This window comes from Chrysemys picta, chromosome 7 (assembly GCF_011386835.1).
Source record: "Chrysemys picta bellii isolate R12L10 chromosome 7, ASM1138683v2, whole genome shotgun sequence".
NCBI classification, from domain to species: domain Eukaryota; kingdom Metazoa; phylum Chordata; order Testudines; family Emydidae; genus Chrysemys; species Chrysemys picta.
The window spans coordinates 66,762,641-67,829,124 of NC_088797.1; the positions used below are offsets into that span (position 1 = coordinate 66,762,641).

General features: G+C 41.8%; 4 protein-coding genes and 3 long non-coding RNA genes across 41 annotated transcripts; 4 read left to right on the forward strand and 3 right to left on the reverse strand.

Annotated features, from left to right (window-relative positions):
* Positions 1–44,514: 44,514 nt before the first annotated feature.
* On the reverse strand, positions 44,515–918,095 carry KCNMA1 (potassium calcium-activated channel subfamily M alpha 1). Of its 35 annotated transcripts, none has more exons than XM_065551701.1 (32): positions 917,383–918,095; positions 687,922–688,086; positions 459,885–459,946; positions 343,832–343,925; positions 340,523–340,634; positions 294,503–294,578; positions 287,364–287,439; positions 283,325–283,495; positions 281,571–281,662; positions 253,277–253,387; positions 247,867–247,972; positions 246,338–246,420; positions 243,857–243,926; positions 241,127–241,282; positions 222,915–223,024; positions 211,664–211,732; positions 199,767–199,778; positions 190,917–191,003; positions 184,088–184,164; positions 173,543–173,716; positions 145,895–145,988; positions 130,061–130,184; positions 125,317–125,541; positions 121,943–122,135; positions 81,851–81,964; positions 81,086–81,169; positions 78,564–78,694; positions 66,646–66,840; positions 63,074–63,192; positions 60,627–60,851; positions 58,623–58,651; positions 44,515–50,781 (listed from the first exon to the last, which is right to left on the reverse strand). In XM_065551701.1, the coding sequence occupies exons 1-32, from the start codon at positions 917,695–917,697 to the stop codon at positions 50,630–50,632; spliced, it is 3,903 nt and encodes a 1,300-aa protein (XP_065407773.1). In that variant the 5' UTR covers positions 917,698–918,095; the 3' UTR covers positions 44,515–50,629. The 35 variants fall into 35 exon arrangements, with proteins under 35 accessions (XP_065407773.1, XP_065407771.1, XP_065407772.1 ...); XM_065551699.1 differs by having other exon boundaries at positions 44,515–50,784; XM_065551700.1 differs by lacking the exon at positions 281,571–281,662 and adding an exon at positions 281,386–281,477 and having other exon boundaries at positions 44,515–50,784; positions 917,383–917,697.
* Positions 165,519–203,155, forward strand: LOC112059881 (uncharacterized). Its single transcript, XR_002889137.3, has 2 exons — positions 165,519–167,183; positions 202,663–203,155. It is a non-coding gene; the product is annotated as an uncharacterized LOC112059881 (long non-coding RNA).
* Positions 776,095–779,089, reverse strand: LOC135972713 (nascent polypeptide-associated complex subunit alpha, muscle-specific form-like). Its single transcript, XM_065551736.1, has 2 exons — positions 776,903–779,089; positions 776,095–776,229 (listed from the first exon to the last, which is right to left on the reverse strand). Exon 1 carries the CDS (start codon positions 779,081–779,083, stop codon positions 777,137–777,139), a length of 1,947 nt encoding a protein of 648 aa, XP_065407808.1. The 5' UTR covers positions 779,084–779,089; the 3' UTR covers positions 776,095–776,229; positions 776,903–777,136.
* Positions 918,096–918,415: 320 nt separating the features above from the next.
* Positions 918,416–920,010, forward strand: LOC101950561 (uncharacterized). The gene is made up of 2 exons (XR_002889688.3): positions 918,416–918,557; positions 919,047–920,010. It is a non-coding gene; the product is annotated as an uncharacterized LOC101950561 (long non-coding RNA).
* A 15,569-nt stretch (positions 920,011–935,579) lies between these two features.
* LOC135972929 (uncharacterized) lies at positions 935,580–966,742 on the reverse strand. The gene is made up of 3 exons (XR_010589548.1): positions 966,464–966,742; positions 965,853–965,947; positions 935,580–936,731 (listed from the first exon to the last, which is right to left on the reverse strand). It is a non-coding gene; the product is annotated as an uncharacterized LOC135972929 (long non-coding RNA).
* Positions 966,743–1,019,435: 52,693 nt separating this feature from the next.
* LOC135972715 (general transcription factor II-I repeat domain-containing protein 2A-like) lies at positions 1,019,436–1,021,755 on the forward strand. Its single transcript, XM_065551737.1, has one exon. It carries the CDS (start codon positions 1,019,699–1,019,701, stop codon positions 1,021,505–1,021,507), a length of 1,809 nt encoding a protein of 602 aa, XP_065407809.1. The 5' UTR covers positions 1,019,436–1,019,698; the 3' UTR covers positions 1,021,508–1,021,755.
* Positions 1,021,756–1,021,766: 11 nt separating this feature from the next.
* LOC135972716 (general transcription factor II-I repeat domain-containing protein 2A-like) lies at positions 1,021,767–1,024,073 on the forward strand. The gene has a single exon (XM_065551738.1). The coding sequence runs from the start codon at positions 1,022,002–1,022,004 to the stop codon at positions 1,023,808–1,023,810; it is 1,809 nt and encodes a 602-aa protein (XP_065407810.1). The 5' UTR covers positions 1,021,767–1,022,001; the 3' UTR covers positions 1,023,811–1,024,073.
* Positions 1,024,074–1,066,484: the final 42,411 nt, after the last annotated feature.

Sequence of the window (1,066,484 nt, forward strand, 5' to 3'; positions counted from 1 at the left end):
AAAATCTATTTCTTTGTAGTTAAATTTATTTTAATGTTTTATCTAATCCAGTGCAGTGTCTGGGTAACTCCACTTGGGGTAACAAGTTGTGTGCATATTATTCCCTGAAAGGAATAACAGACTCAGGATATGTGTACTATCCAGGAGAGGGCAGGCCAGTGCAGTACATACATTTCTGGGGGAAACTCTGGAACTGGGAGTGTGCTGGGGTCACTCTGTGATAATTTTTAAGGTTGGTACAAGCCAAGGTGTGGCTGGCTGGCTGTAGCGCACACACACATATAGTTGGGAGTGACTTACATGCTGGAGGCTGTTTGTGACCAGCCCAGGTTGGAGACAACAGTAGCAAGGCTGTGTAAAAGGCACCTCAGGTTATGTGGCAGAGGTGATACAGATACTCATTAGTCTGGATTGTACCCTGGTATGTCACGCCCACACAGATCTAGGCTTCTTCAGATATCATGAAGTTTGACCTGTGTAACTTTTAGGTTCTTGGGTCACCATCAAGTTATTTCTAACTGGTTTAAATCTACATTTTGTTTGTCCTCTCCTCTAATTCTTAATTGACATATAGGAGACAATAGGGCACTCTGCAAAGGAAAGGGGGCAGTTATTCTTATCTGACACCCTGGCAGGGGTGGTTCTTAGCTAGATTTAAAAAGATGGAAAACTCCTCCGTGAGTAAATCGTCCAAGTCTTTGGTTTGAGAAACTAACAACAGTTGGAAAATTCCTTGGAATTGTGTATTTTTGCCTTAGTTTAATTAATGCTTTCCAGACAAGATATCTCGCCTTGGGTTGGGCCTATTGACTCACATTACCTTTAACTCCTAGCGGAAGCTAAGGTTTGGAATATGAAGAGGGTGATTGCCTTCAGACAGTTAAATGGGCAGAGGTAGACAGAAGTTGTTAAAATATATCTTAAGGCATTGTTTAATATCTACGCATCTCACATCTCCAAATAAAGAGATGCCGGTCTTTAAAGACTATTACTTATTGCAATGTCCTGGAGTGTGTTATAAATACCCACCAATAGTAATTGTAATTTTAATAATTCTTAGTACAAGAAAATATTGAATTGCATTACCCAGAATACTTAACAGGGTATGTCTGTGTTTTGGAGAGGGAGAAATAAAGCATGGAGGATTGTTAATGGCAAACCTCAAGTTTTCCTTAAAAAACCCAAATCTTATGTGTGTATAATATGACACTTAGGTTTTACTTTCCTGCCACCACTTCTGAATACATAAAACATGATTATTGATCTTTGCCACCAAGCATTTGTGTTTAAATTTAGAAAAAATCTCTTCTGAAATCCCATGGGAGGGTTCAAGCAACATATTAATAAGGATAGTAATCAGAGTTTTTGACCAACTCTTTAATCATTAAGTAAGATTGGTTTTGTTATGATACTAAAATTTAAATGCACATAATTTAACAGGTGCCAATGCTGCACCAGTTGTAATGTGAGAAAAATTTGATTATTGAAATAATTCTATCTGCTGTTTTCTGTTCTTGCTGGAAAGCAAATGTATACAGCTATGGAGTTAAGGGGGAACAGCATACAGGTCATTTACAGTAGTTCTATTGCTAACAATTAATGCATAAATAAGGATTTCCTCATCAGCCATGGAAAGTGAATGTCACTTGGTCACATTTCTGATATGATAAATTTTGAGCTGTTGAGGCCAGTAATATGCTTGGTTAGCAAATGTGAAGAGTCCAAAATAATCCTAAAATGTCTAACATAACCATCAGCTAATACTTCCTTAAACATAACTTTATATTTTACCTAATGTCTAGCAATAGCAAATCAGTCTTTAGCTAGATTAAAACAAAGCCAGTTTCTGGACCTCCAAGTCTGAGTTTCACTTATGCATCTAGACAGCATGGAGGCTGCCTTGCCGGAAACTGACATAAAGGACAAATAGACCCAGTTATTATCTGTGACACAGTGGGAGCCCCGACCATATTCTATAATGATGGCTCAGAGCAGTAAAACAGAGAAGCTGAAAGGAACTGGTACAAAAATGAAGCCCTGAGGACCACCTCATAGACTGGTGGGAGGAATAGCTGTGTGGTTTCCTAAAGTAGTAAACTGAGACTGCTGAGAAAGTGAAAATGCTGACAGAAACATTCAAGTCTTTAGACATTATAGTAAATGTGTGTGGTCTGCAGTGTGGTATTAAAGGCTGCTAAGGTATCAGTCATAATCAGTCTATGAAATCCTGTTAGGGATAATTAATAGCTCATTGCCATGGGCATAGGGCTGAGGTTGTTGGTAATGGGACTTGGAACCTTTTGCTAATAGGTTGCAACTCTGAATCCAGCCCATGTTGGTACTGACCAACAGCTCTTATGTGGTGGTGAAGTGTCCACACCGCAGAAGCTATCACCACAACTGACACTACCAATCTCACATTTACTAGTCCAAGAACATAACAGGCATGGAAAATGAACTGTCCTCTCCTCTTCCCCTCATAGTGATCCCTTCCTAAGTCAAGGTTGAGGCATATTAGGAGGGCAGAATGGGTAGTTTGCACTGCCACAGCATAGGTCCTATTTATTCTGAGTTTTTTCTCCACAGACCTCAAAATGCTTTACAAAGGAAGGTAAGTCTCATTATTCCCATTTTACAGATGGGAAAACCAATACGTGAAGTGGGAAATGGTGATAATTGTAAATCCTGATGAAGGCAGTCCCCGTAATTGTGGCCTGGCTGAAAAACAGACTGGCATTTATCATGGGGTGTATATTATAGTATACTGAGCTCAATGCTGGGTCAAAGGACATTTTCCAGGATCTCACTTTAAAATCGTCAATTGAACACTAGCTAATTTCTAGACAATACATCAACAGTCTCTTTGTTAATAATAATAATACAAAATACTTTGCATAGACACAGCACCTTTCATCTGAGAATCTCAAAGTGCTTTACAAAGGCTATTTTACAGATGGAGAGACAGGCACAAAGAAGTTATGTGGCATGCCCAAAGTAACACAGTGATTCAGTCATAGAGTCAGAAATCGAACCCAGGTGTCCTAGCTCTGTCCCCTTCCATATGCACTTTAGTGAAAGAGTAAACTGAAATTAACACATTTTTATTTAGCTCATCTTGATTTCTTTCATCTGGCTGCATCATCAACAGGAGCCAGCAAACAGAGCTGTAAACAGGGGAGTTTGAGTGGGAGTTCTGTTGGAGGAGAAGGTATTTGTAGATATTTGTATTTCGAGAGGACTTGCAGCCAGAGAGAACAGTGAATAGACCGGAGAATCACATCATCACCAGGAAAAGGCAGCTCTACGTGATTGGGGACTCCTCACTGAGAAGAATAGACAGGCCTGTAACCAGAGCTGATCCAGAGAACAAAAGGGTGTGCTGTCTGCCAGGTGCTAAGATACGGGATGTGGACCTGAGGCTGACGAGGATCCTAATGGGAGCGGGAAAGAATCCACTGATTGTCCTTCATGTGGGAACAAATGCTATGGCTAGATTCTTGCTGGAACGTGTCAAGGGAGACTATGCCAGACTGGAGAAGACGCTTGAGAAAATCGAGGCTCCGGTGATCTTCAGTGGGATTCTGCCTGTTCCTAGAGAAGGGCAACAAAGGTGTGACAAGATTATGGCTCAGGCAGTGGTGCTATAAGGAGGGCTTTGGGATGGATGGCCACTGGGAGGCATTCATGGACAGAGGACTGTTCTCTCGGGATGGACTTCACCTGAGTAGGGAGGGAAATAGCCTTCTAGGACGGAGGCTGGCACAACTGATTGAAAGCTTTAAACTAGGAATTTGGGGGAGATGGTTGGGAGATGTCCAGGTAATCTCCATACCGGATTTTAACACTGAGAGGGAAGAAAACGAAGTAAGAAAGGATACAGCCGTGGGTAGGAGAACGGACATAAGGAGGAAGGTTAGTGTAGATAACAGTCTAATAGGTGATACTGACAGTAGAATGTCTGTGCCTAATCGGTTAAAAAGTATGTGAGCGAAACCAAACAGCAAAAATTAAGATGTTTGTACACTATTGTTAGGAGCCTAGGTAGCAAAATGGAGGAACTAGAGCTATTGATGCAGGAAGTGAAACCAGATATTATAGCGATAATGGAAACATGGTGGAATAGTAGTCATGACTGGTGTACAGGTACTGAAGGGTATGTGCTGTCTAGAAAAGACAGAAATAAAGGCAAAGGTGGTGTAGCAGCATCGTATATCGATGAGGTAGACTAAAGGAATAAGAAGTGATGGAATGGATAAAACAGAGTCTGGGCAAAAATCACTTTGGGGAAGAAAGCTACTAGAGCCTCCACTGGGATAGTGCTTGGGGTGTGCTATAGACCGCCGGGATCCGATTTGGATATGGATAGAGACCTCTTTAATGTTTTTAATGAAGTAAATACTAATGGGAATTGTGTGATCATGGGAGATTTTAACTTCCCAGATATAGACTGGAGGACAAGTGCTAGTAATAATAGGGCTCAGATTTTCCTGGATGCGATAGCTGATGGATTCCTTCACCAAGTAGTTGTTGAACCAACAAGAGGGGATGCCATTTTAGATTTGGTTTTGGTGAGTAGTGAGGGCCTCATAGAAGAAATGGTTGTAGGGGACAACCTTGGTTCGAGCGATCATCAGCTAATTCAGTTCAAACTAAATGGAAGGATAAACAAAAATAGATCTGTGACTAGGGTTTTTGATTTCAAAAGGGCTAACTTTAAAAAATTAAGAAAATTAGTTAGGGAAGTGGATTGGACTGAAGAACTTGTGGATCTAAAGGCGGCGGAAGCCTGGATTTACTTCAAGTCAAGGTTGCAGAAACTATCAGAAGCCTGCATCCCAAGAAAGGGGAAAAAACTCATAGGCAGGAGTTGTAGACCAAGCTGGATGAGCAAGCATCTCAGAAAGGTGATTAAGAAAAAGCAGAAAGCCATGTAGAGTTGGACCTTGCAAAGGGAATTAAAACCAATAGTAAAAGGTTCTATAGCCATATAAATAAGAAGAAAACAAAGAAAAAAGAAGTGGGACCGCTAAACACTGAGGATGGAGTGGAGGTTAAGGATAATTTAGGCATGGCCCAATATCTAAACAAATACTGTGCCTCAGTCTTTAATGAGAGCTTAGGGATAATGGTAGGATGACAAATGGGAATGAGGATATGGAGGTAGATATTACCACATCCGAGGTAGAAGCCAAACTCAAATAGCTTAATGGGACTAAATCGGAGGGCCCAGATAATCTTCATCCAAGAATATTAAAGGAACTGGCACATGAAATTGCAAGCCCATTAGCAAGAATTTGTAGTGAATCTGTAAAATCAGGGGTTGTACCGTATGACTGGACAATTGCTAACATAGTTTCTATTTTTAAGAAAGGGGGAAAAAAGTGATCTGGGTAACTACAGCCCTGTTAGTTTGACATCTGTAGTATGCAAGGTCTTGGAAAAAAAATTTGAAGGAGAAAATATTTAAGGGCATTGAGGTCAATGGTAATTGGGACAAAATACAACATGTTTTACAAAAGATAGATCATGCCAAACCAACCTGATCTCCTTCTTTGAGAAGGTAACAGATTTTTTAGACAAAAGAAATGCAGTGGATCTAATTTACCTTGATTTCAGTAAGGCATTTGATACAGTTCCACATGGGGAATTATTAGCTAAATTGGAAAAGATGGGGATCAATATTAAAATTGAAAGGTGGATAAGGAGCTGGTTAAAGGGGAGACTACAACGGGTCATACTGAAAGGTGAACTGTCAGGTTGGAAGGAGGTTACTACTGGAGTTCCTCAGGGATCGGTTTTGGGACTAATCTTATTTAATCTTTTTATTACTGACCTTGGCACAAAAAGTGGGACTGCGCTAATAAAGTTTGCAGATGACATGAAGCTGGGAGGTATTGCCAATACAGAGAGGGACCGGGATATCGTACAGGAAGATTTGGATGAAATTACTCTTTGTAAACTGGAGTCATAGTAATAGGATGAAATTTAATAGTGAAAAGTGCAAGGTCATGCATTTAGGAATTAATAACAAGAAGTTTTGTTATAAACTGGGGGCACATCACTAGGAAGTAACAGAGGAGGAGAAGGACCTCGGAGTATTGGTTGGTCATAGGATGACTATGAGCCGCCAATGTGATATGGCTGTGAAAAAAGCTAATGTGGTCTTGGGATGCATCAGGTGAGGTATTTCCAGTAGAGATAAGGAGGTGTTAGTAGCATTATACAAGGCATTGGTGAGACTTCATCTGGAATACTGTGTGCAGTTCTGGTCTCCCATGTTTAAGAAGAACGAATTAAAACTGGAACAGGTACAGAGAAGACCTACTAGGATGATCTACTACGAGAAATGGAAAACCTGTCTTATGAAAGGAGACTCAAAGAGCTTGGCTTGTTTAGCCTAACCAAAAGAAGATATGATTGCTCTCTATAAATATATCAGAGGGATAAATACCAGGGAGGAAGAGAAATTATTTAAGCTCAGTACCAATGTGGACACAAGAACAAATGGATATAAATTGGCTATCAGGAAGTTTAGACTTGAAATTAGATGAAGGTTTCTAACCACCAGAGGAGTGAAGTTCTGGAATAGCCTTCCAAGGGGAGCAGTGGAGGCAAAAGACATATCTGGCTTCAAGACTAAGCTTGATAAGTTTATGGAGGAGATGGTATGATGGGATAGCCTAATTTTGGCAATTAATTGATCTTTGATTATTAGCAATAAATATGCCCAATGGCCTGTGATGGGACACTAGATAGCAGAGGATCTGAGTTACTACAGAGAATTCTTTCCTGGGTGTCTGGCTGGTGAGTCTTGCCCACATGCTCAGGGTTTAGCTGATCGCCATATTTGGGGTCAGGAAGGAATTTTCCTCCAGGGCAGATTGGCAGAGGCCCTGGGGGTTTTTCGCTTTCCTCTGCAGCTTGGCGCACGGGTCACTTGCTGGAGGATTCTCTGCACCTTGAAGTCTTTAAACCACAAGTTGAGGACTTTCAGTAGCTTAGACATAGGTCAGGAGTGGGTGGGTGAGATTCTGTGGCCTGCATCATGCAGGAGGTCAGACTAGAAGATCATAATAGTCCCATCTGACCTTAAAGTCTATGAGTCTATGAATTGTGGAAGAATAAGTAAAATGCCTCTCCTTGTTGACAAACTGATGATAAATGCACAAAATATTGGGTAACACATTAAAATAGAATGCATAACATAATTTTGAAGCATGATGGTTTCATTTTGGATAGATACCAGAGAAAGGACCATGGCTGAGCTGAGATTTGCCACGGATGTCAAATATAAACAGTACATTTCTCCCTGATCATGAGAATATAAAGTGTGCCTCCCAAATTAATTATGTGCTGATTGCTTCCTCAGGATGTACTGAACTGTGTAGACTGCATAGACTGTCGGTCCTTCATCAGTTAAGACTGAGCCAATCACAACACATCTTCCAATCTTCTCTCGCTCTGGCCATCCTTCGCCGTGCTTGTCCATATCTCCTTGTTAGGATATCATCCCACTTCTTTGGAGGCTGACCGCATGGCCATTTCAGTTCTCGCGGATACCACTCAGATATAGCTGCAGTCCATCTGTTGTCACTGAGTCGGACCACATGTCCCGCCCACCGCATTTTGGTGAGCCTGCTTTCAACAACATCTAGCACTCCAGACTGCTGCCTAATTATTTCATTAGGGATGTGATCGCAGAGCGAAATGCTCAAAAATGTTTGTTCCATTGCCCTCTGTGTGACAGACAGTTGATGTTCTTCAGTCTTCATCAACAACCATGTTTTGCTGCAATATAGCATCGCTGGAAGCATGGTCGAGTTAAAAAGATTTGCATGAGTTATTTTGCTGATCTTTCCTTGGAGGATGTCCCTGATGTCGTTGAATGCGCACCATCCAGCTTTTTTTCTGCGTGACAGTTCGCCTTTCTGATCGTGGCGCATGTTGAACATGATGTTAAAATATGAATGTCAGTGACCCCTTGGACCTTCTATATAGAATGGGCCAGTTTGACTGTTTGAAGTCCATAGCAAAACAAACTTGGACTAGATTCTACCATGTATGTTTCCTTTTGCTTTACTACCAGTTGCAATAATTAAAACTGTCTTTGTCCTTAGATATGCTTATTTAAAAAATCCTTTACCACTAAGAAGGGTAGCCTCAACAAGGCATGCTGATATGAGAATGTCTCTTCCTTTCTCCTCTTTAGTGAACAGACTTCCTAAGTGCCTGATTGAAAAACCCATTGAAAGGCTAAGCAATCCTCTTCAATGAGTCTTTGAAGGCAATGACTTCAGTGATCTGTGGGGCAGGCCCCAACTGTGTGTCACTACAACTGAAGCTAAGAAAAAGAGAATGTTTAGGGTAGTGAATGGAACAGTGCGGGAGGCACAGTCTCCTACTGCAAGTGGGGGTCTCATTAAGGCTATTTCGAGTCTAAATCACATGTCTTTTGTTGGTTTGCCTTGAAAAGCAGCCTCCTTGCCTTAGCTAAGTAAAACCTGTTATAGCAAAACTCAGGTTTAAAGGCATCCCCAAGAGGCAGAACTACAGCCAGAGCTCTTCAAGGTGTTATCCTCTCTACAGGGCTATGCTCAATCAGAGTATACATTCCTCCAGATCCTCCAATGTGTCTTTCTGTGGCACCTGAAAAACCCCTCTCCCACTTTGATGCAACTGTGCCAGATATACAGTGCTATTTAATTCCATTTATTAAACAGATCAAATCACATATAGTGCATTTTTGGTAACAAAATTCTCAGAAGCCCCCTGCCCCCAAATGCATAATGTACAGTTTCTGCAGTGAGACCAGAATTGTAAAAGACACCAAGGATTTTCTCCCCCAAGAGAGGGAGCTGTCATGGGTACATTTTAGAAGAATCTACATTTTAATAAGTCTGGTTGTTTGAAAGCTAAAACTTTCCATTAAAGGTCCTTCAAAATAAACCTTTAATTAAATAAGGTTTCCATTCATAACTTTGTCTTTATTAACTCTTTCCCCCAATGCCTCTATTTCTGGTGCATATGATCTCTTCAACACAACAACAAAATATGCTTAATATTGAAGATCTGATTTAATGCCATTTGGGTTACATGGATATTCAAAAATGAGGTGAAAGAATCATTGTGTAGCTAATTATGGGGGGGTAGGGGAGAAGAAGAAAGAAATGACAATAGCAAAGGTCCAGAAGAACAGCCTGAATTTTGCTATTCCTTAACAATACAGGCCTTCATGTATAATACAATAAAATAAAAATTTAGGTGCTGATCCTGCATGAAATTTCCATTGAAGTCAATAGGGGTTTCATATATAGAACAGCTGCGTGATTAGGCTTTTAATTTGCACATTCTTTCATACCAACTGTATCCCAAAATGCTTCATAGAATTGAATAGCATAGTTACAAAACAGGTTTCCATTTGATTCTGCAATTAATAGGGCATAGACAGGGACTAACAAAGAATTCCTTGGCTCCTGTAGGCTGGGCTATGAGAATGTCAACCGCTGTTTCCAGGGTTGGGGAGAAAAACAAAAAAGGATAGATCCGTGAGTGTTTGTGAACGTATTGAGGAGGAGGAGGCAGGCTGGCGAATAGTCTCTTGAACAATTTCCAGTCCTTGTTGCTGTATTTGTTGTTGCCGGTAGGTGACACTATTGGCACCGGTATAGAAGAGCCAATAAGAATAGGGAAGGGAATAAAGAAAGGGGGGGGCAGCAGGAAGAGGGAAAGGATTTTTTTTTTTTTTTAAGCACAGGTCCATCAAAACCTGGCAGCCTGCAGTGATGGGAAAGATACATAATATGATAAAGCTTGGTTGCCGGCATGTGTGATTGAACAAACCAATGAAGAGATAACATTTGAAAGCTTTACAGCTTGGAAAGCTGTTAGCAAGCTGGTGTCCCCTTCATCATTTTTAATTTTACTTTTACTGCCCTTCATTTGCTTTGACGGGTTGATGTTGCCATGGTGCAGTTGAAATTCTCATAAAAGTGCTGTTACCCTTTCAAGATGGCTATTTTTTCCTAGGGTTTATACCACATTTTATAGTTATGTCAGGAGGTTTACTTGGTTTATGAATTCTCCAAGCTCTAAGATTGCTCTAAAAACTGTGGGTTGTGTTTTGGCTTTTGCCATTTAATTTCTGAGCTTTAACAACCATTACATCAGTATGTTATGTCCTTACATAATTAGAAAACTAATTTTAAATGTATCCTTTTCTTAATAAAATTAAATAAAATATCAGCTCCCCCTTTCCCTCACTACCACTTTCAAAAATAAAAAAGGTACGTTTACTGCATAAAGATGTCTTTTATTTGTGTACTAAAAATAACTTTTAAACAATATAGAAAAAATAAGGTGTGATCTGATATGATTAGCTGTGAAATGTAGAATAGGAGCCTCTGCTGGTGTTAATGGCCATATCTCCATTGGTTTCAGTGGAGCTATGTTGAGTCAGGTCAACTGAGGATTTGGCCCCAAATGCTTATGTGAGGACATACATGAATTAGCCTTTAATACACTCCATAAGAATTCATGTTAAGGATCTGTAAGGTGAAACTTTCATCAACAGATATGTGATGAAGAATTGAAGACTCTATTGAAGGGTATACTTTTTAAAGCAAAAGTATGTGCGTTTGGGTGGGGGGGTGTTGATAAGCCATTAAACAAAGGACACAGTTCTGCCATTTTTACTCACGTTGAATAATTTACTTGACAAGGAATCCTTTTTAGATTAGTGGGAATTTTTGTGGAATAAAGTATTATTCAGCTTGAGTAAGAGAGGCAGAACTGGGGCTATAAAGCATTAAATGCTCAATGGCATTGTGCATGGTAGTAAGCTCTATGCCTGGCTGTGCTTAATTATCATTTTCTGTCTGTCATTTGGAAAAGGAAAAGCTAACTGCGGTTTCATGACAATAACAATGTTAAGACAACTGGCAAAGAAGGAATTTCACAATCAACCCTAATTTCTATTTAACTGTAATCAAAGACGTAAATAAGAGGCTCCAGTTCTGTCACCCCTTTGTGTTGGACTTCCAGTAGGACTTCCCAAGAAATGAATCAATGTGACTAAAGGTGGCAGAAATCAAGCCGGAGATGAGCTTAAAATTCACAGATGCTTGGATCTGGGATTCTGGTTCAGTCATCAATGTAAAATTAAATGAACAAGCAAAATTTAAATGTGAAACAAAACTGAACAAACAGCTAGATTAAGGCCCTGATTCAGCACAGTACTTAAGCATGTGAGCAGTTCCATTGAACTCAACTCCCGTGCTTAAGTACCTTGCTGAATCAAGGCCTCCAAGAGCAACTGTTAGGCATTATTTCTTTACACCTTTGTGAAAAACTATAGAAAAACTCAGCTTTCTATGACTCAGGAGACCTACTGTTTACAATACATAGCTCAAATGAGCACATAGCAACAAAACCCAGATATTACGAATGGTATGTCACATTTTGGTTTTTATTTCCCCTATTTTTGTCTACATTTTACCTCACCATATGTGTCTCTGATTCTCCACTAGCTTGTACCTGGTACAAGTCATTTACATCTGTACAGACCAGAGGGCTGCTTGCTCAGAAAGGACAGCATGACTCTGAAGTGACATGAACACAGATGAGTTTCCAGGGTTTATTATGAGTAGAGCTAGAAAAATGGAAAACATTTTTGTCCATTTTTTTCTTCACAACTTGGAAAATTTTCCCCAGTTCTAGACCTGAGCAGGTCATCCTGATGAGAAGCTGGTATTTAATCCCTTTTGCAACTGTAACGTGTTTGGGGTATGAGGGGAGTTGGTTTTGTTTGTTGGGGTTGGTTTGGTTTGGTTTTTTCTTGGTGAATAAATGTTGCTAGATCAAAGAAAGTGCTATAAAATAGGGGACTTCTTAGTTTAAAGGTTGATTCCATCAGCCTAGGCAGTGTCCCATTTAATTTTACTTTATTTTATTATAATCAAGTGACAGTGTAAATGCCATTGCAATGATGCTCTGTCTTTAAAGTAGTATAATTTCATTTTGGTCTCTTGTTCAATAGTTCCCTTCTTAATTGCCTTTTCATTCAACCAGAAGACATATAGTAGCAACCACTGCACAGTTGAAAAACTATTCATTGTATCAGTCACTGAGCCTCATAACGGAGTACCTTAATAAGAGCAAGTTCTGTACTTTGTGAAGGCTCAAGATGGATTATGTTCAGAGTCCATTATTTGAACAAGGCTATCTGACTTATAGAAAATCTATCTGAAAGAGTGTTGTAGAATTGTATTTTATCTTTAAGAAATGTATTTTATAAAAGTAAGATATTTACTTCTGTTGCAGTAAAGAATTTAAACAGAAAAAATTCTCTCTAATGTTTGTTGAATCATACTAGAATGATGAGGGAGAGCAGAAGTATACATCACACAACCAACGTGAACAATTCAGTGTTGTATTTTATTTCAGGAGGGAAGGCTGAGCACAGAATGCCCAATGGTGTTATAAGGAACACTCATTCACTCTCTTCCTTATGTTTCAAGCCATACATATCACGAAAGAGATAATAGCACCTTTTAAACTTTTTTCCACTACTTACATTTACACTAGCACATTTTCTTTTTTAGACGCTTGCAAAGGGCACCGGTCCTGGATACAAATTGTCTATGTATCCACAGCAAAGCTACAGCACAGGTAGCAGTGGAGCAATTATCCTCAAACTCCACTATCAAGGTGCCCTGTCCACAACTTGGAGGGCTCACCTATCGATGCAAGAAGGTAATGAAATATCCATATATATTCAGCCTTTTCCTGCTCTGTGCTGACTAACAGCAAGCACACCAACTAATGCTAAGGGCTTGTCTCCACTTACCGGGGGATTGACATGCAGTGATTGATCCACTGGGGGTCGATTTAGTGGGTCTAGTGAAGACCTGCTAAATTGACTGTCGATCGCTCTCCCATCGACTCCAGTATTCCACCAGAACAAGAAGGATAAGGTAAGTAAATGGGAGAGTTTCTCCTGTCGACCCAGCACTGCGTACACACCCCAAAAGGTCGACCTAAGCTATGTCGACTCCAGCTACATTATTCACGTAGCTGGAGTTTTGTAAATTAGGTAGATTGAACTCCGTAGTGTAGACCTGCCCTAATTCTGGTGATGGTTATGTCATGTAGACACTTGTGCACTAAGAGCTAGATTGAGACCAACAGCTCATTACAACTAGGACACACAACAGGCATCATCAGAAAATAACAGCTTTTGGACTTTAGTACTCTTCTGGGCTAGATACTAAGTTACAACTGTGAGAGACCCTTTATTGCACTGAAATTTACCCAAGTTATCCCACTCAAATACCTACTTTTGTTTCAAATACTTTATTCAGGCTTGATCATCAACTTTTGTAGATGATTAGGGACATCAGAAGTCCTAAAGGTCTTATGAGATAGCAAATCCCATCTTGTCTTGATATTTTTTGATCCCAGGAGGTATTGCAAGTTCAATCCAAGTAGGATTCAAGGACAATAAGAATTCCTGGATACACAAGTTTTCTTAAAGTATAAATGGGGTTAGATGTCTGTTGTGATTCTTGCTCATGATTAAACTAAGTACCCAGTTTACTCAACTGGTATATTATCCCATATCATATCTGTTGGACCTTGGGTATTTTTTACCTTCCTCTGCTGAAATGAGTTGGGGTATCCTTGGTTAGGATAAGAGACTCATATTCTACACACAAGTAGTTTCTATGCTGTCACAAGGTGAGCATTGGTGGACCTTGATCCTTCCTATCTTCCCATTCTGTGTTCATAGGTAGGAAATAGGATTTTGCATTCTAAATATGCACTCCAGGCTCCAGAGATGGCAACTCTGCCATGCAGCACCTCACAAACTCTCTGCTCCTCGTGAAAAGTCAGCCTAAAAGGCCTGTAATTTATCTAAGTGGGTGAGGTAGACCAAAGCTTAACAACAATACCCATGACTCTCTTAAAATGGTGCCATGGGAAGTAGTAGATTATTTTTAGAGGCACCTGTAGTAATTACTGGAAAATCTGCATAAGAAATGTCAAATGTACAAAGAGGAAGGAAGCTGGGAGAGTAATGCACAGCTGCCTCGGTTAGGAGTGAGAGTGCATGGGGAAACTTCCTCCTCCCATTCCTTCAAATAGGAAAACTAAAACTCATTCCAAACCCCAGCAACAGATGGTGCACTGGTATTATACTTGCAGCCTTATGTTCCCTACCCCTTGACACTTGATAGAGCCCTGTGGGCCTGTAAATAGGATCTGTAAGAGGCTGGGAGAGAAGTTCAGTGTTCCCCTATCAACCCTGCAGGAAACCAGGGAAAGTTGATGCAATCTAAGTCTCTGGGCTTATCTACAATGCCCCAGAGTTCGGACTACGGGGGTGTGAATGGCAGTGCATGCCAAGGTGCTGTGCTGTAACTCCCCCATGTGGATGTGGGCTAAAAGGTTCCTACTTTTGGTTAGTTCCTCTCCAAACAGGACTACATTAATGCAAAGTAGGAACCGTTTAGTTCATGGCCGCAGAATCCATTCAGGGAAGTCACAGTATAACCCTTTTGTGCACCCTGCTATTCCCACCTCTGTAGTCCAAATGGCAGGGCAGTGTAGGCATAGCCTTTTTCCACACAGCAGCTGGGAAGTGTAAATCCCAGTTTGGGTTGAGATAAGCGAGCTAGTTCTGCTCAAGCTAGCACCTAAAAACAGCAGTGTGATCAGCCTAGTCACCCATGTACAATCCTGCCCAATTTCCGGGTCATACTCAGGTGGCTAGCCCAAGCCACTGCCCATGCTGCCATGGCCACGATGCTATTTTTAGCATGGCCAGTTATTAATTTAAATTGCTATATGTTAAGACAAATACATTAAAATTGCCCACAGAGCCTCTCCATGCTGATGGAACTTCTCTTAAGGCCACAATGATAAGCTGGGGCGTCTCTGGTAGTTGACAAGGAACCAGAGGGGCATAGGGTGCTACTCTGTGTGATGCCTTGATATTTTTATTGATATTTTCTCCCTATTAATTTCTCCATTAACTATAAATTAAGCTTTTCTGGGCTTGCAAGATTGGCAGATAGTTTTGATTTCATAAAAACAAACCCAAAGTTTGGTCATTCTTAGATCATGACAGCTCAAATTCTCAGATTTCAGCCTTTCATAGAGTTCTTTCTTATTGTTAACTCAGAATGACTACAGAAAACTGCACTGATCTTTTTCTGGGAAACTCTAAGAGCTGGGTACAACAAGTCCTGTGCATGTGCAGCTCATACTGAAGTCAGGATCGGGCCCTAACACTATAAATTGTCCATATGTGTTGTTTTACCCTACCTATCGTCAACTCTGGGACTAAGCACTATTGGTGATCACTTGGGAGGGCAGTGAGAGGGGGGCTGGACAAGCAATTAACCTCTACAACTTCCAGAGCAACTTCTTATAAAAAAAACATGCAATGCATCTCACAGCCTCATAAGCAGATCCATTCTCATGTTATCATTTCAATAACTGCAGTTAATAATACAGGATTCCTAACCCAAGGTGTTCACAGATCATCAGTCAAAATCTTGATTGGCTTAAAAATCATTACATTTAAAAACAATAATTTTGGGATTATTTTTATTTGCTTCTGGTTTGTAAGCCTTTGGGGTGCCCATCTTCCAGTGTTCCTCTCCACAACTATGTGGACTAGAAACTTACTTATTCTTTTTAATCCTTATGTAATCACCCTGACTCTGGGAGCTGAGGCTTTATGAAAAACAGAATATCACTAGGCTTATGATAAAATTGCAAGAGTTGGCAACATTAGCAAGGGAGTCCGTGTAACTTTGCTGAGAAATATTTTGTTAGTGATTCCTTGCCACATTCAGTCCCACTGAGGGTCATTTGATCAGCAGTGTTCTGTTGTGTGCATCTCATCAGCAAATTCTTCACATCATTTTTATAGTAACATTGATTTCTAGCCCTAATTTGTACTTGAAAATGACCCTGGGGAGACGAGGTGTGCTAAATGATGGGGCCAACAGACAACCACTTGATGAAACTAAATGACAGGATCTCAGCATGTGCTACCAGCCACAATGACAGGTTTCAGAACGGTGCAAGATTCCTTCAAATATATTAATTCTACTAGTCTATTGAAGCCCCAAAATATGTACTGGGAATAATCATTAGGGATTAAAAATAGCAATGGGAAAACATATACCCAACCTGGGTGATAATCCCCCAAAACCTCAGATTTAGGAACACACAAATTGCCATACTGGATCAATCTGGTGGTCCATCTAGTCTGGTATCCTGTCTCTGGCAGTGACAGGTGCCAGATGCTTCAGAAGAAGGTGCAAGAAACTCCCCAGTAGGATGATGTAGGCTCAAACATGTCTCCTTGAATCTCTCACCCTAATCCCTACTAGTTAGAGACCGAATTAAACCCAGAAGCATGAGGAGTTGAATTTATTTTGTTATTAACATAACGGTGGTGACGGGAATTAATTTCCCTCACATGACTGTGCCAGCACACTAGTGCAAGATGTAGGATTTTCATGGGATCATCTATACCGGGGTTCTCAAACTTAATTGCACTGTGACTCCACTCGGACAACAAAAATTACTACACGACTCCAGGAGGGGGGATTGAACCCTGAGCCCAGGCAAGCTTTTGATATGGTCTCCCACAGTATTCTTGCCCGCAAGTTAAAGAAGTATGGGCTGGATGAATGGACTGTAAGGTGGATAGAAAGCTGGCTAGATCATCGAGCTCAACGGGTAGTAATCAATGGCTCCATGTCTAATTGGCAGCCGGTTTCAAGCGGAGTGCCCCAAGGGTCGGTCTTGGGGCCGGTTTTGTTTAATATCTTTATTAATGATCTGGAAGATGGTGTGGACTACACTTTCAGCAAGTTTGCAGATGACACTAAACTAGGAGGCGTGGTAGATAGAGGGTAGGGATCGGATACAGAGGGACCTATACAAATTAGAGGATTGGGCCAAAAAAAACCTGATGAGGTTCAACAAGGACAAGTGCAGAGTCCTGCACTTAGGACGGAAGAATCCCATGCACTGCTACTGACTAGAGACCGAATGGCTAAGTAGCAGTTCTGCAGAAAAGGACCTAGGGGTCACAGTGGACGAGAAGCTGGATATGAGTCAACAGTGTGCTCTTGTTGCCAAGAAGACTAACGGCATTTTGGGCTGTATAAATAGGGACATTGCCAGTAGATCGAGGAACGTGATCGTTCCCCTTTATTCGACATTGGTGAGGCCTCATCTGGAGTACTGTGTCCAGTTTGGGGCCCCACACTACAAGAAGGATGTGGAAAAATTGGAAAGAGTCCAGCGGAGGGCAACAAAAATGATTAGGGGTCTGGAGCACATGACTTATGAGGAGAGGCTGAGGGAACTGGGATTGTTTAGTCTCCAGAAGAGAAGAATGAGGGGGGATTTGATAGCAGCCTTCAACTACCTGAAGGATGGTTCCAAAGAGGATGGAGCTCGGCTGTTCTCAGTGGTGGCAGATGACAGAACAAGGAGCAATGGTCTCAAGTTGCAGTGGGGGAGGTCTAGGTTAGATATTAGGAAACACTATTTCACTAGGAGGGTGGTGAAGCACTGGAATGCATTACCTAGGGAGGTGGTGGAGTCTCCTTCCTTGGAGGTTTTTAAGGCCCGGCTTCACAAAGCCCTGGCTGGGATGATTTAGTTGGGAATTGGTCCTGCTTTGAGCAGGGAGTTGGACTAGATGACCTTCTGAGGTCCCTTCCAACCCTGATATTCTATGATTCTATGATTCTAAGCCCCACCACCTAGCATGAGTCTCATCACCCTGGACAAGGGGGCTGAAGCCGAAGTCAAATGGCTTCATTCCCAGGTATGGTGAGGGCCTGTAACCTGAGCCCTGCCACTCAGGGCTGGAGCCCTTGGGCTTCAGGTTCAGCCCCGGGCGGTGGGGCTTCGGCCTGGGCCCCAGCAAGTCTTATGCCAGCCCTGGCGAGCCCATTAAAATAGGGTTGCAACCTACAGTTTGAGAACTGCTGATCTACACTTTTCCCACAATGCAGACAAATCCTTTATGCACAGGGACTATAATTTTCAATACATTTGTACAGCATTAACACAGGAGACCCCTGACCTGCTATGCATCTCGATGCTTATTCCATGGAAATGTTATATAATATTGACAGGATAGGGTCCATTGCCATTCCAAACCCGTAGCAACCAAATGACATCATGATAAGCACAGAGCAAAGTTTATCCCTAAAATAAGTATTCAGAGACAAGAAACACCACCTCTTGCTGATTCTGCCTTAAAAATGCAACAGGAACATTTCTCAGCACAGTGTACTTGCCTGCCCTAGCTAAGATGATAACTACAGGCATTGAGTCTTCCATTAACTGCTCATGGGAGGACTGCTGAGATGGAGTGGTGGCCTGTTGAAGCCAGCAAGGCATTGCACAAGCACACTAGTCTGGCCGTGTGCTCTCAGCAGAGCTGTCTCTTGGGTATGGCAAATTGGGGCGACTGCCCCGGGTCCTGTGCTCTGGGGGCTCCCGCGTTTCGATAAAATCATGAGGAGGAGGGTAGAGAGGCGAGTAGGGTGAGGAAATGAGCGGCAGGCTGGCAAGCAGGCGGGGGAGGGTGAGGAGGACTTCCCCTACCAGAACCTCCCTCTCCTCCTCCCCCCCAGCACTTCCTGCTCGCTGGTGGGCCCCTCTGATCACTGTCTCACCCTCCCTCTCAGTACCTACTGCCTGCCACGGATCAGATGTTTCGCGGCATCGGGAGGCAGTGGGTGTGTGGGAGGGAGAGAGCAGCGAGGGCTCATGGCACTCGGGGGAGGGTATGAAACAAGGGTGGGAAGAAGCAGGGAAGGGGTGGAGAGGGGGTGGAGCCTGGGTGAAGCCAGGGGGGGAGCATCCCCCAGCAGATTAGAAACCCAGCGCCTATGTCCCGGGCCCCGCACCCACGTAGGGAAGGCCCTGGGTCTCAGTTGCAGGATTGTGACCACAATGATTACAATAATGGCTGGATGCAGGGTTTGCTGACACTTCTGCTTAGTAAGCCAATCAGGATTGTTTCACTGTTTATCTACTGCCTTCCCCATTTGTTTGTCTTAATCACTTCCTGTTGTCTTGTCATATATAGAGATTGTAAATTCTTTCAGGGATTATCTTTCTATTATGTATGTGGAGGCTCGCACAATGATCACCAATCTGGGTGCTATCAGACTAGGAATAATAAATATGAATAGCAAGATGCAAGGTATAGTAAATAATCATACAAATAGCAAGGTACTGTTACTCATTTGTGCAAAATATGTACTTGTCTGGTGCAAGGGAGCAATTAGATATTTGCTAGATTGGCCTGGTTGTGGAAGAGGCTGACTCCAGTGATGAGTATAAGGAATTGGCACAAAATTGTTATTTCTGAATCCTGGAATAGCGACTGAATTTTTTTTTCTGTTTTAACCTCCAAACCTCCCTGTGCTTTGGAGTAACCCCATGAACAGAAACTTGAGTCAGGCTGGAGCTGTCAAGTTCAGATCCAATCTTTTCCAAAGCTGGAGATTGTTTGGATCTTTTTGAGGGGGGGTGGTTTCTGGCCCATCTCCAGAGAAAACATTTTTGGGCTGATATTTTATCACAGGGAAAGCCGGATGTGCTCTGAAGCAGCTCAAGTGTCTGATACAAAGGCAAGTGACATTGTTTGAAAATGATGGCCATGAAATGCAAGGACCTTGCAAATCACTCAGCTGCACAGTCTTGGAATAAGAGCACTGCACAGCTGATGTATGGACAGATGTTGCCATTTAATGTGGTTTCCCAGCAAACCTTTCATAAAATTCATGACTAGAGCTGACCTCTGTTACTGTGTTCTTCTCAGAAAAAAGGCTATAACCCAGCTCTATAAGACTGCACTGAAAAGTGATGTGTGATTTGAAGCAAGGTGAGGGGAATCATGTTCACTTTGCTACAGACACTGGAGGTGAACCCATAGTCAAACAGTTGATTAAATGTCATAGCATATTGGGCAATCTTCTAGGATGACAAGATTTTGCTCTGTTCAGCTTCAAACCAAGAGCCTGATTCAGATATCGTTTACACTAGCGTTATTGCAATGGGGCTACTCCTGACTTACCGCTGTGTAAGTGAAAGCAGAATCAGCCCGTAAGTGCCAGTTGTAGTAGCTACAACCGTTTAGATTGGGGCTTTTCCCCAAGCAGGAAAGGCTGGTGATAACTGAAAGTGCTTATGCAAATGTGACATGCCCCTCTAGGGGGAGCTGGGGAATGCTTCTCAGAAAAGTCTTTGTATTTTGGATGGAAATTGGGGCACTGTTTTACATTTTAACCCCGGTTTAAAATTTGGGTCTGTCCACTTGCCCATGTTCTATATGCTTACACCAGGTGCAGCTGGCTGGATCTGAGAGGTGAAAGGTATGACAGGTGTGCACAGAAGGATGACATCTCAATCACTTCCAGAGACAGAGAGATGGAGATAGAAAGAAGCAGAAATGGGGGGAAAATAAGTATCCACTGGATGTACTGAGATGCTGTGATGATGGAAGGAAGGAATCAGAGTATCTAGACAGATAGATGGCACAAGAAGAAGGGAGGAAAAACACACGGCTCAATGCAGTTTCACTCTTATCTTTGTTTAAAATGTGAACCTGAACCTAACAAAGAAGTCCCCCCTTCATCACCCCCCCATCCCGAATAAGCCTTCAGGACATGGGAACCGCTTTCCTGGTGCAGATGATGGTCATTTGTTATGAATACGGTTTCAGAGTGGTAGCCATGTTAGTCTGTATCAGCAAAAAGAATGAGGAGTACTTGTGGCACCTTAGAGACTAACAAATTTATTGGAGCATAAGCTTTCATGGGCTAAAACCCACTGCATGCATCCGATGAAGTGGGTTTTAGCCCACGAAAGCTTATGCTCAAATAAATTTGTTAGTCTCTAAGGTGCCACAACTACTCCTCGTTCTATTTGTTATGAACTAATTTGCCTAAAAAGAAATAAGGGCAGTTAATAGTGAATCACTCTTTCAGTGTAACCAATTAAGGTAATTCCTACCCCCATCCCCCAAATCTATCCTGGCTAGCTAGGACCTTTATAATGCCTTGCTCCATGTGTGGACTTACCTCCTCTGGGTGACAGTGTGATGTGAACCCAGGCTGAGTGCAGTACGCGGCTCCTAATCACCAGAGTGATCTTGAAACACTCACTTTATCCTGCCACATTGTATTTGCTTCTCCAGGAGTGTGATGTATTAATCTCTAAAGGTTCACATCACAGTTTAAGAGCAATTGCTTCCTTCTTCCTAACACATCACTGTAGGTTTCACATATCATGGGTGTTTGGGAGAGAGAGGCAGCAAGGGGTCATGCTTTCTTTGGAGGGAGGAGTGTGTTTCATTCTGTGGCAGTGATGCTGAATGCTAATGCGAGTCATATATTGAGTAAATAAATCCAGGCATTGAACAATGCACCCTCACTTTTTCAGATTAGGTACCATAACAGTGGTACCTAACGTGCTTGCATCTGCAAGTAAAAGGTAGTCCAATATTATCCCATTTCTAGTCCAAACAAGCTGTAGATGTAAAGTAATAAAGTGCAATAGCTTAAAAAATTTACAGTATAATTAATTTGTTTTATTCTAGTTCTGTCTGGGCTATATAGCCCCCGCCTGCTGTGTTATTTACTTCAGAGCTAGTCTCATTTTGTAGCTATTCCCTTTAGCGTGTAAACTCTAAGGTCAGTCTAAGGACAAGATGTTGCTTCCCAGAGATGAGTTGTGAACAAGTTCAAGTAAGCTGTGTTAGTGCTTCTTTACTTCTGCATTTTTCTGAAAACCTAGTATGGAAAGAAAAATCTACACAGCTCAGGATTTAGGTCCTGAATTCAGATTTCGAGGTTGATGTTATTCAAATGAATGCCACGAGTAAGGCAAAACAGAGTAGTTACTGAGTAAGATAAGGTGATTCAGTGCAGGACTTGGGTAAGATCAGAGTTACAGACTTTTTTCCCCCCTAACCAGTAAAATGCGTAAGGGTAGAACCCAAGTTCTGTATATTGTTCGGTTGTTATTTTTTCCAATAGTAGATTCATTTCATTGTTTCTATTAAAAACATTGTGTCTCTCCCCAGAAGCAATGAATGCTAAGGATTTTGCAGATTAGGCAGTATACCATGCTGGTATCATTTGTACTTGTGGCAGGACATTTAATACAGGTGTTATAGTCATATCTACTGCTCTAAATATTTGCACTGTGAGGGCAACGGATCTTAACCTCCAGCCAACACATTTGATTAATAGAAATGGAAACAGTAGTACTACAAGAATCAGCTACTCATCCGTATTCTTTTTCCAGACAATATAAATGTGCTAGTGCTAAATGCCTTCATTTATATGTGAGTACAATAAAGATTAGTCTTTAATTATTTCTGGCATATGTCCTTTAAATTCAAAGCCTGTAAATCGCAATGGGCAAAGGGTAATCCATCTTAACAGGTTACACCTCCCTGAGGATTTGTTGATTGACATCAAAATTGGTTTTTCCCCCCCTTCTGATTGACAGGATGGCAGGTGTGAAGTGATGGCAGAGTGCTGTAATAATGTGTCAAAAGACCTTAAATCAAGACTAATGTGGCTTCAATGATAAGCTCCCAAAGGTTTGTATGGCAAAAAGGCTCTGAGGAACTGCAGGGCAGATTCATCTTGGTATTGTAATGTCTTTGGAATGTCTAGACTGCTCTTTAGTTAAGGCCTTTAGAAGACTTTGGGGGCAGAGTTGTAAGGAAAAGACATCAGAAGGAGAAAAACATTTCTATTCCGATTACTAGAAAATGAAACTAATGGTCTCTTGTGTCTTCATTTTAATGTTTTTAAGTGACATTTTAATGCAAAAATAACTTTGTTACAGGGTCTGGAGGAGATAACCGAGAACTCCTTTCCAGCAGGAACTGATGGCCAATCATGGTGTATGTAAGTCAGCATCTAATGCTTGCCCAGATACAGGTAAGACCGTCAGATTTTAAAACATGGGAGGTTGGGGGGGGCGGGGTGTGTGGAAGTGTGCTGCAGGGATACAACCTGGTATAAAATATACCTGCTTTGTGGCCCGGCATATATATGAGTTTCATTGACCTGCAGAAGATCTGGAGTTAGACTCAAGAGGATAATGGGTCAGTTGTTTCGTTTGTCTTTAAAATATGGGCTCTATGCAAAACATAAAAGAGGAAAAATATGAACAGCTAGCTTTCAATCGGATGATTACAGAGAGAAACTCTGTAGTCTGTTTAAATTGTGCAGTTGGGGCCTGATTGAAAGCCCACTGAAATCAATAGAACAATTTTCATTGATGTCATTAGGTTTTAGATCAAGTCCTTCTCAACTGAACTAGTTTTGCATTTTTTGTTCTGGTTTGTTATGCTGTCTCTTTGCAGTACTAAGAAGAGAGATTTCACAATTGTTATACAAGTTCAGCTACAGCATTTTGAATTTTAATGAAAAAATAGGTGTCCTGTTGATTATTTCTCTTCTTTAAATGTTGAGAGCCTGTTCTAGTGATAAGTACTGAGTTTATACAAAACCTGCAATTCATTAGTATTGCATTTTGCCATTGTCTGCATCTGTGCTGCTTTTCTATATTAAAAATGCAAAAACTGTCTCTTAAAAATGCAGAATATATATATATACATACACACCTAGCAAACAGGAATTCCAATTTATGGTAGGGACAGCTAGATAGCTCAAGGGGTTGGTATTAGGATGCAAAGACTTTTCTCTGTAGCTCACTGCTTAAAATGTAGCCTGGGGTGGTAGTGATAGAAAATTATTACTGCCTGATAATTTCATGACGGCTGATATGAAATGAGCTGGTCATAATAGTCCAGTTTGTAATTGACAGATATCATGGGATTACAAGAGCCCTCAGTCACCAATGACACCCTAGTTAGCGGTTTCATTAGATATTCTGAGACCTAAATAGAAACAGAGAATGACACATCCTTTCAGCCTTAGAAGAGGTCATGGATGATCCACATTGCATTGGTAGGGCATTTTGGGGAAGTTTACATTGATTTTTATGTTTGCTGTATTTGTCCTCTGGAAAAATAGATACCTGATAACTTTGAGAGGGGATTGAAGTCTACAAGGCTAAGTGCACTTTACTTTAAAAAAAAATTCCACGTGAAAAAAATTAAAAAGTTCCACTTGTTATTTCTTTGAGTGCAGCCCTTGGTTTCAGGCATGACCAGAATGTCCCTTTGCTCCCTAGGCTAATGATGATCGGCTGTAGCACACTGGTGATAGAAATAGTATGTTGGGAGAACAGGGAGAGTGTTCAAGGTTGATTTGCTACATCTCCATTGAGTAGCAAGATGAAAGTCAGAGGGGTTTATTTAATCCTTAGACATGAAATGGGCACTGCAGGATGATGAGTGGGACTGGTGAAAGAGGTTTCAGGAGGGGCCTAGTTTGGTGTGACACCAGTGCAAGCTAGGTTGTACTGCTTCCAAACTAGCACAGGCTTGTAACTCTGGCTTCAGTGCATGTTCATTATAGATCTCTTCCCTACAGGTCTACCTGCCTGCTGCATTACTTTTCACTAATGAAATTTTGTGTATAGTTTGTTGGTTTTCATTTAGCCCATATCAGTAGTCACTGAAATTTGTAGCTGTTTGGTGGCCTGTGACCTTATTATATATGGTAGTCTCAATCCAGTGCCTAGTGGACCTGTGTCAGAACCAGAGCACTCTGACTGGTACTGAGAGTCACAGAACAAGGATTGAATGGTTCAGGAAACCGAACCTGTAAAGTTGATTCTATCCATTCTGTATCGAGGAACATTTATGAGTTAATGTGGGAGGAAGCTTGCCCTTCTGTCATCTGTGCTGGACATATGGATAACTAAAAACAGGAGATATATGGGGCTGAAGAATGAGGAGAGAGAAGACAGAAATAAAAAAGAGCTCAAGGGACAGGGAACAACATAGTGAGCCCTTGTAATGTCCTGGGTTTGTCAAGAGTCATTAGTGGGAGTAAACAGTATTCAAGACAAAACTTCACCTCTAATTCTGTTTACAAAGATTTAATGTGTCTAAAGACTCCAGCCTTCATTAGAGGGCGGCACAACAAGCCAGACTTGCTAGAAACAGTCTGCTAGGTTAGGTAAATAGCTTGGTGATGAGGACTGTAAAGTGTTCTGCCCTTATTCCAAATCTCTCTCTCTGGCAGTGGTTCTCAAACTTTTGTAGTGGTGACCCCTTTCACATAGCAAGCCTCTGAGTGCGAGCCTCCCTCATAAATTAAAAACACTTTTTTATATATTTAACACCATTATAAATGCTGGAGGCAAAGTGGGGTTTGGGGTGGAGGCTGACAGCTCGCAAGCCCCCATGTAATAACCTCATCACCCCCTGAGGGATCCCAACCCCTAGTTTGAGAACCCCTGCTCTATGGCCATGTCTACACTAGCACTTTTGTTGGCATAATTTATGTTGCTCATGGATGTGAAACAAACACCCCCTGGGTGACATAAGTTACACCAACAGAAGCACCTGTGTGAACAGCACATTGAGCAGGTATGGTCTCTTTTTCTCTAGAATTTCTCCAGAAGCGATACTGTAATTTCAAAGGGTATGTCCTGCAGAGACAGGATTTTGGACAGTCAAGGGAAAAGAAAGCATTTAAATCTGTAAAATGAACTTGCCTCTGCTGATTTTCATACACCAAGGTTGTGGCTGAAAAGCTGTCCTGTGAAAGGCAGCATTTGTCAGAGCACGAGGGACTAAAATTTTATTTTTCGTGTACATATTGGTCCTTCTCCTTGTCCAGCTGACGTGAGCGCAAACATTCTTATTAACATAGTTCAAATTAGAGATGGAGAATGATCCAGTAGTTAGGGTGTTAGCCTGGATCTTGGAAGACTTGGATTCAGTTCTTGCTCTGCCATAGACTCCCTGTTTGCCCATAGGCAAATCCTTCAGTTTCTCTCTGCTGCAGTGCCCCACTTGTGAAATCAAGATCATGGCACTTCCCTATTCACAGCGATGTTGTGTGGATAAAGACATTGAAGATTAGGATGTGCTCAGATACTATTGGAGTGGGGACCATATAAGTATCTATAATAGGTTAAGTTTAATAGGAGCAGGAGCAGGGCCTTATTATATACATACACACAGAAAACTTTTATTAACTTTGAAGTTAAAGTAAATACATTTCCTGTCACTACAGTCAGTAAAAATCAAGGAAATCAGCAGATAGGCCAAAATTCTCCTCCACACCATCAGCCCCTCACATGTATTTCCATTCACACATTGTGACACCCAACACAATCGCGATCTCTGCAACAACCTTTTTTTTCTTTTTTTCTTTTTCAAAAATGGATTTTTTTTCACTTTCCTCTTCTTTGTTTTTGTTTTGGCTACATACCAAAATACATATGTGGAATATTTCAAACTAGACAATAAAAACAAATTTCCTATGAAAAATAATTGCCATTTTTTTAGCCAGCTCTGGAAGGAATCAAATAAAAGGTTTGTGGGTCGGGGCCAGATTTGTAAAAATGGTCATTTTAAAATGTTCCCTTTGCAAAAGTTAGTAAATGTTACTAAAAATCAATTATCGTCTGATAATCATAGGATAACTCTTTGATGAATTTAAATTCAGTCATGACGGTGAGAAATACAGGTATTTTAATCCTGTTCTAACAGCATATCTCAACTGAATCCAATTTGTCGAATCACTACATTCTATCTCACTAGCTATTTTCTCACATAAGAGTAGTTCAAAGCCAAGATTTGAGTACAAACAGACAATTCTGTTTTTTAGGATTGTATTTTATAACGCGCTGTCCTCCTGAGGTGACTAACGCAAACCAGCATAGCCAGAGGAGCAGCATGGATAGTTACTATTGCCAGACACACCCCAAATGGTGCTTTTTATAATCACAATGGCTTGTGTTTTTATTAGATGACTCGTATCTGTGGCCTTGTGACATAGGCAAACCTTGATGTAGCCAAAGGAAATTGATGTTTCCTACATCCAGGAGTTAGCCTTACATTAATTAAAGCTTCACACGCTGCTCAATTATCTCTTTTTCCATGTAATTCTCATGGATTTTGTGCTTTCTAAACTCAGGCTTTTTACAAATATGAATAAATCTAAATGTCAAACTCACCCTCCTCTCCTCAGATAACATCTGAATATGAATGTCAGGACCCGTGCAGATGCCTCGTTTCTGTATAAGAGCTTTTTGCCTATCTGGAGGAGTGATTTGACTTCTCTGTATTGCATTAGACCACTGTCATTAACAACAGGGTTGTCATTTTGATGTGATCTATGAGGCAGTAGAAGCTTTGAAGTTGAAAGATAGAACAGACATGGATAAATTGTGCTCTGAGTATGCTGCTATCGCACCATTATTGCTGGCAATTATTTCACCAAGTGACACATCTGATAAAAAGTCATTCGCCTTGCTATGAAAAGAAACCTCTGTTCACTGTAGCACGTGGTAGATCTGTCGATTTTAGAGTCTCACAAAAGCTCATTAGTTTTGGCCAGAGCGTTCTGTACCAGTCTTCGGCTGTTTTGAGTTGGTCTTTCTAGGCATTATTTAGGTTGGTTTTTCTTTCATAGATTTCATAGATTCCAAGGTGAGAAGGGACCATTGGAATCATCTAGTTGCACCTGTATACGTATAGAACTGAGATGGCTCTTTTGCTTTTTGGTGTTTGGCCATTTCACGACTCTCATCTTTTTTTAGTGGTACCTTTTATGTTCTGCTGCCCCTCCCCTGCCATTTCTGGACTGCTTTTAACAATATTTATTTCTTTGTTGGTCTTGAGGTGAGTTTTCCCTAAAGGAGAATTGAAACCTATCTTTTCAGGTATCAGTTGCTGACTAGCCCAAATCATTAATATGATATACTTAAAACGGGTAAGAAAATGCATTTTAAAACACAATGGTTTTGACTATATTTCTCCTAGAAGTAGGCACAGACTAAGGCCCCTGACTACCCTTGTGCATGAATGGAACCTCATTGACTTCAGTGGGGCTGCATATAAGTGTAGGAGCCATCCCATGTAAAGCAGCTTGTGGGATCAGAGCCTAAATCCCCATATTGGTGTGATTTGGACCCATCTCTCATTCCTTCTTTACTTCCCTGTCCTTTCCCTAATTACATAGCAAGGTGTAAGGAAGGCATCCTCCTCCCCAGTTTTAAGTTTGATGTTATCAGTTCATGAAGAAGAAACACAGAACCCTAAACTCAGGGTGTGGCAGATAAAATACCCCCAACCGTTTGCAGTTTTGTGGTTAGCCTCTCTTTTGTGTTGACCTTGTATGTTTTGATTGGTGTTACAGGCACTCAGCACTCTTGTCATGCTCTACCGCCCCACCCCACCCCCCCGGTTTAAATTCTGGCTCTTTAAAATACTTTAATTGAAAGATCCTGAGTAGGGAAAAATTGAATCTGTGCTTTGTGGTTTATGTTGTGTATGCGTATAAAAATGCTGTATACACCAATTTGACCACTAACATTGTTAGAAATGTGTTTTACACAAATTTAATCCACTAACTACAGGATTAATGAATTCTGGGATGTTTAGCCCATGTGCACACTAGAGCCCAAGGACACAATCCTACACTACTAATGTGGATAGGGGTCTGAAGTCGATAGGCAAGGATCCATTTGTGATTGTTCATATCAGCACAAATGATACTGCATCATGTGATATCTCACAAGTAGTGGAGGATTTCAAGGAATTTGGAAGCATGCTGGAGAAGGAGAATGCCCAAGTGATCTTCTCTGTCCCAGAGCCAACAGAAGACAGAATGCAGAACATTCTGGAAGAGAACTGCTGGCTGGCTAAGTGGTGTAGGTTAGAGGGTTTTGATTTTATGTAACATTGGTCCACCTTCTGTGGGGAGAAGGGGCTGTATAGTTTAGATGGCCTCTACCTAAGCAGAAGTAGGGGCCCTTCTCTTCAGGGAAGGGCTGGCTACAATAGTCAGGAGGAGGTTAAACTACACCTCTATCCCAATATAACGCGACCCGATATAACACGAATTCTGATATAAGGTGGTAAAGGGATCAAAGCAAGTTTGATATAATGCGGTTTCAGCTATAATGCGGTAAGATTTTTTGGCTCCTGAGGACAGCGTTATATTGAGGTAGAGGTGTAATAGCAAAAAGGCAGGGTAAAAAGAGGGAAGATTTTCGCACTCAGCACAAAATCAAATTTTGTTGAGAAAATTTAATCAAGGAACCAAAGGACATCAAGAGAAGAAATTATTGAATTGCCTGTACACCAGTACTAGGAGCCTGGGTAACATAATTTTGTCATTTATGAGCATAAATTCCATCTAGTTGATATAACTGAAACCCGGTGGGATGATTCACACAATTATACTGTTAAAGTCAATGGTTATAACTGATTTAGCAAGTTTCAGTAGGCAAAAGGGGAGGGGGAGTCGCACTCTATGTCGAAAATGACTGTTTACGAGTCACTGATAACTCAGAAAAAAATGACCTTGAATCCTTATGGGTCACTGTTCTAACAAATAAAGCACAGGATGGGGTATTAATTGGTGTCCTCTACAGACCACCAAATTACACTAGAGAACAGGATGACCGCCTCCTTACACACCTATATATAAAGTGTGTGAATAAAACCTGCATGATCATGGGGGACTTCCATTCTAGTGGCATATGCTGGAGGTTTCATGCTGCCAGTACTAAAACATCCTTGGAACTACTAAACATTACAGATGACAATTTCCTAACAAAAATTGTTTCAGCCAACCTGCAGAAATACTTTATTAAACCTTGTCCTAACAGAATGAGAGGGATTGATCACAACTAAAAATTAGTGGTAACTTTAGGAACAAGTGATCATGAGTTGATCATATTTAAACTGTGCAATCAGAATGAAACCCAGACCAGTTTTTTATATATATACTTGGTACCTTAATAGGGCCAATTTCACAAGGCTGAAAACAATTATGAGCCAAATAAGCTGTGAGGAAGAATTTAATCGGAAAAATATGAATGATCACTGGGAATCATTTAAGTACACCTTTTTAGATACCCCCAAAAGTCACAATCCCACAACTGAGGGATAAAGGCATTCTTTAAAAAAATGACCTAGTGTAGAGGGGAAATGCAGGCAGCTATAAATAAATAAATAAAACAAATGGAAGAATGGAGAAGTTGATATTACTGAATATAAATCAGAAGCTAAGAATTGTAGAAAATTGATAAGGGAAGCAAAGGGACACAAAGAGAAATCTATGGCTAGCGGAGTTAAGGAAACCAAGAAGGAGTTTTTAAATATATTGGGAACAAAAAGAATCCTTACAATGTTATTGGTCCATTACCAGATGGAAATGGTAAGATTATCAGTAATAACAGAGAACAGGCAGAAGTATTCAATGAATACTTATATGTGGTGGAAAACAGATAATATAGTCTTAACATATTGTGATAACACTTTCTGTTGCACAAGTTTAAGGATATTAACCAGTGACTGCTAACAGTAGACATTTTAAAATCAGCAGGTCCAGATAAATTGCACACAAGAGTTTTAAAAGACCATGCTGAGGAGCTCACTGGACTGTTAACGTAAATTTTCAATAAGTCTTAGAGCACTAGGGAAGTTCTAGAAGACTGGAAGAATGCTAATGTGCCAATTTTTAAAAAGGGTAAACTGGATGACCCGCGTAATTATAGTCCTGTCAGCCAGACATTGATCCTTGGCACGATAATGCAGCAGCTGATGCTGGGCTCAATTCATAAAGGAGGGTAATATAATTAATGCAAATCAACATGGTTTTATGGAAAATAGATCCTGTCAAACTAACTGATACCTTTTTTTTATGAGATTACAAGTTTTGTGGATAAAGGTAATAGTGTTGACATAATATACTTAGACTTTGATAAGGTGTTTGACTTGGTACCGCATGACATTTTGATTTAAAAAAAAACCCTAGAATGATATAAAATTAACTGGCATACATTACATGGATTAAAAACTGGCTAATTGGTAGGTCTCAAAATGTAAATGGCGAATTGTCATTGAGCGGGTTTGTTTCCAGCTGGGGTCCCACAGGGATCAGTTCTTGGCACAATGCTATCTAACATTTTTATAAATGACCTGGAAGAAAACATAATTATTATTGATAAGTTTGCAGATGACACAAAAATAAGAGATGTGGTAAATAATGAATAGGACAGATCACTGTGGATAGCTTGGTAAACAAGGCACGGTCAAACAACATATGATTTGATATGGCTACATGTAAATGTATACATCTAGGAACAAATAATGTAGGCCATAATTACAGGATTGGAGGGTCATGGTGGATTCCTCATCCCTGACAATTTTAAAATCCAGATGGATGTTTTTTCTAAAAGATCTGCTCTGGGAATTATTTTGGGAAAGTTCTATGGCCTATGTTATACAGGAGGTCAAAGTAGATGATCATAATGGTCCCTTCAGACCTGGGAATCTATGAAAGTCCCTGGCACAAGATCAGGCCCTGTACAAGTACAGAGGTATTTGGAGTCATTGAAAGAAAAATGTTTGAAATCAATTTCAGCCTGAACTGTGCTTTATATATCAGAGTCTGTTTTTTGTCTGCAGAAGCCATAGTAGGGAGTATGTTCTGGAGGCTGGTAAGACTGCTGCTTTTATCTGAATGGCAATCTTTGTTTACTAAAAGCTAAGCATTGTGTAAAGGAAATCCAAGTGGCATTCAGTACACAACGAAGGTGACTCCCATGTTCTTAGCATCTTGGGACAGCGCACAGATGTACCTACAAAGGGAAACGGGTCTTATGACTGGTAACCCTATGTAATGAGGTCTACAAACCCCATACTGAGCTTAGGCAGAAGGGGGAGGGGAGCCTCTTCTGTCTGCTAATCATGGAGGCAGGCACTCACAGCTGCATCCAATAGAGGAGACAAGGCATACTATAAAGGAGGGAGTGCAGAGATGGAGTGGCAGAAAGGCTTGGGACAGTAGAGGGATAACACTCCCTGCTCAGGCTGCCTCCCTGAGCACAGCTGAGAGACTGATGCGTGCTTGCAGACTCAAAGATCAGAGTCAAAGAAATGTCCTGACAAGAAGCAAACTAAGGGGGTCCCAGAGAGGGCAGCAGCGACCCTCCGAAGGACCACACCAAGAGTTGGTGATGCCCTGCCTTCTCCTTCTGTGCTCTCCGAAACACGGTTACTCTCATACCAAGTAGCCGAGTATTGTGGCTGGAACTTTAAAGTAATTTCACCATAATATTCAATGACTTTGTCTCATAGGTATTTGAGTTCTTACTGTTGCCTGCAAAGCTTTCCCTCTTTAATCAATGAGTTTAGTAAGCACAGTATGATTTGTATGAGAGAAGTGAATCTTTGAGTGAATCTTCACTCAAATCTGAAAGCAAGCCCAAACCTTTATTGAACCAAATGAAATTAATTGGTGGTTTCAATTCAGTTCCTAATGGGGCAGGCATCCAAAACACTATAATCCTCACTTTATTGGCAGACATGGCAAAAAGGCCACAAATTTAGGTCACTGTTTAGGCGTGATGGTGTGTAAGTCTAAAGACACTTGCCCAGTATCATTTCTTCTCCTGAGAACTTTGTCAACTTAGCACCTTCTAGCCACATTGAATTCATAGGAAAAACAAAAACAAACTGTTGCCAAACATTCTGGCTAAATGTCACTGTGACGGGGCAGCCCTGCCCCGCACTAGCCCCAGTGGCATCAGACCAGTAGCTCTGATGGAGGAAGTCCTGCCCCATTCGTACTGGGCATGCTCCAGATGCTCACTGAGTATAAAAGGAGGGAGCTCAGCTCAGTCGGGGCTGGCGGCCGCAGGGGAAGGACCTAACTGGGAAGCTCCTGCAGAGGACCAGCTGGCGCTCTTGAAGCTGCCAGGAACAGAGGCTTCTACAGGCCGGCACGAACCCCTACTGTGGGAGGAACCAGGGGAGGCGACGGATCCGGAGAACCCTGGGATCCGTGGGAGACCCCAACTCCCAAGCCGGTAGGAAGTGACCCAGGGGAGGTGACAGACTGGTACCTTGACCCCGGTAAGCCTCAGCGTGTTTCAGTAGGACGCCCCCGCTGAGCCAGTAGTAAGGTCCTATGGCTCTGTAATGAGGGCTTGTTCCATGGACTCTGGCCACTGCCCTGCAACCAGGGGCGGTTATATGGCTCTGGCCGCTAGGCCGTGCTGCCCTGCAACCAGGGGCGGTTATATGGACTCTGGCCGCTAGGCCGTGCTGCCCTGCAACCAGGGGCGGTTATATGGACTCTGGCCGCTAGGCCATGTTGCCCTGTGACAAGGGTTTATCCTATGGACTCTGGCCACTAGGCCGTGTACCCTGTAACGAGGGGCGTAAACCCACACAGTCACCATTATGGTTCTTCAGAGATGTCTGTCTTGCATGATTGTGTGTTTCTTATTGTAACACACATCATATAGTAATTCTCAGCTGTCACTGTACAGCACACCAAGATCACTCACAACTTCATAGCAGCAGTGGGTAGAGAATTCGGAATCTTCTGTTCCAAAAATCCAGCATTGTATAACTTGAGATTGAGGAGAATCTCCATTGCTATTAACAGTATAGGGTCTATGAAATCGAAACAGCTAAATCATTATGATCTAATCCAGTGGAGGGCTATGGCATATAAACTAGCCAATTGAGTCCATTCAATTTACAAGCAAGTGCTTTTATGTGATGGTTGCTATCCATAACATCAAAAATCTTTTGCTGTTTATTGTTAGTATTGTTTTGTGTTAGAGTAGCACCTAAAGAGCAAGATGCTTCATACCAGTTCCCCTTTCTATGGAATTCTTTTTTAAAGACTGTCTGAGAAAACTTTGGAAACTTGTAATGAAATCAGATGAACAAAAGTAATTTATAATGAATGTAGATTTTTTTGTTTGTTTTGTTTCTGGTAAGAATATTTTTTACTAGCAGCTTGGGAGAGCAAATCAATGAGTAAAAGGTGATAATGACTTGAATAGGAACTACAACAAGAAAGGACAGTCAATGCTCTTTCATTCAGAGTTCTGCTGCAACCCAGTAGTGGTGGGATTCTTTGTGGGTATAGTAGTTGCTTTTAATTTAAACTGGAAATGTAAAGCTGTGTTATGAAGCCAATCCTGCTGATTTTTGCTGCCAAACACGGTCCAGGCCTTCCACTGCACATGGATAAAATCGTTTCAAGGGAGTCCAACTACAGCAGATTGAATCAGAGGGTTGTGAGGAGCTTCATTGCTTGACAGCGTGCCATAGGAGCCTCTCCATGCATCCCTTGGATAGAGGCCAAGCACAAGAAAGCATCTGCAGACTCTGAAATGATGAAGGAATGTATCCTTGCAGCAATTGATCCAATGTTAGAGGGAGAGATGAATGCTGAAGTGCTCAGTGAATTTAAAAGGATTCCTTTGTCATGCATGTCTGCTGTTCGAAGGACTGAGTTATTGGCATCAGTAGTGGCAGACAAGCTTGTCAGTGAAGTGAAACGTGAGCTGTCATACACTGGCTGTTGATGAATCAGCTGACATGACTGATATTGCCCAAATGTGCATCTCTGTCACATATTCAGTGGCCTCGTGCAGAGCGTTCTATGTGTTACCCCAACTGAGGCAAACCTGAACTGATGATACGCTAGACACAGAGTATTTTTGTGATCTTTGTTTTGGCTTAAAAAAAAGATAGCATCAGACAAAATGGATGGTTCTCCATCCATGATGGTCCCTGAGAATGGATAATGAAGTGTACTTAAAGGAAACGAATCCTTACTTATTGGCATGTCTCACTCAGTCTTAAGTGAAATGTTTCTGTGAGCTGAACTCAGAGCATCATATCCAGCCACTATAAACACTATCATGAAGTTAGTCATTTGTATCAGACTGGCGTAAATTCATTCTTACTAGGGTGTAATGAATTATTATTTATTTCTTTATTTGCAGACTCTGATTTTTTTATTGCTGATTGCTTCTCTTATGGATTTTCTCTTTATTGAACCAGTGTTGCTATTGGTTAGAGCACAAGATTGAGAGATCATGCTTCTTGGTTCTATTCCTGGCTCTGTTATTGACATCCTATTTACCCTTTGTAAAGTCACTTACGTTTCCTGTTTGTAATAGTGTGCCTCTTTAAGGACCTCCAGATATTGTAACTTGAGTTACAACCTTCTGGGAGTTGAGTGCAGAGGTTTAGAAGTGCACAGGCTGCTCACTGCTTTCATTCTCCCAATAAAATTATATTAAACTTGTACTTGTGGGTATGCATTGGCTTACTCTTCCACAAGACATTGTAACTGGTGCCTCATTTATCAGTAACATGGAGGTAATGGAGTACTTCAAAGATGTGTTGCAAGCCTTAATAAATTAAGGGCAAATAATAACCTTAGATATATAGACAACCACCTCCCCTTGCCTTCAGGTGCACTGGTGCATGGTGGTTGAAAAACAGGAGGAAGTTTTTGTAAAAATGTTTACCTCCTTTTTTCCCTTTGATCAAAATTCAAAATGTTAATGAAAATTTTCACCAATGGTTTTAAAAATTTCAATTAGCTCCAGTGCTGCATTTGCCTCTTTTATTTATTTTTATATATAAAGTTCTTTAGGATCCTTGCCTGAAAGGTGCTAGAAAGTTCAAAATGGGGCTGGTGGTGTTTGTTTTTCTTTTAATAAAACTTCCCAAATGTTATGTTGACAAACATAAGCACTTGAGAAGGGAGGAGAAAAGGAAAAAAAAGTTAAAATTTTTTATGTTTGCAGGCATCACAATTCTGTTTAATACCTTTTACTAAAATCTCATTCAGGGCCAAAAATAGTAATAAGCGTAGGTCTTGGCTAGCTAAGGTATTACACAATCTTTAGTTAACACAATGCCTCTTTGAGGTTGGAAAGTACTTATCCCCATTTTACACATGGAGAACTGAGGCACAGAGAGACTGAAGTGGCTTACCCAAAGTCATACAGAAAGTTTGGAGGGATTTGAACTTTGATCTCTGAAATCCTAGGCTAAAACCTTAACCACTGGACCATACTTCCTCTCCCCTCTCATTTAACATAGCAAATAATAATCTTGTGTTAGGTAGGGCATACTTGGATACCTGAACTGGAGAGGTCCAGATAAGGTTTTTAATGTGAATCTTGCATAAATTATGGAAGCACAGATGCAGTTAGATCAGTGATGTGTCAACCTGCGGAAGCCACTTTATCACTGAATATAATCCAGAGCCACAAAATAAAAAAAGTGATATTGTGTCATGTCGTTATTTTATTGCAAATCACATATTGATGCATCATGATAGAGAAAAAAAACAACCACCTAGCAACACAATGTTAGGATGCCTTGTGCTATGATTGTTTTGTATAATCTGTCTCCCCTCCCTTCCCTCATCTCTTTCTTAATTCATGTAAAGAATGGGGAAGGAACCTACTGACTGCTGTTCATTTCTTCAATACTCCCCAGCACAGACTTATATGTGTCAGACAGCATGTGTAACAATTTCTGTGATCAGCACCCTGATGGATTTGCCTAGGAGAAAACAAGTATGTTAGGAGCCTCCATCCAGACCTATTGCCCTCATTAGAGCCACGTGCGAGGTTGCAAAGAACAGCCTGTGGTTCCTAAATTCTCAGAAGATTGCTCTTGAAACACTGAGAACATTTTATATATATGTTTGTGTTTCTCTTACATACTTGGAAGAACCGTGCTGCTTTCAACAGCACGCAGAAGTCTCAGTGTGTTGGCATCCACTTGCACCTGTGGTATAAGATTTAACTCTCTGCTGTGAACACAATGAAGCGATAGGACCTGCTTTTCAAACAAACATCTCGAAAACCGTCTGCCTGATGAGGCACTAACTCACATATATCACCAGTCCTTAAAAACGATTGCGAATGAAAAGGAATTGTCACTCCTCTCCCTGCCTATTGATCATGAAATAACATGCATGGAAATTAGATACAGTATACACACACACAAAAAGGTGCAGTCTTTAAAATTCCTTCAGGCCAGGTACTTGAAACACATGTCATAATTTTGGGTTCACATCACCTGGCATATCGAAGACAGACTGCTTCTTTAAAAAGCAAATAGACTCCAAAGCATTCCAGGGATCCTTCTAGAAGTTATGGTAATTGCACACACCTCATCTAGCACAAACCAATTAATAAAGAAATACAGGTAACATTAAAAGAGCATCCCATGAAGACTTGGACACCTCCTACTATGAGGGATGTCATCCCTCACTGAAGGTTCATTGTATAGCAGCTGCAGAATGTCACTATAAAACCACCCTTTTCTGCCTTTTCATTTCAATAGGGGTTGTGTTTGGTTTATGTCCCAGTTGATTGTTCTCTGACCAGTTTACTGTCATACAAGCAGTAGAGGCAGCATATTTAGTCCCTGCAAGACTCTGTCACCACCCCTTTCTGAATGAGTAGCAGGGGTGTGTCACATTCTTGCTCTAGTTGTGGTGCTATTCTGTATATGGCTTTCCAGGCAAAGTGGGGTGGATCCTTCAGGATGGTTGAGGACTGTCTGACTGCTTTACTATAGATTTATTCACAAAGATATTCTATACACACACACTTACCTCCACTTTGTGTGTGTGTGTGAGAGAGAGAGAGGATCACCATCCCTATCACTCAGCACTTCCATTCACCCCAAAGAAGAGTCAGACCCTCAGTAACCCCCTTCTCACTCAGCAAGGCACTTCACCACTCTCTTTCCCCTCCCATACTTTGTCTGGCTTTGTCTGTTTACATCCAGCGCGTTCAAGCAGAAACAGGCTCATACTGTTTGTGTTTGTACACTGACTAGCACAACAGGGTCCCCATCGTGGTTGGGGCATCTAGGCACTGTTGTAATACATAATAAATACTAATTGGGGTGGGGGTGGGGATAATGCAGGCGTCCTGTCCATTTAGCTATTGACTTTTCTGCTGATTATGCCACCATACTTGGTGATTTATAGATTAAAGCTCATTTCAGACAGGTCACAAAACAGCTATCTGATTGTAATGACTCTTGGTCACTGCTGGCTTGGGCTGGATTCCAACTAGAAATGAAAGATTCAGTAGCGCGCGCGCGCGCACACACACACACACACACACGCCATTCACTGCACATGCAAAATTCACACCAAGGTGAAAAGTTGGTTTTAAAAATCTACATGCTCTACAGGCCCCCTCAATAATATACTTAGATTTGGAAAGATTTTTTTATCAATAAATCTTGGTAGACATCAAGTTTAGCATATCCACACAAACCGATGACGGAAAATTTCCTTTGAGAATCAAAGTTTACAGCTAGGCAAAGTAAGAAAAAGAGTTTGATTTAAGAATATTTACTTGGTATATTTTGACATGTGATGATGACAATTTGTTATTTAACAATTAGAATGCTTTAATTCTTTGAAGCGCAACATCTAGTGTCATTAAATATTTAGCTTCTGAGCCATCCCCCCATAATGTCCCACAACTGTGAAAATTTAAATTGATAGTAAGCTAAAAGACTTAAAATGCATAATTTTGCACATCTGTGAAAATGTAAAGCAATTACAAATAGAAACAAGCTTAAAATAAACAAATATTTTGTTGAAATTATTAAAAAAATCACATTTTGCTAAGCCTAAATTTGCACCATTCCAGCCCCTTTACTATGAATATTAAAATAGAAAAAAAAAAAAAGGTCTGTATATGTATGTTAGCCCTGTGATGTGATGTAGGCTGCTTGTGTGACATGATCAACATATGGGGCAACTACAGTATGTAACTGACACAGTTTAAATGTTGATAAAGCCAGTAGCTGCAAGGCAGTAGTGGGCAACCTGTGGCCGGCGGGCCGCACGTGGCCTGTTAGGGTAATCCGCTGGTGGGCTGCCAGACAGTTTATTTACATTTGCACAGGCCGTGTGTGGCTTGTGGCCCACAGGATGCCCACCGCTGCTGCAAGGCCATGCAAGGGAGATGTAGGTTTCTGTCTTCAAGGCTGCATCATGGCAAATATGAGACTCCACCCCCTGAATTTTCATACTAGCAATAAGCTGAATATGAACAATTCTTTGACAGGAGTTTATCACTTCCTGGGAGGAATGTGAGCAGACATCATTTTTAGGACAAGCGTTGTACAGATCCTATGGAAAGTATGATCTCCAGCCCTTGAGAGTGGAGTTCTTCTTAGTGTATGCACAACATGCCTCAGATGGCATGTGCCCAGGGTTCATCACCAAATTTGGCCCACAAGTTGGATTATGGGCTTTTCCAGCCTCGGTGCTGACGGGGAGTGTGATGTGAACACTGATCCATGACCCATGAGAGTGGAATATAGGGGGTAGTTGTGAATCACAATTCTCAAACACACTGGAAATATAATGTGGTAATTGTTGCATGCAATACATTGGTGTACAGTAGTTTACATTTAAACTGCAGCCATTAACTAACTGAAAGGCTATTTTACCATTACTGTTAAGCCTCATGGATTTGTGACAATTAAGGACGAGACTATTGCAATGCACCATATACATGAATAGTTTATGGAATCTGTTTAACATGTTGTTTGATTTCACTTACCTCTTATCATCAAATCAGGGATGCTCAGGCCTATTTCTAAAGTTTGGGATGGGAAATGATGTGAGATGCAAAATGTAGGTGTGGATCAGAATTTTGCAGCTAGACCCTTTTTTCTATAATGACTTGAATCAAACCCGTGCACCTGAACTTTGGGTTTTTGTCTTCAGAATCCATAACCGCATCACAGTCCTGTTTCATGCCCATCTCCATGTAGAGTGCACAATCTATTTTGTTGCTTCTAATCAACGTTTGTGGGCAAAATATACCATACCATTTCAAACATTTAACATTGGCTTTTTAAATGCTTTACTTTCACTTTTGGCACAAGGAAATTTAATACAAATCCATTTTAAAAAAATCACTAAAAGGAAAAATACTTGGCACATTTATAGTACTCTGTGCTTATGATGTTGTAGCCAACAACCTAACGCCCTCATTCTTCAAAGATTTAGGCACATGCTTGACATTACGCTCATGAGTAGTCAATTGACATCAGTGGAATTCTCATGTGTGTTGCAGATTAGGGTCTTAATTTACTTATTCTACCTGTCAGTATCAGCCCTCTTAAAATACTTCATTCTTTATGTCTCAGCTGTTCATGGAGCAAGTTTTGCCATCTAATCTGCCTATCTGCCATAGACCCCATATGGTCTGCAATTAAATTCAATAGCAAAATTTGTATTTGGTCAGCAAATATTGGAAATGGTAAGTTGAGTAATTATAGTGTGACACACAGGCCATAAAGGTGTGAGCTGTCTGTCAGTCTGTTAAACCACTTGCTGATTAGGAGTAAACAGTTTCAGGCCAGGTTCTGCTTATTTTGAAACTGATGGGAGCTTTGTACCTGTGATTAACATAATCAATTACAGGTACAAAGTGTGGAACCCGGAGCCGTATTTCCCGCAACTGTGCTTTCAGTGACACTTATAAACTTCTCTCTTTGCTTAGTATGAGATTGGCAAAATTGAAAGTTAAATAGAGGCTTTGTTTTTGGACCAAAGTGTTTGAGCATCCTCTGTATAGTACCACTCTCAGCTCTTTCTGTTGTTCATTTTTCTGGATAAGAAACTGTACTAACAGAAGTTGCTTATTTAAAGACAGAGGTGCACTAGCCTCTTTGTACTTTACTAGACTCTGCATGTGTGCCATCAAACATAGATGTCACAGACGCTGGGCTCAGCACAGCACAGGGGAGAGGGAGGACACAGGTGACATTAAGCCACCTTTATGTGCGCCCACTTTGGGGCCATTTGACATCTGATAGAAACTAAAGCAGCCTTAGGACTTTTGTGTTGTTTCTGGCTGTCAGTGGCCACTAAGTGCCATTCTGTTAGCTGGGGATCACCCTTAAAAATGCCCTAGCCACATCCACTTTCTCCCACACACGCGCCCTACTCTAGTATCTTGGCAGGGAGGGTGGGATAAGAGTTACTCCACAATCCTATGCCATTTGAAGATTCTCCTCTGCAGGGGGATCCTTGGGTGGCCCAATCCAATTGCTTTCTAGCTGCTTTCTGCTCCTGGGAGCAGCACAAAGTAGCTCTGGGGGTGGGTTGGGGCGGCCCAGAATCTGACTCAGTATCCCCCATGTGGGCTTTGTAGCTAGTCCACACATTCTTGCCTAGCTCATGCAAAGCCATCTGGTAGTGATGGCTAGTATGACTACTGTTTCAGGTTTCTGAAAACATCAACACAGAATAATAGTCCTAATCCAGCAGTTTTGTGTGGTGGAGCAATAGTGATCCAGGTACATGACTTACCAGTTATTTTATTACCCTCGAAACAAAGGACCAAATTCTGTTGTCATTTACACTGGTATAAATCAGGATTAAATGCATTGGCCTGGAGAGTAAAGACAAGAAGAAATTCAACCAAAGGGAGCAAATGTTTAGCATCTGCTATATGTCCTGTTCTTATCCACAAGACCTGACACCTGGCAGTCTGGAAACACATTCCTGAAATGGCCATCTGCTGAAGATTCTTCATGTTCAGAGGTACGCAGAAGCTTTGTTGCAGGGCAGAGATTAGGAAGGAGAGGGGAGAGGTCTCAAACACAAGACACCATGTGGCTTTTCATAGTATTTCATGAGCCAGGGTATTTTCCTATTTGCAATGGTTTAAAGCTGGGCTAACCTTGGGGTTATGGTGCAAGGAGCTAAAACAAACTAGCCCACTGGTGTGTATCTATCTTAGTATTTATTTCAAGTTGGATGCTCTCTTTCTTTTCTTTCCTTTGGTGTTTATATGTGTGTTAGGTCCAATAATGCATTAAGCACGCCTGATTGGTTAGGACAGCTATTTGAAGCATTCTACAAAATGTGAGTCCTAGCAATTTTAGCTCTCAAACCGGCCAAGACGTGTGTGAGTAAGCTTTATGGACGCGAGTAGTCCCACTGAATTTAACTTACTCAGATGCACAATTTTTTGTTGGATTGAGACTTACATAGGAGTGGAGAATGAGGTAACACTTTTATAACAAAGTGGAGTAAGTATTACCGTACACTTCTGTTTCACGTCCTTAGAGCTTTGTGATTGGGCAACTGTTTAAGGATGGAGAATAGATAGTGTTGCCAGCTCTCATGATATTTGAGGTTTTCTTAAAACTCTAACTTCTGGAGATAAATGAATATATGAGAACCTCAGCTTTCATTAAAAAAAATAGCAAGTTTCTAGCCCCCACTGTTGTGGAGAAAAGCCTGAACATTTGCTCCAAATGTACCCTAAAAGCTTAGCAAGCAGTACCCCCCAAAATATAGTATCTTTTTTTTTTAAAGCTCCTGATTTTTTGAGGCCTGAGTCATGATTTTTGAATAGTTGGGGTTGACAACTTGTCCAAAAGCCTTGAGCCTGCATATGCTTAACTATGTGACTAAAGAAACCCATGTATTTAAGTGTTTGCAGGATCCGGCTTTAATAAGGAAATTTAATTGGTTAGAAAAACTGTGTGTGTGTATGTCGGGAGGGCTACATATTTTTGCATGGCTGATTATGCCAACTTGCTGTAATTTTATATATATATATATATATATATATATATATATTTGCAGGCTTGTTGCATGTTATATCATTATAATATTAATGCTTTGTCAGGGCCTCAAACTCACTCCTTGCAGATGAGCTCCTCAAATCCTAGACCCTGTCCTAGGAAACATAACTGTATAGAAGAAATGAGGCTTTGGAGATGGTTGTAGACAGGAGGTGGGCATGTGAACCTTATATTCTTCATGTGTAGGAAGACAAAGCTTACCTTTTGATGTTTGTGTGTTTCTTATTTAAATATTTGAATATTATATGTAAATGTGTTCATCTAATCACAGAACTGGAAGGGACCTCGAGAGGTCATCTAGTCCAGTCCCCTGCACTCAAGGCAGGACTAAGTATTATCTAGACCATCCCTGACATGTGTTTGACCAACCTGCTCTTAAAAAGAACATTTTTTCTCCTGCCTCCTTGTAACAACTTTTTATGTACTTGATTTTGACCTTCAAAAGTAAATGCTTTTCTTTCTTCCTCCCATCAGTTCTTTAGACTTTTAAAATATTGTTATTAATTGAACATCCCATTTTAAGCCGGTTCTCTCAACATCCTTCCTATGAACCAATGTTCTGCTATTCCTGTGCAAGGCAAATGCTTCCTAAAAGGAAAAGCTTGGTGGGTGGAATCTGATGCCGTGAAAGTGAAGGATTCATTGTCATTGGCTAGAGATAAACTCTATAAATTTCTCCACACATCTTTGCTAATATACTTCAGTTCTTCCCTTCAGCATTCATGCTATTCCAGTCCTGGAAACAGGCTGCCAAATAATGTTGAGGTTTTGTGACATGGACCAACATTCATTAGTAGCTAAAATGAGAGGCCATCTTGATTTGAATGTGGCTCTAGAAGCTAGTGCACTGAACCATTTTGTTGCTCAGACCCTCCAGACCATCCACCTATTCTTTTCTGTAATGACTTATCAATATAGGGTGAAATTCAACACAGTGCTGAGGTCCAATACCAGGTCCTTCAAACCATTTAAGCCCTGCAGTAAATGTTCAGTGCAGATGAGCTTTTGCAGGCCTTTGTCATTGAGGTGAATTTCTTTTGCACTGAGCTGTGTGAATCTTTCTTTAATGAATTGACTGCATTTCAATATCAAACAAGATAATACTGGATTGTTCTTAATTATGCATCTGGGACTGGTATGATGTCCATCCAAGCTGTAACTTCTTATATAGTCACTAAGCTAATTTTTAAAATACCAGGGCCTCACCCTGGAAACTGTGCGTATCTTGAAGCCCATGAGTAGTTCTGTTGACTTCAAAGGGACTATTTACCTTTTTTAAGTCAAGCACCTGTGTAGGTGCTTTCAGGATTGGGGCCACATTTTGATTCCTCTTTTCATAGCTATATAAGGAGATAAGCACACTCCAAAGTGTATCTGACTTTTAACCACTGGGGCAAGGAGAGATTAGACATCCTTCAAATTCATCACCATTTGTGCAAACCTAGCATTCACTTAACTATCAGAACTATTAAAGATGAGAGGAGAGAATGTCTTCTATAGTTAGTTTAGCTAAATTACTCCAGGATATAAATCTCTCAAATATATCGGGATTGGAAGGAAATTTATCTCATAGGCATGGTTTGGGGTGAATTTGTCCATAGGGTTTTCACATCTTCCTCCAAAGTATCTGCTACTGACCATTAGTGGACACAAGGTGCCAGGCTAGTTGGATGACTGGTATGAGCAGTTAGTTCTGTTAGTTCCTAGTTTGGTAGTGCCTTTGTGATTCCCAGGTTAAAGCTGCTATGTAAATTCAGAATAATATTACCTGTCAGGTTGCACTGTTACCGGTAGGTTTGATATATAATGTTGCATAATACTTTGTGAGATATCCATTCCTATGACAAAAACGCAGAGATCACTCCTCGTTTTAGAACACAAATACATAAATTTTAATCTGAGAAAAATACAAAATGAAACCATGTACAAGTTATGTACAAACCCTTTTTACAAGACAATATATTTATCACTGGATATTACATATGACAAAGTCAGGTAGATCATTTCTGAGCACCAGCATTTTTTCTCTCTCACCGATCCTTGGTAAAAAGAAAAATGATGAAGTCGTACTCCTTTTTCTTTCTGAACCGTAAGCCTTAACACCATAGGTAGTTTAAAGGAATTGTTTTCAAGGAATGGTTATAATGGCAAATGCTTTCATACATATTATATATATATATATATATATATGTACTGTATGTGTTTTCTGTGGGGTAGGGGAAGGAGAAAGGCCAACTTTGAATTTCACAAGAATTTAGAATTTTAATTCCACTATTTTTGAGGCAGATATTTTAGATGTTGCCATTGCTAGGCATATGTGTCTCAAACAATATCCAGAGAGAGAGAGAGAGAGAGAAAATTTTAAGTGCTGCTTAAAAGAAATGTAGGACAGGATTCCTTTCAGCTGACATTTTGGTGAGATTCCCTAAACTCATCTTCTAGTTACCAGAAAACTTCCCATTCCCACTTTTCAATCTCAATGAAATAAAAAATGCAGAAATTTCTCCATTTACCCTTATGTGCCTGAGTGCCTACATTCTTTTGTTCATGCGGGCCTCCTCTGAAGCTCATTGAATCAATGGGAGTCTTCTGTCAACTTCAACGGGTTCTGGATTAGACGTATGAATGGGGCAGTATTGTATGGATATTTATCATAACGAGGAACAAAGTAATAAAAGAGGTTTATTCTAATTTTTTGCTAAGTCTGAAGCTGAACATCAATTTTAGTAGTTCAAAAATAGGTTAGGTAGATAGGTATTCATCTTTTTGGTATATACTCTACTAGAGTTTATTTGGACGTATAGACTACTGCAGTTTATAGATTATTCAATAGTTAGTTTTTACTTGGTTTTATGTTCCATATCATTGAATGTCTGTGCAAGAGGTGTGAGTATGCATAATGCTGTTAATAAGAAAAAACTGCAAATGAATATGCCTGCTAAATATCAGAGAACCTGGAAAAGAAGCTTATATATGTTGAACAGAAAAAGACCTAAAAACTGGACTGTAAACACACATTGAAGGAAAAATAAGAGATGAAAAAACTATCCCACTGTACAAAATAAAAGTAGGTGTAAACTTTACTTCTTGTGAAAGCAAAGATTGAGATTGGTCGCGGATCTCTGTGGTCAAAGGCTTTTAAAGCAAATAACCATATGGTATTTCTGCAAAGGTACAGAATTGCTAACTTCTGGATTTTAGTATAATGCCTCTTAACATCTCAAAGCTTAAGTTGTACCATGGGCTTTGTGTTGACAACTCTGCACAGTGGAGAATTTCACTCATACTGAACACACCCGAATTATGCTAATATTGTATTGTATTCACCTTTGTGAACATTATGTTAGTACCTACGACTTGCAGTGGGTCATATTTAAAGTAAAAACATTTGTTTCTGTTGAAGATCTGAAAACGCACAAAATAAATTATAACAGACCCTATAAAAAACCTGGTTAAAGATGTCTTCAGTTTGGCCCAGATCCAACAAAGGACTCGAAGCACGTGCTTAACTTTAAGCAAGTGCATAGTCTCATTTACTTGAATGTGGCCAATACAGTGGAACTATCTACGCACTTAAATGCTTTGCTATATCAGGGCCTTAGTTATCAGGATTTTTATGTATCAGTTGGGCTCCTATCTTAGTACTTGATTTAAAAGCAGCATCAAAATTTTACAGACTGGTGCTGTGGATGAAAGGTAGCAAACTGTGAACCATGAGGAACATGCTCTTTTCCCATACAGCTCCCATAGACTTTGATAAGAGTTTTCTGCCCAAACCAAGGAAAGCTATGTGGGCCACGCAAAGACACTGTAAGAGCCTTTGCACTCTCCCTCCTTCCCTCCCTCCCTTTTATTTGTTTTGCTTTCAGAACATAATTAAAAAAAATAGAAACAAATATGGGGGTAGGGGAATGTGCAGTAATAATTGCTACAACACTGAATACAAGTATATTTCAAAACTCATTGGCTTCTTGATACCGTTGTGAATGTGCTTCCAGTTAAGGCTTTGTACAGTAACTTTGAGACTGGGATATCTATAATGGGGCCGTTGCTAACATAGCTATGGATTGTAGGGCATGCAAAAGGCAGTGAAAACATGCATAATTACTCATTTGTAAATTATTGCTCTTGTTGTGCTGTAATTTATGCATCCGATTATTGCAAAATTTCTAAGGGCACAAATAGAGTTCGCTTGCTTTGTTTTTTCTCTGTGTACTTCAGACCCTTAAAGGACCCAAGTTGTCCTCTGGCAAATTTTTAGAAATGTAATATTTTATCAAAACTTCATTTAAAATATAATATATTTTTCTGTACTTCCTTCCTCATCATTGCACATTACCAAGATGCGTGTGGAGAGGAAAAGATGTCTCCCTTATAAACCAGCATGCCTCATTTATCCAGTCATCTATTTTGTTAAGGGTGAAAAATTCTTGTCACTTGGTGTCACATGCATAAAGCCTGAGTCATGGGGCTTTATTTGGCTAAATATGCTGTCAGTTGGGATAAGCAAAATTCACCCTCACCTTCAACGTGGGCTGGTGCAGTCCGCCTACCCACCTGCAGCTGCTTCTCCAGCCACGGGGCTGGAATAGAGACATCAGCTCCTCCATGCAACTTGTCTGGGTCCTCATTACTGCAGATCATGTGGCCTTCTCCCTGTATCCCTGCTAATGTAGAGATGCAGCTGAGCAGCTGCTCCCCCAGTGCAGGGCCTAAGTAGTTCTGAGAGCTTTTTTGCTAGCCCTCTGCCGCACGGTGATTAACACCTTCAGTGATTCCGATCTATCTCTCTGCCCTTAGCTGTGTGCACTGGGCTCCCATTCAAGACAGCACGAGTTGAGCATGTCCATCTCAAATGAGAATTAGGCCCTGTGACATTCCAGTAGTCACTTTGCTTGAGGGGCCCTGATGACTGACACATACACATGTACACATGCACACATACACAAACTGTATTGCAGCTTCATGGCCTTTTGACAAGTGAAGTATCAGTTTAGTATTTGATATGTCCTGCATCAGGGGGACTACATCTTGTCATGGCAGAGGGATAGATTTAATAGACCTGTCCCAACTCTAATTACTGCACTATGGACCTACAACACTGAATATATGGCAGGATGGGTATAGAGGACAGAGCACATACATTGCCGCCATTTGACCATTGTTTTTAATGGCAAAAGATCTAAAAACTGGAACTTTCCTGTCCTCCATATAACTCACTATACATGGTTCTACTGAATACAGTATTACTAGAGTGAACCTGAGCCACAGCTGTTCTACATGTCTGTCAAAAACTTACCAAATCCAAACCTTTGCCTCAAAAACTCTTTAGGAATCAAAGGAAAGAGTAGGAAATGTTTGTTGTTAATTATTTACAGCCCCCACATCTGTTTGTATAAATGGATGCTATGGCAATTACCTGTATTAATAGATCTGGTTCTTGTGTTGCCCAAGACTTAGTTATAGTGGCAATCACGCTGTTATGGGGTATTAGTTCAACAGCAGACACAGACACACAGGCCTCAGCAATGCTGGTGGGGTTTTTTTTTTATTCTCATGTAAAGTTTTTATTGAAAGGAAGGATGCTAAGAAATGGCACTGTGCACAATAATTTTAAGTACTCTTAAGTTGAATGTTACAGAAATAATTTCCTCTGCCTGCCATAAAACAAGTGACCTATAAAAATCAAATGCATGTGGCTAAGATTGACACAAATTTCAACAATGCTATTGGGATTGAGGCCAACTTTTTACTCTGGTAATAAAATTATTGCAGTTCATGAATGAAAAAGGAGTACTGACTTTAAAGGAAAGGTTTAAAGTGACCCAATGCAAAACCAGAATGCAAATTATAGCCTGCCATTAGCTAAAGTGGTAACAAATCAAAACCACCAGATTCTTCCCTTATTTTGGGTATTGTGAAATGGGTTAAATATGAATAAAAACTGCTCAAGTTATTTTGTTTCTTCGTAGGATAGTGATTATAAATATTTTTAAACAATCCAATTTTACATACATTATATTCACAATTCTTGTTAATTTTTTTTTTAAATAACTAATCTACAAAATGTAACAACAAAGTAGTCACAGTCCAAAAAGTCACTCCAGAATAAAGCCTGTTTAGGTGGCAGTATGGTTATATTTGTACTGCAGCCAGAACAAACATTGAAGCTGAGATAGGTTAGCTTAAATGTTGGATTATATAGTGGACGTTCTTTTCACAGTAAATTCAGCAGCTTTGTACGTTTCTGATTCACTGATATTTTTCTAACGATAATAGTACCACAGTATGTTTTATCTTGGTGTTTTGCAACTCTGCAAAAGTACAAAGCCTAAAGTTAACTTGTGCAATGGGACCCTACCTTTCTTTTCCTGCGGGGCCTTTTTTATCCTCAATAACTCATCCTTTCATCCAGTTGTATCAAATGTTAATTTGAAATTGAGAGAGTTGCTAAATCGCTTAGAACATCAAATGCCTGGGTGAATACATACTGCAGCACAGATATGAAACATCACAATTTTGTCTGATGGCTATAAAGCTTGTTGGACACTTTGTGAAACTGCTGACACAATTGATTTCACTGTAGGCAGCTTTTCAAAGGCTTTTTGTAAGTTATATTAAATACATTCATTACTTTTGTTTTGTTTTGGTTATCACTGTACCTTTATGAGTGGAGTCCCAGCAACTTAAAGAAATAAGCAAACAATAACATTTAAAACATTTTTACAGAAATTAACTGGCAACAACAAGTTGAGACACGAGCCTGAGCTGCAAAGTTTCTACCCTGATCTGAACTCACCTAAAGTGCAGGTGTGCTCAGAGCTGGGCTTTTGATTCTATCTGTTGCTGAAACATGGGCCCTCAGCCAAATTGTGCTATGGACCCAAACTTCGCCACATTTCAAGAAGTGTTTGGCTCAGATAGAGATTGGTTCAGGTACAACTCCAGTAGTTTTAAACAAGAAGTCAGTTAAATACAGTAGATGAGTGGGTTAAGAATATCATGATCTGATGCGCTGTTTAGACACCCTGCATTAAAATACTCAGAAACCTGGCAAAAGAAGAGGATTTTCCAAGGTTGAACTCCTTGAGTCGGCGAGTGCTGATTGATAATATGTAACATGAAGCAAAGCAGAATTGCACATTTTGCAACCTATAAGAAAGTGCCGCTATGAGCATCTTATCTGCATGCCCTTTGTTTTACACTAATGTTCACTACCCTATTGTCATAGAAAGTTACCAATGCATGGTTTTGGTTGTTTTGGACCTTAAATTTACCGGCGCTTAAGATGATTGTTAGGAAGGTCTTCACTGTATATGGTAATAAAACGATGAATAGTTCAGAAAGAATGTTAATTCTACAAAAATATGACTTTCAGCGTTGAAAATAAATATGTTTCAGTTTATTAAGAGCTGGTGTCAATGCTGAACAAAATACATAGTCTCCAGTAAAGAAACATGTTGGTGAACTGTTCTTTTTTTTTCTTCTTTTTTTGATTTATTAAAATACAAGTTGGACCTTGTATTTTTTAATATATTATTTATCTCCCTTGGTGACATTTCCTCATATTTGTGACCATCATTCTCCTCAAAGATGAGAGATAGCAAGAGCAGATTTTTTTTTTTTGTAATTTTTTAGGAGTCTGGCCACATATGCAGCTGTTTTAAGGGAAAAAACCTTGACAATGAAAAAAAAACAAAAAGAAAAATATATTTTCTTTCTAATAAATAAAAATAATTTAAAATGCTAGAGGCTATACATGACTATTTTTGATTATGTTCATTTATAAATGAAATAGTTTCCAAAATACATGGAAGCAATATTAAAGGCAGACAAACAAAGATCTGTCTACTTTATTTTCCCATAACACTCGCCCTTCATAACTTTTCCACCAGTGGGTCGGCATGTAAGAGGAATAAATGTCACATCACCATTCATGAAGTTTGTCAGGCTTTTAAAAAAATAGTTCTGGCCTCCAGTGAGTCAACATTCATCTTCAACTTCTCTGATTGGTGGTATCAAGCTGCTTGTAGATTTATACTGATTGATCTGATTGGCCATGTGAGTGCTCATGGGCTTGATTTGAATGTTTCTGGGATAGGCATTATCCGTCTCATCTGTAAACCATTTCTTTTCTGCTAAAGAGCAAAATGGATAGAGACAGAACAAGGAGGGAAAATGAGAAGTTTAATTAGTGCAGTGCAAAAAGCAGTCGGTAAAGTTCATAGAGGAAAGGCAATCAATAGAGGGTAACATTGAATAACTGCTAGCAGCAGAGTGCGGTAGATTAATACACCTGAAAACACATATTATAAAAGGAGGAGGAGATGTTTGCAGGGTTGGTAGTAAAGGGTTAAAGAAAACTGGCAGTTTGCTGGGTTGTTTGAATGTACGAGATTTTTAAAGTATTCTAAGAAATAAAAAGGATGAAATTAGAAGCTGGGAGCATGATGTGGTTAGTGCTGGAATACTCTACTAAGGTTTGGGAGGTTTGTTTGGTTTACGGAAGTCTGCACAACTGGCTCAGAAATCATACAAGCCCAGGATTTCTTGCACTTCTGCTTCCAGCCCTTACTAGAAATTCAGAGCTGGATGAATCTGAAAAAACATGTTAGTGATGTGGAAAACATTTCAGATCCTTCCTTGGGGTTTGGCACTAGAATACAAAGAGGTTCAAAGTGGGGATTGGGTACCTGGATGTAACAGCCAATGTTTTGATATTGTCAACCTGGCTGCTTGAGTGCTGCTGACCTATCCCATTATATACAGATACAGATGGTTTAGATGACTGGGCCAGGTGCCAGCCCCAATATTACATTAGTCTGAATGGATTGTTGATGGTGGATGGTAGCATGGCAGATGAAGCGGGGAGACCAACAGGCAAAGAATGGGAAGAGAAATGGGGAGGCTTTTCCTTTCTCTATGTTCAGTATCCATTTGCATGAATATAGTAACAATTATAGAGTTTAAATTTGAGGGAGTGGGGGAATATTGGGAGACCAAAAAAGTGCAGTTTGCTGTTTACTTGCATAAGTCTTTGATGTCTCTGCTGTGGTAGATCCACCCCTTGCACTGTTCAGCCGTGAATAAAACTTGTTAAAAGTCCTGTATGAGAAAATCCTAAATATAACTAGACTTTTTCCTTAAATTGTTTATAGAGCAGAGCTGCTAATGTCACTTCTTAGTTACAGGGAAGCTTTTTTTGTGTCATATCTCTCCTCTCCCCACTCTTTTGTTCTCCCCTGAGATAAATGAGGGGTTTGGCTGTAGGGATGGAATTTAGATATGGCATATTTGTGTGGTGTTTATGTATTCTTGTTTCTTATGTTGCTGGTGGGCTTACATGTATGTAGCCCTTTTCTCCCAAATGGGATTTCCCCCAGACTTCACTGCCAGAGTGTACTATACAAACTAACTCTTTGCTCATCATGGAAAGGCAGCCTGGACTGGAACGTGGTGGCTGTTTTAAAAAAAAAAAAAAAAAAAAAAAAAGCACAGGAACACTAAATTGCTCAGGAGAGGAAGCAGAGACGACGCTATTCAAATGGAACAGCAGGAAATAAGGACATTTTCAAACATGGATGCCTAAATTTAGGCACCTAAATAGGTGGGCAGAGTTCCAGAAGTGCCGCTCACCCAATGCATACAGCTTTTGGATACCTATCAATAGACATCCATCCATGTCTGATTTTTTTTTCTAGTGGATTTGATGCTTGTGTATTCTTTTAGAACTTTTAATTAAAACCTTAAATGATTATAAAAGTAGTTATTTATGCCCTGCCATTGAAGGCAAGCCGAGGCTAATATATTGTTTTCTCCTGTCATCTAAGATCCTTTTAAAAAGTCATACTCATTGGAGGTCAGGGTGCTTATTCCCTTCCCTAGTAAAGTTGTCTGAGTCTGAACAATGTTCAATCACCCTCCCCTTACCTATTATAATTAAGCTCCCTTTGATTTGAACAGATTGAACGATAGGAATTCATAATGTTACATCCTGCACAGTGAAGCTAACTGATTAAGTGCTTTAAATTATTCTTCCTGACAGAATGATAAAGTTACAATCTGTTCTGAAATGATCTACAGCTTGCCAGACTCCTACTGCTTCTTTCTACATTCATTTATCTTTTTGTCAAGCAGTATTTTTTTTTAAAAAAAGCTTCAATTCCATAGATCTTTTAAAGTCATCAGAACATTTGAATTATTAATGAGACTTTAAGGGAAAGCCTGATGGGGGCTGGTTTACGAAAGGGTGTAGGGGAAAAAATCTGGGAATGTGTACACATCAAAATAATTTCAGCTCCATTTAAAAAACCATTTAGTTCAAGTGTGACACATGAACCATTATGCATTTGTGGAAACCAATTTTGCGTGATCTACGATTAAACTAACCTTTCAGAGAGGTGTAAAGTGTGATGGTTATCATGTTTTAAAAGCCTTGCAAGATCACCTAAACAATTTCAAACTAACAGTTTTCAAATGGTTTGTGTTTAAAATGATTTTGAGGCAAGTTAAGCACTGTGTACTTTTATCTGATTTTTTTTGCATACCGCTGCACACACTTTGTTTACAAAGAGAACTTCGTGAAAGTTATTTCAATCGCCTGGTGCCAGAAGGAGGAAATGGTGGTGGTGGTGCGAAGGGTGAGGATGAACTGCGTCCCCTCTCCTTCTAGCAGCAGATGAAAAGCTTTTCCATCTACCCAGCTTTCCCTGAAATTTGCAACAGCTACACTAGGTAATTGCTAATATATTAGTCTTCACAGTACAATTCATGTTGACCTTTACAAGTACGGGCACTGTCAATTCCCTTTTGCATTCACTCTGTATATAAAATATAGAAAACTACTTGTACATTCCACATTTTTTTTATTTGTTTATTTTTGAATTTTTTTTTTTTGCTTTTTAATTCCATCACTCCTTAATGCTGAAACTCTGGCCCTTGCATGGTGCTCTCGTTTCAGGTGCTGGGACTCATCAGCTCCTTCTTGGCATCCTCGCTCCTTACCTTTTATGTCTCTACTGCTCTGATCATCTTCCTTCTCCGACCACATTATGGCCGGACTGCCTTGAAACCACCTTCTCTCTCCTTCAGAACCAGGTTCGAGCTCTCCTCAGCCTTATCTTCAGGCCTCTGTGCTATTCTCCTCTCATCTCATCCTACACTCTCTCTCTCAGTGATTATATTCTTTTCTTTGATTTCTCCCAGTCTTGGCTTCACAATCGCTTGTGCTTGGAACAGCCTCCTGCTCTCCCTAAATGACACACCCTGCCTTTCCTTAAATTCATCCATAAAATCCTCTACTTTCAGAAGTCTTCATATATTGAGTTCTCCACCAACGTGGCACTTCTTGGCACTTGAACATTTGTCCATGTGTCACATTTGTCTAAGTGAGAGCCTTGGGTTAGGGAATGATTTTGTAGGTCCTGTTTAAAGTACCCTGTATGCTCTATGAATTCAGGCCAAAACAGCAGTGTGTTGGTCAGGCTGTAATAGAAGACACTGGAATGGCCAACTAATGTCTTGTGGCATGAGACAGATGGGATTTACCTCTGCTATGAAATGCTAGTTGTTTTTTTAAAGGGCTACCAGCACCCATAATGGAAACAGCCACTTATAAAGGGTATATGTAATATGCAGAAAAGGGCAATAAGAAAATAAAGAGTCAGAAATGTGTTGCAAGCCCTCAGTTCAGCAAGGTTGTAACTCTGTCTGTGAGTAGTCCCAGTGAAAGCAAAAGGGCTATTGTCATGTTCCTAAGGACCTTGCTCTATCAAAACAGCTATTTCTAGAGTCTAGTGCTTAAAATACACATTTATTTTACTAATATTGAAATCTAGCTACATAAAACACATTAGCTTCCATTAAACATTTCCCATAGTTGTTGCACAGGGGGGGTCTGAGACCAGTACCCACTTCACGGCTACTCAGAGCAAATGCTGCCTCTTTAAGGGCGAACATTTTATTGTGACAAAAGACCAAAGGTAGCTTTTCTTTTAGTTGTAGCATAGAACTGGTGACAGCCCTTACATTTGGTTCAGATAAAGCACCTAGAAGTTTGATCCAAAGCTATTTGAACCCTTTGGCTCTGCTCAGGTGGGCTGGCAATTTCATAAGACTAGGCTTTCTCATGGTATTTTTCAATTTGTGCCTCTGGCATTGGCCTGAAGAACATTTATAATAGTGTAAGGCTAACAAAAGTGGGGAGGAAGGCTAGGTTAGTAGTTAAAGTACAGGACTTGGGGGATCTGAGTTCAGTTCTCACCATAGACTTCCTGTGTAACCTTGGGCAAGTCAATTAATCTTCTCTGTCTCTCAGTTCCAAATGGGGATGTTCTTTATACCATAAGTGTGTGTTGAGTGTTAAATCTGAGGTGCTCAGATAGAGGGCCATATACACAGCTGTCTAGCTAGATTGAATAACAGTTGCCATATAAAACAACTCACTGGCTCAGGTAGTCCAACGGCCTGTAGTAGTGAGTGTTTCAAAGGGAGGCCTAAAGTTCCCTAATACACATAATAGTGCAGAGTGGATTTCTTCTTGCCCCTAGCGAGTGGTCAGTTTGCTATAGAAACATGAGCAACTATGGCCTTTTTAATTTTGAAGACAAATAATACAATTACTTTCGCAAACCAAAACCACTTTTTGATTTTGGTTACGGATTGGTGTTCAGATTAGGTGTGTTGGCTCGCACCATGCACGTATCCCTCCTTGCTAGAGATTTACTTTTGTTGTAGTTCCTGAGCATCCTTTGGCTGGGACATGGGTTTTATTAAAGACACTGACCACTACACGCACCTGCAAGATGTATGTCTGTATGTATCTGTGTAAAAGGAATTTTCAGTGATGAAAGTTTTCACTAGTGTTTCTGGGAGTCGTAAATCTGTCTAAAAGAATAACACAGCGGCTGAGCATCCTGGCCCATAGCCAGTCTGACAGAATATGTTGTGTGTTCATGTAGTAATCTTACTTCATCAATAAAATCTGTAGCTTGAAGAAGGGGGTGTCAACTGGGGAGCTAGTTAGAAACAGCCCCTGATGCCACCTGCAATAAAATACACTGCAGACGCTGATATTTGGGTGTTGACGCTGTGAAGGGTAGCGTGGTCTGACCCCTTTATGTTCCTTAACAATGCCTGCTGGCCCACTTTTCAGTCTCCAGGGGGGTGTAGAATAGCCCCTTAGCTCACAGCAGTTTCTACAGCTTGGTGGCTGCTTAAGTGGTTCCCCCCCCCATCCAAATACGTTTCAGATAGGTGTGGCTCACTCCTCCCCCACCCCCCTTGTAGTATGGTGGGGAACATGCTACTGCTTTGGCAGCTGGCCAGGGAGGTAGATGTCCCAGAATCCCCAGCACCATAGCCGGCAAAACATGGAATACCTCATAATTCTTATTATTGTGGAGCTGCAAGGGCATTTCCAGTGTTCTAACTTGGGGGCTCTTCCTGTTTCTGTTGCTACAGGCTCTATAAAAAAAATTGCCTGCCATGGAAAAGTGATACTTCCTGGAGACCATCACCAGACCCAGGCCAGGGGAAGCGGACCCTCTACAAAGGTAAGTGCTAGGGAAGTGGGGGTGGGGGTGTCTGGGCATTAGCATTAGGCTTCTTAGGAGTCTTGAGATCTATGGATTCCCCCAAATGAGCCAGTAGGTTTGGGGTTGATGCCATCTGCTTCAAATTGACCCTGAAAAATGTGGTTCAAGTGTGTTACATGAATGGACCCGTGCAGGGTTCACCCACATTTAGTTAGCATATGGTGTCAGGGACTGGCACTCCATCCCCAGAGGCGAGGCGAGGCAAGGAAGATACTGAACAGCCATAGGGAGTCAGTCAGAGCATACACTTGTTGCAAGCTGTGGTTTGGAGCTAATGTATTAAAGCAAAATAGTTTCTCAGCTGATACAGGAAAAAACAGCTAAGAGCATAACAAAAAGGTAACAGTATAGGCAGCCTACTTAAAATTAAATTGTGGTGTTAGACAATCTTGCATGCAATTGCTTCCTAACTAGGAAATACTAGAACTTTCCCCACCTACCCAGGATTGTTAGTTTGGCAGGGGAGTATTTTTTGATGATCAATTTGCAGCTCGGTGAAACTGCTCTCATTATTTGTGAATTTTTTTGACTGGTTCTAATGCAGCTCTCCTTGCAAATATACTACAAGGTTTAAGGGATTCGCTAACGGTTGAATAGATGATACAAACTTGCTGTAAATTTATGCACACACACATATTTTATAAAAAATCATGCGTTTGGGAGCAGATATGTTTTGGGGCTAATCAGCATAATTCCCTCTGGTGTTAATGGCAGCTTTGCCTTTATAGGGAAGGCAAGGTTGGGCCTGCTGATTTCAGGGGGAGTTGAGGCCTGCTCAGCCAGTGTCAGGATCTTGGCCCTTTGTCAGTCAGCCTAATGAATGTACATTGGTACCTAATAATTACTTCTTTATAGCGTGATACAAGTTATTCAGACTCTAGTTGGCAATGAAGAATAGGAAGGAAATTTCAGCTTTTGCAAGGTGGTGGTATAATGGATGGGGCACTTTTGTATTTGATGGGCTTATGTGCCTAACTTGCTGTGGGGGAAAGAGAGAGTACAGCAAAAACTATGGAATTTACAGAAAGCACCTAAACAAGCTCAATATCTGAACCATGGAAAGGCCTGTTACCATAGAAACTTGAGAGTTTCACGTAATTGTTCCTATAGGAATACAACTCCCTCTGGCTTTTCCTTTACAGGAGTATTCTTTAACCAAAGGTTGTCTTATGGCTTTCAAATACAAGACACACAACATTGTAATCTTCTACCTTTTGTACAATTTTTCACCTTTGGGGTGGAGCAGAGTACTTTAAACCAAACATTTTTATGTATATATTCTTGGACAAATTCATTCAATGCTGCTATAACTCAATGTAAATCAATGGAATTATGCTATTTTACACCAATAATTAACGTGGTCCTTATATTTGTAAAAGTAAACAATGAGTTTAGCAGGAGTAGCAGTTAGAAATGGGGGGTGACAACAGTTCTTGTCTTTGGGTAGCTCTGGATCTCTGGGGTGATGGAAAATTTCCATAGTGTCATTGAAAATGTTATAAAATATTTTTGAGGCACGAGAGCCCTAATCTGATTTAAACACTTCGCTATTTGTCATATACAAAAGAAAACAGTCTCTGTTGTCCACTGTAAAAAAAATCCTCATAGTTTCCTATATATGATTCAACCTGCTTGTATATTGACATCAATATAAATGTATTTGGCCCAATCCTCAAGTCCTTTTTCACTCCTCCTGCCTTAGGCAAAATTCCCATGGAGAATTAGTCCTTAGTAATGCCATGGAGAATCTCATATTTAGTGTTTCATTTTCTGCTCTGTTCCCAAAGTGGATAAATTGGTTCTCTAATTGTCTATCGCTTTTCTGTCTAAGACAGAAATGATCATATCTGAAAAATAGTATTTGCATAATTGTGCATGCATAGAAGTCTGCCACAACTGATTCCATATTAACTCCCTATTCAGAGGAAAATGAAATGGTAACAGAAAAGCATGTTAAAGCTGCTAAAAGTGTGTAATTGGTATCAAATAAAACTCAGTCAATGTAAACATAAAAATGTTCATGAACTTGGTTAAAGAGTGTGGGAGAGAAGTGGAATGGAAGTGAGGATTTGGCAAGTTGAAATGATGTCTGCAATAGGTAAACAGTTTTACTGTGCAGGTACATAGATGGTTAGTAGAGGACACGTGCAATTAAAAGGCAAGCAGATGAGAGGATAAAAATAAAATAGGGTTGAGCAACAGCAGCAGCAGCCAGTTTTACTTTTGATTTAGGAAAAAAAGCAAAACAATTAAAAAAATAAACCAATAACTGAATAAAGTTTGTAATTTTTTTTTTAATTCCACAAGTTTTCACAAGGACAACGTTATAGAAGGAAACCCACAGCAGTTGCTAGGTCATGCAGAACCATTAATTGTCATACCTTGGCCCATTCTATTCATCCTTGTTGCACTTTAGAAAGAGAAGTAAGCTATGTAAGTTTTACAATGCTTTTAAACTGTCAAATTTCCTGTTGAGCACTTTAACTGGCACAGCCTTGTAGTTATGACTGTTCTTAGGGCAAAACTTCATAACTATTTTTAAAGAATACCTGAATTTGTCTTCATATGCAAGAATTTTTGGGATGGGGGACAAACATAATTTGAAACACCTGCCCTTGATAGGACTTGCAGCTGCATTTGATTACACACACACGCGCACACACACAATGATTTCTCATTCCAATCATTATTCTTAACGCTGCACCGATGCACTGTGGATAGCCCCAGTTGTACCATACCAGGTTTTGTCAGTAAAAGTGCTTGACTTCATTGTCAATTCACACAGCAAGCAAAGCTCTAAAATTACCATGCTTGGGGAGGGGAGAGGGGAGAAAACAGCACTAACCATAAAAACACCTCTTGCTGTTTGGCACCTACCATGCTCCTCCTCCTCTCCCTGGTTTGCATATGTGTCCTAGAGACACACCTTCTGTGCTGGGCAGCCAATCACAAATGAAGTAGGAGGTATGATTTCATGGCATCCTCTTCCCCACAGCATTTAAAATAGGTTTGAAAAATACATTTTTGTGGCTTTCTATCTTAGGCGTCCTTTCTTTATTGTATTTAATTTTCTGCCACAATTTTAGCGTAGCTAACTGAATAACCGGTAAGCAATCCAAATTCGGGCAAGTGCAGGGAAGGTGAGGTAGCTGCACTGCAAGTATTACAGTACTCCTCCCCTGCATCCAATATTGTGGTTAGGAGCAGCCTAGCACACAGCATCTTTCCTTCTGCTCCCCTCTAGTCCATGAGTAGCCACTACTGGGTTTGGGAATACATATAGGTTAATGTGTGGGACATCCTCCACTACACACCCCTTCACAGCTTCTTATGCTGAAGGCCCACAGAGAAGCTCCTTCTCCCCTGTACTCCTCCAAAAGCATTGCTGGCATGCATCCTTCACAAACCAGAACGCGGTCCAGGATTTCCTCCTAGTAATTAGGACATTTAATGAAGGGTCTATACCAAACTTGACTAAGTTAAAGTCCCCTGAAGACTGATACTTAGGGGATGATACTTAAACATGGAAAAATACTTTCTCTTCTCTGTATATAAGGTGAATTAGTTACCTTTTCAAAGATGTAAAAGTACTGGGAAAGCAGTTTTTAATGACTTACATCCAAGAAACATATGGCTTTTCATCCCAAATGTCAAAAGTGAAAGAAAATGTAGCTACTCGTGTGGCAGTATAAATAGAAAGAATAATAATTCAACATGCTATTAGACACTTTTTTTAAAACTTAGAGTTTTACAACTCCATGCCTGGAAAATTTCAGAGTTAAAGGGAGGAGATGTTCTCTCTAAAAGGACAGTATTTTAAAGAACGTCCTTATACAAGTCTGTGATGTTGTTACTTTGGTATAAAGCAGGTGCTTAATAATCTATACAGATGGTGAAAGCCTTATGCTATTTCAGCTTTGACATGAAACAATCAGTAGTTTCATTTTTTTTTAATGGGTAAGCCTTCTAAGCTTCAAATAAAGGTACTAACCTAACAAAAACCCCAATACAGCAACACTTCTGCATTAAATAACTTTCTTTGTGTAATTCTGACATCAAGTGTTCATACCAAACACCTTCTGATAGGTAGAGTAGTTGCTACGGTGAGTTATTTATGTTTTTGGCATGCTTATGGGTTTAGGTTTTTTCCCCCTTAGCATCATTGGTCCGTCTGCTTTGTTGCTGTTGTGCGTAAGGGTTTTATGGTGGTGAAATAAAAATAATAATTACATGCACACTGTCATAGATATGTAAAATATGTGTACAAAAAAGGAGGGAGAAGAACTCCATAGGGAAACACCAACTGGGAGGAATGGGTGGCAGATGCAAGTTTCACACACAGTAGGGGTGGGTACACATATCAAAGTCTATCTTCTTGCACATACTTCTGTTTTTCCCGGGAGTCCCGAGTCTTGGTGCGGTTCTGTCGGTTTGCTGTCGATGGGATAGAGTGAGCCGATGAGCTCTTTTTGCTGGAGGAGTAGGAAGAATGGGAGGAATGAGAGAGACTGGCCCGGGACTGGCCAGCATTGTGGTCAAATTGCATCAAACAGAAGATCAAGTCTGTGGGCACAAGCTCAAACTCATAGGGTGGATTTGTGATAACATAGCTGGGGAAAAAAAAAGAAAGTGGCTTTAGATTTGCATTAAAATCTCCACTAGCAACATTTATCTGAAATTTTGCACTTCTACCTCCTTAATTGTCATATGTATTCAGCTTGTATAAAGACCTGGGAACCTACTCAGAGATCACCTGTGTCAGGCTGCCACAATCAGTGGAGGCTTCTGAGCCAAATATTCTCCACATGGTCCCCTCACCTTTGAAACTCATTCCACCACCTTGGACACTTTGGTGGGGAAGTCTAGCGTCCTCAAGAAACAGCAGTAATGCACTAGCAAAAACATTTAAAAAATTAAGTGTGGTCCATGGTGGGCTATTTAAGTACTGTCAAGGAGCACTACAGGGAGAAAAAGATGTTCTTTTACAATGAATGTGTATATACAATGTATGAAAAATAAACACTGCAGTAAGGCTAAACATTGTCTCCGTGATCTCGAGGCACATTTATAAATGCAAGAAAAACAACATCTACATTTGCAGATGCAAACAAAAACTGCCAATTAACCTGAAGCCTGACACCGTCAAACAACTCCGTACAAGGCCAGGGTAGCTTACAAACTCTCTCAATGAAATTCTGCATGCATGTGGTGCTCACTGACTTCAGAAGGCAGGCCCCACGCTGTATCCAAGAGCAGAATTATGTTTTTTCTTTTACATCACTGATAATCGTAGACTGACCCTTACTCAGTCCACAACTATTCAGTAAGCATTTTATGTGAGTAAGTCAATGGGAATTTTTTGCTTACGTAAGAAATCATTACAAACTGATCAAGAATGCCACAATTTGGCCCTACCATTTTTTTTTCTCCAAGTGAATTTAGTGCTTATGAGAGATCTGGCTTGGCAGTCTTGGAGACAGGACCGGCTCCAGGCACCAGCCTAGCAAGCAGGTGCCTGGGGCGGCACGTCCGGCTATTCGGCGGCAGAGCCGTCACTCCTTCTCGGAGCGAAGGACCTGCTGCCGTAGAATGAAGTGGCGGTAGAGCTGCCGCCAATTGCGATCGCGGCTTTTTTTTTTTTTTTCTGCTTGGGGCGGCAAAAACACTAGAGCCGGCCCTGCTTGGAGACTGAAGTATATTCCTTATCCACAGAATAGCTAGCAAAGTGACAACCAAAGTTTCACTGCACTGCTCTATCCAAGATGTCCCAAGTCCAAACTTGGAGGAACCACCTCAGAGAGGGTTGCTTATTTGCCATACCCATTCAGTTGTGAGTCTTTCTGCAGCATTTGTGAATGAGCAGATTAGGGCCTGTTACAGTGGGGTTTGTGTGATGTAGTTATTGTCTAGTAAAGTAAAACCCTTTACTCATAGAAGCTTAGCAAACTGATGGCCAAATGATGTAGTGGCCTAAGTGACTATGGTCCTCTTTGATGCATACATTGGCCCAGATCCTGCTCCCACTGAAGCCCATGGAAATGTTGTCTTGACAACTTCTGTACAATCAGAATATGGCATTAAGATGGGGATCTATATGTTTTTCATTGCACAGAAGCCAAGTCTTGATCCATTAACTGAAGGCAATGATGAGAAAATGCACCTAGCCCAAATAGAAAACTGATGGGAAAGTTTTACTGAGGATGTCGGCTATGCAATATGATATTGCTCTGAGAACAGTGCTTCTCACAGTCTGAGCCCCATCACAGAGAAAACTGTGGCTACTATTATCTAAGTACAGAAGAGGTTAAAGTTATGTAATAAAGTAGGTTATAACATCATCAGGACTATATTAATGACACTAACTTACTGCTGATTAAATATAGCAAACAGTAAAGTCCCCCAACCCCCCGAATTGTAAGTAAAATATCTTGGGTTATCATAAATGAGACTAAGTAAGGATACAATTAAACATATGGTGCTGTCTGAGCATTTAAATTACCACGCCATTAGAAGAGCTCAAAAGCGTTTCTCTTTCACCAACAGAAGTTGGACCAATAAAAGATATTACCTCACCCACCTTGTCTGTGTAACCACCAGGGCTACACCGCCACTTCATTTTTGTCAAATAAAACAATATTCTATGGTATGGTTTGAATTGGTTAGAGTTCCACTAAGGGCTTATCACTACCAAAGAATTGGAAGAGATATTTGTGTCACAGTGATTCAGAAAGTGGTTGGGGAACGGAGAAAACTGTTTAAACATCATCTGTGCCCTGTAAAAGGCATTTGGATTGTCCACAGCAGGAAGAATGAAATAAAAGTCTAGACATACCGTTTAGTGCATTGGCTAGGTGTGCTTAGATGTGCATCCCTCAATCGGTAAATTCCAAAACAAAGCATATTGTATGTTTTCAGTGCTTTACAAAACAGATCTCCATAACAACCACCATCCTAGGAGACAAAACAAAGAGGGGGGAGGGGAGAGGGTATTTTCAGTCTGTTTCATGCCTTGGCACAGAATCACAATCTGTTGTTTACCTGTTACAGCTGAGAAACAATTAGTCAAGGAAATCCCTAATCTAAATATTGAATTGCAAAACTGTGTATGTATAGGATGTTATTGTCCAGTGATTTTATCTGATGGGAACTTGTGATCATTGAGTGACTCTGATTTTAACTGGAAGAATAAGATTTGGGGACAGAAAATAGATGTTCTATCATTTGAGAGAAACATGGTCTCAACAAAATGATGATTAAGAATGTGTGACTTTTTTGCTCCGATTTTGAGAGTATGCATGTTGTGAAAGAAAATCAGTATGGAGAGCAAAGTGGTGCTGCTTTAAAACCTTGCAAAAAGCATAATTTGTAGATGATGGAGATGAAGGGGGAAATTTTCCCACAAGTTCTGGTTCAAAATACTGAATTAATTGGCTCTAATAAAATACTCACCCTTTTAAAATTCTGTTAATTTCATAAGTAATCCATTGGATTATCATGAGTTAACAATTAAGCTTCATTTGGGTAGATATAATTCATTGGCTCTTAGACATGATGGGGCAGATTTCAGCTACTGTAAATTGGCTTAGCTCCACTGATGCACTCCAGCTGAAGTGCAAGATCAGTACCATATTGAGAATTGGTATTAATTCTTTCCAGTTTGCGTGTCTACACTTTGAGAGCTATGAGTGAAGGGTGCTAGTTAAGAGCAGTTATATGGAGGCAGAAAAAACAATTGAGCCTCCAAAACCTAACTCAGTGTTTTCCTGGTATCTTGTGATATTAATTGCACTTCTAATACAGATAGAGTGAGTCTAAGTAATTAGTATACTCATTCTACAGATGAGTTCACTTATTGTTTTAGATTCTCCCATATGGAGACAGTGGCAGAGCTTGGAACAGAACTCAGGACTCTTATGAATGAAGACCCCGTTTATAATACTGTACTGTGACTTAGACAATCCAGAATTCTGTTGCATCACATGACACAATATTGGCTGCAGCTAAAATATTCATATAAAAACTATTGCATGGTATGTGTATTTAGTAAAGCTACAGTACAATTATGATGTCAAATTCATTAAATTTTCTCAAATAGCCATGGAATCCCAGTGTCTTGGAACTCTCAGAATATAACAACAACATCTCAATTGCCATACTGCAGAAGACAAAGGGTCTGTCTTGTCCAATAGCCTATCTCTAGTGCTTCCAAGGGAGGTGTATGGTGGACTGTGATAGAATAACTTGACTATATCAGAAATTCCTAATCCATCCATTAGTGTCTGTCTTATGCCAGTTTAAGAGTTTATATCCCTTCTAAAAACTATTTTTTCTCTTATCTAATGTAACCCTCCTGGGGAAGTTAGCTTAATGTAGATTTGGAGCTGCAACAATATTTGTAGTTACTGAGTGAAAGATGTTCTCTAGTATTTGAAAATAAGATATGTTTAGGTTACTTAATTTAATGGCCAACTTTAGCTGAATGCTGCAGCATTTGGTCAAAGGCTTGATCCCCACTTTCAAACATTTGACCATTAAATCATAGAATCATAGGACTGGAAGAGACCTCGAGAGCTCTTCTAGTCCACTTCCCTGCATTCAAGGCAGGAATAAATATTACCTAGATCATCCCTGACAGGTGTTTGTCTAACCTGCTCTTAAAAAATCTCCAATGAAAGAGATTCCACAACCTCCCTAGGCAATTCTTCCTGGTGCTAACTACCCTGACAGGAAGTTTTTCCTAATGTCCAACATAAACTGCCCTTGCTGCAATTTGAGCCTATTACTTCTTGTCATATCCTCACAGGTTAAAAAGAACGATTTTTCTGCCTCCTCCTTGTAACAACCTTTTATGTACTTAAAAACTGTTATCATGTCCCCCCTCAGTCTTCGCTTCTCCAGACTAAAAGAACCTAATGTTTTCAATCTTCCTTTATAGGTCATGTTTTCTAGACCTTTAATCATTTTTGTTGCTATGCTCTGGACCTTCTCCAATTTGTTCACATCTTTCCTTTGCCTAGTAGCTCTAGTTATTTTATTAAATGTTCAAAAAGAATTATTACTTTGACCAAATTAATGAACATTTCAGGCAGCTGGCCAATACAACAGTATGACTATGATCCACACACTAATGGGGCTTATTCACCCAACAATGTGTGGGTCAGTTCAATGGGTCAGTGAAATGTAGTCAGTTCAGAGGTTGAACACAATAGCAGCAACTCCAGAGTTTGTGTAAGGGAAATTACAGAAATAACTTTAATTGTTATTTTATTGGTATCAGGGTACGCTGAAATTAACTACACAAGTATCAATACTTTGGCAGGAAATGCTGTTTTACTTGTCTAAATGTTAATCTGAGTATCCAAATTAAGGATCTGTTCATCCTATCAAGATGATCAAGTTTAAAAATCTTTTTTTCATCCTTCTTTGACTTTTGCAGTAAATGATGGGTGATTGGCTGAGTGTGTGTAATTTTGTAGTCTGTCCATTGATTTAAGATTGCATTTACCAGTTCTGATCATTGAGAATGGAGTACTGTGTTCCATGAAATCACAGAAAATCTGATTAATTTATAATGAAGGTCAACCCTCTAACATCACGAATGGTGAAATGGATGCTTCGGAAAAGCATGAGCAAGCTTTATAAGATATGGCAATTCGGTTTGGTTCAAATAAATGTCTCTATATGTCTAGATGCTTATTGAAACTCAGAACTTTTTACATTTTGGTTACTGGGAGGGGAAAATCAGAAAAAGAGGTTCTCACATGATTTTTTGCATCTATGGATTTCAGATAGGTTGGAAACAACACAATATAAACTTCCTTGCTGTATATTCAAGCTGATGTTTATGGTCTTAGCAAAAACCAGGAAGTTCAGGGGCACACACACAAAAAAAAAATGCTAATAACCCTATCAAATCACCACAAAGATTCAGGTTTAGTTCACCTTTAGAAAGAGGGTTTCGTGTCAGCTCTTATTTTATCCAAACTGTCTCACCCATTCCTTTGCACACTGTGAAGAACTACACGTGTTTTTTTTTTTTTAATGGGACTGGCTCTATGAAGCAATTTTAGTGTCTTTCTGAAAAAAATTTAGCAGAGTAGATTTGGAGGATGCAGCCACTGAAGGGACCTGAGGAACTCCTTACACAAACTATATCTTTTATATTGTCGTTTCTGGCCTATAGAGCCGCTTCTTAATCAGGGTAGGAGCAGTTTGGTACTCAGAGCAGCAATGTACTGCCAGATCTGCCCAAAATTTCAAGTGGACTCCATGGCTTTCAGGGGAGAAATTAAAAAAGAGGAACACCGTGTTCATTGTTATGGAAACGATTTTTAAAAAATTCAGCAGACGATGAAACAGTTACGGAACGGCTGCCTTGATATTACTTTTCTTTTATGATCTTACCCCTAGGTCTGCAAATGGCCCATCATACAAAGCCAACTGAGCAACTCGACACCTGTCCCTGTTTGCAAGTGTCTGGGGTGTGCTGTAGCCTCCTCTCAGTGCATTCTCCTCAGCAATCAGCGCTTCCAGCTCTGGTGTGGCTCCTCCTGTTACCAACGTCCGTATCAGTGTGAGGATATTGTCATTGAAGTATGTCTGCAGAGATAAAAGAAAGCTCTTTAAGCAAACACCATTAAAGTCACAACTGAAGACATCCAAATTACAACTTTTCTGGGTTTCTGCTGTTTAAAGTTCTTGGCTGTCTCTTCAAATAATTTTACATAGAAAATGAAAAGACAGCAGCCTCCAATTACTCTATTTTCTTCTATCCCATTAGGCTCCTACACTAGATCCTGCCTTTTAAACACCAATTCAGGCTGATTTTTATTAAAGAACAAAAATTTGAATGATTTATGTTTCCTATAATTGGTGTTAGTAGTGATGCAATGACTGCTTTCCTTCTCATTGCCTTCATGTCTAATAACAGGCTTTAGGACATGTAATTGTAAAATTCAGACCACATTTAAAGCATACATGGGCTAGATTGCCTTTTTATACTTGTCACCAATTCGTTGGGGAGCTGCCTTTGTGCTGCAAATGTCATTACTTATTACTGTGGCTGGACTCTAGCAGTCTATCCGATGTATTGCACTAAACATCTTATTACGAGACTTGACAGTGTTCAGACATAAGCATGTATCAATTAAACATTTTGAGTTCATTCCAGATAAATGTATGATGAGTTTGGGATCCTGGTGGTCCTTTTAAAAAACTCTAGAGTATAGGGTAAGTGTGGTTTATTAGGGAAGATTTACTCCACACTGACATTTTGCCAGCATCTGTAGCATTGTCTGTCAGGCAAACAATGGGCATTTTAAATATTAATTTAATGCCAGATGAATGATTTTCAAGTTCATTTAAAAGTATACTGGTCTAGTTCAAAGATACTCAGTTAAATATCTACACTATACAATGAGTACTGACAACATGCACTGTTTAAAAACAGAATACACAAAAAATGACCTCCCCCAAAAATCAGCCACTATTACTTCCAATCCTACTGATGTCTAGTGTTTTTAGAAGACTTGCACATAAAGAAGCAGATTAGGAGAAAAAGATTCATATACATATCTTGGGGGCAAAGGACTTGCCTTATTGCCTACTGTGGAAATTAGACCAGATGGCTATTAATACTTAGTCCTCAAATTGTACTTTTCATCCACAGATCTCAGTGCTAACTACAAAGACAGGGAAGCACCGCTATTTACATTTCACTGATGGGGAAACAGACACATAGAGGTGAAGTGACTTGTCTTAGGTCACACAGCAGGTCAGAGAGTAGAGTTAGCTTCCAGACCAGTGCCTTATTCTCATTACCTTCAGCATCTCTCATGGACTCTCATAATCTCAGTTTTATTGTTCAGATTTGACCACCATGAAAAAATTTTCTTCTCAGTAGTGAGTTGTGATTGCTATGAAAGCTTCATGTTCATGACTTCAGGCCCCTGCTGTTGTCTAAATTACAAAAAAAGCCAGTCTAGATAAATACAATTTATCTAGTGGAACAAAATAACCAGAATTGTCCTTTTAGTAATTACATACTCCTAGACAATTATAACTGTGTTTTGCCTACTGTATGCATGTATATACCTGATTGATCAGAATTGCCCCTAAATGTAATATTTGTTTACTAATCTAAGGGGAAGTGGGGCATATACTTAAATGTTTAAAAACTGGAAGCAATGAAGAACACTTTATGATCACTTCCAGAGGGGTAATCGGAAGCAAAGGAGAATATCGGAGGGGGAGAATCCTGAATGATAGGATTACAGTGATAGTATTAGTACATATGATAAATTATGACTTAATTGGTATCAATGAGAATTGGTGGGATAATTAGAGGGTACAGCTTGTTCAGGAAGGACAGTAAGGGAAGAGGTTGCATAATACATTACAAATGCATTCACTTGTTCTGATGGCCAGAAGGAGGTGAGAGGCAGACCAAAGTATGTGTATGGGGAAAACAAGCATGGCATCATGATAAGGGCCTGCGATAGATCACCAGCATAGGAGGTGGATGAGGCATTACTAGGACAAACAACAGAAAATTCCAACACGAGACGGGGTAGTAATGGGGGACTTCTGTTGGAAAAGTAAGATGCCAAAACACAAAATGGCCAGTAAGTTCTTGGAATGTGCTGGGGACTTCTCACTTCAGAAGTAACCAAGTGGGCAGCTTTAGACTTGATTCTGACTAGGAAGAAATCGTTTGCGAATCTGAAAGTTGAAGACAATTTGGGTGAAAGTGACCATAAAATGATTTTAAGGAAAGGAAGGCATTAGAGCAGCAGAATAAGGACAACGGCCTTCAGATTAACTGCTAGCTAAGGTCCCATGGGAAGAAAATGTAAGAGAAAAAGGAGTTGAGGAGACCTGGCAGTTTCTTATTAATGGCAAACGCTCCAGGTGTGAAGGAAGAGACCAACATGTCTCCATCAGGATCTCTATAATGACCTAAAAAGGAATCCTACAAAAAGTGTAAATATGGACAATTTGCTAAGGTTGGTTACAAAAGAATAGCACAAGCATGTAGGGACAAAATCAGAAAGGCTAAAGTACAAAATGAATTACTACTATCAAGGGACATAAAAAGCAATACATTAGGAGAAAGACCAAGAAAAGTGTAGGTCCACTACTTAAGGAGCGCTCATAACTAAAGACTGAGGTGTTTAATGCTTACTTTGCTTCAATCATTACTATAAAGGGTAATGGTGACCTTAATAACAAGGAGGAAGACTCGCAATCCAAAATAGGGAAAGAACAGGTTAACGAACATTTAGACATATTCAAATTGGGAGGGCCTGATGAAATTCACCCTAGAGTACTTATAAAACTTAGCTGAGGTAATCTCGGAACCATTAGCAACTCTTTGAAAGACACGTGAGGTCCTAGAGGACTGGAGAAGGGCAAATATGCACCTATCTTTTTAAAAAGGGACTGGGGGAATTATAGATCAGTCAGCCTAACTTTGATACCTGGAAAGATATTGGAGCAAATTTTCAAACAATCAGTTTGTAAGCACCTAGAGGCAGGGCCGGCTCTAACTTTTTTGCCACCCCAAGCAGCAAAAAAAAGCGCCGCCCTGCTGTAAGACCCCCCCCAGCGCCACCCCGCCCCGCCGAAACACCCCCCCCCCACCAAGTGCTGCGCCACCGAAACCCACCCCGCCGAGCGCCGCCGAACAGCTGCCGCCCCCACCGCGCTGCCAAACACCCCCCGCCCCCTGCTAAGTGCTGCTGATCACCCCCCGCCGAGCGCAGCACTGCCGGTCACCCCCCCGCAGAGCGCTGCGCTGCTGAAACCCCCGCTGAGTGCTGCACCGTCCAACAGCCCCCGCCCCCCTGCCTCGCTGCCGAACACCACCCGCCGAGCGCCGCACAGCTGAATCTCCCCCGCGCGGAGTGACGCCGAACACCCCGCTCCGAGCGCCGCGCTGCCGAACACCCCCGGCCCCTGCGGAGCGCTGCACTGCCGAAACCCCGCCGAGCACCGCCGAACACCCCTGCCCCCGGTGGAGCGGTGCGCCACCGAAACTCCCGCCGAGCGTTGCGCCGCCGAACAGCCCCCGCACCCTCCGCCGCACTGCCGAACACCCCCGCTGAGCGCCGTGCTGCCAAACACCCCCTGGCCCCCGTGGAGCGCAGCGCCGCCGAAACCCCCGCCGAGCGCAGCGCCGCCGAACACCCCCGCCCCCCGCGGAGCGCCGCACTACCAAAACTCCGCCGAACAGCCCCCGCACCTTCCGCCACACTGCCGAACACCCCCCGCCAAGCGCCGCGCTGCCAAACACCTCCCGCCCGCCGTGGAGCACAGCAGCACCGAAACCCCCACCGAGCGCCGCGCCGCCAAACACCTCCGCCCCCGGTGAAGCGCCGCACTGCTGAAGCGCCCTCCGCCCCCATGCGGAGCACCGCCAAACACCCCCCGCGGAGCGCCGCACCGCCGAACAACTCCTGCCCCCTGCGGAGTGCCGCGCCACCAAACACCCCCCGCGGAGCGCCACGCTGCCGAACCCTCCCCCCCACATGGAGCACCGCCAAACACCCCCCGCCGAGCGTCGTGCTGCCGAACCCCTCCCCGCGGAGCGCTGCGCCGCCGAACACCCTCTGCCGAGCGCTGCGCGCCTGGAACCGGCCCTGCCTAGAGGATAATAAGGTTATAAGGCATAGCCAGCATGACTTTGTCAAGAACAAAACATGCCAAACCAACCAATTTTCCATCTTTGACAGGGTTACTGGCCTAGTGAATGCGGGGAAGCAGTAGACATGATAGCTCTTGATTTTATTAAGGCCTTTGCCACCGTCCAACATGACACTCTCATAAGCAAACTAGCAAATGTGGTCTAGATGTAATTTCTATAAGGTGGGTGCAGAACTGGCTCAAAGACCAAAGAGTAGCTACCAAGGGTTTGCCGTCAAATTGAGAGGTGGGGAAGTTGTATTGAGTGGGGTCCTGCAGGGGTCTGTCCTGGATGTGGTACTAGTCAATATTTTCATTAATTACGTGGATAATAACATGGTAATTATACTTATAAAGTTTACAGATGACACCAAGCTGGAAGGAGTTGCAAGCAATTTGGAGGACAGGATTAGAAGTAAAAAATGACCTTGACAAATTGGAGAATTGGTCTGAAATCAACAAGATGATGTACAGTAAAAGACAAGTCCTAAACTTAGGAAGGAAAAATCAAATGCACAATTACAAAATGGGGAATAACTGGCTAGTGGTAGTACTGCTGAAAAGGATCTGGGGGTTCTCATGGATCACAGATTTTCTATGATCCAACAATGTGATACAGCTGCTGAAAAGAGTAATATAGTTCTAAGAGAGTCACATGTAAGACACGGGAGGTATTAGTTCTACTCTACTTGGCACTGGTGAAGCCTTAGCTACAGTACTGTGTCCAGTTCTAGGCACCACATTTTAAGAAAGGGGAGAGGCCAATTGGAGCGCGGCGAGAGGACAGCTACAAGAATGATACCAGGTCTAGAAAGCTGGACTTTTGAGGAAAGGATTAAAAAAAAAACTGGGCATTTTTAATTTTGAGAAAAGAAGACTGGGGGGCGGGGGAGAGGGAGGAATTGATAACATTAGGCTGAGAACACAACATTCACTTCACTAAAGAACTCACGTTAAACTGTAAAGCAATCGCAAAAGAATATATTAAGTATTGCACCTGTCACAAAATCACTAAATGCGTCAAAATAAGAGATAATAGGCCTTATTCTGATCCCAGGAGCAAGCCCATGGGACTCAATGGATTTACAGTGATGTAAAATTGATCCAATTCAGAGGGGAATTAGGCCCCCTGTCAATGGAACAGAATGCTGTCACAGGAGAGCGGTCTCCCACTGCTAGACAAATGTCAAGGCAAAGCTAAGACATTTATTTGGAAAGCAGACAACATTTATCTTGGAACAATAGTTTACTTTGGGTTTCACACCATGACTGAAGTGGATGTTATCATTTAATCTGATAGATGAGTGCAGTTTTTGTTCATGCTGCCGTTGTTGAATAAAAATATTCTAATTTTGAGAATGGACTCCTCCTGTCCTGCCACCAAGCAGAAAACATCCTAGGTGAACAGGAGTCTAGCATGCCTTCTGGATGTTTAGAGATTGTTAACATTGCCTAAGCTTGCATGCTCTCAACTCTCATGAGACGCAGGCCCTCCTTCAAACCTTTCCACTGTGGAGCACGCTTCACCTCATAGAATCAAAATCTAAAGGGTTAAAAAAAAAAATCTGGCCTGGCTGATCTCCATTTCCTTTGAAATAATAATACACTAAAAAGTAATGTGAGTGTGATCTGCTCACTCTGAGGGCGGATATGCCAGCACTTGTATGGGAACAATGTGTTGAATGTTGTTGGAACAGTGCTGTAGCATTCAAAGTAACAGGCTACTTTTCAGTAACAAACGCAAATTCCTTTTGTTCATTGTATAATCATCACTGAAAAACACTTCTGTGCTGCTATTACTAACTTACCCTGCATTGGATGACGTGATAACATTATTATAGCAGTCTGAGAACATGCACTGGATACAGTGCTGAGTAATGAAAAAAGGAAATGCATCATAGACGCTACACCATGGGTAATTGACAAGCAAATGGATATCTGAGCTAGCAGTGCCACCTAGCCCATGCGACTGAATTCTGTTGCAGCTGTTTTTGAGTGTAAGTGTTCTGGGACTGCTTTCCAGTTTGTTCAACCATTTTTAAAGTATAATTACCAAAGCTTATGTTTCGCAGTTAATGCTGTCAAGCCTTTTAAACTAATTGGTCTTTTACAGAAAATTTAACTGAAAATTAACACATCTTTTAATAACATTGCTTTAACTTTAATGACACTTTGCCTTTCGTTTATAACTACTCTAAAATTGTTATTTTCCATGTCATAGCTGCCATTTTTTAATGTTTGCTATTTTGGTAATTTTTTTAAAAGGAAAAAAATATAATAGTTATTTTGCTTCCATTTCAGGCAGATATTTTAACTTGCTTGTTTTTCCTTACATGATGCATTCTGTCAAATGAATAGCATTTGTTTCAAGTGAATGCATATCCAGACATGGGGAATTACAGAGCTAAACTCATTAACCAAATCCTGACCAGGCCCTTGGGAGAGGTCCAAAGCAAAGGTGAAAGAACAATGTTTTATATTGTACTACATTTTAAAAATACCTCCCAGACTATTAAGGGATATTGTGAGTCCTCTGGTTAAGGGGATGTTTTACTACCTGCTAATCCTTCTGAACAGCAGGATACAAAAATAGAAAAGTTTTATGTTTCAAAATGTCCATCTCATAAGTTAAAACATTTCCTTTTCTAAATAAATGAGATTGTAAAGGATCTTGGGGGTTCTACTGCAAAGTTGCCCCTAACTCTTCACCCCTCCCCACCCCCATGTGATCTTTCTGTTTGTATAAGGAAAAAAGGACTGATGTTAATAGAATACATTTTTAAAAAAATTATGGTTCTAACGGAGCCCAATAGATGCCAGGAAATTCAAAGTTAAGTCTCATGATCTGGCTCTGAATAGACGCTTTTGTACTAATGACATTCCCTGAAGCTACACCAATCCCGCTACCAGTGATCTGTACAGAAATGATGCTAAAGCACTGGAAGCGCTGTATGGGAGTATTTTTTGTAGCCTCATTACCAAAATGAATGCCATCCAGAATCAAGATGTCTGGGAATCACTTCACAGCGATAAAAGATGCTTGTTGGGGCAAGTGGCATTTTTACACCCTGCACTTTCTTTTGCCTTCTATAGCTACAGACGATGGCCAAGATTTTCAAAAGTCACTAGTGATTTTGGGTTCTCAACTTGGCACATCTTAGAGGCGGCCTGATTTTCAGATTCCTTTAAGATATCTTAAGTTTCATGATTTTTGAAAATGTTAGCATATATATCTCATCACAAGTGTAAAGCTTTGTTAAATGCACCGTGTCTGAGAGGTTATTTGTAACCTTGGCTTTCTAACCAACTTACATTTTGCTATAAACAAGCATATTGTGAGAACATGCTTTGATTAACAGGGGCAGCCCCACTACAAGAAGAGCAGTATATGTATATAGCTTTCCATGCATTTGTATTTGTTTGTAGATGTTTAAGGAAAATCAAATACTTAGAACGAAATATACGGGGCCACCCAGAGGATTCAGGGGGCCTGGGGCAAAGCAATTTCGGGGCCCCTTCCATAAAAAAAAGTTGCAATACTATAGAATACTATATTCTCGTGGGGGCCTGGGGCAAATTGCCCCACTTGCTCCCCCCCCCCCCCGGGCGGCCCTGGAAATATAATGAAAAACTCTAGCAGAGGCTGATGTCTATTCCAGAGATATAGTAAATGTTAGGCAGCCTTGTTTAAGAATAGCTATTATCATACTTAAAATCTTTATCAGGTGAAATGCTTGTGAGTTTGGGATGGGACCCTGTAGTGGGACAGTTACCCCACTCCAGTGTGGAAGGGGTTAAAAACAGCCCTGGGAAAGGGCTGCCCCGGGCAGCCAATCAGGGCCGGGTTGGGAGTATAAGAAGGCCTAAGGGAGGTGCTGGGTCAGAGTCTCTCTCTAGCTGTGGAGAGAGATGGACCTAACCGCCTAGAGGAGCAAAGGGTACCTTGGACAGAGCAGTGCTGGGGAAGAGACAGGCTGAGCTGAGGCCTGACAGGAATGCCTAGGGAGGTACTGGGGCTGCAGGGAAAGGCAGCAGGTCCAACCCCCTTGCCAATGATGAGTGTCCATTAGAGATTGTAGTCTGGCCCCAGTGAAAGGAGGCTAGGTGATGACTGGCAGAAGCCACTAAGGCAAGGTGGGTATAGAGGGTTGGGGTTCCCCTGGGAGGGGAGACCCAGAGTGTGGGGGTACTGCTGGGGAAGAACCCCAAGGTAAAGGGGCTGGTGTAGTGAAAGTATGACTCATGCTGGTCCCACAATCCTGTAGAATATTTTGGAATCAATGCTTGAATTCCTGCAGTACCAGTAGAGGTCGGGTCACAAAAAGCAAACTGCCAGACAAAGTGGATACTACCGAGCCAGTGGATCAGATGGTGTGGGAAATGACAGGATGCCGTTTTTTTGGGTAGAGAAAAAAAATGTGGAGCATCTCTTCTTCCCATCACCCCAATAGAGGCGTAGGAGAAAAGGAAGGATGGACACCTCACCCATCTGACAGCTAGGCGGAGGAGGGAGAGTTCCTTTTCTACCCTATAGCTTGGACAGTGGAAAGCCTTCCAGGAGTGGAGGAAAGAGTGACCTTGCCCACATCAGCAAAGCAGTAGGAAGTGGAGACAGCATTGGTATGGCAAATGAAGACTGGCAAATAATTCTAATAGAAGAAATACTAATCTAGGGAAAGAAACAGGGATTCACTCTAAATCAGAATTCTCTATTTCTGGCATCACAGTAATTTCCCTGACTTCAGATGGTGGTGACCCATTATATTGTTTAACCACTTAAGAATGAATGAAGTTTGCCAAAGAATCTTTGCAGAAGAAAGAAGACAGAGATCATGAACAGATATGTCATCGGTAGCTAGATATTTAGAGGGGAAAATCGTCCCATTTACTTTGTGAAGAATAAACTGACTGTGCTCAAAGGAAATGTTTCTAAATTGTAATAGTCCATTGTGAGTTATCTAAGCATAAACATAATTATTCTCTCTTATAATTTATCTTTCTAGTGTTTGCACAATAAAGCAATGGCGTCGTGTCTGCAACATTGCTATCTGTTACTCGAGGAATGTCTGTAATAAATAGAAGGATTAGCCTTTCAATAAGTGAAGCAACAAACAGCAGGGGTTGAATTATGAGACAGTCTTTGGATGAGGATGCTTAGACACCTGATTAAATGGCAATTTTGGGAAGGGAGCTACAGAAGAAACGAAATCAGTGAAACCTAAATGGACCCGATGTTTAAATGTTGTCTGAAAATGACTTGGATCTTTTGGCTTCCATTGTCTAGAAAGCTCTCAGTCATATTTTCATTCTAGCCTTTCATTAGCTGCTTTTAATTACAATAGAACTCCTCAGTTTCAGGAATCGTCTTAGTCTGGTAAGGTGAAAAAACTTTCAAAATGCCAGTTTGGGACCTTCATATTTAAGAGATCCAATGTATTACATGGAAACGCTAAACCTTTTACCCATAAAATTTTTATTAGTGATGGTTTAGAGTTAGAGTTTGGTTGGATACTTATCTGGACTTTCTAAATGTGTCAAGTCTGCAAAATTTTGCTGATGACTCACAAGAACAAGGTATCTGTTACTGTTACTTCATGCTCCTTATTGGAATAAAATACCATGAGAATAGATTTCCTCATTACATCTGTCTCAAGCTGCGGCTGGAATGGACAGAAGTGTAGTAGAAAGTTAAAAAACTTTTTTTTTTTTAACTGAACTTTTTTGAACCATCAAAAGTTTGGTTTCACTTTTAGGTGAAGGTTAGAGTTGGCTCTGATTAAAAAAAATATTGGTTTGCCCATCTCTAGTATTATTTGGGGCTTAAGCCAACTGATCTCCAGTGTCATGAAACTAAATTCAGTGGGATGGTCTGAAAGTTTAGGTTCAACTTTACAAAAGACTCTCAACCAGCCCCTAAGTTTGCACAGTCATTTTTACCCACAAAAAAGATTTTATGTGCATAAACAGCATATTGGTCACACAGGTAAATATCAGTTTATGTGCACAACTTGCCTTTCACATGAACAAACTGTCTTTCCCACATGTAAATCAGGAGGCCGTAAGTGAGTTTGATCTGTTTAAATTCTATTTTTAAATCAAGGCTGGAAACTAACTTTTTTCAACAGACCCCGATCAGGATCATGAAAGGCACTATTAAAAAACATAATTTACAAAGTAGTCATATTATAACAGCTGATACTGCAACAAAAGAGTCTTCTGAAACAGCTGTAGTTAGGATAATCAGGAGTAAACAAGGTCTCCAAAGGGATACTCATTTGAACACTTTAAAATCAGAGGTAGAGTATAACAGGCCTGCTTAATGGAGCTTATCATAAACAACATTTCATATTCTCCTCCATTAATTACATCTCTCTTGCATCTTAGTCATCTAGCCCGAGAGGTCTATTTCCATTGAAAAGTATCAATCTGTAAATTGCTAGTGTTAGTTTCCCAGTGTTTCTATAAAAACCCCTAGACTGCTTGCTTTCCATTTGGTCCATTTGCAGAAAGCTGCTCCAACATTAATCTGCTGGCACATAAAGAGTACAACGTTTTTAAATGGAAGTCCTTTAATTGAGTGCCTAAACCAGTTAAAAATGGACCCACTCTAGGTTAAAGTAGAGACTGTATGTATTGAGAGAGTATTCTCTGCCTGTTTTTAAAATAAAATAAAAGAGGAAGACTATTTATTTGCTATGGATGGCCAAAAACTGGTATAGGCAAAATAGCTACTTACTTTGAACTCCACTGAAACTCAAAATAAACCTTATACAAACCTGTTTCAAGGTTTGAAATTGGTTAAAAACAAAACACCCATGTCAATTTCTTATATTTTTGCATTCTTGGTCCCAAATACAAGCAGAAATATTGGAATAACCTGACAACATGCTCTTGTGCAAATTCAGACCCAGAACTGTGAGGTATCCACTCTTTCAAGAAATCCCATTCCCATTGATTTCCAGCCCACTTTTGCAGACCCAAGAGGGTCAGCTGGTTTAATTAAGCTTTGCAGAAGTACCCAAGCTTTTGTCCTCTGATCTGATCTAAACATCCAAACCTTTTGTTTGTTACCTGTCACTATGAACTATCACTTTATGGATGAAGGACTACAAAAATAATTAGAAGCTGTAAAATGTGTAAAACACTGAACTGTCAAGGTAGTTATGTTATGCAAGAAGACAATTTCCATATTTTAGAGATAATGCCCTAAATTTCCAAGGGTGACTAGTGATTTTGAGTGCTTCCATTTTTGGAAGGCCAGTTTGAGACACCCCGCTGCAAGCCACCTGACTTTCAACTCTTTCTGAAAATAGTGTGCATCCAAAATTACCAGTTGCTTTTGAAGACTTAGGCCAAAATACATACCCTATGGTCTGAGAGATTAGTTGCTACAGAGTCTCAGATCGAGATCCTCAAAGGCATTTCAGCGCATAACTCCAACGGACAACAGGAGTTATGCACTTAAATACCTTTGAGGGGAACTGGGGCTCAGTCCACATCCAAAGTCATGATGATGTATGAAGGTCTAAGGGAAGGTATCTTGTTCTTCAGGCTGCATGGTGGCAATGGAGCTGCTACACAGCATCAGTCTCCCATAGTCTGTCTGATGGGGAAGGGGGAGAAAGTTTTGATTTGCTTACAGCGCTCATGAGGGAGTCCAATACACTGACGGCGAATGCGGTTCCACATGCAAATGGCTGTGTAAGATACAATTCTGTGTCTGGGTCGTCGTCATCGTCTTGGTCCAAAAACTGAACGTTTGAATCATTTACTGAAAACAATAATACAAAAATATCATAATATGCTTCTTGGCCCACAGCATGTGACCTTACATACTACACAATCAGAAAGAAAAAGCAACGGCATGTGTCTGGAAACACAGACTTGTGACTTTGACATCACTTAAAATGAAATCAAAGTGGATGTGAAAATATGCACTTAAAAAATCTGTTGATCCTTATTTTGCTTGTATGAAAGGTGAATATCCCTGTGCCGTAAAAACGACCATCTTGGCACCACCTGCTCATTTGCCATGGTGCTGACATACATTTTCCATCCGTACAGGCAAGATACAATGGGTAGGGCTGCGCGGATATGCAGTGAACCGTTAATGTCAAGTCCACTTTGTGATATAAACCTTATCCACAAAAACACTGGTTCAACCCAAAGGCATCTGCTACTGTGATTCTTTTCTGATGGACCCGTGTTAATGCAATTGCAGCTCCAAAGAGGGAAGCTCCCCATTCAGCTTGCATCAAGCTTGTCGCACAAAAGCAATACATTGCAATTCTACTACTATCCTACAGTATGGTTTCAGCCACAGCCTCACCGCCCTAGCCATGAATTCTATTCCATGCAGTGTGAGGAAGTATCCACATCAGGTTGCTTTGCAGAAAAGACCAAACAAGGTAACATTTGACATTTAGATTCTCATTGAGTTCCCAGAGTTCATCTCCACCTCGCCCCCTGCCACTACACACAGCTTGATATAAATCTTATCAAGCAGATGATATTTATTAAGTCTTTTCTTTTCCATTTTAGGACTCCTCAGTCATAAAAGTGCAGACTGATCATTTGTGTCACCAAAGATGCTTTTGAAATTATTAAAAATTAAATGACAAATTACTTTCAATTCCCATCCAGGTCTGAGAAATTATCAGTTTTGCAGCATCTGATAGTGTGGATCTTGAATACTTTTATTGTCTCATAGTTATTGGAAATTCCCTGTATTTATTTTTTAGTAGACAAGGATGCTCCTAAAAAGCCAAATCCTAGTGCCATTGACTTCAATTGGATCACTCTCTATCTAGAAATATGCCTGCCATTCTGAACTATCATCTTGAGACAGTTACTTTTATTTGATCAGACTACCCATTATTCAACAGCTATCGTCTACTAGTATAATATTGCACTGTTCATGCAAGGGCCTCAAAGAGCTCTACAAGTATGAACAATGCCTATAATATAACAGCCCTGTGAAGAAGATAAGCATTATTATCCCCATTTTACAGATGGGTAAATTAAGGCACCAATTGGCTGTGACATAACCAAGGTCAAACTGAGTCAGTAGTAGAGTTGGGAATAGAACATACAATTCCTGATTCCTCATCCCCTGCCATAACCACTAAAAAGTAACATCTCTCAGAGCTATATACAGTCACAGGTTACATTATATGGTGTAGATGAATTTCATCCTGGTAAATAGCTCCATCTACACTATATCTTGCCCAGTGGCTGTCAATTTATTCTTGGGCTCCTAAGCAAAATATTGTTGAAAGCCTGTTGTACCATTTCAAAATTCACTTTTTGAAAAGACTGTGCCTTTGTTTAATTTGCTAGCTGAGGAGAGGAACTATAAACAGCAGTACTCTTTTTCTACTTTTATCTGGCAGACTTGTAAGACTAATACCTGACTTTGACACAGACTTTCTAACAGTACGTAGTGTCAGTTTCCAACTTACACCAAATCTTCTGTGAATTCTACAAGTGCAGTTTAAGCCTGAATATATCTTTATCTTCCTGATGCAAGTTAGCCTGCTATGATTTTTTTGAAAGGTCTCCTGGCTAGGTGGGGGTAGGTTTAAGAGCGCAGCACTGCACCACAGGAAATGCTAATCAAACCCTGCTCTGAGCCCCTTGTGAAATCTCATTTTATTGAGAGAGTGCAGCATAGAAGCTTTGCTGCTTTAGCTTCAGAGCCTGAGAAAAGGTCTACCCACAAAAAAAAAATAGAACAAACAACTTAAGGGAAGGTATGATATCGGGGTTTCTTTTTCAAAATCTTTTATTTCTTTTTTTACTTCCTGTGAGAGCTAAAGCATGTCAGTCAAATTGACAATAGACTGAACTAAAAAGAGGTGTGTGGGGGGGAGGTAGGCCAAAGAAAATGAATTGGTGAGAAGATGCTATGGAAACAGCCGGCAGGTCAGACCAGTGTGATCAAAGGTTTACTGATGCTGCGTGAAAAAGAAATCATTAAGAAAGGCCAGAACAAGACAGTCAATTTCTACTAAAACCACAAATAAAACCCATTCAAAGCAGTGCCATGAGGGTAGCCCCTCTGATACAGCCAGATAAATAAAGAAAAAGCTGATGATGGTAGGAACAACACCACCAACAACAAAAAAAGGACAGTGATGTGAAGGAAAAAGGCACTTCTTACCCAGTTCAGTTATCATTAGTATGTGGGTTCCACTGTTTTTTTCCTGACTGATTGAAACCAAAGGCAGAAGTTTGCCAGGCTTAGCTAATAAGTAAAGTATTTAGGGGTGGGGGAAAGAAAGTACAGAAAGAGAATAAAATAAGGGAGTAAGACAGGTAAGGCTCTAAAAAAAAATAAAACTGAAAAATAAAAAGGACAAAGGACCACAAATCAAGTTTGTATTTGCCATGAAAACTTCTGCACTTCACATCACAACAACTTGACAACATGAATATCCACAGCTAGAGTGGAAATCATACCCAGGTAACCAGTTGCCCCATTCTCAAGGGTAACAAGTGTCATGTCACTATGCAGTGATTATGCAATATTAAACAAGTTTTGGAGCATGAAGGGTTAACTAAGTAGCCTTTTAAATGCAGAAGGGAAGTCTGCTGGCATCTTACACAACTTTTCTTTTTTTTAAAAGAGATTGTCCCAAAGAACCATGCCTGCTTGGTACAATACATTAAGAACAACCTCTTGCCTAATGTAGTGTGTGTTCAAGAACACACAAGGTGAAAACACATAGGGAAGAACTAATTTAGTTATTTATCCAAGTAGAAAGTTTCCCCTAATGTTTCCTCAGCAAGAGTAAATCAAAACAGTTAACTGAAGAGTAAACGTGGTGTCCTTGGCTATGAAATAGGTAACTCTCCTGAGGCCTGTAAAAGGAGATGGAAAAATATATGGGAATGGACATGAAAGGAGTATTTTTGTTTTCCTTACCTAGCTCTGTTATAATAGGTATGTTGGCTCCTGTTGTGATTGAGGGTTGACGTAACAGACCATGGACTGGACTGTTGTCTGGAGATGACCTATCCATTCCTGGTGGCGTAAACCCTAAGGAAGGAATGTCAAACAGTTACAGGATGAACTTCAAGTAGCAAGGCAAACAGAAAAGAATGTAACAAGTCATTTCAGACTGATGCAAATGATGACAACAGATGTTAACATTGCATGAATCTCCTGTGGTAGATTATTGTTCAGAGTGCTACAGGTAGAAATCTGCTATAAACTATTTTACTTAACATTCAGCATTGCTGAAATACAGCCCCTCAAGCCTATCAATATTACAGGCATTTTATGCTATAAGACAGCTGGCAACAATTAAAGCCAACGCACTTCTGCTAAACTTGTGAAACAGCAGTTTTTACATCAAAACATGCTAAAACTTTCGGCACAAATGTGATCCTTGTTTAAAAAACTGGAAACAAAATCCAAAGCCATTAATATTTGAGGGTTTTTTTCTTGCTATCAGTATTTCAAAGAACACTAGTAATAAACATCCTTACTTAAGCCTCACACTGCATTCTAAGGCTTGTTAAATCACCATGTTTGCAGCTTTCAGGAGCTGATGGGTCTGATTCATAAGATTTAGGGGGGAGCTGCAAAGACCTTTGAAGGATTTAGTTACTTTAAGGAGTTTCCAAAAGCATTATGAAGCCCATAGAATTATTAATTTCCATGCTGATCTTGCAGAATCCTCATGGCTTCCATTCAGAGCCACCATGAGTCAGAAAGAGCAGGAAGCACTAGTGTGGAAGGAATGGGGAGCGAGACTGACATATGGCAGGTGGGCAGGAGAGAGGGGAAGGACATCTGGAGATAAACAGGAAGAGGTGCACACACTTGGGGAGAGGATGGCATAGAGAGAAAGTGCGGAAGAGCCACATGGGTGGTGAAGGGATGGTCTGGGGTGGAGCAAGGCCCTCTGTATGCAGCTTGCATGCTCCACCTGAGTCCCTGCAAGTTCTGCAGGAACACCTGTCACTGAACAGTTCGTAAACATAAAAAGGTAATATCCAGGCACATTATTTTGCTAAGCTGGAGTTACAATGTAAGTGCTGAATCTGTCAATGATTTAAGTAAACCAAAAAACTCTCACAAAAAGTTGGCCTGGAAATTAATTGATATGATATATACTTAAGTCTCCCAGCTTCGAAAAAAGTAGGAAAAATAGAAACATGCATTTAACATCACCATTGTTGCAGTTAGGCTCAAGGACTCCATTTCCTCCTGGCTATGGCAGTATTTTTTAAGCAGCTATTTGTCTATCCATGATGCCAAACTATTTTTGCATTATAAATTGTTGAAAAGCCATTAGACTTTGGGCAAATTCTGCCCAGACTAACTTTATGTCTGAGATCCACAGACAGATTTTTGACTTTTTGTCATTACTCGCCTGGACTAGATTTGAATCATCTAGATGCCACCAAGCCCCCGCCTCCCCCCACCCCCCCAGAGTCAAATTTATTCCTGGTGTAACTCCATTGCCTTCTCACAGCATACAAATTGGTCCACTCAGCTAAAGTCATTCATACATTCATCTGCTATTGACTCCAAAATGAGTTGATACCGTATTTCCATCTGCCCTGTCCTCAATTTTGGCAGTATAAATAAGTCATGAGCTATCATAAATTTATAGCACTTCAAAATGCGATGTCAGTCCCTTATGTGGATTTTTACCCCTTTCTTGGAAGTAATAATCACCACTATCAAACGAGCTTTAACTATTTTAAAATATTAAGTGCACTAATTTTGGCCCCTCAATTGTCCTCTCAGTCTAACACCAGTTTGGCACATGGGGAGGATCTCCAGTTCAGCTCTGTGCTCCTGAGTTAGCAGAGCTTGGGAGAGCTGTAGGAATTACTGCACTCACCCTCCTGGGAAGGGGGGATAGAACTCTGTTTTGTTCTGAAGCTACTTTGGCCTTTTGTCTAAGATCAAGTGTGGTGTCAATTTAACACACACTCTGATGCAACAAATATTGCTGAGAGACCATCCTACCCCTGCAGGGAAATGGATTTTCTACCGTAGGCCTTCTCCACTTCTAACTCTTGTGATCCTCCAGGAGACTCCAGCATGAACTGTCCCCTGCCATCTGGAAGAAAGCTCCCAGCAGCACAAGGCCTGTGAGGATGGGCTAAGTAAAAGCAGGGGTGAAAGTGAGCCGGTAGCAGGGCTGGCTCCAGGCACCAGCTTAACAAGCAGGTGCTTGGGGCGGCCAAGGGAGAGGGTCGGCACCTGCGGCAATTCGGGGGCGGCAGGTCCCTCACTCCCGCTAGGAGCGAAGAACCTGCCGCTGAACTGCCGCCGCCAATTGCGGCTTTTTTGTTGTTGTTTTGCTTGGGGCGGCAGAAATGCTGGAGCCGGCCCTGGCCGATAGGTACCGGTAAGAACACGCACCGGCCCATACCCAGAGAGAAAGGGCAGCGACGTTAAAGCGCTGCCATGGCAGTGCTTTAAGGACAGTCCTTTGCCGCGGCAGCACTTTAACGTCGGCGGGGGAGGGGGGTGCAGCAATGTTAAACCGCTGCCATGGCAAAGGGCCCTGCAGCACTTTAATGTCATTGCTCCCCCCTCCCCCACAGCCCCCCGTAGCCTCCGGCGGGCCGGGGTGGGGGTGGGGGAAAAGGAGCAGTTGCCCTGTGGCTCTGTGATTTAAAAGGGCGCAGCAGTGGCGTCCGGAGCCCTGGGCCCTTTACATCAACACGGGAGCCCCGGGCAGCGCGGGCCAGGCAGCCTGAAAGGGCTGGTTGGGGGATGCTGACCCCCAGCCCACCCCCTTCCGCCCAAGGCCCCGCCCCTTACGGGGGCCAGAGCGCCCCCCCCCCGGCCCATACCGGAAAGTGGCCTAACTTCAACCCTGTGTAAAAGGGAGGGAAAACTGTGGCGAGAGGCTCTGAATGGTGATGGGGAGGGGAGGCAAAATCATCTCAATGCCTTCCACAGATTTGAAAGGCACAAATTCCCACGTGGGAATTTAAGCACAGCAATACAATTCCAGTCATCAATGGTGATTCGGATAAAACAGATTTCTTCAAGGCAGGTGGAAGTGATGAGTATGCCACAGTATTTAGTTTTACTCAATGTACTACTTACTCATTGTATTGAAATCAGTTCTACTATGCCACCATGGAAAAAAGCAGATTGCATGCCCAATTGATTTCTGTGTGATAGTCTCTATCATGGCCAAATCCCATGTATGAGTAACAGCCATTCAAGAACTTTTATTGACACAATACCTCACCCACTCCGGGCTACATCACAGATCTATGCTGTGCTCTGACTCATACTGGCCTACCCAGACTTTTCCAAGGAGCCCTCTCAAGATTCAAAAGAGCTGGTAGATTAATTATGGATTGAGAGTCCTGTCTCAGGACTTTGCAAGGGGCAGGAGTGGTATTTCTGGAGACGTGGATGCTGGGATTGGGCTGCTGTCTGTTGTTGACTCCTCTGTTGGTGTTTTGTATACTTTCATGTTCTGCAGTAGGGGGCATGATGTGAGACATCAGCTCTTCAAAACACAAGTGGCGACAGACAATGAGAGAGCGCTGTATGTGCACTGAGGCAGCTGGGTCCACTGGAGAATTACAGCTCAGCGTGACTTGCAGCAAGTCGCCTAACCTCACACTGATTTGAGGGTAGAAAAGGCTAACCTTCTCCCCACAAGCCCTTGAGGCATTGGTGGTGGGCAGTGTTAGCATGAGACACCACTGTTCAGACCATCCTCAAAGGCTTCTTTTCTCTCTTTTCCCTAGAGGCTTTTCTTCCCAGTCCAACACTGTGTCTACTACAATTTTTCAATGAATCAGGCCCTTCAGATTGTATAACTAGTCAGTAGCTTCCTGCCAGCTCAGAGGAAAATGTAAAGACTCAGTGTAACATGCCTCTAAATGCATGACTCCCTCCACTCTCCCTAGAAGGCTATTTGTAGCCACCTCTCTCTAACCCCTCAAATATTTGTCTTCCTAGGATGGTGTTAGGAGATGGAAATAAAGGTGGCATTTCTGTTAGGCACAGACTGTCAGGAGCTCTGTAATTGCACATTGCACACACAGTGCATTCTGTATGAAATGCAGGAAGCATGTTAAAGGGATTTTGTTTTCTCCATGAATGAAAAATAATCCTGAACCTTAATATTTTTTCCTCGACGGTTTTGGAAGATGTGAGAAATATCCACAACTTTATTTCCCTGACAGTGCTTAATTTGAATTGGCTGTTTACACAACTAACAAATCTGGAATATTTTCAGCAAAAGAAAAATCAGAAAATGTAGGGATTTGGGGTCTGTATCTGTCTATCCACCAAATCCTTATCCCAACCTTTAGGACATGTCCTGTTTGCAGCCTGCCTCCCACCCATAACATAAATTTTAGATGCTGTCTATTTTTTTCCACCAAAAAAAAGTGAAGGAAAACTAAACTGTTTTATCAGAACTTTCATTTAAAGGCATGGAAAACTACAAGTGACAGCTGTGCCGATTCAGTGAATGTGATGTTTCTGAATTTCTTCAATTTGACAAGTAAACACCTTAAATCGGTAATGCTATATGCATAATACATGGCCTGTATTTTGACATCCATCATCAAATGCTGACTTGAGAAAATACAGGTTGTACGTCAAGGAATAGCACCCATAAAGCAGGGAGAAAATCAGGTCACAGGGTATTAGGAAAACTATTTTATTACAGAACCAGAAACAAGCTAAGGCACCAGATTTAAGATCCATTTTCGGCTGTGAAAAGATGCAATTTCTTTGGACAGAGCCTTCATTTAGAAATGACCTGCTTTCCTCACAGCCCCTTTTCACTTTCCTTATTGCATTTTCTCCTTCGGTTCTCCAAATCGTGTTCCATTGACATTCATAAACCCACTGAACCAGTGCAGGTGGTTATAGTGATCTTCCTAACTGCAGTGCCATACTTGTTCTACAAACACCACCAGGGGCCTGAGCTACAATTGCAGGATAGGGTGAAATTCACATTGCCCATGAGTACATGAAATCTGTGTGAGACAACGTAATTGCAGATGGAGAAGGATGAAATTCTCTTCCCCACAACTAGGAGGTATGGTGCTATTGTGCAACTAGTTTATGGCAGCTTCTACACCTAACTATGAACCAGCAGTAGCAGTCATCATAGCCTGCCTAGCTTATGCAGGGTTTGTGGCCACTGAATCAACAGTAGATGACCCAGTGGCTGTATTCCAACTACTCCTCAGTCTGCCCACAATCCATCACTACATATTCCTGGAGAGAGATCTTCCAGTGAGCAACTTACAGGAGGGTCCTTCCCCATGGGGCAATAAACATGCCCTTTCTGTTGGATTTATAGACCTGCTTGCAGAAGGTTTGCCAGAATTTGAATTCCACTGACTTCATTGGGTGAACACATGTCCAGGGGCACAATTTGGCCCTTTTAATTTATAACATGCTTTCCATTCAGAAGGATCACATAGTCCCTTACAAATTGATTTTACTAACTCTCCAGTCAAGTAATCATTTAATCCAGAACTGAGGTACAGTCAGTTCTAAGGTGGAATGCTGTAAGTGTTTAACAGCGCATGCTCTAATACATTTGTTAGTCTCTAAGGTGCCACAAGTACTCCTGTTCTTTTAACAGCGCACAGTAACACAACATGGTTTTTAAGATGAATGTTTATTTAACTGCAACTGCAGGTAAGCAGGATTCAGTTTTCCAAACTGAAATTTAACTAGATTGCCAGGGCTAAAGGCTATACTCTTGCTTGTCATTAAAATGCCAGGCATACCTATGGTGCTGATTAAAAAATAATACTCTAGTGAACGGTGCTTGGGATTTATGAGGTAATAGATTAAAGACTGCAGAAACGTAATTTTTTTTAAAAAAAGTTATAACTATTGAGAACTCTGAGAAGTAAAAAACAACAATCATATTTTGAATATAGATAATCAGCATGCAAGTGGTGAGCTTCTAAGCAGTGAATGGACAAGATACCATCAGTGGCGGATTAATAGTTTTGCCGCCCCTAGGCCGGGAAATAATTGCCGCCCCAACTCCACCCTTTCCCCACCCCCATTCCAACCCCCTCCCCAAAGTCCCCGCCCCAACTCTGCCCCCTCCCTTCCCCTATTGGATCCCTTCCCCAAATCCCCGCCTCTTCCCCCAGCGCACGGCGTTCCCCCTCGTCCCCCCTCCCTCCCTGCCCCGCGAAACAGCTGTTTCGCGGCGCAAGCGCTGGGAGGGGAGAGAAACAGGACGGGCTGCCGGCTTGCAGAGGAGGCGGAGGTGAGCTGGAGCAGGGGGGGGCGGGGTGCAGAGGGGAGTTTCCGCCCCTGCAAATTTGCCACTCTAGGCCTAGGCCTTGTCAGCCTAGGCAATAATACGGCGCTGAAGTCTGGAAGTCACTCAGTCAGGCCATCTCTACTTGAAGTGGTAGATACTACAAACACAGAAGTTTTACTTTATGTTTTTACTGTGGGACAGAACAGCGTCACATTTGGCTGTGAAGTTCATAGGCTCCAAGGAAGTCTTTTCACAGTTTACATTTACATAACATTGTCCTTTATGAGTTTCACTTTGAGTTTCAGGTTCAAACACACCAAAATTCAAAGCAAAACCCATCTGAAACTGCCCAAGTTTTGTCTGATTTTGGCTCAAAACCATGCAAAACCACACATAATATCCACCCGGAGCCATAGAGCAGGTCAGGTTTACCACAAGTTTACACAAAACATAAAACCACAGGAAGGGTTTAGATTTGCAGAGCTCCATTTGGAGATCTCTGTATGTTCTCTACTGCTCCCTTCCCCACACATTAATTTAACTAAGATGAGATGCAATCCTCTGATGTCTGCTAGGATAGGATTATTATTCCTGGAAATGGCAAACACGACCAATGTTCCCCCAGATGAAATTTCCACACACTGTGGCACTAAGCACAATTTTACTGAAATTATAATTCTTTTTGGTAAAAAGGAAACCAAGTGAAAGTTCACTTGTTGACTTTCTCATCCAGATTTTTCAATGCTACAGCAATTTTTGAAAGGAGCTGATCACAGTTTTGTCTAGGTCACTGAATTTCTTTGCCCTAGAATGTTTTTTTTTTACTTGATAATTCCTAATACACAATACAGTATGTGCATTGGCATACAAAAATATACTTTGAGAGTCCTAATCAGTGTCTTCTTATTAGTGTCATCTTATTCGGTCTCTAATGTCTAAGATAATAAGCAAACACTTTTGCAATAATAAAACCTGGAAATACAATTGTTTTAATCAGTCTCTGCATTGCATGAAGAGCAAAACGGCAGGAACCCATGAAGTCATAAGGAGGGGAATGATGCTTATATTGCTTGTACCCTTCCATCGCGCAGCTGCATCCCCGCCATGTCTTTTACAAGTACAGCAAATCTCTTATGGAAATCTGCAGACAGACTGGGAGACACATCTTGTGAGGCAAAGTTATTTGTAAAGTGCACTGAATATCTCTAATGTAAGGCACCACAGAAATGCAAATATTTTTATAATGCAGAGGGAGGATTGTAAGATTGCTGGTGCAAGCAGGCCACAAGAAAGATGAAAGACTAGGCCGTTTCCAAACTATAGCACAGTCTGGATCACATCTTAATAGAAAGATTGGCTAGTGGCTATTTCCCCCTCCCATTTGCAATCCCATGATGAGGTAATACCCCACTGCCAACTACAGATCTTGCCTTCATGGAAAAGCACAGTATTTAGGTAGTTGCACAGTCTTAGATGCACTATTGATGTTACACTTTTTGAAGAAAGTTAATTGCACTATTGCCTTTTCATGTAATTCCTTTCCAGTCTGTTCTGTTCCCCTTTCTACTACCCTGTACCTGCTTCTCTAACACTGTGCTCCCTTTCTCCTCCTGGCCTTTTCTCTCTTGTTAGGGTCTGCTTTCTAGTGGATGCATTCCCTGTGGACAGCTCCTATTTCCTCACCACCCATGTGCCAGTGACGCTGGATTGGCACCAGCTGTTTTTACACACACCCAGGTTCTTTTTTGCCATGAAGAACCCCAAGAGCTGTAGAAGTAGCTGGAAACAAGGAGGTCAGCCAGTACCACATGGCCATTCAAACTTTCCTTGGACCAGCAGCAAATGCAGTAATTCAAAATCCTATATATGCCACGTGGTTGTTGATTTAACATCACTGTGAGAAAATTAGAATCCCTCACTTTTTTCCTATATAAATTCTCAACCTTAATGTTGAATCTGTAGTTTTTTCTCTCACTCCCCTTTTAACATATATTGGGTTTCTAGAGATTGGGGTCCATTGCATGTGGGCTGTGAACACTGTTATTTTAGTTTTTACTGGGTTTAAAGTTAGAAGCATTTATTTAAGTGCAGAAATTTGCAGCTATATTGCTTATGGACCAACTCCACCCTGCTTTACTCACATACGTAATTCTGTCACATTAGCTTTGGTGTTGGAAACCAGTGTGCTATGTTAAACTAGTCAAATAAATTAGGCCATATCAGCAGGTTTGCAGAGACAGGTATTCAATAAGAAGTTGTAAAATAGAAAGCTCCCAGTTAAAAATGACCTATAAATACATGTTCAGGAAACATCCTACATTACATTATGTACCAGAGAAAGTAAATGTCTCCTTAGTGAAAAAGAGGGGCAAAGCCAGATGTGATAGCAAGCTAAGATCAATAAAAATATTTTGATAAATAAATGTAACTGCTATTTCACTTATGATTGGCAACTGCTGAAACATAAATTATACAAATTTCCCATAGCTGCTTATGGGAAAATTATGCAGATTAGCATTTGATTAGGCTTATATCATGAGACTCAATTTGGACTTTTAATCTATTAAGCTCCAATAAATGAGGAATCTGAATAGCTCCCCTGAGCAGCAACAGTAATAACCACAGCAGTCATTTTTTGCAACATGTGTTCCAACAATTTCCTTAGCAGATGAAATTAAGAAAACTCCACGTCTCTGAGTACAATTACTTTGTAACTTCTGCAAAAATTTCAGGTGTATGCAATTGGGAAATGGATTCATACAAAGTGCTTAAACAGACATTTTGTGAACATCAACATCTGTCATTTTATGCTAGCAATATTGTTTTCCTATCAATTTGGACTTATTTATGGTTGACTTCTTGGTCTGCATGGGTGAAATAGCAGACTTGGAAATTACTAGAGGCAGAACTAAGCTGGAATCCTAGAGTAAAACCCTATTATGTGCCATATTTGATGGGTCGGAACCAAAATCCCAGATCCAAGCCTGTTCAGATTTTGGGACAGTTTGGATTCAGAGCAAGATAACTTCTAATATGTACTCCAACTATTCTCCATAGGGTTCCTGGCACACTTACTATAATCTATATACAGGGTTCCAAAAATTCTCCAACCTGCAGTTGTATTATAAAACTGCCAGCAAATGTTCCCTACCAAACAGTGCATAGCACCAATATTTCCGTTCTGTCGGAGATTACGCCGAGCGTCTAAATTGTTCTTTGCTTTGTACCTATGTCTCAGCCAAACACTGTGACCAAGTTTTGGTAGACAAGATATGCAAGCACATAGTCAAGTGCCAGTCAAGAATTTTTGGACCATGAGATAAAAGGCCCAGCTTGAAACACCCAAAGATTGTTCCCTAAAGCTAAGTGATTATACAAAAGGACATGGATTTAGTGATGTGCTTTTGTGTAGGAGTATTTGTAAAGGAAGGCACAATGATGCAGTATTTATCCCCTTCACTTTAGCTTTCAGTGTAGTGGTTGGCCTAAAACAAAGATTTTACACAAAGCCAGAATTCCTACAGACCTGCTGTCATAGTTTAGAGAAATACATCCCATGGCCTTTTCCACTCAGATACCGGCTTACATAACACAAAGGCTTCAGAACATCTGTGCTGACTAGGGCATTTAACATTATGTTATTTATGTGAAAACTAATGCTAAGGCTTTCTGAGCTATGTCAATGATACAATCCCAATACTTTAACATAGTGCTAGCACAGAATATTTTCACATAGCCTATGATAAATCAGGTGGATGTACTGCAGACAGGAACGAGGAAGGATGGGGGAATTTATTTGTTGTCCTCTTTAAACTAAAAACGTCTTGCTTAAGAATGTAGGTGTGACTCTAAGAGCCCCTCAATGCCCACTGGAAACAGATCAGCAACTCCTAGTATGCCTAAGAAACTCACTACACTTAACAATGCTGTCATGGTCTTTGCCATGGGTAAAGAACATTGTATAAGGTATCATATGAAAATTCATATCAGTCATCATAATCATTGTGAGATGTCTATATGGGTAACAATTAAAAAGTTGTATGCACATACTAAAAATATGCTCAAACCATGAAACCAGGCAGGGCTGGTAAACAAGTTTGCCCCAGCCAAAGGAATGTTGATTTGCCTGTCTGCTTAGGTCTCAAATGTAATTGGAGCAGGGTAGGCCAAAGACAATGGAAATTACCCTTGCAGCTGAAGTCAACAATAAAAGAAAATTAATAAGAGGATGAGAAAAGGGGAACAAACAGCAAGAATACCTTTGAAGAGTTACTGGACTGTAAGAAGGGGGTGGGGAGAAGACATTGTGGTTATCCAACACTGACGGAACAAAGAGATCAGCAGCACCTTTTGTAACATGAATGGAGGATGTCCAGCCATGTGGGTTGGTGACTTTAGGTGAGAAACTGCCTTAGACAGGGATTGTAACCTGGTAAGTTCTGGTCACTAGAAGCATGTTATAGTTTTGTTTTATTTGTAACCATTTTCTGTTTCTACTATCTTCACTTAGTATCACTTAAATCTCTATTCTGTTTAATAAACTTATTCTTGGTTTTACCATAAGTTCTTCCCAGTGCAATACATTAAAGTGTGAATCCTCAGCTGATCTAATAGGCTGTATGACAGTGTATTCTGTCTCTGTGGAGACAGCGGATTTGGCAATTTCTTTGCATGTCCAGTGACAGGGGCTGTGTACTGCAGAGGAACCCTTTTCAAGAAGGTTCAGGGATTGGACAGCACCTGAAGTTAACCTGCAAGGCTAGTAGAGGTTTTCAGGAGATTCTTAGGGAAGCTAACAGACTGGAGCATTGGGGATCAGAGATTAGCTCCAACAAGTCTCTCTCTCTCGCTAAGGCAGGGGGTAAGTTGACTCATAGCCTTGAACTCCCTGAGGAAGCATTGCAGGAGGCACCACCACATGGAAAATCAGTGCTTTTGTGAAAACTTTAATTTGGTCATGGAAGAGCACCCAACTTACACAATTTGGAATGGATGTAACGAGAGTCAGGGAATATTTTCACAATATCTGACACAAGGTGCATTCCAAAGGCAAATATATTTGCACTTCCAAAGTATTTTTATAACCTCCATGTATAAAAGCTCGCTCTGTCAAAGATAATATAGCAGTATACAGTCAAGAAGTGATCTCCATGAAAAGAAATTATGCCCATCCTCTACTACAGAAGTGCACACTTTTGACTAAATCCTCATATTTGCTCTAACCTTGTCCTGTATTGTTCAGCCCAATATATTATCTCTGTACATTGGATCATATTCCACAGTTCTGGAAAACTCCAGTCTCAATACCAAATATAAAATTGATGTTAGCTACAGTAACTGTTGATTATTACTGACTGCAACATAGAAATAGCACATAAAGCAGGTTTTTTTTAAAGCTTAAAGTCTAAAATGTGACTATGAAGATTCTACAGTTATGCCCTCTGTGGGCAGCTGGGCATATACTAGAGTAGCCTTAAGGGTGATCTAATCTACACTGGCCCTAGAATCAGGGAGTAAGAAGGATACCATCTCCAAGGAGCAGCCAGACCATAAAATAGTATTCACAGATGGCATTATTTGCTGGCTTTAGCATCTGTTTCCCTCATTCAGTGGCTCAAAGCATTCAAGAATCGGGCCCAATGTTTCTAACAGCTTGTGTTGCAAACTCCACACTAGATCTGAAAATCAAGCAGTGTTCTTTCTGCGTCAGACAATCTTAATGAACATCCTACAACCACAGCATAGCTACAATTTTGCTCATGATGTAAAATCAGAAGTGAATTCAGTATTAAAGTAATCCGTAATTATTTATATTATGATAGCCCCCAAAGGCCCAACTGGAATTCTGGCCCTACACTTCTGATAGCAGACAGATTTAGCTTAGATTTACTCCTCCCACTATTGAGATGCTGCAGTTGTGGGACTAATGTCAGGGAGAAAGCCAGGAGGCTCTATCATTTCATACCCAGACTATACCCATATCTCAGTGATGTTTGCCCTAGGATAACACACCAGTTTACCTAGACTACTGTTGGAACTTGTTTATTTTATAAATTCCTGACATCTCAATGTTAAATTGGAAATTTCAAGGTACAGAACATAACCGTAGCCATGACAACAAAATTTCAGCTCTATTTTATAAGGAGATTGGAAAAAAATGCACTACATAAATTCTCTCCTAGGACATTTGTGACATTTGCTTCCCATCAGAGGCATGCCTTTTACATGGACATATTATTTGGAATACGGATCTATGTAGTCTGGTGATGGATCTGCTGTGATGAAGAATAATAGCTATTATTGAGCAAGTGTAATTTCTTGTATTGTACTTTGCAGACGATGGTTTATCATCAATTATTTGGTGCAGTGACGACACTGAACTGCTCTAGTGAAATTGTTCAAGGTCACTCATCCATATATGTATTATCTCTGCAAGTGCTAACAGTTGTCAAAACTCGTTTCTGTCAATATATTGAGATGACATGTTACATCGGGAACTGATATGTCTGCTAAGAACATATCACTTTTGCAAAGTAACTTTTCTGACTATAACCATAACTTTATGATTAAATCTAATTTAGCAGTTAAAACTTTCAACCTTATGCTTGATCACACATGGAGTAAATGATAGCTATGATACACTGGGCCAAATTCTGGTTTCCATTACACATATCAATGGAGTTGCACCAGTGTAAGTGAATGCAAAATTTGCTCAGTTATAACGAGACAAAGAGAAAAGCATAACACTTAAGCCTGTAATAGAATGTCTACTAATAAAGTAAACAGGAGACCTCATATTGCTAAATTCACACTATTTTGGTTTCCATTATGTTAATTTTTCCCATCTTCACTGAACATTAATCACAGAAATTCATGTAGCTCATGAAAACGATAGAGTGACTGAAATTATAAAGAGTCTGGTGGCACCTTAAAGACTAACAGATTTATTTGGGCATAAGCTTTCGTGGGTAAAAACCTCACTTCTTCATAAGCTTTCGTGGGTAAAAACCTCACTTCTTCAGATGCATAGCATCTGAAGAAGTGAGGTTTTTACCCACGAAAGCTTATGCCCAAATAAATCTGTTAGTCTTTAAGGTGCCACCAGACTCCTTGTTGTTTTTGTAGATACAGACTAACACGGCTACCCCCTGATACTTGAAATTATGAAGAGTTTCCTAATATCTTTATGGGTTGGGTTTCTTAGCATCTGTCATACAGTTCAAATGACTTTTTACATTTAAAAAGTGCATGCAAAAATGTCTCCGCATCAGCTCCCCAATTGTTTCACGTATATGGGATCCATTGTCTGGCAATACCGAAAGAAGGAGAGGAGACATTTGACATGGGTTTAATTAGGCCGCATCTTTATTATTAGATATCTGGGACTACCTGGCAGATAAAAGTGTACAGTGCAGGTAACCCCATGTTTATTCTGTAATTATCCAGGGGGCTTTTACCAGCTCCCCCTCTTTTTTCATCCAGGTCTCTCCTGCAAATTTATTGCTGGCACCTTACCATCCACCCCACTCATAGGAGGGTAAAAGTGGGCTATAAGAATGGGGGGTTGGCTCCATGCCGTACCAATCATAGAAGTCCCCAACCACCCCCCATTTGTTCCTTTAGTTCCTTTTAAAAGCCTTTTAAAGTCCTTTTCCATCCATTTATTCAGTCACTGTATACCTTTCCTATGGAGTACCTGCACTGGACATCTGCCACAAGGAGGTGCCAACAATTAGCTTGGCTGCCTCCTCCCTAAACCCAGTCAGGTTCCCAGACATTTTTTACTGCCCCCTTTTATATTGGCCAAAACAAATGAGCTCCAAGCTTTACAGGGAACCCCATTGCCAAATACCGTCCCCCTCTCTCCCTTTCCCCCCCCTCCCCCGCTTAAAAGTGTAGGGCATTCAATAACCAATGTAGTAGAAATCAAACTGGTAAATGACAACAACAAAAAAAGCCATACTATATTCTTAATGTAGTGAAAATTAACTGACAGCAATAAAATATTTGCCAGGGTATCAAGCACAATAACATCATATTGAAAACACTTTCCCAACAAGCAATTTTTGAATTTATTATAAAAGTATCGGCTATCACTTATGCGTCTAAATACTAACATAGAGTTTAAAAATGTACACCAGCATAATCTCTATAAAGCTTTAAACTACACATATTCACATATGTATCTATTATTATTTATAGCACCTAATGTGTTAACTGGAGAGGAAAATGGATAGCTAAATGTGCGTTAGCTTGCTTGTTTTACTTACAGTAATGACAAATGCAAGTGGAGACATTTGTCTTTTAAAGTAGGGATTTCTAATGTTTCTGAATTTCATTGTCCATATTCCCTTTATTTGATACAACTATAAGGATAAAATTTAGAGATGGGCTGGATCTGCAAAATTCCGATCCAAATGGGATTTTCATGTGTTAGGAGAAATTTCAGGAGTGTTTGGATTTGGAATTTTGGAATGGCCTGTTTGAGAAAGAGGGTAAAATATAAAATTTAGAAACCAAAGCTCTGCACTGGGATTTTGGCTCATGCTTAGTCTAGTCATACTGTACTAATATGTAAGTTACTACCATAAATCAAAGGGCAAGGATGGCTGCCATAAAACCCACATTACTCCTGGAAATCTAGGTTGGATGCATGATGGAGGCCATATAAATAAATGCAGACTTATTGTTTTCCTGCGGATTTTTCTGTTTTTCTATCATTTAAGCTTTCATTTCAAAGCCTAATTACTTGTAAAGATAGCTGTAACTTGTAGCCCAGGAATGTAAAAGGTATCATGGAGTTAGTCTGGCTGAATGGAATTGGATTTTTGATAGGGCAAACGTAGAATTATTATCTGGTGCCTGAAGGAATGAGATTTCTCCAGCATCTTGATTATATCTCTAACCATTTGCATTCCCACCCTGGAGTTTCAGAGTTGGCTGGACTGGGCAGGCAAAGACCTTTGGAGTTTTGCCATGGACTTTAGTGGGGTAAGGATTTCACTCTTTGTCTTCACACCATGCATATTGTTGCCACTATACAAATAATTATAAACATATATAAGTGTGTCGGTGTGTATACCATACACAGCTGTAAATAGCTATTTTAATTATGTAAGATGAAGACTTGTGCCCAGAGTGTCAAATTAAATAATTATACATATTTGTGTTCATATATCTATATAGAAAATTACAATTAAGATTACACTAAGATTTTATTTTAACTATTTTTTCACATTTTTCATTTAAACAAACAAACAAACCAAACCAACCATCCTTAGACCACAGCTCACAAATTTCTCTCTCTCACTCTCTTTTTAAGTTTGAGAAAATTCCTCCAGACATTTTTGAATTTTTGGAGGGTGAAAAAATATAAAACAAAATCCAACACTTTTACAGCATATTATTGGCATAACTCAAACACAGCTGAAGAAAAAAGTAAATCCCAAATTTAATCTAGCTAATCATCCATCCCACATGCAAAACATATGTTAAGGCACATATCAGTGCTTTGAGGGCATATTACCTTTCAAGAATTTGGGAGTTTAAAAAAAAAAAAAGAAAAAAAAAAGAAAAGAGAAGTCCTTACATGTTAGAAAGCTGGGGAATTCAGAGTTAAGGCTGCACTTCTCAAACAAGCCAGCCAAACCACCTTAAACTCTATCTTCAGAGATATGTAAGCCTTTATGTTTCCCCCTTTGCAGATAGCGTATTGGGAAATGTGCACCACAAGATAGTTTAAAACATTTGTTTCATACATGGTGTTCATAGCTCCAATACCAAACGTGTTGCTTTGTCACCACATTAACATTTGTTCCATTCCTGTAAGTGCATAATTCTGTGATCTGGGCACATGTGATTTGGAAGCATACTAGCTCTGTGTCTTGTGAAACTTAGGCCTGGTCTATCCTTAAAAGTTAGGCTGACATAGCTACAGTGCTCAGAGGTGTGAAAAATTCACACCCCTCAGCGCCATAGGTATGCTGACCCAATCCCTGGGTGTGAAGACGGACATAAAATGGCACAAACATTCTATGATTAGAATGAAGGCATTCTGGGTTTTGTGTTCATTGATCACATCAAACATGGCCAGATAAGGGAGTGAGAATTTCTGATTTTTGAACTGCTTCACTCTGGGGTAGAGAAAAAGGGTATTTGGGGAGCCTCGTTTGAAAAGTGCAATCTTAACTTTGCTTTTTCTGGGCAAGGCTGCTGTTTTAAACTCTAACGTTTTTGAGTAGTAATAAGCACTCAAATTAATGATCTGTGCCTGCAATTTAATTGCTCCTTAATGGAGTTCTTTGGTGTTGGAATTCCCTTGGGACTAGGGAGTGAAGGAAGCAGGGCCGGCTCCAGGCACCAGCTTAACAAGCAAGTGCTTGGGGCGGCCAAGGGAGAGGGGCGGCACATGTGGCAATTCGGGGGCGGCAGGTCCCTCACTCCCTCTAGGAGCGAAGGCCCTGCCGCTGAACTGCCGCCGCCGATCATGTTTTTTTTTTCCAATTGCCACCGCCGATCGCGATCGCAGCTTTTTTTTTTTTTTCTGCTTGGGGCGGCAGAAACGCTGGAGCCGGCCCTGGAAGGAAGCTTGGCAAGGGATGGACATGGAGCCTTCTTGTCCCTTCTGAAGTGGGTGGGAGGAAAGGCTCGCTAATGCACATCTCTTGCAGACCTATCAACCCCCTGCCTAATTCTGAGAGACTTGTGAGGTGTCTTACAATCTCTCCAATCATTTGGTTTGTAGAAGACCTCCAACCCCCTTGCCCTTGTAGATCTTTAAGTTTGGGTCCCCATGCTAGCCCCAGGATATTGGGAGGGGGTATGTGGGAGAGTGGGGAAGGGGGGTTGAGAAGCAGCTCAGTGCTGCACAGAAGGTGGAGAGAAGCAGTGCTTCCTTGACTTCCAAAGCAGATGAACTTTCTGTGGTAGACACCAGTGAAAGTCCCCTGTGATGAAGCACAGGTGGTGTCTTGGGTGGAGAAGCTTGGCAAATGCTAGACCTTCCCCTTTTCCTTCTCCTGCTGCACCCCGGGTAGCTTCGCAGTGCCTATCCTCTCACGACTCTCAGACAGAGGCCTGTTCCCATGGAAGTTCTCATACCACCCCATCCCTGCTCCAGAAATTTGCTCCCATTATTACTTCCCACACCAGAGACCCAAAGATTTGACAGGGGGTTGCCAAGAGCAGAGGGATGCACCCAGGAGCCAGTTTGGGTTGCAGGAGCAAAAGGCTGAGGGGTATGCACTAGCACTTCTCCTTCTTTTCCCCCAAAGAACCTCATGTGGTTTATCAAGCTCTTTGTTGGATGGTGCTGCAAGGGACATGTTAGCACTTTCCTTCTTCCTGAGAGCCCCTTTTCAAGTCATCAGGGATGAAATCCTGGTCCCCTGAAGTTAATGACAAAACTCCCATTGACTTTAATGTGGCTGGGATTTTACCCCAGGTCTTTGATGGGACAGGCAATAGGAGATGGAGGGCAGCAGAGTAATGTGGAGAGAGCGTCTTGGTAGGGGGCAGGGGAACTGTGGTATCCAGCGGCATCCAGGTAGAGAGGGGAGCACTCAGGAATAGTGCTTCCTTGCCTATTCCACCAAAAAAAACTTCCTGTGGTTTGTCAGAGGGAAGTTATCCTTTTGTGGCTCATAACAGGACGTCAGGAGTAGGGCTGGCCTGAAAATAAGAATTTCATTTCACAAAAAATGTTGAGGTTTCAAAATCTGTTTCCATTCTGCAATGAAATGAAACCAAGAACCTTTTGAAAAAATTCAGAGACAGTGAGCTTGTGCCACCCCAGAATAGCCAATGGCCTAGGGGACAGGGCACTCACCTGGATGGGGGACACCCAGCTTCAGGTTCCTGCTCTGCTTGATTCGGAGTAGGGACCTGGACCTGGGCCTCCTGTCTCCCAGGTGAGTATCCTAACCCGTGGGCTATTGGTTATTCTAGGCCGGTGCCCCCTTTCTTCCACCACCAGAAATTCCATCCTGGACCCAAGACACCCTCCTAACTAAAGTTTTGTTGAAATATATGTTCCCAGGACAAGTTTTGATTTTGATGAAGTGCCATTTTCTGACAAAAACCAACAACTTTTAGCTGAAAAATTTCCAACCAGCTCTAGTCAGCAGCTCTGCATGGACAAGGGACTAGGTGAGAACTAGGCTTGGACGAGAAGTTCAGAAAGGCACCCCTTCCCTTTCCTTCCTGCCGCCACTCTCAGGTCTGTGGGAGAGAACCCCCAGTGAGTCTCAGGAGGTTCATTCCACACATCCCCTGTGTGATCCTGTGGGTGGCAATGCTCTTCTTCCTTGTTCGCATGTCACCTTACAATCAAGTTACATTGTGAGATCTATTTGCACAAAGAAAATGGCTAGAGACATGTTTTTCTTTAATTAAATTTTAGGTTTCCAGCAGACCTTGGTCCTATACTAAGCTCACTAGAGCCTACTTTGCCTACATTTGATAGCACTGTTACAAATTTAAAAATTCATAACCTTTAAAATTAGTCTTTAATCAAACAAATTTAGGTTCTGGGCACAAGAAATAAGTAAGGGGAATCCAGTAAAGTAGTGGCTCTCTCTCTCTCACTCTCATTTTCTGCTACGAAAATACTGAAAAATGAAAACTTCAGAATTGTCTTTAGGACTGTTAAAGCTCAATTTTTAGCAATGGCCTAATTACAAATAATGTCATAATTCTGGAATCTTTGTTCAGATTTTGTGGTAAAATTGTACCTAAGTGATGAAGCTGATGGGATTTTTGTGAAACTCAAAGTGTGTGTGTGTGTGTCCACGTACGCATGTCTGTGCAATGAGGGTGTAAACAGGGGAACAAAATAGGGTTTTAATGGAGTATTGGAGGTTTATCTACTTCCCTACACACATTTAAAAATAGGCAATTTGGTAAATTATAGTCACATATCACAGAAATGTTTGATTTAATTCTTCCTCTAAGAAGCAGATCAGTTTAAATAAAATTTAGTTTAAAGGCTCTGTTGAGAATTGATTTCAAAATGAGGAAAAATTACATATGTCAATTCAACAATGATTTTGACATGGCCAAAGTTACTTCTCACCAGGCCAAAGTTACTCTTTACAGAAGGACCTCTTTTTACTAGGAAACAAAAACAGGAAAACTTCACAAATCTTTGGCCTCTTCCAATGTAGATAGATAGTTTTTTGAATACTTAGCTTATGATTTGAAATAGCAGATGGTTCTAGTATAGGATCATTTTACAATCATTTTCTGAATGGATACAATATTTGTTACAAAGAATATCTGATAAAACCTTAATTACAATGATCAACTTTGATTGATTTCAGTCAATTTTTTTCGCCATGACTTGTTCTTTTTAAAGTGTCCTGGCTACCTTTGCTTGCAGTTTGTGACTTGCCCTAGGCCACAGAGAAAGTCATGGTAAGAGTTGGTAATAGAACCAAGGCGTTCCCGGCTCCCAATATTGTACTCCGAGTGCATTTCTCTTTTGAAAGTTTATTCCTTGATGGCATATATGCCTAAAGTGTTGGATGCAAAATATTAATTAATTAAAGAAAAACTCCATTCCCATCTCAAATGCTTGAGAAAGGCTCCATAGCCAAAATACCAGTGGGTTTTGTCTCTCTTTCATTTCTATATATCTGATTGTCTCTGTTGAAGTTGCTTATTTTCTTTTAGGCGTGTTGATCATCTAGTGGTATTTTTACTTCAACACATTTTCTCTGTGGGCCCTGTAATTCTTCCAAGCCCTATTAGCACAGGCTGCTGCTCAAACATAATAGAGCCAGTCAACCCCTATGGGCGCATCAACCCATGTGAGAAGGGCATGCTGTTGTTGATACTATCTCTGCTACTGTGTGTGGGTAGGGGCTCACCAAAAATAAAATGTAAAGAAAATACATGCTGTTAAGTTTTGTCTGTCAAACACATGTATACTCTCTTGCCTTTCATCACTAACCTCCAGTCATGCTCCCCTGCTGACACCAGAAAACACTGAATTATTTAATGTTACATAAAAAGTTAAAAACAACAAATCAGAACAGCCAAACCTAGAATCAACAAGAAGAATGCCTAAATGAAACAATCCATCTCTACTTTGCACTTGTGTAAAGTCTAAATCAAAGTGTAAGCTCTTCAGAACCAGGTAGTATATCTGTAAAGGTTCAGGTATACCAATGGCACTGTATAAATTACATATAAAAACAATTAGACTAATTCTGGACCAACTGAATTCAAAAGCAAAATTTCCATTAACAGCAATAAATACCAGATTAAGCTGAATAAGAATAATCAGATACCCAGAAATACGAATCAACAGCACACTCCATTCCTCCTACTGCTTTAAAGAATCTGTTTTATAACAGTATAGAAATTGATTTCAGTTTTGGTTTGCAAGAATACTGAGCTCTGGAAAATGCTTGATTCAAAGCACAAAAGAAGTTGATTTGCAAATACAGGTTGAGCTTTGGTTTGAGTTCAGTCTGCATACACAAATCTGCAATGGCTCACTGAATCGTTCTTTCTTATCTATGATTTGTTCATCAAAGTTTTTTTTTTTTAAATGAACATTAGCTATAAACATTTTGAGGTGGCTGCTTACCAATGAAATTCAGATTCAAACCATATTTTGCTGTAAAAATCAGCATGGTCAAATCACATGGCTTTTTCCAATATTGCCATTAGTTCAAATTCTGGTTCTTTCAAGCCAAACCTTGTCTGTGGTTCCTAGTGACATTTGATCATTGTGAACTTGGTTAATTCAAATACGGCCTTTGGAAAAAATTTCCCCTCTTTCAAAGGGTTTGCACTGAACTTATTAAGGTTCAGTGGAAGTTCTACAGCCAAATAGCAGGTATTATGATTCACTCCCAACACTGGATAACAGACCAAAGAATTAAAAGGACTGGATTGAAGTCTTTTGATTGCCTATGGATATTTAATGGATTGGATGGACTGTCCTTGATGTGGCACTAACTAAGTTAGTCTCTCTTCAGCCTTCCAAACTAAAGACAAGTATAACAGTGACACTGTACTTTTCTAAAACAATTTCGCCAATGGATATAAATAACCATTTATTAAACAAACAATATGTGCCAAAGCAAGGAAAGATACCAAAATTATGCTTATGAGGCTCATGAAGTACTGCACATAACTATCTTGTAATATATTATCTATATGTTTCATTTTCTTGAAGTTATCTTCATAATCAAGATATCACTACCATCGTGGGCATTGGAACTATTTTTAATTTTAATTTAAAGAGCAATTAAAGAAAGACAATGGATACACAAGATAATAAAGTAAGAGATTAGCAGCATGCAAATGACATAGGCTTAATGATAATACGGTTCTATTCTCCAAAGGGCCTGTCGAGAGAAACCCTTCCTACATGTGGTTGTTCAGCTAATGTGCCTCAACCTACAATTACAACATTGCTGACACCATTAACCACTGAAACAACATAACTTCATGAAATCCTTGTTGTCTCATTAAAATGTAAGGGGTCAGGTAATTTACCAGCTTTGTATGTCTAGTTTTGTTGTTGGTAATTAGCAAGCATTACCCAGCAAGGACTCCCACTGGGAACTAGAGAAACTTTGTGAAATATTAAAGAGAAACTCTTTATATTTCACTGGAAATTCAAAATATTCACAGGTATGCCCAGAGCATACCTTTGTATTTACAAAGCTGAACAATACTGCCTTTAAAGGGTTTTAATGTGACCAAAAAGATTGGTGATACAGGACTATTTTGGAAAGTTAATTGCCAGTTCAAACAGAAATGCTCCTACATAATTGGATCTAAATAGGTCTCTCCCCCTGAAAATAAGCAGCTTTTACAAATATAGGGACAATGCAAAAACAACAAAAACTACCTAATACAAAACTTCCAGTTTTGGAAACTATTTAAAATTTAAACAACAAAATTGTTTATTCAAAAAAGATATTTATTTTTTGTTGAAACATGGGGAAAGCAAATACACCCTAATGCCAATACTCCCTTTCTTCCTGCTAATTGAAGCCTCATAATCTTCATTTAAAGCAGCCCCGATGACATTTACTGTTAGTTCATATGTTGTCCATGAGCAGAATAGTATCTTACTCTTTAAATGGAACTTTTAGAACATAAAACACATTCCAATAAAAGTGAACAGAAAATTATGAATTCATTAAACTACTTTGGTATCTTGTGCTATATATAATATTTATATTCCAGCTACTCTAAAATATGCTTTAATATCTTTAGGCAACTATAAGGACTTAAATATTTATAAAATGGCTAAAGATAAAGTATAGCCCTCTTATTCCTACATACAGATGATGTAAAGCATGCAATCAAAGACAATAACACTTTCAACCCATTTGTCATCTTAAAGGAGCCTTTCAACTTCAGATCCCTTGTGTGCAATCTACATAAGAGTTGTTGCCTACATAGGCAACTCCAGAGGAGTTTGCTCCTTAAAAACTACCAAGAGTGCTATACTTCACATAAAACAGGGTTTTCTGAAAATGGACACAAAACTATAAATTTGCAGGCAAAACAGCTCCAAGTGGGGCTTCAAAATACTGCTGTATTTATCTCTAGGACATCTGGGAGCAGGAAGCATTTTGATTTAATATTTCATAACACAGAGGCAATTGCTTCCTTGCCTGGTGTATAATTAATGCTCATAAAAAGAGAGGTTTTTATTTTCATTTTTTTATTTCTCAGCATCAGTAATGCGCCTGCGCAAGCATGCAAACACACCTACCCTTGCATAATATGGGGCTTGTTTTGGAGACTTTTAACAAGAAATAATAATAGTAAGTGAGTCACAGTGAATTTATAATGGTCCCAGGACTATTAATCGTGTTTATAGTTTAAGTGTGAAATCACATTTCACGTACTGTATTATTTACCTCCTTTGTCCGGTTTTATCTTCCTATAGACCTAGCAGAAGGAGTCTGAAGCTAGGGGAAGCAATGTGGTGACTGTGAAAGTTAGAAGGCATTTGGGCCAGGATTTAGCTGCATCCCTCAAATACAGGCAATGAAAGGGTGTCAATGTAACATATCCCTCCCTCCTTCCCCCAACATACCAGCAGGATCAAAAACTTCCTGATGTACATTTTCCCCCCCTTTCTCTCCAAGGAAATATTTACAGAAGGCATGAAACAGTTCTCAGGGTACCTGAGTTCAGGCACCAGTATACTAGAGTACAAGCTGCGGGGAAAGTATAAAGAAGGGATAAGGGTCCTAGATGGAAACTTCCCTCCTCCCTGGGGTTCCTTCTAGGGCTGGAGGACAAGGACATCCTGTTTGAAAAAAGAAAATGGCTATAATGCCTATAAAGCATGAAGTTAGCCTGGCTGAATGTATAGCCTCCTTCCATACTTTGTCTGTCTTATCAGTTTAGGCCCCAAATCTTGCAAAGACTTGCACATGTTTAACTTCACACATTTGACTAGTTCCATTGAAATCAATGGGATCACTTGTGTGTAAATTTAAACCCATACTTAAGTCTTGGTAGGACTGGGGCCTTAGTCTGGTAAATGCTTCAGGGCAAAGGATCTCTCTTATTGTGGCCTGGTCTACACTACGAGTTTAGGTCCACTTTAGCAGCATTAAATCGAATTAAGCCTGGACATGTCCACACGACGAAGCCCTTTCTTTTGACTTAAAGGGCCCTTTAAACCTGTTTCTTTACTCCACTTCCGACGAGGGGATTAGCGCTAAAATCGGCCTTTGCGGGTTGGATTTGGGATAGTGTGGACAGAATTCAACATTATTGGCCTCCGGGAGCTATCCCACAGTGCTTCATTGTGACCGCTCTGGACAGCACTCTCAACTCAGATGCACTGACCAGGTAGACAGGAAAAGCCCCGTGAACTTTTGAATTTCATTTCCTGTTTGCCCAGCGTGGAGAGCACAGGTGACCATGCAGAGCTCATCAGCACAGGTAACCATGATGGAATCCCAGGATCGCAAAAGAGCTCCAGCATGGACAGAACAGGAGGTACGGGATCTGCTCACCATATGGGGAGACGAATCAGTGCTAGCTGAACTCCGTAGCAGTAAATGAAATGGCAAAATATTAGAAAAGGTCTCAAAGGCCATGAAGGACATAGGCCTAACAGGGACGCACAGCAGTGCCGCGTGAAAATTAAGGAGCGAAGGCAAGCCTACCACAAAGCCAGAGAGGCAAACGGAAGGTCTGGGGCAGAGCCGCAAACATGCCGCTTCTACGCGGAGCTGCATGCCATTCTAGGGGGTGCAGCCACCACTACCCCAACCGTGTGCTTTAACTCCGTCAATGGAGAAACACGCAACATGGAAGCAGGTTCGGGGTACGTGGAAGATGATGATGATGAAGACAATGAAGATAGCTCACAGCAAGGAAGCGGAGAAACCGGTTTCCCCAACAGCCAGGATATGTTTATCACCCTGGACCTGGAAGCAGTAACCCCCGAACTCACCCAAGGCGTGCTCCCAGACCCTGAGGGCACACAAGGGACCTCTGGTGAGTGTACCTTTGTAAATATTACACATGGTTTAAAAGCAAGCGTGTTTAATGATTAATTTGCCCTGGCAATCGCGGCCAGTACAGCTACTGGAAAAGTCTGTTAACGTGTATGGGGATGGAGCGGAAATCCTCCAGGGACATATCCAGAAAGCTACTTCATGTACTCCCAAAGCCTTTGCAAAAGGTTTCTGGGGAGGGCTACCTTATCCCGTCCGCCATGGTAGGACACTTTACCACGCCAGGCCAGTAGCACGTAGTCTGGAATCATTACATAACGAAGCATGGCAGCGTATGGTCCCGGTGTTTGCTGGCATGCAGACAACATCCATTCCTTATCTCTCTTTGTTATCCTCAGGAGAGTGATATCATTCACGGTCATCTGATTGAAATGGGGTGATTTTATTAAGGGGACATTCAGAGGTGCCCGTTCCTGCTCGGCTGAACAGAAATGTTCCCCAGTGTTAGCCACGCGGTGGAGGGGAGGGGTGAAGTGATCATCCCAGAGAATTGGGTGTGTGTGGGGGGGGGGGGGTTAGTTGGGTTTGTGCTGCATGTTAACCCGGAAACCCCAGCCCCTCCTTTTACATTGCAAACCCATTTTAAATGGCCAACCCAATGGGTCCTTGGTATGGGAAATGAGGGTGCTGCTGTTTGAAACCATTCCCACATGTTATGAAGGTTAAAAAAGCCAAAAGACTGTGGCTTACCATGGGTGCCTGCAAGCCGAATTCTGTTGCCTGGCACTGCGTGAGTGATCTCTCACACCAAACTGGCAGGCCCTCAATATAAGAAAAATGCGACCTTGTAACGAAAGCACATGTGCTGTGTAATGTGAACAGCAAAATTTAACGTGAAAGAGTGTACCCATTGTTCTCTAAAATGTGTCTTTTTTAACCATCTCTCCCTTCTCCTCCACCAGCTGCAAATGTTTCTCCTTCGCAGAGGCTAACGAAGATTAGAAGGAGAAAACGGCGGACTCGGGATGATATGTTCACGGAGCTCCAGATGTCCTCCCATGCTGAAAGAGCACAGCAGAATGCGTGGAGGCAGTCAATGTCAGAGTGCAAAAAAGCACAATATGAATGAGAGGAGAGGTGGCGGGCTGAATCGCGGGCTGAACAGAGCAAGTGGCGGGCTGAAGATGATAGGTGGCGTCAGCTTGCAGACAGAAGGCAAGAGTCGATGCTCCGGCTGCTGGAGCATCAAACTGATATGCTCCAGCGTATGGTTGAGCTGCAGGAAAGGCAGCAGGAGCAGAGACCGCTGCTACAGCCCCTGTGTAACCAACAGCCCTCTTCCCCAAGTCCCATTGCCTCCTCACCCAGACATCCAAGCACACGGTGAGGGGGCCTCCGACCACCCAGTCACTCCACCCCAGATGATTGCCCGAGCATCGGAAGGCTGGCCTTCAATAAGTGTTAAAGTTTTAAAGTTTTAAACCTCGGTGTGTCCTTTTCCTTCCCTCCTCCCCCACCCATCCCGGGCTACCTTGGCAATTATCCCCCTAGTTGTGTGATGAATTAATAAAGAATGCATGAATGAGAAGTAACAATGACTTTATTGCCTCTGCAAGCGGTGCTCGAAGGGGGGAGGGGAGGGTGGGGGTGGTTGGTTTACAGGGAAGTAGAGTGAACCGGGGGGGGGGGGGCGCGGAGGGTTCATAAACGAGAAACAAACAGAAGTTTCACACCATAGCCTGGCCAGTCACAAAACTGTTTTTCAAAGCTTCTCTGATGCGCACTGTGCCCTGCTGTACTCTTCTAACTGCCCTGGTGTCTGGCTGCACGTAATCAGCGGCCAGGCGATTTGCCTCAACCTCCCACCCCGCCATAAATGTCTCCCCCTTACTCTCACAGATATTGTGGAGCGCACAGCAAGCAGCAACAACAATGGGGATATTGGTTTCGCTGAGGTCTATCTGAGTCAGTAAGCTGCGCCAGCACGCTTTTAAACATCCAAATGCACATTCCACCACCATTCGGCACTTGCTCAGCCTATAGTTGAACAGGTCCTGACTACTATCCAGGCTGCCTGTGTATGGCTTCATGAGCCATGGCATTAAGGGGTAGGCTGGGTCCCCAAGGATAACTATAGGCATTTCAACATCCCCAACGGTTATTTTCTGGTCCAGGAAGAAAGTCCCTTCCTTCAGCTTTCGAAACAGATCAGAGTGCCTGAAGATGCGAGCATCATGTACCTTTCCTGGTCATCCCACGTTGATGTTGGTGAAACGTCCCTTGTGATCCACCAGGGCTTGCAGCAGCATTGAAAAGTACCCCTTGCGGTTTATGTACTCGCTGGCTTGGTGCTCTGGTGCCAAGATAGGGATATGGGTTCCGTCTATCGCTGTACCACAGTTTGGGAATCCCATTGCAGCAAAGCCATCCACTATGACCTGCACGTTTCCCAGAGTCACTACCCTTGATATCACCAGGTCTTTGATTGCCCTGGCAATTTGGATCACAGCAGCCCTCACAGTAGATTTGCCCACTCCAAATTGATTCCCGACTGACCAGTAGCTGTCTGGCGTTGCAAGCTTCCACAGGCCTATCTCCACTTGCTTCTCAACTGTGAGGGCTGCTCTCATCCTGGTATTCTGGCACTTCAGGGCAGGGGAAAGCAACTCACAAAGTTCCATGAGAGTGCCCTTACGCATGCGAAAGTTTTGCAGCCACTGGGAATCGTCCCACACCTGCAACACGATGCGGTCCCACCAGTCTGTGCTTGTTTCCCAGGCCCAGAATCGGCGTTCCACACCATGAACCTGCCCCAGTAACACCATGATTTGCACATTGCTGGGGCCCGTACTTTGTGAGAGGTCTATGTCCATGTCAATTTCCTCATCACTCTCGTCGCCGCGCTCCAATCGCCTCATCGGCTGGTCCTGGTTTTGCTTTGGCATGTCCTGGCTCTGCATATACTCCAGAACAATGCGCGTGGTGTTCATAGTGCTCATAATTGTCGCGGTGATCTGAGTGGGCTCCATGATCCCAGTGCTATGGCATCTGGTCTGAAAAAAGACGCGAAACTGACGGAGGAAGGGAGGGGCGACTGACGACATGGCGTACAGGTACAGGGAATTAAAATCAACAAAGATGGCTGTGCATCAGGGAGAAACACAAACAACTGTCACACAGAATGGCCCTCCCAAAGATTGAACTCAAAACCCTGGGTTTAGCAGGCCGTTGATTTCACGGAGGGAGGGGGAAGCAAATGAATACATCTATTTTTTACATGTTAAGCTGGCAGCAGACGGTGCAGCATGACTGATAGCTCTCGGCATCTTCTGGGTGCTTGGCAGAAGATACTGTACTACGATTGCTAGCCATCATCGTCAAGACGGTTCAATAGGACTGCCGGCAGGACTGAGTCTCCAGGAGACAAAGCATGTCTGCCCAGGTGCCTCTGATTGAACTGGAATACAACGATGACGGATATCAATCGTAATACACCATCTACTGCCAAAAGGCAAGGGGCTGCTGCTGTGTAGCAATACAGCCCCATGTCTGCCAGCACCTAGATAGCCGATGAAGGCTACCAGTCATACTGCACCGTCTACTGCCAAAAGGCAATTAGTTGCTGCTGTGTAGCAATGCAGTACCACGTCTGCTGGCACCCAGATGACATATGGTGACGGGGAGCTGAGCTGAGCGGGCTCCATGCTTGCTGTGGTATGTTGTCTGCACAGGTAACCCAGGTAAAAAGGCGCGAAAATCTTGTCTGCCATTGACACACACAACCGACTGTATAAAACCGATATCTATAAAATCGGCTTCTATAAATTCGACCTAATTTCGTAGTGTAGACATATCCTATGTGTGTATTCAATGCCTAGCACAATGGGGCCCTGATCCCAGCTGCAGTCTTTACTATAAATAAATAATATAATAATAGCCAACCAACTCACCATCTAGAATAAGGACGATGCCCAAACTATCTGGGCTTATTTTTACTTTTGTCTTGTAGGCAGTTAATGCTCTGTTGTTTTATTGCTATTTAGAAGCCCTGGAACCTGAATAGTATTATGTGAGCAAAGTGCTGAAGTGGGGTAGGTGCTGAAGAATTTTGAGCACCCCTAACATTTTATTTCATTGAGGATGCCCAGCTCAAGACTTGTGATATGTTTGCCAAAAAGGAACTGCCAATTGACTATTGAAAAAAACCCAACCTCAGCCCAACTTCAGCTGGCCAGTGCGGGATTAATCAGTAAACTCAGCAGGAGATCCCTGTCAGAGTGTTTTGGGATGCCTTAAGGAAAAGGGAAGACAGCAATGGCAGCAAATGTTCCAGGATCAGCCATGAAATATGCAATGCAAGAATGTTCTTAACTAGGCACGAGCCTCGAATTAAAGCTCCTAGAATCATTCATGGGTGATCCTAGCATTTTTGCCAGTAAAGGTATAGGGACGTTCTGGTTTTGGTTATGGATATAATTTATCAAAATGGCCTGAGTGATTTAGGAGCCTAACTCCTATTTTTCAAGAAACTTAAGCACTTATGACTTTCAATAAGACCAAACTCTTAAGTGCTTAAGTCACTTTTGAAAATGGGACGAAGGTTCCTAACTCACTTAGGGCCTTTTGAAAATTGATCCCAAGTATTTCAGTGTTTGGTTATTTTATTCATTTGTTTTTATCTTCCCTCTACCTGGGATAAGTGCACTTTTCTATAATGTGATATAAATCTGAATACATAATAAATAGTTGACATTTTAATGTGAGCTTCAGAAGTGTTCAGCTTTGGCCTAACTGTTCTCCCACTGAAGTCAATGGTACAACTCCTATTGGCTTGAATGGGCACATAGTTGGGCTACAGACGAGTCCTTTTGAATATTTCACTCTTACATTTTAGATGTATTCGTATGTGTGCCATCCAAAAGAGACATTCATTTATACACACCCTTTATCCACATGTCTATAGTTATTAGACTTAGGAAAGGATGATAGATATCTAAACTCTTGGAAATTAAAATAACTTTTCCCAGTAGGAAATCACACACCCTTCTAAGAGTAACCATTTCCCTCACCCTAAAGTAAAGGTCAATTCTAGGTTTAGGATGGATCAGATTTGTAGCCAGTGGTTTACGGTACTTCTGCACAATAAACATCATTGATCTTTTTATATCATGAACTTTCACACTAACTTCATCACGTTTATGACTGCAGAGTCTACTCAACAGACATTATAAGAACCAGCTGCATCCAGCAATCCCTCGCAAAAACTACAGAATTATTTTAAAAACTGGCCAGAAGTGACTTTTTCTCATCTTTGGAATTGAGTAATAAATTGCTTTATTAACATTGAAACCCCGGTATTTAAAAATAGATTCTCAGGGCTGATCAGATGTCATGTTCTCAGGTTTTTTTTTAACCTTTCACCTTTGACTGTATGTGGAAATCACAGAGAGGCTATCTAGAGTTAATCCACATTCTTGCATGCTCTTAAGCACTCGCTCTGCTTCATAGTTGCTCTCTGCAGAGCACCATAGGGTGGATATGTCTGTCTTTGGGGCATGACCGTCAGAGGGGTGAAATATTGGAACGGCCTTCCGAGGGAAACGGTGGGGGCGACGGACCTGTCTGGTTTTAAGATTAAGTTAGATAAGTTTATGGAGGGAATGGTTTAATGGTAAAACATAGTAGTCAAGGAAAACCAAGCAATGGTAGGTAAATAGTATAATGGCTAACAGGGGTCAGGCTGGAGACTCTTGCCTATATGCTCGGGGTCTTACTGATCGCCATATTTGGGGTCGGGAAGGAATTTTCCTCCAGGGCAGATTGGCTGAGCCTCTGGAGGTTTTTCGCCTTCCTCCGCAGCATGGGGCAGGGATCACTAGCAGGAGGGTCTCTGCCGATTGAAGTCACTAAAAACAGGATTGGGGACTTCAACAGCAGAGTCCAGGGAAGGGGTAGGGACGGTTTTATGGCCTGCGGCATGCAGGGGGTCAGACCAGATGATCATAATGGTCCCTTCTGACCTTAAAGTCTATGAGTCTATGCTGGTGAGTGAACATGGCTGGTGGATATGTGAACAATCAAGATCCATAAAATTCAGCTGCTGTATACACTGGCTATTGGTTAAGGGGGAAACTCCATTCCCCGATTAGTTGCACAGGTCCCCCTTGGTTTGTGTAGGGAATGGAATTTGGTTGTTATATACAAAGTTCCCATGGCAAACCTGATATGCTGATTATCAGTGTTATGGGTTCTGAAGGATGTCTTGTGTTTGTTTTATATGTTTGGCTATTCTGTACTTCACAATATTAAACTAAGACACAAGACAAGAAAGTAGCAATATTCAACATGCAGCAAAAAAGCATCTTCTATAAATATTGATGATGCAAATTAATTTCCAACTATTTGTTTTTTGAACTTCTCAGAAACATATCCAACATATTGCAATTCAACATTGCATGCAAGTGTTACATATTCACCATTGCAATGCTTGGAACTGATAGAGAACCTTTACTGACCAAGTATTTTTAGACAATGTTGAAGGGATAAGTAAAGACATTTTCTCACTTCTAATACTGGTAATACTGTAGATGATTTTCATTTAACAATTCTGGGATAAAAAAAGATCAACAATCATTGACGTGTAGTAGAAAAAAGAAAACCCTAATTACTAATGGGATATAACTTAAACCTGATGTTAGTTTTAATGGGAGTTTTCCTGCATACAGGGTGCAAGATTGGGCCCCAAAAGGGGGCAGTAATTTTACAACTACTTTATCTAGTCATTGTGAAACAAATCTAGTGAAATCTAACTCAGTGACTAACAAACAACTCCAAGGTGTATTTCTGTCCTCTCAATCAGATCCTGCTCCTGCTTCCATGGAAATTGATGGTGAAAACACCACTAACTTCAAAAAGAACTAGATCAAAACCTTAAGCTTTTCCAATTCAAAGTTATTTTAACCTGTGTAATCTGCTACATTGTAAAGCACGTGTACATTTTTTGAATATATTTACTTGATTTTGTATGATTCCCCCCCCCATCATTTCCATGATGAATGAGAAACATATTACTCAGGTGGTCCCTCCTCTTTACTTTATTTTTTTCCTTGATTCTTTTTTGTTTGAGGATCCATTACCAGGATTGTAAATGGAGGCCTTACAAAGATCTCTCATGTGGTGAAATACTGTTCCTAGGGAAAATTCTCATAAGTTGAAGTCATTCAGAAAACAGCTGCTATGATTGCTATGCTGAAATACATCTGCACTGCTACAGTTATCTGTCTTGTAATATCCATGGAAGAAATGCTATTGTATAGCCTTCCTTTCAGTACTTTAGACCTGCTTGGAGCCATAAGCTGGCTTTTCTTTATTGTTTAGTAAGCGGTTTTAATGAAATGTGCTGCTCTTATTATATAGGAGTCAAAATAAGACCTAAATCACTAACCAATAAAAGAAAATTATTGGGCCAAGTATCTAAAGTTACTACCCAGAGGCTACTCTAGTACAGCATTTATAAATCTCTAAACAGTTAAGTATAATTGTCTTCCTGGTTTTTGGGAAGGAAGCCAAATAACAGTTTTAGTTACAACTGAAGACAAATATTCTGTGTTCAGCTTGGTTTGTCTGGTGGGTAAAACAACAAGTGAAATTCCCACCACATGAAATTTCAAAAGGAAAATATTGTGAAAGTGAAATGCTGTGTGGGAGCACTCGATAAATATTCCTGGGGGGAGGGAGGAAGAGTGGGGAACAGAGGGAGGAGAAACAAGGGTGACTGGAGTTATTGCAATACATTGCCAGTGCAGTTCCACACTTTAAGAGTCATACACCCTGGAGGTTTGGAAGCAGTATGACTGTTTGGGGTGCATGCACATTCATCATGGATCGAATTTTTCATGGTCCTTTCTACAAAATATTTATCTATAAAATAAAGACACTGAATAAAAGGGGATGGAGTGAGAGTCAGCAGGGATCTGCGAAAGCAATACACATGAGGACCTTCTTTCTCCATCATGGAAGTACCTCTGCACGGCTCCATTTATGGAGCCTAACAAGCAGTCAGCAGGAGGAGTTAGTCAGATAATGACTGGGTCACTGCTGTCCCAAATCAGGCACAGGATGAGTCTGTGTGCTGAGAGAATAATGCTTTCTAAATGTGAACTCACAGCTTTATTCATTTTAGCAATTGAGACATTTTGAAGGGAAGCCATAGAAGCAGCTGCTTCTCTAGTGGGATATACTTTAAGCCCTCCTGGCCTTGGCATTTGGGCTCATTTATAACAGGTTTGCATATAGGTTTTGGACCATCTGGAAAATTTCTGGGCCATTTGGATTAACATGTGGATAACCAGAGATCACTATTCCCTTGGGCTTTTCCTAAAGGACCAGAAACAGCCATGGTGATTTTTTAAAAGGATATTCAAATAGTAGGGGAAGGCATCTTTGACAGTCAGACAATGCAGTGTAGCCTCCTCTGGCATAATGTGAGGCTTAGAGGAAAACTGGCAATGATGTAGACTGGATTAGCTGTAAATCCAATAGCATGTTCAGGATTTAGGATCTGGTGTAGCACAATATTAGCTTTGTGAAATAACCTAGGAAACAAATCTACAAACAGGGCTTGGCGATCACTTATTCTCCTCACTGAGGAAATGGCCATTTAAAATGCTGTACTGGGTACAAGGAAAAGCAAAGGACAATCTTTCAGTTGCTCAAAAGAAGCATGCAATCTGATAAAACCAGATTTAGAGCACTCAATGTCACAGGAAGATAAGTAGGAGGATAAATACGCAGCAGCCCAAAATATCAAAGTGATGGGCCAATATACAGCAGCAGTCAATTGCACTTTCACAGTTGTTACACAGAGAGGAAAGGAGGAAGAAGCAATTAGGGGAGATGATGCCCCAGGAACCTCCTCCATTATCTGACCCTCCTCTTCTCCACCCCAGAGTTCAAAAGACCATCTCTGAGATGGACCAAACCCTTCATGGGAATGATGAATTTTAGTCTGCTTCTAGTTAAGGGGAAGTCCTAGGAAGCTCACAAATATCCTTGGTTCTTGAGGATGGTCCTGCAATAAAAACCAATATACACAAGTGGGCCACATTACCCCAGCATTTGCAGCATGAGAACTGGGCAAAAGAACACTGATATAAGCACACTAGGAACTCAAACCACAGGGGAAGCCCAATGGCATGTGGTCAGACTCTTTAAGGAAGCAGACCAGAACCAGTCAGGCAAATCAGAGCAGTGCTTCATTTGTAATAAAAGAGGTGCTGGAGCTCAAAGAATTAGGTGCTGTGGTTCAAACAATTTTTTTTTACATTCATAATTGATGCAGCAAGCCTAGAGGTGCCATGGCTATGAACTGCCAAGCCTAGAGGTGCTAGGGCTCAGGTTTGGCAAGCCATGGCACAAATTAAGCACTGAATCAGGGGAAGAATGGAATCTTCAATTACCTGAGCAGGCCTTCATCTGCTGAAACCATCGCTTTATAACTCCCCTTTCTCCCCCCAAAAACAAAGATCTAGCTTGAAGACTTTAAATGCTGGAGAACCACCACACTCCTAGATAAGCTGCTATGGAAAAATGACACTAAATAAGTGTGCAAGTATCCATAGGAATAACTTGAACCTTTGCAATACAAATTGTAGCATCCATTAGAATGCCATCGAGCTAAACCAAACAGGTCACATAGAGCTTTATTGGATATATGAGGCTTCAGATAAAATGTATATTAAACATATAATCCCTTCGTAGCTGAAGCCCCATTTATAAAAAGACAGGTCTTATGTGGTCTGCCTTTGGTTTAGTTGAATGCACCTCAGCTTTGAAGAGTGACTGTAATTTTGGCTTAAATGGTAGCTAGTTGAGGAGTTGTCTCACTGTGGGGGAATCCCTGGCTGGCACAGGGCTATCGTAGCTGGCTCTGCAATACCTGTTTCATAGGCTTCTTTGTGGGGGTGCACCCAGAAATTGAGACCACAGGAGAAACAGGCTCCCAGCGCCCCCTGTCCAAACAACCAGAAGCAGTGATTACAGGGAAAGCCTGGCTTTGCCCCTCTAGCCCTGAGTTGAAGGGTGCTCAGTCAATGAGTGGGTATGGTGCATATGCAGTGCTGTCACACGTAGGAGAGGTGAAGGGAATTGAGCATGCACAGTCGCTCTGTGGGGATAGCACATATGCAGTCTGGCAGTGAGGATGGAATCTTCAGTGAGTGTAGCACATGTAGGGACTGTGAGGGGATGCAGCATGCTCAGTGAGGATGGAATCTTTGGATATTTTAGCTGCTAAATGCTAAGAAGTCTACTGAGCGTTTGTAAACTGACATTTCTAAAAGGCTTATAACTTGGTCAAATTTGGGCAGATTTTCACAAGATCCGCACACATCCATGCCCTACCAATTTTTATATTCTTGCTTCAAAACATGAAGGTGCTAGAGCTCAAAGAAAATGTCATCAGCATATTTTTCCCCCTCACCTTGTTCTCAGAAGCAGTTAAATAGTTTTCGCTGAAACTTTCCAAAGCAGTTCAGCCTCAGGCAGACACCTGGCACAGGTGACTCCTGCCCAAATGATTAAAGCTTGGCAAAGTTATAAGCAGCTCAGAACAGGGTCTTTGTAATGAGAAGAGTTGGGCAACCTTACTTATTGATGGTGCTACAAAAGTTAAGCCCAAATATAACTCTGGATCCAAAATACCCAGAAGTTTTGGGAAGTTTGTGCCTGAGTCCAGATCTGAATTTGAGGGCCAACGACCATCACATATATAATATTGAGATTATAGAGTATGTCTTTACATTTATTTACACGTTACATGCACAAACAATTATTAAATATCCTCTGCCCCTTTTTAAGCTGATTTTTTAATCACGCTGTTTAAAGACTTCCTGGTTAAGTTCAAAGCCTGGGAACATTTAACTGTAAGCTTTGTCAATTAAAAAAAAATCGAAAGTCCACTCATGAACATTTATTTTAGTGACAACTGCTGTCAGAAAAAAGATTACTTGCAATGGCAGTGGGTACCTCAGCATTCACACCGCACTAAACTTGAGCAGTATTTGCATACAAATATATCTTAAATAATGTACTGAAGACATGATAGATACACGCATACCACATTCAGTTCTCTTTCTGGGTCACAAAAGCTCCTTCACCCTAGACAGAGCATATTTGCTCCAATAAATCTCTGGGAGGCCAAGAACTTAAAAAGAAAAGGTCGTTGTGTGAAGGGGGAGAGCTAGGGGTCAGAGGTGGTGGGAAAACCTCACATGAACAAACAGGTGGCATTCCTTGCTCATAGAAAAACCTATCAATGAAATTATTGCTATATTGTTTTCTTTTTAGATGGGACAAGCATAAATTATACATCTGCTTTGCATGTGAGATTGCACTTAACATTAACCACAGAATTGTACTGATTACATGGCAACACCCCAGATGCTATTTAAACAACATTACAAAAACTAATAAGTAAATTCCCTGGTCAAAAATTGGGACGCCTAATCCATATGCAGCTATTTCTTCCCTCTTCAATACCGTATCAAAGGTAATCTTTATTTGGGTATGAATTCAAACACCATATATTCAGAACTAGAAAAGCCCAGTTTGGCAACGGTGAGGGGTTGTACAGGCTGATGTGAATTGAAATGTTTTCCTGGATAAATGAGTGTGTTAAATAATACACGAATGTTTAAGCAAAACTAGTGACAACTCACTGTAAATAAAGGCACTTCGTTGCCAACAAGGAGCTGCAAAGTGGTTCTGTTATACTGTTTGCTGACCAGCAGAAGCTGGATCACCTGCTTTATATAATTGTCACCGTAGTTGTGCCTACTCTACATTAAAACTGCATCTCATGACAAAATGTCACATTGGATACAATTCCCTGCAAAGTTTATGCCACCTTTTGATCTAATTGTGTCTGACAACCTAGCCATAGTATTCAAGATCTTTCAAGAAAACCTCCTGTGTTGAAAGCAATGTAACCAATTCAGAAGTTGTAGATACGTAAATGGTGCAACCCACTGAGATGGTAACTGTTTTCCAACCCAGTAGTTTGCTTTTAAAATACCCCCTCTCACCCTTCCTAAAATATGTTGCCAGAGGAATAAGTCATTGGCCAAATTCTGCAGTCAGCATGCATAGAAAAGTCTGCTTCCATGGAAAAGCTTTATAAACCTGCCACGTGTTTAAAATGCACATGGATCTTTGCCTGAAGAATGTGTCCAGGGGCACTGGGAGTGTGTGCTGCAGTGGGAACTCCCCCAAGCCTTTTATAAAAGACAGCATAATCCACTTCTCCTCCACTGAATGGTGCCAAGAAGGGTTAGACTATGACTCCACTCCACCATTTCTGACTCGTGGTCATGGCACTTGTGGCTGAAGTTCTCTTCTGAAAAAGCCAACTTTGTATCCCCTTATTTGGGGCTTTTGTGGTTCCTGCTGGGAGGGAAAATTCCTCTCTACACTGGCAGAGTCTTTCCATGCAAAGAATACAAGGACTGGGATTGTTGCTAACCTCAATGCTGGAACACAATGGGGAGGCTTCTGCTCTTTAGTCATCCTAAATAGGGCTAGCCAAAATGGAGGGGGTCTCTTACTGCAGGGAGGGAGATAGAATTTAAAATAAAAATAAAACAAACCCAAGCATGATTAGAGAAGGATAAGGATGTGAGCTTGCTTAGCTTATGTAATAATATACACATAAGCACAATAAGCATAGCAACATGGAGCTAAGTTGATGTGCATGAAACACAACTATTTAGATTGTGGGTGCAATCAGAAAGGAGGCCTGATTTTAAAAATGGAGCTTCCACATGTTCAAATAATCTATATGAGCCACAAATGAAAAAAAAAACATTCAGTGAGATAGGAAAGCAAGCCTTCCCTGACAGCCCCAGCTGCTGAGAAGTAATGCTACCACTGCAGCGTCAGGCTCAGATGTTGGTAATGATGGATTCAGGGATGAGTTTAAAGGGCTGTAGAATGATAAAAGCTGGTTAACAGTGATATTTGGGGTCCTGGGACCTTTGTTGTCTTCTACTGCCTGCAACCAACTCTTTGGCAGGGCATAGTTCTTTCTTCCATGTCACTGTGCCACTTTTCTACTGTTTTCACTGGGTGGCATGGGTTATTTCTGGACAGCTGGCACTGTGAGTGGCCAGTGAGTTACTGTGATGTTTCTAACTGATTGGAAGTTGATTGTGCTTGCAGTGATGGAAATTCGAAAAGCTATGGCTGTGTGTTAGTTTGATTTCTCCTCTGCAGCTATCCTCAGTTGATTTGCCTCCGGTGAACATTGTTTTTCCTAGTTTGCCTGGTCCCTCTTGCCCAGATTCTTCCCTCTGGATATCCTTTTCCTGTCTTGGTGTCATGTGACGTTATGTGTCTGTGACTGCACCAGACTGATCAGATACTTTCTGTTCCTTTGGATGTTGCCGCTCAGGAGCTACGTGATCCAGGGAACATTTGATGGGAATGCTGACTGATTCATGCACACAGCAAACAAAGGTGTGTGCCAGCTGAGAGCTATGATAAGCTTCCACTGAGTCTACACTTTAAGTCCCAGATTGTGAACCCCCCAGTCTTGCGCACAAGGCTGGGAAGAAATTTCCCCTGCTTGCTCCTGATCAGCACATTGTTGGGGAGGGCCATGTATTATAACCAAACTGTTCCCTTCTGCACCAGCCTATGGAAGGAGGCCAGATCATGGGGGGAAAATGATCTGCTTTATGACCATTAAAAAACAAACAAATACATCAAAACAAACACTGGTCCCCTCCATTACTATTTGCACACCTTCTGGAAGGAACTGCCATACCAGATCACACCCGTGGTCCTGCTAGTCCAATATCCCAGCCAGCAGCAGATGTTTTGGACAAAGGTGTAAGAAACCCCACAGCAGGCAGCCCCACTAGGGAGGTCTTATCCTGATGCCTAATAGTTAGAGATTAGCTTAAACTCTGGAGCATGAAATTTCATCTCCCCCGCTTGTGACCCATATAAATATCCAATCCCTCTGAATCTTGCTAAATTCTTGGCTTCTGTGATATCCTGTGGCAATGAGTTCCACAGTGTAATTACTTTTTCACACAAGGTATATTTGCTAGCCCATGTACAAGGAGTTACAAAGATTTGGTTCTGATTCAGAACTCCTTCCTCCACTGCTGCTGATGACATTTGAGGTGAGCAAGTGGTTCTTGTGCCAGCATTCACAATCCCACCATTTGAGAACATGGTTCTAAATCTATCAATTTACCAATGTGCTTTAGGTTTTCATTCTGTCATTAGGCTCTTGAGGGGCACTCCTACGGGGCCTAATCCCGCATTCCTTGTTCAGGCTTAACTGCATTAACTTCAGTGACAGTTCAGCCCAAGTACAGATTTTGTGCTAAACTGTACAGAGCAGCAAGGAGAGGTCACAAGAGGCCTTCCTTCCAGCCATGCTCTCTATGCACGGATGAGTCTTAATCTCAGTTCTTGTGTACCTCGAGGGTAAGTTTGGTGCTTACAGGATAACTCACTGCATCATTTTAAAAGGTTTAACAGAGGCCACTCTTGCCTGCACTTCTGCAGGGACTAAAGATGGCTGGATCTACACTGAGGGTATTAGATAGGTGTCTTAGGCCTGCTTACCAGCATAGTTGGTGTAAAATGGCCTTGGAGTACTTATGAATCAGGCCCATGGACTTCAGTGAAGACTGTAGGATTTGTTCCATGCCTTTATGGGAGCTGTGCTTGCCAATCCAAGGGCAGAAATCAGTTTTGAGTTCATTCTGGGGGACTTTTTGAGCAAGAAAGCACAGAAAATGTAAAGAAACCTCTGTTTAAATTGTCTTTTTTTTCCTTTTCTTTTTTGCCGTGTGGCATTTGGCTATTTTTTGGCTGCCGTCTGGTGTACACAGCAAACAATCCTGTCAGCCAGCATTTGCCATCATGCCACTTTGCATCCAGAGTGAAGATAAGTCATCTCTGGCCATGTCATGTGTAACAATGCAACTTTATTTGGTGGAACTAGAAAGCACAGAATCGTGTGGATTTAGCAATCAGTGATGAAAGGGAAAAAAAGAAAAAAGGAAAGATCAACACATTTAAAAATTAAAATCTTGGTTCATTCATTCCCCACTGCTCCAGATTTCCTTTGTGATACAGCAGGGAAACTATGTGACTGTCCCTTTAAAAGCCATCATACCAATCAGCAGGTTTAACTGTCAAGCAAGCTGATGTAAGGTTCTTTGAATTACTGAGTGAGGGATATTCTTCCTGCCAGGTCCTGTCCCCTGTAGGCATGGCAGAGAAGTATTATAGGGCAGTCCTTACCTTGGGAATTAGCCTGCAAGACCCCAATGCTGTCATCAAACTGCATAGATTTGATGTTGAGTGACGCCAAGATGCATTCCTTGTCCTGCAGCGAAGCATCATCAATATTATTCTGATTGGCTGACAGGATAACGCACATGTCGCAGAGGTTGATGTTGACAGCCCTTAAATCAGCCCGACTTAATGGTGTACCCTTCGGCATAGTGAAAAAAAAGAGGGTGGGGGGAGAGAGAGAGGGGAAAAAAGAAAAACAAATTAAAGATTGAGAAGGAGCTTTGGGAAATTATTTAACAAGTATCTTCTTTATGCTCTGACATTAAGCTGGTCTAACTATGTGCCAGGGAATAGGAGATGTGTGCTAATCTAAAGGGTAGTTGGTGCTGATGGCAGCATTTTAGGTTCAGTCTCAATACTCAGTCAAGCTATTACTAACAAACAAGAAATAGGAATAATGCCAGCATTCTACATCTCATCTGTGACTTGAAATTGTCTTGATTTAAGTCACTATCATGTGGCAACCTCTGGCTTTCTGAATATAACAAGGGGTGTGTTCTAAATGTCTGTTTATCTAATATCAGGTCATACAGGTCTCGGGCAAAAAAAAATAACAATTTAAACAGGAAAGCTTTGTGTGTCCTACACATTCTAACTGCAATCAAGATGAAGCTATTTTTCTAAAATGTGTACTACCTGGAGCAATACACAAGAAAGGTTAATCCTTTCCAATACATGTTTTTGGTGCTTCTTCCAACAAAACACACTGATATTTAAAGTTATGTGATTAAACCCTTTGAAACAGAAACAGGATGTTAAGTTAATGTGCACAATTCATATAATATTTCCTGGAGCTACAATTACCTATCAGAGAATGCAGTATTTAAAATGAAATGTTGTGGTAGTTAGTGGGTTGTTTTTTTTGTTTTTTGTTTTCATAACTAAGGCAACCAAGATACAACACTTAACCTGCTACATTTTATACATAAGACAATACTTACTCTGAAACTTAAGATATGGACTATTTAAGGCAAAAGGTACTATGTCTAGGTACCAGGGGCAGTACTCAGAGCCCTGTGCAATAAAAAGTGGGTTTATATGTGTGCCAGGCACAGCTCAGTCAGCTTCCACAGATTGGTACCCACAGACCCTAATGCTGATGGAGACACTAAACATTCCCTTTGTCTGAGTTGTGTCCCTGGGTCCCCAGAGCCCAGCCCCAACTTCCTTAAACACTGAGTGACAAGACCCCAACCCTTCACCTCATGGTCATTCATGCAGAACAGTCAGGAAGGATGATATCTGCTGATCTCCATGGAGCATTTTCAAGAAGAAGATTTTGAATGGCACAAAGGGCAGTTAGGAGCCCCAACTTCATTCACAATCAATAAGATTTAGGCACCCAACTCCTGTTTGTGCCCTTGAAAATCTCCCCCCAAATCCCTCACCAACACCCCCCAAAGGGAGGTGGTTCTCCAAGGCAGATCAGCAGCAACCTGCTGCAGATCATAGCCACAGCGTCTTCTAGGAGAAACAAGATGACTGAATTTTAAGCCTGGTGAAAAGCATGGTGCCCTAGTTTGCAGAGCCCAAGTCACAGCCCAGTGCACAACTCCAGGAAGCTTGTAAAGGAAAACTAATTCAATGTTTGTGTCTGTACTAGTTTCAGGCACAAGGCTGACTATCTGAGCTTTCACACAAGAACATGGGCCTACTGCTGCAGTCCTTTATTCATACCACATATCTTCCCTCCCTTCCCACACATACATTGGAAGAACATTATTTACGTTGCAAAGTCAGGCACTCAAAAGTTAGGAAATGCCTGATTTAAAGTTTTCATGCAACGTTAACTCTGCCCAATGTGCGTCCATCCTTCATACTAAATGAGGCAGTGGTCACATAGAAAAAAAAGTAGTGTGTAATCACGTAATTCAAAACCGAATCATAAAGCATATGTACAAGGGAGCCAAATTTCAGTCTTTTGATCTAAGGATCCAAACCTTACAATATCTCCTTATTTTGTTAACAAAAATAACATTTCACATTGGATAGGTCTGTAGTAACAGCTGGATTCTGCTCTCTCACACATCATCAAGAATATTATCATCTAAGTTCTGATTGCTGAATCTTTATTACTGGTAAGAGGCTTGACTTTCAGATGTCAGGCTGAATTTGCAGGGCTGGCAGTTATGGGGAAAAAAATCTTTCACAGGGAAAATTTGATCTTGAAGCCATTTGTGAGGCACTAAATACAGAACTATGCCATGTCGCTGTACAGCAATTGCAGAACAGAAACAAAGATTAACAACAAATCTTAAATTGGAGTAACCGTGAATTGCAGCATATATTGGGCAAAGCTGCCTTTCCATTCAATAAATGCTGTCATCCATACCCACATTAGGCTAAATGTATCACTGGTCTCTGAGAGCTTCTGGGCTTTGCATTTTTGTTAATAAAAAAAAAATTCTAAGAAATGGTAAACTTCTATTCTACTTTTTTATTCTGGTAAGTAAATATTAAAGAATTCCAAAAGCTGAAACAATACAACAGCCAAGCTTGCTTTACTGAACTTTTGTAAAGCATAGAGCATCACTTCGGCTATCAAACCAAAGGCCTGAGTCTCCATTGCTTGTGCTTTGTGAAGTCATTTACACAGTGGGTGTAAAACCATACTGAACTGGAATTAATCATTCACTTACACTGGAGGTAGCATTCTGCACTCACTGCACAAGTGTGAATGATGATATGAGAGAGTGGAGAATCAGGCCCTTTGAATTTTGGACTCAGAGGATGAATCTTGACCCCACTGAAGTCAATGGGTGTTTTACCATTATTATTAAAGGGACCAGGTTTTCACGCACTGTATTTAGTACATGCTTACTACCAAACTGTGAACCCTTTTTAAAAGGAAGGGCTCTTAATGAAAATGCTGTGATCATTCTCTTTTGTACAAGAGAGCTAGCAGGCCAGCATGTATCAAGCCTTTACAGTTATAGATAGACAAATAATAAAAATTGTTTTCAAAGGTTTTCCAGGCATAAATAATGTCATAAGTAAGTACTGTCATTCTGTCAGAAAAATCACAACATCAGAACTGGCTACACGCAGGGCACTAGAGTGAATGTTCAATAGATAACGCAGCTAATACATTTGATAGCAGCTGAAATTCATCCTTGACAAGGGACTGAACAGTGCTGCAAATTTCTTCTAATAAGGTCTCTCAGGGCTCAGTTTTCATAGATATAGTAAAGGGGAAGGGCTAAGTCCTGAGGCCTATAAACAGACAAAAGTAAAAGCCTCTGATCAAAGTCAATACGAATCTGTCCAGTTGGTGTCTAAGTAAAAAAAAAAAAGTATCAATATCGTGGCTTTGGACTTACAGGCAAGATTGAAACCTTGGGGAAGTTATGTAGTGTCTCCCATTCCCTTTTCAGATATTCAAGTGAACCCACAAACACAATGTGCTTGAGTTCATGGTAGTGAAAGTTGCTGGCTCGTAATGGCATCACTAGATTTCTTACTCCAATCAATGCAGACTTAGCATCCCCGAATATGCAAACGACCACATGACCACTTAAAACTGTCATCGCTGCTTCACTCCGTGTCTGGGGGGGAAAAAACAATAAGGGAAGGGGGAGATAAAGCAAAAAGAAGCATAAATCATAAACTGAATTCTAAACCAAGAAAAATGTACTTTCCTGTCAATATCATTCATGCACAGTGAAGCAGGATGACATTAGTAATTCATTATTATATTTATTATTTATCTTGCATGGAGTGTGGTCAGTGCTGTATAGACAGAGGGAGACATGATCCTTGCCACCAGGAGCTTGCAGTTCACAGGCAGAGGCCTGGTCTACACCAGAAAATTAGGTCGGTTTGACTACATTGGTCAAAGATGTGAACAGTGTAAACTATGCCACACCCCTGAGCGGCATAGTTAAGCTGACCTAAGTCCCCATGTAAAAAGTGCTAGGTCGATGGAAGAATTCTTCCCTCAACCTAGCTACTGCCACTCACAGATGTGGATTACCTGTGCCAACGAGAGAACCTCTCCAATGGGCATAAACAGTGCTTACACTGAAGTGCTACAGCTATGCTGCTGTAGCATTTTAAGGATAGACAAGCCCAGACAGTATAATGCAGACATATATGATCAAATTCTGGGCTCAGATATGTTGGTATAAACCTGTAGCACTCTATTGATTGGAGTTACTCTGGATTTAACTGAGGGCTAAATTTCCCCCATCATGCATTTGGTGATTTGATGGTGGATTTATTTCAGAGTTCAGTACACTCTACTGTATGGTGAACTAGTAATTAAAAACTAAGAGAAAAGGCAGACTTGGGGGGATGAGGGAGGTTCTAACCTAATGAGAAGCATGGAAGAATGTATCTTTCTGCCACTCTCATTTTGGTGCGAAGGGACCTGTTCGGGATACTGATGGCTTAACTTTGGTATTCAAATCTGCACTGCTCTAGCACAGCAAATCTTTATGTTCTAGTACGAGGAGTAAAAAGAATAGTTGTGAATTGTAAAATACAACCAGTTAAGAAGCAAACAGTGGTCAACCTGAAAAAGAATAAAGTGATTATATTCAGGATAATGTGTCCACAACTGGAGAATGAGGGTATAAATGGAGGGAATGTGGGAAACAAACCACAACTCAAACACAATAAGGTCTGGAGGCTAAAGGTCTGAGTATCCTCTCTCATTGGTTATACTTACATCACTCTGACTCTGATGACTTTAATGCAGTAACTCCTGATTGACACTGGTGTGAGAGCAGAATCAGATCCCCCTAGATGTGGGGAAACACTTCCAACAACCCTGGTGCAAAAGCATATTGAAAAGGATTCTATTTGTCCACACCCAGAGTTTTTGGTTTGCTTCCAAAGTTTATAGCTGGCATAAGTAAAATATTCCCTGGTCCAAAGTGTTTTTCTTGGACTGTCAGGAGTCGTTCTAAAGCTCCTGTAGCAAAATGAGAATGTCAAAACCCAGAATGCTTTTCCAGCTCACTGCCATTTCAGAGCAGTGTTGGTGGGTCTTAGCTAATGGAATTTTCAGCCTCTTGCACATCCCTTTACCCAGCAATGTAAGGAACCTTAGTGTAAATGAGAATCAGGCCCAAATGTTTTAAGCTGTTCTTGTAGATTTATAGATTTTTGTGTGTGTAAATGTTTTAATACTATAGTCCAGGATCTGAGCCTGTGACTGAGCTGTGCTTGGTGCAGCTCAGGGGAGGACTCAAACATCTCCCCTATGTCCTTGGACAAGCTGCCACCAGCACCATCCTTAGTGTAAATTGGAGTAGCCTCTGTGCTGTTTTAGTTTACATCAGAGGGTTCTTCTGGAAGTCAGAAATAGCCATGGTGCAAGAACTTGACTAATAGTGACTTTACATTGACAAGAGCAACTGAGGGAATGGAAGGAAGAATCTGATGAAGCACATCTAAATGGTATTCAGAATTATCGGCTTATCTCAATGAGAGAGGTTAAATTTGTGCTGTAATCCCAGTCAGTCTTGAAGGCAGCTCACACATTCAGATGACTATTAAGTAAAGTCATTAGCTGATGATGACTTTCATATCTGGATCCAGTCTTGGTGCTGTTGCATTCCACTAATGGATATCATCCTATGTGCATCAAAATTATGATGCCAGTGAGGTGGATATTCAACAAAACTTAGCTATGGGCTGTGAAGAATTGATGAATAAAAACATTTAATGGAGTATAGGTCCATCAATGGTTATTAGCCAAGATGGTCAGGTATGCAACCCATGCTCTGGGTCCCAAAACCTCTGACTGTCAGAAGCTGGGACTGAACGACAAGGGATGGATCACTCAATAAACTGTCCTGGTCTGTTCTGTTCATTCCCTCTGAAGCCTCTGATACTGTCCACTGTCAGAAGATAGGATGGACTAGATAGACCATGAGTCTGACTCAGTATGGTCGTTCTTATGTTCAAAGTAGCACATTTATTGAAGCCAGCAAACAGTAAATTTTTCTTTTTGTTAATACATAGAGTAAATGTTTTCACTAAGCTGTGGCTCCCTGCTGCTAATTCTTTACACAGACTGCATGGAATGCAAATGTAGAATATAGTGCAGAGGTACTCACTATGGAGCAGTTTTGGCCAAAAGGTTTCTCGTCAGTTTAAAAAAAAAACATATTCTGCTTTCAGTTGCTCTGCTACAACTCCATTAATTTTCAGGTAACTGAGAGCAGAATGGGGCTTTCACATTAAAAATATTTAAGGACTCAATCCTGCAAGATGCTGAGCACCTTGGCTTTGATACTGCAAAACATTTAAACATGCACTTAACTTGAAGCATATGAGTAGTCCCATGCATGTGCATAAGTGCTTTGCTGAATCAGGACCTTACAAGACTGAACCCAAACTATGGTTCTTGTCTGAAAGATATGTATGTAAAAATGGTACTTTCCCACTTGACAAACCTAATCCCTAGGTAGGTTCAAAGTCATGTCTGCTTACTTGAGTGACACATGCCTTATACTTCTGTCAGCCCTGCACAGCCAACACAGCTCTGGGGCAGAGAAGTGAATTCTTTTCTGGTTCAGGCATCATCAACACAATTGTTTAAACAACTTCCAATTATAGGACAATCTGCGCAACCCCATCATCTTCAAATTATGCCCTCATTTGCACTTATGCAGTAAGGTTGCACCGACGTACACACAGACATAATTTGTGGACAGTGGACAGGAGTAAGTGAGGGCAGCCTTTTGCTCGCAGGATCTTTATCACTGGTGATGATGCATGGAACAAGAAAGAACTCAGCCAAACTTGTAGATCCCAGGTTGCGTTTACAGAGCAGACTGTTATGGGGGAAAAACCCACATCTATTTACTTGCAAACAGAGAAAAACTGATATGGAGTCAAGAAGAAATAATAAATGAGGAAACCCCACTATGCCATTTGTATAGGAACACTTTTCACAGTAGAAGAACATGTTAAGGTCATCCCTAACTGATCTGTTAAAAATATTTAAAATATTATAGCTGATTTCTGTCTCCCTCTGTTATAAAGCAATATATAGTGATCCCTCTGTGTTATGAAGTAATGGACAATAAGGTTGCCCCTCATGGCCTACTGAATACCCTGGAATGAATATTAATTTAAAATGTTCAGACCAAACTCTGGCTAACAATTTAGTCACTGGAATTGACTAGTTTATTGATTGTTTAAATGCCAATATTGCAGTTCCAAACAATGTCACGGTTATTATAGCAACCCCTGAGGAGCACAGGAAACAACCTTTTATGCCCCGATCGTTAGAATAAACCAGGGCTGTCACCATTATTGGTTACACCATGCAATAGCACAGGGAAAACGAAGACAGCAATCTCAAGGAAAGCTTTATAAACTGCGACAAAGTGAAGATCCACCAGGGAACTCATTTCATATATCATCAGTTTTGTGTTTGAGATCTGAAGTTAGTTACTTGTTACTCTTAGGTATGAGTACATGAACACAAACAGCACAAACTTTCACTGAATGTAACAGATTGTGATAGGCCTTCTAATTATTTTTAATTACTTGAGTCAGTTTGATGGCCCTCCCACTTTAACAAATGAAATGAATACACACTAGACCCAGTACACTATGTTAGATGGGTAGAATAGCAGTACCATTTACTCAGGCTTGTTTGAGTGCTTTAACACGTTGAAAACCAAGCGATAAATTTAAATAGGGGAAAATTCCCATTGACTAATAAGGAATAATGCATTAGCACCTTGTTTCAAAGACATGAATGGTACATGGTGAATGGTCACCATAGCTCTGATCCTACAAAGATCTGAAGCACATGTATAATTTTAAGCTTCTGAGTAGTCCCATTAACCCATATGAAAATGTAGTCTCAGGATTTGCGGCCTATTTTCAGTGAAGTATGTAGGGTTATAGGCTAATATACCCACCAGGGTTTGCCAGAATGATGGCTCAAAATCCATCCATATTGCATTTCTGATTTCAGTACAATGGTTTTTTTAAATGATATAGATAACTATGTTAACCCATTAAACATCTCACATTCTTATTGTCTAAATGGGCTCTCTTTGGATGGAACTTTGTAAGACATTCTTTTAAGGCACCCACCAAAATGACCTTTTCAATGTCCTTTCCTGGACACCAATGAAACATCCCCGTGGAGTCATATTTTTTCACACTGGCATCCATGTTGTCAATCTGCTCATTGCCGGGAATTAACAAGGGGTCATGCCTAGGGAAAAAAAACAACAAGTCACAGATAATGTAAGTGGAAAATATTATGAATTATGGATGGGAAAATATCCCAAGAGCTATATCGAAACAGGGATAAAAGTCAAAAATGAAATTTATTTATGTTTAAACAGATGTTTTCAACACACCTGCCTTAGGGAAAAAAAGCTAATAAAATAAGAAAAAAAGTTTTTAAATGTTGGGTTGGGGCCTGGAAGATTTTCAATAAGCTTTTCAGCTGATTTTAAAATGGTTTGTCACATTCATGTTCATAAATATTCTTTCTTCCCGCTACCATCCCTCCAAAAAATAATATCAAAAGAGTTGCTATTAGCATCTGCAATGAAGTAGAAGGGATCGGAACAGAGCCCCATGCTGACTGACTGGCAGAAGTATGGAAAGCCAATTACTTGCTTTTACCACATACAACTTCTGACGTGATGCTCTTCACAGTAAAAGCTTTAACAGGCTGCACTTTAAATATTTTAGCAATTTGCCCAATCATATTTTGCTTTCCCAAACTGAAGCCCTTTAAAGATTCAGCAGTATGTCATTTTAGAGTAGACTGACTAACAAATGCCCACATCTGGAATACATGATTTTAATACTAAACAACAGTGTCCATTTTCTGTGACAACTGTATCTGTGGCAACCTTCTAAGTGTTTCTGTAGCAGGATTTTAAAACCCTGGGCTTCTCAAAGGAGCCACAAATAAGAGACATTTTAATTAACTGCCCTCCAACAAATATAATTGTGTATGCACTTGCACACACACACACACACACACACACACACACTTCATTAATTTATTTGCTGAAAAAACAATTATTGAGGGAAGAGGGTAAGTGAGCTATCAAGGACCTACAAGATGCTAAATAAGAGAAGTCTTAGTCATAAGCATCATATGGCATCATTAGAATCAGTATAGCCTCTACAAGACACAGGGGGAACTGAACATTAAAAAAAACAGGGGACAGAGTTTTGTCTAACAAAGCCCACATGTTCCCCATGTTTTTGCACAGAACTTTCTGTCATGAAGCTCCAGGAATGAGTTTTCATTTCAGAGGAAGAAATTAGTAATGTGAAAAAAAGACACCTACTCAAAGGCCAGATATTCAAATGTAGTTGTCCAAGTTGTGCCCTTGAAAAAAAAAAAAGGGCCTGCATATTTGTTGCACACACAAAGCCTGCACTGTCATGCCAAAGAAATGAGCTAAATGTGCTCAGAAATATTGGTCCGTGCACATGACTGCATGTTTTGTGCAGGACATGGATGCACACACATTATTATTATTTGGCAGCATCTACATAGGAGACCATATTTGAAAATTTAGCCCGGCTTTTAATTTCTTTGAACCAACAGACTATGGTAAGACTCTGCCTCTAGAATAGTCTATACAGGCAAAATTCTGACAGTGTATAAGCACAGGTTAACTCTCCCTGAATTGCATAGCCAGCATAATGTGATACTATGCTAAACATGCTCACAAATAGGTGCCTGAAGGTGGCTTCTATAAAAGTTACCCACTTTGGCAGCGATCAGTCCAACATAACAGGGATAACACATAATGCTTACAGTGCCTGGTTGTCCTCCCACTGAAGTCCATGGCAATATTCCTATTCATTTCGCAGGCACAAACCCACAGAGAGAGTGAGCAGGACTGGAGAATCTACTCATTTGGTTACCCATTTAAAACAAAGTACTTCCATGCTCTCTCCCAAGGAGGGAAGCAGTTCACCATGTGGCAAACACACATGTAGTTAGTGAACTTCACGTGAAAAAACATTAATCACGTGCATGGTTTTGTACTGTCACTCAGCACCATAATATCTGAGGAGTGCCTTCTATATTAATCAGATTGGCAGCAGGGATGTCCCTACAGATCTTCATGAAGACTGGCTCTGCCCCCTTTGAAGTTATAGAAAGCTCTGCTTAGGGTAGGGTCTCACTTTTGGGATAGGGGAGAGAGGAGGAATGTGGGGTTAGAAAGGGGTGATTGATGCTGTGAGTGCCATTCTTCTTATGGTGTAAAAGCTGTATCAAGTAGGAATGTTGTGCAGAATTTCCTAAAAGTGGTCAGACTGTGGATTCATCTAATCTCTTCTGGAAGTTTGAACCACAGCTTGATCCCCTTAATTGATGGTGCTGTGTCCCCAGCCATCTTGCGTCTCATTCCGGGCTTTGTAATCTGCACTTTGTCCAAGAGGAACACAACAATCCTGAGATTTTGTAGATGGAAATACTAAATATATAGATAGCCGCAGAAGTTGTGTAATTGGTAAGAGGATGGAGTGGGGTGAATACCAGCCCAGGAAGCACCCTGCTTGGCAAAGATATCTGCCATTTGGTTTCACTGTATCCTTTGCAAAGGCAAAGGATTGGGTCTTCAGAAGTACTTTTATGAATTCCAATGATAAGTCATCTCTATTGCAGATGTTTTAACAGTGTCCATAGTGGGAGAGACTTTATCATCGGTTAGGAAATCTCCCAAGCCTTCCTTCACATTCGTTGTGGAATTTTAACAAGTGATTCCCCATGAGCCCTTCATAGCACATCGCTGACATAAAAGCAGAAGTCACTAATCTAATCTTTCCACCACACTTAATATGGTTTCTTTCAAATAATTAGGTACATTAAGGATGTGATGTATAAATTTCCCTTCATACTCATTAAGAAACAATAGTAAAATGGTTGCTAAAAATTACTTCATTTTATTTTCCAATTAATTTTTCTTGTCTGCTTGTATGCTTTCAGGTCTGGGGCTAGATAGCCCTCTTAAGCTTTTATTCAAAATTTGAAGGCCTTGATTCAGTAAACCACTTAAGCAGGTGCCTTCAGTTCAGCGCTTACTTAAGTGCTTTGCTGAGCTCGGGCCTTGCTTCATACAAGAGCAGGGCTGCCCAGAGGATTCAGGGGGCCTGGGGCAAAGCAATTTCGGGGGCCCCTTCCATAAAAAAAAAGTTGCAATACTCTAGTAACATGTATTTGGAAATGTAAAAAATAACCAGTGAAATACATTCAAAAATTAATTTTTAATAATTTGAAAATACACGAAATACATTATTTAAAAACATTAAATGCTTTAATGGTATATATACATTTGCAATTACATAATGGGCTGTCACTGGGTGATGGTGATGGTTGGTGCCAATGGGCTGTCGCTGCCTGGGGGTGACGCTACTGTTGCCCAGGGCTGGGTGAGGAGCCTGGCTCAGAGGGGCTGGGCTCGGAACTGGGGGTCAGGGCTGTGGGGGGGATGGGGTCAGGGGGGTGTCCAGCTCAGAGGGGCTGGGCTCGGAGTTAGGGGTCAGGGCTGTGGGGGGATGGGGTCGGGGGTGTCTGGCTCAGAGGGGCTGGGCTCGGACATGGGGGTCAGGGCTCTGCGGGGGATGGGGTCGGGGGGTGTCCGGCTCAGAGGGGCTGGGTTCAGAGCTAGGGGTCAGGGCTGCGGGAGTGAAGGGGTGCCCGGCACAGAGGGGCTGGGCTCAGAGCTGGGGGTCAGGGCTGTCGGGGGATGGGGTCGGGGGGTGCCCTGCTCAGAGGGGCTGGGCTCGGAGTTGACGGTCAGGGCTGGGATCGGGGGTGCCCGGCTCAGAGGGGCTTACCATGCTGCTTACCCCCGCCACCCCCCTCTCCCAGAGCCTCAGCGAGCCGCGTCCAGGAGCTCCTGCTGTTCGGTCTGCCGGAGCTCGCAGCCCCACCCTCTTACCACGCGGCTCCAAGCGGGAGGACCTCAGACCCTGCCCGAGCCACGCCGCTGCAGCGCTGTCCAGGGCTGCTCCTGGCCGCGGCGTGCTGAGGTGCCGGGGGATATGGGCAGGCAGAGGCAGGGGGAGCCTCCGACATTCTCGTGGGGGCCCCTGCGGGGCCGGGGGCAAATTGCCCCACTTGCCCCCCCCCCCCCCCCCCCCGGGCGGCCCTGTACAAGAGCATTCATGTGAGTTTGTGATAGAAACTTACAACTAGAGCTAAATGAAGTACTCATAATAAACAATTTGAGGAATGTAGCCCCTTTTTCTGTTTTGGATTATCTGCTAACAGACTTGGATTTTTATGGAGTTATTTGTTATTGATAATTGTTTGATTAAAACCTTATGGAAATATATTTCAGCCAATAGGCTGTTGACTTAGAGTAGGTCTTTTGCTATTTGCGGTGTGTAACTGGGCAATTAAGGCATGTGGTTTTGTTTTTGCTCTCTGATTGGGTATTATACCATTTTTTATTGTTTGTATTACTGTAGCACTTAGGGGGTCCTAGCCATGGTGAAGAACCCCTTACTTGTAATCAGATACCGCCCTCCCCCCAACTAAGGAGCTGCTTTTAATATTCAAATTACTCTAAAAGCCATGTGCATAGTGAGATTTGTCTTGAAAACTAGTAATCCACAACAGGGGGAAGTACACCCATTGAGATGAATGGGTCAGTTCACAACTATCGGAGCGATTGTGTCAGGTTGAATTAATCTCCATGGGGTGTTCTGATTCATTTGAGAACAGCCCATGGAGACGAATGAACCACTTAATTCCTTTGCAAATCTTTCATGATGTGGAGGGTTGTGCAGAGCTCCTTCCCCTATCCTAGCCCTGAAATGGAGTACGGAGCCTCGCTCCCAGACTGAGGGTCTGGAGGAGTCAGGAGAAAGGCAAAGCTAGTAGTTGAATGGCAGTGAGGTGTTCCCAGGAAGCCTCTGTGTGCCCCTCCATAGGTGCCACTTAACTACAACCACCTCCTCAAAAAACAAGGGAAATTCGTAACCCCAAAACTTGGTTACTGCAGAGCTGAGGTTGACCTCCAGTTCCTGCTTCCAGAACATCAAATGCACCTTTCTCAAACCTCTTAAAACCAGGATATATAGAGTTAAAGTATATACCAGCATCATCCCGCAACCTTAACTCTCCTCTCTTTGAATGATACCCCAGCCCACCCATGACAGACATTGTAGCATTCTATCCTTCCAGATATGGGAAAGTGCAGGGACCCAGCATGTGGGTACAATAGGAGAATCTGTCAGACTGTGTTCTACAGCAAAAACTACATTTAGAGCATACTTCACCTGGCTATACCTGGCCTGTATTCAACTACTTCACCTACTATGTACAAATCAACCCAGAGCTGCTAGATATTACCACTCTATCGCCCTTGTCCTAAGGATTCTCTCAGGAACATCAGCTGCACTTCCTCTGCTCTCCAGTGCACTATCATGATTGCTACCAGACTGCTACAAATACCCACGTCAAGAACAGACTGTCATACTCCTCTATCTGCACGACTCATATAACTCAGCCCAGCCACAAGGGGTCCATGATTTCTGGGTGCACCTGCACCTCTCCTCATATGGTCATGTGAGCTGTGGTGACCAGCTCCAAGTAATCCTTTCACCAAGTCAATGCCGCTATTCCTAACACAGTGAAGGGCAATTGGAACACATGCAGACAAATGAAAGAATATGATTCTGTGGCCCACAACCTGTTATATAAAATGGCTCATTTTACTTGGTCATTCCTCATGTCTGCTTTATTTTAGGGCTGCCCTGGATGAAACATACCTACAGTATATACCCTGAAGATCTTGCCAGCTCCTGGGGGCAGAGTTAAGGTTGTGGGGTGGGCTGGTGTGCATCTTAACTTGCTCTTTTATGGTTTTCACAGGTTTAAGTAGAAGTACATTCAATATTCTGGGAGGTACAAGGCAGTGCTGGCCAATCTTAACTCTGTGTTAATGAAGCTTTTAGGGAGTGTATAATTCTGTAACTACAAATGCACTTATTTACACCACTATCAGGTACTTTGTTTCTCTATTTAACCTTTTCAACCTCTGATAATGAGAGACCCAATAGGAAAAAAAAGACAGATATAATAAATGGAGAGTAATTGTCTTAAAGTCTAATATTACCATTTATTAACAAATGGCTAACATATGCCAGCCGATACCATTGTACAACTCTCATGGGAATTGCATGTGATCATTGGAGAACAGAAATTGGCAGAAAGTAAAAGTTACCTTAGTAAACTCTAACAACAGTGGCTTCTGATATACCTACTGTTTGGAAATCTGTATCTAACTGTGTATACTGCCATTTTCCAGTCTCTTATAATTTGTCTCTTCGTCCTAAATAAAGCATTACCTGAAGATTTCTATAGTAGTTCAAGAATTGTTTAGAACTCGGGTCGAACTCTGCCCTCGGACATGAGCACATGCATTTAAGGACAGAATAGGGCTCCAACTATTTAGATATATGGACTAATTTTTCTTTGGACCATGACAACTTTATGAAATAGTGTATTAATTAAATACAACTACTATTACTTTGGACGTATACAGCTCCTTTAAGCTGGGGATCTCAACTAATACTAATTAATTAAGACAATTTTACAGACAGACACATACAAGCTGAGATTTTCAAAGCTACCTGTAGGGTTTGAATACCCAATTCCCATTACAATCCACATTACAAAAACATTGCAATTGTTGTTCTTAGCTACTAAGTCAAACATTGAGTGTTCTTGGAGACTTCCATCCTGTCACCCTTAAATCTGACTGTGTCAAGGTAAGCTTGGAGTCACAAAAGAAGATTAGTGTGAAGAACCTTGCATTAGTGTTGTGGCCATTGCACTGTCCAAGCCTGTGAAGTCAGCAGCTTACAAAGGCACTAACAAATTTCCATTAGATGGGGGGGAGGGGATTATCTATCAATTTAAAAGGGTCTGTTTTAAACTGGATGTCCAAAGAATTTGGCCTTTTAATACCAGCAATGACCAAAGAGATTTGGTCAGTCCTGCATTGAGAATACAGGCACCTATAGTACATGTCAGAAAAGCAACCAAGTCAAGTTTCTCATATCTATATTCTCCAGTTTATAAATAGCTTCTCTAGTTCTTATGGCAAAAATTATGTGCACATGACTTAAAATGAAGAATAAACACAATCTTTTCAAGGTTTTGCAGAGCATATAATGCCACTTATCATCAATTAAACTTGGAAATGACACTAAATGCCATGCTACAGCAACAGACCAAAAAAGCCTGCCTTGAAGACAACAGCCTAAAGCAAAACCACAAATCCCTTTTCCAGCAAACCTGCTGCGAGGGAGCCAGCATTATATTTTAAAGTGCACTGCTTTCGTTGTAGACATTTATAACAACTCCAAATATATTCAGTTGGTGTTTTCAACTTTGGAACAAATGTGGAAATGGAATAAAAATAATTTAAAAAAAGAAAAAGAAGGGTGAAAATTGCTGTCTCTTTAATTAACATTAGTATTTCCTTGGATTTTCTCACCTTCACGTCAAACCTCTTGCTATCTGTCATATGCTTCTTTATATCAGGGCCATAGACTCCCATGGATCCATGCTGGATCTCCCACAGCAGCCAAGCAGAGGGAACAAGGGCAATATACAATCTATGGTGGCCATCACAGTGATAAGACTGAAGCTGTGCTATGTAAATCTTTGCCTATGGATGAAGCTCCTTTTTAGTCTCATCTAGAGAACAATCCTACCCATACTGAATCAATGGCAAAACTCCCTCAACAGCAGTAGACCTTTTAGCCTCACTAGGCATGCATAAGTCTGGAAATACACCTTTCCCTGCGTACCCGATGGCCTGTATTTTGGTAAGAAGACATGAATGGCAGAGTCCCCCCTAGAGACTGAAAGGTTTGGAAACCATCTTGTGCCCTTTGCCAGTGGTTTTCAGTTTTCATACATGAATGTACTTTTTTTTTTAAAGGGGGAAGGGAAGGGTTTGTGAAGGATACGATGCCAAGCAAAGATGCACTGCAAAATGTCTCTTGCCTTTCAAATATCTTTTACAACCACCCTAACAAATGGTGGCAATTAACATGCTGTTAGTGTTAGATGTATGCAGCCAGTGCAGGTGCTAATAATTGAAAAAGCATTTAGAGCTTTTACACCCGGGTTGAATATTTCATGATGTGCTGCATGTTTCACTATTTACTCAGTGGGCCTCTGTCACTTCAATCTTCCCTGATTGCTTTGACTGGTGCTATAAAGCTCTACCAAGATAGAGTGACGGCTTGTCACAGGCAAACTCCACTGACTACTGCAGCTCGCTGGGACTAGCTGTGAAGGTTGTCACGCCGCTCTGGTGGAATTCAGCAAATGTTTTGTGACTAATACACCCACCATTTGTCGGCTACCATTAGCCATTCCTTATGACCCTCTGCAGTCTGTGTGGATGGCATTAAGTTGTAATGAGAATTTGTTGCCAATGTGTGTGTTACACTAATGACACTCTTTAGCTGACCTTTAGTTTCACAAGTTAATCAGCAATGGAATTTCTACAGATTTAGTGCACAGCTGAAAGAAGCTTTATAGGGAAAAATGGCACAGTAACAGAAAGAAAACCTACTGGAATATTTTCAATGAATCTTTCTTGTCATACTCAAAATCATTGTCTATAGTCAATGAAATCTATAGTCCCACTCTTCTTGCACTGTCCTCCTGAAACTACTATGGCAAGAACTTAACTAATACAGCCGGTGGTACCCAATGTCTTGTGATCACCATTGGACAAGTAGTTGATCATGTAATATATGTTCTGGCTGAGGTTTACCTCTGAGAACTAGTACGAATTTCCTCCACCTCCATCTAAAATATTGCTAGTATCTCTGTTGCCTAATGTCGCAATATTCTACTTTAAGAAGCCTTTCCAAAGGGTTAATTTATCATGACCACTAAGGGACCTTGTGTAAATGCAAAGTATCTTCTTTTAGGAATCTGCTGAGTAAACATGTTTTCCAATTGGAACATCTTGGGTATGCAAAGAGCTGCTCAAAATATACTCCTCAAATTCCCACACAGAAGAGTTCTGAAATGGTCACTTGTTCTCATTCGTGCATATAAGCAAATCAAAGAAGAGAGCGTGGGGGCCACAAAGTGTGTCCTTAGTTTTTAGCATTTTTCATTTGGATTCTATCAAGCTGCACACCTAGGATTTAAGAATTTATGGGTGGGGGGGGGGGGAATTGGGGATGGTGGAAAGTACCTGACAAAAGCAATCTATCGAAAATAAACCAGCAGCTAAGAAGATAAGGTAGTCTTTTCCACCTAAATGAATTCTACGTTTCACACCTCAAGGTAAAAGTCACAACTTTTAGAGACTTATTTTTCTCTAAGTAATCAGTGAAGGAAAAAATTCTCTTCTGCTCACCTGGTTTAAAGATTTTACTCTTTTCCTTCCAACATTTTTTTGCCTTGACCTTAATGTATTCAGGGTTAGCCTGTACATTATAAAAGAAGTTGCTTGTTTTCTCTGCTGGCAGACTCTTCTAATTCTTCCTGAAAGCCCTTCTCTAAAGTCAGATAAATTTGAGCAAGAAGTCACAAAACTTTGGGTAAAATCTGACACTTTCTTATTATCACGGTTTGTAAACATCACTAGTGTAGGTTCCCCAATTGTAGCAAAAGTTGGAGGTCTAGAATATACTGTTCCCTACCATTTAAACTACTGTCATTTAACTTTGTGAAGAGCAGGGGGGGAGGGATAGCTCAGTGGTTTGAGCCTGCTAAACCCAGGGTTGTGAGTTCAATCCTTGAGGGGGCCACTTAGGGATCTGGGGCAAAAATCAGTACTTGGTCCTGCTAGTGAAGGCCGGGGGCTGGACTCAATGACTTTTCAGGGTCCCTTCCAGCTCTATAAGATAGGTATATCTCCAGGTCTAGACAACATGGAGGTTTTAATGTCAGTGGACAGCCTAAACCTACACTACTACTGTTGCTGCCTCTTAATATAATATCAGAGGGGTAACCATGTTAGTCTGAATCTGTAAAAAGCAACAGAGGGTCCTGAGGCACCTTTAAGACTAACAGAAGTATTGGGAGCATAAGCTTTCGTAGGTAAGAACCTCACTTCTTGCATCTGAAGAAGTGAGGTTCTTACCCACGAAAGCTTATGCTCCCAATACTTCTGTTAGTCTTAAAGGTGCCACTGGACCCTCTGTTGCTTCTTAATATAATGGATTCCTAAATGGTTGCCTGGAGTTGGTTTATGCTGTTAAACAATCTTAGAAATGGCTTGCATATTAGTGCAGTGTCAAGTGATTCTTGTACATACACTATAGTACTTGCAAAGTTTATAAAGTGCTTTGGGATTCTTAAAGATGAAAGGTACTATATAAATGTAAGCCATTATTATGGTTAACACAGTAAGCTTTCACCTCTGCAGACCTGGGATTCATATCTAACTTAAGTCACAAGGTAAAGATGAGTAAACTCATTTCACTAGTTCTTAATTGACAGGTGTCCCCATAAAACCCCACTACTGCTTTATTTGGTACAGACACAAATAACTAAGCATCTCAACTGGAATGGCAGGGATAATGCAGGTCAACACTGAATAGCACTGGTAGAACAGAGTGTGTGTGTAAGAGGTTACGTCTACACAACAAGCTACGGGTGCAAGTCCCCTGCTCACACATACATACTCATGCTAGCTCTCATCGAGCGAGTGCAAGTATAAATAGCACTATAGCCCTGGCAGCAGCAGCAGCGGCACAGCTTAGCCATATTGAGACTGTACTCACCATGAGTGTGTATTCAGCTCGGCTAAGCCATGCTGCCGCTGCCACTACTCATGTTACTATGACTACACTGCTATTTATACTTGCACTAGCTCGATGAGAGCTAGGTATGTGTATGTAAGCAGGGGAATCACACCCTTAGCTTGTTGTGTAGACATAGCTGGGGGGACGGACGCTGAGGAGCGGCGATGGGGATGTTGTACAGCCACTGCCCATGCTATGCCTAGATTAACATACGTCTTATCATTAAAATAGACTGTGGATGTTTTCCTATTTATTTTTATCAGGTAAACAGGCCCACTAGGTTTTTGGAAGCCCGGCAGAAAAGTTGACTTTTTCCATGTCGCTTTGCTGGACCTTGACAGTCTCTGAACAAGTTTACTGTTTGGCTGGGTATTTTTCTGGATCTTGGATCAAGAAAAATCCTCAAGGCTTATGAAATTCTCCTTGGTAACCAAGTGAAAACTCAGCTTCCTGATGCCTCTGATTCTTATGTGATCAGGGACACTAATGATAATGACCCTTTGCTGAGTATGCTACTTGTCTAGAGGCCTGTGTCAAGAATACCACTCAGTTCAGAGTGGACAGGGACAAACTATTTGTTTGCTCTTCAGGCCCCTTGGGCCCTGTCACATGCCATTTGTTCTTACATTAATAGGTAGCTTGACTCAGCTGGGTTGACATTTTCTGCTACTCAGTGCATTCCACTCATGCAGCAGCAGTTATCAAATCATTAAGTGAGGACTTGGACCCTGTCAACAGTTTAAGTGGCTTGTTGGTTTGGGTCCAGGACTTTTCAAAATTTTTACTGGTCACCCTTGAATCCAGAGGGGCTACTTTTCGACCAGCTTGGCTACCACATACAGTGGGTGAGACAGCCTGGTCACATTTAACATGTTATTCACCAGGGACGTGCAACAAAAAAAAGAGACCCTGAGATGATGAGCAAGTGAATTGATGTCTGTTAATGACCTGGGGGCACCAAATGTTTCCACATTTCCTTTCTGCAAACGTCTCATGAAAAGGAAAACCCGATATGCCTTATGTGATTGTTACTCTGCTGTATATTGTTTCTTTCCTTTCCTTTTCCTCCCCTGCACTCTCCCTTTTCATTTTATGAGGCGGCGTCATAGGAGGTCTTACCGGGTCTAGGATAAGTCTTTATAAGAAGTCTGCTCTCTTCCCTTTTAGAGTTTGTTCTTTTGGTGTTTTTGTTTTGTTTTGTTTTACACTGCCAATTTACAGCAGCTTAGGATCTGGCTCAATATGTGTTTTTCATTTTATTGTCTAAATGTTTACCCAGTCTATTAGTGTATATGCCCAGTGTTATGATACAGGTATTCTGTTCTTGATTCGCCAGCACAAACCTCCAGTTTTATATCAATGTGACTCCACTGACTTTCACTGGATGTACACTAGCATAATATTGGCATAATATTCAGTTTCCTGAATCTCGGCATATACATCTAAAGCATTTCTAGTGTCTACAGGACATTTGCAAATTTCATAATTATTTACTTCAGCTAGTAATTTAGTTTGCTTCTTGCATTGTAAAAATAGAGTTTTAGAGCTTTTGTGTTCTCCATCATATTAGGTAATATGGATTTGTATAGTGCTGGGTGAACCTCAAACATCTGAGCTTAGGTTCACTTCAAATTAAGAATTAGTTGAACTGTCCAAAGCTCTCTGCTCATGCACCTGATGGCCATGCTCACAACACATCCCTTCTTATCCTTTGTGTTCCAGTGGAAAGAGCTATCGTGGGTATTTTGCCCACAGCACACAGGGAGGCACAGTGACCTCTTCCTTGCATGAGCTTCCACTGGTTTGCCCTCTGTACAGTAGAAACACATTATTGCTGTAGAATTTTGGACCCTATGTTACCTGTAAGGTTGAGCAGGAAGTGACTCTATAGAGCTATGATTAAATTCTCAGATGGAATTTTATGCATACTCTTCCTACTCCATATGCTCACTCCTTCCAACTGTTCATCCCCAGCACAGCAGGAATGAATCTTATGGACTAGTCTGTTAACTGAAAAAGAGCTGGCTTATGCAATGTAACTGGGTCGTCTAAGTGCCCCCACCCCCATGGACTTAAAGGCATGACTTTCCTGCTGGGGGCCCTGACAGTTGGATGTAACCACTCATAGGACCACAGCCACGGTCTGGTTAAGGCACACTGGAGTTCTACACTGTCCGGGGTGTTAAGAGTCCAAAACAAAAAGGAAAACAGAGAATTAAAAATCTGGGTCAGCTGGGGATTCGTCAGTCAGAGCATGCCCTTCTGCTCCAGGGTTGTCTCCATGTGGCTAGTCCCTTCTTGTCCATCTTCCTGGACCTACTCATCCTATTCACAAAATGGCTCGTCTAGGTAGCAAGCCGTCTTAAGCTCTTGGCTGGAACCAGGCTTCCCTCGCCGAGGAAGCAGCACAACTCTGCTCTCCTTCCTGGTCCGTCTTCGGCTGGGTCTCCTCCTTTTAACTCACTTCTCCATGTGTGACACTGTCTGCAGGTTTAGCCGGGCAGGGGCCCACAGGCTCTCTTCAACCTCCTTATGGCCAGTGTGGGTCCTATCTGCCCTGTCAAAGTACTTTTCATCAAAACTTAGGAGAAAAATATTTTAAAAGTATCAGCTTTGAACATCAATGTGCTTTTACCTAGGAGGAAACTTTGTATACTTCTAATCGATATTAGCCAAAGACTTCGGGGGGACGGGGGAGGAGGGGGTGTCAAGAAATTTCAATTTCAGTCATGAAAGTATTAAAAAAATAGTCAATGGAGCCTAACTTGCAGTGCATAGAGGAGGATTTGACCACTGCACAGCTTGCAAGGAAAATAGATATTTATTCCGATTCATTCCATTTTCTCGGGTTTAAGAACTCTGAGCTACAATTCAGTCTGCCACTATGTTCCTGACATATAAGGCAGAGAGGCTAGGGGGTATGGGAAAGGGGTGAGGGTGGGGGGTATAGGGTGGGTAAGTAAATTCAGCAGCAAGACAGAGGAGAAAGAAAACAGTCTGGATTCAGAGGCTTGGCAAGTTCTCCACTCATTGCTCGACCCACGTTTAGCAATTCTGATGTGCTACTGAGCAGACAGCTCGAGCTTGGGATGACTACTCTCCTCAGTCCCTCTTCGGCAGGCAATGAAAGCAGGCTCCACTTTGAAAATTTCCCCCCATCATGCAAACTGACACAGGCATGCTTTTCAAAAACCCACAGCCAATCTGTTGATCATTACTTATTTACAAAGGCCTTCGGGCAGAAAGTCCTGTAAAAACCATACTTGATAGGGTATACACTAGCTTTTTCTGCTTGTGGAAAAAAAGTACCCCTAAGGCTACCTCAAACCATCACTTTCTATTGCACATAAAATGCACCGTGTAACACTAAAGTATTTAATATATATGGTATAATATATCTACAGGAAAGGCATTTGTGTAGAAGTATGTTACCCTGTATTTGGTAATTTGATGTTTTGCTGAAGGCTATGACTTGAAAAAGCCTGCACCTAGTACAGAGGACCTGTCATCTCAGTACCCAAGAGCCAGTAGAATAAAGAAGTACCCTTAAGCAGCAAAACTTTGACACAGCTTTGAAGCATATGAAAACAGTATAACTCCCCAGAATTATTATTACTCAAGATCAAAGAAATGAGGCATACTTTACATAGCAAACAGGGACAGTGCACTCAGCTACAAATGTTTCAGCTCTCTTTTTTAAAAAAAATGTTTTACTTCCCCAAATTTAGGGGCTGAAGGGGGAAGCTCCCACATTTTTCAAACTTTAAACAGATAAAACTGTTAGTGCCAGATAAGAAGATTACCCAAAGGTGAGTAAATTGAAAATGATGCTAACATGACAACTGGCGTCATAAAAATGAGAAGCTTGGCAGTATGCTCATTTTATTCTTCCTCAGAAACTGTAAACAAGCATGTAAATCAGTGTCACAGAGGCAAGGCTGAGGTACCAGGAAGGCAAAGAACTTTTAACGATACATTTAACAGAAATAGATGGTCAATGGGGGGAAAAAAAAGACACAGCTGGGTGCATTTTCTTCAGTGAATCAATCTCACTTTTGGTCCTGCAGTCTAAAGAATGAAGAAGACTTAAAGAAGTTATGCCCTTGAATATGCCCTAGATTGTAGGAACGATAAACAGAAAAAGGATGCTTATTGAATTGGCTAAGGAAATTCCCACTGCACTGATTGAAGTAGAGAGGGAAAATCATCTGGCTATATCCATAGCCGTTAGAGGAACATGGCTGCTTCCAGTAAGCAGAGAAAGGTGCTAAGTGATGCATGCCTGATCCTGCACCCATTGACTACAACAGGAGAAGGGTAAGGCAGAGAGAGAAGTAGAATAAAAGTGTTATATTGCTTCAATATAGTACAATGTCCCAATTGCAATTCCAATTACAGAGAACCTTTGCTTAAAGAGAAATTTGATGGAAAGAAATGACTTAAATATCTGAGGGTTCCCTTATTGTAAAATACTATATGTCCAACAACAGCGGGGAAATTTCATTAACAACCAAAAGATGTTTTTATCATCCACTTTCAGAGTAGGTACTATTCTTAAAAAAATCCCTGTATTTCATAATTAATATTGCTTTTAGCCTGAGTAAAATTGCATTAGTTTTGAACTTTGCTTTGGCAAGTACATGGATTATTAGACTTTTTTTTTAATCAGTCAAAATCAATTAACAGAAATTTGATTTCAATCGACAGGATAAAAGGAAGGTAATATTCAGGTTCATTTTTGATTGTGATGATACATCTCACATATGGCCTTAAGTACAGAAAACAGTACTCAGAGGGATTCCAACAAAAAGAGAATTGCCTGAGGCAAACTAACCACATGAGTTCCTCTGATTGGTTAGTGCTATCATTAGTGCCACTGCTGTTTAAGAACTACACATGGACAGGACAGGGTGACAGCTAAGACTTTAAAGCCTATGTATTTTTCAAACAGCTTTTCAAACTGTTTTTCATGACAGAATTTTTTTCAGCTCTATCATTAACTGCTGACAAGCTGACAGAATAAATACTTCAGCCTTTCAGAAACCATCTAACAACCTTTTTCTTCAAACCCCCCACCCCTTTTTGAGGAGGGGGAGGTGTAGAGGAAGGAAAGAAGATAAAGATATGAGTTTCTTACAGTCTTACCTCATCAGTTTGGGCGAGGAGTTGGGTGAATTTCTCATGCCTCCATTTCGCTGCTTTTTTTTGGGTGACAGTGTCGACGGATGTTCATCTTCAACTGGAAATAGAGGCAACTCATGAGATTAAGGACCCCTCTAAGCGCTATACGAAATACAAGTGACATAGCAAAGAACACACACTCAACGTCCATTCACGCACTGATACTTCATTACTAACTTTTTAGGCCCAACAGTAAAATAAATTTAAAAAAATCAAATATGTTAGTCAGAGATTGGTTTGGAGGAGGAGGAGCTGGAGAAGGGAAGAAAACCAGGGTTTTGAACACAGAAGTTCAAATTGGTTTCATACTTTTAAAACAAAAAAAAAGTGGGAGGGAACAGCATTTATGTTATTCTCGGAGTTATTTTCAATTAATCTGTGCTACTGAAGAGTAGAATTAGTGCTCTGCTATATACACAGAAAGATAAAGTGCTATTTGAAATACCAACATAATAGCTGCCAGCCTGCTTTTGCTAATGAACCACATACAAATTGGTTCTTGCGTCTCACATGCCAGACAACAGAATCTTCACGAAGAGATGTAAAATATTCAATGCCTTGATGTTTAATGTTTCAGTTAGTCAGGATTGTGAACATTGCCTGCAATTGTGCACAGATCTCCAGCACAACTCAGACCTCATCACTCCACCTTTCTCACAAAGGGGAACTGTTTTAACAGGAATGAGCAGAGTATGGTTGAATGGAAGTGGGGGATAGTACCTGTATAACAGAGGTTGTGTTATAGCAAAGGATCTTTTAATGAGGACAGAGTGCATTTTAAATGAAAGATCATTTTCCAAATGTAAAATCACTTGCGATTACTGTAAAGTGTACATCAGTGGATTACCTATAACATAACACTATTTGCTTTAAACAAGCACAGTTTTCTAATAAGTTGTGTGTTAATATTAACCTTCATCATTACTGTTTAAAGGACAGCTACTGTACTTGATAATTAGCACACATAAGTATTATGTTTGCTATCAAAGGGAATCATCTGTGAATGGTGGTTTCTCAAATTCAGACTAATGCTGTAATATCAAGAATGAAAAATAGTTTCATTTCCATCCTATAGTTAATTGAAAAACAGACTAGAAGACAATGTAACTGAGGCCTAAGTAGCTGTTACCTTAAAGATAAAAAGAAAGAGATTAGTAGTAGCAGCTACATTAAAGGAGCTTAATACACATTAGCAGTGCACAAGCAGCGGCTGGAAAAAAAATCTATTTGCAATGAACTATATAGGAAGAAAAAAAGCAGACCTGGACATATGTCACCTGCTCTAGATTTATCTGAGAATGAATTAAGCAATATCCTCCTGCTACAATCCTCTTCTGACACTATTTTCTTGCAGCCCGCATTCTAGCTTGTCATGTCTGTCTGTTTTCCGGAGTATGTTATGGAACTTCATTTTGCCTTCATCAAGATTACAGGACTGGACACTGGAAAGGCAACATTGCTGTCTTCTTAAATGACCTGGCATTGCCTAACAAATCCTGGATTTTTTTTTAAAAGCCTCAAAGAGTGATACAAAAGGAGTTGTAATTAGAACTGAGCTATGATCAACTTACAACAAATAATTTATTGGACTAATTCAGCCATTTTTTCTGCTTAGAGAACATCCATAAAGAATATGAAATTTCCTCAATATTTGACTATTTCATTTTTTGTTTTAGAAATCCATAGCATAATCGTGAAATTTGTTATATATTTGACATTCAAATTTCTAGCTGTACTGCCTACTTGTGATTTGTTAGATAAATCACATAGTGCAATTACTGTTCTTTGATTGGCTAAGAGTGTAAACATTTCCTCAACGAATACTCAAATGTGCACATTTAAAACCGACTTTCTGGGAGAGTTAGTTGCAATAAAACTTAATCACTTCACTATTCAGTTGTTTGTAAACTCTCCGAATTTTTTTTTTAGCAGTATCTGCCCAGCTCTACTTATAATAAAGTGTGGTTCTTTATTCGTTCCATAACACTCTCTGGCAAGTCATTCTCTGCAAAATGGTGTAATCTTGTTTTAAACTTGTCTGTCAAAAACAGTTATTCACATGCTATTCCACACAGGCAATAATTTGCTTTTAATGCATACACAGGACTCCCTTGTTCTTTATTTGATATAAACAGTCAGTCCAAATCATATGGACTCACCACTTAAGAGATTAAAGGAAATAACCATGCACAATGTTGCTTGCAGAAATCACCTACAAATAATATGTTTCTCTCTGCCAGTAAATAAAAGCTCAAAGTTCATCTAAATTAATGTGCCCCCATGGGGCTAGAAAACGTTTATAAGAAATTCAGTAACATAGTACAAGTGGAGTGCATTTTTATACCTTTTTCACTAGTATAAGGAAGCTCTGTACCCAGTAGGAGCATTTGTAAAGTCTTATTTTGATATAGACTAGCTGTAATGATATTATATACAGAAATATTTCTATTAACAGTGCAAAATGCTATAAAAAAGTATTTTCCCAAGCCTTCGGGTGGTTAAAATGAGTTATGCTTGCTGTTTCAAATGTAAAAGGTAAGTCCAATGAGGATCTTTCATCCTACATGGTCTAGCATTTGCTTTCTCCAGCCTTACCAGATGTTACTATCATACTGGCCAATTGTAAAACTAGGCCTTATTATTATTATTACCTTCCAGAATGACGATGTCCACAGCTGGATTTCCTGACAAAGTATACAGTTTCTTTTAGTGTTGTACCTACAATAAACAAGCTCTTTTCTTCATTAAATGCCCATCATCTTTATGCCGTATTACTGTCTGTGTTCACCTGCAATGTTCTAGGGTTACATGGCTCACAAGTTAATACCTATTAGCAAAGCCCTCGGAGACACCTCATTTCTGTACTAAAGCCATGCCTTGCTCAAGCAAGGGAGCCATTTATTTTCACTGTGGCACTGTGGGGGGGGGGGGGTGAGAGGGAGGGGAGAATTGTCTGAAACTATACAAATGGTGTGTAATGGAGACCATTACCTATGGCTTGGTTCCCAAAAGTGTTGCAATGCTAACTCACAGGTGGATTCTTAGTCACAAGTAGGATATAAGCCATATTTAATTATTAGCTTTAATATATTCTATTAATTTCCTGTATATTTAAAGAAAGTAGATCTAGCAAAACTTTTAGTTAAGCTATAAAATATCATTTTCATTTCATGGTTCCTGTTTCTGCATGAGAGGAATAAAAATTAAAATAAAAGGGAATCTTAAATTTACTCGCTTTCATGAAAGACAACTGTATTTGAGTAACAGGCTGTGATATATAACAACTGAACGCTAATGCTATACATTTGACCTACTGCTTCTGCTAATGAGAATGTGGCCCTATTTTTAATATTTTCAATTTATTTAATGCTGTGGGAGTTGTATTACAATATAGTCATACTATATTAACGCAGACCTTCTTTACCAGCTTTCATGAAAGTATAGACAAGTTCAGGAATTCAACACAGAATTTTATAGAATGTGAACTCAATCCAGCCTTTGAGTTCTCATAAAATTCAAAAACTTGTTTTTGCACATCCCTAAGTATAACACTTAATGTACTGTTGTAACAACCCAGTGCTCGCTTGTCTAATAGGCACAGAATCTAACAGTTTTACAGTTCGGGAAGACTCAGTGCTAGAAAAATGTCAGGCAAGTCTAATGAGGCTTCAGATATTCTGGTTTATGCTGGAGTTTAATTTGAAGTTACACTGATGTTCTAACATGTTTTCTTATTCTTGAGTAAAAAGGATTCATTATTTCAATGACATAACCTCCAGACAATGTTCCGTGAATTGATTTAAGATGTGCTGGTAATTTTAACAGCCTTAATGCAGAGCCGAACATCTGTAACAACATATTACTTGACTTTTATCCTCATTTAGTTTTTAAGCCAAATAAAGGAAATGTCTTCCAGAAACATTGGACAAGTTCATAACTTTTCTTTTATTATTTTGTTACTATTTTTTTAAATACATCAGTCTCTTTCATTGCCTCTGCAAGGTCACTAACAACATAGTTTACGGGTGCTTCCCTTTTGTGGATCCCCAAAATGAGCTGGATTATCTAACAACCTTTCAGCTACCAAATACTTCATGAAATGGAACACCTAGTAAACTCATTGTCTAGAATGTAAGTGTTTGAAAGCAAATAAAACATAAGAAAGATAAAACATCAACCACCCAGAAACATTAGTTACTATCTTGTTTAAGTTATTAATCACCACATCTCAAGAAACCCACATCTGTAAGCACTTAACAGAGCATTAGTAATGTCATTTTCACATTGAAAACACTCAAACTGTAAAACCATGCACAAACCAATCTGTACTGCCTTATGCATCCAACTAAGGGGCTACCTACGGAGATCTTGGTTCAACCCAGGATTTTGAGGGTGATAGCAGTATTTTACAGGCAAACTGAGTGCCCTTTGCAATCTACAGTAGGTAGATTTTCCATGCTCAACAGAGCTCAACAAGTTAAGGTGCAGCAGCGAGGGATTGTTGGGTAGAAAGAGGCTCCCTTTACGGTTATTAACAAGTGGAACAGGTTCCGGGATTCCTTCAGTGGGCTTGGCACCAACGAGTGCATTAGTAGTTGCATTCTTGAACTGAAATGAACATTTTGGATAACTTGATCTAGCTTCATTCTTTACTTCTAAATAATAAGAAAAAATGTAAATTAATGTTTTGTGTATTAAAAAAAGGTTTCAAACCACAGGATAAATCAATTTTAATATTATGTGGAATTATAGCTTTAAAGCTTAAACTATCAGTTTCCGTAGCTGAAGTATAGGTTTATATCTGCAGCCTTATTCACATTTTCAAGAAATGTCTCTCTCTATATATATTTCTATATATATAATCAACCCTTATAAAAGGATTATTCCATATTATCATCATCTTTAAGCAATAATCCTAAAGTAAGTGTGTTTGAAGCCAAGCCTATTTCCCAAAAGTTGATAATGATCTCAAGATTTGTTAGCTTGTCTATGATGTTTATTCCCTTGAACCTGCTGAAAATGTCAGGGAAGATACAGTACTCTGTTGCTATTAAAGTAAAGAAGGAATCAGAAAAGAGGCAAGGTCAAAAGTTTCAAACTTGTGTGCCTACAGTTATGGACTTAAATCTATATTTAAGCACCTAAATAAAAGTGGCCTGATTTTCAGAGGAGCTCAGTACTGGCAAATTTCACCAAGGTCAATGCACAGCACCTCCAAAAATAAGACCTACCAATTTAAGTGCCTGAATGTGGTTTCAGTTTGAAATTGTCAGCCTTAATCTTTCCTTTTCTAAGGAGCGGAAGGTAAACTTAACAAAAACAACACATTAAATAAAACCTTTAATGAATATAACCTTCTGCAGAAGACAGGGTAAAACATGTGTCAGCCTTGCAATAAAATTATGCAGCTATGATCTCCTATTGCTGGTTTTAATCTGATGTAAAAGCAGAGAGACAAGGTGGGGGTGGGGTCATATCTTATATTGGACCAGCTTCTGTTGGAGAGAGACAAGCTTTCAAGCTTGCACAGAGCTTCCTGAAGAAGAGCTCTGTGTAAGCTCAAAAGCGTCTCTCTCTCACCAACAAAAGTTGGTCCAATAAGAGATATGATCCCACCCACTTTGTCTCTCTAATATCCTGGGACCAACACAGCTACGAGAATACTGCATACATCATAGAAAAGTAGGTGAGTAAACCCTTGAGCTGGTAAAGGTCTATGTTGCATTATTACATTGTCATAGGTGACGAAGGTCTGGAGGGAGGAATATATAGACTCATCTTGCAGCACTATTTCCACCTGTTTCTACTGGTTTACAAAATTCTCTAGTAAAAGTGAAGCAGCAGTAACTCAAAGGCAGTTTCAGAGGTCAACATGTTTTTGACCTCTTTGCTCAGTTTACCGTCAGCTGGAAATGGGATACATATGCGGCACTCAGATACCTGCCAATTGTTTCCAAGAAATAAGGACTCTGTCTTGATTCCAAAAAGCTTATCATACATGACCTATGACAGACTGAGTATGCACTGATCATCAAGATTCAACCACAGTGAATTGAATGAAGTACCTATTAGTCCGAGAAGGGTCTCTACATTAACGGCTTGATCCAACTCCCTTTGATGTGGATGAAAATATTTATATCAATGAAAGCTGGATCAGAACCTAACTTGCAGTATTTTTCTACAGTTTGCTACTACTAATAAAATATGGTCAAGTACTAATAGATAAGATTTCAAAGGGATCCTAAATTACTGGAAGGCAATTTGTGACCTCGATTAACTAAAATCACACACAAAACGTTGTGTACCACACTGAATGAATAAATTCTCAGGGAATCATCAGCCTTGCATTGGACAGATTGTTGCTATTTCTCAAACCTTATGCTTCTACTTCTGGAATTTATCCAGTGACAAATTTTCAAATAATAAAAAATATCCACATAGCCTACTTCTCTACACAGGTCCAATGAGCCATGTGCTTATTTGAACACTTTCTGAAATACAACTATCTCATTTCAATTTTTGTTCACAGTCAATAATGGTGAAAATAATCCATAAAAAACTACCATTTTGCATCAAAATACTTGAAGTAAAAAGGAGAGAGGGAAAAATCTACCAATATGCTTCTCAAACCGTTCCAATCAACTCATGTGAGGACCAGCCCAGGTTTTTTTGGGAGACAATTCCAGGGCATAGTAGGCCTTGGGTGCTCAGATACCATGTTACTGGGTAGCATAAATGCCCATATAGATCTTATCATTAGGGATTTATCTTCTGATATTCAGCCTAGATTTTCCTTGGCTCAAATTCACTTTATGACTTCTAGCTCTACCTCGTATACCCTGGTTATCCACTATACCATCAAAATAAATATTACAAACTTAGTAACCGGGGAGAAGTGAAAGAGTTCCCATTTTTAATTTAATTCGTCTAGAAACACAGAAATTACCAGACTAGAAGTCCATCTGGGAGATATTCAGATTTGGTATTTTTAGTCTAGATAGCATGGCAAAATGTACAATCCTGTGGGGCCAAATTTTCAAAAAACAGGGCACCTAACTTACATATTGAAATACATGAACAGACCTAAAGAAGCAATGTTGTGAACAAAGTATATATTTGAGCCTCATGGCTAACTACTGCTGCACACATAATTAAATTTTACATGTGCAATTCCATATTTGCACATTCAAGTACCTCTGTATGTGCATAAAAATACTTCTATGTGCATGAATTAAGCACATATGTTTTAAAATGTGCCCTGCTGTACAATAAAAGCTGAAATCTCTTATTTACATAATTCACTTTTTATCTGGCTAGGGTTTTTGACCTATTGCATGGACGTAATACTGATTTTGATGTGACACACATATGGGGAAAATATCACTATTAATTATATAGAGCTAAGTATGTCATTACAGACCTTCTATGCTTCAGCAGGCTTGGCACCCAACCTACTTGCATTAGGGCCTTTTCTTCTCTGAAATACTGCATAATTTTCAAGCTAACATCATCCAGTGTAGTGTATATGTGATCAGTCTTTATTTTGTGGTTAGCCCCAATGACTCTACCATTTGAATTAAAGAACAACCCCCTTTCACTTACAGCCAAATTAGCTCAAATAGTAGAGGCCTGTGATTTTAGTGCTAAAAGTCAAATGCTCCATCTCTGATGATGACCACCGCATCTGTAGTGTCTGTTACCATTGCTAATTATAAAAACACAGGGCCTTTGCCATGGATCCATAAATCAGTCTTTTGTAGAGAAGATCAATGGATTTTTGAGGATTGCAGACAGACGGGCAGGGGATGAGAGAAAATGGGTAGATAAACCCGGGATATACAGAGTGGTCATCACAAGTCAGTCAACCTTTACCACACTCAGGATTAGACAGTGTGATATTTCCTAATCTAAGCATAAGAAGCTAGCATCTCTAATACATCTGTGTGGTAACTGTAGGCAAATGTCTATTTATGGCAACCACTGTACGTCTCTTGACCAGAAATCCTACTAGCATTATCTTAAGTGGTAATAATGCCTATCAAATGTCAAAGTATCAACTGATTTATACACAGGTTTATTTTCAAGATAGTAACATGCAGCCTCACAAAAGGTCTCAGCCAAGCTGCACCCTGGGAAGAAAATACAAGGTTTTGCCTAAAGACTATATTATCAAATCATATCTGCAGATGTATTTGTTCTATTTCTATACATTATATTTGTTATAATCAAATTAATTTGAACAATAACCAGCAAATACTGAACATTTTTAAAAACAGCCCATGTGCTTAATTCCATGCCCATGGCACTCCCTGTTTTATTCTCAGCTTTAATTTAAATGTAACAAGGCAGACTACCAGTACAGTTCTTTCAAAGAAATGGCTGGATCTGGCTTCAGTGTGATTTGCCTGGCAGGGGCGATAAAGATGTGTTTAAAAGAAGACGACGACGACAAACCAAAACAATACCAAAAATAAAATAAAATAAAATGATCAATTGGAATTGTTAGGCTTTCAATACCATCGCTTCATCAGAATCTAACATAGCATTTTCCCTCACAGCCAGCTGTCAGATACCTTGCAGATACCTCATTTTTGGTTTCATTCTAACCCATACTACATCCTCTTAATCTCTGTAAAGGGTGATACTACATCACTATACAGATAAACCACATCAGCACTTGAAGTACAAGGAGTTTTTAGCAGTCTACCAATCCCTGGTTTGAATAACTAGTTGATTTCCCCCTTTCAACTTTCCTTTTCTCTTAAGCAAGTTCTCCATTTATCACCAAACACAGCAATCACTGTTATTCTGTAATCTGGCATGCTTTATGAACATGCTTTATGTACCTCAAACTCCTGGGGTTGTGGAATACAACAACATGGAGCTCCCTATTGCTGAATGCGAATAATCAATATGTTGATTGAGCTTCTGGGTACCAAAATTCTTTTGGTCTGAGTGACAGTGAACATGACTTTCCTCTTTCAATTGCAAGCCTGTTTATTTTTCTACCTACCACTTTGTGAATCAGGCAACCGAAGATACCCACTGCAATTCCTCCAAACTGTCAGCTATTGCTGTGATTCCACCCAGCACCCCCTGTACAAGACAACAGATTAACCATTAGACTAGATATGTTGAAAATATACAGCTTCAACCTTTCCCCAGCTAGCTCAGAGCAATGTATAGATGATTATTTCAACCGTCAGCTGCCGCATAGACTTAAACCCCTGCACAATAACTCCTGGATTCATCTGCCCCTTGTCAAACTTGCACAGCTTTAGTTTGAGCGTACATAGTGTGGCAGTTTCACTGCGGATCTAGAATAATCCAGACGGCTGCTGTCTCTTTGTTAACAGGAAGCTAAACTGATGAGTTTGTAATGTATTTCTTATCAAAGGTAGTTTCAAAAAAGAAAACGTACCCAATCAGTTTGGGTTGGAGTTTAACATACACTGAAACATGGTTTAATCAGAACATTTGTGTTATTTGTCTGGAAAATAAATCTTATTAAATCCCTTTAAAAATCATTTTATACCAATGAATTATTTATTTTATGAATTTATAATTATGGCTTGATTTTTTTTCAGTAGCATATGCAATGAAATCATTGACTAGAGACTACAAGGCAATGGTGCCTGACTAGATACAAGAATATTAATTTCAGAAAACTGCAGAGCAGTATTTGTTTGGTGTCTCAAATGGTAATTCTGCATGAAAGGAAAGGATTGCAGCCTTGTTGCCTACGTCTTCAAAATTCATGGAGATGCATTTAATTTTTTTTGTTTGTGTAAAGGGAAACAGATATCAGGCATATTGGACAGTGCTGCCAATATAAAAGCAGGTGAGGCTTACTGGCAATCAGTTTCAGTTTGTGCCATGTGCAAGAAGATAAGAAAACATAAAGATCCAAGAATGTCAGGCATGTAAGGGTTCTATATGTTTTACAAATGGCTGGAAATACTGAATGCACTTTGAACCTTTTCATAAGGTATTCTCTATGAAACAACAAGACCCAAGGAGCCAGTCACTTGGGGTTAGTTTTTTTTGGAGGCTTTAATCTTTTGACTAAAAGCATATAAAATTGATTGACCTTCAAATGAATCACTCCAACTTTTTTTTTAAGCAGGCATCTGCTGTTTAAATTTTGTATTAACACTACAGTGGTCTTCCCTCTTCTAATTCTCACAGCACGAAAGTGATTGTATGAGCGCTAGATTTTTTTTTTTTTTTTTTTTACTTGAATGCTCTATATAAGCAGTTAACACAACGTGTGAAATGCTGGTAGGTAGAATCCTGTTATGTATTATAGATGGCTGCTCTGATCTTCTATTAAACCAAGATAAAGTTAAAATATATGGGCTTTTAGGGTAAGGCAGGTACATACTTTGGCACAATGAAGGATATGCTGTAAAGACACTTGGTTTAACCTTAGTCTTTTGATAAAAAGAAGGCCAGGCTGAGATTTTACACTGCATGAAGCCTTTAAGATATTTCTTTAGGGATACAGTAACCCTCTGAGGGAACTGTAGAGCTTTGATTTTTCCTTGCTTTTCCAGTTTAATCCAAGGGCAGCATGTTATCAATGCTTTCCCACAGATACCTGTTGTTATCACTCCTACTCTCTATTACCATAATGTCAGCAAAGCAAAGTGAGGAATTAGGTTAAGGCTGTTCATATTAAAGCCCATGGAAATCACAGAAAATATTTTTATTGAACTTAGTAGGCTTTAGATCTGGAGCATTAAGCTGTTCATATTTCATGCTTCAGGGAGCGAGCTGATGAAACAGGACAGGAAGAAAGCTTTACATACATGCACAGCATTGCACAACTGCTTGGGTGCCTATACAGACTTCGGCTATAGGACAATGCCAGAGGAAGGACGCCAGACTTGATGGGCCCGGTACAGCAAATGGTATGTTCTGACATAGTGATGTACAACATGGCACTGCTGTATGCAGTAACCATCCTCCCTTTCCCCCGACACAGGCACACAGTAAAAACTAAGAGCTAATTTGTGAAATCCATAATCAAATCTTAATTTATAGTCAGGTTTATTTATGGTTCTCCTGAACCTTGTACGTATTATTTTTGGTTCAGATTTTAGTCCTCTCCCATTCATTTAGCTCCATTTTTCAGATACCCCATTCCACATTGCCTTCTCATTTTACTATTAACTCTGTAACTATTTATTCAAGCCATTGAACTGTTATTGGCAAACTGTTGAATGAAAAGTTAAAAAAACCCAGAGGATATTTTCCTCTCTCCATTTAACAGTCCACGTGACTTCTCCACACACCGTGGGTATGTGAAATATCACTGGGGTCTGAAAAAGGAGCTTTTATTCCAAGACTTTTAAGATAGGGATGGGGAAAGAAGAATGATTAGACAAGGGCCAAAGTTCTAGGGATTAGAACAGAACTCCCTCAACACCTACAGGCATTCTGTTCCAGGTCCACCTCTTTTGAGAGGACTAATAAAATGAAGAGAAGTACAGAAGGCACTGCAGCTAGATAATGCTGAAACACAAATTATCCAATCAGATACATTGGGAGTAAGTATCCTCTCAAGTAGATTTTACACACTGGTGTTATATAGGGTCATGTTATCCTGGTACCTTAAATGATAGGAAGGAGCAAAAGTGACAGAGAGAAATCTGCAAGTGGATCGCTCAAAGCCTGACATTGACAGCATCATGGTAAGGGATGCTTTTGATAAGGGATGCTTGATGGTTTAATGGTTACAAGTTGGTGACCGGGAGTTGAGAGATCTGGGATTTTAGTTGCAGCTATACCACTGATTTATTATGAGAACTTGATCAAGTCCCATATGCTCTGATGTTCAGTTGTGCTGAGCACTCACATCACCCATGGAAGTAAGTGGTCCAATAATTTATCTGTATCTCAATTTCCCTATATATAAGATAGTCATATTAATACCCCTCTTTGTGAAGTACCTTGAGATGAAATGCACATGAAAAGAATGTGTGATAAGGATAAGTTGATATTGGTCACTTTCTTTGATGTACTGGATACACTGAGGTTTCTTCTTAATATAAAACAATATAAATATGATTTTTTACTTCTGTGCTTTTCTTCTTAAACATACAGTATCGATAAAGGAAATTGCCATTCCTTTTTGAGTGGTCCTCCAACAGTTCCTTTAAGGTGAAACATATTAAGCCAAAAGCCATGTCTTTTTTGGGTCCCTTCTTAAGAGTAGTATCATAGGGAAAACTGTAGTGTTAAGCTTTTCCACACCCATAGTTCTGGGTTTAGTGCATTGGCACAGATTGTCCTTGTCTTAATATGTTACAAGCCAAAGCATAGCACCCTTTGACCTACTGCCTAAGAGAGGGTTTTGACACCAGTTACAGAGGACATGGAGGAAAAAGTAGCAGCATTAGCAAGAATAGACTACAATTATGTCATTCTGTCAAACTGTACTAGGGATCTGTCCTGTTGTTTTTGTGAACTACACATTAATGGAGGTTGCCCCTGTGTGGCTGAATACACTGCAGAGTGATCAATCATTGTTAAGACCAGTGCAGTTCCTACATGGTCAAAAACCAAACAAAGAGTAGCCTATATTTAAAATGAGTGTCTTAAACCACACCCAAATCAATGCCTGTGGTGTAGCTACATTAAAGTTCAGTGGGAAAAATAGAATATACTTGTATGCCGAGTACTAAACTAAAAATGAGAACAGGGCCCTTGGTGATTGCTTTACTCCTCTAGATTGAGAAATCTTGTGTTTATTGTGTATAGCACATTTGACAGGAAAGAAGGTTATGTAGTGCATAGGAAAGGGATTCTGCAATATTCACATGCTTACTTCTTCATAGCAGAGCCCTATAAATCTAATCTAGACACTGGATGAAATTGTTTCCTTCCTAAGAGCAAAGGGAAGTGTAGATTTCACCCTAGAGAAACCTAATTAGAGTCATTACTTTGTTTTCCGGTGCCAAGTGTCAATTTTTATCTATTTTTTAAAATATACATTTCCAGTAAAATTCCAATCAATATCTTCTGGAATTTATAAACTGAGGAAATAACCTTTTATTTACTCTGATTATTTCAGTCTCATTTAAAGGACGCTTTAACTTGTTTGTGCTGAGGGGGTTTTCTTTAACAAATTTAATGGATATGTCCTATTAAACCATCTTACCATTCTCTTGTCAGTACAAGACCGTTCAATATGGGGAGTTTCAAGAGAACTTAAGGGATTTATGGGTTTGTGCTCCTACCTTCCTTAGGCACTTTAGACAAAGCCCTGAGATATAGGGAAATTTTCATGTCTGTTTTCAAACATCTCTATTTAGAGAACTCTGCCTCGGTTCTTGCCCCAAAGTTTCCCAGTGCCCTAGAGTCTCTGATTTTGCCTTTGTAGTAACATGTTTCCCACCCCAAATTTTTCCTTCCCCTTCTGCAGCTCCTTGTTGCCATATTGAAGGGCAGATAAATGACTATATCTCACAGAGACTCCCATGCTATGGTTCACATCAGCAACAAGGGATAAGGAAAGCTTCTTGACACTTCACTCTGGCTTTCTCACTAGGATCCTGTTCTCATTCAAGTCAATGGAAAAACTCCCTTTACGTGGAATAGGGCAAGATCAAACTCTTTGACTCCAGGGCGCGCTCAGGCTGAGCTGCAACACTTTTGGGATGTAGGACTTAATAATTTTTTTCTTAATCATGTGTGGATAATATGTGTTTTTCATAAACATATATTAGCCAAGTGTAAGCTTCTGTACATGTTTATATAATACATATAGGCTTGTTGTTTTATGTACATATACATATATTGAACATATATTCAACTTGCATGTACTTTTATACAATTGCCAAGTAGCATCTGAAATATTAGAAATTGTTTTTCTCTAAACAAAATGTATTTCTTAAACTATTTTTTTTAAAAACTTACAGGATCTTCGGTCCTTCTCAGTTGCTATTTTATTTGTAAGCTAGCAGCCCCATCTGCTGGCTGTACTGAGTTTCAAGCCCCTCAGTGGTTTTACTCCCCAGCTATCCTAGGATCTATGCATAAATATATAGCAGTATTTCCCAGTTGCTGTTATACATAGAAATGTTATTATCAGAAGACAGATTTCTAGCACATTGGTTGCAGTTTAATAACACTCCATTACCTGAAGTATGACTTTCATAAGCAGTGAATGTTAATTGTTGACAGACCAATTCTAATACGTAAAACACCATAAGTCATTAAGTAAACATCCAAATAAATCAAAGGAATGATTAAGTTGCATCAATAGCTTATTATATATGTTGACTTGATCGGTTACAGAAATAAAGTTAAATACAGTTCACAACATGAAGAAATCAGTAAAATATACCGCTAAGAAAGCGCACTCTCTTTATTAGTGATTCCAGTGATATATTTTACAGACTTCAGTATTATGAAGTTATGTTGTCTTCTAAACAAACACACCTAAAATAGAAGCGTCGTTTAGTAAATTTACTAATATAATGAACACCCAAGATACACATAACTAAGATTAAATCTATAAAATCATAGTAAAAAAATGGCAATCACGAAGTAGAGCTGGAACATAATTCACTGCTATGGAGTATTAGAGAAGTTCTGCATGTCATTTTTAGGTAAACGATGGCAAAAGAGAGGAGGCAAAGTAACACAATAATAATAAGAAATGGATATGTGATAGCTAACTCCGATTATAGCTGCAAAAGCAACTGCACAACGAATTAATGCTAAAACATCTGCCAAAGCAGACAGTAGTTTGGCTACAATTGATTGTTGCGGGGGAGCAAAGGCTTACAATTTCTTAAGAGTGGAAAATAAAGTGTAAGCTAAGAAATCTAGTGGTGATAACTAATGACAACGTTACTTACAATGGTGATTTGATCTCTAACAGAAAAAGTACTCTAAAGGATGGATGTGTGTAGCAGGGATCATATTTTTCTTACAAAAACAAAGCAGAATCAAGATGCCTCTGTGAAATAACAAATTACTGTTATACATTCCCACTGATTAGATCTCTAACAAAAATATTACACTGATAACACTCAAGTACCTACAGAGGGTAGGACCAGACTACTTAGTGTTGTTACATGAAGGAAATGGATGTCATTTCACATATATCTAATGGGAAGCTAACCATAATTTTATAATATGGAGATTACATCTCTATATGGCAAACAGCAAAAAACAATATAATACTGAAACCACTGCCAAAGTACAGTATTAGAATGGATTATTATTTTTTCTTTTGTTATTGCAGTTATGCAAGGAACTCAAACCTGCTTATTCGACTGGCCATGGGCACGAGTGGGACTATCTGGCCAAGTCATGTCTCTTCAAAAGGAGCAGATTCAGGAAGGAAAGTTCATTAAAAATCTGTGTTACATGGAACAGAGTTTGGTTTTATTAATCAAGTTGGGGTGAAAGTTTGGCCAAGAGCATCAGGAATTGAAGGAGACAAGGTGGTAATATGGCCAAGCTGAAAACAAGGCATTGAAAGAGTGGGAGAGGAAAGGGGCGGTGTGTGTGTGTGTGTGTGGAATTGTGGCAGGGCACAGGATTGCCATGGAACTGAATTAGCAGCTCAGGCTGTCTAGACAGATCCTAAGAGAACACTTCAGTTCTCAGTATTACTGCTGCTAGAAAAGGCCCATATGGTCTGTAAGCACTGAGAGTTAGGTATCTGAGTATTCAAACTTAGAAACGCTCATTTGCAGAGCAGGCAGCACGAGATGGGAAAAAGACGACTGACCAAACCAACACAAGAGAAGTCTATTAGGAAACCCTATAAGATCTTTGGCCACTACATAGGTCCTGATCTTGCTCCCGCTGAAGTGAATGGGAATTTTGCTACTTATTTCAGTGGGATCAGGAGGTCAACAGGAAGAAGCAGCTGTTTCCAACACAAAGAAAGGAACTATGCTAGCTTTAATGAGATTTGTGGGTAGGGTTCCTCCCTAAAAGTAATCTATAGCAAGTGCAAATGGCACAGGATGCCAATAGGTTTAGAGTGTTGCTGCCAGATGTTTTGAGAGTGAGATTCCGAAAGCATCCAGAAATCCAGCTCTCAAGGGACACTGTCAGCTGTCAAGAAAGTCATCTTCCAAGAGCATGTTGCTTGGAGTTCTAGCTCTGCAGTATTTATTTGCTCCTGTTAGAGGAGGTGGAAGAGGGCAGATCAAAGAATCGTGTGCTGAAGACAGGTGAAAGCTATTTTATATACTTATAGACTTCATAATTCCTTGTGGGAAGAACCTTAAGGATATCAATATTCTCTGAGGGATATGTGGGACCTTGGAGCGGGCTGCATAAGCCTAAAGGTTCTGCTTATGCATTTCCTCAAGAAGTGCCTAAGACTAGAGATGTATTGACTCAAAACCAGTTGCTGACCTATTTGGGAGGAGGAGAGTGCTTGGTGCAACTGTGGGTGAGTGAACTGCGGTATCAAAAGGAATCAAGCCATCAATCAAAATAAGTTTCAGATCTTGATCTGGTCCTAGAGATGGAAACACTAGAAATCCAGAACCAATGACTGAATATTTAATCTTCACCCCATTGGGAGAGAATGTGCTTGGGATTACAACTGGAAAAGTCATGATAGTACCCCCTAGCAAGACAAATCTGAAGGTGTGATACCACTATAATGAGTGGAATGACTTAATATGCTGTTTATCTACACCACAGGCAGGGATCCGCAACCAAAGCAAAGGCGACAATTTATCGCCATGCTATCCGGGCTACAAATTGGTATGCTTCATCTCTTCAGTGATGGTTCTGCTGGACAGGAAAGCCAAAATACAGGGAGAGAAGAAGAGGGCAGTATGGGGTGGTGATAACTGGAAGCACTCACGGAGTAAAAAGAATTGAGTACCAAAGAAGATACTGTAATAAAGACCGTGTGTGTGTGGAGGGGGGGGAAGTGGGGAGATCTTATGCAAGAATTAAAATGATATCCTCTTAAGGAAAGCAGCAAATTTATGTTTAGCCCAGCTAAGGGATACTAAGGATTGCAGGTGTATTTTAGATCAGGGACAGTAAATCATGGATGCACAGGACTGATAAATACATCAAAAACATGCTGAAGGGGCCAGTGCCAGTTAGTCATAAGAATAACAATATTTCATCATATAAAATGTCACAGTGATAGCAGATAAAGAAATATGGAATCATATAAGACCAAGAAAATCCATTTTAGATCTTGGGCTTGATTCACCTTTGCCCTCCACCTTTTGTGGTCATTTACACCAGTTCAAAGCAGTGTAAGTGGTTTGCCACACAAAGTGCAGGGCAATGGTGAATTGCCAGGAAGGGTATTGTAGAGTAGATGTGATTAGACTAGTCTATTCTATGTAAATTCTTATATTGCGCTTATCAACTTTGTATCTGTCCCCAGGGAGAGAATTTTTTCCCGAATAGCAGAAAACTTGTTGATTCGCTCTCTCTTTACAGTCAAAGTGAGAAGACATTAAGTGCAGGGCCAGACAAAGATAGCAAACAAAGATAGCATTTGATACCAAAGAGGCAATCTTTGGATTTTATAATACAGAAGGAATCACTGTTTTTTTGTTAGCAGATATTAAAGTAAATGTGTACACAGTACATAGATTCCAATGCTATTATACCAGTGTCAATAAAAACAATTAGGGGAGAAATAAATTTACCAATAATGTATAGGTTTGTGTGAGTGAATTTGAATGTTACTTACAGATGTAGCAGTGCATTTATTCTTTGCTAAAATAATCTTAGTTTTAGTAGTCCATGAGGATTTACCAGCTAGGCTGATATTTTACTTGATTTCTAAGTTGTGATTCACATGTCACAGCTACAATCATTATCAAAAGTTTGAGGAAGTCATCTCCTCAAATACATACTATTCAAGGAAGAGGCTAATTATAAAAGGAACTGAAAGAAGAAATAAATGACAAATGCTAATCTGTTCTGTAAATGGTTTGCTAAAAACAGTGCAAGACCAATGATCTCATGGTATATTAACAGGAGATAACACTTGCTTCTGGTTGCCATTGTTTCCTCTAGCAGCATAGCTACCGTAATGCAAAATGCCTCTCCATATTGTACCAACTATGTCAGACGACAAACATCACCACTGGAGTTTAGAGAATAAAGATAATGCCATGCACATTGCAATGCAAATGGTGATACATTTAATGCAAACAAAATCTTTTGGACAAGAACAAACAAAGGAAATTTCATGACAAAGCTCAGAAAAGCTATAAGGTTTTCTAAGATTTCTGGTGGCAGTTCTTTCACAGGAAAGATGTTCTGTATTTCAATTAGAGTTGAAAAAGGGACTAAAAACTACAGCTGATTTTTGAGCTATTTTCTTCAGAGATCTATACTTCTAATTCCAGTGGTGGTATGTGTTTGACACAGTCAGTACAATATAAAGAGGCATTTTGCATTATCAATAATAGATACATTAGCAAATACATGCATGTTTGTTTATTACTCTGATTTAGATGGCTTCCCTCATAGTTCGTTATACTGCACCATCTTCCATTCTGTACTGGATTTTGATCATAACACATTGCACTTCAAGCACAATTTGGAAGACTCAAGGCCAAGAGATGTGTTTTCCTTTACATTTGATTGAAAACATTCTGAATCTATGCAAATAAATTATTAAAATCTTCCCTAAGAGTAGGAAAATACTCAACCAATGACAGCTGCATCATGTGAAAAAGTATTATAATATATTAGGAATGCAGTCATTCTAGATTATGTGTTCAATTGAATTTGGAGACAATTTGAAAGGAGGGCAAGATCACACTATCAAGTGTCTCTGTGACCAGCATAAGGTTTTATGGAATAGTTTTCCACTGATTTTGGTCCAATATTAACCTAAGACCATGTCCAATCACATCACAACAAATTAGTTTCAGACACAAAATGGTAATCAAGTTGGGGGCCTATCCTGAAAGTGGAACTAAGAACTTCCCATCACTGATGTGCTTCTCAATCCTGCAGCTGTTTCTAAAAGCTTCCTCCCAAAGGCACATTTAGAACTAAATTAAATGCAACTTTGACTTAATTAACGTTATAAATGATAATGAATACAGTGTGGATTCATAAGAGACATTTACATTGTGTTGTAAAACTGATAAAAATTTAATAACTCTTTGTTAATAAGTTATGTCTCTTTAGACCCATAAAGCCTAAGGCATTCAACGCTCTAGTCTAGGGTCTAAGCTAGGTTCCTAATGCAGGTGGAACAAGGAGGCAGAAGACTGACTTGACATTTGCTCTAAGCCTGCTCTGGATCAAGCCTCTGCTTGTTCATAAGTACTTTATTTCATATAGTAAAGGTCAGAATTTGGGCTCAAGGCAGGGCTATGACAGAAATGCTCAAGTGGAAACCGAGCTGGCCCTGGCATCTGTCGCTTGAGATAGCTCAGAAGCAGGAGAGACGGAGAGCTAACTGGCTAGCATCTGTCCTACACCAAGGAGGTAACAGGAAGAATCTGCTGCCTGGTGGTAAGAAACTGTCAGGGTGAGTTTCATGACAACCAGCCACACTCAGGAAATAAAAATGCAAACATAATTTCCATGTCACCTTGCATAAGGTCCTCTGCTAAACTCACTCCACAGGATGCAGACAGCATCTTTCCTAGCATGTCCCCATCAAGGCAAGCCCCTCACTAGTCACTTCCCTGTGACCCTGGTAAGAAACACTACCCAATGGAAAGGCCTAAAGGAATTAAAAAAGACTTCTTGGTCTCTTTTCCCCCCTCTCAACTCTTCAAAAAAGATTTGCTGCTAAACTTAGCAGTGCCTGAGTCCTGTGTTGAAGCTACTGTATGTATTTCTTTGCTGCACAGACATCATGAGTCAGGCAGAGCACCCTCACACTAGCCCACTGGTAAACACTGCGCCACAAAACTCATTTGAAAAGGCATCTGTTTCATTATTCATATATTCTGGTCATGTAGAACAACTAGTCAGGTTGTCTTGCTTTTACTATTCTACTGGTTGACAAGGAACAGCTGGGTTGTTGTTTTTTTCTGCTCCTGCATTTCTACAAATCACTATTAATCTATATCCTCATATTATCCTCAAATTAATGGAAAGCCAAATCATTTAGCATTGCTCAGGTTTAAATTAAAATATGCACCTATAAAAAGGATTCATTTTTCATCTTTATGAGAATCCAACACTGATTGTGTACTGGAAGTCAGATATTTGAAAAACATTGTTTCATCTTACTTTTTTGTCTTGTAATTAGTCTAAAATAACAAGTAATATTTAAACTATTGGTAAATATCCTTTATGCTGGATGAGAGCAAGGTGTGGTGAGAGAGCTAAACTCTATGTTGCTAAACTTTAGAGACAGCACACTATATGATTTTAAACATCTAATTCTTTTTTTATCTGAACATATGCACCACGTGCGCACGCGCGCACACACACACACACACTGCACAGAGTGTGCAAGGAACAAAGATCACACTGGTACAAGATTTAGTTCATACAGTATGTATCCAGGATTGGTCCAGTAATGGAAAAAACACTGCTAGACTGAGGGACCGGTGATAATTTTAAGGTCAGCTAACTCATGAACTAGAAATGAATGCTCTAGGCCACACAAATGCTGAGCTTCTTGTACATGTGCATCAACAGACTCGCTCACACGTACTCTTTCACATCCCTCTTTCAAACATGCACACATATGGACAGCAACTATTTGCTCTTAAAAGAGGGACAAAAACTTCAGAGCAGCAGTGTCTTCTCCCTTTTGCACTCTCTCTTATAAACAAATCCACACAATATAGAGTATACAGGGCTGGAATTATTTTCCCTTCTGTTCACTGATACTAAATAATTCTTTACAACCACTGGTTTTGTCTGAAAGCATTCACACTGCTCTGCCAAAACATTCCTAACCTTGAGAAAGCAGACCTTACACAATCACTTCATTCTGAGCACCATCCTGCTTTTACTTCCTACTTTAATTCTGGTAAGACTTTTGTATTGAATATCTCATATTTCCAACATTTCAGAGTATGTAGATTCAAGATTTTAGCTCCAGCTTTTGTTTTCAGTGGCCACTAAAATCTTGTGAATGAAGAGGGACAGAAGATGGCAGACTGATTGATATGATTCTAAAGTCCAAAGCCTCATTATCATCGCAGAGGACCGGCATACCATTCCAAGCACTGGACCAGTGACCAGAAAGAAAATATTTCAACGTCTGCAGGGAGGAAATATACTGAGGCAGTGGTGGAAGGATTACGCAAAAGTAAGTGCAAATGTCTAGCATGTGATAGAGGTGCAGACAACTAGGCTGAGAACTGGTTCAGAGAAATCATTGTTCCAACATTCAGCTCTGGAATGATGGTTAAAACTGTATCAGTCGGGGCAGCTTCAGGCAGTACTGCATGACAGCCTACAAAAATATACAAATGGAGCTAGGGGGAAAATCATCCCACCCCCCAAAAAAACCCTTAAGCATAAAACCAAAGAGTAATTATGGGGTTCTTATTTGTCTGAAATATACATCTCATGGAAACTGGTTTTGTGGTTTGCAAGAACTCCAGGGGCCTGGGACTATTATCAAAAATGCCCTGCCTCCAGCACCTACAAACTCAGGGGCCACAGTGAGGAGCATAGTATAAGAACCTACATAGAACAGAACAGCACTGGGACCTACATAGGTATTTTCCCTTTGTGCCATTTCTTTCCATTGTCTTGATTTGCATACTTAAAAGGGCATTTAGGTGACATCAGCTTTGTTGACAGTAGCTTAGTCTGTGCATAGAGCTAATGAAAATAAATTGGTTTTGTTTATTATCCAGTAGCACTAAAGATTACATTTAAGATGCTGTGTTGTATGGTGCCTTGATTTTTATTGTGCTGGACTTTTTACCATAACTATGTTATTTAAAATTATTCCCTTGGTAAAATTGAATGCTTATTATAACATACGTAAGTATGTTTTAAAATTATTTCTAGGATTTTTGAAGAAGATGCGTACAATCCTGTAGATTTATCTAGGGGAAACATCACACACATTTTGGCCCTCAGTTACACAAGAATAGATCCAGAGTAACTCTATCAATTTCAATAGTAACTGAAGGAAAAATTTGTCCCATTGGAGGAAGGAATAATTTTTTTGGAAATAGCTTTATGTAAGTCAATTTCCTCCCCACAGAGTGGTTCACTGGGTTACTTCACAAATGTTGGATATTCGTGACAAACACTGCATGATTTGTCTTCTCTCTGGGTTTGAATTAATAAGCTTTTTATTGTGTCACTATGCCCTCATTTTAATTGTCCTTTTATATTAGTCTCATTAAAGGAATGTCAGGATAGAACAAGCTAACACTAACATTCTCCAACACAGAGAGGTTGGGTCATTTCATAAAACCGAGTTAGAAAAACATACCCATCTTATCATAATTACTTGCTCAACACCTAACAAGCATATTCTGGGGGATCTAAATCAAATCCATCTTTCCTCCCTCAACAGATCCCATCAATTTTCCCCCTCAACCTCTCCTTTCCCAATACACTGATGGCATATAGTCTGCTTTTTGTGCAATACAGAGAGGAGACAGCATGAGCAGAGAGAGGGTCACTGGGCCAGGTGGAGGGGAAAGGTGTCTATGGGGTAACAATAATAATAATACTAGTATCCCCAACAGCACATGCACCTCTATCTCTTCCGTGGCTGTAGTGAAGCTCACACAGCTGGGGAAGGAGTCTGGAGAACAGCATAGTATCTGGCATATTCCCTTTCAGAGCAGTGTAAGTTACATGAAATCTGGATCATAAGTTATGGCTGCCTTGAGCAGCACTAACTCCTCAGACCATAGCTTTTCCATGCTACAGAGGGGGTATACATTAGTGTCTAGCAAGAGAATCCATTGCCATTATAGAATGAAATAACCATGCTACTACTGATGCATGCTCCATGTCACAGCAAGCATGGGCCAGCATGGCTCCTAGCCCTCCACAAGAGCAGGTATTTCTGTCCTTAGGCTGTTTCATGGATGAAATGGCAGCAGACTAGGAACTGTGGATTTTAGGCATCAAATCCCGCCTTTTAACATAGAAAGCAGAGGATCTGGACCTCCGACAGCAGCCACTCCCACGCAATGATATGTGCACTCATTTAGAAGTCACTGAATCATTAATATTCCAAATAAGAGGAACAAAAAACTATGCCTCCTTCTTACTGCCCAGAGCTTTTAATCTAACTGGTCAGTTAGGAACCCAGGATTTCAAAGTTTAATAAGTTTGGTAAACCTAGGCAAAGCCATGCATCTTCTAACTATAACCCACTGGTCAATACGTGTTATGTGTTCCTCTTTGTGCCTGATCCACAGAAGATGTCAATCTGTTTCAACCCCAGTTATAGAGCCTGGTTCTTTAGTTCAAGCTGCTGAGACCCATGCTTTCCTTTGTAGGTCCCCAATCCAGGATGGTAGCCAAGATTGCTGTGATCACACAAATATTTCTAAACATAGCCAGGTGCATGCTGAAGTGTATTTCCCGAGGAACGGAATTACACAGATATCAACCCACTTCCATTAATGCCCTTCCTTGAGCACCTGCAAGCCTAGATACCATGGAGATGGGCATGGTAAAATAACCTACACAGATTAGAGCACAGTAGTAAACCTTTACTCTTGGACCATCGATTTCTGAGGAATATCAGTCATACTGTGATTTGGAGATAGTGAGATTGTCCTTAGGTTAACCTGTTCCTCTTCCATTTAGGACTTTGTACATAGTAACTAATTCTGTGAACGTCACCCAATAATCTGTTCCATCAAGGAAGTGGTTTCTTCCTTCTGAATTAGTCCAGGTGCCACTCTTCACCTCAGTGTTGCTGCACCTCCAAACCAAGATTTGGAAGCAACACTGAATTGCCGTATAGTGTTTCTACCTACAAAATGCAGCTAGAACACAAAAACAAACAAAAAACTGCTGCTCACCTTATATCTCCCTACATTTGCAAAAAAACACCTCTTTCCTTTTAGATGGTTCCCACCAATGCCAAAAGAGATTTTAGTGTATTTATAGCTAATCAAAATGTGATTTTCATAAACTGAAAGTTCAGTAAAATTCAGTCTAGTAAATAAACAGAGAAATAATCTCTTTCACTTACAGTGCAACATATACTGTAAACTCCACTTCCTCTACAGGGGCATACAATTAGCACACAAAACTCCTATGTACATCAATGAATATGTAACTTGATACAGCCATAAGCTTCTACTTAGCACCAGATTCCTATAAACACGGTTAATTCTCATAACCATTATTCACTGTTTGAAGACACGACAGACAATGGTCTCTGATTTTATTTACCTTGAAAATGGAAAGCCTGCTTTTAAAAATAAAATATAAATAAAATAAAATAAAAATGAAAAACACATTAAGCAATCTTAGAAGCACACCAGCTCAATAGGGGAACCATGACCAAAGCAAGCCCTGTAATAGTATAATGACCTTTAACGAGTGTCTTGGGAAACAATACAGTTCTAGCATAAAAGACAAAGGGCAAAACTCATCATGGCTCCACTGACACTAATTCAAAATGATTTTCTGAACAACTAAAGAATGTAAGAGAGGTAATCTGATCTACCAATCTGACCTCACTTTGATTCCAGGGCCCTGCTGCTGCCATTTCTAATTGTCAAACACTCTAAATTTCACATCTGCTCATATTTAATGAAAAGCCGACTCTCACCACCATTCTTTGAGTTAACTAGCTCTGTCAAGATGGGCATCATCTGACCCCTCTGCACAGCAAAGAAAACATGGTGATTTCTATTGAAGCCCTGCCAGTGGAATTTTGTGTATGAGAGTGTGTGTGTGTGTGTATGTATATATACAAAAGAAAGGCCTATGCTGGTTTGTTAAGGGCTTGAATTGATATTGATTTTTCTTACTTATTATTAACGGTCATAGGTGAGTGGTCTCACATGGGGAAGAATGAGATCTCTTGATTTGATGGAGTGACGACGGGGGGGAAAAGGCCGATGAAACAGAGGATTCTAAAAATCCCTAAAGCTGTCAATATCCCTTAGATTTCAGAATGCAACATGGGTCTAACATGTTTCCAAAAGTGGTGCTGTTGAGGGCAATGATATCATACACAGGATGTTTTTGGTTGAATAGGCAATGAAATCAAAACCAGGGTTTTTCCCCTCTACAGCCTTAAGTGAACTGGAAAGCTACACTAACTCTTCAAATTAGGGTTTCTCTTTGCTTGCCAGATGATACTAATGGTAGAAATGTCACCCATTTGTAGGGGACGTATTCATTTAGTGCTGTCTGTTTGCTGTTAACAGCAATGCAAGGACTCAACCACATAATCTCTTTGCACGAGACTGCATTAATGTAAAAAATATTGTGTGCTGTGTTGCAGAGACTAAGAGATTATATAAGTAAATCTGTCTGCAGTAACTCTCGGTACTGGAAGATTCTTATTCACTGTTCTAAGCACAGGGAAGTTAGTTTTACACAGTAGTGACACAGGGCTCAATAAAGGGTGCAACCTCTTAGTATAGAGCAAAGGAGTTACTAGTGGAAATTGTCACCCATTGGAGATAATGCATTAGAGATGACTAACTGGAAAAAGAAGTGAGGTTTTTTACCCACGAAAGCTTATGCCCAAATAAATCTGTTAGTCTTTAAGGTGCCACCAGGCTCCTTGTTGTTTTTGTGGATACAGACTAACACGGCTACCCCCTGATACTTGGAAAAAGAAAGACACAACAGCTACGCTGCATAGTCCTTATGGCTGTATGTAGAGTACATACAGGTCACATCCCCCCAGCATGCGTATAAATAACAGTGTAGATGGTGAGACATTGCTTGGGTGAGTTGAGTAAAGACATGCCTAAAGCCTTAGGGTACACACCCTACACAGCTCTCTACATGCCCAAGCAACACCTCCCCCATCTATACTGCTATTTGAGCAGTGTAGTGTCCGGCTGCCTCCCTACTGCTCAAGTCTTTCCCCATTGCAGGGAAAGACTCTAGCAGTGGGGAAAGGCTCTGGCAGGGAGGTGGGAGGCGGTGGGGAACGGGGAGACAGAGGGGAAGGGCTCCAGTGGTACCTCACTGCCAGAGCCTTTCCCTGCCACAGGGAGCTGCTGGAGCCTTTCTCTGCTGCATCTCCCCTGCCAGAGCCTTTCATTGACATGTGTAGCTACACGCTGCAATGTGGACACAGCCTCTGTTTCACTGTGGAATGTAGCCCACATATCGCTGCCAGTGGTGCGCAGTATAGACATAGCCTCAGAGCGTTTATACCTACACCACTGGTACACAGAGAGGGTTTGCATCACCAAGAAACCCCACTAGATAAAAATTCAAATGACAAGGCTTTTACGATTATGTGCCAAGAGTCTGTCTCTCTGGATCAATGCATCACAGACCAAAATAGCTGGAGCTAAGGCATTCAGCAGGTGTGACTAAACACTGTATTTATGTTGTATCAAAAAGCTACTGGATGCAACATCCACTAATCCCGTTGTACTCAGCACTTGGTGGAGTTCCTGTGTGCCATGCCATACATCTCAGGTAATTGCTCTTCCTGATCAAAACTATGTCTTTTCTACCAGATACTCTGATTTTGCCCATCCATTTGGATAGGGAGAAAGAAAACAATCCCTGCCTGAGACATAGTTTTGCCTGTTATGGATATTTGAACAGGGTGGCATTTATTGTCAACAATAATCTTCCTCGACTGCATACAAATCACTGAAGGAACAGTTGTGCTCAGGCTCCCAGTAATGTAGTTAACAATCACTTGCATTGCTCCTCCCTCCTTGCTCTATGTCTTCAGAAGAGCATTTGTGGTTTGTTCATGATAGGTGCTAATCACTGTCACCTGCTAGAGGTGCATTTTTAAAGAGTGACACGCTCCTCCTCTATTCAGGGGTACTTTGCGATGGACTACATGACAGGAGCTTGCATCAGGGTAGACTCATTAAAGAGCAGCTTATGATGAAATAGCTCTACACTGGGTACATCCATCTCTACTAAGCCTTCTGGGGTGTCCGTCTTGAATGAGGACTTCTTTCCTTACAGCAAATGAAGGGTTACAAAGAGCAAGGCTAATGGGAAAAAAACAAAAACAACCCTAGCTTCAGCTACAAATTGTATCCTCTATTGGAGACTTCCACTGCCTACTGTATGCCATTCAACCACACTGCTATCATAACTGCCCACTGAATTTATAGGGTTTTTTTTAAAACCAGTTTGTAGTCATAGATTTAGACACAGACTCCCCCCCCCCATTAATAAGGCATTTACTTTACTGTGTAATTAATGACAATTTATACTGTATGCATGAAATAAAAACAAAAACATCACCAAGCTGCACTATTAAGGTCCCACATGCTGCCGCAAAGACGCACTATTTAAGAAGCACATTAAGCAAATTAATGAATAAATTAAATGTTGGTATTAAAAAACCCCAAACCAGATCATATATAAATATAGAGCTATATTAAAACTAATTCTGAAAAAAAGCATCAGCCCAGTAAAACTCACAGAACTACAATGTACGACACAAGACAGGGATGATACCACAGACACCACAGACATGGAACAGCATGTGTTGGTGTTAAAACTTACAGGCACGTAAACTGGTGGAGCAATCATTAACAGAGACAGAAGAAAGTGGGAAGGCTCTCTCAAGGGTGTCCATGTTACTATGTACACTGCCTGACATGCAAGAGCAGTCACGCTCAGAGCGTCCGCAATCAAAACAACATGCCAGTTTCATTCTCTTGTAGATGGACATCTTGGCTATAACCATATGTTGGATGGGAGGAGAGGAAGAGCAGCAGGTTAATGGCAAGGTTATATATATATAACAAGGCAGCTGGAAGGTAACTTAAGGGATTTAATACAGGCCTTAGTTTATGTTTAACAGTCTTGACCCAGGAAAAAAAATGCAATGTGATTATTGATAACAGTTTGGCTGCACATCAAAAGTAGGGAAAAGATCAATTACTCTTTATATTCTCCCTAAGTCTTATAGGGTGACCACAGACATAGGGAAGAATTGCTAATTACAATCAGATTTTTGGATTAAAAAAGAACAAAAGTAAAAACAGAAAATCCTAACAACATTTTTTTCCCCTGGCACAATTAACACTGCTGGGCCAAAAAGAGAGAGAAAAATTTAAAGATGTTAATCAATCATATAATTTGGACCTACATTGCTTGTGGCAAACATCAAAGTTATTAAAAAAAAACAGACAGAGAGCCTCTCAAAAGTGCTAATAATTTCTCAGTATTAAACAGTGCCTGAGAAGTTTCTTTGTTGCATTAAATTACATGTTATTGGAGAGTTACAAGACATCTTCACAAAACTTCCTGAAAGATTTAGTGACTTTACATTATGCCTTCAGGAACTGAAATTGACTCTCGACAGAATACCAAAATTTGTTCACATGAGAGATTCAGCTAATAATGGCAAATATGCTTGACATTAAAGTCAATTCACAAATAAGGCATCACCAAAAGCACACAGAACATTGGTCCATTGGAACATGCTGAACCAATCATTGGCATATTTTCTGCTCCAAGTGGAACTGTGATTGAACATCACAACTGTCTTCAGATGTCAATTCAGAAAGCAAATAAATAAATGCTTACTTAGAAACCAACTCAAAAAGATGTGCTAGCATCAGCAAAATCCATTTGTATCTTTTAAGCAATGGACCCAAAATGGTGATACTATCTTTGATGTGTATTTGCTATAAATGTAACACGTTTAATTTAAAAATTACTCGAAAGTATCATTGCCCAATTTTATCTTATTCACAATTTGAATCTGAAGATGAAAATAAATGCCACTTGAAAATAGTTTCAGATGTTGCACTGAACCATCATTGTTGGTAATGCCTTAGCATGAACTGGCTTAGTTATACCGCCACTTAAACAGAACATTGACAGCCAAAAGCAAAACCTTCAAATATAAAAGTAGCCAAAAAATTAAAGTTTCTTTGGCCTGTAGCTTCCATTAGGAAGTCTTTTTTATGTTACAATGGTGGTGTTATTTAAATTATTTCCCCTCAGTTTTGCCATTTTTGAATGCTACAGTCACCAGGAAAAAGGGATTTATCTCTCTCAAATGGGTCAAGTCCTGTTCTAAGACCTTTGTGACTTGCCATACAGTATATTTGTCAAGCAAGGGTAACGTTATGATTGTGGAAAACAGGCATTGAGGGAGATGAATGAGTGATCTCTTCAGCAGTGACTCCATTCCTCTAAAACGTTAATTGCATTTCTAGTGGCATGTTCTTTTAGCATCTTAGTCAAGTTATCTTGCAGCTGTTCAGAAAGTCATCATGCAGCATCAGGCCCGTTCAGCGCATGGTACATCATTCCTCAGAGATTGGCTTTTAGTATAAAGGGTTCCACTGCAGCTTTTGATGCATACAAATTTAGACAACACAGAAAATTCAAAACAGCATTTGGTTCATCCACGTTTCCCTCTCCTAATTCTCCCCAGCATGTACTTTTAAAACTAAAAGTTGGGGACAACGTAGGGGAGACATTTGCTCATAAACTGATTAGATGTTTCCATTACACCTCTTTTTATTTTATTATTTTGTTTTTCACTCTAACAATATGTGGAGTTCCATAGAAAAAACATAAAGGGTACTTGCCAGAAAGTAATACTAGGTGAGGGAAAAAAAGATTCGTTTTGGGTTTAAAATACAGCTGTTTTGAAGGATTTTTTCTAATCAAATGCTGTAGTGAAACACAGTATCTGAAAATTCTGTAATACTATGTTGTTGGTTAGTAACAGTCCCTGGTTTTCAGTTACTTATAGCCATATTTTGTCAACAGAAAATAATAAACGATGACACATTTATTAAAATAAAAAAAAAAAGCATTGTTAAGGGCAGGGAAGGATGGGAAGGAAAACTTTTTGAACCATTTTAATCAGACTTAAACCAATGATGTGGACAATTTAAATCCTTCTATTCAATAAGGGAAAGTTTGTCAGGTACATCTTAAAACCCACACCTTTCAGGGACTGTTTTTAACTATTATTATTGGTTGTTCTGGAGACCATGCATCATTTTTTGATATTTCACATTGTTAACATGCAAGAAACAGGCTTTAACCTGGCAATAAATGTAACAAAAAAGACTTGCTATAAGGGTTTAAACCAGTATATAAGCAATCACATATTAAAGCAATACATTTTGTAAAGAAAACATGCTGTAACTCTTCATTCCTGTTACACAGTCATTTTACATTCATACCAAATACAATATTGAAATAAATTTAAATTAAAACATGGAATATTAGTAAGGATGATTAGTGAGAAGATCAAAGACAAGACAGAAATGATTAAAGATGGTTCAGCCACACACATACTGTTTCCTGTTAAACTTCCATAAATATTAATAAAAAATGGTAATCAGCAGGGGATAAGGGGCTCTTTTTGTACAGCCTTTTGGGTGGATGCTAAATTCATATGATACCTGTAGCAACTGCATAAAAATCCAATCATTCTCTACCATACCCTTGTAAAAATTATCAGGATGCAGAATGGAACTGTTATTTGCAGTTCTGGTAAAAATAAAAACAGAACATAACAACTTAATTTCCTATTTTAGGTTCTTGAAAAATAAATGGATAGAAGGGAATGGCAGCTCCCTCTTCTTGGCATAACTCCCGCGCCCCCAAAATAAAACAAAACAAAACAAACCCAGAGGGCATTCTTATGTATCTGAATTCAAGCCAGTGAAATTTGGTTTCTGCTAATGAATCAAAATGTAGCTGTTCCACTGACACAAACTATTTGATAAAAGCAGGAAACAAAGGCAAGATTTTTAAGCTATTTGGAAAAAACGTTTCCAAAACTATCAACATTTTAGACTTCAAATCTCAGTTTTCATTTATTTTATAATTTTAAAATTGGCACAAATGTTTTTTGCTGCAGTTTTTAAAACAGACTGACATTCTTCATTTTTACTTTAGAGGAGAAAGCTGAGTGTCTAGCACTCTGGCAACACCTCATTTTCTGATCACAAAGTCCCCCAAGCCCTGTCAAAATGTCTAGAAGAAAGTACCTAGGATTGTCTGAGTGAGGTGTCATTTAAAATTCACAAAGAGTAATGGGGAATATTTCCAGCCACAAAATAAAGCAAGGGAAATTGCCAATTGTTCTTTAAATAAGTTGTCAAATAACAGTTCCTTGTCTAGAGCAAGCAGGACAAAGCACCCCTTCTTCTCTGCTGATTGCTTTTTGTTTGTTTGTATGTTTTATGTTACCATACAGTCATCCTGAACTTATTGCTCCACCCATCACTAACAGTAGTTTTACTCATGGACCTCAATGGTAACAAAAAGTAGATCTATGAGGACACCTAGTGGATCTCTATCAAACAACAGCTGGTTAAGTAGAATGTGGACTGGAGGTCACTTGATTGGCAGTGAGTAAAAAAGCACCCAACTACCATTAAGAATTGAAATAGATATGATGTCATTTCAATTCATCAAGTTCTCATGATCCCAGCAAGTAAAATGACAACAAAGGGGAACTTTACAAATAAATTATGGTATAAAGCAACTAGCAGCATTAAAGGAAGACCATATTTATTTGATTGCCTTTTGGCGACGTTGGTTAACATTATCAGTCTAAAAAATTGAAAGGGCTTCCCACAGCACAATTTCAGTTTTCTTAAAAATACAGCAGCATGTCAAACTGGTGACAATTGATTTTCTCTTAACACAACAGACAAAGCTAGCTCTCCGTCGTTTCACTGTGTTCCAGGGCAATTTCAAGACCACCAAATGCAGCCTGCAAGCTATTTTGCAAGTTTTGCAAATTTCTGTCTTTAAGTGATGTCAGTCATAGGCAATTTGTTAGCTGTTTCCTGAAATTCACAGGGTGTTCTTGTTCTTCAGCCAAAACCGCAGGAGCAGCAGGTGAAGTGAGTGGACAATCTGCACATTCTACTGTATTTCAGTAACTTTAGAAAAAGACTTGCATGTTTTGAATTAATGACATTTTTATAGACCAATTCATTTTTATTTTCATATGTCTTCATGACCCTTTCTTCATTAAATTTCAGGGGACACTCAGCCAATGTGTTCTTAATACTTCCTCCATTCATTTCTAAGGGCGCTGAAACTACTAGAAGAACTAAGGCAAAGTTGCGTATTTATTTAAAAAAAAAATTCTTCTTTGAATCTTCTCTTTCAGCTTAAGGTGAATTATACTCAGAAAAGTGACTATGTAAACATGGATTCTTCAATATCTCTGTGGCTTTGGTCTTCCAAGCCGGACTCAACCTAGCCCTCTTTTTCTTGGAACAATTTTGTGTCTGTGAGTAATTATTCCCCTTATGAATTGTGGGAAGTAATATTAGTAGTTCGATGGCAATCAAACTAATTTGCAATTGCAAAAATGAAGGATCATATTGTACCTTTTGCATCATTAGCTAAATAGTCACCTAAGTTCTGACTGCAGAATCTTTATTAGTGGTGATGATGTACACTACAGAAAGAACACAGATTGAATCCTACATCCTATATGGCATATGCAGAGTGCAAAGAAAGAAAAATAGTCTTATCCTTGTAAAATAAGGACAAATTTGATATGGAAATAACTGAGAAATAATAAACAAATCCCCCATTTTGTCATTTTTACAGTCTCACTCTTCTGATTATAATCTCACTTTTAAACCTATTTATTTTTGTCTTAATAGTCCTGATACTGCTAATTGAGCTCTACTGGACCAAAGATTATTATAGTGGAAACTGTTTTCAAATCCTGATTTACTGAGGATAGGAACTGAAATTAAAAACTAAACAGAGACTGGGGAACCAGGCAGGCCTATCAGATCACTGCCTTTAGCTGACATCAGGGCAAGACCCTGAGGATGCTGGGTTAAGTCCCAGAGTTACTAATGTCAGCAATAAAATCCTCAGAGTACTAAATTTCTGGGTCTTAATCCTGGAAGCAGTGTGCATATAAAAATCACTTATAAATCTATGTCCAAGAACAAGGCGGAAAGTTTTATCTGGCTGAACTGTAAATAGTTAAAATGCAAGTGGTCAATTCTGTCATCACTAATGGTCTCAAATAGGCAGGTTGGTGAACTTGGCTCCTAAGCTAGTTAATGCTTTCAACTGTCTTGTTCAGCACCTTATGTGGAGTGGTAGATTCCCATTCCCTCAATGCACCTCCCAACAATAAATGGTATTACAGCATTTGGATATGCTGATTGGCTAACACTGTGACGTTATTCCCAAAAGTACTGCCTTTCCTGGATTGTTTAGGTCCTTGTGTTCCTATGTGACTGTGTAGCACTTAGCACAAGAACGGCAGAAGCTTTTGCTATCTTAAAACAAATTAACAAGAGTAACATTTGGGGGAATGGTAAAAAAAATGATAACCTCACAGGTTTGGAGTAGCCACGGTTAAAATGAGTGGTTAGTGGGATCCCAGTGGTACCACTGTGGCTCATTATACCCTTGAGCTATCTAATCCTGGTCCCTGAAACTCTTTGGGAACAGTTTAGTCATACTGAGAAGCTCTGAATAATCCTGTAAGTATGGCAGCAGTACCCCACCCCTCCCCAATGTATTTTCTTTGGAGTGCCTGTACATCGAATGAGTGAAAATGTAAACTGTTCTCCACCTCCCAAATGCTGTATTTATTTTAACTACCAGGACCATGTGTGCACTAAGAAATGGTCGATGACTGAGGGCCTCCATAGATACTGTAGAATTAACAATGCTGTGGCTCAGATTCAGACAGAGTGGTCTATAAAGTTCATACTGGGTCTGTAATAAGCTTCAAAGTTATGCTACTGAAAGCATAATTGGGCCATACACATGTATCATTAATTTTACAGCAATGGAAATTTCATAGACTGAGGAAAAATAATTACCACTGTAGAGTCACTTGTCTCCAGTTAAGGATAGGTTTAGGTTTATGCATCAGAAATTGATCACACAATTAATTCATTGCCTGGCTTATTTTTTTTTTTTTTTGGTGCTGGGGGTGGAGGGAAGGGACAGTGGGGAATTGCTGTATGCCCCTTTCTGTCATGAAATGAAGCTGAGCAGCAGAGAATACAAGCCCAAGACCTTGAATACAAGCCCAACAATGAATTCCACTTAACCAGGCAAACAGTGCTATAGTGGTAATTACTCCAGCCTAACTGGCATCCCTAAAAAGAAATGAGAAGTCCAAAGTCATTTAAAGGAAATGCCATTGTCAAGGCTTCATTTTCCATTGGAGATAAAAATAAGATTGGGGAGAAAATGGGGAGGAAAGAGGGAGGTGGAGGAAACTGCTGTATTTTCTTCAACGTCGCCCTGATCCGTGTGAGTGTAAAGGATGAGAAAGGTGGGGGTATGACGTCACTGCTACATGCAACATAAATATTAAAGAAAAGAACCAAACTACTAAACAAAACAAAAAAAAAGTCTCTGCTAGAGAAAGACAGGTTGGACCGCACTCTGGGCTACAGGGAACCCGTTTTTACTCACAATAGATCACTATCAGTGTGCAGTTAAAATATAGTAGGGACCGTGTTCCAAGGCAGCAAGAGAAAAAATAAATCAAAAATTTGTCAATTTTCACAGGTTACAACACATTCCTTTAAAAACATCAAAGTACACACGATCTGTCCCTCCGGGGTTCAACCCCCACCCTTTGCAGCAAGCAAGTGGCTGGAAAAAATGTATAGAGAATTAGACAAGAGTTGTTATACAGAATGAAAGAAACAGAAAGTGTGAATCATCCAGGTTAGAGATTTCATCCCAGCATGGCTGCATTTAATATATACATATATACATTTGGCCCTTTGCTGAAAAGATACAATGAAATTAAATAAGAAATTGAAAACATAAGCTAAATATACCACAAAATTATCAATGGTTTGTGAATAGAATTTCTATATCTCTCTCTGGACAATGTAATGTGAACATTTACAGATTATTCAGGCAGTAAAGAGAGGCGGGAGAAGGACGGATGGCTGAAAACTGTGAAAGGAAAGCATAGTTACTTTAATTATCCCTAGCCTCATGGAGATGCATAGTTCTTACTTGAATTATTAATACTAGGCCTAACAAGTTTGGACAAATGGCTATGTAGGTCAGGCTCACTTATAGACCCTGACAATACCACAGTTAATATTCAGACAATATCTAAAGGGACATGAAACCTCAGATGCATTATTAAAGAACATGGCTTTCAACTGTCCCAGGAAGCTGCATGTAATTAATGCCATAATAATTAAGATTTCCATGTAAAGAAGACATTCTTTCACATTTCATTCACCTGTACATGCTGATAGTTTTATCTTCATCCCTTCATTTCATCTTACATGTCATCTGCAATCCACTGTCTCTAATTTTGATTATGTTGCTCATTAATTAAAAAATATATATCTGAACTGTTCACAATCTCATTGTAAATTAAGTTGACAGCCAAGCCCCACAATTTATAAGGTAATGTTTTGTTGTAATTTCTGCTTTGTTTTAGTTAGATTGTGTTTTTAAGACAAACAATTCAGGCACCATATATGTGGAGATGATGGCTAAGATACTCGAAAGTGACTAGTGATTTTGAGGGCCAAAGTTTGACACCTTCAAGGGACTTGATTTGCAGACACTACTGAGCATCTGCCCTCTAAAAATCAGACCTTTTAAAGGTGTCTCAAAGTTGGGCATCCAAAAATCGATTGACCAAAAATCACCCATTACCTTTGAAAATCTTGGTTTATATCATTCACTGATTGACAGGACTTTAAAAACAAAGGTATTGAATTATTGTTAATAGTTATGAACATGCAGCTGTTTAAGCTGTTATCAGCTGTTCTGACAAGTGTGTGTGTGTGTGTGTGTGTGTGTGTGTGTGTGTGTGTGTGTGTGTGTGTGTGTGTGTGTCTGTCTGTCTGTGTGTGAGAGAGAGAGAAACCAAACCAAGAAAATATTCTGAGTACATATTAGACTTTGCCATCATTGCCTTTTTTCCTCTCCACCTGACTCGGAAGATTACCCCCTTGGTGTTCAGTGCTCAGTGTGGTGGCTCTGACAGGCTCCTTCTTCAGCCTCACTAACTCCATCATTTCATTCCACATCTGTCCAACACCCTTTAATGCATTAGACTGATGTGTGTGACTATGTCGTTTGGAGCATTTCCTAGTGCTACATGCAGAGGCTGTCATTCTAGCCCTGACATGGCCTTACTGCTGTTTTATACTGCATTGGTTGGTCTCTTTCCAAGGAGTTTTCTTCTCCCTGGCTTCCCAAAATTGAACATTTTATTCCGTTTCATGCTTCTGCCCTTTACATTGTAGTTGCTTGTTCATATGTTGCAATATATTTGAGTTAAATGTGGCCCATCTATGTAGGTCTTGAATCCAAACGATACCAAGTCTCTTGGAGAATTTGATAGAAGCCTGTACACATGAGCACAGCATAGTATTACAGATATGAAAGGTGTGGCGGGGGAAAATAAAAATACATAAAGGGTAAGGAGGCAACAACAGCTCCCCTATGTTGGTTATGTTTCCCCTTCCCTAGTGTTTTGGGAAATCTTGGGGGGAAATTAGTGAGTTGCAGGAACCCACGGGTAGTTTTCACTTGCCTGACCAGAACTTACTCAGCAGTCTCACTGACCTTGGAGTTCCAGAGTAACAGTCTCACATGGAGAAGCTGTTCTTGAACAATTTTTTTCAATATGTTAGGCAAATGCATGCGTTCCTTCCACACAGGCATGCATATCTTTGATTTCCACGAACTTTGCATTCACTGTGACTATTGTGGCTACTATTCTCCATTAAAGTCTCAGCTCCTCTATCTCTATTATGCTACCTTAAGGAAACAATGTAGAAACCTTGTTCTCCTTGATTGTGTCTTTTTTTGGGAGAGAAGAGGAAGGCTGTCCTTACGGACTCTAATAGTATTGTTTTTCTCTACAGAGAATTTCATTTTCTGGTATGGTTTGAGTAGAAGTACCCTTTTCCTGGTGTGTGTGAAGGTCCAAGTCTAGCCCTTTCTTCCAAATGCCAAGACTGTAATGAGACAACAGCAATCAGTAGGCCACAGTGTTTTGGGAATCATAAAAGTAGCAGGAGCAGAAGCATGGGCAGACTCTGCTGAGACAGTCCAACCCACTTTTCTTGTGACTCTAAACAGGGTTATGTGGTTTTTAATGGCAGAATATCATCTAAACCATGTAAGTGTACACATGATATCCAAATATCCATTAAGAGAAGGAATCCCCATGCCTACATTTGAAATCTATACTGCAAATATTTCATTGGTCAAATCTACTGTGCGGGCATTTGGTTTGGGTAACCTGACTGCAGAAAGTCCACCAAAATTAAAGAGCCAGATATATTCCTGCATAAATATAAAGAAAAAACAAAAACAGGTCTCCACTCCAATGTTCTGTTCTCCCTGCACTCACAAATCTCCTGCTGACTTCAACCACAGTTCTATTAACCTGGGTAAAGCAGGTGATAAACACTGAAGTCTGCTGAACACCTCTGAAAGCAGAATTTTGTTGTATTTAAAGGGACCAGTCCAGAATTTCTTCTGCGCACAGAACTCCCTTCAACATTTGGACTTCCTCTGCAGAATGACAGCAGGATGGAGCCTATGGGACTCATCATAATATTTTATTTCAGCATTGTTATGTAGCTCAGTGTTGTTCCTTAGCTTACTTTACATGTTACATTATATTATACAAGGACCAAATTCTGCCCTTATGCCTCACGGAAGCCCATTGCAAGTAATGGGTTTTTACAGGCTGCAAGTCAGGGCAGAATTTGGCCCCATGTGGATAAGATTGTTCATCTACTCAGACTCAGAACGTCCTACTGCCCACAAATAAATGCCGTGGGCACAGATTCATCTTGATTTAATTATCTGAACTTTGTTAACTTTGGACACAAATAGGCATTTTAATGAAGCTGCAGGTGTGAGTGAGTGGTGTGAAATTTAATTTTAAAAATATTCACATCAGAATTACAAATGACATTTAACTACATTGCCATGTATTTATTTCCTACCCTTTCTGCACCACTGTGTAAAACACATAAATGCATTTAAAGAGATTCCTTAAGGCTGAGCAGTTCCTGAAGGGGGAGGAGGGAGGAAAAGGGAGGGAGAAGAAATATTACTTACGCCGTTTGCAGCCACATTTTTTTATCCTTTTGGGATCTGTGATGTCATCATGACAGGCCTTGCAGTAAAAATATGCCCTGGAGAGACAGAACGGAAAAACTGACACATTTCTTAATCCACACAAATGAAATTAGTCCCACATTTCCTCCTGCTACATTGCCAAATTAATGAAACATGCCAGCACTAATTTCCTTTAATCTTTGGAAAGGTTTAGACATTTAAAGGAGGAAATATTTGCTGCAAGACCATTAATTTCAAACACAAGACTATGATTCAAGTTAGTGCTTCTTTTAATAAACTTTCATTTGAAAAATAATTAGGAGAAGGGTTGATAAATATGACACAGTGGATCAGATCATTTGCCTTTCATCTTTGAAAGCAGCATCCAATGAGTCTCATCGTCAAGGCACATATGAAATGAGTTCACTGTTCTTGACCTGAAAGTCACGAATTCAGAGCCAGCTAAGGTTTTAAGGCCAAGTTTGCAGTCTAGCCTCCACCGGACCTCCATAGTGGTGATTTCAATGTCATTGTGAGCTAAATTGTGGTCAATAATATCATGCATGCTATTATTTGCACCTGTAAAAATGGAAGACAGTGTCTGAAAATCAGGTTCTTAAAAAGCAGTGAACAAACATAGGGACTACTGTCCTCTTGGTTCAGACTTCTTTTCGTTTGCCATCAGGGTTCAATTAGAGAAGAATCACACTAGTTTTGACTGCATTATAAACCCTTAGCAAAAATCCCTAAGCAAACAAAACTATGTAATTCACAAGATGACCTACCTAACTCTCTGTCTATTTAGGCTTTTACACATTGCCTGTTACTGTGTATCAAAGAGCAGAATGTAGGGTAAGTGAGGAAGGGTAAGTGTGCAATAACACTTTACATATCATTAAAATAAAATTATGTTTTAATAAACATACATCAAACTGCCCACAGGAGATTTCACAAGCCTGTCAAATCAGTATGTCACACACTAGTGCTGTGACACATGTATATTTCATGAAGATCACACAGCTAGCCTCTAACTGAGCCAATCTGGGCTGCTATAATATACACATATTTTTGCTGGCATGACAACTGGGCCATACCACACTTCAGCATCTGCCAAATTTCCCCCATTGCCTGTCTCCTCTGACCCAGACTCCTCTCTACAAATTCAGGAAGATGGAAATGAGGGGTGACTTGAGGTCACACCACACGTCTTGCAGGTAATACTGCTCGTGCACTTGAGGTGGCCTGAAGATTCCAGAAATAGGAGAGGCCATGGGAACAGAACCACCTACAGTCCTTGGGTACTGGAAAGAAAAATAAGCAACAAATACACAGGGACACGTGGATGAATATAGTCTTGGTTCCAGTGTAAATGAAAGGGCTATTAATTCATTTAGACAAAAATATCAAGGGTTTATGAATGTTTCACACTGTGCGGGGATGTTATAGAAAGGGTGAGGGCACAGGGAGCATGGTACTTTCCTGATGTAAGGAAAAACATAATCCATCTTCCAGATCCCAGAAGCACAAGTAAAGAGGGGGTGACTAGGACTATGTGCAGGGGAGACAAGGCCTGCAGAGTTATTTCTAGGTGTTTTCCTGTGCTCCATCGCAGGGCATTATCTAAAGGTGGGTGTTATGATCCTTTCTGTACAAAAGGGGGAATTGGAGCCTAGAGAAATCAAGGGACTTGTCCAAGGTCAAAGAGCCAGTCTGTCACATGTGTCCAAGCTCTCAGGCTTGTGATTTAACTGCCAGGCTACGTGAAGTCAATGGATATTTTCCAGGTTTGACCTATGGCTGGTGTTTTTAATTAGGAATGGGGAACCTGACAATATCTAAAGATGTGGTTTAGATATCAGCCTCAATATTTGGTTACTTCTCTGTAGACCATCCAAACCTCTTGTGTCTACAAAACTGGGCTGGAAAGATGTGCCAGAAAGCCACATCTGCTACTTCCTGCTAATGGCCTGGCTAGAAGTCTATTGAGAACATTTAAATACTTTAGATTGGAACCCCAAGCACAAAGCTGGGGTAAAAATAGAATGAAAGAGAAATGAAACTTTTTTCTTCATTTTGAGTATTGAGTAAAGGTTCAGTGGGCTTTTAAATTTTAATCACAAAAATATTTTGCAGTTATATCAGAGCTACAAGTAGTCCCCTCTCTACTTAAACTTATACATTCTTCTTGCTGTTTGATATCCATGTAGGCCTGGTCTACACTTCAGAGTTAGTGTTCCCACTTCTGGCTCTGAGATGGGCTGTTGCCTGGGCTCCCAGCTCCGAGCCAGGCTGCTGCCCGTGCTCCTGGCTCCCTGCTCTGGGCCAGGCTGCCATCTGGGCTCCCGGCTCCCCACTTAACTTGTAGTGTAGATATGTCTGTAGACACCTTAACCTACCTGTACAGCTGGTGTAATTAGTTTAATGGGAAGGTACATGGATTCAAGCTAGTATAAGAGGGTCTAATTCAAACCATTGTGAATTTAATCCACACAAAACAATTGAAACTAATTTAATTCAAACGTCTGAATTTGGTCCAGGGAGTTTAAGTGACCTGCCAGGAAAGCAGCAGGGTTTAGTGGAGTCAGCATGGCACTAGCCGTCTTGAGTTCTAAACCTGCTATGGGGACTAGCTAAATGATATATTCAAGCCAGTCACTGTCAGAGATAGGATTGGGACTCAAGAGTGGCAGTCTCTACTCGTCTATGGACCATGTGGACTCCAGAGAGGCACCTCTCTCCTGACTATGGGATTTTCCTACTATTTCTGTTGGCCAAAATTTCCTCTCCAGTTTTTGCAGTTCCCCCTTTAGACATTTAATCCAGTTCTAGATCCCACTTCTGAAGCAGGATCCTTTAGCACAGATCCTTCCCCAAATCCCTACGAGTTTAGACAGACGCTGCACAGGTGTGAGGTCCATGCTGCCAGATCCCATTGCTGAAGTAGACATGCCCATGATACTCTCTGGGGGGCATGTTTACACTGCAATCTGAGGTGTGATTGATGTTTGGATAGACATACCTGCACTAGATGCAACATCGATACAGGGGCTATATAAGCATGTCAGGGACCCATGTTGCTAGGCTGCACTGAAGCCCGCGGCACCTATTCTGCTATTTTTAGCTGTGCTAGCATGAGGAAAGCTATCTTAGGTATTTCTACCCATGCTCCAATCACACTGCAGATTGCAGTGCAGGCATACCTTAGGTGCAAGACCAAGAATAAGTGACTCAGATGCTTTTAAAAATGAAATTACCATATTGATAAAAGAATTAAAACAAATAGATTTCCATAATGCATAATAAAATGTAAGTGGATAAAGAATGATAAAAAGACACCACTCATATTGTACCTATGACACATTATTAGCATTCAACCTTTTATATACAGCTATTCTCTTCAATAAATCCTTAACATAAAGGTGTGTAATATGTACCTATTATTTAAAAAAACATAAAAAAATCATTGTTTTAGCAATATACAAAATTACTCTACTACAAATTATGGTGCATAAACAGTGTTAAATATGCATTGCAATATGGTATAGTTCTAACCTAAAAGACTTGCCAGCATCTCTTAGAGCACATAACACATAAACAAAAACATTTAATTTGAGCTACAAGTATATAACATACGTTTTTTTTATTGTATTTAGGTAGAAATCCTGTTTTTTACTCTCCTAGAATCTTTTTTATTGCCATTCAGATCCCATTAAAGCATCCATCACTTGTTTGAAAACAAAGGCAGAGAATTCATGGAGGGGGATTCAGTTTCTCTCAATTTTGGAAGATTTTTTCTGACTCTGATTCATCAAGTTACAAAGGTGAAATTGGCAATTTTCATAAATGGCTACGTTAGCTGAAGCACATCTGATAAAGATCTGCTTTGTACAGAATGGTTAGGGAATATGGGAAGAGAGGCAGCAACCTTGCATACTTCTGGCCGAAGGTTTCTGGAAAAGGCAAGTCAGAGCTTCTGCTTCAACTTGCTGTTGTCATGGATGAAAATTGATATACAAGTGCTCAGTAAATTTACTCTAAATATATCTTCATTATTCAACTTCTATCATTTCAAAAAGGCCATGCCAGGTTTCTCCCAGTGCAGTCTCCATTAACTTTAACGGGGAACTGCATGGCTAAAACACTTTGTAAATACACAGGTTAGTGTCTTGGTGCTACCATGTGAATAGCCTTGTGCACATGGAAAAGGAAAGAGGCACGAGAGAGAACAAGAACTGCCTGCTGGGCTCACAGGTTGCTTGAGAGGCTAGTGCCCACTGTAATAGCTTTCACAAAGGCGGTGCTGGAGATGGGAAAGGGCAGGGCCCAGCTGTATTAGGGGCAGCTGCCTCCTGTGTCTCCCTTTGGGCCACAGATTGCTCATCAGCACCCTGCCTGTGTTTCCACCTCTTCAGGACCCTTTAAGAACTCCTCCAGTTCAAAAAGTTCAAACAATCCCCAAAAGGGGTCTTACTTATTTAGACTTCTAGGAACACACAGGCTGCAGCCCCAGTCCATCGCTCACCCAGCAGGCCAAAATAACACTTAATCTTTGAAAAACAGAACAACTCATACCCGTCTTTATCCCAATGTCAGGTTGGCACAGCCCCTTGCTTCCAAAGGGTCTGTCTATCAGACTCTGCCCTGCATCTTGGGCATGGTGTCTCCCAGGACCCTGTCTAGACAACTTTCTTCCTCTTAATGTCAGGCTCAGTTATTCTCTCAGCCCCCTCCTACTGAAGCTTCCTGCTGTCTTTTAGCCTGGGATTGCTTGATTTCCCTCAGGTGTAATCAGGCTTGGCTTAGCCCAGGCTCTCCAGCCCAAGGGCAGGCCACCATGTTACACCAGCGAGAATGCATGCAGTGCTCTTTTGAGGGGTAACAAGACTGATATCAACATGCTTACCTCAGTCTAAAATTGGTGTAAGGGAGAAGAGGAAACTGTGAGCACCTGTTGGAATCATGTGCCTCTTGCAGGGCTGGGGCTTAAATCGACAGTTTAGCTCTTGGGATATGCAGCACTAGTATAGCACTGAACAAATATTAAGCAATCTGCATGCCATCCCTTTGAGATACCTCAGTATTATTCTGTTCATTTTACAGATAAGGAAGGAGATTCAAAGGCCTAATTCACCGGCACCTGTGCAAATTAGGAGACATTCCATTAGAGGCCAGCTACAAGAGGAGGGAGACCAGAAGAGGTGCCCCTTCTCCCTCTGTGGCTGGCTTGGCTGTTGGGGAATGTTTATTTGGGAAGGAGCAGGTAGGGTCACTTTGCTAGGGGTAGGTAGTATTCCCTGGCTTGCAGAAACTGCTAACTCTGGAGTTGGCAAAGAATGTTCCTTCTTTGGCAGAGTAGGCTTAGTCAAGGGCTGATTTTCACCTCTCTCAGTGCATCACTTCTGCGCCATTTGACACTGATGGAACTCACAGGTATCATTTGGCAGAATAGGGTTTGCAGGCAGCTGGAGGTTGGAATGTTTATAATAATTCTGACATGTTGCAGCTGGCTGGAAGGGGCCCTGTAGTTGAGCAGGTGCTAAGCAGGCCTGATATCTATGAACCAGAATCAGAGCATGTATATCTGCAAGAATCCAGGAATCTGTGGTAAGAGCAGAGGAGGAGGAGGTGGTTAGACCTCTGTACTGTATTCAGATATGGGACCTGCTCTTGTGGATTGATTAACACAATAGGGCTGAAGAGGGGAGGATGGTTCTGGAGACAGCTTCCCACAGTTTGGATGGGCACAGCTGCACCTTGGAAGAAAGTCTTCATGGCCTATAAGATGGAATGGTTATGGAGGGAGAAGGTGGCCAGTTCTGAGATAATAATCTGATTCTTGAACTCAAGTTCAGCATGATTTAAAAAATAAAAATGGCAGCCAACTCTATTTCTTGCAGATTGGAGTGTCTTCTTTTTCATTTTGGAGTAACACATTTGGGAGGGATGACCAGGCAACAAATTACTTTTTTAGCTTTTTAAAAATCTATTTATCTTCAAAATGTTTTAAAAAGTTATTTCTTTATCTTAGAAATTATTTTCTGACATCACTTTATCTTTCTAAAGACTTGATAATCACGAGACACTGGGTGTGCACTGGGGTCTAATAATGACACACTTTGGTGGCTGCTAGGCATGAGACCAAAGTTTTCTTGTATAACTGTAGCTTGAATACTCCAAACCCTAATCTCGCTGATACAGCCAAGTTCTTAGACTGCTAAACAGGTAAAGTAGCCCACATTGGATGGGAAGTACTGCTCTGTTTTAGTTTGATTCATTATTATGTGCCTACACAGTATATAGTTCTGATAAAGAATAGTAACAAGGGCATGTCATACCGCCAATGTAATGCTGAATGAATACTGCTCAGTTTGCCCACAACAATTATTTGTTGAGGTTGCTGAAACTGTCCCTATATAAAAGAATTTCTCTAAACACCTAAACCTTAGGCCAAAACTAGGGACCCCGTTCTCTGCTCAAATAACTCCACTAGGGTCAATTACGTTACAACAGTAGATCATCTGGCCCATATGCAAAGTGGGTTTTTTGAGGTTAACCCCTCCTCCCCCCCAAACTTAATGTTTATCTCTTTGGTTTTTTTTCATAGGTGCTGCAAAATTATTATTTCATTTTATTTCAGTTAAAGTTTTTTCGCCATGGGAAAAAGTCCAACATGAGAAGCATGTACATTTGGTCCAATTCAACCCCCATTGAAGAAATATGAATCCTTCTGCTGACTTCTATGGGAGTTGGGGCGAAGCTCTATATGTAAAGAATAAAATAAGGAAGAGACTGCATTTTTTTAATTAAAAAGATGCAATAAACAAATTACCTTTTCACTTCTTTGGCATCACTTGCAATGAAGAATCCTAAAGTACCTTCTTGAATCTTGACGTGGTTTCCAGGATTGATTAATATACTGCTCAATGAAACACAAACAAACAAAAAGACAAAGCTATGAGTTTATATCACTTTTAATTGAATGCTCCAAAATGCTCTATTTTTGTTTTATTCTAGGGGACCCACTAGTCAGGAAAGGCTATAAGGAAATTTGAAGCCATTTTCTTCTTTGACATTTCCAATCAGATCAACGCTTAAACATCAACAATGGGTATCATTACAGAACTTAAATTTGCAACAACCATGTATCTTCCCTTAAAATCATATCACCATTTCAGCTCTTAAGTCACTACTTTCTTATGTTCTAGCCATCAAATAATTAGCATCTTTTACCAAAACAAAGCAAAAAAAGCATCTCAGAAAAACCACATGTGAAGCGGAGCAGTTTAGCTTTCTTGCGCTATTATTCAGGCTGATGAAAAAGTTCATGATATGGTGAAAAGGGAAGAGATCCCCCAGGGAAACCACCACTTGAAACCAGTACAAAGAGTCATTTGTAAAATTAAACCATTTTAAACATCCTTGTGCCAATTTCTTTTGAAATGAGAAATAATGGGACCCCTATCTGTATATATTATATTATTGTACATAATATAATAAATACACACATACACTCAAGGGGAATGGTACATGACAACCAGTCGCTATTGCTGAGGAAAACATAAAATGAATATAACATTTTAAAAAAAACATTGCTATGCAGCCCCTGGAAGAAAAAAATAATAATCCAGCCACCCTAACAGAGTGACTGCAACTCAGTTTGATGGAGGAAATTGTAAGTTAACATGGTGTGTGTTGATCTCTGCTTATGTGTAAAATATTTGCTGTATTGTCATAAAGGTTTAGCACCAGAGTATTTTTGGTTCAGGCAATATTATAAGGTATCAGGTAGCCATATTTATTCTTCATCTTCTTTTACTTTGAAGTGTAATATAACTAAGCTCTTAACTTGACAAAACACTTAATAAAGCTTGTCAAATGTTTCCCTTTTTTTGTTTTTGTTTTTTGTTTTGGTCAAGTTTAATCTTTGTAAGTTAAAGAGTAATAAGAGTACACATGCAAGACTTACAGTACACAAGGACTAAAAGAAACTATGATGCTTGCAGGCTTATATCAGACACTGACTTTTAGGGAAGATGCCAACATAGCAATAGATAAGATGTATATATGAATGGACATAAGGTGCTAACATTGCAAGTGCATGCAATGCTAAAGATTTGTAGCCTTATTATTTTGGGGAAAATATAGGATCAAATGTTTAGATAGTCTTAGTTACTGATAAATTGTTGAGTTGGATAATGCTGGTAAGTATAGAATGTTTTTGTTAACTAGAGAACATTTTCATATGCTGTATTTTATATACTGAATGTGTATGTACTTGTGCGTGTGCATCTGCACACCTACTTATACACACACACACACACACACACATATATGTACACATTAAAGTCCGATGTGACAAGAATATTAAGCTTGCAAAATCAGCATTTAGAAGTCAGGTGATGTCAGATTTAAGGCTGCCTGTGCAACCTTAATTCAGTCCCTCGTGCATATATTTTATGATACAGTCCTCATTGTCATGATCATATATTATCTGTAGCTCAGGACCTTTCCCTCATGCACTGCATAGGATGGATGATGCTCAGTGAACAAAAAGCTATTCAATAGTTTGTTTTATCTTTATTGCTTGACCTGTGGCCCTGTTCAGGAAACCCTGCTCTAGAGTTATTCATTGGCTCATGGGTTTTTCAGCACTATAGTAGCTGAGTACTTCCTAAACAGCCTGATTTTTCAGAGTACTTAGCATTTTATAGCACTTTGTATGTACAAAGTCTCCCTTGCCTCATTCATGACACAGCTCCTACTTTGGCAACAAACGAGGCTTGGATCCTACAGACAATAGCCTTCATCACTACACAACCCGAATTTGTTCCTAAAATACAGTCCATCCTGTGCAACGAAAGAGGCAAGAGGTCCTGAAAAAAGTATGTAATTAAAGACCGTATCATAATACATGTGCACAAGGGGAATGAATTAAAGATGCACAAGTAACCTTAAATCTGACATTTCCTAACTTTTGAGTGCTTGACTTGGCAACTTCAATGTTCTTTTTATCTTGAGGTCAGAGGGATTAATACAATTTTCTAGGTTTTAAAAAAGCAAACTGAAAAAAACAGAAATTCCATTACATGGAATCATATTGACACCTGCATAGCTGGAGTCTTTAGAACTACCGCACAGCCCTCTGCTACTCAAGCTAACAGAGAAACTGATAGCAACAGTAAGTTGTCATCCACTAGAGGTGGATGAGACACATACTTTGGTAGTGGTTGGGTTTCACAGATATTTGCTAACAGAAAAAATGTTGAGACTCAGGAATCATGGGTTCCATTCCAGATTCTGGAGGGCAGTGTTCCCTTGAGGTCACAGACCTTGCTGCTCCTGTCCCACCCAAACCTGACCCATTCTGCCCACCCTCTCAAGCCTGTCCCTGTCCTATCTTTTCCCCTTCCTCACAGCTCCTTGTCTTAGTTTTGCCCTTAACTCCTCATCCTAGACCCAGTCTCCTCACCTAGCCGGTCCCAGTCTCCAACTCCCACACTCTTCATCTCAGTCACAGTCTCCTTGCCCAGACAGTCCCACTCGTTCTTCCTCCCCCCACAATTTCCAGTTCCAGCCTTCCCACCCGAGGTTCCTTGTCCTAAGCGACTCTCCTCCCTGCGACATCAGGTTCTTGGCCCCTCTGCGTTTGAGTCAGGTTGCTTACTCCTCCAAACTGCCAGGATGCCAGAAGTGGGGGAGGGGAAGGGGGGGACAATAAGAACACAAGAGTGACATTTTGCCTGCTCTCAGTACTGGTACCCAGTGCCAAAGCAGCTGCAGAAGTGAAAAGAAGCAATTCAGGGAAAGTCCTAGACAGCCCTGACAGTCCTGGGATAGAGCATGCTCAGTGCAGATGGAGTAATCTGAGAATTCAGCTGCCAAACGGTAACAAATCTCTACTGACCATATGCAAATGGATTTTTCAAATGTTAATAAATCTGTGTGTTTTTTCAAAGAAAGAGCAAAAGGTATATCCCTGACACATTAGTAATCCCTACGACAAATGTCAAGCTCTTGTTCCAAAGCATGGAGATGCTAGATGAAATGGCTGTAAAAATGTTTTTAATGAGGAAAAGAACATATTTTTCCTTAATCTCATTCTTGGAAATTGATCAGCCTGAGGCAGACACCCACTATGGAAAATTTTCTCCCAAACAGTAAAAATTTAACAAGCTGACAAGCACCTGAAAACAGGGTCTTATAATGGGAAGTGCCAGGCAAACTTAACTTTAGGTGGCATTTCCAGTTTCACCTTTAATATATATGCGTAATATTAACTCACATGAATTGATTTCATATCTGTCAGAAGATCTTGTACTGCACTAGGTCTTAACCACAAAATAAGGATTTGTGACTGTGTATGTGATGGGAATAAAAAGAAATCGATCTTATCAGTGTTATTAACAATAAATAACAGCAGAGGCTCACACAGGTTTGATTTTATTCTCACCCTCTGATGTACAGGCAATACAAGCATCGGCTACTCACAAGCAAATTCTACCCAGTTTGCATGGCTTATAAAAGCAACTTCTGATGGGACAGCTATCTTACAAAAGGCTATCAAAATATAGCTCAGGCTAGTGATGCTAAGTATTGATTCAAGTAGTTATAGGGGTAAAAGATTTTTGAGTGACTTGCAGGGCCGGCTCCAGGCACCAGCTTAACAAGCAGGTGCTTGGGGCGGCCAAAGGAGAGGGGCAGCACCAGCGGCAATTCGGGGACGGCAGGTCCCTCGTTCCCTCTAGGAGCGAAGGACCTGCCGCTAAACTGCCGCCGTCGATTGCAGGTTTTTTTTTTTTTTTTCCAATTGCCGCGATCTTGACTTTTTTTTTTTTTGCTTGGGGCGGCAGAAATGCTGGAGCTAGCCCTGGTGACTTGGAAAAAAAAGAACCTGTGAACTTCACAATAACTTAATTATCATCACAATGACATGTATCTGAATAACAAGCCAACCATAATACCAACTTTTTGAATTACTTTGTTTCTCAACAGAGGAGAAGATGGTGTGGTATAGTAAACTTGGGGCTCTAAAAAAGGAGGACTTCTACCAGAACTTCATCTAGTCTCAACATCTCCTTTATGTATCCCTAGTCTTTTATACACAGTGAATAGCAGTGAATGGAACAAACTATGAAAAGCATTGTATGCCATGCATTGGAACAATGCTATGAAAAATGAACATCTCCTGATTTTTCCAAATATTCACTGATATCACAAAGTCATTTGATCATTTTTTAATCTAATACCAGTCTATGAAATCAGACAAAGAACATCATATAATTTTGAACTTTTAAAGACAGAATCAAATTTCCCTATTTTATTATATTTCTGTTTAGGTTAGCTTCAGCGCTAATGAAGAAGTAGCTAGCTAGAACACTTTTGATATGTAGTTTCTTTGGCAGTCCTCACTTTCAGGAGTATATTCCTCTGGCATAGGGGATCTCAATTTTTTTCACAACATGGACAACATTTCAATACAAAGATTCTCTCATTGGCAACCTGCCCTACCATTCGTAAATGTGTGGGTCATGTGGCAGCTGTTGTTGCATCTTTACATAGAAAACAAATATTAGGAAAGTATTTAATATATTTTTAGCTGCAGTTTAATGCAATTTAGCAGTTGAAAATAGGGAGAAGGAGGCAGTACCATGTGACCAGTCAATTCTCCATGGACCACAAGCAATTTCTCTGTGGCCCTCAGACCATAGTTTGAAAACTTTTGCTCTAGTATAATCTGGGCCACTTGGTAAAGTGGGCTCATTTGAATAACCTACATTTTAATACAGCAAAATGCAAGGTCATACATCTAGCAACAGAGAATGTAGGTCACATTTACAAGATGAGGAAGCATATCCTTGAATGCAGTGACTCTCTAAAGGATTTAGAGTCATGGCAGATAACAAGTGGGCATGAGCTCCCAGTGTGATACAATAGTTAAGAGGGCTAGAACAATCCTTGGATGTACAAGCAGGAGACTATCAAGGAGGGAGATGGATAGGGTAGTGAGAATATTACTGGAATACTGTGTACAGTTCATTCTATTTAGTTTTTCCAAGAGAAGGTTAAGACATGACTTGGTTGTGGTCTATAAGTACCTACATGAGAAAGAGATATCCAACAGTAGCTTCTGGGGTGTTAATTGAACTCTCAAGGTATTGAGAACCACATCGTTTCTGTTCTGGTGTTTTAAATGTACAAACCATCCACTGCCAGTATCTAAGCAGAAACTCACCAGAAAATATCCTAATAGCTCAGAGTCACAGTAATAGACCATGAGCCATGCGTATATTACCTCTCACTTTACATGGATAGAACTGGTTACACAGTGTATCAATACAGTGGTTTGCATAAAATATTAAATACAGTATGTTTGCATGATGTTACTGTTACTTGTATAAATGCCTTCTCTATAGGCATCAAAATCTAGTACTGTTTTTATAACCATCTGTGAGACTTTCTTGGGGTGCTCATCTTTACTACTGTTGCATTGTCTGATGTCTACGCCGGGCACGGGATGGCCTGAATTTCAGTTTACAAATTATCATTGTAAAAAAGTGACCAGCCACTTTTTGGTGAGAATTCTTTCAATTACTTGACTTGGTAGAAAGCTTAATACGAGATAATTTTTTGTTATGCTATTAGAATATATTAAAAAACCCTCGTTCATACATTTGAGAAGAGAAGGAGGAGAAAACTTTTTCCATCTTCCCATACTGTCCAGCTACCTTCAGTCTCACTCATAGAAAAAGTGAACCATAAGATTTATTGTCTGCATTCCTATTGAGTTTTATATATTAGTTTGCAAATAGTTATTGAAAATGAATTTATGAAAAAGAATGTGTCATAGTGCATTAATTTATTGGCCTTTTGCCCAAGTGAAACCTCTGATCAGATCACAAATGAACACAAGTTTGGGTCCCTAGACTGGGCAATGGTTCCATATCACAAAGCTACCTCCAAGTCTCGTATGACTGTCTGATTTGTTCTCAAGACCTCAAACTCGATTACCAGGGATGACACAGGACAGGAATTAGTTTAAGATGCACTGGCAGATGGAAACCAGAATGGAGATAGCAGAGAAGACAGCAGATCAAGGCAAGGCACCTTAACAGGAACCTTGTGTGGAGCCCCAAGACTGGAAGACAAACGGATGACATAGGTCAGAATGGAGGTGTATTGGTAGAGCTTTGTTGGGAAACTCCCACAGTATGAGCCAAACTATGTCTCATTCTACAGTATTATTAGTACGTTATGTTTTACTTTCATTAGGATAAATTTGCAAAAGCACTAAGTGACTTAGGAGCTTTGTAAAACAGGATTTGTTCTTCTAAGTGACTTATGAAAATTTAATCCCTAATTGCTAATATCTAACCTCACCATGTAACATGTAATATGTACACATAAATAAATAGCAGAACACTCATGGAGATCCATGCCAAGAGACCCGTTCTGACCCAGCGATATTCCTCTTCATATTTTTCAGATACGCTCCTACCTGCCATTGATCCTGGTCTAAAAATACGGGTCCATTTTTTAACTCAATGAAGCAAAAATGGCAAACTTTGAACTAAATCAGTGACAAAAGGCCATGACAACTCTGGTTTAAACCTTGTGGTAGATGTACTGTACCATTCCCCAGGCAACTAAAATAGAAACTCTAATATATTCATCAGTCACATATTATAATAGTTATATTATAATACTTATATTAACTGAAACGAGATAATGGGATGTTATTCACTATAGCTATCACACATATAAACACAGCTACCATTTTAAACTGGTTCATGCTGTGCCCAGATGAAATGCACAATATTAGTGCAATGGCCTCTTTAATTGTGCCATGTCATGAAAACAGCTATAAATTATAGATTTAATTTGAACCATTATGGCTTTTCAGAATATATTTTGAAAGCACGTGTGAGGGTTGGTGCACAAACCAGCGTGTGGGATCTGTGTGAATACCAGCTGCACACCGCTTGTAACTCATAGGCATTGCTTCTTTCTTCTGGGCTCTATGACTGACATGAGTACAAATTCCATATAGCTATACATAGAAAATTCTATTATGACACTAAAAAGGATACAAGGCAAAAGACACATTGCAACATTACATGCTATAGTATATGAAAGCTTAGTTACTACAAGCAAACAGAATCACAAAATGTTGCTCCCAGGAATTAAGTTCTTAATAAGAATGACTATTAAGTGTGCCATGCGCGCATAAGGTACTTTACCAGGGATATGCTAGCACTAGTTCAATAATTGCGCTGAAATTAATACACTGTAAAATAGTTTAATTAGTGTTTTTGGTTTAAGATGTGAATCGACTAGGAATACAATGGAAATAAATGAACTCAGCAGCATAATGTACTTTATTCTGGGAGCAAGCAACTGGACTTTGTACCACACTTTTTTACACTGCTCAACATGCCAGAATCAGCATGCCTTCACCACAAGATAAATATACTCAAAAGCAAGAAGCCAAGTAGAGGTGCAACAACTGCAGATCCTTGAAGATGCTGTGTTGCAGTAACTTCTCTGCAGTTGGATCATATCAACAATGCCAAACTGACAGGAAGCCACCTCTCTTTTCACACATCGACTCAAAAAACACAGTAGAGTAAGACTATAAAGAAAATAAACACAACACACAGAACACACACAACAGAACAAATGTGGAAATTAAGGTTGGAGTATGTGATTAAGTAGGAAACTGAAATACATCTCGACAATCAGGAGTCTCCAAAGGACACCACAAAGAGTCAGACTGTGATAAATTGTTAAAAAATAGGGACGTGGTAGGTCCCGCCTTGTTTATTTCATTCAAACCAAAAACAACAAAATGGAATGTAGGCTAGAGATGAGGCCTGTAACGTGGTTATTAAAAGAATATGCAAAACATGCCAACACAAAGAAAAAACAAACGAAGCAAACTCTTTCATTTGAGTTGTTTCAATAAATGAGCTCATGTAATAAAATGAATATGAACATACAGCCTAAACTACCTATAGGTACTTCACTGGAACAGTACAGTAGCTTTAATGAGTACTGTATTATAATTAATCTGAATCAGCAATGCAAAAAAATCAGGCATTTGGTCATTGTTAATGGGAGGCGAAACTACAAGAGCACAAAGTATTGTATTGTGAAACATGTATTTTACAGAAAGACTCTGTGGGAAGAGAGGCTATCAATAAGGTTGTGAATATGGAGTTAAAATGGCAGCACAAAGACTGGTAGACACAGAGGACATGTCACAATACAAAACAAATTAACAAAAAGAGAAAAAAGGACGGTGAACAGCAGACCAAGTTTGATTTCCAAATGTAATAATTGGATACATCAATGGGTACACGATGAAATAAAAGTCTAATGCTTTTATTTAATTTTATAATTCCTGCAAAGAAGTTAGTGCATGAGTCACAAGAACCAATAAAGAAACAAAATGATTCTATTTTCTCTCCTCTTTGAAATTGGGGGCTCATATATAAATATGCATATATATATATATACACACACACATAGACACATGAATATATATATATATGTACATATATAGAGAGAAAGATAGACAAAGGTGTTATCTTCCTGAGTTCTTGGCAAGGAATTAGTCCTGAAGTTAGAAGGAGTGAAGGTAGGGTTGAGGTTGGAAGGAAAGGTAACGAAGAGGGCATACCGCTTTCGGCTTCTGCAAACGACAAGAAAAAAATTGCAAATCAAACACTTTGATAAGAAATCAACTGACACCAAAACAAAAGCAAAAAAACCCTTTATTTAAAATTCTTCAATGACCATAACATTAAAAAAAGGTTTTTCTGCTGAGAATGAGGACAAATAAATGGAAAGACAAAGAGAATATTTAACAGAGGAGTAAAACACAGGGTGCGTGAGGGAAGAATGTTCGTTAGGCCTTCATTCTTGCTTACTCTTGTAGGAAGGAAAAAAAAAGGGGGGGGGGGCAATGGAAAACTCCAAATGGCATTGAGGGATTAGGATAGGGATTGTGTGTGTATCTTTGCAATTTGCATTGATGTGGTTTCTGTATATTCAATAACTTTTTTCTGTCATGATCTCAGACAGATTCTCTACATGCCCCTTTGGACTAATTTTTTTTTACATAGGATATTATGCGTTGCTGCAACTGGTTTAAGAAATAGTATTTCAGAAATAAACTTTGGGGCTGCATCATAGAAACAACAGTAAATCTAAAGAAGTGTTTCTCAAGCATGTTAACACCAACTGTATCCAGGATTATTAGCCCAAGAGTAGAATACATTATTTCAAATACACTAGCAGCTAATTCAGATTCTGATCTGACACTGGAATCAGCTAGAGTGCACCTCTAGGGAATTCCATTTACTTAAGTGAGATTCTGCACAGGTGCAGGGATCTATGTTAGTGGATTCCAAATCAGGATCAAAATTTTAAATTGAGCGACCTCTTAAAAACTGAACCTAACTGTAATATATTATGTTACTTTTAAAATGCCATAAGGTAAAATATAATTATGCATTAGATCTAATATGAGGAATTTGTAATCACCTAAAATATGGTCTATGTAGCTTCATAATATCTGTTTCATAAATTATATTTTACATTCACCGTGTATATGGCTGTATTATTTATAGTTGGATTGGCATAAACTATTGGGTTTCTTTTTTTAATGAAAAGCTTTTGAAAAGATCTACATTTAAAAAAAGAGGATTTAATCATATTCTTCACAAAATAAAATAGATCTTTAAATTTCAGTGTGAAAAATAAGTAACAAAGGTAAAAAAGGATCATGAAATATGTACACAGCAAATGATTGCTTAGGGAAATGGATATTTACACTATGGCTGAAATTGTGGCTCTACTGAAGTCAATGGAAGCTTTGCTATTGATTACAGTGGTGCTGGGATTTCACTATGTATCTCTGTAAAATTGCATACACTAGTATGTCTCATCCTATGATTCTTGCACCGGAAAACTATCACTGACTTTAGAGGGTGCTTTTCTGTGCAACTATAGGAACAGGTATATAATTTGCTTATAAAAACAGATAAATAACATGTATTATTAAAAATAATAATGGAAATCAGGGACAACAAACGTTATCATCTGGTTTGTTGTGCAGGCCCAGTACACAAAGATAGCTTACTCACTTTGTGCAGTGACTGGAGTTCTTCGAGATGTGTGTCCCTGTGGGTGCTCCACTTCTGATGTGCATGCGCTCGTGCGCCTTTAAGCGGAGATTTTTTGGTAGCGGTGCCCGTTTGGCCTGCATATGAGCCCTGCAAATCCTTGAACCTTGTAACGAGGCTATATAAGGCCACATGAGTGAACTGCCCTCATTTCCTTCTCTACCACAAAGTCCCACAGAGGTAGCTTCGAAGCAGAGGGGAAGGAGGATGGGTAGTGGAGCACCTGCAGGGACACAAATCTCGAAAAACTCATCTTACTACACGAGCTGTGTAAATTCTTCTTCTCCTTCAAGTAGCATGCCTGTGAGTGCTCCACTTCAGGTGACTCCCTAGCAGTAATCCCTCAAGGAGGTGGGAGTTTTGGAACAGAGTCCATCGGTGAAGAAGGAATTGTGTGACCTACTGCAGCATCTGATCTTGCATTGTGAACCAAGACATAGTGGGCAGAAAACATGTGCACCAATGACCACGTTGCAGCCTTGCAGATTTCAGCAACTGGAATGTTTTTGTGTGGGCTACCAACATAGACTATGATTTAGTAGAGCACACAGTCACTTGTAGTGGAGGCGGAACCTCAGCAAAACAATAAGAGGCAATAATGCATCCAGAAATCCGTATAGAAAGTCAATGAGTGGAAACAGAGGCTTCCCCTTGACCTATCTGCAATAGAAACAAAGAATCTACGGGTCTTCTTGAATGGCCTGGTTCTGTCGAAGTAAAAGGCTAGTGACCTCTTAACATCTAATGTATAGAAGATAGACTCCTGGGTAGGCCAATGCGGCTTAGGGAAAAAACAAAACAAAAGGTGACTAGTTTGGGGTTAACGTGAAACTCAGCAGAAATCTTAGGTAAAACTTTGGATGGGGTCCTAATGATACCTTCCCCTTGGAGAACACAGTAAATGGAGGGCCTGCAATTAAAGCCCCCATCTCTGCAAACCTTTGAGCAGAAGTAATGGCCACCAAAAAGGCCATCTTCATAGACAGATGTAACAGTGAGCACATAGCCAGTGGCTCAAAGGGTTGTTTCATGAGACAGTTAAGAACCAGGTTGAGATCCCAAAGCAGTGTCAGGGCTCTAACCTGAGGGAAAAGACTCATAAAGCCTTTCAGGAATCTTGCTCTGTTTTGCTGAGTGAATATTAAGAAACCTACTACTGGCACATGGAAAGCTGTTATTGCCGCTAAATGAACTTGAATGGAACCCGTAGAAAGACCTGAAGCTTTCAATTCCAACAGGTAAATCAAGATTGTGGAACAAGATGACTAGATAGGAGAAAGATGGCACCAGATGCACCAAAGATTATATCTTCTCCATTTCTGAAGGCAAGTGTGTCTGGTAAATCTCTTTCTGCTATTTAAAAGTACATTTTGTACTTCCGATGAACAGGTGGCCTCTGGTCTGGAGAACCACTCAGGAACCATGTTTGTAGTTGAAGAATGTTCAGATTGGGAAGAAGTGTCTGACCTGCATCCTGAGACAATAGTCGAGGTTTGATTGAGAGCCACCATGCAGGGCAAGAGGTGAGTTTAATGAGGTAAGAAACCAAACTTGTCTTGGCCAAGTTGGAGCAATCAAAATGATCTTGGCTTGGTCTTGCTTGATCTTGATGAGGACATTTAAAGGCGATGGAGTTGGAAGATATGTATAAAAAAGACCTTTTGTGCATGTAATAAGGAGAATGTCTCTTAGAGATTGGGGATCAAGTCCCCCTCTGAAACAGAATTTCCTGTACTGCATGTTGGCTGCCTTGGCTAAAAGGTCAACCTGTGGACATTCTCAAGCTAGGAATTCTTTTTGAAGACTCAAGAATCCAACTCCCATTTGTAATTTAGGGAGAAATATCTGCTGAGGTTCTCTGCCATGTTGTTTTGTGTACCCAGGAGGTAAGAAGCTGAGATGATTATCTGATTGGCTATGCATCAGTTCCAGCTTTATCACTTCAGTTCAGTGTGGGGGGAGCGCACACCCCACTGATGACTGATATAATACATGCAAGCTACATTGTCTGTCATGATCTTCATGGACTTGTTTTTGAGTAGGGAAAGAAAGTGAAGGCAAGCAGTTCTGATAACTCTTAACTCCAACATATTGATGTGCAAGCATTGTTCCTGTCAGGACCATTTGCATTGGTCTATGTGAGGACCCAAATGTGTTCCCCATCCCAAGAGAGAAGCATCTGATGTTAATATAATAATAGGGGGATTCTGGGTGAACAGGATTCCTGCACAAACCTTGGAAGGATTCTGCCACCAGGTGTGTGACTGAAGGAGCCAGTTGGGTACAGATACTTGTTTGTTCAGACTGTGTTTTTTGGGTATATAAACTGTTCTATGCCTCCCCTGGAGACATCAAGGATGCAACCTGTGTCACAAAAATGCAAGCTGCAACATGTCTCAGCAGTTGCAGATATGTCCTTGCTGGAACTTGAGGGTTCAGCTGCACTCTTTAGATAAGGTCCTTTAGAGCAAGGAACCTGTCGAGAGGGAGAGAAATTCTGCTCATTATCAAATCTAAAAATTCTCCTATAAAGAGAATTTGCTGTGTAAGGTCAAAAACGATTTCTCAAGATTTATCTGCAGGCCTAGACTTTAGAATAGTAAAGTTGTTGTTTCAACTGCCAACCATGCCTCCTGATATCACTTTCCCTTGAGGAGCCAGTTGTCAAGGTAGGGAAAGGCTTATTCCTAGATGATGGACTAGGTTGCTACAACCACCGTGATCTTTGAGAACACCCGTGGGGTGGATGACAGACCAAAGGGTAGGGCCCGATACTGGTAACAATTGTGACTGTGAAATGAAGAAATCTTTTTTGAGAGGGATGAATTGCTATGTGGAAATAGGCATCTTTGAAGTCAAGGGTCAAAAATCAGTCCCCTAATTCCAGGGAGGGAATTATAGCTACTAGGGACACCATCCTGAATTTCAGATGTCTGACACGCTTGTTTAATTGTCTGAGATCTAGTATCAGCCTCCAATCCCTGTTTTTCTTACGTATCAGAAAATATTTTGAATGAACCCTTTTCTCCTGTGTTGAAGTGGAACTGGTTCTATGTCTCCTAGACTTAGGAGCAATGAGATCTCCTGTATCAGTAATTGATCGTAAGAGGGGTCCATGACGAGGGATAGGGAAGGGGAGTGGGAAGTGGGATTAAGGTAAATTGGATACTACCGGTATAACCCAATGTAATGGCCTCCAATACCCATTTGTCCAATGTTATAGCCTCCCATACTCAATGGAATAGAGAGAGGCGATACCCCAGATTGAGTAGGGGGGTTACATAATGCACCTGAGAAATTCTGGTCACTGCATGGTTTAGACTCTTGACCAAACAATCAAAATTGGCATATGGATGATGTTGATGGTTGGGATGAAACAGTCAGTGTAGTTGTAGGCTTCTTCTTTGAAAATATCAATCTCTTAGCTAGTGGTTATGGTGGCCTATGGAAGATGGAAAATCGAACAGGGTGAGATCTTTGTGCTGATTGAGATCTGCTAAATATTCTCTTATTTGCAGGTGTGTATATCCCCAAAGACCTAAAGTGTCGCCCTAAAATCCTTTAGGTATGAAGCGAGTCATCTATGGAGTCTGCAAAAAGCTTGTGGCCATTGAAAGGTAAACCTTCCACTATAGATTGTGCTTCCCACAGGAATCTAGACAACTGAAGCCAGGAAGCTTGTCTCATCACCACTGCTGTGGAAACAGATCCAGCTGTAGGGTCCACTGTATCGAGTGAAGCCTGCAGTGATATTTTTGCAAAGAGCTGACACTCCGTTATGCTCAAACTGTTCTCAATGTTCCTGTGGCAAATGGTCATGTAGTTCAGATAGTCATGTTTTGACCTCAGCACCTGGTGGTTAGCTATCATGAACTAGGAGGTTGCTGATAAGTAGCTTTTACAACCAAAAAGGTCCAGCCATTTTTGGCCCTTATTATAAAAGGTGGCTTTTGGGGTATGTTGCCTGCCCCTTTCATTGACTGTCCACTACCAGAGAATTTGGTACTGGGCAAGAAAATAAAAACTCAGAATCCCTGTTTGGAACGTAGTATTTTTTTTTTTGATCAGCCCAATTGCAGGGGCGGGGGGGCATTGCTGGAGTTTGCCAGATGGTCTTGGCTGGCTCAAAAAGGGCTTCATTAATTGGCAGTGATGCGCGTGCTGGGGTAGAACTGTGCTATATGTCCAGAAGTCTGTGCTGGGAATCCTAGACTTCTTCCAGGGGAATTTGCAGGGTGTCAGCGACCTGTTTTCATCAGGTTCTGGAATTGCCTAAAGTCTTTTGGCTAATGAAGGCAGTTGTGGCATTACTGCCTCATCAGGTGATGACAAGAAATATTTGTGTGTGTGTTTGGGGGCGGGGGGAGGACTCCTTCTCTGCCCTTGCCTCTTGCTCCTTTAAGGTCTCCTTTGGCTCAGAGTGGGGAGGATGGATGGGTAGTATCCAGGAACAAGGGATTCTATGTTCCTGGGAATCATGGTCCCTTGAAATCGCTGGTGGTACATTGCCAAAGGATCCCAGTGTGACACTGGCAAACCAGGTGCCAGCTCTTGTCGAGGCTTTAGGCCCCAGCCAAGGCCTGAAATTCATTGCTGTGAACCATTCTTTTTGCCTGTGTGTCAGTATGGATATTGAACTTATAACAATATGTTTAGTGTTTAGATTTTATGAAACGCTTGTAAATTGCTGCATTCATTAATCTCATTTATAATATCTTTATCACATGCTTTAAGTTTTTGCTTTATAACTGTAAAAAATGGTTGCCCTGAAACCATCAATCTGTCAGATGAGATTGTCTCCTGTTGATTAAGAAGGCCATCAAAACTAAATGGGCCATTGTGGGACATCACAATACAAAGACTTTGTTAATTGCCCCTTCACACCCATGTAGCGGTCCAAATGAAAAAAGGATTATCCCATCAGCTTGGATTCTGGAAGAAGGAAATAAAAATGGTGAACAAGAAAATTTTTCATCTCTTTTGCTTTTTGGACTTTGACAGGGTTGGAGCTATGAAACAGAAACAGAGACCCCCAGAATGAACCTGGGTTAGCCCTAAAAGACATTCAGTGCTGACAGATTGCTACAATTCTGTTACCTTTTCGAACCACAGACTGTAACTCATTCGTGTATATATGTTTGTCTGCTTTAACCTGTATTTCTTTTTCCTAATTAATAAATCGTTAGTTAGTTTACTATAGGATTGGCTACAAGCATGGTCTTTGATGCCAGATCTGAGGTACAAATTGACTTGAGGTAAGTGACTGGTCTCTTGGGAGTGGAAGCCACCTGAATCTTTAGTGATCTTTGGTATATAGCAATCAACTATTACAAAATCTAGCTTGCCTCAGTTGCAAGATAGTCCTCCTGGGCATTTCTGTCTGTTTCTGATTCCATGGTAGGACAATTATAGCGCTTCAGTTCAAATTTGTTACTGGGCTGGGGAAATCTAATTATAGAACATACGGACAGTTTGGGGTATCTGCCGTGTTTTTTGACAGTCTCCCCATGGGTTGGCACTCACGGTCATGAACCACTTCAGACAGTGTGCCACTCAGTGAGGCCAGTGAGGGGAACGAAAAGGCATGGTGGGGGGAGGTATTCAACGTTGATCATCCAAAAATTTGTAGGCAGGGGTCTGATATCCTGCTTTGTTGCATCTGCATCAGGGAATAATGTCTTCTGGAATAAACTGCATCTGACGAAGTGGGTATTCACCCACGAAAGCTTATGCTCCAATACGTCTGTTAGTCTATAAGGTGCCACAGGACTCTTTGTTGCTTTTTACAGATCCAGACTAACACGGCTACCCCTCTGATACTGGAATAAAGTGGAGACCCTTGAACTGAAAGTTCAGAGTCTGAGTCAGAATGCTCCTCCACATATTGTATGAGAGGTGGCAACCCTGCTTCATGGATAGTAGAAGTTAAGGAAGACGTAGGTCTCTCAGAAACATGAGCAGTCAGGGACTCAGCAGACCTCAGTACTGAGAGGTGTCCAGAAGTCACAAGGAGTGGAGACTCAGGCTCATTCGGTACCATGAGGTCTTTCGGGTACCAGAATGTCTGTGATACCAGGAGCACAACAGAACTTGATACAGGCACTGATGATGATCCAGATGCCATTGTCCAAGGCATTGATGTGAGTACCAAGGGGATAGTAGATTCCTCTATTTCTTGGTAATAGTAGTCTTTGGCCTTTATCGCTGTAGTATGGGACTTAGTTGAAGTGCTTCATAGTACCTGAAGTGCTCAGAGCCTCACAAGCAGCCATCTCAGGGCCTCCAGTGACTGAATCTTCTTCAAGGAGGAACTTGCTGTTCTTCTCATCTTATCCCCTCCTTTGTGTTAGAGTGGGAAGCTCTTGGTACCGCCAGCGCAGTTGTTGGTACCTCGCTCATAGAGATTGTCAGAGACCAGGGTTTCTATGCCATCTTCACCTTGGAAGCTCTCAGTGACTGTAATCTCAATGTCGACACGGCACTAATAGCTTGTACAGGTGGGTTTTCTGCATCTGGTCAGAAGCCAGTCTTAAGGTTAGCTCTATTATTAAGAGCCTATACTTTATTTCCCTGTTTTTATGGGAACCTTCCCTTAAAAGAAGTGTAGATCTAGTGCTTGCTGGGAATATGAGTGTCTCTCAAACAACAAATGCACTGGGAGTACCTGTCACTCATGGGGATTACTTCTTGACAAGAGAGGCACCTTTTAAATCCCAGGGAGCCCAGCAGCCCAGACAGAAGAAAATTTGTTAGGGCCCCTCAGTAGGGGAAAAAACAAACAAACAAAAATATGAATATATAATTTTTTTGAAAGAAAAGAGAAAAACAAGTGGGAACAAACATTCCAACATCTACAAGACACTAAATCTACCACTACTAAGAACTATTAATGCTAAGAATAATAATAAAAGAGGAAACAGGTGCACACTAAATTCTGTCTCTGGCTGAAGGAGGTTGAAAAGAAACTGAGTACGGTTTGCCTGCGAAGCCCTCAGTATGGGGCACGAGGGTGTGTAGAGTGTATGCGTCGGCTGAACAAGCACTGCTACCAAAAATTTCTGATCAAATCTCAGGGGTATATGCACACCTGAAGTGGAGCACCCACAGGGACACTATTCAAAGAAGTAATCTTTCACTGGCCCTGAAAAAATTGTTACTGGAGCTTCAAAATGTTTCCGGACTCAGGAACATCATGCTATACTGGTCCTCAAAGCAAGGGCATGTAGTTAAATATTTTTTCCTCTGAACATTTTTGTTGCCATCGAATGTAAACTATGGAGAACTTCTCAAAAGTTTCACAATACAAGGAGGCAAGTTAATTTGTATACCTCCACTGTGGACCCCTTGCCCCAGAAGTGTGTGAAGCTAGGTTCAGTCCCATGGTATAGGCAGCTTCCCTATTCACATTGAAGAGGAACTACCAATTAAGGTCCAGTTAAATGCTGAAGACATTAGAATTGGAGGGAAAAAGGTCTGATATTTTCACCACAATCAACAGCAACAAAAAATATTGGTGAATAATGAATGCAATAAACTGACTCCCCATGCTTAAAATCAGGTTATTCTGATCACTGTCTTGCTTTCTCATCTCTCTGCTTCAATTCAGGCATGACTCTAGGAGCCAATATTCTCAACAAACCTTAAAAAGTGAGAAATGAATGGTTTCTACCATTACATTTCTGGTTAGATTAACATGTTCAAATTCAGCAATGCACTTAAGTCCGTGCTTAACTTTGAAGTCCCATTAAACTCAATGGGACTTTACCAGGTTTTAAAGCATGGGTTTCATTTAATTTATTACATTAATTATTTACTGGTATTTTTAAGCATATGCTTAAGTGCTCTGGTTAACTGGGGCCAAAGCATATGGTAGAAATTCAGGACGGTATCAGAAGTATGTGATACTGAGGTCCAGTATCACATGGACAAGCAGAACTATAAATTAACATCATATGTCACAGGAAAGTGATTATTCCAAGCTTTCTAATGAAATGTAAATATTCCAGCTATGGTGGTTCACAAGATAATTAACCTTAAAACAGTCCCTGGTTCATCAGACCAACAGTACTATTTTGGCACTAGTTTAAAAGAGCAAAAGCTGGCCCTCCAACTAATGGATTTCTCTACTGTTGTATAACAAATACTGTGCTATCACAGTCTCAGAACTGTTAACTCATCTTCATTAGTATTTTATTTTTTCCTAGAAATTCTGTTGTCCTCACTTTCTACCATATTTCTTTACTATGAACTTTTAACTTTTGACATTAAGTAATGAATATATATATGTGGATGCTCTATCACGCTGTGTTACTTTATTTGACTTTTCTGTACCATCATGTGAATAAGGACCAATCCAACTCCCATTGAAGTTGGTGGAAGGCTCCAATTGACCTACATGGGAGATGGATCCTCTCCTAAATTATTGAAGAAAAACTACGATATCAACACTTATATCACAGAATGACAATGGAAGCAATGACAGCAAAGAGCTGAGTATGAATTCTTATTGAGAAGCAGTATAAACCAAGAACTTCATGTAAATAGTTACCAATAATGTATCTATTGTATTGTCCTTTCTATTAATGGATGAAACTGATCAAACATGAAAACAATAAATTGCTCGCTCTACACCTGCTAATGCAGAATGAGGCTATTCATTGGAAGGTATCTATTTTAAGATAAGCCCATGGGAGTTGAAAACATTTCAAAATTCTGACTTAATTTGCAGTGGTATTGGACAAAAAGAAAATCCAGCGTCACATACACCATTTCACATATCATTTGTCAGAGGACTGTAAAAAAAAAGAGGGATGTAAAATCAAACATTCAATGGGAGCTATATTTCAACTATCCACTTAACAAGTGGAAACATTCAGACTGTCTTGGATACCCCAGGACTTTTTTAATAGATTCTTTATAATCACAAAAATGGATACTTAGGGACGATTAAACATTCTTTAAACAAATAATTAAAAAAATATAAAAACATGTCCAAAGTTGTGATACATGGTTTAAGAACTGAACTGGTTGTTCGGGTGAAGGTTAAGGCTGTATCTACACTAAAGACTTTACAGTGGCACAGCTGTACCGATGCAGCTGCGCCACTGTAAGATCTTTTCTGTAGTTACTCTATGCCAACAGGTGAGAGCTTGCCTGTTGACATAATTAAACCGCCCCCAACAATCGGTGGTAACTATGTTGGTGGAAGAAGCTCTCCTGCTGTCATAATGCTGTGCACACTACCACTTATGCTGGTGAAACTTACGTCGCACAAGGGTGTGTTTTTTCACACCCTTGCCCAACATATGCTTTGCCGACAGAAGTGGTAGTGTAGACATGGTCTAACGCTGTATAAACTCAATATCACCTCCATCTTAGGTTTAGGTGACCAGTTACCAAAAAGATAAGATGACAGACTTCTGCGTATGTTAACAGTTTTACTACAGAATCTTGTAATAGATTTGTCTACAGTATGTTGATAACATATTTCAGAAATATTTAACACAGTTTGTAAGTCCACAATTACTTTGCATCATGCCCTTTTAGAGCACACTGGCAACGGACCAGGAGGTTTTGTTACCATCTCAGGTAACAATGAATGTGGTGTGAATGCACAGATGGAGGTGTTGATAAATTAGATAGAATTCTGACAGCGATGCACATTAAGCTGGAACTCTTTTTAGCTCTCATACATAAAACAACTCTTTTTCTGTCTGTAAATTTTTGTTATTAGCTATAAAGATTTTTTCCTTCAATTTTTGGATGGAGAGTGAAATTGGCATATTCAGATTTTCTAACTAAAACAAATCCTTCCCAGCTCAATCATATTATTTATACACTTCTTACACACATATATATGTATCTATATCTATCTATTGTATCTATACTGTCCAAACCTTCCATGTTTATTCTAAAAATAACAGTTTATTCATTTAAAACTGTGATGCAGAGAAATGCATGCAGTACATAATACAGCACATATTATCATGAGATTGTTGCGATCTTTCATTCCTGACCGTCCAGTAAAATACACTACTTTTCTGATTAGAGCAGACTGGCTCCCTCGTGAGGTCAGCCTGGGCAAAAAAAAGGTGGAAGCTATTTGTTTCACTGATACCAAGTGACACTTATTGAAGTAAGTTGTACATAAAACTACCAGCCTTTCTTTCAACAAAGTATTTGACATAATGTTAATTCAGGTGCAGAGGGGGAGAGAGGCAGAGCCTGCCAGTATTATGTGAACTGGTGTAAGGTGATGCCACATTAATTATGCTTTGAAATGCTTTCACATGCACAAAAGAGCTATGTTCATTCAGAAAAAAAAATGAGAAGACCAAATTGTCCATGGTGCATACTGAAAAGCTGTCAAATTTTTTAGTCATTAACGTACCTGCTTTCCCGTTTTTCTGACTTGTATTCTATGGCTATCATTAAGAGCTTTAGCTTCGCAAACACCAGTCTGCAGGAAGAAAAGAAGTCAAAATTCAGTGCTTTTTCATGATTGTTATCATATATCTAGTATTGGTCAAAACATTTCAAAATTCCACATTTTGTGATGAAAAACGGACACATTTTTCATGAGATTTTTTGCTAAAAACCTAAAAAATTTCTCAACTGGCTGTAGATATAGCACTTATCAAGGCCTTTCCATTGTGAAGGTTAACAACAGTCACCCTCATTCATATATCACTCTAGCAAGTTGACAGTACCAGCATCACTTTTATTAACTAGTAAAGGGTACAATACTCAAAACCAAACATGTGCTTGTTTTGTATTGTGGATATCTAGGGCCAAGTTTTCAAATCTGTGTTGGAATTTAGCTATAGGATTCCTGTTGCCAGTACTGCACATTCATTAGACAATGTACTTTCCAGTATTAAAACCCTAAACACAGAAGGATATACTAAAAAGTCAATATTTGCCAATTATTACCTCAGTTATCAAAATTATCTCCTGTTCTAAATGTAGGGGGAAATATGTGGAAAGGCAAATACTGACTTTTTAACAAACACCATTATAATTGTGAAAATTTGTGAAAGCCATTATTTAGCAATACATTCCAGGAAGCACCAGCTTTACACTAGTGTGTCCCCACTGAGTCCAACACCCGATCAACTATCTTCCTAAATGCAGACAATATCAGAATTATAAAATAAAACATACGGAAAACCAACTACAATTCTTAGCTAGAAAGTATTTGCATTCCGTTTTCATCACTCAAATGTAAGTGAATACTAAGTGACATGCCTCCTTATGCTATTAACCTGTGGAATGTGATTCACATCTTTTTCTTGGAGTATTTCTTTTATGGGTTTATACAGTTTGGAGAACTTTACCCTTTACAATTATGTACTTATGACCGTGTACAATGAACGTACTTAGTACACTATTCTTGTACAGTAAACGTGGAAAACATGGACAGTATACTAAGTAAACTAAGTGGACAAGGCACTAAGTACATAATTGTAAAAGAATGGAGTTCTTTAGACTCCCACAAATCAAACCTTCAAGCAGAAAGATGCAACATGAGGGGAGGCTACTAGACACTACGTTACAGAGCCAGATTTACCTGTCCATACTGCTTAAGCTGCATAAAGTGAACCACAAGCAGAGAGAAAATTGCAGTAGAGAATTCTCCTTATATAGGGAGAATTTCTGACCAGCACAAAGCTGGAAGAGGTGGCTTTGCAGCTTCCTATGCTGGAACATCCCATTTCTCCCACTGTAAGTGAAGGGAATGTGTGTGTTGAGGTTGGAGAGGATGCCGGAGAAGCCGTTCAAGAGCAGAGCTGTGCCCAATTCTCCACTGGTGTAAATTAAAACTGTGATCAGACCCCACCCCAGCCCACAAGCTTTAACTTATGCAGGGGCTAGGTGGTTGAGACTCAGAGAGCTACAATTAGCTCCCTGTAAGCTGGAAAGTGGCATAGTGTATTAGCATCAGTATACAATTCGCATTCACAGTACTTAATATTCAAATCAACTTGCATGGCTAAAAGTGTTTTTAAGCTGTAACAATAAATATTTTGTTACATGTACTTGCTTGTGCAATTCAACAACTGCCCAGGCAAATCTTACTGTCTGACCACTTCTGGAAACTTAGCTTGTTGTTATACTAACATAAAGTATGTTGCTGGCTGCAAAATAATGTCAGAAACAGAAAAATGCCATTTGTCACACAAAGGTCTTATACTAGCAATCACCTCAATAAAAGTGCTGTAACAACAAGTTAGATCACGTTCCCTCCCAATAACGATTACGTAGAGGTCCACAAAATTTGACAATGACATTTACAGGAAGCCTTAATCTTTTTTTTTTTTTTTTTTTTTACTGCGAGCATCATCTGTTAACTACAGGAGTTTGAACACAGATGTTCATGAACAAAGGCTCTTAAGAAGCTGAGTCCAACTGTTTCTACCTACCCAGAGGGAAATAAATTGTTCTTGCCATTAAATCAGCCCTCTTGACTGGTAAGGCTAGTAATTGGCATAAATTAGACATGGAAACCTGCTGTACTCTTTGTACATTAAAGTATTGGGATATGTATGGGTATGTGTATATGTACAAATATCTCCTATTTCTAAGGCACTTTTTACCACAGTATCTGAGCAGTGGAACACAAAGATGTAATCTTTGTGAGCTATTCATATACACAGAACACTAACATATACACAAAATGTATTTTATATAACAAGCTATTGGATAGGAAAGGGTTTTTCTTTTGGTATACAGTATCTTTTTTCTTAAAGCCAGCTCTGGCCATTTACATTTTCTCCAAGCTACTTTTGACCAAGAACCAGATGCTACCCTCAGAAAAAATGAGAGCATCTCCCATTTACTTTTATCCAGAAATCCTGTCACAGTTATCAAAAATATGTGCATTGAGATTTATTTTTTATATTTTATTTTCTAATATTAATAAGACATGAATAAATTTCCAATTGATAAATAGATTTACAGTAGTCTCCTAAATTAAATAAAGCATTTAGAAATACTGGAATTATTTTGTATATATATTATTTTTTGTTATTTGAAATTGATTGTACTCTGTGTGGATAATTCCGGATGTTAAAGTAGGTCTAGTGACTGCTGCTTTCCCTTTTATCACGTAACATAGGCATTTCCAAGTACTTTGTGTCCTTTAAGAGTCTGATAAACAGAAATTTCAAATGTTTCTTTCCTGCTGGATAAAGACATTGTCTGAAAATATTGTGAGTTCAGCAAGGCTTGTATAGTGGAGTGGAAATTACCACATTGCATACAGTCCATGAAAAAATACTATGGACAGCTTATTAAATGCAGGGTCAGCAACCCACTACTTTATACTGACAGGGAGTATGGGAGTTTTCTTCTGTCCTCTAAATCAATGAACTGAGATCCAACATTCTGATTAGGGGCTCAAACCTGTACACTGTAGCACATTCTAGCTAGATCTAGCAAAGCACTTAAGCAGGTACTTCAAGCAAGTAAATAGATCTACTGACTTCATGGAACTAATCACATGCTTAAAGGTAAGCACCTGCTTAGGTGATTTATTGGATCACACTAGAGTTTTCAGCACCTTGAAGACAGCTATATGTGAGCACATCCCATATATTTCCAACAAATGCAGAGGGTGGTGGATTTCTAGACGTCTATGCTTCAATATGTGAGAGATACTGTGCAGTATGTCATTAACTATATCGTTTTTATTAATATCAAGACAAATTACATGTCCTCCCTTCCACTTGTGAATGGGAAGGGTCATAAGGAGCAGAATCTCCCTGGGATGGGGCACTCAGTTTCTCATCTATGGCAATTTTTGCAGATGGAGTGAGGCAGGGGCATGGCCAATGAATGACTATGTGGAGCCACTTGTCAAAATCCACAATGCAAGGACAGTACAGGAGACACAAACACTACTGCATCATTGAGGTTAGAGTAATGGCCATGGAGCAGCTCCACTGTTGTTTTGAAGCTTACCTTTTTTTTTGCAGGGGGGATATAAGGGGGAGAAGAGGGTTATTCCATTGCCTCAATAATTTTTAATAATCAATAATACTTCACAATTATACAACCTTGTTCATCACATTATCACAAATTTGTTCAAAACATGCATTACTGAAGTCTAAATGGGAAAAGTGGTTAAACTGAGAATTATAAGAGGCAAAACAGAAATGTCCATATATCCTGACAAGAGGTGAGGGGAAAACAAAAAACCCCAAACAAGGGACATACCATGAGGTGGATCAAGAAATACGTAAGCCTATCTGTATTGACCTGTAGTCATACAAAAGACCTGATTCCCATGCATTTTACACTGGTGTAAATCAGTAGCAGTGCCACTGAAGTCACTGGAGTTACACCAAGGTAAATGAGAGGTGAATCAGTCTACTGGGGAGTTCAACATAATCTATTATACAGACCTTAGTTAATGGGGCATTAGTAGTTCCATGTCAAATTAGAATTTTAACTACAGTCTCAGCTGTGAGAGACACAGAGATGCCATATTTTCAAGGCACGTCTTCTGTCCTAATCCCCTCTGACCAATAAAATGAAACACAATTAGCTTTTATATTTTGCAAGTGATGAATGTCTGACTGAAAAAAAAAATACCCATTGACAGAGTCAGTGCATGGAAAATGTTGTTCATGTTCACAGCCAAAGAATGGAAGTATGCAACTTTTCATTTCCACAGCCTGAATACAATAGATGATTTGGAGATAAATTATTTGAAATTGGTCAAAATATTTTTCTACAAATAAAGTTGAATGGCTTCACACAGCAACATTTTAAATGTAATTTAGCACTTCAGTTAATACTTTCCCTGATGTCTTGGGAGATAATACACAAATTCTCATTCCTTTCATGGCGTTATTGCTAAAACTCACGATAATGCCAAGTAGCTTCATCCCTGCAGGCTCACTGTAGGGACCACCTAGTAGAGGGCACTGTCCCCCACTCTTAAAAAGGTCTTCTGGCTCAGGGACATATGGAACATAACCCAGCTATAATCATGCAAGGGGAGCAGAAAACAGCTATCAGCACGACCGTGTGCAGTGACTGAGAAGGCATGTTTACAAAGGAAGCACTGATGGGTTCCCGAGGGACTGATTTGCAACCAGGGATCAGTTTGCACTCTGGGGATCATAGAGTACCTATCAGGTCCTGTTCTTCACATAACTAGCATCTGGCAGGGGAAACAGTCATTTTCCTGTTAGTTTTAATGATAGGAGCAGGAGGCCCACATTCTCTGGGCCTGATCCAGAACCCAATAAAATCAATGGAAGTTTTTTTGTTGGCTTCAGGGAGGTTTGGATCATACTCCATCCCCATATAAAACTATTTTATATGTGGTGGTAAGCAATGGTGGTAAGTGGTGGTAAGCGATCCACAGAATGTGGCCCCAAGGAGCCAAAGAACTAGCCTCTTTAAATCATGGAGAGTGGAAAGGGTCGCTATTTAAAGATATTAAAGGTAAATGGGGGATTGATCCATGGAGATGAGAAAAGTGGGTGACCTTGGAAGGGACCTTGCACACCCAGATGTAAATCTGAGTCCACTTTCATTAACGCTACACAAATAAGTGTAGAGAATCACATTTTCAAGACAACCCAAATCTGCGGCCATATTCAAGGGGTTCCACAAGTCATCATAAATATATATTTTAACAGTTTCAGTTAAATCAGTGGTGGTTGGCAAGGGCACGAGTAGGTGAGTAGAGACATTTGCAGCCAGCAGTCATGAATCTGAGAAAAGGCTGTCATTTGGTGGGTGGTAAGAATGATGCCTGCACAGTAAGCATATTTGGTGTCTTATCTGTCAGTGCTATTAGTCAGAAAAGGGAATCTAAAAAATGACATTGTAGGGTTTCATATTCATTTTCTCTCCATAATTTCCAGATCAAATATTATCTCAGTTTACAAGTCAAAAGATTATTTTTTCTATCCACCAGCTCTGCAATGAAAATCAAACTGTATTCATTTGGCCTTTTTGCACCATCAGCAACAATGATGTTTCTGAAGTCCAAATTTAGCTGACAGATTTGCTGGTGCATGAGACAGAAAAAAATCCAACACACCTTTCCAGCTACTTATGTAATTTTGTGTGGTTTCACACCCACAAAAATCAGTTAAAATTTGGTAGCTTTGAATGAGTTTCTCTTTTTATGTGGGGCAGGGGGGCGGGTTGAGTTCTTTCAAGCTCATAAGGAAATTAAAAGGGGAGGCAGGATACAAATCCATGAAAATTGAAATTGCAGAAAAATATTTGCATGCACCTTTGTGATGTGAAATCCCTGAATTTCACATAGCTTTAACCACTGTCAGGCAATGATAGTGTAGTATATTATTATCTATAAAAGTTATTATTTATTTTTATTAATAATGTTTATATATTGCAGTAATGCCTGTAGGCCACAACCAGGCTGAGCTCCATTGTGCTAGGCATTATACAAACATATTGTTATGACTGGGTGAAACCTTGTTATGGGTTGAGTTAAAACCCCATTGAGATTGGTAGGTGTGAACTCACCCTTCAATTAACATGACTGTAAATATAAACCCACACCTAAAACAAAAGGTGTGCGTGAATCCACCCAGGAGCTTTTGCTACATGTTCCTTTGAGTTGGTATGGATGGGCAGGGAGAAGGAGATCACAAAGAAATTGACGACAGGTCTACACTACAAACTTGCATTGGCTGTGCTGATGCAGCTGCGCCACTGAAATGTTTCTGGTGAAAATGCCTTAAGCCGATGGGAAAGAACTCTGCTGCTAGCTTAATAACTCCACCTCTGCCAGAGGCGGTAGTTATGTTGGCAGGAGAAGCTCTCCCACCAACATAGCGCTGTCTACTCTGGGGGGATTAAGCTTGGTATAACTACATCACTTAGGGATGTGGATTTTTCACATCCCTGAGCAATGCAGTAATACCAAAGTAAGTGTATAGTGTAGAACTGGCCTGAGGTTGGACACAAACAGACTGAGGGAGAGAGACAGCCTTAAGGAGCAGCTCAAAGCACAGTGGCTGACCCTGGAGAAAGGTTTTGGGTTGGGGTCTGTGCTGAGGCGCCTGCCTCACACTGGGATGGGCTGGCCCATATAAGAAGGGCTACAGAGCAGAACAGCTTCAGTCACTCCCTGGACCTTGAGGAGGGAGACAGATTGGTTGCCTTGCAGGCTGAAGGCAGCAAGCACCCCGGACAGAGCAGTGCTGCAGGCAGAGATCTGGGGAGCCAAAGGCAACTCCTGGCAGGTTGCAGGGATCTGCAGGCAAGGGCAAAGAGGATGCTAGGGCCACGTGGAAGTGACCAGGGAAATCAGAGGAAGCGCCGCAAGCACGGCCATCTACAGGGTCCGTGTGCCTGGACCCAGAGTAGTGGGCAGACCCGGATCCCCACCCCCGCCTCCACTCACCACTGAGGAAGTGGCTGGACTAAGGGACTGCAATACTGTCCCCTGAAAGGGGGGGAGCACAGAGTGCAGCACAGCCAGAGGGCTGTGTCATGAAGAGGATGCCGTGGTCCTGGGAGTGACATGGGTCTCTGGAGCATAAGTGACTGCGGCATGACACGACCAGAAGAGGGTGCACCAGCTAGCAGAGCTGATGCCTGATGTCACAGGGTGCAAGCTGAAAACTATTCTCTCGGTGCTGTAAGAAAAAGCAGTTTCTGGCTTTTTGATTCCTTCTGCGTTCAGAGACACAGGACTTTGTAGATTCCTTGTAAATAAACAAAATCATATCAAAAAAATAATTGGCTATCACCAATTTCTACTTCCTACTGGAACACCCCTGGGAACCAAAATTTTGACTAGGCACTGTGGTTAAAAAGGAGCAACAAATAATAAATGACAGTCCCTGTCCCAAAGAATTTACAATCTTAGCTAACCATTTCCCTGCAAATGTGGTTGGTAAGTTTGAGGCTAAAAATGAAGGGAAATGTGGGGGAATCTAGTCCCTCTCTCATTCATATTTAGGTAAAGTAATAGGTTTCACAAACAGATGTAATATATTCAAAAAGGGGGAGTTCCATATATTGAATATCTGTCTTCCAAGACCTCTACATATTCTCAGATTGATTTATGAGGCTGTTGTTGCACAACTCTTTCTAGCTCCAATTAAAGCAAGTAGGAGTGGAGTAGGTATATTGACTCAGGGTACAGCTGCTGGGAGAAGGCACAGCTTTATGACTCCACCTATTGGGAAGAGTTACGCACTTAGGGTATGTCTACACTGAAAGCTGAGAGCATGCCTCTCAGCCCGGGTAGACAGACTCACGCTACCTTGGCTTGAGTCAGCATATTAAAAATAGCCGTGTGGATGTTGTGGCACTGATGGGGGCTCAGGATAATCCTCCAAGCTCAGATCAAAGGATTTGTGTGGGTCTGAGCTTGAACTGAGCTAGCAAGAGTCTGTCTATTCCAGATGGGAGGCACACTCCCAGCTTCAGTGAAGACATACCCATAGTGACTGTGCTGGTGATACAGGAACAGGCACTATCAAACCGAGGTTGAATAAGCAACAGGTCAGGGACATGGGAGCTGTTTGTACGGTATGTACAGGGGCTGCCATTAACAGCACAGCATTTGGTCAGTGTTTCTTACCCCACAGTATCTGAGACACTGCAGTTAAGATAATTAAGACCCTAAATGTAGAGACATACCACCGTATGTCAGATACCCTGGTGCAGAAAGTACTGGAAAACGCTGACTTTTTAATGGCAATTTCTATGGGCTCCCATCTTGTGAGAGAAGTGAGAACTCACAGGACCCTCATGGCAAACAAGAAGAGAAGATGCATTAAGAAATCTACTGAAGAGCAAAATGTTGGAGAATCCTACAGCTATGAATTTCTGTTTGTTCAAGTCTTGGGATGTCCCTAGATTGAATAAAACTTGTGCAGTAGCATCTGGCCACCATCTTTTAGCAGGTAAAGTCTCCATAATGAGTTATGAATACCCTCCCCTTCTGACTTGGAGGGTCCATTTACAATAGTGGAAAAAGCTGGCGATGCTTCTAAAGTGTTTAATGTCCTATCTCCATAGAAACTACTACTAATTCTGCATCCTTTTGCATCCAGTTGTCTGGACTGAGTGGCAGCCCATTTGTCACAGGGCACCTCTGTCGCTACCTGGTGAACCTTGCTGCCTAGCCACGTTCGATGGTTTTGCAGTCACAAATGCACACTCGGCTGTTTGTCTTTCACCACGGTGTGCATTTATTTCTCTCGGACATAACAATACCATGCAACAGGCTTAGCGCAAAGACAGGCTTCCCTACAGCTCTCGCTCCCCAGCCCAGGCTCACTCTCTGAGCTCCTCTGGAGCTGCCCCTTGCTTCCTGTTTCCTCTCCTTAGAGTCTCCCCCATTACCTTGTTAGCCCTGTGATTGTTACTCAGGTGCTCACAATCCCCACCAGAAAGTGTGGAATTGCCCTCAGCTGGGCCAGCAGCCTTCTTCTTCTCCAGGCTGTAGCAATGCCAGTGATCAGGGTGCTGCTGATAGCACCCTGTCACACCATCCACCAAGCAGTTATGTTTCTGGTTTGCTGAAAATCTACCAGACTAGTAATGAAAACCAAGAGCCCACAAGGGCAGCACATTGCATCCAGTTTCCATGTTTTAAAATGTAATTAGCTGCGTGCTGTTTAAGATCCCTGCATGATGGGAAACATTGCTCTAAATGTCTCTATATTTTGCAGATAGTTGATTGTACTCAGAGTGTCCACCAATTCTTTTTCCTTTTCACAAACCAGTTTTAAGCACATTTTGGTGTCCTATGTGTCATCTGAAATTGAATAGATACTTTTTACTGTAATGAAAATACTTATGTGCCAAGCGCAGTGATATACAACACTACACTCTAATTACCACTATGCTTTAATTAACCTGAATTGAATAGTGTTATCATTATACTGCTGGTATATTTGAGTTATATCTTTTTCTTTAATTTAAACTAGGAAACACAGATAATTAAGCCTCTAGATAATCAAATGCCTGAGTAGAGCTCAAATGTTTTGGGATGTTCCTAAATCTCATTAAATAGCCTTTCTTTATTGATTATTCTACCTCCGCTCTATCGGTGTGTTGAATGAATGATAGCTCTATGCTGAATACATTCTCTGTTACCTTTTTCTAGGAACCATATAGAAACTTGACTGGGTTTGACAAAGGTTTTGCTTGGAGATTTTGTTCCTGTAACTTGGTTCATGGGGACAGTGCATATTAGGCTTCGCTCAATACCATGTAGAATGGTAGCTTTTGTGATTTTCTGTTTAGTGCATTTGACGTAGGGGAAGACATTTTCTGATACAATTTTCAGGGTAAACAAACACTAGCTATTAATAAGCCAGTCACAAGCCCTGGAAACTAAGGGCTGGATTGTGAACCCCTTCCTCACACAAATCCCCATTGACTTGTGGTCTGGATTAGTTTAAATCTACATACGCTCAGAAATTATTTATGACCAAAGCTCCATCACTTGTTTATCATGCTGCTTCTCTCACTCATGGGTTATATTGTAAACTATGGTGATATTACTCTACATGAAAAGAAGCAAGGATGTAAAAAGAATGTCATTCTACCTTAGAGGAGAAGAGCAAGTGACTCCCTGGAAACCTGGCCCCTCCCACTCTCTCCTGGTCTCAACTGAAAGAATGGAGTCATCATGAGATTTAGGTCTGAGAGTCATCATAGTCTACTGGATAAGGCCAGAATGGACTGGGACTCAGATACCCTGAGGATCTGTTGATGCGGATCTCTTACGTAACCTTGGGCCAAGTCACTTCACCTCTCTGTGACTCTATCTCCCCTCCCACCCTGTCTGTCTTGTCTAGTTAGACTGTAAACTCTTGTCTAGTTAGACTGTAAACAGTGCTTAACACAGTGGGACCTCTTGATGTGACTCAAATAGAAAATATCATCATCATCATCATCAATAATAGAAACCTGATGGGCCTAAATTATTCTGCAAGTGTTTGGAGTGGATATGTCTGTCATTGTGGCCTTGTGCACTTTCACTTCTTTCTTACAGAGCACTTCCTGGATAGATAAAAGGTTACTCAGTCCTCAGTAGGAGTAAGGCATAAGACTGTCTTACGGACTATGCATGGCTATTCAGTCAATGCCCCACATGTTCCCCTTTCATTGTCAGATAGATCTGTTTTTGCTGGCAGAAGTTATGTTTGTTCAAAGCATTTTTCAGGCAGTTCTATGATGTGTTAAATGACTCTCTTCCTACAGTATATACAATTCCTTTACAGCCGTTCACATTAATGAATAATTTTTTTGAGATTGGGCAAGAATCAAGAGGGTGACGCTGACAAGCACCATCCAAAGAATGGGAACTATTAGAAGAAACAATTGGACACCAGTTATGAATAAATAATTCCCTTTAAACGGATTGCTGATTCATTTTTTCAAACACACTTGGCATTTAGTCTTTCGTTAATGTTTACTTAGTTCTAAGTCTCTTCTGGAAACAGACATTAAAATGTTTGGAGTACTTCCATACAGTGATTGCTTTAATGTTTATTTTACTGGATCCCATCTGAGGAGGCAATGATATTGGGATTGTAACAGAGTGGAAATGCCTCCTATGGAAACCTTTGATTTCACTTGAGAGCAGGCAAGGAATTTATGACAATTAATATATATCTACTTACTCACAAACTGCAGGGAAAGACAGACCCACAAAGGCACTAGATAGATATTCTGTATACATTTCATTTGAGACTCCTTCTAGATAGTATTTCTGCCACGTATCCTCCTCAATCTAAGAAAAAGAAACACAGATGCAGCATCGTGAATAAAAAATGCTTTCTGCAAAAATATAACCAGTGGATTTCACATGAATCAATTTTTAGTTAGTTGAATTTGGTAGCCCAGGTTTTTTTTTTTTTTTTTTTTTTGACAATTAATACTTGGTTAGCAGGGTTCCATTGAACACCAATAAACAATGCAAAGTAAAAATTAAGTACTGGTCTACTTAGATTTCTTTGGGATTTTGTGCAAATACATTACAATAGTGGCTGAATTAAAGTTGTGGAAAGAGTTAGGCAAAAAAGTTCCTGATTTTGTTTTGTGAAAATTCTGCGAATATGTGGAAATGTTTTATAATTTGACCATGTTTGTGTAAAGTTTCGCTTGTTTTCAGAACATTTTAGTACTTGGCCAGTATTCATCAATCATCACCATAATTTCTAATGCTTTTCTTTCCCCAAACCCCCCCCATCTCGCTGCTGCATCATGAACTGTCTGAACAACTAGATCAATACAAATTTTAAAAAAGTGTGTCCATTGTTTTGGTACTGCAGTGTGAGAGAAACTTTGATACTGCACAAAAGACCTTTGACTCTTGAGAGACAAGGTGGGTGAGGTAATGTCTTTTATTGGACCAACTTCTGTTGGTGAGAGAGACAAGCTTTTGAGCTACAGAGAGCTCTTCTTTAGGTCTGGAAAAAGTACTCAGCTAAATACTAGGTGGAACAAATTTAGCATAAACAATCTATTCCGTCTTATATTTAGCTGTGACATTCTGGTTCCCTGTCCCAGACCTGAAGAAGAACTCTGTGTAGCTTGAAAACTTGTCTCTTTCACCAATAAAAGTTGTTCCAATAAAATATATTACCTCACCCTCCTTGTCTCTCTAATATTCTGGGATCAACATGGCTACAACAACATTGCAAACAACACTTTTACACTTGGACAGTTCAGTAATAAAGATAGGTGCTATGACCTGTGTCCAACAGCAGATTCTCCTAAGGAGCTCTTAAGAAGGTATGCTTTCAGGAATATTTTTAGAATTTTGGGGCCCAAATACAGTTACTCTCTGGTGGTGGTAGAGCATCCCTTCAAACTCTCTATCCCTGCTGAAATCTCAGTAGCAGAACCCACAGTCTGACCCCACATATAACGTTTGTTGGAAATGGCCTGCCATTCAAACTGAGGTTTGCCCACAGAAACTGAGAAGGGGGGCTACAGACACGGTTCCCCAAAGATGCTCCTGCAGCCTTTGGCCAAAAATAGCATGCCTTCAGTGGGAGTTGCAGGGACTCAGTGCCTCTAAAATTCAGGTCCATATGAACCAGAGAGGTGAATCAGATAACTTGGGTCTTTTTTTTTTTGCACCTGGTACGCCACCTCCTCATACCTGTGTATGTAAATCATAGGCACCACTACCAAAACGTCTATTTGCATAGTTTATCACTTTCCATTAAAATATTTAAAAGTTTCAATTACAATAAGACATCCCTTCATATAATTAGTCCTTTGACTATTAGCGAATTGTGTTATCAAAAACAGAGCCTTTCATGATTGCAAGAATTACACACATGACATATCATCAACACAGTAATAATGAACAGTGAGAACATATGCTCCTTGGGGGTGAGATTAATAAGCTGTGACACAAGAGTAACCAAAATAACTTGCCAGCTACACCAGAGTAGGGGAAATGATATATGAAACATTTTTTTTGACATTGCAGCAAGTTACTGTCACTAACCGGAGGATATGCAATTGCACAATACACAAGGAAACAGAAAGTAGCAATTTCATGCCTTTTGAGAAAGGGTGGATTTAAAACTGCTGATCCAACATGCATTTTTACAGATCATGGAAACAGTTCTTTTAAACTGAGCCTGTGCCGCAAGAAAATTCTGGTCATGTTGCAATGAAACATTAATAAGCAAATATGAACACCTAACTCTATTCTTACCGGCATCCCTATTATGATATGCATCACACAGCAGAGACTATGAGAACAGAGAGATTTTCAGATGTAATGGCCAATGGGTACAGAAAAGCTTTGATATGAGATGAAGTAGAAGGCATTTTTGTGAAGCTCTTTGGCTGAGATTTTCAAAGCCACCTAGGGAATTTGGGTGGCAAGTTCTGATTGATTTTAGTAGGACTGGGATATCTAATTCCCTTAGACAGCTTTCAAAATCTCAGTATTGATTCATAAAATGTTATATTTTCTTGGGGTCCGTTACACACATGCTGCAAAGAACAATAACCCTGATTCTTTGCTACACTGAGCTGCTCATGCACAACTGAGAGGGCAGTTGCAGAGAGTTGGTTGTGACTTCCTGGTTCAGGGATGCCCAGCCCCAGTGTAAATTACAATAGGAGGGGTTCTGCTCTAATCTACATTGCTGGCACTAATAGAATAAGCTCCCTTAGCCAACCGAGGATTTGGGTTTGTGGAACTTGGCTCTGCCATGCCTTCTCCTTTCTCCCCCTTCTGCTGGAGATGGGATGGCAGGGGAACATAAATGGCATTTATACCACTTCCATCAGCTATACGTGAGCCAGATTCAATAAGATACCCAACAAGGTAAACAGCTTATCACCGCTGTAAAATATGTGATTGAAGTACTGGCCCACCATATCAAATGGCTTGACTAGAATCCAGCCAACTTGTTTTGAGACTATGTGTAAAGCTTTACACCCTGAAGGTGGTAGAGGATTGTATATTTTTAATGTAAAAAGCACTACAGTATATTTAAGAGTTTGGGGTTTTTTAAGCTGTGGCATACATTTCTGTCTTGAATATATATTCCTTATCATAATATGATTCAAGCAATGAAATTAATGCACATCAAGCGATTCAGGGAAAGATGCCAAAATTAATTTTTCAGCCATTCAGCAATCAATCAAAAGAAGAAAAGCATCCCAAGGCAACAATATATCTCTGCCTGTCATGTCAAACTACCGCTGTTTTAGAAGAGCATTAAAGCAAGAGCTTCTTGAACAAAATGCAGGCCTTTAATGAAGTCTTTCATTGTAGAGTCAAAAAGTCAAACAAGCTGGAGGTAGAAAAGACTTGTATTGAGTCCATCTCCTAGCCAATTTAGGATTGCTATCTACCATACACTGCAAATATTTTTTTTCCAGTCAAGTTTGTAATGTTCCAAGAAATGGGCTTTCCACAACTTTTCTCAGTTTAATACTTGCAATTCAGGATTTTTCCTGGATATTAATCTTAAATGTTACTTTCATGAATACAATTATATTGATCTTACCTATAACTATATGCCATATTATTCTATGCCAAACACTGCTTCTAAAATAAAAGTATAATCAGTAAAGTGTCTGCTAATTATTGATCAAAATTTTCAAACCTAGCTACCTAATGGCTGTAGGTAAACCTATATTTAGATTACATAAAAGTGGCCTGATTTTCAAAAGTCCAAATTTGTTAGGAACTGAAATGAATTCAACAGAAGTTTTCAAATGTACTACATTTACACAACAAAAATTAAAATACTGTCCATTGACACATTTGCTAATTGACCCAAATCAATGTGTAAAGCTTCAGAACATTCAAATTTCTCTTGTACTTGGTTTCAGTGGCCAAAACATTTAGAAAATACCTAATATTATCCAAAGATATTAAGTTATAGCTCTGTGGTCCTTAGTCTTATTCCAATGCCAAACACTGAAATACATAAAAATAACCTTTCAGCCATACAAAAGGGTGGTAGATACATTAAAAACCAATTCAGAAAAGGCTAGATAGTTCAATGGCCAAATAAAGTACAATTAGAGCTTATATGTTACACATAGAGATCCCATCGGTAGTACTTCATTGTGAGGTACTACAGCTGGCAGCCATGCTAAGCTAAGCTAAGCGTGGAGGCAAATGACTTGGGTCGGCCATGTCATACATATGGATAACAGTAGACTGCCTAAGAGTTCTTTAAAAAAGGCAATAGGAAGGTTGGCCATCCCAAACTCCACTACAAGGATTGCACATACAGTCTGCCGGGGTGGACTTGATGACCTGGGAGGATACAGCCCATGACAGGTGAGCTTGGCATCCTGCTACAAAGGGAGCAAAATGTGCAACAGAATATCGTTGTCCTAGTTTGACCGACAGTAGGAAGGAACGTAGACACCAACTTGCCTCAGCATGTTTCCTGAACCCTACATGTGGAAACTGATTTACAGTCATAGTCATATTCAAATACAAGTAACAGTCATTATATAGAGATTCCATGGGCAAGTTTATAAACCCAAGATGGATATGGGCACACTTTATCTCTGATTGATTCTTATTTATCTTCCCTATTTTAATATTCAGTTGTTTTTATTTTGCCTATTTAATAATCATCATACACACAAAACCACCCCCCACACCTGTACTTTTCTTGTTACAGAATGAACACTGCTGATTCTTTGTTTTTAATCTGTCGCATATAAGTATGAAAGAAGTTCTGAAATCAGAGCAACATATTGTGCCAGATCCTCAATTGGTATAAACTGGTATAGCACCATTGACTTCAGTGGAGCTGTGCACATTTGCCCAGTTGAAGATCTGACCCATTCTGTACCAAGAGAAAGGGAAGAAAATATATAGTCAGAGACAGGCTATAGACAAAAAAGTCAGAAATGAATTTCAAACTATTCAGAATTTAGAACAGGATTTCAAATAATCCAAAGTGTAGGAGTATTTCAATTCAGGGTTTTAGTTTTGGCCTGTTACAAATACAGGGGATCATTTGCAAATTCTAGATCTGGGCTTTGATTTTGAACACTCCCCAAGATTGGGTATGTGTAATCTCACAATTGTGCGTCTGTATGTAGATATATTAATAATTGTATACATTCACTAATTCATATGAATGATAATAAAAGAATATTCACCCCGACAAAGTCAGCCAAGATGCTGCAAAAACTCCTTAAATTTCTCCTTTGTCATGATGCTTATAAAAATCTTTACAATGGTTAGGTCACTGGTACCACTGCCCACCACACGGACCAACAGTATCTCAATGTTTCCATGTATTCTCCCATCTATCTCTATGTGTTGTGCATTGTCTTATACTTAGATACTTAGATTGCAAGCTCTTTGGGGCAGGGACTGGCTTTCTGTTCTGTGTTTGTACAGCACCTTGCACAATGAGGTCCTGGTCAATGACAAGCTCATAGACACTAAGGTAATAAAATAATAATAAATACAATCAGATTGAAAAGCAGCAGAAAATGAGCTAAAATCTCTAGAAGGATGAGGTATGGCCTTATTAAAAATTAAGCAAGGAAAGGTGGATGGGCAGTAAGAGAAAGGTCCTATCATGAACCCACCATTGACTGAAACTGAAGACAACTCTGAAAATATAGCAGATGTTTTTAAGAAGTGAGGAAGGCTGGAGAGAAAGAGGATGACTAGGTGACTCCACGTTTTCTGCATTATTTCAGTTAAAGCTTTGTTCACCTGCTGATCTGAGGCATGACAGTGGAATCTCTGAAAGAGGTATATGTGCATGGATTGAACAATACAGTATAAAGCTTCGGGAAGAAGCCATGAATATAGCTTTCCCATTAAAGACTTTAGAATCCCCAAAGATCAGTTTAATATCAAACTTGCTCTTTATACCTAGACGGTATAAAGAACCAAAAGCCGCCCTATTATTATCACAGCTGCTTAGTCCAGTCAGCAGGGCCATTGCTGCATTATTCACTAGCAGCAAGTGGAGCAGGAGGTCCTGATGAAAGCCTTTCAGAGAAGGAATTATACTTGAGCTTTGTGGTTGCAGAGGCATATATTACTGTTGCAAGGTCTTTACAGCTTAAATAAGAGCTGAGTAAGTGCTAATTGCACATCTTAAACACATTCATACCAGGTCCGACACATGGCCTTTATTGAAAGGAGATTTCAAAATAATGCCCAGTTTTGTAAACTGCTTCACAACATACAAGGGTCTCCTGTCTATATGGGCCTTATCCAGAGCTCACCGATGTCAATGGAAATCTTTCCATTGATTTTGACAGGCTTTGGATGAGAACCTAAGTGGGACATAAAGAAGAAAGACATCTCAGTACTCAGGCACAGTAGTTCAAATTAGGGGAATGAAATTAATTTTATTTTTCATTGGATGCTGTTGATATTAAGAATGAATTAAAACCTATGGCTATATTCCAAGCTTTCCTAGATTTTAAAATGTGCTCTACTTTGTACAGTCTTTTGAACAGGACTTATACTGTACTTTGTGTGTGCATAATTTTTATCCTCGGGGCTTAATACTAACTCAGGATTCAGCAATCTCGTTCTCGCATTGAATCCTTCAAAAGGCACTAATGGAACAGAAAGATTACAGACTTTCTAAGAACTTTCCACTGAGATATCAATTAAAACAAATCATTGTTCTCTTGGTGGGCTGCCAGGTAACCAGTGACTTTACTTCAGGAGATGCAAACAAACAATTGCAAAAAAATAATTTGCATGGTGGATATGGTCCAAATCTCATGCTCCCTGAGAAGTAGGCTGCAAGCAATCAAATAAAATTTCTTCCACAAAGATTGTTTTACCATTCCAAAGCCATGTGAGGCTCTAAAAGGGGATTTCCATTGTTTGACATTCCGTCACACACAGAGAGGTCATCTTGCATTTTTCCTAATCCTTTCTCTTTAGTTAGGGTTGGTGAATGATGCTGGACTAGCAGCTCTGGAAACTAGACGTTTTCTGTCTATGCACAAAACAAATACATCCCAGGTGGGGTAATAAGCAATATCATCTGGTTTCCCCAAAGCATCATGCCAATATGCCCCAGGTGTGACGTATTATAGAAGTAAGGTGACCATGCCTTCAAAATCAAAACGGGCTTTTTTATGGCAACCTTTTTTAGGTTTTCAAACTATAAAAATGGCTCGTTTCCTTGATCTGCTCAGCCTGGAGAAAGTCAAAGGAACATTGCATTTTGCCTTTTCTATCTGTGTCCCTCTATCCATTGCTTCCTCCTCTTTATGGTTCTGGTTACCATTTTGAGCTGAGAGAAAGAAGAATAGCCATGTATCCTTCCCTCCCCGAGGGACCAGAGCAGGGGTTTTGCACTGACAGACAGGAGTACTGAGTCATTGGACTCACAATGTAATATTGTTGACTCCAAAGTTTTGACAAAGTTGGGTCTTGAACAATGGTTAGTGTGAAATACACACTCACTAGGTGATGAGAGTGAATCAAGTGTGTATAACTACTAATGTACTAACCATGGTGATTTCCCCATATCCTGCAGACAATCAGCATCTCACTGTGTGAAAGCAGACTATAGTAATTACTTCTGTAATCAAATAAATACACTGAATTTAGCCTAACTATAAGTATTAGTGCATTCCCAGTGATGAAAAGAGCTTTGATTTTAAAATTTTAAAACAGATAAATTAAAATCTTTCAGGTGCAGCCTTCCTGTTATAAAGATAGCATCTTGTTATTGAAAACAATAACCTACCAGCAGATTTTGGATAATTATATCTTCTATCTCTATACTAGGTAGACTACTAAAGTTGAGCCAATGAGAAGAGAATTAATTTCAGAGCAAATGGTTTCAGCAATAAACCTCTGCTTGTTTGCCAAACAATGCATTCCAGCAGAAGGCACAAATCTCTCACTATTAAGTATTTGGGAGTCCAAAAAGCCAAATTGATACTTTATTCTCATATCAAAGACTGAGTCCCAGGTTTTATCTCCTGTTCATAGTTATCTGTGTGTAGTGTTGACAGTTTGAGAAGTTTGGAATTTAGATAATACCTTGTGTCCTTGATAAAAACTCTCAGAGAGAGTCTCTCTGATGTTCTCTATTGATGACAGAATGGGTGATGCACATCGGGCAAAAACTTAGTTCTTTGTGGAGATTGGGTAATTTGCTTCAGTAGCTGAGTACTACAAAAGTTATCATCACCCCATGTTAAAAGCAAGGGAAATGCAGGAGAATTCCTATGATGCTCTAAACTAAAAAGCAGAGCACAAGGGGTACATATTACAGTTGCAGTGAGCATTTCAGAGCAAAGCAGATCTGTTAGATCCCATTATTTATTCTCTTTCCTTCTTGTGTCTATCACTTTCTCTCAAATGCTATTCCCCTTAATTTGTTCATTTATTTTCTGCATCATGGGCCAATTTCAGACCTTGACCATATCTTTTTTGGCGAACTATGAACACTTTCCTCCCCTCCCCCTCAATCTAGGGGTTGGGCCCTTTTTGTTTGTTTTTAAATGAATAAGAAATGCACTGCAAAAACACATGCACACACCTACAAGGACTCAAGCTTCAGAGCATGAGATGATTACTGACTGAGGGTTAGGAAGAAATATCTCATGTTTACGACTGCAAAAGTAGGTGTGTTTTACGGGCTCTAAACTTTCCTTTGAGTCAACTTTTGGGGTTTTTTACCCATGAAAGCTTATGCCCAAATAAATCGGTTAGTCTTTAAGGTGCCACTGGACTCCTCGTTGTTTTTGTGAATACAGTCTAACACGGCTACCCCTCTGATACTTGTATTAGTTAGAAACCTGCAATGGAATATTTACTTATAATTCTTGTGTATCCTATATTCCTGATCAGCTTACCAGGTGAGATTCAGATGCATCTGAAGAAGTGGGTTTTTTTTACCATGAAAGCTTATGCGCAAATAAATCTGTTAGTCTTTAAGGTGCCACCGGACTCCTCATTGTTTTTAACTAATACAGTTACTTTGCATAAAAAGTCAATATTTTCTTAAAGTCACCTCTTGTATACTGTGGGCTTTTGTGTCTTCAGAGACTCTGAATTCTGTAAAACCAGCTTAGTGCATCCTATCCAGCCTTCCTGCCTCCTTTCAGAGAGAGGATTCAGTGTATAGATTGGATTAGGAATGACAATCTTTTGTTGCGATTTTAAAATCACACTCTAGAATTTTATAGCAGGGACAGCATTTTCTATTCAGTTCTCTGGGCCAGACTGGGATTGACACTTGAGAGAGATACAAGAAGCTTCTCCTCCCTTGCATGGCTCATTCAAGGGCTGATCACAATAGTGGTCCTTGTGAGTAGGACCTGTTTGCTTTTTGCACCTTCAGGAAACAAATGACCCAACATTGAGCTAGGAAAGAATAGAGGAGAGTATGTATTATGGCCCCAATCCCCTCTTTGACCAGTCCTCAAGTAAGACTAGTTATCTTGACTGCCAGTGCTGAATGTACATCCCCAGTGCACACTGATCAGGCTCAGAAGAGATGGTATCCTAAGGCAAAATCCATTCTGCTGCTTCTCCAGGAGGGAGGCAGCTTCCCACTCTTCCATAACAAGAGCTTTATGCTGATTGTGTAATCTAGCTCAACGTATTTTTAGAGTCATTTCTAACTAGAACCCCATTCATGTCACCCCTATTCACTGTGTTGCCCTAGGGGGAGAAAAGTGGGTATTTGATTTAGGGGACATTTGTTAATTGATGGAATTAGTTGCTATTGTTATTAACTGCCTGGTTTTAGATTGAGCCAAACAGATGTAGTTTGTTCTTGCATGCATTTTCAGATGAGCTAATTTGGCCTTTCTTAAGTGTTCAGAAAGAAAGATTAGTTAGGAAGCGGGGGGCCAGAGGGAGAGAAGGAAATCAAGCTGTCTTTTAATTTTATGTTTTACTTTTTTGTTGGAGAAACTCAAGAGACCACACCAGCATATTTACTCATTACTCAAGAATCTGATAGCCTAAGAATTAAACAGAACCTTTTCCCCCAACAAGTTGCTAGCTGCTCTGAGATACAAAATGAGAAAAAACTTGGCACATTCAATGGACAAAAGCTTGAATGGTCTAATTTCTTCCTTTCCAATCACACATAAAAACAACTGTTTAACCCCTTGAATGCTGCAGATTGATTTGGCTAGTCACATGCTAAAAGCTATCCTGACCTGAGTCCTCTAGGCACAGTTAAAGGCTCAGCCTCAAAGATCTGTGGGTGCAAATGCTCCTTGGAAGTCAATGGGAGTTGTACACTTCCACAATGTCTAGCAGCAGAGAATCGCTTTTACCCCATAGTGATGACATAGTATTCTCTTCCATAGCATGTCCAGTGTTTATTGGGCACCTAATCATGCAAGTAAGGCCAACATGGTGCAACCAAAAAGGATGGCTCATTAGCATTAACTACAGATGCAACCTGAAGGAGACCTCAAGAGATGGATAAATTAGGAGAAGTCTGGCTTATTACCTTTTAAAGATAGTCTACTGGCACTTGTGACAATGCAATTTATGTAAAAGAGTAATTTACAGCCAAAAGAAAAAGTATCAGTTGGGAAAGAATGTGTTTTTGTTGTGCTGAAGCTACAAATACTCAATCTTTCCATTTCTAACCAGGGCTAACGATGGTATTAAAAGCAACATTAATAGTTACTTAAGAGTGTCAAGGAGGGATTTCATCATTCCTTTTCCCTTTTTGAATGTGTACTTCCTCCTTCACTCATCTATACACTGTCATATCTGGGGATGATGACAGAATGCACTGCATTGCCCTGTTCCAATGGAGAATGAGAGTATCACGGTTTGAAAGAGCCTTCCCCAAATGAAAAGCATTCAGAGGTCACCCTGTCATTTTTATCATTGCAGCTAAGTAAGTATAACACACTTCAGACAGATACTACAAAAATCCTAGAGACACAAAGAGGGTGCACACAATTAACTGTTTCTGATAAAACAGTCGTTAACTAATTTGAACCAACAAGGAATCTCTATAACTCCCCCCAAACAGTGTCCAAACTGCAGATTCGGTGATGCACATTTTCTTCTTTATTATTTGCATTATGGTAGTGCCTACATGCCCCAACTGAGATTGGTGCCCCACTGTGCTGTGCTTTGTAGGTACATACATAAGAAGCAGTCTCTGCCCCAAAGAGATTACAATCTAAATAGAAAAAAATAAGTAAAAGGTGATAAAAAGGAAATACCATCATTTTACAGATGGGGAACTGAGAAGAGAAGAGATTATGTGACTTTCCTACAGTTACAGAGGAAGATGGTTGTATAACCGAGATTTGAACCCAGATCTCCTGAGTTCTAATTAAGTGCCTTAACTACAAGCCCATCTTTCCTCTCCTCTATTACATTACGACTCTGGTTTCCTGGATAATAGTAATACACCTTATCCATCGATTCAATAGCCCATCTGAAGAATAGCTGGAAAGTGACATAGTATGCCCCAAGAGAAGAAATTTAATTTTCCTCTGAATCATTTTTTAAAATAAATGGCAATGTTTCTACCTTCTTCACTATCCATATATAGATACAATCTTGATATCATCAAACATATTTACATAGTGCTGTCACTTACCAGTGATAAATAGTGACAGTGGGATGAAAAAATGATGCAAGTATCACAAGTATGACCATTAATATTGTTAAAAAAGCCACCCAGCCCCACATTGTGGAGTGTAATTATCAGCAGCTCTGCAGTTTCAACTGATCTATCTTGTTCATAGCACTTACTTCTCAATGTAATGAAATAAATAGTTACATCAAAAAGATCAAGTATACCTGAACTTAATGATCCTATCTAATATCTTCAGTGCTGTCAAGGAATAGGAACCAACAGCAGGGAAGAGACTGAGGATGGAGTTGGTTTGATTTGGGATATTGTGTTGTATTTTGCATTTAATCAAAAAATAAGCCTCTCATAAAGATTAAGGAAGCACCAATCTGAAATTCTTTTATAGCTACAGGGCCAGCTATAATGTCAGCTCAGTCCACCATGATGCAGAAAAGAACACACCTCACTAACACTGCTGAGAATCAATTCAACGATTTTGAAGAGGAAAAGATGTCTCTCATCCTTTGTCATACATTTGTCCTGAACACATATTGACAATCAACCCTACTTCACAAGGGGAAAAAAATGATATACCAAGTTGCTAAACATTTTAACTATATTAAACATGGAAAATAAATATGATTGATTCAGATTATTGTAGCTTCAAAATAACTTTTAAATATTTATATTTTGTGCTATTAGAATTAGCAAGTTTGGTCCCTTTGGCCTAATGTATTTGTTCAATATAAATGACCAAATGTGTGGGATTCTGCTGAGATGCATGAACCTCCTATGATCCAAATAGGTACCCAAAAGATAGAACCTGTGTTTACAAACTAGATGACTAGTAAAAACAACCGGGAATGTTTTTACTATGTGCATTTTTTTCTAAAATAAATGCATGGCTTGGATCTGTAAGAGGTGCCCAATGTCTCTCAGAATCAGGCCTTTACCTCCTAGTGAGATTATGTTCTAGAACTGCCTGGATGCTCCAGTCAAGTTTCTCAAGCTCCAATCAATTTGTTCTCTACCGTAAGTCACTTTCCTCCTCAAGAGCACCAGTTAATCAATTCACCTCTATCTTTACCCCATATTGGTAAGTACTAAAAAGGCAGGGCAACATGTTTGAACATCCCACAAAATTTCCTTCAATCTAACAGAGCTGGCTGTGTGATTATAGATTTATTATATATTAAGCATGGATATAATGCTGTTTGTTCATCATCAGGAAAAAGGGCAAAAACTGACTAATACATTGTTTGGCGAAAATAGTTCACATATTTGTAGCTGAGACTGAAACTCATCATATTTAGAATCCTGGAAGTAAACTGCCTAGTACTAAGTATTATACAATAACCACTACTTTTTACTCAATTGCATTTGTCTGTGTTAATCAGAGCTAACAAACATCAATAGCAATATAAATTCCATAGTGAGAGCCAAATACTCCTACTAACGGGATCTTTTTTCTAGAATCAGATGTAAATGCTGGATTTTTTTTACAGAACCAGATGTAAAAATGAAACCTAGGTGTGTTGTATCTAACATCAAATGTGTAAATCAAGGTTAGCTCTAACATTGGACAGGATTAAATGTATGTGCATTTTTCATGGTATACGGAAATTATCTGTACGTGCTTATGTGGAGTCTTATACTACACCAAACAACTACTGAAATACTATGATAACCAGATCTCCCCTCAGTTACTGGCAGTAGTGAGACTTGCCCCCATGCAACTAAGAGGAGAATAGGCCCATAGAATTTATTTTAGTCTTAACCACAAAATTTACAATGCAGGGAGGGCAGTAGCCAGGTTGCGGGGTGGGGAGGAGAGGAGGTAACACATCGAACAAAAATACACTTGTTAATGTAAATTGGTGGTAATGTATTCAAATGATTAACTGGCTTAGTAACTATATACTTTAGGAGAGGACAACATGACCAAAGAGCATGTGTGGCTCTTACTCCCATCTGAGGGCAGTTTCAATGTAGTATATTCATAGTTGACTCTCACACCAATTTTCAAAGGCCTGTCTCAATGAATAGATCCTGAACTGATTTAGGCATGTCAGAACACACATATATGGCACTTAGGGAAATACCTTAGGTTATTTTTTCCCTAAGTACTGTACTGGAAATATTAGGCATAGCATACAAATGTTAACTACCATGAGTTTTGTTCATCATTCCCTCATCCTGAGGGTCTCACAGCAAATAAAATGTTGCAACTCAAGCTGGTTTTTGCTAAAATTTTGTACCTATTTCTAAGGTCCCCTCCCTACAGTATCTGGATAAGTTATATACATTTTGATGTACTTCAGTTCAAGAAAGAGGAACAGATGTCCCCATGCACACAAACTGAAGCCACATCCTTTAGATGAATCCGATCTAAATGGTTTATTTTCCACCATACATGGCCTGCAACATTCCTCAACTCAACAGAAGACTCTCCAAAACAAAGGAATCTTGCATCACACCCTAAAGATGACAAGAGTCTGTCGACCTGTCTCAAATTTTGCCAAGAAATTTCTGATGAAATTACTCCAGCATCATCTCCTCAGCCCCACTCAGCTTGGGTTTATGCCTGGGTATAGTAATTGAGACTGCCCTGGTGGTGTTGACTGATGATCTCCTGGTGATGAATGAAGTTTTAGGGCCAGATCCTCACCCCCACGCCAAGACTGCTTTGTGCTGCTCTGGGGGCAAACAGTAACCTGAAAGCCAACTTGGGGTTTCCTCTGGAGCAGGTACGTGCCTGGGTGGCATAGAGCTGGTTATGCCATCTCTACCACACCCAGTTCAGCCCTGACTAGGCTGGGAGGCATGGCTGGGCATCACCAATGCTAGCTGTTCTAAATTGTTCCTCATGACCAAAATGATGCCCAGTGACTCAAGCATCAGGGAGGTACAAAGATGGTTCATAATTTACAGACTCCTATTGAGATCAGCAGCCAAATTCTATTCTGTAAAACAAATGAATCATGTAGCACAGTGACTTCAATGAGGTTGCATGCTTGTATCCAAGGGCAAAATTTGGCCCTTCCTAATCCCACGCTTTATTTACTTACTTTTATAAATATTTTTACAATGGTAAACAAATGTTTGTTAATCCAAACCATAAACAGTAATTGCTCTAATTGCACTATAGAGCAATATTTCAATCTAGTGCTGAGATCATGTATAAAATAAACAGGCATATCATTTCATTTTTTTATATAACCCAGAGAATTTTCAACAGAAGATAAAGAATGGGCCTATTAAAATGTACCTTACTGTATGGTTTTGATTTGTTTTCTCTTAAATCTTTTTATTGTGCATTTTTTCCTTCTTCCTTTTAAGTATTTACAGAACTATTTCTGTTACAACTGCAGGTTATGCAACATTTTTGAATTGATTTTCCCTTGGTTCAATTTAGTGCCAAGAGCAAACTAAAATATTCCATATGAGATTACAGTTATAAAACTAAAAGGAAAATATTAGATTTAAATATAACATTTTGAGGTTTATAAATTTGTTTTATCTTTAATGCTGGGCAGACAGTTTACACAAATTATTTTGCTGCAGACTAAGGTATAACAAGTTAAATGTGTGTGGGATCACCACCAATTAAGTTCATTTGTCTGTGACTGACCAAACATTTACAACACATTAAATAACTTTCTAATCATGTTAGGAAGAATGGGGAACACACCTCAAACTTTTTTTTTTTTAAATACAGAAGTTTCAGTAAGATTTTTTTGGCAATGTTCTAGTATATGTACAAAACTCCACTAATAATGTTTGCCTAAAGAATTTGTAAAGGTCTGACAGTTCTTAAATTAAATGTTCTAGAAAGAGTGCTACTTTGCAATGGAAGGAAAGGGACTCCCAGTTAGCAGTTTATGAATGTATTTCTTCCTTTCCTATATAGCCCTTCCTGACAATCCATATCAGCACAGTCCTCTTGCAGTTGCAAAGGCTCTGAGTGTTGTATTGGTTCACAATTTCCATCAATTAATGGTTACTGAGATCAAACAAATTTATTTGTGTTGGGGGAGAACGTTATTTCAATTAAAAACAGTCAACATCATCTTGGCATAGACAGAGTGGGGATTTTGATTTTAGTTAACATGCATCAATTCTCATGTGTTTGTTTTGCCCCAGATATTAACAAACTCAGAAATCTGAACTCCCTGATAATATCTACACCCAGTTACCCACATGAATAATCCATTGTTCTTGATTCGTGATGGCAGAAATTGATGTTAACCAATATTAACTGTTTTCTCTCAAAACATTGATAAAACTATATATTTTTGTTTTAATACTAAAACACTGCTGATGCAGTATCTTAATAGCCTGCTGATAAGGGCACAGAAATGTTCTCTTTGCCCGTTGGCCTTCCAGAAACAGAATAACAGAAATTATGATCTATCCACTCATTGTACTATGCACAGCACAATAGTATCTAAGTGCCAGGTACAATAAGAATCAGCAACATTGCTGCCTTGGTATAAACCAAATTAGGCAATCTTCCCATGATTATACTATACAACTAGAAACACCTGGTCAGAATCAGCAAGACTCCATCTGACTCCAATGAAAGTTCAGAATGCTGTAAACCCTCAGTGAAAGTCCTCAGAGCCTTGCAGAATCAGGCCTGTAGGTTGTAGTGGAAATCATAAAGGGTAACCCAGTGTTGATCAGTCAGCCCCATCTCATTACATTGCTGAAAAGGAGTGTACGAATGGAAGAAATACATTATGAAATGAAGGAAATACAGAATGGGTGACTTGAAAAGGGACAAGAGACTGGCAGAACAGGTTGCTGGTGTCCCACTGAGCCTTGAAAGAGACATATGCTGATGGCAAGAGGGACAAATTAATGTCAAGATGCACAATTTTTAATCCTGTTTAACTGAAAGATTGTAACTACAAGATCTAGGTGGTACAGTTTCCTCCCAAGCCATGATTTTTACTTGTTGATGCTGTCCCCAATTTTCTCAGTGAAATCTGTTTAAATTTAAAGTAACCCGCATTGGGGTGGTGGTTACTGAGGATACACGCATGCCCTTCCTGAGAGAGGCTGACTCACCTTCGACCCTGAGGAATGCAGAAACTGAACAGAGGTGCTGGCCTACACGAGGGGTCAAAAGCAAGGGCACAGAAGGGCCCATCCCTAGAAAGGTGCCACAAGGAAGCTGGTATATGCCAGTGTGGGTGCAGAGAAAGCTCAACACCCTTGAGTGTGCCAGATTCTGGTTACAAATATTAGCAGCAGAGCAAGGGACAACACAGTGACCCTCGAGTGAACAGCAGTCCTAAAGAATATAATTAAAGGAAGAGACAACCACCTGCTTTGTGTTTGCTACACTTTCTTTTGGGGATAAAAGAAGGGGGGTGGTTAACTTCAGAGCTGCAGCATGCCAATGAACTAGAGAGAGTTCAGCAAAACTGAGCTTGTGAAGACAAAGGAGTTAAAGTTCATGGTTTGATAAAAGAAGCAAAGGGTCTAACTGCACATGTCAAAGTGAGGAGGCCAAGCTTCCTTTCATATAATTTGGCTTCCATATTGAAAAGCTGAATTCTTCTGACCACATATACTTACCTAAGATGGCTAGAGTCTGCAGCCCCTGAGGATCTATGATGACTTTCTGGGGGCTTCAAAAAAAGTTTCTCACAGCAGCCTCAGAAACCCCAGCTTCTATCTCATGCCAAGAGAATAAATATCAGATGGCACTGCACCGAAGGCTCCCAACCACTGGAACGTGCACCCAAACTGGCTTTCCCACCTGGTACTCCAGGAAACCCCTGCCCACTTTCATGATGGACTTCAGGAGCCATGGCCCACCTCACATTCCATCGTGTCCTGGCCCCTGATCACAAATACAGGATTGGAAACTGGCCAACTTCTATGTCTAGCAAGAATGCCTGAAAACAGAATAAGAGGAAAGGAACACTGACTAAGGCTATGTCTACATTACAGACCTCACTGCAGCTGCGCCACTGTAAGGTCTCCTGTGTAGCCGCTCTATGCCGATGGGAGAGAGCTCTCCCGCCGGCATAATTAAACCACCCCCAATAAGCAGCAGTAGCTATGTCAGCAGGAGAGTGTCTCCCACCGACATAGTGCTGTCCACACTGGAGCTTTTGTCGGTGAAATTTATGTCATGCAGGAGTGTGTTTTTTCACACCCTGACCGACAAAAGTTTTATCAACAAAAGTGCTAGTGTAGACATGGCCTAACTCAGGTGAGGTCTTAGTCTAGTGTCTAGTGAGATGGTACTGTTGCCCCAAAAGGGTGGGAACAACAGCACTACAAGTTTTTGCAAATAAAGCCCTAAGGGGCTCTTTGACTGAGGAGAAATAAATAAAGGAATTATGTTGTAGGAGGTTTCGTCTTAAGTACAAACACATGGTCCATATTTATTCTCACAGTGAGAGGTCCACTAGCCACTTTATGTAAAAGAGCAAAATGATCATTCTTTTTCTCTAGGCGCTTTATTGCCATATGGGATGCATATAAATCATATTTTTGTTTTAACAGCAGAGGCTTTCCTGATAGATAAACATGTGGTTTATCTAAAAAAGGGATTGAAATGGATTGTGCTTTGAACCATCATTTAATGGCCATAGATGTGCCAAATAAAAATAAAAACATAATTTTTTAAGAACCTGGCCCACTGCCCAATTTATAACAGAATTTGTGTGTGTATGTATGTGTGTGTTTCACTAAACTGGTTAATGTGTCCCTATCTGTTTTGAGTTTAAGCTGTGCTCTCTACTCAACCCCATGCCAAATTGAATCCCAGGCTAACACACTCTAATGAGACAAGACATTACCTTTATGAATGACCTCATAGAGAAGAGGTTGGCTAGCATTGTCGAGAGGCCCGGTGCCAGGCAGCTCTGGGCTATGAAACCCAGCTTGAGCTCAGCAAGACAGATTGCGTCATCCCCTTCTTTCCAATTCCAGCTTGGGATATTTAGCAGATGGGCCTAAAGGAAGAAACACAGGTAAAGGACCCCAAATACTTTCCCTGCATCCCGCTAACACAGGAAATAGCCAAGCAAGTGATAGCTAATCTTTTCCTTTAGTGCTGGACTTCCTTTTCCTGTAGAAGGTAAAAATATAATTAGGGCAGTGATACTCAGATGTCAGTGATCAACATTACCAAAAAGAGCTACAGTAGTGTGAATTAATTGTTTCATAAATTATTCTCACAGGAAAATGACTGACCAAGTATTCTACAATTGGTTAATAACAGTAAAATCACATAGTGTTTTAATATCACGTGCTGCAAAAAGCCACGGGAGACACATTAAAGAGCCACTTGCAGCTTCCAAGCCTCAGTCTGAGCATCACTGGACTAGGGGCAGGGCTGGCTCTGGCTATTTTGCTGCCCCAAGCAAAAAAAAACCTGCGGCACGGCCAGAGCGGCAAAGCAGGGTGGGGGGAACCTGCGGCGCGGCCAGAGCGTCAAAGCAGGAAAAAATAAAAAACCTGAGGGGCAGCAAGAGCCAGGGGGACTCCCTGCACTGCAGACGTGCCCTGGCTAGCCGGGGGGGAGAGGGGAGAGAGAGAGAAGGGGGGTGGCCAGGGCTTCAGCGGGGCGCTCGCCACGCAGCCCCGACCGCCACATCGCTTGCCGGGAGGGCTCCGCGCCGCTCCACTCGGCGGGGAGGGAAGGAAGCGGGCTGCCCTGCCGGGCTTGCTACAGACCTGGGCACTGGCTGGGGCAGATGGAGCACGCAGCCCACTCCCAGCAGGGTGCTCCCCTCCTCCGCGCCGCTGCCCCTTACAGGGTGGCTGGATCGGCGAACAAAACAAAAAACAAACCAAAAAAAAGCGGCTGTGCCTCCCTAGGATTGGGTAGAATGCCGCCCTGTAGAATCTGCCACCCCAAGCATGAGCTTGCAAGGCTGGTGCCTGGAGCCGGCCCTGACTAGGGGGTTTAAATCAATATTCCTCCAAACCAAAATATTTCCATTAGAGTTTTTGTATCAGGAACTTCTCCACTTTCACACCTTTCCGTTTAAAATCTCCCAGCATCCCTCAAGATCTTATATTATGGTGACCTTCTGTCAACTGGATGGGAGGCTTTGTAAGGCCCATCAACAAAGCTGAAGTTGTTACATAGTGCTATGAAGTTTCATTGCACCCAGGTCTGTGTATACACCCTCTTACAGCAATCTCAGCTACTCCCTGACAAATAAGAAACACACATAAACCCCAGAAATCAACCACAGGTTTTTTAATCTAGCCCAGCCCTCGAACAGTATGAGATAACCTGTACTTTTTTGGTTTCTCTCACCCCCAGAATCAAATAAGCACAGAGCCTGGTGTAAGGAGTCTCTTTTCTCAGGCTTTTGATTATGGGACTAGTGCACAATGAAATAGTGGACAAAAACGATCAGCCAGGTACCTATATGAGTACTTCCATATATAATTGATTTCATATCAAATTTTCCTTGGAAAAACCGCGAGAAAAACATGTTTTGCCAAACTCAAAGTAATTTAAAGAAACTCAAAATTTTATAGAACATTCTAGAGGTTTTTGTGAAATGCAAAACTCTAGTGGACACTTTCATCCTTCTATCTCTCACACACGTATGCATGCACATGAACACAAACAGAGTCCTCCATGCTTTCCTCCTCCTGATAATCTGATTATCACCATTCATCATTTTTTCTTCATTTCCTCATTAATTTTCATTAGAAATATAAAGAGAAAATATGTTTTTAATACAACATGTTTCTCGTTGAGGGTGTTTAAAATACAGAAATAGCATGATTCTGTTCCACAAAAGAAGGTGGACCAAATTCTGTATGTTAGCTGTCCTCCACTCATGTATGTGCAGGGGACAACCCAGGGAGTAAAAATCACGCTGTGTAAAACCAGGTGGATCCTGAGCAGGCGTAAACTTCTTTAGCTATGGTTATAAAGAGACAAGGTGGGTGATGTAATATCTTTTACTGTACTAACTTCTGCTGGTGAGAGAGACAAGCTTTTGAGCCACACAGAGCTCTTCTTCAGGTCTGGGAAACTTAATCAGTGTCACAAATAAGTACAACATAGAACAGATTGTTTAGCATAGAAGTTAACATATATTTCATGAGACCATTCAAGGTGAAATGAAGGTGCGAACCCCTTTGGAAATCTTAGACATAGTCTGCAGATCCCAGGGTTCCACCAACTGCAGGTTGAAAACCACTGTTCTACAGTAATCCCATACACTCTCCCATCTGTATAGGTAATACAAGCATCATACATGGTTTAGTGAATCAAGTTGGGCCTTATTTCACAGGAGATGTGTGCTTACAAGCCCAACTGAAATCGATGGGAGCTGTGGAAACTCAGCACCCCAGGGTAACAAACATCCTAGGGTTCTGATAAGGTCCCTGGCATATGTAAATACAACAGAATTAACTCTTTAGTGGATTCCATGACAACTCGTATTCACATGTTCCTACTGAGAAAGAAAAATGCTTTCCATTTAGGCAGCTAAAATAAGTGGGGGTGGGAGACTGCGGTAGCTCTGAAGAGCGAGACCCCTTGGTCTTCTCATTACCTTGTTATGATACTGCAGCATCTGAGTGATAATTCTTATCTTCGGATGGTAATTCTTTATGGAAATTACTCTTTAAAAAAAGAAGAAAGAAAGAAAAAATTAACATTTTAACTGGTGGACATCTTGGACATTCTACCATTTTTCCTATAGACCCAGGCTTGTGGGCCTGGTGTTTCTGAGCCTCTGTTTGAGCATCCAAACTGCACTGTAAACCTGGGTTTACAATTTCTGGACCTGGGTCTCACAGCCATGCTAACACTGCACTACACACGGCAGTACATAGACCTTCTGACTCAGACCTGCGGCTTGACCAGCATCCACACTGCAAAATGACAGGGCTTGGACCCATTCCACAGCTGGAATTGGGCTCTAATCTACCCCTCCATCAGGGTTCTAAGAACCTGGGTCCTCAATGTTTGCTGACTCAAGTCAGACTGATCTGTGTGTGTGAAAGGGGGACTTGGGCTCCAACCTGAGTCACAGCCCAGGTTTAGTGTGCAGAGTACACATACCTTCTGAGAGCAACAGCTTATTACAATAGTGTGCTGCCAGAAGTTGCATTGCAAGCATAAGGGGAAAACTTGCATTGTTGACTTATTCCTAATATTAGAGAATAAAGTTGTCCAATAAAGTTGTTTGAATCTCTTTTTGTAGGGAGGAGAATTGAAGAGCAAAGAGAAGAGTGTGATGCTCCCCTCCCCCTATTAATGTCCCATTTCCCACTGTTTAATTAATTCAGTTTTATTGAATCAAATTCATTTATTGTGAGATCACATAAGATAATTCTATTCCCAATAACACTTTTACATTTTATTACATTAAAACATATTGAATCCATTTAAGAACACACTAATCTGCATCTGGAATACTCTTTAATCTATGTATTGCAATTAAAATCAAACTAGGGTTTTTCCCAACACATCCCAAATGTTGTTTTGGAAAATGAAATGAGCATACTTAAACCCTGCTCCTTCCACAGGCATCCCACACTCTAGGCATACTGGGCTTTTTCCAGTAAAGTTTTTTTTTTTTTAATTGTATTCCTGTATCTACCTTCAACTCATAGAATGAAAGCATCTGACAGGCCAAAAAAAGTGGTTTATAACACTGGCCAATTCACTGTATAAGCTAATTTTTAACTGAGCTTTTACATTTTAATTTTAAAAAGGGCAGACTGGTCTCCTTAAAACTAAGGCTGTATGAGCAAAATACAAATAATGGAGGACTCAACCTTATTTTAAACTGACTTTTGTCATTTCCTTACTTCACCCCTACTATATGAGACTAACAATGGCATCTTTTTACCTTAGGTTTTAGAAAAGCCGGTGATATTTGTTAATGGGGCTGGAGAACAGTAACCAGTGACCCTCCTATGTAAATACTGTTTATACCCATAGAATTATAGAATATCAGGGCTGGAAGGGACCTCAGGAGATCATCTAGTCCAACCGGCTGCTCAAAGCAGGACCAATCCCCAGACAGATTTTTGCCCCAGATCCCTAAATGGCCCCCTCAAGGATTGAACGTACAGCCCTGGGTTTAGCAGGCCAATGCTCAATCCACTGAGCTATCCCTCCCCCCTATGGCATAGAGGTACAGGGCATTCTACCTCTGCTGCCTGGGAGAGCCAACACCATTAATATGGTCTTTCAGCTCCATTCTTCTAAAAGATGGGACAAACAAAGAAAAAAAAAAGAGGGGAACTTCAGACTCCCACTGAATATAGGGATTCTTTTTAGAATACAGCAATGAACACAACTACTTGCTCCATAAAACTGGAATCCTGAAGGCGCTCCCTCAACACCCCCCCCCAAAAAAAAAAACCCCTAACAAAAAAGCCCCACCATGTGAAACCAAATCCTGTATGCTATCGTTCCCCTTACTGATCAGAGAGGAATGCACAGGAACTCATACCAAGAAAAATTGGACTTGCCTTGCAAGGACACCAATAAAGATATTTGTTGAAGGAAAGACTGCAAGTAGGAAGAGACAATCTGTATATTGGATTCTGAACTAAAATATGTTTGACCCCAATGCACAGGATAATGTGTTTGGGACACTAAGGTCCCTATGATGCTGGCAACGTGTAGAAAGTACAGGGCACACAAAGGCAGTTTTAATGTGGGCATCCGTTTTATCCTCATTCTCCAGATTAAAATTTGTGAGGCCACATAAGTTGTACTGGCTGCAAAAAGATCTGTAGCTGACCTATGCTGGTTACCTGGGCTAGCACTCCCTCCTTTCATCATTTCACCCTCATGGACACACTATACCCAAGCCAGCCCTTCCATCTTATACTTCTTCCATCTCCACACTATTGAGGCAATCCTGTGCACTCCGCCAGTTTAATTCCCTGTCTCTGGAAGCAATTCTGTGAGAAGTTTTCAACTGTAACAGATGTGGGTATGGTCCACCTAGACACCAGCAATTTGCTAGTCAGAAACGAGAATGACAACCATATTCAAAAACTCTTCAGGTTACCTCATAATATTGGAGGCATCTTCAGCATCTGGGTCAGCGCAGTATTTATTGGCAAGGATTAGGCATGCATCTGCTGACTCTATCTGAGACACCGAAAAAATAAAGCAAACATAAATAGAAACCTTTGTTTCCAACTTCTTCTCACAGCCACCAGCTGCTAAGAAATCAGCTTCTTCCTCCAGGAGCAAGAACAACAGTTTATAGCTTTTGCTGAGTATAAATGTAGATTCTGACTCTTTATGATATCAGTGCCAATACTTACACGGAGCTGATCACTTTAACTTCTCAAAACACTTTCCAAATATTAAACATTACAGTGCTCATTGTAGGTAAGTACTTTAGTTATTACTACTACCGATTACTAATGTTATTTCAGAGATACCAAAAATGAAGCACCAACAGGTTAAATGCCAAAGTTTTAAAACTCCATGTTGCAGGTCAGGCTCCTAAACCCATAGGGACAGGAACTGTCTTTCTGTTATTTGTACAGTGACTATTACAACAGGGCCAGAGCTGCTGTTTGGGTCCTTGGGCAATAACATAATAAAAATACATCTCTACCCCGGTATAACGCGACCCGATATAACACAAATTTGGATATAACACGGTAAAGCAGCGCTCTGGGGGGGCGGGGCTGCGCACTCTGGTGGATCAAAGCAAGTTCAATATAAAGCAGTTTCACCTATAACGCAGTAAGATTTTTTGGCTCCCGAGGACAGTGTTATATTGGGGTAGAGGTGTAATAATAGATAACTGATTTTAGGGGCAAAGTTAATCTACTTGCAAAACTTACAATCATCAATCTTAGTCTAGTTAGCATAAAGCAGCAGATTTAAAATATAACAAAATGACTTTTTTTCAGTACATTTGGGCAAATCCCACACAGTAAAGCAGGGGATGGAAGAGAGAAGATAACAAGACTGAATTTTATAGCCATTACAAGGACATCATTTTATGCTGCTGATTAGAGCTCAGCTCAGTGTATGTTGTGTAAAAATGGACTGAACAGCTTTTGTAGCCAGAACAGGCAAACATCCTAATTTCTGCTCACTAGAACAGCTTAACATTAGGCAAAGATCTTTATGATTTAAGAAGCTTGTTCACGTCCCATTAGAAAGACACGAAATGGGGTAATGCTGCATATAAGTTTGGTATCTTTTACTCTTCTGAGCTTCAGGGTTTGCTTTAAGAGGATAGAATTATTTAGCATGGAGTATGGTACTTTAACCAATACAGCCATCTTATTATAGGTTAGCAAATATCTCAAATTGTATTTACTTTTTCAGGACACCTGACAATAGAAAAATGGTGAAAAAATGTTTTCTAATTGTCCCTATGCAAGCGTGCCAATAATGTTTATAACATCAAGTTCTAAAATGTTAAACATTAATATTAACAACCATAGGACCTCTCCTATTAAAGTCAACTAAAACATCCTCATTAACTTCAGTGGATGTTGGATCGGAGTTAGAAACTGCTTATTTAAGAGAAGACAGATAGTAGAAATAAAGAATCAACAGAATCATTACCTTTACTCTTGCCAGGTCATGCGGATTGAGAACTGAACCCTGATAAAATTCCACCTGAGTGAAGTGTCGTTTAAAAAGAGCTTCCAGCTCAAGGTTAGGGGAGATACTGCATTGGGGGGGAAAACAAACAAGAAATCAATTTGCACAACGTTTCTGTCCCGCTCTTGTATTCATTTTTAAACTGTTTGAAATTCCATTGATATTTTTCTTGTGCGGTGAAAACAGTGGGCCTCACCTACTATTAGCAAAGCTCCATTCTTTTCACTTACATGTGAATGTGGCCTACCAAACGGAGGTAAGACCAGCTTCCCTGAATGTTGCAGCTGTCAGGGTTACAGGGTTAGCTGTTTTCTCTTATCTTGTGCTTTGCTCCTGCTTTTAAGAGTAAATAATACTTTGGTTTGAGAAAGCTGTCCAGTGGCCTGTATTAACCACTGGTCAGAAGCTCCCAAAGGGAAGACTCACAGATGCCTAACCTGGTCAAGCCTGCTGAGTAATCACAGTTGGCATGCAGGGTAATGTAGATCAGGGACCGTCTAAGAGAGGAAGAATTGGAGAACTCCACTAAGGACAGACAAAGGCATGAGGCCTAACATCTGAAGGGAGTGCACTGAGAGAGACCAGAAAAGGGGACAGAGGTGCAGCTACTCATGGAACCGTGACAGCAACTCCCATCAATTCAAACACAGTGAGGTGCTTTACACTCTTTGATGTGTAACTATTCTGTCTCATTGACATAGATGCAGTATCCGTACTGCTTGGCACAGCTTTGATCTAGGAATCATAAATAACAGCACAGAAAAGGTCCATATTGGCAGCTAGCATTATTTATTAACTCTACTGCTCCCAGGTTAATTAAGAAACACAAACAAACCTAGAAAATAGGAACAAAATTGTCCATCAAAGATGTGCTCTTAGCAACATCAATTCATACATACAAGAGCAATACTGAGCCCTAAAATCTCCTCAGCTTCATTAGGAATTTGTCCCTGTCAGCACGTGAATTGAAGACCAAAGGATGCAAAAGCAGCAGCTTATTATTTGAGTGAAAGGAAAATCTGCCTAGTGTATGGGCTGCTCACTCAGACCAGACCACACAGTTATCTACCTGCACTTTGATGTAATTCCAGTCATACAGTCAGACTGTATAATTCATACAGTAGGTTAACAGCCACCAAGAGGACCTGATAATACCTCTAGATCAGTGGTTCCCAGACTGGGGTTCGTGAACCCCTGGGGGTTCGCGAAATATTACAGGGGGTTCTCGGAAAAAAATTCCCTAATAGCAGACAGAGCTGTCCCTAGGGACCCCGGGCAGCACGGGGTCAGCAGCCCGGAGGCCCTGGACTTCCAAGAGCTAAGCAGATCAAAGCAAACATATCTATCACACTGAGGAGATTTAAACTTCAAGACTCCTAATAAGAAATGGAAAGGGAGGTGGATATTTTTTGCTGTTTTTAAAACTAAATAGGCAGCTAGTATTGGTTTTAAAATTATTATGACGAACAAGTTTAAACTTTGTTGTAACGTGCGTTGTTTGCCTGGACTGCTCAAGACCTGAATGCTTGTGTAGGAGGAACTCTTTGAGTTGGCTTCTTAAATACCTTCATGCTGTTTCACATCTGATATTCCTTGATGAAACATAGGAGCCTTGTCTTCTAATGGGTTTATTCAAAGTGATACACGCTATGAAAGTGAGATCTCAAAAGAATGTTGCCATTTTCATAATGTAATAAAAATACTGTAATGATAAATACGAACATAAGAATGGCCCTACTGGGTCAGACCAAGGGTCCATCTAGCCCAGTACCCTGTCTTCCGACAGTGGCCAGTGCCAGGTGCTCCAGAGGGAATGAACAGAACAGGTAATCATCAAGTGATCCATCCCCTGTTGCTCATTCCCAGCTTCTGGCAAACAGAGGCCAGGGACACTTAATAATAAATAGTGTATAATAAGCATGTCATAAAAACAAATTTTATATTTCCAAGATCACTGCTTTTATAATTTATACTCAGGTAAAGGAGAAAATCCCTAGAAATGTTCATTTTTAGGAGGGGATTCGCAAGACCTGACATTTTAGTGAAAGGAGTTCACAGGTTGTTAAAGTTTGGGAACCACTGCTCTAGATTGTATTAACTGTTACTAAGTGCATTCATTATAAGTTTGTCATGTCATTTTTGACCAGCGGTCATTTTCACATAAGCAGGTAGTCAAATGAAAAGTAATCCATTATAAAGATGTGGCCCACATCTACCTAGCTCTCTTAGTAACAAAGCAAGCATTTACTTGCCAGGTAAACAGCGTCAATAAAATTAAAAAAAATGTTTACTTGCAGTTGTGTGTGCTTTTACTGCAAATGCATGCTCAAATGAGTAGTAACTGCTTAGCCACCCATCCTGTGCACGGGCAGTTACCAGAGTTCTATAAACTATTGTTGAAAGTGCATATGCAATTGTGCGTGCAAGTTTGTTACACCTTTTTTTTGTGCTGGAACCTCCAGATTCCCTTTGGAAATTAAGTTCCACTACCCTAATAAAACATGAGCAGTTACCAGGGGATATCAACTGTATCCATTACTCCAATTGAATGGCAATATTATAAAATCAGCCAGGTAGCAACTCTATGCATTTTCAACTTCCTTTATCCAATTATCACAAATGATTCTTAACCTTTTAATCATTATGTTTGACAGGAAGGAAAGTGCATTGCTTGCTGTTAAATACATTAATATCACTCATTCAAAAACAGCTCATGGCACTTAGAAATGCATGCTGCTCCTGATAGGAAAAGACAGTTAACACCATATTTCTCTCAAGCAAATAGCTATTTCTAATAGCCTCTCCCTAAGACATGCCAATTTGATGTTGAATTATGTGTAATGGGATGCTAGTGACAAACAGCAACTACCTTTAAGCAAAATTGCTGATGGGAAGGGCATTCCCAGGCAACTAATGACTGGCTGGAGAAGTTGTGGCCCAGTCAGTCGTTAACTGACAGGAAATGACTTGAACACGATCACTAATGTTACCAGATAACATATATTTTTAAATAATTTAAAGCAATTTGCTGTTTCTATCTGCTTGCAGCATCACTATGTCTGTGCAACAGCATTTTGTTTTTGTAGTACTGCTGTTTTGCTAGCAGTCATAGTCTAATACAGTAAAACCAGAGAGCCCCCATACCTGGGGGTGACTGCACCAATTTCATAGATCTACATGGATTATATCATTCAGTGCTCATCATCTCATTCATTTTTACAATTCAGAGTGCATCTTGGACTTCTCCAAACTGTTCAGCTTCTATGAGCAGCTAAAAGGGTGGTGGAAAACATCAGTGTACATGGAGCACTTCTTGGTACAGGATAATGCCAGTCATTTTTCAAAATTTTAGAATCCAACAATCTTTTAACAAAGTCATTGGAATGGGCTATTTCTGTTAATTTACATAAAACTGGTAAAATATATTCAGCTTCTGCAAGTTTGTAATCTCCTAAAGAGAAGATTAAATGCAGCAGAATCTCTTTCATGATGTTTGTGTTTGGAAAAGCAGCCAGTTATGCACATCTTTGGGTAAGTTTCAGCACATATTTGAAATATGTCGTTAGAATCAGAAAACACAGTTTTACTGTAATTTAGCTTGCAACTGTTAGACAGTTGTGAGATAAAAGTTGGACATGAAGATAGATAATACACATACCTATGAATGGGCATTCCTAACATGTTTTTCCCCATAGACTGCATGATAGAAATTAATCTCCATAAACTACACTTAGAACTACTATCCAGGGCCAAAGAAAACTTCTGCAGTATTTATTAATATGTGTTGAATATTATTTCTTATTTCTGAGTGTCATGCACTCTTTAAAATATACTGATCTATTAACCTAGTGACCTAAAAAAACCTATTGAGTTTTTCTTTAATATAAGGAGCACGAGTCTAAAGTCCAATGGCTTCAAGTACTATTAAGTATGCTAGTAGGTGGGAACAATTGTGGTAACCAATAGGAAAACAAGATTTATTTCTCAACATTCCATTAGTTTTTCAATGTTGGCAAATACGCTGTTCAAATCAGGATAACCAGGGATGATCTGATCTGTCACGGTATTTATTTTTTCAAAAATTCAGATATATGTATTTAATTCATTATCCTTCATTAATTATCATTCCCTAATTATTTAATTTATTTGAAATTTATTTAAACTATTTCTCTTGTACCGCCTATTAGATCAAGGCTTCTCATTCTTTGTACAGCATTTGCTTCCTTAATTTATTAACTGCATGTATAAAATATACTTGGTCAGACCTCCTCTTCTGCAGAAGCATTATTTTGAGAATGGTAGGAAGCTTTATTTTATTTTATTTTTTTTAAGTGTCAAGTTTTAACTAACAAGGCAGGGCCAATCTGTTCCTTTTTTCTTCCGTGCTGACTTGTTTCCACTTGCTGTAGGATGCAGCACAACACAAACACCTATTGAACAATCTAGCAATTGTATACCAGACGAATGCCGGCTTAACTAAAATCAGTTAGGGTCAAATATCACCCTTTGATGCATATGGTTCCAAATTAAGTCAATGTGATGGCACCTGATGGCAGAATTTGGGCCCATTGAGCAGAAAAGAAATGAAAAATGTTGGTGCAACTGCCTGGAGGTTCTTGAGACTTTCTTATAGAAAGATATTGAGCCTGCCCTAAGAAAGACACTGATTTAGATTAATAATGGATACAAATATTTAGAAACTGATTTTTAGGCCTCAGTAATCTAACAAAATATATTGCAATGAACTACCAGATAATGTGCAATCAATGAAGAATAGCATCTGACAGCAAGACTGGGAAGTATTCATGGATTGATACTACACACTTAAAAAAGCTTCATTGGAAGATGAAATAAGGCTTTTTAAACTGTAACAGCAATATGTGGCTTCATAATGCAATCTTGGCCTTTGTGTCATCATGATAAACTGGAGAGATAGTAGTTCACACCTATATACATGTTTGGTTTGTGCTGTACGTTAGGTAAGTATGTTAACATTTCACACAGGGGAAAAGCAAGGCTCAAAGAGATTTTGACTGGTAATGTCAAAAAGAGTTTATGAGAGTCAGGCACCTAAATCCCACTGAAATTCAATAGGAGTAAGACTCCTTAAATCCCGACCTTAGACTTATAAAAAGCTAGTGGAAGCATCACAAATTGACATCCATTAATTGGCCATTAATTTCAAAGGGGACAGGATTTCACCCAACGGGTCAAATATATCTCTGGTCTAACTTCACCGAATAAGTTTGACCCTAACAGTCTCATCATCCCCTGCTCTACCCTCAAAACAACACTGACTCCAAGGAGTCTTTAGGACACATTCAGACCTGTTTGATGAGCAAGAAAGGTTTTGTTTCGAAAGATTACTCACTTATGCAGAAAGACAATTTCCACGTTCACATCATCTCTGTCCTTGTGCAGGAAGTCCTTCAGGAAGTTGGACACACTTTCAAGTGTTATGTGACCACAGACAACTATGTGCCTGTGACAGAAAACTTACAGTTACTTTTGAGGGAAAACTAACAAACAAGCATGCAAACAAAAGGGTAAAATGAGCTGTTGGCTGAAAAGGGAAGCATTCTTCCTGATGCTTCTTTAAAACCTATTCCCTGAAGTCATCGAAGGAAACCATCAATACTAGAAGGTACTTTGACATTGAAAATACATATGGGCTCTCACCTGAAGCTGCAAAAGACTATTACAAGCAAAACCATTTGGCCAAGTGTTTTTAAGCATTTAACAATAAATATTATTATTTATTTATACACTTATATGCTGTATTATCCAGTCCCTTTCAGAGTCATATTTCTCCTTCCACCTCCTCTCCTAAGATTTACTATTTAATTTTTTGTTTATGACATAAAGCTTATCATGTAATAAGACAACAAATCTCCCTGAAATGATTCTACTTATTTTACTGGTTACATCAGTGAAGCCAGTGAGAAGCTTGACATGTTATGGGCCATAAGCAATAAAAAGAGAAATCTTGCATTTTCTACCATAAGTCCTACAGCAGGAGCCTTTTACAATAAGTGAACATTTTTAAATTCTGCAATGCAATGGAACACCCCCACAGAACCAGAGTCCGTACAGAGAGTGCTATCACACTTATGCTCCATGCAATTTCCAGCAGGGTCAAAGGGAAGAACCCAAATATGCAACACAGAAACGGTGTCCACTTCTATATATTGATTTCTTACACGCCGAGTGAAATGTCTAAAGTTGTGTCCTTTCTTTGCTTCCTTGCTTAATGGATTGTTAAGCCACTTATTATAAAGTATTGTCCAAGTACTTGTGTTAGCATGCTCTACAGTGGCTCAGTGTTTCTACCACAACACAGACAAAAGCATGGCTTTCATTAGTCAGATGAGTACATGGGAGGTGCTGGTGTTTACGGTACTTCCATTGCTACTGTTGTTCCTTGCCACATTTCTTGCAGCTGTCAGGGAAAGAGAGGGCAGTAGAAGTGTGGATTCAATTTAATTATTAAGGTAGCAAAGAGTCATTCGGTAATCTGACCTCATTACAGCTGATTGAGTCTATATGCTGATTGCAACAAAGGCACAATTTATTTGTTGGCTGGCATCTGAGCTGCCAGCAGGTGGCCAAAAAGAAGCAAAGTAATTTCAAGGGCTAAATTTAAACTGCCCAAGTCTTACCTATTTCATAATTGTTCTGTGCGCATTCCATTAATGCAGAAACCTCATTGGCTGGAAGCAACAAATAATAGGTAGCAGCAATAATCGCTTATGTAATGTACCATAAGGGACTATTATGGGAGCCTGTCCTTGCTTCATAATTTGGTGCTTGACTAAGTATATGAAAATAATGCAATGAACTCATTGGTGAAAGGATAATGATGCAGAACAAAAAATAAATCAATAATATGCATGATGCAGTTAATAATATCACCATCATGTACTACTACTTTTGCAGTGGTGCAGGTAGTGACTAGGAAAGCAAAGCACAATGAAGTATTATACTAATCCAGCACACCCTAGGGGACTGCTTTACTATTACCACTTTGTTTTTACAAATACTTTAGCATAAGACTTTAGATCTGCATTTAGGAAGACAATTATCTCAAACACTTCTTATCTGGCCTTTCAATGACAACCCACCAAGTCATGAGCGCATGGAGTATTAGAAAATAAACAACAAAAATCACAGACTGGTTTTTTTCTTCAATTTCCAATGGTTTATATACAATTATATTTAGGCTGTACTATGTCTAATTAAGACCTGGTACTACAAATACTTATTTGCCAGGTGCAGTGCTTGCTACCGCGAGTGGCTGCTCTAGCTTCAATAGGATTTCATCACATCATAAACTACATGTTTGGTAGAAATGGATGAAGCACTGGACTCTCAGATGGTGAACTCCTCAAAGCAGGAAACAAAAACTTTCTCCCCTGTTCCATAAGGTACCAAGCACTGTATCAGCATGCAATAAGTAACAAATACAATAAACCAAATATTTGACCCATTTTTGGTGCAAAAAGAGACTTGAGAGCTGCCCTGTGGGGCCTTCACATCCTGGCAGTTTATAGCAGCCTCTGTGCTGGAGCCAGGGCTGGTGTAGAAATTGTCACTGGTTGGGGAGCTGCAAACAACTTCTTGGCTGCAGCATCCTTCAGCTTTGCCCAGTGTTTGCCGGGTGCAGATGAAGGTTCAGCTGACTGGAAGGTCATCTAGTCCAGTCCCCTGAACTCATGGCAGGACTAAGTATCATCTAGACCATCCCTCACAGGTGTTTGTCTAACATGCTCTTAAAAATCTCCAGTGGTGGAGATTCCACAACCTCCCTAGGCAATTTATTACAGTGCTTAACCACCCTGACAATTAGGAAATTTTTCCTAATGTCCCACCTAAACCTCCCTTGCTGCAATTTAAGCCCACTGGTTCTTGTCTTGACTGACACTGCACATTGAGCAGATGTTTTCAGAGAACTATCCATGGTGACACCAAGATCTCTTTATTGAGTGGTAACAGCTTAATTTAGACCCCATCATTTTGTATGTATAGTTGGGATTATGTTTTCTAATGTATATTACTTTGCCCTTATCAACACTGAATTTCATCTGTCATTTTGCTGCCCAGTCTCTTCATTGTTTACCCTTTTTTTCAGATCATTTATGAATATATTGAGCAGCACTGGCTCCAGCACAGAACCTTGGGGGACTCTCATTATTCACCTCTCTCCACTGTGAAAACTAACTAGTTATTCATACCCTTTGTTTCCTAGCTTTTAACCCATTACTGATCCATGAGAGGACCTTCCCTCTTACCCTTATTCCTTACTTTGCTTAATAGCCTTTGGTGACAGACTTTGCCAAGGTTTTCTGAAAGTGGAACTACACTAAATACATTAGATCACCTTTGTCCTCACATTTGTTGACACCCTCAAAGAATTCTAATAGATTGGTGAGGTGTGATTTCCCTTTACAAAAGTCATGTTGATTCTTCCCAAACATATTTTGGTGAAGAGTAGGGCTGGAAGTACTTGGTTTCAATGTTGAGGGTCCTGGGTAATGAATTTCTTGAGCATTCTCTTTAGCATCTCATTACATTTTTCCACTAGACCATCCATCTGTGGATGGTACAGTGATATGCATAATGCTTAGATTTTCAGCAGGCCACAGAACGATCTCATCATGGAATTTGTTCCCTGGTCTGTCAGGATCTCTTTGGGAATCCCTACCCACACAAAGACCTTCAGTAGCTCATTAGTGACAGTCTTGGCATTTCCTGACCGGAGTCATATAGCTTTTGGGTATCAGGTCATGTACAGAATGTACTTGTTATCATGTTGTTTCCGGAGGCACTCTTCTCTAGGGGGCCTATAAAGTTGATTCCTATTCATTCAAAGTGGGTCTCCACCCAGAGAAAGGATATTAATGAAACCAATGGAACACTCTTGGGGGGGGGGCATTAATTGGCATTCGGGGCAGGGTGCACAGAAATTCTTGGCTTGTTTAAGGACCCCTGGCCAAAAGCATCAGGCCAGGATTCTAGAGAGGGTCTTTTTTTTCCCAAGGTGTCCTGAACATGGGATTGGGTGTGTAAAATGCAGGATCTTGCAATGATATACTGGGGCACTAGTAACTGCATCTGTATCTCTTGTGTCTGCCTGTCCTGGTCTATGCAATAGAATAAGTCTGTCTTAATGGCAAAATAAGGGTACTATTCAGCCTTTGGGGGGGTCCACCTTCTCATCGTCTATCGCTGCTACTTGTTTGAAGACCCATCTCAAAGTCTTGTTGTTTTTTTGCTCCACATGGAAATCTGTGAAGTCTGTTAGCTTCTTTGAGTCCAGTTGCTGAGGGGGTGTTTCATGTTGGGCCATGGAAGGCCTTTCCTTGGAATCTTCTGAATTGCCTGGATCAACCATAGAGTCTGTGGTCTCCATTATGTCTATGGAAGGGGGCCACCTCTCTCTGCTCATTCCTTTCAATCCACTTCTCTCTCTCCAGAACTTTTTCCTTCTAGGCTGGGAGGGAAGTAGGTCAGAGTCCTTAAAATAGAACAGGACCCCTAACATTTCTTTTGGAATGTCATCCTCAGACTCCTGTGCTAAGGGAAGCTTCTGTAATAGTTCAAGGAAATAAGTCCAGTCTTGGCCTAAATCACTGGGAAGGAGATCCGGAGACACACATACTTTCATTTCGCCTTTGTTCCCATCAACAGTCAATTTTACTGTCATGCTGGGATACCCAAGAATATCTCCAAGTGTGCATTTAATGGGGATTTCACCCTTTGCCAGCTTACCTACTGTTCCAGTTTCCACTCCCATACAAATGTATGGTCACACCCCAACTCTACAAGGGCCAGTGTTTGTTGGCCATTCACTTCTGATATTGTGAGTTTCCATAGGGCTTTTTTCTGGGCCCTATTCTCTCCTGTCCAGACCTGCCCAAAATTACACTTCATCTAGAGGCAGTCACAAAACCTATGTGCCTGTTCTCCATAGGAGTAAAACTATCAAGTCTATCCCTTGTCTTTCTAGTGACTTTGTCCTCTTTCTGAACTTCTCTGGGCACTTGTTCCTGTGTTGATGTGGGGCAGGGGGCTGGACAGGGCATTTAAAGTCATAGACCCTGCTGTTTCAGGGGAAACTTACCCATGGACCCTGAGAGGAATGCTAGTTACCTATGCTGCCCGACAATCAGCCAACCCTTTGGATTTTCTTGGGTTTACCCAATATGGGCCACCCCCACCTATGGTTACTCAGTTTCTTTCTTCAGTGTGATGGTGTGGGTACTTCTGCAGCAGAGGGCCACTGGATGGTGTGAGCAGCCATATAGTTCTCCACAAGAGGGCCTATGGGTGGCATCTGCTAGGGTTACTGATCACTGACTGCAAACCCAATCTTCCTCCGCCAGTGGAGGAATCTGTACAAACTGCTCCATAACTATGAGTACTGCTACCTAGGATTCCATTTGAGACTCTGGCGTTAACAAACACCAGCAAAAGTCCTTTAGCCTTTGGGCAATCATCTATGGCCATGTTTTTGAGGAGGTGGGGTATGATACTGCTCATGATGGAACTGCTGACGGTAGATTTCTTCACAGTCCAATATGGCAGCCTTCACCTGTTCATAGTCCTAGGCTGCTGTGTCAAGTCCCCAGTATGTTGCCTGGGCTTCCCCAATGAGGAGTGGAGCAAGCCAGATTGCCCACTGGGCTGAGGGCCATGAGAGACTGTGAAAACCTTTTAAAAATTACCAAGAATGACTCCAGGTCATCATCTGGGGAAATGTCACAGTCCCCTGAAGAACAGGACATGCATTCCTTATAGTAGCAACACCATCAGGAGTAGTAGCCAGCACGAGGTACACCATTTGCTGTAACTGTTGTTGGTGCAATGCCATCTGTTCAAACAGTTGTTGCTGCCTATGTTGTTGCTGTGCTTCTGAATCAATCAGCCATTGTAGAAGCTGATTCACCTCCATAATTCTCTTACATATATATCAGCAAAAACAAAAAATGTGAAGGTTGTTGGGGGGAGGGCTTCCCTTTTTTACAGGGACAGTTAAACTCAACTCCACTTCTGGTACCATGCCCTATTGCTTTTGGGGCAGTCACAGACTTTAAGGCCAGAAGGGACCATCATGATCACCTAGTCTGATCTCCTGAACTTCGCAGGCCACAGAACCTCATCCATCTACTCCTGTAATAGACCCGTAACCTCTCACTGAGTCACTGAAGTCTTCAAATCATCTCCCCATCTAGTATCCCTCACCAACCATTGGAGATATTTGCTGCTAGCAGTTGCAGACTGGCTCCATGCCATTGTAGGCAGTCTCTTCACACAAACTTATCAAGCTCAGTCTTAAAGCCAGTTGGGTTTTTTTGCCCCCACTCCTCCTCTCTGGAGGCTGTTCCAGAACTTCACTCCTCTGATGGTTAGATACCCTTGTCTAATTTCAAGCCAAAACTTGTTGATGTCTAGTTTATATCCATTTGTTCTTGTGTCCACATGACCACTTAACTTAAATAACTCCTCTCCCTCCCTCTATTTATCCCTCTAATGCAGGGGTTCTCAATCTTTTTCTTGCTGAGGCCCCCCTCAACATGCTATAAAAATGCCACGGCCCAGCAGGGGTGGGGGGAACTCAGGGCTCTGGGCCGGGGGGGTGGGGGACACCCTTGGGCATAGGCATGGTTTTACTTCTATTTTGCGGGGGCAAGGGCTGGCAAGGCTCGAGTCAGCTCTGCACAGCAGGGTCCCCAGAGGGAGCACCACCTCCACCCCGATTCACTCAGGAGGCCACCCAGCCTGACTAGACTGTGGGGGGATGCAACCAAAAATATAACTCAAAAAGGGGACACAGTTCAAAAAGTTTGAAAACTGCTCAGGGTGCAGGGAAGGAGTAGCTAGGTGCTGTGTATGGGCAGGGGAGTAGTTAAGGGTGCAGGTGGGGCAGGGGGTGCTGGGGCTCTCAGATTCAGCCCTCTGCTGCTCCTGGCTTCGGGACGGGGTCAGCCGGCTTCAGCTGCCCGCAACTCCCAGCTTCGGAGGTGGCAGGGGGGTGTTGACCAGCTTCAGCCCCGCACTGCTCCCGTCTTCAGTGCTGGGGTTCGGGGCACAGGGTTTCAGCCATGGGGCTCCGTGGCTCCCCTGAAAGGACTCACGGACCCCCACGGGGTCACGGACCCCCAGTTGAGAACTGCTGCTCTAATGCATATATAGAGAACAATCATATCTCCCTCTCAGCTTATCTAACTGGTTTCTATCAACTTAACATAAAATGAGTCTATAAACTCCTAAATTCAGGGCTTGCAGTCTTTGCCTCCCTGTCAGATTATTTAGCGGCAACTTGGAATGGGGCTGTAGCCCCTCCCCTCTCCCAGGCCTTTCTGCCTCCCTATCGCTCTCTATTCTCCTTCCTTAATAGTTGGGCTTGATTTTCTTATTGGTCCCACCTATGTTTGCAAGACCCCATGATTGGCAGTTCTGGCAGCAATGCTGGGGATGTGGTCAGCTGATTGCCTGTAAATGGGGAAGACTCACCTCTCCCATTCTGCCTATGCTCAATTTTGTAAATCCCACAACAGCTTGTCACAAAGGTTTTGTTCCAAAATTTTCCATGTGGTGTTTGTACTGCTGTTCTTCTTTGGGGGTTCTGCCAGTGAAGGGCAGCTTTAAATAGCAATCCATGGTTGCTTTAGCCTGACCCCTTTCCTAGCCACTTTTGAGGCTGCATAGGTTAGCTTTGCAAGAGTCACAGATGAATTACGCCTCGCAAATCACCTCAAGTCTGACTTTCCACCATGTAATATCTGGGTGACCCTAGTTCATAAGTAAAAAACTTACAAATTTGTGATGAGCAAACTTCAAAAGTTTCAGAGGTTATGTTTGGATACATTCATTCTTGATGCTTAAGAGAACATTATATGTAAATTCTGAACATCCTGAGTCTGCCAAATTGAAGTAACAGCTTTGGAAGACATATTTTTCTTGTGGTATTCAGGCACTCTTCCTGCAGCTATTCCCCAAAAGCACCCGGAATTGCAAAGGCACGAGAAAATGAAAAATACACCTCTATCCCGATATAACGTGACCCGATATAACACAAATTCGGATATAACGCAGTAAAGCAGCGCTCCAGGGGGGCGGGGCTGCGCGCTCTGGCGGATCAAAGCAAGTTCGATATAATGCGGTTTCACCTATAATGCGGTAAGATTTTTTGGCTCCCGAGGACAGCGTTATGTCGGGGTAGAGCTGTAATGGCAAAAAATAAGTAATTTTGATCCTAAGAGTCACAGTAAGTAGGAGTTATTTGCCCATACCTATTTAGGAGTTGCATTTTTTATCTTGTTTAATTGGTATAATATTTATGGTAACAGGAAAATTTCTTTGTTTAAGTAACTGCATTTTATTATTGATTTTTATAGTCCTTAACACTTCAGATTCCACTTGCTCTGCAAAGACTTCCAGAGGCAATTCCATAGAACAATATTGAGTTCTTGCACACAAAAAAGACATTTCCTTCCTGGATGAAAGGTGGGACTGAAGACATACTTTAACTCATAGAACAGTAACTTTTTAGGTTTTTAATTAGCTTTCACATTTTATAAGAGCAAACTGAAGACCAGATACTGGCTGTAAAGCCATCAGCCAACTTGGTTGCAATATGGAGGTGGACTACTACAGCAGAAACTCAGGAATTAGGTTAGATTCTCAATTGCTTTGCAGGTCGGACGGTCATGCATAAAGTGTCAAAATTCTGATTCAGTAGCATTTTACACCCACTTTACCCTGGTGTATAGTAGTACATAAGGCTCAAGGCAGTGGAGAAACAGGAACATAGATTTCTTGTATGTTAGCACAAGGACAGGGATCATGCAAAGGTGGCAGAATGCATTGGAACTATTTATTCCTTACACACACAAGTTCATTATCTGTCCCTTGCATCTTTGCTTTTTCTTATATTGTACTAGTTGTCAGATACAATTCAGAGCAATTGGGATAGGGAATCTTCTGGTTTCAGAATAAATAAATAAATAACTAAAAATCTCCCTTTAACATAAGTGATATTTTTTTGCTTAGGAGAGAGATTGATTGAAAACAGATTGCCTTCTTGCCCAAGGAGAGTTATTAGGTACATTATCTTAGAAACATTGGAAAAACCCATATTGTTCCAATCTGTCCTATATCTGATTTGAAGATTTACAGCTTCCTCTTTCTGTGCCTATAATCATTTCCTTTCCCTACACCACCCATTTTTTCCATACAGTAAAATTTTTTAAAAAGCCAACATATTGAAAGTGTTTTGAATTCAGTTAGAATTGATTGATAGTAAAATAACGTTGTAGTAATTCAGAATCTGGGCTAACAGACTTGCTTTGATGGGAGTATGCTTTAAGATGCATTACAAGAAATTTAGTCTGAAATATAGGCTTTGGTTTAAAAAAAGTGCCAAAATCTAACACAGTATTAATCAAAATTACTTTGTCGTATTATACTTTCAAGTTTCAGTGGAAAAGTTTCCCACTTTAAAAATTTCCCAATTTAAAAATTCACCTTGCAGTGCTGAAAACTCAAGCACTATAGCACTATGTTATAGGTCCTGATCCTGCAATTTCATCTACACCGGTAGATGCTAGCACTCATGCAGCATCTTGAAAGGGATACCATGTGGGTCTGAGTGAATCAGATTATAAAAGGAGAGCAGTGGCTAGTGCATTAGAACAAGGCACTGAACCTGGCTATATAAACGGAGCGATAAAATTTCTTTGAGTAACACAGAAATGTAAAACATCATCATAAATGGGTCAAAAGTAAATTAGATTTTAAGAACTATTTTCCTTTCAACAATTAGTAACACAAGTAAAGAATTATTTTATAAATAACAGTCAGATTTCAACTTTCCTTGTGATAACTCAGATGCATCCCAGAATTTGGGCCGTGATTTTTAACCTGAATTAAAGGCTGAATTAAAGCTTTGATATCATTTCTCATAATATTAATTTAACGAATTATTTTGATTCTTTACAGTTTTGAAAAAGAAACAAGGGTGGGTTGAATATTTCAGATATCTGTGTTATTGTTAAGTGTTCATGGAGATTAAATTCATCCTATTTCTGTAATATCAATGTCTTCAGTGGAATTAGACCAATGATGAAACTGCTCTAATAAATCAATGTAATTTCATAGCATGTGAGGTCCTTGTCCTGCAAAAGGATCTGTAACAAGGTGGCTTGCCCCATAAGGGCTGAGGCTAGCCAATCCTGGGTTGCATGAGGGGCTTCCTTATACAGAGCAGCAGGAAGCTGCAGGGTGGAGCTGACAGGAGAAGGAAATCAGGGCCGGAGGACTGGGACTGGTGGCTTTGGGTGGAGCAGACTGGGACCGAAGAAGTCTGTGTGTGACAGAAGAACCAGGGCTAAGTATGAACGTTTCTGCTATGGTCATGGGCTTTATTTTGGGACTCGGAGGATTGTTTGAGCCATTCCTGTTATTAAACCAGCCCCAGGTGGAGGCACTGTTAGCCACAAGAGACTGCATGGAGTTCTTACAGGCCCTGCAAGAGGGGGATAACTGGGGAGGGGTGCCTGCAAAGGGGCACTCAGCAGGAGGCAGCTCCTCTGCAATTGGTGTACTTGGCAGGATTCGTGACCTCCGCCCACCCAGGAGGGAAATGGAAACTGAAAGAGTAATAGTCAATGGAGGAGGAGGACATTGTCCGCTTGTTCACAGAAGGCAGCAAGACTCAGACGCTCCTCCTGCAACTTTTGAAAAGTCAACAAAAGCAGTCTGAGGTACAGTTTGCCAGCCAGCAGCAGTATCAGGAGTCTCAACATTAACAACTGGAGCAGTTTTTACAGCAACTACAGATATTTCCAATACTAGGACAGGGCAGGCCTGTCCTGGTGTTGGGAAAGTTGGGCCTGAGAACAATGCTGAGGTCTTTCTCTGAGTCTTTGAGTGGGCCGTCTGTGTGGCAGGCTTGGAAGATTCCACTTGCACAGCTTGCATAACACCATTTCTCATTGGGGAGGCTCAAGCTGGTTATAGAGCTCTGAGTGGCCCACAGTCAAATTTGTACCCTGAATTGAAAGCAGCCACATTAGATAGATTAGGACTGACACCAGAAGCATACTGGCATAAGTTCCACATTGAGCCATTTCCATGGGGAGCACGACCCTGTGTGGTAGCCCAGAGGTTGCAGGACCTGGCTGATCGGTGGCGGACTCTGGAGACAAACTCTCTGGGGAAAGCCATGGATCTTATTTTAGAGCAGTTCTTGCAGGTTCTGCCTGTGGGAGTTCAAACTTGGATGAAGCAATTTTGGCAGTCTTCTGGGGGCGGAAGTAGTGGAAAGAGCAAAGGCTTACTTGGAGGCTGAAGGAGCCAAGCAGCTAGAGCTATAGACTCCCTTTACACAGATTCTCTATGCCTCTGGGAGTCCATTGTTTTCACAAGGACATAGCCTAATTCACCACCTCTCATTTCCTCAGAATTTTCAATCTCAAAATTATTATTAGCATTATAAAAATAGTATACATTACAGAACGATAGGACTCTGCATGGGTGAATCCCTTTGCATGATCAGGGATGGAATTTGTTCACTTGTGTATATTTGTTCACTTGGTTATATTATCTTTTAGAGAGGCACTGGTTCCTTACAAAATAAGTTAAAATTCTGATAAAAGGTCCTTAAACCAGTACCATTATCACCAAATGTACAGTGGGTTAAGGCAAAGAAAGAGGATAACTAAAACATCCAGACTCCTGAAGTGAGATAATTAAGAACACACAGTTAATCCATGTAAACTGCACTGTAAATGAAAACAGCTCCATCCCGAACAAGATTCTGCAAAACACATCTCCTTTCTCTTTACTTGTGCCTCCTCCGGAGAAGCCAATATGAAATGCAAACATCTTGGCTGTTTATTGTTGGAGAAGTTATATCCATTTTTATTGGAAGAAATATAAAGAACTTGGAGGGGGAGAAAATCACCCTACCTATTCTGTCATAATAAATCAGAGAGAATGAACTGAAAATTCCATTCAGCATTCTCTGAATATATTGTGTTCACTTTATCAAGTAAGTTAATGAAATATGGCAGATATTGATCTAGATGTCTCTTTAAAACTATAATATTTATATCAAATGCATATGCTTTAATCTCTTTTCTAACTTCCTGCTTAGTCTTCTAGTCATGCCTTTGTCTACTGACCATCCTCTCTCTGCACAATAGTAGCAGGACGATATAGTTGGAAAGGAAACACAGTGGGGTGCTTGATGAGCCTACCTGTATTCTATCATTGTAAGGTGAGGGGAGTTTGGTAGTACCAAATGTTTATACTTTCCCTATTCAAACATATCAGGATCACTCTGTTTCAGTAAAAACTAACTATGATTCTCATCAGAGACTGGATATACTACTCTTTTTTTATATATATATACTAGGTTAGCTGAACATGCTCCCTAAATAAACTAAATTAAACTACATTGTGATGTGCTTTCATTTTTTATGACTTACATAATATCCCTCAAGACTTTACTCAATCAGGTTCTGATTCAGCAAAGCCTTTATGCATGTACTTAAGTCCATCCCTATTCACTTAAGCGTGTCCTTAATTTTATTATACTCCCCTCTCTGAGGTAGGAGAGAAGGGCAATAGGTTGTGAAAAGCCACCTTTGCATTCTTTCTCTTGGGCTCCTGAACTGAGCAGAGGTCAGCTGAACCTGATAATTTCGATTATTATTGGACAAAGATGACCCACTTAGATATATTAAGAGAGCAGAGTTTGGCCTTTTATTTATTTTTAATACTGCAGAGGATACAAAAAACGAATGACCTGACTCTCCACTGTCTTGCATCTGATGTAGCCATTAACCCTGTGAAATGAGGATGTAAAATACTACCAAATCAGAGCATGGCATTTTAACTTCAAAAATTACTTGCATTTCCTAAACCTTTGTAACATGTAATATGCTGCTAAAGGTCTGATGCTGAGATCAGGCCCAAGATCTCCTCTAGCAGAAAGGGATAATGGAAAAACACAAGAATATACCACAAAATGCAGTTTGCATGACACTACTTTGAACCTAAAACTATAGTCCTGACACAGGCAAAAATCCCTATTTTTGTCTGCCTCAGGACTTTCAGATAAGGGTTTTACATTTCATGGCAAAGCAATCAGAGCTAACCAGGAAATATACCTTTATCAGACATTATAAACAACTTAGCTATTGCTGAACCACTCACTAATTCTTTTTTGGCAGAGATGCTGCTGGTATACTGTACCATATCTTGTGACAGTCAAAGCTTGTGTAGTATTTCTTAAAAATATTATGCACTGATGCTTTTAAGTTCCTGCTTAACTGATTTTTATTGCAAGCATGTGGAATTACAGCTACTATCTTTACCTGCCTCTGTTCTCCTTCAGCTATTTGTTATGAAATAGATTTTCATTATAAAACCTTTCTATAGCACTGCCCAGTCTCCTGACCTGTAAGTAGACTCATAGACTCATAGACTTTAAGGTCAGAAGGGACCATTATGATCATCTGGTCTGACCCCCTGCATGCTGCAGGCCACAAAACCGTCCCTACCCCTTCCCTTGATTCTGCTGTTGAAGTCCCCAAATCTTGTGTTTTAGTGACTTCAATTGGCAGAGAACCCTCCTGCTAGCGATCCCTGCCCCATGCTGCGGAGGAAGGCGAAAAACCTCCAGGGCCTCAGCCAATCTACCCTGGAGGAAAATTCCTTCCCGACCCCAAATATGGCGATCAGTAAATCCCCGAGCATGTAGGCAAGAGTCTCCAGCCTGACCCTTGTTAGCCATTATACTATTTACCTGCCATTGCTCGGTATTCCTTGGCTAATATGTTTTTCCATTAAACCATTCCCTCCATAAACTTATCTAACTTAATCTTAAAACCAGACAGGTCCCTTGCCCCCACTGTTTCCCTCGGAAGGCCGTTCCAATATTTCACCCCTCTGACTGTCAGAAACCTTCGTCTAATTTCAAGCCTAAACTTCCCCACGGCCAGTTTATATCCATTCGTTCTCATGTCCACATTAGTACTAAGCTGGAATAATTCCTCTCCCTCCCTTGTATTTATCCCTCTGATATATTTAAAGAGAGCAATCATATCCCCCCTCAGCCTTCGTTTTGTCAGACTAAACAACCCGAGCTCCTCTAGTCTCCTTTCATACAACAGGTTTTCCATTCCTCTGATCATCCTAGTAGCCCTTCTCTGCACCCGTTCCAGTTTGAGTTCATCTTTTTTAAACATGGGAGACCAGAACTGCACACAGTACTCCAAATGAGGTCTCACCAGCGCCTTATACAACGGAAGCAGCACCTCCTTATCCCTACTAGATATACCTCGCCTAATGCATCCCAAGACCGCATTGGCTTTTTTCACCGCCACATCACATTGTCAACTCATAGTCATCCTGCGGTCTACAAGGACCCCTAGGTCCTTCTCCTCTTCTGTTACTTCTAACCAATGCGTCCCCAGCTTGTAACTAAAATTGTTGTTAGTCATCCCTAAATGCATCACCTTACACTTTTCACTATTAAATTTCATCCTATTTTTGATACTCCAATTCATAAGCTCGTTCAAGTCTCCCTGCAGAATATCCCTATCCTCCTCTGAATTGGCAACGCCTCCCACCTTCGTATCATGCACTCTTATTAGGCAGGTTGAAATATCTCTATTCATGTGGTTATGGAAAGTGCGCCTCATTTTAAAATTAATCCTGTTCAGATGGTCTTTAGTAATGATGTATATCTCTCGAGACTGAAGAATGTCCACTACGTATATCTGCCTAAATCTAAAGTTTTACTATAAATGTACAGAGGATCAAGGGGGGCAGCCTTTTCATATGTGCTTAGCTTTTATCACCTAAGCTTCAGATATAGTCACTTGGATGCCTACAGCCTACCACGTAATAGTAGGCTATACATGCTTAACCTGAAGAACTCTCCTGCTGAAGGAATGACACTTGCAATGTTCCCTCTGTACAAGCATTGAAGTACTAGCATCACATCTCCCCTATGCTTGATCACTAACAGAATCCACAGCACTTAATGCCAGATCAGTCATAAAATCTTATGCAATAGTAAACAGTGTATCATAATAAAATCTAGCCACCCTGACTTTTTTTTTTTTAAATGGTAGAGAGTTTGGTGAACTTGGGCTGTCTTTACTTGGAAGCAGAGGTGAGTAGTCTTTCCCACTATGAGTAGTCTTCAGTCTACTTAGTACACAAAATTGATTGGATGCTGACTGGATTGGCTATATCCTTGGCAGCAGATATTTATTTGGTGGGAGAGGTACTAAGGTAACATCATCTGCTCTCTGTGGTTCTAGACTGGGTAAGATTCAGATTGTGACTTACAACAACAGTCATTGTAACAAAGAGATATTGGGTCCTTTATTGGAGAGACTGTCCAATGTTTCCTTTCAGGAAGGCAATATATCAGCTTTCCTCAAATGAGTAATTTATAGGCCTGTGCCCAGTTAGCAGTCAAATGACGCTAACAGTCTCATCACCCGCTAATCTTCCATTTAGGAACAGCTGTTGAGAAGGTTGTATTGGGGCTGCTGTGGCATCGTCTGGGGTTCTTAGATTTTTCAGAACCCCTTCACGATTCACAGATTCCAAGACTGGAAGGGGCCATTATGATCATGTAGTCTGACCTCGTGTACAACACAGGCCATAGAACTTCCCCAAAATAATTCGTAGAGCAGATCTTTTAGAAAAACATCCAATCTTAATTTAAAATGGTCAGTGACAGAGAATCTACCATGACGCTTGCTAAGTTTTTCCAATGATTAATTACTCTCACTTGTTAAAAATTTGTCTAGCTTCAATTTCCAGCCATTGGATTGTGTTATACCTTTCTCAGCTAGACTGAAGAGCCCATTATTAAATACTTGTTCCCCATAGAGATAATTATAGATTGTCATCAAGTCACCCCTTCACATTCTCTTTGTTAAACTAAATAGATTGAGGTCCATCATGCTAGAATGTTAGACCAGTTGGCCACAGCATTGCACTGGGAGATCATGTTCAGCTGATTCTCCACCATGACCCCTAAATCTTTTTCAGAGTCACTGCTTTCCAGGAAAGTCTCCCATTGTGGCTTGTATTCTTTGTTACTGAAGGTATACAGTTAGCCATATTACAACACATATAGTTTGCTTACTCCCAGTTTATCAAGCAACAGAGATAGCTCTTTATCATTGACCTGTCGTCTTCATTATTTAGCACTCCCTGAATTTCTATCATCTGTAAACTTTATCAGTGATGATTTTATATTTTATTCCAGGTCATTAAAAAAAAGTGTTAAATACTGTGAGGCCAAGAACTGATCCCTGCGCAACCCCACTGGAAGCACACCTATGTTGTTTGGTCTTGTTTCAAATCTGGTTATGGCTTGGAGAATAAGACAGCCATTAATTTCCACCTGTGGTTTCACAAAGGGCAGGTGTTCACGCTGATTCTTTTATGTCAGTCAACAGTATTTAATATTATTGGCAATGAGATGGTGTTGATGTTCCTGTGCACAAGTTGATGTCTTCACAAGAAACTGGAAGGGATATGTGGAACTGTGTTTGAGGGGATCATTTTGTCAGAGATATTCCAGATTGTACTATTGGGCAATTGCTCATGTGCCACAAAAGCTTTCAAGTGAGTTTTGACAGTGTGATATTCTGCCACTTTGTCTGTTCAACATGGATGTGAGGCTACAGATTTCCTCTCTTCTTTTCTCATTGAGGTAATGGGGGAGAAGGGGAGGCATGTGTGCAGTGTATCTATGGAGAATTTAGGAATTGAGCTATTGACATTTTTCCAGTAAAACCAATTTTTTTTTAAAGGCCCTAATTAATTGGGGAGAAAAATGAGGAAATTCAATGTTTCTGAAACTCCAGGAAAGTTGTACTATGTATAATGCTTCAATTCAAAACATGAATTTACACTAAGTGATTCATACACTTGTAAACATCATCGGAGCCCCTCTAACTTTTTCACTAACACTGTGCACAGAAAGACAACATGCTCTAATGAATAAAGAGTAAAATTTTCAAAAGCTAAGTTTCTTAGGAGCCCATTTTCAAAAGTGACTCGCAGTTACATTTTTAAAGGTATTTAGGCACCTAAAGATGCTGAGAGGTATCTAGTGGGATTTTCAATAACTCACCATTTGGCCTGGACTAGTTACTTGGGCAAAATTTTTTGAATTCTGGTGCTTAAAGTTCAGGTCCTAAATTCATATTTAGGCACCTAAATATAAGTGACCTGATTTTCAGAGGTGCTAAGCACCTTTAGACTCCACTGAAATCACTGGGAGCTGCAAGTGAACAGCATCTTTGAACATCTGCCCACTTTTACTTAGGTGCCTAAATGAAGAGTCTAGTTTTGGAAATGTTGATCTTAACTTTTGGTGTCAGAGTTCTTCCATCAGTCATACGTATATACTAATTATATGTGGGCAAACTTTTAACATCTTGGAAGTTTTTCCTGTTTCCAGTGCTGTTTTCTGTCTCTGTAATCATGAATTCTACGAAAACTGTATAATCTTTCAAACTGGTACAGATTTTTAAGATCATCTCTTGTTCTTACCAAAGCAACTGGGGTGATTTAGGAATTAATTAATATTTGTGAAGCACTCTGAAAGTGAAAAGTGCTATAAGACAGTACATTCAGTGTATTATTACCGAGCAATGGATCATGCGCTGGAAATAAAATAAAATAAAATAAAAAAGCAAGATCTTAAATATCAGGTACCAACATTAAATATTACCTCTGATACAGAATTTTACTTATTTTTGTGGCCAATAAATCAATGCAGAATTAAGAACCAAGAAAGAATAATCTCAAACTCTTCCTTTTCTCCATTATAAAAGCAGGACTTCAATAGACAGGTGGGTTTTCTTAGTCCATATTGCTATACTATCTATTCAGAAATGGAGGACTTCCATTCTTTTTAGACTGTGATAAGCATTATTTTCTGTGTTATTTCTGTGCATTTGCCATTTTCCACTCCTGAATACATTTAGAAACTGGGAACTTCCACTGATATCTACTCCGCCAATATGCAGGGCTGGTGCTACCATTAAGGCAAACTAGTTGGTTGCCTAGGGCGCCAAAAAGCAGTGCCCCCAATTTTTTTTTGTACAGCGTTCCTGGGCTGGGCTGCCAGCGGCGAGCTGACACGTGCGGCTCAGACTCCCTCTCCCAGCGCAGCAGCCGCTCCACTTCTCCCGCCTCCGAGGCTTGCAGCGCCAATCAGCTGTTTGGTGCCGCAAGCCTGGGAGGGGAGGAGAATTAGAGCGGGGGCGGTGTGCTCAGGGAGGAGGCGGAGCAGAGGTGAGCTGGGGTGGGGAGCTGCCGCACAGCTCCCGGGGGAGGGGGGGGCGGGAGCGGGAGCGTCTACGGGGGGGAGGGGCCGGGAGCTGCCGCAGGGCTGGGGGGGAGGGGCGCAAGGTGGAAGTTTCGCCTAGGACGTGAAACTTCCTTGCACCGGCCCTGCCAATATGTAGGCCTTCCTTTATTCTTCTGGCATAAAAATATATTTGAAAAGTGAACTGCAAAATTTTGACGCATAAAAGAAATATATGGTTATATATAGGATACTTGATATGCTACTTGAGAGTTGTGAATATCTCCTGAGCTAGACTATTATAGCATATTAATGTACCTATCAAGGCCTCAATCCTGCTCACATTGAAGTCAGCATGTTTTGTCACTGATTTTAGTGACAGCAGGATCAGGTTGCAAGGGACCAATCTTGCTAGGAGCTCAGCACTTCCTGGACAGTACTGATTATTTCATCTCCCGTTGCCCTTACCAGGAGTATGTTCAGCTACATCATACCACACATCCCAGACAGAAATAGTGACATTCATCAGGGATTAATTTTATGTACTTATGTCTTATAAATATGCTTAAAAGAATTGTTAAAATGTGCTGGCCCTAATTGTTCATCACTGTCATTTTAAGGTCCAACCAGACTACTAGGCATGGATGTCTAATAATAATATTGGTTAGTGGTATGATTGTTTTTTACTGACATAGTGTAAGAACCACAGGCCTAGCAGTGGATGACGTTGTTAGGTCAATCTCATTTTTAAGTATAGACCAGGCCTGAGACTGTCAGCAGCACAGCTGGGAATAGAACCTAGATCTCCTGACTTCTAGCCAGCTGCTTCTAGCTCTTTTAAAAGGTATCTGAGATTTGGTTTACTAGATAGTATATGGTGAATAATCAGTATAAGAGTTTACTTAGGCTTAATTTCTAGCTGTTAGAGTCCATGTACACTGGATCAGCTGTAACCTACCAGAAGTACAGTGAGCTATCTGATTGAGGGATTTTACTGGAATACATCAAACATGTCCTATGTGTAAACAGGAAATCCTCTTTCTTCCCCAGAATACTTTGAATAAAGATTGGCAGAAGTGGGACATGTTTTTTTCCGCCTCAGAGAACTTTCTATATATGTGACAATGCACTCTAAAACCACCTGGAACACTTCTATAATGCAGGAGAAATCGCTGTTATTATGCCCACCTAACTGGGATTACTGCCAGGGAACAGATGCAGAGGAATACATTTCAGTGACTTTAACCTTGGATAAATGGCACAGTTAGTCTGTTTAAATAGCATATCTGATGCTGTTTGCAAGCCTACTCACAACAGTATGCTAGCATGAATGATCCACTGTGAGTCCTCCTATTCACTTTAGACAGCTTCCTTGTTCAATTTTGGCTCCCATGAGTTTATTTTACCTTTTTTTAATGACTTGAGGATTTGTATATGGCTTATATTTAAAACAAGTCATGAAGCAAATTAATATCCCCCAGCATGATATATACCTCTGAAACTCTGATAATGAAAAATGTGTATAATTGACATGCTTCTGTTTCCACCAGGGTCTGAGTTAGTTAAGCAGATTCTACCTTAACTCAAAGCAGGGGATGAATACTTGCTTTCTTATTTAGATACCACACTAATATGGTCTACAACTAGAATATTCTTGCTTTCACATCATATACTGAAACACACAACACACGTGCATAATAATAACAAAGAAATTCAAGGCTTAGCAAAACTAGTAAAAACTGTTGAGTGCTGTGACATGCAAAAGGAGAGCATGCTAGAAGGTTTACAGGACAACAAACGAGTAAACCACAACTCTAGCATCAGCACTTCAGAATCAACCAGACTTCCGTCTACTGCTCTAATCCTTCCAAATCTCAATATTTTTTGATCTACTGTGCAGAAGATACCCCGCTATTACTTTTGCAATCAACTGAAATTATTTGCTCTTGTATATTCAGTATGTATATTGTTCAGTATGGAACATAAAAGGCTCCCAGCCCACTTCCACCATTTAAGGTGCTCTTTCTCTGAATTGTTTTAAACTTTTTTAAAAAATGGTCCATCTGTCAAAAGACAACTTTTGTGCAGTTTGCATGGCATTAAGTTATCAAAAGCTTTAAGACTTCAAGCATTTTATGTATGATTGAAAACAATGCATTTCTCACAAGTGAAATCACCCCCCCAAATTTCATGACTAATTTTCCACAATAGAACTTGTGTGGAAATAAGAGGTCATAATTTACCAAAGCTCACTGATTTTCTTCAGCACTTCTGCCATCTCATGTTGCTCCATGTGGAATGTTTGCTTAGTAAATCACAGCCTGTATATTCTGTGGAACATGGGAAATCACTGCAATTTGAATACCTCACTGACCAGACTCATTTTCTTAGAATTTGGACAGTAACAGCTGCCACTTTTGTGCTAAAACAAAACAGTAAAGACTTAAAAAAAAAATAGGGATGGGATGGGAAAAGACGGCATTTTTAGATTTGTACCTAAAAATGTAAATTTACTGTGGCTAAGAAGTGGGTATGAGTTATGAGACCCAGACTACAAGAGTTTAAGGAGGCTCATAAACATTGTTACATATCTCTGCCATTTCTATTTTTGATTTCGTAACAACTAATAGATTTTAAATAAGCATGCAGAAAAAAACGGAGACAGAAGAAAAGTTGAAGAAAGAACAAATAGGATAGAGTCTATCTGTTAATCTATTTAACAAGTGGGGTTACATCACTGGCCCCAATACCTGTAACTCAGCAGAGAGCCTCAAAATATGAAACATCTCTTTCCATACCAGCTGCTTGACTGGGAATGCTCTTCCAGTGGCCTGGCAGAGTACAACGACTGGGCAATCACATGTCAATGGATGTGGCAAGAAGCAGTATGAGGACACAACAAGAACTATTTCACACTCATCACATTTTCTGTAATTCTAAGTGGGTCTTCATTTGAAATTGGGGGCTTAGAAGAATGCTTAGCAGAAAATGATACACACCTCAGGTCCATAGAACAACCCATGTCACATTCTCTTATTACCATTTACATCCCAGTGGAAAATAATTGTACACGTTGTATCAAATTATTTAATATAATAATCTAATGTCACTTTCTCTGGAGCTATGCCACTTATTATTGAAGCTAAAAAAAATCAAGGGTATGTTTGCCAAGGTATTCAGCTAAGTTAAAAAAAAAAAGTCATTCTAATTCCTAATCAAACCAATATGTCTAATGAGTCCAAGATGGCCTGTCAACTTAAATTATCTGTTTGTCTGTCTGTTTACTGTATCTGTCTGTCCACAGTTCTTTTTTTTATCTCTGTGAAGTTCAGTTATTGAGTCCCACGTTTCCTTCTGGAAGGAATCTCTAACAGATGATCCTTCCTGATGATATGTTGATGATTTGTTAATATATAGCTTATAAATGTAAGAAATCTCTGAGAAGCAGAGCAGATCATGAGAGAGGAGAAACAAGAGATTTTAATAGCTTACACAGCACTGCGGTTTGATTAAAATAAAAGTCTTAAGCACATGTCTTAACTAGAACAATATCTCAGGATGATTAAAATGTTTCTGATTTGAAAATTTAAAATAGTAACTTGCATTAATCTTTACTATCAAGGGATTTATGTATAATATGTATTTATACAGAGTCACATTTAGCTCACTTTTTTCATAAACAACCGTAGCAGTTAGTATGAGTAAGGCAAGCAGGATTTGGCCCTAAGAACTATAGACTAATAATAAAATAGAAATCAGAGATGAAAAGAAGATCTATCCCTCTCCACTGCAGGATTATTCCTTATAGTATTTTTTCTAGTATTTTGTCCAGTCCCATTTTAAATGGCCCACTAATTTCTTTTGGGAGACTATTCTTCAGTGTTTGAATCAATTCTGATCATGTGAGTTACAAAGAATGTGCATACATACAGAAAACAAATAAATAAGGGCCATTCTGATTCCAAGATTAATGAGGACATCATAAATGTAAAATAACATGTTAATTTAGGAAGGAGCAAATCAGTTCAGATCAATGAAGAACTGATTTCGAGCTTCATTCAAAACTCAAACAGAACTTGGCACTAACAATTTCAGAAACATTAATTTGGCTTTTGGGCTTTTTTTTTCCCTTCTTTTCTTCAGATGCCTCTATAATTTGTACTTTGGCTAGGACTAGAAATTTAAGTTCCAAAATACCACAAGGAAGAATACATTTGCAGAATTTTTTGTAGACAAAACCAAGAATCTCTGAAAATCTAATGAGAAAAACTGATCTCATGAGAACACCAGCCCGAATTTCATAGTAAAAAAGTTGGTTGGAGAAGTTCAGAAGAGCATCCAAACACTAAGTTGTCAAAGAGACTCTCCCAACCTTTCAGAGGTTGGCACAAATGGACTGACTCAGAAGTCTAGTGGCTGCACTCTAGAGCAGTGGTTCTCAACCAGGGGGATGCATACTCCTGGGGCTACATAGAGGTTACATCAACTCATCTACATATTTGCCTCGTTTTACAACAGGCTACATAAAAAGCATTAATGACGTCAGTACAAACTAAAATTTCATACAACGACTTGTTTATACTGCTCTATATACTATACACTGAAATGTAAGTACAATATTTATAGTCCAATTGATTTTATAATTATATGGTAAAAATGTGAAAGTAAGCAATTTTTCAGTACTAGTGTGCTATGACACTTTTGTATTTTTATGTCTGATTTTGTAAGCTAGTAGTTTTTAAGTGAGGTGAAACTTGGGGTACGCAAGACAAATTGGACTCCTGAAAGGGGTACAGTAATCTGGAAAGGTTGAGAGCCACTGATCTAGAGTCCCTTGTCTGTTTCCCTATCAGCCTGCAGACATTGGACTTGGTGGTGTCCTGTTCATCCATATATGGTCAGCTGTGCTATGCTCTAAAATGTCCCCTGCAGGCTAATCCAGGAGTGCTTGCTGACAGGCTCCAAAAGAAACCCCTGGTAGTTTCTGTTGAGCTGAAAGTTTTAAAATGAGAAGGACTATATATAGGGTATAGGGACTGGTTGGTAATCTCAGAACTCCTCAGAAGAGTGCAATCACCAAGGGGAAATAATGACATCACAATATTCAAGATATAGATTATCGTCTGGTAACTGGTGATATGGTAAAAAATGACTGCCTGCTTTCTTGAATTTATAATCTTTCTTATTTTGTTCCCTGATCTACAGTTCCTCTATTATATTGCACTTCCCAGATCACACAGCTTTTTCTCCCTCCTCACTTCATGTTATATCTAACTTTTCCCCCTCCATCTGTTTTTGTCCAGTATTAATCACTGCAAACTACTATGCCTGTTCTTCATGATCCTAGCATGCTACTAATTTAGTTAACAATTACTTCCACACCCTCATCCTTTGTAGCATGCAATATATCACTAGATGCCTGATGTCCAGATATTATAATGGATCATATGTTACCATTGCCAGTTGTAACATAATATATTATTCAGCAGTACAATACCACATTGTCTGCTAAATATACTTTATATTTAGAAATCCACCTATGAAATTGCTTGAATACATAAAACACAGCTCTTGTACAGTACTTGCTTTGTCTATAGTGAAATAAACCATATATAATACTGTACATAGCAGACTATAATATTTAACTCTGACTTTAAACTTCTCTCTGCTTCACACTTAGATAGCACCTTTCATCTGCAGAAAGCATAAACATGAATCAATTAATCCTCACAACATCCCTCTAGGGTAGGTATTAGTCTATTAATTATAATAATAAGTCAGCTGAGTCACAGAGAAATTACATTATTACCCAAAGTCAAATAAGGAATCTGGCAGAACCAAAAACAGGACCAAGGCATTCAGATTGCGAACCACTAGACCATTCTTTACTTTACAGACTGATGGTGCAATAGAGAAATTAGAACCAAAGTTCTCAATATGAGAACCAAACTCCCACAGACATCAATGGAATGCCACAAGTCACAGGCAATGTCATATATAATACTTTGCATCTATCCACCTTAAATGGTCTTTTAAAAAAATATTTGCAAAAAAGGGCAGAACAGTTTAGCATACAAAATCTGGTCACTAGAAATTAATGGAAAGGAGGTAGGATAGGCAGTTGCTTTAGCTTATGGGACAGAACAAACAGGTTCCTTATATACTCACATTGAAAGTAGAAAGTATAGTGAATAATAATATTTTTATCATTACTCCCATTAGTAACATTAGAAAAGTAGATATGTTTCCCTTTATGATTGTCCCCCTGAATTAACTTTGTTTTTTTAGTATCAGAGGGGTAGCCGTGTTACTCTTAATCTGTAAAAAAGCAACAGAGGGTCCTGTGGCACCTTTGAGACTAACAGAAGTACTGGGAGCATAAGCTTTCGTGGGTAAGAACCTCACTTCTTCAGATGCAAGTGAATCTGAAGAAATGAGGTTCTTACCCATGAAAGCTTATGCTCCCAGTACTTCTGTTTTGTTTTTTTAGTATCAGAGGGGTAGCCGTGTTAGTCTGAATCTGTAAAAAGCAACAGAAGGTCCTGTGGCATCTTTGAGACTAACAGAAGTATTGGGAGCATAAGCTTTCGTGGGTAAGAACCTCACTTCTTCAGATGCAAGTCATCTGAAGAAGTGAGGTTCTTACCCACGAAAGCTTATGCTCCCAATACTTCTGTTAGTCTCAAAGGTGCCACAGGACCCTCTGTTGTTTTGTTTTTTTATTTTCAACTTAAATTGTCCCTTTCTTACAATATGCAGATTATAGCATTCTCATTAAATGATCTATGGTCATTTCATTCCAGTTATTAAACATGGCTCTCATTCTCCATAGGGAAGAATTGTAAACGCAAAGATAATTATGGATTGAGGATTTTTTTTTAATCATTTGTGTGCTGCAGCCATAGTACAGTGGGTTGTAACTGTATCAGATATCATGAGGTAAGCAACATTTGAACAAGATCAGTATTTATATGGGAAACCTAAGTGTGCTTTTTTGTGACATATGAAATACTAAATAAATAGTGTTGGTTATCAGTAAAAGACACTTTGCTCAGAGTCAGTATTGAACAAATTATCTTGCATGGTGTTCTATTGATTGTACTCTTAGAGGTCTCATTATTGGAACAGGTTGCAAAGCTGAGGTCCTACACATTTGATGTAAGTAAAAAAAACCCTCACAGGATATTTTGCAACATAAAGCTCTTTCTATTCCCAAGCTATCTGTGCATCTCACCCCAAGCATTGTGTTTCTGTAACAAGCAAAATGAGTCTTATAGTTTGTAAAACATTTTGGGATCTTTTTGGTTGAAAGTCACTGTGTAAACAAGGTCAAAATTAATATTTTTTCTTGAATGACTGAAGGTATTGGGAATGCTTTATATGCCTAAGTTCCAGCTACTTCAATACGTATAACTTTACAGCAAACTCTTCCAAAATATATCCTTAGTCTTGAAATTGGATAATGCAATTTTCTATTATTTTTGACACAAGAACTGGTAAATCATTTTTTTAACTTCCTACTATATGTAATACTGTAATTTGGATAGACACCTTATTTTATATATACAATATTTCTGATGTGTGTGTGTATGTGTGCACGCGTGTGCAAACACACCCCACATACATAATTTATTTCTCAGAGAGAAAATCAAACACACATGCTATTTTAAGAGTCTGAACAACATCTTTCAACAAAGTTTAGCTGCTTTCATTTTGTAGACACTTTTAATTTTATCTGGAAACTTTTTGACATTAGAAATAGAACAACTGTAGTTTCTCATTATGTTTGCTGCCAGAATCTATGCTTGGTTGCTCAACTAAAGACCTTACATTGCTAATTACTTCCACATGCCCATATCCCAAGTGAAGGAAAACTTATTGGTTCTGACAGCCCATTCTCTCAACACTGAATTCCAAATGAAAACTCAAATTTTGGCCAAACATAACATTTCATCAATCTTGTTCTACTGACTGCAAAAGCAACATCAAACAAGGGGTGCTAATGGCTTTTTACTGAGCAGTTCCCAAGCTTATATTCTCTGATGATAGATCCACGTGAGCAAAGGACTTCTTTAAAGTACTTAGTAATTAGCTTTTGAACCAGGAAACAATGCGTAAAGTAAATTGAACAGTCTGTGTGCCGATGACAGAGTGAGTACAATTGACAAGCGATATGGACAGCAGAGACCAACAGAGAAAGAGCTAAAAACAAATAGAGCACGTATAAATAAAGCAAAAAGAAAAAGCTGTGATAAAATAAGATGAAGCAAGCCCCAAAGCTAGCGGGAAGCCTGTGATCTGGGAGTTGAGGCCTTCAGGGTGTGGGAGTTTGACTGAAGATCAGGTCCAAGTTTAGAGACAACAGAGCAATGCTGGGTACCAGTGACAAAAAAAGACTAGACTAGGGGGAAATGAAACTGTATTTTTATAACTGTATTTATTAGGTCGTATTCTCTGCTGATGAAACTCCAATAAGAGTTACACCAGCAAATGCTGTGGTTTTATATTTGAAAAGCTTCTAGACTTAAGAAATCTGGGACTGCATATAGGAAACTGAATAGACAGATATTAAGAGTAAACATTTTGGAGAATCTAGTGATGCCCCTCTCTCATGGTCAGAGAAGGCAAATGACAATGAAAATTTATTTGTTAATCTTGAGGATTATAGACCCAACTGGTCTGAGTGAACTGTGCTAGCAGATTCCGGTACTGGTACTAGTTGTATATTTTAGGCATTTGAGAGTATCTTAAAAAAAAGCCGGGGGGGGGGAGGAATAATGATTAAGGAGTTCTCTGCTTCACTGGGACAGATTGTAATGCTCAGTGGTGTAAGAAATCAGTGAAGGAAAAGCTTTTACTTGTGGATCACATGATGTAAATCTGTGCTCAGGAATTAGCTGGTAAATGGTTACAGATCTTTAGAGACTCTCAACTCAACAAGGAAAAGAAATAACTTGATATTACCATATTCATGTCACATGAACATCATATGTAAAATGATGGTTTCAAAGGGACTAAACTGAAATGCTTAATACTCAAAGATGAGGGGAGGGACAAACAATTCGATTCCACTAAAAAGGATTATTCAGAGTATCCTCTATTATGTTCTGTGGGAAAGTGTATGTGAAAGGTCTTGAGGACAACAGGCCAGTTTTCTCCATCTATTCACTGAAATGGCAGGAGGATGAGCTGAACTCAAGGGAAGATGGGAAAACTAGTAGAGTGGGGGAAAAAAGAATATTATTCTCTCAGTACATAGACCTTATTTGAGACTATTTCCCAACAGATCTAACATGGCTTTCAGATAGACTTGGTTGTAACATGGTCAAGATGGAAAAAAAAAAGGCATTCAATGGAAATGTAAAGCAGTTAATTTTTGAAGGTTTATGTGGCCTGTTTAAGCATAAGTGTTGCTACCAGCCAAAAAGAATTATTCTTATGTGGTTATAGCACTACTCTGATAATGAATTCATTTTTTTTTTTTTTTTTTTTTTTTTAGGATTAGCATATCTTTTTTCAGGGTAGGGTGCTTAATGGTTTTAAAAAGGCTGTTCTAAATCCTGAGAAGTGCCGAGCACCTGCAAACGCCAAATTAAGTCAATTGGAGCTGCATGTAGTTAGCATCTCTTAGGATTTGATCAATGAAAAGTAGCAATATCATCTTCCAGTGTGGCCATCATAATGAAATAACCTGGACAACATAAAGGGTCCATCTTGTGTTCTGCCATACCCAATTTTCTCATGGACTGAGTAATTTCAAAATGACGACCAGTATAATTACTTGCTCAAGAGACAATCAAGTGATGTCTAACTGGTTGATGCTTAGAAAAGTGTGATATGACCTTGTTCCACAAGCTAACTGCAGATGCAATAGCAGGGTTCCTTCCAGAATATATCAATTTAGTTCTAGTGGTATCCAGAGACTCTCTAGAAAAAGGGGCAAAATATTGTGACTTGTACCTTAGCATGGCCCAGGTCTCTAATAACATAGTGTGACAACTCTCTGGTGGTGACATTTGATGTCACAGAGCACAAGCATATTAGGCAGTGTCCATGAGTCAGATGTCACCACATTCAGGGGTTCTTTAGCGTGTCACAACCACACCTGGTCTTTTTTGACTTACTTTCTGCCTCGGGTTGAGTTAAAAGTCCCGCCGTATTTCTTCCGATTAAGGATGAGAGCAGCAATTTCTGGCACGTAGCGAGCAAACATTGCCTACATGCATGAAACAAAAAAACAAAAAAAGAAAATGGCATGCAGAGAGTGTTCTACTGCAGCAGAGGCAGCAGAGCCTCTTGGAATACTTACTTTCTTCCACTAACCGCACTATAGGAACCACCATATTTCTTGCGGTTTCCTATTAACTCTATGATTTCAGGGACGTAGCTGGCAAACATGGCCTAAGAAGAAGATAGGAGACAGAAGAAAAGACTAAAAAGAGAGGCCAAAGAAAGGGGGATGATGAATATTTTCAGAAGATATATATCTTTTAAGATCTGAAAATGCAAAAGAATTAGACCTTTAAAAGTATTTTTAAAATTAAAAAAAAAAGCAAATTATAAAACAAAATAAGAGGGTTCAATGTAAAAGTTGGTCTTGAAGAAGATGTACACTTGGTAAACTAAAGTAATGGTCAAAAGAGGGAAAAAAGCACACAAAACAAAAGAACAAAATAAAGTCAAATTGGTATCTAATTGTAAAATATTGGCTGTGTCTAATTCTTCCTGAAGAGAGGGGAAAAAACTATTCAAAGATTACATGCTACAAAAAACAAAAGTGGATATTACTATTGTTACTTTTTTTTTCTTTCTTTTTTTTTTTTTTTTTTGGAAGATAGATGGACTTTTTTCCCCTTAATGAAGATTCAAAAGAAGACAAAAACAATATGGTGCCAGGCATTTGCCCGCTCTCAAGAATCAAAATGATGTCAACTCCCCCCAAAAAACCCAAAACAAAAACAACCTTTTTCAAAAGGTTTGTTTTTAAAAGATTTGTAAGAATACCTGACAGAAAAAGGTAGTAAGGAGAAAAAAAAAATGATCTGCCATGTTTTGTCCAACAAACATCTTGCTTGTGGCTGGATACTTCTAAGAGCTGCTGCCAGTCAACTTGGTCTCTTTATCCATGTGCAAATGTGTGTGTCTTTTGTATGTAAGTGCATATATATTATACATATTGCATTGATAATGTATCTGTTATACATATACCTCCTACAGAGAGACGTATGCATATGTACAATAAATATGTGTATAACAATACATATATGCATGTAAATGTACAATACATATATTGTGAATGAATTTTAATTCACACTTACCTTACAGAGTATAAATCTTAACATAAACTGCTCTTTTAAAAGACAAAATGCAGCAGTTGCTGTAGTGGTGCTAGCAATGATAAAAAAAGATAATTTGACATAGAACAATTAGTAATTTTAGTGCTGTGTACATACTTATTTGAACAGGAAAAGGAGTGATACAATTTGCTGAGTTAAAAGGAAATTTGTTATGTTTATACTAAATGTAGTCTACTGTGAGTGAACATTATGACATGGTTGCATGTTTGAAATTAAAGAGAGCATGGTTTGCTAATGTCTGGATCAGGCATGCTGCTCTTTAAGGCAGTACTAAGCCACAGTGTTTGTTGGAATTCTGGGAAGGAACACAGAGGGTGAGGGAGGGCTCTTGAAACCGCAAACTTCCTTCAAAATATCAATGACCATCATCAAACAATGCACAGTTAGTGTCACTGAAAAGTAATGGACTGTAAATAATACTGTAAATAGAATTGCTAAGGCACTTCATGTATTTACATTACTTTCTTAAATATATTAGAGTGATTCTTACTGTAGATTAATGACAATCTCTGCAAAAATGTGACAAGATCTGGCTTAACAAGATACTTGTCTTATAAAAAGAAAAAGATATGCAGCTGAATTGTTTAAAATTCTTATGATTTTAACTTACTAAACCAGATGCTACAGTTCAGGTTGCTGCTTAATAAACTTTAGGGGATATAAAAGAGCTGCTATTAAAGTAGTAGTAGCAATAAAGAGATTTTACCAATCCCCCGAGGATGAAGAAGACCATGAAAAGGCGACCAAGGGTTGTTTTTGCATAAACATCTCCATAGCCAACAGTGGACATTGTAACCATTAGTAAATAAACACATTCCCAGTATGTAAGTGGTTGGTTATTTTGGAAATTTTCCCATGGATCCCCTGAGTTCTCCACCTACAACATAAAAGGACAAATATAATGATTTAATAGGGCAATAACAGATTAATACTAGTTGTAATTACTTACTTTTGTCTAATTGGCATGCATATAATGCTGGAAACATTTTACCAATAAAGAGCCAAATTCTACCTTAATTAAAGTTGTACAATTCCACTGCTACCATACAGGGTCTTCTTGCTTACGTTACTTGTGGAAAACACTATCACTAATCATTACTAGAGTATTTAGTTCATAATGGAATCCAGATTGTCTCACTTTCCTTTTCCTTTAAAATAACGCACGGCCAATGTTGTCATGTACATAGTAATGGTCGTTAGTTAACCACATATATACGTCATGAGAAACAGATCTTTGGCTCCAAAAACTCATAACTTTTTGTTCCATAAGCAAAAGCTTCTACAATCAAAACTCAAGTCTTTACTAGCTATCAGCAGAACATGATTTATGCCCAATCATCAGAGGGAAAGATAATTACAAATGACTAAACAGTTGAGCAGATCTCACTATACCCAGCAGAGAGAACTGCTATACATATCAAGAGTTCATTATGGCCTGACCAATGAATTGGTTGAGATCTTGTAAGCTACAGTTCTTTTGTAACCACCTATTTTCATGCATCTATAAGACTGGAATTGCCATGCTAGATCAGACACGAGGTCTATCTAGTTCAGCATCCTTTCTCTGACAGTGACCGGTAACAACTTAGTTTGACTATAAAGACTGGTTCCAGTCTAAAATTCATCGAGGAGCAAATTTTCAAAAGGATCCCTGAAGTGAACCTGCAATGCTAGTAACTGCATTAATCTATGCAATCAAAATTCTGGGAGAATTCTGTGCATGCTCAAGTGATAGTCTCCTTTATTCAATTCATGCATAAGTACATGCTGACAAATAGAAGCACTTGAAAATATTTGGGCACAATTTAAAAGGCACCTAATTGAAGAGTCTCTTAAAATTCTGAATATGGAAATAGACAAAACAATTAAAAAAATAAGCTTGCCATTTTTAACCATTCCTCCTAAGCTTCCTGAGCACTTCAGGCTACAAGAATGGGAAGAAAGCAGAGTGACTTTATCTTGTTTCCGAACGGTAAATAAAATGCTTTCAAATTCCAAACAAGGCAACACAGAGATCTGTGTTTAAAATTACTATAGAGCAAAGATTCCCAAACTGATCTATGGATCACTTGCTGGTAGTCCTAGGAGAACTGGCGGTTCCATGGGTCTGCTCCCACACCCCTCTTATTTTTCATCTCTTAAATTTTATTAAAAAGCAGCTAAAATACAGTAAGTAATTTCCAAATTTTATTTCCCCATGTAGCCAGTTATTGCAGTAACCACAGGGATGATATGTGATTATGAATTGGAAGGAAAATATCCATATGATAATCTTTCCATAAGATGTGGTCCACATTATGAAATTATAAAGTTGAGAAACCCCTGCAGTAGAATTGGACCACCTTCACTAAAAAGCATACAAAGAAAGTGTGAAAAACACTGAAACAGAATATCAACGATTGTTAAACTTTTAAAAACCTGCTTCTCAAATCTAGAAAAATAATACCTGAACTACTAATAAATAATTAATAACAATTCATAGCACAATTATAATATGTTTTGTCCATCTCCGGCCAACATAACATCTCCCGCCAGCATAGCGCCAGTGTGGACAGCACTGAGGTTGCTGTAACTTGCATCCTTCAGGGGTGTCTTTTTCATATCCCGGAGCAACCTAAGTTAGATTGACTTAAGCGGTAGTGTAGACCAGGGGTCGGCAACGTTTGGCATGCGGCTCGCTAGGGTAAGCACCCTGGTGGGCCAGACCAGTTTTATTTACCTACTGACGCGGCAGGTTCAGCTGATCATGGCCCCCACTGGCTGCGGTTCGCCGTCCCGGGCCAATGGGGGCGGCGAGAAGCCGCGGCCAGCACATCGCTCACCCGCGCCGCTTCTCGCCACCCCCATTGGCCCGGGACGGCAAACCCAGCCAGTGGGGGCCGCGATCAGCCGAACCTGCTGTGTCAGCAGGTAAATAAAACTGGCCCGGCCCGCCAGGGTGCTTACCCTGGCGAGCTGCATGCCGAACATTGCCGACCTCTGGTGTAGACCTACCCTGAGTCTGGTCTTTTGAAGTCTATGATGATACTTGTATCACAAAAGTCACAGAGGAGTACATTTGTGATATGAGAGAGACAAGGTGGGTGAGAATATATTTCATTGGACCAACTGCTGTTAGGGAGAGACATAGGTGCTGACTTTTATTTTTCCCCAGGGGTGCTCTACCACCACTACACCCTAAGGCCCTACCCCAACTTTGCCCCTTCCCCCAAGGACCCACCCTCTCTTCATCTCTTCCCACACTAGCTCCGCTCCCTCCCCCGAGTCCCAGCCCTCGCTCCGCCTCTTCCCACTCTGCCCCTTCCCCGAGGTCCCCACTCTCCCACTGCTCCTTTATCTCCATCCTAACCCAATCCCCTCCCTGAGCTGCCGATCAAGCTGTTTGGTGGTGCTGCTGATCAGCCGTGCCCCAGATTAGCCGTGCCAACAGCTGTAGCTGGTGGGTGCTGAGCACCCATAATTTTTTTCCCCTGGATGCTCCAGCCCCAGAGCAACCATGGAGTTAGCGCCTCTGGTGAAAGAGACAAGCATCTTTTGAAAGTATTGTGCAGATTTCCTTTGAGGAAGAGGTCTGATAGGTCAGATACAGAGTGATCGCTTTTTGAAGTGTTCACTCACAAGTGCTAGGATGTTTTTGTCTTTTATCATTTTCCTGTGTGATATAGGGGTTAGAAATGTAGTCATCAACAGAAATAAGGACATTATAGGCCATTCCAATTTTGAAATGGTATGTACGATATGAATATTTTCTTAGAGTGGAAAACAGACATTTGGACAAATGACTACCTTCCATAATTAAAAGATCAAGGGTCTAATTTTAACCACGTGTACACTAATGTAAATTCAGAATAATTCAATTGAAGTCAATGAAGTTACTCCAGACTTACACTGATGTAACTGAAATCAAAATCTGGCCCGAAATCTGTTGTTGCATAGATTGATGCTACTAACAACCTGATATCTTATTGACCCTGAGTTAGGCAAAATTATCTGCTACGTAATGTACATCTAAAGTCATATTAAATTGTATTTACAAAATATAATTGACAGTAAACAATTCATTTCAAAACTTCTATTGCTTTTTTAACTTTTAAAATGCAGATTAATGCCATTACTTTACAACTGAGATCTTTTTTAATTATAGAAGTGTTTAAAACATACAGCTAATCAATACTGAATAAGAGCTTAAACCATCAAACGTAGATAATATTTTTGTCACGGTGAAAGTGATATGATTTTTTTTTAAATGAATAAGGCAGAGAACTAATCTCTAAGAACCCTACTCTAAAATGTTAGTAAATCAGATTAATTCTTCTGAAAATACAGAACTGCTTTTTTGGCGAAGCCACGTGTTTCCCAGGATGGCCATTCTTAGAGACAGGGTGTCATTATTATTTATGCTGTACCAGCCTTTTTTGACAAGTACTCTTGGTAATTATTAAGGAAATATTGCCACCTAGTGGTAGGATGTGATTATTAAAAGAGTTCTATTAAAATCCAAGTCCCAGACTTACGTAACTATTTCTGAACCTAAACAGGGAGGTTAATGAAGTGAATATTACTTACTGTTCAGAATTAGTTTTGGATACAAGGCTGGAAAGTCAGGCAGCTGTGATGCCTTTCTTTATTGTTCTTTGTAACAGTGTCAAGGGATTATCCTAAGCAAGGTAATTTCAGGTAATAAAGCAGCTCAGAGGAGCTGATCCATGAAAAACATCCGATGAAGTATTTTCAAGTATACTTACCAAATGTATGAACCCAGCTGCTGTCAGCCATGTGCTGATAAATATAGAGCACAGATTCACCAGCTTGATGGAATTACTGCACAAACAAACAAATATATATTAGTAAGTTGTAACAGGAACACAAGTTATATAAACACACTTTTTAATGAAAGGTTTCAGAGTAGCAGCCGTGTTAGTCTGTATCCCTCGGATAGACACTTTTTAATGAGTATCTGTACACAGAAAGAGAGTTTACTGTGTATATACTTTAGGCCTGAAGTTCCTCATATAGATTTTTGTGGGAACAGGAGCAGGCGCTGTCTGGGAATTTAAAAAATACTGAAAAAATATATGCAAAAAAACATTATTAAATAGCTTGCAATGTCTGCTTTCCCAGATTTTAAATGGTTTTATATGCAGCTTTTGTGAAGCTATTAAATAGAAGGAATGATATTTTAGAAAAGTTCTAAGAGATTTGATCATGATCAAATAGGAGATACCACAGGCCTAAAACATCCATTCTTTCTCTATTGTCACATTACCATTTCCTTTCTTTATTCCTCTTTCCCGCTTTTTTCCTCTGATCATTTCTATTTGGATTCTGAATAGCAATTAGTTCAGCATAATACTTTGGGCTGGATTCTCAGCTGGTGTAGATCCAAAGAACTCACGGGAGCTACATCAATTTACATCATCTTGGAAACAGACCTTTTATACTTATAACATGTATTTGTACATCTCTGCTTTTTTCCTAATCTGTTTCATTTTTTCTGCTTGGTGTGTTTCTTCAGTATGCTTTTTGCTTTTAGCCCCATCTCTTCAGAGACCTTATATATTGTGAGCAGCCCCATTCATGAAAAATGCATTTACTGAGTTCAATGGAATAGCTCATTGCGTATAAAGTTAAACACTGTGTAAATCGTTGCGGGATTGAGATTTTATCCTGCACATATGGAAAATAATCTATGAATAGATTATTGCAGTTAATCTGTAGGCGCTATATTCTGACTGGTAAATTTGGAGCTATGCTGTCATGGAAATTAGGATAATGTAAGGGTGTTAGGTCTCCATGTGAATGTCCTGCCACCTTTGTGGGAAGAGGGGAGGCATTCTCCTTCTGCAAGAGGATGATGAAACTTGCAGTGTACTGGTGCTCCTGTGGGTTTTTCCCATATACGCTATGATTTTGCAACACATTGCTGGTGAAAACACTTCCTTGTTTGAAGGAATAAAAGCAAGAAGGTCAATTTGCTATCTTTTGTGAGATTATTTTATTCATTATTCTTGAGCATTCAAATGGTCAGTAGGTATGCCCGAACATATTTGTTAATCCTGAAAGTTCCACCTGTTTTTGTGCATGGTTTATCCCAAAATTTGTACCAGAAAATGCATTATTAATTATTTTTCTGTTTTAGAAGTTTCAATCATCCAGCCAGAGAGTAGAAACAATACCACGTGACTCAGGTGATGGATTGCACATTCTGAATAAGGACTAGTTGATGTGAATGCATAGCATAAACTTTCTTAATATTATTTGACTAAATGTTTGCAAGTATCAAATACATGAATAGATATCAGGATCAGTTAGAGAACAATATGCAAATAGGAAAAAGGGTTAAATAGCAATGAATATTATTATATTATAAATGATTTGACCACATCTACTCTTGATATTAGTAGTTCAGCTAACATCAAGCTAAAACTTTACATAAAGTAAGTTTTCCTTTTTATAAATACACAAAAATATTATGAATCCATAGAGTCCATGTTGCTGTAATTCAATCTCATTTTCAGCTAATAACAATCCCCCAGCTAATAAGCAAGCCTAATTTTAATGCTTTGATTTTAAATACTCTTGAAGTGTTTTGGAAAACTTTATTAGTGGCTGCAGTAATCTAGGTTGGAAGATGTTCTTGTGTAGGAACTATTTTTTCCTAAAGCTTTTACAGACTGATACATCATGGCCCTGACCCTTCAGTCCCCTCTGGATGTGTATTTGCATGTCTTTAAATGTTTATGGGATCAGAACCCAGGTCTGTAGCTATACTGGGTCTTGAGCGATAGAAAGTAGACAAGGAGGATAATATGGTGTTTTTTAATTGTCCAATCATATATAATTTGGGGCTAAATTGTAGCTATTAAAGGCATAGCTTCATTAGGGGGAAAAAGGAGTTGTGGATGTGGCAATGCACTAATGATAGTGGCCAGATGTGGTAAAGATTAGGCTTCCAAATTAAATAATGTTCACATTTACAGTTCATACATAAGACCCCATTTTGCAAATTACTCTGTACAGATGAACCTCTGCAGCCCCACTGGAGTCAAGTTACTTTGCCCCATAAGATAGGATGTTTTTTTCTAAAAGATATTCTTTAGTTCAAACCAGAATTCAGCTTTGGCCCATGTGACCCTCAGGGCCCTACAGGTAGTATATATATTCTGTGGATGTGGCCTGCATAACACACAGAGAGCTGCATATGCAGCCCACAATGGTAAATAGGTTGAGAACCTCTGGGGTAAGGTTTGATTTTTACACTTATTTATAAATATATTTTTATACATCTGTTTTTTGTTTTATAATTAAATTTAAAAGGCTCTTCTTAAAGAAAAGAGGGTGCAAGTACTGTTAGTGTTTTTTATTTTAAGAGTAACCTTCACACTGGTAGAAGATAATGGATTAAAAAATGTGATTTACTGATTGATCAAATGCTTGTCATTCAGTTTGCTAAGTACAGTCATATTCAGCTGTCTGAACGTCTTTGAGCAATACTCTGAAATAGACTGACACCCCAATCCAGCATGCGGATAACTTTAAGTACGCCAGTTGTCCCACTGGAGTAGGTAAATGGATAATATTATATTATATCATATCATATCCTATTGGTGGTTATATTTGATCATAACATAGGATTCAAACCTCTGTGTCCTTAGATTAGACCAAAAGGCATCATTCAGAAGGATGCAGTGCTTCGTTATCAAAGTCTGAATATTGCTCATCCATGAATTTCAGGGGGGAAAAACTTCTCAATAATGCAATAATATGTCAATCGGCTTCCAGGTGCTATCTTTATTTTTATATATAGATATATAAAAATAAATAAATGGTATTGAAGCACTACTTTGATTCTTCTTGAGTCTATTTTATTTTTTACATGTTTATTCATAATTGTACCTTGTCTGTCCTTTATGAAATACCCCCATCTTTCTGCCAGAGACTAAATATAGATGAAAGATTAGTCACAAACATTTTCCTGCTCTTTAAGCTCTTTCCAACATCTGTGCAAAATCCCTTATTGTGAGGCTTACCTAAAGCCCTGTAGTTCTATTGAAACCTTGTATAAAACGGTGAAGGGAAAAAACTAACTATATTCAATCTTCTAAAACATGGGAGAAAAAAAAATAACAATTCTGAAAAAGATACATTACATTTCATAGGTAAGTACATAAACTTTAAATTAGTAAGGGACATGGTTAGCCTCCTAGAGGTTCAGTTTACACAAGTAGGTGGTAAACTCTTTCTGCATCCATAGAGGGTCTGCTAAAGAACAGTTAGGCATTTTTTAAATGTTCTGATAATTACACAACACCCAACAACTACCTGTTTAATATACTCCCTTTCCATTTGTAAAGTGTTCTAGCTGCTTCCTGTGGATCACAGTATTATGAATGGCCCTTCTGCTGATGGTATGAATGAGATTTGTTCCTTTAATCCGAGTCCTTCAATTGCTACATTCACTCAGCGTCTCTCTTTGACTTTGTATTATAGAAAATAAAACCTTGCAGGCAGTAATTTTAATTTAGGGGTTAAAGTCAATAATATTTTCCAAGGGAGGGGAATTCTCTTCCTTCCCAGCAAGACCAGATATTACAGGCACTGTCTTTGCACATGAGATAGAGAAGAAGGGATGTGCTGCATAACCCATCAGTATTACACCATACTTGTCAATAGATGTTGCTGCTGAACACACAACATACTAAAATGGTCCCTTATGTTATTTGTTTAGAGCATTCTTCACACAAGCATGGATCACTTTTAAGAGAGGAATATGAAATAATACATTCAGAATTGTTTAAATAATCCAAAGAGTTAATGTTTAAAATATAATTATTTCAGTGTTGATAATGATAAATTGTATTTATTATTGCAGCTGAACATTTCAGGCTCTATCCTGAGCCTTCTGATATTTGGCTTGTCTTGCAAATCAGCTGCTATGTGTGCATGCATTTCCCATTGGCCTCAACAGTATTTGGCCTTCATATTCAGATATGAACAACAATATTTTAAAATGTCTACAGAAGCATAATATAGGATCCTACAATGTTTTACGGCTCTCTCTATCCAGGAGACACTTCACCTGTGGCTGAAGTGAAGTCATCTGCATGATAGAATGCAGCAGCTGTTTTACAGCATACAGTTCTAAATCACAGGTTAGGGCAGAAAGTGAGGAACACCTCTGTATATAACAAACTTCTGTTAGAATTTATGTAGGCAGAATATATTTAATCAAAAAAAGGAATTTAGTGAGTTAACTGAGTTAACTGTTCTAACTCTTGCAAAAGTGCTAAAAGATGATTAGTAACCACAAGTGGTCAGCACCTTGGTTTTACATCTTATCTGAAAGATTATAATACAAAAATATTATGAAAAGCTTTCTTTTTCCACATTTGATTTTATTTACAGAATAATTTTGATATATAGCACCTATGAGCATCGCTGATGGAAATAGTTTTTGTTGGTGCTGGCTAGAATTCCACACAATTTTTGTATGTATGGCTTATCACAATGGGCTTTAATGCTAGGTGTGTCTGGTTACAAGTTATACTTAAGTGCATGATTAGCATGGAACATTTTGTTCCATTATTAATTATTCTTAATGCTTATTAGATACATTTTCCTCCCTCTTTCTTTTTCTGTTTTTAGGTTATGGGGTTAATTTTGCACATTGTATCCATTTAAAAACACCACCACCAACAATAAAGCTTCCAGGTCTAATTTCAGGTCTAGTATAACTGAAGGCAACTGCATTGAAGTCAATAAAATAATATCCATTCATTCCAGTTTGGCCCACAAATTTTATACAATGATACTTTTTGGACACCAGTAGTATTTTATACTATTAAATTGTCTTTAGGTTTATTAAATGAGACATGAGATATCAGATGTGCCTGATTACTGCATGCTCAAGAATAGGGTGGGACACATGAAACAATTTATTTTGAGGCCTTTGATGATTTTTAAATTAAAAGAATTGTTTAGTGATAAACCAGTTTGGGTTAATCAACTGAGTAAAACTGAAAGGCAGCCACATAAGTAAGCTGGATTTGAAGGGCTTTATAGTAATCAGAACAGGAGATTTACGGATGCCTGCATATTCATGTAAATAATTACAAAGATGATGAGCATCTAATTTGGGAGGAAAGTTTGGCACCAGACAAATGTTGTTATGAACAAAGGGGTCAAGTCCTAAGCCAGCTTTAAATGGAACACATTTAATTAATGCATCTCCCCTTCACTTACAGTTCTGGAGCCTTAAAATTCCCACCACTCCCGAAGGGGATTTGAACCTTTATCCAAAGCCTACTGAAGTCATTGCGAGTCCTTCTATTGACTTCAGTGGGCTTTGGATAAGATTCTTTGTGTTCTGCAAGGAGATTTTAATACACTGAGTTTCTGTAACAATTACACTTTCTCTCTGCAGGACCAGTGGCATTTTAAGGCTACAGGACTGTAGTTTCTCTTTGTGTGTATTAAACTAGTTTCATTATTTTAAGAAGAAAAACTACATTGGCTACATGCTCACACAGTTCCAGGCAGATCTTAAGCCAGTTCCAGAGTCATTTAGGATCTCTTTCAATATGAAAGGTTGACTAATGAGAACAGTTTAAAGGTTTTAAAGGGTTGCAGAGCCTGCTGGTTGTCATGAACCTGTGCACATCTGAAGGGTCTATTTATTCACCAACAGTAGGGTGATGTACATGGGTTCATTGCTCATTAAGGGTAATAAACTCCACCTGAGTTACACACCCTCAAATACGTGATGATGAATCAATAGGGAAAGAGAAGGGGGATTTTAAATTGGAACTGAACTTCTAGTATTTAAAAATAATTACTAGAACATTAGTTCAATATTTTAGCTGGTGTATTTTCATGCATGTTAAAAAGTTAATCCCTTTGCTGCTGTGAAACATGGCACAGTCCCTTTGGTGCTTCAAGGTGATTAACTAATGCGCATAGTAGTAGCTAATGTGCATTCTGCTTCCCATACCAAGTATGTTCAGCCACACAAAAGCAGTTAAAATGGGAACAACACTGTTGTTAACTGAGGTATTTTAAACATCCTTCTAAAGGAACGCTTATGACAATGAACGGAATGAGATATCCAGAGTGGAAAATCAATGTAAAAATGTTTTTGAAATCTAAGATTTTCATAATGATGAAGAACCATAATGATTATCTCTAAACTGCCATCTCCCTGTTGAGTATTTTGTTGGGCAAGTTATTTCTAATTTAATGAGACAATAAAGTAGGGATCCAGAATGAGGAAGGATGGATTATTTAAACAATGTGTAGATCTATCACTCTGCCTTTACATTTATAATCACTCAGTCCCTTGAATATTACAGGTATAAAAATGTATCAAGTGAAATATCCACAGATGATATCAAAGAGACATTTAAATTGATAAACCATTCACCAGAAATACAGGATGGAATGGGAATTTAGAAAACAAGAGATGACTATATATTTGTATGAGAAATAAGACCATATATTAGGAGGCACTTAGTTCACCAATGCAACAGGTTCACCAATGAAACTAGTCACCAATTAAACTAATAATCACATTTACTAAAAGATGGAATAGCTGCATGGATGAGGCTCAAACATGACTTGACTCATGAATGTGCCTTAGAGTCTAGTGTCTTTAATGAAAATTACATCAGGAAAAAAAGTCAAAAGGGTTGTGTGTGTGTGTGTGTGTGTGTGCGCGTGCACATACACACATACATATATATAAAACATTTGCGTTTTGGTGTGTGCTATTCAAACCATAACTTCCATTCATTCTAATGGCATTATGAAAGGAGAAATTACCTCTGACTATGACTATAAACTGGAGAAGACAGACTACAGACAGGTTAAGTAGGTATTAAAGTCTTACCTTGTTTTTAGGATATTCAGAAACTGCAAAATTTCTGAAAACTGTATCAGTCTAAGGGCTCTTAAAAATCTTAAACCTGCATAAAAAGAGAATCAGACATAACTCCAGTGCACAGTGACCCATACTGTTATAACATCCGATTTATAATGGTAACAATCAATTAAATCAATGGTATGTAGCATACAGAATGTCAAATACCTTTGAAGTGTTCTTCCATATTTAATAGTCCCAAGATCTTGACCAGCTTTTTTCAGTTTAATTTAGATCTGTTTCTATACCCTACCAGAAATGCATACTTCAAGTATTAAGTTATCGTGTGGGAAATTTAAACAGCTATGATTACCTCAGAGCTAAGAAGAAAAAACTTTACTTAGCCTCAGTTGGTAGTCTTAGTGCCCATATTCCTCTCTTCTAGAATGGCTTACTTTTGCAAATATAGATATATAGATACTCCTGAAAGCTCACAACTCCCCCAGTGCTTAGCAAAAACTAAGAGATTATGGGCAAGAGATCTGATAACCTGATTTTTGAAGAAAAAAAAAACCCAGACAGTGGATAGGCCTGATTAAATTGGTAATTCTTAATGACGTAAAATATTTTATTAGGTATAATGCTCCATATCCCCACCCCAAACTCTAAAACTTCAGACAGGGATATGTAGTTACCATGTACTGTGGCTTTAAAAAAGGTAAAACTACTGCATTTGCCTTCAAGCAGGTTACAATTACAGTAAATGACTGAACTTTGGTTCTTAGAAAAATAATATTTATAAAGAGATAGCATTGAGTTGTTGAAATCAGGTTGCTTGGATAGCAATTCTCAGACAGCTGCAGGGCCAGACAGAGAGAGCGAGCGAGAGAGCAAGAGAAAATACCATAAAAGATTAAGGGCTTAAATTACTGAGAGACTTATGCTGGTACTAAACAATTTTGCTGCAGATCTTTGGCATATGAGTAAAGGTACATTGTGTATTTTATATATACAGCTTATAAAGTTAAACAGAAGGCTTTTGAGGATTTTTTTTTTTTTAACTGCACAGTAGGGCCAAGAGTTACATAAAAATTGCTTAATATGGTAGCTTGACCGCTAGGGTTGGGCCTAGGGCACGTCAACTCATGCATCCTCCTTACTGACATGTTTAATTTAGTAACAACTAATAATCTCATTTAGCACATATACAGCACTTTCTATTTTCAAAGTGCTAACTAAGGATACAATGCTACAAAAACTTAACCACATGTACAACTTGACTCATAGCAGTTGACTCCAGTGGGACTACTCACAAAAGTGAAATTATACATGTGTTTGCAGAGTTAATTTTACAACACGCCAGTGGGGTAGTTACATATTATTATTCTTATCGTCATCATTATTTCCAAGTGATGCAAAGCAGTCTTAACGAGGTCGAAGATCTTATGTGTAAAATGGGCATAATAATACTTCATTGAGTACTTTACAAGGGTATAGTGAGAATTAATCAAGATTTGCAGAGTCACCTGAGATCTAGATTAAAAAAAAAAAAACAATACAAAACTGTTCGATATTACTAAATTTTCCATATGATCCCAATTATCAAGTCAGTAGTTTAGGAACAGGTAACAAGAAAGCTAAGCTATATCATCCGGTTTCAAAAGAAAAGTCTGCTTCTTGGAGACAAAAATAACCAAAAGCTGCTAAGAAGGCTGGGAAAGGTTATGGTTAGCTCCAAAATCTCTATTTCCAACTCCTCACAGTGATTTTTACCTAGTTTAAATGGTCAGACAAAGGAGGCACAACACACCAAACAGCAAATGGTTACAGTAAATTGTTTGCTGCAGCTGAAAAATCATTAGCAGTGAGGTTCTACAATTGCTATAGCCTACATCATTTTAAAAATGTTCCTTCAGGGAATACTACTTGAAAAAGAAAGTGAATGGGTTAGAGGCCAGTTTACTTAAAAACAGCACTGCTCAGGGTGACACAACCCTTGCATCTTTTTCATGAAGCCATCTTTTTTGCGTCGTTATCAGTTTATTGCCAAGGTGAGTCTTTTGAAATGAAGGTGAAGCATCAAATCCCAGAAACTATATAGCATGTGCCATGAATGATATCCAAAGATGGTGAATAGGAATGCGGTAAAAATAACACTCTCATCATGGCATCTGATATTTCCTCATCTGTGGACCTGAACCTAAAACACTAAAACAAACTTTTCAGAAGGTTCTGAAATACCTGTTTAGCTTCCTCAACCAACGTTTATAATTCTTGCATCGCTGCACATCCAAACGGAAGCCAGGACAGGAAATGCCATCATAATAAAAAGGCAGACTATCCTACATGTATTACTACCCTGACTGGAATCACAGAGGGAATTTTACAGCAACCTGCTCTGACAACATTTCCAGCTAATGTTTTCTGGAATTAATAGGTACACATATTAAGGATAAGCATGGGAAAACTAAGTTTTTTCAGTGCCCTTCTGAATGGAACCCAAAGCTTTATACCTGTATTACTACTAGTGCTCCCAATTTATGCTGTTTATTTCTCTTGATTTTTACAAAAATTCATTGCTGATATTTTAGGAGAAAAAATATGTTATAAATATTCAAAAATGTTTTTGAATTATATAAAAAACTGCCTTCCTCTGAAACCCTGCACATTTGGTGAAAGTTTGGGACGCACCATTCAAACTGAGTTGGGACATCATCATTTTCCTCGGATAAAATTCCCCTACATGAAGCACATTTAATCAGAACAATTTAGGGAGGCTAAATACATCCTCCAAAATGGAACCAAACCACATGCCTATAGTGAAACACCCCTGTTGACCCTTGATGCCTGATATTGGAAGGTTTATGCTGATGTTTAAACTAAAATTTATATGTTAGGAAAAGTGAATATGCTTAAAAATGTTAATATTAGAGCTCTATCGCAAGAAGTGAAAAACAAAATGTATAAATAGTGGAAATAGACTTTGCAATAAATTTGAGGCCTAATGGAGGCTAGCAGTTAGCATAAGGCCTAAATTCTTCACATAAGTGCTTGACCTAGAATTATAAGTTTTAACAATACGTATCTTGTGATAAACAAGTAAACAGCAAAGGAACTGTTGACCTGTGACCCCTGACTTATCTTGGAAGGTTTATGCTTAAAATCGAACTATAATCTAAATATTAGGGAAAATTAAAATGCTTAAAGATGTTGATAATAAAAATAATTAAAGCTGTAATGCAAGTAAGGAAAACAAATGTAAAATTATGGTTATAGGCTTTACAAAAGTATGAGACCTACATACTGTAGTTGTTAGCCTATAGTGCTTGTCCTAAGGTTATAAGATTTTGTGATAAACAAGAAAACCACAGAAGGGCATTTTACACTTGAAATAATGGATTTGGGGGGGATTTTTGGTAAACGTATTAATGTGTTGGAAATATTGGGAAATTTATGATGCAAGTATCTTATGCTAGCAAACAGAACTTTAATTATGGTTCCCTGGAATGACAAACATGGGCAGAAGGCTGAGACCTAAATCAAATATGGTCCTGGATGTGTGTGTGTGGGGGAGGAGGGGGTAAGGAAAAAGGATACAAAAATACAGTCAGACCAGCCTCTGGTTGGGACACTGGGATGACAGGATGGTGGAAATCTGAAACATAATTCCCACTTACTTTTCCTAACATCTTTCCCTTCTCTGATGCTTCTGGGTGGTCTTCAGAAGGTTGTGACTATGCATAATGGTGACAGTTTCCCTACACTTGTTTTACTTGCATGTATTTAAGTACTAAATATAGTCCTCATGTCTGTGTGTGATTCACCAAACTCATCTTCTGTAATACATTTACATAGCCACCTGAGTAAACGAACCTGTTATTAGTTACTTGTGCATCTTGCACTCTAAATTAATCAAAGGCTACAGAACAGACTAAGCTTAAAATGATAGAGTTTTATGGGCTTTTGGAATATATATCCATGGAACAAACCCACATTTACATGTCAAAACCATTGTGAAATGCATTGACATAAATTGGTCATACCAGCCGGAATCCCAACATTGGTCTCCGAGAATACCAAACATGGGAAGGGGACTGAGACTTAATCAAATATGGTCCCAGACATGTGTGGGTGTAAGGGAAAGTGTATTGAAGAGTTCTATGCCTAGTCCTTAGTTGGGACATCACGATGACAGGACATCGGAAACCTTATTGTCACTCCCATTTACAGTGCTTCTCCAGTTACTATTCTTTCCATCTTCATTCCAAATGATCTCCATAAGGTTGTGAGTATGCACATTGCAGGGCATTGTTTTGCTACACTTATCTTTATTTTTCTTTGCTTATAATTATACTTGCACCCTTGAATTTCAGTACTAAATAAGCAACAGGGCGTCCTGTGGCACCTTTAAGACTAACAGAAGTATTGGGAGCATAAGCTTTCGTGGGTAAGAACCTCACTTCTTCAGACATCTGAAGATGCCACAGGACCCTCTGTTGCTTTTTACAGATTCAGACTAACACGGCTACCCCTCTGATACTTGAGTACTAAATAAAGTCTTCATGTCTCTACATACATAAAAACATAACCTATGAGAGAAGATTGAAAATGGCCCTTGAGGATTTCCACCAGGATTTCAACAATTTCCAACCCACATCAACCTCAGCCTGGACCAGTCTACACAAGAGATCCACTTCCTGGACACTACAGTGCAAATAAGTGATGGTCACATAAACACCATCCTGTACCGGAAACCTACTGACTGCTATACTTACCTACATGCCTCCAGCTTTCATCCAGACCACATCACATGATCCACAGTCTAAAGCTAAGCTCTAAGATACAACCGCATTTGCTCCAATCCCTCAGACAGAAACAAACACCTACAGGATCTCTATCAACTGTTTTTAAAACTATAATACCCACCTGCTGAAGTGAAGAAACAGATTGACAGAGCCAAAAGGGTACACAGAAGTCACCTACTACAGTACAGGCCCAACAAAGAAAGTAACAGAACGCCACTAGCTGTCACCTTCAGCCCCCAACTAAAACCTCTCCAGTGCATCATCAAGTATCTACAACCTATCCTGAAGGACGATCCCTCACTCTCACAGACTTTGAGAGAAAGGCCAGTCCTTGCTTACAGACAGCCCCCCAACCTGAAGCAAATACTCACCAGCAATTAGACACCACACAACAAAAACACTATCCCAGGAACCTGTCCCTGCAACAAACCCCGTTGCCAACTCTGTCCACATATCTATTCAAGGGACACCATCATAGGATCTAACCACATCAGCCACACCATCAGGGGCTCGTTCACCTGCACATCTACCAATGTGATATATGCCATCATGTGCCAGCAATGCCCCTCTTCCATGTATATTGGCCAAACCGGACAGTCTCTACGCAAAAGAATAAATGGACACAAATCTGACATCAAGAATTATAACCTTAAAAAAACAGTCAGAGAACACTTCAATCTCCCTGGTCACTCAATAATAGACTTGAAAGTGACAATTCTTCAACAAAAAAACTTCAAAAACCGACTCCAATGAGAAACTACAGAACTGGAATTAATTTGCAAACTGGACACCACAAATTAGGCCTGAATAAAGACTGGGAGTGGATGGGTCACTACAAAAACTAATTTCCCCATGCTAATTTCCCCCTACTGTTATTCATACCTTCTTGTCAATTTTTGTAGTAGTAATCAGGGTGGCCCATTTCAAAAGTGATTTTTCCTCCTGTTGATAATAGCCCACTTCCCCTTTAACTGAATTGTCTCATTAGAACTGACCCCATACTTGGTAAGGCAACTCCCATCTTTTCATGTACTCTGTGTGTGCGTGTATATATATATATATATATATATATATATATATATATATATATATATATATATATATATACTGTATTTTCCACTCCATGCATCTGATGAAGTGGGTTTTAGCCCATGAAAACTTATGCCCAAATAAATTTGTTAGTCTCGAAGATGCCAAAAGTACTCCTCATTGTTTTTGAAAAAAATGGGTTTGTTTAGTTTGGAGAAGACTGAGAGGGGACACATGGTGAGAGTTTTCAAGTACATAAAAGGTTGTTACAAGGAAGAAGGAGAAAAATAATTCTCCTTAACCTCTGAAAATGGGACAAGAAGCAATGGGCTGAAATTGCAGCAAGGACAGTTTAGGATGGACATTAGGAAAAACTTCCTAACTGTTAGAGTGGTTAAGCACAGGAATAAATTACTCAGGGAAGTCATGGCTTCTCTGTCATTGGAGATTTTTAAGAGCAGGTTAGACAAACACCTGTCAGGGATGGTCTAGATAATACTTAGTCAAGCCATGAGTACAAAGGACTGGAGTAGATGACCTCTCCAGGTCCCTTCCAATCCTAGGATTTTATGATTCACCAATCTTATATCCTGCACCAAACATTAAAGTGGACACCTGAGTAAAAGAACCTCTTATTAGTGACTTTTGGATTTTGACCCCAAATGTATCACAGCCCCCACACCAATGGTCACAACTATAGCCTATGTGCTAGAAGAGTGACTGAAATCTGCTTCACTTGCTGTGTTCATCTGCTTCACTTGCATTGAGCGTTAGGGCTGCTGGATCCATGGAATCATTTCTAATGAACCTGCTGGCTCACTTCTGGGCACTTTGTTAATTCTTCAGTGAACATCCAACCAGTTGAATGCTCAATAATCCCTCCAGACTAGGAAAAGAAAGTACTGCCAGAGTCAGAGGGCCCTGGCTCAGGAGGGAGCAGGAGCAGAAGGCTGGAGGAAGCATCCTGGGAGCTGACTATGGTGAGAAGACTGGACAGTTTGGGAGCTGGGACTGAAGGGCTGACAGCTAGGCTGGGAAGCAGCCTTTTGCTGGTAAATGGGCCAGCAGCAGTCACAACAGATGGGTACTCAGGAATGGCCTATAAACAAGAGGGGCTGTGCAAATCAGTCTGAACAAGATCGACAAAAGTACTGAACTCTGGCAGGGACATCTGCAGGCCCATGAATGATTGCCTCTGGGAGAAGGGTGGCCTGGAGTCAGCAATCCTGACAGTAGGCTGTGGGAGCCCCACCTGCCCACTCCTGTGAGAGGCTGAGCTAGGATCAGTTGGTGCATCTTGTGTTTGTACCTTAAAGTCTACAATAACAGCTTTTAATGAAACAACTGTTTGTCATCATCAGACTCTGTGAGTGTTTATGGGGACATACCTAGGCCTACAACCTGAAGGACCTAGTGCTGGAAACACCTAGAGCACTTACCTCAGAGCATGTAGAACCAAACATAGACAGGTCTTGCATACCCCAGCACTCAAAATGACTCCCTGCAGTGGGGATGGTTACACTGGATCCAGAGGGTGTGCAAATAACTCATCATGGGGCTGAAATGGACTGGAGGACCATCCCTCGCTGCTCTGCATTAGAGTGAATTTCACCCCTTGATAGTAGAATTAACTAGTTAAACTGAGACCAAAGAAAAAGGGGAAATCCCATTCTTAAATGACTACTGTTGAAAGGGGTGTATGTGTGTAAATGTGTTTTGGGATGTAAAGCATTTGAGCATTAACTGCTCTATCCTGTGCAGTAAATAACATGCATTTGGAAAGACTGAAGTAATTCAGAGGTTTCAATCCTTTCTTCAAATAGACTTCAAAGAGCAGCTGCTGGAAATGAACTTTAAGAGGCAGACTCAGATTAAATGAGTTTGCCATGAGTAGATGATTGCCAGTATGATCTTGTGCTTAGCAAGGAGATGATGAACGGACTGAGGACGCCCTCAAGGGAGAGCCCACAGACCACTTCATTCTGCTGCTGTATTAATGACATGCCAAAAGCGTGCTCACAATCAAAGATGCTTCTTTGAGAGAGGACACGGTAATCCTTTACTCACACTGATCAGTCTGCCATAGTACCGAGACTGTTGTCAGAAACAAAATGGGCTGAATTACTCAGAGGCTTGATAAAAAAATCAGCTTACTATCAGTCCAGACCCAGCAAAACCTGTTCTGCTTACATTTGGTTTAATTTGCTGATAAGTCTAATTTAAGTCACAGTAATAGGTGCATACTCCATGAAGTGCCACTCAGCTCTGAAAAATAACTGCATAACACTAGTAACATGATGCTCCCTATTTATTGTCTCTTACTGATCCCATGTCAAATTCTCTCAGTTGATAGTTAAAAAGATGATTTCTCTGTCAACCCTACAAATGCACCAGGGATCTGAAATTCAAGCCATGTTCTTTATGACTTGTACATCAACAGTAATAAAGATTCTGTAATAGGGACTTATTGTTAACAATACTTCTGAAGGTGTAACAAACAGAAAGGAATCTATCTTGCTCTCCCACAGCCGTATCAGCTCTGCATATAACAACAGGAAGTTTTGTGGCTTTACCTAGCAAAAACTATCTGGGAAATTATTCTGTCTCTGTAGTGATGCATTATCTTATTACTTCATAACATGGAATAAATGCTAAATTGCCTTGTTTGTATGATGAATAATCTCTATATATTCTGTTTAGGTCAAATCACTATTTATTTCAGTAAACTCCATTCTGATTTCAGATTGATTCTGTGCATCAGATATTTAATTTGGATCCTGCTCCTGCCTGGTTAAGTTAATGACTCAAATCATCCAGAAGAGCACTCCAAATGCTTTCCTTTGAATTCATTCTCCTTTATTCAAGTGATGAATTTTATGTTGGAGTCTTCTACATGTGAGCTGACTTGAGCAGAAACATAGGGTATCTACTGCAATATAATTTGTGATTAATCTTTCCCTACCTTTAAAAAAAAAATATCCCAAAACTGCCTCTCTTATCTAGAGAACACAATGCATAAAGCCTATAGTCTAATAGTGTAGATTTACTCCAGAAAGTGACTCTGTTAAACTGGCATTTTCCTACTCAACACATCTGTTCTCTGTGTGTAATCATAGTGATCTCTGCTTCCTTTAGTGATTAAACTAAGTCTTTATGATTTTCACAACTCCCAACCCTGCAGATCCAACACAAAAGAGAGAATGAACTGGATTCTACTCCTTCTTGTGCACCATTAAGAGGATTCTTTACATTAGAAAAGTTGCACTGGTTAACTAAACTGAATTTAAATCCATCTAGTTAAAACGGTGCAAACTCCTAATATTGACACATTTAAACTGGTGTAATCCTCACTTCAACTGCTTTGTTTAAATTGATAATTTACTGACACAAGCTAACTTGATTTAAACAAGGGTTAAACCAATTTAAGTATGTTTACATTTGCACAGGTTTAACTAGATCAATGGATAATGATCAATCAGTACAATTTCTAATACAGACAAGCCCTGTACTCCAAGCAATTCCACATGCACCAAATTATTGACCACAGGGGGGTTGTACATATGTCACTCGGGGCATATTTTGACCTTCAGAACTTTTACAATAGAATGACGGTGATGATGTGCAGATGGAAAGAACCCAGCTTGACTTGCAGATCCCAGGATGAACATGCAGGGCTGATAGCCAGAAATAAACATCATTTGAGTTGTAAACTGAGCATAGAAATCACAGATCTGCAATAAACATGGAACTCCACAATGCCACTTTACAAAGAGAACCACACTTCAAAACACAAAACACATACAATAATAAAAACCCTCCTCTTGGATGAGGGATTTGTACCCCCTGGGTAGGGTTTTACCCAACAGCCTTTCAGTCCTGCAGCTACTGTATATCTCATTGGAAGTTCTAAAACAGGTGATGGCTGCAGGATTAGGCTACCAGGGGACACCAACTGTAAAGTGGACTACTGAGGTGTTTTTGCAGGCTCTTCCCAGCTGGAAGTATGTCCAGGGCAGAGTTAATAGATTCATACATTTTTAGGGAAGAAGGGACCATTGTGATAATCAGGCCAGACTTTCAGTAGTTCCTGCATGAAGTCCAATAACATCTGGATTCAGTTCTACCTAATTCCTCATTTGGGCACCTAGTATATCACATGAATACTTTCTTACTGTAGACTGAAGTGATACTTGCATAGTTAACCGGGTGGTTGTGAGGATTAACCAGTTGTTTGCAGAGAGTTTTGAAGGTATAAAGCACTATGTGAGTGCTACATTCTATTATTTTTACTGGATGGGTATGTATTTACACACAATGTGTGGTGGGTTCACAGGGTTGAGGGAAGTACTATATTTTAGTTTAGAAAAATTAGGTATTTGCATGTTACATGTTTTTAAAAAGGTTGTTCAGGAGTTAGACTGGTGCTTTTAATACAATGAAGTGAATAAAAACCAATTATGAATTAAATATTCTAAGTAATAAGAAATGCAGCTATCCTGGCCTACATCTTCAAAAGTGTCCAATGATTTTGATTGCCCAATTCAGGACATCGTAAAGGAGCCTGATTTTCAGAGGGCAGGTGCTTTTTTTTTTTCCTCTTCCCCTGAAAATCAGGGCCCTTCAAATTATCTGAAGTTGGGAACCCAAAAACCAAGGCAACAAAATCACTAGGCACCTTAAAATTCAGGCCACTAATCTCTCAAACTGATTACTAAAATACACATTTGGAAAGTTGACAATGTAGGCCAAATTTCCAAAGGAACCTGAAACAGTCTCTAACTGTACACAAGCCATCAATGGCAGGTGTAAGGGATGGAAGGCAGACATCCAATTGTTAGATTTGTACAAAATTACAGGCCTTTAAAAAAACCTGACCATAAGTAAAGTTTTCAATCTCCAGAATTGACATGGGAGAATTCTTTTTTTTCTGATCAGAGATACACACTTATTTGCTTAGAGGTTGAGCTCCGGTCCCACTAAGCCATTCAGTTCAGTGGAGTCCCAGGCACTCAAGTTTTTGTCAGTGATATGTCCAGTGTGCTTAGAAACTGAATTGCTGCATCACAAACGGACTGCTTCAAAGTCCACTGAAGCCAATGGGAGTCTGTCAATTGATTTCAGTGCATGATAGATCAAACCTCGTAAAGGCCCCTTCCTGTGAGAGGTGAATACTCAACACCCCATTGATTTCTGCATCTATGCTTGAGAGCTGGAAGGCAGTTACATTAAAATAGAAAATGCATGGCTGATATGCAAAGTGGTTTCAGTAGCAAAGAAAAATATGTTTGCCCCAGAAAGTTTACTTGCAAAACAAACAGCGTAAATTTAAGTCTTAGAATCCATTAAATTTCTAAAAGATGCAGTAACTACATTCTCCACATATCATTCAAGCACTGATGCAATCTGCTCTACAAAATTAATGATTTCAAGCGGATTAGTAAACAGCATCAATCAGGATTACTCAAAGGTTACAAATCCCAACAAAGGGAACTCCTCTTCAGCATCAATGTAATTTGCAAAGGAGAACACAGGGAAATCCCCTCAGATAAACTATTCATTGACATAAAAAACTAGTCAGGGGATATTAAAAAGCCACAATTGGGAGTGGGGTGCCTAACTCCCCCTGATTTTCCCATGTTCTGCAGGTAAAATACCCATTTATTTCGGTGGGATTTTGTCTGTATGTAGATTGCAGGCTTAGACATGAAATTATTTTCCATCAAGGTTCTGCATTTTCCCTTTTTCATGCATTTTTTTTTTTTGTAGTTTGCATGATCATTTTCCAAATATATTGGGACACACTATTTACTTCAGTCCACAGCATCAAGGCCTTGGCATAACACTTCCATTTCCTGCTTCCCACACTTTGAGGAGCTTCACAACTGAGTTGTTCCTTCAGTATAATCTAAGCTTCCTCCAGAAGTTTTTGTGTTCGTGATTTTTTAACTATATGGTTATTAGTGTTCTCACAAGGTTTGCCATATTATTTCTGACACTGGTCAAATACTAAAAATCCAGTTATGCTCTTATTCATCAAAAGAATGACATTTTTTCCAATATTTGACCAGCTCTAGAATAAGCCAAATAATATCTTCAGTGAAATTAATTAATCGTCAAATATATTAACCAATGACTAAATCTATCCTTTCTGGGAAACCAGATATGATCTGGTCTGATAATTATATAACACAATGACCATGAACCTCAGAGACTAGCCTCCCTCTGGGTAATGAGCTTTTCCAGGATGCAAAGCCTCTAGATAGGTTCCCCAAATCCTGAATCTCCCACCTTGCTTTGTAGAATCACATAGGATCCTCCCTGGAGGATCCGGGTCAAAAAGAGAACAGAGAACTGTGATATGGAGAAAAAGGCACAGTAAAGTGGGGGTATGTACGCCCAGGGTCTGCTCTTGCATGGAAGCAAAGATGGAACTAACAACAACAAAAGCAAGAAGAAGATAGAGCCAGAATATTTTGCTTATACTTCTCTGCTTGGCAGTGTTGTATAAGTGTATAACAATCCAGAGCTTTACAGAGCGTGGAAAAATTGGATCAAGGGCATTAGATAGTTCTAAATCTGCAAAGGTTGGACATCGGTGTTTTCAGACGGTGCGGCACAAAATTTTTCTTTATTAAAGCTCTCTGCTGCACACATCTGAAGTCTTCTTTCCCCACACTCACATCCACTAAAACAATAAGGGCAATTTTAATAATAACCAGAATAATTGCCAAATAACTCCCTTATTGTAGAATATTATATCCTGTCTCTAAACAATTTTGGAGTGCATTAAAAGTCATTTTCAGATGAACACTTAACCCCTTTACAGACAGCATTTTACATCTCATCCGGAAATGCATATTGCATAATGGGCCTTTAAGAAGAGTATTTCTGTTGGAAGCTAACTAAAATCTGTAGCCTTGCAAATGCACTACTTGAAGTTGAAAAATTTACCATAAAAAGCTTCTCCTTAGGGAAGGATTATATTAGCACCATGTCGAGGATCACAGAAAAATCATCCAGAGTTTTCAAGCAGAAAGTTTAAGAGCTGGACCTTACCCCAGTAGGCGCCGACCCTATAACAAGACACCAAGGAGTGTCGAAAAGTGTGTTGTTCCTCTTTTTCAGGGACACTATGTCCAGCTTTGACCCGGTATCCATTTTGGAACAGTTCTCCTAGAGACTTTTTACGCCGCCTGGTTGTTCTGTAAGTCTCAGTCCGAGTGCCCCCAGTGGGGTTGTGGTAGACTAATATCTTGCTGGGTATCATGACTACGAAGCTTCAGGATCAGTAAAGGCTGAGTGTAGACAAAACTGTATTCCACTCTCCATTCACAGCATGCCTTGATAGCAAAGATAAGTATATCTTTACCCTTCCTTTTTCTAATTCAGTACCAAATGGGAGAGACTGATGAGAAAAGTTCTTTCTTTAATACCACTTCTATCTGGAAGCAGATCAGTTTTGTTAGTCAGAAGATAATGCAAGAGTCTCCTTTATACGTTGTCACCAAAAAGCAACTCAACATGTCACTGCCATCGTTGCTCGCATGAAACAAACCGAATGAATCCCTACTCCACCCAAATTCACCCCTCTAAAAATACACAGGAAACATCACCAAGTGCGAAGCCAAATCACAGTGGCAGGCAGGCAGGCAGGCAGTGCAGATGCTCATCCGATCTGTGATGTACCAGAGCTTAAAAGCCATCTTCTATCTGGATATTACCACATAAGCTTCTTTCAGACACACCAAGGAAGAATAAATGGAGAAACCCCTCACACTGAAATCCACAAGGCTGCCGCTTCCCAGATGGAAAGAACAGTTTGCCCTGGTAGAAGAAGGGAGACATTTGGACCAAATGCCTTAGAGGCATAGATTGTTATTCCAATTGTTCCTTTGACTGCATTACATGTCTTGTCTTCTGGTTAAAGCTTGTATCCTGAAGGCAAGGGTCACATAATCAGCCAACTCTTACAGGATTTTGCTCCAATGAAATGAAAAAAACCAAACAAACCCGACCTTCAACTAATCCTGAGTTAATGACAACTATAATACTGAATAAAAAATTGTCTTGAACTGTAAAGCAAGAGTACTGGAAACAGGCAGCATTAGCTCTCACAGGCAGATTTGTTGTTGTGGATGGTCACAAAAGGGGATTTTTGTTCAACTTGGCTCCCACCTACTGTGCTTAGCTTAAAAAAATGCCTCTTTAAAATATTACTAACTTGTGATCTTACTTCCTTACCATTTTCCAGAAATTCCTTCAAGCTGCTGTGACTTTACAAACCATTGATATCATAAAGTGTGCTTTCTTAAACTATCTTTTCATTGTGAATATGACATACGGAAACACTTGGTCTTTGTCCAGAAGAATCTGTATACATGGTATTTCAAATTCTTTGCATGCAAAAGATGCCATAAATACCTATGTGCCATAAAGAACTATATGCTTGTATGCCATAAGGATTGATGTGTGCATAATAATACCAAACACTATGCATTTACAATGCAATACATAGCATTTCCAATCTGAAGATCTCAAAGCACATCAGAAACATGTTGGTACAGAACCACTGTCCCAATTTTATAAACAGGGAAAATGGACCACAGAGATACTAAGAGACCTGCACAAGGTTACACGGTGAGACAGTGGGAAAACCAATAGTTCTGACTCCTAGATGTTCTACACAATGCTACTATACATGGCTAAGTTATGTTCCCACTGGAGACAATGGCAAAGCTCCACTGACACTAATGGGAACAGACTTGGGCCCTTTAAATATATTCAAATATGTGGGCAATTGGAACAATCCCATTCAGAACTGGAAGGATTTTACAAAAGGCAACCTTTAACAGTGTTACTGATCACACCTAGCATAAAGTCAAACTGCAAGAACTTTATACTATTTACAGTATGTTTTTTGTTTTCTGTTTGCATTTCAATCCGCTTGGGGAACAAAATTAGTCTGTTACGAAACCTAAACCTATTATTATTGGATTTCATATTGCATTTAGATCATAACATTTTGGAAGTAGAGCCCATGTGTCTTCTGAGCCATATAAAGCTCTGAGCACAGTACTTAAGTAAGAGCAACAAACAAGTCTCTTATTTAAATTACAGAATCTACGGTTTGGCCCTTCATAATTTGACAGTGTCCCTTTAATTTCCTCAGCTTTATAGTACAAGCTGGAGGGACTGATTATACTCAGATATGTACTGATCTCCTCCCCCCCCCCCGCCCCTCCATAGTCTGCTAAATCTTACTTGTAGAGCAAAAGCTGAAAACATGAATTAAGTGATAAAAATAGGAAATAATCCAAAAAAAAAAAAAAGCCTGCTCCACATGTTAAAATCATGAATTTGAACTACGTGTTGGCAGGATGATGACATATGGTGTTGGATTCCAACATTCAGTGCCAGACGAACGTGTCAGGGGAAGTTATTTGTACTACTTTCAGTCTCTTTGCGATGGGGTCCCTATTTTCCATAGGGATAGTTAGTAATGCTTTGCTTTTCAGTCTTATGTAAGGCAGGTTACTGTTTAGCATGAAGGTAGAAAATTGCTGTTATCTTCTTCACTGCCTTCAAAGACTCTTCCAAATACTGGGGCACTGAAGCAGGTATCTCCAAGGATAAACTGACCAACTCATTTAAAACTGCTTTAGTTAAAACAATACTAAAAGTGCATTGAGGAACAATACTGTTTAGTATGATGATCATCTATTTGAAACCAGTGAAGTAAATGAGGGTTGGCTTAAGAAGGTGTAAGGGAACAAATCTTATAACTTCCCTTTGGGGTCAGCAATTTAAAAGCATTGTGTGTATGCTGGGGATTCAGCAGAGGACCTGTTCCCTCTGATTCAGCAGTGGGCCAATCCCACAACATGATGTTAGAGGTTATTGGGAAGAACAATGCCTTAGCACTGAATTGACTGTCAGCATGAATTTTGTCAATGCAGAGAGGTAGGCTGGTCTAGGAGACTGCATAGTAGGCTCAGAGTCAAGAGGCTCCTGAATTCCAATCTCAGCTCTTAAACTGACTTGGTGTGTGATCATGAGCAAATCACTTAGGCCTTGTCTTCAAAAAAGAATTTTACAGTGTTAGAACAAGGAAGAGATGTGTTCAGCATCCTGTCAGAGAGTCATAGTGAACCCAAACCCTAGCACGGTTTAATCACAAGTAGCTGACACATCATTGAACATTGACTTGTCCTTCTTTACAGTGACCTATTACTGTTCTATTGTGAGACAGTTCTGAAGTAAAGACAAGACCATACTCTCTCTCTCTCTCTGTTTTTCCATCTGTAAGATGGAGATAATATATAGTTCTCTATGTGACAGCTTTGTCATGAGGATAATTTAATGTTTGTACAATACTTTGAAGATGTAAAGTACCATCTAAGTGCTAAATACTGTTACAGGTATGGAGGAAAGAATATGTAAGTTAAAACATGATCATACAATTTTTTCTTAGTACTACAAAGATATTTATAAAATATCCTCCAGGCAGAGAAAAAGCATAAAAGTGAAAGTCTCACTAATCATGACAAATCTTCCTAAATCCTACAGGTTTCAGAGTAGCAGCCGTGTTAGTCTGTATCCGCAAAAAGAACAGGAGTACTTGTGGCACCTTAGAGACTAACAGATTTATTAGAGCATAAGCTTTCATGGACTACAGCCCACTTCTTCGGATGCATATAGAATGGAACATATATTGAGGAGATATATATACACACATACAGAGAGCATAAACAGGTGGGAGTTGTCTTACCAACTCTGAGAGGCCAATTAAGTAAGAGAAAAAAAACTTTTGAAGTAATAATCAAGATAGCCCAGTACAGACAGTTTGATAAGAAGTGTGAGAATACTTACAAGGGGAGATAGATTCAATGTTTGTAATGGCTCAGCCATTCCCAGTCCTTATTCAATCCTTTGTTGATTGTGTCTAGTTTGCATATCAATTCCAGCTCAGCAGTCTCTCGTTGGAGTCTGTTTTTGAAGTTTTTCTGTTGTAATATAGCCACCCGCAGGTCTGTCACTGAATGACCAGACAGGTTAAAGTGTTCTCCCACTGGTTTTTGAGTATTATGATTCCTGATGTCAGATTTGTGTCCATTAATTCTTTTGCGTAGAGACTGTCACCTGTTTATGCTCTCTGTATGTGTGTATATATATCTCCTCAATATATGTTCCATTCTATATGCATCCGAAGAAGTGGGCTGTAGTCCACGAAAGCTTATGCTCTAATAAATCTGTTAGTCTCTAAGGTGCCACAAGTACTCCTGTTCTTTTTGCTAAATCCTACAGACTGCCACTATGCTGAAACATGAAAGACATTGGAGAAAAATGTATTTTAAAATATAAAACAAAATAACTTTCAAACAGCAAAGCAATGAAACAACACATGGCCACACCCAGCACTATAGATGGTAAATCAAATTATTAGCTTTTTTTATATATACATTCTACACTGTACACAGTCTTAAAAAGCCTTACAGTATATTATCTCACTGGAGGAAGGTAGATAACACTTAAGCAATAATCCTTGATCTCAGGGACATGAATTTGTGAGCAGCATGAACAATATGTTAGATAAAAAAACAAAAACCCACCTTCAACAAGAAGGTCATCAGCTTTGATAATGTTTGTTTCTAACAATTTCTATCTATCACTATGTAGGTATCCCTCTGTCATAGAGGCATATATTACAATGTGGTTTATCTCAGCTGCTGGAAGGGGCAGAGTTAAGTCAAATTGGACTTTCCTTCTATTCCACTCTAGTGCATCCAGGGTCCATTATTTTGGTCATCACCATGGTATCTATGTTCCTGGCCTTGCTGCAGCTGATTCAGCTCTCGGAAGTGGGAGCACACCATCTAACAAGTTTTATAGGGCTTGCATTATTTCTACTTTTACTGCAGTGAAGTTCAGACACTGTTTGCTTTAACACCTGTAGCTGCTGGTTATTATTGTCCACTGTTCAGATAGTCTGGTCTATACGTAACAGTATATATATATGTTTGGGGAAAAAAATCAGATATGTCACAAGCCAGAGCCCAAAATAGCAAAGAGATGGCATGGTGAGGAAACATGGTATACTGATCAGTATCTGGACATGCACACAGACCTGGACTCCGATCTTCCCAAATTCTCAAAATTAAGCAGCATAGGACCTAGTCAGTCCTTGGATGGGAGACCACCAAAGGCTACCCAAGGTGCTGCTGGAAGTGGTGCCAGTCATGCTGTTAGTGCCACCAACATTAAAAACTCTTCAGTTAGCCCAGAATGCATCAGCCCCTCTCCTCAACAACAGCATCTACTGACAGCATATCACCCAAGTGTCCCACTCACTGCAATAGGTTCAAATAGGATGTCAAGTCAAAATCAAGGTCAAACCCTAACCTTCAAGGCCCTACATGGAAATAGGTCAAGACACCTAAGAGAGCGCCTCTCTTTTCACAAGGATGGCTTCTCTTGAAAGATATGTTCCTCTGGAAGTGTGGAGCCATAAACGGCCAAGTTTGTGGAAGAAAAAAAGAGGGCTTTCTCAGCAGAAAGGCCTAAACTTAGCTCTGGGTCTGCAGGAATAAGTGACTGTGGTGCACTTCCTATCCCCTCTTGGGGAATAGGCAGGGGGAGGGGCAAGCCACGGGTGGAAATTTGGCACTGCCATCCAACATGCTGGCCAGAATTTCATATAGGCCAACAACAAAATTATCCCTCTTGGAGCAAGGGGGAAGCAGGGAGGGAATTGCGCCTTGGTGGAGTGAGTGATTCCCCTCCTCCTGAGGCAGGCAGCTTATGGCCCGATTTCTGGCTCAGGGCAGTGCCTAAAACAGGGGTGGGCAAACTTTTTGGCCCAAGGGACACATCTGGGTATGCAAATTGTATGGCGGGCCATGAATGCTCAGGAAATTGGGGGTTGGGGTGCAGGAGGGAGTGAGGGCTCTGGTTAGGGGTGTGGGCTCTGCGGTAGGGCCAGAAACGAGGAGTTCAGGATGCGGGAGATGGCTCTGGGCTGGGACAGGAGTGTGTGTGGGGGGGTGAGGGCTCCAGCTGGGGCTGTGGGCTCTGGGATGGGGCTGTGGATGAGGGGTTGGGGGTGTAGGAGATTGCTCTGGGCTGGGACCGAGGGTTTTGGAGGGTGGGAGGGGAATCAGGGCTGGGGCAGGGGGGTCGGGTGCGGGAGAGGGATCAGGAGTGCAGGCTCTGGGTAGCACTTACCTCAAGCAGCTCCCAGAAGCAGCGGCATGTCCCCGCTCCAGCTCCTATGCAGAGGCGCAGCCAGACAGCTCTGCATGTTGTCCAGTCCGCAGGCGCCGCCCCTGCAACTCCCATTGGCTGTGGTTCCCGACCAATGGGAGCTTCAGGGGTGGTGCTTGGGGCCGGGGCAGTGTGCGGAGCCCCTTGGCTGCCCCTACACATAGGAGCCAGAGAGGGGACATGCTTCTGCTTCCGGGAGTGGGGCAAGCCCCCCGACCCCACTCCCCAGTGGGAGCTTGAGGGCCGGATTAAAACATCTGAAGGGGTTGGATGTGGCCCCCAGCCCGTAGTTTGCCCACCCCTGGCCTAAACTCATGATCTAGCCCACACATGGAAAACAACAAAATCCAGCAAGAACACTGCTATGCAGGGAGAATCACATTGGCACATGATTTCTAATGATTTCTTTACTGTTTGATGGAATAGATTTTATTGACTGATTTTGTACTAAGGCAGAATGAAGTACTATATATGGTGCTCTTTCCCCTTTAACATTTTAAACAGATGGCATAAGTAATATTGCAATCTCAGGATGGTGTTACTGAATATGCAGCATAACTACTATTTATCCCTCTAATTTTCATTGGCCTTCATTCAAACACCATAAAATATTATGCACAGAAAAAAAAAAAGTTCTGTTTATTCAAAAACTATATTCTCCAGCCACAGCTATATTTTTTCTTGGGCCCTTTCTTTGTGAGGTTTACGTTGCAAACCTCTCTCTGTAGTGAGAATCTTGTCAAGTCTTACAAAAAGACAACCATCCCATTACAGGGTGAAAAAGGCGAAGCTAACATGGACAATACAAATGGATTTTCTTAAGAAATGAACAGAGTTGTGTATTTATTTATTACCTCACAGCCTCAGGCAAAAAGTCTTATGTTACATCACACCCAGGAGACCTCACCAGGCATGGTACTGTTAATACAAAAAATTAGGTACCTAACATGTAAACAGAGCCTTTTGCTACTTTGTGAAGTATCCCTAAACATACAGCTGGTTACAGGTCTGCTACAACAAGCTATGATTGTGCTCTATTTTAGAGGTAGACTTAGAGCAGGGCACTGTTTGGATGGAAGATTTGTAAGTAGCACACTTCCCCGAAGTCAGAACTGAAGCACTCTAACCCCATTAGGTAGAAGAAAGTGCCATTTTTCAGACGAGGTGAGAGAAAGCTGACAGAAAGGAAAAAAAGTTTAAATATGCACCCCATTGAAAGAGGAACATAGTGGAGGAAAAGGGGATGTATTGATTCCTTGTAACTTTCTGTTTATTTTACAGTTTTGTGATCCTCTCTTGATGCTGCAGTCCTGACTATACAAAATCCCATTTAATGCTTTGCTTCCGGAGCAATCAACTTAAGATGCACAGTTTCTTAATGATCCTACTATAATCAAGCTGGCAATTGAAAGGAGATGTTACATTTCAGTAAGCTAACCTTGTAGAGAGGTGGGGGTGAGGGGTTGGTTTGTTTAAAAATATATGTACTAACGCATTATGGTGTAGTTTAACTTCATAGAGAATCACAAGTCAGCATGTTTTGTAGTTTTCCTTGGCATTCACCAGGAACAAATTACCCTAATACAGGACTATACTATTCAGAAAGGCTGAACAGAATGGGGCAGAACAGAATGGCAAGGACATAGGCAAAAGAAGGACAAAGACCGGTCTCAAAGCCTGACTTATGCTGCAGGATGCTGTTTTAAAGAAGATCTGCAGTGGCGTTTTCTTTGTTCTTGTGACTCACAGGGCATGGGCCACAAGTGCCAAGAAAGAGATGGATATGCTATAAAGTAAGTAAGTAGCTGTTTCAGAGATATTCAAGATGGTTGATATAGATTTGTATAGCGTGGGTGATAAACACTGATCTGCTGTAAGATGGCACATGGAATATCTAGCAAGAGCTGTAAGAATTTATAGTATTCTGAACAAACAAACATGTGCCAAACACTTTAGAAATGATTTGTCACCAAAAAGGGATGCACATTCATTCACCACAGGGAATGATCCATGTTTCATGGTGTAAAATCTTAATGTCACATGAGACAGAATATCTCATGCCAAGTGTCAGATCAAGGACAGATCCAGCCATACTGTCCAAAGAAGCAATAAAGCATACTGTTTTCACTGCATACTGTGACACAAATGTTTTTAAAAAGTGAACCTGGGAACCATGTAATCGTAAGCTCATCCTAGTCTTCTACAAACCAGCACACACACACACACACACACACAAATCTTCCCCTTTGCCTGGATTTTGTTACATATTTAAATTTATCGTGAAAAGGTTCAGGGTTTGGAGGGAGCCAATCCAGCACTTAAACCCCCTGATGTAGAATAATTCCAGCACAGGAAGCATCAGTCCAAGGTTCCATGTCTCTGCCCTGTTTTGGAGGAACCATCCACCTCTTGCTGAGACTGCCGCAAAGATGTTTTGGGTTTTGTGATGTGGACATATATACCTATTAGATAGATACTAGACTAGACTATCAGTTTATTTCAGTTAAACCACCAAACAGTTAATTGATGGCAATGACCTCGACTCATTACTAGGCCAGATTTGAACCAGTGTCTTAGGAAAAAAGGTGTTTCCCATTATTAGTTGCCTTTAATTCACATCATCATCATCATGGCAAATCCCAGGGGACATAGCCTCTTTGCATCTGCCACCCAGATGGATCATTAGCTAGGTCCTTAAGACAGTATATGTCTATCCACAGATGCTCCACCCCTAATTTGTGTGCATCAGCAAAAGGGAAGTTGCCCTTTCCTATTTCCTATTGACTTCCTTGCCAGCCCCTGCCAGCATTAGTCCTTCAGAAGCATTTTCCGGGTACTTCTATAGCAGTTACCCCACTACCATTCCTAGTAAAGGGGTTTCCAAAAGCCGAGATAAGTGTGAGAGAATCCAGAAGAGCCTGGCTGGCTCCCTTTCATCCTCCTAGCTCTCTTCACTTTTGAGGAGAGTGGGGCTTCCATAGGGTAAGGAAGAAGGAGAGACCATGCAGCAGAGTTTGAGCTCAGTGATAACAGCAAAGAAGAAATAAGAACTGGAACAGTGTCATTCCATTCACAAATTATCCACTTTTGACTTTTTATTTTCTTATGCATGGTGACTCAACTAATTGATCCTCATTTGTCACTCTTCATCACTGAAATGTGACTGTCAATATACCATTCCAAGCCAATATAACCTTTCCAATCCAAAGATTTTTAAGAGTCATCATTAGCATAAACTTCTTGCTAACGTTATTTACCTACAGAAACTTCATGTCATTTCCAAACCTACCAAGAGAATTCAGAATTGCAATAGCTGCTATGGGAGCTGGAGTCTCACTATGAAAGGGTTACAAAGACTAGACTCAGAAAGAGGAAGAATTAATATGAAGGTTGTATAAGGAGGCAGCATGAAAATCCATTCAAATATAAGGATTTTACACTAATCCTATTGTGATTATTTCTCATAGTGTCACAAGGCAGCAGACACATTAAATCCCTGAACTTCACTGACAAACCTGATTTATCCCAGAGAAGAAGATATTATATAAAAGCATCCCAGCCTCAGAATTAGGCAAAACTGATCTAAAATGAAAATAATATCCACTCTGACCGCAGTACTCCGTGTAAATGACTGGCTCAGTCACCTGGAATTATGACTAACTTGTAGTGATAAAAAGGCTTTTCCCACTGAGTTGTGGCAAAAGCATATGTGTAGCTCAGCAGTACAAGATGACATTGCATCTTCAAGCACATGACACAATGTCACGCCACCATGACTTTGTGTTGGCCTGCAGTGATGATAGGTGAGAGACATGACAGGGACTGTCGGCAGCACATCTAGAAAAGAGCAACTGGAACATCTCTGAAGTGGAGCACACATACGTGCATGTACGCACACAAGGCCTTGAGGGGAAACATTCCAGGCAGTCTCCAGGAGCAGATCAGAAAAATACCACCAGCAATTGGGAAAACAAGGAGATAATCTGCCTCCATGATGTTAAGTATGCCAAGCAACAACATAATTGGGAGGTCACTCCAGATGTCAGACATAACTGCTGGAACATTTCAGCATCGCCTGGATTCAAACTATAGCACAGCAAATGAATTGCGCCTCACCCTATTTGTTTGTGAGGAGCATCCCTATATTCTTGAGTATGCAGATCATCATTTTCAGAGGTACCACCTTCATGAATGCAGAAACCCTGGAAATGGCCTAAGACAGACTGATAGAGTGGTGCTGAAATATTACTGCCACCAGTACCATTGCCTCTTGGAGGCAAATGTTGCGCAAACTGCCCTCTACTGTTTGGAATGTCAAACCTGTACCCAAATATTTCCATTTGCAATTTTCTTCTCATGGTTGGTTAAGACAGCTGAGAGCAACACAGTATGAAAGACCAGCTGCCAGAGAGGGCAAACTGGATTAGAAAAATAAAAACCAGGCCCACTCTGGAATTTTTGCTCATTTAGAAACAAACATTCTTGAAATGTTTAGTTAACTTCTTATTATTAGGAGTGTCAATACATTTTGACCAGCCCCTATTGACTTCTCCATTCTGTCTGGCAACGGATGGAGCAGCTGAAATCGTTAAGGAGGCTGCCCTTGCAATACTTCTGGCCTGACCTATAGTGGAAGCTAGAGAGATTTCATAAGGAAGCCTATGTGTGGGCAATTTCCTGTCCAATTTTGCAGACAAGACAGGTTTGAAGAGTTTGAATTTGAACTCACCATGAATGCCAAACCTTTTGATTTTCATCCCTGCATAACCAGCAGGTCAAAGAGACTTACAGAATGGAAAACATTCATTTAATTATTAATATCTTTTTACTTAGAATCTGCTAAGAAACTGCACTGACTCGATCAAAAGAAAGCATCAAACGCATGACTGAAAAGAATGAATTCTGAAACTTCACTGCAGAGGATTTAACAGAGCTCCATATTAAAGAGCTCCCTTCAGAGAAGAGACTTGGAAAGACAGGAAGGCAGTGGGAAGATCCAAGAGTATGGAGACGAAAAGAGCAAGCAAACACTGCCCTCTAAGCATTAGCAGGTTTAATGGTAGTGGCTTCCTGGCAACCTGTCTGGTGCAGTATAAACTGTTTCCAAAAAGCCAATAACTTCAAAGAAGCCTCTGTGAAGCAGAGAACTGTCCTCTCATTTGTGGATTTGACATACATAGTTTCTCCACTGTGTTTTGTTTTATTATTTAAAACTTCAGACAGTATTAAACCAGACACTGAACTGAAGGTGATGCCAGGGTTAATGAATGCTGCATGCCCAGAGGCCAGCTTTGAATCAGGAATACCAAGCCTGCATAATGGGAGTGAATCTGGATATTTTAAAAGAGAAGTACTTTAAGTCCTAGGTGGCTCAAAGTACTCATGGTGAAACAAGTGGCAGATCGTATAAAGAGGAAACAAAAACTCTGTTTTCTTGAGTCAGCTCAAAGAACTATGAATAAATCACCATTTGGTGGAGAAAGAGGGTTTCCTAAAAGGAGAATACACAGCCTCGGGGCCTGATCCTGAGAGGTGTGCTGCATCTGTAAGTCACAGTAAAGTTGTGTGACTGAATGCACTCCTGTATTCACACCCCACACATTATTGTAATAATTTTTGTACAAAATATGTCTTGTGACTTATCATTTGAAAACTAGTAACTCACTGGTCAATAATATCCTGGTGAAATGTAGCCCTTATTAGGCAGGAGTGGTTAAGCAGGTGTATCTTAAACAAAGGAATGTGTATTTACCTCAATTTGCATATAAGTAGTAAACAAGGTCCTTGAGACAGCCAGAGGGAGAAAAGGCAAATCTGCATTTCAGCATACACAGGGTAGAAGAAAGCATATGGTGGTACCTTCACCCCTAGACTCCACATTGCCATCTTTACTGATTGAATAAACTTTGATTTGAGGGGTAATCCTCAGAAGAATCCACTTCAAAGTGGGGACTGGACTCTAAAAGTGAGGGGCAAAAATCTCAGTCAATCTCTATCTCTTTCACCTAAAAAAACAAAGGAAACAGCCCTTTGGACTTTGGGGCAGACCCTGACTTGAGAATTTGGTCAGCAATATTGATGGGAACATGAGATAAGGATTGTACCTTGAACTGAGTCTAGTTTGTTAAATTTTAACTACTAGAAAGGGTTTTATCTTTATTTCTCTTGTAATCAGTTCTGACTTTAATACTTTGCACTTGTACTCACTGTGACAGACCCAGACCAGTGGGGTACAGGAGTCTGGTAGAGGGCAAATATACTGGTCACTGGATGAGTAGTTTTCTGTTCCCTAAGTGACCAGAGCAGGGGCTGTACTAGAGTAATCAGGAACCTGCTAGAACCAGTTAAGGCAGGCAGGCTAATTAGGACACCTGGAGCCAATTAAGAAGAAGCTGCTAGAATCAATTAAGGCAGGCTAATCAGGGCACCTGGGTTTTAAAAGGCGCTCACTTCAGTGTGTGGTGTGAGGAGCTGGGAGCAAGAGGTGCAAGGAGCTGAGAGTGAGAGGGTGTGCTGCTGGAGGATTGAGGAGCACAAGTGTTATCAGACACCAGGAGGAAGGTCCTGTGGTGAGAATAAGGAAGGTGTTTGGAGGAGGCCATGGGGAAGTAGCCCAGGGAGTTGTAGCTGTCATGCAGCTGTTACGGGAGGCACTATAGACAGCTGCAGTTCACAGGGCCCTGGGCTGGAACCCGGAGTAGAGGGTCGGCCTGGGTTCCCCCCAAACCTCCCAATTGATCTGGACTGTGGGTTCTTCCAGATGGGAAGGTCTCTGGGCTGTTCCCCAACCCACATGGTGAATCTCTGAGGCAAGAGAATCCGCCAATAAGCGCAGAACCCACCAAGATAGAGGAGGAACTTTGTCACATCACTTAATATCTCTTTGTAGTTAAATAAACTTGTTTTATTCTTTAATCAAAACTAATCCTGTGCTGTGGTTAAACTGAATTGTTTGGTAACTCCCATTAAAGTAGTGAACTGTTGCATATTGACCCATTATAGGGGCAATGGACCTATAATATCTGAACTGTCCAGGAGAGGGCTGGACAATACAGACCACACTTTGTGGGGAAAGTTCAGGTTTGGGAGTATGTTGGGGTCACCCTGCAAGTGGTCACCAAAGCTGGTGGAAGCCAGAGTGTTGACTGGAGTATTGCTGGCAGGCTGCAGCTACACACAGACACTCAGGGTGTGATCTGCATCCTCTGTTTGTGAACAGTCCAGGTGGAAACCTACATTAGCTAGAGATTGTGAGACACCCAAGGTTGCAGGGCTGGTGGTGACTCAGCCCCTCACTAGTCTGGATTGCATCCCAGAAGGTGATAAATTGGTATTTGCTGTACTGTGATCATCATTTCTTAGAAGCAATTGCCATACTGGGGCAAAAGTGAGAAAAGCATGTTTATTCAAGAGTGACTTTGTTGGTAACTGCCTGAATTCCCTGATTCCCTGTTCAGTTTCAAGAGACTTTAGTTGGAATGAAACCTCTCCACTATGCACTGACTTTTGCTTCTCTAGAAGGCAGATCCACATTCTAGGTCTGTGGCATCACAGACTGTTCTTGACAGCAAGAACTGAGGTGCTACAAACTCAGCAATATGTCCTCCCTGCAAGCTTGAGAGGGTGAAGAAAGGAGTTATGATAGATCACTAAAACAAATGCTGGGGGAAGTGCTGGAAAACACAAGCTAGAAACAAAGGTATTTTATTGGGCCCAGACATTGTAAAGAATTCATAGTGCAGAAGGTCCAAGTCCTACCCCAAGCCAGGCTTGATTCAAAAGAGTTTCACAGGAAAGAGCGTGAAGGAATCCCCCAGAAATGGAGCAACAGAGTTGCTGTGCAATCACTATTGCAATAAGCCCCACGGCAGCTGTGCCCTTGTTTCACAGACGGCAATGACCAACAGATCCACATAGTACTAACCAGCACCACAATTCCTTTCCAATCCCACCTCTGCACCACCTCCAAACCTACAGGCAAGGGGTTACAGTCTGATAGGCTCCAGAAATCCTGTATCTCACCCCCACTGAAGCACTGTAAATCACACCATTCTTGCTGCTTCTGGCATACTCCACAGCTGCATAGGAAAGGTCAAGTTTTTGCTCAGACTGACATCTGAGTTGACAGGAATAAGAAAAATCGTCCTTGCTCACCCAACCCTGATGGGATTGTTGGCCTGCAAGTGGATAGTTTAACAATGGAGCTAACTAAATGTATTAGTAAATTATCCTGTTCTCAGTTTGGACTTGTCATGTGAGTGAGAATCTCAAACCGATATTCCCCTTGAGTCACAGGCAACAACTCTATCAAGTAATCCAAACCAGAGCCTCTCCCCACATTCATCTTCCTTTGGCCTGGGCCTCTTTCTGCATATATTACCACGGATGAGATTTTCAAAAAGCCATACACTTTTATAGCCCTTCTGATTTAAAAAAATGTCTTTTTTTAAACCAACTGGCTTGGTACATAAAATTATACAGTTCTGCAGAATAAATGTAACACAACCGAATTACAGGGCTATAATTCCATCAAAAGATTTCTGGTGCCATCATAAACCATTTGAGCAAAGCGCTAGTGAATTCTGATGTTGCCAGAAGCCCCTATGTAACATTTTACCCTTGCTGTTGAATGCTGACTAGTCTATTTTATTTCTTATTTATTTTCAAATAAAATATGGTCAGAACTTCTACCGAAATATATATGCTGCCCTACTCCTATTACCAGGTGATTCATGCTCTTGATGGCAACCAAAGATATTCTGAGACCACGAAGTTGTGGACCTGTAGCTGTGTTTTGCTTTTTGACTTCTGCCAAAGCAGTATGTTTGAGCTGTATTTTAAGAAAAAAGCTTGAAAAGCTTTTTGTTAAAGAATCACTAAAAGGATTCATATGGGTATTCATCTGTTTCATAACAATATGTATCTATTGCCTTCACTTTAATGGCTTACATCATTATATAACATTTAAAAAAAACCCACTAAATACACTCTAATCTTGTCTTGTATTTATTTCTATTAATAATCTCCCAAGGCCAGTGATATAAATGGTTCACAGAAATAATAATTTGACTTCTATGTGAAAAAAACCCTCTCTGTACACAGAGCACCAGACAGTTAGGTGATGTCCTCAAGATCCAATGAGGTTAGAACAGAACTGTACACTGAGCCCTTCTCCAAGATAGTGGTTTCAGTTGAGGTAAGTCTTTAAACTAACTCCAACGGTTCCAGCAGACATAGAGAACTGTGCCATTCCCATATACCACTTCCCAACCCCCTCAAGGATAGTACATTTAGAACAGTGTGCAAGGAACACCCTCATGTAAGGACTGAAAGTCTAGTAATGCCTTCATCAGGAGGAGAGCTGGTTGAATTATTTATTGTGAATGTATTACATAAATGTAGCCCTTTTTTCTCTTTGTGAATCAAATGTGATCTCTATGAATGTAATTCCTAAGTATGCACTGAATACTTTAGGCAAACAATTTTCAACCTCTGGGTTGTTGTGAGCTATTTGTGGTGCATGTTTAGTTACCAAAGTCACATTGCTTTGTTTATGCTCAATGACTGAGTGACAGAAAATGTTTAAGCAACAAAGTGATGAATGAGGCATAAAGAATAGCAAATATTCTTGTTCACACATGTGCCCATGTGAAAATGGGGGTTGTCATGAAGTACAACCACTCTTCATAGTCACATGAAAAACAAAAAACTAAACAATACAAACTTCACAGCTGGTCATAGATAGCAAATAAAAAGGCACATGGATGTGGTCAAACTGATAAGCCATTCCAGATTTAGACACATGCCCCTGTAAAATTTTCCAGTAGAAGAGATTCTCAGGGAGTACTAAGAAAAATTGATTGGCCAATACAAGAATAATTTCTGATCAATTTTTTAATAAATTGGAACATTTTCTAGGGTGAGTCTGGTTAAATTAAATGGCAAGCCTGCACAGGCCCCTGCCTTTGAAACTTTGGTTACAGGGCCCAGTAATGATGGCTAACCCAGCACCTTTCCTTGGTACTTCTCAATGCAAAATTCAGATGTTGTGGTACCTATTGTATTAATTTAGTTGGACTATATAGGCCAAAGCTGTTAACATAACCCAGTCACTGTCCAACATCAAACAGTGTAAAATAAGATTCGGGGTTTGCTATACAGAGATCTCAGCCTGCTTCTTACCATGCAACACACACCACTAGAAATCCTTTTAACTTTTTATTAAAGGTAAAGAGAGAGAAAAATAGTTGAAGCTTTTGAAATGTAAAGTATTAAATAAGGCTGTTATTTTAACCAAATCCTTTGTTCCCTTCAGTTGCAGAGAGTTTTTAGAAGGAAAATCCCCATGGTTTGACAATCTCTCAGATGGGAATAACTGTCCTTTGGGGAAAAGAAAATAAGTTAGTTGAGATGGGTTTGGAGCTGTTGTTGCTGTTAAAGTCTGATCTCATTTCACCCCAGGTGACATTTGGGATGTAGCTGGAGCTGGTAAAGGTGGTAATGCCATCTGTGTCCCTCTTTCTGGCTTGGTCTAGTCAGGACATCTTTCAAGATCAAGATGATGAAGGCCAAGGGTCCCAGGAGCTGGTGCGGGTGGAAGTCATGATGGTGAAGTTTGCTCCAGTAGCTAATTTTTCTTCCCAAAGTCTCTTTCTTTAAGGAGCCACAGAAGAAGTGATGGGCAGGATAGCCCATCATCATTATTTTGTCCACTAAGTAGGTCTACTTTCTGAAACACCAGTTTTGGTTCACTGATCATAGAATCATAGGACTGGAAGGGACCTCGAGGTCATCTAGTCCAGTCAGCTGTACTCATGGCAGGACTAAGTATTCTCTAGACCAGTGCTATCTGATGTGGGGGACCGGCAATTTTTTTCCCCAATGTGCCAGGGACCGGTGCCATATTATTATCCTATTCGACGCTCTTATGAGGAAACTCGCCATGGACCGGCAGCCGATGGCTCACAGTCCGGCACCGGTCTGCGGACCACCACTTTGAGATGCACGGCTCTAGACCATCCCTGAAAGATGTTTGCCTAACTTGCTCTTTAAAATCTCCAATGATGGAGATTCCACAGTTCCCTGGGCAATTTGTTCCAGTGCTTAGCCACTCTGACAGTTAGGAAGTTTTTCCTAATGTCCAACCTAAACTGCCCTTGCTGCAATTTAAGCCCATTGCTTCTTGTCCTATCCTCAGAGGTTAAGAAAAACAATTTTTCTTCCTCTTTCTTGTAACAACCTTTTACATACTTGAAAACTGTTACCATGTCCCCTCTCAGTCTTCTTTTCCAGACTAAACAATCCCATTTTTTTCAATCTTCTCTCATAGATCATGTTTTCTAGATCTTTAATCATTTGTCTCTCTTCTCTGGACTCTTCAATTTGTCCACATCCTTCCTGAAATATGACACCCAGAACTAGACACTATACTCCAGTTGAGGCCTAATCAGAGTAGAGCAGAATTATTTCTTGTGTCTTGCGTACAACACTCCTGCTAATACAGTGGTTCTCAAACCTTTGTACTGGTGACCCCTTTCACATGGCAAGTCTCTGAGTGCAACCCCCCGCCCCTATAAATTAAAAACACTTTTTTATACATTTAACACCATTATAAATGCTGGATACAAAGCAGGGCTTGCGGTTGAGGCTGACAGCTTACGACCCCCCATGTAATAACCTCATGACCCCGTGAGGGGTCCTGACTCCCAGTTTGAGAACCCCTGTGCTAATACATCCCACAATGTTTGCATGTTTATTTTTTTTTTTTTTTTTTTTTTTTTTTTGGCAACAGTGTTACACCGTTGACTCAAATGTAGCCTGTGGTCCACTATGACCCCCAGATCCCTTTCCGCAGTACTCCTTCCTAGGCAGTCATTTCTCATTTTGTATATGTTCAACTGATTGATCCTTCCTAAGTGGAGTACTTTGCATTTGTTCTTATTGAATTTTATCCTATTTACTTCAGACCATTTCTCCAGATGATTTTGAATTACAATCCTATCCTCCAAAGCACTTGCAACCCAGCTTAGTATCGTCTGCAAACTTTGTTCTCTATGCCATTATCTAAATCATTGATAAAGATATTGAACAGAACTGAACCCAGAATTGATCCCTATGAGACCACTCATTATGCCCTAACAACATGACTGTGAACCACTGATAACTACTCTCTGGGAATGGCTTTCCAGCCAATTATGCACCCACCTTATAGTAGCTCCATCTAGGTTGCATTTCCCTAGTTTGTTTATGAGAAGGTCATGCGAGACAGTATCAAAAGCTTTTCTAAAGTCAGGATATACCACATCTACTGCTTCCCTCCATCCACAAGGCTTGTTAGCTTTCTTGGACAGGGTATCAAGTTGGTTTGATACGATTTGTTCTTGAGAAATCTTTGCTTACTGTTACTTATCACCTTATTATCTTCTAGATGTTTGCAAACTGATTACTTCATTATTTGCACCATTATCTTTCTGGGTACAGAAGTTAAGCTGACTGATCTGTAATTCCCCGGGTTGCCCTTATTTCCCTTTTTATAGATTGGCACTATATTTGCCCTTTTCCAGTCTTCCATGACTTTTCAAAGATAATCGCTAATGGCTCATATCTCCTCAGTCAGCTCCTTGAGTATTCTAAGATGCATTTCATCAGGTCCTGGTGACTTGAAGACATCTAACATGTCTAAGTAATTTTTAACTTGTTCTTTCCCTATTTTAGCCTCTAATCCTACCTCCTTTTCACTGGCATTCACTAGGTTAGACATCCAATCACCACCAACTTTCTTGGTGAAAACCGAAACAAAGAAGTCATTAAGCACCTTTGCCATTTCCACATTTTCTGTTATCGTTTTTCCCCTCTCATTGAGTAACACACCTACCCTGTCCTTGGTCTTCCCCTTGCTGCTAATGTATTTGTAGAATGTTTTCTCGCTACCCTTTATGTCTCTAGCTAGTTTGATCTTGGTTTGTGCCTTGACCTTTCTAATTATGTCCCTACATACCTATTATGTTTATATTCATCCTTTGTAATTTGATCTAGTTTCCACTTTTTGTAGGAATCTTTTTTGAGTTTGAGTATTGAAGATCTCTTGGTTAAGCCAGGGTGGTCTCTTGCCATACTTCCTATCTTTCCAGTTGACCAAGAATGATTTTAACACAGTCCTTGAGTTACATCAGTAGGCCTTTTTGCTTGGACTAATTCAGCCTGTCTCCCTTTTATACCTTTTGCCATCAACATTTGTTGTTATAGGTTATGAACCTTCATGTACTTTTTTACAGTTGAGCTCACAATTTGGGTAAATTCGAAGGGCCAATTATCACAACATACCCTTTGAGACCTTAACACTTACTGAGGAAACTTTACAGTGTGCAAAATTTGAATGTACTTGTCAAGCTCCAGTAGAAAGGCTACCACAACTCATGGTCCCAGAAACTTTATTAACCTTTTAAGAGGAAAAATCAATGCTTATGAGTGTGTATGTATAGGGCAGTGAGCAAGAGTTTCATGTAAACCTGAAAACCTGCTGCTGGGTTTCAAGGGGGAGTGGTGACAAGAGTAAGGCAGAGAGGATTGCAGAGAGCCTCTTTAGGGACACAGGAAGGAGGGCTCTGGGATGCCAGGAAATAATCTCTTTATTGCAGAGATAGGGAAAGCTGGAAGGAGCCTGTCAGGTTGGGTCACAGAGCCAGGATGAAGAAAAGGAGTCATTGCAGAACCTACTCACTAGGGAGAGAGGGTCATAAGAGTGCTGTTAGATTGCCAGGTGTGCACATGTGAGAAGAGAGAGGATTACAGGAATTTGTTCTGGAGGCAGGACAGCAGGAAACTGTTGCATTTGGGAGCTTGTGTCTAGAAAGGGCTGAACTGAGGAAATGCCAAAAGGTCACTGAGAGGGAAGGAGTGACTGGATTCCTATAAGCATCCGAGCTTAGCTAAATACAAGCTCAGAACCATCTGAGGTTTACTTAGCAATCGCCTCTAGGTGCAATCTTACTAAGCCTCCTCTCAGGAATACTGGGATCTACTAAAGCTCTTCTCTAGGCAGTGCCAAGCTCTCTGTGTATGGTTTTATAGCCTTTTAATTCTCACCAGGGATTGCTTTATGATTAATTCATTCTCACAAAAATTCAGAATTATTTAAATGACTCAGCTGCATGCTGCATCCCTTCTTTATGCCACATAAACCAAACCCCTACAACACAAAGCACTCTTGAGAATTCCATAGGTAACTGCTGCTGAATTAATGAGAGATCCACTTACGTCAGCAAGCATTTGTTCCAGGGCTTAGAAGTGAGGAGGAGGATCTTTAGGCTGTGAAGTTACACACTGGGAAATATGTAAAGAGCTAAGGTTGATGAGTTCAAATGGCAGCTGAAAGTCATTTTCACAAATAAAAATTATTGAAGCGTAAGCTGTCAGATTTTAAGGCCTAAAGACTTCAGTTTTTTTGGTTCAAACTGATACTTATTGTTGTGCCTTCAAGGTTAAAAAACAGATAGTGCTGCATCATTGTAAACATCAGCTTATAATTAAAACAATGACAACTTCCTCAACATCAGCTTGGCACTGTCCCTAGTCCTCCTCACACCCACAAGGAGCTGGATGCTACAAACTCAGGCCGCAGAACCTGTAGTTCCCCTTTAAAAAATGCTTCCTTAGGGTCTTTGTCCTGTGTAGTATACTGGCTTTGGGTTTATGAATGAATTATTATGCACTTGTGTGGCTGATCCACAGGGTAGATAATGGACCTGCTACTACCAGTAGCGGGTCACTATAGCTGCTATCCCAGTAGCAGTAGGAGTTCTAGAACCAGGATTCTAGCCCCCAAAACCACTCCTAATAGTGGCTGCAGCACACGTATTTGTTGTCTCCTTCACTCTAAACTGAAAAGAGCCTGGATGTGCATGGTGTGAAAGTGAAGCCATATAAATACATAGCAATCCAGGCTTTTTGAATGTGCTGTTACTAGCGAAAATCAATGCTTCTATTTTTTTTCTTTTTGGCAAACAATTATGCTGTATCATGAACGTTTAGGAGGAATTCCACATTTTGGCAAATTGGGATTAAATATGATGTGAGTCATAAATATTTGCAGGTATTTTTAATTCTCTAGACTTCTTTCCTTTGTAACCAGAGCCGGCTCTAGGTTTTTTGCTGCCTCAAGCAAAAAAATGTGTGGCTGCCCCCCACCCCACCCCTGGGCTCTCTCCTCCCCCCCCCACCAGTACCCTCCCCACCCGCACCCCCTGCCGCCCCAGCCCTGGGCTCCCCCCCCCCAAAACGTGACCACCTCGTTCACCACCGTTTACACTTTCAGGGGGGATCAAACCGTTTCTCCTATTTTTATTTCACTTTAGTAAATTCCCCCCCCCATCACCCCATCTTTAGTGCTCCAAATGCACATGGAAGGCATAGGGACTAACCCTCAAACCTTGTACCTGGAAATGGATGGGGATCTAGTAAAGAGGGTTCAGGCAGAGGAGCGGGGTGTGATGTCCTCATGGAGGAGAGGGGGTATCAGGAGGGTTGCGGGAGAAGAGGGGAAGGGGGAGGTGCGGGTGAAGGGAGAGTACAAGGGGAAGGGGTGTGGCAAAGGAGCGATAGGGGGAGGTACAAGTGAAGAGGCGGCGAGCGGCAGGTGCTGACAGCTGCTTCCCCAGCCCCGTGCAGGCAGAGCCGAGAAGACGGACACTGACTCCCAGGTGCCCAAGCCGCGGGGGTCCCCTGGGGGGCAGTATCCCCCGCTGCCCCGCTCGGAGCCGGGCTCTGCCTCTCCCCACCCCTGGCGCTGTGAGGGTCCGGGGCAAGCAGCGCAGGGCTGAGGTGGGGGAGGTGCATAGCGGGCTGGGTCCGGGGGCAACTCCCTGGCAGCTCAGGCTGCCCAGCCACTCGCCCCATCAGCGCGCGAGCCGGGATCCGCGCCCCCTGCCCAGCCCAGCGGTGCCCTGCCCAGCCCACTCAGGCAGAGAAACGCCATGCCGCCCTGGGGAGACTCAGAGCAGCAGCGGTGGCGGCAGCAGGATCCCTCCTCCCTCCCTGCATCCCGGGCCCCACTTCCCTCCCTCCCCGGCTCCTCACACACTCCGGGAGCCCCTCTCGCCACCGCAGCCCGGGCTCGGCTCCAGGGGATGATGCTCTGGCTCCTCAGCGGCAGGGCTCTGGCCAGGGCCGGCTCCCGGCTTTTTGCCGTCACAAAGGGGGGGGGGGAGCAGAGTGCCGCCCCTTGGAAAGTGCCGCCCCAAGCACATGGTTAGAGCGCTGGTGCCTAGAGCCGGCCCTGCTTGTAACTATTCTGAAATAAATCATTCCCATGCTCAGTTGTTATGGCATGAGCCAAGATAAAGCCATCACTCTTGTGGCTAAATACACGCATTTTACATGTTTGAATAAAGATTATTGTGGCAAAATTTTGCATCCAAAACACCCCCAAACCAGACGGAAAAATCTAAGCAAGTATGTTTTGTGTGTACTAGTGTGTGCAAAAAGTTTGATGCTTTTAAGAGCTAAAAGCAAACTAGCATGGTAATAATGTTTTGCCATTAATACTGTAATAATAATTGAAAACTTCTCTGCAATGAGTTTTAAAGCCTGCAAATACAGCTCTACCTGGAACACACTCGGGTAAGTACATAAAGGCAAAATGCTGCAAGAGACTTACATTGCTACTGCACTCGCAGACAATGTAGCAGAGCAATTGCATAAGCAGACTCCACATTCCCTTGTATCTACAGTTCAGCAATATGTGGCAGATCTTCATACAAGCAGGCCCGGCTCCAGGCAACAGCGAAGGAAGCACATGCTTGGGGCAGCCAATGGAAAGGGGTGGCACATCTAGGTCTTTGGCGGCAATTCGGCAGCAGGTCCCTCAGTCCCTCTCGGAGCGAAGGACCCGCCGCCGAAGAATGAAGCTGCGTGGTAGAGCTGCCACCAAAGTGCTGCCGATCGTGGCTTTATTTTTATTTTTATTTTTTTTCTCGTTTCGCCGCTTGGGGCGGCAAAAAAGCTGGAGCCAACCCTGCATACAAGTCTGTGTGTGGCTAAATATTGGTCAGGTTGGGTAGCAGTAGTGTGTGACCTGTGGTTTTTGCACACAGCAGGGCTAATAAGAAACAAAATCCTGTATAAAGAGACAGTAGCAGACTCCCAATAAGTTGGATAAGTGGACATACTACTTGTAGATTCAGCTTCTTAGTCCTGTGATATTCAAGTGCATTTTTCTTGATCAAAGCCAATTTATTTTGGCTTTGCTCTGTTTTCCAGGGTTTGACCCAAGGTCCTTATTAACCTGTGTATCTGTATTAGCCAGCTACATTGTACTGTGTAGGTGCTTTGCAGATGTGAGACTACAATGAGAGAGACAGACACAGTTGAGAAGAGACAGAAGGCAATATACACTTGTACACTCTTCATCTGAGGATCAGGCCCCAGCTGATGAAGCAGATATTAAAGGCCAGTTTCTTATACTGTTACTTATTTCAAGCAGTACTAGAGAAGTCCTTTTGATTTCATCGGAAATACTCCTGAGTAAGGTACTACTCAATTTGAGTGAAGGTACAGAATCTGGTCCTGCCAATCATATAGCAGGGTAGCATTATTTTAGAAATGCAGAAACTGAGGCATAAGCAATTAAATTACTTGCAAAAATTCCCACAGGGATTCAATTTTAGTACTAGGAAAACAGAACCTAGGAATCCCTTCTTCCAATCTCCTGCTGTAACCATTAGAATATGCACCTGAGGGACAGAGACTTGAGAATGAGGAGGAGAAAGATGTTACAAGACAATGATAATATGCACCAGTATTTACAGGCAGAAAATGTTTTGGTCTTATTATTCTACTTTTGTGAAGAATTTTAAAGTGTTCCTTAAAAGCATTATGACAAATTGTAACACTTGTCTTTTGGGCTTACAAATTTGTAATATTATGCTAACTTATTTCCCTGGAGACATGGGGAAATAACAATACTTACAAGGCTAATAAAGAGCAACTTCATGATTTAAATCCTTCGGTTGCATTTCATATGCCTGCTCCTTTGTTGCATAACAGATTTTGGCACTAAAGCAGAGTTAATTATTGATGCTTCAGTTCCAGCTCATATCTGGACAATTATTCTATTCAAACACCTCTTTCACTTAATTTTATGTTAGATGGCAAAAAATCAGTTCAAACTTTAATTATGTCAAAATATCTTCCATCTTAAAACCACACACTATGTAAAGATATCCAAGACATAAAAAGAAACAGACATAAAAGATGCTGTTGAACTACTTTGCAATACATACTGCCTGCTTCATTTCCTCAAGTCTCCTCTTTCCAATCATTTTTTGACCATCACAATATATTATTTTAATTGCAATTTTAATTTTACAAATTCAGTTAGTGCCTTGTTAGATTTTTTTTCTTATTGCACATGTAAGAATTTGGGCATTAGTACATTTTTAAGTAGAGCATTTGTTCTTTTAAGACAAGTTAAAGTGGTAGAGAACTGAAAGCATCTGTATTTTTAATTCCTACAATTTTTAATTTGGAGCTGTGTTGTCTAGTCACATCCACATATTTTCTAAAGGAACAGAATTATCTCTTTCTATTGAAAAAATATGAGGAAAGCTGAAAAGTATGGTCTTCAATATAATATGGAGATATTAGACTCCTTTCAATGCCATATTATTTCCAAGTAGCAGATATGGAGGGTATTCAGAAAGACTTTCAATAAAAGTCTCAGTAGCAATTTGAAACTGTCTGAGGTACACAAACAGCTGTGCCTATATAAGAGAGAAAGGTATAGTACATAGATATGATGTATGGTCCTTCAAGGCTAATACATAGGACTTCCCTTAAGGAAATTAAATTTGAGAGTCTAAATATCTTGGCAGTATGCTTTTAAAAATAAAAACACAAACTGGATACATTACAACTGCTCTCTAGAGTTACTTGTTAAAAATGTTGAATCTATTTGGAAAACATGAACCAATGATTTTCAGAAGTGTTTTCAATCTTCCTCTTGGTCACTAGATGGCAGAAACGCTTAACCAACAAAAACACTAAAAAAATGAGCAAATTTATGATGAAAAGAAAGTGAGTTTTTGTAAGGCTACAGAAACAGGAGCTGAAGGAAACTGATTATTAGGTCAGCAGATCAAAAATAAACATTTTGGAGCTCATAGTTCTTCACCTATTATCACAGCAATTGTATTTAGTCACTAATATTTCAGGTTCTGTCACAGTCCCATGTAAAATAATATTTTCTGAGATTTAGAAAAATGTGTTCAGGAAGGAAATATAAAACATGGGGCTCTTGTTGCTTTGCAAAGTTTACACAGAAACAAACACACATCGAGCTGAGTGAATTTTTTTTGACCAATAGCTTGTCAAAAAATGCAGTTTCACATCAACTGAAATAATTTGTAAATTTGGGTTGAATTCAGTGAATAGTTTTGGTGAAAAACGATTTTTTTTTTTTAGGAAAAGTCTAAAAGTTTTTTGTTTTGGTATTTTCAAAACTTGTTTCAAAACAACATTTCATTTAGAAATTTAGCAAATTAAAAAAAGATGATGGTACTATGATATACACACAAACTAAACCACTCCCCTCTCCCCCCCCCAAAAAAAACCACCCAAAACCACCCAGAACAATTATTCTAACTGCCTTTTTTCTCCCTATTGCGAACTCAAAAGCAAGTTAATGTTTGTTTTATTTATTTTAATTGAAATGTTGCAGGCAGATAAGTCCCTCCTGTAAAGTAACTTTCGGTATTTGGGAAAACAAAACAACAGTTACTTCATTTTTCAAAGGTGGCTGTGTATGTATATACAATGTAACCTCTCTTTCAAACCTACCACATCAATGGTCTGAAAAGCAATTCTTCAAGAAGTTATTTTATTTAAAAGTCACCACGTCACTATCCGTACCGTATTGTGCTTACACCTGTTGCAGATCACCCAATACATAGTCATTTGGGGCTAAATGGTACAATTTACATACAACCTTATGTAGGGAGCGGTGCAAAGCTATAGCTCCTCCCTCCTCCCCAGCACAATCTCCCCTGGAGTTTTCTAATGCAGGCTACTACCCCTGGTGCTCTGTGGGCTGGTCCAGGGACACGGCAACTTGTTCACTGGAGGAACTGCTTGCAGGAACTGTTATTGTGGTCAGCCCTGGCACAGGTGAAAGAGTGGAGGCTTCTTGCATGCCTCTGCTGAATCCCCTGTGCAAAGTCTGATCACAATTTCACCCCTTATTTTACATCTTCCTGTTAAGGCTTGCTTTACACACACTCTTGATCTCTTTCTTGCCACAGTCACAGAAGCGATTTTTTTTTTTTGCCAGAAAAAACGTTTCACAAATCATCTCACTTTTGTGATCACACAAACAAACAGTCAGAGTGATTTATCCAAGGCCTCATACTGTTTATAAATGGTTCAATGATGCAATCAAGGAGCAAAGGCAAAACCACATGGCTTTTGTGACCACTTAAGTGGCACAAATAGCAAATACTCAAAGCAATAGTTCACAGCCAATAATCTATGAGCAAGCCACAGGCTGAAATTTGTTTGCATGAAACATATTCCATAATTGCAACTAATGGACAAATTAGTAACAACTGAAGTCTGTGGATAATTCAGAAAAAGGGGTAAATCTGCTACTTAAATCGCTCATTGAAAATAGTTTGCCCAGTTCCAGAGACAGACTTTTCTCATTCAGTATGGCAGCAAAAATGCAATTTTGGGCTACTCAGGCAAATGTTTCCCTTTTTGAAGTAAGGAAGTTACAGTCCCTCCATACGGCTCTGATATACCTGCACACAAATGGCAATGCTCCACTTGAGACATTTTCTTCAGTGGAGTTCTAATTTACAATAGCAGAAAATTTGGCTGTATTGAATTCTGGCTGAATTCAGTCAACAGCAGCAAGTGATTGACTAGATTTATTAAAAAAGATGTAAAACCCTAAGAAATTACTGCTAAGGGGGACAATAACAACAATCTATGAATGTCTAAAGGGTGTCTAAACACCAAAGAAGGAAAGACAATTCAATGGATGGGCCAAAGGGGCAACGTACATAGCTAGGAATAATTTCATTAAGTTAGGGAAAGGGAAATTTAGGTTGACTAGGAAGAAAAAATAATAGAATACATTAAAGTTGTGAAATAGTCTCCAGCACTTGGAACTTTTACTACCAGAAGGGACATTGTAGAAAACACTCCCACACTGGGAGGCAGAAAGAGTGGATGATTTAATGGTCATCTCTAACTTCTATGATTCTAGAATACCAGAGAAGAAATCCAAGCAATAAAATGCTTAGGCTTTATTTAAAGTGACGGCAGTCCTAACGGTGTCTCATTGCGGCTGTTCTTCAGACACGGATGCTGCCACAGCCGGTGGCAAGGGGCAGTCTAGATTCCTTTTTATCTGCTTACTCCACCTCTATCAATACTATCCCGTCTAGGCAATTAATTCTGACACAAAGCTTCAACTAGAATCAATACCTTCCTTTTTTTCTAATGTCTATAGTTTTATGATTGAAAGGCAATTTCAGACATTTAACGTGGTTTTGCTATCACAGAGGATAAAGTAACAGTATTAAAATGCTGTGTGATATATTTGTAAACCACTGCTGAACATATTACTGGAAGATATTCATTTTTTACAATGTTATTTAATTCAGCATATTGCAAGCCCATCCAAAGCAATGAGGATTTCAGGGTTGAAAATTTAGCTGTGTTGGCTAAAGCACAACTCTTGTGTGTTACAAAATGAGAGTAAATTATTACAGAAGACTCAGCCTCTACGACTGATGTCACTGTTTTCACAGAACAATTTCATTCTTAACCTAGCTTCACTACAACTGGAAATACACACACTACATGCACTGTAGTCATTTGGTTGAAATAATCTGTAAAATGACTTTTTAAACCCAAAACTCTGTTCTTTTTGTTGGCATTGTTTCCTTAGGAAGACTTTCCTCTCCACAGACGTGTGTGCTTAGACTGGAGAATTTCCCTTTTATTACCATCATCAATTTTTTTGTATAGTGTTATGCTAGAAATATTGAGGATTTTATGAAGCATGACCTCAGTTCACATGAATGTGCTAGCACATGAATGACTGCTTCTAAAACTGTGGATAAAAGAAATGGCAAGGGAGTCTCTTTTCCAAGGTGAAAACTAGAAGTGAACCTCCCTAAAGAAAACACAGGAATATTTGTGATCTTATTGTCTTTAAATCAACCCCTAGTGAAAACTGGTACAACTCCACTGACAAAATAAACCCAACCTATACACTGTTCAAATTGATTGGCTCCAGATATAACTTTGAGAATTTTTCACTTGACCAGAGCTCCTAACACTTTTTCTTAGCTGTTTCACCTTACTCCAACTTTCCTTTCAAAAATAACAACCAGGAAATGAAATGCAAACAAACTAGCATGAAAGACAGACAGAAAGAGAACTAGTGGTAAAGCGAGTGAGAAGGAATCCATGATGATGGGGTGAGGATAAAGGTTTTATTGATATAATTTGGGATAGCAGTGCTCACAAATGACTTTGCATGAGTCATGCAGTTCATCCCAAATGAGTGTTAATAAATCTTTTGTGCACTACCCCACACCAGCAAGTATTTTCCAGAGACGATGCCACATCCATAGTAAAAGTATTTTAGAAATGTTTTCCAGAGATTTTTTTTTAAAGTAAAGCCTTTATTGATGCTGCTTCTCCTTTAATGTGGCATTTCTAGAACACTGGAGGGAAAGAAAAAAATTAAACTGGCTTCCCACTATAACTGAACAATAAGCTACTGATCATTAAGATCATGTAGTCCCTTTTTTATCTTGATGACTGTGGCAATGCATGATGTAAGGGGCTATATTTCAGTTCTTGTAATGAATGTTTAGTTCTCCGGAGACAAAGTTTAATCCAGGGTTAAGAGGGGTTTGGTTTCTATAGTTTTGTGTTAATTGGATTATACTGTCCATCTGTCTATTTCCCTTTGCCTCATTCACAGACACTTAGACACCTATTAACCTATTTAACCAGTTGGGCCGGTCAGGGCCGGCTCCAGGCACCAGCCAACCAAGCACGTGCTTGGGTTGGCACCTTGGGCCGGGGCGGCGCTCAGGTTTTTATTAATTTATTTATTGGGCGGGGGTGGGGGGTGGCGCTCGGAGGAGGGGCGGGGGCTGGTGCGGTGCTGGGGGTCGGGGGCTGGCGCTCGGAGGAGGGGCGGTGGTTGGCGCGGTGCGGCGCTGGGGGGCCGAGGGTTGGCGCGGTGCGGTGCTGGGGGGCGGGGGCTGGCGCTCGGAGGGGCGGGGGCTGGCGCAGCGCGGCGCTGGGGGGCCGAGGGTTGGCGCGGTGCGGCGCTGGGGAGGCGGGGGCTGGCACTCAGAGGAGGGGCGGGGGTTGGCGCGGTGCTGGCGCTCGGAGGAGGGGCGGGGGTTGGCGCGGCGCTGGTGCTCGGAGGAGGGGCAGGGGATGGCGCAGCACGGCGCTGAGGGGGCGGGGGCTGGCGCTCAGAGGAAGGGCGGGGGTTGGCGCGGCGCAGCGCTGGGGGGGCGGGGGCTGGCGCTCGGAGGAGGGGCAGGGGCTGGCGTGGTGCTGGGGGGGTGGGGGGTGGCGCTCGGAGGAAGGGCGGGGGTTGGCACGGTGCAGCGCTGGGGGGGCGGGGGCTGGTGCGTTGTGGCGCTGGGGGGGCGGGGGCTGGCGCTCGGAGGAGGGGCGGGGGTTGGCGTGGCGTGGTGCTGGGGGGGCAGGGGCCGGCGCTCAGAGGAGGGGCGGGGGTTGGCGCGGCACTGAGGGGGCGGGGGCTGGCGCTTGGAGGAGGGGCGGGGGTTGGCGCGGCGCTGGGGGGGCGGGGGCTGGCGCTTGGAGGAGGGGTGGGGGTTGGCGCGGTGCTCAGAGGGGGCGTGGCTTCAGGGGGCGTGGCGTTCTGGGGGGCGATGATTCAGGCGGCATGGTGCTGGGGGGGGCGGGGATTTCGGCGGCACTGGGGGGGGGGTACGGCGGCGCGGCGTGACGCTCGCGGGGGGGGAGGGGCAGCAAAAAAGTTAGAGCCGGCCCTGGGGCTAGTTCTTGTGATATTAAGGCGATGGCACCGTAAATTTGCAGGAAGTCACATCTGATCCCTCCAGTATCTTTACCTTAGATGAACTCACCTTAGCTGAATGACATGAAAGTGCAGTGAAATCCACTGGAAATACCTGATGTATTAATAATGAAACAGACCACATTAATCTCCCCTACTGTATACCTCCTATAAATAAGGGATTCCTGTTAATCTGTATATGAAAATCCTACAGCCCATGGAAACATCACTCTGAGGAAAAGCACATGTTTGGATTGTTGGGATAAACATCAGGGTGTGATAAAATGCTGAATGTCATTCCATTTGTATTACCTGAATTAACTTTTAAATAATACAGATGTTCTCACTGAGTTTATCTGCTAACCAGGTAACTAAGATCCTCAGCTGTGCCAGAGGTCCACTCAGTACAGATGGAGTAGAATGAAGAAGGGCAACGATGGCTTGAAGCTATCCTTTGTGCATTCAAACCTGAAGGAAGCCAGGGATCAGTTCAGGAAACACCAGTGTACAGTGCATTCTGGATACTTCCCCTTCTACCACATCCAACCCTTTATACCTACGGCTTGGGAATTCTCCTGTGCTGGGGGAATACTTCCACTGCCTGCTTATGTCAGCATCATAGTCCCTTTACACTGCCAAGGAGTTGCAAAGGGCTATTGGAATAGTGCTTTGTTGTGGCAAAAGGAAAAAAAATGTTTATACGATAATTGGGTTCCTTAGGCAGAACCAACTATCTAAAGGATGGAAGGTAACAAAAATTCATCATTAACACATATTACTGGATTTGCACATTATTCGTTTATCACAGCATCTAGGAACAACATTTAAGGAGCTGTAGTTATGGCTGTAAATGATAGCTCTGGCAGGAAACTTTGATGAATCACAGTGAATTCTTTCACTAAGGACCCTTCTGCTCTAAAGTAAAAAAAAAAAAAAAAGACACAAGGAGACAGGGTGAAGGATTAGAGTACTGCACATTATACACAAACCCTAGGCTGACTTCACAGACAAGTTCTGTCACTCAACGGGGAAGGAGAGCCTTCAAAAAGATGTAACCAGGCAACAGGCAAAAATGAGACTACAAACAACAACCAGGGGGAGAACGCTTTTGCCTGGATCAGGGACGATTCTCCCTACCTAATGGGAAGGAGTCATGTACAGTATTTAACTTACTGCTCCTATAAAATGACATCTGCTGTAGCAAAACTAGTTTATAAAAACTGTAGAAAGTGTATGAGCTCTCTAATATTACTATTTATTATTTAGATTATGGTACCACCCCAAGTAAATCAAGCTGTCCTTGCCCCAAGAACATATAGTTCAAACAATCATCCCTTTGTAGTGGGGGGCATTGGCTCAACATTCACGTTACATCCCCCCTCAGTACCTGACTAACCCCGGGGAAGCTAATGATATAACCTACCAGACCAAATTCAATTAATTAACTGAATCCTAGTCATTTTCCAGCCATCACCCCTGATGTGGTGCCATCCCCAGGCTTTCTAGTCATTGGTCCGGCTTTTAGAGTTCTCCAACTCAACGTTGGCATCCAAGCACAACATAATCAGCTAAATCACTCATCATCACAGCATTGACATTGTCTATTTACAAGAGACCACACATATATATAAAGATGCCATCAATGAATTTGATCTGCTGTGTCACACTGCACATGCTAAACATGTTCGAGCAACATATATTCGCTCAGACATCTCTGATGCTGCCCCACTGTCATTGACCAACTACTGTGATGTCATTCAGGTTGCTGGCTTCCAGGTTGCAAATGTCTATAAACCACCAAGTGCGAACTGGGAACAGCCAGTCTTACTCACTCTCACTCACCCAGCTGTTTATGTGGATGAATTCAACAGCCAACACACTCACTGGGGTTAGCCAGAGCCAGATGCAGACGACGAACAACTGGTGGAGTGGGCCTCAAACAACTACCTTGTTCTCATCCATGACCCAAAACAATGGGGTACATTTCACTCAGCTTCTCTATAAACACATGCACTCTTGATGCATGTGGTTTATCACAGAGTAAAGTGGGAATTATGTCTGTGGGGGGGGGGTCCCTTTGTTACAAGTAATGGTAACCATAACTGCATTAACTTCACTGGGAGCTTTGCCTGAATAAGTACTTCAGGATTTGAACTAAAGGGGAAACCTGTATTTTGTATTAAGGATAGAAGAGCTTCCAAATAGTACATTGGCACACATTAATTCCATTAATATTTCTCTCTCGCCATCTCTGCTTTTTTCCACATTCTCTCTCTGTATTTCTTTTTAACCCTAACTTCTCAGCTTCATTTTGTGCCCTCTGTTTTCACTCAACACCTTATTATTCTATCCACACCCTCAACCCCTAACGGTCTTTCCTAAGCAAAAGGTGAGACCAATAACATCGGAATCTTTCCCATTGTGCAACTGAGTTGGGCCAGATCAGTTCAAGTTTTAACTGTTTTTTATTTCATTGTTGTACAGGTCCATCATTATTCATCGCAATGAAGATCTATAAATGAATGCTTTGGATTAGCTGCCCAGGTTGTGAGCAGTGACAATTAAATCAAACTTACCTTTTAAAAAAGCAGCCTAATTTCAGACGCTTCTCCTTTCAAGTTGGTGTTCACTGCCATGCAAAAGTCACACCGTACCTCTCGCAACTTCTCAGAGAATTGCACTTATGTATCAAGAGCAAAATGGACATGGTAAATGTCCCATGCAATGTAACCCACCTGTCAGCTGAAATGGACAGCTCACAGAGACAACATCTGTTACATTCCTTCACTTACGTGGGGTGCAGGACGAAGAACTGCTCTGTCAAACTGGGCCCGGTGTGTGTGTTTTGATATCAGCGATTAAAATGAAAAGCAATTTACTTACCAAGCCAACTTCTGTTTAAATACACTGACACAAACACTGGAGGGACTGTGAAGAAATCTACTACCGAGTTAACTTCCAGCCAAAACCACAGCTTGTCATTGGCTGCAATGAACTAGAAAAAGAAAAGGGGAAAGAATCAATTTATAAGCATGTCGATACATCTGTGTGCAATATTCTCCTTTCTGAAGATTAAGTTCCAGTTTTACTTTAGGAGTTAGTGGAGCAACATTTGGTGTCCTCAGATCAATCATAACTAGACAGTGGTTTTATCTGGAGGATAAAACTATTACCTGACATCATTACTTGGCAACACTAAATTAACAATGGGAGGGCCATATATCAAGTAGAGAAATGAAGAACATTTATGCATTGAGTTCTCAGACTTGTTGCAAGGAGACAGATTCAACAAATCATTCTTTTAGAATTTAGCAAGACTATTTCAGGTAATCTTTTTTTATAAAATGTCACCGGTGGTGGGGGGAGAGAATCAGATTTCCACCATCACCTCCACTCAAGTATTCTGAGTATTTGACAGCTGGCATACCCACGTGTTTGGTACCCAATTTTTCCTGGCATTTTTATGATCTCAGTGGAATCATATGTGTTACGTGGGCTATTTTAATGTTCCCTTTTAGGAACTGCCATGCAAAAATTGGTTTAAGGGTAGACAACAAGCTCAGATGTACATCAAAGACATTCTTTCATTTAGTTAGAGAAATCAGGAATCTACCCCAGGTAGCTCTTGAATGCTGGACTATCAGATACAAAAGCAGTACCTTTAATACTTCAGCTAAAAGCTAAAAGCAGTGTCCACCAACCATCACTGATGTTACACCTTACCATATAGTTATTTCTTAAGACCATGACTACTACCTGCCAGGACCACTTCAGAACTTTGTTTTACATAAAATAATACATGCTGTGTACTAACTGCATTATAACTCCAGAGAGATTATTAGAAAAGGGCAAGTAGTAATAACAATATGATTAAGGTCCCACCCATAAAAAGGGCCCCTCATGTATAACATGAAAAATATTTCTATACTCACGAACTCACATTAAAATAATTAAACAGACACCTGATTATTCAATTAACATCAAAGGTCTGGCATGAAAATATAACAAGGAGATACTGAGTTTAGGCTAAAACTCAACATAACTCTGTTGGGCAGGGGTGTCCCAGAATTTTAGCCTCCCATAACTCAGAAATCCCTTGCTTTCAGAAATCAAGTCAAACTGTAAATGAGACTGCATTCAAATTCAGTTTGCTGTTTGCAAAAGTCCCTGGTTTTACTATAATGGTATTGAATACAAATGCTGTGAAAGTATGGTGAAGGTCATTCATTTAAATAATTAATAACTCTCAAACAAATTCCATAAATGCAGCAGGATAAACTCCTGGGGGTAATCCTTATCATGCTTCAAGTGTTTGCATGCCATCAGTGAGGTACTTGGCAATATTTTGTGCCTCCCAAAGCCGTGATTAGCTCTTGAAAACCATAGCTCTATCATGCCTTATTGCCTGACTATCTGGTAATTCATTTAATTTGTGTTTTGTCTTCATTAGTAGTTTGAGAGCTTCTATTTCTCCATTGCAGCAAACTTGGATGCCAGCTGACTAAGAATTTACATAGGATGCATGCATGTGGTTGGACACACATCTTCTAGAGCTCTAGATATAGGAATATTTATATGAATGTGAGTTGCATTTCATTATTTTAGGGGAAAGAGATGGAAAAGGGTACAGTTAAATAATGTTTCTTCAAATAACTTAACTTGCCAGTAAGTCTTCACAAAAGCACTTTAGTCTGTCAGACTATACTGAAAGAGCTTCAGGTAGGAAATAATTGTTATATATCTAGCAAATTCACTACTGAGCCAATTCTGCCACCTTACTCAAGTTGAGTAAAAACTTATTCCATACTCAGTGTAAATCAGCATGGGTAATACATGCATAAATGATTCTCTGTGTGCAAAATGTGTCACAGACCTAGAAAGAGATTAGGACACCTCTGAATTTGTAGTTGCTGGCAAATTACAGGTACTGTGTATTGAATCTGTTCTGACAGGGAGTCAGAATATCTCGATGGTATAGTGGTCACCTTTAAAAACCTAAAATAACCATATCTTAGTATTTGGAATACATTCTATTATGTATTTGTGATACAGAATATGGGAAGTATAGATAATACTGCAAATACTGAGATGATCTAATCTATTTATCAAAGGGCTAATGACTGTATCTAGCCCGGGTCAAACTGATCAGATAAAATAACAACCAACCCAGACCTTTTGTTCAAATCACAAACCACATTTTTTACTGGTTCCTAAAATGTTGGTAATCTTTTTCTTAACTTTTTATTCTCAAACAGTGTGGCACTTCCAGGTTCTGAGAAGAAACAAAAGCAGAAGTGCCAAAATACCAAAACACTGTGTGAACCACAAACAGGATATAGAGGAAAGCTCATCACAGAACGTTTAAAAGAGTTCCAGCCATTTTGCAGACCTTCTAACCTTTTCAGGTTCTCCCATCAGCATTAGTGGCCATGTGGTCCTTGAAAACTTCCACTGCTCCCGCTCTCCCAGCTAGCAACAGTAACGTTAATTTCTAGTGCATAGCCCATTCCCCTCAATTTAGCCAAAAAAAACCAGCATGCATTATGGGTACAATTGGCCCAAATATTTATTTAAATGACTACTGATTTTAGGTACTTTGATTTTTGGATGCCGAACCTGATTCCCATTAAAGAGACCTGGTTTGAAGAAAGTGGGGAGAAGAGACCAATGATACATTTTCAAAATAAAATTTTCTCTAAGAACTTAGCACTTCAGAGTGGTGCTAGCTTGATAGCCTTGCAGACACAGGATGCAGCAGTGAATTTCCCCATGCTACCTCACTGACCTGAAACTTGAACTGGAGCAAACACATTGAGGAGCACCAGGGTAGTTCAATCAGCCTGAGATTGCCAAGGGTGGGTGTTTAATGCCAGTTATTGTGGCAGTTTTTGTGATGTAGAAATCAGTCCATTGCGAACTGAACTGAGACCAAATTCCACACAGACCACTGAGCAGTATCAGATGATGGTAGATTGGCAATAGTCTAGGTTGTCAATTGCAATCCCCTTACCCAGTCCCCTCACCACTGTTACTTAGAGGCTCTCAGCCAAAATCTTTACTTACAGGTCTCAGAAACCACGTTAATTTCTTGCATCAATGGCAAATGAACAGTGAGGCAGCTGTTAAATAATCTCTGAGTACAATCATTGCATTCCCTCCCCTGAACCACACGACATAATTCAAGGTACTTACACGCAAGCCGAAGTAGAGTAGGAAGAACACGTTGAAAGCCATGTCTATCTGTAATGTGAAATCTTTGTAGAAATTCTGGCAGGATTCTATTGGGCTATTTGAAAGAAAAAGAAATCAAATAAACTGGTGGCATCAGAGTGCGTGGAAAATGTCAAAAAATACTTTTTTTTCTTTCCCCCCCACTTTGTTTTGATAAAGGCCTGAATTTAGGAGCTACCATTTGTTTTCCCACCCCCTGCAAAGTACAAGCAGGCATTTCCAAAAAGAACATATAATTCATTCAGTTAGTCACTCATTCATTCATTCCCAGTGTTCACATGTTCAGGTAACTACCTGAAAAGAAACATGCAGACATCTTAAGGAAAGACAAGCAGGAGAATACCTTGGGATCCCCTAACTCCAAATTAACCCTTAAAGAACTGACTTCTTTTTATTGGATACACAACGACAAAGTTTAGGAACTAAATCTAACAGGCACACAATTACACTGAAACATTAAACATTTTAAATTAATGTCATAATGTAAAACCTTAAAAACTATAGTTGCTTATGAATACATCACCCATTAGCAACCTGGGGGAGTTTGTATTGATAGGATTCCTTGTTTTCATAAAGAGATTTTTTTTACATGTCTAGATACATACTTTATGTACAGTACTATGACCTGAGTAGGAAAGCAGTATAGTCCACAAGTAAAAATTAAACAACAAAATTGTGGAATTTGAAGCAGTACTCTAAGGGTTAATTTTTGCATGCAGGTTAATTAATTACCTTTGTGTGTGCAAGCAGACATTGCACATTCTAGCATATTATATTAAGAGTAAGGTAGGTCCAACTCCAAAGCATACTCTATACAAACTGGTACTTTATGGCATACTTAGATCTACAGGCTCGGAGAGCTACGGAAGGAGACCTTTTCTATGAATATAATTAGTGATTTATTTTTTGAAATTCCTAGATCAGATTAGGGAAGCCACAGAAAGGCCTTCAAGTTGCAGACCAAGGTAAACAGCATGTCCCAATATATATAACAAATGATCATTTAATCATCATAGTTATATAAAGTGGAAGGGGAAAATATACTTCTAGCTGGAAAGTTCTTGATCATTTAGAACCATGGAAAATACACTTTTAAGATAGAGATGCAGAATTTTCTTGGCTTCCCCAGTGCAAATAAATCACTGAGTGTAATACCAGTTAGTATAGTTGTACCTCTGCAAATATGATGCTGAATTGCTCAACAAGCAAGGTTCTATGCATTATGAATGTCAGTAACCTAATTTAAGGCATAAAAAATTAGCTGGGCTACTAGGTCATTTTAACATGCAGTCAATTTCTCTCCATTTCTTGTATACATTACAGGTCAAACAAGTTAAGTACGGCATGCCTTCTCTTGACTTTAGATGCATAAAAATATGGCAAAAGTCTCCCTGACATACAATAGCCTAGTGTTTTAAGAAACCTCTGTGCTGTAGGAAACTGTATTCAAAATGTTTATAAAGAAATACTGTTTTGCTAAGATGTGAACATTACGAAACATACTACCTATATTATACCTGAAAAACTGATTTACAAAAGCAGGCAGGCAGAAAGAAACAGCCAAAAATTAACTCATGGTATTGAAATTTGCATCTGACACCACTCATACAGATTTAGCTACAAAAAAGGGGAGGATATAAGCAGAGAACCAGTAAATACACCTTGTGTGAGGGCATTTTTGAGAGCAAAGGATCTTGTTATAACAAGGCAGGATACACATTTGAGTCGCTATGTACCACAGCAACAAAAATCAAAGGAAGTACAATAGAAACAGGAAAAACTATGCTGCACCAACACAGGGTCTGAAGACTTCTAGCTCTCAGTTACACCATTGCAAAATCAACAGTAACTCCACTGAAATCAATGGAATTACACAGGTGTAACACCAGACAAGAATAACCAGGCGTATTATCTTCCCTTCCACTGCCATGTAGTGGTCAACATGCTTGCTGTTGGAAGGAGTCAGCCAGGGTTGCAGTTAATGCCTGCATCTGTGTACCACTGTCTTTCCAGAAATCCAAAAGATTTTTACAGGTTAGCTAATGCTGACCATGGCTTTTCGTGTTTCTACAGCGCTTAGCAAAATGAGCCTCCGATCCAGATTCAGGACTCTGGGTGCTATCAAAATATAAATACCACTACTATTACAAGTGTCCCTTATTTCAAGTCCCTCATTTTTAGTCCCCAGATTACTTCCATTGCACACAAATGTGGTGTCCTTTCACTTTTATTGTTGAAAATTATTTATATCAGGTTTCAGAGTAGCAGCCGTGTTAGTCTGTATCCACAAAAAGAACAGGAGTACTTGTGGCACCTTAGAGACTAACAAATTTATTAGAGCATAAGCTTTCGTGGACTACAGCCCACTTTGCATCCGAAGAAGTGGGCTGTAGTCCACGAAAGCTTATGCTCTAATAAATCTGTTAGTCTCTAAGGTGCCACAAGTACTCCTGTTCTATTTACACCAAAAACATTAATTCCGCGGTAATTTGACTTTCCTGAATGAATGATGTAGGGTTGGGTCTTTGTCATCCATGATGCCTTACCTTTGGCCATGACACTTTGCTATGTTGCTGATGATACCACTCCTAACCGTAACCAATTTCCTTCCCCATGCTATAGAAAATACAATGTTACCACAGGTTCCTTTTTTCTCCCCCAAGTCTACAAACAGTATATATTCCATGAAAAAGAAAAAAAAACTGTACAAAAGAATTCACCATGACATCCTGCAAAGGGTCAGTCTAGGAGAATATGTCCAACAGCTCGGCATGGAGATCCTAAAGGAACCAGGGATAACCACTCTTTCTGTTTCTCTTCAGCCAATAAAACATTAAGGCGTAGCTTTTCAGTGTAATATGCAGAAAGTATCAGAGACTTGAACTCCCATTAACAATATGGGAGCTGCGCTTATCTCACTGTACTCCAAGTGGAAAATATAACCCCCGAATTTCTGCTGCATTTTGTTTAGAAACAAAACATTTTGGTCAGCTCATACTAAAGGCTCCATTCTCCCCTCTGTACCTGGGTGGGATTCATATTTCCAGGAGGCATCAGATCATGTTATATCTATTACACTGGAGTTATTTTTAGGAGTATAAAAAACCATACAGAATATTTTAATATAGTGGAATTGAAGAATGGCATACTTAATTTCTACTCACTGACACAGGTGTAAATCAAGAGACTGGCAGAACTTGAGATTCAGGCTCAATGGCAGAATGTAACCGCATCAAATCTGAACTAATTTTGTCATTCTAATTGCAACATTTATCTGCTCCCAAAAAGCCTGACTCCATGGGTACGTCTATACTTACCTCGGGGTCCGGCGGCAAGCAATCGATCTTCTGGGATCGATCCCGGAAGTGCTTGCGGTCGACGCCGGTATTCCTGCTCCGCAAGAGGAGTACGCGGAGTCGATGGGGGAGCCTGCCTGCCGCGTGTAGACCTGCAGTAAGTTCAAACTAAGATAGTTCAACTTCAGCTATGTGAATAACGTAGCTGAAGTTGCGTATCTTAGTTCGAAGTGGGGGGTTAGTGTGGACCAGCCCTATTATGCTGATCTGAAGATGGTTCCAAGAAACCAGCAACATCAGAAGCAGCTATGGCTCATTGACTCTTCAGAACAGACACAGCACTTGTTTGACATTACACAGGGACATGCTGCTGACAATTTACCAAGGAGCTCTGTAAGCAGTTGCACTCACTGCCGTAGCACCCACGGGGGTCAGAGCATGGCACTGCAGCAGTGGCGGATTAATAATTTTACCGCCCCCTAGGCCGAGAAATAATTGCCGCCCTGGCCCCGCCCCGACTCCGCCCTTTTCCTGCCCCCATTCCAACCCCCTCCTCAAAGTCCCCAACCCCAACTCTGCCCCCTCCCTTCCCCTATTGGATCCCTTCCCCCAAATCCCCGCCCCCCCCGGCCCCGCCTCTTCCCCCAGCGCGCGCCCCTCCTCCCCCCTCCCTCCCTGCCCTGTGAACAGCTGTTTCGTGGTGCAAGCGCTGGGAGGGGAGAGAAACAGGACACGGTGGCATGTTTGCAGAGGAGGCGGAGGTGAGCTGGAGCAGGGAGGCGGGGTGCGGAGGGGAGCTTCCGCCCCTGCAAATTTGCCGCCCTAGGCCTAGGCCTTGTCGGCCTAGGCAATAATACGGCGCTGCACTGCAGGGTCTTCTTCTCTAGTGCCTCCGTTAACCACTCCTTTGGCCCTATAATGGCCTGTCTCTGACTACATCTTCCATAGGCCAGCCCTGCAGCCAGGTCATCTCATTCTTGCTCCATCCCTTTCTGCAGTAACAAAAGAATCCAAAACCAACATCCAAACAGAATATCCTTCTGCCCCTCTTGTGCTACACTTTGCAGATCCCAACTCCCAGGCATTGGAGAGTTGTATTTTGCTCCTTTGGCAAAGCACTGCCTCCCAGGCTTACTCCCTGAAGGCCTCTCCTCCTAGCAGTTTTTCCCATTGCCTTCCTTCTCCTCCCCAGGGGCTCTGGCAGCTTCTCTCAGGTACCTCCCTGTTCCAATCCTAACAGATCCTATCCCAAGAGGCCTCCCACAGGAGCCTGACCTGTTCCCTGTTCTCCACATCCTGCCTTCACCAGACCCTTCTCAGAGATGGCGCTTACCCAGGGCCGGTGCAAGGAAGTTTCATGTCCTAGGCGAAACTTCCACCTTGCGCCCCTTTCCCCGCCCAGCGGCAGCTCCCTGCCCCAACTCGCCCTGAGGCGTCCCCCCCCCCCCCCGCAGCAGCTCCTTCCGCCCCCCCCCCCCGGGAGCCGTGCAGCAGCTCCCCACCCCAGCTCACTTCTGCTCCGCCTCCTCCCTGAGCACGCCGCCCCTGCTCTAATTCTCCTTCCCTCCCAGGCTTGTGGCGCCAAACAGCTGATTGGCGCTGCAAGCCTGGGAGGTGGAAGAAGTGGAGTGGCGACCGCATGGCAGCCCAACCCAGCCCAGCCCAGGAATGCTATAAAAAAAAATTAGGGGCACTGCTTTTTGGCGCCCCCAAATCTTGGCTCCCTAGGCAACCGCCTAGTTTGCCTAAATGGTAGCACCGGCCCTGCACTTACCTTGTTCACCTTCCTTCACTGAGCTCTTTTCCCATTCTGAGTAGTCCTCCCTGACCCATTCACAGCTGGGACCACTGGCTGTAATTAAATCCCCTGATCTGCATCAGTTGGGAGATAATTGCTACCTCACAGGCAAGGCAGAGCACAACTCCTCTGAAAGGGCTAGGCAGCCTGTGACAGGCCCCAATTGCTTTCCACACTATTTGCCTGTAATAAACTTTGTGTACAAAAAACGCACATGCTACAGACGAGACTGGTTAGTTCTATCCAAAAGGTGAATGTTCATATTAAATTGCACATTGCTGGAATTGTTTGTACTGTGTCACCAGAAATAAGGGGTAGGCTGAGTATGTGGAGAATGTAGCAGTGTCCACCTTGAATAATTTGAAGTGGTAAATATCTGGTTTGACAGGCTTGGAGTATCTTCTCTCTCTCTCTCCCGCCCTCCCTCCCATTTGGTTCAATCTGACCAAAATTTTTGTTCTGCAGAGGTATTTATGTTATAATAAGCTTGCTCTGCAGACGTATGTTTACAAGCCCCACAAATAAGGCATCTACACCAGAGACCAAACCACTATCCTGAACCTAATTTCAATTGATGGCAAAATTTTAACAAGGGGCTCCCAGGAGCCCCCCAAATCCCCTGCAACTCAACACTTATCACAAAGTTGGGGGTGGAATGTGGCATACCTTGGTTAAATGGAAGAATAAAAGACTAAATCTGGGTTTTCTTTTACTTACTTCCACAACAAGAACCATGGATTTCCTTATTTTTACTTCTCGTATTCACTTTCCTTTGATTTGGGGAGCCCTGACAAGAGACTATTACTCTGTGCCTGTTCTTAGGTCACTCATTTCCCTTTTGGGATGGAGGGGGAGGTGTAAAAAATTCTAATGTTAAAAGGCTTTTTGGGTAGAAAGGGGCCTGCAAGTTGTGTATAAACATGAAGCCTCAAGAGAAAAGGCTTTCGTGTGAAATGTATAGTATTATCTGGTTCCAGCCAGGTTGGAAATACCACAAGAATATCCATTTTCACAGTATTTCAGTGCTTGATTGAAAGCCATGGGGCCCATGTATTTATCCACCCGACAGGTAAAATATGGGCATGATCAGTGCACGCTCCATCATGATGCTACAGCACTGTTGCTTAGCCATGACCTAGGAAGACCATATAGAGTGGGGAGAGGAAAATTCAGTCTCAATTGGCCCATTCAATCCTTATCTCTTTGCGGAGACAGCCAATCAGGACAACTTTTTTGAGGGTGTTTTTGTGAGGTAGATACCTTCCGAATGACAGTAGCAGCTGATCACCCCAACCTAGGCCAAATTGAAACTGGTGTTCTATATCTCTTTACTAAATCTCTATTATATCTGTGTCTGAGGTGGGGGGAGTTTTGTGGGTCTTTTTAGAGGGATGAGTTATTCCAGCTGTCAGGTTAAACTGCTAGTTACATTTTATTTTTTGTTCTTGTAATTTGTGACATAGGCACCTAGATAGGGTTAAGGTGGTTGGTTTTAAGGTTTGGGTTGGGTTTTTTGTTTTGATTTTGTTTTTACTGTGTTTCAATGACACAATATAAACAGGAAACTATGCCAAAGACAAGAAGTATCATATATGAGAGCAGAAGTTCATCTGAAGAAGTGTGTCTTCTCTTACTCTTACCCTGGATAGCTTCACTTACCCTGGACAAGAATGACTACCTAGCAAAGAAAAGCAAATAACAAAAGACAAGAACCCACTGTGCAGTTATAAAAATGGACTCCTAGCAAGCAAATTTTACATCCTGGTGAATTAATACCATAATTAAAACAAATCCGAGTGAGACTCTCAGTAAGAATGTAAAGTGTCGGAGAGCCATAGAGAGTAATCAGGGACATGACAGGTTTTTTTGTTTGTTTGTTTGTTTTTAATTCAAATGCCTTTCATTTATTAACCATGTTTTCTGGACTAAGCAAAGTTCCTTAATTGAAAAGCAAACATTGCTTTCCTGCAACACATACATTGATCTGTTCTAAATGCAAGCCAGTTAGTTAAGTGGCTACATTTGGAAAGCCTCACTTTAAAGCCTGACATCGATAATTTCTCCAGCGCCAAAAGGCTTTTAATTATTTCTCTGATGGACCAACATGATATGGCCAAAGAACTGGGAATGTCTCCTTATTGATGGTGCTTTTAGATAGCACTACAAAGGATATGTAGGAAGGGGTTGTTTTCTGTCAAAAGGAACACTTGCCATTTGGATCAGAACAATATTTTAAACAGAGGAAAGAGAGGACCCACCATACCGTGAATGATACATACTGGTATCTATGAGCAATGTAACTGCCCCTAGGACTGGGATCCATTGAACAAAATATTTGCATGATAAAAAGCTCTGGCTCAACATTTACAAGCGTTATCTTCCTCTTGTTCATCCTCTGAGATTAACCATAAATGAAACACACACTTGCTGTGACACAACCTTTTATCCTAAGAACCAATTATTGCTGTTTTTAATTTACAAATTCATGGTCAGAGTCTCATCTCGTTCATTCCAATGTAAATCTGGAGTAAGTCCACTAAAGATAATGGGAGAACTCCATTCTCCACTCTGTCCTAGCAGAAAGCAGAATCTGGCCCTGGGTTGAACAGAAATGCATTTAGGACTGTGGTAAATGGATGTGTTTATTTCTATGGTTACAGTATTTTCTAAAATATGATTCAATGCAGGGAGCTAAAATTTAACCCAGTTAGTAAAAGAGGCCCCAATTATGGTCCCGCTGAATTCTAGAGGGGGTTTTGACACCCACCCCCTTATTCTTCCCTCATCCCTTGCCACTCATGTTGAGACACTAACATTCTCACTTCCCCAAGGCTCGAATCCCTAGGCTAGATTTTAGAATCCTCCTCCCTTCTGTTTCTTGCTATTGCCAAACCCTGCTGTTTCTTTTTTACACAACAGATTTTTGCCCCCACAGCTAAGACACTGGCCATGGCCTTGATGTCTCTCTCCCACCTGGGTTATGCAACTTCCTCCTCTCTGGAGAAATATATTTCCCATCTCTCTTCACTCCTGTCCTTTCAGAGTGTTTCAGCTGAAATCATATTTCATGCCTACCACTTGGAGCTTCTCACTCTCCTCTTTGAATCTCTCCACTGACTCCTCATTGCCTAATAAATAACGTTTAAGTTTCTCTTCCCCACCTTAAAGACTACACAGTTCTGCCCCATACCAACATTTCTGCTTTTATCTTCTCCAGCCTGCTTCCCCACAACTGGAATGGCCTACCTTATCTCATTCCTCCCTCACGTGATTCAAATTCCTCTTAAAAATCCATTAATGCCAGGAGGCTCAAATACTAATCCACACTTCAGCATTACACCATCATTTGATGCCTTTACTCACCCAATTAAAAAAAAAACAACAAATATCTTTTGGGTCTCCAGTGTGTTTTTGACTACATCTACAATTGACTTCATGTAAATTGCAAGCTTCTTGAGACAGCTCCTGTCTCCCCCACTCCCCAAGAAAACAAAGCAAGAACCTGTCTTTATTTCCTTTTCCTAACATAACATTCCCTTCTACCATTTATAGTCTGGCACAGTACAAACTGGCACTAGAAAAATATCCTTCTAGTTCTAACCTGATTAAAAAATACATCTCGACTCATCTCCTCTGCAGAACTATTACAATATGTTACCAAGTTCTCAGGGCACTGGGAAAGCTTGATTGACTTGTGACAATTTCTTCTAGGTGAAACAAACATTGTGTTTTCACCTTAATATAACAAATAAAGATGTAGAAAACAATAATGCCATCAGGAAAAAAACAAAACAAAACATGATTGTTAATAAATAAATCCATATTACTGAGTGTACCTCTGGTCATCTTCTTGAAATCAAGGCCAAAACCACACATCTTTGCTTCATGTTCTTTCACCCATATCACTCCAGGAGGCCATTCTTATGCTAAACTGGTATGCATAGAATTAGTTTATCTGGTGGACTTGAGTGTCGATAACAAAGCAGTGTTTTATCAGCAAACAGACTAACAAAACTATCAGTTTTTAGGTTTTAGTGGTTAAATTCTGCCCACTATAAATTTATTTCAGCTGAGTTGAGTAAATGAGAGACAAATTTGGCACTTAAAAAATAAATCAAAACATGAATGGGCAAATTATGACTCCACCGTGGGTACAGTAGAGGAGAGGAGACTGAAGACAGACTCTTGTCCTTTTTCCCTTTTATGGAGAGGGCAGATACAATACAGCAGCCAGCGTTCCCTACCAGAGCCACTATCTATTCAGTTGTCATCTTGCTGAGGCAGGGGCCACATCTTGTTCTGTGTGTGCACAACGTGGAACACCCAGGTATATTAATGAACATCAAATCCCGTAAAGAAATAATGATGGGATCCTTTAGATAATGCCGTGGATAAATCCAAACGAATGCATACTAGCAGCACCCTGTGACTAATATCCTACCATAATCTCCAAATACATTAATGCTGATGGGCCACACTTTAGCTGAATGGTTACTAGGGTAAAATGCACACAGCCTGGGCAACTGAGTAGAGAATTCAGTTGTACTGGGAAGGATGGAAATTGGGGACCTATTCCAAAGACAACTGCGCTGCACATCCTGTTTTGAGCTACTAAATCTGCACAAGCATAGATTCAGAAGCACACCCCACTCAAACCAAACCTGACCATTATGAGGCTGGCAAAGGGCATGGTGGGCAAGGGATGTAGAGACCCTCTGCCCCTGCACAGTTGTCCTCCCCACAATTCTGTCTGGTCTATTACAGGGCTTGTGAGTGTGGGGGCGTTATTCAGGTCCTCTACCTACATACATATCACCATGGTTAGTATTTTGATGGAGTCGCTCTTATCCTGCAGTGTAAGTACATTAATAATCATTCCTGTCCTCATGCTCTTTGAAAGGTTATTCCTGTTACTGTAGCCCTCTCCCACATGTAAAACAGGAAGAACCACATTGCACTCCACTGTATGTTGGGTGTCAGAAAACAGATATAAGTGGCAAAGTGGTGTAACTCAGACCGATTCATCATTCTGGAAGTGTGTGACATTAATGCAGATGATACATCAAGGGGGATGAAGCGGCTCCAATGTGAAAAAACAGGCTCCCAAACTTTATGTTGCACCAAAATCCATACAGCCAAATTAAGCTGGTGTGTTTTCAGTGTAACATACAATACAGTACAAAGTCACCTATTTTCTAACCATCTTATACTAGGTGCCTGATTCTCCTCTCACATGCACGAGTTTTCCATTGGTGTAACCATAGGCCTGGGAAGTAGGGGTGTAGTGGGTGCTGCAGCACCCTCAGGTTTTGCACCTGGTGTCCCGGCCGCTGGCCCCACTGCTGCCCACGGGCTCTGCCGCTGGCCTCAGGTCCTGCTCGTCCACCTGCCAGAAAGTCCCGTCCGGCTGCTGGCCCCACACCTGGGGACTCCACTGCCAGACCAGGGTCCCGGCCGCCAAGCCCAGGGTCCCAGCCGCTGGCCCAGGGTCTCAGCTACTGGCCCCATGCCTGTGGCTCTGCACCTGCCCCTAGCTGTGGCCCTAGCCTCCGCCACCTTACCCCTGTGCATGTCCCCCCCTCCTGGAGCCACAGCCCTGCTCCTGGCTCCAGATCTAGCCTCTACGGGGCGGTGAGGGGCACGGACAGGGGTAAGAGGGGCAGCACCCCCTGGCTTGAAGTGGTTTCCATCATATACAGGGTTTACAGTTCGATTCAATGGCTCTCAGCGCCCCGACTCCAAAAACTGTTCCAGCACCACTGGTTGCAACTGCTAGGAGTTTAACTGACTTATTTCTGATTTATACCATTTTTAGTGACAGAACAATCAGGTGCTAGCTGCTAACTTCACTTAGCTAAACCAGTGCAATTTGGCTAAACTCAGCAGTGAAGTGATGGTATAAGTTACACAGCTACACGCTGATTGTTCTGTAAGTAAAAATGAGTTACATCAGTGTAAACCTCATGCATGCATTTGGCTTAACATGTCCAGGATATTCTGTGACCCCGCTTGATACATCTTTCTTTATTGGAAACTTTTCCCTAGTATGAGGGAGTCAAGCCCTCGTCCTTCCCTAATACAAGTTTTCCTTGAGCTGTAAGTATTCTTAGGAGGGGATAAACTTCCTGTAACACCATCCTTCTGAAAATCCAAACAAAAGATACAATGCTGCTACAAACAAAATCCCAAAACACCAAATTATGTATCTCCCTCTCAGCACACACAAATTATTCAACTGTATACAATTCTGATAAACATGCAACATCCCTTCTGGACTCAGTACTGCATTTGCAAATACCTGGCAACTCAAAAAAATGCAAAATAGCAATTGCTTAAATTAATAGATAGGGACATCACTTTGGAGAATAGCAAATTTCATGTAAGGTGCCAAAATAATTATAACTAGTGTGGATTAATATTCAGTGGTTGTCACACAGAAAGAAGAGGCTACATAGCGCTAATTGCAGTAATACGAAATTAAAGAGTAATTTCACATGGCAATTTTACAGGAGAGAATTATAAAAAATGCCGTAACCCTGGGGGTTATCGTAGCACCATTCTTCTAAAATTGTATTGCCATCACTCAGATTATTTTTAATTAAAAAAAAAATTCATGCTACTTGCAATCGCTATTGTCCCCAGCCTATAGGCCACTAAGAAATAGCATGAAACTGAATTATGACAGCAAGCAGAAAGTCCATAGCAACGTTAAACAGTATATTCCCCACACTCAGAAATGAGGCAGTCAGATTCTCAACAAAGCTCTTCAAATAGAATTACCTTAGAAAGGATATAGATCTCAATGGCTTGCACTGCAAAGATAAATACATTCTCTCTCTGTCTTACAATGATTTGTCTTTTATCCTAGAAATGTTATGAAGATTGGCATTGGACTTTTTACCACACCTGTTTAGAAAAGTCAGAACATCCAAAATGTAGAAATTTTAGCTGATCTGCCGAAATCTACCTTTAGTTTTTCATTGTGAGAATCATTAATATGCACATGTAAAAACAAACCATAGTTAACAGGCCAGTGGTGAATGTTCATGCACCATCTAATGAACTGACATAGATTTAGCAAAAGAATATTCTCTTTTATACACTAATTATTGAATATGGCAGAGTTGCCTTTTCCTTTTGGTCATCCACCCCTCCATCTTTGACTATTCTCCACTATGGATTCTGTTTCCACTTCCTAAGCTGCTACAAGACCTTTTCTCCTCATTGCCTTGCCTGTTGACATATGGGTATAAGTAACTGCCCTGTCTCACCCTAAGTAGACAAACCACTGTTCTGTCAATTTTCCTCTGAATGCCTTCCACTTCTGGAGTGGGGACCTTTTCAGAACATCTACAAGCCTTCCATCTTGGTGTTTTTTACCATATGGTAACAGGTTTCAGAGTGGTAGCCGTGTTAGTCTGTATCAGCAAAAACAACGAGGAGTACTTGTGGCACCTTAGAGACTAACAAATGTATTTATGCCCAAATAAATTTGTTAGTCTCTAAGGTGCCATAAGTACTCCTCGTTGTTCTTATCACATGGTTTTCTTTGAAAGAAGTTTGCCAATGATCAAATTGTTCCCCATCAACATATAATTATTTATATAGCAAATAAAAATCCAGGTTTCTGCCCTAAGGATCTTACAACCTAACTTAGATCTATCACACATGAAAATGACAGAGTGGGAAAGTTAAAGATTTCCACCTCATTCTGTTGTACGTCTTTTCTGAATTATCCAATTAGGTAATATTGTGCCACAGGTCTAAGGGAGACATCTGCTTAATGTAACTAATTTGTACAAAATAGTAATAAATCAGAGTCTAAAGTTAAGTAGTTGTGTCTAGCGCAGAAGAAAATGCAAGTGAGCTATGAAAGCTAAACGCTTTTGTATTGGTGCCCCCTTTCACATAGCAATCCTATGAGTGTGACCCCCCCTTATAAATTAAAAACACTTTTTTTGTATTTAACACTGTTATAAATGCTGGAGGCAACGCGGGGTTTGGGGGTGGAGGATGACAGCTCGCGACCCCACATGTAATAACATTGTGACCCCCTGAGGGGTCACAACCCCCAATTTGAAAACCCCTGAAGTAGATTAACTCCACCACCACATTTGCTTTTAACCAGTCACTTTATCTCCCTTTCAAAATGGAGTTAAGGGCTGGCAGCTTGCAGTAGTGTAACAAGCTATCACAAAAGGGCTCCAGGAGCGAGACTTGAGCTCCATCATTTGCAGAATTTGGAGGATGCAAAACCACTTCATGCCCAAGGTGGGAGACAATATGAGGAATTATATTGATAGAATAAAAAATGTACAGCTCTTCTCTGACAATGTATCAAAATGCTTTACAAACATTTGTTAAGCCTTATAACACCCTTATAACTGAGGGAGGGAAGTATTTTTATCCCAGCTGATGGGGAAAACTGATGAATAGCAAGGTTAAGTGCCTTGCTCAATACCACACAGTGGCAGAGTCAGAAACAGAACTCTACTCACACCGCTTCCACATTGGAAGGAAGTACCTCCTTTATTCTACAAAAACACTTCTGGTCAATTCAGAAACAGTACTGGCAAGATCCTCCATCTCTCTTCAGCAGAAGGGTAACCAGTATTATATGGGATCCTATGTATGTAAAAAAATAAAGGTGAAAAATAGTAGAGAATCCTCAGAGATGCAAGACATCACTGGACATCACACTACAGCTGTTGTAAAATGATGTTCTTTCAGCAATGTTCATTATTTCTGTTCCATTCTGAATATATTTGTGTGTATTCATTGGATTTTTTAATAGCAAATTTTTAAGTATTTTTTTCACATTTACAATTCCACTTATCTGCATAATTTTTCATGCTTAAAATACCATTAAAATGAATACTAATGCAAAGTGTGGGTGTATGTGTGTGGGGGAGGGGAGGAGAAAGGGCGGAAAGTGGGCAATGCATAGCCTCCATGCATCACAGATTGCTAGAGAATATTTAATCAATCCTGAAAGGAAAACATATAGTGCATAACATTTGGACACATACTGAACACAAGATTTGCGTGATTACATCTGCTAATCAATAATAACACCAAACTAAGTTTAGAGAAGATGCTCAAAATACCGTATATTTTGGTAGTAAGTTTCCCAGCGGTGATATGTCATTATTCCATCAAGACCCAACCTTTAGAATTAGTACTAATCACACATCTCTTGCCACTTTAGATTAAAGGTTTCTGTCAACACATCTAAGAACAAATATTAATGAAGTGCTATTTTGGATGGTCCAAACAGTTTGCAAAAGGATTTTAGAACAGGACTGTGATTCTTCATGTCAAATCTCAATCAATACTTTTGGTGGTATTTGTTAACGGAATTAATTTTAAATTATTTTGCAGGTTAAATATAGCAGATTATAGTACTTTAAGTTTCTTCCCAAAGCTTTATATCTGATAAGAACTGGTATTTTAATCCTAACTATTGCCAGCATAGCCTACTGTGAAGAGGCTTTGTGGTCAATGGGAGGCTTGCCTGACTTTTGAATGCTTTTAGCATTCACTCAACCCTCATCTAAGAATAATAGCAAGTAGGTAGTATGTTCTCTCTCACTCTCTCCTGCCAACCTCACCCGTCTGTTAGCGCTTATCCATTTGGTTACCTACCATATGATGCCAGACATTTTAAATTGACAGACCTGATACATATTGGGACTAATTTAGTTCTATAAGAGTGTAACTCCAGATACTGATAACAATAATTTATATTTGTTCAAACTTTCTTGTTTTAAATTCTGGTGCATGCACTTAATGCTTAGACTGCATTCAGTGTATAGGCCATTAGGATAAGCACGTTGACATGCACAGGCAGTACCAGAATAAAATATAATTAATCCCATAGAAAACCAAAAAGGTGAAGTTGCATCATGCAATGAAATCACAGTTTAGCCTTGGCTGCCATGCAGAAAAAACCTACATCAATGAGTCTGCAGTGCGGCTCCTAGGTAAGAGTTGATATGAAAGAGGTGGGTTATTTCAGCAATGAAGACACAGGCTGAAAATGTTTATACTACTATAAACAAAAATACTGCACATAGCACCAGCTTTACACACTAGAAAAGGAAGCTCTCTGAAGGAGAAAGATTAATGAGCTTGAAATTCAATCTATGTTTTTCTATGCATTTTGGAATGTCATTTTAAAAAGTAACCTTATTAGAGCTTTCAAACCAAACCTTAATTTTCAAGATGTTTTGAAAATTCAGAAAAAACAAGACACAGATTAATAATGATATACACTGTAATTTCAAAATGCCTACAAGATTCAGTAATTGGGGAATAATTGGATCTAGTAAATACACAAACATAGCAGCACTGAATTTTCAAAGAGGCACACAGGATTTAAATCACACAACTTCCACTGATCTGAATGCATAATATATTGCATTGCATGAATATTGATAATGTAAGGAAACTATTAGGTGTGAAGGGTTTACTCAGCAATCATTCTGCTCCTTAACTGGTAAGCCACGTTGTTTTCTCTGAACAAGATACTACATTGCATAAACAGCACTAACTCTGAATAGCCTTTAGTTTTATTCACCTTCATGGCTATCATGAATATAAAAATATATCCTGGAAAATAGGGTGGCACATATCCTATGTTTTAAGGGACATCCAATATTTGGCACCCAGTATCTCACAGCCCAAATGCAACTAGCTGCTATTACAATTCATTTGATCAGATACAGTTTGTTTCAAGTAATACTCATGCAAAGGATCATACTGTGTGACATAAATGTACGATTTTGTATCAAGAATGAAATATTGTGTGATGCTGCTCTATTACAAGTGAGCTTTGTCCCATAATTTTTATTAGTTGTCAATTATTTTTTAAGCAACTGTCCTTTACTTGCTTGAAATGTAGGTGATCACAGTAGGTGTGTACTGTAATTTCCAAACATACTGTTGGGGATTGGTCCTGCTTTGAGCAGGGGGTTGGACTAGATGACCTCCTGAGGTCCCTTCTAACCCTGATAGTCTATGATTCTATGATATTACCTAATAGTATAAATGAGCATTTCAGAGAACACCAAAAACAGTTTCACTGATACACAAACCTAACATCTCATACATTTACAGTATCTGGTAGAACTCATTCTAGTTAATGTTGCAAAACAATTGCCTTTAAAGTCTCTAGAAAGTTCTGAGGATGTGAAATTAAAGTACTCAATTTGGACTTCTCTTTTCCATACTTGTGGCCAAATTCTAAAGACAACTGAAACTAGTTTAACTGAGAGCAGAATTGAACCTCTTATTTCTACAAACTGCTGAATTCTTTCATAAGGTTTGAGCAAACTCCCTTCAGCAGCTTCTGAGGTTGGCAAAGGTGATTAAAAACTCTAACCATACTACATTTAGACAAGGAAAATGTGAATGAAGTTTCCATCTTAAAATTTCAAACTTGAAACTTCACACAGAATCTGTAACCATCTCTAGTATCTTTTTTTTTTTTTGGTTTGGAAAATATTGGTTTTAATTTAACAAAGATATAGCTGTTCAATTCAAAATTATGGACTGGGAGTCAGAAGAACATTTTCTTAGGCATACAGATGCACACTTACACATATCTGCACTGCACATGCACACACAGTTAATTAGGTGGGCACTTGTTGATTAAAGAAATTTATAAACTCTGCTACCAAAACCAGCAGCCCTTTTAAGTTGTGCAAGGCAAATAGCTGAAGGGCCATAAAACTTGTGAATTTATAAGGAATGCCAGCCAAATAGTTGAGGTTCATTCTATATATCCATAATATAAATTACAATATACTTAATATACACTATACAAATGATATAAACTATACATACATATTATATATGTAACATTTTGCATTGTAGGTGATACTGTCTTACATGTCTGAAAATAGATATCTAATATCTCTTTCCTTTTCTACTTGACAAATATTGATCCAGATAAGAAAATGAATTTTATTCACAAAAATCACATCCATGGTAAAAATCAGGCACAGTTAACAATTACTATTTTCATCTAGACATTATAGAAATGTTCTAAGAGTTTTGTAACCAAGGCAACTTGCCTAGATTTCCTATCCTGTCAGACTGAGTAAGAAAATGTCAATTAAAAGAACCTAAATAACACAGGGCCAGATTTTCAGAGGTGCTGAGTAGTTACAAAAGCCAACTGATATCAACAGGAGCTACAAGTGCCAGCACCTCTGAAAATCAGATATATTAAATTACGGTTTATAACTTCAGCATGGTCCCCAATAATAGTCTATCAGCATGAGCACAATAACATTGGCTATTAACAACTCCTACCAGGAAATCAAACAGGGTCCAAGAGGACAACGTGCATGTAGGAGTACTATGGCTTGTGTAACCTTTTTGGGGCCACATGCTCCCATCTCTTGTGCAGGGCAGAAGAGAGCAAAGAAGCAAGAACATAAATGGAGGGGAGTAGTATCTAGGGTACTATCTTTCCCCAAACTTGTGGAAACCTTCCACAAGATCAAAGAATGATTGGAGATTTGTTGGATACTGGGGAACATTTTCAAGTGGAAGCATGGGTGCAGCTCTCCATAATATGCTCAATGAAGGAACCCACATATTTGGGAGAACACTCTAGTTTGAATGCCTCTCCATGCCTCCTTCTTCCCTAAGAGTAGGAGCACACCAGTGGGGCAAAGGGCTGGCGTAAGTTGTACTATACACCTCACACTGATAAAATGGTTTGGTTGCTGGGAGAAGTCTGGAGGGGAAGATACACACTATGCAGGGCCGGCTCTAGGTTTTTTGCCGCCCCAAGCAAAAAAATTTGTGGCTGCCCCCCACCCCAGCCCTGGGTTCTCTCTGCCCCCCCAGTACCCTCCCACACCCGCACCCCCTGCCGCCCCAGCCCTGGGCTCCCCACCACCTCGTTCACCACAGCAAGCCCCGTTTACACTTTCAGTGGGGATCAAACCATTTCTCCTATTTTTATTTCACTTTAGTATAAATTCCCCCCCCCCATCACCCCATCTTTAGTGCTCCAAATGCACATGGAAGGCATAGGGACTAACCTTCAAACCTTGTACCCGGAAAGGGATGGGGATCTAGTAAAGAGGGTTCAGGCAGAGGAGCGGGTGTGGGGATGCTTGGGCGCTCTACACTGGCAGAGAAGCGGGGTGTGATGTACTCGTGGAGGAGGGTGGAGGAGGAGAGGGGGTATCAGGAGGGTTGCAGGAGAAGAGGTGTAGGGGAAGGGGGAGGTGTGGGAGGGTACAAGGGGGGAGGTACGGGTGAAGGGAGAGTACAAGGGGAAGGGGTGCGGCAAAGGAGCGATGGGGGGAGGTACAAGTGAAGAGGCTGCGAGCGGCAGGCGCTGACAGCTGCTTCCCCAGCCCCGTGCAGGCAAAGCCGAAAGGACGGACACTGACCCCAGGTGCCCAAGCCGCGGGGGTCCCGTGGCGGGGCAGTATCCCCCGCTGCCCCGCTCGGAGCCGGGCTCTGCCTCTCCCCACCCCTGGCGCTGTGGGGGCCCGGGGCAAGCAGCGTAGGGCTTAGGTGGGGGAGGTGCATAGCGGGCTGGGTCCGGGGGCAGCTCCCTGGCAGCTCAGGCTGCCCAGCCATTCGCCCCATCAGTGCGCGAGCCGGGATCTGCGCCCCCTGCCCAGCCCACTTGGGCAGGGAAATGCCATGCCGCCCTGGGGAGACTCAGAGCAGCAGCGGTGGCGGCAGCAGGATCCCTCCTCCCTCCCTGCATCCCGGGCCCCACTTCCCTCCCTCCCCGGCTCCTCACACACTCCGGGAGCCCCTCTCGCCACTGCAGCCCGGGCTCGGCTCCAGGGGATGATGCTCTGGCTCCTCAGCGGCAGGGCTCTGGCCAGGGCCGGCTCCCGGCTTTTTGCCGTCCCAAGCAAAAAAAAATAAAAAGGGGGGGGGGAGAGTGCCGCCCCTTGGAAAGTGCCGCCCAAGCACATGCTTGGAGAGCTGGTGCTTAGAGCCAGCCCTGACACCATGGACGCTGCTGAATCCACAGGGTTTGACGTCAATATCCACAGATCATCAGGGTTTCCTGTAAATGAGAACGCGTGCCCCTGCACCTCCATGTAACTGCTAAACCCTCTCCCTAAAGGAGTAATTATTGTGGGTTTCCTGCAGAGAGTTGGGGGGGGGGGCTGAGGGATCTTTTTCTGCATCTTGTGGATTTTGCCCTTAACTAAGCTATTCTTACTTGAAGTTTTTCTGTCTTAATCTAGCCAAAATGTTTGCTTCTTTTCTATGCTTCTTTTATTTGACAAAAATAGGACCCAAAGTATCATCCGATGCCTACAAAGTACCTTAAAAAACAGTTCAGTATGATTTTTCCCACACTTTATCAATTATACATGGCATATATAAGTAGTCTAAACAAGACACAAGCACAGATTTAAGGTAGAATCACTGGATGTCTTGAATCCAGGCCCTACAGCGAAAGGGAGCAGTAAATCTTATGCCTAGTAACAGATGGCTGTGCAGCTTTCAGCTAGTTGCTGTTTGCCAGCCTCACACTAGGTGAGCTGTGCTACATTCCTTAGGAGGAAAATGAAGGACTCATAAATCTCCTCCCAAACTCAAATGACTGAAAAGCCATTGGCATCAAAAGCTTTTTTGTTCTGGTGCAGCCAGGAGCCATTTAGATTTAATATAGTCTGAACAAGACCCCACCAAATGAAAATTATAATAATTTTGGATATTGTACGGTTCAAATTAAATTAACAACACTATACAGTTTTCCTTAATTAATTGGGGGGTTTTGCCATACATTTGGGCTGCAGCTTCTTCACACTGTTGAAAAGGTAATCTCCTTCTTATATACAGTATAAGAACGTAACTGTTGCTCTCTGAGATATGCTGCACATGTCCATTCCATTGTACCTGAGTGCATGATTGTCAGAGATGTTTTCCCCTCAGTGGTGCCCATCGGGGAAGCTTGAGTGACCTCTACTGCTGCATGCCACTGTGTGCAGGGATAAAGGGTGTATGGTGATGCAATATGGAATATGGGAGACCATTATAATATTAGTGATACCAATATTATAAAATTGCAAGGAATCTGACCAGATATGCCATGAAAGGTATCTGTGAAAATGTTATGATTTGCGAAGTATGATAATCTTATTTATATGTTTGTATCACCTTTGTATTATGAGTTATAAATATGTAGGGTATATCAACTGTATAGCAACTTTCAGAGAACCCCATTGAAAGACCGGGGACTACACCTGATGAGTCAAGTCAGCAAGGCATGTGGTATGCCTATGGACACAGAACTCTAAAGCATTTCCATGCTGTGTGTTGGGAATCTTGTGTTTGGAACAAAGGAAGTACCAGACACATGGCAAAAGGACTATAAAGGGCATGTGCATCTTCTCCATTTTGTCTTCAATCCTGCTTCTTGTCTTCAATCTTGCTTCTTACCAGTCTGTTGCTACAAACTGAAGCTCTGAACAAAGGACTGAATGACCCATCCAAGCTGTGGATGTGTTCCAGAGGGACTTTCGAGTCAGCAAACTCACCAATACTACCAAGAACCTAATATATGGACTTTGAAGTCTTTGTATGGATGTGATTGCTTTACCATTTAACAACTCTCTTCTTGTTCTTTCTTTTTTCTTTGTAATAAACCTTTAGTTTTAGATGCTAAAGGATTGGCTGGCAGTGTGGTCTATTGGGTAAGATCCAACCTAATACTGACCTGGCAATGTGGCTGGCCTTTTGGGTCAGAAGAACATTTTGTCTAGTGAGCAGAGTTTTAAAATAACTCCTCACCTTCTTGCATCTAGGGGCTGATTGGGAGCCAGAGAACTGGAATGCAATAAAGGGGACTGTGTGATTTCTTTTTTTGCTCTTGATAACCAGTGAGGGGGATTAGGAACACAGTTTGTGACTGGTTGAAGGGTTTAACTTTAGTGTTAACCACCAGTTTTGGGAGTGTCTGCTCTCCCTTCTGCAGCCTGCCCTGACCTTGGTATTTCCAGTGAGGGCTGTCCTAGGCACCCCAGGTCACAGCCACTTATGGTGATCAGTAAAGGAGCTGCTCAACTGATCTGCCAATATATTCTGCACCCCTGGAAGGTAAACAGCTCTGAGGTGAACAGAGCTGGCTATGTTGAACTCCCAAAGGAGAATCACTCTCCAGCATAATCAGGTTCCTCCCTGTCTATTCATACAAAACATAGTTGCTGTGTTGTTTGTTAACAATAGCAATTTTTCCCCCTTGATCCATGGAAGGAAGGCTGAACAAGCTAGACAAATAGCTCACAATTCCCTGATGTTTATATGAGCTTCCAAATCTTGAGAAGACCAAAGACCCTGAGTCTGCAGTTCCCCTACATTCTCTCCCTAACCCAAGGCCAACACATCCGTGACTAAAGTGAAGACTGGTTGTGTGGAAAAGCGTCCCCCATACAAACTTTCAGAGGGCCTGTCAACCAGTCCAGGGAGGACAGGATTAGCATTGGTAGTCATATCTAGACAATGATGGCTCAGTGAATACACAAGAAGCTAGCCATTTTTGAAGCTCTCTGAAGTGCAGTCTGGTGTGCTGCACTACATAGGTACACACCACCATGTGCCCTAGGAGCCTGAGGCAGCTGAATACTGTGGTGACCAGATGTGCTTTTAGTTCCAGAGCAAAGCCCCGCAATGTTTTGAAACTCGACTGTGGTAGAAAAGCTTTGTTTTTTGTAGAGCCCAGGACCATACCAATACATTCTATTCCCCTGTACTGGTTTCAGAATTGATTGTCCACATTGAGCAGTAGCTCCAGCATGCAAAAGGTAGACTGGATAATGGCTACACTGGACAGTACCTGAGACCTGCCTCTCACCAGCCAGTTGTCCAGGTAAAGGAACATTTGGACCTCCGACTTTCGAAGGAACACTGCTACTTCATGAAAATGAGAGGAGCGATTAACAGTCCGGATGTACCTTTTAAGTCAAGGGCAGTATATCAGTCCTCTTGTTCCAGGGAAGGAATAATGGAAGAATTTTATTTTCAAGTTTATTTTATTTTAATTTATGATCAATGCAGAATTTTATTTTCTTCTGGAATTTGTTTAACTCTTTTAGATCTAGGATAGGTCTGAGACCGCATTTTGCTTTTGGAATAAAGTAGCAGCAGGAATAAAACCCCTTTCCCCTGAGGAACAGAAGAACTTCCTCTATGGCCACTGCTTGAAGAGCAACTGGACCTCCTGCAGAAGGATAGTCTTGTGAGCGTGGTCCTTGAAAAGGGATGGGGAAGGGGGGACAGAAAGAGGGAACAGAAAGAAACTGGAAGGTGTATCCCAAATCCACCATGCTTAAGACTCACAGATCTGAGGTCAGGCAGTTCCAAGCAGTTAGGAAGTGGGATAAAGGATTGGCAAAAAGTGGGGTAGGAGCAGATGGCACTCTGTGGTGGTGGTTGCTTCCTATAATTTCTGTCCCTTTTTTCTCAACAGCTGTTGGAACTAAGGCATACATCCCAGATGACTATAGGTCAGCTCCAGCTAGAACTGCTTCCTTTTTGTCACCAGCATATAAATTCCAAGCGACTTCAGCATCGCTCTAGAATCCCTTTAAGCTATGAAGCCTATCTTCTGTCTTATCTAAAAAAGAGACCTTCAAATCGTAGGTCTTCGATCGTCTGCTTTACCTCTGGAGAGAGGTGGGACAACTGCAGCCATGAACAGCTTCTCATGGTTATGGCAGACACCATGGTACAAGCTGCTGAGTCAACTGTAACCAAACAGGCCTAAAGAGCTGTTCTGGCCACTAGATTACCCTTTTCCACCATCAAAATGTATTCCTTTCTGAAGTTATTAGGTAACCTGCCCTTGAACTTCAAAATGTTACCCCGCAAAGTAAAGTTATACCGATTGAGGAGCGCCTGTTGATTTGCAATCCCAAACTGCAGTCCCCTGTAGAATAAAGCTTACAGTCAAAAAGGTCCAGATTCTTTGAAACCTTTCCTTTTGGTGTCAAAATGATGTCCCTGCCTCTGCTGCGGCAACTATTAAGAAGCCCACTGGGGGATGTGTGGATAGGTATTCAAATCCCTTAAAGGGAACATGGTATCTACTCTCTGCCCTTTCCGCCATGGGGGAATGTTCAATGCCACAATGCCTTGAACAGCTCCACAACAGCCTCACTGATCAGGAGAGTCAGCCTGGTGCGTCTCCCAGAAGCCAACATATCCACCAGCTTGTGGGATTTCTCTCAGACCTCCTCCACTTGGATATCCAAGACTGTGGCTACTCTTTTTAGCAAGTCCCTGGTGAGCTCTATAAACATCTGGTGGGGAAGAGTCACTCATTGCGTCTACCCACCTCATCTGGTGATAAGGAAGCAGCAGCACGGGGATGCTGAAGTGGAGTTTGCTCTACCTCCTCTGCTGGAGGAACAGCTGGGATGGCTTCCACCTGTTCTGCACCGATCACGAGAAGGAGTTATCTACAGCGCTGATGCTCCCAACATGCACCCATGGAGACAGATTGGGGTAGATAAGCGGATAACCTGACAGCTGGGGGGTGGGAACCCCATAGGGTTCAGAGAGACCATTGACAGGGTCCTGGGACTCATCCCTGACCAAGCCACTGCCCCTTGTCTTCTGGCCACTGCTGAGGTAGAAACTATGTGGCTTAAGTCCCTGACAGAGGATTCACATCCTGCCTAGGCTGGGACACATAGGAAACAACCTCCAAGTCTGAAGAGGACTAAGAATCTGAATCTTCCAATAATGGGGGAGCTGATGTACCCAGTGTCCACTCCGAACTGGACGGCTCAGAAGAAGGACAGAGCACTGCCTCCATAAAAGTAAAGTTAAGTTTGTCCTTTTCTGAGCGAGGCTTAAATCCTTTACAAGTGTGTTATTTGTCACTTACATAGGACTCCCCCAAGCGCTTAAGGCAGCTTGGCTGAGGGTCACTCACCGGCATTGGTTTGGTGAAAGAGCGACGTGATTTAAACACCAGAGATCGAGGCACAGTTCCAACACTAGTACCAGTACCAAAACATGGACCAGTCAGTCTAAGACCTTAAAATTGAAACAGATAACTAACTAGCCACTACCTTAAATACAGATGATCTAAAACTCTAACTATGAGTCTACTCTAAGTAAAAACGAGTATATTTTACAAGCCACGTGGGAAGAACTTACAGTAGCAAGGCTGTAATTGCGCCAACAACCACCACAGGTGGTAAGAAGGAACTGAGGGGGGACAGGGGAGGCTCTACCCTTTAAATCTTCATGCAGTCACAAAGGACAATAAAGCCACGCTGAGGGAAAAAAGCTCCAACAACTGTGCGCACTCACCTCAAGTGGAATGGAGGTGTGCAATCACTCCAAGAACTACTACTGGCATCAAAGTGAATGACACTGACAGAATTATAACATGAGTTTCAAGTGTACGCAAGTATCTAAGTTTTCTCTAAATGCCATACAGCTCTGTGTAACCCATCTGTGGTGGGGTGGCTGCCCCTCACAGGCAGAGGAATGGTTAAAGCAGCCTTGGGGAGGCTGTGTAGAACCCAACCAATTAGAAGAGGGCTTATTGAGCCAGCCAATAGGGAGAAGGCTTAGTGGAGCAGTCAATCAGGGCCAGGTTGGCCCACATAAGAAGGGCTGCTGAGCAGAACAGAGGCAGTCTCTCCCCGGAGGCCAAGGGAGGAGGACTGGCTGCCCTGTAGGAGAGTTGAGAGAGATGGCATCACAGAAACAGCAGTGCTGGGCAGGGTCAGGGAAACAAGAGGGAGCTCCAGCCTGATGGCTGCCAGACTGAGGCCCTGACATAAGGATGGAAAAGGTGCTAGGGTTGTGGGGAAGTGGCCCAGGGAAACAGACGGCAGAGTAGGAGGAGGGGTAGTAAGTGGCTGCCAGCTATAGGGTCCCTAGGCCAGGACTTGGAGTAGTGGGCAGGCCTGTGTCCCCCCTGCCTTTGCCCCCCCATTTGCCACCAAGTGGAGTGGCCAGTGCATGGACTGCAGTTTGCCATTTAGGCGAGTGCCTAGACCAGAGATTGCAGTTTGAGTCAAGTGGCTGGACTGAGGACTGTTGGGTCCCCTGGAAGGCGGGAGAGAACCGAGTGGGGTCAGCCGGAGGGCTGTGTCCAGAAGAGGACATCATGGTCCGGGAGCGATAAGGGTTCTAGACGATGAGGCAAGAGTGATGACGGGTGAGACACCACTAGATGAGGGTGCTCTGGCGAAACCAGAGCTAATTCCCAGGAGGGCCAGCAGGAGGCGCTGCGGTGGTGAATCCTGCCCTGTTACACCATCCAACATACAGATACTCCAAATTTGATCCCCAGTCATGGCAAACACTTATGCACATGCACAGCCTCATTGATTACAATGGTATTACTCATGTGTAGTTAAGAATGTGCCAGGTATTTTCAGGAACAGAGCCTAAGAAACTATCCCATGTAATATGTGACCAATTGCAGGTTTTTATCTGGCTTATTGACAAAGCAGAAAAACAAACACCCTCCTACCTTCCTGGCATGTAAACAACTTTCAAACTATCTCTGCTTCTATAACCTAAAAAGAACATTGCACTCAACACGCCTCTGTCTCTTTCATGCTGCAGGTAAAATTGCTAAAACTTAGGGTAAAGTTTTTGAAAGTATCTAATTGATATAGGATCTGAAGTCCCATATTCAAAAGTGATGTAGGCACGTAGGAGCCTAAGTCTCTTTTGAAAATGTGATTTGAGTGCTTTTAAAAAATTTACCCTATCAACTATAATTAAAGATCTCAAGCATTATGACTCCCACCACAGCCTTTAAACTTAAAGACTATTTCACAGTTTAATAGGGCTCACAGCTAGGAAATTTGTATTAATGTTTCCATTCAATACATTTTTCTATACGCAATGTACTGATATTCAACAAATGCAGCTCCTTGTTCCTAGTCAGAAATGCTGTTTAAGACAGACTACCCCTCCACAACAAAATCATTGACTAAAAGAATTCATTAAAGTTCACAGTCCTGCTATGGGCACTACAGGGTAAATCATTTTGTTAATCTAAAAAGGAACAGAGACTAATTATTGCAGCTCATTTTGCTTAATAGAATTAAGAATTTACAGCTGTAAGGTTGATAAATACTTTTTACCTAAAGTATTGCACATGGCAACAGAATTTCAATAAGTAATCTGATAAAATTCACATCTCCAGTAATAAAATACATAGATCATTAGATAAAACAGATGGAGAAACTTTCTTAAAGACTGCAGTTGTTCAATAATTCTCATGCAAGCAGAAACCAGCTTACTCAAATATGATACTTGCACAAAATTGTAGGTTATGAATAATCTCTTTGCTGATTGGCTGAAGCACAGAGGCCTCACAATTAAAATGGAGATTTGCACCAATGGTACATTGAGCAATCTTTACTCTAACATACAACCATTCATCAGCCAAAATTATCAAATGTCCATTATAGCATTTGGTATAATAGAAATAAAGTCTTTGTAATAAATTGCTGTTACAGGATTTCTTGCTTTGAAAAGTAAATATCTTGGCTTCTGTTTGATATTTATGTAAGCAGGAGAAGACCATTATCTTATGATTATTATATTCTATTGATGTTGCCTTTTAATTAGAATGCACCACATTAAAATACATAATATGATTTTAATAGTAAACTCAAAAGCTTTTAGAAAACAATAATGAATGCAGTTTAAAACAAAAAGGAGCTGTGACTCCAAATCATTAAGAGCTAAGTTTTACTTGACTTACACCCTATTTAATCATATGGAAACTAGTGGGTTGCACAGAATGTAATTCAGGACAGAATTTGTCCCTACCTCATATAGCTGGCCAAAAAAATTAAAAGAACTGACAATTTATTAAAAAATAGTTAACTGTAAATTGGATATGAACTTGCAGTGCAGTTCTGCAGCAGAAGAAAAAAATAAAGGAAAGAAAGTAAGCCAATGTCACGTCTGGCTGCATATGCAAGGGCATCAAATCACAGATCAATCACAGGTGAGAATACTGAGCACAACTCAATTCTGGACACCTCAGTAACAGAACAATGTTGACAAGCAGGAGGAAATTCAGAAAATGGGGGGGAATAGGGGCAAAGAGGGATCAATTTGTGAGGAATGTTAAAATAGCTACTTAGGCTTACCTGTCTAAATGACAACAAAGGAAGGATATGGTGAAAATCTAGGGCCAAAAATTGTGAAAGAATTTATGTCAAGTAGGTATGACACTGGGACTATATGTGAGGTTTGGCAGACAATTCATTCTTAGCCACACACACACAAAAAATCTAGTTCTTCTAAATTATTACCTTACCCCTGCAGTCCTTACTCAATGTTCACTCGGACAACCCTTCCCTTGAAATCACATCCTCCCTTCTTTCCATGCACAGAATTTGCTTTGAGATCTGCGAGGACTGGAGTTTAATTAGGCTTGCCAATTTTGGTTGGACATATTCCTGGAGGTTTAGGGTGACCAGATGTCCTGATTTTTATAGGAACAGTCCTGATAATCAGGGCTTTTGCTTATCTAGGAACCTATTACCTCCCACCCCCTGTCCCGATTTTTCACACTTGCTATCTGGTCACCCTATGGAGGTTTCATCACATGACAATCTTTAATTAAAGATTAATGTTTAATTCCTGGAGGCTCCTGGACAATCCTGGAGGGTTGGCAACTCTAAGTTTACTGCAAAAAACAATGATAAAATATATCTAAGAATAAAGTTGGCAAGATTTAACCTTAAAAGACTATATCTAAATTTAGAGGCAAATCCTACCCTACCCTCTACAGGCAAGGAGGACAGGCAAGATGTTGCTAAAATTTTGTGATTACACAATTTGGGCTGGGGTGGTGTCGAAGGAACCAATAGAAGGGGCCTCCACACTGCACACAGTGGAGCACAGCTCTGCAGGGTCTCGTGTTATGCCATCATAAAGAGAATGTGTCAGTACAAAGGGAGACTGGGAATGGGCAGAGCTGGTGGATCCTTCATTCCATGGATTCACTGCCTTTTTCCCCTTACCCAAGGGGAGGATGTGTTCCAGAGTTGAAGGGGTTACTGCGGAGCTGAGACTGCAGTCATGGTTGTGAGATAGTTCTGCTACCATTCTGCATCCCTGGGGTGAATAAAAATTCCTTCTCTCTTTGACCCTCACAAACCGCAGCAATGAACAGAATACTGAGGCTTTGCGCCTTAATGAACAGACTAGATTCATGCCAAGGTAGTTAGCTATCTCCTTGTCAGCTTCAGAGAAAAACCTCAAGATTCTGGTAAGGTTTCCTGCTATTACCTCAAAATAGATTTTCTACAGCAGCCACTGCACTATCTGCCCTGGAAATCATGGACTTTTAAAAATCAGTTTCTCCTGTAAGTGGCTAGTCAGGGAAGCCTTGACTACAAATTTATCAGATAAAAAAAACTTTAGATTCAGTTCAAAAGATGTGCCTTTTCCTTTTTCTGTCTCTCTCATGAATTATTCAAAACATACTGTTGAACGGTTTAAATTAATGTGCCATTAGATCAGACAAGTTTAATGGAGAAACAACTACCACCTTAATAATCCAAACCTTCAGAACTCTGTTTCTTTTTTTGTGTGTTGCCTCAAAGCTTGCTTAGTAATTTCTTGTTCTTTTACATTTAAAACACAATGAATAGTGGATTCAAGTCTACCTAAACACAAAGGTATTTACATGGTCTCCATCACCTCAGAATACAGGCATCTGCATTACTAAAGCCAATAGAACTTCTACCCTAGGATACTATTTCTGATCTCTTCTCTTTTATATACTTTAACTGGTTACCACTGGGAAATTTACTGGGAAAGTTAAAACAAGCCATGCCTGTAACGGTAACTGCTTTTTCTCTGCCAAAAGCTAACAATATTTGATTCTATGAGATACAGAATACTTTCACCTTAATTTAATTGGCTCATTAGCACTGATCCCCCCACTTGGTAAGGCAACTCCCATCTTTTCATGTCCTGTATATTTATACCTGCCTACTGTATTTTCCACTCCATGCATCTGATAAAGTGGGTTTTAGACCACAAAAGCTTATGCCCAAATAAATTTGTTAGTCTCTAAGGTGCCACAAGGACTCCTCACTGTTTTTGCTGATACAGACTAACACGGCTACCACTCTGAAAAGAATACAGAATGGTTCCGCACAAGGGATTTCTGGAGACAGCTGACAACAGATATTTCATTTTAGAACTGGGATCAATTTATTTCATGACAGAACCACACCACTGTTTGGCCAAAACAGCAAATACAGGATTTGAGAAACATGTAACATATATTTCATATCCTCCTCAGAGAGCACATCTGTTCAAACACCCTTGCCGGGGAGATGGCAGAAAAGAGATCAAAACAGCATGAAAGGTATAACCGAGGGACACACCAGAGAGGAAAGGAGGACAAAAGAGACATCTGATCCCAGAGGCTGGGTCTATGACACATTGCCCTGCCAAAGGGTGAAAAAAAGAACAAACAAGCAGATGAGAAATGTAAGCTACAGCTTATCCCCCGCGATGACACAAAATTTGTAATAACCTTGATTTACTAAACTTCCTGTGATTTTTAGACTTGTCTGGGAATTTCATACAGCACATTCCTTGAATGTTGAAAACACCTTGAACCTCCAGGGTATTGTCTAAAGACAAAAAGTAGTGGTGAGTAAGGCAGGGTTGGTTACAGAACTAGGAAGGAGCAGGCTTTAGGAACCCTAGGGGGAACAGGCTGCAGTGGCAGGGAACAGGCTCCAGCTGGGGACCCAATATTCATATATTGATGGAAATGACTATAGCTATTGGGGAAACGCTCCTTTTCTTCTCTTGCTTATTAGAGAAACTATCAGTATATTACAACAACTGAGGACTATGAGAATGGAGTATCTATGATGCATGTTCATCAAGAGTCGATCTAAGAATCTAAAACTCATAGTAAATAAACCTGATTGCTTTACAAAACAACCAGGGATCTTGAAGATTACCTGTACTTCTTGTGTAAAGTATTCGATATTATGCAAGTCACTGTCTTTAATAAAGACACAGCTGATGTGCATAGCATTCATTTGCACAGAATTATTTTATACTGGCCCACCCACCTTCCCCTCCCCCCCTGCAAAATCCTGCATCTGCACTGATCTATATGTAGAACTGCTTTGCGAAAAATTGAGGGGGTGGGTCTATTTTCATGATAACTCTGCCACACGAGGATCCTCAACAAAGGTGCCACATGGTTGGCCCTGGAATCGAGAGCTGGATGAAAAGCTGAGGGGATGGGAGAAATCAAGAAAAGATTTATGATTTTTCTCCATGTTTTCATTAAAAAGAAACCAAAAAAAAAAAAAAAAGCCTAACAAAAAAAGCACAATCGAAATGGGATAGCTTTTCACTAGTTCAACTAAAACAAAGGCTAAACTTTTCAATCTTGGACATCTACCTAAATCCATAGTGGCTTGATTTTCATAAGTGCTGAGTACTCCCAATTCCCACTCAAGGCCGGCTCCAGGTACCAGCCCACCAAGCATGTGCTTAGGGCGGTGCCTGGAGGGGGGCGGCGCGGCGGGGCGCTCCGGCCCGAGAGCGGGGCCGCGACTGGGCTCACCGCCCTCCCCCCGGCGCTCTGGCCAGTCGGAGGCTCTCCGCCCTCCCCCCGGCTAGGCTCGCCGCCCTGCTCACGGCGCTCTGGCCGCCGGGGAGAGCGGAGCCGCGGCGGGCTCGCCGCCCTCCCCCCGGTGCTCCGGCTGGTCGGGGACTGCGGGCCCGTGGCTGGGCTCGGCGCCCTCCCCTGCCGTGCTGGGGGGGGGCGCGGCGGGTGGCTTTTTTGCCTAGGGCGGCAAAAAGGCCAGAGTCGCCACCCTGTTCCCACTGAATTCAATGGGAGTTGTAAGTGTTCAGCACCTCTCAAAATCAGGCCACTTAGTACTAAATATGAATTTAGGTGACTAACTTTAGACTCCCAAGTCTGAAATTTCTTGCTAGGAGATATCCATTTAGCTGTCTAATGCATTATAACTTATCCTAGCATTTTTTTTCTTTAAACCTTCCTGTAAGGGCTTCAGGGGTTTATATTCAATGTTCTGCTTCATTTTATCAGGTCTTGGCTACACTTGCAGATGTACAGCGCTGCGAGTTAAACCTGACTTTGTGCAGCTGAGTAGGGAAAGCGCTGCAGTCTGTCCACACTGACAGCTGCCCAGCGCACTGTCGTGGCCACATTTGCGTCAATTGCAGCACTATTGGGAGTGGTGCATTATGGGCAGCTACCCCACAGAGCACCTTTTCCCATTCTGGCGCCGTGGGTTGTGGGAAGGGGGCGTGGGTGCAGGGGATTCTGAGTCCTGTCCCAATGCCCCGTGATGCATCGCTTCGCATCCCAGAAATCCCTCTGTTTCCATCCACCTTTGGCGCCATCTTTCAACGGTTTCTGTGCAGCGCGATCTGTCTGCGGGAAATGGAGTCCGAACTGCTGAGGCGTATGCTGACGAGTCTCGCCAGCACGTCATGTTTGGCTGTCGAACTATTCCTTAAGATCCAAAGTGACAGTGAGAGTGAGGGTGAGGAGTCCAACGATGCTATCGAGCCGCATAATGCGTACGACACGAAATTGCTTGTGGCATTCACGGACATGCTCAGCACTGTGGAACGCCGCTTTTGGGCTCGGGAAACAAGCACCGAGTTGTGGGATCACATCGTCATGGAAGTCTGGGATGACGAGCAGTGACTGCAGAACTTTCGGATGAGAAAAGCCACTTTCATGGGACTGTGTGAGGAGCTCGCCCTCACCCTGTGGCGCAAGGACACGAGATTGAGAGCTGCCCTGCCAGTGGAGAAGCGGGTGGCAATTGCAGTCTGGAAGCTGGCAACTCCAGACAGCTACCGGTCGGTCGCAAACCAGTTTGGAGTGGGAAAGTCGACCGTTGGAATCATGTTGATGCAAGTTTGCAAGGCCATTAATCGCATCCTACTCAGAAGAACCGTGACTCTGGGTAACATGCAGGAAATAGTGGATGGCTTTGCACAATTGGGGTTCCCTAACTGTGGAAGGGTGATAGATGGGACGCACATTCCTATTCTGGCACTACCCCACCTAGGATCCGAGTACGTTAATCGGAAGGGGTATTTCTCTATGGTTCTCCAGGCGCTTGTGGATCACCGTGGGCGTTTCATTGACATTAACACAGGCTGGCCCGGAAAGGTGCATGACGCATGCATCTTTCGGAACACTTGGCTGTCCAGGAAGATGCAGGCCGGGACTTTTTTCCCAGAGCGGAAGATCACGGTAGGGGAAGTTGAAATGCCCATTGTGATCCTTGGAGATCCCACTTACCCGTTAATGCTGTGGCTCATGAAACCCTACACAGGGAGCCTTGACAGCAGCAAGGAACAGTTCAACTACAGGCTGAGCCGGTGCCGAATGACTGTGGAGTGTGCCTTTGGCCGTTTAAAGGGCCGCTGGCGATCTCTGTATGGGAAGCTGGATTTGGCCGAAAACAGCATCCCCGCGGTTATATCCGCGTGCTGTGCCCTCCATAATATTTGTGAAGGGAAGGATGAAAGCTTCACTCAGGCATGGACCTCCGAGGTTCAACACCTGGAGGCTGAATTTGCAGAACCAGAGAGCAGGGCTATTACAGGGGCCCAGCGCAGGGCTGCAAGGATTAGGGATGCCTTGAGGGAGCAATTTGAGGCTGAAAATCAGCAGTGATATCTGGTGCCCTGCACTGGGAGTGAAGTGCAGTAGTTCCAATCTTTAGGAATCAGTGTCTGCTTAGCAGACAAGCAGACTTGCAGTGTCTGTTTATTTCCTGGGCTAAGGAGTCTTTTACTTTATGCAATAATAAAGAATGTTTTCAAAGCCAAAGAATCCATTTATTGAAAAGAAAAAAAAAAAACATTTATTGAAAAGAGGGGTGGAGTGGGGAACAGTACAATCACAGATTCATGTATGTCCTGTCTGGTGTGCTGTGCAGTGAGTGCTGCACTTCAGGGCAGCTATACTGCATGGTGATGGGGGTTGAGTGCAGAGGGTAAGGGTCGTGGTTTTCAGGGCTGGGTGGTGAAGATACTGGTGTTGGAGTCAGCGGGTGGCGTGAAGAACACAGAAGTTGGGGAAAGTGGGTTGGAGGTGACAGTGGGACACAACGGAAAGAGTTTTGGGACAAAGGCTGTGGGGGGGTGGCGTTTGCATTTGCTTTACTGCTCCTCTTTCTGCATGGCTACCAGCTTCTGGATAGCATCTGCTTGGTGCTCCAGGATGCTTACGAGCCTATCAGTGCTTTGCTGCCGGTGCGCGGTGCTTTGCCACCAGTGCGCTGCGTTTTCATGGCGGATCCTGCTTTCTCTCTCCCTCCAGTCCTGTGCCTTTTCGTTCTCTTTAATAGATTGCCGCATCACTTCTTGCAGCATGTCTTCTTTGCTTTTTCGCGGTCTCTTCCTGAGTCTTTGTAGTCTCTGAGCAGGCAATAAGAGGGATGGCGGAGGTCTCAAAGTTGATGCAGCTGTATAGGCAAAATGCAATATTTAACAGAGGCAGCATTGTTTATACCAGACAGAGTAATGATTCCCCCCGCACTTAAGGAGTAGAAAACACACAGGGTCTACACAATAGCATAATTTTCCCGTCCGAAACAGAGCACACACATCCTACGGGAGCCTCAAAATGGTGAGTAAGGCGGACTGATTGTTTCAGGGCTGCACTGTCCTCTGGGTTTCTGTGCCTTGGGGAGAGTCAACAGCTTCAGGGGGTACCTACACTGAACACTGTCCCAACATTTTCCACAGAAGTTCGTCCTGGACGATATCTCGCTGCTGAGGGTGACCTGGGAAGCAAGGGAGGGTCTTCTACTGCAATGCGGCTTCCACCCTGGCCCATATGCAGCTTGCCTGCGTGCAGCAATGGTCCCCCCGCCCCTCGCGGCACAGTGGCGCAGACACGTTAGCCTGGCTGGGACAAGGACCACGATGGATCTCCCGATAAACCTGCGCTAGCGCATTGCACACATTCTGGAGGAGACATTTGAGGAGATTACTGAGGCCGATTACCGCGATGTGATAAACCACATCAATGCACTATTCCGCATCTAAGCATGCATGCCTAACCCTCCTCTCCCAAAGAGCCCGCACTGAAAAATGCCTTCCCAAAAAAAAACACCGCTTACCGGGAACCTGCTCTTCTGTTTGTCCTCCACCAAGTACTGGCCGCTGCAACTGGCTACCTTCCTCCTGGCCTCCTGGCTCGAGAAGAGCTCCTGGCTGCATGGCTCCAGGGATTCTGGGGTGTCTCCATCCGGCCCACCACCATCACTCCCGTTTTCCTCCTCCTCCTCCTCCTCTTCTTCTGCCCTCCCCCCCCCACCGGCTCTGAAGTGTCCATGGTGGTGCTCGGAGTGGAGGTGGGGTTAACCCCAAGTATCGCATCCAGCTCTTTGTAGAATCGGCAGGTCACGGGGGGAGCACCCGGGCGGCCGTTTGCGTCGCGGGCTTTGTGGTAGGCACTCCGCAGCTCCTTCACTTCAATCCTGCACTGCAGGGCATCCCGGTCATGGCCCTCTTCCATTGTCCTTTGATACCTTCCCGAAGGTATCGTCATTCCTACGGCTGGAGCGCAGCTGGGACTGTACAGCTTCCTCCCCCCAAACACTGATGAGGTCCAGCAACTCGCCATTGCTCCATGCTGGGGCTCGCTTGGCGCGTGGAGGCATGGTCACCCGGAAAGATTTGCTGATAGCACTCCACACCACGCCGGGCTGAGCAAACAGGAAGGGGATTTTTAAAATTCCCGGGGAATGTAAAGGGTCGGTCACATGGTTGGTTACCTGAGGCCAGGGCAGTAGAGTTTGAACTGATGACTAGAGTGGCTAGAACAGGCATTGTGGGATACTGCCGAATAATTCTGGAGGCCATTCACAGCGCATTGGGCGGCCACACTGGCGCAGCAGCACTGCAGTGGCAGCGCAATACTCGCTATTCCTCTCGGAGAGGTGGAGTACATGCAGCGCTGCAACCACGGAGATACAGCGCTGCAAATGCCTTGCCAGTGTGGATGGGGAGTGAGTTACAGTGCTGGGGGAGCCTTTACAGCGCTGTAACTCGCAAGTGTAGCCAAGGCCTCAGAGTCCTCAGAGTAGGCAAAACATCTTTGGGTATCACTGCAAATGAAGAACCAGGACAGCAGTAGGAAACTTTTTGCATGTTCTTTTAATTAATCTTGCAGCGACTGACACCAAAAGGAAGGAAGGTGCATTCTTATATGTCTAACAGTTAACTCCACACATCTGGTTTATGTAGTGCTAAGTATCTGTGGTATTGTTATTCTACTTCTGTAGCTTCTTGGATATCTCCCCATCACATCCCACAAAACGAGAGACATTTCAAAGAGCAAATGGAAGAATTAAAAATGCAAATACTATAGCAAATCAACCTCAAACCTCATTAACCATTGAGTCATCAATCCATCAGTATAGTAGTTCTTTGTCCTGTCCCAGTATGAATAATGAAGCTGACCCCCACCCTTCATAGGTCAATACAGAGCTTACCTTCCTTACAGCTGCTTGTTTAAATAGAATGCATACTACTAGAAACAATATTCTGTGATTCATTCAGCCTCTTCTGAAAGCCTACATACTCCCTGAGGCCTTAAGATTAGCTATATTTATCACACACAATGGCAGTAACATATTGGAGGTTATAAATTATTGCAACTTCACCCACAGCACTGGTTTTGTATACACACTCATTGTGGGAGTGAATTGTGGCCTTGAGAAACAAAAGTTGAGACACATCTTCTCTATTAACTGTGACATTGCTGAACTTCAACCAGACAATAAAATACATTTTAAAAAACCAACACTGAACAACACCTATTTTCATATTAGCATATCAAAGTTAGAGGTCATCTACATTTCCTAAATGTAAGGTGTTCTGGTTCTAACGTAAGTACACCTTTATCTTTAATATTGACACATAAAAACCTTTAACGTTGAGCTAATCAAGAAAGAAAAGCATCGTGAAAGTGTCCATCAACATCCTCCAATTGCTGAAAAGCATTTTGATGATTTTCATAACAGATCTATGGCTACATATACATACCAAGGAATGTTACAGCTAAAATATCCTAAGTATTTACTACCATGGAAATGAATAGTTCTAGGATGATAGATATTCAAATATGAGAACTGTTCATACAGTCTCTTCAGTAACTGCATCTGTAAAGTATCGGCACTCTTTTCATCTGCAATGAGATGGACCTTTTGGATACAGACTTTACTATAATTAACTATGCCTTTGTTTCCTAAAGATTAGACAAGTAGATTATGCTATAAAAGGGGGGTGGGTACATCTTATAACAATTCAGAATCAAAACTATGTTTTCCATAAATATGTATTTCTCAGTCTCCATTACTTTTATTCTAGATTAAGTACAAAGAAAAAAATAAATATAGTATTTCCATGGGAAAAAACTAGAGTGTCTTTCTCAATATATAATGACTTTCATATTTAAACCTTTCATCACTGTCCCCAGGTGACAGAGGCAGACCTCTTACATTAAAGGCACAGTACACAGAAAACAACTTCACAGCTGTATACACCACAAAGTTGCACAGAACACAGTTGCACATTTACTTAAATGGTCAATGACAATGTAAAAACCACCCTTCTGCCTGAAAATATTTTACCAACTGTTGTTACAAATGACACTGAAAATGACTAACTGAAAGAAATTATAGGGTGAGCAGCAATATCCCTCTCTATTTCTTTAGTTTAGTTAGTTTTTGTATTTTGGGCCAGATTTGTAAAGACACAGATGCCTAGCTGCTTATGGAAATCCCACTAGGTGCCTGACTGAATCTTATTGCACCTAAATACCTGTAGAAATGTGTCCCTTTGTGCATATTCAGTTACATGGTTTCCACATAGTCAGTCAACAGCTGATATGGGCTTTTCATGTCCTGCCTATGTAGCCGATGGCTACCCTGCATGACTTTACCCTCTCTATTCACCAGTTTACACTTCCACAAAATGGGGATAATTCCCAGAAAGTGCTGTGAAGCTCAGGCTGTTTAGGTCAATAAAGCACTTTAAGACTCTCTGCTGAAAGGTGATACACCTCTATCCTGATATAACGCTGTCCTTGGGAGCCAAAAAATCTTACCGCGTTATAGGTGAAACCGTGTTATATCGAACTTGCTTTGATTTGCCCGAGTGCGCAGCCCCTCCCCCCCCCGGAGCACTGCTTTACCGTGTTATATCCAAATTCGTGTTATATCGGGTCACGTTATATCAGGGTAGAGGTGTATGAGAGTGCAATGCATCATTATTATTAACATTGATGGACATGGCATGTTCTTGATACTGAGTACAGATTATCTATTGATTCAACTCTAGAGGCTGAAAATATTACAAAATGTTACTGAAGATTATCAAACATACATTTCAAGTCAAAAAACTTTCAGACACCTATATAAGCAAGAGTAGGACTGTAGTTTTTGTTTTTTTAAAATGTGCAGAGTGAAAAGTCAGACGTTCAATTATCAAATATAATTGTACCCTATGTCACGACAGTTTCACATTTGACAGAAAACCACATACAATAAAATCCTTGTACAGACAAGCGGCTTGCCTGGCAGACCCACTCCAATCCCTGGGGCACAAATTAGATTCAAATTGTTCCTTACAGTTCTTCCTTTCATGTTAGAAATGATATAACTAACTATGAGTATATTGTTTGACCCAAGCAAAGGTCCTTATCTTTTTCCATTCCTCATTATCTAGATTTCTCATCCACTATTCTTTTCTACACCAAAGTATAGATGAAAAATAGCATACGGTACTTCAGATGATACATGCAGCTGGCATTTTCTTGTCCTTTTGGAAGTGTAAGAAAGTTCTCTGTGGGAGTCTGACTAGCACTTTAATGGCAGAATAGAGCACTGTCTATTTTAGTCCTCAATTCCATGGGCTTAGCTGCAGTGTTTTCAGTTTGGAGTTGAATCTAAGCTTATAGGCAAATAATACCCATATGATATGAACTCTTAAATATACATGTAGGTTGTTAATCATCTCTGTGCTGCAACAAGAAACATTTGAAAGCCTGATGTTGTGTTTTCTGTGTGCGCTAGAAGCAATAATAGCAAGGCACGGAAGACTAACAGTTCCCCCTTCTCCCTTTTATAATTTATATCTTTAATGTTGTGGCCTATGTTGGTTTTCTTTTGACAAAGGAATAATTCATGGGCAACAGGGCTTCACTTTGGGCAACTGACTCTGTAGCAGAGATACCCTCGACTTATCAAGCTGCGCTTAGTGGAAGACCAGAAGGTGAAAACTGGTATGGGGGACAGCAGAATAGAGGAGGAAGAGAAACAGGGACACAAAGGTCACATTACACTATTTTTACGTGCCCCTGATCGTAGAGCCATCTGGAGTCAAGGCTGTTTCCCTGGTGGCTCCTTTAAGGCAGCCTGTCATCTCTTCATGTTCTCTCAGACAACCTTCCACCCAGCCTGTATCCTGGTCCCACAGGTAGCACAGAAGCACCGTGTGATCCTACCTCCTTGCCCCCTGCCTGGATAACTCTGGTAAGTAGTGGGTAGGGGAAGAGAAGACAACAGCATAACCGCCAGTAGCCCTGTTCGAGCTGGAGCAGTCCTGGGTATTGAAAAGTTATCCTGTGAAACTGCTGGCCTAGCCAACATACAAGGAATGTTGTAGTATCTCAGTGCTTTCTCCCCGCTGTTTCTCAGCTGCTCCCAGCTTCATCAGAGTTACTCCACTGCCTATAGATTTGTGCCCATATCAGCAGAGTGCAGAGCTGAAAGGCAGATTCATGTAACTAGCTAACAAAGTTCTTACAGTGGAGCCCATCACTATGTTATGTTAGTGGCTCTAAAGAGACAGTAACCCAAGTTACGATTGGTCAATAGTCTCATTGTCTAAATTTCCTCTTTACTTCCTTAAGGGAGTTTGTTTCTGTTTTTAATTTATTTCTTTCCCCTTTATTCCTTCTTGCCCCCACTTCTGTGTCTTCCTTCCCTTTGCTTAGTTGTTCTGAGTGAACACTAAATTTAAGAATTGAGCTTTGCACATTGTAGATCTGTAGTAATCCTCATCTTCTCCAGTAACATGTTCCAAAGGCTTGGCCCTGTTGCTGAAAGAGTCCTGCTCTGACAATCTTACATCAGTGAAATTTACAGCTATTTCATTCCTTGAGGAATAGAACTTTCAGGGAGGGTTGTTGACACTAAAAAAAGAGGCATCCTCGGAAATATTTTGGGTCAGTTCCACTGAGGTCCTTGAACATTAACAGTGAGACCTTGAACTTCCTTGGTATCCTACTAGGTGGCAGTGCAGTGCATGGAGCACTGAGTTCACCAGAGCAAGATGGATATGGGGGAGGGACACTATGCAACAAGAGGGAAACCATGAGGTAGGGAGGGAGAGAAATATTTTCAAGACATTACTTTTCAAGTCAGCCAATGATCTGGCGGCCACTGGAGGACTTTATGTGCATTCTGCAGAGTGGCAGAAAATTTTCATCTTCTTTTTTCTCTCATCGAAGAAGAAAATAACCTAAAATTTATAAGCAACCAGAAACAATGCACAACAATTTTATGTTAAAGTAGTAAATGACACTGTATCCAAGAAAAGCAAGGGGATAATTTAGGTGAATGAACTATTTTTTTCCTCAAACTGGAATTTGGCAGGCATCACATGTTAACACTATATACGTTGCCAAAAAGTGCCATGGAATCTCTAAATAGCCAAGAAATCAGGACCTTCATTTTACATCTCATCTAAAAGACAGAACACTGTCATCAGAGGGGCTGACAACATGCACGTCTTCATTTCTGTCTCATATGTAAAGAGTGCCATCTATTAGATCTTCCATGCCACTGGCTGTAGCACCTGTTTGTTTGTTTTTTTAATTCTGAACAGGTCTAAGTTTGCTTGGCTTGTGGGAACTAAGAAAATCACAACCCAAAATGGCATAGCTACAGAATTTCAGAGCCTGTCTCAACTGTTTGTACAACAACTTCTTTTTTTCAGCTTGCTTCGCCTTTTAGCTTGACAAATTGCTGAAGGCTGACAAAGCAGTTCTTAATGGATGGGAAAGAATCTACTCAAATTCCTATTAAGGACATAAAAATTGTCCTTGCACATTTGACATCTGTTCTCTTGCTATTTAGGTAAAATACCAGTTAAATGATAAATTATGCTGAATTACTGCAGAAATAATCTAGTCAATCAAAAAGATCTATTTCTTCTATGTTTCCCCAACCTTTTGGAGTCCAGACAAAAGATATATTATTTAATTAAAAGTATAAAAATACTGGAAAAGAGATGGTGGAATAGCAGTTTGACCTAGGGTAGGGAAACAAGCATGAGGATGAGAGACAAAACTGAATTTTAATCTCTGCCTCAATGTGTGATCTTGATGTATGAAATGTTGCTGTAGGCGTGTCGGTCCCGGGATGAATTTTGTGTAGCTCAAATGGTTCTCTCTCTCACCAACAGAAGTTGGTCCAATAAAAGATATTACCCCATCCACCTTGTCTCTATATGTGACCTTGATCAAGTTATTAATGTCTTAGTTTCCCCATCTGTAAAATGGGGGGAAATAATATCATGCTTGCCTGCCTCACTGAGATGCTGTGAGGATTAGTTTGGAGTCTGTGCATAGCGTTCAAGAGGACAGCATTATAATAAATAGATGAGCATGCCATAGTGGTTTTCCTATAAAAAACAAAAATATCATCTTCCCAGTTCTTGTCAGACATAGATGAAGCCTTTTGGGTTATATGAAAAAAAAAACCTGATCTAAATCTTCAGACAAACCAAATCTTTTGTGGGGCTCAAAAAACTTTGCTTATCTTTTCCCTGCCATTGATTTTCATTTTCATACACTTCTGGTTCCAACCAAGACTGGTAGCAAAGAATGTTGAAATACCACCACTCTGCCCTGAAGTGGGAAATAAAGGAAGTTCTAAAAGGAAGCTGGTTCCTAGATTTCCATTCCAACTTCAAACAACAAAGATGTTCAGATAGATGGGATAAGCACTAATCCAAACAGAGCCTTTCAACCTTTCATGGTTCACCCATCACTAGAGTTCTTACATAATTATATACACCATGTAATCTGTTTGGAAAGTATACCATTTACCAACTTGACTTTCAAATTACTTTATAGTTATATCACAGACTTCTTCCCTCTACTACATCATCATGTACTTGCAATCCTTTCTGAACACCAAAAAGAATAAAACTCACAATCTTGTGTGATGCCTGCCAATTTTAAGCTCTATGGCTTGTAGACAGTGAAAACTTCGTCCCTCAATAAACCCTGTCTACCTTCTAAATAGTCTGTCTTCCTCTGGAATGATAAAGGGATCAGTTAGAGGAAGGAGTGGATGAATAAATAAACTAAATTAAAACATAGCTGGAGTCAAATTTGATCACTAGGAATTTTGTTTGATTCTGATATGGCAAAGCAGATTTGTTTATTATGCCCCAAAATGTCCATTCCACTATCCGTCTATCTCACTATTACTATGTAGTGCTGCCTCTTGAGAGGAAGATTTAAGCAAGGTCAACTGAAGAGAATGGCAATTGAGATGTAATTCAAACTACCCCATTTTTCATGCAGGAGACTGACTAAAATGGAACTTATTTTTCTGTTGACTCTTGCCTGCCCTCCTTCAGTCCAAGACCCATTCATTTGTTTCCCATTCTATAGAAGTGAGGCAGGATGCACACTCTCAGTTGACACCAGCATCTGTGTGAGTGACCTACAATATCAGTCTGTTCTTGGGAGATTATTTCTCTGATTGATCTGCACAAGCAGACTTAATCCCAACTTCACAAAACTGCCAGTGGCAAGAAATTGTGACTTGCTTTCTACAGATATTTGACTGACCTGCACACAAAAGCTCCCCCTCTCCATAAAGTTAAATATGTCTGTGACATTCTGTACCTTGGGGCAGCACTCTGTAGCCTCCCATATTCCTCATCTGTATATAATTGTGATGTTACATATAAAGCATGCCTTGTAAGGTATCCGGGCAAAGGTTATGATCTGCTGAAAGTCATTTCTCTATCCATATATGTATACCATTAATGCAGCTGAAGTTATGAGAATTGTGTTGTATGGTTGTTACTAAAACATGCTGTAAATTGGGGAATCAGCCAGATATTAGCTCTCCAGAGGCAACAGCAAGGAAAGTAACCAGCCCCCAGGCGGGGTGTGAAACAACCCATCAACAACCATTGTCCAGCAAGGGAGCTACAATCAAATGACTCACCCTCATGAGGCCACACCAGGGGAATTGCTCAACCTTGCCTGGAGACTCAGCTATGCACGCAGACATGCCTGGCCTTGTGTTTTCCAAGCACATGGACTGAGGGTATAAAACAGACACAGTGGCCACATGCTTGGCCTTTCTCCTTCACCCACCTATGCTACAAGCAGCAAAGACACTCAGAAGAAGACAAGACTCCAACAGGGGAGATTGGCCAAGGGCCAAACCTATATATTAAGGACTGCAATATCCAGTGGGGTGAGAAAAACTGCATAATCTAGATGTTGCCCAGTCTATGCCCTGGTCTACACTATGAGGTTAGGTTGAATTTAGCTGCGTTAGGTCGATTTTATAAGCAATGCGTCTACACAACCAACACCATTCCGTCGACCTAAAGGCTCTTAAAATTGACTGCTGTATTCCTCCCCGGCAAGGGGAGTAGCACTAAAATTGACCTTGCTGTGTCGAATTTGGGGTAGTGCAGATGCAATTTAGACAGAATTGGCCTCCAGATGCTATCCCAGAGTGCGCCAATGTGACCTCTCTGGACAGCACTTTCAACTCCGATGCACTAGCCAGGTACACAGGGAAAGCCCCGGTGAATTTTGAATTTCATTTCCTGTTTGGTCAGCATGACGAGCTCAGCAGTACAGGTGACCACGCAGTCCCAGAATCGCAAACGAGCTCCAGCATGGACCAAATGGGATATCTGCAAGAGGCGAGTCTCACACAACAGGGAGGAGGATTTTGTGGAAGAGCAGGAGGAGGAGGAGAATGCGCAGCAGGCAAGCAGAGAATCTGTTCTGCCTGGCAGCCAGGACCTTTTCATCACCCTGGATCCAATACCCTCCCAAGGTGGGTTCCTGGACCCTGAAGATGGAGAAGGCACCTCTGGTGATTGCACACTTGTAACTACACTACAGGGTTTAAAAGAAATTGTGCTTAATGTTTGATTTGCCCTGAAGAATTGGGATGCATTCGCGGCCAGTACAGCTACTGGAAAATCTGTTAACATGTCTGGGGATGGAGCAGGAATCCTCCAGGGACATCTCCATGAAGCTCTCCTGGAGGTACTCTGAAAGGTTTGGCAGAAGGTTTCTGTGGAAGGCTGCCTTATTTTGTCCTCCATGGTAGGACACTTTACCACGCCAAGCCAGTAGCAAGTAGTCTGGAATCATTGCAGCACAAAGCATGGTAGCGAATGGTCCTGGGTTTTGGTCGCATTCAAGCAACATTCGGTCTTTATCTTTCTATGTTAGCCTCAGGACAGTGATATAATTCATGGTTGAAATAGGGGAATTTTTGTAAGGTAATAGTAAAAGGCCCCCGTTCATGCTAGGCTGTTTGCGCTTGGCTAAAAGGGATCATGCCTGAGAATAGCCACGTGATGGGGGGAAGGGATCATCCCAGAGAATAACCACGCGGTGGGGTGGGGGAAGCGGTGTGCTGCACATCCACCCCAAAACCGCAGCCCCTCCTTTTAAATGGCAAACCCAACCAGCATTGCTTGCTATGGGAAAGGAGGGCGCTGCAGTTCTAAACCATTCCCACATGTTATGAAGGCCAACCCTACATACCCTTTGGCTTACCATGGCTGCCTGGAAACCGAATTCTGTTGCTCAGTCGTGTGTGATGTGTCACCATAGCGGCAGGTGCTCAATATAAAAGACAAAATTCGACCTTGTACCAAAAGCACATGTGCTATCTGCTGTGAATTTCTTGATTCACTGTGAAAGAGTTTCCCTTTTGTTCTCAGAAATGTATCATCTTAAATTTTACTCTCCCTTTATGCCCCTGCAGGTGCAAATGTTTCTATGCTCCCCCATCATCTCCATCCCTGAGGTAATCACAGATTAGAATGTGAAAAAAACACACTCACGATGACATGTTTTCCAAGCTCATGCAGTCCTCCCGCACTGATAGGGCACAGCTGAATGCATGGAGGCATTCAGTGACAGAGGCCACAAAAGCATTAAGTCAGCGCAATCAGAAGACACGGGAGGCAATGCTGAGGCTAATGGGGGAGCAAACGGATATGATCAGCCATCTGGTGGAGCTGCAGGAAAGGCAACAAGAGCACAGACCGCTGCTGCATCTACTGTATAACCATCTGCCCTCCTCCCCAAGTTCCATATCCTCCTCACCCTGATGCCCCAGAATACGGGGTTTCAAAACAATAGTGACTTTATTTCCTTTGCCAGCTGAAGGGGGGAGGAGGTTGGCTTACAGGGAATTAAAATCAACAAAAGGGGTGGGTTTGCATCAAGGAGAAACACACACAACTGTCACACAGTAGCCTGGCCAGTCATGGAACTGGTTTTCAAAGCCTCTCTGATGAGCAGCATGCCTAGCTGTGCTCTTCTAATCGCCTTGGTGTCTGGCTGCTCAAAATCGGCCACCAGGCTATTTGCCTCAACCTCCCACCCTGCCATAAACGACTCCCCCTTACTCTCATAGATATTATGGAACACATAGCAAGCAGCAATAACAATGGGAATATTGGTTGTGCTGAGGTCTAACCTAGTCAGCAAACAGCGCCAGTGAGCTTTTAAATGTCCAAAGGCACATTCTACCACCATTCTGCACTTGCTCAGCCTATAATTGAACTGCTCCTTACTACTGTCCAGGCTTCATGAGCCATGGGAGCAAGGGGTAGGTTGGGTCCCCAAGGATAACTATTGGCATTTCAACATCCCCAACGGTAATTTTCTGGTCTGGGAAGTAAGTCCCTTCTTGCAGCTGCTTGAACAGCTCGGAGTTCCTAAAGATGCGAGCAGCATGCACCTTTCCTGGCCATCCCATGTTGATGTCGGTGAAAGGTCCCTTGTGATCCACCAGTGCTTGCAGCACCATTGAGAAGTACCCCTCGCAGTTTACGTACTGGTTGGCAAGGTGGTCCAGTGCCAAGATAGGGATATGCGTTCCATCTATTGCCCCACCACAGTTAGGGAACCCCATTGCAGCAAAGCCATCCACTATGACCTGCACATTTCCCAGAGTCACTACCCTTGTTAGCAGAAGGTCAGTGATTGCATTGGCTACTTGGATCACAGCAGCCCCCACAGTAGATTTGCCCACTCCAAATTGATTCCCAACTGAGCGGTAGCAGTCAGGCGTTGCAAGCTTTCACAGGGCTATCACCACTCGCTTCTCAACTGTCAGGGCAGCTCTCGTCTTGGTATTCCTGTGCTTCAGGGCAGGAGAAAACAACTCACAAAGTTCCAGGAAAGTGGCCTTATGCATGTGAAAGTTTTGCAGCCACTGGGAATCATCCCATACCTGCAACACCATGCAGTCCCACCAGTCTGTGCTCGTTGCCGGGCCCAGAATCGGCGTTCCACTGTATCAACCTGCCCCACTGCTGCCATGATGTCCCAATTGCCACATCCCGTGCTTTCAGGAATGTCTGTGTCCATGTCCTCCTCACAGCGGAGACTGTGGGGACTGTGGGATAGCTACCCACAGTGCACCGCTCCATGAGTCGATGCTAGCCACGATATTGACTATGCACTCTGCCGACTTAATGTGCTTAGTGGAGACATACACAATCAACTGTATAAAATCGGTTTCTAAAGATTAACTTCTATAAATCAACCTAATTTCGTAGTGTAGACATACCCTAATAAGGTTGAGAGTTTAGACTGCGTGCTTATATTTTATTTTATTTTGGTAACTAATTCTGACTTTTTGCCTATCACTTAATATTACTTAAAATCTATCTTTTATAGTCAATAAATTTGTTTTACTCTTTATCTTTACCAGTGAGTTTGTATGAAGTGTGTGGCAAATCTGCTCAGCTTTTGCAAAGGCTGGTGTATATCCACTTTCCGATGATGAAGTGGTGAACAAATTAATAAATGTGCACTGTTCATCTTGAGCAATGCAAGATGGTATATTCCTGAAGTGCAGTGCTAGGTGCTGGGGGGGGGGGAAGGAGGGGGATTTGGTTCTGGTGCCTATCTCTGTGTGATGGCTCTGGGGAGCATTCATGCAATCTAGCTGGGTGTTGGGTCTCCACATGCGGTTTTGCTGAGTGATAACAGCACCTGGAGGGGTTTGTTGCTGGTCACTAGCAAGGTATTGTGAGAGACAGCCCAGGCTGGAGAGAGTTCAGAGGGCACAGTGGTCCCACGGTCCCAGGCTGTACCCCAGGAATCCTGTCACAATGTCACCTTTGTACCACTCCTGCATTTGGTCAACCTGGGACATGACAAACTTCTGCTGGGGTTCAAATTCAACTCTCTCACACACTAGCCATCCCGTATCCATGGAGAAAAACTGTAATTTGAGGAAACGTTTTCAGGATCTTATTCATTGCTGCACCACAAGGTGGCAGTATTCTACGCAAACGTTCTGTTGTTGTCAGATTTTTGGGGATAGATTTGTGAGTTAATGGACCCAGTCTGTCTAAACTGAGAAAGAAAACTTAGTAATTAACAATGATTAGTAAAAACAAATACTGAGGACACAGGGTTAACCTGAGCAGCTAAGTTACTCTAGGCATTCTACCAGAGTATGTCAATGGGACCCTGCACATTTAATTGATTGGCTTTTAGTGACTTTGGGAGATTTCCAAAGGCACAAAAGGGACTGCCTACGTGCCTCTGAAAATCTCCCCCTATTTTCTCATGCACATCAGAGAAGTGCATTTGACACAAAGCTAAAGAAAATTGACTTTCTGCCAATTTGATGAGGTGATGTTAAGCAATACAACATTTTTCACAAGGAATTTTATTTGTCCTCCTATGCTAATTGTCAACATTCAACCTCACTGAAGGCTTGATCCTGTTCCCACTGAGGTAAATGGCAAAATTCCCATTGACTTCAATGAGGTAGGAGGAGGCCCTAGGGTTCTATTAGTCTCCCACTGAGTAAGAGAGATTTATGCAAGTAACTCTTGTGAATAGCAATAGGAATCATGTGCATAAACCTCCTGTGCATCAGTCAAGAACAACCACCTCTGAAAGATACAAAGACACAAATGGAAATGAGTGCTTTAATAATTTAGACCTCAGCCTATTCAGCCTGGTTCTGGGGGGATTTTTCTAGACAAATAAATAATAAAGGAAGATCAATTCAGAACACTCTTGTTAAAGAAAAAAACATCTATTTGCCTTGCTGTACTATTACAGATCTGGAGGTTCAATGAGAGTCTTAAAGCACCTTTAAAGTCCAGACAAATAAACTGAAAAAATCCTCTGGTGTATGTGACCAGAATATCTTCCTTTGACACACACTGTAACCAAACACTGTCACAGTTTCAGGGTTAATTGTACCTTTGACCCCTCTCCCCCTTCAGGTTTTCATTCCCAAGCCATTACCTCTCCTGGGGCAGAGGCCTGCATCTCCCTCCCTTCAGACTGGAGGTTTAGGTTGCAGACACTCTGCAGCTCACTGCGATTTTCCAGCAGATCTAACAAGGGACCAGCATCTATGGTTAACTCTTCTTCCAGGGGCTACAATAACATACAGCAGTTATTGAATTGCCTTCTCAAAGCAAACTGCATTTATTCTTAGGGTAAAAGCATTACAGAGATAACATACACAAATGCAATACAAGAATCTAAATGTATGCTAAAAGCTTTCCAGAGATCACCCCCATCTCCAACATAGGACTCTGGTAGGTTTCAATCCTTCAAACCCCTCAACTGGGTTAGCCTCTTGGTTACAAGATCATGCCAGTTTTTAGATCAGGAACCAGACTCTGAGTGACAGTTCAGCTGTTTCTTTATACAGCTGAAGCCTTTGATCTACAGTCTCTGTGAACAGGTAAATCACCTGGCAGTGGTTGTCTCTTCACGGATTGTGTAACTTTCATTAACCACTCCCCAGGGATTCCCCAGGAAACCCCCTTAACACTTCTTGTCCCAAAAGTCCACGTATGTCTGGCACACTTCAGTATAGTTGTCTGAATTCCTTACTCTTCCCAGGTTTCAAATCTGTCAAACACCATAACCAGTATTTTTAAGCTTTAAACAATCTTCATTTGGAACCTCAATGGTTCCACAGTGGTTACAGGGCAGGTCTAGGTGTAGCAGTTTGGAGGTGTTAAGCCAAGTACAGTTTGTAATTTTCTTTAAATGGTTCCGTAGATGCCATTTAAGCACATTTACAATATCATTATATATTTTGCGGGGGAAGATTTCTGACCAGTCTGCTGCCAAATGTGTTTATGTTTCCATCCCCACTACCCTACTCCTCTCCCAAAATATTTCCAGACTATTGTTTTAATTAGGCACTAAAGCAGCCGTGACAGCGCTCGCTGTTGTCAGAGAAAGTCCAGCCCACCGTGCCAAGTTCCAGAATGGCATGCTTATTAGTCATAGCTCTGTAAATTGTCCTGCTCATATGATATATGAGCAACTTGGGAAGAAATTCCTGGGTTTCTCATTGCATGTGTGTATTTATGGGCTGGATCTCTGTGTATTGTGGGTTTAATACTGAGGTAAACAGACTTTGCTTCCCAAAACCAGATAATAAATCTCTCCAACAACAGGCTTTTGCAATTCCTACCTGATGCCTCTATAACAGCAGTCCTATTTTGCTAATACTTTAAATAAATAGAGCCCAATTCTGCCCTCTGTTACACTTGAACAGCCTTATCAAAATCCATGAGAGCAGAATGTGTACTGCTGACTCTAATCACACCTAATTTTCACACTTCTGCTCTCCATTTGTTAAACCCACATCATATTTTCTCCCACTCATTCATCAATAGCCACTATTAACACACCTCTTAAAATTTACACTGGAAGGCTGGTGCTGTACTAATAATTAGTTAGACAAAGGCACCCCACAGCTAAACTGTGCTGTCTCTTCAGATATGTGATATCTATTCCAATTGTGTACACTGACCTCCCCACCCCCAATCACACTTGCATCTAGGGGATTCTAAGCCTGTTGCCAAAATGGAATCTCCTGGAATGCATCTGTTGCATGGCAATAGCTGGGCTTAATTGTCACAATATCTTTAGATTCAAATTGCCTGTGACCTCTACTTGTAAGCTATCTAGGAGATTAAGTACAAGAAGCTAAAGAGACAAGAATCAGACAGCTAAAAACTTGTTCTGGGCAGGATGGTTTTGATGCACTGTTGTTGTTATACCCTGATGGGTTAGGAGATAACCATCCTCTACCTCATCAGATGATGAGGTATAAGGCATAAATTTTTAACAGCAAAAGTAATTAACCATTGGATCATACTGTATTCTCCATCACTCACCATTTGTAAATCATCTGCTCTAGGAATTATTTTGGGGAAGTTTTATGGCCTGTCTTTACAGGTCAGACTAGATGATTACAATGGGTTTCTTCCGTCCTTGGTATCTATGAATCTAGGACAACTGATCTTTTTAGTCTGGCTTCGGATTTCTAAACTCAACCAGCGCACCCATCCTTGTTTGTATACCTATGTACACGTGTTCTCAGCTCATGGGGACACTCCAGAACTCTCCTACTACCATGATTTCCAGCTCTTTTACCTGTTCCTTTGCTGTTTACATGCCCTCTCATCACACACCCCTGCTGCTCTGTTCTCTTGTCATTCTCCACCTCTGCCTAGCAGCAATGGGAGAAGAGGATAACTGGGTAAGCAGGGAACCACCCCTTCTCCCATTGCCCACTTACTCTGTTAACCACCAAACTTAACTTCAGTGCCAGGGGAGATGGTTGGGCTGCCTGGGGCTCCCCAGGGGTGGTTCTTGCTTCTGCTGATGCCCCTTCCTGGGGCTCCCCATGGCCAAATTCCCTCTGCTTCCCCATTCTGAACCCAGAGAAGGAAGCTGAATGAGAGGCTGTAAAAAAACAAAACAAAACGAAAAAAGCAGCTAGTCTGGGAACAGGTGCTCCTGTTGGCAGTAGGTGGGACTGCAGCCCACAGTCACCAGCTGTAGAGCCAACAGCAGCCCCACAAGGAAATCAGCCAGAAACTCCTGAGCTGACAGCAGCTGTTCAAGGGACAGCTTCCAAAAATGACAGAAAGTTGTAAGAGTCCCAAATATTTTTCTGAGAGCTGGCAACCTCAGAGGTAACACAACAAATCATTACACACGAAGCCAGAGCCCACATTTTCAGAAGAGGACATGGCACATTCTCCTACATGAAATAGTCTTGGAGGTCACAGTCTATTTCTCAGGGGACAAAGTGCCCACCTCACTTAGGCAAAGGGAGAGCAGAGACTCATTTCTCTGCTTTGTTTTCTTTTCATTTTGTTACTTCAGCCCCTCACCCATCCTCGTTTGTCTGTTTTGCCCACCTGTCACTTCTGTTTGACATCTGAGCTCTGTGGGGACAGGGACAGCCCTCTTTCTTGTTTTTCTGAACAGCACTTAACATGATACGGTCCTGATCTTTAATTGAGGTTTACAGATGCTACATAATACAAATAATAATTACAGCACAAAATCTGCCATCACAACTGACACCACCATCTTTGTTGTTGTTGGTAGCTCTAGCATGACACCAAGGGCTGGATGGACATCAAGAGAGAGCTTTCATCTACAATAGACATTGGTCCCCCAGATCAGATGAGAGGCAAATGACCTGGCACTGTCGTAGCTGTGCGGTACCATCTCCTTATAAAGGAGGCCGTTTTCAGGGCTAATAATCAAGGATCTTTCACAACACTAAATAATCTCTCTCTGACATGCACACTCACATTTGTAATCACATTTTTAATCATGAAGCAGCAATCTGAGCAACTAACATATTCAACAAGAATGTAGTTATATTACAAACCAGGTTAAATGAGCAGAATACAACACATTTCACTATCAGCACTAAACTACATTAAAAGAATACTGATGTTGGGAAAGCCTTCCTTTATAACTAGGGTGACCAGATAGCAAGTGTGAAAAATCGGGACAGAGGGTGGAGGGTAATAGGCACCCATGTAAGAAAAAGCCCCGAATATCGGGACTGTCCCTATAAAATCGGGACATCTGGTCACCCTATTTATAACCCTGGGTAAATCAATCTCTTTGTGCCTCAGTTCTCCAAATACAAAATGACAACTTCCTTGCTCTCACCCTTTGTCTGTCTGTCTTGTCCCGTTCAGGGCAGAGCCTGTTTTTAACTGTGTGTTTGTACAGCACGTAGAATAATGGACCTCAAGTTGCTACTGTAACACACACACACACAAACAAAACTTTTTAGTAGCCTCCAGACCAGGGGTGGGCAAACGTTTTGGCCTGAGGGCCACTTTGGGGTTGCAAAACTTTATGGAGGGCCGGGTAGGGAAGGCTGTGCCTCCCCAAATAGCCTGGCCCCCACCTCCATCCGCTCCCTCCCACTTCCCATCCCCTGACTGTCCCCCTCAGAACCTCCGACCCCCCCTGCTCCTTGTCCCCTAACCGCCTCCTCCCGGGACCCCCCATCCCTAACCACCCCTGGGACCCCACCTCCTATCCAATCCCCCTGCTCCCAGTCCCCTGACAGCTCTGACCCCATTTACACCCCCGCCCCTTGACAGGCCCCCCCGGGATCCCACACCTACCCCCCCATTCCCCATCCCCTGATCCCTATCCACTTCCCCGCCCCCTGACAGGCCCCCCGGTACTCCCATGCTTATCCAACCCCCCCGTCCTTCGTCCCCTGACTGCCCCCCAAAACCTCCGCCCCATCCAACCGCCCCCTGCTCCCTCTCCCCTGACTGCCCCCTGGGACTCCTCGCCCCTTATCCAACCCCCCGGCCCCCACCTCCTTACCATGCCGCTCAGAGCAGCATGTCTGGCAGCCGCGCTGCCCGGCCAGAGCATGCAACCCCGCTGCCCAGAGTGCTGGCAGCGTGGCTGCGGGATCAGGGTAGCCTCCCCGGCCAGGAGATCAAGGGCCGGGCAGGATGGTCCCGCTGGCCAGATGTGGCCCGAGGGCCATAGTTTGCCCACCTCTGCTCCAGACGCTATAGCAAAAGTTGTGGTAGTAACATGGAGGCCAGCAGGATAGGTCTGTGATTTCCTGAGTTTGCTTTGCAAGCTCCAGCTTTTATAATATAAGCAAAGTCTTGGTTTTTCAAGCCATTTGTAGCCAACTACCATTTATTTGTGCAATTAATGTAACTGCATTAAATCTAATGATATAATTGGTAAAAGTCTGAGTTATTAAACAGTTAGAAAGCATGACAATGATTGCCTAAAATTACATTATGACATATAATGATACCATTTTGATGTGTAATGTGGTAAAAATAATTATGAATATTTGAGAAACAAACAAACAAAAAAAATCTACGGTGTCTGGCCAGTAGCCAATATTTTACAAGGACACTGTCAAGTAGCTTTGCACTTGTCCTAAAAGTTAGAGTATGTCTACACAGCAACTAGATTCCTGCAGCTGGCCCATGACAGCCGACTCGGGCTGCAGGGCTGTTCCATTGCTGTGTAGACTTCTGGGTGTGGGCTGGAGCTCAGGTGGGAGGGTCCCACAAGGATCACAGGACCCCCCGAGACTGAGTCAGCTGGCATAGGCCAGCTGTGGATTTTTCTTTGCTGTGTAGACGTACCCTTACATTCTTGTTTAAAAGAGGGTTGGGAAGGTGGGGAAGAAAGTATGCAAAACTTAACAGAAAACTGCTTGCTGTTCTAGTGAAAACAGCTTGGTAATTATTTTCATTTAAATATTCCCTGAGACTTGAGCCAAATACAAGAGCACTATGCTATTCCATGAACCCCTGAAAGTGAAATGGACTGTGCAGCTGAGTTGAAGTAGTAAAGTTCTTGGTCCTCCAATTACCAGAGAGAACTAGGATATCTTATAGGAAGAACTTCATAAAAGTCGGGACTATTGAGTAAGAGGTCATTCTCTAGCTCTTTGCAAAAGCATTTGGGAGTCTTGGGTGTCTCTGCTCACATGACATGGGCCAGAAATTCTCTATAAACAAAATTAAACTGATCAGTCTCATTCACTATGTATGTGAAACTCACAACTTAAACAAAGTTATGATAGAATAAAAGAAATTACAGATGGAAAATGGAGGGGGCAGTAAGACCTACTGCATAGCCCACTTTGTGCCTCAGTTTCCGCATCAGTAAAATGGGGATATGGATACTGCCCTCCATTGTAAAATGCTTTGAGATCTATGGATGAAATGTGCTATATCAGAACTAGGCATCATCATATTATGATTATATGATTTTCATCTTGACAGGCTCCCAGGCAATCTCAAATACATTTTTGAATACCAAAAGCCTAAATTATTATAGCCTAAGAGTTAAATTCTCCACTCATTAACCCTGGTGTAAATCCAACAAACAGGATGACCTATAACTGACAGCAGAACTGAGCCCTAAATACTTACAAAATTGGGTTTTAGGAACAAAGTTTTGGTCAACTATTGGAGCGTATACATTGCCCAAAAATTCAGAAGTACTTTTTTGCCACTGTCACATATTGCATAAATGGACATTTACTTTTAAAATGATTTCTGTGAAAGAAATAAATTTGCCTCCAGGCTATGACCTTGTATGCTAAGATGTAGCCCAGGGCCAAAATTTAATGGCTGAGATACAAACCTATACAAATAGGAATTTTTATAATGGAAATATTAACAGAACCTCAGGTATAGCAGCACTGCTGGGATTTGGTGGAATACAAATCACTGCATTTACTTTTAAGTAAAAACTGAAAAGTGCTATCTGAGAGATTGCTTTCTTAATCTGTCTTCCCCAGTAAATGCTGTCAAAACTGACTTCCACCCGGAACCTTAATTTACATATTTTAAATAGGGAAAACCCTCCTCTCCCAGGTTAGTACTTTGGGTATTCAGCTTTCGTAATTCACCCAAGTTCAACTCTCATTTTTTAAATATAAGGTACTGCAAGTTTGGCTTATTTTATTTGTTTGTTCTTTAAACTAAATGAAATCTCCCCGCTCCCTCCCCATCTATCCTTAGTGTGCCACAGTCCCGGGCAGCGCAGCTGGGGTCTCTTCTAAACCTTGTCAGAATCTTCAATGGCTTGCCACTAGTATTGCTGCTCAGGCAGGCTATGAAATCTACTGTGAGAGTCCTAAAGCACTCAATATTTGCATAATAAAATCATTACAGAATGATTTATAGAGATGCACACATACAACTTCAGGACGAAGAGGATGTTTGCAGATTGTTAGGAGCATTTGTGCGATGAAATCATCAAATCGACTGAATGGAACTGTCTGGCTTAAGTGAATACGCTCATCTAGCCCCATTATAAATGGTATCAATAGCTTTTCTCATCAGGTTCCTGAACTTGTAAATAACCACAATTCTAACCCCTACACATATTTTTGATCAGCAGAACATCAACAAACTGATCTTTACCAATGATGCACGAGTCAGGTTGCTGATAGTTTGAGCCAGTCAAAAACTGCCGAATAGCATTCACTAATATTCTTTTGAATTCCAAATGGCTGTTTGGCTCAAACACATTCCTGTCCCTTTTTATTCACAAACTTACACATAAAAGGATTTGTATCCCTCAAGAACAGTCAGAGAATAGCTGTTCTTTGTACCAATGCCTGTATTCAAGATGCAGGAACAAGTATACTTGTTATTCTCTTTAAAATGTTTCAGTCGTCCAATTACAGAGCAGACAATACCTCTGACTAATCACCTATCATGACAACAAATAGGAAATAACCAACATGAACAGCTCATGAACAACCAATAGGCTGAAATACATTTTCATTAACTGTTTGCCAGATAGTTTAGCTTCGATTCATCAGGAATAATGTAAAATGAGTACGTTCACATGGACCACTCAGTCTACAAAAAGGAGTTTTTGCCAAATACTCATAGAACTAAGTTCCAAGCATGGCATGATTAACCCATGTTATTTTTATTATTGCTGATAATACTATTAATATTATTTGTATAATGCAGTACATGTGCATGGCATATTAAACATAAATAATGGGACAGCATTACATACAAATAATAGGACAGATGGGAATGATTTCCACCTTAAACAATGATTCATAGTATTATTATATGGTTCAGAGGATTCATTTTACCACCAGCATTGCACCAAGAAAATATAGTTTATTGGAAATGTTGGGACAGATCCTTACATGTGTCAATCAGCATAGTTCCACTGATTCCCAGGTAGTGATTAACTTCTAATGGTACAAAGTTTAAGGCACTAGGGCAAGAGAATTATAGCATCCCAGTATATCACCATATCTCAGATGTGGAGGAGAGCTGCAGCTACAGAGAAACAATGGAAGAATATGTATTGATCGGAATATAGTGCAGATCTGTATTTAACCAAACATTGATACCATATTAAGGCAGCTTGGTGATCTATATGAAATTAGTTGCGGAGTCTCGGTTTAGTTCTTAGCTGGTGTTGCTCTTTAAAAAGGACCCCCAAAACATCAGAAACATACCTCTTGTAGGCAGCCTCAGCAAAGAAGACAGACTGAAGGATTCATGGAGACAGAGCTATCAGCTCAGCCCTAGAGATAGTGCTTTAAGCCAGCATTGAACACGGGTAGTGCTGCCTGTCCTAGGACGTGTAATGAACTGAAGGTATTACATTCATTATGGCACTTTTCACAGGTGACTAAAAGTTATTTAAATATTTTGTATGAATAAAATTTAAAATATGACTGCACATATCTCAGAGAGAGACAGCACATGATAGAAGACAATCCCCATAATGCAATGGCTCTCAAATTGTGAGCAGCACAATAACATTCTGAGAAGCATACTCTCTCAAAGTTTGTGTAAAACCTGCCCAGTATTCAAGCAGTAGCAGCATATATTTAATTTCCATAGGGATGATAATTTGAGCATGCATCCTAACAAAGTTCGGGTCTGACTTCAGAGAAAAAATATTCACTCATCTTTTATAACAGGAAATATTGGTGTTTTCTTTCTATCCATCCTCAATTGTCACCACGCCCCCCAACGCCTTGCTACAAATATGCACGTGTGCATGCACAGTTCATATTAGATTATACACGAACATACATATATATCTACTCTCAGAATTTATTCCAAAACTTTCCAATTGAGTACCCAAAGCAAGGCCAGGTGACCAGGATGTTCAGAAGTGCTGCCACTCAGCAGTTCCCATTGGCCTGAAGATCATGCTTTCAGGGATGTTTTAAACTATGGTCAGCTGCACTGGCCTCAGGGAACTATCTGGCAGCTAAGAATAGCTGGACATAGCTGTGGAATAGCACAGTACCACTCTGGCCATTCCCCCTCAGTTGTAGCCCAGGAGCAGAATAGAGCCATTATGGAAGCTCTGCACAACTTGGAAAATCCTCTTAAACTGGGTTGTTCTGATCCAATATGACTGGTTTATATGCACCACCAAAGTGGTAACCAAGTGCAAGAGTGGGCCTGTGAATCAGGCTCTACAATTTTTTAAATTCAGGCTAATTATTGCTGTTATCCATTTTAAGGAAGAGGTACTTCAGACACTAGGCTTGATAAATTCTATACATGAGTTCATTTCTATACAATGCAAAGGAAATGCTTAGATTATTCAGAAGTGTACTGGTTTCCCCTGATTGCTATCAAAATAAAGTTGAAATGCATTTTGCAATCAGTATATATTTATGTCTAATGTGATATTTCAGTTTACTCAAAGGAAGCTTACTATTCCAGTGATGCCTCCTTTGAGCCTCTTCTGTAAAATCAATAAATGCAAGTGCTCATCTGCCAATCTCATTGCACTCAGAATCTATAACTAATGCTGTCGCTTGTTTTCACATCAAGACAGAGGAGAATGAGCTGGAACAATAGCTTAGTAGGTAATAAGCAATGGTATGCAGATCATAAAGACTCTTACAAGAAGAGGTAAATTTAAGAATTCTTATATTCAAGTGCCGGCCATCCCTGGAGGAAGGTTACTTTTGCAATGATCAGAATTATCTTAAGCATCCCAAGTCGCTTTACAAACTCTATGTTCAAATCAGTTTGCCTATCACTAAAGTGTACAGCTTTCTGGGGAGAAACATTCTTTTAACAGCACATAGTAACACTGCATGACAGTGAAAGACGAGATGAAAAATAAGTTATTTGATTAAGAGCTTGTCTACACAGTGCTGTAAAGCACATTAGAGGGGTATGACTTGTAGATGCTGCTGGTGAGAACTAAGAGGAACTGTTTGTTCACATCAGCAAGTCTGCACAGGGCAGTTTACAGCACAGCATATTAGAAAGCTCCACACATCACATCTCTTTACTGTGCTTTACCATGCCATGTAGACAAGCACTAAAACTGCAGGAGGAATTCAGAAAAACAAAATCAAAGTGTGAGCCTATCCAAAGGACAACACTATCAATAGTGTACTGACTTGGAGTCAATAATAGAACCTACTGAATCATCATCATTTCCTGCAGCATCTTGGATTTTCCTCAGCAGTCTCTCATCCAAGTGCTGGCCAGGCCCATCATGACTCAGTTTATAAAAGCGGATGTGATTAGAGCACAAGGTGACATGGCTACAGGCATAAGATCAGCCACAGACGAGCACTGTGGTGCATGTTATGGTAGCTCCATCTATATTGATTTATTGAAGGAAATCAAGACAGTAAAAGAGAAATGAATAAAGTTTAGAAGAATGGGCAGCTGAAGACTATGAGCCAGCACAAGCTAACATATGAGAATTATGGCAGCTGAGCGATCCTCTGCTCCAAAAGCTTTGGCTTTGTGCCAAACAACTAAGTGAATAAGGAGTGAGACAAGCTGAGAAGCAGCAGCAGGTCTTAGGTTATTTATGCTATAGCTTTACTAATCCATTAAAAGGGTTTGGTTTTTTGGGGGTGGGGGTGTTCTGTTTTGGGGGATTTTTAAAGCACAATAATCTGCTTGAGCATTCTTAGGTACTTCACGTGTAAAATGATTGTTTTACATTGTTGTAGCACTACAAACCTGTATTACCATACCAAAGGGAAAATGTTTCAAAACCACTTTTTGGAGTGATGAAACCGTGCAGAACTGTCACTGCAGCCTGCGGGCCACATTTGGCCCGTGGGACCATCCTGTCCGGCCCCTAAGCTCTGGGCTCAGGAGGCTAGCCCCCGGCCCCTCCCCTGCTGTTCCCCCTGCCACCGCAGTTCACTCCACCGCTGGCGCAATGCTCTGGCCAGTGAAGCAGCGAGCTCCTGGGGCAGTGCAGCTGCAGAGTCCAGCCTGACCCAGTGCTCTGTGCTGTGCAGCACGGATGCCTGTCCTGGTGCAGCCACGCCACCAGCCACTGGTGCTCCAGGCAGTATGGTAAGGGGGCGGGGGGGGTTGGATAGAGGGCAGAGGAGTTCCACGGGTGGTTGGGGTGTGTGGCTAGGGGTCAGGCCTGTCAGAGGGCAGGGGAACAGGGACACTGAATGGGAGCAGGGGTCCCGGGGGGGGGGGGAGGGCAGTCAGTAAGGAGAGGAGGATTGGATGGGGTGGAGGGGGGAAGTTAGGGGCAGGGTGTCCGGGGGTGGGAGATGGGGTGGTTGGATGGGGCAGGGATTGCTGGGGTGGGGGGTAGTCAGAAAGTAGAGGGGGGTTGAAGGTCCAGGGGCAGTCAGGGAGTATATGAAGATATACCTATCTCATAGAACTGGAAGGGATCCTGAAATGTCATTGAGTCCAGCCCCTACCTTCACTAGCACCACCAAGTACTGATTTTGTCCCAGAACCCTAAGTGGCCCTCTCAAGGATTGAACTCACAACCCTGGGTTTAGCAGGCCACTGCTCAAACCACTGAGCTATCCATCCCCCAAGTAGGGGTGGTTGGATAGGGCAGAGGTCCTGGGGGGCAGTAAGGAAGGAGGGGGGGGGTTGGATGTGGCGGGGAGTCCGGGGCGGTCAGGGGACAGAGAGTGGGGGGGGTGTGGATGGGGTAGGGGTTCCTGAGGCCATCAGGGAATGGGGAGGTTGGATGGAGCAGGAGTCCCAGGGGGGCCATCAGGAGGCAGGAAGCGGGGTGGGAGGGGGATTGGATAGGGGCCGGGCCATGCCTGGCTGTTTGGGGAGGCACAGCCTCTCCTAACCGGCCCTCCATACAATTTCAGAAACCCAATGCGGCCCTCAGGCCAAAAAGTTTGGCCGCCCCGAGCTAGATTCTGCATTATTGGGAAGACTTGGACATAAACCGAAGGGTTACACTTACAAACAGAAGTTACTCTGCAGAGATGAGATGCATGTAAAATAGAAAGTGCCTACATATTATATGAGTTCATTCATTAAATTCACGTCTATAATACTCATATAAGACATTGAGTATTTGTGTTGGGTTAGAACTCATTGCAATTCCCTGTACCCTGCTTTATCTCCAAAAGAACTATCTGGGATTAGAAAATGAACATAATTGCAATAAGGCCATCAATTAAAACAACAAGAATGCCAATGATCTTGGTGTCATCTCTATCACCTATGAGATAAAGATACCTGTTAGTACATATGAGCTCAAAATAAAGCATCTGAATCTGTATTTCAAGGCCACCCCTGCCCCACTCCCAATGTTTTCACTTGGAGTACTATGAAAAATGGGGACCATTTGGAAAATGTGGATGCCAATTCCAATTTTGAACATCCCTAAAGTTCCAGAGCATTTGGGGGCTCTAAGACGGAGGTTTGGATCTGACTCATCTCTATCTTTAACTTGGAAAAGAACCAAAAAGAACTGATTCAAACAACATAACACTTGGGGGAAGAAGAAAAAAAAAGGAGGCTTATCTTGTGTATTGGCTTTACATGGTGATCAGATTCACAATACCGTGCTCCCTCTTTATGAATCTGTCCATTATAACCAACTATAGTTCACCTCCTCATTTTGAAGTCTCTTATAAAATGCTCTGTAAAATGCACCTAAATAGAACATATGCTCGGTTCTCAGATATTCCTTTATGCTGTTCAGATTAGGAAGGGACAGATAAAAAACAGATCCTAACCTTCACCAATAGATTCATAAATTTCAAGATGGGACCACTGTAATCATCTAGTCCAGTGATTCTCAACCTTTCCAGACCATTGTACCCTTTTCAGGAGTCTGATTTGTCTTGCGTACCCCCAAGTTTCACCTCACTTAAAAATTACTTGCTTACAAAATCAGACATAAAAATACAAGAGTGCCACAGCACACTAGTACTGAAAAAATTTCTTACTTTCTCATTTTTAGCATATGTAACCCTTCTGCCAGGTGAAGCCAGTAGCAACAAGGGCCGGGTTCAGTATCTAGGGGTTCCTTTTCAACAATACAACACAAAACCGGCTGAAGCCCCCACCCAGTGACCTGGGACATTTACACACCATCCCCTGGATGTCTCTAAGAGGCAATACTTCCCCTCTTGCAAGCACAGAGTCTGAATGTAGCAAAACCTTTTAATAAAAGGAGGGAATTAACTCAGCATTAATTTGGGAAAACACCACAACTAGGGCTCATAAACACAAACCATGAGCAAAAGACCCACCCTCAAGTAAGTTAGCCAGTGCCTTTTCCCCTCAGGGTCTTAAGTCCAGCAACCCAAAAGTCCCTTTAACGTGCCCGTCCCTTCTCTGTACCTCATTCACAGTTTCTGTCCTTGGCCAGTGCAGCCCAGAGTTCAGAGGTTCATCTGCAGAGTTCACCTCCCACCCTGTGTGGAAGGCGGTGGAGGGGGGGTGGTTTAAGGAGGCACCTTACACACCGCACTGCTCGGGCACTCGCTCGTCACCCCAACTGCCGGTTGCTATGCCTCTGCGGGGATCTGCTCTGGCCCTCTCCACCAGCCTCCTTGCTGGTCGCACCTCTCTGCCAGCCACCCTGCTAGCCACTTGCCATGCCTCTCCACCAGACACCCTACTGATCATGCCTCTCCGCCAGCCGCCCTGCTGGTCGCTCGCCAAGATGGCTTCAGGGCCCCCACACACACATACACACTTAACACCGCTCTCAGTAATTTCAGCTGTTAGTGGAGGAGCCTCACTGCTGATGCACATTGTGCAGTCTCTTGCAATAGAGACACTGTCCCAAAGTAGGACTAATACTTAGACCTAGGTATCCATGATTTCAGCTCTACAGCATGAAACAAGACTATTGATTGAGTCTAAATTAGCTCTTTTATTATACCGTGGAGAGAGGAAGGAAGGATCAAATGGTGTCTAGGCCCCTTAAACATGGCCCACACCACCCACCCTTTCTCAATTCATTGGGTTTTAGAACCCATGTCCCCTGCCTAGCAAGTGCTATTCAGTTAAGGGCAAGTTCCTCCATTGGGGTATGCCAGGTACAGTTCTGCTGTTCTCGGTTCACACAACAAGGATAGCAACCCTTTATTACTCCTGCCCCAATGACAAGGAGACTGGGGATCCAACACCAGCTCCCAGCAGTCCCATCATGCTGAGCACCTACACAGGGTGGGTGTGTCTATGCAAACGAGATCAGCTTCTGAACTCTTTCCACAGCTCACCACTAGATGGCAGGGGAGAGCTCACCCAGACTTTGCTTACACATATAATTATAAAATAAATTAACTGGAATGTAAATATTGTACTCACATTTCACTGTGATGCTTGGGCCTATTTATCACTTGTGAGCCTTGTCTAAAGCTTGAGTCCCAGGCAGCGGGGCTGAAGCATGCAATGTAACTTTGTGGGGCCCCTATGGTGTGGAACCTCAGGCATTTGCCCTACTTGTCATTTTTGCAAACCTCTCCCCCCAAAGCTGTCCTGTGACCAGGGCCAGCTCCAGGCACCAGCCTGGCAAGCAGGTGCTTGGGGCAGCTGCTCCGGAGAGGGGCGGCACGTCCAGGTATTCAGCGGCAAGTCGGCGAACGGTCCCTCACTCCCACTGGGAGCAAAGGACCTCCCGCCGAATTGCCGCTGCAGATCGCGATCGCGGCTTTTTTTTTTTTTTTTGGCTGCTTGGGACGGCCAAAACCCTGGAGCTGGCCCTGCCTGTGACCCATGTACAACACAGGCCATAGAACTTTCCCAAAATAATCCCCACAGCATATCTTTTGGAAAAAAACATCCAGTCCTGATTTAAAAATTGTCAGTGATGGAGAATCCACCATGATCCTTAGTAAATTGTTCCAATGGTTAATGACTCACTATTAAACATTTATGCCTTTTTTGGCCTTATAGGATGAAATTCAATAAGGACAAATGCAAAGTACTCCACTTAGGAAGGAACAATCAGTTGCACACATACAAAATGGGAAATGACTGCCTAGGAAGGAGTACCATGGAAAAGGTAAATGAGTCAACAGGGTAACTCGCTTGCAAAAAAAGCAAACTTTGTGGGATGTATTAGCAGGAGTGTTGTAAGCAAGACACAAGAAGTAATTCTTCTGGTCTACTTTGTGCTGATTTGGCCTCGCCTGGACTGCTGTGTCCAGTTCCGGGTGCCACATTTCAAGAAAGATGTGGACAAACTGGAGAAAGTCCAGAGAAGAGTAACAAAAATGATTAAAGGTCTAGAAAACATGATTTATGAGGAAAGATTGAAAAAAATGAGTTTCTTTAGTCTGGAGAAGAGACAACGGAGGGAGGGGCATAACAGTTTTGAAGTAAATAAAAGGTTGTTACAAGGAGGAGGGAGGAAAAGTGTTCTCTTTAACCTCTGAGGATAGGACAAAAAAGAATGGGCTGAAATTGCAGCAAGGGAGGTTTAGGTTGGACATTAGGAAAAATTTCCTAACTGTCAGGGTAGTTAAGCACTAGAATAAATTGCCTAGGGAGGTTGTGGAATCTCCGTCAGTGGAGATTTTTAAGAGCAGGTTAGCTAAATACTGGTCATAGATAATACTTAGTCCTGCATTGAGTGCTGGGGTCTGGACTAGATGACCTCTCAAGGTCCCTTCTAGTCCTACGATTCAATGATTTCCAGTCTGAAATTGAGTCGCTTCAACCTCCAGACATTGGATCATGTTGTACATTTCTCTGCTAGATTGAAAAGCCCATTATTAAATATTCGTTCCCCACATATGTACTTATAGACCGTAATTAAGTCAGCCCTTAATTTTCTCTTTGTTAAGAAAGACTCAAGGAGCTCAATCTGTTTATCTCCATAAGGAATGTTTCCTAATCCTTTAATATTTCTGGTGGCTCTTCTCTGAACCCCCTCTCCAGTACATCAACATCCGTCTTGAATTATGGACACCAGAACTGTAGACAGTATTCCAGCAGCAGTTGCACCAGTGCCAAATACAGAGGTAAACTACTTAATATATTTGTTTACAAAAATTAAAATTCACGGAGTTATGCTGGTATAATAGAGATGGGAATTTGGCCCACTAAGCATAAATACATGTGTGAACCAGTTAATAGATGTATGACTAATATTTGAAAGTGCCTCATGCATTTATGGTATTCAACCTCAGTAACTTTCAGCACAATTATTTGATATTTACAGTGCTGTCTTTGTGCAGAACCTACCGTGCAGTTGTTACTGCTTTTAACCAGCAGCTACCTATATAGCTAGAAGGCTGTAAACCAAATAGTAAAATAATGACCTTCTGCTAAAGAGCCCCTAGGATACTTTTTTCTTCACATCTTAATAATTATTCTTTTAACTATTTTAAAAAAGAAAAGCAGCAGCATACATTTCTTGGCATGCTTTGTTTAACATGACAAGGCCTACTGCAAAAAAAAAAAAAAAAAAAGGAGTGAGAGAGAGGAGCTGCTTTACATCAAGCAGTAGAGTAATTTGAAGATTTTAGGACAGGCAGTAGCAAAAAATCCTCAAATTCTTATATCAGCCTGACAATTGAAAAGGAAACTCCAATTTTTATTTTTATTTTTTGACGTACAGCCTCAAAGGAAATTGAAGGTTAAGCACTATCAATCTCATGTAAGAATGGACCAAAATCCTCCTTTTTAATGACTCTCACCACTGTCTGTACAACTTCTCAGTTAATTCATTTCTACAGCCTGTTTCTAAAAAGGTTTGACCTCATGTATTATGCAGATCACAAACTACTGAGCTATCAATCAAATTCTTCTACTTTCTCAACAAGCTTTGTGTAAACATCCCAGAGCCTTTCAAAAACAATAAGACCAATTAACTGAAACATTCAGCAATACAGATTATAACAGCTATTCTTCAGAGACTATGGCTAATATTCCTCCTTTGCAGGATATATATTGAAGGAAGAAATCTCTGAATTTTGCAAGTGTCTGAGTCATCTCATGTACCACTTGAAAGACAAAACTACAATTCTATTTAAACATGGAATACAATGTTCCTGAGAAATGCATGAGATCCCTTGGGGTTTGAATACCCTTGACTTATAATGAGTGCAAATCAGTCTCCTTTTCTTTCAGTAACCTCACAGCATGATCCCTTCCCCCTGCCATCCATCTCAGTTTCTCTGGTTTTATGCTCTGTAAGTCTGGCTAGTTTGCTAAAATAACTAGAGATGGGTCCACACCAAAACTCTGGATTTGAATGTCCACCAAATTCTGGGAGAGCTTGGATAGAAATTCAGAGATGAAATTTGCAGCTTGACTCCATTTGTGCAAATAATTTTTAGGGCTTTCATAACAATACCAGATTGTGATGCACAAATTGGTACCAAAGGACAACACTCTTAAAGGTGGCAGCTCTATGTAGTGGAAGGAAAGTGCCATAAAAGTGCCCATGAAAGCTTAAATACCTGCGCTAGTCCTGAGAGAGTGAACTGTTTGTTTTCTGATGCTCTAACATAACACAGTTCTGCACAATTTTACAGTACTGTAAATTCATTATAAAGTTAAATAGGAAGTTAACATCAAAGATAATAATAGAAAGTGACAATTAAAAGACTTGATTATTTTTAGATTTTACATAAGGCATATAAGGCATCTGTGAGGATCGGCAGTTAGCTATATAGGTGATGGACAACACTGGAAATTAAACAAGATGCCAAACTCCTAAATAGTGCATTACATAACTACTCTCCTGAAAGCTATGAAAGATAGAGCAAAAGGTGACTCCAGGGGATTACAGGTTATAAAGGGCTTCTCAATGTGGTCATGGACAAAGTGCACAGAGCAAGACAATCTTCAAATTGATCTACATCTTCCCCAGTGTCTAATGAAAGTGCAAGAATGATGTCAGACGGATTTGGGCTCTGGTGAGCATTCCAACAGCACATTCTTTCAAATGCACACACTAGGAAAGGGACAGGTAAGACCGCCAAAGGAGGTAATGCTAATATAGGCCCTGATCCAGAAATGTACATGCTTAAGTGTGTAGTAGAATTGGGAGAGTCAATAACGCCATTTTATGTCCTCATTCACTAACCCTCATACCCTAATTTCTCTGGAAGCTGAGGCTCCTGTTAGTGCTTGGGTTAGTGTTTTCTCTCTTTCTGACTTTGCATTGTGTGACCTCTGGATGCCAAGTGGCAGAGGTCACGGGTGCAAGGGACACAGGTGTCCCCTAGGTTCACCAAATGTCATGTAAGGTCTCTAAGGAAAGTCTGTGTCACACTGATCATCACAACCACTGCAAGATGTTATGTGTAGAAAATATGTAGACTTAAGTATATATGCTGCAAATTAGGTTCTGTAGGCCTTGTAGTTAAAGGCAGATCACTCAAAGGTAGCATGCCTTGAGACAAATTTCTCCAGAGGGGAGATGGGAGTCCCTTATCTCTCTGGTGGACCATTTTGTCTTACAATAGACGCTATTAGCATAGTGAGTCAAATGCTAATGAAGAGCTTGGAGAGACTTCAGAAGGAAATTAACACGAAGAGGTAAACAGCAGGGATCTGAGGGGGACTATGTTTTCAGGTGAACATCAAAGGTCTGGTCTGGTGTAGCTGAGGGTGCAAAGCCCCACTCTGGCATTCCTCAATCTTTGAAAAGGGTTTGGGGTAAGCGATCTTATATGAAGTAGAGGAATGTCTTTTGAGTTAAGTTTAGAATCTAGACAGTTCTGATTTTGTGTTATATGTAATCATTTGTTTCCAATATACTTACTTTCTAATCACTTTAATCTCTGTTCTGTGATAATAAACTTACTCTTGTTTTCACTATATCCAAGTGCTGTGTGTTAAATATCGGGGCAATACTGAGTTGATTCTTAAGCTGGTGTGTACGATTGCTTTGGAAGTTGCGACTCTGAGAGTTCCGTGGTTGTTCAGTGGCACAAGAGCTGGGCACTCCAGAGGGACACTTGGAGGACTCAGGGGTTGGTGTGTGCCTATCGCTAACCTGCACAGAGAGGGTGAGGCCTTGCAGGCAGTGCTTGTGTTGCCAGAGGCTAGTGGAGTCAGGGAGCTGATCCAGAGCAGCCATGGACAAGATTTCCTCACTCTAAGAGCAGGCTGTAGCGAGGTGCCTCAAAGCCCTGGGTACCTCTGGGAAGCATTACACATTGTTTAATGAATTTAGTGTTTGTGAGGGGTGCTGTGGTGTTAGTCTGAGAAATTAAGTCCTCTATTGCCTTAACCCACATAATAGGTACAGCACAAGCAAAGTCAGCATAAGCTTTCTCACACTGCTCACCACCAATGTGCACGAGATCTGAACTGAAGGGCATCTCTGCTGAAACTGCTAATAAGGGTGACAAAGAATGGCAATATTGTTCAGAAACAAAGTTTCCAGTGAATTTCACTTTACAGGTTTAGTCCCTAGAAAGTGCTGCCTTCCCTCCACAGTAGTAATAATGAAAACAAAATGACAAATCTCCCCTCTTTAAGTATGTCCATTTCTGGTGCCCAGGAGTGGTTCACAGGCTAGGTGGTGGTGGCGGTATGGGAACCCCTTATTAAAGTACTGGCAATGTACTGATTCTGCAACTCTAGAAAATCTGCATTACAGCCCATCTTAGTTTCCATTAACTGGAACTGACATCATAAGCACACCTTACACTGCCACACACCTTGTCTACTGGAGCCTTTTCTCTATGTTAGAGTCTGTATCCTATAATCCCCAACTTTATTCTTCTAAATCTGATATGGAATTGACAATAGGTTATAGTCTTTTTGGGTACTACATTAGCTTTCCCTGTGTCTGATGTATATCTATGTCAGCTTTTATATCGCTGATGGAGTGTAGTAGAGCTCATTTTAACTCTGTTGCATCTGACATGTAATCTGTAGCAGCTCAATCTTCATCCCTTCCCACTGGTGTCTTCCTCCATACTCTAAGGGATTTACAGGGGAACTTCCCTCTGTCTCCAGTGAGGCTCTACTTTAGTTTCCCCTGCAGATGACAAAGACTGCATCAGGGAATTCCATATGTTAGATGGGGATCTCAGAGTCTCCTATGTGTCTGACTGGATCTATTTCAGAGCATCCCCTGCAGCCAACATGGGAGTTAAGCAGAGTCTCCCTGTGTATTGTGGGAATAGGCCGCAGAGCCTCCTTGTATCAGGTATGGGTCTGCATTAGAGTACATTCCATTCTATTGTTACAATAAAATTGCCCCCACCCCCCATGGGGTCCCCTGGGTAAGCCCCAGCATTGTATATTGCTTATGCTTTGAGATTCACTGGAAAGGATTTTGGGAAGGGTTGAAGGTGTAAGTGTGGAATGAAAAATTTCTCTGCAGATTGCAAGAGGCCGAAGGGGAGGCAGGGAGAAGGGAACGGTTAACTCAACGCTCCATCTAGGTCCAAAAATAAAAAGCTAATTCCAGCCGCCAAAGGCCAATGCACACAAACAAACACTCTAATGCCAAAAAGCCAAAAGCTCATATCTCAACCCCGACCAGCCATGAGAAAAGAAAAGGAACTGAGCTGAACCAAACTGCAGAAGCTGCAAAGCTAGTAAGACTGCAGAGGTCAGCAAGTTAAAAAACAACAGTCTTGCATTTCTGAAGCTGGTGTGTTTTGGGAAAATTGAGGAAGCCACAGAAAGCCGGTTGGGACTGGTACAAAAAGCACAGGGGACAGAGGTCCCTGAACAAAACGCCCCTAGAAGAACCCAGGGCTTCAAAGTCCCTCCAAAAGCTAAAACAAGTCGGAGATCAACAGTGGACCCCGGACGGCCTGTGCAAAGGACAAAACTTTCGTCCACCCTTCCCCGTCTTCTTCTTACGTTATACTCAGGCTTGGCCAGACTTGGTTTGTGCATGTATGAGTATGAAAGCAGGTAAGGGCTTGGGCACTAATGCTTTCTTCCTTCCTTTGAATGACATGGGGAGAACCCAGCACTCACCGCTGTTATTTAATTAATAAAGCTTTAAAATTTGCCACTTGGTGTGCTCCTTCATCTCCTCCCCTAATGGTCCTGTGGCCTCAGCCTGATCACCTGATGCCCCAGGCAGATTGGTAACAAAAATCTGTCACACTATCAGCTTTTAATGGAGAAACTGATATTAAGCTTAGGTGTGGGTTGGGAAAGACCTTGGCAGCTGGTATGAGTGGGAGTGAGCAACCTAAGGACTGTGTGCAAAATGCAGCAATGAATGACTCCTCCGTTTTTTATCTGAAGCTGAGGTTGCTAAAGAACCTGATCTGCTGCTTAAAATTATATTTCTAACCTGCAAGTCTTACTTATTGTTGCTTTCAGCATCAAAGTGAATTGAAATTCAATGCAGATGGCTCATTATTATCTGAAAAAGCAAGGCAAGTCACAAGGATAAAGAATTTTTTTTTTCCCAAATCTACAACAGTTTCGGACATGAGTTTCCACTTTCTGAAAATTAAGACTAGAGTTTTTAAAGATACAGACATAAAACAATATACATCTACATCCATTTACATACCTCTATTCCCATCTATATATACATAAACACAGAGGGAGTTGCACCTAAAATTTAACTGACCACGACCTGAACTCTCTTTTTTGTGTCTGGCTGCAACTGATGCCATTTCTAACAGTGTTGCCCCTGCATATTTCAAACATAAAATGTATGAATGTGATGTCACTTCGAATCCACCTGGATTCGAAGTGACATCACATTCATACATTTTGTGTTTATGGCTGGGATTTTCAAAAGAATGTATGGGTGTTAGGCACCCTAATCCTATTGCAAGTCAATGGGAGTTGGATGTCTAACTTACTTAGGGTCTTTTGAAGTTCCCCGCCAAAACTCACACAGTGACAGAGAGATACAGCCTGCACTGTACAATAGATCTATACTGTAGATCTTTATTTAATAGCCACTTGTTTTAAAGCAATACATTTGTTTGTAGAAGTAAAATGTTTGTGCATTGCATTATGTACTTCAGACATTGATAATATATGCAGTATATTATAACTGTATATAAAACAATGCTAATACATATATTACAGAAATGTTACATGAACTTATTGCGTATAAAAAGGGGTGGCTACTAAAGCAAAGATCTATACAATATAAAGAGCCTGCTCCTGCAAAATGCTGAATGTCCTGAATTCCCATTGACTTGAATGAGATCAGACCCATAAAATCTTTCCTGCAAATTATCTGAGAAAGTATTTCCCTGGAGCTTTTGGGCTGTTTGCTTTTTTATGTGTGTGTGAATCTCTCTATCTAGTTAAGGGAATAATATTTTATAATAAAAATATACATTTAATTGTGAGGGCAGCTGTCAAGGTCATCTGCTAATGCCATTCCACTTTGCACTTAGTGTCTCTAGTTAGTCGGTTAGTCTCCCTTCACATTTTGCAGAAAGAAGCACATCTATGAAATACTGATTGCATCTCTTGTCTTCATCCAGGTGAATCATAATGTGAACAATTCTGGTTATGTGATATTTTCAGACTTCTCACTACCTTCAATATGTGACAGGGATCAGAAAACCTTAGCCAGTGAAAAATATTTGTCAGGACCGATTTGCTGAGATTTCAGACTGAAAGCAATTTTTTCCAGTAGAAATCATTTATCAAAGTTAGTCTGAAATAATTCCATTTCTGACTCTTTAACAGGGGAAAAGAAGAAGTGATAACTGACAGCAGGTAATCTACAACATGACCACTGGGGGTCATTCATCTTTCACAAACATGCCAGGGCAGTGCAGGATTCAGTGTGTTATTTGGAAAAGAATATTAAAGTATGTTTTAATGAACTTCATTTATTTCTAACAAGGTCTAACTATAAACTGGTGTGTTTTTTCATTTAAAGGCTGACAAATGGACAAAAGAGCATCAGTTGCTACAGATGTCATTAACCATTATGTCCCATCATCTGAAGGAATAATTAAAGCAGTATTAAGGAAAGTGAAAAGTTTTCACACTTATTTATATTACCATAGTACCTAGGAGCCTTAGTCATGGATCAGGACCCCATTGTGCTAGATGCTGTACAGACACTTGTTTTGCTAGTGCTTCCCTATGCTTTTAAAGTGACAAGCTGGAAATCTGTAGCGTGCTTACTTGGATTATGAAAAATAAGAAACAAGAGAAGGTTTATTTCAAATGGTCATTCTACACCTCTTTTCATCCTGTGTTAGGCAACTTGCTGTATCACTTTTCAGACTGTGAAGGCAAATAAATCAAAACTACCCTAACACTGTACAGAATAATAGTTGGGGGGGGGGGAGGAGAACAACCAATATAAGCAAATAAAAGAAAATGGACAAAAAAATTAAACCACATTTACCTTAGAAAAAGAAAGCATTTTTTTTTAACTTAGGGACTCCACTATAACTACTGATTTAAGAATCTAACTATAGCTTTAAAATTTAAAGAACTGCAAAAAAGTTCATGATCCCAAAACATTCACAGAATATGGTAAATAAAAACAAAGATGCAATATTTCTCTGCGCTTATATATCCTCTTTTATCCATCTTTACCAATTCATTGTCATAACACCCTTATGAGATACAGTGCCTACTGCATTACCATATCCAATTATAGGTGGGGAAATTGAGACACAGACAATGTTAGTGACTCACTCAAGGTCGTAGAATGAGTCAGTGGCAGAGCCAAGAATAGAAACCAGGAATTCCAAATCCCTGTCTCTTGGTCTAATCACTAGTTCATGGTTAAAATCCTGGCTCCACTGATAACAATGGCAAAATTCACATTAACTTCAGCAGAGCTAGGCATTTTACTCCATGTTTCTTCCACCTTCATATATGCTTTAGTATTAAAAATGACAAATACATTTGACAATACTGTAATCAGAAATTATTTCATCCTTCATAGGACTGCTAAGTCTTTAAAAAGCTCACAGCTATGTGTGCTTTCCTACAGCTGCTGACAATGGCACTAAGTGTGAAAGGAAAAGGGGATCTTTTCTGTGGCTGGGATTAGAAATATACAATTCAAGTCCTGACAAGCAAAAGCTTTACAGCTCAACACTCTTTTTTAAAATGACAATTTAATAAATAAGTCAATTGTCCATAGTCTTATTCAGATGGCAGAATCAACACTTAATTACATACTTACAAATTGTGTGACAGATTGTGCCATCCTGACTATTCAATGTGAGCACCTTATTCCACAGATAGACCCCACAAATTTCAATAGGACTAATCATGGAATAAAGCACTAAACAGGAGCAAGGTTATCAACATCTGACCCTAAGGAAATTATGATTTATTTTGCATGTGAACATTGCATTTCATTGAGAAAGTACCCTCTAGAGGTCATAGTACTGTGGGAAAGGAGGCTTTAGAACAGGATGGGGGCTTGACAGAAAGCAAGGGAAGATGTAGATGGCAAGCATTTTATTACAAACAAACTTCAAAGGGCAGCCTTGTTTCATCTAAAGTCAGTATTTTGTACTCATTATTAAGCAAGTGAAATAGGTCATATGTTTCAATAAGGAACCACTAATTTTGACCTGTACCTATTTGCACCAACAGTTACCACATTTGTGCATACAAACAGGCTATTAGACATGCAGCTGATGCACGTACTCCTTGGAAAAAACCTGGCACCTGTGCAGTATGCACCTTTTCCCTGTTTTCGACCCAAATGGCTAGTCAAAGTTCAGGGCTTTGTTGGTTGTTCCAGCTGGGAGTAGAAATTGATGATGAGTCTGCTATTTTCTTTGATGCAATTTTGTTTGTTTACAAGATATTTACAATGAATGCTTTTGTGAATGCAAGAGGAACCAAAATCAAAAGGTGTATTCTTTGCTTACAAGTCCAAGTTTCTCTCAGCCTGCCCCACTCCAACACCAAACCTCCCTCTAGGCTTGTCCCAGGGCCACACCATGCTTACAATAGGCTGCTCCTTGGATCTCTTGCTCTCTCTCTATTTCTTGTCTTCCCCTCTCCATCCCCCCAAGATAGCCTTTTCCACGCCCAAAGGCACACACAACAAAACAATACCCAGGGGAACCCTTACCTACCAGGGGTTAATTTCTAGGCAATCTGCTTTGTTTAAGCTGGGACTCCTTAACTGTTCTTACAATTATCTTAAATGAAGGGTTCATTCAAGTCACCAGTTTCAATGAACTCAACCCAAACAAGGTTTAACCCAGCTCATAGCACCACCACTAGAATCTGACTTTTTAGTTACTGTAAGTTTCTGAATCCTAAAAAAATGACAAAAAATGGCACATATTTAAAGATCAAATTTCCATTCTATGCTCTTTATATTTTGTCTCCTTGCTCCCATATTAGTTCCCACTCATGCTCTTTTAGGAATATATTCTCCCTTCATTGTAGGTACAAAACGGCTATGAGTATTAATGGAGAGATGTGTGTGAAGAGAATAATAAATGCAAAAAAGTTCTACATCAATATCATAGTGCTTGCTGGTTATCCTAGCAAATTGATTATTGTTTCAACCTTATAAACTACAGTACATATCTAATAAACAAAACTACATCTACCCCATGCAGCAATTTTAAAAGCTATAACTGAACCATAGCTTTATGACTCAGCGCCACACCCCCATTCCCCAAAATGACGTCTGCAGCAGAGCTGGGTTTGTTTGGCATATGGGAGCTTTGACTACTCATCAAGCACGTTAGACTTGGCAAGGTATATTTTTTTCCTTTGCCAAAAGAGGAGGAAGTTGGTACAGCAGTTCACCCAGATACTGTATATGAGTATTGTTTAGTGGGAAGGATCTCTCTCTCTCACTCCCACCTCCCTGTCTCCTTCATTAAAAAAAAAAAAAAAAACGCAATGTAGTCGATTTACTCAGTTTAGCAGCCAAAACAGGTTACTTGCTTTTGGAAAGAACTCAAGCTCTGAAGAAGGAAAAAAAAAATCACCCAAGTGTCTTCTGTTTGTGACAGGAGCAAAAGTAGCAAAAATTATCCCGGCTATCTAGACTCCTTCCCTACTACTGGCAGTGAATGCCGCCACAACACTTATTCTTTAAGTAATGATATCTAACCATACTTAATATAAATACAGTAGTACCTCCATAAAATTAAATTGCATGACTAAGTAACACCTATGCCACTTGTGTTTAAACAGAGAAGGACTGCACTGCAGATGCAGTCAGTGCCATAACCTTTTACTATGTATTTGACTCAGGAAAACATTTTAGCATCTTTTTTTAACTGGGAAGCAACCCTCTTGATATTTCAGAGATGCAAGAGATAACAGGACTGGGATTTTAGAGGCTGAGGTCTGGAATTAGGGTGACCAGGTGTCCAGTTTTCGACTGGAACACCCGGTCAAAAAGGAACCCTAGCGGCTCCCAGGCCGCTAAAGGTCTAGTCAGCGGTGCTATGGCAGGCTAGTCCCTACCTGTCCTGGCTGGCACCATGCTACGCACGCCTCGGAAGCGGCTAGCAGGTCCGGGTCCTAGGTGGGGGAGGCCATGGGGCTCTGCGCACTGACCCTGCCCTGTGCACCATCTCCACACTCCAGTTCCCACCCAATGGGAGCTGGGGGGGGGGTGTGGCGCGGTGCCTGCAGGTGAGAGCGGTGTGTGAAGCGACTCAGACCTGCTGGCTGCTTTCGGAGCATGCACAACGTGGTACCAGCCAGGACAGGCAGCATGCCTTAGCCCCCCCCCCACTGCGCCGCAGACTGGGAGCCACCTGAGGTAAGCCTACAGCCCAACCCCAAGCCCCAACCCCCTACCCCAGCCTTGAGCCCACACCCCCCCTGCACCCCAACCCCCTGCCCCCAGCCCAGAGCCCCCTCCCACAACCTGAACCCTCATCCTCAGCCCCAAACAAGAGCCCTCACCCCCTCCTGCACCCAACCCCCTGCCTCAACCCGCAGCCCCCTTCCACCACTCCAAATCCCTCTGCCCCACCCCCACAGCCTGGAGCCCCCTCCTGCACCCCAAGCCCCTCATCCCCAGCCAAAGCCCACACCCCCTCACATACCCCAACTCCCTGCCCCAGCCCAGAGCCCCCTCCTGCACCTGGCCTCATTTCTGGCCCCACCCTGGAGCCCGCACCCCAGTTAGAGCCTGAACCCCCTTCTTCACCCCAACCCCCTGCCCCAACCTAGTGAATGTGAGTGAGGGTGGGGGAGAGCGAACCACCAAGGGAGGGGGAATGTAGTGAGTGGAGGTCGGAGCCTCGGGGAAGGGGCGGGGCTAGGGTGTTCGGTTTTGTGTGACTAGAAAGTTGGCAATCCTAGGCTTGGTCTGCACTACGAAGCTAAGTTGACATAGTTGTGCATGTGGCTACACATAAAAATATAGCACCCTGTTACTCCAACATAGGCCTTGTCTACACTACTAGGGTAAGTTGACCTAAGTAACTTAGGTCAACTTACTGTGGTGTCTACACCACGCTGGGTCAACGGGAGACGCTCTCCCATCAACTTACCTTACTCCTCTTGTTCCGGTGGAGTACTGGAGTCGACCAGAGAACGCTCTGCGGTCGATTTAGCAGGTGAGACCTGCTAAATCGACTCCCTCTGCATCGATCACAGCAGCATCAATCCCTGGTAAGTGTAGACATGGCCATAGTAACACCAGCTTCCCAAGCAGCATTGAGTCATGGTTGACGTATGGAGGTTGATGCAGCATGACTGCCCAGCTGCCCATGCTGGCTACATGCTCCAGATACACTTCTGCCTGGAGTAGACAGGTGATATTGGATCCCCTGGGCTATGGGGAGAAAAGGCTGTGCAGGCACAGCTCTGAACTAGCCATAGAAACGTCAACATCTACAAGCAGATTGCTTGGGGGATGCAGGAGAATAGGTACAACAGGGATCAGCAGCAGTGCTGCGTGAAAGCCAAGGAGCTGCAGCAGGCGTACCAGAAGTTCAGGAAGACCAACACTTGATCAATGCCAAGCCTCAGACCTGCCACTTTTACAAAAAGCTACATACCATACTTGGTGGAGACCCCACCACTCTGCACACCACCATGGATACCTCCAAGGAGTCCTAGTCACTGGCCCCTGTGGTGAACAGCGAAGAAGAAGTGGACGATGAGGAAGAGGAGGCTGGGGGACAGGTAACTGTGGAGGTTGAGCTGTGCCGCAAGCCAAGACCTCTTTTTGATTCCACCACAGCCCAGCCAGTCCCTGCAGTCAAGCATGGGCGAGCTTGAAGCAGAGGAAGGAAAGTCGGGTAAGTGTGTAAATAAATTTTCCATTACAGTGATGGCGTCCCAAATTATCAGGACACAGGTACTGAATTTTCCTTCATTTACTTGTAATACAAGAGATAGTGGGTACAACAAAGAAAGGTAGAGTTGCCATCTGCTTTTCATTCCCCTCTCGAGTTAAGCATGTGGAACAGTTTGCTTATGTACAGAAGGATGTCCCTGAATCCTTCTCAAAGATCCTGATGAAACTTTCATGGAGTTACACTGCAGTTCCACACTTTCCCATGCCATGTGGCGATTACGGCAGTGGTGCCTGCCAAAGTTAACAGGCTAGTGACATACGGGCCCGGGTGGCTTTGGGATTCCAGCAGCAACTGTGCTCCCTGTGTCTTTGTTACCCTCAGGAGTCAGATATCACCTATGGAAAATAGTACTGGTAGTCAGTGCCAGTGCCCTATACTCATAGTTTCATGCAACCAAGCAATTCCCCCCTGGTGGCTCATACGCACCATGGCCAATGCTGAGTGATGCTGTTAACAAGCACTCCAAAGCAAAAAAGTGCCAATGAACATGTCTTGTTTAGCACTTTAGGAGAGCATTGGAAAGGGGGAGTTCTGAATCTTAAGTTTCACTTTCCATTCCTACTATACTGACAATGGTACTTGTGTGTTATACCTGTAGCTACAGCCATTTTGTCCTTAAGAAGGACACCAGTGGAATGACTAACCCAGAAAAGGTCAAGAAAAAATGGGATGTAGGAGGACATGTTCTGCGAGATCCTGCAAGCTGGTGCTGCATCAGACCTTGAACAGAGGGCTGGAGGGTGAATACTGCAGACTGTATGGAGAAGGAAAGGGTGAACAGGAGAAAGGGACAGAAAAAGGAGAGGGAGACGCACCAAGATATAATGGAGCTCCTCAGTCAGCAAACACAGATGCTGCAGATTCTTCTGGACCTTCTGGCTCAACAATCCTGGGCTCGACTGCCATTGCAGTTGGTGGAGAAGTGCAGCATAACACCTCCCTCAACCCCTGCCCCCTCAGCATCCCACATCACCTCAGGGCCCACATGCTACCCCTACCACTCCACACCGGGGGAAAGTATGGACAGCCACAGCTTCACATACACTGTGGGAGCCATGGTTGAGGTATGTGTAGCCACAATGGACATCAGTGTTCCTTTCTCTTGTTTATTTATTAAGGTTCCCCCCCAAAATTAAGTTAAAATGTATTTACTTTTAAGGTTGGAATTTTTGTTTGGAGCTGTTTTTGTAACTGAATAAAACTTTTGTTTTGCAAGTCATTCATCTTTATTAGTTTACAGCTCATGTATAATGCCTGCTGGCAGTGAAAATGGTGGTCTTGTACACTCACAGCCCATAGGATCAATGCCAAACAGTGTACATAAATGTACAGCAAGCACCCCAATATTATTAGTTGCACTGTCAGGGATAAATGCAGTTGTGCACCAAGCACCACACAATTCTTGAGGTCCACAAACTGCAGCACCAGGTAGAACACATTCCACAACAGCACATTAGTCTGGCTTGCTATTAAAGCTCTTTCAAAACCTCCATAAAGCTCCTTGTTGAGCTTGTCTGATAACAAATAAAAAAAGAGGACCCTCCACGGGGTCATGACCCCGCCCATTTCCCACCCCCAGCCCCGTCCAACTCCGCCCCAGCCCCGCCCTAACTCCGCCCCCTCCTCCCTCCCACTCCCAGCCACGCGGAAACGGCTGCCCGAGCGCTACCGGCTTCACGGTTTGCCGGGCAGCCCCCAGACTCTGCGCCCCCGGCCGGCGCTTCCCCAGCACAGCCGGAGCCCAGGAGGGGAAGCGCCCAGCCAGGAGCGCAGGGTCTGGAGGTTGCCCGGCAAACCGTGAAGCCGCTAGCGCTCGGGCTTCGGGCAGCCCCCATGCCTCCGGACCCTGCGCCCCTGGCCGGGCACTTCCCCTCCCGGGCTCTGGCGGCGCAGGGTCCGGAGGCATGGGGGCTGCCCAAAGTCCATAGCGCTCGGCTCTTAAACAGAGCCGAAGAGTCAGGGAGGAGCAGAGCCGCCGCGGCCCGAGGCTCTGCTCCTCCCCTGACTCTTCGGCTCTGTTTAAGAGCCGAGCTGCCCCAGCGCTACCGGCTTCAGGCAGCCCCCATGCCTCCGGACCCTGCGCCGCCGGAGCCCGGGAGGGGAAGTGCCCGGCCGGCGGCTGGGGTCCGGAGGCAAGGGGGCTGCCTGAAGCCCATAGCGCTCGGGCAGCTCAGCTCTTAAACAGAGCCGAAGAGTCCGGGGAGGAGCAGAGCAGCCGTGGGAGGGGAAGTGCCCGGCCGGCATTTTCCCGGACATGTTCGGCTTTTTGGCAATTCCCCCCGGACGGGGGTTTGATTGCCGAAAAGCCGGACATGTCCGGGAAAAAACGGACGTATGGTAACCCTACCCTTGTGTCTGGCTGCTGAAACTCAGAAAGCCGCTCCACTTCCACCCTCCATTCATGCAACAACTGTTTCCCCTTTGCTTCTCAAATATTATGCAGCAGACAGCTAGAACCATTGGGATATTTTTCACACTGAGATCCAGTCTGGTGAGTAAATCTACCAGCGCCCTTTTAATCTACCAAAAGTGCATTCAACTATCATTCTGCATCTGCTAAGCCTGTAGTTCAATCTTCCCTTTGTGCTGTTGTGGTGGCTGGTGTATGGCTTCATGAGCCAGGGGAGTAAGGGGGAGGCTGGGTCTCCCAGGATCACTATTGGCATTTCAACATCACCAGTGGTAAACCACTGGTTGGATAAGGAGGTCTCTGCTTGTAGCTTTCTGAACAGTCCTGTGTTCTTAGGGATGTGAGCATCATGCACCTTCCCTGACCAGCCAACTTTGATGTCACTGAAGCATCCCCAGTGATGCACCAGTGCTTGCATAACCATGGAAAAGTAGCCCTTTCTGTTGATGTACTCTGTGACAAGATGCTCTGGGGACAAAATAGGGATATACATGTCGTATATTGCTCCACCTCAGTTCGGGAACCCCATAGCTGCAACGCGTCCATTTTATCCTGCACATTTCTAAGAGTCACAGTCCTGCATAGCAGGAGGCAATTAATGGCCCTGCACTTATAGACAACAGCCCTCTCAGTGGATTTTCCCACTATAAAATGACTTCTCACTGATCGGCAACAATTTGGTATCGCTAGTTTCCACAGTGCAATTGCCACTCGCTTCTCCACTGACTGTGCAGCTCTCAGTTTGGCAACTCTGCATTGGATGGCTGGGGCAAGCTCAGCACACAGATCCAGGAATGTGGCCTTGCACATCTGAAAGTTATGTTTGGCATCCCAAACCTGCTCATTTCTCAGGTCCAGAAGAGGCTCTCTATCATTTGCAACTGCTCCACAAAGGCCACCAACAACCTTCAATTGGTTCTCGCTATGTCCCACAGCAAACTCACCACCAAGAAATCATCATGTTCCCCACATTTTTCTTGCATCTCTGCAAATACCGAAGGATTGTGCATCCTGTGCATGCAATGCTGTGATAAATGAAGGGGGGGGGGGGAGTAGCTCCCTTTTATGGACACACAGCCAGCCAGTTAGCTATAAATCCCTGTTAGTAGCTGTTCTCTACTTGCTTTACCTGTAAAGGGTTAAAAAAGCCCAAAGGTAAAAGGAAGGGAGTGGACACCTGACCAAAAGAGCCTATGGGAGGGCTAGAGCTTTCTAAAATTTTCCCTTTGTCTGTCTGTCGTTCTCCGGAGAGAGGGGACAGAGCAGAGATAGGGCTGGGACTATGCTGTAAGAGTTTTGACACAAGTATGGAAACCATCAGATTATACCTAGAACTACTCATTTAAACACCAGATATGTAAGTAGATCAGGAAATATTGAGGAAGATGTGATTAGGTCTATCTCTTATTTCTTATTGGCTTGTGGACGCCTCTGTGCTAACCTCAGGTGCTTTTGTTTTGCTTGTAACCTTTAGGCTGGACCTCAAGAAAACCATTCTTGATTCTTTATTATTATATTTGCTCTTTTTAAATCTAGCAATAGCCTAAGTTCCAAATGTATTTTCTTTCTTTTTGTTTTTAATAAAATTTACATTTTTTAAGGACAGGATTGGGTTTTTTTTTTCTGTAAGAGGTTTGTGCATATGTTGTTTAATTAGCTGGTGGCAACAGCTGATTTCCTTTGTTTTCTTTCTCAGCTCTTCCCCAGAGTGGGGGTGAAAGGGCTTGAGGGTATCCCACAGGAAGGAATTCCCAAGTGCTCCTTCCTGGGTTCGCAAAAGCAGGGGGGGGGGGTTGCACTTGGGTGGTGGCAGCATCTATCCATCCAAGGTCAGAGAAAAGCTGGAATCTTGGGAGTTTAATCCCAGCCTGGAGTGGCCAGTATTAATTTTTAGAGTCCTTGCAGACCCCCACCTTCTGCATTCGAAGTGCCAGAGTGGGGAATCAGCCTTGACAAATGTTCATGACAATAATGCAAAGCTGTGCAAGCTCCATGGTTCTGTCAGAGATGGTGGACAGTGACTAGTCCCACATGGGTTCATGGGATATTGAAAACGGGTGTGAAAATTATGGGATAGGATATTATGGGATGGATAAATTTGCACGATGGAAGTTGACCCTTTGATTCCAGTCTTGTGAGACTTGTTTCTGCCCCATCATGCATTGCCAAAACTTCCCAAAAGACAGTGCATTGAATGGTGGCGGGTTGCACACTAGGATACCTACCTAGGGTGCACTGCACTGTGCATTGACATAAGCACTCCTGATGACTATGCCCAGCACCAAGATGCACACAAGCAATATAGTAACTGTGGAGGATCTATGCCAGGGCAACTGACATCAGGAAAACTTTGTCATGTAGCCATGGCCTAAGAGACTTGGGCACCTAATTTCCTAAGGCCCCTTTGAGAATCTCAGCCTAAAACTGCTTCATACTCTGTGAATGTACCTACATTTTTGACAGCTAGAATAGTCTTGAAATATCTGAATACCGTCTGAACCAAGAACCAGTACAAATTAAACAATCTCACCATATGATGATACTTCTGACGGTACATACCATAAGAAGTGGAACATACCTGGGGGAAGTGTGATATAAAAAGCTTGTTCATTTTTTTTTTAAGCCTGAAGTGTAATAAAAGTCCCAGATTGTTCCAAATTGCAATTCTTATTACAGCAAACTGTGCTTAAAAAAGAAAAGAGAAGGGCCAAGCCACAAGTCTGGGGGAAGTTTGGATACAGACTTATCTGTACATTAGAGTGAAATTGTTACGTGAAAAATTTTACTGCCTCTTATACGGAATTCCACTGTATATCTAATTAAATGCAGACAGGTATCTAGTTAAGTAAGCACTAGACAACTGAAGTGCTTTGAACTGGTCTAGACACATTTTTCAAACATTATAGGATACCTAGGATCTTCTAAGAAGCATCTTCCCCCCACATCCTTTGGGCACGTAGGATCTATCTAGTGGTCTCAATCAAGGATGGTGACAAATGTGAAAGTGAAAGTTTTGTAAAGTTACAAGCAAATGAAACAGTCATAACAACACACACTTGGGAAACCTGCAGCTTCAGATGCCAACCGTCAATGCCCATCCTGCTTTCATGCACACATCTCCCACCCCTTTATGTATGCTGTCATAATCATCTCACAGATCATTGTATAACTAACTACTCTGTATCTATTGCTATGACATAGAGTCACCCAGTACACTGTTTCCATAGTAACTACAAGAGAAAAAGCAGAAGGAAACTAAAAAAAGGAAAAGTCACACAAAGCAAACAAAATAAGACAAATAAGCAGCATGAGCAAAATGGTCCAAACTTCCACAGGATGACACCACTGAGCTCTGTGTAATTAGATCGCTGATAAACCTGGTTCGCTGTGTGATGGGGTGGTGTATTACAGAGCTTGTACTTGTCATTTTTTGGGAAGACCTGTGACTCACTTTTTTGTACAATCACTTATGAATAATAAGGTAATTGGACTAACAACTGTACAGCCCGGTATAAAATGGCAGGAGTGAAGGGTGGTATCCATATGACAAACTGCTGAACCAGGGGATACATGGGCTAGGTTCTCAACTGGTGTCAATCAGCATAGCTTCATTTATGCCAACTGAGGATTTGACCCCATAACTTTATCATGCACCTTTTGTGATTAATGCACATCCCTGTGACATATTCTCGCACTTCAAATGCCTTGAGCAGCCTCACACAGCTGCCTTAATTTTATTTTTTAATCAACCTGCCAGGGAAAGATTCCTTCCTTCCTTCAATATGGAGTTTCCTGGAATACACTGCACCTTCTCAAGGCCCACGATGGCATGATTCAGTGACCTAGAAATACCATGGCTGGAATTCTGTGCTGTGCCTCCAGGAAATACAGCACAGAAAATACAATTCAGAGGGAAGCAGAGTTAAAATGGTTTTCATCCATCTTTATGCCCCCAGGTTTTTGGGCTGCTCTGGGAATCAAGAGACACCAAACATAACATATGGTTGTGCAAGTCACTTAATGGCTCAGTTTCCATAAAATGGGAGTAGTCAGACTGACCCTCAGGATGCAGCCCACAGCAGTCTAGAATCCCCATCTGAGCCCTTGCTACTCAGCACAGCATACAGGGACCGTCACACAAAAGAAAATCTTCCTCCCATTCCCCATGACTTCAAAGTCCAATATATCCCAGCCTGCAGGGCTAGAAATGAGAGATTTACACACTGGCAAAAAACAAAGATTCCCAGTTTCCCAGTTTCCCTATAGGATCCTGCATCTGCTTCTATCTCCAACTGGATCTGAGATGTCTGACTTTAGATCATAGAATCATAGGACTGGAAGGGACCTCGAGAGGTCATCTAGTCCAGTCCCCTGCACTCATGGCAGGACTAAGTATTATCTAGACCATCCCTGACAGGTGTTTGCCTAACCTGCTCTTAAAAATCTCCAGTGATGGAGATTCCACAACCTCCCTAGGCAATTTATTCCAGTACTTAACCACCCTGACTGTTAGGAAGTTTTTCCTACTCTCCAACCTAAACTTCCCTTGCTGCAATTTAAGCCCATTGCTTCTTGTCCTATCCTCAGAGGTTAAGAACAATTATTCTCCCTCTTCCTTGTAACAACCTTTTATGTACTTGAAAACTGTTATGTCCCCTCTCAGTCTTCTCTTTTCCAGACTAAACAACCCCCCCCCCCCCAATCTTCCCTCACAGGCCATGTTTTCTAGACCTTTAATCATTTTTGTTGTCTTCTCTGGATTTTCTCCAATTTCTCCACATCTTTCCTGAAATGTGGTGCCCAGAACTGGACACAATACACCAGTTGAGGCCTAATCAGCGTGGAGTAGAGCGGAAGAATTACTTCTCATGTCTTGCTCACAACACTCCTGCTAATACATCCCAGAATGATGTTCGCTTTTTTTGCAACAGTATTACAGTGTTGACTCATTTAGCTTATGGTCCACTATGACCTCAAGATCCCTTTCCACATTACTCCTTCTTAGGCAGTCATTTCCCATTTTGTACATGTGCAACTAATTGTTTCTTCCTAAGTGAAGTACTTCATCCTATTTACTTCAGACCATTTCTCCAGTTTGTCCAGCTCATTTTGAATTTTAATATTATCCTCCAAAGCACTTGCAACCCCTCCCAGCTTGGTATTCTGACAAAGTGCCATCATTGGGCTCTGTTCAATCCTGGGTTACATCCAACAGAGCTTGTAGTGGCGCAAGGAGCACACAATGCCAGCTCTGCCAGGAAACCCGGTTCTAGCCAGTGTGTAGCCACAATGGAGTCAGTACTGGCCAGACAGGAGGCCAACCAGGGGTGCTCATCATTCAGTGAACTCCTGTCAGCCAATGTCAGTGGGGCTCTTCTGCTACGAGTTAAAATGCACTCTCCCAGCAGACCTCTGAGGAAAGGCAGATGTGTAAACATCATCCGTTCCCCCTTGGAGTTGCAGTTGTCCCTGCCAGGGCCAGAGGGCCGAAATTTGCACCTGAGACAGGGGAGTGAATCAAGCCAATTTTCTGTATAAGTATTTGGGGTGATTATCTTACTCAGTCTCAGTGACAGTTTATTGCTTGGTTCACTTGCTGAGACTTCCAAGAAGAACAAACTATCTTATCTTACCATAACTATATATTATATCTCTGTTATAGCTCCCCATTATTTATAATCTGTGCAGTCTCTTATACATCACATACACAGATAGTATTTTGCAATAGATTTATAAACACACACACACACACACAGCCCTGTACAAGGCATACTTGGGTTTGTTTGTTTAAACCTATTTGCTACTCCTGACTTTCTAAAACACAGCAAATGTTTAATAGATGCATTGTCTTCCAGGTTGAAACCACAGGGAAATAAAGTTCCGCATCTCTGCAAAAGAAGATCCAATGCAGTAGAGTTGCCCTTGACTTTGTTTAACAGATGTTTCTCAGGCTTTGCAAGAAGACAGTTTAATTTGCCTCTGTTTAATGTGACCTGGGTAACTTCAATTAGCAAACTGATTACTTCCTTAATTTCCCACTAAGAATTCTTTTATTATCACAGATAGTGTCCCAAGAGAATAGCTGTAAATAACTCTAATTTTCATATGCGTAGATTGACAAGCTATTCTGTTCTGACATTAGCATTCTTCAGCAGTCTGTTAGAAGAGTTTTCAATAATATTATTGTTTATATTAACAAGTATATCTGTAAATAAGGCAAGAAAAGCTTCTATAGCAATACTACATGTAAATACGATTGGGAGTTAATTATGGTTGATGGACATGTTTGAGATACATAAATTCCTGAAGAGATTCTGTGTCTCACTTACTCTAATCACTGAGGTACTTCAGCCATACAAATCGTAAATCTGCACAGAAAGTCACTCTGCTGTAGTTCGCTTGTTACTGAGTTTTGGTTTTGATTGAGTGAATTCAGTGCTAGGTGAAGCATGCCAGAAATTGACAAGCACTGGAAGTTTAAGTCTACTGTTAATCTACAGCATAAGAATAGTAGGAATAATAAAGGGACTTTTCCATGTTTTCTAGAACAGAGGCCAAGATGTTTTGGATAATCAAGGTTAAAGTGTAATGAGAATAATCTTAAAGAACCAGTTGAGGGGGAAAAAAATTCTGGAAGTTATGCCTTGATTCTTCCTTTTATGGAGGGGATCAAAAATGCAGCCATATTATTTGTGTATATGGGGTACAGGCATCACGTGTAGACAGAGGCGACTCTATGTGTTTTGCCACCCCAAGCATGGCAGGCAGGCAGGCGGCTTTTGGTGGCACGCCTGCGGGCGGTCCGCTGGTAACGCGGATTCAGCGGCATGCCTGCAGGAGGTCCGCCATCGGCGTCCCCGTCACCGAATTGCCGCTGAAGCTGCGGGACTGGCGGACCTCCCGCAGGCATGTCGCCGAAAGCTGTCTGCCTGCCACCCTCACAGCCACCGGCAAGCCGCCCCCCGCAGCTTGCCGCCCTAGGCACGCACTTGCTGCGCTGGTCCTGGAGCTGCCCCTGCATGTCGACAATGCGGAGTCTTGCAAAGCACAGCAAGTCTGCCACACTTCACATGAGCTGTGCAGGCTCCTGCATTACAGCAGTGTTATCTGAACTGTAGTTACTTCTTGGCAGGAGGCAGACAGTCTTTTGGCAGGACCTGAAGGAACCTCAAAATAATCCCCCTTGGATGCCGGTCATTCCTCTGGAGGGCAGTAGCAGACTTATTGTAACTGACCATGTAGAGTCAAGGATATTAGCCAGGCAGAGTGTTTGCATACAACATCTTAAACGTCCTTATATATTTTTAATTGCAATTGGCACCCAACTCCCTTAGGCCCTTTGGGAAGCCCCCCCTTCTGTTCCTTGCTCCATTAGTCACTGGAAGGATTTGTACTCTTGTCTCACTGATTTGGATCTAGATATACCATGCAATATTGTTTGCTTTGCTTGTGTTCCCATTTCTAAATTTGATAATTTAAAAAATAATTATTTCTATACCTACACTGATATATGTTCATAATTACAATGACATTTTGTGCGAATCTATCATACTGCACCTTGCCTCAAAGGGTATCAAAGTACAATAATGCATTGACCCTCACAACATCTCTAAGGTAAAGGAAACCGAGGCACAGAAGTTAAGCATTTTATTCAACCATAAGGTCACACAGCAAGGTGGCAGCAGGATTGAGAATATAACGTAAATGTCCTGAAACCCTGTCCCAAGGTCTGATCCTTTGCTAATATCTTCTTTTTACCGATGGGAAAAATTAGAGAGACAAAAGAGCAAGTGTTCCAGAACTGTTGAGCACCTGCATCTCCAAATAAAAAATAAATAGGAGCTCCAGGTACTCCACTCCTGTCAAAATCAGGCTGTAAGTGACTTGCCCAATACTACATAAAAAACTTTGTTTCAGAGTCAGAAATACTACCCAGATGCCCCATCTTGTGCATATATAAAATCACAATAACCAGTTTTACTGTATTGAGCTGCTCTGAAACACTGTTCAACAGCAGTACAGAAACAGGGCCACAAAAGACACAACTGAGAGAACCTCACTAATCATGTAAAATCCAGCTTGGCTTTAAACTTTTGTTTCAAACTCATAACTTAGCCCAGGTTTTTGCAGAAAAATTCCCAAAAGTGTATGAACCTTTCTAGTAAAGCTGCTTCTAATTTCAAGTGAAGATTTTTTTTTCTATTTCATGTTGAGACCATGCATGACTCCAAGTGCCACATGGTTTCAAAGTGAAAACAGTGAGTTTGAACCTATACACAAAGTGAAACTCAGGGGTGAGAAAGAACCCTGCAAATACAAACCAAAGATTTGTATGAACAGAAACCACAGAATTTCACACTAACAACGAGCAGTTGCTCACTGTACTTTTAGCCATAAATATGGAAATCCAGACTTAAAATTAGAATGTGGAAGATGTGGAGATGTGTATTATTTATAAGGGAAAGCAATTGTCAGTGCTGCTTTTTGTGTGGTTGTTCCTCTTCATCCATCCCCTTTAATCCCATGGTTCCATTTAACTCATAAAAGTTTAATTGCACTGCACTTGTTTTCCATCACACTAACAACCAGGGATAACCATAGGGCAGGTGTAAGTATGAATAGCCTCCCTAGAGCCACCTTGCCAGCATTGGTCCATGTAGCATGGGAGGTGTCAAAGCTCTTCAGCCTCACTTAGTATTGTCCCTGTTCTTATTTAACTCATTGAGCACACAAGTGATTTCCCAATCTGATCAGCAGTGCTACAAATGGCAACCTTTAGTGTCCAATTCACCGCTCACTTATTTTGGTTTTACACTGAACGAGTCCCTTGACTTCAGTGAACTTACTCTGGATTTACACTGGTGTGAGAGGAGAATCAAGCCCACGGTCTCTTAAGACCCCTGCTTGCTCTGAAATGCCACTAATCCTTAGCATGCTTAGCCATTGCCCTTGCTATCCTGTGCCAATTAAGTGGTCACACACTTCTGGCTCCAAGACAGATGATGAAAAGAAGAGCTCACGAAGGAGGAGGAAGACCTGCATTCTCTGCCTTTCCCTGTGCAGATGTTCCCCAATTCACTGATTCAAGAAATTGAGGGACTATAACAAGCCAGAAAGTAAAAAAGCTGAGCACAACTCCTTTTCTGAACCACTGTTAACTGAAAAGAAAGAAAAAAAAAAGCCAAATTCATCCCTGGTTTATGTTCATCCATTGATTTTAATGGAGTTATACCATGAATGAATCTACCCAGAAATACTAAAAACTTGGCTGATGATAAATGCAATACTGGAAAATAAAGATCATATTAATTAGCAGTTACTGTCAGAAAGGCATCTACATAAAAAATGGTGGCTCTTAAGATGTCTGCTACAGGCGCGTCCTTGCTGAGTCTCCTTTAATTTATGGACTTCAACACCTCAACACATCTTCTGACTGCTAAACTGAGCAGTTCTAATATGGAACCCCACAGCATCAACTTTACCTCAAGTTTTCAGATTATAACTGCACTTTAATATGAGTTATATCAAGAACTACCTATTCCTACTGGTACATCTCTGTAGTTTCAAGGAAATTCCAAGGGGGGAATCAACTATATAATGGCATCTCTTTAGCTCCATTTTGGGGGGTATTATTTTACTTTTTCTTATTATTCTGCTTTGTCTGTTGGGTAGAGCTGTCAATGACTCCTGGGTTATACTTTCCAGCACTGTCACTGATTTGTTATACAACCTTGGGCAAGACCATTTTCTCCTTTTCCCTTACCTCTCATTTTCTCAGTGCTCTCCTCCACTGCTATTATACAGCACTGAAAGGGCCTGAATATCTAAGGATTGCTATCCCTTATTGTTCTTCAGCCTAACAGAAGCAGGAATTACCAGACATTTCCTTAGAATGCATCATCTCACAAGATTTCCAGCCCACTTTTATAATACATTGTGTCAGGGATCAGTGCCTGCAACAGAGCCAATCTGGAAGCAGGACTTGCAGCAGAGCCAGCCAGTCTCTAGGCAACCTAATGAGTACAGCTGGCCTGCAGTAAGCTGCCTGATTGGCTATAGCCCCTGATTGGTTGGAAGAGTCAGCAAACCGGCTCTTAAGCCCAACAACAGCAGTAATTCAGGGGCTGACCAAAGCATTCACCCACAGCTGCAATAGTTCCTTTGCAGGCTTGTTCCCGTCCTGCTCAGCCACACTCCAAGTAACTGAACCCGCACCCTCAGCTCCGATTCCTGACTTCTGCTCTGACCCATGGCTCCAGCATCTGGCCTCTGACTCCAACTTAGACCCGGGGCTCAGATTTCTGTCTACTGATGCCTACTCTAACCACTGGGCATGTTCACATGAACACTGGGAGTGTTCACATCCCAGTCACTGACAGTTTGAGCAGCTCCAATACAAACAGTAAGAGAACTAGAGCTGACAGTTAGCACAGATTCTAGAAAAGCCAATATCTTTCTGACAGAGGTATTGGGAGCCCTACAGATCTTGTAGCCCCAGTTTGCTGCCTTACAGCTGCAGAATGTGGTCCTACAAGCTCATGCTGTGCCGCCTTGAATTCTGACCTCTAGGAACCCAAGCTCACCTTACCTGACAAGTTCCATGGTGATCACAACAAATTTCATGGGTTCCTATATCAGTGTCATCTTCTATATCTGTTACACCAGCAATTGTACCTCACTGATCAAACCTGAGTGGGATTATTGGCTTGTTTACTGGCGAAGCCCTGGATTGGGTGTCTCTGCTCCTGGAGAAAAAAAATCAAGTCCCCTTCTGGGATAATTTTGAGGGTTTAGTTTGAGCTACAGTGGTGATCTTTGATGACCCAAGTCATGAGTGTACAGCCAAAGCCATGCTTCAGGCATTGCAGCAGGACACTGGCCAGTTGGTAAATATTGGAGTTCCGATGCTTGGTAGAAGACATTGAGTGGAATAAGGCCACCTAGCGTTACCACAGGTGGAATCCCTGTCTGGACTGGATGCCCTAGTTGACCGGTGTGTCAGGATAGACTGATGCCTGACTACACACCCCAAGAAAGAAGATGGTCCTCCTGGCTTCCACCAGCTCTTCTGTCTCTGCCCCCCCCATCACCAGTCCCTTCTCCATCGCCTGAACCCATGCAAGTCAATCCTGTCCAGCCCCATCTCTTTGACGCAAAGAAGAATTAATACCAGGCACTGGGTCTATACTATGTGGAGCCAGAACACTTTGCATGAAGCTGCCTTGCCATGGTCCAATCTGCACCTGAATCGGGAAAGCCTCAGCCTCTGGGTTGGCACTCTTCCCCTCTCCCTAGCAGCCCACACCACTTGTCTGCTGGTATCCAAGTGATGGCCAAGCACCATCCAACACATCTCCAACTTCCTCTCCAGTTCCAGCACTTTGCAATGCAATCAAGAGGCACTGTGGACTCCGGAACCTCAGGCAATTTCGTGGACATGGAGTTCAACTGAGCATGCAATATCCCCACCCAGTGCAAGGACTCCTGCAGGTCAGTGGAGTCCCTAGGGTCACTCCTTCAATCAGGACCAGTCACCCTCCAGTCAGTCCCCTAAAGGTAATTACCCTTCGAGGCCACCAAGAAGTTCTCCAGTTTGAACTAATTCATGCACCACATTCATCAATTATCCTTGGCATTCCCTAGCTTGTCACTTATCACCTGCACATCTGCTGGCAATCAGGCACAGTGTACTTTGACTGCTCATCTTGACAACAGTCCTGTTTCCTGAGAGCCAGCCTGGAACTAGCAACCCTTTGCAGCATACTACGTCTTCCAAAGAATTCAGAGATGTGAAAGGAAGATCCAAAGGCAACCCCAGAAATCCCCACAACCTTCCCACTGGCTCCAGGCTTTCCTGTTAAATATCAAACTATGCTAACATGTTCAATTTTCATCCCAGAAAATACGTTCCTTTCAGGCACCTCCAGTCCAAACCCAAATTACAGGCATTCTGGACTAACTCAGGAAAACCTGTAGAAAGAGTTCATTCACCCTCAATGTCCCCAGTGGGGACCCCAATCTTCTTTGTGGAGATGGCTCCCTATGGCCTCGTGTGGATTACTGAGAGGTGTGCAAATGTCTTGGCAACCTTCCAGCATTTTATAAATTACATCTTTAGGGACACACTGAACCAATTTGTCCTCATTTACTTAGACAACATCTTAATTTTTCGAAAGTCAGGACTTCCACAATCATCATGTGCAATGCTGTCTTGGCGACACTCCACCAAAGCCACTTCTAAACGATTCTTCAGAAATGCAAGTTTGATAAGGACTTGGGATACATCATGCTGTCTGAGAGATTCACCATGGACTCATAGGTGGCAACAATATCCAGGATTTAAGAATTTCTACAGGCAATTTATTAAAGGATTTTTTAGCTTGGTTGCATCCACAGCAGCACATCTCCAAAAAAGGGGCCCAGTTTGCTAGGTCCATGGAGGCTCAGTTGCCTTTGAGCAAATGAAAAGGGGAATTAACCTCAGCATCCATCACAATTCACTCACATTCCATTTAACCATTTACAAATAAGGTCAATGATAAACTTTGCCATATGTGCAGTATTATCTCAACATGCAAGACCCCACAATTTACTCTGCCCCTATGCTCTTTAATCTCTGAACTAACTGACGGGGAAAAAATATTTGGAACAAAGAGCTACTGCTTATCAAGGCCGCTTTTGAAAAGTGGCTCCACCTCCTAAAAGAAGCCTGATTTGTAGTCCAATTCCTGATGGACCACAAGAATCTGGAGAACCTATAGACTGTTAGACACCTTAACCAATACCAGGTCCGCTGGTCCCTCTTATTCACTCACTTTGACTTTGTTATGACCGATCACCCACGGATGAGAAATAGGAAGCCAGATGCCCTATCCCGCAAAGATTAATATCTCTAACCTGATGATGAACCCTCTGCCACCATGCTGAAGGCATCCAACTTTATCAACAGGATGACTGACAGCAATCTGAAATCCTCCATCTGCTCTCTGATGACCAGTTCATAACACGGATCTTCCAGGCCCTGAACGATGTGGGTACCCAAGCCGAAGTTTCAGCTACAGAAAAGCCTCCTTTATCGAAATGTTATAAAGGGGAAACCTAGGCTTCAGATATTGAAACTATGCCACAATTTGCCACTTATGAGCCATTTTGGCCAATTCAAGACCTGGAATCTGCTCTCAAGGTGCTTCTGGCAGACAGGCCTACAAACTTACCTGAAGAATTATATAAGATCCCGTGGCCTCTGCGTCCATAACAAGAACCCAGGAACAAAACCCTTAAGTCTCCTCCAGTCTCAACCTACACTTCCACAGTCTTGCTCTACTGTATCAATGGACTTCATTGTAAAACTGCCACACTTCTAGGGACACTCAGTAATCTTGACAGGTTTCAGAGTGGTAGCCATGTTAGTCTGTATCAGCAAAAAGAACGAGGAGTACTTGTGGCACCTTAGAGACTAACAAATTTATTTGGGCATAAGCTTTCGTGGGCTAAAACCAATGAAGTGGGTTTTAGCCCATGAAAGCTTATGCCCAAATAAATCCGTTAGTCTCTAAGGTGCCACAAGTACTCCTCGTTCTTTTTTCAGTAATCTTGTTTTTTGTCAACCTCTAACAAAGATGGCACACTTCATCCCATGCCATACTGTTCCTATAGCATGAAAGACAGTCTCCACAGGTTACCAACAAGCATTGTATGAGACCTGGGACCCCAGTTCATCTTCTGATTCTGGAAGGAATTTCTCAGCCTCCCTAGCATTGAGCTCCTCACCTCACTGCCTATTCCCTGCTGACTAATGGCCAAACAGACTGTCAATCAAATCTTGGAGCAGCGTTTTCACTGCTTTTTGAGTTGCCACCAGGATGACTGACTTCCCCTACTGTGCTACGCTGAATTTGCATACAACAATGCAACCCACACCTTGACCCAACATAGCGAATTCTTTGCAAACGATGGCATTCACCCCTACTTCCACCCAGACTTACCTGTGAGTTCCCCAGTACTTACCACCACAGATTTAGCCTTCCACCTACACCAGGTGCACTGAGAGCTCAAGGAACACTTGCAGTCTACCAAAGAAGCCTATGAACACCATGTGGAGCAAGACTGTCAAGCTGTTCCCACTCTGGCTGTAAGGAATAAGGTGTGGTTCTCTGCCCAGAACCATAAATTGAGCTGCCCATCATCCAAACTAGACTACCAGTTCCTCAGTCCCTTCAGGATTACAGAACAGGTAAACCTAGTGTCTTTCAGATTACAACTAACAGAGTCCTTGAGGACCCACCCCATCTTTCACATCTTAATTTTACCCAAACTGCTCCAACCCACCACCCATAACAGTCTGCAGACAAAATGAGTATTTGATCCACTTAACCCTCTACTCTTGGTGAGTTAGGGGAAGGCTCCTATACCTGCTGGCAGGGTCTTCAGCTGACCCAGTCTGGAAGCAGGGCCAGTCTCTAGGCAACCTAACAAGCTCAGCTAGCCTATAATAGGCTGCCTGATCAGTTGGAAGAGTAAACAGACTGGCTCGTAAGCCTAACACCAGCCACTGTTCAGCAGTTGCTCAAAGCATTTGTCCATGGATGTAATGGATCTTGTGCATGCTTGTTTCCAGTCCTGCTCTTGCCTTGGACCCAGTGCTGTACCAGCCTTGCCTCACTCCAGGTAACTCTTCATCTCCAGTTCTTGACTTCTGCTCTAGCCATTTGGCTCTGGTGCTTGGGCTTGGGCTTTGTGCCCCACCTTCCGCCTGGGGCAGCAGGGCTCCGGCAGGCTCAGGCTTCAGTCCCCTTTCCTGGGGTTGTGTAGTAATTTTTGTTCTCAGAAGGTCGTGGTGCAATGAAGTTTGAGAATCTCGGAATTAGTAGATGGGGAGACAAAGATAAGTTATCTGCCAAAGGGCACACAGCAAGTCATCAGAGGAGGAGGGAATAGACCTCAGCTTCTCCAACTCTGCCTTAGCCACCAGGACCCATGCTTCCTCCTTTTTGCAGGGTCTTAAGAAATTCAGATAAACATCTTATCTGTGCATTCATCCTCCAAACCTTTTGAGGCTCACCTATCACCAACTGTAACATAAAATTCATTTCTAAGTGAGAATAATTTGGGGGTAACTTTTGAAGACATCGCTCAGTTTTCACTCATTTAGTTCTTGTTCTGGCAAAACTCCCCCTGACTTACAGACAATAAAAATCAACCAAGAAATTCATGATCCATCCCAGTACTACTTTGCTTACTTTAAAATAGCACCACTGTATGAAATGTTCCTAAAACCTCATTTAGAAGTTTGTCCTGTATGTCTCTGCTTGAGTCCAAAATATCAGGTTGGCAGTAGGCGGACAAAATATTTTTTTCTTAATAAGGAATTTAGCAGTTTAAGTGGGATATAGACTTGCTTCCATTTATGTCCTGGAAAATATGTCTTGCAACTTAGCAACAGTGTTTGAAAAGGCTTTCACATTCTAAACAGTACTGTTTATATTCATTAGACTCCATCCCATGTTCCCTTCAGTGATGACTAGTAGGAAATGATATGCACCTTATGGGAGTTAAGTAAAAGATTATTTATGTATTTACAGAATATACAGTAATATAGCATTTTTATTAAGTAGCATTATAATATATGGAGATATACCTATCTCATAGAACTGGAAGGGACCCTGACAGGTCATTCAGTCCAGCCCCCTACCTTCACTAGCAAGACCACGTACTGATTTTGCCCCAGAACCTTAAATTGCCCCCTCAAGGATTGAACTCACAACCCTGGATTTAGCAGGCCAATGCTCAAACCACCAAGCTATCCCTCCCCAGATTAATTAGACCATTAGTTTGAAATGACAACCTGGTTGTATTGACTAGATATGATTATACATACATCCAGCCCCTATTCAAAACATCATTATATATTTAATGTGCACACATGCAGTTAGGCTTTAGATCCTGCTGTAACAGACACTAGAGAAAACCATAGAGATTGGCAGGTAATATTCTGGTTAATTTACAACAAGCATCAGGCAACTATTAAATGTTTCAGAGGTCTGACCATCACTAGTATGAAAGCTAAAATATATTCCAAGGGATGCTAGTTGGTAGACTATTAACCCAAAGGACTCAAGTATTGTCCTTTGTACTGTGGGACTAGTTTACTTCAGCAACAAAATCTGCTTTTAAATAACATCAAAGCCTAGAGTAATTTTTTAATCAGTATGGTATTAGTGACTTGCTACTTCCATTGCAAGTCTATGACCAACTGAATCAAGTCAAATACACTGTTTTAGAAACATTCTAATTAACATACTAAACAGAAGAAAATCTATACTTGAAAAGAATGATCCCTTACTTTCTAATTGAACATCTAAAGATCATTTCATGCTACCATTTTTTCACTTATTCCTTCCTCACTATAGTTCTCCTGGGAGTCCTTCACAGGCAGATATAAATTAAAGCCACAGCAGCAAAACCATAAAGGAGAATGAGAAACATAAATATCTGAAATCTATATGGTTTCATTCATTGATTGTCTCATTAAAATCTGTGAACTCCTATCCTTGAATTCTGCCTATCACATTACATTATCTTTAGCACTGGTGTGCTACTTTCAGAGAGTAGTTAGAAAAATGACTAAAGCTGGGATTTTCAAAGGAGTCTAAAGCGAGTTGGATGCATATCTCTCAGTGAAATACACAATATGAAGGAGACCACCATGTCCAGTTCTAGTATTCATACTTCAAAATGGTTGTTGAAAAATTGGAAAAGGTTCAGAAAAAAGCTACAAGAATGATCTGAGGTCTGAAAAACATACCCTATAGCCTAAAAAGACTTAAGAAGCTTAGTCAATTTAATTTATCTGAGAAAAGGTTAAGAGGTCACCTGATCACAATCTATAAGTACCTACAGGGGAATCAATTTCTCATCGCAGAAGGTTCTTTAACATAGCAGAAAAAGGGAAGAGTAAGATCCAATGGCCGGAAGTTGAAGCTAGACATATTCAGACTAGAAATAAAGTGTAAATTTTAAGTGAGGGTAATTATCCATTGGCGCAACTTAGGGGATCTACCTAGGGACATGGTAGATTCTTCATCAGTTGAAGTCCTTAAATCAAGACCGGATATTTTTCTAAAATAGAAGTTATGGGCTTGATATAGTAGCTAACATAGGACCTCACCAAGTAATTATCATGCAGAAATCAGACTAAAAGATCATAATGGGCCCTTCTATCCTTAAAAGCTATTACAATCAATGTAGTTTGGATACCTAATACTCAACATCAAATGGTATATATTAAAAAAGTCAACAACAATTACCACACCACCTTTATCCAAGATCATACCAAGTGTATCTTGGGAGGAGGGATAGCTCAGTGGTTTGAGCATTGGCCTGCTAAACCCAGGGTTGTGAGTTCAATCCTTGAGGGGGCCATTTAGGGAACTGGGGTAAAAATCTGTCTGGGGATACTATATCAACCTGCTTTGAGCAGTTTGGACAGTCACTACGCATCATCAGTGATCTACAACCCATCCTGGACAATGATCCCTCACTTTCACAGACCTTGGGAGGCAGGCCAGTCCTCGCCCACAGACATCCTGCCAACCTTAAACATATTCTCACCAGCAACCACGCACCGCACCATAACAACTCTAACTCAGGAACCAACCCATGCAACAAACCTCGATGCCAACTCTGCCCACATATCTACACCAGCAACACCATCACAGGACCTAACCAGATCAGCTACAACATCACCGGCTCATTCTCCTGCACGTCCACCAATGTTATATATGCCATCATATGCCAGCAATGCCCCTCTGCTATGTACATTGGCCATCTGAAAATTATCACAAGACTTTTACAAGCAAAGGGTTGCTGAAACCAATACTTTTATATTCTTTAGAGAAAATGGGCCTAGTGTAGAAACAAAACTGCCTTTGAATGTTTCACACAATTGATATTGCTTGGTGTTTTAATAGCTCCATTAGAAAATGTTTGCTTTAGAGGAGGGATTTTCAAATCTTTCATAGCAGGGAGCCACATCTTAGTAGAGAGATTCTAATGGAGCACCGCCCCTCTCATTCACAATTAAAACCACCAACTTCCTCTCCTGTTCATGAATCCATAATATCCCTGTGTCGACTGTAGCAATTGTTTATAAGTGTAATGTGAGTTAACCAATAGAAATAAGAAGAATCACCAACAAGCACTTCATGGGCCACACTTTGAGAACCAAACCCTTATGATTATTATATGCATTTAGTTACTTTGCTTGCCTAAAAGAAACTGTATGCCTTATACTGCCTTTATGCCTCAGAGTTAATTTCCTGTATTTGCCTTAGATAATTCTAATAATTGTTGACTTAAATTCTGTCTTTTCAAAGATTTTTTTTTCATATATATCAACCAAAAGTGTTTTGACTAGTGTCACTATTCATGACTAGTGGGACTAATTCTTTGAGTTTGATTATAACTGATTGATTTTTATTCCTTTAAATTGTCTTGTTATTTTAAGGGAAAATACCAGGCACTTCTATATATACACACACATCATTATCACCTCATTCTCTCTCTCTCTCTCTCACACACACACACACACACACACACACACACACACACACACACACACACACACACACACACACACACACACAGAGTGTGTGATTTCTATTGACAAATGATAATGGTTTAATGGAGACTAAGGCTAGGTCTACACTACGCAGCTTTTAGCGACACGGCTGTGCCACTACAGCCGTGCCGCTAAAAGGCACGCAGCGTAGCTGCTGTTTGTTGACAGGAGAGAGCTCTCCTGCCGACAAAAAACTTCCACCCCCAACAAACTAACACTGTCGGCAGGAGAGCACTGCTGCTGACAAAGCACCGTTCACACCAGCACTTGTCGTTGACAAAAGGTGTGTCTTTGGGAGGGAGGGTAGAGGGGGTAGTAGTGGTAACACCTCTGAATGACAAAAGTTTTGTCTTTCACTTGCCAGTGTAGACAAAACCTAAGGTAAGATTAGTAAGGACTGAAATGAATTAAATGAGGTAGAAAGATAATTCTGCCTTTTTTACAGGACCAGAATGGTAACAAACAACAAATTAATCAACTAGTGAAATACCACTGAGGATCATTATCATCAGCAGATCAAACTCTCATTGTTTGATAAATCCTAAGGGTATCACACTGTTTCTTGCAGCTTTTGCAAGCTTCTGGGTTTTACAAATTAATCTTTTCATGGGTGTCACAAATAAACCACACTGCATAGTACCAAATGTTTATTTGTGAATGCTTGTAAAAGTATAGGCACCAGGAGTAATTCTGTAAAAATGCTATGCTTTCACTCCATTCTTATGTCTCAAATAGTTAAACAGAAATGTTTGCCCTTCATGCTCTGAACCCCAATAATTCCCATCAACAGTAATATAACAATTCTATAGCAAATTTTACTGACGATGCAAAGCCCAGAATAGAATCTGGCTCTCTCTCTCCTAGAACTGGACTGGGTCTGCAGAGCTAACAGTGGTAAAAAATTATTTTGGGTTATTACAATAAGCAGGTCTAACATAGATTCATAGATTCTAGGACTGGAAGGGACCTCGAGAGGTCATCGAGTCTAGTCCCCTGCCCTCATGGCAGGACCAAATACTGTCTTCTAGACCATTCCTGATAGACATTTATCTAACCTACTCTTAAATATCTCCAGAGATGGAGATTCCACAACCTCCCTAGGCAGTTTATTCCAATGTTTAATCACCCTTACAGTTAGGAACTTTTTCCTAATGTCCAACCTAAACCTCCCTTGCTGCAGTTTAGGCTCATTGCTTCTTGTTCTATCCTTAGAGGCTAAGTTTTCTCCCTCCTCCTTATAACACCCTTTTAGATACCTGACAACTGCTATCATGTCCCCTCTCAGTCTTCTCTTTTCCAAACTAAACAAACCCAATTCTTTCAGCCTTCCTTCATAGGTCATGTTCTCTAGATCTTTAATCATTCTTGTTGCTCTTCTCTGGACCCGCTCCAATTTCTCCACATCTTTTTTTAAATGTGGTGCCCAGAACTGGACACAATACTCCAGTTGAGGCCTAACCAGTGCAGAGTAGAGCAGAAGAATTACTTCTCATGTTTTGCTCACAACACACCTGTTAATGCATCCCAGAATCATGTTTGCTTTTTTTGCAACAGCATCACACTGTTGACTCATATTTAGTTTGTGGTCCACTATAACCCCTAATTCCCTTTCTGCCGTACTCCTTCCTAGACAGTCTCTTCCCATTCTGTATGTGTGAAACTGATTGTTCCTTCCTAAGTGGAGTACTTTGCATTTGTCTTCATTAAACTTCATCCTGTTTACCTCAGACCATTTCTCCAATTTGTACAGATCATTTTGAATTATGACCCTATCCTCCAAAGCAGTTGCAATCCCTCTCAGTTTGGTAACATCTGCAAACATGAAGACATAGAAAGAACAGAAGCATTGAGCAAGGTGGTGCCTTTTATTTTTTTAACCCACATTTAGTAGTCTCATTTCTAGGAGTCACATATCTATTCTATTTCTTAGTAAGGATCTTCTCTGATGCTCGAATCTTGTTCTGAATGCAGCTGAATGTTTGAACACTGCTCTATTATTCTTGCTCTACATTTTTCCTCCACACATTTCAAGTGCCTTACAACTTTTTAAAAATTAAACAATAATACTTTGTAGTCTTTTGTCTGTGCACTTTGCAGACTTTCATTAATGAGGCTTCATGGTGCTTGTTGTGAAGCAGGTATTGCTATGTCCAGTTTACAGATAGGTAAGTTGAGGTGCAGTGAGGCTCACTGACTAGCCCAAAGTCACTGAGTAGCTCAAGTGGCTCAAAAACAGAAACGAAGTCCAATCGCTGAGTTCTCTTCTCTAACCAGTAGGTGCAATACTCCTTCCATAACAAAAAAAAAACTATTTAAATAAATAAACGAAATAACCTTCAAATGTGATACAAACCAACTGTTGACACCACTCTTGGAAGGCCTTAGTATGCCATCATTACGCAGCCACCACCCTCATTCTCTGCCACTGCAAACCCAGGGTGCCCAACCGAGCAACTAAGATGGGCCAGCAGCTAGTGAGGTTGTTTTATTCTGGACACAGTTCTTGTGTCACATTAGTGCAATCACAAATAATTGCTCCACACACAGACCAAAGTCATACAGCACCCATTCACTGAGCCTTTTCACCACACCGAGAGTTTTGAAAGTAAGTCAGCTTTATAAAGGTACACATAAAGATTTATAAATGTGTGGATTTAAAAATTAAACTAAATTTATAAGTCCATATACACCTAGATGTATACATTCATTTTCATATAAAATGACCAGTCAGGCTAATACTTTATTTAAAAGCCTATCCATATTTTGATGTATTGCCTTAAATGCAGTTATTGATGTTTACATAGATGGTTAGATGCCAAGCTATTTCCTTCAGTGTTGCCCCAGTTCCAATTCTGGCATTCTCGAGAGAGTTTTTTTCCACTTGCTTAATTAACATGGCACACTTGGCCCCATGACTCTTGTCAGTAGTGACATATGCGTCAAAAGTGGAATGGGTGTCCTTGCTGCTAGGAATTCTATTTTTAACCACAAATGACTCATCAACTACTGGGGTCTCCCAAAAGCTGCAATTTGTCAAGCTGACAAGAGGAAGGGAAATAAGAAGGGGGTGGGGAGAGAGAAAGAGGTCACATCTCTATTCATGTTTCAAAAGCTGATAATGAGTCTGTGATTGCCTGTGCTACATCACACAGAAGGGTGGTGATCCCTGCTAGTCCTCATGCATTGATAACCGCTTTGTTGTATAATGTTTCTTTGCAAGTGGTACTCGATCTTTTAAAAACTGATTTGAATTGTCTCGCTGTTTACATTAGACAGATTTATAATCTTTTCCAGTGGTAAGGAGGAATGTTGCTAATTCACTGTGCATAACTAATCTGACCACAAGGGAAAAGAACAAGGAATTCAGTCTTTGCAGAGACAGTCAGATGCTTTAGGACTGACCTAAATGCAGGCTTTGATTTAAAAAGAGAAGAGTGAGGAGGAGCAGCAGGAGAAGGTTTTATTCATATACAGCTTACAAATATTTTTGGATGATTTTTTTAAATTCAATGTTCCCCCAGCAGTGTTAGGAACCCAAGCAAACAGCACTGGGCTAGTATATGGAAACCAGAAAGCAAAGCAGAAAATGTTTCTGATATATCTAGTTTCATTGTCTAAATTTAATCAACAAATAGTATCCAGCATAAATGATGAAAATAAACAAGAGGACAGATTTTTCAAAAGCGCTTAGTCCCCATTGTTTTCAATGGGACCAAATAGGCGCTGAGCTTTTTAAAATCTGGCCTTAGATATTTTTAATATAATTTCAATTTTAATAATCTATAGTGTTATCAGTAGAGTGGGTAATGGAATTATTGTAGTAACAGTACAATTGTGATGTTATTTAGACAGTATATTTCCTATTCATTTAGCAAGACTAGTAACCATACACAGGCAACTTCTATTAGTTACTATCCCACTGGACACCTAGTAGCACAGCTGGATCCAGGCCTAGCCTCCCCTTCATATGAAACTCCTGACATTCTCTTTCAGGCACCTGATCCTTTCTGCTCCTCTCTCCTCCAGCTTTTCCTCAGCCATCACCAGGCCTTTCAGGCTCCCAGCCATTCAGTGCAGCCCCATACGATCTCCTGACCTTACACGTCCCCTTTCTCCCCCCGAGGATCACAGAGCTTAATTCAAAATGTCCCAGAGGGTGCCACACACAGTCTCATGGGATTTAGAGTCCTTACAATATCTAGCCCCTATGATTCATTTGTAGGGTTATCACCTGCCCAGTATTTGACCAGCCTGGCTATTTTTTTTTATGGGTTTTCCAGTTGCCAGAAAAAATAATTTAATCTGCTGTGTGTTTTTTTTTTTTTAATGTAGGTCACACTATAAGTGGCTGTTGAAGCCGGGTTGAGGAGTTGCCTTGCATTCGGGGGCTAGGGTTGCAGCAGGCTTGCCTTATGTGGGGGAAGGGGCTTGCCTTTTTTTTGCATTTCAAAAGGTGGTAACCCTAGTCACTTGGATTTAGTTGTAGTTCTGTGGAGCCAATACACAGTACATTGAAGCCTAATCAAAACACCCGTGGCATGGTTTGGATGCCCCCATAAAGGGAATAGCTGACAAACATCAGCAGTGCAGCACAAAAACTCATACATTTTTAGAGGAACTTTAAAAAAAGTCTGTCTATGATACTTAAAGGGTGCTTGATCAAATACTTAATGTTTTCTGAAAATAGTCAGTTTCAAGCAATTTATGTCAATGGGGTTCCTTTAACGTTCCCAGAAAGATTAAAATTCATCCAAGACTGTTTAGAAGAAACAATCATATTAAATAATACTGGCCAGAAACAGAACCCACGGGAAAATTAGGCTGAGCGATCATCTGTCACATCCAAGCAGATTCTCAGAAGGGGAAGGCCAGATCAGGACAGATAAATTCTTTAGCAATGACAATACTAGAACTCTTATCCTTCCACTTGTACATAGCAAGAACTAAACATGCCCCTTTTAGAGAGACTATTCTTTATAAAGGACAGTCACCTCAACTTGACCCTCAATGTAAGAAGAGCCAACATTAAACATTAATAATCCACATCACTGAAGCACTAGAAGTAGCTGAGTTTAAACATTAATCAAAAGAATAACTACATCCCACTCATATAAATCACCAGTTCTCAGAAAGACACTGTACAAATATGCAAACAAAGAAGATCCTGAACCAATCTCTGGCTCAATACAGCATTTTGCTGTCTCCTGAAATTCTGGAACTAACTGTTAAAGGACACTATATTCTTGTCACTCACACTGAGCATTCAAAGAAGCTTTTGACCCCTTCATGCCATGATGGAAATTTCCTGTTGTCCCTTAGCATCTCTGCTTTTAATAGTCCTCCTCCACAAAATAAATCATTTCCCTAGAGACTTTTTAATATAAGTCTTGCTAACCAAACTAATTTGAAAGAGAAGATATTTGTATGTAAATTGGATTCAAGATGTCAAAACTGAACACACTAGAAACTGGATTCTTCCATTTATCTATAGAAAAGGTAAAATGTGGGTAACAATGAAAGCCTCATCTTGCCAACATGCCTCAACCCTGATCTGAGGGGTACCACTCTTTGGGTGAAAGGGAAGTTCATTACCCATGCTCATTCATTTCTTGGCTTTCCTGCTGAGATTTCCAAGAACATGGCAGTTGGTGCTATTGTGTTTGTGATGTTGACTCTTGTCCATATCACAGCTGGATTTTTGGTCATTCTCTACTAACCTGGGAATAATATGTAGGGAAGAACTAGAGACAAAAAGCTTCAGATCCCATTAGCAATCTCCATGCACCACCTAGCCCTTAAAGAAATAAGGCATGATATTCAAATTACAGTTGAAGATGAAACCCTTAGCCTTTTGTTATTTGCAATATAAAACTCCAGTAATTCAAGTAGCATGTTTACAAACATTCATACGTAGTTGATTGTGTGTGTGTGTGTGTATATAAACAAACAATTGAACTTCAAATTATAAATATAGTTACCAAATAAGTATTAATTCCTTAGTTAGCATCTTGCTGTATCACAACAACTGAGGTGGTGTCACATGATGAAATACAGTCCATACATGAAACATTGCAAAGGAAACAGAAACCGATTGTGCACATTTCTCAAAGCTGTATAATCGCAAGTTTTGTAATGTGTTTTTCTTTTCTTTTTTTTAATTACTTCTTCGTTGAAAGGTCCTGTGACATTACCCAGGGTACAGTCTGGACTGTTGAGCAGCTGTGTCCTCTCAATTCTCCAACCTTTTACACTGCTTCACTGTGAGACCAACCACTCCTGGTCTGTTCACACATAGCCTCTAGCATGTAACTTACTCAAAGCTGAATTATATGAGTGCTATAGCCAGCCACTCCTGAATTAAACTGCAGAGCAACAGCAGCAAATTCCCAGTCCCAGACTTGTCCACAGAAATGTGTATCTTGTACTGCTCAGCTCTCTCCTTCTGGACAGTACAAGTTTATGGAAAGTCCTTCATTTTATTACTAGAAAATGATATGCACAAATCCGGTTATCTCAAATGGAGGTTCCCAAACACTTCAATCTAAACACACTGATTTTGATAAAACAATAAGACAAGTTTATTAACTACAGAAAGAGATTAATTGATGGGGGGAGGGAGAGCTCAGTGGTTTGAGCATTGGCCTGCTAAACCCAGGGTTGTGAGTTCAATCCTTGAGGGGGCCACTTAGGGATCTGGGGCAAAATCAGTACTTGGTCCTGCTAGTGAAGGCAGGGGGCTGGACTTGATGACCTTTCAAGGTCCCTTCCAGTTCTAGGAGATAGGATATCTCCATTAATCTAATCTAAAAATCTGATTACACATAATGAGGCATAATAGTCAGAATTGGTTACAAAGAAGTAAAAATGCAAACAACATCTAACTTAACAAGCTAAATGAATTCAAAGCTAAAGTTTCTCTCACCACATCCTTTCACAGTCTTACTGGCTGGATGACATTCATCCAGGACCTCTCCTCCACTCTAATGCTCCTTTCCTTGTCCTTCAGGCATTGTGGATGCCACGAGCAGAGAGAAAGGGAGGAATATTTTGGGGGCATCTGTCCCCCTTCCTTATGGTTCTCTTTTCCCTTTGAAGAGCATATCCAGCAAATTATGAGTTTTCAAATGATACCTCACAAGGCATACTTTATACAAAATTTATCATAATCTTGTAAAAAAAGGGTGAAAATGTAGACTTGCACAGGTCCATCTTGAGATCACCTTTGACAAACTTCAGTCTTATTTGCAAGTGATTGGTGGATTCTAACATTTCAGAAAATAAAGCCACATGTGCACCTGACACATGGAAGCTGCAATTTACTTGTGTTAATGGTCAATTGTATATTATAATTTTCTTTTTAAAAAAGGTATATATTGTATTTTAAAAATAACTTTTCTTTCCAGAACTGGGTCATTCTGCTCTTTCTAGTGAAGCACCACCAATAAAGCCACCCCACGGGGGGGGTCGATTTAAGATACGCAAATTCAGCTACGTGAATAGCGTAGCTGAATTCGACGTATCGCAGCCAACTTACCCCGCTGTAGGGACGGCGGCAAAATCGACCTCTGCGGCTTCCCGTCAACGGCGCTTACTCCCACCTCCGCTGGTGGAGTAAGAGCGTCGATTCGGGGATCGATTGTCGTGTCCCGACGGGACGCGATAAATCGATCCCCGAGAGGTCGATTTCTACCTGCCGATTCAGGCGGGTAGTGTAGACCCAGCCTAAGTCTATGTGTTGGCACCCAAATAAGTGGCCCACATTTCAGCAGTGCTAAGCATCCATATCTTCTCTTGCACTCTAAGTTCTGAGCTAAGTTGTTGCATCCAATGAGAGTTGTAAATGCTCAGAAATCTCTGGGGGAAAAAATCGCTGTGGCGATCGATGCACCGGTCTAGCGAAGACCCGCTAAAATCAACCACAGATCGCTCTCCGGTCGACTCCAGTACTCCACCAAAACAAAAAGCATAAGGTAACTCAACAGGAGAGTTTCTCCCATTGACCAAGTGCGGTGTAGACACTGCAGTAAGTTGACCTAAGCTACATCGACTCCAGCTATGTTATTCATGTAGCCGGAGTTGCATAACTTAGGCCGACTTACCCCCATAGCATAGAACAGGCCTTAGTCAACAATTATTTCTTCTTATAATAATTATAGTTATCAGGATAATTCTTAGTCATATGTCCTTATATTTATCATGATTGCCTAACAGTACTGAAAAATACATAAGGTGGGAATGAACGTTGTCAGGAATTGTGCAAAGGGTCAGTTTGTAAATTATGAAAATATAGAGGACAAACATCGAACAAGCTTAATTCTAAATTTTATGTAGATTATTCAACATCAATCTGGTTTGCAGCGATCTGTAGACTTTGTAGGATTATATTTTTGTTGATAAGTGTCAAGTAAACGTTGATTTCACCATACACACAATTTATATCAAATGGAAACTCTGAAGAGTGACTGCTATCAAAAACGTTCAAAACCTCATGAATATCTTTTTTATTATGTGTTTGTACAGTGCCTAGCACAGTTGGGTTCTGGTCTATGATAAACTCCTAGCTGCTACTGCAATAAAAATGAAGAAAAAGAGTTTTGCATTCCATTTTTTCTACGCTGTGGATTGTTGACTCTCTTGCCTTTTGTTGTATAATAGAAACAATTTCATGGTACTGGAGTTCACTCACAATTAACATCTCTTGTTCTTAACAAATGGCCCTGCTTCTCTTTGGCACTTAATTACCTGTAAAGGCTGCATATTGCATCGTGTACTTTTCTGGCATGAACAGTGGACCTTCATTATAACAACAGTAGTTACCACTGAGCCTTGGTTATGGATGGTGTGTTCAAAACTTGGTGCAATACATTGCAGAAAATTAACAATTTTAGCCATGGAGTGACCAGGCACCTTTTTCGGAACATTACTTATTGGCTAAACAAATAAGTGGGTGCACTGCAGTAACTAATACAAATACAGTGAAGATCAAATTGGCTTCATCTGGCCTTATAAAGGATTGGAAAATCCTATTTGGTGCCAAATCAATATAAAAGATGATGATTCAGTCCTTTAAAGTTATACACTTAGTCATTGTCCAAGGATTGGGGTAGGAACAGTGTGTCACTTTTATGGTTTATGGGGATCAACGTGAAATAAATGTAAAGTTTTAAGTAATTTGAAAGTACTGGCCCAGCAAGGATTCATTTACATATAACCTAAAAGTTTCTATACACTGAATATGACAAATTATACCTAGTGTATCTCAAATGAACTACTGTACGGTTAGTGAGATTATAGGCTGATGCTAGGAATTAACTTTATGGTGAGCAATCCAACTGGATTTGCTCAGCAATGGACAGCATTCATCAGCTCAAAGGTGAAATGATTTGTGGCAAGAGGGTCACAGACAAAAGCCATTGCAGCACTAACTGAACTAGTAGAATTGACAAAGGTAATGCAAGGAGACTGAATGCAGGGGACTGTGGCAAATCTGGACAGGATGTGGAGTGATACCTGTACCATTTGCATGGAATGGTTTTCATATAAATGAAATATGAATACATTATTATTATTTTTGTAGTATGATAGGTATAAATAGTGTTCTACAAACATGTGAAGGGTTTGTAACTACCTTGGAACTGGGAGGGAAATGTCTCCTATCAACAGACACAATGTAACTGGATTCAAGTACAAGTGTGGAAGTAGGGGAAGTTTCAGAGGGAAGACTATCAGCATTTTACTACTAGGAGTAGGATGTGAATTAAGGAAGAATGTGAAGGAGATGGAGGCTCCTTCAAACATGGAGGGTGGTGCAAACATTTCTTTGATGCACATGTTCAAAAAAGAACTAGGTACATTTATGGAGGATAGGTCCATAATGGCCATTAGCTAGGATGGACAGGGATGGTGTCCCTAGCCTCGGTTTGTCCGAACAGGAATGGGCGACAGGAAATAGATCACTTGATGATTATCTGTTCCATTCATTCCCTCTGGGGCACCTGGCATTGCCCACTGTCGAAAGACAGGATACTGGGCTAGATGAACCTTTGGTCTGACCCAGTATGGACATTCTTATCTTTGCAATTAATATTACTGAGATATTTCCTATATAATCACAATCTCAGCATAGGAAATACCAAGATGTTTGTATCTACTTAGCAAGGAAAAGCTTATAAAAGTTTTAATGACGGCCACTGTCACAGCCATTTTGAGCAACAATAACATAATTTGTCGCAACACAGTAGAGGGCCAGATGTCAGCATTTTAATGCATCCTTGCTATATCTAATCTTGCAACTGTGAAAAAAATACAGCACAATATTCATCCTGGTCTCAAAAAGAAAACAAAATATGGGCCAGAGAGCACTTGGTGTAGGTGCAATCAGGCAAAGAATAACTTTATTACAGATGAAGATACTCTTCATAGGGTGACTGGGAAGCACAAAGCCTATGCACCACTTAAGTCCCACTTAAATCTTCAAAATAGCCAACACAAATACTATAATACCAATTAAATCCTATCTGCCTACAGGTAAATTTCATCCCACCTACAGAAGGGAGTCCAGACATAGTAGATGGCTATGAGCAGAGAAAATGGTGACAGGTAGATACAAGGATGGGCACTAAAGTAGAAAAGAAACTGGCACACAGAATGGGAGAATTAGCCAAAACCTTTATATAAAATGCACCAGAATGTTCATCTTCCTAAAAAAATAACAAATGAATCCAAAGTAGAATTGTGTGAAGCTTGCTAATGAAAAAATATTAGGGTATTCTATGCTCTAGTGTTCATAACACTGCATTGAAACTACTGTAAAGCTGTAGTGTTTCAGTGCATAAACTTATATTACTTTCATGGGGATTCACATTGTCTGATATTGGGTTTGAGTTTTGGATTTGGAAAAAAATAAAATTCAAAGCAAAATTCAAACGAAATTGCCAAGTTTCACCTGATTTAGGATCAAACTTTCATATAGTGTGGTGTTTCATTTTGTTTTTCTGTTTATCAAAGCTGTAAATTGAGTAAGGTTCACCAGCAGGTTTTGGGCTCTGAAGAAAGGCGATGTGTAAAGAAAGAAAATTCTTCTGGTTACAAACACTAGACTCACAGTCAGAAAATCTGGTTTCATTTCTTGGCACTACCACTTAATTCCATGGCTCATTTTCCATCTCTAAAATGGGGATAAAAGTCCTCTCCCCCTCCCTTTGTGTGTCTTGTCTATTTAGACTGTAAATTCTCTGGCATAACAACTGTCTTAATATGTAGTAGTCACTATAGCAAGTCACATGAGATGCAAAAGATCTCTTTACAGCCACAGTCGCCAGGGGAATAAATGAGTCCATGGACATCGCCTGCAATGACACCGATTAAAAGCATTTGCTAATGAATTATTCCAAAAGAATGAGCTGGCCTCATTAATGACACTTCTCTCCTGGGACAGTCACACAGGATATTCCTTGAGTGGAATCTCTTGGTTAGTCTCACTGGATTCTAATTTAGTGCCTAACAACAAATAACCATATGAATCCACAGAATTCAACAAGAAGCCAGGTTCTTCTTTTGGTGTTTAAAATTGCACAGAGAATCATAGACTTTAAGGTCAGAAGGGACCATTATGATCATCTAGTTTGATCTCCTGCACAACACAGGCCACAGAATCTCACCCACCCACTCCTGTAACAAACCTCTAACCTATGTCTGAGTTATTTAAGTCCTCAAATCATGGTTTAAAGACCTCAAGGTGCAGAGAATCCTCCAGATCCTCCATACACATTGCAGTGTGTATGAGGACAAGGGAGGGGTGACCTGTTTCCTCCCCACCTCACCCCACTACTTCCCCTCATGGAGGATCTGGTGAGGCAGTTTTCTTTAAAAAGAGTCCAATAAAATTTAATATAAGTTTGTCTCATCAACACGGCCTGTTTGAACTTCTTCATGGGAGAAACAAACTTAAATAGGGAAATTCCCCAATCACTCAGAGTCCCACAAATCTGTCTGAGGGCATGGTTCTTACCTCAGACTGGGTGAGCGAAAAATGTTCCTTCACAGAATCTTTCTTAATAGCTTGCTGCTGCTTTGCCAAAGCCTACTCCTTTACAGCTTCTCAAAGTTAGTCCCCTTCTCTCCCCCCCCCCCCCCGCCCCTTTTATAAGCAATCAGCTTCTTATGGTTCCCTCCCTGTGCCAGGTGTCTCTGGTTGACTCATTTAGCGGGCCTGCTCCTGCTGACCTCCAAGTCTCTAGCAGGGCAGCTCCCTCACTCTCATTCCTTCACTCTCTCACAAAGTACATTCTAAAAAAGCTCTTAGTACCCATGCAAGCTTGGTTTCCAGTTCATATTACTACTGAACAAGGAACAAAGTTTCGCTTTACTTTAAATAATAAACAAAAAGCCAAACAACTGTCATGAAACCAACAGACTCAGGCTCTAATGGACCTCAAGCCAGTGAATCCCAAAGATGAAGAACTAGTGTGTACCTCAGACTGAACTTATCCCAGTCAATTCCACTAGATATCAGTGTCTTTTTATATGGCAACAGCTAGATAGAGGTGTACAGTTTTTACTTAAATGTGTTACAGAAAAGCGAGACAAGAGGTGGCTGGGGAAATTTCTAGACAGAAGCTCTGCAGTGAAGCACGGGATAAGAAAGTAGCTTTAGGATTAATGTTGGTTTCTTTTTTCTAATAAAATTCCTTGGTCTATGTAAGAAGAATGCAACTTTTGTGACTCTTTACCATTGTCACATGACACTATCTGCAGTAACCATGTTCCAGAAAATACAGAACTGCAAGAATAATGAACCTAGCAAGTTACTAAAAGTGTTTTAAATTGAATTCTCATATGATTCAAAACTTGCATTCATAATCAATACAGCATCAACCCCTGACAGGTGCTGAGCACCAGCACCTCAATTCCCATTGGCTTTAGTAGCAGTTACAGGTGATCAGCACCAACAAAGGTGGTGTTTACAACAGCTAAAACTGAGCCCCCTTATAGCCTGTGTCAGGCTAGGAGGAAGCAGCACAAAAAGGATTTTGGAATGAGGAGGGCAAGATAGGATATTTACTGGTATTTTTAGTAATTTATGGCAGTTTCAAGGGAAAGTCGTGGCAGAAGGCAGCACTTTTTAAGTATATTAAGCAAAAATATTACTTTGGAAAAGCAACCAGAAATAGAAGATGAAATTTTCTGTGTTTCAAGGCTGGCCTCAACACAGATGTTACCCCATGTCAGCTGTCTAATGAACAAAATATTTTAGCAGTATCTAAGAGTTGATAGTATTTGTGCAACCTATCAGACTCTCACAACCGGGTTGTATATAGAGCTTTTTTAGAAAACTGATAAGATCATATTCTCCCACACAGAAGCACCTAACAGTTTTGAGACCTTTCTTGATGCACAAGGAGAGGTTTTATGAGAAAAAAAGACAGAGCTGACCATAGGGAGCAATTCATGTGTATGCACCATATCTAAAAAGAGAAAAAGCTGATTCTGGCTGTTTTCAGCTTAGTAGGCAACAGCGGTGGACAAGCTTGTATCCTCAGCAAGACCTTATATGTACATGTAAATAAATTTCACCATTCATGATGTCACTGCTATTCTTGGATCCAGCTGTTTTGCTCTCATTGCCAAATGGCACTTTTATATATGATTCTAATTAAGGAAGTGCATGATAATGTGAAAATGTAGCCATTTAGCAAGACTTGCAATATTGTCTTTCAATTTAAAAAAACAGCATCAAAATAAACCACTACAATCTGTGCCAGTACATACAAAGCAAATTAAATGACTTGTCTGTTGCATCCTCTCTCCTATTTTTGTCCTGTCATTGATCATAATTTGAAAGTCTAAATGGGGACTCGATTTTGTAGCAAAGGGACTCCATTAAAGAAGTTGCTCTCATGAGAAAATGGCTACAAGAACAGGCCTTTAGAATGTAAGCTCCTTGGGACAAGGGTTGATCTATGTCAGTAAGACGCTCTGTATACCTATGCCTATATGTAAATGACAGCTCTAGGTTGCACTATATGTATGGATTCGTGCATTAAGTGGAGCCAACCTTAGGATGAGACAGGCCCCAAGAAAGGGTATTAACTCATGTAATGAATTGCGTCCCTTTCACTTTGATTGCAGGAAGGATAAATCAGGTGAGCCCACAAGTTACAAAATCCATGGAGGACTGCAGAGTCTTCAGCAAGTACTTTTGTTGTTTGCAACTCGGTTTGACCCTGGCTCCAAGATGTTATTTCCACCTTTGTGGAAGCTTATTTGTTATAGTGGGTAGAGTTTCATACATCTACTGTAACATCTACTATACCCTATTGGTAGTGCACTCTGTGTAAATAGTAAGGGTTGGGTAGGTGAAGGTGGGGAGGGAAAATGAGGAATGAAATAAGGAACTCACCATTAATTTTGACACCAACAAAACACAGAATATGCTATGTTGCATATAAAAGTATTGAAAACAAGACTTGACTAATAACATACTAGTACTATTTGAAAGGCAAATACAGGCTAGCAGGAAGGGGGAACTACCTACAAAAAGCATGGACTAAACACAACATTGCCAAATATTTGGCATGATTGCTCTCTGTTCTATTACAGTATGTTCAGCAGACTCTATGGAACCAGCTAAGGTACATAGGAAGAGAACCTACGTTCACCTAACAGTAAAGGATGATTTCATTAATATCTTACCTTGAAGAACTAAGCATAAACAATTTTAAAGGGAAATGAATGGGAAAAGAACCAGCATTAGAATACATTAAGTTATTTTATACTAAAGCAGATTGTATTTGACCCCTTTTCCTTTCCAATTTAAAGTTCTGGTTTTACGCAATTTAAAAATACATTAAGAGATGATGTGAAACTCTGCTAATTTTTCTTAGTAAAAATGTTGCATTTTTATGATTATACCAGAAGATTAAAATAATTGTGCTGGTTACATTTTTAGCATCGCCTTTAGGAACAGGTTACTTCAAAGATGACAGGATTTACACATTTAAATTGAGTTCAGAGTGTTTAAAAGTTCTGATGTCCAGATTAACTGAGTCTTACTGATGCAATTCAGCAAACTGGGGGAGAGGGGTGTGTGGAACCGTGATCATCTGACATGGGAGCTTTTGGATGAGACTAAATTTGATTAGTAAGGATCCTAAACATCAAGCCATTTTCCTATTCATTGTTTTCTCAGTTTATGAACCAAATTCTGCCCTTAGTTGCAAACATGCATCACTGGCATCAATATGCATCCAATGAAGTAGGCTGTAGCCCACGAAAGCTTATGCTCAAACAAATTCATTAATCTCTAAGGTGCCATAAGTACTCCTGTTCTTTTGGCATCAATATGAGTTACACACATTTATTGCAAGGAAGAATATGGTCCTACACACACTATGGTTTTGTGGGACAATAAGCAGGTGGAAAGAGGAAGCATTGAGTGGAGTAAGGAATAAGGTTCCACCTACTTCTAGCAAGAATGAAGTGCCTTGTGATTCTCTTTGTAAAGAGCCTTTTTTTATATAGAGTGAATGGAGCAGCTGCTATCTGCTCAGGAAAGGGAATCAATGACTCAGCTCCGGGCACTAACACCCAACTGATCACAATTGCATGGGGCATACAGTTGCCTCCCTTCTAGACAGTAGCATCAATGACAGGGAGCTGGGTGTGTCTGTTTGCATACTGAGAAATTGCAAAATCTGTGACAGAAGAAATTCACAGTAATAAACAAACAGCAGGGGATGTCTTGTTTACTAATGAAGGCAAAGGATAGTTCTGGGATATCTTGGAGTGCAAAGCAACACACTGGATGCTTCACCTATGACAGCATGCATGTCTCATGAAAAGAGGGTTACAGCCAGCCTAGCTGTAAAATCTGGGGATATCTGCTTTATATCCACGGACCATGTTTGCGGATCGTGGATGGATACAGATCCAAATTTTGTATCCACACAGGGCTCTAGCTGTGAAGCACTGCAAGAATTTGGGTGAGCAATACTCTACAAAACACGAGAGTATCTTGTTAATTAAGCCTAGGGTCTAGAATGCATGTGATGATTTTATTTTGTACGTAACTGTTGTTTTCAATACATCTACTTGCTATGATTTCAATCTTTGTGCTATGTTCAATAAACATAGATAAATTTATAGTGAAATTGAGCAAGTGCTGTGTGTTTACTGGAGCAGTGATCTGAGGAGGTACTGGTAAGCTGGGGTGTAGCGTTTTTTCAGATGCAGAAAATCTGTGAGTACTGTGCTAGTCCAGTGGACTAAGGACTGGACACTCTTTGGAGACAGTCAGAGGGATCCAGGGTTGGAGCGTGCCAATTACTAATCTTCAGAGTGACAGCAGGGCCTACGCAGCCTCGAAGGGGAGTGCTTGTGTTGCCAGGGGCTGGTGGAGGTGGGGAGCTGACCCAGGGCAGTCACAGACAAGGCTTCCTCACACTAAGGACAAGTAATAGTGAGATGCCTCACAGCCTGGGGTACCCCTGGGAAGCGTCACACCTTCCCACAGTTAATACCCTAAAGCATGAGGTTTACTTGCCCTCATGTTAGAATATCAGTGGTCAAATTTAGCCAGCTTTTGTAACATTTGGTTATAGCATTTACTCCGATATTACCTTGAGTTTCTGTAATAGGCCTACAGATGTTTAGAGTTAGTTTAAAAAAAAAAAAGTGCAGTAGTTACTGAGTCATTCGGAAACTAGTAAATGTACCTGATTTTCTGCTGCCCTGCACCATTTTCTACCAGTGCAAACTCAGTGTGAAGCAGATGAAATGTGCTAACAAATCTGAATAAAAGAGTTTTTGACAGGGGCAAATGGTTCAAGGCAATGGGAAGGCACAATGTGTTTAACACCATATTTTATTGAAAGTTTGCAACCTCATTTAGCTGCTGATTGACTAGTCTGATCATTATTCACAGGGGCAGACGTGTGATAAACACAAAATGAAGATTAGCCTTGTGCAAGGTAACAGAGTAGACCCATTTGGGTTGCTTTTTTTACATGTATATCAGCCTTTACAGTCCCCCTAGAGTTTTTATATCAACCATTGGTTCAAATGCACTTTTCTAGTATGTTACTGGCGCTTTTCACTATTTGAACAGAAGTAGAGTTTTCACAATGTAAACTCTGAATTACTTTCACTACACACAGTACTGGAGATCTGCATTTAGGTGTCTTAATAGACTGATATTTCACTCCCTATGGTGCCACATTGCTGTAATGGACATCATATCAGCTTCTTAATGCATCAAGTTAATTCAGAACTTTTCACTGCAGGATGCTGACTGTGGAGTTTCTAGATCCGAATTAAGCAAGTAAGGGTTACTTTCCTCAGTAAAGAGATAGAAGAAACCCCCTTAAAATAATCCAGTAATAGAAAGCCTGTTGGTTTGAGGTAGCTGGAAACTGCAATTCTGAGTTTAATATTAGCTGAGTTAATTGATGAGAGACAACTTGCAGCTCAACTGCTCTGCTATCCTCAGTAGGTGAGAAATAGCAATAGAACTGTAATACTACACAGATTAGGTGGCCTATATAAACACCCCAACAAATCTCCCCATTAAGTCAGAGTTTCTCTCAGCTGGAGGGAAAAAACAAACGGACTTATAGAGATCCATGCCTAGAATTAACTCAGCAGACAAGACTCAAGAAATACTACGGTATTGTACTTTTTCACAACAGACGAGGGGCTCCGGGGAGAGGGGGTGCAGCCACTGCAGTCAGAATTTAATTGGGCTGAAATTTAAAAACAGGAGTAACAGTTTCATCTACCCATGTCACTCTAGTTTATTTGACCCTTTCAATGGAGCATTGTATGGTTCATATAAGTATTGCCAGGGCTTTTCAGTAAAGTTTTTCTATATAAGGATACTTTATTTTTACTTTCAGACCGGCCCCTGCTTATAGGGTGACACAATAAGGAGAATTTAGCTAGGATGAGAAGCTTATAAAAACTCTAGCTGAATTGTCAAAAGTCCAAGGGCTTGCCTTCACTGCATTGTTAGCTCAAGGTATAACTTGAGTGTTGTCCTTTACCCAACTCCTGTCTACACATCCCTAGCTCAAGTCAAGTGGTACTTTAAACTTGAGTTAACTGGCCTGTGAGAAATGGGGATGGGAAGAGAAAATGAGGTCTCAAGCTAACGGTTGCTGATGCTCCAGTTAATAATGCACTAAGGATGCTGCAGCTTGAATTACAACAACTCCTCCACTAATAATCCAATCATGCTGTGCTGCTCCTCAAATCACTCTGTGTAGCTGAAGCGTTATTCTGCAGTGTGGTTGCTCTCACTTTTGCTAAGCTAATTCAAGTGAAGTAACTCAAGTGTGCTAACTGTTGCAGCGAAAACAAGCCCAAAGTTAGGTGGTAAACTGTGTGCCTAGTCTTAGTGCCGTAAAATGCCACTCATGCCCTAGTGGATTACCCTCCCTAATGGATATTCCACTGAATAACATTCTATTAACTTCCTTGCAATTGCCTTCTTACCAGGGTTGTGGCTCATGCGAGGCCATTGATTTAGGTAATCTTACACTATCACCACACCTATGTTGGCCTTGCTACACAAAGACCTACTGAAATAAGTATCAAAGGGGAGGATATAAAATTAGGTTACGTTAATCTGTGTCAAGACATCATGACTGTTATGTTTACATTGATATGTCATGACGATGCATGGTCATGATGAAACCCTGACCTCTCCCAATTGAAACATCACCACATGACCACATTATCCCTCCACAAATTTTGAAATGTTTCTCACTTCCTACAAGATCAGTTGCATGGCCTTGGACACGTCAATCAAACTCAGAATTTGATAACAATGCTAGATATAATTATGGTATGTATTACATAGAGTCTTTTGATGAGTTTTCAAAGGAATTCCTGGAATTCTTAAATATACATATTCTCTGTCCTGTAAGCCTATGGCTTCTCAAGTCCAATTCCCTTCCCTACATTCTCTATTTTACTTTTGTCCTTGAAGAATACTTAAAGTAATGTTTCCTGCAGTATGCATACTCTAAACTAAGATAAATGTTATTTTCTATCCTCTCCTTCTCTCGCACTAAATGTAACCAAGACCAGTATAGTTTACAAAAGATCTTTCCCTCATCCCTAAAACTAGCCTGGAAGACCATGCACTATTATAAAGTTCTTTTCATTCAGGTGATGAGTATAAAAAACTTTGAATGTAAGTAGATGAATGGAGCAATTTAAAGCACATAATTGCTTTAGGAAAAGAGGTGAACGGAAATGTATTAGAATACTCACTTTGACGAATCTATGAAGTATATTACAAGAGCACCAATACTAAGAGCAAAGACTAAGACAACCTGCAAAAAACAAAAAGAAAAATGCAATCACTCAACAGTGTATGACTGAAACATTTATTCTTTCACACTTCAGAGAGAAAATAATATGTAAAACATCATTCAATTTATTTTTGGCTGTCATTTATTTTAAAAACTAACCCTGCTCACATTTTCAAACAATATATTTCATTGATGGACAGGGGGAGAGAAAGGCTGACTTCCATCTCAGGGAAATGCAATTTGCAAATGGCTCCTGTATCTTAACCTTTGCTGAAATGGATTAATTAATTTTAAATGACAGGCTTCCCCCACTGAATGGTATTCAAGTCATATTGTAGCTTTATCAGAGCTATCTTTCAGCTTTCCAGCAAAAATGTCTCATTCCTTGTAGGTAACCAATAGAGATGATAAATTAGATTGCACACACATGTAATATAAATGTGTGATAGTGAAATCCATGTGATAAATTGTAAAGCTATGTGATCATTTGCTTTTACCATGCACCTTTGATCATCTTACCAGTCCACTGCCCACTAATACTCCCATCTCTACATTTCTTACAATTGTTTCTTACATTCCAAACTTTCAGACAGCTTCAAAAAATTGATTTCTCTTTCCAACATTCCAGCAAATAAATTCCTTCTTTTCACATAGCTGTACCATTTCATCTAATATTATAGGAAACAGGCAGGCAACACTCAAACCTGTCACTAGCCCAAGGTTAAAATCCAATACCTTGCAAACCATGAAGGCTAGAAATGGGTGCATTTGACCATTGAAAAAAATCTCAGAACCCCCTTTTTAAAACTTTAAGGTCGTTAATTTCAGCCCTAGTAGGTTGTGAAATATCAGAACTTTTGTATTTATTTCAGATTTTTCAAAAGCTAAATTTTCAAAAGATAAATCATTCTCTCCTTGAGCCTTACACCTTTGGACTGATTGTACCGAGGACCCTAGCTTTATAGGCAAAGGGATACAAACAAGATAAATAAAAACAAGTTTCTGAAAATTTTTTAACACTTTTTCCCTATAAATTTTATGGTATATGGAATACATAATATGGGTGATGTGATATAAAATGTTTTATTGGCTTTAGTTTAGGGTGATTTGGGTAACTCGTTCATGGCTTTGCCACTAATGCAGCTATCTCTAACATACATCAACAAAACCTTTATTCCACCCCTCACTTTGTGATGTCATGTATTTTCCATGGTTAAATACACACAATGCATATTTTAAAAATTAGGATAGCTTAAATATTAATTCCTCTACTGTGCCTGGAAGCTTGCCAAATCTAGGAATTTCACATGCTATATTGACAAAAATCCAATTAAGTTTGAGCAGGTAGATGTACAGGGGATACATTTTAAGGGAAGTACCAGGCAACAGAAATGCATACTGAAAAGGATATGTGAATTTTCATGCTATTTTGACAAATCCTTTCTAACATGAGACATGCTAAAACAATGCAAAAGTATTTTGTTTTTAAGAATTAACAATAACTCGGTAAAATTGAAACTAAACTTTCCATTTTACTTGGCAAGTGATTTTGATTTAGATAATTACTAATCCAAACCATAGCTACTGACTCAAACATTTTCTATTTTCCTTATTGACTGAGCAAAGAAAATATTATTTGTAACTTGTCTTGCCCTGTGGGAATAAAATACTGATTCCTTGCCCCAATTTCTTGCACCCTTAAGATCTACTGAAGCCATTGACTTCAGTGGGTGCAGGATCAAGTCCTTAGAGACAGGGTAGGATATGTTATTCAGGGTAACACAGATGTTTGATTCTCTCTGTGATAAATGAAGGGGGAGGGGGGAATAGTTCCCTTTTATGGACATCCAGCCAGCCAGTTAGCTATAAAATTCCTCTTAGTAGCTGTTCTCCATTTCCTTTACCTGTAAAGGGTTAATAAGCCCCCAGGTAAAAGGAAAGGAGTGGGCACCTGACCAAAAGAACCAATGGGAAGCTAGAACTTTTTAAAATTGGGGAAAATCTTCCCTTTGTCTGTGTTGTTGTTCTCTGGAGAGCGGAGACATAGAGCAATGCTGTAAGCAGCTTTAAAACCAAGTCTGAAAAAGCATCAGTTCATACCTGGAACCTACTTATCTGAAACCCAGATATGTAAGTAGATCAGAAATATCTAGAAAGACATGATTAGGTTTATTTATTTTATTTTGTAAGGCTTGTGGACTCCTCTGTGCTAACCCCAAATGCTTTTGTTTTGTTTGTAACCTTTAAGCTGGACCTCAGAAGGTTATTCTTGATGTTTAAATTTTGTAAATGGGTTTTTTAAATCTAGCAAAAGCTTAAGTTCCAGGTGTATTTTCTTTCTTTTTGGTTTTAATAAAATTTACCTTAAGAACAGGATTGGATTTTTGGTGTCCTAAGAGGTTTGTGCATATGTTGTTTAATTAGATGGTGGCAATTGGAGTTGCACCTAGCAAGGGAGGTGAAGGGTAACAAGAAGGGTTTTTACAGGTATGTTAGCAACAAGAAAAAGGTCAGGGAAAGTGTGGGACCCTTACTGAATGGGGGAGGCAACCTAGTGAAAGATGATGTGGAAAAAGCTGAAGTACTCAATGCTTTTTTTGCCTTGGTCTTCACAGACAAGGTCAGCTCCCACACTGCTGTCCTGGGCAACACAGTATGGGGAGGAGGTGAGCAGCCCCCAGTGGTGAAAGAACAGGTTAAGGACTATTCAGAAAAGCTGAACATGCACAAGTCCATGGATCCAGATCCAATGCATCCAAGGGTGCTGAGGGAATTGGCTGATATGATTGCAGAGCCATTGGCCATTATCTTTGAAAACTCGTGGCAATTGGGGGAGGTCCCAGACAATTGGAAAAAGGCAAATATAGTGCCCAACTTTAAAAAAGGGAAGAAGGAGAACCCGGGGAACTACAGACCGGTCAGCCTCACCTCACTCCCTGGAAAAATCATGGAGCAGGTCCTCAAGAAAACTTGGAGGAGAGGAAGGTGATCAGGAACAGTCAACATGGATTCACAAAGAGCAAGTCATGCCTGACCAACCTGATTGCCTTCTATGATGAGATAACTGGCTCTGTGGATACGGGGAAGGCAGTGGACGTATTGTATCTTGACTTTAGCAAAGCTTTTGATCCGGTCTCCCACAGTATTCTTGCCAGCAAATTAAAGAGTATAATTAGATGAATGGCCTCTAAGGTGGCTAGAAAGCTGGCTAGATTGTCAGGCTCAACAGGTAGTGATCAATGGCTCAATGTCTAGCTGGCAGCCGGAATTAAACTGAGTGCCATGGGGTCGGTTTTGTTCAACATCTTTATTAATGATCTGGATGATGGGATGGATTACACCCTCAGCAAGTTCGCAGATGACACTAAACTGCGGGAAGAGGTAGATAAGCTGGAGAATAGGGAAAGGGTCCAGAATGATCTAGACAAATTGGAGGATTGGACCAAAAGAAATCTGATGAGGTTCAACAAGGACAAGTGCAGAGTCCTGCACTTAGGATGGAAGACTCTGATGCACCGCAACACGTTGGGGACCGACTGGCTAGGCAGCAGTTCTGCAGAAAAGGACCTGGGGATTACAGTGGATGAGAAGCTGGATATGAGTCAGCACTGTGCCCTTGTTGCCAAGAAGGCTAACAGCATATTGGGCTGCATTGTGTAGGAGCATTGCCAGCAGATAGAGGGAAGTGATTATTCCTCTCTATTTGGCACTAGTGAGGCCACACCTGGAGTATTGCGTCCAGTTTTGGTCCCCCCACTACAGAAGGAATGTGGACAAATTGGAGAGAGTCCAGTTGAGGGCAACTAAAATGATTAGGGTGCTGGGGCACATGAATTACAAGGAGAGGCTGAGGGAACTGGGTTTGTTTAGTCTGCAGAAGAGAAGAGTGAGGGAGGATTTGATAGCAGCCTTCAACTACTTGAAGGGGGGTTTCAAAGAGGATGGAGCTCCTCTGTTTTCAGTGGTGGCAGATGACAGAATAAGGAACAATGGTCTCAAATTGCAATGGGGGAGGTCTAGGTTGGATATTAGGAAACACTATTTCACTAGGAGGGTGGTGAAGCACTGGAATGGGTTACCTAGGGAGGTGGTGGAATCTCCATCCTTAGAGGTTTTTAAGGCCCAGGTTGACAAAGCCCTGGCCGGGATGATTTAGTTAGGGATTGGTCTTGCTTTGAGCAGGAGGTTGGACTAGATGACCTCCTGAGGTCTTTTCCAACCCTAGTCTTCTATGATTCTATGAACAGCTGATTTCCTTTGTTTTCTTTCTCAGCTCTTTTCTGGGGGGTGGGGTGAAAGGGCTTGAGGGTACCCCACATGGAGGAATTCCCAAGTGATCCTTCCTGGGTTCAAAGGGTTTTTTTGCACTTGGGTGGTGGCCGCATCTACCCATCCAAGGTCAGAGAGAAGCTGTAACCTTGGGAGTTTAATACAAGCCTGGAGTGGCCAGTATTAATTTTTAAAATCCTCACGGGCCCCCACCTTCTGCACTCGAAGTGCCAGAGTGGGGAATCAGCCTTGACACCCTCCTATTCCTAACTTCTCTTTTGAACAAATGGCCAGGGTGCCTCCCCATTCTATTAGCTCCCAAATTATCACACAATATTAGGTGTTGCCCAAGTTACTCAGATAATCAGGACTCTACTGTATGGCAGAGTTTTGCCACATCCACACAGTACACCATCACGGCAATACAAAAATATGAGTTAGTACCCCTTTGACTGCAATTCTTTTTGTAGAAAAGCTCTATAAACACAGCAATGCCCTTTCATTGTGAGTAAGACTGATTATGTCCCCTTGCCCTGGCTGTCTAACTGTTTAGTGGCACTGTGAACTATTCTATCTATTGGATGACTTGGAAATGGGAAGCATAAACTGACTCAGTAATAATGGAACACTTTCTTCATATCCAAGAACTTCTCTCTGGGAAAAATAAGATGACAAGTCCTGTGTGCGGCACTAAGAATTGGAAACGGATGGCAAATCATGTCTCTTGTAACGGTAACTTGGTTGCTGGGCTATAGAATCTAAACAAAGTTTCCTTTAATGTTTCTGGCAGACACTGTTTAAGAAACAATGTCATTTTTTAAAAAATCAAGGAGCTGATGACTCAGGGCTGAATGGTTCAGGGCACTGGTAATAGGACATGTAGCTTTTGACTTCTAGTTTGCCAATTAAAATACAACCTAGGTCAGTAGTGAACAAAACTTAACACTTCATCTAAACAATGGCATATGTGAAGTGAACTAGTTGTCTTAATCAATCCGGTTCCAAGTCGCTAGATATACACAACAAATAAATACCACATTTACCACTATTGTTGGCCGTTTTAGTTGAGAGGTCAAGTACTGAATGGTTCCTCTAGTACAGGGCTCAGGTCAGTGGATGTAGTGATGTGGGGAACTTGCACGGCTAATGACCACACTGTATTTGCTTCATAAACAGAGGAATTTGTTCTGGAGGGCTATCACTCTGCAATCTATTACTCTAATCCACAATTAACTTTTTGCACACACACCCAGAAACAATTCACTGTAACTCTTCAATGATTCCTCCAGCTACAGAGTTCATTATTATTCCACAAACTCCAAAACCTTTGTTCACCTTAAGATGCTGAAGGACTAGGTCACAACTCATGGGTATCAAACCCAGGTCTGGGAATTCACAGGTGCAGCCTCACTCCCTTAACCCTTATGCAGTGCAGAAAACTAGGGCTCAATTCTTCTCCTACTGAGCTCAGAGCTTTGCTATTGATTTTGATGGAAAAAAGAGCAGGCCCCTATTATAAAAGTAAATGAAGCTAATAAGTCTGTACCAAGGGGTTAGAGTCTGGAGGGTTTTTATAAGGAACTTGTATACCAAATAAAGCCTCTGTTACTTAGAAGTCAGTTTGACATTTGGTTAGAGATAGTCCCTTATTTCCCAAAGTCAATTTAAAAAAATATATATTTTACAGTATTTTGTGTTGGAGAGATTGGGAATAGGTACAAAGCGTGGATCCATATGTGAACCTCTCCAAAATTTAGGGCAGGGCTGGTCAATAGGCAATAGGCCAAATCTGGACCACCAGACGCTTTTGAACAGACCCTGAAATCTTTTTATTTACTTATTTACAATTATTTTTATTATTTTCTCTGGAGTCTGAAATAAACTTTGACCAAGAAATTTGGACCTTGACAAAAAAAAATTGACTCCCACTGGTTTAGGGATTCAGATCCAGGGTTTTGGCTCTTCATCTATGAGTCAACAATAATACTATTAAGTGCACAGGCACTAACCAATTGTTTTAAAGTACATGCAGGACACACAAAATGAACCAGACTACACAAACTTCATGAAAAGGTTTGGCTCAACCATTGGGGGAAAGTTCATTTTATTCCTATGTGAACCACGATTGAAAATTCAGTCCTGCGGCCTATCAAACCACGTGGGGACTGAATATAGTATCTAGAGAATGAAATGTTTCTTGTTATAACAAATAATAACTTTACAGCCTGAATCCATTGGAATCACTCAGCCACTGTTATAAGACAAAGGATCTCAACCCAGTTTCAAAAGGCTGCCATATCTTGGATGAAAAAACTGAGGTCATTTTATATCAACATTACCCAATCATTTTAAAGAAGAATTCTGCAACTGATACTGGTGATGGAATTTGGGGCTGATAATGTCATGATGGAGTCTCCATCACTGACCATTTTTTAAAGCAAGATTGGATGTTTTTCTAAAAGATCTGCTCTAGGAATTATTTTAAGAAAAGTTCTATGAACTATGCTATGCAGGAGGTCAGATTAGATGATCACAATGGTCCCTTCTGGCTTTGGAATCTATGTAAATGCTCAAATTGAAATCTGTCCAGATCTCTATGACTAATTCCTCTAAATCTTGCAAGTATGTATGGTATCTCTAAGGACTACAAGTAGATCTGGACTTGAGTTCTATATGTCCTATAAAAAACATCATGTTTTGTGGCATAATATCCCTCAGTGACTACTAATGAACAGTATACTTTGGACAAATGGTATTATAGCACAGGGGTGGGGCTGTATTTCATTTATGCATAGTCTTTCCAAAGACTCATTACAGTACTTGAACTATGTTCTATAGAACCTGGTTGAGATCTACGAAGCTGTCTAGGGGGTTTAGACACCCATCTTCCAATAAAATTCACATATTTTCCATTAAACCAAATCCTGTTGACACCTCTGAAACTTTAAACTTCACCATAACATAGTTAATAATCCCAAGTCTGTAAGCCTTTTTCTGTTATGATCCTAAAATAAACAAAACACTTAGATAAGGGCTTTTCCCCCCACTCCCATTGTACTGAGAAAAACTGCTGGCCTTATAATTCACACTGCCCCAAGACCCCAGAAAGGGTTGAGGGGAGAGAGGAATCAGACTTTGCTCCCCTCTGCTCCTGCTGGCAGAGCTTTTTCCTTCCCTAGTCCCCTTAACAGAACAGGAAATGAGTCTGGGCTGTAACTTGCCAAGGTTGCCTGGCATCCAGGGCCCGAAGCAGATGCTCAATAGAGTTGAGTTTATAACTGACCCTGCCAAAAAATCCCCTACATCAGATTAATCCGTTCGATAAAAATGGGCCCAAGTTACAAAATTTGGATCTGGATCCACATTTTCAAGCATCCCTAAATTCATGGATATTTGAATCCAGGATTTTAGCTGAGCTGGTTATAAACTGGTGAGCTAGTTGGGGAGTTTGGATCCAGGTTTAGATTCTGAGTCCCTGGCAAGGTCTCCGTTCTGTCTCATGTCTACTTTTTGGATACTTTTGCTTTCTTAGTAGGGATAGCGAAAGGCTATAGTTCGAGTGGGTCCTCTTGAATTCACAGCCACCAGAAGCAAGGGTGAGAAAAGGCAGATGTGCAAGTGAAGCTTTGCCTTGTTCATTAAGTAGACCTGGAACAAAAAGCTTTCTGGCTCTGTTTATTAGTCCAATGCATTTGGCACAATATTGCTATTTCTACATATTTATTATAGCTGCTATCTTTATCTGGAAGGAATCTGTTACTTGTAGTAACTTACTGTTTGTTTAAGCCTGAGGGAGGTGGAATTATTCAACCGCAGCTACATCGACTAAGCACTTAGTGCTGAGTCAAAAATAACCACCACTTTGACAGGAGAAAAAAAATAAATAGCTGCTGCACAATCTCCAATTCCTTCTTAAAATAAAACAACCCAGAGTTCAATAAAATGGCACAAAGCTTTTTTGAGGCAGGCAATCACAGAAGCAATAGAAAATTCATGTTCAATTCACCTGTGAATGAACTATAGACAAATCTGTTTTCCTCTAACATTAAGCAATTCTAGAGGAGCTTTGGCTAAGGTGTGTTTCTTGAGATGACAGTCTGTGCATCCAGATGCACAGTTAAGACAGTAATAAGGGCTCCGCATCAATCAAGATTTTCATAAAGGATGTAATGAAGCAACAGAAAAGGGATAAGTGTGAATATTTAGAAAACACTGTTTAAATGAAGCCATAATACTTCAGGGTTTGACCATGACTCGTCTCAGGAGCAAGCCTAGCAAGCATAAGGGTAAGAGACTTCGATGGAAAACCAGGATCCTGCAGGAAATGGAACTGATAACCCAGTAGGTAGCACTGGTTATCCTAAGTCAGTACTGAAGCAATGCCTTGGCAAGATTAGACACAGATGGGGCACTGCTTATATGGACAGCGACTGAAAAGATTGGGACTGCTTACAATAGAGAGTAGATGAATAAGTGGAGACATTAAAAGAGACAAAATAATCACTGGTATAGAGAAAGTACATCAGGAACCTCTTATTCACCCTCTCATAATACAAGCATCATGGGACATTCAATTAAACTGAAAGGTAGCAAATTTTAAAACGATAAAAATAAATTATTTTTCATACAATATACAATTAGCTTGTAAAGTTCACCACCACAAAATATGAGAGACTAAGAGCTTAACAGGAATCAAAAAAGGAATGGGCATTTATATGGATAGGAAAAATATCACGGGTTATTATAATAAAGTTTTTTTTAAAAGAACAAAGTTTCAGAAGTGATATAAACATCTATGCTTCAAGGCATATGTCAACCTCTCACTAATGGGAGTAAGAAAAAATTCCTTATGGACAGGTTGTTCAATAACAATCTTCTGATTGGTTTATTGAACATTCCTGTGAAGCAGCTGGTATTGGTCACTGTCAGAAACATACTGGAAAAGAGAGACTACTAACCTATTCCAGCATAGTAATTTCTATGCCTCTAAGTGAGAGTTCCACTACTGAATATGCTTTCTTTGGGCGAGATTCTGACACCCGTTGAAATCAATGGAACATCTTGTGGAGTAAAGCATTATATTTCCCATGAAAATGGAAATATCAGAAATGAGTGCTTTGGGATGAGGTATAAAACCTGAAGTCATTACAGATTGCATGTCATTCCATGGCATTTCTTGTCCTGGTCAGATCCTAGTTTGATTACAATATGCTTATGTGTATATCCCCAGGAGTTCATCACTGTTTTTCACTGGTGGTAATGCTGTTAAGCACGTATTTTGAACCACTCCATAGGTTTATACATTTAACTGGTGGCTAAAGACATTTAAAGTAAGTCTAGGTCCTGGTCTACACTACAGAGCTAAGCTCCCACCGACGTAACTCGCCTGCTACACAGACTTACACCACGAAGGGTGTAGAGTCAATGTCAATGTAGTTAGGTCAATACACTGTCAGTGTAGATGCTACATTTCTTATATAGACTGTTGCTAGCTTTTAGAAGCCATCCCACAATGCTCCACACTGACAGTTCAATCAGTGCAAACATTCCCGGTGAGGACGCACACTGCTGACACAAAGAGCGAAGTGTGGACACACACAAGTGATGTAATTACTGCAGTGGCTGTATGCCAACATAAGTTAGGTTGACTTAATTTTGTAGAGTAGGCATGCCCTAAGTCAAAGGTGTAAAGAGTCACATTCTGTCTCCTTGTCCCCACTTTCTCTCCTGGTTTCTTCTTTTTTCTTGGTAGTTCTTAGAAACTCAGTCGAGTTTTCTAAAAACTTGTGGGAGCATGACAATAAATCAGATTAAGGGCAAATAAAGTCTTTCCTTTTCAATATGACATAATATTACAACATGACATTTTTGACTGAACTTTTAAAAAGAGATATAATGTATAAATGTATATTTTTTAAAACCCACTATTTATGTTGAATTTGCTGCCTTTGAAGAAAATAACAGGTCTCCCAAATGTCTGATCATAATTAAAACAAGTTGTTCTCTCTTTGGGTGTCGGGATTGTGACAAGAAGGAATTTCAGCAGGCAGGACTGTTGACTCTAAGGCAGGGGTGGGCAAACTTTTTGGCCCGCAGGCCACATCTGGGTATGGAAATTATATGGCAGGCCATGAATGCTCATGAAATTGGGGGTGCGGGGGTGGGAAGGCTCCGGCTGGGCGTGCCAGCTCTGGGGTGGGGCTGGGGATGAAGGAGGGTGCTCCGGGCTGAGACCGAGGAGTTGGGAGGGCGGGAGGGGGATCAGGGTTGGGGCATGGGAGGAGGCCAGCTCCAGGCAGTGTTTACCGCAAGCAGCTCCCAGGAACAGTGGCATGTCCTCCAGAGGCACAGACAGATGGCTCTGCGCACTGCCCTGTCCGCAAGCGCTGCCCCTGCAGCTCCCATTGGCTGCAGTTCCCAGGAGCCGGAGGGAGGATGTGTCACTGCTTCCGGGAGTCATGCGGAGTGGGGCAAGACCCCAAACCTACTCCCCATCTGGAGCGCCAGAGTGGGGGAAGCCCGAGATCCTGCTTCCCGGTGGGAGCTCAAGATTAGGCCCCCGGGCCGTAGCTTGCCCACCTCTGCTCTAAGGTATGTCTACACAGGGATCAGAGCTGTGCTGCCCAGCTGCAGCTGGCATGGATCAGCTGACTCTGGCTCATGAGGCTAAAAATTATTATGTAGACATTCAGGCTTAGGCTCGGGCCCAAGCTCTTGTACCCCCCCCCACCCTCACAGTGTCCCAGAGCTTGGACTCCAGCCTATCGACACAGCAATCTTTCAGCCCCAGAGCCAGAGCTCCACAAAACTCAGTCAGCTGAGCCAGAGCAGCCATGGGTTTTTTAATCCCTGTGCAGAAAGGGAATTCCCAGGGAACAGACCCACTGCACTGCCAGTTTTGAAGGTACCTTTGGGGCCCATGAACCAGCCTTCTCCACACAGCCTTTGGGACGGTTAACTCTACTTGAGATGAAGACAGGACTCCAATTAAGCTCAGTCCCTGCATTGGATGCAAAGGGAAAGGAGAACCTGCTTCTGTCCTTTTCCACCATTTTTTCTGATCCTTGCAGGTACTGGACATAATGTGGCCCATTTTCCTTTATCCCAGTAGCAGATCCAGCTAGTTAGTTACTAGTTTAAATTAGATCTCTCACATGCCATTCTTACTGCATCTGAGACAGTTTACTTGTTCTCAGATGGGTGTATATAATTTCTATTGAGGAGGACAGCAATATTGCAGGAGACATACATTCCTTTAATCATTCCGTTTAAAGCTGGGGAAAATAGAAAAAGAAAGGAAATCTAAAATATTCTTTTATGGAATCAGGAAGGCTGGAAAAATTCCCTGGATGGTACATTCCTGAACTGGTGTTGACTTGCTTTGAAATATTAATTCAGACATCTGTGTCTGAAACTCTGCTCATTGTAAGGTCACAGTGTCAGTCTTCATTGTCAGTGCTAAACCATAAGCCCTATTGCATTGCTTGGACTATATTAGACTGTCCATTATTAATATTTTTAAAAGGTCACAACTTTAATTTCCTTATGAATACATTTAGTCACTAATAAAATGCTGTGGTTTTTTACAATACTTAAAGATAAAGCTGTCTCTATTAGCCTTTGTATTTTGAATTACTTAAGAAGAATACAAATTATTTCTTACTATAGTAAATCTACATCTTATATTAACTCCAGGGTCCACAAATTTAGTGACACCAATGGCAGCATTAGAAACTTGCCAGCAGCCTGACACTTCTAACTAATTTGAAAATAAATGTCCATGATTTTAAATATCAGTATTGAAAATGTCAATGTGCAAAGTAATGCACATTGGAAAAATATAACCCTACTATATATACACAAAGTATTGGTGTCTAAATTAGTTGTTACCATTCAAAAAAGAGATCTTGGAGTCATCATGGACAATTCTCTGAAAACATCTGCTCAATGAGCAGCAGCAGTCAAAAAGCAAATAGAATGTTGGGAACCATTAGGAAACAGATAGATAAGAAGACAGAAAATATCATAATGTCACTGTATAAATCCTGGTGCGCCCACACCTCAAATACTCTGTGAAGTTCTGGTTGACTCATCTCGAAAAAGATATATTAGAAAAGGAAAAGGTACAAAGAAAGGCAACAAAAAATTTTAGAGGTATGGAACAGCTTCTGTATGAGGAAAGATTAAAAGGATTGGGACTGTGGGGCTTGCAAAAGAGATAACTAAGGGAGGATATGATAGAGGTCTATAAAATCATGAATGGTATGGAGAAAGTGAATAAAGAAGTGCAGTTTACCCCTTCAAGAACCCAGGGTCACCCAATTCAATTAATATACAGCAAAACCAAGGATAATGAAATACTTCTTCATACAATGCACAATCAACTTATGGAACTTATTGCCAGAGAATGTTAGGAAGGTCAAAAGTATAACTGGGTTCAAAAAAGAATTAGAAAAATTCATAGAGGATAGGTCCATCGATGGCCAAGATGGTGAGGGATGCAATCCCATGATCTGGGTGTCCCTAAGGATCTGAATGCCAAAAGCTGGGACTAGACAACAGGGGATGGATTCATTGATAATTTCCCTGTTATTTTTATTCCCTTTGAATAATCTGGCAGTGGCCACTGTCACAAAACAGGATACTGGGCTAGATGGACCACTGGTCTGACCTAGATGGTCACTCTTATGTTCTAACTTCCTTCAACAAAAATAATGGATGGTAGTTGTATTCCCTTAATAGGTAAATAGAAATTGCTGGTCTCCTGAATTTGTTAGCAATGAAAACCTGCATTTAATACCATTTGACTTGAACGAGAGGGTGGTCACAGGCAGGGCTGGCTCCAGGCACCAGCTTAACAAGCAGGAGCTTGGGGCGGCCAAGGGAGAGGGGCGGCACCTGCGGCAATTCGGGGGCGGCAGGTCCCTCACTCCCTCTAGGAGCGTAGGACCTGCCGCTGAACTGCCGCCGCTGATCGCGGCTTTTTTTTTCCCCCCAATTGCCCCCGCTGATCGTGGCTTTCTCCCCTCCCCAACTGCCCCCGCCGATCGCGATCGCAGCTTTTTTTTTTTGCTTGGGGTGGCAGAAATGCTGGAGCCAGCCCTGGTCACAGGATGTATTTTAGGACTCTATGAACTACTTGGTTGACATCCTTGCTTTAACTTACAGATTTTTAAATTATCTATCTTTGCACCACTACTGGTGCAGCCACAGCAGTGGTAACAAGAATGGGAACTCTGAGTAAGTCTAAACAACATGGTGGTGAAAATACCAATGGAATATGCTGGAGCTCTCATTGCTGCTACCATGTTTGGAGCTGGGCTGAGGGTGTTGCAACAGAGGGAAATTTCCAGACAGAAAGCCATATAAGCAAAGCCATAGGTAGCTGGAAAGTACCCATTATTAAGGATACAATTTAGTCACAGAGGTCATGGATTCTGTGACTTTACTGAACCTCCGTGACTTTGGCTTCAGCTGTCAGCAGTGGGGCGGGAGCCAGAGCCGGGTCCGTGCTCCCCGCCCCACCATGGCTGCAGCAGGGGCTGGAGCCAGGGCTATGCCCCGCACCCCTTGTGGCTGAGTGGCTGAGGCTGTCAAGCCTCCCGACCCCTGGCGGTGGGGGTCAGGCTCTCAGTCCACCCCATGTGGCTCCAGCGGTCATTCCCTCCTCCCCCCAACTTCCCCTCCCCCCCAAAAATGTTTAATAAAAGTCAGGGACAGGTCACGGCTCCTGTGAACTTTTGTTTATTTTCCATGACCTGTCCATAACTTTTACTAAAAATAACCATGACAAAATCTTAACCTTATCCATTATGATGATTGTGAAACCACTTGGTAAGTCCACAGGAAAATATGGTTGAAGCAAGAGCTATTTGCTATACTGAAATATAGACACACTGAAAACTGAAGTTGTTTCCACTCATTTTACTGCTGGTTTGTTTTCCTTTATTTTTTTTATTAAAGGAAGCTTATGAATTGCCCCGAGGACACATCACACTGTGACATGCTACTCTGAGCTACATCAGCTGTATCATGTTAAATTATGCAAAGTATAATGATGCACCCCAAGATACATGTCAGTCTGATGTGTTAAAACTGATTAAGTAAAATACAATTTTCTGGCAAACAATAAGGAACCTGTGATAAGAGTCACTGTTTTTAAAATTAAACCATATTCCCAGCAAGAGAGTGGGTCAGAGCTCATTTCCCAAATCCATCAGCAGGACAAAGGGCTGATAGTCTATGTGTCATAGTCTATGTGCAGTCTATCCACACTCTTTTCTTTGGAGTTAAAGACAGCTCCATACACCCACTCCCTCCAGTGATCCCTCCTGTCCAGTGCACTAAGACAGACAAAGGAAAGAGCTGAGATGATGAAAACAAGGGACATTGTGAATAATAGTCTCTTTCTTTCCCTCCTGCTGGTTTATCAACAACTGAAGAGATTTAAAGAGAGCCTTTATTCTTGTATCAGTTTGCAGAGTCACTGTTATTCTTGGTTCAGTATGTGTTTATAGCTTTCAGAACAACTGCTTTAAATGCTAGCTTACTTTTAAAGAAAAAATTTAGTAGTAGTGCCAGCACTAACAATCCTAGTATGCGAGGGGGTGGGTGGGGGGACCTAAAACTGCTAATAAAACAGGTTTCCATTTCCAGCTTCCAAGAAATTAATTATAATAAAAAACAGCAAGCTGATAAATGAGGATTTTATGAATATCTTGTCCTTTTCCATTTAATGACCAATATGGGGAGCAGAGATGCTGCATCCCATGCTTTCTCTGCCACAGAAACCATGCGGGCTGGAACATACCTTACGGTAGGCTTTGAGGGACATACAGTACGACACATAGTTGATCCTGTGAGCATGAGAAAAATACAAACTCCACAGCTAGTACCTGCTGCTGATTACAGCATAGACACTAGCTAGCATGCCTCTTTGGGGACATGCCTGCTGACTGGTGTATTAACCAGGTACTCTATTGAGCACCATGCAGAGGTCCTGCCCTTTTGGATGCACAATTCCTTCCCTTTCTTGCATGCCAGGACCAGATGCTAAGCATCTGTATTGAAGTCCAGAGTACCCTCAATTCTCAGTGAATTCAGGTTCAGGCTTCATTGACCCTCTGGCCTCAGATCTGAGTCAGTTCTGCAAAAGCAGTAAAGTGAGTAGCCAAAAGCACTATCTCGACCTCAAAGGCCATGTTGCCAACTTCTCAGAAGCCTGCAGGCCATGCCAAATTTGCATGCAAGATAACAACTTTCTCAAAAATAAATGTGCTCAACCATAATATCTGTTCCTTGATGACTAGAAATTGTTTGTTTACGTGAACTAGCAACAAAAACCTACAGTTAATCAGTGTGTTCATCTCCCCGCAGTTACAGAGCAAGGCTTGCCTTTTAAGACTTTATGGGCTACACATTTGGTCTTTCACTGTTCCAGAGCGATTCAATGGCCAGGAAGACAGAGTATCAATCTGGACAGAGATACTACAGTTAAAATGTATCTGAACATTAAGAGAGAGTTGTATCTATCAAATAAAACAAAGAATACTAAGTCAAGCTGCCCTAAAAGTTAACAACCCCTTTTAAAATTAATAAACACATGCAATTGAGCGAGGATAGTAACAGCATGATCTATTGGATAAGGCAATGAAGGCAGGAGATGTAGGTTCTATTCCCAGGTCTCCCATTCACCTGCTGTGCGAACTTAGATGAGGCACTTCACTTCTCCAAGCTTCTGTTTACCATCCCACCCTTTGTCTCTCTTCTCTAGTTGTACTATAAGCTCTTTGCGGCAGCCACAGCAACTGTCTCTCACTATGAGTCTGTACAGAACCTAGCACAATAGAGCCCCAGTGTCAGCTGGGATCTCTGGGCTCTACTGTGTTAATATATAAACAAACAAGTGTAATTGGATTTTACATTATTTGTGCTATTACTGATGCTATAATGATTTGTACTCTAAGTAGCTCTGCACAAACATAGTACAACTGTGTTGAACAAATTCCTAATTGTGGTATGAGTCTGTTTTTATGTATTTCATTCACGAGATAGATACATAAATAAGAAATGTATAAACAAAAGAGTTTGTGAGTTCAACAGTGTATGAAGTAATAACAGGAAGACAGACATTTAAAAAGTAAAATCATTAAAGAAAGTACACCTCTACCCCGATCTAACGCGATCCAATATAACACGAATTCGGATAGAATGTGGTAAAGCAGTGCTCCGGAGGGGAGGAGGGGGGAGCTGCGCACTCCGGTAGATCAAAGCAAGTTCGATATAACGCGGTTTCACCTATAACACGGTAAGATTTTTTGGCTCCCGAGGACAGCGTTATATCGAGGTAGAGGTGTACTGAGCATTCTCAGTTCCCACAGATAGTGCTTCTACACCATGTCTGAGAAATATATAACAGACAGTCTTTGGGACTCACAACCTCACAGATGGGGCTATGCACCTTGCAGAACAAGACCCTAGATTACTGTGAATGTGCTCACTTAAATAGAAATAGAACATATTAGCTAAGATAATAAAAGTCACCAAGGCTAGGACTGGGGGCTTTTCTAAATACAACCCAGCACACAAGACACCTGGCAAGTCAAATCTCTCTCTCTCTCTCTCTCTCACACACACACACACACACACACACACACACGGCCTCCCAGTATAGGTACATGAGACCCCCCCCACCCCAGGTTTGTTATTGTAGAGTTGCACATGAGCTCTTCAGCAGACCTCCTGCACAGCTTGAGGAATTTGTCTGGAATTCAATAAGCAGTTTGCATACTGAAGGTACAGGATTAGGGCTCTGTTAGAATAGGTATCAAACCCAGAAAAGCTCATCTGTTTAATCAGGATTTTGTTTGAAAATGATAACAACCAAGCAGTGTATCAAATAAAACATGGCTTAAACAATTACCATTATTTGAGGATGAATAAAAAACAAACAAAAAACCCATGAAAATTTCTGAAAAGTTCTGTCCCATACAGCCTCTGTGACGTTATTGACATGAACTGTGACCATATAGATCATTGTTGCAACCAAGGTCCTATAGTTGCACCAAATCTTGTACAAAGAAGGTCAAATAAGGTGTTTATAGAAAGGTTGTAATTTGCTGGTTATGATTATGCTGTCTGTATGTGTGTATCATTTTGTAATTGAAGTTATGAATATTGGCTATGTACTTGTATCTCAATGTGTTTGATTCTAAGTAGCCTCAGTGGAGCATTTGGTCAGCTTCTTGAGAAAGGACTATTCTCAGTAAGTGCCCAATCAAGAAACACTTAACTGACAATGGACTTTGGGAGACGCCAATCCACATCTGAGCTTTCCTGGGAACATTCAAACTAACATGTAAACAATGGCATCGGCCTGCAAAAAGCTGAATCATTAATGGACATGTGACTTGCCCAGGTGGCTATAAACTCCATCTTGTTGCTGTGATTTTTCCCAGGAGAACAAAGGGGTTTCCGCCCACAAGAGAGCGAATATAAAAGGCCCTGGAAGCCCTTCCATTTTGTCTTCCGCTGGCTCAAGAGATGGTCTCTCCACCCCAGAGATGCCTGAAAGAAACTGGAACAAAGGACAGTAACTACAGGGGTGTGAGTGATTGCTGGATTCAGACCATAACCTACAATGTTGGTCTGAAAAGGATTGGGCCCAGACAAGGCAGGACTCTAGTCTGTGAAAAAAGCTTATTGGAACATCTCTGAGGGTGAGATCTACCTGTATTCAGTTTCCTACTGTATTAGGCTTAGACATGCGTGTTTTGTTTATTTTGCTTGGTAATTTACTTTGTTCTATGTTATTACTTGGAACCACTTAAATCCTACTTTTTATACTTAATAAAATCACTTTTGTTTATTAATTAACCCAGAGTAAACAATTAATACCTGGGGGAGCAAACAGCTGTGCATCTCTCTATCAGTGTTATAGAGGGCGGACAATTTAGGAGTTTACCGTGTATAAGCTTTATACAGAATAAAACGGATTTATTTGGGGCTTGGATCCCATTGGGAATTGGGTGTCTGGGTGCTGGAGACAGGAACACTTGCTAAGTCGTTTTCAGTTAAGTCTGCAGCTTTCGGGGCGTGGTTCAGACCCTGGGTCTGTGTCGCAGCAGATTAGTGTATCTGGCTCAACAAGACAGGGCTCTGGAGGCCCAAACTGGCAGAGAAAACGGGCTCAGAGGTAGTCTCAACACATCAGGTGACAGTCCCAAGGGGGTCTCTGTAACCCAACCCATCACAGCCTCTAATCTTTACTAGCATTTCAATTATATTTTCCTTTTTTATACAAATGGTTTCCTTTTTCTTAACTTTTCCACTGACAAAAACCATTAAGGAAAAATAATGCAGATTTATTGGCAAGTAAGATAAAAGCTTCTGTTCGATTCCTAATTTTTAAAAGACTAATTAGTGAAAAATCCCAAAGAAAAAGTCCCATCTGTTAATGGTGCTCCACAGTTTGAAGTTAATTAGGGTTGTTGGGAGAATGCCTGGCAGTGTGACCAATTGAAGTGCATGTATCTTTGCCAATACAGTTTTTAATTTAATTAGCCTAAAAAAAGCACTACTTTCAGATCAAAATGTGTAATTTTCTACTGCTAAATGCTGAGTGGATAGTGTGCATATAAATATATAAAGTCCTTTCTTCTGATTACAAAAAAGTAGTCGGGGCTCTAATGTGCTCCTATTAAAAGCAATCGTAAAAATGCCATTGCTGTTATCAATGAAGTGAATAGTGAAACTCCTATAGACTTCCAATGGAAGCAGGACTGGGTCCAGGGTTTACAATAAGTTTGGTGTGTGGTTGCTGGCAGGTGGTGGTGGTGACCTGTGATATACAAGGGGTCAGACTAGATGATCCGGTCCCTTCTACCTTTAAACAATGATTTTAGAAAAATATATGTTGGGAACTGTTTCGATAAGCTATTCTTTCTACAGTTATCCCTTTTATTTCCCCCTCTCACACCTTCAGGATGGCTGTAGCCCACAACTAGCAATGAGTCCAGTATGATTCAATTTAGAGACATATCCAATAGGCCTCTTTTTGCAATGCAAAATGTGCAACCAAAAACTGAAAAGGCAAACTGGCTCAACAGTGCAAAGCCATTCAGATTCAAAAAAGCAACAGCTCCAGGGCAGCTACCAAGTGCAATGTGCAATTAAATAGAAACACCTTGTGCTCAGGATGATAGCTGCCGGTTCGCAATCACAACGCCAGCATTAAGCCTCTGAAAGTCTCCCCGTATCATATCAACCCCTCAACTGCAGCCTACAGTAGTTATTCTAGCAAACAGCATCATGTGCGTTTATGACTCCCCTGTGTAGTATATGTCCTTACATAAGATCCTGAATTCTTTAGATTACCTTGTCTTACCTAAGGAAAGAGCAAATTATCAAAATGGGGAGGTAATCTAGAACTTCACCTTGCAACACTTGCACAAGCAGCCCTTACCCATGCATACTACTCTTTCAGCTGCGCTCCTGGGTAGTGACTATTGGAAAGAATAAAAAAAGATACAGGATCTGGCTCCAAGGGTATCCAGGAAATAGCATTAGAAAAATCATGTAATTGCAATGGTTCAGGGTCAGGCTACGGGATTCAAACCCAAAAAACCACAGACATGATGTTTGCCATTACAAATCAGCATTTGCCAAGACCTACCACAAAGCTGAATCTAAAGTACTACAATTTAGAACTGGACATAATTGTAGTAACTATGTGGAATATATTGGCCAGTGCTGGCTTTTTCAGCGCAACCCTTACAGTTATTCAAAGGAAGGAATTACTTTGTTTTCATATATATTCTTATTTTAAAATGCATAAAACTACAGCTGTTTTTGTTAATTTTGATAATTTGTTATCAAAATATGATCAAACAGTGCTGAATGTGAGAGGCAGAGACATTTACAGGAAAGAAAGAGAAATTAACTGCAAGGAAGCACTTAGCAATTTCAGTGCATTGCGGCATCAGGTATGCTTGTAAGGTTAAGTTTATTTAGATTCATTTCTAATCATCAAAAAAGCCACATTGCAGACTTCAAAGAGTGGCCCAATATGAAAGATGTTTTCCTGTAACCATCAGTTAAAATTATCAATTTTTTGCTAAGTAACTGAAGGACAGAACGATGCCAGGAACCTACCTAAGAAAATAAGCTTTACAAACATGACCTTCAAAAACTGATTTGTCTGATTATGTCATGAACAGTAACATTGGACTATGTAATAAAAAAACAAAGAAGTTTAAGGTCATAGCCTAGACATCAAATTACCACCAAAAGAGGATATATGTTAAAAAACTACTATTACATTGAAGCAAAATTTAAAGAATTAAAATGAATTAATTTGTTCTAAAGAAGTTTCTCTCTCATCTTTGCTGGTTAAAATCATAACTGTATGTCAGCACGTTTCTTCTAAATTAGCCTGCTACAGCTAGATTGATTCACTTAGTGATGTCACAATTCTGTGTTTGGTACATAATAATAAACAACTACAGGGAGAGGGGTGGAAACTGATGTCCCTAAACAGTGGACTGTGATTCATTCATCAGAGAATGAATCAGGCCAATAATGGCATATACTCATGTAAACATCTTAGTAAACCACACGCATTCAGACACTGATGCAAATATATATGACAGGATAGATTATATATAAATTTGCTACTTCCAATGAGACTGAAGTTTAAACGTAAACATCTGAAACATAGTTCTGAAGGAGGCTGGCTTCGGACAACTATTGGGAAGTGCTTACAAACATGACTAAGTTTGCAAACTCGAGACCTCGATGAATTAGCACCTGATCCTGTAAGCCATACTGGGTGTTACTGTATCATTAGAATATTTGCACTACAGACAAAATGACTTCAGACTTAATTGCCCTAGCCCCTAAGATAATAAAAGAAGCCACCTCTTTACTCTTCACATGGTTAAAGATAAAACTGAATGAAGCTTTCTACCTGTGGAGGGACATTAAGCATTATTCAGGACAGGGCTGAAATGCATGGCTGGGCAAGAGGACCCTCATATCCCTAGGCATTGTGGCATCTCCCACCCTGATGCAGAAGGTGGCCAGCCACTGTTTTCCAGACCTCATGGAGGGGGCTCTGTGGGTTCTGTGTTGTGGGGATGGGCAGGGCTGGCCCACAACATTTTGGCACCTGAGGCGAGGAGCTCAAATGACGCTCCCATGCCCCCTCGCTTGGGCCAAAACTTTGAAAGGTCTCAATTCTGCCTTCTTCCTGTTCTACTCCTCTCATGGTACTGCTCAGCTACCTACCCCCAATAAAGGAGAACTAACAACTTAAAATGCCTTGTTCAAAAATTTTAAGTAACGCTTAACTTTCAAATGCCTGAACAGCAAATGTAACTTTTCTTGTCTGCATAGTAAACACTGGCATTTTTATCTGTTCGAATAATCAAAGTAGTGCTTTCCGTACCTTCTTGGTTGCAAAGATTTGAACTGCTTCCTGTTGAAGGTCCACAGTCTGGGCCAGCTATTGCTCTATTGAGATGGTTGCAAGGCATTGCAACCTGTGTCATTGTGGAGCGTAGATGTATTTTTATTAACTTCAGCTTGGAGAAGCTGTGTTGTCCACTGGCAACTGTTACAGAAAGTGTTAGAAGTATGCACAGAGCCACAAAAGCATTTGGAAAAAGGGTGGTCATCTTATTTGTGCACATATATTCCAGAAGAGCCTTTGGAGTTGATCCTGCTGAAATGTATCATGAAAGAGCTTTCAGTTCATCACCTAACTCACTCGCATCAATATCATGCGTGTCATCATATGTCAACACTGTCTCTAGTGCCCTGCATTGCTGGTGTAGGTCTTCTTCAGGAATAGTGAGGAGTTGTGGAATAGCATACAATGTCCCAAATATACTGCTGTGTTCCTTGAGCTGCATGAAACATTCTTCAACTCACTGTATTGCACAATCTAGCACCTGGTTAAAGAATTCAACCTTGACTTGTTGTTTGGGGTCTCTTATGGGATTATCCCATGCCTCGTAATCAAAATGTCTTCTTCGGTGACTCTTGTATTCTTGAATGGGTGGGAAAATAGCTTTGGCGTGAAGTTCCTCTGCCAACTTCTGTGCACTCGTCAGAATGTTTTGAAATCCTTCATCTCACCAGTAAGACTGTAGGTATGACTTTGCTTTGTCCAGTTCCATTGCTCCAGATATATCAAGGTCAATACCTTGGAGTCTCTTGCTTACAATATTTATTTAACACAGTATGTCATGCCACAACACTAAGACACACAGTAATTTGAAGTTATGTATGTTTCTGGTGATTCCATTTCCCTCTTTCACTGTTCTCCCACGAACAGTTCCTGTCATAGCATTATCCTCCATAATGGCAATTATGGCATCATCATTGGTGTTTGATAGGCTTTATCGCTTCCACTCAACTTTTCCATCGCGGGGCACTCAGCAGTTTCAGTGTCAGAGAGGATGTTCCCAGATGTTGCTTCAAAATTTGCCATCGATGAGTTGATGCAGAGAAAAATACATAGATGCTTTGAATTACATTAAAAAATTCAGCAGCCTCACTAGAAGCTGATGCTGCATCACTGACCACCAAGTTCAATGAATGAGAACTGTATGGGACAAAAAAAGCTCAAGGGTTTAATTCTAAGATCCATGTCTGCACTCCCCTGTTCTCTCCTCTCATGTTGGCATCATTATCGTAGCTCTGACCTCTCATGTCAGCTATCGCAATTCCCATATCTTCCAGCTTTTTAAGAAGCACATTTGTCATACCAGCTCCTGTAGTATCATCAATGTCAATAAATTCTAGGAAATGCTCTCTGACTGTCACCATTGCAGGGACATTTTTACTAGGTTCTGTTGTTGTTACAAAATGCACCATTAAAGTCATTTGTTCCATATGGCTGATGTCAGGTGTGCAGTCCAGAAAAACAAAGTAATATCTTGTGACTTCAGTTCTGCCACAATCTTCTGTTTGACTTTTGTTGCCAGTAACTGTATGAGCCCATTTTGAACTGCTTTTCCAAGGTAGTGGTGTGTGTAAATTTCTTGGGTGGTGACTCTTCTTAGATGCTCCTGGAGTACAGCATCAAACTCAGCCATCAGCTCCACAATTTTAAGGAAGTTTCCATTGTTTGGCACATACAGCTGATCTGAAGTGCCACGCAGTGCTAGGAGTGTGGGGGGACACAAGGCCCTGCACCCCCGGCTTCCTGTGATTTACCATGACTCTCAGCCAGCCAGTAAAGCAGAAGGTTTATTTAGACGACCGGAACACAGTCCAAGACAGTTCCTCCCGTCCACCTCCAGGGGAACAAGGTACTCTCTCCGGACGGACAGCCCCGCGCCCACCATATAAACCAAAAACCCTGAGTCTGGACCATCCAGCCCCGCAGAGGAGCTGGCCTGGGGCCCTCCTCTCTCCTGAGCCATTGGGAAGTGGTCAGCCCTCCTTGCCTGGGCCGTCTTCCCCTCGTCCGGCTGGGTCTCTACCCAGTCAACCCTCTGTGGGTTGGGCTCGCTCAGTCTGTCCCTGAGCCTGAGGCACTGGGCCCGTATGTGGCCTCTTTGGCCACAGTGATAGCAGCCCATGTCCCGTGGGTCCCCTCGAGTGGGTCGAATGGACCTGATGCTGGATGTTCCCCTTTGGTGGGGGTTCTCCATATTTCCCCGCTGGGAGGTCCCATGGTGACTCTCTCTCTGCGTTGTGGTGGGACTGTTCCTTTGGGACTCCTCCCTGTTATCCCCTGACCGGCTCTTTACAAACTCATCGGCCAGCTGGCCTGCGTGTTGCAGATATGAGATCTCAAGGGTTTTATCCTGACTCCGGAACCTTTCCCGGTATATCTCAGGAGTCAGCCCAAACTCACGTAGCAGGGCCTTTTTGAATAGTTTGTAGTCCCCTTTCTCCGCCTCTTCCAGTTGGCGGTACAATGCCACGGCTTTGGGGTCCAGTGAGGGGGTGAGAACCCGGAGTCTGTCTGCAGGATCAACCTGGTGCAGCTCGCAGGCCGTCTCAAAGGCATCCAGGAAGTCATCCATGTCCTCCCCCTCCTTACATGGGGCCAGGATGCACTTATCAAAGCTCCGTGCAGTCCTGGGTCCCCCCTCACTCACCGCAGCCGGGGGCTCGCTGCCCCTCAGCCTCGCCAGCTCCAGTTCATGCTGCCTCTGTCTCTCTTCATGCTGCCTCTGTTTCTCTTTCTCCTCCCGTTCATGCTGTATCTGTTGTTCACGATCTGCCAGCTCTCTCAGTTTTAGCTCTTTCTCCCATTCCAGCCGCTTCCGCTCCACGGATGCCGCGCGTCGCCGGGAGGATCCTCTGCTGACCGGCGAGCTTCGCTGGGAGGATCCCCTGCTGGCCGGGGGTGGGGGTCACGGTGCCCTCAGTATTTGCTGGGTTCCTCCCCACCCTTTCCCTAGGCAGAGGAAGGAGGGGTCTCGGGAAGCCCTCAGCAGCTGGCTGACCACTCCCAGATGGGACAGACACTGGTGCCTGCGCTGCATTTGCCAGGCTGCTTCCCTCAGAGACAGGAATCAGTTCATTCGAGCGATCTCCCTCCTCCAGCTGGGCAATGAGCTGTTCTTTGGTGAACCTCCCACTGCGCAGCCCCCTCTGCTTGCACAGCTCAACCAGGTCGCTCTTAAGCCGCTTGGCATACATCTTCCTGCTGGCCTGGGTGCTCACCGCTCCGCAGTTTCCAAGGAGAACCCCTAGTGTGCCAGCCCTTATCGAGGTCACCACCTCCCTTGCGATCCCCCGGGGGACCCTGTTACTGCAAAAGTCCTTCTCTCTGGTCACACACTCCCAGGGGTGAAATCGCCCCCTGAAACCGTCTCTCTCTGACTCTTCAGCATGCAGCATCCCCATCAATCCCCCTTTGTTTTATTGCTCCCCAGTCACTTACTGCAGGAAGCGCCATCCACGGGGTGCAGTAAATCCCGCCGCTGCCACCAGTTGTCACGGAGTGTGGGGGGGACACAAGGCCCTGCACCCCTGGCTTCCTGCGATTTACCATGACTCTCAGCCAGCCAGTAAAGCAGAAGGTTTATTTAGACGACCAGAACACAGTCCAAGACAGGTCTTGCAGGCACAGACAACAGGACCCCCCCAAGTTAGGTCCATCTTGGGGTCCCAGGGCACCACAGCCCCCTTAGGAGGTCAGAGCCCTGTCTTCCTCCCAGTCATTCCACCAGCCAGCTCCTGAAACTCTCCCTTCAGCCACCCCTCCCACAGCCTTTGTTCAGTTTCCCGGGCAAAGGTGTCACCTGGCCTCTAACCCCTTCCTGGGTTCTCACGTTACATGCTCAGGTATCTTCCATCAAGGCCAGTCTCCCACCCCCTAATGCAGACCGTCCCAGCCAATCTCCCCTGCCTTTCCAGCCAACACTCCCCACTCAGCATTCAAAGACCACATTAAGAACAGTCCCAGTTCATCACATTTGGGTAGCAAGCATTCTCATAATGGCAATGAGCCTTTTCAGAACATTTTGCCAGTAAAGAGACTCTGATGCAATCTTTTCTTGATGCTGATCATCTATGGTGGCCTTTAACCTTAGTCTCATCTCAAGCTCTTTCCACCTATGGAATGCTCTCTGGTGATTTGCTGCCTTCTCATGGCATGCCAGATTTCTAGCCAGATTTTTCCAGTCCTTTGTCCCTCTAGAACCCAATGTGGCTGGAACATTAGAGTGGAAGAGTTTGCAACAAAAACAGTATGCAGCATTCTGGGTTTTCGAGTACATAAGCCCTGGCCTCTCCACTTTGTCACCTTTGGGGATTTCACACCAGTAATGTATTGGACGGAAACTTCTATTTTCATTGTCTTTGGGGAACATGAAGTTTTTCACTTGCTGTGGCCCATGCAGTACAAGGAAGTCCCCAGGCTACTGCTCAAGTGGGTCCACAGTCCTGGATTATCTAGACTTAAGAAACTAAACTCAGCAGCAGCTGTTTCTTGCGCCTCTACCACACACTTCTCTGATCTACACTTTTCTTCAGGAACGTGCATGGTTACATCCATTTGAGATGGAGATATGGATGCTGCAGTAGCTGCCAGGTCACATGCACTCTGACTAACTGGATCAGGCATCTCCTCACCACTCACATCCTCACTGGGGCCGGAAGGCTCACCGTGAACATTTGTGTCTATGTATCTCAGGAGAGCTCCTTCCTGCTTAGATAGAAAAGCTTCCTTTGCTTTCTTTCTTTTTCTGAATGCTGCCCCAGAGGGGCGTTTTCTTCTTTCACTCATGACTGCTGTTCTGTGCCAGCTATTGTGGCTCTCAACACTCAACTGAAGGGGACAAATAAGCAGGCTGGTAGCAGGGCCCGAGTGAGGGAAGATATCAGCGTCTTAAGGGCTTAACTGGATCCTACTACTTCAGTTGACTGCCTGTTCTCCTCAAGTGGGTTCAGGGAAGCTGCAGGAAACAGGAAGGTCCCTGAGAAGCTGGTGTTAATCAGTCCAGGGTCCTGGGGGTGCTAGAGAGGTACATAAGAGGCTCCTTTCTCTCCCTGCAGCTCCTGCTGCTTTCTGTTATTCCCTCTCACCTTTTCTCTTGCCTGCCTGTTATGTATCTTGTGCCCTCCTTCCTCCAGCACAGCACTCCACCATCTCTGTGCATCTAGAGCAGAGAGAATACATATGCAGCAGCAGCAGACAAAATTTTCTACACTCTGGGTCCTAGTGACGCCCCTCCCCACAGTCTGGCACCTTAGGTGACTGTCTCAGTTCGCCTCATGGTAAGGTCAGCCCTGGGGATGGGTCAGGCTGTGATCAGGAGTGGGCAAGCCAGGAAGGGACAGGACCAGGGGGATGCACATTATTACCCCTCCACAGAGTGCCAGGGGCCAGAACATTGTGGAGGCATAAGGGCTCCACAAGGAAGGCCTGGCCTACTCTGTCTCAGGGTTTAAGATCTGACACTGCAGCCTGTTCCACAGAGAGATAAACCTACTGCCCTGATGGAATGCTGGAAGAACTCTTCCAGGGGAGCCTAACAAAAATTTCCTCTCCTGAAAAGAGCACCATTGTGGGTTTTACCATGGGAGGGGTTGATCCAGTCCAAGGTTCTTCATTTGTGTGTTGTCATTAGCCATGCTACATTTTAAGCCAAAAAAATTTAACGGTTTTAGAGGTGCTGCTGCTCTCAAAATTAGATGTGAGAACGACTCCTTACCTAAAGCTGACATATAGGGAAGAATCATGTGATTGTTGGTTAATAGTTGAAAAAACAAAGGTATTGAGCTTTTTTTTTCTCCTCTTCCACTGCATCCAGGGAAATGCAATTCAAGCAAAGCAAGAATGAAGGTCAAATCATTCAGCTTGCTAAGAGCATTGGGTAGTTTGGAATACATTCAGACTTTAATACGTTCTGGAAGAACACAACACATGCTCTTCAGAAAGGAAAGAGAAGGACCCTGTAAAATAAGGGACCCGGCCTCAATTTTCCTGTTATTCACCCATGCAAAGGAATACAATCTCTTCTCTGCAGCAAACTCAAACCCTTCTATTCATATGAAGTGCCACAGTCCTACACAGGTCCAAAGTAGTCAATACAGTTCGTCTCAAAACCCCAAAGTCAAACAGCAGCTCTGCAAAACCCATTCAAAGGTCACCATCTCTAGAGTCATTAACTGTTCAGTCCCAGCTCCCTGGCCCCTTTCCCAAGTCCCCTCTCTCCAGGCCTCCTATCTCAGAGTTCCAAGACTCCCACAAGTCTTCTCTCATAGCCCCAAGCAAGATCTCCTGTGAGAAGGCTCCCTGCACAGTTTCACTTCCTCAGGCCTTCTTGCCTGAGTCCTACTCCACCCCCCACTCCGGGAAACCTCCCTACAGACCAACTCTTTGCTCTTGAGCTCCTCCTACACTCCTCCATTTGGGTCTTCTGCCAGAGGGTTCCGTGCAGTGTTCCACTCCCAGGCTTCCTTGCCTGTGAGTCCTACCCTTGCTCTTGGGACCTCCCTCCAGAGTCAACTCCTTGTTTTTGGGCCCGGCTTATGCTGACCAAGCTGGTTCTTCCCTTCTTCCTACGGGTCAATTCACAAGCCTTCAGATAACTCAGCAGGGTTCCTCAGTTCTAGCCAGTACCCCCCCAACAGTTTCTCACAGATCACCAGTGGCAACTCATGTTTACTGCTCTCCTTGTGATCTCCTGCAGCGCTTTGCCTCAGCAAACTTTCCACTGCTCCTTTGGTCTTGCCTCTATTTTTAGGCAGCTCTCACCTACCACTCCTGACTGTTCGCAGATGCTCGCCAACATATGACCCAGGTGTCCTCTCTTAAGCCTAACAAGTCACAGGTGCACTGGACCCTGCTCCATCTTAGGCTCCATCTACACACTGCACACCAGTGTCACCAATGAATAGGGTACATGTAGCCACATGCTGCAGTGAAAAGTGGGCTGCAAGCATGGTGTAGTGTGTAGCTACACATTTCAGTGAAAGGCTCAGCCCGGTGGGAGGCAGCACAGAAAGGGTTCAGCAGCTCTCTGTTCTCCCAGGGCCTTTTATTGCAGCAAGGAAAGTCTCTGATAGGGGGAGGAGGTAGGGAATAGCTCCAGCATCAGGGAGCTGCCAGAGCTTTTTCCTGCTGCCAGAGTGTTTCACTGTGTAGGGATAGGCTGCAGCAACTGGACACTACATTGCTTAAAATAGCAGTGTAGACAGGAGAGGTGCTGCTTGGGCTGTAGAAAGCTATGTAGGGTACATGCCCCAGCACACAGCCAAAGGGTTCAGGCCTGACTTTACTGTGCTCACCTAAGCAGTGCCTCACCATGTATACAGCTATTTACACCCATGTGAGGCAGCTAGTGTCTACGTGTTCTACATCCCAACCTAAGAAGTGTGCAGTGTAGATGTTCCTTTAAAGGGACAAGTAACCCTGTGACAGAACCATTTACAGAATTTTTCTTATGAATTTCCCAAAGTTGTTGCTAGCTGAAGTAATGCCCCATAAGCACTCCCAGCTTTCACTTAACCTCACCTGATGCATTTTTCAAACCCTCCTTTTCCAAAACCAAAAAAAAACAAACAAAAACAAAACAAAACGGTGTGCTTCTGAAAATGTACAGATTGTTAAGTGAATTGTCACTTAATCAACTTCTCTTTCTTGCTTCAGAATAAATACCGGGGTACACAATCACTAACAATTACCAGTGAGTGGTGTCTCAGACACAGTCATTTCTTATTTTAATAGTGACCATCTCTATCTCCCCACTCTCTTCCCATAAGACATCTGCATGAGTAGAAGCAGCCTTTAATCATCTGCCTGGCTCATTTAGTGATGACAAAGGTACTTTAGTGTTGGTTACATAGTGTTTCCTTGGCAGTTAATTGAGGTAACAAACATGATAGTGACATCACTGAACAAAATCAATCAAGGGAGAACATGCTAATGAGGAAGAAGAAATCTGCTACAATGCAGTTAGACATCACATCAGTTTTGAAGGTCATTTTTATAAGGTTATTTCTTTTAGCAGTTTTGTCCTTTAGACATTTCACCAAAATTGATACTGTGATTCACAGGTACAAGAAAGCATCTCTTGTACAGATCCTCCTCCCTTTGAAGTCTGAAATATCAGCTCTTTTGGTCATCAGGAACAAATTTAAACACACTTAATCACTCAGCCTTATATGAGTGCCTGCCAATACTAAAAGTTGCCCTGTAATTAATTTACAAAGAAAAACTGTAAATACAGCAGCAGCCTAACTTACTGTAGCAGTCATTATGCACAAGGCATGCTGACTCTATGAATGGAAATTTAAGCATCATGTTATCTGAAAATCCAATGTTTTCTTACTCTTCAGTCTATTTTCTAAAGGTCACACTTACGTACAGTTTTAATTACAGACTTAAAGATATAAGGTTCACCACTTCTGTAATAATGCAAGTATAACAAGTGGGAACTTTTTAAACACAACAGATATATCTATAATTCATTCCCTGACAGTTATGTAAATTATCATGTCTCTGAACTCTTTCCCATGCTAAATGTGTAGTGTGGTTTAACAACTTAACAGAAGGGGCCAAAACCCATCAATACAACAAATCATAATTACTTGCGGCTGTGGGTGATTTCAGTTTGCGGAAAGTGCTATCAACTGTGGTAACAAACCCCGTTCTACTCTAAGTATTTATTATTATTTTTGCACCTTTAAAAATCCATTTGGGAGAATTTAAACTCTCAGTTAATCACATATATATGTATGCACGCATATTACATAGATGCACATATGCATACAAATATATATCTACACATAATATTGCATCAATTTACTATGACTCTGCACTGCTCTTTGCAGTTATTTTTTATGCTTTGCGATGCCATTTCAGCAAAGGTCTGGATGACTGCCTGCTGTTATCAATTGTAGGCCCTGTAGCCGAGCAGAAGTTACACGGTCTTCCTCAGAGAAACCCTGATGGCACGTTGAGAGTTTTGTTAATCTTGGAATTATAATTCAGTGTCACACAGGATGGTGGGGAACCCTCAATGGTATTTATATGGAATTAATCACCCGCTACTACAGTTATCACTATGGCTGCAATAATGAAAAGCATTAAGTGGGCACTTAAGCACATGCTTAAGTGTTTTCCTGATTCAGGGATTATACATTGAAGAGAAACTTGGACAATTTTTTTTTTTTGAGATGGGATTGATATGGGTCTCAGGGAAGAAACCTGTGATAATGAAGAAAGCAAAAGCTAAATGCTGGTTTTGGGGTTTGAGCTTTTACAGGGCTCTGAGGGGAGGTTTGAGGGTGCATATCCCTGGATAGTGAAAAGGCTGGCTGATCTAATTTGCATAGGATTCTTTTTCATGTCACTAGGTGGCCATCATTACTCGACTGATTTTTACTATCTGCCAGGGTGACTAGAATTTTTTGGTGAGCATTTATGTGTATTATCGTAGCGCCTAGGAGCCCTACTCCCAGGCCAGGATCCTATTGTGTTAGACACTGCACAAACAGAACAAAAAGAAGCAGCTCCCTATCCCAACGGACTCAACTATAAAACAAGAGACAACTATGGATACAGACAGATGGAGTACAAGGAAATGAGACGATACTGGTCAGCTTGGCAGGTAGTGGTCTCAGCACACTAGCAGCAAAACCACTGTCAAGTTTTATGTATGCATCACAGCAAAAAAGTTTTGAGGAGGATTTTTTTTTCTGTTTAAAGCCAAAAATTAAAACGGTCACATGACTAGGAGTTTGAAAGATCACACCCCTCTTGAGTATTCTCTTTAGCAATTCTTTCTGCTATACCTGTTTTTAAATGCAGATTTTAAATTCATGCCATGTATTAGCAATTTACTCAATCTAGCATCTGGCCCCAGTCACTGCCCCAATTTACCTTCTTTTACAGCCAGTCAAAACATCATGTCTAGGCTTTTGAATTTACATTCCCCTTCTGGGGTCTGGATTATTAACATAAAGTTAACAGTTTGCCTCAAATCAAGTCTTCCAGTCTTCTCCCTCAGGTTCAGTCGTTCCTTCCAGCCAAACTTCCTCGGGTTCAGTGGTCTTTTCAGTCCTTACCAGGCTTTGCTATCCCTAGAACCCTCCCTCCAGGCCTTTGTAGTCTCTACAGCATCCCAGATTCAAACAGTTAATTTGCCCTGATGGTGCAGGGCCAGTGGAGTGGCTTCCTCCCACGTTTTTCCTTGCTAGTTCTCCAGCTCTTATGTAAAGCTCTAAACTATCCCTTCCAAACTGAGACTCACCCCTAGCACACTCCCACTCCATGAAGTTCTCCACTCTGACTAAATGAACCATGGCTTCTCCTTACATACTGGAGTCCTATCATATGACTCTCACCACACACACACACACACATATCTCTCCCCCAGTAGGCTTACTTCAGCATGGCCATAGTCTCCCTCCAGGGAAATACAAGTCCCAGACAGCCTATTTAAGAATAAGGAGAGACTTGGAACACGGGTGACTGGTCACAGACCACTACTATTAAAGGGAACAAAACACCCTATATAAAATGCACATAGGACTGTTTATAAGTAAGCAGTTGAACAGGTGTATCAGTGCATTTCCAAGTGTCTTTTCAGACATCTACAGTTTTGTCCTTGTTAAAAAAAAGTTGTAGAATTTACATAAGAGTACATATAGGGTTTTGGGGATTTTTTTAGGGTAGGTGGAAGGGATTGGCATGGCATTTTATTATCTGCAGGGTAAACAATTCTAAAGGCAAACTTTCCTATATAAATAAATCAGTCTAGAATTCTGCATTGAAATCAGTAGGATTTTTGTCTTAGCGAGTACCGTGGGGTCTGGCCCCAAGGTGCATACACACAATCCCAGCAAAGTTCTGCCACGGCAGCTCAGCCCTGATTAGTAGAACTGCCTGCTGTGTCAGTTCTGGACTTTTCATGAGCAGGGACTGCCAATCGGACTGACTGATGCCAAACTGTGCATTTGTTTTGTGAGATGGACAAGGGGGTATTAGAACGAATTATAGAAATTTGGGTTGGAAGGGACCTTGAGAGGTCACCTAGTTCATCTCCCACACTCAGAGGCAAGACCAAGTAAACCTAGACCATCTCTGACAGGAGTTTGTCCCACCCTTCTTAACAACCTCCAATGATGGGGATTCCACAACCTCCCTTAGAAGCCTATTCCAATGCTTACCTACCCTAGGTAGGTAAGTTAGTAACTAGAAGCGAGACCCATCCAGCCCATCATTTCCCCATGTAATCTAAATTAATGTTTGAACATAGCTCTCCTGCATCCTCTAATCCCTTACACACATATTATTGCAAGACTTTTGACTGAAAACATATATTACATCTGTTACATCCACTTAAAAAAAAAAGTTTTCAAAACCATGGGCCTGATTCAGAACTTGGTGGGAGTCACTGGCACTGGCATAAATGAGGTGAGCGATTGCTGATTTACAATGGGGTAAATGAGCTCAGAATCAGCCCTCCAGTTAAAAAAAGAATACTTTATTTTAAAGCATTCTTTGCTTCTGCTTTGTTTTTGTTTTTTTTTTTTTAAATGAAGTTGTACAGTAGGGGTCTCAAAGTCCCATCCCGTGGGCCATCTGTGGCCTGAGAACCTCCCCACTGTGGCCTGCGGAGGAGAGAGGCATGCAAGCACGCTGCCAGCAGTGTCTGCTGCAGGTGCCGCCCCCCGCAGTTCCCATTGACTGGGGGACAAAGATATATCATCATTAGTCGCCGGGCAGAGTCAGCCATGGAGGCAGCATCACTTTTTTCTACAATGAATATAAACAAGTCAAAATACCGAACACAACACTCTGATGCACACCTTGCTGCAATCCTGAAGGTTTCAACTGCTCAGTCACTGAGGCCAAACGTCAACAAACTGACAGACTGAAGCATTGCCAGGTGTCTGGCAAACACTAAAAACTTTATACAATTCTTCACCTGCCAGAAAGTTGTACGACAGTTTTATTATTGCTAAGAAATTTGAAATAAAAAATACAATATAAACCTTTTATTTTCTGAACACCATCTTCAGTGACATTATTGGCCCGCTGAGAAGATTTGAGGACTGGCACCGGCCCCAAGATACATTGAGTTTGAGACCCCTGTTGTACAGGAAAGATTCCAAACACTTGGAGTCATGTTTCAGATTCAATAATAGCTTTACATTCTCAAGGCCAAAATCTGCCCTTTGGTGTACATGAGTAACTCTCATTGACACCAATAGAAGTTCCTCATGCGTTCCAGCAATCAGTAGATACTGACCCTCTTAGGTGATAGTGCTATTAAACTTTGTTACACTGACCCAAGTCAGGTGATTAGGGCCAAAAAATAAAGTTCAGCATCTTCATAAGAGTAGGTTAGCATTACACTTATATCATAATACAAAGTTAAGGATTAAAAAGGATTAAAAGGTTGCAGAATCAAGCACTCATGTTAGGAAATGCCAGGATGAATGTTGACAATGCAATATTATTCTCCTCCCCCGCATGTATGGATGATGATATAACCTTTAATTACACACATGTGAAAAATTTGGTGTAACTTGTCCAGCACCACACAGAAACTTGGTGGCAGAGGCAGGGATAGAACCAAATCTCCGATATTCAACTGCCCTAACCACCTTTTTCTTACTGCAATCCCTGGCCTCATTGAATACAAACCTGCTAATTTCTGCAACAAATGAGCCAGGGGTCCGACAGAAAACTACACAACCCCAAGTCATCCCCAGAAAAATTATATCCTGTACACTGAATGAGGCAGTGAATCTATGTAAAAATAACACTGGTCTACAATTTTTGAGAAGTCGTCTGCTTCAGAGATAAAATGTGCTATTTATTATGTATTTTGATGGGCTGGATTCAAATATGACAATTAAAACAACTGATTGGCTACTGTTTCTAAGATATTTAAGTTTTTACATTTTATGTCTATGTATATTGTGTAGATAGTAGAGTTTTAATCATAAATTGTAAACCTAGGTCTTTTCATGTGTTTATGGTTGCTTTACATGATAATATTTCACCTGTCCTGTTTATGGAACACTTTAAAAATCAGCAAAAGGGTTATATAAATAAAATGTATTATGAAACAAAAGGCAAAAAACTATTATGTACATAGTCCTATTCAGTGTCTACTCGGCGCTTCTTGGCTTGTCTCTTGTATTCATTAAATGGAGCATCTCGTCACTGTCCAGCAATAGTCTGCAAGCATTGATGGGCTCCATTTGCCCTAATAGCGTTTCTCCATTGTTGCAATGTCCTGGAGAAATCGCTCGCCGTGCTCATCGCTCACTGCTCCGCAGTTCGGTGGAAAAAAATCTAGATGAGAGTGCAAAAAATGTATCTTTAGTGACATGTTGCAACCAAGGCTTTTGTATGCCTTGAGGAGGTTTTCCACCAACAACCTGTAGTTGTCTTCCTTGTTGTTTCCGAGAAAATTTATTGCCACTAACTGGAAGGCTTTCCATGCCGTCTTTTCCTTGCCACGCAGTGCCTGGTCAAATGCTTCATCTCGAAGAAGTTCACGAATCTGAGGAGCAACAAAGACACCTTCCTTTATCTTAGCTTCACTTAACCTTGGAAATTTTCCACGGAGGTACTTGAAAGCTGCTTGTGTTCTGTCAATGGCCTTGACAAAGTTCTTCATCAGACCCAGCTTGATGCGTAAGGGTGGTAACAAAATCTTCCTTGATTCAACAAGTGGTAGATGCTGAACACTTTTCCTCCCAGGCTCCAATGACTGTCGGAGTGGCCAATCTTTCTTGATGTAGTGGGAATCTCTTGCACGACTATCCCATTCGCAGAGAAAATAGCAGTACTTTGTGTATCCAGTCTGCAGACTAAGCAAGAGAGCAACAACCTTCAAAAAGCTACAAAGCTGCCACTGATTTTGGTCATAGTTTAGGCACCTCAAAAGTTGTTTCATGTTGTCATAGGTTTCCTTCATATGGAATGCATGACCAACTGGAATTGATGGCAAAACATTGCCATTATGGAGTAAAACAGCATTAAGACTCGTCTTCGATGAATCAGTGAACAGTCTCCACTCATCTGGATCGTGAACGATGTTGAGGGCTGCCATCACACCATCGATGTTGTTGCAGGCTACAAGATCACCTTCCATGAAGAAGAATGGGACAAGATTCTTTTGACGGTCACGGAACATGGAAACCCTAACATCACCTGCCAGGAGATTCCACTGCTGTAGTCTGGAGCCCAACAGCTCTGCCTTACTCTTGGGTAGTTCCAAATCCCTGACAAGGTCATTCAGTTCACCTTGTGTTATGAGGTGTGGTTTAGAGGAGGAGGATGGGAGAAAATGTGGGTCCTGTGACATTGATGGTTCAGGACCAGAAGTTTCATCCTCTTCCTCATCTGACTCAAGTGAGAATGATTCTGGTGCATCAGGAATCGGCAGTCCTTCTCCGTGGGGTACTGGGCGTATAGCTGATGGAATGTTTGGATAATGCACAGTCCACTTTTTCTTCTTTGACACACCTTTCCCAACTGGAGGCACCATGCAGAAGTAACAATTGCTGGTATGATCTGTTGGCTCTCTCCAAATCATTGGTACTGCAAAAGGCATAGATTTCCTTTTCCTGTTCAACCACTGGCGAAGATTTGTTGCACAAGTGTTGCAGCATATGTATGGGGCCCACCTCTTGTCCTGATCTCCAATTTTGCAGCCAAAATAAAGGTGATAGGCTTTCTTAACCATAGTGGTTATACTGCGCTTTTGTGATGCAAAAGTCACTTCACCACAAACATAACAGAAGTTATCTGCACTGTTCACACAAGTACAAGGCATCTCTGCTCACTTTGGCTAAACAGAAATGTGTCCCTTTGCAAAATCAAACACTGACAAATAAGAGAGCACAACACTGTATGATTTCTAGAGCTGATAGAGGGCAATTTGTTCAGCAGAGTGATGTAAGCTTTGTTATGATTGCATCATCCATGACTTCTAGGAATAACATGATGCAATTCATATCATGTATGACCCAATACCAGCTTCATATTACATCATTCATTGTTTTGCCTAAAAAGCAAGTACTGTCCAAACCCAGTCATAGATTTATTCATAGATCCAGTCAAAGATGTATTTTAGTCATTTCTGGTTTAAATTGAGATCCCTTCCCTTTATAAGTCACTTATCCTCCGCCATTCCCAAGTCAAGGGTCGTATATACTGACCCAATAGCATATGTTGAAAATTAGAGCCAATCAACAATTTTAAGCATCATTTTTGTTCTCAGTGACCCAGAATTAGTAAAGTTTGACTACATTTATTTCAGAAGCATTTTGGCTGTAGAGCACTGTAATATGGGCTCATGTAATTAAAGCCTGTAAAATATGCACAGGTCACCAAATAATGTTGCATTGGCAACTTTCATTCTGGCATTTCATTACTTGAGAGTGCTTGATTTTGCGACTTGTAATTTTTTTTTAATCCTTAACTTTGTATTTCCTAATTTTTGTGGTTTTATTTATTATTGAGATCAACTTTAACTAACATTAAGCGAAGTGTTTTGTTTGTGAGTTTCCTTTTTTAATAGAAAGAAATTTTTTACTGCGCTATTTAAATAATAAAGCACTTATGTTTGTTGTCTTCACTGTATATTTTATGACTGTTTTCTTTGTGAAGCTCCTTATTTCACCACTGAGTATCATGTTGACCAATATATTGAAAGTACTAAATGAAACAGTATTCAAACAAAACACTGTTAATGTAACTTCACTGTTACTCCATTAAAAAAAAAATTAGAAGTTGAGTAACAGAAAACTACGTAGGGACTCAAAGCTATAATTTTCTGCGTAATTAAAAAGGTAGATACTCAGAAACTGATAGTCCCTAATTTGTAAGGCGCATCTAAACAAAAGGAGTTGGAATTTTGTCTGTTATTTTCATGTAACCCTTTCAGAGGAAAGTGACAAATATCTACCCTTTGAAAACAGTGTAACTCACCCAGTACAAACCCAAAGGAGCAGAGCTTAGCCAAACCCAGCTTGCTTTCATTACAGCTCCTCCTGGGACCCTGCTTTGTAAGACTGTTATGGGAGTCTCAGGCAGCCATTCCCAAGACAACCAAGGCAATTATGACTCTCCCTACATATGCAAATAAAACTTGAGGAAGTGAATGGTTAGTGACTGATTATTCCTGATGTCACAATGTTTACTGCTCAAACAGTTACAGGGAGCAGAAAATGTCCACCGTGTGGAAAAAATAAAAAGCTTTTCTGTTTCCCCGCATTTCCTAAAATACTAGTATACAAACAAAAAATACACATTGGAGATCTTTCCATAAACATTAGTGCCTGAAATTTGGGTTAAATTCTCCATGGCATGTTTACAAAAAAAAGGTCTCCGAGAATTGGTGGGACACTGCGGTACAGAAGAAAAATAGAAAAGTCTGATGCAACCTTAACTACAGTCTTTATTGTAGAATCATAGAAATGCAGGGCTGGAGGGGACCACAAGAGGTCATCTAGCCCAGCCACGTGTTCTGGACTGGTCTTGCTATGTGAGACCATAATATACATATCCATAAGCTGGATTAGCCTTTGGAGAACACTAATCAACTTACTTTTCCTGGCCATTCTATGGTTGCTCTAGGTCAAGTCCTTTATACATGCTTTCTTTTAAAATAAATCCCATTTCAAGAATACATCAGCAAACAAATGCATATGGCAAAAATGTTCTTTATAGTTACTAAGTGTCTAACATGTTGACAATTAAATTATGTCACCAGGAACATCGCCACCTCCGAAAACCTACACACATTTTTAAGCATTTTCTCTAATGTATGGCTTTTTTTTTTGAAGGATGTGCTTGTTTTTGAACACTCAGTAATAAAACTGGCAATAAGCACAGAGCACTTTCATGTAGCTCTATGTCCACTAACATTTGACTTTTGATTTCAGTTCAGATCTAATACATTATTAAGAATATATTCACAACAGGTGTCTTGGTGCCTGAAAAGTCAACACAAAATCGATGAGGCATATGATATTTTGAGAAGAGACATTTTTTCTTTAGCAAAAGATTAAAAGTACCTATTACACAGAATATTTCTCTGAATATCCCACAATCTCCACCAAATATCTTCTTTGCCTAGCAGCTCAATAATGTGCTTGCACTTCACAGTGTCAGCAACCTAAGTAACAGTGTGATGCAGTCTCTTGCCACATATCTAACCATATCGTTTGGATAAGTCCAAATCGCAGCGATTCATAACAATGAGCTAGATATGAAGAGATTTAAAACAAAAGGAGTTATGATTAGCAACAGTGAGAACCTCAATGGTAAAACATCCATAACCCAAAAATGGTAGGCCTATAAATTCACTTAATTATCCAGACTAGGACCATCAAGATAACACCTAAAGGAACACTCAGGCAAAAACCAACATGCCACCATCACATCTTACCACTTCCTGATGTGATCATCAAATTTCCTCTTAGTCTTTTGGCATTGTGATCCAAGAACCTCTTAATGCCAATTGGCAAGGAGCTACAGAAATCTCATGAGTGTTGTATGTACATTCTAGTTCACCAAAGAATGTCATTGGAGGTCTCAAATGAAAGCTGCTGTCACAATGGTTATAAATAATATTGTGAAATGTACATACAGATACTATGCAAGGCATTATGTATATATACTGAAAATATGTTTTAAAAGTCTATATCAAGGTATTAATTGTCAGCAAAGGTGAAAAACAGGTTTTCCTCCAGACAGGAGATGAGAAATGTGCATATCTGTTGGGATGTAAATTATCCATTGTAAGTTAATACAATGAATGCCTATTTACAAACCAAGTCAAATGTCAAAAAAGAAATGTGAAGTCAACAGGGAAGCAACACTAAGGTGGCCAGATAGCAAGTGTGAAAAATCGGGACACTTTTTCAGGGGCGGAGGGTACAGTTGCATATATAAGACAAAACCCCTAATATCAGGATAGTCCCGATAATATCAGGATGTCTGGTCACCCTAAGCAGCACACAGGAAATAACAAGCCACGGAGGCTTATTTTGTCTATGAGCAAATACAGTTAACTTTGGGGGTATAGCTAGGATGCAAAGAAGACACCCCCTCATCCTGCACCTCGGAAATAAATGGACAGCATATCTACAATCATGAAAACAGGAGCTCAGCCAACTTTGGTTGAAAATGTTGAAGAGGACTTTGGGTGAAAAACTTCTTTAGACAGGTTAACCTGTTAGTTAAGTTTAGACGCTAGAAAGCATGTTCTGATTTTGTTTACTATGTAACCATTTGTTACCAATATCCTCACTTATCTCCTGAATCTCCAGTCTTTGATGATAAACTTATAGATTCATAGATTCTAGGACTGGAAGGGACCTCGAGAGGTCATCAAGTCCAGTCCCCTGCCCTCATGGCAGGACCAAATACTGTCTACACCATCCATGATAGACATTTATCTAACCTACTCTTAAATATCTCCAGAGATGGAGATTCCACAACCTCCCTAGGCAATTTATTCCAGTGTTTAACCACCCTGACAGTTAGGAACTTTTTCCTACTGTCCAACCTAAACCTCCCTTGCTGCAGTTTAAGCTCATTGCTTCTTGTTCTATCCTTAGAGGCTAAGATGAACACGTTTTCTCCTTCCTCCTTATGACACCCTTTTAGATACCTGAAAACTACTATCATATCCCCTCTCAGTCTTCTCTTTTCCAAACTTAACAAACCCAATTCTTTCAGCCTTCCTTCATAGGTCATGTTCTCTAGACCTTTAATCATTCTTGTTGCTCTTCATTGGACCCTCTGCAATTTCTCCACATCTTTCTTGAAATGCGGTGCCCAGAACTGGACACAATACTCCAGTTGAGGCCTAACCAGCACAGAGTAGAGCAGAAGAATGACTTCTTGTGTCTTGCTCACAACACACCTGTTAATGCATCCCAGAATCATGTTTGCTTTTTTTTTTTTTTTTTTTTTGGCAACAGCATCAGACTGTTAACTCATATTTAGCTTGTGGTCCACTATAACCCCTAGATCCCTTTCTGCCGTACTCCTTCCTAGACAGTCTCTTCTCATTCTGTATGTGTGAAACTGATTGTTCCTTCCTAAGTGGAGCACTTTGCCTTTGTCTTTATTAAACTTCATCCTGTTTACCTCAGACCATTTCTCCAATTAGTCCAGATCATTTTGAATTATGACCCTATCCTCCAAAGCAGTTGCAATCCCTCCCAGTTTGGTATCAGCTGCAAACTTAATAAGCGTACTTTCTATGCCAATATCTAAGTTGTTGATGAAGATATGGAACAGAGCCGGTCCCAAAACAGACCCCTGCGGAACCCCACTTGTTATACCTTTCCAGCAGGATAGGGAACCATTAATAACTACTCTCTGAGGACGGTTATCCAGCCAGTTATGCACCCACCTTCTAGTAGCCCCATGTAAGTTGTATTTGTCTAGTTTATGGATAAGAATATCATGCGAGACCATATCAAATGCCTTACTAAAGTCTAGGTATACCACATCCACTGCTTCTCCCTTATCCACAAGACTCGTTATCCTATCAAAGACTTACTCTTGGTTTCACTAGAAATATATCACAGTGCAGTCATGTGAATCAAAGTGCTGGTCCTGAGCTGAATCTTACAAGCTGATATGTATACTGTTCCTTTGGGAACAGGGGGTCTGGTATTTCTGTGAGTAGCCATTCCTGGATATGATGGGGGAACATTTCAAAGGGACTCTGGGACTGGAAGTGCACCTACTGTTGAACAGCCAGTTCAAAATAAGGGCTAGCATAGCTCAGAGAAGAGTGCTTGAGTGGCTAACTGGTGTCAGGGAGCTGACACCACATTACACACAACAAGACTTCCTCATGCTGAAGGCATGGGGTAACAGAGTGACTCACAGTCTTGGTTACCCTAAGGACCATCACAGTAACCTGTTGGATTTATATTGGTTTATACATTGCTTTTTGACTATTTTATTCATTTTCCATCTCTTTGGAACAATAAATGTATGCATTAATTAAAAGTATAAAACAAATTCAGGTTACATCATAGGTATAAATTATGAAATTGGACATTGTACATGTAGATCTGAAATTAACATGAGGCTACAAAACTTTACTTATGACAGATCAAATTCACTCCAATGCAAGGCCCTATGAAACACTCATTGCTTTAAGCACTTAGGGTGAGGTTTAAATAAGGCATATGCACCTCTTAAATCCCATTTAAAAACTCAAAATAGGCCTTAAGTGGTGCATGGGTGATTTTTGCCCCCTAAAGCAGGTCTTGGTCAGTGCATAAAGTCTGAATACGGATTAATTTTATGTTAAAGGCCCAATCCTGAGATCTTTATGACATTCACCCCTGGTAAAAGTCCATTAGACTTCAGTGAGAGTTTTGTCTGAATATGGTCTTCAGTTTGACATTTCAGAAAGCAGTGATTTTCATTGCTTTTTAAGTCACATGTATGACTTGACCGTGCTGCATAAACTGCATGCAATTTTATACTGTGGGTTAGAAATATTGGCACCTCTATGATTTGTGTCTAAAGTGAAGAAACACCAACTCATCAACAACAGTTTACATTCATCTGAGAACTTTGCACACCATGTAGAAAAAATAGTCTTCAAATAAATCGTCAGGCACTCCATGTGCGTGCTCTTTTTGGCTTTTATCTGGAAAAAATACAGCATCAAGTTCAAATATTTATTGGGGGCACTAGGTGCAGAGACACTGTGAGAAACTCATGCAATAATGAATTCAGTTGCACAGAAAGTGAGGACCCCCTTGTAATCCTGTCATAGGGGACAGGGTTGGGGTGGGAAGGAAATGTCCAGGGCAGGATCTTCGAACACACATTTCACCTAATATGAACAGCACGGCCTAACCATTTAATTATTATTTAATTTAATTATTATTTTTTTCCTGTGACTTGCAGACCTCATTAGGGTTTTTTGTTTCTTTGTTTTTGAACTTTTACCCCAGTGAGGAGACAGTCTATAAGAGTTGGCTTTATTACCAACACTGAAGCAGAACTGAAGACCATGAAAATAATGTGATCTGACACAGTGTCTAAAGATTTCCTGGAATACAACTGAATAAGGAAGGGCTTGTGTGTGACTACATATGTAGCATATGGTACAGGAGCTAAATATATACTCAATGATGGACTTTGCATTGTCTCCATAGTTATGCAAATGAAAATTTTACCTAAATACAATAAAACAACAACAATGCTTTGTCTTTACCTGATATCTTATCCAAGGATTGCAAATCTCTTTATAAATAAAGGTCTCAAGCTTCAGTAGTAGGAAAGAAATATACAAAGATAATTTGACCACCACTGAAACATTGCCACTTCTTTGGCGGAGCACAACAGCCGTTTCATACTAATCAGGGGTTTAGTTAAGGAAGAAAAGAGGAATACTATCATTTATTGAAACATTAGAAGAATTTACTTACCTGATTTGAAACTAGGGGAGAAAGCAAAGGTTAACACCCTTAAATGTTTATAAAAAAAAGTGTTCTATTTTTAAATGATTTCAACTGATTGGACCTTTGTTTTATGACAACCCCCAAAACCAGCACACATCCCTTGAATGGTAAGTATCATTAAGCGCAGTGCTTACTTGTTCCAAATCCAGCAAACTGGAGCAAAGCTACTGTGCTGACCTGCAGTTTATAGCAGCACTGCAAGTGCCAGAAAGGCACTGTTTTGCAGGGGGAGTGTTTTGTTCAGGAGGCAGCCCTGTCGAGTCCTCATCGTTGTATGGGTTATCCTACAATTGTCTACGCATTTACGAATAATAAGTGGCTTAAAGTAATGGTCCATTGTATTATTATTTGCAAGATCTTCCTCTACCAGTAACAATGTTTTTCCACGGGTGTATAACTCAAATACTGTATAAAAGCAGAATCCAACATGGGTGCCTCCTGAAGCAAAGTGCCATATAAAACCATGCTGAGGCATTCAATCACTGCTGACTCAAAGAGAAAAGAGTACCACCTGCTGCACCATCACACTATTGCCAGCAACACATAGGTGTTCTTTGGAGGTCTGTTGTCTAAGCACCAGCTGAGTAGAGCTCCACAGAGCTTATGGGATCAAATAGGATGCCTCAAAGTATTATGGATCCAAGTAATTACCTTCAAAAAACCTAAATGTTCAAGTAGCCACCTATATCTGCACATATCTGTAGCTTTCTGGTTGTCTATTCTTATTTGTTAAGCAGCAACTTTTTCTTAACCATAACCACCACATTAGGACAGAACTAAGACTTGGAACGTATTGCAGGGACCATTCAACTATGTCATGTGGAGCCAAGATGATCAGCTTTTGTGAATGAGCAAATCCTCTCCTAGTATGCATGACACACAGAGGTCACACTAATAAAGGAATCCCTGAAATAGGCTTCCTGCCACTAAAATGGAAAGTTGCCCATTGGCTGCTGAGCGAGCTGTATTCTTTTTACTCCCGTTTGTTGTTAGATTCGGAGCAAGTCAGCACTCAGCATAGTGGGCAGCTGCTTAAATTGCACCACCTTCTAAACAATGCACGTTTTCTCAGGATAGAGCCCTTTGTGCAGGTCAAGAGAATTTAAGCACAGCCCCCTTTTGTTTCTTGAAAGCAGAAGCTGGCATGTACAGTAAATTAGAATAAAGCACCTTCTGATCAGGTTTTTACAGTCAGAACAAATTCACTATTAGAAAGATATGTAGTGATCAAGAGAGAGAGGGTTGTGTCATTTTACAGCTCAGTAAGAGATTTTGAGTAAAATCCTGGCTGAACATGAATGAAAAAACTCCCATTGACATAAAAAGTCCAGGATTTCGCCTTTTAAATCTCCCTTTTCTCAGTGCATAACCTGCTTCTAACCAACAGAACACAAAATCCTTCCTGTGTCCAGCAGTGTTGCTATCTCTCTTGATTTTATAATGAGTCTCACCGTATTTGGTGTTTTACCCAACACTCAAGCTCCTGGAGTCAAGTGATTACATGAGAACCTCAGCTTTCATTTATTTTTTGAAAAAGTAGATTTCTAGCCTTCATAGTTGTAAAGAAAATTTTGAAACGTAACCTGCGTGCATCCTAAAAGTTCAAACAATGAACCCCAAATGTATTATTTTGTAAAAATATCTTACGATTTTTAAGTCACTTATGGTTTTGGGGGGGCCTTATTCATGATTTTTTAAGCACTTTGGGGCGACAACACCACTTTAGGTTATGTCCATTACAGGCTGTATGGACCCCCACCACAAACAATGCAATTTAAATCCTTCCACTTGAGTAGAGTCATCTGAAATAAATAAACAAACAATGACCCAGAGATTTTAGATCAAAGGTGGCAAATGTATACTAGCTCTTAAGTGTCTAGTAAATGGGGGTCTACAGGTTAGTAAGAGCTGTCCTAATCTGATTTGCTTTTGCAATCTTATCAAAAAGTTCTTAACTACAAAAGAAATTCAAACTAGAATCCTACCCTGTCCTGAACTATAAATAACTCTGCCACAGCTAATGTCTATGTTTCATGCTTAATATAACCTAAAAAAGAGCAGAAAATCTCTTATTAGACACTGCTATAAACAGTTGAGTCAAATAGTATCCTTGCTACACAGAGCTACAAAATAAAATGTGGATCACTCTGCCTAATATAGTATGTCAATACAATCATCATTTCCAGCTACACTTGGCAAACCATCTCAAAACAGCTGTGGTCCTAAACTGTCACCCTAAGAAACTGCTCTGTTATGAGTAAAGTCTACCACCTTGTCTAGCTAGTAGAATCTGGGTTTGAATTAATCCAGGAGCAAATTAAGAGAATGATCTGGAAAGGGTAAAGAATACATTTAACTAAAACAACACTAATGATAGTTTTAATGTACTGATCACTCTCACTTCGCAAGACAATGTTTTACCAGTAGGTAGAGCAGCAGTGAAATGGGATGACAGTATGACTAGATTTCCAAGCAAAAGAAGTTTAAGGTTAAAAATATGTTTCAATGAAGCCCAGCTATCAACTCCAAAAACTACACTTTTCTTTAAAAATCCTACACCTTTAAAAAGCTAATGTTACCATGTCTGAAAGTGAACAGTTAAGAAATCCAGTCTATTCCCTACTGCCATATAATCCTTAACCTGAGCTAATGCCCTATTGAGATGGATGAGGCAGTTTGCAGCTCTCAGACTATCTGTAAACTCAGGACACCAGTGTACTTGTTCATGCTTAGTTCAAGTTTTGAATGGTTTCTTCACAACCATATTGGCCGGAGACTTACATTTTGTTTTATGTGAAAGTTACACTTCTGGAGAACAGTACTCAATAAAAACCAACCCAGCCTGAGCCCTGGTACTGGCTGAGATAAATTTTTGCCCAAACCTCAAATTGAACCACAACCATTTTTCAGTTTCTAAATAGTTTGGTAACCTTTTTGTTTTGTTCATATATTTTTTTTCCCTGTGTCTTTACACTTCTTGGGTTTGTCTGAGTGTGGAAATGCTAGAATACTGCAACATAAATTGTTTTTGTATTATTTTTGTGTCCTGGCTTAAACCAAGAAGAATTGGAACTCTTGTGAGAAAGCCTGTACTTGAGAAATTTCCAGTCCAGCTTTTAGACCAAGGATGTTTGGATAAGCCCAGCTATGCTTAACTTAAGCAGCTCCAGAAATGGATTTTCCACTTGTCTGTCTTAAAGCAACACCCCTGAGACAGATATAGTGGCCTACATTTTCAAAAGTGGATAATGATTTTGGGTAAACAAAATGCCATACCTTAAAGGGACCTCATGTTCAGAAAGTCCTGAGCTTCTGATCTCTCAAAAAACACCCGTTAGGTTGACAAGACACCCTGTAGGGTGTTTGAACTTGGATACCCCAAAATGGAGGCCCCAAATTTACTCATTACCTTTGAAAATTTAAGCCAATTTTTTAAAAATATACTTAAAATGTTAAACATCTTTGATTGCTAAAACTGAAAAAAAATAAAAATCTAGTTTACGTTTCAGCTTTTATGCAGTTTGTTTAATTTTTGCAATTCTCTAACACTATATTGTAAAACTAGATTGTTTTTATAGTACTGGTACATTTATAGTTCATTTTGTTACTACAATGTTTTTTATTACTATGTTTTCCTTCTTGGTTTTCTTGCATTAGGACAATGCTGCTGTTTGTTTCCAAGGAATGCTTACATTTAGAAATTCAGGGAAGAGAGAGACACCTTTCCATTTATTTTATATTCTGTAAATATTTTAATTCCAATTCCACTTTAAAATTTAATTAGGAAATTTGTGCATAAACTACTTCAGTATCCATCTAAAAAGGAGAGGAATGGTTTGATTAAATGTTAATCTGTTTTTTCCTTTATTATTTTATTAAAATCCTGTATTTCATAGAATCATAGAATCATAGAATATCAGAGTTGGAAGGGACCTCAAGAGGTCATCTAGTCCAACCCCCTGCTCAAAGCAGGACCAATTCCCAGCTAAATCATCCCAGCCAGGGCTTTGTCAAGCCGGGCCTTAAAAACCTCCAAGGAAGGAGACTCCACCACCTCCCTAGGTAACGCATTCCAGTGTTTCACCACCCTCCTAGTGAAATAGTTTTTCCTGATATCCAACCTGGACCTCCCCCACTGCAACTTGAGACCATTGCTCCTTGTTCTGTCATCTGCCACCACTGAGAACAGCCGAGCTCCATCCTCTTTGGAACCCCCCTTCAGGTAGTTGAAGGCTGCTATCAAATCCCCCCTCATTCTTCTCTTCTGGAGACTAAACAATCCCAGTTCCCTCAGCCTCTCCTCATAAGTCATGTGCTCCAGACCCCTAATCATTTTTGTTGCCCTCCGCTGGACTCTTTCCAATTTTTCCACATCCTTCTTGTAGTGTGGGGCCCCAAACTGGACACAGTATTCCAGATGAGGCCTCACCAATGTCGAATAAAGGGGAACGATCACGTCCCTCGATCTGCTGGCAATGCCCCTACTTATACAGCCCAAAATGCCGTTAGCCTTCTTGGCAACAAGAGCACACTGTTGACTCATATCCAGCTTCTCGTCCACTGTGACCCCTAGGTCCTTTTCTGCAGAACTGCTACCTAGCCATTCGGTCCCTAGTCTGTAGCAGTGCATGGGATTCTTCCGTCCTAAGTGCAGGACTCTGCACTTGTCCTTGTTGAACCTCATCAGGTTTTTTTCGGCCCAATCCTCCAATTTGTCTAGGTCCTTCTGTATCCGATCCCTACCCTCTAGTGTATCTACCATGCCTCCTAGTTTAGTGTCATCTGCAAACTTGCTGAGAGTGCAGTCCACACCATCCTCCAGATCATTAATAAAGATATTAAACAAAACCGGCCTCAGGACCGACCCTTGGGGCACTCCGCTTGAAACCGGCTGCCAACTAGACATGGAGCCATTGATCACTACCCGTTGAGCCCGACGATCTAGCCAGCTTTCTATCCACCTTACAGTCCATTCATCCAGCCCATACTTCTTTAACTTGGCGGCAAGAATACTGTGGGAGACCGTATCAAAAGCTTTGCTAAAGTCAAGGAATAACACATCCACTGCTTTCCCCTCATCCACAGAGTCAGTTATCTCATCATAGAAGGCAATTAGGTTAGTCAGGCACGACTTCCCCTTCGTGAATCCATGCTGACTGTTCCTGATCACTTTCCTCTCCTCTAAATGTTTCATAATTGATTCCTTGAGGACCTGCTCCATGATTTTTCCAGGGACTGAGGTGAGGCTGACTGGCCTGTAGTTCCCCGGATCCTCCTTCTTCCCTTTTTTAAAGATGGGCACTACATTAGCCTTTTTCCAGTCATCTGGGACCTCCCCCGATCGCCATGAGTTTTCAAAAATAATGGCTAATGGCTCTGCAATCTCACCCGCCAATTCCTTTAGCACCCTCGGATGCAGCGCATCCGGCCCAATGGACTTGTGCACGTCCAGTTTTTCTAAATAGTCCCGAACCACTTCTTTCTCCACAGAGGGTTGGTCACCTTCTCCCCATGCTGTACTGCCCAGTGCAGCAATCTGGGAGCCGACCTTGTGCGTGAAGACAGAGGCAAAAAAATCATTGAGTACGTTAGCTTTTTCCATATCCTCGGTCACTAGGTTGCCTCCCTCATTCAGTAAGGGGCCCACACTTTCCTTGATTTTTTTCTTGTTGCTAACATACCTGAAGAAACCCTTCTTGTTACTCTTAACATCTCTTGCTAACTGCAACTCCAAGTGTGATTTGGCCTTCCTGATTTCACTCCTGCACGCCTGAGCAACATTTTTATACTCCTCCCTGGTCATTTGTCCAATCTTCCACTTCTTGTAAGCTTCTTTTTTGCGTTTAAGATCAGCAAGGATTTCACTGTTTAGCCAAGCTGGTCGCCTGCCATATTTACTATTCTTTCTACACATCGGGATGGTTTGTTCCTGCAACCTCAATAAGGATTCTTTAAAATACAGCCAGCTCTCCTGGACCCCTTTGCCCTTCATGTTATTCTCCCAGGGGATCCTGCCCATCTGTTCCCTGAGGGAGTCAAAGTCTGCTTTTCTGAAGTCCAGGGTCCGTATTCTGCTGCTCTCCTTTCTTCCTTGTGTCAGGATCCTGAACTCGACCATCTCATGGTCACTGCCTCACAGGTTCCCATCCACTTTTGCTTCCCCTACTAGTTCTTCCCTGTTTGTGAGTAGCAGGTCAAGAAAAGCTTTGCCCCTAGTTGGTTCCTCCAGCACTTGCACCAGGAAATTGTCCCCTACACTATCCAAAAATTTCCTGGATTGCCTGTGCACCGCTGTATTGCTCTCCCAGCAGATATCAGGGTGATTAAAGTCTCCCATGAGAACCAGGGCCTGCGATCTAGCAACTTCTGCTAGTTGCCAGAAGAAAGCCTCGTCCACCTCATCCCCCTGGTCTGGTGGTCTATAGCAGACTCCAACCACGACATCACCCTTGTTGCTCACACTTCTCAACTTTATCCAAAGACTCTCAGGTTTTTCTGCAGTTTCATACCGGAGCTCTGAGCAGTCATACTCCTCTCTTACATACAACGCAACTCCCCCACCTTTTCTGCCCTGCCTGTCCTTCCTGAACAGTTTATATCCATCCATGACAGTACTCCAGTCATGTGAGTTATCCCACCAAGTCTCTGTTATTCCAAACACATCATAGTTCCCTGACTGTGCCAGGACTTCTAGTTCTCCCTGCTTGTTTCCCAGGCTTCTTGCATTTGTGTATAAATGCAATATATTTGTGAAGGTCTGCTAAAAAGTACAGAGGTTCTGTGTAATCAAGGTTCAAAAACTATTATATAAGGTCAAATGATCTTAGCTTGGGAAAGTGACTTCATGTCAATGTCTACAGCCTCCTGAAGAGGCTCTTCTAGCTCTTTTAAAAAATCAGATGAACATTCACATGCTATTATTTTTGAGATCCTCATTAATTATCCACGAAGACATATCTTGGAGTTAGTACATTTACATCTCAGTTTGAGAGAGGATTAAGTGCAGATTAGTAGTACCTGAGCTAATTTCTCATCAAGCCATTTGGTGAGATTGCAAAAACAGCTTCTTCCTTCATAAATATCTAGGAGTTGGATATTTGTTTTTGCCAACAGCAGCATAATAAATAATGTTCATTTTAAATAGATTACTCAACCTTTATTTTAGAGAAGTGGAAAGGACATCCAGAATGGCTTTTTCTGCTCCCTTGCAATTTGTATTACTCTGTTACAGTGTTGCATACTCTTTCAATAATTTGTGGGGGGAAGGGGAGAGGGAATTATACCCCCAGATTCTGGAGGCATGTGATTATGTGAGAATCTAAGTTTTCATTTTTTTTAAGTAACTTTCAAGTCCTTGTGGTTATGGAGAAAAGCTGGAAAATGTGATCAGCATGAATGCTAAAGCTCAAAAGCCTCAAGGCAAATAAAAAGATGACAAAATTTATTTATTTTAAATTTCATTATTTTTAAGCCAATCTCATGATTTCTAGGGCCTGACGTATGACTTTTGAACATTTTAGGCTGGCAATATTGCTTATATAGAAGTATTACAGTATTCTATAGTGATGGTCCAAGACACCATAACTTACTTTAACACTGCAGTGTTGGAGCTCCTACTGCACTCCATGCAATTATTTTAACTCAAGAATGAAGCTTTAAAAGTATCTTAGCATTCAAAATGTGATATCATTCAGATGATTTTATTTTAATTGTATGGAAAAATCTCAAAAAGCCTTGAGTCATAGTTAACATTTATTACCAGGTATACAGTACACTAAATTTAAAGTGACACTTGTCATCATAAATGTATTTATCTAGTCAAAATGAGTCTTTCCAATAAAGTAAATTCTTTGCAAATAGAAGTAGTTTTTGTAATCTCCAACCAAGGATAGCTATATATAACAAGGGACAAGAGAATTATGAAAGCTGTAAAGTCTACCATACTGTTGACCTTTACAGGAAACAAAATCTAAAACATATCCTTATCCAAATGCACATTTCTTCATATTATATACTCTGTATAACTGACAATACCATGCTTTCATTAAAGGTTAAAGAAAAACAATGAAACAAATAGATTACCACACACACAAAAGGTGTGGATTAAAACAAACAAAAAAAACCATTTCAAGATAAATTGGTCAAATGGCAATTTAAAAAAATAATTGTTTTATCCTTGACAGGATACAGGACAAGCAGGGAAGATTCAATACATACCAAATCTGATAGAAGAATAAATTCATAACTTTTATTTCTATGTTTCATTCAATACTGCATCTGCAGTTTACTATTTATCACCATTTAGCAAGGCACCTTTTTCACTTGGCAAGTGTTGAAAGCTACTATGAAGCTGACTTTCATAACGATCTGTGCCTAAGGCCTATGGGGAGCAAGCAGGTACCTCTTTGCCAGGTAAGCTCAGTACCAGTAGGCAGGTCTGGCTGCATATTTAATTAAGGGGTAGCTGAGGACTATACATTGTGGGCATGTGAAAGATTTCAGCTTAATTCAAATAATTTGTATTTTTGGCCTAGAATGGAACACCTGCCTGACCTTATTTGGGGATGCCTGCTTCAGGGCCTCACACAGTTGCATAGAACAATTTTGTGACAATGAAGCTACATTGGGCCTTGAATTTCCTGACTCTGGGCCTAATGCTGCAGTCCCCTAATTTGCTAAACTGGCAGAATTAATTTGCTTTATACTGGATTTGAAAACGTTGCGTTGCCTCAACGATAATCAGACCTATTCTACTTCTGAATGCACAGGCATAGCTCCCACTGAAGTCAATGGAAAGTTACAGCTGAGAATGAGAAAGGAGAATTAAGCTCTGTACAGTTTCTTTTATTACAAAACTTTAGATCAAGCCAAATTAATCTGCAATGTTTGGATGTGGAACTTGTTTTTTTCAGATGTTAAAGTCTGATCCACCATGAAAATCCTACCTTCCCGAGTAGATGTTTCTCACTGCTGGTGCATGTCAAGTTTGATACTAGTTACATGAAAGAACACTCCACAATTACACAGTCTAGGATCCAAGAAGAGTAAATAGTCAAGAGAGGCACATGTTCCCTACAATATTGGGAGTACAGGGTGAACTTCTCTATATGGAAAGAAAGGCCCTAGAAATATTGAACCTGATTCTCGAGTCTGACCAAGTAAGACCTGAGGTGGGAGAGAAAATGGCCCTTATACCCTTTACAGACCCCAGATTCTTGCTGTAACTGTTGGTAGGTTTGGGCCCTGGCATAAGTTATAGCAGCCTTATGGGTCTTACTTACACTGAGCTGCCCACAGCCCCAAGCGCTCTGGTCCTGCCCCCTTCCCGCAGCCATACCTATACTCAGACTGCATGAAGGGGTGGCAAAAGCCACTATTGGAAGCTCTGCACCACCTGGGGATTTCTCTTATAACAAGGGAATTCCCAACTGAACAAATCCACTGCTGGTTCCTTTACATCATGAGTGGTGCACAGGGGCTGGACTGGTACAGGGAATTGGGCTCTCTGTTGTTACATGCTCAAGTTAAAAAACAGGCTCATCAATGCAGAGGACTGTAGCTAGGTGCTAACAAAGCACATTAGATTGTAGTGTTTGGGTGCTGAGAACCTTCAGTGCCAGAGAATCACTTCCAGTGCTTCTAAGTGAACTATGACTTTGGCCTAAAGGCATTTGATTTGACATGAAGTTAGATGATAAAGACCAGCCAGTAACTATTGGAATATCATGTAAAATATGTTTATAAGAAGCAGTCATTTCCCTGATTCATAGCTGTCAGGTCTATTCATTTATCTATTTTTTGGCAATGAACGGTCTTAATTTATTGCCAAATAAAACAAGCACTGGCAGAGTGCTGAGGCTAGCAAATTATATAGGACTCTATTTCACTGACGCAAATGGCAGCAAAACTGCCAAAAAATAGTGCAATGCATTACACATCAAAACGTAGGCTGCTTAACTCAACTCTATTTGCTACGTAGTAAATTAAAATAAGACAGCAATGATTTCAGGATAATGCACTAGATAAATAGTTGTCTCTTTTACTAAGAAGTGGTAAAAATCATATTACTTGGCCAATTGTGGGGCTTGTGTGTTTGGGGTTAGGCTTTTTTAAAATAAAGTTTGTTTCACGTAGCACCATATATGAGGGGGGAAAAGGAACTGTGTGGGATTTCTGAAGAGGGGAAGAATTCCAGTCAATCACTGAAAGCAATATTCAGTGAGCATTCGTTATTTTACAAAATGAGGTTAAATGCTATTAGAATGTGCAGTATTGGTAATACTGGCTCTTTCTGGGCCATTACACGTGCTCCATGGATAGTGTATAAGTGTATCTAAAAAGAAATGTCTGCTTTCCAATCAAAGAGAATAAAGCCAGCCAAAATGCTGAGGATGATAAAAACGCACCTCAGCTCTCATCCAGCCATCTCAAAGTACTTTGTACATCTGATTAATTAACCCTCACAGACAATCCCTGTGAGATTGACATCTGGTACCCATTTTCTAGACGGGTGAACAAAGACAAATTGCAGTTAATTTGACTCCCTAAGGTCACACACAGGGCTGCTTGGAGACCTCAATCACAGACCTCAGTAACTGAATTTCAAATACAGCAGACTCGCTTTCATACATAAGGACCTGGAGGCCTACTATGCATGTGACTAAATTTTGCAATTAACAAGAAAGTCAACAAATATTATTGGACAAAATACCCTCTGCTCATTTGGCTTTACTCTGCTGCTCAGCCTAAAAGAAACTCCACAAAAGTAAATGCAGTTACACTGTTGTACAACAGGTATAAGCAAGAAAAGAATCAGGCACACTTGCCCCTTTGACAAGTATAACTGAGTTTTTAATTATTTATTAAACTATTTACAATATACCTGTAAGGATTCTTTATTTTGCATATGTAGAGAATCCATATTAATATAAGGCCTCACAACCCCAACCTGCCATTATATCTTTGCCAAGAAGCAGGAAAACCACAGGAGTTCTAGGGTGAGAATTAAGGTTTCTGGGTTAGTGAAGTTGTACTGTCATAGCTTTAGATGGTTTCCATTTTTCATTTTCCATTTCCTCACTTGGGGGCGGCGAGTGAACTTTTAGGGCGACCCAACACAGTATAACAGCATCCACCCTCTATGCTCTGTCCTTTATCTGTATACATACAGAAGATGGTAATCCTAAACTTACACTGACTTCAGTGGGAACTTAGGGTGCACAGCACTTCACAACATTGGGCTCCTTGGGAAAAGGAATTTGTCCCAGCTGTTGCAAAGTGTGTGTATAAACAATGGTGCTAAATAAAGTTATAATAAAGTATAACTAAGAATAGTTATGGATGACATGGATGATAGGAGAGGTCCTAAAAGACTGGAGAAGGGCTAATGTAGTGCCCATCTTTAAAAAGGAAAAAAAAACGAGGAGCCAGGAAATTATAGACCAATCAGCCTGCTCTCGATACCTGGGAAGCTACTAGAGCAATGTATAAAGCATCATCCTCCAGGTATTCACAAATTGAAGGGCAGCAGCCAGCATGGATTTCCTAAGAACAAATCATGCCAAACCAGCTTGATTTCCTTCTTGGATAGGATAACTAGTTTGGTGGGTATGGGAACGTGGTGGAAATAATATACCTGAACTTTAGCAAGGCTTTTGATGCAGTTCCACATGACATTCTTGTAAGTAAGCTGGAGAAATACAGGTTTGGCGGAACTATCACTAAGTGGACACCTAATTGATTAAACAACCACAAAAAAGAGTAGCTATTAATGGAATGATGTCAGATTGGAAAGATGTTTCAAGTGGGGTTCTACAGGTTTGTTTTCAGTCTTGCATTATTTAACATCTTAATTAATTACTTGGATGTAGGAATAGAGAGCATATTGATCAAATCTGCAGATGACACAAAGCTGGGGAAGGGGGATATGAGCATTTTGGAGGCTAGAGCTAAAATTCAAAGGGATCTTGATAAATTGGAGAGCTGGGCTATAGACAACAAAATGAAATGCAACAAAGACAAATGTAAGGTGCTACAATCAGGGAAGAAAAACCAAATACACAAATATAGAATGGGGAATAACTGGCTTGGCAGCAGTACTGCTAAGAAGGATCTGGGAGTTTTGAAGGATCACAACCTCAACATGAGTCAACAATGTGATGCTGTTGCAAAGGGGGTGGGGAGGGGGAGAAGGGAAATGCAATTCTCCATTGCATTAACAGTGGCATAGCATGCAAGTCACAGGAGGTGATAGTACCACTCTATTGGGCACTGGTTAGGCCTGAGCTGGAGTAGTGTGTCCAATTTTTGTCACCAATGTATAGAAAGGATGTAGAGAAATTGGAAAGGATCCAGAGGCAAATGACAAAGATGATCAAAGGAATGGAATGCAAGCCATATGAGTAAAGGCTGAAGGAACTGGGTATGTTTAGTTTGGAAAAGAGGAGATTAAGGGGGGGACATGATAGCAGTCTTCAAATACTTGAAAGGCTGCCATTAAAAAGATGGAGAAAAGTTGTTCTTTCTTACCACAGAGGGCAGGACAAGAGGCAATGGGTTCAAACTACAGCATAGCAGCTTGAGATTAAATCTCAGGAAATACTTCCTAACTGTAAGAACAGAAGGATAATGGAACAGCCTGCCTAGGGAGATAGTGGAAGCTACTTCACTGGATGTTTTCAAAGAAGGCTGGAGAGTCATCTGTCTTGGATAGTTTAGATTCAACACATCCTGCATCATGGCAGGAGGTTAGACTAGATGACCCTTGCGGTTCCTTCTAACCATATGATTCTATAAAAATGACAGAAAAAAGTGAGCAAAGGAAAATTGAGGTTTAATATTATTGACACCTCTTAGACTGTGGAACAATTTTTGAAGGGAACTGGTGCAAGCCCCATCACGAGTCACTTCATTCTTGACTGAGCTGTCTCTGGTGTATTTAATCCAGGTGTTTGCATTCTAAATAATTTAGGAGATGTTATATTAAATGGACATCAAACAACAAGTGTGGGAGTAGCATTATGAATAGCAGGAGCATGAATATGCAAAAATGAGGGGATTAGTTAAACAGAAATTAAGAGGTACAGTGACTAAAGTGAAATCCCTGCAAGCTGCATGGACACTTTGTAACGACACCATAATAGAGGCCCAACTTAAATGCATACCCCAAATTAAGAAACGCAGTAAAAGAACTAAAAAAGAGCCACCGTGGCTTAACAACCATGTAAAAGAAGCAGTGAGAGATAAAAAGGCATCTTTTAAATAGTGGAAGTCAAATCCTAGTGAGGTAAATAGAAAGGAGCATAAACACTGCCAAATTAAGTGTAAAAATGTAATAAGAAAAGCCAAAGAGGAGTTTGAAGAACAGCTAACCAAAAACTCAAAAGGTAATAACAAAATGTTTTTTCAGTACATCAGAAGCAGGAAGCCTGCTGAACAACCAGTGGGCCCCTGGATGATCGAGATACAAAGGAGCGCTTAAAGACGATAAAGTCATTGTGGAGAAACTAAACAAATTCTTTGCTTCAGTCTTCACGGCTGAGGATGTTAGGGAGATTCCCAAACCTGAGCCGGCTTTTGTAGGTGACAAATCTGAGGAAGTGTCACTAGAGGAGGTTTTGGAATTAATTAATAAACTTAACAGTAACAAGTCACCGGGACCAGATGGCATTCACCCAAGAGTTCTGAATGAACTCAAATGTGAAGTTGCGGAACTATTAATTAGGGTTGTAACCTGTCCTTTAAATTGGCCTCTGTACCCAATAACTGGAAGATAGCTAATGTAACGCCAATATTTTAAAAAGGCTCTAGAGGTGATCCCGGCAATTACAGACCAGTAAGTCTAACATCAGTACCGGGGAAATTAGTTGAAACAATAGTAAAGAATAAAATTGTCAGACACCTAGAAGAACATAATTTTTTGGGCAAAAGTCAACATGGTTTCTGTAAAGGGAAATCATGTCTTACTAATCTATTAGAGTTTTTTGAAGGGGTCAACAAACATGTGGACAAGGGGGATCCAGTGGACATAGTGTGCTTAGATTTCCAGAAAGCCTTTGACAAGCTCCCTCACCAAAGGCTCTTATGTAAATTAAGTTGTCACGGGATAAAAGGGAAGGTCCTTTCATGGATTAAGAACTGGTTAAAAGACAGGGAACAAAGGGTAGGAATAAATGGTAAATTTTCAGAATGGAGAGGGGTAACTAGAGGTGTTCCCCAAGGGTCAGTTCTAGGACCAATCCTATTCAATTTATTCATAAATGATTTGAAGAAAGGGGTAAACAGTGAGGTGGCAAAGTTTGCAGATGATACTAAACTGCTCAAGATAGTTAAGACCAAAGCAGACTGTGAAGAACTTCAAAAAATCTCACAAAACTAAGTGATTGGGCAACAAAATGGCAAATGAAATTTAATGTGGATAAATGTAAAGTAATGCACATTGGAAAAAATAACCCCAACTATACATACAATATGATGGGTGCTAATTTAGCTACAACTAATCAGGAAAAAGATCTTGGAGTCATCGCGGATAGTTCTCTGAAGACGTCCATGCAGTGTGCAGAGGCAGTCAAAAAAGCAAACAGGATGTTAGGAATCATTAAAAAGGGGATAGAGAATAAGACGGAGAATATATTATTGCCCTTATATAAATCGATGGTATGCCCACATCTTGAATATTGCATACAGATGTGGTCTCCTCATCTCAAAAAAGATATACTGGCATTAGAAAAGGTTCAGAGAAAGGCAAATAAAATGATTAGGGGTTTGGAACAGGTCCCATATGAGGAGAGATTAAAGAGGCTAGGACTTTTCAGCTTGGAAAAGAGGAGACTAAGGGGGGATATGATAGAGGTATATAAAATCATGAGTGATGTGGAGGAAGATGAGGAAAATTTATTTACTTATTCCCATAATACAAGAACTAGGGGCCACCAAATGAAATTAATGGGCAGCAGATTTAAAACAAATAAAAGGAAGTTCTTCTTCACACAGCGCACAGTCAACTTGTGGAACTCCTTGCCTGAGGAGGTTGTGAAGGCTAGGACTATAACAGTGTTTAAAAGAGAACTGGATAAATTCATGGAGGTTAAGTCCATTAATGGCTATTAGCCAGGATGGGTAAGGAATGGTGTCCCTAGCCTCTGTTTGTCAGAGGGTGGAGATGGATGGCAGGAGAGAGATCACTTGATCATTACCTGTTAGGTTCACTCCCTCTGGGGCACCTGGCATTGGCCACTGTCGGTAGACAGGATACTGGGCTAGATGGACCTTTGGTCTGACCACAGTATGGCCGTTCTTGTGTTCTTAATAATGAGACACTGAGCAAAGCAATATATACCTTCAATGACAGAATGAATTAAAGGTACAAATGCATTTAAGTTTACACAGGGCCCATATTTGAGTTTAAATGTGATAATTTCTTTAGCTTTATGATTATTTTCTAGTTCTTTGCAATTTTCATTTAATTCAGCCAAGTAAAGAGGATATTTTATATGATTTCCCTTTACAAAAGCTGTGTTGACAATTCGCCAACAAATCGTGTTCATCTATGTGTCTGATAATTCTGTTCTTTACTATAGTTTCACCAACAAAAGCACCAGTGTAGACAGTGCTATGTCATTGTGGGTGGTTTAATTATGCTGGCGGGAGAGCTCTCTTCCATCAGCATAGAGTGGCTACTCTAGAGACCTTATAGTGGCGCAACTTCAGCAGTACAGCTGTGCCAGTATAAGGTTTTTAGTGTACACGTAGCCTTACACTTTATTTGCCAGGGTTTATGCTCCTTTCTATTCTCCTCAGTAGGATTTGACGTCCAATTTTTAATAGGTTTCCTTTTTGCCTCTAGCAACCTCTTTTACTCTGTTGTTTAGCCATTGTGGAATTTTTAGGTCCTCTTACTGCTTTCTATTATTATTATTATTTGGGGTATACATTTACTTTCAGCCTTTATTATGGTGTTTTAAAATAGTTTCTAAGCAGCTTGCAGGCATTTCACTCTCCTGACTATTCCTTTTTATTTCAGTATAACTAGCTTCCTTATTTTTGTGTAATTCCCCTTTTTGAAGTTAAATGCTACTGTGGTGGATTTCTTTGGTACTTTTCTCCCTACAAGGATGTTAAGTGTAATTACATTATGGTCACCATTAGCAAGGAGTTTCAGATACATTCACCTCTTGGACTGGATCCTGTGATCCATTTAAGACTAAATCAAGAATTACCTCTCCCCTTGAGGGTTCCAGGACTAGCTGCTCCGCAAAGCAGTCATTAATGGTGTCTAGAAATTTTCATCTCTGTATCCTATCTGGAGATGACATGTACCCAGTCAATATGGAAATAGTTGAAATCCTCCATTATTATTATTGGGTTTTCTGCTTTTGTAACCTGTCTAATCTCTCTGAGCATTTTGCAATCACCATTCTGGTCAGGATGTGTGTACACACACACACACACACACACACACACACACACACACACTCTTAATGTATTCCTTCTGCTATACTCTTATTATTCAAGCATGGAATTTCAATCCACAGATATTTCAATCCACAGATATTCTATGGTATAGTTTGATTCATTTAAGATTTTTACTTTATTTGACTGTATGCTTTCTTTCACATATAGTGCCACTCCCCCACCAGCGGGACCTATTCTGTTATTCCTATACATTTCATACTCTGGTATTACCGTGTCCCATTGATTATAATCATTCTACCAAATTTCGGTGATATCTATTATATCAATATCCTCATTCAATACCAGGCACTCAAGTTCACTCATCTTAGTATTTTGACTTCTAGCATTTGTATATAACACTTATGAAATGTGTCAATATTTAGTTGTCTGCCTTTATATGATGCAGTTGAATGGAACTCCTTTTCATTTGACTGTTTCTCTTCAGTTCTTACCTGTACTTTATCAACTTATGTCCTCTCCTTTTTACTAGGATATAGAGTATCCCCTTTACTAAATCCTCTCCTATAGAAACTGGCTTATATTTTTTTCTTCTTGCAAAAAAGCCTCTGATTTTGAATCAGAAACTCACGTGCCTCTAATTTTAGTAACCTATTTGCCAAGGCTATGTCAACTTAAAGTTCTCTAGTTTTAATGATCAGTAATGTGACGGCATGTGCTAGTGAGCCTTCTAAACATGTCTGCAATAAAAATGTATTAAGCATAAGCCAGAGGACTACTTTCATCACAGTTTTATAGGACCCTAGTTTAATATAATACATGTACTCAAATTTTTACAACACAAGCAACCTCATTCACCCATTATCGATCAGCCAACAATTAATTTGTTAATCAGACCCTTTATTCTTCTTGTTGAATTATATGGTGTTAAAAATGTTTTCATTGGCACCTTTAGGCAAGCAGGCTTAGTGTTACAAATTGCAAAGGCCTACTAAATTGTTAGTGGTGTAATTACACAACAATAAATATACAGCAGATACAAAAAAGCAAAAAGTTTCAAACTTGGATGGGTGAAATGAATGGGAGTTGTGGGTACTTAACACCACTGAACATCAGGCCACCTATACTTGGGTATCTCAGCATGGATTTTGAAACTTAGCTTTAGCCTCCCAAGTCTGAAAATTTTGGCATAGGTGTTATAGAAAAATGTATAGACATTAAGTGACACAAGACATTTCTTATATAATGTGCTACTTCAGTGGCCTTTCTGTTGCAGGTTGCTGTTGCCAAGTATTAGCCAATATTGTATCTACAAAATTTCCCCACATTTACAAAAGGTAAGACAGACAGACACACCTAATGGTGTCACCCACAACAAAATACTATTTTCACTGGAGTGTGCATTCATAGATGAATTCTGCAGCCTAATGGATGCTACTGTTTATTTTTGTCATGCATTATTACATCCTCCTCAGATATCACAAGAAAAACAGACCATCAATTTCCATCACTCTGTAACTTCTCTTTTACAGGCTCAAGTCCATTTCTGTGTGCAGCTGCTTATTGAACTTAAACATTATCCACCTGGAAATACATCTTCCTCTCAAGGGGCCGGCTGGTTTAGTAACTAGCAAAGAGACCTCTTCTTCTGAAAGTTTCCATTTTGCAAAGGCGCTCATTAAGAATCACCTTTTTAAAATGTTTACTTCTTTGTTCCAAAAGAAAACACTTGGAAGACGCTGTTGGGGATGGGGAATAAAAAACCCTCCAAACATTCTCACTAATAGAGAACAAACCAGGGAGCACATTAGCAAATTGTGCTCATTGTCCAGAACTCAAATATGGTAACACAGCATAGCAAGGCAATTATTGCATAATGCAGTGAAATGATCACTTTCCATGATGTGAATGATATCGCATCCAAGCTGTGTGTGTGTTGTTCAGCTGTCTGATAAATTCACTGACTGATCTGCCACCTTGTATCGAAAGGGATTATCTGAGAAAACTTTATTTGTTTCTCAAATACATAGTTTACATGATAAAGTGCCTCACAACTGGTATCTAACAGTTAGGCAACACACATAGGCACATGATCTTCCTCATATCATCCCTCACCAAACCTTAGAAGCAAGTAGTACAATTTTTTGCTCTAAGCTGGAAAATGCCATCCTTTGATATATTTTGCACATAATGGCCCTCTCCAGCATTTAACAACAGATGTGATTAACACTCAGGGGCTTAAATTTTGCTCTCAAAAACTAGGAAGAGGGAGGGCAACCTGTTTCCATTTCCTCTTCCACTGACCACTTTCCTGTCACCATCTGGTCGTCTTTTCTTTCATTCTCTTTCATCCTCCTTCTCCAGACCTGCATTCCACACCGACTCGTGCTCATACACATATGCACTCCTTTTTCTCTGCCTAAGAGATCTTCAAAGTTTTAGATGATTCTAAAAGTCACTAAAATTCCAGCTGCCAGTTCCTTGCCACTGGTCCATGTCACCAACCATGTCAAAATGACCTTTCAGAGGCAGTGCTTCCTTGTCATTCACTTGTCTAAGCTCATACCTACTCAGCAGAGAGTGGGACAGCTGAACTAGTTTCAGAACCGACAGCCCAAGCAAGCATATGAACTAAAAAAAAAAATGAAGTCACTAATGAAGAACACAGGGGTCGGAGCGTGCGGGCAATCTGAATTGTACATTGTACGGTATAGTTTCAGGCATTCTGCTTGGATTGAATACAGATGTTAATATTCACCCCCAAAATACACCTCCCCCCCAAAAAACTGCCAAAAATATCCCAATTCTTAAAGTTAACAGCTGTAATGAAGGCCTGATCCAAAGGCCTTTGAAGACAAATACTGGTTTCACAGGACATTTCAGACCATGCTGGATTTACACTTCTGAGACAAAACTCTATTATTTTTAACCAAGCAGTTTATTATATATGCTCTATCCCCCTCAGGGATAACTATATTCTTTTGTACAGGACTCTAGGTTTGCAGAAAACATATGGAGAGGTGTATTCCTAATAACATCTGGCATTTGGCATGATCAACTACTATTCTGGCATATCCCACAAAGGTATGTCTTGAATAGCAGGTCTGACAAGCATTTACCATAAGACCAGTAAATAAACCTGTATAACAGTGGGAAAAAATGATAGCCAGATATCAATCAGCCATTCCCTGCCAGTTTAAACAAACAGATATCCCTCTCTGGATGGCTTTGATCTCAACTGGCTCCTGACACATGGCAATGATGTCACTAGACTTGGAAGAAAGAAATACATAGATACTGGCACCAGAAGCAGAAGACATAAGACCCGATCCTGCAGTCAGTGCAAGCAGAGTCTCCACTGACAAATAACCATGTGACATAATACATTGGCTTCAATGGAAAGTTTTGACTTCTTTAAGATGACAGGATTGGGTCAATAGAATATGGATCAGTGAGCTGCTATTTCATGCTGATATACATTGGGGCAGCCTTATAATTTAACTGGGTAAATATTATGTTTCACTGTAGCACAAAATAACACAATTTCATTATAAATGTTCCAGACAAACAAAAGCTGGAAGAACTTCTGGCTTCATCTACTATCACAGAGGATGTCTAAACCTCATTGAGATCCCTTATACTTCAATTTGCATATTTGACTGATGAAAACAACAGTATTTTCTGTATCTTCAAATGTTCCACCAATCAGATGAACATTCCATTGACTTGTTTAAATGTGTGTGTGTGTGTGTGTGTGTGTGTGTAGCCAGATGCAGCAGTAATAATAGACAGTAATATGTTACAGTTTACTAACAAGGGAGAAGAGCTTATTTTATTAGTTTTTAAATGTCACTTTCTGTAAAACAAAATACCTTTTAAAAACTCTGAAAATTTAATAATATATTGATAAGTATGTGCACTCAATAAGGAATCCTTTCATACAGTAATATTGTTGCACTCTCAAACAGGATGAATCAGAGTTACTTCTCTTCACTTTACAGTCCTTTTGAAATTCCATGCTTGGGGGGCAATTCTTGCTAAGTGGAGCATAGGATCTGCTCCAAAAGGTGAATATAGCTGAACCACTTGGTAATAGTGACTATTATATTAACATCCTTTGGGAGTAGGGGGGAGGAAATACCAATGAAACTCACCACAGTAGCATTTAAGTTCAAAAAGGGGAATTACACAAAAATGAGGAGACTAATTAAATGGAAATTAAAAGGAATGATCACAAGAATGAAATGCCTGCTAGCTGCATGGAAACCTTTTTTTAAAAACACCATAATAGAGGCTCAAAGTAAATGTAGACCACAAATACAAAAAATAGTAAGGGCACCAAAAAAAGCCACCATGTCTAAACAGCAAAGCAAAAGAGGCAGTTAGCGAAAATGAGAGATCTTTTAAAAATTCGAAGTCAAATCCTACTAAGGAAAATAGAAAGCAACATGTACTTTTGCACTTGATTTGCCAGAGTCTAATTAGGCAGGCCAAAAAAGAATTCAAAGAGCAACTAGCAAAAGACCAACAAAAAAAAATAATAATAATCCAGCAGATTTTTTTTTAAAGTACTGGTACATCAGAAGCAGGAAGGTGGCCAAACAATCAGTGGGGACCCTAGATGATCAGGGTGCTATACAACCATTCAAGGAAGACAAGGCCATTGCAAAGAAGCTAAATGAATTCTTTGCCTCAGTCTTCACTGCAGAGAATGGGAGAGGGATTCCCACTTCTGAGCCATTCTTTTTAGGTGACAAATGTGAGGAACTGTCCCAGTAGAGGTGGTTTTGGAACAAATTGATAAAGTGAACCATAATAACTCACCAGAACCAGATTGTATTCACTCAAGAGTTAGGAAGGAACTGAAATATGAAATTGCAGAACTTCTAACTGTGATATGTAACCTATTGCTTCTCATATGGAAGTTCTGTAGGAGTATGGAGGTTGAAGTAACCTTTCACTATTGGAGGTAGTCTCTCCTATATTCTGGCAGCAGCTGGGTGGAGAAGCTGGCGGTGTTACTCTTCTTATATTCTTTGCTCAGCTCCCAGAGCTCTAATCTATCCCATTCACAAACACATTAGAAAAATAAATGTAAAGAGTCCTCCCTCAAAAAATAAAGCAAACAAAAAACCCTCCTCTTATCCAGAAATTTGTAATTTATTCAAAAATTGTAAATTCACACAGAACACCTAGACCTAAAGTCAAACGGTTTTCTATGTTTACAAGTCTTTTTCCCCCCTTGTAACTAACAACCAGATTTTTTGCATTTTTGTTCTTGGTGATTCAATTAAAACTATGTTTTTCTAGTTTGTGGAAAACTTTTGGAAGGGAAAGAATCCCTGTAATGTAACTAGTACAACTGGTTCCCTCTAGTGTCTAGACAATATACAGTGTAGACACTGTATTCATTTTAAATTGGAATCTCTCTTCCTTTCTCTGTTCTTTTGGTCACAGTCTCGTATTTGTTTTCTCTTCTGCCTACTCTCTACTATATTTATCACTGAACTTTTCTCTCTACCTCAAATCCCCATTCCAGCACCTCCTAAATAGAATTCTAAGATATTAATGTTTGAGGCAGACTTCTGAACCCACAACATTTGAGTGAATTCAAAACTCGGCAAAATAAATTCACTCATCCATAATATATTAAAACAAAAACAAACATCACGTAAACAGCTTCGGCTGCTAAAGAATCACAAAACGACTTGTAGTGTGACTAATTAACTTGGTATGTAGCATATTACAGTATAAAGTAATATTAATTGTTGTTAGAATTCCCATATAGTGTAAATGTCTACAAAAATATCATGATTAGTATGATCATAGTGTGTACCAGAGGAAATGTAGCAATAATATTTCCCACTTATTACAAAGTGTTAACTTTCTACTCGCTGCAAAATTAAAGTTACAAATGCAAGATGCCAAGAGGGATACTCAACATAAACCCCCACTGAACTGGTACTGAATTTCACAAAAAGTCATTTAAATTTCATTGATATCACAATACTTTCAGGTTGATAGTCTATTTATTTTTAATTCTTGAAGAAGAGTTAGAAAAATAGAGGCCAAAATAGGATGGTCTTAATTTGCAGCCATTGAACAATATGTATTACTCATTTAATAAACTCCAAAGCAGCCCCAAACATTGGAGAGGTCTTGGACAAAGGGAGAAGAGACTATAATATCATCACGTTCTTACATAGTGTCTCTCACTCTACCATCTCAAAGCACTCAACATAAAGCATGGATTTATTGGCTGATTTTAAAAATTACACAAGCACAGATACTTTTGTATAAGTTACAACAAAGTGTGTTTCTGGTGAATTTTGATTTAAGTATTACAAAGAGTTCAGAGATCATAATTAAAATTGGCATCAACTTAATGCTGAAGGATCTCATTCCAGATTTCAGTAGGTCTCTCTCTCTTCTATGAGGTACACAAAGGTGAAAACTACCAAACTATCAGATTCCCCCCAAAGTGGCCAGAAAAATCAGAACAAATGATACATTCAATTTATTTGGGCATAAGCTTTCATGGGTAAAAACCTCACTTCTTCCAAATAAATCTGTTAGTCTTTAAGGTGCCACCAGACTCCTTGTTGTTTTTGTAGATACAGACTATCACGGCTACCCCCTGATACTTGATACATTCAATTGGTTCACACAGATTAGTCATCCATTCAATGCAAAATCTTTAAAAGGAGATCGTTATTTTTAAACAAAAATTTAAGCAACAGGAGAAGGAGCATTTTCAAAACTTGGTATGATAAGACATAATTGTGGTTTTTTTATTTCAATAAAAAAATGTTGTTATACTTTACCACATTGCTTGAAACCTGAACACAAAATTATAGTGTTTAAGACATAAGAAACAACTGAAATTGAAGAGAAAGAGAAGGTGGAAAATGAACAGCCTACTTCCACTGTCCTACAGATGAATTACAAGAAGTAAACTTATTTTATAAATGATGAAAACTTCATAGTAGATTTTATAATGTCTTTCATCTTTAATAATATAAGGTATCACTGTCTCACTTTTTAAAGCATATGATGATGCTTATCTTGACGGTGTTCCTTTAAAATCAAATTTACTGCTGTCATTAATGATCTCTCACTTCAACTGTGAATAGCTTTTTCAACTGGAAGTTGCAGTGTCTTTGTGGCAATTCTAAACCTTGACCTAAATATCTTGAGAGTAGGCAAGCCACTTACAGAGCTACAGTTAAAAGCATTACCTGCAGAGGATTAAACGAGTAATCAAGTTTCATACTAAGCTACAACCTCCATCTAATACAAACGCCACAAAAACTGTACGAAGTAAACAGCAATGGTCTCAACATGTTTTCTACAAAACATGCTGCTCAGCATTTTTGAACTCATTCAGTAAGTATCATATTTAATGGAAGCCAACTTTAAGTAGCTTCAATATTTGCACTGCTCTAATCCAGTACATGGAAAGCTAGACAGACATGTTTAGAGGTACATTCTATTTTTAATGCACATATAATTCCTGTGACTGCAACTTAATTGCACTCATTGATCCTATTCAACACTCCTTACTTAGACCTACTGACGCCAGTATGGAATGCTTAATAAAGCCCACACAGAGGAAAACAACCTCCTTATCTACACATTTTGAGGGTTTTATGTTTATTTACCAACTGCTTCTTTTTTTATTTACAGTGAGGGGAGTGGCTACTATGGATTACTCCAGGGAGGAGAGAGGAAGGATTTAAGTGCAAAGTAGTCATTTAAACTTTTTTTTGCTGCCAAATGTACCCCAGTGAATGGAGGAGAAAAAAAAATCACATGCCATTCCCCCATGTGTCAGTTGCATCATTTTAAATCACCAACGTTCCACGGAAATAGATACTGTTAAATCCCAATAGAGTGACGTGTTTAGTATCATCAACCTTTCTTTTCAAATCACAGCTCTCTTTTTTTGGTGTGGTAAAAATGTAGATAAACTACATAAAGTCTTTGAAGATTTAGACCAAGGTAAATAAATGATACTACAATATATTTTCTGGTTGGGAAGTTATTTAAGCTTTAGCCAGGCAACAATTTTCCTGGCTGCCCAGCACTACAGAAAACAAACAGTACCTCACACTGCATATCAACCTTGAGTTTTCATGATGGTCATAGGGATCCATTGGCACACAGCTGCAGTTCTGACAGGTATTTGTGTCTATACCATAGTTTTAGGTTAAACATCAGCAAACAATGGTGCAGATCCTTGGCCATTGCAAACCAGAGTAGCTCTATGATCTGGCCCAATATCATAATAAGATCAATTTTAGACAATAAAATACTTTGGAAGAGGAAGCTTGTTTGATCATTGCTAGAGCTGTTCCAGAGTAGACTAAATGAACACTTCTGAGTTTAACTTAGGGTGCAAGTTTGCCCTAATGGCACCATTAGATTGGAATCCCTTTGCTATTTCATCCTCTACAATCAAGGCACTTTGCATTCCATGACTTCCTGGAACTATCTCTTGCTGAGAATTGCGCTCCAGAAGCTGAGCTTAGATTTTTTTTCTTAAAAAGTTATGTTTTTAGCTCGTATCATTGTGGATAACCTTGGGAACCAAGTGAAAACTGATGCAGGGTCACATGCAACCTCAGGCAACAATTCTGAGATCTCAATCAGGACAGAATGGATTCTGCTAGCTAATCTCTGGCAATGGTATTTGGCATTTTTCCAAAATGCCACAGAATTCCCCACTGTGCTGCAGCCAGATGCCTGAACATTTTTTCTATCCCCATGCCCACCCTCTAGATCCAACCAACGGACCAAATTTGGTGATGAATTCTGTCATGTGCCATCTGAGGTACGTTGCGCATCCACTAAGAAGATCACTTCAAACTGCTTGGAGACCTCTATTGCATTCAAAATGCCTTTGGTGCTTGTAAAAGCCTTCATTGCAGTCCCACACTTCTAGTAAGTTACCAGGGTAAATAGGAATCTGTGTGCTAAACTCACTGCTGGTGTAAGCAGTTGCATCTCCATTGACTTAAGTCACGTTGTGCTTGGTTTCACAGTGCTGAGCTGGGCCTAGGAGTCCAAAGCTTTAGGGATTTTCTATAATGAAAAGTACTTATAACATTTTGATAAATCACCAGCCAATCCTAACCGTTAAATAGCAAGAGCTGTTACAGTAGGTTCATCTTCCACTCAAAACTCCAGGGACCCTACAGTAAAGATATTATCCAAGCAAGAAGAATGCTCTCAATATATTGCACGTACACATCAGGTTAGTCGGATGTATTTCTTTTCTAAAACTAAAAGCAAAAAGTGTGAAGGCTGCAATATATTAATACATTATCCAAATACACACAGTTTATATTATTATTATTCAGGAATAGAATCTCCTCTGCTATGACTTCTGTTTCTTCATTACTAACATGTTAATTACAAAATAAATTTTGAGGGACCCTAATCATAGAATCATAGAAGGGGAAGGAACCTCGAGAGGTCATCTAGTCCAGTCCCCTGCACTCAAAGAGGACTAAGTATTATAATCTCTGGGTTATGTTAGGAAAGTCAAAAATGCTTTCTTTAATATGGCATTTAGGGAAATAATGTGATTGTTTCTATACTACCTTTGAAAATGAAGAGAAAATAGTAAAATACAGAGCCATGGAACATCTCAGTGAGAGTCCCACTTCAGTTTCAGCAAAAAGTAGGAAACCAGTCGGTATGGCTAGCACTAGTGAGTGCACTACAACACATGGGAGATTCCAGCTTATTGTGAAATCCTGGAAACAGTGAAGACAACAACAAAACTTTGACTCTCACAATTTACAGTATCTCTAAATAGAATTCCACGTCCTAGATCAGAAGTGACTGTTTCAATAACTGAACAAACAAGGGATGACCCAGAGGTAAAGTAACCAACTGTCCAACTACTACAAGTCCCCCACAATTATCTACTTAAATTCCCCCTTTTATTTCAAGGGGATGTGTTCTCTCTCTCAGTTGTTGTGCAGCGCTGCTGTCCACTATGAAACAGCTGCTACATTGAGCTATGGCTGCATATAAACAGCGGCTAAAGCAATTTATATGAATAGTTTGTAAAGCACTTCAGGGTACTCAGAGATGAAGGGTGCTTATATAAATGCAAGATAGTACCATGAATCTAGGTTGGTGTTTACTTTTTTGATAAGTGTTCTTGGGTATGTCCTGAGGTGCTGACTCTAACCTCCTGCCCTCTCTACTCAAGAGAATTTCACATACAGTGAACCATCAAGTTACACACACACCAGAGATGGGAGCATATCTGATGTTTACAGCTGAGAATTTGGGAGAGAGACCTCCTGCATTCCCTTCCTGTCTCTGCAACAACACACAGTGGTGTGACCTCAGCCAAGTCACTTCACTTCTCTTTGCTTCAGCTTAACCATCTGCACATCAGGTATGAGACAGTAAGTAGTCCCGGCCCTGGTATTGGGCTGTATCCCCAGGGTCCTCCCTGGAGACACTATCTTCCTGTGGCCCTCCCAAGGCTCAGTCCCTACAGCCAGCCAGGAGCTACTTCATTGCTCCTCCGGTCTTTGGCTCAGTTCTAGAAGCCAGCCAGGAGCCTCTCATTCCCCCTTCCCTGCCAGCAGACTGTCTTTGGTCCTGTTGCTCTACCAGCCAGGCACACAATACTTTCTTCTCCAGCTCCAAGCAGAAACTAACTACTGCTCTGTTCTGCAGCTCCTTTTATACAGCCCTCCTGGCACCTGACTGGCTGTTCCAGTAGCCCCTCTGATTGGTTGCTTCCTCGCAGCCAGTCTGGGCCACTTGGAGGACCTCTCCACTGCTGCTTTCCTGGGATGTGTGTGGTAGAACCCTGAGGCCTCCAGCAGGGGGCCTTTGGGCCTAATAAACACCATCACAGTCTTTTGACTTCCTAGGATGCAAAGGCATGAGAAGAAGGCAAAGGACTATTTTTCAAAGGTCCAGAGGAGATATATTTAATTGTCTTCTAGAAAAGGGTGGTCACACACTTCCTTCTGGCTCTCCCAAGTTTCTTGTGATTAGATCCATACTTTCTGCTGTAGGTCCAAGGAAACAACTTGAACACCTTGCCACAAGCCAGAGCTGCTCAAACACTTGCCAACAGTGTAGGGAATGGAAATAGTATAGACTAGAAATAACTATATAATACTTCTATGGGTCCCACAGCCATAATATTTGAACACTCCCTCTTCTCCATTCCCAATGCATTCCCTGTCCTAGAAATGCCTGTTGAAGATCTCAATCAAGTTAACACATCTCTCCTGGTAAATTACAGTGTATATCCCATGCTTGTTTTCTTTCAATGCTATTTCAAATACCTTTACCCCCCAACCTCCCACCTAGGACAGATTTTGAATTTCCTAAAAATTATAGAGGTGACAAATACAGAATCAGGTATCTAGTTTTCATCTATTAAACTCTGCATGCATTTGCTAATCTTTCATTTAAATGGTTTGCTCCTTTTTAATCAGAATGTTATTAAGAATTCTTTGTACATTCCCCCCCCCCCAATTAAGCATCAAATCTCTTTCACAAACAACAATTCTGGTCACCTTCAAATACCCCCACATTCCCTTCAGTACTGCTGCCTGCTTCCTGCTAATGATAAATCATTTAAATGCATTTTCCCTTGATACATTATCCAACAAAGTTTCAAGAAATTATAAAACTTGTTACTTTTTAGATCAACTGTAAGTTGAGATAAGAAGCAGTTTGTCACTGTAGCTTACTTCCCCTGCCAGTAGGGGTGATAGCACCAGATGGAAGGCTCTATCAAATCACTCAGAGCCAGTTCAAGAATCACAGAAATCAGACGTGGACAAGTCTAGTGGGTCATCTGGTCAATCACTCTGCTGTTAGTGATTATTCTCTACAGAATATTCTTCAGTGTTTTGTCCAGTCTAGTGTTAAACGACTACAGCAAAAAGCACCTATGATGTCTCTTAGGAAATCACTCCACTGTCTAATAGACCTCACTGTTAGGAGGTACATTGTTCTTTATTCTAATACACACCTGGGCACATATTTGCTGTTAAAAGGCCACAACCCCACTACACTTCGACTGATATGTCATTTTGCTTTCATTTGGTCTTGGATATGTCAAATGTATCTTTTCTTTACAGGGGGACTTCCTATGGAATGGCTGAATTTAAAATATCATTAGCAAAATAACTTCTTGTGTGTCACTATATTTTTTTAAAGTATTGCATCATGGCTAATAAAAAGGTGAAATTCTGTCTTCATTTCAGGTGGAAGATCAAAACATCTCCTTTGTACATTGTACAATCTTTCATAAAAAGTCCAGAGCGTGTGTTGTTTCAACCACTTAACTATAAGCAATGCTCAGACCCTTCTGCTTTCTGTCTGAAGAAAAAAACATAAGGGTTTTAAAACTGGAAAGCTGAATGCCTCACATTCATCCTGCTCCTCACTGTACTTTCCCCCAAATTCATACTATCCCAGCCAGACTGGGGAGAGTCAGAGAAGCCTTATATCATCAATCTCAGAATGATGGCTGCTTTGGAACATATTCATTAAGTAAAAAGCTCCAATTATGGTAATTGTCCTGTGGGAAAAGAAAGAAAATACAGAGCAATGCCTACTTTTAGAATCTGATTGCATTAAAACAGGAGATCTAAGCTAAAGATTTTTAATATGGGGAATGTCACTCGATTTTTAAAAGAGATGAGCCTCAGTCACAAAGTTTACATGTGGATCCACATTTTTTTCAAAGTTCCAGGGTGTTTGATCCAGGGATTTTGCCTTATTTTATAATTTGTATTACTGTAGCATCTGGGAGCACTGGTCAGGGACCATTTTGCTAGAAGCTGTACTAACACAGAACAGAAAGATGGTCCCTGTCCCACAGAGCTTACAGCTTAATAAAAGACAAGAAACGAATGCAGACAGAAAGATGGGGAAGTACAAGGAACAAGTGAGACAATATTGTCAGCACTGGTCTCAGCACACCAGCATTCTAACCATTGTCAAGTTTTTTGTAGGCATCACAGCAAAGGAGAGTTTTAAAGGAGGGATTTGAAAGTAGACAGTGAGGTTTGCAGGTATTTATTGGGAGCTCCTTCCAAGCCATGCAGGAAAGCCCAGGAGAAAGCACAAAGGTGCCAGTTTGAAAATGTAACAAATGGGGAATGGAGGCTGTCATCAAGGGCTAATAAGATGCAAGAGCCAACCTCTCTATAGTGAATGAGAGATGATAGGTAGGGATAGGCCATGAAGGGCACTGAAAGTGAAGACAAGTAATTTGTGTTGGATGAGATAGAGCATAGTGTAAACATACCCTAAGGCTGTGAGTGCCCTGCTTGCGTACACATACTTGTGCTAGCTCTTATCAAGCATAAATACGGAGCAGGTATAAAATAGCAGTGTAGCAGTGGTAGCACCAGTTTCAGGCAAGTTTGTACCAGGCATTGCTCAGAGGTACCTCCTTTGCCGCTATCAGTGCTACTGCAACTGCATAGATATTTATACTTGCACTAGAGCCCTGTGTGGGACTATTTTTAATCCCACCCTGCAATATCCACTCCCACCCGCTCCTACTATTATGGTAGCAGGTCCGCAGGATTCCACTCCTGCTGCAGGGCTCTATACTAGTCCTGTGCAGGGCTCTAACTTGCACTAACTCGATGAGAGTTAGGGCGAGTAGGTGTATACCCCTATCTCATAGTACAGACATAGCCATAGAGAAGGGGGAGCCAGTAAAGGAATGAAAAAAGAAGGGTGTCATCTTTGCAGCAGCAGCATTCTGAATGGGTATGAGTGGGAAAAGATACCTTTTGCCCAGGTCAGAGAAAAAGCTGTTGCAATATTCAAGACAGGAGATGACAAGGGCCTGGGTGAAAGTTTTGGCTGTGTGGATAGATAGGAAAGGGATATCTTAGACAGGTTATGCACAAAGAAGTGATAAGATTTAAACATAGACCTCTCTCTAGGTCCTCACATTTAGGTTGTGTCAAAGATGATGCCCAGGTTATGGGGCTGAGTGACAAGCGGGATTGGTGATGTTGGCCACATTGACCAAGAAAGGAGGTAGTGCAGAGAGCTTGGGGGGAAAGCTAGGAGTTCTATTTTAGCCATATTGAGCTTAAGCTGACTGCTAGACGTCCATAAGGCGATATCAGAGAGACAGGCCAAGATTTTAGTTTGGACAGAAGGAGACAAGTCTTGAGTAGAGAGGTAGATCTGAGAGTCATCACAATAGAGATGATAGCTGAATTTATATTTGTGGATGAGATTACCCAGATATTATCTATACAAAGAACAATCATTTGCTTTAGCCAGAATGGCCACCAAAACTAAGAGTGAGCAACAGAATGGGCTTCAAAAAAGAGCACATAGTATACATCTTTACCTTGGACCAGGCAGCATATGAATACAAAATGGCAGCTGGGAGAGGGTCTTCCCTTTATTTAAAGATGCAGAACATAGAAAACAGTAACTGATACAAATGTCATACTCTACAGGGCCCATCGCTAGTTTTGGAAGACAAAATCCAATTGAATAGGACACTTATCATAATATTCCATGGCGCTGTTTACAGACTGAAGGTCATTTTCCTCCCTATAGCCTTCTGGTTATCAAGATTTTACCAGTCAGTAACTACCTTATTCTCCAGTATCTGTGGTTCCAGATGGCAGAGCAATACAAAACTTTGCTCAGAAACAATGTTCTGTTAGGCCATTTGTTCTTCCATCTTCACAGGAGGAGAATGCTGAGCAAAATCCCTGGAGTTTTTTAATCTCTCTGTTGGGAAACAGTTCCAATTTGGCAATATAATCATGCAGGGAAATGACTCTTACTCTCCTGTAACTACAAAAAGAACAGGAGTACTAAATTAGGCTTGAATAAAGACTGGGAGTGGATGGGCCATTACACAAAGTAAAACTATTTCCCCATGCTTATTCCCCCCCCCACCTACAGTTCCTCACATCTCCTTGTCAATGGCTGGAAATGGACCATTTTCATTACCACTACAAACAGTTCTTTGTCTCTCCTGCTGATAATAGCTCACCTTAACTGATCACTCTCCTTATAGCGTGTATGGTAACACCCATTGTTTCATGTTCTCTGTGTATATATATATCTTCCTACTGTATTTTCGACTACATGCATCCGATGACATGGGTTGTAGCCCACGAAAGCTTATGCTCAAATAAATTTGTTAGCCTCTAAGGTGCCACAAGTACTCCTGTTCTTTTTGCGGATACAGACTAACACGGCTGCTACTATGTCTCCTGTAACTGGAGTTCTTTTTAGACGTTCTCTGTACATTCCCCTTTCATGGGATGTGCAGGTAGTGCGACACCATCGAACCAGCTCATGAGTGGTGAATGTGCAGAGACCCTCAAAGAAGAACTGTATGTACTCTGGACCCTATTTCTAGAAGTGCTGAGAAACTAGCTCTCTGATTTCAGTAGCAGTTGTGGGTGCTTAACACCTCTGGAAATCAGAGTTGGTTCGTGTGTGCATAAAATCTTATTCTGAAATATTTTCTTATCATTAATGCCTTCCTTGCCTGGTGACATACTGCTTGTGCTTTACCCAGTTACATAGAACCAGCTATGCTGGTTCAGGATTCACCTTCCAAGCAGGTGTCTTAGAACATTATAACTCAAAACACTGTGAATTTCACATTACAGCTGTATTGTGCTAGCTGCTTTCCTCTCACGATCCCACATGGCATGAATATCAAGTTTTGGCACTTGCAGGATATACTTTGCCTTATGGAAGAAATCACATAATTATTCAGTAACCATTCAAAGTAACCAACCTCTGGTATTCCAAATTCTTCTGTTTAAAAGACTGCACAAAACATTTTAAGTAAAATACAGGAGAACCCAATTACAGAATAGTGAATTTGCATAGAGGAAAACTACAATGCAATACTGTAGAGTGCAAGATAAAAGTTCTGAATTGTTTCTGTGCATTGCAATGTGCAATTCTGTTTATAGTGAGGTCAATCAATGGATAAAATGATTGTTGTGTGAGGGGTCACATGTACCAAATGCTCTTACAGGGAAAATGGTTTTTGAAAATCTTGATATTTAGACTATATGCAGAATTCCTATGATGACACCTAGTTTACTCAACTATCTTCCCAAATAGCAACTGTGGTTAAATTGGTAAAATTTGGCCCCTATCCTGCCATTTTTATCTCAATGGATTTTGTGTTGTGATGTCTTTGTGTGAGTGGTGTTTGGGCTAATTGCAAGACAGTACCAACTGTATTGTGGGACTCTAAGCCCAGAAATGTTTCTGAAAAACTAGGTCTATTATGAAATGCTGCCTTTATTTTGTTTTTACAACCATTCCTCAGATTCCCTGTCCTCCCACTGAATCTGCTACATCATTCATGAGGTGATTTGTCAACTCCGTGACACAGCAACAGACAAGATATAGATGTGAGGCCCCAATTGCCAACCTGCTTAATGGGGAGGATAAGTGTAATGGGAATGTCTAGTGGCTAATGTAGCAGTCAGGGAAGAGAAATAAATAGAAAAAAAAAACAAGAACACTTTTCCAGGGCAGCCTACACCGTATCTGTCCTGTGGGATAATCTGATGACACTCATCTAAAGTCTGCAAATCCCTCAAACTATTCACCTGCTAGTGTTTTAAAATCAAAGGCAAGGTTAAGTGGTTTATGAGAGATTAAAACTAAAACTGTCCTTTGAGCTATGCTAAAATCCAATAGAACCTCAGAGCTACGAACTGACCAGTCAACCACACATCTCATTTGGAACCGGAAGTACACAATCAGGCAGCAGCAGAGACAAGAAAGAAGAAGAAAAAAAGCAAATACAGTACAATACTGTGTTAAACATAAACTACTAAAAAAATAAAAGCAGCATTTTTCTTCTGCATAGTAAAGTTTCAAAGCTGCATGAAGTCAATGTTCAGTTGTAAAGTTTCAAAGCTGCATGAAGTCAATGTTCAGTTGTAAACTTTTGAAAGAACAACCATAACGTTTTGTTCAGAGTTATAAACATTTCAGAGTTATGAACATTCCGAGGTGTTCATAACTCGGAGGTTCTACTGTACTGGTGCTGGAAATCCAGAGCTGATTTTGATATGGAAAACATGGTTTCCTGGCAATATCTGGATTAATCCTCCCAATGGAATGCAATTGGATACAAAGTAGCAGGCACTCAGCGCTAGTAGGATGGCATGGACAAATTGCAATTAATGCTACTTGGGAAATCTCTACTCTTGCATACTTGTCTTGAGACACCTAAAATCTGATTTTCAGAGGTGTTGAGTGCCTGCAGCAGCTCCCAGTATCATCAATGGAAATTGTGGGTGCTTGATATTTTTTAATCAAGTTAAGCATTCAAAAATTGAAGCACCCAAAATCCCTAGTCATTCTTGAAAATCTTGGACTAAATTATTTTGCTCAGTCAGTTTGTCAATCCCACAGAAATGAACTGTGATCACTTTGTAAAATTAACATCCCCCCAAAACAACAATTCGCTGTGCAAAATAACAAATGGCCTAATCATGCATCCCAACTCCTACTGAAGTCAGTGTGGATTTTTGCCTGAGCAAGGATTGCATAATTGGGCACTAAATGTTCCAGAAAATGTTCAGGTTGGATGTAAGATCACAGAAGAGTGAATGCCAGTTATAGTAAATGGGAAAGATGTATAATTTCTGGTAAGCATGCTTTAGTATGCATTAAAGGCCATTGCTATTCAATTGAGACTAATTTAAATTGATAGTATTATTGGACTAATAAGCAATTCCAGATCTTCAAATTGCTTCTTCAGGAAAGGCCAGCATATCACAATGATAAAGCAGGTCATAAAGCAGATTATTTAAATTGCAGCATATCTTAACTTTTACCAGAGATTATTTTAAGCATTTCTTAACAACTGAGTTGCTGGCTAAGATTGTGTGTTCTGAAAAGGATTTAAATAATCTACATAAACAGATAGTATTCTCACCCTGCTACTAACACACCAGTTCCCCTGATCAAAATGTACCTTTCACAGGGTTTGGCATTATTATTAATTTGGGTTAAGATCTTCAAAAATTGGAGGCTTGAGTTAGGCACCTAAATTCTGATTTAGGCTGCTAAATAAGGCCAGGCCTAGGATTTGGGTAGGGTTACCATACGTCCGGATTTTCCCGGACATGTCCGGCTTTTTGGGACTCAAATCCCCGTCCGGGGGGAAATCCCAAAAAGCCGAACATGTCCGGGAAAATCCTGGGCCAGGGGCTGGCCCGGGGCCGGCGGGTGCGCCGAGCCGGCGGTGCCTGGCGGCCGGGGGGTGCGCCGGGCCGGCGGGGACCGGCGGTGCGCCGGGCGGCCGGGGAGTGTGGGGTGCGCCGGGCCACCGGGGACCGCTGGTGCCGGGGGGGCGCCGGGCCGCCGGTGCCGGGTGGCTGGGGAGTGCGCCGGGCCGCCGGTGCCGGGTGGCTGGGGAGTGCGCCGGGGGTCGGGGAGTGCGCCGGGCCGCCGGGGACTGGCGGTGCCGTGGGGTGCGCCGGGCCGCCGGCGGTGCTGGGCGGCCGGGGAGTGCGCCCGGGGTCGGGGAGTGCGCCGGGCCGCCGGGGGTGCTGGGTGGCCGGGGAGTGCGCCGGGCCGTCGGGGGGTGTGCTGGGCCGCCGGGGACCGGCGGTGCCGGGGGGTGCGCCGGGCCGGCGGTGCCGGTCGGCCGGGGGGGGCGCCGGGCCGCCGGGGGGTGTGCTGGGCCGCCGGGGACCGGCGGTGCTGGGCAGCCGGGGGGTGCGCCGGGTCGGCGGTGCCGGGCGGCCGGGGGGTGCGCCGGGCCGCCAGGGGTGCTGGGTGGCCGGGGAGTGCGCCGGGCCGCCGGGGGGTGTGCTGGGCCGCCGGGGGGGGTGCCGGGTGGCCGGGGAGTGCGCCGGGCCACCGGGGGGTGCGCCGGGCCGCCGGGGGCCGGCAGTGCCAGGCCGCCGGGGACCGGCGGTGCTGGGTGGGCCAGGGGCCCGGGGCTGCTGGGCGGGCCAGGGGTGCTGGGCCGGGGACCCGGGGGCCGGGCCGGGGGTGCTCGACCGGGGGCCCAGGGGCCGGCAGTTCTGGGCGGGCCGGGGGTGGTCGGCCAGGGCCGGAGCCGACCCAGGCTGGAGCCGCTCGGGGGCCAGCCTGGGCCGCGCCTCCTCCCCCCCCACACCTCCCCTTACCTGCTTCAGGCTTCCCGCGAATCAAATTTTCGCGGGAAGCAGGGGAGGGGGCGGAGACTTTGAGGAAGGGGTGGAGTTGGGGCGGGGGCGGGGGCGGGGCTGGGGGCGGGGGCGGGGCCCCGTGGAGTGTCCTCCTTTTGGAGGCCCAAAATATGGTAACCCTAGATTTGGGGGGGGCGGCATTTTGTCGCCCTTGGCGGCAATTCGGTGACGGGGGGGTCCTTCCGCACTCTGGGTCTTCGGCGGCAATTCTGCGACTGGTCTTTCACTCGCTCCGGGACCCGCCGCCGAAGTGTCCCGAAGACCAGGAGCGCGGAAGGGCCCTCTGCTGCAGAATTGCCGCCGACGACTGGGAGCGTGGAAGGACCCCCCCCCTAGGGCGCCAAAAACCTTGGCGCTGCTCCTGAATAAGGCGGCTGATTTTCAAGAGGACTGAGCACCCAGCAACCTTTAACTGAAGTTAGTGGGAGCTCAGCACTTTTGAACACCATTCCACTTAATTATGACTTTATGATTTTTGAAGGTGCTTAACTACCTAACTCTCAGTCTCCCTTGAACATTCCAGCCTAGGTTTCTAAATATGGATGTATGAGCTTACCTTTTGAAACTCTTGGCCTTAAACAACAAAATCATAAACCTCAGCCTAAGCATCCTCCTCCTCTTGTTTTTCTTTTCTAATGCCCCTATTTCCTTATTGTCACTCTCCATACATCCCTATTTCAAAGAGAGACAAATTATTTTTTCTCCCCCTCACTTCAGTTAATACACCAGTGAGGGTAAACCAGCAGAAAAGCTCACTATTGTGCAGGTTCCTGGCATCTGACACCCTGTCACAACTTGTTTCTGAGGAGTTTTGAGCAAATTATAATACACACACACACACACACAAAATTTGCTTGTGTATTTCAAATCCAGATTCAGCACAGAGTAGTATTGCACTTCAATTCAATTCTATTTATTTTTTCAACAGCCAAACAGAGTTGTCAAGGCAATAGTTTTATAAATCAATCTTTGGAAACCTATTATTACTGACATAACTCATTCTGCTCTGGGACCTTTTGAATCAAGTAGATGTCTACAGAAAAGCTAGTTAAAATATCCACCCAGATTCTTAAATAAGTAACTGATATTGCATCTCTCAATTATTTACATCAAAATATCTTATACCTAAAACTCTTAGTCCCTTTTTATTTAAATTTTAAGTGACCACTCAATAGCTCCTTGCAGAAAGGACTGTCATTTTGTTCTGTGTTGATACAGCACCTACCACAATAGGATCCTGATCAATGGCTGGGGTTCCTAGATGTTACGATAAAACAACTCATCATCATCACCATCATACATGTTAACCATATGGTAACACAGATTCTAATAAGACACTATTTACTGTCATTCCATTAGAAATGCAGCTGGACTGAATGTTATCTTTTCCTGAAATGCCAAGAGTTGTTTCCTAAAGGAAGCAAACCCTTTTGGTGAACCTCCAATTTCAGATGAGTTTAAAAACCATTAGCAATAGGCCAGGTATTAAAAAACACTGTACACTATCCACAAATCATATCCATCCTACAGCACCTTAGGATCTAAAACTGAAAAATATACACTTAGTATGTACAATGTTCTATTCATTGATAGGATATGGGGAGCAGGGAATTTGCTCCTGGGGAAAGAAGGGCAATTCTGCTCTCAATTACACCAGTGAAAATCCAGGGCAAGTCAACAGTAACCAAAATAAAGTTTAGGTTCTGCTGCAAAATTCCATAATCCGTGACAGATATTGTAACAAGTTATATGGCTGCAAAATCATGGATTTATCAGGGCTCTGCCTGTTGGTTCATTCAATGCATCCATCTGTCAGCGCAGAATTGTTCCCTAAATTAAAAGGTCATTAGGATCTAATGACCTATAGTGTCACCACTATTTTGTGTGGTTGATGTACTGCAGAAGGTAGTACCTCTTACACTTTGCCCCACTGAGAGGCTGCCGGCAGCTGAAGGAGGAGATGCAGAGCAAGGAATACACAGACTTTGATGGGCTATTCCCATTCAGTGCCATGGGACAGAGTATAGGATTTTTTGAACATGTTCCTTGCTGCCTCCACTCTCAGTCACTACCTGCAATCCCACCACCTGATATGGGCACCAGTGATCACCGATATAAAATATTGTTCAATCTGATTTTAAATGTCTCTGGTAGGCGTTCCATTACTTCTCCCTTTGGAGACGGGCGCGTTAAGATTTTAGCCCCTGGGAAACAATTTTCCATGGAAAACAAGTGGATAGTGCACTCCATCTAATAGGAGCAGCTGCAGAAGCAGACAAAGCAGGTAACTGGACATTTGGAGAATTTTCTATAGTCTTGACTGACCTTTCCCTGCCCTGTGTTGATTGGCCGTTTGCTCCAATGCTCTCATGCCCTCTGTCTCTTCACCTCAGCGTCACTTTACTGTACACCTCTTCCTCAAATCCTCTTCTCCCCTGCCCTGTCCCCTTTGTTCACCTTTCCTTTCCATTTAGCTCATCCTCCCCAAACTAAACCAAAGACCAGATTTCTGTGGGAAAATCAAAGGGGAGGAACATGGCCCAGCTTTGCCACACATAAGCTGTAAACATATTGGAGATAGTAGCAAAATATTTTAGAGCTAGACCGTTAAGTCAGTGGCAAAGAAAACCAACAGCTCATCCAGAAAAGCACCACTGACCTGGAAATAATGTCTGTGCTTTCACACTAGGATGGTAATCTCCATACAGCATGCGCCATCAGTCAGCTACTACTCTAATGGATGGGGACAGGATATTAATCAGAGTTTTTATAGACACACAAAAAATCATAAATAAATACTTTGAAATCCACTTGTCTTTCTCTTTTTCTTTCTTTTTAAAATACATATTATTCCATCGTGTTTGAGCTGCAAATGTGAACAGATAGATTCACTGTGATCATCTAGTCTGGCCTCCTGCATAACACAGGCCATAGAACTTGCTTTAATTAATTCCCATTTGAACTAGAGTATATCTTTTTTTTAAATGCTCAATCTTAAGGAAAACACCCAATCTTGGAGTATCAAGTTCCCCTGCCCCCCCATTTGAAAAAAAAATTGTCAGTAAACAAAAAAACAATCAGTCAGGAGACAGATTTCAACAAAGCCTAAAGGAATTAGACACCCAACTCCCACTGAATCACAATTGGATCCTTTGAAAATTCCAGCCTAAACCAGAGCTTGTACTGTCCATTGCCAGTGACTTTACAGTAGAAGATGAAAACCCCATGACATTTTTCAAAATGAGAAGGGACGCCCTGGGAGCACTTTAATTTTCATTAACGTTAACAGGATGTGGACATCAGATCCCTTAGACAGCTTTGAAAATCTCCCTGCTGTAATTACTTCTAACAGTAATTAGAGTGTTACTATCCAAATCTGTGGGTGAACGATTCTTCAGCACACAGCCTCACTGACCTCAGTAGAAGGTGTGGGTGGTTCAGCATCTTGAAGGGAGCCAGACTGTCCCTCCTTCTATGGTAAAATCCATAAGAAGGGGTCACTTCTTCAGGACCTGCAGAATAAACTGCATGGGCTCCCCAGGGATCTACAGGAGACCAGTCTCATCCGTACAAAGATCACATTTCCATTCTGGCTCTGTGCTATTGTGCCCTTCCCACTATGGAGATCCCATTAAATGGAGATCCCCAACACGAAGGGTCAAGAGGTAGGTAATATAGTACCAGGTTTATTTTTAATTGAGCTGGAGGGAGGATAAAGATGTACTATCCCTGGTGCCACCAACCCCCTTGCCCTCTCCTCAGGAACCATTCCCACTGCAGGAAGACTGGCGAGAGTATGATCTTCACAGAATCAGGCCAACAACATCTCCCTATTTGTCTATGCAGTCCTTGCACAACCAGCACCTTACTCTACACTTTGCAAACTCCTGTCAGACATCTTGAGCATTAAAACAGTGCAATACAGTCAAATCCCAATTTCTTTAATACAGGATATTTAATGTTATTCTAATTGTATTGTATTGACAAGCAGTCCAGATAGTGTCAAAAAATAGGTTATGTAATCTTAATTCTACAAAAACTAATAGGAATTGAAAATATATAATCACTTAAAATATTATGTATACACACACACACACACACACACACACGTGTGTGTATGTAAATATATATTGGGAAGAAATGCCCTTTAAATAATTTTTTTGGAAATTTCATAATATTTTTTAAAATCTATTTTCCCCAGTGTACTTTAAAGACATGTATCAACTTAGTGGTGTTATTATTTTGCTTTTAAATAGGAAAATAACAAAATATACCTGCACAATTATCTCATTGTGTGCAGACAGTGGCCATCTGAACATAAATCAGATTTATATAATTCTCTTACTCTGTTGAGAAACCAATTACAAAAGCATTGTATTAGTGCAAGAGAAAAAGGTAAGTAAAAATGTCTAGTACCAAGGTGAAAATCAGCTGCTTAGCTTTACTGTCCTGAATTAATGGAATACAAAGAATAGACCAAGAGGAAAGAGGTTGACAAGTGTATTAGAGAGCTTAAAAACCTCTCTGTTTGATTAGCCTACATTGTAACTCAACAGATGAAATAACAAAAAATAGAAGATTTCATCTGGGAAAACTATCACTATGGATAATTAGCCACTTAAGATTTTTTTCTTCTGTCCATTTATGCTCATTGTTTAACACCTTGCACTGAATTTCAAAATTCCACTTTTATTTATGTGATCTGGCATTCCCATCTGCCTATTTGTTTCCTTCCTTCCTGGAGTTACCCTGGCTTTAGGCTGGTGTAAAGGAGACCGGAAATTGACTAGATATTATCTTCTGATGGATAGGTTATGCCTATAGGAACCCTGAAAAGCAGTGTGACTGCCCGAACATAAGAGATTTAATAATGTTCAGATGGGCATGGACTGTACAAAACAATATTACTATACAGGTCCATTTTCTTTTCTTAAAAAACACATAATTAAATTGATAGTTACCTAGGAAGTTCCTTACAGTGTAAAGTTTCCTTACATTAGTTACATTATAATTTCAGGACAGAAGGTAGCCATGTCTTGCTTATCTTGGTCTATCAGCCTACTAATTTTTTTTTTTGTAAAATAGCATACTCAGCCCCATCAATGTGTGTTGTGGTAGAAGCAGCTCTAGATAATACTTTGCCTACAGCTGCACTCAGTGAACTAAGGGTAAGCATTGGTTACCCTATGTTGACTCTGACATAGTATGATCTATACCTGCTGCTGTAAATGGGCTTGAAGTGCGTCTTTACATGTCAATTTTGCTTGCCTGCTTTCAGATGCAAGCAGCCTCCTCTGCTTTCAACTTTCAGCTCTTGCATCTCAAACACTACACTAAATGCAAGCTGTCACACCCACTGTTTTATATATAAAATGGCATTTCTTCCCCATACATACAGAAGTGTTAAAGCATCTGTGGGAGAGGGGAATAGAAGACCCCGTGGAATTTTCAGGAAATCACCCAGATTGGAGAGGTTTTGTGGAAATTGCTTCCAACCCTCTCAGATTATGGGGATCTCAGTGGACAGGAAAGGTTCACATGTGGGGAGCAGAAGGTGGCCTTATGGGGTATGTCTATGGCTTATCGAGATGGGGAGACCCAAAAAAGTTGACGCAAATCAACAAAAGATGTGATATCAATACGTACAAGCTAAAGCATGGTATACTCCTGAATGAGAGCATCCGCATGGGTGTTTAATGTGCTTCAATTTATGCACATTGACATCACACTCTTAGTTGATTTGCTTTCACTTTCTTGAGTGGTCCTGTGTAGACATTGCATCAAATTAGAAAACTGTGGTCTTGTTTAACACAAGTTAATTGGGTGGTAATTGACTCAAGTTAGCAAACATTATTGAAAATGCTCATCTAGACATTCCAAAGAGGTTTGTGCTTTACCCTAGGCTGAGGTAGTATAAAAGGAATTTATATTTTAAACTTGTTATCCAACATATATTAAAACTGGTGAATATAGGGCAAGTTGTATTTTAATATGTGTTAGATGGTTGAGGTGAATCCTATTTAAAATACAACTTGGCTTCGGTTTTAAAACTTGTTAGTTAAAATGTGGTAGCCAATATATGCACAGTGGTGTTGTGGGTTTTCGGTGTTTTTTCTTTGTTTGTGTTTAAGAACCTCCCCAAATACCTCTTCTCCTATTCTGAACATACCACTATGGTACATCATCAACATGTGCTTTGGAACAAATATTTATGATGTGCCTTGATTGGCATGTACGTTAGTTAACTTGAGTTAATTGGCAAGCAATTTACTAGTCCAGACATACTCATGGAGGGCTGATTACTGGATGTCTTTGTACATACCAACCAGTGATTTGGTATCTTAGAGATTTCTGCATTTGTTAGCCAAATGCTGCCCTGACACATGAATCTGTGCAACCCCATTGAACCTCACTCACAAATAAAATAGGGCAGAATAGGTCTGTGTTTCTTTTTAAAAAGCTCCACAGGCCACCTCTAAACAGTGTATACTATGAGCATTTACACACAGCATGTCTCCGGACTGACTTTATTCCAAAAGGTCTATCTGTTGCATTAAACTGAAAATCCATGCATTATATATAAGCACAGGATACACTTCCCTACACCTAGATTTATTAAAAATGCAGCACAGCTCAGTTATAGTTAATTCAATCATTTAACTGGTCTCCATTAGCAAGCATCTTCATGTACATAACACCAACATAGAATCATGCAGAACTAATTTATTCATTGAACAAGTTTATTTATTCTTCATCTGAAATACATTTTATTATTAATAGAGCCTCTCAGTCTTCAGAGATGGCAGTGCAGCAAATGTATTCGTCCAACTGCATTTTGCTTGTTTTCTTAACTTTTTCCATCAATATTGGTGACACATATACATTTACATCAAGGTTAGATCAATGAATGTAGAGGTTTTACATTATCCATCACAGCTATTGTTCTTGTTTTACTCTCTCTTCCTTTCCAATACACCAAAAAAGAAAAAGAAGGAAAACTGATCTGGTGAAACTCCTTGGAAATTTATGGTTTGCTTCTCCCCGTACCTGATTCTGCACTATTGAAGTCAATGAGAGTTTTGCCATAGAGTTCATTAGGACCAGGATCAGACCCTTTTTTCTTTAATGCTCACCAATCTACTAGAATTCTTTGAGGGGGTCAACAAACATGTGGACAAGGGGATCCAGTGGATATAGTGTACTTAGATTTTCAGAAAGCCTTTGACAAGGTCCCTCTGTGACATTGCACTCCATATGTTTATGGAATTATGCTTCTGAGTGTGAATATAATGTAACTGAAATATACTTTATGCAAAATGTCTCTTGTAAGGTATTACAAAGCATATAAGCTACTGAGTGTGTTCATCTGATTTGTATGAATGTGTCATTCTTGTATCTAAAACTAGAAATTATGAATTATTACTCTGAGGTCCTATTGTAATTATGCAAAATGTGGGCCATTAATGGTGGCTTGAAATCTTGATGGCTCCATTAAGTAGGACAATTGGTTGTAAATGGCTCTGTTTACTTGTAAGCCTTCCTGTATGTGTGGGTGCCAGCCAGTGAGTAATGAAGTCTCACAGGACATGTGAACATGTCACATGATACTGGAATCCATCTTAAATCTGGTGCTTTTCCATTTAGAAGGAAGGGTGGGAACCCAGAGAGAGACAAAGGATTCCCGCCTTGTGCCAAAGATATAAAAGGGGGTGGAACAGAACAAAAGGGGCTGCTGCTAGTCATGAGGAATCCCTGAGTTAAGACTTGAGCTGGAACTAACAAGAGCTGTACCAGGTGAAAGGATTGGGCCCAGACTAGGAAAGAGTCTAGTCTGTAAAAGAAGCTTATTGGAACATCTCTGAGGGTGAGATTTATCTGTAATTCACTTTCTTAATTTATTAGGCATAGACTTGCATGTTTTGTTTTATTTTGCTTGGTAACTTACTTTGTTCTGTCTGTTATTACTTGAAACCACTTAAATTCTACTTTTCATACTTAATAAAATCACTGTTGTTTATCAGTAAACCCAGAGTAAGTGATTAATACCTGGGGGAGCAAATAGCTGTGCATCTCTCTCTATCAATGTTATAGAGGGTGGACAATTTATGAGTTTACCCTGTATAAGCTTTATACAGAGTAAAATGGATTTATTTGGAGTTTGGATCCCATTGGGAACTGGGTGTCTGGGTGCTGGAGATAGGTAACTTGCTGAGCAGTTTTTGGTTAAAGTCTGCAGCTTTGGGGCTGTGGACCAGACCTGGATCTGTGTTGCAGCAGGCTAGCGTGTCTGGCTCAACAAGGCAGGGTTCTGGAGTCCCAAGCTGGCAGTGGAAAACGAGCTCAGAGATAATTCCAGCATGTCAGGTGACAGTCCCAAGGGGGTCTCTGTGACTGAACCCATCACACCCTCACCAAAGGCTCTTAAGGAAAGTAAGCTGTCATGGGATAAGAGGGAAGGTCTTTTCATGGATCAATAACTAGTTAAAAGATAGGAAACAAAGAGTAGGAATAAATGGTCAGTTTTCAGAATGGAGAGAGGTAAATAGTGGTGGCCCCAAGGGGTCTGTACTGGGACCAGTCCTATTCAACATATTCATAAATGATCAGGAAAAAGTGGTAAACGGTGAGGTGGCAAGATTTGCAAATGATAGAAAACTACTCAAGATAGTTAAGTCCCAGGCAAACTGCGAAGAGCTACAAAAGGATCTTTCAAAACTGGGTGACTGAGCAACAAAATGACAGATGAAATTCAGTGTTGATAAATGCAAAGCAATGCACATTGGAAAACATAATCCCATCTATACGTATAAAATGATGGGGTCTAAGTTAGCTGTTACCACTCAAGAAAGATCTTGGAGTCATTGTGTTTAGTTCTCTGAAAACATCCACTCAATGTGCAGTGGCAGTCAAAAAGTGAACAGAATGTTGGGAATCATTAAGAAAGGGATAGATAATATTACCTCTATATAAATCCATGGTATGCCCACATCTTGAATACTGCGTGCAGATGTGGTCGCCCCATCTCAAAAAAAAAAAAAAAAAGATATATTGGAATTGGAAAAGGTTCAGAGAAGGGCAACAAGAATAGAACGGCTTCTATATGAGGACAGATTAATAAGACTGGGAATTTTCACTTTGGAAAAGAGATGACTAAGGGACGATATGATATAGGTCTATAAAATCATGACTGGTGTGGAGAAATTAAATAAGGAAGTGTTGTGTACTCCTTCTCATAACACAAGAACTAGGGATCACCAATGAAATTAATAGGCAGCACATTTAAAACAAACAAAAGGAAGTATTTTTCATACAACGCACAGTCAACCTGTGGAACTCCTTGCCAGAGGATGTTGTGAAGGCCCAGACTATAACAGGGTTCAAAAAAGAACTAGATACATTAATGGAGGATAGGTCCATCAATGGCTATTAGCCAGGATGGGCAGGGATGGTGTCCCTAGTCTTTGTTTGCAAGAAGCTGGGGATGTGTGACAGGGGATGGATCACTTGATGATTACCTGTTCTGTTCATTCCCTCTGGGGCACCTGGCAATGGCCACTGTTAGAAGACAGGATACTGGGCTAGATGGACCTTTGGTCTGACCCAGTAGGGCCATTCTTATGTTATCATCTTTGTGTCTTCTTCTTATGCTATACTCTATGCTTCCAACAAGCCTGCTCTCTCCTGCTGGAACAACTCCCTTAAAATACTAGGAATACTTCATTCCCTTCTCCTCACTATTCCTTCCCTGAATGGACTTGTGCTTTGTCTTGTGTTTATCTAAGCTCCTCAGGGAACCTATAAAGACTTCGGTCAGGTCTACACTACCAATTACTTCAGTATAACTTACGTTGCTCCGGGGGTACGAATAAGCCACCCCCCTGAGCAACACAGGTTACACCCACCTAACCTTCACTGTGGACAGCGCTACGTCAGTAGGAGAGCTTCTGCCACCGACATAGCAACTGCCTCTTGCAAAGGTGGATTTATTATGGCATGGAGCGTCTTCACGTGATGCGCTACAACAGCACAGCTGCATTGATATAAAGCTTCTACTGTAGAGTAGCCCTAACTCTATGTTTTTGAAATGCACTGAAGGATGAAAACCAGAAACACAGCAGAGAGTACTACTTCCCTTTATGCATCTCCCCTGATTACTTAGACACTTGGATCGTCTCATATACTGGATACGTTTGGGAACTAAAGGTGAGATTCAAAGCCCACTGAACTCAATGGAAGTCTTTCCACTAATGTCAACCAGCCTGAAGTGACAGAAGCCCTTAACTCTGTTGCCTCCCTGCTTGCTTATTCTTCCCCCACTCCACTTGGATTTCTCCTAGCTATTGACACTGGGAGAGCCTTGCATGGACAGAAGAATAACTAACTATTATATACTCCTATCAATGAAACCCTGTGCTCAAGGAGGGTGGTGGTGGAGTGTTCTGGCAATACAGATGAAATCCATTTTGTTTGTTTGTTTTCAGTGCATGGGAAGCTGATGCACACCTTGATTTAGCACAAGGCAATGAGTCAACTACCTCTAATTAGAGCACCGCTGATTCTTTGCCTGCAATTTGTTATCTGGAAATTAACAGTTTTGAACTCAGTTAAGATCTTCAAGTCTACAATCAGCCAGTTTGCAAAAGGGCAACATGTCCAGTCCTACTAATGCTCGGTCCATCCTGGCTGCTGTCTGTCAGCACCATTATCCTTTGAGATACAAAATTGTATCCTGTGTTGTTGTATTTGTGTCATTCATGTTAAAAGAAAATTATTTATGCTCCCATTTTTAAGTAAACATTTTAATATGACAACATGGTCCATTCTTGTGCTTCTTCATTTATTTACTTTCCTTTGATGGACTGAAGAAGTTTCCTTCTTTCACAGCACTCCCCCCCCCCCCCCCCCGCTTGTTATTTTTGCCTATTATTTGAGAGAGTTTGTTTCCTCCCCTCCTTCCCAGCAAAGTTGCTTTACTGACAACAAAGTATCATCTCTCCTTTGGAGAATATGGAAACACTGAATCCAACTGTACAGTAATTGACTCTCTGGGGAAAATGTATCTTTAAGATGTAGTCCTACTAGAAATATTTTATCTGCTGCTAAATGTTTAATTCCGGAAGAAAAGGGCAATCCACACTGAAAACACACTAGGAATTAGAAGATGCTTTTAAATCACAGTAAAGGGAACATCTAAAACAGTTTAAAGTTTAAACCATGAGAAAGCAACTCAGTGGTCCTGGAGATTTGAATGAATCATAAGCAATTAAAATGGGGTGTGGGGAAGCCCATGGAGTGCTTACCACTTCAGGCTCTGTGTAAGCTCAGCATTGTGCCCTTCAAGGCTCCCAACATGATCAGGAAATAAAACATATCTAAATAAGTTAGTCTGGTGCATGTGCTAGCATAGCAAAAGAAACATAGCCATGCAGAGACACCAGGTCCAGGAGGAGCTGCAGTCATTACAGAACTAATAAGTCTGGCCTCCTGGAAAAGCACTGCTGCCAACATACTCTCACCTTCCCTCCCACAGCTGATTGGGTTCATTAAATAGCCATTGAATGAGACTTAGAAGACAGACAATTCATTCTAAGAAACAAAAGAATGGCAATAGCGGGTCAGACCAATTGTCCATCTAGCCCAGTATCCTGTCTTCCAACTGTGACCAATGCCAGATGCTTCAGGGGGAATGAACAGAACAAGGCAGGGCAATTATCGAGTGATCTATTCTGTCATCCCTTCTTTCTGGTTAGCGGTAGTGCAGAATGAGAGGTATCATTGGGAAAAATAGGAGAGAAAGGTTACAAAGAGGATGCAAAAGCCCTTATTTCTCTTTAACGAGTGTCCTATCACTATCCCTTTAGGGTTTGACTCTACTCTCCCTTGAGGCAAAGGGAGTTGAAGGCACTCCATGTCCATAAGGCACTCAGTACTTTACAGAACTGGACATGTAAATGGAAGCAGGATCAGATCCTAGAACAGGAGCAGGTCCTCAACCTCTATGCAAATTAGAGATGACAACAAAAGCATGGCAGTGATATTTCTTTTGAGTAGGCATGCGGTGATTATACTCTACATTCAACTCATTAAGGAAGTGAGAGGGTCTTTTAAAGACAAAGCAGATCTCCCATGGTTCAGGACGATATGCAGAAGCCACATAGGGGCACTGCCATGTGTCAGCACTAAACAATCTGTTATTCAGAGGGCTGAGGGGTCACTTATGTGCCTGAAAATGTTAAACTGGCCTAAGACCTAAGTATTTTAAGTGTTTTTGGAAGGAATCCTATTCTAGGAAAGGAGGAGAAAAGATGAGTGCTCAGGAGCAACATTCAGGTTAAAAATGATGTTACTAATGGTACTAAGAGAACCAATTATTAACAGCACAAAATTTACTTTTTATCATTTATACTCTGCCTTGCACTTCATTCAGTCCAGACAATGAAACTAGACTGATTCTGCTTCTAGTCAATAGCATCTTCCAGGTTCTCGTGCATTAGCACACTGCTGCAATATTTTCATTTCTAACACTGCAGGGGAACTCAACAAAGGCCTTGTCTACACTGGCAAGTTTCTGCACGGTAAAGCAGCTTTCTGTGGTGTAACTCCCGAGATGTACACACTGTCAAGCCACTTAGTGCGCAGAAACTGTGCAGTTGCAGCACTGTAAAAAGACTACCCTGACGAGAGGCGTACAGCTTTCTGTGCCAGGGCTACAGTGCAGCGGTGCCAGGGTAGACACCCTGGTTGATTACAGCGCTGCAATTGGCCTCTGGGATGTGTCCCACAATGCCTGTTCTCACCTCTCTGGTCATCAGTTTGAGCTCTACTGCCCTACCCTCATGTGACCAACCATGAGCCCCACCCCTTAAATTCCTTGGGAATTTTGAAAGTCCCCTTCCTGTTTGCTCGATGACGCATGCAGTGGTCTCAGCACATCTTTCCAAGAGATTCCCCGCTTGGAGCAATGCCGAGCTATTGGATCTCACCAGCATTTGGTGAGAGGAGGCTGTCCAGTCCCAGCTGCACTCCAGTCATAGGAATTATGATACCTATGGACAGATTTCACGATGCATGACAGAAACGGGCCATGACCGAGAAACACTGCAGTGCAGGGTCAAAGTAAAGGAGCTGTAGAACGCCTACCACAAGGCACAGGAGGCAAACTGCCACTCCAGTGTTGCGCCCAGAAGCTGCCAATTCTACAAAGAGCTGGATGTGATACTCAGTGGTGACCCCAACTTCACTGTGAAGGCCACTGTGGATACTTCAGTGGCTCGCATGCCAGTCAAGAGTGGACTGAGCCAGGAGGAGGAAGTCTTGGATGAGGATGTGGAATGGGAGGGGGACCCAGAAGTAGAGGATGACTCAAAGGTCAAAGATGCATGCAGTCAGGAGCCCTTCTCTGTGCTGGAGGAGGCTAGCCAGTCACAGTGGTTGGAGCTTGGTGAAGCACAAACAGGAGAGGAGGCCCCTGGTATGTGGCTTTGATTTTGGGAATTGCTGAAGCGAATTGTTAGGGGCAGGAAGGTTGCAGAAAGCAGGCTTGTGTCTGTATGATGTGCGTACCACCACATGCTTAGTTTGAGCGGCGGAACAGGGTGTTGATTGACTCCCTCACTTCACGGGAATCTGCCTCAGATCTCCATGAAACTCTCATGGAGATACTGTGCAATCCGCTGCCGTAGGTTCTTTGGCAGAGCTGCTTTGTTTCTTGCCCCATTAAGGGTAACTTTCCTGCACCACTCTGCCGTCCCTTGGGGGTAGGGGCATTGCTGCAGACAGGCAAGCTGCATAAGGGCTAGAGCGGAAGCCGCAGTCTTGGAGAAGACCCTCCCTTTATTCCCTGCTCACCCTCAGCAGTGAAGTATTTTCCATAATGAACACAGTCTGTAGAAAATGTGGGGACAGTAATGATTATAAGGCCCCCCCACTACAGTGCTGGTTCTCCCCAAGAGCCACATCTCCAGTGTACAGTATGGTCCTGGAACATTGTTTTCTCCTGCCCCTGCGGTTACTCACCATTTTGGGGGCCTTGTGGCTCATGTGTGCCTGCCTGGGGTCAGCCAGTTAGTGATGGGTATGTGAATAGTGGCTGTATTTTAAATCACTGAATCAGTGGTCTCTGTGTTGCGAATAATACTGCTTCTGTAAAATGTTGCATTTTGGCTTCACAGATATGACCTTGGGAGCCCAGCCTCCCTCTTTGTTATCACCAGCTGAATGGCTGAGCAGAATTAGAAAGCGGCCATGAAAAACTGAAGACGACTTTCTGCGTGATGTCATGATGCACTCCATGGCTGAAAAACAAGAATGGAAGGAGTGGCAAGAAAAGGAACCAGAAGGAGAATGCGGTGCACTAGAACAATGCCATGGAGTGGCTCTTAAACGTTATGGAGCACCAAACGGACATGCTCCAGGTGCTACTAACACTGCAAACTGAGCAGCTCCGTGCCTGTATTTCCCTGCAGCCGCTGTCACAAAACTCTCTCCCATGTGCCCCCCAGACACCGCCAACAAACTCTTATCAACCTCCTGGCTTCAGTCTGTACCTACCAGGGCTTTGGAGTGGAGCCTGGAGCTGGAGCGCGGAGCATCTCCGGAGCAGTGGAGCTGCAGGTTTTTGCCTGGAGCTGGAGCAGAGCCGGAGCACAGCTCCAAAGCCGTGGTACCCACAGCATTCCACTCCTGCCCAATCACAGTCCAGCCCTGTGGACTCCCAATACCCACTGCACTCAACACCCATCCCTCTGCAGTTTAGCCCTGCTGAAGAACAGTACCCACTGCATTGTACTGCATTGGACAAGGTTATATAGGATACCTGGACATACACAAATATTTAACCATCCTGGGACCCCACTTCCTCCTGGGACCCTCCCTTCCCCCATCCCCCCCAGTGTTGATGTGTTTTTTTGTTTGTCTCTCTCCTCCGGTTGTTGTTTTTTAATAAAAGAATTGTTTTGGTTTTAAAGCAATCTTTCTTCCATTAATTGAAAGCAAACAGAGCCCTGCAAAGAAACAGGCAATTTTCTTAAACCTTCACAGTGCATCATCTGCACCAATAACAATCACCTCCTAGTATTACAAGCACTGCACTCCCGAGCATAGCAACAAATATTAGTGGCTTTCAGCTTCAAATTGCTGCCTCAAGGCATCCCTGATCTTTATAGTCCTGTCCTGCACCCCTCTAATAGCCCTGGTCTCTGGCTGTTCAAATTCAGCCTCCAAGCACTGAGCCTCAGTGATCCAGCCCAGAGTGAAGCTTTCACCCTTCCCTTCACAAATATTATGGAGCGTACAGCACGCAGCTATAGGCATAGGAATATTGTCATCGGCTAGGTCCAGCCTCCCATATAGGCAGCACCAGTGAACCTTTAAATGGTCAAAAGCACACTCAACAGGCATTCTGCACTTCCTTAGCCTGTTGTTGAACCACTCCTTGCTGCCGTAAAGGTTCCCCGTGTATGGCTTCATAAGCCATGGCATTAAGGGGTAGGCAGGGTCTCCCAGGATCACAATCGGCATTTCGCCTTCCCCTACAGTGATCTTCTGGTCTGGGAACATAGTCCCTGCTTGCAGCTTCCTGAACAGGCCAGTGTTCCGAAAGATGCATGTGTCATGCAGTTTTCCAGACCAACCTCCATTAATGTCCGTGAAACGGTGATCCAGAAGCGCTTTGAGAATCATCGAGAAATACCCTTTCTGATTAATGTACTCAGTGGCTAGGTGGTCTGGTACCAGATTTGGAATGTGCATGCCATCTATCGCCCCTCCACAGTTAGAGAAGCCCATTTGTGCAAAGCCATCCACAATGTCACACACATTGCCCAGAGTCACGGTCTTTTGGAGCAAGATGCGATTAATGGCCCTGCACACTTCCGTCAACACAAGACCAACAATCGACTTTTCCACTCCGAACTGGTTAGCGACTGATCGGTAGCAGTCTGGAGTAGCCAGCTTCCACAGTGCAATCACCACGCATTTCTCCAATGGCAGGGCAGCTCTCATTCTCGTGTCCTTGTGCCGCAGGGCTGCGGCTAGCGCATCACACAGTCCCATGAATGTGACTTTCCTCATCTGAAAGTTCTGCAGCCACTGCTTATCATCCCAGACTTGCAGGATGATGTGATCCCACCACTCAGTGCTCATTTCCCGAGCCCAATAATGGTGTTCCACTGTGGTCAGTACCTCTATGAATGCAACAAACAATCTTATGTCATAGCTACTTCGCGTGATGAGATCAATGTCGAACTCCTCTTGCCCTTGTAGTTTAAGGAATAACTCCACTACCACTCGTGATGTGTTAGTGAGAGCGAGCAGCATATTGGCCAATAGTGTGGGATCCATTCCTGCAGACCGAAGAGGCAGAGCGCGCGTTACACAAACCATTGAAAGATGGCGCCAAATGTGGACAGAAGCACAGGGATTGCTGGGATGCGAAGCAATGCATCTGGGAGCATTGGGACAGAATCCAGGATGCCCCACGACCCCCCTCCACCTTCCCACAACTCTTAGCAGCAAAAGAGGAAGCGATGCTCTGTGGGATAGCTGCCCAGAGTGCACCGCTCCAAATACCGATGCAAGTGCCGCAAGTGTGAATATGCTATTGCGCAGGCAGCTGACACCGTGAACACATAACAGCGGTTTCCCTTCAGGGTTCTCTGAGTGGCGATGTAACTACCAGCAAAGTAACTCTGCTAGTGTAGACATGCATCTTTAAGGGGCACTGTAAGTTAAGGTATCTAACCAGTGTTTTGCAGGTTCTAACAATAGTCACACTCTTCTAAATGTGTATTAGAATCATAGAATATCAGGGTTGGAAGGGACCTCAGGAGGTCATCTAGTCCAACTCCCTGCTCAAAGCAGGACCAATCCCCAGACAGATTTTTTCCCCAGATCCCTAAATGGGCCCCCTCAAGGATTGAACTCAACCCTGGGTTTAGCAGGCCAATGCTCAAACCACTGAGCTATCCCTCCCCCCATTCATTCAATGCAGCAAAAAGAATTGAAAGTAGGGCCCAGCCCTGAACCATATACTTGGACAAAACTCCCTCTCAATTAAGTTCAATTAGGGATTATAAAGCAGTCATGGCTATTAGAGGGGGGAAAATCTTCAAATCACAATTGTGTGTGTAACCAGAATGGATGCGCTAAGCATGACAATGCTAATGATAGAGTAGCTTGAAAGAGACATGTTCTCTGCCTCAGACCAGGAATTATCATCAACGTCTGACAGGTGAGACCAGTTATTGTTACTTATTGTTATTTCCAATGCATCTATGTGTAACAGATTATACAAGAACAGAACTGAGCAAGGTAGGGAGGATAGGTGTGGATTGGAGTAGAGGGACAATGGGGAGTATTTAAGAAAAACTGTATTCCTCAGCTTCCTGTTTAAAAAAGAAAAATCCTCTCATCCTTTTTTTACCCAGCAAGAACCCTTTTGGATGGACTTGCAGAGTTGGACTAGAGAAAGTTTCAATTCAAAACTAGTCTTGAATAAAGGCTAATTCATATTTTTTAGTAATGTTTGAATGTAGTCTGCCATTCCTTCAATCACCATAACACTCTGTTTGGAATTTGTGATCCCAAAACTCTTATTCTGCAACCAAAGAGCTTTTAAACAACTACTTCAAAGGTATGTAAAAGCTTTATTTTATTCAGGTCTTTGATAGATTAAATTATATAATTGAATTTTATTTGATTTAACAGAAAAAAAGTCTTTTTATATTACCTTTTAATGCCTTTCCAAAAACAGCTAACAAATTAGGATTTAATGGCAATATATTTTCAGATATTTTCCCCTAAATGTCTCAAATTTTCAGCAGGAGAGCTACTCCACTGTGCTACAAGTCTGCTTCAAAGAAGTCAGCATGAAGACAAACTGTTATAATTAGATTATCTACACCCAGGATTGTGCCTCTGAGCAAAGTCTATGGAGAAAAAAGAAAGGAAGAGGGGTCAGCTTGCCACATGGAATTCTTAAAAAGTAACTGATGAAATCATTCTGGCAGATAGCAGTAGCACTATCTGAAGAGTGGCTGAGGAGGTGGTGATGTTAATTTTATACTTGGATAAGAGATGATTGAAGCACTTTGCTTATATTTATACTGTTTTTGTTGGGGGGCAGGGGAGAGAGAGGAAAGGTTCCCTGATTAGATTTGTAATGTGAAAAGATTTTAAATAGGATTTTTTCTTGGTTTTATCAACAACTTATTAACAGACTCTCTTGCCAATAGTGGCAACACCACCACTGCCAGCTCAAGTATTTTTATTGCTCATGGCAAACTGAAATACCTCTTTCTATCCCATCCAAATATCACTGTCATGATAAATAGTCCAATAATCACTTCGGTGTCTCAGGCAATCACCTGCTCTGCCCATATGTAAGCAGCAAAAATCCAGGATAGACAACTCTGAACCCAAGAAATTATTCATCGTAACAATTCTACTCTACTGGCATGAATCTCCCTGGATCAGAATGTGTAGAATTCCCTCTGACCAGAGACTTACCTCTGGAGCATTCTCAGATTTCTGAACTTCAGCCCCAATATATCTTGTTTGCTTTGGAGGAAAACAAAAATCAGTCTCCCACATAAAATTAACAACATTGTCTGGAACAGTGCTTTACACTTTAAAGAATTCTGGGCAAATGCTAAAAGTACTCAACAAGCTGGGTTTGTCTTTTATTCCGCAAAGTTTCACAAACGCCAACCACCTAATTTCAATGTTTAACAATGTGATAGTAAAACAATGGAGGAAAATTTCCTACATTCAGCATATTGCAACAAAAAGGGACATGTATCGGGACAGTGATTGTTCAAGTATTTCAAATGATTAAGTGCATTGCATACTCTGATGTGCAGATAATGAATTAGTGGAGGCTTTAAAAGCTGTCCATGGATAATTCAAGTTACTTGCATTTAATGGGTGCCTAATCCCTTACATAGCTCTTTAAATTATAATTTGATACTACTGTATTTGATCACTAAAGTTTATTTTCTCCAAGTTCCTGCATCTCGATACTAAGCAGTTTAATTTATTATATCACTTGTTACATTCATCTGCTTACCATCAGGGTTTATAGTCTATTGAATACTTTTAGGTTTCCCATCATATTAAGAGGGGTTACATGTGTCAACAACTTGGGTGTAATTAACATACTGATAGAACACAGCAGACGGATTCAAAGTCAAACAAATAAAATCCCAGAAAGAGTGGGGGAAAACCTGGAAGTGCTGGAGTTAGGTCATTTGAAAAATTCTGCTTTATCTCCAGCAAGAACTGGAATTTGAAATTGGCTTTAGGGTAAATTGAGTCAATAAAAAATAAGTCAATTTAGAAAGATTAAGACTGTACAGATTTGAATTTCATAGCATATTTGGGCTTGGTTACTGTTATTTTTTTGGAAAATGTTTACTGCAGTGTGGTTGTAGATGCTGGTATATTCAATGGTTCATTTAGAAAAGCCTGGAAGGCTAACCAACCAGTAAGGAAGATGCCATATTCCTAGTCCATATTTTCAGTGCAGAAGTTTCAGCAACAAACACCTGCTCATTTTCAGAGGCTGCACTAGGAACAAGTTCAGTAGAACCTCAATTTTACAGACACCAATCTTACGAACGAGCAGTTATACAAACCATTTTTTCCAAATCGGAAAAAATAAATCACAAAAGTGAGGTTAATGAAGAACAAGTCACATTCAGATGCCTTCAGTGAATTGGAAATTGGTTTGCAGTGGTTGGAAGGACAAGAAGAAAGTGATGTAGTGCACCATAGTGCAACTTGTGCCCCATATCTACTGTCACTTTGAGACATTCAATTCCAGAAACGTTTTAAATTTTATGAACTTCCTGATCCCCAAATAGTTAATGAAATAGGGGTTTTACTGTACTCACATCCACTTTCTATCAGTAAAGGAATCACATGACAAAAGAGTTGGTCACAAAGATACAGTTTCTTGCACACTTCCTTTATACTATTTCTCTTGTCCTATTTTCAGAGAAGGCCCTGAACTAAACCTCCAGAGCTAACTACCCTGCACCTGGAAGAAATTTACATCCAGAGCCAAATCTAGCATCTCAAGCTCATCCCTACTTTTTTGTTTTAAAAACCCTCTTTCCCCCCGACTCTCAAGGTGTATGAGGGAGCAGGGACTTGCACTTTAGAGACAATTAAAATTAGGTGCAATGTATAACTTAGTGAAATTGGGAACTAGATGTGAGTCTTTCACCTCTAGGCCATTGATTCAAATGCATCCCAGATTGGAAGTGGCTAGAGAAAACCCCAGATCCAACCCACCTAAAACTTTGGAAAAGTTCCAGCTAGGATCCCAGATTTGAAGTTCAAACTCATCTCTGAGAACCGGTTATCTGAAGGCTTTTTGGTCACCTATAATTCCTAAGAGAGAAGTATCAATACAAAAGGTGTACTCTGGGTGCCAAGAACCTTGAGTGCCATGAAAATTTAGCTAGATCTGGGTAGAAGCACAGTGGTATGACATCACGGGGAAATATGTACTGCCAGTTTCAGTATTATACCTGGGTTGGGATTTTCAGTCGTCTTAGCTACCAGTCCCACATCCTTCAGCGGTGTTAAATTCACTTACAAATAAAAAAATATGTTGGAACCTAGTAAAAATGGCTGACTGTTTCCCATCATCAGCTCTTTATATGTAATATACGCACAAAGTTTAAGGTATTTGTGTAAACACAGGCTTATTGGCAGAGACAAATATTTGTAAAGATTTCCTCTGTCATTGATTATAATCAGATGCTCAAGCTCTGTGCGTGCAAAGCCAAAAAGACAGAAAGAACAAGAAAAAAATAAAAGAGCCCCAGATTTATTCATGAGCTTTGAATACCAAGTGTCTCATTAAGGCCCTGTACTGATGCACTGAACATCAGACCTACATAACCAAATGCATGATGTCAGCTGCTATGTCTGGATGCTGCAGGACGACACAAAACATTTTGATGCTGTATTTGAATTGACAGGGCTTAACTATATCGGGAATTTTTGCTGTCTCAGTGGGAGCCTGGGGATATGGTTGTCAAACCAAGAAGCCAGGAATGTCCTGTAATGGCAGCCCTGTCAACCTCCTTCACTTCTTCAACAGTAAACTTTTCTCTGTGTTGTTTCTACTCAGACTCCAAGTGCCTGTTTGGATTGCAGCTCCTTCTCAGTATGTTGTCATTCATTTGAATGAAATGTCCACCCCCTTCCACTAAATCAAAGAGATTAAAATGTCTTGGAATCAATTCAACATTTAGCATTTCCCGGTCAGATCAGCATCTTCAGACCAAATGATCACTAATGGACATTTGTCCACACACTTGTGCCCCCTTCCCCTCAATGCACTACATGACCAGTCCCACTGAGATGTAGTCACACACTTATACTGCCAGAACATGTTAAGACTGGTGAATTGACATGGCTATTGCCTACATGGCTTGGATATGTGCTATTAGATCCATGCTTTCAGAAGTACCCACAAATTCTAAATCACTCTGCTTCACTCCCTGTCAAGGATCTGTGCTTAACACTCATCTAGCACAAAGAAATGTAGTCTAGTTAGTAGGGATTCTTAGGTTCCATTCCACAATCTTCCACTTACTAGCTAGTTCAGCTTAGACAAGTCACTAAGGCTACATCTACACTACTGTCAACGTCAGCAAAACTTAGGTTGCTCAGGGGTGTGAATATTCCACCTCTCTGAGGTGCATAAATTACACTGACATAAGTGCTAGCGTGCACAGCGCTATGTCAGCAAGGTGCTTTTTTTATGCCGACAGGAGAGCTCTCTCTTGTTGGCATATAGCTTCTTCACCAGATGCGCTGCAGTGATGCAGCTGTGTCAGTAGAGCTGCACAGCTGCAGCACTGTACAGAGAAACACGGTCTTAGTCTCTCCATGCCTCCGCTTCCTTATCTATAAAAAGGGGTGTTGTGCGGTTTCATTACTATTTCTTGAGTGCTTTGAGATGTCTGTTCACCAGGGGCCTGATCCATAACACCTTACTCGAACAGAGTTTTCCCTCAATTAAAAGAACAGGAGTACTTGTGGCATCTTAGAGACTAACAAATTTATTTAAGCATAAGCTTTTGTGGGCTAAAACCCACTTCATCGGATGTATGCAGTGGAAAATACAGTAGGAAGACACACACACACACACACACACACACAGAACATGAAAAAATGGGTGTTGCCATACCAACTATAACGAGTGTAATCAGTTAAGGTGGGCTATTGTCAGCAGGAGAAAAAAAAAACATTTGTAGTGATAATCAGGATGGCCCATTTCCAACAATTGACAAGAAGGTGTGAGTAACAGTAGGGGGAATAGTTCTTCTTTGTGTAATGACCCATCCACTCCCAATCTTTATTCAAGCCTAATTTAATGGTGTCTAGTTTGCAAATTAATTCCAATTCAGCAGTTTCTCATTGGAGTCTGTTTTTGAAGTTTTGTTGTTGTAGTATTGCCACTTGTAGGTCTGTAATTGAGTGACCAGGGAGATTGAAGTGTTCTCCGACTGGTTTTTTAATGTTATAATTCTAGACATCTGATTTGTGTCCATTTATTCTCATAGAGACTTTCCAGTTTGGCCAATGTACATGGCAGAGGGGCTTTGCTGGCACATGATGGCATATATCACATTGGCAGATGTGCAGGTCAATGAGCCTCTGATAGTGTGTCTGATGTGATTAGGTCCTATGATGGTGTCCCCTGAATAAATATGTGGACAGAGTTGGCAACAGGCTTTGTTGCAAGGATAGGTTCCTGGGTTAGTGATTTTGTTGTGTGGTTGCTGGTGAATATTTGCTTCAGGTTGGGGGGATGTCTGTAAGCGAGGACTGGCCTGTCTCTCAAGATCTGTGAGAGTGAGGGATCATCCTTCAGGATAGGTTGTAGATCCTTGATGATGCACTGGAGAGGTTTTAGTTGAGGGCTGAAGGTGACAGCTAGTGGCATTCTGTTACTTTCTTTGTTGGGCCTGTCCTGTAGTAGGTGACTTCTGGGTACTCTTCTGGCTCTGTCAATCTGTTTCTTCACTTCAGCAGGTGGGTATGGTAGTTGTAAGAATGCTTGATAGAGATCTTGTAGGTGTTTGTCTTTGTCTGAGGGGTTGGAGCAAATGTAGTTGTATCCTAGAGCTTGGCTGTAGACAATGGATCATCCACACAAGAGATCCACTTCCTGGACTCTACAGTGCTAATAAGCAAAGGTCACATAAACACCACCCTATACCGGAAACCTACTGACCACTATACTTACCTACATGCCTCCAGCTTTCATCCAGACCACACGATCCATTTTTTTCATGTTGTGTCTGTGTAGATTAGATAGATAGATAGATAGATAGATCTTCCTACTGTATTTTCCACTGCATGCATCCGATGAAGTGGGTTTTAGCCCATGAACGCTTATGCTTAAATAAACTCGTTAGTCTCTAAGGTGCCACGAGTACTCCTTGTTTTTTTTGCTGATACAGACTAATACGGCTACCCCTCTGAAACCTTCCCACAGTTAGAATTTCAGGATGGGGAGCACATGGAGGAAGAGAACAACCTCCTTTATAGGAAGCCGTGCGTCTCTACTCTAATATTTGTAGACTTATCTTTACTGTCTTTTTTATTTTTAGATAACTCCAGGGCTATTGTCGTATTAAAATGAAAATGGCTAGATATTTTGTAAATGTAATCCAACCAAACAGCTAGCAGATGGATGAGACATTGCTTGTACATTTAATTAGCTCATTTTTGCACACAAAAAAGTTTGTAAATGTGCTGTGAAAATGCCAGTGCTTTTCTGCACTAACGTCTAGAAAGGAGGGACAATATTTTATACTGTTTCAATTAGCTATCACAGAAAAAAAATTTCAGGCTTGTTAACTGGGAGTTCTGGGTACTTGGCACCTCCGAAAATCAGGCCTTAGGTGTTAAGAATGAGTAGCCAAAAAACGTACGCACCCAGCATTTGCAGACATTATAAAATTAAGGCCTTATCCTCTAACAATTTATACATCTCTAAAATGGGGATATTACGAATTGCCTAGGACCCAATCTTGCACACTTAATGACCCATTAATGAGAGTTAAGGGTGCTCAGCAATTCACAGGATTGGGCAACTATTGTAGACAGCTGTCATGTGGCTTACTTCCTGTTTGTGAACCACTTTCAATAAAGCTGGTTGGTACTGAAATAATTTGGAATTCATGATCTTTTTCAAATATATTATTCACTAATAATTTTTCATTAGTCAGTCTGCTCTAATTTAGAAGAAGATGAAAGCCTAAGGTATGTTGTGATTATTAATAACCATAACAATAATAAAAATGATCTCCCTCTCTCTCACACGAATAGTACAGAAATCTTAACCAGCGTACTTCATAAATATTTGCCTACTCATTACAGAAAGAGCTCAGGACATCTCTATTCAATTGACATCTAACTTAACAGTAAATTGCCTGGTGGATGGACAGGTGCCATTATAATGTTGCATTCCTTTGCAGTAGTTGCACCAGAATGAAAATAATTAGATTAATCGTAATGAATTTTGATGACAAACTGGTGCACAACAATCAAACTTACAAATAAAGAAAGACATTTTCATCCCACAGCTAAATTCAGCTGGAGGTATTCATTTGGAAGACCTATAAAAGCTTGTAATGGACAGTATGGTTACTCTTTCAGTTTTAAGAAACAGTTCTTTTAAGCCTGACATTCATATTTAAATAAATCAACACTTCCAGACAATGTATGTTTACGCCAAAGTATATTTCCAGACAAAACTGTACTATAAAATCAACAGAAGAGTAGGATGGTGTTGTCTAAATAGGATTTTTCACTAAAACATGGCTAAGAAAGTTGAAAAAAAATGTATAAATAATGTCTTAATGTCCATACTTTCCCACTTACTAGAAAAATCACATGATCTGCTTAGTGTACTGAAGAAAATAAAGATGTTCTAGGTTAAATCAAGTCTAGTAAAGCTGTGGAAATCCTCTTCATCTCATTTGTCTTCACCTAAATGACTTTTCATTCCAGAATCCAAGACAGTTGCTGATGAGGAGTACAGCTTAGATTTTGACATTGAGCGTCACAGATTGAACCTCAGACTATTAGGAAAAACTTCAGCATGGAGTAGTCTAAATATGGAACTCCCAATGTATCAATCTGACCACAACCACACGCTTTATAATTTAGCAGATCCCACACAACTCCCCTTTTTCCTACTATAAAAGCTGTGGTATCATTCTCTGAGCAGACAAGAAACAGGATACAAATACAAGCCCATTAGATGTTGCTTGGGTAGTTTTTTAAGCTTCCTAAATGCCTTGCTAATGGCACACTATGGAAGTTAGATGACCACCACCTGTTATATCATCCCTACCCAAATTAAAGTTCAGCTTTGAGGAAAAAAATAAGTTTGACATCCTTGCTCTAATTACAGAGCCAGTTAAATACACTGGCAAAGTTCATCTGCATAAAGCCAAGGGGAAGGTAATGCCAAACGTAATTTGAAACATTAAATATTTAAAGCACTTCTCATATAAAATTCAATAAATGGAAAGTTGAAACGTGTTTTCTTTTTATGCAGCCTTTTGTTTCCCAGCAGATTAACTCATCTTTTTAACACAAATAAAAAGTGATGAAAGGACCTGGCTCATTTGTGGGAGTGAATCTTTACAAATCCAAATGTGGCAATGGAAAAATAAAGAAATAAAATAGCTACTTCAAGGGATAATGTTAAAGTTGGTGGTAAAAAGATCTCTGTTTCCAAAATCCCAAGATATTATCATAAACAACTGGGTGGAAGGGAAAGATTTTAACAATTCTGAAAAAGTATCTTGGCTTTGCAATAAATACTTCCATTAAAATCCAAGGAAAATGACCCCTGCAGAAACATTTTAACACATATTTACCACGTATTAAAAAGCCATTGTCCTAAAACCCTGAGAGAAGAGAGTTTAAATTATAAGATGGCTACTAATTCAATCATGTTATCAGCCATCCATCAAACTCAGTGCAACTCTACTGCTGTCTACACTCGGAGATAGGATAATCAATACCTACAGGGTTTAAGCATAAGGAAACAAGAGGAATTGCTTAGGTAAGTAGTCCAGGGAATTATAACTCATACAGTAATAATGGGATAAAATTGAGTAAAGATAAAATAAGGTCAATTACTATGAGGAATGAATCCTTAGCAATGAGCTCTAGTAGACTGTAGAAGTCTTGCAAAGGAAATGTTGGAAACCTCTTTGTTGGAGTTTATAACTATGCTGAATAAAGCACTGCAGAATATAGTGCAGATAATTTCCTTTCATAATCATGGGGATGGACTCAGTAGGTCTCTTATCTAATTTTATGAAGCTATAAATAAAAAATCAAGGTGCTAACAATCTTGGAGACATGTGCAAGTAATATTTATGGATAGTCACCCTACCCTACTCAAGAACCGGTTACACTACAATGCTCACAGTCGTGTTATAGCTATGTTGGTTCCAGGATATTAGAAAACAAGGTGCGTGAGGTAAAATATTTTATCGGACCAACTGCTATTGGTGAGAGACAAGATTTCAAGCTTACACAGAGTTCTTCTTCAGCTGTAGGAAAAATACTCCGTGTCATAGCTAAATACAAGGTGAAACAGATTGTTTAGCATAACACATATTGTCAGAGACCATTTAAGATAAAGTGACTAGTTAACATCTCTGCAGTCATAGAACAAAAACAAACAAACAAAAAAGGTTAGTGGGTTACAGATTGTTGAAATAAACCATACATCCAGTGTCTTTAAGGAGCAAACTCGGTTATTTACCACAAACACATTGCCAAATTCATCCATTTCATCCACCCATAACAATTTTATATTCAACGACAAATGCTTTGTCCAAACCACGGGAACAGTCATGGGAACTAGAATGGCTCCCCAATATGCCAACCTCTTCATGAGCCACCTTGAGGAAGAATTTCTGGACAAATGCACCATGAGATCAATGACAGACAATCTAATTGCCCTCAGATTTCCACCTCAACTTCAACCACCATCCATCCATCAAACTCTCTCTAGAACACACCCAATACCACCATCATCTTCCAGAGCACCATAATCAACTTCAGCAATGGAAACCTACAGACACCACATTTATCTTCACAGATCCAGTAACCATCCCAAACACACCAAGAAATCGGTTATCTACAGCCAGGAACAGAGACACCACAGAATATGCTCTGATGAGAAAAATCTGGGATACATACTTTAATACATTTAAAACCACCTTCACCAAACAAGGACACTCCATAAGAGAAGTAGATTTCATCATGGAACAGACTATCCAAATACCCAGAGAGATCATGCTGCAATACAGAAAAAAAAATCCTCTGATCACACCCCCCTAATTGTCACCTCCCACCCCAAACTGGTACCTATATAGGGTACCATTAAACAATTACAACCCATACTTGATGGGGACCACATTCTGAAAGAAATCTTTTCTGAACCCCCTCTTCTGACTGTCAAACAACACTCCCCCACCCCATTTTACCAAGTTCCTCGTCAGAACCAAGCTACCAACAGACCAGGACACATCAACTCAAAGCTGCACCAAGCCATGCCATAACAACACGTGCAAAACCTGTAAGTGCATCTTTATTGTTCTGATGATAAATACCCCCACAGCACACCATCCACAATCCATGGGTCCTAAACATGCATATCATAACATGTGGTGTACCTCATCAAGTGCAATAAATGCCCCAACAACAACTCCCACTGAAAAATTATAGACAAAAACACCATATCACCCATGGGCAAGCACTTTTCAGAAAATGATCACACTATATCTGACCTCTCAGTCCTCATCCCCAAAGGAAACCCACGCAATATCTTCAAGAGATGAAGAGATCATGGACTTAATAAAGACACTGGATTTATAACTTAATACAATAATCTGTAAACCACTAAACCCCCCTTTTCCTCCCCTCCCCCCCCTTTTTTTTTGGTCCTTTGAGGGCAGGCAGAGGTGTTAGCTGGCCACTTCACTTGGAATGGTCTCTTACAATATGTGTTAACTACTTATGCTAAACAATCTGTTCCACCTTGTGTTGAGCTGTGACCTTCTGGTTATCTTTCCCAGACATGAAGAAGAGCTCTGTACAGGCTCAAAAGCTTCTCTTTCACCAACAGAAGTTGGTCCAATAGAAAAATATTACCTCACCCATCTTGTCTCTCTAATTCCACAGTAATGTCACTCTCCCATATGAATTGTTATATTAGACTTTTTGAAGCATTGACATGGAAACGTCATACAGCACATACAGGGCAATTCCCGTTTTACAGAAATTATAGTGAATGACAAACATTTGTTTGGGTAATTAAGTCTTCCCACTTATTATAGACAATACATGACTTACCAAAGGCTTCCAAGCTCAGAAAGATTTGTGTATAAAATATTTTTTCTGCTATTAACGCAGTGCATCGAGGCTAGAGCTGAATATTGTTGAATGACAAATTTTTGGTAAAAAATAGGATTTTTTCAAAAACAAAATATTTCATGCAAAACTACCAACTTTTTCAAAATTATACTTTTTTCCCCACTACACTTTAAATCTAAAACAGGTATTGACACGTTCAATATATTTTTGATAAAAACATTTATTAAAATTGTGAATAATTTTGTGGGGGAAATAAAAGGAAAAATGGGTCCATTGTGAACTCCGTGAAATGTAAACAACTTCAAATTTCTTGCACATTTCCCCCAACCAGTTATAATTAAGATATGCAGTTAAGTCTCATTAAACCATCTCTGTCTCCATCAACACCCCTGTTCATATTGACCTTCAAAGTTCCAGCTTCTCAGTGCTAAGACACTTTGCATCTGCAGTGTTTGGGATTCCACACAAGTATGAGTTTCATCAGTACAGTCCTGCAGGACATAACTGACCTTTGCTTGACAGCAACTTTTGGTTAGCTGGAGTTCAGTAAATCACTATGTTGCCAGTACAGTCAGATTCAGTCAGGTGCACCTGCAAGAGGTTGCTCTTACTCAAAAGGATACTATAAACTTCCTGAACTTTCCCATTGACTTTTTTCTTTGCAGTAAAGAAACTGAATAATCAAACTGCCAAACAGAGTGACAGGATGGATTTTCTCACACACTTTGCATGTCAACTCTGCCGGCAAGCAAACTAGTCCCAATCTTATTTGCCAGCATTTTTTCCAATCCTGTGTACTGATGATGGGTACCATTCAAATTCCAATACAGACCCAACAAATCTTGTTTAGAAGACTTGGTTGAGTCCAAATGTGATGGACATTATAATTGTTAATAGACCTGTACCTGGCTCCTTACCAGGGGTGTGAATAACCTTTTTAGATTAGGTACAATATATAAAGAATAGGCTTCAGAGTAGCAGCCGTGTTAGTCTGTATCCGCAAAAAGAATAGACTCCAACAAGAAACTGCCGAACTTGAATTAATGTGCAAACTAGATACCATTAATTTGGGCTTGAATAGAGACTGGGAGTGGCTGGGTCATTACACAAATTGAATCTATTTCCCCATGTTAAGTATCCTCACACCTTTTTGTCAACTGTCTGAAATGGGCCATCTTGATTATCACTGCAAAAGTTTTTTTTCTCCTGCTGATAATAGCTCATCTTAATTAATTAGCCTCTTAGAGTTAGTATGGCAAATTCCACCTTTTCATGTTCTCTGTATGTATAAATATCTTCTTACTATATGTTCCATTCTATGCATCTGATGAAGTGGGCTGCAGCCCACGAAAGCTTATGCTCAAATAAATTTGTTAGTGTCTAAGGTGCCACAAGTACTCCTGTTCTTTTTATATAAAGAATAGATGCTTATATGGGTATTTGTATTACACTCTTCTCCGAAAATATAAAACAAACCTATAACCCAACTCTCTTTGTAAAGTAAATGAAACAGATCATACAAGTGTCATAGAATTGAAAGGAAATCAGGCTCAGATATAAAAAGGAAATACACACACACACACACACACACACACACACAAAGCAATTACATTGTTTATCAAATCTGAGCAATGACTGCAAAGCAAGGCAAAATCACGAGGGCTATATTGCATCCAGGCCCTGCACAAAGGAGAAATGATGAGGCATTTCCTACCCTTCCTTCCCTTGTGCTCCTATTCAAAAGCTAGGCATAACCATAACCTTTAGAGTAAGGTGAGCACATGGACTATCCAGACCTAACACAACGAGTAGCACTGATCACCTTATGGTCCCTTGCTGCCCCTGTCTGAGCAGTGCTGCCTAAGCTGCAGCTCCTAAGTAGTATAGAAGATGTCACACTCCCTTGGTACTTCCAGGAGCTAGCTTTCAGAGTCATTCTCCTCCATGCGGTGATACACTCAGGAACACACAAGGCAACTCTTCTGTTTGCCCACTGACATCAAACACAGATTACCGCTTTTGTGAACTAACACCACACGGTTTGCTATTAATTACCTTGCAAGGGTTACTTGCTACAGCGGAAAAGACAAGAATAAAAAGCACTGATACATAGGGGAGAGAAACACAATGGCAAAATAGCATGAACCCCGCTTTCAGTAAGTCTAAGATAGGACCTAACCTGCTCCAAGACCATACTGAGATAGCCTTATTGAATAATTACTATTATTTATTGTTTGTATTACAACAGTATCTAGAGGTCCCAACTGAGATCAGGAACCCATTGTGTCACTGTACAAACAGTGAGCAAAATACAACCCCTTGTCCCCTGCCCCACCCCAAGCAACTGTCGATCTAAACAGCCCAGATAGACAAATGATGGGAGGGAAGACAAGGATACAGACAGTTGAAGTGGGTTACCCAAGGTCATTAAGCAGGTTTGGGGCAAAGTCACATTCCAGAGTACTATCCACTGGACTACACCACTCCTACAATCTTAATAAATCTGGTAATCCCAATTTAATTAGCAAATTGCTTAGCTTCCAAGGGGGATCATCATCATCTCATTTGTTTATTCATATTTCAGGTGCAACAAAACAGTCCATGCCATGCCAAGTTTATGTCCAATAAAGGTGATATTGAGCCATTGTCTGCTAGTTTTACACTAGTGTGAATCGCATCACTGTGAAGTCAATAGAGTTACTGTTGATTTACAATAGCTTAGTGAGAGCAGACTCTGACCCCAACACTCAAAAGCAGCTAAAATGTCTGGTAATTCCTGGTGCTAAGGACTAATGGTTACTAATGAGGATTGCAAATCAGAACTCTTGTCTTTGCCTATGCCAGTGATTATGAGACCTTTGGCATGTCATTTAACCTCTTTGTGCCTTAGTTTATCCATCTTTAAAATGAATATGAGATTACATATTCAATGGGGTGGTTTTGTGAAGCTTAATTAATACTTGTAAATTTGCCTTGATATTCTGAGTAAAAACACCATAGAGGTTCCAAGTGTTATTAAATGAATAAACAAACCATAAATCTTTGTGAAGACATTAAACGGCTAAAAGACAAACATTTACATTCATAAGCATTTTATTGTTTTAGCTGTCGGAGTGTAAATTTCAGAACAAAGTATGCAAATCAGGAGCATCACATCCACAGTAAGAATAGTTGCTAGCCAAAAACCAACTATGACATTCATCTACATCTACGAGATTCATCTTTTGGCAGGTACCACCACGAAGATAACAGCAGAGATCTGATTGACAATCTCACAAAAATTAGTTTTAAAAATTGTATGCTACAGCCATTCATGTCATAAACCAATCATTCTCTCCTTATCTCTGTGGAAAATGAGACAACTCAGAGGTTTGTTTTTTTTCCCCAGCTGCTCTTTTTGGTTGCCTCTGTTAGAGAGTTGGGAATGACCCTAAATGCTCCTGATTGTGCAGCATGGAGGCAAACACAAGTAACACAACACATTAATTGTTGTCAGTAGGAGACAGCCATAAGTGCAAATTTATCAATGAGTTTGAAGAAATATACTATGCTCACTAATATCAGTGTTACAGCAGTTCTTCTACTTAGAGCAATTATTCCTTCAATGCACAGTGATCCAAGCTTTTAAAGACATACTGTTCAACCTGTTCGCACCTATATTTGACTTATCTGACAATTGTTGTGAAGAGCCATGATTTCGAGTCGAGTAGGCACCCTTCTTTCTGGAGGTAATGTGTACCTACAAAATTTACACTTTTCCTTTTTTCATCTGCAGTTGATTGCAGTTGCAAATCAGGTTGTTAGATATACAAGTACCCTGAGTGGCACCTGCAATTCTTTTTATGTGAACAAAAATGCAGGTGCAAATTGTACCCACAAAAAGGGAGGTCAGGTCTAACCTCCACCCCCATTTTTTTTCTAATATTACTCCTGAATATCCTTAAAGGGAAAGGGAGAACAAATTAAAAATTAGGAATGGATGAACAGATTCAGTGAGGTAAGATCCAATCCAGAAATTGAAACTGAATGGAAGTTAAAAAAATATAATAATAAAAAAAAAGACTGATGCTGCTTTCACATCCCATTTTCAAATTTTGCAAACCTCTCAATTTCAGGCTATGACTATGGCTCTGATTCTATAACTAGATTCATGCAGGGGAAAGCTCTGTGCCCACATGAAGTCACTGGGGCTCCATGCAAGTGCAGGGGCCTGCCCATACAGAACAACTTGCAGGACTGGGCCTAAATGCAGAAATGAAGCAGAAAAAGTTTGTTCCTACAGATTTTTCAGAAACAGGAGCTACAATAAATCTCCTTAAAAAGCCAGTTTTTGTACGATTTTCAGCCCAATTTTGCAGACCCAAGAGGTTGTCATAAGCATACACACATTTGAGCACTTATCCATATGGAACCTTTGAACCTTTTGAGGTTTGCCCATCATTAAAAAGAAAGCTCTCTGCATAAACATATTTGGATCCTATTGTTCACAGTTCCTATCAATCAGTGGAAACTGCAGCCTCTCATGAACTAGGATTTCATGCAAGCATCCCAACTTGCTCAACAGATATACAAAGAACAAAGAAAATTCTAATCCTAAAACTTAGGTTAACATAATCGTGTCCATTATTATATTAAGAGAGCAACTTGTTTTTCCTTATTCTGAAACATATTACAGAAAAAGCAAAACTACCTTTCTCTATTGTGACACTAGAAAAGGCAGGATTAGATATATTATAGGGTTTTGCGTGTTTGTTTCTGGGCTTTGTTGAGTTCCCTCCACCCCTTCTTCTGAAGTACCAAGAATTGGTCATTAGAGCAAGTCTGGAGTTCTGCCACAGCAGTAAACAGGCATGTAAACTGTATATTCCTAGAACATATTCAGATTGCTCATAAAATGTTTCAAGGCATGCAGCCGTATACAATTAAAACCTGATAAATGCTGCTGATGCAAGTCAGAATAAGCAATAAACAATCTAATATTGTGGTGGTGATTCAGTAGGTGGCACTCTTCCCTGTGAATGACTTCCCTGTGCTGAATCAACCCCCCAGCATGGCATAAGGAGGCACTATTGTGTTGTAGATGCTATTGAATAGGACATAAAAATGATGACCCTGAATGCTTGTGGTCACAAAGGATCTAATGGAATTTTGTCCATGTAAGTTGTGGTGTTAACAGTGATGTCCCGACAAAATCCAGTTTGAGTAATTGCATTCTTCTCTTCCTGTCCTGGACAGCCCTGTAGTGTTGTTGTGTGGAGTTAAACAGCTGCCAGAGGTGGCTGCATGTCAGCAGTGGACTAAGGGATAGGGGAAAGATGTTATATAAATGGATTTTTTTATTATGATTAGGAAGATGGAAGTCCATGAGGTTTTTCCAGTAGACAGACTGTTAGTGTGTGTGTGTGTGTGTGTATATATATTAAATTAAATGACAATACAGTCAAATGGCAATACAATGTTTTCTAAAGAATTATTAGATTATCTTAATATATTCTTTTGTGATCTACTGCTTATTATAAGGAGTTTTCTGATGAACATTAAAAAATTTAAAATGTACCTCTAGATGTAAAAAGATATTTTATTAAAAGAATATGATGTGTTTCCAGCAAGAAAAATGCTCTAAAACCAGTTCAGTCATCTTCCAGAGAGCGATGCTCAAGTCTGTTAGGATGATTAGCATTTAGAAGCCACTAAGTCGTATACAATTCCAAACCAAGTGAAGCATCAAATAAGCAATAAGACTGCTATTACACCACACTTTGGTTTAGAGTGAAACCACAGCACATGTGTAGGAAGTGGGCTAATACCTTTCAGTCTAGTGAATTCACTTAACTGTTTTACGGGGGCTGTGACAGAGTTTTAAGACATTGAGCATTGTGCTATATTATCTTGGTTTTTTTCAGCGCTGCTTGCAGAACAGACATTTGATTGTAATGACTGCCTGCCAATGCAACTTTGGAAGCAAGTTTAAATAGATAACATTAAAAAGAAAAAAAGAAAAATATAATAAACTTTTTGAATTTAGGAAGAAGTGAACATCCAGATCCTTTTTGCGCGTGCGCGCACACCCCCTCCCCCCCACTGCACAAAAATACAACAAAGGCAAAATAATTCAACGTGTTTAAATTTATTACAGGATTTTCATCACTGATTTTTTGAACAGTTGAAATCCACAGCCATGATTTTGATTGAAAACTAGAAAAGAGTGCTGACATATCTTGAGGATAAAAGTAGTATGAACACCTATGATAGCTAAAGATATTTAGATAGATAGTTTAGATCAGATGTTCTCAAACTGTGATCTGAAGAGAGCTTTCCTGGTGCTCCAAAGAATTAAATCCTTTAAGAACCAAAGCAGAGGCTCAGACAGAATCACTCTCTTACAAAGTTGTGTGGATACTGAAGAGTTTGAAGAATGACAAGATGAGAGAGATCAAACAAAACAAAATAATTCAGCTGGTCTTGCTTTCAGTTATTCTAATAAATGCCATTTGAAATTGAAAGCAAAACTCAGTGAACCCGGGGAAAGGTGGGAGTGAATCTATGGGTATGTCTACACTATGAAATTAGGTCGATTTTATAGAAGTCGATTTTTAGAAATCAATTTTAATACAGTCAATTGTGTGTGTCCACACTAAGCGCATTAAGTCGGCGGAGCGCGTCCTCACTACCATGGCTAGCATCGACTTACGGAGCGGTGTACTGTGGGTAGCTATCCCACAGTTCCCGCAGTCTCTGCTGCCCATTGAAATTCTGGGTTAAGCTCCCAATGCCTGATGGGGCAAAAACATTGTCACGGGTGGTTTTGGGTACATGTAGTCAGTTGCCCCTCCCTCCGTGAAAGCAATGGCAGACAATCATTTCACATCTTTTTTCCGTGCAGATGCCATACCACGGCAAGTGCGCAGCCTGCTCAGCTCAGCTCACTGCCACTGCCACTGTTGTGTCCTAGGTGCTGCTGTCAGCAGACGGTGCAGTAGGACTGCTAACCATCATCATACACTGCTTCCGATGCAACTCTGCTCTGCTGCTATTGTCTCAATAGCGAATTTCTCCATGTTGTCTGTCATAGGCTCCCAGGTACGTGTGTTCTTCCTCGGGAAATGTGCGCGGTGCTAACCATCGTCATCCACCAATTCCGCTGCAACTCTGCTTTCCTGCTCTCCTTCAGACGCCATACCACGGCAAGCATGGAGCCTGCTCAGCTCACTGCTGCTGTTGTGAGCATTGTAAACACCTCGTGCATTATCCTGCAGTACGTGCAGAACCTGCAAAAGCAGGCGAGGAGGTGACGACAGGGCGATCACGATAGTGTTGAGGACATGGACACAGACTTCTCTCAAAGCACAGGCCCTGAAATTTGGATACCATGGTGGTAATGGGGCAGGTTCATGCCGTGGAATGCCGATTCTGGGCCAGGGAAACAAGCACAGACTCGTGGGACCGCATAGTGTTGCAGGTCTGGGACGATTCCCAGTGGTTGTGAAACTTTCGCATGCGTAAGGCACTTTCATGGAACTTTGTGACTTGCTTTCCCCTACCGTGAAGAGCAAGAATACCAAGATGAGAGCTGCCCTCACAATTGAGAAGTGAAGCTCTGGAAGCTTCCCTCTGGAAGCTTGCAACGCCAGACTACTCCCGGTCAGTTGGGAATCAATTTGGAGTGGGTAAATCTACTGTTGGGGCTGCTGTGATCCAAGTAGTCAATGCAATCACTGAGCTGCTGCTATGAAGGGTAGTGACTCTGGGAAATGTGCAGGTCATAGCGGATGGCTTTGCTGCAATGGGGTTCCCTAACTGTGGTGGGGTGATAGATGGAATGCATATCCCTATCTTAGGACCAGACCACCTTGGCAGCCAGTACATAAACCAAAAGGGGTACTTTTCAATGCTGCTGCAAGCACTGGTGGATCACAAGGGACCTTTCACTGACCAACGTGTGGATGGCCGGGAAAAGTGCAGGACGCTCACATCTTCAGGAACTCTGGTCTGTTTGAACAGCTGCAGGAAGAAACTTACTTCCCAGACCAGAAAATTACTGTTGGGGATGTTGAAATGCCTATAGTTATCCTTGGGGACCCAGCCTACCCCTTAATGCTATGTCTCATGAAGCCATACACAGGCAGCCTGGACAGTAGTAAGGAGAAGTTCAACTATAGGCTGAGCAAGTGCAGAATGGTGGTAGAATGTGCATTAGGACATTTAAAAGCTCGCTGGCACAGTTTACTGACTAGGTTAGATCTCAGCAAAATCAATATTCCCGTTGTTATTGCTGCTTGCTGTGTGCTCCACAATATCTGTGAGAGTAAGGGGGGGACGTTTATGGCAGAATGGGAGGTTGAGGCAAATCACCTGGCGGCCGATTACGCGCAGCCAGACACCAGGGCTATTAGAAGAGCACATCTGGGCGCCCAGCGCATCAGAGAAGCTTTGAAAACCAGTTTCATGACTGGCCAGGCTATGGTGTGACAGTTCTGTTTGTTTCTTCTTGATGAAAACCCACCCCAACCGACCTCCTCCCTTCCATCACTAGTTTCAAAGGCAATAAAGTCATTATTGTTTCCAAATCATGCATTCTTTATTAATTCATCACACAAATAGGGGGAAAACTTGCAAGGTAGACCGGGAGGGGTGGGTGAGGAGGGAAGCACTGGGTGGAGTGGGGGATGACGGAAGGAGGGAAGGACAAGGCCACACTACAGTTCAAAACTTATTGAATGCCAGCCTTCCGTTGCTTGGGCAATCCTCTGGAGTGGAGTGGCGGGGTGCCTGTAGCCTCCTCCCCTCTCTCCCCCCCCCCCCCCCCGCGCTTTCTTGGGCATCTGGGTGAGGAGAATATGGAACTCGAGGAGGAGGGCAGGTGGTTATAGAGGGGCTGCAGTGGCGGTCTGTGCTCCTGCTGCCTTTCCTGCAACTCCACCAGAGGCCTGAGCAAGTCAGTTTGCTCCCCCATTAGCCTCAGCATTGCATCCTGCCTCCTCTCAGTGTGCTCCTCCTTCCTCTCATCGTGTTCACTTAATGCTTTCCTGGACTCTGCCATTGTTTGCCTCCACACATTCTGCTGAGCTCTTTCAGTGCGGGAGGACTGCATGAGCTCTGAGAACATGTCGTCGCGAGTGCGTTTTTTTCACTTTCTAATCCGCACTAGCCTCTGAGATGGAGATGATGGGGGGGAGCATAGAAACATTTGCAGCTGCGAGAGGAAAAAAAGGGAGAGTAGTATTTAAAAAGATACATTTTAGAGAACAAAGGGAAGACTATTTCACACTGAATCAAGCAATTCACATTACATAGCACATGTGCTTTTGGTAAAAGGTCTCATTTTGCCTCTTATATTGAGTGCCTGCCAGTTTGGTGTGAGACATCACACATGCTCAGCTGGGCAAGAGAATTCGGCTTGCAGGCAGCCATGGTAAGGCAAAGGGTTTCGGCTTCTTCAACCTTTATAACATGTGGGAACGGCTTCAAACAGCAGTGCCCTCCTTTCCCATACCAAGCAAAGCCCATTGGGTTGGCCATTTAAAAGGAGGCGCTGCGGTTTTAGAGTGAATGTGCAGCACAATCCAAACTCCCCCCCCCACACTTCTTTGGGATGATTGCTTCACCCCTCCCCCCCCCCACACACACCGCATGGCTAGTATCAGGGAAGATCCCTATCAGCCAAACATGAACAGCTCAGCATGAACGGGCCTCCCCCCCCACTGCATGGCTAGCGGAGGGGATGATTTCTTTTCAGCCAAAGGCAAACAGCCCAGCAGGAACGGACACCTCTGAATGTTCCCTTAAACAAATTCCCCATATTTCCAACCAGATGACCATGAATATTATCACTCTCCTGAGGCTAACACAGAGATAAAGAACAGATGTTGCTTGACTGCCACCAAAGCCCAGGCCCATTCGCTGCAATGCTTTGTTCTGCAATGATTCCAGACTACTTGCTACTGGCTTGGCCTGGTAAAGTGTCCTACCATTGAGGATGGAATAAGGCTTCCCTCCCCAGAAACCTTCTGCAAAGGCTTTTAGAGTACCTCCAGGAGAGCTTCATGGAGATATCCCTGGAGGATTTCCACTTCATCCCCAGACACATTAACAGACTTTTCCAGTAGCTATACTGGCCGCAAATGCATCCCAAGTCTTCAGAGTAAATTAATCATTAAACATGCTTGCTTTTAAACCCTGTATTATATTTACAAAGATACACTCACCAGAGGTGTCTTCTCTGGCTTCATGGTCCAGGAGCTCACCTTGGGAGGGTTCGGAGGCTATTGGCTCCAGGGTGATGAACAGTTCCTGGCTGCCGGGGAGAAGGGATTCTCCTCTTGCCACTGTGCGCTATCCTCTTCCTCCTCCTCCACAAAATCCTCATCCCTGTTACATGAGACTCCCCCCTTGCAGGACAGTGGTGGAGTAGTGGTATGGGCCACCCCTAGAATTGTATGCAGCTCATCATAGAAGCGGCATGTATGGGGCTCTGACCCGGAGTGACCGTTTGCATCTTTTATTTTTTTGGTAGGCTTGCCTCAGCTCCTTAACTTTCACACGGCACTGCTCCGCGTCCCTGTTATAGCCTCTGTCCATCATGTCCTTGGAGATTTTGCAAATATATCGGCATTTCATCTTTTGGAATGGAATTCTGCCTGCATGGATTCTTCTCCCCATACAGTGATCAGATCCAGTATCTCCTGTTCGGTCCATGCTGGAGCTCTTTTGCGATTCTGGGACTCCATGGTCACCTGTGCTGATGAGCTCTGCATAGTCACCTGTGCTGATCAGCTCGCTACGCTGGCCAAACAGGAAAGGAAAGGAAAAGCTCTGGGAACTTGTGAATGTCTACCTGGACAGTGCATCTGAGTTGAGAGTGCTGTCCAGAGTGGTCACAATGGAGCACTCTGGGATAGCTCCCGGAGGCCAATACCATCGAATTGTGTCCACACTGCCCCCAATTCGACCCAGCAAGGTCAATTTTAGTGCTAAACCCCTCGCCGGGGAGGAGTACAGAAATTGATTTTAAGAGCCCTTTAAGTTGACAAAACAAGCTTGGTCATGTGGATGGGTGCAGGGTTAAATCGACCTAACGCTGCTAAATTTGACCTAAATTCTTAGTGTAGACCAGGGCTATGTAAGTCCATTCCAATGAAAGGTGCATTGAAAGCACAGGGTTTCACAGTTTTAGTTAAACTAAACAGTTTAGTTTCACTTGTATATTAGTATAGATGAAAATGAGTGTAAATGTAAGAGTGTATTCAGGTATTTAAACTTCATGAAAACTAGTGGAATGTTACTTGTATTGTTTTTGCTTATCTGTTCATGTTATAACCTAAAAGCAAACATTTACATTGATGGGTTATTTAGGCTATGTCTACACTATGGAACCCCCCCCCCCCCCCGAGCAACAAAAGTTTTAGCACTGAAAAGCACCAGTATAGACAGCCTTTTATTGCCTGGAGCCATGCTCCCAGCAATAAGGCTACCACCCCTAATTCGGGGTGGTTATTTTTTATTGCTGGGAGAGCTCTCCCCCGGCAATAAAGTGCGACTACACTGCCCATGTCACAGCACAGCCGTGGCCACGCTGTAATGTGGGCAGTATAGACATACCCTTAATTATTGTGATATACACAAAGAAATCTTGTGAAATGTTAATGAAAGACTTTAACAGAAATGATCATTTTGAAGCAAGTGGCTATTATGTATGATGGTCCGAGGTCAAAAGACTAAATGCATTCCTCGAAAAGTGCATGTGGGCAATGATGCTGTCAGATTGGTTTCTGTGAGAAGAAGCTATGAATTGAATTCATGGAAAGATACTTTATCTCTGAACTGTTTGGACTTTTACAGGGAAGTGTGCCAGATGCAAAGCAGAGATCCCCAGAGACAATCTGGGCATCTTGAAAAGGCTTTTGGGAAACAGGCAGTTTATTACATCACTGCCTGCCATTGGAATTATAAACTGATTCACCTGTACATATATTTTACCTGCTTTAACCTCTCAATAATTCTCATTCTTTTTTTAGCTAATAAATCTTTAGTTAGTTTAGTATAGAATTGGCTGCCAGCATTGTCTTTGGTGTAAGATCTAGAGTAGCAATTGATCTGGGGTAAGTGACTGGTCTCTTGGGACTGGGAGAAGCCTGATGTGGTGTGATTTGGGGTTTAAGTGACCTTTTATCACAAAGTCATTTGTCTGAGTGGCCAGATAGATTGGAATGCCCAAGGGGACTGTCCGTGACTCCATGGTAAGACTGGTATAGTGATCCAGGAGTTCACTTTTATTACTGGCTTGGTGAAATCTAACTATAGAACATACCACCTGTTTGGGGTGTTTTCTGCCCTGAGGTAGGCACTCACAGTCATGAGCCACTCCAGACAGCATGGCAGTCACATATCTAATAGTAGAAGAGTGGAAAGTGAAATACAGTAGTATTGGATAGATTTCATCTCCACCTGCTTGACAGATATTGAAACAGTTCAGATCCTGACCTATATTCTGGAACATGCCTACTTCCCTTCGGGTTTTCTGTAGTGCCCATCACTGTAGCATCTAATGAAACAAAACTGTAAAAATAATAAAAGAAGAAACATCCTGCTCTTTTTGCCTGCATATGTAACATTGTCAGGATTAGTGTTTTGATTTGTTTAATACATCAAGCCCTTTTAGCTATTCTGTACATACCGAGGTGAGCTTGGAGTTATTTCTGAATATCACACATGCAAAAAGCTAGTAAGCATGTTCCTCCCTTCTTCCCAAGTAAAGGAAATATCCCATGACATTTGACAGTATTAACATTTATGAATGTTGCTTACAGAGCAATGCATTATTAATTAGCTTTATGCAGCCAAAATCCTCTCTCATGTGCAAGGGGGATGGCTAATCCTTTACCCTTAGAACTAGTTCTCAGCAGTACAGAAGAGTCTGTAGCATTATAATAAAGATTTACAAATACTTTGACATTTGGTGGTGCTATCATTGCAACAGGATGGGCTTAGGAAAATGAGAAGAGCTACTTAAAACTGCATTTTGAGAGTCATCAAGGTGGTAACTTTTTCTTTACCACTTAGACCCAGAGGTGGTTATTAGTTTTCAGTCTTAGACTTGATTCCATGATCATTATGGGCACCATAAGTGCTGACTTAATGAACTGTTGCCACGCACTCAGTAGCACTTGAATATATCAATTTGTATATTATGATAGCACAGCATTATTTGAAAAAGAGTAGAGTACATTCCAGGCATATTTGCCAAAAAAGCTTTGTCCAATTAATGCAATTCCAATAGATGACATGGATTCAAATACTGTTGGCTGTATACAAACTTGGTGTTCCAAAGCGAAGAGATCCAACCATCATTGTGTGCCTACTGTCATTCCACAATAGGTACAGTGTATAATTTATTCCTCTGGGAAACACTAACAGTGCACTACACATAAGTTCCATAGGACAGGGACAATGTATAACCTGTATAGCTCCATGGGGCTAACACTTTGGACAAAACTATGCTCTTCTCAGTCACATCACTTCAGTTTACAATTAATTGCTTTCCTGACACTGAAAATGATGCTTGGAAAGGGGTGTTCAAAACAGTAGTATTAGAACTTATCCTGCAACCCTTATGGGAGCTTGTAGTGTCAAAGAGACGACTAATTCATACGTTCATAGATTTTAAGGCCAAAAAGAACTATTATGGTCATCTAGTCTGACCTGCTGCATAAACACAAGTCATGGAATTTCATCCAGTTTTTCTTGCATCATGCTCAATAACCTGTGGTAGCATAGTTTATGGGTAAGAATTACAAAATTGGGCCCCGCGTCCATTAATCAGTAAATGCTGTAAGTACGATGTAAAACTAATCTCAACATAAAAATGCTGATTAGTTTCCAACTCTAAGCACTCTCATCAATTAAGACTGCTAGCCCTCTGCAGCATTCCTACTCCGCATGAGTAACTAATCAATATACATCAAGTAATTAGAACTCTATACATCCTCAAAGTGGCACCAATTTTCCTTTCCTTCAGTTGCAGAACAGCCTGTAGATAAACAAGTGCCTGCATATTTGGTGTAGCAGATACATTACCAGTATTACAGAGGTGGTATTATTAATTTGAAACTAACAAATGATAGAATGCCGAGTTCTGGTCTTTTTCTTCTTCTTCTAAAGCACACAAGTCTACATGCTTCAATAGAGTAACATACTAGAGAGAAGCACCAGAATGTAAAATCTGACAGCACAGACTGGACGTGAAGTAGATCTTAAAATGAATGAGTTAATTTAGTGTTTAGGATACTTTTATGATAAGGTAATCATAACAAAGGTAACCTTCGCAGCCTCCAGAAGGACAAAGCAATGATGGAGAGATAAACAAGTCTAGAATGATATAAAAACAGAGGATAATAATCTTAGCATTAGAAATATGCATGTATTTTTGGACTGTATCCTAAACATGGGCCAATTGGTAAAGAGGGATTTAAAAAAAAAATCAGCAGAGAAATTTTGAGTTTAAATTGGGTCAGGAATTTGACAGAGGGGGTATGGGTTGTGGCTCTTGAGAGAAGCAGATTGGAGGGGACTTGGAGGTCACATCATCCATGCAACACACTCCTCTCCATTCAGCTACCCAACCTCCCCTTCTCCCTGAAAGCCTGACTCCTAAAGTCCATATTACCATTGACTGCCTCCCTCTACAGTTGGTCTAAGCAGCAGTATCTACCTACCTAGATCCCTTAGGTACTTATTTGGCCCCTACTACCAGGGTATCTAAGCTGCTTAGAATCTTAAACATATTTATCCTCACAAAACACCCCTGTAAGGTAGGGCAGTGCAATTATCATTTTACAGATAGGGAACTGAGCCACAGAGACCAGAGACTAGTGACTTTCCCTGAGGTCACACAAAGTCTGCGTCAAAACAGACACCTGAACTGGAGTCCCCCACATTCCACACTAGCACCCCAAACCACTGGACCACCTTTCGGCTCTGCTGAAGAAGTGATCAATGAACACTTACCCTGAAGAACAGATTCTGTCTCAGGTATCTGTGGTTAGCCCAGGAAGCATGATGTGGCGGCAGCTGCTTTCTGGCTTCACCCTCTCTTCAAATATGCTCCTTCATTTTAAAGTCAAAGAGTTCTGACCCCAGGTAATAAGAGAGTTGAGTGACACAGAGGAGAGCACTTGTATCCCTCACTGTAACACTCCTGGCTAACATGCAATTACAAGGAAGTTAACCCAACATAACTCTTGCTTGTAAGGGTATCACCCATTAGTGATATTCCCATTGAAAGGAAAGCCTCTTATGAAAGGCCACCTCTATTGCATTAAACAGTATTTCATTCTCTGGGACTCACCTGGGATCTTTTCATGGATGACAAGGTCAGTTTTAGCTGGGAGAGTTGTGACTTCACTAGGAAGTTTAGATTGAGTATGTCATTGTACATAATAAGCCTAAGATTTTGTCAGGGACATTTTTAGTAAAAGTCAGGAAAAGGTCACAGGCTTCTGTGAATTTTTCTTTATTGCCTGTGACCTGTCCGTGACTTTTACTAAAAATATCCCTGATAAAATGCGGAGCCCAGCTGTGGGGTCCCCACACCACCTGCTTTGGTTGAGCAGCTGTGGGGGTCATTCCGAGCTCTATGGGCCCCCATCACCTGTGGAGGCTTGGAGCTCCAGGGTCCCCCCAGCTCAGAGCTGCGGGCGCACCTGCTGCTCACGGCAGCTGGGAATTCAGGGGGGGCCCTGGTTCCCGCAGCCACTGGGAGCTGTGGGATCCCCCCACTGCAGCAGGTGGATCCTGGAGCTCTCGGGTGACAGGGCTGAATTCACAGAGGTCGCTGGAAGTCACGAATTCTGTGACTTCCGCAACCGCCATGAAAAAAAAAAAGTAGCCTTATACATAGGTCAGCATGAAGCCACCAGATGGTAAAATATATATTTTTGAAATTAGCCCAATCAGAGACCAATTAGAGATTAAACAAAGTGATGAAATGGACATTTAACTATGCTCCTCTTTGACAAAAGATATGCATTTTCTCCAAACAGAGCATTGACTTGTCCAGTGAAATCAGAAGGCTCAACGGACCAAAGTGTAAAACTAATTCATTATGAAATCATACCAAAAGCCTTGAATTAGCAATTCACTTATTCACTTGGTAGCTCACCAAGAAATTAAAAATACTATGTTGCAAATTTTCCTGTACTGATAACAGAGACTGGAACATTGCAGAAGACTTCTCCTCTCACCTTTCCCCAAACACCAGAATGTTGAGAAAGGCAAGCAATAATACGGAGCACCATGGGGTCAGACGGCTAAGGCACTGGACTAGGAGTCAGACCAGCCTTACCTCGGGGGGGGGGAGGAGAGAAGAATCTCCCTAGCTCCCACTGGCATGGCTCTGTGGCTCCTAGACTGTGGAGGGGCCACAGGGCTCTACACGCTGACTGCACTCACAGGCCCTACCCCTGCAGCTCCCATTGGCTGTGGTTCCTGGCCAAGGAGAGCTGCACAGCTGGTGCTTGTGGCGGGAGCAGCACACGGAGCTCCCTGGCCCCTCCACTGCCAGGATGTGGAGCCAGATAGGGAGACTGTGACCCCCAACCCTCTCCCCTGAGCACCAGCAGGGGGTCGCAGCCCCAGGCCACGGCCTGCCCCTCCTCCCCAGCACCAGCAGGGATCCTGGGCTTCACACTGCTGCCCGCTCCCAGCACCAGCAGGGTCCCAGGCCACCTCCCTCAGCACCCATGGAACCCCTGGATCGCCCCCCCCCCCCATGCACCTGGGGTCCCCCACCCAAGTTTTAGTTAGGGGTATATAGTAAAAGACATGGACAGGAGCTGTGAATTTTTGTTTTCTGCCTGTGACCTGTGACTTTTACTAAAAATACCCGTGACTAAAACGTAGCCTTAGCTATCACTTCACATTGTAACACAGTTTCCAATAAACCATGGATGCAATGGGCTACAAATGTTTACATGGGGTGAATCAAGCCTATCAGGAAAACTGAGTATGATGCTGTATGATTAAAGATGGCCAGTTGTATCATTGTTGCTACCACTGTTATACAATTGCAGCAGATCTTGTACAAAAGTATATCATGGAAGATGTCAATGGAAAAGTTATGATGTTTCTAAGTATGATTATCCTGTTCATATGCATGTATTACCTTTGTATCCAAAGTTATGAATACTGGCTATGTACTTGTATCTTAAACCTGGTTGTGTTCCTGGGTGACACCCCGAGATAGAATTTACCCAAGGGCTAGACAGCTGTGTTGATGGCCTATTGATGACACTCTACTCTCACAATGGACCATTAAAGAAACTGCTCCTGTCCAGATAACTATTTCTGAGGATGCCTTAGACAGCAAGGAGCCAATGGCCACCCTCTGTCAGTCAGCAAAACAGGCAAGGGCATAGGATATGCTCGTGTGACCCTGGACTCCATCTTGGCCCAGTAACTTTCCACATACAGGGGCTGTGGGCTTTGTTTGGCACAGTCAATTTCCACGCACATGGCAGAGATATAAAAAGACACCCGAAACAGCTACATGTTGCCTCTTTCCTGCTCTAATATGCTGGACTCTGGATTTACAGCTAAAAAGAGCATTTTGCACTATGGCCTGAGGACCTTGCAATCTTATGGAAGTTACCAGAGAGACTTTACAACCAGCAGTCTATTCTCTCACTGCTACAAACCTGATTTTGCAATCATTTGTATGTATATGATTTATTAATCATTTATAACTCTTCTTTTATTAATAAACCTTTAATTAGTTTACTAAGGATTGGCTGACAGCATGATATTTGGGTAAGATCTGAGATTTATATTGACCTGGCAGTATGTGTCTGATCCTTCAGGAAAGAATATGGTGAAATGGGTTCTCAATAACCTCTCACTCTATTCAATTGGATTGCCTGGATGTGACCCAAGGGCTGGAATGCCTAAAGGGGAGTATGTTTGGCTTCTGGTTAACTAGTGTGGTACTGCAGAAGCTCTTTTGTTAGTGGTTTGATTAATCTAATTATAGAGTAAGTCACCACCTTTGGGGATTGTCTGCCCTATGTCTTGCAGCCTGCTCTGAGAGTGGCATGGTCAGTATGGTCTGCCCCAGCCACTTGGTCACACTGGGGACAACAGTTAGCTAAAGCAGCATAATGCACCTAAAGTTGGGAATGAAAACAAACCTTTTACCCCCATAATATTCACATCAAGCAAACAATAGGCAATTGTATATTGCAAGAACTTAGCAAGTCAATAAAACATTGATCCTTGGGGAAACACATTTCTTCTATTTTTAAGAACTTAGTTGTCTGCACAATGGCCATCATCCACTCTGAGTAGTGTATTTGCAATAGATGTTGCTTCAATAAAATGATCCGTGCTGTAGGTGCTTATTAAACTGTACATAGTGGCAGAGAAAATTTACTGCTCCTGGTCTCACTCCCTTCGACTTCAGCTTCTTTGCCCTAAAATTGAAAGTTGATTTGGGACTGGCAGATGCAAAATCAAATCACAGTGGCCCCAGACTCTGGTAGAGCACAGATGGAGTGGTTTATAGGTGGGGTGGTGGGGGAGGGAAGTAGTGCAAAGCACTAAGGACTAGAAGCAATGAATAAAAGGGCCTCACAACAGATGGGGGCCCAGAGCAGTTAGGCCTGAAGGGGTTTAAGACAACAAAGCCTATTTGGTCATCATGTCACTTGCCATTCTCGAAACCTGGTCTGCTTGTGCTTTGTAAGTGAATGTATCCAGATTAACTGGAAACAATTAATCCCAGTGATATAGTGCACAGGATAGAACATCTCTATTAGTGTGTTTGATAACTGGCAATGGAGGGGCATGTTTCATAAATGTAGTTGATTTCTAAACACAATTGTCATTATAACCTGCCTGAACATTTGAAACAGAACTCCTTACCATACAGAAAAGTACATTGGCATACACAGGGAGGTAATGTGGTCAAGTGGTTAGAACATCAGTACAGGAATCAGGCAACCTGCGTTTCTATTCCTGGCCTACATCTAATTTCTGATGTGGACGAGTTTAGATTTTTAATGTCATCTTAAAAGTGAGAAGAAACATTAACTTTATAAAAGGTATGGAGAACCTGGTGAATAGAACAAGGACTGGGAGACAGGGCTCATGGATCCTATTCCTGGTTATGCTGGGTGATCTTGCAGGTCACTTACATTTGCTGTATAGGTGCAATATATAATTATTCCTCTTTTATTTCATTATATAATTTGCTTTCTCTGTTGTGTGCAGATAGTTTCTAAATGCAGGCTCATTCCAGGATTCTGGATTTCTGGTGCCTTTCTTTGCACTACATTAAGTAAGACAATGTTTGTTATGAAAAATTTGCACATTTGAAGACTCTCATGTTCTTTGCAGACAGGTATAACAAAAAAAGATCCTATACCTCCATCCTCAGCAGTGTCCCTTACTGTCAGGCATATGAATCTTAGCAAAGCTGAGGGAACAACAAGTACCTAACAAACATACCAATAAGAAGAAAAGAAAAGGTGCAGCCCCTATGATGCACAGGAAATCCTCCTATAGAAGGGAACTCTCTACCAAGAGAAACCTGGTGGAGGTGGTTCTGCACCAGACACCCTCCCCACCTTTGGTGTAGGAGCAAGAAGGTGGTTTGGGGGGCATGGAGGAGCAAAGTTATGAAAATTTAGAATTAAAATTCTGCAGTAATTTAAGAGTCTAATTCTGCAGCTGTTCTCTATTCACTAGTACCATACAAGATCCCAATCCTGCAAGTGACTAGGGTTACCATACATCTGGATTTTCCCAGACATGTCCGGCTTTTTGGGCCTCAAATCCCCGTCCGGGGGAAAACCCAATAAGCCGGACATGTCTGGGAAAATAGGGAAGGAGGGACCGGCGATGCTCGGCCGGGGGCCGGGCGTGCTCGGCTGGGGGTGCTCGGCCAGCAGTGCGGAGCCAGGGGCACGGGCCGGCGGTGCTTGGCCCGGGGGTGCTCGGCCAGTGTCGGCGGTGCGGAGCTGGGCAGTGCCTGGCCCAGGGCCGGGGGCTGGAGCCGGCAGTGGGAGGCCGGGGTCGGGAGCCGGTAGTGCAGAGCCAGGGGCCGGGGCCGGCGGTGCTCGGCCGGGGCCGGCGCCGGCGCCCCAGGGAGACGCCGGGGCCAGAGCCTCTTGGCCTGGGCCGGCCGGCCGCCAGAGGGAGCCGCTCGGCCGGGAGGGCTGGACTGGGCCGCGCCCCCCCCACCCCAGCTTGCCTGCTGCTTCAGGCTTCCTGCAAATCAAATGTTCGCGGGAAGCAGGGGAGGGGGAGGGACGGGGGGGGCGAAGCGTCCAGGGGAGGGGGCGGAGTTGGGGCAGGGCTAGGAAGGGGTGGGGCTGGGGTAGGGGGGGCGGGGCAGGGCGGAGTTGGGGCGGGGCCGGGCCCCGGGCCCGTGGAGTGTCCTCTTTTTGGACCCTTAAAATATGGTAACCCTACAAGTGACTCCATATGAGTGTACCCCCAACTGAAGCATCATTTACTTTAGTGTGGCTCCAATTGGTAGCAAGGGTCTGCCCAGGCAGAGACACTTGTATTGGAGTTCTGCATGTGCTGTGCTGTGGCTACATGATCTTTTCCCTTAAGACCCAATCCTGCACATGCTCGCTACTGAGTGTAATGCTGACTACTGCAAATCATCCCACTAATACTCAGCACCATACCCGGTAGTAAGTACCTGTACAATTAAGCCCTTCCACTTGTATAACTTAATTTATAGATTTAAAAACCTGAGGTTTGCATTCTAGAGGAACAGGTTATTGACACTGCCTAGACACTGGCCCCAACTCTTACACACATCATCTAGGCACAGATTTCCTTAAATATTTAAGTGATATGTTTGTTTACCCATTTGTAGGTTTCATCTCATCACCAAGGCCTTTACCTTTCCTTATGAATTTGTTCTTTACTCACACTGATTTAGAAATGGTGATTTGAGGAGTTATATTCCCACTCCAAAGTAAAGGCCAATTCTAATCAGGGTCCTCAGGGTGCCCCAGTAATAATAAGGAAGGAAAGAAGAGGGAAGAGATGCAGGAAAATACACATCGGAGTACTGTATACAATAGACAGACAGGGTGAGGTAAATTATGTATATTTTAAATTACAAAGTTCCAGTTAAACCCAGAAATAGTCTTTACATATATACCTTTTATCTCTGGCTCATAAACAGCAAATATGTTTATCTTTGGAATGCAATAAATTGCACCAAATTGCATTAATTTACAAAAAACATTCCCCATAGAGGATATCCCTGGACCTCCTGCAATGGTTGTTCAAAAGCAGATGGGATACTCATATAAATAGTTGGAAAAGACTGGCAGGTGGAATAAAGCCAGGCCATCTGCATTCCGAGTTGGGCCCCACATTCACACTACCCACATCCAGCTGGGATTCCTGCCCCCTACTTCAGCCAAGCTTCCCCAGCCACCCAGTCTGCCCCTCCGCCAAACTGAGCTCCTCCCCCCCCCCGCCCCAGTGGCTAGCCTCCCCCTCCCTGGGGCAACATGTATCTTAACTAGTCACTTTTTGGATTTCAGATGTCTAAATTTACATTACCTACATCCACCCACCTCCGATCCCAGCCCACATGGAGGGGCAGGGAGAGGTGCTCAGACACAACAAGAGAAGCAGGGCCCCCCCAGATCCCAGCAGGCAGGGAGAGGGGCTAAGAGCTCTACAGAAGATAGGGCTCCCCTTCATCCCACTACATACACAGAAGGGGAGAATTCAGGACTGACAGGCCCTCCCATGAATAACCCCCCAACTTCCTCTGCTACCCCTCACATTCTCCAACCCCTCCTGTCTTCTCCCCTCCCAGTACCATAATCCCTACCCTTTTCCTGAGCCCCCTTCCCCTACCATCCATTTCTATTTACCCTTCCTTCCCATAATACCCCCATCTCTAGCTGCAGACCCTAACACCCCTAGGCATCCAACTCCTGTACCTGCAATCACCCCTCCCAGTGAATATTTGCATGTGTAATTTATTTTCTTCTCAAAAACAGTTTTGGTGCCTTCTAAATCTTCTGCTCCACTCAGATTACATTTCTAAAAAACACAAAACACCTCGAGGGAGGCAGATTTTCCCCCAAATGTTTACACTTGATTCTAAAAAAAATAAAATAAAAAAATTGACATCCTTGTGGAACCTTAGAGACTAATACATTTATTTGGGCATAAGCTTTCATGGACTAAACCCACTTCCTCAGATGCATGGAGTGGAAAATACGGTAGTATTTTATAATATATTATTATATATTTATTTTAATATAGTACATGAAAAGATGGTACATGAAATTCATTAGTCTCTAAGGTGCCACAAGGACTCCTCATGGTTTTTGCTGATACAGACTAACACGGCTACCACTCTGAAACTTTATTCTTAGATTTCTGCCAGCCTAGGTTTCAAATTTCAAACCTTCGAAGCCTTAAAGAGGTGTTAAATGGCCCATTCATCTCAATGAGAGGTTCTCAGCTGAAAGAGAATACCAGATGAAGATTAATATAGCCCAACACAATAGCTCTGAGCAGGGCCGGCTCTAGGTTTTTTGCCGCCCCAAGCAAAAAAATTTTTGGCTGCTCCCCACCCCAGCCCTGGGCTTTCACCCCACACCAGTGCCCTCCCCCACCCACACTCCCTACCGCCCCAGCCCTGGGCTCTCTCTTCCCCCCTCCCACCTGCACCCCCTGCCGCCCCAGCCCTGGGCTCTCTCTTCCCCACCCCACCCACACCCCCTGCTATCCTAGCCCTGGGCTCTCTCTTCCCCACCCCACCCACACCCCCTGCCTTCCCAGCCCTGGGCTCTCTCTTCTCCACCCCACCCACATCTCCTGCCTTCCCAGCCCTGGGCTCCCCCATCCCCAGTGCTGACTCCACCCACTCCCCCCTCGCCTCCAGCCGGTCCAGCGCTAGCAGGGTTGGGGTAAGCAGCGGGGCTCCCGGGCCACACCTCAGCCCAGGGTCCCTCCAGCCAGGGCGCCCACCTCCAGGACTGGCTGGGACCCAGGAGGGCAGAGCCAGGGACCACCCTGGCAGGGGGCTGAGGAGCCGGGGCAGGGTAGCCCCAGAGGGAGTGGAGCCCTGGAGAGTGGGACACAGGCCCCACACGGCAGCATCCCACCCTCTATGGCCCCGCTGCTGCTTCTGGCCACCCTACTGCAGTCCTTGGGTGGCTCGGGACGCTTCGCCCAGTCCCAGCTGCGGCACTAGGGGCCGGCTGCTCTGCGGCACCTACAGGCGGCTCCGTGTGCCCCGTGGGGTGGTCCCCAGCCTGAGTGTCCGCCCCTTGGAGCCTGCCCGGCCCAGCCAGAAGGTACGGGCACTGCTCCCCCACAGCGCAAACCGCAGGGGCCCCAGGGCGCCCCCCGTGCTTGGTTTGCTGGTGCCTAGAGCTGGCCCTGGCTCTGAGTCACCTCAGTGGATATTCCCTTCCCCTGCCTCCTACCCCCACTGCTGAAAGGTAGTTCTACACTACACAGCTTTTAGTGACACAGCTGTGCCGCTACAGCCAGGCCGCTAAAAGGCACACAGTGTAGCTGCTGTTTGTCCGCGGGAGAGAGGAGGGGTTAGGGTTAGGGTTTTTGATTGCAATTTTGAACAAAAAAATTGGAAAGTTTTGCAACAAGTTGTTTTGCTAGTAATTCTCACTGCCTCCCCCCAGTTTTACATCCAGGTGTATAGCTGTTCAGAAACTTTAAATGAAAAACCAAAGAAATGATTGAAAAGTCATTCAACTTATTTCCTTTTTAGCCTGCTCTTACACACACATGAAATATTTACAATATATAATATGTCACTGGAATGGCATATGTGCTCTATTAGGATACTGCATAGTTCTCTCACAGATAGTATCAAAAAGTTCTGTTTAAGCATCACAATAGTTTTTCAAAAAAGGATCCCCACTGCATAGTCAACAATATTTATAATTTTGATTATTGTAGCCTATCTTTCTGATATTTCAGTGTTGGCTAGAACAACATTAGCATATTTTCCTTTTAAATCACATATAACATATGGAGGCAGAATTATACCTGAACGCAAATAACCATGTCTCTTATAGCTTGTCACAGGGCACCTTTGATGCTACCTGGTGAAGCTCACTACCTCACCAGTTCAGAGGATCTTGCAGTCACAAACACACACGAGGTGTTTCCCTTTTACATCACAGTAATGGGCAACACAGGCTTATAGCAAGGACAGGCTTCCCCACAGTCCTTGCTCTCCTACCCAATCTCACTCTCTGAGTGCCCTCCTGAGCTGACTTTGCTTCCTATTTTCTCCCCAGTGGCATTGTTAACCCAGTGATTGTTGCACAGGTGCTCACAATCCCCCACCAGAATGTGTATAATTGCCCTCAGCTGGACTACAGCTTTCTCCAGGCTGCAGCAATGTTAGTGATCATGCTGGTAGCACTCTATCACATAGCTTTATAGCCATACTATCAGATATTTCAGCACCAGGGTGCAATATCTTTTGCACGTGTCTTGGTCTTTATTCCAGCCGTTGTCAGCACTGGAAGATCCAAACTAGGTGGTGTCAGGGTTTAAAAAGACCCCTTTGTAGTCAGACCATGCTACTTATGGTGGGTATGATGGGGTATGCTACTGACCTAGTGGGGAGCCAAGCACAGGGAATTTGAAGAGGGCACCTGGGAAAAGCCAGCTTGGGGCCTGAGCAGTCATAACTGGACCTGGATACCATGGAAGGGGATTGAACTTTTAAGTAAACTGGCCAGAGGGCCAGGCCACAGAAGACCCAGATGGAGGTGACTAATAGGCAGCAAGCCTGGGAAAGATCCAGTAACCTCACACCCAGCCACGAGGGCACACCGGTTGGTAAGTCATTTCTGCATACATGGTGCTCGCTCTAGGGTGGGGCCCTACAACAGTGGGCTGTGTTGGGCCCACATACATGTGTAGTGTGCGGCCAGTGTCAATTTCCTTTTGGAGAGCTCAGGGATTCATCCATCCATCAATCAATTATAGAGAAGCTATGATTTCTATATCTCTTACCTCCGATCCAAAATGGGTTTTACCATGAGACTCCTTAAAACTGAATGCAGTGCTTAGGAAGGTGCTGAAGACCTCACGACAGAAAATGCAAGATGTGCAAGCATCCTGTAAAATGCCTCAATCTTGAGCTGCATAGAGCTGATGGGTGAATGCAGGGACAAGTCTTCATGCACCTTCAAACACCAGCCTCAGGACTAAGATTGCCAAATAGCACAAATTGTAATGGTAATTTGCTTAATGTGGACACCTGTGCTTTGGAAACTGAATTGACACTACCAATTCATTTCACAGGGACCCAAACAGCAGGTAATGACTTCCAGTGAACTGGTGACCTACAGTTGAAAAAACACCCATTGCCAACTCCCTGAGCCATCCAGTTCCACAAACACAACTATGCTTTCACTCTAATTGAAAAAGAAAACTCTTTTTCTTAAACCTGTTGAAACACTAAGTCAGTTAACTTTGATTACTATGAGTAACAACAAGATGCCACACAGCATTTTAGGCATTTAGCAGAGATATGATTAGACAACTCATTTTTATTGATTGTGATGTCTGAATTATCTTTTCTCGGCATAGTTTAGAAGAGAGTCTGAATGGCATCTAAAGGAATGAAATACCAAATTGAAATTAATTTAATTTCTGGGCTATAATGCTGTGCTAAATGCCCTCTGTACAAATGGAAGAAAAGAAACTGGACAAACAGCAGCAGGGAATGAAATTCCTACCTAGCTTGCTATAAAATCCTTTTAAAATTTGAAGTATTGAAAAAATTAACTCACCACTTGTAGGGGAAAAATAGCTTGCATGCAATACTGGAAATCAGTCTTGCTTGACAGTATTTAAATTGAATCTCTGTGAGCACTACCCACAATTTGCAGAGAAAGTTGAAGCTATTAAAAAGTCTACGCACAAGATTAAAATTTAGAATGCTATTTTAATATGGAATTCTACTAAATTTCAGAGAGCTGTCATTTTTAAGCTCAACCAATTTTAAATCATTTGACAGATTACATAGAATTCAGAGCAATTGCAACTATAATTTCCCTTCTTTATAGCTCTGCTGCCAGAGATATGTATGGGGAGGGAGGGGGGATTAATGAGTGGGCAAGAAAAGAAGTGATCCTCCTAAAAATATATGTAAACTCTCATTGGACAGGCTTCACAAATTCTGTTTGCTTCCTAATAACTTACCCTTGATGAGTGGCATCAAATGATTATCCTTTGATCAAGATTGACACAATAGAAGCCTTAAAATAAATAATCATATGTTAGTTTTGCATGGTAGAGAATCAAATCAGGGAGGAGTCTGGAACACAATCTGAAAATAGTCTAATTTGGGGGGGCTGCATTTTCAGAAGCGACTAGGGATTTTGGTTGTTCAACTTGAGATGTCATAACAGGGTCTGATTTTCATATTGTACTGGGCATATACCTTTTAAGGTGTTGCAAGATGGGCAGCTAAAAATTGGGACACCTAAAATCCCCCCCAAAATCAACAAGGAGTCCTTGTGGCACCTTAGAGACTAACATTTATTTGGGCATAAGCTTTCGTGGGCTAAAACCCATGCACTAGATGCATGGAGTGAAAAATATATATACTGCTTACTGTATTTTTCACTCCATGCATCTGATGAAGTGGGTTTTAGCCCACGAAAGCTTATGTCCAAATAAATTTGTTAATCTCTGTAGCCCAGTGGGCCAGCTTACCTGTATTATATTCATTTCTTTGTTATCTTGCTTTATTATATTTAGTAGTAATACAAGGAACCTACAGGCTTTTATCCTGTAAGATTTGGCTTTAGTAGATAGTATGAGACTTGAGGCCTATAACCTTTGGTATAGATAAACTTAAGTAACTTAAGTTATTGGGATCTGAAATTTGTTCCAGAATACTGACATCAGCCACCCACAGAACATCGTTGACACCAGCATCTGGAAGGTTCCAGACAGAATCTCCGACCGCAAAGCTGTCATGACAGCAAATTGATGTGTATGCTAATAGGGTAACATCATACATATACTAACCTATAGAAAACAGACACCTTAAGAGGAGGAAATACAAATAAGAACCTCTATTGAATATGCATTGGTCATGGCAGCATCAGCGTAACCTACTATAAAAGTAACATCCCAGGGGCAGCAGATAGGGTGGAGAGATGTAGACTTTGGGAGGAGCCAGAATGATGGCCATGGGGGAAGATGAGGGTGATGAGAAAGATAATGGTTAAGTATGAAAGATAAGGGTGTAAATATGGATGTCCAAATATACTTTCTGTATTATCTCTATCTGCTTTGTTGAGTTTGTGTGTGTATAATCTTTGCTAAATTATAAATAAATTATATAGAGAGAGTTTCTATAGTGTGAGTGTTGCACCTATGCACATAAGGGTTCCCAAATTATATGATGATTTTACAATAATCTTACTGGGTCTGATCTTGAGACAAGAACCTGTTAATCCTCAAATTACAATTATATTTACCCAACTTTGGGTCAGGCTACATCTCTAAGGTGCCACAAGGACTCCTCATTGTTTTTGCTGATACAGACTAACACGGCTACCACTCTGAAACCTAAAATCCCCAGTTATTTTTTTAAAATGTGGGCTTTGGGTTTTCTTTTAATGAATCTAAATGTGCAGTGGACAATGCACATTGCTAGGACAATCTGACTATTTAGACTGGTCATTCCTAAGAAAAAGCTCAAGTATACACACCCAATCAAGGTGAACAAAATTTGCTCTATTATCTTTATCACAAAAGAAGTTGAGGTCTTCGCCTCAAGGCAGCCTGTTTCTCTTCACAAATTGTTGACACCCAAAGAATCTCACTACTGAGTTTTGTGCTTCTTGCAAATCTCTCTCTCTCTCTACACACACACACACAGGCTGTCAATTAACTCAACTCAAATTAATGACACTTACAACAATAGAATACCAATTGAAATTTATTAAATATTTTTGGATGTTTTTCTACATTTTCAATATTGATTTCAATTACAACAGAATACAAAGTGCACAGTATTCACTTTATATTTTTTTGTTACAAATATATGCACTCTAAAAATGATAAAAGAAATAGTATTTTTCAATTCACCTCATACAAGTACTGAAGTGCAATCTTTTTATCGTGAAAGTGTAACTTACAAATGCAGAATTTTTTTTTTGGTTACATACCTGTACTCAAAACAATGTAAAACTTTAGCGCCTACAAGTCTACTCAGTCCTACTTCTTGTTCTGCCAATCGCAAGATTGTTTACAAGTTTGTTTACATTGACAGGAGATACTGCTGCCTGCTTCTTGTTTACAATGTCAGCTGAAAGTGAGAACAGGCGTTTGCATGGCCCTTTCGGAGCTGGAATTGCGAAATATTTACGTGCCAGATGCACTAAAGATTCATATGTCCCGTCATGCTTCCACCACCATTCCAGGGGACATGCTTCCATGCTGATGATGGGTTCTGCCTGATAATGATCCAAAGCAGTGTGAACCAACACATGTTTACTTTCATCATCTGAGTCAGATGCCACCAGCAGAAGGTTGATTTTCTTTTTTGGTGGTTTGGGTTCTGTAGTTTCCGCATCTGCTCTTTTAAGACTTCTGAAAGAATGCTCCACACCTCCTCTCTCAGATTTTGGAAGGCACTTAAGATTTTTAAACGTTGGGTCGAGTGTCAAGATTTCTAAAAATAGCTACAACCGTACCTTCTTTGCATTTTGTCAAATCTGCTGTGAAAGTGCTCTTAAAATGAACATGTGCTGGGTCATCATCCGAGACTGCTATAACATGAAATATATGCAGAATGTAAAACAGAGCAGAAGACCTACAATTCTTCCCTCCCCTCCCCCAAGGAGTACAGTCACAAATTTAATTGACGCTTTTTTTTTTTAACAAGCATCATCAGCATGGAAGCATGTCCTCTGGAATGGTGGTTGAAGCATGAAGGGACATACGAATCTTTAGTGCATCTGGCACATAAGTATCTTGCAATGCCAGATACAACAGTGCCATGCGAACACCTGTTCTCACTTTCAGGTGATATTGCAAACAAGAAGCAGGCAGCATTATCTCCTGCAAATTGTAACCAACCTTGATTGTCTGAGTGATTGGCTGACCAAGAAGTAGGACTGAGTGGACTCGTAGGCTCTAAAGTATTACATTGTTTTATTTTTGAATGCAGTTTTTTTTGTACATAACTCTACATTTGTAAGTTCAACTTTCATGATAAAGAGATTGCACTACAGTACTTGTAAGAGGTGAATTGAAAAATGCAATTTGTTTTTTTACAGTGCAAATATTTGTAATAAAAAATAAAGAGCACTGTACACTTTGAATTGTTGTAATTGGAAATTAATATATGAAAATGTAGTAAGCATCCAAAAATTAAAAATAAGTGGTATTCTATTGTTTAACACAATTAATTGCACAATTCATCACAATTAATTTTTAATTGCTTGACCGCCCTTATATAAAAGGAGTCCAGGAGAGCTGGCTGTATTTTAAAGAATCCTTATTGAGGTTGCAGGAACAAACCATCCTGATGTGTAGAAAGAATAGTAAATATGGCAGGCGACCAGCTTGGCTTAACAGTGAAATCCTTGCTGATCTTAAACACAAAAAAGAGGCTTACAAGAAGTGGAATATTGGACAAATGACCAGGGAGGAGTATAAAAATATTGCTCAGGCATGCAGGAGTGAAATCGGGAAGGCCAAATCACACTTGCAGTTGCAGCTAGCAAGAGATGTTAAGAATAACAAGAAGGGTTTCTTCAGGTATGTTAGCAACAAGAAGAAAGTCAAGGAAAGTGTGGGCACCTTACTGAATGAGGGAGGCAACATCGTGACAAAGGATGTGGAAAAAGTTAATGTACTCAATGCTTTTTGCCTCTGTCTTCACGAACAAGGTCAGCTCCCAGACTACTGCACTGGGCAGCACAGCATGGGAAGGAGGTGACTAGCCCTCTGTGGAGAAAGAAGTGGTTCAGGATTATTTAGAAAAGCTGGACAAGCACAAGTCCATGGGGCCAGATGCACTGCATCTGAGGGTGCTAAAGGAGTTGGCAGATGTGATTGCGGAGTCATTGGCCATTATTATTATTGCTCATGGCAATCGGGGGTGGTCCCGGGTGACTGGAAAAAGGCTAATGTAGTGCCCATCTTTAAAAAAGGGAAGGAGGAGGATCCGGGGAACTACAGGACAGTCAGCCTCACCTCAGTCCCTGGAAAAATCATGGAGCAGGTCTTCAAGGAATCAATTCTGAAGCACTTAGAGGAAAGTAGGATCAGGAACAGTCCTCATGGAGGGTGAATGGATTCACTAACCTAATTGCCTTCTGTGACGAGATAACTGGCTCTGTGGATGAGGGGAAAGCAGTGGACGTGTTATTCCTTGATTTTAGCAAAGCTTTTGATACGGTCTCCCACAGTATTCTTGCTGGATGAATGAATGGACTATAAGGTGGATAGAAAGCTGGCTAGATCGTCGGGCTCAACGGGTAGTGATCAATGGCTCCATGTCTAGTTGGCAGCCAGTATTGTTCAATATTTTCATTAATGATCTGGAGGATGGCGTGTACTGCACCCTCAGCAAGTTTGCAGATGATACTAAACTGGGAGGAGGGGTAGATATGGTGGAGGGTAGGGATAGGCTACAGAGGGACCTAGACAAATTAGAGGATTGGGCCAAAAGAAATCTGATGAGGTTCAACAAGGACAAGTGCAGAGTCCTGCACTTAGGACAGAAGAATCCCATGCACTGCTACAGACTAGGGACCGAATGGCAAGGCAGCAGTTCTGCAGAAAAGGACCTAGGGGTTACAGTGGACAAGAAGCTGGATATGAGTCAGTGTTCCCTTGTTGCCAAGAAGACTAATGGCATTTTGGGCTGTATAAGTAGCGGCACTGCCCTCTATTTGGCATTGGTGAGACCTCATCTGGAGTACTGTGTCCAGTTTTGGGCCCCACACTACAAGAAGGATGTGGAAAAATTGGAAAGAGTCCAGCAGAGGGCAACAAAAATGATTACGGGCCTGCAGGACATGACTTATGAGGAGAGGCTGAGGGAACTGGGATTGTTTAGTCTGCAGAAGAGAAGAATGGGGGGGATTTGATAGCTGCTTTCAACTACCTGAAAGGGGATTCCAAAGAGGATGGATCTAAACTGTTCTCAGTGGTACCAGATGACAGGACAAGGAGTAATGGTCTCAAGTTGCAGTGGGGAAGGTTTAGGTTGGATATTAGGAAAAACTTTTTCACTAGGAGGGTGGTGAAGCACTGGAATGGGTTACCTAGGGAGGTGGTGGAATCTCCTTCCTTAGAGGTTTTTAAGGTCAGGCTTGACAAAGCCCTGTCTGGGATGATTTAGTTGGGGATTGGTCCTGCTTTGAGCAGGGAGTTGGACTAGATGACCTCCTGAGGGTCCCTTCCAACCCTGAAATTCTATGATTTGACACTCACATTTTATATATTTAAATATTTGAAAACATTAAATCTACCTTTCTGCTTCACTGTCCACAAAAATATTTCCTTTTATGGAAATGTGAATGCTGCTATCAGCCCTCCAGTTATCAGGTTTTAGGAAACAACAAAATGCCAGCTGACATCAACATAGCATGACAGGACTGCCTTGAGAGTCTACCTGTACACCAGGAAGATATAATCCCAGCTGATTAGCAGGTAGATTGCCATTACCTGAATAATTTTACACTGCATTTATAAGGTCGCCCAACCTTTTGAAAAAGGGCTATTTCCCCAACAACATAATCAGAAGATACATTCTGCTCTAATATAGTTGTATATGTGTTCACCCATTTTATATCAAAAAGCAAGAACATTTTCTTTCTAGAGTTAAATTAAAAAACATAGCTACAACACAATTTTTTAAGCATTTGAAAAGAGGGGATTAGAATGCAATTCCCTTTAAACCTTAAATTGCAGCAGCCAGTACTATGGTATACTTAACACTTACTGAACTTAGAAATTCTACAATAACGCATTCTCAAATGTCATGGCTTCTCTTCTGGTACTGTATTTAAAAAAAATAAAAGCTTAATTCTATAAAGCTGACATATGAAATCAGTGTTGCCAGTTTTCATAATATTTATCACAGCTATCACAATAGCTGTTATTTCTTAAGGCCCCAGTTGGTGGAATCAAGAAATTCCATGAGAACCTGTTTGGGGTTTTTAAATTATGTTTCTAGCTCTCATGGTTTTGGAGAAGAGCTAGAAAATGTGCAGGAAGTGTACTATAAGGCTCAGGGTTTTTTTGCTTTTCTTTTTGGTCTCTGTTTGTTTGTTTTTTAGAGGGGAAAAAAACCAACAATTTTCTGAAGCCAATGTAGTGATTGGGGCAGGGGACAATTCATGATTTTTGAACGTTTGGAGATGGCACGCGTGTGCACACACTTGCATATCAGTTACGTTAAAACATTCATTAATTCCCTGAAAATTGTCAGTTTCATACACAGAAACACTGGGTCTTAGAACAGTTTCTAGTATTTTTGATAATCAAATAGAATTAAATTGTCAGGTTAAACTGCAGTTGACATTTTCTTTGGCAAATCTCAGAAGTAACTGGTTTCTCTCCCTTGCTCTCACTGTGTGTGTATGTACCACCAGATACCAGGGCATGCTGGGCGATAGATATAGTAGTTCAAGGTTTATTGTTGTTTGTAATACGGTAGCGCCTAGGTACCCCAATCAGGACCCTATTGTGCTGGGTACTGTACACACAGAAAATAAAAGATAGTTTAAAATCTAAATTTAACACAATAGGAAGTGAGAAAGAAACAGGATGGGGAAATGTGAAATTATTTAATTTGGTGTAGTAGACACCTTCTCTGCCCAGTCATCATGAAATAATTTGCAGATCGCTCCCAGGAGAGGTGAGGTTCAGAGGAGAGATTAAGAGCAGGGGTTTTGGGGGAAATGGGGTTGGTTTTTAAGTTTTCAACATTAAGTTTAGTCTTTAATGCTGAGATTTTCAAAGCTGCCATGGGAACATATTTCCACTAAAGTCAATGGGACTTGACTGTAGAAATCCATTGATTGAAAATCTAAAGGCTTATTTACATATGATTTTCCTCTTCCTATTCATCCTAAATTTGGGTGCGAGGGGTGGATGGGATGACATTAAATTTACCCTTGTACAGCCTTCTGGCATCATGTGCATATATGCCCATATTTAGAAATCTTTTTAGGGTGTTTTTAATCTGAATCAGTAGTGAGTCTCTATTCTCTGTACATATATGCATATTTGATTATTCCATATTTATTCTTGCTATATAAGTTATGCTTATTTGCATGTACAAAACAAACATTTTAAAACCTTGCTGTGAATCTCTCTAGGCATTTTCTTCTTCCTTGATTGCAACTTATTTGTTCACAAAAATACAGAACCAGATTTGGAATGAAGTTGATTTGGAGCTAATTTTTGGCAGTCCTACCAAATGAATACCATGATCCTTTACATTTTATATTTCTGAATTATAACTGAAATGTGGCCCATGGGATTCCAACTATGCCTAAGGCCAAACACCTCAAATGTGTACCAGCAACTGAATTTGGAGGTCAGGTGAGCACAGAGAGATCCAATTACAAGCAGAAACATTTCTGAAGTAATTTTAGATTTTTTTTTTTTAAATCTGCCTTATGCAGCTCATTTGTTTCCTCTCTAATCTGATAGTTTTCTTCAAATAAAAAATGAAATACAGCTGTGAAAATATACTACCTCTGTAATCTAAATCAGCAACAGCGTATGCATGAGTCTTATTGGTGAGATTCAGCCTCTTATATTGTACGTAACTTATCAGGCACTGCTGCATACATGCCACAAGATACTTCCACCAGGGCAACTTCCAAAGTCCCTCACCATCTCCTAACAAATCCAAGACCACACTGATTTGATTCTGAAATGAGTGCCAGTGAGTCAGTCCTATGTCACTTTGTCACTGCTGTGATATATTCCCCCCGCCCCCAGGGTAGAAGTGCTCTACAACCAGAAGAAACCCTCCAGAGGGATGTCTCATTTGACAACACCCAAAAGGTCAGGTTAATTGCCTTCAACTTTGCTTCAAGCATGCAATTTCCCAATTTGGGGGCATATTAATCAAATCACCAGGCCAGTGTTATTGGATGCTTTCATTTAATTCTATTTTAGTTCTCTCTGCGGATCTGGTCTCTTGATCAAACTGACATTTTCAAAAGAAGAAAATAAGCAGCTTCTTACTCTACATTTTTTTTTTTTCTGCCCTGAGTTAAAGTAATTTTTTTCTCTGGTTAGGTGATTTCATCCTTGTTTAACAACAAGTGTCTATAGACATTTTCTAACAGGAACATTATGCCCCCTTGAACTATCCTGAACAGCTCCTTGAATGGAGTTTACCAATGTATAGCAAAACAAACACACAGAAGGGAGCGGAATGGTAAGGAGAGAACTAGAGTTACCCTGACAAATTCAAGCACTACATGCTTCACGGGTCTTTTGTTTCATTTAACAAGCCCCTCTCCCCCCTGAACTGTCTTCAAACCTACCACACATTTCAATCCCTGATGAAACACAGAGGCGATGTAGATAGTCTAGATTGAAAGTTTAGCTACAACTATTTACTGTTAGCTTTGAGTAGGTAGCTGCAAGAGGCAAGTTCATATTAAAAATAGCAAAATTGCCTCAGCCCCTTCTTCCCATGAGAATACTGCTGCTGTAATTTATTAAGGCACTGGGTATGAAAGGCTCCTCTCTCCTCACTCTCCAGTCATTGCCCAAGAAAGCTGTAATATTTTTAGCACTAAAATGCCAACTTAAATTCAACATATCAGGGATGCAAAAATGCAGGTTGGAGTTGTCTGATATCCCACGGGTATGTTAGTGGGCCTAGTGAAATACATAGTATCTTGAGTGGCATCAGCCTTAGAACAGCAACATGGTAAAGGTTCATTTCTTAAAGACTTGCTGATGTCTAATGGAAATTTTTGGAGAATATTCTATTTAGAAACTATAGAGTAGGCAGAAGGCTTTTCTGGTTTTCTGCCTGGAAGCACTTGAAAAACCCTTGTCTCTCCGATCCCCTTCCCATTTTGCATGGTAAGGTCATATATTTTAAATTACATAAGATTGTCAAGTGACGAACCCTGCAGTGTGATATCTTGACAAGCCGTCTAGAGTGGTCACACAGGGTTATTTCAATCCCTTTACAAGACCTTGCTTAGTTTTCCACTAGACCTGAAATGAGCTGTAGAAGCTCACAGTAATGTGATGTACTAGGCCCTTTGTGAGATCTCTTGTCAAGAATGAACTGAACTTGTCATCAGCATAAATTATGGGCAATATTTGTTTTTCCGTGTGAGCAGGTTATTTCCCTGAGACCTTGACATCAACAGCTCTTCCCATACATTCCACAAGAAAGTTAGAACAGTGGTGCCAGACTCCTTCTAAAAGGAGGGCTGACTTAACCTTTCAGATAGAGCCTGTGAGCCAGGAAATAAGATCTTCCTGATAAGAGGCACATTTTGTTGTCTTGTTCAAGTGCATAATGTACCTCTTCTTCAGTTAGCAAAAGTTAAATCTTGTATTTAAAGACTTCTTTTAAATCCATTTATGCAACAGTCCTTTCCCTGCCAGTTAAGTTTATCCCTCTGCATATTTCTCCCATGACCAGTCCCTGCCTTCCCTCCTTTTATGAATTCTTCCCCACCCCCAACACTTCATGCATGCCTCCCACCATAATTGTTCCTGCCTTCAATTTAGGATCACCCTCTCCCTTTTTCTTGTCTCTCTCTTGGCATGGGATATATATTTTTGGAGAGATCTTTTGAGGGCCATAACTGAAGGTTCTCAGAGTCGAGTGGCTCCATGACATATAACTCTCCTCCCTCACTTTAAAAGGAAGTTAATCTACCCAGTCCTCACTCATATTCTGAGAGCACAAAGGAATTAATTTCACATCTCATTCTCAGATTTAATGAAATGTAAAGGAAGTTCTGTGGAGGATGATCATCTAGCAGTTGAAATTGTTACACTGAGTTGGACAATTCCACAGATTCAGTGTTCCTGTGACATTTACTGAGAAACACATTAAGCATGGAGTTATCCACTCATTGGCTCTTTTCCTTCCATATATTCATCTCACCTAAATGCTTAGCCTAACTGGAGTTTCAGTGATGGATTATCACCGTCCCCCCTCATCTCATAGGTTTAAAAAAATCGCTTACAATATGTATTAGTATATTATTATAACAGCCAAGTAGGTTGAGCATGTGACATCCCACACTAGCAATTTCTGGAAATTTTTTAGCACCTATGCCTGGTTGGTGGTCAAGGTGAAATAAGTTGGTGATCCTGGCCAATCTCTTATTGCACAAGAGAAATATGGATGCTGGCCCTAACTGATACTCTTGATAGCAAGCTCAAGCAGAGAAACTGTCAATTGTACAGGCAAGGAGAACTACTACTTTCTCACCCCTGGAGATAGTCCCTCCAATTGATGGAGGAGGCAAATAAATGGAACAATGTGAAGTTTGCACTGCCACTATCCACCCAGGGTGTACTTGTTCTTTGTATAAATTAAGGGTTTAAATCTCCACAGTTATTAACCCAGCACCTGACAGCAAGCACTAAATTCACTTAAAAACAAAATGTGTATGTGTTTAAAAAAAAAAAAATGAACCTCCGCTCCCGAGGCACGAGGATGGTTTAACATCACAAGTCACTGCTAGGGTAATTGTGGGTCTATTGACCTGTATACATAGATGAGATGGAACTCCACATTTCCCATCACAATCTAGATTCAAACTTTACCAAAGCTAAGGGTGCTCAGAGGCAGGTTCTGATTCAGCCCATTATAGAACTAAGGGTCAGTAACAAGCTCTGGATCTAGTTTAGGGCAGTTTGGATTTGGGGATTTCATTCAGAACCCCATTTCTTGGATTTAGAGGATATCTGCAAGGCCAACAAGAACATTTCTAGGCCTAGGGCACAAGAGAGGCTCAGAGCTTGTTACCCATACTTATATACCTTTTACAGAAGTGACCAAAAAGACAACATTCAAGTTACCTATGTGGTACACCACAAATTATATATTGAGAGATACCATGGCATATTACTCTGACTTCAATTCATTCAGCGGAGTTGTTGGTTAACATGTGTGCTGTTTCTTACACTTCATTTCAAATCATTTGGGAAACTAATCTTTGTGCTTCTCCCTCACCTAATTTACTATTTTATTTCCATATATAGAGAGTGCAAAATTCTGCTCAATCCTCCCTCTTGACTTCACTACAATTTCCTGCTAGATTTTCCTAGGTAGGTTTTCACACAAATATGTTTAAATATCTTGAAAATTATCCTTGTACTCTATGTATGTCAAAAATTAGAACTTTGGAAACCAATGGTAAGACAAACTTCCATCTTACTGTACTGAAATCCAAAAAGTAATTGTTTGGAATGGTAACCAGAAAGGAAGATTGATTCTTAGAGTCAAATGTTTTCAGTTTAAGAGTAAAGTTTCAAGGTAATTATTTTTCAATAGGGATTCATTACAGCTTGCAAATGAATTAATCCATTCACTGTGTTTTCAGTGACAAAGGTTCTTGATACAGCGATTAAACTTCCTTTCATCCTCAGTTCCTTCCCCTGGTACCCTCACCTCTCATCAAATTGAAAATAAGACCCATTCATTTGAAAAACCTATTCGTTCCCTATTAATAGAACAATGACCTTCTACCCAAAATGACTGTCTTCCTACTTGTGCTGCTTTTTTTTTTTTTTTTTTTTTTTTTTTTTTTTTTTTTTTGTTCACATAGATTCTTATTGTAAATGTATCACAGTTAACTCTTCATGGCCATTTTTCTTACAGCACTTCAGTAATTTTACATATGCTTCATTTAATTTAAATGCAGTTTCTTTCATGTATCTGACAGGTAGAGCCACAGTTCTTTCAGATAGGAACATAGGTATCCCCATAACTAGATCATATCAGTGGTCCAGCTAGTCCTTTACCTGGTCTCCAAAAGTAGCCAGTACCAAATGGTTTGGAGGAAGTTCTAATAATTCCTGTAATGAACAATTGTGGAATAACTTCCTCTTAGGAGAAGTTTCTTCCTGACTTTAGGCAGCTAGCAGTCAATTTATTTTGTATTACAGTAGTGCCTAAATGCCCTGGTTTGCGAGTAGGGCCCCATGGTGCTAGGTGGTGTACAATGCCCTGAAGTATAACAGATGATATTTCATACTACTAAGGATTCCTTCCCGTACCTCTAATCATTTTTGTTTCCCATCTTCAAACCCTTTATTTCTGGTATGTCTCTTTTGAGATGAGGTTTTGATAACTGAACTTGGTATTCAAGGTCAGGGCATAAAGTTGCTTGGTTCCAGTTTGCTTATGGTGGAGCCCATCCCTTTGTCATAGACTCTCACTTTTATCACTTATACGGGTTTCAGAGTAGTAGCCATGTTAGTCTGTATCAGCAAAAGTCCTTGTGGCACCTTAGAGTCTAAAATTTATTTGGACATAAGCTTTCGTGGGCTAAAACCCACTTCATCAGATGCATGGAGTGGTAGGTGCACTCTACGTAGCCTCATCAGAGATCATGTACATTTCAAATGTTCACATGGTCTTCACTGCTCTCAGTGGAGATCATATTTTTCATGTGAGGTTTGTTCATTCCACAGGTGTAAGTAAAATGGTGTATGACTTGAGTATGGCTCATTGCGAATAAGTGTGCACAAAACTGCTGAATAAACAGACTGGGTGCTAAATGTCATGTCTTACCTTCACTTCACTCTTTTTGTTTGTTTGTTTGTTTGTTGCATCCTTATCCCTCATCTGTCCCTGGTCTATTTAGGATTGTTAGCTCTTCAGTGCAAGTGCCTTGGTCTTCTAAGGTCCACACTAACTTCTACCATTGGAGCTAGTTGTAGAAGAATGCCCACCAGAATGAACACATGGAGGGAGTGGGCTGTGATGGTGCGAGGTGCTCACAAATCTTGATCCAGCAACGTGCCCAGAGCTGTCCAGCATAGACCCAAAATGGGCATCACCTCCTAGCAAGAATCCTCCATAGCAGTGTCCATAAAAATTAAAACCTTCCAGCAGCTGAATCCCCTAGGGAGAGCAGCAGTACTAGCATCACCTAGCTTTTTTTTAAGGGAGAATCTCATCCTGGGTTCAGCTGCTTTCACTACCAGCATATACAGTGCTGTTGCAATGGACCTGAATACCCCTTGCTGTAAAGTGCTTAGCATACTGCTGGAACTACACCCAATAATAATGTTAATGATTTGTAACTTTAACAAATACAGGCAAAAACATATGGAAAAGCATATGACTATTGTACTGCAAAGTCACATAACTTAAATGTGTGCATTTTTCACCTCTCATAAGGAATAAAACTTGCATGTGTTTACTTTCAACTCTCCTATTAAAATATGTGTAGCAATCATAAGCACTTGGTTAGTTCATTAGTCAGTACCACTACCAGAGGACTAATGATGTGATGCTTGAAAAACGGCACTGCTGCTAGTATGCAATGATAGAAAACTCAGTCTGTTTTAAAATACTGGAGCACTGTTAATGAAAGATCAGCATGGCTCCTGGCTGCCCTGTGTGTCATACTTTAATACTGTATCTAAAAATTGTGATAGACCTCATTAAAGCATTAGAACATACTTCAAAATAGGAGCCTGGCGTTCTTCAGGCATTAAGAGGCACCACCACTTCAGCCAGTTAAATTGGACACTTTCCTACAACAGTAAAAGCAAATTGGATGATTATGAGGGACCTAAAGAATGCTACAGCTTTAACTTATCAAAATGAATTAAATAATATGCAACATGAAACCACAGCAATCCTTAATATGAGCCAACAAAGCCTTGAAATGATGGTGGTAATGGACACTTTCTGCAGTAAGGGACTTCACAATGAAAGCACAGTTTGGTTTGTGCCAATCTGAGCAATATAAAATTCATGCAAAACCAGTTGTGTTTATATGTCTCAGAAACAGAACCATTCCAATTACCTTGTATACACAGATCAATTTTTCCTTAATGTCCTATTTCAACTATTCTCTTTAGATCTGAAAGTTGATTGAGAAATGCTGATTGTAATCAGGCTTCTATTCTTTCAAAAATAAAGCTCAGTAGCTTGTTTTCCTTGGCCTGTCTCAATTTGTGTGTTCATGTGCACGTACCCCCTGCAGTCAGCATGCAGTGTCATCCACAGGGATTACCTGGAAAATGAAACTACTAGAGTGGGCGGCCATCTTTTACCATCAGTCAACTGAAGAAATTGATTAATGATAATTCAGGCACGTGGCCAGCATACAATTGTGATCTTCCCTATTTGCCAAAGAGTAACAAGGGAAAAAAATGAAAGAGAAAAAGACTGTCAGCAAGAGAGAGACAGACAGACATGCAGACAGTGTTCTCATAGTGGGAAAACCTGGAATCTTCTGACAACCACTCCTTTCTCTATCAGCCCCAGGAGTGTTACACCTCAACAGCCCCCTTCCTCCCGTAGATTCCCTGGGGAGGCAGATTAGCATTGCATTGCAAGGCATTTTGGGAAAGGGTTAAAGCTGTGAGTGTGGAATGGAAATTTTTTTGCAGACTGCAGGGGCCGGCGGAAGAAAGAAAGCAGAGAACAGGTTAACTTGACACTTTAGCTCGTTCAGTTAGAAGATAAGGCACCGACTTCAGCCCAAGGCCACAGCTCACAGCCGACGCTTGGCTGCCTGCCGAGAAAGACGGGGGCCTGGAATTCACCGACCAGCCGTGAGAAAAGAAGATGCAGCTGAACAGACCTGCAGAGGCAGCCCATAATGAGCAAGACAAGTGAAGGCCGGCACGGAAGAAAACAAAGAGGACAACAAAGTCTAGCCGGTGTGTTTTGGGAAAGTTGAAGAGATCACAGAAAGCTGATTTTGACTGGTACAAAGAGCATCAGGAGCAGAGGTCCCTGAACGGAACATCCCCAAAGGAACCCAGGACTTAAAAAACCCTCCTGAGAGCTGCAGCACCTCGAAGCTGGAGCACCCAGGACAAGAACTCCCGTCCACCCCTCCTCTTCTTCTTCTTACATTACACCCAGGCTTGGCCAGCCTTGGGTCGTGCATGTGAGAGTATGAAAGTGAGTTAGGCCTTGGGGCAGTAATGCTTTGTTCCCTCCTCTGAGTGACATGGGGAACACCCTGCACTCTCTGCTGTTTATTTTATTATTTTTATTCATAAAGTTTTAAAAAAGTAGACACTTAGTGTGCTCCTTCATCCCCTTCCCCACCAATCCTGCGGCCTCAGCCTAATCACCTGACTTGTCAGGCAGACTGGTAACAAAAATCTGTCACAGGAGCCCCTGATGACATCTAAGGTAATAGGGTATGAGGAGCAGCTGCAGGGCATCACTGAACTTGAATGTCCCACCCTGCAGACACTCCCTGGCTCCCACACCTGCAACCAAACAGCAGAGTGCTGGCTTGCAACTTCCTTTATGAACCAAAGTTTCCAGGCCTTGCACACCCCTACTAGCTCTTAATATCCTTTTAATGGAGATTATTTTTGTGGTTTTATTTCCTTTTTATTGTAATCCTGCCAGCAAAGGGAAAAGAAGTCAGTGGAAATATAGTGAGAGATGGTGGAAGAGTTTACTACAGCAGTAATTATTGACAGACTATTTTTAACTTGAGAAAGTTTAACAGATCATTTCAGTGCTTAGCAAACTGGTAGGCAATTGAGTTAATCCATCATGGGAGTTGGCCCTCATAATAATACAGATATGCACATTGAAAAACATTTCTTTATTTAATCACCTGCTCTGACAGGCTGCTCAAAGCAGAGAAGGACACTGCACCCAGAAATGGAGTTTAAAACCTTTTGTGCTAGGCTCTACTTTATGCACTGCCCTGTTATACAAGTACAGCTTGTGCATTTATAGGTCAAAACCCATAAATCACTAATACAATACCAACCACTCAATCATTAGTGAGGTCCCCAAAATCATTACATAGTTTTAAAATACTGACATTTTTAAGCCAAATATATTTGGGATTCTTTTAATTTGCCTTCTGGTATTGGAGCTTCTTGGGTTCATGCTTTCAAGCTATTCTCCACAATCTCAAAGGTGAGAAACTTACTTTCTAAGTGGAAAGCTGAAATTCTCATGTAATCACATGACTCCAGAAGCTGAGGATTTAGAAAAAACCTAATATACTTATGAGACTAATAACTGGGCTTAGTCAAGTCCAAATTCAAGTTTGAAAGTGTGGGTCACGTCAGCCAACTTCCAGGAGTAAGAGCAAATCACCCCCCATCCTCCTCTTAGTGCCAGCCCATTCCCCACTCTCTGGCCATGATCTGCTCAAACCTTGTCAGACAAGCTCCAACCAGCATATGTCAGAACACCAAAATCAGAAATAAATCCTTCCCAATAAAAAAGTGTGATTGGAAAGGGAATAGTGGATTACTTACACTGATAACTGCTCAGCTATTTTAAATTGTTTTTTTCCCTCCCCAATTACCAAAGGGACATCCTAATGAATTCCAATTAGAGCATTAAGGTCTAAGCTAGGGGCACCGGAACAGGGAGGGCTAAAGGGCCATTTTATTTAATTATTTTTGAACACTTTCACGTATCTAAAAACGCTTTTCCTAATTCCTACTCCAAGCCAGTTATTGATTAGAAAAGAGTTTTATGGGTAATTTGCAAAGATCCTAGAGAGCTGCAGCCAAGGACACAGCACTAGCCATAGCTAATAAGGTATACAAGGTGCTTGAAGAGTCCAATCATGCTCCATTCAAATCAAAGGGATTTTTCCACATTCAGTGGAAAAATTTGATCAGATCCCAAAAGATGTGCTAATGGATGCCATTATCAAAGGTAGATCAATATTAACCAAAAGAGGACTCCCATACCATTTCATGGTGATGGGTATAGCATAAAATCCAGAAAAAATGGACAAAGATAAAAACCTTTTTTTAAAACAACAAATAAGTAGCATTTTAATTGTTCTCTAAAATAGTTCCAGATGTGTTGTCTGCAGGTGCTCACTAAGGGGTGAATGTCATCATATCAAGGCCTATGGGGCACATATTGTGTATTCCAATGCTCTTATTACGGCCTTGGGCCTTTTAAAACTGGGAGCTGCAGTGGTAAGATACTTGCTGCTCCTAGTTACTTGCCCAACAGGAAATCATATATAAGGCTTCCTGTCTCTTAGTCAGGGGAGAGCACAGGAGAAACCCAGAATCAGGGGAGAGGGCTCTTTGTTCCAATCAGGCCTGAGACAGAGACACTTGTAGGGATCAGAAGCCAGTTGCAGAAATGCCTGAGATGGGGCAGCCTGGAGAGCCCTGAAGACAAGACCCCGAGGACAAGCAAGACTGTTTGGGTTACCTTGGTGTTGCTTTGAATCTTTGTTGATACACTAATAAAGAAAAGCCCTGGGTAAAGAAACTGGAACTGTGCAATTATTTGGTGTATGATTTCACCTTCCCTAGCTAGTGGATCTGTCCCCCCAGCTACCAGTAATGTCCTGGAAACAAAACCCAGAGCAGAAGCATAACTCAAGACAGGCCAAAGGGGAGGTAGCAAAAACCAGTTGTCTGCAATAGTAAACAACTGACAAACTAAGTTCGGCACCTTGCAAAATAGGGTCCTAAAAAGAGGGGTTAGTTAAACTCCCAATTTTTATATATTTAAAGAAAAAAATCTATTGTTAATCTATGGAAAATTGCAAAGAGAAACAAAAGCTAGGCACAGAACACATAAAATAAGGAAGTGATACAATTTCTATGGGTGCTGCCCAGTGCCCCAGATGCCCTTCCCATCATGAATCTAGCTGCCCCAGCATTTTCTATTATAGTCCCCCTCTCCCAAGCACCTCACTCACCCAGCTGCCCGCCCCAGGTATACCACTCCATCAGTATCTCATAACTACTAACTTGGGGAAACGTTAATGAATCTATTCTATGGTGTTGATTGTCTGAATGTTAATATACCTTGGATTGGGAGCGAGTACTGAGACACTAAACTTTTCCCAGATTGGGAAGCAGTATTAAGCAGTTTAAAAATTCCCTTCCAAAGCAGAAGGAATGATTCTGTTACACAGACTTAAATTAGTTTTCTTTAACAAGGTTAGTTCTGAAGGCGTTCTCCAGTCATCAGTATCTTTAAATTTAGATCTCAGTCCTGAAAGGTTAAACGTGCTTAACTTTATACATGAGAGTAGTCCAATGGCATAAAGTTAAGCAGGTGCATATGCTTTTGCAGGCTTGGGGCCTTATTGTGTATCTGTAACATACCTTTTATAAAATACATTCTGAACAGTTATAAAGGAGTAGAGAGGACAATTAGAAGAACAAATTGAAAAGTCTAATATTTTCAGCTATTCTACCTTGGTTCTCTTACTCTCCATTCTATTAGCATGAATTATCTAACATCTCATGAGTCACTGCTTTTGGGCAATGTTATGGTACCGAGGGATTCTGTGTTCGGAAAGCATCCTGTCAAAAAAACCTCTGCGGACTTATGCAAAGTGTTCAACAAAAATTCTACAGAGATTTTCTTATCCATCTAAAGTGAAGTGGAATTCTAGAGTTGAACCCCGGAAGGACTGCATCACACTCAATAGACAATTAGGCAATAATACAGTTTAAATGTGTGTACTTCATTTTCAGGTTACAAAAATATAGTTGGTGTCAAAATATTTGCTTTCTTGGGCAATGCCATTATTCCACAAATACATTTTTTCTATCACCATTCTTCCAGTCTTTGATAATGCCCAGTCAATGCCCTTTCCTTCATTAGACAGGTATAGAGATGAAAATAAATGCAAAGAATATGAGTATTTTTACTGTGCATGTATCATCTAGTTACTCTTTGAAATATCAATTGCAGCCCTGAAAGATGTTTAAGAGCTTAAATGGATCCCAAAAAGCTCTTGTATTCATCACATTGTATCTATTCTTATCTCTCAAACAGGGGATGGGGAATCAGCATTTACCACAAATTAATACGGTATCTTTTACTTGCCTTACAAAATCTATTTCAAGTGTTACATTTACAGGGGTTAATCCTAAGAAGCAGTGGGGAATTTTGGATTCCAGTATCAGTCTAACAGGCAGGAGCATTTACCATGTGAGTGTATCATGCTCAAGCCAAACTTTAATTGGAAAAGTTGAGAAAGCTCATAGTGGTTATTTTTTGAGGCTCCCTGAAAAAGTCAGGCTGAGAAAAAGCAATAAACACTGACCCGCGAAAAAGCAATAAAACTTCTTCCTGTGCTGAAAGCACAGGGAGAAGTGCTACCCTCTTTGATTCATTTCCTGATTCACCAGCTGCCGGAGAGGGACAGGGTGTGATGTTTTCCAAGGACCATGTAAAGGCCAGAAAGCTGCATCCTGAGGACACTGCATTCACACACTTCCTTATCCAGAGTGCGTTCTGCATATAACTTTTCGGATAGACAGGAAACCATAGGTCTGTGCTGGTGTATCTAAAACTGTGCAGGTTTTAATTAATACATCACACTCAAACATGCTTATTAAGATTAGGATGCTCATTTATTTTGTCCAGTTTTAAATAGTACTTCAACTGCAGATGTAAAGAAAAGTGTCCTGTTTCTCTAAGATCATAATAAGACAGATCATCCCCTTGTGTGGCAAAAACCTTTCCACAGTTTCTCTCACTTTGTCCTGCCAGGAGGGGTAGTCTCATCTCATGTACTGATTTGCAAGATGTATTAGAATCCGGTATCCTCTTCCTAAATTATACGGGCACATGAGGTCAGGACTAAGGATTCTTGTGTTGTAGGTTTTTCACTAGACTGTAGATGGCATTGTTATCCTTCACACCCATGTTCTCGTTAGTACTACTGCTCCAAACAGGTTACAAAGGGAAGAGAAACTTCCAACATTTCTTGCAATTTTTTCTCTCAAAATTGCTAATAGTACTCTGTGAGCAATTCTGCACATCTGTCCACCCTTAGCTCCTATGATGAGAGCTAACCATGTCACCCACTGAGCACCTGGTGTTCAAGTTACACCATTGTAGGGAGTCTGCTTCTGCACCACATCCTGATAGGTCAGGGCTACTATAATTCAACCTGTTGATTTACTTTCTTTGGAAAAAGCTTAAAGCAAAAAAAGGGAAATGTGAATCAGCAAAAGTGGAATCATCACATCCTCCAAATCTCATTGCCAGGTCTGCTTACAGCTTCACATCCTGTATCAAAAATACAGCCACAGCCATGTAAGTTAGATTAGATACATCCAACCTGCCTCCTCCAATGTGTTTTTGATTCTTTATATTTACTGCCAGATTCTGATATCAGCCTGGTTTCATACTAGTGTGGCCCCATTAACATCAGTGGGGTCAATCCTGATTTATATTTAAGTGGGAACAGGAGTAGGTTTTTGACTCTCCACAGACTGATGCCTTTGTATTAAAAAACTGCTTTCTTTAAATACAGTACATATGACCTACATGTAGGAAATATTACCACCGGAGCGCTACCAATTGCCTCATTACTGTGTTTTATTGCTTACCTTAGTATTAGAGCATTCTTCAATAATACATTCCATTTAGACCACGATGTGAATTTAAGCAACCACAGCAATTATAACAACTTAAACACCTCTTCAAATAAACTTTATTCAGTTCTTATCTGAAAACCAACCCTCTCAGTGTCCCTCTTTCATCCCACTAAGAGTGACCTCATAATAGAGTTTTGCTTATTAAAAGGCTCTTCTATGAAGCTTACTCCCACCAGAAGTTGCAGCAGTTTGCCTCACAGCTTTCTACCAAAGAACAAACGCCTACTTTTTATTTTAACATTATAATCAAGTCCCATGGGAAGTCTGAATTATTTTAAGTTTCCAATTCTGCTGTATTAACTAAACCAAATCTGTAGGAAGGTAAACTGGGGACGCCAAGACCTCAAAGACTCCAAATAGTGCATTTTTATCATTATCATCTTGTTTTTATGCTCACAGTCTCTTGCAACAGTTCTGTGTTTCTAGAAGATGAATAAGCCAGGAAAAGCAGCATAACAAGACAAGATGAAAAGCGGGTTCCCCTTCTCCCCCCCCATTTATACTGTCAATTGCCCAGTCCTCAAAAGAGAGAATAAATACTATATTTATTCTAAAATGTTCTATTCTGATGGCACTGTGATTAGTGATTTCCAGCACTGAGGATACCAGTTTAAACCCTGGTTTATATCTTAAATAAAAATATGGAACTCCACAAAGAGCCACTTTACAGAGTTAACTGAAGGGTGGGATTTCACAATCAAAACCAAACCAGACCAAGAACTTTCAAGTTTGCTGTGGTCAGACACATAGTCCAAAGCAGCTCCGTTATATGGTCTTTGGTTAGTTCTTTCAGCTAGAGAGAAACACTTAAGCCATTCTTGCTGCTCTGGAGTGATCACAGGATTGTGTAACAGGAGTTCTCTGACTGTCATCGGTGAACAAGCATCAGGGAATTGAGCATATAGACATAATACAGAAAGGAACATTTTCACAGCAAAATAAAGAAGCATCCTTGTAAACTCAAATCATTTTGAAGAGAGACTCCCTATTATGATTAAATTAGCTAACTAAATGCCAAATTTGTTATCAATGTCCTCATGCCCAGGAAGCATATTCCTTTTAATGTACAATAAAAGTGTTTATATCGATTTCATCATAAAAAAATTTCATGTTATTCATAATGGCTTACAGAATAGGAATGGTGTGAATGTGGCATTCAAAATGTAGTCCAGATGCATAAAACAAGACTATCACGGGCTGTTTACAGCCTCAACGAATAGGATCCAATTTGGTCCCAATAAGAGTAATGTGGAGGGTTCTCTCCATGAAGGCTTCCATTCTCGCACAAGGGATTCCTTGGAGAGCATTAGCAACATCTTCCCCACCCAGACTGGATCTCATGAAGGGCCAGATTAGTGGAGGGTGAAGCATGTTGAAAATTACCTTTCCCCATAACATCTGAAGTTGAATTAGTTTTGCAGGAGAAACCCCCTTAAAGGATTTCAGGGGCAGCTGCCAACTAAGGATTCCAAGACACCCTAGCTCTGACGGAGTCATCTTGCCTGCAAGCAGATCAGAACTGAACCCATTTATGTTTCCTAACAAGCCCCAAACTGTCATAATTCCATTATCCACTGTGCAGTTGGCCCAGTGCCTCCAGCAGATCCTTTGAGATCTGCAGGGTTTTTGTGGAGGGCATGTAGCCTATTCTGCAACCAAAGAAGTAGAGAAAGTGGTCTGAAGTAAATAGGATGAAATTCAATAAGGACAAATGCAAAGTACTTCATTTAGGAAGGAACAATTAATTGCATACAAAATGGGAAATGACTGGCTAGGAAGGAGTACTGTGGAAAAGGATCTGGGGGTTATGGAGGATCACAAGCTAAATGACCATCAGTGTAACACTCTAGCAAAAAAAGCAAACATTGTTCTGGGATGCACCAGCAGGAGTGTTGTAAGCAAGACATGAGAAGTAATTCTTCCACTTTACTCCACGCTGAAAAGGCCTGAACTGGAGTATTGTGTCCAGCTCTGGTGCCAAATTTCAGGAAAGATGTGGACTAATTGGAGAAAGTCCAGAGGAGAGAAATAAAAATGATTAAAGGCTTAGAAAACATCACTTCTGAGGAAAGATTTTAAAAATTGAGTTTCTTTAGTCTGGAGAAAAGAAAAATGAGGGAGAGGCATAACAGTTTTGAAGTAGATAAAAGGTTGTTACAAGAAGCAGGGTGAGAAATTGTTCTTGCTAACCTCAGAGGATAGGACAAGAAGCAATGGGCTTAAATTGCAACAATAGAGGTTTAGCCTGGAGATTAGGAAAATATTCCTAACTGTCAGGGTGCTTAAGCACTGAACAAATTGCCTAGGGAGGTTGTGGAATCTCCATCATTGGAGATTTTTAAGAAAAGGTTAGACAAACACCTTTTAGTCCTGCCTTGAGTGCAGGAGACTGGACTAGATGACCTACTGAGGTCCCTTCCAGCCCTACATTTCTATGATTCTTGTAGCAATGTGTAACCCTAGCAATGTGACTCCATCTTCAGACAGGATGGCAAATCAGCCACTGTTCATGTGAACAAAACACTTCCCGCCTCCTTCTTGCTCCCGTCCTTCCAGGATATAAGGGACATCATGTTGTGTGAACACCAAATGCCCATTTTTATGCTGGAAAAGGAAGCTCATGAAGGATTTTTCAGCCACTGGAGATAGGGCAGGTTGTAGAAATGATGTTAAGGCATGCAGTTTCTCACACACATTACAATTCAGAGGCTCCCTGCTGCAACAGTAATTAACAAAAAAAGACACATTAGAGAATAAAAAACAAATAGGCGACAGAAATGATGAAAGACTTCAAAGGCATGTCCTATTACAGGAAAAGCATTTGGGAACCTAAGGCATGCAGCTTGGAGAAAAGGTGATGCAGGGTTGAATATGATAATGATCTATAACATAAAGAGGGCATGATGAATCATTTAATGCACTTAACGGGCAAACAAGAAGTAAGAAGAGCCTGAAACTAAAAATGTGGAATTTAGAAATTTAATCCTAACATCTAATTTCTAACAGTGAGGTCAATTAGATACTGGAAAAAACTGCCAAGGGGGACGGGGAGGGGGGTCACCAAGGCACTGTCACTGGAGACACTTGAGAGAAGATCAAATAGATTAGTGTAGAGGACGGTGTTGCGCTAATGTAGGAGGTAGGACTAGATGACTCAAAGTCCTTTCCAAACCTAATCATAACCTGGTGCTTCCATGCAAGTTCTTATCACTGTGCTACTAGTTAAGCTATCTGTAACTGCTGTTTACTGAAACACACTTAAATGCATGCATGGTAAAGTAGTAACCATTTAATATTGCCAAATGAACCAGCCCCATCCATTAATCCCCTTGTCTATTGCAAAGGATATACTATGCAGATACTCTTCAGTTCAATTCATTTCCATGGACATTTTGCTAACTTGAACACTGAGACAAAGGCACAACCCTGCAGATACATAGAGATTACAAAATGTCACGGTTGAGTTTTGACAAAAAGCAATGAAAAACAAGGAGGAGAAATCTGTGTCTTTTCCAAGCCCCATGCAAATGAGACACATTATGACCCTAGTTTAAAGCACAGCACTTAGCCAGAAGCTCATCTTTAAGCTTAAGTGTAAAGTCCATCCTCCTCATTAATAAAGCATTTAAGCATGTGCTTAACTTTACCTTTACTCTGGTTGGACTTAAGTATGTGCTTAAGTGTTTTGACGAACAGGTGTTACACCTCAATGGCCCCCTCCCTTAGGGAGTTCCCAGGGAAGGCAGATTAACATTATATGTGGCTAACGCTGTTGCAAGCATTGCAAAGCATTTTGGGGACGGTTAAAGGTGTGTGAGTGGGGAATTGAAGATTCCTTTGCAGGAATATGAGAGGCTATGGGGGGGGAGAAAGAAAAAGCAGAAAACAGGTTATCTCGGCACTTTAGCTAGATCCGTGTGAAGAAAAGACGCTGGCCCCAACCCAAGGTCATCGGCTCGACAAAAAAAAAAAAAAAAAAAAAAAAATCTACAGACAAAAAATGTACAGCTGCCCAGTCGTGAGAGGAGGAGAACTAAGTGGAGCAGAGCTGCAAAAATAGCAGCAAAAACAGAGTGAATGAGGCGGCAACGGTGAAGGCCAACAGAAGGGAAAACAAATTCTCCAGAGCCGGTGTGTTTCAGGCAGCCAAAAAGGCCACAGCAAGCTGATTGGGACTGGTACAAAAAGCACCAACACAGAGGGCCCTGGACAATGACACCCCCCAAAAAACCCAGGACTTAAAAACCCTCCTGAGAGCTGGAGCAATTCGGAGATTACAGCAGATTCCCTGGACAACCTGGGCCCAGGGCAAAAACTCCCGTCCACCCCTCCCCCTCTTCTTACGTTACACCCAACCCTGGCCAGTTTTGGGTAGTGCGTGTGTAAGTATAAAAGTGGGTTAGGGCTTGGGGCTCTAATGCTTTCTTTCTTCCCCTGAGTGTTGTGGGAGCGTTCCCAGCACTCTCCACTGTATTTTATTATTTTATTAATAAAGCTTTAAAAAACTTAGACCCTGGATGTGCTTAGTCATCTCCTCCCTAAAAAAACCCTGTGGCCCAGCCTAATCAACTGTGGCCCAGGCAGATTGGTAAAAAAAATGTGTCACACAAGGATGGTCTTAAATGCTTGAAATTAAGCACATGCTGAATTAGATCCTGTCACCTGCTCTTGGTGCAGTCTCTCTGAGGGTTCCAACTTTCTCCTCTCGGATTCCCTTCAATTCATCTACAATTAGACCTGTCTATAACCACTTAACTTAAATTGAGTCAATCAGTCATTGAACTCCAGGGCTTGCAGTCTCCTTTTGTGTTTCTGTCAGTTTCTTAGAAGCAGCCTGGCATGAGGCTGTTGTGCCTCTGCTATCCCAGGCCTTTCTGCTTCCCGTTTCCCTTTCTGTTCTCCCCAATTTTATAGCTGGGTTTATTTTCTTTGTTGGTCCCAGCTGTGGTACATGTCTCCAGGATTGGCAGTTCTGGCATTGAGCAGGGGTGTGGTCAGTCTGATGGCCTGTAAGCAGGGAAGGATCTCCTCTCCCTTCTGCCAAGGCTCAGTATAGGGTTTGCAAATCCCTTTATAGAGTCTAACTACTGTAGTTAATCGGATGCTTTATTGCGACTTCGTGCTGAAGGATGTATGGCATCTATCACATTTGCCTGTAAATTAATTTGATTATTTTTATTCTTTGAATATTATCTTTGTTGAATGAATTCACTGGATTTTGTAAATGACCTAAAGGTGTGTGTGTTTTTTTTTTAAAGTGAAAATATTTCACGTGTATTGGAGATTTTCTGCTAATGGGGCTTGTACCAATGGAAGTCTGATTCAGCGAGTAGGAGCCTAAACATAATCACATCACCAATATATTTGAGGGGAGAACTATTGTGAAGTACAGTTATCAATGCAAGTGAAAGGATGGCTATTGAAGAACTTCATGACTTTACTCCATCCTAAAATTACAAGAGTTCCCACCTATTTCTTCAGGTAGTTCTAAATGAGCTTGCCAGGTTTCTTCTAGAGATCTCAGTAGACTGATGCAGGATGAAGACAAGAATGATAAGTTTCTTTGATGTTTCTGACTGCTGTTACTTATTTAAAATAGACACCTTATCAAAGATTTCTTCAGGTGACAAATCAACCTGGCTCTTCCTACATCTTCCAAAAAGCCATGACGTACTATAAATATTATATCACAGCCAGAAAACTACATTAAAAGAATGTTAAGATTGTAAAAGAATGTTATTGACTCAGAAGTTAAGAAATTTCAGAATTATGATTGTGTATGAAATCTTAATGAACCCCTCTTGTGCATATGCATTATTATATAGTCTTTAATTACATGATCACATACTATTTTTCCCTGCCTCATTCAGCCCAGACGATGGGATAGGCTCTGGGGATGAATCAGGGTTGTGCAGTGAAAGAGGTTGTTGTCTGTAGGATCCATGCCTCATTTTTTGCCAAAGTTGGAAGATATATAGTGAATCAGGCAGACATCCAGCATGGATAATTTCAGCCCTTAAGAGTTAAAGTTTGATGAAGTTATAAGCAAATGTTTGCAATGGAAAATCAGGCAACTTTAACTAAAGGCATTGCTACCTGTGCAGCATACAACATATTATTACAAATGCTTCATTTTTGTGCTTCTATGAAATTAATTTAGTAAAGTAACAATAAGAGGCTTAAAAGAATTAGTATTTCTTGGTTAGCCAAGAGGATCTGTGCTCGACAAAGAAAAGTTTTCTAATGAGGCGTTGTATTAAACTATGGAATCACTTCCCAGGGCAAGCGGTGGAAGTCCCATTGTCTGGGTCATTTGAAACTGGACTAGACAAAACACTAGAGCAGGGGTCAGCAACGTTTGGCATGCGGCTCGCCAGGGTAAGCACCCTGGCGGGCCGGGCCAGTTTATTTACCTGCTGACGCGGCAGGTTCGCCCGATCGCGGCCCCCACTGGCCGTGGTTCGCCATCCCGGGCCAATGGGGGTGGCGGGAAGCCGCGGCCAGCACATCCCTCGCCCGCACCGCTTCCTGCCGCCCCCATTGGCCCGGGACAGCGAACCACGGTGAGTGGGGGCTGCGATCGGCCGAACCTACCGCTTCAGCAAGTAAATAAACTGGCCCAGCCCGCCGAGCCGCGTGCCAAAAGTTGCCGACCCCTGCACTAGAGAATAGATTGTAGGGAACAAATCAGCATTGGCAGATGAATAAACTAAATTACCTAAATTTCCCCCTCCCCCCATGTCTAACTTGTGTGGTTCTGTGATTAATTTGTGCACCATTAAATTAGGTACATTCTCTGTATTCCTATAAGCTTGATATAACAGGCTTTCAAAGTAAAAACTACTATAAACTATAGAATAATGGGCTTTTTTTATGCAGGGAATGGAAGTTTAACAATTCCTTGGCAGAATTAAATTTTCACAATATAGTCCCTCTGTGGCAAGCGCCAATAAACTGGAAGCTTGCATGAGGTTAAAGCCGTGTCAAGATACAAATTAAGTATTGTACATTCAAACAACGGAGTTCTGCTACAATACAAACTGTTAAACTGGACAGCTAAATGGTTTTGTTTAACAATGAATTCAGTACAAAGGCTTCCTCTGTGGTAAGAGGACAGACACTAATTGAAGACGTTTACTAAACAGATCATTTAATTCTCATGAATCTGATTCCAAGAAGGCACAGATTTCTTCCAGGGGAATAATTAAGACACTGTCATCCATATTTTTCATGCAACACCCATTGTCCCCTCAAATATTACAGATGAAAAAACAATTTTGTATAAACTAAGATGTCAAATGTTCTATATCTAAAAATGTTAGAAAAGCAGCGAAGGGAATCCACTTTCAAATTCAGAGTTCTTTAGAGAAGAAATACATTTAGAGAACAAGGATAATACATAAACATTACGGTAATTTGTTGGGCAGTATCACCAGCCAGGGAAGGGAAACAGAGATTTGGGCATTAGTCTTTTAAGACCCTTATTTTCCACACAAAAAAATAAGCAAATCAGCTCAAACACTGGATGGTTATTCTTATAGTCTTTTCCCCACTTTAACCAGCCAGGAGGGGAGAGGAATCACCCTTCAATTTAGCTTCGCCTTTGTCCCAAATTCCCTTCCTTTTATGTTCCAACCCTAGCAGCCAGGTGAGAGGCAGGACCTGTTAACCCTTTACAAACTGCATTGACGGAAGTGTAGGGAACAGATGTACAAAAGCAGCAGAAAAAAACAAGTCTCATGCGTGAATGTTGAAGCGAAACACAATAACTTGCACAATGGATATTAATATGTGATGAATAGCACTTAAGTAGTTCTTTTCTCAAAGCAATTTAATGCATTATGTCTCAAATAATTCTTTCACATTTAGATAAACTGAGGTACAAAAAAGTTAAGTGAGTTGCCCAAGGGCACAGGGTACATCTACACTGCCAAAAAAACCCAAACCCACAGCAGTGAGTCTCAGAGCCCAGATCAATGGACTCAGGCTTGTGCTCCGGGGCTAAAAATAGCAGTGTAGATATTCCCACTCAGGCTGGAGTTTAGGCTCTGAGACCTAGTAAGGAGGGTAGAGTGTCTGAGAGACCTTAAGAAATGCAACTTCTAGGTCTTAATGGCCAGTGCCCTGCTTTAATCTCAACCACAATTTTGTCAAAACACATTTCCCTTTATTATGATTTTTTTTTCTTCCAAGGGTCACTTTGCATAAGATATATAAGCTGAATGTCACTTCATTGTTAAATGCTAAGGTGTGTATCCATAACCCAGTGTTATATTTGAGGTACCTGGGAGCTTTGTATCATTATATTAGGAATACATTGGGTGGGAGAATTTAAAAATCAATATATTCTGAATGTTAATAAATATAACTTTTTTATATTTTGAAGTTGTGTCCCTTTCACATATTTCAAAATGAACCCTCTAAATATTTTAATGAAAATTATAATAATTTTCTTGTAAACATTATCAAAATCATTCTACAATTTTTAAACAAAAAAAGTATAAAAATATTGTTTCCAATAAAATGTTAATTAAAAAACATGAAAACTCTCACATACAAAAATAAAGTCAGGGTTTTGTCGTAGCAATTTTGATAAAAGATTGTTTAGAAAACTGGCTAGTTGTAATTCAGAATCTATATTAAGGGAGGATAACTAGCAAATATAAATAATACACAATGGGAAATATAAATTATGCATCCACATCGGCTGCAATTCAACATGGCACTGACAAAACACTCCCAAATACTTGAAGAAGTCCCTGTTGAAGCCAATAGGAGTTTTGCCATCAACTTCAATGAGGCCAGAATTTCAAACCTTATCATAGCCAGACTAAGTCTTTATATAGCAATGTCAGTGCCCTGTTTAACTCCTTAATAACTTTTTTTATGCACACAATTTTGTAGTTGTTTCCACTTCACATATTTCAAAATGGACCCTTATTTGTTGTTGTTTTAATTTGTTCCTGAAAAGTATTGAGGTGATGGAGAGGGAGCAGGCATATATGAGAAAATCCAATCATTATGTAAGATGTAATTGAAAGCCTCCAGATAGCTATAATATTCTAATTTATCCTGGAATCTAGAAATACTACACAGATATTTGCTGCTTTAGATTCAGTCTGAGGTAACAGGATGGCTTGCCCATGGGCTGGAGAGCCTGGGGCTAAACCAGCCCCGATTACAGGGCAAGCCACACCTGGGTTGAATTCTGCGATCCCAGAATAAAAGGCAGCAGGAAGCTGCAGGGAGGGAGCTCCTGTAGTGAGAGAACTACAGAGTGAAGCTGCAGGGAAAAAGGTCTCCTACAGTGGTTCGCGAGCCAGGGACACCCCCTCCAGGGGCTGTGCCCAGTTTAAGCCTGGGTGGAAGACTGTTTTTGTGCTTGTTTGAGAACTTTGTTAATTTAATAAAAATCCCAGACCGTAAGAAGGGCTGTGACTGTGGAGTTTGTTGAAGGACTCATGAAGGGGAAAACAGTGGCAGGGCACAGGAAAAGCACCCCTGGCAATGAGGGCTGGCTGGCACCTGGCCCCATCACCCTGATTTCATTTAGTAACAGTTTCCTGGTAACCACCACCTTAGGAAAGTGGGAGACACACAAATGCTGATACCTCTGTAATGAAGCAGGTGTCCTGAATAACCCACTGTAACCAGAAACCATGGCTCCAGCTGGAAACAACAGTAACAGACTGAAAATCCAAAGTGATAGGAAAGGCACTTGTGTCTTATAAAGTCAGCCACACTATGTATGCAACTGTCCTCCACCTCAAAAGGCTGTACAGCCTGTACTACAGATGGGTCCACACCATAACACAAGATCTTCAATGTTGGGGGATTGATAGTTGTGATCCTGTTCTATATATGAACATATAAACTGTTAGCCAAAGACTCTAGAAGTAATAGTAATTTTTTTAAAAGTACATCAGAAGCCAGAAGCCTGCTAAACAATCAGTGGGGCCACTAGACAATCGAGGTGCTAAAGGAGCACTCAAGGACGATAAGCCCACTGTGGAAAAACTAAATGAATTCTTTGCATCAGTCTTCACGGCTGAGGATGTGAGGGAGAGTCCCAAACCTGAGCCATTCTTTTTAGGTGACAGATCTGAGGAACTGTCCCAGATTAGGTATCAATAGAGGAAGTTTTGGAACAAATTGATAAATTAAACAGCAATAAAATCACGAGGACCAGATGGTATTCACCCAAGAGTTCTGAAGGAACTCAAATGTGAAATTGCAAAATGACTAACTGTAGTCTGAAACCTAGATAAGAGGACAGAAAATATTATGTTGCCTCTATATAAATCCATGGGATGCCCACATCTTGAACACTGTGTGCCGATGTGGTCGCTCCATCTCAAAAAAGATATATTCGAATTGGAAAAGGTTCAGAAGAGGGCAACAAAAATTATTAGGGGTATGGAGCGGCTTCTGTATGAGGAGAGAATAATAAGACTGGGACTTTTCAGCTTGGAAAAGAGACAGCTAAAGGGAGATATGATTGAGGTCTATAAAATCATGACCGGTGTAGAGAAAGTAGATAAGGAAGTGTTGTTTACTACTTCTCATAATACACGAACTAGGGGCCACCAAATGAAGTTAACAGCAGCAGATTTAAAACAAATAAAAGGAAGTATTTCTTCACACAATGCACAGTCAACCCATAGAACTCCTTGCCAGGCCACGACCATAACAGGGTTAAAAAAAGAACTAGATAGATAAATTCATGGAGGATAGGTCCATCAATGGCTATTAGCCAGGATAGACAGGGATGGTATCCCTAGCCTCTGTTTGCCAGAAGCTGGGAATGAGCAACAGGGGATGGATCACTTGATGATTACCTGTTCTGTTCATTCCCTCTGGGGCACCTGGCACTGGCCACTGTTGGAAGACAGGATACTGGATTAGATGGACTTTTGGTCTGACCCAGTAGGGCCATTCTTTCATATCTTTGGCCTTTCTCTACAGTAAAATCAAACTAGAACACCTAATCCAAAATCCTGTCGCCTTCTGGAACTGTGGGCAAGAAAGAGTTTCAGTTCCAAATTGGAATTCAAATTCCACAGGTTGATTATTCCCATATATACCTGATAGCTGTTCCACATGCTCTCTCTTCACTTTTACAATGCGGACTAATTTAGGATTAAAGTTAGCTGAGTGAAAAGCCACAGAAGTCAAAGAAAGAACTACTTCTGCATAATGAAAAACAGAGAAACAGCAAAAAGCATTCTGCAAAGCACAGACAATATAATATATCCCTCATTCTCCCCTCCACATACTTGCATCAGCGTACCACTGAACCCAAACACACCGTATAACACTCCTGCCTCTCATGTAATTTGGTTTTTCATGAGGCAGCACTAAATACTTAATTCTGAGATGGTAGCTTTGAGGAGCTTTAAAGATGACCTTGGAATTTCTCCACCGAAAGGTCACAATGACAAGTATGTAAAATCCTCAAATAGTTACATTATTTACATAGAGTATTAATTTCACTTCATGCTGTTGAGTAAACAAGCTTTGGATGAGAACGGAAACTAATGAAATTCTTAAAGCATAGTGCAAGATGATGCAGAAGGGCCACCTGTGAAGTATATTCCTATCTAATTGCTTCAACACGTCTCATTTTCTACAGCATTTTTTTTGTTTTAGAAAGAGGAATCAGAGATGCACAGTCCTAGTTCAAGGTTACATTTCACAGCACAAAAAGCTATTATAAGTACTTAAATTTCAGTTGAATAAGTCTGCATATTGATTTGTTCTACCAAGAACAAAAAATAACCACATACTTGTCATACATGTCACCTTCCTTCCGCCCCCTCCCGCTCTCCTCCTCCCTCCCCATTTACAAGACAAAACTATGTCTCCAAGCTATCTGGCACCATCCTACTAAACACGCATCTCGGAGATGATGCTACAGTGGACGGGTTACCTCTTCTTAATTCAGCTAGGAAGAAAGAATGTTACAATAGTGTGGCCAGCCTCTTGCTCCTGCCAAGTTTTCACCAGCTCAGGAATCAGTGCCATCTGGGGTACAGCGTGAAGGACTAGCCATAGGTGGCAGGAACTGTGGCATTGCCAGTTTTCCCCATGCTGTTCTGCTAACATGGCAAGGTTGAAGAGGGCTTCACTGGTTTCATTTTCCTGAAGTGGGGTCTCAATTTTCAAAAGTTTGGGAAACATGACTGTGATGGGGTGGACTAGACCCCGAGGCACCCTGCTGGAGGCCTTGTGGCCCTGCCACATCCCTCCCCAGAAAAGGGCAGTAGAGAGGTCCTCCAAGCTGCCTAGAGTGGTTGTGTGGAAAGCAGCCAATCAGGGCCCAGCAGGTCAGTATAAGAAGAGCTGTCGAGCCAGAGTGAGTTCAGTTCCTTGTTCAAGCTGGAAGAGAATAGATGGTATTTTAAGTTGGCTCCTGGGACTCCACCAGGACAAGGCCCTGAGGTAAGGGTGAAGAATGTGCTGGAGCCACAGGGAAGTGGCCCAGGGAATTAGAGCAGCAACACAGTTTATTTAAAGGGAGATTGTGGATGGCTGCTATCTATAGGGTCCCTGGGCTAGGACCCAAAGTATAAGGTGGGCACAGGTTTCCCTCTCCCCCAGCCATTGGAAAAGTGGCCTGGACTTTGAGGCACCCCAGAAAGGAAACTGACCTGTAGTGGCCCAGCTAAAGAGCTGGGGCCAGAAAGGCCCTAAAAGGGTGAAGACATTGCCTCCAAGGAAGGAGTTCTGGGACACTGCTCTATTCCAGAGCAGGGACAAACCGAGACATCACAGAGAGGCCGCTGTTGGACTTGTACCCTGAAAGGGGTTTGCTTTTATCTCACAGAAAAACTGTATATGGAGGGCTGAGTCACTGAAGATCCACCACAAACAGAGAGTGCAGGCACACTCACTTGGTCAGGGGGCACTTGCGAGAGGTGAGTGCAACCCCCGTTACAATGGTCCAACTGAATGCCTTCAGGACTGCTCTACTTTATCTTCAAAGACCAGAAATCACCTGCACAGAGCACAGATTGCTTCCAAATGGTTAGGGCCTCCCTTCTGAGAGCATAGCTCTCTGGAGCAGCTTTCCCATCAACTGACTCTTACTACTAGAGTCATTGGGTGCTCAGATACCATGTGATGGGCATGGCATAAGAACCTAGAAGGATACATAGAATTTAGCCTGGCCTAGTGAATAAGGCACTGGAGTGGGAGCCAGGAGGCCTGAGTTCTATTTCCAGCCCTGGCACTGACCTGCTATGTGACCTTGAGCAAATCCTTCACCTCTCTGTGCCACACTTTTTTCTATTTAGATTGTAAACTCTTTGGGGCAGGGACTTTTTAACAATGTGTGTATACAATGCCTAGCACAGCAGGATCCTAATTAAGGTTGGAACCTCTAAGGCTACTGTAATACAAATAATAATTAAAACTTTCTTACATCTGCTTCAGAAACTAATAAAATGTTTGTTTAAATTTGTTGATTTAATGTAATTGACATCTTGTCCTCCCCCCAGCCTGAATGTGAAGCTTTCTACTTCAATATTAGAATTGGAACCCACATCCAGCATTTGCTACAATCTCATACCATCAGACTTCAACATGGCCACATGCATCAATGAATCCCGAAAGGGATTCAATTTCCATCAGTACCATAAAGAGGATATTGCACCAAATAAGCTATTACATTCACAGCACACACAAAAGGAGAGCTATGTAAAAAAGGTTTTACTAGGCAGCTACACAAACCAAAGATTCTTTATTTTTTTGTCTGACGTTTCTGCCCTGTATAAAACGGAAATATATGAACCACCCTCCTGTGTCTATGGAAGCTCCTTCATGGAGGTTTTCAAAAGGAGGCTGGATAACCATCTGTCTTGGATGGTTTAGACAACAAATCCTGCATCTTGGCAGGGGTTTGACTAGATGACCCTTGCAGTCTCTTCTAATCCTATGCAGGACCGGCACCAGGGTTTTTGCCGCCCTAGGCGGCAGCACTCCTCCTCTGAGCATTCGGCAGCCGGGGTCCTTCCACTCTGCATCTTCGGGGCACTTTGGTGGCGGGACCCGGAGCAGAAGGACCCCCCCCGCCGCTGAATTTCCACCGAGGGCAGCAAAATGCCACCCCCCAAATCCTGCCACCCTAGGCGACTGCCTAGGGTCGCCTAGTGGAAGCACCGGCCCTGACCCTATGATTCTGCAATTTTGTGATACTTAAATAGCCATCTCCATCTTTCAGGGAAAAGACAGAAATTATTTTGCTTGTGTTAAATATTTTACCCTTCTCCAAAGAAAAATCAAGCCTACATGTTGCCATTCAATTTGGAGGGGAGCTTTATCAGATTCTGGGCACTACTGGGCCTGAAGTTGGTACTAAAGAAGCTATTTAATTCACAATGCTGCTACTACTCAATGAACTCAGGGGCACACAAAGGTAGTGCTAATGCCCCTTTTCCCAATTTTCAGAACAGATGGAGCAAGGAGACCATTTTCTGATCTTAATCGGGATTTAGATTTGTTTGAGTATTCAGGTCTGAGTGCAAATGAAGTCTAAGGGCTAGTCTACCACTACAACACTACATCAGCACAGCTACACCATTGTAGTGTGTCTGGTGAAGACATGCTATGCTGACAGGAGAGTGCGCTCCCATTGGCATAATTACTCCATTTCAATGAAAGGCGGAAGCTAAGTCAGCAGGAGAGCATCTCCTGTCGACTTAGCACTGGTGTGGACAGCGCTTAGATCGATGTTACTTGTGTCGCTCAAAGGGGTGGCTTTTTCACACCCTTGAGTGATGTAAGTTGCATCGATTTAAGCAGTAGTGTAAACGAGATTCATTTAAACCATGCTAAAATCTTGCTGTTATGAGAGTTGGCCCGCATCCAAACCAAAATCCAGTAAGAAGTTCTCTCCAGTTTCAAACCTTCCCCAGCAGCAAAACTACAGGGGTAGGTTTGGATCTGGAGATTTAAATCCAATCTTCTCACTTATGATTTAAAGAGAATGTGGAGTTTAGACTCAGAGTTTGGCCAGTCTCCTGTTCTTAGCGGGATAACGGTAACTATATAGCACAAAGCCACCTTGAATTCTGAAACGGAGAAGTCATTGTCCACTTTACTGAGAACACAGTTCACTCTCATCCAGGCTTGTTTCTGTGCTTTAAAGTGAGCAAATCTAGCCTTACATAACACACTACACTTCGTGTACTAGGGTCTTGGATGTTCAATGATGAAGCTTTGTCCCAACTGATGGCTCAATACTTATGGTCCTCCACAAAGAACTAGCTACATTGAACTACTATATTTTATAAATGCACGTGGACTTGAAAGGACATAACTGCTGTTGACTCCACCTAGAAGTTATTTTTTCAATATTGTGGCTAATGTACATTAAGTAGAAGTGAAATCATTCATATACCTTTCAGAAAGTTAAGTTTATGCTACTCCCTCTCTGCTGGATGGGATTTTACAGTATCATAACTGGAATCTCCAATCCACAGTTAATTTAAATCATTATGCTGTCAAGATATTTCATAATATTAACAGTGGATTGATAGACCTTTTATGTTACTATTCCAAAATTCATCTCCAAAGGAATCATTTCCAATTTACTGTTCTAATTAATACAATACCAAATCTATTGATATTAAAGGATTTTTTTTTTTGCATTGGCATAAAAGTTGTTTCCTTTCATACTTTTGCCCCCCCAGGACTGCAGTCCAACTTGGTTAAATTTGGTGGAACATGACCCAGCAAAGACCATAAATAGTGAAAATATCATTTGTTCAGTTTTGCCAGCTTCTACTAATAAAGTATGCTTTCAGTTCAGAGAAGCTTTTGCATTTCTAGTTGATTTCTTTATACTGTGGAGTGCTATGGGAGTTCACTGAAGTTATGGTCATACTAAAAAATATGTTTCATTAAACAACTGTCAAACCTGCTGGCACTGAAACCATTAAAAAGAATGCTTTGGAAGAAAAGAAAGAAATAACAATGTTGAAATTTCCATTAGAGTCTGCAGTTGCCTTTGCACTATTGGAAGGTAGTATAAATGCCTCTCAAATGTCAAACAACGAGGATTACTGGGAAAATAGTTTATCAATCAATATAAACTGGCATGTCTTAAAGTCCTGAGTTTAGCAGTGAGACAAAGAATTATTGCATTTAAAACATCCCAGTTTTCCAGCACTTCTAAGACAGGGCTAGGTTTGTCACAGGGCTAAAACAAATAATCTCTCTTGTCTTTCAAATTTCAAGTGTAAAAAACATATCTATTTACTATTTATCCACTACAGAGAAGTACTCAATGTGGAGATACAAGGAAATGTGTGAAACAGCAGAAAAATAACTGAAAAGAATGTTATCCCTTCATATTTACCTATATCAGTTTTAAATACACTGTGCGACATATACATTAAGTGTAAGTCTGAAGAATTACAACTACCCAAAAAGCCCTTCTTGGGCAGATTTTAGGTGTTTTCAACAGCTCCAACAGAAAAACAAAACTGCCCTGAGCTCCTGGATTAAATTAAGGAGGAACTCCTTGTTTTAAAATGTGAGGATGCTTGCAATTTTGCCCCCAAATTTTCATATCTAAGCACCCCATATACATAGAAAACAAAAAAAATCCGTATGCACCAATAGGTGTTTAGCCATGTGTTGTTCAATATTTTATTGTTCATACTTAACACTTACATAGCATATTTAATTCAAACATGAGAGTGTTTTACAAAAATGAGCAGGTATCATAGCCTCCATATTACAGATGAGGGGATGGAAGGAAATTGCTAAGATCTCACATGAAGTCAGTGCTTGAGTGGAGGACAGAAACCAGGTCAACAGACTCAGTTATGTTCTCTAGTCACCAGCCAGCTAGGCCTTGGTATAGATAAAAGTTGGCGGGGTTGTGGCAAGTAAGCACTTTTTCAGGAGTAGTCACTGCACTGTCCCTTTACATTTAAGCTTTTAAGTCTGCAGATATATTTTAATGGTTTTGAATTTTAGGACTCAATCCTGCTCTCATGAAGTCAGTGGAAGATGGATTGGGTCCCTGTAGTGAGTCGGTGTGGCTCCCCTCCTGCCCAGAAGAGGGAGCCCATGTGCAGGCACCAGAGTGGGTGGAGCCACCGCCGCCTGTCCCCGCCCCCCCGGAAGTCAAGGGGCGGGACAGGAAGTATAAAGGCCGGCCGCCAGAGCTCAGTCGGCGGCCAGCCACCACAGGGAGCAGATGTGCGGCCGGGAGCTCCCGGCCAGGAGACCGCCGAAGACCGAGGCCTGGACCCTAGCTGGCCTGAGCTACCCTGGGCACGCTACGAGGAGGAGCCGCCGGAGCCCGTCCGCTCCCGTCACTGGGAGAATCCCTGGGAACCCCACCCCACCAACCCTGAGGGTGACTGCACCCGAACCCCTCCGCCCCTGCTGCTACCCAGAGGAGCCGCCCGAGGACCGTTGGCCTGACTTCCCGGCAGAGCTACCGGACCTGCCACCGAGCCCTGGCCGAGAGGAGCCCATGCAGATGGACTGGCCCGAGCCTGGCGCGACAAACGAGGTAGGCTTTGAGGGGGATCATGGAAGTAGCCCGGGGGTAGCCGACCCCGGTCCGGCTGCAACCGAGTGTGAGCCAATGTCAGTGTGTTGCGGTCTGGATACCCCACTGACCAGCAGCGGCAGTAACCACTGCTAGGGCCCCGGGCTGGAACGCAGTGGAGTGGGTGGGCCTGCGTTCCCCCCTGCCACCCCCGCACGGGTGGCAGGCTTCCCCCTCACCCAACGCTCGGCTACAGAAAGCCTAGGCATGCCATACCTGAACTATTTGCTCGCTCACCCCCTGCAACAAGGGCCTGAGCTTAACTGTGTTTGCCCCGCCCTGATCCAGGGCCTGGGCTTCTGAACTGTTTATTCGCTCAGCCCCTGCAACAAGGGCCTGAGCTTAACTGTGTTTGCCCCGCCCTGATCCAGGGCCTGGGCTCCTGAACTGTTTATTCGCTCAGCCCCTGCCAACAAGGGCCTGAGCTAAACTGTGTTTGCCCCGCCCTGATCCAGGGCCTGGGCTTCTGAACTGCTTGCTCGCTCAGCCCCCTGCAAACAAGGGCCTGAGCTTTACTGTGTTTGCTCCGCCCCTGCAGTCAAGGGCCTGAGCTTTAACTGTGGTTGCTCCGGCCCTGCACCAAAGAGCCGGAGCTTCGGGACTAACTGACTGCTTGTTCCCACAGTAGTGAGTCGGTGTGGCTCCCCTTCTGCCCGGAAGGGTCAAGACCCGGCTAGGACCTATTACAGTCCCAAACCAGAGTTCACTTCTCTTTCTTTATAATGTAACTGTTACTGAAGTTATCATGAACACTGGAGTCTCTGAGAATATCTTTCACACTGATCTACTACTTTCAATGTTGGTGTGTCTATATAATATATATGTAGACACGGTTTTAATACAACAGTGGAGCCACAGCAGGAAAACTGTGTATTAAGGTCATGCAAAACAATCTTCTCTGACTGTTATTTATTGGCTCACACTGAATTTCTACTGAAACCTGGAAAAGAGTCAATTCTATGCCTCCCTCAGGTATTTTGACCCAAACTAAAATGACTTCCAACATCATTTATAATTAAAGCTGGGAAGTGAGCGATACAAGGTCTGTCCTCTGATGTTGTCTGAAGTAATGCATCTGAGAAAAGAATTGGGCGATTTGCTTTAAATTTCCTAATGTGACGTTCCAGCATCTCTTTTCGGTCTTGGGATTGCAGCTCATATAGTAAATTCCATTCAATTAGACTGCAGAGAGCATCACCATAGTTTGAATTATAATAATAGTAAGAGGCCATATGGCCCCATCTGGAGTTCTTTAATGGCCTGAAAATCAAAAGGGAATCCTATAAAAAGTGGAAACATGGACAAACAGCTAAGGAGTACAAAATAATAGCACAAGCAAAATAATAGCACTTAAATTTACAGATGACACCAAGATTGGAGGGACTGCAAGAATTTTGGAGGACAGGATTAAAATTCAAGATAACCTTCACAAATTAGAGAATTAGTTTGAAATCAACAAGATGAAATTCAATGAAGACAAGTACAAAGTACTACACTTCGGAAAGAATAGTAACATGCACAATTTCAAAATGAGGAATATTTGGCTAAGTGATAGTACTCCTGAAAGGGATCTTGGGGTTATGAATGGACCACATACTGAATATGAGTCAACAATGTGATAGAGTGGCTTAAAAGACGAGTATTCTGGGAGAGCTGTATGTAAGACACTAGAGTCATTGTCTATTCTGCCTTAGTGAGGCCTCAGCTGGAATAATTTGTCCAATTCTGAGCACCACACTTCAGGAAAGATGTAGATAAACTGGAGCGAGTCCAGGGGAGAGCAACAAAATATTAAGAAATTTAGAAAACCTGATCTGTGAGGAATGGTTTAAATAAAAAAAAAGGGCATGTTTAGACTTGAGAAAAGAAGACTGAAGGGGGACCTGATGACAGTCTTCAAATATGTTAAGGGCTTGTTATAAAGAGGACTGCAATTGTTCTCCATCTCCACTGAATGTAGGACAAGTAGGAATGGGCTTAATCTGCAGCAAGGGAGATTTAGGTTAGCTATTAGGGAAAAAATTTTAACCATAAGGGTAGTTAGTTTTGGAATAGGCTTCCAAAGGAGGTTGTGGAGTCCCCGTCATTGGAGGTTTTTAAAACCAGATTGGACAAACATCTGTTAGGGATGGTCTTGGTTTACTGCAGAGGTGGGCAAACTACGACCTGCAGGCCACATCCGGCCTATGGGACCGTCCTGCCCAGCCCTTAAGCTCCTGGCCGGGGAGGCTAGCCCCTGGCCCTTCCTCTGCTGTCCCACCTCCCCCACAACCTCAGCTCGCCTTGCCACCAGTGCTCTGGGTGGCGGGGCTGCAAGCTCCTATCGGGCAGCACAGCTGCAAGAGCTGCCAGGGCTTAGTGTATTAAATTGCTCCCCGTAGGAATGTGCTACATACAGAGCACCAGGACTGGCAGCCGTAAGTAGTACACCATAAGTAGCACATTCCTACAGGGAGCAATTTAATACACTATACCCCGGGTAGGAAGGCCGTGCCTCCCCAAACAGCCTGGCCCCTGCCCCCTATCCGCCCCCTCAGAACCCCCGACCCATCCAACCCCTCCTGCTCCTTGTCTCCTGACTGCCCCCCCGCGGACCTCCCACCCCTAACTGCCCCCCGGTACCCCACCCCCTATCCAACCCCTCCTGCTCCCTGTCCCGACCTCTATCCACACCCCTGACAGGCCCCCCGGGACTCCCATGCCTATCCAATCGCCTCCTGTCTCCTGACTGCCCCCAGCACCCCCTGCCTCTTATCCAACCCTCCGCTCCCCACCCCCTTACCATGCCACTCAGAGCAGCAGGACTAGCAGCCATAAGTAGTGCACCATAAGTAGCACATTCCTATGGGGAGCAATTTAATACACTACACTAGCCCTCCTCACAGTTTCAGAACCCCGATGTGGCCCTTGGGCCAAAAATTATTTATTTATTTATTTAATTTAATGGAGAGATCCTATCTCCTAGAGCTGGAAGGGACCCTGAAAGGTCATCGAGTCCAGCCCCCTGACTTCACTAGCAGGACCAAGTACTGATTTTGCCCCAGATCCCTAAGTGGCCCTCTCGAAGATTAAACTCCCAACCCTGGGTTTAGCAAGCCAATGCTCAAACCACTGAGCTATCCCTCCCCCCTGGTTTACTGCCTAATTTCCTATCTGCCCCAGCACAGGGGGATGGACTTGACTTTTCAAGGTTCCTTCCAGCCTAACTTTCTATGATTCTATGAGACATACTGTCCTAAAATACATAAGAGGCAACTCTCGTCACCTAATTTGTTGCTGGAAATGGGACCATTACTGAGATGGAACTGTTAGTGAAACGGGAGGAAAATGTCATCCACACATATGGTCTGAAATTCTTAAACATCCCCAGTCTTGGAGCGATGTTATTCAATGGAATTTGACCTTCAGTGCAGGGAATTCCTTATAGGACTATAGCATACAAGCATTTTTGTTATGTATCCAGAGCCTAATAATATTTATTTATTTTAGAAACAGCCCATCTTTATTTTTTGGTTAATAATATTCATGTGCAGGCATTAGCTGTTTAACCGCTGGTTAGAAGACAAGTCTATTTTTTCTACCTCTGGGGAAGTTTGTTTTTTAGTTTGGCCCTCCAAGAGGAAGAAAGTTTTCCAAATTAATAATAGCAGGCCACATTCCTTCTAAATAAAACCAGTTTAAATGTAAATAACTGCACTGTCTTCAATGGAATTACCTGAGATATACATTGAGGGCAGGATCTGTCCCAGCAATTGCAAAATAATGTTTGAAGTAATTAACTATACAAAGCAGTGAGCCAAATTCTACTCTCAGTTATAACCTGTCAAACACACTGAAGTCAATTTGCCTAATGTGGAGAACTTCGTCCAGAAACTCCAACTAGCAACAGTGCTGATGGTGCAATAAATCCAATTGTCACAACTGCAACACAAAGGGCTACTACTGTACAAAATACTCACATTTACGGGTATATTTTCAGGCACAATAAAGTCTTGTATCTAAAGACAACAGCAATAAAATATTGCCCAAAGGGGGAAATTAGTTGTGGCATATTGCCCCATAATAGAGGCTGAGGGAAATATGATCAGCCAAAGAAATTTTTTTTCACTTGAAGTCTTATTGTTTTTTAAAACTGCTGTTGCTTTCTCAACCAGTGTAATTTATTATTACATATTATTTATATTACCATAGCACTTTTAAGTCCAATGTGTTTGAAGAAACCCAATAGTTGTCCAGGACAGGGTTTTCTATGACTGCAAGTGCTGGATTCTGCCAGGTGTTTGCAGCAGATGCCAGTCATAATTCTGGAGGTCCTCTATTGTATTTTCTACTGTCCAACCTGAAGGCAATAATTTTGCCTAACTTTGGTCATGTAACCATGATCAGTGGGTTTTAGGTAAAAGATACAAAAACAAACAAACTCTGAAGATTTTGTATATATTGTGTGTGCCTGTAAAAATGAAGTACATTCTTGTAAACTGGCATCTATAACTGATGGAGTTTTGATATGACAGCAATGGATGAAACATCCTGATTTAGAAGTATATAGAATAGCTGGACCTAAAAATGTAAGGAAACTTGCAAACCTACTTTTTTCCATTTTAGACTCCCTCACTTCCCATTTGCTTGGAAGTTGCCTTTGATTTCACTGCTCTACAGCCAAAATGCTTCTGAAATAAATGTAGTCAAACTTTACTAATTCTGGGTCACTGAGAACAAAAATGATGCTTAAAATTGTTGATTGGCTCTAGTTTTCAAGATATGCTATTGGGTCAGTATATACGACCCTTGACTTGGGAATGGCGGAGGATAAGTGAGTTATAAAGCAAAGGGATCTCAATTTAAACCAGAAATGACTAAAATACATCTTTGACTGGATCTATGAATAAATCTATAACTGGGTTTGGACAGTACTTGCTTTTTAGGCAAAACGATGAATGATGCAATCTGAAGCTGGTATTGTGTCATACATGATATGAATTGCATCATGTTATTCCTAGAAGTCATGGATGATGCAATCATAACGAAGCTTACATCACTCTGCTGAACAAACTGCCCTCTATCAGCTCTAGAAATCATACAGTGTTGTGCTCTCTTATTTGTCAGTGTTTGATTTTGCAAAGGGACACATTTCTCTTTAGCCAAAGTGAGCAGAGATGCCTCGTACTTGTGTGAACAGTGCAGATAACTTCTGCTATGTTTGTGGGGAAGTGACTTTTGCATCACAAAAGCACAGTGTAACCACTATGGTTAAGAAAGCCTATCACCTTTATTTTGGCTGCAAAATTGGAGATCAGGACAAGAGGTGGGCCCCACACATATACTGCAACACTTGTGCAACAAATCTTCACCAGTGGTTGAACAGGAAAAGGAAATCTATGCCTTTTGCAGTGCCAATGATTTGGAGAGAGCCAACAGATCATACCAGCAATTGTTACTTCTGCATGGTGCCTCCAGTTGGGAAAGGTGTGTCAAAGAAGAAAAAGTGGACTGTGCATTATCCCAACATTCCATCAGCTATACGCCCAGTACCCCACGGAGAAGGCCTGCTGGTTCCTGATGCACCAGAATCATTCTCACTTGAGTCAGACGAGGAAGAGGATGAAACTTCAGGTCCTGAACCATCAATGTCACAGGACCCACGTTTTCTCCCATCCTCCTCCTCTGAACCACACCTCATAACACAAGGTGAACTGAATGACCTTGTCAGGGGTTTGGAACTACCCAAGAGTAAGGCAGACCTGTTGGGCTCCAGACTACAGCAGTGGAATCTCCTGGCAGGTGATGTTAGGGTTTCCATGTTCCGTGACCGTCAAAAGGATCTTGTCCCATTCTTCTTCATGGAAGGTGATCTTGTAGTCTGCAACAACATCGATGGGGTGATGGCAGCCCTCAACATCGGTCACGATCCAGATGAGTGGAGACTGTTCATTGATTCATCGAAGACGAGTCTTAAAGCTGTTTTACTCCATAATGGCAATGTTTTGCCATCAATTCCAGTTGGTCATGCAGTCCATATGAAAGAAACCTATGACAGCATGAAACAACTTTTGAGGTGCCTAAACTATGACCAACACCAGTGGCAGCTTTGTGGCGATTTGAAGGTTGTTGCTCTCTTGCTTGGTCTGCAGACTGGAGACACAAAGTACTGCTGTTTTCTCTGCGAATGGGATAGTTGTGCAAGAGATTCCCACTACATCAAGAAAGACTGGCCACTCCGACAGTCATTGGCGTCTGGGAGGAAAAGTGTTCAGCATCCACCACTTGTTGAATCAAGGAAGATTTTGTTACCACCCTTACGCATCAAGCTGGGTCTGATGAAGAACTTTGTCAAGGCCACTGACAAAACACAAGCAGCTTTCAAGTACCTCTGTGGAAAATTTCCAAGGTTAAGTGAAGCTAAGATACAGGAAGGTGTCTTTGTTGGTCCTCAGATTCGTGAACTTCTTCGAGATGATGCATTTGACCATGCACTGCGTGGCAAGGAAAAGATGGCATGGAAAGCCTTCCAGTTAGTGGCAATAAATTTTCTCGGAAACAACAAGGCAGACAACTACAGGTTGTTGGTGGAAAACCTCCTCAAGGCATACAAAAGCCTTGGTTGCAACATGTCACTAAAGATACATTTTTTGCACTCTCATCTAGATTTTTTTCCACCGAACTGCGGAGCAGTGAGCGACGAGCACGGCGAGCGATTTCACCAGGACATTGCAACAATGGAGAAACGCTATCAGGGCAAATGGAGCCCTCCAATGCTTGCAGACTATTGCTGGACAGTGACAAGAGATGCTCCATTTAATGAATACAAGAGACAAGCCAAGAAGTGCCGAGTAGACACTGAATAGGACTAAACTATGTACATAATAGTTTTTTGCCTTTTGTTTCATAATAAATTTGATTTATATAACCCTTTTGCTGATCTTTAAAGTGTTACATAAACAGGACAGGTGAAATATTATCATGTAAAGCAACCATAAACACATGAAAAGACCTAGGTTTACAATTTATGATCAAAACTCTACTATCTACACAATATACATAGACATAAAATGTAAAAATTTAAATATCTTAGAAACAGTAGCCAATCAGTTGTTTTAATTGTCATATTTGAATTCAGCACATCAAAATACATAATAAATAGCACATTTTATCTCTGAAGCAGACGACTTCTCAAAAATTGTAGACCAGTGTTTTCAGTGGCATTTTAAACAGGTCATGTTGACCCATTCATATTCCTACAGCTGTCATGAGGAAAATACATCATAATGTTATCTATCTAAAAACAGAGTAGCTAGGGAGCAATTGTGAATAGGGGAGAAGTGCAAACTCCATCCAAATAAGAAAGCCAAGTTAAGGCTAATAACATGAACATTCACAAAATTTAGCACAGCAATCTTTGACCAAATACTCAAGCTCAGAAGCAGTTCTCAAGCATGTACGGATACTCAAGCTCAGAAGCACGTATGGATATTGTATACCATAGACTTGGGGAACATAAATGTTCACCTTTATTTTTGTCTACTGGTAAATAATTCGGGTTTTTTTTTCTTCTGAATGGGGGAGGCTTTAATTCCACCTCCTTCAATGGTGGCATCTTATCTGTCTGTCTTAATGTCTGACCTACATTAGAATTACAACTGTGACAGTTAACCTGGGTACAACATAATTTAATTTGACATGTCTGTGGCTTTAGCAAATTTCAGAGGAACATGCTTAAGGTCATGTTTACACTGCAAAGTAGCATGATGTAGGCTCACCTAGCTGGCACTTAGATGAGCAGTACAGAAGAGAATCAGGGCACCTTCCCTATAAGTTCTCATTGTTTAGGTTAAGGAGCATACCTTTTGTTGTGCTTACTCTGAAACTATGCCCCTTGCCTTTATTAAGCAGAGGACAATATAAAAGAAACCCAACTCAGAGTTCATAATATAGGGAAAGGGAAGGGAATCCTTCACAGCTGATGTAGAGATGAGCTGCCTGTCTGTGTCAGTCTAGCTAGGTTTGTGTATGACACCAGTCGCCACAGCAACTGAAATCCAAAATCAGGGCAAGAGAAGAGAGTCACAAGTAGTCACAAGCAGATTCTCAGTCACTGATAGTTCAGTAACTCAGACTGAATTATTGCTTTTACTCCTAGAGAAATTTGTCCTCCCCAACATCAAGTGTGAGGCATGGTGGAAGGCAGTGTGGGAAGTTTGCTGTGCTACTGCCCTATAGATAAACAGGCTTAACTCAGCAGGGCTCTTGAGACATCAGTTTTCACCACAAAAAGATTTAAACAGAAGTTTATGATTATCTGCAAATAATTTGCATATAAGCAAACCAGCCCATAAAATTTACATTAAATGTTACACAGTGAGCTGCACAAATCATGGCAGCAATGCACAATGTAGTATCAAGATGACACACTATAAATGATACTTGACACATCATCACCATGCTGCTTTGCAGCATCAGGACACAACCATATTGTGCAGAAATCCACCCCAGATCCCTCCTCAATTCATTACACTACCATTAATATCACAGAATGGTACCGGGACGGCGGGTGGCTATGGTCCCCAGAAGGGGCGGGGCCTCGGATGGAAGGGGCGGGGCTGGGGGGGTCAGCATCTTCCAGCCAGCCCTTGGCCCGCTCCACCAGGGGTTCCCCGTGTTGATTTAAAGGGCCCGGAGCTCCGGATGCTGCTGCTACGGAGTCGTCAGTGGTGTCCAGAGCCCCGGGCCCTTTTAAATTGCCGGCCTCAGGGCAGCTACTCCCTTTGCCCCCCGCCCACCACCGCCCGTCAGCGGCTGGGGGGGAGGAGCAAAAGGGTCAGGGACGTTAAATCACTGCAGGGTCCTTTGCCATAGCAGCGCTTTAAGGTTGCTGCCCCCCCCCCTCGCGTCGGCGGCCCTGCCTACTGGGGGGGGGGGGAGGGCAGCAACGTTAAAGCGCTGCCACAGCAAAGGACCATCCTTAAAGTGCTGCCACAGCAGCGCTTTAATGTCCCTGCCCCTTTTGCCTCCCCTGTCGGTGGCTCTGCCTGTACAGACCTGTAGAGGAACGGACTCACCCCTGCGGCTCCTCCTGCTGGTAGTCTCCAAGAATTAGCTCTTCCAGTGCCCTGGAGCGCCCTCTGCAGGCCGGTGTCCCACTGTCACTTGGCCCCCATGTCCCTCCCTGGACCCCAGTGCCCTTGTACCTGGGGTACTGCCCCTGAGCAGTAACCCCTCAGTCTTAGGGTCTCCCCTCCCCGGGGAACCCCCACCCACTATTCCCACCTTGCCTCAGTATAAGGCGACTGCCAGTCATTGTCTAGCCCCATGCCCTGGGGCAGACTGCAGTATCAGCCTACTCATCACTGGCAAGGTTGGGTTTGGACCTGCTTAGGGTTACCATCCGTCCGTATTTCCCCGGACATGTCCGGCTTTTGCGTTTTTAAATAACTGTCCGGGAGGAATTGGTAACAAGGTTAAAAGGTCCGGGATTTTTCCCCCTACCCCTCTTCCATGCAGAGTGCGGCATGGCTGATTGAGCGGCTGGGCCTGACTGAACCGCTCCCATTGGCCTCCAGCAGCCAGAGCCCCTCCCCTGCTCCCCCCTGCTGCCTGCAGCCTGGTGTAATGACACAAACAGTCCCACCGGCAGCGTGTTTTGCCTACACGTGGAGCCAGCATCTGACTGGCATGGGCATGGTAAGGGGAGTCCCAGAGGGCAGTCAGGGAGCAGGGGGAGGGTTGGATGGGTCCCCGGCCTCCACCTGCCACCCCCTCCGCGGGTCCCACCCGCCTCTTCTGTGCCTGCTTGTGCTGCTGGAGTAGCACATTCCTACGCCCTCCCGGCAGTAACTGCTGTCTGCTGCCCCAGGGTCCTAGTGCCCCCCATCCACTACTGGCAAGGCAGGCTGCCCTTACCCTGCCCTTCCACCCTAGCCCTGAGCCTCTCCAACGCCCCAAACCCCTCATCCCCAGCCCCCATTTCCCCGCACCCTAATCCTCTGCCCCAGCCCTGAGCCCCCTCCTGCATCATGAACCCCTCATCCTCAGCCCCAACCCTCATCCCCCTGCACCCTAATCCTCTGCTCTATCCCTGAGCCCTCTCCTGCATCATGAACCCCTCATCCTCAGACCCACAGCCCTCACCCCTGCACCCCCTCCTATCCCCAAACTCCCTCCCAAACCCCCTCCCCCTTCCCACACACCCCCTCCTGCCCTCAAACTCCCTCCCAAAGCCTGCACCCCCTCCCTTTGCACCACCTTCCACCCCCAAACTCCATCCCAGAGCCTGCACCCCTCACCTCCTCCTGGACCCCCAGCTCCAGCCCAGAGCCTGCACCCAGCACCCAAACTCTATCCCAGAGCCTGCACCCTGCACCCCTCCTGCACCTTAATCTCCAGCCCAGGATCTGTACCCCAGACCTCCAACCCCCCTCCCAGAGCCTTAGGCAGGTGCGGGGGCGGGTTCTGGGCACCACCAAAATTTCTACAAACCTGCCACCCATGCAAGTGGATAAGGGTTGGGGTAGTCAGGGGACAGGTAGGGTCATAGGGGGGCAGTTAGGGTGGGGGGTTCTCAGGAGGGGGCAGTCAGGGGACAAGAAGCGGGGGGGTTGAGGGTTCTGAGGGGGGCAGTCAGAGGGTGGGAAGTGGGAGGGAGTGGGGCGGGGATCCCCCCCCCCCCCGTGTCCTCTTTTTTGATTGTGGAAATATGGTAACCCTAGACCTGCTGCCTTGGCCTACCTGTGGGCTGCCCTCGGCAACCGCCAGTACCCCTTGGCCTTCTGCTAGGCCACAGCCTGGGGCTTTCCAGGCTGGAGCTCCCCAGTTCCTCAGCCTGTCCCCAGCCCTGCTCCACTCAGGTACCCTGTTTAAACTCCCTGCAGCCAGGCCCTTCTCTCTTTCTGAATGCAGAGAAAGACTTCTGAGCTCCCAGACTTTTTATACAGGCCAGCTGTGGCCTGATTGAGGGTGTGGCCCAGCTGTGGCCTGATGGTGTGGCCGCTTCCCCAATCAGCCCAGCTTTTAGAGCTGCAGCCCTCTCCAGGGCTCCTTTCAAGCCCTTCCAGGCAGGAGCGGGTGTCTACCCCGCTACAGGACTGCCGACAGGGGAGGCAAAAGGGGCAGGGACATTAAAGCACTGCCACGACAGCACTATAATGTGGGCTGGGTATGGGCCGGTGCGGGTTCTTAACGGTATGGAGTACCGGCTCACTTTCACCCCTGGCGCATCAACAACAATAAGGGAAAGCATTTTCATTCTTTAGGAATGACCTTAAATAGGAACATAATTAATTGAATTTTTATGAAAACACCAAGATGATGTTGGATTTTGGCGATAACGATAGTTTAACAAATTCAGGATGGCACGAAGTGCATTAGGTTTATTCACAGAACAGTCATGTTGGTTTCCCGCTCTGGTGGAGTGTTTTAATCAGATTCCCTAAACATCACTGTGACTTCAGTAGCAGATGTATGGAACTAAATTAGTTTACAAGTAAGAAATCAGAGTAAAAGCAACTGATCCCACTTTTTCTTAGCCTTGCATGGCTTTCCTTTCTGTGTGTTCCTCAGCTCCCTCCATGGTCTTTGTTAACCTGGGCGGGAGGGGAGGGGAACTATAAATGTCCTTATTTACATATTACTTCTTTCTCTCATTGAGAGACAAGCTCTCTCAACCTTATAAAACTTCCAATATAGTTAGCAGGATTCAAATTTTAACTATCATTTATAATCTATATATCTCTTGCAAGAAATATTCTAGCTACTCCATTGGTCCTCTGTTCAGTTAATGTTAGAGCAGAAAAATTTCTACTGTCAATTTGAATGTTTTTAAAATGTTCTGATGAGGGCCAATTGGCTAATATAAATATATAGCCTTAGCCAACAATTTGGGGGTATTTAATTGCCAGATTGACATGCAGCTTCTTTGCTAACAGCTGTTCTAAGGCCCTGTCTACTTGGGGAAATTGACCAGAATAGCTATTCCACAATAGTTCTGCATGTAAACACCATTCCAGGAAAAAAGTGACTTATTCCAAAATAGTTTGTCCACATAGAGAGCTTTTCTGGAACAGCTATTCTGCAATAGCTATACTGGTCAATTTCCCTATTTAGACAAGGTCTAAATTAATCCTTATGGCATAATTTATTTTCAATGGTTAGAGTCACACCTCTTGTGATAGCCTTTTCAACACTTCCTAAAAATCTATTTTGTATCCTCTTTTGTCATCAAGAAACAGGCAGATCCTCATGTGGATTTCTCTACCAAATCCACTAAGACAAAATAAATAGATGAATACAGAGATAAAATGATGCTCAAACTATTCAGATCCTATTGATGAGATTTGTCACTCACACAAGAGATCTCATAGGGATGACATAATTTTTTCCTCTCGAGAGCACAATTTATAGCATGAACTTTAAGACAGCCTTGAAAGGCAAACTTGGAATAAGTCAGCCTGCATTTATATGACAAAAAAAAATCTTCTAAATTGAAGGATATTCAGAATCTTTAATGGTGACCTACAAAACAAAAAATATAAAGGTACATTACCTTTTTTGCTACTTTATGATAGGAATATATAAACATCAAAGAATGTTTTTTGTTTTTAAATGTCCTGTTACTTTTTTTATATTAGAAATCTAGATTCTATGTGGGCTGGAAGTCTATAATAAGTGGAGAACTAATGAAATAATGACATTGCAAGATTTAAAAGAGTGAAAGTTGAGCAATTGAGAGGAGAAGGGATTATTATCCAGACCATTTAATTTCAATGTGATTAACATTTTCAACAGAGGAACCCTTTCTTAAACGGTCAAACACCTTGTCCTCTTTAGTTCAGATGTCAGAACTCACAGTAAATATCTCCGAAACAGCTGGGCTTGCCTAGACTAGGATGAACAGTATATTGTAATGTTTTAACGAACACATTTAACTCTAGTGTAAACAGGACAAATTACATTTTAATATGTTAGCTGTCTGAGGTGAATCCTACAGGCATGCTGACTTACAATATTCCCCGTCCATTTCTTCACTGAAGGAAAAAAAGCATGTTTTTACACAGTGATGCATATCCCTAGCAAAGACAAGGCTCTGTAGTTTTTTACTATGATATAGCTAGTTGAGGTAAATTGTCACACTGTCTGGAGTGGCTCACGACTATGAGTGCCTACTTCAGCGCAGACTGTCTAAAACAGAACAGACTCCCCAAAATGGTGGTGAAATCTAATTACAGAACACATCAATTTGGTAACAAATGTGAACTCCTGGATTACTACCATGGAGTCAGACAGTCCCCTTAGACTCTCCAGTCTATCTTGCCATATGGACAATCTGGATTTACTGATAAATGGTCACTTACACCAAAAATCACAAACAATTCAAGTTGCTTCCACTCCCAAGAGACCAGTCACTTATCCCAGATCAATTGGTACCCTAGATCTTACACTAAACACAATGCCTGTAGCCAGTCCTGTAATAACTATCCAACTAGGAAACTAAATAATAGGAAAAAAATAAGAGAATTATTTACAGTTTAAATCAAGCAAACATATATACACATAAATGAGTTATCTAAAGAGTGACAGTGTTGTAGTGATCTGTCAATTCAAAATGTCTTTCAGGAGGGAGACAGGGATAACCCCTGGGGATCTCTGCCTCATTTTAGAGCCTTTGGCCTTGTTAGAGTTCAAACAGCAAAGAGAAATGGAATTTTTTTCCTGTGATGGTTTTATTTCCTTCATTCAGTTTCCAAGTTCACAGACAAGCTTCCTTGCACGTAGCACTTCCAAGGTGCAATAGGGCAATTACCCAATCCTTTATATTATGATGTTCCTTAATGGCCCATCTGATTTTGATAGTCCTTCTGGATGGGCAGGGGACAATTCCTGTGCCCACAAGTTCAGAGCAAACATTTTTAAAGTTACAAAGGCAAAATGCACATATTTTGTTATACCACAGAATCCTGACCTTACACATGAGATTAATGCATGCATCAATTTACATTAATTTCATGGAGTTTACACACTAAATAAATTCTTATAAAACGAGTACAGTAGAACCCCATTTATCTGACCCTCCATTAACCGGACAACCAGCACACACAAGTCCAGAAGGGGGCAATCTCTCCTGTGGCTGCTAGATGGTGCTGCAGCCTGGCACTTTCCCATTCTCCAGATTATCCATATTTTTGATTATCCAATCTGGTCCCAGTGCCAACTGGATTGGATAAACAGGGTTCACCTAACCTGTTTGTTCACCTCACATATAGGTGAACTTGTCTTGTCTCCAGCTATGAGTTTGTTAGTTCTTAGCTAGTGTGTGCAATCTTGGCAAGAGCCGGCACCTGGTTTGCCAGCATCACAGTAGCTAGTTGAGGTAAACCATAGCTGGGGGGTTTAAGGGTTGATCTCGACTAGCTTCCTCAAAGTAAGACTATATGTGCCTGGTCTCCACTAAATTTTTTACACAGAGATTAAGATAGCTCTCTTGCATTAGCCATCTCAATGTAACACACATTTTTTAAACAGCGAAGACAAAACATAGGGTTTTAAAACATATTAGTTAAAATGTGTTAGCTAAATTTTTTACCGGGGGGAAAAAAAGATGTTTTTTACACTAATCTATCAAGACCCTTGGGGAAATCTAGCAAAAATATGAAAGACCAGATTTGACATTGCTGCTATTTCCTAAAAACTGAACAAACTAAAAGCTTCCCAGGCCCTCTATATACACATCATAAAGAAGCAAAAAAGAAGGCACATTGCCTTTTCGTTGTTGTTCAATTCTTTACATTGTTAAATACTTTACACAAAGCCGCACAAGCCATGTTAGTTATTACATGAAGAAGCATCAAAAGTGTCAGTGTGTGTGTGTGTGTGTGTGTGTGTGTGTGTGTGTGTGAGAGAGAGAGAGAGAGAGAGAGTGTGAGAGAGAGGTGTGGGGGTGTTTTTAAAATTTTGAGTCAGCATAATCTGTATTTTACATTTTCAAAATCTTCTTTGGGTGGAAAGTGGACCCTGAAGACAAAGAAAGTTTGTCTTCCATTGAGAACACAGCTTAGAAAGCTTTGTGAGGGAGGCTCAAAGAAAAGCAAAGAAACATGGATGGACAGGAAAAATGCTCTGCTCCTATTACAAGATACCTCAACAAAGTGGAACTATTAATTATATGTTAACATACAATCCAGGTTTCCCAAGTGAGATATTTTATTGAAGTGCAGTGTCTTGTATTGTATTTATAGCCTTCATTGATGTTATTGCAGGAAAATAAACATTTTCTTTAATAGGGACACTCTTATACCTGCCAAGAACAGCTTTAAAAAGTTCCAGTGGCAAAATTATTTTCTAACCCCCATAAAAATAGGGAAATCTTTATGCCTGGAGGTGTTAAACCAAATTATCCACATTTTTAAAATCAGCGGAGTTGAAATGAATTTAAATTTAAGAGACCATAAAGGTGGTCAGTTGGCCACTAGTGTGCTGCTTGGTTATCATTTCATTGAATGTATAAAGACAGACTCGTAGGACATTATAGTTATTACTTATATTGGCAGCATGAAGGGAATTCTATCACATTAGAACTAAATGAGAGCAATTGCAGCACAACAATCTGAAGGTGTAAATAAGTAAAATAGATTGCTGCATTTTATCCTGAGGAACGTCTGTCCATTACAGACCTGCAGGGAAAAGGACCGGCAAAGACCAATTCAAAAGTCTTGGGTTGGATAATTACACACCCATATAATATCTAATAGGAGTCTAACTGCCCCTCTGCCCTGCCCTGCCCCATCCCCACTATGCACATAAAACTCTCAAGTGAGGCAAACAGAAGTTGCATACGTGTCTTGAAGGCAGGAAGTAAATAACTTCAAAAGCTTCGCTAATGTTGTAAGAGTGAGATACATGGGCAAAATGAAGAGGAAAATGCATATGGACCTCCAGCTCTGCTGTTTGTACCATGTGTGATTCAGGTTTTCCATTGTGATATCACCGTGGATAGAATGTGGCTCCACAGTTGCTGGCATATAGGACCAACAGTGAAGCAGTTAAGATAGCTCTGTTGCCTTGTAGTCAAACACAAACAGCACTAGGACACACTCTATGGGGAGGAGGTGTCATTCATTTAGTGCAGATCAATGGCTGTTGATTTATCTGTGTCACTTCCTATTCTCCTTCCTGTGACAGTCTAAACACTGACACACAGAAGGAGTAAGTGGGTGGGTGAATCATGCAGAGTAAGTCCTCCTGTCCAAGGGAATGAATTCAGGATTGCCACAACCCACTCTGTCCGGACTGTGAGCTCTAAGCCTGCTCCCTAACCTTGCTGTTGAGGAAGTCTGTCTGAATCACTGATTACTAAAGCTTAGTTGTGCTGGAAAACTAATGAAGCACAAAACTAAAATAAATCCCAAAATACTCCTAATGGTGTCTTACAACTTAAGCTGTACATATTTTTAATACACATTTTCTGCATTAATGACTGTGGTAATAGGGTCAGGGATTCAATGTTGCTAACTCCAAATGTTCAAAAAAAAATCACAAATCAGGTCCCCTTCCCCCCAAAAAAAGACAAGATTGGAGTAGGAATGGATGGAAGGGGGAGGGTTTTATTTCTGTTGTGCTGGTAGATACAAATGGAGCAATACGCACAAAAGTAAGTTTCCATTAAAAATTATGATCTGATAAATTAAAAGAGGAGGAGATGGTGTGAAAAAAAAACTAACACTTTCAAGAGCAAAGAGTCAGGAGGACTGCAGGGTGTACATCCAAAACTTCTGAAGGAATTTAAAAAATATGCAATCTCTCATTAAAAACAGATTGTATACTAGGGAACTGGACAGTAGGAGATTGTGTATCTAACTTTATTGAAGGTGTTACATGTTATTCTAAATCAAGAACCCTTACTTCAAGGTTATAGTGTAAGACACTAGATCAACAGGATATGAGAAACACAAACTGGAACAGCTTCTGTAAAGGAAAGTAGTTTCTCTACAATCTACTAGAATTCTTTGAGAATGTCATGACCATTGACTTCAATGGCCTTCATATGGCTAATGAATGTGGAAGACACCATAATAGAGGCCCAACTTAAATGTATACCCCAAATTAAAAAATACAGTAAAAACTGAAAAAGAGCCACCGTGGCTTAAAACCATGTAAAAGAAGCAGTGAGAGATAAAAAGGCATCTTTTTAAAAGTGGAAGTCAAATCCTAGTAAGGTAAATAGAAAGGAGCATAAACACTGCCAAGTTAAGTGTAAAAATGTAATAAGAAAAGTCAAAAAGGAGTTTGAAGAACAGCTAGCCAAAAATTCAAAAAGGTAATAAAATGTTTTTTAAGTACATCAGAAGCAGGAAGCCTGCTAAACAACCAGTGGGGCCCCTGGACGAAAGAGATAAAAAAGGAGCACTTAAAGATGATGAAGTTATTGTGGAGAAACTAAATTAATTCTTTGCTTCAGCCTTCACGGCTGAGAATGTTAGGGAGATTCCCAAACCTGAGCCATCCTTTGTAGGTGACAAATCTGAGGAATTGTCACAGATTGAAGTGTCATTAGAGAAGGTTTTGGAATTAATTAATAAACTTAACAGTAACAAGTCACCGGGACCAGATGGCATTCATCCAAGAGTTCTGAAAGAACTCAAATATGAAATTGCAGAACTATTAACTATGGTTTGTAACCTGTCCTTTAAATCAGCTTCTGCACCCAGTGACTGGAAGATAGCTAACGTAACGCCAATATTTAAAAAGGGCTCTAGAGGTGATCCCGGCAATTACAGACCGGTAAGTCTAACGTCAGTACTGGCAAATTAGTTGAAACAATAGTAAAGAATAAAATTGTCAGACACCTAGAAGAACATAAATTGTTGGGCAAAAGTCAACATGGTTTCTGTAAAGGGAAATCATGTCTTACTAATCTATTAGAGTTCTTTGAAGGGGTCAACAAACATGTGGACAAGGGGGATCCAGTGGACATAGTGTACTTAGATTTCCAGAAAGCCTTTGACAAGGTCCCTCACCAAAGGCTCTTACGTAAATTAAGTTGTCACGGGATAAAAGGGAAGATCCTTTTATGGATTGAGAACTGGTTAAAGGACAGGGAACAAATGGTAGGAATAAATGGTAAATTTTCAGAATGGAGAGGAGTAACTAGTGGTGTTCCCCAAGGGTCAGTCCTAGGACCAATCCTATTCAACTTATTCATAAATGATCTGAAGAAAGGGGTAAACAGTGAGGTGGCAAAGTTTGCAGATGATACTAAACTGCTCAAGATAGTTAAGACCAAAGCAGACTGAAGAACTTCAAAAAGATCTCACAAAACTAAGTGATTGGGCAACAAAATGGCAAACAAAATTTAATGTGGATAAATGTAAAGTAATGCATATTGGAAAAAAATAACCCCAACTATACATACAATATGATGGGGGCTAATTTAACTACAACTAATCAGGAAGTCATCATGGATAGTTCTCTGAAGACGTCCACGCAGTATGCAGTGGCAGTCAAAAAAGCAAACAGGATGTTAGGAATCATTAAAAAAAGGGATAGAGACTAAGATGGAGAATATCTTATTGCCCTTATATAAATCCATAGTATGCCCACATCTTGAATACTGTGTACAGATGTGGTCTCCTCATCTCAAAAAAAAGATATACTGGCATTAGAAAAGGTTCAGAGAAGGGCAACTAAAATGATTAGGGGTTTGGAACAGGTCCCATATGAGAAGAGATTAAAGAGGTTAGGACTTTTCAGCTTGGAAAAAAAGGAGACTAAGGGGAGATATGATAGAGGTATATAAAATCATGAGTGGTGTGGAGAAAGTGAATAAGGAAAAGTGATTTACTTGGTCCCATAATACACCTCTACCTCAATATAACACTGTCCTCAGGAGCCAAAAAAATCTTACCGCGTTATAGGTGAAACCGCGTTATATTGTACTTGCTTTAATCCACCGGAGTGCGCAGCCCCGCCCCCCCGGAGCACTGCTTTACCGCATTATATCCGAATTCGTGTTATATCGGGTCGCGTTATATCGAGGTAGCGGTGTATAAGAACTAGGGGCCACCAAATGAAATTAATGGGCAGCAGGTTTAAAACAAATAAAAGGAAGTTCTTCTTCACACAGCACACAGTCAACCTGTGGAACTCCTTGCCTGAGGAGGTTGCAAAGGCTAGGACTATAACAGGGTTTAAAAGAGAACTAGATAAATTCATGGATGTTAAATCCATTAATGGCTATTAGCCTGGATGGGTAAGGAATGGTGTCCCTAGTCTCTGTTTGTCAGAGGGTGGAGATGGATGGCAGGAGAGAGATCACTTGATCATTACCCGTTAGGTTCACTCCCTCTGGGGCACCTGGCATTGGCCACTGTTGGGAGACAGGATACTGGGCTGGATGGACCTTTGGTCTGACTTAGTATGGCAATTCTTATGTTCTTAAGAGTCTGCCTTACAATTCAATCCAGGCTATGTTGTCTTTGAGTCAGTCTATCTTCCTCAGTCACTCACACTACACAGGGCCGCCTAAAGGATTCAGGGGACCTGGGGCAAAGCAATTTTGGGGGCCCCTTCCATAAAAAAAGTTGCAATACTATAGAATACTATATTCCCGGGGACTGGGGCAAATTGCCCCACTTGCCCCCCCCCCCCCCCCCCCCGCACCTCCGGGCGGCCCTGACACTACAAACACTTTCAAGCATAGTGCTTACTACAGCGAAGAGTCCACTGAGTCAAGAACTCACTTGGAAGCAGTTACAGCACAGGTTCTCAACCGCCTTCCCTTTCATTATGGCTGGGCCAGGGCATGTCCCAACACCTTTTTTTCCTGCTGTAACAGGAGTTTACTTTATGGAAAAGGCTAAGAACCCGTGGTTTACAGGATTGGGTCCAAAATGCCCTGGATCTGAGTTCCATTCAGCAATATTCTGCATATGGGCTTTAGCAATACCTAGCTGCTTTGCTGATGGTTATTCTGTAGTTTCTGTGCTACTCTGGAAAATAGTGGTGTTCCTTGGGAATGACAGAATTCCACTGAAATCAGAATGGAACATCCAATGTACCTGGAAAGTGGGACAGTTCTGGGGGGTGTTTCTGCCTCTTTCCAGCACCAAATGCAGGAGGTAGCTGCAAAGCTTTTAACTTTGAATTTTCTAATTTGTGCTATTGATGTTGAACCTTTACACCCAAATTGTCACATTCGATGCATCAACAACAGCTACTGAACTGATTTAAAAATAAGTTTTTCATAAAATAAATACCCACAAAAGTTTTTAAAATGACATCTCAATGTACCAACTTTATGCCGTATGTGGTCTGACATGAATGAGATATTAACCTCCCTCAAAAGATGGGTTTCTAATGTAATAGAATAATCTATTGATGCACTATCAAATGTCAATATAATAAATCCAAGTTTGAGAAAGTTCCAAAATTTAATTCAGCTCTGATTTGAGAAGAATACTGCTTCTAAGAACTCTAGCATACTGGGGATTTGTTTTCCCAGGCTAGGTCACCCATTTTTGGCATATAAAGTTAGCAAAAGATCTAAAAAGTTGGATAATTTCCCAATGAGGTGTCAATATTTCACATCAGTTTTGTTAACTGCATCACATGAAGTATCTTTATGTATAAAGTTTACACTTTTTCTACACATCAGGGATCCAGATGTACAATTCTAATTCATGCTCATTCAAGTAATTAATTCTATTACAAATGGGACTACTCATGTGAGTAACTCTCAGCTAGTTGTACTGTAAGAAAACCCCTGGACAAATGAGTGAAAGAAAAAAAAGGTTTTATACTTGCAGATTTATTCACTTGTGGAAATAGAACAGATATGTTTTGGGATATGGAAAAGAACTGCATCATTAAAAAATAGGTCTGTCATATCAAAAGCCATCAGCTATGAAGATACCACAAGCAACTAGTGTTGATGCCCAAGGCTTTTTCCAAAAGGGGAATACATAATGAGTCTAATGGATTGAATGGCAAGGAAAAATTCAGATTGTTTATCTGTCTGTGTGTATTGACCCCAGACAGACGATGAAAAGCAGAAGTGCATAACAAAAACAGTAGAAAGAGGAGCTTGAAATGAGGTAGAGGTAGAATTTTTTTGAACATAGAAACAAGCATTCTGCAATTTTTGGTTCTGGAAATTCAATAATTCTAATGTACATATTTTACAGTACTAATAGGAATTGAGTGATAATCTGGGTGTACAACAGAAATCCTTTATGATCCAAAAAATGATTTCTGATAAGATAGTTGAGAGATTTATTTTAGTAGTATTACTGTTTAGTACTTACATAGTGTGACACTGCACCCCATATTCTTCATAGTGTTATTATCGCACTTGGAGTTGCAGCTAGCAAGAGATGTTAAAAATAACAAGAAGGGTTTCTTCAGGTATGTTAGCATCAAGAAGAAAGTCAAGGAAAGTGTGGGCCCCTTACTGAATGAGGGAGGCAACCTAGTGACAGAGGATGTGGAAAAAGCTAATGTACTCAATGCTTTTTTTGCCTCTGTCTTCACAAACAAGGTCAGCTCCCAGACTGCTGGACTGGGCAGCACAGTATGGGGAGGAGGTGACCAGCCCTCTGTGGAGAAAGAAGTGGTTCGGGACTATTTAGGAAAACTGGATGAGCACAAATCCATGGGGCCGGATGTGCTGCATCCGAGGGTGCTAAAGGAGTTGGCGGATGTGATTGCGGAGCCATTGGCCATCGTCTTTAAAAACTCATGGCAATTGGGGGATGTCCCAGATGATTGAAAAAAGGCTAATATAGTGTTCATCTTTAAAAAAAGGGTAGAAGGAGGATCCGGGGAACTACAGGCCAGTCAGCTTTACCTCAGTCCCTGGAAAAATCATGGAGCAGGTCCTCAAGGAATCAATTCTGAAGCACTTAGAGGAGAGGAAAGCAATCAGGAACAGTCAGCATGGATTCACCAAGGGCAAGTCATGCCTGACTAACCTAATTGCCTTCTATGAGGAGATAACTGGGTCTATGGATGAGGGGAAAGCAGTGGATGTGTTATTCCTTGACTTTAGCAAAGCTTTTGATACGGTCTCCCACAGTATTCTTGCTGCCAAGTTAAAGAGGTATGGGCTGGATGAATGGACTGTAAGGTGGATAGAAAGCTGGCTAGATCGTCGGGCTCAATGGGTAGTGATCAATGGCTCCATGTCTATTGGCAGTCGGTTTCAAGCGGAGTGCCCCAACGGTCGGTCCTGGGGCCGGTTTTGTTCAATATCTTTATTAATGATCTGGAGGATGGTGTGGACTGCATTCTCAGCAAGTTTGCAGATGACACTAAACTGGGAGGCATGGTAGATACACTGGAGGGTAGGGATCGGATACAGAGGAACATAGACAAATTAGAGGATTGGGCCAAAAGAAATCTGATGAGGTTCAACAAGGACAAGTGCAGAGTCCTGCACTTAGGACAGAAGAATCCCATGCACTGCTACAGACTAGGGACCGAATAGCAAGGCAGCAGTTCTGCAGAAAAGGACCTAGGGGTTACAGTGGACATGAAGCTGGATATGAGTCGGTGTTCCCTTGTTGCCAAGAAGACTAATGGCATTTTGGGCTGTATAAGTAGGGGCACTGCCCTCTATTCGGCATTGGTGAGACCTCATCTGGAGTACTGTGTCCAGTTTTGGGCCCCACACTATGAGAAGGATGTGGAAAAATTGGAAAGAGTCCAGCGGAGGGCAACAAAAATGATTAGGGGGCTGGAGCACATGACTTATGAGGAGAGGCTGAGGGAACTGGGATTGTTTAGTCTCCAGAAGAGAAAAATGAGGGGGGATTTGATAGCTGCTTTCAACTACCTGAAGGGAGGTTCCAAAGAGGATGGAGCTCGGCTGTTCTCAGTGGTGGCAGATGACAGAACAAGGAGCAATGGTCTCAAGTTGCAGGGGGGCGGGTCTAGGTTGGATATTAGGAAACACTATTTCACTAGGAAGGTGGTGAAGCACTGGAATGCGTTACCTAGGGAGGTGGTGGAATCTCCTTCCTTGGAGGTTTTTAAGGCCTGTCTTGACAAAGCCCTGGCTGGGATGATTTAGTTGGGAATTGGTCCTGTTTTGAGCAGGGGGTTGGAGTAGATGACCTCCTGAGGTCCCTTCCAACCCTGATATTCTATGATTCTATGATTATGATATGATTATGACATAAATATGATGTCTTTTATGCAAGATGGGTCATATGAGATGTCATTGAAAAGGTTATGATTTGCTGAATATAATTATCCTATTTGTATTCATGTATCATTTTTGTATCTGAAGTTATGAATATTGACTATGCATCTGTATTTCAAATGTAGTTACTCCTAGGTAATGCCCACTAGACAATAAGCTTTCAGTCTAGATAGCTGATTGGGAAGGGCCTATTCAGGGCAATGATCCATTAGAAAGAACAATAGGCCTTAGGAGAAGCTTATCTCACACCCGGTGAGCCTTGCTGAGAATACTACAGACAGCCTCTAAGTAATGGCTGCTAATACTCTACAAGGACATGTGATCAGACCACATGTCTCTGGACTCCATCTTGGGATGTTAGTATTTTTCCACAGACTGGTCTGGGAAACCAAGCTTTGGAACAAAGGGTTCCCATCATATGCAAAAGCTATATAAGGCAGGGAGTGACATCATCTGGGGTTCTTCACTTCCCACATAAGACAACTCCTGGAAACACCTGAGAAACAAAGATTGAACTGGTGGAAGTGCTGGACCCAGGCTAAAGGGATTTTTAGCCAGTGAATGAAACACCTGGGAATTTCAAGCTGCAAAGCAAGTGCAGCTTGCCCCTTAAGAATCTGCAGCCTGCTTGTATCATCTTTTGGGGTGAGAATCTACTAAATCATATCCAATCAACTTAATACACTTCTACCCCGATATAACGCTATCCTCTGGGGCCAAAAAAAAATCTTCCTGCGTTATAGGTGAAACCGCGTTATATCGAACTTGCTTTGATCCACCGGAGTGCACAGCCCCACTCCCCCGGAGCGCTGCTTTACCGTGTTATATCTGAATTCGTGTTATATCGGGTCGCATTATATTGGGGTAGAGGTGTATAATAAGTTTAATTTGCATTTTTTGTTTATTTGCTAGGTAATGCTTTGATCTGTTTGCGATCCCTTAAAATCCATCTTTTGTAGTTAAACTGATTTTTGCTTTATCTAAACCATTGAGTTGGAATGAAGTGTGTGGGAATCATAACTTAGGGTCAAAGGCTGGTGCATATACCTCTCCACATTGAGGGAGGGGGCGAACTTTATGAGCTTACGCTGTACTGTTCTCTTTGCAGCACAAGATGGTACAATTTTGGATTTATACTCCGGAGGGGGTGCATGCATGGGGAGTTGCCTGGGCTATAGGCTTCCTATGCAGGGGCTGGTCAGAGAGCCTGCATGTAACTGTAGCTGGTTGTGGCTCTACTTGTATGAAGGTTGGAGAAAGTGCAGGCTGGAGGGCTTTGCAACTTGTCACAGCAGTACAGTGCGAGAGGGAACCCAGGCTGATTGGCCAAGAGCTAAGTGGTACCCCAGTTCCAGGTGGCCCTGGGGGAACCCATCACACTTTCCATTCAGAGATCTCAAAGTGCTTTACAGATCAGGGAAATGTATTTTATTCCTATTTTACAGGAAAGGGAAATGAGGGACAACAGTTAAATTATTTGCTCAGGGTCACCACAGTCAGCAGCAGCGGTGAGAAATCATTTCTGACTCCCAGTCCTGTGCCATTACAACTGGACCACACTGCCTCCTTAGTGAATAAAATGAGAATTTTCTAATACTATATTTTGTTGCAGGAGATTGAGAAAAAAAGCTAGGGATTCATCAACTATGATAGAAGATTAAACCATCCAGTTTGGTATGCTGTCTCGAGAAGTGACCACTATCTGATACTTTAGGGAAGAGCCAGTCTTCTGCCCAATTATTACAACTGATCTAAAACAATTGTTCAGTGCTGTGAATGAAAGAAAAAGTCAATATGAACAGTAAACCATAGAAAACTGCACAACAATTTGATGATCATCAAGAGTTTAGTTTAGGAAGTAAAGAGTTTGCATAGCCTCACAATAAAAGTGTTCTTGCTTCCTCCCCACTCCAAATACTTCCATAGCGATGGATTGAGAGTATCAGCTAGAATACATACAAGGTAGGGTTACCATAATCCAGCAAGCAAAAAAGAGGACGGGAGGAGCCCCGCCCCTGTCCTGCCCTAGCCCCGCCCCATCCTGCCCTAGCCCTGCCCCTGCCCCTCCCACTTCCCCCCCTCAGAACCCTCAACCCTCCCCCCGCTCCTTGTCCCCTGACGGCCCGCTCCTGGGACCCCTGCTCCTAACTGCCCTCCACAACCCCACCCCCTACCTAAGCCTCCCTGTTCCTTGTCCCCTAACTGCCCCCTCCTAATACCCTCCCCCAAATGTCCCCCAGGACCCTACCCCCTACCTGTACCCTGACTGCCCAAAACCTTATCCACACCCCCAGAAAGCCCCCCCCCGAATTCCCGACCCCCCCGTCTCTTGACTGCCCCCTCCAAAACCTCCCTGCCCCTTCTCCGACCCCCTGCCCCCTTGTTGTTGGCCTTTCTTCACCTAATGTCTCGGTGAACTTGCTCAGGAACTGCCTGAGCCGCTCGTCCAGCAGGCTGGGCAGCAGTGGGGGAGGAGCTCCAGACTGCCGGAGCCGATCTGCGATGCAGGGAGGGAGTGAGCTCTGCTGCAGGGGGGAGGAGGAGGAGCCCTCTCTGGCTGAGTGTCGGAGCCCTATGTAAGTGACACCATCCGGCCGGCTGCACTGTTAGCCGCGCGTGCTCTGCATGGAGGGGAAGTCCGGACATTTACAAATTCCCCCCGGACGCTATTTTTAGCTTAAAAAGCTGGACATGTCCGGGGGAATCCGGACGAATGGTAACACTAATACAAGGGCTCAGCAAGATTCTCAAACATCTCTCTGTAAATGTGCAAACCTTTTACTTTTCCACTCCTGGGCCTGCATGATGATTTTGTAATGTGAAAATGAAGGATTTCACAACATAGTCACATGTGGCCTTTAGCAGGATTTGAACACACTCCACATGCGGTGTCAAGTTAGTGCATTAATCAACAACTCAGTTTCGTATTCCAGAAATCTCACTAGATCCCACTTTCAAACAGTTCTCCAGCTTAAGTTAGAATCAGCCGGGCAAGTCCAATTTGCCTCTAAACAATCTGTTTGTTACTTCAAGGGGCGTTCATGTTTTTCAAAATTACAGCTGAACCGGCCTTGAAATCAAGCCTCTGACACAAAGCAACTAAATTGTGTTAATGGACATAGGTCCAGGCCCTGAGAAGCAGTGACAAAATTCCCAATGGCTATAATGGAACCAGAAAAGATTTGATTCTGCACTTTTGAAATAAATAAGAAAGTGATCGTATTAAGAAAGTTAGTGCTGAATTCATCTTACTGTACCTATTCCCGGTTTCCAAGCACTCCAAATCATTGTTTTAGATTAAGTTTTTTTAAATTAAACTGATTTTAAAAGAAAACCCTGTGAAAATTCAGCTGTCTACATCACTTATAGGAGACAGATTTTTCTAATCTGTTTGGTTAGAGCAGCAGAACTGATCATTCTAGGTTCTGTTTACATGTGGTTGCGAAAACTGCAGCACAGAGTGCAAATGGCAATCCTCAGATGTGTTCTGCCTTGCTAATGACATCCATAACAAATATAGCCCCACTGACCCGATGGCTCTGCTTGCTGCTGAACTGTAATCAAAATGGGTAGTTTGAAGCTGTAAATAGGAGCTTCCCCCCCACCACCGCCCCAGCAACCCCCGATTCTCTTTTTCTCCTGGAGTCCAGCTCTAAGGTAAAGGTAATTGGAAAGTGGCAAGCACATTTAAAATCTCCCCAACCCATTTCTTTCTTTCTTTCATCCACATTAGCAATCTTTTCAATTAATAGAACTTTACTCTTCCAGCATCCGAGAGGCTTTTGTTAAAAGAGTAGAATACATTCCCCCGAGAAAGCTTAACAGATTCATCCAGTTCAGAATTCTGTTAGTAAGGTTTTACTTGACAGGATTTCACTTGGCTAGACTCAAAAGAACAACAGTAATGACACCAGCATTTTTTACTTAAAAAAAAAATGTATGAAAGATATAAATTGTATTGTGTGGCTAGCAAAGACATGTAGATACTTCCAAGTTCCTTACATTTACAACATGTGAAGATGAAAGGGGGAAGGAGGGAAAGCATGATGACATACCTCTCCAGAATTCAGAAGACATATGCTGGTCTTAAATGAACTGGCAGACCCTAGAGAATCATTTTTTCATAGATAATAGCAAACAAATATAAGCCAAGAATAGCTAGGTAAACCACAGTGCTCCTATCTGGCTTGTGGTCTGGTTCACTACAGTATCACATTTTGTATATCAGGGAAATTCAATGGCTGGCTACCCAAGTTGACTCATCTCTGAAGAAGTCATTTTTGCAAGGCTTTCACATGGCAGATGTAAGTTCCCTTTTATGGCAATAGGAAGGAGAGAAGGGACCCCCCCCCCCTCCCGATAAAGGTCCATGTCTTTAGTTTCACTACAGTTTACACTCAGTGAAGCACACTCCATCTGTGAAAAACGGCTCTGCTTATTTAGTGTTCCTCACATAACAGCATGCTTTTAAATATCAGGTATCAAGCTGTACCTGAAATGGCTTTTGGGGGGGGGCAGAGAAGGAGAGAGGATGCAGAGAGCACAGCAGCCAGGCTCACACCTGGGACAATAAAACAAACAATAGATTTTAAATTTGTATACATTTTGCACATTTATATTAAGTGCTCCCTAACAGTGCTGGGGCTTCCAGCCTCTCACAAGCATACCAGTACCAATTCATTCCTTCTGTATCCTGTCAGCCCAATCTCAATTAATTTGGTGGGTCCCCTCCCAGCTGGTGCTCCTGCAGCTCTGGAGAGTCTTCTTCACTACCCACTCTTCTCCTCTTTCTTCCCAGACCCATGGCCTGAATGGCAACGTCATTGGGGCCTTTTGACTCTCCTTCCCAGAAGCCTGTGTTGCAGAGATAGGGAGAAGGAGATGGGGGGGTGGGGAGGAAGCAGAGTGGAGTTGATGCATTATTCATGAGAGGTGAAAAGGCAGGAGGGAGCAGAGCCACTCTGAACTTCTGGACAACTTCCACGCCTTCTTCCCTATTCCCCTTTTGTGAAAGTGGTATTGGGGTTTCCCTTTTCCCTCTCCCATGCCCAACCTCCAACATGTCAGTTGGCTTTGAAGAGGATGGAGAGCACTGCTTGCAACATGCAACTGGTCTGATGCCAAGGAGATGGGGAATGGCAAGTTTCCCCCTACACTGGTGGGTTAACATTGTAGACCTGCAGAAGGATCTGAAAACCCTCAATTTAAAGGCGAAACCCAGGAGAAGGCAGGTCTCAAGGCACTATCCTCATATATGCCCTGCCTATCAAATGTTGTCCCTTTGCTATCCCAGTTGCCTGTAGAGTCTCTGTTCTTTTGCTTGAAGGGCAACTAGGTGCTATCACTGTAGGATGAGCAAAGATACTTCCAATCCCTCACTGCAAAAAGGATAAGCCTCAAATTCAAAGCACCATTAGGTAGGGGGAATACCAGTCACTGCTCTCAGCTAATTGTTCTTTCCTTAGGTAGCATATTCCTGAGTCTTATATGCTACCAGCTAATATTTTGACTCTTTCACCATGATTGTGTGACATCTTATTTTCCCAGCAACAGGGTGGAGATAAGCTGGCAGGTTAAAGGCAGGTCTTTTTTTCAGCAGTAAATTTCAAACTTGTCTGCACTGCACCATCTGCAGCAGAATCAACACACTGTGATGGAGACTTGGATCCTCTCTGCTGAAGCAACTGCAGCACAGAAGCTCATTTAAGCTGCCAGGTAGAACTGCTGCAGCCAAGCAGAGCTGCTGAGATCGGAAAGCAGCAGGCTCCAAGGTTAGTCCTGGGCCCACTGTAATGGGGTGTTGCACGTAACTTGTTAGGAAAACCCCTAAGGTTTGAAACAGCTATGCCTATTTTCCATCCCTTGGGTAGCAGTTTCAGTTTACAGCACCTCCTCGCCTTTCCAAATGCCAGTTCTCAGCAGTTTTATTCAAGACATGCAAATAGTATTGCCCGTTCTATAAGACTAATATTGTACTACACGTGCTCTCCTAACTATGCACTTGCTCATTAGGCTGAATATTTGCTCTCCAGATTGCTCTCGTATTGACCACAGACACTCCCATATCATCCAAGAGATGATCAGCTGCACTTCTACAAAAACAGGAGCAGGTGGTATTCTTTGGTAATGCTGATCATGAGCAAAGGGAAGCAGATCTTCCAGTCAAGGAAAGGTTTAAGTCAAGGAGAAACTCTTTGGAGCCTTATTTCAGGAGGAAGGATTTCCCTCCCTATTCCATCCCCCTGGCTCCCACTCACATATACAGATGCAAACACAGAAAAGTTAATTTCAATGGCAAAGGGAAAATGTGTAACAGAAAATTGTACCTGGTTTTGTATGGATGCAGAAGGGGGAAATGGATGGGGACAAAAGAAGCCTCCCAACCTTGTGCCCCTGCATGTAATTGTTTGTATATTGGCCATATATTATTCAGCCCTTAAGTGTTTGTGTGTTGTATCGAGTTCCTGACAATGTGGCCCCAGATAAAGAAGAAACACAAAGCTGGATCTCAGGCTGGGTGAAAGCCTTTTTTTGCATGTGTCTATAGTTTGTAGTTCTCTTGGTTAAATGCCTCCTGCTAAAAACTGGCTGTGATTCCATGTATTTTGATGTTGCTTAAAGTGCAAGGACCTGGATCTCCAATACTACTCACAATACTAGAAACCCCAAAGGGGATGGAGCGGGGAGCAAAGACCCATCTCTTCTCTGCACCAGCTAGTGGTGCTGGCCTGTCATGAGGAGTAATATGCTGCATTTTTTTTTTCAACAGATGTAACAAACAGTCATGCTCCCCTGGAGATCCTGTCTCAGGCATAATGCTTCTCAGAGCTCTGTCCTTTCTTTTAACGGAAGGAGTACTGTCGTCTCCAGCTCTAGCCCTAGAGGGAGATGATCTTAATATGGATTTATTTCTCTCCAAAACATCTGGCAGAATCATATGATTCTTCAGCTGCTAGGTCACATTTCATGTGATATTTTATTTCCTCCTGCATATTTTTAAAAAGTATATTTCTGTCTGCTTTAGGGTTTCATTTAGCACACTTCACTATTGTGACAATCCTGCTGTATTTCATTTTATTCTGTTCGAGGTTTATAAACTGGTGGATAAGGATTTGATTTCACGGCATAAAGAACAGATCACCGGTACTCCCATCTTGGGCTCTCTGGAAACATGTCCAAATCAGATAACCCAAGATAAGGTACATAGTACCAGCTATATTTTTCAGTGGTCTGCACAAAACTTTAGAGTGAGACTAAAAGGAAAAACACCACAAGAGACCCGACCTAGACAAAACCCACTCCAAGAGATTACCAGTCTTCACCACTGGTCCAAATCACAACACACAGAGCTAGATACTATGCACAGGTAAGTTTTTGAGGGGCATTTTAACAGGACCATGAAGAAGCTGGTTACACCCTCCAGGGCCGGCTCCAGGCACCAGCTTAACAAGCAGGTGCTTGGGGCGGCCAAGGGAGAGGGGCGGCACCTGCGGCAATTCGGGAGCGGCAGGTCCCTCACTCCCTCTAGGAGCGAAGGACCTGCTGCTGAACTGCCGCCGCCGATCACGGCTTTTTTGTTTGTTTCGCTTGGGGTGACAGAAATGCTGGAGCCGGCCCCGACACCCTCATCTTTAGCTAATTACTTGCAGATGAGCGGTAATAACAAGCAAGAACAGTGAAGAGATCAGAGAAACAAAAGCATGACCTGTGAGAACCTACTGTTCGGTCATATATAACATCTGCCTTGCTTCTTTCATAATATCAAAGCAAACAATCATACATAGTTGTATCAGGTACTATTCAGCTATTTCAAGTTAAATGGCCTGTAACATTTTACTAAATGGAAATAAGACAGAGTTAATACCACCTTTTAAAAATGCTGCTTAAGTTTGACTTGCCTCGAGGCCTACAAAGAGTAGATTTGTTTATTTACAATGTTACCATTCATACTGTCCATTTTAAACAGTTTAAAAGTTTGTAAAATTAATATTTTAAAAGTAACAGTGTACATAGTGCTTATGTAACAATTATTATTGGCATACAATCAAAGGGATGTTTTATCCTGCAATCTAATGGGGAATATCATATGTATTTTTATGGTACTTTGTGAGAAGTGGCATTTCTAGGTCACTAATTCCCATCACAATAGATACTAATAAAGGAAACATATGATGGCTGGTTATAAATCATTATTAAAAATACATAACATTTAAAAAAAAAACCAGCACAGTGTATTCCTCTCAATTGCTCTGACAGTGCAAAAAAATCCATTGTTCAGACAGCCAAAAATCTTTCACTGGAGTAAGACTCCAACCTTTATACCATGGAACCTGAGAAACTCTATTCAGTTCTATGTTGTATATTTACAGCCTCAGGTAAACAAATAAATAAAACTGTATGTAATTCAAAATAGGGCAGGCAAAGGCTATTATGCCTATTTTGAAGCATCACTACTGAATATTTAAGAACAAGAAGGAAATCAACATAGAAAGACAGACGTGGAGTGGAGCATCCTGTGTATGGCTGGAGCTGACATACAGCAGCTGGTAGACTATCACTAGAAAGGTTTCTGCTGTCATGGTTCGGGGTCACCAACAGTCCACATCACTAGCCACTGACGTTCAAAAGAGCACCTATTTGCATAGCCCTAAACTGATAATCTTTTGCTCCTCACGGTGCTGCAGATTTCTTAAAGAGAAGAGCTGATTGGCTAATTCCACTTACCACACAACACAAAACAATAAGTAACAGATATTACAGACGCTTCTCAGACGCAAACAGAATTACATTTAAGTGTGTTCATTATCGCATTAGTGTTTTGTTTTTAAATGCAAGCACAATGTTACTAAATATACTAAATGCAGGGAGGCAAAGATTAAACAAACAGTATTACTAACTGCACCACGGAGAAGCCCTTTGCTTGAGAGCACTGCAGATGCCTTGAGGGGAAGCCATCTGTCTCCACTGGTGAGCTTTGCAAACATGTTTATTCATACACAGGATACAACAGTTGTGTCCATACCTTTTGTTCTATGTGATTATTGCCAATGGCCTGCAGGTAAAATGTAAATTATCATTGCAAAATAATCACATAGAAAGGAAAATTTCTGGATTTGTGGCAGTAATAATTACCTGAATTTTAGTAATGTAATAGTGAGGAGATTTTTCCAACTTGTACTTTCTGTTTGTATAGTGACATATTATACATAATTCTCAATGACCTGAGACAACTTCTAAAACAGCAAACATTCCTCCTCTCCTTCCCCTCCCGCCCCCGCCCACATACCAACAACAATGGAGTTTTACTAAGCCAGTTTTGTTATCCTACGGTGCATCCTAAATAGCAATTGGAAAAGGGTCCTCGTGGTCTTGACTTGTCCATAAAGAGGAATTTTTACATACGTGCATCACCATGGTTGCCAACACTCAGTTTTTAAATTCACCATGGTATTTGTGGTAATCATCATTCTAATTATAGATTGCCCCAAGTATACTGGATGAAGTAAATAACATGAGGAAGTAAATGTCAAGATTTTAATGGGATCCACAGAGTATGTTTCTTACAGCTGTCAGATAACTGAACTGTTTCAATTTTGCAGGGCTTTGACCATGCCTTTCCTTGGGTTTCAGCTCGTGGTTTTACACAGCTTTGACATGAATGCACAAATTGGCTCTGGTTTGTACAAAACTGACTCCAGCTTTACTGGAAAAGTTTGTGAACCATTAATTTAACCCACACTGAGTTTTGAGATCATCATTAATTTATGTTTATTCATGCAATTAGAGTCTTGAAAGGATCACTCCTACTTCCTCACTCTTTAATACTAGTGCAGACAGGACAGATTAAACCTGAGACAAGAAAAGAATCTATCCTTGTATGTTTAGGCCACATTCTCTGAGCTAAGTCAAATCCAGGTTTCAGGAGCTATGGTACTTATACAGCTTTTATCATTTCTCATGTTTACCACACTGAGCTGGCATCATAAGCAAGTTGTGTATTCTGATGTCCATTACAACCTATTTTTACTTTAAGACAGGATGTAGAAGAGATAGAAATACAGAACAATTTAAACCACATGAAAATATAAGTTTCTAATGCAGTAGTAAAAATTGAGACAATGTTGCTTTATCAGAACACATTCAATCATCATTCTTCCTGTTGTGTTTGTAGAAGTATAAGTACTTCAGATGAAACCATGGAGCAGGAGTGCACACAAATTACACAGAAATGGAATTGCACTGAGGCATTCTGAGCCCTGTCCTGCAAAGTGCTGAACACAGCCTGCAAGATGCTGAGTGTCCTCCAATCCCACTGATTTCACTAGACATTGAGGGCACTCCGCATTTAATGGGACCAGACCCGGTATGAATTAATCTTACAAAGTTTGGAAGTTCCATTTGGCTAGACTTCAAAGTATCTAGATGTTTCTCCAAACCTCCTTGGCATAGAAATGGTGTAAGATCAGACTCTCATTCTTTAAGGATTTCCAGTACTTCCTGATTTTGTCTGGGCTGGAAATATCACAGGCTTAGGTGTGTCTTGACTTTGCACTCAGGCTAGCACAGGACTGCAACTGCATCTGGCTCCTGCCTCAGGGATTCCCTGGAGGAGGCTCCTTTGACACCAATGCAAGGGCCAGCATGAGAATATGTGCTATTGTGATGTGGTGATTTTTCCACTTCTGCACCATGCCAAAAACAGTAGTTGCAGAAGTACTTGGAAATTGTCCTGCCACTCCACTTTCCCAAAACAGCCTCCCTCAAAAAAAACACAACAAAAGCCCAAAACAAGACCACACATTTGACCAAACTTTCTCGGAAAGAAAATAAAAGCAGAACCAGTTTGTTTTAAGGAAAAGTCTGAGGCAGGTCTTACTTTATTCAAATACCTCTGACCATCCTAAACACAGAGCATGTGTCTTTGGGGCAGTCACAGTGGTTTTGATAAAGTAAGGCCTAGTCTTCACTTACCGGCTGGTCCGGCGGCACGCCATCGATGTTCTGGGATCGATTTATCGCATCTGGTTAAGACGCGATAAATCGATCCCGGATCAATCCCGGAAGTGCTCACAGTCGGCGCCGGTACTCCAGCTCGCCGAGAGGAGTACGCGGCGTCGACGGGGGGAGACTTCCGGCCGCGTCTGGACCGCGGTAAGTTCGGACTAAGGTACTTCGAATTCAGCTACGTTATTAACGTAGCTGAATTTGCGTACCTTAGTCCGAAGTCCGGACTAAGTGGGGACCAGGCCTAAGAAATAGGGTGACCAGATGTCCCATTTTTAAAGGGATAGTTCCGTTTTTTGGAACTTTTTCTTATATAGGCGCCTATTACCCACCACCCCCTGTCCTGGTTTTTCACAGTTGCTATCTGGTCACCCTAGTAAGAAATGACTCAAACTTTTGGCTAAGCCTCAGAACAAATTTGAACTTTTTTTGAGGTGTGGGGGAAGGAGGAGGGAAAGATAAGGTGATGAGAAAGACACATCCCCAGACTTTTTACTTCCCTGTTACATCTTTCTGTGTGTCTGTAGGACTAATGCATTGCCATCATTTGAACCCACACCCACAAGTGTTTGCTGTCCTGTTTATGTCCCCTCTTCACTGTGACTAAAGGACAAATGGTTTTTCCCCCATGGGCTCTGCACATCCTTTTAACTATTGTCGCACTACTGTGCGATCACTATACAAACAAAAACTTCAGTCTCTCTCTCTCTCATCTAATCCAGGTAGGCATTTAAAATACACATATCACCATAGCTACTGATCCAGTGCTTAGCTAGGGAAGAGGGTGATTCATGGTGAATTCATGAGTTCAGCAGCACATAACAATTCAATGGAAGCCACCATCACAGTTGTATCTCAGATTTTCCTACTTTAAAAAGAAATGACACCTTTCAGCCTTCCTCATACACAGAGGCACAGTCAAAACCCACACATTTAATTCAGTGCATCCCCTGACAAAAGAGACTATTGGCTCCAATTAAGAAAGAAGGGAACTGAATAGGAAAGACTCCCATTGATCACATATTAAAATGTGCTTTTGTGAAAATCATACCTGAATTAAATTGAACTACATATTCCCAATGGTTAGGAAACACCAAGCAAAAGCTTTCCTACTTATTTATATTTTCCACTGCTTACCAGGAGCATCCTCTTGAGGTGCTTGTCTTTAAAAAGATCTCCTTACAGGTGATTAATTCAAGTGCACACATACTGCATTTATCAGCCCAGCCACAGTGAAACTTCACTTTAAAATGAATTGTCCGTACTCTACAGTTCTCTTGGGACAGTACCTGACCCTGCATAATCAGACACTGTAATCCCTACACTCACTGGTGTTTTCGATTAAAAGGCAATACTCTGCACTATGGGGAAATATCCCTGTTTCTTTATTTCCCTTTCTCATAAATCCATATCCATATGGAATTCAGGCCACTGCCCTGAACTTGTCAGTGAGTAGAACCACTTCTTTTTGCTTTTGAAATTTCCAGATTAAGTTTGTAGATTCTCGCTCTAAATTCCTGGCTCAATTATCTATCAACTGGAAGACCTGAATCTATCTATCCATCCATATTATGTATTTAGAGGACACTATTTCTGGTACTATTTAAGGGCATGTTGACACTGCAATTAAAAACCTGCTGCTGGCCTATGTCAGGTAACTCGGGCTCCTGGGGCTTTGGCTAAGGGGCTGTTTAATTGCAGTGCAGACATTCAGACTTGGACTAGAGCTTGAGATCTGGGACCCTCCCCAGCCCGTCCATCCAGAAATTAAACAGCCCCTTAGCTCAAGCCCCACCAGCACGGAGGACAGGTGAACCCTCGCTTTGGGGAGGCTAGCCTGCTGGCCCCGACCCTTCCTGCCCCCGCACGCTTGAGCCCCCAACCTCCCATAAAAAGGTAAAACCCTGGTTGGGGGGCCTCCATCAGAGTAGCCCCAGCCAACCTGCCCCAGCCTTTCCCACCAGACCCAACACCCTCAGCCCCAGTGCCAGGCTGAACCTTGGGTGTGGAGTGGAGGAGGTGGTGGGGGTCTCAGGGAAGGGGGGGGGGGGCACTGTGGCCCAGTCGTCCTGTAGTGGGTCGGCGACAGTGCCAGGGAAGGCACGTGCCCACGACCCCAAATCAGCTGACATGGGCCAGATATAGGTGTTTAATTGCAGTGTAGAAATACCATAGGTGGTTAGACCTGCTATACTCATGCAAGTCTTGAAAAATTGTGTTCCAGTGCCTGAGAGAACTCAAATGTATCATAGAAGTGATACAGCCAGCCTCTGGGGAAAGAAAAAAAATAAGACTGTATCTACACTAGCATTTATGATGAAAATCATCACTGGTGAAGCTCCACTAGTAGTTGTGCCAGTTTCTACCGGTGTCATCTAGCAGAATTAGGTGACATATTGGTCAAAATGCTTACGCTCGATCTATACCACCATTCCCACTGATGGAACTGCAACAGATTTCTCCCCAACCACTGCCTAAATCACCATTCTCCACCATCTAGCCACTCAGGTTGGTGGTGTGGAGCTAGTCTCCAGGGAAGACTGCTCATGAGCCTCTCAGTGTCCTCTGAGAGTCAATCCAGGAACTCAAATTAGCTTGGGTTGGAAGGGTTGCCATTTCACCCCAAAGGTAAACTTTAAGTCAGTATATGGAATATAGAGTTGTTTTGCACTCTGATCTCCAGAGAGCCATTTGCCATAGAAGTAGTAAGGCTAGGTCTACACTGGGGGAGTGGGGGGGGGGAGAAAGGAAATCGACCTAAGATATGCAACTTCAGCAACGCGAATAGCATAGCTGAAGTCAGCGTATCTTAGGTCGATTTACCTGGCCATGAGACGGCAGCAAGTCAACCGCTGCCGCTCCCCCATCGACTCCGCTTTCACCTCTCACTGCGGTGGAGTTCCAGAGTCGACTGCAGAGTGATCGGGGATTGATTTTATCACGTCTACACTAGACGTACCCTAAGATGTTAGATTGGTAGCTGAGAAGGAACAGTCTCAAGGTGGTTACTACTGCCATTTTATTATGAAACACTTTATAAATGCCGCAAATTGAGGTGTACTTTGGCCTGGAATGGTTCCCTTTTTTTTATTTGATTTTAGCATGTAAATCTTCTGCATGCATTTTTTGCTGATTATGTGTTCTCTAACTCGGAGATTTAAAGAAAAAAAGAAAGTTTCAGCAGGACATAACCCAACCTTGAAAGAAATTTGAGCATGGGATTCATAGATATAGAGAGAGTGAAAGACAGATAATCTTTCAGTATACCATCACTCAGATGCAGTTGAACAGCATCATGTCACAACATGATTTCATGACGACACTGTCATATTGTGATTCAGACATTTTTATTGCTCCTTTTTTAAAGGAATTAAATTCAGTCTAAAACTTTTCAAAAGATAGTCTTGGGAAGGTGTGAGATATACGCAGCTTCATTAAATTTGAACAGGTGTCCACCTACAGGCCTAATGGCAATTTGATTGTGACATCTATAGTGACAATGCAACGTGTAGAATAATAAAATACTAAGAAACATTTATTTATGCTGAAGAAACTTCCTCTCCCTTAGCATTCTAGGCGTAAGCACAGTCTTCAATCCAAAAAAGAATCCCTGCAAACACTACCTGGGTTTGTCAGAAATAAATATGAAAAAGAAAAATGCATAGCCTGAATTTAGGCTAGCTTCAGTTACCATAGAAACGATCTTGACTTACTCAGTTCCTCTGTACTCTGTGCCATTATCATTCAGGCATATGAACTCCAGTGGAGAAGGCATTGTCCCTGTCCCTATGGAAACCTAGGAAATAGCCTAGACTATTGTCCTGGGAGATTAAACCAATCTAGGATACACCTCTCAGAGTCAGCATTGTGCAATCCTTAGTACCACCAAGGACTACCACAGATTAAAAAAAAAAAAAAAAAAAAAAGCCTGGGAATGTCAGCACCGAGGGGAGGAAACTAAAGTGCTCAGTCTATGAATGAGAGATAAGAAAATGGCAAGTGTTTGCAAGAAGATTAGAATATGTGAACGCCTAAGAAGAACAGGCCTGCATTCACGGTTACACCAGTTATCCATAACCCACTAAAATGCTTTACACATTCTAAACAACAGCTCTGCATGTTAGCATTACAAATACATAAAAGCCCTAACTCAGGAATTAGCCTCAGTCCTTACTGTGTAATTCAGGGGTAGGCAACCTATGGCACGCGTGCCGCCTTCGGCATGCGAGCTGATTTTCAGTGGCACTCACACTGCCTGGGTCCTGGCCACCAGTCTGGGGGGCTCTGCATTTTAATTTAATTTTAAATGAAGCTTCTTAAACATTTTAAAAACCTTATTTACTTTACATACAACAATAGTTTAGTTATATATTATAGACTTATAGAAAGAGACCTTCTAAAAACATTTAAATGTTTTACTGGCACGCGAAACCTTAAATCAGAGTGAATAAATGAAGACTCAGCACACCACTTCTGAAAGGTTGCCGACCCCTGGTGTAATTACTTGTTGTTTAGGGTGTTTTCTACATAGAAACAGTATTATAACAATATCTAAAATGCATATACACTACTTTCCCTCACAAACTATCCAAAAAGTATATTAAACACAGGTTCTGATATATATAGATATAGTACTGAATAAATAAGATTGATTTCACTGTCTTTATATACATGCAGCGAGCTACACTGACATCTTAACTATACAGAAATGTAGCTACAGTGTAGGGTTACCATATTTTGAGTGTTCAAAAAGAGGACACTCCCCAGGGCCCCGGCCCTGCCCCCAGCCCAGCCCACGCCCCTACCCCAACTCCACCCCTTCCCCAAAGTTCCCTCCCCAACTCCGCCCCCTCCCCTGCTTCCCGCGAACATTTGATTTGCGGGAACCCTGAAGCAGGCAGCAGGTAAGCTGGGGGGAGGAGGCGCGGCCCAGTCTGCCCCCCTGCAACCGAGTGGTTCCCTCCGGCAGCCGGCCCCGGCCCCAGCCCCAGCGTCTGCAGCCTGGCTCGGCTCAGGCCCTGGGGTGCCGGTCCCGGGGTGCCGGCCCCGGGGTGCCGGCCCCGGGCCAGTCCCCGGCCCAGCACCCCCGGCCCAGCACCGCCGGCCCCCGGCCCCGGCCCAGCGCCCCTGGCCCGGGCCCTGGCTCAGCATCGCCGACCAGCACGCCCGGCCCCGGCCCAGCACCGCCGGCCCCCGGCCCAGCCCCGCCCCGGCCCCCGGCCCGGCACCGCCGGCCCCCAGCCCGGCCCCGCCCCGGCCCCCGGTCTGGCCCTGCCGGCCCCCAGCCCAGCACCGCCAGCCCCAGCCCGGCCCCCGGCCCAGCATCCAGCGGTGCCGGCCCCTCCCTATTTTCCCGGACATGTTCGGCTTTTTGGGATTTCCCCCCGGACGGGGATTTTACGCCCAAAAAGCCGGACATGTCCGGGAAAATCTGGACGTATGGTAACCCTACTACAGTGGAATGTGGTAGCTTATTCGGGTTTTATTCCTCAGACTTGCTGGGTGACCTTGAGAATACCACTTAGCTCTTGTGTGCATCGAGAATATCATTCAATTCCTGTGTGCTTTAGATTCCTCATCCCTAAAATACAAATAGTTTCCTACCTCAGAAGGGTGTGTTGTGAAGTTTAATGCATCAATGTCTGCATACTGCTTTGAGATCGCTGGGGAGAATAAGCTATAGAAAGGCAAATTACTTACTAATATGGTTAATTACTAGTATTACTACTACTAGAGCTGAATAAAAATTTTTGTTTCAAACTTTTTTCACACACAAATGCAGATTCGGCAACACCTACATCTCACAAAATCGTGTTGGTTTCACAGAATTGTTTGTGGGAAAAAAAATTCCCCAAAAGTTAAAATGTTTTGTTTTACCATTTTCAAATAAATAAATATTTTTTTTCTTCAATTCGAAATAAAATTGAAGGACATTTCAAAGTGAAAAGTTATTTAAAAAAACTTTAAAAATGCTCTAAATCAAAACAAAAAGGTTTTGGACTGAATGATTTAGTTGGGGATTGGGTCCTGCTTTGAGCAGGGGGTTGGACTAGGTGACCTCCTGAGGTCCCTTCCCACCCTGATTCTATGATTCAACCTGAAATGAAATTTCTTTGGACTTTTTGATTGAACACATACAAAATTTTATTTTCGAATTGACTTGAAACAATTTTCTTTCCAGAATTGCCAGTGAACTGAAAAATCAATTATTCACACAGTTCTAATTATTACCCTTGTTAAAGTGCAATAGGAATTCTAATGACCACAGATGGTCCAGTAACACCTCAGTTACATGTCTCATTCATAAAGAGCACCTCGTCTGGGACAATGATTTGGTACCAACTCAGAGGGAAGAGTGCCTTTTTCCTCAAGGAACATAGCAATAAAACTTGTGTTGGATTCTTAGGATTTACCCTGGAAGACACCCATCCAAGTACTGCACAGCCCAAATCTGCTTTAGCCTTGACAAACCTGTTAAGATCAGAGCTCAAAGTGGTTTGGGTTGCAGACACTGAGATATTCCCTTTTATGCTTTGGTAGGATTGCTGACATTTTAGAAGCTATCTCGGTCTGAAGCATATAATTCCTGGACACTTTTGCCTAAAGTCCAACACATCATCTTATTTGTAAAACAAAACAAACAAAAACTTCTTAATTCTACATGCTACAGTTCCCAAAAGCAGTCATCATGGGTTTTTTGTTCAACTGGACTCTGTTAACCCCCAGTGCCTCTAGGACACAGTGTCATGGACTCAAATCCAACACCAGTACTTGATTTCATAATTAACATGGATATTGCAGTGTAGAACTAAAGGGGAGCTTCAGGACTGGAAATGTTGCCATTGAAATTAGAATGTGTGGGTTTTCTGCCTGTCTAGAAGGAAGTTACAGATTCCACTGACTTTTTCTTAAAGAGCTAAGAAAAACCTTAGTGTCATGACCAACACCAACACAGTAAAACAAATTCTACCATCCAAAGATGAGGGTGTGCTACTGCTGAGAATCTAATGACAAATTAATATTTGTAAAGTTCTGTGCGATACCTTGAGTATGAAAGGCTTTAAACCAAACATCATGCTGTTCTATCACCATAGAAATTAATACCTTTTGTTTCAAACCAAGACCTTTTTTTCATATCTTTAAGGGCTGGTTTTTTTTCCAATTCAAATTTAAATTGAATTTTTGGGAACATGAAAGCTCTGGCTCAAATCATGCTTAGTAGAGGGAGGTGATCTGTAAGCCTCTACTTCACAATTCACTTCAAGTCTGTCTTGGAATCCCCTTTTCCCAAAAACACTATTATATGCCTGTGTCAACTGCAGTTCTGCCAGCTGCTTCAAAACTGGAATGAACAGTCTGGTGTTCTTAGGATGAATCATTAAAAAAAATAATTAAAGAAACCTTTTCTCTGACAATGTCAGGCAATTTGTTTTTTTGTTTTTATTGTTTGTCATCAATATTTTAAAGCCTAGGATATCACTTTCATCTTGATGGACGTTATATAAATCTTAGAAAGTGCTTCTGACAATTAGGATAAATTCAAGTTATTGGGCCAAATTCAAAGGTGATCTTAAGTCAGCCAAAAGAAAATCTAAAGTTGGCTTTAGTTATACCTTCTTCAGTATCATTCCCTCCCCAACATGTATGTTGCCACACTTTAGAGTGCCTATAGACTTACATAGGATGAACCCTTGCATTGGAATCTGATGTTAGGCATGAAATCTGGATGTGTTTACTTGCCAAAGACAAATATATAGTTTCGTGTCTTTGTATGCACGCATAACCTCCATTAATGTCAATGGAAGTTATGTACACATGCCAAAAAGAGAATAAATTAAGACAGAGAGAGGGAGTGTGACCTATACAGTTACATTTTCTAATAGATACATCTTTTTCCCTAAAAGTCATGGTACTGTGCTTTATATTATGGGTATGGGTATCATTTTAAAATTCATATTTCCGTTGTTTATTTTATTGAAACATATAGGATGGTTCCTTTTCAGCTTGTGCAGAAATAATTACCAAAGAAGAATATGCATCAAAAATTCAGCTTTCTTCCACATCACAAGAGCAGGCAACACTCTTCAAATGGCTTAAAGTATTTGATTAATGTTCACAAAATTATCTTTCATATAAATGGGCTTTTAAGTTATGTAAAAATCCCTAAAACTATATCCAACCCATGGCAAAGTGATTAAGATTCAACTTCTTCTGCAAACTATAATACCGTGAGCTCATTTTAAAAGATCCTTAAACTAAGAGGGAATTTATTAATTTTTGTCCCACAGCACTTTATCTGTTCAAACCAGCCTAGCCAAGCAACTACATTACATATTTGGATTTTTCAAATATGCTTTCTAGAATGTATAGTGTCCCTGTATGAAGTTTGCTGTGATAATCATCACTTGACTGCTATGCTCTAAAGAGTGTAAATATTTACTATAACGGATAAAACTGTGAAGTAGCCATATATTCAGTGAAACACTATTGCACCAACATTCTGTACCAGATCCCCAACAGTGTGAACTCTGAACTGCATCATTCCAATGGTGCACAGGAGACTTAAAGCAGGTTGACCTAGCCAACTGAAAATTCCCTTTGCATAAGAGAACTCCCCTGTGCTGTACCAGCCATCCAATAGGCAGTCTCCAAGTTCTGGCCCTCTACTGCTGTATCAGGAATTTGTTAATGAAGTACCCTGGTGTTCAGTTAAATATATTTTCGTTTGGCACGTGAAAAGTACATTGACTACACAGAGCTGATGTTCCATCCAGTAAGTTTGGTAGTGATCTGGTTTTGTTTTTTTAACAGGAGTTATGTTATGTGGAAAGCTCCAATATACTTGATAAACTCCATACATTCTTAAAATACACAAGAGACAAAGCATTTTGCAGATTATGTCAAACTCAGCAGAAACCCAAAAGGCCTAGACAATGGGCAACAGCTACCATCTTGGCTCAGAAGACATCAGCAACTGAACTGGGGACCTCAAGAGCTAAAAAAGCATGAGTCTCTACAACTTGAATTAACTCTCCCCCCACTCCCAGACTCTCTAGCAGAGACCTGTGATAGACTCATATCCTTTGTGATTCAGATACAGATGGGTAATGCACACTGACTAGTGGGTTACAAATGCATAGGGGAAAAGACTGTGTGCTCATTTCAGAACTAGCTGATACAAGATTTTGACAGGCTGCCCACACTGGGAGAGTTCGCCATAGAGAGCAAGAAAGGAGGGCCAAAATTTATGAGAGATTGGCCATTGATTTTGAGTGCCATACTTGCGACCAGGGCCGGCTCTACTGTTTTTGTCGCCCCAAGCAGTGCACCGAATTGCCGCCGCAGACGGCGGGGTCAATCCGTGTGCCGTTAGGGCAGCATGCGCGTTTCCGCGGTGGTGGCAATTCGGCGGCAACTTCTGTCTTCCGTCTGAAGACAGAAGCTGCCGCCGAATTGCCGCCGCCACGGAAACACGCGTGCCGCCCTAATGGCGCACGGATTGACCCCGCCATCTGCGGCAGCAATTCAGCGCGCTGCTTGGGGGCAAACACACATGGACTGCCGCCCCTTGCAGATTGCCGCCCCAAGCACCTGCTTGGAAGGCTGGTGCCTGGAGCCGGCCCTGCTTGCGACACCTTCTCAATGTCCATCTTTGGGGTTCTCATGATTTTGCTTTGTTCCTTAAAATTCTCCTACTATCCTGCATGCTCAACTTTCAGGAACATAGTCAATCTTGACAATAACAGGACAAAAAATGACATACGTGCCTACCCTAGAAGTCCACTGCAAAACTAAAGAGGAGTTTTTGTATTCTAGGGCCCCATCCTGATTTCATTCAAGTCAATGACCAAAAACCAAAGACCTCAATGGAAGTAGGAAATGACCCCACATAATTTCTAGGTTGCTGTATTTCACTATAGGTACTGCATAACTATACCTAATTCTGGACTTTTTTATTAACTCCTTATCATAAGCTTAAAATTTCAGCAACCACCCAGCAAGAGACTCAAAATAAGAAGTCAAAACAATCTGAAGAAACCAAAAATACCTACTATATACAGCCGTGCTAAAATGTTCACAGGAAAATCCATTATAATTATACATAATATTTTTAGTACTTCACTGTGATTTTTTTTAAACTTCACTTTTTTTTTTTGCCAAACTCTCCATGAGTTCTCAGAGCACTGAGCTTACTTAGAAAGCTACAAAATACATTTTGTATGACATTGCTTCATCTACACTCATTTCCCTCCTGGGTGCTTTTACTTGATATTATTTTTAATAAATCTCCTGCTTATGATATGTTGACAGACAAATGCAGCATATTATCTTAGGAAGATAAATGGATCTACACTGAAGGCAGCTTGCTTGCTTCAGCAAGAGTGGTGTAAATTCAGCTACAGTTCATTACAGCATGTATATAGTCTATTAGTGGGCCTCAGGAAAAAAAAGCTAGAAAAAATTTCAGAGGGGTAGCTATGTTAGTCTGTATCGGTATAGCCCACGAAAGCTTATGCCCAAATAAATTTGTTAGTCTCTATAGTGCCATGAGGACTCCTCATTGTTTAAGCTAGAAAAGCTAAATGCTTAGATTTTCTAAAGCCTGGGAGAGTTAGGCACCCAACTCCCACTAAAATCAATGGGACTACCTTTTTTAGTATCTTTTAGAAATCCCAGCAGAAATATCTGGATTTTTCAGCGTAGTACTAAATTCATCCAGTTCCAAGAATAGGTGTTGCAATGGATTAGTATAGGGTATTAAGGTACTACCTGTTCTTCTACCTGTGAGGGGAATGGGTTGATTCAGCAGCCATTGATTAGGATACCAAGGTTGCCTCAGGCCATGCAAGGTGAGGGAGGCACACTGGCAAAACAGCAGTGGTAGCAGGCTGGAAAAGCGGAGTGAGGGAAGAGATGGAAACCGTGAATAGTGCTTGCCTTTACTAGGGCTCCGGAGTCTTGCCATTGTATTTATTACCATTTTTATGAGTATTACCTTAATACAACTTATATTACCCAGTAGTCAATTAAGTATTCATTTGGAAAGGGGAAAAAACCCATCCAATTAGCAGTGCATTGGTGATGTCTACATGAACACATTTGGTGTCACATTATCATCGCGTGACACATAAAGTGGCAGAGAAAAACAACACAGAAAATATTAGGGCTGGGTAGAAGGTTCCAGCAGAATCTGAGATGCCTTCTCTTTGGCTGTGTCCCCTGAATAAGTTGTGCCTGAGTCTGAAGATTCATACCCAAAACACTGAATTCATAGACTCATAGACTTAAAGGCCTGCAGGGACCATCATGATCATCTAGTCTCACCTCCTGCACAGAACCTCACCCACCCACGCCTGCAATAGGTCTATAGAATCATAGCATATCAGGGTTGGAAGGGACCTCAGGAGGTCATCTAGTCCAACCCCTGCTCAAAGCAGGACCAATCCTCATCTAAATCATCCCAGCCAGGGCTTTGTCAAGCCTGACCTTAAAAACCTCTAAGGAAGGAAATTCCACCACCTCCCTAGGTAACCCATTCCAATGCTTCACCTAGTGAAAAAGTTTTTCCTAATATCCAACCTAAACCTCCCCAACTGCAACTTGAGACCGTTACTCCTTGTTCTGTCATCTGGTACCTCTGAGAACAGTCTAGATCCATCCTCTTTGGAACTCCCTTTCAGGTAGTTGAAAGCAGCTATCAAATCCCCCCTCATTCTTCTCTTCTGCAGACTAAACAATCCCAGTTCCCTCAGCCTCTCCTCATAAGTCACGTGCTCCAGCCCCCTAATAATTTTTGTTGCCCTCTGCTGGACTCTTTCCAATTTTTCCACATCCTTCTTGTAGTGTGGGGCCCAAAACTGGACACAGTACTCCAGATGAGGCCTCACCAATGCCAAATAGAGGGGAATGATCATGTCCCTCGATCTGCTGGCAATGCCCCTATTTATACAGCCCAAAATGCCATTAGCCTTCTTGAAAACAAGAAGCTGTCGACTCATATCCAGCTTCTCATCCACTGTAACCCCTAGGTCCTTTTCTGCAGAACTGCTGCCTCGCCATTCGGTCTCTAGTCTGTAGCAGTGCATGGGATTCTTCCATCCTAAGTGCAGGACTCTGCACTTGTCCTTGTTGAACCTCATCAGATTTCTTTTGGCCCAATCCTCTATAATTTGTCTAGGTTCCTCTGTATGCCAGCCCTATCCTCCAGCGTATCTACCACTCCTCCCAGTTTAGTGTCATCTGCAAATTGCTGAGGGTGCAGTCCATGCCATCCTCCAGATCATTAATGAAGATATTGAACAAAACCGGCCCCAGGACGACCCTTGGGGCACTCCGCTTGATACCGGCTGCCAACTAGACATGGAGCCATTGATCACTACCCGTTGAGCCCGACGATCTAGCCAGCTTTCAATCCACCTTATAGTCCATTCATCCAGCCCATATTTCTTTAACTTGTTGGCCTCTAGCTGAGCTACTGAAGCCCTCAAATCTTGATTTAAAGACTTCCAATTACAGAGACTCCACCATTTACTCTAATTCAAACTGTGCCCCATGCTGAAGAGGAAAGTGACCCTCCACAAGGTCTCTGCCAATCTGAAGTGGGGGACAATTCCTTCCTGACTCCAAATATGGCAATCAGTTAGATCTTGAGCATGTGGGCAAGACGCACCAGCCAGAAAGCTGAAAGAATTATGTTTAGTAACTCAGAGCCCTCCCTATCTAGTGTCGCATTTCTAGCCATTTGAGAAATTTGAAAGTAGCAGTCGCTGATGAGACATATGCCATTGTAGGCAATCTCATCATACTAACCCCTCCATAAATTTATTAAGCTCAGTCTTAAAACAAATTAGGGTTTTTTTGCCTCCACTACTCCCCTTGTAAGGTTGTTCTAAAGCTTCACTCAGAACTTCAATTCAGTTCAACAGATGTAGGTTTGGGCTGACTTTTAGATGTTTCTCTGCTAAAAACACTCTTGGAAGCTGTGTGCTTTGCACCAGTACTACCACATATCAGTACGGTGTAAACACTGTGCTTTCCTCTGTTATTTTAACATTCTATTTCTTTTTAATAAGAGTCTTGTCCCACTGCAGAACTCCATTTTAGACTGAGCTGCAAAAATAGCAATGACGTTTTGTAGCTTTATCTTTTACATCATTTCCTTTTATTACATTCTTTAGGGTGTCCTTTTCCTTTCACTCAAATTATTAGAAAAAGGATGATTACATTTTGGGAACCAACACCAATGCCTGCTTAATTTCTTCTTCATTCACATTAATTATGAATTTGCTTGAATCTCTTTGGAATAACCCAACCAGGAATTCCCAACTAATATTTCCAACATTTACTGCGGAACAGTCTCCTAAGTAGCACTTCAAACTAAAGTGCCGTGTTACTCAACAGATTTTTTAAAGCCAATGTGGGCCTTCTACTAAAATGTAATATTTATGCCACTCAACATTAAATCCAAACTGCACCCCACAAAAAATTAAAACACTACTTAGGTTCAATTAGCTTATTCTTAAACCCAGTGTGGAGTAAAATTTTCAGAAGTGTCTAAGTGACTTAAGACCCAACTTGCCCTACTCCCCCAGAAACAAGCTCCTGTAGCAGCCAGACCATCGAGGGCACGGCTTTTATCAAATGGCTGAGCAGCTGGCTAACTGGAGGAGGAGGAAACAGAAAGTTTGAGATGAAATGTCCACAGACTTCAGTGCAGACTCCCCCCAAAACAAAGGAAAACAATGGAGCAGTGGAGGCTGTATTTGAGGGGAAAAGATAGGGATCTAAGAGAGCATTGAAGTAGCCAGAGACAGAGTCAAAGTTGCCAGAGACAGTGTGAGACACTGTGGAGAAAGAGAAGATGATGCAGAGGCAACTCCTGGAGGCAACACAGGCTCAGAATGTTCTTCTGCAGCATATGCTGTTCGCAGGCACAGAGACAATGCAATGCCCTCAACCAGGATCCAGCCATATTCTGCAACTCCTGGACCATACAGGGCACTGGGAACACCATCATATGTTCTCTGCTGTACCCCCAAAGCTGTGCTCCCAGAGACCACTCCCCTCCCTGGCAGAAGCTCAGGGGCAGTTGGAACGATTGCCCTTGCAACTGTGGGCATCCAGCTCTTTCAAACTATCGAATGCCATCGATACGTTTGAGCCCTGCCCCTCAACAATGAATGGGAGAAGAACAAGAAGAAACATAGGCAAGGTGTGTATTCACTTGTGAACTGGAAACACCCCCCTCCATGGGTGTGTTCTGCCCTTCACTGCACTATATCACATTAAAGCTTTGTCTTATTATTGTTTTAATTAAAAGTTTATTTCTGGTTCTATAATGAATAATAAAATACATGTTAAAAATCCATTAATAAAGAATCGGCAATGCATTTAAGAATGCATTTTACACAAAAAATCCTTACATTTCCTATAAATCTGGGTTTTACAAAAGTATAAAGGCACAGATAAAATACACAACGCCACAATGTGCCACTTCTACTACCCACCAATGAGACTGCACTGCTCACAATCTATCCATTCTCCCCCACCCTCCCGATGACAGCTGTGTGTACACCTGCACATTTCCAGGCCTCAGACTCAATGCAAGAGCAATAGGCATCCCTGACAATCTTGCCGTGGCTGATTCTTATTTTCTACCAGACACTTTTCTGGCTGCTCAAACTGCTACAGCTTTCTGCCTTACTCTCACAAATATTGTGCAAAATACAACATGCAGTTATAATCCTAGGCACTTTTATTCTGCAGTCTCCAACCTGTTCCACCAACAGTGCCTCCTTCCTTTCAGATGGCCAAATGCACACTCTGCAACTACCGAGGCAATAGATAAACAGTTCCTTCTTTCTGTCCAAGTAGCCTGTGGATAGCTTCATTAATCAGGGCAAAAGAGGATAAGCCAGGTCTCTCAAGGTAACTGGAGGAATCTCCACATCATTAGTGTATATAGTGATCCTGGGGGCAAACTGTCCTTTATTCATTAAGGTAAATAGAGCTGAGTTCCAAAAGATCCCAGCATCATGGACCTTTCCAGACCAACCTAAATTTATGTTTGTGAACCTGCCACAATGGTCAACCAGCCCTTGGATCACCATGGAGAAATACCCCTTTCTGTTTATAAACTCTGAGCCCTGGTGTGGGGTGGGGGGCACATGGGTCCCATCAATTGCCCCAATACAGTTTGGGAACCTGATGTGTGCAAAACCATAAATAATCTCCTGAGCATTACCAGATTTTATAATCCAGTGCAACAGTATTTTATGCATGGCAGTGCACATCTACATGACTACAGCCCCAAGAGTTGAACTCCCTACACTGAATTGGTTGGCAATGGAACAGTAACGTTCAGGGCTGGCCAGTTTCCAGATATCAATAGTGACATGCTTCTCGATGGGTATGTGACCCCATACACTGGTCTTCTGCTACTGCAGCTCTGGGGTTAGTTCGGCACAGATCTAAAAATGAGTTGCTTTACCATCCTGAAATTCTGTCGCCACTGCTGCTCATCTCAGGTCTGCAGAATGATCCTTTCCCACCAATTGATGTTGGTTTCCTGAACCCCGAAACAGCACTGCACTCCTGGAATAGCAGTTGCCTGGTGTCATCCTCATCTTCAAAGCTGCTGCTTCTGCTGCCACATCACCTTCTCAGTTGTGCAGTGGGCAAAGTTCAAATTTCAAGTCACCCAGTTGCAGCACTGAGGCACAGCACATTATTGGGTCTGTGCTGTCAACAGCAATTCAAAAATGCCGCTAGCCTGCCCAAAAGGACAGGAAGCATGGAATGGAGAGACTGGAATCATGGATTTTTTTAAATTTGATCCCAAATCCCAGAATTCCCCTGGCTTGTGCTATTCATCCCACAGTGCACAGCAGCAGAAATCCCAGAATGTACACTACTCAGCAGCAAAGCAAAGGACCCTGGGATACCCTCCAAGAATACACATGCTTAATGCACAGCAAGCCCCCGCCATGCATATCCAATGATGTAAATTGAAAGAGGGCACAGCTCTCCTATAGCACGCTATTAGTATGGATTGTGTACTGTTAGTTAACAAACGTATCAACTCACTGCAGATTAACACCCCCCCCCCCCCCCATTAGAAAATCCCTTAAATTCTCAAGTGCCTAAGTCACTTTTGTAAATGGGACTTAGGTACTTTTGAAGATTGTATTCACAAACTATTAAATCCAGTCCTGCACATTTACCTTTACTGGTTTATTTTCCCCTAAAATGTCCCACCATGCTGCTGGTTCAGCTGCAATGATGGGAAGGCTAATATAAGCAAGGCTCCCATGGACTCTGGTATTTTCACCACCACATTGTATAATCCTGCACTGAGCACAGAAATTACAGTGAGGAAGAAAAGATGACAGCAGTAAAAATAATGGTAACCAAATGATTTAATAATTTGGTGACTACATGCCTCATTCTTGCTTCTCACCTTGCAAGATGGGAATTTCCATTTCTAACAATCAAATCAAAATAAAATCTGCTCCAAGGGATCCCCATTACAGAATTTCACTTTAACTACTACGCTGCTCTTGAATGTTAATATAGACATATGGCTTATGTAGGAAAACTAGACCAGGAAAAGGTATAAAGCAGTAACAAGTGGAATACCCTAATTCCCATTTCTGCAGAAACAGATTTGCTTGGCTACTTCCCAATAGCACCACATAAAACACTTGCCACACCACGCCTTCAGCATTTCCCAGAAAGTAATTTGAGAACCAGTTCAAAGGATACTACTGGGGCTTAAATGAGAAGGACCAGCTGAAGTGGAAGTGTGACAACCTCTGTCCTTTACCACAAATAACCTTGGTTTCCTGAATCAGCATCTCTCATGTAAATAATTTAATTGACAATAATAAACATGGGAGAACAGCAGGTTTGTGTAAGTCACAGTTAATTCTATTTTTAAGATGAAACACAACTGTAAGGTACTATATGCAGGGAAATGACCTTTACAGAAAAGTTCTATTAAATTTAATGGCGATGGATATCCTTTGTATATAATTTTTAAACTATGCAAGAGAGTTCTACAATGGGGACATAATTTTCTTGGGTAGTTTAAAACTTCTGTACAATGGATATGGAGGATATTATTCTCATTTATACCTGTAGGTTTTAGCACTATTCATTTTACATGTCTGTTTCATTTCTACAAACCTCTTGGTTTTATCCTTGTTACATTTTATGACACTGTCATAAACAGCCAGCTAAGGGTAGCATAAAATCCCTCCTTACCTGTAAAGGGTTAAGAAGCGCAGATAACCTGGTTGGCACCTGACCAGAAGGACTAATGGGGAAAGAAGATACTTTCAAATCTGGGGGGAGGGGAGGCTTTGTTTTGGGCTGTGTGGGTGTTTTCTCTCCAGAGACAAAGGGAGAGACCAAGCAAGTAATCCAGCTCCCACTGAAATGATACATCTGATATTACAGAAATAGTAAGTAATAGCAAGGAAATGTGTTAGAGTATCTTTTGTTTTAGCTTGTGAATTTTCCCTGTGCTAAGAGGAAAGTTTATTCCTGGTTTGTTTGTTTTTTGTAACTTTAAAGTTTTGCCTAGAGGGGAAATCCTCTGTGTTTTGAATCTTTTGTTACCCTGTAAAGTTATCTTCCATCCTGATTTTACAGAGGTGATTCTTTTATCTTTAAATAAATTCTTCTTCTAAGAACCTGATTGATTTTTCATTGTTCTTAAGATCCAAGGGTTTGGGTCTGTGTTCACCTGTACCAATTGGTGAGGATATTATTCTCAAGCCTTCCCCAGGAAAGGGGGTGTAGGGCTTGGGGGAATATTTTGGGGGAATAGGACTCCAAGTGGTCCTTTCCCTGATTCTTTGTCTAAATCACTTGGTGGTAGCAGCATACTGTTCAAGGACAAGGTGGAATTTGTGCCTTGGAAAAGTTTTTAACCTAAGCTGGTAAAAATAAGCTTAGGGGGGCTTTCATGCGGGTCCCCACATCTGTACCCCAGAGTTCAGAGTGGGGAAGAAACCCTGACAGAGACAAAATGGTAAAAGGGTGACTGACACCGACACCCAGTACCCCAGCTAGTCAGGGTGTGTTTCTTAGAGTCCACCTCTAAGTATTACAGCAGCTTTACATGTTTAATGTATTTATTTTTCAAAGCCACATTAATTCACCTTTAATTAAAATCACACACCTGTAGAGCATTTCATCTAACGATCATCCAAGATTTTTATCCACATATTTTGGTACATTTCACAATCTAAGTCTATCTCCTCTTTAAGGAAGACACCAAAATGAATAATACAAACACCAGTGGCAAGGTGACAAGATAAACTTCTGAGGTAATCAAATTATTCACATTTCTATTTTTGTTGATCATGGCAGGCTTCGTACAGCAGTGTCTTAGCTTGTGCTCTTGAACAAAGGTGACATTCTATTTTACGTAGTGCTGAGCACTTGCATCTTCCCATTTAGGGCGACAAGAAAACATAGACAGATGCACAGAAGATAAATTTGATGGAAAATGCAGTAAACCAGATAGCTAGAAGAGGAAGAGATTATATAATTTTCTTCCAGGTAAGCTGCATAGAGCTGGGAAATGGAGGTTTCCTGTGTTGGAAACATTTTCAAGATTTCAGAATGTTTTTTCATCCTGAATCAGGACAAATAGTCAAAATTTTGAAAATGTTCACAAACCAACAATCTGAAAAAAATCAGTTCAGGTCAACCAAAACTTAAATGTTTAATTTCATGTTTGACCTCCTTTATTTATTTTTGGTTTATCGTTATTAGCTTGACTATTTAAACAAATTGAAAAACAGAACTTTTAATTTTCAAAAAGCTCAAAACAGGATATTTCAACAATTTCAAAAGCTTTTTTTCTTAATTTTTTTCAAAATGAGAAATTTGTCAAACCCAACCAACAGCTTACATTTTGAGGGATCAGCATTTTCTGATGAAAAAATATTTAATCAAAAAATTCCTGACCAGCTCTAGAACTGTGAGATTGAAGAAGGCCCTCTGCCCTATATTTTTAGGGAACCTTATTTTCTGCCTATTGACCCATGATCGATATTCCATAAGACACATCTAAGAATTACTTAATCAGGCAAAATGTTTGGTTTAAAGCAACAATTCGGTAAATAATTGTGCAAAAGATCATACACTGTTACAAAAATGTACTACCTTATATCATTGTAGGGGCGGTGTCCCTTAAAAATAAGCTTTGCCTTGTACTTTTCATACCTTAACTCTTTATTTCCTTGAAATATAGGTAGTCACCCTAGTAGACCCAGTGCACATTCTAACAGCAGTGTTTAAGCTGACTGAGGGGCAAATATAGCTCAACAGCAGCAGTAAGTGTAAATGTATGCTATCCCACTCACCCACTCTAAGCACTTGTGCAATACGATTTGTTAAGTTAGGAAATCACTTCATGAGGTTTGCAAGGACGAGCTGAAAGCTTGACTAGACCTGACACTAAGCTTCAGTAGGAATTGGTCCTGCAAACATTCAATTTAGGTTCTACAGACAGAATTTGTCACTCCACTGCAAGTCACTTCCAAGGAAATGACTGCCCAGATAAGAATGATTAAGCGAGATTTTTCTATGAGAAGAAAACATTAATGAGGTTCCACTTTAAACTGATGTTTACACCGCACTTTGCTAACTTGTCCCCTTCACTTGGCAAATAAATCCAGACAGCAGTTATATAACAGCTTTCATGCGATCGTGCTGCACTAAAAATCAATTACAACTTTTCTCCCAAGTCAGTGTTCAGGGGACCAGTTCCTAAAGGTTATTTAATAGTGAATGTGGAAGATCGATTTTGAGTTAAACCCTGGCCTACAGTATGAAAAGGTACTTTAATTTCTTCAGCCACAGCTCTATCTGGTCTTATTTTGATCCTCAATAACACTGTATAGCCATTAGCTTTAGAAATTTCTACATTGTTCTTGGACAAAAACATAATAGCTTTCCGGAGTGGGCTATGTTAATTCACTAGGAATTCATGGGTGAATCTCTCAAAATATTTTCCAACAAATATTCAATCAGATAAAAATACCAATCTAGATTCAGCTGTGTTCAATTTCCACAAATATTCTAGCAAATATGCTGCCTAGCTGAAATGCTCAAGGAAACAGTGAATTTTACCGAAGGTGAGAAGTAGGTCCATTGTGTCTAGATAAAACATTAGGAATAAACTAATTGCTTGCAGCAGACAATGGTGTATTTTGAAGACAAAATTAATGAAATGATCAAGTACTGAAACTGGAAAAAAAAAACGTGTTTAAAAGCTCTCTTAATGCCTTGAAGCAACTCTAGTAGGATAAACTGCTCCATTTTTTATGGTTCAGATTTTACCTTTAACTTCTTTGAATTTGTGGTGAAATTCACCCCAGCTCAGAGAACAGGCATAAATTCCTACAATTCCCTTAAGGGTTTAAGTGGGGAGTGCTTGTTTATGTAAGACTCCTATCCTGGGGTGAATTTCATCTTTGATAAATAAATCAGCACATGCAAAGGAATACATCAGCACATGAGAAATCAGCACATTCACAAGAAAGAGTCAGATTGTTAAGATTTGCCACTTTTAATGCTGGAGATGTCAAGAAATTATGTGAAAACCAGTACACCACTCTTCATAAAATGATTGGTATGTCAGGCTCACACAGAGAAGGTCAGAAAATTAGAAAATTAAGTTGGTTTAACTACATTCGTCAGGGGTGTGAAAAATCCACACCTCTGAGCAGCGTTGTTCAGATGACCTAAGTTTCCATGTAGACAGCACTAGGTTGATAGAAGAATTCTTTCATCAGCCTAGCTACTGTCTCTTGGGGAGGTGAATTACCTACGCCAGTGGGAGAACCCCTCCCATCGGACTAGGCAGTTTCTACACTGAAGCACTACTGTAGTGCAGCTGCACCTCTATAGCATTTTAAATGTAGACAAGCCCTAAATCTATAAGCAATATCCCAAGAGGTAGTCAGGTAAGATGGGTTGCACAGGTTAATAAGACAGATAGCAGAAAATAACTGATGTTAAGTGGGGAGGAGAATCCAAATAAAATTTTCTTTTTAGATTCACCTGCAGATCAGATCTCTGTTGAATGAGTGCAAAACATATCACAGATATTGATTTCATGAACAAGAGAGGAGACATTTGTCAATAGCATAGGGCTAGGACTTAAAATAGGTAAGACAGCAATAGAATTTTATTAAGAAAAACAATCTAAATTAATTATTGTTGAAAGCAATAGAAAACAATAGGAATAATAGGATCTGTATCACCTTAACATTGCATTGTGAGTCAGTCTAAAAGCCTAAAAATTCCCATGTGTTTTTAAGAAATCCTGCTAATTTCACAGAGAAGATGCTTAGACAATAAGGAAAATATCAGCCCAAGAGCAGCAACATCGTTTCTATGAGCAATAAAAACTCTCTTTTCCCAAAATTAAAAATCAAAGGCAAAAATCTGTTTTTCACTTAAATCCATATCACCACAGATATCCCACTTAGTTTTTACTGGGATTGGAGCATAGAATTCAACCCACACTATATGACCAATCTCTGCATTAAGTACAAAACTGTTGACATCAGGCCTAATCTGAAGCACAGAGAAGATCTTCCATTGACCTCAATGGGTTTCAGATCAGGCCAGTAGAAATGCAGTAGTAGTTAACAGGACTGCAAAATTACCTGACTGAACTTAACTGAGTGAAAACTTTCTGCTTTTCTAATACACTTTTTGACCACAAAATTATGTATTTTCAATTTCTGATGTGCAGCTCCATTTGTTTATCTGGATTTTCTGAGTAGATTAAAAAAAGAATAATAGATCATCACAGCTTTGTAGGAACCAAGATAATCCACATTGCACATCTCATTCAAATCCTATTCTACAGTTCCTACTAACAGCTAAAAAAACCCATTCTCATTGAGCCCAATTTTCAATCTGGCCTCCACTTTTGACGTGTAACATTGTGTCCACTAGGCAATAAGTTCACACTTTTGCACTAATAATGAACTAGTAGGAAATTCACCAGGAGTGCCACACTATGGGTACCATGTATTGTATGGGGAAGCGTGCAAAGTTATGCCTGCAAATATATTGGCGTAGATAGAAGAATCAGTCCCTATCTACAACAAAAAAGGACTTTCATAACTTGCTGTCTCAGCAATGGGAGCAGGTCTGCCTTTTTTCATTTCCAAGAGAAACTGTGAAGGGAGAAAATTAGTGGTGTGGCATAGCGCTGATTAGCAAAATCCAGCCCTCCTGAGACAATAAGATGAAGAGTTCATTAACAATTACTCTTTTTAAAGAAGATTTGAGCAAACTGGGTAAAACTCACAAGGACTCTGCCGGTTAGAGTCTGGGCAGATATCATCACTCCTGCCCAGTCTTTCACAGAGGTCATCCAGCCCACTTCTGCTGCAACAGTCTCCTCTTTTTCATCTGTAGGTTTGCAGGTTCCATCAGCCTGGGTTTCCCCACCAGCATTAATCTTTTGGGCCTCCTGTAAAATAAAGAGAAGATTTAGAATGTATGGCAACAGTAACACTTCAAAAGCCTGTGCCTAGAATAGAACTAGTACAGAGTTGTAATTATAAGGCAGAGACTGCCCATTCAGAGGCAGATTATAGATGAGATGCCATTAAGCATGCTCTCTGTTCTCACCTTGTCATATGGTCATGATTCCGTCCCTTTCTAGTGGCAGCCCTATAAACGGCCTAACTACTAGTTACTAGCTCATGGAGCTTCTCCTTTACTTCAAGTCTTAAAGGCATTTTTGACACCAAAGAATCAGGGTTCCATCCCTAGTACTGTGTGCAGAGTAACTGGCAACTATGACTTTTGTAATTATGCAGCCACTTATTCATATATTTATATTTACTATAAACATATACACATGCAGAGTGTACACTGATGTTTTTAATTTATATAGATGTTTAATAAATGTGAGCATAATTTATGTAAAAATTTCATTTGCAATCTCTCTAATTAGTTTTCTGAGTAAGTCTACAATGGGGAGTCCAATGTGGTATGACAATCATTATCACAAGGGAAGGAAACAAAATACACAGTTGAGAATCTTCAGTGAGCTGCTGTGCTGTCAGTGAGCCATTGTTTCAATGGAGGCATTTGATATGTCAGAGGAACTCCTTTGTCTGTAATTGCTGGTCATTATGGAGCCAAGAGATAGAAATTAAAAAGGAGTCTCAGCAGCACTAAGTAAGCTGACCGATGAGTCACATTCATTGGAATTCATATCCATCATGGGTAAATGCTGCAGCAAGGATGCTGTATTCTTACAACTGCCTTCTGCGTGCTAGTCATGGATTCCACAGAGGACTCAAGAAAGAGAAAGACAAAACCAGCCTGGATTACACTGCATTATTTTTAAAATATATCATATTCAACATATCATAATATGTCATGAGCGTGCCTTGGGTGACAATAGACCAACATAATACTAATGACTACCTGATAACTCAACAAACTGTGCTGCACAACAATGCTTAGGAGAGACAGCAGAACTCAATTCTGCAAACTGTTAAGCACTCTCAACTCCCACTGACATCACAGAAGGTTGAAGGCACTCAGCACCTACCAGGAGGGCTCAGTACCTTTCAACATCAAGCCTATAGAACATGCTAGCCTAGTGAGCAATGCTTGAAATCAACTGCTATCAGTGCTCTTTGGAATATCCCAACATATCAAACATATGTGATATTGATGAGGGTCTTATAAGTAGGAAACCACACCTGAACAGATGTACTGTTGTTGTAAGATAACCATGAGACCTTGAGCATGTAGTAAGGTATAAAGCCAAAGGCACTTCCTGGAGACTGAACATTATTGCACTTATACAACAATCATACTGAATTTGTGAACAAAAAATATTAGAGTAAGACTAACAATGTAGTGTGGAGCTGATCAGTTGTTCTCTCAGACTCTCACAGCTCTGGATTTCAATTAACCAATGAGATTGCTCCCTTAGTTTTGCCCATGCCCTAAGTAGTGCTATGGGATGTCTCTTGTAACTGGACAAATAGCTATAGTGTTATTATCCAAATTAATCAATTGTGGTTAAAACAGTACTCATTGCTTTCTATATAAACATCTGTGGGAAGGATAAAAGCCACCTTCCTTCCATTTGCATATCTGGACCTCATTCACTCATCAATATGGATATGATGAATCAGACACTGCAATCAGCACTGAAAGAAAAATACTGCATTCCATATGCATAAAACAACCCACAGAAATGAGCTCATTCCTCTTAAGCAATAATTACTATTGAGGCACAAGACATTCCCTGAGGATTAAAGGCTGACTAGGTGGAACAGATGACCCAAGATATCACCAAGACATTTCAGTCAACCCTCAGGAAATGCCCTGTGCCAAGGTTAACATTTCTATTATAAAACAGGAAAAGAAAGAAACATGTATGTAGATTTTTTTCTGAATGGATGATGTAGTTTCTATTGGTACATACAGGGCACTGCTAAAGAAATAATATGCTGTGCATTAGCCAACCCAGATTGCTTTTCCTTTCATCTGTAAGATAGAGATACCATAAGAGAGCCCTACCATAAAAATGGTTAAAACCCTATTGTCATGTGGGGATCTCTGTGATTTTTAATTTTAACTTCATACATCTCATATCTGATTTTCAGAGGTAGAAACCACTCAACTCCAGCTGAGTCAATGTAAATTGTGGGGTTCTTAGCAAATCTCAGAATCAGGATCCCTGGTGTCTCAGGTTGAATACCCAAAAATATTTTGGAAAGTGTGGGCCTAAGTCACTTGCCCAAGGTCACAGAATGAGCCTGTAGCAAAACTGGGAACAAAAATACCCAGGTCTCCTGTGCTTTAGCTAGGAAAAGTTCTTCTTACTTGAGCTTATGGTATGTTTAAGGACTAGGTGTGACATATGAAGCCATAAAGTGTAGCTCACTATTTACTTCCTTCCCTTTAAGAGGAGAAAGAGGAGAAAGGTAAGCAAATGAAAGGTTTTAATGTCAATATGCTGAAACAATAATCAATCTCACTTCCCCTAAATACAAGTACAAATATTATGGCTGTGTGCATTTAGTCTGTGATGCATTTATATTAAAAGTAGGTGCAGTCCCCCAGGCGCCTGGCAAACTGCCAGCATAATCACTAGTCTTGCAAAGTCTGGAGATCTCTCAAGGAAATGTTGGAGACAAATCTACAGTACAATTCCATATAGTGATGTCTTCATGGTGGATTTTTGCTGTGTCACCCTCGTAATACAATTTCCCCCTGTCTACCAGCTCTTGTTACTGTGCTACAGGTATGGATTGAAAATATAATGCGAAACATATATATGATATAACTAGAATATGTTTTATGCTACATATGCCATGTAACATATCTATGTAAAGTTGATGATCCACTGAATATATTCCTCCTATTTGTATGCATGTATCATTTTTGTACTTGAAGTTAGGAATATTAGCTGTATATTTCCTTGATTTCTATTGAGAAAGGAATGTGCAAATTAAATGCCCAATCAAGAACCACTTAAGCCAACAATGAACTCGAAGACGCCAATCCACATCGGAGCTTTCCCAGGAATGTGTCTTGGCTGGTAAGAAACTCAGTCATGCATGGACATGTGACTTGCCCATGTGACTCCAAAACTCCATCTTGGAGCTGGACTTTGCATAGGAGAGAGGAGGGGGTTTCCCCCCACAAGAGAAAGTATATTTAAGCCTGCGGGAGACCCCCTCCATTTTGTCTTCAGCTGGCTAAAGGGATAGCTTCTCCACCCCAAGGATACCTGAAAGAGACTGGAACGAAGGACAGTAGCTACAGGGGGTGTGAGTGATTGCTGGACCCAGACTAGAAGGAGTCAGTAAAAGGAAGCTTACTGGAACTGGTGAGGTTTTATCTGTATTCAGTTGTCTTAGACATAGACTTGCATGTTCTATTTTATTTTGGTTGGTAATTCACTTTGTTCTGTCTGCTATTACTTGGAACCACTTAAATCCTACTTTCTGTATTTACTAAAATCACTTTTACTTATTAATTAACCCAGAGTATGTATTAATACGTGGGGCGGGGGGGGACAAACAAATGTGCACATCTCTCTATCAGTGTTATAGAAAGTGAACAATTTATGAGTTTACCCTGTATAAGCTTTATACAGGGTAAAACAGATTTATTTGGGGTTTGGACCCCGTTGGGATTGGGCATCTGAGTGTTAAAGACAGGAACACTTCTATAAGTTGCCTTCAGTTATGACTGCAGCTTTGGGGCACGTGGTTTAGACCCTGGGTCTGTGTTGGAGCAGACTGGCGTGTCTGGCTCAACAAGACAAGGTGCTGGATTCCCAGGCCGGCAGGGAAAGCAGGGACAGAAGTAGTCTTGGCACATCAGTTGACAGTTCCCAAGGGGGGTTCTGTGATCCAACCCATCACACATACCCAGTTAGGAAAACTACATATTGTTAAGGAATTAATCTCATATAAACCAAACTGTTATGTGTTCTACAGAGGCGGACAGATAATCTATGTGAACTAGGAATAGTATTTTCCCGCAATCTAACACACACTGCATGTGCTTCTGTTTAATTGGAAGAATTTACTTTCACCCTTGGAGCACCTTGGAACACCCAGCAGATATCCACAGTGAGGTATGTGAATGGCCTTGTTAATGTACGCTGTACAACATGAGCTCTGATTGAAAGTAATGGCCACCTGAAAAAAAAAAGAGGGCATTGCACAGGAGATTTAAGACTTTGTTAAAAAACAAATCCTCACCTCTAGGTAGAGATGGAAATGTCATTTGCCTTTGCTGCCTTTAAAAAGAAACAATGCTATTTTAAAATGTCTCTAACTCTGTACAATATGCCTGCTTAGAAAGGAAAAAATGGGAACAGAAGGCAGGCTTTACCTAGAGTTTCTATGACAACCCGCAAATCTGCTTGTTTGCTGTAACTGAACTGTTTATAGGTGTTTTGCACTTGCATATATCACCTTTCATCTGAGCGACATAGAGCATTTTGGAAACATTAATTAATAGGAACAACCTGTCTGTGAGGTAGAAAAATTGCTCTTATACAACCATGCATTTCATTTTACCTACTCAAGTAAGTGCAGTTAGGATGGAATCAAGGAGGCCGATTCCCAATTCCATGCTCTATTTCTGTTGTCACAGTGCATAACTTTCTGATACATCCCACTATTGGGATGAAATTTCACAGGTTTTGTTCCTGCCCAAAAGAGAAAAGGTTTTGTCCAAAAAAATCCGTTCAGATTTTTTGAGTATTGAGAATGAAAAATATCTACATTTTCCAATTCAAAGATTAAAAAGAAATCTAACCATGCTATTTTTGGACAGGGCATTTGAAAGATAAATGATTGGTGTTTGAAAGATAAAATTTGACATGGACCAAGTGCTCATTAAGGGTTAGTGCCTTTGCTTGGGTTGAAAAAAAGAACAGCTCTGATTTAATAAAGTTATTAACATTGTGAAGCTGCATCCTGAAACAGCAGTTGATATATCTATTAACTCTACAGGTGCAGAGCTGAAGGGCAGTAGCACTACCAGGTCATCATCGTTTTTGCACACCCCATCCGTGGCCCCAAGAAGTCGTGAGACCTCCTTGTCAACCTCCTCCTGGCCCTGGCCAAAGTCTCCATCTTCACTACCAGGAGGAGGATGCTGGATGAGGGGGTGCTCTGCGATTGTGGGGCCTATTTCCGTTCCTCCCTAGTTTCACGTATCGGGGCAGAGTTCCACTGAGCAGCGTCTGCTGGCTCCCTCAACACCTTTGAGGAGCAGTGGGCGCTGTCCAGGGTTCTCTGCTCGGTGTCCCCATCTAGTACCCTTGTTTTGAACCTATGACCTTCACCTCAGTCCCTGTTTTTCTCATTTGTTGTCCCCTGTACTCATTTGGTCCCTGGGTCCAGTGGTCCCTCCTGCTAGGCTGGGGGAGGGGCTTTTAGAAGTGGGCGGGCTTGCACCTGCCCACCTCCTGGGTTTCCAATAAGACAGGGTCATCATTAGCCAGTCATTGGGAGTTAAGGATAGTATGGGAAGTACTGGTATACCAGAGGTTGGGTAAGAAGTATTGAACCCAAAAATAGTAATAGATGCTGTAGTGGGGTGGTTACCTGCTCCAGCCCTGACAGGGTAGAAGCCAGCCCTGAGAGAGGGCTAGGAGAGAAAACCTGGGCTGATTGGGGAAGTAGCCACAGTTGGGCCACGCCCTAATCAGGCCGCAGCTGGCCCTTATAAGAAGACAGTGGACTGGGGAGCAGGCAGACTTTCTCTGCTTTCAAAGAGAGAGAGGGGCCTGGCTGCTGGGAAGCTCAGGGTGCCTAGAGTTAGGAAAGGCCAGAGAGGCTGGGGAGCTCCAGGCTGGCAACTCCCCAGGCTGCAGGGCCTTGTCCAAGGCACCATAGAGGTACTAGGTTGTAGAGAAAGGCAGCAAGTCCAAAACCCCCTTACCTGTGATGAGTGGCTTATACTGCAGTCTGCCCCAGGGAGCAGGGGCTAGTTGGTGACTGGCAGTAGCCTTCGACTGAGGTGAGGTGGGGATGGGGGGGGAGGTTCCCCAGGGAGGGGAGATCCTGAGAGTGAGGGGTTACTGCCAGGGGGCAGCACCCCAGATAACGGGGCACTGGAGTCCAGGGAGGGATGCGGGGGTCCAGTGGCAGTGGGACACCGGCCTGCAGAGGGCACTCCGGAGGCTGGACGAGCTAATTCCCTGAGACAAAAGCAGGAGGCACCGCAGGGGTGAGTCCCGCATTGCTTACAAATGCATACTGATATTTAGTTCTTATATGGCATTTTTTCTTTGGTAAATCTCAAAAGCTTGATTCCCATTAAATTAATTTCCCCTTCTGTAGAGCATACAGTAAACTACAACCAAAATAATGGCTAGGCAGCTGGCAAGTTGTGACCACTACTGATGATTGGTTAAGCACTGCACACAGCCTATTTTATTTGTTACCCAGTTTCCCTTATCCCATCCCAGCATGCTTGTTGTCTTCTCCACCTGTTACACCTTGTCTTTCAAACTTTAAGCTCTTTGAGGCAGGGGCTGTCATTTATTATATGTTTGTACAGTACCTAGCACAATGGAGCCTAACCTGGTTCCAGCTTTGAGGTGCTACCACTATAGAAATGGTAAATTAATGACAATAACATGCTTTACTAAGGAAAGCAAGTATATTTGTCTCCACTTTCCAGGTGAAAAACTGAGACATAGAGGTGAAATGGCTAGCCCAACATCATGTGGCAAGTCAATGTCAGAACCGGGAATGGAACCATGTTCTGTCCAGACTCCCAGTTTAGCACCTTATACAAGAATGAAGGACAGGATCTATCAAATTACTTAGAGCAGGAGAAGTTAAACACCTGCAAATGCCAGAAGCTAGGAATGGACAACGGGGACGGAGCACTTGATGTTTACCTGTTCTGTTCATTTCCTCTGAAGCACTTGGCATTGGCCTCTTTTGGAAGACAGGATACTGGGCTAGATGGACATTGGTCTAACCCAATATGACAGTTCTTATGTTCTGAATATTTTTTAAAAACAAACATACTTATGGACCATTAGGCAAGAATAGGTAAAACCAAGAAAGTTTGCAAATTTTATTAACCATTATATCTATTCTTCTCTCCATGACAAACAAAATCAAACTGAATTTTCAACACTTGATAATTTGTAATCATCCCAAAATACAGTACTCTGCAGTCAACAAAAGTAGTGAACAACTCATTTTGTTGAAGCAGAAAATCAACTACATCTAATTTTAAAGTTACCTTAAAAATTCAGCCTCTGGCAAACTGAAGCCCTAGAAAATTTCAGTCTGAAAGGTCTAAGTTCCAGAAAATCATGAGTGACTAAAATAGAAGCTTAGAAAGGCAACTCTTGCAAAATTTAATTCCAGCTACCGCTACAGCTACAGCTGCATTACACATCCAGATGTGTTCAACATTTCTCTTATGTAATAGCAACACTGACTCAGTCTATTTTTATTTTCAACCTACATTCTCTATTCTTTTTTAACATATTTAATATGCATTTAAATATAAAAAAGAAATTGTAGGGTTCTTTTCTCAAAGTCACTTTTGTGATGTATCTGTGATTGCACAGCAATTCCTCAGAGTGCTTCAAAGCCAGTTTCACTTATACTGTGCATACACCCAGCCTTTTATCAATTGTATAGTACTGCTCTGTTATTATTTCTTCACCTCAAATCATTAACTAAACAGCATCACAGCCAGCAGCGAACTGGCAGAAATCACTTTTTAAAATGTACTGTTTAATTGGTGAATTATTTAGAGGCACAGCAGGTACAAGTAAGATAATACTACCTTTATCCAGTCTGCTTACCTGTTTCACAAGGTGCTCATTATTTTAATTACTTGATGACAAGAGCATTTAAATAGATTAAAGTGAGAGGATGCATATTTTGTTGTATACACTTTTCCTGCGCTTATTTATAAATGAAAGTAGGATGCGTGTTCTAGAGGTCAGTACAGGGGATTAGGAATCAAATCTTCTGGGCTTGACTCCCAGCTCTGCCAAGGACTTACTATGTAACTGTGGACAAGAGACTTCAACACTTTGGCCTGCATTTTCAAAAATGCTTAGTGATTTTGGGTGCCTCAGTGCTTGGGTGCCAGTTAGAGTCACTTTAAAGGGGCCTGCTTTTCAATTTGAGGCATCACTAGTCACTTTTCAAAATGGAATCCTGTATGCTTCCGTTTACCCATCTGTAAATTAGGTACAACACCACTGAACTACCTCACAATTGCTCTGTGAGGCTTCAACAATTAAATATTTCAAATAATTTTCAGATTCCATGCTATATAGGTGCAAAGTGTTATTAAATGACCATGAATTTTGTGCTATTAGCTTTCATACCTAAAACAATTAAACTATGATCATCACATATGGACAAAGAAATTTACTTAGCAAATTCTGCATGTTCCACTATCTTCACACAGGACTGCCTTATCAAATGGATATCAGAGAGATATTGAGGAAACCTTAACATAAACTGAGGCTAGCATGCATCCTTCCTATTTCCACAAAGGCTGGACATGTGGGAAAGCGGCCAGCCAAGCACCCTTAAAGATATTGGCAGTGAGAAAGACTGCAAGGACTTTTGTTAAGATTTCATTAGAGGCCCCACCATGGTGGAAGGGAGCACTTCTGATATTCCCATTTAAATATGTGGATTTGAAGAGTCTAAATTCCATTTAATCATAACAGCATCCAAGTATGAATATAATCTGGACCAGATGCATTGACGCATCCCAACTTCACATTAAACGGAGCCAGTATTCTCAATGCAGGTGCTGTTTAGCTACACCTGTACAGAACAGCCCATGCTCTGGGAACCCATCCTCAGAGCCTGGGCAGCAGGACAGTCTGCATCCAGGAAACGTCTACACCAAGGGACATCAGCTCTTCAAAGCTGACACTGCAATTTCAAGTTTGCCAAAGAAACATTCAAATCCTTTTGGCTGGTTAGGGCAAGACTGCTTCGGATTCCAACACAAATGGCTTGCCCAATCTCTATAAACAGCCAAGGGAGAACTCTGCATTCTGAAGGGTTTTCAATTATGCAGCTGTGTTTCTATTTCATTTAAAAATCTTTCAGAAGAGCAGCCTCTTCATCCCCTGCATTCTATTAAATGGGGATGATGTATCTGCAGTTCTCTTTACCCCCTTTCATTGCTTACAAGGCAGTGACTTATCTTGAAAACACCATCAGATGCTGTCCCAAAGAGAATCCAAAGAGAATGATGAGCCAGCATCTTGCATTTATTATGCTGTCTCTCCTTACAATGGAGCAGAAGTCTAACATATTGGCTTGGGAGTTTTTAAGCAATTCCTTTCTGAGGTCTAAGGTTGACTCCATCAACAAATTGGCAGGGTCCAATTAAATATTATTGCTGTGAACAGAGGTCTTAGTTTCAAATAACACAATTGTTTGTTTTTTATCAGTATTAACGGCTAGTGAAGGTACCAAGTATGTCAAGACACAAAGTACCTGCCAAAAGTACCGGGAACACCTGCCATGCAGCCAAACGTGCCAGGTACATGCAAGATATTTATCAGCATAGCAGATGTTCTCTATCAGATAAATCCAGGTGAGACACCTGCTGTTCTGCTGAATGTGCCAGGTACCAGTACACCCAGGTTAAAAAACAAACAAACAAACCACCTGTTCTGCTGCTGAGTTTATCAGGCACATGAATTTGGTTGAAATGTTAATGGCCAACATCAGTGCAGAAGATGCAGTGGGGAAAACAGTGAAGGTATTTACAATACACTTTGAAAAGAGAATCAGCCTTAGCTTAAAGATAAAAGGAAGCAAAGGCTGAAGTAACTAAATGCCTTCTAAGAAGTACTTCTGTCCTACAAACTGGGCTATTCACACACTTCTTTGAATTTGTCCTGTCACTATTGGGTTACATTGACGTCAGCTATCATACTGTACCTATGGTTTGGTTAGTTTGAAAGCATTCATTATTGATACGCAGAAAAACATTATTCCTTCCAGTGAAGAAAGAGAAACAGGATGACTCGTGGAAAACATGGCTGATGAGAGGCAAACGTTTTTGTTCTATAAAATATTTATAAGCTACGTAATGTGTTGTTTGCGAATATGGCAACTTAAAAAAACCTGAGCCCAAAATAGATTTCAGTCTTAATATTTCAAGAGCAAGCCAGCTACACAGCTAGGGTTAACTACTCTGTTTCCTTCTATATCCAGCCAGAATTCTGATGATCCTTCTGAGTCCTTAATTTAACTCTCTCAACATCAAGGCCCAAGCCTGTAGCCAAGGGACAGCTTTAGATAACATCCCTACATTTACACAGCGTAAGATGTGCAGGGCATAATCCACTCTCTCCCCTCCTATGACTAGCTCCCTCTCTTAGCTTACACATACCCACTTATTGTGGCAGATTTTTGCTTGTCTAATATGTCCCTAAAATCCCCACCATATTATATCTGCCTCCAACCACCCTTTCAAGCCATGAGATGTTGACTGTGACAGAAGCAGGCAAACAAATTTAAGAAGTTGACCTGAGAGGCAAGTGGAGATTGGTTAAGAGAAAAATAGGATTCTAATAACCACCCTATGGCAGAATGGGTCTGTGGGCATTTATGGGCTCTAGGTAAAAATGATTATATGACAATATCGGAGGCATAGGTCTATAGCAGCCAAAGGTCTGAGGAGAACTCAGCCTAAGAACACAGCCCAAAAATCTTAATAGAGGGGTCATTTGTGAATGTTAGAAGATCCTTGTTCCTTCCCACGTTGGTTAAAAAGCAGAGCGTGGACATCACAGAGTACAGCATCTGCATCATGATACAAAGGGCCTGGTGTTTTGACCAGCACTGTGTGGAATTCTGTGCTTTTGGCTCTGAGTTTCAAGTAAATCTTTTCACAGATGAAGTTGTTTTATTATTTATATTAAGATAGCACCTACAGACCCAAATCAAGGCATGGGGTCCCATTGTGCTAGGTGCTGTATGACCATATAATAAATAGTTGTGGTCCAAAGAGCTCACCCATGTAAACAGTTCTGGCTTAAGTTAGTTCATGCTCTGAGTTCCTCTGTCAGTTCTGGGTTTAAAAAAAACCCCTCTGAACAAGTTTAATCCATTTTGGGGGTCAGAATAATATCAAATCTTTGAGTTTGATATACTTTCTAGCATGCATGGGCTGAGCTCCAGTCTGAAACCATTATGTTGCCCTGAAACAGATGTAACCGTTTCATTATAAAAGTATGACACAGATTCATTAATGTGGCCTCAGACTTCTGCCTATCACTTCCTTTTTGAGGGCACTTCAACTCCCAGAGGTAGAAACTGAACCGAGGTTCTAAAAGATCTGCTCTAGGAATTATTTTGGGGAAGTTCTATGGCATGTGTTTTACAGATGATCACAGTGGTCCCTTCTGGCCTCGGAATCTATCATTTTATGCATATGGCCCCACAAACCACCAGGCCCAAACCATACACACACAATTTATTATGACAGGTTTCAGAGTAGCAGCCGTGTTAGTCTGTATCCGCAAAAAGAAGAACAGGAGTACTTGTGGCACCTTAGAGACTAACAAATTTATTAGAGCATAAGCTTTCATGGGCTACAGCCCACTTCTTCGGATGCATATAGAATGGAACATATATTGAGGAGATAGATATACACACAATTTATTATGTACTCCTTCAGAGAACGTGGATAATAGAATAATAAGTGACTGTGACATCGCTGACAGAAAGTAAAATTAATACCACTGCTATGCTCTACATATTCTGTGGATAGACAGCTTCAATGTCCTGTGCTGCATATCTGCCAACATTTGAAACCTAATATAAATAAGGACATCTGAGGAGAAAAAATGTGTATTCATCTTTAAATGCCAGTGAAAGATAAAGGAAACTTTTTGGTGGGATGGAGTGGGAAAATGGCAAATATCTCACTAAAAATGGAGGGGATTGTTTCCCATCAAGTCGGGATGATTGCCATGGATAGATGTTGTCAATCCAGTGACTACAAATATACAAAATATTTATTTTTAAAAAGCATTACATGAAAACAAAGTAAGAAGAAATGTTTTCTCCCCCATCACCCCACCTTCAAGTTGATTTTATGCTGGTGAAAAGGGCTAGATTGACAACCATGGAGACTGAAGTCTTATATAGCCACAAAATATTTAAATTATGGACAGGACAGCATGCGCTACCCTACCTGCTTCAACTATGATTTATAGTTACCACTGCCATGGGCGTAACATTTATTACCAGTGTAGTAAGAGTCCCAAAAGTGCTGGACTGGACTGTTTACTGTTGCTTTTCTAGTACTTTGTGACAAACCATGAACATAGATCCAGAATGAACAACTCACAAAATATCCTGCTTACTGTGTCGGTAATTTTGGCCATATGACAGCTCCATGCAGTAGTTAATTCCTTGGCTTCTCCACTGGATTGGATAAAAATAGGGGACATGGGAATTCTGAAGCAAAGTGGAATGTTAATTTGCATGTTCATTCTCAGATTTCCTTTGCATCTTATTGCTAGTTCATAGCAGAACTGAAGTCTGAGTTTGGAAGGATTCCCTTCATTCAGCTCCTGTTATCCTTAATAAGATTTAAATATGGAAAGAAGGCACTAGAATTAAGACAAAACTAAGAAGGTACATTATTATTTTGAGACTGTTGAAGGGTTCATGGTAATTTAAAGCATACTGTTAGGTAATTTTAGGATGGGAGGATGCCAGTCACGGTTGATCAGCAATAAAAAACAAGGCACATGAAGTGAGCTTTCAGGAGAGATTGAAGATTTGAGGATAGAACTCAAGGATAGCTATAAAGTGTGGCACAGTGTAAGTGATCTGGTGAAAAGGAGGATTAGAGAGAGTACGCAAAATAGCTAAAGCTAGTAAAACAATTATAGGAACAGAAAAGTAATGAGCAAAAAGGATTTCCAAGCATTGTAGCAAATGGTGAAAGGAAAAAGCATATTTTTCTTAAGAATGTTAATGGGGAATTAAAAATCAAGGATAAATAGGGCCCTACCAAGTTAGAGAAATAGTGGAGAGGAGAAAAGAACAATGCAGGATTGTCTAATATCTCTTCTCCTTGAGACTAACAACAACAAAAAACCTCTCAAGAATGAGAATGCAGAAGGATAGGAAAATAATATGATGCTTTCAGATGCAAATTATGCAATGGCAACTAGGCACCAAAAAAATGGTGCATAAGAAATCATCAGAAAGGGGTTTCTCATTGCTGTCTGGTTCAAATTAACACATGCCCATACATGTCTTGCTGCAGCAGGGATCATACAATGACCATGTTCTTTTCTGTGAATGTTACTTGGAGTATGTAAGGCTAGCAATATGAGAATCTTCCTGAGACATTTGTGCTCATTTTAATTGTCAACATTCTATGAAAACAGCTCTGCAAAACTTGGCTATGCCAATCCACAGGTTTCTGTGTGAATAACATTATTTTCCTTCCATTCAAACAGGTCAACTCTATGTTGTGTGGTTTCCACATAAAATCATAAATTGGCCCATGTCTGCTTAAAAAGAGAGAAACAATTAATGAACTATTCAACAAAACTTGTGGCAAAACCCAGCATAGGCTAGGATTGCATGGGTGGGTGTAGGGTGGAGGTTACGAAGACCTTTCACACATCTTCAGTCTGGTTTCTGGCCCACAAACAGAAATCTGTGAATCCTTCTCCCTTGTTACTAGTCAGAGCATTCCTGATTAATCCAGTGTATGAAGACTGAACCATTATCTCATTAAGAGATTCCCCAAAGCCCCCATTCAATTATGAAGTGGCAGCAAAAAGGGCAAGACAGTCATTTGATTTGATTAATGGGGACACAGAATTTAAATCAAAGGAGATGCTATCATTATTCTTTGGTCCCTATGCACTGTGGCAATAGGTTTATTAAATAGATAAGACAATTATTACATAGGACAGTGGTTTAGTGTTTGAGAACCTGTTCTACGATTTAAATATTGCACTGCAAAACAACCCTTCCAAAGAGGTAAATGTCCTTAAAGTGATATACAGGACGATGACCATGATCATAGTAGATCACACAAATATCTAGAGATGAGGCAACGGCAGTTGCAAACACATATGGGGGAACTTTTCATACAGGTAAATTATCAGAATTATGAAAGGGGGAGGGATTCTTGCTGGGAAAACACCCTGACAGAAACTCCATCACATCCAAATATTTTGGTTTGTTTGCACAGTATGAACACCAATACAGATGTGAATTGGAAATGGATCATGGACAGAAGCATGAAATGAGCACACCAGGGACACTAGTTATTGATATTCCTCACTGTCAAAGAATATGAAATATTTTAAGGGTCAATAATTCATTCAGCACTTGTTGGAAATATTTTTATTGTTTCACTTACCCTAGTAATGCTTACCACTTGTAGTTAACATAATGATCAATATAATATTCCACTCACTTTTATCCAAAGCACTTTATAAAAGTGGGAATATTAACCCCCTTTAAAGTAGGAGAGACAGAGATCTTAAGTAACTCACCCAAGGTTACACAGTGTGTCAAACAAAGTTCTCCTTACTGCTAATCTCTGGCCTTAATAACCTGACCTTATTACGTCTAATATAATATGACTCTCTTTATAAAAAGCCTCCTTAAAACACTAAGAATTTGAAGGATAGTTTTACATAAAGAGTGTATAATATACACAAGAGGAATTTCAGTGGAGTAGAGTTGGTTGGAAATTTTTCAATTAAACTTTTGTAAAAGTACTGATTTCTAACTGAAATTTTTCATGGAAACATATCACTTCAGACAAAACTTTTGTTGGGAAAATTTCTCAGTTCCAGGACGAAATTTCTGATCAAAGCCAGAGATATCACACTACCCCAGAACACCCCATAGTCTGGTGGTCAGGGCCCTCCCCTGTGATGTTAGAGACCCAGGTTCAAATCACTGCTCTGACTAAATTAATCTCTTTTCTCCCTACATTTGGCCAATTTTTTTAAAAAACATCTCAGTTATGTACTGATACAGAAGGAAGAAATGTCTGAAATATCAAAAATTGTCATAGGACAGGGAAATCACTTTCCACCCTGCTTGGCAATGAAGAGAAAATGAATGTTCTTTCACCACTAGGTAGGTAACCAAACCTAGGTCATCGGTGACCAGACTCATTGCAGCTATCTTGTGGTCTCAGTTTAATTCCTAATAAATTCTGGTGTCAATATCAAAAAGCTGCATGACAATTGGCACTTAGTACCAATCTTTCTGGCAGTTTCAGCAGAGAGGCTGCCAGACTATTCCCTTATCTGCAGAGGTACTCCCTCTAACTCAGGGTGAGTCATGCTGGCAGTGCAGCATGAATGAAACATTAATTGCTGCTGCCTGCACTATGCCGTATTTGTTCCCACGTGCATCTCCACCTATGGTTTGGGAGAGACTTTTTTATTTTTAAGATAACTGAAATACTAGCAGCAAATTAAAAAAAAATACAAAAAGCAGAGGACTTACCCTCTTAGAGTTGTCACTCAGAAACCTTGCAATAAACAGCAAATTTCCTGAGTTTTTTTTTTTTTAAAGATTGAATATGCTCAAGAAAGAAATGTAGCTGACTATATAGACAAGAGAAATGAAAGAGCGAGAGACAGTGTGGTTCTGTGAATAGGGCCTGAGACGGGACATGCATTCTGTTCCCAGCTCTGCCACTGACTTGCCCCAAAGAACTTACAATCTAAGCAGACAAAGGGTGAGATGGGAAACCAAGGCACAAAGAGGTGAAGCCAATTGCCCAAGATACAGCTCAAATATGTGTTTGATATGGCTATTCCTTTTATGAATCTGTCTGATGTTCAAAGCCATTAATATAACCCATAGTCCAAAATGAAATTCTTTTTAAAATAATAACCCTCTTCAATGGATTCTTAACATTATTGCAATTTGTAGTGAAATATTAACAGTGTCAAATTTCCAAATTCATAAAAAAAAGTGAGTTAGCCATCCACTAATGTTTATTTTAAATTGTTAGGAATTCCATAGAGGATTATGGGTAGTTTCTTAAAATAATATGATAAACACATTTTGTTAACATGGAATCATGCCTGACTCCCAAAACCTACCCCTCTATTTATTCAATCAGTACTTGGGTGATGTTTTTCACCCCTGTGAAAGAGTGAATAAATTACTTAGATATTCCTTGACTTTGAGGGAACAAAATCCTTTATCTTTGATCAATATGCTGTTGTTACCATAATAAAATATTGGAGTAATGGGATTAGATGTTGCAGGCAGGAACAAGAATGTGGCCTGCAGGATTCTGCTCTTTGGCAGGAATCCCCCATTAAAATGCTGGTGCAACAATAATAATTTAATGCTAATGTACAGGGGTAAGTTAAGGACACTAAAACATAAACAATCATGTTTCAGACAACAATGTCCTTTGCTATGTAACTCTAATATTGCAGGGTCCCATTCAGGGTAGCACTTAAGCATGTCTGACTTTATGCGTGCACTTATAAGCATGGGTTGATGTTCCTTGTAGGAACATTTTCCTGAATGGGATCCTTAGATTATTAAAGCCAAAAAAATGCTCAACATCTGTATTACTGCCACTAATTATTTTAACATTCTGCACTTCACTCTGCCGGGACAGCAAACCCAGACTGGTCAGTTCACTTCAAGCCCCCGCTCCTCTCTCTCTCATTCCCATGCATAGAGGGAAGCCTATACCCACTGAAAGTGGGGATTCCACTCTGTGCAATGTGCTCCCCCCTTTTTCCTCAACCCCACAGAAGCCACTCCATAAGGGCTACATGGGGTTCCAGCTTGTCAAGTGAGAAGGGAGCACAGAGGAAGAAAGAGTGGGAGAGCTGGCAGCCGGTTTCCTGCAGATTATTCTGCCACACACCCAAAAAGCCTATAGTACAGAAGAGCACAATATAGTATACCCTCCAACTGTATTCGCTTTCACTAGCCCCCCTGCATTATGGAGCCTATGAGTCTTTAAAGCAGTGGTTCTTAACTTTTACTGCAGCCTGCACCCCTTTGGTTCTCAAAATACATTCTCATACCCCTTATCAAAACTCGTTGAAGTACGTCAGTTCTTTAAACCTAGATATATTTTTTGTTTGTATATTACAGTGATTGTTAAATGTATAATGTTAATAAATACATAGGTTTGATGAAACAAAACAGTTGTACTTGTGTGCCTGTGCTTAATTTGTGTTTTCAATGATTTACCTTCTAAAAAAATCTGGCATGTCTCGCACCCCCAGGGGGTGTGTGCACCCCAGGTTAAGAACCTCTCCTTAAAGTAGGGTTACCATACGTCCAGTTTTTCCCAGACATGTCTGGCTTTTCGGCAATCAAACCCCCGTCCGGGGGGAACTGCCAAAAAGCCAAACATGTCCGGGAAAATGCTGGCCGGGCACTTCCCCTCCCGCGGCTGCTCTGCTCCTCCCCTGACTCTTCAGCTCTGTTTAAGAGCCGAGCTGCCCGAGCACTATGGGCTTCAGGCAGCCCCCTTGCCTCCGGACCCCAGCCGCCGGCCGGGCACTTCCCCTCCCGGTAGTGCTCGGGCAGCTTGGCTCTTAAACAGAGCCAAAGAGTCAGGGGAGGAGCAGAGCCTCCGGCCGCGGCAGCTCTGCTCCTCCCCTGAGTCTTCGGCTCTGTTTAAGAGCCGAGCGTTACGGGCTTTGGGCAGCCCCCATGCCTCCGGACCCTGCGCCGCCGGAGCCCGGGAGGGGAAGTGCCCGGCCGGGGGCGCAGGGTCCGGAGGCATAGGGGTTGCCCGAAGCCCAAGCGCTACCGGCTTCACGGTTTGCCGGGCAGCCTCCAGACCCTGCGCCCCCGGCTGGGCACTTCCCCTCCCGGGCTCTGGCGGCGCAGGGTCCGGAGGCATGGGGAAGTGCCGGCCGGGGGCGCAGGGTCTGGGGGCTGCCTGGCAAACCGTGAAGCCAGTAGCGCTCGGGCAGCCCTTTTCGCGTGGCTGGGAGTGGGAGGGAGGAGGGGGCGGAGTTAGGGCGGAGTTGGGGCGGGGCTGGAGGTGGGAAATGGGTGGGGCCAGGGCCCCATGGAGGGTCCTCTTTTTTTATTTGTTAAATATGGCAACCCTACCTTAAAGGAAAGGGGAACCAGGAGCAGTTATGGCCAGTGGTTCCCTGGAAGTTCCAAAATAGCTGCACCTGGTAGCCAGAGGAGAGTGGGGGAAAGGACACCATAGAATTGGAGTGAAGACACAGGATCTCTAGGTAGGAGGGCTCTGTGCTCCCACCGGCTCCTCCAAGATCTTGCAGATTCTGAGAACTGAAAACCCTTGATTCTTCCACAAGAGAAACAATGTCCCTCTGGATGAGGAACCTCCCTCCTCCAAGGACAAACTCCTAGGAAACTTGATGAAATGGAATTTGTAGGTTTTTCCTCTCTTACATAGACCATTTGGGCACAGGGGAGAATGTGCCTAGTCACTTTCACTTTCAGTTTGTCATTCAGTAGTAGCACAATATTGTTGTATTTGGGTATCTGGCAGGGCAGCAGCATACATGAGTGAATTTTCCTTTTTATGTGTTTAAAATTTAAAAATATAAAGGAAATTATCATGAATTAAAGACAAACCTTCAAATCAGATAAACCCATGTGTGATTCATTGTTGACCTGGGAAATTAAGTTACAGTGTGAATAACAGAAATATTTGAAGAACTGTTCAAGTGAGCAAATAAGTAATTACAAATGTTTAAGGCCGCTCATTTTTCACCACAGAGCTTAAAGACTTTAATATTGGTTCCAAGCTGGAAAATCTTTATCTTACCAGGAAAGGGAGGTGAGGGTGGTGGGGGTGAGAGGGGTGGGAGGAGAACTGGCAAGAAGAAACACAGGGATAATTGTCAAAAATGTTCAATTCAGTATTAGTTGTAATGTTGTTGCCATTTTTAATAATTAATTTATATTATATTAAACTAAATATCCACCCTAAGGGCCTAAAGTGATAAATCTTTTAATAAATTCAGACGTGACATTATTTAATCATGTGGCTATGAAATCATTCATATCCTATTGCTATGGAAACAATGATGTCATCACAATCATAAGATCATGATTACCTTGTGGTACTGTGCTGATGATCGTGAAGATGGAATTAGATAAGAGGAAAAACGTTTTTTCAATCTTGGGTGACCTACTCTAGGTACAGTACATTTCCCACTGGACAGGTGGTGTACAATGGCTAAGTAGTCTCATTACCATAATGATTTATTCATAACGTTTAATTAAATGGCAATATTGTTAACCATTCTTGTGCTGATTCTCAAACCAGGAAGTGCAAAGGCATGAAACAATGAAAACATGGACTGTTTTAGAAATTCCTACACTCAACAATCCAACAAACAAAAGGAGTATTTGATCTTTAAAATATGCAGTCTTATTCCTGAACTAAGGTGACCAGATCAGAGAGGCGAAATATCGGGACGCGCGGGGGGGGGGGGGGAAGGGGGCGGAGCCAAAAAATAAAAAAGCCGGTAGGGAGAAAAAAAAAAAAAAAAAAAAAGCACGAACAAGCGGAAAGCGCCTAGGCTGGTGCCGGTAAACAGCGGCCCCCGGGTCCCGGGATGCAACAACCCCTGCCCGGAGCCCGATGCCGCGGAGATGGGCACGGACAGGGGGAGCACCCCCGCCAAGTCCCTGCGCGGAGACCGTCCTGGGCTGGCCGCGGGCGCGCCAGCGTGTGGCAGCCCCTTCCCTGGCAGGCTTCAGCTCCCCGCGGGCCCGGGAGTGCAGCCCGACCGGCCCTTCCAGCTGCTACTCCGCCTCTCCCTCGCCGCGTGTCAGGCAGAGGCATCTGCCTGGCACCCAGCGCCAACTACACCCCTCCGGGGCCGGAGCGCACGTGGCGGAGGTGAAGCCCCGAGGAACCAGAGTCCCCACGCGGACAGCTGCTGCCCCCCCACCCATGGGCGCGTAGGGAGCCGGTTCCCCAGGCTGGACCCGGGGCTGCCCCCCTGCAGGTACCCCCCACCCTCCTGCCTGCGATTGGGCCAGGGCCAGGCCGGACTCATCCCGCTGTCCCCGGGCCTCCTCCCTCCAGCGCTTGCCTGGGAGGGAGGAGGAATGCGGCGTGCTTCGGTAGGGGGCGGGGATTTGGGGAGGGATCCAATGGGGCAGTTGAGGGGGTGGGGCCAGGCCGAGGATTTGGGGAGCTATCCAATGGGGGAAGGAGGGGGCGGAGTTGGGGCGAGGGAGGGGGCGCGAGCCAGAGCGGAGGGCAAAAATTGCTTGTTTGTCCAGTGTCCCGACCAAACATTGGTCGGGACGCGGGACAAACGAGCAAATATCGGGACAGTCCCGACAAAATCGGGACGTCTGGTCACCCTATTCCTGAACAATGCCCTTTGAAACAATTTTTAAGTCAGACTCAGAGTGGTACAGACCTGGCCCCTTGAAATACAACCTGTTCTGCAGGAAAGGAGTGCCTTTTTCATAGGAACTCCGTTATTCAGTAGAAATCACCTGCAACAGAGGTGGAATTTGGAAGGGCCAAGCCACGTGGCAGCTGAATGCCACTGATTTAAGAATCAACACAAGAATGATTAACAATATTTGTCTTTAATTGAATATTATGAATAAATCATCATAGTAAAACTACTTATTTACTACTTCTCATTTTTAATAGTTACCACACTTTACAATCATGGACTAATTTATCTCTTGAGGTGTGTATATATAGCAACATCCCATGATTATGATGATTAGGGCGTGGCCAAGAATAAAACATCCTGGAGTACTATCATTAGAGCTGTCTGGTTGCAGACCAATAGAGATTCATTTTACTTACATTCTGGAGTCTGCCTTTGTATAAAGCACTTCATATGCTCCTCTTTGCTAAAATAATATTTTAGATCAATAAAAAGCAACAGAGGGTCCTGTGGCACCTTTAAGACTAACAGAAGTATTGGGAGCATAAGTTTTCGTGGGTAAGAACCTCACTTCTTCAGATGCAAGTAATGTAGAACTACAGAAGCAGTTTCTCCTCCCTTGGTGTTCACACCTCAACTGCTAGCAGAGCACCTCACCCTCCCTGATTGAACTAACCACGTTATCTCCATACTGATTTATACCTGCCTCTTGAAATTTCCATTACTTGCATCTGAAGAAGTGAGGTTCTTACCCACGAAAGCTTATGCTCCCAATACTTCTGTTAGTCTTAAAGGTGCCACAGAACCCTCTGTTGCTTTTTACAGATTCAGACTAACACAGCTATCCCTCTGATTTTAGATCAATGGTTCTCAACCCTTCCAGACAACTGTACCCTTTCCAGGAGTCTGATTTATCTTGTGTAACCCAAGTTTCACCTCACTTAAAAACTACTTGCTTACAAAAATCAGACAAAAATAAAAGTGTCACAGCACACTATTACTAAAAAAATGCTTACTTTCTCAGTGTCTGTGTATGAAATTTTAGTTTGTACTGATTTTACTAGTACTTTTTAGTAGGGCTGTCAATTAGTCACAGTTAACTCACATGATTAACTCAAAAAAATTAATCACGATTAAAAAAATTAATCGCAATCAATCACACTGTTAAACAATAGAATACCAATTGAAATGTATTAAATAGTTTTGGATGTTTTTCTACATTTTCAAATATATTGATTTATATTATAACAAAAAAAATATATTGATTTATATTATAACAAAAAATACAAAGTGTACAGTGCTCACTTTTATATTATTATTATTTTTTATTACAAATATTTGCACTGTAAAAATGATAAACAAAAGAAATACAGTATTTTTCAATTCACCTCATTCAAGTACTGTAGTGCAATCTCTTCATTGTTTACATTTATGGGAGATACTGCTGCCTACTTATTATTTACAATGTCACCTGAAAGTGAGAATAGGTGTTCGCATGGCACTTTTGTAGCTGCCGTTGAAAGGTATTTATGTGCCAGATATGCTAAACATCCGTATGCACCTTCATGCTTCAGCCACCATTCCAAAGGACATGCTTCCATACTGATGATGCTCGTTAAAAAAAAGTGCGTTAATTAAATTTGTGACTGAACTCCTTGGGGGAGAATTGATTGTCTCCTGTTCTGTTTTACCCACATTCTGCCATATATTTCATGTTATAGCAGTCTTGGATGATGACCCAGCACATGTTGTTCATTTTAAAAACACTTTCACAGCAGATTTGACAAAACACAAAGAAGGTACCAATGTGAGATTTCTAAAAATAGCTATAGCACTCAACCCAAGGCTAAAGAATCTGAAGTGCCTTCCAAAATCTGATTGGGACGGGGTGTGGAGCATGCTTTCAGAAGTCTTAAAAAAGCAAAACTCCGATGAGGAAACTACAGAACCTGAACCACCAAAAAAAAAAAAAAAAGGAAAATCAACCTGCTGGTGGCATCTAACTCAAATGATGAAAATGAACATACATCAGTCCGTTCTGCTTTGGATTGTTATCAAGCAAAAACCACCATCAGCATGGACGCATGTCCTCTGGAATGGTGGTTGAAGGGATGTATGAATCCTTAGCACATCTGACGTAGGCTACAAGAGTGCCATGCAAACTCCTGTTCTCACTTTCAGGTGACATTGTAAACAAGAATTGGGTAACATTATTGTGATGTTATTGACATGAACTGTGACTGTCTAGATCATTGTTGCAACCAAGGTCCTATAGTTGCACCAAATCTTGTACAAAGAGGTCAAGTAAGGTGTCTATAGAAAGGTTGTAATTTGCTGGTTATGATTATGCTGTCTGAATGTGTGTATCATTTTTGTATTTGAAGTTATTAATATTGGCGATGTACTTGTATCTCAATGTGCTTGATTAGCTCCTGCAAATTGTAATCAAATTTGTTTGAAGTAGGACTGAGTGGACTTGTAGGCTCTAAAGTTTTACATTGTTTTATTTTTGAATGCAGGTTTTTTGGTACATAATTATACATTTTTAATTTCAACTTTCATGATAAAGAGATTGCACTACACTACTTGTATGAGGTGAATTGAAAAATACATGTTTTGTTTTTTACAGTGCAAATATCTGTTATCAAAAATAAATATAAAGTGAGCACTGTACACTTTGTATTCTGTGTTGTAATTGAAATCAATATTTGAAAATGTAGAAAACATCCAAAAATATTTAAATAAATGGTATTCTATTACTGTTTAAGAGCACAATTAATAGCAATTTTTAATCGCTTGACAGCCCTACTTTTTATGCAAATGTTGTAAAACGAGGCAAATGTAGATGAGTTGATGTACCCCTGGAAGACCTCTGCGTACCCCCAGGGTACATGTACCCCTGGTTGAGAACCACTGTTTTAGATTATGAAGAGAAAAAATAGCGTCTACAAGAAAATCAACAAAAGGACTAATTCTTCAAAATTAAAAAATACAGCCCAATAAATTTCCATTGTCCTGCAATTTCAGTAATCCTCTCATGTGCCACATTTTTTTTTATTTCAGTGGCTTGAGTCTTCAAAAAATATTATTCTCCCTTAGTTTAAATTTAACTTCTAAAATGTATTCCCTAATAATAAGGACTACTTCCTCATCTGGATATATTATAAATGCTTATTAATGTAGGACAGCTGAATAACGTTTTCAGTCACTGATCCCTCCTTTTAGTCCAAATTTAAGCCCCTTTCTCAGAGAGGGTAAGAAAGGTGTCTGTGTATATATATATATATTTTTAACTTCACATAGGCAGATGTATGACTCTAATTCACAAGTAAATTATGAAGAGTGTACCCATAGTTTGAGCAAGGCACATGATGAGATGCTTAATCTAAACTGAGAAGGAAACCAATGTCTAAAACAAATGTAGCTCCCATAAAATACAACTTGGAATGAATGAAAAGCATAATGGCCTGACTGTAGCGGTGGAGTTTATATTTACTGGAACATTTGCAGATAATATTTATACTGGAGCGTCTTCTCTCAGAGCGATTTACATGTGAAATGAAAAGAACAAGACTGGATTTTTAGGACCTTCATCACAGAACAGCAGGTTTATCACAGATTTATCACTTAAAACTTCTTCTCTTACACTGAGGATGTTTCACTTGATTGCAAGACTCCCTGAACGTTGCTGGTTACCAATTCTTTTTTAAGATTTAAATTTCTAGGATGGTAGTAACTGTCAGTTGTTATTATCGAAAGGTACCTGTCTTAGATACATGAAAAGAGGTTGGTGGCTTCCAATACAGTATCTAGTGATGTCCAGATATAATTGGTATTTTTATGGACAGTCTCAGCAGAATAGTTAAAATTCAGTGTGTATGAAGGCTGAACAGCCTTTCACCTCTAGAAGTAGCTTCTCCAAGTTGGTGGGCAGTCAGGCACAAACACTAGCTGTGTTGTACTTATTCCATGGATAAATTTAGTTTTCAGGGTTAACAACTCAGACAACACGTAAACAAGCCACATGCCATATTTGGTGACGGTAAATCTGAGAGCCAACTAAAATGGCAGAGCAAGGAGACAAATGTATACATCATGACGCTTTGATGACCTCACCTGTCCTCTGCCATTAATCCATCTCCACCAGAACTATGTCTAACATTCCAAACTTCTGAGATTCTTTTTTCTTTTTTAAAACAACTATCTGAGTAACATTCCCTTTACTCAGTCCCAGGGTCTAATATCGGCAGCATTCCGTCCTGCACAGGCAACAGAATTTAGGCCCAATACTGTCAGACAAAAAGGCTAGAAATTGATATCAAATACCATTAGGGCTCTGGCTGGGGACACTGACTGTCCAAAGCCAAGTTCTGACTGGCTGCTAAAGCCTTTTTGCTGATGTCACATTCATGCACCAATTCATAATGACACACAGTTGGTGCCTCATCATCAAGACAGGGAGGATCCCTCCACCTAATATATTATCAAACCGGGAGGAGAAGAAAGCTCAGGAACCAGGGAAGGCTCCACCAATGAAACAAACTCCCAGCCTCTTCGTAGAAGAAAGTAGAGATGGTGCCCTGAGTGTACAGCCCCTTCTAAATACTCATCATAGGACTGATGATAAGCAGCACCTCAGCACTTCTCCCACCCAGCAGCCTGCCAATGGAAGATGACCAGAACCAGGTGCTGTCGCCTCTCTTCAGTACTCCTCCACCAAGTCTATATCTGGATAGGACACCCAGTCTGTCAGCAGAGAGGAAGAAGATGAGGTAAAGGAACACCTCTAGCCCACCTCATCTCCCAAGTGCTCCCTATTCTCAGGGGAGGAAAAGGAGGCCCTTAGTACTGTGTCTGTTACCTGGAGGAACTGGGACTATGACGCCTCAATGCTGCCAACACCCAAGAAAAATCCTGCATGGGATCCCCTCTGCAGGTGCTCACTTCTCCTACTCCCTGTTCTGTAGACTCAAGGAACTCCTTTGCAGCCACACTGCCAAACTCAAGTTCCTCCACTTCCCTCACCAATGTCTTGGAAGCAGATTTACTTGAAGTAGGAAGAAATTGGGGATGGTATAACTGGGAGGTCAAACTCATTCCTTTCAACACCCCATCACAGTCCTCCATTCTGGCTGCAGAGAGGCCTCTGGACATATTTCCCATGAGGAATTGTCCTAATGCACAATCCTGCAGCAGCTACATCAAATGTTTAAATGGAAAAGTATGTAGAATTCCTTTAGCCATTATTTAGTGTGAGACGGCAGACAGAAACAAGGAAAAGAACCAGATCCAGCCCTCTGGATACCATCAATGGTCCATAGACCACAGCCTGGAAAAAGAAACATTCAGTTATGCAGATCATCAAAATTTAAAAGCCATTTAATGCCACTAAACTGTACAAGAATGATGCATTTTGGCTAGCATTGCACTATTGTAGAAATCCTATGCTGTTCAGCAATAATTTTATTGCCAGAACAAAAAACAAAACAAAAACAGCCCATTTAAGCAGGACCTGAACTCTTAGTGGGATTGACAAAGCTACTAGAACTGGGCTGTTGGAATGACAGGAGCTGCTAGACAGAGTAACCTGAAAATGCCTAGTGACAGATGAATGTTTTATTGATAATTTGGAAGTGGGTGGGCACTGGGGAATTCCTGAGCTTCAGTGTGACAATCTGAATGTAGTGAAGGGGGTACAACGCACTTTACTGATGCACACCTTATAGGGACAAGGGGTGGAAATGAGTTTCTGAAGGCAGTGTGTATTGGTTCAGATTTGAACTTCTCAGTTTGAGATTTCTTTGGATTCTCCTCCCCTATTTCTTCTGCAATCTTTAGGTGTAAGGGACCAGATATAGATATGGGTGTCTAAACTATGTCCCCATGAATTAAGACTTCATTCTGAGATCCAGGAAATGACTTTTTGTATATCAAGTGCATTCTTTCAATAAGCACTCACCTTGTTGTATGTATCACAGGATCAATTTATGTCACTATGTTAGAAACTGTGGTCCAACAGTTAAAGACAGACCTGGATCATTAGCTGGGAAGAGTTTCTCCTTCTTAATTTGTGGCACAGCCACAAGGTTAATTCAGATACCATAGTTTTTTCATTGAAAATAATAACACTTAGCATTCACCTTCAATAGAACTACCAAAACATTCATTAGGAGTTCAGCTACTACAGAAACTGTGCCCGTATAAGGGCCAAGATAGACAGAACTAATCAATCCTCACAATATGTCTGAGCAGTATCATCATTCTCATTTTTCACAGATGGAAAAGCTGAAATAGAGAGATTGAGTGACTCACCCTAGGTTACGCAGAGAGTAAATGTCAGAGCTATGATTAGAACTCTTAAGTTTCTGGCTCCCAGGCCTGTACACAGAATAAACCAATAATGATCCAAAAAGGGAAAGTTTCTAGTGAGAATTTATGCATCTTTCTACTTTTCATTCAGAGCTTGCTAGGACCCTGGTAGGAATCAGTTTCTCCTAATATTTAGAGAGACATCAGAAAACCTAAACTCTGATGATGATGACACCACAACCTTGGTGTACTCCAAAAACTACCTTCGGGGAAATGGCTTAATAAGTCAGAGACCTACAACCATGATATTTAGTAAGATGCTCATCAGTCACTAGAAAGGACACTGTTTTAAAAATGTATGATTTTCTGCTGTGTTCTGTATTCATTGAAATCAACAGGTTCTGCTGGAATCCACGCCCAAGAAATTTTTCATCCACATAGTCGTATCAATTATATGAATGTCAGCTCCCTTGGAAGCCAGACTCAAACTGTAGTTAAGGAAGTTGTTTATGTGGTGGCTAGAGCAAAACAGCGGAGAATTTCAAAATAAAGGGAATCTTTAGAATACAGGGTAAGTTTTTTTACAATCAGCTGCAACTTGCAACAAAGTCCCGGGCTGATATGTAACAAGGTTGCTCAAAAGAAACCATTTTTTACCCCTTGATAGTAATAACATCTAATCATACATTCATAGAGCCACTTCCATTCTTAAGAATTCCAAAACGCTTTACAATTTTTAAAATGTCCGATATATGAACTATGCTCACAGATCACTTTAATCAACTTCTGAAATACAGTCACCTCTGTGGTTAGCCTGGGCAACACGACGTAGGACAGGAAAGAAAAATCTGTATACATGCACACCCATGTGGGGGAAATGTACAGAACATTATATCCCATTGAACCACCTAGATTAAAACATCCCTGTTCTAAACAGAATGCCATGTGAATCCCATTAAAAATCCCAAGTGGGAGGGACCTCAGCTATACATCTCTTCTGAATGGCAACATATGACCCTTAACTCCATAATGGAGTACTAGTTCTGTACTGTCTCAGAAAGAAAGTATTCCCCCTGAATCACTGACAGTGCCTGCTGCAGCACCTTCTGCAGAGCACTCCCATCCAAGAGGACAGGATAGCAACTCCTGTCCTGCTTGGTCTGTGGAAGCTAAGGGGATCACAGCACACAGTCATGTTGGGGCCAGGCTACTTTCTTTCTGAGTTTTAGAACCACTATTCTGGAAACATGAGTTATCAATCCCATTATTCATCACCAGACAGTAGAGCTGGATTGTGTTGTGCCGAAAGATCCCTGCAGGCTTCCCATAGACAATTTAGAACTGCACCCAATAAAACTTTATTGCTATATCAATATCCATGGTGTGACAAAGCCATCATTTAAAAAAAAAGGAGTTTGTTCATGCTTTCATTATTATTTGAGCCCAAACAACTGTCCAGATAAACTCAGACATGCATACAACATTGCCTTCAATAACTCTAAATAACCCAGTGGCAGCTATAAAACCTGGACAGATCCCTGGAGAATTCTGAATGGCTCCCTTCCTCATAAACCTCGCTCATTGCTCAAGCACAGCAATGTCATTGATACTGCCTCTTCTTCCAACATCTCCTTGTAACAAACAGGTGGCGTGGTGGAATAGCATTGTTTTCCTTAAGGTTGGATAAAGTAGCACTGTGATCAGATGGCTTCCAGAAGTTCCAAGGAAAGTGGTCTTTGGGTATGTCTACAATACAAATAAAAACCCGTGGCAGGCCCACGGACAAGGGGCTGTTTCATTGCAGTGTAGAGTTCCGGGCTCAGGCTACAGCCCAAGCTCTAGGACCCTCCCCACCTTGCAGGGTCCAAGAGCCTGGGCTCCTGCCCAAGCCCAGAAGCCTCCTTAGCCCGAGCCCCAGGAGCCTGAATCAGCTGGCATAGGCCAGCCATGCATGTCTAATTGCAGTGTAAACATGCAATATAGACATACCCTTAGAGTCATCAGCACAGCTCCTGATTACTAGGAAATATAATGTAACACCCCCAGTCATTTAGCACAACAAATGGTTGTTGTTCACAAAAGAGGACCAAAGTCAATGAAGTAGACAATAGAACTATAGTGATTTGCATCAGTTAATGATCTGGCCTAATAAGTATAAGGATGTGTTTCCTCCAGGACAGGGTGATGCAGACTGCCATATGGCTCTATGAATTATCTTAAGTATTTTGCTTGCCTATGTTGTGTCTGATCAACATCTGTTATTTCTCAGTTTACTATGCATTTTGACTATATTCCAAAACCACTCTTAATTGACACAATTAATGGCAATATATAAACATGAAATTTAATCACCCATTGCATCTTGAACAAATAATAATTATGCCACGCCCCTACACAATTTGCATTGTGACATTCAATTAATTTGCAGATTTCTCAAGGGTAAAAACAAATACCATGCAGGGGCACCCAAGACACGGGTCAAGTGTCATTGGCCCCACAACTTCCTTACTTCTCTGCATACACATATTTGTTCCCCTTCCCTAGCATGCATTCATGGCCTCCTGGCTCACTCCATCCTCCCAAACACACCGTGGAAAATAAATATGTCCTCCCAAATGCACTAGCTGTCATGGAAGGGTCATGGAATTCCTTTGACAATATTAATTCCCATTCCACAGGATGGAGAATCACCATCAATGCAAAAATAAAAATGAATAACTACTGGAACTGGAAGAGACCCTTTTACATTTTTTGCACACAGATCACACAAGGACCCCGGGGAGGCTTAAGGAGGAGACATGAAAGGGAAGTTTTTAGTGGGGAATGGGTAGGGCAACTAAGGAAGTGAGGAGATTGGGATGGGGGTAGCTCACTATTGTTTTAGGAGGTAGAAAAATGTACTTGGAAGGCTTCTGCAAACCTTTCAAAAAACTTAATTCTTGAGGTGGGCTAATTCTTGCTCATACTTAGGTTTGGAAGGATCCGATTTTTATTGTAAATGTTGGTAAACATCGATTTCACCGTACACACACAAACTTACAAAATAATATTTCCATTGATAATAATCAAAATTTACAGGTAAGCAGAGTAAGAAAAATGATGCTTGGGAATTTATTAGAGTTTGATGTAGGGATATTTACTTTGTATATTTGACACATGACGTTGTCAGTTTGTGTTTTAATGGTTATAAAGCTTTAACATTTTGAATCTCAGAGTCTACTGTCATCAAATAATTATTGCCTGATCCCCTCCCCATAATTTTCTACAATTGTGAAAATTTAAATCTATGAAAATAGAAAAAAATGCTTTAACTAAACATCGATACTATGCATCAAAATTATAAAAAGGTAAAACTCAAATTCTGCCAAGCCAAACTGGAGGTTTCAGATTGGAGAAAAGAAATTATCTCCATAATAGGCAAACCCAGCCCATAGAGAGAACCTGAATAAACACGGTGAACTTAGGAGGGTTATTGCAGAAGAAAGGCAATAATCATTCTCCAAGGTCATGGAGAGACTCTGGAGTCATTAGGGTAGCCCTGAGTTTGCAGTAGCTCCTGCAGCTCCTGTGCTGTGGTCTGAGAGTGGGATGAACAGCATAGAGACAGGTCACTGCAGATCCACTAGCTCCACTTACCTTGCCTCCAAACAGCCCTCTTCACCACTGAGGAAACACTCTCTGCAGAGCTGGGTTCCACAGAACATGGAAGATGTTCAACCTATATATGCTTTGCTTTCAAGTATTCTGATGAACACATCCTACCCCACTCCACAGAGCCACACTGGTTCCACCACAAGCAGGGCCCTCTGCACTGCATCTATGATGGGCAAGGGTCAGGAGACCGGATTTACACCTAATTACCCCTAATTGGCTGATGTGTTTAAGATTTGTTACAGTTATCTTGTTATACAACGGCATATCAAGAGTGAAAGAAAATGAAAATATAGTTCTTGAGTATTTGAACAATAAAAGTTTTTCCTTCTCTGCTAAAAATCTTCCGAAAACTTTCTGCTTTGCTACCAAGTTCTTTACATTATTAGATTCCCTTTGCAAAAAAGACAGCCAGAAAAAGAAAAAAAATATTTTACTCAGTTTACGCAGCTACAGAGAAAGAATTGTTCTGAAACAAATAGGACCCCCCTAGATAATCCATCAAATCCTGGAAATTAGGCTTTGAGCTCACTAACATGCCTGGGTGTACCCTAGTAATAATATGTTTTGTATCAAATGTATCCAGCTCTAAGACCTGTTATAGCTGGGACAAGAGAAGTACAGTCTGAAATGACTGAAACAGAACATCAGAGGAATTTAAATGTATCTGCAGCACCAAATCATTTTTTTATCTACATTTAAACACACACACACACCCCTCTACACACAAAAATGTTACCATTTGCCCTCAATAAAAAGGGGACATATTTCTGATTGGGGGCACTAGGATATACTAGTTTATAATTGCTAGGGTGCTCAGACTGGAAATAGAGGGTTCTTGTGAAAAACGGGTTTGGCAAGCTAGTTACTGAAATGTGTTTGCTCTTCAGAAATCATCATAAACACTTGACCACAGAGTTTGGGTTCAAATCTGAACCTCCCAAAATTTAGAGTTATCCAAAATCAGGGCTTCTGTTTGAGATTAAGTAAAAACTGCCATTCATTTAAAAATGTTAATTATGAATTTTTAAAAAGCACTTTCAGTCAATTGTGACTTCTTGTCACTGCTCAAAATAATCTTACTGATTCTAATCTGGCTCAGCCAATAGTGGCTAACAGTTGTAACTATCCCACAGATGCTCAGTGGCATATGGAAAACTAGTGAGTTAGCTGCTTCAGGTCAGTTCCCACTGTACATCTGTCTATGCTTTAAACCCACCATCACAATGGGCCGTCTCAGCAGAGAGGCTGAATGGACAAAGACTGATCAGTCTTCTTTTCCCAAGAAGCTGGCTTCCTAGGTTAGTCTTGGAATACACTGAATTCACAGTGCAAAGCAGGAAAGACAGCACTGCCACTGTCTATGTAGTACCTCTTCTGGAAACAAACTGAGGACTTCATCCTCCAGGGATGTTAATCTAGCACTTTTCATAAGTATTTTTAAAAAACCATTTAAAAGAAAAAGAACAGCCTTATTAGACAGTGACCTGCCTTGGCCCTCAAAGGATTCCTTAAGGACATGATTTAATTAGATGTTCAAACTTAGGCAAAATTACTTTTTACTCATTAGCTATGTTTGGGCCCATAGAGAATTAATTTGGAAAAGCCAATATCCCTTTTTTTGCACGCAGCGAATTTAGATTGCAACTGACCTGTTAAAAGGCCCCAATAAGTATGAAGAAATCTCTCACTCTCTTGGTAGTGAGGCCTCCTCTCACATCATGAGAATTTTGATTACTCTATATTTAGCATTATGAAGACATCCAAGAATGGCATGTGACTTGAGTGAAAATAGTGGGCCTGCCTGGCAAGCCTTCCATCTACAGAATTACCATTCAGGTCCATGGGGATCCTGTGCATGGATGACTTACAGGATCCTGTCCATAATTAGAATTGTGCAAAACCAGGTGGTTCTGATTCACAGAGTCTTGGATAAATGTTTATTTTTTTTATTTTCTATTACCGGGGTTGGCACCCGGGTTCTGCATACAGCCAGTCAAATAGCATTGGCTGATCTTTGTGCTATTCTTAATCAAGGAATCCAGTCTTTGCAGGACAGGAGCGACAGCTGCAAGATCCTTCATGGAGGAATCCATTATCTACCCTGAGAAAAAGTGGAGCTGATTCTGTATCATAATCATAATTATAAGCAGGGTTAGTAGTGATACCTATAGTTAAGGTTGCCTGCTACTTTCCATTGTAAGACGTGCTTTCATTTGCTGATAACTTTGCCACACTTAAATCACGTGGGCCACAATTTTCCATAGGAGGTCTCTGTCTGAGCTGAGTTATATTTGGAATGTTTCAGCAAACAGAAATCAGTCATTTCCAAGAATAAGGGCACAGGCAACCTTAATTTCGGCACTTCCAAACTTCCAAGTGCTTGGCTTTATAACTTTAATGTTGATTCAATATAGCTTTTTTTTATGCAATAGTTTACTTATATTGGGGGTAGGTTTGAAGTCCTACTGCCTTGTTTTGCAATCCTATTAAATCTCATGAGCTAACGAGTGTCACGTTATTACAGGATGAGAAAGACCCATGAATACCTAGATGCCGCAGGTACTGGTATTGGTCATCCAACAGTCCTCCTTCAGAGCCAAGGTTGCAATTTGGCATTCAGAGACATCTGCTCTCTACAGAAATCTATAGGATTTCTAAGACAATTATCACCATGGTGTGTAAATCCTATTGAGCACAGTTGTGTCTTTCAGATGAGACAAAAATCAGTCCTGACTATCTGTACTTATTAAAGATCCCATGATTTTGCAAGTGTAGGGGTGTTAACTCTAGCGCTCTGGTCCAATTCCAACTCTGGAATTTTGTATACCAAAATTCATTCAGCAGTTACAATAGGAAAAGAGAAGTATTCAGTCACTGATTTAGGCCATGTCTACACTAGAGAGCTTAAAGCAGCACAGCTATACTGATGCAGCTGTGCCGTGATAAGATTTCTTGAGTAGTTGCTCTATGCAGATGGGAGAGAGCTCTCCCGTTGACATAATTAAACCACCCCCAATGAGTAGCAGTAGCTATGTCAGTGGGAGAAGTTCTCCCGCTGATATAGCACTGTCCACATCGGCGCTTATGTCTGTGTAACATATATCATTGGGGGCGGGGGAAGTTCACACCTCTGAGTGACATAAGTTTTGCCAACAAAAATGGTAGTGTAAACATAGCTTTAGAAGCAATCATAGAATCATAGAATATCAGGGTTGGAAGGGACCTCAGGAGGTCATTTAGTCCAACCCCCTGCTCAAAGCAGGACCAATTCCCAACTAAATCATCCCAGCCAGGGCTTTGTCAAGCCTGACCTTAAAAACCTCTAAGGGAGGAGATTCCACCACCTCCCTAGCTAACCCATTCCAGTCCTTCACCACCCTCCTAGTGAAAAAGTTTTTCCTAATATCCAACCTAGACCTCCCCAACTGCAACTTGAGACCATTACTCCTTGTTCTGTCATCAGGTACCACTGAGAACAGTCTAGATCCATCCTCTTTGGAACCCCCTTTCAGGTAGTTGAAAGCAGCTATCAAATCCCCCCTCATTCTTCTCTTCTGCAGACTAAACAATCCCAGTTCCCTCAACCTCTCCTCATAAGTCATGTGCTCCAGCCCCCTAATCATTTTTGTTGTCCTCCGCTGGACTCTTTCCAATTTTTCCACATCCTTCTTGTAGTGTGGGGCCCAAAACTGGACACAGTATTCCAGATGAGGCCTCACCAATGTCGAATAGAGGGGAACGATCACGTCCCTTGATCTGCTGGCAATGCCCCTACTTATACAGCCCAGAATGCCGTTAGCCTTCTTGGCAACAAGAGCACACTGTTGTCTCATATCCAGCTTCTCGTCCACTGTGACCCCAGGTCCTTTTCTGCAGAACTGCTTCCTAGCCATTTGGTCCCTAGTCTGTAACAGTGCATGGGATTCTTCCGTCCTAAGTGCAGGACTCTGCACTTGTCCTTGTTGAATCTCATCAGGTTTCTTTTGGCCCAATCCTCTAATTTGTCTAGGTCCCTCTGTATCCTGTCCCTACCCTCCAGCGTATCTACCACTCCTCCCAGTTTAGTGTCATCTGCAAACTTGCTGAGAGTGCAGTCCACGCCATCCTCCAGATCATTAATGAAGATATTGAACAAAACCGGCCCCAGGACTGACCCCTGGGGCACTCCACTTGAAACCGGCTGCCAACTAGACATGGAGCCATTGATTACTACCCGTTGAGCCCGATGATCTAGCCAGCTTTCTATCCACCTTATAGTCCATTCATCCAGCCCATACTTCTTTAACTTGCTGGCAAGAGTACTGTGGGAGACTGTATCAAAAGCTTTGCTAAAATCAAGGAATAACACATCCACTGCTTTCCCCTCATCCATAGACCCAGTTATCTCCTCATAGAAAGCAATTAGGTTAGTCAGGCATGACTTGCCCTTGGTGAATCCATGCTGACAATACATGTGTAATTTTGTTTGCTGTGTTAAACCCCAAGTCAGTGGGCCTACTCATGTACTCAAGTTAGGCTTGTGCTTCAGTACTTTGCTGAACTCAGCCTTAGAAAGCGGTCAGGGTATGTGTGGTTGTGTTTCGTCCCAGAGATGGCTACAGTTTCAGTGATGATTAAATGAACCCTGTATATATTTTGGATATCAGTCAGTTTCTAATGCATTTTGGGATGACAGCAGGAATTATAATATACATGCAAGGTTATTTTCTGATCCATAATAGCCTGCTCATTTTACCACAATTTTAATGCAGTCTTCCCCCCTCCTTAGTCCCCCATCACTATTTCTGCATGCTCGGGGTTCTACTGATCGCCATATTTGGGGTTGGGAAGGAATTTTCCTCCAGGGTAGATTGGCAGAGGCCCTGGAGGTTTTTTGCCTTCCTCCGCAGCATGGGGCGGGGGTCGCTAGCTGGAGGATTCTCTGCGACTTGAAGTCCTTAAATCACAAGATTTGGGGACTTCAACAGCTGAGTCAAGGGAAAGGGGGTGGGTCAGCTTTTGTGGCCTGCATCATGCGGGAGGTCAGACTAGATGATCATACTGGTCCCTTCTGACCTTAAAGTCTATGAGTCTATGAGTCTATTTCTTTTGAATGGTTTCAGAGTAGCAGCCGTGTTAGTCTGTATCCGCAAAAAGAAGAACGTCCTCCTGTTTTTCTTTTGAATGTGACTATTAGACAAACCATGCGAAGAATTTTCAGCTTTGATCTGCATGACGTTTTTGCTGCTAAATGTAGGTTAGAATTATTACAGCAGGTTCACTAACAACATTTCATGACTAGCTCTGGATTTCCCAGCAACAGAATTGTTCTCTTCCTGCATATTAACTTCTGTTTATTAGTGGGAAAGGACGAATAGCTTTATTTTACTGTATATTTTCCAGGTACGGCTAATGCATCATGGATGTTCTTTAAGAGATAAAGATGTACAACATAGATATCAAGAGGGGTCAAAGCAAGAAAGAGATGGGGGAGGAATGCAACTCTCCTCTCCTCTGCTAAAACAGAAGGAAAATACTCTTCTTCTCCCTAGCTTGGGGAAGTAACATCCATTGCCCTCCCCATCCCCATGACTCCCCATCCAACTTGACTGTTTTGATGTGTGCTCCCCGTCCACTTTCCAACTACATTAAAACAGTGAAAGGCAGGCAGTCTTTGTATGTTACTGTATATACTCATAGATTCTAAGGCCAGAAGGAACAATTATGATAATCTTGTCTGACCTCCCGTATAACAAAAGCCATAGAACTTCCCCAAATAAATTCTTAGAGCATGTCTGGGTGTATTGTTAATTCACACAACAGGTAGAAATTAATCTTTGGGTCTCATAAACAGTTGTCTATCATTAAATAAATACCAATAAGGAAAAATCCAATGTGCAAAAGCCAATTCTGGTGATAAGATGGTACAGGAATGATTGCTGCCTTTAGAAGATAAAAACAGAGGGTTGCTAGTGAAATTATAATCTAGAAACTTTCATATGTGCATACAGTTTTACATAAGAAAACATCTCTATGAACAGCTAATTAGTGAACTATTACTAATGATAGTGTCTTGCTTCATTGAAAATTGTACTGGCTGTTAGCAGTGTTATGCTTAAAGTTGTGACACTCCTTCCTCTGTGTGTGTCTCTTTTTGGTCATGGTAAGTAAGTGTAAAGACAGAGAAAATTAACCTGTTTAAATTTGGTAGAAATTTCGTATCCACTGTATTTCAATCAAAGAGATTAAGAAGGGTCAAACTAGTGGTCCATCTAGCCCAGTATCCTGTCTTCCAACAGTGGCAGATGCCTGGTACTTCAGAGGGAATGAACAGAACGGGCAATCACTGAGTGATCCATTACCTGTCATACATTCCCAACTTCTGAGAATCAGAAGTGCTTCACAGGGCAAGTATTTGCAGAAGCAGGACCTGAAATAAGTTTTTACTCCTTTCTGTTTCAGTTAGCATGCCATATCCAATTCAACACTGAAAGAGAGAGTTGATTCTAATCTAGGTTGTGTGCCAACAACAGACTGTTTCAATTGTAGAATTTTTGTGGGCAATGCATGACTAAGTTCCCAAGATATGTTTCTAGGGCTGACAGGTAGGAAAGAATCTTTACTTAGAACTGAGCAAATTTGATGTGGAATCAGTGAGAAACAAACATGGAACATCACAATGCTTCCTTTTTTGTTTTTTAAGTCATTTTTCAGACTGAAACCACCTTTTAAATCTCTGTCTTCTCAAAGTATCTGGCCTTGTAGCGTGACCTATTGATACACAATTATAAAATGGAGAAATCTGCACTATATTAGCACTTGTATTACAAAAATATCCAAATATCAACCTACCATAAAATCTTCATACCTCCCTTTCTCTGTTTTACTCTCTCTCTGCAAGAACAAAGGCAAGAGAAAATAATGATACTTAACTGTGACCCAGAATGCTGACTCATATATGACAATGATTAACTATGTGTTTTCCACTTGCACTTTCTTTCTTTTGTACTATAAGATGTCTGTAGCATTTGTTAGAAAGTGTTTTTATTACTAGCCATCATAATTATTGCAGCTGTATATGGTACTGTGTATAAAATAAATCAGGCATTATGACATACTATCAGCCTTATGCCCAATATTTAGCAGTTTTGATATGTATGTTTTTCTTTGAATAAAGCTAATTAAAAACTAAGAAGCATAAAAAGTATAAATATGAATCAGAATGGCCAAAATTAGAATGCACACTTCCACATGTGGCTGCTCATGTCAGAAATTAGGTATCTTAGGCTATTTGGATGCATTAGTTCTGAGGAAACACTGCAATCCAGGGATGGGCATGCCATTATATCAAAGGCCCATATAACCAAAGCTTTAAAAGTCTGTATTGGAAACCCTAATGTCCAGTTCTCATTGTCATCAAGGCTGAAAGTAAATGATCTTACAAAAATACGAAAATAATGATTCAAGACACTGTTACTTACAATAGTTTTCAGGTGTTTCAGGGTAATTATTGTAGGACATTTTAGTATTGTTTCTTATAAAGGCAGGTTTGAGCGGATCCATCATTTTTCATTAACTCAGTTCTTGGTAATCACATCAGGCATCCAGAAAAGCTTTCAGTTAAATTGTATATCTCAAGACAGGCAGATAGATTGAGAAATAAGAACCACAGAAAACTACAATGAAATATTTGGAATCTGGGGGGAGAGAAAAAACAAAACTAGAAATTCAGATATATCTTTCTGTCGGAGCTGGAACTGATTGAAGAAGCCAGCAATGTTAGTACTGGCCTTGGACTCTAAAGAGATTTTCAGAGCACAGTGATCTGTTGTAGAGAAGGTTACATAACCTTACGTGAGCCAGTTACTAGGGCTGCTGCATACACATGGCAGTAGAGCTGCCAAAAACATTGACAGGCCAAGGTGTTTGTCAGTTTGTTATTTCAATCATGAACCCTTAAAGGGAGTGTCAAAAATTATTTTTAAGATTGTGTCAGTGTAAATCTGACAGAGAAAGAATGAGAAAATTAGGATAAAAAGAAACTGAAAACACACCTCTATTTAGATCCTTCCTCATATAATATGCACAGAGAACTATAGTAGCATGTTTAACATTGGAAAAGTAGCAAAAAGTTGAATTGATATAGCAAGGTGCTGAGACCCTGGAATATCCCACTTTTTGCCTCCCACATCAACCTCGAAACCAGTACTCCCATTAACAAGCATGCAACATCAGAAAACTGCGATTGATTTGCAATGGGCATCATTTGTTAGTATGCATATGAAGTTGTGCAGAAAATTACATTAGAGCACAGAAGTCCCCATCATAGTGCATGTAGCTATTAAATCTTTTATTTTTTGTATATGGCACCTTTAACTCTAAGCATACTCCTTGGGTTCCAGGCAAAGCCTATTGATGGTCAATGGGCCCTTTTCCATTGGGTTTAGCAGGCTTTGGATCAGACCCTCTGTGTGCAAAATTCAGGAACCACCTTTGCTCTCATTACTGACTACAGGAAGAATCACACACTGTGTCCTCATGGATCTGTTTGCTCCTTTCATATGGAGAAATATAACAGCCCTCAGTTCAGAGTGCCTACACAAGTGGTGTTTTCAGGATACCCACCTTCAAATGCAGCTGCCAAGAAGCTGAGAGTTTTAAAGCATTTCCAATAAGCTGAAACCTGTTTAAATATGTAATAAAATATTTTGTGCAAGTCTGAGCAGGTAAACAGATCTCATCCTTTAGTAGAATCCTCTGGTTTCATGAACAACAAGAATGGGATCAATAGGTTAGGGATACAGAAAATGTATTCGTGTAACAGATGTATGGACAAATTTCTTTGCCCTATTGGCACAGTTCATTTCATTCTGTGTTGTTCTACTTTCTGTCTGGTCATAGAATTTGTTCAGTTTTTATACAACAGAAGCACCGGAAAAATAAATAAAAATCAAAATAAAGCTATAGAAATAATTTCCTCGTATAACTTTAGATTATTTTTTAGTGCATGGAATGGGAGGATGGTACTAAACTGTTGGTAAGAATTTATCTTTTTTCATGAGTTGCCAAATATATGCAAAATATAATTAATTAATTTGAAAAAAAAAAACCATAAGGCACCCTCCTCTCTGTGAAAAGCTGCTGTTTTTAGTAGGATAGTTTTTGTACAAGGCATATATTTAAAAGGACAGTAAGAACTAGTCTGGGTCTTAAATTTATTTTATACACATATACATATTGTCACAAAATTCTGATAAAAATATATTTTCATTCTTAAGTGTAAACATTTACCTGACATGCTGGAAACCCAAACAACAGCATGGTGCTAATGCAGAAAAACTGGATAGGGAAACTGCTTATGAACAGATAATGAAACTGACTATGCTTATTTTCTTATACATAATGAACAACATGCAAATCATAAAAACATGTAACTTACGGAAAGAAGAAAACAGGCTTTAAAAAATAATTTCAGTTTCACTACTGTAGACCCCGGGCCTACAAACTGCTCTGTATAGGCAGATTCCTATGCTGACATGAAATGCCTTGCAGGATCAGAACCCTAAGTGTACCATCAGTAACACAAATAAGTAACATGTATGTTTACTCATACATTCTAATCTTATGGGGCTGACCCTGACAACTTCTACTCACACAAGTTGCCTTTATTCACACAAATATTCCCAACAAAGTCCCTGGGACTAATCATGTGAGTAAAGACTACTCACATGAGGGTAAGTTTGTAGATCAAACCAATGGCAAAATCTTTTATAGTCACATAGTAACTTTCCTCAATGCTGAAGTTCAGTATAACCTGAAGTGAGATTTGCACATAGCAATTTACTGAAACAATTTGGGACTTTCACACTGTAAATGGAGTTTTTAGATAAAGGAGAAAAGAGGGATATATAATTGAGGGGCAGGAATTTATCTTCACAACAAACACCTTCTGAGACTACTACTCCATTACAGATGGGAAACTGAGGCACAGAGAGGTTAAGGTCCAGATTTTTTAAAGCATTTGGGTGCTCCTATGCTCAGCATTGCAACTCCTAACTGATTTAGGTGTCTAAAACTTTTCAAAAACAGAATTAGTTGCCTAAAGCCCATTGGCTTCCAATCAGATTTTGGCTCCTAAGTTCATAAATCCCTTTTGAAAATAAGATTAAACATCTAAATCAATGAGGCATTGCACTGCTGAGCACTGCCCCAATACCTTTAAAATCTGAGTCTAGGTGACTTATCCAAGATCACAGAGGAAATCTGTAGTAGACCAGGGAATTGAACCGAGGTCGTAGGAGTGCTAATGAGAGGACTGCCCTTCCTCTCCTTAGCACAATATAAACAGGTTCTATTGCACAAAGCATTTATCTTGCATTCCCACTGACTTCAGTGAAAGTTTGATCAAGCTCTTTGACAGTGTCCTTGCAAAATGACTTCACTGGATTGCGTATTTGGGCTAGTGTGTATAAAATATATTGGTTTAATAAAAGTCCCAATTCTCTGACAATATACTCTTCTAATTGGTTTCCACTGTGCTATAAAGCTGAGGCTTCTCGGGCTATAAATTTAGCTCATGTTTCCCCACCCCCTTTAAAAAAGAAAAGTTAATTCTAATAATAATGAAGTTCGTTGCTATCCCAGTTTTATTAGTCTTTTTGTCAGAAGTTGTCTCATCAGAAGAAACCCCGCAGCAAAGTCTCTGCTTATTTAACATCACCGATTTCATTATTTGATTAATTCCTTCTCCCTGCCACCACCAGCTTGATCCTTAAACATAATAAAAATGAAGGCAGACAGGGAGGACAGGAGTCCAGCCAGCAAATTTGTGTAGATCCCTGTTGATTATTCCAACCAGGAGGTTAGCTTTATCTGGCAACCTGGCTATATGTACTTCAATTTGTAATTCTAGATGTCTGAACTCAGAAACAGTGGGATTAGCCTGCAGGGAGACAGGTAATTAATTGGTTCATGCCAATTCTTCTCTTTCCCATATGAATGCACCTTCTTCCACATGAATCACATCCCTCAGGGGAAAAAACAACTGGAATCTCCAGAGTTACAGAAAATATGTTTCACCTCTTGGAACCTCCTATACCAAACAGTGAAAGGAATGGAAAAGACAAATTCAGCAGAGCTCCTAACTGGCTGAGCTAGAAGAAGGGCTCCCCTTTTGGTTTACCTGTAAGAACTGCTTTCTAGGCTGGTTCAAGCAAATCTGGGGCCACATGCAAAGTGGCCCAGGTCTGCAAAGCCAAGGACTGTGTGTAACTTTCCATCTACCTCCTCCCAAATAACTATGCTGTTGGTTGAGAGGGAGATGTGTTCATGGGGAAGTAGATGGTGAGAAAGTATAAATAATGCATCCAGAACTGGTGTGTATGTGTCCGGGAAGGGTGTTGGAGAATAAAAGCTGTTTGTTTTCTATTAAATAGGAATTTTGGAAATCTGCCTTCTATCATGGTCCTGGAGGGGCCATGGTCAGAAGGGGAGACTTCCTGATTTCCCACTGGGCTCAACTTATCACCCAAGAGCTGTGTCAACACAATGTGGCTTACATTTCATATCACAAAGCACTAGTGCATGAACAGTGAACATCACAACAACATAACACAGATGGGCCCCGAATTCTTCATGTTTTGCAACATAATCTGAACCAGACCTGACTATTGTATGCTTTCTGATCATAAGGCCTGCTTTTTGCCGCAGCTGCACTAATACGGAGGAATCAAACATAGCAAGTCCAGCTACCAAATAGGGGACTCCTCCCATTGATTAAGCATAATATAGTGAATGGTCATCAGGTAACAAATAGAACAGTTTGTGCATATACCTAAACGACATATGAGCAATCATTATTTCAACAACTCTAAAGCCAATGTTTAACTGTGGGAAACACAGAAACCTACTTTGCCACTTTTAAAGCATACCTCCAGAATTTACAATTAACCAGCACCAGGCAGTTGTTTAACAACTATTAAGTTTACCTTAACAAATGGAAGATCTGCATAGAGTTTTGCAAACAGTCCTTTGAGGTCTATTCAAATAATATTTCACAATAAGCCTTTTGTCAGGTACATGTTCCTCACAATCAATGGTAGACATCATTGCTCATCATGGTAGCCCTATTCACAACCCCTCCCCGTTCTCAAAACAATTAGTAAATCATATCATGGATGAAAGTCACAAGAACTAAAATTTAGGGCTGTCGATTAATCGCAGTTAACTCACATGATTAACTCAAAAAAATTAATTGTGATTATTCACAGTTTTAATTGCACTGTTAAACAATAGAATACCAACTGAAATTTATTACATATTTTTGGATGTTTTTCTACATTTTCAAATGTATTGATTTCAATTACAATATAGTATACAAAGTGTGCAGTGCTCACTTTATATTGTTATTTTTTATTACAAATATTTGCACTGTAAAAATGGCAAGCAAAAGAATAGTATTTTTCAATTCACCTCATACAAGTACTGTAATGCAGTACCTTTCTGGTGAAAGTGCAACTTACAAATGTAGATTTTTTTTTGTTATATAACTGCGCTCAAAAACAAAACAATGTAAAACTTTAGAGCCTACAAGTCCACTCAGTCCTACTTCTTGCTCAGCCAATTGTTAAGACAAACAAGTTTGTTTACGTTTACGGGAGATAATGCTGCCCACTTCTTATTTACAATGTCACCTGAAAGTGAGAACAGGCATTCGCATGGCACTTTATTAGCCGGCATTGCAAGGTATTTACATGACAGATATGCTAAACATTTGTATGCCCCTTCGTACTTCGGCCACCATTCCAGACGACATGCTTCTATGCTGACGATGCTCGTTAAAAAAATAATTCATTAATTAAATTTGTGGCTGAACTCCTTGTGGGAGAATTGTATGTCTCCTACTCTGTTTTACCTACATTTTGCCATATATTTCACGATATACCAGTCTTAGATGATGACCCAGCACATGTTCATTTTAAGAATACTTTCACTGCAGATTTTAACAAAATGCAAAGAAGATACCAATGTGAGATTTCTAAAGATAGCTACATCACTCAAACCCAGGTTTAAGACTCTGAAGTGCCTTCCAAAATCTGAGAGGGACAAGGTATAGTGCATGCTTTCAGAAGTCTTAAAAGAGTAACACTCTGATGCAGAAAAGGAAAATCAACCTTTCTGCTGGATGGCATCTGACTCAGATGATGAAAATGACATGTGTCGGTCCTCACAGCTTTGGATGGTTATCGAGCAGAACTGTTATCAACATGGACACATGTCCTCTGGAATGGTGGTTGAAGCATGAAGGGACATATGAATCTTTAGTGCATGCCAGCTACAACAGTGTCATGCGATCCCTGTTCTGACTTTCAGGTGATAACGTAAGCCAGAAGGGGCAGCATTATCTCCTGCAAATATAAACAAACTTATTTTCTGAGCAATTGGCTGAACAAGAATTAGGACTGAGTGGATTTGTAGGCTCTAAAGTTTTACATTGTTTTGTTTTTGAATGCAGCTATTTTTTGTGCGTAATCCTACATTTTTAAGTTCAAATTTAATGATAAAGAGATTGTACTAGAGTACTTCTATTAGGTGAATTGAAAAATACCATTACTTTTGGTTTTTTTACAGTGCAAATATTTGTAATAAAAAATAAAGATAAAGTGAGCACTGTACACTTGGTATTCTGTGTTGTAATTGAAATCAATATATTTGAAAATGTAGAAAATATGCCAAACTATTTAAATAAATGGTATTCTATTATTGTTGAACCGTGTGATTAATCGCGATTAATTTTTTTAATCGCACAATTAATCACAATGTTTTAAATCATTTGACAGCCCTACTAAAATTATATTCCAAAACTTCCCTGTAAAGAACAGAAATACAAAATAATGTCAGTTGGGGGCTTGATCAGTCTTTATTTATGCTCATATTCAAAGTCAGACTATTTTTTCCAGTGCCTAGATGAAACCAAGAATAAAATGTAGCTATGTTAAATAAAACTACATTTGCTGAGGTGTTTTCCTTGTAAACCCGACAGGTTAGAGGTTCAAAGCTTAGATTTCCTGTTGAAAATTAGGATGAATATTTTTATATTTGTAATGTTTGTACTGTTCTACTAAAAATATGTTATAAGCTGGGATGGCTGGTAAATATACCATTGTCAGAACTCCTTTGGTCTGTGAGGGGATGGAATAATCAGTCTTGAAAAGTGCCTGCAGAACCTTTTCAATGCAGCTTTAAATGGTGGGGTGAGTGCATTCCTGGGCATTATCGTGCAAAATGGCTCAAGAGACCCCAAGCTGTGGGGAACCCTACCACATCTTAATGACACAACCCATTAGGGATTCTGCTTTAATTGAAATTTACCATAGCTTTCTCAAAATACATTTCATGAAATAAAGTGTGTAGTGGCAGAGAATACTACTCAGTTACTTTACTTTGCTTGTTCTGGGGTGCTTTGGACTTTACATTCATTAGATATACCTGGAGAGAGTGTTTAGATCATACATAAAATCATAGAATGAAGATCCTTGTGATAGGGATAAAATTACATTGCCTGAAATTGTTTAAAACTGGTTCAAATGGATGATGATAACTAATTCTACAGAGTTTTGAAGCACACTTCTAGCAGAAATATAATTACCTATTAATAAATTCCCTAGAATTGTTTACAAAAATAGAATTCTCCATTAAAAATTGTCCAGTTTTTAGAATAATTTCCATAGAAATAAATTCATAACATCCCTATTAAATTCTGTAAAATAATCCATAAAGTGCAGACTAGACCTAATGGTTCCATGTTTAAACAGAGTTAGCACAAATCTGTCTCTAATCAGGCTTAACTCTGGTTCAGGTAACTTGTTTTTTAGATCAAATGGAATACGAGACAGAAGAGAGATTTTTGAAAGCAGAAAGTTCTGTCCTCAATATACTAGTTCCTCAAATTCTCTTCTTTCCTCATACATTGAATACTTAAGAATGTGGAACTGAAGTGGGAAACTTCACCTATCCAGTTCCTCTAGAGAATGGTTGGATTTAATGATAAAAATACTAAACATATGACAAAAGTTCTTTACACAGATGGAAATTAAGAAACCCTTCTTGGGTTCCATGAACACCAATATGGAACACACCTAGAACATGCCCTGTCACAATGCAAGTGTCCAGAAATTAAATCTTGCACATCCTGTCACTCATCAGAAAACTTATGTGGTGCTATCTTGATTACATTCTACCATTCATTCATCAAGTCAAATATCAACATATTGGAACCAAAAGATGCATCTATAAATATCAGAATAAAACAGTTATGTAGTTTCCCAAATTCTGCCGAGCATTTTCCTAAGTGATAAAGCAAGGTGCTAGTTTGCAGAATGTCAAATCCTCCCCCGCTAAGGACTCACTACTCTATTTTGAGTTTGCCAGCAGCCACTGTTCTCAAAGTGCTCAGGCTGCTTCCACTGCAGTTATAGCCCCCCAAGTCTCCCCCCCCCCCAGAGAACACAGTGAACAGCAGCTTAATATAATTGTTTCATTTGCCATAAATGACCAGCTAAATCTGAATTGCTACAATAGGAGAAAATCTGAACATATTGTTATGCATCCACTTAAAATGAAAACACATCTGTGTGAACAGCCCCAACAATATAGGAATCTATATGTAGTCCCAAGGTTAAGCCAACACATGCACCCACAAAAAAGCCTGCTGAGTGGTCTTGGGCAAGCAAGCAATTTGCAGTTCTGACAACAAACTGAAAAATCTGGGGAAATATTAAGTTTGGTTCAAACAATGTTTGGAATTTGTCTGTAAATTGAAAGATTCCATTTCAGACCAGCAGAGAGAAAGACATTTTACAAATCTTTAGCCCAGTGGTTAGGGCACGTGACTGGCATATGGGAGGGAGACCCAAGTTTGAATCCCCACTCTGGAGCAGAAACTTGAACTGAGATCTCCCCCCCTCCTGGGTGCCTCCCAGGTTATAAGCTATTCTGGCGTGAGTTGCTCTCAGGGTATGGCTGCACTTGCAGATGTAGAGCACTGTGAGTTAAACCCGCCTTCGGAGAGCGCAGTAGGGAAAGCGCTGCAGTCTGTCCACACGGACAGCTGCTTGCGCACTGGAGTGGCCACATTTGCGGCACTTGCAGCAGCATTAGGAGCAGTGCATTATGGGCAGTTATCCCAGCATGCAAGTGACTGCAACGTGCTTTTCAAATGGGGGGGGTGGAGTGTGACAGGGAGTGTGTTGTGTATATGTGGGGGGAGAGAGTGGGTTTTTGGGGGGCTGAGAGCATATCAGCATGCTGTCTTGTAAGTTCAGACAGCAGCAGACCCTCCCCCCACCTCTCTCTCTCACATACAGCATTCCACACCAATCTGTCTCGGAGCAGATAAGCAGCCGGCTGTCAGAAACGGAGCTTTCAAATAGCATATCCTCATTCCTACAGCAAGTTCAAAACAATGAGAAGAGTGGCCACTTGACTTAAAGGGATTATGGGACATTTCCAGAGGCTGATCAGAGCGCATTAATGCAACACCTTGTCCACACTGGCGCCACGGCGCTCCAGCGGGGGCACAGCAAACGTTATTCCACTCACCGAGGTGGAGTACCAGCAGTGCTGTAGCCACGGAGTCAGAGCGCTCTACGTGCCTTGCCAGTGTGGACGGGGAGTGAGCTAGTGTGCCCGGGGCTGCTTTAATGCACTGTGACGCACAAGTGTAGCCAAGCCCTCAGTCTCTCCTGTTGAAGCTGTTCCACCTTGGGCCAGTGAATATTTAAACAAGGAGAGAGAGAGACTGATAACGACTCACGTTATCTCTGCCAGATTCAGAGGAGGAATTTGAGTCCACAGCTTCTGCCCCCTAGGTGAATTCCTTAATCACCAAGCTGTAGAGTCACTTACTCCCTCTCTTTGGTCCAATGATTACTGTAGTTATACAGAATGGAACAGCTTCAACAGGAGATGCAACCCACCTCACAACAGCCTGGTGGGCAGGGTGCTCACCTAGGAGCAGAAAGAGCTGAGTACAAGTCCCTCTTCCAGAGTGGGGATTCAGACGTGGATCTCCCACACCCTAGGCAAGGGTCCCAATCACTGGACTTCAGGTTATAAAAGGGGACACACACATGCATGCTGGTCCCGAAAAACTTTTCCCTCGCTGAAACTATCAGGTCAAATTCAAAAATAGTTTCAGTCAACCCAAAACTGCATTTTTCAGAAAATAAACTATTTATAGACTCATAGACTTTAAGGTCAGAAGGGACCATTATGATCATCTGGTCTGACCCCCTGCATGCTGCAGGCCATAAAACCGTCCCTACCCCTTCCCTGGACTCTGCTGTTGAAGTCCCCAATCCTGTTTTTAGTGACTTCAATCGGCAGAGACCCTCCTGCTAGAGATCCCTGCCTCATGCTGCGGAGGAAGGCGAAAAACCTCCAGAGGCTCAGCCAATCTGCCCTGGAGGAAAATTCCTTCCCGACCCCAAATGTGGCGATCAGTAAGACCCCGAGCATATAGGCAAGAGTCTCCAGCCCGACCCCGTTAGCCATTATACTATTTACCCACCATTGCTTGGCTTTCCTTGACTACTATGTTTTACCATTAAACCATTCCCTCCATAAACTTATCTAACTTTATCTTAAAACCAGACAGGTCCGTCGCCCCCACCGTTTCCCTCGGTAGGCCGTTCCAATATTTCACCCCTCTGACGGTCAGAAACCTTCGTCTAATTTCAAGTCTGAACTTCCCCACGGCCAGTTTGTATCCATTCGTTCTGGTATCCACGTTAGTACTAAGCTGGAATAACTCTTCTCCCTCCCTTGTATTAATCCCTCTAATATATTTAAAGATAGCAATCATATCCCCCCTCAGCCTTCGCTTTGTCAGACTAAACAACCCAAGCTCCTCTAGTCTCCTTTCGTACGACAGCTTTTCCATTCCTCTGATCATCCTAGTGGCCCTTCTCTGCACCCGTTCCAGTTTGAGTTCATCTTTTTTAAACATGGGAGACCAGAACTGCACACAGTACTCCAAATGAGGTCTCACCAGCGCCTTGTACAATGGAAGCAGGACCTCCTTATCCCTACTAGATATACCTCGCCTAATGCACCCCAAGACAGCATTGGCTTTTTTCACCGCCACGTCCAAGAACTTCTCCCAACTCTACTTCTGAGGAATCTCCAGTCAGCCATCATACTGTATTATTCAGGCTGGTTTCATTTTAGCCTTGGTATGAGATTTGCCAACCTACTTTAAAAGACCAAAAAAAAAAAAGACATTCAGTTGTCAATGAAACTGAACATTACAAACATTTTACTCTGTCCCATAGAAGAGCTGTGCCTTCCTTTCTAGCCTAAGGCCAGACCTTGCATTTTCAATTAACATGACCATTTTCAGAGAAGTGAAGCCGGAAATCTTTTGTGCATCCATAGGGCATAACTCAAACACATTTTCAAAAACCTCCTATGTATTTCTAGAAGGATTTTAGCTGGAGAACTTGAAAGTTGTATTTCACACACATCCAATCCTAAAGGGATGCACCTAGTTTTTGAAGTAGGGGGAGGGGTTTATTTTTGTATTACATACGTAGTTGTTGGATCATTAATACACCGCATATTTATTTTCTGACATTTAAAATGACATCAAAATAATTTCCCATAGAAATTATTACAAGGTCCACTTGCTTTTTTTCCTGAGTGAATATGAGGTCACATGGTCAACTACAATAGTACAACTCTTGAAATGTGGCCTGGAAATGAAAAGCCAGCAATCATGTGACTCAGAAGAATACATAATCTAAAGCTGTGCTCTGTAAAAAGGGAAAGAGAATGATAAACTGGCTTGTTAATATCATTACATCTGCTGGCTCATAACCACATTACGACACTGGGTTATGAAATGTTGCCCCCCTTTGTGTTTATAACAATCATGCATTGCTCTGTATAATCAAGAGCTCCACATACACTGAAAAGGATTTTTTTAAGCCTCAATGAGGTCAGTGCAGGTGAGAAATTTCATACAGTAATACATATGTGCAGTTATATTATTTTAAAGATTATATATCTTTATGCACCACAAAAAATATTTTTATTAGTAAAATAAACTAATATAACTTGAAGAACATAAGGAGCAAATCTATTGAATAAGAAGGTATCTTTTTTACCAAGTCCATTTTCTGACCATTTTCATCCTACAAGGACATACCAAGGCAATGCTCAATATCATTCACGATATTAAATTTCCTGGTTGGAAAAGTGGTTTGACCATGAAAACTTGCAGCATCTCTCAAACTCTAATCCTTTCTCTGTTCCCTAAAGATCTGTTTTACTTCGAAGTATATAGAGATTAAAGTAGATGTTTTTGGCAGTAGCTTTAGATTTTTTTATGCAGACAATTGATACAAAGTTCTCAAGAGGAAAAGTTAGGATAATATGGATTTTCTTGTATTTGACTCCCGGTATTTGCTCCCCTACATGCCATGTCCATCGTGGTCACATTGATATAGGTAACTCAGTCATGTGCTGCCAACCGGAGTCTGCACCACTGAAATGAATGGGAGTTTTGTCATTGGCTACAATGGGTGCAGGTTTGATTACTATTAGGCACTGGTGTCAATTTGTTTGCTTTCTCTTTACCATAACCAAGGAAGGAGGCAGCATCACTTGGAAAACAAAACTTCACTGCAAATATTTACACTCAATTTCAGAAAAATATACTGAGTATATTGATATTATTATACAATGGGGATGAGCAGGCAGGAAGACTGGATTTGGGGGATCTTGACGAGGTTTTTTATTTTTGCTATTTGAAAACCAAAACAAATGAACAATTTAAAAATGTTCCTTGTGTTTTTCTGAGACCAACAGGTAAATCATATGTGCAAGGGATGGTTTCGCAGTATCCAGCGGGATGGTGAATTCTATCAGAGGCAGACAAATTATCCCAGCTCCAAGTTATGCTGAGTGGTTCTAGTTTAAAAAGGGTTCCTGTAAGCCCCATTTACTGAAGCAACCATACCACCTTCCAAAGAAGCCAAAAACAAAATGCAGGACTGCAAACACATCACTGGAGTTAACTCACAGTTATATCACAGACTTCCTCGTGGTATAGTCAAATATTTGTTTTCAAATGTATGCCAACTGCAGACAGCCATGTATGCAGCAGTTGGCACATGAAGAACTATTTCAGTAAACAAGTTTCATTTTGAAAAGCTACAATATATGAAACCCTTTGGGGGGATTTTTAAAGTGCTCAGCATTGAACCTAATTCTGTTCCCATTCAAGCCAATGGGAGTTTTACACTTGATTTTAGTGGGAGCAGAGTTCTGCCAGAGTTCCTCAAATGCTGAACAACTGAAAAATCCCACCTTTTATATTTAAATTGCAACCTGACCTCTTTCTTAAAGGATGTTGAAATTATAGTCATAGCCAAAACCATTCCTCTGATAGCAATAAAAAGTTTATCATTTGTTCATTTAAAAAAAATCCAAAACGTGCCGAGCATGATTGTATTTCAATATGTTGCTGTCTGACTGATGGCAATACAGCTGCAAATGTTTCAAAGCATATTTACTTCAGAAATATCTCAACCTCCTCCAACTACAGAATTCTCAGAAACTGTGTCAAAGAGGACATCAGTAAAGGTTATAATAAGACCCTTCATTTGAAATATTATAAGCTCACATAACTATCGCATTTGGGGTCTGAAAGCTACCTACAACATTATGATACCATGTGGCCATGTAAACCGACAGTAAACGCATGGATATATTTGTGAACAAAGAGGTTACTTGTGTGAAAAAAATGCTGTGTGTTAACAAATACTCCCTTTTTTTGTTTTCAAAGATTTAGTAAAATTAGTAAACAGCAGCAAAACTTGAAAGGCAGAGAAATAAATTCATTAGGCCAAATTATCAAGCACTTCCTTAGTTTTAATTCAAGTCCTCACTCAAGGAAACTCCCATCAAAATGGGAATTTTTCATGAGTAAAGACCACAAGATTCAAGCCCATAGTTATCCATTTGTATTGACATAAGATGTTTAGCAAACTAAAATTGGGCAAAAGCTAAGCTAATAGAAGTTCGGACATAACTGAATACAAATACATATGTACAAAAGGGCAGGTGGGAAACAATTTCCTATTGTGTCTGAATACTCCCTTGGGGAACTGGTTTATGTAGTTAAAAATATTGATCTGAAAGCCTTAAGTATTTCTGTATTACTGAAATAGCTACTGCATCTCTAGAGGCTGTATACAAAGAGACAAATTGAAATTTCTGTGCTCTCATGTGTGGGAAAATTAATGCCTTTGTTCATTGCTGTATGTCATTATAAAATACAAGCTTTAAAAATTACCTTAAATTCCCTGATTTTTAGATTAATATACCTATACCTATCTTATAGAACTGGAAGGGACCTTGAAAGGTCATCAAGTCCAGCCCCCCTGCCTTCACTAGCAGGATCAAATACTGATTTTGCCCCAGATCCCTAAGTAGCCCCCTCAAGGATTGAACTCACAATTGTGAGTTTAGTAGGCCAATGCTCAAACCACTGAGCCATCCCTCCCCTGGAAGATTGGAAGCAACTCACCAATTAGCTGTGCCCTAAACATTATCATAGCGTTTGTGATACTGACAGACTAGCTCAGGCCAGAGCCATAGGCAAATTCAGTTGTGGGAGAATATCAAAGATTGTTAAGTGTATTAGCATGTATTCATACTAATTCACTCATATGCTAATAGAGATCAATAGAGATGCTAATGTTATGTTCACTTATCTGTAAGTGGTTGTCTGCTATTCCATTACAATTACATTGCATCTACCCCTGTAATTACGTTTACAGAATGTATACCTCGATAATTAGATAACACTAAAGTAAAGTGTATGCTAGTATGAGAATGTATTCAGGTGTTCATATCGTGAAAACTAGTGAAATACTCTATTGTTTGCTATTACAAACATTTGCATTTCTGTATAACCCTCTAACTAAATTACTTTATCAAAGAAATCTTGTGAAATGCTAATGAAGGACTTAGGGACTGCAACAGGAAATGCTAATTGCAAAACAAGTGGCCATTGTGTGAGTAAAAACACTTAATGGATTGTTGTCTGGAGAAGGAGCTATAAGTACTGATTCAAATGAAGATCCTTTCTCTCTGAACTGTTTAGATAATAACAGTGCAGAGTAACTGAACGAGAAGATGGAGATCCCAGGAGTTATTCTGGGTAGTTATGCCGGGTAGCCCTGAGAGACTTTTGGGGAACTGGAAGTCTATTATATCACTGCTACCATTTGGAATTATAGACTGTGATTCACCTGTGCATATATTTTACCTGCTTTAACCTCTCAATAACTCTCATTCTTTTTTCTTAGCTAATAAACGTATACTTGTTTACTATAGAATTGGCTGCCAGTGTTGTCTTAAGTATAAGATCTGGAGTGCCAATTGATCTGGGGTAAGTGACTGATCTTTTGGGATTGGGAGAAACCTGATGTGGTGTGATTTTTGGGTTAAGTGACTGTTTATCACAAAATTTAGTTTGTCTGGCCGGCAAGATAGACTGGAGAGGCTAACGGGACTGACTCTGACTCCATGGTAAAACTGGTATAGTGATCCAGGAGTTCACATTTGTTACTGACTTGGTGAAATCGAACTATAGAACATACCACCAGTTTGGGGTGTCTGCCCTTGTTTTCTGACAGTCTGCCGTGAGATAGTCACTCACAATAGTGAGCCACTCCAGACAGCATGACAGGGTTACTTTGCACTTTTACAAGACTTTAAATTGCAAACATTAATTTATCACCACAACACTCCATTTACAGATGGGGAAACTGAGGCCCAGTGAAGTTAAATGGCTTGGTTAAAGTCACAGAGGGTGTTAGTCTTGGAAATGAGATTACAGCTCAGGATTTCCTAATTCTCTGTCTTGTGTTCAGAAGACCTTTATTATATAGAACTTTTTCTCATCACTATTTTATTAACACAGGGACCAATTGTATCACCCTTACTTATGCTAAGTAGCACCTGTGACATTTCACTCCATATTCTTTATGAAGATATGCTTATGATATGAATATGACATAACTGAGATATAATTTATGCAAGATGGCTTATGTGAGATATCATTGGAAAGGTTATGATTTACTGAATGTGATTATCCAATTTGTATTCCTGTATCATTTCTGTATCTGAAGTTAGTAATATTAACTATGTATCTGTATTTCAAATGTGTTACTTTGGGTGTCATCCCCAACCAGCACTGCAGGTACAACAATGGAAAAGCCAGACAGGGCCAATGGGCCATTAACAGAGACAATGGACTGTGAAAAAGCTTAGTCTTCCTGTGGACTCTGGAGACAGCTTATGAGCAATGGCTGCCACAGCCATGCAGAGATATGGGTTCAAGTCACCAGGTACTGGATACTCCTCATTCCCTTTTGGAATGGCAGTGGTTTTCCACTAGAAGACAAAGGGTTCCTGCCTTACACAAGAGCAGTGGTGGGCAACCTGCGACCCATCAGAGTAATCCACTGGCGGGCCGCGAGACAGTGTTTACATTGACCTTCTGCAGGCATGGCTGCCCGCAGCTTCCAGTGGCCACGGTTCGCCATTGCCGGCCAATGGGAGCTGCGGGAAGCGGCGGCCAGCATGACCCTGCAGCCCATGCCGCTTCCCACAGCTCCCACTCAATGTAAACACTGTCCAGATTATCCTGACGGGCCACGTGCTCACTACTGCACAAGAGTGATCTAAGACAAGGGAGTGACATCATCGTGGTTCTCCTCTGCCTCCCCACCCAAAGAGACACTGAAAAAACACTTGGAAGCAAAAAGTGAACTGAGGGGCGAAGGGTTGAACTAGGGTTACCATTCGTCCGGATTCCCCCGGACATATCCAGCTTTTAGAGTTAAAAATAGCGTCCGGGGGGAATTTGTAAATGTCCAGACTTCCCCCCCGCACCATGCAGAGCGTGCGCGGCTAACAGGGCAGCCGGCCGGATGGTGCCATTTACATGCGGCTCTGACAGCCAGAGAGAGCCCCTCCTCCACTTCCCCCTCCTCTCCCCTGCAGCTGAGAGCACTCCCTCCCTCCCTCCCTGCATTCACAGATCACCAGCCAGCCGTTCGCACCAGCAGTCTGGAGCTCCTCCCCCTGCTCCTCCTCCCCGGCACGCTGGTCTGAGCGGCAGGGTAAGGAGGCCAGGGGATCGGAGAAGGGGCAGGGAGGTTCTGGAGCGGGCAGTCAAGAGACAGGGAGCGGGGGGGGTCAGGAGTTCGGGGGGGGGCTTTCTGGGGGGAGGTGTGGATAAGGTTTTGGGCAGTCAGGGTACAGGTAGGGGATAGGGTCCGGGGGGGCAGTTAGGGTGGGGGGGTCTCAGGAGGGGGCAGTTAGGGGACAAGGAACAGGGAGGCTTAGGTAGGGGGTGGGGTTCTGGAGGGCAGTTAGGAGCAGGGGTCCCAGGAGGGGGCAGTCAGAGGACAAGGAGCGAGGGGGGGGTTGGGAGTTGTGGGGGGGGCTGTCAGAGGGCAGGAGTGGGGAGAGGGATCGGAGCAGTCAATGGGACAGGAAGCAGAGAGGTTTAGATGGGTCGGGAATTCGGGGGGGGCTGTCAGGGGGTGGGGAGTGGTTGGATGGGGCGTGGGAGTCCCAGGGGTCTGTCTGGGGGTGTGGATAAGGGTTGGGGCAGTCAAGGGACAGGTAGGGGGTAGGGTCCTAGGGGGCCAGTTAGGATGGGGGGAGGGTCTCAGGAGGGAGCAGTCAGGGGACAAAAGGCAGGGAGGCTTAGGTAGGGGGTGGAGTCCTGGGGGGCAGTTAGGGGCAGGGGTCCCAGGAGGGGTCAGTCAGGGGACAAGGAGCGGGGGGAGGGTTGGGGGTTCTGAGGGGGGCGGGAAGTGGGAGGGGCAGGGCGGGGCTAGAGCAGGACGTGGGGGCGGGGCTAGGGCGGGGCTCCTCCCGTCCTCTTTTTTGCTTGCTGAAATATGGTAACCCTAGTTGAACCCAAGCTGGAAGAGCATCTACCTTGTGAGTAATAATACTCGAGGTCTCAAGAGGGAGACCAGTGTAGCTGCCTTTCAAGACTTTCTGTAATCTGCCTGCAACAATATCTAGGGTGAGAAATACTATTTGTAAACAATTTCTTTAGTGAAACTAGCTTTGTCTGGCTGTTTGGTTTCATTTGTTTATTAATCTGCTTTGTTCTGTCTGTTATCTCTTATATTCACTTAAAATCCATGTTTGGTAGTTAATAAACTTATTTCTTGTTTATAATAAAACCCAGTTTATGCAATTTCTAACTGGGGGGCAAGCATGGTGCACATCTCTTTTCACATTGAGGAAGAGGGTGGATTTTTATGAGTTTGCGCTGTGCAGATTTTTCTATACAGCTCAAGACAGTATTATTGTGGATTTATCTCCCTAAAAGGGGTGTGAACGTGAGTGCTGGGGGAGTCCTCTCACACAGAGCTGACTTCAGTCTGTATCTGCAGCAGGGTGTGGCCCTACCTGTGTGTGTGTGTGTGTGTGTGTGTGTGTGTGTGTGTGTGTGTGTGTGTGTGCTGCAAGGGGCTGGAGAGCCTAATTCAGCAAAGCAGGGAGAGGGAACCCAGGATGATTGAGCAGGGGAGGCTCAGTGAAATCCCAGTATATCAGGTGGCATCCCAGAAGGGGAGGCCAACCCGTCACAGCACCTTAGTATGCAAGTAGCCCCATTGAAATCATAGGAATCTATGAGGACTGCCTTCAGAATAAGGTACTATTCAGAAAAGGTGGCAGAATCCAGTCTATAACTATTTTAAACTACTTTCAGGAGACTATGTGCATGTATTTATTAATTCTACCTATTCTTAGGGCAAATTTTGTCCAGCTTCTCTGCTGAAATTGCCAACAAGGATGCCAATTAGAGCCATATGTGTTAGCGTTTTTTTTTTCTTTTATAAATATGGATAAGTGAACTGGATTCAAGCCATGAAGCAAGTCATGCAGGCCAGGTACCCAGAAGGATAGCCTTACTCTTTCCCTAGGACGATTTTTTAAGCAACCACTTTAGGCCCATCGTAGGAAAATCCAAGACTAAATGCTCTGACATGTACTAAGTGAATTCAAACTACAAACACAGGGCTTTCTTTAATATTGGGCAGGCCTCAGAAGTGCACTGATTTAGACCATCCCAGAATCTGACCTACAACATACTGTGCATGGATAGGCAAGTCCAAGCATCTTTTCAATAATCAATTTGTTTGAGAGAACTAAAACTCGGACCGTTTCTAAGCAGAGAATTGTAGCAATTCAGATTTGATTGCAGCCACTGATCTGCTGTGTGACCTTGGTAAGTCAATTCACCTCTCTGCACTTCTGCTTTTCCTCCCTCCTCTTTGTTTGACTTGTCTATTTAGATTGTGAGCTCTTCAGGGAAGGAGCTGGATTTTACTGTATTTGCACACTGACAAGACAGGAGGGTTCTGATCTTGGCTGGGGCCTCTTGGCATTACCATAATTAAATTATACTGTAGATCTCTTAATAGAATATGTGGCAGTGTAGCTCCTGCTTCAGAAACATTTAGACCACCTCCCCACTCACTGTCCCCACACCCAGGTTGACATGTACTTAAAATCTTACATGGTTCTTTTTTTAAATCAAAGTTCCTAAATATACAACTCTCACCCCATGGAACATGCTAGTCATACTGCAATTTTGATGATAGAGCTCAGAATAAAAATATGCACAGCCTTGAAATCTGAACTGAGTGTTGAGAGCAAGTTAAGAACAATTTACACCTAGCAATATGGCTTCTCATATGCTCTTAGGAAATAACTTCTTGGAGTAGAGGAAATTCAATCACTAAACAGTTGTATCAACAAGCTTCTCACCGTCTGCCTTTATCAACATGCTAATATCTCAAGGTTGAGAAAGGCCACTGAATACCAGCCATTGCTGCTGCTTCACCATATCAGAGGGGAGAACTAACAAACTCTCTGACTTGTTGCTAATAGGACATCTGTTATTCGTTGTAAAGTAAGTTTCAGGACCTTTTAATTTAAACATAAAATGAGACAAGAGGGCAAAGTTATTTTGCATTATCATCTGGCTGAATGACTCTCATTGAACACATGCCATACCGTAGCTAACTTACCAGTAGAGTAAAAAAGAGCACAAGGGAAAATGAAAGATAAAATGACAGAGAGGGGCTACGTCTGCACTTAAAATGCTACAGCAGTACAGCTGCACTATTGTAGCTGCACCACTGTAGTGCTTCAGTGGAGATACTCACAACAGCGACTGGAGGGGTTCTCCCATTGCTGGAGTTAATCCACCTCCCCAAAAGGCAGTACCTAGGTTGACAGAAGAATTCTTCCATTAACATAGCTCTGTCTACACTGGGGTTAGGTCAGCATAGCTACATCACTCAGGATTGTGTAAGCTCAAAGGCTTGTCTCTCACCAAGAGAGGTTGTTCCAATAAAAGATATCACCTCACCCACCTTGTCTCCCTAACATGTCTACAGCATACTCTCTCTTGCATGACATTCCATTTGACAAAGGAGCAGGTTTGTTTATCTGTTTAGTGGAAGTGCCTATGTCTAGCTACATTTAAGTTAGATGATTAGGAAAAACTTTCTAACTATAAGCATGGTTAAATACTGGAATTGGTTGTCAAAGGAGACTGTGGAATTCCCATTTTTGGAGGTTTAAGAACAGATTAGACAAACACTTGTCAGGGATGACCTAGGTATACTTGGTCAGTGTACTGGAAAGCAGACGGGAGGGGATAGACTAGATGATCTCTTGAAGTCCCTTCAGCCCTATATTTCTATGATTCTATCATTTGTGTAGATTACACAAAACATGGCATGATGCAGAGTGTAGTGGGGTCTCCATTTTTCTGGTGCTCTGTAGAAAAGAGAAGAGATGTGGCTTTGATGGTCAGTGCCAGCTCTCTTACTAAGAGCAACCAGCTCCATGAGTACTGTAAACAAAGGGAGGTAGCAGATAGTGTTAGTGGAGGGTTCTTGGCCCTAGAGTTGGTTGGAGAACATGAAATATTTCTCATTAACATTTTCATCTTCATCCCCCCCTCTCCTTTTTTTTCCTCACACAAATGTTGAGGAAAAATTTCCAACCAGCTTTACTTGGTTCTTACTAGTACTAAATCTATTGCTAGACTTGATTGTCACATGGATGTTATGTCAATAGGTATAGCGAGGAACCTGTGATCACTAGATTATGTTTCTGTGCCCTGACAGTAACTGCAACTCTTAGGACCAAATTTCTGCTGCAAATGCTCATGGAAATCATTCCACAAGTATTTTCTTTCTCTAAATAACTGTGCTAGTAGAATTCAGCTGTGTGAATAGTCATGAAAAGCAAGAACAAAAAGGAAGTGCAAACATGGCTGAAGAGGACTCATTTAAAAACATAAATGGATATTTGCTGAAATATTTTGTGTGCAACACCTTTGGACACTGTATTTCCCTGTCCATTATTTAAAATTGGCTACAAAATTTGCAAAAACCATGAACAGTGCAGTGACTCCTCAGGAAATCTGTCTATCAGACAGAGGCAGTCATTTATTTTATATGTTTTTGGTGAGTGGTTCTGTATAATATGTGTGATGACTCAAAACAATTAAACAGATGTTCTTTTCAGTCCAAAATAAACACTTCCTTCAGATTTCACTGCTTTTTCTTTACTTTTAATTCTACTGTTTAAAGTTTTTTGGGGGCGGGTACAGAGAAGCTAGGAAAGGAAAGAGGGTCGCTTCCACTGACAGAAATTTTAATACTTTCTAGACTTCAGTGGAAGTGTTGCACGAGAAAGGACTTCAGGAGCTCAGAATTTAACGATTTAGGATCTCCCTTGCTTTCTCTAATTGATTCAAAACAGAACACAAGTGTCAACGCTGTGAACACTGGACTCAAATTCCAGATTCAAATTTTGTGATCAGTGCCCATCTCTAATGCATATACAAACTAAAAGGTTCATGTTGGAGATGAGACCCGACCCTGCAGTCTCTATGCAAGTAAAATTTCTATTCATTTCAACAGAAGTTAAGGTATTTATGTCTCTAAAACAAAAACACAGCATGTTCTCTCTTTAGCATTTACCTCTCACTGCAGATGCAAATGCACAGTAAAATCCACTGAAAATTACAGGGCTTTATTGCTGCTGTAGGGTAAAAAATATTTCTTTGGCTTTGCAGCAAATGGATTCTATTTACTGACTTTATTATCATTGAGTGAAAAAAACATCAAGTTTTGAGCTGAAAATGCAACAGAATCAGTAGATAAACTCTGTGGATCCATGTAACTAATTGTTTTGCTTTTGGCTGTGGCATATGTGTTACTTGACTGCTAATTTCATGCTTTGATACTGCTTCTTTATAGCAACAGCTGAAGCTATGGTACCCTATACAAGTAGGCTGATAATTATGTATTCCACCTCCTTTGCAAGATATTCTACCCCCAAAAATTCTTATATTTCTGTTTCAAGAGGTCTAAAACCACCACCTGTTTTAGCTCTTCCTCTTACCATGCTCAAAACAATCTTACATTTGTTCCCTGCATACACCAGAAGATGTATTCTGATTTTGTATTTACTGGCTTAATCCTTTTCATCGCATGAACTATTCCAGTACGTATTCGTTACTGGCTTTGGGATATTTGGTTTATTTGGTGTGGTTTGTTTTTGTTGTTGTTGTTGTTTTTTGCAAATAATCCTTGATTGACACATTGCAGTATACATCCAATTGAACTTTAAGAGAATTACAACCCTCTTCTCTGCAGTGGGATAAACAAATCCTGCAGAAAGAAGCGATTGCAAATGCATATCATAGACTAACTGAGATTCTGAATCCCACTGGAAACAGGAAGTGCTGCTATTCCAATTAATTTGGAGTTGGCATTAAAGATTGTCTGTGATAAAGATACGGCTGTGCTGGACTCCTGAGAGAGCCTGGAAAACATTACAGCCATGAAAAGAAGAACAGGAGTACTTGTGGCACCTTAGAGACTAACAAATTTATTAGAGCATAAGCTTTCGTGGACTACAGCCCACTTCTTCGGATGCATATGCATCCGAAGAAGTGGGCTGCTCTAATAAATTTGTTAGTCTCTAAGGTGCCACAAGTACTCCTGTTCTTCTTTTTGCGGATACAGACTAACACGGCTGCTACTCTGAAACCTGTCATTACAGCCATGGCTGCTGTCTGAACAATTTGGAGAAACTGATACCAAAGCAACATGCTCAACACCACCAATTCAAAGCAGAATATGGAGGGCACATAAACTGTCTGATGACTGTAAAGGCTAGTTAAGTATTACTGGATCCCACAATTAGAATAAACCAAACTGGAGGGTTGGACTGGGGGGGGAGATGGGAAAATTAGAGCAGGAATAAATAGGATGAATCTGAGCAAGAATAAATTTAACAGACCAAATTCTGATGGTCCTAATTCAGGCAAACACCTTTCTACACCAAAAACTGAGAAGACCAATTTGCATATCAGGAAACATTTCCAAATGGTTTTCTAGATTGTGAAATAGTCTCTTTACAAAGGTGGTGGAAGCCATTTCCCTGACAGGAATGAGCGTTGTATCCATCCCTTAATCAGCAGCTATGTACTAAGTATTTTCAGTTAGCAGCACATTGACCCTGAGCTCCAGTGCAAAGGAGGAGATGAGTATCTACTTTCCAGCTTATTTCACTATTATTTTGTTACACTTAATCTGCGGTATGTTGTCACTGTTTACTCTGTATTTTCACATACAGGACTTTGAAGGACTGTCTGGCATACTCAGAATGGAGCAACTATTGCACAAAATGCTTCACAAGTATATCTAAAATTGTGGAAATGGGAGTTAATATATTAAATTGTATTGTTTGAGACTTATCATGTGAAAATACACTTAAGAGGAAGAGCTAAAGTTACACATGCAATTTTGATCTCTATTTCCTAGCTCCTGAGGGCTTAAGCGAACAATCTTATGTACTATTATTTTATGTACTACTTTTTTTTTTTTTTGGTATGGCTATATATTATGGTTTCAAATTTTCTCTCTTTTCTTAATGGAAAATTAGGCCCATAGGAGGAAGCTCTTTTTCTGTGCAATTAAGAAGGTCATTAAAAGATGGGGTGTGGTAGACAAGTGGATTCAAGAAGAAACCAGGCAAACTGGGGTGTTCCAGGAAGATGCCAGGGAGAAGAGGAGCTATAATGGTTAAAGTTTGCAGCATAAACAGGTTTTAAGTATGAAGATCTGGGTTAAAATTTGCCAACAGTTAAGAAGATACATGTACACTTAAACTCTTCAGGTGCATACATAATAACGAGGTTAGCATAAAATATTTCCAGTGCACGCACAATATGCAGATTTACCATACCATAAATGTAGGTAGATCAAATCCAGTTTCCTATGAACTAATCTGCGCACTGCCTGGCAGTGAGGGCTATTTCATTGCCAAATTGCTATTTCATTATAAACATTTTTAAAATGCTCCCCACCCACACACACTCTCTCTTTCCCCTCAAAGTTCAATAGCTGAACTTTTCAAAAATAAATAAATAAAACCATCTTTGGGCAGAGGCCAAGCACAGACAATTTCATCTTGAAAGGTGCAAGTTTCCAGAAAGTTCTGAGTGAGTGGACACAGGGGCTGAAAGGAAGCTGTTAAGTAGCTTTTAGTACAAATCTCTCTGCTACAGACCCTGAAGTTCTATGAACAGGCAGGGTTAACTATTGTCAAGTTAGATTCCTTATTTTCAGAGCCTTCTATAGCTGTTTCAGACAATGGTCTATAGTTTGCACAGCTAAAATTGCCAAATGTTAAAGGGTGAGTGGAGATAGGAGGGTGGTGAGTGGGGAAGTCCAAGTTTAAGACACCCTTATTGACATCAGGCATAAAAGGTACACATGCTTCACTTTATTATAAATCACAACTGTCTGACTGCAAACCACGTTTAAAGGGTTATAATTACAGATGCTATTAATACAGCCTAGGGCTTTACTGCTGCTAATGATATTCACATAGCTTAATGCAATATAAACAGTGACATTTACGGTGTTGTGAACCAAGCCAAAAAGTTCTCAACAGGATTATAGTCAAACTATGCTCAGTATAGCTATTAAATTACTGGACTATATCTGATAGCATATTATATATAAAAATGAGGCATGGAGCTCCTATGTGGTTTGTGCTTCCCTTTTTCTCAAGTCAATGGAACCCTAAAGTCCCAATTGCAAAAGTACCACCAGCTGCCATCCCCTGCTCAGTTCTGGGGACGCACCCTCACAAGTAACTGATTCAGTCAGCATGGCAAGGGGCCCCCTTGCTGCATCGGCGCTGATGCTATTGAATGGGTTGCATGTGTCTAACACTGCCCTAGGCCATCAGCCCCCATTTTACAGGGATCCCAGAGGACCCACGCCAACCTGTTCTGCAGTGCCTTTGCAAAATCCCACAGTATTTGAGCACACCAGCATTTAAGCATGCTGGTAGTAGCAGAAGTTTCCTAACGCATCCTGCAGGGGGTCACAGCCACTAGGTATGATCCAGTGCTGATAGGCCTGCTATTGGGAAATGCAATTTGTTTCTGTGACAGGTTGGGTCACAGAAACCCCCGTAGGAACTGCCACCTGATGTGCTGGGACTACCTTTGAGCCTGTTTTCCCTGGCAGCTTGGGACTTCACTACCTTGCCTGGTTGTGCCAAACATGCTAGCCTGCTACAAACACAGACCCAGGTCTGAAGCACGTCCTCCAAAAGCTGCAGGCTTAACTGAAAACAGCTTAAGAAGTGCTCCTGTCTCCAACACCCAGATACCCAGTTCCCCATGGGATCCAAACCCCAAATAAATCCATTTTACTGTGTATAACGCTTATACAGGGTAAACTCATAAATTGTTCACCCTCTATAACACTGATAGAGAGATATGCACACCTGTTTGCTCCCCTGGGAATTAATTACTTGCTCTGGGTTAATTAATAAGTAAAAAGTGATTTTATTAAATATAAAAAGTAGGATTTAAGTAGTTCCAAGTAATAACAGACAGAACAAAGTAAATTACCAAACAAAATAAAACAAAACACGAAGGTCTAAACATAATACAGTAAGAAACTAAATGCAGGTAAATCTCACCCTCAGAGATGTTCCAATAAGCTTCTTTTACAGACTAGCCTTCCTCCTAGTCTGGGTCCAGCAATCACTCACACCCCTGTGAGTTCCAAAGGAACTATCCTTTATTCCAGTTTCTTTCAGGCATCCTTTGGGGTGGAGAGCCTTTCTCTTGAGCCATCTGAAGACAAAATGGAGGGGTTTCCCAGGCCTTATATAGTCTCTCTTTTGTGGGTGGAATCCCCTCTGTCCCCCTGTATAGAATCACAGCTACAAGATGGCATTTTGAAGTCACATGGGCACGTCACTTGTCCATGCATGTCCATGACTCAATTCTCTATAGGCCGATGCCATTGCCCACATGTTAGCCCGAACGTTCACAGGAAAGCTCAGATGTGGATTGGCATCTGTCAAGGTCCATTGTTAGATAAGTACTCCCAATTACTTGAATAACCCCTTCACACTATGTTGACCAAATCTGCCTTATGTGTTTCCTACAGCAAACACTTTAAATACAAACATAGAGCCAACGCTCATAACTTCAGATATAAAAATGATACATGCATACAAATAGGATGAATACATTCAGTAGAATATAACCTTTGCAAATATGTGTTACATGGCATATGTAGCATAAAACATATTCCAGTTATGTCATTTTTATATTCATAAGCATATTTCTATAAAGCATTATGGGGTGCAACGTCATAGTTTCCATAGCCTCCATATCCTCCTCTTGATGTGGGACACTGAGAGATTTGTGTCTGCCTGCCTGAGTTATTTCCTGCAGCTCGTCATAGGCACCAACTTCACACGCAGCCAAACTCCCCACCCCCTGTTCTCCCCCAAGCGTGCCGCATCCCCACTCCTCCGCCTACCTCCCAGTGCTTCCCCCTTAGGACTTTCCAGGAGGGAGAAGGGAGGAGCAGGGACATGACACACTCAGGGGATGAAGAAGAGAAGAGGCAGGGCCGGGCCGTGGGTTTTGGGAAGGGGCTGGAATGGGGCGGGGAAGGGGTGGGAAGAGGTGGGGCGGGGCGGGGCCTCATGGAAGGGGTGGAGTGGGGGCAGGGCGGGGACAGAGTGGGGGCTTTTGTATCTTTGTATGAAAAGGTTCAGTGATGCGGCCCTCGGGCCAATGTACTAGTCCTCATGTGGCCCTCATGGCCTGAGTTTGAAATCCCTGTATTAGCAGGAGTGTTGTAACCAAGACACAAGAAGTAATTCTTCTGCTCTACTTTGCAGTGATTATGCAGAGAAGAGCAACAAAAATTATTAAAGGCCTAGAAAACATGAGGAAAGTTTGAAAATATTGGGTTTGTTTAGTATGGAGGAGAGAAGACTGAGGAGGGATGCGGTAATAGTTTTCAAGTACATAAAAGATTGTTATAAGGAGGAGAGAGAAAAATTGTTCTCATTAACCTCTGAGGATAGGACAAGAAGCAATGGGCTTAAGTTGCAGAAAGGGCGGTTTAGGTTGAATATTAGGGAAAACTTCCTAACTGTCGGGGTGGTTAAGCACTGGAATAAATTGCCAAGGGACGTTGTGGAACCTCCATCATTGGAGATTTTTAAAAGCAGGTTAGACATACACCTGTCAAGGATGGTCTAGGTAATAGTCCTGCCATGAGTGCAGGGGACTGGACTAGAAGATCTCTTGAGGTCTCTTCCAGTCCTACGATTCTACGGCTGGAGCTCATGGGAGATTGCAAGCAAAAATGAGAGAATATCTTTCAGGCAAAGGAGACAAAGTATATGCACCTTACATCAATTGTCTAGCACATCAAATTAACCTAGCTTTGGTGCATGCTGTTGAAGGGAAGGCCAATCCAGTCACGAAGGTTTTCTTTGCATCTTTGCAGGAAGTATATACATTTTTCACAGACTCGGTCAATAGCAGAAACTAATGATTAAATCTAAAAATGATCTTTATCTTGAAACTCTTGCTTGAGGGAGTATAGTTTTGCAAAGGGAAGAGAAACTTGATGATGTATTTCAGGCCCCTGAAAAGGTTGACAGGATTGATGCAGCAGATTAAATTGATCAGGCTTTTGAAGAATGAAGGAGACCTTTACATCTAAAGGCAATCTGTAAGAGTAAATGGGCAGCTCGAATGAAAGCCACTGAGGCAATGATAGTAAACTTTCAGAGTATAATTGAATGCTTAGAAGACGAAACTGTCGCTCAAAGCAGGAATAGTGAGGACATATGTCAAGCAAAAAGCAACATGTCTTTGATGGCTTGGATGTTCTACCTTAATCAGTTATGGAAGCATAGGACCTTAGTTATCATGGCTGCAGCCTCTGGAATCCTTCAGTCAAAGAAAATTTACCTGTTCCAATCTTCCAGACATTTGAGAGCACAGTAAATGAGGTCAGCAAATTCAGAACTGAAGAAAAGTATGAGGAAATTGTAAAAGATTCTCAGAACAGGTAGGAAGCAATGACTTTTGAAAATGAAAACTATACAAACCACAGTGAGACATTTGCATCTCATGGATGATAAATTTAAGTATGATTCTGTGTTAGAAAGAAAGGATAATCATCAAAGGAAATATTTCATTGTCTTTTTAGACAATATGAAGGGGGAACTAAAATCACAGTATGAGAGATTTCAAGAGGTAGCTACTCTATTTGTTTTCCTCCATCTCAGGCAACTTCAAAATATAACTTTAGAAGAGCTAAAGAAGGAAGTTCTTAAACTCATGGGAAAATACTAATACTTTTAGACTTGGCCCAAAAGATTATGTCTTGAAAGACATAATCTTTTAAGTTGTATTATTTTACAAAGAACACAGTGGTATTCATTTAATCACTTGAAGTCTAGAGCTATTTGCATTTCAGAACACCAAGTTCTCTTGATGATGTTTTATCAAAAATGGAAATGCTGTGTCAACTTTTTCTCTCTCTCTTTAATTGGTGTGACTAGTGCTGATCACACCATGAACAAATTAAGATGTGTCAAAAACTACATGCTTTCAACACTATCACTGACATGGCTGAGTGATCTTGCTTTCCTTACAATTGAAAAAGATGAGATAGTGAGACTGAAGCTGGACAGCATCACAGAACAATTTGCCAAGGAAAAGTGTTGCTGTGATGCAACCTTCCAATCATTGGACATACGCAAGCCAACACAATTTGGGTGAGATTCCACTTTTGTGTAGGCCTGTGATTTTTGTTTAATTTTTAACTTTTTATATTTAAAATAGCCTAAAGTGGCATGCTCATTGGGCCCCATGGGGCATGTTTGCTGTCCATGTTCTGTCCCTTAAATCTGCCCATTCTGACCTGCCCCAGAATCAGCTGTCTTGGCTTCACTCTCTTTCCAGTCTCACTGCTTCATTAACAGTCTCTTCTTCCTGTCCCCAGTCCCTGAGTTTTACACCAGGGAAACCCCTAGTCCAAGGTTGCTCATGGAGACCATAAGAGCCAGAAAGGTGAACCTGGGCATCTTTCCTCCTGTTGTGCAGTTGTTCCACAACATAAAGAAACCTTGGAGCTTCAACTGCTAGACAAAAGAATTTTAACCCACACAATACCCTTAATGACTCTCAGGGTGCAGTTACTATATGGCATGTTTAACACTTTCAATTGAGTTTCACCCTGGAAGAGGAAAACACGGGTCCTAACTTTAAAAGGGGGAACAAAGAAGACCTAGGCAACCATGGAATTTCAGTTTCAATACCTGGAAAGATACTGGAACAAATTATTAAACAACCAATTTGTAAACACCTAGAGGGTAATAGGGTGATAAGTAATAGCCAACATGGATTTGCCAAGAACAAATCATGTCAAACCAACCTAATTTCCTTCTTTGACAGCGTTAACGGCCTAGTGGATAGGGAGAAAATAGCAGACATGATAGATCTTGATTTTAGTAAATCTTTTGACACAGTCTCCCATGGCATTTTCATAAACAAACTAAGCAAATGTGGTCTTGATGAAAGTGGGTGAACAAGTAGTTGAAGAAGTATACTTGCTATACTTGCACCAACTTAAGTGGGGCAGTGTTGGGGGGTTGACAACCTGAGCTGTTAGCCCTGCATGGCTGGGAGCTGGGGCTGTTAGCACTGTATAGAGCTCCCAGAGATGAGAGCCTGGGCTGTCAGCAATGTGGGACAGTTCATGGCAACCGGGCTCCCAGCTGGGAGCTCCGCACAGGGTTGAAAGTCCAGGCTCTCAGTGCCAGGCAGTACGGTGCTGACAGGCAATGTAAGTAACGCAGTGTGTACAGAGACACTGTGCCAACCTAATTACATCAAGCTAAGCACTACGCCTCTCATGGAGGTGGAGTTATTAGGTCGGTGCAGTAGGGAACTTACATTGGCAGGAGTAATGCTTTAGGGTAGACACTTACAGAGGTAAGTCGACAACGTAAACTGCCTTTCGTTGACCTAACTCTGTAGTGTAGACCTGGCCTAAAAGTCATATTCAGAACAATCATTCGGGCACCTCCTTGAAAACAGATAGGGTTTCCACTGTTAAGATACTGAGACTTTATAGATGAGTAGCTCCCATATTAGAGGCCATGAACCTTTTAGGGGAAATACCCACAGACTGGTAGGGTCCTCTTTGTTATTGATCACACTTATATATATAGGCTATGATATGCAAAACCTATGCAAACCAAGTCAATTTCAGATGTCCAAAGCTGCAGGTTTTCAAAACCGGCATCATCAAAATGTCTCCATCTGCCATGCAAGATATGTAGGATGAAGGGTTGGTTAGGGACAGGGCAGTGGTAAAGTTGTTTGGGAAGCTTTAATTATGAATTTCTATATTTGGTTTCTTGTTTTTGCAGTTTAAGTTTAGCTTTCACTTTGAGTTAACAAGCAAACTTCTGTGTATTTCTGGACAAATAATGGCATAAAAAAGAAAAGGGGGGACACAGCTGAATTTAAGCCCAAGAGGAGTTCTATATGACTGGCAGAAACCCCACTTTGGAGGTTGTTTTTTTAATTCAGGTACAACCAAACCAGCAACATCTCTATTCACATTTCCTTCACTGCAGCTAAACAAAGCTGCAAGAAGCACCCAACAAAAATAAAAAGCAGCAGCGCACTCTCATGCTCCCCTCCCCCCATAATGGCTTTGAGTTAAAACACAAACAAACTGGCTATGCCCTGGAAGAAGCATAGCCACTTTTTAAGGCTCTAAGCCTATCTAGTTTCAGCTGTACTTGATTATCAGAAGTGCAGATAGGACTGGGGGAATTAACCCCAAAAGTCCCATGCCACTTCCCAGCATAGCTATTCCTCTCCCCAGAGTTACCAGTGGTATGGGCCGCATAATGACTCCAGGGCTGCTCTAAGGGGTGCCAAAAGACCAACATACCCATTATATATTTACAAATGTAATCCCATTTTAATGTTTCTTTTTACTTAGAAATTGTATTATCCACTGAATGCTATGTCACATTACTGGATGTTGTATGATTGTGTCATCAAATACTGCATTGTAATGAACATATACAAGAGTTACAGTTATGGGTAAAGTTACTGTAAGAACCTTAATACTGAATGTTTGTAATTATAATCTCAAATTTAATGTGATGTTATTTTTAGGGATTTTTGCATATACATTTATTCTGCCTTAAGATATTTGAAAAATAATGGATTATATTGAAAAGTGCAAGGAGAAGTAAGTACCAGTCCAAAAAAAGAGTTCTGCAGAAGTTGAAATAGCAGGTAGAGAGGTGGTGTGGTTTTGTGAGAGGGAATTAGGGTGGGACTCAGGATACATATTATTCCTTGTTTTGCAACAGACTTGCTGTGTGACCTTAGACAATTCACTTCATCTCTGTGTCCCTATTTTCCTTCCCACCCTTTGTAGTTCTTGTCCATTTAGATTGTAAGCTCTGTGAGGAAAGAACTGTCTTTTACTAAGTGTCTGTACAATGCCTACCACAACTGGGCTCTGATCTTGGTTGGGGTCTCTGTGGGCTACTGTATTATAAATAAATAACATAGGTATAGCCAAGGACATAAAAGATATTGTGTCGACAAGGAACAGTAAACATTACATGTTACTGTATTGCATGGCAGACATGAAGTTCACTGAGAGACAGGAATGTGAATTATTTACCCTGGGAATCTATAAGAGGGCAGGAAAATTCATATTAATAGAGACTGAAATTTCATTTAAAATAGCTATAAATGAATGTAGTTGAATTAAAAAAAACAGTTGGTAATATTAAGACATGCTTGCCTCATGCTGAAACCTACTTGTGCCTACAAGAGACTAGACTGGATACATTTTTGCAAGAAGGGTGCAACTAAAATCCCTGCAAGTTGCCAAGCTAGGGATGAGCTCTTGAAAGAGTTGGTCATGAATATTAAAGCAGCTTGAGGCAGCTTGGTAATGGTCTAACAATACATTGTACTTCTACAGCAGCACTTCCCATTTCAGGATCTCACACATCTTTACAAGCATGCACAAATTCATCCTGACAAGTCCTTTGGGAGTTTAAGTATTATTAGTCTCATTGTATAGAGAAAGAAACTAAGGCAGAGAAAGGTTCTACAGCTCACTCTGTCTGAACCTTATATTGAGTCAGGCCCAAAAAAACATGATGGACTTCAAAATCATGAGATTTTTAAAACAATACATTTGAGGGTTTTGTTTTATTTGCCTTCTTGTTTCTGAGCCTTGAGGGTTCATATTTTCAAGCTCCACAATCACGAAAGCCAGAAACTTACTTTCATTTAAAATTAAAACAGATTCTCCTGTAATCACAAGAAAATATTGCGAGACTTGTGATAAAGTAGTAAGAGTTGGCAAAACTGAATTCTAGAGAATGACAATATTGCATAATCTGAATGAGAGATCCATGTAGTACCATTTAATTTTTGAATTAATTAAAAAGATATAGAGCAAAACAAAGCAAAATAGACCCCTTGGATAATAGCTTCCAAAAATAACATAGAAGAAAGAAATGATCAGCCTAAAGAAGTCCTGGTATAGTTATAATTTATCAGACCTGAATCATGAAGCGCTGAATGTTTGAGAATGCCCTTTTATTTGAAATTCTGACAAAACCATTAAAATGGCATATATGGAGAGATATTACATGTAGTCTGTTCCAAATCCAAGGTGGATTTAAAGTGATACTATAACCATGCTTTATTTCTTGTTGCTTCTTAATTGTCACTTCAGAGACTGATTCTTGATGTTCAAAAAATTACCTTTGTGGTCAGCGATTTTCCACATATCAATGCCATCATGTTAATTGTTAAAACAAACACCAAATAGTAGGCTAGATTGCAAAATTGTAATTCTCTCAGTGACCTCAACAGGTTCTCGTCAAAGCCTTTCCTCACTCTAATGGCAATAAGCCAGCTTTATTTTTTTTATTTTTTTTAAATTCAGCCAGCTGCCCAGGATTGTTAATAATCCAGAGCCTGCTTCTTCTCTGCCTTGCACTTTGTGTACAGCATGAAAATTAGGTGTAAAATGAGACCACCAGTGGCAGTGAACAGAGTGCTCTGATTTGATAGTTTTCACCCACTTTGCACAGGTGTAAAATGACTGTGTGTGATGCAAGGCAGTAAAGAAGCAGCCCCACAGGACGGAGTTTAAAACATGAGATAATCCCAGGCCCCACCAATATGGGATAGTTGGCAAGCATGTCTCTCCCATATACTTTGGCTGCACATTTCTTCCTTAGAAGTGTCAAGGAAACTTTGTTTCATCCTAAAGAAAGTTTCAGTCAGTGCTGAGTTTGAGATTTGCAGAGGATGCACAGGAAAGTGCTTCTCCTTTTTTTTTTTTTTTTTTTTTTTTAATTCAAATCTTTTTGCCTTTTCCTCATTTTCATTTTATACACTTGCCTAGGCTCATACAAATGTAGGACTGGAAGGGACTTCAAGAAGTCATCAGGTCCAGCCCCTTGTGCTGTAGCAGGACCAAGTAAACCTAGACCATCCCTGACAGGTCTTTGTCCAACTAGATATACAAAGCTTCCAATGATGGGAACTCCACAACCTTCTTTGGAAGCCTATTCCAGAGCTTAATTACCTTCACAGTTAGAAAGTATTTCCTATTATCTAACCTAAATCTTCCTTGCTGCAGATCAGGTTTTCTAAACCTTTTATCATCTTTGTTGTTCTCGCTGGAATCTCTCCAGTATAACCACATCTTTTCTAAATCATGGTGCCCAGCAAGGCCGGTTCTAACTTTTTTGCCGCCCCAGGCAAAAAAGAAGAGAGCCGCCCTGCAGTACCCGCCCCTGCAAGCACCGCTGAAATCCCCGCCCCCCCAGCACCACGCCACCTGAAGCCCCGCCCTCCCATTGCCGCGCTGCCTGAAGCCCCGCCCCCTCCAAGCACCGCGCTGCCCGAAACCCCCGCCCCCCTCCGAGCGCTGCACCGCGCCAGCTCCCACCCCCAAGACCCCGCCCCAAAGCACCGTGCTGCCCGAAGCCCCGCCCCCCTCCGAGCACCGCGCCACCTGAAGCCCCGCCCCCCTCCGAGCACCACGCTGCTGAATCCAAAAAAAAAAAAAAAAACTCGAGCGCCGCCCTGCCCCAAGGTGCCGCCCCAAGCATGTGCTTGGTTGGCTGGTGCCTGGAGCCGGCCCTGGTGCCCAGACCCGGACGCAGTATTCCAACTGAGGCCTCACCAATGTTTAGTACAGCAAGACAGTTACCTCCTATGTCTTACATACAACACTCCTGTGAATGCAACCCAGAATTAGATTAGCCTTTTTTTTTTGCATCTGCATCACATTGATGATTCATATTCAGTTTGTGGTCCACTATAACCCCCAGATCATTTTCAGCAGTATTCTCACCTAGATAGTTATTCCCCATTTTGTAGTGGTGCATTTGATTTTTCTTTGCTAAGTGAAGTACTTTGCACTTGCCTTTTTTGAATTTCATCTTGTTGAATTCAGAACAATTCTCCAATTTGTCAAGGTCGTTTTGAATTTTAAACCCTGTCCTCCAAAGTGCTTGTAACCACTCCCAGCTTGGTGTCATCTGCAAGTTTTATAAGCATGCTCTCTTCTCCATTATCCAAGTCATTAATGAAAATATTGAATAGTACCAGACCCAAGACTGACCCCTGTGGGAGCCCACTAGATACACCCTCCCAATTTGACAGAAAACCATTGATAACTACTCTGAGTGTGGTCTTCAATCAGTTCTGCACCCACTTTGTAGTAATTTAATATACACCACATTTCCCTAGTTTGCTTACGAGAATGTCATGCAGAACTGTGTCAAAAGCCTTACTTAAAGCAAGATATATCACATCTACTGCTTCCCCGCCCCCATCCACTAGGTCAGTAATCCTATCAAAGAAGGAAATTAAGTTGGTTTGGCATGATTTGTCCTTGACAAATCCATGCTGACTATTCCTTATCACCCTATTATTCTCTAGATGCTTACAGATTGGTTATTTAATAATTTTTACAGTATCTTTCCAGGTACTGGAGTTAGACTGACTGGTCTATAATTCTCAGGATCCTCTTTGTTCCCCTTTTACAGATAGGTACTACGTTGGCCTTCTCCAGTATTCTGGAACCTCTCCTGTCTTCCAGGAGTTCTCAATGATAATTGCTAATGGTTCAGAGATTGCTTCAGCTAGATCCTTAAGTACCCTAGGATGCATTTCATCAAGCCCTGCTGACTTGAATGCATTTCACTGATCTAAATATTAATTAACCTGTTCTTTCCCTATTTTCTCCTGCATTCCTTCCCCGTGGTTGAGTATCTGGTCATCATTAACCTTTTTAGTGAGGTCTGAAGTAAAATAGGCATTAAGCACCTCAGCTTTCTTGATGTCAACAGTTATTAGCACTCCTTCCTACTTAAGTAGAGGACCCACACTTTCCTTCATCTTTCTCTTGCTCCTTATGTATTTAAAGAACCTCCTCTTATTGCCTTTCATGTCCCTTGCAAATGTAACTGATTTTGTGCCTTAGCTTTTCTGATTTTTTCCCTACATACTTGTGCTGTTCTTTTATATGCCTCCTTATCAATTTGACCATGTTTTCACCCTTTTGCAAGTTTCCTTTTTGATTTTCAGGTCATTAAAGAGCTCCTGATGGAGCCATATTGGCCTCCTTCTGTTCTTCCTATCTTTTCTTTGCATTAGAATAATTTGCAGTTGTGCCTTTAATATTGTCTCCTTGAGGAACTGCCAGATCTCCTGAACTCCTTTTTACTTTAGATTTGCTTCCCATGGGACCTTAGCTACCTGTCCTCTGAGTTTGTTAACACCTGCTTTTTTGAAGTCCATTCTTCTTATTCTGTTCCTCTCACTCTTTCCTTTTCTTAGAATAATAAAATCATCATTTCATGATCATTGCCACCCAAGTTGCCTTTCATCTTCAGAGTTTCTACCAATTCCTCCCTGTTGGTCAGAATCAAGTAACGCTGGGTTACTGCCTCCACTTTCTGGAACAAAAAGCTGTTTCCAACAAGGTCCAAGAATTTATTGGAAATATTGTGTTTTTCAACTGCTGTGGTAGGTACTATTGTGCTCTCTACTATACCTCCAGGATAGTGTCATTTCACAATGTTCAGTGGTGAAGACTGAGGGCCATGTTCAGTTACACTTGTGCAAAACTGGTGTAACTCCACTGCAAGTCATTGGATTTACACTGGAACAAAACTGACACAAGTCAGAGGAGAAACCAGTGTTCATTTCAGTGTCTTTAATGTGGGCTGTAACTGCCAGGAGCAATTCACATACTGCAATGGAACTTGTGTCTGAGTGGAAGAAATCCCTTAGGTTTATTAGGAAGTGCTATGGTACAGTGGATTATCCTGGTTAACATGGAGTGTCTTACTTTGAGGAACCACATTTGTTAATTTGACAAAGTAAAAGATAATTACACTCCCAGCAAAAAATCCATATGCAAGCTTAGCCTCTAGCATACTAAGTGCCCTGGAGGATACTAGGCTCAATAGAGGGAAATCCTTTTTTTAAAATGTCTGAACACAATCCTTTAGGAAGATCAGCTAGGGGTCTGCATCTGCTAATACTGCTAAAGAGCAAATAATGGTGGAGAAAAGGGGGAATACATCTTAAATGTTATACTGGCATATTGCTATCTATCAAATCTTACATTTATACAGTGCCTTGTGTCACAAAAGTAGCCCCGTGCTGTGCTTTCATTAGAGGAGCTCAAAACTCTTACAAATATGAATTATTCCTCACAACAACCCTGTGAGGTAAGAGGGACCACTTCACCCAATTCTACTATGTGGGGTAACCATAGCTACATGCTGCAGTGAAAAACCTACTGCGTCCACACTGTGGTATGTAGCTAAGCGTGTCAGAAAAAGACTCTGTCAGGGAGAAGATAGCAGGGAAAAGCCAGGGAACTGGCGGAGCCTTTCCAGTCTGCTGGAGTCTTTCCCTGCAATGGGAAAGGGCTCCAGCAAAGGGGAGTTTCCCAAAGCCTTTCCCCGCTGCCTTCACTCTGCCAGAGCCTTTCCCCACTGAGGCATTCTTTTTCTGCAGTGAGGAAGCAGTGGAACACAACACTGCTAAAACAGCAGTGTAGATGGGGAGGCATGGCCTGCCTTACTCACCTAAGACGTGCCTCACCTGCTACAGTTATTTAAGGCATGGTAGGGGGGCTACGCATGTATGTACTTGACACACCACCGAAAGAAGCATGCAGTATAGGTGCACCTTAAGTGACTTGCCCAAGGTCACACAGTAAATTAGTGGCAAAGCTGGGAGCATAATCCAGGTCTCTTGACTCCCAATCCTTTTCCCTGTTCACTAGGCCATGCTGTAATCTCTGTTGTTTGGCTTTCTATACTGCTTATCAAACAGAGCTTTGGTGGGATGGTGGAACAGAATGTAGTACTCCTGCATTCTCTTTGTATAGCAGTCTATATTTCCTAAGTAACCCTTTAGACAGCTGGATGGAATGTTTAAGTGTGAAATGGTTAAAACACCTTCTGCTACAAAGTAGTAGAGGCAATGTGTCTAACAATTAGTCAGGGCTTCTAGGTTCTGTTCCTGGCTCTGACACAGACTGGTTATATGTTAATTTGCATAAATTACTTTGAAATCTTCAGATAAGAAGCACCATCAACACTCTGAATATTAATATAACTGCAAAGTATTATCATCTTGTATGCCAATTCTCTCCCTGCAACCCCCATCAATCAAAGATGAACTGTCCCCAAAATGCTTAATTGTTCACCAGAGCCTTGCCATAATTTCCAACTCCTCCAGCCTCATTTTTTATAATTTGATAAAATGTCTAGAAGCACCAGTTTCAGTGGGGAAAGGATGGGGATACTTATAGAAGGGATAAAAATAAAATATAAAAACTACAAGACAGCAGCAACAACTTCCAGTGTTTTAAGAGGTCAAGCAGGTAAAATTGGTTCTGACAGGCCTACAAACCTCTTTGGCCTCAGCTCTACTTATCCCAGTCATTCTTTCTTTTTAAAAAAACTCACGATATCAATAACAAGACATAATTGCATAACACACACATTAATTGATTTTTTTTCTCTCTCCCATTCCCCCACTGGAATTCTTTCCATTCCAATGCAGCCAAGCAATCAAATGATAATTTCATTCTCCCCTATTTCATTTAAATATGACATGTTACTAAAAAATTAACTACGGTTTCAGGGAATGTAATTGCTTTGCAGTTCTGGCCATAAAGCAAAAATAAAATAAAGACAACAGGAAGGGGATGATTTCTTAACACCAGGTCTATATTGAAGCACACATGGGAGTGTATCTGGGATACTGAAAGGAATCACTTCTACATTTAAAGAGGCCATAAATAAACAAATAAACTAAACACAAGACTGGTTAAATGATTTTTGAGATCTTTAAACTAAAGAATTAAATGTAAGCTACACATCACAATGAGATTTCTTTTTAATACAATTACCTCTGCCATTCAGATCTCTGCAGTCTATGAAAACTAGGTCAGGTCATGTAATTCCATTCATGTAATTCCATTTTTCTCTCTCCATTCAGCTTTTATTCTTTAGTGGCTTCAGCCCAAGGAAACATTACTTCAGAAAATAAATTAGAACTGTGGAGTTTGATATTTCAGACTCTACATGATTGGTTTAAGAATGAGTCAACTTAAACCCTACAGAACCAAAAATATATACAAGATCAATATGGGTTTGAGAATGGAAGAAAAAAAACACAAAGATCTTAGTTGTTAGAGTGTTCACAAAAAATGCATAAAAGTAGCCAGAAAAACATAATTATGGTGTGTTAGAATTAAATGGGAGACTTTAGCTGAAGATTCAGGTCCTTCGTTTCTATGTCCATGGAATTAAATACTGCAGCAAATGAGTCAAATTCTGAAGTCTTTACATAGTCAAAATGCTCACCAAAATAATTGGGAGTTTGAAATAAATAAGGATTGGGTATAACACAATTTGAATAGCACTATGCACACACTGTATTAGTCAAAGCAAGCTGGCATTGTAGAATCAGTCCCCAAGTACAAACTGCAGGATTTGGCCTTATATTTGATAAAAGTAAAGGCTCAAGTAATTACTGGATGGCATCATCCATCACAGTTGCTTTTTTTGGCCATAGGAAAGAATGCCAGGTAACAGCACAAGTCTGGAAAAGAAAAGTCTCTGAAGAAATTAATGGGGTGAATATAAGGTATTATATCACCAGTATAGACAGAGAAACTGAGTCTAACTTACTTTATAGTGCACTTCAGAGATGTTTATTTATTCTTCAGTCAGATGCAAAAATACTACTCCATTTGAAAACATAGAATCATAGGACTGGAAGGGACCTCGAGAGATCATCTAGTCCGGTCCCCTGCACTAATGATAGGACTAAGTATCATCTAGACCATCCCTGACAGGTGTTTGACTAACCTACTCTTAAAAATCTCCAATGATGGAGATTCCACAACCTCCCTAGGCAATTTATTCCAGTGTTTAACAACCCTGACAGTTAGGAAGTTTTTCCTAATGTCCAGCCTAAACCTCCCTTGCTGCAATTTAAGCCCATTGCTTCTTGTCCTATTCTCAGAGGTTAAGAAAAACAATTTTTCTCCCTCCTGCTTGTAACAACCTTTTACGTACTTGAAAACTGTTATGTTTCCCACCCCCACCCCCCTCCACCCCCAGTCTTCTCTTTTCCAGACTAAACAAACCCAATTTTTTCAATCTTCCCTTATAGGTCACATTTTATAGACCTTTAATCATGTTTGTCACTCTTCTCTGGACTTCCTCCAATTTGTCCACATCCCTCCTGAAATGAGGTGTCCAGAACTGGACACAATATCATGTTTCCTGCCCCCCCTCCACCCCCAGTCTTCTTTTTTCCAGACTAAACAAACCCAATTTTTTCAATCTTCCCTCATAAGTCACATTTAATCATGTTTGTCACTCTTCTCTGGACTTCCTCCAATTTGTCCACATCCCTCCTGAAATGTGGTGCCCAGAACTGGACACAATACTCCAGTTGAGGCCTAATCAGCATGGAGTTGAGCAGAACAATTACTTCTCGTGTTTTGCTTACAACACTCCTGCTAATACATCCCAGAATGATGTTCGCTTTTTTTTTTACAACAGCGCTACACTGTTGACTCATATTTACCTTGTGGTCCAATATAACCCCCAGATCCCTTTCCGTAGTAGTCCTTCCTAGGCAGTCATTTCCCATTTTGTATATGTGCAACTGATTCTTCCTTCCTAACTGGAGTACTTTGCATTTGTCCTTATTGAATTTCATCCTATTTACTTCAGACCATTTCTCCAGTTCGTCCAGATCATCTTGAATTTTAATCCTATCCTCCAAAGCACTTGCAACCCCTCCCAGCTTGGTATCATCCGCAAACTTTATAAATGTACTCTCTATGCCATTATCTAAATCACTGATGACGATATTGAACAGAACCGGACCCATAGGGCATTACACATTCTTATTTCACAAGCAGTGTCTAATTGAAGTGTTTACTGCTTCTTTAATCACTGGTAAAATAAATGCTACATTTAATGGAAAACCATTAAATAATTTCACATGCCATTTGTAAGTTACCAACCATTCATGGATTACAAAATGAAAGCCATATTCATTTGTTATATTCTAATCTTGTTAAGTAGGTCTTGCAATACTTAGTGAAATTGGTTTCTGAAAAATTCCTTCACAATGAGTTAATATGCTGAGGACTTTTTCCTTCAGCAAGAAGGCACTCAAGGTGCACTTCATCAGAGTTCCACTGAATTTAGTACTCATTTGCTTTTGGCAGTAGTTCGCCTCAAAGCATCGATACAGCATGTACTGAGCTTAATCCTCTGCAAAGAAGTCAGCAGAGAGCAATTGGTGTTCTGATCTGGCAACGTCCATGAGAAGGAAGATGGAATTGTAGACCTTCTTCCTCCTGAAAAAGCACAAAAAACACTGAAATGTTGAAACACACTTTTCCAGGCCTGGTTGTTAATCAGATACCTCCAGACTTCACTAGGAAAAAAGGTGTGTTCTTACCTCATGTCAGCTAACACGTGGTAACTAACAAGATAAAAGCTTAGTGCAGACAAGGCAGTTGTAGTTTTAATATGATTTCATAGGTGGAGGTAAAGCCTAGGCTTGACATGCTAATGCATTAGAAAACTACAAAATGCCCTGTCTTCACTGAGATTTTACCTTGTGTTAGTTACCATGATAGCTAACACAAAGTAAGAATACACCTTTTTCCTAGTGAAGGTCACTCACGGAGTTTTCAGAGTTTAGAGGTAAGCTTTGTTTATTCCATAACAAGAATTTTGACCATGATTTTCAGAAGTGACGCGAAATTCTGAGTTCCTCCATTTTTTGACTGTCCGCCCTGAGACACTTAAAAAAACCCTGATTTTCAGGAAGTGCCAAACACCTACCCTACGTTAAAAATGGAGGTAGTTTAGAGAAGAACAATAAAAATGATCAGCGTATTGAAGGGATTTGGTTAAAAGGCAAGATTAAAGCAGCAAAATATGTGCAGCTTTACTGATGACTAAGGAGGCAGGATAATCTACCACTTGCTGAAGTGTGTAAACACTAAGAGACAGATGATGTAAATTAATGTGGCATGTGGGGGTATAAATAGAAGTAATGGGGTGAATCTAAGAAAGGGAAAAAATAGGTAGGCTATCAAGACAGACTTCCTGACAGTGAGATATTGGCTGTGGTGGATCAGTCTTCTTAGGAAAGTTTGGAAACCCAACTTCTTGGGGTGTTTAAAACCTGATCAGCTAGAAAGCAATACACAGCAAGGGATATTCCTGCATTTTTTCAGGATTACAGAGATGGAAAAGACCTATTAAATCACCCCATCCAACTCTCTGGGACTGTATGATTTTATTTGAAGGGTTTCTTTATATAGCAATTTATAAAAGGTGATATAGGTCATCATGTATTAGCAAATTCCCCGCTTGCCTTTCCCTATGCCTTCACCAAGCTACCCTCAAGGCACTTACTCTGAATTGACAGATATGATGGATGGAGAAGAGACTTTCTAAACATGACAAGAAATTTGGCTTGGGTGAGCCAAATCCAGCAAGCTAGATTGCAATGTCATTGTGGCTCCGTGATTAGAGTAAACACTACAGTGTTTTTGAATTCGTTTTTCTGAATTTATTCTTGACTATGCCACAGAAAAGTGTATCCTTGGACAATTTGTACAGGCTGTCTGTGCCTCATAAACACCCCTGTAAAGCACTGTAGATAAATTTATACAATGCTCAGGTGAAATGCCTTACAGAAGTTCTAAGGACAGTTATTTACATAGGACTATAGAGTCTCTCAACGTTCAACGAGTATAAATTGCTGTCTGTATTAGTGGCTGTGTATTCCAAGTTGAGCAGTGTATTCACAAAACAGTATTCTATTTCATTTGCTGGTTATCTTGCTCCCAATAACTCTAATCCAAAACAAATTATGTATGCTGCACAATAAATAAAATAACAGTGCTTATTCACCAAGCAGCATGTGTGTCGATCTTGTCCACATAAACAAGGCCAAATGGCAAACAAGAAAGCAGCTCAAGAGAGGTATAATTGGCAACCCACTGAGATCTTGGTTTCTGTGATTCACAACCTCTTAAAAAAAGGTTTTCCTTTCACATAAATATTTTAAGGGAGGCATGATCAAAGCCCTTTCCCTTTTACAGGTGTCTCAGAACCTTCCTCCTAATTAAACATATTTAAAAAAGTTGGAAACTGACATTCTGAAATGGCAGCCAGTGTAACCCTTACCCAGGAAAGAACTGAAACTGGAAACAGTGTAATCCTATTAGAAGGTCATAGGTGATATTTTTGCACATGATTGGTGAGATCCACAGTATCAAATCCAACACTTTAAATGTTTTAATCTACCAGGTAAATCAGATCACAAGCTAGGGGTGAATATCAAGAGGCTCAGAGGTTGGGATAAGCACCCAAAGGGAAGACACATCCAAATCTTATATTAAGTGCGTGGGTCTTTGGAATTGGGTCAGAAGTCTCATGAGAACAGGCTCTCTTGCAGGGCTCCTATACTTCTTGCATGAGGATGGGAAGGGGACATTGCTTCATTCCCCAGAACACCACACAGATGAGTACCCTGCATCATGCTAGTAACCAGCTATTCATCTCCAGTTCCTTAGTTCATCCACAGCTCATGTGTTCCACATGTGGGCCATGCTCAGCGAGTTCCACTGGACACGGGTGGACAACTCCTTTGCAGTCAGTGGCTTAATTAGTTTGTAACTTCACAGCTACATCAGCACAAATTGGAACTCTCATTGTAGTCTCAGCAGAGAGGCAGACAATTGAACTGGCACAGAGAATGCCCCTGTAGCACAGAGAGGTTGTTCCTCCAGTTCAGTGATGGTTCACAGCTAGATCAGTGCTGGACAGCTTGCACTACATCTGCCTGAGTTGTACTCTGTACATCTGTTCTGTTAAAGTTTCTGACTATGTTCTTCAGGCACCTTCCTAAATTCACCTTTAAAAACATGCCTACCATGATCTAAGAGCGTGGAATCACACTAATTGCCTTCCTTTCATTTTTTGTTTTACTCTCTACTGGAGAAGACAGCAACCCACACATAAGTCAGTTCTGTCAAACTAGGACTAGCAACTAAGAACTGCAGGGTTTTTTTATGTTAAAATAATAGTGTATAATAAAATAATAATAATAATAATAATAGAATAATAATCGTTAGAATAATAATACAAGAATAATAAAAAATAATAGTTTTTTCAGGGTTTTTTTGTTGTTGCTGTTATTGTTTGGTTGGGGGGGGTTGGTTTTGTTTTTTTGCTGAGAAGTAGCATTTGCCTCAAAAAAACAGCTCATTACAGTAAAACCCAAAAGGAGCTGATCTTAAGTAATTGATTGCATATGCACTAAAAATGAGCTAAACAGTAGGGATGTTTTATTATTACAAGAGGTGCAGGTATCAACATCTCAGTGGAATTGTAAGTTTATCAGCAGGTTTTCATGTTTCACTTTGTGTCAGAGTTAGAATAATATATGTCAGTTACTTGCTTAGTTATATAAAAAATTATAGATTGATTTGGAAAATCACCTTTCATGGCAATGAACACAAAGGTGGTATACACGAGTAGAGACTATAGAAGGGTGAAAAAAAAGTAACACAGAATTATAAGCCAGCAGGAAAATACATAATAACTAAAGTAGGGGATTAGCCTCTGTGAATGGCATAGCATTTGATATAACTATGCAGTAAGCGAGCACTGGTAACTATCGAATATAGAAACTCCTCACTTAAAGTCATCCTGGTTAACGTTTCCTTGTTACGTTGCCGATCAATTAGGGAACATGCTCGTTTAAAGTTGTGTAACGCTCCCTTCTAATGTCGTTTGGCAGCCACCTGCTTTGTCTACTGCTTGCAGGAAGAGCTAGCTGGTGGGGGCTTGGAACCAGGGTGGACCGGTAGCCCCCTATCAACTCCCTGCTCCCCTAAGTTTCCTGTGCAGCAGCTGCCTGCAGCTCAGCGGTGTCTCTCCCCTCACTGCCATGTGCTGCTTCTGCCCTCTGCCTTGGAGCTGCTCCCCGAGACTCCTGCTTGCTGTGCCGGGGGGTGGGGAGGAAGGAAGAGGGGGGCTAATGTCAGGGTGTCCCCCTCCCCCCTGCTCCTGCAACCCGCTTACGCCATCTTCCATAGAGCAGGGCTCAGGACGGAGGGAGCTTGCAGCAGCTGTGGTCTCAGCAAGCTGATCTAATTAACAAGGCAGTGTACTTAAGGGAAATGCGCATATCTCCCTCCATTCTTGCTGCCTTGCAGAGTGAGAGATTTAACCTTGAGGGCTCAGCCAATTATTAGTTCATCATTTAGCAGTAAGGGAAATATCCCACCCTCTAACTCTTCCACCTCAACCAAGCTTCACAATCATCATCACAGTGTACCAGTATTAAATTGTTTGTTTAAAACTTACACTCTTATACTTTGTGTGTGTGTGTGTGTGTGTGTGTGTGTATATATATATATATATATATATATATAGTCTTTTGTCTGGTGAAAAAAAATCCCTGGAACCTAACCCACGCATTTACATTAATTCTTACGGGGAAATTGGATTCGCTTAACATCGTTTCGCTTAAAGTTGCATTTTTCAGGAACATAACTACAACATTAAGTGAGGAGTGACTGTATATTGCTGCATAACCGTCGCTCTATTAAATATAATTATTAATTTTATGGCACCTCTCCCACAGGATCTGAAGAGTTGTATAGCCTTATATCTGATGTTTTTAGAACACTTTTCTTCCTAAAGGATTTCAAATTCCTTTATCAATGTATATGTAGGGATCCTTACCCACCATTGAAATATAGCCACCTTTAGGGTGCAATGGAGCAGCCAACACCACTATTGTCACCCAACATTATTTTAGGAGAAGTAGTGATGAGTAAATTCTCCAAATAAAGCTCCAGGAGGAATTTTTGGCTGGCAGAAAATAAATCCCAAAAATGTTATGTGGCAATTGCACTACACTAGAACTCTGCAATCACTTTAAGAAACCAAAACCAATGTGAAATTCAACTAGTCCATGAAGTTTGCCTTTGAATTTAAACCGGTATGAACATAAGTCTAAAAAAAAAAACAATAACAAAAAAACCCTGAATGATGTATAAGGGCTGTGATACCTGAGACAGAGTAGGATATGCTTATATCAAGTTATGGACTCCATTTTGTTTTGTGCGTTGAACACATATCTCAGAGTGCCCAAAGCAAGTCTATCAAATTGCATCACAGAAAGTGGCCCTGTCCAGGAAAGACATTGACATCTCATTGATCGACTACCATGGAGAAGCCATTGAGCCACCTCCATTGAGCAATGACTTTCTACACAGAGGCCCAAAGTGGCATAACCAGGGAAGAGGATTAAAGTTTTCCAATTGAGCACATCTTAAAGACACAGAGACTCTATTTAAGAGTAGGGTGCTCCTCCACACAGGGTGCTGACTATCAGCACACATAAGGAGGATGTGCAGGAAAGGGAGAAAGCAAGATGGACTCTGCCCAATCTGGAACACTGACATACCTAGGACTCACAGAAAGGGTGAGAACAGACAAGGGGACAGTATGTGCCAGGGCTTTTGTTGTTTTAAAAAAATCTATTAACTCTTGAATACTTTCAAGAGTAAAGTGTCTTTGGTTAAGAAATTGCTTTACTAAGCCTGTGTTCCCTAATCTCCTACTGTTGTCCCTGAAGGGGTTGAAGTAGATGCCCAGAGATTCCACAGGGTGTAAGTGTAAGTGAGGGGGGAGGCTCAGGAGGTCTGAAACACTGGTTTCAGAGCCTAGGACAGATGGACTGCTGAGTCCTACATCCCAAGTAAGGGCACAGACAAGAGGTCTGAGCCTGGGAGGGTACCTTATAGTTAGGGTCTTACCAAATTCACGGTCCATTTTGGTCAATTTTACGGTCATAGCATTTTAAAAATAATATATTTCATGATTTCAGCTATTTAAATCTGAAATTTCATGGTATTATAATTGTAGGGGTCTTGACCCAAAAAGGAGTGGTGGAGGGGGATCCACAAGGTTATTGTGGGGGGGGTTGCAGTACTCTACTCTTACTTCTGTGCTGCTGCGGGCAGTGGCACTACCTTCAGAGCTGGGCAGCTGAAGAGCCGCTGCAAGCAGCACCACAAAAGTAAGGATGGCATGGCATGGTATTGCCACCCTTACTTCTGCATTGCTGGCTGCAGAGCTGGGCCCTCAGTCAGCGTCCGCCACTCTCCTGCCACCGAGCTCTGAAGGCAGAAGTGCAAAATTAAAAGTGGCATGGTATGGCCTTGCCACCCTTATTTCTGCACTGCTGCTGTGTGGTACTGCCTTCAGAGCTGGGCACTTGGCCAGCAGCCTCTGCTCTCCAGTCACCCAGCTAAAAGTAAGGGGGGCAATACCACAACCTCCTTAAAATAACCTTATGACCCCCCTGCAACTCCTTTTTGGCTCAGGACCCCCAATTTGAGAAATGCTGGTCTCTCTGTGAAATCTGTATAGTATAGGGTAAAAGCACACAAAAGACCAGATTTCATGGTGGCGGAAGACCAGATTTCATGGTCTGTGATGCATTTTTCATGCCTGTGAATTTGGTAGAGCCCTATTTATAGTCCCAGAACTAGAAACAGTGACTGGACTCTGCCCAGACCCAACTGGCTGGAAGTATGTGAGACCCAGCAACTGGGCCCACTCACAACACACTCGTGTTCATACAGTGTGGTACTGGGTCAGGTGTTAACAATCCCCACAAACAAAATTCACCATTCACAAAAGCCACATAACCCACTAGTGTGTTTTACAAAGCTCTGTTTAATACCCCTCCATTTTACACTGCACCCTAAAGACTGTACCTCCAACAGCACTTGCCCCTCGCAGCACTAGCAATGAGCACCTATCATGAAATCCTAGAAGTCAGAGCTTAGAATAATACACTTATTCTAGCTAGTTCTTCAGTCCATCTCCCTGCCAAATTAAGATTGTTCCCAACTGCACATTTTCTATCATTTTGTCCAGACTAGTTTTAAACTACCCAAGCAACAGGGCTTCCATCATTTACCTTGGGAGGTGTTCATCGCCCTCTGCGAGATGGAAATTCCAAATTTCATTCAACTCTAACATTTACCTCTTCTCCTTCCTTTCTGGAGGCCTGTGAGCATTTTTATTGCATTTCATTGAATTTCCTCCAATTTGTTCATCTGTTTCTGCTAAGTGACACCTATTTGCCACCCCACAGAAAGCAGCTATGTATTCCCCTGCTCCACCATGCAATCCCTCTACATATGCAGGCCAAAGTTATATTGGTCTTTTTTCCTGCCATAAGATATAGCCAATTCTCATCTGATTTGCTGTCTACTATCTCCCCCTGGCTCTGGAAGGTGCAATTCAAGATTAGAGCTGTCCAGGTTTCTCCCTCCCACTGAATGCCTGACTTACATATTTTTTTTCAAAAATATTACCTTTAATATTGTCATTTTCTGCCTATGCTTCTAGGCTGGGATCGTCAAGCCCAAGCTGCTTAGTGCTTTTGTAAATTCCTCTAGGTGCCTATCTGCATTTTGTGACACCTAAATACCTTTCAGAGTAGCAGCCGTGTTAGTCTGTATCCGCAAAAAGAACAGGAGTACTTGTGGCACCTTAGAGACTAACGAATTTATTAGAGCATTATTTGTTATGCATCCGAAGAAGTGGGCTGTAGTCCACGAAAGCTTATGCTCTAATAAATTTGTTAGTCTCTAAGGTGCCACAAGTACTCTTGCTAAATACCTTTGTAAATCTGGCCCACCATTCTTAAAACCGAGATTTTAGTAGGCTTTCTACATTCCAAATGTTGCTAATGTCTGGGGAGCTGAATTGATGTTAACAGTAGGAATGTTCCTTAAGCATAGAAAGTACCTTTTATGAGGGACTTTCAGCCAGTTTTCATTCCACATCACAGTGTGCCTGTCCAAGCCAATTTGAAATCTTTTTTTTTTTTAAGTAAGATTGAGACAGGGTATCAAATGCTTTACTAAAATGCAAATATATAACATCTGCTTTATTCCCTTCATCCACTTTAGCACTATCAAAAAAACAACCAGTTGCTTTAATACTGATTCAAGGGGAACAGAACCACTTGTTGAATTATCAATACTCTTTGGAGGTCTCCTGGACCTTGTTTAATTTAGGAGATCTGACAAGATCATAGTCTGAAAGGGTCTGGCTGCTGGAAGAACTATTGCTCGTACAGTAACTTTCCTAAAGTTGCCACTCACATGTCTTATGAGATCACTGTTGGTGATGGTATAGAAAGAGAAGAGGCACTGGGGGAGGGGAGAAAAATCAAGAAAATTGGAGATGCCTACCAGAATAGTCTACAGACAGTGGTTATATTTTGACAACAACTGGAAATCCCTGCACTTTTTTTGGCAGGGTCCCCAATTATTGACAATGTACACGACTGCTGTCTAAATTACAGTTCCTGCCTATGATCACATACCATACAACTGGTCATTGTTTCTGGAATAATGCACTGGATTTGCAGGGCCACAGTTTGCTTTAAAGGGACTTCAAGAAATTATCCAGTTACTGAGTGTCAAGGCTGGATCCCCACTTTGAACTTTAGGGTACAAATGTAGGGGCTTGCATGAAAACTTTTAAGCTTAACTACCAGCTTAGCTCTGGTTCCGCTGCCACCATCAATTTTCCCTCCCTGGGAAGCCTTGAAAAACCTTCACCAATTCCCTGGTGAATACAGATCCAAACCCCTTGGATCTTAAAACAAGGAGAAATTAACCATTCCCCTCCTTCCTCCCACCAACTCCTGGTGAATACAGATCCAAACCCCTTGGATCTTAAACAAGGAAAAATCAATCAGGTTCTTAAAAAGAAGGTTTTTAATTAAAGAAAAAGGTAAAAATCATCTCTGTAAAATCAGTATGGAAATTAACCTTACAGGGTAATCAAACTTAAAGAGCTCAGAGGACTCCCCTCTAGTCTTAGGTTCAAAGTACAGCAAACAAAGATAAATACTCTAGTAAAAGGTACATTTACAAGTTGAGAAAACAAAGGAAAACGAACACGCCTTGCCTGGCTATTTACTTACAAGTTTGAAATAGGAAAGACTTGTTTAGAAAGATGTGGAGAACCTGGATTGATGTCTGGTCCCTCTCAGTCCCGAGAACGAACACACTCCCAAACAAAGAACACAAACAACAGCCTTCCCCGCCCCCCCCCCCCCCAAGATTTGAAAGTATCTTGTCCCCTTATTGGTCCTTTAGGTCAGATGCCAGCCAGGTTACCTGAGCTTCTTAACCCTTTACAGGGAAAAGGATTTGGGAGTCTCTGGCCAGGAGGGATTTTATAGTACTGTACACAGGACAGCTGTTACCCTTCCCTTTATAGTTATGACACGCCCCCCAAATCACAGATAGTGTTGGACATTCGGTTCCACACTGGCTGTGATTTCTTCCTGGAGTTCTGTGTCAATGGAGTGGTATGCCCGTTCGGTCCATCCTGGAGTGGCTGAGAAAATTGGTGCAAAGCTTGTGCACAGCTCCTTGATCTGCTGTCGCTGCAGACGTCCAAGGGTCGTGGAGAGGTTCACCTCTTCCACGCCACCATCCTTTTTTCCTTCGTAGTAGACACCTTCAGGCCACTCCGCGTCATCTGTTTCCTGGGCTGTAAACTGGCAAACGTTTAATTCTCTGGAATAAAAGGGCTTAAGAGAATTAACATGGTATACCTTAGGTTTTATGTTGGAGGTGGGGGAGGCTATGAGATAGTTAACAGCTCCTAGGCGCTCCTGGACCGTGAATGGTCCTTCCCACGACGCTTCCATTTTATGGGCCTGGAGCGCCTTTAAGACCATGACTTGGTCTCCTACTTTGAAGGACCGTTCTCTGGAACGTTTATCATACCAGGCCTTTTGCTCTTCCTGAGCATTCTTTAGGTTTTCTTTAGCAAGGGCTAAAGAGTGTCGGAGGGTGCTTTGTAGGTTACTTACAAAGTCTAGAATGTTAGTTCCTGGAGAAGGCGTAAACCCCTCCCATTGCTGCTTCACCAACTGTAATGGCCCCTTAACCTCGCGGCCATACACAAGTTCAAATGGTGAAAACCCTAAACTGGGATGTGGTACAGCCCTGTAGGCGAAAAGCAACTGCTGCAACACTAGGTCCCAATCATTGGAGTGTTCATTTACAAATTTACGTATCATGGCCCTCAAAGTTCCATTAAACCTCTCCACCAGGCCATTGTTTTCATGGTGGTAAGGGGTGGCAACCAAGTGATTCACCCCATGAGCTTCCCACAGGTTTTCCATGGTCCCTGCCAGGAAATTAGTTCCCGAATATGTAAGAATGTCGGAGGGCCAACCTACCCTGGCAAAAATGTCTGTTAATGCCTGGCACACACTTTTAGCCCTGGTGTTGCTTAAGGGTACTGCTTCCGGCCATCGGGTAGCAAAATCCATGAAAGTCAGTACGTACTGCTTTCCTCTGGGTGTCTTCTTTGGGAAAGGACCCAGAATATCCACAGCTACTCGCTGAAATGGGACCTCAATTATGGGTAGTGGCTGGAGAGGGGCTTTTACCTGGTCTTGGGGCCTTCCCACTCATTGGCACACCTCACAAGACCGGACATATTTAGCAACGTCCTTGCCCATTCCCTCCCAGTGGAAGGACTTCCCCAACCGGTCTTTGGTTTTGTTCACCCCAGAATGGCAACTGGGATGATCATGGGCTAAGCTCAAGAGCTTTACCCGATACTTAGTGGGAACTACCAACTGTCTTTGAGGATGCCAATCTTCCTGGTGCCCACCAGAAAGAGTCTCCTTGTATAAAAGTCCTTGTTCTACAACAAACCGGGATCGGTTCGAAGAGCTGAGAGGTGGTGGGGTGCTCCGCGCCGCCACCCAAGCTTTCTGAAGGCTGTCATCTGCTTCCTGCTCGGCCTGGAACTGTTCCCTTGATGCTGGAGACATCAGTTCCTCCTTGGACTGTGGACTGGGGCTTGGTCCCTCTGGAAGCGATGCAGGTGCTGGGGCTGTTTCCATTGACCGTGAACCGCTGTCCGCTGGTGCACTATGTGGTATCTCAGGCTCTGGCTGAGCCTCTTGGGTAGGGTTTTCTGCTGCTTCCGCCAGGTCAGGCTTGCTGGTGCCCTCTGGCATTGGAGTTGTAGACGGGTTTGCAAGCGCTGGACTCAGTGCTGGCAATGGTTCTGGTGCTGGTTGCGTTGCCAGTTCCGGTTCTGGGACTGGCTTTGGCTGGGTCTCTGGGAACACAGACGGGGCCCTGGTGGACGGCTCAGGAACAGGGATGGGGGTGAAAGCTTGCTTAGCCTGGCTGCGGGTGACTATTCCCACCCTCTTGGCTAGCTTCACATGGTTGGCCAAATCTTCCCCCAGCAGCATAGGAATGGGATAATTGTCATAGACTGCAAAAGTCCACATTCCTGACCAGCCCTTGTACTGGACATGCAACGTGGCGGTAGGCAAGGTTACAGACTGTGACATGAAGGGTTGAATTGTCACTGTAGCCTCCGGGTTGATGAGTTTGGGGTCCACTAGGGATTGGTGGATAGTTGACACTTGAGCCCCAGTGTCCCTCCAAGTGGTAACCTTCTTTCCACCCACTCTCAAGGTTTCCCTTCGCTCCGAGGGTATGAGAGAGGCATCTGGGTTTGGGGATCTTTGGTGTGATTGGGGTGTAATGAACTGTAATCGGTTGGGGTTCTTGGGGCAGTGAGCCTTTATATGTCCCAGTTCATTACATTTAAAACATCGTCCTGCTAAGGTATCACCGGGACGATGTTGGTTGGTGGAGACTGGTGTGGTGGGGTGAGAAGGCGTCTGGGGTTTCCCTTGGGATGTGGGTGGGGCCTTGGGTTGTCCCCGGTGGTAAGGTTTTGTTTCAGCTTGCCCCTTCTGATATTCGCTCCAACTGCTACTAGTTTTTTTCTTTTCTGCCACCTCCACCCATTTGGCTCCAATCTCCCCCGCCTCAGTTACAGTTTTGGGCTTCCTATCTAGGATGTACCTTTCTATTTCCTCAGGAACACCCTCTAAAAACTGCTCCATTTTTACTAGGGAAAGCAGATCTTCCAGAGATTTAACATTTGCTCCTGATACCCAGGCATCACAATTTTTGTCAATGTGGTAGGCATGACGGGTAAATGACACATCGGGTTTCCACTTTAGGGCTCTGAACGGCCGACGGGCATGCTCGGGTGTTAGCCCCATTCTGAGTCTGGCCTTGTTTTTAAAAAGTTCATAACTGTTCATGTGTTCCTTAGGCATTTCAGCCGCCACCTCTGCTAAGGGTCCACTGAGCTGCGGCCTCAGCTCTACCATGTACTGGTCTGCAGCAATGCTGTATCCAAGGCAGGCCCTTTCAAAATTTTCTAAGAAGGCCTCAGTATCATCGCCTGCCTTGTAGGTGGGGAATTTTCTGGGATGGGAAGTGGTACCTGGAGGGGGGTTGTTAGGATTGCCTGGTGCATCCTGCTTAGACTTTGCTACTTCCAGTTCATGCTTCCTTTCTTTTTCTCTCTCCTCCATCTCTTTTTCTTTCATCTCCATCTCTTTTTCTTTCAGTTCCATCTCTCTCTTGTGGGCCTCCTCTTTGGCTTTTGCTTCTCTTTCTTTTATCTCCATCTCTCTCTTGTGGGCCCCCTCTTTGGCTTTCTCTTCTCTGTCTCTCAGCTCTATCTCTTTTTCTTTCAGCTCCATAGCTCTCTTGTGGGCCTCCTCTTTGGCTTTTTCTTCTTTTGTAGTCATTTTCCTGTTTTCTTGTGCTGGGTCACCCCCTCTGCAGTTGACTGAAACTGGGAAGCTCTCAGCTCTGGCTGCTGCTGAGTTAACAGAGACTTTCTAACTAGCTACTCCCGAGGATGTAAAAAGAAAATAAACAATTCAGCTTGAAAATTCCTTTTACCAGTCAAGTTTGCTCATTTGAACACTTCTCTTAACAAAGGACCTGTTAAAAAAAACTTAACACCTCTGCCTTCAGGCAAGGAGAGATAAGATATGCATCTATCTACCTCCAGCTCGGCTTTCCAAGCAGCTAGAAGGAAAAAAAAATCTCACTGGCTTTTGGGTTTAAAATGATCCCACCGCTCTACCACCATGTCAAGGCTGGATCCCCACTTTGAACTTTAGGGTACAAATGTAGGGGCCTGCATGAAAACTTCTAAGCTTAACTACCAGCTTAGCTCTGGTTCCGCTGCCACCATCAATTTTCCCTCCCTGGGAAGCCTTGAAAAACCTTCACCAATTCCCTGGTGAATACAGATCCAAACCCCTTGGATCTTAAAATAAGGAGAAATTAACCATTCCCCTCCTTCCTCCCACCAACTCCTGGTGAATACAGATCCAACCCCCTTGGATCTAAAACAAGGAGAAATTAACCATTCCCCTCCTTCCTCCCACCAACTCCTGGTGACTCAAGATCCAAACCCCTTGGATCTTAAACAAGGAAAAATCAATCAGGTTCTTAAAAAGAAGGTTTTTAATTAAAGAAAAAGGTAAAAATCATCTCTGTAAAATCAGTATGGAAATTAACCTTACAGGGTAATCAAACTTAAAGAGCTCAGAGGACTCCCCTCTAGTCTTAGGTTCAAAGTACAGCAAACAAAGATAAATACTCTAGTAAAAGGTACATTTACAAGTTGAGAAAACAAAGGAAAACTAACACGCCTTGCCTGGCTATTTACTTACAAGTTTGAAATAGGAGAGACTTGTTTAGAAAGATGTGGAGAACCTGGATTGATGTCTGGTCCCTCTCAGTCCCGAGAACGAACACACTCCCAAACAAAGAACACAAACAACAGCCTTCCCCCCCCCCCAAGATTTGAAAGTATCTTGTCCCCTTATTGGTCCTTTAGGTCAGATGCCAGCCAGGTTACCTGAGCTTCTTAACCCTTTACAGGGAAAAGGATTTTGGAGTCTCTGGCCAGGAGGGATTTTATAGTACTGTACACAGGACAGCTGTTACCCTTCCCTTTATAGTTATGACACTGAGTCACCTCAGTACCAGATTTGCTAGGACCTCAAGTGTTTTGTTAAAACGGTGTATTAATAGTAATAAAAAATATCTCTACTCAAACTCATCAGTTATCTCAAACATACCTTGAATGAAGAACGGCAGAATTCTTTTAAAGCTCATATTAAAATACATAGCTTTGCTTACATAGCAAGCATATAGACGCAGCTGCCAGTACAAGTAAGAAAGCAATTTACCCACATTACATTTTGATATAGGACCTTTTTTCTTGTTCTTGAATATTAACCTAAAATACTCTAGAGTAAGTTATAATATGACAAAATATACTGATGGATCAGTGTTTGTCACCTGCTGGCCTTGGAAGTTTCACCAATACACACCATTCTGGCTCTTGTTTAAAACATATAAATTCAAATTTGCAGAGAGGTTAAGTTAGTCAAATAAATGCATTGTTTAGAGTGCTTCCATTGGTGGCAGCTTCATTAGAAACATAGTGCTTTCTAAAGATAAAAGCTTAGCTTGTGACCAGTTTCAGAAAACACAGCGCAAACTCAGCAAAGCGTGGCACTCCTTTCTCAAATCTCGTTTATGGCAGTCCTAGCAATCATACTGATTGACCTTCAGTTATAATTTGATCTTCCTCACCAGTCTTATCTTTAGCTGCCTGCCAGGTAGAGAAGAAGGGGGGACAGGAAAGTGCCACTTTGTAGAAATCCAGATAATTCTTATCAGTGGCTTAAATTAAAAGAAAAAAATCACTGAGAGATAAAGCTATATCAATGGGGAGGCTAACATCTTACTTTAAATGCTCCAGCATTCCTCTAAAGAGATTTCCAGATGAAAGTCTGGTGATACAGTATGCAAGGGGCTTTGGTCAGGTTTTCATTTACATCACAAGTACAAAACCCACCTTCCTATACATGCCGTTCATCTAGTCTTGTAGCTGCAATGTGTGCAAGTCAGTGTATCTGGAGGAACTGTTATCAAGTCACAGCTTACAAAAGGAACCAACATAACGTAAATTCCTGCTTTCAATTCACCTCTCAAACCTCTGTTAAATTCTATTAATAATTTCTGTCTATCTTGGGTACTTAGCTATCTGCCATTACTGTAGTAAAGTGATGAGATTTCCCCTCCTAAAAGCCTGCAGGTACTTTCAGATTTTCCTTTGCCAGAACTGGGTCACCTTCACTTTTGAATATATCCTTTAACAAGGTAAATTACCTCTATTTAAAATAAATTAGAATAGATCCATCAGAGCAGGAGAAAAAAAAGATCCCGGCACCACAAGAACTGTTGCAGGAAACATCAGTGGGGCCAGACTCAGGGATGAGACACAAGCTAAGCCAACCCTCTTAAAAAATCAACAGAATACTGTGATGGATTGGACCCCCCTTCTGGGGTGCCATGTGATGCACTGGGGTTCCACTGATCCTGCCTATTCCACCAGCCTTGGCTCCCTCACCCTCTCCTGTGCGTGTATGCACCCACGCACAGACACATACACAGATGTAAGGACACATCCAGCTGCAGAATGACACCAATACTGAAATCAGTGTTGCATGGGAAGGCTTTCAGCTAGGGAATAACCCAGCACTCAGCTGCACACACCCTCTGGAGTATAAATCCAAATTTATATTGCCTTGCGCTGTACAGAGATTATACAGCATAAGCTCATGAAATTCACACCCTTCCCCAATGTGGAGGAAGATATTCACAGCTTCCCCCAAACCCCCATTATGAATTATATAAACTGGTTTTAGAATAAACAAAAAACAAGTTTATTAACTACAAATGGTAGATTTTCAGTGATTATAAGGGATAGCACACAGATAAAAGCAGATAACTGAGCAAATAAAACAAAACACACAAACTAAACTTAACACACTAAATTAACTGGTTAATAGTAGCAAATTCTGACCCTAAATGTTGTTTTATGCAGGTTACAGAGTTTCTTGAAGGTAAACTGCACTGCTTGCAGCTTAAATCTCCTAATATTCCTTTCACAGGCTAGACGTTTCTCGCCTAGGCTCAGCCTCTGCCCCCACCCCCAGCTTAGTTCCTTTGTTTCTTCCAGTGTTTTCAGTAGTCTCCCTGCTTGGGCAGGGAGGCAGTGGAGAAGAACCTAGATTAACTCACTCCCCAGCCTTAAATAGGATTTGCATATGGAGGGAATCCTTTGTTTCCCAGTTTGACCCTCACCCCCTCCTAGTGGAAGAATATAGCAGTCCAAGATGGTGTCCAGTACCAGGTGACATGATCACGTGACCCTGCAGTGTCAAAGAAGCATCCCAGGAAGCTTCTCGGGAAGGTGTGAGATTAGTATCTTTAAAGTCTTATTGACCTTCCTAATGGTCCATCCAGGCTGTTTGCATACTGTCTGGTGGGTATTTCCCAAGTACACACACAGTTGTAATGGTTACATAGTCAATATTCCTAACTTTAGATACAGGAATGATACATGCATACAAATTGGGTAATCACATTCAGTAAATCATAACCTTTCCAATGATATCTCACATAACCCATCTTGCATAAAACATATCCTAGTTATGCCATATTCATATCATTTGATGAATGAAGAATATGGAGCGTAATGTCACAAATACTTTACCAGCTTTTGAGACAGAAGACACACAATGTATTAGTGTCTATACTCACCCCCTTCCTGCAATGTCTTCAAATAAACATAAACCTCAGTATAAGCTTTCTTCTATGCTCCCAGCGTGGTGCAGGTTCCACTGCCCTCTAGTTTCCTCTGCCCTCAATTTCCCTCCAAAATGTGATGTCTTGTGCACACAAACACATGCAGTAAAATTTTGACAGAAAGAGCTGAGAAGCCTTCCAAAATCTGGCCCATGACTGCACCATGTTTCTAGGCTTCACTAGCTCTGCCCTAATCTTATTATTACATATTATTTGAATCACAGTAGCACCTACAAACCCCAACAATGAGCAAGGTCCCACTGTGCTAGGCTGTGTACTGACACAGAGCTGGAGACGGTCCCTTCCCTGAAGGTTTACAATTCTAACAGACAAGTCAAACCAATATGCAGATGACATACATGCAAAATCTTAGAAAGACTAAACCTCTGCAGTTTGCAATATCTACTCCCTCGTTTCCAACTCCGAGAGATTGACAGGGTTCCTGTTGGAATGCCAATCCCTTGGTGACATCTCTTGTTCAGATACTTCCCCTATCAATAACAGACTGTCAACAGTAGGCAACAAACTATTATAAGTATTGTAAAGATGAATGTTTATTTTTAGATACGGGCTCAGTTGAGATAAATCCATCTGTTTCCATTGGTTCCAGTGGCTGCCAAGCGTTATAAAGGGCAGGGGCAACAGACAGGCCCTGCACAAAAAAAGAAATTATGAGAGTGTTTTTTGCCAAAAAGGAGAATGCAGGGTAAGAATTACAACAAAGTAAAATGGGCAAGCAAAGAGCCAGCAACCTGAAGCAAACCCTGCTGTGGACTCAGCCTCCATTTATAGTATCTATACAGCCCATCTGGCAAGAAGTTTAGCTATTTTCATCCGTCTCAAAACTATGTTGTATAACTTCTGCCAAAACATGAGTAATGCCAAGGACTAAGGAGTCAGCTCTGCTAGTGATGAGCAATTAATGGCACATAGGACTGTAATCATACTACAGCCTGAGATTTGAGTTCAAAGAGTCTAGGTACATTTCTTCTAGTGGTTTCTATGTTGACTACAGCTTTCTGTCATCACTTATAATGTGGAAGTCATTTTGGAGATATTGGAGCAAGTTATCAAGGAGAAGTACAGGAGAGACCAAATAATCATCCTCATACATGAAGTGACTGCTCCTTCTACTTCTGTGCATGTTACAAAACATATCTTCATGAAACTACCGAATTAGCTAGCTGTATCACTGAGTCCTAGTATTTATTCCCTGAGTTTTCACCGACATGTCCTATTTTTATGATGGGTGAATAGAGACGTGCTTATTTCTTTTTAATGGTGGAAGGAACGTTCCCACTAGCTACTGAAACAATATCATATGTACATACAGCTCAATTTTAGCAAATAGGGAACTATTACAATGTACATCCTAACAGGGAAGTTGGCTGATATTTCTCCATCATAAAAACTGATGCAATTTTTTTCAAAACTCTTTATTTACTGTCAAGTTACATTTCTCTTGGATTCAGACTAATCATGAAACCAACCTAACATCTGTCCAGACAACTGTTAGGATAACATCAGAAATACTCAGGAAGTAAATTAAAAACAACCCACCCATTCAATTCAAATGCTTGAGGAACATTTAGAAGAAAATATGTCTTGTTAGAGATTCAATATCCTCAGCATTCAAATAAAAGCCATAGACCTCAAAATCTTCACATCCTGTACCAAACCAAGGGATATTCACAAATTCAAAGAGCACAAAAATTAGAAATAAAAATGGAAAATAAAAAACACGACTTCCAGTCCTTTTAAAATATAGCATAAAAAAAGGGGGGGGGGGGAGAAAGGGTTCAAACTCTATTTTCTCTCTCTCAATTTTAAGAAGTCTTTATTACCAGACTGTGTAGGCCTCCATCCTTCAGGCCAGCCAATTTGTGTTAACCTGTGCATGCTCTTTCATAGTAAGGTGCTCCTGAGCACATTTGACTGAGAAACCTAGGACACCTGTAGAATTTCAACAAACCAGTCAGGCTGGGCCAACATGAGAGAAAAAGAAGGGTAGAAACCCTAATTTGGAGTCCTTAAAAGGCAAGGAGCTGGAATGAAGAATGATCCCTGGGAGGAGAGGGAAGGTTGTGGAGAGGGACTTGGACCAAAGCAGAAAAATGACCTTATCTCCCTTCTGAAGGAAAGTGCTGGGGTTGGGGTGGGAGTGTGATGTCAAGGTCAGACTGTAAAATCACTGAAAGAGCAGAATAGTGTGAGTCAGCTACTTTGTGTTTTGATCTTGCTCTTTCTATATACAAATCTTTCTCTTATGTAAAATGTTAGGATTTCACAGCCATGGAGACTTCTTGTTATGTTAGTCTTAAAGGACATATGTTTTTGGTTTTCCCCAGAAAGGTCACAGCACCTATAACCAATGTCTTGAAGGTACATTCAGAGCTACATTCTGTGACATTCAAAAGAAAAGCCATTCTGTGTCAAGCACACCTCCTCACAAGGACTGCTGGGAGCCTGCTATTCTATATTCTAATCACTAGAAGCCCTTGATACATTTAAGGGCTATTAATATAAATCATGTCAAAAGGGCAGACACAAAAGGAATACATATTGCAAATTCAAAACCAAAATAATTCAACTGTATTTTTAAACTCAGCTGTTGTCATCAGCATTTCTCATACAGTGAACGTTTTACTCATTAGACTTCCCATGCCTGTCTCCTCCATAATCCTCTTCAGACCTTTGCCTCAGGATAACTCCAGGCTCTTTGATTCATCTATATGACCCATGTCATTCCCCAGCAATGCCACTTCCCAGGAGTGGGCATTTCCTCTTTAGCCCTGTTTATCTATCCATCCCCAGGCTCTCATGCTTATTTGTCTTATACCCCTGTTTCATGGCTAGCTATGGTGATTTATAGATTAAGTCATTTTTGTCCCCCAAGCACAGTAGCGTATTAATAACCCTGAGATTACTTCAGCATGTCACAGTTTCCTAAAGGAACCTGGGAAACTCATTTACTACTTTGGACAACAGAATAAACCTGTGTGGATAATAGAGTAAAAAGGATAACTCAAGATACTAAAATAGTTAGCATCAATAGATTCACACTGCAGTGTTCAGTAAATGGAGATTTAATAGCTAGTTTCTGCCTAGGGAGGCCAACTCATTAAGCCAAAAAATAATTCAATAGTCTCATCAGGTGTGTGTGGCTCTAGCAAGAACAATTTTTCTTGATTTTCTTTCGTCCAAACACTATGGATGGCTGCAAAACTCCTTAGCGACCATTATTAACATGACAAAATAGGGAGAAGACAGGATTGAGAATGGTCTCATGAAGCTTTGCATTACATTTCTTTCCCTCTTCTTTCTTGCAAACTTTTACAAAAGAAAAAGAAGAACACACAATTGCAGTTAATAGCTAAGTTCCCCACAATGGGGGATCAGATTCACATGAGGATAATCAAATGTGATCAGACAATGGGAACAGTTGTAACTAGTGTTGGGTTCATACACTTGCCACTTTAATGACCCATGTTAGCTGCCCTTAAAGGGTCATCATCTTAGGGCCCCTTTGAAGGCCATTTTTATGTTACTCTGTCTTGAACTCTTTGGGGATTGTTTTTTCTCGCTTTACTATGCCAGTGAATTTCAGTGCTGGTGAAATATACCAGAGAGACATCAAGATCCCCATCCTGCTCCCCTGTAAGTCAATAGCAAAAGTCCCATTGAGTTCAGTGGTGCAGTATCATGTTATAGTATTATAGTTATCCTCAGAACAGTTACCCCATAATCAGGGGGATACATGCAGGTTTACCTGTCGCCAGCTCTCCAATATGCCTTAATATAGGGGGAAAAATCACATGGTGGAGTGACAGTATATTTCAATTTCATTCCAGTTTAGTCCTTAGCCTTTTGGCTGAGACTGCCAGCAAGAGGGCCGGGTGTGGTGGTGGTTTTGTGACATGGAATCTCGTGCACTAGGAAATGGACTGATGGCACCATATCAGAACAACAATCCCCCTGAAACAGTTTAACTGTTTGATTTCATTACCCCGTCTATTATCTTTTCAACGCATGTTTGTAATTCATCAGCTTTAAGTTTTATCTAAACATACCAATGTTAACCCTTATGGGCCGCATTGTGCATCCCGGATAACTACTGGTGAGGACACAGCGATGCAAGTAGTCCCATTTAACTCAGTGGAACTACTCACATGAAGAAGCACAGCCTCACCAATGGCTACATAACTGGGGCCTTTATTTCCCACTCTGCATGTTGGAATAGGAATGAAAATAACAGTGTATTCTCCAACACTATCATGTGTCTAAATTGTATATCATTTTTTTTTTTGCAAACAAACAGGGTTTAAGTGCTGTCTGTATTTCTTGTAGACTACATTATTCCATAGTAAATAATAGAGTCAAGACTATGGTAGCAACAGTGACCTCCATGAACAGGTCAGCAGTTCAGCTCTAATTCAGATAATTCTGGTCTGAAGCATACGCATAAAATGTTCATCGCCTGTGGACTTAGGCCAAAACCACTGTGTGCACTGAGGTTATTATGACAATCCAAAAACAATTTATTTCAGAGTGCTGGAATGAATACTTAAGTCCCTCAATTTTATTTAATCAAAGCAAAGAATTCATTATAGATTTTATACAGTCCATTCATCAGAATGAATTAAATATTTGATAACCCATGGTTTAATTTTTTATAATATAATGAACTGCAATAGCTCTTCCTGTGTCTTCCCCATTTCTACACAATCAGCTGGAATCAAAGGTCAAGCCCAAGTAATAAGAGAAAATTCAGCTGCTTCCAAATGCTGAGTACCTGGAGAGTAGTAAGCAGCATGAGAATAAAGCTGCAAACCAAGCAACTATATATTCATACTCCCAAATGTCCAATAAGGAAGGCTGTTTTTCTAGGACTTACAATGGCTGCCTACACAAAAATTCTGTAACACCTTTTTGCCAAGCATCTCAAACTGCTTTACAAGCATTAGTTAAGCCTCATAATACTTCATGAAGCATTTTTGTTCCCATTATACAGACTTAGGGTATGTCTACCCTTACCGTGGATCGATGCTGCAGCGATAGATCCACCAGGGGTCGATTTAGCGGGTCTAGTGAAGACCCAGTAAATGAACCGCTGATCACTTTCCCATCAACTCCAGTACCCCACTGGAATGAAAAGGATAAGGTCAGTCAACGGGAGAGTTTCTCCCATCAACCCATTGCGGTTAAGTTGACCTAAGCTACATCAACTCCAGCTACGTTATTCACGTAGCTGGAATTGTGTAACTTAGGTCGACTTAACCCCATAGTGTAGACCTACCCAAAAAACTGATGGACAGAGCAGTTAACTGACTTGCCCTAGGTTAGTGGCACAGCCAAGATCAGTATCCAGGAGTCTTGACTCCAGGTCTCCCACATAACATATGTAGAATCATTAAAGGCAGGGGGGAATATGTCCTTCTCAAGTTTTTACTCTATTACAACTTACTGCAGTTACAGGTGTCATATATTCTCTTGACTGTTCCCCCAGATAGACACACATGCCTGCACTAACCACACATGTAGAGCCCTTATGTCCACTACAAATATGTCAGTCCACCATGTTATCAATACCAATTAAAACCTAAAGATGAAATGAACGTAATTACCAAAATTAAAGCAATTCCTGACTTAGCCTTATTTCTGGTCTCTGAAAGTGGCATTCATTTCAGTCCCAGAATAGACTCATTTGGCAGCAGGAAGAGGTAGGTGTCTGTGATGTTCTCAGATGGGTGAACTTCACTGGTACCCCTTTCAGCACATATCTAATTAATTTGCTCAAGTGCTTAGAGAGGCCAAAAGAAGAACCTTTTTTTAATTCAGGCAGTCAGCAGAGATTTACACTTTAATTTCTTTTTAATTGGATGCACTGATAACGATGCATAAAAAATGGCTTTTAAACCACTCATTCTCTCCCCCCAATTCTTTTCTTTATCCATCACTCTTTTAGTTGTCATACACATTCGTTGCTGGGTGCCTAGTAGGCAAGTTAACTCAATCATTCTCTCAGAGAGAGGCAGTAGTTATTCAGGGGAACCAGAGGAGACACGGGGAACGGCTGGTGTGTCTGAAGAAATTAGTTCTGCCTAAGTTATCATCAGGGTATGGGAAGCTTCTAGGTGAGATAGAAGTGTTTAGGCTATTTGTTGTTTTAAAATCCCTTTTCTCTCTAGAAGCATTGATCCTTCTAATAAATAAACAATACTTTGGTTTTAAGAAAGCTGTCTAACCACTACATACTAGTAGTCATAGACTCCCGAAGGGCAGAACCGCAGGTGCGGAACTCAGTTGGACCTCCAGGGCAAATATGGTTGATACACAGCATACTGAAGACCAGAAGCTGGTCTAGGAGCAGGAGGATTGCAAATTCCACCTCACAATAAGTTAAGGCATAAGGCCAAACACCTGGGGGTGCACACAGAGAGACTGAAAAGGGGACTGAGGTGCAGCTAGCCCTGTAACTATGTCACACATATACTATCCATACAATATTTAGCATCTGGTTACGGTTCACTTAACCCCTTGGCACTAGCTAAATCCAGTAATTAAACGTTCACTGGTTTCTTAGGAGTCAGTGCAATAATTCAGCAATCCTAATTAAGGGCATCCCAATTAAATGATATGTCTGGGATTTATTACCTATGTGGTATCAGTATTTTTTTCCATTTACAGAATACAGGAATGTGGCATGGAATATGATGGCTATATCTACATACCTTCAGTGCATCGTGATAACAAGGTGAGCCCATTTCCTCAACAGTGGGGCTGCCTTGCAACTTTTATTGGTGTGTCTCATGAGAAGTGGCAACTCTAAATTCTGAGGCTCAAGAACAAAATCCTACTTCACAAACATGCAGAGCAAAGTAACGTGAAGTCTTATGTTTTCTTATTTTTTTTTACTCTCAGTTTTCAAAATTGTTGAGACTTTTCAAAACAAAAATTTCAGTTTTTCATTTCAAAATGATCTTGTGTTCTGATTTTTACTTGAATTGTATTTTACCGGGTTAAAAAACTCAAAACAAAACAAAATTTGTCTCTTTTGGCTCATCAGAAAATTCAAAACTTTTTTATTTTGGTTGACCTGAAACAAACCCTATCCTCTCCAAGTCCCAACCCTATCGGTTTGGCCACTGAACTCAGTTATTCGCACAATTCTTCTGTTGGATACCAAGGTCTTAGCAGGTGAATACAAACTATTTCCAGTTTTCATCTCACTTTAAATGCAGTTTCTACAAAGCTTACATTTACCTGAAATTGTGCTTCATAGACTGTCTGCAACCCAGGGGAATCCAAGGGATGAGTCCAGACCATACATTTGAATTTTCTCCCTGGATCTAGAGATACTTAGTGATAGTAAGAATTGCTGATCTGTGGCACATGCTGCCTGAGTGCCTGCTCCTTTTGTTTGCCTAAATAAAGGATTCCATCCATCTATACTGTTATATTTTCGTAACACTAATAAAGAAGTTATTAAGTAGACCCAAAGATGAGAGAAATTAATGAGAGGCCTCTAGCACCGTCTGTAGAAAAAAAAATGTAGCTATATCTAGCGTTTATGTTAAAGATTAAACAAAAGTGAGGTATAAATATATTAACAGCTTAGATGCACTTTTAAAGGAAATAAACTGTGAGCAAATTTCAAATTCATTTTTTAAGAAAAGATCAAAGGCAGAGCACTGGCTTGAGCCAAGAAAAGTGCAGGCAGATACCAAAAACTCAGCATTTCTGGTTCATGGGAAATTCTGACATTTCTAAAGTTCCCACAGAGTGGAGTGTTCAAAAAATTTCATCTTGGAAGCACCAAAACTTGGTGTTTTCAAAATAAAATATGTCCCCGGGATCTCTGTCAGCAGCTCAGTGAAACTGACATGATTTGTGTCAGGGCTCCCAAACTCCAGGCCAGCTGGATCCCTGGGCTGCCTGACTCCTTCAGGATGGGGAGAGAAGTTGGGCAGCCTGGGGAGCCAGCTGGCCTAAGAGGCTTCCAGGCTGCCTGCAGCAATGCCAGGAGCCTAGGCCCTTATGCATGTGGCAATTCTCCAAAAGGGTCATATTTTTGGACTTTAATGTACTCACCAACACACATATACATATATCATTTGAAAGCTTATTTTATATAAATTTAAATGAGGTAAGATGTGGAGCTGTCAAGTGGTGCTTGCAAGCATACAGGAGAGGTGAAACAATGGTTTCCAAAGTGAGAAAGTGTAATTTTTTACACAGTTCCAGAAACACTGCAATATGACTATGACTGCAGTTTTTACTGATTACGTTAATTTCAACACATTCATGTGGTCTTTATTGGTCAAATGACAATGTATGAAAACATTATTGGTTTTGTATGGGCAATTTTTTTTTCCAGAAATGATGAAAATATCAACATTTTGCAATATACTAACATGAAATGTTTTCACATTGCATAATCTTCATTGTCAAAGTCACTCACAAGTGATTATAATAGTTTTCTATAATTTCCATTGACATTTGCTGATATAGATGTTTTGGTCCTTGCTGTTCACTACTTCCAAAAATTGGAACACATAGATAATTTGTGGATTGAAATAGGCACACCACAACTGACAACCACAACTTCATACCTATGCATGCAATTTGTGACGCGCTCACTCCTATAACAAAGTTCTTTCTGTCATCCCTATTCCCTATTCGATATTGAGAAAAAATCTATGTTTAATGTTGTTGAAAAGAAAAGAAAAGAAAAGAAAAGAAAAGAAAAGAAAAGAAAAGAAAAGAAAAGAAAAGAAAAGTTGCTTACTGCTTCAGAGATCTTGCCAAATTGGGACAAGCGGCAAGAAAGTTGGTAGCAGTGCTGTATGACCAGAGAGAGAAAGAAAAGCAGACCCACAGAGAGCTTAATTGCTTGTGCTTCAATCTAGCCATCAAAAAGGACATGTCATTGGCCAAACTCCCACCACGTGAGGACAGTTTTGAAGAGTATGTCAAAATAGCATCTTGGCAAACAAAGATTTGGACATCTTTGCACACTGGGAAACCAGATATTGGATTACCATTGCAACATGAATGGAAAAATGTGGATGATAAACCACTTGCTGTATTCTTCAAGCACCCAACATCATTTAACCTTCTACAAGACCTTATCTGTGCCTATACAAGTAGGGGTCACTGCACCATCAACTGTCCCTTTAGTCCAGGGGTGGGCAAACTTTTTGGGCTGAGGGCCACATCTGGGTGGAGAAATTGTATGCAGGGCCGGGGCAGGTGGCTGGGGTGCGGGAGCGAGTGCAGGGTGTGGAAGGGGGGTGCAGTGTGCAGGAAGGGGCTCAGGGCAAGGGATTGGGGCAGAGGAGGGGTGTATGAGGGGGCTCAGAGAAGGGGGTTGGGGTGCAGGAGGGGTGCAGGAGGGGGCTCAGAGCAGGGGTGAGGACTGTGGTAGGGGGCTCAGGGCAGGGGTTAGGGTGCAGAGGGGTACAGGGTGCAGCAGGGAGCTCAGGGTAGGAGGTTGTGGGATGTATGAGGGGTGCGGAGTGTATGAGGGGGCTCAAGGCAGGGAGTTGGGGTGAGAGGTGCAGGCAGGGGGCTTAGGGCAGGGAGTTGGGGGAAGGGGTACAGGAGGGGTTCGGGCTCCCTGCATGCCTGCCCTGCCCCCAGCCCCGCACTGCTGCAGGAAGCACTGCGGCTCCTGAGGGGGGTGGGGGGCGGAGGGCTCTGTGTGTGCTGCCCTTGCCGCGCCTCCAGGTACCTCCCCCGAAGCTCCCATTGGCCGCGGTTCCCCGTTCCCAGCCAATGGGAGCTGCAGGGAGCAGTGCCTGGAGGCGAGGGCAGTGCACGGAGCCCTCTGACCCCCGCCTGAGAGTGGCGCAGGGCCCACGGCGCCACGAGGGACAATCCCGCAGGCCGGATCCAAAGCCCTGAGGGGCCGGATTTGGCCCGCGGGCCATAGTTTGCCCACCCCTGCTATAGTCAGAACAATCTTCCCTGCACTGAACTGAGTACATACCAAGGCAAAGACGACTATGGTAACCCACACAATCTCAACAGAGATCATAATGATGAATACGATGATAATGATGTTGATTAGAAATCTCACCCGTGCTATTATATTTCAATTATTCTTGTACAAATTTATTATTAGATTTTGTTTTATACTTTAGATTGTTGTTGTGATGCTTTGAGGTCACAAAGAAATCCAACTTCATGTATTGAAATAATACACAAAATCATTAAACTAAGAGAAACAAATGCAAATATTTCAAAGTGGTCATTTTAATATGTTGATGGTGTTATTGTTTGCCCCTGTTTCTAGGGTTTTGGCCACTCCAAGCAGCCAAACAAAACAAAACAAAAGCCACGATCACGATCGCGATCTGCGGCGGCAATTCGGCGGGAGGTCCTTCGCTCCAAGCAGGAGTGAGGGACCGTCCGCCGAATTGCTGCCGAACTGCTGGACGTGCCGGCCATCTCCGAAGTGCTTGGTAAGCTGGTGCCTGGAGCCGGCCCTGCATGTGTGTAGAAAGTGTGCATTAAGTTAACCAAATCAGTGGTGTCTGCTTCTTGTGTACTAGATCCATGGCTTCCGGTGGACTCCAAGGGCTTCCAGGCTCCTAGCTGCACAGCAGCCCTGGAAGTCCTGGGTCTCCAGCCCCCAGGCAGTCCATGAAGCAGGAATGTCCTAGAGTTGCAGACCCTGAAATACGAGGTCTCCTGCAGCCTGCCAGACAAGCAGGCAGGGAACCAGGTTCTGCAAATGAAAATTCATCAAACCCAGACTGTTTTCATGAAACAATTCCAGTATGATGAACTGGCATTTTCATTTTCAGATGAAACTCTGTTTCACTGGAAAATTTTCAACCAGTTCTATATGCAAGTTTCCCTTCTGCCCTTAATTGAGGATCTGCAACACACCCCTCTACTACAGCCACAGCTCCTTTGAGCAGAAACTCCCAGCCATGAAGCAAACTCAGTGATTTGGTCCACACTGAGATACCATCCTATTTTTACTTGTGACCAGGCACAGACAAGAAGCCAATCCATGAATCTGAACTTCCCCAAACTTTAGGGGTATTCAGTCCCAGATATGAACTTCAGAGCTCATAATGAACCACACCAAAACCCTACATCAAAACACTTCCAAACTTTGGGGAAGCTCAGATCTGTATCTGAAATGTGTGAGTTGGGCCTCTCTTTAAAGATGCATCTTCACTAGGAAAAAGGGTGTGTTCTTAACCGGAGACCGCTAACTCAAGACAATGAACATGAGATAAAATCCTAGTGAAGACAAGGCAGTTTGTAGTTTTCACCTGAGTTAGCAGGTCAAGTTAAAGACAATGGGGAATCTGGGGTTTAGTTTGACCTGCTAACTCTTGTGAAAACTATAAACTACCTGGTCATCACTAGAATTTTACCTTGTGTTTGTTAATTTGAGTTAAGAACACAATTTTTTTCATGAATACAAGGCCTAATTCTGATGAAAGTTTATTTTTTTAAAGTCGAGAGTGAAAAGAAAATGCACTAACCCCATGTCAGTATGTGTATTTATCAATGCTATATATAAATGTCACTGACCAATCTCATAATCAATCTTTTATCTCATGATTTTAACACACAAAAGAGTCATTAGGCTCCTCATGATGAATAATTTCTATTGCAGATTAGAGGCATTAGAAGGCAAGGTGTGAAAAATGTCCAGCCTACAGCAACTTTCCTAGTTTATTGAACCACTCTCATGAGACTTGTTATAATGAAAATGAACATGTGCCATCCATATAGTCAGTTAAGCACCATCTGTATTGGTTAAAACCTGATTTAGTGAGGTTACGAGCTAATTTACATTAAAAGTGATTTCCATTCATCATTCAGTCCTCTCCAGGCAGTAATAAGTCAAACATCCACATTTGGGTATCTAATTGGGTATCTAATTAAACAAGCCCTTCGAGGGGACAATTCAAATTTTGCTTATCCAACTTTAAAACCCACACTGTTTTGCAACAATTAATTATAAATTCATTTCAGCTTCCTGTTTTAGTGCATTTCTTGATGATGAGAGGGTAGAGTCTTTGGGGTGGGGGGAGAAGAGGAGTTTCTCCTCCAGCACTTCTCCAAGATGAAAACACTGTAATCAGTATGATTCAAGAAGACAATGTAATCATGGTCTCCATTTATATATTGAATTTTCTACCAATGTATACAAAAAAAGATGCCTATCCTTTGCTCTTACAGGCTTTTACCCACATTAAAAATACAAGAAGCAAGGACCGCTCCTCAGTATGTTGGTACAGAGCCTAGCACAATGGGGCCCTGATCTCAGTTGGGGTTGTGCAACGGTTATACAAATAAATGACAAAATAAAAACCAAGATCTAATCTGCTCCTAATAAAACTCCCTTCCCTCTTCCCTGCCCTTCCCTTCCAGCCCAAGCAAGCAGATAGGCCTTACAGCACGAGCTCACAAAGCTGAGGGGATCCTCAAGAGGCCTGTCTACACTGAGAAAACTCGCTACCTGCTTTTAAAACTGGTTCAGCAGCACTGGGTCAGGCTGCCATAAACTACCCAAAAGTGAGTGTATATTGAAGGTCAGATTATCAACATTTTTCACAATGGAAACTGGTTTTAAACATTAACTGGCACCTAATGTAGACTGGTGTAATAATTGGGCCTACAAATTTACCCTAATTGTGAGCTCAATTATGAGAAGTGAGTGACAGTTCATAAAATGTCACAATAACCTATAACAACAAATGCTGAAGGGAAAAGGTGCAAAAGCAAATCAAGACGGCATTAGTCCAAACAAAAAGGCCAACTGATATAACTCAAGGAATGTGTTAAGATCATGCTTGGTAAACAAGACCAGTGTCAGACTGGAAATCATTGAACCAAAACTGGTGTGCCAGAAATTAGGCCTAACTGCTGGACAAAACAACGAGGGGATGTGTTATTCCACCCAACACTGCTTTTTGGGGTTCTTAAAGAAAGAGACATTGGGAGAAAAACTGGCTACTGGAGTGAGCTTCAACATCATGGCTGACCCCCACTATCTCCAGGCCTTCATTACCCTGATCCCGAGAGATATCCTGACCAGACTGGGCCAGAGACAAGAACCCAGATGATATCACCACCTCTACTGGCAGTGACTAAATCCTGAATACCACTTTGTCTCACACACACCTTCCACCAGTGTGTCCTTTTCCTTCCCCAACCTTATTTCTTCTCTTTCCTATCTCTCTCCTTTTGCCTTCTGTCTAATAAGAATGGCTTAGCTGGCCAAGATTGTATATTTTGCAACACTTCTGTGAGCCTGTGACCAGAGAGGCAACAAAAAGCAATGCCCTAAACATCCCGATGCTGGTACAAGTTTGACAGGTCTCAAAGTGGCTGATAAGACCATGATCTGTGCCTGGGTTTTTCCAACAATGAGATTACAAGTGAAAGTCAACACCAGAGACAGAAACTACATTTTCTAGATTTCCTGTTACTGGGTCTTCCCTATGTTTGCCTTGTTCTGCCTTTTAGGAAAGAGGACTACACCTTAACAGCAGCAATAACCACAGCTCCAGACCATCTCAACTAACTTTTTCTCTTTTGCCCCAAAAGGACAGCCATTACCATCTTTGGTTTCATCTAAGAGACTGTCAAGCAAGGGCAGGGAGAGTGTTCCTTCTAAAGACTCTCTCCAGGTAAAGGGAAAAGAAACAAGAGATGATGTTAAAGAACCTAAGAACAATGGAGCTGCCATACTGGTCACAGACCATAGTCCATCTTCCCCAGCATACTTTCTCTGACAGTGATCCATACCAGAGTTTTAGGGGGAGTGTACAGAACAGGGCAAATATGAAGTGATCTCCCCATCTTCCACTCCTGGCTTCCAATAGTCAGAGGTTTAGAGACACCCAAAGCACGGGGTAGCATCCCTGACTAATGACCTATCTTCCAGGAAATCATTCAGTTATTTTTTGAACCTAGTTATACCTTGGTGGTCACAACATCCTATGGCAATGAGTTCCACAGGTTAGTTATTTGTTGTGTGAAAAAGTACTTCCTCTTGTTTGTATTAAACCTGCTGCCTATTTATTTCATTATGTTATGCCTGGTTTTTGTATTGTATAAAAGAATAAGCAACACTCCTCTATTCACTTTTTCCACACCATTCCTGATTTATAGACCTCTGTCATATATCCCCTTAGTCTTCTCTTTTCTAAGATGAGCAACCCTAATCTTATAGTGTCTCCTCATACAGAAGTCATTCCATACCCTTGATCATCTTGGGTGCCCTTCTTTGAACTTCTTCCAGTTCCACTATATCCTTTTTGAGAAGGGATGACCAGTGTGACACTGCACCCCATATTCTTTGCAGTGATATCATTATATGATTATGACATCATTATAATGTATTTTATGCAAGCTAAGTCATGTGAGGTGTCATTGGAAAAGTTTTGATTTGCTTAATATGATTATCCTATTTGTATGCATGTATCATTTTTGTATCTGCAGAGCCATCCCTTGGGTAGGGCGAATCGGGGCAACTGCTCCAGGCCCTACGCTTAGGGGGGCCCCACAGGCTGGTGCAGTCGGTCCCGGAAGATGAATCCATCACTTCTGCCCCAGATCCTGCACCCCCCATGGGATGGCCCTGTGTATCTGAAGTTATGAATATTAATTATGTATCTGTATTTCAAATGTAGTTACACCTGGGTAATGCCCACTAGACAAGATGCTGTCAGTCTAGATAGTGGGTGGGGAAGGGCCTATTCAGGGCAATGGGCCATTAGGAAAAAAACAATAGTCCTTAGGAGAAGCTTATCTCCCACCTGGAGATAAGCCTTCCTGAGAACGCTACAGACAGCTTCTGAGTAATGGCTGCTATGACTCTACAAGGACATGTGATGTGATCACATCTCTAGACTCTATCTTGGGATGTCAGTATTTTTCCACAGACTTTGGGAACAAAGGGTTCCCACCGTATGCAAGGTAGGGAGTGACATCATCTGGGGTTCTTTGCTCTGCACACAGGAAGACTCCTGGAAACACCTGGGGAACAAAGACTAAACTGGGGAAGTGGTGGACCCAGGCTAAAGGGATTTTTAGCCTGTGAATGAAACACCTGAGAAAGCAAGTTGTAAAGCAAGTGCAGCTTGCCCCTTAAGAATCTGCAGCCTGCTTGTGTCATCTCTTACTGTGAGAATCTGCAATTTTTATCCATGCTATTTAGTATATTAAGCTTAGTTTGCATTTTTGCTTATTTGCTAGGTAATCTGCTTTGATCTGTTTGCTATCATTTATAATCACTTAAAATCTATCTTTTGTAATTAATAAACTTGATTTTGCTTTATCTAAACCAGTGAGTTGGAGTGAAGTGTGTGGGAACCATAACTCAAGGGCAAAAGGTAATTGCATATTCCTCTCCACACTGAGGGAGGGGGGAAATTTTATGAGCTTACGCTGTACAGTTCTGGGTTTATACTCCAGAAGGGATGCGTGCCTGAGGAGCTGGGAGTAGCCTTCCCCCACAGGGGCTGGTCAGAGAGCCTGCATGTAACTGCAGCTGGGTGTGTCCCTACCTATATATATGCTGGTGGTGAAAGTGCAGGCTGGAGGGCTTTGCAGTTTGTCATAGCAGTACAGTGTGAGAGGGAGCCCGAGCTCGTGGGTCAGGGGCTCAGTAATACCCCAGTTTCAGGTGATACCCCAGTGGGAAGCCTGTCACAACCAAAACTGGACACAGTTTCAAGGTGTGGGAGAGCTCCATGGATTTATATAGTAGCATTATGATATTTTCTATCCCTTTCCTAATAATTACTAACATACCACTAACCTTTTTGTGGAAGCTCCTTCACTGTCTTGGGTGGTTTAAACACAACAAATCCAGCATCTTGGCAGGGGGGTAGACTAGATGACCCTTGTGGTCCCTCCTAACCCTATAGTTCTATGATTCCCGCCCCCCTGTGTCTGTCTTAGCTTTTTAGTCAATGTTGTCTCATTGTTTCCTTATGCTCCCCCTCTGTCCATATCCATCTGTTGCCTCTTGTCTTATACTTAGATTATAAGGTCTTTGGGGCAGGGACCATCTTTTTGTTATGTTTGTACAGGACTTAGAATAATGGGGGCCCCGCTCCATGTTTGGGGTTCTCAGGTGCTTCAGTAATAGAAATAAACAACAACCACAATATCCTGTAGTTCCAGAAATATATCAAGCCATTAAACCATGTCCTCCAGCTACACAGGTAAGGACTTTATAATGATTTATCATCTTTATCTTGACAGTGGTTCCTTTAAATTATTAATTTAGATTAACAAATATTTCCCATTATTTTTTAAGATTAATTTAACTACAATTATTTATGTACCCAATTAGGCTGACTTGTGACTGACTCCAGATACATGATGTGGAGTGAGGGGGTGACGTATTTCCATCCTGTGAGATGCACATTATTGCCCTGCAGAGTGATAATTGGTGAGGGTGCTAAGACCTTGAGAGTCTCAACAGTAAGAAGTCATAGAACGTAAATCCTGGCTTTTTGAAGAATGTCAGCAAAGCACTCCAATGTAAAGACACTGCTGTGCCATAGAGGCCCAGATATTTTATAGTACTTCAATGGGAGAAATAGGCTTAGGGTGATGACACTAAGTATCTATGTGACAATTATGCCCTCATGAGAGCAGCAAGTGATTTCACACATCATAGATTCAACTACCATTAATCTCCACAGCAAAAAAAAAAAAGTTAACTAGTGAGCTGGTACATGATCCCCACACCCACATGAAAAACATGACAACCAACTTTTCCCCTGCACTCTTGTTGTAAATGCCTTCAAATTAGAGAGAAGCTATCTACCAGCAACCATTTATTTCATCATATTACCAAGCAGAAAGCAACCCAACAGGCATAAGTGGTATTTGATGACATTATGTTGTTTAATTTTCTAAACACAAGTACTACATGGACATAGCTTGGTAGACTGGGCTGGCTTGCACTTATCAAGTAATGGATACCATCAATAAATAACAGCTGCCTACATCTGTCTCGTTAATCAATCCGAGTGGTTGGCCTGTCTGACAGGAAGCAGAGTAGAAGAGTTACATGGATGGAGAGGGATCACATTATCACTCAAAAGCGTTGACAATTTCATTTCCAGATTTCTTCCCAACAAAAGATTTGGTGTCTGAATGCCTCACAACAGATAAGACAAGGCAAAGGGAACTGTCAGCAGAGGTTATGGTGCTAACAAAAGTCAGCCACTACCTGGCCTAGGACTCCATTTCAATTTTCTATTGCTGACAGAGGAAGTATTCAGGCTGCATTTCTACTTCCACCCCCTTTACTATGTTAGTTTTATGCTTCTCTGAGAACAAAATGCAAAAATGACAGCTAAATGCCAGGTCTGCATAACAGTGCCATGTGACTCATGAAGAAAATCAGAGGGTAGCAAGTGGAACTGAAAGGCATCAGAGTTAAAAAAGTTTTTGCTTTTAATACAACCATGACCTTATTTTCAGAGATCTGAGCACCCTCTGTTCCAACTGACTCCAGTGTTCAGCACCACTGAAAAATCAAGCCACAAAAAGTCTAGGAAGAAAGTTGCTGAAAACTTCTTTCTAATCATTATTGTTCTTCCTCCTCTCTCCCCCCTTCCCTAAAAAGATATGAAACATCTACATTATGCCCATTTAAATGACATACTCCAGACATGAAATATATGTACACATCTGCTTGTTAATGAGGTTCAGCTCTCACTAATTTTCAGACAGTTAATAAAGTTCAGATAGTGACAAGGGGAAAATGAAGACACAATAGTCTCTCTAGGGGAGAGAGAGAGTTATGACATAATTGGCAGGTGACTTAATTTCTAATTCTGGTTATGAAGCTGATTTGCTGTATAACCTTGAACAAGCCATGAGTTAATCTCTCTGGACTTCAGTTACCCTATCTATGTACTGGGTATAATAATGCTTACCCATTTTTATAAAGCATCCTGAGATTTATAGGCCATCTGTACAACATGTTACTAAATACTATTATATTTAAATTGCTAACTGAGTTTCATTCTTTATGTCCCTTGATGAACTATTGAAAACGTATCTTAGCTCATACAGAAACCAGAAATTCAGAACCAGGTACAACAATATCATCTCTTATCTTCTGTTATTACCAAAGGTAACTTTGTGCCTATACATCCATTTCAGAGGCAGCTGCCATTGGAAATTGGCCTTTTGTACACTGCTAGTCCACTACTGTGAATGGTCTTCGTAAATGGAAAACACAGGATGAATAAATTGCTCAAAGGTACTTTGCTACAGTGCCTCTGAGACCGTGTGAGAGGGAGAAACAGGAAAATAAGGCATCTCCATTTGCCTTCCGGGGTATCTTGATTCCATCCAGCCTGATAAATACTGTACTACGTTTGGATAAAATAGACCTAATACACTTTGATGTACATGGATTACTAAACATAAAGCAGAAAACATTCCAGAGGGTAAAGAAAATCAGCAATAAACAAGTAACTCCAGAAATCTAATTTTCGTTAACATTTCATCTTTTCTAAATACTTTCCTGACCATTATTTTGAGGCTGTTGTTAGCCACCAAGTTATTTTTAATGCCCTGCATATAAGAGATGTCTGTGAGATTAAAAAGTGGCTGAAGTACAATCAATTCTCTCCAGGATGTTTTTTAATATAATGTTACACAGGAGCGACGCCAGGGTTTTTGGAGCCCTAGGCGGGGGTCCTTACATGCTCGCGGTCGTCGTCGGCAATTCTGCGGCAGGGGGTCCTTCCGTGCTCCCGGTCTTCGGGGCACTTCGGCGACGGGTCCCGGACTGAGTGAAGGACCCGCCGCGAATTGCCGCCCAAGACCCAGAGCGCGGAAGGACCCCCGCTGCCAAATTGCCACCGAGGGTGGCAAAATACCGCCCCCCCAAATCCTGGCACCCTAGGCGACCACCTAGGTCACCTAAATGGAAGCGCCGGCCCTGATGTTACAATGAAATCAGACTCATGGAGGGGGCACGTTGATAATCTTCATTCAAATGAATGGTGATTTTATAAGACCACTATTGCTTTCCTTTCTAGAAGACCTAGTATTCTCAACACCTTAATAGCAAAAAGCAACATAGTAAATAATGCTGAAAATGCACCAAGAGGAGCAGGATCTTGGTTGAAACTGACCCAGGGAATAAAGAAGCCAGTATATCTCACAGATAGAAATCTGTAGTTGCTTTTGCTGCAAATATCATTGGCATGCATAGAAGGACCACCAGGTGGAGTTTCCCCATTTAGAGCAGGGCCCTAACCAAGCTACCAGGTACAGACCAATTGCTACAGAAAATGAGAAAGTGAAGTGGGAGAAAAAAATGTTTGTAGCAGAAATGTCTCTTAGGAATCTGATAAATGGGTTGTCATCACACAAAAGCATTAAAATCAGAGCTTCAGCCAGGAGCTTGCTTTCAAAACCTCCAGAATACAGTACCAATCTGTGTTTATGAGGTGCCCAGCTCACCAGATTCCCAAATGTGCCAGAGAAATTGACTTCTAAAATGGTGGTATGTGCAACAAATTACCCCTGTATTACCATCTCTCTGATAAAATAGGGGGGGGAAAAACCCTCAAGACCACTTTCAACAACAGCCAAGTTCCTGCTACTATACCAAAGTATTTAAAAGAGAAGTAATTGTGTGTGCCAAGACTGGATTGATGTCTAATTGCCTAGTATCATGCCCACCTGTTTGGACAGCACAGTTCCCACTCAGACAATGTTTGGACTCTCACCCTTGGTACTAAAGAATAATCGGATTAAACAGACAGTTTGCACAATGGTGTATACATTCCATCTGTTCAGTGAGTGGTCCCTTCTCTGTAAAGGCACAATTCATTGGTATCACAGCCCTATTCACTCTTGAGTGGGAATGAAAGGATAGCTGTACTGTGAGGAAAACACAGTCCGTTGGTCATTTTTCAGGTAGGTTATATTGGCTCTTTTAGATGTCACCAAGACAGACTGTATACTAGCAGGTGCCAGAGAAATCTATCTGTATTCCTTGGGTCACCAGAGTCAGGGTCGGCTCCAGGCACCAGCTTAACAAGCAGGGGCTTGGGGTGGCCAAGGGAGAGGGGCGGCACCTGCGGCAATTCAGGGGCAGCAGGTCCCTCACTCCCGCTAGGAGCGAAGTACCTGCCGCTGAACTGGCGCCACCAATTGCGGCTTTTTTTTTCAATTGCCGCCGCCAATCACTGCTTTTTTTTTTTTTTTTTTTTTTGCTTAACAGGGGAATGCTGCCTGCAGACATTAGCAAGTCAGAAAAGGCCTGCAGGAGACAAGGTAAACCACTGAACAGGGAATCCAGTTGTATTCATGTCCGCAGTTCTTGCCATGATGGGCAGCAACCAGGCAAAGATTAACTTTTAGTGCTCAGAAGCCTGGCAGGTGGTGCTAAGAGTGTCACAAAGGCAGAATACTGACCTCATACCAGTTTGTTCTGCTTACGGCTATTCTGATACGTAGACGTAGCTGTAGCAGAGAATACATAGGGTAGATCAAGTGGTCCAAACCCCACATGGATTGAGACATATTAAGAGATACAATGGTCTGCTATTAACATGAAAACAAGCCTGTAAATAGTAAAAAGAAGAACAGGAGTACTTGTGGCACCTTAGAGACTAACAAATTTATTAGAGCATAAGCTTTCGTGGACTACAGCCCACTTCTTCGGATGCATATGCAACTAGCAACATTAGTTCCCTGTGTGTCTACAAGCCAGTTCTATTTATTTGAGAGATAAAAAACAATCTTTTTCTGTTTTATTTTTGTTAGCTCTAGAGTGTCAACACTGCAATAGCAGAGCAACCTGGATTCTATTCTGTCTCGTGTTCCAAGCATATTGCAAGCTGAGTCCTAACTGCAGTGTTTTTATTAGCAGTAATGGTGTGTGATAGGCCTGAAGAAACTTATCTGACTTCTAGAATGTGGATGGAGTTTGCAGAGCTGGTGTGGGCCTTCAAATTTGACCAGGAAGCCAGTGAGGCAGCATGGGGAGTAATGAGCGAACCCTCCAGGATTGTCCTGGTGTCTCCAGGAATTAAAGATTAATTTTTAATTAAAGATTATGTAATGTGATGAAACCTCCAGGAATTCATCCAACCAGAACTGGCGACCCTAAAAACCACATAGTCACTTATTTTTACACAGATCTTCTCTGACTTCACTTGCACTTTAAATTCTTTATGTGGGGAAGAAGAGGGGTCATTAGTCTGTCTCAGGAAGCTCTCTTGCATATGGATGAAATGTTATTCTCTCTAAACATGCTCAGCAGAATCACTAATGTCAGTAGTGCAGGCCACAGAAAGCTGGCTTTACACTCTGAGGGCCCTATTTCTTTAGGGACAAGGATCAGGCCTGAGTTGCTGCGCCTCCTCCAGACCTGCTGTTAGAGGGAAGCAATCTGGAAGGGAGTTATTTTCTTCCCCTCTGTTACCATTGCTGGTGGAAGAGATTTCACGGGATCATAAGAAGAAGGGATTCTGAACAGAGCAGGTACTGAAGCGGTCATTTATTTTGCTTGTGTCTAAGATCAGCCCTGAAACCATCATCCAAACGTATGGTAAAGGATGGAGAGGTAGCTTCATGTTCCACTGCAGCAAAAGGCAGAGGCTTCCAAACCTTTGAGTATGACTTTGTTACTGGGAGAACCCAAAAACATATGGATTTCAAATCACAATGAGTCTACATGGGATTGGAGCCATGGAAACTCTTATGGAGGCTTCACAGCCAACATGGATATTTTTTACTTATTTGAACCTTTAGTTCTCATTGGCTACTAAAGTACAAGAGCTAATAATTATTAGAATTTAAAGTAATTTACTAAGAGTTCAGTGACTACATTTCAGCATTCACAGATGTTGCTATATGTCCCTGATTCTTATAGGCATTACATTGTAAGCTGCCTTAATTAATATTCTGAAGCACTTATCTTGTCTCACTGTCTTTCATTCATTTATGATAAAAATCCAAACCAGAGGTGTTCAACTGTAGCAAATCAGCACATTTTTGATTTTGCACAAAGAATATTTCTGACATTCTGTAGAATCCCCCTAACTTTCAGACAACCTAATAGAAACAGAGCATGCCAATGAAGAGGTGGTTCCAACTATCAGAGATTCACAGGCAGGAACTCCTGTTATGTATGTATGGAGATAGTCATGTTTGCTTAATCAATTGTTTACAAAACCAAACAATAAAACTGCAATATTTATATAGCACCGTTCAGCCAAGGATCTCACACCATTCAAACATTTCAAGCTGTACTGTATATAGTACCACCGAGAAACAACTTTATCCATCACTGAAGTGCACACATTTCCAACGCTGGAAGGTGGCAGCCTTTATCCAAAGCACAGCGGCACTCTATAGCTATACACAGTGAAGAACATCTTTTGTCATCTCCCAGGCGTAACACTGGGGTTTAATGCCCAGAGATTTTTAATGATAACTGGCCAGTGTGAGTACAGTATAATACAGGGGGGTTGCTTTTCACTCAAAGAGAATAGTATCACCTACTATCCCATTTCCTGCAGCACCTAGATCTTTCTTTGTGTTGTCTCTGATGATAATTAAGTCCAAAAGTCCATAAGCAATTTATTCTGAGGCTGTAAAAAAAATCTAGAATTATAACAACTATAAACTAGAATATTAGTCACAGGTAGAAGAGGTCTGTTGGAATGACATCTCCACCTTAGATACTGATCCAGTCAAGGTTAAGAGAACAGAGTCAGAGGTTGCATGGCTACTTTATATAAAAGTATGACACATTTGGTTTTCCCCCCTCATTCATATTTTGTTTCTCTGCAGTACTTCTTTATCTGAGAAGCAGTGTGGTCTGGAGGAATGAGCATGAGACTACAAGTCAAAAATTCCTGAATCCTAATCCTGTCTCAGTCACCAATTCGCTATCTCTGCCCCTCAGTTTCCCAACTGTAACCTAAGGTTTAACGCAGCTTATTTGCCTACTGTTTTGTTTTTGCAAAAACTCACTTTAATTTCTGATGAAAGAATAAAGTCTGTGGGAGAAGTGGGAGGTGTACATGCACATCTATGCATGTGTATGACCTCAGTATAAGGGTACATCAGCTCTGAAGAAAATGGCTGCCGTCTCTGCATAGGCTTAATATAAAGAAGTGCAGAACACAGAATACAAAAGTCTCAGAATGTAATAGTTACATTAATCACACCTACCTCACAGAGGTGTTAGTAGTAGTTAATAAGACCAATCTGCTCCCATTGAACTCCAGTGACAAAACATTCATTGGGAGCAGGCTCAGGCTCAATATTTATGTGAGGCTTTGAAGATATAAATGGATAAGTGTTAAGTATTTTTTAATTTGTTCACTGGTGAAAATGGTGCAATGAGGAAACAGCATTTTCCTAAGGATACCAGTCATGTGATCTGAAAATAAATGCCAGCTCTGCCTTCTTACTTCTTATCCAATCCTTTCATCCTGATTTTTCTTGGAAGGAAATTAAGCAACAAGTTCCTTATCCCCCACATTCTTCTCCACCCCTCACACACACAGACTCTGTCCTCCATCTGATCCAGGAACCTAAGGTTAATTGCTGTTATGACCTATATTCAGGAGGATTTGTCTCTTGAGTAGAACAGAATCTAAATATCATCCCTACAGCTCACAAAGCCACTACTGGCTCCTGCCCCTTTCTGCTTAACTGCTGTACAACAGCTTAGCACCATTAATGCAATGGGCTCTCTGAAGCTTTACACAGAACCTGTTCATTTTCTAGTGAAGTCATATTCCATTATAATGATTTGACATGGGAAACTTAAGAATTCCTTGTAAAGAACAGCTTTGAATGCGAAGACTAGAATACTCTGACAACAGTAGCCCTCACATAGGGGACATGCCAAAACAATAACAGCCTCATGTTTTTGCTGCAAGACAGAGTACCAAGTGATTGTCATTTTGGTACAACCTTGGTCCCTTCCCTCTCTTCATCTGTTCCAAGTCTTGTTCTTCATTACCTGGACTGCATTCAAAGATGTCTGTGATTATTACCCCCAGTCTCCCAGTCAACACTGCCCTCAAAAAGTTGAAGGAGGGTGGGGGAACTATTTGGCTTTTTAAAAGAGAAGAATTTACAAATTATATAATAAGCGAACACAGAATATTTTTTCAATGTATGCATTTACTGGTTCCTTTAAACTATTACAATTATTGTATTTTTTTTAAAAGTTGAAAAGATGGAATACCACTTTGAAATGGCTAAAGCACCTATTTAAAACTGATTAAAGAAAACATTTTATAGCCAATAGGATGCATCTCAGTATATTTTTCATTAGACTGGAAAATGTACAGTTAAAGATAGATGCACTCTTCTTAGAAAGGATACGTTTAAGCAGCATCAGCAACTTGCTTTTGTTTGACTGTTCCTTAAGCTTCCCATCCACAGGCCAGCTAACCTTGGGGTCCACCTCAAAAATTGTGTTCTTTGGGTTGATTTTTGCTTTTTGCAGTGGGAGGGAGCACAAAAAATTAGCTACAGCATTCAAGCAGCTAAAAACAGCTTAAACCTATCCTAAGCCTTAACCTGCTTTTAATGCTTTAGATCTGTTTAAACAAGAGAGTGGGGAGGGGGGACGAAACAAAAACAAGAAAAAACACTATTTGAGGGCACAGAAGGAAGGCAGAAGGGCTGACGGTGGTGGGTGGGAGAGGCATTGGGACGTATGTATCTGCCTTAACTATTTCTTAAACTGTGCACTTATAAGATATGTGAGCCCAGGTATAAAGATACAGATTAGGCCTGCAATACCAATGAGACACACTTTGGCCTAACTGATGCCTGTTAAGTATACCGGTATGTAGTTTACTATTGATGATGACAGGCACAGGCTGGCTTTGACCAGTGAGTACTTTCTAATTACACAACTGGGAACTTTATTTATTCCTTGTGACGTAGACAATAAAATGCAAAAGTTATGTTAAGGGTGCCTAGTCAAGCACTCAAAATTTTGGAAATGCAACAGCTAAAGTTGAACATGCAACCTTAAATCAGATGTTTCTTACATTTACTAAAATAGGGTTTTTTTAAAAAAATAGCCCTGCAGGATATGCAGAGACCATACTGAGTACAGACAGAGATAAAAGCTAGAATGTGCAAGCATTATATTCTTATATTCTTTTGAATTAGATGCATCATCAGATTGAACATTTTCTCATCCAATTTACTTGATATCTGGAACACCTTAGAATGCATTATTAGCAGCCCTTGCTTTTTCTTTACTCAGACATCAAATTCTGTTCATAAACCTTGGCTAGAATGCTGAACAATACTAATTCTTGCAGGAAGCTAAAGAAAGAAATGTGTCACTTGCAACTTAAGCTTAAGAAAAAACTCGTCTCATGGAACTCATTTTCTAGACAATGAAAATATGGAAAGCCTCAGGCATCTCTCAAACAGGAGCCAATACTAGGCACTGACCATGCAGCAACAAAACCACACTGTGACAACTTCAGTTTTGTTTTTTATATTTTGAAAGATAGGCAGAATGTGATGAATAAAGCCAACTAAGAGAAGCTAATAAAACTGGGGGAGGGAGGACTGTGAACAGTTCCATGAAAAATTTTCCTTCCCCTCGCCACCCCCCTTGAAAAATTTCAAAATTTGAATTTGTTTGACAATCTCTATTAGTGATATTTAACTTTCCAGTGACGTAAGACACTACAGACGAGTTTGAATTGGACATCATCACAGTTCTGGAGTTCGGCCCACCCTGACAGGGATATTCAGGGCAATTTTCCTTCAACCTCTACTACATATACCAAGATGCAGATGTCAGGATTTTTCTATTAGTAATGTAGGGAGAGATTTTAAAAGGCGCAGATGGGAGTTGGGTCCCTAACCGCCATTTGCGCCTTTAAAAATCTCCCCCACTCTTCCCAGGGCTGGCTCTAGGATTTTTGCCGCCCAGAGCAAAAACAATTTTGGCCGCCCCCCGGTTCTTTAATTACCCCACCCCCGGCCCTGCCTCAACTCCGCCCCTTCCCCAAATCCCCAGCCCTGCCTCCTCCCCCCAGGCTCTCAAGCCTAGGAGGGAGGGAGGGAGGGAGGGGGAGAAGCGGCGCCCGCGCCGCGGCCACTCGGAGTCTCCCTCCACTCCCAGGTTTGAGAGCCTGGGAGGGAGGGGGAGACTCCGAGTGGCCGCGGCGCGGGCGCCGCTTCTCCCCCTCCCTCCCAGGCTCTCAAGCCAATTTAAGGCCAGATGCAGGACAGCAGCCTTATTCAGGATACCACTTAAACATGTGCTAAGTCTTATTGAGGTCAATGAGGCTAAAAGCATGCGCTTAAGTGCTTTCCTGAACCAGGGTCACGGAGTTTAGTCTCCTTCAAACATAGGTTAAATCTCCATTCGGAAGTTTGCATTAATCAACAGTATACAGGAGAGCAGCAAGATTCTTCAGCCTGAAAGGATGGTTTTCTTTACAAGTAAATTCTCACCAGGAGAAAAGCAATTTAACTAATTCACCTTGGAGATTTTTTCTTAATTCAGTCCTGTAGCACTAATTACCCTTCCCTTTTTAAAGCACTGACTGTCCATTAAAAGAGCCTAAAGCTCTATCCTAGCCAAACAACGTCAATCATTTGGTCCATAATTCATCTTGTATTTCCCATTACCTTTGAAATTATTGTGGGTCACTCATTGGCTATGGTATCAGTGATCCCTATTGCTTGTAGCGGTAGTCAAAGCACCACTGGCCTATTTCTAGCACCAAAGTACTTCCAGAATATTTCAAAGTCACCCAAAGAAATGTAAAGTTATTTTTGTGCCGGTTTTGAAGTGTTCATTATCCTTACATCCTGAGAATAATTAGGACACACTGTCAAGGTAATTTTTCATAATTAAAAAAATATCTGTACTGTTTATGCGTTCTTACAAGCTTGAAACTGGTTTCCTCACTGAAAAGTTATTTCCTCTATCTCAAACAAACACACAAAGACACTAGTTTGTTACAGAGAATTAGGCTTGTGGAATTGAATTTATTTATACTGATAAACAACAGCACTGAAGCATTTATAATGAAGGAAGAAAAGAAGCACATAAACGGATTACAAAGACATGCAGTGCAAACACATGCAGTGGGTGAGGGAAGGGTAATGGTAGGTTTAATTTGGGACCCACAAACCTTGACCATCTCTCTTTAAATTCTTCTGACACCAACATTTATGTGCCCCAATAGTCATAAGGGAAATGAAACTGTTCACTCACACTATTTTGCTCCAAAGACCTGTTCTGCAGAGAACTAATTCCAGTTCAAACAAACAATTTTATAATTAGCTCTAAATAGCTAAATAAATCACCCCTCTTCAGAGATAAGATAGTCATGGTCCAGAAATGCCCTTAAAAATATTATGGTGGCTTCAACTTTCTTCTCAACTTGTTTTCAACTGGCAAGAGAGAAAAGTGGGTATGATCCACCTCCCAATTCAAGCATTACCATGAACTTGTATCAGTTCCCTATTTTATGGGGGGGGCTCTTCCTTATCTTCCACTGATGGATGTAGTCCGATCCCAGAATGTTACCTATTAATTAGGGGCCTGATCCAACTCCCACTGAAGTCAATGGGAGTTGGATCAGGATGGATGAACATGGTCCACATAAAGCAAGAACTAACCTGAACCTTCTCCGAAATCTTGAACTAAAACATTTCTTGAGATTCAATAAAAGAATTGGATAACTTGCTTTTTATTTTTGCATGTCTTTGCAGTTCCTGGTTCTGGCTGGAAGCAGAAGGAGATGTGTCAAAATACCAGGAGGAAAATTGTTTTTGTGGCAATTCTGGCCCAATCATAATTAAGATAGGAGCTGTCTGTGGCAGATTTCAGACTTTTGGGTGCTTAATCAAACCCAACTTCTGAATCCTTTCTCCCAAAACCCATACAGTTTATATTTTTACAGTCCTTGGCACTACTCTAAACATGGAGGGCCTGATCCAAACGTGTGCTGAAGACCCTCGATCCCAGGAATTTCAGTGGGACTTCTGGGATTTCAGTTCCTCACAAGTTCAGGATGACATAAGACTTCTATATTATGTGCCACCCCCCCATCACCTCCGCACCCTTTTGATGCCACTGTTTGGAAAGATTTGTTTGGATGGAGAAAAGAAACACATACAAGAGAACAGCCTCATGTACAGTATACATTTATAGCAACAAAATGTATTGACAGAAAAGAACTGTGCAGGGGTTTTTGGTACCATGTCATTTGCCACTCTGCAATGCTCAAACATTCACATATTCATCTCTGCTGGATTGTGCTATCAAAATCCACATAGAAGCAGATATGAACTCCTTCACACAGCAAATACGTGTGAATATCTCTTAGCAACAACCGGTCATGAGCCAGTAAGGAAATCTAACAATGATCCCACTTAAAACATCCCACTTATGCATAGAAAATGATAATGCCATCAGTAAAAGCCCGAACTGCTCACTGAAGCCGTTCGCTCCTGAACGCCTGAATTGACAGTCTCCCCAAAGAAGCCAGGCACCAGAAGGAGCTGTGGTCCAAATGTGCTTTGTCCCAGTGGCTATTCCAAGATCAGTTGTGAAGAAACAATTAGTATGTCACAACTCTTTCATTTTCAAAATCTTTAATATTCAAGACAGGCTTATAATTCACTATTTACAGAATGTGCCAGTTTTATCACCAATGTATAATAAAAAATAGGGGTGGAGAAAGAGGTGAGAGAAGGGAACCATCCATAATCACCACAGTGTTATCCAAACAGAGGGAAATTAATGTAGTCAAACTAACTTCGAGGTAGGTTACTTGTGCCTGCAGCCTTAAAGACAGATTGCTCCATTGGTCCTTGCTGTGTCTATGTAAAAGGGCCCCCTACCTTCCACACCACACACAAGGCCACAGACAACTGGAATCTGTAGCATGCCAAATGGCAGGAAGGAAGCAGAATCACAAGCTCCATGCTAGGCAGCAGCAGAAGCCAGGATGCATCTGGGGAACAAGTCTGCACATTCCCCCAGTGAACTGGGGTACTTCAGGAGTCCAGGAGTGGGGCCGGGGGGTTGGGGGGGGCGGCATAAGCACAGTCCCTCCCCTTTTTCTTTCTTTGGTACGTCAGCCTATACTGAGACCCTTGGTTTTATTACAGCAATAGTTATTGCAAAACCTATCCTGCAATCCTGGAGAATTCTACAGACCTAAAGGGACATGCAAGGTGACCACCTCTTTTGAAAATCAGGAAACATATTTAAGTGCCTGAATAGTAGGGTTACCATATTTAAAAAAGAAAAAAAGAGGACATTCCACGGGCCCTAGCCCCGCCCCTTTCCCACCCCGGGGCCCGCCCCAACTCCGCCCTTTCCCCGCCCCTTCCCCAAAGTCCCCGCCCTAACTCCCCCTCCTCCCTCCCAGCCACACGAAAAGGGCTGCCCGAGTGCTACCGGCTTTACGGTTTGCCGGGCAGCCTCCAGACCCTGCGCCCCCGGCCGGTGCTTCCCCAGCGCAGCTGGAGCCCGGGAGGGGAAGCGCCCAGCCGGGGGCACAGGGTCTGGAGGCTGCCCGGCAAACCATGAAGCCGGTAGCACACAGGCTTCGGGCAGCCCCTATGCCTCTGGACCCTGCGCCCCCAGCCGGGCACTTCACCTCCCAGGCTCTGGCTGCTGTGCTCCTCCCCTCTCAGACTTCGGCTCTGTTTAAGAGCCAAGCTGTCCGAGCCAGCGCTACCGGCTTCGGGCAGCCCCCCTTGCCTCCGGACCCAGTGCCGCCGGAACAGAGCAGCTGGAGCCGGGGAGGAGAAGTGCCCGGCCGGCAGCTGGGGTCCGGAGGCAAGGGGGGCTGCCCGAAGCCGGTAGCGCTGGCTCGGGCAGCTTGGCTCTTAAACAGAGCCGAAGTCTGAGAGGGGAGGAGCAGAGCAGCTGGAGCCCAGGAAGGGAAGTGCCGGGCCGGCGGCTCGGGGTCCGGAAGCAAGGGGGGCTGCCCGAAGCCGGTAGCGCTGGCTCGGGCAGCTTGGCTCTTAAACAGAGCCAAAGTCTGAGAGGGGAGGAGCAGAGCAGCCGCGGGAGGGGAAGCGCCTGGAAGGTATTTTTCCCGGACATGTTCGGCTTTTTGGCAATTCCCCCCGGACGGGGGTTTGATTGCCGAAAAGCCGGACATGTCCGGGAAAAACCGGACGTATGGTAACCCTACTGAATAGGAGCTTATGAGACTAACTTTAGGACCAAATTTGTTCTTTACATCTTGTCCAGAAGCTTACATTGTCCCTGTTCAAGAGGCAGCAGGCCTAAAAGCTCTGTCATTGCAATACTGAACTACAAAAGTAACCACTCAGGTAACATTGTCTCCCTTACTAGATCTTTTTCTCTTTTCCCCCTCAATTATCAACATCCTTGAAGTGGTCTTGCTCCCCTCCCCATTAAATGTTCCCAGGTTTAATGATGGCACTGTCATTAAACCAAGCAAGCCACTAAAGCAAATGAATAGCATTTTAATGGATTTCTAACTTTTTTTCTGTAAAACTTTATCAATTTTTTTCCCAGTTTTGCTCCAGATTAAAGACCCTTATGCTTTATAGCACATTTCTCAAAAAGCTGCTACCCATTAGACCAATATAATTGTGTACTCACGAGTCTACTTTGGCAGAGATGGGGGAGGAACACTGTTCCTTTAAGAATAAATTGATGAGGGATAAGTAAATTAGTTTAGAGTTGCATTGGATAGAAATAAGAACTGACCTGAATCTTCTCACAATATTTGGACCATACAAACGAGGAAAAAAGAATAAGAATCAATATTTCTCCCAGTGATACAAATTCTTTTCCCTTCATTTTCCCATATTTCTGCATTACCTGGTTTTACCTAAAAGTAGAAGTTCTGAAATTAAACAAGAAAGACTGCTCCAGTGATATGTGTGGTCTAAATGGAAGCAGGAAGTACTAAAAATATTGGTAGAAAGTCTGTTTCCATTTGGACTTGTCATGTAAGCATGGTAATCAGGATTTGGATTAAGATTTTGAAACCCATTTTGCAGAACTGAGAAGCTTGCATAAAAATTTTAATTTTGGATGATTATCCAAAAATGTTAAGGTTCGGTCATTACTGCAACACAAAGTAGCAAAAGTACAGGTCAGGGTAAAACTAGGCCCTACACTATTTCACAAAAAACACTTTTTCTTTAAAAAAAAAAGGTTAAGGTTGTTTAAATGAAACAGTCTCTCTAAAAAACAAGAAAAGGCCAACCTATGGGACACCTCTAAACCATACCCTAATGCCTACATAGCACATTTCTACAATGATGGACTCTAACCCTTAACAAAACATTAATGTCCCTCACAGTATAATGCAAAACCTTAATTATAATCTCAGGAACATCAGTAAATATTTAGGATTGTTTATGGGGTGAAGCATGAGGTCATAATTAGAGACTTGTGTTATAACTGTTAAGGAGATTAATGTGTTAGGTGTGGTGTCTTCCCTTAACTGTAGAACAAAGAAGGAGGGTGGTAGTGGAGCCATGGGTAGTTTCAATCACATTGTAAATTATGGGAAATGGCAGTCATTTTAAATATGAAAAAATGTAAATATAGCATTAGGGAGGTCATGAGTGGCTTTAAACCCATTGAGTAGCTTCAGTCCCACTGGCAGCCATTTTGAGTAAAGGAAAATTGTGAATGCCATGGGAAAGACAGCAAAATAATGGTTAATAGCTAATTTCTTGAAATATACATTTGAAGATTGTGGATGATGAATTTTAACTATAGGGAAAGTGTGAGTGATAAACAAGCCATGTGTTAGCAACAATGGCACAGAAAAGGATAAGACTGAAAATGTCTTAATGCTACCATTTTAACATTTGTTTTTAACTCAAAAAGATTTATTTGAAAATTCTCAGAAAACTCAGTCTTTACCCCAAAATTATGTGCTATAAATTTGGGGGAAGATATGCTGTATCCTTCATATAACACATTCTTTCCTTTAAATAAAAACTGACCCCAACCTGAAGATAGAGTCACTAACTCATCTCTAACTCACTGTAATACAGATGAAATTTCTGCAGCATCTGCCACCTTCCACATTTTTTTATTTTCCTCTATGTGAAAAATAGATACATTTTTCCACCTGTATTTCTTCTGTATATTTCAGGACTTCTCTGAATTACAGTAGTTTTATTGAAAAATATTACTGTCTGGCTAGCTGTGACAGAAATAACTCTCTGGATTATTATGTAGGTTAAGTAGCCCCTTCACTACAGTTAACACCCATAGCTGCTGCCAGACACTTAGTTTATTCAGAATAATCTGGTTTAACCATGGGTTGTGCAGTTTCACCACTCTTTGGTCAGTACTTAAATACTCTGTCTTGGATAACAGGCAAATTGCTCCTAAATATCCAAAATGCAGAAGGACCAAAAAATCTTTAGTGGAGGATCATAGACTCAATGCTTCTACATTTAGTTTAAAACATAAACACAACTAATAGTATTTCTAAATATATTACTCGGCAGATAACGTGATCCATTTATTAGAAGGTTACAATAAAATGATTTTAATAAGATCTTGTACAGAAAAACAATACATTGTTTAAATCTAGCACCATATGATTTCAAAGTGACCAGCTGACTACTGTTCAATGGCTAAAGTGAAACATGCTGATTGCTGGCTAATCAGACTAAGACAATGAACAGTGAACTTGTGTCCACAACTCAAAATTACCCGCCATCACAACTGGTAACTTTTTTGGCAGAGAGGCCACGCACTGAATAAGCACAGAGAATGAATTGCCCTCACACACCAAGAGGAGAGCTTAAGAATATGGTTGAAGAACACTGATGGGACCATCTTGGGAAGTTTGCACTGGCACTACTCCTTTTTTGTGTGCACAGAAGTCCACTCTTCTCTAGGGCTATCCATCTGGGATATTGCACCTGCACTAAATTCACTATACACACAATAAAACTTTATATCCCTTCTTGTTTTGAACTATGATGTCCCTCTTGTCGACTTGAAGGTTCAGTACTCTAGTATCTTTCCTGCAGAAAGACGAGTTTATTCATCATATGTGAGTAAGATTTACTGAGAATAAAATCCAGGCATATTCTGATTCAATGTTTTGGGAATTACTGAAATTTGGATCTGCCACAATGCATCTCCCACAGAACTGATCTAGTCAGCACTATTACAGCCTCATAGCAGCCCTGGAAGAGTATTGGGGCCAGAATACAGAATACACCATTCCAAGAGCACTGCTCCAAACTAAGAATTGAAAAATGCAGGAATTGAAGATCAGCAAAATGGTCAACAGGAATCAGGCTAAATCTAGAGGGATGTTTTAAGATAAAAATCCCTTAACAACATCCTAGAATATCTAAGACTTTATGGAGACTACAAGATGCATTTAAAATTAATTTATTCTAGCCTCAATTGGACTAGTAACATACAAAATGCATAATCTGGTAAACTGTAGTCATTAGAGAATGAGGAGAGTAATTCTGGCCTCTTTTCTGATACAACCAGCAACAGTATGCCATTTATTGTTATGTAGCTGAACTGACTCACATTTATTGCATTAGCCCTCATATCACAGCCACTTTTACATGCAAAATTGCCAACTTAAGTATACTCCTACGTTTGTAACAAGCATGCCATGAAATGGCTGTGAATCACAGATGGTGCCAATGGAGTTCCATCCATTCCTATCTTTAGTCATTCTGCAGGCAGGAAAATCAATTAGCTATGGAGTACCCACCTCCTGGAGCTTCACTGCTTCAGCAACTCAACTCCATTTTGCCACAGACATTAGGTTATCTGCATATGCCTGACTCTTTTTTTCTGAAATGCCTTTTGCCTCCTCTCCCCATAAACTCTCTCCCCTCCCCCAGATGCCGCCTGACATTGCAATACTTCCCTTAAATCCTTCAAATTCAGAGTCATATATTCCCTCGAACTACAAGCCAATTCCCATGGATATGAGGGGGAATTTTGTGCATGGATAAAGAGCACAATGTAGCCCTCATATCGCTCCCAAGTCCACACACACTCCAGGTTTTCCACCATGTAACTATTTCAGCAAGGCATACCTTTTGGAGCATGGAAGTCTGTACTGTCCCTAGGCTTTCCCTGGAGTTAATGTGCGAGCAGGAGCAGAGGAATGAGAAATTGTCAAGTGTAGAACAGAAGGCAGAGTTGATGGTGGAGACTATGGAACAGATGGGAAGAAAGTCAGCTGGCTAAGGCTAGGTCTACAGTACAGCAGGGGGTTGACCTAAGATACGCAACTTCAGCTACGTGAATAGCGTAGCTGAAGTTGCGTATTTTAGGTCGACTTACCTGGCTGTGAGGACGGCGGCAAGTCGACCACTGCCGCGCCGCCATCGACTCTGCTGCCGCCTCTTGCCGCGGTGGATTTCCGGAGTCGATGGCAGAGCAATCAGGGATCGATTTTATCGCGTCTTCACTAGACGCGATAAGTCGATCCCCAATAGATCGATTGCTACCCGCCAATCCGGCGGGTAGTGAAGACGTGCCCTAAGAGACATGTGCTCACAATAGATGTGGAAAATGTGGGAAATATGAATATTATATGGGATTGTGTCTTAGAGAGGGAGCTCAAAGTCTGGTCAAATAGACAAAAGTTCTTGCTAATGAATGGGGAGCTCTGTCCAAAGCTGGAAGTCAGGCCAGAGGTAGCTGCAAATTAATTGTCCATGTGTCAATTATAGCTTAAATGTCATAAAATATTGTAGGTATTGAAGTTTAAGAAGCATTTTACATCACGCTAAAGTTGCACCATTCATTTCTAAAATCTTTGTCTGTTTGCTGACTCTGTTAAATGTAACATTGCATAATTCCACTACCCACATTTTTCTTCCCTTTCTTGATTTACAGTAGGTTTCCAAAGGAATCCACTGAAAATAATTCCTCCTCAATGTGGCACTTAGAGAAAGCTATAAAAAAAAAAAAAAGGTTTCCATTTCTTTGCAATCTTGTTGAAAACTATTACCCTACCCAGCTAAACATTTTAGGTCTCTTAACCCAGATCAGTGTGAATAACCCTGATATACGGTATTGATCAGCAGAAGGAATTAGGTTACCACAATATTTCAGAAGGCACAAAACATGACATATGCAAAGAACAAAGTGCTTTATCTAGCCAAGTGCTGGCAAGTGTAAGTGTGGCCTGGAACAAGGGGATAAGACTAGCAAATATAGATCACATGCAGATGTTTTCACAGACAAAATACAAACAAAATTAGTCAAACCAACTTGCAAAAAAGTAAGGTTTAGCTAAACCACTGTCTTCCTGCCTGTTATTTTCTTGAGTTGTCTGTCTTTTCTAAAGCAAAGTAACTATGTTCCTAATCCAAAATTATCAAAGTGCAGATACAAATCCAAGAAAGCAATTGCTTGTGAAAATAAAAGTGCGTTTAGATCTAAAGCAGCTCTTAGCAAGGTCACTAGATTTGTGATTTGGCACAGAAAAATAGCACATAACTTCCCAGGGAGTAAAACTAGTAATATGTTTGCTTGAAAATACTCCTTTCTATCCTTCAAACAGGGCCAGTTCACCTTCAGCTACTACTTGGGTTGCATCAGCCTGCCGACAATCTTTGGTATCTGCAGCAGTGTTTTACTGCTTTGTTCTCCAGCACCAATAACTATCATCAGCTCACTGAACTATGCACATTGGGCCAAAGTTATCTTTGCCTGAGTCAAGACTCCAGAATCTGGGCCTCAGTTAGTGAGCATCATATGTGATACAGAGCACAAGGAAGAAATTAGATTGTTCTGAACAGTGGCTGTCCTTGAGCTATGAAAATGATTATGTAAGGAAGACTATTTGAATGGTTGCCTCACAGCTTGGAAAGAAGGCATGATGACAAAGTGTATGCACTTCATCTTTACAAAATGTAGTTGCATAGTACATTAACTCCTAATCCCATTTACCCCAAACCTTCACCCTCTGCTCATCTGCTGAGGTTAAGTCTGGAGAGAGAAAAGCATGACTAGAGGTTACTTCAGCAACCCATGTAAATGGCAGACTGCAAACTCCCTCTCCCCACCTCCATTCCAAAAATCACTAAGCCCTGGTCTACATTTAAAATTTAGATTGACCTACCTACATCACTCAAGGGTATGAAAATTTCATATCCCTGAGTGCCATAGATAAGCCAACCTAACCCCTGGCATGGACACAGCTGGGAAAACATCCCTTCTGTCAATGTCAGCGCCTACAGCAGCACACTTGTAGTGCTGCAGCTGTGCTACTAGCACCCGTCATGTAGACATACCATTAGTAAGTGAAGTTTTCAGCATTTCTGAGAATGAAGTGGGAAGAAGTTCTTCTACCAGCAGTCTGAGAGTCAGTATTCTGACTATTGTTTTATTGCCACCAGAAACAAATGGAAAAGGATTCCTTAAGATTTACAATAGCTATACAACACTGACAATATTTATTACATCCACTCACCTGCAACTAACCATAACCATTGCTATCAATTTTCACCTTTTCTGTGTTCCAATAGTTATTGATATTCACAATTAAGGGGTTAAAAATCTGGCAATGCATCGTGACTAAAAACTGAATACATAAGAAAGATAGAAATCACCATTTACAAAGCAGTTGGGGAAAAAAACGCATGTCAATTTTTTTTACATTTACTCTACTGTGAAGAGCCTGAAGCATTTTTTTAAATACGGGCTAGAGGAGTCCAGCATAATGGATTTTTTTTTTAATCCTACTTTCCTTTATAATCTAAATAGATGGTATTTAGGCATCACTAAAATACAAGATATTTTCATTTAGCATTATTTTGTACACAAATGTTCCTGTAAGAAACTATCACACTAAGTTCTGTCTGTTCAATGCGGGGCTTTTTTCAAATAATAAGTCATTTGTTTAAAGACAAAATGTACCAAAGGATGCCATTTTCACAGCCAAAAAATAAATTGTGACTGATATAGAATCACAGAATCATAGAAGATTAGGGTTGGAAGAGATGTCAGGAGGTCATCTAGTCCAACCCCCTGCTCAAAGCAAGACCAACCCCATCTAAATCATCCCAGCCAGGGCTTTGTCAAGCTGGGCCTTAAAAACCTAGTACCATACTGATTCCTTGAATGCATTGCTTATTTTGAACAATGTAATCTGGATTGTCAATAAGGTAATTAAATAACATGAACACACCCAGTGACTACAATAAGGCTCAAGCACAACTGATGACAATCAGGGTTTCTGTAGAAAAATTCAGATAAGATCTCAGACAGTATGTGTTCCTATGGGACTTGTTATTGGTGACTCTATGCAGGATTAGAACAGATGTATACTGAGGGTTCTCATATTTTCCAAAGCACACACTACATATTAACAGAGATTGTTTTGTAGAAACCTTCTTTCCCAATTATGATCTCTCAGGCCACCTCCACTCCAAATCGTGATTGCAGATCCTCCCTATCACAACTGCATCAGTTGCCTTCATGGAAAAGTAGTGTTAGGGAGGTGTCTAATGTGTTTTAGCTGCTTTTTAATGCAATGTAACAGCTGGTAATAAAGAGGAAAGACTCTGTGATTAACTGGCTCCTGGCGGACCACAGGCTGACATTAGTGCCAGCCCCTAGCATTCAAAAACCATGAGTCAACCCCCACAAAAATCAAAAGATTGGCTTCAAAGTAATGAGATTTTAATATTAATAACATTTTGAGTTCCATTTATTTAACTTCTGTTTTTTAGCCTTTAGGGTTCATGTGTTCAAGCTCGTCTTCACAACCGTGAGAGCTAGAAATTTACGAAAGAAAGACAGAAAGAAAGATTTTCATGTGATCCCATCACTCCAGAAGCTGAGGCTTTAAGGAAAGGAAACACTAGCAGATATCGTGAAATTCACAACAACACAGTGAGAGCTGGCAACTTTGGGCTGAATATCAGTGGTGTACAACTGCATCACTGAGAACATCTTCCATTGTTCAAGCTCTACATTTAAAACTCAAAATCCAATTTACTTTTCACTATTTACAATAGGTTTGCTATTTTGCATTTCACTCAACTTGTATTATTGAAACAGACTAATCAGATGATTTTGCTTTCTGGTTTTCTTATACTAGCTAGCTCATTGTTGTATCATTGTGTAGCAAAGTGAGCAAGGGAGTGTTTAAGTCCAGACATAACCCAGTTCTTATTTACTTTATTTTTTTTTAATTAAATAAAGCATCTGTCACTCTTCCAGTCTCACCATAAATGTAAGCGTTGTTGGTTTGTAGTGAAAGCTGCCATTTTATTATATTTCCAGTTCAAGTTCAGTCTAGTGATGTGGTTGGAAACTCAGGAAATGCAGTTCTGTATCTTAATGCATGAAAAATGCAGGAGCCAAGATTTTTAACTGGCTATGATCTTGGCTGCCTCAGATTTTGGCTGCCCGATTTCAGACCCCTCAAAGGCACCTAATTAAAAGTACTGAACACCTGCTCTCTGAAAATCACGTTGCCTTAATTTATATCAAAACTGGGCACCTAAAAATTGAGTCATCCAAAAATCACTAGGCACTTTGAAAATCTGGGCCAAGGGGACTAAGTCATAAAGTAAGCATTATTCTCTTTTAGAAAAAAAAATGTTGGTTAATTTTCATGGTTTGAATTTATTATAAATTAGACATTTTAAAAATAGAAACTACATTAGAAAGGCCTTGAAAGTTTTCTGCCTGACAGCTGCATTCCCTGCATCTCAAGCTGTGAGTCAAAGTCTCACTGATTTCAGTGGAAATTTTGCTAGTTGCAGAACTGCCCGATGCCTACAAACTGTTGAGACAGATTCTTTTTCATTATAAGTTTTCCCTTTTTATTACATTTAATACACTTTTCTAAAAGTGACATTTTCTTCTATACAATTTGATGTAGAGTAGGGGCTTGACCTTGCTCCTGTTAGTTTAAAAAAGAACAGGAACAGACTCTAGAATCAATTTTATATTATATTCCAGTTTTATTTTATTTTTTAAATGTTTCTAGAGTATTTTGCCCTTAAACATAGTGGATTAGACAACACTGCAGACACAAAAATTCAAAATTAGTCACTCTCTCTAAACAGAAAAAGAAACTCTTGCTTATTATATTCATAGACCACAGCTCAAAAGTCTCTTACTGCTTCATTCAGTCTCTCTACGGAATTCTATCATGACCTTTCTCAGGTTCCCAAAGGCAAGGTATAAATCATAATCTGCTGGTAAAACCCACATGGGACAAAAGATTTACTTATTTGGTTCTGTATCATGGTTTTTCTTCAGTAAGTTTGTTACAGAGCATTTCAAAAGCACCAGACACAAAATTACCTTGATGTTAAACTTGGAAAACTAACTTAAGACATGAAACAACAAGTGAAGATTCTACATTGTGGGTCTCACTAGGAAAGCACCATAATTAGAGCAACACATGTTAGTTCAAACCATCATGCATGTCACAGCATATGTGTCAAGAACCCTAAAAGTTACAAATGAGCCAAACAATGACCTCAGGTTCCCCTTTGTTCCCCCTTTCAAATCCCTTTATCCATGATCTAATTGCACAAGGTAAACCTGATGTGTACACAGTATATCACTCTACATATCCATTTAGCAGTTTGTCCTGAAAGGGGAAAAGGAGGTGCAAAAAAGAAAAGGAAAGGGAGGCAGCAACTTGATAACAAAAGGTTTGTACTGCGGTGGCATAACAAACAAGATGGAGGTATATTTATTACACTACTGTTCAGGGCCACTGTCTGTAAAGCTCACACAGAGCTCATAACTAGCACCTATTCTCAGCAACAGAGAAAGTGCTAAGTTATTTTGAGATGATTAACAACAAAAAAGCCAGCTATTAAAAAATGTTCTCCATTTAGCCAGCTCTTGTATAACTTAATAAATGTTAATTACATTGTTTTCTCTGTTTAACCATAGAAATGAGCGTTTTATTAAACAATAAACTTGTAAGTAGCTTTCAGACAAGGTCTATATCTATCAAAATGTTGAGCATCTACTATTGATGAGAATTACTTTTCTCTCCAAAGTCTAGTGATCCAGAAATGCATTCATTAGGAATCGTTGCACTGATGCAAAATCCAACCTCTTCTCTATGGCCAGCAAAACGACCCTCACCATCAGAAGAGAGCTACTGGAGGTGTGGGGAAGAGCTGCCTGTGAGGTACATATCTTCTCTACGCATTCCCTTCTCCATGCAAGATCGCATGCAAGGGAGAAGCCAAAAAATCCACTGCTGAGTGAATTTCAGTGGAAATCAAAATGTTTTGTGAGATGTGGCACATTCATTAGACTCAGAAAGGAAGAGAGGGAGAAAGCACAAGTCTCCCTCCCACTCTATATACTACTGGTTAGGGTACTGATTTGAGATGTAGAAGGCCCACAAGTTCATGTCCCTGCTTTTGCTTGATTCTGAGTGATCTGGGAAGAAAAACTCTGCTCTGAATCAGGCAGAGGCAGGAACTTCAACCTGCATCTCCCACATTCTAAGCCAGTGCCCTAGCCCCCAGTAAATGGCAAGGCACGCACAGTTTTGGTTTTGTTCCAGTGTGGAACAAAAACAAAATTTTGAAAGTATGAAAGGTGCCACAAAGCACCACTGTCATCTCTGGTCAACTTTACTTGTGAGTGCCTAGTGTAATTGTTAAATATAAAAAGCATTGCTTTGTATGGGGTTCGGTCTTTGAGCCACTACTGAAAGAAATAACATCTATAAACCATAATAAAGAAAGATTTTAAACAAAATCCCTGTCTTTGAGCAACCTGGAAGCTATGTAGCCCAATGTTCCACTTCACACACAAGAACTGTAAAATACCTGTGTAGAGGTCTGCTGTGTGGATCTTAAAGAATTTTGCTCTTAAAAAAACTAGGAAGAACTAGTACATGATAAATCAGCTTGTCAGGAATCTTTTTTTACAGCTTTTACAGCTATTCCAAGTGGAAGTATGAAGCTTACTCAAGAAACAGTAGAGAAAACTGGGTATGTCTGATGTTGTGTTTCTAATTTAAGTTAGATGAGGGAGATCTGATAAACATGCCTACAAATATCTGAGAGGTAACAATATACAGGAGCAGGGAAAGATTACAACTGCTGGGAACTGTATAAGAAGGTACAATAGCTGGTTACTTTAAAAAAAATTAAGGGAAACATTTGGGATACACATTAGATATAAAATTGTAATAGCAAAGGCAATTTAGCAATGGAATAATCTGTCAAAAGGGAAAGAGATAAGGCTCCATCCCTAGAGGGGTTTAAGATTAGGTTAGATAGTAAAGGAAACAAAATCTAAAAGTAATTTAATCTAAATTTAATATAACTAAAACAGAAATAATAACTAATTACAGGCATGATCCTAAAAACCTACTAATGTGAATTATCCTTATGAACACAAACAGTCCTTGTTCTTCACACAATGCACAATTAGCCTGTGGAACTCTTTGCCACAAGATAACATGAAGAGTTTAGACCTTTATATAGATAACAAGAATTTCCAGAGTTAGAACAATAAATGCTAAAAATAAGAGATTTTGGAAAAATTAAAAGCCCTCATATTTCACGGTTTACCCAATTTATAGCTATTGGGGGTTAGGAGGAAGTTTTCCTAGGAGCCATATTCCCAATGACTACACTGTAGGATTTCTTGCAATTCTTCTGAAAAGCTGGTAATAGTCACTGTTTTTGACAGGATTCTGGACTAGATGGGCAACGGGTCTGAACCAGCATGCCAGTTCCTGTGTTCTTAGTCCCAATAACTTAAATGAGATTGCTTAGGTGAGTAAGGAATACTCCAGTGAGTAATCCTTTGCAGGATAATTAGCGATGACAATAACTAACAATAGACCTTTGAGAAGGGAGCACTGACAAAGAACTGCATAATTCAGGAAATTATTATTACAGAGAGGCTGGCAAGAGGCCAGCTTCTGGCCTTGGGTACATTTGGGGCTCCCTCTGAAATCAAAGAGGGCCACTTTTATGGATCTGAGGGAATTTCGCCTTAGGAGAGGACTGTATCCTGCTATCTATCGACCAACAAAACTCCCATGCATTTTGACGGATCTTCGTGCTGGGAAAGACAGCAGGCAATAGTCCACAGTTTTTCATAGCGAGCTGTAGTGCATAACAAATAATGGCTCTGTGATAAAGACTTCTTTCCTACTGATATAATGATTATGGTTGGTGGTTGCTGGGCCTTTTTTGGTGGTTAAATCCACTCTGCCCACACAGAGCCCAAGTAGCTGGGCTCTGTAATGGAGGAGAATGGAGGGGATGAAAAAACAAAATCCACCCCAAACCTATAGGGGTTATTGAGCAGCTCCCCACAACTCTGAGCCTGCTGTTGCAGCAGAGGATGGGGAGGCAGGGGGCCCACTGGATCTACATTAACACCTCTACCCTCTCCACACCATATAGATGTGCACAGCTGCTCTGGTCTCTCCCCTCCCTGTATTCCCCCCATACATCTCCAGTTCACGCTGCTGAATTTCATCCCCCGACCTATGAACTTCATTATTTACCCTTTCACCCTCAGTTATCACTTATTCTTTATTGAATCCATTCTTAAGAAATCAATATTATTTTGTATATTTTGTATTTAAGCCTGCACGTCCACCTGCTGCTTGATTAGAAATTGATTTATTGCACCAAGTCCCAGCTTGACTTCCAACTACCAGTGAAATAATGAACTGTTAATACCTGTGTATTACTTCCTGTTAACATTGTTATCTGCATAGCAACAAAGAATATATTGAAGGTTAACTGCCTAACTACTTACTAAATTGCATACCTTCGTATCACTGTTGCTTTGAAGCCAAACAAATGGTAATAAAACAAGAAAAAAGACTCAGTGAATTCAAATAGTAGGATAGGTTAAAGATGCAAGAGTTAGTTTTGCAAAAGGGAGGCAAGTTTTTGTACTAGAGAGTACAGGATGCATTTGCCAAACCATTTATATTTTGCAGGGCACCATTGTAATACTTTACACGTACATCATGTCTCACCAACAACATCTGCAATGGTAACCTTTTGTCTTCAGGGGAAAAAATCAATGTAAACTAAAGCTGTTCAGACACAGTACAAATCCAAATTAGGATTTTCTCATCACCAACTAAAAATTTTCATAAATAATAGATGCTTAGCATACTAAGAGGCCCATTCTCCCATGAATGCACTGAAGAGTGAGTCAAAATAAATGGCATTTCTCATTTATAAGAAAAAGTGGTCCTTTAAAAATAGTAAAGAGTAACTATAGTTGGACTAGTTTTCTAGTTTCCTGTAAATATAGACCTTTGGTAGTTGTCCATAATAAAAGTGGTCATCACACACAAAAAATGATAAACAACAGAGATGGCACTTACTGCACCAAATTTAAAAGACTTATTGAAAAAAGTAGCCTTTATCCCTTATAATTAACTTATCGCTAATAATTCAGTAGTGATCACCAAGACGAAGCTACAGAAAGGAAGCTGGAAATTATGAGCTTGATCCAGCAATCCTTACGTATCAGTAATCCTCAAGGACTGAGTCCTACAACGAGCTATATGGCATAAAGTAAGGACCTTTGCAAAGGTGTTTCAGACTCGTGGGAACTGACAGCAATATATTATCTGCAAAAGTAACTTCCCCTCCACTTTCCCACTAATTCTGTAGTTTGTCTGAAGTAACATGCAGAGAGTCTGCTACAGCTCTAATATAAATAGCTTTCTATTTATTGTAATCTCTCCAAAGTAGGAGGCATCTTCAGAAGAACAAAAAGTTCTGCAGACTGATGTGCAGTTCTGAGGGAGCGTGAGACAATTTAAAGGGACACCGTCAGGTTAAAATGATTATACTTCACAAAAATAATCTTCACTTGTGCACCAATTGTTTCCATTAACTTCATGTGCACTGCCAAGTTGTGAGGAGCTCCTGGAGTGACACTGTTCAGAGCTGAGGGGCAAAGCAGAATGCCTCCTGGTGGGGAGGGATGAATTATTATGTTGCTCCTTTCCCTTTCTCAAGGTTCCCCTCCAATCCGCACCATTCCCCTCTCATAATCTGTCATGCTCTATCAAGAAATGTTTTTCTCCCCAATTTGTAGGGGCCTACCAAATTCATGGTCCATTTTGGTCAATTTCACAGTCATGGGATTTTAAAAATTGTAAATTTCATGATTTCAACTATTTAAATCTAAAATTTCATGGTGTTGTAACTGTAGGAGTCCTGACCCAAAAAGGGATTGTGGGGGCAGGGGTGTCCCAAGGCTATTGTGTGTGTGTGGGTGGGGGGGAGTTCACAGTATTGCTGCTCTTACTTCTGTGCTGCTGCCTTCAGAGCTGGGCCCTTGGCCAGCAGCCACCGCTTTCCGGCTGCCCAGCTCTGAAGGCAGTGCAGAAGTAAAGGAGGCAAAACTGTGACCCCCTCTACAATGACCTTGTGACCCCCCCCAGCCACCTTTTGGGTTGGGACCCCTGTTTGAGAAACGCTGCTCTCCCCCATGAAATCTGTATAGTATAAGGTGAAAGTACACAAAAGACCAGATTTCACGGGAGACCAGATTTCACAGTCTGGGACATGGTTTTCATGGCTGTGAATTTGGTAGGGCCCTACCAGTTTGTTACCAATTCCCTTCTCCTCAATTTCCATCCCCTCAATTTCCTGTCCCCACCCCAACCATTTTCCAGCTCTGACCTGCCTCTCTGGGAGTCACTACACCAGCTAAAACTCCAATCTTCTTCTCTTCCCCCGGCTCCCCACTGGTTGTAGGGGAAAGAAAGAGTGGAGGAGAGGCTGCCAGGCAGCCTGTGACCTGTGGTTACAAAGGTGCTATTTGGGAGGAGTACCTACAGGGAATATCTAACACTTGGCAGGATTTCCTCCTGTCTGTGTGGGAAGTCTATCACACCCACTCCCCAGAACCCTCCCCCAACACCAGACCCCATGAAGACCCTTTATGGCATGTTGACTTTGTGGTAGTGCAAGGATCAGAACCGGGGGCTGTCAGACATGTCTCATCTTTCCCCCAGTTAACTGGCAGGGAATCCAGAGAAATGTTAATGCAGCCTGTTGCTCCATTTTATTTTATTTTCTACAGAGCCCCCTCCGTTTAAAGCCTTTTTAACATGCGCACCACCACGTGCAGCTCAGACACAGCCTGGAGTATGTTCCATGTGGGTGCGTGTATATGAAAAGAAAATTATATATAAAATAGATATTTTACACACACACACACACAACCCATTTGTGAGACCTATAGGGTCTTGTGGAAACTGAATAGTTTTCTAGAAATTATTCTAGAAACCTATATAATATAAATGAATGATATCCTCTCTTTCTCTCCCCTGACCCCAAAGACTCTTCCTATAGAATTTTGTTGCTCAGCTATACATTTTTATTAAATCTTCTAGGATGGCTTAAAAAGTTATCTTTATACAGATGTTTTCCATCAGGGTATATACTGATAAATATACACCATACATGATATAACACATAACACAGACACATGGATGAGAATTATGCTTTCAATCACATGCCTATAATGTAGAACAATCAGATACAGTGTTCATCTAGCCTCTAAAAGAGAATCAACTCCTGCCACCTAAGTACAGGCAAAAACTAAAATATACTGAATATTAAAAAGGCAGAAAAAAATGTAAAGCCACTTTGACAACCAGTATTTAAGATTTGTTTGTGCTAGATAGCATATCTGTATCTTAATTTTTAGGGAGGCTGGGAAAAAAGGCCTTCAGGAGATAAATTCAAGATAATTTGTGGACCTTACTGCGCTGGACACTACAAATTCAGTTTTCTAGGATTTCATCCATTTCTATTCTCTATCACACATCCACCACTACCAATTTTTAAAATTTGTATATACCTCCCAAGACTTATTTTAAGATGTTCAATTCCCTCAGAGGGATTTCTGGATGGGGGAGACAAAGTGGCATAATGTTTACTTCCTTATGCTAACCCTGCAATTTACCAAAAGAGTGTGTTCAGTCTCAATGAGGCTTCAAAGAATTCGATTTTTTTATTCCGTGCCTTTGTCCTTCCTGGAATGACATTACAAGACAACTGTGCATTCTCGCCTATTGCCTCAGATGACTTGATTTTACAGTATATCACTGGGACTCTGGAAACTTTAGTAAACAACGGAAGGTCTAAGATGTATTACAATATAACAATTGATATACAAAAACAAATAGTAGGTACAGTAGCTTCTAAGTAGGTACAGTGCCTATTAAATAAAGATGTCTCAGGGATTTAAAAATGAAATCAGAACCTACTACCTGTAACGAACTAGTGCAAATCTGGGGCAGGTTTTTAGTGTATTTCTTGATAGCTGTTGATGTTTTATCATAGTGGACATCTATCCCATGGGAACAGATATCCACATCACTAAAACCAGTTGGCTCTTTTATTAGCACTGTCAGCAGAGAAGCCAAGAACTGAAGGAGTGTGGAGATTAAAATATTCTCTCATCCCTATAAATGGTCCTTCCAGGTCAGAATAAAGACATATGGATGTGAGGTAATCTTATGGATAACTAGTCTTGAAGACCCAACTCCTCAAGACTCTCAAATTCAGCACATTTCCAGGAGCACTAAATTAACTTAAAATGGTTAAAATAGCTACATTAAATCAAACTATTTCTCAGTGTTCCATTCAGTTCCCAGCACCTGAGATAACAATTTTTTTTTTTTTTTTTTAGTAGCAGGTTTCTGGAACTTAACTCTCAAAAGAAGGATGAAAGAGCCAAGAAATATTCACTGAAGACCTCTTGGTGCCGTTGCTATACTCCCATCCACCTCAGTAGCTGCCTGTGCAGTTCATAGGGGTTATTTTTTTTAATACTGAAAATGCCGACAGATAAAGCATTTCAATATAAACATAATATTTTTAAAATTATCAATAGTGACAGTAGTTCTCAAAATAATTAGTTGATTATTTAACTGAAATTTGTTCAAAGATAGTCTTTTCAAAACCGTCACTGTGAAGAAGCTGTACCTAGAAAGCAAGGGTGGGGTGGGGAAGCTGTGTACTTTGGAGTTTACATTAACATATGTATATATTGGATTTCAAGAAGTAGGTTTTCTTTCATACTACAGTACAGATAAAGCTCCAGTTCAACATTAACTCTGTAGTAGAGAGTAAGGGGCTGTTCCATGATTGTTACTAGGTAATGTAATAGATATGTAGAGCTGGTCAAAGTTTTTCAGGTGGAAAGTTTTCCCTCCGAAAAACACAATTTTGTGAAAATAAAATTTTTCACAAGAAAACCTGAAAATGAAAAACTTCCATTTCCTTGCAGAAAGTTTTGAAAGAGGAGGTTACTTACTGTAATTGGAGGTTCTTTGAGATGCGTGGTCCCTAAATGGATTCCAGATGTGGGTACGCATGCGTGCCATGCGCCGGAACTGGAACTGTTCATAGTAAAGTCCATTGACCTGCACATGCGTCAGCCACATGGTGTGTCCGACGCTTTAAGAGGTTGTATGGGTCGATACCTTGCCAGGTCCCTCTTACCAGCAAGCAATGGAGCTTACAGCAGAGGGGATGGAGAGTGGGTATTGGAATCCAAATAGGGACCATACATCTCAAAGAACATCCAGTTACAGTAAGTAACCTCTTCTTTTTCAAGTAATGCTCCCTATATAGATTCCAGACATGGGAGAGTAGCGAGCAGTGCTCAGCATGGAGGCGGTTGCAAGGGCTCTCAAGAAGTCACAGTCTGTATGCTGCATCCGCCACTGCTGCAGGGGCAATGGCATAGCGAGTGTAAAAGGTGTGGCCTGAAAATCCTGCTGTTTCTCTGTCAGGAGAAAGGCCTGGAACTCTGCCAACTTGGAGTAAGAGAGGAAGTCATACTTGGCCAGGGTGGCCTGGTAGTTGGCAGGGTGGAGCTGGAGGCCCACGGAGGAACAGACCTTGCGCACCAGCAGGTCAAGCTTCTTCACTGCCCAATCAGGAGGGGTGACATTGAGGTGTCGTTGCCAGGTGTGCTCGGTTGCTGTGTGAACCACAAGCGAGCTGGGGGGGCAGGGGAGTAAATAGGGAGTCCATACCCTTAGATGGCAGGAAGTAGCAGTGTTCCACCCACTTCGGGGTAGGACACAGGAAGCCTGGGTGGGCCAGACTGCTTGAGCTGGTTGCAAGGTGACTTTGTGGATAGGGATGGCAATGCAGGAAGTCCCAGAAGGCTACAAGATGTCCAGGAACTGGTTCTGTGGGTCCTGAACATCTTTCACTGAGAGTCACAGCTATGCGTTGGAGTAGGTCCTGGTACTGACTATGGTCCTTGGGGGGGAGGGGAAGGGAAGGCAGGATAAGCGCATTGTCAAAGCGACCTAGCACAGCTCGGGAAGTCAATGCTGCATGTAGCGGTGGTTTCCCATCAGTGAGCCTCCCTTATGCCCATGCCCGTGTTTCTTATATGCACAGTGGGGCTTTAGTGGTTGCATCAATACCTCTGATGCTGTACAGCAGTGGTTCTCAAACTATTGTATTGGTGACCCCTTTCCCATAGCAAGCTTCTGAGTGCAACCCCCCCTTATAAATTAAAAACACATTTTTATATATTTAACACCATTATAAATGCTGGAGGAAAAGCAGGGTTTGGGGTGGAGGCTGACAGCTCGCAACCCCCACATTTAATAACCTCGCGACCCCCTGAGGGGTCCCGACCCCCAGTTTGAGAACTCCTGCTGTACAGGAAGGGCTCAGGAGGTGCTCACCGTTGATGATGGGCATTCCTCCAGCAGATCCATCAGTGCTAGATTCGATTGCAAATGTGGGCACATAGCCTCCCCTATCAGGGGTTTGCAGAGGTGAAGTTCCCTAGTTTCCTGAGTTCAAAACAGGAACAAGCAGCAGATGGAGCAGCGGGCAATGGCATGGGCTTTACTGAGACTACAGAGACAGCATTGGTGCTGTGTAACACATTGTTCTATTACATCTTTGATCCAAAGACTGAAGACGGGTGACCATTATTTCCATTTTACAGATGGAAAAAGTGAGGCACAAACAGATCAGAGAGGCTCACCCAGAAAATCAATGGCAGAGCTGAGAATGGACTCAAGGAGACCTGATTCAGAGTTCCCTAAACCTTAGGAAAGTTTTAAGTCCCAGCAAGTCCGTACAACCATCATATAAAGGCCTAAATATTAGGGAGTATAGTGAAAATGTTATGGTGCTACTTGCCGGTGCTACTAAAACAGTGATCCCCAAACTTTTGAGGGTTGTGCACCCCACTTCTCCCTGTCCATGCCTCCTCCCCCCCCCCCCACTCCACCCCCGCATCCCCCCTCCCCCCCCCGGAGCCTGGGTCAGGAGCGGGGCCATGGTCAGGAGCGGGGCCATGCTCTGGGAGGGGGGAACATGGACAGAGGTAAAGGGGCCGAGGCTGGGGCCGCAGTTGGGGGTGGGTATGGGGCCAGGTACGTGGCCTTTGCCGAGACAATAGAGACAGCGTTGGGGCTTGTTGCTTACAGAGAAGGAGCACAGGCACGAAGCACAGCTTTTGAAGCCAGCTTGCCAGGGCGTAGTCCCCAGAATGGGGGAGTGCCCTGCAAGGGGAAAAAAGTCCAACAGGGGAGCCCTAGCTGACTAAAAACTGGCAGACAACTATATACAACTAGAAAAAAATATTTACAGAAGGAATGGAGAAGAGTTCTCTTAGCAAGCTAAGAGCATTGAGGAACAGGGGTTCCAATTCTGGCCATGCAGCAGTAAGAGGGAACAGGAGCGGTGTCAACCTGCGCAGTCTCTTGAAACCTCAGACACACCACATGGCCGACGCATGATGCACAATGGATATGACTGTGAACAGTTCCAGCTCTGGCACATGTTGAACATGCGCACCCACGTCTGGAATCCAGATAGGGATCATCAGTCAAAGAAGAACAAATATTTTATTGTGGCTTCACTAGAGCTGGATTTCCTTTTCTGAACAAAACCTAGCTGGCACTAACAAACTCTTGACCTGGTCATGTAACCATACTAGGTTTTTATTTTGCATTCCTGCTTCCTTTGTTTGTTTGCTTTGTTTAAGGGTATGCATGTCTTCTTACTTCCTACATTACTCCTTACGTCTGGTTAAGGCCTTTTTAAACAAGTGTCTTCCTTTTTCTGAAATTCTGCTTTCTAAATGTTAGTGTCACAGTGCTAAGTTTATGGTATGATTCTTCTGTGGATACTGAACTTAATTATATTGTGGCTACTGTGAGTGGCTCAGCTGAGTTTGTTATATCTGTAAATCACTCATAATGGACAATTATGCTATAAGACTTCTATAGGGGATATTTCTTTAAAATTTCCTTTACTTTAATGCAAATTAATCTTGTGTAACACATTGTTCTATTACATCTTTGATCCAAAGACTGAAGGCAGGCGAGCATTATCTGCATTTTACAGATGGAGAAAATGAGGCATGCACAGATCAGAGAGGCTCACGTGGAAAATCAATGTCAGAGCAAAGAATGGACTCAAGGAGATGTGATTCAAGTCCCAGAAAATGTTTACAGCCACCATATAAAGGCCTAAATATTAGGGATTATAGTAAAATGTTACTGTGCTACTAGAATATATTATTTAAACCACAACCCCCAAATCTTTGGAGAGGCAATTTTAATTCCTACCTGTCTCCATTCCGGCTCCCCCTTTAATTCCCCCCCCCTGAAATGGTTGATAAGTATCTCCCACCTTCCGCCTCTTACTCAAGATTGACATACTGCACTAACCAGCCCCAAATGATCAAGACTGGCTTTATTTCATTTTACACCATCCTCCATCTGGAACATTCAGTTAAGTTTAGTATCCCATTAATTCTGGAACAATACCACTCTGAATCATAAATATCAATTTTCACAGACTAGCATGAGTGTATTTTATGACACATCAGAAGATGCATAGCATTTATTTTATCTGCGCTCACTAGAAAACACCCCTATGGTTTCAAGGCACTCTGGAAGAAAGGAAGGCTCTGAGGGTAATGCACTGTGCCATGAACTAACTACATAAAGAAAATGGAGGGCTTAAAGGGACAGTAGTAACCTATGTAGGTTTCAAAGCCAATCCCGTTCTGTCATCCTGAGGAACACTACGCACACACACCGAGCTACATATATATATGTATGTACATACATACTGGACCAAGTTCGGGTTTTAGTTACACCTGTGCAACCTCATTAACCGCCATATAATTCTCTTAGCAACAGGAAAGTCTCCTATACTTTCCTATTCATTAATTGTTCACAAACCAATTGCAATTTCTATTAACATATTAGTTATTTGTAAGTATTCACCAAATAGCTTATGAGAACAAAAGTAAGTCAGCATGAAGGATGTTCAGAATTGCATTTTGGCTACTTCCTCTTCTTTATTTGTGATGCGTGATTAGTCACTTATGTCACATGATGTTTGTTTGTACTTCTTTATTGTCTATCTGAAACTTTTAAAAAAGAAGAACAGATAACGAAAAGTGAACAACAAATAGCAAACCCATACATTTTCTGGTAAAAATTCATTAAATTTTTCAGGATTTGCTAACCTTTCAATAAGTAAACCAATGAGCATCTCAAAAATCACAAAACTACAGGTTACTGGGTAAGTGGAAGAATTATTGGGTGACATTCTCTAATGTATATAATACAGAGGGCAGATCAGGTGATCAAAACGGTCCCTTCAATCCTTAAAATCTATGAATAATGAACCCATGAGTAACAGTGAAGCACTAAGCATTAAATACAGGACAAATCTACATTTCAGTGATAAATCTCCTGCTGTAGGTCTTAAGACGAAATTCAAATTCAGGCCTATTCTGCTCTAAGTGATGCATAAATTGTTTAAAGTAATCAGGGTAGGTTCCCTAAGATTGACACATTATGACTAAACAGATATGTAGGTGTGACTCACCCCAGGGATGCCCAGGGTTGTGAAGCACCTCACCCCCACCTGTCCTTGGCATGAAGCAGTCTTGTCTGTACCGGCCGTGGATGAGCTCCCGGAAACAAACAGTATCAGGGAACACAAGCACTGCCTTCCAGGTCTCCACAGGCCTCGCCCTCTCTGTACAGGTAGTGATGTGCATGCAATAAACACAGAATACTTGGAACATTCCCTGCAGTGTCTAGCCCAGGGGTGGGTAAACTTTTTGGCCCAAGGGTCACATCTAGGTATAGAAATTGTATGGCAGGCCGTGAATGCTCACAAAGTTGGGGTGTGGGAGGGGGTGAGGGCTCTAGTTGGGGGTACAGACTCCAGGGTGGGGCCAGAAATAAGGAGTTCGGGATGTGAGAGGGGGCTGGGGTAGAGGGAGTTGGGTGCGGGGGGGGTGAGGGCTCGGGGGGGCTGGGGATGAGAGGTTTGGGGTATAGGAGAGTGCTCTGGGCTAGGACCAAGAGGTTCGGAGGATAGGAGGGGGATCAGGACTGGGGCATGGGGTTAGGGCATGGGTGGGTGGCTCAGGGGTGCAAGCTGCAGATGGTGCTCAAGTAGCTCCCCAAAGCAGCAGCATGTCCCCCCTCCAGTTCCTACGTGGAGGTGCAGCCAGGCGGCTCTGCTGCACACTGCCCCATTCGCAGGGACCGCCCCTGCAGCTCCCATTGGCTGCATTTTCCAGCCAATGGGAGCTGTGGGGGCAGCGGTTGGGATGGGGACAGCGTGTGGAGTGGAGCCCCCTGGCTGCCCCTACGCGTAGGAGCCAGAGTGGGGACATGCCGCTGCTTCCGGAAGCCATGTGGAGTGCCCCTCAACCCTGCTCCCTGGCTGGAGCTCTGGAGCGAGGCAAGCCCCAGACCCCACTCCGCAGCGGGAGCTCAAGGGGCAGATTAAAATGGCTAGTGAGCCGGATCCAGCCCACAAGTTGTAGTTTGCCCACCCCTGGTCTAGCCCTTTGTCATGAACATACAGCTAAGGGTAGTATAAAATCCCTCCTTTACCCGTAAAGGGTTAAGAAGCTCAAATAACCTGGTTGGCACCTGACCAAAAGGACCAATAAGGGGAGAAGATACTTTCAAATCTGTGGGGGAAGGTTTTTGTTTTGTGGTCTGTTTGATGTTCTCTCCGGGACAGAGAGGGACCAGTGCAAGAAAAATACATCTCCTAAAGCAGGAGTCTCAAACTCAAATGACCACGAGGGCCACATGAGGACTAGTACATTGGCCCAAGGGATGTGTTTACTGAAACTTCCCCCCCCCCCGCTGCCCTTGGCTCCGCCCCCACTCCACCCCTTCCATGAGGCCCTGCCCTTGCCCCGCTTCTTCCCACCCCTTCCCTGCCCCCATTCCAACCCCTTCCCTAAAATTCCCACCCCAACTCTGCCCCCTCCCTGCCCCCAGGGGTTGCAGGAGGGGTGTGGGGTGTGGTGGGGGCTCTGGGCAGGGAGTTGGGGTGTGGAATGCAGGAGGGGTGAGGGGTACAGCAGGGGCTTGGGGTGCAGGGTACAGCAGGGGGTTCAGGGCAGGGGGTCGGAGTGCAGCAGGGGGCTCAGGGCAGAGAGTTGGGGTGTAGAAGGGGTGCAGCAGGGGGCTCAGGGCAGTGGATTGGGGTGCAGGAGGGTGCGGGGTGCAGCAGGGGGTCGGGGTGCGGCAGGGGGCTCAGGGCAGGGGGGTCAGCTGCAGGAGGAGTTCAGGGGGCGCGTTCCGGCCCGATGCACACCAGGGGCAGGGCAGGCTCCCTGTCTTCCCTGCCTCTGCGCTGCTCCAGGAAGCCGACGGAATCTGGAGAAGGAGGGGCGCAGGGGTGTGTATGGCTGTTGCTTCAGGCACCGCCCCCAGCAGCTTCCATTGGCCAGGAACGGGGAACCGCGGCCAATGGGAGCTGCTGGGGGCGGTGCCTGAAGCAATAGCCACGCACACCCCTGCGCCCCTCCTTCCCCAGGTTTTGTCGGCTTCCCGGAGCAGCGTGGGGGCAGGGCAGGCCCTGCCCCTGGTGCGCGTCAGGCTGGAGCCGCTCTAGGTAAATGCTGGGGGAGGGCAGGGGGGCTGCGAGGAGCTCACAGGCTGCAGAAAATAACCCTGCAGGCCGCATGTTTGAGACCCCTGTCCTAAAGCCATATCTGAAATAAGCATCTAAGATTACAAATTGTAAGTAATAGCAAGGAAATGCATCAGATTATCTTTTGTTTTAGCTTGTGAATTTTCCCTATGTTAAGAGGGAGGTTTATTCCTGTTTTTTGTAACTTTAAGGTTTTGCCTAGAGGGTAATCCTCTATGTTTTAACTCTTACTATCCTGTAATTATCTTCCATCCTGATTTTACAGAGGTGCTTCTTTTACTTTTTTCTAATAAAGTTCTGTTTTTAAGAGCCTGATTGTTTTTAATGTCCTAAAAACCCAAGGGTCTGGTCTGTGCTCACCTTGTTTACCTATTTGGTTGGTATATTATTCTCCAGCCTCCCCAGGAAAGGGGTTGAAGGGGTTTGGGGGGATATTTTGGGGAAACAGGAACTCCAAGTGGTCCTTTTCCTGAATCTTTGTCTAACTCACTTGGTGGTGGCAGCATACCGTCCAAGGACAAGGAAGAATTTGTGCCTTGGAGAAGTTTTTAACCTAAGCTGGTAGAAATAAGCTTAGGGGGTCTTTCATGCAGGTCCCCACATCTGTACCTCAGAGTTCAGAGTGGGTAGGGAACCCTGACACCCCTTATGCACTGAACACTCACAGCATTACCAGGCCTACCACCAGCTTATAACATTCAACGCAGGATCACCACTTTGCTTAATACTACAGCACTTAGATCTACTTATAATGAAAACACAAATAAGTTTATTTTAAAAGAATAGAGATTCAAATGACAGTGACTAAGAATACTGGAAACAAATGGTTACATATAAAATAAAATTCATAACATGCTTTCTAGAAACTAAACTAACAGGTTACGCTCCTGTCTGAAGTTTATCTCACCCAAAGTTCTCTCCAGCATTTTCAATCAATCCTGGTTGAGAACCCATTTTAATGAAGCAAACCAACTGTACATTTGCTTCCTAGATGAGGGATGTCAGGGTATTGTCTTTGCCCCCAAATATAGTAGAGCAAATCTGTGAAGTACACCTCAATACAAGGTTCTCCTCCCTTCCCCAACTCCTCCCCACACAGTGTTCTTCTCTTCTTGTTAGTTTCTTTCTGAAGTTCTCATTATCCTTCTTTTGCATTCAATTCAGACCGGTCATAGAAGACTCATTGTGAACAAGAACAAATTACACATAAACAGATAGATGGATAAACATATTTGTCTGATAGAAGACCTATTTTTTCATTTTTGCTGGTGACCAGTACCTAGACTCAAACTTTAAGAACATATTTTCACTATATATACACATGTGACAGAATGTACCACTGTATTCACACCCTACACACAATTGTAATGATTTTTGTACAAAGTTTGTCTTTTGAGGTATCATTAGAAAGCTCGTCATTTGCTGGTCATTATTGTTCTGGTAAAATATGTGTGGCAACATTGCATGTGAAGTTATAAGATACCCCTGTATGGTATTATTAACACATGTTCCCAACTCCACAGCCCTGTCCAAACAGAAGTTGGCAAAGAGGTCTGTCCTAAACAAAGTAATGTGTGTTCTGCACAATTTGCATTTAAACAGTTAATAGTCATCAATCATGTAGGAAAACAAAGAAAGCACAAACATGTGAGAAAAAAAGCAGCAGGGAACATTCTTCCACACATACTTTTTGTCTCCTGGTGCCAAGCTGGAAATGTTTTTCAACAGACGGACTGACACTATAAAAAGGAGAAACAAACACCCAAGGAGACCCCTCTTTCTCTCCCTGCCCATTGCATTCACTGGATCTGAAGCAACAAGGAAGCCTACATTGAACTCTAGGAGAAGGGGTCCTTATTGATAGGGTTTGGCCAGTAAAACTGCTGAAAATATGTGATGAGAAACTTTGTTTGAATATGATATAGTTTGCTAAGTTAGATATTAGTAAACATCTTATCTTTATTTTTCTTGTAACCATTTCTGACTTTTATATCTCATTACCTGAACTCATTTAAACTAAATCTCTTTGTAGTTAATAAACTTGTTTCTTGTTTTATCTAACCCAGTGTGTTTTAATTGAAGTGTCTGGGAAACTCCATTTGGAGTGACAAGTGGTGTGCATATTATTCTTTTAAAGAAATAACAGACTTGATATAATTTGTATTGTTCAGGAGAAACCTGGGAAGTACAGAACATACATTTCTGGGGGAAATCTATGACTGGGGGTGTATCGGGGTCACCCTGAAGTATAAACAAGGCTGGTCAGAGCCTGAGTATAACGCAAATGGGGCTGGCAGGCTACAGTTACATATAGGAAGGCAGTTTGTGAGTGGCCCAGGTGGTAGTTACTTCAGCAAAGCATTGAAAGGCACCCAAGGTTTCAGGGCAGGGGTGACAGAGCTGCTCATTAGTCTAGATTGTACCCTGGTATGTCACAATACATAACTCCTTACACAACATCCATACACAATTATATTGATCTGACCAGTGTGACACTGGCTTTTATTTGAGACATTGTCTGACGTTCTTTGGTGAGCTAGAATATACCTACCAGACTCAGAAGATTCCTGTAACCCCTAGCCACCCCCTCTGTGCCCCTTGCAAGTTGGCTTCTAAACAATCGAGATTAGAATATAGACAGCACAGTAAGAAGTGGGTAGGTATATATAGTATATGCACACACACATGAACATAAGAAACCAGTATGTTTGGGTTTTTGTTGTTGTGTGTTTTGGACTGCTAAAATAAAGACAAAATTCTTAGGAAAACTTTTAAATAGACAATAATGGTTGCATTGTGATAATGTCTTTATAAATTTCATTTGTGCAAATGAGAGCAGGGGAGTGGGCAGGTAATTATTTTACTGAAATAACTCCAATGAGGGAGCAGTCCACAGCTGAATGTATCTTAAAGAAACCCCTCATTCAAATCAAGCTCTTGCAGTAAATTCTTAGATGAACATATAGGTTTGGTAGATGTAAACAGCGCTTCTGTAATGTTCCACAAACACAATGGGCCAGCAAAAACATATTGGTTATTTAAAAACTCTCACTTTTATTTTCCTTGTTTCCTCTTTGGGATGGTAGAGAAAGCGAAGTCCAGGAGGAAAAATTTACTCCTGGTTAAGGCATAATGAGAGTTCTACATGTGTAGGTTTAGTTCCCAGCTCTACCACAGAACTTATGCAACTTTGGGCCAATCATTTAACTTCACCACAGCCTCTGCTTTAATCAACATGAAGCTTCTTATTCTGGGACCTCTTCTTTCTGTGGGCCACACCTCCTCATTAAAGAATGCCACCGTCTACTCCAGTTTAAACTATTAAATTCTCCTGCTTTGCATAGATCAAGGCCAGTCCTCTTGTTTTGTAGCATCGTCTTATCCACCGAATCTTAAGGCATACACAAAACAAGTTATCAATCCAGATGGGAATTCTAGTCAGCAACATTCAGATGTTCTGGGGGACCCAACCTGATACTTCTTCAATCTGTATCTATATAGAAGTGACAGAATGGGGACCCTAACAATTTTGTAAGGTCTTTAGTTACATACACAAACCATAATATATAAGGAACTGTATTATTAGCCTCCATAGAGCTGTTGTCCGGGCTTACCTCCCATGAAGACAGATAGATGTGGGGTCATGAACAGGTTATTAGAATGTCTTCAATTTTTGTTTTTTTTTAAATATTTTAAAATATATTTTGCCTCCAAAAAAGGACTTCGCAGTTTTCTGATCTTCAGTATGTTTGTGACATAGTCTAACTTTGCAGCAATAACTAGGGATTCTGAGCTTGGAACTGTGCAAGTAAATAAAGGAAGGAAGTGATTTATAAATACTTGGTTGTACACTGTAAGGATACAATGTGAATTTCAAAGGTACTCGGTGTTGACCTAAGTGGCTTCGCTTCTGTTGAAATCAATGGGAGTTTTACCATGGACTTTAATGAGATGCAAGAAAGACCAATGCACAGTGATTTTGACCATTTACATCTTTGTCAGCACCCATTCTGTTACTGAGTTGAGATCTTAAACAGTTCTTCCATCAAAAATAAAACAGCCTTCCCTACAGGACTAGCATTTAAAAAGAAAATATGAAATAATCACTAAATGTTGTTCCATTCCCCTTCAGAAATAGAATCTTCCAATTCTAGGGATGGCAGTCTCAGCTGTCCAAAAGTTATATTGAGTACTCTAAACTCTAATCAAATATTAACATAAGCCAGGGCCATCCTGTTGGGAGTGCTGAAACGCTATTAGCAAGCCACAATATGGCATCAAAACAAAACCAAACATGGATCTCTACATTTTAATGAATCAAGTACATTATGTTTTCTGCATTTAACCTCTAGAGTGCTAGCATTTTCCAGACTTCCTGCATAGTGAACACTAACAGGGGCAGTGAGTTATATGCAATATTCAGGGCCCGGGGGCACAGCTCCACCAATGTTTGGGGCCATGTCTCTCCCCCAGCCCCGTCTACCTTCCTGCACGCCTCCCCAGAATGTCCCTGCTGCCAGCGGGCAGAGGGCTGGGGGGTGTTGTCCTCTCTGGCCCCGGCCCCGGGGCAGCCTGCCTGCACCCCAAACTCCTTATCCCTGGCCCCACCCCAGAGCCCACACCCCTAGCCAGAGCCCTCATCCCACCACACCCCAAACCTCTGCCCTAGACCTGAGTCCCTCCCACACCCCAAACCCCTCATCCCCAGCCTCACCCCAGACCTCTCACCCCCAGCCAGAGCCCTCATCCTCCCTCCTCCCCCCCCCCACACACATTGTTTCCAGTCCATTTTTACATTATTTAAAAATATATATATATCAGCTTACAAGGCAGACGTGGGGGGCAGGACTTGGACCCTTTCTGGGCACCACCAAAAATTATACAAACCTGCCACCCCTGAACACTAAGGAAAATGCAGTAATGGCATTAGTCTGCAGTGGGTTAAAATACAATAACTATGAACCAAGTCTGAACTCTCTTCTGCCAGTGGGAATGCCATTGGAGGTTGGCCAAGGAAATCTACAGCAGGGGCAGCTACAATAAGAATGGAGTGCATATTGAAACAATGTTATGTTTGACAATTGCTCTACCTTCCATTAATGTCAGGTATTTTAAAGCTGACATTTGATGAATGGCCTATTTCATAATCCTAGTAAATCTAGGTTCTGAGTTCCAGGGCATTATCTGTAACAGAATAAGAGAATTCCCCTTTTCTTCAATTACAACATTAATTGGATTTGCATTTTATATTTGTGTTTTCTGACATTTCCTCCTCTTTTTAGCTAGGGACATTGAATGTTTATTTATAAGCTCTCTTCCACCATCATGCAATGCAAAGAATAGGAGACATAGGACAAGGTGGAATACAGTATCTGTCTTGTTCTGAAGCAGTGACTCAAGGAGGGTATGGGATCTTCATAGTTTTTCCACAATTCCTGAATTTCTGGGATGATTTCTCCTTTCATTTCCATAATGTCTTTCAATTAATGGAGCCACATGGGAGTCGTTAGTCCTGGGCTGACTTCATACCTAGGCATCAGTGCTGTGCTGGGCACTAGCATTTAGAGTTGAGTGCAGGGAGTGCTGTCTTTTGATAAGGAAATCTAGGGACTAATCCACAGGAATGGGACTGCTTTATTGGAAGAGTTCCAGCACCTTTATTCACAACAGAGCTGTTGCAGACGTCCTATGAAATGTGCAATACTAGGGATTACTGGGAAGCACAGGATTGAGCCTGTTCACTCCTCCTCCAAGCCATATATGAGGTGAAGGCATCCCACCGGTGATGAGCAAATAATGGATTTTTTGGGTCAGGGCCAAACTGAAAAATTAAAAAAAAAAAAAATCTGGTTCAGTTCAAACCATCATGATTTTTTTTTTCAAAAATTTTCATCAAATTAAAAAAAATCCTCAAAAATATTTCATTTAGAACAAAAAAAATGTTTTGAATGGACTCTAAACAATTTTTTTTTAGTTTTTTTCCTATCTGGACACTTCATGTTTTTCATCCTTTTTTGTTTTGTTTTTTAATATGCCAAATTTGAAATCAAAACACCATTTTGAACTGAAAAGTCACAATAAAACATTTTGAAACAAAACATTTAAATTATATACTTCAGTTCTTTTGTTTTTTTCCCCGACTGAATAGTTTTAGCCCTAGAAAAAAGAATTTTTCAACAACAAAAAAATTGTCCAGCTTCACATCTTACAGCAAGGAAGAGGAAGCAAATGAAACAGGTCTGTACACCTGAGCCTCCAAAACACACACTCCAAATACACTTTAACTAAAGCTGGTTGAAATCTTTCAGTGAAGAAGTTTGTAGTTGAAAAATGGCCCTTTTTTAAAAAAGTGATATTTTTCTTAGAAACTTTTTGAGAAAAAAATGAAAATTTAATTAAACAGTTTTCATATCCCCATTTTTTTTCCCATGGCAAAATGGAAAACAGGAAAAAGGGAAAAGAAAGGGGACAACAAAACTTCCAAAATATTCCTTTTTTTTTTTTAAGTTGATTTTGACATGCAGAAACAAAATTTCAAAATTCACAAAAATAATTGTCATTTTTCAGCCAGTTCTTGTTTAATCCCAGTGTTACTAATTATAGCAGTGAGTGTGTGCAATGGATTTGGTTTTAAATCCAGTGTGAGGGACCAGAATCTTCACCAGCTGCATTGCCTGGCACAGGCTAGGGCCTCACCAGCCTGGGTATCTAAGTGCTCCCCAGGTTTTCCCAATCATAGACCCTGCCACCAAGGCAGGATGGGATCCCTACCTGAACAGCCATTGGGCTATTCCAAATAGTGCTGGAAAAATAGCTTTGGTTCACAGGCAATTTCTTTACGTCGCAAAAAAAAAAGTAAAGTTGAAAAGAACATTTGTTTGACCTGAAGCAACACATTTTATTTCAATTTTGAGCATTATTTTTAGATTTTCTAAACATCTTTTAAATACATTTTTTAAAGAATTTGAAACCATTTCAAACTGAAAAAAATAAATACTTATAGTTTCAAAAATGTCAAAATGAAACATTTTGATTTAAAAACAATTATGTGGTTTGACAAAGTGAAAATGTGAGCACAAGTGAAATGAAGCAAAGCCACAGAATTTCCCTGGGCTCTGTTAAAAATGCGATAAACTCAGGGTAGGAGTAGGTTTTCAAAGGCACAAGTCAATGGGAGTTGGGTGTCTTGGTCCCATTCAGATCTTGGGAAATATCTATCCCATAATGTTATTTATCCACCTAGACATATAGAGAAAACCACTTGTCCTCCTACATGATGGACCTTTTCTAGTAATCACAAGCAACTTCCGTTAAGGAAAGCTAACAGAGAAGCATTTTCCAAGGTCATGAGATTACTCTGGTGGATCTAAAAACCTGAACTTACATGAGGTGTGTGGTCAAAATATTGTTACCTGGGCCAGCTGTGGGATTTGCAGATCTTTAAATCTTCAAGATAATTAAGATGTTTTATGATGAGACCTATACCCCACTGTGCATATCTTATTCCAAATTGTCTTTGCTGAAGACAAAGCATAAGAGCAGGGAAATTAAATTCTAAACACAGAAGTGCCTTTATGCGTACAAGTAGCATCTTTTATTTTGGCTGCTTGATATCCCTCCCTATGGAGAGGCCTTTGAAAATTTATTTATTTTCTTCATTGTTTCTTTTCTTATTTTTACATTATTTCAGACATAGTAGCTGTACATAATGACATCATCATGTCAAGTCATATCCTATTATGCACTTCCACTGCTGCATGTCATAATATGACATACATGACATATGACATAATATACTAGTCTGAATATTCTATTTATTTTTAAAATAAAGTGAAATAAAAAATAAATTATCAGGGGCAGCTGCTACTTAGTACTGATTGAAACATCTTATTTTCTAGATGAAAGTGTTTCCTGTTAGTGGCAATGAAACAGTTTGACACTAACACTTTGAACACGAAAGGAAGATAAGCACCCAGTGTACTAATGAGAGGAGCAGTTGTGTTCAATATCCTTAGGTTAAATCTGGAATCATTTTTCTAGAAATTAAGATAAAATGTTTCAATCAGAACTAAACAGCTGCTCAGAATGATTTTAAAATAAAATAAAAAATATAATATTTCCATTATTGTCATATTATGACACATCAGTAGTAATATCATATGGCATGTCATTATACATGAAATAATGTAACAATTATAAAATAAAAAATCATAAAACAAAATAAAATTCCAAAGAAACATTTCATGTTGAAATAAAGTTTTGAAATTTTTTCAAAACAAAACTTTTGAAACTATTTTTTTCAGAATTTTCCAAAATATTTGTTTGTGTTCTGATTTAGAACAAAAAAAAAAGAGGGGGGGGGGAAATCAACATTTCCTGTGAAAAGGAAGTTATGAGTTTTTCCAGCTCTACTGGTGATCTCCCTCGCCCCTTTAGAGTTCAGGAGTTATCACTTTAGGATAGGAGACAGGGACAGGGACAGTTGCAAAGGAGTTCTGCCTCCAAGCTGAGGGAGACACATGTCATTGTTCCCAAAACTCACTCAACCTCTCCCCGCAGATGGCTTAAGGAAGCAGCATGCATGGAGGCCTCAACAAACAAAAATCTGTACTTCCCTTGACAAGACTGTTCAGGTGCAGTTAGACCACTTATTGAGGAAACAAGTGAAAAGGAGACAAATGATAGGTCAAGACACAGCCCCAGTGAACACAGGTGCACCCTTCTCCAAGGAATAACATTGGTGTTGCCATCCTGCCCCCATTGCTGGCCACTTACTCAATGATTCAAAGAAAAGTGAGAGTCCATTACTGTTACCATGGCCTCCCCCCGCCCCTTGCATTACATCCATCTTTTACATTTCATTTTTAATTATTTTATAAGCTCTTAGTGGTGGGGATTGCCTCTCTCTATATGTTTGTACAGTACCTAAAATTGTGGAACCCTGAACCCTGATTGCCGTCTCTAGGCACTACTGAAATAAAAATACTACGGAAGTACCCACATCATGCCTCAGTCCAACTGCATAATGCTGAACATAAAAGAAAAACTTCTTTTTGGACTCCTGCAGGCAAAATGCACACCTCCTGTAGTTTGAGTTATAATTACCCATATCATACCATGGCTATAAATGCTCTTAACAGCTATTCATATTGTGGTCCTTTTACAGATTGCCTTGATGACCTTCTATCGCAATGAATTCCACAACTCCAATACATGCTGTGTAAAGAAGCATTTCTTTTTATTGATTTTAAATGTGCTGTCCTTTAATTTCAATCAGTGTCTCACTCTTCCCCACTCCCCCCACCTGCTCACATTATTTAATAAGGAAAAGAGAGAGTCCTCATTCTAGGACAAATCTGGAAGATTTTACAATGAAAAAAGTTATTTTCAGTACTGATTTTTGGTAATTTTCAGCATGCTTGATACTGAGTTACTAAGAAATATAGATTACGAAGGCTGGACAGTAGGCAGGACCACACCTGCAGGTTAAAATAATGACAGGAGTTGGGGACACTTCCAAAATCATGTTCCTGGTATCCACCTCACTATGCCTTCACAGTGTAGTTAACTGAACTCCTGAAGAATAATGTACATAAAATGCATCTTATGTCCACTGAGGTACTACAATTGAATTATTCACTGGCAATTCCTCCTGCAATTCCTCTGAAATTCCCCACACGGGTTTATTTTCACAGTTGTCTCTCAGAGATCTGGGAAGGAGATTCTTCTGAGTACAGGATCTCTCTGAAAAAAATGTGAAGTCAAACAAAGTACTATTTACCACAAAGAAAACACTTTCCCCTGGCAGTAAACAGACACTAGATTAGGAAACAGAATACACTTAGGCTAGGTCTGAATCGGCGGGTAGAAATCGACCTCTCGTTGGGACGCGACAATCGATCCCCGAATCGACGCTCTTACTCCACCAGCGGAGGTCGACAGAAAGCCACAGAAGTCGATTTTGCCGCCGTCCTCGCAGCGGGGTAAGTCGGCTGCGATACGTCGAATTCAGCTACGCTATTCACGTAGCTGAATTTGCGTATCTTAAATCGACTCCCCCCTGTAGTGTAGATGTACCCTTAGAGGCCTAGGAAAAAAATCCCTTACAACTGGAACCATAATCCTTTAACATACGACAGCACAGACATTTGCATCTCTATTTTGTGTACAGCCCACTCAATGTTTCATTTTTTCCCAGCACACGTTCAACATATTCCACAAAATACTAACCCAGGTGCTTCATTTCTACCATCTTCTAGCTGCTATGAATTGGATGCAGATGTTTCTTGTACATATAGGGCCAGATTCTGCCTCCCTTACTAACACTGAATAGTACCCAAGTAGTCTCATTGAATGCAGTCATCCATTCCAGTGGGGCTACTTGGGTAAAATACCATTCAATGTGATTAAGGGTGAGAGAAATTGGCTCATAATCCTTATTTATACAATAGGAGTGACAGTTTCAAACCTACTCCAATCCATAAGTAAGTAACCTTGCGCCGCCTCAGATGCTGAACTGAGAGTCCCCAGGAGTGAAACTAAGTCTTCCAGTAATACAATACACTTTCTAGTGCTGGAGAGGAGACTGCTAAAGTAAGGAAGTAAGAGCCACTTCACTAGTAAAGGTGCTCAAAAGAACTGTAACCCCCTGGAAGCTAAATAAACCACTTTATAATCTTCAAAATGATCATAGTTGAATACTGGCCTAAACAGACCACCGTAGGATAAATAACTACTTAGAGACCCACATTTCTTCTAGCCTCTATACCCAGTTATCCTATGTAGACTCAGCAATTTGTGACTAGGGTGGTAGAACCATTTACCAACAATTTCTATGTAAGTCACACAGAGCTAGGACTGGAATCCTGCTCCTTCACTTCCAGAAACACCAATGACACCAAGGTGATCTCTCTTAGCAAGCATTAGTAGAGGATCAATTAATGCTTCTGTGGGCCACACAGACACATTGCATTAGGGCCAACATCACACATACATTGGGCCCAGTCCCACACCCCAGTGCAGATGGCAAGGGAACTCGCCACTTGATCTTCCCACCCAAAAACCTAGTCGTGGGTAATTGCTTAGGGCTACCCCTGAGCCAAAGGGGGCTACAATTCCTATGGCAGGACTGCTGGATAGGCTTGTGGAAGTCTGACCATTCTTCACATGGTATATAGATAACTAGAATTACGTTGGTCACAGGCAGGACCAGTATTTTATCATTTTTTCCCCCATTAAATGTTTGGGTTTCATTCTGATCTCACTGACACAGGGTTTATGTCATCGTAAATCCATTGATTTCAGCAGAGTTATTCCACATTTATACCAACATAACATACAGCAAAATCCCGTTTATGATCTTGTCACCCAAGTCAGCCAAGTATTGTCTAAAACTGTAGGATTTTTCACAACTTTGTCAAGTGCCATGGAGTACAGCTGTTTACACTGTTTTAAATCAATGGTTCTCAATCAGGGGTACGTGTACCCGTGAGGGTACGCAGAAGTTTTCCAGGGGATACATCAACTCATCTAGAGATCTGCCTATTTTTACAACAGGCTACATAAAAACACTGGCAATGTCAGTAAAAACTAAAATTTCCTACATACAGTGACTTGTTTTATATTGCTGTATGTACTATACACTGAAATATAAGTACAATATTTATATTCATGTTTATTTAATAACTATATGGTAAAAATGAGAAAGTATGCATTTTTTTCAGTAATAGTGTGCTGTGACATTGTTGTATTTTTATATCTGATTTTGTAGGCAAGTAGTTTTTAAGTGAGGTGAAACTGGGGGTATGAAACACAAATCAGACTCCTGAAAGGGGTACAGTAGTCTGGAAAGGTTGAGAGATACTGTTTTAAACTACACCTCTACCCCCATATAACGCTGTCCTCAGGAGCCAAAAAATCTTACTGCGTTATAGGTGAAACCGCGTTATATCGAACTTGCTTTGATCTGCCAGAGCGCGCAGCCCTGCCCCCCCGGAGCACTGCTTTACCGCGTTATATCCGAATTCGTGTTATATTGGGTTGCGTTATATCGGGGTAGAGGTATATTTCTTAAATTATTACTAAACAATTTTGAACCATTTTATTGTGAAATAAAGGAACTGTATTTTTTTAATAATTTCACATCATAAACAACTTAATTATTGTGTGTCTGTCTTTACCTGTTTTTCAAACAAAAATGATGATGCTTGCATTTTTTACCAAGACAAAACCATGGTTTTTTTGTTTGTTTGTTTGTTTTGTTTTGTTTTTGCTGTGACTAATAGCCAGCCTAAATTATTATATTTTTTTAATTCGTTAGCTTAGAGTTGAGGCATGTGAAAGAAGGCTGACCTAACTAGTGGTTTCCTTGATTTATAGTGATCATATTGGTGGGGTCTGATTTAAGTGCACTCCCACCCTTGGCTCCCACGTACTCTAATATTTTCCACCCCTGATCCTACACATACTCTCCTAAACTGATGTCTTCAAATAATTCAAAATGGACCTTCCTGCTCCTGCTGCTCTGTACACAGAACTTCAGAGGAAGTACTGCCTGCCCATTCATTACAGATTCTACCCCTGAAACCTCTCACTTCTGAAATCAAAAGGAGAAGGGACGGTTTGTCTCTTCCTGGCACATCTCTTGACATTTTTAGGGGAGGAAAAGGTAGCAATTCATTTACTTCATGTTATTTCTCCCACTCAGGGAATTTCTCTCCCTCTCCCCCCTCTCCCCTCCCGCACTAAAAATAATAATTAACAACACTTTTTAATGTATGGGAACCCACACCGGACGGCTTCCGAAATCCAAATGATAATAAGCAAAGGCAACCGGCCTATTTGAAACAGAAAAGAACCCCAAGGGCCAGCAAGCACAAAACCCTCGAAGAACAAAACAAGAAAGAAAAAAAAAAAGCTTTGTTCAGAAGGAAGCTACAGATGTGTTCTGGTATTAGCAGAGAAAGGAAATGCTCCAGGGCAGGGGGGGCCCAGTGTCACCAGTTCTAACCCCAGTGATCATAATTCTGTGACTGGTATAGAGCAGCAGCTAGTAGTCCAGGCAGAATGCTTATGTAGATCTGAGATTTTCAAAGCCACCTACTAGATTTAGACTCCTGCATCTCATTAATTCCAAATCCCCTAGGGGAGCTTTGAAAGTTTTCCACTTCAAGATTTAAATATTACACTACCAGGAAGGCACTGGTGGGCACTTGCTTGATAAGCGGCAGGCCGAGAAGGTCACAGACGCCTGTGGGTGAAGACCCTTGAGCCATTGTGCTTCTGTTGCATACAATACCTGTAATCTGAAAGCTTCTTCCTTAATTTCATGTGCATTGCTTGTTTCTCATATCACTCTCAGGTTTGTCCCCTTGGCGCCATTATCAGGTTTAAGAGTGTCTAACCAATTTAGAACCAATTTTGATGGTGTTATCTGTATCCAAATTCATCCTTCCAACAAATTTAGTCTTTCTGTATCCAAATCCTCATTTGTTAATGCTGATAAGGAACTAGCCTGAAGTAATTTAAGCACACTATACACTTCATCTACAAGGGTCTCTTCTAAGAGAATTAATAAAATGAAAAAGGTATGTTTTCAGGGCAGATAAACTCATTGGGACAGACAGTACAAAAGCTGGTCTAACTTCTCCCGACCTGCTAGCAAGACTTCCTATTTTCAGCATGCATTCCACATCAAATAAGCTAGAAAGGTAAGCTGGGCTCTATATAAGGCTATCTGCCTAGTCCAAAAACAGAAGTTGCACCGTACTCCACTCCAGTCAATAATCTATAAAAAGGGGTTGAACATGCGGGCTCACTGCCAGCCAATTGTAGCTGCTACACTTCTTCATCATTTTGAGAGCCCAGGCCTCTCCTTTGCACTGATTTAAACTGGCATGGAGCAGCTCTATGCTAAGGAGGGAGTGGAGTGGAGTGGAGTGGAGTGGGGTGGGGGGGGGGAAGAGAGTTTTCAAATGAAACAGCAAACTAATAGGAGTACAGAAAAAACTGAATGACTGTCATTTAGTAATTACTGGCATTTTATCCACTGCATTACAAGGATCGCCACACGTGGCAGATCCAGAACCAAAACATGACCTGGAAGGTTTGAGCAATTCTGGATGAACTTCAGGTTCCAAGGTGCATTGCATACCTACTTAAATTTGGAGATTTAGCATGACATTTCTGTTTTATCCTTTGTTAAATAGGAATATCCTTGACTTGGCTATTTTTGGGGGGGGACACAAAAATGTTTCTTTCCTTTACTTCTTTTCCTGCTCAAACAGAATCATCCAAATGTGCAGGAAATTTTACACTAATTATCAACACACAATGTCAGATAGATAAGATCTTTAATTCTGATAAATTCAGCTTTCTAATTTTTTTCCTAAAGGATGAAAATCCTGTTCTTTAGAGTAGCTATGTTGGACAATTATGGATTTTTATTCTCTTTCTGGAATTTTGTATAAATGTATCTGGGCACAAGCCCAAAATATGTCCTATTATTAAATCTGTAAGGACATCATACTGAAGTGAATGAGTGGGTATAGAACTCCTATCTAAGGAAATTCTTCTTTGGCTAGAAGATTCCTTCAGATGGAAGAAATGGTGCATTACACATACTGTACATTACATACATACAGACCTAGCCCATCTGTGGAATTTCTATTTCAGAAGGTTTATTCATTGCTCCAACATGTTGTCATAGTCTTTTAAACAGGAGGTATCACCACCAACCCAGTGGCAGGCTGGTAATTTTGCAATTAATTGTCAGGGGCACTATCTTGTTTCTTACAGTCACTACCTGAAGTAACAACTCCTGTAGATGGTAGGCCAGGTCTTAAAGTATGCATACAAGAGTGTACTGTACAAACACTAACACGAGCTTGTGCATACATTTATGCACACAAAATTCAGGGGTTGTATGCATTAGTCTTTACTGTGCATTGCTTGCAAAAATGCAAGCGTATTTCTGAAAGTATGGTCTTCTATATCCGGGAATTATGTACCTGAAATGAAGTTTCTAGTACTTTAATTTCATCCACAGTAGTTTTTGCTTTCTGAAAGCAATATTTCCATTACAAGCAGGGAAGATTGGGTGGATGCACGATATTGGGAATAGCTTTGTCAGCAGCATCTTATAAAACCCATTTTGAACACTCTGAATCCTGCATATCTAACAAACACATGCATGGAATACAAAAACTACCTCCTTATAGCATCAAGTGTTATAAACACACACAAGGGAGGGCTGGACTGGCCAAGAGATTTGAAGTCTTTTATCTCTGTAACACTGGTCTGAATTACACAAAATGAAATGTTTCCAATAAGCTCTAGCCTGAACCTGACCCACTGAACCTCTCAGCCTTCTGTAACCCAAATGTGGGACACAATGTACGACAACGACCCTCAAAATCAGGGACACATACAAATGATTCATGTATGGAACTTAAAAGGCTTTGGTTTAAATAATCCTTTCCTTTACCACAATTCTTCATGTGAGATGTAAGTTTTCAACAATAAAGGTGGGGGGATGCCCAATTTGTGTGAAATGGAAATAACTTTGGGACTAAAATGTGGGATGACTTAGAGGTCAAAGTTTGTTACCATCTCGCTGACTATGTGAAGCGACCCGATAGTCTAGTTGCTAGTGAGCTGGTGTCTACCTTAATATTAGAACTAACTAACTGATGGCCTCAGAAAAGAGGCTGAATGAGTATGGAGACTTCACTCTCCTCTCATGCTGACAGAAGTGATCTCTCTGGACAAAGGTTGAGGCAAATTGACAGAGTCACATGGGGAAATTTGATTTGCCACTGTTATACTTGTTTGGTGGGCAGTCTCCTTCAATCACCTGTGCTGTCAGGACATTGCCTTGCATAAGCACTTAATAGAAACTTAAAACATAACAAGAAGAAGCAGGAAAAAAGTCTCAATTACTGAATGAATACCATCCATCCATCTTTCAACATGGACTGAAGACAGAAGACATGTACATATGTGCACACAGCTTACAAAGTGTGGGGCATTCATTAATCAATAACAGCAAATTCACTCCAGTAAGTAGCTTTCCTTTTAAACTGCTGGTCCATGATCCAGGGAGATTTTAGACTTGCTGAATCCCAAACCAATGCATGTGTGTATATGGACAAGTGATTGAACTGTCTGTGATTTTTCAACCTGGGATCCTGAAGCCACATTAGCAACTTTGGACTTTACTTCCTTGGTGAATCCCATCATACTGTAATGGAAACGGAATCACTACTAATTAACATATCTTATTACATAACCACCAGAAGTAAGGGCTTCTGCTATGAGCCATGTTCTCTGTGCAGACTGAAAAATCATATGGTAGTGCAGACTTTTGCATGAATTCCTCTCCGGCTGTACTTTATAAATATCTCCATAGTAAATGTAAAGCAAACAGTATACCTGAGTTTAAACCAACCCTGAGGACATAAATGTAATTGTGGACAATACTCCATGGTATTAAATCACTTCATTTAACAACTGCTCAGCATGCAGACTACTCAAAGGAAACTATTCTGCAGCTAGCAGGAGACAGAATGCTTTAATAGATATATTTTATTGAGTTTAGACAAATTAAAAGGGTTATAAGCCACAGACAGTGACCAAATAACCATGAAAATGACAACGTACATGCTCTTTTGAATGATGTACTGTGTTATAGGCAGATCCCTAGAGTATTAACTAGGGGGAGTCTGAATTCTTCCTAATTATCATAGATGATGGATCTTTCTGGTTGGAGATGAAAATATCAATGGGACAGAAAGTGGAAAAGCCGCTACAAGGCTACAATTTTACAAGGCTCAGTTTGTTTGATCAGAAATGCTGTACATTCATAAACTGAAGTCACTGTTAGACTCTAACACATCTAATGCCATCTCTGAATGTAAATTATTTGCTGTCTCCTGTAATACAATGAGAATGATATCAGGAACAGTTACATTTTATGCTGGTGGTTTAAATTCTCACAAATCAACTTCATATGTAAAACATTCCCATTGGAAATTGTGGAATTCTGGTTGTTTTGTTTTTTGCTTTAGAAACAAGTGAAGTCAACATGTAAGTAAGTGGGGTCTAAATTTAAAGTTGATAGAGGTGGGAACATGAATAAATCAAATAATTAGGAACAGCAACATCTGGTTTAAAAATTATTTAATCATATTTTGTTAGTACAGATATGATAAAACGTAGCCTACATAGTGGTGAGTGGGGGAGGAAAGCCATTTATGTGTTATCCTGTCAAGTACCAGATGGAGGTATAAAATTCTGACCCTTGTCCTTATTAATCATCTGCCTGATAATCTAATCTTCTAGACACTCAACAATAAATTAAGCATAGTTCTCAATATCCTACTTTCAATTTTGGTAATCGGTTGCTTTTAGTTTCATGCAATTCACCATGTATCTTTCTTTAGAATTCCTGTTCTAGATCTTGCTTCCAGCCACAGCCCAAAACCTGATACTGTGGAGGAAGACAAAACACGACCTGCAGTTATATCATCTTGTTCTTAGGAGAAGTGGTTTGGGTTGGATTGGTGCTTGCATCAGAGAATTTGAGATTGTTACAGATTCAGTAGGTGGCACTTCTCCCCTTGCAAGCACGAAGGGAGCATTGCTATCTGCACTTCAATCAGCAAAGATGCAGATCAGATGGTTTGGTTATTAAAGTTTCCATAACACTTTTCATGAGAGCAGAAATGTCCAAGAAACACTTCCTGCTCAGTTTGTGCCTAAATTGCAGGCTCTGTATAAGAACAAATATATACAAAACCTAACAACATGAAATATTTCCATGCCTTTAAAAACAAAATTCCAAGGGAAACTTTTCCATTAAAAAAACCTCTTCCTTTGCTAAGGAATGCAGACGTGGTATGCTACTGCATAAGAACCTGAAAGTGAAGTTGGATAGAAGCAATTGAAAAAATAGACAACACATATACTGAAAAGAAACCAGATTTTTTACATTATTTCAGTTTTAAAAATCTAAGATGTCATTAGTCCCACAAAGTAACATTTAAAAAAAAAATAACATGACAATGTCCCCACAACTAGCCTGGCCAAACTTCAATATGGATAGTTCGATTCCACCTGGCTACATTCCCACTGAAGTTTCAATTGAAGATGATATTCTTCACCACTTCCTCACCACAAACTTCAGTATAGTGTTGATACACACTGTTGACATAAAATTGTATTCCACCCCAGTGAGAGGTGAGTGCAAAAGGAGCGTGGTATGGTTGCAAAGCCCATGGAGAGTCTTGGCTAACTATAAACAAAAGACATTAGCACTTCAAAGCTTATTAATAAATCATACAAGATTTTATATGCTGTTTACATATATACGTATAGGCTCACACACTTTCCAGGTTGTTGTTTCCCACCTTTCTACTAAGGTTGCTAACAAATCAAGAAGAAGTATTAAGATGAATTTATTCTTGGTGTTACCCTTTTGCATAATCATATTAAGGACTAAATCTGGTCCGGTCAAAATCACTGGCAAAATTCCCATTGACTTTAGCAAGATCATGATTGAACTTTAAAGTCATAAATATGTAAGAACTTGAATATAATTCCAATCCATACGTTCATCTCATCTCCATGTGCATGACCTAAGTCAAGAATTCTATACCAGGCAATGGAGACCCTGGAACAGTAAAATGTGATTACAGTCAACAGTCCTACATTTGAAGATGAATTCTGGGGCAGGGAGTCCTATAGTAATCAGCGTTTATAGGAATGGTAAATCCTATCAAGGAACAGACTGATTATAAGGATGCAAACATATTTACTGCCCATTCAGTGACAGGTTAAATTCCTAAGAACAGAATTACATTCTTCGGCTCTATACTGAAATAGATACATTTTTAAAATAACCCTACAAGGAAAGTGTACTATATTAAATCCTTGAACTGATGAAGCTTCTCATGCAAAATAAAATAATAAATAAATCAATCCTCCCCTGCTGTTTAGCAGGTATGCAACCTCTGTTCAGCATGCTGAGCCAGAGCTGATGAAACCACCAATGAGAGACCTATGATAAATGCCCGTTTGCTATTTATTTGTGGTTGAATTAAAGGATGGTTGGGGTGAGGGAATTAACATGACTACAGGTGGTTTGATTCCCAAGACACCTTGCCAACAGAATAATACGGAAGGGGAATATTATCTATAGGGATTTTCTGGATCCTGGCACAGCAGGGATGTTGGAGGGCATATCCCCAGAGGTCAAACAGCAGAGTCTGCCAATGTTCTGCTACAGAGAAGCTGACTGGTAGGCCACCAGCTCCACAGACAGATGTGCTATCAAACCTAAATTAAATTACTGAATCATACTGGGAGCAACAAAAGAATAAAAATAAACGGGGAGGGACATGTTTAAATAATGGGAAAAGGCCAAGTCATAGTTTTTATTATCTGGTTTATTCTCCCGGAATTAAAACAGTTGCCACCAAACATAGAATCATAGAACTGGAAGGGACCTCAAGAGGTCATCTAGTCCAGTCCCCTGCACTCAAGGCAGGACTAAGTATTACCTAGACCATCCCTGACATGCACACAAATCATGCATGCTGCTGACAGACAGACAGACATAAGAATGGCCCTACTGGGTTAGACCAAAGGTCCATCTAGCCCAGTATCCTGTCTTCCGACAGTGGCCAGTGCCAGGTGCCCCAGAGGGAATGAACAGAACAGACAGTTAAGATGTTATTTCTATTTTTAATCTTTAGGGCATTGCTGTGAGCACTAAGATGTGTGGGAAAATTCCTAAAATTAAGAACTAGGAAGACTCATGCCATTCAGGATTAAATGTGTTTCTCGTTGAAGCCCATAATGAGACTAAAGTCCTTGCATAGTGTTCCTCTTCACTCAACCTCAGAGACACAGTCCTGGGAGTAGGTGGCCTATACAAGTCTGTCTTGTACAACTAATTTAGCATGGTATCACTTCCTGACACTGCATCACTGTATTGTAATACAGCAGCAGCTGCAGCAGCATGAAGTGTAATGATGCAGCCATCATACCTGAGGAAGCGTCACCACACTGGACCTTAACATGGTCATGCTGTTGCAGGCTGCATCACCTCCTAGAGGTCATTCAAGGCAATTTTAGTGCCTTGCAAGTCTGGCTGGCAGGATGCAGGACAGGCCCCATCCAAATAGGAACTGTACCAAGAAAGAACAGGGGGCAATCCAACACAACAGTAAGGGATTTGGGGGCTTGATTTACTGATCACCATCTGATTTCAGGAATAGTTATTGAGAGAATCCTATGCTAAAACAGCAAATAGTGCTTCTTCCTCTCTTCCCCTTTCCTCCCCCTTCTTCTCCCCCCTCCCCCTTAATTGCAGCTCTCTGTTTGTGACAGTCCCTTGTTGCTTGAGAAAGGATGATGAAATCCACTGCACTGGGGAAAAACAAAAACCGAAACATTTCTTTTCAATGTACAGGATGAAAAAGAAAATCTTTAGCTTCTGACCAGATGATGTCTGAACCACACAGAGAGGTTTATATTCTCCCCTAGAGGTGGGAACCTAGCTCACTTAGCATTAAAGGGAGTTACAGATGTGCAGTGACTGGAAAATATGCCCCAGCATTCTTAAATCATTTGATATGAATAGGTCTCTCTTGTTCAAAGATCAATTAAATCAATTTCATCTTACAGTTAAACGCCAGCCATTCTGCTCAGCCCACCAATCTGAAAAGTTCACGTGGTGAGAAGCACTTCTCACCATGAGGAAGCTGTGAAATCTAACTTGAAAAGAAAGTTTCTGGTTACAATTGGCATTTCTGGAGCAGCCTACTGTTGGCAGCATCTATCTTGCTGGAGGAAAGTGACTGTTTGTGACACTGATAGAGTGGGAGTCCAGAGTCAAACTGTGTAAACAACTTGCCATCCTGCTTTCATGCTGTTGTTTTAAAACATCTTTAAAAGATCCTCAAATCCTTTATAAAATAGGCACAGCTTTCTTTTAATATCTCTGTTTTTAAGCCTGCTCAGTAATCTGTATGTACTGCATATTTGCATCTATCCAAAGCCCTTATGTAACAACATATGAACGAAACATTACTCTCTCATTGTATTTATCTACTGTAAATAAAGAATGGATCTACTAGCACCCAGCCCCTACTGCACACTGATCTACTAAAAACTTGGGCAAAGAGCCAAATTCTGGCCTCAGATATATTCATGTGCCTCCCACCGATTTCAACGTGAGCCACGTGTGTGCATCTGAGGGCACAGCTTGGCTCTAATTCAGGTTTTAATGCCTAATGAAGCAGCAATAGTCATGTTTTCTGCTGTTTTTAGAAGTCTGGCTAACTTGGGCCAATCTTTTTTTATTTTTATCTATATGTGTTAGTAGTATAAATAAGCAAAGGAAACAAAGAAACATACGCAGAAATTTCCAGTAAATGGACCTAATTCTGAGATCACTTGTACTGGTATAAAATCAGGAGCATCCACACTGAAGTCAAAAGAATTAGATCAGTGTTAAACCTGTGTAAGCAAAATCAGAATCAGACTCCCCGTGTTAATTTTCTATTTCTGTTCTGATCAAGCTTATATTTGAAATGTCATAAGTAATAAGAAATACTACATTCTTAAATATAGGATTTTTGTCCTCCAGGTAAGATTTGGGAGGTGGGAATAGACAAAGGTAACTAGCAAATTAAATACTAATGTCATCTCTGTAACTCTCCTCCCACCACCACACATCAATTTGGTACGCGCCTCAAGTTATTAAAGGGAAAACTGGTAAAGGCAAAAATAAAGTGACTGCTTACATGCTTATTTTTACCTTACATGACCTTAAGACCCAAAACAAGCCAAAATAAAGACAGCAAAATAAATCAGGGCTGTTGCATAGCAGAGCCAACTTGGAGCTGGTCTACATTTACAGTGCTGCAGCAGCACAGCTATATCACTGTAGTACTTATTGAAGATGCTACCTACACCGACAAGAGAGCTTCTCCCCTCGGCCTAGGTACTCCTCAGAGGCAGTAGCTATGTTGACAGGAGAAGCCCTCCCATCAACATAATGCTGTCTACAACAGGGGTTAGGCCAGCATAACTACATCACTCAGGAGTGTGGATTTTCCACACCCCTGAGCGATGTAGTTATAACAACGTACGCTGTTAGCGTAGACCAAGCCTTGGTCTAATGGACAAGGCCTGCAGCTGAGAGTCAGAAGATTTGTGTTTTAATCCCAACTGACATTGATTTGCTGTTGTGATCTTGGATAAAACAACTTCAGCTTCCTCCTCTACAAAGCAGGAATGTGATACTTACGCACCTCGTGAGATCTTCAGAATCAGAGTGCTAAGATTTATAATAGCCTGAGCAAGATTGTCAGCCCTCTAACATGGATGCTATTCTCTCATCATTGTAAACAAGATTAGTAATACAACACTGGTTTATGTAACTATTCGCAATTAATCTGACCGAAAGTGCTGTACTGCAGCCATCAACATCCATCTTGGTGGGTAACTTGTAATCTCTGCCATTGATTTCTAAATAAATATATTTTAACCGTTCAGCATTTAATGGTCTCTTGAGGAATTATTGGCACATATAAACACAATTAATCCTGATTAATTTATAGGAACAATTTAATTAAATGAGTAATGGGAGGGCATTTCCCTAGCTGGGTTAGAAGAGTAAAGGAAAACATCGCTATGTCTCTACAGAGGTTGTAGTGAAATGGCAACATTTAGAAATAGATTAAAACCTTCTCTTTTCTATCTAGGCAGTGGGAAGTGGCATTTCAAAGACCACATAGTATCTTTTGACTGCTTATTTACAACAAAAGCTTCCCAAAAAAATAACAGCTAGTTATATGAAAAATGTTTTTAAAAATGTTGAGATTTCTGTTTTGCAGCATGGCGTAATTTAAAGAGTACTGCTATGAGGAATGTCTTAAAGCACTAAATAATAGATCTGGTTGGGAAACTACTCTCCTTCCCTGCCCCTTGGAAAAGTTTCCATTAAAACAAAACTGTTTTCATCCACATTTTTCAAGTTTGAATAGAAAACCTGAAGTATTCTTAACAACTAAGTCCCCAAATGTTTACATCTGAGTTTTGTTTTGTTTTCAATGAAAACTCCTCAAATGCCAGTGAAAATGGATATTTTCCACAAAAATATTTTGACAGGAAAATGTTTCAATTGACTTTTTTTAAACCAATGCTAATAAACCACCCAATGTTATCCGCTTTCCTCCCTGCTCCTAGTCTCTCCCCACTCTGCTTTTTCCTCCTACTCTCCCAAACTAAGATCCTTCCTCTCCAAATGCCAGAACATCCTTTACCCAATAGGATGATACCCTCACACTGCCCACCTCCTCACCTCCACCACCAGCCCTGCCTTTCATCTCCTTCACTGCTGCCTCCATGCATGTTCTTCCCTGCCCTGATACCCAAAGTGACTTGCCTCCTCCCTGATGGTCCCAGGTCTGAGGGAAAAGTTACAAGAGGCACCAGCAGCAGAGGAAAGAGGGGCACAGTAGGAAAGCAGCCTTGGGAGAGAGGAGAAGGATCCTAGCATCAGGAAGTGAGCTGGGACCAGCTCCTCCCAAGTAACTTTCCAAAAGCAAAAACACTGCCTCCTCACCCTGTCCAAAATGCCTACACAGTGGCTGAGACCACAAGAAGTCAATCAGTCTTTGAGTTATTACAGGCTTATATTTTTGAATAGCCACTATTTCCATAGCACCTGCAGAAACACAATGTTGAGTGTCCCCCTCCCTTCATTCCCCTGCTGGCAAGCAGCTGGTTATTTCCTTAAAATGCCCTACTGAATTTCCAGAGCTATGATGGCTGACAGCAAAAAATGCTGGTGTATGAACAAAAATGCTGTGGCACGATGAGACCCTACAGAGTAAATAAGTGGTGACAGTTGCTCATTTCAGTTCACAACACAAGGGGGGGAGGGGAAGCAGATGGAAAAGGACAAAATCCACAAGGAAAACAAAATTACTTTCAAACTGTGGATTTGGTACCCAATAGTGGACCCTGCAACACCAAAGAACACTTTTTACAACAGCAGGGGGTTGGACTAAATAACCTCCTGAGGTCTCTTCCAACCCTAATCTTCTATGATTCTTTCCTTGTGTCTCTACCTATGACTTCTATTTAAATCCAGAATGTAGTTCTCTGTAGCACTGGACTTTAAAAAAAAAAAAATTCCACCTCTCTGCAGAGGATTTCTTGTCTGCGGGGTGAGTGCCATTATACAGTACCAAAAACCAGTAAAAGAAGAAACTCCCTCCCTGCAGGATGGGAAGAGTTTTAAAGGGCTAGGACTTTACATTTATAAGTATCTTTCATCCTGAATGATCCTAACCCACTTTTACACACAACCCTACATATTTAATACCACAGGAAGATTAGAGAGAGAGACACTCACAAAGGAATCATTTCACCTACCATTGTAATGCAGCCATCCCTTGGACCCAGCAACTATTAACAGCCCTCAACAATATTGCATCCCCCAAAACATAAAATCTATCAGCCTGGCCAAAACAAGGGCAGGCACAATGTTGGAAAACCAGCTCTTCATTCCAGGTGACTAATAATTTTACCTTTGATTTGATATGCGCACATACACTATGGGCTGTTTGCTCTGCTCTTCCTGCTAGCTCCTTTACTGAGAGTAAGCAGGGTGCTGAAACTGGCAAGAACACACTCTGAAGCACGCCGTTGTAATTAAGTATTTTTGGTTGTTGGGTTTTTGGGTTGGTGAGGAGGAGGGGGCTATTTCTTGAAAAACTAGGATGGAACGTTGACCATCACCAGGCTCAAATGCATATTCACTATTGACTCTCCTTGCATGTGTTCAGGCATTGTGATTTGTAGTGAAAGATACCCAAAAGAAGTCAACATACACATAGTGTCATGTTCCTCTACCTCTTAGGAACTAAGGTTAATTAGCAAATTTTTGTTCCTGTTATTTTAAATTTTGCACGGCACAGATAGTACACAGACAGGTGCTACATAAAAAGCTAAGGCAAATATATAGTGTTCTCACTATTGTTAAAGCACTTATATAAGTATCTGATTATATGTTTTTATTCCTTCAAATCTTTGTACAAATGCTGGTCTTTTGCCAGCCTGGTAACATTTCTTTTTAGGTGACCTCTCCAAGGAAAACCAGGATCTAGAGCTTGATTTTGTGCATGGCAAGAAAATAGAGTTGTCATAATATATATATTTTAGTACCTATATGCATTAGCTAGAAACACTTTCCAGAGTTCAGTATGGGGTGCAGCTGCTTGATGCTGGAGTCAGATAGGGGAGAGAGCCACCATTTATTTTGCTATTCAGAACCATTTACAAAAAAACAAACAATCTGCATTGTTTTAATTCTCAGCCTCGGGTCAGAGGCACCATGTCATTGCTGGTCCACAGCCAACAGGCAATAAACTATAACATTTCACTTATCCAGCCTAGGTTTTATTTGTCCTGAGTCAATAGGATTTTTCTAATCATTTTAAAAAGACAGAGTGCTCTCCCAACACTCTCAGTATGGCAAAGCATCAGCTGTTTAGATGTATCTGTTACCTTTAAAAGGCCCATTTGTGTTTGATCAATCACCATACCGTTATCTGTGGCAGGGCTGCCCAGAGGATTCAGGGGGCCTGGGGCAAAGCAATTTCGGGGGCCTCTTCCATAAAAAAAGTTGCAATACTATAGTAACATGTATTTGGAAATGTAAAAAATAACCAGTGAAATACATTCAAAAATTAATTTTTAATACTTTGAAAATACACAAAATAGATTATTTAAAAACATTAAATGCTTTAATGGCATGTATACATTTGCAATTACATAATGGGCTGTCGCTGGGTGATGGTAATGGTTGGTGCCAATGGGCTGTCGCTGCCTGGGAGTGGCGCTACTGTTGCCCAGAGCTGGGTGGGGAGCTGGGCTCTGAGTCAGGGAATGCCCAGCTCAGAGGGGCTGGGCTCGGAGCTGGGGGTCAGGGCTGAAGGGGGATGGAGTCGGGGGGTGTCAGGTTCAGAGGGGCTGGAGGGGGGAAAGGGGTCAGGGGGTGTCCAGTTCAGAGGGGCTGGGCTCGGAGCTGGGGGTCAGGGCTGGGGGTGGGGTGGGTTGGGGAGTGCCCAGCTCAGAGGGGCTGGGCCCGGAGCTGGGGGTTGGGGCTAGTGGGGGTGGGTGGGGAAGGGGGTGCCCAGCTCAGAGGGGCTGGGCTCGGAGCTGGAGGTCAGGGCTATGGGGGGAGGAGGGTGCCTGGCTCAGAGGGGCTTACCATGCCGCCTCCCTCCTCTCCTAGAGCCTCAGCAAGCTGCGTCCAGGAGCTCCTGCCACTCAGCCCATCGGCACTCGCAGCCCCGCCCCCTTACCACGCGGCTCTGAGCAGGAGGACCTCAGGCCCCGCCCAAGCCACGCCGCTGCAGCGCTGTCCAGGGCCACTCCTGGACACGGCGCTCTGAGGCACCAGGGGATGGGGGAAGGCGAAGGTGGGGCCGGGGTGGAGCCTCCGACATTCTCGTGGGGGCCCCTATGGGGCCCGGGGCCTGGGGCAAATTGCCCCACTTGCCCCCCACCCCCTGGATGGCCCTGATCTGTGGGTTTGTTATGTTCAAAGTTCTAAAATGGTAACCATACATTATAGATCTAACTGATTCTGATATAAGGTTGTGTGCCATTTTTCCGATTGAAAATTTTATTCCATCATGTTGGGGGACCTGTCCTTTTCAAAAACTGAGCTATCAAACATCTGGCAAACAGTAATAATTGTGTTATCAATCGCTCCTTCCCAAAGGCAATAACTTCCTTTGGACTCTAACCTAGCAGAACCAGTATGGGTTCTGTGGACAACCTCCCTGTAGTTATCTTGAAAATTCTAGTTATCTTCCTCCAAATCATCATCTTAGGGCATTCCCACTATATATGCAGAAAGGTCCTTATTCCTCCACATCCTCTCCAGCTTTTATAACTCCATTTCAATATAATATCCTGAGCTCAAATGGAGAGAGTCACCATTGATAAAAGCAGGTTATAATAATTTTCCATAATGATTACAAAAATAACATAGTTTTTGCCTTCCTCCAGATATTTTCCATTGCCAAAGTGATATCTGTTTCTAGATCCTTTCCCCCCCATTTTCCACAAAGATAATCTTATCTCCTAGCTCCACCAGTAATGATGCATAATACCATACATAATGGCATAATCTCTGAGGTGGCCTTTGCCATAATTAGTTCATCTAGACTCATAAAAAGTCTCCTGAAAATTAGGCTTCCACATGCTATTTGACATTATAGCTGGCTATCCATCCCCTGCTGGCTGGGTTGCAGGAGGGTGTGGTTTAAAAAAGAAGATGAGGGAATAGGACTGAATAAAAAGTATTCTTGTGGTGGGAAGTGTCACCCATTGGTAGCTCTAGGTGACGCAGGTGCTGCTACTGTGTTAGGGCTCCAGCTGGATGAAAGCTGGGTGGATTTTTAGACAATATGGATTCACCTAATTCCTTCAGATACCTCTGATGTTGTTATATAATGTGCTAGTTGAAAATAAGCCCACCCTGGTATATTACTATTCCCCGTGAGTTCTCTGATCATCTACATTTCCATAATTTTATCATTATGGAATAGCTAGCCAATAGCTGTGTACCCCATTTTCCTCCCACACATTATATAGTGGATTGATAACCCGGTTAAAATTCTGGATTGATTCTAAGCAGAGAAGAGAATGGCGATCAATGAGGTCTCTGATTGGCAGGTAGTTATTCCAAGGAAATGCTCTTATAGTAAACACCAATTATTGTGATGGAGGTTTTAACTCTCATAACACAATGGAACTGGATGAGCATGACAGTCCATTAGCAATCCTCCTCTCCTGATCAATTTGGATGTGACAGAGCTGGACCAAATCCAACTGCATACATGCCCATCATCGACGGTTCTATGGCAATGTCGGCTTACACCATAAGTGCACTAACCCTGTCCCATTCACTCACAACCTGACACTGACCTATGCTCCAGAGATGCAGTGTTCCCCCATTCCAGAAGCAGTGCCCTCCTACCACAGCCTCAAAATGTTCCCAGTCACAAGTGAGGAGGGGAAAAGGAGCAATTTATAATTGCCTAGAGCAGCTTTAAGTTGCTTGCTTCTTACTTACATTTATATGCTGATTTTGGAGAGGATCACACACAGCTTTATCTTGGCTCCATTTTGGATGTACATACTAACTTTTCCTCATGCAGTGCACAGTTCACAAGCAACCTGTGCACACTGCTTTCCATATACCCATGCTCATGGTGGCAACAAATGGGTGTAACTTTTGTGTCTGGCTGGCTGTCTTTCACTTTTGTCTACTAGGCTGCCAGTAACTTGCTCACTTTCCTTCATTGCCATGCACATGACAGCAGGGATAGGACCTGCAGCATATAATTTACACTGCAACAGATATGGAGCAAGTGCATATAACCCAGCTAGCCAGCCAAATTAACTTTTGAATGCTCAGAACACACAACATATGATCAGCAAATGTGCATCCTTTGAGTGAATCCTGCAGTTACACGATACATTCTGCTGTTCCCCATCCCTCTTAATGAAGGCAAATCCCACATCAAAGATATAGGTCTAGCAGTGAAATAATTAATAACAGGGTTTGAGTTTAGGTGTTCTTTTAAGTAAAGCCACTGATCATTCATTCTGTATAGTCCGTATATAAATTTTATGCTAATGTTTATTATTATGTTGATGAGAAATCACATGCTGGAGGGTTATTTAGGGTAAGTATTTTTGCAAGCAATCTTTGTTGCCACAGTGGAGGGAGAAACGGGCTGGACTCCCTGTGACCACCACCACCACCAATGCAATGAGCCAGACACGTGTTATCTTTTAACTTCCTCCTAAACTCATAAATACAAGCCACAGAGCAACTCAAACTAGGTACTAGCATCACCCACCCCACCCCCCATCACCATGGTATCGGAGCACATCATGAACTTTAAAAATGTAACCTCTTAACACCCTTGTAAAGTACTATGATCCCCATTTTACAAATGGAAACTGAGGCACAGAGAGATTGACTTTCCTAAGATCACACAAGAAGTCTTGTAGCAAAGCCCAGATCTCTTGAGTTTCACTCCAGTGCTTTAAACACAAGGCCAACCAGCACTCTGAGCAATGCAACAGCGTAACAGACAAGGAGCAGTTCTCCCCCTTGGTGCATACACAAACTTCAGCTAGTGTCAAACACAGTCGTACAAGGGCATCCAAGGGACAACAGACTCATCCCCACACCTGTGCTCTCACCAGAGGGAGAAGTGACCCTGTGCTCTGCAACACCAAGGGGAGAAGAGATCCTGCAACCACAAACTCCCCTAGGGAGAGGAGAACATCCCCTAGTGCCTGTGTAGAGGAGAACAGACCCCAATGAAAGGTCTTAACTCCTTTTCCAATACACAACATTAGCCCCGGAACCTCCAATAAAATCTGGGTACCTCCAATTCTCACTACTAAGTAGGAATCCAAAAATAATTAGGGTTAATAAAAAAGCTTCTGCTCCCCAGCTTGCACTGCAGCCTCAAGCACCAAATTAGTGGAGTGGGGATGGCAACTGCACCAGTGCCAAGCATCCTATTCATATCATCCTAAACTAGGATAGCAGAGATATAATTAGTACTGCTACACTCCGAGTAAAGCTGAATTACACTACCAGTGTTAAAAGCAGGAAAACTGAACACAGCTGGTGGAAAAGAAAAAAAAAAGCCAACCCTGATGGAGCTTAGGCACTTCAAAACAATGTCATAACAACTTAGTGATAGCAAGGTCTGAATTCTTTTCTCTACATTTAAGTTTAAGCTTTTAAACCGGTTTGTTTGTTTTGTTTTAAAATTCAGAGAAGCCACCTGGTCTCCCCCATCATTCATATTTTACAAAAAGAAGTCCAGAGTTACAAGGATTCACATGTCAGAGAATAAGATAAAGCACTTTTCATCACTAAATCATCAGTTCAAATCTAGCCCCAGTGAATGATGAACATTATCTGCTGCCTCATGGCCTATGTGAAATGAATTGATAGTTTTGCTGTGGTCCCCACATGGACATGGGTTCACGTGACTAGCACAACTGGCAATAATTGGCTGTCTCAGTGGATTTAGGCTTCTAGTCTCCTTATCTGTCAATTTGGCACCTATGTCAAGGACCACAAAAGGAAGGGAAACAGCAGAATTCCTTTGCGGACTCAACACAACAACTCAAATTTGCACACAACTATTCTATGTGGAATCAAAGCATGATGACCATGTGGCAAAGGTTACTGAAAGCACCTGCCATCATTACCCTCTTTCTTTTAGCATCTTTAAAGCAGGTGTCCATTTGAGCTCTGGGATGTGTATTTTAGGAATATGCTTCAATTTCTGCAACTGCCGTTTTTCTTTGAACTCTGCAACTGCTCATTATGGGCCAGACACTGCATCACTGAATTCATGGAAGCTTTGCTATTGACTTCAATGGGCACAGAATCAGGCCCGATAATCTTTATGCTGCAACCCCAAATTGCTGCAAATTACTTGTGCAGATATTTTTCAGAACAAGATTAAGGCTCCACCAGAAGCCTCCCTAGTGGAGTTTTAGACAAACGGCTCTTACCCCTTTTGTTCCCATTATTTGCCTCTCCAATAGAAATTTTATTAAGAGGACATTTCCCACCCACCCCCAAACATACACACCATTAAGGCATTCAGAAACCACTGTGAGAGAAGGTTGTATCAAGACAAAAGCATTTCCTATGGCATTTAGTAACTCATGCTTTATTATGAAATGCAGTGCTAGAGATTTACTGTGCTACTAACTGGAAAAGGCTTTTCCAGTATTTTTTTTAAAAGGCTTCGTTAGTATTTATGTGTGTTTACTGGAAAGTGGGACAAGAAACAAAAGATAGGCTTTTGTGCCAAAAAAGATTTTATGACAACTTACCATCTCTATCCTATAGATGTTTAGTGCAAAAGAAAAGCAAAATCCTCTACTGGGGTGGGGAGGGGCAGAAGAGAACCAGAGGAAAGAAAAAATGCTAATGAGAACCCTTTCTGTTTTTTTAAAAAAGGGACGCCCACACACATGATTATTATTTTAATAAACTAAGCATCTCAGTCTTTATCTTAAAGCAATTATTTAAGGGTCACTACTCAAGCATTAAGAACAGCTTGTTCAAAAGCTCAGTACTTGAAGAATCACCTTAAGGAAATATATTCATCTCATTCTGCCATTCCTCCACCCCTTCCTTTTGATACACATGGGCATCGAGAGAGAAGGGAAAGGTCAATGCGTCCTAAATCGTAATCCACTTGCCAGATGTGACAAGATCCAGAAGCTCTCTGCTCATTCTTTTTAGCTTAATGTCTGAAACTGGAATCAGTTTACACAAGACCAAAGGTGCTGAAGGAGCTGGGAGCATTAATTTGTAGGAACAGAAACAGGTTTCTCCCAGGCTGAAGCAGGCTTTCATCCAAATGATAAATATATCTACACAGAGCCTTGTTTGGTGGTGGTAAATGGGTGTGCATGTGAGAGAAACACAACTATATCATGAAGATATAGGCTTCATTTATGATAGAGAGGAGAGGTACCATGTGCGCCATAATTTTTTGCCAAGATTCGGCACTCCTTCTGTGTATATCTTCTTCCTTTCCCACAGCTGTATCTCTCATAGCCTTGTACATAAACACTCATGACAGCTCTCATTTAAAAACAACAGCAGCTGAAACTTCATGACTTCATGCTGTGAGGTAGGCTATGGTAATCTACCACACAGTCCCCTGGGATTAGCCTGATTGTCAGAATTTTTTGTATGTAACACAAACCACTTACCACCTCTTGCCCTCCTCTAAAAAAATGGGATTTGGGGGGATGTGGCATCACAGAGGAAACCCTACAGCATTCCTTCTCCCCTTTACTTGTCCCTATTGACCCAGTGCCGTGGGAATTCTCCCACCACTCCAGGACACCAGTCTTTGAGAGCAAAGCAAGGTGCTCCCTCCTATCCGACACGGAGCTCATTACCCTTCCAGTTACAGGATCATTCTGGCTAGGGTGACCAGATGCCCTGTTTTTAAAGGGACAGTCCAGTTTTTTGGGGACTTTTTCTTATATAGGCGCCTATAACCCCCCCACACCCACCCCACCCCCGGTCCCGTTTTTTCACAGTTGCTATTTGGTAACCCTAATTCTGGCCCTAGAAATAACAGACACAGGCCAGACCTAGCCCACTTTTTCTTATTCACTAAACAGCTTACCAAATTAGGAGAGTTATTGTGCTGAAGTTTGCCTTGCTGTATAGCACTTAAACTAAAAATAAACATATTTAATGTTCAAAGTTTGGAAGTTTTTTGTTTTGTTTTGCTGGGACAATTTAATTTTCTCATCATGAGATACATTTGTAATTTATTGTAATATCACTTTTCCTCATGAATTCCTCTGTATGGATATGGATGGCAGACAGAGTCCCAGAGGAGGACCACTAGAATTTAACATTGGTTAATGGACATACTTAAAGTTTCAAATGTCCAAGACTATTTCCCCCCATAGAGAAAAACCCAGCAATTTGTTGTTGTTATTATTGTATCAGAGGAGACTCTTTTCACTTTAAAGGTAGCTAGCTCATTTTGTCCATTTAACATGCTACAGGAATGCTCCCCTGAGGCACAGGGGTCCATTGTCATTGTGGCCACTCATTAAGAGAGCACTTCTATCCAGACATCCAATTTCGGCCCTCCCACTCTTTAAGAGGTATTGCCACCCCCTGCTCATTTGTGTGCAGCAAATGTCTTTATGTGTCTCAGATGTACTCAAATATCCTGTGTGTTGTATGGCACTCTTGAAGCCAGTGCAAAGATTTCTGCAATGTATCTGGGAACTAAAGATATCCACCTTAGATGACTAGGAGGAAATTACACAGTTAGGAGGCTTTTATGTGGGGTGGAAAGAACGGACAAACAAATATGGGGTTTGGGGGAGTTGTGTAAGGAGCACGAAACCCATTTTTGCATAGGACACTGATGCATCTAAGGCTGACAATGAACACATTGGCCCAGATTCAAAAGGCATTTAAATGAGTCGAGAGGGAGTCTAATTTAGTGTAACTCGCACCTTCTTCTAATCCACTTCACCATGTAGGTCACACCAACCTAGATTCCTTCTAGCCTTCCATACACACACTTCCTACTGCGTAAATCACATCTTACATATCAATTTTTTGTTTGCCCCACTGAGTCTAAAGGAATTGTAGCTGTGGTTGAAATGGAGGTGGGGAGAAATCAGTACCAGAATTCAGCATCTGTTGTAAAGCAGGAGCTTGTTGAGTCTGGTGGTGCGGAAGAGGAGATTGAGAGTTGCTAACTACTTCTCCATCTTTCATGTTCCTCTTTCTCTTGGCTGCTTCTCTCAATAAAGCCAGAGGGAAGGTTCAGTGAGTCTCCACATGTCCTTCCCACCACAACTTCTTTCATTAGGTTCTCTGTGGGGCATGCATCAACTACTGGGTTGGCAGGTGGAATTCTCCACTCCTTGACCCCTCAGTCTGCCCTACTGCTGGGGCCTGGGAAATCTCCCATTGTCAGGTGCTGTCTTAGCCCTTCCAATTGGGCTCTTCCCTGCTAGCCATGGACTAGTTAGTGGGATCCCTTCTTCTGTTCCTTTGAGGACAGTGAGACCCAAAGAGAGGGAGGCTCATGAAGAAGTGTGCAGATTTGGGAAGGAAATTAAGTATCTATGTCCCTCCCGCACTGATGCGTCTTCTGCTGCTTGCCGGGGCAAGAGGGAAGGGGAATGGAGTAAGACTGCAACCAAAAAACAGACTTTTACTAGTCAGTACGAGAGCTGGACTGGGGAGGGACGGACTCTTCATCTCAGCATATCCCAGTAGAGTCCTGGTGCATTTGGCTCTCAGATTTACACCCAGAATTGCTTTTCTGTGAATTCTATGACAATTCCAGGACAGAGTATAAACTGGTGTAACACCCATCCTGAAGCCAGCAGAGAGGAGTATAGCAAAGAAAGCAACTAACAGGAGATAGCATTATTGCCAACCTGCCAACCGCAAACATTCAAAAATCATTAGTCAGGACTAAAACAACTATGAAAAATTGGCTAAAAAAAATACAAGATTTCACACTAATAAATTGTGTTATCGAGGGTTTGAGCCTTTACATTTTATGTTTTCAAGCTTTTCTCCACAACCATGAGAGCTAGTAACTTAACTTAAAAAACTAAGTTTCTCACATATTCACTGGACTCCAGGAGTGGTAGCTTTAAGAAAAATACCAAACATTGTGTACTTGTGATGATACTCGTGATGAAAATCACAATAGTTGGCAAAAGTTAAAGTAGGCCACACCCCCATACCGTAACATTATTCTTCTTGATAAGACAGTCTAAAATGGGGAAGCTTATACACTGATAAGTGGAGTCTAAGCAAATCTATCTCACACATTCCCACTAAATTTGGCCCATTTACTTTGTACACATCACCCCTGGCCTCCAATCAGTCAGTCTCTCCCCTAATCCCTCCATAAGCCTTCCATAACTGCTCTGCAAAGTTTTCAACATGTACCATAGGACAGAGGGTAAATGTATAGGCTTAAGGACAGTGTTAAATATCACAGTTTTCTGAAATGATTGGAAGAATGTTTGATTATTTGCATAGCACAGCTTTTTTTTATTTTACTATCTATTTCTGGCTGTACAGTCTGTGCTGACAGGTAATTAAGTGAATTGCTTTGAAACACTGCTTATAACAGCTACTTTAGCTACTAAATTTAAATTGCAGTTTACAGCATGTATCGTCACAATGGTTGCAATTTATAAAAAATCCATTTTTATTTTGTTAGGTATTAATTAGAATTAGTAGCAAAATGTGCCAGACTGACAAGCTGCTGATGTCTCCTCTCTATCCACAGAACAGGTTTGGCAAAGCCAGCGATATTACAAACTTCCCCTACGCTTAGCTATCAATGTACCTTACCCTGTGGTGTATTGAAAACTGTTGAGATTGTCCTCATTTTAAATTCTATGGGGTTTTCCTGGTCCTGTCTACAGCCTAGGGACGTCTATTGGAAAGCATTTGATCAGACTGGAAACATCCAGCCTAGAAAATGGTGGGTTGAATTCTGCCTTTCTCTGCTTTAGGGAGCAGCCTGCTTTGTCTATCTCTGGTTTTGCGTTATCATTCTGAAGTTTAAGAAATAAAGTAGTGTTATATTGCAACCTTTCAGCAACAGTACTTTATGTTTTTATCTAAATTCTGTTTGCATGTCATGAACACACCCTGGACCTGGAGAGACCATCTTCTCAAGATGAAGATAGAGTTCATGCCCATTCAAGCCCTGGACTGTCTGCTGAGACTATCAAAAATGTAGCTAGTTAGTACCAGTTGTGAACAGGGGTGGCAGGTTTGTATAATTTTTGGTGGTGCCCAGAATGGGTCCAAGTCCCACCCACCCCACCCCCCCCACACACACACCTGCCTAAGGCTCTGGGAGGCAGTTTGGGTGTGGGAGGGAGTTTGTGTGCTGGGTTTGGGCTCTAGGCTGGGACTGAGGTTGGGGTGCAGGAGGGCGTGCGGGGCGTGGGGCTGGGGCAGGGATGAGAAGTTTGGGGTGCAGCAGGCAGGCTGCCCTGGGGCTGGGCCAGAGGGCCAGAGAGGAGGACTCCCCCCAGCCCTCTCCCCGTTGGCAGCAGCAAGCTCCAGGGGAGGGCCTGCCCGCCCCCAGCACAACACTCACCCAAGCCCCCCCAGGCTGCTGCTCAGGAGGTCCAGCCAGGATAAGCCTCTCCCCCCTCGGAGTCACCTGCCGGGGTTGGGGGCTGCTATGTGCCTCCTCCCCTCCTCCCTCTGCAGGCACAGCAGCTGCCTCAGCCTGCCCCCTGCGCCGCTCCCTTGTAGCCGGCAGTGGCCAGTGAGGGAGCTCAGCGTGGAGCTGAAGGGGGTAGCCACCCACTGCTCAAGGCAGGCAAAGACGCTCGGGGGACTCATGTGAGGGCAGCAGGTGGGGCTGGGGGACGTTCCAGGGGAGGCGCACGGGGTTGCAGGCGGGGCCGGAGGAGAGTCCTGGCCCCGAACATTGGCGGTGCCGGTCCCCCCGAGGCCCTGAATTTGCTAAAGCCCAGGCACCATGGGCCCGTACAACTCACCGCCTCTAGTTGTGAAGGTGGTTTCTGCAGGGTCTAGGATTGCCATTGTCTCTAAACATACTACTTTATAGTTCCAGTAAATAAATGTGATGAATCAGAATGATGTAAGAGAAGCCTTTGTTAAAATGCCAGTCTGTATTCCTATAGCAATTTTTCTTAGGTTGGGTAAAACCGAAAAATTGGCTGCTGCCTAAAAATAACGGAAAACAAAACAGTATCTTGCATTTCTATAGCACTTTTCATGCCAAAGGATCCCAAATTACTTTACAAACTTTCAACTATATTATCGTTTCATCCACCCTGAAATGCAGCAACTCTGGGGTGGAATGTGGTCAATATTGAACAACTGCACTGAAACAGTACACAACAGTGTTAGGAACTGAAAAGTAACCTGAAATTGCAAGAATATTTCACTGTAGCTAGACAGAGCAGTTTAACCAAAGTTAAAAACATTGGACCAGATCCTAAGTTGCTGTAAATCTATTGACTTCAATCAATTTACACCAGCTAAATCTCTGGCCATCAATATACAGTTCACATTATTCCAGAAAAGTTAAATACCACAACAGAGTCTTTTGGTGGAGTAATTGGTAACTCACCAGCACACACCCTTTTATGTAGTCACAGTCTTTTGGTGGAGTACTTGGTGATTCACCAGTCTGTGCCCATTCATTTTAACTTCAGCAAGTTGTCAACTGAATATACAGCAAATTTTTCCATTATGAGTGAAAGAAAAATATCCCACTTCACCAATCTGTAACTTGATTAGAAAAAAATGCATATGAGCCTAAATAACAGAATTTTACTGTCAGGGATTGGTTGTCTGATGAGCAGGAAAAAATAATATTTGGTTGCTTGTTATAGTTAGGATGAAAAGCTGAGCATATGACGTGTGAAACATTTTCACAGGGATTTCTGTTATTAAAATAGTCTTACTCAGAGAACCCGTAAGGATGACCATTAGTTCAGGCCGTGTGTTTTGAGCTCCTTGGGTTGACTGTAAAGTGAACAAGGAGCATCTTTAATCCTTCTTAAATGACCCACACTGCCTGGCACATAAAGAAGAGTTTCTGGGTCCAATAGAAGTTTGACATGGCCCTCCCTCCTACACAGATTTCTCATGTGGTGAGACCTTTGAGAATGGGAGACTCAGTATGTGTGAGGAAGCAGGCAGGTCTAAAAAGATCTTCCTAATAGAAAGCCTGAAAATATTTTGAATGGTTAAAAGGTTCAAATCAAAGTGTAATTATGAAAGCTAGGCACAGCTTCCTACTGACACGTAGCGATGCAGATTTAATCATAATCAATGAACATAGTATGGCACTTTTAGTCCCACAGCACTTTACAAATTACATACAGAGTACACAGAAATCATTTCTTCCACTATGGAAATGTAAGCCACTCGGGTGTGTCACAGCATGTGTCTAAGGCCCTGATTCAGCAAAATACTTAAACACATGTTTAAGTCCCTTTGATTTCAATGGGCCTTAACCATGAACTTAAAGTATGTGATTCAGTATGTGGCTGAATCAGGGTCTTAGAGCACAACACACTATAAAAAGTTTAGAACAAGAAGCTAAGAAAAATATTGTACCCAACAGAAACTAAAAAAGCAGATGGGGAGGTAGGGAGCAGATTGAATAAGCAGATCATAACTGCCTAATTTGGAACACTGAAGCTCACATCACTTGACATGTGAAGAAGTGCCATATGATTTTTAAATGGTCACTAGTGATCACAACCTCCATTCCATTTCGGCTCCTAATAATGGCACCTCTAAAAACACAATTCCCCCTAAAAGCACACAAGGTTCTGGCACTCGCCTGGCCCTGTACTGACTGGGGGGACAATGCCACCTACAGAATACCAATGCTGCTCTTCCTTTGGAAGTCTCCCATCCAAGTATTGACTGTCCACAACCTTATTTAGCCTGCTAGACCTGATGAAATCCCAGTTGAAAAGTTAAAAATATGCTTCCTTATTATTATTGTTACAACATTAATGAAATTAATCTCTGAATTAATGGTATTCTCATTTGTTAATATTCAAAAGTAGCTGAGTAGTCCTAATAATAATCTATTGTATATAAACTAAAGCTTTGCTCTATTTTGATATGCCTTTTTTCTGTGGATATGGAAATAAAGTAATGGCTAGAACTATTTGTTTTCTGACCACCAGTTTCAATGAACAGAATTCATTTATTCAGACATTCTTTTAAAGCAAGAGATTTTGTATCCTTTGGTGAACCCAGTGAATAGTTTAAATAGGGCTTCATTTAGTTACTGTCAAGATATTCACGTATTGGGTCATTAATATATTTTTATTCTACTATTCATAGTAACTAGGTCAAGACATGAAACAGCTATTGTATGAAGCACAAAGGCAAAAACCAACACATCCTGCATTTTATCTTTGCATATACCAGCTCTGCTCTCCTGGATTTATAGGCAAGTGCTCAGAGTGTTGTTGTAATGTTCCTGAAGTTAGGGCTTACAATTTTGGACCGGTTTATTTTATTGCACAATTCTATTGAGTGAGCAAGTTCTAACATTATGGGCCTGATTCTGCTCAACAGGAGACTCTCCTTCAGCAGAAGCAATATCATGCCCTACATGTAGGGTGACCAGATTTTAGAGGGACAGTGCTGATTTTTGGGTCTTTTTCTTATATAGGCTCCTATTACGCCCCACCCCTGTCCCGATTTTTCACATTTGCTGTCTGGTCACCCTACCTACATGTAACATAGGACAGTCTACACTGCAGGGTATTGTGACCTCAGGAATCAAATTCATAGCAACTCTACATACAGTGCTCCCACTGAAATCTACGGGAATTCCATGCACAAAAGCAGCTAACAGCATCAGGTGTAAACTACAACTGGCATTTAAATATTATACAAATAAGCAAATAATGCTGTAGGCAAGCACCAATATTTCTCTGATGTATAAAAAACAAAACAAGGGCCCAAACACCAATAGAGCCAAAGGACTTTAGTTCTTTGTCGGAAGAGACCCTGACAGTAGTTCTTTCCCATTTCCTCCCTCTCGATCTGGCTCCTTTCCCTTGGCTTTTTAGCATGAGCTGCTGCCCCTCCTGTCCCACTGTCCCCTCCTCTTCTTTCTTTACATGCTTTCTTATGGCAACAACACCCACTCCTTTGCTGACACAACTTTAACTGCTGTCTCTCCTGTTGCGACAACTGCCAAATCTATCCTCTGCTCTGACCTCTCCTCCTTACATGCTTAGCTGCCTCTCTGGTATATGCACCCTGATGCCCCACTGTCTTCGTAAACTCTGCAAGGCTAAAACTGGCCTTTATACCTTTGCGGCCAAACTCTCCTCTCTGTCTTTCCCATCCTTGTTCACAGAGTGATTGTCCCTTCCATCAGTTCAATTCCTGTCTCTCCTTCTCCCCTTTATCCAAACTCTAGACACCTCATCACTTCTTCCTCTGCAATCTCACCAATATTTACCCTAAAATCCAGGGGCCTTGGTAGCTGTTTTGGATCAACTGCTGCACGCTCTCCATTTCAAGTCCCCCTTACCCTTGTCATCTATATCAAATGCTAAAACCATTTGCCTCTCCCACCATTATGACTACTTCACACCCTCCTTCAGATTCCTCAGCCTGTTTGTCACCTCTTACTTTCCACAACAAGTGCATACTTCTTCATCCCACTTTTAAAATCTCTGCATGGCTCCCCAATGCCTCCTCCCCCACCCATACTCCTTTCTCCCCTCTTCTACCCCTCTTCCCAAGCTGCTTGCATTGAATGTCCCATTCATATCCTTCTCCAGCTTGTCATCTTCACAGTTCCTTCCATACATTATTTCCTTCTTTGAAAAGTGTACAGCTGATATTTTTTAGTTAATCACTTGTCTCCAGCAGCCGGGGCATTAAGAAACACACCAAAATGTATAAGTCTTGAAATAGAATTGCAAGAGATGGCAGCGCGGAGCAGTGAAGCTGCAGGTTTTTGCCTGGAGCTGGAGTGGAGCCGGAGCACAGCTCCAAAGCCCTGCCAGATGCACAATCTCACTCTGTAATAACATTTCTTTTGAGTTCTGGGAATGCCAATAGCATGTCTAGTGCATCGCTCAAGTGAACGAAGTGCTGCATTTCCACTGATGGGCGAGGAGAATGGAAAGGATTTTACAAGGACTCCAGACCAGTTCAAAACAAGGGGAGAGAGAAATAAATTAGTAATTCCCCAAATCTCTTTAAGCAAAGGTTATGAAAGGGGAACATATTATACTAATATAATTTTAAAATGCAACCTGCAGTGATTTTTTTAAATCTTGCCTTTTCGGATGACTACAGAGAAATTTACTTCTTCATGATTACATATGCTAAATGAGGCAATTTCAGAGCAGCATTTTAAAATTCTCACCGATCCACTCGACAGTTGTGTAAAATCTAGAGGCTACCATTCCCCTGGTAATTCCAACAGGAAATACCTAGCACCATGTGTAGTCACTTACACCTCCTCACAGTGGACGTGAAATGGTACCACCAATATACCAGTGCGTGGAAATCTCGGATTGGATAGCACCTTACCCATGTAAATAACTATATAAGGTACAAGGCAGTGGAAAATCAAAACAAAAGAGAACAGCAAGAGAGAAGTCTATGGGAGTTTTGGCATTGACTTCAACAGGACCAGAATTTCACCCCAGGAGTCTTCAGAGATGATCTGATACACACTCCCCACAGAGTTCTGGCTCTCAGAAGGAGTGTAAGTGCTACACAGATGTACACACAAACCAAAATTTCAAGAGGGGGAGTAGGCAGAAGTGGAGAAAGTCTGTCAAAAAAAAAAAAAAAAAAAAAAAAAAACCTGCTGTTCCGTATCTGTGCCTGCAGCTCTTATATTCCTGGATTCCTGATAGACATCATCTAGCTGACAACATGGCTGATTATGTAAACATATTGCTTAGCTATATCATATTCAGATGTTTATACAAAATATAGTAGTAATGATTTAGCCACATTTTACCTTAGATCAAGTGATTAGAAACTTGTTTGTTTCATTGCAATTTTCCCAATCAATTTTCCTATTAAAAAGATGGCCAAGACCTCATGGAATCAGCTGTTCCCACTTTGGGGAAGGGAGAAGACTTCCAGTTATTTGTCAAAATTATTCTTGCTAGCTACATTTTAGTCCTCCTCTCCCCCCAGGAATTCTATGACTGTGAAGACACTTTTGCATGTTGCAGGAATGAGTTTTTTGAAAGTATATTAGAAGGCTCCCTTAAATCTGATCCCATTTTAGTTTTAGGTCTACTGTAAGTTTAGTTCTACACTTTTCTGCACGCCATTAGAGTTATGTTTTATTTGTATAACTGTTTAAACTGTTCTTGCTTGTTAACTGTATTTTATGGTTTTGTTTACCTCTGACATTACTTAATAAAATATGTAAACATCAAGACATCCAGAGTACCAAAGCTGATTTGTTCAGTAATAATCATTACACTGGACTGATTAAGTATGCTCAATCCTGAAAAGCTGTGTGCAATTTCTGCCCCACAGGGCAACATAAATGGTTTAATGCACCTTTCCTGTAGACTAGGTCCCTGCAGTCGTGTATCTGTCTGCGATGTAAAATGTTTCTCTCTGATGGAATTCTTAAACTGGGCCATCCATTACATTTCTCCTAGTATATTTTGAATGTATCTAAAGCTCTTCCCTTTTCCATTTACTCAAGTAAATCACACAATATAGCAAACATTTAACTGCAAGGACAAACCCTTACATGGAGTTTGAGTAGGATCCATTGTAGACAGCTCTGCGTAGCCTGGATGCCCGGCTTCAACAAGGTTAAAGATAAACCACCCTTATGTAGCACATTAATTCTGAAAAGTATGAGTGCTTATAAATATTTTCAGAGTGACTCCATGGAAAGGGAAACAGAGATGTTTGATCTTTCTGACATAACTTCTATTTTTCAAGTAAACTCTGAAAAGATGCAATGTATGAGCACTCTCTCAGTGCTGGAGTGACTTTCCAAATACGTACAAATCATTAACATCAAATGATGAGAAAGCATGCTTTTTTTAGGCTATGACCCATTGGCTCATGTAAACAGCCAACACAACTTGTGAAGCAGAGCCTGAAAGTTTGCACTTCCATCCAAACATTTCACATTTAAAAAGCAAAACTCATTAGATAAGTTAAACACTCATCTAATCCTTAAATAGCTAAAAATATATCTTGTTTCTAACAGCAGAGATACATTTGTAAGTCTCAAACATTTTGTTGACAGGTGGGATTTTTCACCTAGGAATAGTCATGAAAAACAAGAGACGCTGTTATGCCAAAAAGGCAATGAGCTTTCCACATAGTTCTCTCTACTCCCACGGCCAGCTACTGAAGGTATCGAATGTGTGTTGGAATCCAAGCCCAGAAAGTTCTTCCTGGCTCTTCTCATGAAGACAAAGTCAAAGCCCTGTGTTTATAAGGAGCAGCCACAGAAAGAACCCTAATAATAAATTTTATTTACTAAGCCCCTATCTGCCATGGAATTCTTGGCACTTCATATAAAGACGGCAATAAAACAAATCAAAAGTTTATGTTTATTTTTATGTTTAAATGAACAATTAAAATACCTGACATTGATTGTCCTTCAATATATAAAAAAATATTTTAAAGCCCTGATTGCATAAGGTTAAGTTTGACCACCACCACCCCCTCCTGGAGGGCCAGAGAGAAGGCATCCCATGCAGCCAGGCTGCCAAGGTGAAAAGAGAATATTTGGATATATCCACAGTGAGTTAAGCACTTTAAAAACCATTAGGAAGGCCAGGTATCTGCTCTAAAGTGTCTCTAATCTAGTTGCACAACAGCATAAAAACACAGAAAGGGGAACTGAGGGGACCCAAACAGAGAGATTGAGCAGTGAAGCATAGTAATTGTTTGAGTAGTTGCATGACTTTTGTTTGATTTTCTCATAAAACAGAAGGAGTTGGAGATATGAGCAGTATCTCTTCTAGCCTGGACAGCTCCAAGATCACCAAATATAGAGGTTATACTAATGGGCACTTTAGATTAATAGATTTTAAGGCCAGAGGGACCATTTTGATCATGTGGTCTGACCTCCTGCATAGCACAGACCAGAGACAGGCCAGTCATTACTGCATTATGCCCAATAATTTGTAGCTGAACTAGAGCACATATTTTAGAAAGACATCCAAAGGCAGGATGTCTGAGAAAGGAACAAGACCCTCTGAATCCCAGCCTTGTGCCTGAAAAACAAGATCATTCTTCCTTGGCATCACCATTATGATTTCATTGCAGGATCAAGTACAAAGGAACGAGAAGACCGTGAGAAAGAATGTCTTTGTTTGAGCATAAATATCACTGATAATTAGCAAGCCCTTCATAGGTAATTTTGCCCAAGTGTAAGAAGTGAATAGATTTATTAGAATGTATGATAGATGTTCTTAAGTGTTCTCCAGTTCCTTAAACAATCTCTCTGCTGAGTTTAAGTCATTAGCTAACAGCTTTTAATAGTGTAGGACCAAGCATTTTAAGAAGCAGGAATGAATCTATGCTATTTTCACTATTATTTGTGCCAGGCCAGGTGAAATCACTAAAGTGGATAAAGAGCTTCCATTTATGCAACAACTTTTATCCAAATGAATTTCAAAGTGTTTTATCAACTGACTGGACAGCCATAACTGTTGGAACCATTCTGACAAGCTGAAGTGCAGCCACCTGTGGGGTGCATGCAACAGATACAAAACAGTGCACTGCAACCCTAACAGTATAGAATAGCAAGTTTATAATGCCAACTTCAATGCAGGTATGACAGGCAGAATGTAATTACCCAGGCTGGAATGTGGCCAAGACAAAATGTAGCATCCAACAACAAGTTTCTACTTACAGCATTACTTATTGCTAAGAGATTGATTCTGAAGAAGTGGAAATTTCCTGCCATAATGAATATTAGTCACTGGTACACTGTGGTCTGAGTGAGCTCACCATCCTACAGCAGATTCATTTCTGAGGAAACCATAATTATATATTGGCTTTGAACACACACACACGATCCAGACACTCAACCCAAAGCTCTTTTGCTCTGAATACAACTGTGTGTGGCCTCATGGCTTCTTTCTCACTAGCACCCAGGCCTCTGTATTCATGTTAGAACACAGGAGAGAGAAGAGGGAGAGGACTGGCCAGATTCAGCTTCCCTCCTTCCTTCTCAAAAGTGGAGGGATATCCAACTCCCCCCCCCCCACACACACACACACACACTATGAGCCTGATTCTACCCCTTTTCCCTTGGAAGGCCTCACTGAAATTAGTTACAGAGTAAAGTGCTACTCAACATGAGTCAGGAGAGCAGATTCTGGCCCTCTGATAGAAGGTTGAGCTTTTCTCCTCTCTACTCCTGCAGGTCTCTTTGAGCTGGTCCCTGATAAAACAGGAGCCTGCCCTTGCTGAAATCCCTGTTTATAACATTACAAGCAGAGTATAAGCATATGAAATCTCCCTCAAACCAAAAGAGATAAAGGTCATAATTAAATTGCAGGGGAGGGAGCAAAAGTATTACATATGATATACATATATATATATATATATATATATATATATATATTATATATGTTATACTATGTACATATGTATTTAAATAGACCAATCTGGTATATAACTGAATCCGATCCCATTTGTATTCTTGAAACAAACACACTGAGATCAGTGACACAAGACATCTGGAGAGATCAATGACACAAGACATCTGGAACTTGCATTGGGACTTCTGTTTGCCACGAGCTAATTAGTCATCCTCCTTGAATTAACCACAGACAGACCACCTTTGGAGCCCAAAGGGATTGGCTTTTTTCCCTGTGTTATTTATTCTACTCCTCTGACCCAACTTCCCCTCTCTGTTGGGATTGAATTATTCTAAGGAATGCCATTTCAGAAAAATTTGGGTGGATGGTGAAAGGGGAAGGCAAAGTTGCGTCAGTGTATAGAACAATATATGTGATTATATTATAACCTGCAAAGTCTGGTGGGAGGCACAAAGTGGGCTAAAAGTGGAAGACATCATGGAACATGTACAGCTATGAGAAAGTTGTGGGGGGTGGGGAACTGCCCCTCTTGCCCTAGAGCAAAAGATGCCCCTTGTTATTCTCAGAACAACTGAACTGATGGAATTTAAATTAATACTAAGAAGTTATCTCAAAATCAGAAATATTGCTGCTACTGCACAGAATATGGTGGGAGGACCAAAAGACATAATTCTGACTAGGAATGACCTTTGCAGGTATAGACTGCAAATTCTTCTGGACAGAGACGTAAGTGTTGATCACAACCTTTCTCTATGTCATGCAATGCCATCTTAGGTTGCTTTTAAAATAAAATAAGAATAGCTGAAAACAAGGGGCCCCTCTTTTGTTAAGCCAGTTAGAGATTTTCACATGCAAACATAACATTTGGCTCACACCTTTTCCCTTTCCTTCTATCATTTGTCACTATTGCTAATAGAACAATACCATATTTGCCTTCCCTTTCCTGGGAATTTAGAAAGAACTATTATTCCTGCTACCTTACACCTTCATTACAACTTGTCTCTCCTCTAATCCCCAAGCAAGTAAGTTTTATATATAAAATATATTTATTTATTTATTTATTTATTTATTAAACCAAGTTTTTATGTGAAAATTTGGAAGATCCCAGTCAAGGCTCCTTAGTAGAAGCAGTTACTTTACAGCGTGAACTTTACTCTTGACTGTATATTGGCAACAAACACAGCTGTACATGTTTTACTGCCTTCCTGCTTTCTCACTAGCCTCCACTGGAAAGTGCTGCTTTCAATGGTAGTAAAGCTGCAAGTCATCCACTCTGTTGTAGCAAGGTCAAAACACTGTGATCCAGTTATACCAATATTTATGCAAATCACAAGAAAGAACATTATTGATCAGCATAAAAAAGGGGCAAATGCATAGCTCAGTAAGTGACATGGTGTAAATTAGTTTCTGTATACTATATAGATGTTGCAACTAATTTCTGTATATTTTAAAATGAGTTCAATACAGGCAACATGTGACAGTTGCATCTTTATTCTTACATCTAATATGTTATTGTATCATCAAATACCACTGCTAAAAGCTACAGCCATTAACTTTCTCTTTGTATGGTCACATTCTGTACTATGTGAAAGAACATTATGGAGCCATACGTTTTTACACGACTTCCTTTTCTTCACATAATAAGAGATTGTCATTTGGAGCAATGTACGGTAAGAGTGCAACATTTTTATAGCTTTTGGTCTCAATTACACAGCTGGTTGTTACCATGCTGAAATCTGTTGTTGCTGGAGGTAGGCAGAGGGATTCTGTTTACTAGCCACCTGTTGATAAAATAACATGAGTTGAACTACCTGATGTCCAAAGAGACCAAGAACTTGCAGCTCCAAGATCATAAAGTTTTAGCTTCCTTGTTCAAAGCCCTAAAAGAACTGGGTCTTATGACCAGTGACAGTCGGTAGATTCAGAGAGAGGGGAAATTTCAATCTTAAGAGCATTCAGGGGTCAAACTGCTTCACACACCTCATATCATCTAGAGCTCCAGTGTCTGAATTGTCCCCGCCTCCTAGCCCAAGAACTACCAGTTCCCTGCAGTGGGATTGCAGGGTGGGAGGGAGGGTGGTATAAAGGTCATTTTATTTAGCAAAGATTTATCCATAGCACCCATGGTTTCATTTAAAATACATCTTTATTTTTAATTTCTTAGGCCCTGCTCCTGCAAATACTTAGGCAGGCACATGTTTGCAGGATTGGGGATTTTATTTAGTACTTTAATTCCTGAATGCTACAGCTGCACCACAGAATCCCAAAAGTTTGAGATAGAAAGGACATTAAATCATCTAGCCAATCTCTGTGCCAGTTGCCTAAAGAGTGGGCAAATTATTTGAATCACCCAGCAGAATAGACAACCCATGCTTCATGACTCTGGGCAGAGATCACATGCTGGGAATAGCCCCAGTTACCTGGCTCCTGCTTAGCCTTCTGGGGATCAGTAACCCTGAGAAGCATTTCCCTGCTCTCTGGTGACGTTTAAACTACCAGCTGTGTTAACGTCCAGCTGGGCGAAGACCACTGTCCTTAGCCCTCAGCATCACAGTGCAAGCAAACCCCAGCCGCAGCCCCAGCCCCAGCTTGTCCTGTGAGCTGGCTGGGGGGTGGCTCTGGGGCAGGGAGGAAGCCCGCCCTGGAACCATTCCCTAGCTGCAGTGCTGCTCCGTGCACCACAAACCCCCGTGAGAAGTCCGCTGGTCCAGCGGGGATTTCAGCGGGCTGCGCCAGTGCCAGTGAGCGCTGTGTGCAGGGGCTGGGTGGGACAGGAGCGGCTAACGGGAGTTTTGTGAAGGAGTTTTCCAGGTGAAGGAAGAGCAATTACGTGACCCTTGGAGTAAGTTTGTTGTCTGTAGGCTGTGTGTTTGTAGTGTACTTGCTGCTTGACTGACATATACTGTGTAATCGGTTTGTTTGGGGTACTGTGTGCTGACCGTGTGTGTGCTGAGCATGTGTGTGCTGAGCCTAGCAGCCTGCTAGGCAAGGCTGAGAGCTTCTTAAGGAGACTTTCATCCCTAAACCTTTTAGCACCCATCAACCCTTAACCAGGAGGGCGGGACTACTCAGGAAGACCAGGGCTTTATAAAGCCCGCTCCTTCGTGACCAGGAGCGGCTAACAGGAGAGTTTTGTGAGGGAGTTCTTATGTTCTTATGATAGCCCTGCTTAAGAGATATTTCATTTGAGAATTTAATTGCAAACATTTATGGGCTAACAGTAGAAAAAGACACAGAGAGAATCATATTTTTTCATTTAAGTAGGAAAGTGGGATTACAACCATACAAAGTAGTGTGCTACAAAGATTATCTGCTTCCCTTACCTTGAATAAAGCTGTTCAAGAAGTGATAGACCTACAACTAGGAACATCTCTACGCTCTGGCATTCTACAGGCTTCTCTGGTGCTTCAGCTAATGCAATTCACTACACCCTTAAACTTCTCTTCCCAAAGCTCAGAAACAAAAAAAGTTCATTTGTTTAATTCAAGCCTTTTGGTTAAGAAAGCCAGTGATTTTAAACAAACAAGCACATCAACCAAAAACCCCTCCTTTCCTCACAACTTCATCCACTCTCATGATCTTTGGTGTTTTCCTCAGGTCCCAGAGTTATATGATTATGGGAGAATCTTAACTTTTATTTAAGAATAACAAAAGGTAAGCACTTTCACAGGCTATTTCTGCAGTCCTCTAGACTTCAAGAGACCTAAATAAATTTAACTGGCAATCTATTAAAGGGGTTAAAGAGTTTTCAAATGCCAGCAAGATAAATTCTGCCATTGGATAGACATGCAAGTCTTCCATTGAATTAGAATTTGGCCCATACACTGGTAGTAATAATGACCCAATCCTTTCCTATTTACACTGGCAGAAAGGGGTACTTTGAATAAGCGAATTAATATACATTCTGTTTTTTAGCAACTAGCTACCCGCAGCCAACCAGCATCTCCCCTCCCTTTGTGCCACAATTAATCATACTGCATGATGTGGGCCCTGCTGTTTTTTTCCCTTCTCTGCTCCTAGTCTTTTAGGACAAAATGCTTCAAGGAAAAATTTCCATCACATGAGAGTTCAAAAGCAGCTATTCTTTGCTCACTGTTCTTTGAAATTTTGATTTGCCCCTTTCTAGTTGCAGAAGGAAGAAAGGATGTTGCAGTCTTCTGTATAGCATACAGTTTGTTATACTAGGCCACTGACTGTCATACTATTCCTAATGTTGCTAGGTTTATTTGAGCTTGGGAATATTTTTGTGTCGTTTTCTGTGATGCCCATTCAGTACTTTGTGTTACTACATTATGGGGATGAAGTAGGATATTACTCCATCAATTACTTACATCCTACACATCTGATGCATCTACCCCTTCATTTTCTGTCATCCACTTCCTTTGCCTGGATGCCTGTCATTGCTCTACTTTGAAAGCATTCACAATGCATTTGCACTTATCCATAGGTAGATTTTCTGTGGTCCCTCTCCTCTTGTCAAGTATGCAGTTGCATCAGACACAGGGAACATATTGCAGGCATAGGGATAGCATGAGAAAAGATGAAGATGTTTGTGTGAGATGGAGTCAAAGGGAGTTAAATGGGACATTAAATGTGAGTTAAATGGGAAGAACCTATCGGATGTGCCGAAGAGAGGCAGGAGACCAGATATATGCAGCAGTGGCATAGCAAACAGTCCTCACTGTGAAATTTTGGAGGCTCTTCCCATTCCCATCACAAATGCAGTTTCTTTTCATTATTATTATTCCAGCCTCACTCTCAACACTCTGCTAGCATTACCACTTTCCTATAAAGCCTCCAGCCAGGAAGCTAAGAGACAAAGTAATCTTGCTTTTGCCTTCAAAAAAAAAAAAGTATCTCACTTTCATCATTTGCTAAGTCTCTCCACCAACCAGGAAGTAAACATGACAGTATTTTCTGCTCCTAAACCCAATCATGTTGCTGACTCGCTTGCCAGCTTCCTTTGTCAGGAGCTTTCTATGTGTTCCTTGTCTTCACTGATTGGTTTAACCACATGGTCTCTGGCCTTTAAGTCTTATCCACGTCTGTGTATATAGGAACGTTCATTTAGGGCTGGTCCCCACTTAGTCCGGACTTCGGACTAAGGTACGCAAATTCAGCTACGTTAATAACGTAGCTGAATTCGAAGTACCTTAGTCCGGACTTACCGGGGTCCAGATGCGGCCGGAAGTCTCCCCCCATCGACGCTGCGTACTCCTCTCGGAGAGCTGGAGTACCGGCGCCGATTGTGGGCACTTCCGGGATCGATCCGGGATCGATTTATCGCGTCTTAACCAGACGCGATAAATCGATCACAGAACATCGATTGCATGCCTCCGGACCAGCCGGTAAGTGAAGACTAGGCCTTATTGTATGTACTGGGAAGGACAGTATAGGTATGATGGGGAATGACAGGTGGGAAACTTTTGTGCTCTTGCTCTGAACAGTTATTAAGTCATGCTGGCCTAGCTTTGGTAATTATACACAGGTCTTAGGGCATACACAGCTAAATGTTAAAAGTATTATTTGCTAGCAGATGAATGCAGTTATATGATCTCAGATTGGCATCTGAAAAGCTAAGCAATGTTGGCTGTAGAGTGTGCAAGGATGATGCATCTCCAAACATACAAGTGTTGAAGGAAGTGGTGTTGGTGATTCAGTACTAAAATCAATCCCTCACAGTGATGCTAGGGACCACTGTGCTGCTACAGGGGACATCCTTCCATAGAGATGTAAAACTGAGGTTCTGATCTCTTGTTTATCAAAGATCTGATGGCCTGTGTGTGTGTGCGCTTGGGGATCTGGGGCAAAATCAGTAGTTGGTCCTGCTAGTGAAGGCAGGGGGCAGGACTCGATGACCTTTCAAGGTCCCTTCCAGTTCTAGGAGATGGGATATCTCCATTTATTATAATTATATAATTATATTTACATATATGAGTAAGGATTTTAACTTTGGTGACCTGACAAAATTCCATTTTGGATTATATCACATCTGCCTATCTAAAGCCTCTATGAAGTTCCAATTGGATATAATAGTCTTTATTTCCCTGAACAATAGTGTTTCCATGTGCTGTTATAGATGCTTCATCTACCTCAATAGTGGCTGTACTTCAATGTTACTCAAGTCATTTCTCTCTCTCTCTCTCTCACACACACACACACACACACACACACACACACACACACTTACTTTTCTCTGAGTGCTGTTATAGCTCAGCTCTTTTATTAACTCACTTTTCCCATTGGCTTTTCTGGCTGCTGATGCATCATATTCTCACTGTGTGTGGGTTTTAACCCACGAAAGCTTATGCCCAAATAAATTTGTTAGTCTCTAAGGTGCCACAAGTACTCCTCGTTCTTTTTGCAGACTAACACGGCTACCACTCTGAAACATACATATATACATACAAAAATAAATATCGATAGATAGATATATTCAGTTAATATATATGAGTAATTATAATATATAATATATATATTATTCCGTTATTCAGTGTGCATATATATTCAATAGTCAATATATAATTCAATTTAAAGAGTGCTCTGGGATCCACTGGGATAAAAATCACTATATAAAAAGTACTGTAGCTTATTAATAATAAATTCATAAATCCAGGGGAAATTATTTTCCTTTATTATTAGCAGAGGGGGGAGGGGTAGCTCAGTGGGTTGAGCATTGGCCTGCTAAACCCAAAATTGTGAGTTTAATCCTTGAGTGGGCCACTTAGGGATCTGGGGCAAAATCAGTCCTGCTAGTAAAGGCAGGGGGCTGGACTCAATGACCTTTCAGGTTCCCTTCCAGTTCTATGAGATAAATAAATATATGGAGATATACCTATTTTAGCATAGAGGGGAAATCTGAAAGTGAGAATTCTATGGCTTCTTAATTTAAACATCTGTTGGGGGGAATCTGTACAAACTAAAATAAAAAGTTTTACAGAATGAGCTTACCTTTCAGGTTGCCTTGCCTTAGTATATAGGGGAAATATTTTCTCATTTCTGTGACTTTAGAGGCAAATAAGGAAAAATAAAAACTAACAGGGTTCCATTTGAAAGCCTGAGCGAAAAATAGGATTCCAAAAACATATAATCCCCTGTTACCCTCCAGGCTCCTTATGCTGCTAAAAAAATAAAACACTGAGTTACAATATTTCTAGTGTTGCAGAATATATGAGTCCCTGCAACGCATAACTCAGTGCCTGGGCTAGGATTTTTTCTTCTTTTAATTATGAATTTCAGTGGCAAAATTGAGATTCACTTTGCTGCAAGCATAATTTTATCTATGGAAACAGTATACTTGGGAAATCATAATGTCCCAGGTCTTCCTTTGTTATTAAACTCCTTACCTCTCCCCCACCTTACACAGCTGTTACCAAGAGACGCATAATATTTAATGAACTAAAAAACGGATTTTCAAATGCTGGTAGCTCATTGTATCACACAAGACTGACAATGGATGGTTTTGGAGCTGGAGTACTGGAGTTTGGTTCCTAATCTGGATCCCAAGTCTGGAGTATTGGGCCATTTCTACCAACAACCGTAATAGAGGGTACAGTTAAATCACTAAGTGTGAGACCCTGTAAAGTGCTAAGGGAGCTCAGCTCCCATTGACTTCAATGGAAGATAGAAGCACTCAGCATCTGGCAGTATTGGACCATACTGCCAAATTTAGCCTTGGCACAGTTTATCAAAAGGAAGTCAATACATGTATAGGTTTAAATGCACTGAGGCCCGGTGCACCACTTAAGGTCCACTGAAGACTTCTGCACAGGAATTAATTTCAGCCTGAGGGCAGGGAGAGACAGGATGTTACAGTCTTCTGTATATCCTACAGTTTGTTACACTAGGCCACAGACTGTCAACATTTCCTAATGTTGCTAGGTTTATTTGAGCCTGAGCTGCTTTGCCTTTGTTTGGTTCTAGTCTCTCAAAGCACTAGAATTCCAACTAAACCTGGAACAAATATTAAGCATTTGTTTATTGAGGCAAACATTCCTTTGCCTTCTAATATTTTGATAGGAGAGAGGTAATCCAACATCGTTAGCTGAATCCCGGAGGATCTTTCAGACATCTAGGAACTGATCCTAAGTGCCACATTGTAATGGAATATTGCTATAATGTACCAACTCAGGCTTGTGTGTAGGTAGTTCAACATAACCTAGTGAAAAGGCACACAACAACAGGACCACTAGAACAAGTTCTTTTCATTAAGCCAAAGAATGGCTCTTCTTAGTGAAAGGAAAGAGGGGGAAAATGAGAGGAAATGGATGTGTAACCTAATTGCTCCTTGGCTGCACAAAATGCAGAGCTTTTAGGTCTAGGATGACATCAATATCTTATTGGAAAATGAATCAGACTAAGAAAAAGAATGAATTGTTTTGCCATTAAGACAGGAAAAATAAAACTGTTAGTGAGTGGTATACAGAAGCAATACAATACCATTTATTTTTATAAGGCATCCTTTGTATACTATATCATTATAGTACCATAATTTAGAGGACAGCACAAGGGAAAAAAAGAGATGAAATAATATTAACATATCTGAGTTAATCTAGCTGATAGGTGGGTGTGTGTGTGTCTGTGCACGTGCGTGTGAGTGTGCGTGTCCGGTTTGATTGGTTGGTTGGGCTAAGAGGCCCCAGTCAAGATTTCCCTAGCTATTGTGGTTAACATTTTCAAAAGCTAAATGACGTAGGAGCCTAAGGGCATATCTACACCAACACTTAGTTTATGGCAAGATGTGGTATAAATCTACCCTGCAGTAGCCTGCTGCACTCTAAGTGCCCATGTGAATACTGTGGCCCATGCTGAAAGTTCCACAGTGCGTTTTCAGCTAGTCTCATTTCAAAATAGGAGTAGATCAAAGCACACTACGGAACTTTCAGTGCACGTCAGCGGGATCCACATGGACATTTAATGAGCGACAGGCTACGGCAGGGCAGATTTACACTCCAGTTTGCCACAAGCCCTAAGTCATCTGGGCACTTTTGAAAATGTTACTCTGTGTAAACATGTTAAAACACAGTCCCTGCCCCAAAGAACTTACAATCTAAATAAGACATCATACACAAAGAGGCATACAGGAACTTTAATTCTACATCACCCTGAACAGTTTTGCTGTATCCGAATTTGCTATAAGAAGTTTACTGTATTAATTTATCTAACTGTCACAATATCCCAGAGCATCTGCCCTTTTGACCTGAAGCATCCAGTCTCATTGTCATATGGTGCCAATAAAATACGGTCCCCTTGGAGGCTTCTACAAGGTAATTACAGTTATTGGTTTTGAGAACTGCTTTGAAGCTGAAGTTGTTTTATATTATTTTGTTTGTTTTTTCGTGACCCTTGGCATCAATCAAATGATCTTTTCCCTATTCTTCCTGTGCAGTTGCATAATTATAAGTACATACACATTCCTCATACATAATTCTGGCTGGCATAAATGCAGGTTGTCCACACACGGATGACAGAATAAAGTATTTAATCGAAATAAAACACCTTCACAAATTGACCACATGCTCAGGACTATAATAGGCAACAATTGCCCTCTTATTTAAAAAACAAAAGAAGCCCCTGGTTGCTTACAAATCCTCCAGGCTAATGACATAATCCAAGCACCCTCCATACAGTGACATCTGAACCCAAGGTAGCTGACAAGTCACCATTTCATGATCTGTATTCAGGGACTTGTAGTAATTTTTGTAAAATACAGTATTTCTTATTCTAACCAAGCTCATGAGGAACAGTTTTAAACAAATCTCAGTTACACTGCTTTTTTAATTGAAAAGTACTATATCTTCTATGCTGTTAATTTCTAAAAGCAATTTCCACCAATAATCATATTTTTAAAGCAAACATTAGCTCTTTATTCATTCTTTGCCACAGATTTTATCAGTGTGTCAAAAGTATTATAGCAATTCAATTAGCCCCAAAATTTAACCCAGTTAGTCAGGAGGGGTGTTACTGCAAAGCTGCTGTTCTAAAATGTTCTAGTATCCATTTTTCTGCAGTTATGGTACCTTTTAAATGTTTAAAACAATTAACATGTTGACCTTCATATTTAATATGCAGTGTTACAGAAACTACTTTTGTCTTTCAAACAGAATACAAAAAATAAAAATATTGTCCAGCTCCTGGGACATCCATAAAGTTATTCGGACAAGTAACATTGAGTTACTTAGGATCTGATTCCTTACATACGCATATGCTAGAACAGCCACTTCAGCAAATAAGCTGCAGAAAATTCCTGACAAAGAATGAAGTTATGAAAATGGAAAGATTGTTAATTAAAACCAAGGCAACATACGGAATACAGAGCTCAGCTTTTGCAGTCACTTAGGGTATGTTCATACTGAAGAGGGAAAAAAAGCATGTTCTTAACTCAGGTTAACTAACTCTGGTTAAAACAGCAGTGAAGACACAGCAATTTGACTTTTAACTCTGGTGAGCAGCTCAAGTATAACCTAAGGCTTCACCTTCCCCCCACCTATGGGAGAAAACTGCAGCAAGGAGCTATCCAGCCTCCAGAGCAGTGGTTCTCAACCCACATCCTGCTTGTGGCTCAATCAGCATACAGCTGCGGCCCATATGATATCCTCAGAGCCATACAAGTAGTGTATATATATTGTGTGGATGTGGCCCACATAACACATAGAGAGTTGCATATGTGTCCCTCAATGGTAAATAGGTTGATAACCACTGCTCCAGAGGGTAGGAGCAGATGCAACCAAAGCAGAGACCTCTTATCTGGACATTCAGGGAACTTTCTACAATTTTGAATGGACTTTCTCTGCCTTGTGCTAATTGGCTGTTTGCTCCCACCCTCCCCCTCAGTCTCTTTACCTCAGCTTCACTGCACCACTGCCCCTCTTACCCTCTTCTCCTCTGCTCTGTCCCCATCGCCTCCTTCCCTTTTCTTTCCAGTTAGCTCATCCCCTTTGAACTAAACCCACTCCAAAAAGAAAGAAAGAAATGAAAAAAGAAAAAAAAAACCCTTCGTGGAACTAACATGACGTTTGCTGCCACCACATTGTTCACTCTGCTTGTGTGTTCTACACCTTCCCCCACCCTGGGTCTGTCTGTCCATTTAGATTACAAGCTCCTTGAGGCAGGGACCACCTACTACTTTGTGTTTGTGCAGTGCCTAGCACACTGGGACTCCATTATTGGCTGCTCCTTAGACTCTACCATAATCAACATTACAATTAATAATTTAACTCAAGCCAATAATCAGAGTTAAAAGCTGAGTTGCTGTGTCTTCATGGCCATTTTAACCCAAGCTAACCTGAGTTAAGTATGTACTTATTAGCAGTGTAGACCTCATTCCGGATGCCAAAGGCCAAGTCCTACCTTTATTAGCATCTAATCAATTCATTTCAGTGGGTTTATATGGATGTGTCTAAATTCAGAATTTAGTCCATTGAAATCAACTGCTGAGATAGTAGAGAATCAGGAATGTTTCCTGTCTCACACTTTCTGTGATCCATTACAGCCACACAATGTGTGATATGCTATCAGGATGGTCACATTTTGTACCAACTTTGCACAAGCACAAGCGAACAATCATGAAGGGAAAACAGCAAAATAGAGACAATGGATTTTAGGAAGGCAGATTTTGGTAAGCTCAGAGAGCTGATAGGTAAGGTCCCATGGGAATCAAGACTGAGGGGAAAAACAACTGAGGAGAGTTAGCAGTTTTTCAAAGGGACACTATTAAGGACCCAAAAGCAAGCTATTCCGCTGGTTAGGAAAGATAGAAAATGTGGCAAAAGACCACCTTGGCTTAACCACGAGATCTTGCATGATCTAAAAAATAAAAAGGAGTCGTATAAAAATGGAAACTAGGACAAATTACAAAGGATGAATATAGGCAAACAACACAGGAATGCAGGGGCAAGATTAGAAAGGCAAAGGCACAAAATGAGCTCAAACTAGCTACAGGAATAAAGGGAAACAAGAAGACTTTTTATCAATACATTAGAAGCAAGAGGAAGACCAAAGACAGGGTAGGCCCACTGCTTAGTGAAGAGGGAGAAACAGTAACAAGAAACTTGGAAATGGCAGAGATGCTTAATGACTTCTTTGTTTTGGTCTTCACCGAGAAGTCTGAAAGAATGCCTAACATAGTGAATGCTAATGGGAAGGGGGTAGGTTTAGCAGATACAATAAAAAAAGAACAAGTTAAAAATCACTTAGAAAAGTTAGATGCCTGCAAGTCACCAGGGCCTGATGAAATGCATCCTAGAATACTCAAGGAGCTAATAGGAGGAGGTATCTGAGCCTCTAGCTATTATCTTTGGAAAATCATGGGAGACGGGAGAGATTCCAGAAGACTGGAAAAGGGCAAATATAATGCCCATCTATAAAAAGGGAAATAAAAACAACCCAAGAAACTACAGACCAGTTAGTTTAACTTCTGTGCCAGGGAAGATAATGGAGCAAGTAATTAAGGAAATCATCTGCAAACACTTGGAAGGTGGTAAGGTGATAGGGAACAGCCAGCATGGATTTGTAAAGAACAAATCATGTCAAACCAATCTGATAGCTTTCTTTGATAGTATAACGAGTCTTGTGGATAAGGGAGAAGCTGTGGATGTGGTATACCTAGACTTTAGTAAGGCATTTGATATGGTCTCGCATGATATTCTTATTGATAAACTAGACAAATACAATTTAGATGGGGCTACTATAAGGTGGGTGCATAACTGGCTGGATAACCGTACTCAGAGAGTTGTTATTAATGGTTCCCAATCCTGCTGGAAAGGCATAACGAGTGGGGTTCCGCAGGGGTCTGTTTTGGGACCGGCTCTGTTCAATATCTTCATTAACGACTTAGATATTGGCATAGAAAGTACGCTTATTAAGTTTGCGGATGATACCAAACTGGGAGGGATTGCAACTGCTTTGGAGCACAGGGTCATAATTCAAAATGATCTGGACAAATTGGAGAAATGGTCTGAGTTAAACAGGATGAAGTTTAACAAAGACAAATGCAAAGTGTTCCACTTAGGAAGGAACAATAAGTTTCACACATACAGAATGGGAAGAGACTGTCTAGGAAGGAGTACGGCAGGATCTAGGGGTTATAGTGGACCACAAGCTAAATATGAGTCAACAGTGTGATGCTGTTGCAAAAAAAAAAAAAAAAAAAAAAAAAAGCAAACATGATTCTGGGATGTATTAACAGGTGTGTTGTGAGCAAGACACGAGAAGTCATTCTTCCGCTCTACTCTGCTCTGGTCAGGCCTCAGCTGGAGTATTGTTTCCAGTTCTGGGCACCGCATTTCACGAAAGATGTGGAGAAATTGGAAAGGGTCCAGAGAAGAGCAAGAAGAATGATTAAAGGTCTTGAGAACATGCCTTATGAAGGAAGGCTGAAAGAATTGGGTTTGTTTAGTTTGGAAAAGAGAAGACTGAGAGGGGACATGATAGCAGTTTTCAGGTATCTAAAAGGGTGTCATAAGGAGGAGGGAGAAAACTTGTTCACCTTAGCCTCTAAGGATAGAACAAGAAGCAATGGGCTTAAACTGCAGCAAGGGAGGTCTAGGTTGGACATTAGGAAAAAGTTCCTAACTGTCAGGGTGGTTAAACACTGGAATAAATTGCCTAGGGAGGTTTTGGAATCTCCATCTCTGGAGATATTTAAGAGTAGGTTAGATAAATGTCTATCAGGGATGGTCTAGACCGTATTTGGTCCTGCCATGCGGGCAGGGGACTGGACTCGATGACCTCTCGAGGTCCCTTCCAGTCCTAGAATCTATGAATCTATGAAGCAAGGCACTGGAGAATCAGGGCATAGGGATGAAAAAGGCCTAGCATGTAGAGCTAGTGGAGAAGAATAATTCCATTTTGTGGAGGATTTTGAGATTCTGAATTTTGTTTTTATACCACATTGGAACAACCCCCCAAATTTTTGAAATTCTTCACACACACACACCCCTCCCAAAGTTACCATTTCAGTTTGATCAAAATGTCTCATTTTGTTTTGATTTCAAATGTATTTTAATGTAATGCAGACTAAAAATATTTTGAAACAAAAAGTCATTTCACAGGGAAAAATCAAAATGTTTCATTCCAAAAATATAAAAATGGGATGTTTTGAGATTGTCAGAACCTCATCCTCCCATCCCCTCCCCTCCCCCCCCCCCCCCCGAATGAAATTTCAGTGAAATTGACGCAATTTTGGGAAGCATTTTGCTTTCGACTGAACTGCATGTTCTGACAGAAAGTGGTCCAGTCCACTTCCACACATCACCACACCACTCAGCTTTATTGTTGCATCATCCAATGCATGAGCGTTTCCTATCATGCATTTTCTAGTACTTTCTCTAGGTTCATCAGTGTTTGGTCATAATCACTATTAGTTATTATTAAATTATTACAGACCTATACAAGAGTGTTAAAAAAGTATCTGTCATTTCTGCCAAAATAGTAAAGAGCTACTGGCAAGCAATATTCAGTGTGCACACTTTTCACTAATAATCTAGTATATATTTGTTTCTGTTTCTTACACTTAAATGACATTGGCCAAAGCATTTTAAACAACACAATTAATTTCTTAATATGAATGAATATTTAGTCCTTTCAGCTTATGGTGATATTGGGTTAGTCCCATTTATTATGGTTTGGAGATGTTAAAATATTTGGCACCTTTCATCTGAGGATTTGAAAATGCTTTTCCAAGCAACAACCCTCCTGTGAGGTAGGTAAGTATTATTGTACTAATTTTATAGATAGACAAAATGAGACAAAGAGAAATCAAGACACAGAAAAAGGTAAGTGACTTAGCAACAGGTCAGTGGCAGAGTTGGAAGTAAAAACCGGCGTCAGCATTTTCCAAGGTAATTAGGGGATTTAATTCCCTCATCATCTTTGAAAAACCTCTGACACCCAGTCACCCACTTTAACCATGAGGAAGCAACATCACCTGCTGTCTTGTATCTAAGAAACCTGGTATTAGCAGATGCTGAATATTATAGGCAATGATATATGAGCCACACTTTGATCTCTAAAAAATAAAACTGGAATAAATATTAAGGGACACTGTCAAAATTAGAAAGAATATATTGGAAATACCCCCATTCTTTTATGTCAGTACAAATAACCATTTTTTACAAGTTTCCAGTATGTATGCTGTTTAATTTTTGCACTCCTCCCAACAAGGAAAAAAAGCAATTTCATTTTTGTTTGCAATCTCTTTCCCTTGCAGTGTTTGTAACAAAGACTTTGCAGCACTGGGAATTGGAGATGCCTGTTTCTTTAAGAACACCATAATCTTGCCCAGAGAAATTATGAAAAAGGATTTTTATTTATTTTTACAAAGCTTAAGAACAATAGAAAATGTTTTTACAATAATCTAAATTTTGGGGAAAAACTGAGTTGTTCAGCAATTCAAAACTATAAAAGGATTATGCTTGAAGAACAAGTTTCCAAATTCTATGTAGTTGGACTCTTTCTATGAACTATCTAAGATACTTTGTTATTACCAATGCATCATTAATATACTAAATGTATTTAATCCATTCTGAAAACAAGATACAGTTCCCTAGGTTTTCTTAAAATAAAATATAATAATAATAATGTCAAGTGTTTAAAACAGAATATTACATGAAGTCTATTTGCCTTCATAAATGCTGCTCTGAACAAAAGCAGACTGATTTTTGAGCTAGGTTGTTTATCATCTGCCTTATATCACACAATGACATTATGGGTTGTACAATGTATTTCATGTTTATTTTGGCTCAGATCATTTCACCTGTTCTCCTCCCCCATCATTGTTAGCATCAGCTCAAAAGTCAAATGGGTACATTTTAGATACAATTCATGTATTATTAATTATCTCTAGCCTTGTCTCCCAGGCTTTCAAAGAAATAGAACATTGACAGGCACCCTGAATCTTTCCTTTCTTGGTTACAAAGAGAGAACCTTGACACTGAGATACTTTCCTCTTAAGAACAGAATACTACATTTACGAATAATATCTGGGAACAGCATGAGTTGTTAAAAGTAACTAAAAATAGTACAATCAACAAGCATATATTTAACTGGAAACCCTCACGTTCTAGAAGTAGCATTATTTTTTGGAGATGTCCACATGCTTTAAGAAATGAGTACTATATATATATCAAACCTTTAGCACAACACAGGAATCAACTCTCTCCTTTGAGAGAGGTGACAAATAGAAGAAGAAAAAGAAAAAAATACCTTTATCAATTGAGGGAAAATATTAGATACTTTTACATGGTGTTATGACTTATTTATGCAGATAAACTGTATGTATATAAGACAGTTCAAGAATTCTCTTCAGTATGAATAGTCTTTTTATTACAGCAGTAGAGCTCATCCAAGCACATCCTAAGAATGTTTACATATAGAGACAGCAAATACTGTACAACATGCATGGCTTTGTGACACAGAATCTCTTCTTATGAAATAAAAGATGACTCAGAACTATTGAGGAGCTCATGTCTCCTTGTAAGTAAATAAATTAAATCTCATAACCTACAGCAACCAAAGCCTGAATTTACACCAAAAATAGGAATTGTAATGGTTTAATCATTTTTATAGGCCTTTTTGGTTTATTAGCAGTATCTAGTTGCAGTACAACATTGCATTTGCTGATATCAAGCAGGTGGTGATGTTACTCCACTAGCAGTTTAGTTCTGCATTACTTGCACCCTGTGAACTTCCCATGGCTTCCACCAGGGTTTGCATTTTTGAGTGGGCCAGCATCTTTTACTCCATTGTAACTACCTCCTGTCCCACATGCTTAGGGCTGTCCTGAGAATTTTGAGAAGGGTTAGCGATATAATTCTTTGAGAGATAAAAAACTCAGGTAATTTGTTTTATGTAAAAAGAAAGGAGTCCACCAGGGTGGAGAATGAGGGGACCTTTGATGTACATTCTGGTGAATGTTAACACTTTCTAGTTCTTTGTAAAATGAAGATAATAACCTGCCATCCAGATAGAGAGGGATCTAGCTGATATTACAGTGGCCTCTGCGTGCGGGAATCTACGTTCTAATCTTGACTTTGCCACTAAGCTGCTGAGTGGACTTGAGGAGGCATGACACAGATGTACCGAAAGGTATATTATACCTGTGTCACGATACTTCCCTGAAGGGGGTCATGTCTGTTCTCTGCTATAAACTAGCTGATCATCATAGTTATTGCGAGCTGTTTGTATAGGAAATATTTTAAGTGATATGTAAAATGTAGAATATTATGTTCTAAAACTGTTGGAGATGAGCAACATCACCTGAGGCAGAGGGGGGCGGGTCTCAGCTAACTCAATCAAGAGCAAGAACATTCAACATCTTTCAACCCAGCAGAGCCCTGTGTTTACAATCTGGACCAGGCGCAGGCCTAACCATTTACAAAGACAAGAGAAGCCCAAGAAACTATTCTGGCCAAAGGACCTTCAGGGCTGAGCTGAAGTTAATGAAATGCCCTGGTTATAAATGGAGACAAAATGTCTAGGACTCTGTAACAGAAGGAGAAAGGACCCAAGATGTTACTAATTATGGGGGATATACTCTGCTAGTGAGAGTGGTTCATGAAAAGTGGATCCCAGATCTCTAGGTTAGATGAGCACCGTGTGAAATACCTTATTAGACAGGGAAGTAATATGTTAATAAATATGGGTATAGATTGCATGTTATGTTTTTTCTTTTACCTGTAACCTTATGTTTCAAAATTATTTTATTTGCTTTTATTTAATTCTTTAACTCAAGCTTGTTAAATATACTTCAATTTGGTTTTCCTACAGAAACACGTAAGTGCCTTGTGCTAAGGAGGGTGTTGAACTGAGTTGAAGCCAGTAACCCAGGGTGCACTGCTTCCATAGAGACAATGTATTGGTGTACACTGTGGGTTTCAAAAAGGTAAGGAACTGGGCACTCGAGGGTAACAAAATAGGATTCATAAATTGCTAGCCTGCCAAGGGAAACAGCAAGGCTCATGGTAGTCTGGAGTGAAGCGCGTATATTGCTGGCAGCTGGTAGTTTTAGAACTTCCACTGGTGGGCACAGATAAGATTCCCTGATGCTATATGCAGGTAGTAGCGATTCACCCCAGACACCTGAGTTACCCCCGTAAAGTGTCACAGCAAGTCACTTCACTTCTGTGTCTCAGTTTCCCCTCCTATCCTTTGTCCATCTTGTCGATTTAGGATTATAAAATGCTTGAGGCAGGGACTGTCTCTCACTAGGTGTATATACTGTGTCTAGCACAGTAGGGCCCCCAATCTCAGTGAGGTCTGTAAGCACTACTGTGATACAAATAATATTATATAATACTTAGAATCTCTGCATAACACCTTCAAAGGATGAGCCTAGGAGCTTATATTCATAAATTTGCTAGACACTAAAAATCATGGACTTAAAAGAGATACTGGATTTATGCCTTATTATGGACAATCTATAATTCGCCCATACCCATGACTGCAAGAGATATTAACTGGCCACTTCACCTGGAATGGTCCTTTAAGCAGTTAGCACATATTTTATGCTAAACACTCCATTCCAACTTGTATTTAGCTGTGACACTCTGGGTATCTCTATACTGCAATAAAAACCTGTGGCTGGCCTGTGCCACGTGACTTGATCTTGCAGGGCTTGCGCTAAGGGGCTGTTTAACTGTGGTGTAGGCATTTGGGCTCTGACTGGAGCCTTGGCTCTAGTACCCTAGATCTCAGGCTGCAGCCTGAGCCCGAATGTCTATACCGCAATTAAACAGCCCCTTATCCTGAGCCCTGTGAGCCTGAGTCAGTTGGCATGGGCCAGATGCAGGTGTCTAATTACCCACAAACGCTTATGCCCAATAAATCTGTTAGTCTTTAAGGTGCCACCGGACTCCTTGTTGTTTTTGTGGATACAGACTAACACGGCTACCCCCTGATAATTGCTGTGTAGACATATAGTCTGAATAAATGTCCCAGACCTGAAGAAGAGCTCTGTGTAAGCTCAAAAGCTTGTCTCTCTCACCAACAGAAGTTGGTCCAGTAAAAAATATTATCCTTAGCCACCTTGTATCTCTAGGTTCTTTTTGTATTTCTAGATCCTCCAAACAAGTCGGGATATAGCTGAGGCCTGTGAAGACCACAAAGGCCAGCTTTGAATTCAATAAGTGCTTTGTGTATGAAGGGAATGAACATGTCGGGCCTCTTTTATAGCAGCATTTTAAAGATCCTGATTTTATTTTAGGGTCAAATTCATCTTTGTGAAATGGAGGCACACAACACCTATGCATCTCTGACATCCTATTTTGAGGGCTTAAGTGATGCAAAGGCTTTTGTGATGTTCCTCTGCATAGTAGTGAAATCCCTCAATAGGGAACACAGAATGGCATAGCAGTGTTGCCAACTCTCATAATTGTATTGCAAGTCTCATGATATTTTATGTTTTCATAAACCCAAATTTATGGAGTTGTGATTATGTGAGACTCTCACTTTCATCTAAAAACAAAAATAAGTTTTTAGCTCTTATGGTTGTGGAGAAAAATTTGAAAATGTGAATCAAATGTACCTACCAAGGCTCAGAAATCAGAAAACAAATAAAAAGAACCCATATTATATTATTTTTATGTCTGGATTTTTAAGCAAATACCATAATTTTTGAGGCCTGACTCATAATTTTTCAATATCTGAGGTTGGCAATACTGTAAAACTGAAGAAACATAGTTCAATTTCTGGCAGTACAATCTCTGACATAGTACAATCTCTGGCAGTTAGCTGCTGTACAAATGAGAAACATGGAATCTATGCATGAGTAAACAAATATGATAGCAGGCACATAAAATAACTGGGTGAATATATTAAACATATATTGATTGGATAACAATGGAACCCTATGTTTAGCATTTATAATATGTGGAGGCAAACACATTAAAAACACAATGGATTTGCGCTGTGATTTTCCATAAGAATATAAGAACAGCCGTACTGGGTCAGACCAATGGTCCACTAGCCCAGCATCCTGTCTTCCGACAGTGGCCAGTGCTACATGGTTCTGTGGGAATGAACAGAGGAGGGCAATTATTGAGTGATCCATCTTCTGTCATCCAGTCCCAGCTTCAGGCAGTCAAAAAGTAGCCCCAAATAGTCCAAAAATAGCCAAAATGGCTTAGGAGTGCAAGTCCCACCGTTTATTTTTAAAGGGTGTATTGGGGGTAGATGTGTATCCTTAGTATTTGCATACACAGAGTTGCACTGGGTTAACTTAAATTGTTATTTTAAAGCTATTTTATTAAACTAGTACAAAAGGATATGTGGATTCTTATTTCAATTTAACCCAGGCTTGATTCGAGTTAGCTTAAATAATTTAGGTTTAGGATAAACCAAAATAAGCCACTCTTAAACCAAGACAAGAGTGTCTACACAGAATTTTGCACCAGTTTAAACTAAAATTGTTTGTATTGAGACAAGCACTTAGTAGAACATCCTTATGTTATTGACTGAAAGATTGCTATGGTTCTCTTAAGGCATAATAATTTGATTTGAGCTTTTCAGAAGTAAATGTAGTAATTTCCATCAGCTCTTGGGGCAGTAAGTTCAGCAGGTTTCAAGTCACCTGGAATGATTATCTCCACCAATTATAAATGACACAGCCATTGTCTTTTTCTATGACAGTTACACAATACATATAATGCCTATATTCCCAGAGGATCCAAAAGACAAATACAGAAACTACATTCAGGATACACCACTGAAAAGTATTGAGCTCAGGGGTGAAACATAGCAAACACTTACTGGCCCACAGCAGCACTATTTAATAGTTAAAGTCAGTGAGGGAGACATTTCCATGACAGGAAAACCATAATAAATTCAAAACATATTTTAATTAAGTCTCTATTAGAGATGGGCAAAAAATTTTGTCTACAACTTTTTTTCATCTGAAAAAAAATATAGATTCAGGTCAACCAAAATATTTAATTAATTCAAGTCAAATTTGCCTAAATGTTTTGGTCCACAAAAACCCAAAACAAACAAACAAGGAAAAAAATTCTGAAATGGTTCGCGTTCACATTTTCTAAACAAAATGTTTCAATTAAAAATGCCTTTTTGTTTTGACTTTTACTGCAAATTTTACTTCTTTTGTAAACAGAAGTTCAAACAATCTAAAAACAAAATGATTTTTTTCGAGTTTTCAGTTCAGCCACTGATTAAAAGAAACTATGTAATAATGGAAACATAGGAAACTCTGAATATTAAGTGTTTGAAAACAAAAACTCTAGGGCCAAGATTTTTAATGATAATGGGCCTGAACCAAAGCCCATGGAAACAAATGGGAATATTTCCATTGGCTTCAGTGGCTTTTGGAGGAGGCCCTATAGCATTTTGTTTCTTTAATGTCACACATTTTGACTTTTTCACCCATCATCTCACACCAGAGCTCTTTATATACTGGATGAATTAGGAAGCAGTTGTTAAGTATAGCCTGTCACTATCTGTTTCATTTTAAGCTCAGTCTCAACATATGACGCACATGTCTATCTCTATACAGACTGCAAAGGGTTGCCAAAACCCCTAAGCTTGAGAGAAAATAAAGAGGTCATAACAAAATAGCTATGTCAACACTAGTCAGGGATATTGTCAGAGCCCATCTACGACATTTTTTAGCACAGCGGGGTTTCATCCGGAGTCATGGGTCCTGCCATTAAATTTTGCCAACCAGCTGGCTCCAGGTTCCCATCCACAGAGTGCACTGAAGACATCAGCCAGCCTGCTACAAAAGACTCCAGGTGTTCCCAGTGCCAGAACCAGGGCCGGCTCCAGGCACCAGCTTAACAAGCAGGTGCTTGGGGCGGCCAAGGGAGAGGGGCAGCACCTGCGGCAATTCGGGGGCGGCAGGTCCCTCACTCCCTTTAGGAGCGAAGGACCTGCTGCTGAACTGCCGCCGCCGATCATGGCTTTTTTTTTTTTTTTTTTGCTTGGGGTGGCAGAAATGCTGGAGCCGGCCCTGGCCAGAACACAGTGAGGATATACAGGCCAGCAATAAAGACAAGCCAGTCTGCTGGAACAATCTGCACTGAGATCCCACCCCGGTAATGCAGCAAGAAGAGATGGGTAGGAACTGTTACATATCATACATTGATAAAAAACAACGGCATGGAGATTAACAAAATGGGCCATAACTCATCTACAATTATTCCCAAATCTTTACTATTGTAGTTACCATATGATATTATTTAACAAGTTTGCATCATGCTCTTTGTAGAGCAAAAAAATGAAGCAGTTCCTGACCTTAAGAGCTTACAGCCTACAGTCTCAATCCTATAGGCACTCAATGGACAAAAATTCCTCGCAGTCCTGGAAGCACTCCATGCATGACACCCTGTCTCACTGTAGGGTTGCCAATTTTGGTTGGACATATTCCTGGAGATTTCATCTCATGACATAATCTTCAATTCCTGGAGACTCCCGGACAATCCTGGAGGGTTGGTAACCCTATACTAGTATCAGAAATATTATCAGTACTTGTGAATGGGGTGAGTCCCTAACCCCCTCCTCAACACAGCATTCTAATTCAGGGTATGTGCGCTAACAAACAATTCCTGTAGTTTGAATTTATTACTAACTCAAAATCAGCCCGATCTAGGCAACCCCTCTGCACTAATTCCCATTAGACAGAAGGGACACTCCCATCCCTTTATGTCCTGGCTGGAGAGAGATAATGTGACCTAGCTGTCATTATGATCAGCAATAATCACCTTGAATCTTAATGAAGGGTTTTAGCACCTGAGCTGTGGTTACTGAACAAGAGTCCTGCATTCCTATACCCAATGGATTAGAGTCTGCCACTTTTTTTGCAGTACCCTTGACCTGTTTCAAAAATGAATGTTAGCCATTTCAAAATTAAACATTTTACTTTCCTGTATACAAAAGAACAGAATAAATGTGCAATCCCATGAAATTTGATCTTGTGGTTTTAGCAACAAGCCACACAAGTTCCACTTTTGAAGTTTAGAATGTTACCAGAACACCTCAATGTTTTTATAACCTGGTATTACACAGGTCTCTTATCCTATTGTATATTAATGGTGGAGTGTCTTTATTTCTGCAGGCATTTTATACATTCAGTTCCAGAGATGTGTTCTAGTTTTGTACAAAACCTCTCTATTTCTGGCATAGGAGTTGAATGTAGGTCTTCTATACTTAAGCCATTACTTTTCTTTAAAGGAAAAACTGAAAGACCGCATACACCCACACACACAAAGCACCTGTGGATAAATAACCCCCTACAGCCCATAAAGGGAATAAGTGTAGCCATTCATGTCATATTCTGTTCAGAATAATCCCCACAAATTCAAGAAAATGGAGAGTACCAAAAAATACCAAACAAATGCATTGTTCCTCACTTACCACACTATTAAAATTATTTGAAAAGCAAACAACTTTAAACAAAACCCTTGTTTGTGTGGGAGCCATACCTCAGCCTCTTAGGCTGAAAGAAATTTAGGGCTAGACATGTATAAATGCTGCAGGCTAATGTATCAGATGTTATTGCCTTGAAGCATTTGTAAAATTGTACATAGGCACATTGAGGTACACTCTCCTGAGTCTGAGAGAGAGAGAGAGTGTGTGTGTGTGTGTGTGTGTGCGCGCGTGAGAGAGAGAGAGGTGTGCATGACAGGGGGAGCATGTTGAATTTATGCATAAATCAGTGAAATTCAGAGAACACTGCAAGATCAACATTTTCGAAGAAGGTGCCTAAACTTCAGATCTTAAATTCATATTCTGGTATCTCAATAAGCGACCAAATTTTCAGAATGCTGAGTACCCAGCACCTCCCACTGAAGTCAAATGAAGCTGCTGAGTGCTCCTCACTTTTGAAAAATCAGACCACTTATTGAGGTGCCTAAATATGAATTTAATAGCTTAACTTCAACCATTTATTTTTGAAAGTATTGGCCTAAGTGCCATGTATCAACAAAAATAGCACGTGCTACCCGACGCACAATTTCCAATAAAAATCATGCATACTTTAACAGAATGAATGTAAAAGAGTTATATGATATTAGTGCAAAGTAGAATACTGTTACAGCTATTACTAATTTAATAGTTCAGGGGAATTAAGTCTTCCATTCCTCTTCAATTCCTTATGCTTAAATACCATGTAGCATCAGACCTTTAAACAGTTGGGTAGTACTGTTAACAATGGACATTTGTGAACTTTTTTCATCATAGAGGTGGATGCATTCCAGCAATACACTAAGGGTCAGATTTTTAAAGGCACCTAAAGATATAGGTGAGGCTTTTGAAAATCCAAATTAACAGCTACCTGATTCTTTAGGAACCTAAATACTTTTAAAAATCTGATCCTAAGTGATTTCTGTGTATAGAGTTTGTAAAGTTCTTTGTGATCTTTCAGGAGTATAAGATATAGGGTAAAAATCCTGTTCCCTTTACTTATACAAAACCATTGCCATTACTTGCACAATTAAGGGGGAGAGGATTTTGCCTTATTATAACTTAACACATGAAGTAACTTCTGGAATGTTTAAGTATCTTGCCACCACTCAAAATTTTTAGAAGATAACTGTTAGAGTTTCATTCATTTTGGGTATTTTGCATATTTTAGGCACATTGGACTAACTTCATCACTGGCATACTTCACTTGAAGTCAACAGGCGTTTTATCTGCCTTAGGACTATAGGATCAGCCAATGACTCCTTCATATCCCAAAATCTGGTCAATATAACAGGCACCAAAGCTAGGCATGGCTTTTTTTTTTTAAGCCAGACTATTCCTACTGGAATACTTCACTACTTGGACATATAATTCACACCTCTCTCAAAAGTACAGAAGAATAAGTGTGGACTATAGCCCTATAAATGTACGGTGAAAAAAAACAAACAAAACAAAAACAAATATCTATTATAACAAGGAACCTCAAATGATGTGAAAATAATCTAAGGTTAATAGCAGTCCCTTGTTTCTGTTGTTGATACAAATTGGCACACTAACAAATATAAGTATATAGGGAAACCGGAATCTAAAATTAAAGGCTGTGCCACATAATAAAGACAGTTTAGTGCAATTGCATAATCTAACAGAATATTAGAAATATTCACTTATACAAAAGTTAAGGAAATGCAGGAAATCATCATCTAGTCAAAAGGAGGGAGAGGAGTGTGTGTATCACATATAATCTAAGGGCCAGACACTTATATAATGGGGGAGAGGGAATGTGAATAAATAGTCTAGAGGACTTAAATGGTATTATATATATGAGAAAGGTTTGCAGGATCATAACCGAAAAACTGTAACCCCACAACCCAATAGAAGCATATATTTATGATTAGCAAATAGGCTTTGTAATTCAACTGACTTCAGTCGCTTGTGGCCAATGGACTCAACTGAGAAAAACTGACAAGAGAATTGCATCACTCATGGCTAAGGATAAGATTTTGTCACAGAGGTCCCAGAAGTCATGGATTCTGTGACTTTCAGAGACCTCTGTGACATTTTATGTTTCAGCTTCAGCCCCGTGCCATGGGCGGCAGGGAGCTCCGCAGATCTCAGCCACGGCCACAGGAGATGGGGGCTGGAGCCATTAGTTTCTCCCCTCTCTCATCCCCTCCCCCAGCCAGGCACGCTCCTTATTTTTAGTAAAAGTCACAGACAGGTCGCAGGCTTCCGTGAATTTTTGTTTATTGCCCGCAACCTGTCTGTGACTTTTACTAAAAATAACCGTGACAAAATCTTAACCCATGGCCCACATAGTCCAAATAAGACAACTCTCCAGCCACTGGTAAATCAGCTCAATCATTTATGCCCAATGGAATACTCATGCAAATTCACAAAAATAAATAAATTCATCAGCATAGTTCTTCATAAAAAAAAAATCTTAAGCACTATATTTTGAACCATTTTATTTGAAATACAATGGCCGCCATTTACAAATAGTTACTACAGAGTATCTGAACCACAACAGTATTTCTTTATATAGAGAAGGGACATTAACTACAGCATCACTGATGCTGTGGTTACTCTTAACTTATCAATAGCAACCTTTGCATGTGTCTCGCTTTGAGTTTAACAAAAAGGAGACCAAAGTATTAAAGTATTTCATGCATAGTGGATAGAGTGTAGAAAGGCAAAGTGCAAAGAAAAAAGTAAGACAAATATTTAGCCACCATTTTTTTGGACAAGAGAAAGATATATTCTAAACTTACTTCTCTGTACATTAATAAACCAAACAATAAACATGTAACACGGTGGAATTTTATCTGATGGTTTTAGTGACAAGTCATTCAAGCTCCATTCTTGTGGTTTATAATTTTACCATAGCTCCTCAGTGGCATTATGACCTAGTATTAATGGGTATTTGTTTATCCCATTATAATTAATAGCGAGGGCATATTGTTTGCGCATGTATTTTATATTCAGTTCTGCATATAAATTCCAGTTTTTCCATCAATACTGTATATTTGACAGATTAGGTCGGCATTTATTATATGCCATTACATACACACAATTAAAGGACATAAAAGTCTGAAGAAGGATTTCCCTTTATACACAATAAATGCAAAACTAGCTTTTATAGCATGCTTTTTAGCCATAAATCTCAAAGCATTTTACAAAAAGAAAAAAGAAAAAAAAAAAGAGTATTATTACTCCTAGTTTACAGATGGAGGAACAGAGAAGTGACGTGACTTGTACAACTAGTACACATGTTTATTAAAATATTGGCAAGGATACATGAAATGCTATATTTCAAATGCACCAAACTAAGGCCCCAATCCTGCAAATACTTTTGCACACATTTAACTTACTTAGTGGGAGAAGTCCCAGTTAAAACACTCAGGATTTGCAGGCTTGGGACCTAGCTGCAAACATAAGCCCTAGTCCTTCAAACTGATCCATGTGAGTGGAGACCTTTGCCCATGCATGGCTCTGTTGAATTCAGTGTGGCTCTGCAAAAGTGCAGATGCCCACCCATGATGATCACTTTGCAGGATAAGGACCATGGTAGATGTACTATCAATACAGTTTCAGCACCCAGATTTTCATTTCAGAGGGGCCAAGAAGTAGTTAAAAATGTTAATGTGACCCCACCACACACACACACACACACACACACAAAAGTTTCTAACTTTTCTCCTGTAGTGTTAGAAACCCAAACATAACAGCAATGGGGTAAGCTAGCACATGTCCAAGATAATTAAAATACAAAAAGTACATTAACAGCATGAATGGTGAAAAACTGGATTAGATTTTTTTTTAAATTCAGTTTTAATGTTCAAAAATGTTAACAGATAAGATTTTTTAAAGTGTTTTAAAGTGCATAATACTCATCCAGGGCCTGGACCAAAGCCCACTGAAGTCAGTGAAACTGTTTCCATCAAATTCAACAGGCTTTGGTTAAGGCTCTCAGGTTCTGGAGCTACCAAACGGACAAATACATATCACAGATCATCCAAAAGCAACATGGCCAAATCAAACTGAACCCTACAGCATTGCATTCATTCAAACAGGATCATATACACTATCTATGGGAATGAAGTGTTCCTTTCATAGGTCCAAAACTGGCATATAATCAGGGACTATTAATATCTAGACTTCAAAATGGGCCCTTCCATAGCAATACAACTCCATTAGAATTGGTCAAATAAGGTGAATTAATACATTATTCCATGTGTGTGCATATAATTTATTCACCCAGGTTTAAAGCTGGGATAATTATTTGACTAATATATGCATGAATAATTTGACAAATTTAATTTATTTAAAAAAAAAATTCACCCAAGTCCAATCTCCACCTTCAAAGACACAAGCACTAACTGATTCTTCCACTGTACCTCCAGTCTTCATTTTGGTCCAAAGCAGCTGGGCTGGTTCTGTGTTTCATAAAAAGAATGGCTTTATCCCCTCCCTCCCACCCAACCACACACACAAGCTTACAGGGCCCAATTATCCACTGCCCTACACCTTTTGTTGTCATTTATCCCCGTGCAAATGACAGGTGTAATAGGTGTAAAATGTTACTGTTGTGGTAGAGTTTTGCACCCACATTACACTGGAGCAAATGAGAACACAGGGTATAAGGCAGTGAAGAACTGGGCTCAAATACCTCAGCAGGGTATCAATTCTGTAAATGCCCTTCTACTTGCAACACATTATCTCTTGTCCCCACCTTCCTTTCAGTTCCTGAATTCAAACTTGCAGGAGAATAATGCATTTCCTTCCCTCAAAGTAGATGTTTTATATATATACACACACACTATATTTCCTCTGACAAGAAACTCCACCAAATGCATGTTCAGAGTGCAGCTTTTTAAGCTTTCCCTGGACAAATTTCAATTGGGAATCTGAAAACTTGAATATTCAACTTCCTGAAATTCCAGGATCTTCATACAATTCCAGACAGATAACTTTTCATCAAAGCTGAAAGGATCCCCTCCTTCTTCCCCTTAGTATCCTGCTGAATACTCTATATTGTCATATTCCTGTATCTAGCTAGGTTCTAGGACTTCCATCCTACAATCTAGCACACTAGAATATGTAGGGTTACCATACCTCCTCTTTTTCCCGGACATGTCCGGCTTTTCGGCAGTCAAACCCCCGTCCGGGGGGAATTGCCAAAAAGCCGAACATGTCCAGGAAAATGGCGGCTCTGCTCCTCCCCGACTCTTCGGCTCTGTTTAAGAGCCGGGCTGCCCGAGCGCTACCGGCTTCGGGCAGCCCCCGTGCCTCCAGACCCTGCGCCCCCAGCCAGGCACTTCCCCGCCCAGGCTCCGGCGGCGCAGGGTCCGGAGGCACGGGGGCTGCCCGAAGCCAGTAGCGCTCGGGCAGCCCGGCTCTTAAACAGAGCCGAAGAGGAGCAGAGCCTCCAGCCGCGGCGGCTCTGCGTAACTTACACTGTGTCAGTTACAAAGAGCCGAAGAGGAGCAGAGGTGTAAGTTACACTTACACAGTGTAAGTTAGGCAGAGCCACCGCGGCTGGAGGCTCTGCTCATCTTTGGCTCTGTTTAAGAGCCGGGCTGCCCGAGTGCTACCGGCTTCGGGCAGCCCCGTGCCTCCGGACCCTGCGCCGCCGGAGCCCGGGAGGGGAGGTGCCCGGCTCGGGGCACAGGGTCCGGAGGCATAGGGGCTGCCCAAAGCCCGAGCGCTACCAGCTTCACGGTTTGCCGGGCAGCCTCCAGACCCTGCGCCCCCGGCTGGGCGCTTCCCCTCCCGGGCTCCAGCTGCGCTGGGGAAGTGCCGGCTGGGGACGCAGGGTCTGGGGGCTGCCCGGCAAACACAGAAGCCGGTAGCACTGGGGCAGCCCTTTCCCCCTGGCTGGGAGTGGAAGGGAGGAGGGGGCGGAGTTAGGGTGGGGAAGGGGTGGAGTTGGGGCGGGGCTAGGGGTGGGGAAATGGGCGGGGCCAGGGCCCGTGGAGGGTCCTCTTTTTTTATTTATGAGATATGGTAACCCTAAGTATATGTCACCATTGCTGGTTTACTGCCTGATCAGGCAAAGGTGCTGCACAGGCAAACCCTTAAACTCACACAGAACCTCACTGAAGTCATTTGGGTTTTATAGGGACAGAAGGATCAGGACATTAAATGCTGACTGTGGTTCCATAGTTAGCATGTTGGTCACCACATGCTCCATACTCTGAAGGCCTGTTGAAATAAGGAGCTTTGATGAGAGAAACTCACAATCCACTTCCCTGTGATTGTACTGAAGGGCTACAAGAGTGTCTATGTTTTTCAGTGTAGGATTCCACAGAAGACTCTCCTGTTCAGAAAATTTAGGTCGCAAGCTAGATTGATTTAAAAGATCCTTTAAGAGGACTTACAGCAGTGCCTCACACACATTCTCTATTGCAGACCGACATGGAACTGTTAAAGGTTATATTTAGACCTAGTGAAGACTCTAAATTTTCACAGTGAATCTACATTTAGGGTTATATACTGCATGCAGGAATCCCACTGGCATCAGACTTGGGTATGTGGATCAATATTAAACAGCACAAAGCTCCTTATCACAGTTGTTGCTTCAATTGTGCTTCACTGGGAAAAAGTGAGATGTCTAGTGGTTTCCATAGTAACACTTACACTTACATGTGATGTGATGGGGTAATCCAGGGTTATATTAGAGCACTTTACTTTAGATTTTGCTTTTTATTTTTTTCCTTTGTCAAACATATTCGTTGCAAAAGCCAGTGTATGGTGCTAGGTCAGAACAGTGATTAACTCAAGGCCTGCTAAAGGGCTTTTTGTTTGCCTTTTAAAACACTATCCAGATCTTTGATATTTTGGATTTGTGTCTATTTTTATCATCTACATTTTTAAAATTGAAATGAATTTGGTAATGAATTAGGAGCTTTGGAGACTGAAACCACATTTTTTTTCCACAGCAGATGTATGGCCTGGGTGGTGTACAGCAGTGTGAGCATCTCAATGCAGGTGCCTAATTGCTGTTCTGGAATGAACAGCTAAAGGATTGAAGGTAGTTCTGCCTTCGAGGCCCTTTCCTTCCTTGACCTCTCTGATGACATATTCACATCACAACTGGCAACCTGCCCACTAAAAACAGAACTCAGACTCACCAAGTAGTTTCATACAGTCAACCAGAAGATGGTAATGTCTCAGTCACTATCAACATTTGGCCAGGTTTGACCTCTAACCTAAAAGCAAAATGCTCTATAGTTCACTATTAATCTCATGAGCCATCCAATCCTCTTCTGTTCTTTTGCTTCTGTTTGGTATGTATTAAAAAGAGAGGCAAGACAAGCTTTGTATAGGCAGCTTTGAACCGAGGACGCTCCCACCTTACAGATATGTGCATATCTGACACACAGGTATACACCTGATATATCTGGATATTTGGGTTTTTTGGAGGGGTGTCCACAGATTAAGACGTCACTACATAAAAAGCTAAAATGTCTGTCTATATGTTATATAGAGCTGATCCGAAAATGGGGCATCCTTTCCAGGGAAATTTTTGACTTTTCATGGCAAACTTTTTCCAGTTTAGGGTTTGGTTTGTGGATGAAAATTCTAACATTTTCAAGGAAAACACATACTTCATGAAAATTTTAGTTTCATTGAAAATCCAATTTGCCCATCAAAAACAGCTGACAGATTTTTTTTTCCAACCAGCCCTAACACTATGTGATTTTTTAAAATCTACTGAAATAAGTGGCCTAAGTTAATTGCAAAGAGGAGTTTTATGGTTAGTAGTTAATAATTTCAGTCACTCACTAGGTGTGTCCCAGTGATTTGCAAGCAAATTCCCCAAAACATCTGTTTTTAGAGAAACAGCTGTGAACGCTATGGACCGGGCTGTCGCAAAGATGTGCCATACCAGAAGGAGCTCTGGGAGACATAATAACTAAGGCATAATGCCCTCTGGGGATCCAGGGAGCACAGATAAAGTGCCAATGCCCCACCCTTCCAGAGGGAACTCTGCATCTGGTCACCTCCTCAAAAGGACTCCCATTGGGCCCACTCCCTGTCTTGCATTCCCATGAAATCCCTGTGGGAAAGACATTCTACATGTCCTCTCTTTCCATTGCAAACCTGAGCAAGGGCCAGGCAGTCAGTCTGATTAGCTTGTTTATAGATTAACTGGTATATAACCAAACACCCTGAAGGTAGAGTAATGTCCTTCAGGAACACAGGCATTGCGAGTAGCAGGTCCATCTAATCCAGTATCTATCAAGTGACCAATACCAGATGCTTCAAAAAAAGTTCCAAGAAAACCTGTAATGGTTTTATGTCCATGGAGGAGGTGGTTCCATCCTAAGCTCAGACGAGTAGTGATCACTTTATGCCTTGAAGCACAAGGGATTATATCCCTTATTTTTTCAATCCCATCAAATGTAATTGTGTAAATTACACAACGCAAATGTAATTCTTATTATTCATATTTGAATCTTTTTATTGTATTGCCATACATAATAGCACGTAAAATGACCAATCTACCTTATTCCTATCTCATGTTCTGCCATTTTAAATACTAATTTAGGAACTGAACAGGTTTGCCAAAGAGGACAGAGAAAAAGCAAACCATACTCAAGAACCTCTTCCTAATTCTTAATAAGAAAACAGCTACTTACTACTTAAGATGCAGTGCTAAACACAAGACATTGAGAAACAAACAGCATTTTACAACTCTCTAAAAGACTAAAGGCATCGTTGCAAAAATAAAATGAAAATGTGTACCTTGTTAGATACAGAACGAACAGACAAAAAATAGTGGCCAGAAATTGCAGTGACTTTTATACTATCTGAAGTACTGATTAACACAGATCAGAATTTACATCATTCTCTCTGGCAGACTGGAAAAAAAAAGTAAGAAAGAAAGAAATATTGCCATCTTTCAAATTAAGCCTACAGTCCAAAATAAATTGTAACTTCAAGAGTTAATAGCAAAAATGGAGAGTATTAATTTCATATTACTATGCAATAGTTTTGGAATTTTGAAAAGCATTCTATTGGATATTATCATTCCCTTCTCTCTTGTTGTATCCATCCCTAAGAAAAGTAAAACGCAGCCGCCACACATTTTGTATCGCACAAAGGGTTAAATACAGTGTTTAATATTTTTAAAGTCCAAAAACAACTGTTAACACAATGCAGTCAAAAATAAAAAAGCAAGAAAAGGAACTGTAGCTCCATACAATGCATCCGCTAAAAAGAGCTAGATCCACAAAGTGAATCTGACAGAGTCCTGCAGGAATATTAAGTACAGGACTTTAAAATGGGGTTCTAAGGAAAAGCATATGGCAACTGATTTGCTGCTATTGGAATAACAGGTGATGGAATTCCTGGAATCTGCATGAACTTGATGTACTGATCAGCTGCTGACAAAGTTATTCTGCTCCCTGTGACTTTAATACATGAGCAAATTATTTGGTATAAATCATAGAAGTCAGAGATGGAAAAGATTTATTAGAACACTGTGACCACTACTTATGTAGATACAAGGAGTAGGATATTTTAACTCTGCCCCACCAGCAGAGAAGGAAAAGGGACATACTAGGGAGGAAGAGTTCTTCTCATGCCAAACACATGGGTCAGCCCCAGTACTTCTGCTGGGTGTTCAAAGTAGAGGACATAACATACATGTGAATGTGTGCATATTCACACGTCTATTGCGGCAGCCTTTCCCAAGTGGCCATGGGGCATAAAGCTTGTGCAGAAGTTTAAGGGGCTTTCATTTATCATTTCAGCTGGTATCTGTTGCAGGCTCCTTTTCTAGCGTTTGCAGTACAATCACGCATTCTTTGTGCACCCAGAACTCTCGATGAAATCAGTGGGACTACTGGGTGTGCCAGTAATGCAGCACTGGGGCCTTGCTAATTATTCTTTACCAAATGCTAGAAAACCTGAACAAATTTAATAGGTACATCCTAAAAAAGGTGCACATCTCCTCCTGCCCGCAGAGTCCTCCACTGTCCTCCCTAACCTCTTCCACAGACAGATCATCATGGAGCTGGCTATTTTAGCTCCAAGATGGCTTACTATTGGATGAGGATTTGTCCTGCACAAATAAGTAAGCCCTGAGACAACTCAAACATAAAAGGTTCAGAGCAGTGGTGACAGACAATTATTTAACTCAATAAACACATTTGGCCTGTTTGAAATGGATGTTTAGAAGACAATTTAGATGTGCCTTTCCTAACTTTCCTTAAGAGATATGTGAGCTGCTTTAAATGACCACCTCCTAAGAACGGATTTTCAGTCCAAGGACATTTATGAAACCACTATAATAAACAGTTTGTTAAAAGGTGGCTTGCTCTAGCTTTTGAATCTCATGGGTGAAGAAATAGGCGATGATGTCAATCACTTTTTAGGATTTTCTGTATCCTTTGTGCCTTCTGTGGCTCATCACCACCAGCGGAGGAGGGGACTAAAAATATAGAGGGGGAAACTCCAGACAAATCTAGCTAGATACCCCTCTCTTGGGAATTTGGTTTTTCCTTTCACAGGAACCAGTATTTTCCAAAACACACATTTATTGTCATAAAATACAATTATGAGCACACCTGACAAATCTCTCCTTCCACAAGCTCACATTTCAGTTACCTTGGAGATTTCTTGTTTAATAAAAGTATCTCCCATTGCCTGGTATTTTTTCTGTAAGTCAAACCTGAGTTACAAGTTTCACTTTATCCCATCTATTTAATTGCCACATTTTCCACTGATAGCACAATTATTATAAACCCAGATTATTTCCAACTGAAATTAAGAGATTCTTCTTTAGGCAACTTTACCATAAATTACCCAAACATCGCAAGAAAGATATTAATGAACTGTGTCACATTTCCCAAGATGCTACATGCTAACCTTACTTTATAACTTTTTCCTATTTCCAGTTAAAAAAATAACCCTCTTGTGCAGCCAGGTTGTGCCAGATCATATGTGGCGGGGGAGGGGCAGGCAGCACACTATACGTCAAAGCAAGCTAGCAACCTAGCAACCATATATTAAAAGGTGTGTGTGTTCTTGTGAGTATTTGTGTGCCAGGAATAACTAAAGCAGATATTATTCCATGTGTAATCCAAAAAATGTGAAAAGGGAAGGGGAGAAACTCCAGCTGCCAATCTATTTTGGGGTCTTAAATTGCCTGTCAAAATCCACTTTAGCAAATTCAAAGCCTTAACACTTTCTGTCCCATTTCTCTCAAATAAAAAAAAGGAACGATCATGATCATTTTTGTTTAGCCATGATCAGTCTCCTAGTTTGGATTTTGAAGACGACCTCAGAGAAGCTGACATGTTCACTGCACTACTTCCCATCTGGTAAGGTGTAAATGGTGGCAGGACTCCGATTCACCTTTAAGTGCTAAATCCTGGGGAAATTATAGAAGAAAATTTGATCCAGTGCAGTTACTTACAAATTCACAAAATACATTTACATTTACCACACCAAACAGAAGCCTAAGAGAGGCGCTTGGTCCTGTGAACCTAGCCTCAAGGGGAATGAATTCTACCAAGTTTTTCCTTCCTGATGACATGGAAGAAAACAACTTAATTCAGCAAAGAATAACCAGCACCACCAACTATCCTTCCCCTGAGAGGTCTCTCTAGTCTAGGGGAGCGTCATCTTAGGGGCCATCTCCGCGGAACTGTCCCGCTATGTCAAGGGGCAGTATTGACCTGGCCGACAGGCAGCAGACGGGAACTCTCCTTTCACCAGCCGCTGAAGATGGAGCCGTCTCTGGGGAAACATTTCCTAACGTGACACCAAACAGAGCCACCCTACAATACTCAGCCGCCGCGGCTCCTCTCACGGAACCTAAAAGGCGACCCTACAACAACACCGCCACAGCGATCAACGCTTCAGTGCGCGACCCTACAATAAACACCAAACAACCCTCGCCTTCGCTCCCAGCTCCCCAGCGCCTTGGAGACCCCTTGAAATCACCCCCACGGACGGGGCACCCTCACCCCTCCGCCAGGGGAAAGGGGGGGCTCACCTTGTTTTTGACCCCGCAGTGACAGCAGACGGTCCACAGGTACTTGAGGGTCCTCCAGAGCAGGATGATAAAGAGCCCGCCAAAGAACGTGACCATGGACGAGGCGAGGAAAGCCCACCACATGCGCTGTCCGCGGCTATCGCAGGGCACCTCCATGGTCACCGGGATGATGAGCGCATCCATCTTGGGCACGCTGACCGGGGACGAGGACGAGTCCGTGTTGAGATTGCTGGCGCTGATGCTGTTACTCATTCTAATGCCGCCGCTGCCTCCCGAGGCGCTGCTGCTGCTGCCGACGCCGCTGCCATTTGCCATAGCTAACAACTAGCAGGGCGCGCGGGGGCTCCGGAGAGCTCCCCCCACCGCCAGCGCCCCCCAAAACACCCCTCACCAGCCATGCCGCGCAGTCCCCGGGCCCCCCGGCCGATGCCAAATGTCCCCCTCCTGCTGCTGCTGTGGAGAGGAGATGCCCACCCCCCGCTTCCTCTTCCTCCCAGATCCACGGCCCCCACCCCAACCCCCAAATCGCAACCCCCACGTCCACCAGGCTAATGCCTCGAGCCACCCGCGCCTTCTCCAAGGTACCCAGAGCCGCACACACCCCGCCCCCAACGGGTCTCTTCCAGCTTCTGCCTCGGCTCTCCCCGGCGGTGGTTTATTAGTAGCAGTCTTGAACTTGTTTATTATTAATAATCAACCCCCCCCCCCCGTGCACACCCTCCTCCTCCTCCTCCAAGTCCAGCCCCTTCCGCGCCTCTCCCCACTCTCTCCAGGCAGCAGCCTCCTGGGGATCTTAATTCATCCTCCACTTGCCCATCTGCGCTCGTGCTGCTGCTGCCTCCTCCTCTCCCATCCTTCAGGGTCCTCCTCCAGGGCTGAGGCGGCGGCTGCTGCTCCGCCAGGCACGCGGCCACACACCAGCCCCCAGCTGCCCCGGCTGGGTTTGTCTGCGCCTCCCTCTCTGCTCCTCTTCTACCTGTCAGCTGCAGCCGCCGGTGACACCTGCGGGAGACGCGCTTTCGCAGCCCTTGCGACTCGTGTGGCCCGGGCGCAGGGGGGTGATGAGCGCATGAAGGAGACCCTGGGGGGCTTTCCCCAGCTCGGGACTCGGCGGCTGCTGGAGCAGAGGATGCTGAGCTCAGGAGAGCACCGGCTGCCGGTTCCCCATGGTCACGGTACGGCAGTGGCTTGGCACTTTCCACCCTACGAGCTTCCTTCTCCCGTGCGCTCGGCTCTCCAGCTGGCCCAGGTGCCCCCGCTCCGGAGAAGCCGCCGATTGGGCTGGATGAGGCGCACGAGAGACACAATTTACAGGTAGCAGCGAGGCGGAGCCACCCTCAGCCCGAGCCTTGCCCGCCCAACAAGTCCTGCTCGCCTAGCTGAGAGCATTGCTGCCCTCTCCCCGGCTCCGGGGCGCGGATCGCCTGAGCCAAGATGGGGATCGACGGATGGAGAGAAGGAGGGAGGGGGAGCACGGGGAGGGTGCAAACAAAATCCCCCCCACACACTTAAAAGCCAATGTGCTCTTGGCTGGTTTGGTGACTGCCAGTGACGTACCGGCTAACGCACGGTGCCTGTCATGTCTCTGTGTCTCGCCCCCCTCCCTTCGGCTAATGCGATTTATTTCCAATACCGATGTTTTCCATCCTCTCTCTGTACAACAGATCGTAGTGCCTGGAATACGAAATGCGGAGCAGAGAGAGAGACACACACACCGAGAGAGATGGGACTGGGCAGCGGAGGTGCTGGAAGCTTGCTCGGGTGCCATTCATCCTATTTATTCCTCCATCTCCCTCCCTGGAAGTAGCAAGGCCAGTGCAATTAACCAGGCGCAGCAAGACGAAGAGGGAGAGCAGGGGCGTTAATCCTGCTGGGAGGTGCGGGGGGGCAGAAGCGAGGATTTCTGCCCAGTTTAATTCAATCAGAATCTTAATGCGAAACTGCGAGGTGTTTTGTTGGGGGGGGGAGAGGTTATATGTGAGGAGGAGGGGCAGAGAAGGGAGAGAAACAGATCTTCCAAACGCCGGTGGCTGGTTGAGTTGCAGCAGCAGGTGCCAGGAGATGCGGGGAGGAGTTGCTGTTTCCAAAGCTCGCTGGAAAAAAAAAAGTGAACTGAACATGGGGAAACCGGGGGAGGGGTCTTTCCCATGCGTTACAAACACTGTAAATGGCTGAATGGCCCAGGTGCCTCCATGAAATGTAATCTAATAGAAAAGAAACAACAAAAATCTCCTCTGATCCTGGCGCTTTTCGTCTGCCCATTACAAAGAAGCTGAAGATAATTTTTTAAAAATGGTTTTTAATCCCCCTTCGACACATGCTCCGCTAACCCTGTTGTCTGCATAACTTGCTAGGCAGATCCTGCCGTCCTCTCTCCAAAGCTAAACTACCAAAGCCTGTGCATGCATGACATTTCCCCAGCAGATCTGTTTATTGGTCGTACATAGAGCCACCATTATAAAATAATCATTACTTAACCTCTGGCCGTAATGGTGTCTATTTCTGCATCTGTCATGGACACTTTTTAAAAATCGAAGTAACCACATTTGAAGACTGCATTAAGCTTTTCTAGAGGGTAGCTTTTGAAAAATACACTAACCTGACCTACTAATACATAGTGCAATTTGATCCAAGTGTGTAAGTGTATTATTGTAGTTTGCTCCTGTACACCTCCCATATTCCACCAGAGAGGTGGCTTCTTCTCAGTGGTAGGCTGATGACCTCTCTGACATACAGAAGTAAGTTATCACAGTAAATACAAAAGTCTTTGTATGTTAGGAAATACTACACACCTGGCCCCTTAGGAAACTGGCTAATGGCCAGATATTTAACACCTGGGAACTAGAGGATTAGCAAAGATTGCTGTGACAAGGAAGGAGGAAGTTCTTCTAGCGGGTGGAAAATGGGTCAGGTTGTGAAGTGTTCTCCCTGACACACACATCCCCAGATTATGGTGGTGACATTGGCTTCCCCCCTCTTTGTTACCAGTTATTGACTGCTCACGGGAGTTTAAAAACCCACAGAGGGGACAGCTGGTGCTGCAAAAATGTAATTATTAGATAACCCCACACTTGAACTAGGATTAGAACCTTGATAGTAGCTCAATTGCCAGAGGCCTCTGGGTTGGAGATGAAGGAGAGAGCTCCCTTTAACGTGGGTTATACATACATAGGAATCCCTGTACCCATCAGGATAAAGCAGCATTTGTGGAATAGAACAGAGATGGTTGTGTACCAGTGCACAGCCACTCCTCCATACCTGATTTTTCAGCGATACCAGTGGAAACTGTAGGTCACCAACACCTTTGGAAACTGGGGTAAGAGGATTCCCAATGAAGGTCCCTGAACACTGGAATTTGCTGTGCAGACTGGCCTGGTTTTTTCAAGCAGCAGTTCCCACACCTACAAAGAATCCTCTTTTTAAAAGGTTGGGATCAGGATAGATCTTAACAGGCACTAAACCCTAATTAAAGTTGTTTTTTAAAAAATAATTTCCTTAGCCTGTTCACACTCCCTTTGCACTTCTTTATATGAATATTCCAGCATGCAGTTCATTGTGAATACTTGTGAAATGTTAATTTTAGGTTTCTGCTGATCAAATATTCATATTACATAACTAACTAAACAGTGCATAGGGAACTCTAAGTTGTAATTTCATACTTGATATCCAGTTTGAAATCCTTCCTGCTGTTTAGTTGCATACGGTCACAATCCTGCAAAGACTTATGCACATGCTAAACTTCACCCTGTGTAAACCAACTGACTTCAAATGGTGTGATTTAAGTAATCCGTTAATAGAGTAAATGGCAAATTTTGAATATTTGCTTTGAATTCTTCATAAATGATCTATGAACAAGAACTACAGGATGAAGAAACTTATGAGTATTGCAAACCACAAATAAATCAGATAATTTTACAGTTAGTTCCTGGATTTGTGAATGCATAGAAATAAAATTTGTAATGAATTATTTAGATTGTCCAACTTTAGATCAAGAAAAGCCACTTCTTTTGATACATTTAAAAAAAACTTATAATCTGTTTAGGAAAAAAGTGTACAGAAGCTGCAAGCTTAATTGACTGTGTTAACAACTGCACTTGAAGTTGTATTCAAAGCAAACAAGGTATTTAAGGTTACATTTCCTGGCGTCATCTATTCTGAGTAAACATAAACCTATATATAAGTTCCTTTACTTAGTATTTCAACAAAGAAGACCTGAAAAACTTGTTTGTGTAACTGCTAGTGTTTAAAGAACAGGAGTACTTATGGCACCTTAGAGACTAACAAATTTATTAGAGCATAAGCTTTCGTGGGCTACAGCCCACTTCTTCGGCTGCATATAGAATGGAACATATATTGAGGAGATATATATACACACACATACAAAGAGCATGGACAGGTAGGAGTTGTCTTACCAACTCTGAGAGGCCAATTAAGTAAGAGGAAAAAAACTTTTGAAGTGATAATCAAGATAGCCCAGTACAGACAGTTTGATAAGAAGTGTGAAAATACTTACAAGGGAAGATAGATTCAATGTTTGTAATGGCTCAGCCATTCCCAGTCCTTATTCAATCCTAAATTGATTGTATCTAGTTTGCATATCAATTCCAACTCAGCAGTCTCTTGGTGGAGTCTGTTTTTGAAGTTTTTCTGTTGTAAAATAGCTACCCGCAGGTCTGTCATTGAATGACCAGACAGGTTAAAGTGTTCTCCCACTGGTTTTTGAGTATTCTGATTCCTGATGTCAGATTTGTGTCCATTAATTCTTTTGCATAGAGACTGTCCGGTTTGGCCAATGTACATGGCAGAGGGGCATTGCTGGCACATGATGGCATATATCACATTGGTAGATGTGCAGGTGAACGAGCCCCTGATGGTATGGCTGATGTGATTAGGTCCTGTGATGAGTAGAGAGGCAAAGTTTGTGTTGTAAATGGCTTGTCTAGTTTTTGTAAAGTCTATCCACGAGGAAGTTTGTGTGGAAGATTGTTTTTTTATGAGAGTATCCAGTTTTCCTCTCCAGCGCATCATCAAAGATCTACAACCTATCCTGAAAGATGATCCCTCAGTCTCACAGATCTTGGGAGACAGACCTGTCCTCGCTTACAGACAACCCCCCAACCTAAAGCAAATACTCACCAGCAACCACACATCACTGAACACAAAAACACTGACCCAGGAACCTATCCTGTAACAAAGCCCGATGCCAACTCTGTCCACATATCTATTCAAGTGACATCATCACTATATGTTCCATTCTATATGCATCTGAAGAAGTGGGCTGTAGCCCACGAAAGCTTATGCTCTAATAAATTTGTTAATCTCTAAGGTGCCACAAGTACTCCTGTTCTTTTTGCGGATACAGACTAACACGGCTGCTACTCTGAAACCTGCTAGTGTTTAAACATCTCTAACGAATACTGTATTTTTTTCACCCTGTTCGTGGCTACCAAATAATAAAATCTGGGACATGATCCTGACAGGATGATATAAATCAAGATAGACTGGTTTTGGAAAGCAATAATTTAGCAGCCAGAAAACAAGTCTTCTTTATGTAAAACAGTTCCCTCTTGTGGCTATTCTGTGTACAGTATCTCAGATGGAAAGTATTTAAAGTATTCCTCAAAAACTAGAGGTTTTTTTTTTTAACCTGCCAAAATCCAAATTAGAGATGTTCCCAGCAAACAGGACAATTCTTCTTCTTATGCTTTAGGATCAGGAGAAATAGGGTGGAGGAAACCAAACCAGCCTATTTTAGTAGAAATATTTGCTTTTAAATATTTCTTTATATAATTAATTATGAATTATTAAACTAATTAGAGAAACAATAGCAACACAAGCAAAAGCCAGAAACAGGCTGGAGGACTGTAGCCATACATAGGTGTATATTACAACATTCTTGTCTTATGCTTATAGTAAAGAAGCTTTTTCACATTGCAATGATGGAAAAAAAAGAAAGAAGGAAAAATATATAGGATAGAGATGATAGATATGAGAATTTGGAATGTGAGTGTGAATTTCTCATTCACCCCCAAACTTGAATACTGAGCTGGAGTGAACAAGCAGAACTCCCAATACCAAAAAGATCAAATTCATGCCTGGCATAATTTCATGGACACCAATGGAGTTATGCCAGAGATTAAATCAGCCTGGTGTTATTTAAAATAAAATAAAATAAAATAAATAGAGGCAAAGGGCTGCTAAAGACAATCTGCACACTTGGAGGAAAGGGTATTTTAAATGTCATATTTTGCTCTCTATAGTTTAATCATACCGTATATAGAGAGGGTTAGAAAAAAAAACAAGGAAATAGGTAAATGGCAGACAGGGGCAGCTCTAGCTTTTTTACCGCCCCAAGCACGGCAGGCAGGCTGCCTTCAGGAAGGTCCCCGGTCCCGCGGATTTGGTGGCATGCCTGCGGGAGGTCCACCGGTCCCGCGCCTTCAGCGTATCCGCCGCCGAATCCGCGGGACCGGCGGACCTCCCGCAGGCAAGCCGCTGAAGGCTGCCTGACAGCCGCCCTTGCAGGGACTGGCAGGGCGCCCCCCGTGGCTTGCCACCCCAAGCACGCACTTGGAGCACTGGTGCCTGGAACCGCCGCTGATGGAAGAGCAAGTGTGACCCTTTACATTTGTTATTCACCCAAATTTGAACCAAATTTTACCTAATCAGAGATTGAAGTTTGGGACCTGGAGCTAGGACTCCTAGGCTTGGTCTATATTACGTCCTTACTTTGGTATAACTACATCGCTCAGGGTTGTGAAAAATCCACACCACTAAATGATGTAGTTATACCGACCTTACACGCCTCATATAGACAATGCTATGTCATAATGTGTTATGTCATAATACTATGTCATAATGCATAGCTAGCGCCTTTCACGGACGTGGAGTTATTAAGCCAATGGGAGAGCTCTCTCCCATTGGCTTAGAGCATCTTCACTGGACCTGCTAAGTGGCACAGCCACACCAATGTAAATGTGTAGCCTTGACCTGCCCCTAGTTTCTATTCCCGTCTATACCACATTATGACATCAAGCAAGTCATTTAGCCTCCCTGGGTGGGATCCACAAAGGTACTTAGGCACCTAACTCCTGTTTTTAGGTGCCACTGTTCATCTGTTTGTCTGACAATTTTGTTCTTTACTATAGTTTCAACCAGTTTGCCCAGTACTGAAGTCAGATTTACCAGCCCGTAATTGCCAAAATCACCTCTGGAGCCCTAAGGGCCACTTAGGGATCTGGGGCAAAAATCAGTACTTGGTTCTGCTAGTGAAGGCAGGGGGCTGGACTCAATGACCTTTCAGGGTCCCTTCCAGTTCTATGAGATAGGTATAGCTCCATATTTTTATTTTTTATTTTTAAAAATTGGCATCACATTAGCTGTCCTTCAGTCATTTGGTACAGAAGCTGATTTAAATGATAGGTTATAGACAAGGCCGTCCTTACCCATACACAAAGTATGCAGCTGCATAGGGCACCGGAAAATTTGGGGCACCAAATTTCCTGGTGCCCTGCGCAGCTGTGTGCTGCTCCAGCTCCTGCTCCGCCTCTTCCCCATGGCCCCTGCTCCTGCCCCACCCCGCCTCTTCCGCCCCTGCTCTGCCCCAGCCCCACCCCCACTCCACTGAGGAGTGTGGGAAGGGCTGGGCCTGCATTCACCGGCGGCGGGAAGTGCAGCGGCCTGGCCCCAGCCATGCCGCTGGTGTGCTGGGGAGTGGTTTCCCCCTATCCCCCAAGTCAGCCCCCCCCACGGAGGCCTGGGGCCCCAGACACCTCCCCCCCATGCGGGGGGAGGGCTGCCTATGGCCCCAGAATAGCTAGGGATAGACCTGGTTACAGACTACAGTTAGTAGTTCTGCAATTTCACATTTGAGTTCCTTTAGAACTCTTGGATGAATACCATCTGGTCCTGATGACTTATTGCTGTTTAATTTACCAATTTGTTCCAAAACTACCTCTAATGACACCTCAATCTGGGACGGTTCCTCAGATTTGTCACCTAAAAAGAATGACTCGTGTTTGGGAATCTCCCTCACAGGGTCGGCTCTAACTTTTTTGCCGCCCCAGGCAAAAAAGAAGAGTGCCATGCCACCGTAACACCCTCTCCCCCCCCCCCCAGCGCCACGCCGCCGACCACCCCCTGAGCGCCGTGCTGGGCCGCCGAAACCCCCGCCCGCCCCCCCCCAGCACTGTGCCACGCCGCCCAACCCCCCGCCGCGCGGCCCAAACCCCCCCTCCCAGCGCCGGCCCGGGCCAGTCCGCCCAAATCCCCGGAGTGCCAGGCCGCTCAAACCCCCCACCCCAGAGCCGGGCTGGGCCACCGAAACCCCCGCCCTCCCGGAGCGCTGCACCGGGCCAGCCAAACTCCAGGAGCGCTGGGCTGGGCCACCCAAACCCCCCACCCTCCCCCCAGCGCCGCGCCGGACCACCCAAACCCCCAAGCGCCGCGCCGGGCCACCCAAACCCCCGAAGCAGTGCGCTGGGCCCGCCAAACCCGTGCCCCCCCCCCCAGCGCTGCGCAGCCCAAACCCCCGAGCGCCACGCCGCGCCGGGCCGGCCAAACCCCCAGAGCACCGCGCCACCCAAACACTGCCCCCAGCACCGCCTAAGCCCTCGCCTCCCCCAGTGCTGCTCCCCGTTGGGCCGCTGAAACACCCCCATGCTGCCCGGTCGAAACAAAAAAAAAAAAAAAAAAAAAAACCCTCGAGTGCTCCCCGCCACCCCAACATTGGCCGGCCCTTTGGAGGTGCCGCCCCAAGCACGTGCTTGGTCGGCTGGTGCCTAGAGCCGGCCCTATTCCCTCACATCCTCAACCCTGAAGACCAATGCAAAGAATTCATTTAGTTTCTCTGCAATGGGCTTGTCATCCTTGAGTGTTCCTTTAGCATCTCTATTGTCCAGTGGCCCTACTGGTTGTTTAGCAGGCTTCCTGCTTCTGATGTACTTAAAAAAAGTGTTGCTATTACTTTTTGAGTTTTTGGCTAGCTGTTCTACCTTTTTGTTTTGTTCTTGTGACACACACAAAAAAGCACTCAACCTTTTAGTCGTTATTCAGGCAAAATATCTATCAACTTCAGTGAGATTTTTATTGCAATATGAGGTCCAGTGCCAGAACCTTGATTCCACATTTTAAAGGCTATACCCGATTCAAAGAGAGCTGCACAGATGTTAACAACAGTGAGAAATTTTTCCAAATAAAGAAAGAAAAGAAAAGAAAAGAAAAGAAAAGCTTAGTGTAGACACAGCTACATAAACAGAAAACTAACTTCCAATAATTCTCAGATAGAACTAGAACTCATGTCAAATGCTTGCTTTCTGAGACAACAAGCCAGATCCTCAACTGGTGTAAATCAGTGTAATACCACTGACTGATGGAGCTGCAATACTTCACACCAGCTGAGGATTTCAGAGCTTTTAAAGTGTAAACTATTTAGTTATGTGATTGGAGTATATTTTTCTTTATGTAGAGCTAGTTTGAGAGAGAGAGAGAGACAGTGTGTATTTAACCAGTGAACAGTATCTCCAGTATTAGTTCCTTTTATAGACTGCAGAGGTGCTATGCCAGTTGACATCAGCTAAAGACCTAGTCCATTGTATTGCGTATATCTCCAATCCCTGTTCAGAGAATGAAATAAGCATTTAGCCTGGTAATACGCTGCACTTCTATAATGCCTTCCCTATAAAGCCATCAAAGGAGTTGACAAATATTAATGAATTCAGCCTCATCACACCCCTGTGAAACACAATAAGTGAGTATTATCCCCACTTTACAAGCAAGAACAAAGAGCAATATCAACACTTTAGTACTGGAATCTGTCAGAAAGTGTTGGTTCTCCCATTGGCTGGATCTTCTTGTTAGCTGGAAGCAGTGTATCTCAATCGAATGGTTTGGTTTCCTATCACTCATGGTGACTATCTTCAAAGATGCTGTAACCCACAAGCTCAATCTAACAAAAAAAATGGCTCTGTACATGTCAATCCAGAAAATACCCATATAGACTAAATAAAAATTGTTTTCTGAATCTGTAGAGTATCTCCCTTGACCTTCTGCTTAAATCCTTCCCTTTCCCTTGGGTCTTCTTACATGTATTGATCCCACACTGTACATGTCCTTTAATAATGATATACAGTTTAGCTGTATTCAATTCAGTGGAATTACTCAGGAGTCCCAATTCTCACTTGTGTAAGACAACAATAATCAGCCCTCACCCAATGGAAAAATGTATATAGTATATGCTAAATACAAACCCGCATTGATGTAGCATTGAGGATTCAATTAAAATCTGAAAATGTCAAGAGCAGCCGAAATTAAGGCTCTAGCAGCAACATTAACCTGGCCACCTTGTACAGACTGGTGTCTTATAATGTGCGCTCTTTAAAAAATAGTAATATGAAGCTGCACACTTAAGAAAAGCGTGCTGTCCTCCCCAGAATCAAACAAGTACCACAGGTCTGAAGAGAGCCCTTCCATTAGTGTGAATATAAGTCTTCGTTCCAGCATGGACCTGGGCAGCCCACTGTCAGACAAAGAAAGTAGAAGGGCTTCTGTGGGCCTAACAGGTACTCTGCTAGATCGATCTTACCATGCAACTCAGTTCTGTGACTTTCTGCTTCTGTGTATGGAAAAGAAAGATCACTATGTCTGGAGAGAACATGGAATAAAAACGGGAAGGGCTGGGGTCCATCAATTTTTCATTCCTACAATTCAGGAAGCAGAGCATATGGGGCAACCCAACCAGATGACCACTATAAATGCTTCAAAGGAAGGTGAAAAATCCTCAGGTCTCTGGGGGAAGATTACGCCTTGTCTCCAAAAAGGATAATCTGTTCAACCTTGTGCATGAACAAGAATCGCATCCTGAAGGATAAGGCCCTAAAGTACTGGTATACAGGCCCCAAACTCTTTTAGGGGTGCTCCCATGATTTCTTAAGTCAGACAAGTAAACAATTACATCAAAGATAGAAATAAAAGCAGCCACTACTGAAAAACACAGGAAGAAAGCCAAATACACAAGCAATTAAACAAGGAAACAGCACAACTTAACAAACCAGAAACACTATGCACAAAAACAAAACAAAGAAAAACCCTCAAGCTCGTCAATAAATTAGGCAACTGGTACATGTGACCACTGCTCATCATGGTGACCAGCATTGTTTCATTGTTTCCTTGTGCTTTCCACCCCCATCTGTTTGTTGTCTATAGTCTTTTACTTGGATTGCAACCCCTTTGGGGTTTGGCGTTTCTTTGGTATGCTCGTACAATATCTGGTCTCTAGGTACTATTGAAATACAAATAAAATAAACAAATAAATAAATAGATCCCTTCAGGCAGCTCAGCATATGGCTGCAAAGCTGTGTGAAGCTCAGCAAGACCCTTGATGCAACTCACATGGGATGCATTGATCTGTTTTGTTTCTTGCTCTGTCTATGCCTCTGAAGACCTGCATATAATTAGATTGGAACAGCTATTATTCCTGTCTGCAGCCAGGAAGATAGGGAGGGTGAGGAATATAGAAACTACAGCAATGAGGACAGTAAAGTAGCTTGATCCAAAGCCCAGCAGTGACAGTCTTTCTACGAACTCCAGTGGGCTTTGAACCAGGCCCTGAAGGTCATATTTTCAAAGGTATTTAGATGCCTGCTGGGATATTCAAGAGTACCTAAGCAGGTCAGGCACTTTTGAAAATCCCAGTAGGTGCCTATCTTCATGTTTAGACACCTAAATACCTTTGAAATTCTTCCCACCAGCTGCTGGAAAGGGAGGAGAAACAGACCCATCCCTCCCAGGAGTTGGAAAGAAAGAAAGTAATCCCATTTGTAAAGAGCCACCAGTTCATCATAGTATGATGTTCTAGCATTGTTTTGTGGTGCTTTTATTGTGCTGCTGTATCACCCTGCACACAACAGCGTCAGGACTTCAGCATGTATTACATTGCAACTCTACTCTATGGAAGCAACTCTCGAGGTCTTCAGTGTCACATACCGCTGCTTTAAACCTTCCTTCATATCTGAGTGGACATGCCCATGAAAGAACATGAAAGAGTAAAACAAACATTTTTGAAACAGCTGTGTGCAACCATCTTGCAAACATTGGGGAGGGAACTGTCTTCACATGTCTTTTGTATAGTCTCTAGCACAATGGGGTCCCAATCCTGACTGGGGCATCTGGACACTAGTATAATGCAAATAATAATGGGTACAAAAATCTTCACTCACACACCCTTATGGTGATGATAAAAAAAGATATTGATGTTCTTTTAACCCACTGATCCTAAAAATAAATCACTTGTTCCAAGTTAATGAATGGCTGAGTAGAATTGTTTTATTGTCCTGTCTGTTAAAATGTTGCATGAATTTTATTTTATTTTATTTTATTTTATTTTTTAAATGATGCACTAGAAACTCTAAGACCATGTAGAGTCATAACCTCTAACTCCTTCTAGGAAATCATCAGTTCAGCACACCCGTCTTTGGCTTTCAGCTCTTCTAAAATGTGACTTATTGTAAGAGGAAAAAGCAGTTTCATCAAAAATAATAATGTGTTTAGAAACACCTGTTTGTTAGTCAATCCCATTTCAAATCCAGCAGTCAACTTTGCTGCATGTCAATTACACAGAGGGTCTGCTGTCAGAATCCACTGCAGTGGACACTGCCAGTCATTCCTGAAGTCAGCTGCCAGGCTAAGGATTCTATAGGGTCCTAAAGTCTGCTGTGTACACTGAATATTTACAAATTTAACTGATTAACTGGAGGACCCCAGTAACAGCAGCAGGAATCAAAGCTCTGTCTCCCATATGAACGCTTCCATTACATATATGCTTTTTATAAAAACACCTTTTAAAAAAAAAAGACGACTTGTGAAAAATATATATGCACTAAAAACATCCATTGTAACAAACCTGGAACGCCAGCTATTCTCCCAGCCACCAGGTGTAAATCTGCTTAGCTTTTATAATCAGCCATCAGACATACTCAGAGTATAAAGGGGAGACCATCTGCTTTCAAGCAGCTAGTCCATTTATTTGCAATTTACTATGATGCCTATAATCTTTTTCTTCCCAGGATACATTCATACCTAGATATCTTGGAGCTCATTTTGAAGACTGGTCTTAACATATCTTCGGAAAGGGCAAGATTTGGGATTACTTCTCTGGACCACATGAGCAGGCAAAGACTAATTGGGAGCCTCAGACCAAAAGATACAAGTACACATTTTTTAAATTTTCTAAATAAAGGGAGGGACTATTTTAACTTTTGTATCTAGCTACTGCTCCCTGGCTTAAAAATACATTTCAACTCCAAGCTATCAGAAGGAACTTCTTGTCTCCCTTTGTTCTGCTGCTTGAATAGACATCTGGAAAAATCTAGCTGTGCTCCCAAAAAGGATTCAGGCCCAGTTAGGTCTTAATCCTGCAAGGTGCTGTGCATTCATGCCCTGATCCAGCAAAGCACTTAAGCATGTGCTTAGTTTTAAGCACATGAGTAAACCCATTGACTTCCATGGCATTATAGATGTTTAAAGTTAAGTGCTTTGCTGGACTGGGAGAAGAGTGCTTCGGGACTTCCACAACTGAGCTCTTCATGAGTTGCAGAGTTGACACAGGATTTGCAGCTTTCACTGGGTGCTTACTTTACTTGTATTTAAACCAAACCTGGGACTTGCAAGTATTCAAACTACCTTTTTATTTTCGTCATGCTTTATGTACCAGCGTGTACTGAGAGGCAACATTCAATTCCACAGTTGATATAATTTAGGATACCCTTTACTATTTGGAACTATATGTTCTTTATTCAAAAAGAAAATATAAAGATTGCAGATATATTTTTCATTAATATGTTTATTGGAGTTTGCTAGCCAGTGGCTTATTGGTATCATGATGTACTTTTTTAATAGGTAGATTTTTGGAAGAATGATAGGGACAATGATTATATGACATCATTCCTGCATGTTCTGATGAAATGAAGTTAATACAGACATTCTGTAGACAGTATGAAAACGATAGTATTATAATTATTACTATCTCTTATATAGAGCTTTTCATCAGTCAAAGTCAAAGGGAAACTGAGGCACAAGGGGAGGCCGTGATTTCCCCAAGGTCACCCGGAAGTCCAGGGGCATAATCCAGAATAGAACTCAGGTCTCAAGTCCCAGTCCTGTGCTCTATCTAGCAGGCAACATTTCCTCCAAAATATTGTTATTCTGTTTTGGTTTTGGGGCAAGGAAATATTAAGTTTAATTAAAAACAGGAGATACTCATCCCAAACTTCACGGCTGGCCTTACCATGAGGCGAACTGAGGCAGCCGCCTCAGGTGCCAGACTGTGGAGGGGTGACACTAGGACCCAGAGTGTGGAAAATTGTATCTGCTGCTGGTGCATATGTATTCTCTCTGCTCTAGATGCACAGAGATGGTGGAGTGCTGGGCTGGAGGAAGGAGGGCCCAAGAGACATAACAGGCAGGCAGGAGAAAAGGTGAGAGGGAATAACAGAAAGCAGCAGGAGCTGCAGGGAGAGAGAGGAGGAGGAGCCTCTTATGTACCTCTCTAGCACCCCCAGGAGCCTGGACTGATTAACACCAACTTCTCAGGGAGCTTCCTGTTTCCTGATGCTTCCCTGAACCCACTTGAGGAGAACAGGCAGTCAACGGAAGTAGTAGGAGCCAGTTAGGCCCTTAAGATGCTGATATCTTCCCTCACTCAGGCCCTGCTACCAACCTGCTTATTTGTCCCCTTCAATTGAGTGTTGAGAGCCACTATAGCTGGCACAGAACAGCAGTCATGAGTGAAAGAAGAAAACCCCCCTCTGGGGCAGCATTCAGAAAAAGAAAGAAAGCATAGGAAGCTTTTCTATCTAAGCAGGAAGGAGCTCTCCTGAGATACATAGACACAAATGTTCACGGTGAGCCTTCTGGCCCCCGTGAGGATGTGTGTGGTGAAGAGATGCCTGATCTTCCAGTTATTCAGAGTGCAGGTGACCTGGCAGCTACTGCAGCATCCATATCTCCATCTCAAATGAATGTAACCATGCACATTCCTGAAGAAAAGTGTAGATCAGAGAAGAGTGTGGTGGAGGCGCAAGAAACAGCTGCTGCTGAGTTTAGTTTCTTAAGTCTAGATGATCCAGGACTGTGGACCCACTTAAGCACTTCCTTGTACTGCATGGGCCACAGCAAGTGAAAAACTTCATGTTCCCCAAAGACAATGAAAATAGAAGTTTCCATCCAACACATTACTGGCATGAAATCCCCAATGGTGACAAAGTGGAGAGGCAATGACTTATGTACTCAAAAACCCAGAATGCTGCATACTGTTTTTGTTGCAAACTCTTCCAGTCTAATGTTCCAGCCACATTGGGTCTACAGGAACAAAGGACTGGAAAAATCTGGCTAGAAATCTGGCATGCCATGAGAAGACAGCAAATCACCAGAGAGCATTCCATAGGTGGAAAGAGCTTGAGATGAGACTAAGGTTAAAGGCCACCATAGATGATCAGCATCAAGAGAAGATTGCATCAGAGTCTCTTTACTGGCAAAATGTTCTGAAAAGCCTCATTGCCATTGTGAGAATGCTTGCTAGCCAAAACCTAACACTGCATGGCACTTCAGATCAGCTGTATGTGCCAAACAATGGAAACTTCCTTAAAATTGTGGAGCTGATGGCTGAGTTTGATGCTGTACTCCAGGAGCATCTAAGAAGAGTCACCCCCCAAGAAATGTACACACACCACTACCTTGGAAAAACAATTCAAAATGAACAGGAGTACTTGTGGCACCTTATAGACTAACACATTTATTTGAGCATAAGCTTTCATGGGCTAAAACCCACTTCATTGGATGCATGTAGTGGAAAATACAGTAGGAGGATATATATACACACAGAGAGAACATGAAACAATGGGTGTTACCATACACACTAGAGTGATCAGTTAAGGTGAGCTATTACCAGCAGGGAGGGGGGGAAAAAACTTTTTGTAGTGGTAACCAAAATGGCCCATTTCCTGCAATTGACAAGAAGGTGTGAGGAACAAACGATGAGATCATACAGTTACTGGCAACAAAAGTCAAACAGAAGATTGTGGCAGATCTGAAGTCAGCAAGATATTACTCTGTTATTCTAGACTGCGCACCTGACATCAGCCATACGGAACAAATTACTTTAATGGTGCGTTTTGTAACAACAACAGAACCTAGTGAAAATGTCCCTGCAATGGTGACTGTTGGAGAGCATTTTCTAAAATGTATTGACATTGATGATACTACAGGAGCTGGTATGACAAATGTGCTTCTTAAAAAGCTGGAGATACAGAAACTGCGATAGCTGATATGAGAGGTCAGGGCTACGATAATGATGCCAACATTAGAGGAAAGAACAGAGGAGTGCAGACATGGATTCAAGAGTTAAGCCCTCAAGCTTTTCTTGTCCCATGCAGTTCTCATTCATTGAACTTGGTGGTCAGTGATGCAGCATCAGCCTCTAGTGAGGCAGCTGAATTTTTTAATGTAATTCAAAGCATCTATGTATTTTTCTCTGCATCAACTCATCAATGGCAAATTTTGAAGCAACATCTGGGAACATCCTCTCTGACACTGAAACTGCTGAGTGCCACACAATGGGAAAGTTGAGTGGAGGCGATAAAGTCTATCAAACACCAAATTGGGAAGATAGATGATGCCATAGTTGCCATTATGGAGGATAATGCTATGACAGGGACTGTTCATGGGAGAACAGTGGCAGGGGGAAATGGAATCACCAGAAACATACATAACTTCAAATTTCTGTGCGTCTTAGTATTGTGGCATGACATACTGTTTGAAATAAATGTTGTAAGCAAGAGACTCTAAGGTGTTGACCTTGATATATCTGGAGCAATGGAACAATTGGACAAAGCAAAGTCATACCTACAGTCTTACCGATCAGATGAGGGATTTCAAAATGTTCTGAAGAGTGCACAGAAGTTGGCAGAGGAACTTCACGCTGAAGCTATTTTCCCACTCATTCAAGAATACAGGAGTCACCGAAGAAGACATTTTGATTGTGAGGCAAGGGATAATCCCATAAGAGACCCGAAACAACAATTCAAAGTTGAATTCTTTAACCAGGTGCTAGATTGTGCAGTCAGTTGAAGAACGTTTCATGCAGCTCAGGGAACACAGCAGTATATTTGGGATGTTGTATGATATTCCAAAACTCCGCACTATACCTGAAGAAGACCTACACCAGCAATGCAGGGCACTAGAGACAGTGTTGACACACGATGACATGCGCGATATTGATGCGAGTGATTTAGGTGATGAACTGAAAGGCCTTTCAAGATACATTTCAGCAAGATCAACTCCAAAGGCTGTTCTGGAATATATGTGCACAAATAAGATGACCACCCTCTTTCCAAATGCTTTTGTTGCTCTGCGCATACGTCTAACACTTCCTGTAACAGTTGCCAGTGGAGAACGCAGCTTCTCCAAGCTGAAGTTAATAAAAACACATCTACACTCCACAATGACACAGGAGAGGCTGGTCGGCCTTGCAACCATCTCAATAGAGCATGAGCTGGCCCAGACTGTGGAGCTTCAGGAAGCAGTTCAAATCTTTGCAACCAAGAAGGCACGGAAAGCACCACTTTGATTATTCAAACATATAAAAATGCCAGTGTTTACTATGCAGACAAGAAAAGTTACATTTGCTGTTCAGGCATTTGAAAGTTAAGTGTTACTTAAAATTTTTGAACAAGGCATTTTAAGTTTTTAGTTCTCCTTTATTGGGGTAGGTAGCAGAGTAGTACCATGAGAGGAGTAGAACAGGAAGAAGGCAGAATTGAAACCTTTCAAAGTTTTGGCCCAGGCAAGGGGGTATCGGGGCTTCATTTGAGCTCCCCGCCACAGGTGCCAAAATGTTGTGGGCCGGTCCTGCCAAACCTACCACCTTCTCATCAAATCATTCAAGTCTCATTCAAAGTCTCTGTCAACATCTGATATTTTTGCTACCTTATCTCACATGCCAGATTTTCCCAGTGCTTCCTGGTTTAGCAAGAAGCTATGTTGTTATACAGATGGCATTAACTACTGTTTATCTTCCTTCAGTGTAGAGAAATTCTAAACACACACAATAGGGCGAGCAAATTTGGTATTACAATATTTTTAATTGTTGCATAATTAGTTTACATTTTATAGTGCATGAACATGATTAAGTTATATCTCTTCTATTTTACTGTTACGGGTTATCTCTGAGCTTTAAATCATGAGATCCCCCCCACCCCATCACCACCAAATTTTCATATATGCAGTAGGTCAGAATACTGCCTTTTGGTAGTAAAAAGTGTTTAAACCAGAAATGTTGCTGAATATCTCCATGTTCTCCACAGCAGAAACTCTACAAGTTTGTGTGTCCATGACTGGGAGGATACGTGAAATGCAAAATTGTGGGAAAGATTTATAAATCCATATTTAAAACGCAATCAGTGTTCAAACAATAGTAAGTCTTTAAGGGCATATCTACATGGGGATAAAAAGCCCTGTAGCACAGTCTAAGTCAGCAGACTCAGGCTCACGGGCCTTGGCCTGCAAGGCTGGGGAAAAAATTCACTGTGTAGATGTTTGAGCTCAGGTTCTAGCCTGAGATGTGGGATCCTCCACGCCTTGCAGGGTCCCAGAGCTCAGGCTCCAGCCCTAACCTGAACAGCTACACAGCTCCAGAGCCCAAGTCCTGAAAGCCTGAGTCAGCTGACCTGGGCCAGCCACAGTTTTTTATCTCCATGTAGATGTACCCGAAGTTGTGGCTAGATTAAACATGTAGAAATATCAGGCCAGACACTTATTTCAATTATCTCAGAGTAATTCTGGAGTAGCTTTAGGAGTCAATTAAATTAATCCAGATTCACACAGAGGTAACAGAGATTAGAATTTGGTATGTGATTCTGGCTTTTTACAGGTAGAACAGATTCCATTAGTAACTCCCTTCCCTGTTCAACATTTACTAAATAAATGCTACATCACAAATATGGACCAATAAACTCCTATCAAGGACCATGTAATATTAAGATCAGCACAATGTTGTCTATTTAGGAATTTGTTTATCCTTTCATCAGTCTAGTGCCCCTTTAATGCAAATCAGTGTCAGCCAGGTAGGATGCTTCTCAACCCTGCATGATATGGCCCATCCATTCAATACATTTGATTTATGTATTGCAACATCACGCAGTATTAGGGTTAGAGAGCGATCATCATCAGAATGATGACATAGGCTATGGTAAGCAAGGCGGAGTTGTAGAGGTAGCAGCGGCCAGGATGCCTTGTGAGAATATTGTCACTCCTCTGTCAAGCAGTAACAGATGTTGGGGCCTGGCAACTCAGCTTCCCTTTGAAAGAAAAAAAAAATCAGTAATACGGAATATGGGTGTTTTTTTAGTGCAACTTTTAAAATTTATACTATCTACACTGATCCTTGAACACAGATGGTCAAAAAACAGCATGCAGGCAGTCCCTTCTTTCAGGAATCTTGACCCAAACTGCAGTACCCTGTTCCCAGGGAGCAACACAGAGGCCAGTTAGAAAGATTAAGGCAGAGAGCAAACTCCCTTGCTTCTTGCCATAGCTCCCCCAAAAGAAAAATGTATCTCAGCAAAACTAATACTTCAAGCACTGCTTCAAAGACTGAACAGCACTCACATGCCAAGAAAAAAAGAACCTGTAGGACTTGAACAGCACCACCTGGTGACTGCCACCATAATACAAATCCATTATCATGTCACAGCTCTCAGCATTGGGAATTTTGGGTGTAAAATGTATTCAAGCTTTCAGTTTGAATGCAGCTGGGTCCTAAAATTAATCTGAAGACCTGTTTATTTGCTAGCTCCTGTCCCTCATCATATATTCATCCAGCTTTGACCATCTTCTGTTATTCTCCCCTCCAGAGTTCTGCTCCATTTTTCAGATTCCTCAGTGCCAAATCATACAATGCCACGTACTATATTAGCAGGGTTACCTTGCAGCATAGCGCTACAGTTCTTTCAGCCTTTATTCCGCAACAGTGAGCAGTGCCCCAGACTTTTTTTTGGCAGACAAGAGAAGCCAATCCAATACAGAGTCTGTGGGAGATTTCTGCATATGTTCATACAGCAAGAATATACTATTTTATTCTGAGCCAAAGCTTTTCATTACCTCTAGCATCCCTTGGGACCACAATAAGGTAAATAGCAACATCTAGATCTTTGCTAGAGAAGGTAGTTGCAAAGACTCAATTGCATTGCTCGTCTCTTGTGTTAACTTTCCCCAGTCTCTTATTAATCCAAAATGTGTTAGGAAGTAAAAGCCTAGGAAAATTGTTCTTGCTTGGGCCAGTACCAAGTGGCCAGTTCTCAGGAAATTGCACCTTTCCCCCCACATTTAGAGTCTCTTGTAGGATATTTTGTTAAGTGAATTTTTGTACTTGGAAAAAAATCAGGCTTGATTTGGAGCCCTTGAGGCTAGTCTCCTCTTTGTCCACAGGACAGGTACTGTAGGGAAAGCATCTGTGCGTTTTTTCTTAAGCTGCCATGCCTGGCTATGTGGAGTGGCCACTTCTAGGAATTAGAGGAGTGTTCAGACCCATGACCCAAAATAGTTGCCAGTTAGTGTCAACTCTGTTGGCTGTGCATGTGCCTGAGAGAGAGCGATATGGACACCTCACCAGTAGGTATTAGAGTGCAACCACTTCACTTCACATGGACCACTAAGTAGAATTCAGATTTGAAACACCTTGCACATGATTCTGTTTCTGGTGTAAGTTTGAGTAACTGCATGGAGGTCACTGGAATCATTCTAGTGTAAAACTTCTGTAGGCGAGTGAGGAGAATTAGGCCCCTTGTCCCCCTGGAAACAGGGTTTACTCAGCTCTTCATCCTTCTGACGCAGATGAATGGGTTTCATGCCATTTAGTGTATGGGGTTGTACTCAACATTGACATTAAAAATACCATAGCACTTTTCACAAGAGTAGTGGTTAGCTAGGCCAAAATTTCCCCTTCATCGATTTGGTTGCAAGCTTCCTGTCCAGAAGTAGTAGCATTTCATTGCCACAATATGTATCCTATAACTCTCTTTGGGACGTTCTGTAATGGAAAGTGTCAAGTATAAGTCATTAGGCCTTTTGAACACTATTGTTCTGGGGTTGGATTTGCCCCATTAGCACTCTCCTGAGTTATCTAGCCTCCCTCTTGGTTAAGTCTTATTAGCCTACTTGTTTACCATGCCAACACAAAGTGGCACCTGTTGGGAGCATGTACGAAAGAAAAGGGGTTTCTGGCTGTCTTTTCTCATCCATATGCTAGGATGAGTGCTGCTGAGCACTGCCTAAAAATAACTGCACCCACTGTCAGGGGTTCATCCTCCCTTCTTCTAACATAATTTGGAATAGCAATCTTCCCCTTTGCCAAAATCTCAAAGTCGTCATTTGCAATCTTGAGACAAGATTCTTATTTGCTCAGTGCTCCAAGAAGCTTAGATGAGAAAGTCCAAACCTAGAATTTATTCTGAAATTAAATAAAAGTTTCAGATAAAAGTTAAGAAGGAAATAAAATTTGAAGGCCAGGTGGAGAAAATTGTTACTGGAATAGTCTCATCAGTCCTGCACTGCAGGGCTTACTCCAACTTGATCACTTCTGTGTTCTCTGATCCCAAGCTCAGACATACCCTTCAGCAGGACAGAAAATCCTTCCTTTATCATCCCACTCTAGGCAAAATGAAGGTTTCCCAATCCCTCAGCATGTTAAATCCTTCTAGCTTGTTACTTTGTAGCCTACTTCACTATAGCAGTGCTGCTCATTGACTTATGCTATAGAGTACAGAACAAACAAACAAATCCCTCCATAAAACTATTCATTAGGAGCCATTGCAGTAGAGTGCTTCTAAAAAGGGAAAGAGGGCAATTATAAAGAGGCTTTACCTTACCAAGCCAAAATGTATCAAGCTACAGGATGCAGGTTCTTAACAAGATAATAGGTTCAGTGAGAGATTAATTTCTCCACATAGGTGTGTTTGAAATATTCATGGGTACTCAACACCAAAAGTTATAAGAGAGAAGAACAGTGCAGTCGCAGGTTAAATTTTATCCAGAAGATTTAGTCCAGCTCCAATGGCTTGAATACAAAATTTAGCTTCATACAAAACTCAGATGCATTGATGCCCTGACATATTCCTGGTACATTATTGTCCTCAAATTGCCTATTGACTTTTGTATAATGTGTATGAATTCTTTAAAATTAGACAGCGGTTTATTACTGGCTTGAATCACTTCTAAGCCAGGCAATGTAACTGCCAAAAAAAAAAAAAAAGTAAGAGAGATGGCTGGCTAATTGAACTCTGGAAAACATTATCACACCATTTCTCAATTTAGAGCTTGTTATTCATTGGAGTTCAATCTCATTTAACTCTTGTTACAGTAGTAATAGAAAATTAAAGTCAGCTTCAAATTTACACATTTGAAATCACAAATACCTCATACAGCTAGTAATTTTTTCTTAACTGTGGCCTCATTTTCAGTCCATCATAACAAACAACTGAAAACATGTTTTTTCCTTGTTTCTATTTTCTGAGTGCTTGGGACTGTGGTCTACTGACTAGAGCAGGTCCTAGAGCTAGGAGTCTGCTACAAACTTGACTGTGTGACCTTGGGCAAATCACATGACCACCATGTGTGCCTTGTTTAGTTCTCCCTAAAGGATGTTGTGTGGGTTAACATCTCTAAAGCACTTCAAGAGCCTCAGATGAAAGGCACTATAGAAGTGCAAAGTATATATATATATATATCTTTCCAGTTTAAGTCTCAGATACAAATCCCTTTGCTGGATGCCTATTTCTATTTCTACAAAGCTAAGGTTCTTCTCCCATCAAGCAGCCTAAAGCAGCTACTTTTTAAAGTTCTTTGCTACCACATTCGCTGAATGCCTGGATGAATGATACTAGGTCACCTTCTCAGAATGGCCTGAATACCAATACAAGATTAAGAAATGGTGGGAGCCACTATATTCTGTTACACTGAAACCATGAGCAAAGTGACATTCAGTGAGAGATTGAATTGCATTATAATGAGCTACAAATAGCAAAGAGACTCAATCCTTCTGGGGGAAAAATAACTTTTGAAGATTTTCATTTTGATAATAAAATGTAGTTGACTAGCGGGGACTTACAATAAGTGAATAACCGCATGACTTTTTATGTAGAAGTCACTGACTTGTTGATGTAACTTTGCTACATATTACAAAAGTGAAGCTGCCCCTTGGAATCACAGTGTTCTCGCTCTGAAACCCAATTCACCGTAGGAAAGATTAGCTAATCCTTGACTTTTCCAGGGATGCTGTAGTGCCAGTTCTAAATTGCATACAGTACCATATACCATACAAATTGTTGGAGCACAAGATACCTTCAATTTGGCTGGGGCTGTTATAAATGCCACCCTAAAGATATCTGCCGATGTGACATGAACATGATTTAAAATTATATGTGTTAAGATTGAGTTGGGAACTCATGGAACATTGCTGAAGTTTGAGACTTTAATACCTTACACTTACAGGATCATAAAGCACAGATTCAGAACTGGGGTGAGAGGGTGACTTTCATGGGCATCAAAGAGTGAGAACTTTCAGTGCTGGATCAGAACATGTAAAACAAATAGAAGGATGGAAATTTACCAGGAGAAGATACAGCTTTTGCTGTCAGACTGTGGGTGGGAATACCAATTGGGATGCAAACATGAAAGGGTACACTCCAAAGAAAGAGTCTGGAGAAAAAGAGTTAATTGAATTTTAGAGAAGAAAAATTACTTGGAAGGATAGTTACTCTGCTGACTTTTTTGGATGGTTTCACCTGAAAACAGATTTACAAGAGGAAATTATCCCAAATGATTTTCACACTCAAGTTTAGACAACTACGACTTTGCTGATCATGTAATGTTATGTAGCATGTAGACTTTCTAACTGAAAGAGCTATGGCAACATTAAGTCAGTGGAATTGCACCCACTTGTAAAACATCTCAAGTTGGCCTTGAATATATAGGTATTTTAAGGACAGACATGGGCACATTCTAAATCTTAACTTTTCCTGGACAAGCAGGTAGACACTATTAGGCTATAAGAAGTCAACATTTACAATATAGATAAAACTGAGGTGCTGGTTAACTTGGACTAAGTAAATTCAAACTAATTAAATTGCTGTTGCAGACCACCAGCGAAGAACAAATATGCTGTACCAAATGACAGTTTTACACAAGTGGGCTAATCCTTCAGAAATTATTAGCAGCATGATAAACTTCCATTGGCTATTCACTGAACAGATGCACAATATGTTAAAAATAGCCTAAGCAATATACACAAACCCTCATGCACAGGAAATTCATCATGATAAGGTTTCACTGTGCTACTGGGTTTGATGGACAAAAAAGAATCTTTATGCACACTCCAAAATTCTCCTCTCCACTTTGCAATGAGTTTCTTATCTGTAGGACTGTTCTTTATTGCCATCTCCCACCCTTATCCAGTGTGTGGAATTCCCACTGAGAGCTATGGATGCTCTGTGTACAGAACCTAGCACAGAAAATGCAATGGAGATTAGATGAAAGAGGAAAATTTAGTTCTTAAAGCTGCATTGTATTTTTTTAAAGTAAATTTATTTGGCTTAGTGTCTTTCATATAAATGACACGGCAAAATATTTCTCAGACAGCAGACACAGAAATTTCTTTAATTAAGTTTAGCATATTTTCACACCATCTTTGCATATCTTACTCACCAGCCTCCATTTTGCAATTTGGAAAAACTACAAAGTCCATTTCTGGCATGCAAAGTTACAGAAATTTGTAGCCATCTTTTAAATTTGGATTTATAGAAGAGTAAGGTGGAAAGGCAGGGGTAAATTACATAATGGCTAATGTGTGGGAGAGATTTTCTCTGGCGTGGGAACATTTTGAGAGGGAAGCATATTGCCTGGTATGTCGTGAACAGATCAGTCAGAGGAAGACCAGCTAGAACCAGCCACTCAGATCGCTGTTAAAAAACTGACACAGTGATCTGTACTGGCCCTGCAGCTGGATGATATTCCCCAGCAGAGAATGTAGATGGGCAGAGAGTGCATCAACAGAGCCAAAGATGCATCACCAGCAAAAGCAGGTGGAACAAGATCTGGCTGCTTCCTGGGACCAGATAGAGGGCCATCAAAAATGGTGAAAAACTTCCCTGGAGGGAAAGGAACTGGCCTGAGAAGAAATGCAACAGGCACTGGATGAAAGCATTCATATAAAGACTTTGTATGCTGGATAAATTAAAGCATTCATTCCTAATGTATTCCTCCCCTTTGTTATAGTCTTTAAGGCCCATGAGCAGAGGAGAAAGATATACTTTGTACACAAATTATGAAAACAGCTGGAGAGTCAGTACGGCACAGAGATACAGGTGCTATGTGTCCAGATGAAGCAGGGAAGAAATGAAAGAGGAAAAAGTTTGTACAATATGCTGGAACAAGTCCATGAAGATTATCTCTGGATCCACAAAACCATTTAGACACCTACTGGATCTGATCTTCAGTCCAAGAATGGATATTAAGAAATGGAGCAAACTCATCTCTTTCCTGCATAGACCATTGCCTTTTGCTAGACACGTTCACTACTTTATTTTCCTTTTAGCTGAGTAGTTGAACAACTAGACTTGCTTACCCCTGCAGACTCATGTCATGAACCCAACAAGTTTTCAGGGAGACAGGAAAAAGAATGTCATCCAACTACAGGGCCAGAGCACAATCACCTGACAAAGCAATATCACCACCTAGCCGCCACAGTCATTAACATCTTAGCCTGTAGACACCATCTTCTCTCCAACGCTCCCCACACAGAACACCTTGAGTCACAGATGAGCAGTGTCAAAACTGGAATGCCACAAATCCCACTTCAACCCACCTAGGACAAGACCACAAGGACTTCCCACAGAAATATTCCACTGTTGTGAAAATTGAGAACCACTTTCTCCTCTATCTTAAACAATGCCAAGTCATAGCCTGTTTGACTATTCTGGATGGCCAATTGACTGATGAATACAGCCCCAGGTTACCAAATGCCAAACCTAACATGCCATCCTATGATAATACAGCACTGAGCAATCTCCCTAACTGACATCTATTTGAATAAGTTCCCTTTTTTGAGGTGAAAGCTCCAGATAAGAGGATTCCTTGTCACTGAGAAGGCTAACCAAGAGCATATGCCATCTTCTCGAGATGGTGACTCAGAATCTAGCCCAAGTGGACCTAATTCTCCTAATTCCATGTTTCCTCTCCACCTCTGTTGATTCAGCACATCAGTAGTTTTACCGAATGACACAATCTGTGGCAAGGTGGGCTACGTAAAAATTGCATGGTTTAGTTCATAAAGGGGCTCCTCCCCCTCCCACAAGCTTCCATTGGACAATAGGTTTGCAGGGGTTGGAAGTGAACCAACTTGGCTTGGAGGTTGTGTGGGTCATGTAACTTATGATTCTGTTATTTGCACCCTTCCAAAGCTATGGAGTCTGCTTGTCAGAAGCAGTCAGTCTCCTTCTCCAGTCCTTCTGAACTAGAGAATGTTACATATGGAGCCAAGTTTATGGATAACCACACCCAGCACTTACTTCTGATTACAATTGCACACTTCCATCTTTCTAAAGGAACCTGTTTCACAGTTTCTTTTTTGGAAATATTTACAGTTGCAGGGGGGGTGGATTGTGGGGCTGTTGTTTTCTCCATTTACCACTCTGCTTTCCTCCATTCCCTTTTGGAATACGAGCACCTAGTACTCCAGGCACACTGTTCACGACATATCATTGATCACAAAAAACTTTCCATGTCACTCTTCCCAGCACTAAGTTTCTCTTTAAAAGAGACCAGGTTTTTTTCTGCAGGTGCATGTCTGTTTGAGAAATAGGATTGCACTGAAAGATTATTTATCTTCTTTTAATTAAATAACAGAGGTTGCATATGGAAAAAAAACATTAGGTCACCTAGTCCATCTCCCTGCCAGTGCAGAATTGTTCCCTGCTGTATATTTTCTAATATTATGTCAAGGATGGTTTTAAATGTACCAAGTGATAGGCTTCCACCTCTTCCTTTAACAGACTGTCACAGTCCACAGGATGTCATAGCCAGCAAGACTTTCCTGACATTCATCTTAAAATTGACCTAATCCAAAGCCCATTGAGGTCAAAGGAAAGACTCTTATTGACTTCAGTGGGCTTTGGATCAGGGTTTTAATTTCTTCATATTACTCCTAGCTATATTCCCAAATACTAATCTCAATCCCTCTCCCTCCCTTGATGTTTACACCTTTCAAGTATTTGCAGACTTACCACATTCCCCCATAGTTGTCTTAGATAAACTCTATATAATTATAAAGCATCTTTTCCTCTAGTTCCCCATTAATTTTTGTAGCTGTTCAAAATTCCTTCCAGTTTGTCTGTCTTTCTGGTGATGAGGTACCAACAACTAAATGCGCTATTTCAGGTGCAACCACACCAAAAGCCACACAGAGAAGGGGTTATAACCTCCTTGCTCTGTGATTTGACACCTCTATGTATTCAGCCATAGTGATGTTTGATTTACATCATATTACAAGCTCATATCCGATTTGGCATTTACTACTACTTCTAATTCCTATTCAGAATTATTGCTTTCCAAGATTTCCCTCTCCCATTAATTTTGTGATTTGGATTATTCTCCTCCCTATAGATACATTAGCTCATATTTTCCCCAATATGAATCACATTTTATTTTCTGTCCAGCTTTCTAATCCAAAATTCTCTTAGTAGTATATTTCTGTTCTCCTTGATATTTGCAATTTACATGTAATACCATCTATAGTCTTCACTTATGTTAGGTTAGTGAGAAGAATCCTTCCATTTCTTGATTAATTTCAGGGACATTTAAGGATTTGTGTGACAAATATAGTTGAGATTAAAATCTGGAAATATACCTTCAAGTGTTTCACAAGGAGCCATGGGTATAGGAAACAATAGAAGGATAGCAGGGTTAGCGAGCAAGAATAAAAAAGGAGAAATGTAACTTACCTATTTGTGTGACTGCATGAGAAATAAACCCAAAAGCTTCCAACACCTTGTCAAGCAGTATAAACCCTAGTACACTAGCCATGAAACACAACTAATTCAGAAACAATTTCAGAAAATGTTATCAAATAATGGAATTCCACTTTCCAGCTGTTCATCTATGACCCGAACAGTTTAGCAACTCACTCCCAGAAACACTGTCTTTTTCCTCTAATCTCTCGGTTCTGGACAATGACCCCCCCTATGGTAATGATTATTTTTCCTATTTTGTCTCCTGTTATCTTCATAATAGTTTAAGCACAAGTTATAACTACATTATCTCCTTTAATTCAGCTTAAAGTAAAGACTTCACGGTCTCCAGATACTCATGCTCCTTCATTCGATTTCCTCTATCCTTTTCAAGATGCTATTAAAAATCATATTGATATTATTCAGACATGACTGACTTTGCATAAAAATCCTATTTTCCAATAAGGTATTAGCAGATCTGAAGATAGTAAAGTGTGGCTCTTCTGACCAGATACGAAAACTAACTTCCTGCCACATTTGTTTTTGGCCCTGAATTGGGATGCTCATCACCATATGATCTGATGTGTTAAGCAAAGGAAATAAATTCACAAGAGCAAAAAAGTTTCAAGAACTTTTCGAAAAAGCTTAACTCATCTACAGTCACTTGCATGACAGATGCACCCAAGGTCTTGCTGACACTGGCAGCGTTACAGGGGCAATCTGTATATAAGGACAGACTGTTCCTCTGACTGTGTTAGGCACACCGATTATTTCCTTTACCCTCTCTTGCCTGCTGTCTTATCCAACTCAGTTATTTTTGTTTCTGAACTAATAATGTTAGAATCCACTATATGGAGAACTAGTTTTTTCCAGTTATGTGCACATGAAACTGCACAGAAGAAATATTTTTGTTTATTTATTTTGCAAGTTGTCCAAGCTATTATCATTTAAACATACTAAGCTTATTTAAACCTACATATAGTATTGCTCAGGAAGATATGTTCACATAGGTAACTTTCAGTTAGTTCCAGGTCAACACATGCTGTAACTCCTTGCTCCAAGTAAAATAGCATTTTTGTTTAATAAAAATATGCATTATTATAATGCCATGTAAACAAGTATCCATTACACAGCCTTCAACCATTTAGAAATTTTCCAAATGGGTCAGCGCTGATATTTTATTGCAAACAATGAAATATGAACATGTCAGTTTTGGGTTAAGAAGTGTGTGGTAAATCATTTGCAGCATGACAGCAGTGTGAATTGAAAAGCCTGCTGTGGAATAACCATCTGGAGAGGGTCCATGCTATTTGAAAGAGACAACTGCTAAATATCTTCTGTCCTATTTATGATGATGGGATGGAGTAAGCTCATGGGAGCCCCTTGTAACAAATTGAAGGAAGAGCTGGGGTGTGATTTCTTTCTCTTAAATAGAGCTCAAATTCTCTCTGGATCCTACTAAACCATCCCTCGGGCTTATAAAAGTGCAATTTTAATTTAGTTTAGAGAGGAGCAGATTTCACAAAGACATGTAAGAGATCTTAATTTTTGTTTTCCTCCTGGGCCCCCGGGGATCCCTGGCCTTCATCCCATCTACCTCCAGGTAGAATCGCTTAAGTAGAATGCTATGCTACACTCTGAGTATAGCTTTCAGGAACAAATTGTAAATCTTTCCAGCAAGTAAACTCAATATAGATTTAAGCTTGTGTGTCAGATGGTGTTGCTGCTTCCCTACTTAGTCATGGTGGTAAGTTTTTTTCTTTAAACAGGAAAGTTTTCAAAAAAGCTTCACTTAATCTTTCATTGTCCTTGCTAAGACTCTGAAGGGGAGGGGGCAGGGTTGCCTTCCTCTGCAGTATGGGGCATGGGTCAGTTGCAGGTTTAAACTAGTGTAAATGGTGAATTCTCTGTAACTTGAAGTCTTTAAACCATGATTGAGGACTTCAGTAACTCGGCCAGAGGTTACGAGTCTATTACAGGAGTGGGTGGATGAGGTTCTGTGGCCTGCAAAGTGCAGGAAGTCAGACTAGATGATCATGATGGTCCCTTCTGTCCTTAAAGTCTATGACCACCTGGTGTGTGGGATTTATCACCATCTGGTGAGGGGGATTTTTTGTTAGCTTTTTTATTAAAAAATTCATTGGTAGTACATAGACTCATAGAAATGTAGGACTGAAAGGGACCTTGAGAAGTCCTCTAGCCCAGCCCCCTGAGCTGAAGCAAAACCAAGTAAACTAGATCATCCCTGACAGGGTTTTGTCCAACCAATTCTTAAAAACCTCCAGTGGTAGAGATTCCACAACCATGGGCAGTGTGTATAAGAGGCTGGGGGAGGTTAAGCCTCCCCAAAAAAGGCTGGCCATGCAGGAGGGCAAATGACACGGATGTGGCACAGGTCACCTCCCTTTGGAGACGTGTTGCCTTTGGAGCGCCAGAAGCAAAGCTCCCTAAAAGTGTGTGGGTGGGGGGGCCACTGGTGCCCAGACTGTAGCCCCACCCATGCTCCACCCTGAGGTCCTACCCTTGCTACACCTCTTCCCTTGAGGCCTTCCGCTCCCTCCCCGCTGCTTGCTCCTCTCCAGAGGCCTCAGGGGAAGCAACAGAGAGGAGTGAACAAGCAAGAGGTGGGCGGGCAGGGACCTCAGGGGAAGAGGCAGAGAGGAGCAGGTGGGGCTTGGAGGAGGCAGCAGGGACAGGAAGAGGTGAAGCTAAGGTGGGGCATCAGGGAAGAAGTGAAGTGAGAGTGGGGCCACAGGTCTGGCACCGGTAGCGCCCATTTCTAGGGAGCATTATTCATAAATAATGATGGATAAATCTGATTAAACTGAAAAACATCCACTAGTTAGGATTTTATTTATCTGTAGTCTCCTCTATGGAGCTCATCATTAATATCTGCGTTTTTTCATAAAAAATGAATGGCTTGATTCTCCATTGCCTTGCACCTCATGTAGCTATTTATATCAGTGTCAAGTGTAAAAAAAAACATTACTATCATCCTGATTTGGTAGTATTGTACATTCACTTGGTAGTGTTGTGCTGAGCCACATAAAGTGCAGGGTATTAGAGAACTAAGGTCCAATGACTTTAGCCTCATAATACGTTGAGGAAGTAAGGAAATATTCGCCTCATACCCATTTTACAGATGGAAGGCTGAGGTCATGTCTACTGTACAAATTTTGGTCACTGCAAGTCATGTGGACATAAAGCCACTACCATTAGTACCTCACTTTTTCATGTGAACATTTGACTCCTTGCGTCAGCACCACGTGTACTCACAAGAAATGCTTGTGCCAATGCAGTGCAGTGCCCTATGGGTAGGTATTCACTCCCCTTCCCCACACGTGCAGCTTGCCACCATCCAGAGCACTGTCTTTTGGAAAGTTTTGGCAATGCATGGTGGGACATAAACCAGTTGTACACAGGTGACTGGGAGCAAGAGATCAATTTCCCAGCATGCAACTGTCTCCATCCCATAAGGTCATCTACATCCCATAATTTTTGCACCTTTTTTAAAAAATCCCACAAACCTGCACAGCCCTCCTCTCGGTCTGCCATCTCTGACAGAAGCATGGAGCCTGCACTGCTCTGCACTATTGTCATAAGCATTGCAAGGACAAGTATTTGCAGAATTGTAAGAACCACCGAATCAGTGGGGAACAATGATTTCTTGGCAGACAGATTACTGCAGGACAAAGCGAGAACTAATTCAAGGTTGTTGGTGGTGTTCAAGGAGCAGCTGCAGATGACAGAGCACTTCTTTTGGGCCTGAGAAACAAGCACTGGCTGGTGGGATTACATCATAATTAGGGTTACCATATTTTGTGCCTCCAAATGGAGGACACTCCACAGCCCACGGCCCCGCCCACACCCCGCCCAACCCCGCCCCCTCCCCAAAGTCTCCGCCCCCTCCCCTGCTTCCTGCGAATATTTGATTCGCGGGAAGCCTGAAGCAGGTAAGGGGGGTGTGGGGGGAGGAGGCGCGGCCCAGGCTGGCCCCCCGGCGTTTCCAGCCTGGGTCAGCTCGGGCCCTGGGGTGCCGGCCCCGGCCGACCACCCCCGGCCCGCCCAGCACTGCCGGCCCCCGGCGGCCCGGCGCACCCCCCGGCTCCCGGCCCCGCGGGCCCGGCTGACCGGCTCCCCGCGGGCCCGGCTCCCCGCGGTCCCGGCTGACCCGGCTCCCCGCGGTCCCGGCTGACCCGGCTCCCCGCCGGCCCAGCTCCCCACGGGCCCGGCTGACCCGGCTCCCCGCCGGCCCGGCTGACCTCCTGATTTTCCCGGACATGCCCGGCTTTTGGGGATTTCCCCCCGGACGGGGATTTGAGCCCCCAAAAGCCGGACATGTCCGGGAAAATCCGGACGTATGGTAACCCTAATCATAATGCAACATTGGGATGATGAGCAGTGGCCTCAGAATTTTCAGATGTGCGAGGATCTATGTGCCAAACTCACCACAGCCCTCTAACACAGGGACAGGAAATGGAGAGCTGCACTGACAGTGGAGAAGCGCGTGGTGATTGCATGAACGGTGAAAACTTGTGACGCTGGACTGCTACCAGTCAGTGGGAAATCATTTTAGAGTTGGAAAAATCCACTGCAGGGGTGGTTGTCATGCAAGTGTGTAGGTCTATTAATTGTCTCTTGTTATGCAGGACTGTGACTCTTGGCAGCAATAGAGCTCCTAAACAGTGGTGGAGCAACAGGCAGCATACATATCCCTATTTTGGCACCACACCAAATTGACAGAAAGAGTTACTTTTCTTTAGTTATGCAAGAATCAGGGGATCATCTGGGATGCTTCACCAACATCAATGTGGATTGGTCAGGGAAGGTGCATGATGTGCCCATCTTTAAGACCACATGACCGTTTAGAATGCTACCAGAGGGACATTTTCCCCCAAACCAGTGGATTACCATTAGCCGTGTTGAAATGCCAAAAGTGATCCCAGGGTATCCAGCCAACCCCTTGTTTCCCTGGCTCATGAAGCCATACAGCGGCCACCTCAACAGCAGCTAGGAAAGATTCAACTACCAGTTCAGCAGGAGCAGAATGACAGTTAAATGTACTTTTGCTAGACTAAAGAGACACTGATGCTGTTTACTCACAAGATTGGATCTCAGTGAAAAAACATCCAATGATTACAGCTGCCTGCTGTGTTCTGCCTAATATCTGTGAAACAAAAGTTGCCACCGGGGTGGAGGGGCTGTCTGTGGAGTTTGAACAGCCAGACATAAGGGTTATTAGAAGATCTCAATGTGGAGCTATACAGTTCAAGGGGGGCTTTGAAAGAGCACTTTAATGATGAGCCACACTAATACACTGTGGTGTACTGGGCTATTTGGCCCTGGTACGGATTGTGTGTTGCTTGGCGTACATTTTGAATATAAACACTGTTAACGCACCTATTAATTTTGCAGTGCTTGATGTGCATTTATGATTTACACTGTTTGTCACTGATCCTATGAGCTGTGTCATATTGTACAGTAATGAGTTAGTGGACACTTTCAGATCTGCTAGACACTCTGAAGCATTAATAAAGATTAATTATTTCCCAAATAGAATTTTATTCAGTAAAAAACAGTGCAAAGAAAAGTCTGTGCAATTTAAAAGCAAATACATTACAAACTTAATAAATTAATGTAGCAGAACTTAAGAGGAAAGAACATTCATGTCCATTTTACCTACACCTACAGCAACCATGGCTTTCCCAGGTCAGTGTATGTGAAGCTGTGATTGTCCTTATTGTCCTCTGGGGCGGAGTAGTAGGGGTTAGGGATGTGGGCCCTGATACCATGTGGAATGTTGATGGGGCATATAGTGGGGTGTTGTAATGAGTTCTCCGTGGATTGCAAAGAGAGGCGAGCCCTTGATTGTTGAACCTGTAGGTCCACAAGAGTCTGCAGCATCTGTGTTTTCTGTCAGAGAAGCCCCATTATGTCCTGATGAATCTCCCTCTCCTTTTTTTGCTGGGACTCCTCGGCCTTTCTTCTGTCCACTCTTTCCTTCTCTAGGCTGTCTGAAACATTCACTCTCCAGGCCATGTGCTCATGGTCTGATGCAGCAGAACTGGATTGCTGGATCTCATTGAACACATCATTCTGAGTCCTCTTCTTTCTCCTCATCTGGCTCAGGCATTCCATAGGTGTGGAGGGGGAGGCCCTCAAGGCCACAATGCTCGCAGTTACAGATAAAACACACAGAGGTACCCTTGTCAACACAGTCACAATGGAAAGGGAAAGTTAAGATTCAGAACTCTGTTCCCTTGCTTTCCTAACGATTTAAACAAGACATGCTTACTGACACTTCTGCTTTGAAGTGCTTGTGCATGGTGCCATGGTAAGTATGGGCTTCCAGGGGTAAGGGAAATGAGAAGGGAATTGCTTGGTTGCATGAAGTTGAGTATAGGGCTCTGGCACTGAATACTGGCACCATTTTCCATAGGTGGTGGTGATGTTAGTAGATATCTCATTCCTGAAGGTAACAATGGTACACAGAGCATAGGTGCCGCTGGCATCCCAAAGCTACCTGGGCCCATATGCTGCTTGCAGGGCCGGCTCCAGGCACCAGCCCACCAAGCATGTGCTTGGGGCGGTGCCTGGAGGGGGTCGGCGCTCCGGCCGGTCGGGGATTGCGGGCCCGCGGCCGGGCTCAGCGTCCTCTCCTGCCGCGCTGGGGGGGGTGGGGGCGGCGGGTGGCTTTTTTGCCTAGGGCGGCAAAAAAGCCAGAGCCAGCCCTGGCTGCTTGCCTGTGTACTGCAATGGTGCCTGCTGACTGGCATGGGGAAATGTCCTACTGCTGTGGAAGAAATAAGGCAGTCATCCCTAGAAACCTTCAGAACAGGATACAGAGTACCTCCATGTATATTTCATCCACGTGGATTCAAGGGACATCCCTGCATGCATAAACAAACTGCTCTGCATGGCTCCCTCAGCCTCTACAGGGCAAAGGAAAGCAGATAATACTACTTCTCTTTGTTGTATTGCTACCTCTTTTAGCATGAGTAAATTAATGAAAAGTGAACAGCTGTGTCCTGTTAAGTTGGGGGTGCCATCAGTACATCATTGTAATGGGAAACATATTTGTACACTTACCTGAGATTCCTTCCCTTGCACTGGGTTTGCCCGTGCTCAACAGTCGGACTGGACTGTAGTGGAGCCTCAAACAGATCCTGGCTCACAGCATAACTAGACCCCTTGGTCACATGTTTCCCATCCTCGTCCTTTTCTTCCTCCACCTCCTCCTCCTCCTCGCTGTTCAGGCCAGGGGCCATTGACTTGGGCTTCTCAGAGGTATCCATGGTGTGACCCCTGGGTGGTGGAGTTCATAATTGTGACCACAGCAGTCAGTGTCAGGCGTTGTGGGACAGCTGTTGATGGACTTTTGGGTTTGACATAAGTAACGCAGTGTCTACTCTTGTGCTGAGTTGACCTCAGTACATCAACCGTGGCTCAATGCAACTCAGAGGGGTGGCGTTACTACGTTGCTGCAAGAGGGCACTTACATCAGTAGGAGACAAAATTTAAGTGCAGACACATGCACAAACAGGTTGATATGAGGCAGTTTATGTTGACCTAACTTTGTAGTGTAGATCAGGCCTGAGCTACATAGAAATTAAGTGACTTGCCCAAGTTTTGACAGGCTTTCCTCCCATATAGGTCTGAATACATTTCAATGCTTGTCAGAATATATTTAAACCTACTTAGTCTAGAAGTCATTAGAAATTGTCATGAGCAAAAACTTTCCTGCAAACTTTTAAGAAGTCTGTGTTTCATCCAGATTAGAACTATTCAAAAATACTCCCTGCTTTGGTATTGCAAAGCGTTTTCTACTTCTGGCTCTAGCCCAAAACAAGCAAATGCAGACTTACATGAAAAATATCGGAGGAAAATGTGAATCCTGTCTTTCCAGATGCCAAAAAGTGGTATCACTCAAGATTGGAGTGAAGGGATGGGACAATCTTTATTTTATTTGGCCTTGGTCACCCATTACTTGTTAGTAATAAAGACATCTTTCAACCATAGTTGTAATGCTTAGCTTTCAAGGATAGAGTTATTGAAAGCAAGTTACATTTCTTTTCATAGCCTATAACAGGGGTCGTCAACCTACTGCACACGTACCAAACACGGCACGCGAGCCGATTTTGAATGGCATGCGGCTGCCTGCCGCGGTTCCGACCCCCAGCCACACTCAGCCTCCCCGCCCACCGCTCTCCCCTGCTGGGGCAGGAGGCAGAAGCTTTGTCCCGCAGCAGCCAAGCTCCCCGCTCCCTCGCTTCTTCCCACAGCCGTGGTGCAGCCTGCTTTCCCGCCCCTCCTCCTCTCCTTCCCTGCGCCAGACCTTGTAAAGGGAGAGGGGAGGAGTGGCAGCGTGCTCGCTGCTCCGCAAAAGCCCCGCGGCCCTGCTCTCCTGGCCGGAGCTCCAGCCGGCACGTGGCAGCCCCGTAGCCCCTTGCTAAAGCCGGCCCTGGGTAAAGGAGGCAGAGAAGAGGTAGGGACGGGGCCTTGGGGAAGGGGGTGGAACAGGACATATCCCTTCCAGCCCCCTGTCATGAGCCGCTCAGGGCAGAGGGCTGGGCGCACCCCCACAAGCCGAGCACCCCAGCCCTCTGCCCTGAAACCCCCCCACACACACCCCCAGCCTTCTGCCCTGCACCTCCACACACACCCCAGCCCTCTGTCCTCCCTCCCAACACCCAGCCCTCTGCCCTGCACCTCCCCACACCCCTAGCCCTCTGCCCTGCACCCCCAGCCCTCTGCCCTGACCTCTGAAGCCCCCCACACCCCCAGCCTTCTGCCCTGCACCCCCCCACACCCCTCCAGCCCTCTGCCCTGACCTCTGAAGCCCCCCACACTCCCAGCCTTCTGCCCTGCACCTCCACATACCCCCAGCCCTCTGCCCTGACCTCTGAAACCCCCCCACACCCACCCTACTGGGGGTGGGGGGGGTGGGGGCTTCAGAGGTCAGGCCTCACTCAGCCCGCTGCCGGCCTAGGTGAACAGAACGCCAGGCTGGCAGTGAGCTGAGCAGGCTGGTGGCGTAAGATCAGCATTTTAATTTAATTTTAAATGAAGCTTCTTAAATATTTTGAAAACCTTGTTTACTTTACATACAATAGTTTAGTTATATAATATATAGACTTATAGAGAGAGACCTTCTAAAAAACATTAAAATGTATTACCGGCATGCGAAACCTTAAATTAAAGTAAATAAATGAAGACTCAGCACACCGCTTCTGAAAGGTTGCCTACCCCTGGCCTATAACCAAACCAAATCCAACGTGGCCATACTTAAGGTCATACATTCTATAGCTCATGTCAGGCACTCAATTTTTCATGCTGCTTAGCACACAAACAATTTATCTTTTAATGTTCATTGGATCCATTTTAAAATTAAAGTTACATTTTCATTGAAAGTAGATCCTTCCACTTACTAACAATCATTGATTAATCTGATCCTCCATTTTACATTATCAAAACCCTAAGGGACCAATTTAAAAATAGTTAATTTTAATCCATTTAAGCAGCTATTAGAGGATAATTCAATTGCTGGCTAAAGAAGGTTTCATTTAATTAATAAGGATGGACAAATTTCTGACTGAGATGGAAGGGAACCCAAGGATGATCCATGGTAACAATACCACCATTCAAAGTTGTGCTATTCAGACACTGATTGGCTTTAGAAACATTTCACATGCACTAGTGGCAGTCATATGGATAACAAGACCAACTGCACAATTCAATCCAAGGCTTGGTCTACACTTAAAAGTTAAGTGGAAAAAAAACAAAAACACCCCATACCCAGGTCGCTCTGCTGACCTAATTCCCAGTATAGATGCAGCTATGTCAACAAAAGAATGCATCCATTGATGTAGCTACCATTATTTGGGCAGGTAGTGTTCCTACACGAAAGAAAAACTCCTTCCGTCTGTGTCGTCTGCAGCTATATTACGGGGTTATGCCAGCATAGCTATGGTGACATAGGTAAATTGGTGTAGTCACCATAGCATAGACGTCATCAAAACAAGAGAAATGTCTTGTACTGTAAAGGGTAAAATGTACATGTCATATTTATTTTGCTCTCCCTTGCTTCACAGGATGATTAGCCCTAATTAAGTTCCAAGTTAATTAGCCCGAGTAGATAGTGCGAGGATTTTGGCCTAGCACCCAGCCAAGTAAGGGGTTGAAGACTGGGCAAATTCCATGGTGTTGCTCGGCAGCCATTCTTTGCACCTAATGATTGGAGCAGCATCTGCAGCCCTAACAACCCTCTGCAAGTGGATGAAGGGAGGACTGCAGGACCCTCATAAAAGTGGCAATGTCAGCTCATGTGTAATGCCGACAGACCCCAGTTGTCAGCGGGCAGGATTGAACGGGGGACCTCTGGAGCTTAATGCGTGAGCCTCTACCACATGAGCTAAAAGCCAACTGGCTGTTAGCTAAGGCTGTAGAGCAGACTCATTTAACTCTCGCTAAGTGGTCTCGGTGCCACTAGATGGGACAGAACACCACACCCAGAAGGTGTGTGGGTTACACATGCTCTGAGTCTCCCTTTTCAAGACTCTCCCACCTTGCAATACTCAGAGAGCCCTTCCTGAGCCATGCTTAGCACCATGGGCAGTGTGAACGCTCCGCTGGGGGAGACTAGCCCCCGGCCTCTCCCCCTCTGCCTAAGCCCTGCCCTTCCTGGAGACCAGAGCGCACACACACCCCATGGCTGCCGGCCCCCCCATGTGTCCCCAGCACTGGGCGGGCAGGTGGCATGGTCAGAGCGTCCCCAGCCCCAGAGCTCCCCAAGCCACAGAGTGCCAGGCAGGCAGTGTGGTCCCAGTGCCCGGTGGACAGGCGGTACAGCAGGGCCCCAGCCCCAAGCCTTTTGCACACTGTTCCCAGCCTGCCTGCCCCAGCCTCTCAGCCACAGAAGAGCGGGAAGGGAACCGGAAGCAGGCAGGAGGGGGCCTAGGGATGGAGCATGGGTGGGGCCATGCCAGGCTGTTTGGGGAGGCACAGCCTTCCCCTACCTATGCTACTCACCACCCATGCAGTTATCACCACTCAAGCTTCCTAAAGCCTGCTTGCTCCAAATGCTGAGAGGGTGCACCACTCCCACAGAGAAGAGAGCAGAATTTGCTCCCACATGCACAAGATAAATAACTGGCAGTTGGCATAATTGAAATAAAAGTGTTTGGCTTTTCATACAATGCAAGTGAAATTCACCTAGGGAGACCAGACATCCGATACTATCCGCACCATCCCAATATTCAGGGCTTTGTCTTATATAGGACCCTATTGCCACCCTTACTCCATCCCGATTTTTCACACTTGCTATCTGTCACCCTAAATTCACCCCTGTGCAGATCCAATACAGGGCTTACGTCCCACTTAAGCCCCCAAAACAGGATTTTAGTTGGACTTGCGTGCTGCCTAAACGTCCTCTGCTCAGAGGTGATTTTCAGCCTGTATGATAATAGAAAGTGAGACAGATGTTTTCACTAACTAGTTTCACAATAAACTCTCTCTGAATAAAACTTTTTATTGGACTGCTGCATTTTACAAGTTGTATCACGTGATGGTTAAAGCTTTCCCGAGGTACAGAACTGTATTGGGATGATCATACTTTTGTCAGAAAACATTTTTATGCTGATGCTTTGTTTTGCCTTTATTGGATTTTTATATGATTTTATTATGTTTAATTGTATTATTACTGTATTTCAACTATATAGCACCCAGGTATGTCAGCTTTAGGGATCTTAAAAATTCAGCTGTGATTATTAACATTCCATGAATTTTAATGGTTTTCAGGTATGAGAAGCATCCCCACAATTATTGGATTGGGATACTTAAAGGAGAACATAGTTCTGGAACTTTGGGTATTGTCGTTGTAGAAGAGCTAAGCAGTCATTTCGCTCACCCAATTTGTTCTTTTACAATTTGCTTATTTTTTCACCCAAACAAAATAAAGACACATATTTAGGGACTGATTTTGCACGTCCGCCATCCAAAACTCCAGTTGAAGTCAGAACAGCTGACTGACCAATAGATTCTCACTGAAGATGGAGAAAACTTCCCCGGAAGATGACAGAGGAAAGTTGTTATATCAGAGGCTCCTGTGGGGTAGAGATGGAGGGCAGGGGGGGGGCAAAGAAAGCTACTTTATAAAAGGGAGAGTATGGAATAGGAGTTCGGAACACTTAGCACCTCTGAAAAATTAGGCCTTAACTCATTATGCCTCATAACATGGCAATAATTAGGTATGGTAAATGTTATTATTCCCCACTTATGGTTGGAGAAAAACTGAGGTAAGGTTAAGTGACTTGCCCCAAGTCACAGAACGAGTCACCATCACAGCCAAGATAAATACCTAGGAATCCCAATTCTCACTTCCATACCTTAGCCTAATAGACTTTGTTCCTCCCTATAAGTTACATTAGCATATTTTACTGATTATTATATATATGGAATACTAACAATTTATTCTTCATCAGCTATAGGAACAAGTCAATTTCATACGTCAAGACTTCTTTGGCTTCTTACAAGTGTGACATTCCTGGCATGCATTGCTCAGAACATATGAGCTGCTAAGTGCCTCAGAGCACTTTGGAGGAGAATTCCCATAGTGAAGATTCATCTCCAGATTCTATTCTATGATACTTAAGAGACAGCTGTAACACCAGATGACTGAACTGGAAAACAAACTGAGACAAGCCTTGACTCTGATACTTGGAATTGCTGTTTTAGAAATGCCAAAGAGCTCTTACATGGCAACATAGTGGCAACAGAGTTTCAGTGGATCGCCAAGGTTTTTATTTGGCCCATAATACATATTAAGTGAAGGAGACAGTTGCCAGGCCTGGTGCCCTAAATGCAAGACATAGTCAGTTACATTTTTTACATGGTGCAGTTTTGTTGCCCCATGTAGTTCTAGGATTGTGTTGAGAGTCTGTATCAAATTATTACAGGATTTCTGCTTTAAGACATCAAAAATCTTGCTGTCTTTGGAGGTCAGCTGAAAGATGATGGAAGAAGACTACGGGTTGTAAAGGTGTCAGGTTGGGTGCTCAAAAATGGAGGCACCCAAAATCACTAGTCACCTTTAAATATCTTGGCCTACATCTTAATTTATCTGTGCCTTTGCCTCTTGAATGTAATAAAGCTCAGTACATTTTCAATTAGAGTGGGCTTTGGGCCCTGGAGTAAATTCTTCACTTAGGGATAAGTCCTAACTCCTCCTCCCCTGGCCCCAAAGGCTATCTGGCAGTGGATCCAGTGCAAGATCCCAGCAAGAACACTGGTTCCAATTGCCATATAGTATTTGTAAGGTATTGGTCTTTTGTGTGGGGAATGGCCAAATGAAGAATGTCACCTCTTTTTGTAGAGAAGGGTGGAAAAATGAGAAGGTTTTCACCAAAATCATTATAAATGTTTGGCTTTTTCTGAACAGCCATGAGAATTTTTTTTAATTTTGGTAGTTTCAGTCCCTTCACATGAGTTTTGGAGACCCCCATGATGACATCGCTAATCCTGTCCAAGTTGATTAGGCCTTGGTCCAAGCAGCACTCTTTGGGTTCTGTCTCTTTCTAACAAGCAAGGCCCCTTTCTCATCTCCTCATTCACCAGCAGAGGGCAGGCTGATGGCAGGGTGAGAAAGAGGAGAGTCACGCCTCTGCAGAATGCTCTTTTACACCCAGGTCCGGCTCCAGGGTTTTTGCCGCCCCAAGCAGCGCCAAAAAAAAAAAAAAAAAAAAAGCCGCAATCGTGATCTGCAGCTCTACCACCGCCGCTTCAGTCTTTGGCGGCAATTCGGCGGTTGGTCCTTCCCTCTGAGAGAGAGTGAGGGACCCGCCACTGAATTGCCGCCGTAGAGCTGGACGTACCGCCCTTCACCGTTGGCTGCCCCAAGCACCTACTTGCTGGGCTGGTGCCTGGAGCCAGCCCTCTTTACACCTACCCATTTCTGCAGAGGGGATCCTCTTGGATTTCCATCTCTGAGGGTTTAGAGAAGGGTAGAGGGAGAGACCAAAAGTCCTGCACTAAAAGCGAGTCTAACTTTTGAGGCATCTGCCATAGAAAGTAAGAGAGACACTCCCTGTTTATATAAGCAGCAGTCCCCTACAGCTTCCCTGCCTTCATGGCTGGTATGACAAAAGCTCCTTCTCCTGTTTCAATCTTCTCTAACCACTAGGAAGCCTGACCAGGACACTGCAGACTACCTTTCTATTTATGGTTTGGCACCACTATGGACTGGGGATCCCCTGGTAGCATTGTCTGTGGACGGGCTGCAGTGAGGGGGGAAGGAGTGTCAGTTGAACAGGGGCTCCAGTTCCCAGTGTTCCCCTGTTGAGGGGAGGTGTCAGAATTTGACTTCATTCATTTGTATCTCTTTAAAAATGTCTGTGGCAAGCTGTCCTCCCTGCAACATTTTAACCCTGCTTTAGTTTTGGGTTGAAAAGTCCCTGAAGAAGAAAAAAAAAAAAAAAAAAGACAAATGCTGTGCATGCTTAAAAGATAATTGTCTTTGTGCAACCATGCATCAGAGCAAAAACAGTTTCTACCAAATGAAATAACCATTAGGCACAATAATGACCAGAATATAAAGGGATAAAAAAACAACAACAACGGACTAGAACAGAATCCCCAAGGATGCTTGCTTTGTTCAAACAGTCCCATTGCACCAACTGGGTATTATTTAGAGATTAAATCATTTTTCCCCATTTAGCCGATAATTTTCTGATCCTGTCCTATCGATTTTCAGCTCCTTGTAAGCACCTTATGGTTTCATTTGTCTCATGCTGATTCTTTAATAAGAATGGAAATCCTGTCCTATATTCTACTGCTGGCTTTGAAGACATGCTAGCCACCATATATCTTTGGGAAAAAAGATATGTTACCCTAATTCATCAATCAACCTCATTCCACACTCAAGACAGAACAAGCATTTGATGAATGATACTTGGCTTACAACTAAAGTTCAGACTGTCTAGTTTTAGGACTCAAGCTTCTGAACTATTAGTGCTAGTGTGTCACATGATGTGTGATAGATTGGCTGTTAACACACAACATTAGCACGGATGTTCACTAACAGGACCCCAGGATAGCACAGAAACTTTTGATACATTGCTCCTCACTTGTTCTCCTGACATATACCTTCGCAGATAGTGCAAGGCTGTGAGTGGAAGCAGCAGGCCTTCTTATATACCCTAATCATTTATTCTTTCCTCAACTGCTGCACTTGGAAGATTATCTAGCTCTAGCATTTAAGTTTTATAGAGCTGAACTGTATAAGGAGCTAGTAGCTCCATTTTGGCTTAGCCTGGCCATAATTACCTCAAGTTCCCAGTGTAAGACCTAGCCTCTGGCTACTTGGTCTTTGATGAAGTTTCTCTAGCTTTCTCCTTTTGTAATCTGCTTACTTCTTCCTGCATCCCTCTAACCAAGAGGAGAGAGAGTATTTCTTTGCTAAGCAAGGCAAGTACTGCATTTTAAGCTACATGACTTCTTTCCAGATATCGATTGTTTCACCTTCAAAACATGATAGTCTCAAAAAATTTTGTACCAAGTTTAATCAGGGTCTTCAGTTGCACACCATAAACTATAGGAACTGCAGAACAAAACAAGTCTCAAGCTAATGACAAGGCACACCACGGTGAAACTGTTAAACAAAATATGGTCATATCTGCTTGTACTGACAGTTTATAATACAAAATGAAAGGGCTTTTTAAAAATCAGTGAGTAGAAGTGCAGAGCCCCAAAATAAGCATAAAAGCATTTCCTAGGTTCTTTAAGAAAATGTATGAATTAATCCTCCCCTTGCCTCCATTCGTTCTGCAATAGATTTTGGAAATGATCTCTGGGGCAGACAAATTGCTTTTTATAGGTTAACTTGCAGGACAGATTGTCAGGAAAAGTTCTTCTGAGACAATAAAAGTGAGGAAAATATGACTAGACCTAAAAAGATGGAATATGTGACTAGATGGGAAACAGAAAGGTGTCACTTTTACAAAGTGCCTTTTTTGATGAGTGAACTTTTTTCTTGAGTGCTTATGTGAGCATCTGGCTGCAAGTCATAAAGCTGTAATCTATAAGAGATGACTGTGTTCATGAATGTCATGTTTAATAAGAATGCTCGGTATTGACAATTAGATGGCTGAGTGAATTAAAACCTCTGGCTTTTTACGTACAAGAGCCAAGTTCAATTTCGATTTCTAGATTTAAGTGATTTTGCCTTTTTAAAGAAATTTCTACAGTTTGCTACTTGAAAAACTTTAATAATGCAGAGGCACTCATGTTCACTCGCAGAAACTATGCATTCCCACCATAGGTCGCGTCACGATGCAGAATATTACAGTAAATTATGGAACACACTACAGACGAGAACCAATAAATTTGGAACTTCTTCAGTTTGGTATAGCAAATTGCATAACTTTTACAGGAAAGGTTTGAGGATTTTGGTACAATCACATATACCCCTGTTTTATAATCAGCTCCTAGTTGTCAGGGGCTGGAATTTTTAATTGGTCAAGTACTTTGCCTCAAAATGTATCTGTGCTGCTAGCATGACAGCCACTCTACTTAATAAATATCCCAGGGACAGAGGTGACAAAAAGAGATGATTTCACATATACCCAAATTCACTAGTTTAGTTTAGAGACAGTCTATGGATGCAGCTATTGTTAATATTACTTCTGATCTATTAGCATTATAGGGGTGAACTTAAAAAAAAATGTTTTTGCTTTTCCTTAGCAAGTTAAAAATTGTACTAGCTCATAATATCCACAACAGAAGTTCTAACCAAATTTGTTTTTAAAAGTGAATTATAAATGTCACACATGCTGACTTATTTGATCTATGCCAACGCTGAGATCTCTTCTTTAACTACTGAAGAGATCTTGTACTATCTGTGCTGTCTTTCTTATGTCAAGACGTCCACTCTCTGGAACAACAACTTGTACATATAAGGGAGTGGTTCAGTTTACCAGCCCATTCCAACCTTGGCCTCTCTTCTGCGACTGGCAACAAAGATGGCAATTAGTGCTGATAATTATTGTGGTAGATACTTGTCCACTGGGAAATGAACTAAGACCACCATGTCATTTCGCAAGACACAAACTAAACAGCCTTCAAAGGGTAACAAATAAATCAATCGGAGTAACATCATATGACAATGTTTGGAGCAGATTTGAACTAATGACTTAGAAGTGGCAAGTGCCATCCCCCCATTACCAAATCCCCTGAGCCATCCATGCCAGGCTTATAGGCTGAACCATCTGCTGAACGAACAAAGAATGAAGACAGCTCATTTACACTCCCTTTCCAGAGGAATTAGAGATGGGTTCTTCTTAACAGAGAACATTGCAAAGAATATACATAGACTTCCAGCATTACATTTTCCTGAGAAAGCTATGAAACAGACAACTCATGTCAAGGTGACAGCAGAGGAAAGTAGTTTTGGAAAGCTTACATCTGAAATGTGTGCAGCCTTACCTGGTCTGGATTCTTTTTTACAGTGTATTTACCTGATGAACCATCTGTTCTTCCATGATGGTTCTGCTTTCTATCTCATTATCCTATAGGGTTGACTAAAGTGCCAAAAGGTCAAAAAACTTCATAATGGTCACACACAGAGTCAGTGGATCATCTGTGATTGGAAATTACAATCTTCCTCCTCTCTGAGGCCGCACAGCTTCCCTAAAGCTTAAACAAACAATTTCTCTTTCCAGGGCTTATGTCATAAAAATTTAAGTTGGAAAAGACCTTTTAGGTCACCTCATTCATCCCACCACCAGCAGAGTATCGTTCTCTATAGTATGCTTTTGAGTGCTTAGTCCAATCTAGTTTTAAATGACCAAAAGCATGTGGATTCCAGTATTTCTCTTAGGAGACTCTTAAATAGATCTCACTGTTAGGAAATTGTCCTTTAGTCTTTACAAGGGCATATAAGCCCACTCTCCACCATTCTAAAATTGAATATTTCCTCCATTACAATTCTAAACCTGACTCAAGTTTTATGTAAAATGTCAGGGGGTGTTTGGGTGGGAGACTAGATATTTGATTCCTAGGTCACCATCACATGGAGGACTTGGCCTCATTAGACTCTTTCATTCAGTACAGCTGCACTGCAAGAGATAACCTTAATAGATCTCCTGCCACATCTTATCAATGTTAAACGAGAGATGTCTCTCATAGTGCACACACAGCCTTCAAAGGATGCCAAGATGCATCACCATCTTTAGCTTTCCTTTCAGCTGAGCAAGCTGAAGTCATTCAGATTCTCCAGACGCTGTTCACAGAGAATCTTAAAAAACAAAATCTCAGCCTCGGAACACCTGCTAGACCATACTGTAAGGAATGAAGTTATATATATGAGAATGAGGAAAGACTGTTTAAAGGGATTCACAAGCCTCAAATCCCTGAGTGATCTATTATTAACTGAAAGGTTACATTTCTATTAGAAAAATCCAAAAATAGAGAACAAGTCACCATTAACAATAGAACAAAAACAAAGGAAAGGTTGTACTTCATCATTTGAAACAAAATAGATATTTTAACCAAAAATGTGCTGAATCTGGAAGTCTGATGTCAAAATAATTCAATCAAGTTTACTGGAGAGTTTGCTGTTTTATGTGATTATAGAAAAATGTTAATTGTACAGAAACTCCTAATCATAATGGCTTCTTACAAAGAAGCTATCTAGAGTAGGTCTCTCATGGGGTGGACCACTTCAAGAGAGACGCATGGCCATTTTTCTCTCTCTGTCATCCCTCTTCTTCTTTTTGAGTAGCAAATCTGGGGTAAAAGACAAATGGAAAGAAGCAGAGAAAAACCACAACAAAAAAATAAAACTAAACCAAAAAATAAATCCAGTTTTTGTTTTCATTGAAAAACCAAAATGTTCCTCAAAAAATTTCTAAAGTTTCACACTGCAAGGAAAATTGACATTTTCCAACAAACCCTACTCACAATTGCACAGACTACCTGCCCTGCTGTGCACAATCATGGAACATCCCTGTAACAACTACGGCAGTTGGTTACATAAAATGCACACCAGAAACTTATTTCTGCATCACAAGCATCTTTTATTGCATTTGGAAACAAACAGAAGAGCAAGTATCACGTGACCATCCAGCTATCCATGGAGTAGCAACCAGCGTCCCAGAGATCACTAGTCATTCGTGGATCACAAATTTGGAAACTGAGCTGCAAGGACACAATGGAATGATTTGAAGGCACATAAAAGCCCTTTCCAAAATTTGTAAGGAAAATTTTAAGAAAGATCAAATTATTTCACTCTGCTGTCCTGCTCAGAGCAATTTAACATGTGGGGCAGGGAGAGGGGTTACATGTAGTGACATGTACAATATGGTGGCTGCCTACAGAGACAGTGCAGTTTAGAGGATATGGCATCATAATACGATTCAAGAGAGCCGGGTTCTATTCCTGGCCTTGCCCCTGACTAGGTGTGTGACCTTCACCTTCTCACTCTCTGTCCCTCTCATGTTTATCTGTTTTGTCCATTTAGACTGTAAGCCCTTCAGGGCAAGGACAGACCCTTCCTGTGTGTTTGTACTATAGCACAATGAACCACCAATCTCTGTTTAGGCATGTAGGCTCTGCTTTGGTACTAACAACAACAAGCAGTCATTCATAAATTTGTGTAGTATTTGGGGAAAATACTGAAAACCCCCAATAGTTTTGTATTCTTTATAGAGACCTATATATCCATGATGGCTATTAGCAAATATTTCCTATGGTCAGAGATGGGACACTATAGGGGGAGGGCTCTGAGTTACTACAGAGAATTTTTTCCCAGATGTCTGGCAGGTGGGTCTTGCCCACATGTCCAGGGTCTAACTGATCAATCACCATATTTAGGGTTGGCGAGAAATTCCCCTCTCCCCAAGTCAGACTGGCAGAGATCCTGGAGGGGTTTCCACCTTCCTCTGCAGCATAGGACCCAGGTCACTTGCTGGTGTGAACTAGAGTAAAGGGCAGATTCTCAATAACTTGAAGTCTTTAAATCAAGATTTGAGGACTTCAGTAACTCTGACAGAGGTTGTGGGCCTATTTCAGGAGTGGGTGGTGAGGTTCTGTGGCCTGTGATGTGCAGAAAGTCAGACTAGCTGATGTCTCTTTCTGGCCTTAAAGCCCATGAGTCTATAGTTTAAGGTCCACCTTAGGTTTGTACATTTCATTCACTTATTGAGGTAAATAATTTACAAGATTTACATTTTTTAAAATAATTAATCTACACAAAGGTAAAAGAGATTAATAATGCCAAGGCTGGAATTCAAGCAGTGATCACATTGTTTGGGTATCCTTGAATATAACTAAGTATATAACAATCTGTGGGGGACTTTGACCAAACCCTGCAGAGATTATCTAACTTATTTTTAGATTTTTGATTTTTATTCTCCTTGTCCCTCCACTTACTATACTTTAAGATGCAACATTATAAGGGATGAGGAGCTTGGGAGGAGGATCAACTCAAGAGGCGATTCCTTATTTCTTCCTCCATCTCGGCCAAACTGCAAACCAAAACAGAGAGAGATTCACTCTCTCAGACACTGGTGCTTTGTAGTTAAGCCCCACCCAGATTTCTTTGGCTTTCCTCAATTAAACAGCCCTAAAGAGGTAAGTAGAATTCCTTCTTTCCTTTCCCCCGTTTGTGTTTATGGGGTTTACACTAGTATGTGTTGGGTGAGGATCTCTTACAGCCCTCCCCTAAAAGCCTGGCCAGACAAACAGGCAGTAAGGGGCACCCTGGCTTCTGAACAATTCACTACTCAAGCTTTGCTTTCTCTTACTTTTCTCTGGCTAGCCAGCCACCATCCTTCTCTCTACGGCTTCCTATTGTTTTTTGCAAAGTTAGTCCCTCAGCTACCTGCAAATACTTACTCTTCCTGCAGGCTGAGAAAAGGGGACTGAACTGTTCAAAAGAAGCCAACAAACATAGTCAAGTTTGCATTTCAGATACTATGAGGCTGAAGGAGACTCTGTGTGGTAATTTAAAGAGGGAAAAGAAAAACTCTCATACAGATTACCTTGTAATCCAGGTCCTACTTCAGATTGAATTCCTGCTCCAGGGAGTATTGGTTCATTAAGAAAAGGGGATGCCTGTGATGGCTGACTCTCTAAGAAGGGTGGGAGGTCTGGGGAACAGCACCTCCTCAGGTGCATCACATTTTCAATGCTGAGTAAAGGAAATAAAGGGAGAGCTGAAGAGGCTACAGAAACCTGACCCAGCTTAAGGGAGTAGGTGGTGAAGATGAGTAGACTAGTAGAAAGTGAGCCAGTTTTCAGGAAGGGCCTAATTTGGTGTGATACCGAGGCACAGAAATACAAAATGGATGTGAGGCTGGTATCAGACACAGATCTCTCAGCTGATCACATTGGCCTGCCTGCATACTCTATTAAGATTTTCATGTGTGTCACATCACTTATTGCTCATGAAATAAGGAGAGTAAACAATTCCCAGAATATCTAGCTCATCGGGGGGAGGGGGGAAGCTCTAATAATACTTGTTTGTTTTCTTTTTGCTGGATTTATTAAACAAACTGGTCATTTTAACTGTGAAAAGTGGCACATGGCAATTAGAAGTTATTAGCTCCTTGAAGTGATTTGTCACTGCTGGTGAGGTTCTAGCTATGTGTAATGAAAATATATTTAATTAGTATGGGAATGCTGCATAAGTAGCTCTCAGTACTGCTGGTATCCTCTGTTGTATCTCATAGTGGGTAGCCTATAGGGAGGGGATTGCACTGAGCTTAACTCTGCCAGTTGCATGCTGTGCTTCCTTTGCAGCCACACTCACAGCTCTGTGCTCTTTTCCATCTCAGAGTAAGGAGGGACATTGGAGACATGCTCTGGAAGAAGAAGGACAGGGTGTGTTGCTATCCCATACGCATGGATCTCTGTGAGACATGTCCTATGGAATTTGCTGTAAATTGCGCTTCAGGCAGCATTAAGTTTGTTGATGGCCAACATCTCTTTGCCTGGTCTGACCATAGGGTCTAACCCGCCACCACAGAGCTTCAGCCTCTATGCCCTACACAGATGCACAAGGCCTTATTTTTCAACAGAACCGTGCACCTATAACTACAAGTGGAGTCAGTGAAAGACAGGAATGCTGAGTCAATCTGAAAATCAGGTCTACAGTCTCTCACCAGCTTTTGTTCATGTTCCCATTCGCCTTTGTTGACCCCTTACCTGATGTCGGAAGGTTTATAGGTTTAGGTAATATATAATTCCTTTGCTAAGCATGTTTAATTAACTGGGTTATCAGGCTTACTTTGATTAAAGGCCTGTTATATTAGTATGAGGCCCTGTGAGAGTAGTTATGCTAAAAGCTGGGATTTAGCTGAATAGCATAGGCCTAAGGAGATAACCCCAGGTCAGATATTTTGCACACTCATTCTGAGATACAAACAAATAACTACAAATGGGTCCAGTACACCACACAACATCAAAAGAAGGGAGTTTTGGGGGGGCTTTAGCAATTAGATTGATATGAAGTGTGTAAGCAGTTAGATCACATTTATGTATAAGAATAATTAAGAAATAAGTGATATAAATCATGAATATTAATGCTTCATTATGGACACCCCAACAGCAACATAGGGATAGGAGCAGGAATTGACTTTATTATAATCGGGGTAAAGGATCAAGATAGTATATATCCATACTATTATTATAGGGTATAAAATACCACACCCAGTTCCCATTGCTTCAGGTTCATTGGGTCCTCAAAATGGTGTAAACTGAATTAGGATCTCCCTTCTGACAGGCACCACTTACTTTCTCTTCCATCTTTGTTTCCAATGGTCTCCATAAGTTGTAAGTATGCACAATGTAGGAAACCACCTTACTGTGTTTATCTTATTCTTATATTTATGTATATTGATCCTTTTCTATGATTTCAGTTATAGCTGTCTGTACTGAATAAAGTTTCTCTCTGTGTGTTTCACTAAATTCCATCTTCTCTGTTAATTGTAAGTAGCTGCCTGGAAAAGAACTTATCTGTGACATGCGCATGTTGCACCCCAGTACATAATCTTTGTAACAACTGTTTCAGCTACACCTTCCACCACCTAAGCGGGGAAGAGACAAAGGGGGGCAGCTGCTACTACTGTTCTGGCTCTTCACTCCCCTCAGATGTGGATGGAACCTTGCCCTTGTAACAAGGCTTTCAGTCTCCACTCAAACCTTCTGCACAGGTGAAAAGTAGGAGAGAGGCTCAATGGAGAAAACGTTGTGTCTTCTCTTTCAATGGGTTTCCACTTCTCTCGCCTTGAGGACTTGGCCTAGCTCAATAAGCATTTCACCCTGAGTGCGATTGTTTCAGTCTGACTCCAGCTTTACATTGCAAGGACCATATTCGCCAGACTAGAAACTTTTGTCCTAGAAGAAAGAACTAGATTTTTCTAGAAGACAACAAAATACATGAGAGAAGCCTAAATCCTTGGAATGTTTGGAATGTCCTCACTGGTAGATTTCTTGTCATTATTGTTTCATTTCTAATGGCTGATTTCCTCCTACTAAGGTGCAGTGGGGCCAAAAGGGGGAGGATTTGGTTCAACACTCAAGTTTTTCATATTCTACCGTCCACAACTACCTTTCTTCACCATAATTTATTCTATGTCCTTACTGTAATAAATAGAGCTCTTGAGTCTCCACAGATGCATCATCAATAAGGAGCTGTCTGGCTATATGTGATGTTTGCTTTGCTTTAAGATCCACATGTAAAATCTAGCACTCCCTGAAGTACAATGAATCCATAAATGACTGATCTATATAGGATAAGTGTGTTTTTCCCCTGCTATGGGTAATATTTTTCATTTTACTTAATTCCTTTTGAAAACTATGTGCAAGAAAATGCAGCAGAATGAAAACTGTACAAAAATGGTGCAATAGGTAGAAAATAGGAAGTAGGGACTTATATCACCCTTAAAATCTCTCTCAACACTTTAAAAACATTAATTAAGCCATAAAGCACAGCTATGAAATAGGCAAATATTATTCTTAAAGGCACAGAAAGCTCAGGCCATGCAGCTAGTCAGTGGTAGAACTGGAAATAGAACCCAGGAGTCCTGTCTCAGCCACCCTGCTTTCACTACTAGACCATATTGTCCCTCTCTATAGCACTGTCTCTCTGGCAGTCTTTTTGGTGATGCATGTGTTGGTTAAGCAGGTTAAATTTTTCAATGTCAGTTGAAGAATGTTTCTTCATCATATTTTGCTAATCTGTTGGAGTACGCAGATCTTTGTTACTGCCTATCTGGTAGAAACCCCCCCTCAGTTCTGACTGAGACAGAGTGAAGTTACAAATAGGGACCTTCATGGACCTGCTCTGTGTTTGTATTTAGGAAACAACAGGCATCAGAAGGGATGTGTTTCTGGGTAAATAAGACGTTCTCCCCATTGAAAAAAATTAAATGTTTTAGAACCATCTGAGAGAGAAAGGAAGTAAAATTAACTTAGTACCAGTCTCAGGGCCTCTTTACACTAAGCACCATATCTAGAGATTCAGCATCCAGCCTGTGTAGCCGCTCGGTACCTCTACGGGCTGACAAAGGGGAGGTTAAGGAATCCTCCTCTTCAGGCTGCAAAGATGATCCACTGAAGTGACTTCAGTGTTTGAAGTAGCCCTCCATGTGTGCTGTATATACGGAGTTAGCTAGTTACTAGAACGGTGCCAGTAGATGGCACTCAGGAACATGTAGCAGAGTGCAAATGAAGCAAATCCTGGGATTTGTAGGATCAATAAAAGATAGTGCACTATCTATTGCTTCCTTTGGCAGCTCTACAGATCACCTAGTACTCCATACTTCCAGTGCTGCCACCTGCAGGAGGGGAGGGGAGAACTGGAAATTTCATGCAGTGGCAGATCCTGTAGGTGTGCGCTCTCACATTCATTTGACTGGGTTTCTGGGCATTCAGCACCTTGCACAATCAAGCCCTACCAAAGCACATCTGAAAGAGCTGCTATCATTTCACAGAAAACTTAGCAAAACATCTGATTTAGAAACCATTCTGTTTACACATCATGAACCGCATTTGCTGTTCTGTTTACACCAGTGTAACTGCATTGACTTAAAATATCTTCTTTGTAATTCCAGGGGCTTCTAAAAGTGGCGTAATAGGCTGGAGAATCAGGCCCAATGTAGAATAGAGTTCTCTGATAGGGCTAAACCCTAAGAGCTTTACTCAGTCTTTACTCTGGCAGTGGAAGTTTTACTACTGTCAGCACTTCAAAGTCAATGCAGCAGGGCAAGTGCAGACTGGATTCTGGCCTGCCTCACATCATCAGCAAACTGTCAGCTAGAACACGAAGCAGGATCTTTATTCTGTAAGAGACAGGAAGAACACAGGTTAGTCCTCAAATCTCCGGCTGAGTTTGTTGAGAAAAATCCTCTCTTGCTTTGTATTAGGGCAAATCTGATAAGGACAATGTCATTATCCATCATAGTTCTATTACCATACTTAAAGGCACGTGTCATTGCAAGTTGCATGCTCGTATTTCTCTTTTTCTTATCCCTTTCCTTCTTATTGGTTTCCTCTGGCTTTCCCAATAGAGATGACCTATTTTTATGGTAACTCATCCAGCCACTTGTGATGCTACCAGGCGATTATAATGCTCTGTTCTTCCACTCCCCTGGAATACAGCTGCTTTGAGGATTAATTCATTTGCCTGGAGTTTCAAGATAAAGAGTCACTGCTGTTGTAATTCACAACCCCACAACTTCTCTGAGAAATGAATTGAGAGTCTCATCCTGTACAGCACAGAAATACAGAACTCCTGAATTGTAGTCTGCTAGTAGGCCAGAGTAAATCAAAAGTTGTGCCAATCTGTAAATCTATCATAGTGTTTTATGCTGGTTATCGCAGTTCACAGTTATTATTTGTAACTTTTAACAGCTGAACCAGTGTATGCCAATGAGTTATTGCAGAATTGCTGGTGGGAGAGCTGACCAAGACCATTTACCATTTTACATTAAACTGGGAGGATTCTTTTCAGTGGCCACTCACAGTCAAGTAGGATAAACAAAGGATATTTTCTGAATGGTTGGGATCTGTTCAAACATGTGTCCTTCTTGGTAGGTAATATTAAAATAACATATTATAGGCTTTGATAACAGTGAACATAGTATGAACCCACTTAATTAAGACAGGCTTAATTGACAAGAACAATTTATCAGGACATCTTCCAGATCCCATGTCCTCCACACATTTCAAGGTATTTATTGTCTCCCCACAACCGCACTTTTGTTTGCCTAAGAAAGAGTCTACAATGAAGATCACTACAAGTACAGAGCTGAGGCTTTTGCAAGGACTGTAAATACCATGAGAGTCCTGCTGATATCCATGGATTCTGGCTGATATCCATGGATTCCGGCCTGCAATGACAGTTTCCCTGCATACAACATGATATGTTCCACATATATCACTGCAGTCCCTTTCAAATGCAGCAGAATGGGCCTGCCAATATCATGGGAAGTCCCGTGTCACAGGAGGAAAAAGGCTTGCATGCATCACTTGCATGCATTTAACACACAGCATCCAAGAATACCAGGAACAGGAAATTCAGCAAAGGTTTTGTCATTTAGGTTAATTCTGAAGCTTATATTGAGTTTCCCATTAAACCAGTTGTCATCCAGTTAACAAATGAGTAGAATTACACAAGCAATCCTGAACCTCTCCATGTACAATGGAGGGATAGCTCAGTGGTTTGAGCATTGGCCTGCTAAACCCAGGGTTGTGAGTTCCATCCTTGAGGGAGCCATCTAGGACAAAAATCTGTCTGGGGATTGGTCCTGCTTTGAGCAGGGGGTTGGACTAGATGACCTCCTGATAGTCCAGGGGTCGGCAACCTACAGCACGCGTGACAAACACAGCACACAAGCCGATTTTGAGTGGCACACTGCTGCCTGCCCGGTGAGAGGAGGAGGGACAGGAAAGCACCACGCTGGGGGAAGAAGCGGGGGAGGGGGGAAGCTTGGCTGCCGCAGGACCAAGCTTCTGCCTCCTGCCCCCACTGGGGAAAGAGGGGCAGGGAGGGTCCTGGCCACCAGCCCCACTCAGCCCCCCCACCCACCGCTCTCCCCTGTGGGGGCAGGAGGCAGAAGCTTGGTCCTGCGGCAACCAAGCTTCCCCCCTCCCCCGCTTCTACCCCCCTGCGTGGTGCTTTCCTGCCCCTCCTCCTCTCCTTCCCTGCGCCCATCAGCTGATGGCCCGAGGGAGAGGAGTAGCAGCGTGCTCCGTAGAGGAGGCAGAGAAGAGGTAGGGATGGGGCCTTGGGGAAGGGGGTGGAACAGGGCATATCCCTTCCTGCCGTGAGCCGCTCAGGGCAGGGGGCTGGGAGCACCCCCACAAGCCAAGCACCCCAGCCCTCTGCTCTGCACCCCTCCCCCAGCCCTCTGCCCTGACCCCTGAACCCCCCCCCCCCAGGTCTGGGGTCCCGGCTGCTGGCCCCTTGCCAGCCGGCGTCCCAGCCGCAGGCGCCGCTCAGCCCATTGCCAGCCTAGGTGAACAGAACCCCAGGCTGGAAGTGGGCTGAGCAGGCTGGTGGCGTAAGATCAGCATTTTAATTTAATTTTAAATGAAGCTTCTTAAACATTTTGGAAACCTTGTTTACTTTACATACAACAATAGTTTAGTTAGAATATAGACTTATAGAGAGAGACCTTCTAAAAAACGTTAAAATGTATTACTGGCATGCGAAACCTTAAATTAAAGTGAATAAATGAAGATTCGGCACACCACTTCTGAAAGGTTGCCTACCCCTGTGATAGTCTATGACTGCGATATGCAATAATGGAAACCAGAACTCTAATATAACAGTTTCCCACTAGCACCGCTTTGTCATGTAGAAGAAGGGGAAAGTCAGTAAAGGGTGTGCAAGGGAAGGAGGAAAGCTGGATTTCAAATTCTTTTTTTTATACTAACCACTACTAAGCAAAATGTTAACGATATCCACAAGTGGTAATTATATTAATCTTTTGTTTTAGGTGTCAGCCACAATAATACAGATCAGCATGAAGTGCCAATTCTATAGCCTCTGTTCTTTACTTTTTCCAGAAAGCTATTCGGTAGGAATTAAAGGACTCAGCATCGGAGAAAAATTGCTTCAAATAAAAAATGTTCTTTTTGCCTACAAATAGTTCTCTGAGCTAGCACAAAGGCAGCTGGGGTTTGATGTTCAGCATCCTGCTCCTGGGGGCTGGTAGCAACTGGAAGTGCTGTTTGACAGGTTATCTAGGAAATCTTATCAATGTCTTCTTTCCAGGAAGATTTTGGGGCTGTTCAGAGAGGGGGCAAAATCTTGTGGCTTCTCAGAACTCTATCTAGTCTAGCTTTGGTCACACTCAGATTTACTACAGCCACCCCACTAACTGGCAAAAAACAACACTCCCCTTACATATTTATTGATTACAGTTTGTGTGGGTGTGAGTGATGCTTTATCACCACAGTTAAGGGACTATTTTGTAGCCTAATGGCGGTTTAAACATTTCACATCAGATATAAATGAAGAGCTTTATAGAGCATGTGACATAGCACCTCTGAGAATGAGTTATAAATACTATATGCTAATTTTGAAGAATTTCTTCTTGGAAGGAAACATAAATAGGCTGATGGAACTCCACAGATGATAACATATTCTTGCAAGATAAAATAATTCAGCGTTGCCAAGATCCTCTTATTAACCTTCTTAAATTCTTGTTACTTTACACAAATATGTCTGTAGGTTTTTCTATGAGAGAAGGAGAACTCAAGTGTAAGCTGTGCTCAGATGAAAGCGGAATCTTCAATTAGCCATTGTATTGTATGGCCCCTCATCCTTCTATCCCACTAAAATTACGGATATGGGAATGTATTTGGAAAACTAGACAATTATGTTGGTGTAGATTTGTGCCTTTGTAAAAATTACTGTTTATTGGGGGAAGAGGGCGTGATTGTCATTGCAGCACCCCTATCTCCATAGAAGGGTGAGCGGTTTGGGTAGGAGACACATTGTCCTCCCAGCTGCTTCCTTTATCTCCCTTTCCCACCCTTGACTCCCTGCAATCACTGTGAGAAATATTTGTTGCATATAAATTATTGACAATATAGGCATAGGCTTCTTATGTGTTTGTGAGTCATTCTCAGACCAATCCAGCTTTCCACTGTAGGCTGATCCCCTGACTCCCCAGCCAGGAAGGACACCACATCCAAAGTCTGTTCTGGTCCTTCCTTCAGGGTACAGTCTCATTCTTCAAATATAGACAAAATATAGACAAATTTCCCTGTCCCAAGCAGGCCAGGAGCCAGAAGTCTTTTCCTTTGTGCCTTTCTCCCCTGCACTCAAGGCCAGCCTTAAGGGGGGCCAATTTCCTTCTTACAGCTCTCTTCAACTGAGCCACTTGCTTGCTTTCATAATCACTTGGTCCCTGTCTAGCTGATAAGTGAACAGAGGTGGCTAGTCCCAGGCCCCCTAGGCCTTAAAGGAGCAAAACACCCTGTTACAGCCACAAATGCATTTATTATATTTACCATTCACCAAATAGTTTTTTGTAAACAAATTTTAGCCTATATTCATTTTTGGCCTTATTCTTATTTACACGAAGGCCCTTTTACACTGCTCTGGCTGAGTAAATAGGCTTCCACTAGGGCTGACTGAAAGTTTTCCATCAAAACTGTTTTTGACAGAAAATTGGGTTTCATTTAAACAAAATTTTTTGGGGGGAGTGGGGAGGAGGATGTCTGTTTTCTGCAGGGAATTTTGACTTTTCATCTAAAAAAAACCCCGAACACCCGAAAACTGAAATGTTATGATTCTTCAATGCTGCCTTGGTGCCTCACAGGAGTTCTAGTTAAGTTGCCACATGTAGACTACATGATACACCAAGGCCATGTGACTGCCACGATGCATAGCCTGCTTTCACCAAGAGAGGGAGATTGTGGTGCTGGTGGAGCAGATTTTTGATAGCCCAGAGCCCAGGAACATGTTTAAACCACTGCCAGCAGCTGGAATACCCATTGTCATGCTTACTACTGGAAGCAGCTAAAAGGAGGCTCTTCGGAAACCTTAGCATAAGTACCAGACCAGGCGGGGAGGGTGCAATGAGTGACCTCAGGGAGTAAACATGACCCTCTGCCCTCTTGACTTGAGTTGTTTTTCCAAAGCATGAGGTTTTGCAAGATAGAAAGTCTGGCAATAGTTAACTATTGCTATACAGCTGATTAATTGATGGAAAGTTCCCCTGCATGACTGATGGGAAATTGCCCACCTGATAGGCCAGAAATCTCCACCCTTCACTTAGCTTCTGCTCAGCAGTTTTATTAATGAACAAGCTATGTAATACTAACAAGTTGGATATAAAGAGAGGAATACATCTGAGCCTGATAGATGCTTGAATGTTTGGACACCTCTCAAGTTCCCCTGCAGACTGCTGGCTGGCCACTTGCAGTTATCCACGTCTCAAGACCCTGGGTAAATATGAATCTGGGTGGGGTGTTTTTTTGGGGAGTGGGTTGGGGGGAGGTGAGTTTACTAACCTGTTGCAGACGTGTGTAAGTGTTTGAAACTAAGTATAGTGTAGCTTTAAGTGAGAGCACTCTTGTATTGTCCTGTTTGTGCTAGCCATCTTATCGGTCAGACAGCCAGGTCTCCATTGATTTATTTCCTGACACCACCTCACACAAAGTAAAGTTACCAAGAGCTTTGGGTTGAAAGAACCCCTGGTAACAGTGCATCATGGAAGATGTAGTCTAAGCAAGGAGCCTGGATTACAGAGGAGAGAAGAATGGAAGCATAGAGGCATCACATTGGCATTTCAGTATAGAAATAGTTCAGTTTTCAGCTAAAATATTTAAGTTTTTTATTTTTCACCAAAACCTCAATATTCAGTAGAAAATTTCAAAAATATTTTTTCCTGACCATCACTAGTTTCTGTAAAAGAGGCTAGAAAGTAGGCATAATGGTACACAGGGACCTCAGTGCAAATGAGAATTAGGATGGTGTGATTATTTGCTATTCACTGTTGATGGTATGTGATTAGTCAACTCAGTCACTTGCTAGAATTTCTGCTTTTTGATTGAAAAATAATCCTTTAAACATAATAAAAACCTAATAACAAATAGAAGTTAATGAATCAGAGAACCCACAGGGTAGGGCTAATTGATGCATTGGTTAAAATAGCAGTAGCAGTAGCAGCTAGTGGCCTGTCTACACTAGGGCTCCCAAAGTTTCTAACCCAGTGATACTCAGACCTCAGGGGTTCAGGAGTCAAATTAGCGATCAGTTACCCAAAAGAGCCAGATAGTGTGAATTATTGTTTCATATACTATTTATATATTACACACACATACCCCTTGGTCAGTCCTTTTGCTTTGAGAATAATAGATATAATTTTATCAACTACCATTGGTTAATAATATAGTAAAAGCATCCTGATGGGTTAATAATTAAATCACACAATGTTTTAATATCATGTACTACAAAGAGCTGCAGGAGACACATCGAAGACCCATTTGTGGATCACAAGCCTCAGTCTGAGTATCACTCTGCTAACATCTTTGGTCTTGAACCAGTGTCAGTAACAGTTGCCTGCTTAGAGGGAACCTAAGTGCAGTGCCAAGAAAGAATGATGTAAACACAAAAGTTTCAAAAAATAACAAGATTTGATTAATTTGTCTGGCTGGTTTAAGAGACTTTTCAAAGATGGTCACTAACATATTTCTGTGCTGGATGAAGAGAAGTCACTCCCAAGGAATCAATTAGTGAGATAATGGGTATACATTTCTTGTAATGGAAAGTACGCATACAAAAATAGACCCGGTCACTTTTTTCACTCTATAAACACCAGAGAAAATTCACATAATTTTCTTCCTTGTATATTAGCCAAAGGGCAATGAGCATCATGACAGCGATGGTTATTATGGAACTACAGTGGTGGTGACTGGGGAATAATTTCCCATATCAATTACATTGATAACCTATGGAAAACAGTAAGGGAATTCTCTTTATATTTCATTTTGCAATCAATTCAACTGGAACACTATAACTGGGAAATCCTCTTATGCTGATAATGGGAAATTCTAAGAGTGAGCATGTATTGGAGTTGTCTTAGCAACAAGAGCAGTATGGAGCTATAATTCAGAACGAAGGGGAGCTTTTGTTTTTAAACTTGGCATTCAAATAGGAAAAATAAAGAGACTAATTCTAGGTAAAGGAAAGTGATTGTGCTCTCTGTTAAAGCTCTGGAGTAATCAAGGAGTCTGTAGTAAATTAAACAAACTGCAAGTAACTAAGCTATTGATGAAAATATGAGTGTAGAAATAAGCATTGCTTTAGGCTTCCTGACCATTTTCCTATCTCTGTTGAGACCTGAAAAATATTTTATATTGTTGCTGATCATTGCAGAAGAAATCCAAAAATAGTGCTTTCTAATTCTACTATTGGCAACCCTCAATCCACTAATGGGAGTAGCATGCACTACTGCAGGCCTTTAGCATGGCTTGCTTTTGTAATATCTCTTTGAAATGAACCCCCAAACAAGGAAAGGTGTTTTCTATCCCCTGTTGTGTGCACACAACTTTACTGGAGAAAATTAATCAGTCTTTCATTTCCATTGTAATCACAGGTGTGCCCACGGGGTATGCCGGGTGTGCCCAGGCACACCCTAATGCAGGGGTGGGCAAACTACGGCCCGGATCCAGCCCCTCAGGGCTTTGGATCCGGCCCACGGGATTTGCCCCCCGTGGTGCTGCAGGCCCCGCGCCTCTCTCAGAAGCGGCCGGCACCATGTCCCTGGGACCCCGGGGGGGGGGGGGGCAGCGGGCTCTGTGCGTTGCTCCAGGCACCATCCCCCGCAGCTCCCATTGGCTGGGAATGGGGAACCGTGGTCAATGGGAGCTCCGGGGGAGGTACTTGGAGGCGTGGCCAGGGCAGCGCACTGAGCCCTGTGCCGCCCTCTCCCCTAGGGGCCGCGCAGGGACGTGGTGAGCGGCGCAGCGTGGGGCCGGGGCAGGCAGCCAGGGAGTGCGCCGCTGCCACCCCGAGCTGCTTTAGGTAAGCGGCGCCGGGCTGAAGCGCGAACCCCTCCTACACCCCGCCCCCCAAATCCCTGCCCTGAGCCCCCGCCTGCACCCCACCCCCCCTCCTGCACCCCAACTTCCTGTCCTGAGCCCCCTGCCTGCACCCTGAACCCCTCCTACACCCCAATTCCCTGTCCTGAGCCCCCTGCCTGCACCCTGCACCCCTCCTGCACCCCAACTCCCTGCCCGAGCCCCCTGCCACAACCCGCACCCCTCCTGCACCCCAAACCCCTGCCCTGAGCCCCCTTTCTGCACCCCACACCCCTCCTGCACCTCAACCCCCTTCCCTGAGCCCCCTCATACACTCCGCACCCCTCCTCTGCTCCAATCCCTTGCCCTGAGCCCGTTCCTGCACACCGCACCCCCTCCCACACCCCGCACTCGCTCCCGCACCCCAACTCCCTGCCCCGGCCCTGCATACAATTTCCCCACCCCGATGTGGCCCTTGGCCCAAAAAGTTCGCCCACCCCTGCCGTAATGTCTCAAAAAAAGGGGGCTTTGTGTTTTAATTTAATTGCATAATACGCTCTTTTAGTTTTAAAGTATGGATTGTTGTATTACGCAATAAGTGCCAAATTGTGTAATATAGATGTCGAAATGTATAGAAAGCCCGCATTTGCTCGCAGTATGCGTCCCCACTATTGCGGCGCCGCTGCATTACCATTGGTCCTCCCCTCCCCGTCCAACTACTATTCTAGAAAATTATTTGACCTATATAAGCGGCTGCGTCAGGCGTGCCCAGCGCAGTGTCTACAGTGTTTGTAATCTTTGTTGCGTGTACTCTACTGAAATAGCATAACAAGCCCGTGGCTTTACATTTTAATTCAATCAGATGATACCCCCTTTTAATTTTAAAATATGGATTGGTTCGTTGTTAAGATAAGAAAAGTAGCAGACAAACTGAATTATAATGAATGTGCTGATAGTAGTGCAAATACCTCAGACTCCTCGGTTAAGAACTTACATGAAGATAATGCCGCCACCAGTTCCAGTGTGTTCAATAAACTAAGGCTAGGTCTACACTGGGGGGGGGGGGGGGAATCGATTTAAGATACGCAAATTCAGCTACGCGAATAGCATAGCTGAATTCGACATATCCGATCCGACTTACCCTGCTGTGAGGACGGCGGCAAATCGACCGCCGCGGCTCCCCATTCAATGGCGCTTACTCCTATCTGGGCTGGTGTAGTACGCGCTTCGATTCGGGGATCGATTGTCGCGTCCCAACAAGACGCGATAATTCGATCCCTGAGAGATCAATTTCTACCCGCCGATCCAGGCGGGTAGTGAAGACAAGCCCTAAGTAATGACCAACAGAAACAGACTTTGTCTCTTAGTTCAGGTCAGTGTACTTCCTATTCAAAACCATCAAACATTCCATCTGATGACCCGGTCTGTGATATTCCAAAAAATAGATTCGAACGCTGGTCTCGATTATCTAGAGGTCCTTACCAGCCTAGATTGAGCATGTTTCCTAGAAGTAAATTAGGGAATAAACAAAAAAGTTTTCAATCCAATTGGTATGAAAAGCATAGGGGTTAGAATATAGCCTATCAAAGGATGCAGCATTTTGCTTTTACTGCCGTTTCTTCTCCTCTAATGATGCAGCAAACAAAGGTCACACTGATCCAGCATTTATTGATAAGGGATTCAGAAACTGGCATAGGGCTAACAAATGTTTTAAAAACCACCAACTATCAAAATCTCATGTGTTGAGCTGTTCTTCATGGTTAAGTTTTAATGAAGGGAAACCTATTGATGTATTGTTGGATGAGGTCAAGCAGGCTTATCTGTCTAAACAAGAAGAAGAACGGTGCCATAACCGAAGTGTAATGGAGCGACTGATTGACATTGTTCCATGTTTGGCGAAAGGTGGGAGAACATTCAGGGGTCACAATGAAAAAGCTGACAGTTTTGAGAAAGGTTTATTTCTAAATCTTGTCCAATATGCTCCAAAAATATGATCCCGTAGTGGCAAAGCATGTGCAACAATCCCCTCAAAATGCTACTATCTGAGTAATCACATCCAAAATGATTTAATTGTGGCCTTGCACAATATTGTGCAACAAAAGATTGTGTCTTCACTAAATAGAAAAATGGTTTCAATAATTGCTGACGACACTACTGACTGTGGACACCATGAACAGATATCCATTGTGGTGCGGTATTTTGACAATGAAAAACATAGTCCAGTTGAACATTTTCTGTCTGTTCAGAGACTAACAACAGTTGATGCTCAGTCTATTTTTGACCAGTTAAATGACGTCCTTGGCATTCTTAAAATTGACTGGTCATCAGAGATGTCTGTCTGTTTTGATGGCGCATCTACTATGTCTGTGTAATCAGGCGCGGACTCACCCCTGCGGCGCCTCCTGCTGGTCGTCTTGGGAATTAGCTCACCCAGCATCCGGAGCGCCCTCTGCAGGCCAGGTGTCCCACCTGTCATTGGCCCCCGTGTCCCTCCCGGACCCCAGTGCCCTTGGCTTGGGTGCTGCCCCCCGGCAGTACTCAATCTCTCTCTGGGTCTCCCCACCCAGGGGAACCTCCACCCCTTATCCCAGTGTCACCTCAGTCGTGGCTACTGCCAGTCACCATCTAGCCCCCACACCCTGGGGCAGACTGCAGTCTATCAGCCAATCATCACTGGCAACAAGGGGTTTGGACTGGCTGCCTTTACCCACCCCCAGGCTGCCCCTCTGCAACCCCAATATCTATATGGGCCTAGGACCAGGCCCTGCAACCTGGGAAGTTGCTGGCCTAGGGCTTCCCAGCCCCCAAGGCCTTTCCCCAGCCCTGCCTCACTCTAGGTCCCCGGGTGAGCTCCCTGCAGCCAGGCCTATCTCTCTCTCCTGTCAGAGGGAGACTCCTCTGCTCTGGCTACCCTGGCCTTCTTATAAGGCTGAGTGGCTCAGTTTGGGGTATGGCTCCAGCTGCAGCTGCTTCCCCAATCAGCCGGGGTTTTGCCCCTTTACACAGCCCCAGCCCTCTGCAGGGCTTTTCCAACCCCTTCAGGGCTGGAGCGGGCGTTCACCCCGCTACAGTCTGGATCTACTGCGGGAGTTCAAATGAAATGTAAAGAAAGAAACAGTGAAATACTCTATGTACACTGCTATGCGCATTGTTTAAACCTCGTCCTAGTAGATGCATGCACTTCAAGTAAACAAAACAGAACTGTCTTTGATTTTTTTTTTTTTTTTTTTGGTGTTATTCAGACTCTTTATGTCTTCATGGAGGGGAGTCCTGTGTGACATGCAGTAATGGAGAAGATTTCAAAAGAAGTAGGATCCCAGTTGAAGACTTTGAAGTCACTATCAAACACAAAAACAACAAGGAGTCTGGTGGCACCTTAAAGACTAACAGATTTATTTGGGCATAAGCTTTCGTGGGTAAAAACCTCACTTCTTCAGATGTATACATCTGGTGGTAAAAGTGAGTAAGGCTCTTCAAGCTCCGGATCTCAACTTACTTACTGTAATGACAGGGGTGAAAAGCTTGCGTAACTCTTTGGCTGCGATGAGAAGTGGCCCAGAATATTTTCTATCTATTTTCAATGACAGTGTGAAAATGTGTGTAGAGAATGATATATCAATTCCCTCAGTTAAGAGAAAAACGTCCACTCGTATTGATGACGCGTTTGAGTCCCAGCATCACTTTGATACAAAAGAGGAGCAGAAGAGAATAAGTTCATTTTACCCACTCCTAGACTCAGTGATTACCAGCATTGACCAGCGGTTTGACCAGGAGACTTGTAAAAATGTGACTGCAATGGGAAAGCTGCTGAGCTTAGACATTGGCAGGGACGATATGAGAATCATTGCCAAAAAATTTAAAGTGTCCTAGGATGAGTTGGAAGCTGAAGTCGGATTGCTTCGGGGTTATGACGGATCTGTTCCTAAAGGTAGCACTACGAATACCACCAGAGAGTGGCTTGATTGGCTAAAGGAATCGGATCGGTCTTCCATGTTCCAGGCCTTTTACAAACCTATTCAATGCTTTGCAGTCTTCCCTGTTACAAGCTGTTCATGTGAAAGAGCCTTTTCGAAACTAGCACATGTAAAAAACAAACTAAGAAGTACAATGTCCTAACAGCACCTCGACTCACTCATGATTTTGTACATTGAACAAGAATTGGCTTCGTCAGTTAATTACAATGATGTGATTGAGGAATTTAAGTCCATAACACCTGATGAGTGACGTCTCATTCTCTAGGACAGGAAGATGAAGAAACCTTAATCTGTTTTGGTCAATTTGGGTTAGCTCATTATCTGGTTAAAGATAAAGATCATGAAAATTGACTGTATCTTTGTATACGCCTGGTTATCACTACAGCAAAAATTTCGTATTTTGTGTCTCATTTTTTAAGTAAAGTTTAGCTGTTAATTTAAAAAAAATAAGTTTAGTTAAGTTTTAGTTTCTTTAGTTTGTTTGATGAATAAAAATCATGTCCTTTATGATTGAGTATTCAATTAATGTTTGCCTTTAAAAAAATAAAATAAAGTAAAATTCCCTGCGTGCACACTCTAATGAAATGTGCTGCATTGGGAAACACACCGTCCATCAAATACTGCGGAAAGACTGGTCGAGATCCACAAAGGTATTTAGGCTTCTAAATTCCATTTATTTCAATGGAAATGTGGAGCCTAAATATCTTTCTGGTTCTGGGCCATTGTTCCTTTTTTGCTCCTGGAGTAAACACGAAAGTTATGGCTACATTAGAGAGCTTACAGTGGCCCAGTGGTACCAATGCAGCTGCGCCGCTGCAAGTTATCCCATGTAGCCGCTCTATGGCAATAGGAGAGAGTTATCCCACCAACATAATTAAACCACCCCCAATGAGCAGCTGTAGCTATGTCGGCATGAGACACACTCCCACCGACATAGCGCTGTGCACACTACCACTTATGCCGGCAAAACTTACGTTGCTCAGGGGTGTGTTTTTTCACATAAGCAGTAGTGTAGACATGGCCAAAGGTGCACATGCCTAGCACAGGTAACTAAGCAGAGGTGCATTCTATTTGCACAGGGTAGATACAGGGGCAAAGTCTCAGGAAGCACTGGGGACGTGTGCTACACAGCACTTTTTACACCTCCCAATGAAAGTTGTGAAGTCCATGCTCCCTCCCCGATACCTGCTGCCAGTAGCTAATAGGAAAAAAACTCACTCCCCCACTCTGGCTGGTGCTCCATCTTGGGAGCTTTGGAGTAGCTCCAGGTGTACCAGCTGACTCTGCTTGTGCTTTATTAGCACTGGTATCCTGCCAAGCTTCCTAAAGTCCTGCATTTATGTGCTCTAAGGACCCTCTTCCACTACCCCAGCCCCTAGTGCCCCAGCATAGGACAAGCCAGAATGTATCCCTGAATTTGGTTTGAGAATTTGGGACTGAATTCAAGGGACCAAAAGGCTGCTGCTAACCATTGATACAATAAATAAGAATGACAATGATAAAGAGCATGAATGACTAGTACTGGGTATATTTTAAGTTTAATAGAAGAATGTACTTCCCGTTTTTTCTCTTCTAGTACTTAAGGACCAAATTCTGTCACCCTAACTTATATGTTGAGTAAGATAATGTGAGCAAAGATGGCAGAATCTGGTCCTAAAGGTGGAAGAACAGGTTAAGAATTGACCTGAACTTTTGCCCAATTTGAATCTGTATTGAGTCTCAACTAAGTTCAGGTGACTTTCTATCTTTCTATTTCCAGCCACCTCTCATGGCTAGAAGTGTGGTCTGGTGGTAAGGACCAAGACCCAGAACCATGCCATGCAACTGTGTGGAAGTCACTTAACCTTCTTTTGCCTCCACTCCATCATCTGTAAAATAGATCTGATAATCTTTGCCTACCTCACAGGTATATTGTGAGACTCAAACACTTACTTCGAAATCCTTGCATGTGAGTGGCAAATTATTACTCCTGATTTCAGCTAGAGCTTGAAGAGAAAGTACCGATATGAGGAGACAAAGGCAGACCCATCAGCTTGCAACATTTTGCAAACATGACCTTGCAACATATTACCAAGCTGTTAATAGCCTTACCTACAGCAAAAGCTTTGTTATCTGGCATGTTGGGGGAATAGGGAGTGCCAGTTAGTCAAAAATTCCAGGTAACTAAGAGTTATACTTACCAATGGAATACCAATTTTCAAAGAATTAGAATACAATAAAATGAATAAAGTATAAAATAGTATACAGGTACTTACCAATCCAATAGTTGTAGTGCACAGCAGAGTGGCTGGTTTTTTGAAGCACTTAGGTGTATACAGGTAAAGTTTTCTATACAGTAGGTTATCTTATGACACAACATATCACTAAGGGCAGCACATGGCAGTCACTCAGATCACTAAAAATACACTTAACACTAAAACTATATTGAACATACTTTAATCTTTCTTTGATTAGAAGATCAAGATCAGAAGGCACTTCAGGATCTTGCAGTGCATCAGGGTCATCATTATCAACATCAATTGTCATTGTAGATGTAGAAGGTGTAGGAGATTGGGCTGAATCTGTAATGACCCTATGACACACCCTGGAAGCTGCCTTTTTGAATAAATCCCTGATATCAGCTTGCTTACTTGTCTTCTGCCTCTTTTGCATAAAAGTAGAGTGCAGAATGTGCAATTGCATAACCTCCTGGGCAGTATACTAGTCCTGTTTACTAGATTGAAGATTTGTATTGGGAGATATCAGAAATGCTGGTTAATAGAGCTTTCCGGTTGATAAAGTGCCAGATAACACAGCTTTTACATTTAAGAAAACAAATTGGACTTTTGGGGAGCTGGAAATAACCAAAAGAGGAATTTTAACTTAGGAGCTGAATGTCTCTATAAGTGTGATTATGTCTCAGCATTTTTTTAAAAAACTTGCATTAATACATTCATGCCTTTTGTTTTGTCCCCATTAACTGACACCTCACAACCAATGGGGACTGATAAAAAGGGAGATTACTGCACAGCTATCAGAGTAATCTATATTCCATTGCTGTTGTCCTATGAAGACATTTCATTGAACTTACAGAACCACACAAATAAAGAACCAAAACCTCCTGCACTTTTATAATGCTTGACTTGTTTTCTTAAGGTGAAAGTCAGTATCTCCCTCAAACCTATTTTAATTCTCCCCCTGCTTTTCCCCTGTAGAGCTAAGATGTCATAAAGCAACACTGTGCCATTAAAGCAGCCATACAATACACATCTGGGATCTTAAAACTTGCTTTTGGCTTCACATCAGATCTGGTAGGGACTACAACACCAGCGGGAGGAAGTGTATTAAGTTTTCACTTCTGCTATATATCACACAGTACTGCAGAGCAGTACAAAGAAAGAACCTTTCCTAGGATAAACCCTTTAGCAGACCAAAGTCAAAGTGTAAAGGAAAATGGAGAAAAGAGATGCTACTAAAGCTTGAGTAGTTCAAGGAAGAGTTCTTCTAATAAAACATTTTTTCTCCAGAAGCCTGAAGGGTCATCTAGAAAGGCAGGTCTAATTATTATCTGCTGTTCCGTTAACAATATGTGCTTCAGCTAAACTTGTTAACTTCCATCTTTCTTGAGTTATCTGTTTATTTTAGGTTCTTATACGGTCTCCCTAACCAAAATATTTGAGCACCTCACAATCTTTAATGTATTTATCCTCACAACCCATCCGTGAGGTAGGGAAATGCTATTATTCCCTTTTACAGATGGGGAACTGAGCCATAGAAGGTATTTAGGTGTTTCACTTCTATTAAAATCAATGTGCGTTAAACATCTTAATATCTTTGACTGGGACTAAGTGACTTGCCCAAGGTCAGACAGGATGTCTGTGGCAGAGTAGGAAATTGATCCCTCATCTCCTACATTCCTGGCTAGCAACCCAACCACTGGACCATCCTTCCTCTCTGTAAAATTCTTCTATCTTTTCCTAAATATTTCTGTATGTTATGTGTATAGCTATATGTGCTACAAGATCAAGAATGTACAGAAAGACAACTGGACATAGGTAATCAAACCTTAAACATGTTTGTGTACCCCGTCCAGGGTGGATCATACCCAACCCTGACAAATACCTGTGGGGTTTTTGCACTTTGGCAGCACTTGGATTGCTTGTCAGGCCACTAAAGTCTTACTGAATTGAATAGAACTATGTCTGAAGCAAGTGTTCTGCCTAGTCTCAATAGTTCATCCAACCCTCTGTTGGAGTGTGTGCATGTGGGAAAACCTTATTTGACGTCAGGAAGGATACATATTAAGCACCTAGAGGATAATAGGGTAATAAGAAATAGTCGACATGGATTTGCAAAGAACAAATCATGCCAAACCAACCTAATTTCTTTCTCTGACAGGGTTACTGACCTCGTGGATGCGGGGGGAAGAAGTAGACATGATTTATCTTGATTTTAGTAATGTCCTTGAAGCAGTCCCACATTATATTCTCATAAGCAAACTAGAGAAATGTGGTCTAGGTGAAATTACTATAATGTAGGTGCACAACTAGCTGAAAAATTGTACTCAAAGAGTAGTTATCAATGGCTCACTGTCAAACTGGGAGGACAGATCTAGTGGGGTCCCATGGGGATCTGTCCTAGGTCCAGTACTGTTCAATATTTTCATTAATGACTTGGGTAATGGAATGGAAAATATGCTTATAAAATTTGCAAATGATAGTGTGCTGGGAGGGCTTGCAAGCACTTTGGAGGATCGGATTAGAATTCAAAAGGATCTTGATAAATTGGAGAATTGGTCTGAAATCAATAATATGAAGTTCAATAAAGACAAGTACGAAGTACTACATGGAAGAAAAAAACAAAGGCACAAATAGAAAATGGAGAATAACTGGCTAGGCAACAATACTGCAGAAAAGAATCTGGAGGTTATAGTGGATTACAAATTGAGAATGAACCAACAATGTGATGCAGTTGTTTAATCCTGCCACTTTCCTCCTTGGAGGAGCAGGCAACACTCAGCTATGTGCCTGGGCCTCTGATGTCAACAGTAAAGGAGATTCTGAGTACCCCAGTGGTGATGTTAGATAGAGGGGAATTCTCTATTCACTCCTCTGCTGCAGTCCTTTTACTTGTAAAGGAAATTAATCTTGGTGGCGCCTGCACCTGGCTGGGCCCGCTACACACTTGCTGGTGTGCTTTGAGAGACTCCAGGAATAAACCTGAGCTAATCTATGCAATGGGTCTAACTCAAAATACCAATTATAAATAACATACAACCAGTTTGCACTTAGAGTTAATGCACCTTTATTTAACAACTTAAAAAAACATGATATAACAGATTGAGATTAATTAAAATGCCACAAACACTTCAATACTTCAGTTAATAAATGCAGTTTATAGAAGTAAGTGAAACTTAGCCAACTTGCATTTACACTGTCACCAGTTACCCCTCCCCTGAGTGTGCATGCTGCTGAATTTCAGAGTTCTAGGCACGTGTTTGCGTGGGCGCGATTGACGATTTTGAAGCTGGGGACAGCACTCTGTCGGTCCAGTAAAACAGTCCAGCCAAGGCAACAAGGGGCAGAGCAATTCTAACTTGGGATCATTCCAAGTTGTACAACCCCTCTCAAGATTGGAGTTATTTTAACCAGAGGTCAGTAACCCTGGATTCTAGTTAGACGGTAAGACCACTTCGCCTCTTCTCAGATTCAGGCAAGCCCGTACAGTCTCTTCACTATCCCCCTTTCCTTGCAAGCACTTTTCCAAACAACAAAAGTGGTGGTTACTCACGCTATCTTCACTGCAGGCCAATCTCAGTCAGTTCTGGGCACAGCATCAGTCTCTGCTCTGGTTCTAATGAAGCCACCAACCACCTCTGAGGCTCCCAGCTTGGTCAAAGTCCCAGCAGTTTAGCAGCAGCTCCTGGCTTGGACATAGCTCCATAAAGCAATCTCCACTGTCCCCTGACCAGGATCTCAGCTCACCTGGAAGAAGGAACCCACCACATGTGCTCTCTGCATCCCTGGAAGTGGAAGTCTCTCTCTTCCCCAAGGCATCATGGGAGTTGTAGTCTCCAAGGCTGGATTGCAGAGCTCAGCATCTTCCCAAATGGAACACGCCCAGTTAAGTTTAGAGGCCCATCTAGTAGAGGCTGCCTACAGTTGCATAAAAGGCTAATATTCTGGAATGGATTAACAGATGTATCATATGTAAGACATGGGAGGTAATTGTTTGGCTCTCCTAGGCACTGTTGAGACCTCATCTGGAATGTTTTGTTTAGTTTTGGGTCCCACAGGTTAAGAAGGATGCGGACAAATTGAAGAGAGTCCAGAGAAAAGCTGCAAAAATGATAAAAGGTACAGAAAACCTGACCTATGAGGAAAGGTTAAAAAACCTGGGTATGTTTAGTCTAGAGAAAAGAAGACTGAGTGAGGACTTGATAACAGTCTTCAAATATGTTAAGGACTGTTATAAAGAGGACAATGACCAATTGTTCTATATGTCCACTAAAGGTAGGGGGGGACATCATGGGTTTAAGCTGCAGAAAGGGAGCTTTAGGTTAGCTATTAGGAAAAACTTTCTAACTATAAGAAACATTAAGTACTGGAATAGGTGACCTCTTGAAGTCCCTATCAGACCTACATTTCTATGATTCTATGATTGGACCTGCTGAAATACATCCTAGAATATTGAGGGAACTGACTGAGGGGGCTATCTGGGCCATTAGTGATTATCTTCAGAAAGTCATGGAATTTGAGGGAGATATTCCAGAGGATTTGAAAAGGGAAAATATAGTGCAAATCTATAAAAGGGGAATAAGGACAACACTGGGAATTACAGACCAGTCAGTTTAACTTTAGCACCTGAAAAGATAATGGAGCAAATAATTAAGCAATCAATTTGCAAACACCTAGAAGATAATAAGGAGACTAAATTGTTCTGGTTAACCTCTGAGGATCAGACAAGAAGCAATGGGCTTAAATTGCAGCAGGCATGTTCAGGTTGGACATTAGGAAAAACTTCCTAACTGTCAGGATAGTTAAGCACTGGAATATATTGCCTAGGGAGGTTGTGGAATCTCCATTCCTGGAGATTTGTAAGAGCAGGTTAGACAAACACCTGTCAGGGATGGTCTAGATAATACTTAGTCCTGCCATGAGTGCGGGGGACTGGATTAGATGACCTCTTGAGGTCTCTTCCAGTCCTAGGATTCTAGGATTACATGGATTTTATAGGTCTTCTTGAGTACAGTTGAGTGTTATGTCCTGCTTACTCTATTCCAGTGTGAAAGACAACATTTGAGATGAGGTTGAAGAAGAGCTGTGTTTCGTTTGTGGTGGGAGAAGAATGATGCTGAATATTTGCCATAACCTAGAGCATAGGCGGAACTGGAGGGGGAGGACGGCGTTGTGCCTCTCCCCATCCCCCTCCAACTGCAAGCCTCAGGCAGGCAGCCTGAGAGTGCAATGAGTTCTGCAGAGGAGACAGGAGACCTGCTGCTCCCAGTTTGCACTCCTGAGGCAGGGAGTCAGAATTTTATTTATAAACAGAGTGATTAACAGGTGATTAACATAAGAAAGGGCTGTTGGGATGTTTCCTGAAGTTAAATGATCTGTTCCAAGCTTGGTTAACTGCAAAAAGTAGGTAGCCTAAACATAGAAAGTAATTGTAGATTTTTCTACAATCGTTTCAATTGTTGTATTCAAGAGGTGGTAACAAAAATTACTAATATCTTTCTTTGAGATGATAACTGATTTTTTAGACAAAGGAAATGCAGTAGATTTAGTCTACCTGGATGTCAGTAAGGCATTTGATACAGTTACACATCAGAAATTATTAGCTAAATTTGAGAAGATGGGGATTAATATGAGAACTCAAAGGTGGATAAGGAACTGGTTAGAGGAAGACTACAACAGGTCATACTGAAAGGTGAACTGTCAGGCTGCTAGAGGGAGTTACTAGTGGAGTTCCTCAGGGATCAGTCATGGGACCAATCTTATTTAACATTTTTATTGCTGACCTTGGCACAAAAAGTGGGCATGTGCTAATAAAATTTGCAGATGACACAAAGTTGGGAGGTATTGCCAATGCCGAGGAAAACCAGAATACCATACAAGAAGATCTGGATGGCCTTGTAAACTGGAGTAATAGAAATGGGCTGATATTTAATAGTGCAAAGTGCAAGATCGTGCATTTAGGGACTAACAGCAAGAATTTTTGCTATACGCTGGGGACTTATCAATTGGAAGTGACAGTGAAGGAGAAAGAGTTGGGTGTATTGGTTGATCACAGGATAGTATGAGCCGTCAATGTGATGCGTCTGTGAAAAAGGTTGATGTGACCCTAGGATGCGTCAGACAAGGAATTTCTAATAGAGATGGGGGAAGTGTTACTGCCATTATACAAGGCACTGGTGAAACATCATCTGGAGTATTGTGTGCAATTCTGATCTCCCATGTTTCAGAATAATGTATTCAAACTGGAACAGATGCAAAGAAGGGCTAATTGGATGATATGAGGAATGGAAAACCTATCTTATGAGAAGAGACTCAAAGAGCTTGGCTTGGTTAGTCTAACCAATACAAGGCTGAGGGGAGATATGATTGCTCTGTATAAATACAACCAAGGGATAAATACCGGGGAGGGAGAGGAGTTATTTAAGTTAAGCATCATTGTGGACTCCAGAACAAATACATATAAATTGGCCATCAATAAGTTTAGTTGAAATTATTCAAAGGTTTCTAACCATCAGAGGAGTGAAGTTCTGGAGCAGCCTCCCCAAGGGAGCAGTGGGGGCAAAAACCTAACTGGCTTCAAGACTAAGCTTCGTAAGTTTACGGAGGGGATGGTATGACAGGACTGCCTACAATGGCATGTGGCCCATCGGCGACTGCCTGTAGCAGAACTCCCCAATGGCTGGAGATGGGACACTAGAGGGGGAGGACTCTGAGTTACTACAGAGAATTCTTTCCCAGGTGTCTGCCTGGTGGGTCTTGCCCACATGCTAACTGATCATCATATTTGGGGTCAGGAAGGAATTGTCCACTGGATCAGATTGGCAGAGACCATGGGGGCTTGTGGCCTTCTTCTACAGCATGGGTCATGGGGTCATTTGCAGGTTTAAACTAGTGTAAATGGTGAATTCTCTGGAATTTGAAATCTTTAAACGGTGATTTGAGGGCGTCAGTAACTCAGCCAGAGGTTAGGGGTCTATTATAGGAGTGAGTAGGTGAGGTTCTGTGGCCTGTACTGTGCAGGAGGTCAGACTAGATGATCATGATGGTCCCTTCTGACTTTAAAGAGTATCTGAGTAAGAATATACATTATAATTTTAAACCTACCCAGCATCCCTTAAGTGACTTGCCACAAGATGTCAGAACATGTTAGTATTAGAGCTGAGTGGGTCTAATACTTATTTTCTTTCTTGATATAGGAATTAGATGCAATGCTCCTGTCAGATATTTCTAAATTATTATCTGCAAAAACATTACAGTTTTCAATTGCCTAAGTAGCCCCTGGAATCCTGGTTAAAGTTGCGGGCTCCATCCCTCCACCCAAATCTGAAATGACACCCCTATGGGCAGGTACAGAATTTACCCCCCCACACACACAAACATGCAGCCCTATTGGAGCCACCCTCTCCCTCCCCCCAAATATAGAAGTCAAACTATACCAATGACCTAGAGTAATGTGTTTTCAAAAGATCCCTCCCAAAGACTAGCTTTTTCATTTGCAATGTCACCCTCAGAGATAGATCGTGTCTATGTGAAGGTTGACTGATCTTGAGATCTGAAATGTAGCATGATAATAAGCACAGAAGACATTTAAAAATGAAAGTCTTCCTCATCTGCTTCAGTCCCTTTTCTTTCCCTTTGAGCCTTGCTGCTGAAAACCTTGCTGTATTTTTAGCCTTAATCCTTGCTGTGGCTGAGAAATACTAAACCTCTGGTTCAGGCAGGTACAGGAAGGGTGAACATGGGAAACAAAGAGCTGCTGTCTAGAGCTGCTATGCCCTATACTGTTTGGACAGGAGAGACAGGGCCGCCCAGAGGATTCAGGGGGCCTGGGGCAAAGTGGGGGAGCTTGTACTTACCGGACAGCGCTCCGAGTCTGCGGCGGCAGCATTTCGGCAGCGGGGGGCCCTTCAGTCGCTCTGCATCTTCGGCAGCATTGAAGGGCCCCCCCGTCGCCGAAATGCCGCCAAAGACCCGGACTGCCGCCCTGTGAGTAGCCAGGGAACGGATTCTTGGCCAGGGCTCGCGGGGCCCCTGCGTCCTGGGGCAAATTGCCCCACTTACCCCCCACACACTCCCCGGGCAGCCCTGAGGAGAGAGATACTTGTGTCTGTGTCCTTTGCTTTGCTAATGAAAGCCAGCGCTCCACTTGGAGGAATTTCTGTTTATAAAGAAAATCTGGTAGCCATAACTTTCTTTATTGCAAAACCATTTTCCTAACTCTTAGCTGTTGTGAGAGACAGAGAATGTGTATGTCTTGTAGAGCTTCAAGACAGCTGCAGGGATCTGACACCAGATCTTGTTTCATATTAAGGATACGAAATAAGCATCAACTGAGAGCATGGAAGAAGAAACAGCTGTTTTAAAGAAATGATTATGAAACCCTCCCTTCTCTGGCTGTCTGTGGAGCCTTTCTAATGATCAGTTTATAATTTTTCCTATCTTTTGATTACCCTTTCAGATAGCACAGTATAACACAGGATATGAACATTCATAATCGATTGCCATATGTGGGGTTAGAAAGGAATTTTCCCCAAAGTCAGTTTGGCAGTGACCTTGAGGGTTTTTCACCTTTCTCTGCAGTATGAGGTGTGGGTCACTTGCCAGGATTATCTGGATATATCTCACTTAATCAGTTCCCTGCGATTGGTGCACGACAGTCCCTCCTCTTTTCTTCCCAATGACACATAATAGTCTAGTCTTCTGTGGGCTGTAACAAATTGGTGGAGGGGTTTAGTGTATGGGTGTTTGGTGGCCTGTGATATACAGGAGGTTAGACTAGATGATCCGGTGGTCCCTTCTGGCTTTACCATCTATGACTCTAAAGCTGACAGCATAGTCTCAAAATCACCTTGAAAGTACCTCTTTCATAATATGTATTAGTGTTAATATCATCACAGTCATGGGTACAATAATGGTTGTTAATAATGGAAGGCAACTACATGATGCACTGTGATTTGATCAATTATATTCTGCCAGTCCACTAGAATGAAAATGTGAAGTTAAGATGCCATGCTCCAATTGCATAAACAGATCTCTAGGTATTTTATTGGTTCCTCCTTTTGTGGCACCGCCCTGTAGGAATCTTGCCTCTGGTCTTCGAGCGCCACAGATCTCACTTATAGGATTCCATAGCATAGGCACATTTTAAAGCATTGCTCCATTTCTGTATTTGTTTCTTAGTCTCCTTTCCAGATGAAAGCTTTAAACCAGGGGTCGGCAACCTTTCAGAAGTGGTGTGCCGAGTCTTCATTTATTCGCTCTAATTTAAGGTTTCGCGTGCCAGTAATGCATTTTAACGTTTTTAGAAAGTCTCTTTCTATAAGTCTATAATATATAACTAAACTATTGTTGTATGTAAAGTAAATAAGGTTTTTAAAATGTTTAAGAAGCTTCATTTAAAATTAAATTAAAATGCAGAGCCCCCGACCGGTGGCCAGGATCTGGGCAGTGTGAGTGCCACTGAAAATCAGTTCGCGTGCTGCCTTGGCACGCGTGCCATAGGTTGCCTACCCCTGCTTTAAACCATAAAACATGGTGCAGGGAGACTTCTTTCCACTTGGACTTTAACTTTGTGGTCTAAAAATCAGACTTAGTTTTTCTGACATCTGGGCTAGCAATAATTGGTTGTAAGGTGCAATTCCAAGAGCAAAAGTAGAGACCTCGACCTAAACAACATTACCAGTGAGGAGTACCAGCCTATTAAATGAACAGTAGTGAGCTCCTATCCAGATGTTTTCCTTCTGGGTCACGATTGTGACATTGATTTTAGACAGGTACAGTTTGGTACTCAAACATGATTGAATACAGCTTTGCATAAATTTAGTGCATGGATTTGTCTGTATAATGTCGATTGGTTAAAAAGGCAGTGGGGCTTTCGTGCTTCATTCTACTTGCATTTCCCACATACAGTAAGTAATTAAGACCCCAATCCTGAAAATTGCTCTCCTCATATGGAGCCCCACTGATTAATGGGACTCCATACAGAAGCCAATGACCCTTCCTGGAACAGAGTAGTTTGCAAGACTGGGCCTCAGAGCCCATTCAAATGTTGGGATGAATGGTTCTATCTTTTTATGATGGGATCCTATCCACAATATGCTGTCAACTTTGAGAGTTAAAGTCACACTTTATTAAAAAATTATACACACAAAAACTGTGCCAGGATCCCCCTCACCCACAGAAGGGACAAGTGTCAGGGAGGGAAGTAACCTTCAACAGGTACATGCCCATCCTCACAGCTCCATGAAGGAGCCACCACTAATATCCCCAGTGAGCCAGGGGACCAAGGTGGAATACAGACTGGCCCACCAGGGCTCCTCACTCTCCACAGGTGGTTGGAGGTCCCACCACTTGGAGTTGAGGCAGGACAAAAGGGTGAGGAAATGAAGGGTATGGAGCACAAGTGTGTATAGCTGTTTTCTAGGTGTGGTTCGGAAATGGACTGACTGCAGGTTGCACAGCCAGCTCAGGCTTTGTGAAGGGGATGGCTGGGGGGCTTGTAGGGTAGGGGCCTGATGGTGAGGTCCAGAGGGCCAGGGGTGGGCGGGGAGCACCTCCAACAGGACCCGCTTAAGGAAGTCCCAAGAGGTGGGTGGCAAGGCTGCCCTCAGCCCCTGGAGTATATGCTGGAGGACACAAGGGGGTGGAGAGCCACATGCGCTGGCCAAGCACCATGGGATCCATCCAGTCCCTCCAGTCATAGTCCTGGAGGTCTCTAAACTTCATGGTACCTGCCAGGACCAACCTCCAGTGCACAGAGAGGGCCTCTACCACCTGCACACCGAGCTATGTGTTGTGTAGCAGGGGCTCTGCGAGGAGATCTTCCCCCAGACATGGAACTTGTTACCAAGACCAGCTTCCAGGTCTGGAGGAGGTCCTGGTAGAAGACATGCAGCTTGGAGAGGTCTCACTGAAGACCCCTTGAATGGAGGTAAAAGAGTTGCTTGTTGTATTGGAGCCCTTGGAGGCAGCAGAAGAAGGTTGTGCACCAAATTGCTCCATGCTGGACTACCTGCACCATAAAGGAGTCTCTGCTTTTTTTCTCCAAAGATGGTATGGCCCAGGACAATATAGGTCTGGTTCAGCTGCAGTGAGATGGCTTTCGCTATGGCTGAATAGTCCATGCTGAGGTGCAAGACAGGATGCCAATTCCGAAGGTAGCAGAGGTCTCCTGTTTTGGATAGCAGAGCGAGCAGCCCTGGTTTGGCTGTGGATTTGCCTCTCGTTACCTCCCCACCTTCCAAGGCGCCTCCCAGGCATCCGTGGACTGGGCTTGTTGGTATGGGACCGGTGACACTCACAGAGCAAGCCGGGGGCATAGATGTTGCTTGCTGGCTCCCATGAGGGCTCCTCTGGGCCATAACCGTCCCAATCTACAAGATACAGGAGCTTCCCTCATAGGATCTTGGAATTGAGGATTTGATTCACAAAGTATGCTGCCTGACCTCGCACCATGACTAGAGGAGAAGGGACCTGCGTTCATCCCAGCGCAGCGCTGGGGGGGTGTTTTTCCAGTAGGGAGACATGGAACACAGGATGTACTCACTTCGCGGGGGAGTAGCTGGAGGTGGAAAGTGACCAGGTTAATTTACTGGGTGATGAGGAAGGGACCAAAGTGTCGGTAGTTATGTGGAGCCAACTTCCAGTCCTCAATGGTGGAAACTTTCCATGGATCCATACTGAGGTCTGATGAAAACTCTTGAACCCTTGTAACCTCTTGCCAAATTTCAAGACCTTGCTCCAAAGCATAGGGATGCTAGAGCTTCTCAGATAGGTCACTAGAATTTTTCAACATGGACAAAGGTAGTCCTGCAGCAGACATTGGGCCTGGGAAATTTCAGCCTAATCAGTTAAAGTATGACAAAGCTATAAGCAACTGAAAACAGGGTCTTATAATAGGAAGTGTCAGGCAACTTTACTAATAGGTGGTGCTGTCTCCCCAGCCTATGGCTTACATCTACACTACAAACTAGGGGTGTAGTCCACTGCTCTCCAAGCTAGCAGGAGTATAAATAACAGTGTAGCTGTGGTAGCATGGACAGCAGCAGAGAGGCATAGCTGAGCCATACCAAGTACAAACCCATCTGAAACCAGTGGGTACATACTCGGCATGGCTCAGCCAGGCCTCCTCTGCTGCTATCAGTGGTACAACAGCTACACTGCTATTTATACTCTGGCTGTCCTGATGAGAGATAGCACGAGTTGGTGTCCATGAGCAGGGGAATTCCACCCCTAGCTCTTAGTGTACACGTAGCCTCAAATAGCATTGCCTCCTTTGACCCAAGTGGTTAGCCAGTCTTGTGGATTGTTTCCATGAGAAGGAGACATGAATAATGAAGTCATGTATTTTTTTGATGCAATCCTGTTTATTTACATATAGTCCTGTTTCTCTGCACATAATATGAATCAAACAGCAGGAGACAGTTTCTTTGCTCACAGTTCCAAGCCTCTTTCCAGCCAGTACTCTGTCCAAAAGTGCTCCCTGTTCACTTTTTCTCACGGTCATGCTATAAGTGCTTCTCTAGCTGTCTCTGCGGCTTCCTTGCTGCCTTCTTTGTGTGCTTCTGTAGTGTTTCTCTCTTTGTCGCTCCCCCTTTCTGTCACTCCCACATATATCTCCCTCACCCAATACCTAGCCCCCTGTATTTGCATTCAGACCCCAGTAAAAACCCCTCTCTATGTGTTTTGAGTGGTGGCTCCTATTGTTTCAGCTATCTCTTCCATAAACTTGGAATTAAATTGTTTTTTTCATTTATCCTGAATGAAGGGCAGCTGCTACACCCACCAGCCTCAATTAGGTTTCACCCAATCCCCAGCAGAACAATAACATAATGCCTGAGTATTTGTTTTAGTGATTCAGATTCCACTTGTTAGAATTAAAGGGTATTAAGATCAGTTTGACAGCAGCTGTGAAAGTGAGTCCTGCATATTGCCCAATTTATGCAAGGTACATATGCAAGTGCCTAATTTCAAGCATGTGAGAAGTCTCATTGAAGTCCTTCTGAATGAGGGTAATTATGTACAAAGCACTGCCTCCTGAAACGTGTACCTCAAGAGATACTGAATGAAATAGGATTGTGATGGAGCCATCTAAGGAGATGTGCTTGTTTATTTAATAGCCATGTTAACCAGCATGCACCAGCCTATCTGCCTTCTAAACACAGGATTATTTTTGTTTTAAAAATTGCTACACACTTGTGTGGAAATGATTTTCAAAGTCTCCAAACTCAGCCAACTCCAACCCTGTTTTCCCCAGAACAGTTAAAGATACTTCTTTGCAGTGTGGGCTAGTTTCCCAATAAATGTAAACTTACCAACTCCAGCAGTTTAGGCTATAGAGATGTTCCAAAAAATGCCGCAGCAATGATTTTAGAACTCAAAATTTTATATTTACTATATATTATATTCTATATTAGTATATTATATCACTATGCTATCTATAATAATATAATTTATGATTTTATATTACTCAAAAACAGCTGGACTGGTTTTGCTTATACTTAAAAAGAATATAATTATCACAAACAGTTTCAGAAACTTACCGGTGACTCCAAATACCATAGAAAAACTTAGAAAACCTTAACTACTGCTGTTGGTTATGCTTCAGCTATTGGGTCTTATCCTGTGCCAGTGAAATCCAATGAGACTTTTGCCATTGACCTCGATGGATGCAGGGTTAAGCACATTGTGAATAAACTTTTGCCACTTAACAACACTCAGTTTTACGTATGATACACAAAGGAGCAGTGGGACATGTTAATGGGAGTTTGTAAAGCACTGACATCTTTGAATAGAAGGTGCTTTTACTGATTTGCAAAACAAAAAGATTATTTAATATAATTAACATTAATTGTTATATATCCTAAATACAATCAAGACAGATTCACAGATCACATGCCATTAGAAATTTCTAGCTCACTAGATAATATGCTAACAGGATGAAGAAATATATTGACATTCTCTCCAGTATGTATGCTGTTAGGAGCATATAACTTAAAAACAAAAAAATTCTGTTGAGACAATAATGATCACAAAAAGCATTAGAGGCCCAAGGTTATTCCTGTTGTAGTTAATGGTGAAATCCCCATTGACTTCAATGGCAACAGGATCCGGCCTGTTTTAGTGAGCGTTTCTGCTTACTTTCATTGCAGGCTGAATTATAGCCTTGTAATCTCTGGAACCCATAGTATTTTCCATTGCTACATCAACAGCTGTTAGCAAGTGTCCAGACTCTTAAAGTGCATGATTGCCTGCTGATGCATGCAGCTAGCAAGCTACACTAGATTGCATCTGCATTATAAACACAGTATGGTTTCAGTTGTGTTTTCTCTCATTTCTAAGGGCTAACCTACACACAGATTTACACCAAAATAATGATGGTGTGGTCTGAAACTGATGTGACACTACTCTTACTTTGGAATAAAAGTAGTAACCTTATCTTTAGCCTAGGCCAATAACAAACTAAATCAACATTACTACCTTTATTCCAAAATAACAAGGTTACACACAGACTTGCATGGAACTACATTGGGTTTAAGTCACAGCTTTTGTTATTTATGAGCAAAATTTTGTGTAGACATACACAAAGGCACATCCTTACTGGATATGCTTTGCACACTGATCCAGTCACTACAGTTAAGCAAATTAACACATGTTGCAAATATTTGCAATAAATGCATGGAGTAAGACAATTTGAAAAAGATATTATCGCTTAAAGCAGACCTGACCAGACGCCAAATCTCTCACCTTCAAATGTACTATGGAGATTATATAGGTCTGCCTATAGGAATTTCCATTCAGGCTCAGGCTAGCCTTCCTTCTTGTCAAGTATCTTATCTCTGCCAGGGGCCAGTACAGTACTAGCTAATTTAGATGAAAGTGCACGAAGTCCCACCAGTGGGCAGTTAACCTATGGAATAACCTATCCATAAGAGAGTTTCTTTCTCACCCATAACATACCAGGGTTTATGGCATGGAGCATAAAGGTTTATATTCCTTATTAAAACAAAATTATCCTATCCAATGTAACTGCACATGTTCTCATTAGCCACATATTCCTAAATACCTTTTAAAACCCTACTAAGCCCTCGAATTCAATTATATTTTGTGGCAATGAGTTCCACAAGTTAATTATGTACTTAAAAAAAAACAACTTCCTTTTATCAGTTTTATCAAATTTGTTGCCTTTCTACTGCACTGAACACCCCCTTTTTCTTGCATTATTAAAGAGGGATCAGGACACAAATTATTCTGATTTGAAGGCATGTATTACACTCCTCTCACTAAGCCAGTAGTTCAGTTACCTGGGATTTTTAACTAAGTACAGGACCAGTCTGCATGTGCCAAATATATGGCACACAGGACACTGCTCTGTTGGTTCTCCCCACCCACACATGTGTAGCACTAAAAACGTACATTGAATTATTCATTCACTGCAAAGGATGCCTAGTCTATTAAAAAAAAGTTTTTGCATTACACAAAGTTATATTTCAACCCTGCCTCTTTAAATCTGGGGTTCTGTTCTAAAATCAGCAGAATTCTACAACTCAGGAAGTGATCTGCTGTCCTTGAAGGGATGAGCTTTGTGCAACACTTCCATACTCTGCTGGGCTTTCTTTTGCTTTGCAGGTATTGCAGTCCTTATTTTGTTAATATTTCATTGTTGTGATGATTATATTTAGAGTTGTGATAGTTTAAGTACCGACCATAGAAGTGATAAGTCCACACCACGGCATATGTAAAATGATGGTGGCTTTTTGCCTCAGCAAAAAGCTGCTGTACACAAATGCAATGTCTTAAGAATGAGTAGTTTTTAAACTGGCCTTAGAGTGTAACAGATGGAGTTGAGTGTTCCCAGACCCAAAGGCCCATCACAACCCTGCTACCATCTCTGCGCATGCGCACACACACACACTCCCTCCCCAGTTGATGGATCCTTTCTGATCCCACTTTTTCTCCTGCCCTTCCCACAATGGAAAAGTACCTTTATTGCTGTCTCCCAATTGCTAAAGCCCCTTTGCATCCCCTAGAGATATAAACATCCCTGCCTGAACCACTTGTGGAATTCCTCCACCCCCATATGTGCTATGTAGGTCATAAATTTCTGCTTGAGGCCCTGCATATCTTACTTCACTTATTGCCTAGCAAAACCTAGGGCCATGACCAAATAAAGCCCATCCTTTGTTTATCTTTGTCCTGGAATAATTGTTAGTAGTATCCATGGCTTCCTTTATTTATAAACACAACTCTGTCCTGTCTCTTTCCCTTCTCCATATTAACACACTATCTGATTTAACCTGTCCTTTCATATCCCTGGTACCCAGGAACCACCAGAACTCTTTAATTTTCAGTATCCCACCAAGACACCAGTTATGTCAAGCCCCTCTTGTCAAACCAAGCAATCCATTTTCCCCATTCTAAGATTCCAGTATTAAACATCAAAACCCTACATTTGCCTGCATCTCAGCTTCTTCTATTGTCTGAGCCAACACAGAGGACTGTGAGCTGATCCTTTTTAGAGATAACTGGGAAATGATGAAAGGCTAAATCTGTGTGGCCCTTTTTCATTGTACACCATAGCTGCACATGGGCCGTCCCTTGTAATGATGCTATTATCTAAATGTCAAGAGGTAACATTAACCAAAAGAGGAAAAACACTCAGCGAAGCTGTAATACACGAACATCACAAAGATTCATTATTCTTATTCAACCTCGTTAATAAGGTATGTGCTCACAGTGCCAAGACAGCTAGAACAAGTAATCTCAACAAGCTTGAGGTGCCTAGGAAAAGCTATTGTCATTAGCTAAGATGTTCACAGCTTTACCAATGCAAGCTTTTTAATAACCATGTCAAGGCACCTTCCCCACTCTGAACTTTAGGGTACAGATGTGGGGGCCTGCATGAAAACTTCTAAGCTTAACTACCAGCTTAGATCTGGTCCGCTGCCACCACTCCCAATATGCTAATTCCCTTCCCTGGGTAGCCTTGAGAGACTCTTCACCAATTCCCTGGTGAATACAGACCCAAACCCCTTGGATCTTAAAACAAGGAGAAATTAACCATCCCCCCTCCTCTCTCCCACCAACTCCTGGTGGATCAAGATCCAACCCCCGTGGATCTAAAAAACAGGGAAAATCAATCAGGTTCTTAAAAAGAAGGCTTTTAATTAAAGAAAAAGGTAAAAATCATCTCTGTAAAATCAGGATGGAAAATAACTTTACAGGGTAATCAAACTTAAAGAGCCCAGAGGACCCCCCTCTAGCCTTAGGTTCAAAGTTACAGCAAACAGAGATAAACACTCTAGCAAATAGGTACATTTACAAATTGAGAAAACAAAGATAAAACTAACACGCCTTGCCTGGCTATTTACTTACAAGTTTGAAATATGAGAGACTTGTTCAGAAAGATTTGGAGAGCATGGATTGATGTCTGGGCCCTCTTAGTTCCAAGAGCGAACAACCACCAAAACAAAGAGCACAAACAAAAGCCTTCCCCCCCACCAAGATTTGAAAGTATCTTGTCCCCTTATTGGTCCTTTGGGTCAGGTGTCAGCCAGGTTACCTGAGCTTCTTAACCCTTTACAGGTAAAAGGATTTTGGAGTCTTTGGCCAGGAGGGATTTTATAGTATTGTACACAGGAGGGCTGTTGCCCTTCCCTTTATAGTTATGACGCCCCCCAAATCACAGATACTGTTGGACAACCGGTTCCACACTGGCTGTGATTTCTTCCTGGAGCTCTAGGAGAAAACAGAGTTAATAAGACACATGCACCTTTAGACATACTACTGATTATATAAAAACTAACAATATGTCCCACATTCCAAGAACAATTTTTAACCAGTTGATTCTGGGAAACTTTCCCGGGAGAGTGCATCAGCCACTTGGTTAGAAGCTCCTGAAATGTGTTGTATTTTAAAATCAAAATCTTGGAGAGCTAAATTCCACCGAAGAAGATTTTTGTTATTCCCCTTGGCGGTATGAAGCCAAGTTAGCACAGCATGGTCGGTTTGTAGTTGGAAACGCCGTCCCCAAACATATGGGCGTAGCTTTTCCAACGCGTACACAATGGCGTAGCATTCCTTTTCGCTGATTGACCAGTGGCTTTGCCTCTCAGACAGTTTCTTGCTGAGAAACACGACAGGATGGAATTCTTGATCCGGTGCTTCCTGCATTAAAACTGCTCCCACACCCCGCTCGGACGCATCTGTGGTTACTAGGAACGGTTTGTCAAAGTCTGGGACCCTTAGCACAGGGTCAGACATGAGTGTTGCCTTAAGCTGGTTAAAGGCCTTTTGACACTCATCAGTCCACTGAACTGCATTTGGCTGTTTCTTTCTGGTTAGATCTGTCAGTGGGGCGGCGATTTGGCTGTAGTGTGGTACAAATCGCCTATAATATCCGGCCAAGCCTAAGAAGGATTGGACCTGTTTCTTTGACTTTGGAACCGGCCACTTTTGGATAGCATTCACTTTGTCCTGTAGGGGATTTATAGTTCCTTGACCCACCTGGTTTCCCAGGTAAGTCACTCTGTTTTGGCCTATTTGACACTTTTTAGCCTTAACAGTTAGTCCTGCCTGCCTGATGCGCTCGAAGACTTTTTCCAGGTGCTCCAGGTGTTCTGCCCATGAATCAGAAAAAATGGCCACATCATCGAGGTAGGCAACTGCAGATTCTCCCAATCCCGCTAGGAGACCATCTACAAGTCTTTGGAAGGTGGCGGGTGCATTTCGCAGCCCGAAAGTGAGTACATTGAATTCATACACCCCTGCCTGGGTGATGAAGGCTGACCTTTCCTTGGCGGGTTCATCTAGTGGTACTTGCCAGTACCCCTTGGTTAAGTCTAAAGTAGAGATGAATTGGGCATGTCCCAATTTCTCCAATAGCTCATCTGTGCGTGGCATTGGATAGTTGTCAGGATGAATTACAGCATTTAGCTTACGGTAGTCCACGCAAAAGCGTATTTCCCCATCTGGTTTGGGAACTAGAACCACTGGAGATGCCCATGCACTCTTAGAGGGGTGGATTATACCCATCTGTAGCATGCCCTTTTTATAGCAGTTTGGGCATGAGGTGACTCCCGGTAGGGTGGGGTTCTAATTGGGTGAGCATTACCTGTGTCAATGGAGTGGTATGCCCATTCAGTCCATCCTGGGTTGGCTGAGAACATTGGCGCAAAGCTAGTGCACAGCTCCTTGATCTGCTGCCGCTGCAGACGTCCAAGGGTCGCGGAGAGGTTCACCTCTTCCACGCCACCGTCACTTTTTCCTTTGTAGTAGACACCTTCTGGCCACTCCGCGTCATCTGTTTCCTGGGCTGTAAACTGGAAAACCTTTAATTCTCTGGAATAAAAGGGCTTAAGAGAATTAACATGGTATATCTTAGGCTTTATGTTGGAGGTGGGGGATGCTATGAGATAGTTAACAGCTCCTAGGCGCTCCAGGACCATGAATGGTCCTTCCCATGATGCTTCCATTTTATGGGCCTGGAGCGCCTTTAAGACCATGACTTGGTCTCCTACTTTGAAGGACCGTTCTCTGGAATGTTTATCATACCAGGCCTTTTGCTCTTCCTAAGCATCCTTTAGGTTTTCTTTAGCAAGGGCTAAAGAGTGTCGGAGGGTGCTTTGTAGGTTACAAAGTCTAGAATGTTAGTTCCTGGAGAAGGCTTCCCATTGCTGCTTCACCAACCACGGCCATACACAAGTTCAAATGGTGAAAACCCTAGACTGGGATGTGGTACAGCCCTGTAGGCAAAAAACAACTGCTGCAACACTAGGTCCCAATCATTGGAGTGTTCATTTACGAATTTACGTATCATGGCCCCCAAAGTTCCATTAAACCTCTCCACTGGGCCATTGGTTTGATGGTGGTAAGTGGCAAGTGATTCACCCCATGAGCTTCCCACAGGTTTTTCATGGTCCCTGCCAGGAAATTAGTTCCCGAATCTGTAAGGATGTCGGAGGCCAACCTACCATGGCAAAAATGTCTGCTAATGCCTGGCACACACTTTTAGCCCTGGTGTTGCTTAGAGCTACTGCTTCTGGCCATTGGGTAGCAAAATCCATGAAAGTCAGTATGTACTGCTTTCCTCTGGGTGTCTTCTTTGGGAAAGGACCCAGAATATCCACAGTTACTTGCTGAAATGGGACCTCAATTTTGGGTAGTGGCTGGAGAGGGGCTTTGACCTGGTCTTGTGGCTTTTCCACTCGTTGGCACACCTCACAAGACCGGACATAAGTAGCAACGTCCTTGCTCACTCCCTCCCAGTGGAAGGACTTCCCCAACCGGTCTTTGGTTCTGTTCACCCCAGAATGGCCACTGGGATGATCATGGGCTAAGCTCAAGCGCTTTACCCGATACTTAGTGGGAACTACCAACTGTCTTTGAGGACGCCAGTCTTCCTGGTGCCCACCAGAAAGAGTCTCCTTGTATAAAAGTCCTTGTTCTACAACAAACCGGGATCGGTTAGAAGAGCTGAGAGGCGGTGGGGTTCTCTGTGCCACCGCCCAAGCTTTCTGAAGGCTGTCATCTGCTTCCTGCTCAGCCTGGAACTGTTCCCTTGATGCTGGCAACATCAGTTCCTCCTTGGACTGTGGACTGGGCCTTGGTCCCTCTGGAAGCGATGCAGGTGCTGGGGCTGTTTCCGTTGACTGTGAACCGCTGTATGCTGGTGCACTATGTGGTATTTCAGGCTCTGGTTGAGCTTCTTGGGTAGGGCTATCTACTGTTTCTGCCAGTTCAGGCTCGCTGGTGCCCTTTGGCATTGGAGTTGTAGATGGGTTTGCAAACGCTGTACTCAGTGCTGGCAATGGTTCTGGTGCTGGTTGTGTTGCCAGTTCCAGTTCTGGGACTTGCTTTGGCTGGGTCTCTGGGATTGGATCCACTACGGCTGTTGAAGTCGTTTGCAGGGAATCCGGTTCCACCACCTCCGTCTGGGTCTCTGGTAACACAGACGGGGCCCTGGTGGACGACTCAGGAACAGGGATGGGTGTGAAAGCTTGCTTAGGCTGGCTGCGGGTGACCATTCCCACCCTCTTGGCCAGCTTCACATGGTTGGCCAAGTCTTCCCCCAGCAGCATGGGGATGGGATAATTGTCATAGACTGCAAAAGTCCACATTCCCAACCAGCTCTTGTACTGGACATGCAACTTGGCTGTAGACAAGGTTACAGAGTGTGACATGAAGGGTTGAATTGTCACTGGAGCCTCCGGGTTGATGAGTTTGGGGTCCACTAGGGATTAGTGGATAGGCGACACTTGTACCCCAGTGTCCCTCCACGCAATAACCTTCTTTCCGCCCACTCTCAAGGTTTCCCTTCGCTCTGAGGGTATTTGAGAGGCATCTGGGTCTGGGGATGTTCACGCATACTCTCTGGCATGTAAGCTGTTCCCAGCTACTTGCAACCGAATGACACTAGCCAATATCTCTGGTCCCAGACACAACCCTAGGAATCTCTGTCTTGCAGTGTCCAATTATGCCTGCTGGACGCTGCAAGCTTATATGAGTTTGCCAATTTAACAAAAAAATTGATATGTACCACGCTTGTTATCCCAAGGGGAGTCTCTGACGTGCTTCAAATCAAACGCACTGCTTCAGGTAGAACAAACAAATTTATTAACTATGAAAGATAGATTTTAAGTGATTATAAGTCAAAGCATAATGAGTCGGATTTGGTCAAATGAAATAAAAGCAAAATGCATTCTAAGCTGATCTTAACACTTTCAATGCCCTTACAAACTTAGATGCTTCTCACCACAGGCTGGCTGGTTGCCCTTCAACCAGGCTCTCCCCTTTGATCAGCACTTCAGTCACTTAGGGCTGGTCTACACTAGGGGCTCTCCCCTTTGGTCAGTGCTTCAGTCACTTAGGGCTGGTCTACACTGGGGGGGGAAATCGATCTATGATACGCAACTTCAGCTACGCGAATAGCGTAGCTGAAGTCGAAGTATCTTAGATCGAATTACTTGGGGTCCACACTGCGCGGGATCGACGGCCGCAGCTCCCCTGTCGACTGCGCTACTGCCGCTCACTCTGGTGGAGTTCCGGAGTCGACGGTGAGCACGTTCGGGGATCAATATATCGCGTCTTAACGAGACGCGATATATCAATCCCAGATAAATCGATTGCTACCCGCCGATACGGCGGGTAGTGAAGACGTACCCTTAGTGGTGATGTCTGTAGATGGAGGTGGAAGAGAGAGGAAGAGCATAGTAAATGTCTCTCCCTTTTATCATGTTCTTTCTTCCCCCTTGGCTTTGCCACCCCCCCTTTCAGAATCAGGTGAGCATTACCGCATCGCAGTCTCAAACTGACCAAAGGAAGTGGGGTGACTCATTCAAGAGTCCAACAGATTCTTTGCTGTTGCCTAGGCCAGTGTCCTTTGTTCCTGTGAGGCTGGGCTGGGTTCGTCCCATAGATGCCCTGATGAGGTGTGAACTGCCCCTCTGCTCTTGGAGAGTTTTTGCCTGGGCTTGCTTTAAGCCATGAGGACACATTCTCAGCCTCATAACTATATATATGAAATTACAACCTATAACTTTACTATAACAATGATTACTATAACAACAATATTCAGTGCATCCTGAGCCTTCCGAAGACACCCGACATGATAAAATTTGCATTAAATACCACACAATCATTAAAAGGATGAACATGGGGGTGCTGGATATTCCCCCTAGGTACAGAACATCACACCTGTATCTTTAGAGACATTGTGTTGGAGAGTATGTAATAATAAATAACTATACTTTTCACCTCTCTGTTGTCACTCTTTTATCCAGGCATCTATTAATTACACATTAACTAACCCTTAAAACACTTCTGAGCCCCATTTATATCTTCATTTCTACAGATAAGGAAGCCAAGGCAATGTGCAATTGGTAGGCCAAAATTTTCAAAACTGGTCATTGATTATGGACACTGAGAAATTAAGGCATCCAAAATCAACAGCTGCTTTGGAAACTCGGCTGCCAATGGCCCAGTGTGACCCAGTCTGATAGTAGACATGAGACTAGAACCCTCACCGGTGGTTCCTCATGTTGGTGAGTAGATGAAACAACATCCCATGCATCGCTTTTTGCAAGGACCATAGAGAATGTATCAGTATTATAAAGTGAGCATTAGCAGGGCTGTGTGGAAGGTGGGGACTCAGATTGAGGGTGGGTTGTTATTGGTGCTCACTGCATCAGCGCTCTCCGCCTTAACCTTTCATTCCATGGCACAGAAATAGTCTTCACAGGGAATGATTTGAACTTTATTTTCTCACTAAGAAGATGTTGAGAAAACTCAGTTTCCCTTTTCCAAATTCAGAGGTGAATACAGACTATGTTACTAATCCTTTGTTCAGGGATAGCACTGTTCAGCCAGGACCTTAAAATGCTTTACAAAGCTAAATTCATTCCTTCTCGCAGCACCTTGAGAGATGTGTAAGCAATGTTATACCCATGTTACAGATCGATAACCTGGGACCCAGACAAGCCAAGTGACTGGACCAAGGTCACATAGCAAAGGAGCAGCAGAGCTGGGAACAGACTCAGGATAGTCTAATTCCTTATCCCTCTTGGCCCTAACCACTGGACAGCATTCCCTCCTGTTCCTATGCCTGATTCTGAAGACGGTAGAAAGCTGGAAATACCAGCCAGCCCTTGAGCACAGAAGGCCAGGACTTGTTTTAGTGCTATTTTTAGTTAAGCAGATTCCCCCCTTCAAATTTGCAACGCCTTCGATTTCAATATCATGATGATGTTTAATGTTCCATAGGCAGATGAGGGAATTAGTCTGAATCATAAAGCACAATGTAGTGCAGGCAGCTCTGTCTTGGCTTCTGAAACTAGGGTGACCAGTCAGCAAATGTGAAAAATCGGGATGTGGGTGGGGAGGTAATAGGAGCCTATATAAGAAAAAGACCCCAAAATCGGGACTGTCCTCATAAAATTGGGACATCTGGTCACCCTATCTGAAACACCAGCACAGAATGAGTCCAAAGTTCCGTGGGGGTATGGGGAGGCATTAGGCAGCTGGGCATAGCTGGGTCCCTCATCAAGCAGCTGGTGTGAACAGAAGGTCAAGAGTGAGCTCACTGTTTACTGAATTTGTACATTCCAGGGCTGCTGCAATGCTACAGCCAGGTGTGGGTTAGAGCAGTTCCAGGATCAGGCGCAACAGGCCTCCATCCCTGCACCGGAATAGGGATCAGTTCCGTCCACAGTGCCTAAATGTGCCATTGCACTACCAGCAGATCCTTTTAGGAAGAACCACCTTCTGGATAAAGCCAGGGAGAAGAGACAGACTTGTAGGAGGGAAGGAGGAGGCCTAAGAAGGAAAGAGGGGTCCTAGGATACAGAGAGAGAGAGAGAGAGAGAGAGAAAGAGAGGCTAGGATGGGGTGGGGTGGAAAGATTACTGGGTGAGTAGAAGGACGGGAAAGGGGCAATGAACATAGGAAAGAATAGGAGCAACAGGGTTGGATGGAAGGGAAAGATAGAAAAGTAGGAAGAGATGTAGTGATGGGAGGAAAAACATTGAGTAAAGAAAGTGATGATAGACAGTAAGTTAATTGTATTGTATCATAAAAGGGAAGCCATAACATTTAAACAATGCACTTAGTCTTCATGGGATTGTAACTATCACTGAGAGGGCAGGAGACAGGGAGCATTAGGTTGAAAGTGGTGGTAATGTGGGGCATGTGGGGTAGAGGTGGCAGATCTGCCTGTGAATGAGAAGTAGAGCAAAAGGGTTCCTAAATACAGGGAAAGGAATACATTGCTGCGTTTCTATGCTGGGTTTTATTGTCGTTTTACAGTGGTGATTTTGCTTTTTGATTATCTGTATAGTTTCTATATGCATCTGATGGAAAATGTCTGAGAAGAGACTTGTGGCTTTTGGTGTTCCAACCCAACCTCACTTCCCATATTTAGTTTACCCTAACACAAATTTCCAGTTAAGTAGCAGTTCGTCCCTTAGGTTCGTCCTTTCTGGCACTCGTTTGTTTTGTATTGTTTGAAAAATCTTCTAAAATGCAGAAACTTGCCCCTGGATTTTCAAAAACTGTAGCATCTCCCTCACAGATCCACAGAGCCTCTCCACTTGAGCTTGATTGGCGATAGACCTATTGGGAAGCTTCCTAGCTAGGTGCTGCCCCTGTATCCTGCTTTACTATAAATTGGCCTCTGACTAATAACTGTGTGGTATCAATCTGAAGTCCTACTGCCCCCTCTACATACTAGAAGGGAGCCTCCATGTTTTTGGATTCGCATCTAAGGTTTAGGCTGCTCCTCCAAATCTTGGGGTTCTCCCATCCCTAGTTTCAGTATCTGCTATAATGCTGATGTGTTCTGTAGATGTTTTTGCAACTTGTATCATCAGGACAACACACCACTACCTATTGTGTGACTCCTAGCAACCTTAAGGCTTTTGATGAAGTTTTGCACTGGTGGGAGAGCAGACCTTAAAGAGAGGTTGACAGCTCCATGAGTTCTGAGGCCCTGTCAAGTCCTACACACAGATTCTGGTACCCTTCTTGTGACTGACTAGGACCATGCTCCATGAGTAGTCCCATTCCAGTCAGTGGGGTATTCATGGACCAAGGGGCTCATCAATATGGGCTAGACTACAGGAATCTGATCACTAACAATAACCTAACATGAGTTTGCAGAAGGGCTAAGCAACTCCTGTGCCCTTGGCTTATTTGGAGTGTTTCCTTCAAAACATTGCTTTAAATGTTGGTAGCTGGGCAAAAGATGCCATCTCCTAGGTGTGAAAGCTCCATAAAATACTCAAGCTGGGCTGACCTACACTGAGAAGGTTCCACATAGTGCAAAAGAGGAGGAAAAAACACAATCATACTTGTGATGTGGCTGGGAAGAGGGTCCCCTCTTCTAGTCTTGCTTCCTTCCCCCCATGCCAGGACCATGCTGGCATGCCTAAGAGCTGGGAAAAAGCCATCCATCTGAAAATGTCAGGCTCGCCAAGCCCCCTTCCTTACTGCCTGAGCTCTGGCTGTACTCTCTTGTATATTCAGCCCTCTTGCCTTCACCAAAATAAATTTCAGATCAGGCTGCCATTCGCACTCAAGTGAATAATAATTCAATAGACTAATCAAAGAGTGGGTGAGGATAATAGCTTTTACTGGACCAACTTTTGTTGATCAAACAGATAAACTTCCAAGCTCCACAAAGCTCTTCTTCCTCTTGTCTGGGAAAAGTATTCATCCACTTTATCTCTCTCAGATCCTGGGACCAACACAGCTATGACACTGTAATCAAAGAGTGACACTTTAAAGGGAAAAAAGCACACGTCAAGATCCTGCGTTTGTTGAAGAATATTATTATGGCTCTCCAATTGTTGAAGGAGTAGCAAAAGGTGATGGATTAGGTTGCAATAATGTTAGCACATTTTTCCAGCTAACTCATAAATACGTGTTATGGTTGAGGCTGCAAGTCTTTCCCGGAGATCCTGGAAATCATGGATTCCATGACTTCCCAGGACCTCCATGACTTCTGCAGTGGCGGGTGCGGCTGACCCAAGGGCTGCCTGAGCAGCTCAGATGGCCCCGGGTTCAGCCACAGCAGCCGCTGCTTGGCGGCCCCAGGCAGCTGGTCCTGGATGCTGCCCTGGGGCAGCAATCTGGGAGTAGCAGTGGGGCCCTGGGCCGCTGTCCCCCACCCAGAGCAGCAGTAGTGGCAGGGGAACCCCCTCCCCAGCAGCAGCAGCAGGGGAGCCCCGGGCTATCCTCCCATCTCAGCCATGGTGGGGCCTGGAGTGCCCCCCCCCCACCCAGGATCAGCAGCGTCCCCCAGAAATCCTCCTCCAGAGCAGCAGCATCCCCGGAAGTGCCCCACCCCAGCACCTAAGATTTAGTTAGGAGTATTTTTAGTAAAAGTCATGGACTGGTCACCAGCCAGTGACTTTTTGGTCATGGCCTGTCCGACTTTTACTAAAAAAGTCTGCCCCTCCAGTTATCAGTTCGCATTAGCACATGCCCTCCACGCAGTTTGCCCAACAAAGGCCTGCTTGGGGTAAAAATAAAACAAAAAGTTTGTTTAATAGAAAAAAAACTTCAGATTCCAAGAAGCAAAACACATACAAGTTACACAGAAAATAAAATTGAAGATGCAACTTCAGTCCTTTGCATTTCAGTAGTAGAAAAGGGAATTTATCTAATATAGATTACACTGGTCTACAATTTTTGAGAAGTCTGCTTCAGAGATAGAATGTGCTATTTATTATGTATTTTGATGTGCTGAATTCAAATATGACAATTAAAACAACTGATTGGCTACTGTTTCTAAGATATTTAAGTTTTTTCATTTTATGTCTATGAATATTGTGTAGATAGTAGAGTTTTAATCATAAATTGTAAACCTAGGTCTTTTCATGTGTTTATGGTTGCTTTACATGATAATATTTCACCTGTCCTGTTTATGTAACACTTTAAAAATCAGCAAAAGGGTTATATAAATAAAATTTATTATGAAACAAAAGGCAAAAAACTATTATGTACATAGTTTAGTCCTATTCAGTGTCTACTCAGCGCTTCTTGGCTTGTCTCTTGTATTCATTAAATGGAGCATCTCTTGTCACTGTCTAGCAATAGTCTGCAAGCATTGATGGGCTCCATTTGCCCTGATAGCGTTTCTCCATTGTTGCAATGTCCTGTGAAATCGCTCGCCGTGTTCGTCGCTCACTGCTCTGCAGTTCGGTGGAAAAAAATCTAGATGAGAGTGCAAAAAATGTATCTTTAGTGACATGTTGCAACCAAGGCTTTTGTATGCCTTGAGGAGGATTTCCACCAACAACCTGTAGTTGTCTGCCTTGTTGTTTCCGAGAAAATTTATTGCCACTAACTGGAAGGCTTTCCATGCTGTCTTTTCCTTGCCACGCAGTGCATGGTCAAATGCATCATCTCAAAGAAGTTCACGAATCTGAGGACCAACAAAGACACCTTCTTTTATCTTAGCTTCACTTAACCTTGGAAATTTTCCACGGAGGTACTTGAAAGCTGCTTGTGTTTTGTCAATGGCCTTGACAAAGTTCTTCATCAGACCCAGCTTGATGTGTAAGGGTGGTAACAAAATCTTCCTTGATTCAACAAGTGGTGGATGCTGAACACTTTTCCTCCCAAGCTCCAATGACTGTCGGAGTGGCCAATCTTTCTTGATGTAGTGGGAATCTCTTGCACGACTATCCCATTCGCAGAGAAAACAGCAGTACTTTGTGTATCCAGTCTGCAGACCAAGCAAGAGAGCAACAACCTTCAAATCGCCACAAAGCTGCCACTGATGTTGGTCATAGTTTAGGACCTCAAAAGTTGTTCATGTTGTCATAGGTTTCCTTCATCTGGACTGCATGACCAACTGGAATTGATGGCAAAACATTGCCATTATGCTGTAAAACAGCTTTAAGACTCGTCTTCGATGAATCAGTGAACAGTTTCCACTCATCTGGATCGTGAACGATGTTGAGGGCTGCCATCACACCATCAATGTTGTTGCAGGCTACAAGATCACCTTTCATGAAGAAGAATGGGACAAGATCCTTTTGACGGTCACAGAACATGGAAACCCTAACATCACCTGCCAGGAGATTCTACTGCTGTAGTCTGGAGCCCAACAGCTCTGCCTTACTCTTGGGTAGTTCCAAATCCCTGACAAGGTCATTCAGTTCACCTTGTGTTATGAGGTGTGGTTCAGAGGAGGAGGATGGGAGAAAATGTGGGTCCTGTGACATTGATGGTTCAGGACCAGAAGTTTCATCCTCTTCCTCTTCCTCGTCTGACTCAAGTGAGAGTGATTCTGGTGCATCAGGAACCGGCAATCCTTCTCCGTGGGGTACTGGGCGTATAGCTGATGGAATGTTTGGATAATGCACAGTCCACTTTCTTCTTTGACACACCTTTCCCAACTGGAGGCACCATGCAGAAGTAACAATTGCTGGTATGATCTGTTGGCTCTCTCCAAATCATTGGCACTGCAAAAGGTATAGATTTCCTTTTCCTGTTCAACCATTGGCAAAGATTTGTTGCACAAGTGTTGCAGCATATGTGTGGGGCCCCCCTCTTGTCCTGATCTCCAATTTTGCAGCCAAAATAATGGTGATAGGCTTTCTTAACCATAGTGGTTATACTGCGCTTTTGTGATGCAAAAGTCACTTCACCACAAACATAGCAGAAGTTATCTGCACTGTTCACACAAGTACGAGGCATCTCTGCTCACTTTGGCTAAACAGAAATGTGTCCCTTTGCAAAATCAAACACTGACAAATAAGAGAGCACGACACTATATGATTTCTAGAGCTGATATAGGGCAATTTGTTCAGCAGAGTGATGTAAGCTTCGTTATGATTGCATCATCCATGACTTCTAGGAATAACATGATGCAATTCATATCATGTATGACGCAATACCAGCTTCAGATTGCATCATTCATTGTTTTGCCTAAAAAGCAAGTACTGTCCAAACCCAGTCATAGATTTATTCATAGATCCAGTCAAAGATGTATTTTAGTCATTTCTGGTTTAAATTGAGATCCCTTCCCTTTAAAACTCACTTATCCTTCGCCATTCCCAAGTCAAGGGTCGTATATACTGACCCAATAGCATATCTTGAAAACTAGAGCCAATCAACAATTTTAAGCATCATTTTCGTTCTCAGTTACCCAGAATTAGTAAAGTTTGACTACATTTATTTCAGAAGCATTTTGGCTGTAGAGCAGTGTTACCTCTGGCCTTTGAACAGTTTCCTAGCATCATCCCTAGTCATAGAGGGGAGTTCAATGGTCACAGACAGCCCCCTCATCCCCCAACTTTGAGATTGTCCTTCATTCTGGATGAAGGCTTCAGTTTCAAGCCTCCTTTTAAAAAGGGCCCTTTTTCCTTTACTTTTTCTCTCTCTCTCTCCTGGCACGGAGATTCATGTTTATGTAGGGTGGGAAAATTCTAGCCTGGATGTCTGTGTTTTCCTATTAACCCTAATGGCCCATCATTGTCTGTTCCTGGATTATATAATGCTAGATGCTTGAAGCTAGTCTTGTCTGGTTGGGGAGGCAACCCCTCGCTGCCTGGCTTCTCACAGTCATGCTATGAGGTGAAGGTAAAGCTTTATGAACTCAGTTCTATCTATATATAAATTCATAACTACAGTCATAATGACCATCAAGTTCAGAACATTACAAGCTTTCAAAAAAGACCTTACTTGACATATTTTTATGTGCAGTAACATTGAATCCAACCAGCTGATTCAATAGCCTACTCTTTGGGCTTTAAACTGTGATGGGTTTGGTCACAGAGACCCCCTTGGGACTGTCACCTGACATGCTGAAGTTACCTTTGAGCCCATTTCCACTGCCAGCTTGGGACTTCCAGAACCCTGCCTTGTTGAGCCAGACATGCTAGCCTGCTGCAACACTGACCCAAGTCTAGCCCACACCCCCAAAGCTGCAGGCTTTAAATGAAAATAGATCTGACTCCAGCACCCAGCTCCCAATGGAATCCAAGCCCCAAATAAATCCATTTTACTCTGTATAAAGCTTATATTGGATAAACTCATAAATTGTCCACCCTCTATAACACTGATAGAGAGATATGCACAGCTGGTTTGCTCCCCCAGGTATTAGTCACTTACTCTGGGTGTACTAATAAACAAAAATGATTTTATTAAGTATAAAAAGTAGGATTTAAGTGGTTTCAAGTAATAACAGACAGAACAAAGTAAGTCACCAAGCAAAATAAAGCAAAAACATGCAAGTCTAAGCCTAATACATTAAGAAACTGATTACATGTAATATCTCACCCTCAGAGATATTCCAATAAGCTTCTTTCACAGACTAGATTCCTTTCTAGTCTGGGCCCAATCCTTTCCCCGGTACAGACTTTGTTCCAGCAGACATCTTAGGTGGTAACTAGGGGTTTTCTTATGACTGCCCCCCCCCGCCCCCGTTCTGTTCCACCCCCTTTTATAGCTCTGGCATAAGGTGGGAATCTTGACTCTCTGGGTTCCCACCCCTCCTTCTAAATGGAAAAGTACCAGATTTAAGATGGATTTCAGCATCAGGTGACAGTCACATGTCCCCGTGAGACCTCATTCTTCATTACCCACAGGCTGGCCCCCATGTACACAAGGCGGCTTGCAGGTAAATAAACCCACTCACAGTTCATTGATTCTGAAGCACCCTTAATGGCTTCCACTTAATATGTTTACAACAGTAATACAAGTTTATATCTTATTCTCCTAACTCCAGACATAGAAATAATACATACAAACAAATAGAATGAACACACTCAGTAGATTACAAACTTTCTAATGATACCATACAAGGGATATTTAGCGTAAAGCATATTCCAGTTATGTCATATTCATAAGCATATTTCCATAATGCATATGGAATACAACATCACACAGATCCACTGTTTTCTCCTTGAGGGGGTTGTACCCTGATTGTCACAAGGTCACGGGAGGAGTGACTTGTTCAGACTAGTACCCTAACTATTGGACCATCCTTTCTCTTCCATCATCATTGTATGTGCCAAGAATTTTTTTTCTGACGCAGATTTTCACTGATACAGAGTGATCCAGATCACAAGCAAACAATACATCTAAACATAAATGTACACATTCAGGAACAAAGAATTACAGGATAGGGGACTGTGCTGGGGCCCAGTCACCTCTCACGAGTGCCCTTTATCGGGTATGCACGTGCCTGCTCTCTTTTTTCAAGTTTGCTCTGCCCACAGTGCTTTCTGCAGGCTACCACCCTCGTCTGGTGGGTACTTGGTGACTCAGCCCTCCGGCCAAGTTAGACACAGTTCATATGTGAACAAAACAAAATAGACATCTTCCAGGGTACAAGTCCAACAGGGCCTATCACAGAAGCCTTAGCTGGTCTCTTCCTGCAGCCCTCCATGGGCTCAGTCCTTAATCAGTCCAACAGGGCCTATCACTGTACCTGGGTTATAGCCCCTCCTGGGCTAACTTTCAAATAGTCTCTCAGGCCTTTCTGGGTTCTCTCTCAAATAGTCCCTGCTCTGGTTTGGAGCAGTGCCCCCAGGACCTCCTTCCTGGAGACTCTTGCTCTGTAGTGAGCCTTCCTGACCCCAGCTTTCCAACTGAATCACTAGTTCCGTTCACTCGCTCTCCTTCCAGGGGATATCAAAGTCCCACAAAGGCTGACCCTCTTCCAGGTCTTCAGTCCCTTTCCTGGACTACTCCCATCTCATGGCTTAAGCCACTTACCTAGTGGCTGGTGGGGGGGACCCGGGCCCGCCCGCTACTCCAGGTCCCAACCCAGGGACCCTATAAATAGCAGCTACTTGCTGCTTCCCTTTTCACTGTGTTCTGTTGCTATTGTTCCCTGGGCCACTTCCCCATGGCCCCAGTACCTTCACCCCGGCCCCAGGGCTGAAGTCTTTCTTGAGTTCCAGCAGCAAGCCAGGAGCTCCTTCCTTGTTCCTCCAGTTCCTGCCAGCAATTGCTCTGTCCAGTGCTGCAGCCAGCCAGGAGCACCATCCTTGCTCCCCTGACTCCAGCTAACAATTGCTCTGTTCTGTCCAGCAGTTCCTTTTATATGAGCCTCCTGGGCTTTGATTGGCTGCTACCTGCAGCCTCTCTGATTGGCTGTTCTCACAGCTGCTCTAGGCCGCCTGGAGGACTCATCTGTACTTCTCTTTCCTTGGACCGGGTGTGGTAGGACCACCAGGCCTCCAGCAGAGGGCCTCTGAGCCTGGTGCATCCTGTGTCAGGGACTCTATCCTGGGAAGCCGTGACTCTGAAAAGATTTGAGGGTTGTGGTGGATAATAATAACACTGCTTCTCAAGACTAACATGATTTGGATAAGAATCACATAAGCATATAGACTTTATGGTATTTGATCAAAACCTCGGTCCTCTCATCATTTACAAATACTTGAAAAGCCCATACAAGAACCCATAGAAAATCTTATTCAGACTCTAGAAATTTTCAGGGTTTTTCTAGCATGCTTATTGTCATGTTATCTAAGTGCCTAGAAAGGAAGGGAAGGGAAATCTGTGGACAGGATTTGAACTTAAGACGGGTCAGGTATAGGCTAGAAATGAGAGAATTTTTCTCGGAAATGGTCAGTAGATTCTTGAATAACCTACCACAGGAAGTAATAGGTGTGAGCAGAATAAATGAATGTACAGCAAATAGCAGTTTACTTGATATTGAACAGTCCATCTCGCTATACTACCTACCAAGTAAAATAAACTTTCTCCATAGGAAGCCCTATGACTCTCTTCATCCTTATAACTGCTATACTGCTAATGACATTATTCTGATGCCCTAATGACCAACTTCTACAGCATGTAGGAAGCCTAGATCAAATACTCGGCATATTCACAAATCTTTCTTTGATCCTGAAAGCCCATAATAATCTCCTCAGACTAGCATTTCTCTCTGACATGCCAAGAAAAAGTGTCCTAAATTATTGTGGAAAATGATCTGCATCTTTACAGCAAGTGATCCACTAGTGCTTGTCTTTACAAATCACTGTTCTCTTATTACATGGTAAGTTAAAAATCACAAATGTTTTAAACAGGCTAAGTATTTATTATACAATGTCCTACCCATACAATATGTAGTGCCTTGCCCTGTGCTTTATGAGCTGTAAAGATAGGTATCGCTTCACTCAACACTGCGATACAACCAAATTTGGGGTGAAATATGGAAATTGTTTGAAAACGCACAGTGATCAGTTTAGGAAAGGGAATGAAGAGTCTCTCAGTGTATGGGGAATTTAGGCAGACACTAGTAATCCCAGTTAGAATTTAGCCAGGGTACGATATAATTCTTACAGATCTGCTAAGACTCTAATTAATGCAGGTAGTCCTCCAAAAGGAGGAACCTCCAGCAAGCCAGCACTTGCACCTAATGCCATACTTGTGGATTAGTTCAGTAATGATTGGGAAGAAGTGCTATCTACTGAAACCCCCACTCTACTCTCTGCAGTTTTCTGTAGAGGAGACCTCCCCTGCAAGTACTACTCTGGTCAAACCCTGGTTAATTTGTCAGATTGATATGTCATGTCCAAGGTGGGGTATATTAGCCTTTGGGTAATCCTTTTCTTTAACAGCTGACTAACTTTTTGTGCCTCCTGGAAAAATTCTGTTTCTTTTATTGGAGGAGATTGAAATGCAACATGCTTTCCCTGCAATCAGTGTATTACAAAATGGGAAATGACTGCCTAGGAACGGGTACTGCAGAGAGGGATCTGGGAGTTATATTGGACCACAAGCTAAATATGAGTCAACAGTGCAATGCTGTTGCCAAAAAAGAGAATATCATTCTGGGATGTATTAGCAGAAATGTTGTAAGTAAGACACAGGAGTAATTCTTCTGCTCTACTCCTCACTGATTAGGCCTCATCTGGAGTATTGTGTACAGTTCTGGGTGCCACATTTCAGGAAGGATGTGGACAAATTGGAGAGAGTCCAGAGAAGAGTGACAAAAATGATTAAAGGTCTAGAAAACATGACCTATAAGGGAAGATTGAAAAAAAATTGTGTTTTGTTTAGTCTGGAAAAGAGAAGACTGAGAGGGGACATGATAACAGTTTTCAAGTATGTAAAAGGGTGTTACAAGGAGGAGGAAGAAAAATTGTTTTTCTTAACACCTGAGGATAGGACAAGAAGCAATGGGCTTAAATTGCAGCAAAGGAGGTTTGTGTTGGACATTAGGAAAAACTTCCTAACTGTCAGGGTGGTTAAGCACTAGAATGAATTTCCCAGGGTGGTAATGGAATCTCCATCATTGGAGATTTTTAAGAGCAGGTTAGACAAACACCTGTCAGTGATGGTCTAGATCACATGTGTCAAACTCAAGGCCCGCGGGCCACATCCGGCCCGCCATACAATTATATCCGGCCCGCGAAATCGTTTTATATATCTGTTTTTAATGGCCCTGTGATATGACGCCCCAATAACACACACTACAAATCCCATGATGCAGTGCAATTGCCGCCAACGGCAAGCCACGGTTCAAGTTCGCGGTCTGTTGATGTATACAACGCTAATATCAAATCAAAGCTAGACCCCAACAATGGCCAAGAGAAAAATTGATTCTGAAAACCGAGGCTTTCAAAGCCGGTGGGAGAATGAGTATATGTTTACTGAAATTGCAGGTAAACCAGTGTGTCTCCTTTGCGGGAGTAATATCGCTGTAATGAAGGAGTATAACCTAAGACGGCACTACGAGACGAAACATGAGAACAAATTCAAAAACCTGAGCGCAGGACAGAAGCTACAAAAGGTAGAGGAGTTGAAGAAGAATTTGACATCCCAGCAGACGTTTTTCACCAAAGCAAAATCACAAAGTGAAGCTGCTGTGAAAGCAAGTTTCATTGTGGCCGAAGAGATCGCCAAATCAGGACGGCCGTTTACCGAGGGGGAATTCGTAAAGAATTGTATGATGAAAGTGTGCGACGTCCTTTGTCCAGATAAAACGCGAGCGTTTGCAAATGTAAGCCTCAGCAGAAACACTGTTGCTAATCGGGTTTGTGAGATGGCGACTGATTTGAAAACACAGTTGATTGAAAGAGCAAAAGATTTTGTTGCATACTCCCTTGCCGTGGATGAAACTACTGACGCGACTGACACTGCACAGCTGGCGATATTTATCCGTGGTGTGGATTCCAATTTGTGCGTAACAGAGGAAATACTGGACATTAAATCGATGCACGGGACAACGAAAGGAGAAGACATCTTTGGAAATGTATTTCAAAGTGTAACCGACATGAAACTGCCGTGGGAAAAACTCGTTGGACTTACAACAGATGGCGCACCTGCTATGTGTGGTGAAAAAAATGGACTGGTGGGAAGGATGCGCTCAAAGATGCGGGAGGAGAACTGTGCCGGTGAGTTGACAGTGTATCACTGCATCATACACCAGGAATCGCTGAGTGCTAAAGTCCTAAAAATGGATCATGTGATGAACACTGTAACACAAACCGTCAACTTTATCAGAGCCCACGGTTTAAATCACCGCCAATTCCAGTCTTTTCTGCGGGAAATAGATAGCGAGTTTGGCGATATGCCATATCATACGGAGGTCCGGTGGCTAAGTCGGGGAAAAGTTCTCAAAAGACACTTTGAGCTGCGAGAGGAAATCTGCCAGTTCATGGACAGTAAGGGGAAAGACTGCACAGTTCTGCGGGATGAAAAGTGGAAATGTGAGTTGGCGTTCCTGGCTGACATAACGTCGCATCTTAGCGCTTTAAACCTTCAACTCCAGGGACGGGAGCACATAATAACCGATATGCATGATGCAGTGAAGGCATTTCAAGTGAAGCTGCGCTTATGGGAGACACAAATGCACCAATGCAACTTGTCTCACTTTCCCTGTTGCCAAGTAATACGGAACCAAGAAAGTGCCACAGTTTTCCCAAATGCCACCTTTGCTGAAAAACTCAGCGCGCTGCGCACTGAGTTCGCACGGCGCTTCAGTGACTTTGAGGCACAGAAAAGTAACTTCGAGCTGCTTCGCAACCCATTTGCAGTCGATGTGGAAACCGCACCTGTAGAAATGCAGATGGAGCTGATAGAACTGCAATGTAACGGGACACTGAAGGCAAAGTACGACACTGCGGGGCCAGCACAGTTCACTCGCTTCATTCCTGAAGCGATGCCGCAGCTCCGCCAACATGCGGCTCGAATCCTGTCCATGTTTGGCAGCACATATCTGTGCGAGCAGCTGTTCTCTGTGATGAAAATTAACAAAACGTCACACAGGAGTCGCCTCACTGATGAACACCTGCAATCGATCCTGAGAATCTTCACAACACAGAACCTAACCCCAAACATAAACGAACTTGTTGCAAAGAAAAGACTCCAAGTATCAGGCTCTGACTAAATAGGACAAGAAAATGGAATGTTATGATTTGTTATGATTATACTTTTGCTTTAAATTCAATTTTTTATTTATATTTTCAGATTTTTTAATATTCCAGCATGTACAGATTTTGAATGTATTGTATTGACAGGATATTTTTTTATGAAGAGCAAAATATTTTAAGTTGAAATGTATTTATTTTGGAATGATATCCTGTATTTTGGTTCATATTAATGGTTAAAAAACATAAATATTTAGTCTGTTAAATAAATGGTTATACCACATGTGTCAAACTCAAGGCCCGCGGGCCACATCCGGCCCGCCATACAATTATATCCGGCCCGCGAAATCGTTTTATATATCTGTTTTTAATGGCCCTGTGATATGACGCCCCAATAACACACACTACAAATCCCATGATGCAGTGCAATTGCCGCCAACGGCAAGCCACGGTTCAAGTTCGCGGTCTGTTGATGTATACAACGCTAATATCAAATCAAAGCTAGACCCCAACAATGGCCAAGAGAAAAATTGATTCTGAAAACCGAGGCTTTCAAAGCCGGTGGGAGAATGAGTATATGTTTACTGAAATTGCAGGTAAACCAGTGTGTCTCCTTTGCGGGAGTAATATCGCTGTAATGAAGGAGTATAACCTAAGACGGCACTACGAGACGAAACATGAGAACAAATTCAAAAACCTGAGCGCAGGACAGAAGCTACAAAAGGTAGAGGAGTTGAAGAAGAATTTGACATCCCAGCAGACGTTTTTCACCAAAGCAAAATCACAAAGTGAAGCTGCTGTGAAAGCAAGTTTCATTGTGGCCGAAGAGATCGCCAAATCAGGACGGCCGTTTACCGAGGGGGAATTCGTAAAGAATTGTATGATGAAAGTGTGCGACGTCCTTTGTCCAGATAAAACGCGAGCGTTTGCAAATGTAAGCCTCAGCAGAAACACTGTTGCTAATCGGGTTTGTGAGATGGCGACTGATTTGAAAACACAGTTGATTGAAAGAGCAAAAGATTTTGTTGCATACTCCCTTGCCGTGGATGAAACTACTGACGCGACTGACACTGCACAGCTGGCGATATTTATCCGTGGTGTGGATTCCAATTTGTGCGTAACAGAGGAAATACTGGACATTAAATCGATGCACGGGACAACGAAAGGAGAAGACATCTTTGGAAATGTATTTCAAAGTGTAACCGACATGAAACTGCCGTGGGAAAAACTCGTTGGACTTACAACAGATGGCGCACCTGCTATGTGTGGTGAAAAAAATGGACTGGTGGGAAGGATGCGCTCAAAGATGCGGGAGGAGAACTGTGCCGGTGAGTTGACAGTGTATCACTGCATCATACACCAGGAATCGCTGAGTGCTAAAGTCCTAAAAATGGATCATGTGATGAACACTGTAACACAAACCGTCAACTTTATCAGAGCCCACGGTTTAAATCACCGCCAATTCCAGTCTTTTCTGCGGGAAATAGATAGCGAGTTTGGCGATATGCCATATCATACGGAGGTCCGGTGGCTAAGTCGGGGAAAAGTTCTCAAAAGACACTTTGAGCTGCGAGAGGAAATCTGCCAGTTCATGGACAGTAAGGGGAAAGACTGCACAGTTCTGCGGGATGAAAAGTGGAAATGTGAGTTGGCGTTCCTGGCTGACATAACGTCGCATCTTAGCGCTTTAAACCTTCAACTCCAGGGACGGGAGCACATAATAACCGATATGCATGATGCAGTGAAGGCATTTCAAGTGAAGCTGCGCTTATGGGAGACACAAATGCACCAATGCAACTTGTCTCACTTTCCCTGTTGCCAAGTAATACGGAACCAAGAAAGTGCCACAGTTTTCCCAAATGCCACCTTTGCTGAAAAACTCAGCGCGCTGCGCACTGAGTTCGCACGGCGCTTCAGTGACTTTGAGGCACAGAAAAGTAACTTCGAGCTGCTTCGCAACCCATTTGCAGTCGATGTGGAAACCGCACCTGTAGAAATGCAGATGGAGCTGATAGAACTGCAATGTAACGGGACACTGAAGGCAAAGTACGACACTGCGGGGCCAGCACAGTTCACTCGCTTCATTCCTGAAGCGATGCCGCAGCTCCGCCAACATGCGGCTCGAATCCTGTCCATGTTTGGCAGCACATATCTGTGCGAGCAGCTGTTCTCTGTGATGAAAATTAACAAAACGTCACACAGGAGTCGCCTCACTGATGAACACCTGCAATCGATCCTGAGAATCTTCACAACACAGAACCTAACCCCAAACATAAACGAACTTGTTGCAAAGAAAAGACTCCAAGTATCAGGCTCTGACTAAATAGGACAAGAAAATGGAATGTTATGATTTGTTATGATTATACTTTTGCTTTAAATTCAATTTTTTATTTATATTTTCAGATTTTTTAATATTCCAGCATGTACAGATTTTGAATGTATTGTATTGACAGGATATTTTTTTATGAAGAGCAAAATATTTTAAGTTGAAATGTATTTATTTTGGAATGATATCCTGTATTTTGGTTCATATTAATGGTTAAAAAACATAAATATTTAGTCTGTTAAATAAATGGTTATACTGTTCGGCCCGCGAGTTTTGAGTTTTGGCCCCCTGTGCAATTGAGTTTGACACCCCTGGGTTATACTGTTCGGCCCGCGAGTTTTGAGTTTTGGCCCCCTGTGCAATTGAGTTTGACACCCCTGGTCTAGATAATACTTAGTCCTGCCTTGAGTGCCGGGGACTGGACTAGATGATCTCTTGAGGTCCCTTCCTGACCTATGATTCTATTTCTCTCTACAAGCAAAATATTGAGTAGACACACAGAGAGAAAGTTAAATAATTGCATGAGTGTTCGAAAATTCTCACTATACACATGATCGAAATCCCTTTTGACAATGAGACTTTGGCTCCTAAATCGGTTAGGTGTAAAATGGAGTGCAGCAGCGCCTAACCCTCTTTAATAATCTGGGGCCAGGTGACATCCAGTGTCATACTGGAAGTCAGAGAGAGAGAGAGCAACAAGGCTCAGATTGTCTGAGTCCCAGTCCAGGGCCTTAACCACCAGATCAGAACATCCTTCTTCATTTCTGTGGCTGCCAGCACCATGGTAACTGGGTGCTCCCCATACATCCTATAGACATAGACAAGGAAAAACTCTCCTCTACTCCATTGGTCCATGCAGTCTCATATCCTGCTCTCTGGCAGTGAGCCATGCCGAATGCTTCAGAGGAAGGTGAAAAACCGCTTCCCTGAATGCACCAGGCCAATTGCATAGTTATGGGAAAGAACATTTCCTGTGTGAGTACAGCTGGTGGTGAGTGCATGCCCTGAAGCAGAAGGATGCAGAGCCGTTGTCCTCTTTATCCAAAGCAAGTATGGCTGCGGGTGTTTTTTTTCATATAAGTCATGAGTCTTTTTTTTTTTTTTTTGAAGCTTATGAAATTAAAATAAAAAGGCAGCTGCTTTCCCAGTGAGTTTCTCTCTGACCCAGCCAGCAGGAGCTGTTCTGAGCTGCTCTCAACTGGGAGTCTCATTTTACACATCTTACAAGGAGGCTGCCGAAAGGCAGCACATTAATGCAAACCGAGAGAGATGCAATGAGACTCTTCTCACAAATGCCTCATTGACGAACCGCATAAAAAACCTTGTGTCAAGAAATGATGTTTCCGCTACAGTAAACACACGCCACAGCAAATAAAAAATAATATGGACAGCGACAAAACACAGGCAGAGAGGGTGCAGATGCTGTTCTTTGAAGCACAAGAATTCAACAGCAGATTGTCGATTGAAAATGGGGACTATTTTAGGTAGGGGAAATCAGTCTTACAAGCAACACATTCCCTGCTATGAGGTGAGTTAAGCTGCATAGATTTATTAAAATATGAGAGAGGCAGGCATTAAGAAAACTAAGTTAGAATGGGAAAAAATATGTATCAAAGCCTGAATAGCAACATGCAAACAAGATAAGCCAGGTATGGCTGCCTAATGTTGCGCTCTGGCATGGCAAGTTGCTAATGACATTAATTAAGTACAAATGCAGCAGAGCATTGTTAAACGCATTCAGGAAATGCACACACCCCATTTGGGTGGGAAATTAATGAGCTGCTGTTCATGTGGAAAGGGAAGGCATTAAGAAATTGAGTTAAAGATGAAAATCAGGAGCCGTTTCCATTGGGTCCTCGTCACATACACATCTCCTTTAATTAAAAGCTAGCATCTGCACAAGGAATGCAGCACCTAAACCTTTAATAATTGATGGGTAAGCATAATCAGTTGTGATTACAGAGCTCTTGATTGCATATTCAAATCATTTGACCTTGGAATACACTGAGCTTTTGTCCAGGTGTCACTGACACCCATGTACTGAATATGACCATGGCAGTGGCTTTCTCCTGACCTAAATAGGTGATTACCAACACTAACCATATCACAAATACAGGGAGATTTAGGCCATTTTTAAAGGCTGCCTGCCCTTAACAATTTGGGCTCAGCAGCCTTCAGTTTCTCCAGCTGGAAGTTAGGAGGTGCTGTTGTACTCACTGAGCAGTCAGCCGCGGGTGAACCCTTTACAGGGACAGGTAGATGACCCTTTGGGGAGCATACTAGTCCACTAAGGTGCATGTGGTTCATAGGAAAGGAGGGAGGAGGAAGAATTGGGCAGCCCTTTCCCTTGTCGCCTCCCCCCAGCAGTGTAGGGAATGCAATCAAGATGCAGTTTTCCCTTCCTGGGCCATGATGGAGCTGCTGAAGGCAACCTTAGGAGGAGGAAGCACAACAGAGTGGGCCTGCTGGAGACTTCAACCAAAAAGAGTGTGTAAAATAAAACAGTCCCCTTCCACTTAATCTTACTTCCTATGGTAGTGGTTTTCTTCCTAACAACCAACTTCTGCTCTTTCTCTCCACCCCCTGAGTTGTAAATTGAAATGCAAGTTCAGTATGGCCTGTTAGTTGTAGGGGAAATGTCTTCCAGTTCATCACTTCAACATCACATCAGACCAATGAATGAAAAGAATCCATTAAATACAGCAAGGAGTTAGTTCTTCCAACCCTTCATGAGACGCTGCCATGGTGCCCATTGAGACTACATGCATCCTGGCCTCATTCAAGTTGCCTACCTAACTGCCCCTTGCACTTGATACAATATTTTTTACTACTTCCTGTACTGAGCTGTCTGTGAAGGAACACAGGAATTATTTGCCCTATTGGATCACAGCGGTGATTCATCAAGGCCATCTTCAGCAGGCGTCAGTTTCAGATGAAGGCACAATAATTCCAGAATGGATAGTTAGCAAATAGCCTTGCCATAAGGGAAAAGTTTTTCGTGGGCTCCTTCACCCCATCTTGCTCTGAAACATGAAGGTTTATAGCCTTTGTAATTTTTGTCCTATCTAATATATCTCTGGTTTTTCTCAGTATTCATATAAATGGACATTGTTGCTCTGCAATGTCAAGTAGTTGTTGCAAGTAGTTGTTGCAGTCCACCAGGAGGTGGCTGCATTTCAGTAGCAGAGGCAGTGATTTCTATTTAGGTTTTAGCGGCTGTTGGGATGAAATCTGCTATACAAAGATATCTCTTTGGAAATGAAAGGGTTGTTTGCTTCTGAAAAATCTAAGCTCTCGCTTATAAGAGTTTTGCTAAGGTTTTAGCTCATATGGCTATGCAATTAACCTTTTCTGAATATGAATCACATAGGAATCAATGCAGTGGTCTGGTGGCACCTTAACAGATTTATTTGGGCATAAGCTTTCGTGGGTAAAACACCATTTCTTCAGATGCATGGAGTGAAAATTACAGATGCAGGCATTATATAATGACACGTGAAGAAAAGAGAGTTACCTCACAAGTGGTGAACCAGTGTTGACAGGGCCAATTCGATCAGGGTGGATGTAGTCCACTCCCAATAATAGATGAGGAGGTGTCAATTCCAGGAGAGGCAAAGCTGCTTTTGTAATGAGCCAGCCACTCCCAGTCCCTATTCAAGCCCAGATTAATGGTGTTAAATTTGCAAATGAATTTTAGTTCTGCTGTTTGTCTTTGAAGTCTGTTTCTGAAGTTTTTTTGTTCAAGTATAGCTACTTTTAAATCTGTTATAGAATGTCCAGGAAGATTGAAGTGTTCTCCTACTTTGTATGTTACCATTCCTGACGTCCGATTTGTGTCCATCTATTCTTTTACGTAGGGACTGTCCGGTTTGGCCAATGTACATGTGTCAGGGCTGTATCCCTACTTTGAACTTTAGGGTACAAATGTAGGGGCCTGCATGAAAACTTCTAAGCTTAACTACCAGCTTAGCTCTGGTCCGCTGCCACCATCCCAAGAATTCCCATCCCTGGGAAGCCTTGAGAAACCTTCACCAATTCCCTGGTGAATACAGATCCAAACCCATTGGATCTTAAAACAAGGAGAAATTAACCATCCCCCCTCCTTCCTCCCACCAACTCCTGGTGAATACAGATCCAACCCCCTTGGATCTAAAACAAGGAAAAATCAATCAGGTTCTTAAAAAGAAGGCTTTTAATTAAAGAAAAAGGTAAAAATCATCTCTGTAAAATCAGTATGGAAATTAACCTTACAGGGTAATCAAACTTAAAGAGCTCAGAGGACTCCCCTCTAGTCTTAGGTTCAAAGTACAGCAAACAAAGATAAACCTCTAGTAAAAGGTACATTCACAAGTTGAGAAAACAAAGGAAAACTAACACGCCTTGCCTGGCTATTTACTTACAAGTTTGAAATAGGAGAGACTTGTTTAGAAAGATGTGGAGAACCTGGATTGATGTCTGGTCCCTCTCAGTCCCGAGAGCGAACCCACTCCCAAACAAAGAACACAAACAAAAGCCTTCCTCCCCCCCTCCCCCCCCCCAAGATTTGAAAGTATCTTGTCCCCTTATTGGTCCTTTAGGTCAGATGCCAGCCAGGTTACCTGAGCTTCTTAACCCTTTACAGGGAAAAGGATTTTGGGGTCTCTGGCCAGGAGGGATTTTATAGTACTGTACACAGGACAGCTGTTACCCTTCCCTTTATAGTTATGACAACATGGCAGAGGGGCATTGCTGGCACGTGATGGCATATATAACATTAGAAGACGTGCAGGTGAATGAGCCTTTGAAGGTGTGGCTGATGTGGTTGGGTCCTCTGATGGTGTCGCTAGAGTAGATATGGGCACAGAGTAGGCAATGAGGTTTGCTACAGGGATTTGCTTCAGGTTGGGGGGCTGTCTGTAAGCGAAGACTGGCATGCCTCCCAAGGTCTGTGAGAGTGAGGGATCGTTTTCCAGGATAGGTTGTAGATCGTTGATAATGTACTTGAGAGGATTTAGCTGGGGGCTGTACATGATGGCCAGTGGTGTTCTGTTATTTTCCTTGTTGCGCCTGTCCTGTAGTAGGTGATTTCTGGGTACCCATCTCACTCTGTCAATCTATTTCCTCACTTCCCCAGGTGGGTATTGTAGTTTTAAGAATGCTTGATAAAGATCTTGTAGGTGTTTGTCTCTGTCTGAGGGATTGGAGCAATTTCGGTTGTATCTTAGGGCTTGGCTGTAGACAATGGATCTTGTGATGTGTCCTGGTTGGAAGTTGGAGGCATGTAGGGAAGTATAGCAGTCAGTAGGTTTCTGTTATAGGGTGGTGTTTATGTGACCATCATTTATTTGCACTGTAGTGTCCAGGAAGTGGATCTCTTGTGTGGACTGGTCCAGGCTGAGGTTGATGGTGGGGTGGAAATTGTTGAAATCCAGGTGGAATTCTTCAAGGGCCTCCTTCCAGTGGGTCTATATGATGAAGATGTCATCAATGTAGCGCAAGTAGAGGAGGGGCACTATGGGACGAGAGCTGAGGAAGCGTTGTTCTAAGTCAGGCATAAAAATGTTGGCATACTGTGGGGCCATGCGGGTACCCATAGCAGTGCCACTGACTTGAAGGTATAAGTCGTCACCAAATCTGAAATGGTTATGGGTGAGGACAAAGTCACAAAGCTCGGCCAGGTGTGCCGTGGCCTCATCAGGGATACTGTTCTTGAGAGCTTATAGTCCATCCTCATGTTGGAATATTGGTGTAAAGAGCGTCTACATCCATGATGGCCAGGATGGTGTTTTCAGGTAGATCACCAATGCATTGTAGTTTCCTCAGGAAGTCGGTGTTGTCTCGAAGATAGCTGGGAGTGCTGGTAGTGTAAGGTCTGAGGAGAGCGTCCAAATAGCCAGATAATCCTGCTGTAAGAGTGCCGATGCCTGAGATGATGGGGCGTCCAGGTTTCCAGGTTTATGGATATTGGATAACAGATAGAATACCCCTGGTCGGGGCTCTAGGGGTGTGTCCATGTAGATTTGTTCCCATGCTGTAGCAGGGAGTTTCTTGAGCAGATGGTGTCGTTTCTTTTGGTACTCCTCAGTGGGATCAGAGGATAGTGGCCTGTAGAATGTGGTGTTGGAGAGTTGCCTGGCAGCTTCCTGTTCATAATCCGACCTGTTCATTATGACTACAGCACCTGCTCTGTCAGCCCCTTTGATTATAATGTCAGAATTGTTTCTGAGGCTCTGGATGGCGTTGCGTTCTGTACTGCTGAGGTTATGGGGCAAGTGATGCTGTTTGTTCACAATTTCAGCCTGTGCACGTCTGCGTCACTCTATGTAAAGGTCCAGTCTGTCGCATAGTGCGAGGAGAAGTTGTGGACAGAGGACCATGTAGCAGCCCTACATATGTCCTGAATAGGGACGTGAGCCACATAGGCCGCTGACGAGGCCTGCTCTCTCGTCTAATGAGCCTTTACTATAGGAGGCGGGGGAACCCCTGACAGGTCGTAACATGTGCGTATGCACGAGGTGATCCAGCGGGAGATCTGCTGGGTGGAAACCGGTCGCCCTCTCATGCGCTCAGCCGATGCAATAAACAGCTGGGGGGATTTCCTAAATGGCCTGGTTCTGTCTAGGTAAAAAGCCAGCACTCTACACACATCTAACATGTGCAGGCGGCATTCCTCGTTGGAGGAATGAGGCTTAGGACAGAGGATCGGGAGGAAAATATCCTGATCCATGTGAAAAGCCGAGACTACCTTCGGCAAAAAGGCGGGGTGAGGGCGGAGCTGAACCTTGCCCTTATGGAAGACCGTATACGGTGGTTCAGAGGTCAGGACTTTAAGCTCGGAGATCCGGTGGGCTGAGGTGATAGCCACTAAGAACGCCACTTTCCACGATAAGTGGGACCACAAACATGTGGCCAAGGGCTCAAAAGGAGGCCCTGTGAGGCGGGAGAGCACTAGGTTCAGGTCCCAGAGCGGGACCAGGGGTCTAGCGTAAGGGAATGTGCGATCTAACCCCTTTAGAAACCGGGAGGTCATGTGATGTGAAAACACCGAATGGCCCTGCACCGCGGGGTGGAAAGCCGAAATGGCCACCAGATGCACCCTGACCAAGGAGGGCACCAGCCCTTGGTTCCTAAGGGACAGGAGGTAATCGAGGATGAGCTGGATAAATGCGGAGGGGCTGGATAAATGCCCCTCTCCCTCGCCCACATGGAGAACCGATACCATTTGGCAAGGTAGGTTCAACGAGTGGAGGGTTTCCTACTTTCCAGCAGGACCTGTCTCACATCCACAGAACACCTCCCTTCCTACTCATTCAACCACGGAGTAGCCACTCTGTCAAGTGGAGCGCGGCCAGGTTGGGGTGGAGGAGACATCCTCCCTCCTGGGAAAAGAGGTCCGGGCTAAAAGGCAGCCTGTGCGGGGGAGCTGCTAAGAGCTGCAGTAGGGTCCCGTACCAATGTTGACGGGCCCAGTCCGGGGCTATAAGGATAATCCACACCCCGTTTGACTTCACCTTCTGTAGGACTCTGCCTATCAGGGAGAAGGGCGGGAAGGCGTAAAACAGTGGCCCTGACCATGGAATCAGGAAGGTGTCCGATATCACACCCTCACCCTCTCCCGCCCTGGAGCAGAATCGTGGACACAAACGATTCTGGGTGGTGGCGAACAGGTCCCCCTGGGGAGTGCCCCACTCTAGGAAGAGCCACCTGGCCATCTCCCTGTGCAGGGACCACTGGTGCTGTTGGGAGAAAACCCTGCTCAGGTGATCCGCGAGCGTGTTGCGCTTGCCAGGCAGGTGAAAAGCCCTCAGGAGGATGTCGTGGGCTATACAGAACTCTCACAGGAGCTGGGCTTCCTGGCACAAGGCCGGGGAACGTGTGCCCCCTTGCTTGTTGACCTAATACATAGCGGTCGTATTGTCCGTGAAGACTCTGACCACTTTCCCTCCTATGTGCTGGCGGAAGGCCACGCACGCCAGGCGCATGGCCCTGAGCTCCCTGACATTTATGTGCAGGGCCAATTCCGCGGGTGACCACATGCCCTGGGTCTTGAAGCCCTGCACGTGGGCTCCCCTTCCCAGGTCCAAGGCATCTGACACCAGATCTAATGAGGGTGGGGGCTCTCGGAAGGGGATACCCTGAAGCATGTTGCTCAGGAGGGACCACCATTGCAGGTCTGCACCACCTTGGGTGGCAATGTTACAACCTTGTCCAGGCTGTCCCTGGCCTGGGAATACCGGGAGGCCAGCCAGAGTTGGAGGGGCCTCATCCAGAGCCTGGCATGTCGCACCACATAGGTGCATGCTGCCATATGGCCCAGTATTTGAAGGCACACTCGGGAAGGCCGTGACCGAGGCAATGAGACCTTTGAGCGTCTCGAACCTGTCCCGTGGGAGGGAGGCTGTGGCCACCCAGGAGTCTAAGAGCGCCCCTACGAAGCGTATGCGCTGAACCGGAAGTAACGTGGATTTCTCCTCGTTTACCACTAGGCCAGAGCCGCGCAGGTGTGTAGCAGGAAGTTCTTCAGCTCCTGCACCTGAGACCGAGACTTGCCCTTGAGCAACCAGTCCTCCAGGTAGGGCAAGATCTGCAGCCCGTTCCTTCTGAGGTGGGCCACCACCACCGCCATGCATTTTGTAAAAACTGCAGCCTGTACTCTTGGGAGATGGTACTGAGGACCCATCAGTCCGACGTTATACGGGACCATTGCAGTCGGAAGGCAGATAAATGGTTGGCAAACATCAACTTTATTAACTGGCGGCTTCCCTGGCAACAGGCCCGGTGACCCCCTGCAACGAGTCAAAAGCGCCTCTTCCCTGGCCTCTTGCCCTTCGAGGGGCCAGGTCGCAGGGCCGAACGGGATTGGCGCTGGGACCTATGCCTCTGCTCCCTCTGCCTCTTAGGCGGAGGCTCGTATCTGCCCCGAATTGGGGGAGCCGAGGTCTGAGGCCTGGGCTTGTCCTTGGCAGGCGGGACATACAAGCCTAGTGTCTGCAGGGTGGTATGGGAGTCCTTCATCCCATGCAAATGAGTGTCCGTCTGGTCCGCAAACAGGGCCTTCCCATCGAACAGCAGGTCCTGCATGATGGACTGGGACTCCATGGACAATCCCGAAAGCGAGAGCCACGATGCCCTTCGCGTGGAGATGGCGGAGGCCATCGAACGGGCCGCTGTGTCCGCCGCATCCAAAGTACCCTGGAGAGCTGCTTTGGCCACCGCCACTCCCTTGTCGACCAAGGCCCGGAACTCCCTCCTTTCCTTATCCTGGAGGAAGGGTTCAAACTTTGGGAAGGACCCCCACAGGTTGAAATCATAGCGGTTGAGCAGCGCCTGGTGGTTAGCTATGCTGAGCTGGAAACTTGCTGATGAATAAACCTTTTTTCCAAAGGTATCAAGTCTCCTAGCATCCTTGTCCCTGAGGGTGGGCATGGGCTGGCCATGCCTCTCACGATGGTGGACTGACTCTACAACCAGAGAGTTTGGGGCCAGGTGGGTACACAGGTATTCGTGCCCCTTTGTGGGCATGAAATATTTCCGTTCGGCCTTCTTAGAAATAGGCCCCAGGGAGGCCGGGGTCTGCCAAAGGCTGTTGGAAATATTGGCTACCTCTTGGTGCAGAAGGAGGGCCACACGGCCCGGTGCCAAAGAGGTCAGGACATTAAATAAGGTGTCCGACGGTTCCTCCATCTCCTCAGCTTGGAGCTGGAGGTTCTAGGCCACTCATCAAAGGAGCTCCTGGTGAGCCTTGAAGTCCTCCTGAGAGACAGGAGGTGGCGCCGCAATGGACTCGTCCGGCGCCAAAGAAGCAGCTGGCGCCATGCCTACAGTGTCCGGCGGTTCAGTCGGGTCGAGCCCCGGATCCGGGCCCGGGATTGGTGCCGGTGGTTCGGTTCCCCGAGGACTGGTCACGGTGCTGGGGTGGAGACGCCGAGTGGACCTGAGAAGCCCTGGCCACGGAACGGGGTCTCGCCGGTGCGGGCGCCTAGGGCCACGGTGCCCACTGGCACCATTGTCCTTGCCAGAGTGCCCCCTGTCACTGAGTCGTGTGGGGCCCCGGTAGAGCTGCTTGCTCTTCCGGTGCACAGCAGCCCGGAGAGGGGCGGCCGGGCGCTGACGCCAAGGTCATCGACGAGCGCACGGTACCATACGATCGGCTGGACCGGTTCCGGCCATGACATCTCCGACCCTGAGATTTCGACCTCGACAATGAAGACAGATAAACGTAGGAGGAACTGTCTCTCGAGTCTTGCCCGTGACCGTGGCTATGACGCCTCGGTGCCGGGGACGCCCGGGATGCACTCCGAGCGCGGCGTCTATCCCGGCGGGCGCTGGAGTACGAGTGCTGGTGCCGTCGGCGTAGAGACCTGCTCCTCTTGCTCCGACTGGAAAAGGAGTGTCGTCGCCTTTTGTCCCGGCGCCCGTGGTCCCTCCGGACGGGGCAGTCCAATTCACTCCCAGGAGACCCGTCCCGCGGGGTGGAAGTTTGCCGCGGGCTTCAGGCAGGCCCTTCAGCACGGGGAGGCATCTCCGCCACCGATGTATCCGGGGAGGGCTGGTGTGCGCCCAAGGGTGGTTTCCCTCAGGACCGGGGGCCTGACTGGGGCGGCGCTCCTGGCACCGGTAGGGCGAGGATGTTGCGCGTGGCCTGGGCTGCCTCCGGTGTCGACGGCATCCTCGCTTCCAGAGAGGCACACGTGGACGGGACCAGACTACTCTGCTCAGCTTGAGTCAGAGGTCTACGTCCCGACGGGGATCGTGGGCTGCCCAACTCGGGTCTGGCCTCACCCATATCCTTGTCTTGATGCCGGAGTGTCTTCCCTTGCTTCTTAGCAGGAGAACGGTGCCGACTGGTAGATGGGGCCTCACTGCACACCGAAGACGCGGTGCCCAGTGCAGGGTCGGGTCGATGTGTCAGTGCCGGGGCCAGTGCCGACTCCATAAGAAGGGCCCGGAGTTGGATATCACGTTTGCGCTTCGTCCGAGGCTTGAAGGACTTGCAAATCTTGCAACACTCACTGATGTGAGCCTCGCCCAGACAGCGAAGACACTGAGAGTGTGGATCGCTTCTGGACATAGAATTGTGACAAGAGTTGCATGACTTGAAGCCTGGGCCACGGGGCATGCCCCAAGCCAGGCTACTAACTAGAGAAACTGTTCACTCACGAAAGGGATACCACTAAGGCTATAATCGCTACAGCCAAGGCTGGAGCACAAAGTTCCGACTACCTTCACTGGCGGCAAGAAGGAACTGAGGGTGGGGGGAGTATGCAGCCCCCTTTATGGCACGATATACAAGCGCCACTCCAGGGGTCGCAGCGGTGCTCCCCCAGTACAGGTACTGCTAAGGGAAAAACTTCTGGCACCAGTGCACATGGCGAGCACGCACACCTATAGTGGAATACACATGAGCAATCACTTAAAGAAGAACAGACTCTTCCGCCAGGCTAAGTGTGTGATTGGATAGATTAACAATATTGTTAGGTGAGTTGAGGGTACCCCTGTTGTAGCCCCCTGTGGCATGTAGGAGTTTAGATAGTTTACTGTCCTTTTTCTTCTGTAGAGAAGTGAAGTGTGAATTGTGAATGGCTTGTCTCGTTTTCGTAAAGTCCAGCCACGTGGAAGTTTGTGTGGAAGGTTGGTTTTGTATGAAAGTCTCCAGTTTTGAGAGCTCATTCTTGATCCTCTCCTGTTTGCTGTATAGGATGCTGATCAGGTGGTTCCTCAGTTTCTTTGAGAGCATGTGGCACAGTCTCTCACCATAGTCAGTGTAGTATGTCAATTGCAATGGATTTTTTACCTTCAGTCCATTTGGTATGATGTCCATCTGTTTGCACTTGGAAAGGAAGATGATGTCTGTCTATATCTGTGCAAGTTTTTTGTTGAGGTTGATGGATTTCCACTCCAGTGGTGTGTACCTGAGTCTGTAGACAGACTGTTCCACTGCCTCTGCTACTGCTCAAATGTACAAAGCTGCCGCAACAGGGAAATAAAGCACAGTTTTATCAGGTTTCGCTTTCACTATTCAAAACCTTGGCGGTAGGAATAAAACCAATTAGGCTCATGTCAGTTTCACTCTGCTAGCGAAACTCTGAGCATCCAATGGAGAGGAGGTCTCTAGTGGATTTGTGAGCAGACAGCTCTTTTGTATCACCCAGGAGGAGGATTATAGTAGTGCGGGGCGGGGGAGGGAAGAGTGTGGGAAAGAGAATTCTTCTAGCTGCAAGAAGCAGTTGTGAGAAGCGGGGCTTCAGATCTGTCAGGTGCTTATTAGTCAGAAGCCAATATGAATGACAGAGCCATTGAGCAGGATCCACAGGTGGCTCTAGATTTCTACCCAGTGATTTGGTCCTAACCAGGGGGTTCTCCCTTTGTCAGCTCAGCATCTAGCTAGTAGCTGCCTGGTAAAGCTTTCAAGCTTTGTTTATTGCACATGAGTATGTTGCAGATGGGCCTGAACAAAAACCTGGCTCCAAACACTTTTGAAGGTTTTGATCCCAACTCTGCAGCTCAGGCCCATCTCCAGCACGCGCGCGCACATGCACACACACACCTTTTATTCTTTGTTGTTGTACAGCTGTTGGGATAGGACTTCGGGGAGTATTCACCTTCCTTGCTTATTGATGAACAGCTGACACTCGATGTAACCCCATCACTTGCTCAAGAGCCTTTGAAGAAGTTGCCTATGGGGAAGATTCTGGAGAGGGATCCCTTTACTTCCCTTTGTCAGAAAATATCCTTGCTTGGATAAAGTGTGTGTTGAACAGGTGATTTCTCCAGCCCAATGTGCAGTGAGGCTTGTCACTTCTCATCAGTAGAACAAAGCCAGTAAAACTAAGAGAGCATTGTCTGTATGGGTCATAGATGTGTCTGGTTGTGCAGAGGAAAATGCTTCTGTTAACTTCAGATTATCATCACAGCCGGGCATCCAACTCGGTGTTGAGTGTGCTTTGTGTTTCTAGATGTTATACTTTTCTGGTCTTGTCTTTCTTTTCTCATTCTGCAGATACCCCTGTGGTTCGCATACATGTTTTATTATATGAGGCTGGGGCCATTGTTGTAGAATGGTTGTTGGCGTGCACACACATTTCAGCACGATATTTTCATTAAGCTTTGCAACCATGGTCCATGTTTTCCTGGAGCTGGTGCTGGTGTCTATTTTTTGAACCAGTAGCCTGCACTTCTGCATCGTACTACACTGTTCAGTTCACAATGCAGCTGTGTTTGTGGGCAGACTGCAAGAATTGGCACACTGATAGGTACAGGCTGTAAAAGCTTGGCAGGGTCTGTGATGGCAGTTGAGTGGCCCAGTTGGATTGCTTTCTTCATTGCCAAAAAATCAAACAGGTTTAAATCAAACAGTTTGCAGAAATTTAAAGAAAAACCGACTAGTTGAGTGAAACAAAAACAGCAATGTGGAAAACCTGCTTTGCTAGCTTCCCCTCATTAGAAACGTTGGCCACCTATTGTGGTTGCAGGGGTCTTCCTGAGTAGAGACTGTTGCGGGACCAGAGCCTTCATTTGTGGCTGGTTTAGGTCTATTAGCTAGAGCAGGGAACTAGGAATTAGGACTCCATTCCTAACACGTCAACTGTTTTGTGTTGCCTGCTTTCACAAAAGTGCTGAACACCTACAGTTCCAATGGAAGGTCAGGGAATCTGTGGCTGCTCAGCTATTTTTGAAAATCAATTGTTGTACCTCAGTTTCCCCCACTGGGAAACGGGGATAGACGTGAGGCTTTAGGCAGAACTTGACCTTCTTGAGCGAAATGACGGTACATAAGCATAAAGCATTATAAATTACTAGTATTGCTGGTAGTAATGCAGCCCACCCCTCAGGCCTTCAGTAACTTTAATTAGCCATGTTAACATTCCTCCAGGGAAAAGCAGAGTAGAAGGAAACAATCTTTGTATCTTGATTTTTCATCCCCATGTCTATATCTCATCACAGGAAGGCTGAGTCCTCTGGTTGTAATTTCCAGATCTAACTACAGTCCATGGTAATTTCTAATGTTATGCAGGATACCACTGCAATCTTCAGGCTGGTTCAGAAACTGTGCTTGCTTCAAGCAGCATGGGAGTTCTGAGCTGATCATATAAATAGCTCCACATATTAAAATAGCTGGAGATGGATTGCCAGGTTTTTCTGTTTTATTTGTTTTGCTGCTCTTTCCTCTAAGCCAGATGATCTACTTGCTGTTAAAAGTAGGAGTGTACACTGACCTGAATCTGCAGGAGAATCACCAGGGACAGGGACCGATTTCCAATTAGGCACAGTAGGCACGTGCGTAGGGGCACTGGTGTTCTAGGGGCACCAGCATGCTAGGGGCGCTAAAAGTTAATACATACAGCTCCCCTGCGGGTGGCTGGGCTCCTGGAGCGGGTTGGTGGCCACCCAGCATGTGGGGGCTGGAGCAGGGTGAGTGTCCAAATCAGCCAGCCTTTTAGTGTTTTTTTTTAACAGAAAACACAAAGGTCAGCTGTATGCAGGGGGCTCACTGAAGATGCTGTGCCTAGGAGCGCATAAGGTGTAAATCTGGCCATGCCCATGGATACTGGTGAAAGTTGCTCTTGAAGCTCGATGCACTTAGCGAGAGTCCACGGGCAATAGAAACACAATGACTTGGGGAGTAAACCAAAGAACGGCTAATCACAAGAGGGCGAGATGCTGAGATGTCATTTCCTGGAGCAAAGTCATTTGCTGCCAGTGAACCACTGAAATCAGCAGCACCAAGGAACTCTGGCTTTTTATGCAGTGCTCTGTAAGAATTATTGTTTATTATATTTAGAAAAGGTGTAAAATGAAGGCACATTTGTCAATATTAATAACTTTTCATTCTAAAAATATTTCTGTCTGATACTAAATGTTTAGGGGGCATTCCTCCTGCCATGAAAGTGGAAGGCACTGTCAGGCCTTGATTTTGCAATCAGATCTGCTAGCACAGAGTCCCAAGCCTTAGAAGCAGGGCTGGCTCCAGGCACAAGCCGAGCAAGCTGGTGCTTGGGGCGGCAGCTTGTAGAAGCCGGCATTCCGCCCAATCCTAGGGCGGCACGGCCGCTTTTTTTGTTGTTGTTGTTCCGCTCTGGCCGCCCTGTAGTGGGCAGTGGCGTGGAGGACGGGAGCGCCCTGCAGCAAGCCCGGCAGGGCAGCCCGCATCCTTCCCTCCCAGCCGACCGGAGTGGTGCAGAGCCCTCCCGGCAGGGGGCACGGCGGGAGGGGCCGCGTGGTAGCGCGCGGCTGAAGCCCTGGTCGCCCCCCTTCTCTCTCTCCCCCCTCCCCCTGCACCCTTGCTCCGGCCGCGCCACAGGTTTTTTTTTTTTTGTTGGTTTTTTGTTTTGTTTTTTTGTTTTTGCTTTGCTGTTCTGTTCGCCACGGGGTTTTTTTGTTTTTTGTTTTTGTTTTTTGCTTGGGACGGCCAGAAAGCCAGAGCTGGCCCTGCTCAGAAGTGTCACTTATATGCTTTTATTATTTGTATTGCACTAACGTGTAGGAGCCCAGTCATGGAGCAGGCCCCCACTGTGTCAGGCATTATACAAACACACAACAAAAAGACTGTCCCTGCCCTGAAGAGCTGATATTCAAAGTAAATAAGCTTTACAGTAGAAGCCATGACTGGAGTTGAAAACCTCTCGAGGTGCTTCCAGTCCTACAATTCTATGATTCTATGTTCCTGGCCCTAGTGCTGGTGTGCAATGGCAAAGGATCAAGGAGACAACCATGTGCAAGGACTACTCATTGTAGTAGTCCTGAGCCTGGGGAAAGCACAGGAAGGACACCCTCCAGCAGCCCTGAGCGCACAAGGGGGCAAAAAGGGGGCACAGAGAGATAAAGAGGAGGCAGAGCCATATCCCTACTCCTCCCAAGAAACTGGCAATCTAAGCACATCAGAAGAAGCCAGCAAAGGTCTAGGGCAGCAGTTCCATTCTCACCAACATACCCAGAGAGGGATTGGAGTGCTGGAAACACTCCTAGGCAGAGGCCAGACCTGGGGACAGGGCAAACACACAACAGCATCTGGCACAATGGGGCTACTGTGATACAACTAATCAATGATAACTGCAAGGTAGAGGCTCTGCACACAGATCACAACAGAATAAACCTCTTTAATAGGATAACTTTTAACCTTATGTATTTAGGTACATATGCATAGTGTGTATACAGCAGCAATACCTGAGCGAATATTTCAACACCATTCAGATGTAGACATTGTGAACAAAGGGTCAAGTTCATGGTACTTAAACAAAAGGAAGATGCAACTTTGTAATTTGCTCAAGTGACAGGAACTTATTAAAACTGAAGTCAATATTTCTGAATATTGGTACTTGTATATTTATAACTCTTAGAAAAACCAAGTCAATATTACAGAATATTGGACCTTTAATATTTATAGCTCTTAAACAAAGTCAATATAACTGAATATTGGTACTTTAACATTCATGACTATTAGAAGTTTACTTTTCCCAAAGATCATTTCAATACAACTGCAATTAATGTTTGTAGAGCACTTTTTATACGTGAGTATTTTGAACCTGAGAGAGATTGTCAGTTAAAGCAGGATCCATTTTAAAAACTTAGAGCAAAAGCCTTTTTGTTATCAGACTAGAGTGGGATTTTAGAGTTATAACCACAAAGTACTGTTATTGTAAAAGTAGCTTCCATCTCAAAATGCTATACACCCCTAGGCAGTGGCTGAGCATCCCCTGGCCTATTATGCCTGCCTCCCATGTACTGTATACACCCATTAAATCAGGCCTAACTAAATATCTTATGCAGGTAGCTAGTAATGTACCCAAAGAGAAGTTAAGGCTCCAATCTTGCTCCTATCACAAGTGACAACACTCCCATTGACTTCAGCAAAATCAGGATTGGGAAGTGAAACCCAAATTATCAAATGTGGGTGTCTAAAATCCATACTTAATCACCTCAGTAGGTAGCCTGATTTTCAGGAAATGATGAGCACTTTGGTTTTGACCTAACATATTTAGGCAGGTTGAACAGTTTTGGCCTACGTGACTTCCTTGCAATGAGTCAGTGGTAGAGGTGGTAGAACCAAAGACATCTTGTATGCCTGTCCCTTCTCTGATTATTAGCCCACATTCCCTCCCACGTACAAAGAGGGCAACACTAAACTCATGATAGCAGAGTTATTTTCTGAGAAAAACATGCTCATGAGGAGACCAATCATCTGGTTCTTTGCATGGTAACCATCTGTTGAACCATAAATTACACCTAGTTAAATATGTCTGAAATTATTTATTTGGCTAAACAAAAGGACAGGTCCCCTCCCTACTGTGGATGAATGGGCCTCCATGCCAGTTCTTCTGCATGTGTATTCATGGAGAAGTGAATATAAATCTCTATGTTGCCCGTGCATATTGGGTCAGTCAGCAGAGTCTGTCACAAAAGGTTTTCCTTTCAAAGTCATACCTTTTATGAGTATAATTTGACACCAGGCCAGTCAGCTCGGTGATCACTTATGCTTGCTGCATACTTTAAAGGCTGGATTGTTATTGTCTGTCTCAACTAAAGGCCCATTGCCATATAAGGTTTAGCTTGTCTTAACCTATTTCTTAGTCAATTTAGGATCATTGTTACAGAACAAGCTCATAACTGGTATTATATTGACTTGCTACACTAGACAATGATAGATTCGCAGATAAGCAAGTTTCCATATATGCTTAGGGCCTTTAGATTTACCATCACCACAGCCCAAATGCACTGTACTTTTATAGAAAGCAGTGAACATTAACTGAGGTTTCAGTAGTTTGCTGATTGGTTCTGCGTGCACAAGAGTTGTGAGTTCCCAAGTTTACTGAGGTTGTGAGTTCCCAAGATTTGTTTGCTGGTATATTATATCTTAAAGACATTGGCACAGAAAATTGACCCCTTTTTTCCCTTAGTAGGTCAGAGTTTGACTGTGTCTGGATTGCCTCTCAATTATTTAGGTACTTTATGTGCTACAAAAGCAAGTGAACTATTTTCTATCAGACATATGACCTTGAGGATGACAATTTAAGTCTTTGCTCTTAATCCTACAAGAAAAAACAGCCAGTGGCATAGACAGCATAAAATGATGGTAAGAGAAGCCTAGTAAACTGTGTGAAATAAATAGCAATGTCAGAACTAAATGTCTGATATATCAATTTGCATGGAGACAAGAGTGTCAAATTTTAAAAGGTAGCTTGATAAATCTTTCGGCGATACCCATCTGTTTGCCGTATCATCTTGATGCACAGAAACAGCTTCCTTTATTTCTTCTTGCATTTTGATATTAACATTAAGCTGGCATGATCAAAATTTATCTCCCCCAGCAACAGAACGATTTCGCCACACACACACACACACACACACACCCGCTTTCATATAGCTTTATCTGCACTTGAGTCCAAAGCCACGATTTAAAAAAAAATGAGTGGCATTGGTTGTGTAAATTTTTGAGTACCTGACTTGCAACACCTGGGTTTTTCAGAAAATGCTGAGCACCTGCCCTCAAAATATCCAACCCCTTTAAGGTTGAGATACTCAAAATGGTTAGTCACTAAAATAGCACCCATGCACTCATACACAAAATTGAAAGATGAAAAAATGTTCATTTTCCCCATAAAAATAGTTTTCAGTTTTGCCATGAGGAAAAAATGAAAACTGTTTTTTTCCAGTGAATTTTACTTTCTGTTAAACTGAAAAATTTGGAAAAAATTTCTATTAGGAAAAAAAGGGATATTTTTTTTTTTGTTCAACGTCTTTTTAATGAAAAATTTTGTCAAATTCTGGTAGTCCCTTTTGAGAATCTTCACCATAAATGTTAGAATGTATCTGATTAGAATGAAAAAAAGGGGATAAAAAATGAGAGAAGGGTAGATAGGATAGTCCCACACAGGAAGAAATCCAGCCACTAGTAAATGCAATCTGATTTGTGTGTGGTCTCTCTCCCCCTGCCTCCCTTTATCAAAAGGGATTATCAGACACTGTGGGGAAAAGAAGCAAATAAGACTGTGATCTGTTAAAGATGTCAGAGTCAGTCAAGGTTGCCCTTTCAAACTTCCACCATTGTGGTATTTTTAGCAGTGGTTAAGTGAATAAGCCTAGATTTCAGCTTCTTAGATGTCACACACACTTCATCAGTGCAGCAGTTCTAAGACACCACAGAGATCCTAGGAATTTGTTTCCCAAAAATTCAGCTGGAAAGAGGAGAGGAGGAGGTATTTGGTAGCTTCACCATCAACTGCGCTTCAGTCATCCTTGAAGGAACCTGTGACATGTTTTGTAGGGATGTTGTGGCTTGATCAGTCCTTCCAGTAGTAACTTTCCAATATTGGGATAGAAAAACCTCAGAATAAGAGTTTGAAGAATAAGGTTAGGTCCTTGATTCTCCTCTTTGTTATACAGTTTAACTCTGGAGTAGCTCCACTGAACACAGTGGCGTTACACCAGAGTAAAATAAGTGATGGAGAATATCAGGCCCAGAGACTCTGTGGGCCACATTCTGCCTCTGGATTCATGCATGGTTCCAGGGGAGTTGTATGTGCTCACCTGAGAGGATCAAATTTGGTCCTTTGTTCTCTTTTGGTCCTTATATCTTTATGTGAACACAAGAGTGGTGTCTAAAAATTCTCCAAGAGTAGGATCTCTGAGCAATGAAGTGCCAGTTTTGCTTATTAAGTTGCTTAAACTGAACCCTTGAGGAGGAGCTCTTCCACATCAAAATTGCAAAAACAGAGAACACTCATAGAATCAGGAGGTTAGTTTGACGGTCACGTCCCTTTTCTCCCCCTTGCTGTGTGTGTAGATGAGAATTCCAGTAAGTAATTCTGCATAGTACTATGTATGCAAGACTGGGGTCTGCAATGTTGTAGAAGAGTCTCTCAGGGAACCCCCATCTCTAGAGTCAATTACAATAAGACTGGGTGAAGCCCAAGAATATATAGTCTAGGGGCAATCCCACATTGGATAGACTATGATCTAACAGGTCTCGGCCATCTATATGTTCTGTGACTCAGTGGTAGGATCTTATAGTGTAGCATAAATGTGACACTACAAATTCATGACATTAGGCAGGAGGAACAGATAAACTACAGTGGAACAAACTTTTGTTTAAACAATAAATATTTTTGACAAGTGGGAGAAGGGGCACAAAAAAACATTAGAAATACATAGAGACAAGGTAGGGGAGGTAATATATTTTATTGGACCAACTTCTATTAATAAGAGAGAAGTTTTCGAGCTTACACAGAGCTCTGCATGACAGGTTTAGTTTAATTCTGGTGTACTTGAAAGTTGGCTCCAGTACAGAAGGCCTCCTTTAAGACTTCAAAGAAAGTATAACAAACAGTCTCCAAGTCTTTAAAAAAACAAGATTGGGTTATAGCAGAGCTAGTAAATACCTTGTAAACAGAATCTTCCTTATTCTAAGACATTTCCTTGTTCAGTATTAGGAGAAAGCAATTGTTTTGTACTATAGTCCCATTACGCTTCCCTCTCTGTTTTCAGTCCCCTTACTATAAAACAAAAGTTGAAGGGGGGCTCTGTGCCTTGCAATCAACACTCCCATCTTCCCTACTTAGCTGCAAGTGTAAATAATGCTTATAAACTATAGGAAGTTTCTATTCTCTTGAAGATTAAGATATGGTTTCCTCAACAGCTTAAACTCTGTTTCCTTTTGAATACTGTAGGTCACAGACTGTTTCGGTTTTCAAGACTTGCCCAGCTATGCAGCTATGCAGAATTGGGTAGAGAGAATACAAGGCATATAATGCCAGACCAGTGTGGGAAATAAACAAGAATTGAGGGAGTTGGTTAGTTGTGATGACTTACCAGCAGTCCACACCTGTACTTGCACAAACTGGTTTGTTATGCTCCTGGTTTAGCCATTGTTCACAGGTTAAACAGGACAAAACAGGTTAAAAAACTAACCAGCTCTTGTATTTCCAGTGCGGGGCAAATGTCAGTTGTTCTGGATTTCAGTCACGGTAATGAGTCAGTCATGGCTATACTACTGCATACCGAACTGGTGCTGTGTAAGCTGAGCAGTGTAGGCCGAAAACAAAATTAAATGCAAACATGGCAGCCTATATAAAGTCAGCAGAGGTCACATGTTCCTTCAGAGGCAGGTGCGTGGACTTTCCTAAGTTGTGGTCTGGTGTTTATCAGCTGGGTTCTTTTACTGCTGCTGCAAACACAGTAAGACATCACTTTAAATGAGTCCACTTTATAATGTTAACTGTTAGGCTGCTGGTTATTCAGACAGATCAGTCGCTAAAACGATTGAGTGAATGTTATAACAAGTATAGAAAATCAAAATCCGTTCAACATGGGCCATTTTGTGGAACAAAATGGATTTTACACAGTAGCTTCCACAATGGTATATGACTGGACCATTAATTTACATTGGTTCATTCAGGCTTCAGAATCAACAATATTCCTTGGGTTTGCATAACATCTTTCCTACAGGACCAAAATACTTTAGTGTTAAATAACAGCAGTGGGGGAGATGGGACTGCATAAGCAAGGAAGAAAATCTCTTCCAGCACAGACGTGCAAATAGGCAGCGATCAATGAGTTGGAGTGATCCAGGAAGGCTATTCTAAAGTGTAGAGGCTGTTTTGAAGAGGGCTCTTAAGCTAACAGTGATGTGTGTGGTGTGACAGAAAGGACAGTTACCTGTTCCGTAACTGGTGTTCTTCAAGATGTGTTGCTCAGGTGTATTCTACAGTAGGTGTGCGTGCTCGCCACGTGCACCGGTGCTGGAAGTTTTTCCCTCAGCAGTACACGTAGTGGGGAAGCACCGCTGCAACCCCTGGAGTGGCGCTCTATATCGCTCCATAAAGGGGGCTGCACGCTCCCCCCACCCTCAGTTCCTTCTTGCCAGACAACTCCGACAGAGGGGAAGGAGGGCGGGATGTGGAATACACCTGAGCAACACATCTAGAAGAACGCCAGTTACGGAACAGGTAACTGTCCTTTCTTCTTCGAGTGATTGCTCCTGTGTATTCCACAGTAGGTGACTCCAAGCTATACCTGACGGAGGTGGGTAGGAGTTTAAGGGTTACCTGGGCAGAGTACCGCCCTACCAAACCCGGCGTCATCCCACGTTTGGGAGACAATCGCGTAGTGCAATGAAAAGGTGTGGACAGAGGACCATGTAGCAGCCCTGCAGATGTCCTGAATAGGGACATGAGCCACGTAGGCAGCCGACGAGGCCTGAGCTCTCGTCGAATGAGCCTTTACTATAGGAGGCGGGGGAACCCCTGCCAGGTCGTAACATGTGCGTATGCATGAGGTGATCCAGCGGGAGATCCGCTGGGTGGAAACCGGTCGCCCCTTCATGCGCTCGGCTGAAGCAATAAAAAGCTGAGGCGATTTTCGGAACGGTCTGGTTCAGTCTAAGTAAAAAGCCAGCGCTCTACGCACATCTAACATGTGCAGGCGCCGTTCCTCATTGGAGGAATGGGGCTTAGGACAGAGGACCAGGAGGAAAATGTCCTGATCTATGTGAAAAGCCGAGACTACCTTAGGCAGAAAAGCCGGGTGCGGGTGGAGCTGGACCTTATACCTATGGAAGACCGTGTACGGGGGTTTGGAGGTCAGGGCTCTAAGCTCCGAGACCCGGCGGGCTGAGGTGATAGCCACCAGGAATGCCACTTTCCATGACAAGTGGAACCAAGAACACGTGGCCAAGGGCTCAAAAGGGGGCCCTGTGAGGCGGGAGAGCACTAGGTTCAGGTCCCAGAGCGGGACCAGGGGTCTAGCATAAGGGAAGGCCCAATCCAGCCGTTTGAGGAACCGTCATGTGGTGTGAAAACACTGAGTAGCCCTGCACCGGGGGGTGGAAGGCCAAGATGGCCGCCAGGTGCACCCTGACCGAAGAGGGCTCCAGCCCTTGGGTCCTAAGGGCCAGGAGATAATCAAGGATAAGTTGGACAGATGCGGAGGAGGGGGAGGACCCCTTCTCCCTTGCCCACTTGGAGAACCGATACCATTTAGCTAGATAGGTATGACGTGTGGATGGTTTCCTGCTTTCTAGCAGGACCTGTCTAACACCCTCCGAACACCTCCCCTCCTCCTCATTTAACCATGGAGCAGCCACGCCGTCAAGTGGAGCATGGCCAGGTTGGGATGGAAGAGACGTCCTCCCTCCTGGGAGAGGAGGTCCGATCAAAGCGGCAGCCTGTGCGGGGGGGGGGGGGGAGGGAGGGGCACTGAAAGCTGCAGGAGGGTCCCGTACCAATGCTGATGGGCCCAATCTGGGGCTATGAGGATAATCCGCGCCCCATCCGCCCTCACCTTCTGTAGGACCTTGCCTATCAGGGGAAAGGGTGGGAAGGCGTAGAACAGGCGGCCTGACCATGAAATCAGGAACGCGTCCGATATCGCCCCTTCGCCCACCCCTGCCCTGGAGCAGAATCGTGGGCATAGGCGATTCTGGGCGGTGGCGAACAGATCCTTCTGGGGAGTGCCACACTGTAGGAAGAGCCGACTGGCCACCTCTCTGTGTAGGGACCACTCATGTTGTTGGGAGAAGAACCTGCTTAGGTGATCCGCGAGCGTATTGTGCTTGCCGGGCAGGTAAAAAGCCCTCAGAATGATGTCATGAGCTATACAGAACTCCCACAGGAGCTGGGCTTCCTGGCACAAGGCCACGGAGCACGTGCCCCCTTGCCTGTTGATATAATACATCATGGTCGTATTGTCCATTAGGACTCTGACCACCTTTCCCCCTAGGTGTTGGCTAAAGGCTATGCATGCCAGGCCTACTGCCCTGAGCTCCCTGACATTTATGTGCAGGGACAATTCCGAGGGTTACCATCTGCTGTGGGTTTTGAAGCCCCCTACATGGGCTTCCCATTCCAGGTCGGGAGGGACCACCATTGCAGGTCGGCCACTATATAGGGTGGCAACATGACGACCTTGTCCAGGCCATCCCTGGACTGGGAGTACTGGGAGGCCAGCCAGAGTTGGAGGGGCCTCATCCTGAGCCTGGCATGTCGTACCATGAAGGTGCATGCTTCCATATGGCCTAGGATTTGAAGGCACACTCGTGCCGTCATCACAGGGAAAGCCGTGACCGAGGCAATGAGACCTTTGAGCGTCTCGAATCTGTCCCGGGGGAGGGAGGCCGTGGCCACCAGCGAGTCTAACAGGCCCCTATGAAGTAGGGTTACCATATCTCATAAATAAAAAAAGAGGACCCTCCACGGGCCATGGCCCCGCCCATTTCCCCACCCCTAGCCCCGCCCCAACTCCGCCCCTTCCCCACCCTAACTCCGCCCCCTCCTCCCTCCCACTCCCAGCCAGGGGGAAAGGGCTGCCCCAGTGCTACCAGCTTCACGGTTTGCCGGGCAGCCCCCAGACCCTGCGCCCCCGGCCGGCGCTTCCCCAGCGCAGCTGGAGCCTGGGAGGGGAAGCGCCCAGCCGGGGGCGCAGGGTCTGGAGGCTGCCCAGCAAACCGTGAAGCTGGTAGCGCTCGGGCTTTGGGCAGCCCCTATGCCTCCGGACCCTGCGCCCCAGCCGGGCACTTCCCCTCCGGGGCTCCGGCGGCTCTGCGTAACTTACACTGTATAAGTTACACAGAGCCGAAGAGGAGCAGAGCCCCCGCAGCTGGAGGCTCTGCTCCTCTTAGGCTCTAAGAGCTGGGCTGCCCCAGCGCTACCGGCTTCGGGCAGCCCCCGTGCCTCCGGACCCTGCGCCGCCGGAGCCCGGGAGGGGAAGTGCCCGGCTGGGGGCACAGGGTCCGGAGGCAAGGGGGCTGCCTGAAGCCGGTAGCTCTCGGGCAGCCTGGTTCTTAAACAGAGCCTCTGTGTCAGTTACACACAGCCCAGGGGGCTGGAGGCTTTGCTCCTCTTTGGCTCTGTGTAACTGACACTGGGTCAGTTACACAGAGCCCCGGGGGCTGGAGGCTCCAGCCGGCCCCGCTCTATTTAAGAGCCGGGCTGCCCGAGCGCTACCAGCTTCGGGCAGCCCCGTGCCTCCAGACCCTGCGCCGCCGGAGCCCGGGAGGGGAAGTGCCCGGCTGGGGGCGCAGGATCTGGAGGCACGGGGCTGCCCGAAGCCGGTAGCGCTCGGGCAGCCCGGCTCTTAAACAGAGCGGGGGGCGGCTGGAGCCTCCAGCCCCCGGGGCTGTGTGTAACTGACACAGTGTCAGTTACACAGAGCCCCAGCCGCTGGAGGCTCTGTTTAAGAGCCGGGCTGCCCCAGAGCTACCGGCTTCGGGCAGCCCCGTGCCTGGAGACCCTGCGCCGCCGGAGCCCGGGACGGGAAGTGCCCGGCTGGGGGTGCAGGATCTGGAGGCACGGGGGCTGCCCGAAGCCGGTAGCGCTTGGGCAGCCCGGCTCTTAAACAGAGCGGGGGCGGCTGGAGCCTCCAGCCGCCGGGGCTGTGTGTAACTGACTTAGTGTCAGTTACACAGAGCCGCAGCCACTGGAGGCTCTGTTTAAGAACCGGGCTGCCCGAGCGCTACCGGCTTCAGGCAGCCCCCTTGCCTCCAGACCCTGCGCCCCCAGCCGGGCACTTCCCCTCCCGGGCTCCGGCGGCGCAGGGTCTGGAGGCACGGGGCTGCCCGAAGCCGGTAGCGTTCAGGCAGCCCGGCTCTTAAACAGAGCCGCCATTTTCCCGGACATGTTCGGCTTTTTGGCAATTCCCCCCGGACGGGGGTTTGACTGCCGAAAAGCCGGACATGTCCGGGAAAAAGAGGACGTATGGTAACCCTATATGAAGTGTATGCGCTGAACCGGGACTAACGTGGATTTCTCCTCATTTACCACTAGGCCTAGACTTGTGCAGGTGTCTAGCAGGAATTCCATCTGCGCCTGCACCTGGGACTGAGACTTGCCCTTGAGCAACCAGTCATCCAGGTAGGGGAAGATCTGCAGCCCGTTCCTCCTGAGGTGGGCTGTGACCACCGCCATGCATTTGGTGAAAATCCTGGGGGCAATGGAAAGGCCGAAGGACCGTAAACTGGTAGTAGTCTGTCCCTACCAGGAAGTGGAGGAAGTGCCTGTGGCCCTCGAAAATGTGGATATGGAAGTATGCATCCTGGAGGTCCAGGGCTGCGAACCAATCCCCCGGACCCAGGGACGGGACAACATACGGAATTTGCAGCGAACCAGAAACTGGTTGAGATTCCGCAGATCGAGGATGGGCCTGAGCCCGCCTTTCACCTTCGGGATCAGGAAATACCGGGAGTAAAATCCTTTGCCCTGGAATTCCTGAGGTAACCTCTCCACCGCGCCTAGGGTGAGGAGGCGCGTCACCTCCTGACTTAGAAGGAGGGCGTGTTCCAGATCCTCCGGGGCATCCCGGGACGGAGGATGGTGCGGTGGGGGTGAATCGAACTGCAGCCTGTATCCCTCGGAGATGGTACTGAGGACCCACCGGTCCAACGTTATACGGGACAAATGCACTCTGAAGGCTGATAAACGATTGCCAAAAACCAACTTTATTAACTGGGGGGGGGGGGGTTTCCCTGGCAACAGGCCAGGTGGCCCCCCGCAAATAGTCAAAAATGCCTCTTGCCCTTCGAGGGTCCAGGGCATGGGGACAAATGGGACTGGCGCTGTGATCTGCGTCTCTGGTCCCTAGGCCTCTTGGGCGGGGGCTCGTACCTGCCCCTTGCGGGGGAAGCCGAGGGCTGCGGTCTGTGATTGTCCTGGAGGGACATACAGACCGAGTGTCTGCAGGGTGGTGCGGGAGTCCTTCATCCTGTGCAGACGAGTGTCTGTCTGGTCCGCAAATAATGCCTTGCCATCAAATGGCAGGTCTTGCCTCAGGGACTGGGATTCCACTGACAGCCCAGACAGCAAAAATCACGACACCCGTCGCATGGAGATAGCTGAGGCCATCGAACGAGCCGCCGTGTCAGCTGCATCCGAGGCGGCCTGGAGAGCTGCTTTCACCGCCGCCGCACCCTCGTCAACTAGAGCCCTGAACTCCTTCCTGTCCTGCTCTTGGAGGGAGGGCTCGAATTTTGGCAGAGATCCCCACAAGTTGAAGTCATACCTGCTCAGGAGTGCTTGATGGTTTGCCACCCTGAGCTGGAAACTGGCAGAGGAATAAACTTTTTTCCCAAAAGTGTCCAATCTCCTGGCATCCTTGTCCTTGGGGATTGGTGCGGGTTGGCTGTGTCTTTCATGGTGGTTGACGGACTCCACCACCAGTGAGTTCAGGGTAGGATGAGTGTAGAGGTACTCATGTCCCTTCGTTGGCACGAAGTACTTCCGCTCTGCCTTCTTGGAAATGGGCGGCAGAGAGGACGGGGTTTGCCATAGTCCGGTCAAAATGTTGGCCACTCCTTGGTGAAGCAGCAGTGCCTTACGGCCTGGAGCCGAGGAGGAGAGGACATTAAACAAATTGTCTGATGGCTCCTCCATCTCCTCCACCTGCATCTGGAGGTTGGAGGCTACACGCTGGAGGAGCTCCTGATGCGCCTTGAAATCCTCCTGAGAAGGAGGGGGCGGTGCCACTATGGACTCGTCCAGTGCTGACAGGATGCCCCTTAGGGCATCGGGTGGTGCCAGTAGGTCGCACTCTGCGTCTGGGTCTGGGTGCAGTGGCGGTGGTGCGGCACCCGAGGACTGCTCTCGGTGCCGAGGCGGGGACGCCAAGTGGGGTTGGGATGCCCCAGCCATGGAGCGGGGCCTCGGCAGTGTGGGTGCCTGGGGCCATGGTGCCCACTGGCACCACTGTCCTTGCCATGGCGCCCCTTGCCACTGAGCCGCCTGGGGTCCTACCAGGGTTACATGTTCCTGGGGGGCGGTGTGGCCCGGGGAAGGATGGCTGGGAGTAGAGGCAGAGGTGGCCCAGGAGCGCACGGTGCCATAGGAACGGCTCGACCGGTCCCGTCCATGTCAGGTCCTGCCCCGGGATTTAGCCCTCGATGACGATGAGACATATATGTCAAAGGTACTGTCTCTGGAGTCCCGTCGGTGACCGCGGCTACGACGCCGTGGAGCTGGTGACTGCTGGGATGCACTCCGAGCATGGAGCGCGCCGTGGTATGATCGGCGGTGCCCATGGCGTCGAGACATGCTATGGCTGCGGTTGGACGAGGAGCGTCGATGCTTCCTGTTCCAGTGCCTATGGCCCCTGTGGTTTGAGGAAGACTCCAGCGATTCGCTCCCAGGCAACCCCGATAACAGAGTGGATGTCTGTCGCGGGTTACGGGAAGGCCCAGCGGATTAAGTAGAGACGTTGACCTCCAACCTGGCTGGTGAGGGCTGGTGAGCGCCCAACGGCAGCTTCCCTCAGGACCGGGGCCCCAGCTCGTGCGGCCCGCTCGGTACCGGCATGACGAGGATGTCGCACGCTGCCTGGACTGCCTCCAGCGTCGATGGAACCCTCATCATCGGGGAGGCACGCGCAGACGGGGACGGACTACTGCACACGAGTCGGAGGTCTGGGTCCCGAGGGGGATTGTGGGCTGCCCAACTTGGGTCCGGCCTCAGCCCTGTCCTTGTCTCGGTGCCACTGGGTCTTGCCTTGCTTCTTGGCAGGGGAGCGGTGCCGACTGGTGGATGGGGCTTCGCTCCGCACCGAGGACATGGGTCGGACTGGCGCACTGGTGCCGGGGCCAATGCCGACTCCATAAGCAGGGCCCGGAGTCAGATCTCGCATTTGCGCTTAGTCCGGGGCTTGAAGGACTTACAGATTTTACACCGCTCACTTATGTGAGCCTCGCCCAGACAGCGAAGACACTCAGAGTGTGGATCGCTTCTGGGCACGGTATTGTGACAGGAGTCGCACGACTTGAAGCCTGGAGATCAGGGCATGCCCCAGGCCAGGCTACTAACTGCAGAAACTAGTAACAGACGAGGTACTACCAAGGATAGAAGCTACAGCAATGCTGGAGCACAAGTTCCGACTATCTTCACTGGCGGCAAGAAGGAACTGAGGGTGGGGGGGGTGCACAGCCCCCTTTATGGCACGATATAGAGGTGCCACTCCAGGGGTCGCAGCGGTGCTCCCCCACTATGGGTACTGCTGAGGGGAAAACTTCCAGCACCTGTGCACATGGCGAGCACGCACACCTACTGTGGAATACACATGAGCAATCACTCGAAGAAGAAGAAACTGAAGAAGTGCTATGGTAGTTGAGTAAAGGGACCAGAGTGAGGGAAGGTCTCCAATGTACCCATAGTACAATTTACACATAAAATAGAGCAGTTTTCATAGGCAAAGCAAAGGTTCTTAAAGCACTAGACAAAGCAATGAGCTACATACCAGTAGTGTAGTGATTGTAACGGAAACTGCAGCAATAATTGTTTCCACCGAAATCTTTGGATCCTAAAATTGCTTTGGAGTCAGTGGCACTGTGTCTTAATTTGCTTTAAACTTCCAGCTGGAGCACCTAAAAACTGGTAAGACAATCTATTAGATCAGGGGTTCTCAAACTTCATTGCACCACGACCCCCTTCTAGGGTTGCCAGGTGTCTGGTTTTCAACCGGAACGCCCAGTCGAAGAGGGACCCTGGCAAAAAGTCCGGTCAGTGGTGCTGCGGGGCTAAGGCAGATTAGTCCCCACCTGTCCTGGCTCTGCGCTGTGCCCCGGAAGAGACCAGCAGCAGGTCTGGCTCCTAGGCGGGGGGTCCATGGGGCTCCATGCGCTGTCCTCACCCCGAGCACTGGCTCCGCACTTCTATTGGCTGGGAACCGCGGCCAATGGGAGCTGGGGTGCGTTGCCTGTGGGTGAAAGCAGCCTGTGGAGCCTCCTGCTTCCCCCCTCTGCTTAAGAGCTGGACCTGCTGCTGGCGTCTTCCGGGGCACAGCATGGAGCTAGGACAGGCAGGGAGCCTGCCTTAGCCCTGTTGCGCCGCTGACCGAGAACTGCCCAAGGTAAGCCTGTACCCCAACCCTGAGCCTCAACCCCCTGCTCCAACCCCCCCCAAGCCCAGAGCCCCCCTCCTGCACCCAAACCCCTCATCCCCAGGCGCACACCAGAGCCTGCACCCCCAGCCGGAGCCCTCATCCCACTCCTACACCCCAAACCCCTCCCCCCCCAGAGCATGCACCCCCAGCTGGAGCTCTCACCCTCTCCCACACCCCAACTCCCTGCCCCAGCCTGGAGCCCCCTCCCGTACCTTGAACCCATTTCTGGCTCCACCCTGGAGCCCACACCCCCAGTTAGAGCCCTCACCCCCTCCGCACACCAATCCTCTGCCCCAGCCCAGGGAAAGTGAGTGAGCGAGCCACCGAGGGAGGAGGAATGTAGTGAGCGGGGGCAGGGCCTAATGGAAGGGGCCTTGTGGAAGAGGCGGGGCTAGGATGTTCCATTTTATGCGATTAGAAAGTTGGCAACCCTATCCTCTTCTGACAAAGTTACTACAGGAGCCTGGGAGGTGGGGGGACGGAGCCAGAGCCCCACCACCCTGGATCACAGTGAAACTCGGGCTTCAACTTCAGCCCTGGGTCTGAGCAAGTCTAATGCTCGCCCTGGTGATGCTATATGAGGTCCCGACCCACTTTGGGGTCCCAACGCACTCTTGAAGAACTGCTGTGTTAGGTTGACCAGATCCTCCAATACATTAGAGCAGTTTTTGTCTCTCTCATTGATGCAAACCTTGAATCGAGCTTAGGTAGCCAGGGCATAGGGGGAGCCACAAAGTTGCTAGTGTGGCTCCTATGTCATCCCTGCTCCGAGGTGCCAGTGCAGGGAATGTATCCAGGTCATCCCCAGTTGTGTCAATATCCTGTAAGGGTTGTAGATATCCAGTATACTATGTCAGCACTGGGGAGGAGTCAAAGCCATTGTGTGGAATGTTCTAGCCCTGGAGCAGAAATGCTACCACAAAGGGAAAAAAATAGAGCAGCTCCACTGAAATTAGTTTCTAGCTGCAGGACAATCACTTGTCCGCAAGTGCTACAAAATGTAATGTACAACTCCTGAGAAACGAATTATAAATAATTGAACTGCATCTCAGTCATAGCAAATCTTACCAGCTCACCGCATAATTGCAGCTATTAAAGACAACTTCTTTGTCACAGAAGGTGTCAGTATAAAATATGAGCATTCTCTGCATGATTCAGATGCAAGAAAGGTTCTGTACTGGCTGTTGAGAGTCTGTAAAGATAAATAGAATGGAAGACACCAAACCTGAGTGATGCATGTTTTTAACCATAGGACTGACCTCAAGAAGTGCGGAGAACTTGCAACTCCCATTGCCTTCCTAGAAACAGGACCCATAGATGTAATTTCCTAAGTGGGTATACTTAGTCCTTCTTGGATCACAAACATATTAGCTACCAATATGGTGGTAACCAAGACCCAACTACCTCAAACCAGAGCACTGAAGTACAAAACACTGACTCAGTCATGAACCTACAACTTTATCTTAAAACCCTAGCATAATCTCTTGAACCAATGTTCTAAAGTACCTAGTTGTGTGTTACAGGGTGTTGTCGAGCTCTTCTGTGTACGTTGTTCATCTCAAACTTAATTCCTTGATAGTATCCTTTTTTTTCCCCCAAGACCAGTACTTGATTAATTTACTTCAGTATTGGATTCTGCATTCCATATGTGTGGTGCTGGCATTAGAAAAATCGAGGTGTCTTGGTTTAAATGGTGATGGAAAGTAAAATCAGAAAAAAAATGAATTTTTCAAAATTACTTTTGTCTAATTGAAAATGAGAATGGCATATCCACATAAAATCCAGATTGTGTCTTTTCAATGTCAACCGACGAATGTAAACTTGGTACTAAACTGGTTTTACTTAAGAGGAGCAGACATTTCTATTTAGAAAGTGGGTAAATAAGAAGCTGATGAAGGAATTTTAATTGACCAGAAGAGACCCTTGCAACTTAAAAATAATTCAATTATAAATCCTGAAGCAAGGTCAATAAGCAGATGTGCTGCAAAAGTGGCCACTTTTACGGAAGAGCACAGTCAGTGACATGAAGACATTGTGGGGGTTTTCTTTGAAACATTAGAAATTCAGGTTGTGTGTGGCCCCAACAGATGCCTTAAGTAGCTAAATGTGGACCATGCAAAGTGAAAATAGAGCAATTGAGAGAAGGAATTTTTAATCCAGGTTATTTCATTTATTTATTTTGTTCAACACCTATTTCACTTCAGTGAAGAACATTTTAAAGAGGCGAATTTTGTTAAATATTCAACATCCGTGTCCCTTCAATAAAGTGCAGGAGCGCACAATACACATGTTCCAAACATCCAAAAGCTCTTTTGGGGCAGTAGGGTGGAGAAAAAGGGAAGGCCAGACTTGATATTTCTTTTCCAGCAGAAAAAGTGCCCCAGCTCCTCTGTGTATAAGCAAAAAGGAGCACAAGTTCAGTCAATTTACCAAATCCTTTGTAGATTCCTTTTATTGCTCAGGAGTGAGATTTTCAAGATGATGCAGATTGACAGCACCCCTCTGAACATGAACATCTATGAGTTAATCTAATTCTGCTAAAAATGTAATGAGAAGTGAAATTAAGGCACAAAATACTATATAAAGTGATTGATGATAATACTGTGCAACATTTCTGATGAATTGCCACTGTTCTCCAGGCTATTTCACATCCCAGAGATGTCCATTATTATATTTTGGCAAAAAACTTGTAAAATATCATGAGTTTTGTGTGAACTGATTTATTTGAAATTTTGCATTTTTAAATTTGGAAAATTTAGTTTAAACTTAAATGGTCCTATGTTTTCACTGAAAAATCAATGCAGCACTGGGACCAGAGGGCATTCACCCAAGCATTCTGATAGAACTCAAATGTGAAATTGCGGCACTATTAACTATGGTTTGTAACCTGTCCTTTAAATCAGCTTCTGTACCCAATAACTGGAAGATAGCTAATGTAACGCCAATATTTTAAGAGCACTAGAGTTGATCCCGGCAATTACAGACTGGTAAGTCTAATGTCAGTACCAGGCAAATTAGTTGAAACAATAGTAAAGAATAAAATTGTCAGACACATAGAAGAACATAAATTGTTGGGCAAAAGTCAACATGGTTTCTGTAAAGGGAAATCATGTCTTACTAATCTATTAGAGTTAATTGAAGGGGTCAACAAACATGTGGACAAGGGGGATCCAGTGGACAGAGTGTACTTATATTTCCAGAAAGCCTTTGACAAGGTTGCTCACCAAAGGCTCTTACGTAAGTTAAGTTGGCATGGGATAAGAGGGAAGATTCCGTCATGGACTGAGAACTGGTTAGAAGACAGGGAACAAAGGGTAGGAATAAATGGTAAATTTTCAGAATGGAGAGGGGTAACTAGTGGTGTTCCCCAAGGGTCAGTCCTAGGACCAATCCTATTCAACTTATTCATAAATTATCTGGAGAAAGGGATAAATAAGGGAGGTGGCAAAGTTTGCAGATGATACTAAACTGCTCAAGATAGTTAAGACCAAAGCAGACTGTGAAGAACTTCAAAAAGATCTCACAAAACTAAGTGATTGGGCAACACTTTAAATTTAATGTGAATAAATGTAAAGTAATGCACATTGGAAAAAATAACCCCAACTATACATACAATATGGTTTGTAACCTGTCCTTTAAATCAGCTTCTGGGGCTAATTTAGCCACAACTAATCAGGAAAGAGATCTTGGAGTCATCGTGGATAGTTCTCTGAAGAAGTCCACGCAGTGTGCAGCAAAAGTCAAAAAAGCAAATAGGATGTTAGGAATCATTAAAAAAGGGATAGAGAATAAGACGGAGAATATCTTATTGCCCTTATATAAACCCATGGTACGCCCACATCTTGAATACTGCATACAGATGTGGTCTCATCTCAAAAAAGATATACTGGCATTAGAAAAGGTTCAGAAAAGGGCAACTAAAATGATTAGGGGTTTGGAACAGGTCCCATATGAGGAGAGATTAAACAGGTTAGGATTTTTCAGCTTGGAAAAGAGGAGACTAAGAGGGGATATGATAGAGGTATATAAAATCATGAGTGGTGTGGAGAAAGTGAATAAGGAAAAGTTATTTACTTGTTCCCATAATATAAGAACTAGGGGCCACCAAATGAAATTAATGGGCAGCAGGTTTAAAACAAATAAAAGGAAGTTCTTCACACAGCACACAGTCAACCTGTGGAACTCCTTGCCTGAGGAGGTTTTGAAGGCTAGGACTATAACAGGGTTTAAAAGAGAACTAGATAAATTCATGGAGGTTAAGTCCATTAGTGGCTATTAGCCAGGATCGATAAGGAATGGTGTCCCTAGCCTCTGTTTGTCAGAGGGTGGAGATGGATGGCAGGAGAGAGATCACTTGATCATTGTCTGTTAGGTTCACTCCCTCTGGGGCACCTGGCATTGGCCAATGTTGGAAGACAGGATACTGGGATGGATGGACCTTTGGTCTGACCCAGTATGGCTCAGTGTGATGGATGCCCCAACTGCCGGCCCTGCTCTTCCTGGGGCTCGGGCTGCCGACTCCCCCGCTGACGGGGGCAGGGCTCGGGCTGCCAGCCCCAACTGCCCGGCCCAACTCTCCCTGGGGCTCGGGCTGCCAGTCCCGTGTGGAGCACTGGGGTTCGGGCTGCCAGCCCCGCACGGAGCGCTGGGGTTCAGGCTGCCGGCTCCCCAGCTGATGGGGGGCAGGATTCGGGCTGCCGGCCTCAACTGCCCGATCCCGCTGTCCCTGGGGCTCAGGCTGCCAGCCCCCTGCAGAGCGCTGGGGTTCAGGCTGCCGGCTCCCCCGCTGATGGGGGGAGGGCTCAGGCTGCCTGCCCCAACTGCCCGGCCCTGCTCTCCCTGGGGCTCAGGCTGTCAGCCCCGCGCGGAGCACTGGGGTTTGGGCTGCCGGCTCCCCAGCTGATGGGGGGAGGGCTCAGGCTGCCTGCCCCAACTGCCCGATGCCGCTCTCCCTGGGGCTCGGGCTGCCAGCCCTGCATGGGGAGCGCTGGGGTTCGGGCTGCCGGGTCCACCGTTGACTGCTGGGACTCGGGCTGCCAGCCCCAACTGCCCGGCCCCGTTCTCCCTGGGGCTTGGGGTGTCTGCCCTGCAACTGGGTCCCACCTGCTGTCTCCAATACCCGGGGTCCTCTGTCCGCCATTAGTGATTTTTTTCTGGCGAACCCCCTGTAACGTTCTGCGAACCCCCAGGGGTTCACGAACCCCAGTTTGGGAACCACTGGTCTACAGATTCAGTCATTTAGTTGCCTGATGAAATAATTAATCATAATTTCCAAGAATACAGCAGGGAAAAACAGCTCCATTTAAAGGATTAAAAACTTGACTGTCAACACCAGTATCTTGATATAGCACCTGAAGGATCCAAAAACATTTTCTAAACAAAATACTTTTAATGTAGAATGAAGGTTGGGAATATACATTTCCCTTTAGAGCAACATAAATAAAACGTGTGCTATTAAAAAAAAAAAAAAAGGCCCTCAAACCTCTTAACACAAATTAGAAGAAATTTGCAGAAAGATGCCAACTATTCCCCTTCACTGCTAAACTTCTGCCTACGGACAGAGGATCTTTGCTAGCTGTCACGAACAAGTCTGTCTTGCTGGGTATCTAAATTTTGACAGCAGCCTCCTTAATTATAGGACATTATAACCTGCACCCCCACCTTCCAATCATGGGTGTCTCCACTACAAGTTAGGGCCAGGTGTCAATTGATGATCCTTGAGATTTGAACAGTGTTTGTAGATTTTATAACTTGTCATGGGGCCCCAAATGTAATTCTTATGGGAAGATTACTTGCACCATGAGAGACTAGATACACAGGAGTCTGGGACTTCACATCTGCTCTTAGCAAAGTTTGCTCCAAGACTGGTTTGAGCAATTGTTGGCATAGTTGGTTACATCTACTGAGAGGGATTGTGGAGACAGACATCAAACTACACGCTGTTGGGGGTTAAAAGTGAGAAATTGAGTCAAGTCCACCTAATTTAGCCTTAATCAATTTTTGCCGTCATACAATTGCAGTCAGAATTGTCAGTGTCTGAACCCATAAGCATGCCAGACAATAGCAAGACAAGCCGGAATTGATAGGGGGCCCAAATTACCACATTCCAGAAAGTTCTTCCATGATCGTTGTTGCTTCCTCTGATCTGGTCTTTCAGCCCCATCCTGCAGTTTCTATTCAGCATTTCTCAAGGGCCCTGTTCACTTGAATTTTTATACATTTCCACATTTTGTATTACTTAACCTTTGTCCACTCAGCTTTTAGCACATCACCCATTTATTTTTTATGTAACTCATATATTACACATGTGCAAACTTCACTTTACCCAACTTCTGCATTTTTTGTTGTTTATGCCGTTTCTATGTCATGTCATTTTGTGTCACGCTGGCCCTGGTTTTTCCCAGTAAAAGGCTTCTTGCTTTTGTGTGTTTTTACCCTAAGTTCTAGCACAACACATTACCTTTGTTCTGTGAGCAATAACATCATTTTAAGCTAATCAAAATTCTATGTAAAAGAATTAGCAAATCACACTTATGCCTGCAAGGCCTGGACCTAACAACTTACCTCATTTACGGCAGGTCTTCACTACAGGGGAGGGGTCGATTTAAGATACGCAAATTCAGCTACGCGAATAGCGTAGCTGAATTCGACCTATCGGAGCCGACTTACCCCGCTGTGAGGACGGCGGCAAAATCGACCTCCGCGGCTCCCCGTTGACGGCGCTTACTCCCACCTCCGCTGGTGGAGTAAGAGCGTCGATTCGGGAATCGATTGTCGCGTCCCGACGAGACGCGATAATTTGATCCCCGAGAGATCGATTTCTACCCGCCGATTCAGGCGGGTAGTGTAGACCTAGCCTTAAACTCATTCACTATCCATAATGTGGGTGTATAAATATATATAAAACATAGCTATCGAAGTTCATAGAATCATAGAATATCAGAGTTGGAAGGGACCCCCAAGAGGTCATCTAGTCCAACCCCCTGCTCAAAGCAGGACCAATTCCCAGCTAAATCATCCCAGCCAGGGCTTTGTCAAGCCGGGCCTTAAAAACCTCCAAGGAAGGAGATTCCACCACCTCCCTAGGTAACGCATTCCAGTGTTTCACCACCCTCCTAGTGAAATAGTTTTTCCTGATATCCAACCTGGACCTCCCCCACTGCAACTTGAGACCATTGCTCCTTGTTCTATCATCTGCCACCACTGAGAACAGCCGAGCTCCATCCTCTTTGTAACCCCCCTTCAAGTAGTTGAAGGCTGCTATCAAATCCCCCCTCATTCTTCTCTTCTGGAGACTAAACAATCCCAGTTCCCTCAGCCTCTCCTCATAAGTCATGTGCTCCAGACCCCTAATCATTTTTGTTGCCCTCCGCTGGACTCTTTCCAATTTCTCCACATCCTTCTTGTAGTGTGGGGCCCAAAACTGGACACAGTATTCCAGATGAGGCCTCACCAATGTCGAATAAAGGGGAACGATCACGTTCCTCGATCTGCTGGCAATGCCCCTACTTATACAGCCCAAAATGCCGTTAGCCTTCTTGGCAACAAGAGCACACTGTTGACTCATATCCAGCTTCTCGTCCACTGTGACCCCTAGGTCCTTTTCTGCAGAACTGCTACCTAGCCATTCGGTCCCTAGTCTGTAGCAGTGCATGGGATTCTTCCGTCCTAAGTGCAGGACTCTGCACTTGTCCTTGTTGAACCTCATCAGGTTTTTTTCGGCCCAATCCTCTAATTTGTCTAGGTCCCTCTGTATCCGATCCCTACCCTCTAGTGTATCTACCACGCCTCCTAGTTTAGTGTCATCTGCAAACTTGCTGAGAGTGCAGTCCACACCATCCTCCAGTTCATTAATAAAGATATTAAACAAAACCGGCCCCAGGACCGACCCTTGGGGCACTCCGCTTGAAACCGGCTGCCAACTAGACATGGAGCCATTGATCACTACACGTTGAGCCCGACGATCTAGCCAGCTTTCTATCCACCTTACAGTCCATTCATCCAGCCCATACTTCTTTAACTTGGCGGCAAGAATACTGTGGGAGACCGTATCAAAAGCTTTGCTAAAGTCAAGGAATAACACATCCACTGCTTTCCCCTCATCCACAGAGCCCGTTATCTCATCATAGAAGGCAATTAGGTTAGTCAGGCACGACTTCCCCTTCGTGAATCCATGCTGACTGTTCCTGATCACTTTCCTCTCCTCTAAATGTTTCATAATTGATTCCTTGAGGACCTGCTCCATGATTTTTCCAGGGACTGAGGTGAGGCTGACTGGCCTGTAGTTCCCTGGATCCTCCTCCTTCCCTTTTTTAAAGATGGGCACTACATTAGCCTTTTTCCAGTCATCTGGGACCTCCCCTGATCGCCATGAGTTTTCAAAAATAATGGCTAATGGCTCTGCAATCTCACCCGCCAACTCCTTTAGCACCCTCGGATGCAGCGCATCCGGCCCCATGGACCTGTGCACGTCCAGTTTTTCTAAATAGTCCTGAACCACTTCTTTCTCCACAGAGGGTTGGTCACCTTCTCCCCATGCTGTACTGCCCAGTGCAGCAATCTGGGAGCTGACCTTGTGCATGAAGACAGAGGCAAAAAAATCATTGAGTACATTAGCTTTTTCCACATCCTCGGTCACTAGGTTGCCTCCCTCATTCAGTAAGGGGCCCACACTTTCCTTGATTTTCTTCTTGTTGCTAACATACCTGAAGAAACCCTTCTTGTTACTCTTAACATCTCTTGCTTACTGCAACTCCAAGTGTGATTTGGCCTTCCTGATTTCACTCCTGCACGCCTGAGCAATATTTTTATACTCCTCCCTGGTCATTTGTCCAATCTTCCACTTCTTGTAAGCTTCTTTTTTGCGTTTAAGATCAGCAAGGATTTCACTGTTTAGCCAAGCTGGTCGCCTGCCATATTTACTATTCTTTCTACACATCGGGATGGTTTGTTCCTGCAACCTCAATAAGGATTCTTTAAAATACAGCCAGCTCTCCTGGACCCCTTTGCCCTTCATGTTATTCTCCCAGGGGATCCTGCCCATCTGTTCCCTGAGGGAGTCAAAGTCTGCTTTTCTGAAGTCCAGGGTCCGTATTCTGCTGCTCTCCTTTCTTCCTTGTGTCAGAATCCTGAACTCGACCATCTCATGGTCACTGCCTCCCAGGTTCCCATCCACTTTTGCTTCCCCTACTAGTTCTTCCCTGTTTGTGAGTAGCAGGTCAAGAAAAGCTTTGCCCCTAGTTGGTTCCTCCAGCACTTGCACCAGGAAATTGTCCCCTACACTATCCAAAAATTTCCTGGATTGCCTGTGCACCGCTGTATTGCTCTCCCAGCAGATATCAGGGTGATTAAAGTCTCCCATGAGAACCAGGGCCTGCGATCTAGCAACTTCTGCTAGTTGCCAGAAGAAAGCCTCGTCCACCTCATCCCCCTGGTCTGGTGGTCTATAGCAGACTCCAACCACGACATCACCCTTGGTGCTCACACTTCTCAACTTTATCCAGAGACTCTCAGGTTTTTCTGCAGTTTCATACCGGAGCTCTGAGCAGTCAAAGTTTTTACCCTTACCATTTAACAATTCTCCATTTTTATATTTCAATGCCATATTCAGTATGTGTAGATCATACCTCCTTAACCTATTTGAGGGGAGAGGTATGGAAACATGGATGACCGTTTTCTGTCAAGATTTATCATATTTAAACATGGGTTTTCAAAGGCCTTTTTCATTCAAAGTCCAGTTTTGTTTGTGAATCATTACCAAAAAAAAAAAAATCATTAGAAATATATCTGTGTTGCATTTTGAGGGATGTCTCAATTTTGGGGCCTTGATATTTAGTTGCTTTTAATGGTACCCCAATACCTGCCACACTCACCAGACACTAAAAAGAGTCTTTGTCTGAAATGGCAGGGCTGGCAGCTGCTCTTGACAGTAAATTTTGGTTCCAATGAGAACTTGCCACATAATTGAGGCCAATGTGGACAGAGTGCAAGAGAGCAAGTATTTGTGAATGGATTGATAGTGGATTAAGAAAGGGACACAGTTTAATCTAGTCAATTTTCGGCAGTGACTTTAAAGTAGTTTCAGGTGCTGCTCCTGTCCCAGATTCCCCACCAAATTCTGTGGTTTTACAACCACTTTTAAAGTTTTCCTTCTCCCCAGTTTTCTGTGTGAAAGGGGGAAATGAGAAACTGACTCAACTCAAACTGCTGCCAACTTCACCATGAAAACAAACAGGAAAAACCAGAATACTTCTCATCTCCAAACTTTCAGTATAGTTATTGTAGGTGCTGCTTTTAAGTTAGAAAATGTTTCAAAGAAAATAGATTTCCCTTTAAGAAAAATGCAAACTTGTTTTCCATACGTAGCTTTGAAAAATGGTGTGTATCACTTGTTGCCATCCCAAGTACAAAAATAAAGAAAATATTTTAAGCCACAAAAGAAACCCAGACCTATCAAGGGTAAAACATGCACTGGTCATTCCTAGAGAATAAAGATTATGAAATGAAGAGCATGAAATACAGTGCACCCCACACCAATCTGTATGTACAGAATGGTGGTTAAAGCACAGGATTCTGGTTCTTTTCCTAGCTCTGCCACTGACTCCATGTGACTTTGCAACTTTCCAGGGGAAACTGGTTAGAGAGCAACTAGAAGGGGTATGATCTAGGTGGACTCACTCTCCCCCCAAAATAGAGGAAGTGTCAGCAGAAATGGGTGTGGAAAAATAATCCTGTTTGTAGCACTATTAACGTTGCCTATGAGCTCTACAGGACCAATGGCCAATAGCTGCAGAGCAACCGAGCTGACTATACTTCTCATGCAAGGAGCTGGAAGCCTCACGTACAGAAATATAGCTAAACGGGTCCAGGGTGCAAGATAATTAATGTCTTTCTGTCGGGATCTTCAGCCTCTTGATGCTTGTTTGGCATCACTTTTCTAGGGGGAACTGCAGCAGAACAGATGCTTAGTGGTAAAGTCTTGTCCAAATGTCTTTACTCAGAAGGGGAAGATATAACCTTTGACAGCTGGATCTATATGCATCACATCACAAGAGAAGAAAATACCATACACTGTAAAATTACTTGGGTATAGAGTTAATGCAAGAAAACATCATGTTCTGCAAACATTTAACAAGTAAAATTGGCATCTGCAGGAACTGCACCCAATGGCAAATGGTAGATATACTGGATTGACTCTGGTATAGGCAAAGCATATTTGGATCCTAGGAATTCCATGTCCACACAACCCAGACTTGCATATGGTACTTGTAATGGTGTAAATTAATTATCCATAATCTTTCTAGCAAAAACTTTAGAGATGTTATTTAAGGAGAATTAGAGCATGATATATTTTTTCCCATATGCACCTGCATCAAAAAAAGCATGCTTGACTATATTGTAAATTATAATAAGGGCTGGTCGAAGTGTTAATGGGGAATATAGACCCCTTTTTTTTGGATGTATGAATCATGACAAACTGATCCCAGTTTCTGTGAACGTGTTATTTGTAACTATTTGCAAGATGGGATGGACAATTTGATTTGACTAGTCACTGTGTTGATGGAATGTGATTGGTTATCGTCTATATCACCTGAGATTACTTCTGTGCTCTGGTAGGGTGGAACTTTTAACACAGAATGAATAGTAAATACTAGTACTCACACATGCAACAATCTCCTGACTCCAGGCGGATAGGGACACTTGTATGAAGAAAAGTTCTTACCCAAAACATTAGCTCAGTCAAAAACTTGTTCACAAATGGCATAGTAACAAAGGGGTGTGAACGATGCCAAATCAACCTGCAGTTTGGAATCTGAGTGAAAGTTTAAACACTTTTTTGGAATATTCACTTTAGTACATTTCTCTCTCAATTCTAGTGTAGACTGTCTCAAATTCAAAACGGTAAGTTGGGGAAGGTACAATAATCACTTCTCTTAAAAATAAAAATTGCTTTTCTTAGTGTTATGTATGAAGAGCACAATGCCTAAAATTCAAAACCCCATTTTTACGAACTATTTGAGGGCAGAGAGGCTGCACATCTTACTTTAAAAAAAAAAAAAATCATACAAAAATATTCATGTTCATTTCATGCATCATAGGGTTATTTCCAGAACTTGATGAAGCAACAGTAAAAATGACCAGATAAGGCAAAAAGGAATGTTTGCACACTCCATGCTAGTGGACTCCATTTGAGAAAGACATCCTACTAACGGCTAAGAAAACAGTCTGAAATATGGTAATATTTTGAAAAGGTCACTAGGTAAACTACTGTGCAGTATGTCTGACTGCAGGCATATAGCTGTGCACTCAGGCATAAGATTTTCAGAACTCGCTTTCTAACTACTGCAGTTTTTAGAACAGGCCTATGTGCATTATGTAAACACTGGGCCAAAATTATTTCTTCTGGAATTACTGGCAAATCTAGCCTTGAAGTGTTGTGTCTGGCACTAAGACCGTCTCAAATTAAGCCAAAAAGCTGAGAATAGCATCTGACAAAGATTTCCATTTCAGCCTCCTGACAGTCAGAGCACAGGGATAGTGCGCTCTACTGACCCACAACAGTTCACTTATTTCTCACATACACAATTCCCTGCTTGATACTGAGGAAAAAAAAGTCCTATTAACTATACAATATTATGTAAATTCCTGTATTCTAACTAAGGGCAATAATTAGGTATTCAAAGTATAGGGATGCAGATAGGAACTGCCTTACCCATCATGCAGTATGACCATGGGAGGCTAAAATTGGCTGTCTGCCATTTAGAAATTAAGTGACTACTGATGCAGGAATATTCAGATATGATAATCTCTACCCTTTTAGCTTCCAGATAAATCAGTGAGAA

Coding starts and splice junctions, on each gene's coding strand:
- LOC135972713 (XM_065551736.1), bottom strand. CDS start 779,083: ATGGAGGAGAGAGAAAAAGAAAGGAAGCATGAACTGGAAGTAGCAAAG.
- LOC135972716 (XM_065551738.1), top strand. CDS start 1,022,002: ATGGCCAAGAGAAAAATTGATTCTGAAAACCGAGGCTTTCAAAGCCGG.
- KCNMA1 (XM_065551699.1), bottom strand. CDS start 917,697: ATGGCAAATGGCAGCGGCGTCGGCAGCAGCAGCAGCGCCTCGGGAGGC. Junction 281,663..283,324: donor TCTTCATCCTCGGGGGATTG/GTAAAATCTCTT, acceptor TCTTCTTCTTAG/GCCATGTTTGCCAGCTACGT. Junction 81,170..81,850: donor ACCTATTATAACAGAGCTAG/GTAAGGAAAACA, acceptor TTTACTTATTAG/CTAAGCCTGGCAAACTTCTG.
- LOC135972715 (XM_065551737.1), top strand. CDS start 1,019,699: ATGGCCAAGAGAAAAATTGATTCTGAAAACCGAGGCTTTCAAAGCCGG.